Raw genomic sequence first — 1,107,039 nt, forward strand, 5'->3', positions numbered from 1 at the left:
TGACACAAGAGCTATTTTTAAAACATTACGACATGCCAAATTTCGTAAGGATCGGCCGACTATATCCTATAGCTGCCATATAACTGAACGATCGAAAATGACCCAACTTTCGTGTTTTTGAAGATAGAAAGGTGGAATTTAATACAGATTCTATTTTTGGTCAGTTGATCCAACCTACCAAATTTCATAAGGATCGGCCGACTATATCCTATAGCTGCCGTATAACTGATTGATCGGAAATTCTATAACTGCGGTATTTGGATTTTTAACGAATATTTTTTTGGTAAAATAATAAGGAGTGCCAAATTTCATAGGGGTCGGCCGACTATATCCTATAGCTGGCATATAACTGAACGATCGGTTATCGCACCCTTCTTTCCTTTGCATGCAGTATAAGTCGGAACGGCCGGGATCGGTCGACTACATATATCCTATAGCTGCCATATAACTGATTGATCGGAAATGGTATAATATTGGTGTTTTTAAAGTTAGAGAGTTCAAATTTTACGCGAGAGCTATTTTTGGCAGAATAATACGACATGCCAAATTTCATTAGGATCGGCAGATCGGAGGAAAATAGGTGAATTTTTCCGACGACTTGAGATCTTGCTGGCAGAATTATGGAGCCGTAGCTAGTAATGTTATTGGAACATAAATCGGATGATTTATATTATTTGGTCTGAATATAAGCAGGTCTTCAGATGGATTAAGATCTAAATTACAGATAAATTTTTTCATGAAATCAATTTGTTATATTCCATCATAAGGGGTAACAAATTTTGAGCTTACTATGTGAAATTGATGTCGTATTATATGGTATATTTAAAAGTGTGTATTTCGATACAGCCCTTTTGATTTGGTAACCTTTTGGCTTATGCCCTCTACATTTGTTGAAATATCTGTTTGTATGTAATTAAAAGTGTCCGAAATTTCTTTTAATAAGGATATTTCTTCACCTGTGTCTATTAAGAAAAATAGTTTATTCCCTGTTTTGACGTTAATAAAGGTAAAATATGTTTTGACTGATATTGATGGTGCGAATTTTAATGTTTTGTGTTGCTGAATATCTAAAGGTTCCTATGAGTTTTCCGACGTGCGCGCAACAATACCTCCGTAAACCCAAGGCAAAGCAGAAGAGCCCACTTCCCGCGTAGTGCTCCCGCCTAGTCTAATTAGCACTTAAAATGTTTGAGCCTTTTGGCGGCTGGATTGCTTTTCCATAAAATACACAAGATCTAGAGTCCCAAGGAGATGCAAGTGTGTAATATGTTTCTGTTTCTGTTGCGACGCCTAATTAAATTTGCGACTAGCACTCTGCTCGATCCCTAGATCGTTCGTTAGTTCTATACTCTCCAATAATATACATCTAACTTTCCCATTTTGTGGATAATAAGTCCACCCACTTTTCAACGCTAGTCAGCGTTTTCCAATAATGCCAATCCAAATTCTTCAAATAATCAAAGTAATTTTCGTGCTCTCAACAATTGTCGCCGCAACAGATTGTTGTTCGAGCCGGATCTTACTACTACGAGAGCATACGCTTAATATTGTGCAGCATCAGCACGATGCAGCATCACCACGAGCACGCTCACGAGCTGCAATAGCAGAAGATGTCCTTTGCCAGCCAGTGGGAGCTGCAACAACTCCAGGAGCAACAACAGCTGGAAGCAGCAGTCCAAGAGGCTGCCATGGAAGCCAACAAAGATCTGGACCCAAACATAGATCCATTGAGGGCTCAGTCGGTAGAGACGTCTACCGAGTCCAGTTTCGCTTTCGAGATCCTAAGCTCCAGCACTGAAACCTGGTCAGCCGCTGACAGCAGCACACCCGTCACCTCCGAGATTACGACTACGCCATCCACTACAGTGACGCACACTGGAGAGCCGCCACCCGACCACAGGACATCGAGTTCGTTCGCCGTAAAACCAACCACTTTACCATCCGTAGACGAAGACAAGAGGAAGAACGCCACCGAGGTTCTGCTACTGCCGTGTAGCGAGGAATACAAGGCCAACTTTTTCCTGAACGAGGGACGCTGCTTTCACCATCCGATGGTCAACAGCACAGTCCTGCACTCGTGCCTCTGCAAAGACGACTTCGTAGGAGAAAGAATTTCAGAAATTCTTTCAGAATTTGGAAATGGCTTGTGCATCAATAAGAGCATAAGCTAGCATTCCTGTAATCATCATAAAGCTTAGAGGCCCAGACGACCGAGGGGCGCTCGAGAAACGATTTGTTAGTACATATTAAGCTATTTGAAATTTGTTAAGCTAAGCTGGGTCATGCTGTGCATATGTCGAACTACAATGGCTAAGGAACAGAGGACTAAAGTTTCGAGTCCTTCTATTAGGAATGTTAAATTTTAAACGTGTTAGTAAATGCTGGCTATCTACATCCCCGTCAAAAAGGTTATGCAGAAAAACTACACCGAGCATTGTCCTACGATTTGTTAAGCTAGATAAGTTTATAAGTTAAAGTCTGCTACTGTAGGATGGGAGCTGGAGTTGTTCGATATGCCTAAAGAGAAAGTTCTCCAGCCGGCTACGAATCCGATCTGTACTTCGTTTTGGAAATAATTTTAGTTTCACTTGTATTGGGATTCATAATTTTTTGTTTTTGTTGAATTCTATGTGGCGCGCAACGTAAACGTTGGCGCTTTAGTTTATTAAATACATTTAGTTTTCTTAGTAGGATTTTCTACTTAGTTGCACAAGACGAACGATTACTATTTTCTTTTCTCTACTGATTTATTTTTGTTTGTTTCGCTTTGGAAGCTTTCGTTGGAGCTTTTGTAGTTCTTTTGTTGTAGCACTTTGACATGTTTAATTAAACAATATTAATTATTAAGAACGTACTTAGAACATAATCTTAGCGCTTACTCCACTTAACCCAGACAAGTAGTTATTTTCGTAACACTCGTTTACATCTTGTACAATGTATAAACTTTTGTTTATAGAGACCATTAAAGAGAGTTTTCAACTCATTTTGAGCTACTCTCACATTGTTGGTGTTGTTGTATTATTACTTCTATAACCTCCACGACATCTATTTGAACTATTTTTTATTTTGGTCTGGTTGTTATAATTTCGATTATTACCGTTGTTTCGCTAAAACCGGTGTTATGGTAATTACCACGACTACTTCCTCTTCTACTTCCAGATGGGAAAGCCGACGGCGGAACTGGAGTTCTAATCAAAGAACCCATTTAACACCATTTTCACAAAAGGTTTGCAACAAACTTGTTGCAGGCCACATCGATATAAATTCTGTCAAACAACGGAATCCTTTTAATAGCTGCCGTTAACTGCCCTCCTTGTTTTTCAATCTCGGAAGGACAATTTATAGACTTCTACAATATACATACTTAGGGATCGTTTTATAGCCGCAGGAGACTACAACGCCAAACATACGCTCTGGGGATCACGTTTAGTGGCTCCCAAAGGAAAGCAATTGTACCATGCAATCTAAACGTGAGAAATAAATTGGACTGTGTTTCCCCTGGAAGTCCCACATACTGGCCAACTGACTCACCCAAGCTCCTACACCTTATTAATTTTGCGGTGACAAAAAACATACTTCGCAATCTAATAAGTGCGAAAGCAAGCAGTCTCGAAATTGCCAACTGCATCTTCATTCCAGCCGAATGAAATCGAAAAAATCATAAGAGGGTTAAAACCAAAAAAAGCTCCTGGTCGTGACCTACTGACACCAAAGAAGCTGATCGAACTTCCAAAATGCGATATAGAGGTCGCCAGCAAACTATTTAATGGGATAATTAATCTTGTCTTTTTCCCAAAAAAGTGGAAGAAATCATTATAATGATATCAAAACCTGGGAAAAAACACAAAATTCCGACCAATTATCCTTGATTGTCTTAATTGTTTGACAAATGCTTGTTAACTCGCATAACACCACATAGCTTGCAATATTATCCCGGCACATTAATTTGGCTTCCGAAGAAGCCACGGAACCATCGAGAGTGAACAGAACAAACATCCGAAATACGCTGAGCCTTCGAACAGCGAGAATACTGTAGCGCTATTTTTCTCGACGTATCTCAAGCTTTCGACCGAGTTTGGCTTATTGGACTCATGCACAAAATTAAAACGTATTTGCCAACATACACCCACAAGATACTGGAATCATACCTCTACAATAGGGTATTCTCAGTGAGATGCAACACAGCCCCTTCGGGAGACTACATCATCGAAGCTGGAGTTCCACAAAGAAGCGCACTCGGCCCTTGTCTATATGTTTTGTATACAGCGGATATTCCTACGAACGCAAAACTAACAACGTCAACGTTCGCCGAAGATGGCTAATCATCTTTTAGTAGTGGAAAGGTGGCTGTCCGATTGGCGCATTAAAATAAACGAACAAAAGTGTCTTAATAGACAAACATGCCCTCCACTTTCACTAAACGGTATCCAGATCCCTCAAGCTAACGAAGTAACGTACCTTGGCGTCCACCTTGATAGACGACTTACCTGGCGTAAGCACATCCAATGCAAGAAAATGCCCCTAAAACTGAAAGCCAGCAGCCTCCACTGGATCATAAACTCACGATCGCCACTGTGCCTGGACTACAAGTTACTACTCTACAATTCAGTCCTAAAGCCAATCTGGACGTCCCCAGCTGTGAAGGAACGCGAGCAGCAGCAACATAGACAACATACAGCGCGCACAATCAAAAATCTTGAGAACTGTCACTGTGGCACCTTGGTATGTTCGCAACGAAAACATCTACCGGGACGTGGGCATCCTCTCACTGAAAGACGAAATCCCGATGCAAAAAGAGTCATACAAAGAAAAACTGTCTTCGCACCCAAATTTTTTCGCTCGGGGATTGACACAGCAATCGATTTTTCGGACTGTCTAACTCTGTATCAGTCAATAAGACTGTTAGTTAAGTTGAAAATATAAGATTTGATACACCTCTTGTTAGTCTCGCAAAGAGAAGGCTCAAGAAATAAAAGCAACGTTTAAAAAAAATATATATATGAAGCTTCAAGTAGTTTTCACTAGTCTCTCAGTTTTAAATCTATCAACTTGAAACTTTGCACACAGCCTTCTTTCTTTTGCACGCAGTATATTAATTAATAACTTAACCAGCATTTTTTAATTCGGTCTTTTAAATTTAGGTAATAATAAAAAAATTAACATATTAAAAAAATGGGCGTGGTTCCGGCCTTTTTTAATCGTTTTTTTTTTTTAGTAAAAATTAAAAAAAATGTTTTCTTTTTATGACAATAACCGTAGTTGTCGCGGAACGGATAAGGTAGTCTGTAAAGTATCGATAGTCAGTCAGCTTGAATTACGAGCCACTAGTATTGTATTCGCGGCTTACAATTTGTTTATTTCTGGCCACACTGATTGTGGTCTAATATTACGTAAAGTTTGGCGGCACAGATACTCCGATCAGCGATCCCAGATAAAGAGGGAGGAGATACCTCGGTAGGTCAAATATATTACTAAGTTGAGGTTAATTCTAAGTTACATTGCCCCAACAGAATAAAACATCCATGCGCTAGAAGATCTAGTATTTCTTGTTTCGGTGATGTGCCAAATGTTAGAGACAACTCCCGGAATTTAGATGGGTGTCATTTCTTTTATTCGCATGGTTTAAATTGGAACTCTAATGGCATTTGGAAGCGCACGTAAGCACCAGAGTTACTGTACAACCGTAAGCTACTCGCCACCATGCTGTGTTAAAGCCACGGTGCATCCAGACACGGGAGCTACAACACAGTAGTATCTTCTATCTTACAGAGTTTAAAGGTCAGCCTAAGGAAAGGCCAATTTTCAAGTGTGCGTTCTTGAAGAGAAATGGAGATAGGAGAAAGAAGATTCATAAATGAGTTCATATAAAATAAACATATGTAATCCCTAATTTAGTGAATCAAAATCATTTAAATTCTTTCAATCCTCTGATTGGTATATCATTTATTCGGACCAAACGAACACAAGCAATTTTTTACACGAACGTTATTTTCGAACGTGTATTTCGAACGTTATTTTCCAGCTCCGCCTAAATTATCAATTATCTTAACAGTTCCCTTAAAAAAAATATTTTTTGTTGTGCTTTTATTGACTTTATTTTACTTATAGGGCAACAAATAACAATTTTTAAGTAATCAAAATGCTATGCTTATTGAAAACGCATTAAGAACATATGTATATTAAAATAAATTACCGTTTAACTTATTTTATGGTTTTTTTTTCTTATTGATTATTCAATCATAAATACAGACTAATAAAAATAAATTATATTGATGAGGTCTAAAGTGACTCTTGTACACCATGTACTGGATTTGTACATGAACGCCTTCGCTTGAAAATTATAGATATAGATATAAATATAAATATAGATATAGATATAGGTATAGATATAGATATAGATATAGATATAGATATAGATATAGATATAGATATAGATATAGATATAGATATAGATATAGATATAGATATAGATATAGATATAGATATAGATATAGATATAGATATAGATATAGATATAGATATAGATATAGATATAGATATAGATATAGATATAGATATAGATATAGATAGATCTTTAGCACTCACTTATAAAGAATTAAATTCTATCTCATTTGCATAAGCCTCCCTTTGCATTTTCTCACGTAAAAGCGTCACATCTTCATCTATCCGGACTATAGTTCGGATTTTCTGAAAACGAAATGGTTCATTTTTGGGTATTTTTAATATATTCAATGCCATTTTGCATACGTGACTTAAGTCTCCTGGAGTCCTTTTCCATAACCAGAACATATAAGCTGGTATATAGAGCATAGATGACAATGCTGTAAACCAACCAAAAGCGTGTGCCCACCAGGGATAGCTGTAGTCGAGATATTTTATGGAAGTCCATTGTATTATGTTAAAAAAGAACACACCCTATTCAAAGAATATTTTGTTTACCAAATTCTAGTTTCAGTGCTATGAATAATATTTTTTTTACTTACCATACATATAGCTGGTGTAGTAACGCACCAACAGAATTTCCACCAAACTGTAGGATAATATCCAATCATATCCTTTATACCATCGTAAAAGCGATCAACTCCATAGCACCAAGATATTGAAACACACTCAAAAAATATAAGCCACAGCAGGCAAAACCCGCTTACGGCATATGAATCCAATATTTGAAATATATACATTCCACCCTAATATAAAATAGTCTCTTTAACATACACAATTAACGATGATAGAGTATTTAACTTACTTGCGAAATACAGGTTAACCCTACTAAATAGCTTATGGTGCATACAAGAGCAATGAAAATCTCCTTGCGTTTCCGTAACAGATGGGGCCACTCATCAATTATAGCTGTGATGAAACCCTCCATCGTGCAGAACTGTGAATCCAAACCTATAAGCAATAACATAAAAAAAAAAAGACAAGACCACATGGGAGACCCTGGAAGTTGCAATACAGCGGATGGATAAACAAGGAAAGCTAGTCCGGGTCCTACGAAAAACTAAAATTTTAATAGGCTGTTTGAATATATTGTTTATTTAACTCAACCTGAAGCGGCCACCTCAGCCACTGGTCGCTGCTGTTCGTGTGCCATGAATCCAATAACAGAAAATATTACGAAACCGGCAAACATGCTTGTACTCGAGTTGACTGTGCATACTATAAGTGCATCTCTGTAAATATTTTTGTTTTTTAATAACCAAAAATATACTGTTTTTATTAAAATACAATAATTTACTTGTAAACATTGTTTGTAAACTTATTATAACTTCCCAAGGCTACTAAAGTTCCCAGTCCTAGTCCATATGAGAAAAAAATCTGAGTCACCGCATCAATCCAAACCTAAGGTATATTGTGGCGTATAAAGCATTAGTTATTTTTCAATGGTTATACAATTTAATCTTACCTCGGAGTGAGTCAGCTTGGAAAAGTTGGGTATAATATAGAATTTAATGCCTTCTAAAGCACCAGGCAATGTGATACCACGGATTAACAGAACTGTAAGTAGTACATATGGAAAAAGAGCCGTAAAATATACAACTTTTCCCGTCCATTTGACTCCTTTCCAAATACAAAAGTAGCAAATAATCCAAACGAGCAATAAAGTTCCAGCCAATTCCCAACGAATATTTCCGATCTCATCAATTCCTTGAGATATTTGAAGTGCCCGGCGCCTTAAACCAGAAATTAAGCAGTTAGTAATTTATAGTCATTATAGTAATAGTAACTTAAAGTAATTTTTTATAAATTTTTATGAAGCCACATACTCCCAAAATTCTTTAACTGGATCGGTAAGCTCTGCTGATGTGAGATTTGTTGAAGCTACAGTACACATTTTCGTGGAAGTTCCATTAATGATTTTATTCCAGCATGGTAAGTTTTTTCTTTCGTACTGACTAACACAGTTTACTGTGTTCCACCAATTATTACACGTCCTCCATGGTACATCTGGAAACAAGTATACGATATTAGCCCTTTCTAAACCAAATTATTGTTTCAAATGTAGCAGTTCGATATTAAGGGGACCCCCCCATTCTCGATTTTAAATTTTGACGATTTTCAATGGGCTGGCAAATGAACATAAATTATTTTTTAGGGTTGTAACTGTGCTTACATATATTAAGACACAAAAAGGAAGAAAATCATTTCACAGAATTTTTTGTTGTTGTTGTTTTTTGTGATCAAAGAAAAGCCCTTCTTTTCGGCGGCGCATGTGATTTCCGCTCACTGGAACATCTGAATCCCAAAATTCCAACGGGATTAGAAAAAGTACATGTTTGGCTCTCGTATGAACTAGGACTATTAACTTCGCTCAAAAATTAACAAAATGGCGGACCTTTGAAATTTTTTTTTGAAAATTTCCATTTTTTTTCAGCCACAAATCGAATTGAAAAGTAAAGAAGATCTTCACCGATTTGATTTATCCTAGTTCATACGAGAGCTATGTATAGAATAACGTGTTAAAATTTGGAACCGATTGGATTAATAGTTATTGAGTAACCTCATGCGCCAGTCGTAAAAACACTGTTTCGAGAAAAACGCGTTTAAAGTTTTGAGACGGCTCTCGCCGTCGCCTGAGGCTTCCACCATAAATCGGCTATATCTTCAAGAGTTTTTGAAATTTTTACTTGAAATTTTCAGGGAACATTCTTGAATAGTTACAAGTTCGAATTAAATTAAAAAAAAAAATCGATTTTTTAAAATCGAGAATGGGGGGGGTCCCCTTAAAGGGTTATATACCTTTTTTATTTTCAAAAAATCGAAAATTTTTTTATTGCTTTATCTTGAAGAAAAATTCCTTAAGAACATTTTCCCAAATTTTCATAGAGATTGGAGCAGTAGAAAAAAAGTTACAGCGCTCCTAACCGCGCTCATCATTGCGGCTTTGAACTGAACTTGAAACTTTAAACGCGAATATCTCGAAATGGTGTTTCTTGAAAAATGACTTTGCGGTGACATGAATTGGCGGAAAACTACTGAACCGATATACTTCAAATTTTTTTTTAAATGTTCATAATGAAATTCTTATTTTCTTGAACGATCGACTTTTCAGGCACAAACCTTTTTGTTCGCCGAAATGAATTTTTTAGTGAAATTTCTAGAGACCAAAAAGTTAATTTTTAGCATAAAACGTTCCTGTATGAATAAAATAAATAAAAATTTTAAAATCGATCGTTCAAGCACAAGGAAATACACTAAACTAATGAGATTTTTTTACTTTTATGGTTTAAGTTGACCTGTTTGACCTGGGGAACTGTCACCGCAAGGCTTTAAAAAAAAAAAAGCCTCTAAGGGAAACAGCCACCCCTTAAAAACTATTTCATATTTTTCCACCAAATTTTGCACAAACATTGTTAATAAAGTGTACTATCAAAAAATTAAAACATCCCTGTAATTAAATCATTGCTACATACCTATAAAAAAATCCGAACTTTGCTCTTTTTCTTCGACAAAGAAGGCATATAACCCCTTAAGATTTATCGTACCGAATTTAATTCCAAGGATATTTGTTTGTCGCATAAATTGGTTATATGTGTAAATTTGTGTTAACCTTATCAAAACAATTTTTTTCTTAACGTGATATTTATCTGATAAGCAAATGACTACACTCTGATTACACTCGCTTTTCAAAGAGTTAAAAATATACACATGAAATGTAAACACATATGTATTTACTTCAGTGGTCGGCACCCCAATACATTGATATGATTTTAACGCATTAGTGTTAGTAAAGAATAGCAGAAAGTAGGCTGTGAGCATGACGTTTCACACATTTATACTGTGTGTGTGTGGCAGAGCTCGGGCAGAGAAATTTCCTATGCCCTCGGGATAGGGCCGTGCCGACCACTGATTTACTTAAGGGGTTATATACAGTTGTACCGCGCAAAAATATGAAAAAAATCGATATTTTTTTTGACACCATAGAAAATATTTATGAAAAATGTTTTATTGACGTTGTTTAGTACATGTTTCTGGGTACTTAATTAAATTTTTTCATAAAAAAATATTACATAACAAAAATGTTATAGCCGAATTCCCGGATCGTCTTTTTTCGATGGTGTCTTGCGGTGGACATGATTTCTCGAAAACGGTTCATGCGAAATCAAAAATTCAAAAAAGTTTAGTTAGTATATTGTATTGTCTAGTCCGTAAACGAAGGATTTTTAAAAATTTTGATTAAAAAAAAAATGGCGACGTTTTTAACAAAAAATGTACTTTTTCAAGGTAAAAGATTTTCGTTTTTTGTGCTTTAAAAAAGGAGTATTCAAAAAAATCCCTCGTTCACGGACTAGCTAATGTCATAATAAATAAGTGGTCAAAATTTGATGTTGATCGGATTAGTTGTTTGTTAGTAATCGTGTCCACCGCAAAGGTAATTTCCCAAAAAAACACAACTGTATATAACCCCTGTATATATTATTTTTTATAACAAAATAAAAATTTAATAACACAGCCACACAAAAAAAAATATTTTTTCGGGTCTGGAGGTCAGACCATGTTTACTATATGTTTTCGGGGTCGCTGAATCTAAATCCGAGGTCCAAAAAACCCTAGGTCCGACCTTTTATCTTCAAAAACACGAAAGTTGGGTAATTTCCGATCGTTCAGTTATATGGCAGCTATTGGATATAGTCGGCCGACCCCTATGAAATTTGGCATGTCGTATTATTTTGCCAAATAAAGCGCTCGTGTAAAATTTGAAACTCTCTAACTCTTAAAACCGTCAGCCAAAAACCGTGTTGGGCCGTCAGCCAACGGGTACAACAGGGGGACCTACGCGCAAGCAATTGCGTGCCGTAACTGTGTACACCGCTGGTAGTGCGACTATACTCTCCACGTGAGGGCGGCTCTACCGAGGATGCTGGCTAATGGTAGTCGGGCGGGGAGAAAAACACTCCCTTCCTTAAATCACCCCAATCCAAGGTGGAACAGCATAAGCCTATGCGTCTCCGAGGGGGGGCTCGGGCGCTAATATGCGAACTCTGGGGGATAGGCCGACCTCCCAGTTTTAACCAGGCTTATCGTGACAAGCGGGCTATGTCATGATGGACAAACCCCTTCCCGCCTACTCGTGGGACCAAAACATGAATATTACTTTACCAAACAAAAACCAAAGCGTAGAACGGAACTCCCTAAAAAAGACCGGAAATGGGGTCAATGTCCCGTCAAACTCCAAGGCCCTCAAAAGCCAAGGAGTTGCTGAGATGGAGAAGCCCTCCACAGAGGGGCAAAATCTGGAGGCGGGACGCGCCGGTGCGGAGGAGGTTGCCAAGGCAACTTCTTCCAAAGCGGGGCTAGCTATGGGACCACCGAACGGTGTGGAGAGGAAGACCCCAGGGTCAACCTCTAAACCAACCGGCGGTGCCCCTAAGGCGAACCCTGGTCCGGAAGCGCCTCACTCGAAGCAGCGTAAAGGCTCCTACAAGGACAGAAGAAGAGCAGCCTTCATTGTGATGAGGGCGGACCCATCGGCCGAAGCCAACCCGGACCAGGCCGAGATTTTTAAGTGGGCAAGGGAGATCCTACCCGACTTTAATCCGGAAAAGGCGGGAGAAAGGCTGGATCCGAAGAGACGTACTGGGTCAGACCCTGCCAAGGAGGCCGCGCAAAGCGCGAAAAGGCAGAGGTCCACAGAGGGAGAAGCCCCCCAGGCCAAGAAGAGGAAGGCCCAGCCGCAGCCGTCCAACCGCTTGTTTGCCGAAGTAACGAAGGGAAGAACTTAATTGGAGTCCTGGACAAGGGCTCCAAGGATGGGATCATCCCCAAGGAACTTTGGCGACGAGTGGTAAACGAGTTGCATGGGCGCTTCGTGGAGGAGATGCTGCGAAGCGGAGGACCCCCACCAGAATGCGAAGACACAGGATGGTATCAGGGTAGCGTCAAGTTGATTGCTTGCCAAGACGCGCGATCGGTGGAGACCTACAAGCGGATGGTTGCGTCGCTTGGAGAGGTCTACCCTGGAGCTAAGCTGGTGGCGGTTGACTGGGACGAGATCCCCAGCAAACCGAGGGCGCGAGTGTGGCTCACAGAAAAGCCAGCCGACCCGAAAACCATTCTAACAATGCTTAGGATGTGCAACTCGACGCTCCCCATGGCGGACTGGAGAGTCGCCAAGGTCGAGGAGGCGGTGGGACTGCGGAGGCAGGTCGTCCTCACACTAAACGAGGAGACCGTTAAAGCCCTGGAGAGGACGGAGCACCGGCTGAAGTACGGATTCGAACACGTTTCGGTCCGTATCTATAAATCCGATGCGAAGGCCAAGCCAGGAGGTATCGGTCTGGAGGCAGACACACGAGAGCCAGACTTGGAGGAGCCGACCGAAGAGGGGCACCCGGAAGGAATGTCGGATGAGGAGGAGGACATCCTGGAAGGGTACACCTCGGAGGAAAGCGACTTGGCAAGGGCACTTGGCGGAGTCGGAATGGAGGAGGACTCTCTGCTGAGCTCCGAGACGGAGGCAGAAATAACTGTGGTGGAGATTTGTAAGGATGTCCCTGACGATCTTACAAATAAATCTCCACCACAGTAAAGCGGCGTCAGCTGCCCTCCTACTCCACCTCGCCGAGAGTGGAGCTGATGTGGCCCTCATCCAGGAACCCTGGATCCTAGAAGACAGGATTCTTGGGTTGGGGGCGTCGGAGTTCAGGCTCTGCAAAGCCGATACTACAGGTAAAAGGCGAGCCTGCATCCTCGCAAAATAGAACTTTAACCTCTTTTTGCTACCCAATTTTAGCAATGAAGACCACGTAGCCGCAGCCGTAGAGAGCCCCAATGGCCCTCTAAGGATATGTTCGGCGTATATGGGCCACGACCAGGAGACCCTTCCACCGCACCCGCTAATCAAACAGCTGGTGGAAGACAGCAGGAAGCACAACATCGACCTGATCATAGGTTGCGATGCTAACGCCCATCATCATCAGTGGGGTAGCACTGACACGAACGAGAGGGGTGAGTCAATCTTCGATTTTATCCTAGGCTCCAATCTTTTGGTGGGTAACAGGGGTACAGAACCCACTTTCATAGTCAAGAACAGAAGGGAAGTACTTGACGTCACTCTTTACTCTGAATCCCTAGCAGACAGGATTGTTAGATGGGGAGTCCTAGAGAAACACTCATTCTCAGACCACCGATACATAGAATTAGTGGTCAATTTCGAGAACTTTAATCGACTAACGGTACGCAACCCGAGGAAAGCGAACTGCGAGTTACATAGAAAGAAACTAGATAGTTCCTTGGGGAAACCTCCAACAGGGGACGTTGACAGTAGGGTAGCTCTGGATGCCATGGTGGACACGCTCACGGCAGCGTGCGCCAGGGCATTCAATAAAGCTTGTCCCAAAATCAGATCGGGCAAAAGCAAGTCAAAGAAACCACCATGGTGGTCGCAAACACTTGCGCCTTTTAAGATCAAGGCCCGCAAGGCCTTTAATTTTGCCAGCAAAACAAACTCAGAGACAGCCTGGGAGTCGTATAAAGCGGACCTTAGGCGATATAACAAAGAACTTCGCAAGGCAAAAAGGAATGCCTGGGCCAAGTTCTGTACGAACATTCAGCAAACATCAGAGGCCTCCCGACTCAGGAAGGTCCTCGCAACTACTGCACCAAATGTAGGATACATTAAAACCTCAGAAGGTAACTGAACATCGTCCAGCAAAGAAACCATAGAGGCTCTCATAGGGACACATTTCCCGGGATGCTCTCGAGAAGATACAACCCTGGAAATGCAGACACAGGGGAATAGCCCCTCCACCGCTAACCAACTTGAATACCTATTGAGTGATAGGTATCTCAGCTGGGCAATAAATAGCTTCAAGCCCTTCAAATCCCCAGGCCCAGATGGCATTGTCCCGGCTCAACTAATTAAAGCCGGTCCCAATCTGAGATCTTGGGTCAAGAACGATTTCTTAGCAATTTTCAGGATAGACATCGTACCCGCAATGTGGTTGCGGACGAAAGTCGTATTTATACCCAAGGCGGGAAAACCATCTCACTGCACCCCCAAGGACTTCAGACCAATAAGCCTGTCGTCCTTCCTTCTCAAGACAATGGAGAGACTAATCAGCCTTCATATTAATCTTACTTTAAACCCAGATGATATCTCGGGATCACAGCATGCGTATAGGAAGGGCCGATCAACGAAAACGGCACTCCACGAAATCACTACTTTTGTCGAAAAGGCAATTAGTGATAATGATGTACGCGGATGATGTCGCAATTGCCTTCTCAGGAAAATTTCCCCAGACTCTATGTGACCGCACGACGGACAAACTTAGGGTCCTTTCAACGTGGGCAGTTAGAAATGGACTAGGTGTAAACCCATCCAAAACAGAGCTCGTCCTCTTCACCAGGATGTACAAAATACTAAACTTAAGGCTTCCAAAACTATTAGGAGAAACACTATCCCTTAGCGATAGCGCCGAGTACCTAGGGATTACGCTAGACAGGAAACTGGACTGGAAGTCAAACACTATGGATACAGCTAACAAGGCTACAATCGCGCTCTATACTTGCAGAAAAGCCATTGGCCTTAAATGGGGAATGTCCCCAAAAATAGTAAGATGGCTTTACACAGCGGTCATAAGACCCATCCTATTCTACGGCGTGGTGGTCTGGTGACCTGCTCTCACCAACTCCACAATTAGAGAGAAACTTAGGAAAACGCAAAGGATGGCGGAGGTCTGTATCATAGGCAGCCTACACCGACGGATGCCCTAGACTTCATACTCGACCTATTATTGGTAGAGATAATGGGGGTCAAGATAGCCACGCTATCGGCAATTAGGTTACGCGAGACGGGCATATGGAAATGGACTGACCATGGACATACCAAGTTAGATCTACACCACTGCACGCCAACGGGGGCTACAGACTACTGCGTACCTGTCGATCATCCCACCTTTAAATACAAGGTCTCCATTCCAACAAGGGAGGAATGGGCCACAAAAATTCCGGGACCAGGCGGTTCCCTCCATATCTACACAGACGGTTCAAAATTGAATGGCCAGGTGTGAGGTTTCCATTGCGAACGGCTGTGTCTAAATGAGTCCTTCAGACTCCCTGACCACTGTAGTGTGTTCCAAGCAGAAGTAATAGCTATCGGAGAAGCACTTAGATTCCCAGCACTTATTGGCAATCAAGACTTAATCTGTCTCTTCTCAGACAGTCAAGCGGCACTCAAAGCCCTTGACGGATTTTCGTCCAACTCCAGGACAATAAATGACTGTCGCAGATCTCTTAACGAGATGGCAGAGCAGCATGACATACACCTCATATGGGTGCCCGGGCATCGGGACCACGAGGGTAATTGCGCCGCCGACGAACAAGCAAGAGCAGGTACTACCAATCCTCTCCTACCGGAGAAGCAACCAGTAGGTATCCCCTTAGCTACGTGTAGGCTAAAATGCAGGGATCACTTTGACCGCGCATCACTGCGGAAATGGAGAAACCTCCAAAACTGCAGGAACTCCCGCATGATATGGCCAATCCGATCTAGGAAGAGGTCAATGATGCTTATCGCCCTGAATAGGCAGGACTGTAGTCTGGCGATCAAGGCCATTACGGGACATTGGTTAATAGGAGCACACGCGGCTAGACTAGCAGTGCCACATTATGACTACTGCAGGAGCTGTGGAGACGAAGAAGAGGAAGAGACAGTCGCACACCTCCTGTGTCAATGCCCTGCGCTGGGGCGCATCCGACTCAAATTCTTGGGCGCAGCAATACTTACAGACCCTACAGACCTCGCGGAGGTCGCTCCACACAGACTCGTAGCCTTCATCCGTAAATCTGGATGGGACCGCGAGCCGCTTCAAGAAGGATAGAGCACCCTTGGGCACATAAGTAGTGGGAAGGGAGAGGTCCTTTTGTAGGATCCTTGCCTGTGCGGTATCACAAGGAGCCCCAGCGGCTCAAGTGGATGGGGGTCAGAACCGGCCCTCATCGCCGCCTCAACCTAACCGAACTCTAAAAACACCAAAGTTATACCATTTCCAATGAATCAGTTATATGGCAGCTATAAGATGTAGTCGGCCGATCCCGGCCGTTCCGACTTATATACTGCGTGTAAAGGAAAAAAGGGTGTGGAAGGTTTCAAGTCGATAGCTTTAAGGCGTTAAATAATAATAGGACATATTAGGACAAGTATTCTCACGAATTCATATGAACGAAAAAGCTGAATAATTGAAATTTTTTGAATTTAAGATGGTGGTAATCCGGATCTCATGGCAAAAGTTGTATGAAAATAAGACATAAAAAGTTTAAGAGAACCCGTGAAATAATGTCACAGATTGTTTTGAATATTCAAATTGTTTGGTGATTAAGGGTTTTCAATGCCGTAAATCCGCTCAAAAGTAAAAGAACGAATTTAAATATTGCAATTTTAAATTTATTTATGCTGCAGATGAAAGTGGGGTTGTGATCAACAATTGTGATGATACAGTTTATGGTGCTAAGCAGTGACTATAATATGGACAGAGAGTGCGGCCCGACTAGACATACGCAAAACTAAAGCTCTCAGTAGCGGAGAGGGCGGGCCGACATAGTGATTGCGAAGCTAAAGCTCTCTTAAAATAGGCCCGTTAAAGTCGAGCGGCCGAGAAAAAGTCGGCTTACGGCCAACTATGGTACGACAACATTTTCGACAACAGGTACGAGAACAAATCTTCGTTGCCAATAGGCATTTCTAAAGGGCTTACCTTAGTCACACTTTTGGGCGTACAATTAAGCCCCAGTTGTCAACCGCCTTTAGCATACATTTTAAAGTACACATAACTTGCTTTACTTGGCCCGAATACCTCCCGTGGTGATCCAAAGTAAATCTATTTTTTGAAATTCAGAAAAACTATGTTCCTGATGAGACGAGAAGCGTTTTTAAAGCCTTAATACAATTATCTGTTTCCAGCCTCATTGTATGGGACAAAGGAACAAACTTCGTGAATGCGTCTATTGACACGATTATATATTCCTTATGATCTTTTTTACCAATAAGCTTCCCTTTAATGTCCATGTGGACTGTATGCCACGGGGTGTCAATCTTCGGTATAGGATGCAATTCGGCTTGTACCTTGCCAAATGGGGACTTTGACAGTACTTGGACATATTTTCGAACCAAGGTGCATAATAGACTCGTGCACATTATTTACGGCTGACCACCTAAACGGCTTTGGAATGATAGGGAGACAACGAGATTTCCTATTTCTTTAAATTTTGATGTACTGTGTTCCTGCTCTTAATTGATACGTTTTGGCCAAATCCTTAGAAAGATCATCATTATGAAATTAAGAAACTATAGAAGAAATTTCCTCGTCGCTTTGCTGCTCAGCTAACAACCAATTGTCAGTGATCTCTGTCAAATTTATATGTTTATCCAATGTACCTTTTGACTTGATCTTTTGATATGGGATTTTGGCCATTCTTTCACATGGCCTATACTGAATATTTAACTCAAAAGTTTGCATGTACTACCAACCACTACAGATGGACTCTCGGAGTAAGTTATGCTTTTGTGCGAGGGGCTTTGAGCGAATAACAGCCAGCAAATACGATGAAATGTCGATTATGTAGGTAATGGCGAAAATGCTTAATAGAATTTTAAGCTGCAAGTCTTTCCAGTTCGTAAGAATGGTAACGCGATTCCGCTGGGGAGGTCCGTTTACTAAAGTATTACGATAACTCGTTGCTTGTGTTCGATTTTATGCAATAACATCAGCACTCGCATCTGTATGGAGCATCTGACAATTTAATAGGGAATGGTGGATCGAAGATAGTAAGAACAGGTGTACTAGTCAGGATAGAAATTACTTTCTGTCGTATTTGCTTGTACTCGAATTCTCATAAAAATTACATACTTTTTGAAGTTAGACCCTAGAGGGGTTTTAGCAACTGTGAAAACTTGGGTACACACTGACGAAAATACAAGACCAGTCCAATAAATTGTATCAGTTGAGTGACGGATTGCGGAGGAGTTAAGTCTACTAGAGCTTGTATTTTCCTTGGATTCGGTCGAATTTCACCTTCTGGGGTTACAAAAGCCGTCCGTTCAACAGAGTTTGTATGTAATGGGATCTGATGGAAGCCACTTTCACTTTTCTTTTAAATTATCCTTCACCCTCAAATACACACGCACAGTGTGGTGAGTTGTGACGAGCACTTTCTATCTATAACAAAGTGCGACAAAAAAAGAAAAATTGAATGAACTTTTGAAGAGACCTAGTAGGAATTGTTCATTAGGTCGCGTATAGTATAAAACCGTGTTTGAAATTTTTGAATTTTCGATATTGATATTGACTTGTTTTGGGAAAAGCGTTAGACCTTCAACAATTTTCATAATTTCTTAATGAAATTGGTTTCGTTTTATTCAGAATTAACGAGACAATAAAGATATGTATCAAAAATGATATCATTTTTTAGAAATTGTACCCAAAAAAAATGGCGTCAAAGTCTGAAAAAAACGACAAAAATTCAAAAATGTCAGTTACTTGCGTAAAAGTTGTATCCTTTTTGTTGAAATAAATTAAAGATCTATTTTTTTCCAAAGCTACAACATTTAACTATTAAATACGTCTTAAATTTTAAAATCGGTTTAAAATTACGAGTTTAGGAATTCTTAGGAGCAAAAAAGTCACGAAAAACCGTTTTTTCTAAATAAATCAAGATTTTGAGGGTGTTAGAAAAATTTCAAACACGGTTTTATACTATACTCGACCCAGTGGCGGATTTAACAGGTGGGCAAAGGCGCGCTTGACCACTGGGCCCCTCCGACGAAAGGCTTTCAGGGCCCCTCTTGCTGAAAGTTACACCTTCGATTTCTTTTTCTTATTTTTTTGTTGAAAAAATGTTTGGGGTGGGGTAATTTTTTCCCATATTATGGCGTCGATATTAAACGTTTTGTAAGGTTTTCCGATAGGGAAAGCACCTCGACGGCAAGAACCAATCAAAAATATTTCAAAAATGTGCAAAAAAATGGGGGTATGGGGTGACAGGGGGGCCCTGAACAAATTTTGCCCACTGGGCCCACTGGACTTAAATCCGCCACTGACTCGACCTAATGAACAATTCCTATTAGGTCTCTTCAAAAGTTCCAAATCACTGTCGCACTGTGTAATTTATATCCGGAAAACAAAATTCTTCCAAATCGTCCGATTTTAAGAGATGGTATAACGATATATACCGATTTCCATACTAAAGTGTTAAAATGTGTATAAATCGGCCAATATTTCTATAGCTAATTTATATCCGGAAAACCAAATTCAAAAAAGAAAGAAAAGCTAACTTCGGGCAGAGCCGAAGTTAATATACCCTTGCAGTTAAAACCGGGCCGTTTCGACTTATATACTGCGTGTAAAGAAAAGAAGGGTGTGTGCAAGTCAAGTTTCAAGTCGATAGCTTTAAAACTGAGAAACTAGTTCGCGTAGAAGCAGACGGACAGACGGACATGCTCATATCAACTCAGGAGGTGATCCTGATCAAGAATATATATACTTTATAGGGTCGGAGATGTCTCCTTCACTGCGTTGCACACTCTTGGACAAAATTATAATACCCTCTGCAAGGGTATAACAAGAAAGAAAAGCTAACTTCGGGCGGATATATATCGCAAGCATCGGATATAGTTGGCCGATCCTTATAAGAACATGATAATATAACCAAATTTATTATAATATAAAATCTAAAAAAAGTCCCAAACTTCTATCTTCAAAAATACCAAACTTGGTATTTTTACCAAAAACCATTTCCGATCGTTCAGTTATATGGCAGCTATAAGATATAGTCAGCTGATCGTTATAAAATTTGGTAGGTCGGATTAACTGATCAAAAATAGAATCTGTACTCAGTTCCAGCTTTCTATCTTCAAAAACACGAAAGTTGGGTAATTTTCGATCGATTTCCGGGCGATTTTATAGCGACGGCTTCACATGAGCAATCCCTTCCAATGGTATAGGCATACAAGAACACAATTCTCCTGTGATTCCGAGTCCGAGACCGAATGGCTGGCCAAATTTATCACCCCAAAAAGCGCAAACGCTAGCGCACTCACACACGAGAACATGACTTTTAGTATGGAACAAATGACGGCCACCATACAGGCGGCCGTTCAAGAAGCCAATATTAAAAACCAGCGTAGGGAATACGAACTGCGCCTGGCTATACACCGGCTGACCCAAAAGGTCAACTCAGCACAAATCGCTCCCGCCGAAGCGGAAGCTACACAAATCAAAGCCTATGAACGTATAGAAATTAGGGACGACGTCAAATGTGACGATCCCCTAGATGCCGTCAAGTGCCTGCCCGAATTTACGGGAGCACAGGACGCATACGTTTCCTGGCAGCAAGCAGCAGTAGCCGCATATTACATTTTTAGAAATTACGTAAACAGCTTGCTCCATTATCAGGCGGTTATTATTATTAGGAGTAAAATAAGAGGCCCTGCCGATGCCGTGCTATCCTCGTTTGGGACTGTGCTAAATTTCGACGCGATTATAAATCGACTCGACTTTACGACAAATGCCCAGACAAGCACTGTCAAAAATTTATACTATACCAAGCAACACAAATATAATCTGCCCCACACAGTGGAGACAACCCCGAACCCATGGACATGACCCATCACTGTCCAGGATGCTGAAGCCGTCTCAAGCTCCGACATACCAAAACAGGAAGCCAGCCGAGTCCTATCAATCGGCCCCATACAAAAGGCAGAGGGTTAACCATGTCGCGCAGGTCGCAGGCGAAACCGGGGCGGCTCAATAAATTGATGACGACGACATTAAAGATTATGATTTGGACATCAATAATTTTTTAGGGGAAAGTCCCTGCTACCCGTCATCAGGTGAAGAGTAGCGGGGGTAGAAACAAAGCTTTAAATAGACACGGGCGCGTCAAAAAATTGCATCCGTCCATACGAAGGGTTGAAAGGCGTCCGCCATGGCGTTACCACGATCACAAAATAATGCTTCGTATCCCTATACAACTTGAAGGCTACGTTCTTCATCTTACCAGATTTGTCCTCCTTTGATGCCATCATAGGCTTTGACCTGTTAAAACAGGCAGGGGCATCGCTTTGCCTAGCTTCCGGACACCTCAAATGGGGCTCCGAGATAGAAAAGCTGGACTGCCCCAGCTCACCACCTTTAGGCAAAAAAACGTTTTCAAAAATGATAAGCGACAGGAAAAATGCCTTCGCGAACTCAATTGACGCGTTACCTTACACCACGTCAGTGGTGGCCATCATCAGGACACTTGATGAGGCGCCCATTTATGCCAGACCCTATCCGTACCCGATGGGTACGACAATGACGAAATTTAAGACCTCCTAAAAAACTGGCAACCGTAAAATGCGGCTGGTTTTAGACTTTCGAGAGGACAGTTAAACGAGAGGACAATACCGGATCGCTTCCCCATGCCAATCATCTCTATGATACTAGAGAATTTAGGCAAAACCAAATAAATAATCACAATACTTCACAAGAACCGGAAAAAGTCAGTGCCATCAAGGAATTCTCGGAGCCTTAAAACGTGTTTGAAGTAGGGTCATTCATGGGCTTGGCTGGCTATTATAAGTGCTTTATTATGCCCCTTTCGAGCATTCTAAAAGTCGAACATGGAAATGTCAGCAGACACAGATATATATATATATATATATCCTCAGGTACCCTGATTATAAAAAGGCATTTGATCTAACGACAGATGCCTCAGCATACGGCATTGGCGCAGTGCTTTCCCAAGAGGGACGACCCATCACTATGGTCTCTAGAACCTTAAAGGACAGAGAAGTTAACTACGCTACCAACGAAAATAAGCTGTTAGCCATAGTTTGGGCGCTAGAAAAGCTGCGTCAATAAAAAGGGGTCAAAGATATAAATGTCTACCCTGACCACCAACCGCTGACCTACGCGGTATCGGATTCCGAACACAAAAATTAAAAGATGGAAAGAACGCATCGACGAGTGTGGTGTCAAAGTCCATTACATACCTGACAAACACAACCTCGTTGCGGACGCCCTCTCAAGGCAACAACTAAACGTTGTAGAAAAGAAAGACGCAAAGACGTACTCTTCGAGTACTACTTCCCAAAAATGACCAAGCTAGCGAACGAAATAGTCTCTTCTTGCAAGACTTGCGCCAAGGCTAAATACGACAGACATCCAAAGAAACATGAGCTTGGTAACACACCAGTCTCATCACAGGTAGGAGAAATGTTGCACACAGACATCTTCTCCACGGATAAAAAAAATTAAATTACGTGCATCGACAAATTCTAGAAATTTGGCTTAAAATTGATAGAGGCATTAGCGATACCATAGAGCCTACTGGCTACGGCCAGATATAACAAATCTATCCATTCGGTCATAGACAAGAGGCCGGCCGACGTGGTTCAGACACAATCGAATGAGCCACAATATGAAATACAGGATAAGATTAAACTTGTCCAAGACAAGCTCCGGAACAGAGAAAACGCTTCCCGATAAAATAGAGTCTTCGAGGTTGGCGAAAAAGTTGAAGCGGATATGAGGACCACAGTCCTCATTAAGGACTATATTATCGCTCGCCTGATAATTTTTCATTTTTATTGCCCTTTTCGAACTATTCTAAAGCTAATTACATTCCCATCGTTGATGGCCGAATTTTATATGGGAGGAACTCGCGTTTGTAAAACACTCAGCGAATCTCTCGGAATATAGGCGCGTCATAGAAGAAACAAATGGGATGACCAACAAGTTCCCTCAGTCTCACATGCAGGAACTCCTAGTTGTTGATGTCGCCCATCTACGCGACCTGCTCGACTCGTTGAGCATTCATCATAGGGTAGCAAGAAGCTTAAACTTCTTAGGGACCGCATTGAAAGTAGTGGCGGGAACGCCGGACGCGGAAGACTTCGAAAAAATTAAATTTAGAGAATTCCAATTAATAAATGCAAAAAATAGGCAAGTCAATATTAACAGTAAAGTACAGATTCAAATTAATAAAATTTGCACTCAATCAACTTCTGAGGTCAGCTAAAAAGTCCCAAATTGATACAGGGAACCTATTCGAGATGCTTTTAACTCGAAATAGGATGATAGCAATGAGGCTGCAGGGTTTAATGCTGGCAGAGCACTTTCCAAAGTTAATGTTCTTAGCCCTAGCATCTTAGATCATGCAGACCTAGAACGTATGTGGATGGATGAGCCCACCGAGACCGCGATTACGGATGTTTTGTCCGTATCGTCCGGTAAAATCTTACAATCCGACAACATCCTACACTTTATCATTGAGTTTCCAAAAATCAAGTCGGCCTTCAACAAGATCCCCGTTTTCCTGGTGTCACATCAGACACCAACATAAAGACATGATTGCTGAATGCAACGGTGACATTCACACGGTAGGAAACTGCTCCTCGACATCAGGGGCTTCATTCTGCCGGCTGGCGCGAAAAGGATCATGCGCTCAAGAGCTTCGACGTGAACGTAACCTGGAACACATTAAGGAGTTCGGGAAGAAGATCAACCACCATCAATTATATCAGATGGTGTTCATAGCGGGAGCAATATGCTGCGCTTTGATTTCCATCGGCTTGACCTATCGGCGAGTCACTCAGGCCCGAAGAACCGCGGCCCAACTAAAGGAGATGATTGCCCAAATAGGATCGGACGAGGGCGGCCTCATTCTTGAAGAGGGAGTAGTTAACCTAAGTTAACCGCGCAACGGCCATGTCCGATTATTTAGGAGCTCGCTCTGGCCAAACTGCTGACACAGCGTCTGGCCGGATGCCCATACATAGCCGGCGAACACTGCATATTTGCGTGACCCGAATACACCACCATTACACCCTTAATTTAATTACTTGTATACTTTATAGGGCCTTATATATGTCTGCTTCACTGCGTTGCACACTTTTGACCAAAGTTATAATACCCCCTGCAAGGGTATAAAAACCCATTTCTTCTAAAATAAATTTTTAAAATTTTTATTTAAATTCTTTTTTTTTAAATTAAAAGAATAAATTTTTATTTTTTATTTATAAATTCGGCCATAGGCGAGATTTCCGACTATATTATACCCAGTACTATTATCTCTTCCACTCTTCCCACAATTTAAATAACCTTTAAAGTGTAAGCTTTGAAGGTATGGATTATCAGTAATAAATTTTTGTTGCATTCTTTTTCGCTTAGGCTAAAAACATCTGCAGTCTCCCTACGACCGTACTTCAGATTCAGTAGGGACTAAACAGACTAAAAGTCTATAACTCCTCTAAAAATTTACGATTTGGCTGAATTTGGATTTGTAGGTGTAGATTAGAAATAGGAACAGTTTAGCATCAACACATTTTCCAAAAACATTAACGAGCTTGCGCAACAATTAGATTTCTGTGTTGGGTGCGGGAGTGGGCGTGGCAAAATTTTGATACAAACTTGATCTGCGCAGATATCATATCAATGGTCCGAATCGGATAGCCAGTAAAATTTTTTGTATCGCGAAAAGTTCGACATATGCACTGCATGACCCTTTTATGGTGTTATGTTCGAACTACAATGGTCTCTACTCTATAATATTTCTTTCCTGTCCCTCTAATTTAAAATATAGAATTTTAAAATTCCTTACTAACTCCTTCTAGCTTAACAAATTACAAATAGCTTAATATTTACTAAAAAGTTGTTTCTCGAGCGCCCCTCGGTCGTCTGGGCCTCTAAGCTTTTTAATGAATACGGGAATGCTAGCTGATGCTCTTATTGATGCACAACCCAATTTAAAATTCTAAAAGACCACCAAAAAAAAAAAAATTCAATTTAAAATAAATTTTTTTTTATTTTTTTTTTTTATTATTAACATTTTAAATAAGGAAAAGAAAAACAAAACAACACAAAACAAAATTGTTCATTATATACATACATGGTACAAATAAATAATACTTCTTTGTGGATATTTTACTATCCTTATACTTACTTTACTATTCCTACTATACTATCCTTATTTTACTATCTTTACTTTAATATTCTTACTGCACTTTCCCTTACTCTACTATACATATTTACATATTATTTACAAGTTGGTTTTTGTTTGAAAAGAGTAGCATATCTTCAACGGTTGATGATAGCCGCGTTCGACGCTCACTAATAAGTTGTCCAGCTTTACTAAATATAACTAAAATAGCAATATTGTGTTAATAATATAAAATGAAATTAAATTATATAGTATGTGTTTAATTACAATGTGTCAATCTTCCTTTATTTCCTTTAATATTAGAATATTAGTTAAAATTGTTTATTTTTTTTATACCCTTGCAGAGGGTATTATAATTTTGTCCAAAAGTGTGCAACGCAGTGAAGGAGACATCTCCGACCCTATAAAGTATATATATTCTTTATCTGGATCACCTCCTGAGTTGATATGAGCACATGCTCATATGCACGGACATCCGTCTGTCCGTCTGTCTGTTTCTACGCGAATTAGTCTCTCAGTTTTAAAGCTACCGACTTGAAACTTTGCACACACCCTTCTTTCCTTTGCACGCAGTATATAAGTCGGAACGACCCGGTTTTAACTGCAAGGGTATATCAACTTCGTCTCCGCGCGAAGAAAGCCTTTTTTTCTTGTTTTTTTTATAAGTTCGCCTATGTTCCGATTTCGGACTGACACAGAATTCACAAAGCCTTCGTCTATGGTCCGAAAATGAACTCCAAGCTTTTTTTTATCCTTTTGGTGTATATGCCTCCCTTATCCGTTTTCCCCATCATTTGTGGATTATTTGTGGATTAATGCCAGAAAAAGTGGTCATTCACCCCAAAGTGAACTGTAAATGATTTGTTTAAACAAAGCCATCCTATATTATATGACTCACACAAACATAAACAGAGTTTAAGTGGATCAGTACTATTTGAATTGTTGCGACTGGTGATGTTTTCTCGATTTTGATTTGATTCCTTTTTCGTCGAGGGTGAGTGTATAATATTCAGTCATACTCGTTTCAAACTGATTTGTATCTATTTTGGCGAAGTGATCCAAAATCACGTATACACGGTTCACCGTTAAATTTCAATTAAATCTTTTTTTTCCCCCAAAAAGTTTGGTTTTTGAAAATAGCTCTCTAATGTATTTATTTAAATTTATTTGGGATATAGCCCTTCAGATGACGTAACTTTGTATAACTTTGTTTATCATATATTGCTATAAATGGAATAATTTTCTTTCTCAAGAATAATGCAATTTTAAATTTTATGCAGCCTTTTGTAAACCTAAGCGTTATGTAAAGATAGTTAAGATTAAGTTAAGAGTATATTCTGTTGTCAATTTTGGTTTTTTGAAGTTTGTGCGTATACAATGAACTAGATGGAATTGTTTGATTATGATAATAGTGAATTTAAATGACATAATTTGTTTCGACTAGGTGTTGAGATCGAGGCCTTCCAGGATAAGTGCGGCGCTTAAAGACTATGGTATGTACTTGCCGACTGAGTGAATTTTAAAGCATAATTGAAATGAAAGAAACTTTAAGAATATATGAGAAAAACAAGAAAGGAAAGCTAACTTCGGGCGGAGCCGAAGTTTATATACCCTTGCAGTTAAAACCGGATATATATCGCAAACATCGGATATAGTTGGCCGATCCTTATGGGAATAGGAATATATAATCCAATTTATTACAATACAAAATCTAAAAAAAGTCCCAAACTTCTATCTTCAAAAATACGAAAGTTGATATTTCTACCAAATACCATTTCCGATCGTTCAGTTATATGGCAGCTATGGGATATAGTCGGCCGATCCTAATGAAATTTGGTAGGTTGGATCAACTGACCAAGAATTAAACTAAGTTTATAACTGTACTAAGTTCCAGCTTTCTATCTTCAAAAACACGAAAGTTGGGTCATTTCCGATCGTTCAGTTATATGGCAGCTATAGGATATAGTCGGCCGATCCTTATGAAATTTGGCATGACGTAATGTTTTGCCAAAAATAGCTCACATGTCAAATTTGAACTCTCTAACTCTAAAAACACCAAAGCATTTCCGATCAATCAGTTATATGGCAGCTATAGGATATAGTCGGCCGATCCGGGCCGTTCCGGACTTATATACTGCGTGCAAAGGAAAGAAGGGTGTGTGCAAAGTTTCAAGACGATAGCTTTAAAACTGAGAGACTAGTTCGCGTAGAAACAGACAGACGGACAGACAGACGGACAGACGGACAGACGGACATGCTCATATCAACTCAGGAGGTGATCCTGATCAAGAATATATATACTTTATAGGGTCGGAGATGTCTCCTTCACTGCGTTGCACACTTTTGACCAAAATTATAATACCCTCTGCAAGGGTATAAAAATTGATATAGACCTCCTGACAAGGTGGGACGCCCAAGGAATCGGATAATAATTTTGGCTATAAAAACAAAAACCATATATGTATGTATACATATATATACCATATGGGTTATTAGGCACATAAAAGAAGCATACAAATATTAAAGAGACACTTGCAAATATATTAATTTTTGGAACGAAGTTTCTTATGCCGCGGTATGAGTTTGGTGGAGGAGGGCTAGCGGAGAAAACCCGTAACGTAACGTTAAACGGTTATCTGTCTGCTTCTTCTTTGTAGAGTGAGAGAATATAACCATTTTTCCACTCTCTCGCTTTCCACAGTCGAGCGTTTCTACACTGCTCATGCTCATGAAAAGAAGGTTCTCGACATCTTCGGAGATATAGTACTACAAATTTGTATGAAATTCCCCTAATTTTGGCCGGTGATTTAAACATAAACTTTTCTGATAAAAAATCAGAGCCACTGACACAATTTCTCCTTGAAGAATTTCATTTGAAAATTAATAACGACCAAACAATGTTTACAACAAGATTCAATACGACTATTGATGCAGTTTTTTCGAGATACCCGGACCAAGTTGAATCTCAAATGTTTGTATCTTACTTAAGTTATCATAAGCCAATTATCACTATATTTGAATGAACTGATTAGATTTATATACCTAGAATAAATAAGTAATAAATAAAAATCATTTTTGTATAAAGTTGTAAATTCTTGTAAATTATTTTTCGCCTCCATTCACCCCTGTCTCTCCTTCATTGCCAAACATGCCAAAGAAACTTCGTTCGTTACGCGTGTCCCTAGACACACACTGATTTTAAAGTTGAAGTTTTTTGTTCCTATATGGATTTTTTTTCATCGCCAAAATCGACAGATTTTTTAATTGTTGATATAAGAAATAAAAAAGCTTTTTACGATTAAATTGATAATTACAGGGTCTCGCCATCTTGAGCTTCGGATTGAAAATATTGAATATTAAGAAATTGCTTAATTATCATTGTTAAGCAATAAGTTATTTTATTAATATCGACAATATGGGTATTGCATGACTTTCTTGAACCTATCGACCGATATATTGGCCATTTCGGTGCCATTTGAATACTCTGCTTGAGATTTGTGGTGGTCTTGCTCATGTAAACTTTGCTCTTAAGATAACCCAACAAAAAAGGCCGGGGAGGTCAAATTCGCGGAACGCGGCAGCAGCTCGATATCCGCTCGATATCTTTGTGACACAACGCGTCCAGGGAATTTTCGCTGCAAAAGCTCCCTTGATCAGTTTTCTGTGTGACATGAAGTCCCGTCTTGTCGAAACCAGAAGTTTTCAAGACTCTTTCGACGCACAACGCATGTTAGAGAAAGTCATAGAAAAGCTCAGAAGGGACACTTTTTCCATCAAGAACAAAGTTGGCCGTTTGGTCGGTATTGTTTAAAAAATAAAACATTTTACATGAATTTGTGTCTCTTTTACCGAAGCTCGAGTTGGTAATTTATTATTTAATATATAAAATTATTATTAAAAGTAATCACTTACCAGCTCTCATTGACATAAAAAAATAAAATACCGCCCAAGCCAGAATGACAATATAATAAACATTCATCCAACAGGACATTACAGCAGCAGCATAGCCAATTCCTTTAAAATAAATATATATAATTTTTTTTTTACTTAAACAATGTTTATTTATATGTATTTAACTTATTTATTATTACTTTGAATTATTAACAATAAAAAAAACCTCTTGCCGAGGTAAAATAACGGTGACGGACCAGCAAGACACGTTCAAAATATCACATATCCCTTTTTGTAACGAAAAAAATCAATATAGCTATAGAAAACTACATATTCAAAACTTATCATACACGGCACGTGTCTCAAGTGTTTCCTTCACCTGCAATAAGATCAGAACTACCCTTTAAAACAGTGGTGGGCGAAATGCGTGAATAGGGCGCGAAACTCTGCCGCAGCTCTGTAGGCGCACGGACAGTATGAGCGCGTTCGTGCGAAGTCCGAAGACGAAGTTTTATTTTCGAGAGCTGGAAAAATGATTTCAATCGCAGCTCATACTTCATTAAGGCAAGACTATCGCACGCATTTAAAAAATATTTCACTGACAAAAAATGTTTCCTAAACATTGGGAGGAAGAATATTTTTTTATTGAAAATATAGATTTCGAAGCACAAAGCCTAATTTGTTTGCGTAATGTTGCCCGTAAAGAATTATTTTGTACAAGGCCCAAAAATTCATGTAATAATAATTTTCTGTGCAAATAGATATCGATAAATCAGTTTATCGGAATTATCTTATAGCTGCCATATAAAATGGTATTTGGTAAAGATACTGTTGTTTTGCTTCATGCGGAGTTGCCTTAAACGGCTCCCCACACGCGTAGGTCCGAAGAAGGGGGTGCTTCAAAGGCCTTGGCTGTGGCAAACGGAACGGAACGTTTTATTCTACAAAATTCATAAATTAGTTTACAATTCAAATGTTAATTCTTCTTCTTACCGCAGTGTGCCCTCCTACAATTCGCAAAACAATGAAAGACACTTTTCGGCGGCATTCACATTACCGCTATCAGTAGGACCGTAATTCAAAACCCGATAACTTAAATACTACATTTCCTAATAATACTAACTTAACTATCGATAATGTTGTGACCGTCGACAGATACCATTTTTGGTATTTTTAAGATAAAACCTTGGGACTTTTTTTAAATTATGAATTTTATTAAATTGGTTTCATAATAAAACTATTATACCGATTTGTATCGGATTGCAATAATAGCTTTTGGTAACTTCGGCTTCTTCCGAAGTAAGCTTTCCTTTCTTTTTGTATTAAATACCAAAAAGTTTTTCCCCATAGTCCATTGCTTAGAGCAGTGGTGGGCAAAAGTAACACATGTTTAAAATTTGAGTGTGTGCGTAGCAGAGAAAAACAATGAGAGCAGAGAATTCACTGAGTGAAAAAAACGTATTTTTTTATTTCATTTTTCATTATTCAAAAGTTTGAATGGGAACTTAAATAGTGTATTTTGAAAACAAATGAAAAACTACGCTTCCCTATCCATATTCTCCATGAAGAAAACTTTTTCCAACCCAATTTCTGACCGATTTTTCTTTTTTCAACCCAATTTTTCTCAGTGGAAACATTTTGATTTTTAAGTTTGTGTTGTAATATGAGTCAAAATGACAGCAAATGAGAGAGCTTCTAAAAAAAATTGAGAATGCTCACACTGTTAGTGTGCCGGCAGCGCTGCGGCAAAATTTCCTACCCTATACTCGCGTGCTATGTAAATTGAGTGTTTGCCCACCACTGGCTTAGAGGATTATAGGTAGGACAAGCACCTAAAAGATCTGCAAAGAGGTGACACTAGAAGCTATGGGGTTCTGAAAATTATTATTTTTTCTCCCCCAGTGGTAAGAATCTTATAAAAAATTTAAAAAGGAAAAAGATAAAAAATAACCTTTATTGTCAAACAAATTTTAGTTATTAAAACATAGAAAAAACTTAAAAATTTTCAAAAATTACAAAATACTACAAATTTTACTACAAAGCAGTTATTTGTTCAAGTTTTTGGATGCCCGCTGTAAGGAGTTTTAGCTCAGTTAAAGCCAAAGAAATTGGAATGGCAAAACTAAGCAGCAGGTTTTGCTAAGCAAAAATATGTTAAAGTAAAAAGACCAATGCATGCTATAATGTCTGTCGAGAGGGGCACTGACGCCAAGGGCAAAATGAACGAGAACCACCTAGCAATGCCGGAATTCCTGGTGCTGAGTGGTGAGCAACGGCGATCAATGGTAAAGGAGAAATCGGTATGTTTCAACTGTTTGAGACCGAGACATTTTACTAGGCAGTGTGAATCCAAATTCAACTGTAGAATAGGCCACGGACGACACCATTCACTACTATATGTACAACCGGCTGCATCCGCGAGAGGATTTGCAGCAATTAAGATCTCTTCGCAGACCACGGTACAGGACGTCCCAAATGGAAGGTAGGATCAGCGTAATCCGCGTCCTCAGACTGCGTCGGTGACAGTGAGTCACATAGCTCGAGCATGGCCGTCGCCAAAGCACACTATAGACTGCATTGGTATATGTTGAGAACGCAAATGGGACGTATTAAAGCAGTCGTCTACTATTGGACAGTGGTTCTGAGTTGTCAAACATTTTGCAACGTTGCATTAACACACTGTGACTTGCACGATCATCATCACGGATACTGTTATCGGGAATTTCTTTCATAAAAGCTGGGGCAACCAGAGGGATCTCAAATCAAGACTCACAGACAGCTTTCTGAAGGTTACTGCACCCGTTCTCAGTAAGATTACATCGTCTATGCAGAGAATCAACATCGATAATCTCTCAATGTGTTCGATGGATTCCTGATGGCTGCTACCTACTTCGCGTCAGTGGCTTCGATGGACATTTTATTCTACGTTTGCACCACGTTGACGGGCCAAAAGATGCACGAAACATGGGTCATCATGGATTCCTGACATGGCCATCATGGATTCCTGATGGCTGATACGTACTTCGCGTCAGTGGCTTCGATGGACATTTTATTCTACGTTTGCACCACGTTGACGGGCCAAAAGATGCACGAAACATGGGTCATCACATCGGTTGAAGTTAATCAGTCTCCACGCTATTCTCTACATGCGACATTGACAGCAGGCTACAATGATTTTAAGAGATAGAAAAAGTCAGCAGCTTCTTTCAGAAGGATCCACACGCTTGAGAAACATTTACTTGAGACGCACAAAAGGGAAAACAATGGAAAGTATATCATCGAGCTACCATTCAAGACGGCAAGCCTGAAGTTTGCAAAGACACTCCAGGGAGCAGAATCTCGCTTAATGGTTTAGAAAGACGGCTAGTCGACAGCGCAATCCAGATCTTCATAATCACCCGAACCGGTTGGCCATCTCCCTGCTGGACATCAGCGAAGAAAAAGAGAAAAAGACTAAAAAAGACGCACCCGCTGGACCTCCCCTGGATATCCTAACCATAATCTTTAAATACCATAAGCTAAGCTAACTTACTACTCTAATTTAGTTCTCCAATTTTAATACGTAAAATAATCTATAAGTGAAGTTTATGTAATAACATTTAATGGTTGTCCATAAGGACAGTTTTAAATAAACGTTATCCTGCTCTCACAAAAAAAAAAATTCTCGTTTCTGTTACCAATAAGGCTTATTGGTAGTAGAACAAATAGTATTTTTGATCACTGCTTATCGAGTCAGGGTGGTAGCGTAATACATAGAGTAAAATTACAGAAAAAATTAAAAACAAGAAAGGAAAGCTAACTTCGGGCGGAGCCGAAGTTTATATACCCTTGCAGTTAAAACCGGATATATATCGCAAACATCGGATATAGTTGGCCGATCCTTATGAACACATCATAATAAAACCAATTAACTAAAATAAAAAATCTAAAACAAGTCCCAAGCTTCTATCTTCAAAAATAAGAAAGTTGATATTTCTACCAAATACCATTTCCGACAGCTATAGGATATAGTTGGCCGATCCTAATGAAATTTCCTAGGTCGGATTAACTGACCAAAAATATAATCTGTACCAAATTCCAGCTCTATCTTCAAAAACACGAAAGTTGGGTCATTTCCGATCGTTCAGTTATATGGCAGCTATAAGATATAGTCGGCCGATCCTTATGAAATTTGGCATGTCGTATTAGATATACCATTTCCGATCAATCAGTTATATGGCAGCTATAGGATATAGTCGGCCGATCCCGGCCGTTCCGACTTATATACTGCGTGCAAAGGAAAGAAGGGTGTGTGCAAAGTTTCAAGACGATAGCTTCAAAACTGAGAGACTAGTTCGCGTAGAAATGGACAGACAGACGGTCAGACGGACAGACGGACATGCTCATATCAACTCAGGAGGTGATCTTGATCAAGAATATATATACTTTATAGGGTCGGAGATGTCTCCTTCACTGCGTTGCACACTTTTGGACAAAATTATAATACCCTCTGCAAGGGTATAATGATGTCTGGTTAATAAAATTCCAAAGCAGTCGGTTCGTCATTTTGTCATCCGATACGTCCGTCACTTATTTTTACAAAAATTGTAATAAAATGCAATTAAAATATATTAATAATAAGGTAATTGCAAAAAAAATAATACCAATAATAAAACAAGAAAGCAAAGCTAACTTCGGGCGGAGGCAAAGTTTATATACCCTTGCAGTTTAAACCGGATATATATCGCAAACATCGGATAAAGTTGGCAGATCCTTATGGGAATATGAATATATAATCCAATTTTTTACAATACAAAATTTAAAACAAGAAAGGAAAGCTAACTTCGGGCGGAGCCGAAGTTTATATACCCTTGCAGTTAAAACCAGATATATATCGCAAACATCGGATATAGTTGGCCGATCCTTATGAGAATATGATAATATAACCCAATTTATTATAATACAAAAACCAAACTTAAAAATGTCCCAAACTTCTATCTTCAAAAACACAAAAGTTGGGTCATTTCCGATCGTTCAGTTATATGGGAGCTATAGGATATAGTCGGCCGATCCTAATGAAATTTGGTGGGTTGGATCAACTGACAAATAGAATCTGTACCAATTATAGAAAATAGAATCTGTACTAAATTCCACCTTTCTATCTCCAAAAACACGAAAGTTGGGTCATTTCCGGTCGTTCAGTTATATAGCCGGCCGATCCTTATGAAATTTGGCATGTCGTAATGTTTTGCCAAAAAATGCTCTCATGTCAAATTTGAACTCTGTAACTTTAAAAACGTCAAAGTTATAACATTTCCGATCAATCAGTTATATGGCTAATGAAATTTGGTAGGTTGGATCAACTGACCAAAAATATAATCTGTACTAAGTACTTTCCATCTTGAAAAACAAGAAAGTTGGGTCATTTTCGATCGTTCAGTTATATGGCAGCTATAGGATATAGTCGGCCGATCCTTATGAAATTTGGTAGGTTGGATCAACTGACCAAAAATAGAATCTGTATTAAATTCCACCTTTCTATCTTCAAAAACACGAAAGTTGGGTCATTTTCGATCGTTCAGTTATATGGCAGCTATAGGATATAGTCGGCCGATCCTTACGAAATTTGGCATGTCGTAATGTTTTAAAAATAGCTCTTGTGTCAAATTTGAACTCTCTAACTCTAAAAACACCAAAGTTATACCATTTCCGATCAATCAGTTATATGGCAGCTATAGGATATAGTTGGCCGATCCGGGACGTTCCGACTTATATACTGCGTGCAAAGGAAAGAAGGGTGTGTGCAAAGTTTCAAGACGATAGCTTCAAAACTGAGAGACTAGTTCGCGTAGAAACAGACAGACAGACGGACCGACGGACAGACGGACATGCTCATATCAACTCAGAAGGTGATCCTAATCAAGAATATATATACATTATAGGGTCGGAAATGTCTCCTTCACTGCGTTGCACACTTTTGGACAAAATTTGATTTGAAAAGTTGATATACCCTTGCAGTTAAAACCGAATCGAACTACCGAACTGAGCGGACGTGCTTTGTCCGAGCTCCGGGAAAACTTCACTTCGCTTATATTTTCGCCAATATAAGCGAAAAGACACTGAAATACAATTTATTAAAAGCGACAGACAAGCTTTTTTTTTTGTAACAGTTGTAATGTGCTAAACCAAAACTAGTGCATTGTTGAAAAAAAAAAAATACGTACCACGCAATGAGCTCATTGAGCAACGACCAAAAGAACGAGCGTAGAAGTTCAGTGAACCAAAGAAACGGCTTCTACTCTTACTTTTCAACCCGCGATACCGAAGTGGAAAAATCGGCGCTTAAAAGCAACCCGGCTTTACTGACCGCTGAAACCCAAAGGGCACGGTCTTGCTCACCCGCTCTGCTCACTCCGACTCCCGCGTCATGGAGTTCGCAGTGTAAAACCCCCCCTCCAATATCGGAAACAAATCTCGCACCAACAACAAGCAGCGCTACAACTTCTGCAACAACAGCGAAAACCCCTGCAACTCAAAGTACCACGACGTCAACGACTACAGCGAGTACAAAAACAACAACCTCGGAAAGTGCCAAAGCGGCAACGGCCACACAGACTGGAATGGATCGCTACATCCAAATTAAGCGCAAGCTTAGCCCGCAGAGTAATCCGGCAGGCAACAAAACAAAAATTAACCGTGTCCTGAATAACGATAATGAACCAGACAGATCCACTACTAACAGATTTGCCCTACTGGCGGAGGCTGAGGAAAACCAACCAGCCCAAGACACCGCAAAAAAACCCAAGCCCCCTCCAATCTATATTAGGGAAAAAAGCTCGAGTGCCCTGGTCAACAAAATTGCGTCGTTGATCGGGAACGGTGAAAACTTTCATGTTGTTCCGCTTATCAAAGGGAACATCCATGAAACAAAGGTGCAAACCAAGACTGAAGAGCACTTCCGAATAGTGTCAAAATATCTGGACACTGTACAGAAAAACTATTACACGTACCAGCTGAAAAGCAGTAAGGGCCTACAAGTGGTAGTAAAGGGAATAGAACCCGATGTTACCGCCGAGGAAATAAAAACCGCCCTTAAAGAAAAGGGCTTCGCCGCCAAGAATGTTATTAACATTCTAAATAAAGATAAAAAGCCACAACCCCTCTTCAAGGTCGAGCTCGAGCCTGAAAGCAGGTCGCTGAAGAAGAACGAAGTCCACCCAATCTACAACCTGCAATATCTTTTGCATCGGAAAATCACTGTTGAAGAGCCACATAAACGTAACGGTCCAGTGCAATGCACTAATTGTCAAGAGTATGGACACACAAGGTCTTACTGCACACTTCGGGCTGTCTGTGTAGTCTGCGGGGACGCCCACAAGTCCGCTTGCTGCACTACAAACAAGGACAGTACCGTGAAGAAATGTGGAAACTGCGGAGGCAGCCATACGGCAAACTATAGAGGATGTATTGTGTATAAGGAGTTAAAGAGTCGCATGCGTCAAGCGACCGCAACGCGCAACCAAAATCCACAGAATGCGTACGTTTCGTCAAAAACCACGCCAGACGTCTTCTTCGCCAAAGCTGCGAGATCCTCATTCGGTCCACTAAACACCACCAACGGCTTCTCCTATGCCGATGCTCTACGATCTGGAAGGGAAATTCCAATTCAGCCTAACTCTCAAAGCGCTCAACAGGCCCCAGAACAGCCACACAGCAAAACGGAAACTATGATGCTTACCCTCCAACAAAGTATGATGGAGCTTATGTCATTCATGAAAACGACCATGCAAACGCTTGTTCAAAACCAGAACATGGTGATACAGCTGCTTGTAGCACAACAGTCCAAATAATCTATGCAGGCGCTACGAATATCAATGTGGAACGCCAATGGTGTCTCACGGCATAAACTAGAATTGTCACAATTCTTGACCGAAAACCATATTGACGTTATGCTACTGATGGAAACGCATCTTACAAGCAAATACAACTTTCATATAAGAGGCTACACAATCTACCGCACAGATCATCCAGATGGGAAAGCCCACGGCTGAACTGGAGTTCTAATCAGAGAACGAATTAAACACCATTTTCACAAAAGGTTTGCAACAAACTTCTTGCAGGCCACATCGATACAAATTCAGTCAAGCAACGGAATCCTTTCAATTGCTGCCGTTTACTGCCCTCCTCGCTTCTCAATCTCGGAAGGACAATTTATGGACTTCTACAATTCACTTGGGGATCGATTTATAGCCGCAGGAGACTACAACGCCAAACATACGCACTGGGGATCACGTCTAGTGACTCCCAAAGGAAGACAATTGTACAATGCAATTATAAATGTGAAAAATAAACTGGACTACGTTTCCCCTGGAAGTCCCACATACTGGCCAACAGACTCACGAAAACTCCCAGACCTTATTGATTTTGCAGTGACAAAAAACATACCTCGCAATCTAATAAGTGCCAAAGCAGTCTCGGACTTATCATCAGACCACTCGCCTGTGCTTCTAACGCTTCTTCAAAGCCCAGAAATAACCGAACACCCCTTCAGTCTGACGACGACAAAAACAAACTGGCTAAAATACAAAATGTACGTGAGTGCCCACATAGAACTCGCCCCGGATTTTAACATGGAATCGGACATCGACTACACTACGAGCGCCCTGGAAGAAGTACTCGTTGCGGCAGCTAAAATCTCTACTCCTCATAGGAAAGAAGTAGACCGAAACAAACACTTCAAATCTAATCAGCAAATCGAACAGCTCGTGCGAGAAAAGAGGCGCACGCGTCGTGATTGGCAAAACAGCAGATCACCAGCTTCAAAACAACGCCTTAAGGAAGCAACCCGATCACTCGACCAGGCTCTTCACCAACAGGAAGAAAATGCACAGCTGAGGTACATCCAGAATCTCTCGCCAACAAGCACAAAGTACCCCCTGTGGAGGGCCCACCCAAATCTTAGTGCCCCAATTGAAACGACCACCCCGATAAGAAACTCTTCGGGATGCTGGGCTCGCAGCAACGAAGACCGAGCTGAAACATTCGCCACACATCTCCAAAGTGTCTTCCAGCCAAACCCAGCCTCAAATTCATTCCTTCTGCCAGTAATTTAGCCAGAGTCCTCCCCTCAGCCAGCCGCACCTCCATTCCGGCCGAACGAAATCGAAAAAGTCATAAGAGGGCTAAAACCAAAAAAGGCTCCCGGTGGTGACCTATTGACCCCAAAGATGCTAATCGAACTTCCAAAATGCGCTATAGAGGTCGTCTGCAAACTATTTAATGGAATCATTAATCTTGGCTATTTCCCAAAAAAGTGGAAGAAATCCATTATTATAATGATACCGAAGCCTGGAAAAGACCACACAATTCCGTCATCATACAGACCAATAAGCCTTCTATCTTGTTTGTCTAAACTGTTTGAAAAATGCTTGTTAACTCGCATAATACCACATCTGGAAGCTTGCAATATCATCCCGGCACACCAATTTGGCTTTCGAAGAAACCATGGAACCATCGAACAAGTGAACAGATTAACATCCGAAATACGCTCAGCCTTCGAACAGCGAGAATACTGCAGCGCTATTTTCCTCGACGTATCTCAAGCTTTCGACCGAGTTTGGCTCATCGGACTCATGCACAAAATTAAAACGTATTTGCCAACATACACCCACAAGCTACTGGAATCATACCTCTTCAATAGGGTATTCTCAGTGAGATGCAACGCAGCTACTTCGGGCGACTACACCATCGAAACTGGAGTTCCACAGGGAAGCGCACTCGGGCCGTGTCTATATGTTTTGTATACTGCGGATATTCCTACGAGCGCACAACTAACAACGTCAACGTTCGCCGATGATACCGCTATTCTTAGTCGCTCCAGATGCCCAACGCAGGCAACAACCCAACTGGCTAATCATCTCACAATAGTGGAAAGGTGGCTGTCCGACTGGCGCATTAAAATAAACGAACAAAAGTGTAAACATATAACGTTTACTCTTAATAGACAAACATGCACTCCGCTTTTACTAAACGGTATGCAGATCCCTCAAGCTAACGACGTAACGTACCTTGGCGTTCACCTTGATAGACGACTTACCTGGCGTAAGCACATCGAATGCAAAAAGATGCATCTAAAACTGAAAGCCAGCAGCCTCCCCTGGATCATAAACTCACGATCGCCACTGTGCCTGGACTACAAGCTACTACTGTACAATTCAGTCCTAAAGCCAATCTGGACGTATGGCTCCCAGCTGTGGGGGAACGCGAGCAGCAGCAACATAGACATCATACAGCGCGCACAATCAAAAATCCTGAGAACTATCACAGGGGCACCTTGGTATGTTCGCAACGAAAACATCCACCGGGATCTGGGCATCCTCGCAGTGAAAGACGAAATCCAGAAGCAAAAAGAGTCATACAAAGAAAAACTGTCTTCGCACCCAAATTTTCTCGCTCGGGGATTGACTCGGGTTTCTAGCGTATCCCGCCTTAGACGCAACGACCTCCCAACCCAGCAATCGATTTTAGGGCCGTCTAACTCCGTATCAGTCAATATGACTGTTAGTTAAGTTAAAAATATAAGATTTGATACACCTCTTGTTAGTCTCGCAAAGAGAAGATTCAAGAAATAAAAGCAACGTTAAAAAAAAAAAAAAAAAAAAAAAGTTGTATGACAGCTATAGGATATAGTCGGCCGATCCTTACGAAATTTGGCATGTCGTATTATTTTGCCAAAAATAGCGCTCATGTAAAATTTGAACTCGTTAACTTTTAAAATACCGAAGTTATACCATTTCCGATCAATCAGTTATATGGCAGCTATAGGACATAGTCGGCCGATCCGGGCCGTTCCGACTTACATACTGCGTGCAAAGAAAAGAAGGGTGTGTGCAAAGTTTCAAGTCGATAGCTGTAAAACTGAGAGACTAAATCGCGTAGAAACAGACAGACAGACAGACGGACAGACGGACATGCTCATATCAACTCAGGAGGTGAACCTGATCAAGAATATATATACTTTATAGGGTCGGAGATGTCTCCTTCACTGCGTTGCACACTTTTGGACAAAATTATAATACCCTCTGCAAGTGTATAAAAAAAGTAGATGTCTCGAGTCTGAGTCAAGCACTCTACCACTCGGCTATCCCTCATTCGTTGTCGCGCGAATTTCTTAAACTTAACTTGTCGCGCCTTAAACCAAAGATTATAAAGTACATAGATGGGACATCAGGGCCCAAAACGGTCAACTTTTTGCGTCGAGCTTGTTGGTGAGGGGGGAACGCACATGCATACGATTCTATTTTTAGAACTCTTTACATGTACCCGTCAACAAAAATGTGAACCTATGTATGTATGTGTGACTGCTCGCACGACGGAGTAAAAATGTTTTGGCTTCCAAATTTCAATTTCAATTTCTCGTTTCTGTTTTCGATGCGCCGATGTGGTAGTTGGTAGAACAAATAGTATTTTTGATCGCCGCAGATCGAGACAGGATGGTAGCGTAATGCATAGAGTAGTTACTCTATGTGTAATTTTTCTGAGTTCAATTCCTCGTAAGGACTTTGAACTTTTTCTTTCTTTTATAATTATTATTATTTTTTTTTCCTTTAATTGTATTATTTTTCTTTAATTTTACAATTGTAAAATTGTTTAATTCTTCTTCATGTCCGGCTAATAAAATTTCAAGGGAGTCCGTCCGGCATTTTGTCATCCGACCCGTCCGTCACTTATTTTTACTTTAATTTTTATAGAATGCAATTAAAAATAATAGTAACAAAAAAATTAAAAGTAAAAAAAAAAATAAAAAAATAAAAGTAAATATAAAAAGAATCATAAAACTAAAACTTTATCGAAATTGAAACAACCGCCCGCTAATGAAGTCGAACCCAGGACCCCATGAATAAGGACCGCGCACTATCCATCTATGCTACCCTCGAAGTTGATTTTATGATACTTAAAATGGGTGTTAACGGAGGCGCTAGAATCTATACCAAAAACAGAGTTGACGAGTAAGGATAGTAAAAGATATTTCTGATCTCTTTACTCTCACAGTGGTTCGGTTACAACGTTTCAAACTTTCATCGTTCCAAAGATGTTACGATCTAAAAATAGAATTCTCTCTCTCCCTATCTCATCTGCCAGGCGTTTGTCGTGGAACCCGCTCTCAAATGTTTGTATTATACAGCGGGTTCCACGACGGAAAAAATGAAAACATTTGAGAGCGGGTTCCACGACGCGGCCTGCCAAAATGCCGTAGAACCCGCACTTATAGACATTTTTACAGCGGGTTCCACTACGAACTGAGACGATGTTAAGGTGATTTTACAATTTTGTATTTTTTTTTATTGGATTATAAATTTAGGAAAACACATTAAAATAATAAAACAATAATATAAATAGATTTCAAATTAAAAAAAAATGGATGTCCCGAGCCAGGTTTGAACTCATTTTACTTTGCACACCAGCCAAGCACTCTACCACTCGGCTATTTCTCATTCGTTGTCTCGCGAAAAATTTCTCAAACTTAACTTGTCGCGCAATGGAACCCGCTCGTTCCAGCGGGTTCCACTGCTGGAACCCGCCATAAAAAATTTTTCTTTGTATGAGATGTCCCATCTATGTACTGTATAATCTTTGCTTAAACTTAACCTGGAATGTCCCTGAGATGTCCGATCTATGCACTTTATAATCTTTGCTATAACCAGAGTTGGTGATCGAGTGATCACCTTTCTATATTGTTCAGAAACGATGTTTCAGGGCGGGCCGGGATGTTGAGGAACGGAATTCATTTTGCCAACGTTGCTGATATTCAATGTGGCTGATATTCATGTTGCTGAAAGGTTGACCAACATGCATTTTTCTACTTAACATATGTATGCCAAGTAACCATTGCCACTCAGATCGACGCGTCGTCATCTCTTATCCATTAGATCTTTTTCCCCAACTTTTTTATATGCTTTTTGGCGCCGCGTCGCATTTACAAAATAAGTCAGTTTTTTCAGTAGCAGTGAATCCGAAGAGAAGATTTGTATAGGGAAGCGTAGATTTCTATTTGTTTAAGAACTGTTGCTAGAAAAATTTTCTTTTATGTAAAGTTTACTACCTAAGTACCAATTTAATCTATTTTTTAATAAACGGAAAATGAAATAAACAACTTTGTTTTTTACGTTCAGTGAATGCTCCCATTGTTTTTTGCTTCTTTTTTTTGAACGCATTCAAATTTTAAACATGTGTGCATTTTGACCACCACTGCTATAAAGTGACTGCATCTTTTGACGTTATCTTTAACAAAACATTGAAGATTGGAGAATATATTGAAGTGAATATATTGCACTCAAAATTATTTTAATAATTAAACTTTCAAACAATAGTTTTTGGAAAGAAAAAGTAGTCAAATTTCCCGTAGCCTGCACAAAATTCTATAGTTCTGCGTTCAGGAGTTATCCCAGAAATAAGCGATTTATCAAAAATTGCATAATTTTAAGGGCTATCTTCAAACGAAACTTGAAGTTACAAATCGATCTATATTTCTCTAATCTTCGAATTCAGACTATTTTGGGTCAGTTGAGCCGTAGTACCAAATCCTATAACGATCGGCCGAATATGTCTTATAGCTGCCATATAACTGAACGATCGGAAATTTGGTATTTGGTCAAAATATAAACTTTGGTATTTTTGACAATAGAAGTTTGGTACTTCTTTAAGATCTTATATTGTAATAAATTATATTAATTATAATATTCTCAAAAGTATCGTCCAACTTTATTCGAAGTTTGCGATTTTAGCTGCAAGGGTCCATGGTCCACCATATCCATAACAAAGTGCAACAGTGATTTTAAACTTTGAAAGAGACATAGGAGGAATTTTTTATCAGGTCGAATATAGCATAAAAACCATGTTTAAAATATATTTGTAACACCCAATTTTTAAATCTTGATTTATTTAGAAAATCCCGTTTTTTGATCGCAAAACGCTTAAAAATTCTTGACCGCGTAATTTTAAACAATTTTAAAGTTTCCGACGTTTTTTAATAGTTAAATGTTGTAGCTTTTGAAAAATATACATTTTAATTTTTTTTTTACAAAAAGGATAGAAATAAAATAAAAAACTATTTTTTTTTTTTTTTTTTTTAACGTTGCTTTTATTTCTTGAATCTTCTCTTTGCGAGACTAACAAGAGGTGTATCAAATCTTATATTTTTAACTTAACTAACAGTCATATTGACTGATACGGTTTGGTACTTAGACGGCCCTAAAAATCGATTGCTGGGTTGGGAGGTCGTTGCGTCTAAGGCGGGATACGCTAGAAACCCGAGTCAATCCCCGAGCGAGAAAATTTGGGTGCGAAGACAGTTTTTCTTTGTATGACTCTTTTTGCTTCTGGATTTCGTCTTTCACTGCGAGGATGCCCAGATCCCGGTGGATGTTTTCGTTGCGAACATACCAAGGTGCCCCTGTGATAGTTCTCAAGATTTTTGATTGTGCGCGCTGTATGATTTCTATGTTGCTGCTGCTCGCGTTCCCCCACAGCTGGGAGCCATACGTCCAGATTGGCTTTAGGACTGAATTGTACAGTAGTAACTGGTAGTCCAGGCACAGTGGCGATCGTGAGTTTATGATCCAGTGGAGGCTGCTGGCTTTCAGTTTTAGGTGCATCTTTTTGCATTCGATGTGCTTGCGCCAGGTAAGTCGTCTATCAAGGTGAACGCCAAGGTACGTTACGTCGTTAGCTTGAGGGATCTGCATACCGTTTAGTAAAAGCGGAGGGCATGTTTGTCTATTAAGAGTAAACGTTATATGTTTACACTTTTGTTCGTTTATTTTAATGCGCCAGTCGGACAGCCACCTTGCCACTATTGTGAGATGATTAGCCTGTTGGGTTGTTGCCTGCGTTGGGCATCTGGAGCGACTAAGGATAGCGGTATCGTCGGCGAACGTTGAGGTTGTTAGTTGTGCGCTCGTAGGAATATCCGCAGTATACAAAACATATAGACACGGGCCGAGTGCGCTTCCTTGTGGAACTCCAGCTTCGATGGTGTAGTCGCCCGAAGTAGCTGCGTTGCATCTCACTGAGAATACCCTATTGTAGAGGTATGATTCCAGTAGCTTGTGGGTGTATGTTGGCAAATACGTTTTAATTTTGTGCATGAGTCCGATGAGCCAAACTCGGTCGAAAGCTTGAGACACGTCGAGGAAAATAGCGCTGCAGTATTCTCGCTGTTCGAAGGCTGAGCGTATTTCGGATGTTATTCTGTTCACTTGTTCGATGGTTCCATGGTTTCTTCGAAAGCCAAATTGGTGTGCCGGGATAATATTGCAAGCTTCCAGATGTGGTATTATGCGAGTTGACAAGCATTTTTCAAACAATTTAGACAAACAAGATAGAAGGCTTATTGGTCTGTATGATGACGGAATTGTGTGGTCTTTTCCAGGCTTTGGTATCATTATAATGATGGATTTCTTCCACTTTTTTGGGAAATAGCCAAGATTAATGATTCCATTAAATAGTTTGCAGACGACCTCTATAGCGCATTTTGGAAGTTCGATCAGCATCTTTGGGGTCAATAGGTCACCACCGGGAGCCTTTTTGGTTTTAGCCCTCTTATGACTTTTTCGATTTCGTTCGGCCGGAATGAAGGTGCGGCTGGCTGAGGGGAGGAATGAATTTGAGGCTGGGTTTGGCTGGAAGACACTTTGGAGATGTGTGGCGAATGTTTCAGCTCGGCAGCATCCAGCATCCCGAAGAGTTTCTTATCGGGGTGGTCGTTTCAATTGGGGCGCTAAGATTTGGGTGGGCCCTCCACAGGGGGTACTTTGTGCATTTTGCTTTTTTGTGCAGCTGTGCATTTTCTTCCTGTTGGTGAAGAGCCTGGTCGAGTGAATAAAAAACTGACTGACATTTTTGCATTTTTTGTCGAGATTTTTGGATTTTGTTGCCATTTTTTCGGCACAGCTTACAAAAGAAATATGTTATTTTTGACAAATATCAATATTGTCTCATTAATCATGAATTAAACGGGACTAACAACGCTTTTTCCAAAACAAGTCAGTGCAATTTCAACAGCGCTCGGGAGTAACCGAGTGTAAAAAAAAGGAATAAGCGTATGGAAATTAACAATTTTTAAAAATGCATAGTGCGGAAAAGTACCCAAATTTTGTGGAGCAACTAAATTTGCTTTTAAAATAGAATTTTTTTTTAAATTTCGTCCTTAGAGGCTCTTTAAAGGTTTCTCCCAAGTAGAGAAGGGAGTATTCCTAAATCCGGTATTTCTTTCTATTATGAAAGGAGACCTTGATAGTGGCTAGATGTGCATTGACACATTCAGCCCTGTTGACACTCTCTTTTGAAGAAATGCAGTAATCGATTTAACTGATTGTTATCGCACACTTACCCTTCAATAGAAGTTAAACAAAAATAAGCAAAGGCATAAAACTCAATTCAAAGTTAATTCAGTTTTCTCTTTACTTTATACTCCTGCTAGAGCTTTAACAGTGGCTCAGAAACATTATAACTATCGATATACACCAGTGGTCGGCAGGGCCCTGTTCTAGGGCCATAGAAAATTTCTTTGCCATAAAAGGAAAAACTTTATTCAGCAAACAACAAAACACATTTTCGTTGGCTTGCACCGCTTCTAACAATAAACAAGCTTGCTGTTATTGAAACGCATAAGAACAAGCTCGCACGCCTTGCTGTAATGCAACGGCTTACGTTTGTAAAGTAAGCCTCACTGTGTATAGATGGTCTGAGAAAAGGTCACACGGTTGCGTAGTGTAACTCGACTAGATGTGCAAGACCACACCACAAACATCTGCACCGATTTACTGTGACCGAAAATAACCTAGCGATGGCCATTATACATGCTTTACATGCGTCATTCCTAGAAAGGGGTTTGTTAGCGACGTCGATCGTAAGCGTTCGAACTAAGAATGGGGAGCACGTATTGGCCCGAGAATTAGTTGACTCTGGATCACAAATGAACTCCGTTACTAAAGATCTTTCTCAACGCTTACAGATCCAAAGGAAGAAATCGTTTATAAGCTTGCTTGGAATTGGTAAAGCTAATCCACAACATTAGAAAAACATACACACTGTGGTGAAGTCGAGAATTAATGGAAAAGCGCTTTCTTTTGGATTTTGAGAACGATTTTAGGTTATCACCCTGACCAGTCAGTGAACGTGAAAGACAAAGAACTTACCTTATGCAGAACCATATTTTTATAAGCCTAAGCGGGTAAGTTAATTGGAGATGAGCAATTTTTAGTTGTTGTCCGTTTGCCAAATAAAACATAGTACGAACCATCCCATCCAACTCCCCTTGGATGGATTGTATCGGGTAAATATAAGGCTAATTCCTCCAACTCCTAAACAGCCTCTATCCTGAATAACCAAGAAGAATTACCCGATTAGATAGGGACCAATTTAAAAAATTCCTGGTTTTTGGAAGAAGCACAAGCTTCTAAAAAGCTTTTGTCACCTGAACAAGAGTTGTGTAAGGAACAGTATCAGAAGAATACTGTAGTACTGCCTTCAGGTCAATTTAAAGTCAGACTTTCATTTAAATCGGATCCAAAATACGTTTAAGGTAGCCCAACGCCGTTTTTTGCCGCTCGAGAGAGTATTATCCCGAGATCTAATATACAAAAAATTATGGGTTTCCCCATATCGTGGGGTATCATGGGTTTCCGATATAAGATGATGGGAGACGTCAGACGCCAAGGATCTTGGTGTACTCACTCACTGTTCCATTTTATTGAAGTGCTTTTTGGTAAACCACATTTTTTGTTTATTGGTCTGACGTTAACACAAACAAAGCGGATGGCTTTCCAACTCATGAGTGCGCAAAGTATAACTGCCCATGTGAAAAACAATGATTTTCTAAACTAATGTCGCAAATACTAAGCGATTGGCCTTGTAACTTGTTTATTGTCATTGCGAACGCAAGACGAACTGAAAATTGCAATTGTTAACGGATTCGTCGTATTTGATTGAATTTGTAATTAATTTGAAGTTGTTTTTAATTGTAATTTTATTTTGTAGTTGAATTGTTAGTATCTAAATCTAATCTAAGATAGCTTAGGACGGAGCGGGAGCGAAAGCTCATATTCGCTCTTGTGCGAATTCGCCCCGTTTCGCCGCAATAGATAAGTTAGGCTTAAGATTAGAGAAAAATATAATCGAAATTATAACGTTGAAGAGGCAAGACCATTTTTTTTGTTCTCGTTTTTTCACCTTTTTTTAAATACTTGGTAGCCAACACTTTGTGTTATTGTTTAGAGTGTGAGGACTATATTGCGAAATATTTAAAAATAAACATAAACATAAAGTGACAGTGACACGGTGTTATTATTTCATAAAAAAAATACCAACTTTGTACATACATCTACTAAACAAAACAAAAAAAAGGTTGCTCGCGACGTGTGTCAAACCCATTTAAGCTAATTCACCGCGTCGTGAAACCGCCACAAGCCAGGGAAATCCAAGGATCATCACATCCAGGATCATCAGCGAGCTCCATGTCCTGCACCTGAATCGACTGCACGAGGAAAGTGGCAGCAGGATTAAAGGATCCTAAGGCAGAACCGCAGGTATTTGTGCAAAAAATTGAAAGTCGAGAAAAGACGAATTAAATCCATGTCTTGTGCTGAAATATTGCACCCTCCATTCAATTCTTGGGGCATACGTACATGAAATTAGTATAGCTAAAAATTTGAATAGTTTGATTACAATAATTACAAACTGTGTGTAAAATTAATTAACATCATAATACATATGTCAACATCACTGTCGCCCTCCCCCTTTACCCCTCGTTCGTTTTTCGCCAAACAAAATAGATAAATAGAGAAATAGATAGATAAATTAAGTGCAGCCAAAATATTTATTTATTTATATACAAATATATGTACATATATAATACATATTTCGTGCATAAATAATTTGGCGTACATACAAATATAGTCAGCGATAAAATACTCGTTCTCGCTTCAACCGTTGTCCGCTGCTATATATGTATGTATGTATATGCATTAGTTTGGCGCATTTTATTTAAACGGAACGCCTAGTGACGCGCTACCCTACAGTTGGTTGGTTATACACCTTTTTCGGTGTCATTGACAACAAACTATTTTTTTGGATACTCAGTGCCTCGACTATCAACATTATTCGACTAGCTATAAATTAATTAATTATTTCATCGTTTTCGCCATATATTAATTAATTAGTTTTTTGCCAGATTTTAAATTAAATATCTTTTTTTCGTTTGTTTTCGCTTTTGTTTTTTAATTTAATTAATTAAATAATATGTCGGGTCAGGCAGCAGCACAGCGGTATAATTTTAATGTTTAATTATGTTACCGTTATTTTTTGTGTAATGTTTATTTATTAGGCTTAAGTTTATACAAAAGCTTAGCTGATCGCAAGCCGACTCTCTCTCGGCCTCTCGACTCAACGGGCTTTCTACAAAGAGTTTTAGCTCGGCAATGTCTAGGTCGGGCCGCCCTCTCCATTTTCGAGAGCTTTAGCTTCGAAGTGACTTGTCGGGCCGCCCTCTCTGTATACTACTTGAGCCCCGGCATGCACTATAAGATGATCATCTGGCTTCATCTGCATGCAGAAATAAACATTTTTTATAACGTTCAAATTAAATAAAAATTTGTTTTTTTTATTTACGTCATTGAAAATTATCAATGAAATAAATTAAAAAATTTTTTATTAAAAAATAAATCGTATATAAATAAATTTTTATCGTTGTTGTCTGTTCATTAAAAAATAAATTAATTCAGAAAATGGAAAATAATAAACAAAAATTAAAGCCCACGACTCTTGATGACTTAAGAAGAAGATTAAATATCAGAGTAAAAAGCATTCGCCGGTTAGAGGAACGTTTGGAAGCTGGGTCCGTTCCTTTAGTAGTTTAGGAAGTTGAATTTGGAGCCGAGTTGGAAGAATTAGAGATAAAAACTAAGGCAAGGGTGTGTCATTATTAATTGCCTTCACGTTAGCTGAAGAGCCCCCGCCAGTTACTGCAATTTCTGCAGCCCCAACTCGAGCTCGACTTCCCAGTTTGGTATTGCCAAAATTCAGTGGAAACTATTCGGAGTTTAACAATTTTATGAGTCTCTTTAAAACATTAGTAGACAAGGATGTGAACATTCCTGTTATCGAGAAATTCAACCATTTAATTTTTTGCCTCTCTGGTGAAGCCTTAGGAACTATTAAGGCATTCCAAGTCACCGAGAGTATTTATGACAAAGCTATTGCTAGTCTTAAAAGAGTTTACGATAAAAAATGTCTCATCTTTGCGAACCAAATAAGCAAATTATTTAGCCTTACGAAAGTTTCCCAGCCCTCTGCGTCGTCGTTGAGATGTCTCATCGACGCAGTATCAGCAATATACGGGTCACTATTATCCAAAGGAGATGACACTAAAATTGCAAACTCAATGATCCTTCATTTAGTTTTGAGTAGAGTAGATCCAGTGACCAGAGAAAAATGGAAAGAGTCACTGGATTATGAGGAATTGCCGCTTTTGCCGATTTTGAAAAAATATTAAATCCAGCACCTGTCCGCTAAAGAGACTGGCAAGAACAAACAGGAAAAAACTGGGTTCGGGAAGCAGCACAATAGAAGTTCGTTGGCTTGCTCCGCTTCCAACAAACAAGCTTCCAGTTATTGCAACGCACAAGACCATAGTCTTGCCCTGTGTAGTCCGTTCGCTCGCCTTGTTGTAATGCAATGGTTTGAATTTGTTAAGTCAGCCTCATTATGCTTAAATTGTCTGCAAAAAAATCACACGGTTTTACTGTCAGCATTTTACTGTGACCGAAAATAACTTGTCGTTACCACCACCAAATGAACATCCTCCTCTAGCGCTACATCTTGGTGGTGGTACATCCTCCTCCAGCGATATCAACACATAAGTGCCTAAAAGATATGTTGATGGTTGGTCCTACCATCCAGGAAGAGTTTTATTCAACTCTTCTTCGGTTCTGGCTGAACAGATTCGCTCTGACAGCCGGCATAAAAAATATTTATCGCCAAGTAATGGTAAATGAAGCCGATAGGCGATTCCAGTTAAGAGTGTGGAGGAAAGGTCCATCAGTGTCCTTGAAACTGTGCAAGCTCAACAACGTTACATATGGCACTGCGCCTATTCCTGTCCATAAGGTGTTTGACGAGGTTGAGTGCTGCCCTCAAGCTGCCGAAGTTATGGGGTCCGACTTTTACGTCGACGACATTTTAACGGGTGCTGGTTGCATTGAGGAGCTAAAGACAACTAAGTCTGAAGTAACTCAGGTTCTTCAAAGCGCTGGGTTTGAATTGAGCAAGTGGATTTTAAACTCGCCTGAAGTTACTGTATCCGAGAGCACGGTTAAGCCTTTAACGCTTTCGGACTCAAAACTGACTAAAGCATTAAGAATCGCTTGAGTTCCTTAAGAAGATGTGTTTAAATTCGAAATTGATGCTTCAGTCACGGGTCAAAGGGCGACCAAGCGGAACATCCTTTCGGTGACATCGAAGCTTTTTGACCCCCTTGGCTTATTAAGCCCTATACTTATAAAATGAAAGATCCTATTGCAGGATAGCAATAAGCTAGATTGGGATGAGTCAATTCCACTGCACTTAGAAAAAGCGTGGAACAAAATGCAAATTGCCTTGTCGCAATTGGAGGACATCCCAATTCCGAGATTCGTGTTTACCGAGCCGATTTCACCGATTCAAATTTATGCCTTTTCTGACGCATCCATGAGAGTCTATGGAGCCTGCGTCTATATTTGTTGCGAATCTGCAGAAGGTATTAAAGTTTCGTTGTTTACTGCAAAGTCCAAAGTAGAGCCACTCAAGACAAAGACGCTCTCCCGTCTTGAGTTATGTGCCGAACACCTTCTCGCAGATCAAAGCCTCTAATAAAAGTTCCGATCGAACGAAGTGTATTTTTTGTCGGATTCAGAAGTAACTCTCCATTGGATTCGTTCCCATCCATCGTCGTTATCAACGTTCGTATCGAAAAGAGTAGCTGAAATTCAAGAGTGGTCAGATGATAGCACGTGGCGGCATGTACCAACCAAACAGAACCCGGAAGATATAGTGTCCAAAGGTGGCGACGTAAAGGATACTGTAGAATCGATGTGGTTTACAGGTCCATCGTTTTTAAAGGAACCAGAAGATTAGTGCCCGATGAACCTTCGGTTTAATCTGTCATCAAAACTTCTACAGATGGAAGTAAAAAAAAACGGGGTCAGATTTATCTCAATTTTATCTTAACTTTATCTCAACTAAATAATGCCACCTTTAATTCAAAAGAGGAAGCTTTTGGAAGTGGAATTTATCTTGAACGAGCTTATAAGAATGTGCCTTGTTACAGAGCAGATGAATAGAAATGCCGATTGGCTGTGTGCGTCTAATAAACAACTTTCGTGTTTCAAAACGTTCTTCCATTTAATATTCTGTAAAATAAATGAGGGCGAGGTGAAAAAATTAATACTGTAAGAATAGAATCGATTGTCCAACCAAATGCCAAGAAAAAACTTTGGCAACATGTTTATTGAAAACGTAACTAATTCTTCTGACAACAGTTCGTTGAATTTTGTAGGTCTAATACAGTGGAATCAAGTTGGAATGGGCACTAAAATAGATAATTTTTTTTTTTTAAGCATTGCCAGCAACAGTTCTTAAACAAATGAAAAGCTACACTTCTCTATCTATATTTTCTAGGGAAAAAACTTGTTCCAACCCAATTTCTGAGAAAATTTTTCTCAGTGGAAACATTTTAATTTTTAAACTTGGGCTGTCAAATGAGAGAGCTTTTAAAAAAATTTGAGAGTACTCACACTGTCAGAGTGCCGGCTGCGGCAGAATTTCCTACCCTATGCACTATAGGAAATATGACCATTTTTTCTGGCCAAATATAATATCTTAAGAACGAAACAAGATATTTAAGTTCTGATTTTTGATTTGAGTTCACATGGTCAATAGATTTAAGATTTTAAAAAAATGTGGGCGTGGCACCACCCTCTTTTTAAGAAACACATTCTAACTCAAAAACTCAGATTTGAAAAAATTGTGGGCGTGGCACCGCGCCCTATTTAAAAATAACATGCTAACTGTAGAACTAAAGAAAATATTTCAATTTCGTTCTTTTTTAGTGTTTTATAAAGCCATAGTCTTCTTTTGAAAAAGTAGGTGTGGTTTTTTTTTTTTATTAAAAATCTTTTATTTTTAAATATATATCGGTTTTGCACTAGTATCACAGCTAACAGATTCACATCAAAGGTTTTGAGGTTGCCTCTTTAAATAAGGATTTTCTTCATAAGCGCATAAAAGCGCCTTTTCATATTTCACTCATATGAAGAAAATTAAACAATCTACAACATGGACTAAATTACAATGTTTGACTCGGTTTGACTTAGTTTAAATCTCTTAAATCTACATTTTTACTTTATTAAAAAGACAACACAAGTTTTTTGGACACTTCACATGTACAAACCACATTGAAAAGTATTCATTTAAAAACTTTTGATTTGGTCTATAAAATTTTCAGTATTGGTTTTTGGCCAGAAAAAGTGGTCAAATTTCCTATTGTTCTATGCACGCGGGCTAGGCAAAATAAGAGTTTGCCCCCCACTGGTCTAATATAATGGATAATTCTGTTTTATAAAGTTTATTTTTTTTTTAAATTGAAATGCCTTGTATCCATTCGATATCAGGGAATATCAAAATATTAATTTTTCACAATGTGTTCGAAATTTCACCGCCCAGCATCTGCCTGCATACCGACAGAGTAGGCACTGTAAAATGATGTAAACGTTGGGGTGATTACGGGAGAATTCTATGTATTCCAATTTCGAACATAAAATCAAGTTTAGCATGTAAATGTATTTGTAAGGGCACCACCTTTCTATGGCTTAGACGACCCCTTTCTGTTGAAATATGGAACGGAAATATGGAATTTTTTCAATAAAAAAATGTTTCTTCTATATTTATTCTTCTGTGTCAATAAAAAAAATATAATATTTTTATAAGAAAATAATCGTTGTTACTTCTTTCTATAAGAAGTAAGAAAGAAGTATAGAAAAAATTTGGTAAGCCAAAAATGGTTTATTTAAAATGGTAGTAAAATAACGACCTTGCAAAAACCGAATTGCAAAGATGTGATTTAAAAGATGTACTTTAATATACGAATGTGTATTTAATAATATGCAACCACGAGTTTGTTATTTTATGTATTTTCTTTTTTTTTAATTTTATATTTTTCATCTCGACGTAAGCTTTTTTAATATTTAAGAATGCGCGCCAAAGTGTACTTTCAGACAGTATGCATTCGAAAGAGAATTAAAACCCCTAAAACATAAACCATACCTTATGGTTGGACTCGTCTGACATCTCTTTTTAAACATTAGAAATCGACACTAAATTAAACCTGATATTCAGACAGAAATTGTAGACGTGTCACATTCGATACGTACACAAAAACATACTTTATGTCACTCTTTTGGGACCAAAAAATTGTTATTTCGCCGTTAAAATGCGTTTTTTAATCTATTTTAAAGACAATTACATCTGATTTGCTTCGGAGTGTGTCAAATTGATAAACTTTACAGGGTTGGAGCTCAACAGTGGTGCCATCTAAAAAATTTATTGTTAAATAACACTAACATTTGAAGATATCAAATTTTGCAAAGTTAAAAACATGCATTCTTGCCACAAAAAGGGTGTTTGGTCTTGTATCAGCAGTAATTCTCCATAGTTCTTAAAATATTTTGAATTATATGTCATTTATGAATTATTTTATATATCATCATAGCGATGACGCATCTCTGTTCGGCTTGAGCCTCTCTTGTCGCTGCAGTCTTATCTGTCGGTGCATTATCGCGGTTTGCATTTGTTCCCTGTTCGAGCTTAGCGCAGGTGCATTCGCCATTGTCTCGCCCGGGTGTACTTCTTATATGTGTGTAAAAGCTTTCTGCCCATATTGATCTCTCGCCCATTTGTGCGAATCATCTATAGAATGAATAAGAGACACATAAAATTTTTAAACTTCGAATAGCTTTACTGAATTTTGGCAATGCCAAACTGGGAAGTCGAGCTCGAGTTGGGGCTGCAGAAATTGCAGTAGCTGGTGGGGACTCTTCAGCTAACGTGAAGGCATTTAATAATGTCATCACTCTTGCCTAAGTTTTCATCTCTAATTCTTCCAACTCGGCTCCAAATTCATCTTCCTCATCTAATGGCTCGATCTGGTCTTGCAACTCATTTGCCTTAAAAATTGTCTCATGTAAATCCTGAAGCCTCGGTCTGTACTAAAGGAACTGACCCAGCTTCCAAACGTTCCTCTAACCGGCGAATGCTTTTTACTCTGACATTTAATCTTCTTCTTAAGTCATCAAGAGTCGTGGATTTTAATTTCTGTTTATTACTTTCCATTTTCTAATTTTATTTATTTTTTAATAAACAGACAACAACGAAACAAAATGTATTGTTTTTATATTTAAATACAAATTTTTTTATTTAATTTATATATTAGTAAAATAAAATTTGTAATAATATAATTTTTTTTTTTTAATTTTTTTATTTTAATTATTTAATTTAATTAATAAAATTAATTAAATAAAAATGCGAAAACAAACGAAAAAAGGTTTTTAATTTTATATCTGGCGAAAACGAAAAAATTATTAATTAATATGGCGAAAAATATTATATAATTAATTAATTAATTGGTAGTCGAATAATGTTGTTAGTCGAGGCAATGAGTATCCAAAAAAAAAAGTTGACACCGAAAAAGGAGTATACCCAACTAACTAATAGTTGGATAGCGCGTCACTTGGCGTTCCTTTAAAATACAATGCGCCAAACTAATGCATATACATACATACATAAAACCAAATTTTTTAAACAATTAGCACAAAGTCCACCCGGGGCACCAAAATGTTGAATGAGATTAGTTTATCTCTCACGATAAAATATAAAAAAATAAAAAATCCTTCTCCAAAGCCTCTCCAATCCATCTCTGGCGCCCTAGGCGATAAGGTTGAGGTCACTTATAAGGCCGACCAGAACAACTCTATTCGAGTCATGACCCCGAACAAGGACGCCTTTAACAAACTTAAGACGTTCCTTACCGAAAATCAAAAGAGGTTCCACACCTTCCAACCCAGAGACGAACACTGCTACCAGGTGATCAAGGTCCTCCATTACTCGACTGATCTGGAAGATACCAAAGAGGGACTCGGCCGCCTCGGGCACTAAGTCAGGGACGTACATAACCCCACACAAAGGAGTACCAAGAAACCCCTAAACATCTTTTTTGTTAACTTGGAGCCGGCTAAAAACAATAAAGAGGCGTTCCAAATCAAGCGGTTATGCAGCTCAGTGGTGACGGTTAAGCCGCAAATAAAACTTAACTATGTCCCGCAATGCTATCGCTGCCAGGCCTATGGGCACACCCAAAGATACTGCCACCGTGAACATCGTTGTGTAAAGTTTGCAGGTGAGCACCCAACGGCCGAATGTAAAAAGAACGCTAGCGAACCGGCCCTCTGTCTCCATTGCGAAGGCCCTCATGCGGCCTCTTACAAAGTCTGCGCAGCCTATAAGAGAGCGAAAAACGATGTTCAGCCGCCCTACTTCAAGGGATCGACCACAACGCTAGCAGGGTTGATCCCAATGTCAGCTACGCTGACGGCCAATTTGGACAATTTGGTAATTTGGACATACCACGAAAACCAGACAATCCACGAGGTGCTTGGCTTCCCATGGGTGAAGGAGGCGATACAGAGAAGCAACAGCAAGTACATCCAGAGGCTACACAACCACCCCAACGAGTTGGCGACCACTTTCCTGGACAACAGTGGACAGATGCGGAGGCTGCGCAGAACTCAGAACGGATAACTCTCAGACATTCTTATTCCACCTCTAACTTTACGCCTCCACCTTACTTTAACTTTATTCTACCTCCAACTAAGTTACACATAAGCCAAGTTTTCTGTCACAATATTTCATGGTTGTCCCTGTTGGACAGTTTTAAATAAATTCACCCCTGTCAAAATAAAAATAAAAAAATAAGGCAAAATGAGGGAGCTTCTAACAAAATTTTAAAATTTGAGTGCTCACCCTGTCAGTGTTCCGACAGCGCTGCGGCAGAATTTTCGACCTTATGCGTGGAAAATAAGAGTTTGCCCCCCACTGGTCTAATAAGACACCAAAACCATTATCCAGATTTAATTTTTCTAAGAAAATCCCATAGAGAAAATTGATATTATTTTATTCACTAAACACCATTTTTGAAAAATTTCGAAATCGGACTGAAAATAGCATATGGCAGGTCATAGGAAATCCCACCATATTCAGTTTACTCAACAAGAGTGAGTAATTGACTGAATCAAATGCTTTGCTAATGTCTGTGTAAATAATATCACAGATTTGGTTTGCACAGAGCCCTGGCACAGTATTTTAGCACAAAACCTGGTACTCCATCCAGGCCTGGCCAATAAACGGGTTTGACCCTAAGAAGCTCAGATAATAAGCTATTCTCGGAGAAAAACGGACTGAAAATAAGATTTGCTGATTGAATGTTGCATGCGTAAGGCTGATCTGTCGTTTTAAGCGGAGAATAAGGTGCTTGAAATAGTTTTGCATATAGGTCGGCAATGGTCTGAGGGTGGAAAATATACATTTTTACGCTTAGTGCTTACAAAGTTAGAAAACTACTTCGGTTTCTGAGTAAATTGTGTCTGGCCGCGGCGAGTATAATTCCTGTTAAATTCAGCGTTATGCACGGTAAAATTTGACCGAGCTAGTAGATATCTTAAAAAATGTATACAACTACAGGTTTTTTTATATTTAAGTAGGAGCCTATTTTTAGTATTTTTTAAGTCCGTTAGGCACCTTGTAAACCAAGGAGGATTTGTTGAAGCGGATGGATGGCACAAATGAGTCGAAACATGTATACAAAGTAGTTCTTAAGGATTTGTTTAAACGATAGTTAAAGTTTTAAATTACTAATATTTTTTTTTTAATTTAGGTAATGAATTGTTTGCAGAAAAGTCAAATATCAAAATTAGACTGGCCAGGCAGGAGTCCTGATTTCTATCCGATTCAAAATCGTTGGCCTATTTTAAAAGGTTAAATACATAACAAGAAACCCAAAAAAATTTAATTTGACAGTGCAAAGTGTCTGTGATAAAGACATTTCCAAATAAAACAAAATGAAATTTGTTTAGGTGAGGGGCCGTGGTGCCACTCACCTGAAGAGCGCATCCGCGCTGAAGAGCGCACCCGCGCTAAAGAGCGCACCCACGCTTAAGAGCGCACCCGCGCTGAAGAGCGCGTCCACACTCGCCCCTCTGTGCCCTCTCTTCTCTCTACCAACGAGCGGTTGTCGGCGATCTCTTTTTGCACTAATTTTTAAGTTGTTAATTCGATGTACGCAGCCAATAAAGCTGAACGCGTTTTTTGTATTTACACTGAAGACGCCCCCGACTTCTAATTTTCAACCCCATTCTGGAATCTTTTTTGCGGAACCCAGGCCCCATACACATTTTGGTCCTTCGAGCCGGATACCAGGATATTCAGGATATTTTGGATCCACCAGCAGTCCAGGCATTGTTCCACCCAAAAGATAAGTACGAAATTTTTTCCGTCTCCGTCTCTCTGCCGGTCTTCAGCAGTGGTCCGAACATAAAATTTCGTTCACACTGCTTCAAGATTGTTTTTCCCTCCGTGTCAACTCCAAGTCCGAGTTTTCCGACACCACGGCAGCTTGAGACTTTTCTAAGACAAAAAATTACAAAATTTTCCATCCATCTCCGTTGTGTGTGCCTCGCCATATTCCTCGCCGTTTTTGGCCTTTCCGTTATCCGTTCGCTCGCCAACGGTCGAGGCATATGTACATGCATACACACATACATTGTGTTTGGTGCAATTAATCCGCAAAAAAAAAAAATCGGCAAGTGAACAGTGAAAGTGTGTGGTGAAAAAAAAAAAATATAAAAATAAAAGGGCATAATTAATATTGGCCAGCCGGTGTGAAGTGGTTCCGGGAATCTCCAAGTTCACCGAACAGTCCACCGCTGTCGTAATATTGGTTTTTCATCCCCAATTTTTTACACCACATAACTTTTCCGTTTCCGCAGTTACACATTATCGACGCTCCACTGTGCCAACATATGCCCACATGCCCTTACATATATCCGTACCTGCATGCATGTCCATATATTTTCTGCCTCCAGTTTCAGGAAATATATAACTGATAAAATTTAACCTATACAGTCCACTTATCGACGTTCCACTGTGCCATCATATGCCCCACATGCCCTTGCCCTACTTGCATGCATGCCCATATATTTCTCAATATTTTCTGCCTCCAATTTCAGGAAATATATAACCAAACAATAAAAAAAAAATCAATTAATTATAAATTTATTTATTTATAATTATAACTACAAAAATTTATTTAATTCGTATTTTCCGTCCGAGCAAAGGGCCAGGGTTTTTAATTCACCTTTCCGGCCACTCAATAATTAAAGTCGAAAATTTAATTATCGAAAAAAAATTATAATTAAATAATTTAATTGTCGATTTTCTTTCTGAACCTAGCCGCGGTTTCAATTCCACCGTTCCAGCTTCGGGTTACTTAACCTCCATTGATTAAAAATTGAAATTTTCAACTCGACCTGTCTGTTTCCATAATAATTAAATCCACCAATTAGGCAAAAATTAATTATTTTTTTTTTTCTCGGTGTTCAATCCAAGCCAAGGTCAAAACCACCTTTCCGGCTCCACAAATTCGAAAATAGTCAGGAATTGAATATTTACGTACGAGCCATACTGGTCGAAATATACATACATATATAGACAGTCATCAATTATTTTTCCGAACGATCACGAATTTTCCGGGCCTTGTCCATTTTCCGTTCCGTCATTTTCCTAACGCTGCTTCTACTCCGCATCTGGCAACATCCGCCTAGAATCTCAACAACCCTTGGCCCTTCTGGGTTTTTTGGCTTCCTGAAGTTTCTCCCACATTCGAATTGTGTCGCATCCGACGTTCCTCTCGACATCGGCGCTTCTAATTCCCACTTGGCCTTGCAATTGCAATTCGTCCGCGATCTCACCGGTCTCATCACATTAGTGACCGGCTACCGCTTCGTACGAGGCACCCATTGCGCGCGTCAGTCGACAAATTCTGACCAGCGAATTGGTGTCTGAGAATGCCCACGGGAGACGACCAAAAGCCACGTCCGATCCCAACCATCCGTCTGGACAGATCTCAATCCGCTTCTCCGCGGACGCCCCTTTTAAAGCCTAAGGCGTACAGTGCCATTCCAAGGGCAAGGAGTGACGAATCCGTCAATACAATCCCCGGTCCTTCACAGAGGCAGACTCGTTCCGTTGCAAAAATGGCTCAAAGTGCGGTCGACGTGGCGCTGAAAAAGTTCATCGCCACAACGGATCGAATTAGCCAATTTGAGGCTAACATAAATACTCCGGGCGCCAGAGAAACGGAAGGAGGCTCCCAATACATTTGCGAGGTCCATCGGGACCAAATTCGGGCACTGTGGGAGAAGGTGGAGAGAAGCTATGAGAGCTGTTCCGATGTACTAGCCGTGTCAGACGACAATGTGGCCACCTCGACCGTGCTGGAATCGAAGTACAACTACTGCTACTCCGTCTATTCGAGATCTATTGCCCAGCTTCGGGAGAAAATTGCTTCCCAATCCACTCAGGCATCCGTCAATGTCCACACGCCCGCGCCTACAGGCTGGCGGTTACCTCCGGTGGATACCGAGGTCTTCGCGGGTGATTATCTTCGGTGGCCCACCTTCAGAGACTTGTTTACGGCCATTTACATCCAAAACTCGCGGCTCACCCCGGTAGAGAGGTTGTTCCACTTACTGTCCAAAACAAGTGGAGACGCCCACGCCATTGTCTCTAAGGTTTCGCTTACCCATGAGGGGTTTGTCGTCGCTTGGCAAAGGCTCACAGACCGCTTTGAGAACCGGCGGCTACTGGTCAATAGCCAGTTGAAAATCCTTTTCAACCTCCAGGCTATTTCTCAAGAGTCCGGGGTCGCGCTGAAGGAGCTCCAAGCCACCATTCAGAGTTGTCTGACAGCCCTAGCAATGTCCGCCATCAATGTTGAGGCTTGGGACTGCCTCCTGGTGTTTATGATTTCGTCAAAGCTCCCCAAAGTCACACTTTCCATGTGGGAGCAATCCGTTCATAACAAGGCCGAAATTCCAACATGGAAGGAATTAGACAACTTCCTGACAGAGCGCCATTGCACTCTGGAAGCGATCGACGACGTCAGACCTAGTGGCTCCGGGCAACTTCCGCCAAGGTCGGGAACTCCTACTGCCCCTGCTCGAAGGCTCCATTCATACGAGACTCGAGTGGTTCCGGGCCCCAAGGGTTGCGATCTCTGTTCAAGGGAGAACCACCCCATTTGCTTATGTCCGCGGTTCTTGGAAATGGACGTAAATGGGCACTCGGACTATATTAAAAGGAAGCAGCTATGTTTGAACTGTTTTTCCCGAGGGCACCAGCAACGAGACTGCACGAGCGCCCATACTTGCTTCACATGTCACAGCCGACACCACACCCTTCTGCACCGCGGCAATCCGTTCGCCACCGCTCCAAGTCCGCCTACGACAGCAAGGGCTCGACCCGCACAGACTGCCAGAAGCACAAACGGCTCAGAGGATCAGTCGGATGTGCAGGTGTGTTTCGCTTCCGGGTCAGGAGCCGTCCTACTAGGCACGGCCCTTATCAACGTGTGCTATTTGGGGTGCAGCTTCCAGGCACGAGCTCTGATAGACTCAGGGTCCGAAGCGACCTTCATAACGGAACGACTGTTCAACCTCGTCAAACCACCCTTCAAGACGATTCAAGCCCAAGTTTCCGGCCTTAATCAGACCATTTCCGCGCAGTCTACGAAATTGTGCCATTTCTCCATTCGGTCGCCGTCTAGACCCGGGCTACAATTAGAGACTGCGGCCTACGTTCTGCCGCAGTTGGCAGGAAATCTGCCATCATACCCGATTCCGCGAGATCGTCTCAAGGGGCTGCCCATTCCCCTGGCGGACCCCAACTTCTTTGAGAGCTTCCAAGTCGATGTACTAATAGGAGCTGACATTCTTCCGTCCATTCTCCTCGGTAATGCCAAGGCTTACATATGCGGGCAACGCAACGCCGACATCGAGAAGATGTATCGGCAAATTTGGGTAGACCCCAAGCATACTCCGCTCCAACGTATTTTGTTTCGCAATCCCGATGGGGATATCCGCGACTACAAGTTGAAAACGGTCACCTTCGGTGTCAATTGTGCCCCGTTCCTGGCGATCCGTGTGCTGCGACAGCTCGCTGACGACGAAGAGTCGAAGTATCCGCAGGCAAGCCAAATTATCCGGCAGTTTATGTACCTTGATGACGTTCTCGCGGGGGCAGACTCCAAAACTGAAGCCCAAGCTTCGATTCGGGAGCTGAAAGGGGCCCTAGAGTCAGCAGGGTTCCCACTTAGGAAATGGACGTCGAATAACAAGGCAATCCTGGCCGACATTCCGATCGATCACCGTCTCCATGCTGACTTTCTCGACATCGATGCAGAGAGCACGGCCAAGACTCTCGACGTGCGGTGGAAGGCGACGACTGATGAATTCTTTTTTGTCCCGCCAGAATTGACTTCCGGCTCGGTTTTCACAAAGCGCCAAGTCCTCTCCCAAATTGCCAAATTGTTCGATCCAGCAGGTTGGCTCGCTCCTTTCATTGTTCGGGCAAAAATGTTCATGCAAGACATTTGGCTTCTGGATCTAGGGTGGGATGACGCCCTCCCTCAAGATTTCTGTCAGCGATGGGTTGACTTCCTAAAGAATTACTCGGTGCTCGATCAGATTCGTGTTCCTCGATGGGTCGCGTTCCGACCACACCTAAAGGTCGAACACCACGGGTTCTGCGACGCTTCACAGAAGGCGTACGGCGCAGCAATTTACGTTCGTGTCGAAATCGGGTCCACGGTAATAGTGACCCTGCTGACTGCAAAGACTCGAGTGGCCCCAGTTAAGACGGTGTCGCTCCCTCGACTAGAACTGTGCGGTGCCTTGTTGTTGTCCGAGATGGCCACCGCCGTTCTGCCACAAATGCCAGGGGCCGCGTCTGCCCTATACTGTTGAACCGACTCGACTATTGTCCTCGCGTGGCTGCATAAGCCAGCGTGCCAGTGGACAATGTTCGTGGCCAACCGGGTGACCAAGATCACCCAGTTCACCGATGTGCAGAAATGGGCACATGTCCGCTCCGAGCATAACCCTGCGGATCTCGCTAGCCGAGGCGTAGCTCTCCAAGATCTTGCAGATAACCAGTTGTGGTGGCACGGTCCTGACTGGCTGCAGAGGCCTCGCAGCGACTGGCCCACTCAAGGCTATGATGCCCCCGTGACTGAACTCGAGAAGCGAGCAGTCAAGGTCCATGTCGCGAAAGTACCCCCCGAAGATCTCCTTGAGCGTTTTTCCACACTCGACAAGGCATTACGAGTCCTTGCCTATGTTAATCGCTTCATCCAGCGCGCGCGGAAGATTCGACCCTCGTTTGAAGAGCACCTGACCGCTAATGAGGTTACGTCGGCTGAACGTTTTCTAGTTTCCGTCACTCAGCGCAGACACTTCGTCTCTGAGATGGGCTGCTTAAGCGAAAAGCGTCCAATATCGGCATCCAGTCCGATTCAAAATCTGAACCCCTTCGTGGATTCGCAAGGCCTTATGAGAGCCTGCGGCCGGGTCACGTCCTCTGAGCTTCTCCAATATGACGAACGGCACCCTATTATCCTTCCGTACGACTGTCAGCTGTCTCGACTCCTGGTTCATTTTACACATCGCATCACGCTGCACGGTGGCAGTCAGCTGATGATTCGTCTGATCCGAGCCAAGTTCTGGATTCCAAGGGCCGAGGAATTTGGTCAAGTCCGTGGTCCATTCTTGTAAGGTATGTGTCATCCACAGGAAGAAGTTGCAGATGCAACTCATGGGAGAGCTACCCAAGGAACGGACGTCCTTCTCGCGCCCGTTCACGCACACCGGTGTGGATTATGCCAGTCCCTTCGAGATAAAAAACTATACGGGGAGGGCCTGTCTCATCACAAAGGGTTATGTGTTGGTGTTTGTGTGCTTCTCCACTAAGGCCATCCATTTAGAGCCTACGTCGGACCTTACGACCGAGAAATTTCTGGCGGCTTTCGCACCGTTCGTGTCCCGGAGAGGATGCCCCCGTCAAGTGCAGTCCGACAACGGGAAGACCTTTGTGGGAGCAGCTGCTCTACTATCCCGCGATTTTCTCCAGAGCCTAAAGGGGGCTGTGACCGGTGCCTATAGTCACCAGCAGCTTCTCTGGCATTTCATTCCTCCGGGAGCTCCCCACATGGGGGGCCTTTGGGAAGCAGGGGTCAAGAGCTTCAAGACCTTGTTCTACAAGTCCGCCGCCACGCGAAAATACACCTTTGAGGAGCTGGCTACTCTCCTGGCGAAGATCGAGGCGTGCCTGAATTCGCGGCCACTCGCGCCAATGTCCGAAGACCCTGCTGACCTGTTAGCTCATACACCCGGGCACTTTCTTGTGGGAGGACCACTTCTCGCCACGGTCGAGCCCGAGATAAAGGGGGACACCAATTCCATCATCAATCGTTGGCAACACCTCAAGGCGCTTCAGCAGCAATTTCAGCTCCGGTGGAAGGAGGAGTACCTCAAGGAGCTCCATAAGAGAAACAAGTGGCGAGCCCCTACGAGGGACCTCCGCGTTGGGGATATGGTCGTCCTCAAGGAAGACAACCTTCCGTCCAATGAGTGGCGTTTAGGCAGGGTTGACGCGGTGTATCCCGGCTCTGGTGGCCATGTCCTCGTGATCGACATCCGCACCGCGCGAGGGCTCGTAAAGCGGCCCGTTGTTAAGGTCGTGCTTCTTCCGTTGGACGCGTCCGCCTACCCACAGTAATCAACATTTCTTCCGCTCCAATGTTCCTGTCCATTGTGCTGTCCTGTAGCTATGCCCGTATTTCCGAACCTTCATTTACACCGATTCTGATCATGTTATTTGTTCCTTTATCATATTTCCGTCAGCCATAGCCAACAAGATGTCGCCACGTCCACGCAACACCCACGCATCGCTGGAGAGCAGATATACTCGTGGTATTCAATCCTACCGTTGCCGAGTCTGCAATGGAATCCACGCCTTAAAGAAGTGTCGGCGCTTCCTACGCCTTAGCGCCGAGAAGCGGCTCCGAGCGGTTCTTGTGAACCGGTATTGCTCGAGCTGCCTGGCCCACGAGCACTCCGACGGATCCTGTCGTCGGGGTGACGGTTGTAAGACGTGTGGACAGGATCACCACACGCTGCTGCATCTCGTGAAGAAGCCGCGGGCTCGGCGCAAGGCACGCCAAGAGGAGCACCGGTCATGGAGCGCGGGAGTCAGGACACAGAGTGTCTCGTCTGGCGCCCGGCCGTCATCCGCCAACTCCCGGCGCGTTTCGAGTGCTCCTCGGCCTGGGTCCGCCACTTTCCGGCAATCCCAACCCGATCCACGGCCACCGACGTCCCGGCACTCGTCGCTACATCCTCGGCCTTCTTTCGCCACTCCTCGGTTGCCAACCACCGCTCATCCGCCCGCGTCATCCGCACCTAGGCAAAGTTCCGCCTCTCGTCGAGGGCCCCCGCTGGACGCGGTCGCTGCGCCCACCCTCTCATCGCTGCTGCAACGGAACAGCGTCAACGTGCTGCCGACTGCACTAGTGCGGATCGACACCGGGACCCGGAGCTTCGACACGGGGGCCCTCATCGACCCATGCACGCCCTCGAGCTGCATCGACGCCTCGCTCGCTGCGTGTTTCCGGCTGCCCACTACCAACGTGGGGGACGAACAGGTGTGTTCCGCCACCGTGGGGTCATCGACCGATGATAGCGTTCGGCTGGAGGTCCTCTTTAAGATCGAGCGTCACGTGCGAGTTCGTACGACGTCCCGGGAGCTGAGCGAGGCGGTGCATGCCCACTTCCGAGGCGTGACCCTGGCGGATGAGCGATTCCATCTGCCAGCGACAATCTCCGTCGTCCTGGGCGCAGATATGTACCCACGGATTATTCAACCGGGCTTCCTGAAGATCCAGGACGGACTGCCAGTGGCCCAGAGCACCGTGTTTGGATAGGTCGTGTCCGGACCTGCCATCAGCCATAACACCGAGGGAGCTATTGCAACCCGAGCGATTGCAAGGGGGGCGGAATGTTTAGGTGAGGGGCCGTGGTGCCACTCATCTGAAGAGCGCATCCGCGCTGAAGAGCGCACCCGCGCTAAAGAGCGCACCCACGCTTAAGAGCGCACCAGCGCTGAAGAGCGCGTCCACACTTTCCCCTCTGTGCCCTCTCTTCTCGCTCGTTGGTTGTCGGCGATCTCTTTTTGCGCTAATTTTTAAGTTGTTAATTCGATGTACGCAGGCAATAAAGCTGAACGCGTTTTTTGTATTTACACTGAAGACGCCTCCGACTTCTAATTTTCAACCCCATTCTGGAATCTTTTTTGCGGAACCCACGCACCCCTACACAAAATTTAAAAGACTAGACTGATGTTCTCTGGCCAAAAGCTGTGTGAACAAATCGACTGGAACATCAGCGCGGGTACACGAATTTTAAAAGAAGGTTTATTGGGCCTCATATATTTATATTTATGTTTAGCTATATTTTATACCTCCACCCATGATACAATTATAATAATTATATATTATATTATTATACAATTATATTATAATTGTATCATGCCTCCACCTTTATATCGGCTTTTGTTTTGGCTGTGATGTAAGCCGAGATATCAGGGCAGGCTGAGACACAAATATTTGTTTCGATGGAGGAATCACCTGTAAGGGTTTTGGTGTCGCAGGTACGAAAACTGATGTATCAGTTGGTACTGGTGGTCCGGACTGTGAAAAACCTTGTTGCGTGACTCTAACGAGGGTTTTATACACTAGGACCTGTGGTATCACTTGAAGGGATACCTCGGAGGAAATATCAGTGGCCAGAGATATAAGTGGTTGTGTTATTTTCGGCTGAGCAGGCTGAGGCGGATCACATAAAGCGGATTTCTTATTCTTAGGGCACTCATTTAGCAGCTGAAGGCCGCTTAACTGACTTAAACTCTTAGAGCTGGTCCAAGATTTTTTGAAAACCACTGACCAACTCTTTAAATCCGTTCTTAGTCTGTCTCATGAACGACCTCATTTTGTCTTGGACAGCACCACAATTATCACACCAATATTGGGGACCAGACCTACGGGAAATGGCATGCGAAACTGGGGCAGAGAGCCCAGCACAATTGATGGTATGCTTGAATAAGACAAATGCCTTATTATAAAACTTCATTGAGCAGACCAGCAAATATATAAAAAGTTTAAAAACAATGTACCTTAAACCACTGTGCCAAATAGAGCCGAAGCGAAAGCTTTAAAGAGAGCGATTGGAGTGGCCCAGGGAAATTGGAGAAATAGAGATAAGAACCTCTATTGCTCAAGAAAAAAAGAAAAGGAGCGGCCGAAGCAGAGTTGAGCTATGCTTGGATTGAAATTAAACAAATTATTAATTCGCCTCAAAATATACAAAATTACACGTGAAGCGATACCGTTTTTGTTAAAGTGAAGTTTCTCTAAATTCAAATTTTAAGTGAATAAAAACCGGTTTACAGCAATATTAATAATAAACTCAGTGAGCACAAAAAAGAACGACCGTTCGCTTAAGAAGAAGGAAAATAAGTTTTGTATATTGATAGGGTATATTGATATATAGTATATTTTTATTGTTTTAATATTTATTTCAACTAAATTTCTCTCAATGTATATATGTAAATGTTAATAGTTTAAGTTTTATATGCAAAAGCTACACCTTTGTTCAAATAAAAGAGTAAATATCGTGAGTCATTGTCCAATGATTCGCCTAGTCGGCCTACAATGGATCGGCCTACTACATCCTACAGCTGCCATATAACTGATTGGTCGGAAGTGGTATAACTTTGGTGTTTTTAGAGTTAGAAAGTTCAAATTACACGAGAACTATTTTTGACAAAATAATACGACATGCCAAATTTCATAAGGATCGGCCGACTATATCTTATAGCTGCCATATAACTGAACGATCGGAAATGGTTTTTGGTAGAAATATCAACTTTGGTATTTTTGAAGATAGAAGCTTGGGACTTTTGTTTAGATATTTTATTGTAACTAATTTGTTTTATTATGATATTCTCATAAGGAGCGGTCAACTATATCCGATGTTTGCGATATATATCCGGTTTTAACTGCAAGGGTATATCATCCTTGGATCCTCCCGAAGTTAGCTTTCCTTTCTTGTTTTTGAATATTTTAGTCCCCCTAAAAAGTCCCCATAGTTTCCCTTATCAATATGTTTGAGTTTAAGCTTATCTTGAATTGTAACCTTTTTGATCTTTAATCATTAAAATTAACTAAGCTTTATTTATTTGAACTGAGCTAATGTGCTGGCGGTCGTGGGTAAAAGAAGTCACCGCCTTGTTTATTCTTCTCTACTCTCTCCGTAAAAATTTATATCTTCTAAATATTTATACCGGTTTTTTCTTGAAAGAAGTTTGTTGCTAACTTACTCGATTCTGGACTTTAGATTATAAAGCAAGACCACCACCACCCAAGCTAACGACCAAGACCTGGACTTTATAGCATGCCCCAGCAAGAACGGGTCCTACTTCACCCACACCGTTACACACAGTTTTTTCAGTCAGTGTAAACGACATCTTGCTAAAAGTAATTTCGAAAGCCATCGTTGATGGTTGCCAAGAAAGTTGCTAAAAACATTTAGGAATGGAAAGAGGAAACTTTATCTAATAAATTATATATATTTTATTCAAAGAGTTATGACAGATTAAATAGGAATAAAAAACAAGAAAGGAAAGCTAACTTCGGGTGGAGCCCCAAAACCCCAAGCTTCTATCTTCAAAAATACAAAAGTTGGAATTTTTACTAAACAGCAAATACCGTTTCCGATCGTTAAGTTATACGGCAGCTATAAGATCGTTATGAAATTTGGTAGGTCGGATCAACTGACCAAAAATAGAACGAAGTTACGAAGTTCCAACTATCTTTGATAACACAAAAAGTGTGTCATTTCGGATCATTCAGTTATATGGCAGCTATATGTAGAATAGCCGATCAGCCGATCCTGGTAGGTCGTATTACTTTGCCAAAAATAGCATTCGTACAAAATCCATACACCGCAGTTATAGAATTTCCGATCAATCAGTTATATAGCAGCTATAAGATATAATCGGCCGATCCCGGCCGTTCCGACATATATACTGCGTACAAAAGAAAGAAGGATGTGTGCAAAGTTTCAAGTTGATAGTTCTAAAACAGAGACGGACAGACGGACGGACGGACAAACGGACATGCTTATATCAAATCAGGAGGTGATCCTGATCGACAATATATATACTTTATAGGGTCGGAGATGTCTCATTCACTGCGGTGTACACTTTTGAACAAAATTATAATACAGCCTGCAAGGGTAGATTGATGAGTTTAAGGATATCATATAAATAAAGGACAAAAATTAAAAACAGAAATTTCCATAGGAATCGGCTTATTTTACCCTATATTTGCAATATCCGATCCGATAAATATCTTACAAACTAACATTTAGCTCCAAGATTATATCTAACTCGGCTCTTGCTAGAGTTTTCTATTCTTTCTTGTTGTTATTAATATTAAAATTTTTATTATGTTGCAATTTTGTTTAATTCTGAAATTAAATAGGTAACGATACCTTTGAAAATTGGAGCAATTTTAAAAACACCTAGTCCTCCAATGGTTAACATCTGCCCCAACGCAAGTTCCATAAAAAACATAGGTATTCCAGCCAAAAATAACGTCAACATATATGGTAATAAAAAAGCGCCTCCTCCGTTTTTGTAGCACAAGTAAGGGAATCTCCAAACATTCCCCAAGCCAATTGCCAGTCCCACTACTGAGAGGATAAAATCCAACTTTGATGACCACGATCCACGTTCAGGCAGGGACTGAATTTTAATGAGCTGAAAAATAACAGTTTTACAATATTATTGTCAGCTTTTTGTAAATACCATCATTACGAATACATATGCGATATTAAGTAAAGAACAATGTATCCATAAATGCTAGAGGGAATAAATGTATAAATGTTTTGGTAAAACCGAGCAAGAGCACGCACTAGAATTCGCACTAGTGTATACAAACGATATTACGCTTTTTCAACAATAAAAATATTTTTCTGGCCAATTTACAAGGACAGAAATCAAACTTGCTCAACAAGAGTTCTCGATAGGAGATTATGTCGCGAAATTTCAACTCAGAACAAGGGTGCTTGTAGTAGTGGCGAGAGATACCTACGAGAAGACGTTAAAATATGTAGTAATAATAATGTTAATAATAATAATGTTAATAGTTACTATAACTATACTATACTATAACAATAGTTAATGTTAATAGTTAATAGTAATAATGTAATAATTCAATGTTAAATATGAAGATGACTTTGAAATCCAATTAAAGGAAAGTTTTAGCTCCGCAATTTATTTTTATTTTATTTATTTTGGCAATGTATTTTTTTCGGATTAATATAATTGAAAAACCTCATTGAGCAAATAGTCTGCATACATCAGTACTAGTGTTGCAGCACAAATGTGTAAGCTCGACCGACCCATAAGCATTGACAAATTCTTTTACTTAATAGGTATTTTAATTTAAGTACAAGAAGGAAAAACTATACAAAACCTTGTCTTTTTGCCGCTCGATAGTATCGCAATGTAACGGTACCCATTGTAGCCAAAATACCTTACTGCGTAATAGGACCATATATTAAAGGGATCCAAGCAGTATTTTTATATCGGCGGCAACAACTAGAGAGTTCGTTAAAGAAAAGTAAAGACTTTCTCCAGTCTTTAATACAAAGAGTAAACAGTAACAGGCCAAGATGACTTCCTTTTACATTTTTAAATAAGACTCCTTGTGTTCTTTCATCTATGTAGCTGGAGGTCCACGTGAAGAGGTCTCTAGGAAACCCCAGAAGATTGAGTTTACTCAAAAAGAGTGAGTGATTAACTGAATTGATTGCTTTACTGAAGTCTGTTTTAATAACATCAGATTGAAATATTTTTTGAAAGCCATCTATGACAAAGGATGTCAACTCCAGTAAATAAGTTTTGGTTGACATAGATGTTGCAAATAAAGAATAATTAATTTTTCAAATAACTTTGGAATTGCCGATCATTTACAGATGCATCTGTAGTTGACAGAACCGGACTTTTTTCCTTTTTATGTAAGGAGTCAGTCGCCTGGCGCCTGGCGAATAAACGTGTTAGACCCTTAGAAGATCTGAAAAGAAGCTATTCTCTGAGAAAGACGGACAGAAAATAAGATTTGCCGGTTGAATATTGTATGCTTAAAGCTGATCTGCCACTATTATGTTTGCGAATAGATCGGCAACGGCAAACCAGAGCTAGCAGATGAGAGCTAGCGTTTTTTTATAAGTTCGTGGGGCACCTTGTAAACCAAGGAGGATTTGTTGAAGCGGACGGATATTTCCTCGGCACACATGAGCCAAAAAAATTTATTAATTTGTGGTTAAATTTTCCTAAGCTGTTTTATATCGGTACATGCTGAAATATCCTGTGCACAAAAAAACTCGTCCGTTCGCTTAAGGGGAAGAAAGAGAATAGCCAGAAATTATATACTTCACTAAGCCGTAGTAAAAGCCGTAGCCGTAATTCACTATGTCCGTGAAAGCTTTATACATTACATGTTCATATATACCTATACATAACCGCCCACATATTGGCAGCATTTGTCCGCTATTCGATACGTCTCTAATCTTATGATGGATCGTGACCAACTCGTAGCGGTGGGCGACTTTAATATCCCAGAATTAAAGTGGTCCAACGTCGATAACTCACCATCTTTGTCACTTATAACTTACCATGACTTCACCGCGGGCATGTTTGACATGTCCCTAGGTCAGATCAATCATGTTAGAAATTCGCTAGGTCGGCTCTTAGACTTATGTTTTGTATCTGATCCTGGTGGTACCGCTCTCTCCAGAGCTTTTCCCCTTTCAACCCCAGAGAATCCATATCACCCCACGCTGGAGGTCTCAATCGAAACCACTCCTGGTATCGATCAGATGTCTCCGAGCATGGTAAATAAGATTCGCTGTTTCCGTAAAGCTGATTTTCAGAAACTTAATAGCCTTATCCATACATTTGACTGGTCTGATATTCTGGCGTGCACTGATCTTAACGTCACTTTAGAAAAATTTTATTTTACTTTAAATTCCTTTTTTTTACTCATGTGTGCCTTGGAAATATCCGTCCGCTTCAACAAATCCTCCTCGGTTTACAAGGTGCCTTACTAACTTAAAAAATAAAAAAAATAAGCTTTTACTTAAATATAAAAAAACCTGCAGTAGTGTTGATTTCCCAAGATACCTACTAGCTCGGTCGAATTTTACCGTGCATAACGCTGAATGTTATAGGAATTATATTGACCACTGCCGGATTCAATTTACTCAGGATCCAAAGCAGTTTTATAATTTTGTAAACACTAAGCGTAAACACGTATCTTTTTCACCCCTGCTTACGTTTGAAAACTCCTATGCGACTTCGGATTAGGCCATCGCCGATCTATTCGCAGAATTTTTTCAAACAACTTATTCTCCTCCTAAATTGACTGATCAGCCTTACGCATATAACATTCAAGCAGCAAATCTTATTTTTTGTCCGTTTTTTTCTGAGAACAACTTACTATCTGGTCTTTTAAGGGTAAACCCCATTTATTCGCCAGGCCCCGACGGAGTACCAGGCTGTGTGTTAAAATACTGCGCCAGGGTTCTGTGCAAACCTCTTCTAAGACTTTTCAACTTATCTTTGGAAACCTCGATTTTTCCCCTTAAGTGGAAGGAATCATTTATAATTCCCCTACATAAAAAAGGGGAAAAGTCCGAGGCTGCCAACTACAGAGGCATCTCTAAGTTGTCGGCAATTCCAAAGTTATTTGAAAAATTAATTACCCCTCATTTGCAACACCTTTGCTCTTCGATCATCACTCCTTGTCAGCATGGCTTTATTAAGCGTCGCTCCACCACCACAAACTTATTGGAGTTGACATCCTTTGTCATAGATGGCTATAGATTGTAAGGGATATCAACCGATGTAAATTACACAGACTGCAGCAAAGCATTTGATTCAGTTAATCACTCACTCTTGTTGTGTAAATTGAATATGCTGGGTTTTCCTAAAGACCTCTTAACGTGGATCTCCAGCTACTTAGATGGAAGGACACAAAGAGTCTTATTTAAAAACATACAGTCCCGTCTGGTCCGTGCTACATGCGGCGTCCCTCAAGGAAGTCATCTTGGCCCGTTATTATTTACGCTTTTTATAAACGACCTGCCCCCTGCTTTAACGAACTCTCTAGTTCTTATGTATGCAGATGATGTAAAGCTTTGTCTTCAGTACAAATCCATCTCTGCCCAATGCAGTCTTCAGTCTGACCTTGATAACTTTCAAAAATGGTGTTTGGTTAATGATCTAATACTTAATGGATCAAAATGCAAGTATATGTCTTTTTATCGTTCTTGCCTTCTGCAAGCTACTTATTCCATTAATGGGATTGCCTTAGAAAAATTAACCCAGGTTAATGATCTCGGCATCCTATTAGACATCAAACTTAAATTTGCCGACCATATTTCCTTAATGGTTAATAAGGCTAAAGGAGTCCTTGGTTTTATTAAAAGGTGGTCAAACGAATTTAATGACCCCTATATAACCAAAACTTTATTCATTTCTTTGGTCCGTCCTATACTAGAGTACGGTTCATGTGTCTGGAGTCCCCAATATGGAGTACATAAGGACCGCATAGAATCCGTACAAAAGAACTTTTTAATATTTGCACTTAGAGGTCTATACTGGGATGCAAATCTTCAGCTTCCATCCTACAGTAGCAGACATTAACTTGCTAATAAACTTACCTATCTTAACAAATCGTAGGACAATGCTCGGTGTAGTTTTTCTGCATAACCTGATTAACGGGGATGTAGATAGCCAGCATTTACTAACACGCTTAAATTTTAACATTCCTAATAGAAGGACTCGAAACTTTAGTTCTCTGTTCCTTAGCCGTTGTAGTTCGACATATGCACTGCATGACCCTTTTAGGGTATTATGTTCGAACTACAATGGTCTCTACTCTATTACATCTCTTTCCTGTCCCTCTAATTTAAAATATAGAATTTTAAATTTCCTTACTAACTCCTCTTAGCTTAACAAATTTCAATTAGCTTAATTTGTACCAAAAAATCGTTTCTCGAGCGCCCCTCGGTCGTCTGGGCCTCTAAGCTTTATGATGAATACAGGAATGCTAGCTGATGCTCTTATTGATGCACAAGCCATTTCCAAATTCTAAAAGACCGCGAACAAAAAAAAAAAAAAAAAATTTTGGAGCCGGCAGAGAAAATTTAGTTTTTCATGTCCTTCAGCGCCAAAGAACGTTTTTTTTGTTATGGTTTCTTATTTGATTTTTTTTAACCATTATCGGGTGAATTACAAAAGTTTATTTGATCGCAAAACTCAAATTGCATTTAAAGTCACTAACTATTCGTTGTCTTCAAATGAACTTAAGTTTTCTATGTCATAATCCACAGGAGTCGGGTTAAGCCGGAGGAAAGGGATATTGTTAGTTATTGTTAATAAGTAAGTATTCCATGAGTACAAAATATTACCAAGCTTACCTTCCAAGAATAAGCCCGATATTTTAATTATTTATGCTTTTTTTTATATCTAAGTTAATGTGACGTTAATGCGAGCGTGGCTTAACGCGTTACAAAGATTAGCGGAGCGACCAAGAACGATGAGACAGAGTGCGAACAAGAGAGACGGTCCCGAACAAGTCGGCAAGTGCAGCTGGCCGATCGAATGAAAATCGAAAGTGCAGCAATTCTGCGGTTTGCCAAGCTTTGTCTAAGTTTCCCGAATTATAGACGACTGCAAGACCCGATAAATATCATCTAAAGTGTCGTGATTGTCGTGATGTCGAAATCGTTTAGATTTCGGTTATCCGACAACACCAGTCGTAGATCCGAAAATGCCCGCTCTATTGTTACACTTTAATATTAAAAGGTATTTAAAGGATTTTAACCACATGAATTTTTTCTGCTTCTTCATAAAACTCGATTTATACCATGGTCGGCAGGGCCCTATTCCAGAGGCATTGGAAATTGCCCGAGCTCTGCCGCACACACTCAGTATCAACGTAAGAAATGTCATGCTCGCAACATACTTTCTGATATTTGTTACTAATACTAATGAATTTAAATCATATAAAAGTATTGAGTGCCGACCACAGGTTTAGAGAAAAATCTCTCTAGCCACGTAAGTATATATGAAAATGTACTCTCATCGGATCTCAGCTAGAAGGAATACATATGTACATATGTGCTCTTATTCAAAAAATTATTATTATTATTCAAAAAACTCACTTCAAGAAGAAGCGAAGTTGATATATTCTTGCAGTTAAGATTAGATATATTTCGTAAATAACGGATATTGTTGATGGAGAACACAAACACCGATCTTTTATTTATTTGGCAGGTATAAGATAAAGTCGGCTAATCCCTATGAAATTTGATAGGTCTTACCAATATAGCTGGGAATTCATACCAACTCTCTAACTGTAAATGTACTCTGCCTATATCAAATCCGCAGGTGATTCCTATCAAGAATATATATATCTACATTACAGGGTCGGATTTGTCTCCTTCACACTTTTGACCAAAATTATAATACGCTCTACAGGGATATAAAAAAGGAAGATATTAAAATTAATGCGTGGAATTCGTAAGGGAAACTTGAGCAACATACAAAAACTACTGATAAATGGTCATAAATCTAAATTATTTCGAGATCTGATCTTCTCCAACAGCAGTGATATATTGGTGGAGAATCTAGAACGTTTTTTTTTCGTTTCCATCAAGGAATTTTTAATATCGTTCTGTGGTTCCCATTGCAACTCGTAGTTTAATGCATCTTGCATATGACGATTGGGCGCTGTTATTCCGAAACACGACAATACAAAAGTGACAATGTATTGGTGCGCAAATCGAATTTCTGCACTGAGCGAATCGTAGAGTGCGTTTTTTATAAAATTATTTAGGACCTAAATAAATGTTATATGTTGCGGGGGCAAAATAAAATTTACCGAATAAACGCAACAAGTCGGAAAAATATTTTTTATTTTCGTTGAACTATTTTCAGTTTATTTTCTAAGCCGAAAATTAAATTTTTGGGTTATGTCTGTGTAAAAATAACTAAAAAGCAGTCGGCGTTTCAAATGATGTCGACCGAAATATACCCTGACCCTCACCCTAAAAAAAGTTTACTCCTACCATTTAATCGTATTCTTAAAGAAATATAAAATATGTGCTAAAATATTAAAACATGAAATATATCAAATACATAATATAATTTCTTTCATCATTATCCCAAGAAAGAATGCCGTGTATGTGAATGTGTGACACGCACACATACATACAAAGATCAATCCAAGCTCAGATCAACCATCTTCATGGTGCTTCTTTCAGAGACTAAAAACAGAAAACATTCAATGAGAATATGAGCGAATGATGAAACTTTTTTTTTTTTTTTTATTATCAATCATTCAAAAGTTACATGTAGTCTCATGTGTGAGGTTGAAAAAAATCGATTTTTTTTTTTTCACATATTTCGATAGTATTGTTTATTAAGAATGTACTGTTAAAGTTTTAAATAAAAATATCAAATAATGACAGAGATACAGCCCATAATCGAGAGCGCGCCTACACCGAAAAGTATGAGTTTCTCGGTAGCGTCTAAACTTTAAACGCGTTTTTCTCGGAACGACATTTTTGTGTGCGGCGCAGGTGATTCACAAAATTCTATGGTACCGATCTAGATCTGAAATTTGGATATGTTGTTCTAAAAAGTAACACCTCTGTCCCGTACTAGAATCATTTATTTTTATGGATTAGTTTTTTTTTATCATTAATTTAAGATAAATTTTTTAAATTTAAAAAAATTTTTTTTTTTGTGAATTCGCCATTTTGTTGTTTATTGATGAAAATATTTCATTCTAGTACGGGACAGAGCCATAAGCTTACAAAACAATAATCTTTTCTAATTTTTTGTTTCGGATGACTCTAGCAGTCGAAATCACCTGCGCCAGGGACCTACCTTTTTTTTTTATATGCATACTTTGGCATGCTATAAAGTGTATTAAACTACACAAGAATAAATTAAACAAAATATTTTCAAATAGTTTATGATGCCTATAAAAACATATGTGAAAATTGGACCGATCGCATTATTTTTTATTCCAAAAAAAATTTTTTGAAATAACCTCTAAAAAGTATGCCGGAACATGAGACTACATCCTTAAAATCTGTCCGGAATTATGAACAATAATTGAATTTTTTAATGATACCTTGGCTTAGCTTATGGAATATTGAGTAATATGTTATAATGTACAAATATGATTTTTGCTTGTCCTACGAACTACTTTTAACTTTAATTTTTGTTTAAGCCTTGACGTTTCAATTAGAATTTTATGGTGAACCCTTTAGTGGGCGTGGATAAATCTAGTAATGTAGCTCATCAATTCGTTCGAGTGGCAAAGGTCCAGTGGGTGAGTCCGTTTCAGCCTCCTAGTGGTGTAGCTGTTGTCTAACAGGTTGATGGCCTCAGGGTTGGGATGTCGATCCAGTCTCTCCACGTATCTGTTGGCGAATCGCTGAACTTCTGCTTTCACGGATGGGACTCCCAGTTGGGCGTGGATTGTTGCGTTATCGTGGTACAGGTGAGCTCCGGTTATAGCTCTTAAAGTTTTGTTTTGGGCGATCTGGATGATATTTTGGTTGCTTAGACACGCCGTTCCCCATAGCTGGATACCATAGGTCCAGACTGGCTTTACAATGGCTTTATATATAAGAAGCTTGACCTTTTGCTTCAGCCTGGACCTCCTTCCAATGAGCCAGTTGAGCTGTCGTAGCTTGATCCGGATTTGCGCCCGTTTGCGCAGCAAGTGAGTTTTCCAGGTGAGCCTTCTATCCAGGGTCATACCCAGATATTTGGGTGTAGGGCTGGCTGGAATTGGGGTGCCTCCGAGACTGACTCCAGGACAGTCGCCTCTCCTCATTGTAAACGTCGTTTGGCCTGACTTCTCATGGTTGACGGCGATGTTCCACCTTCGAAGCCACGGGTCAAGGATGTCCAGCTGGCGTTGGAGTCGTGCAGAAGCCTCCTCTGGCAAGATTGAAGAGGCCAAAAATGCCGTGTCGTCGGCATATGTAGCCACTAGAAGGCCCTCCTCTTCAGCGACAGGCATGTCGGCTGTGTACATGGTGTACAGGATGGGACCAAGTACACTGCCCTGCGGAACTCCAGCTTCAATGGGCCTGTACTCCGATGTCGCATTTCCGCTTCTGACCCTGAACTTCCTGTCGGTCAAGTACGAGTTAAGGAAATCGTAATACTGTTGTGGCAGGTTCCTCTTGAGCTTCGCTTTTAGACCAGGGTGCCAGACCCTGTCAAACGCCTGCTTGACATCCAGGAAAACAGCACAGCAGTAATGTTTTCTTTCGAGGCTGTCCAGGATTTTTGCCACGATCCTGTGGCATTGCTCGGGGGTGGAGTGGGAGCGCCTCAAACCAGACTGGTGATCTGGGATCAAACCAGCCTCGTCCAGTACTGTCTGCAATCTGCGCAAAAATACTCTCTCGAGTATTTTGGAGATTAAAGACAGTAAACTAATCGGCCTATATGAGGCGAGATTAGTTTCAGGCTTTCCAGGCTTAGGGATCAGGATGACCTCCGCCTGTTTCCAGCAAGTGGGGAAGTGTCCACTCTCTAGGCACGCATTGTATATCCTCGTGAGCCTCCTTATGCCTGAAGGTGGGAGAAGCTTGACAGCGAGTGCCTCTATCCCGTCTGCACCCGGAGATTTATTGGTGTTGAGGCCTGACACCTCCTCCTTGACCTCTTTCTCCGAGACAGGCTCCAGCTGGCTGAGGTTCGTGTGTGGTAAGGCCAGTACGAAGTCCGTTTCTGCTCTGTCCTCTTCCGTGCACATGTTGAATGGCTTGAAGGCTGCTTCGAGGTGAGCAGCAAAAGCATCGGCCCTTTCCTGATCCGAACGACACCATCCACCGTCGGATTTTCGTATTTGGGCGACCCTTTGCTTGGGACGTTTTAAATGGCGGGTTGAGTTCCACAAGTTGTGTTGGGGGTCCCCAGGCTCGACCTGGCGCAGGTACTCTTCGAACGCGCAAGTCCGCAACCTCTGCAGCAGCTTCTTGAGTTTTTTGGTTGCACGATTGAAAGCTGTTTTATCGCTGGGGTACCTGGTTTGGAACCAAATCCTTCTCCGTCGTCTCTTCTCATTGAGGAGTGCAGCCACTTCAGGAGACCACAGGTGTAAATGCCTTTGCAACTTCCTATTGTTGCATGGAGCCCTAGGAGTTTGCAATTAAGGCAGCGTTGTGCATCTCTTGAGTGAGATTCTCAACAGCCTGATCAATACCAGCACCCGTGCTAAGGTCTGGCTGTGCGCTCTCTAGGGCGTTCTCCATCCACTCGGAGTAGCTCTCTATGCTGGTGCGAGGTCTGATCATCCTGAGTCGGGTGACTTTCTTCTCTACAGGGGTGTTAATGTGGAGTTCCACCGCACTGTGATCGGAGAAGAGATCTTTATTTGCCGAGCAGGCTATGGAGTCCGGATGGATTCCATGGGAGATGGCGAAGTCGAGAAGGTCCGGCAGCCGTTGGGGGTCTGTGGGCCAATACGTGGGCTCTCCAGTTGAATGGCAGTTATAGGCTCTGCGCTGTATGCATTTGAATAATGCAGTACCTTTGGGATTACTCACTCTCGAGCCCCACCAAAGATGCTTGGCGTTAAAGTCTCCTGCGACGATGAATTTGTCGCCCATATCACTCAGCAGGAGGTCGAACTGGCCTTCCGAGACTTTATGTTATGGGGGTATATATGCAGACGCAATGGTGATTTTTCCCAAAGGAAAGTCATTGTCCAACGATTCGCCTAGTCGGCCTACAATGGATCGGCCTACTACATCCTATAGCCGCCATATAACTGAACGGAAATGGTTTTTGGTAGAATTATCAACTTTCGTATTTTTGAACTTGGGACTTTTTTTAGATTTTTTATTTTAGTTAATTGGTTTTATTATGATGTAATCATAAGGATCGGCCAACTATATCCTATGTTTGCGATATATGTATATCCGGTTTTAACTGCAAGGGTATATAAACTTCGGCTCCGCCCGAAGTTAGCTTTCCTTTCTTGTTTTATTGTAATTTCTTCGCACTAAGTGAAAGCAGGGGGATGAAACTTTATGTGTTAAGTCATTTTACTGTAAACTATTGGAATTAAAAAAAAAATTCCGACTTTTTCATCCAAATTTGTTTATATTGAATTTTAAAGTGGCGTACGTTAGCGACCGTATGTATGACGTATGTACGTATAAAAAATAATATTATTAAAAACAAAAAAATTTTTTTTTTTTTTAACAAGCTTATAAATAATTGTCGGTGGATAAAAGAAGTGACAATTGAAATTAAATTAAATTAAAATTTAAAATAAAATTAAAATTTAATTTTTTATTAAAAAAATTTGGTGAAACATTATTTTTTAAGAAAATATAAATTTATTTATAAAACAAAGAGGTAAACAAAAAAAAAAAAAATTTATTTGTGGAAAAATCGTACGTTCGAGACCCATACTTAATTTAATTAAAAAAAAAACTAATGCAGATATTTTATTGGGAATAGACCCGTAAATATTCCATTCCAATTCGCAGATTTATTGATTTTGCTAGAGCAAGCCAAAACCGACTTCTATTTCGCGTATGTTCGAGACCTCATGTTTTTTGCCAATATTATGAAAAGGAAAAATCCATTAGATTTTTCCATTACCATAATTTACACTAAGAAAAGAACTCACCAAATGCTATCGGAAACAACAAAAAAAAGTATCAGAAAATGTTTTTGTTGAAAATATTTGCATATGCACCACTGTATATCTTATTCCTGTTATGTTATACACTAAAGTAACGATCAACGAATTATCTTTCTTCTTTAAGTTCTGTTTCTGTCTGCGTGCAGCATTTTTTAGTCTCTAATAAATCGTCAAACCGAATAGGTTATGGGCCCAGGCCAGCAAGAAAACTACTGCGTAATAGTCGAAAAGATTTTACGATAATTAGAGATTCGGTGGTGTTTAATGAACAAGATAAACAAGATGAGTTCGCAATACTCAATAGAAAAACTTGATAGTGACAATTATAGTTCGTGGGCAGTGCAAATGAAAAGTCTGGTACACTCAGAACTTTGGTCAATTGTGTGTAGTCGTGAAATCAAAAACGAAAGTGGAACGGTTGCAGAGCAGGCAAACTTTGATAACATGGATGAAAAGGCCCTCGCGAGTATTTTGTTGTGTATAAAGCCGTCCCAGATTAACTATGTTAAACACTGCAAATCATCGATGGAAGCTTGGAAAAAGCTGGCTAGTGTTCACATGCCTAGTGGACGAGCGCGTAAAATACAGTTGTTTGAACAGTTGCTGTATATGGCAGGCAGTGTCACAGTGCATTTGAGTAATTTCAATGACGTCATCGAGAAATTACAAGAGATCGATCAACCAGTCCCAGAAGAAATGCTTGTAATAATTTTGTTGTCCAGCCTATCGGATTCGTACTAAAATTTCGTAATTGCTATGGAGACGCGTGATTCTTTGTCTTCCTTGATTTCTCTAAAAATTAAGTTGCTGGAAGAGGAAGAACGACAAAAAGTGGGAGACAAAATGAGAAAATAAAGCGGAACAGAAAATGTTCTCGTCGCTTATTGGTTTTGTACAATGTCCCAGTGAGCCATGCATTTATACCAAGAACAACGGCGAAAAATTTAACCAAATTGTTGTATATGTCGACGATCTAATTATTGCCTGTTCCAGAAAAGAAGACCTTGTCGAAGTAGTAGATGGCGGAGAGCTGAAACATTTGGAGATGTTTCACGATGGAGGAGAGACGGGCAGTGTGGCAATTGGCCACAAGCAATATATCGACGGGCTGTTACGAGATTATGGCATGGAAGACTGTAAGCCGAATGCAACGCCTTTGGAGGTTGGTTATCAGAACCTATGTATTTTGGAAGACTGTCCACGAACCAACCAGAAGCAGTATCAATCGCTTATTGAATCACTGCTGTATCGAGCAATGACTACGAGGCCGGACATTGTTCATTGTGTGGCAAAGTTGGCTCAGAAGTGCAGTGACCCCCATAAGGAGCATGCGGTGGCCGCTAAACGCGTCCTTCGTTACCTAAGAGGAACTTCGAGCTTGAAGCTGCACTTTGTTCGAACTGGTGTGCCTGTTCACTGCTTTGTGGATGCAGACTGGGCAGGTGACTGTACTGACCGCAAATCGTTCAGTGGTTGGGCGTTCTTTCTGGCTGGAGCAGCGTTTTAGTGGGAGTCGAAAAAGCAGAGCATCATAGCACTCAGTAGCACGGAGGCTGAGAATGTGGCGCTTTCAACAGCAGCTAAGGAGGCTGGTTACGTGCTGAAGCTGATATCTGAGATGGGTTTCGAGACGGCGCCAACATTGATGATCTACAGTGACAACCAGAGCGCCCAATGTTTAGCGAAGAATGCAAGTTTTCATGCTAGAAGTAAACATATAGATATCAAGTATCATTTCATAAGAGATTTATATAAGAAGAAAGTTATTGATATTGAATATGTTCCAACCGATAATAGGATTTCAGATGTTCTAACTAAAGCTCTATGTAAAGTTAAGCACACAAAATGTATTACTTCACTAGGGTTAAACTAAAAAAGAATCTTTTGAATTAGATATACCGCGGTGAGGTATACTGTATATCTTATTCCTGTTATGTTATACACTAAAGTGACGAGTAACGAATTATCTTTCTTCTTTAAGTTCTGTTTCTGTCTACGTGCAGCATTTTTTAGTCTCTAATAAATCGTCAAACCGAATAGTTTTTTTCTTTAATTTTTTTGGCACGAATTGCGTACGAACGTACGTTTGCGACCCTAGGAAATGCCCATATACAGTACAGAGATATAGGTAGTTCACCACAATGCAGTGAATCAACAAAGTTTTTCCTATTGAAAGCTAATAGAAACGACTAATAACAAAAAAACATTTTTCATAATGTATTTTTATACTAGGTACTCGTAGAGTAAAAGGGTATATAGTAGACGAGTGATTGCACAAGTATTTCACATTTAGAAGGAATCATCTCCGACACCATAAAGTATATATATTCTTGATCAACAGCCGAGTCTATATAGGCATGTCCGTCTGTCCGTAGAAGTCCTATAAAGCCCTCGCAGTTGAAGTTTGTTTCAAATTTGTGCCAAGCCCCCTTTCGCCCCCACAAATTGGGAAATTCTATAGGGCCAGTACAGGAAAGTTTTTGGGAAAACTTTTGATGCCAAACTATTTCTTAAATTAGTTTATATCTAAAAAACAAATTTCATCTAATTTTTGGAGGAGATATACTCATATACTTGTATATACAATATCCCATACAAACGTGCTAAAATTTTGAACACGTAGAACTCGAAGGCTATAGTTTATTAATATTTTTGAGAGAGTTTTGATGATCCAATTTCTATTCTTCACCTATAAATTAAAGTTTAAATTAAAATTAAATTAAATCAGACCATTTTTAGAGGAGTTATGATATAGACTTTTTAGTCTGCTTCCCAACAACTTAAGGGACATCAATCAGAATACATGAAGGAGAAAGTTCACTAACATTAGAAAAAGACACACTAAGAAAAAAGCAAAAGACAGAATAAACAACAGCAATAGAGAAATGGAAAGACAGTCGGTTATAGAGAGAGAAAGAATTTTATTTTGTTTTCTTGTAACAATTATCAGAGATCCTTGTCCCAATACCGTTAGAGACTAAGAGAGTCATACTTTAACTTTGAAGTTCAAAGTTTGGACTTAGAAAACAGAACACTTTTTTAAGACTTTGAAAATTTGTTCCCCAAAAATAATTGTATGTAAATATGTAATTATAGTTATAAAAAAATTAAATGTTTTTTTGGTAATAATGATTTTTTGAAGCTACATATTTGTTAAGTTTTTATAGACTTTATAAGCAATGGAAAAATGTTGGAAGCAATTTCAAATGATTTTTTCAAAATATTAACATTGCTGTTTCTTAAATTAACTATTGCATTTCAATAAAAATATTATTTTATTTTTATTGTTTTTGTTTAAGTTGATTAAAGAATACAATATCATATGCAATGCGTATGTTATTTCTGCTAAAACGGAACGGTCACATAATGTTGACAATTGAGCGTTGTATAGTGTTTCCAATGTAAAAGGGTAAGTTTATGGCCATTTAATTAAACGTTTTCTTTAAAAGTAGGTATATTTCCAGATCTAGCCATGGTATGGAAACTTATGGAAATCTTTAGGGATAAATGATTATTTTTCCTATATAGCTATTACTATTTTAGAATTACATCGATGGCCCAACAGATATCGTATCTCTGAAGCCCGACTTGCGTTTTGTGTATACAACCTATGTTAGTGTCTCTGTGGCTTGCGGGTTTGTCTCGGTTATTTTATCTCATCAAAAGATTTTTTTAATTTTATATATATCTTGTTAGATGTGGATGATGTAGTTATTGCTACAAACAAATCTGATACAATGTCCAATTTTAAATCTTACTTTCGTGATAAGTTTCAAATTACCGATTTAATTAATTAGACATTAATTAATTAGGGCGAAATTAGGATTCCGAGTGAATATTTATTTTTGGTACAGCTACCCACCATACCCACATTATCTGGCAGGCAGGCAACACCTACAAGTCCGAAACGAATTACCACAGTTATGAGCTCAAAACTTTAGCCGTCGGTGAATCCTTGGTGCCACTCAACTACTACGAGGTCTACGTAGTTGAGAGTCTACGTAGTTGAGTTGAGTCTACGTAGACGTAGGTCTACGTACTACTACGTAGTGCGAGGTCCCGTCTTTACTTAAGGGGTTATATACCTTCTTTGTCGAAGAAAAAGAGGAAAGTTCGGATTTTTTTTAGCTATGTAGCAATTATTTAATTACACGGATGTTTTATTTTTTTGATAGTACACATGTTTGTGCAAAATTTGGTGGAAAAATATTAAATAGTTTTTAAGGGGTGGCTGTTTCCTTTAGAGGCTTTTTTTTTTAGAGCCTTGCGGTGACAGTTCCCCAGGTCAAACAGGTGAACTTAAACCTTAAAAGTAAAAAAATTTCATTAGTTTAGTGTAATTCCTTGTGCTTGAACGATCTGTTTTAAATTTTTTTGTTTTTTTATGCATACGGGAACGTTTTATGCTAAAAATTAACTTTTTGGTCTCTAGAAACTTTACTAAAAAATTCATTTCGGCGAAAATAAAGTTTGTGCGTAAAAAGTCGATCGTTCAAGCACAGAAGAATTTCATTACGAACATTTAAAAAAAAACTTGAATTAAATCTGTTCAGTAGTTTTCCGCCAATCCATGTCACCGCAAAGTCATTTTTCAAGAAACACCATTTCGAGATATTCGCGTTTAAAGTTTCAAGTTCAGTTTAAGGCGGCGACAAGGCGCGCGGTTAGGAGCGCTGTAACTTTTGTTCTACTGCTCCAATCTCTATGAAAATTTAAGAAAATGTTCTCAAGGAGTTGTTCTTAAAGATAAAGCAATAAAAAAATTTTCGATTTTTTGAATTTAAAAAAGGTATATAACCCCTTAAAAAAATTTTGAAAAATATTGCTAGTCGAACACTGTAAAGCGTATACTTAACACTGTAAGACCGGGAGCAAACGGGCATGCGTAACGAACTAAAAGGCTTACTTGTCCTTGCTATTGACTTCGAATGATAACGTAAAGCGTTGAGAAGAAATGCTTTGATCTATGAATGCTTTGAAACATTATTACCTTGGTAAATAGCGCAAATAAATGTTCCCCGTTTCAGCTTCTATATGAATTCGAGTCTCGAGATATTCTTAAGAATACATTGACGAGCGTGATCCAGAGTCAAGAGACTCTGGACTAATTTTTATCATTGACTAATATCGAGATGAAGAAGCTACTGAATACCAGGGCAATGATAAAAGGGCTGAATTCAACAAAGAATTTCTCGCCACCCATTCTAGCAACTGTACTCAGTACACAAGTTGACTTTAAAAAAGCCAAGAAAAATGAAAATTGTTCCAGTAGTGCGGAAAAGTGCAGAATGAGACTAACTGATATGGATTCAGAAGCTAAAACATACATTTCGATTTTTGTCTTTTTTTTGCGGTCTTTTAGAATTTTAGAAATGGTTCGTGCACAAATTAGTACATCAGCTAGCAATCCTGCATTCATCATAAAGCCTAGAGAGCCAGACGACCGAGGGGCGCTCGATGAACGATTTATTAGTAATTTGTTTTTTATTAAGCTAAGAGGAATCAGTAAGAAAATTCAAAATACTAGATTTTAAATTTAATGGACAGAAAAGAGAGATGATGACCATTGTAGTTCGAACTTAAGACTCCATGTCGTGCACATGTCGAACTATGACTATGTCATAAGGATCGGCCGACTATATCCTATAGCTGCTATATAACTGAACGATCGGAAGTGACCCAACTTTTGTGTTTTTGAAGATAGAAAGCTGGAACTTGGTACAGATTCTATTTTTGGCTAGTTTATCCGACCTACTAAATTTCATAACGATCGGTCGACTATACCTTATATAGTCGTCGGTTTCTACGCGAACTAGTCTCTCAGTTTTAAAGCTATCGTCTTGAAACTTTGCACACACCCTTCTTACCTTTACACGCAGTATATACGTCGGAACGGCATGGATCGGCCGACTATATCCTATAGCTGCCATATAACTGATTGATCGGAAATGGTATAACTTTGGTGTTTTAAGAGAAAGAGAGTTCTAATATTACGTGAATGCTACTTTTGGCAAAATAATACGACATGCCGAATTTCATAAGGATCGGCCGACTATATCTTATAGCTGCCATATAACTGAACGATCGAAATTACCCAACTTTCATGTTTTTGAAGATAGAAAGCTGGAACTTAGTACATATTCTATTTTTGGTCAGTTAATCCAATCCACCAAATTTCATTAGAATCGGCCGACTATATCCTATAGCTGCCATATAACTGAACGATCGGAAATGGTATTTGGTGGAAATACCAACTTTCGTATTTTTGAAGATAGGAGCTTGGGCCCTTTTTTTTTTAGATTTTTTATTGTAATTTATTGGTTTTATTATGATTTAATCATAAGAATCGGCCAACTATATCCGATGTTTGCAATACATATCCGGTTTTGCAAGTGTATATCAAGTACGGCTCCGCTCGAAGTTTGCATTCCTTTCTTGAATTTAAATAAGTTTATAATTGCACGCAATTTAGAGATGCCTTTGTAGTTGGCAGCATCGGACCTTCTCCCTTTTTGATGTAAGAGAATAATGAAAGATTCCATTCACTAAGTGGGAAAAATCGAGGTTTCCAAAGTTAAATTGAAGAGTCTATGTAGTGATTAAATGAGAGCCCAGGCACCACATTTTAGCAGATTTTAGCATTTTTAAACGGGTTTGACCATTAGAAGATCTGATAATAAGCTAATCTCGGAGAAAGACGTACAGAAAATAAAATTTTATTTTTTATTTATTATTTATTTTTAATTTTTTAAGACTATTAGCTGTAGGCGAAAATAATTCCTATAACATTCAGCGTAATGCACGGTAAAATTTGACCGAGATGTTTTAAGTATTTTTTAAGTTCGTGAGGCACTCTGTAACCAAGGTGGATTTGTAAAAGCGTATGGATATTTCCATGACACACATATGGTAAAATTTTCCAAAAAATTCCTAAGATGATATTTATATTGGTGCATGCCAGAATATCGGATAATAAAATGTATCGATAAGGCTATTAAATTTGTAAAAATCAGTCTACGAAAACAGCGAATATTATTTGCACGCAAAGAAACTACTGATGGACACGTGATATGGATAAGGTCTTATAGACGATCTAACAAATTTCTTATTTGACCTATGGACATGGTAAACATGCCGGCGGTGAAGTTATGGCGCGTGAAAGGAATAGAGATGGTGAGTTATCAGCATTAGCCCACTACCATATAGCTCTGGCATATTAAGGTCATACAGAGCTTCAAGCTAGTTACAATCGTAAATAATGTAAAAAATTGGACATAGGATGGAATAGAGGAAAGATGATGCCAGTATGTGGACGGTTCAGACGAAGGAGGTACTTATATATGAAGCAAGTTGGGAGTCTACCGAAATGAGGACTCTACCCCCTTCGCAGAGTTCGATAACGTCTAAAATTGGTGTACTTACTTGGAAAAGCTTCGGACTTAAAGATCTCCGGCTTTCTAAAGACCTAGCCCTTTTATGACTTTTTCGATTTCGTTTGGCTGGAATGGCCGATGAGTTTCTTATGGGTTTCTTGTTAGTTCAATTGGGGCGCCATAGCTTCACCATAAGATTTGGGTGGGCCCTCCACAGAGGATACTTTGTGCTTGTTGGCGAAAGATTCTGGATGTACCTCAGCTGTGCGACTTCTTTCTGTTGGTGAAAAGCATGGTCGAATGATCGGGTTGCTTCCTTAAGGCGTTGCTTTGAAGCTGATGATCTGCTGTTTTGCCAATCACGACGCGTGCGCCTAATTGATGATTGAATTTTTAGTATTTTTTTCGGTATATTTCTTTCCTATGAGAAGTAGAGATGCTGCCGCAACAAGTATTTCCTTCAGGGCGCTCGTAGTGTAGTCGATGTCCTATTCCATGTTAAGCTCCAGGGCGAGTTCTATGTGCACTCCCGTACTGTATTTATTTAAGCCATTTCGTTCTTGGTAGAATGTTTCAGGGGAAACATGGTCCAGTTTAATATTTACATTTATAATTGCATTGTACAATTGCCTTCCTTTGGGAGTGCGTATGTATGACATTGTAGTCTCCTGCGACTATTGAACGATCCCCAAGTGAATTGCAGTAGTCCATAAATTGTCCTTTCGAGATTTAGAAGCAAGGGAGGCAGTAAACGGCAGCAATTGAAAGTCTTTCGTTACTTGACTGAATTTTTATTGATGTGGCCTGCAAGAAGTTTGTTGCAAACCTTTTGTGAAAATGGTGCTAAATGCGATCTCTGATTAGAACACCGGTTTCGCCGTGTACACCTGACTAGCCAGGTGGTAAGTGAAGGTGCAGTGCAACTGCGATCCAAAATCTTAGAGAGCTCGAGAGCATGAAACAAATGATCCAGCGCCACTACGAACAAGAATGTTCGCTGCAGCAAGCAATGCTAGGTCACCGCTACGACCTTGAGCAACTAGTGCATTAGCAGTGAACGGCAAAGAGGCTGAACGCTCGGCGCACTCGGCTATAAAATATGATCTACTGTTATTTACTCCTTCCCACCTGAGCACTCCACAAGACGCAACCTTTGCAGCTTTTCCACCTTACTGATGCGGGGATTGCTGCCAACGATTGTAGAGAAAATCTAGTAGAACTCAGACCATTTTGAGTATCCACAGCTGATGGTAGAGAGAGCCAACTGGTAAAAACTTAGACTTAACCCCGGGTCAGCCTGCAGATCCGTTGGCAAAGGTGGAGTGGGCAGCAATTCGAGCAAAGCGAAGTGTCGTCGCGTGCTTGTCGCTATGAGCTCCGAAACAGGCCAAATCCTCAAGCTTCCCGTAGATGGCCTTGAAGTCACTGAACATGGCGACTATCTAGCAATGGCGCATGTAGAGCATGGCATCATCCACCTTGGAAACAGGCTGAAGAGCTCTTTGGATCCTCTGCATGTCCTGGAGAACTCCCTGGGCATTGCTCTTTAAAATACCACAACGGTTTGGAATAAGTGATCCTGTGAGTGCGGCGCTGGAGTTCATCATTGATTATATATAGTTACGACCAATGTAATCAACCCGGAGTAAATAATTCCAGCGCCAAAATTATATCGCTCAAAATTTATTTTCTTGCGGCGGAAACGATCTTTCCCACTGTGCGCTCACAACCTATGCGGAATTGTGGAACGTATATACACATATAAAAAGTTTGCTTATTAGCCACTGATGTGCTGATATGCTGCGTATGAAATTTTCTTACCAAAAATACTGTTTATGAAATGTTTCTTCTACACCACATATGTTTCCGCGGGTCTAGTTTGAGTTTAGTAATTTGTTTATTATATTAACTAAATCCCGTCGGGGTCACCAATGTGGTCATTGATATTTTTCAATTTGGCCGCATATGAAATAGGGAAATAAACAAAGAACGCCCATTTAGGGTGCAAGCGCAAAAAGATCATGAACGAGAGTACACCCGCTTAAGATGACAGGCTGAGCCGATGCTCGCTAGCTTAAGGGAGGTTCTTTTGGATTTTTTTGAAAAAATCGATTTTTTTTTTTAATAAAATGAAAGTTTCATATGTATAGAATATCAAACATACCCATGATAACAAGAAAGTTATGTATCTCAAGGTAAATTTTCTAAAAACTTTAAACGTGTTTTTCTCGGAACCATGTTTTTCAACCCCTTGTCGCGCACAGGGCTCGTTCTATTTTTTCTATTTCTATTCGTTCTATTCGGCCGATTCTTATGAAATTTGGCATGTATTATTTTGCCAAAAGTAGCACTCATGTAAAATTTGAACTCTCTTACTCTAAAAACATCAAAGTTATACCATTTCCGATCAATCAGTTATATGGCAGCTATAGGATATAGTCGGCCGATCCCGGTTTTCCGACTTATATACTGCGTGCAAAGGAAAGAAGGGTGTGTGCAAAGTTTCAAGACGATAGCTTTAAAACTGAGAGACTAGTTCGCGAAGAAACAGACAGACAGACAGACAGACAGACATGCTCATATCAACTCAGGAGGTGATCCTGATCAAGAATATATACATTTTATAGGGTCGGAGATGTCACCTTCACTGTGTTGCACACTTGTGGACAAAATTATTAATAATTTATTGAGACCTAACAGTTATCTGTTGCCTCACCCGACAGCAGCTATATGATATAGTCGGCCGATTCCGTTCGTTCCGACTTATGAACTGCTTGCAAAGAAAAGAAGGGAAGAGTTTTGTGCAAAGTTTCAAGTCGATAGCCTTAAAACTGTGAGACTAGCTTGCGTAAAAACAGACGGACGGAAAGAAGGGCATGCTCATATCAACTCAGAAGTTGATCCTAATCAAGAATATACATACTTCTTAGGGTCGGAGATGTCAACTTCACTGCTTTGCACACTTCTGACAAAAATTATAAGCTGTATAAATTATAAAAACCGCAAAGAATCAATAGATTTACCACTGGTATCCAAATAGATACTCAGCTTTGTATCTCACTGGAGAAAGCTGGAGAAGCACTCCTTCTCCGACCATATTTATATGGAAATGTGTCTTTTTTTTTAAAGCTTTAAGCAGGAAGGTCCCTGAGAACAAACGGGTCCAAATACAACTCTGTTCTCATGGCGTTTCAATGCTGAGTTTTCAATCAGCTAAAAGCCTAGGCTATCTTAAAAAAGAAAACTTAAACTTTACTCTAAAACTGTAGAAACTAGAGGTCTGCATGAATGGCTTAAAATCGACATTCAAATGCAGACCGTGAAAATAAATTTAGTGAGATAGAATGCGGATAACAAAAATAAATTAATGAGTGAGTGAGTAAAAAATAATAATTTAAGAAAATGAAAAAAACTCACAAGAAAACTAAACCAAAACCACTATAAAAATAATAATAACTGTTAAAACACTAACACTATAATTTACCCTTCGGTAAAATCACTAAATATTCTAATTACTATTGAAAAAGTATAGAATGAAGCATTTTGCTCTACAAAAGAAAACAAACAAATTCATATAGTATGTTAAAAACCATTCGAGTCATTCGGTTGCATTTTGCATTCCAAAAGCATTCCGATTGGCTCCCACTCTAATTCACTCTGTATTAAAGCTAGAGAATGGCCATGAGTGAGAACACTTTCTCATTCCCACTGACTCACTTCGTTGTGCCTCTTGCACTCATTAATTCTATTCCATTTGAATGTATTCTATGGCTGAGGCAATAAGATCCATGAATCCATGCAGACGCCTAGAAGGGTACCTTAAGGATAAAGGCAATATGTGTAAAAAACTATTTATCTATTTAACGTTTTATTTAAACATCGTTTATATGATCTTCCAGATTTTACTGATTATATGTATTTAGCTACTGTTTTATGTATAGTTACCAAACAGTTTTTTTAAGATAGAAAATATAATACATATTATAATATAATATATAATATATACGTATATATGTATATATATAATATATATAAATATATTTCATTTTGTTAGAATTGAAAAAATCTTAATCTTCTTTCTTAAAAAATGAATCGTTGGTCGTGTCAACATTAAAACCAAATTTAAACATGTACATGAATATTATACAGGCTCGTATATAAAAGAAACTAAAAAAAGAGATACATTATCCCTCTTTAAAAATTTGATTTTTATTATACCCGGTACTCGTAGAGTACAAGGGTAAATTGTAGTCGTGTGAATGTATTTAACATTCCGAAGTAATCATTGATATAGCCATGTCCGTCCGTCCGAGACTATAAGAGCTATAGCTATAAGATTTGGGATAGGGACTCCTACAGGACCCACGCAGTGGAAGTTTGTTTCAATTTTACCACGCCACCTCCCGCCGCCACAAATTTGACCTGTATAGCTAAAAGATAGGCTCCGCCCGAAGTTAGCTTTCCTTTCTTAACATTTAAATTCCTTGAATAAAAAATTGTATCATTGTTTATGCTTACCTGTTGCTGATTACACGTGTCAGTATTATTTGATGGTAGCTTTTGTGAAATTGTTGCATGACTTAAGTGTTTGCTTAACTCAATACTTTGGTGTGTAGGCAAATCTCCTCCACCGTCATTATCATTCGCACAATTGCTATACATTTCTTGGATAATTTTTGTACAGTATGTCTAATAATCGTTTTGAATGCAGATTTTAGTTTTTTAATTCACACAACCAGGATGAATCTAAGTTTGCGAACTATTGGAATATAAGCATCCAAACAAGCCAATGGATTGTGTTCAACTAAGCACTGAAATGAAATTTTTGATCAAACTTTCATGGTGCTGCGTCAATTTACGCGTACATGGGGTACATAATAACTTTGTGCATGGCAGTTTTTACATAGACTTTAATTTAATAATGATTTCAGAATTGGGTTCTGCCCCGGAAATGGTAAGTACAGTGAAAATATGGGCACAATCCTAATTCTAAATACACAACCATTGTATGCATTGACATGTGATCCATTTAAGATTTGATGTACGTGTTTCTATAAAGTAATTCCGAGTAATTTAGATACCTTTATAGTGCATATAAAAACCGAAATAATAGGCAAACTTTTTTTTTTTAACATAATAAATCTATAATATAAATATTAATGTTTATTTTTAGTTTATTTTAAATTTAATTTGAAATTAAGAAGAAAACACATATTATTTTAATGTGACGAAACATATATGTATATCATATATGTATATATGTATACCATTCTAGATGTAAATATGTACCAAATACCAATATGTAACTACATTGTTTGAAAGAAGATGCTTGAAACTATGGGGCCAACGACCACTTTTTGTGGCCAAAATCACTTTTCAAAGGTCCTTAAAATAAGGATGTAATGACATCATTACTTTCGAATAATAGGCTGCGATGGCTAATATCTCAATAGTTAACCGACTAACCCACTGTTAAGATATAATCATTAAATCTGAATGTTATTACCAGAACATAACACTTGGTGTGTGGTATCTGTGCTTTAAATTTAAACTATTTCATATACAGTCTAATTGTTGGAACTTTTAGAAAGTTTTTGTGTATGTCTATTGAAGGAATTGATTGGATCATTCCAGTTATTTGGTGTAAATTTGGGTACCTCTTTCACCTAGTTTTGTCCTCTAGCATTTTTCTGAGGCGACCTTGAATCTCTGTGTTTTTCAACATAACATTCTTATTGAAAAGCTTGTATGGTTTTATCGGATCTGGAAAAAATGTTGATGACATGTTATATATGCGAATATGAATCAGAGAACTGCAACGAATATAAAATTTTTCCTCATACGCGAGTACTGACTCAGTACTTTGTTTGATTTATTCCGTTTCCTTCGGGTATAAATATTGTACTTTTCGTAAGCTCAAATGAGCTGACGTTGGAAGTACTTGAGTTAAATCAAACTCGTTGTGTCAATTGGCTTGAATTGATTTGATTGCCATTTGGGCATGAGGGTTCGATCATACTTAATCATACTCGTTGCGGTTCTCTGATATAAATATGAAAAAGATTTGATCAACATTTAAGGGCTTTACAATTTTGGTAGATATTTAATTTTCTTACTTTATGGGGCTTTTTTTATAAAAGTTTTTTTATTTTGATTTTTATACCAAATTTCATAAGGATTGGCCAACTATATTCTACAGCTGCCATATAACTGAACAATCGGATATAACGCAACTTTCGTGTTTTTAAAGAAAGAAAGTTGGAACTTCGAAAAGATTTTATTTTTGGTCAGTTGTGGGATCAACTTCCACCTAACGATATAAATGCTTTTAAGTCTAGTATTTCTATCTTTGGTGTGCCAAATCGCAAATTTGCCGATAAAGGCAGAAGTTTTGCAAGCGTTAAGTTCAGGGATTTTTGTTCGAAAAATAAAATTGACTTGCATTTAATAGCGACAGCAGCAAGCCGTGACAATGGGCAGGTAAAACGTGTCATGAGTACGCTGAAGGTCATGTTAATAGCAGTATACATTAGCAAACGTTCATGGCAAGATGCAATAAAAGAAGTTCAGTTGGCCATGAATTGAATTAAACAAAATAAAGCGCTTTCCAGGCAGTTTGTGGATAGTTTTGTAAAGCGTGTGCGTGAGACTGGATCGTTGATGGATAAAACAACACATTTACGTCCTCGTCCAGTTGGGTCGGTCGAAAATATTGCTGCGGTGGCTGAAAGTGTCAATGACAATCCGTCGACGTCAACTCGGCACTGTGCTCAAGAGTTGGGCATTTCGCTCACATACCTGCAACGGATTTTAGCCAAAGATCTTCGTCTAAGGCCATAGAAGATTCAGTTAGCTTAGCAGCTTAAGCCGCATCACCATCTAATGCGTTTTCGCTTCGGAGTTAATGGTTTACGCGGTTTCGTTTAATCGTTAATGGTGTCCGCTATCGCGGCAGACATAGGCGACATATGGCTTCAGTAGGACACGCTACGTGCCACACAGCCAAGGTCACAATCAACCTTTTGCGCTGTAAGTAAACAACTTTAAGGGGTTCTATAACTTCTTTGTCGAAGAAAAAGAGGAAAGTTCGGATTTTTTTTTTAGGTATGTAGCAAATATTTAATTACACGGATGTTTTAATTTTTTGATAGTACACATTATTAACAATGTTTGTGCAAAATTTGGTGGAAAAATATTAAATAGTTTTTAAGGGGTGGCTGTTTTCTTTAGAGGCTTTTTTTTTTAGAGCCTTGCTGTGACAGTTCCCCAGGTCAAACAGGTGAACTTAAACCATAAAAGTAAAAAAATTCATTAGTTTAGTGTAATTCCTTGTGCTTGAACGATCGGTTTTAAAATGTTTTGTTTTTTTTATGCATACGGGAACGTTTTATGCTAAAAATTAACTTTTTGGTCTCTAGAAACTTTACTAAAAAATTCATTTCGGCGAAAAAAAAGTTTGTGCGTAAAAAGTCGATCGTTCAAGCACAGAAGAATTTCATTACGAACATTTAAAAAAAAACTTGAATTAAATCTGTTCAGTAGTTTTCCGCCAATCCATGTCACCGCAAAGTCATTTTTCAAGAAACACCATTTCGAGATATTCGCGTTTAAAGTTTCAAGTTCAGTTCAAGGCGGCGACAAGGCGCGCGGTTAGGAGCGCTGTAACTTTTGTTCTACTGCTCCAATCTCTATGAAAATTTGGGAAAATGTTCTGAAGAAGTTATTATTAAAGATAAAGCAATAAAAAAAAATTCGATTTTTTGAAAATAAAAAAGGTATATAACCCTTAACGCGGCAAAATTTTGAAAAAAAAATTGAACTGCGTGGACATTGTAGGAGTCTCCATGCCAAATTCCATAGCTCTATCTTGTGTAGTCTCTGACAGTCTCGGACGTTACAGAATTATGCGATTCCTGGGACCAGGAGGTGATGTGTAGTATGGAAGTCTCCATGGCAAATCCTATAGCTCTATCTCATTTAGTTTCTGAGATCCACGTCCATACGGACAGATGGACGTACTCGGCTAATTCTATGCGATTAGGTGAAATATATAGTGAAATATTCGCTCCATCTCACAACTGTAAACCTACAGCAACATAGTCTACAATCATACTTATGAGTACGATTGGTAGGAGTTCAACTTAGTAAGTTGAACTTTAAATTTTGTTCGATGCACAGTGGAACGATGTATAATATTTTAAATGAAAAAGCAAACAAGGACAGTACCGTGAAGAAATGTGGGAACTGCGGAGGCTGCTATACGGCAAACTATAGAGGATGTGTGGTGTACAAGGAGTTGATGAGTCGCATGCGTCAAGCGACCGCAACGTGCAATCAAAATCCACAAAATGTGTACATTGCGTCAAAAACTACGCCAGACATCTTCTTCGCCAAAGCTGTGAGGTCCTCATTTGGTCCTCTAAACACCACCAACGGCTTCTTCTAACCGATTCTCTACGATCTGGAATAGAAAATCCAATTCAGCTTGTTTCACAAAGCGCTCAACAGGCCCCAGAACAGCCACATAGCAAAACGGAAACTATGGTGCTTACCAACCAACAAAGTATGATGGAGCTTATGTCATTTATGAAAACGACTATTCAAACTCTTGTTCAAAACCAGAACATGGTAATACATCTTCTCGTAGCACAACAGTCCATAGTGCATAGAATATTGCATTATCTATGCAAAATCTACGAATATCAATGTTGATGGTGTCTCACGGCATAAACTAGAATTGTCATAATTCTTAAATTTAAACCATATTTATTTTATGCTACTGGTGGAACCGCATCTTACAAGCAAATACAACTTTCAAATAAGAGGCTATTCAATGTACCGCACAGATCATACAGATTGAAGCCCACGGCGGAACCGGAGTTCCAATGTGCAGAGAATGTATCAAACACCATTTTCACAAAAGGCTTGAAACAAATCTCCTTTAGAAACAAGTTTCCTGAGCAAACTGAATCCAACAACGGCGAATATAATTTCTTTAACATTTCAAATTTGACCGAGCTAGCATTTGTATTGAAAAATCTATTGCAGGTTGTTTTATATTTTAGTAAGAGTCAGTTTTTAGTATTTTTTAAGTTTGTGAGGCACCATGCAAACCAAGGAGGATTTGTTGAAGCGGTTGGAGATTTTCATGGCACACATGAGTGCAAAATTTATTTAAAGTATTGCCATATTTTTCTAATGTTATATTTACATCGGAGCCAGAATATCGGACCAATCAAATGTATCGATAAGGCTATTCAGTTTGTGAAAAATCATCTTTACGGAAGCAGCGAATCATATTTGCCACGCATGGAAACTTCTGATCGATGCCAGGAATAGATTCAAGTGATGCCTCAAGCCTAGGGAATTGATGCCTAATTTTAACCTAGGGAAATTTAAAACATGCCCGCGGTGAAGTCATGGTGAGTTATCGACTTTAGACAACTTTAATTCTGGGATATTAAAGTCACTGAGAGCTACAAGCAGGTTACGATCGGTCATAAGATTAAAAACGGACTAATGAATAGCGGAGAAATAATACCAGTATTTGGGTGGTTCAGTCGAAAGCGATATATACAGGGTGACAATAAATAACCCTTAAATAAATGCATTTATCAATAGCTTGTACTTTTCTAAAACAAATATATTTACATTTTTGTGATTCCCATCAATTTGATATTTCTTTCGGGATGTCTAACAATCGTTGTGAAATTTTAAAACTGTTTCAACAAGGAAATCGCCAATGCGACATTGTTCGTTTCCTTGGCATACCAAAACAAACGGTCTCTGACGCTATCCGGCGATTTAATGAGCTTGGCCATGAAGGTGACCGTCCCGGACGACGCAGACCATGTACCGCTAACACTTCCAGAATTCGCCAGATAGTGAAAAAGCGGATCACTCGGAATTGCAGAGTCTCGGTCAGAAAAATAGCCCGTGAAATCGGAGTGAATCGAGAAAGTGTTCGGTTGATATCAAAAAATGAACTTAATCTCAAGCCCTACAAGCTCCAAAAAAAGCATCTTCTTACGGATGACAACAAGCGCGTGAGACTCCAAAGATGCCGTCAGCTAAAGCGTCGGGCCGCAGGTCAAAAATGGGAGCGTATTCTTTTCACGGACGAGAAGATATTCACCATCCAACATGCGCACAATCACCAAAATAACAAAAGCTGGTCTGCTAAAGCTCCAGGTACCTCTGCAATAATCGAGCGCCGTCAATGTGAGCAGTCTTTAATGGTTTGGGGAGGAATATGCGCCACTGGCAAAACACCCCTTGTTTTCATCGATCAAGGGGTCAAAATCAATCAGGAAGTGTACCGCCGGGACATTTTGGAAACTGTTGTGCTTCCTTGGGCCCAGCAGCACTTCGGTGATACGGAGTGGACGTTTCAACAGGATTCAGCGTCAGCCCATAGAGCCAAATTGACTCAGGACTGGTGCAAAGCCAATTTCCCGGACTTTGTCACATGCATTGAATGGTCACCTTACTCGCCAGATCTTAATCCGATGGACTATAGTGTGTGGTCTATTTTGAAGTCCAGGGGATGTGCTAAACGCCACATAAGTTTGGAGGTGCTAAAGCAATCATTGCTCCGAGAATGGGATCGATTATCGGAAGACGACCTGCGGCCCATTGCGTCAAATTTCCAGAAACGTTTAGGGCTCTGCATCGCAGCCCAAGGAATAATACGAAACCAGCTGAATATATATTAACACAATACCTATGTCGGGTCAAGCAGCAAGCAACTAATTTAAACACAACAATTAATAAGTAACTGATGTCGGCCGCTCGGCTTCGCTACTTCGGCGCTTATAGTTAGCGAGCATCCGCTCAGCCTATTCTGCAAGGTTGGCGCCACTCTCGTTCGTCTTCTTACTGCGCTCGCATCCTAAATTGGATTTCAAATATTGTACATAAATCCTAATTTCATATGCGGCCTGAATAAAGTTTATAACGTTGAAATTAATTAAATTTTGATTTTTTATTTACGGCACCGAAAACTCTCGATGACCAAGGTGAACCCCGACGTGATCGTTAATATATTTATATACACATAAACAAATTGCTAAAACAAAAACAAAACAATTTTGTAAACAGTGTTATGTGAAATTATCATTATCGAATTATCATACGTGTCTAATAAGTTTATTTACAATAATAAACAAATTATAATATATTGTTATATTATACATACATACAGGCATAAACATAACGTTAGTTCACAAGCACACATACATATTTACGATCCACAACGCAAGTGCATTCGCCCGCGCATAGACTTCATACAAACATACGATCCACAACGCAAGTGCATTCGCTCGCACATAGCTTCATATATATATACATTCCACAATTCCGCTACGGTTCTGAGCGCACAGTGGGACAGATCGTGTTCGCCGCGAGCAAATAAAATTTATTTCGGTTGTTCGGAACTCAATATAATAAATCATGAACTCCAGCGGCGCCGTCACAGGAGCACCCACTTCAACCCGGAGTGCAATTTTAAAGCGCAAGACCCTGGGTATTTTCCAGGACTTACAGAGGATCCAAGGATCTCTTCAGCCTATTTCCAAGGTGGACGATGCCATGCTACACGTGCGACATGGTCAGATAGCCACCATGTTCAGCGACTTCAAGGCCATCCACGGGGAGCTTGAGGATTGGGACATTTTGCAGATCAGCAGTGACCTTCGATGGACTGTTTCGGAGCTCGTAGCGACGATGCAGGCGGAAATTGAGCACGAGACGACCCTTCGCTCATCTCGAATTGCTGCCCACTCCACCCTTTCCAACGGAATGTCCACCACGCAGGCTGACCCAGGGTTAGGTCAAAGTTTTCAAGTGCTGCCTCCTTTGCCGCTCCCTACAATCAGCGGAATGGGCTGAATTTTACTCGATCTTCTCTACCATCCTCGGCAGCAATCCTCGTATTAGTAAGGTGGAAAAGTTGCAAAGGTTGCGATCTTGGCTTCGGGAGTCCGCTTTCGAAGCAGTGCGTTCCTTGGAAGTCTCCGACGAGAACTATGATGTTGCGCTGAATTTATTGGAGAAACGATTTAATAACCGTCGCTTAATATTTCAGGCACACGTGAACGAGATTCTGGGCCTCAGTCTGTTGGAAAGTGGCTCAATAGCAGCGCTTCGAAGTCTTTCGGACAAATTTAATGCCCATATGCGAGCGTTAAAGAATTTGGGTACTTCAGTTCAGATCGCCAGCTGCATCATCGTCCAAGTTCTGCTTCAAAGGTTGGACCCAGCTACCCAGGCCAAGTGGGAGGAGAGTCAAAACTCCTCAGGTTCAGACGTCATCCCTACTTGGGAGTCGATGGCCGAATTTTTGGAGCAGCGGTGTAGGACGCTGGAGGCTATGGACGTGGCCGTGGCTGCATACGCCCCGGGCGCTCATGTGGGAAGGCGTCGAGGTGCAAATAATGGTAGATCATCCTTTATTGTTACTAATTCGCTTCCCTCTACCTGTGCTCTATGCGGTGGATGGTCCCATATAATGTCTGCATGCCCCCGATTTCTATCAATGCCCCCTGAGATTTGCCTTGGTGAGGCCAGGCGACTCGGTCTTTGTCGGAAGTGTCTGCAAACGGGCCATCACATGCGTGAGTGCCTCGCTGCTAGTTGTCGCAGTTGTGGAAGGAGGCATCACAGCCTGCTGCATTTCCTGGAGCCGCCGGCATCTAGCGGCCAGACTTTGGTTGGTCCTCCCACGTCAGCCATAGCCGAGGTGGCCGAGCCTGCAGACTTTTCGCCGTCCACTGCTAATGCACTAGTTGCTCAAGGTCACAGCGGCGATATATCGTTGCTTGCTACAGCGAACATTTTTGTTCGTAGTCGCGCTGGATCCCTTGTTCCATGCCGAGCTTTGTTGGATTCTGGATCTCAGGTGCACGTGATCACTTCCCGGTTGGCAAGTCAGCTGCAGCTCCGGAGGTACAAATCATTCGTGGCGGTGTCTGGTATTGGAGATACCGGCTTTGCGACAGATGGATTCTCTGTTGATGTTCTCCTACGTTCCCACTGTTCCGAGTACTCGGCCCTGGTTAACGCCGTCATCGCTGCCAATATCACGGACCTGCAGCCTAGCTTCAGTTTGGATGTCTCCAGCTGGAATATTCCTGGCAATCTTTCTTTGGCTGATCCTGAATTTTTCCGCCCACAGCGCATCGACCTTCTTATCGGAGCCAGTCTGTTTTATGAGCTGTTGTGTGTTGGGCAAATTAAGCTCTCAGCCGGCCTGCCATTGCTGCAGAAAACTCAACTTGGATGGGTCGTGTGTGGAGGCGGTTCACAGGTCCAGAGAAGATCACTCGTTTCCACTGCCCACAAGGATGTTCCGGAGAGCGCAACAATGCTGGATGATCAACAGGATTCTTTGCTCCGCCGGTTTTGGGAAATCGAAGACTGCTCCGAGCCTATTGTGAAGCGGACGAAGGAAGAGCTAGATTGCGATGCGCATTTCGTGCAACATGTTGCTCGGCTGGATTCCGGCGCTTACGCTGTGCGGCTTCCGTTAAAATGCGGCTCTAAGCTGCTGGGAGAGTCGTACCCCCAAGCCGTTCGACGATTTCTTTCCCTCGAAAGGAAGCTCTGTCGCCGTCCTCAATTAAAGGAGCAATATGCTGCCTTCATAAAGGAGTATCTGGAGTTGGGTCACATGTCTCCAGTCCCTTCTGATGCGAGCGTCACTGGCCAATACTTTCTTCCACACCATTGTGTTTTAAAGGAGGACAGTTCAACAACCAAGCTCAGGGTTGTCTTTGATGGATCTGCTGTCACAACTTCTGGGTATTCATTGAATGACGTGTTGATGTCTGGCCCAGTTATTCAGGCAAAGTTACTGCATATTCTGTTAAGGTTCCGATGCCATCGGGTGGCCATTACTGGAGATATTTGTAAAATGTATCGTTGCGTCAGGGTTTTTCCTGAGGACAGCTATCTTCAGTGTATTCTTTGGCGGGATTCCACCCAGGATGAGTTACAGGTTTTTAAGCTGGACACGGTCACCTACGGAACGAAGCCTCCCTCATTTTTGGCAGTTCGGACAATGCATCAGTTGGCAGATGATGAGCAAATAATGTTTCCAAAGGGGGCCGAAATTCTGCGTCGCGACTTTTATGTGGATGATCTGCTTTCCGGAGGCGACTCTATAGATGAAGCTATTAGCATAATGCAGCAAACATCCGGGATCCTTGCCAAAGGCCAACTTCGGTTAAGGAAGTGGTGCTCCAATGTTGCTGACGTGCTGGATAAGGTGCCTGAAGAAGATCGGGAGTCTTTCCTAAAGTTTGATGATGGTAGCAACTTCACAAAGATACTGGGTCTTGCTTGGGATCCTGCAACTGACCGCTTGCTATTTTCTTTTGAAGGGATTCAGTCAATCTCAAAGCCCACTAGGCGCATTGTGCTTTCTTCAGTCGCTCGGCTTTATGACCCCTTAGGCCTTGTTGGTCCTGTAATTTCAAAGGCAAAGATCTTTCTCCAGAAACTGTGCCGTGAGAAGTTGTCCTGGGATGAAAGTCTTCCTCAAGCCCTTCACTGCGACTGGAATATGATTTGTAGCAGCTTTGGTAGTACGCAGCGCGCCGAATTCCCTAGATGGGTGCTAACATCGAAATCCGAGGTGGAGGTCCATGGATTCTGTGATGCCAGCATTGAGGCGTATGGGGCATGCGTTTATGTCGTGTCCAAGGGCGCAGGATCTGCAAGCTATTTACTCTGTTCGAAGTCCCGAGTTGCGCCGTTAAAGACTGTTACGGTGCCTAAGCTGGAGTTATCGGGAGACGAGTTGTTGGCTTGACTTATGTCGGAAATAGAGCAGTTGAAGGTCTACGTTGGAAAGTATTTTTGCTGGTGCGATTCTGCTGTGGCTCTGTCTTGGATTCGAAAAGAACCCTCTCGGTTTAATGTTTTCGTCGCCAATCGAGTTTCGACCATTCAGAAGCTAACTAGAGAAATGGAGTGGCGGTATGTTCCCACTTCTTTGAACCCAGCAGATATCCTGTCGCGTGGTGCTCTTCCCAATGAATTGGTTGAGAATAAGCTTTGGTCTTACGGTCCTCCGTTTCTCATTGGATCCCAAGAGGCGTGGCCAACCGCGGTCCCATCTGAGAGATCAACTCTGGAGTTGCGCGCAAGGGTCCTGCTCATTCAGTCTCCGTACGTGGATATAACAGCGGTTTCTAAGTACGCTAATTCGTTTCCAGCACTGCAGAGGGTATTCGCTTACGTATACAAGTTTTCTCAACGAATTCACCACAACGGTGTTACGGCTAGCGATATAAAATCTGGAACACAGCTGTTATTGCGGCTAGTGCAACGTGTGCATTTTTGGGAGGAAATAAAGGCTCTTCAAAATGGAAAAGACATAGCGGTATCCAGTGCCCTTGCCTCATCCTCTCCCTTCTTGGACAAATTTGGACTGTTGCGCGTAGACGGTCGGCTAAAAAATTCGTCGTTGGATTTTGATAGTCAGCATCCAATTATACTTCCAAGAAGCCATCCAGTTACGCGGGCTATAATTGTTGACCTCCATGAGCGAAATTTACATACGGGACCTCGCGCACTGTTGGCAATTATTCGGTCCCAATATTGGCCAATTGGGGGGAGAAAAACCGTGACGAAGGCATTACACAAATGCATCCGATGCTTCCGGACTAAGCCTCGGCTGTTGAAACACATTATGGCTGATCTCCCGGAGGAAAGAGTTAGCGGCTCCCAGGTCTTCGGAGTCACTGGTGTGGATTTTTGTGGACCGTTCTATTATAAGCCGGAAGTGCGTAATAAGGCTCCAGTAAAATTTTACATTAGCATTTTCATTTGTTCTGCTACCAAAGCCGTCCACCTGGAGCTTGTAAGGGATCTGTCCACAATGTCTTTTTTGCAGGCTTTGAAGCGGTTTATATGCACCCGCCGAAGTCTTCAACATATTTGGTCTGACAACGCAACCAACTTTGTTGGAGCAAAAAACGAGCTAAAGGAGCTGCGCCGATTATTTCTAAGCGAAGAGCATCAACGGTCACTGCTGGAGTTTTGCTCTATGGAGTCCATCGAATGGCATTTTATTCCTTCTCGATCTCCGCATTTCGGTGGTCTGTGGGAAGAGGCTGTTAAAACCGCCAAGCACCATTTTTACCGAGCTGTCGCATCTGCAGTTCTGGGATTCGAGGAGCTGCGAACGCTGCTGTGCCATATTGGGGCTGTTATAAATTCACGACCCTTATTGTCTCTTTCAGAAAATCCTGCAGACCTTGATGTTCTGACCCCGGCTCATTTTTTAAATGGTGGTCCGTCAGTCAGCTTTATCGAGCCTGATGTCACAAAGCTGAACTTCAACCGGTTGGACAGCTGCCTACAGCCTATTCTGCAAGGTTGGCGCCACTCTCGTTCGTCTTCTTACTGCGCTCGCATCCTAAATTGGATTTCAAATATTGTACATAAATCCTAATTTCATATGCGGCCTGAATAAAGTTTATAACGTTGAAATTAATTAAATTTTGATTTTTTATTTACGGCACCGAAAACTCTCGATGACCAAACAACCTATTTAATAGTTGTGTATGTGCATTTTTTCTCAAATTTTTTCTCAAACCTCTTCAAAAGCAAGAGTGGAGTTTAGGTCGCATAGGTCGATCCCGTCAAAAAGTGTACTTAATTGGAAAAACTTCGGAGCTAGGGATCCGCCTTTAACCAAGTTTCTGGTAAAGCTATAATATGGGATGCAAAGCAAGAACTATCAGAATATTGTTTAGGGAGTTTGCTACGTAGCCCGCTAGTATTCTAATAGGTGTTATTGACGATATTAGTTTTTTGGGTTAGTGGACGAGGAAGAGTTGGAAGGTTGATCCGTGGTTCTGATATGGAGAAGTTTCACTTCCACTGGTTTTAAAACTCTTTTCTTCACGGTACTAGGTTGATGTTCTTGGGCAAACATTTTCTCTGGCCAAAAACTGGTTCAACAGATCGTCTTGAACATCAGTGCGGACACACGAATCTTGAAAGAAGATTCATTGGGCATCATATAATTATATTTATATTTAGCTATGTCCTCCACATTTATATCGGCTTTTGTTTTGGTTGCTTTTGTTTTGGTTGGTTGGTTTTTTTCGGCTTTTGTTTTGGTTGCGATTTAAACCGAGATATCAATCTCTGAAGTAACAGGGGCAAGCCGAGAAACAAATATATGTTTCTATGGAGGAATCACCTGTAAGGGTTTTGGTATCGCATGTACGAGAACGGCAGCATTAGTCGGTGCTGTTGGTCCGGGCTGTGGTATACCATTTTGGGTGACTCTAACGGGGGTTTCATTCACTAGGACCTGCAGTATCACTTGTAGGGATGCCACGGAGGACATATCGGACAATTGCTCATTTGCACTGAGAAATTCGGACGGCGAATTGTTCAAGCCCTTGGCGAGGCCAGACATATGAGCGGCTGCGTTAAGTATATAAGTCGGAACGGGATCGACCGCCTATATCCTATAGCTGCCATATAACTGATTGATCGGAAATACTTTGGTGTTTTTGTAATAAATAAATACATTTTGTAAATAATACGAAGTACCAAATAAGGATTAGACGATTATATACTATAACTGAACGATCTTAAAGGATACAACTTTCGTGTTTTTGAAAATAAAAAGTTGGATTCGTACAGATTCTATTTTTGGCCAGTTGATACGACCTTCCCAATTTCATAACGATCGGTGGCTATGCTACAGTTGCGATATAACTGAACAATCGGAAATGGTGTTTGGTAAAAATACCAACTTTGGTATTTTTAAACATAGAAACTTGAGATTTTTTGTTAGAGTTTTTATTGTAATAAATTGGTTACATTGATATTCTCATAAGGCTCGACCGATGTTTGCGATATTTCAACTTTTGTGATTTGCGATGTTTTAGTTTTTGTGTTGTGATTTTAAAAGATTGGATTACGCTAAACAAATGGATAAGTTGTATGGTAGTATGCCTCTTTTGAATATTTTTGGTTCTATCGTTATTGAAAATGTAGCTGTATTGTTTTGGTATGACCCAACCGTATAAACAAGGGTCTAGCTTTTGAGTTTAGGTTTTTTTCTAGAAAAAGTATTTTGTACATTTGAACTAATAGTTTGGGGTATTGGCTAAGTGATTTGTCTATTGAAGATTTTAAAAAGAGCGTCGTGTTTAATTTTTAACTATTATGTGGACTAAATGGTATGTTACTTTTCCGAAAGGCTAAACGAACATTTTTATGACTTGATGATATTTTTTATTTTTTTTCGATTTAATTTTGCTTGACATTTTTATCCTTACAATTGAGTAGGGTTTTAATTTTTGGTTGCTTCTCTCTTTTGTTCTTTATTGCAGGTATTTCAGATTCAATAAGCATGTTGTACATTGCAATCGATCGAAATGCCCCTAAAGATATTCGAATTCCTGCGTTAAGTTTGTTTAATGTTGACTTTGGTGAATAACCGTATATTGTTAATGCATATTCGATTTTAGAGATAAGTATTGATTAAGATATTGCTAATAGAGTTTGTGTGTTGCTGTTAAGTCTTTCACTAGCTAAGCATTTAATTACATCAAGTTTTTTTTAGGAAGGTATGAGGTATTTTATGCGAATAACCCATTTGTAATTGGTATTTAAAATTAGACCAAAGATTTTCACGTTTGATACAGTTGGTGTTTGTATATTGTTATAATATATGTTGCATATGCAGTTGTGTTTATTATCTTTTTTTAAAAGATAATATACCGAAATGATAATGATCGCAATGTGTTAGGAAAAAGCTGACCAATAATGTTGCAGACTATTAATTAAAACAGTTTGGTCTATTAATAACCCAAATATAATAAGCAAAATACAAAGTTAAATAATGTTGCATACTATTAATTAAAACAGTTTGGTCTGTTAATAACCCAAATATAATAAGCAAAATACAAAGTTAAACCAAATTTATTTCAGATTTCTGCAATAAATGCGGAATACCTCTACGCGGAACCCTTAATTTATCTAATAAATAAAATGTTGTTTTCTTAAGCGTTTTTATACCCTTGCAGAGGGTATTGGGTTACGTTAAGCGCGGGGCTAGTCACTGACACCCCATCCACTTGAGACGCTGGGGCTCCTTATGATACCGCGCAGGCAAGAGGTCCCTTAAGAGGAACTCCTCCCTCCTTTCATCTAAAAATGCTCAAAGGAGTACTATCCTTCCCGCGGCACCTCGCGGTTCCATTTAGTTTTCCGGATGAAGGCAACGAGTCTGCGTGGAGTGGTCTCCGCGAGGTCTGCTAGGTCCGTGAGTGCTGCTGCACCCAGGAGTTTCAGTCAGCTGCGCCCCAGCGCATGGCAATGACACAGGAGGTGTGTGACTGTCTCTTCCTCTTCTACATCCCAGCAGCTCCTACAGTAATCATAGTGTGGAACCTCTAGTCTAGCCGCATGCGTCCCTATCAACCAGTGTTCAGTGATGGCCTTGACCGCCAGACAGGCGTCAAGTGGTGTAGGTCCAACTTGGTGCCCATAGTTAGTCCTTTTCGTGGCTATCTTTACGCCCCTTATCTCTACAAATGATAGGTCGAGTATAAAGTCTAGGGCATCTGTCGGTGTGGTACGGAGGCTGCCTATAATGCAGACCTTTGCCATCCTTTGCGTCCTAAATCTCTCTCTACATATGGAATTTGTTAGAGCAGGCTACCAGACCACTGCCCCGTAGAATAGGATGGGTCTTATGACCGCTGGGTACAACCGTCTTACAGTTTTGGAGACATTCCTCATCTGAGTCCAATGTCCAATGATCTGAGTTTCGGAATGCATAGAGCGCGGTTGTCGCCCTGCTTTCAGTCCAGTTTCCTGTCTAGCGTAATCCTAACCCTAGGTACTTGGCGTTACCACTGTGTTTCCCTTGATAGTTTAGGATGCCTTAAACTCGGTATCTTGTACTTCCTAGTGGAGAGGACAAGCTCGGTCTTGGATGGATTTACTCTTAGCCCGTTCATAACTGCCCATTTTGAGAGAACTCTCAGTTTGTCCGTCGTGCTGTCGCCCAGAGTCTGGGGAAATTTTCCAGAAAAGGCACTTGTGACATCATTCGCATAAGCGATAACTTTGGCACCACCACCTTTAGGGATCGTAATAGGCTATTAATAATTATATTCCCTCTCTTTCTTTCAAGCGAACGGTCGTGTTTTTTTTGTGCGCACTGCGTTTTTGACAAATATTGGTAAACCGGTGTTTACATACTTTGTGAATTAAATCTTGTGAATCTTAACAATCTTAAAGCCTAAACCGTATCGCTTCGCGAGTGCTGTGGTATATTTGGAGTCGAATTAATAATTTGTCTAAATTCTATTCCAAGCATAGCTCAGCTCTGCTTCTTCCCCGGCTTATCTATATTTCTGCATTTCTCTTTTGCACTCTTTCAAAGCTCCAGCTTTGGCTTCTTGTTTGGCACAGTGGTTCAAGGTATTGTGTTTTTTAACTTTTTAAATATTAATTTTTGTTTTATTAAATAAAAAAAAACAAATAAATATATGAAATGGAATTTAAACTGGTCTGTGCCATTAAGTCTTGCAACAAGACAATTTCCACATCCCAGCCTAGTATCCATTGCTGGTTATGTGAAAACGTCGTGCACGCCAAGTGTGCCGGTTTCACTGCATCAGTTTCGGATGCCATTTCCCGTAGGTCTGGGATACATTATTGTTGTGAAAATTGTCGTGCTGTGCAAGGCGAAATGAGGTCGTTCATGAGACAGACCAAAAATGGATTTGAAGAGCTGATCACTGGTTTTCGTAAAATCAATGACCAGCTCTGTGCGCTTGACACTCAATTTAGTGGTCCACAGGTCCTAGGGAACGAAACCCCCATTAGGGTCACCTAAAAGGGTATTCCACAGTCCGGACCACCGGCACCGACTGATGCTGCAGTTCTTGTACCTGCGACACCAAAACCCTTACAGGTGATTCCTCCATCGAAACATATATTTGTTTCTCGGCTTGCCCCTGATACTTCAGAGATTGATATCTCGGCTTATATCAAAGCCAAAACTAAAGCCGATATAAAGGTGGAGGACATACAAAAATTTAAATATAATTATACAAGGCGCACGTCTTCTTTCAAGATTCGTGTGCCCGCGCTGATGTTCAAGACGATTTGTTCTCCCAGTTTTTGGCCAGAGAATCTTTTCGTCCAAGAACATCAGCTTAGTTCTGTGAAAAAAAAAAGTTAATAAACCAGTGGGAGTGAGACTTCCCAATATCGGAACCACTGACCAACCCTCCACCTCTTCTTTGGACACTAACCCAAAAAACTAGTTTCCTCACTAACTCTTACCTATCAGAATACTAGGGGGCTACGTAGCAAACTCCCCAAGCTATATTCTGATAGTTCTTTCTTTGCATCCCATATAATAGAAACTTGGTTAAATCCGGAGATCTTTAGCTCCGAAGTTTTTCCAAGTAAGTACACCACTTTTAGACGGGATCGATCTCAGCGAAGAGGAGGTGGACTCCTCATTTCGGTAGACTCTACTTTTGCTTCTGAAGAGGCGAAATCCCAAGAGTTTGGTGACATAGAATTTATTTGCGTTAATATCACTATGTCCGTGAAAGCTTTATACATTACATGTTCATATATACCTCCTATGTCTGAACAGCCCACATATTGGCAGCATTTGTCCGCTATTCGATACGTCTCTAATCTTATGATGGATCGTGACCAACTCGTAGCGGTGGGCGACTTTAATATCCCAGAATTAAAGTGGTCCAACGTCGATAACTCACCATCTTTGTCACTTATAACTTACCATGACTTCACCGCGGGCATGTTTGACATGTCCCTAGGTCAGATCAATCATGTTAGAAATTCGCTAGGTCGGCTCTTAGACTTATGTTTTGTATCTGATCCTGGTGGTACCGCTCTCTCCAGAGCTTTTCCCCTTTCAACCCCAGAGGATCCATATCACCCCACGCTGGAGGTCTCAATCGAAACCACTCCTGGTATCGATCAGATGTCTCCGAGCATGGTAAATAAGATTCGCTGTTTCCGTAAAGCTGATTTTCAGAAACTTAATAGCCTTATCCATACATTTGACTGGTCTGATATTCTGGCGTGCACTGATCTTAACGTCACTTTAGAAAAATTTTATTTTACTCTAAATACATTTTTTGACTCATGTGTGCTTTGGAAACATCCGTTGGCTTCAAAAAATCCTCCTTGGTATACAAGGTGCCTCACTAACATAAAAAATAAAAAAAATAAGCTTTTACTTAAATATAAAAAAACCTGCAGTAGTGTTGATTTCTCAAGATACCTACTAGCTCGGTCGAATTTTACCGTGCATAACGCTGAATGTTATAGGAATTATATTGACCGCTGCCGGATTCAATTTACTCAGGATCCAAAGCAGTTTTATAATTTTGTAAACACTAAGCGTAAACACGTATCTTTTTCACCCCTGCTTACGTTTGAAAACTCCTATGCGACTTCGGATTAGGCCATCGCCGATCTATTCGCAGAATTTTTTCAAACAACTTATTCTCCTCCTAAATTGACTGATCAGCCTTACGCATATAACATTCAAGCAGCAAATCTTATTTTTTGTCCGTTTTTTTCTGAGAACAACATATTATCTGGTCTTTTAAGGGTAAAACCCATTTATTCGCCAGGCCCCGACGGAGTACCAGGCTTTGTGCTAAAATACTGCGCCAGGGCTATGTGCAAACCTCTTCTAAGACTTTTCAACTTATCTTTGGAAACCTCGATATTTCCCCTTAAGTGGAAGGAATCATTCATAATTCCCCTAAATAAAAAAGGGAAAAAGTCCGAGGCTGCCAACTACAGAGGCATCTCTAAGTTGTCGGCAATTCCAAAGTTATTTGAAAAATTAATTACCCCTCATTTGCAACACCTTTGCTCTTCGATTATCACTCCTTGTCAGCATGGCTTTATTAAGCATCGCTCCACCACCACAAACTTATTGGAGTTGACATCCTTTGTCATAGACGGCTTTTGTAAGGGATATCAAACCGATGTAATTTACACAGACTTCAGCAAAGCATTTGATTCAGTTAATCACTCACTCTTGTTGAGTAAACTGAATATGCTGGGTTTTCCTAAAGACCTCTTAACGTGGATCTCCAGCTACCTAGATGGAGGGACACAAAGAGTCTTATTTAAAAACATACAGTCCCGTCTGGTCCGTGCTACATCTGGCGTCCCTCAAGGAAGTCATCTTGGCCCGTTATTATTTACGATTTTTATAAACGACTTGCCTCCTGCTTTAACGAACTCTCTAGTTCTTATGTATGCAGATGATGTAAAGCTTTGTCTTCAGTACAAATCCATCTCTGCCCAATGCAGACTGCAGTCTGACCTTGATAACTTTCAAAATTGGTGTTTAGCTAATGATCTAATACTTAATGGATCAAAATGCAAACATATGTCTTTTTATCGTTCTTGCCCTCTGCAAGCTACTTATTCTATTAATGGGATTGCCTTAGAAAAATTAACCCAGGTTAATGATCTCGGCATCCTATTAGACATCAAGCTTAAATTTGCCGACCATATTTCCTTAATGGTTAATAAGGCTAAAGGAGTCCTTGGTTTTATCAAAAGGTGATCAAAAGAATTTAATGACCCCTATATAACCAAAACATTATTTAATTCCTTGGTCCGTCCTATACTAGAGTACGGTTCATGTGTCTGGAGTCCCCAATATGGAGTACATAAGGACCGCATAGAATCCGTACAAAAGAACTTTTTAATATTTGCACTTAGAGGTCTTTACTGGGATGCAAATCTTCAGCTTCCATCCTACAGTAGCAGACATTAACTTGCTAATAAACTTACCTAGCTTAACAAATCGTAGGACAATGCTCGGTGTAGTTTTTCTGCATAACCTGATTAACGGGGATGTAGATAGCCAGCATTTACTAACACGCTTCAATTTCAACATTCCTAATAGAAGGACTCGAAACTTTAGTCCTCTGTTCCTTAGCCGTTGTAGTTAGACATATGCACTGAATGACCCTTTTAGGGTATTATGTTCGAACTACAATGGTCTCTACTCTATTACATCTCTTTCCTGTCCCTCTAATTTAAAACATAGAATTTTAAATTTCCTTACTAACTCCTCTTAGCTTAACAAATTTCAATTAGCTTAATTTGTACTAACAAATCGTTTCTCGAGCGCCCCTCGGTCGTCTGGGCCTCTAAGCTTTATGATGAATACAGGAATGCTAGCTGATGCTCTTATTGATGCACAAGCCATTTCCAAATTCTGAAAGACCGCGTAAAAACCGCCACGTTCCGCAGTTGGACTTCTAAACTTCTAAGTTATCGTTGAATATACCCTCCTTATGTCACTTCAAACGTCCTGTTTACCAAGATGTGCTTTATAAGGCGTTTGGGTTGATCGTCTAACCCTAGTCTTGTCAGCGCATTGATTATCAAACATGGCAGGATGTTGTTGAACGCACCTTTTAAGTGACTTTTTGACGAACGTAGTAATCCCATGGAGTGCCGTTTACGTGAATCGGCCCTTCTTGTACGGTAATGGTAAGAATAATGTGGAGGTGGATTAGTCTCACCATTGTCTTGAGGAGGAAGGTCGAACAGCTTACAGTTCTGAGGTGCAGTGCTTTGGGTGCGAATGCAACCTTCGCGCGCAACCTATGCTGAATATTCCTGTGAAAGCTTTCCTAACCCATGATCTCAGATTGGATTGTGCCTGGAAAATACCATCTGGGCCTGGGGATTAGAAGGGCTTCCTGAGAACACCCTGGGAAATGTGCGTTTGTGAGAGACCCTAGGGTTTCTTTACTAACCGTGGTCCAGCTACCATCCGAGGTTTTAATGTATCCTACATTAGGTGCTATTGTTGTGAGGACCTTCCTGAGTCGGGAGGCCTCCGAAATCTGTTGAATGTTCGTGCAGAACTTGGTCCAGACATTCCTTTTTGCCCTACGCAATTTTTTATTGTACTGCTTAAAGTCCGCTTTGTACGCCTCCCAGGCTTCCTCTGTGTTTGACTTACAAGCAAAATTAAAGGCTTTACGGGCCTTGGTCTTAAAGAGCGCAAATTTTGCGACCACCATGGTGGTTTCTTTAACTTGCTACTTCCCGATCTGCCTTTGGAGCAGGCCTTATTGAATGCCCTGGCGCATGCTGCCGTTAGAGTGCACACCATGGCATCCAGGTCTTCCCTTCTATTAATGTCCCTTGTTGGAGTTTTCCCCAAAGATCTTTCTATTTTTTTCTTTTATACCTCAAAGTTCGCTTCCAGTTCGATTGCGTACTGTTAGTGGAGTGCAGGTCTCGAAATTGACCACTAGTTCTATGTATCGATGGTCCGAGAAGGAGTGCTTCTCTAGGATTCCCCATCTAACAATCGTGTCTGCTAGGGAGTCAGAGCAGAGAGTCAAGTACTTCCCTTGTTTTCTTGACTATGAAGGTGCGTTCTGTTCCTTTATTACCCACCAGAATACTTGAGCGAAAGATAAAATCGAAAATTGACTCACCCTTCTTGTTTGTATCAATGCTTTCCCACTGATGATGATGGGCGTTGGCTTCCCAACCTGGTCGGGGCCGATATACGCCGAGAACACCCTTAAAGGTCCCATTGGGCTCTTCACTATACGGCTATTAGTTTTCATTTTATTAGGTAGATATTAGGTAGTAAAAAGAGGTCGCCTCTCGGCGAGGAGGGCAGCTGACGCTGCCTTACTGTGGTGGAGACTTATCTGCAATATTGTCAGAGACATTCGTGAGATTCTCCACCACAGCAATCTCTGCCTCCGTCTCGGAGCTCAGCAGAGAGTCCTCCTCCATATCGACGTCTCTAAGTGCCCTTGCCAAGTCGCTCTCCCCTGAGCTGTACCCTACCACGATGTCCTCATACTCATCCGACATTTCTTCTGACATTCCGACATTTTTAGAGTCAGCTGGCTTTTCTGTGACCTATACTCTGTCCCAGTCAACCGCTACCAGCTTTGCCCCGGGGTAGATCTCTCCAAGCGATTCTATCATTCGCTTGTATGTCACCACCGATCGCGCGTCTTGACAGGCAAATACCTTGACGCATTCTGGTGGGGGTCCTCAACTCGATTGTAGGCATAAATTACAAAGATAGAGTTTCAAGGGATCGGAACCATGGAAATATGAGACAAACAGCATGGATTAAAACCGATCCCCTGCAGCCCAAAACAAGTACAGACATATGTGGTGCACTTGTCGCACTTGAGGGTCGCATAGCATGTCAGCGTGCAGTGCGTTGATAAGTAATTTTAAATAGGTTTAAGATTTTCATGTATCCTACTTATAAGAGAATTGTACAGAATAAAATCAGTTTCTAAACGGGATTCATTGGAGTACAACCTTATTATTTGGGGCTCCGTCTGTCTGTTTCTACGCAAACTAGTCTCTCGGTTTTAAAGCTATCAACTTGAAACTTTGCCCACAGTATACAATTCGGAACGACCGGGATCGGCCGACTATATCCTATAGCTTCTATATAACTGATTGATCGGAAAGGGTCAACTTCGGTGTTTTTAGAGTTAGAAATTAATCAAATTTTACATGAGAGCTATTTTTGGTAAAATAATACGACATGAAAAATTTCGTAATGATCGGGCGACTATTTTTGAAGATAGAAAGCTGGAACTTAGTTCAGATTCTATTTTTTGCCAGTTAATCCGACCTACCAAATTTCATAACGATTGGTCAACTATATCTTATAGCTGCCATATAACTGAACGATCGGAAATTTTCGGTATTTGGTATTTTTGAAGACTTGGGACTTTTTTTTAGATATTTTATTGTAATTAATTGGTTTTATTTTGATATTCTCATAAGGATCGGCCAACTATATTCGATTTTAACTGCAAGTGAATATCAACTTCGGCTCCGCCCGAAGTTAGCTTTCCTTTCTTGTTTTATTTTGGTGATGGGCTAACCCATTTTGAGCAAGCATTAAAGTATATCTTTTTGACTTTAACATTGGCACGCACCACGGACTACTCCAAACCTAAATACATTCCCATCGTTGATGCTCGAATTTTGGTATGGGAGGAATTTTTAAAACACTTAGCGCATGTCTCAGAATATAGGCGCGTAGTAGAAGAGATTGATGGAATGTCCAACATATTCCAACAATCGCCCATGCAAAAACTCTTGAGCGTTAATGACGTTCATCTGCGCGACCTGCTCGACTTATGGAGCATCCATCATAGAATAGCCTGGAGCTTAGACTTCTCAGGGGCAGCGTTTAAGGTTGTGGCAATAACGTTGGGGGCTGAAAATTTAATAAAATTAAATTTAATGAATTTGAACTAGTAAATGCAATCAATGGACAAGTAATCAATAACAAAGACCAGCACCGAATCAATAAAATTTCCACAACTGTCAATCAACTTCTGAGGTCACATAAAAAATCCCAAATCGATACGGGACACGTTTTTAAAATGTTACTAACTCGAAATAGGATGATTGAAATGGAGCAAACTTTGAAAGTGTGTGGATGGAAAAATTTCCGTTAAAATTTTTATTTTTAACAATAAATTTCCTAAAACTAAGTCGGCTTGCAATGACATTACTTTTTTTTCCCGTGTCGCATCATGGCACCATGCTCAGGCTGAAGAATAACGTAACAGCGCAATGCGATGAAGAGATTCACACGGTAAAGAATGGCTCCATAACACCAGGGTCTACGTCTTTCCATCTGGCGCTAAGACGATCGGGTAGTTAACTAAGTTAACCCGCCGATGGCCATGACCGAATGTCCAAGAGCTTGCTTCAGCAGAACTGCTGAATCAAGAACTCATTAATTTCAGTATTCCGGCATAGCCATTAAACTCAAAGCAGAAGACCAAAATAAATAATTTATATATTGGTATAATATAATCATAATTATAATCAAAAGTATAATATAATTTTATAAGTTCAATGGAGCAGTTTATGGAGCAGTTGAAATTATTCGTGAAGTTCTTTTGGATTGCTCTATATGTGTGTGTAAATAAAAGTTTTTTCCTTTGTATAGTATGCATATTTCGTATTTTTATTCCCGTTAAAATAAAAATATTAAAATAAAGATCTTAATTTAATAATTTAATTTATTTAATTATTAAGAATGAGGGTTATCACGTTATTAATAGTTAGATTGTTAATTACAAACAGATTTTAACATTTTAATATTCGTATCACTAAAGGATTGATCGGTTAAAGCGACGCTAGCAGCAAAAATCTGCGTTGGTTTAATAATTTTGATTGGTCATCATTTAATTCTGGCATCTATGTTCCTAGAATGGGCACTTGTTTAGGAATTTGGAATAGGGGTTTGAGGCCTACTGTCGTCGATAAAGGCGTATGAATCTTTTATGTCAATATTGATGTCTGGATGCCGATGAAAATGGCATGGGAAAGGGTTTTTGTCTAACTGATTTGAATTATTCCCGTAGTAGGCTCTTCGATATTTTTTTTAAAGTTTTGTGTTTTGGACGTGTTTATAAGTTTTTAAGCTTAAGCGTTTCAATTCTTATATTAATTGTTCATTGCACCAATCTTTAAAATTATAGATATTTTTCAGGGACCGTAAATAATGGTTATTGTCATGGTTTTTGATTATGAAAAATTTTAAAATATAAGGTAACAATGTAATGTAATAAACAATAATGTAATAAATAATAATAATGTAACAAAATAATTATTACTTTAACATCTTACTTTCTTTAAAGTTTCATTAAAAGTTTTGCACCAAATATCAAATAGCTTCAGTTTATAAAAAAACGAAGAACTTATAGCGAAGAACTAAAAAATAAAAGAAATCAATATTTTTAATTTTTGTCTTTTATTTAAAATGTAAAAGTACATATTCTTAACTTAGCATATATTCTTGACTTGAATTTAATCCTAACTTTATATGCGATTGAGCTCCGGTCTTTTAGGTTTGTTCATACACCATGATGCAAAACGAAGTTCCTCGAGAACTTCGATCCAAAAGCTACGCCTTGGTTGAAGATATTTCCATTTGTTATCTAAATCAACAGTTTGGGAAATTTGGTTGATTTCAGAAAGCACCTGCCTGTATTTCTTATTACCATGAAAATAAATCCAAAATTCTAAAAATGACACCATTCCAGCTACGAAAATTCCGGCTAACAGCACAACAAAAACGCCACCTGTAAAACGAAATAAATTTTGTACTACGAGAAAGATAATGCAAAAGACCTTATTATTGTAAAGCTTTATTATGGTATTTGTAAAGTTTTTTCTGTTCTGTTCGCTTGTTTGGTTTGTTCTCTGATTAGAGGAAAATGTTTCTCAAAAACATCAGAACATATTATAAGGTCTTTGCTACGTAAGGTGTCCCAATCGGACTTTACGACGCAAGCGCCGCCTGCGGTATTACAAAAGTATTACATAAAACTTGGAGTTTATAAAGAATAATACAATTAATTTTAATTTTTAAACATCGCTCGTTATTTAACGAAAAATAATATTTTATTCAGAAAAAATCCTGCAAAATTAGTGCGCATTTAGTTCGACTTGTTTATGTTAAATTAGCCTAAAGGTAAAATTGTTTTGTAATAGTGCGTCATAAATTCGCTATTATTGTGAAAAGATAAGATTGTAGCGGCTAATAGTAAATATTTCTTTATGTTTAATTATACCCTTGCAGAGAGTATTATAATGTTGGTCAAAAGTGTGAAACGCAGTGTAGGAGACATCTACGACCCTATAAAGCAGAGGTCGGCACCCCAATACATTGATATAATTTTCCCGCATTGGTGTTAGTAACGTATAGTAGAAAGTAGGCTTTGAGCATGACGTTTTACACATTTATACTGTGTGTGTGTGGCAGAGCTCGAGCAGAGAAATTTCCTATGCCCCCGAGATAGGGCCGTGCCGACCTCTGCAATAAAGTATATACATTCTTGATCAGGATCACCTCCTGAGTTGATATGAGCATGTCCGTCTGTCTATCTGTTTCTACGCCAACTAGTCTCTCAGTTCTTAAGCTATCGCCTTGAAACTTTGCGCACACCCTTCTTTCCTTTGCTCGAAGTATATAAGTCGGAACGGACGGGATCGGCATCTAAATCCTATAGCTGCCATCCGAGGTATGTTACAAAAATATGGTTACTTTTCAAAATTCTCCGGCAACATATTTCAGATTATCGATTTTTTTATTTTGTTATGTTGGTAAACTCTTCCCTAACATTTGTACCAACTTTCAATTGAATTCCTTTTTTTGTTTGGTTGTGAGAGGCGTAAAAGATACAAGTTGTTTTGCGTGCTCGGCGATTTTTTGCTATCGAAAAATATGGATCAAAAGATTTGTATCAAATTTTGCGTAAAAAATATGTGAGGGTGATTTTCACGAGCAAATTTTAAGACAAACAATTTCAGATGTGTCCCATTGTGCAGATTGCAGTAGTCTCCAAAAGTGCACACTTGCCGTCCCCTTCTTTCCTATGCCTTTTTTTTAGAACCGTTAAAGCTCCCTGGCATGTGCAAGTAGGTTCGTTTTCGTTGCAAAGATAAGCCCAGTTTCACTTTCAAATAGTTCTTTGACTCAAGCGGATTGACCTAAGATTTCACCTTTTTAAGAATAAAACACGTGGAAATATCTAATTACACGTGTTCCGCAATCTTTATATTTGAATTAAAGTGAATTTATGAAACTAGTTGCAACCAAACAAGTGCGAGTTTCAAGTGCAATTGAGAGTTGCTGTTTAATTTTCCCTGTGGGTCGGCCAATATCAGGTGAGAAAAAGAAACTGCAATTCTTGGGGAAGTTCTAATGGCCATAAATTTCGCAGAGCCATGGTGGCCTGGTATTTCAGCCGAGCACATATATAAAATATATATAAGCCAGAAACGCAGGAATCCGAGATGAGGATTTAGAGCTATTGAGGAGCGTTTTGGAGGAACAGTAACGGATCGCCATGAAACCCCCCCCGCTGTTCCCTAACATTACATAAGGACCACGAGGTTTCCATGAGGCGTGGAATCAACTCCCCCCTCTCCTCTCGCCTACTATAAAAGTAGCTCTCGCGGATTTGTGTTCTGTTTTCTACCATGCTGCATCAGTTATTTCCCCAAGAGAATTAACAGGAAAACAAATACCATATAACCTCCCACAGTTTTAGATGCATAGCTGATCTGCCACTGTAGGGAATGTAAAACATTAAAGAATTTTGAATCATAATTGTTAATAATTATTAATTATAACAATTATTAACAATTATAATTGTTATTTTCTAGAATTAATAAGTTTTGAAAGTTTTTGCTTTTGTTAAATTAATTACCTACTACATCCTTTAATATCTATATATATATATAAATATCTACACTATTATGAAGTAAACTTTAGAAAATACATATAAATACATAGCTGCATCGGAAGTCGACAGGCCTGCTGACCTCGAGGGACGAGCTGTAAGTATGGCATAGCCGCAACAACCTACAAATATGTGTCAGAATAACATATAAACGAGATCTAAATATGTATATGAATATTTTGGATGAAGTAAAATCATGAAGTAGAGCAACATAGAGTAATTTCCTTAATTTTCTAAATTCCAATCAATATAAATTAAGTAAATCATAAAATTTAAATCAAACTAAATCATTTTATGTTAAGGTTAGGTTAATCCCTTTGAATAATGATATTGGATTAGGATTAGAATCTGTTATAGTAGGAATAATGTACCAAACACTGAAATATCTAATGAATATAATGAAGTAATGAAATTATAATGAATCGCGTCTAAATATTTCCGTGGGGTTTCCAGAGACAAGCTAACGTAAAATGGGTTGCCCAATGATAATGGTGCAACAAGGTAGGGCGGGTAAAGAGGAGATCTATAACACCTGAGTTCTCCAAGCTAAGATCCTCATTCTCTCTCTCTCCCCCCACCACTTTGGCCATTCCCTTCCCTTAAGCACTGTCGATTTCTTTTATTTGGTAACCCTGATTTGGGGAAGCACAAGAACCCTCCCTCTGGCCCTGAGCTAGGCCGGCAACAGACAGTGCGTGCTCCCGATCAGAACCAGGACGTTACAGATAAAATGGCGCCCAACGTTGGGCCGACGTTGGAGTCAACCGTGAAGCCAACGTGGGTAATCGTGGTAAACGTGGTTACAAGGTATATAGTACAGAATGACCATACGTGAAGAACGATATGTAGATATTTTCCCTCACAATTTCATCCGTTCCCAAAAATCCATTATAGCTAAAAGTTCACAATTTAAATCAGGAGATCTTTGGATGACACAGTTTGGTAATAGCCAATCTAGTGGCCAAGACTCACGTTTATTAAATACATATATCGTATTTCTTGTATTCCATCAGGCTTTACAATATCAGTCTTGAATTTTTTCGTCCTGAGTATAAATCGGTTCGTCACCAACTGAATGTAATTCCTAATATTAATTTCGGAAATCAATTAAAATTGGAGATTATTTTTGCTGAGCATTCTTGGCAAGACTCTCTTTTCATTGACAGTTTCCACAATAGTGCAATAGACCCAAAGTAAGAGAATGTGGGATACCTTAGCTGAATAGTTAAGTTAGCTTGTCTCGGAGTAAAACCCCAACAACAATGAAAAATAAATCACTAACCAAACATATTTAAGATAAACAAAGCAAAAATAAAATATAAACATAAATAATGGCAGTCAGACGCAGTCTAGAAAACTTGGTAGCACGAATGTCCAATGAAAGAGATACTACAATAAGCTGCACTATATGCAATGATACAAATATTCAAGGAGAATATGTGGAGATAGCATGTAAACACAAATTCCATCGCCAATGCATATTGTCGTGGTTAGATAATAATGAAACTTGTCCGATTTGTCGAAGTGTTTGTCAGCGAGATCAGGTTGAAAGCCAGACTTTGACTAATGCAGAAGCGAACGTTCCCCACTCTAGGACAACCAGAGCTGGTGGAAACAATAGCTCAACCACCGGAACTATTCCTAGAAATAGACCTAATACCCGATCACCCCAAAGACCGAATGCAAATGTAAACCCCCGAACGAGTCTAGGAGCTTCATCGCGTCAGGAAATAACAAATACTCAGGCTACTGCCGATTCCAATGGTATTAGTGAAGAAAGAATTCAACAATTGATAGCAAGTTCTATGGAGTCATTTCGTATAAGCATGGCAGCAACCTTGTCCGAAGAAGTTCGTACAACCCTTAATAGCTTGTCGTTAAACGGGATTCCACGAGAAAACCCAGAAGAACCTCAACTTGAATGGGATTTTCCTGCACCCTTGGCCCATCCTCGTATAAGTTTAGACAGTGGAGCACGATCCAATCAATTTCACAGACGTAATAATAATTCGCCGGTAGTTCAGGAATCTTTTCGAGACTTCTCGGATAAAACTGCTGGAGTTATCTCGAATTGGCATATCAAATTTACAGGGTTGCTTAGTGATATCTCAGTAGAAGACTTTATTTATAGAGTTAACTGCTTAACATCTCAAAGTTTAAATGGAAATTTTGTATTGCTCTACAAATTTGGACATTTACTTTTTGCTGGACCAGCTTTGAATTTTTATTGGCGCTGTCACAGATCTAATGAGGAAACCACCTGGTTCGATCTATGCACTCGTTTAAGAGAAAGGTACAAAGATCAACGTACAGAAAGGGACATTAAAGATACTTTACGTAGACGAAAACAGGGTCGAAACGAAAGTTTCGATGAATTCTTAGATGCCATGGTTGATATTACTGATGCCTTACGAGAACCATTGTCTGATGAAGAAATCGTAGCAGAAGTTCGAAACAATCTAAGACCAGAGTTATATCATGAACTTTTGCATGTAGATACCCCATCATTGTCAGCATTGAGACGAGAGTGTCACAAACATGAGGCATTCTTTGGCAACAATAAGTATAAGCAAGGGAATTTACAAAACAACTTTAGACGTACAGTTAATGCCGTCTCGTTAGAGGACCAACAAGATGAATTTTCGGACTTAGAGACAGATAACCAGAAGGTGTTTGCAATAAAGACTCCCATGAAGTGCTGGAATTGTGATGATCCAGGGCACAGGTATTTGGATTGTCTCAAACCTCGGCGCGTGTTTTGTTACGGATGTGGAGCTTTAGATACCTATCGACCAAAATGTGTTAAATGTAATCCGCATTCGGGAAACGATCCACAGGACATCCGCAATTCACACAAGAGGGATGTCCGCAACTAAATTCAAGCGAAAATTTAATTATACTTTCAAATCCAAATAAACCAGAACTGTTAGATGAAGAAGTTAGTCATAAAATCAGGAAGCCGTATCACATAAGACTTAAAGAATACGAGTCAAGAAGATCTGATTTGTTTTCAATTAAATACCATAATTCACGATCATCCAGGCGAATGCGAAAATTTTGGAACAGTTTGAAGAAGTCTACAACGTATACAGTATCGAGCCTTTCACAAAATGCTCAAGATAATCGTCCATTTGTTAAGCTTCACATTTTCGATCAACCCTATTATGCATTATTAGATAGTGGTGCCAACAAAAGCATCATAGGTGGAGAATTAGCAAAAACAATAGTAGATTCAAAGCAATATCAAAAACAAAAAGGAAGAGTTTGTACAGCAGACGGAAAACGTCAAGATATTTCAGGTGCAATAGTAATATCATTGGTATATAACAACCTTCAAAACGATTTTGAGTTTTTAATTGTTCCGTCCATATCATTAGACATTATATGTGGAGTTGACTTTTGGAATCAATTCGGAATTTCTATAAACTATCAATCCAATCTTCCCGAAGTACATGCGATAGAAACGAGTAGCGACAAACTAGCATTATCAGCCACAGAAAACCGCAAGTTACAGAACGTCATTGAGTTATTTCCTACATCTGAATGTGACGGATTGGGTTTAACAAAGTTGGTTGAGCACGTAATCGACACAAAGGATACGCGTCCGGTTAAACAGCGTTATTATCCTATTTCGCCAGCCAAAGAGAAACTTTTGTGTAGCGAAATTGACCGAATGTTAGAGTTAGACATTATAGAAGAAGCACCTCCATCGGAATGGTCTTCACCGATTGTCCTATTAGTAAAACCAGGAAAGGTAAGGTTTTGTCTGGATTCAAGAAAATTGAATAGTGTTACCGCAAAGGACACATATCCTATGCCACACTTAGAAGGTTTATTGAGTAGACTTCCTGCAGTTCGATGCGTTTCAAAGATCGATTTAAAAGACGCGTTTTGGCAAATTGCTTTAGAAGAGAAATCTCGACCAAAAACCGCGTTTGTTGTCCCAAATCGACCGCTATACCAGTTTAAGCGCATGCCTTTTGGTTTGTGTAATGCACCCCAAACAATGTGGAGATTAATGGATCAGGTTATACCATATCAATTAAAGTCTCACGTGATGGTTTACCTAGACGACCTATTGGTATTATCTTCTACTTTGGATGAACACCTGACTCACTTAACCGTAGTTGCTTCCCATTTACGTAAGGCAGGGTTGACCATCAATATAGCCAAAAGTCAATTCGGCTTATCTAAAGTGGAATATTAAGGATATGTAGTAGGAGAGGGCACTCTACAACCGAACAACGACAAAGTCCGTGCCATTTCAGACTATCCTGTCCCTGCAACGCAGAAACAATTACGACGGTTTTTAGGCATGACCGGTTGGTATCAGAGATTCATACCACAGTATTCGACAATAGTTTTTCCACTCACAGAATTATTGAAAGGAAAATCCTTAACATGGAACGACGATGCACAGAAATCTTTTCAAGCCATTAAAGACAAATTATGCTCATCGCCAGTATTAATTAGTCCCAATTACGACAAACCTTTCATCATTCAGTGCGATGCATCCATCTATGGAGTAGGAGGATTATTGGCGCAGTGTGACGAAGACGGATACGAGCGGCCAATCAGTTATATGTCCAAAAAGCTTAACAAGGCTCAGCGAAATTATTCGGTAACCGAATTAGAGTTTTTAGCGGTAGTTTTAGCCATTGAAAGATTTAGAACGTACATCGAAGGACACCCCTTTAAAGTAATCACCGATCATGCTAGTTTAAGTTGGTTAATGAAAAATAACGACTTGAGAGGTAGACTAGAAAGATGGGCCATGAAACTTCAAGGATACCAGTTGACCATAGAACACCGAAAGGGAAGTGAAAATGTTGTACCCGATGCCATCTCTCGATCTTTCGAAGGAGATGTGAACGTTGCCAATGTAGACATCGAAGTATGGCCCGAAATAGATCTTAGTTCCGATGCGTTCCAGTCTTCGGAATATAAAGAACTGATCGACAAAATAGTTGCCAATAACATGCCCGACTATCAGGTAGTTGACAACTTGCTTTATCATCGTCGTAACTTTTCCAGAGGCGATCTGGATAAAGACGATCAGTGCTGGAAGTTGGTAGTCCCAAGTCAATTGAGAACAGAAGTTATTAGAGCAGCCCATGATCAACCATCCGCTTCGCATTGTGGCATGGCAAAGTGCTTAGAGAGAATCCGCAGAACTTTCTCATGGCCAGGAATGGTTATCAATGTCCGCGATTACATCCGCCAATGTGAGGTATGTCAAACTTGCAAGCATCCCACACAGAAAATGAAAATTCCAATGGGACAGCAAACTAAAAGCGAGAGACCTTTTCAGAGACTATATCTCGATTTCATCGGTCCTTTCCCTAGAAACAAACGAGGAAATATAGGAATATTCATAATTTTGGATCACTTCTCAAAATTCACCTTCTTGAAGGCTGTAAAGAAATTTACATGGGAGATTGTAGTTAAAATCCTTAACGAGGATATTTTCGATTGCTTTGGAGTTCCACAGGTAGTAGTTACTGACAACGGTAGACAGTTTAAGGGAAATGACTTCTCTGCGTTTTTGAATCGGTACGGAGTCCAACACCGGTGCACAGCAGCATATGCTCCTCAGTCCAACGCTGCAGATCGAGTTAATAGATCTATTAACGCGGCGTTAAGATCTTACATTCGGTCAGATCAGAGGGAATGGGACAAGTAATTGAGTAACATTAATAGCGCCTTGCGAAATAATCTACATCAGTCGATTGGAATGCCCCCATATTTAGCCGTTTTTGGACAAAACATGATTACTCATGGTAACGATTACCAACTTTTAGAAAAATTGGGATTAATTAATGAGGGATCCACTACCCTTAATCGATTAGACAACTTTTCCAATATTCGAGGGGACATTCAAAAACATATGCAGAAAGCCTATCAGACCAACAAACGTACGTATGATTTGCGAAGCCATCACCGGACATTTAATATTGGCCAGATAGTAACGAAGAGAAACTTTAAGCTAAGCAATGCCGCAGGGAATTTCAACGCTAAGCTAGCGCCTGTTGGAGTAAAAGTCCGAGTAAAGAAAAAGTGCGGACAATCGCTGTATTTACTAGAAGACTTATCAGGAAAAGAATTAGGGACCTTTCATGCTAAAGACATCTGGTAAAGATCACCCTTTTTTCAGCTTTGAGCCGAAAAATAAATTTTTCATTCCAACCTGTGGGTGTGAGGGTGATTTTCACGAGCAAATTTTAAGACAAACAATTTCAGATGTGTCCCATTGTGCAGATTGCAGTAGTCTCCAAAAGTGCACACTTGTCGTCCCCTTCTTTCCTATGCCTTTTTTTTAGAACCGTTAAAGCTCCCTGGCATGTGCAAGTAGGTTCGTTTTCGTTGCAAAGATAAGCCCAGTTTCACTTTCAAATAGTTCTTTGACTCAAGCGGATTGACCTAAGATTTCACCTTTTTAAGAATAAAACACGTGGAAATATCTAATTACACGTGTTCCGCAATCTTTATATTTGAATTAAAGTGAATTTATGAAACTAGTTGCAACCAAACAAGTGCGAGTTTCAAGTGCAATTGAGAGTTGCTGTTTAATTTTCCCTGTGGGTCGGCCAATATCAGGTGAGAAAAAGAAACTGCAATTCTTGGGGAAGTTCTAATGGCCATAAATTTCGCAGAGCCATGGTGGCCTGGTATTTCAGCCGAGCACATATATAAAATATATATAAGCCAGAAACGCAGGAATCCGAGATGAGGATTTAGAGCTATTGAGGAGCGTTTTGGAGGAACAGTAACGGATCGCCATGAAACCCCCCCCGCTGTTCCCTAACATTACATAAGGACCACGAGGTTTCCATGAGGCGTGGAATCAACTCCCCCCTCTCCTCTCGCCTACTATAAAAGTAGCTCTCGCGGATTTGTGTTCTGTTTTCTACCATGCTGCATCAGTTATTTCCCCAAGAGAATTAACAGGAAAACAAATACCATATAACCCCCCACAGTTTTAGATGCATAGCTGATCTGCCACTGTAGGGAATGTAAAACTTTAAAGAATTTTGAATCATAATTGTTAATAATTGTTATTTTCTAGAATTAATAAGTTTTGAAAGTTTTTGCTTTTGTTAAATTAATTACCTACTACATCCTTTAATATCTATATATATATATAAATATCTACACTATTATGAAGTAAACTTTAGAAAATACATATAAATACATAGCTGCATCGGAAGTCGACAGGCCTGCTGACCTCGAGGGACGACCTGTAAGTACGGCATAGCCGCAACAACCTACAAATATGTGTCAGAATAACATATAAACGAGATCTAAATATGTATATGAATATTTTGGATGAAGTAAAATCATGAAGTAGAGCAACATAGAGTAATTTCCTTAATTTTCTAAATTCCAATCAATATAAATTAAGTAAATCATAAAATTTAAATCAAACTAAATCATTTTATGTTAAGGTTAGGTTAATCCCTTTGAATAATGATATTGGATTAGGATTAGAATCTGTTATAGTAGGAATAATGTACCAAACACTGAAATATCTAATGAATATAATGAAGTAATGAAATTATAATGAATCGCGTCTAAATATTTCCGTGGGGTTTCCAGAGACAAGCTAACGTAAAATGGGTTGCCCAATGATAATGGTGCAACAAGGTAGGGCGGGTAAAGAGGAGATCTATAACACCTGAGTTCTCCAAGCTAAGATCCTCATTCTCTCTCTCTCCCCCCACCACTTTGGCCATTCCCTTCCCTTAAGCACTGTCGATTTCTTTTATTTGGTAACCCTGATTTGGGGAAGCACAAGAACCCTCCCTCTGGCCCTGAGCTAGGCCGGCAACAGACAGTGCGTGCTCCCGATCAGAACCAGGACGTTACAAATAAAATTAAGTGCTCCGAAACACTTGAAATATTGACAGTGGCATCCAGTGAAACTGTTCTGAGTAAAAAATATGTTTACAAGTGGTACAAGCTCTTCCAAAATTTCCGGAGAGATGCCAATGACGAGCCTCGCTCTGGGCGCCAAATCACGTCAACAACTGATGAAAACGTTCAAGCTGTGAAGAAAATTGTTTGGAAAATCGTCGAATCACTATCAGAGAAGTTTCTGAAGATGTCGGTATATCGCTTGGCTCGTTCCATGCAATTTTTTCAAACGTTTTGGGCATGAATCGTGTGTCAGCGAAGTTTCTTCCGAAATTTTGACCAAAAGAATCGTCGCATGAGCATCGCAGAATCGTGGAAAAAGAATTCATGGCTTTTGCATCACGAAAATGCCCCTGCTCTCTCATCTTTACATGTGAGAGATATTTTGGCCAAAAACAAAAACCATTGGCATAAGTGTAATGTGTCTGAGGGCAGGCCCGGCAGGACACGTTCGGCCCGAGTGGGTAGTCTTTTCTCCGAGTGGAGGAAAAAAAAAGACAAATTTTCATATGATAATTTTTATAGTTGTTTATATTAATAAATCAATTTATTACATGTATTTTTGTTGAGATCTTTCTACATATACGTAAACAAAATCGTGTCATTTTTCCAAAACAAACTCATTATTGCAAAGCAAAAACAGTAGTACGCTTTGAATTACGCAATATGAACTCATTTACAAGTTTATCCAGATCGAGCTCGTCGGTCATATTTGAATAAATATGTAGAAGAGCGACGTTGTTCAGCCGATTTTGGGACATTGTTGACCTTAAATATGTTTTCAGTCGACGAAGGACCGAAAAACTTCTCTCATTTGAACAGGATGACCCTGGAATTGTTATTAACAGACGAACAAAACGAACAAAATCCGGAATGAGCCCTCTAGCCCATTCGTATTTTTTCAAGAAATTTACAACCTTCCCCAAATTGTTTGCTTGCTCATTTTGCCTGCGCAAAAGTTGCAAAAACATGTCACGGTCGCTCAACAACCTCGCTCTGTCAAAATCGTCTTTATAGAAATCGACTATCCTGTCAACATCATCGGTCTGACCAATAGTGAATCGCTCCAGAAACTCGAAAAATTTTGCTGACTCTGTATCGAATCGACTTTTCAACGATCCAATCAACTGGTCAAAAACTTCACAGTAAGATCCGTAATACCGTGATCAAAACGTTTGGGAATTTTACGCTGAGTAGGAATTATAGGTTCTCTGAGTTCAAAATCAATAACAGCTTTAACACTTTTTTCCCAAATTTCTTCAAATTTGGATTCGCGAGACGCATTCAACACGTCAGCAACTGCTTTTACTTTTTCATGCGATTCAATAACACAAAGGCTCGACTTCTGCAGTTCTATGTTCAATACTTCAATGCGATCGAAAATTTCAATCATCATTGTCAAATTAAATACGCACTCAAAAGACTCTACGTAATCGTAAAACCCCAAGCTTTGGCGGAGATCATACTATCGACTTTGTTGTCCACCGATCGATCATCGAGGAATTTCAGCACTTCAGGATAATTCGCCTTGATTATCTTGAGAGGCCGTATTCTCATCGCCCATCTGGAAAATATTAATGAGAAGGTTTTCAAAATTTGATACAATTGTGACCAAATTTTCGATCGTAGTTTTTACCTTGTCGGGTTGAAGGCTGCGATAAAAGGAAAATTTTCGTTGTTCTTTTCCATCGCTTCAGTCTGCAACTCCTTGAATTGTGCAACGCGTTTTGGTGAATCTCGGATAAAGTTTATCAAATCCTTGATTGACCCAATGAATTTTCTGGCTGGCAATCCAGAAATTTTTCCAGAAACATTGGACGCCCCGTCGTAGCAGTGGCCTCTTAGTTTTGAAAGAAGCAACGAGTTCACGACGAAAATGTTGTCAACAAGATCGAATAAAGTTTCTGCTTGAGTGTTTGGCGTTGAAAAGAATCCAATAAAATTCTCATTTGCAAGTAAATCATCGGAAATGGTTCTAAGGCACACGGAGACTTGCTCTATTCGTGAGGCATCTGGGGTTTCATCTAGTAGAATCGAAAAATGCTCCGCTCTTCTTATATCGTCCATGATTTTTGACAAAATTAAGTCGCCATCAAATCGAGAATTTCATTTTGACTTTCATGATGGAGCCATCTGTATCCATCTCTCTGCAACCAAGAATTCAGTTCAGGAACGTCTTCCGAGCGAGCCTTCAAGAACGCCATGAAATTGAAATTTTCGTCATTCTTGTCTCCTCTTAAAGGCAAACCCTGTTTTGCCAATGTTTTTAGAGTGCTGAAAATTTTTAGTAACGCCGTTCTATTCTCCATCATCTGTTTCAAGTGAGCCGACGATAACGATTGTGCAACGTTCACTTTTCCCAGGCTTGCCAGTGCTTCGGTGCAATTGATGTGTAGAACACTTGACGAATGTTTCTTCATCCGATATGACCCATGCTTCCAATTTGAAAATCCATCAGTGACCCAGGCTTGTTTTGATTTCAGTCGATTTGAGTCGAAATTAGCGATCAATTGCCATTTACACGCTTCAGTACAGACTTTGCAAATTGCGAAAGAGTTTTTGTTGAGTTCAAGCCACGGATATGTTTTTTTCCACTGTGTAAAAGTTGGAGGCACCAATGAGGTTGTTACAGGCGGTTCTGAAATAATCCGTTCATGTTGTATTATATATTACAGATGAAGCAAGTTTTTTTACGAATAGAGCTCCATGCATTTTGGAACTTTAATGAAATATAAATACATCACACAGAAACGAGCAAAACATTTGTTATTTGTTGCAAAACAATAACTATATAATTATATATAATAACTATATAATTGTATCATGCACAGTATAAATGTGTAAAACGTCATGCTCACAGCCTACTTTCTGCTTTCTGATACAATTAAAGCAGATAATTATATTATTATATAATTGTATCATAATACTGTGTGTGTGGCAGAGCACGGGCAGAGAAATTTCCTATGCCCGCAGGATAGGGTCGTGCCGACCACTGATCTATATTATATTTTATGTATAAAGTTTTAAAATTTTAAATACAAAAAATCATGTTATGAAATAATGTAACGATATTTGAACTATTAAATATCGTACAAACAACGGAGTCTTCCATCTCTAAGATGTTGACATTACAAGTTTATTAAAAAGTTTATTTGATAAGTGCTAATGGATTCCTTGCTTCCTTGCATACTTTGAAGTGACGCAAAAGTTTCTTTTTCTTGGACGCTACACTTAGGTGCACTTAGCTTATCGAGGAATTGCTTCAGCGACTGCTTCAGCTTGGGTAGGACCGAAACAGGAAGTCGGTGATGATATCTCTTCTAGAGTTGGCTGCTGCGAAGGACTGACTGTTCGGTCGCCTTTTAGAAACACATAATAGGAAATCGGTCCCGTTTGCTTCGAGACGTTGCCCTCAATCCATTTGGGGCCTATTCCATAGTTTCGGACCCAAAAATAGCGTAAATACTTTTGAGTGTGGACTTAATTAAGAAACACTCTGCGATTACTCCAAAACAATATTTTGGTGCTAAATTGAAAAGAGTCTCAGCAGTAGGCGATGGTTTTTAATAAGCTTAAGCTTCTTTCCGTATAAAAACTTTTGAATTTTTTTACTGAATAATGCTACAGCTTCTCGACAGACGATCGACAGCGTCGAGATGCACGTATTCCTCTCTGTCTTTGACAGCGTGCCTGAATAAAACGCGATCGGTTCCTAGCCGGTTCCTAAGTACTGTTCCTAGCCGTATGGTGACCTATTGCACGTTAAGATCAATGGGCGGTCTGGACAGTAATGTATTACGAGCGCATCCGACGCGATCAATTTCTTTAGACCTGGGAATGCTTGTTGGGGCACTGAACTCAGTTTTTACGGTACGTACTTGTCTAGAAGTCTATTTAATCGCTTCGCAATGGTGACCTTCTCGGGCTAGAATGTGTGTAACAAATTGGTCAGTCACAGAAACGCTTGTTTCTCTTTTAAAGTGGTGCACAGTGGCCGATTTGGGTATTTAAGCGTCAGATGTGGAATATTATTAAAAATAATGATAATTTTTTAAGGTTGGAAATTTTCATGGAATAGTAACCTAATAAGAAATAAATTTTTGTAATTTTAATTAAGTAAAATTGTTTATTGTTTTTTAATCAATTTTTTTATATTTTTTTTAAAGATGCAGTTTTACAAAAAAAGACTAGTTTTAATTGTCCTAGTCTGAATCTAAATTTTTTTCTGAGTCAGAATCTGAATTTTCTTCTTGAGCATTGTAGTCCAGAAGAAGATTTTGGCCTTCAATCTCAAAGGAAACAGTCTTGCTGGCGTTATTGGCCGAACTTTTGGAAAAGCTTGTAATTAGTGGATCTGACGATACTAACAATAAATGAAAAAGATCCTCCATTGTGTTTTAGCAAGAGTGGTTACGCGTATGGCTTAAGAAAAAATTTCTTGTGGTCTTGTCAAAGGTTGAAAATCTGCGTTTCGGGCTTCTAAGTCTTCTTTTGATATCATTCCGATCGGAAGTGGTACATTTTCTATAATAACCGCCCCCGTGAATGTAGTATATTATAATATCTATAATATCCATACCATGCTCATCCAAAAGAACCCAATGTTCGGTTAACCAACGCGAGTTCTTCCTCTCGTAACGCTCCTTACATCTATTCGATTTTTTTCATCTTTTAGAAAGAGTTTTGCAAAAATGTTTAATAGTACATTCAATAGATGTCAAGTCCGTCTCGGAACATTTGGATTTATCAACTATGTATATCGCTAAAAATGTGATCAAACACTCCAAAACTCTTCTTTGTGGCGTCTGCTTCCCCATGCAACATCTACTCTATTTTTAGAACTCTTTACATGTACCCGTCAACAAAAATGTGAACCTATGTGTGACTGCTCGCACGACGGAGTAAAAATGTTTTGGCTTCCAAATTTCAATTTTAATTTCTCGTTTCTGTTTTTGATGCGCCGATGTGGTAGTTTGTAGAACAAATAGTATTTTTGATCGCCGCAGATCGAGACAGCATGGTAGCGTAATGCATAGAGTAGTTACTCTATTTGTAATTTTTCTGTGTTCAAATCCTCGTAAGGACTTTGAACTTTTTCTTTCTTTAATAATTATTATTATTTTTTTTTCTTTAATTGTAATAATTTTCTTTAATTTTACAATTGTAAAATTGCTTTATTCTTCATTATGTCCCGCTAATAAAATGCTAATAAAATATCAAGGGAGGCCTTCCGGCATTTTGTCATCCTACACGTCCGTCACTTATTTTTCCAACAATTGCAATAGAATGCAATTAATAATAAACTAATATTTTATCAAAATTGAAACAACCGCTCGCTAATGAAATCGAACCAAGCACCCCATGAATAAGGACCGCGCATTATCCATCTAGGCTACCCTTAAAGTTGATTTTATTATACTTAAAATTGGTGTTAAAGGAGGCGCTAGAATCTATACCAAAAACAGAGTTGACGAGTAAGGATAGTAAAAGATATTTCTGATCTCTTTACTCCTACATTGGTTCGATTATAACGTTTCCAACTTTCATCGTTCCAAAGATGTTACGGTCTAAAAATAGAATTCTCTCTCTCCCTATCTCATCTGCCAGCCGTTTGTCGTGGAACCCGCTCTCAAATGTTTTCATTATTACAGCGGGTTCCACGACGGAAAAAATGAAAACATTTGAGAGCGGGTTTCATGACGCGGCCTACCAAAATGCCGTAGAACCCGCACATAGACATTTTTACAGCGGGTTCCACTACGAACTGAGACGATTTTAAGGTGATTTTACAATTTTGTATTTTTTTTATTGGATTATAAATTTAGGAAAACACATTAAAATATAATATAAATAGATTTAAAATTAAAAAATATGGATGTCCCGAGCCTGGTTTGAACTCATTTTACTTTGCAAACCAGCCAAGCACTCTACCACTCGGCTATTCCTCATTCAAACTTAACTTGTCGCGCAATGGAACCCGCTCGTTCCAGCGGGTTCTACTGCTGCAACCCGTCATAGAAAATTTTTCTTTGTATGAGATGTCCCATCTATGTACTTTATAATCTTTGCTACAACCTTGAACTTTGAGAAAATGCTAAAATTGATTTCAAACAGACAAAATCAAAAAAAGTGTTGCAAATATAAAAAGACGTCGATCAAGCTAAATTCAACACCTGATAATTGTATAGTACCATGTGTTAGGTTTGAGAGCTTACAACTATCTAGTTGATCAAGTTTATAAGTTTCGGTATTTTTTTAAAGATGTTCAATTAGTTGACTATCTGTAGGAAACAAAATTTTAATGAATTTTAACAGTTGAAAATTTGCTTAACCTGACGCTAGAATAGACAAATCGGTCACTGTGTGGTGGTGGCGCCTCATGTATGGCTCTAACTTTATCAGATAATGGCGAGAGCGGCAACTTATTTGATGTTAAGGAAAAAATTTGATGAAAAGACGTAATCTTACTTGGTCTATACGGGCTAGAGCTTCGTTTTCCGCAAGTTCTTCTTCTGATTTACTCACTATGTACTCATTATGTAATCCTCATTATGTCCGAGGGGTTAGCTTCATCGTAAGAGGTTTGGCCCGGCTTGCATAAGTTAATAAATCACGAGTGAAACAAGATTTTTGGATTTATTTTTTTTTATTGAACTAATATAACCTTTAAACAGTAGAAATTGGATGCAGCACCGCACAGTGGTCCGGCTTATATGGGGAGGGCGGCCAAAAATACTTCTAGTTGAGGTAGGGACTTGAAACTTGGCACAACATTTTTTATATTTATCCAAAAATAATATGTTAAAATCAGCCCGATCGGACAACTATCATATAACGGCCATATTGATCGGAAATGCTATTGTCGGGTCAGGCAGCAGCACAGCGGTTTAACGTTAATGTTTAAATAATGTTAATATAATGTTTAGTGTAATGTTTATTTATTTAGGTTTAAGTTTGTACAAAGCGCTTAGTTGGTCGCAAGCCGATTCTGTCTCGACCGATTTTGTATAAAATCTATTTTTAGCAGAATAATACGATATACTTTATCCTATAGCTGGCATATAACTGAACGATGGGAAATGGTATTTGGTAAAAATAACAACTTTGGTTTTCCTGGAGATGGAAATTTGGGACTTTTTTAGATTTTGTATTGTAATAAATTGGTTATATTATGATTTTGTCATAAGGATCGGAGATATATCTGAGTATTGCGATATATAACCGGTTTTGAGAAACGAAACGCGAAATTTTCTAGAACAAAAAAAGGGTCGGAAAGTAGCCAAAAGTTGCAGCTCAAATTTAATACATAGTCTAAGAAAACACTTACTAGTATTTATAAAAAAGATTTATAAATGGGAAAGACTAGTATCACAAATTTTCTTTATCCTAATTCTATGTATACACAAATCGACGCATTTCCGCGAATATATCGTATGTTAAAAAATCCAATTTTACAGGAGAAGCTATATCGGAATTATAGGGTTTTCAGTTATAATATTTCACAGGATAGTGAGACATTAGGTGCCTAACAATTTTGCATTAAAATCTCAATTTCGAAAAAAGCGACTTACGATACTTTCGCGGAAATGCGTTGAAATATTCGTCACTCGACAGGTTACTGATGAAACACTAAATTTAAAACAATAACACAACACGTAATGACAAAAATTACTCTAATAGCTAATTTTCAAGTTGTGGTCACTGCAACAATCTCGTTTTTTCTTTCTCTCTCTTCTCTTGCTAATCGTACAGCGAGGGAAAGAGAGAGAACAAAAATAAAAATACTGTTCGTTTTACTGCTCTGATAAGAAATATTTTTAAGACAAAAAGTGACCAATTTCGATTTTTTTTTTTATTGTTGGGGTATGGAATTAACCACTGTGCACCGGCCCGCTTTTTTCCAATTACGAGGGCTGACAATAAAGTAAGGTCTCCAACGCTGCAACTTCACCGGATCACGCGCTAGTCAAAAAACACCGCCGTGTTCCTTGGTTCCCCCAATACCACTTTGCACTGGGTGAGGCTTCCCGTGAGAAAAGTGTATGGACATAAAAAACGTGGGTAAGTGGAGCCGCGAGTTCAATTCCGGGCGCTCAATAGTTCAATAATGTTCACGACGAGGAGAGAAGTGGCCGACCGTCGGTCTCGTATGCGTCGATCACCCTCCCTATAGTCCCAACGTGGCCCCAAGTGACTACCACATGTTCCCCGCCCTGAAAAAACATCTCGGAGGGAAGAAGTTTGAAAGTGACGCGGAGGTTCAGAAAGAGGTCAACACCTGGCTGCGCGAGGCGGACGGAGAGTGGAATTCTGCCGGCATAGACAAGGTGTTGGAAAAAAATGGCGATTATGTAGAAAAGTAGCCAAGACCTTGGCCTTTCCAACGGTGTATCGCTTTTTGTAAATAAATGTCATTTTCTATGAAAAAAAAATTGGAGACCTTACTTTATTGTCAGCCCTCGAAGTAAAAACAAGGAAGGAAAGCTAACTTTAGTAAAGCTTTATTAAATAAATTTAATAAATTTTAAATTTATTAAATAAATTATGGGTTCCGAATAGAGGTTCTGGAAAGGTATTCCGCCTTTATTGCAGGAGTCTGAAATAAAAAATTTCTATTTTGCTTATTATATTTGGGTTATTAACAGACCAAACTTTTTTAATTAATGGTATGCAACATTTTTGGTCAGCTTTTTCCTAATACAATGCGATTATTATCACTTCGTTATATTATCTTTTAAAAATTAAATTTTGCCCAACAAAAAGGGTTGTCTGGACCATAGTGGAGTGGCAAGTTACTGTGTTATTGACGGAAAAGGGTTACGCTAATAGTCGCTAAGTTTAAGACGGCACTTGACGAGATCTGGATACGGGGAAGTTTCTTTTATGATAGTGACGGGAGAGCCGGAATCAACTTTAAACTAGCATGAACGACCGTTAATGACCACAGCCACGGATTGCTTAGGACCGGAATTATTTGATGAACTCCTCCGCGCGATGCTCTGTTGCGATGCATGGTTCTGACAGTGGGAGATGATGCCCTAGCTTGAGTGTTTCTGCGGCATACTTGACGTATGTCCGGCCACAGGAATGGCAGGTGGAACGAACCCTACCTTTGGACGTACTGTGCTCATACACTGGAGCGCCTACTAGTGTAAGAAACGCTGCTTTCTTGCGGTTTTCGTCACCGACGCTTTTCACTAAAAGGTACAGCTCGAAACGTTTCTGGTACTCGTTTCATTTTCCAGGGATCGTTCCGCTTATCGTTGTAACGCGTTGAGCGGCGCTCGCATTATTATTCGTGCCGTCTCCTCTAATCTGGATCGCTTGCCACTGATTGTTTATAAATTGATTGATATAAAATATATCGCTGATATACAACATTATTATTATATGGCCATGACAACCCTTTTATCGGGTCTCGGCCTGAAGCGCAATGTGCCTCCACGCGACTCTGTCCTGGGCGCGCCTTTGCCAGTTGGTAACACCAAGTGTGGACAGGGTTTCCATCACCTGGTCTTGCCATCGCGTTCGGGGTCGTCCTCTCCTTCGTGTCCCAACAATCACCGCATCAAACACCTTACGGGCCGGAGCGTCTTCATCCATACGGGCAACGTGGCCCAGCCAGCGAAGTCTTTGAGATTTCACTCGACTGGCTACGTCAACATCGATGATATACAACATCGCAATTGATAAAATAAACATAAATACCTAAAAAATCGGGCTTATTAAAGGAATCCTCGTCGCCAATTTTATGTGTGCGCAAGCATATTAAATTTATTTAAGTGATGACAATAACATAGTATAGGAGTAAAATAGTAATTATAAAGAGGATTGATTATAAAGATTGGGAATTGATGATTTGTCCGTGGCTGCAGCTTAATCTGCATGAGCTTATAAATTAATTTCTAAGATTAACGATCCATGTACACAAAAAAAAAAATCCATGTTACAAAAAACCATAAAAAAAAACAAGGCAGTAACTTTGGGAGACGCTGAAGTTGATACACCCTTGCAGTGAAGATCGCATATATATGTAGGAATATATCTGATAAATAGTTTTACAATATTCCAATTGTAGCAGGATTGTTACCTTTTGTATATATATATTAACTGGAATTGTATAGCATAACTGTAAACTTCTTTTAGTGTAATTCGGTGTTGCTGCTTGTTTTCGGTTCTGGCTCTCTCTTTCTTGTGCTGTCATCGCTCTCATTTCTCTTTCAGCGAGTTATGAGGGTTGATGCGGATCGCGAGTTGAGAGCGGAGTCAGTCGAAAACCAGAAGTGATCTTAAGCGGATCTAAGCAATAAAAGAATTATTTAAAGCATTGTGTTGGTTTTCTGCTTCAGGGACGTTTGTTACATCCCTCCACAATAATGAGAATTGGTAAAAAAAAATTTTTTTTTTTAAATTTCTTCAAACTGGTGACATTTTTGATCAGTCAGTTTTATAGCATCAATAGGATAAGTCGGTTGATCCTGGCAGTTCCTACTTATATGCTGCTTAAAAAGAAAGAAGAGTGTCTGGAATGTTTGAAGGCAATAGCATTAAAATTGGGGACTTGTGTGCGTAGACACAAAAAGATAAACAAACAACAGAATGAAATTCTTATACCGACACAGGAGGTGATCCTGATTAAGAATATATATACTTTATAAGAAGGAAGATAACTTATTTATTACGTTGCACACTATTGACCAAAATTATAATACCGCCTGCAAGGGTATGATACCAAGAAAATAGTAAAAATAGGCAATAAATAGTACACAAAATAATTGATTGAATTAACTAAATAAATTGATTGGCAAGACCTAGGACCAAACATATGTATTCAATAAACAAAAAATTTCTCTGCTTATTTTACATACATACAATGTACATATGTATGTCATACACACATATTTTGAAAATCCGTACCTATGCTCTCTAGACCTAGAGAATTTGCCTTAGATTGTTTGCTGTTACTTTTGCGGTTACAAGTTTCATCAGAGTTTTTCCACCATTTATCATATAACATTTGAATTTCTCCTTTTTCTTGGAGTTCCAGTATAGCCAACGAAATTTTATCCCGCCATGGTGAGCCTTTTGGTGTTGCTATTCCATATCCTTAAACAAAATACGATTAAAGAATATATTGTTACTAAGAGTTACTGAAAATGTTAGAATAATTTTATAAAATAATTCAAATAAATAACAAGAAAGAAACGCTAACTTCGGGCGGAGCCGAAGGTTATATATCCTTGCAGTTAAAACCGGGCCGTTCCGACTTATATACTGCGTGCAAAGGAAAGAAGGGTGTATGCAAAGTTTCAAGACGATATCTTTAAAACTGAGAGACTCGTTCGCGTAGAAACGGAAAGACAAACAGACGGACAGACAGACGCACATGCTTATATCAACTCAGGAGGTGATCCTGATCAAGAATATATATACTTTATAGGGTCGGAGATGTCTCCTTCACTGCGTTTCACACTTTTGGACAAAATTATTGTACCCTCTGCAAGGGTATAAAAGCGAAATGCAATAATAATAAATTAAAGATAATAAGCTTATAGTGAAAACAAAAACTTCCAGTTGAAGAAAACTTTTGGATTTCTTATTTTTCTACAGTACACAATGGGCCGGATATGGCATACATATCGATCTGAATCGTGGCATATTGTAACAATATACCAATCTAAATATCTATGCCATCATAGAAATGAGCTTGTCCATGCCTAAAGCGACCAACCATATAAGACAACATGACGTATACGAATTATAAAATTATATTATACTTTGTTTTTTATACTTTTCTTTATAATTTTCTCATTGATTTTGCTTATTTGTATAAAAAATGGAGCTATATAAAATAAAAGAGCTATATCAATCTATTTCTGGCTGTAAAACTTAAACAAAAATTGTTGAGCAAGCTGACATAGAGAAAGTTATTTAGTTTAATTATTTGAATGTTTTATTTTATAAGGGCATTTCATAAAATCAATCAATTCAATTTTGAATCAATCCCTTAAAAAGTACTTGATGAAAGTGGATTAATTCAAATTAAAATAATGTAGTCTCGATGAATATGATCCCAACAAACGATTAATGCGCTTTAAAAAAGTTTATGACTACTGCTGCTCCTCTTAAACTCTTGACTTCTAGAGCTTGGTTGTCCCCCGATTACGGGGGACGATTTTTGCGAAAAAAATTTACCCGCCCTAATGGTCTATCTAAGACAACGGAACACGTGTCTATACATATATCGACTGGCCTTGCTTCTTTTTATTTTAACTTTAATTACTACAGGTGCTAATTTGGCATTAATATGTTTATTACGGAACTCAGAACCACAGCTCCTAGTAATTGGCAACATTATGCGCGAGGGCTTAATCGTCCATCTAAAGGAATGCATTTTCGGTAACGTTTTATGAGTTATCCCAGCTCTAGCGCCTGCATTAAGCCATGTTTAAACACCCAGACTTGAAAACCTGAAGCCGTATCTCAATCTGAGAGGTTACAAAGCCGTCAGAGGTACAGCGAATATATATAAAAAGGATGTAAAGAGGTTGGTGTTAACGGATTCGTCGTATATAATTAGATTTGAAATTATTTGAAGTTGTTTTGATTTGAATTGTATTTTCAAGTTGTTAGTCTCTAAATTTACTTTAAGATAGCTTAGGGCGGAGCGGGAACGAAAGCTCATATTCGCTCTTGTGCGAATTCGCCCCGCTTCGCCGCAATAGATGAGTTAGGCTTAAGATTTGTTAATTGATTTGTTATTAGATTGAAGTTGTCGAAAATTTGAAGTATAGTTTATAGTTGAATTTTATTTTGAAGTTGTTAGTCTCTTCATTTACTCTAAGATATCTTAGGGCGGAGCGGGAGCGAAAGCTCATATTCGCTCTTGTGCGAATTCGCCCCGCTTCGCCGCAATAGATAAGTAAGGCTTAATATTAGAGAAAAATTTTATCGAAATTATAACGTTGAAGAGGCAAGATCATTTTTTTCGTTCTCGTTTTTTCGTCTTTTTTTTTAAATACTTGGTAGCCACCACTTTTTGTTATTGTTTAGAGTGTTAGATAAATTAAATTAAACATTTTGGCGCCCCCGGGTGGACTATAGTGCGAAATATTTAAAAAATAAACATAAACATATAGTGACAGTGACACTGTGTTATTACACGCAAAAAAAAAGAACAAAAATTCCAATAGCTGCTCGCGACGCGTCCGTGAAATGAGAAATAAAAAACAAAATTCACCGCGTCCTGAAACCGCCTCAAACCGCAATCCAGGATCATCACCGCAGGATCATTGCCACCAGGAAAACCATCTACTTCCATGCCGTGCACCTGCATTGACTGCCCTAGGAAAGTGGCAGCGGGATTAAAGGATCCCAAGGCAGTACCGCAGGTATTTGTGCAAAAGATTGAAAGTTGAGAAAAGACAAAGACAAGACGTCTTGTGCAAGAATATGGCACCCTCCTTTGAATTCTTGGAGTTCTTGAAATAAGTAGAGCTAACAATTTGAATAGTTTAGTTAAACAATTAACAAACTGCCTGTGGCTAAAATTGATAAACAACATACATAAATACATATCCACATCACATTTTTCTCAGCTACTGTGCGTATTTAAACTACTAGCGATAATGTGTCACCACACCAAAGCTGTACGACGCACACGTGCAAACTAGCCATTATACGACACGGCCTTCCTGACAACTCACACGTCCTCGTGTGTTTAGTTTTCAATACTACAAGACTAAATTTCACTTTAAACTTTTATTTATTTTTAAACAGATATTATTATTTCATGTATTGGACAAAAGCTCTCAAAATAAAAATCACTTATATGAATATCAAATCTTCTGTATTCATTACATTTCTTCAATTAAACAATTAATCTTATTAATTCATTATTCTCTTTTGTAATATAAAACATTTGTGCCTTTCCTTTGGCACATTTTAACAATTGTGTAATTCCTTTAACACGTCTTACAATATAACATTAGTGTAGTTCCTTTAACACTTTTTAACATTTGTGTAGTTCCTTTAACACATTAAAATAACATTAAGTTAAATTAAATTCTTTACATTATTGTATGCCACCCCTTTTTATACCCTTGCAGAGGGTATTATAATTTTGTCCAAAAGTGTGCAACGCAGTGAAGGAGACATCTCCGACCCTATAAAGTATATATATTCTTGATCAGGATCACCTCCTGAGTTGATATGAGCATGTCCGTCTGTCCGTCTGTCCGTCTGTCTGTCCGTTTCTACGCGAACTAGTCTCTCAGTTTTGAAGCTATCGTCTTGAAACTTTGCACACACCCTTCTTTCCTTTGCACGCAGTATATAAGTCGGAACGGCCGGGATCGGCCAACTATATCCTATAGCTGCCATATAACTGAACGGTCGGAAATGGTATTTGGTAGAAATATCAACTTTCTTATTTTTGAAGATAGAAGCTTGGGACTTGTTTTAGATTTTTTATTTTAGTTAATTGGTTTTATTATGATGTGTTCATAAGGATCGGCCAACTATATCCGATGTTTGCGATATATATCCGGCAAGGGTATATAAACTTCGGCTCCGCCCGAAGTTAGCTTTCCTTTCTTGTTTTTTTTTTTTTATATATCTTTTTTTTGATTGTCAGACGCATTTTTGGCAAAGCTCTTAAGAATTCATGGAATATTTGTAAGTTCGCTAGCTTGTTAAGGACTTTAACAGATATCTATCTCCATTTAGTATTTTGACAATCTCAAACGGCCCTTTAAATTTAGGGTCAAGCTTAGTTTGATGACGCTCCTCGTTCTTAATCAAAACGTGATCGCCTAAACTATGTTTAACAATGTTTGCCTTATTACTATCAAACCTGCGCTTATCATATCGTGCGCCTTCTTCCATATTTTGTTTGGCTTGTTTTCTAAGATTTTCTCTGTCTATTTTGTCAACAACTTCTTCATCTATTGGTAGTAAGCCAAAAGGTCTAGCTTCCTTACCAATTAACAATTCTAATGGGCTAAACTTAGTTACTCTATTCGCCGTACATCCTGCCACGATCTCTGACCGGTTTCCACAGCCGTCAGCATACTTTTGAGTGTGCTCATTACTCGCTCGACCTGACCGTTGGCCCTACTCGCACCGGTGGCAATTAAATGCAAATTAATTTTTTGAGAAGAACAAAACTCACGAAAATCTGAACTCGCAAAACAACGACCTTGAACCGCTATAATTCTGGTGGGCAAGCCAAATAAAGAAACAACCGATCTTACGGCCTTAACAAAACTTTCCGTATCTATTTTCAAAGTGTGGTAAAAATAAACAAATTTTGTAAATGCGTCTATTAAAAGAATAACATATTCTTTTTAGTTGTTTTTACCACTCAATTTTCCTATCTAAATTGCTAAATTATAATTATAGATAATTATCTATCTTGGGAATAGAATGTAACTCTGCCTGCACTTTACCTACGGGTGGCTTCGACAATTTACAAGTATACAGTTTTCTACGAACCAACGTACATATTTTGACATGTTTTCAAACCAATAATAGCTATAAACCTTATCCAATGTCTTTTCCCATCCCAAATGCATTATTGATTCGTGGACATGATTAATAACTTACCATCTAAATGACCTTTGAATTATCGGTAGACATTTAGTTTTACCATTTCGCTGTATTTTTCTATGCAAAATACCTTTACGTAATTCATAAGTTTTATCTAAATTATCTGGTAGTTCATTATTTCTTAATTTAGTTGATATTTCTAATATCTCACTATCACGCTGTTGCTCCGAAGTTGTCGTTTACCTCAGTCAGATTTATTCGCTTCTCAGGTATTCTATTCTGAGCACTATTTTCCCCAGGTATTTTATTTTGATCATTATTTTTCTCAGGCACTGGATTCCGAGATAGACAATCTACGTGCGCCATTCGTTCACCCTTTCTGTACTCTAAGTCGAAGTCAAACGATTGCAAAAATGCCCACCACCTATGTACCCTCGGCGTTAAGTCGAGTTTTCTGCGACTAGCCTTCAAAGAATTTCAGTCTGTATATACGACTAGTTTACGTCCCTGCAAGTAATGGTGGAAATGTCGGACACCGTTAACTACTGCTAGCGTCTCTAATTCATAAGAATGATATTTGGACTCGGCAGGAGACGTGCATTTACTATAATATTCAACGACATGGGGTTTGTTATCAACTTTGTGCAATAATATAGCTCCATAGCCGATTGAACTGGCTTTAGTGTGCAACTCTATAGCGTATTGCGGGTCGAATATGATCCAAAACGGGTGCCTGTGTCAAAACGGATATGATTTTAATTCGTATTTGCTCGTGGTCTGGTTGCCAAGCGAAAGTTGCAATTTTCTTTGACGTAAAATGATACAAAGGCTTAAGAGTCTCCGAAAATTTTGGAACGAACTGTCTGAAATATGAAGCCAAACCAATAAATTGTCGTAACTGCGACACAGATTGTGGAGGCGGTAAATCAATTAATGCTTTTATCTTACGTGCGTTTGGCCCGTTGCTTATTTCGAACCCCAGATACTCTATACGAGTTTTAAGAAAGGAGCACTTAGTTACATTAAACGAAAATCCGGCCTTACTTAATGTTTCTAGTACAGTACGCAACAGTTCCAAGGCCTCTTCTTTAGTTTCGGCTATAACCAACACATCATCAATATAAACGTTAGCATATGTGTGTGCTAGAGTTCCTAATGCTGTTATTAGGCCCTCTGGAACACAGAAGGTGCATTTTTCAAGCCAAAAGACATGGTCAAAAACTCGTACTGCCCTTCGGGCGTTACAAACGCGGATCGTTCAATTGAATTTTCATGTACTGGAATTTGGTAGAAACCACTAGCCATATCTAAGCTCGAGAAATATTTGGCACCGCGAAGCCTGGCGATCTGGTCTGCGGTAAGAGGCAACGGATACCTATCAGCAAAGATTATAAAGTACATAGATGGGACATCAGGGCCCAAAACGGTCAACTTTTTTCGTCGAGCTTGTTGGTGAGGGGGAAACGCACATGCATACGATTCTATTTTTAGAATTCCTTACATGTAACCGTCAACAAAAATGTGAACCTTTGTTTGTATGTGTGACTGGTCGCACGACGGCGTAAAAAGTTATTGGCTTCCAAATTTCAATTTCTCGTTTCTGTTTTCAATGCGTCGATGTGGTAGTTACAACAAATAGTAGAATAAATAGTATGCATAGAGTAGTCATAGAGATTACTCTATGAGTAATTTTTCTGTGTTCAAATCCTCGTAAGGACTTTGAACTTTTTCTTTGTTTTATAATCATTATTTTTTTTTTTTTTAATTGTAGTATTTTTATTTAATTTTACAATTGTAAAATTGTTTTATTCTTCATTATGTCCCGCTAATAAAATGCTAATAAAATTTCAAGGGAGTCCTTCTGGCATTTTGTCATCTGACACGCCCGTCACTTATTTTAACAACACTTGTAATAGAATGCAATTAAAAAAATAATAAATAATAATAACGTAAAAATTAAAAGTAAAAAAAAAAAATAAAATAAAAAAATTAGAGTAAATATAAAAAGAATCATATCAAATCATATCAATCATTATCAAAATCGAAACAACCGCCCGCTAATGAAGTCGAACCCAGGACCCCATGAATAAGGACCACGCACTATCCATCTAGGCCAGAGGTCGGCACGGCCCTATCTCGGGGGCATAGGAAATTTCTCTGCCCGAGCTCTGCCACACACACACAGTATACATGTGTGAAACGTCATGCTCACAGCCTACTTTCTGCTATTCGTTACTAACACTAATGCGGTAAAATCATTTCAATGTATTGGGGTGCCAATCACTGATCTATGCTACCCTCGAATTTGATTTTATGATACTTAAAATTGGTGTTAAAGGAGGCGCTAGAATCTATACCAAAAACAGAGTTGACGAGTAAGGATAGTAAAAGATATTTCTGATCTCTTTACTCCTACATTGGTTCGATTACAACGTTTCCAACTTTCATCGTTCCAAAGATGTTACGGTCTAAAAATAGAATTCTCTCTCTCCCTATCTCATCTGCCAGCCGTTTGTCGTGGAACCCGCTCTCAAATGTTTTCATTATTACAGCGGGTTCCACGACGGAAAAAATGAAAACATTTGAGAGCGGGTTTCATGACGCGGCCTACCAAAATGCCTTTTCATTGGAATTTAAATTTAGGAAAACACTATAAAATAATAAAACAATAATATAAATAGATTTAAAATTTAAAAAAAAAATGGGTTCCCGAGCCTGGTTTGAACTCGTTTTACTTTGCACTCCAGCCAAGCACTCTACCACTCGGCTATTCCTCATTCGTTGTCGCGCGAAAAATTTCTTAAACTGAACTTGTCGCGCAATGGAACCCGCAACTTGGACGAATAACATTTACTTTCAATAATTCATCAATTTTACAGCGCACATGGTTTTTTTCTTCCTCGCTAGGCCTGTAAGGACGTCGTTGCACTGTCTTTAGTGGATCTATTAAATTAATTTCTAACTGCCCTGTCGAGACTCGAGTTTTTGGAATGCCGCTGATAAACCAATCAGAGTAACACTTTAAGATATTTGTTAAGGCCATTTTATCGGATTCTATTAAATTAATATCAGCATTTAAGATATCTTTGTAATCAGTTACAGTCAAAACATCTACCCTTTTTGTTTTATAAATTTGGAATTTGTCGGCGTCTATTGTTACTCCAAAGCCCTGGCTAAGGATTTCACGACCAACCAACACATCATATATCAGATACTTATACATAATTACGTATAACAAAATTTCAATGCAGTATTGTTCAATATTTACATTACATAATACTTGCTAAGTACTAGAAATTGCATCGTTACTTATACCGTTAAGTTTTACAATGTTATTTATTCTTTTTCCCTTAAATTTATCCACGACGCTTTCCTTCACTAAGGAGCATTCAGCAACCGAATCAAAACAAAATGGAATAGACTCACTGGATGCCCTTATTATTCCAGTCGGTGGAGCTACTGTGCAGATATCCACCCGCTTCTCATACTTTCGGCCTTTTGGACAAGCGGATGCAAAATGTCCTATTCCGTCGCACTTAAAGCACCTAACACTTGACCGATCCTTCGGTCCAGTCATGTTGCTGCCGCTGTGGATTTTGCCTTGGCTCTGGTCCTTCTCCAAGCGAGCACGGCATTCGGCGTATTTATGGCCAGCCTTTCCACAGTAATTTCATTTCATCGGTGTCGGAAACTTGAACTTCTTGCGCTCCGTGCCTGTTAAGTCGTCGTTTATACTGCGCTTTTTGAAAGAGTGTGCGTGTAACTGTTGTTGTAGCTCATTGCAAGTTTTCACGTTGTTTGTAAAAACCCAGTGCATCAACTTGTTGTCTATTTGCGCCATGTGAGCCAGAGTCACAGATACCGCTATTTCTTCCAAATCCTTGGCTTTCCATTTTAAGTAGCGTCACAATACGGCTACCGTATTCAGCGAAGCCCTCTTCCGGCTTTGGTCGACCATTCAGAACATTTCCTTGAACTGTGCCCAAGTGATGCCGGCAAAGCAAATTTGGGAAAGCCACTGTGATGCGCAGCCTTCTAGTGCCTTGCTTAGGGCGATCACCAGGTTGCTACCCTCGAGCACGTTATCCGCAAAAATTAGATCAACTATTGAACTCCAAGAGGAAGGATCCGCTCCAGAATTATCAGGATTGAATTTTGGCAAAGTCACATATGACGCTTTCCCAACGGTTGGCGGTGCCCTTGGTGCCTGCATGTTTTTGATGATCTCTAGTAGGTTGCGGTTTTGCAGCTCCAACGCTGACAAATACGGATCAGTGGCACGATCAGTAGGCAAAGCAGATCCCACTTCTGATGTCGGAGATCCGTCCATAGTTTCCATTTTCAAGCACAATTGCACAGCAAGTTCTGTTCGTTACTAGAGACGCTTCCCAACTGAACTGCGTAATACAGAGTTTTGTCTAATTTCATCATTTTTGTAAATTCTTTTGCTCTCTCTGTTTCACTCAATTCAGTCCGCGCTCTACGATCAGACCATGATCAGCAGCAGAGTGTGTCCCTTTTTCTCAGCTACTGTGCGTATTTAAACTACTAGCGACAATGTGTCGCCACACCCAAGCTGTACGACGCACACGTACAATGGGCAAACTAGCCATTCTACGACATATGTATGTACATATATGCATTAGTTTGGCGCATTTTATTTTACCGGAACGCCAAGAGACGCGCTACCCTTTAATTGTGTGGTTTACACCTTTTTCGGTGTCATTGGCCACCAACTATTTTTTTTTAATACTCAGTGCCTCGACTATCAACATTATTTGTCTAGCAATTAATTAATAAATTATTTAATCTTTTTCGCCATATTAATTAATTATTTTTCCGTTTTCGCCAGATATTAAATTAAATATCTTTTTTCGTTTGTTTTCGCTTTTGAATAAAATAAAAAATTTATATTAGTCAAAAATTTTTATATTTTACTAATTAAGGGGTTATATACAGTTGTCGATTTTTTTTGACACCATAGAAAATATTTATTTTTTTTTTATAGCTTTGCTTTTATTTATTGAATCTACTCTTAATTTTGAGACTAACAATAAGTTGACGAATCTTAACATTAAAATTTAAATAACAGTATACTAAGACTGCATTCTGGTTGCGCGTCCCTCAGGTCGGTCGCTGGGTGGGTAAGTCATTGCGACGAAGGCGTGATTGGTTGCTCAACCTTGTTAGACCTCTCGCCAGGTGGTTAGGGTGCACCGATAGCTTGATTAAGTACTTTACCTTCTGTTCTGCGATCGCTTCTTTGACTGGTAGAATGTTTAAGTCGCGGTGTATGTTTTCGTTGCGAACGTACCACGGTGCCCCGGTGATTGTTCTCAAGATCTTCGTCTGAACTCTTTGAATTATGTCAATGTTGCTATTGCTGGCTTTCCCCCATAACTGGGAGCCGTACATCCATATAGGTTTTATTACCGAGTTGTACAGCAGGACTTTATATTCAAGGCTAAGAGGTGACCAAGCGTTGATAAGCCAATGAAGGCCGCTGGCTTTTAGCTTTAGGTGTGTTCTTTTGGCTTCAATGTGCCGGCGCCATGTGAGTCTTCTGTCGAGATGTACTCCTAGGTATGTTACTTCGTTTGCTTGTGGGAGTAGAGTGTTGTTTAATGTTATCGGCGGGCAGTTTTGCCTGTTCAGAGTGAAAGTAACATGCTTGCATTTTAGTTCGTTCTCTTTAATTCGCCAATCTGACAGCCATTTTTCGACATCGACCATATGATGAGCTAGCTGCGCAGTTGCTTGAATCGGACATTTTGAGCGGCTAAGAATAGCTGTGTCATCGGCAAACGTGGATGTTGTTAGACGTGTGCTTGTCGGGATATCTGCTGTGTAGAGGACATATAATATTGGCCCTAGCACGCTGCCTTGAGAAACTTCAGCTCCAACAGTGTAATCATCGGATATAGCGGTGTTGCACCTCACGACAAATTTTCTGTCGTGAAGGTAAGACTCCAAAATCTTATGGGTGCTGTTGGGGAGCATTGTCTTGATCTTGTACATTAGACCTTCCAGCCAGACTCTATCGAATGCTTGAGAGACATCTAAATTTTTTTCTAAATATTTTCGTTTTTCGAACGCGTTCCGAATTTCGGATGTTATCCGGTTGACCTGCTCAATTGTTCCATGCTTTTCACGAAACCCAAATTGGTGTGACGGGATTCCTTCCTGGATTCTCAGGTATGTGTTTATCCGAGTCATTAGGCATTTTTTAAAGAGTTTAGATAGGCAAGAGAGTAGGCTTATAGGTCGTGGGGATACGTGGGGATAGTGTGGTCTTTTCCCGGCTTTGCTATCATTATTATAATTGACTTTTTATTATAATTGATCTCACTGGAAAGTGGCCAAATTTTGCGATGGCATTAAATAGCTGGGTGAGAGTGCAAACGGCGCAGTATGGGAGCTCAATGATCATTTTGGGAGTTATGAGGTCGCAGCCCGGGGATTTTTTTCGGATTCAATTGTCGTTTGATGATGTTAACGATTTCGTTTAGGCGAAACTCAATCGGCTCATGTTGAGGCTGGGGCTCATCTGATAGAGTCGGCAAAGTAAACGCAATGGTGGCAGGATTTGGTTGGAAGACATTGTTAAGGTGTTTGGCAAACGTGCTGGCTCTGTCTGTTTCTTTCGGTGAGGTCAGAGTTGGGTGAGCTCTCCATAGTGAGTGTTTCTAACTGTTAGTTGACAATTGCTCTATGTAGCGGTGGTGGACATACATTTCTTCTTGCTGTAGAGCTTGATCAAGTTGACGTGAGGCGATCTGTGACATTACCATTCTCGACGTAAGCGTCGCTTTTCGAGGACGAGCTGTTCGATTTGTAGATTTGTCTTCTTTTGAATGCGTTGTGTGTTTATAGTTTGAGGTGTTGAAACTCGAGCTGCAGAGACGAGTACAGACTCCAGCGAATTAACAAAACTGTCTACGTTGGCTTCGTCGCTGAGGTGAGGACTCAGCTCAATGTGTGAGCTGATGTACTTCCTGTACCTAACCCAATTGGTTTTATGTGAGGTCAGATTTGATGATTGATCCCATGTTCCTGGGTGTTGGAATAGAGTAAAAAGAACAGTGATCAGATGATCGGTTGATGCTGCTGACCCGTGTTCGGTTCTTGGTGTGCTGGTTGCGGCAGTGAGCTTTTTGAGGCTGGGGTAGCCAGTCCTGATTTTAAACGCTTGCGTATGTGACATTTTTGTCAGAGTTTATGGGTCCTAGTGAGGATCTGGCTGAAGTCGAGAAGAAGACTTCAGGGTTTGACCTGGAGGCTATGAACTGATTATTTTGGGTGCGGGCAGTAAATCCCCTCTGGTGGATGCGACTATTCAGCTCCTTATAAACTGGACAACCTCTATAGTTAGCAGTGTGATTTCTACCGCAGTTGCCGCACTTTTTCGAGTTTTGGTCATCTTTGCTCGCTGGGCAGTGTGCGGAGTCATGAAGCTCACCACAAACTACACAAACTGAGCGCACTTTACAGTAAGACCTTGTATGGCCATATTCTTGGCAGTTCGCACATTGTTCCGGGCCATTGCGTTTGTGCGGCTCCTCAACTGTTATTCTGCGGTGCAGCAGGAACTGAAGATTGTATATAGGGTGCACTTCGTATTTCTTGAGGGGCTTAATTTGTGGTTCGAGTTCAACCTTAAAGAGTGGCTGCGGCTTTCTATCCCTGTAGTGAACACTGTCTTAGCGCTAAATCCCTTCTCTTGTAGCGCGTTTGTTATCTCTGCAGGCGGTACTTCGGGCTCTATGCCCTTAAGTACGACTTGCAAGCCCTTGCTGCTTTTTAGCTGATACGTATAAAAGTTCTTTTTTTTGTCGGTGAGGTATTTTGATAATACTCTGTAATTATCTTAAGACTTCGTTTGAACTTTTGTTTCCTGGATATTGCCCTTTACGAGTGGTATTATGTGAAAGTTGTCCTTGCCAATGAGCTATAATTTTGTTGACAAGAACGTTGGAACTTTTTTCTCGTACGTATATTGGCGGGGGCTTAGGCTTCCTTTTTTCGATAACTTCCATACCAGTCTGCACAGCCGGCTTAATATTTTCTTTGTTTTTGTTCTCTTTTTCGGACAGCACAGCGGCTGAAGTATCAATGTTTGCGCTGGTAGCTGATGACGTCGTTAAACGCGCTGTCGTTACAGTAGCGGTTGTTGTTGTTGTTGCGGTTGACGTTGTCAAAGAGGTTGCGGTGCTAGTTACTGCGCTCTTTGGCTGCAGAGACATCGATGGTAGCGAGGGGGAGCAAGAACGCGCTCTCACGCTCTCTACGTTTAAGAATTCGGCCAAGTTTGGGGTAATTGACCGTGTTTGGGATGAGCTTGCATTACTTTCGGTTCCTTTGAAAGTGAAGTAAGCGTTGTTTCTTTGTACTGAGAGCCGTCTCTCGACTTGCTCACGTTGACGTTGTGTGCTAACGTCGTTTAGACTCATTGCAATCGAGGTTGATATTGTTCGAGTTTTAAATGTTATGTTTTGTATTAATTAATTAATTAATCAATATAAACATTAGCGATTTCATCGCTGAAAGCGTCTTTTCGCGTTGTTGTTGATTTACGAAACCAGTCACTGCACTTTTTTGATATTATTGAATACTTTTTGATTTTTTTTTTCCCCGGAGCACAATAAATACACGTCTGCATGCGACGACGATTCGCGAACTATCCAATATTTATGAAAAATGTTTTACCGACGTTGTTTATGTTTCTGGGTACTTAATTAAATTTTGTCATAAAAAAATATTACATAATAAATATGTTATAGCCGAATTCCCGGATCATCTTTTTTCGATGGTGTCTTGCGGTGGACATGATGAACCAAAAACGGTTCATCTGAAATCCAAACTCCAAAAAAATTTAGTTAGTATACTGTATTGTCTAGACCAGAGGTCGGCACGGCCCTATCTCGGGGGCATAGGAAATTTCTCTGCCCGAGCTCTGCCACACACACACAGTATAAATGCGTGAAACGTCAGGCTCACAGCCTACTTTCTGCTATTCGTTACTAACAAAAAATGTACTTTTTCAAGGTATAATATTTTCGTATAAAGACAAAAAAAATCCCTCCTTCACGGACTAGCTAATATCATAATAAATAAGTGGTCAAAATTTGGTGTTGATCGGATTAGTAGTTTTTTAGTAATCGTGTCTACCGCAAAGGTAATATCGAAATATCAAGATTCTGAGATAATCGCGTTTAAAGTTTCACGTTTGTTCAAGTTTTATGTGCAGGTAGTGCGCTATAAATAGCTACAACTTCGGTTCTAATGCTCCGAACGTTATGAATTTTTGTGAGAGTATTCCCAATAAAATATACTTAAAGAATATGCAATAAAAAAAATCGATTTTTTCATATATCACAACTGTATATAACCCCTTAAGAAGAAGATTAAATGTCAGAGTAAAAAGCATTTGCCGGTTAGAGGAACGTTTGGAAGCTGGGTCAGTTCCTTTAGTAAAGAACGAGCTAAAGTGCAGGCTTCAGGTTTTAAATGAGACAATATTTAAAGCAAATGTGTTGCAAGACCAGATCGAGCAATTAGATGAGGAAGATGAATTGGGAGCCGAGTTAGAAGAATTACAGATAACAACTAAGGCAAGGGTGTTGTCAATATTAAATGTCTTCAGTTTAGCTGAAGAGTCCCCACCTACTGCAATTTCTGCAGCCCCAACTCGAGCTCGACTTCCCAGTTTGGCATTCCCAAAATTCAGTGGAAACTATTCGGAGTTTAAAAATTTTATGAGTCTCTTTGAGACATTAGTAGACAAGGATGTGAACATTGTTGTTATCGATAAATTTAACCTTTTAATTTCTTGCCTCTCTGGTGAAGCCTTAGGAACTATCAAGGCATTCCAAGTCACCGAAAGTATTTATGACAAAGCTATTGCTAGTCTGAAAAGAGTTTACGTGATGAGACGAATGTCTCATCTTTGCGAACCAAATAAGCAAATTTTTCAGCCTTACGAAAGTTTCCCAGCCCTTTGCGCCCTCTGAGAGAGGTCTCATCGACACAGTGTCATCGATCAATGGGTCACTATTATCCATAGGAGATGACACTAAAATTGCAAACTCAATGATCATTCACTTAGTTTTGAGTAGAGTAGATCCAGTGACCAGAGAAAAATGGGAAGAGTCACTGTATTATGAGGAATTGCCGCTGACGTCCGATTTCGAAAAAATATTAAATCGTAGGTACCAGCACCTGTCCGCTGAAGAGACTAGCCAGCCAAAACAGGAGAAAACTGAGTTCGGGAAGCAGCACAATAGGAGTTCGTTGGCTTGCTTCGTTTCCAACAAATAAGCTTGCAGTTATTGCAAGGCACAAGACCATAGTCTTGCCCAGTGTAGTCCGTTCGCTCGCCATGCTGTAATGCAACGGTTTGAGTTTGTCAAGTCAGCCTCATAATGTTTCAATTGTCTGGGAAAAGGTCACACGGTTGCGAAGTATAAATCGACTAGGTGTCAAATTTGTGCAAGATCGCACCACAAACTTCTGCACCGATTTACTGTGACCGAAAATAACTTGGCGTTACCACTACCAAATGAACATCCTCCTCCAGTGCTACATCTTGATGGCCCTTCTGCGTCACATGCTTTGCATGCGTCATCCCTAGAAAGGGTTTTGTTAGCGACGTCGAACGTAAGCGTTAGAACTTAAAATGGCGAGCACATATTGGCCTGAGAATTACTTGACTCTGACTCTCACAAATTAACTTCATTACTGAAGAACTTGCTCAACGCTTAGAGATCCGTACGGAGGAATGGTGTATCAACTTGTTTGGAATTGGTTAAGCTAATTCCTAGGTTAAGAAAAAGATACATACTGTGGTCAAGTCAACAATTAATGGTAGTAAGTTTCCGTTCGACTTTTGGATTTTGAGAACTATCTCGGGTTATCACCCTGACCAGTCAGTGAACGTGAAAGATTGGGACCTACCAAAGAACTTGCCGTTAGCAGACCCATATTTCTATAAACCTTAGCGGATAGGCATGTTAATTGGAGCTGAGTCATTGTTCGAACTGCTGTCCGTTGGCCAAAAATACAAGGGCCAAACCATCCCATCCTCCAAAAAACTCTCCTTGGATGGATAGTATCGGGAAAATATAAGGCAAATACCTCAACTCCTCAACAGCCTGTCTCTAGCCTGAATTGCCAAGAAGAATTACTCTAGTCGATAGATGGCAATTTGAAAAAATTCTGGTCGTTGGAAGAAGTACCAGCTTTGGTCACCTGAACAAGAGTTATGTGAGGAACATTATCAGAAAAATACAGTTGTACTGCCTTCAGGTCGATTTGAGGTCAGGCCTCCATTTAAATCGGATCCAAGCGTTTTGGGAAACTCGTTTGAAGTAGCCGAACGCCGTTTTTTGTCGCTCGAGAGAAGATTATCTCGAGATCCGGATTTAAAGAAAATGTATGTGGAATTTATGGAAGAATACGAATCCTTAGGTCATATGTCTCCTACAAGCAATGATGTTCTTGCTACTCCACACTACGTCATACCCCATCAGTGTGTCTTACGGCCTCAAAGCACATTGACCAAATTACGAGTCCTGTTTGATGCGTCTTGTAAGACATCAACACATAAGTGCCTTAACGATCTGTTGATGGTTGGTCCTACCATCCAGGAAGAGTTGTATTCAATTTTTCTTAGATTCCGGCTAAACAGATTTGCTCTGATAGCCGACATAAAAAAGTAATGGTAAATGAAGCCGATAGGCGATACCAGTTGACAGTGTGGAGGAAAGACCCATCAGAGTCCTTAAAACACCGTTACATATGGCACTGCGCCAGCCCCATTCCTGGCCATAAGGTGTTTGAAGAGGTTGAGTGCTGCCCTCGAGCTGCCGAAGTTATGGGGTCCGACTTTTACGTCGACGACATTTTAACGGGTGCTGGTTGCATTGAGGAGCTAAAGACAACTAAGTCTGAAGTAACTCAGGTTCTTCAAAACGCTGGGTTTGAATTGAGCAAGTGGTTTTTAAACTCGCCTGAAGTTACTGTATCCGAGAGCACCTATAACGCTTTCGGACTCAGAACTGACTAAAGCATTAAGAATCGCTTAGGTTCCTTAAAAAGATGTGTTTAAATTTAAAATTGATGCTTCAGTCATGGGTCAAAGGGCGACCAAGCGGAACATCCTTTCGGTGACATCGAGGCTGTTTGACCCCTAAGCTTATTAAGCCCTATACTTATAAAAGGAAAGATCCTATTGCAGGAAATTTGGCTAAATAAGCTAGATTGGGATGAGTCAATTCCACTGCACTTAGAAACAGCGTGGAACAAAATACAAATTGCTTTGTCGCAATTAGAAGACATCTCAATTCCGAGATTCGTGCTTACCGAGCCGATGTCATCGATTTAAATTTATTGAATTCGTTCCCATCCATCGTTGTTATCAACGTTTGTATCGAATAGAGTAGCTGAAATTCAAAAGTGGTCAGATGATAGCACGTGGCGGCATGTACCAACTTAACAGAACCCGGCAGATATACTGTCCAGAGGTGGAGACGTAAAGGAGACTGTAGAATCGATCTGGTTTACAGGACCATCGTTTTTAAAAGAACCGGAAGACAAGTGGCCGACGAGCCCCAGGTTTGACCGCCACCAGAACTTCTAGAGATGGAAGTGAAAAAGAATGCGGTCGGATTAACCGCAATCATGTTAACCTCAGATTTATTGGAAGTGATAGAAGGATATTCCTCTCACCTAAAACTGCTGCGAGTGTTCGTTTATATGTTCCGCTTTATAAGGAAATCGAAGAAATTAGTAGTGAATTCTGATATTGATCCCACCTGTAAAATATAATGAAGCCTTTAAGAAAATAGTCGAAATAGTCCAAGACTCGTACCATCAAGATGAAATAGAAAAGATCCGGAAAAATTTAAGTGTAAGCCCTAGTCTGCAAAAGCTAAATCCATTTCTACACGAATCTTCAGAGGCTGGGCTTACCTTTTCGTTGTTTCGGTTTGGGGAGCGATTAGCTAATGCTCCTGTATCGTACGATGCCAAGTTTCCAGTATTGTTGACGAAACGCTCTCAATTTGTTCAGAGCGACGTCCGATACTTGCACGAGTCGAATTTTCATGTGGGTTCACGAGCACTTGTGAGTCTTTTGCGACAGCGCATATGGATCGTAAATGCGCACGAAGTCTGCAGTCAGACAGTACGGTCATGCATACACTTCTTTAAATGCAAGCCTCGTCTAATGACTCAAATCATGGGTGATGGGTTACCCTTAGATAGAATTCGTGCTTTCCGCCCATTCTCCATATGTGGTGTTGATTTTTGTGGCCCTATCGATACGACATTGAAAATTCGTGGTAGGCCACCCTGTAAGTCCTACATTGCCTTATTTGTTTGCTTTGCGTATGGATCGTAAATGCGCACGAAGTCTGCAGTCAGACAGTACGGTCATGCATACACTTCTTTAAATGCAAGCCTCGTCTAATGACTCAAATCATGGGTGATGGGTTACCCTTAGATAGAATTCGTGCTTTCCGCCCATTCTCCATATGTGGTGTTGATTTTTGTGGCCCTATCGATACGACATTGAAAATTCGTGGTAGGCCACCCTGTAAGTCCTACATTGCCTTATTTGTTTGCTTTGCGTATGGATCGTAAATGCGCACGAAGTCTGCAGTCAGACAGTACGGTCATGCATACACTTCTTTAAATGCAAGCCTCGTCTAATGACTCAAATCATGGGTGATGGGTTACCCTTAGATAGAATTCGTGCTTTCCGCCCATTCTCCATATGTGGTGTTGATTTTTGTGGCCCTATCGATACGACATTGAAAATTCGTGGTAGGCCACCCTGTAAGTCCTACATTGCCTTATTTGTTTGCTTTGCGTCCAAGGCAGTTCATTTAGAAGTAGTTTTCGACCTTTTAACTGATTCCTTTTTGTTAGCTTTTCAAAGGTTCGTTGGGCGCCGAGGATGTCCGCAGATCGTGCATTGCGACAACGCGACGAACTTCGTTGGAACGAGTCGCCACTTCGCAGACCTTCGTCGGAGAATCAAGGACGAGGTCTACGCGGTCACGCAATACGCATCAAGAAAAGGATGCGTTTTTGCGTTCATACCGCCGCGGAACCATGGAAGGCAGGCGTAAAGTGTGCAAAACACGAGCGGTAGGGAACGCCAGGACGACATCCGGACGGGCGAGCTGGTAGGAAGGAAGAGTAGGAGCAACGCTTGCCGGCGCGGACGGAAGGGTCAGGGTCGCCGTCGTCAGGAGCGGAGTACAGGAGAGCAGTCCACAAGCTGGTGCGGCTGCCAGTTGGTTGAAGCCTGATGGAGGCCTTCAACGGGGCCGGTGTTAATTGATTTGTAATAATATTAAAGTTGTCGAAAATTTGAAGTATAGTTTATAGTTGAATTGTATTTTGTAGTTGTTAGTCTCTAAATTTACTCTAAGATAGCTTAGGGCGGAGCAGGAGCGAAAGCTCATATTCGCTCTTGTGCGAATTCGCCCCGCTTCGCCGCAATAGATAAGTTAGGCTTAAGATTAGAGAAAAATATAATCGAAATTATAACGTTGAAGAGGCGAGACCATTTTTTTCGTTGTCGTTTTTTCGCCTTTTTTTAAATACTTGGTAGCCAACACTTTTTGTTATTGTTTAGAGTGTGAGGACTATATTGCTAAATATTTAAAAATAAACATAAACATAAAGTGACAGTGACACGGTGTTATTACACACAAAAAAGAACAAAAATAAAAAAAATCAAAGGGCTGCTCGCGACGCGTCCGTGAAGTGCGAAATTAAAAAAAAAAATTTACCGCGACGGGAATTCACCGCAGGAATCATATCCACCAGGAACACCAGCTACCTCCATGCCGTGTACCTGCATTGATTGCACAAGGAAAGTGGCAGCGGGATTAAAGGATCCCAAGGCAGAACCACCGGTATTTGTGCAAAAAATTGAAAGTCGAGAAAAGACGAATTAAGTCTACGTCTTGTGCTGGAATATTGCACCCTCCTTTCATTTCTTGGCGCATACGTACTTAAAATTAGTAGAGCTAACAATTTGAATAGTTCGGTTAAAATAATTAACAAACTGCCAACATCCATACATATATATCAACATCACTGTCACTGTCACTGTAAAAAACTTAGATCTGGTACCCTTCTCGTCAAAACAAAAACCATATTCAAGCTCGGATTATTTAAAATGCAATCATTCCACAACTTTCCGGTACACACCGAAGAGCATAAAACTTTAAACTCCACCAAAAGCATTATATACTCCAACGATGTAAGGAATGTTGATGAAAATGAAATCTTGGAAGAACTGAAACCTCAAAACGTTATTGACATCCGAAAAATATTAAAAAAAGACAAAAACGATATCAATAAAACGACAGAAACAGGCCTTATCATACTTACCTTTGCAACAATTATCCTACCCGACAAACTCTCGATAAGATACGAAGTGGTTAACATACGACCATACATTCCACCTCCAATGAGATGCTTCAACTGTGTCAGATTTGGACACCCCTCCTCCTACTTAACACACATTGCTAAAAAGAATTAACGGCCATCAAAATAACACAAAAAGTAGACCACAAGACAGCCCGGCCCGCTTCATATACAGTACACGCCATACCCACCCACCAATATCCTACGCCCAAAAAGCCGCTATCACTGCACACAAAGAACCAGCTACCGAAACAACAACGCACGCAACCACTACGTCAAAATCAAGGCCACCAACTCCAAAACTAATAACTAGACAAATTATCACCTATGAAGACTCTCCTGAAGAACACACGAAAACCGCCGAAAAGAAAACTAGTCAGAAATGTAAGATATCTGACAACATGACCTATGAAATGATATATAATATATTAATAGAAAATTATTATAGTTCTAGTTATCCTTAAACTATACCATTAACATGCTTAAAGTATTACAATTAAATATAAATGGATGCCTCAATAATTATAATCACCTACAAATACTCATAAAAAAAACAACCCCAAAATAATTTCCATTCAAGACTCTCACCTTCACTCTACCAATCATATTCCCATACCAATAAACTACACTCTTTACCACATAAATACCTCAAACAACCCGTACGGCGGGGTAGCTCTTCTAATCCTTAACTCTTTGCAACAAGAACAAACCTAAATCCACAATAAGGTGTACGAAATAAGTAAGTAGGACACTTATGTTGATAGCTGTTTCGTCCACAAAAACCAACTACTGGAATTTTTTTCTTCTACGAATTGTCCAGTACTTTTCCAGTAGACCCCGAAAACCATGCGAAAAAAACCCCGTTCTGGGCGCCCACCTCTTGTTAACGAGCGGGACAAGCGACGTATTAAATTTTTAGCAGTCAATGAAAACGTCAGTGCATCTCAAATACGATTTAATTGTCACTGCCAATATCCACTCGACGAGTCCAAAAAATTTTGAGAGAATCGGACAATCTTTCATACGAAAAAAAACTACTCAAACCTGAACTACTACTCAGGCTCAAAGTAGCCCGATTGCAGTTTCCAATATATACAAATTTTGGGATATAGAGTGGAAAAATGTAATATTTAGCGATGACAAGTTTAATTTAGATGGCCCTGATGGCAACCGCTATTATTACCGCTATTCATGGCGGGTCGCTCATGGTATGGGCTGCCTTTGGCTATAATGGAAAGTCTCCTATTTGCTTCATATCGCATAAAATGAATGCAAAAACATATGTAGAGCTCTTAGACGAAGTTCTAGTCCAATTTGGAGAGAACTATTTCGGTGAAGAATGGACTTTTCAACAGGATAATGCACCTATCCACTGTGCAAAGCAAGAGCTTCCTTTCGTCATCGCAAATCCCAATTTTGAAATGGCCAGCTCGCAGCCCGGATTTAAATCCAATTGAAAATTTTTGGGGCATATTATCTCAAAGGGTTTATGCTAATGGAAAACAATTAACTAGTCTCAAACAATTAAAAGAAGCACACAACTTCAACCTCCGAAGAGATAAGTCGTGCGTAATCCTAGCCTCGCGCAAACGTAAACAAAATTATCAGCAAAATTTTGCACAAACAAATATTAACCACAAAAAGAAAATAAAAAACCCAACAACACCAAACACACGAAAACCTCTAATACGGGCTTAAGCCCTTCAACCAATCATGACGGACCCACCTGACATTTTCAAAATTACATCAAAATCGTAACATTCCCAATTAGGCGACCCAAAATTTATTGTAATCAAAAGAAAAGACAACGGTTCGTTCGAAAAAATTTCACCATTCATAATTAAAAAATCTGTGGACTTTGCCTGTGGAGGAGAAGTTGACGGATGCAAAAAAATAAGAGACGGAACACTATTAATAAAAACTAAAAATGAACTGCAAGCCAGAAAGCTACTTAAACTTACAACAATCGTAGAAATGGAAGTAACAATAAGCGAACATAAAACACTGAACTTTTCTAAGGGAGTTATTTATTGTAACGACCTTAGATATTTTTACGAAGACACTATTCTACAAGAACTAAAACCACAAAAAGTAAGCGAAGTTAAAAAAATAATGAAACGGCAAAACCCCAACACTAACTCCGATAGCAACAACACCACTCTAGTTGAAACAGGATTGATCATCATTACATTCGACACACACAAACTCCCAGGAATATTGCGAATTGGCTACGAAACAGTGCGTGTACGAGAGTATATCCCACTTCCTCTCCGATGCAGAAAATGCCTCCGCTTTGGTCACCCAGCACCAATATGCAAAAGCTCCGAAACTTGCACTAATTGCTCAGAAACAAACACACAAACGACGGAGAAACATGCAAAAACGAAAAAAAATGCCTAAACTGCAAAAACAACCCAGAACTTGACCATCAGCACAGCCCAATTGACCGCAAATGCCCCACCTTCATAAAAAACCAAGAATTAACAGCCATTAAAACCACACAAAAAGTTGATCACAAAACTGCCCAACGTATTTATTTCGAACGACACGGATCTCAATTGAGGAACACCTATGCCAAAGTACTTGCAAACGCCACAACTCAGAAGACAACGAACCGTGAATCACCGAATACTAATATAAATACATACACAAACACAACACAACCACAACATAAAAACTCTAACAGCACACCCACATCAGGAATCCATATCCCGCCATCAAATGCAACAGCTACCGGATTAGACATAACAACTTTACCATCAAGCCAAACTCTTCAAAACCATCACCACCACGACTACGACAAACTAGAAGACATGGATACTGACTGCATCACACATACCAGAAAACTAACCACACTAACCCTCCAAGAAACCCACATACAATACACTAATAACATACCAATCCCTATAAACTACAAACTATTAACAAACATAGCAACCAACAGGTTTGGCGGTGTAGCACTTTTAGTTCACAAGTCAATTAAACACACTACCTCTAACATCACAGACGACCTAGAAACAATAACCATAAATATACAATCTAAACTAAAATTAAACATATCTTCAACATACATATCTCCTACCAAAAACATTACTATCCAGACACTTCAAAACACATTCAAAAACAGCCCCTTCCTGGGGCTCACCAACAACAAACACACGAGGAAAAATAACTCAAAGATTCGTTGACAATGCACACCTTATTCTACTGAACGACAAATCCCCCACTCACTTTTCAACCCACAATACTTACACACACATCGACCTTACATTCTGCTCTCCAATTTTGGCCCCCCACGCTAAGTGGGAAATACTGAACGACCTCCATGGTAGCGACCATTTTCCTATTATCATCACCCTATTCCCATCAACCAATACAGAAAAATTCAACAGACCCTTCTTTAAGCTAAAAGAGGCCAACTGGGAAAAATACAACCTTCTAACCCAGCTATCAAACGTAAAATACCCAACCTCTCAAAACGTAAACAAAGAAGCAGCCCAAATTAACAGAATTCTTCTATCTAGCGCAAACCTTTCCATCCCACAAACTTCACCAAATATCCATCCATACAGGGTTCCATGGTGGAACAAAATACTCGACCAGCTACAAAAAGAAAAACAAAAAGCGTGGAATACACTCAACCGCCACATAACACTAGAAAACATCAACGACTACAGACGTCAAAATGCAAAATTTAGATACACCTTAAAAATTAGTAAAAATGAAGACTCTAGATCCTTCACTTCATCAATCCATCCGTCATTCCCTTCATCCAAAATATGGGCGAATATAAGACGTTTTTGCGGACTTAACCCAGTCAAGCAAATCCACGCCATAACAAACCCAGACAACAACGAAGTAACTACAACTAATAACGAAATTGCCAATATCTTTGCTAAACATTTTTCAAATCTATCAGACGACATGAACTTCCCAGAACAATTTCGAAACAACAAATATAGAAACAACACTGTAGACTGCACACCCTCCCCATCAGCTCAAACCATAGAAAAACAGATTTCAAACCTCGAACTAGCGTCAGCACTACAAACCCTTAAAGGATCTGCCCCAGGACTCAATATAATCTCGTACCAAATGATCAAAAATAGCTCCAATACTACAAAAAACAGAATAACAGACCTATTTAACAAAATATTCGACACTCACATACCACAAGCCTTCAAAACCAGCCTTATAATTCCTATCCTGAAGCCAAACAGTGACAAAACCCAAACTACCTCTTACAGACCCATCTCCCTCAACTGTTGCCTAGCAAAAACACTAGATAAGATCATAGCCAAAAGACTTTGGTGGTTTGTAACTTACAACAATTTGCTTAATAAAAACCAATTTGGATTTAAAAAAGGCAAATCGACTTCGGACAGTCTACTTTACGTAGACTATCTCATATCGAAGTCACACCAGCACAGCTCACTCGTAACTCTTGATTTTTCAAAAGCCTTTGACCAAGTAGGTGTGCATTCTATAATCGACCAATTTCAGGAATGGAAAACTGGGCCAAAAATAATAAATTACGTCCGAAATTTTATGCTTAACAGAAAAATAATAATCCGTGTCGGTCAACACAGATCCAACACACTACCCTTATCCAATGGAATCCCTCAAGGTTCCCCAATCTCCGTCATACTATTCCTTATAGCTTTTAACAAATTGTCCGACATAATATCCTTACACAAGGAAATCAAATTTAATGCATACGCCGATGACTATTTTCTAATAATTAACTTTAATAAAAATAAAAATATTAGCTTTAACCTAGGTAACCTTTTAAATGACATAGAGAACTGGGATTCATACTCCGGGGCATCCCTATCCCAATCAAAATGCCAACACCTCACACCTCAAGCACAACTGCACCTGTGTCATAACATTCAATAGCATGCAAATCCCCACAGTTAGCTCGTTAAAAATCTTAGGAATAAATATAGACAGCAAATACAAATGGAACACACACATAGATAAACTTATACCTGCACTTCACAAAAAACTAAATATAATTAAATGCTATCCAGTCTCAAGTTTAACTGCAGTACATACACATTAATCAACGTAGTAAAAGCTACTATTGTTGCAAAAATAGAATACGGCCTATTCCTATACGGACACGCACCCAAAACAACACAAAAAAAATTAAAACCGCCTCTAAACTCTGCCATTCGCCTAGCGCTCGGAGCCTTTCGTTCCACCCCAACAAATAACCTCCTACAAGAAGCCAATATCCCTCCAATAGAATTAAAACGAGATCTGCAAACAGCCAAACTAAGTAAAAACCTTATTTATTCCAAAGACACACTGTCGGGTCAAGCAGCAGCACGGCGTTTAATGTTTATGTTTAAATAATGTTTAAATAATGTTTATGTAATGTTTAGTGTAATTATTAGTGTAATGTTTATTTATTAGGCTTAAGTTTGTACAAAGGCTTTGTTGATCGCAAGCCGACTCTTTCTCGGCCGCTCGACTCAACAAGCTTTCTATAGAGAGTTTTAGCTCGCAGTGTCTAGGTCGGGCCGCCCTCTCCATTATTCGAGAGCTTTAGCTTCGCAGTGACCAGTCGGGCCGCTCTCTCTGTATTTGACTTGAGTCCCTGCATGCACCATAGCTGGTCTATCTGCGGATCATCCGGCTTGATCTGCATGCAGAAATAAACATTTATAACGTTCAAATTAATTAAATTCGTCTTTTAATTCGTCATATTCCTCTGTTCTAACAGCCGAAATCATCGCCATTCTTGAAGCTATCAAAATTATAAAAGACAAAAGAGGCAAATATGTAATCTGTTCAGATTCCCTCGCAGCAATAGACTCTATTAGAAATACAAACAATAATAATATTTATCCAAATAAAATAAGATCACTAATAACCCAGCTGGCCCCAAAAATCAAATTAATTTGGATTCCTGGCCATGCAGGCATTGCCGGAAACGAACTAGCAGATCAAGCAGCAAAGTCGACTAACAAAAGCCCACTTATCTTTACATCCAATATAAATCCTACAGATATAAAAAGACAACTTAAATCTGAATTCAAGGCAAGACAAAACCAAAACCTTATACACTGTAGCCAATGGTACCAATCTATCAATTCCAATAGCCACCACATCAGCGACCATTTTAAAACAACCCACCAAAACTGTAATAGACTCGACCAAACTAAAATTACCCATCTACGTCTAGGACACACCAACCTGACCCACCAACACTATCTGAACCAAATTCCAACACCACCTTGCCCTTTCTGTCAAGGCAACCTCTCCTTACTCCATATACTAAACACATTTCCACCTCTCTTGCAAACAAAACAAACTATCTTCCAGAACTCCAACCCGCTACATCTTCTCAATGATTGTTAAGAGGAGCCCCAAAATAAAGGTCGTACTCCAATGAGTTCCGTTTCAAAACAGACCCTTTCTCCAGTGCGATAATCGCACCACTTATGTATTTGTTTGTGTTAGGCTGCAGGGGATCGGTTTTGAACCATGTGTTTGACTCATATTTCATGGGTCCGATCCCTTGAAACTCTAACTTAAGAATTTCTATACAAAATAGTGTTAAATGCTTGAACCTTCTGGAAAGGGTCACAAAAAGAGGCGTAAATTTCATGTGTTTTGGATTAATATTTTTTGGATAAATTTGATGTTACTTTAAACTTTTCTTCGATTATAATTTTTAGTGGACTGTATAAATGTTTGTTTTCGTATTTGTATTTTGTTAATACATTTTTTTCTTTTAATAATTGGTGCAAGAATTATTTAATTTGAATTATAAATATTTTAAAATTATTTAAGCTTTTATATGTTATGTTCAACCTAATGTTTGAACATCCTGCAAGGGGCCACAAAAGTACCTTAGTATATATATTTTTTCATTTAGATTTACTTTGAAAAAATAAATTTTTTCTTCGATGTAGTGGACTGTAATATTAAAATTTTTGTTTTACTGAGGGCTAATTTCTTTTAAAATTTTAATTTTTTTGTTAATTGAATTTAATTGATAATTAATATCTTTTTTATCGATTTTTTTTTTTAATCATTATTTTTTAAATTGTAAATATTTTGATTTGTAAGTTTTACCATACCATACTGTTTTTAAAATTTCTTTGTTGATGCGTGTCCCTCTTGAAGATGATGTAAAAGGATCCGCTCTTGATGCTGCTGATGGTGTAGCTCGTTGTTTTTTCTGCCGCTGATGTTGTTCTTCTACTCGCCGGTGGTCCTGCCGCAGACGTTGGTCCCGCCGTATAAAATGCCAAAGACTTTGGCTGTCGTTGTTCCCAGGAACCCGACTATTTATTTTCGCTCGATATTTGGCCTCGAACACGTCGTATATTATTTTCAATATTTATGAAATTCCGGTGTTGTTCCGGAAAAACATTTTTTTTTTTTTTACTTTTCCGATGTAGAGCCTCGGACAGTCTAATACACAAATAATTTTTCATATATTTGTGTATAATTTTTTATTTTGGTGTTGTTCCGAAACAAAAACACACAGCTTTATGCTTATTGGCATTTAAATATTTTTTTTTTTACTTTTCCGATGTAGAGCCTCGGACAGTCTAATACACAAATACTTTTTCATATATTTGCATAAAATTTTTTATTTCGGTATTGTTCCGAAATAAAAACACACAGTTTTATGCTCATTGGCACTTAAATAATTTTATTCTCTGTGTCCCTTACCTCTTGGGGGGAAACAACAGAGGACTACGGTTTTTAAACTGGGCTCTTTTTTACCCAGATCGCAGCCTTATTTTTTAGCTACCCTGGTCTGAGAATTTTTTCTACAGCCACTTATAGGTGCCAGTTTTTTAACCCTGAGTCTCTTACCACAGGGGGAAAACATCAGGGTGCCTCGATGGACCAAATGTTAAGAGGAGCCCCAAAATAAAGGTCGTACTCCAATGAGTTCCGTTTCAAAATAGATTTTATTTGGTAAAGTTATCTTATAAGTACGATACATAAGAATCTTAAATCTATGTAAAACTACTTGTCAATGCACTGCACGTTGACCTGCTATGCGACCCTTTCTCCAGTGCGATAAGCGCACCACTTATGTATTTGTTTGTGTTAGGCTGCAGGGGATCGGTTTTGAACCATGTGTTTGACTCATATTTCATGGGTCCGATCCCTTGAAACTCTAACTTAAGAATTTCTATACAAAATAGTGTTCAATGCTTGAACAAAGATCTAAACCCAGAAAACATTAAAAAAATACTACATTTCCTAAAAACAACACAATTATACCACAAAATATTTTTTTTTTTTTTTTTTTTATTTTAACGTTGCTTTTATTTCTTGAATCTTCTCTTTGCGAGACTAACAAGAGATGTATCAAATCTTATATTTTTAACTTAACTAACAGTCATATTGACTGATACGGAGTTAGACGGCCCTAAAAATCGATTGCTGGGTTGGGAGGTCGTTGCGTCTAAGGCGGGATACGCTAGAAGCCCGAGTCAATCCCCGAGCGAGAAAATTTGGGTGCGAAGACAGTTTTTCTTTGTATGACTCTTTTTGCTTCTGGATTTCGTCTTTCACTGCGAGGATGCCCAGATCCCGGTGGATGTTTTCGTTGCGAACATACCAAGGTGCCCCTGTGATAGTTCTCAGGATTTTTGATTGTGCGCGCTGTATGATGTCTATGTTGCTGCTGCTCGCGTTCCCCCACAGCTGGGAGCCATACGTCCAGATTGGCTTTAGGACTGAATTGTACAGTAGTAGCTTGTAGTCCAGGCACAGTGGCGATCGTGAGTTTATGATCCAGGGGAGGCTGCTGGCTTTCAGTTTTAGATGCATCTTTTTGCATTCGATGTGCTTACGCCAGGTAAGTCGTCTATCAAGGTGAACGCCAAGGTACGTTACGTCGTTAGCTTGAGGGATCTGCATACCGTTTAGTAAAAGCGGAGTGCATGTTTGTCTATTAAGAGTAAACGTTATATGTTTACACTTTTGTTCGTTTATTTTAATGCGCCAGTCGGACAGCCACCTTTCCACTATTGTGAGATGATTAGCCAGTTGGGTTGTTGCCTGCGTTGGGCATCTGGAGCGACTAAGAATAGCGGTATCATCGGCGAACGTTGACGTTGTTAGTTGTGCGCTCGTAGGAATATCCGCAGTATACAAAACATATAGACACGGCCCGAGTGCGCTTCCCTGTGGAACTCCAGTTTCGATGGTGTAGTCGCCCGAAGTAGCTGCGTTGCATCTCACTGAGAATACCCTATTGAAGAGGTATGATTCCAGTAGCTTGTGGGTGTATGTTGGCAAATACGTTTTAATTTTGTGCATGAGTCCGATGAGCCAAACTCGGTCGAAAGCTTGAGATACGTCGAGGAAAATAGCGCTGCAGTATTCTCGCTGTTCGAAGGCTGAGCGTATTTCGGATGTTAATCTGTTCACTTGTTCGATGGTTCCATGGTTTCTTCGAAAGCCAAATTGGTGTGCCGGGATGATATTGCAAGCTTCCAGATGTGGTATTATGCGAGTTAACAAGCATTTTTCAAACAGTTTAGACAAACAAGATAGAAGGCTTATTGGTCTGTATGATGACGGAATTGTGTGGTCTTTTCCAGGCTTCGGTATCATTATAATAATGGATTTCTTCCACTTTTTTGGGAAATAGCCAAGATTAATGATTCCATTAAATAGTTTGCAGACGACCTCTATAGCGCATTTTGGAAGTTCGATTAGCATCTTTGGGGTCAATAGGTCACCACCGGGAGCCTTTTTTGGTTTTAGCCCTCTTATGACTTTTTCGATTTCGTTCGGCCGGAATGGAGGTGCGGCTGGCTGAGGGGAGGACTCTGGCTAAATTACTGGCAGAAGGAATGAATTTGAGGCTGGGTTTGGCTGGAAGACACTTTGGAGATGTGTGGCGAATGTTTCAGCTCGGTCTTCGTTGCTGCGAGCCCAGCATCCCGAAGAGTTTCTTATCGGGGTGGTCGTTTCAATTGGGGCACTAAGATTTGGGTGGGCCCTCCACAGGGGGTACTTTGTGCTTGTTGGCGAGAGATTCTGGATGTACCTCAGCTGTGCATTTTCTTCCTGTTGGTGAAGAGCCTGGTCGAGTGATCGGGTTGCTTCCTTAAGGCGTTGTTTTGAAGCTGGTGATCTGCTGTTTTGCCAATCACGACGCGTGCGCCTCTTTTCTCGCACGAGCTGTTCGATTTGCTGATTAGATTTGAAGTGTTTGTTTCGGTCTACTTCTTTCCTATGAGGAGTAGAGATTTTAGCTGCCGCAACGAGTACTTCTTCCAGGGCGCTCGTAGTGTAGTCGATGTCCGATTCCATGTTAAAATCCGGGGCGAGTTCTATGTGGGCACTCACGTACATTTTGTATTTTAGCCAGTTTGTTTTTGTCGTCGTCAGACTGAAGGGGTGTTCGGTTATTTCTGGGCTTTGAAGAAGCGTTAGAAGCACAGGCGAGTGGTCTGATGATAAGTCCGAGACTGCTTTGGCACTTATTAGATTGCGAGGTATGTTTTTTGTCACTGCAAAATCAATAAGGTCTGGGAGTTTTCGTGAGTCTGTTGGCCAGTATGTGGGACTTCCAGGGGAAACGTAGTCCAGTTTATTTTTCACATTTATAATTGCATTGTACAATTGTCTTCCTTTGGGAGTCACTAGACGTGATCCCCAGTGCGTATGTTTGGCGTTGTAGTCTCCTGCGGCTATAAATCGATCCCCAAGTGAATTGTAGAAGTCCATAAATTGTCCTTCCGAGATTGAGAAGCGAGGAGGGCAGTAAACGGCAGCAATTGAAAGGATTCCGTTGCTTGACTGAATTTGTATCGATGTGGCCTGCAAGAAGTTTGTTGCAAACCTTTTGTGAAAATGGTGTTTAATTCGTTCTCTGATTAGAACTCCAGTTCAGCCGTGGGCTTTCCCATCTGGATGATCTGTGCGGTAGATTGTGTAGCCTCTTATATGAAAGTTGTATTTGCTTGTAAGATGCGTTTCCACCAGTAGCATAACGTCAATATGGTTTTCGGTCAAGAATTGTGACAATTCTAGTTTATGCCGTGAGACACCATTGGCGTTCCACATTGATATTCGTAGCGCCTGCATAGATTATTTGGACTGTTGTGCTACGAGCAGCTGTATCACCATGTTCTGGTTTTGAACAAGCGTTTGCATGGTCGTTTTCATGAATGACATAAGCTCCATCATACTTTGTTGGAGGGTAAGCATCATAGTTTCCGTTTTGCTGTGTGGCTGTTCTGGGGCCTGTTGAGCGCTTTGAGAGTTAGGCTGAATTGGAATTTCCCTTCCAGATCGTAGAGCATCGGCATAGGAGAAGCCGTTGGTGGTGTTTAGTGGACCGAATGAGGATCTCGCAGCTTTGGCGAAGAAGACGTCTGACGTGGTTTTTGACGAAACGTACGCATTCTGTGGATTTTGGTTGCGCGTTGCGGTCGCTTGACGCATGCGACTCTTTAACTCCTTATACACAATACATCCTCTATAGTTTGCCGTATGGCTGCCTCCGCAGTTTCCACATTTCTTCACGGTACTGTCCTTGTTTGTAGTGCAGCAAGCGGACTTGTGGGCGTCCCCGCAGACTACACAGACAGCCCGAAGTGTGCAGTAAGACCTTGTGTGTCCATACTCTTGACAATTAGTGCATTGCACTGGACCGTTACGTTTATGTGGCTCTTCAACAGTGATTTTCCGATGCAAAAGATATTGCAGGTTGTAGATTGGGTGGACTTCGTTCTTCTTCAGCGACCTGCTTTCAGGCTCGAGCTCGACCTTGAAGAGGGGTTGTGGCTTTTTATCTTTATTTAGAATGTTAATAACATTCTTGGCGGCGAAGCCCTTTTCTTTAAGGGCGGTTTTTATTTCCTCGGCGGTAACATCAGGTTCTATTCCCTTTACTACCACTTGTAGGCCCTTACTGCTTTTCAGCTGGTACGTGTAATAGTTTTTCTGTACAGTGTCCAGATATTTTGACACTATTCGGAAGTGCTCTTCAGTCTTGGTTTGCACCTTTGTTTCATGGATGTTCCCTTTGATAAGCGGAACAACATGAAAGTTTTCACCGTTCCCGATCAACGACGCAATTTTGTTGACCAGGGCACTCGAGCTTTTTTCCCTAATATAGATTGGAGGGGGCTTGGGTTTTTTTGCGGTGTCTTGGGCTGGTTGGTTTTCCTCAGCCTCCGCCAGTAGGGCAAATCTGTTAGTAGTGGATCTGTCTGGTTCATTATCGTTATTCAGGACACGGTTAATTTTTGTTTTGTTGCCTGCCGGATTACTCTGCGGGCTAAGTTTGCGCTTAATTTGGATGTAGCGATCCATTCCAGTCTGTGTGGCCGTTGCCGCTTTGGCACTTTCCGAGGTTGTTGTTTTTGTACTCGCTGTAGTCGTTGACGTCGTGGTACTTTGAGTTGCAGGGGTTTTCGCTGTTGTTGCAGAAGTTGTAGCGCTGCTTGTTGTTGGTGCGAAATTTGTTTCCGATATTGGAGGGGGGGTTTTACACTGCGAACTCCATGACGCGGGAGTCGGAGTCAGCAGAGCGGGTGAGCAAGACCGTGCCCTTTGGGTTTCAGCGGTCAGTAAAGCCGGGTTGCTTTTAAGCGCCGATTTTTCCACTTCGGTATCGCGGGTTGAAGAGTAAGAGTAGAAGCCGTTTCTTTGGTTCACTGAACTTCTACGCTCGTTCTTTTGGTCGTTGCTCAATGAGCTCATTGCGTGGTACGAATGTTTTTTTTTTTTTAACAATGCACTAGTTTTGGTTTAGCACATTACAACTGTTATAAAAAAAAAAGCTTGTCTGTCGCTTTTAATAAATTGTATTTCAGTGTCTTTTCGCTTATATTGGCGAAAATATAAGCGAAGTGAAGTTTTCCCGGAGCTCGGACAAAGCACGTCCGCTCAGTTCGGTAGTTCGATTACGAAAAAAAAAAAAAATATGAATATGACCACAAAATATGAATATAAATATTTAATAAGGCTAGTTCCCTAATTTAAGAAGAATAATGTACAGAATACATACATAAATAACGGTTAAATACTAAGTTAAGACACAACATGTACATATCCCTCAACATTCAACCATCCCTTAGGCTTAAGCACTATCAACTCATATAGCCGAAGGCCACAGTAGCCAGCGCTATACCATTAAGCTAGTCTAGTTTTGTAAACTTTTCTTTCTTTTATAATAATAATAATAATAATAATAATAATAATGATTATTATAATCTAAAATAATTATAACCTAAAATTACCGTTAAGCCTAATTTGTTGACTTTGTCCTACTTACTTATTTCGTTTGAAAGTTTTTTGTTTTATTTTTTATAATGTGTTGTGAAGTTTAATTTTATTTCTACAATTTGACAATTTTTTGTAAAACAAAAAAATTGGGTGTCCTACTTACTTATTTCGGGCACCTTATAAGCTTTGTCAGTCGTCGTAACAGTACAATCTAAAGTAAAATTTACAATAATTTAAGTTATATACCTCCCAACAAACCTTTCACCATACAAGAGTTACAAGACACTTATAACATTATTAACACTCCTCGCCTAATAACAGGCGATTTCAACAACTGGCACAAAAGTTGGGGATAAAAATAATTACGCACGAGGAAACTTCTTGTTTAAATTTATAAACCAATCCTTGCTAACCACACTCAATACTGGCTCCCCAACACATTTACACATATTAGCTCCTTAGCTTCCCCTGAACTATTCCTACACGCTAAATGGACAATTGACAATCAACTCTCAGGTAGTGACCACTTCTCGATCTCAATCCAACTTTTTGGAAATGAATCAACTGACTCCTCCATTAGCAAACCAAAGTTCAATATTGATAAAGCTAACTCTATCAAAAACTTAGCAAACAGTTCTCCGATGAGAGACCACTCAGCCAACAAATAAACCAAGAAACAGCACTCCTTTGTACCATCAAAGAAACACAGCGCCCATTTATCCATACCACAATATTGCCCAAACTCATCCAAACAGGTCCCCTGGTGGGACACCGATCTACAAATTCTAAAAACCAACAAAAAAATAGCCTGGAAAAACATGTGTCGTAATATAAACACAGCCAACATAATAGCTTACAAAAAAACCAACGCCATTCTTAAACGAGAAATAAAACAGAAAAAACGCAAAGCCCTGTACGAATTTACCTCAGACATAAACCCACAAACAAATCCAACGATATGGAAAAAATCAACAGATGACAACAGATGGCCTTAAAATTAACACACAGATACACTGTCTCATTAACCGAAACAACCCATCTGACATCCATAACAGCAAACATGACATCTCCAAAGCCCTGTGCGAATTCTGGTCAAATGCATCACTTAACAATAATTTCCATCCTACTTTTATATCACCCAAAGAAAACTGTCATCTATATAGTCAACTCAATTGTTATGTCAAAAATTGATTATGGGTTATTTTCATACGGAAAGGCACCCAAAACCCTTTAAATGTTCAGCAGAAGAAGATGCAAGAGTTCACACTATTAATCTCAGTCGAAATACATTCGTTTCATTTGTCAATGAACATAGCTGCTGGATGTTTCGTAGCATTTTGTAACTATTATAGACGTTTTATAAAAATTTCGCCGACTATACACAGCACATAACAAGATTATGTAAAAAGAATGTTCCTTTTCATTGGACGGATAAATGTAAAAATGCATTCCAATATTTAAAAACAAAACCTTTGGAACCTACTTTGCTTTGGAGATTATTATGTAATAATTATCTCCAGACGCCGGAGAAATGGGAAGCCATAGCCGTATTTTTGTCCAAGACTATCATAGTCCAGGAGCTGAGAGCCCCGGAAAGGGCACGCAACGGGCCGGAGGAGAAGGGCGCCAGAGTTGTGCGAAGCATTGCTTCACGGCTGTACCGCACAACTTAGGTCCAAGATCTTGCAGCCCGGTCAGGGAACAGGGCTAGGAAACAACAGACAGCTACTCGATAGTCGTCAAATGGCTTTCAGAAAGGGAAAGTCGGTACCAGACTCTCTAGCAACGCTAGACTATCTGACTACCTTTCGATAATTTCAGTAGACTTCTCAAAAGCATTTGACAAAATAGGAATTTACACAATCCGAAAATGATTAAATACATTATAAACTTTCTAACTAATCGAATAATTTGCGTTCAAATTCAAAATATACAATTCCAACCTTTGCCACTTAAAAATGGAATCCCCAAGGAGGCCCATTATCAGTAATTCTTTTTGCAATTGCCTATAATAAAGTTAATAGAATCATAGGTCTTCACAAATCGATTGAATTTACAGCATACGCAGATATACATTTATAAATAGGCGCAAAAGAACAGACACAACAATAAACGTAAACCCACTGCTTACTGACATCCAAAAATAGTGCAATTACTCTGGAGCCAGTCTCTTTACCCAAATATAAATTTCTACACAATTGCCGCAAGAAAAAATTGTGTAAAAAACGTAGTCTCTAAAAAGATTGGGTGTTACCTTAACTAATAATTATAAATGGGTTGCACACATAGATCAACTAATAATACAAATTTCTAAAAGACTAAATATTATAAAATGTCTATCTAGCACAAGTTTCAACTGCCACATTAAAACTGTCATCTATATAGTCAACTCAGTTGTTATGTCAAAAATTGATTATGGGTTATTTTCATACGGAAAGACACCCAAATCAAAACTTAACAAAATAAAAACAGTATACCATTCAGCTATTAGAATAGCCTTCGGAGCCTTTCGCTCCTCAACGATAAATAACCTACTATACGAATCTTACATAAGACCAATAAAACAAAGAACTAAACATGCCATATCAAAAAACTTTAAAATGATATTCACAACAAAGAAAAAGACTCTAGAACAAATTATTTGAAAAATTTCGAAAATTAAACGAATCACGAAACTGACATCAACAATAAGGGATACAATTGACCACTGCAATACACAGGTGAAAGATACACAGACTGCAATTTCTTATACACAGATGGCTCCAAATCCGACAAGAAATTTACCTACAACGTAACCTCCTCACAACACGTCATAACTCAACAAATACTACCACCCTATTCATCTATCTTCACCTCTGAAGTAGCAGCCATTCTTCACGCATGCAGATTTACGGAAAGGCAAAAAGGAAAATTTGCTATATGCACTGACTCACTCTCAGCCCTTACATCACTGGAAAACCCAAATAACTCTACGTACTACATATTAGAAATCAGAAAAATTATGTCAAAATACAAAAACAAACTCACACTGATATGGGTCCCAGGACACTGCGGAATAACAGGTAACGAACTTGCAGACCAAGCCGCTAAGCAAGCAACCTCGCTGCCACTAATATCAGAAAAAAGCTACAACGTACCCGATACTCTAAAATACATCAGTAATTACATGAAAGCACAAAATTACGTAATCTGGAACAACACATCTTTCCACTACAAACTGATCAACCCAAAAAACAGAACAATATAGATATTTTACACGCAACTATTTCCTGAATAGGCACCAATAAATTTATGAGGCTCCGAATTGGACACACTAAACTGACTCACTGCCACCTATTTGACAAAACACCTCAACCCACATGCCAACAATGTAGTCAAAACCTTACCCTATCACACATATTCCTTAAATGCCCTACTTATATTGAGCAAAGACATACATTCCTCCAACGAAACCTAGAAGAAGAAGTAGACCCCGTAAATATATCTACAATAATCCAATTTCTTAAATCCATGAACCTCTATAATAACATTTAAAATTAATTTAACTGAACATACATAACTAGATAAAGTACATTCATGTACATATACACGGTTGCCCATATTCGACGGACCCATGTTTTTTTTTAAAAAATCAAAGAAAAAAATAAAAATTTGGCGGTTGGCAATCTTAATCATTTAATTTGTTCCAAGTAGATTTGTTTACATCAATTTTTGAATATGATATCTTTCAAATGGCCGCCTCTGGCGTTGATGGCGTATTGTGCCCTTTTTGCAGCATTTTCCATCGTTTTCGCCAACATTTCGGCCGGAATAGCGGCTATTTCTTCACGAATGTTGTCCTTGAGCTCTTCTAGGGTCCTTGGCTTGTTAACGTAAACCTTTGACTTCAAATATCCCCACAAGAAGAAGTCAGGCGGCGTCAAATCGGGTAAACGCGGTGGCCAGTCCAAATCACCACTTTTCGACATCAACCACTTTTCGTCGAATAAGGGCAACCCTGTATACATCTTTATTTAAGTCAAATGTCACATAGATTTTAAGCAGAAGGCCTTTGTAGCTATTGCTTAATACAAACTGAAAATTACCCGCACTTGTTAATTGCTGGTAATTTCTTTATAATAATAATAGATAATAATAAAAATTAATTAAATAATTAAAATAAAAAACAAGAAAGGAAAGCTAACTTCGGGCGGAGCCGAAGTTTATATACCCTTGCAGTTAAAACCGGATATATATCGCAAACATAAGATATAGTTGGCCGATCCTTATGGGAATATGAATATATAATCCAATTTATTACAATACAAAATCTAAAAAAAGTCCAAAACTTCTATCTTCAAACATACCAAAGTTGGTATTTCTACCAAAAACAATTTCCGATCGTTCAGTTATATGGCAGCTATAAGATATAGTCGGCCGATCGTTATGAAATTCGGTAGGTCGGATAAACTGACCAAAAATATAATCTATAATCCAAAAATATAAAGTTCCAGCTTTCTATCTTCAAAAACACGAAAGTTGGGTCATTTCCGATCGTTCAGTTATATGGCAGCTATAAGATATAGTTGACTGATCCTTATGAAAATTGGCATGTCGTATTATTTTGCAAAATTTTTGCTTTTGTGTAAAATTTAAACTCTCTAACTTTAAAAACACCAAAGTTATACCATTTCCGATCAATCAGCTATATGGCAGCTATAGGATATAGTCGGCCGATCCGTGCCGTTCCGACTTATATACTGCGTGCAAAGGAAAGAAGGGTGTGTGCAAAGTTTCAAGTCGATAGCTTTAAAACTGAGAGACTAGTTCGCGTAGAAACAGACAGACAGACAGACGGACATGCTCATATCAACTCAGGAGGTGATCCTGATCAAGAATATATATACTTTATAGGGTCGGAGATGTCTCCTTCACTGCGTTGCACACTTTTGGACAAAATTATAATACCCTTTGCAAGGGTATAAAAAAATATTTATAAATGTTTTACCGACGTTGTTTAGTACATGTTTCTGGGTACTTAATTAAATTTTTTCATAAAAAAATATTACATAACAAAAATGTTATAGCCGAATTCCCGGATCGTCTTTTTTCGATGGTGTCTTGCGGTGGACAAGATTTCTCAAAAACGGTTCATCCGAAATCAAAAATTCAAAAAAGTTTAGTTAGTACATTGTATTGTCTAGTCCGTGAACGAGGGATTTTTAAAAATTTTGATTAAAAAAAAAATGGTGACATTTTTAACAAAAAATGTACTTTTTCAATGTATAAGATTTTCGTTTTTTGTGCTTTAAAAAAGTAGTTTTCAAAAAAATTGAAAATCCCTCTTTCACGGACTAGCTAATATCATAATAAATAAGTGGTCAAAATTTGGTGTTGATCGGATTAGTAGTTTTTTAGTAATCGTGTCCACCGCAAAGGTAATTTCCCAAAAAAAAGATTCTGAGATAATCGCGTTTAAAGTTTCAAGTTTGTTCAAGTTTTATATGCAGATAGTGCGCTATAAATAGCTACAGCTTCGGTTATAATGCTCCGAACGTTATGAATTTTTGTGAGAGTATTCCCAATAAAATATACTTAAAGAATATGCAATAAAAAAAATCGATTTTTTCACATATCACAACTGTATATAACCCCTTAAGAAGAAGATTAAATGTCAGAGTAAAAAGCATTTGCCGGTTAGAGGAACGTTTGGAAGCTGGGTCAGTTCCTTTAGTAAAGAACGAGCTAAAGTGCAGGCTTCAGGTTTTAAATGAGACAATATTTAAAGCAAATGTGTTGCAAGACCAGATCGAGCAATTAGATGAGGAAGATGAATTGGGAGCCGAGTTAGAAGAATTACAGATAACAACTAAGGCAAGGGTGTTGTCAATATTAAATGTCTTCAGTTTAGCTGAAGAGTCCTCACCTACTGCAATTTCTGGAGCCCCAACTCGAGCTCGACTTCGCAGTTTGGCATTGCCAAAATTCAGTGGAAACTATTCGGAGTTTAAAAATTTTATGAGTCTCTTTGAAACATTAGTAGACAAGGATGTGAACATTAATGTTATCGATAAATTTAACCTTTTAATTTCTTGCCTCTCAGGTGAAGCCTTAGGAACTATCAAGGCATTCCAAGTCACCGAAAGTATTTATGACAAAGCTATTGCTTGTCTGAAAAGAGTTTACGATAACGAATGTCTCATCTTTGCGAACCAAATAAGCAAATTTTTCAGCCTTACGAAAGTTTCCCAGCCCTCTGCGCCCTCTGAGAGAGGTCTCATCGACACAGTGTCATCGATCAATGGGTCACTATTATCCATAGGAGATGACACTAAAATTGCAAACTCAATGATCATTCACTTAGTTTTGAGTAGAGTAGATCCAGTGACCAGAGAAAAATGGGAAGAGTCACTGTATTATGAGGAATTGCCGCTGTAGTCCGATTTCGAAAAAATATTAAATCGTAGGTACCAGCACCTGTCCGCTGAAGAGACTAGCCAGCCAAAACAGGAGAAAACTGAGTTCGGGAAGCAGCACAATAGGAGTTCGTTGGCTTGCTTTGTTTCCAACAAATAAGCTTGCAGTTATTGCAAGGCACAAGACCATAGTCTTGCCCAGTGTAGTCCGTTTGCTCGCCATGCTGTAATGCAACGGTTTGAGTTTGTCAAGTCAGCCTCATTATGTTTCAATTGTCTGGGAAAAGGTTACACGGTTGCGAAGTATAAATCGACTAGGTGTCAAATTTGTGCAAGATCGCACCACAAACTTCTGCACCGATTTACTGTGACCGAAAATAACTTGGCGTTACCACTACCAAATGAACATCCTCCTCCAGCGCTACATCTTGATGGCCCTTAGAAAGGGTTTTGTTTGCGACGTCGAACGTAAGCGTTAGAACTTAAAATGGCGAGCACATATTGGCCTGAGAATTACTTGACTCTGACTCTCACAAATTAACTTCATTACTGAAGAACTTGCTCAACGCTTAGAGATCCGTACGGAGGAATGGTGTATCAACTTGTTTGGAATTGGTTAAGCTAATTCCTAGGTTAAGAAAAAGATACATACTGTGGTCAAGTCAACAATTAATGGTAGTAAGTTTCCGTTCGACTTTTGGATTTTGAGAACTATCTCGGGTTATCACCCTGACCAGTCAGTGAACGTGAAAGATTGGGACCTACCAAAGAACTTGCCGTTAGCAGACCCATATTTCTATAAACCTTAGCGGATAGGCATGTTAATTGGAGCTGAGTCATTGTTCGAACTGCTGTCCGTTGGCCAAAAATACAAGGGCCAAACCATCCCATCCTCCAAAAAACTCTCCTTGGATGGATAGTATCGGGAAACTATAAGGCAAATACCTCAACTCCTCAACAGCCTGTCTCTAGCCTGAATTGCCAAGAAGAATTACTCTAGTCGATAGATGGCAATTTGAAAAAATTCTGGTCGTTGGAAGAAGTACCAGCTTTAGTCACCTGAACAAGAGTTATGTGAGGAACATTATCAGAAAAATACAGTTGTACTGCCTTCAGGTCGATTTGAGGTCAGGCCTCCATTTAAATCGGATCCAAGCGTTTTGGGAAACTCGTTTGAAGTAGCCAAACGCAGTTTTTTGTCGCTCGAGAGAAGATTATCTCAAGATCCGGATTTAAAGAAAATTTATGTGGAATTTATGGAAGAATACGAATCCTTAGGTCATATGTCCCCTACAAGCAATGATGTTCTTGCTACTCCACACTACGTCATACCCCATCAGTGTGTCTTACGGCCTCAAAGCACATCGACCAAATTACGAGTCCTGTTTGATGCGTCTTGTAAGACATCAACACATAAGTGCCTTAACGATCTGTTGATGGTTGGTCCTACCATCCAAGAAGAGTTGTATTCAATTTTTCTTAGATTCCGGCTAAACAGATTTGCTCTGATAGCCGACATAAAAAAGTAATGGTAAATGAAGCCGATAGGCGATACCAGTTGACAGTGTGGAGGAAAGACCCATCAGAGTCCTTAAAACACCGTTACATATGGCACTGCGCCAGCCCCATTCCTGGCCATAAGGTGTTTGAAGAGGTTGAGTGCTGCCCTCAAGCTGCCGAAGTTATGGGGTCCGACTTTTACGTCGACGACATTTTAACGGGTGCTGGTGGCATTGAGGAGCTAAAGACAACTAAGTCTGAAGTAACTCAGGTTCTTCAAAACGCTGGGTTTGAATTGAGCAAGTGGTTTTTAAACTCGCCTGAAGTTACTGTATCCGAGAGCAGTACGCTTTCGGACTCAGAACTGACTAAAGCATTAAGAATCGCTTAGGTTCCTTAAGAAGATGTGTTTAAATTTAAAATTGATGCTTCAGTCATGGGTCAAAGGGCGACCAAGCGGAACATCCTTTCGGTGACATCGAGGCTGTTTGACCCCCTAAGCTTATTAAGCCCTATACTTATAAAAGGAAAGATCATATTGCTGGAAATTTGGCTAAATAAGCAAAATACAAATTGCTTTGTCGCAATTAGAGGACATCTCAATTCCGAGATTCGTGCTTACCGAGCCGATGTCATCGATTTAAATTTATTGAATTCGTTCCCATCCATCGTTGTTATCAACGTTTGTATCGAATAGAGTAGCTGAAATTCAAAAGTGGTCAGATGATAGCACGTGGCGGCATGTACCAACTTAACAGAACCCGGCAGATATACTGTCCAGAGGTGGAGACGTAAAGGAGACTGTAGAATCGATCTGGTTTACAGGACCATCGTTTTTAAAAGAACCGGAAGACAAGTGGCCGACGAGCCTCAGGTTTGACCGCCACCAGAACTTCTAGAGATGGAAGTGAAAAAGAATGCGGTCGGATTAACCGCAATCATGTTAACCTCAGATTTATTGGAAGTGATAGAAGGATATTCCTTTCACCTAAAACTGCTGCGAGTGTTCGTTTATATGTTCCGCTTTATAAGGAAATCGAAGAAATTAGTAGTGAATTCTGATATTGATCCCACCTGTAAAATATAATGAAGCCTTTAAGAAAATAGTCGAAATAGTCCAAGACTCGTGCTATCAAGATGAAATAGAAAAGATCCGGAAAAATTTTTTTAAAAAAAAAAAAAAAAAAAAAAGCCCTAGTCTGCAAAAGCTTAATCCATTTCTACACGAATCTTCAGAGGCTGGGCTTACCTTTTCGTTGTTTCGGTTTGGGGAGCGACTAGCTAATGCTCCTGTATCGTACGATGCCAAGTTTCCAGTATTGTTGACAAAACGCTCTCAATTTGTTCAGAGCGACGTCCGATACTTGCACGAGTCGATGGGTTACCCTTAGATAGAATTCGTGCTTTCCGCCCATTCTCCATATGTGGTGTTGATTTTTGTGGCCCTATCGATACGACATTGAAAATTCGTGGTAGGCCACCCTGTAAGTCCTACATTGCCATATTTGTTTGCTTTGCGTCCAAGGCAGTTCATTTAGAAGCAGTTTCCGACCTTTTAACTGATTCATTTTTGTTGGCTTTTCAAAGGTTCGTTGGGCGCCGAGGATGTCCGCAGATCGTGCACTGCGACAATGCGACGAACTTCGTTGGAGCGAGTCGCCACTTCGCAGACCTTCGTCGGAGAATTGAGGACGAGGTCTACGCGGTCACGCAATACGCATCAAGAAAAGGATGCGTATTTGCGTTCATACCGCCGCGGGCTCCGCACATGGGCGGACTATGGGAGGCAAGTGTGAAGTCTGCAAAACACGAGCGGTAGGGAACGCCAGGCTGACCGCGGAGGTTCTGCAGACCGTCTTCGTTGGAGTCGAGGCCGTCCTGAACTCACGACCCCTGGGGGCTCTGAGTCAGGACCTAAGCGACGGCGAGGGTTAGGGTCGCCGTCGTCAGGACTAGCTCTGGAGCGGAGTTTCCAAACGGATTCAGAATATGCTCTCATAAAGTCATTTTGATATCATTTTGCTACCTATCTAATCGAGTAATTGTTCTAGGTTGTTCAGGCTAGAGATAGGCTGTTTAGAAGTTGAGGAATTAGCCTTATATTTTTCCGATACTATTCATCCAAAGGTTTTTTAAAGGATGGGATGGTTCGTAACAAGTTTTATTTGTCCAACGGACAACAGTTCTAAAAATTGCTCAGCTCAAATCCGCTAAGGTTTAAAAAATTATGGGACTGCTAAAGGAAATTTTTTTGGTAGGTCCCAATCTTTCACATTCACTGACTGGTCAGGGTGATAACCTAAAATCGTTCTCAAAATCCAAAAGAAAACGCTCTACCATTAATTATTGACTTCACCACAGTGTGTATGTTTTTCTAATGTTGTGGATTAGCTTTATCAATTCCAAGCAAGCTGGAATAAGCGATTTCTTCCTTCGGATCTGTAAGCGTTGAAAAGTAATAAAGTTTATTTGTGACCCAAAGTCAACTTATTCTCAGGCCATTCTTAGTTCGAATGCTTTCAATCGACGTCGCTAACCAAACCCTTTCTAGGGATGACGCATCTAAAGCATGTGACGTAGAAGGGCCATCATTTAGTGCTGGAGTCGGATTTTCATTCGGTGGTGGCATCGCTAGGTTATTTTCGGTTATGTATGTATGTAATGTATCAGGCAGACTCCAGTGTTTACTTTTACGAAGTAAATATTGACAACAAAACTTTCCTGTGAATTGAGCCGAGTTTTACACCTTTTTATGTTTTTGGCAAAACTTTTCTCAGTAGATTTGTCACACTCGTTGTCACTAAGAGTTCTCACACACTTTCATTCCATAATCCTACCTTATTTACCTCTCGAAACCAGTTTTGTAATTAAATGTAAATAATCAATCGCCTTTCTTTAAACCTTTTTTAATTAGATGGAAAAAAAACTAAATTTTATAGAAGTCTTAATCTTTCCAAACATTGCGTTTCATTAGCCCAAAAACTTTCGCTTCATGCATAAGTCTGTCAAACCCGATACACAAACTCTAAAAACGAAAAGAATTCCCAGGCTACTTTTTCACGATCCAAAATCAAAGTGTTTTCTGAAAAAAATTCTTTCTTAAATAACTTTAAACCTAATCGAAAAATTCGTTAAATTTTCGTTTAACTTGAACGAAATCTCCCGATTTGAAAAGTAAAAGAGAAATATGTGCGTCTGTCTGTCTTTCCGTTTCTACGCGAACTAGTCTCTCAGTTTTAAAAATATCGTCTTGAAACTTTTCACACACCCTTCTTTCCTTTGCACGCAGTATATAAGTCGGAATGGCCTTGATCGGCCGACTATATCCTATAGCTGCCATATAACTGAACCATCGGAAATGACCCAACTTTCGTGTTTTTGAAGATAGAAAGCTGAAACTTAGTACAGATTATATTTTTGGTCAGTTGATCCAACCTACCAAATTTCATAAGGATCGGCCGACTATATCCTACAGCTGCCATATAACTGAACGATCGGAAATGACCCAACTTTCGTGTGTTTGAAGATAGAAAGCTAGAACTTAGTAAAGATTATATTCTTGGTCAGTTAATCCGACCTACCAAATTTCATAACGATCGGTCGAATATATCTTGTAGCTGGCATATAACTGAACGATCGGAAATGGTTTTTGGTATTAATACCAACTTTGGTTTTTTTGAAGTTAGAAGGGTGGGGGTTTTTTTTTTGTAATTAATTGGTTTTATATTCTTATAAGGATCGGCCAACTATATCCGATGTTTGCGATATATATCTGGTTGAAACTGCAAGGGTAGCTTTCCTTTCTTGTTTTTAAATTTTTAGCCCAGAGTTAATAAAATGTTTAACTAGATATTTTATCTCTAACAATAAAATTAAAAAGGAATTGGTTTCTGCTAAACTAATGATAAATGAAAGATGATGCTGCCTCTTCAACGGTTTAATTCGAAATATATATTTTTATAATCTTAAGTCTTACTTATCTATTGCGGCGAAGCGGGGCGAATTCGCAGAAGAGCGGGAGCTTTCACTGCCGCTCTTCTAAGCTAAATTTAATTAGGGATAACTACATATCTAAAGACAAAAAAATTTTAAAAAAATAATTAATTTGTTTTCAAATTTTTACAGCAACGAAAGTGCTATTGTCAGTGGAATTTTTCCGGTGAGCCAAGTTTGACCAAGTTATTTGACCCAGAAATGACCAAGAATTGAATAGAAGCTAAGCTTCTAAGCTCTTCTAAGCTACACTAAATTAGGGATAACTACATATCTAAAGACAAAAAAATTTTAAAAAAATAATTAATTTGTTTTCAAATTTTTACAGCAACGAAAGTGCTATTGTCAGTGGAATTTTTCCGGTGAGCCAAGTTTGACCAAGTTATTTGACCAAGAAATGACCCAACTTTCGTTTTTTTGAAGATAGAAAGTTGGAACTTCGTACAGTTTCTATTTTTGGTCAGTTTATCAGACCTACCTGATCATAACGATCGGCCAAATATATCTTAAATATATCTTAACGATTGGAAATGGTATTTGATAAAAAACCAACTTTAATATTTTTAAAGCTAGTAGCTTGGGACTTTTTATTTAGATTTTGCATTGAAACAAGTTGGTTTTATTATGATATTCTCATACGGATCGGCCAACTGTATCCAGTTTTAGCTGCAAGGGTATATCGACTTTGGCTCCGCCTGAAGTTAGCTTTCTTTTTTTTGTTTATAGCAAAGCTTGCAAATTACTGTTAATCTTTTTTTTCCTTATGTTCAGTTTATGAGATCGACCGAAAACAATTTTCACAATCACTCTTTCTCAGAGCAGGAGACTTACTTTCTTTTGATTTTGAATTTCGGGTTGAGTGTTTTACGTTGAGAGATTCGTAAAATGCTCGCCTACTGAACATCGCTTACTGAGAGATATGATTGACGTTCGCACAGAGACCCTTATTTAAAAACCGATTGCCCAAAAAGTTGAAATAGTTCAATAGTCCAATACAAATAGTCTTTTCAACACTTTAAATTCTGTTCGATGCACAATGGTACAAAGTGAAGTTTTTGCAAAGAAAAAGCGAAAGTAGCGGAAAGAGTCTGAAAAAACTGTGGTATGATAAGAAATAATACCCAAATATCCGTGTTTGAGCAGAAGAGTACGAGATACGAAAGAAATTGAAGTTATCCTGACAAACTTACATTTGATGATTTGAAAGAGAAATGGATTTGATTTACTGTATATAATTCAAAATACCGCAAAGTAAATGACTACAGCCAGAACAAAAACAACAACTTCGGAAAGTGCCAAAGCTACACAGACTGGAATGGATTGCTACATCCAAATTATGCTCAAGCTTACTCCGCAGAGTAATCCGGCAGGCAACAAAATAAAATTAACGGCGTCCAGATGATTAAAGAAGAACCAGGCAGATCCAGTAGCAACCGTTTGACCTACTGGTGGAGGTTGAGGAAAACCAACCAGCCCAAGACACCGCAAAAAACCCAAGCCCCCTCCCATCTCTTTCAGGGAGAAAAGTTCCAGTGCCCTGGTCAACCGAATTGCGGCGTTGATCGGGAATGGTGACAACTTTTATGATTTCCCGCTTATCAAAGAGAACATCCATGAAACAAAGGTGCAAACCATGACTGAAGAGCACTTCCAAATCGTGTCCAAATATCTGGACAATGCTCAGAAAAAGTATTACACGTACCAGCTGAAAAGCAGTATGGGCTTACAAGTGGCAGTAAAGGGAATAGAAGCTGATGTTACCGCCGCGGAAATAAAAACCGCTCTTAAAGAAAACGGCTTCGCCGCCAAGAATGTTATTAACATTCTAAATAAAGATAAAAAGCCTCAACCCCTCCTCAAGGTCGAGCTCGAGCCAGAAAGCAGATCACTCAAGAAGAACGAAGTCTACCCAATCTACAAGCTGCAATATCTGTTGCATCGGAAGATCACTGTTGAAGAGCCTCATAAACGCAACGGTCCAGTGCAATGCACCAATTATCAAGAGTATGGACACACCAGGTCATACTGCACACTTCGGGCTCTGCACACGTCTGTGTAGTCTGCGAGGACGCCCACAACTCCGCTTACTGCACTACAATAAGGAAAATACCGTAAAGAAATGTGGAAGCTGCGGAGGCAAGTACACGGAGTTGAAGAGTCGCATGCGTCAAGCCACCGCAACGTGCAATCAAAATCCACGATCTGGAATGAAAAATCCAATTCAGCTTGTTTCACAAAGCGCTTAACAGGCCCTAGAACAGCCACATAGAAAAACGGAAACTATGGTGCTTACCAATCAAGAAGGTATGATAGAGCTTATGTCATTCATTACAACGACTATTCAAACTCTTGTTCAAAACCAGAAAATGGTAATACATTTTCTCGTAGCACAACAGTCCAAATGATCTATGCAAAATCTAAGAATATCATTGTGGAACGCCAACGGTGTCTCACGGCATAAACTAGAATTTTCATTGATGTTATGCTACTGGTGGAAACGCATTTTACAAGCAAACACAATTTTCAAATAAGAGGCTATACAGTGTACCGCACAGATCATCCAGATGGAAGCCCACGGCGGAACCGGAGTTCTAATCAGAGAACGCATCAAACACCATTTTCACAAAACGTTTGAAACAAAATTCCTTTAGGCCACATCGAAACAAATTCAGTCAAGTAACGGAATCCTTTCAATCGCTGCCGTTTACTGTCCTCTTTCTTTCTCAATCTCGGAATGACAATTTATGGACTTCTACAATTCACTTGGGGATCGTTTTATAGCCGCAGGGGACTACAACCCCAATCATACGCACTGGGGGTCACGTCTAGTGACTCCCAAAGGAAAGCAATTGTACAATGCAATCTAAATGTGAGAAATAAATTGGACTATGTTTCCCCTGGAAGTCCCACATACTGGCCAACTGATTCACCCAAGCTCCCAGACGCTATTGATTTTGAGGTGACAAAAAACATGCCTCGCGATCTTATAAGTGCCAAGTCTCGGACTTATCATCAGACCACTCGCCTGCGGTTTTAACGCTTCTTCAAAGCCCAAAAATAACCGAACAACCCTTCAGCCTGACATCGTCACAAGAACTGGTTTAAATAAAAAAAGTACGTGAGTGCCCAAATAGAACTCGCCCAGAAAACTCGACTACACTATGAGCGTCTTGGAAAAAAATACTCGTTGCGGCAGCCAAAATCTCTACTCCTCATGGGAAGGAAGTTAACCAAAACAAATACTACAAATCTAATCAGCAAATCGAGCAGCTTGTGCAAAAAAAGAGGCGCACGAGTCGTTCAAAACAACGCCTTAGTGAAGCAACCCGATCACTCGACCAGGCTCTTCACAAACAGAAAGAAAATGCACAGCTGAGGTACATCCAGAATCTTTCGCAAGCAAGCACAAAGTGGAGGACCCCAAATCTTAGCGCCCCAATTTAAACGACCACCCCGATAAGAAACTCATCGGGATGCTGGGCTTGATGCATGAAGACCGATCTGAAACATTCGCTCCAAATCTTAAAAGTACCTTCCAGCCAAACCCTGCCTCGAATTTATTCCTTCTGCCAGTAGTTCAGCCAAAGGCTACCCCTCAGCCAGCTTCACCTTCATTCCGGCCGAACGAAATCGAAAAAGTCATAAGAGGGATAAAACCAAAAAAGGCTCCCGGTGATAACCTACTAACCCCAAAGATGTTGATCGAGCTTCCAAAATGCGTTGAAGAGGTCGTCTGCAAACCATTTAATGGGATAATTAATTTAAGTTTTTTTCTAAAAAAGTGGAAAAAATCCATCATCATAATGAAACCAAAGCTTGGAAAAGACCACACAATTCCGACATCGTACAGACCAATAAACCTTCTATCTTGTTTATCTAAATTGCTTGTAACTCGCAAAAATGCTTGTTGACTCGCATAATACTATATCTGAAAGCTTGCAATATTAATCGGGCACATAAATTTGGCTTTCAAAAAAACCACGGAACCAACAAGCAAGTAAACAGATTAACATCCGAAATACTCTCAGCCTTTAAACAGTGAGAATACTGTCTCTCAACGTCTCTGTCTCTAGATTTCTCTCGACGTATCTCAAGCTTTAGACCGAGCTTAGCTCATTGGACTCATGCAAAAAATTGAAACGTATTAGCCAATATACACCCACAAGCTACTGGAATCATACCTTTGCAATAGGGGGTTCTCAATGAGATTCAACGCAGCTACTTCGGGCGACTACATTATCGAAGCTGGAGTTCCGCAAAGAAGCGCACTCGGGCCTTGTCTATATGTTTTATATACTGCGGATATTCCTACAAACGCGCAACTAACAACGTCAACATTAGCCGACGATACCGCTATCATTAGTCGCTCCAGATGCCTGACGCAAGCAACAAACCAACACTGGAAAGGTGGGTGTGTATCGTTTTGTATCGTTTACTTTTAATTCTTTTTTTTCTGTATTGCTAGCTGTATTCATCACAAAGCTTAGAGGCCCAGACGACCGAGGTGCGCTCGAGAAACGATTTATTAGTATATATTAAGCTATTTGTAATTTATTAAGCTAAGAAGAGTTAGTAGGGAAATTTATAATTCTATATTTTAAATTTGGTTGACAAATAGAGTAGAGACCATTGTAGTTCGAAAATAAAACCCTTAAAGGGTCGTGCTGTACGTCTGTCGAACTACAAAGGCTAAGGAATAGAGGACTGAAGTTTCTAGTCCTTCTATTGGGAATGTTACAATTTAAGCGTATTAGTAAATGCTGGCTATCTACATCCCCATTGATTTGGTAATGTAGGAAAACTACACCCAGACTTTCCTACGATTCGTTAAGCTTGGTAAGTTTATTAGTAAGAGTGTACTATTATAAGATGGAAGATTAGGATTTGCGTCCCAGTTAAGACCTCTAAGTGAAAAAGTTAAAAAGTTCTTCTGTACGGATTATATGCGGTCCTAGTGTCCTGCCGAGGGAAAGAACGATAAAGACATAAGCTTCAATTTTGATCCATTAAGTATTAAATCATTAGCTTAACACCATTTTTGAAAATTTTCAAGAACAGACTGAAGACTGCATTTGGCAGAGATGGATTTGTACTGAAGACAAAGCTTTACATCATCTGCATACGTAAGAACTAGAGAGTTCGTTAAAGCAGGGGGCAAGTCATTCATTAAAAGTGTAAATAATAACGGGCCACGATGACTTCCTTGAGGGACGCCAGATGTAGCTCGGACCAAACATGAATGTATGTTTTTAAATCAGACTTTGTGTTCTCCCATCTAAATAGCTGGAGATCCACATCAAGAGGCCTGTAGAAAATCCCAGCATATTCAGTTTACCCAACAAGAGAGAGTGATTGGCTGAACCAAATGCTTTACTAAAGTCTGTGTAACATCGTTTTGAAATCCCTTTCCCTTTCCCTAAGGGCGGCAGATTTCAAAGTACGATCACTAGATTTAAGAGGATAAAAGTCAAACACGTCTACTGGTTTTCCCATAGTTTTTTATAAGTACTATAATAAATAAATCCCTTTAGAACCTCATTTCTTTCGAAACCTTCCATCCTCGCCAAGATGCTATTTTTGACAAAATAATACGACGTGCCAAATTTTATAAAAATCGGCCGACTATATCCTAAAGCTGCCATTTTAATGAAAGATCGGAAGTGGTATTTAATAGAAATACCAACTTTGGTGTTCTTGAAGATAGAAGCTTGGGACTTTTTTTTAATACATTTTATTGTAATAAATTGGTTTTATTATGATATATATTTTTCAGATATATATCCGGTTTTATTTGCAAGGGTATATCAACTTCGGCTCCGCCCGAAGTTAGCTTTCCTTTCTTGTTTAATATTATTTTGAGTCCGAAAATTATCAAAGGTCTTCATTGTCTTAAGAAAAAGTTAATTGTCTGGCTCTATATAGAAGCCGAGATAATGAACACCATAAATTAGGATGATATTAGTAATGATTTTGCTATTAAAAAGGATGTAAAAATTGTATATGTTGATTTTTATTTCATTACGCTGCTTCTTAATGACTAATTCTAATTTTATTTAACTGTAATGCCTTCCTTTCTAAAAATGGAAAATTATTATAACTGATATTATTATTTTATTTTACATAAATTTATTTACATATACATAAAATACATAAACATAAATTATTTTAGAAAGGCATGTAAGCACATAGGGCGGCGGAAATAAAGTAGCCTACACTCATAAAAACCATAATACTTCTCAGCGAAACGTATACGAAGTCATTAAGAATGACGAAGTACGAAAAGTTGTGACCGTGCAAAAAAAGTTATCAAATGAATTGACGTTAGCTGTATGTACAGCAATGGAAATTTTGACTTAGGTTAGCTCTTCCAAAGGCTTGGATATACTGAAAAACCGGTATACTGAAAAACAAGGCGGTATCAGTTCTGTATATTCACTTGCCGTACCCGGACGTGTTTCTTCGATCGCTCTTGCCAGTTTGCAATTACTTTCGATCTTGAACTCAAGCTTTCTCCTTCTGCGACAAGTTGAAATATAACAATTAATCCCTAAAAATAAATTCGACTTATTAAGTTCATTGAACTATTTATTTCCAATTTATACATTTAATCGGTTAAAGTTATCTCTGTTGCGCTTTAACTATATTCTCCAACATAAGTCTCTCCGAGCTGTACTCTACGGACGTAACCCGTTATAATCATAGTTACTGTGGAGTTTGTTGTTCTTCACGACGCCGAACCTTCGTTGCACATCTCTTTTGTAACGTCATCTCTTACATCCGATCTGATCGTCCACTCTCGGCTACAGAGTGCTTCAGAGAGCCTAAATTCTTTACACGCTATTACAGTGGTCTGCATTCCGTCAAAAAGAAGCCAAAAATGAGTCTTACTTGCACAGCAAAAAAATGTGAATTTGGTGGAACCATCACGGGTGACTCATACCTGTCTTGTTGGCTCTGCAATAACTGCTCACATATTAAATGTGCTGGAGGAGGACACAATGGACGGATAAGTGACCTTATCAACAAGAAAATTGGCCTGACATGGTCTTGCATCGCTTGTAGAGAAATTGAGTTAGAGATGCGGACTTTTATGAAACAGACGAGAAATGGTTTCCTAGATGTCCGCAAGCAATTCTCGGCCCTTAATGAGCAATTCCTCGCTCTTGAAACTCAATTCCTTGGGCTAAAGTTGTTAAGTGAATCCCCCAGACGAAAAATTCCGAACAATAACCTGCTGACTGCTAAATTATTGAATACCCCTACATCCCATGCTGTACAAGTCGATGAATTTTCAACACCAAACATTTTACCGTCGCCTACTAGTCTACCTACTTATGCTGTTCCAGTACCAAGGGACTTGATGAGCCTTCCTTCAGGGCACTCTAATATTCATCCCTTGCAAGAAGCGATCAGCGTACCAAGTACAAATCTCGAGCCACCTCTCATCTTGGAGCCTCCATCGTTGGACATCGTTGGACAACCCCCATCGTTGGACAACCTACCCTCTGCTCTAGCTGTGATGTCTCCAAGGCCTCTGGTTGGTGTGGCGCCTGAAGTTAGATCTTCTGGACTTACGCTGAGGGCGGTTGCTCCTCGTAAGGCCATTTTTGTCTCTCGGCTTATGCCGGATGCTACTGTTGATGATGTCAAGAGTCACCTGTTAAACCATCTTAAGGTAGCTCCTAATGAAATAGCTATTTTTAAGTTTAACTTTAAGCATAAGCGTTCTATATCTTCTTTTAAAATAGTTCTACCTGATTCCTACCTTGAAAAAGCACTTGATCCTGTAGCCTGGCCTGAGCACAGTATCGTTCATGAATTCCTAGCAAAAGACGCTCAGAATCCTATCCCTGCAGAAACTGCTTCAAAAAACTGAATAACATAGTATTTTCCTGCTGCTATCAAAACGTTAGAAGTATTCTGGGTAAGCTGAGCCAGTTTTTTACAAAGAGTGCTTCTTTTGATTTTGATGCTATCGTGCTTACTGAAACTTGGCTTAACTCCTCTGTCTCTGATTATGAAATTCTTGTTTCCAAATTCATAGTGTTTCGATTGGATCGTCCAACTTTTGCAGGTGGTGTCCTCATTGCTGTTACTAATAAGTACCCTTCTCAAATTATTCCTTTCACGAACGAGTTCGGAATTGAGTTCATTGCGGTGAAAATTTTAACTGGCTCGTCTCATATTTTTCTGACCTGTTCCTACATTCCTCCCATGGCTGAAGATATTGTGTACTTTCACCATCTTGATGCCATTAGGTCTGTCTCTTCGTTGGCCAAGGACCGTGATTTAATCCTAATCATGGGAGATTTCAACCTTCCCATCATTTCCTGGATCCCGTCTGAGGTAGACAATTCCTTGCTTTCCAGTTGTCATAACGACTTTATCGATGGCTTAACCGATCTTGCCCTGCTCCAAATTAATCCAATTCATAACACTCATGGCAGTTTTCTCGACCTTATTTTTTCTAATGTGTCATCCTCTGTGACAGTCATTCGGTCCCCGCCGCTATCGCTTCCTGAAGACATCCACCACCCTACACTATTAGCATCGGTGTTAATTGATGTGCCTCACAATGATGCTTGCTTTAATGCTAAACCTCGTTTCAAATGCTTCAGAAAGACTGATTTTATTGCCCTTCGGAATCATTTAGTTGAAATCGATTGGAATTTTCTTTCATCTATAAACACAATTGAAGCAGCTACGGATTCGTTTTACGAAATAATTCATAATGCCTTGAACAAATTTGTTCCGGAACTCCCTGTATCATTGTCTACAAAACCACCTTGGTATAATAAACACCTTTCTCGTCTTAAGGCACCTTATCACCTTGTGGGGTCCAAAAAATCGATTTTTTTTTTTTGTCTTATCGTGTAGATATATGTTCCAAAAATGTGCTGTAAAAGTTTCAGATCGAAATCTGAAAAATTTCGAAAGTTATAGCCCGTTACATAGAGCACTGTCGAGCACCTGCCGAGCGATATTTGTTCATTTCTTTTTGAAGCCAAAACTTTAAACGCGTTTTTCTCAGAACCATGTTTTTGGACCTTACGTGCAGGATTAAAGACGCTACAATGAACCAATCGTCACCAAATTTTTTTAAAAATGTTCCTTAGGGTTTTTTCTAACAAATGACCCGTGACCAGCCAAAAATATTGGAAATTGTTTATTTAAAAAAATAATCAGTACAGAAAAAAATGCGAAAATTGACATTTTTTTTTCAAAACCTCATAACTTTTGGAATTTTGATTTTTTTTTCATGATAGAGGGTCATTTGATAGATGATACGATACTAATTAAGAATGTGTTCGGTTTTTTTGTTTCAGATCACGGGTTCTCAGCCAATCCTGCACGGGAGCAAAATGCATGCCGCCACCAATGGGCGCCCCCTCCCCCCCCTTTTTGGATTTTTTCAAGTTCAAAATTTGTATTCTTTGAATAAATATATGTTTATATTCTGACGAAAATTTCAGCGCTGTATCTTTAACCGTTTTCTCAAAAAAAATTCCTAAAAAAAGAGCACTTTTTGACCCCACAAGGTGATAAGGTGCCTTAAGAACAGGAAATCCAGAGCTTACAAAAAGTTTCTTAAGTCAGGATCGATGTGCCACCAGTCAAACTTTCTTTATGTTCGCAACCAGTTTATTATTCTCAACGATCTACTCTATAAGCAGTATATCAGGAATTGTAAGGTAAACTTTCGAAATGATCCAAGCTCCTTCTACTCTTTTGTCAATATGAAACGTAAATCAAATCTTTTTCCTCCTTCCCTATCATATAAAAATATTTCACATTCTTCTGAGCAAGATATTGCTAATCTCTTTGCGTCATTTTTTCAAACCACCTATTCGTCCGATTCATATAACCACAATTCTACTTATCCTTACAAATTACCACATATAAACAACATTTACTTTACAAAATTTCGAATTCAGGATCTGTTCGAAGCTCTTTCGACAATAGATATATCATTCTCTGCTGGTCCTGACAATGTTCCTAGCTGTGTTCTAAGGTACTGTTCTGATATCCTTTGCTATCCTCTCACTATCTTATTCAACTTATCCTTGGAGCTGGCATGTCTCCCCAAGAGATGAAATGAATCTTTTATTATTCCGCTTCATAAGAAAGGCTCTAAAGAACTTATTGAGAACTACCGGGGGATTGCTAAGCTATCTGCGATTCCCAAACTGCTTGAGAAACTGGTTACTTTCCAACTGCAACATTTTTGTAAAAGTATTATTTCCACTTCACAGCATGGTTTTGTCAAGCATCGCTCTACCACAACTAACCTTCTTGAATTCACTTCGTTTATCCACAGAGGTTTTCTGAGCCGCATACAAACTGATGTGGTGTACACTGACTTTAGTAAAGCGTTTGACTCTGTTAACCACCATCTCCTCCTTCATAAGCTATGTCTTTTGGGGTTTTCTCCTCATATAGTACAGTGGTTGACCTCTTATCTATCGAACCGCACGCAGCGTGTTTTGTTTAAAAACAGTTCATCACAGATTATAAATGTTTCATCTGGTGTCCCACAAGGTAGTCACTTAGGACCTCTTCTGTTTGTGCTTTTTGTCAACGATTTACCTAGTGTTGTAAACTATGCTACTACATTTATGTATGCTGATGATGTCAAGTTATGTCTTTCTTTCTCAGACCATTTCCTTCATAGACACTTGCTACTAGACCTTAACGAAGTCTTCTTGTGGTGCTCAAACAATCTCTTTTTGCTTAACTGCTCTAAGTGTAAGGTTATGACGTTCAATCGCAGTGTGCCTCACATCGCTTCGTACTCTCTTGGGAATAACGTCTTAGACCGTGTTTTCCCAATTAACGATCATGGAGTTCTTTTTGCCAATAAGTTGTCGTTCAATGATCACAGTTAATAAAGCCAGGGGTGTGCTTGCTTTTATCATACGTTGGTTAAAAGTATTTAATGATCCTTTCACAACTAAAACTCTATATGTATCGTTGGTTTGTCCTATCTTGGAATACTTTTCGTGCGTTTGGAGACCATAATACTTTGTTCATCAAAAGAGGATTGAATCTGTCCAAAAGCTGTTTCTGTTATTTGCATTAAAAGTTTAACCTGGGATACTTCCACTTGCCTTTTGTCGCATCGTTGCCGGCTAAAACTATTTAACCTACCTCCATTAAAAGAGCGCCGTACTTGTGCTGGGATTATGATACTTTATGTGCTTATTCTTGGACAGGTAGACTCACAAGTACTTCTTGAAAAATTAATGTTTTCTGTGCCTAATAGAGTAACTAGATCATTCCGACCCCTTTGGTTACCAATTTCTAGATCTAATTTTGCGGAACACAATCCATTCCGCGTTATTTGTAAAAATTATAACTCGTTATCCCATTTAATGTCCCCTGAACTATCCCTAGATGTAATTAAATCCAAAATTATGGAATATCTTTTAACTTAATTTATCCTTACTCTTAGTTATAATAATATAGAAATAACAGTTCATTGTTAATAATAATAATAATACTAAATATCAGCCAACTCAAAGAGGCTCTGAGCTAAAAGGTCTATTGTTACATTTTAATAAAATCTTTAAAAATATTGGGCAATAAAATATTAAAATCATTAAGAGTAGCGCTACTCAAGCCAGTGACCCAAATAATAATTACATTACACGAGGATCCAATTTAACACAGGTACAGCTAGAACATAAGCTAAAATAAAATTATCGGTCTACGACCCAATTCTGAACAAGGAAATGAATATGCAGTAACACTAATCTGCGATTTGACCAAATACCTCGTAGCAATACCTGTTAAAAACAAGAAAGGAAAGCTAACTTCGGGCGGAGCCGAAGTTTATATACCCTTGCAGTTAAAACTGGATATATATCGCAAAAATCGGATATAGTTGGTCGATCCTTATGATTACATTATAATAAAACCAATTTACTAAAATACAAAATCTAAAAAAAGTCGCAAACTTCTATCTTCAAAAATACGAAAGTTGATATTTCTACCAAGTACCATTTCCGATCGTTCAGTTATATGGCAGCTATAGGATATAGTCGGCCGATCCTAATTAAATTTGATAGGTCGAATCAACGGGCCAATAATAGAATCTGTATTAAGTTTCAGCTTTCTATCTTCAAAAACACGAAAGTAAGGTCATTTCCGATCGTTCAGTTATATGGCAGCTATAAGATATAGTCGGCCGATCCTTATGAAATTTGGCATGTCGTGATAATTTGCCAAAAATAGCTCTCTTGTCAAATTTGAACTCTCTAACTCTAAAAACACCAAAGTTATACCATTTCCGATCAATCAGTTATATGGCAGCTATAGGATATAGTTGGCCGATCCGGGCCGTTCCGACTTATATACTGCGTGCAAAGGAAAGAAGGGTGTGTGCAAAGCTTCAAAACTGAGAGACTAGTTCGCGTAGAAACGGACAGACAGACGGACAGACGGACATGCTCATATCAACTCAGGAGGTGATCCTGATCAAGAATATATATACTTTATAGGGTCGGAGATGTCTCCTTCACTGCGTTGCACACTTTTGGACAAAATTATAATACCCTCTGCAAGGGTATAACAAGTGTGAAAAAACTGTAGAAAAAGCTACATTTGAAGATTTTATTCTAAAGTACAGTACAATGAAGACATTCATTTCGAACATGGGAACAGAATAAAAAAATTGAAGATTTATAATAAAAAATAAATCTTATTATAGCAATTATAAATAGACCCTATATTTTTTACAACTGCTTATTATTATACTATGTCAATTAATGGCTAACTTCTTAAAAAAAAGTTCTGTAAACAAATACAAGAATGAATTTCTTGCAGTGAAAAGTTTTTAAGCGTCGCTTTTCGAGGACGAGCTGTTCGATTTGTAGATTTGTCGTCTTTTGAATGCATTGTGTGTTTATAGTTTAGGGTGTTGAAACTCGAGCTGCAGATACGAGTACAGACTCCAGTGAATTAACAAAACTTTCTACGTTGGCTTCGTCACTGGGGTGAGGACTTGGCTCAATGTGTGAGCTGATATACTTCCTGTGCTTAACCCAATTAGTTTAATGTGAGGTCAGTTTTGGTGAGTGATCCCATGTTCCTGGGTGTGATCAGTGATCAGTGAGAAAGATTCGAAATGATAAGTGATCAGATGAAAGATCCGAAAGGCATTCGGCGCTTATCAGATTTTTAGGAATGTTTTTGGTAGTCGCAAAGGCTATTAAATCGGGAAGTTTCTTTGGGTCTGCCGGCCAGTATGTTGGTGTGCCAGAAGAAACATAGTCTAGCCTAGAAACATGTTCTTAGCTTTGATAATTGCATTATAGAGCTGCTATCCTTTTGTGGTCACGAGACGAGATACCCAGTGTGTGTGCATGGCATTGTAGTCTCCTGCTGCTATGAAGTGGTCTCCGAGTGAGTTGAAAAACTGCATAAACTCATCTTTGGCTATGGTGAAGCGTGGGTGGCAGTATACGGCGGCTAGAGTCAATTGGTTGCCAGTACTTAGCTGCATATTTATTGATGTGGCCTGTAGGTAGTTTTTAGCAAATTTCGTATGATAATGGTACTGAATACGGGTTCTGATTAAAATTCCAGTCCCGCCGTGTGCTTTACAATCTGGATGTTTTGTTCCATAGAATGAATATCCTCGTAGTTGGTAATTGTATCTGTTTGTAAGATATGTTTCTGAAAGCAGCGTCGATTTGATTGTCTAGTAGGAATTGCGCTAACTCGAATTTATGCTGCGAGAATTTGTATTAGTAGATTTTGGTTTCGCATTATATCTTGCATAGTTGTACGCATAAACGACATGAACTCCGTAAGGCTTTGTTGTAGACTGCATACCATAGCTTCAAAGTTACTTTTTGGCTGCTCCGGCGGTTGATGCTGCTGACCCGTGTTCGGTTCTTGGTGTGCTGGTTGCGGCAGTGAGCTTTTTGAGGCTGGGGTAGCATGTCCTGATTTTAAACGCTTGCGTATGTGACATTTTTGTCAGAGTTTATGGGTCCTAGTGAGGATCTGGCTGAAGTCGAGAAGAAGACTTCAGGGTTTGACCTGGAGGCTATGAACTGATTATTTTGGGTGCGGGCAGTAAATCCCCTCTGGTGGATGCGACTTTTCAGCTCCCTTAAACTGGGCAACCTTTATAGTTAGCAGTATGATTTTCACGCAACCTTTTTGTTTTCTTGTATATATGTTTTTTTTTGGTTTTTTTTTTTTTTAACCTTACTTTGTTCCACTATAATAATTCCTTTTATTTATTTTTTATACCCTTGCAGAGGGTATTATAATTTTGGTCAAAAGTGTGCAACGCAGTGAAGGAGACATCTCCGACCCTATAAAGTATATATATTCTTGATCAGGATCACCTCCTGAGTTGATATAAGCATGTCCGTCTGTCCGTCTGTCTGCCCGTCTGTCTGTCCGTCTGTCTGTTTCTACGCGAACTAGTCTCTCAGTTTTAAAGCTATCGTCTTGAAACTTTGCACACACCCTTCTTTCCTTTGCACGCAGTATATAAGTCGGAACGGCCCGGATCGGCCGACTATAGCTATATCCTATAGCTGGCATATAACTGATTGATCGGAAATGGTATAACTTTGGTGTTTTTAGAGTTAGAGAGTTCAAATTTGACATGACACATTAACTGCAAGGGTATATAAACTTCGGCTCCGCCCGAAGTTAGCTTTCCTTTCTTGTTTTTTTTTATTATTATTTTTTTTTTTTATTTAGATTTTGAGTTTTTTTTTTTTTTTTCCGGGTCAGAGGAAGCGCCAACGGTATAAAGGTAACTCCGTAAATTTCGGAAATTTCTCGTTTCCACATTCGCCATTATGGACCATCTTCCGGTTCGTCCTCTCCGCCTTCCCATTTCTCCTGCCACCCTCGCGCATAGTTCCGGAGGCCATAGTTCTCTCCTCGGGGACCTCCGTCGCGCCTCCTTTAGACGCTGACCGCATCAGGATTGGTCTTTCCGGCCGCTTCTCGGGGCATGAGATTTGTCGGCCAAGCGTCGGCCTCTCCGGCGCCGGCCATATCCACGGCCTCTTCGTCCATGGCTCTTCCTTCCGCGCTCCGTCCTTGGTCGTGATTCTTCGGCCGTCGCACCACCTTCTCCTCCGGCTCCGTCAGCGGTACTTTTGGCTATCGACTCGCCCCTCGTACCCTCCTGGAGGCCGCCTTCTCCTTGGCCTTCTTCTCTTCCAGCTTCCTCCTGGAGGCTGCCTCTGCCGCTTTCCGCTTCCTCCTGGTGGCCGCCTCTGCTGCTTCCCGCTTCCTCCTGGTGGCCGTCTTCTCCTTGGCCTTCTTCACCAGACGCCGTGTCCGCCGCTGCCGTGCCCTCCTCTCCTTGGCTATCGTTAGCGCTCGTTCGTGCCCGTCCAGCTTGAGTTGCCGCCACTCCCGGACGTTCCGTTGCCGGACCTGCTCCGCCCGCTCGGCCCTGGCTCGCGCCAGTTCAACGGCTGATTTCATCAGTGCCACCCTCCGGCGGCCCTTCTCCACCCGCTGGTGCATGATCAGCCCGTCACTCCTGCGACGCTCCTCCACCTTGGTACAACTGACGGGTATCCACCTCCGTCCTCCTGTTGCCCGCTTGACTGCCGACGCAGTCATTTCCTGTTTCCCGTGCCATGTCGGGTCGCCGACCACTTCCAAGTCGCTTTCGTCCGACGAGATCACTACTGTTGCGGTTGACATGCTGATGGTTTAATGGACCGTGTTCCTCCCACGGGTCCACTTTTACAGCAAACCCTGCTCCCGTTATTGAAATTGTCCCGTTAGGGCTCAGGGTTTCGCTTGCCTCCACTTTGGTGTTTTCTTTTTTCCATATACATACATGTGTACATATATCCATCTAAATATCGTGATGCACCTGTGCTTTATGGTGTATACGCACTTGGTGCTTTCTTCTAATTTATTTCTCTATATTGTGTCTCTCATGCTTTCGCGTCCTCTACATCTTGGCACTTTAGTTCACTCACGTGTGCCCTCTTCTCTTTGTTCGTTCCTCCGTTTCGTAAAATGGCAATCACCGGCGACACGAAATCCACGACCGTGAAGGGTCCGTCGTACTGTGGCGCTAATTTCGCCGTGAATCCTTCTGCCGCCTTTGACAAATGGTGCTTCTTTGCCCACACTGTCTCCCCGACCTTTGGACTCCACTTCCGCCTCGGGTCCTGGGCCGCTCGCTCCATGTTCCTTAGCACTATCTCAAAGACTTCTTTTAGCCTTGTCGCATTCTCGGTTGGCGTGCCTTGCCCCGCTCCTGTGCCTAAGGCGTTTTTATCAAACAGGTCTCGCGGCATCCTTGGCTCCCTCCCCTGCGCCACAAAACACAGCGAATACCCCGTGGACTCAGACACTGCCGAGTTCACTGCTAGCATTAGCTCTGGCCAGTGGTCATCCCACGTCCTTTGATCCTTCCCAGCGAACTGGGCGAACATCGTTTTGACCGTCCTATTAGCTCTTTCCGTGGGATTCTGCTGCGGTGTGTAGGGCGCGGTGGCGCACGCCGAGCTCCCCGAGGAACTTTTTAAAGCTTCGGCCTCGGTTGTTGCTTTTCGCAGTGGCACTATCTCCGCCCACTTCGAGAACCGATCAATCATCACTAGGACCATTGTGTTTCCATGCTTCGACCTGGGCAATGGACCCACAAAGTCCGCGCATACAGTGGTTCATGGTTCCTCCGGGACCTGCGACCGCATTTGTCCTGCTGCTTGCATCTGGCATGGTTTGTATTTTATGCAAGTTTCGCATCTCCTGACATATTTCCGGATGTCTCTCTGCATCCCTGGCCAAAAGTATCTGGCGGCCACTCTGGCTATTGTTTTCCTCACGCCTAAGTGTCCTGCTGTTGGTGCGTCATGATTCTCTTTGAGGACCTGCTGCCTCGTCTCCGTCGGCACACACAACTTCCATGACCACTTCCTCCCTTCCTGCTCTATGCGGTACGTGGCGGTAGATTAAACCGCCCCTTTTCAACGTAATCCGAGAACTTCTGCGGACTTGTCTTCATTTTTCTTTTCAACGCGCTTATCCACACGCATTCTTTGATCTCCGCCGCTGTAATACTTCTTAGTTTCTCCAATATTGGCTGGCGGGATAGCGTGTCGGCGACTACGTTGAGTTTCCCCTTCCAGTAGCTGATGACGTAGTCATATTGTTGCAGCTCGAACACCCATCTCGCTATTCTTCCCAGCGGGCTCTCTATGTTGTTGAGCCACTTCAGCGCCATATGGTCCGTGATTACGTCGAACTGATACCGCTCCAGATAGGGTCTCATCTGCCTGATCGCCCATACTATGGCTAGGCACTCTTTCTCCGTTGCCGAGTAATTTTTTTCAGCTCCGATCAGCGTTCAACTGGCGTATGCGATCACTCGTTCGCCCTCCTCGGTGTCTTGGGTCAGGACCGCTCCGACGCCGTAGTCGCTTGCGTCCGTTTGCAGCACGAACCTTTTCTCAAAGTCTAGGCACTCCAGTACTGGATCTTCCGCCAGCCGTGCCTTTAGGGTCTCGAACGCCTCCTGGTGCTTGGGGGTCCATTCCAATTTCGTCTTCTTTCGTAGCAGATCGTTCAAGGGCTTCGCGATTCCTGCGAAATCTGGGACGAACCGCCGATACCATGACGCCATCCCGATGAACTGCCGTACTCCCTTGACGTTTGTCGGGGGTTTTAGCTCTGTAATCGCGGTGACCTTTCCCGGGTCCATGCCGATTCCCTTGCTCGTTATTTTGTGTTCCAAGTATAGTAGCTCTTGCCTGAAGAAATGGCACTTTCCCGCATTTATCCGCAGGTTCGTCGCTTTCAACCTCCTTTAAGTTCTCCATGTTCTCCTCCTTGGTGCGTCCGATCACGATGATATCGTCCTGATACGCAAATGCGTGTGGAGCCATGTCCGGGCCTATGACCTGATCAAGGGCCCTCTGAAACGTTGCCGAGGCTGAGTGCAACCCGAACGGCATCACCTTCCATTGGTACAAGCCCTTTCCTTGAACGGTGAAGGCGGTGTACTTTCTGCTTCCTTTCTCTAGAGGGATCTGCCAATACCCGTCCTTCAAGTCGAGGCTGCTGAAGAATCTGGCTTCCCTCAGTTGTTCTAAAATGAAGTTTATCCGTGGCATTGGGTACGCATCCTTTATTGATTTTGCGTTGATCTGTCGAAAGTCTACGCACATTCTCCATTGACCCGTCTTTTTCTTCACCATCACAATGGGTGAACTGTAGGCGCTATTTGAGGGCTCAATGCATCCTTTTTCCAGCAGCTTCTCCACCTTCGCGTTTATTTTTGGGGTAATATCGCTGTTTTATGGGAATGTCGTCCTTCATCGTGATTCTGTGCTGCGTTATGTTCGAGCAGCCTCTTTGGCCTGCGAACGTCTCCAGCTCTCTCTTGATGAATCTTTTATCGCGTTCGTCTTCCCATTTTTCTGGGCATCCGGCCACTGCTACGGACAGCCTATCTTCCAGACAGCCGCCCAATCTCTCCCTTTTGGGTATCGTAACGCGGTGGCCTGCGCATGTCACGGTTGCGCCAAATTCGCTGAGGAATTCCCATCCTAGCACCAGACTGTACTCCATGCCTGGCATCACCAGCAGGTTCAAGGTCCTTGTCTTGTTGCCGAAGCTAACTCTTGCCTGGAGTGCGGCGCGTGTCTCCGTATGGCTCTCATTGGCCAACTTCACCCGCCTCCTTGTTGCGATGCGTTGCCCGGTGATCCCCCTGCCCTCTGCCAGTTCCTCCGCGATGAAGCTTGCCGTTGCTCCTGTATCCAGCATGGCTTTCACTTCCTTGCCCTCTAACTCGATGGTCGCTGTCAACTGCCGCTCTTCACCAGAAAGTCATCCTATCAGTTTTGAGAGGCAGCACCGTGCGATCCCTGCTCTCCTGCCTGTTGCTGGGACCGCTGGGCATTTTCCGACCTTTGGCAGCATTCTGTGCTCCTTACCCCTATTGCGCCGCACATTTTGCAGAACAATATTCGTGGGTTCCTGCAGCCGCTGGCCAAATGGCCCATGCCACCGCATCTGTTGCATGCTTGTGCTGGGTTTTCAACAGCCTTGGTCCTGCTGTCCATTGCCGATCTGGCCGTTGTTGGGCTGCCCAGTGTTTTGCTGCTCCGGCGGACCTTGGCGCACTTCCTCTCTCTGCCACCTTGGCGTCCATTGAGCGTTTTGGACGGCCGGGTGGTGGAACTCGTTCCGTGGCGTTTTCTGGGTCCATTGACCCCCCTGGTACCTTGCTGTCTCGCCATGCTGCGGTTGTTCTCTTGGCCACCTCTCTGACCACCATCGCTGTTCTGTGGCAACTTGCCTGTTAAAGGCCTCTTCTTCTTGCGCCAACTCCTCGAACTCTTCTGCCAGGCCCATCACCTCCTCTAACGATGCGCAGGCGTATGGCCTTATAAACATCTTCATCCTTGGCATGCAATTCTCGACGAGCCTCTCTTTGTGGTTTTTCCTAGTGTCTTCATAAGGGACTGAAGGTCCACCATGTACTCTTAGAATGGCTCTCTACGCCGCTGCTTTCGTTGGCGAACTTGATCCGTTAATTTCTCGAAATATCCTTTCGGCAGGAAAAAGTTTTTAAAGCTCGCCTTGAACCTTGTCCATGTTGGCTATTCTTCATCGTTCATGATGAACCATCTTTGAGCCCTGCCCTGTAGTGGTTCTGGCATAGCCCTCGGGATCGTGTTTATGTCCAAACCATAGGTTTTCGCAGACCACATCACTCGGTTGAGGAACTTTAGCGGGTTTCCTGTTCCGTCGAACCGAAAGGACCAGTCCCGCACCTGTCTGGCCACTTTCGCGTAATCCACTGGGGCCGGGACATACTTTCTGGATTGTGGCTCCATGCTCCTTCCTATTTTTCCTTCCTACTATTTTTCGGCTAGCTTACAGAGTTTGCGGGTCTTGCCCAGAAATACAAAAAGCGTAAACGTTATAAACTCTTTATTTCGTATGCTCTTCTCAATACAAAAGATCTGATTCTTGATCCCGGACACGGGCTCCGCTTCGAATCCTTGCCGCTCCGACGCCGGCGCTTCCTTCTGGCCGTCTCCGTGGCTCCGGCCGCTGTCGCTGCTCCGTCGCTGCTACCGTCGCGGCTACCGATGCTGCTACCGTTGACGAAGGCCCCCTAAACTTCGCCCTTTCGTTGGCCACAAACCGGCCTTCCTACTGGTCAAGGACAACGCTCTTCCGCTCCGCTACTCAGAGAGTGTGAATTGGGAGTAGGCTGCGGACTGTTGCCTTCTCTACGCCGGGACACGCAGTGCGTATGCACCAGCGAGCCGGGTTTGGAAGTCTTCTGGCGACTGCTGCCCCCGCTACGCCAGGACACGCACTGCACTTGCACTAGCGAGCCGGGTTTGGGAGTTGCCTGTGGACGATGCGCCCCCACTACACTTGGACACACCGCGCGCGTGCGCTAATGAGCCAGGGTCAGAAGTTGCCCTACTGACCGTGTGTCGCGACTCCAGTACTCCGGAGACACACCAGTGAGTCCGAATTGGGAGTTGTTTTGCGGGTGACCGGGGTGTTCCTGATCGGTTTCCAAAACTTGGGCGTGTGTTCACGAGTCGGCTTATCCGTGCCTTGCAGGATCACGCCTGTTGGTTGCGATTTCAGGAGTCGGTAAGGCGTTCGATAGACGTATCCTTTCCTCACTTTCTTGCAAGTCTACCTGCCGTGGTTGGGAATGGCCTCACTCGACTCCGATGCCCTGGGCTCTTAGAGGAACCGTCTGACCAATGGGTCCTTTGTTGGCTTGTTCTTCCTGGAACACCGGGTGTGAGTCCCCGAGTAGGCCTATCCTTGTTTCGCAGGATCACTCCTGTTGGTTGCGATTTCAGGAGTCGGTAAGGTGTACGCCAGACGTATCCTTTCCTCACTTCCTTGCAAGGCTACTTGCCGTGTTCGGGAATGAACCACGACCCTGGGTTTTCAGAGGAAAGTCCAGCAATGGATCCTTTCCTTATTGTCTATTCGCTCTCCTTACGCTTGGCTGTCGGACTCTCCAAAGGCGGTCCTCCAACTTAACGCTACAAGCTTCCTAAAAAGACTCGTCCCGATCTGCTCCAATGGGCCTCCTTATATACTGATTGGAGCGCCCGTTAATCCTCGCTGGTTCTGCTCCTGCCGTTAATCCTGCTCCAAAATCACGCCACTCTCCCGTTGGCGAGTCGCCGTCCGTGCCCCCTCGTCCCTCTCGGTCACGGACCTCCGTTGTCGTTAATGCATATCGGAAAAGGGTGGTCGTTTTCTTGTGTCATTTTTGTATTTCATAACGCGTAGCGAGTCGCAATGATCTTCTATTACGTCTGTTCACTTCTGAGGGCTGTTCTTGATAGACTTGCTTCTTCTCTTCCTCCTGTCCATTATTGCGCCACGCTCAGCAGGGCTTTACTCTCCAAAAAGCTTCTCTCTCTTCATTCTCTCTTCATTGGCACTGACCTTTCATTTCCTCTTAGACTATACACTTAACTGATACTTAGTAAACAAATTATTTGAAATTAAATCTAATTTATCTCCGACATATATATATATATAACATTAAACAATTATAACAATTAAACTATATTCTAACACCTTTACCCATTTTTACATGTAATCTATTTTGCTATATAGCTTTTTATATTTTTTATATATTCACATTATTTTATAATTTTACCTTATTGCGATTTCACTTTTAAATTTTTATCAAAAACAAAAAAAAAATAAATAAAAAAAAAATTACAAAAAATATTAAAAGTGTTTAGTTAGGTATCAAGAAATAAGAATATGAAAGAAATAAGAATTATATATATAAATATATATAATTACATATCTTCTCAAAATTATTTTGAGAAAAATGTATTTTATTTGAGTTCCGTTCTTGATACAGCATGATTCTTTATAACTGCTAAGAAATTTGGAATTTTAGAACTAACTTAACTTTGGGGCTCTAAGTCTTTTTTATAGGTACCCATGCTGAAGCTTTTTGCAGATCAAAGCTTCATCAAAGCTTTTCTCTCTGAGAGGCTTTGTTCTCTGAGGGAATTCGATTGAGTCGGAATCTATTACTTGAGGTGACAGTTGGCGTGGAAGGCTTTGGATCTAAATTAATCGAGGTGACAAGAAAAATGTGAAATTTCTTATGAAGTGGGTGCTCACTGAGCTGTCCCACTGGTTTGAGCTGTTTAGTTTAATTTCACTCAAGAGAAGTGAGAAAGATTTGAGTCGGGATTTTTGTTTACCCAAAAATTGTTTTGGTTTTCAATCTGAAGTGACTCTTAGAAATTGGAAATCTGAAATGAGGCTGTTTTCAGCCGAATTGGAATAATAAAATGGGTATGTTTTTACGAAAATTGCAAAGAGGCTTTTTTTTTATTTTCCATGTAATTGGAAAAATAATAGAAACAATACAATGTGTATTATATTATACATATACATATTATACATACATATGTATATAGAATACAAATATTTTAAGTATGGCCAGTATTAAGTAAGATGCGCTGAAAGCCAGTCGCCTCCACTGGATCATAAACACACGATCGCCACTGGGCCTGGACTACGAGTTACTACTGTACAATTCAGTTTTGGAATCGCAGATAGCTTAGCAATTCCCCGGTAGGGATAAGTGCTCAATAAGTGCTAAGTGCTTTTGAAAATAAAAGTTTTGAGCCTTTCTTATGAAGCAGAATAATAAATGATTCATCTCATCGCTTGGGAAGACTTATATTACAATGCATTCACTCGCATATGACTTCATATATATAATTACATTTCTTCTCCGAAATAGTTTGAAAAAATTATATTTTTATTTGAGTTCCGCTCTTAATACAGTGTGATTCTTTTAAACTGCTTAAAACTTTAGAATTTTAGAACTAACATAACATTGGGGCTCTAAGTTCTTTTTTTTAAGAACCCTTGCTAAAACTTTTTGCAGATCAAAGCTTTTTTATTTTATTTATTTATTCATTAACAATGATGTTATTCAATGACTGTTATTCTAGTTTAATATAACTAAAAGTAAGGATAAATTAAGCTAAAAGAGATTCCATAATTTTGGATTTCATTACATCTAGGGGGAGTTTAGGGAATAATAAATGGGACGGGAAACGGAATAACGGGAAATGAAGCGTGTTCAGAAAAATTAGACCTAGAAATTGTTAACCAAACGGGTCGAAAGGATCTAGTTAGTCTATTAGGAACAGAAAACATTAATTTTTCAAGAATTAATTCTAAGTCTACCTGTCCAAGAATAAGCACATAAAGTATCATAATCCCAGCACAAGTACGGCGCTCTTTTAATGGAGGTAGGTTAAATAGTTTTAGCCGGCAACGATGCGACAAAAGGCAAGTGGAAGTATCCCAGGTTAAACTTTTAATGCAAATAACAGAAACAGCTTTTGGACAGATTCAATCCTCTTTTGATGAACAAAGTATTGTGGACTCCAAACGCACGAAAAGTATTCCAAGATAGGACAAACCAACGATACATATAGAGTTTTAGTTGTGAAAGGATCATTAAATACTTTTAACCAACGTATGATAAAAGCAAGCACACCCCTGGCTTTATTAACTGTGATCATTGAACGACAACTTATTGGCAAAAAGAACTCCATGATCGTTAATTGGGAAAACACGGTCTAAGACGTTATTTCCAAGTGAGTACAAGACGATGTGTGGTACACTGCGATTAAACGTCATAACTTTACACTAAGAGAGTTAAGTCAAACAACATTGTTTGAACACCATAAGATCTAATTGCAGGTGTATATGAAGGAAATTGTCTGAGAAAGAAAGATGTAACTTGACATAATTAGCATACATAAATGTAGTAGTATAGTTTACAACACTAGGTCAATCGTTAACAAAAAGAACAAACGGAAGAGGTCCTAAGTGACTACCTTGTGGGACATGTTTTGAAACAAAACACGCTGCGTTTGGTTCGATAGATAGGAGGTCAACCACTGTACGATTTGTGGAGAAACCCCCATAAGATACAGCTTATGAAGGAGGAGATGATGGTTCTCAGAATCAAACGCTTTGCTAAAATCAGGCTCAGGAAACCTTTGTGGATGATTGAAGTAAATTCAGTGAAGGTTAGTTGTGGTAGAGCGATGCTTGAAAAACCATGCTGTGAAGTGGAAATATTGCTTTTACAAAAATGTTTCAGTTGGGAAGTAACCAGTTTCTCTAGCAGTTTGGGAATCGCAGATAGCTTAGCAATTCTCCGGTAGTTCTCAATAAGTGCTTTTGAGCCTTTCTTGTGAAGCGGAATAATAAATGATTCATTCCATTGCTTGGGAAGTCTTGTAAGCTCCAAGGATAAATTGAATAAGATAGTAAGAGGATAGCAAAGGATATCAGAGCAGTACCTTAAAACACAGCTAGGGACATTATCAGGACCAGCAGAGAATAAGATATATTGTTGAGAGAGCTTTGAACACATCCTGAAATCGAAATTTTGACAAATAAATGTTGTTTATATGTGGTAAATTAGAGGGATACGAATTTTTTGATAAGAGTTGTTTGAAAAATGACGCTAAGAGATTAGCAATACCTAGCTCAAAAGAATGTGAAATATTTTTATATGGTAGGGAATGAGGAAAAAGATTTTCATATTGACAAAAGAATAGAAGGAGCTCGGATCATTACGAAAGTTTACCTTACAATTCATAATATACCGCTTATACAGTTGATTGTTGAGAATAATAAACTGGTTGCGAATATACAGAAAGTTTGACTGATAAAACAAGGATCCTGACGTAAGAACCTTTTTTCAGCTCTAGATTTCCAGTTCCTAAGGCGAGAAAGGTGTTTATCAAACCATGACAATGATGATGAGACTTCAGGAATAAATTTATTCAACGCATTATGAATTAATTTTTAAAACGAATTCGTAGCTGCTTAAATTGTGTTTATAGACGAAAGAAAGTTCTAATCGATTTCAGCCAAATGATTAAGAAGGGCAATAAAACCTGTCTTTCTGAAGCATTTGAAACGAGGTTTAACATTAAAGCAAGCTTCATTGTTAGGCACATCAATTAACACCGATGCTAATAGTGTAGGATGGTAAAAGTCTTTAGGAAGCTATAGTGGCGAGGTCCGTATGACCGTCACAGAGGATGACACATTGGAAAATAAAGGGTCATCCCATGAATGTTTTAGAATTTTACAGGCATCTGCTCTAGCCGACCAACGAGTGAGGTTCACTTTCTTGAGTGTTTTTCCTCTTCCTATCTCGAAGGAAGTATAGTATATACCTTCTTTAGCAATATAAACAAGAAAGGAAAGCTAACTTCGGGCGGAGCCGAAGTTGATATACCCTTGCAGTTAAAACCGGAGTTTTTGCAGTTATATCGCAAACATTGGATATAATTGGCCGATCCTTTTGATTACATCATAATAAAACCAATTAACTAAAATAAAAAATCTAAAAAAAGTCCCAAGCTTCTATCTTAAAAAATACAAAAGTAGATATTTCTAACAAATACCATTTCCGATCGTTCAGTTATATGGCAGCTATAAGATATAGTTGACTGATCCTTATGAAAATTGGCATGTCGTATTATTTTGCCAAAAATAGCTTTCGTGTAAAATTTAAACTCTCTAACTTTAAAAAGTTATACCATTTTCGATTAATCAGTTATATGGCAGCTATAGAAGATAGTCGGCCGCCCCGGGCCGTTCCGACTTATATACTGCGTGCAAAGGAAAGATGGGTGTGTGCAAAGTTTCAAGTCGATGTATCTAAAACTGAGAGACTAGTTCGCGTAGAAACGGACAGACAGACGGACAGACTGACATGCTCATATCAACTCAGGAGGTGATCCAGATCAAGAATATGTATACTTTATAGGGTCGGAGATGTCTCCTTCACTGCGTTGCACACTTTTGTACAAAATTATAATACCCTCTGCAAGGGTATAAAAAGTGGCAGGCCTCTGTACAAGACTCAGCGGCCGAGGTTCCTACCAAATTGAATGAATAAACAAATGACAAGGAACAAACATAGAAAATTTTGGTTGTTCTTGAATTTCAACTTGTAAACCATTGTAAATCCCCGACATGTTAGAGGCATTATCAAAAGACTGACCGCGGCAATCGTCGACGTTAATGTTTAACTTTTGTAGCTATGGTTGCAGTAGCAGTAGCAGTGGTAGCAGTGGTCGGCCCCCAAATACATTCCTAATTAGTAGGTCCCCTAATATAGTAGTAGTAGTAGTAGTAGGCCCCCTAATATGATTTTAACGCATTAGTGTTAGTAACGAATAGCAGAAAGTAGCCTGTGAGCACAACGTTTCACACACATTCAGAGAAATTTCCTTTGCCCTCGGGAAATAACTAAAATGAACCACCAATGTGAACTTATCTTTCATGTTTATGAAAAAATGAAAAAATTAGTAAAATATATTAGAGTATTGATTGCACACTTTTGTTTTTCACTTACCTGTTTCAATAAAAACTAAGCTTAACAACAAAATATATTGAGAGTCACTGTGATTTTTTATTCAGTAGTCTTTAGGTATTTTGTTTAGGTAAGTAAAGTAGGTATTCAAAGACAAGACGACGAGAGTAGCGTCCATATGCGATCGATGCTTGCCAAACAAATGGGCGCACCGCTTATACGGCTCGGCGTGGATGGGAGGGAAGCGGGGTTGTTACGTTCAGACACTGCCGCGCCGATCACCTTTACACGGTGCGCTGTTCTTTTCTATCACCTATCACTCGATAATAAATGTTTTGATAGGAATTAATTTCTAAACGGATTTCTTTAAAGCACTTAAAAAAAACCAAGAGAAAATCAGTGGACGTGTTTGACTTTTATCCTCTTAAATCGAGTGACCGTTCCCTGAAATCTGCCGCCCCAAGGACGCTGCCGGCGGCCTATGCGGCCTATTTTTAAATCCAGTATCGGGTAGGACTATTTTAAAAGAAGATATAAAATGCTTATGTTTAAGCATTAAGATACCTTAAGATAGTTAAACTTGTGACTCCTGACATCATCAACAGTGGTGTCCGGCATAAGACGAGAGACAAATATGGCCTTGCCGGGAGCAACCGCTCTCAGAGTAAGCCCAGAAGATCTAACTCCAGGCGGCACACCAGTCAGAGGCCTTGAAGGCAACACAGAAGAAGCAGCAGGTGAGTTGTCCAACGATGGGGGTCCCAAGATGATACAAGACTCCTGGTTTGCACTCGGTACTCTGATCGCATTTTGTAAGAGATCAATATTAGACTGCAATGGTAAAAGGCTCATCATGTCCCTTGGTACTGAAACGACACCATTAGGTAGGCAAGAAGGCAATAGTAAAATGTTTGGCCTTAAATCGTTTGGGGATCGTAGCAAATCCTTGTAGTCAGACATTGTAGATCCTCCTAGCAAAGTCATTTAGCCTTAGGTTTTCTTAATGTGAAGCGCAATGTACGCGCTTTCACTGCTCTTTATTCTCTTATCATTGTCTCATACAAAAATATATCTGAACCTAAGGGCCGTGGTGCCTCTTATAAAAAGGCTTTGATAGGCTTTGCCGCTGACGGAGTATGTTATGCATGCTTCTGCTTGCGTTTTATCCCAGGCATACTTGGGTGGTTCGTATTTCAACCACTTAAGAGATTGGGGGGACTTGGAGCTGTTTTTAAGTTTAAGTTTAAATGGTGAATAAAAGTATGTATGGCCATACTTAAAATATTTGTATTCCATATATGTATATATATATATATATATATATATATTTATATTATATATAAATTAACAATTTGTAATCGATCGTAATAATATACAAAATAACAATTTAACTATATATATATATACTAGCTGTACCCTGCCACGTTTTGCTGTGGCATATTGTGGTTGCACGCATAAGAAATAAGTCAAAAAAAAAGAATAATTTTCAAATTAATTTAATTCTGTAATACTTGTGGGTATACAATATTCTTTGTTTCTCCATTCTCCGCGTAAATATAAGGTTATTTAGTTTTCCGACTCGGGAAACACGCAACATTTAACTGTCCGTGTGAAAAACAATCTTCATCCAAATTCAAACCACACAACTCCAGAGATTGACCTTGAGCTTTATTTATGGTCATTGCGAACGCCAAACGAATGGGAAACTGCAATCTCTTGAACTGGAACGGTGTATCAAACGGGAACATAGGAATCCTAGGAATGAGGACATCTTCACCTTTAAAAGGACCACTTATGATCGTTACTTCTACAACGTTGTTCATCAATTTCTTGACTGCCAGTCGCGTACCGTTGCAAAGTTTCGGCTGATTCATATTCCGAAGCATGATAATCGGCACACCTATTTTTAATTTCAATATGTGTGGTGGCATTCCAGGCAGATCAAGTGAGTGTAGAAACTCCCTAGGGTAATTAACTGCTTAACTTCCTATGCTCGAGGATATCGCTTGGAACACTTCCCGTCTACCATGCATGGTGAACTTGGGTGGAGGGTACCACATGGGCCATGGATCATGTTCTTGATGATCTGCAAGCAAATCCGTATCAACCTCGGCCCGTGGAATCTCAGCGCATATCACATCGTCGATTTCGTCTGGAGTAATTTTATCATACAGCCAGATCAGTATGTGCGCATGCGGCAATCCTCTCTTCTGCCATTCTACTGAATACATCCAGCACCGCACCGATCCAAAAACTCCATGTTTCACAATGAAATCCATCAGTGACTTGAGCTTTTGTCTGAAAACACGGGCTGTGATGTATGCCTATCCATTGACGATTGTCCAGGAAATAACAGCTGCACTATCTCGTCCCAAGCTGGATTGCATGTGAAGGTGATAAATAAGTCTGGACGGCCGTACCAACGAACTTATGCCATGGCATCTTGAGCATATTCCTGCATGTGGCGTGGACTACCTATGTATGAGGATGGCAAAATCGTGAGCTTTCCAACGTTTGTTGTATTACGGTCATTCATCACAGCATCCCGCAAATGGATATATTCCTCAGACCGAAGTTTCGTCTGATTCAATCGGAGGAGCAGCAAACTATTTTTGCATACATATCGACAATGTACTGATGAAACAACTGACGACATTTCAATATATGATTGTCATCGGTCCTCTGAACCATTAATCGGTATGAGTAAAAGTTCATCGCGCTGCACTTTTTATTTGTTTCTACACCATTGACTGGAACTACTATCCTCACATTGGAATGATATCCATCGGCACCATCCCAGAAGATGAGTGGATACTGCAAAGCATCGTAACAACGGTGAGTTTCTGCGACGTAGTTTCTGAAGTACATTTGAAGAAATTTGTGTTCGCTGTCTGAGAACGGAAGAGGGGAGCGGCGTTTCTGCTGATTCCGCGTTGTGCATCCGCATTGCTCTCAGCCACTCATTCTCTCGAAATTTTAGGTCTTTTTGCTTCTGTGTTGCGAGTATGACGACCCAAATTAGACTTTTTGGGTGGCATGACTTCGTTTCTAATGACTTCGTTCTAACTGACATTTTGACATTTTCTTCTTAGCTGGCTTCTTGTAGGGGCACGGGGAAACGCGAAAAAATCTGATATATTCGCAAACGCAGATAAGCTATCAACATCAAAAGTATACAATAACCGAGCTGGAACCTCAACGCACGTTATGTCAAAATTTGGGCTAAAACTATAAAGGAAGTAGATACGAACAGAGAATTTTTATATAAGTTAACTAAAGTTAACCAAGCAGCGGCAATGTCCGATTATTTAAGAGCTCGCTCTGGCCTAACTGCTGACATAGCGTCTGGCCGGAAGCCCATGCATAGCGGCAAGCACTGCACATTTGCGTGGCCGCTATGAAATACTTTTTGTTAGCTTTAAGTTACGGTTTGTGTCAGAGTCTCATACAATAAAGAGCACCATAAAACCAATCTCCGGCACTGCCGTTAACTTGTAAATTCATTTGTTGAATTGGTCACCACGCCTTAAGGGCCGTGACAATGGGGCAAGTGCTCCCATAATAACTCCCGTCACAGAACGGATCTCCCCTCGGCAACCGCCAGGGATCTCAACCACTACCTACAAGGAGTAGCAACACCCCCCGGCAACCGCCAGGGGTAATTATCTTACAAATATCTCCGGCGTCTGCAGCATCACCGACTGCAGCGAGGGATAACCAACAACATCATATATCAAACATTATTACACAAACCAACTTATATTAAATTATATATAGTTATATAGATAAACAAGATAGAAGGTTAATTGGTCTTTACGATAGCGGAATTGTGTGGTCTTTTCCAAGCTTCAGCTTCAGCGGTCAGTAGAGCCGGGTTGCTCTTAATCGCCGATTTTTCCACTTCGGTTTAACGGGTTGAAAAGTAAGAGTAAAAACCGTTTCTTTGGTTTAATAAACTTCGACGTTCGTTCTTTTGATCGTTGCTCAATGAGCTCATTGCGTGGTACTTATTTATTTAAAACAATGCACTAGTTTTGGTCAAGCACATCACAACTGTTATAAAAAGCTTGTCTATTGCTTTTGTTAAATTGTCGTTCAGCGTCTTTTCGCTTATATTCGGTTGCCCCAGTTTTATTTTTGAATAGCTTTTTTATGTTGCAGTTTTCCCGGAGCTCGGGCAAAGCACGTCCGCTCAGTTCGGTAGTTCGATGGTTTTTTTAGTTAATAAATAAATCAAAAAAGACATTTCGTTTAAATGTTACTTCGTCAATCTTAAGAAATTGCCTGTCCTGAGGCGGTTATTTTGGGGTATGTTCTTTATTTTCTAAACTTTTAGTTTCGTCTTCGGGACTTATAACCTTTTGTTTTTATAATTAATTATTATCCTTTTTGGGATGACCTTAAATTTTATAAATCAAATATATGATTATATTTATAATTATTATTGATAGTAGCAATAATAATATTTTTTTGGGTTGTAAAATTCTGTTTTGAGTGATTTTGGAATATTTATTTGGCAACGATTTAAGATAAAGGTTCGAGTTTAGTTACGTTGTTGTTTACATAAATAGTTCAGGTACATCCTCCATTTGTATAGAACAGTTTAATGTTTTTATTTTTTTGTTTCCTTCTGCTATTAGGTCTTCATTATACAATTCTGATTTAACAAAGTTGTTGGCAAGATCTTTTACATTTTTGTATATCTGCACACTGTATTTGTTTGTCTTAAGAGACATACTATGCATTTATTATTTCTATTTCTTTTGTTTTTACTTGAAAGACTTAATGATTTTTAATGTAATATTTATCATGTAATATTTCGGTTATTATGTTCGAATTCTGATCCGGATAAGGTAAACTTTTATAGATAGGGGTTTTGATAATAGTACGAGGAATATGAGAAATTATTAATATTTCGTTAGTATTAACTTGTAACCAAGTAGATGTTTTGATATTTAACAATTTTTTTGAATTAATATTTTTAAGCGGGTCATGTTTAAGGAGCTTTGGGTTGAATAATCTTGTAAATTGAATGCCTAATTCAATATCTTCTATGCATTCTGTAAATTCTGTAAATTGAAAATATGAATTCCTAACCGTTGGTCTTCGTTTTGGATTTCACTTAAACCATTAACTTTTTCTATTCCTTTATTTATTGCTTCAATTACTTTATTTAATTCGTTGATCTGTATACTATTTTCGGACAAGTTATCAATTTTTGATTCTAATTCTTCCCTATCTTGTTGATCTAATGTGCCAAATAATTATAATAATAATTAATAATATAAATAATTATTTATAAAAAGTACCTACGAAATTTGCAAGTCCTCTTTTGTTTCGTTGAGCAATTTTGATTCCGTTCATTTCTCTATTTAATTTTTTCTTTTTTTCTTTTAGATATTGAATTTGATCTAAATGTTCGAATTCTCGGGTTTCTTCCATTACATTTTTAAAAGGTTTTTAGGGTTTAGTTAAGTTAACTGTGACACAATGATATTCATATTTAGTGGGCAAATCTATGTAACCTGTTTGGAAAATTAAATATCTATTTTTTTTGAATTGGAGTGATATCTATGCTCTGACACATGGCGTGATATGTAAGACATAATAAAAATATTATATAAAAAATAACTGTATTAAGCTAGGTTGTCTTCCGGTAAAAATCTGGAATTAACATTGACATTGATCAATGCAGAATACTTTGAACAAATATCAATGCAAGATAAGAATTGTTTATTATCGATCATGTAAAAATCTATAACATATTTTTCTCTGGGGTTAAAGGTTTCTGGGGTTAATTCAAATGTAAGTTTTGTATCTCTATGTTCTGTTTTAGCGAGGTTACAAATTTCACACTCATTTATAATATTTGGAATTATTCTCTGATAATCGGGAAAATAATATTTTTCTTTAAAAGGCTTGTTTTTTCTCTATTTCTGGATGTAATAATTCTACGTGAGCTTTAAGGACAATTTCCTTGAATTCAGCGAATGTTTGGACATCTGTTTATATTGTACTGGTTTTCATAACTTTGGTTAAGTTATTTGGGGTGATAATCTCTATATAAGCATTTTGAAATATTATGAAGTCCACTTCACAAGGAAAAAAAATAACACATTTTTTGGAGCAAAAATATTCTTTATTTCTTCATAAATTATTTTAAGGTTGGTTTTATGAAAGTATTGAGTCAATTTAACTTCATTTGAATTTCCTCTATGAAATTCAATTTGTCTATTGTAATACTTTAAAGGTCTTTCCGTTATTTCTATATTATTTCGATAGTCTTTTTGTGCACTATGTACTGTTGCTATTGTGGGTAATGACTGGGTACTTTCCGGTGATTCTCCGAAAAAATTTTCTTCTAGCTCTACTCTTGACAGAGCATCAGCTACCTGGTTTTCCTTTCCCGGCAAATATTTAATAGTGAAGTCAAATTCGTTTAATTTTATTCTCCATTTTTGTAGTTTCATATTTGGTTCTTTTATATTATGAAGCCAAACTAATGGACTATGATCGCTAAGAATTTCGAAGTTTCTACCAAAGAGATTAGACCTAAAATATTTAGTGGCCCAGACTATAGCCAATAGCTCTTTTTCTATTGCTGAATAATTAATTGCATGTTCATTAAGAGTTATACTAGCATAACAAATAGGTTTATGATATTGTGATAATACTGCGCCTATGGCGACATTGCTAGCATCTGTTGTTAAAGAAAATAATTTTTTAAAGTGAGGTTTCTCAAATGCTTTTAAATATTCTTTATCTGTTGAATTTATAGTTGAACCTTTCTTTAAGTTTACAGTCATGGAATGCAATCTTAGCAAAATCAGGTATGAATTTTCTATAAAATCCACAGAGACCTGAAAATGATTTTATTTCTTTTTGGGTTTTTGGTATTGGAAATTTTTGTATTGCCTCAATGTTTTTGGGGTTTGGCTTTATTCCTTCTGTTGTTATTATATGTACAAGGAATTCGGTTTCCTTTTTATAAACTCACATTTGTCAAGTTGAAGTTTAAGATTAGCTTCTCGAAGTTTTGAAAACACCTTTTTTATAGACAATATGTGTTCCTCTAATGAAGTGAAAAATAGAATTATGTCATCAATATAAACAAGGCATATTAAATATTCTAATAAATTGTTCATGCAACGTTTTTAGTTTAAAAAGCTGTTTTTGAAATAGAGTTTTCATCCATTTGAATTTGATGAAAACCCTTGTCAAGGTCAATTGTTGTAAAATTTGGACACTTTCCAAGTTTGTCAAGTATTTCATCCATAACTGGTATCGGATACTTTTCATCGATAGTTCATTTAGACTTCGACAGTCTATTACTATTCGAAATTTCTTTTTCCCTGATGCGTCCTCTTTCTTTGGGACTTCGAAAGGGGATTTTGATTTACGCATTATTCCCTGATTTATCATTTCTTTTATTTGGACTTCGACTTCTTGATCATGAGCTTGGGGGTGTTTATAAGGTTTATTGAAATGTTTGGTTTGGATTGAGTGCTTTAAAGCACTGGTAAAGGTCAAATTTTCACCTTCCCTGTAATGAATATTACTAAATTCAAATAAAATTTTAGTTTTTTCTTCTTCATAGAGGTTTTTTCTTCTTCTTCTTAAGGTTATTTATTTAAAATGAATTATTGTCTTCTAAATCATTATTAATTGCAAAACTAAAAGATTTATCCTCAGATAAAGGTGGACTGAGGTAATCTTCCAATGTTTCCATTTCGGTATTCTCGAAATATTCATGGTTATATATCATAGAAAAAACAAATCCGCTGACAGTTTCCTGTTTATTATTAATTATTGCTGATAATAACTTTGTTGATTGTTATTATTATAAAAAGAATTATTTTCTTGGAAATTATTATTTAATTTACTCAGAACCAGATACATAACAACCTTCTTGTTGTGCTACTTTTGTAAGTTTACTATCTGAAGGCTTATCGTGCTTATCGTTTTTTTTTTTTTTTTTTTTTTTGTAATAGCAGGATAAAGTTTATTAAAAACTGTCCTTTAGGGACAACCATTAAATGTTATCACATAAACTTCACTTATAGATAATATTACATATTAATATGGTAGAATGAATTAGAGTAGTAAGGGGAGGTCCAGCGGGTGTGTCCTTTTTAGTCTTCTGGGCTGCTCGCTGTTGTCCAGCAGGGAGCTGGCCAACAGGTTCGGGTGATTATAAAGCCTCTGCATGTAACGTGCGCTGCTTCTTTGGATCTCGTCCTTGACCCAAGGGAAATTGAGAACCTCGTGGATGGTGCGATTGTTATGATAGACGTGGACCCCGATGGCGATTCGAAGGGCTCTATTTTCGAACGTTTGTATAGTTCGGACATTCGTCTTGCTCGCAGTGCCCCAGGGCTGTATGCCTTACGTCCAGATTGGGCGTATTATGGCCTTATAAATGAGAAGTTTCGTGGAAGTTCTCAGCTTAGATCTCTTGCATCGTTTCGGCTGCCTCCATGGCGCTATCGGCGGTGGTAAGGAAGGCAGTGTCGTCTGCATAGGTTGCTGCGAGCAGGTCAGGCCTCTGAAGAACAGGGAGGTCGGCCGTGTAAGCATTGTACATCAACGGGCCAAGAACGCTGCCTTTGGGTACACCAGCGTGAGCTTCTTTTAGTCCGGAGATGGCCTCGCCGCATCTTACCGCAAATTTACGGTCTTCCAAGAACTACTTTAGGAACTTGAATCTTTAATTTATATAGAAGACCGGGATGCCAGACTCGGTCGAACGCCTGCTTCACGTCCAGCATGACAGCCATGCAGTACTTCTTGGTTTCAAATGCGTCCAGGATGCACTGCACCACCCGATGGAACTGCTCTAGGGTACCGTGTCGCCGCCTGAAGCCAAACTGGTGGTCAGGGATCAGTCCAGCCTCGTCAAATACTGGCAGTGATCTGCTTAAAAAAACACTCGTTCCAGTATTTTGGAGAGCATTGGTAAAAAACTTATTGGTCGGTAGGACGAAAGGTTTGCTTCGGGTTTCACGGGCTTAGGTATCATAGTTACCTGGGCACGTTTCCATGTGGACGGAAAGTACCCTATCTCCAAGCATCTATTATAGATCCTGAATGCTTGGAGGTGGTAACATTTTTAATGCAAATGCATTGATACCATCATCGCCCGGGGACCATACTGGTCGTATGGGATCGGCGTCCCTGGAAGGCTCGGGTAGCAGTCGGGCAGTTTCAGCACCATCCTCCGGTGAGCAGCGATCGAAAGGCGTAAAGACACCTTCGAGGTGTTCGGCGAAAGCGTTGGCCCTGTTCATCTCCGATCTGCACCAGCAGATCGGTTCTTTGTACAGGTGGGATCCTTTTCAGTGGATGTCTGATAGACTTGGTGACTCGTCATAAGTTATGTTGGCTCAAGTTGTTCGACAAACTCGTCAAAGGTCGGCTTTCTTAGTCTTGCCAGCGTTTCTGTCAGACATTTGGTCGCTCTATTGAAGGCGGTTTTGTCCAAAGGATTCCTCGAGAGCATCCACACTCTTCGGAGTCGTCGCTTTTCAAGTTTGAGTTGTTCGACATCTGGGCTCCAAAAGTGGATGTCCCTGTCAGTGGCTCTTGGGCGGTTGGAGGGTTTTGGTGCTGCTTCAGAAGCTGCCGCCTGAATATGGGCTGTTAACTCTTCTACAACGGTGTCGATGTCAAACGGGGAGTCAAGTGTCGGGCTGGGGTCGGTAACGTTGTTCAGGTATGATTGGTACTTGTCAACGTCTGTTGTCTTGTAGATCAGCTTTTTGCGGGCTGACCTGAGCAAGGCTGGGGTGAAAAGTGACACGGCGAAGGCGCTCTGGTCCGAGAAGAGGTGTTCTACTTCTCTCGCCTGAATTCCGGCAGAATCCAGTCCTCCGGAGATGGCGAAGTCTAGAACATCTGGGATTTTGTGAGGATCCGTAGGCCAGTATTTGGGCCGTATGAAGTATGAACTTGGGGCCGAGGTAATCCAGTAGTAAGCCGAATTCCTGTTCGTGGATGTTGTGCCTGGTGGAGCAATATGCTGCAGCGATTGTTATGTCACCGTTGGTAGTGGAGATTTTAATTTGGGCACATTGCACCCAGTCTTCGCACATGGCTGGAAGTACCTCATACTTGATGCTGCCGCGCCCCCGCGACCTCTACCGTTCAGGTGGTTAGCGGCAATGAGGTCGTATCCTCTAATCGTCAAGTATGATTTGTTGGTAAAATGCGTTTCTGATATGAGGAGAACGTCTGCTTGGTGGGTCCTGCAATACAGCTCGACCTCTGGCCTTCTTTTTACCAGGCCGTTAGCATTCCATATGGTTATATCTAATCGCGTATGCATAAGGATTTGCAAACGGTGGCCATCATTTGGGCTATTTGGCTCATGACCTTCTCCATCATGCGCTCAAACATAGATTCCATCCTAGACATTAGGGCGTCCATTGGATTACTTGTAAGACTGGGATCGGGATTGGGATTGAAGTCAAACTGTGGTGCTCCGTTTTTGGCTGCGCTAGCATAGCTGATGTTAGGGTAAATTTTGCTGAATTGAGGTTGCTGGCTTCTTAGGGCAGTCTGCTTGGGGGCGAACGAGCTCTTTGCTTTTTTGTGAGCTAAACAGCCCTTGTAATGGGCCGCGTGTGGTCCAGACGGCGCATCTGTATCTGTACTCCCGATGGCAGTACCGTTTCGTGTGACCGAAGCCCTGGCAGCGATGGCATTGGGGCACATCGTCGAATTTTTTTGGTGGCTCAACCATAACCACCGTGCTGCATAGCCGCTTGACTTTAAAGGCCTCCTTGTTGTTTTTGGCTGGCTCGAGGTTAATAAAGAAAATGTTTAGTGGCTTCGTTGTACCTTTTTGCGTGGGATTGTGTCCACGGCTGCTGAAACCCTCCTTAATATCCTCCGGGTCGGTGGAGAAGGTGAGGCCTTTAACGACGATCCGATAAGCGCGCTCATCTCGGGGCTGGAATGTGTGGTATCGATGGTTATTTTCGCTCAGGAACTTTTTCAGAGTTGAGTAAGTATCCTTTTCTGGAGTCATGACGCGAATAGTGTTGTTAGTGTTTGCCTTGTAGGTCACTTCAACATCCCCGCCTAAGAGGCGGGAAATGTCTTTGGAGAGCCCCTTAATGCTGGATACGTCCGGGATAAAAATTGGGTGCGGTTTGATGATTTTCGCCGTTTTTTCCGCAGATCGCTTGGTCTTCTTGTCATCTTTTTTCTTCATACCGTCAACCTCCATGTCGTTGTCATGATCTTCATCGTCTATATCAGATAGAATTGCACACATCCGCTTCATTTCTCCATGCTCGGAGTCACTGGAATCGTCATCTTGAAAATTAGAATAGGACTTCTTTTTCGAAGGCGGCTTGATTTTGATGGAACTGGGGGGTTTTGCCAGCCCATTGTGTTGGTTTTGCTCGTGAATGGCCGCAAGATTATGTAAATAAAGGTGGTTTTATATTTGTTTGGTGTTCGGAATAAATTTTTAATTTTTTTATTTTTTTTTTATTTTTATTTTTTTTCTTTAACAAACAATAAAACGATATCTTGCCTGATGTCATGAGTAACCTGTCAGGAAGTTTTTTCATTTTTACATATTTTTCAGTATTATTCATGGCATCAGTATAAATTATTGTTTTCTAACGAAAATTTGTTTTTTATGAAAAGTATTTTATATTCTAGTTCCTCGATGAACTTACGAATGCTTCCATTGAAAGGGGTGTTGTAGAGTCGTCTTAGTAAATCTTCGCATGGGCTTTGGGTTTTGTACTTGTCGGGTCAAGCAGCAAGCGACTTGTTTAAACATAATAATTAATTATAAGCTGATGTATTGTTGGTCGCAAGCCGATTCTCTTTCGCCCGCTCGGCTTTAATAATTCGGCATCTAAAGCTAGCGACCATCCGCTCAGCCTATCCTGGAAAGTTGGCGTCACTCTCGTTCGTCTTATTATTGGTGCAAGCGAAATTCATTGGATTTCCCATATTATACATAGATCCCAATTTCATATGCGGCCAAATAAAGATTTATAACGTTTAACTAAAAATACAAGTTGTTTTTTATACCCTTGCAAAGGGGTATTATAATTTTGTCCAAAAGTGTGAAACGCAGTGAAGGAGACATCTCCGACCCTATAAAGTATATATATTCTTTATCAGGATCACCTCCTGATTTGATATGAGCATGTCCGTCTGTCTGTCTGTCTGTCTGTCCGTTTCTACGCGAACTAGTCTCTCAGTTTTAGATACATCGACTTGAAACTTTGCACACACCCTTCTTTCCTTTGCACGCAGTATATAAGTCGGAACGGCCCGGGTCGGCCGACTATCTTCTATAGCTGCCATATAACTGATTGATCGAAAATGGTATAACTTTGGTGTTTTTAAAGTAAGAGAGTTTAAATTTTACACGAAAGCTATTTTTGGCAAAATAATACGACATGCACATTTTCATAAGGATCAGTCAACTATATCTTATAGCTGCCATATAACTGAACGATCGGAAATGGTATTTGGTAGAAATACCAACTTTGGTATGTTTGAAGATAGAAGCTTGGGACTTTTTTTAGATTTTTTATTTTAGTTAATTGGTTTTATTATGATGTAATCAAAAGGATCGGCCAATTATATCCAATGTTTGCGATATATATCCGGGTTTAACTTCAAGGGTATATCAACTTCGGCTCCGCCCGAAGTTAGCTTTCCTTTCTTGTTTATAATGCTAAAGAAGGTATACACTATACTTCCTTCGAGATAGGAAGAGGAAAAACACTCCAGAAAGTGAACCTCACTCGTTGGTCGGCTAGAGCAGATGCCTGGAAAATTCTAAAACATTCATGGGATGAAGTAATTGCAGTTTTAAAATTGATTGACTGTGGCAGTACAGAGACAGAGAACCCGAAACAAAATGGCAGTACAGAGAAACCGGTCCCGCGAAATGAGGTAAAGGAAATTCGCATCAAATTAGAGAAAACTTTGACTATTTCGAAGGAAAAGCAATGGAGATAAGCACACATATGGAATATCAAGGTAAAATTACAGAAAACGAAAAGTTACAGAAAAAGACGATTAGGACGACTTAGAGGACGATTTTATACAAGACTGTGTTAATGTGTTTACAAGAATGTGGCAAAAGCGATAGAACACTGCCGTCAATAATGAGAAGTCCACTGCCACCACATTTTCTCTCTGAAAAGGCAACTGCCCTCCAGTTAACCTCAACGGCTCCCCAATCCCACAGGAAGACAATCCCAAGCACCTTGGAATCACCCTAGACAGGAGGCTCACCTGGAGGCCCCATCTAATTAAGAAGAGGAAACAGGCTAATCAAAGACTTCGATCCTTCTACTGGCTCATGGGTAGGAGATCGAATCTGAGAACTTCCACGAAACTTCTCATTTATAAGGCCATAATACGCCCAATCTGGACGTAAGGCATACAGCCCTGGGGCACTGCAAGCAAGACGAATGTCCGAACTATACAAACGTTCGAAAATAGAGCCCTTCGAATCGCCATCGGGGTCCACGTCTATCATAACAATCGCACCATCCACGAGGTTCTCAATTTCCCTTGGGTCAAGGACGAGATCCAAAGAAGCAGCGCACGTTACATGCAGAGGCTTTATAAACACCCGAACCTGTTGGCCAGCTCCCTGCTGGACAACAGCGAGCAGCCCAGAAGACTAAAAAGGACACACCCGCTGGACCTCCCCTTACTACTCTAATTCATTCTACCATATTAATATGTAATATTATCTATAAGTGAAGTTTATGTGATAACATTTAATGGTTGTCCCTAAAGGACAGTTTTTAATAAACTTTATCCTGCTATTACAAAAAAAAAAAAAAAAAAAAAACGATAAGCACGATAAGCCTTCAGATAGTAAACTTACAAAAGTAGCACAACAAGAAGGTTGTTATGTATCTGGTTCTGAGTAAATTAAATAATAATTTCCAAGAAAATAATTCTTTTTATAATAATAACAATCAACAAAGTTATTATCAGCAATAATTAATAATAAACAGGAAACTGTCAGCGGATTTGTTTTTTCTATGATATATAACCATGAATATTTCGAGAATACCGAAATGGAAACATTGGAAGATTACCTCAGTCCACCTTTATCTGAGGATAAATCTTTTAGTTTTGCAATTAATAATGATTTAGAAGACAATAATTCATTTTAAATAAATAACCTTAAGAAGAAGAAGAAAAAACCTCTATGAAGAAGAAAAAACTAAAATTTTATTTGAATTTAGTAATATTCATTACAGGGAAGGTGAAAATTTGACCTTTACCAGTGCTTTAAAGCACTCAATCCAAACCAAACATTTCAATAAACCTTATAAACACCCCCAAGCTCATGATCAAGAAGTCGAAGTCCAAATAAAAGAAATGATAAATCAGGGAATAATGCGTAAATCAAAATCCCCTTTCGAAGTCCCAAAGAAAGAGGACGCATCAGGGAAAAAGAAATTTCGAATAGTAATAGACTGTCGAAGTCTAAATGAACTATCGATGAAAAGTATCCGATACCAGTTATGGATGAAATACTTGACAAACTTGGAAAGTGTCCAAATTTTACAACAATTGACCTTGACAAGGGTTTTCATCAAATTCAAATGGATGAAAACTCTATTTCAAAAACAGCTTTTTAAACTAAAAACGTTGCATGAACAATTTATTAGAATATTTAATATGCCTTGTTTATATTGATGACATAATTCTATTTTTCACTTCATTAGAGGAACACATATTGTCTATAAAAAAGGTGTTTTCAAAACTTCGAGAAGCTAATCTTAAACTTCAACTTGACAAATGTGAGTTTATAAAAAGGAAACCGAATTCCTTGTACATATAATAACAACAGAAGGAATAAAGCCAAACCCCAAAAACATTGAGGCAATACAAAAATTTCCAATACCAAAAACCCAAAAAGAAATAAAATCATTTTCAGGTCTCTGTGGATTTTATAGAAAATTCATACCTGATTTTGCTAAGATTGCATTCCATGACTGTAAACTTAAAGAAAGGTTCAACTATAAATTCAACAGATAAAGAATATTTAAAAGCATTTGAGAAACCTCACTTTAAAAAATTATTTTCTTTAACAACAGATGCTAGCAATGTCGCCATAGGCGCAGTATTATCACAATATCATAAACCTATTTGTTATGCTAGTATAACTCTTAATGAACATGCAATTAATTATTCAGCAATAGAAAAAGAGCTATTGGCTATAGTCTGGGCCACTAAATATTTTAGGTCTAATCTCTTTGGTAGAAACTTCGAAATTCTTAGCGATCATAGTCCATTAGTTTGGCTTCATAATATAAAAGAACCAAATATGAAACTACAAAAATGGAGAATAAAATTAAACGAATTTGACTTCACTATTAAATATTTGCCGGGAAAGGAAAACCAGGTAGCTGATGCTCTGTCAAGAGTAGAGCTAGAAGAAAATTTTTTCGGAGAATCACCGGAAAGTACCCAGTCATTACCCACAATAGCAACAGTACATAGTGCACAAAAAGACTATCGAAATAATATAGAAATAACGGAAAGACCTTTAAAGTATTACAATAGACAAATTGAATTTCATAGAGGAAATTCAAATGAAGTTAAATTGACTCAATACTTTCATAAAACCAACCTTAAAATAATTTATGAAGAAATAAAGAATATTTTTGCTCCAAAAAATGTGTTATTTTTTTTCCTTGTGAAGTGGACTTCATAATATTTCAAAATGCTTATATAGAGATTATCACCCCAAATAACTTAACCAAAGTTATGAAAACCAGTACAATATAAACAGATGTCCAAACATTCGCTGAATTCAAGGAAATTGTCCTTAAAGCTCACGTAGAATTATTACATCCAGAAATAGAGAAAAAACAAGCCTTTTAAAGAAAAATATTATTTTCCCGATTATCAGAGAATAATTCCAAATATTATAAATGAGTGTGAAATTTGTAACCTCGCTAAAACAGAACATAGAGATACAAAACTTACATTTGAATTAACCCCAGAAACCTTTAACCCCAGAGAAAAATATGTTATAGATTTTTACATGATCGATAATAAACAATTCTTATCTTGCATTGATATTTGTTCAAAGTATTCTGCATTGATCAATGTCAATGTTAATTCCAGATTTTTACCGGAAGACAACCTAGCTTAATACAGTTATTTTTTATATAATATTTTTATTATGTCTTACATATCACGCCATGTGTCAGAGCATAGATATCACTCCAATTCAAAAAAAATAGATATTTAATTTTCCAAACAGGTTACATAGATTTGCCCACTAAATATGAATATCATTGTGTCACAGTTAACTTAACTAAACCCTAAAAACCTTTTAAAAATGTAATGGAAGAAACCCGAGAATTCGAACATTTAGATCAAATTCAATATCTAAAAGAAAAAAAGAAAAAATTAAATAGAGAAATGAACGGAATCAAAATTGCTCAACGAAACAAAAGAGGACTTGCAAATTTCGTAGGTACTTTTTATAAATAATTATTTATATTATTAATTATTATTATAATTATTTGGCACATTAGATCAACAAGATAGGGAAGAATTAGAATCAAAAATTGATAACTTGTCCGAAAATAGTATACAGATCAACGAATTAAATAAAGTAATTGAAGCAATAAATAAAGGAATAGAAAAAGTTAATGGTTTAAGTGAAATCCAAAACGAAGACCAACGGTTAGGAATTCATATTTTCAATTTACAGAATTTACAGAATGCATAGAAGATATTGAATTAGGCATTCAATTTACAAGATTATTCAACCCAAAGCTCCTTAAACATGACCCGCTTAAAAATATTAATTCAAAAAAATTGTTAAATATCAAAACATCTACTTGGTTACAAGTTAATACTAACGAAATATTAATAATTTCTCATATTCCTCGTACTATTATCAAAACCCCTATCTATAAAAGTTTACCTTATCCGGATCAGAATTCGAACATAATAACCGAAATATTACATGATAAATATTACATTAAAAATCATTAAGTCTTTCAAGTAAAAACAAAAGAAATAGAAATAATAAATGCATAGTATGTCTCTTAAGACAAACAAATACAGTGTGCAGATATACAAAAATGTAAAAGATCTTGCCAACAACTTTGTTAAATCAGAATTGTATAATGAAGACCTAATAGCAGAAGGAAACAAAAAAATAAAAACATTAAACTGTTCTATACAAATGGAGGATGTACCTGAACTATTTATGTAAACAACAACGTAACTAAACTCGAACCTTTATCTTAAATCGTTGCCAAATAAATATTCCAAAATCACTCAAAACAGAATTTTACAACCCAAAAAAATATTATTATTGCTACTATCAATAATAATTATAAATATAATCATATATTTGATTTATAAAATTTAAGGTCATCCCAAAAAGGATAATAATTAATTATAAAAACAAAAGGTTATAAGTCCCGAAGACGAAACTAAAAGTTTAGAAAATAAAGAACATACCCCAAAATAACCGCCTCAGGACAGGCAATTTCTTAAGATTGACGAAGTAACATTTAAACGAAATGTCTTTTTTGATTTATTTATTAACTAAAAAAACCATCGAACTACCGAACTGAGCGGACGTGCTTTGCCCGAGCTCCGGGAAAACTGCAACATAAAAAAGCTATTCAAAAATAAAACTGGGGCAACCGAATATAAGCGAAAAGACGCTGAACGACAATTTAACAAAAGCAATAGACAAGCTTTTTATAACAGTTGTGATGTGCTTGACCAAAACTAGTGCATTGTTTTAAATAAATAAGTACCACGCAATGAGCTCATTGAGCAACGATCAAAAGAACGAACGTCGAAGTTTATTAAACCAAAGAAACGGTTTTTACTCTTACTTTTCAACCCGTTATACCGAAGTGGAAAAATCGGCGATTAAGAGCAACCCGGCTCTACTGACCGCTGAAGCTGAAGCTTGGAAAAGACCACACAATTCCGCTATCGTAAAGACCAATTAACCTTCTATCTTGTTTATCTATATAACTATATATAATTTAATATAAGTTGGTTTGTGTAATAATGTTTGATATATGATGTTGTTGGTTATCCCTCGCTGCAGTCGGTGATGCTGCAGACGCCGGAGATATTTGTAAGATAATTACCCCTGGCGGTTGCCGGGGGGTGTTGCTACTCCTTGTAGGTAGTGGTTGAGATCCCTGGCGGTTGCCGAGGGGAGATCCGTTCTGTGACGGGAGTTATTATGGGAGCACTTGCCCCATTGTCACGGCCCTTAAGGCGTGGTGACCAATTCAACAAATGAATTTACAAGTTAACGGCAGTGCCGGAGATTGGTTTTATGGTGCTCTTTATTGTATGAGACTCTGACACAAACCGTAACTTAAAGCTAACAAAAAGTATTTCATAGCGGCCACGCAAATGTGCAGTGCTTGCCGCTATGCATGGGCTTCCGGCCAGACGCTATGTCAGCAGTTAGGCCAGAGCGAGCTCTTAAATAATCGGACATTGCCGCTGCTTGGTTAACTTTAGTTAACTTATATAAAAATTCTCTGTTCGTATCTACTTCCTTTATAGTTTTAGCCCAAATTTTGACATAACGTGCGTTGAGGTTCCAGCTCGGTTATTGTATACTTTTGATGTTGATAGCTTATCTGCGTTTGCGAATATATCAGATTTTTTCGCGTTTCCCCGTGCCCCTACAAGAAGCCAGCTAAGAAGAAAATGTCAAAATGTCAGTTAGAACGAAGTCATTAGAAACGAAGTCATGCCACCCAAAAAGTCTAATTTGGGTCGTCATACTCGCAACACAGAAGCAAAAAGACCTAAAATTTCGAGAGAATGAGTGGCTGAGAGCAATGCGGATGCACAACGCGGAATCAGCAGAAACGCCGCTCCCCTCTTCCGTTCTCAGACAGCGAACACAAATTTCTTCAAATGTACTTCAGAAACTACGTCGCAGAAACTCACCGTTGTTACGATGCTTTGCAGTATCCACTCATCTTCTGGGATGGTGCCGATGGATATCATTCCAATGTGAGGATAGTAGTTCCAGTCAATGGTGTAGAAACAAATAAAAAGTGCAGCGCGATGAACTTTTACTCATACCGATTAATGGTTCAGAGGACCGATGACAATCATATATTGAAATGTCGTCAGTTGTTTCATCAGTACATTGTCGATATGTATGCAAAAATAGTTTGCTGCTCCTCCGATTGAATCAGACGAAACTTCGGTCTGAGGAATATATCCATTTGCGGGATGCTGTGATGAATGACCGTAATACAACAAACGTTGGAAAGCTCACGATTTTGCCATCCTCATACATAGGTAGTCCACGCCACATGCAGGAATATGCTCAAGATGCCATGGCATAAGTTCGTTGGTACGGCCGTCCAGACTTATTTATCACCTTCACATGCAATCCAGCTTGGGACGAGATAGTGCAGCTGTTATTTCCTGGACAATCGTCAATGGATAGGCATACATCACAGCCCGTGTTTTCAGACAAAAGCTCAAGTCACTGATGGATTTCATTGTGAAACATGGAGTTTTTGGATCGGTGCGGTGCTGGATGTATTCAGTAGAATGGCAGAAGAGAGGATTGCCGCATGCGCACATACTGATCTGGCTGTATGATAAAATTACTCCAGACGAAATCGACGATGTGATATGCGCTGAGATTCCACGGGCCGAGGTTGATACGGATTTGCTTGCAGATCATCAAGAACATGATCCATGGCCCATGTGGTACCCTCCACCCAAGTTCACCATGCATGGTAGACGGGAAGTGTTCCAAGCGATATCCTCGAGCATAGGAAGTTAAGCAGTTAATTACCCTAGGGAGTTTCTACACTCACTTGATCTGCCTGGAATGCCACCACACATATTGAAATTAAAAATAGGTGTGCCGATTATCATGCTTCGGAATATGAATCAGCCGAAACTTTGCAACGGTACGCGACTGGCAGTCAAGAAATTGATGAACAACGTTGTAGAAGTAACGATCATAAGTGGTCCTTTTAAAGGTGAAGATGTCCTCATTCCTAGGATTCCTATGTTCCCGTTTGATACACCGTTCCAGTTCAAGAGATTGCAGTTTCCCATTCGTTTGGCGTTCGCAATGACCATAAATAAAGCTCAAGGTCAATCTCTGGAGTTGTGTGGTTTGAATTTGGATGAAGATTGTTTTTCACACGGACAGTTAAATGTTGCGTGTTTCCCGAGTCGGAAAACTAAATAACCTTATATTTACGCGGAGAATGGAGAAACAAAGAATATTGTATACCCACAAGTATTACAGAATTAAATTAATTTGAAAATTATTCTTTTTTTTTGACTTATTTCTTATGCGTGCAACCACAATATGCCACAGCAAAACGTGGCAGGGTACAGCTAGTATATATATATATAGTTAAATTGTTATTTTGTATATTATTACGATCGATTACAAATTGTTAATTTATATATAATATAAATATATATATATATATATATATATACATATATGGAATACAAATATTTTAAGTATGGCCATACATACTTTTATTCACCATTTAAACTTAAACTTAAAAACAGCTCCAAGTCCCCCCAATCTCTTAAGTGGTTGAAATACGAACCACCCAAGTATGCCTGGGATAAAACGCAAGCAGAAGCATGCATAACATACTCCGTCAGCGGCAAAGCCTATCAAAGCCTTTTTATAAGAGGCACCACGGCCCTTAGGTTCAGATATATTTTTGTATGAGACAATGATAAGAGAATAAAGAGCAGTGAAAGCGCGTACATTGCGCTTCACATTAAGAAAACCTAAGGCTAAATGACTTTGCTAGGAGGATCTACAATGTCTGACTACAAGGATTTGCTACGATCCCCAAACGATTTAAGGCCAAACATTTTACTATTGCCTTCTTGCCTACCTAATGGTGTCGTTTCAGTACCAAGGGACATGATGAGCCTTTTACCATTGCAGTCTAATATTGATCTCTTACAAAATGCGATCAGAGTACCGAGTGCAAACCAGGAGTCTTGTATCATCTTGGGACCCCCATCGTTGGACAACTCACCTGCTGCTTCTTCTGTGTTGCCTTCAAGGCCTCTGACTGGTGTGCCGCCTGGAGTTAGATCTTCTGGGCTTACTCTGAGAGCGGTTGCTCCCGGCAAGGCCATATTTGTCTCTCGTCTTATGCCGGACACCACTGTTGATGATGTCAGGAGTCACAAGTTTAACTATCTTAAGGTATCTTAATGCTTAAACATAAGCATTTTATATCTTCTTTTAAAATAGTCCTACCCGATACTGGATTTAAAAATAGGCCGCATAGGCCGCCGGCAGCGTCCTTGGGGCGGCAGATTTCAGGGAACGGTCACTCGATTTAAGAGGATAAAAGTCAAACACGTCCACTGATTTTCTCTTGGTTTTTTTTAAGTGCTTTAAAGAAATCCGTTTAGAAATTAATTCCTATCAAAACATTTATTATCGAGTGATAGGTGATAGAAAAGAACAGCGCACCGTGTAAAGGTGATCGGCGCGGCAGTGTCTGAACGTAACAACCCCGCTTCCCTCCCATCCACGCCGAGCCGTATAAGCGGTGCGCCCATTTGTTTGGCAAGCATCGATCGCATATGGACGCTACTCTCGTCGTCTTGTCTTTGAATACCTACTTTACTTACCTAAACAAAATACCTAAAGACTACTGAATAAAAAATCACAGTGACTCTCAATATATTTTGTTGTTAAGCTTAGTTTTTATTGAAACAGGTAAGTGAAAAACAAAAGTGTGCAATCAATACTCTAATATATTTTACTAATTTTTTCATTTTTTCATAAACATGAAAGATAAGTTCACATTGGTGGTTCATTTTAGTTATTTCCCGAGGGCAAAGGAAATTTCTCTGAATGTGTGTGAAACGTTGTGCTCACAGGCTACTTTCTGCTATTCGTTACTAACACTAATGCGTTAAAATCATATTAGGGGGCCTACTACTACTACTACTACTATATTAGGGGACCTACTAATTAGGAATGTATTTGGGGGCCGACCACTGCTACCACTGCTACTGCTACTGCAACCATAGCTACAAAAGTTAAACATTAACGTCGACGATTGCCGCGGTCAGTCTTTTGATAATGCCTCTAACATGTCGGGGATTTACAATGGTTTACAAGTTGAAATTCAAGAACAACCAAAATTTTCTATGTTTGTTCCTTGTCATTTGTTTATTCATTCAATTTGGTAGGAACCTCGGCCGCTGAGTCTTGTACAGAGGCCTGCCACTTTTTATACCCTTGCAGAGGGTATTATAATTTTGTACAAAAGTGAAGGAGACATCTCCAACCCTATAAAGTATACATATTCTTGATCTGGATCACCTCCTGAGTTGATATGAGCATGTCAGTCTGTCCGTCTGTCTGTCTGTCCGTTTCTACGCGAACTAGTCTCTCAGTTTTAGATACATCGACTTGAAACTTTGCACACACCCTTCTTTCCTTTGCACGCAGTATATAAGTCGGAACGGCCCGGGGCGGCCGACTATCTTCTATAGCTGCCATATAACTGATTGATCGAAAATGGTTTAACTTTGGTGTTTTTAAAGTTAGAGAGTTTAAATTTTACACGAAAGCTATTTTTGGCAAAATAATACGACATGCCAATTTTCATAAGGATCAGTCAAGTATATCTTATAGCTGCCATATAACTGAACGATCGGAAATGGTATTTGTTAGAAATATCTACTTTCGTATTTTTTAAGATAGAAGCTTGGGACTTTTTTTAGATTTTTTATTTTAGTTAAATGGTTTTATTATGATGTAATCAAAAGGATCGGCCAATTATATCCAATGTTTGCGATATAACTGCAAAAACTCCGGTTTTAACTGCAAGGGTATATCAACTTCGGCTCCGCCCGAAGTTAGCTTTCCTTTCTTGTTTATATTGCTAAAGAAGGTATATACTATACTTCCTTCGAGATAGGAAGAGGAAAAACACTCAAGAAAGTGAACCTCACTCGTTGGTCGGCTAGAGCAGATGCCTGTAAAATTCTAAAACATTCATGGGATGAAGTATTTGCAGTTTTAAAATTGATTGACAGTGGCAGTACAGAGACAGAGAACCCGAAACAGAATGGCAGTAAATAGACAGAGAAACCGAAAAAAATGGCAGTACAGAGAAACCGGTCCCGCGAAATGAGGTAAAGGAAATTCGCATCAAATTAGAGAAAACTTTGACTATTTCGAAGGAAAAGCAATGGAGATAAGCACACATATGGAATATCAAGGTAAAATTACAGAAAACGAAAAGTTACAGAAAAAGACGATTAGGACGACTTAGAGGACGATTTTATACAAGAATGTGTTAATTTTCAAAGTTACATTTCCTCTGATAAAACTGCAGAGTGTGCAGTCAAACCTGAATCAAACTCACTACTCAGTCTCACAACTTTTTTGAGGATGTCTGTCTAATGTAATTATATCCTTACTTGGATGTAGCTCTCCGCATTGCACTTTCCACTACTGCTACAAATTTTTCTGGGAGAAGCAGTTTTTCCTGTTTAAAACGAGTAAGGAATTATCAAAGGTCTTCATTGTCTCAAGAAAAAATGAATTCTTTAGCTCTTTTCTACATAAAAGCAGAGATAATGAACACCGTAAACTATGATGATATAATTAATGATTTTGCTGTTTAAGAGGACCGTAAAAAATTGAATATCTTGAATTTTATTTCATTACGCTCTTTTTTAATGACTATTTCTAATTTTTTTATTTGTAAGGCCTTCTTTACTAAGCATGGAAAATTATTATTTTAGAAAGAAATGTAAGGACATGGGGCGTCGGAAATAAAGTAGCCTACACTCATAAAAAACATAAATCCGTCACTGGTCCGCCCCAATTTCTACCTTGAAAAAACACTTGATCATGTTGCCTGGTGTCTCTTTCTCTTAACAGTGTCTCTTTCGATTATGATGATTTCGCGCTTACTGAAACGGCTTAATTCCTCTGTCTCTGATTATGAAATTTTTGTTCCCATGTTCACTGTGTAGAGTTCATTGTGGTGAAAATTTTAACTGGCTCGTTTCATATTTTCCTGACCTGTTCCTACATTTCTACGTAACTAAGTTGAAGATTTTGTATATTTTCACCACCTTGAGGGCATTAAGTCCGTGTTTTCGTTAGTCAAGGACTCTGATTTAATCCTAACCATGGATGTTTTCAACCTTCCCCTCATTTCCTGGATACCGTCTGAGGAAGACAATTCCCTGCTTTCCAGTTCTACTTAACCAAATTCATACACTCACGGCAGATTATATTTATGGACCTTATATTTTCCAATGTGTCATCCTCTGTGACGGTCATACGGACCTCGCCACTATAGCTTCCTAAAGACTTTTACCATCCTACACTATTAGCATCGGTGTTAATTGATGTGCCTAACAATGAAGCTTGCTTTAATGTTAAACCTCGTTTCAAATGCTTCAGAAAGACAGTTTTTATTGCCCTTCTTAATCATTTGGCTGAAATCGATTGGAACTTTCTTTCGTCTATAAACACAATTTAAGCAGCTACGAATTCGTTTTAAAAATTAATTCATAATGCGTTGAATAAATTTATTCCTGAAGTCTCATCATCATTGTCATGGTTTGATAAACACCTTTCTCGCCTTAAGAACTGGAAATCTAGAGCTGAAAAAAGGTTCTTACGTCAGGATCCTTGTTTTATCAGTCAAACTTTCTGTATATTCGCAACCAGTTTATTATTCTCAACAATCAACTGTATAAGCGGTATATTATGAATTGTAAGGTAAACTTTCGTAATGATCCGAGCTCCTTCTATTCTTTTGTCAATATGAAAATCTTTTTCCTCATTCCCTACCATATAAAAATATGTCACATTCTTTTGAGCTAGGTATTGCTAATCTCTTTGCGTCATTTTTCAAACAACTCTTATCAAAAAATTCTTATCCCTCTAATTTACCACATATAAACAACATTTATTTGTCAAAATTTCGATTTCAGGATGTACTCAAAGCTCTCTCAACAATATATAATTAAATGTTTGCACCATAAGTTTTCAATAAAAAAAAAATTATCTTTATTTTCTTATGTCCAACTGGTTACAAATATTTTTTTATTTGAAGAACACCAACCTACTACTTGTCGATCTTAAACTGAACTCTCCTCCTAACTCTGACTTCTTTTACGATCATACCTCGGTTTTGGAGCTTTCGAGCTTTACTTGAGTGTGTTTATTCTAATTGAGTGTGTTTTATTGTTTAGGCTGAGAACTTTCCCGATTGGACTTTGGATTCTTGCTTTTGAATTTGTTTTTGTCTTTGGTCCCGAAATTTGAGTTTTACGATTGGGTTTGGGGATCTGAATTATGGGAACGTGCTGAATGCATGTTTCCCTCGGTCTGTTTAGTCTGAGGATTTTTGTTTATAAGTACTTTTCCATCCTCAATTATGTTTAGGTCTGATTTGGGCTAGGATCATGTTCGGTGCATTTGCCTATTTGAATCTAAGTCTCAAGGGTAAGTTCTGACAAATACTTAATGTGTATGTGTGAGTGTGTGGGTGTGTGGACATTTACATAGTTTATGTATAATGCTATGGATATGTCACTCCCCCAACCTTTGAATTTGGCCTGTCCTCAGGTCGATAGATTTGGGTATAACATAAGATGCTCTCCTATGTTCATATTAGGTTGATCGTTTACAATTTCTGGAATCTTTGGTGTTTCTTCCTTTGGTTTTACATATTTTACAATTAGTTTCTTCGGTAAACTTTTAAACTTATAGAATAGATACAAAGATAAACTTATAATTGTAATTATAAAAGTAGTTGTAGTTATTATTTGGAATACATTATAATATTTTGTGTGTGTTTTTATAATTTCTTTTGTTTGGATATATGCTAGCGGTTCTAGTTTTGTTACATTATTACTGACATAAACTGTTTGGGTGTAATCTGCCATTGTATTTGAAAGGATAAATTCATTCAATTGAACCGAACAATTAAGGATTTTGATAAGGTTACTTCCGCTTATAGAAATTTCTTTATTAATGCAATTTTGATTTAAAAATGTTTTAGGGATGTTCCATGTCAATAAAATATTTGGTTCAATATAATCAATTTGGAAATTTTTATGAGTTTTAGTGTATTTACAACCTGTATTTTCTTGTTTAATTATTCCATTTATACATTCGTCAAATACAATCTTTCCTGTTTCTTTATCAAATACTTTTTCATCATGTAGGAAATACTTATTGATCGTGTTCTCTGTTAGTATGTTATTGTCTTCATCTGGGTAGGGAATAATTTCGAAAACAGGGGCTTTAAATATTTCGGTAGGAATGTGGGACATAATCAGAATTTCATTTGTATTAGTTTTGAGCCAAGTGGAAGTTTTGATTTTAAGCAATTTCTCGGAATTCACCTGTTTTAAATTATCATGTTTTAAAAGTTTGGGGTTAAAAATTCCAAGTCTAGTTAGTTGCATTCCTAACTCAATGTCTTCTATGTATTCTGTGAAGTGTTGTAGATTAAATATTAGGACGTTAGTCTGTTGCTCTTTCTCTTCCTCGTCTCTAAATTTGTTGATTAAATCTAATCCATTGTTTACGACATCAATAATCTTATTCAAATCATTACTTTGAATACTATTCTCAGTTAGTGTATCGATTTTCTGTTCTAACTCTTCTTTATCATCCTGATCCAATGTTCCAAATAAGTACTTGTAAGTTGTTCCTACAATGTTTAGCAACCCTCTTTTGCTACGTTTTGCGATTTTAATACCATTAATTTCTCGTTGAAGTTTTCCCACTAAATATTCTATCTGCAATGTTCCTTTGAATTCACATGCTTCTTCTACTAATTTCTCAAAGATTTGTTCTGTTTTCGTAATATTTACGCTTATAAAGTGATTCTCATAATTAGTTGGAATGTCTATCGTGCCTGTTTTAAACATTAAGTATCCATTTTGGGCTTTTATCGGATTTATTTCGATGTTTTGTCCATTCGTCATTTGATTTGAAGTAGTTAATATAATCATAAACATAATAATTTTATAGAGGTTGTTGAATCCATTAGTTTTCTTCTGTTTGTCTGGAATTGTTATATTTACTTTTATTAATTATTTTTTTTTCGATGTTTTGTCCATTCGTCATTTGATTTGAAGTAGTTAATATAATCATAAACATAATAATTTTATAGAGGTTGTTGAATCCATTAGTTTTCTTCTGTTTGTCTGGAATTGTTATATTTACTTTTATTAATTATTTTTTTCTTTTTAAATTTAGATTTATAATGAGTAATTTTCCTGCCTCTATTGGTTTCTTCAAAATGTTTCTCATCAACTTGTCTGATATTTCCTGTCTTTTTAAACGGGTTAGTTGTTTTTGATTTTACTAACGGAGATTGCTTATATTTGGTATCTATTTCATAATCATGTCTGTCTTTATTTAGCTGATTAATCTTATTGATTTTCTTATCCTGTGTATTATAATCGGGTGTTCCTGCATACATGAAAATATCGGCTGGTACTCTGTTTGTAGCATTATGTTTTGTTTTGTGATTATAAATGTAAAGTATTAACTCGAATTTAGTGTACCTATTTTCAATATTTGTCTCACTTCCAATGATTCGTAGTTTTTCATTAACTGTCTTATGGAATCTTTCTACGTCTGATATACCATTCTTACTTGTTGTTACCTGAATTTTTACTCCTTCCGAATCTAACCAGTTGTGTAAAGCTACACACATAAATGCTGAATCCTTATCTGCTTTAATTTCTTTTGGTTTTCCCATTTCATTAAATACTTTCATTATTGCTCTTTTCGCTTCTAGCCAATCTTTACTTGTTATTTCTACTAATGAGGCAAATTTTGAATACACATCAATACAAGATAAAAACTGTTGATTACCTACTATATAAAAATCCATTACGTATTTTTCACGGATGTTTTGTATTTCTGGGGTGGTTTCGAAAGAAAGTTTTGTGTTTCTATGTTCTGTTTTAGATATGTTACAAATTTCACACTCGTTAATAATGTTCTGGATTAAGTTTTGATGGTCAGGGAAATAGTATTTTTCTTTGAACCAATTAATTGTTTTTTCTATTCCTGGATGTAAAGTTCTTTATGTCTTCCCAATATTTTCTCCTTGAATTCTGCGTATGTCAAGATATCTTCTAATTTAGTTGTGCATCTTACTAATTTTGTTAAATGATTGGAATTGATTATTTCTACGAAAACTTTTTGGAATGTTAGGAAATCTGAATCATTGTGCATGTAAATAGCGCTTTTCTTTGTACATAAATATTCTTTAATTATTTCTTTTGCCAGGTCTTCAGTCATTTCTTTATAAGTTATTTTGATTTTGATTTTATGAAAATAATGCTGTACGTTCGTTTGGTCTTCATTTCCTTTTATTAATTCGATTTGTCTAGGGAAATAATTGAATGGTCGTTCCGTTATTGGTATGTAATTTTGGTTGTCTTCCTGTGCACTATGTACGGTTGCGCCTACACTTTCGGCTACTTCTCCTAACATATTTTCTTCTATTTTGGTTCGGGATAAAGCGTCAGCTACATAATTTTCTTTTCCGGGTAAATATTTAATTTCGTAATCAAATTCATTTAATTTTATTTTCCATCTCTGTAACTTCATGTTTGGTTCTTTGATATTATTCAGCCAAACAAGAGGTTTATGATCACTGAGTATTTCAAAACGTCTTCCGAATAAGTAAGATCTGAAATATTTCGTTGCCCAAACGATCGCTAACAATTCTTTTTCTATCGTGGCATAATTAATTTCATGTTCGTTTAAAGTTCTGCTTGCATAACATACGGGTTTATGGTTTTGTGATAACACTGCACCGATTGCTATATTACTTGCATCAGTTGTTAAAGAAAATGTTTTACTGAAATCAGGATAAATAAGTATTGGATCTGAAGTAATAAGTACTTTTAATTTTTCGAATGCTTCTATGTAATTTTTACACTTTATATCAATTACTGCTCCTTTTTTTAATTTAACTGTCATTGGTTTTACAATATTAGCGAAATTAGGAATGAATTTGCGATAGAAGCCGCATAGTCCTAAAAATGATTTTATTTGTTTTGGGGTCTTAGGTATTGGAAAGTTAGTTATAGCATTGGTTTTATTAGGATTAGGTTTGATACCACTTGTAGTTACGATATGACCTAAAAATTCTGTTTCCTTTTTCATGAATTCACATTTATCCAATTGTAATTTCAAATTGGCATTCCTTAATTTTCCAAAAACTTTCTTAAGAGACAAAATATGTTCTTCCAATGAAGTGGAGAAAATAATAATGTCATCCAAGTATACTAAACAATCTTTATAGATTAAATCTTCTAAGAGATTGTTCATACATCTTTGGAAAGTTGCAGGGGCGTTTTTAAGACCAAATGGCATACGGGTATATTCATAATGCCCATGTTTAGTTGAAAATGCAGTTTTTGCTATGGAATTTTCATCCATTTGAATTTGGTGGAAGCCTTTGGCTAAATCGAGTGTTGTAAATTATTGGCATTTTCCTAATTTGTCTAGAATTTCATCCATTCTAGGGATCGGAAATTTATCGTTTATTGTGATTTCATTTAAACTCCTATAATCTATTACTAATCTGAATTTTTTCTTTCCTGAAGCATCGCTTTTCTTTGGGACTATCCAGATTGGTGAACAATAAGGAGATTTCGACTTTCGAATTATTCCTTGTTTAATCATCTCAGTAATTTGTGTATTGACTTCTTCGTCAAAAGCTTGCGCATATTTGTATGGCTTTTTATATATCGGGTCTTCGTGTTTTGTTTGTATTGAATGTTTTATTGTACTAGTAAAAGTCAAATTTTCACCTTCCTTGTACTGAATATCTTTGAATTCAAACAAAACCCTTTTTAAATCTTTCTTTTCCTCTTCATTTAAATGTTCGAGACGAAATTCGTTGCATTCTCTAAGTTCGTTGTTTATGGAAAAATTAAATGAGTCATCTTCTGATAGAGGTGGATTAAGGCAATCTTGTGCGGTCTCATCCTTTTCCTCTTTCTTTTCGATTGACTTTGGGCTAAGGCATTTTGGTGCGGTCTTGCCCTTTTTAATTTCTTGTTCGGATGATTTTGAGCTAAGGCATTTTAGTGCGGTCTTGCCCTCTTTATCATCTTCACCATATTCAATGAAAAGTTTTTTGTCTCCTAATGTAATTGATTCATCTTCATAATCTATCTTAGCTTTACTTTCTTTCAAAAAATCTCTGCCTATAAGTATGTCATAATTCTCTGAGAATTTGTGTAAGAAAAATTTTTGTTTTACTGGGCAAATTTTACTGGGATTTAATGTAATGCTTTTAAGTAAGTTAATTGGTCCATTTATTGTATAGACTTTCTGATTTTCGTTAGTTTCTGCAAAATTTCCTGAGTTTTCTCTCATGATGTTAATGGAAGATCCTGTATCGATCATTGCTTTGAGAGTTTTACCTTTGACTACTACTCTGATATAAGGATACTGTTTTCGTTTTCCGAGGCTATTTGCTGAAAATTTACGTCCATTCTACTTTGGGCGCTTTCACTTTCTCTCTGTCTCTTAACAGGTGCATTTGGAGAATTATTAGAAGTTGATGCCTGATAATTCATGGGGTTCTGAGCTCTACCTTGATTTAAATTCCTTCTAAGTTCATGATAGTTGCCTTGGTTTTGGTTTCTGGCAAGTGAATTCGGAATATTTGCTGGATTGTTTGATCCTGGATTATAATTCAAATAATTATTTGAGTTATGTCGGGGATAATGATTTGAATTATTTCTCGAGTAATTTTGATTCTGTCTTGAATTTCCCAAATTCCTACGTTGATCATAATACCTGGTTTTATAATTATCGTATGGATCTGAATCCCAATGGCCTAGAGTCATGGCTGCCTCTTTTAAGTTAGTAATAGTTGTAATATCTCTTTTCGATAGTGAATTATACAATCAGTTTCTTTTCAATGCAATCCCTGATTGTTTTGTTCAATGAACTTGTATAAATTGTTTTATCTGTCTGATCCATTTCTAAATCTAACTTATTTAAAACTACGGATGACCTGATTTTAAGTTCATTTATGAACTTACTGATGCTCCCCGGGTAAGGTGTTTGATGTACGTGGCGGATGACATCTTCGTATGGCCTATGGTCCTTGAATGCTTTGATCAGGGCCAGTTTCGTCTGCATCCATGTTGTGGTTTTTTCTTCTGCGATGACTGCTTGTGCTGAGTCAACAATGGTCCTCTCGATGGCCCCGTAGATGATATGGTTTTGCCTCACATCCTGTGTTGGGTATAACTGCAACAGATACTCGACCCGTGTAATGAATCGGCTGAGCTCTATTGGGTTGCCGTCGAAATAAGGCAGTTCCTTGATTTGTCCAATCAATTGATTAAGATGGATCTCGGATAACTGTGGTGTCGCCATTTTTGTCGCTTTTGAAGTTTTTGTATTGCAATATTGTCGCACGAAAATTCGTGGAGTTATTGACCGAATTGGATTTTTAATTAATTGTCTTTATATACAGTCGCACTGCACATAAATTCTTTTGCGGATTTCTTTTAGTCACTTTCGCTGATCAGGATAAACTAGTCGTATAGTATTATCCTTCTTTGTTGATCAGTACCGATAACTTGGTGTAAGGACCTTTTTAGAAATCCTACCGACTGCGCCAATTAAATGTTTGCACCATAAGTTTTCAATAAAAAAAAAAATTATCTTTATTTTCTTATGTCCAACTGGTTACAAATATTTTTTTATTTGAAGAACACCAACCTACTACTTGTAGATCTTAAACTGAACTCTCCTCCTAACTCTGACTTCTTTTACGATCATACCTCGGTTTTGGAGCTTTCGAGCTTTACTTGAGTGTGTTTATTCTAATTGAGTGTGTTTTATTGTTTAGGCTGAGAACTTTCCCGATTGGACTTTGGATTCTTGCTTTTGAATTTGTTTTTGTCTTTGGTCCCGAAATTTGAGTTTTACGATTGGGTTTGGGGATCTGAATTATGGGAACGTGCTGAATGCATGTTTCCCTCGGTCTGTTTAGTCTGAGGATTTTTGTTTATAAGTACTTTTCCATCCTCAATTATGTTTAGGTCTGATTTGGGCTAGGATCATGTTCGGTGCATTTGCCTATTTGAATCTAAGTCTCAAGGGTAAGTTCTGACAAATACTTAATGTGTATGTGTGAGTGTGTGGGTGTGTGGACATTTACATAGTTTATGTATAATGCTATGGATATGTCACTATATATATGTCCCTAGCTGTGTTCTAAGGTTCTGCTCTGATAACCTTTTCTATCCTCTTACTATCTTATTCAATTTATCCTTGGAGCTTACAAGACTTCCCAAGCAATGGAATGAGTCATTTATTATTCCGCTTCATAAGAAAGGCTCAAAAGCACTTATTGAGAACTATCGGAGAATTGCTAAGCTATCTGCGATTCCCAAACTGCTAGAGAAACTGGTTACTTCCAAACTGAAACATTTTTGTAAAAGCAATATTTCCACTTCACAGCATGGTTTTTTTCAAGCATCGCTCTACCACAACTAACCTTCACTGAATTTACTTCAATCATCCACAAAGGTTTCCTGAGCCTGATTTTAGCAAAGCGTTTGATTCTGGGAACCATCATCTCCTCCTTCATAAGCTGTATCTTATGGGGGTTTCTCCACAAATCGTACAGTGGTTACCTCCTATCTATCGAACCAAACGCAGCGTGTTTTGTTTCAAAACATGTCTCACAAGGTAGTCACTTAGGACCTCTTCCGTTTGTTCTTTTTGTAAACGATTGACCTAGTGTTGTAAACTATACTACTACATTTATGTATGCTAATTATGTCAAGTTATGTCTTTCTTTCTTAGACAATTTCCTTCATATACACCTGCAATTAGATCTTATGGTGTTCAAACAATGTTGTTTGACTTAACTCTCTTAGTGTAAGGTTATGACGTTTAATCGCAGTGTACCACACATCGTCTTGTACTCACTTGGGAATAACGTCTTAGACCATGTTTTCCTAATTAACGATCATGGAGTTCTTTTTGCCAATAAGTTGTCGTTCAATGATCACAGTTAATAAAGCCAGGGGTGTGCTTGCTTGATCCTTTCACAACTAAAACTCTATATGTATCGTTGGTTTGTCCTATCTTGGAATACTTTTCGTGCGTTTGGAGTCCACAATACTTTGTTCATCAAAAGAGGATTGAATCTGTTCAAAAGCTGTTTCTGTTATTTGCATTAAAAGTTTAATCTGGGATACTTCCACTTGCCTTTTGTCGCATCATTGCCGGCTAAAACTATTTAACCTACCTCCATTAAAAGAGCGCCGTACTTGTGCTGGGATTATGATACTTTATGTGCTTATTCTTGGACAGGTAGACTTAAAATTAATTCTTGAAAAATTAATGTTTTCTGTTCCTAATAGACTAACTAGATCCTTTCGACCCGTTTGGTTACCAATTTCTAGGTCTAATTTTTCTGAACACGCTTCATTTCCCGTTATTTGTAAAAATTACAACTCATTGTCCCATTTATTATCCCTAAACTCCCCCTAGATGTAATGAAATCCAAAATTATGGAATCTCTTTTAGCTTAATTTATCCTTACTTTTAGTTATATTAAACTAGAATAACATTCATTGAATAACATCATTGTTAATAAATAAATGAATAAATAAATAAAAAAGCTTTGATCTGCAAAAAGTTTTAGCAAGGGTACTTAGAAAAACGACTTAATTATGTTAGTTCTAAAATTCTAAAGTTTTAAGCAGTTTAAAAGAATCACACTGTATAAAGAGCGGAACTCAAATAAAAATACATTTTTTTAAACTATTTCGGAGAAGAAATGTAATTATATTTATGAAGTCATATGCGAGTGAATGCACCTGCGTTTATGTTTATGTCTATGTATAATGTATTATTTATCACAATTTGTTAATTTTTGGATTTCTTGTCCAAATCAAACCTGATTCCTTGTAGCTACGTATGAAAGTTGTTCACAAAACACTGTTTATGAAATTTTTTTGTTTTTTAGTAATTTTTTAATATATTAACTACCACGTCGGGGGTCACCAATGTTTGGTCATTGATAGTTCTCAATGCTGGTAAATAAAACGTCAAAATGTATTTGATTTCAAACGTTTTAAAAACCTTTATTTGCTACAATTGGGATTTTACAAAGGAGAGCCAATTTAGGGTGCCTCAGCAGCTACCCTCGGCGGTTCCCCACCGAAACCCCCACGAAAGCCACGAAAGATGGGTCATTTACAATTAGTTATATGGCAGCTATAGAATATAGTCGGCCGATTCCGGCCGTTCCGACTTATATACTGCTTGCAAAGGAAAGAAGGGTGTGTGCAAAGTTTCAAGTGGATAGCTTCAAAACTGAGAGACTAGTTTGCGTAGAGGCGGTGGCGTTTACCCGTTTCTTATTATACGGGACGGCCAAATAAATCTTCCCCATTTTCCTGGATGGAAGTAATTTAATACAAAAAAAAAAAAATAGTTTGCGTAGAAACAGACAGACGGACAGACATGCTCATATCAACTCAGGAGGTGATCCTGATCAAGAATATATATACTTTATAGGACTTTTGGACAAAATTATATTACCCTCTGCAAGGGTATAATAACATAAGATTTATATATTGCAAAAAAGTAAGATTCGCGATTTAATAAATAATTTAAAGAATAAATCTGGAATATTTGATAAAAAGCTTTGGCGAATTAAATTTAAAAATGGTAACCAGAGGTGCAGCACCAAATTTTTCTGCAGGCAGTCTAGCCACAGCCGGCGGTTTAACAGTGGAATTGATAAACAGATTAATAAATGTTCAATTAAATGAAGTAAGCAAGAAAATATAATGTTTAGAAGGAAGGTTAGCCACAGATGCAAAAACTGTGGAAGATTATAAAAGACAAACAATTGACCCAGCTATAAATTGCGATACAACACTTGAAGTAGTAAAATCCTTACCAAATTTCACAGGGAAACCAACACAATATGTAGGTTGAAGGGAATAAGTCTCTATAAAATATGAGAGCTGCCCATGATGCTCTTAGCTCCATAACACAGTTTTAAACTCTATGGCGCAGTTTTAAACTTTAAAGCAATCGTATCCTGATTGGTTTTTATGTATAGTAATAAACGACCAATACATATTCTCGAGTCAGAACTAAGTATCCTCAGGCAAGGACGAATGACAATTACTGAGTCAATAAAAAAATGACTTTACTAATAAAAAAAACCATAATGACATACGGAAAGGAAAGATTAATTACCAAGGAAACAAACAAATCAATAAGGATCAATGCTCTACGAGTATTTATATCCGGACTTAATGGATCTATTTCAGAAATTTTTTTTCTCATTAAATCCACCAGATTTGCCCAACGCTTTGGCAAATGTCCAAGAATTAGAACCAAACAATTTCCGAGCTGAATTCGCAAACAGGTTTAATGGATTTAAAAATAAAAATAAATATCAGAGAAAAAACATACGATTTGATTGAATACGACAAAATAATATTACCACTCAAATGGGAAATAATTTAAATCATAAAAAAAATTTTAATTGGCCACAAAAGGGAAATTTTTGGTAATATAATAAGCAAAACAAGAAAGGACAGCTAACTTCGGGCGGAGCCGAAGTTGATATACCCTTGCAGTTAAAACCGGATATACATCGCAAACATTGAAAATAGTTGGCCGATCCTGATAAGAATATGATAATATAACCCAATTAATTACAATAAAATATCTAAAAAACAAGAAAGGAAAGCTCACTTCGGGCGGAGCCGAAGTTGATATACCCTTGCAGTTAAAACCGGAATATAGAATAGAATCTGTACCAAGTTCCAGCTTTCTATCTTCAAAAACACGAAAGTTGGGTCATTTCCGATCGTCCAGTTATATGGCAGCTATAGGATATAGTCGGCCGATCCTTTTGAAATTTGGCACGTCGTAATATTTTGCCAAAAATAGCTCTCATGTCAAATTTGAATCTGTCTTGACGGACAGACGGACAGACGGACATGCTCATATCAACTCAGGAGGTGATCCTGATCAAAAATATATATACTTTATAGGGTCGGAGATGTCTCCTTCACTGCGTTGCACACTTTTGGACAAAATTATAATACCCTCTGCAAGGGTATAAAAACGGTGTAAAAAAAGGAAGAAGAAATTTTCGTCTCCTTGATTTTTCCGGTACTCTGACGACGAAAATTTTAGCTATCGAATTGAATGGCGTTGCCGGATCAAAAAAATAAACAGCTGATTTTGGGGTGTTGAAATAATTAATTTTATTTATTTCGATAGCTAAAACATGGAGGGAAAATTGATAAAAGGAAAAAATAGTCGGGCCGAAAAATTTTCGGCGCGCGAGGATAAATTGAAATTAATAAGTGCGGTCAGGGCGAAGCCCATAATATAGGATTTGACCCGCAAGGGGCATTTTAATGCCATATAATGGCATTGAAATGATTTTTGATTGATTTTGATTTTGATTTTGACCCAGTTTTCTATTTCTTAATCAGCTCCTTAGCGGCGAAATACATAAACAAAACACCAACATCCAATTGATTTGAATTCATTTTTGCTTATTGGTTTTTTGCTTACAAACAACAGCTGTTCAGTATTACCCTTTTCTTTAATTTTTTTGGTCACACTAGCTCGGTAGCTGAATTAAGGGCGATTTCGCTAGCGGATTTTCGACAGCGGATTTTCGACAGCGGATTTTCGTCAACTCAGTACTAGGCTTAACGAATCAACGAAAGAAACAAAATGATAATCTGGTAACTCTAAGTTAAGCATAAATTGATATGGCATCCTTGTGTTGAATTTCATCATATGCATAGAATATTGCGAAATGATGTAGTTCGCTGTGAGTCATAAAGTTGAACAGAACACAGAAAATGAATTGACTGTCGAACAAACATTTAATATAATTTCCACGAAATCAACTTGTCTTTTCACTTGTACTACTGCGATCTGATCGTTGGACTTAATTCCAACACATGTCTATATGGACGACATTATAATATTCTCAAACTCAATTGAACAACATTATAAATATCTAAACAAAATTATAAATATATTATTAAGGGCAAACATGAAAATCTTTTTAGAAAAATCAAAGTTTTTTAAAAGCGAAACCATTTTTTTAGGATACATCGTATCCTATAACGTCATCAAGGCAGACCGAGAGAAAATTGGAACCATTAGTAAATATCCGCTTCCAATAAATATTCGGGATCTAAGAAGTTTAGAAAGAACGTTTGTTTAAACTACGCCTTCATAGCAAAACCTCTAACAAAATACCTTGGAGGTCAAATGGCAAAATTTCAAAGAATGTCAACAAAAATTCTAATTCAGCTGGATGAACCAGCTATTAAAGCTTTTAACGAGCTGAAGGAAAATCTCATTGATCAAGTAGGACGCTTCAGTAGTCGCATTTGGTGCAGTTTTATCTCAAGAAGGAAAACCAATTACATTTCTTTCAAAAACCTTGTGTAAAACAAAATAAGCTTATGCAACTAATAAAGAGGAGCTTTTACCCATATGGGTATGGGCTCTTAAAAATCTAAGAAATTACTTATACGGAGTTATTGGAATTGAATTTCAAACCGACCATCAATCTTTATCTTACACAATTTCGGATAAAAACCTCAACGTAGATATGACAGGATGGAATTCTTAGATATCTTAACACCGAAAATAATATACAAGCCCGGTACAACAAGTGTTGTAGCCGACGCATAATCCGAATTCATAATCCGAAATAATATTACCAACAGCAAACAGACCAGTCAGAATCAGACCACAACATACAGCGTAACACAAGAGACCCGTAAACCGTTAAATCAGTCTAGACCACAACTGTTATTAAATTCGCAAACACATTTCTTTTACAAGAATCTTTCTAGAAGACGTGGAAAACGAAGAAGATGAACCTATAATAATGGAAGAAACACACAGTCGAGCTCATAAAAATAAAAAAATAAAAATTGTGTGATTTGTAACGAAAATATATATGACAGGCACACAATAAAAATTCCAATTGGGGAAGCTCCAATTCCAAGTAAAGAAGGAGAAAATTTACATATTGATATATTACGCGAAAGGTCTTACTTTCATAACTTGTATTGACGCTTACTTTAAATTTCTAGTAGTAAAAAAATCAAAAAATAAATTAAATATCGAAAACAAAGTAATGGTAAAGTAGCTTACTTTTTCCTCAACCCAAAGTAATAATGACCGATTGTTTGGTCATTGATAATTTTCAATGCTAGTAAATAAAAATCAGCTTATATTAAGTTTAACCTTATAAATCTTTATTTGTCCGCATATGAAATTGGGATTTATGTACAACTAGCGACCCCATCAAACGTTGTTTTGCCCTTTTTTGTTTTCTATAAGGGCTACCTGTTTTTTCTTCATTTATTTTGGTTAATAAATGTTTTTCAGTATTTCAAGTACATCCAGTATTTTCACGTACAGCAAAATACCCCTCGCCAATATCTAACAGTTGTTTAGAGAAAGGATGGATCCTGAAGCATTTGATCGCGCATATTCTTGGTCAGTTCTTTTTCAACATTACGCCACAGTTGCGATGATTTTAAGCAAGCATTGAATTCATCAGCGTACGTTAACCGTGAACACCTGAAAGGAGTAACAAAGGGCCGTAAAATAGTTTATCATTGTTCCTTATATCCCTAAATGACCTATAGTGCATTCATCCAAAATATGGGCACTATACCCATAGATGATTGTTTTTATGTGGCACACTGCATCTGGATTATTTTGAATGTTCAATGACAGCTGAATGTGCTGAAAGTGCTGAATGAGCTGTTATGCCTCCATCTAATAAGCATTAAGCGTTGGCATTTTTTTTTAATCGTAACTCGGCAGGAAGAAGCGAAATAAGGAATGTTCACTTTGGAACTTTCACTTTGAATGTTCACAATAATCACTTTGGAATAAGCAGAATTTTCAACATCAGGTGCGCTTCTCTTCTTTGAAAAGTGGTCTTTGTTGATTATGTTCAACTCGTGCATCTTTCGATTGTGATTCACGTAACTGCGCCATGTTTGCACGCGCCTTTTCATTACCTTTATAAATTTGTTCTCCTGATCTCGTATTCTTCTATCTCGCGCAGCTCTAGAATTGACTGTTTGATGACTAAAATTGGCCCAATTGCGTTTTCTTGGCATTGGTGACTGTAGATAAGTAATCGGCGGACACCTATTTCAGGGGCATATGACACACACATAAATGTACAATACGTTACGCTCTCAGCCTACTTATTGTTATTCATTACTATAAAAGCAGCCATTTCGGAGGAGTATAATTCCCGTTGTCGAACGGGATAAAAAGTATCCTATGTCCGTCTCCTGGCTCTAAGCTACCTCCCTACCAATTTTCAGCCAAATCTGTTCTGCCGTTCTTAAGTTATAAGTGGTGTAACTAACACGACTTTCTTTTATATATATAGATAGATAAATACCTTAAATGTCGGATTAAAACCTCCTTCTTCGATAATGTCTGCCCCAAATGACGTCATTTGGAAACAACTATTGTATTTTCGAGTATTTGCAAGAAAGTGGCGTGATTCTTGTGTTTCGCCGCAAAGCAATGAATACAATGGCAATGAATCACTTTACCATTAACGCAGCATAATCCAGGCGTTTCTCCGGAAAACTTTAATGCACCACAATACTCGCAACCAACGTCCATTTGCCCAATGCAAACGATAGGATGCAAGCTGGAATCATTGCTGCAATCGTAACGAAACGCAGCTCGATTCAAATCAGCTAAATATCTTGTTCTGCGTCGCAAATTATCTATTTGTTGACTTCTGTTGTTCGCTCGACGATTCTGCATTGCCAACCGAGCTGTTTCACGGGCTGCTTTACTTTGCTCTCGTGATTGAGAAGCACGAAGTCGAGCCATACTATTGCGGCGCTGTTCACGTGCAATTTCTTGTTCTTCTTCAGTCCTTTCATTTGCAGTATTTTGTATTCTTCTTGCATTACGGCTTTGTCGGGAAAGATTCGATCGTCTTGGTCGCGGCATTACCAATTCCCTACCAATTTTCACTCAAATAACATAACATATAACACGACTTTATTTTATATATATAGAAGATATATGAAATTCAATTTAGGGTGCAAGCGCAATAAGAAGACGAACGACAGTGCCGCCAACCTTCCAGAATAGGCTGAGCGGATGCTCGCTACCTTTAATTGCCGAATTAGTAAAGCCGAGCGGCCGAAAGAGAGTCGGCTTGCGACCAACAAAACATCAGTTACCAATTAATTATTATGTTTAAACTAGTTGCTTGCTGCTTGACCCGACATTCTCCCCCCAGTTGGGGCTTCTACTCCCACTACTAATCAGCTTAGTCACTGCTAGCTTGGTAACTCCAGATGAGGTTTTTATCACCGCCACTCGAAAGATTCCATCTCGACCAGGGATTAACTCCATTATTCTCGCAAGCAGCCATTTCATCGGAGGTAGGTTCTCGTCCTTTACTAGCACCACATCGTTCGGGGCTAAGGCAGGACCGGAGGCACGCCATTTGGAGCGCTGCTAGAGAAGGTTTAGGTACTCCTTCTTCCATCGGGACCAGAAAGACTTCTGCAGGAAAGACACGCGCTGCCAGCTGTCCAACCGGTTGAAGTTGTGCTTTGTTACATCGGGCTCGATAAAGCTGACTGACGGACCACCAGTTAAAAAATGAGCCGGGGTTAGAACATCAAGGTCTGCAGGATTTTCTGAAAGAGACAATAAGGGTCGTGAATTTATGACAGCCCCAATATGGCACAGCAGCGTTTGCAGCTCCTCGAATCCAAGAACTGCAGATCCGACAGCTCGGTTAAAATGGTGTTTGGCGGTTTTAACAGCCGCTTCCCACAGACCACCGAAATGCGGAGATCGAGGATGAATAAAATGCCATTCAATGGAGTCCATAGAGCAAAACTCCAGCAGTGTCCAGTTGACACTTGATGAGCAGTTGATGCTCATTGCTTAAAAATAACCGGAGCAGCTCCTTTAGCTCGTTTTTGGGTCCGACAAAGTTGGTTGCGTTGTCAGACCAAATATGTTGAGGCCTTCGGCGGGTGCATATAAAAAGCTTCAAAGCCTCTAGAAAAGAATTTGTGGACAGATCCCATACAAGCTCCAGGTGGAGCTTGTAGCAAAACAAATGGTAAATGTTATAATTGGTCTATCAAAATCCAACGAAGAATTTTTTAGCCGACCGTCTACGCGCAACAGACGGTTGCGCAAATTTATCCAAGAAGGGAGAGGATGAGGCAAGGTCACTGGATACTGAGATCTCTTTTCCATTTTGAAGCCCCTTTATGTCCTCCCAAAAATGCACACGCTGCACTAGTCGCCATAACAGCTGTATTTCAGATTTTATATCGCTAGCTGTGATACCGTTGTGGCGAATTCGTTGAGAAAACTTGTATACGTAAGCGAATACCCTCTGCAGTGCTGGAAACGAATTAGCGTACTTAGAAACCGCTGTTATATCCACGTACGGAGACTGAATGAGCAGGACCCTTGCACATAACTCCAGGGTCGATCACTCAGATGGCACCGCGGTTGGCCATGCCTCTTGGGATTCAATGAGAAACGAAGGACCGTGAGAACACGCGGGTTCAAAGAAGTGGAAACATACCGCCCCTTCCTTTCTCTAGTTAGCTTCTGAATGGTCAAAGCTCGATTGGCGACGAAAACATTAAAGACAGAGCCACGACGATCCAAGACAGAGCCACAGCAGAATCACACCACCAAAAATACTTTCCAAAGTAGACCTTCAACTTAGTAAGCTACTTACTCAGCTACTTCCGACATAAGTCGAGCCAACAACTTGGCTCCCGATAACTCCAGCTTCGGCACCATAGCTGTCTTTAAAGGCGCAACTCGAGACTTCGAGCAGAGTAAATAGCTTGCAGATCCTGCGCCCTTGGACACGACATAAACGCATGCCCCATACGCCTCAATGCTGGCGTCACAGAATCCATGGACCTCCACCTCGGATTTCGATGTTAGTGCCCATCTAGGGAATTCGGCTCGCTGCGTTCTAACAAAGCTGCTACAAGTCATATTCCAGTCGCAGTGAAGAGCTTGAGGAAGACATTCATCCCAGGACAACTTTTCACGGCACAGTTTCTGGAGAAAGATCTTCGCCTTTGAAATTACAAGACCGACAAGGCCTAATGGGTCATAAAGCCTAGCGAGTGAAGAAAGAACGATGCGCCTAGTGGGCTTTGAGATTGACTGAACTCCTTCAAAAGAAAATAGCAAGCAGTCAGTTGCAGGATCCCAAGCAAGACCCACTGTCTTTGTGAAGTTTCTGCCATCATCAAACCTTAGGAAAGACTCCCGATCTTCTTCAGGCACCTTATCCAGCACGTCAGCAACATTGGAGCACCACTTCCTTAACCGAAGTTGGCCTTTGGCAAGGATCCCGGATATTTGCTGCATTATGCTAATAGCTTCATCTATAGGGTCGCCTACGGAAGATCATCCACATAAATGTCGCGACGTTGGAAACAATAATTGATCATCATCTGCAAACTGATGCATTTGTCGTAACTGCTAAATATGAGGCAGGCTTCGTTCCATAGGTATCCAGACAGTATCCAGCTTAATAACCTGTAACTCATCCTGTGTGGAATCCCGCCAAAGAATACACTGAAGAAAGCTGTCCTCAGGAAATGGCCACCCGATGGCATCGGAACCTTAACAGAATATGCAGTATCCAGAAGTGGTGACAGCAGATCCATCAAAAACAACCCTGAGCTTGGTTGTTGAACTGTCCTCCTTTAAAACACAATGGTGTGGCAGTATTAGCCAGTGACGCTCGCATCAGCAGGGACTGGAGACATGTGACCCAACTCCAGATACTCCTTTATGAAGGCAGCATATTGCTCCTTCAATTGAGGATGGCAACAGAGCTTCCTTTCGAGGGAAAGAAATCGTCAAACGGCTTAGGGTTAATATTCTCCTGTAACTTAGAACCGCATTTTAATGGAAGCCTCACAGCGTAAGCGCCGGAATCCAGCCGAGCAACATGTTGCACGAAATGCGCATCGCAATCTAGCTCCTCCTTCGTCAGCTTCATAATAGGCTCGGAGCAGTCTTCGATTTCCCAAAACCGACGGAGCAGAGAATCCAGCTGATCATCCAGCGTTGTTGCGCCCTCCGGAACATCCTTATGGGCAGTGGAAAAGAGTGATCTTCTCTGGACATGTGAACCGCCTCCACACACGACCCATCCAAGTCGGGTTTTCTGCAGCAATGGCAGGCCGGTTGAGAGCTTAATTTGCCCAAACAACAGCATCTCATAAAATAGACTGGCTCCAAATTCAGGATCAGCCAAAGAAAGATTGCCAGGAATATTCCAACTGGAGACATCCAAACTGAAGCTAGGCTGCAGGTCCGCAATATTGGCGGCGATGACGGTGTTAACCAGGGCCGAGTATTCGGAGCAGTGGGACCGCAGGAGAACATCAACAGAGAATCCATCTGTCGCAAGGCCGCTATCGCCAATACCAGACACCGCCATAAATGATTTGTACCTCCGGAGCTGCAGCTGACTTGCCAGCTGGGAAGTGATCACGTGCACCTGCGATCCACAATCCTACAGAGCTGGGCATGGAACAAGGGATCCAGCGCGACTACGAACAAGAATGTTTGCTGTAGCAAGCAACGATATATCGCTGCTACGACCTTGAGCAACTAGTGCATTAGCAGTGGACGGCGAAGAGGCTACAGGCTCGGTGACCTCGGCTATGGCTGACGTGGGAGGACCAACCAAAGGCTGGCCGCTAGATGCCTGCGGCTCCAGAAAATGCATCAGGCTGTGATGCCTCCTTCCTGCGACAATTAGCAGCGAGGCACTCACGCATGTGAGTGCGTGGGGCGTATGCCGCCATGTCCACGTCCACAGCATCCAGCGTCCTACATCGCTGCTCCAAAAATTCGGCCAAACTTGGACGATGATGCAGCTGGCGATCTGAACTGATGAACCCAAATTCTTTAAGGCTCGCATATGGGCATTGAATTTGTCTATTGAGCCACTGTCCAACAGACTGAGGCCCAGAATCTCGTTCACGTGTGCCTGAAATATTAAGCGACGGTTATTAAATCGTGTGTCCAATAAATTCAGCGCGACATCATAGTTCTCGTCGGAGACTTCCAAGGAACGAACTGCTTCGAAAGCGGACTCCCGAAGGCAAGATCGCAACCTTTGAAGCTTTTCCACTTTACTAATACGAGGATTGCTGCCGACGATTGTAGAGAAGAACGAGTAAAACTCAGCCCATTCCAAGTATCCACCGCTAAACGTAGGGAGTGGCAGAGGAGGCAGCACATGAAAACTTTGACCTAACCCTGGGTCAGCCTTCAAGATGGACATTCCGTTGGCAAGGGTGGAGTGGGCAGCAATTCGAGAAGAGCAAAGGGTCGTCTCGTGCTCAATTTCGGCCTGCATCATCGCTACGAGCTCCGAACCAGTCCATCGAAGGTCACTGCTGATCTGCAAAATGTCCAATTCCTCAAGCTCCCCGTGGATGGCCTTAAAGTCGCTGAACATGGTGGCTATCTGACCCTGTCGCACGTGTAGCATGGCATCATCCACCTCGGTAACAGGCTGAGGAGCCCCTTGGATCCTCTGTAAGTCCTGGAGAATACCCAGGGCCTTGCACTTTAAAATAGCACTACGGGTTGGAGTGGGTGCTCCTGTGACGGCCCCGCTGGAGTTCATGATTGATTATATTGTGTTCCGAACAACCTGAAGTAAATTTTATTTGCTCGCGGCGAACACGATCTGTCCCACTGTGCGCTCAGAACCTTCAGAACCGGAATTGTGGAATGTATATATATATGAAGCTATGTGCGAGCGAATGCACTTGCGTTGTGGAACGTATGTTTGTATGAAGTCTATGCGCGGGCAAACGCACTTGCGTTGTGGATCGTAAATAAGTATGTGTGCTTGCAAACTAACGTTTATGTTTATGTCTGTATGTATGTATAATATATTATATATTATAATTTGTTTATTATTATAAACAAACTTATTAGCCACAAATGAAAATTGTTCACATAACATTGTTTACAAAATTGTTTTGTTTTTCTGTTAGTAATTTTTTATGTGTACATAAATATATTAACGATCTCGTCGGGGTCACCAATGTTTGGTCATTGATAATTTTCAATGTCAGTAAATAATAATCAGCTCGTATTAAGTTAAACGTTATAAATCCTTATTTGGCCGCATATGAAATTGGGATTTATGTACAATATGTGAAATCCAATTTAGAGTGCGAGCGCAATAAGAAGACGAACGAGAGTGCCGCCAACCTCCCCACTCCTTTGAACGGACATGCTCATACCAACTCAGGAGGTGATCCTGATCAAGAATATCTATATTTTATAGGGTCGGAGATGTCTCATTCACTGCGTTGCACACTTTTGACCAAATTATAATACCCCCTGCAGGGGTATAATAAAACGAAAAAGGAAATCTAACTTCGGGCGGAGCCGAAGTTTATATACCCTTGCAGTTAAAACCGGATATATATCGCGAACATCGGATATAGTTGGCCGATCCATATGAGAATATGATAATATAACCCAATTTATAATAATAAAAAATCTAAAAAAAAAGTCCCAAACGACTTTCTTCAAAATTACCAAAGTTGATATTTCTACCAAAAACCATTTCCGATCGCTCAGTTATATGGGAGCTATAAGGTATAGTAAACCGATCGTTATGAAATTTTGGAGGTCGGATTAGCTGACAAAAAATATAATCTGTACCAAGTTCCAGCTCTTTAGCTTCAAAAACACAAAAGTTGGGTCACTTCCGATCGTTCAGTTATATGACAGCTATAGGATATAGTCGGCTGATCCCGGCCGTTCCGATTTAAATACTGCGTGCAAAGGAAAAAAGGGTGTGTGAAAAGTTTCATGACGATAGCTTTAAAACTGAGAGACTAGTTTGCGTAGAAACAGACAGACGGACAGACAGACGGAAAGACAGACGGACAGACGGACATGCTTATATCAACTCAGGAGGTGATCCAGATCAAGAATATATATATTTTATAAGGTCGGAGATGTGTCCTTCACTGCGTTGCACACTTTTGACCAAAATTATAACACCCTCTGCAAGGGTATAAAAATAAACATCACACAAGATGGTGCCATTCTTACAAATGGGAACAATATTGTTAACAACTCCCATTTAAACGGTTTATTTTTAATAACGTTTAATGGTACAACTGAAATTTATAATATTTCATATACCAATTTGGAAAATAAAATTCTTGAATACGTAACTACGAACCACTTCAAAAATTATGAAATATCCGATTACATATTATCAAAAAACTCTGATCTTTCTTTAGATAATATAAACATTTTAAACGACGACGAGACGTTCCAAATTTCAATTTCTCAACGTAGAATCCTTCTTAAAACTTCGACGTATTTATTTTTTAATACCGTATTATACATTTTTTCCAAAAGTGTGCAACGCAGTGGAGGAGACATCTCCGACCCTATGAAGTATATATATATTCTTGATCAGGATCAACTCCTGAGTTGGTATGAGCATGTGCGTCTGCCTGTCTGTTTCTACGCGAACTAGTCTCTCCGTTTTTTAGCTAGCGTCTTGAAAATTTGCTCACACCCTTCTTTCCTTTGCACGCAGTATATAAATCGAATCGGCCGGGATCGGCCGACTAAATCCTATAGTTGCCATATAACTGATTGATCGGAAATGGTATAACTTTGGTGATTTTAGAGTTAGAGAATTCATATTTTACACAATAGCTTTTCTTGACAAAATTATACGACATGCCAAATTTCATAAGGTAGCTATAGGATATAGTCGGCCGTTCCTTACGGCCGTTCCTGTTCGGTGTGTGACTCGAGATTAAGAACAATGAGTTCTCTTTATCAAATTGATAAGTTAGACGAGTCGAAATATAACACATGCAAAATACAGATTCAATCTGTATTGATGCATTTCGGTTTGTGGAGTGTTACGTCTGGAGAGCTAACTGAAACGAATGTTCCAGAGGGACAACAGTTAAGTATGGCGTGGGAAACAATAACATTGAGTGTAAAGACATCTCAATTGGCCTACATTAAGAATTGCTTGACGGCTGTGGAGGCAATGGCCAAGTACAGTTATACAAGAAACTGCTTAATAAACCTACATAAGTGAATTTGTGGAAATTCTGGATGGTCTAACTGGAGATGGAATAGAGCTAAATGACGAACTTCGCACTATCGTTTTGCTATCAAGTCTTCCAGAGCAATTTGAACATTTCGTGGCCTCTATGGAGACACGAGATCAGTTGCCTTCGTTCGAAGTTCTCACCATAAAGTTAAAGGAGGAGAACGAAAGAAAAGGAATAGCAGAAGAACGAGTCGACATTAAGGCATTCGCCGCATCGCAAAGGCACAACTCACAGGCGAAAAAATATGGGCAAAAGAAACGAAAAATTATCGTATGTTTCAAGTGTGGTGAATAAGGGCACATTAGGTCCCAGTGTCGAAGGGAGGGTTAGGGAGATCACCGCATGGCATCAAAAAGTGTGGTGAATCGCCAAAGCAGTCTGCAGCATTGATAATTCAATATGGTGCTTAGATAGTGCCGCAACAAGTTTGAGAAGCACACGGAGCAGATGGGACTAGCCGATGCTGGTTTCCTTCAAGCTGAATGTATAGGTGAAGTCAAGATAAAGACAGGCCTGTGCATGTTGACACTAAAAAATGTTCTCTACGTTCCGAAGGTGTCCGGAACTTTTGTATTCCGTGAGCAGTGCTGTCCAGAACAGGTGCAAGGTGACCTTTGGCATAGAGGATGCCAAGGTGATGCAAGATGGAGAATGCATAGTGAAAGACAAAAAGATTGGCAACTTTTATTTGTTTGAAAGTGGCCGCCGCAAATGTTTTGCCATGTCAGCTATGGATACGAACATATTAATTTCTATAGCATGAAAGAGATGTTCAACCTTTTCCATAAGCAACACGTAATCGGGCTAAGGAGCTTTTGGATCTGATAGCCGCAGATGTTTGTGGACCTTTCCCAACAGTGTCCCTTCGGAGGTACCAAGTATTTTCTGACGTTCATTGACGATAAGTCCGGGAAGATTTTTGTTTACTTCCTGCGTGGGAAGGTGCTATCCAAATTCATCGAATTCAAGAATCTGGTGGAACGGCAGACAGGAAGAAGACTGCAATGCCTGCGGAGTGATAATGGCGGAGAATTTTTCAGTAAACAGTTTGACGAATGTCTGAGGCAGCATGGAATCGACAGACAGCTAAAAATAGCGTATACTCCTCAGCAAAATGGAGTTGCGGAACGGACAAATCGTACGCTAGTGTATATGTCAAGATGCCTTCTGGTCCAGGCGGGACTGTGAGATCATTTTTGGGCAGAAGCAGTCAACACTTCGGTTTATCTTCGAACCCGCTCCCCTACCAGCGCATTAAAGAGTATGACTCTATTTAAGCATGGACCGGTAAGAAACCTTATGTAAAACACCTAAAGGTTTTTGGATCTCTTGCAGTTGCTCTTCAACCTAAGGGCAAAGAGTACATTATGGTTGGGTACTCTGTGGCAGTCAAATGTTATCGACTATATGACCCATCAACTCGACAATTGGTCGAGAAACGGGACGTATTATTTGATAAACACCTGGGACCCAGAGATGCAGAAATCGTGTCTGATTTATCCATCGATGCCGGAAGCTCCGATGAGAGCACATATCAGTACGAGAGTACTAAAGAAAAGGGCGAGCATGTCGTGGAGGAGGCACGCAGGGGCCCCGGCCGTCCTAAGATCATCCGGACTGGAAACCCTGGACGCCCCAAGAAGCAGTAGAATATCCTAAGCGCCCTCGTTTCGGAAAATGTTCCGATTCCGTTAACTTGCAAAGAACGCTGGAAAGTACCAATGCAAATGAGTGGCATGAAGCCATGGAAAGAGAATATGATTCTCTGGTTGCCAACCAGATTTGGCAAATCACTGATTTACCCAAAAATTATCGAGCAATTAAAGATGATGATGCTCCCAGCAGTTTGGGGTAAATTACCAAGAAACATTTTCGCAGGTATTCCAATTGGAGAGTGTTCGCTTTATTATAGCACTGGCGGCGGAGCTCAAGCTGCATCTTTATCAAATGGATGTATGCACCGCGTATCTCAACAGCGATCTGAGTGAAACGGTCTACATGAAGCAGAAAGGGTACTCAGATGAGACAAATCCTAACAAGGTATTGCTTCTGAAGAGAGCAACCAGAGAGCAAGAGAGATAACGAACCATGTTTGTACAAACATTGTGGATAAGGTAATCTTGTACTAATCTTACTATACTTATAGCTTGCTTGAGGATTTGCTGAAAATCAAGAGCAGCATCTCACAATCATTCTAGTGCGTTGACAAGGGTCAGATTAACCATTTCCTGGGCATGGAAATCGAACGAAACGGCGATCTTGGATCAATTACTTTGGGACATAAGCAATATATAAAGGACTTATTGCATACCCATGGGAGTGATTTTTGCAAGTTGCCGAAGACACCATTGGATGCTGATTTCCAAGTAGATTGTACAAGCCCAGTCCGTCGATCAGTCCGTAGTTGAGAGCTTATGTGGCTAGCTTTTACAACAAGGCCAGACATATTCCATTCGGTGTCAAAATTGGTACAGCGGAATCAAAGCCCGCATGCTGAACACATGGCTGGCATAAAGCACATCTTTAGATACCTCTCATCTACGATTGACATGAAACTACAGCATTGAGCAGGCGATAGGCTGGACAGGAAGTCTGGTTACTGGTATGGTTACTTACTATACTGGTTACATATACCTGTTACCAGATGGTCCGATTTCTTGGCTTTCGGAAAAGCAGCGAAAAGTGGCGTTAAGCAGTCCCGAGGCGGAATACATGGAACTATCGGCGGCATTTAAGGAATAGATAGTCATGCGAAGGTTGATTATGGAGATCGGTTGCGGAGACAACAACACCCCGATCGTCGTGTATGGGGATAATCTGAGTGCGCAGGCGTTAACCAAGAATCCTGTTCATCATTCCAGAACATATCAAATTGATAAACGTTATCATTTTGTTAGAGAAGTCTTTAAAGAAATGAGAAGAAACTAAAATGATAGCACATATTTTGACAAAAAATCTTCCTAAAACAAAACACGAAGAGATTACAAAAATTTTTAATTTGTTTTGATATTAATTTTTGTAAACAAATACCCTGCATATTTTAAGAATGTTGCAATGCACGCTTGTTAAGTTATAGGAACGAAAAAGAGACCTTGAAGTAGTTATAATTGTCTTTCTCTAAAAAGTAGACAATATGCCATTATGTATATCAACTTTTAGATTTTTCCCTAACTTAAAATTTAGTCGCAAATAAAGTTCCGAAGCATGCACACGGTGTTCTGATTTTGTCGCTTCGAATTCTGCCGCTCAAAGAACCCGCTCTTAAATGTTTTAATTTTAACAGCGGGTTCCACGACGCGGCCTGCCAATATGCAGTAGAATCCGCACATATAAAGATTTTTACAGCGGGTTCTACTACGAACTGAGGCGATTTTAAGGTGATTTTAAAATTTTGTATTTTTCTTCATTGGATTATAAATTTTAGAAAACACTTTAAAACAACGCTCAACGCCCACGCCAGTGTTTTTTTTGGCAAGCATCGATCGCATATGGACGCTACTCTCGTCCTCTTGTCTTTGAATACCTTTTTTACTAACCTAAACAAAATACGTAAAGCCTGCTAAATAAAAAATCACAGCGATAATTTTTTGTAAAGCTCAGTTTTTATTGACACAGTAAGTGAAGCACAATAGTGTGCAATCAATATGTAATATTTTTATACCCTTTCAGAGGGTATTATAATTTTGGTCAAAAGTGTGCAACGCAGTGAAGGAGACATCTCCGACCCTATAAAGTATATATATTCTTGATCAGGATCACCTCCTGAGTTGATATGAGCAGGTCCGTCTGTCCGTCTGTCTGTCTGTCCGTCTGTCTGTTTCTACGCAAACTAGTCTCTCAGTTTTAAAGCTATCGTCTTGAAACTTTGCACACACCCTTCTTTTCTTTGCACGCAGTATATAAGTCGGAATGGCCTGGATCGGCCGACTATATCCTATAGCTGCCATATAACTGATTGATCGGAAATGGTATAACTTTGGTGTTTTTTAAGTTAGAGAGTTCAATTTTTAGGTGAGAGCTATTTTTGGCAAAATAATACGACATGCCAAATTTCGTAAGGATCGGCCGACTATATCCGATGTTTGCGATATATATCCGGTTTTAACTGCAAGGGTATATAAACTTCGGCTCCGCCCGAAGTTAGCTTTCCTTTCTTGTTTACTATTAACACTCTCTAAATGAAAATTGTCCCTCATTAAAATGAAAGATACTTGCACTTTCACATTGGTGGTTTATTTTATTTATTTCTACATTTGATATTATTTTGAGTCCGACTTTTCTGTTGCTTTTATGCTTTACAGCTTCTGTGGTCCGAGCTAATTTCCCGAAAATGTAAGATGCAAAAATGTAGAAATATTTAAAACAAGAAAGGAAAGCTAACTTCGGGCGGAGCCGAAGTTTATATACCCTTGCAGTTAAAACCGGATATATATCGCAAACATCGGATATAGTTGGCCGATCCTTATGAGAATATGATAATATTACCCAATTTATTATAATACAAAAACCAAACCTAAAAATGTCCCAAACTTCTATCTTCAAAAACACAAAAGTTGTGTCATTTCCGATCGTTCAGTTATATGGCAGCTATAGGATATAGTCGGCCGATCCTAATGAAATTTGGTAGGTTGGATCATCTGGCCAAAAATATAATCTGTATTAAGTTTCAGCTTCCTATCTTCAAAAACACGAAAGTTGGGTCATTTCCGATCGTTCAGTTATATGGCAGCTATAAGATAAAGTCGGCCGATCCTTATGAAATTTGGCATGTCGTAATGGTTTGCCAAAAATAGCTCTCTTGTCAAATTTGAACTTTCTAACTCTAAAAACACCAAAGTTATACCATTTCCGATCAATCAGTTATATGGCAGCTATATGATATAGTCGGCCGATCTGGGCCGTTCCGACTTATATACTGCGTGCAAAAGAAAGAAGGGTGTGTGCAAAGTTTCAAGACGATAGCTTCAAAACTGAGAGACTAGTTCGCGTAGAAACGGACAGACAGACAGACGGACAGACAGACGGACAGACGGACAGACGGACATGCTCATATCAACTCAGGAGGTGATCCTGATCAAGAATATATATACTTTATAGGGTCGGAGATGTCTCCTTCACTGCGTTGCACACTTTTGGACAAAATTATAATACCCTCTGCAAGGGTATAAAAATTTCCGTATATATTACACTTAACGTAAACTGCAATTTAAACAGAGAAAACAGATAAAGATATGTATATAATATATACATATAATTATATATCTTCTTCAAAATAGTTTGAAAAAATATATTTTTATTTGAGTTCCGGTTTTGATACAGTGTGATTCTTTCATATTGCTTAGAATTTCAGAACAACTGCTTAGGATGTTAGAATTTTAGAACTAACTTATCTTTAGGGCTCTAGGTCCTTTTTATAGCTACCCTTGCTGAAGCTTTTTGCAGATCAAAGCTCGAAAGAGAGGCTCTCTGAGAGAATAGATTGAGTCGGAACCTTTTACTTGAGGTGTCAGTTGACATGGAAGGCTTTGGGTCTCAATTAATCGAGGTGACAAGAAAGTGTGAAGTGGGTTCCCATTTAAGAATGTTTTGATCTGTTTAGTTTTAATTCACTTAAAAGGAGTGAGAAAGATTTGAGTCGGGATTTCTGTTTATCCAAATATTGTTTTGGTTTTCAATCTGAAGTGACTCTTAGAAATTGGAAATCTGAAATGAGGGTGTTTTCAGCCGAATTGAAATAATTAAATATTTATGTTTTTACAAAAATTGGAATGAGGCTATTTGCAGCTGCGTTACGAATTTCAATACAAAAGGCTTCAGCTTCGGTTTACAAAATTTACTGATATGCACTTAAAGAAATTTTGTTGATATGTTACTATATACATATATATATATAATATCAATATAATAAAAAATACATTTCATTAAATCAATAAAAAAAAGGCCCTACATTTTTTAAAACAGCTTATTTTTATACTATGACAAAAACAACAGAGCTTCCTAATTAAAAAAAAAAATGTTCTGCGAAGAAGAAATTTATCGCTTCAGGTCGACCATTTTGGCAGAAACAAAAACAAGAATGAATTTCTTGCAGTGAAAAGTTTTCGGGACTCCACCAACAAAATGCATTCTGATTAGCACGATTGAGGAGAACAGCTCCTATATAGGAAAAGGGAAATAGGGAAAGCTCCTATATAAGAAAAGAAGCAGTCTCACGCAACTCCGTAAACATTTGAAAAAAAAAATGAGCAGCGAGAGCAATGGGATGAAATGATAATGCCTCTAACATGTCAGGGATTTACAATGGTTTACAAGTCGAAATTCAAGAACAAGCACAATTTGCTATGTTTGTTCCTTGTGCAGCTTCATTGAATTTGGTAGGAACCTCGGCCGCTGAGTCTTGTACAGAGGCCTTCCACTTTTTTTATGTTGCTAGAGGTGGTATATACTATACTTTTCATGAAGTTAACTGAACGTTGAAAAAAATTAATGAATGAGATAGGAATTGAAAAAAACACCCAAGAGAGTGAACCTCAATCGTTGGTCGGCTAGAGCAGATGCCTGTAAAAGTCTAAAACATTCCTGGGATGAACTAATTACAGTTTTAAATATGATTGAAAATGACAGTACAGAGACACCGTTCCCGCGAATGAGGCAAGGGGAATTTGCATCAAATTAGAAAAACTTGAAACTGCGTTCATGGTCCTATTTTAGAAAGTAATTTTAGAAAGGTGAATTAAAATGAGCATTCAGATTCAGAGCTCATCTGTAGATGTATTGACGGTATCTGATTTCTATGGATTTCTAGTACAGTTTATAATAGCAGTTCGAAAAACTTTCTTTATTTCGATGAAAAAGCAATGGAGCACACTTAAGGAATATCAAGGTAAAATAAAAAGACAACCTAAAAAAAAAAAGATGTTTACGTGAGTGGCCGTTGTGCCGCAACTTTAAGAGCGCACCCGCACTGAAGAGCGCACCAGCACTGAAGAGCGCACCCGCGCTGAAGAGCGCATCCGCGCTCGCCCCTCCGTGCGCTCTCGCTCCTTCGTCGGCCGTCGTCGATCGTATTTTTGCTATTACTTTTGCCTTGTTTCTTTTTCTAAGTTAAGTTTTAATTCGATGTAAGCAGCCCAATAAAGCTGAACGCGTTTCTTTTGGAAATTATTGAAGACGCCCCCGACTTTTCATTTCATCCCCATTTCTGGAGTCTTTTGCGGAACCAACGCCCCCCTACAAACATTGGTCCTTCGAGCCGGATAATTCCTGGATTTTCTTCTGCCAGCAGTTCTCGGCATTGTTCCGCCAAAAGATAAGTACATTTTTCCGTCTCCATCTCTCTGCCGGTCTTCAGCAGTGATTCGAACATTAAATTTCGTTCACACTGCTGCAAGATTGTTTTTCCCTTCGTGTCAACTCCAAGTCCGAGTTTTCCGACACAACGGCAGGTTGAGATTTTCTAATAATCTATAATAATCTTTAAATTCTGAAAATTTTTCCATCCGTCTCCGTTTTGTGTGCTGCCCATATTCCTCGCCGTTTTCGGGCTCTCCGTTATCCATTCGCTTGCCAACGGTCGAGGCATATGTGCATCCACATACATACATACGCACATACATATTTTTTTGGTGCAATTAATCCGCGAAAAGTTCGCAAGTGAACAGTGAAATTGTGTGGTGACAAAAGGAAGGCATAATTAATATTGGCCACCAGTGTGAATTAGTTCCGGAATTTTCAAATTCACCGAACAGTCCGCCGCTGTCGTAATATTTGTTTTTTATCTTCCTCAATCAGTGTCATTTTTTACACCACATAACTTTTCTGTTCCCCCAATTATACAGTCCACTTATCAAAGCTCCACTGTGCCACCATATGCCCACATGCCCTTACATACATATGTATATCCGTACCTGCATGCATGTCCATATATTTTCTGCCTCCAATTTCAGGAAATATATAACCGATAAAATTTAAAATATACAGTCCACTTATCGACGTTCCACTGTGCCATCATATGCCCCACATGCCCTTGCCCTACTTGCATGCATGCCCATATATTTCTCAATATTTTCTGCCTCCAATTTCAGGAAATATATAACCAAACAAATTTAAAAAAAAAATCAATTAATTATAAATTTATTTATTTATAATTATAACTACAAACATTTATTTAATTCGTATTTTCCGTCCGAGCAAAGGGCCAGGGTTTTTAATTCACCTTTCCTGCCACTAAATAATTAAAGTCGAAAATTTAATTAAATTTAATTATCGAAAAAAAATTATAATTAAATAATTTAATTATCGATCTTCTTTCTGAACCTAGCCGCGGTTTCAATTCCACCGTTCCAGCTTCGGGTTACTTAACCTCCATTGATTAAAAATTGAAATTTTCAACTCCACCCGTCTGTTTCCATAATAATTAAATCCGACAATTAGGCAAAATTAATTTTTTATTTCTTTCTCTGTGTTCAATCCAAGCCAAGGTCAAGTCCACCTTTCCGGCTCCGCAAATTCCAACATAGTTAGGAAGTAAATATTTACGTACGAGCCATAATGGTCGAAATATACATTCATATATAGACAGTCATTAATTATTTTTCCGAACGATCACGAATTTTCCGGTCCTTGTCCATTTTCCGTTCCGTCATTTTCCTAACGCTGCTTCTACTCCGCATCTGGCAACATCCGCCTACAATCCGAGCAAACCTCGTCTCCTTTTGGGTTTTTTCTGGTGCCTGAAGTTTTTCTTTCCACATTCGAATTGTGCCGCACACGACTTTCCTTTCCACATCGGCGCCACTAGTTCGCACTTGCTCCTTGTAATTGCCTTTCATCCGCGATCTCACCGTTCTCATTACATTAGTGCGACCGGCCACCACTTCGTACGAGGCACCAGTCGACAAGCGCTGACCAGCGAATTGGACTCTGAGAATGCCCACGGGAGACGACCAAAAGCCACGTCCGATCCCAACCATCCGTTTAGACAGATCTCAATCCGCTTCTCCGCGGACGCCTCTTTTAAAGCCTAAGGCGCACAGTGCCATTCCAAGGGCAAAGAGTGACGAATCCGTCAACACAATCCCCGGTCCTTCACAGAGGCAGACTCGTTCCGTTGCAAAAATGGCTCAAAGTGCGGTCGACGTGGCGCTGAAGAAATTCATCGCCACAACAGATAGAGTTAGCCAATTTGAGGCCAACATAAATACGCCGGGCGCCAGAGAAACGGAAATGGGCTCCCAGTACATGTGCGAAGTCCATCGGGACCAAATTCGGGCACTGTGGGAGAAGGTGGAGAAAAGCTATGAGAGCTGCTCCGATATGCTAGCCGAGTCCGACGACAATGCGGCCACCTCAAAAGTGCTGGAATCGAAGTACAGCTACTGTTACTCCGTCTATTCGAGGTGTATTGCTCAGCTTCGGGAGAAAATTGCCTCATAATCCACTCAGACTTCCGTAAATGTACACACGCCCGCGTCTACAGGTTGCCGGTTACCTCCGTGGTGGATACCGAGGTCTTCGCGGGCGATTATCTTTCGTGGCCCACCTTCAGAGACTTGTTTACGGCCATTTACATCCAAAACTTGCGGCTCACCCCGGTAGAAAAGTTGTTCCACCTACTGTCCAAAACAAGTGGTGACGCCCACGCCATTGTTTCTAAGGCTCCGCTTACCCATGAGGGGTTTGACGCCGCGTGGGCAGCCTCACAGACCGCTTTGAGAACCGGCGGCTATTGGTCAACAGCCAGTTGAAGATCCTGTTTAACATCCAGGCTATTTCTCAAGAGTCCGGGGTCGCGCTGAAGGAGCTGCAAGCTACCATTCAGAGTTGTCTGGCAGCCCTAGCAATGTCCGCTATCAATGTTGAGGCTTGGGACTGCCTCCTGGTGTTTATGATTTCGTCAAAGCTCCCCAAGGTCACACTTTCTATGTGGGAGCAATCCGTCCATAATAAGGCCGAAATTCCAACATGGAAGGAATTAGACAACTTCCTGACAGAGCGCCATCGCACTCTGGAGACAATCGATGACGTCAGGCCTATTGGCTCCGGGAAACTTCCGCCAAGGTCGGGAATTCCTATTGCCCCTGCTCGGAGGCTCAATTCATACGAGACTCGAGTGGTTCCAGGCCCCAAGGGTTGCGATCTCTGTTCGAGGGAGAACCGCCCCATTCGCTTATGTCCGCGGTTCCTAGAAATGGACGTAAATGGGCGCTCGGACTACATTAAAAGGAAGCAGTTATGCTTAAACTGTTTTGCCCGAGGCCACCAGCAACGAGACTGCCCGAGCGCCCATACCTGCTTCACATGCCACAGCAGACACCACACCCTCTTGCACCGCGGCAATCCATTCGCAACCGCTCCAAGTCCGCCTACGCAGCTTACCGCTCCAAGTCCGCCTACGTCATCAAACGGCTCAGAGGATCAGTCGAATGTGCAGGTGTGTTTCGCTTCCGGTTCAGGAGCCGTCCTATTGGGCACGGCTCTTATCTACGTGTGCCATTTGGGGTGCACCGTCCAGGCACGAGCACTGATAGACTCAGGGTCCGAAGCGACTTTCATAACGGAACGACTGTTCAACCTTGTCAAGTTTCCCTTCAAGACGATTCACGCACAAGTTTCCGGCCTCAATCAGACCATTTCCGCGCAGTCTACTAAATTGTGCCATTTCTCCAATCGGTCGCCGTCTAGACCCGGGCTACAATTAGAGACTGCGGCTTACGTTCTTCCGCAGTTGGCAGGAAATCTGCCATCATATCCGGTTTCGCGAGATCTTCTCAAGGGGCTGCCCGACATTCCCCTGGCGGACCCCAACTTCTTTGAGAGCTCCCAAATCGATGTGTTATTAGGAGCTGACATTCTTCCGTCCATTCTCCTCGGTAATTCCAAGGCTGACATCTGCGGGTCGCTTCTCGGTCAGGAGACCATTTTTTGATGGGTGCTGACAGGCCCATTGTCTCCAGCTAACCCCCGCAGCGTGTCTGTTTTTTCCGCACGAGTTGCCCGCAGCCTCGGTGACCCACTGGTTCAGGGTATTGATTCAGGATGCGAGCACAATTCTGTCTCGACTCCTTCTTCGATTTACATATCGCATCACGCTGCACGGTGGCAATCAGCTGATGATCAGACTGATCCGGGCCAAATTCTGGATTCCAAGGTCATATTCAGAACGATGTCGCCACGCCCACGCAACGCCCAGTCACTGGAGAGCAGATGTACTCGAGGTACACAATCCTACCGATGCCGAGTCTGCAATGGGATCCATCCATTGAAGAAGTGTCGGCGCTTCCTACGCCTTAGTGCCGAGGAACGGCTCCGAGCGATTCTCGTGATTCGCTATTGCTCGAGATGCCGGCAGCCGGCAAGTGCTCCACTGCATTCGTCTGCCACCCATCGGGTGCCGTCCACCGCTCGTCCTCCCGCGTCATCCGCGCCTAGGCATTTTTCCGCCTCTCCTCGAGGGCCCTCGCAGGACGCGCCCACCATATCGTCGCTGCTGAACCGGAACAGTGACAACACCGGGACCCGAATCGTCGACACGGGGGCCTTCATCGACCCGTGTACGCCCTCTAGTTGCAGTGACGCATAGCTAGCGACGAGGGATCTGTTGTAACCCGAGCGATTGCAAGGGGGGAGGATTTTTACGTGAGGGGCCGTTGTGCCGCAACTTTAAGAGCGCACCCGCACTGAAGAGCGCACCCGCGCTGAAGAGCGCATCCGCGCTCGCCCCTCTTTGCGCTCTCGCTCCTTCGTCGGCCGTCGTCGATCGTATTTTTGCTATTACTTTTGCCTTGTTTCTTTTTCTAAGTTAAGTTTTAATTCGATGTAAGCAGCCCAATAAAGCTGAACGCGTTTCTTTTGGAAATTATTGAAGACGCCCCCGACTTTTCATTTCATCCCCATTTCTGGAGACTTTTGCGGAACCCCCCTACAAACAAAAGATAACGGATAAAACAACGAAAGAAAAACCTGAAATAGATACCAGGTCTAAAGATTATTTCAGAGTGAATACCTGACGATTTGATTCAAGAATGTCTGCATTTTCAAAGTCACATTTAATCTGATAAAACTGCAGTGAAGTGAAGCCTGAATCAAACTCACTACTCAGTCTCCCAACTTTTTTGAGGAATCAAAGTCTGCCCAATGTATACCCTATTTTGGATGTAGCTCTCCGCATTGCGCTTTCCACTTCTGCTACAAATTGGTCTGGGGAAAGGAGTTTTTCCTGTTTAAACGCGTAAAGAATTATCAAGGGTTCTTATTGTCTCAAATGAAATTAATGAAAAAATGAAATATCTAGGTTTTCTCTACATACTTGTAGAAGTCGAGATAATAAAAACCATAAACTATGATGATATTATTAATGATCTTGCTATTTCCGTAAAATAAAAGGGCCGTAAAATATTTTATATCTTGATTTTTATTTCATTACGGTTCTTCTTAATGTCTAATTTTAATTTTATTAAACTGTAAGGCCTTCTTCACTAAAAATGGAGAATTATTATTTTAAAAAGGTATTTAAGTACTTCAAGCGACGAAAATAAAGTAGCCTACACTCATAAAAAACATAAATCCGGCACTGCTCCTGTGTACCTAAAGGTTGTTGGGAGTTTACTTTGTTGCTGTTATTATTATTATTCTTATTATATTTATTTTCTTATTATTAATATTATATTACTCTCTTGTTTCCTAGTAACTATAATTTTTCCCGTAGTTGCGATTACCATTATAGTTATTGTTATTATAATTATAATTATTGTTTATAATTATTATTATAATAGCCGCGATCAACTGCGATAGTTACCTCTATTGCAGTGGTTACCGGTGGCTTTGGCCTTTTTAGGCGTACAAAATAAAATTCGCGTTGCGTCATTTCAGTAATACATTTAAAATACTTTTTGATGGCTTCGAAAAGTTTCATGCATCAAGAATTGAAAGTTTTTTATGGTGATGGCTTCTTTGGTGCTAAAGAAGCAATTCGAATTCTTTCACTTAATTTTAAGCGAACGGTCGTGTTTTTTTGTACGCACTGCGTTTATGATGAATCTTCCTATAAGCCGGTGCTTACCTACTTGGGAATTGAATTTCTAGAAACTTCATTTATAACTTAAGCCGTATCGCTTTGCGTGTACTGCGGTATGTTTGGAGGCGAATTAATAATTTGTTTAATTTCAATTCCGAGTATAGCTTCTTGTGGAAAAGAGGTTCTTCGCTCTAACTCTCACTCTCTTCAAAGCTCGTGCTTTTGCTCTATTTGGCACAGTGGTTCAATGTACATTGTTTTTTGAAAATTTGTATATTTTAATATAAAAATGGAATTTAAACTGGTCTTCTCAATGAAGTCTTGTAATAGGAAAATCTCCTCATCCTCATTGCTAGCCATCCAATCAATGACCAGCTCAGAGCGCTCTGCTCAGCCAACATTAACGCAGCCGCTCAAATCTCTGGCCACCTCAAGGGCTAGAACTGAGAACAATTCTCCTCAGTGCAAATGAGCAATTGATGACACAACATGTCCTCCGTGGCATCCCTTCAAGTGGAACAACAGGTCCTAGTGAATGTAACACCCTTTGGAGTGACCCAAAAGGGTATTCTACAGTCCGGACCACCGATACCGACTGATGCTGCAGTTTTCGTACTTGCGACCAAAACCCTTACAGGTGATTCCTTCATCGAAACATATATTATTTTCTCGGCTTGCCCCTAATACTTTAAGATTGATTTCTCGGATTACATCACGGCGGACGCCTTCTTTCAAGGTTGGTTAGAAAACCAGTGGGTGTAAAATTTCCACATATTGGAACTACTGTCAAACCTTCCACCAGGGCCGTCGAGAGCCATGTCGGGCCCCGGGGCATGGATTCCTCACGGAATCGTTTTCGTCTCTCATTTAAATTACACTGAAGCGTTGCACATTACACGCTAGTTGGATGATAAAGATAAAAATGACATTTTGAGACGGTTACTAATAAAATCACCTGGGTGGTTCCGATATTTATAGCCCATTTATTTACATATTAGAACGAATTTGGTACATTTTGGTTGAGCTTTGGTTGAATATCTCCTTTGGTAGATTTTCTATATAAACGACTAACTGACGACTAGAGTCTTCAATATTTATTCATTCGAATTAAACATTCATATTTGTCTTTCTTAATTTTGGCCATCTAAATTCTCGAAAAAAAATTTGACCCCTCTGCCGGGCCCCTGTCTATTGCGGGCCCCGGGACAATAACCCGGCTGACCCCCCCTCTCATCGGGCCTGCCTTTCACCTCTTTTTCGTCAACAAGTTCAAAACACTAATATCGTTACTAACACTTACCAATTAGTGACTAACACAATTTGGTGACATTGAGATTATTTTCATTGAAATAATTTTGTCCGCTAAATCTTTATACATTACCTTATTCATTATTAGGTTTATTAAAAATAAAAGATTATAAAGTACAGAGATGGGACATCAGGGCCCAAAACGGTAAACTTTTTGCGTCGAGCTTGTTGGTGAGGGGGGAACACACATGCATAAGATTCTATTTTTAGAGCTCTTTACATGTATGCGTAAAAATAAATGTATGGCTTTGTATGTAAGTTAAACTTGTTGTTCGTCGGTGAAATAAAATATTTCATAAGGATCAGCCGACTATATCCTATAGCTGCCATATAACTGAACGATCGGAAATAACCCAACTTTTGTGTTTTTGAAGATCGAAAGCTGGAACTTGATACAGATTCTCTTTTTGGTCAGATAATTTGACCTACCGAATTTCATAGGGATCGGCCGACTTTATCCTATAGCTGCCATATAACAGATTGATCGGAAATGGTATAACTTTGGTGTTTTTAGAGTTAGAGAGTTAAAATTTTACACAAAAGCTATTTTATCTTAGAAATGGTTATAGAATGGTGGTAGAAATACCATCTTTGGTATTTTTGAAGATAGAAGCTTGGGACTTTTTTTTAGATATTTTATTGTGATTGTTTAGGTGAGGGGCCGTGGTGCCGCTCAGCTGTGGATAAGAGCGCATCCGCGCTGAAGAGCGCATCCGCCCTCGCCCCTCTGTGCACTCTCTCTCGCTCGTTGGTTGTCGTCGATCGTCATTTTTTTTGTACTAGTTAAGGGGAGGTTCTTTTGGATTTTTTCGAAAATAAAGCAAACTATGAGAATGGATTGCCGGAAAATGAAAAGACATACGAACTTATGCTTTTGAACTTTTGATTCGTTGTTTATTAACGATTAAAAAAAATATTCAATATTCAGGAAGTTCAAAATGGCGGCTTCAAAATGGCGGATCTCGTCGACCTCTATATTTCTGCTTTGTCGAATGTCGGGCCGCTGGTAGTAAACTTAAATTAGAAATGTATATACTTTATTAAAATTGATGGAATTTCCTATGCCTTATACCTAACGACAATTAATTTTGGTAAAACTAAACCAATTTCATGGACGTTTAAAAAAAAGTGACATTTTTTCTCTTTTTTTTTTACTTTGATCTCATTTAAAAATTAAAAATAAACAATTTTTTATGCCAATTTTAGGTAGAGGGCATACAAAAAAGTATGTACTTTTAAACATTTTTTGAATGAAGGAAATCGGATCAATAGAACGAGCCCAGTGCGCGACAAGAGGTTTGAAAACATGGTTCCGAGAAAAACGAGTTTAAAGTTTTTAGAAGCTTTGCCTTTAGATAGCTTTCTTGTTATCATGGGTATGTTCGAAACGCTCTAGCTCAAGAAATACACGTCGTATCGAAATATCTCTTGGCACGTATATTCTACACATTTGTCATTTATTAAAAATTTATTTATTTATCATTTTATTAAAAAAAAAAAATCGATTTTTTCAAAAAAATCCAAAAGAACCTCCCTTTTAGTTAATCCTCTGCAAGCAGCCAAATAAAGCTGAACGCGCTTTTTTTTGAATTTACTGAAGACGCCCCCGACTTCTCATTTAATCTACTCCTGGAATCTCTTGCGGCAGCAAGGCCCCCCTACAACATTTTGGTCCTTCGAGCCGGATACCTTTTGGATATTTTCTACCAGCACTCCAGGCATTGTTCCGCCAAAAGATAAGTACGAAATTTTTCCGTCTCCGTCTCTCTGCCGGTCTTCAGCAGTGGTCCGAACATTAAATTTCGTTCACACTGCTGCAAGATTTGTTTTTTTTTTCCTACCGTGTTAACTCCAAAACCCTACAAATTCCTCCATCCATCTCCGTTTTGCGTGCCTTGCCATATTCCTCGCCGTTTTTGGCCTCTCCGTTATCCATTCGCTCGCCAACGGCGCATATGTGCATGCATACACACATACATTGTTTTTGGTGCAATAAATCCGCAAGTGAACAGTGAAAGTATGTGGTGAAAAAAAGGGCATAATTAATATTGGCCAGCCGGTGTGAAGTGGTTCCGGTAATTTCCAAATTCACCGAACAGTCCGCCGCTGTCGTAATATTTGTTGTTCTTCCCTAATTTTTTACACCACATAACTTTTCCGTTCCCCCAGTTACATATTATCGACGCTCCACTGTGCCAACATATGCCCACATGCCCACAGGCAGAAAATATTTGGAAATATATGATAAGTACGGATATATGTAAGTATCTGCATGCATGTCCATATATTTCCAAATATTTTCTGCCTCCCATTTCAGGAAATATATTACCGATAAAATTAAAAAAAATATATAAATTTTTAATTTCCTAAACCCAACAATTATATACCGCCATTTCACTACAAATCCGTGATTGTGTCGCGTCAATTCTCGAACTGGCCGCCTTAGAAGCCGTGTTGTGTTTTTTTGGTGCTGGTTTTTTTTTTCCTTTGGGGTACGTACAAGGTGCCGACGGCATAACCGGCTGCGTAACGACTTACTTCAAAAATAAAGAAATCAATTAAATATAAATTTATATATTTATAATTATATCCGCCAAAATTTATTTAATTATTATTCTTCGTTCGAGCGAAGGGTAAGTTTTTTTATTCACCTTCCCGGCCACTCAATACTTAGAGTCAAAAATTATTAATAATTTAATTGTCAAACTTCTGTCTGAAGAGAGCCGCGGTTTCAATTCCACCGTTCCAGCTTCGTGATAATTAACCTCAATTGATTAATAATTAAGATTTTCAACTCCACCTTTCTGGCTCCATAATAATTAAATCCGCAATTAGCCAAAAATTAGTTTTTTATATTTTTGTTGTGTTAAATCCAAGCCAAGGTCAAGTCCACCTTTCCGGCTCCGAAAATTCGAAAATAGTTAAGAATTCAATATTTACGTACGAGCCATACTGGTCGAAATATACATATACAGACAGTCATCAGTTTTTTTCCGAACGAGTACGAATTTTCCGGTATTTGTCAATTTTCCGTCCCTCTAACGCTGCTTCTACTCCGCATCAGGCAACATCCGCCTACAATCTCAACAAACCTCGTCTCGTCTCTTTGGGTTTTTTTTGGTTCCTGAAGCTTTCTTTCCACATTCGAATTGTGAAGCACACGACTTTCCTTTCGACATCGGCGCAACTAGTTCCCACTTGCTCCTTGTAATCGCATTTCATCCGCGATATCACACATTAGTGTGATAGGCCACCGCTTCGTACGAGGCACCTATTGCGCAAGTCAGTTGGCAAGCGCTGACCAGCGAATTGGATTCTGAGAATGCCCACGGAAGACGACCAAAAGCCATCCTAACCATCCGTTTGGACAGATCTTAATCCGCATCTCCGCGGACGCCTCTTTTAAAGCCTAAGGCTTACAATGCCATTCCAAGGGCAAGGAGTGACGAATCCGTCAATACAATCCCCGGTCTTTCCCCGGATCAAAGCCATGACCGACACGGCGGAAGCAGCCATCGCAGGAACCCGGTGGAAATGGGGAGATAAGGAGTATTGCCCGATGGTAAAATTATATTACGCCTTCAACTCGGCTAATTGGACACGTATCCAACAAGCCTTGTTCTTGGCAGGAACTCCTAGATACCTACAACTAATATTATCCAGCTACTTTTCAGATAGGACACTGCTGTACGACACGGACGAAGGATCAAAATCCTATGAGGTGACTGCAGGGGTGCCGCAGGGATCGGTCCTCGGGCCACTTCTTTGGAACATCATGTAGGACGAAGTACTCAGGATCGAACTACCGACAGGTTGCAAACTCATCGGCTTCGCGGACGACCAGGCGCTGCTCGTGGTGGCGAAGGAAATCAAGGACGTGGTAACCAATGCGAGTGAAGCAATACGAAGGATATCAACCTGGATGTCTGACTCTGGACTGGACCTAGCAGCACATAAAACGGAGGCAGTTCTCTTCACGAGCAGGAAGAAGGTGGAGTACATTACGGTCCAGGTGGGCAACTGCTGCATCACCTCAAAGGAGGCAATTAAATACCTAGGGGTAATGCTGGACAACAGGATGTCCTACGGAGCGCACGTGGAGTACTCCACCATAAAAGCTGCAAGGATCCACGGCGCACTCTCAAGGATGCTGCCAAACGTGGGAGGCCCAAAGGAAAGCAGGAGACGCCTTTTAGCCAGTGTCGTCACGTCGGTTTTGCTGTACGCAGCGCCTATATGGGCTGCGTCAGTCAGAAGACATCAGGGGCTTAAAAAAAAGCTAGGGGCATCGTACCGACTAGCGGCCCTACGGGTCATATCCGGCTTTAGAACCATATCCGAGGAAGCCACCCTCGTTCTAGCCGGAATGATTCCAATTGATATTCTGGCTAATGGAGCGGATCTACGCAAATCTACGCATCCAATCGGCAACGGGGAAGGAATTCATCCCGAGAGGCCATTAAGAGGTCAGCCCGACAAGCGGCATTATCCTCATGGCAGGAGAGGTGGGACGCAACGACCAAAGGTAGATGGACGCACAGGCTAATACCAAATATCCAGGAGTGGATCGGAATAACGGTCAGGTTAGTTACCAGCTTACCCAGTTTCTTACAGGTCACGGGGGGTACAGAAAATACCTCTATAGATTCGGACACGACGAAAGTCCAGTGTGCCCCAACTGCCCAGGAGCAGACGAGGACCCAGAGCACATCTTATACAATTGTAGGAGATATCATGCCATCGTCGGATCGCTACCAGATCCAAAGCAGCTTGTGGAATTCATGTGTAGCTCACAGGAGCAATGGGACTGGGTAAGCCAGTTGATAGCTTATACACAGGGCGACTTAAGAAGACTCGAAAATGAACGTCGCTTAAAGGAGAATGCCTATATTAGGCAACCCTTCCCCGCGAAGTAATACTTAGCAGTGGTACCGCGGGGTCTGTGGTGTGTGCGGGGGTGTCTTTAGTACGTAGGCGCCGGCTAGACATGCCGGTGAATCGTGCATGCTATTGGTACGGGCCAATAGTATCTAGGATAGATTTTCACCTCAATGGCGCAATCCAAAAAAAAAAAAAAAAAATCCCCGGTCCTTCACGGAGGCAGACTCGTTCCGTTGCAAAAATGGCTCAAAGTGCGGTCGACGTGGCGCTGAAAAAGTTCATCGCCACAACAGATTGAATTAGCCAATTTGAGGCTAACATAAATACTCCGGGCGCCACAGGAACGGAAGTAGGCTTCCAATACATGTGCGAAGTCCTTTGGGACCAAATTTGGGCACTGTGGGAGAAGGTGGAGAAAAGCTATGAGAGCTGCTCCGATTTACTAGGTGTGTCAGACGACAATGCGGCCACCTCGACAGTGCTGGAATCGAAGTACAGCTACTGTTTTTTCGTCTATTCGACATGTATTGCACAGCTTCGGGAGAAAATGGCTTCCAAATCCACTCAGACTTCCGTCAATGTACACACGTCCACGCCTACAGGCTGCCGGTTACCTCCGGTGGATACCGAGGTCTTCGCGGGTGATTATCTTCGGTGGCCCACCTTCAGAGACTTGTTTACGGCCATTTCCATCCAAAACTCGCGGCTCACCCCGGTAGAGAGGTTGTTCCGCCATCAATGTTGAGGATTGAGACTGCCTCCTGGTATTTATGATTTCGTCAAAGCTCCCCAAAGTCACACTTTCTATGTGGAAGCAATCCGTCCATAATAAGGCCAAAATTCCAACATGGAAGGAGTTAGACAACTTCCTGACAGAGTGCCATCGGACTCTGGAGGCCATCGACGACGTCAGGCCTAGTGGCCCCGGTCAACTTCCGCCAAGGTCGGGAATTCATACTGCCCCTGCTCGGAGGCTCTATTCATACGAGACTCGAGTGCTTCGGGGCCAAAAGGGTTGCGATCTCTGTTCGAGGGAGAACTACCCCATTCGCTTATGTCCGGGGTTCCTAGAAATGGACGTAAATTGTTTTGCCCAGCAACGAAACTGCACGAGTGCCCATACCTGCTTCACATGTCACAGCCGACACCACACCCTCCGCTTGAATCTGGAAAAGGAGTGGGTAATGGGTGACCGGACAGCTGGGGACGGACTCATCTGCCGAGCGAACCATCACACTCATGGTGTTGTACACACTCATAATATAATGGCCTCCGTGAAGATTCGGATGGCCGCCAACCGCCGAGGTAAGAGGCGCGAAGAGAGCTTCCTCTTCTAGGAACTCTTTTTGCGACACCTTTCTCCTGAGTTGTAGCAAACGTGGCTGCCCCCACCAGAATTGCGCAGGTCATGGCAGCTGATCGTAACCAGCTGGCGGGCAGTGTTGGGAAACGCCGTAACAGTGTCTGCCGGTAGAGGGCACTAGACCCGGATCAAGGGCACCAGGGCTGCCGACTACAGGAGCCCGCTAGAGGGCGCCAGCGACTCAAGGCAAAGGAAAAGGGTAGCATTCCTTTCAGACTGCTGCCTCAGGTCCTTTGACCAACATAAAGCGGAAAGGGCTAGAAAACTTTGGCCTGCCATGAGGTGACGAAGGTCATGGAGCTGACTAACTGCCAACCCATCCGCTACGGCGGTTCACCCACAAAAGGGGCTCTGGCGACCGAGCAGGAGCGGTATAACTCCCATCGGTCCCGCCAGGAGGAAATTCCAGGCGCACCGATGTAAGGCAGTGCTGAAACCCCCAAACCGCAGCATGCATTAGCCATGCTCTATCGACTTTCCCCATCCGCCCCAACTCCCCCCTATCGAAGAAGGCTAGCGCTCAGCTGAGCCGGAGAAAAACCCTCGCAGCGTCTGTCCCACATTGGGCGGCTGCGAGGTCTGCGTCTGTACCAAAGTGGCCGGCAGCTTAGACACCTGGCAGTAGGTATAAAATGCGCAACCCCCCCCAATTTTGGAATGTCGTCGAATAACGAAATTACTCCAGGTGGCAGCCACAGAAGTGGGAATCCACCCGTGGGAGAGACCACGGCTAGGGCAAGGATTCTGGAGGCCCTAAACAACATCCCAATTATACCTGACAAGGCGGTCCCTTACTTGGCCGCCCTGGAAAGGAACACTACAAGGACAGAAGAGCTAAAGAGTGCCAAAACGGGTGACCCGTTCAAAAAGAGCAATAAAATGCGGCGCTCGCCGCTATTTGCGCCACAGGCTGGCAGCTCAGCAGGCACCGGCAGCCCATCAGCGGTAGAGAAGGAAACGCCAAAGAGGCCACGGGAGATGCTTAGCCCGGACAAGGAGACAGAGGGCAGAGGGCGGCTCCCCCGAAGAAAAATAAGGCTGGCAGCCCACCGGCAAGAAGCGAAGAATGCCTGACGGAGCTGGGCACGATAGTGAACGAGCTGCTATCGTGGGTCACGGAAAAAAATAAGAGGCATATTTCCGCAATGCAAAGGAGCCTAATAACCAGACTGAAGGACATCCACTCCATTCTGGTTGGAAGTGTTCCAGAGGAGCATGCGCGACCGGCCATCATGCCCAAGCCAGTGTGCCCCAGATGCGAGAGAGCCGGCATCGATACCGTGGAGAAGGAGCAGCAGACCCGGACTGGGGGGCCAAAGTAGCAACGGCCAACACGGCGGCAAGGCCCAAGCCAGCTGTTGCAAACCCGGCTGCCGACAAAGGAAGCGACGGCGAAGCAATCAGGAGAAGGTCTGAATGGACGAAGGCCAAGCCTAGAAATCCCGAGAGGAGACGAGCCAGACCCGACGCCATAGTGATCCAAGCAGCAGGCATGACGTACAGTCAGATCCTAAGCATGGTAACTCGCAGGGAGGACGGGAAGCTAGACGACCTTGGCCCTTGCGTCAAGAAAGTAAGGAAGACAGCCAAGGGCGGGCTGCTACTGGAATTGGCCAGGAAGAAGGAGAACTCCACCCAGGCCCTTAAAGGTTGCATCGAGGAGGTCCTAGGGAGCAAGGCAGAGGTGCGGGCGTACTCGGAGGAGACCAAGGAGTCACGAGGACTCGACGCACTAGCTACTTCAGAGGACATCATCGGGGCTATCGCGCAGCAGGCAGCGGTGGACCAAGGCGCCTTGAAAGTCAAGAAGGTGAGAAGCAGTTATGGCGAGACGCAGACCGCTATCGTGGCTTTCCCCGCGAGCCTTGCCAAGGCCATCATTACTGTGGGCAAGGTGAAGGTTGGGTGGTCAGTATGCCATATGAGGGAAAAGGAGGTCGTGGCTCGCTGCTACAGGTGCCTTGGGATGGGGCACATCGCAAGCGCTTGCAAGAGCTCGAAGGACAGGAGCGGCTGTTGCTTCCGCTGCGGAGACCCGGACCACAGGGCGGCCACCTGCAAAAAGGGCCCTCGATGCTTCTCGTGTGAAGATAAGGGCCGGAAGGATGTGAGGCATCAGACTGGAAGCAGAAGTTGCCCCATGTCAGCGAAAGGAGGTGGACCTAGGACGACAGGATGTTAGTGCTTCAGCTGAACCTGAACCACTGTAGGGTGGCCCAAGATGTGCTGTCGCAGACTGCGAGGGAGACGAAGGCGGACATAGCGCTCCTAAGCGAGCCCCATAGGACTGGCTCAGACAACGGCTGGGCAGTTGACCTATCGGGGAAGGCCGCCATCTGGAGCTGCGGCGCAACCGGCGCGACAATGCACTCAGTGCACAGTGCGGAGGGATTTGTAAGGGCTCGGATAGGTGGGGCATGGCTTTACAGCTGCTACATGGCACCTAGCCTAACCACCAATGAGTTTGATGCATGATGGACTGCCTAGGAAATGACATCAGAGGCCGTTCTGACGTCCTTCAACGCATGGGCGCAGGACTGGGGCTGCCCGAGGACGAATGAGAGAGGGAGAGTGGTCAGAGAAACCTTTGCCTCACTCGATCTCGTCCTGCTGAACGAAGGAAATCAGCACACCTTCAGCAGAGCCGGAGCAGGTTCCATCATAGACCTGACGTTCGCAAGCCCCTCGCTAGCGACTGGCGCTAACTGGAGGATAAGCGGCAGCTTTACGGCCAGCGACCACGAAGCAATATTGTGCTCAATTGGTAACCCTCAAGAACGACCAAGGGATCCGAAACCACGAGGCTACAGAGTCGGTACGCTCCAGGCGAGGAACTTCACCGAGACAGCGCGCGACATTGGCAACGTCTTACCAAGCGGAGCCAACGAAATGGCTGATACCCTGGCTGCTAAGATGGAGGCAGCGTGCATGGCGAGCATGCAGCGGAGAAGCCAATACCGTAGGAACCATGCTCCCGTTTACTGGTGGAGCGACGAGATTGGCTCCATCCGAGCTGAGTGCATGTGAGCAAGGAGGCTCATGCAGCGCGCGAGAGGCAGCGACGCCTTTGAGGAGCGGCACCTAGCCTTCAAGGACCGACGCAAAGTATTGAAGGTGGCCATCCGAGACAGCAAAAGGAAATGCTTCCTGGAGCTATGCGACTCGGCGGAGGAAAATCCATGGGGCAACGCGTACCGGATAGTGGTGAAGAGGCTGCGCACAGGAAGCCAGTCCCCCACGGACCCGAACGTGCTAAGGACCATAGTGCAAGCACTGTGCCCAGCCGGCAACCAGGTCACCCAGCTTCCCACCCTCCCAGCAGACAATGAAGCGACTAAGGAGGTAACGGAAGAGGAAGTACTGGCCATAGGGAGAGGCCTGGCCCCGAACAAAGCACACGGCCCGGACTCGGTTTCTAACCGAGCCCTGAAGCTGGCTCTAGCTCTTCAGCCGGGCAGCTTTGCGGACCTCTACAATAAATGTATCCGCGAAGGCACTTTTCCCACCAGGTGGAAGGTACAGAAGCTCCTGCTGCTCCTCAAACCAGGGAAACCAAGGGAGGAGGCGTCGTCCTATAGGCCAATCTGCCTGCTGGACACTACGGGCAAGGTCTTCGAGAGCTGCCATAGAGGAGGCGGGAGGGCTGTCTCCCAAGCAGTATGGGTTCCGGAAGGGAAAGTGGCTCCAAGTAATACTGCCTGATAGTCACCCTGGACTTCAGGAACGGACATGGGCACGGAGTCCTACGACGTTACGGCGGGTGTGCCCCAAGGATCGGTCCTAGGACCGCTGCTGTGGAACGCCATGTATGACGGAATCGTGAGGCTGCAGCTCCCAGCGGGATGCGACGTCGTCGGCTTCGCAGACGACGTGGCGTTGGTGATAGTGGCCAAGCACAGGGGGGAAGCGGAGAGAGCGGCGAACATGGCAATCGAGACAATGGAGATGTGGCTCCAAAATGCCGGTCTAAGCCTAGCCCCGCAAAAGACCGAAGCGGTGCTGGTCAGCAGCCGCAAGGTGCTGGAAACGGCGACAATCCGGGTTGGTGGTATGGCCATAACCTCCCAGCGGGCCATAAAATACCTGGGCGTGATGATCGAGCGAGCACCTTGATTATATCCCCCCAATACAGCTGCAAGGGAAAACGGCAAGGAGAGGTCGCTCACAGCCTGGCAGGATTGCTGGGACGCGTCGACGAAGGAACGATGGACACACACCCTCATTCCTAACCTTAGAAGGGGGGTGCTGCGAAGCCACGGGCAGGTCGACTTGTACCTGACCCAGGTCTTGAGTGGACATGGCTGCTTCCGGCAATACCTGAAGCGTTTTGGCCACGCTGAGGATGACTGGTGCGGGAGTTCGATAATCGAGGACGCAAGGCACGTTGTCTTTGAGTGCCGCCGGTTTGCACGAGAGCGCCACCGACTGGAGACGACGGCGGGCCGATCAATCCACCCGGGAAACCTAGTGGAGGCAATGCTGGAGAACCAGATGCTCTGGGACGCAGTAGCAACTTTTGCTGCAACTTTAATGCAGAGGCTCAGGAGCATCGAGCAGGAGAGGCGGTAGGGTGGAGAGTTGGGGCCTGTGGCGGGCGAAGCAATGCCTAGCGGTCGTCCCGCCCGCTCTCAAGCCCCCACTATCCATCATCCATGAACAACCACGCCAGTCGAGAAGATGTATCGGCAAATTTGGATAGACCCCAAGCATACTCCGCTCCAACGTATTTTGTTTCGCAATCCCGACGTCATCAGCAGCTTCTCTGGCATTTCATTCCTCCGGGAGCTCCCGACATGGAGGGCCTGTGGGAAGCAGGCGTTAAGAGCTTCAAGACCTTGTTCTACAAGTCCTCCGCCACGCGGAAATACACCTTTGAGGAGCTGGCTACTCTCCTGGCGAAGATCGAGGCGTGCCTGAATACGCGGCCACTCGCGCCAATGTCCGAAGACCCTGCTGATCTGTTGGCTCTTACACCCGGGCACTTTCTTGTGGGAGGCCCACTTCTCGCCACGATCGAGCCCGAGATAAAGAGGATACCACTTCCATCATTAATCGCAGCAATTTCGGCTGCGATGGAAGGAAGAGTACTTCAAGGAGCTCCATAAGAGGAATAAGTGGCGAGCCCCTACGACGGATCTCCGCGTCGGGGATATGGTCGTCATTAAGGAGGACAACCTTCCGTACAATGAGTGGCGTTTAGGCAGGGTTGACGAGGTGTATCCAGGATCCGATGGCCATGTCCACCATGCCCATCCGCACCGCGCGAGGGCTCGTCAAGCGGCCCGTTGCTAAGGTCGTGCTTCTTCCGTTGGAAGCATCCGCCTACCCACAATAATTCACATTTCTTCCGCTCCAATGTTCCTGTCCATTGTGCTGTCTCGTAGCTCTGCCCGTAGTTCCGAACCATCATTCACACCGATTCTGATAATGTTATTTGTTCAGTGGCCCAGAGCACAGTTTTTGGATGGGTCGTGTCCGGAGCCTCTCACCAGCCATAACAACGAGGGAGCTATTGCAACCCAAGCGATTGCAAGGGGGGCGGAATGTTTAGGTGAGGGGCCGTGGTGCCGCTCATCTGTGGATAATAGCGCATCCGCGCTGAAGAGCGCATCCGCGCTGAAGAGCGCATCCGCGCTGAAGAGCGCATCCGCGCTGAAAAGCGCATCCGCGCTGAAGAGCGCATCCGCGCTGAAAAGCGCACTCGTGCTGAAGAGCGCATCCGCACTCGCGGATGTGTAAAATATTGTATATCTTGATTTTTATTTCATTACTGTTCTTCTTAATGACTAATTTTAATTTTATTAAACTGTAAGGCCTTCTTTACTAAAAATGGTTGGGAAATGGTTTCTTGGAGTTTACTTTGTAGCTGTTATTATTATTATTCTTATTATATTTATATTCTTACTATTATTATTATATTACTCTTTTGTTTCCTAGTAACTATAATTTTTCCCGTAGTTGCGATTACCATTATAGTTATTGTTATGATAATTATAATTATTGTTTATAATTATTATTATAATAGCCGCGATCAACCGCGATAGTTACTTCTATTGCAGGGGTTACCGGTGGCTTTGACCAAGACGGTCAATTTTTTTCGTCGAGCTTGTTGGTGAAGGGGGAACGCACATGCATAAGATTCTATTTTTAGAGCTCTTTACATGTATGCGTAAAAATAAATGTATGGCTTTGTATGTAAGTTAAACTTGTTGTTCGTCAGTGAAATAAAATATTTCATAAGGATAAGCCGACTATATCCTATAGCTGCCTTATAACTGAACGATCGGAAATAACCCAACTTTTGTGTTTTTGAAGACAGAAAGCTGGTACTTGGTACAGATTCTCTTTTTGGTCAGATAATCTGACCTACCGAATTCCATAAGGATCGGCCGACTATATCCTATAGCTGCCATATAACTGATCGATCGGAAATGGTTTTAGAATGATGGTAGAAATACCATCTTTGGTATTTTTGAAGATAGAAGCTTGGGACTTTTTTTTAGATATTTAATTGTAATCAATTAGTTTTAATATGATATTCTCATAAGGAGAGGCCAACTATATCCGATGTTTGCGATATTTATCCGGTTTTAGCTGCAAGGGTATATAAACTTCGGCTCCGCCCGAAGTTAGCTTTCCTTTCTTGTTTTTTATTGTTATTTTGATTATTACTTTGCCAAAAATTTCATTTTTGGTGGCCAATTATAATTTTGGTAATGATTTAAATTATTTCCCATCAAATCGTAAGTTGTTTCCTTGATATTTATTTTAATTTTTAAACCCATTAAACCTGTTTGAAATGGTTTGATTCTAATTCTTGGACCTTTGCCAAAGCATTGGGCAAAACTGGTGGATTAAATGAGAAAAGAGTTCTGAAATAGATCCATTAAGTCCGGATATAAATACTCGTAGAGCATCGCTCCTTATTGATATGTTTGTCTCCTTGGTAATTACACTGTCCTTTTAGTATGTCATTATGGTTTTGTTTATTAGTAAAGGTATTATACCCTTGCAGAGGGTATTATAATTCTGTGCAAAAGTGTGCAACGCAGTATAGGAGACATCACCGACCCAATAAAGTATATATATTCTAGATCAGGATCACCTCCTGAGATGATATGAGCATGTCCGTCTGTCTGTTTCTACGCAAATTAGTCTCTCAGTTTTAAAGCTTTCGACTTGAATATGTATGTATTTGTTGTTTATCACTATATATAAAGTCCAATCGGGATAAGATTGCATCATAACAGCATCATGGGCAACTCCCATAATATTATTTCGTAAATTTGTTAAGGCGATAAGAATGTGTTCACTTTCAATTTCATAGAGACTCATTAGAGTTTCTGCAGCTTCCCTCCAACCTACATATTGTGTTAGTTCCCCTGTAAAATTTGGTAAGGATTTTACCACTTCAAGTGTTGTATCGCATTTTATAGCTGGGTCAATTGTTTGTACTTTATAATCTTCCACAGTTTTTGCATCTGTGGCTAACCTTTCTTCTAAACGTTTTATTTTCCTGCTTACTTCATTCAATTGAACATTTATTTATCTGTTTATACCGCTGTTAAACCGCCGGCTGTGGCTACATTGCCTGCAGAAAAATTTGGTGCTGAACCTCCGGTTGACATTGTTAAATTTAATTTACCAAAGCTATTTAGCAAATCTTCCAGATTTATTCTTTATATTATTCCGATATATATCCGATATTCACGATATATATCCGGTTTTAACTGCCAGGGTATATCAACTTCGGCTCCGCCCGAAGTTAGCTTTCCTTTCTTTTTTTTAATTTATCTTCCTTCCTGGATTCAATGGATTAATGCATAGAGAATGTCCTGTTTTTCTTGATGGAGCGAGTTTTCGTTTTATTTGTTTTTGTTGTTCTTATTTGTTTATATTTTTTTTGGTGCGTTGATTTATTAATTTTGTGTTTTTTTTATTTTATTTTTTAATTTCTTAATTTTTTCACTTATAACAATAATGATTGGGCTGCTGGTAAATCGTATAGGATACGAAATCCCAGCTCCAGGCGAGGTGTTAATTTTTGGAATTTTTCTGGCTCCTGCTCGCCAGCAAATGGAGTGGTGTTCTTGCCACGCCCCTCAAGGTGCCATTTACTCATTATCCCAAAAAATATTTGCGTGCATGGGGCAAGCTTCTCTGCTGAGAGATCGGCTACTCTTCTCGGCCATCAAGTGAAATACTTCCGGGAATCTACATAGAAAAAGTAAAGGGGTTCCTTCGCATCAGTCCTTCCGTCGAGCACCTAAGCCTCCGATGTTGCGAGACTTGGTTTGCCCACCCTACTTTTGGCTATCCAAATCCTGGGGTCAAAACCCATTATGTCCGTGATAGCCCCTGCTTCGACGGTCTCAAGGGGGACTATTAAGTCGGGTCAAAACACGGGTTTTTATCACATTATATAATTTATTTAAACACTAAGAAATAATGTATAAATTTGCTCGGAACCTAAAACGTACATGCCCCCTTGTATCTTATTCTATGGGGTAAAATCTAAATAATAAATAATAATAATAATAACCGAAATATTCATGAGTGGCAAAAAGAAAATTAAAAGAATTAAGACTAAAAGATTAAATTAATTGGATTTTCAAAAATAATAAAAACAAGAAAGGAAAGCTAACTTCGGGCGGAGCCGAAGTTGATATACCCTTGCAGTTAAAACCGGATATACATCGCAAACATTGAAAATAGTTGGCCGATCCTGATAAGAATATGATAATATAACCCAATTAATTGCAATAAAATATCTAAAAAACAAGAAAGGAAAGCTCACTTCGGGTGGAGCCGAAGTTAATATACCCTTGCAGTTAAAACCGGAATATAGAATAGAATCTGTACCAAGTTCCAGCTTTCTATCTTCAAAAACACGAAAGTTGGGTCATTTCCGATCGTTCAGTTATATGGCAGCTATAGGATATAGTCAGCCGACCCTTACGAAATTTGGCATGTCGTATTATTTTGGCAAAAATCATGTAAAATTTGAACTATCTAACACAAAAAACACCAAAGTTATACCATTTCCGATAAATTAGTTATATGGCAGCTATCAACTCAGGAGGTGATTCTGATCAAGAATATTTATACTTTATAGGGTCGGAGATGTCTCCTTCACTGCGTTGCACAATTTTGACCAAAATTATAATACCCTCTGCAAGGGTATAAAAACAAAACGGATACGAGCAAGACTTTCATATAAAAACAATAAAATTACATGGCGACCATATCGAACATGTAAGCATGCTCGAACTTGTGTGGAAATTTGCTAGCGAAATGGTTCGATTGGGTTGGGCTGGCGGACTAACAATTTATTCTAAGATTTCTTTTTTTTTTATTTAAAAATTTAAATTGGCCAATATGCTAGGAAATATTTCTTGTTTTGTCGTATAATGGTTATATCTCTTTCATTTACTTGTAACGATTAAAATTGAATATTATATAGGTATCTTCGCACTCACCCCAGCATTGGTACATCCATCGTCAAAAGCGCTTTCTCGGACTGGAGTGGCTGAAACTTTAGATTAACACTTACAAAAAAACAAGGAAAATTCACTACTGGGACACACAATTTGGGGCCATGAAAATCATTAGTCTAAAATTTTTTCTTCTTCTTTTTTTCTTTTATTTTTTTTTAAAAGGTTAGGTATGATTCCACTAACACACCGAACATCGCTTGGCCAATTGTTCACTCTTTAAATCATGTGCCTTTTGCAGCTCTGAATCTGTTTGGCCATTAGCCACCACAAAACTTATACCTTATTACTAATAGAATAAACACTACTTAAACTAACACCTAACTACATGCCGAAATCCCACATGGATTCGGCGGTACTGCTTTTTCCGGGTGCAAGTGCTCCGGTTCACAGCGCCGGGGTCGCCGGACGCCTCCGATGTCCCGCGGGTCACACTCGGGTCGCTTTCCCGCCGGAAAATTGGTAGTTTTTCTCGTTTTGCAAAGATCGCGGCGAGAAAATACGCTCTGCCAAGCGCGGTTGGAACTCAACTGCCCGCTCGAGCCAAAGGTTCGATGGTGGGCCTACCGAGTAGAACTCAAACCCGCTGACCGAGTCTTTTTCTTAGCTCTTCCTCCCTCCGCTTTTCGGTCTTGGGGGCGTTCTTGGGGATGTTCTGGAACCAACTGAAACTCTTCCGAAATTCCGTGGCTTCCGTGGGCTTCCGAATTTCCCTCCTCCTAATCACGCAAGAAAAAAAATTACCAAGAACTCCTAACTGACCCGTCGCCCTTTCTTACCTCGACGGATTCGCTCTTGGCCAAAAAACGGTGGGCTCCTTTTTGCTTTGCTTGCCCTTGGACACAAGCGCCTTCGGTCGTTGTCGTTTTTTTTTTTACTGCATAAAAAAAATCCTCTAACAGATGAAAGAAATCCACTCGACCAAACCAGAGGAGATGCACTGAGGGAATAAGTGCCCCGACGCCAAAATTTGGCGCTGATCCCTCCATGGCCTTTGCCGGAGAGACAATGCCCCAACGGAAAATTCTGCCATCTTACCCGGTTGCACTCCTCCTAATCTCTCTGTGCCCCTTTCTCGTCTGAAACTTCTCTCCCAGATGGCGCACCCTTCCCAACTACCTTTATTTTGAAAGATACATGCGTTACACACTAAAAATATTGAGTTGTTGGCCGCGCGAGTTTCGTTGATGTTTAACTTATTTTTTTATTTAACAATTTTCTTGGAACTTTATGTGACGCGGGCCCACTTGTTGGGCGCCAGTCAAATTTGTTGTTTGTCGGCGAAATAAAAAAATAGAATTTGTATTTTAAATTATAAAACTTGGTGTTTATTTACCTTTACCTTTACCTTTATTTATTAAACTCAACTATTACAAGACACTTTGCTGTTCTTATATTTCTTACTTTACTTTACTTTATTATTTAAAACTAGAAAGTTGAATACGGTAAAGGCTCAGCAGTGACGGCGGCCGAAGCTGTTGAGCGAGAGAGAGTGTTTGTTGGAGATATACTCCCGCAATATCGATACTCGCGTGACTTATCGAGTTTTGGTAGTGCTAACGAGATCTGAAGAGGGTTGCCACAACAGTTTCGTTAATTTTTAATCTGACCCAAAGAACCTCGGCCATGAGCTTTTCTTTTTGAACTTTAAAACTTTAATTTATGTTTAGATTAAAAGCTTAAGATAAAACTGTCGCATCTCATTGTGAAATTCAATTAGGCTGATCGATGACATTTGGTTGGTACTTGAAATGCAAAAAGCGCATTTGATTGGGCTTCGATCGGAAGCTGATGTTTACTTTTAATTTCGATTTGTTTACTTAATTTAAAATTAACTTTCAACTTTCCCTTGTGATGGAATACTAGGAATTGATTTAATAAGAAACAAAAACGGACTATTAGATTTCAAGACATCTGATGTCTAACTCATACCAAATAATCTAAAAAATCCGATTTATATTCTAATAACATATGGTACAGTTCTGGCAACACCTTCTGCCAGCAAGATCCCAAGTAGTCCCGAAATTTTAATAAACTCAGCAGAAGGCCGTGTATTAATTCTGAATCGGGAAATTCAGGTATTTTTATAGAAAATACCATATCAACAGTTCAAAAGGTATTCTGTCTTGTCAGATCGGGCCAAATACAGGTAGTCAACATAAACAACATAAAACACGAATCATAAATATCAGAGAAAAATCTGTATTGAACCAACTCGCAAACTTCCCGCCACAATTTCATAGCCAATAACAAAGTTCTGCATCCTAGATAGGTATGTATTCGGTCTAGTCTGAATGCAAACAATTTTTAAAAACAAAAACATGGGTTGATGGGTGATGAACCAATACAATATTCTTCAATATACAATATATTAAAATAAACAAGAAAGAAAAGCTAACTTCGGGCGAAGCCGAAGTTGATATATCATTGCAGTTAAAACCAGATATTTATCGCAAAAATCGGTTATAGTTCATTACAAAACAAAATCAAAACAAGAAAGGAAAGCAAACTTCGGGCGGAGTATTTATATACCCTTGCAAGTAAAACCGGAAACATCGGATATAGTTGGTCGATCCTTATGAGAATATCATAAAATATCCAATTTATTACAATAATGCTACAAAAAAGACCTAAGCTTCTATCTTCAAAAATACCAACGTTGGTACTTCTACCAAATACTATTTCCGATCGTTCAGTTATATGGCAGCTATAGGATATATTCGGCCGATCGTTTTGAAATTTAGTAGGTCGGATTAACTAACTAAAACTAACCAACTACATAGTTCCAACATTCCATCTTCAAAAACACGAAAGTTGAGCCATTGCCAACCGTTCAGTTATATGGCAGCTATAGGATATAGTCGGCCCATTTCAGCCGTTCCAATTTATATACTGCGTGCAAAGGAAAGAAGGGTGGTGCAAAGTTTCAAGTGGATAACTTTAAAACTGAGAGACTAGTTTGCGTAGAAGCAGAAAGACGGACAGACAGACGGACATGCTTATATCAACTCAGGAGGTGATCCTGATCAAGTATGTATATTAGGGCGGGTCAATTTTTTTTCCCAAAAATCGTCCCCCATAATCGGAATCTACGAAGAATTTTAAGAAAATTTCACCATGAAACCATGTGTCTAAAATGAATTCCTAGCTCGTGCCGTGAAGCTTAAAGATTTCACTGTGAGGTACATAAGGTATTTCGAGGTATTTAAGACATTTTTATGTATTTAAAAAAAACATACGCATTTTCCAATTATGTTGGAGTCAATTCTGATTCATCTTTTTACAACAAATTGTATAATTTTTTTTTTTAAATTTATTTAACTTATAATTAATTTTTAATTTCGAAAAAAATAGTCAAACTAGCCATGTACTTAGCCTCATATAAAAAAGTAGGAGTAATGCGTCTGTAACTTTTTAACGAACTACGGTATCGATCTGAACAATGAAATATATATTCAAAGGCATTTTAAGCAACTAAGTAAAAGTAGGCGTGGCATGATAAAAGACGGAATTTAATTTAATTTTTTATTATAAAGTTTATTTGCTTTCCAACAAGTAGGTAGTTTTTGGATTTTGTTGACTTGGACTATAACGTCATCTTATTAGAATCTCAAGATTCTAAACTGCCAGATCCAGCAATTCCATCGCACATACAGGGCACCGAACGATGTGTGCAGTTGTTAACACATGTCTCACGACGAGTTATGCCACAGAATCGAGATGCTGTTATGTCATTGACTTTAAAAAGCCGTTCCAAAGTTCCTTAAATGGAGTCAAAGAAAGACTTGAGATTCTAATAAGATGACGTTATAGTCCAAGTCAACAAAATTCAAAAACTACCTACTTGTTGGAAAGCAAATAAACTTTATAATAAAAAATTAAATTAAATTCCGTCTTTTATCATGCCACGCCTACTTTTACTTAGTTGCTTAAAATGCCTTTGAATATATATTTCATTTTTCAGATCGATACCGTAGTTCGTTAAAAAGTTACAGACGCATTGCTCCTACTTTCTTATATGAGGCTAAGTACATGGCTAGTTTGACTCTTTTTTTCGAAATTAAAAATAAATTATAGGTTAAGTAAATTAAAAAAAAAAATTATAAAATTTTTTGTAAAAAGATGAATCAGAATTGACTCCAACATAATTGGAAAATGCGTATGTTTTTTTTAAATACATAAAAATGTCTTAAATACCTCGAAATACCTTATGTACCTCATAGTAAAATCTTTAAGCTTCACGGCGCGAGCTAGTAATTCATTTTAGACACATGGTTTCATAATGAAATTTTCTTAGAATTCTTTGTAGATTCCGATTATGGGGGACGATTTTCAGGATTTTTTGGACAGGAACAAATTGACTCGCCCTAATGTATATACTTTATAGCGTCGGAGATGTCCTTCACGGTCCTTCATAGACATCATTGAATGATGTCTACAGCTTTCTTTTGACTGGAACCTTCGTATCATTTCCTTATATGGATGACTGAATAGTCATTGATTGTGTCGAAAAACATATGCTCAAAAATTTAACTGATTGGAAATGAGGCAACATAACCTAAAGTTGCATCTCGAAAAATGTTCATTTGTTACAGCGCCTTAAGGGGTTATATACCTTCTTTGTCGAAGAAAATGAGCAAAGTTCGGATTTTTTTTTAGGTATGAAGCAATTATTTAATTACACGGATGTTTTAATTTTTTGATAGTACACTTTATTAACAATGTTTGTGCAAAATTTGGTGGAAAAATATTAAATAGTTTTTAAGGGGTGGCTGTTTCTCTTAGAGGCCTTTATTTTTTAGAGCCTTGCGGTGACAGTTCCCCAGGTCAAACAGGTCAACTTAAACCATAAAAGTAAAAATATTTCATTAGTTTAGAGTAATCTCTTGTGCTTGAACGATCGATTTTAAAATTTTTTGTTTTTGTTTGGATATGGCAGCGTTTTATGCTAAAAATGAACGTTTTGGTCTCTAGAAATTTCACTAAAAAATTTATTTCGCCGAAAAAAAAGTTTGCGCGTGAAAAGTCGATCGTTCAAGCACAAGAGAATTTCATTACGAACATTTTAAAAAAAATTTGAAGTAAATCGGTTCAGTAGTTTTCCGCCAATCCATGTCACCGCAAAGTCATTTTTCAAGAAACACCATTTCGAGATATTCGCGTTTAAAGTTTCAAGTTCAGTTCAAGGCCGAAACGAGGCGTGCGATTAGGAGCGCTGTAACTTTTTTTCTACTGCTCCAATCTCTATGAAAATTTGGGAGAATGTTCTCAAGGAGTTGTTCTTCAAGATAAACCACTAAAAAAATTTTCGTTTTTTTTTAAATAAAAAAAAGTATATAACCCCTTAAGCGTTGTGCAAGCACGTATATATATAGTTAGCCTGGAAGTAGGCTCTATTCCACTGGTCGGCACCCTCATATATTGATATGATTTTAACGCATTCGTATTAGTAACTAATAGCAGAAAGTAGGCTGTGAGCATGTGGAAGAGCTCGGGCAGAGAAATCTCCTATGCCCTCGGGATAGGGCCGTGACGACAACTGCTCTATACATACATAGGTACATATGCACTTAGCTTTTGAGTTGCCAAATTAGTGGACCTCAGCTGCAGATGCAATAGAACAGCTGTCATGCATGAGCTGCAACAGAGTCGCAATGCAAAGCTCGGCTTCAGCACCGCAGCCAACTTTGCAGACCCGTATCCGATTTCTGGACACGTTCTTTTCTGTAAAAGTTTTCAAAGCGATCACAAGTCTTGAAAATTTACACACAAGTGTTTTGGAAAATCAAGTTGCATATTAATTTGAATTGGCGGCTGCCTAGGTAAGCCGACATATGATAACTGGACTAAAGCAGGTTTCTGACGACGTTCATTCCGCAGATTTTCTCCAATCCTATTGGATTATATGGACGCATTGGCCATCCGCGGCCACAGCAAGTGCTTAGTTGCGCGGACATCGAGGGACTCGCCCGACTAACACCGGAAGATCTACGGATACCCATAGTGAATACGGAAGCATCCCTTGACAGCCGTGCCACGCTACTAGTGAACTGCCACGCTACTGGGAATAACTTATTGACTTACAATTGTCGTTAGTTATTTTAAAAGCATATAAATTCGCCAGTGTCAGAAATCTTCAACATTTAACCCACCCCGGATGAGTGCAAGATCGACCAAAGTTAAAAAATATGCGCAGGCTGCACTGAGAGAAAAGTTAGAAATAAAATTAATTTAAATATTAAATAAAAATACATTTTTTTGAGAAACAGGAAATATAGGTGTAGGTAGAACCGAAAAATAAAAAAAAAATTACAATTAAGTAACGAGTTCGGTTTTAAGAGAATTTTTATTAAAGAAGAACTTAAACATGCTCTAATGCTCTGTATTTATTTAACCGTTTGTGAATCAATGTCACTATACTATTACAGGTACCCCTCGGGAGATCGATCTTTCGTCGCGACTTATTGCAAAACAATTATTATTCTTTCATTAATTTATACTCGGCATTCACATTAAATGATTAATAAAATGGTCAAAAAAAGTAAAAGAGCACACGTTCACCAGCTGAAAAGTGAATTAAACTTAAGATTTAAATTAACATTCAAAAAAAAATTTCTTGTCCTAAAAGAAAGAAATCAAAAGAAATTGGTAAAAGTAAAAGTAAAGTAAAAGTAAGTAAAGCTTATATATGGAATCTACAACGAGATTTTAGATATTTTATAAATGTTAGGCCACTATAATTTTAAGATTATATCTGTTTATCTTGATTAATTATTCTGTTTAAGTCTTGAAGCAATGGAGTAATTATTTCGGCGGAACTCTTCCAATGATGATGCAATCGTAAGGGTATCTAAAGGGATCACGCGAATTAAAAATTGGATCCAGAGATCTTAGGAAGGTGACAACATCGGCGTCTCGTTTACCGAATTTTCCTTTTTCTTCTCTTAGTATATACTATCTTTCATCTGTAATTAATTTGCATTCTTCCGTTTTCTCTCCCTTACCTACGATTGAATTGCGTATGTCGTCGCAAGCACGCTCAATTTCTTGATTAATAATAATAACCAAGTACCAGATCCAGGTTAGCAAGACATCCCCCAAAGCCGACGAGCGAGAGCCGGATACTATAGCGTGCCCCGTGATGTCAGATCTGTGTTCAATACTGGGCAACATAAGGTTGCACGTTACAGTTATAATTTAATTATTATTATTATACCCTTGCAGAGGGTATTACAATTTTGTCCACAAGTGTGCAACGCAGTGAAGGAGACATCTCCGACCGTATAAAGTATATATATTCCTGATCAGGATGACCTCCTAGTTGATATGAGCATGTCCGTCTGTCCGTCTTTCTATTTCTACGGATTCTATTTTTTGGTAGTTAATCCGACCTACCAAATTTCATTAGGATCGGCCAACTATATGCTATAGCTGCCATATAACTGAACGGTCGGAAATGGTATTTGGTAGAAATATCAACTTTCCTATTTTTGAAGATAGAAGCTTGGGACTTGTTTTAGATTTTTTATTTTAGTTAATTGGTTTTATAATGATATGTTCATAAGGATCGGCCAACTATATCCGATGTTTGCGATATATATCCGGTTTTAACTGCAAGGGTATATAAACTTCGGCTCCGCCCGAAGTTAGCTTTCCTTTCTTGTTTAGATTTTTTATTGTAATTAATTGGTTTTATTATGATGTAATCATAAGGATCGGCCAACTATATCCGATGTTTGCGATATATATCCGCTTTTAGCTGCAAGGGTTTATCAACTTCGGCTCCGCCCAAAGTTAGCTTTGCTTTCTTGTTTTAAATACACATAGTTTTAAACATATACATTTACACATACATATTAACAAAAATCCCTTCAGTACCATACCTCAAGGATTACTCAAGGAATCGTCTAGGTACTAGCACTAACCATACAGCATATAGACAACCCATTTCATACAACGAAAATGGACGCGAAAATTTCTTGCGACAGGCCCCAGCAGGCCCCAGAGCGGATTTCTTACGCTCTCTTACGGTCATCGTTCGTTCATCTTACGCTCATTCTCGCATTAAATGTTTTCTGTTTCTCAGTCTCTAAACGGAGCGCGATGAAGAAGGTTGGCCTGCGCTTCGGTTGATCTTTGTATGTATGCGTGTCACACATTCACATACACGGGTGTATGTGTGCGTGCGATTTCATTTCGAAGCCAGCGCACAAAATTTGGATTTTTCTTACTTTTCAGGCTTGCTACCCTAACAAAATTCGGGTATTCGTATTTGATGAAATGACAAAAGAAATTATATTATTTTTTTTATTATTTCAGCATACGCTTTTAATTTATTTAAGAATAAGATTAAGTGTTAGTAGTAAAATGTTTTCTGTATATATATTTTTACGAATCATTAAAAATTAATATACTGAGAAAGTGTCAGAGTATATTTCAGTCGGAGTCACTTAAAACGCCGATTGCTTTTAAGTTTTTGTTGTTCTGCAAGAGGCTTGTGCATGCCTACTCTAACGATGGAATGATTTTTAGGGGAGGGTGAAGACACGAAAACAGCTGATGGAATTGTTTACCTTTTTTGTTTACAATTTTTCAGGCACTTGTTATTAATTTGGGTTATTGTGAGAGTTTGTTTTTTTTTTTTTTTTATTTTGTAATAGCAGGGTAATGTTTATTTAAAACTGTCCATTAGGGACAACCATTAAATTTTATCACGTAAACTTCACGTATAGATATTTTTAAATATTAATATGGTAGAAAAAAAAAATTAGAGTAGTAAGGGGAGGTCCAGCGGGTGTGTCCTTTTAAGTCTTCTGGGTTGCTCGCTGCTGTCCAGCAGGGAGCTGGCCAACCGGTTCGGGTGATTATGAAGCCTCTGCATGTAACGTGCGCTGCTTCTTTGTATCTCGTCCTTGACCCAAGGGAAATTGAGAACCTCGTGGATGGAGCGATTGTCATGATAGACGTGGGCCCCAGTGGCGATTCGAAGGGCTCTATTTTCAAAAGCTTGCATAGTTCGGACATTCGTCTTGCTCGCAGTTCCCCAGAGCTGTATGCCGTACGTCCAGATAGGGCGTATTATTGCCTTGTAGATGAGGAGTTTAGTGGAAGTTCTCAGCTTCGATCTCCTATCCATAAGCCAGTAGAAGGATCGAAGTCTTTGATTAGCCTGTTTCCTCTTCTTAATCAGATGGGGCTTCCAGGTGAGCCTCCTGTCTAGGGTGAATCACAGGTACCTGGGATTGTCTACCTGTGGGATTGGAGAGCCGTTAAGGTTAACTGGAGGGCAGTTGCCTTTGCAGAGAGAAAATGTGGAGGCAGTGGACTTCTCATTATTGACGGCAATGTTCCATCGCTTTTGCCAGTCGCTGAGCAAGTCAAGCTGCAATTGCATCGTATCGGCTGCCCCCAATGCGCTATCGGCGGTGGTAAGGAAGGCGGTGTCGTCTGCATAGGTTGCTGCGAGCAGGTCAGGCCTCTGAAGAACAGGGAGGTCGGCCGTGTAAGCATTGTACATCAACGGGCCAAGAACGCTGCCTTGGGGTACACCAGCGTGAGCTTCTCTAATACCGGAGATGGCCTCGCCACATCTAACAGCAAATTTACGGTCTTCCAAGAACGACTTTAGGAACTGGAAGTATGGTCGGGGTAGGCCAGTCTTTAATTTATATAGAAGACCGGGATGCCAGACTCGGTCAAACGCCTGCTTCACGTCCAGCATGACGGCCATGCAGTACTTCTTGGTTTCAAACGCGTCCAGGATGCACTGCACTACCCGATGGCACTGCTCTGGCGTACCGTGTCGCCGCCTGAAGCCAAACTGGTGGTCAGGGATCAGTCCAGCCTCGTCAAATACTGGCAGTGCTCTGCTTAAAAACACTCGTTCAAGTATTTTGGAGAGCGTTGGTAACAAACTTATTGGTCGGTAGGACGAAAGGTTTGCTTCGGGTTTCCCGGGCTTAGGTATCATAGTTACCTGGGCACGTTTCTATGTGGACGGGAAGTACCCTATCTCCAAGCATCTATTATAGATCCTCGTAATTAGCTGAATGCTTGGAGGTGGTAACATTTTTAATGCAATTTAATTTATTTTTGTGAGATTTAATTAAATTATTGTCGTTAATTTAATAATTTCCTTATATATTTTGGAACTTTCAAAAAGTCGCCGCTCGAATTTGTTACAGATATATAAGTAAATATAAATTGATTGGTAGTTAATATAATGGTAGTTAGTTATCCCTCGCTGCAGTCGATGATGCTGCAGACGCCGGAGATATTTGTGAGATGATTTCCCCTTGCGGTTGCAGGGGGGGTGTTGCCACTCCTTATAGGCAGTGGTTGAGTTCCCTGGCGGTTGCCGGGGGGGATCCTTCCTGTAACAGGAGTTATGATGGGAGCACTTGCCCCGTTGTCACGGCCCTTGAGGCGCGGTGACCAATTCAACAAATGAATTTACAAATTAACGGCAGTGCCGGAGATTGGTTTTATGCTCTTTATTGTATGAGACTCTGACACAAACTGAAACTTAAAGCTAACAAAAAGTATTTCATAGCGGCCACGCAAATGTGCAGTGCTTGCCGCTATGCATGGGCTTCCGGCCAGACGCTATGTCAGCAGTTTGGCCAGAGCGAGCTCTTAAGTAATCGGACATTGCCGTTGCTTGGTTAACTTCAGTTAACTACCCCCCCCCCTCAGGAATGAGGCCGCCCTCGGCCGACCCTATTTGGGCAATCATCTCCTTCAGCTGGGCCGCGGTTTTTCGGGCCTGAGTGACTCGCCGATAGGTCAAGCCGATGCAAATTAGAGCGCAGCATATTGCTCCCGCTATGAACACCAACTGATGTTGTCGCTGGTGATTAATTTCCTTCCCGAACTCTTTGATGTGCTCCAGATTACGTTCACTCAGCCGGTGAAGGTATGGAAGGCTAAGAATGTCACGTTCCATGGTGATGTTCAGGGAGGGTGAGCTGGCCACTCCTGGAGCCCTCTTCTGGGCCGTGTCATGATTGACCAATCGGGTTTCGTTGACCATGGCACTCTTTTCAAACGTGATGAGATATGTGCCTTTTATATGGGCACAGGTGCCATTGTCCACACACACGTGAGCCGAGCGATCATTCACAATTACTATTCCTTCATCAACATAAGTGATGGGATGTAATTCGCTTTGCTGGATCTCGCAATGCGCCGTGCCTCCAGCGTGAAGCTCTTGGGCGCATGATCTTCTGCGAGCCAATCGGCAAAATGTAGCTCCTGATGTCGGGGAGCACTTTTCCACGGTGTGGATCTCACTGTTGCATTCGGCAATGACGTTATCCTCCAGCCTGAGCATGGTGTCGTGATGTGACACTGGGAAAACGGTAATCTTGCTGCAGGCCGACTTTATCTTTGGAAACTTAATAATAAAATGTAATATGTTATCGGACTGTAAGATCTTAACGGACGATACGGACAAAACATCCCTAATCGCGGTCTCGGTGGGCTCTTCCATCCACACACCTTCCAGGTCTGCATGATCTAGTATGCTGGGGCTAACAATATTAACTTTGGCAAGTGCCACTGCTAGCATCAAACCCTGCAGCTCCATTGCTATCATCCTATTTCGAGTTAAAAGCATCTCGAATAGGTGCCCAGTATCAATTTGGGACTTTTTTGTTGACCTCAGAAGTTGGTTGACGGTAGCGGAAATTTTATTGATTTGAATTTGTGCTTTGTTGTTAATATTAATCTGCCTATTGTTTGCATTTGTTAATTGGAATTGATTAAATTTAATTTTTTCAAAATCTTCTGCGTCCGGCGTTCCTGCCACCACCTTTAGCGCAGTCCCTAAGAAGTCTAAACTTCTTGCCACTCTATGATGGACGCTCAAAGAGTCGAGCATGTCGCGTAAGTGGGCGACGTCAACAACCAAGAGTTTCTGCATGTGGGATTGCGGGAACATGACGGTCATCCCATTAGTTTCTTCGATGACGCGCCTATATTCCGAGAGATTTGCCGAGTGCTTTATAAAGGCAAATTCCTCCCATATCAGGATTCGCCCATCAACGATGGGGATATATTTGGCTTTGGAATAGTCCGTGACGCGTGCCGAAGTTGTGGCCAAAAGGAGAATCAGGGATATGGTTGAAAACCTGTAATTTTGATGTGTTATGAATTTTGTTGAAGTTGGGTAGCCCACCACCAAAGCATGATTAAAATAATAAAGGGTGCAAACTTATGCCTAGTGGCTAGAAAAAAGATAAAGAAAAGTTTGATTATCAGGCGGGCGATAACATGGTCGCGCTCGGCCTACCTAAGGTTGTCTTTGTGGACCACCCTCCCCTTAATGAGGACTGTGGTCCCCATGTCCGCTTCAACGGTTTTCTCTTCACATAATGGTGAGAGTTTGTTACCTAGGCGCCTGTTAGACTTCACTAGGACTTTCTCGCCAACCTCGAACACTCTATTTTGGCGGGAAGCGTTTTCTCTGTCCCGGAGCTTGTCTTGGGCGAGTTTAATTTTATCTTGAATTTCATATTGTGGCTCACCTGATTGTGCCTGAACCACGTCAGCCGGTCTCTTGTCGATGACCGAGTGGATGGACTTGTTATATCTGGCAGTGGCCAGAAGTATCAGCTCTACGGTATCGCTGATGCCTTTATCGATTTTAAGACATCTAGCCAGCTCTACCAGAGTGCTGTGGAAACGCTCCACTTGTCCATTGGAGACACTGTGTAGGGGCGGAGCATTTGAGATGCTAACGCCGAAATGGTTTTCCAGCATGGTCACGATGGTGTGCGAGTTCAACGATGGTTCGTTGTCGCAATATACGACCTTGGCCTTAGGGAAAATATTCATCAGCTGTAGTAATGCTGGTTTGAGATCCTCTATGGTCCTAGAGGGAATTGGTTGGACTACGGCAAATTTCGAGAATTTGTCGATGCACGTAAGGAAATATTTTTTATCCGTGGAGAAGATGTCTATGTGCAGCATTTCTCCTACTTGAGATGGGATTGGGGTTTCGCCAAGCTCTTGTTTTTTCGGATGCCTGTCGTATTTTGCCTTGGCGCAAGTCTTGCACGAAATGACTATTTCGTTCGCTAGCTTGGCCATTTTCGGGAAGTAGTACTCGGAGAGTACCTGCTTCACGTTTTCTTGGGCAGATCTGTGAGCTCTGTTGTGTTCGACAGTAAGAATTTCCCGTCTTTCATCAACTGCAAAAATGTCCGTTACTCGGTTTTTGCAGTGCCAGAATCTGGTGGCAGGGAATTGTCGGATTAGTTTGTCCTGTATCACTGCGAGCGTATGCAGATCGCAATGAATGGCGTTTAGACCTTTAGGAACTATTATGGATGCGAGCTCCTCCAGCAATGACTCCTCGTGAGTGAAGTCAATAATATGCCGTCTCTTGTTTCCAAAGAGAACGAAGTTCCGCTTTGACGGAGAGCGTGCTTCCTCCAGAATTATCTGGTTTTGAAAGCAATTGAGGGGCTTGTCCGTGGATTGAATTGTGTGGGTAAGCGACAGCTCACTGTGAATTGTGGCCGCGCTTGAGAATGCCTCCTCTTCTTCTACAACGTTGAGTTGTTGCCTCGAGAGGGCATCTGCAACTAGGTTGGTCTTGCCAGGCATGTAATGGACTTTGGCACCACACTCATCGATGCGTTCTTTCCATCTTTTAATTTTTGTATTCGGATTGGAATCCGATACCGCGTAGGATAGCGCTTGGTGGTCAGTGTAGATGTTTAAATCTTTGACCCCATAAAGGTAGTGGCGCAGGTTCTCTAGCGCCCAAATTATAGCTAACAGCTCCCTTTCGTTGGTAGCGTAGTTAACTTCTCTGTCCTTTAAGGTCCTAGAGATCATAGTGATGGGGCGTCCCTCTTGTGAAAGCACCGCGCCAATGCCATATGCTGAGGCATCTGTCGTTAGATCAAACGCCTTTTTATAGTCGGGGTATCTGAGAATGACATCCTCAGAGGCCAGGATGCTACGTAGCTTTTCAAAAGCTTGCTGTTGCTGCTCGGTAAATTGTACCTGGATGCTTCTGGATCTGTGTCTGCTGACATTTCCGAGCTCCCCTTTTATAATGCTCGAAATGGGCTAAGCTATTGATGCAAAATCTTTAATAAAGCATCTATAATAGCCAGCCAAGCCCATGAACGATCTTACTTCGAAAACGTTTTTGGGCTCAGGGAATTCTTTAATGGCCCTGACCTTTTCTGGGTCTGTCGTGGTCCCCTCGTTGGTGACTACAAACCCCAAAAATTTTACGCTTTTTTTGAAGAAGACCGATTTTTCCGCCGACACTCTCATGTTAGCGTCGTGTAGGCTCTTTAGAACCCAGTCCACGTGTTGTATGTGGGCGTTTTCGTCCTCTGAGAAGACGATGACATCATCGACATAGACGTAGCAAAATTTGCCAATCTGTTCTCGCAGTACGTCGTCGATGGTTCTTTGGAAGATGCTGGCAGCATTTCTTAACCCGAATGGCAGTCGACGGAACTCGTATTTTCCCCCGTTTACGGAAAAGGAAGTTTTCTCACGGTCACGTTCTGCCAGAATAATTTGGTGGTAGCCGGACTTTAAATCGAGCGTTGTAAAGTATTTGGCTTTGCCTAAATTCCCTAGTATCATAGGGATAATTGGCATAGGGTAGCGATCCGGTATTGTCCTCTCGTTCAATTTTCGAAAGTCTAATACTAGCCGCATTTTACGGTTTCCAGCTTCGTCGGTGCCCTTTTTGTCTACTACCCATATTGGGTTATTGTAGGGGGATCTCGACTTCTGGATTATGCCGTTTTTTAGAAGGTCTTGGATTTCGTCATTGACGAAATCTGCCGCTCCCATCGGATACGGATAGGGTCTGGCATAAATGGGCTCCTCATCAACTGTCCTGATGGTGGCTACCACAGACGTGTTGTAAGGTAACGCCTCATTTGGGCTTGCGAAGGCGTTTTTCCTGTCGCTTAGCATTTTTGAAAATGCTCTTCTGACCAAAGGTGGTGCGCTAGAGCAGTCCACCTCAGTGAAATTTACATTGGGACATGACTGGAACTCTAGCTTTTCCGTCTCGGTGCCCCATCTGAGGTGCCCGGAAGCTAGGTTAAGTGATGCCCCTGCTTGTTTTAGCAGGTCAAGTCCGATGATGGCATCAAAGGAGGACAAATCTGGTAGGATGAAGAACGTAGCCTTCAAGTTAAACATGGAAACAAAGCATTTTTTTGTTATTGTGGTGACGCCATGTATCGAATGTATCGAGAATGGCGAATCTACTGGGCGGACGCCTTTCAATCCTTCGTATGGACGGATGAAATTTTTTGACGCGCCCGTGTCTATTAAAAGCTTCATTTCTACGTCTGCTACTCTTCGTCTGATGACGGGTAGCAGGGACTTTCCCCTAAAAAATTTATGACGTCCGAATCGTACTCATTAATGGCGTCGTCGTCAATTTCCTGGGCCGCGCTTGAAGCTGCGGCGGTATATTTATTCCCGGTTTCGCTCGCGCCCTGCGCGACGTGATTGACCCTCTGCCTTTTGTGTGGGGCAGACCGATCGGACTCAGCCGGCTTCCTGTTTTGGTACGCCGGGGCCTGGGATGGCCTAAGCATTTTGGACAGCGATGGGTCGATGTCCATGGGTTCAGGAGCGCCTCCACCTTGTGGGGCGGAGTGTACTTGCGCCTTGTGTTGTTTGACGTAGTACGGATTTTTTCCCGCATTTGTTTGTGCATTTGTCTGCGCAGAGGCCTGTCGGTACTCTTGCGCTTTCGGGTGCTGTTTCCTATCTTTATCCTCTTGGCTTTTGGCAAAAGAAGCCGCGAAGGAGTATCTTTCGTGGTTGGATTCCACTTCTTGTGCCAAAGCGAGAGCTGAAGGCATATCTTTCGGTTTTGCCGAGAAGAGGACATCCGTGAGGCTGCGCTTAAGCCCCGAGATAAATACTCGGAGTGCGTCATCCCGGAATTTGTCACACAAAACTTTTGCCGCCGAGGCTTCGTACGACATGGTAGCTTTGTTGGTGAGCAAGGTGAGTTTTTTCTCGACCTCGTCATAGTATTGGAGAAGGGTCATGTTTCCCTGCCTAAGAGTGCCCATTTCCTGCTCGATAACGTGTATCTGCCGCTTATCATTGTACGTAAAATCGAGTCGATTTATAATCGCGTCGAAATTTAGTACAGTGCCAAACGAAGACAGTACGGCATCGGCAGGGCCCCTTATTTTATTCCTAATAATAATAACCGCCTGATAATGACGCGAGCTATGTTCGTAATTTCTGAAAATGTAATATGCGGCTACTGCCGCTTGTCTCCAGGAGACGTATGCTTCCTGTGCTCCCGAAAATTCAGGGAGGGACTTGACGGCGTCTAGTGGCTCGTCACACTTAATGTCGTTCCTAATTTCTATAGGCTCATATTTTTTTATTTGGGGAGCCTCCGCTTGGGCGGGAGCGATTTGTCTTTCGTTGACCAGTTCGGTCAGACGGTGTATAGCCAGGCGCATTTCGTTTTCTCTGCGCTGGTGTTCGATATTGGCTTCTTGAACAGCATGTTGAACGGCCGCCTGTATGGTGGCCGTCATCTGTTCCATGCTGAAAGCCATGTTCGCGAGTATGGGAGCGCTAGCGTTAACGCTTTTAGGGGTGGAAGATCTGGCCGGCCCTTCGGTCTCCGACTCAGAATCGCTAGAGAGTTGTCTTATGTTTCTATATTGTTGAAACGGATTGCTCATGTGGAGCTGCGGCTATAAAGTCGCCCGAAAGAAAAAATATTTATGTATGAATTATGTGCCGATGGAGGCGATTGGAATGGTGAAGGGGCCGCGGTGGCTGAGCTACCGCTTCAGTTATGTGTGCGGGCTCGTCAAGTCGCGCTACTACTGTGTCAAGTAGCGGTAAGGCGAGGGGTGCGCGGGGACTGAGCCGCCGCTTATGCAAACAGAGAAAAAAAAACAACAAAAACAACAAAGTGCCACACTGCATGCGCGGCCGTATCGTGTTCTCGAAAGTGGAGTGGGGAAACAAAACGGAAAAGAAAAATAAATAACCAAAACTGCGCGGCTGATACCAAGAACAAAAAAGACATATAAAAGCTGAATTAAATACACGCGATTATATGAATTATTTCCGATTGAAATTTAAAATTTTTTGCCAGCGATTTTTTGGTTTTGGTTAGGAATTTTTATTCCGCACTTTTTATGTTATGTAGAAATATTCATTTATTTATTCACAAAAATAGAAATGCAAACAATATTGGGACAATAATTGGTTTAGATATTTTATAATAGGTAAACAATGTTAATGCCAAACCGTCAGCCAACTAATAAGGATTATTTAAAAAATTTTTTTTTTTTTTTTTTTAATTTTATGGGGCTGCAGTTTTTTTTGTTAGCGTAAGGCACAATATTTTACTATTCTTGCCCTTCTTTCTTTTTTTTTTTTTTTATGCACACAAAAAAAAAAATTCATGCAGACATAGAAAAATGGTGTAAATAAAAGTGCTCACTTACATGGTTCTTTTACGATGGGCGCCAGTAAATATAAATTGATTGGTAGTTAATATAATGGTAGTTAGTTATCCCTCGCTGCAGTCGATGATGCTGCAGACGCCGGAGATATTTGTGAGATGATTTCCCCTTGCGGTTGCAGGGGGGGTGTTGCCACTCCTTATAGGCAGTGGTTGAGTTCCCTGGCGGTTGCCGGGGGGGATCCTTCCTGTAACAGGAGTTATGATGGGAGCACTTGCCCCGTTGTCACGGCCCTTGAGGCGCGGTGACCAATTCAACAAATGAATTTACAAATTAACGGCAGTGCCGGAGATTGGTTTTATGCTCTTTATTGTATGAGACTCTGACACAAACTGAAACTTAAAGCTAACAAAAAGTATTTCATAGCGGCCACGCAAATGTGCAGTGCTTGCCGCTATGCATGGGCTTCCGGCCAGACGCTATGTCAGCAGTTTGGCCAGAGCGAGCTCTTAAGTAATCGGACATTGCCGTTGCTTGGTTAACTTCAGTTAACTTATATACATATATTTATATATTTACATTGGTTTTCTGATACCTCTTGCAGAACAACAAAAACTTAAAAGCAATCGGCGTTTTAAGTGACTCCGACTGAAATATACTCTGACACTTTCTCAGTATATTAATTTTTAATGATTCGTAAAAATATATATACAGAAAAAATTTTACTACTAACACTTAATCTTATTCTTAAATAAATTAAAAGCGTATGCTGAAATAATAAAAAAAATAATATAATTTCTTTTGTCATTTCATCAAATACGAATACCCGAATTTTGTTAGGGTAGCAAGCCTGAAAAGTAAGAAAAATCCAAATTTTGTGCGCTGGCTTCGAAACGAAATCGCACGCACACATACACCCGTGTATGTGAATGTGTGACACGCATACATACAAAGATCAACCGAAGCGCAGGCCAACCTTGTTCATCGCGCTCCGTTTAGAGACTGAGAAACAGAAAACATTTAATGCGAGAATGAGCGTAAGATGAACGAACGATGAGCGTAAGAGAGCGTAAGAAATCCGCTCTGGGGCCTGCTGGGGCCTGTCGCAAGAAATTTTCGCGTCCATTTTCGTTGTATGAAATGGGTTGTCTATATGCTGTATGGTTAGTGCTAGTACCTAGACGATTTCTTGAGTAATCCTTGAGGTATGGTACTGAAGGGATTTTTGTTAATATGTATGTGTAAATGTATATGTTTAAAACTATGTGTATTTAAAACAAGAAAGCAAAGCTAACTTTGGGCGGAGCCGAAGTTGATAAACCCTTGCAGCTAAAACCGGATATATATCGCAAACATCGGATATAGTTGGCCGATCCTTATGATTACATCATAATAAAACCAATTAATTACAATAAAAAATCTAAACAAGAAAGGAAAGCTAACTTCGGGCGGAGCCGAAGTTTATATACCCTTGCAGTTAAAACCGGATATATATCGCAAACATCGGATATAGTTGGCCGATCCTTATGAACATATCATAATAAAACCAATTAACTAAAATAAGAAATCTAAAACAAGTCCCAAGCTTCTATCTTCAAAAATAAGAAAGTTGATATTTCTACCAAATACCATTTCCGACCGTTCAGTTATATGGCAGCTATAGGATATAGTTGGCCGATCCTAATGAAATTTCCAAGGTCGGATTAACTGACCAAAAATATAATCTGTACCAAATTCCAGCTTTCTATCTTCAAAAGCACGAAAGTTGGGTCATTTCCGATCGTTCAGTTATATGGCAGCTATAAGATATAGTCGGCCGATCCTTATGAAATTTGGCATGTCGTATTATTTTGCCAAAAATAGCTCTCATGTAAAATTTGAACTCTCAAACTCTAAAAACACCGAAGTTATACCATTTCCGATCAATCAGTTATATGGCAGCTATAGGATATAGTCGGCCGATCCCGGCCGTTCCGGCTTATATACTGCGTGCAAAGGAAAGAAGGGTGTGTGCAAAGTTTCAAGACGATAGCTTCAAAACTGAGAGACTAGTTCGCGTAGAAACGGACAGACAGACGGACAGACAATACCAAGGTCGGTATTTTAACTAAATACCATTTCCGATCGTTCAGTTATATCGCAGCTATGAGATAAAATAGACCGATCGTTATGAAATTTGGTAGGTCGGATAAACTGACCAAAAATCTGTACTAAGTTCCAGCTCTCTTTCTTCAAAAACACGAAAGTTGGGTCATTTCCGATCGTTCGGTTATATGGCAGCTATAGGATATAGTCGGCCGATTCTTCTGAAATTTCGTAGGTCGGATTAACTACCAAAAATAGAATCCGTAGAAACAGAAAGACAGGCAGACGGACATGCTCATATCAACTCAGGAGGTCATCCTGATCAAGAATATATATACTTTATAGGGTCGGAGATGTCTCCTTCACTGCGTTGCACACTTTTGGACAAAATTAAAATACCCTCTGCAAGGGTATAAAAATATATTTGTTAGTATTTTGTTTTAAACGTTGTTCCTTTTTTTTTATAAAGGAAAACAATTTTTCTTTCATTTTGAATTGCTTAATCCCATTTTCCCATTTTCTCCCATTTCTTATTTTCTTATCCCATTTTTCTTTTTATTGTTTTGTACTGTTTTGGTTATATAAGAGTTTTAAATTAAATTATTATAAATTATAATCTATCCTTACATATGTATTTTTTGTTTTTTTCTTTTTAGTATCCCTAATTATTATATTATCGTTATCTTCTAACTTTCCTACTGTGTACGGTCCTAAATAAGTTGGATTTAACTCATGTCCTGTTTTTTTCTTTTTTTTCTTTTGTTTTTTCGCGGTCTTTCAGAATTTGGAAATGGCTTGTGCATCAATAAGAGCATCAGCTAGCATTCCTGTATTCATCATAAAGCTTAGAGGCCCAGACGACCGAGGGGCGCTCGAGAAACGATTTTTTAGTACAAATTAAGCTAATTGAAATTTGTTAAGATAAGAGGAGTTAGTAAGGAAATTTAAAATTCTATATTTTAAATTAGAGGGACAGGAAAGAGATGTAATAGAGTAGAGACCATTGTAGTTCGAACATAATACCCTAAAAGGGTAATTCAGTGCATATGTCGAACTACAACGGCTAAGGAACAGAGGACTAAAGTTTCGAGTCCTTCTATTAGGAATGTTGAAATTCAAGCGTGTTAGTAAATGCTGGCTATCTATCCCCGTTAATCAGGTTATGTAGAAAAACTACACCGAGCATTGTCCTACGATTTGTTAAGCTAGGTAAGTTTATTAGCAAGTTAATGTCTGCTACTGTAGGATGGAAGCTGAAGATTTGCATCCCAGTATAGACCTCTAAGTGCAAATATTAAAAAGTTCTTTTGTACGGATTCTATGCGGTCCTTATGTACTCCATATTGGGGACTCCAGACACATGAACCGTACTCCAGTATAGGATGGACCAAAGAAATGAATAAAGTTTTGGTTATATAGGGGTCATTAAATTCTTATGACCACCTTTTAATAAAACCAAGGATTCCTTAAGCCTTATTAACCATTAAGGAAATATGGTCGGCAAATTTAAGTTTTATGTCTAATAGGATGCCGAGATCATTAACCTGGGTTAATTTCTTCTAAGGCAATCCCATTAATGGAATACGTAGCTTGCAGAGGGCAAGAACGATAAAAAGACATATGCTTGCATTTTGATCCATTAAGTATTAGATCATTAACCAAACACCATTTTTGAAAGTTATCAAGGTCAGACTGAAGACTGCATTGGGCAGAGATGGATTTGTACTGAAGACAAAGCTTTACATCATCTGCATACATAAGAACTAGAGAGTTCGTTAAAGCAGGAGGCAAGTCGTTTATAAAAAGCGTAAATAATAACGGGCCAAGATGACTTCTTGAGGGACGCCGGATGTAGCACGGACCAGACGGGACTGTATGTTTTTAAATAAGACTCTTTGTGTCCTTCCATCTAGGTAGCTGGAGATCCACGTTAAGAGGTCTTTAGGAAAACCCAGCATATTCAGTTTACTCAACAAGAGTGAATGATTAACTGAATCAAATGCTTTGCTGAAGTCTGTGTAAATTACATCGGTTTGATATCCCTTACAAAAGCCATCTATGACAAAGGATGTCAACTCCAATAAGTTTGTGGTGGTGGAGCGACGCTTAATAAAGCCATGCTGACAAGGAGTGATAATCAAAGAGCAAAGGTGTTGCAAATGAGGGGTAATTAATTTTTCAAATAACTTTGGAATTGCCGACAACTTAAAGATGCCTCTGTAGTTGGCAGCCTCAGACTTTTTCCCTTTTTTATGTAGGGGAATTATAAATGATTCCTTCCACTTAAGGGGAAAAATCGAGGTTTCCAAAGATAAGTTGAAAAGTCTTAGAAGAGGTTTGCACAGAGCCCTGGCGCAGTATTTTAGGACACAGCCTGGTACTCCGTCGGGGCCTGGCGAATAAATGGGTTTTACCCTTAAAAGACCAGATAATAAGTTGTTCTCAGAAAAAAACGGACAGAAAATAAGATTTGCTGCTTGAATGTTATATGCGTAAGGCTGATCAGTCAATTTAGGAGGAGAATAAGTTGTTTGAAAAAATTCTGCGAATAGATCGGCAATGGCCTGATCCGAAGTCGCAGAGGAGTTTTCAAACGTAAGCAGAGGTGAAAAAGATACGTGTTTACGCTTAGTGTTTACAAAATTATAAAACTGCTTTGGATCCTGAGTAAATTGAATCCGGCAGCGGTCAATATAATTCCTATAACATTCAGCGTTATGCACGGTAAAATTCGACCGAGCTAGTAGGTATCTTGAGAAATCAACACTACTGCAGGTTTTTTTATATTTAAGTAAAAGCTTATTTTTTTTATTTTTTAAGTTAGTAAGGCACCTTGTAAACCAAGGAGGATTTGTTGAAGCGGACGGACATTTCCAAGGCACACATGAGTCAAAAAATTTATTTAAAGTAAAATAAAATTTTTCTAAAGTGACGTTAAGATCAGTGCACTCCAGAATATCAGACCAGTCAAATGTATGGATAAGGCTATTAAGTTTCTGAAAATCAGCTTTACGGAAACAGCGAATCTTATTTACCATGCTCGGGGACTGATCTGATCGATACCAGGAGTGGTTTCGATTGAGACCTCCAGCGTGGGGTGATATGGATCCTCTGGGGTTGAAAGGGGAAAAGCTCTGGAGAGAGCGCTACCATCAGGATCAGATACAAAACATAAGTCTAAGAGCCGACCTAGCGAATTTCTAACATGATTGATCTGACCTAGGGACATGTCAAACATGCCCGCGGTGAAGTCCTTGTAAGTTATAAGTGACAAAGATGGTGAGTTATCGACGTTGGACCACTTTAATTCTGGGATATTAAAGTCGACCACCGTTACGAGTTGGTCACGATCCGTCATAAGATTAGAGACGTATCGAATAGCGGACAAATGCTGCCAATATGTGGGCGGTTAGACATAGGAGGTATATATGAACATGTAATGTATAAAGCTTTCACGGACATAGTGATTTTAACGCAAATAAATTCTATATCACCAAACTCTTGGGATTTCACCTCTTCAGAAGCAAAAGTAGAGTCTACCGAAATGAGGACTCCACCTCCTCTTCGCTGAGATCGATCCCGTCTAAAAGTGGTGTACTTACCACTTAGTGGTACTTGGAAAAACTTCGGAGCTAAAGATCTCCGGATTTAACCAAGTTTCTGTAAATGCTATTATATGGGATGCAAAGAAAGAACTATCAGAATATAGCTTGGGGAGTTTGCTACGTAGCCCCCTAGTATTCTGATAGGTAAGAGTTAGTGAGGAAACTAATTTTTTGGGTTAGTGGCCAAAGAAAAGGTGGAGTGTTGGTTAGTGGTTCCGATATTGGGAAGTCTCACTCCCACTGGTTTATTAACTTTTTTTTTCACGGAACTAGGCTGATGTTCTTGGACGAAAAGATTCTCTGGCCAAAAACTGGGAGAACAAATCGTCTTGAACATCAGCGCGGGCACACGAATCTTGAAAGAAGACGTGCGCCTTGTATAATTATATTTAAATTGTTGTATGTCCTCCACCTTTATATCGGCTTTAGTTTTGGCTTTGATATAAGCCGAGATATCAATCTCTGAAGTATCAGGGGCAAGCCGAGAAACAAATATATGTTTCGATGGAGGAATCACCTGTAAGGGTTTTGGTGTCGCAGGTACAAGAACTGCAGCATCAGTCGGTGCCGGTGGTCCGGACTGTGGAATACCCTTTTGGGTGACTCTAATGGGGGTTTCGTTCCCTAGGACTTGTGGCATCACTTGAAGGGATGCCATGGCGGACATATCAGACAATTGCTCATTATCCCTGAGAAATTCTGACGAATTTTTCTCAGTTCTATCCATTGTGGTGGCCAGAGATATAAGCGGCTGCATTAATGTCGGCTGAGCAGGCTGAGGCGGATCAGAAACAGCGGATTTCTTACGCTTAGTGGACTCATTTAGCAGCTGAAGGCCACTAAATTGAGTGTCAAGCGCACAGAGCTGGTCATTGATTCTACGAAAACCAGTGATCAGCTCTTTAAATCCATTTTTGGTCTGTCTCATGAACGACCTCATTTCGATTTGCACAGCACGACAATTTTCACAACAATAATGTATCCCAGACCTACGGGAAATGGCATCCGAAACTGATGCAGTGAAACCGGCACACTTGGCAATGGATGGCAGGCTGGGATGAGGAAATTGTCTTGTTACAAGACTTAATGGCACAGACCAGTTTAAATTCCATTTTATTTATTTATTTTTTTTTAATTATTTAATAAAACAAAAATTAATATTTAAAAAGGTAAACAACACAATACCTTGAACCACTGTGCCAAACAAGAAGCCGAAGCGGGAGCTTTGAAAGAGTGCAAAAGAGAAATGCAGAGATATAGATAAGCCGGGGAAGAAGCAGAGCTGAGCTATGCTTGGAATAGAATTTTGACAAATTATTAATTCGACTCCAAATATACCACAGCAGTCGCGAAGCGATACGGCGATAATCTTAAGAATGTTAATATTCACAAGATTTACTTCACAAAGTATGTAAACACCGGTTTACCAATATTTGTCATAAACGCAGTGCGCACAAAAAAAACACGACCGTTCGCTTGAAAGAAAGAGAAGGAAGTGATTCTTAAGTAGGACCTGTTGATTCTTAAGTAGGACGTTGTCTCCTACCGATATATTTACGTTTCTTATTTTTTCATCATATAATTCTTTATTACTTTTCTTATTTTCTTCTAACACAATTTTATCTTTTTATACCCTTGCAGAGGGTATTATAATTTTGTCCAAAAGTGTGCAACGCAGTGAAGGAGACATCTGCGACCCTATAAAGTATATATAATCTTGATCAGGATCACCTCCTCAGTTGATATGAGCATGTCCGTCTGTTCGTCTGTCCGTCTGTCTGTTTCTACGCGAACTAGTCTCTCAGTTTTAAAGCTATCGACGTGAAACTTTGCACCCACCCTTCTTTCCTTTGCACGCAGTCTATAAGTCGGAACGGCCGGGATCGGCCAACTATTTCCTATAGCTGCCATATAACTGATTGATCGGAAATGGTATAACTTTGGTGTTTTTGGAGTTAGAGAGTTTATATTTGACATGAGAGCTATTTTTGGCAAAACATTACGACATGCCAAATTTCATAAGGATCGGCCGACTATATCCTATAGCTGCCATATAACTGAACGATCGGAAATGACCCAACTTTCGTGTTTTTGAAGATAGAAAGCTGGAACAGATTATATTTTTGGTCAGTTGATCCGACCTACCAAATTTCATAACGATCGGCTGACTATATCTTATAGCTGCCATATAACTGAACGGTCGGAAATGGTATTTGGTAGAAATATCAACTTTGGTACTTTTGAAGATAGAAATTTGGGACTTTTTTTAGACTTTATATTACAATAAATTGGGTTATATTATCATATTCTCATAAGGATCGGCCAATTATATCCGATGTTTGCGATATATAACTGGTTTTAACTGCAAGGGCATATCAACTTCGGCTCCGCCCGAAGTTAGCTTTCCTTTCTTGTTTTATTTATTATTTAGCTATTTATAACTTATATTTAATTTCTTTAGCATATGGATGATCCATAATATAAGGTTCAAAGTTCTATGTTATCTGTGCTATTAAAATGTTTTAGTAAACTGCCTTTTTTCACCGAAAACAAGTTCATATGGACAATAGTCATGTGCCATGGATGGTGTTGTGTTGAAACAATAAACGAAATATTGGATCCATATGTTCCAATTAGTTTTATCAACCGATATATATGAACGTATGTATTCATTAAAAGTTCTGTGACTTCTTTCGACTGTTCCAACTGTCTGGTGGTGGTGTGCAATTGGTGGGTTGCAGTTATGTTATACATTGTAAATACTTGCACAAATCATTTATTATAGAAATATATTATAAATATAAATATAAATAAATAAATTATATTTTTGTATTCTGTTCCCATGTCCGTAATGAACGTCTTTATTGGACCGTTTTTTAGAATAATGTGTTAGCATTTTTGTTTGGAATTGGAATCGCGACTAGATATTTAGTCAAATCACAAATTAATGTTACTGCATATTCATTTCCATTTTCAGACCTGGGTAGTGGACCAATGGTGTCTACTATGTTATAACCCTGTCGAAAGCATGAATTGGCGTATCAGTTATTGTTAAAAGAGTTTTTATTTTTCTTGTCACTTTTAATTTTTGGCATTTTGGACATTTTCGTATCTACTCAGTAGTATCTCGAGTCATACCTTTCCAATAATAATGTCTTTTGACCTTGGCCAAGGTTTTTGAGATGCCTGTAACGAAACTGGATAACGAAAGATATGCGAAAAGACGCTGAACCATAATTTATTAAGAGCAACTGACAAGCTTTTTATAACAGTTGTGATGTGCTAAACCAAAAATAGTGCATTGTTTTAAATAAATAAGTGCTCGCAATGAGCTCATTGAGCAAAGATCTAAAGAACGAGCGTAGAAGTTCAGTTAACCAAAGATACGCCTTCTACTCTTACGTTTCAACCGACGATACCGGAAAAGTGGAAAAGAGGAAAAATCGGCGATTAAGAGCAACCCGGCTCTAGTGATCGCGGAAACCCAAAGGGCACGGTCTCGCTCAGCCGCTCTGCTCACTCCGACTCCCGCGTCATGGAGTTCGCAGTGAAAGACCCCCCCTCCAATATAGGAAAAAAATTTCGCACCAACAACAAGTTGGTGCTACAATTTCTGCAACCACTGCAACCACCGCGACGTCAACGACTATAGCGTGTACACAACTTCGAAAAGTGCGAAGCGGCCCCGGCCACACAGACTGGAATGAATCGTTACATCCAAAGTAAGCGCATGCTATTTCGCACCAACAATAAGCAGTGCTACAATTTCTGCAACCACAGCGACAACCACTGCAATTCAAAGTACCGCGACGTCAACGACTACAGCGAGTACAAGAACAACAACTTCGGAAAATGGCCAAAGCGCCCCGGCCACACAGACTGGAATGGATCGCTACTCCAAATTAGCCGCAAGCTTAGCCCCCAGAGTAATCCGGCAGGCAATAAAACAAAAATTAACCGCGTCATGAAGATCGACGAAGAACCTGGCAGATCCACTAGTAACAGATTTGCCCTACTGGCGGAAGTTGAGGAAAACCAACCAGCCCAAGGCACCGCAAAAAAACCCAAGCCCCCTCCAATCTATATCAGAGAGAAAAGCAAGAATGCGTTTATGTTGTCCAGCTTATCAAAGGGAACATCCATGAAACAAAGGTGCAAACCAAGACTGAAGAGCACTACCGAATCGTGTCCAAATATCTGGACATTGCTCAGAAAAACTATTACATGTACCAGCTGAAAAGCAGTAAGGGCCTACAAATGGTAGTAAAAGGGACGCCCACAACTCCGCTTACTGCACTACAATAAGAAAAGTACCGTGAAGAAATGTGGAAACTGCGGAGGCAAGTACACGGAGTTGAAGAGTCGCATGCGTCAAGCGACCGCAACGTGCAATCAAAATCCACAAAATGTGTACCTTGCGTCAAAAACTACGCCAGACACCTTCTTCGCCAAAGCTGCGAGGTCCTCATTGGGTCCTCTAAACACCACCAACGGCTTCTTCTAACCGATTCTCTACGATCTGAAATGGAAAATCCAATTCAGCTTGTTTCACAAAGCGCTCAACAGGCCCCAGAACAGCCACATAGCAAAACGGAAACTATGGTGCTTACCAATCAACAAAGTATGATGGAGCTTATGTCATTCATGAAAACGACCATTCAAACTCTTGTTCAAAACCAAAATATGGTAATACATCTTCTCGTAGCACAACAGTCCAAATGATCTATGCAAAATCTACGAATATCATTGCGGAGTTCTAATAAAAGAACGCATTAAACACCATTTTCACAAAAGGCTTGCAACAAACTTCTTGCAGGCCACATCGATACAAATTTGGTCAAGCAATGGAATCCTTTCAATCGCTGCCGTTTACCGCCCTCCTCGTTTCTCAATCTCGGAAGGACAATTTATGGACTTCTTTAATTAAGTTGGGCATCGTTTTATAGCCGCAGGAGACTCAAAGCCAAAAAAACGCACTGGGGATCACGTCTAGTGACTCCCAAAGTAAGGAAATTGTTCAATGCAATTATAAATGTGAAAAATAAACTGGACTATGTTTCCCCTAGAAGTCCCACATACTGGCCAACCGACTAACGCAAGCACCCAGACATAATAAGTCCCAAAGCAGTCTCGGACTTATCATCAAACCACTCACCTGTGCTTCTAACGGTTCTTCAAATAAGAATATAAGAATATTCGGAAATAGCCTGACGACGCTAAACACGAAATGGCTTAAATACAAGTATTGAGTGCCCATATAGAACTCGCCCCGGAGTTTAGCATGGAATCGAACATTAACTTCACTACGAGCGCTTTGGAAGAAGTACTTGTTGCGGCAGCTAAAATCTCTACTCCTCATTGGAAGGAAGTAGACCGTCAAAAATACTACAAATCTAATCAGCAAATCGATCAGCTCGTGCGAGAAAAGAGGCGCACGCGTCGTGATTGGCAAAACAGCAGATCATCAGTTTCAAAGCAACGCTTCAAGGAAGCAACCCGATCACTCGATCAGGCTCTTCACCAACGGGAAGAAAATGCACAGCTGAGGTACATCCAGAATCTTTCGCCAACAAGCAGAAACAAGATAAGAAACTCATCGGGATGATGGGCTCGCAGCGACGAAGACAGAGCTGAAACATTCGCTTTAGAGGGCTAAAACCAAAAAAGGCTTCCGGTGGTGACCTACTGACGCCAAAGATGCTGATCGCACTTCCTAAGTCAAGTCTCATACTCGTTGGCTTTGAGCTTGGATTTACCATTGAGAACAAGTATGTTAATGGTCTGTGATCTGTTTTGACAGTGAAGTGTCTACCATAAATGTATGGTCTGAAATAAATTATGGCCCAATTAATTGCTGTCAATTCTTGTTCGGTTGTACTTTTATTACTTTCACCCCAAGTAAACGTGCTTGATACATAATCAACTGGAAGTTGGAGTCCATTTTTGTTTTGAGTTAACACTTGTTTTGAGTTAACACTGAATCGTCTAGCTCTGTCCTATTAAATCATCCATATAAAGGAAAGCTTGAGAAGGTTCTAATCCGGAAATTGATATAGTCATCATTCTCTGGAAATAATTTGTCGCTATTTTTAGGCCGAATGACAATCGCGTGAAGCGATACGAGCCATTGCTTGTTGAGAAAGACGTTATATCTCTTGAAATTTTGCTAGTTCAATTTGATGGAATCCTGACATTAAGTCAGGGCATAAAAAGTATTTTGCTCTTCCTAGTTTATCCAAAATGTCATCCATTCCAGGGAGCGGAAATTTATCCGACAACAGTTTTTTTTATTAATTTGATCGCCATTAATACTAACTAATCGCCATTTTTTCTTCAGCCATTTTTTTTCGCCATGTTCGACTACTTTATTGTTGATTAATTATTGTAGTTGTACTTGTATCATTTATTTGACTTTGGGGGTTTCTATAATTTTTTATGTAGACTAATTCATCGTCCTTCAATCTTAGCTTTTCTTTGTAGAAGTTATTGGTAGTGATCGATTCGCTTTCGAGTTCGAATACGTCACTAAACTGGGTGCATAAATTAGTCAATTCGTTTTTGCATTGTGGTGGAAAATGGTTTGCTAATTGAGATAAGATAGATTTTTCTCCATTTTCTGGATTGTTTTGAACTACAGGGTGACAATAAATAACCCGGACAAACATTTTTGATCATAACTTTTTAAGGAACTGTATTTGAGAAAAAATCCAGATACACAACTATTAAATAGGTATTGTGTTAACATATATTCAGCTGGTTTCGTAGTGGCTTCCTTGGGCTGCGATGCAGAGCCCTAAACGTTTCTGGAAATTTAGCGCAATGGGCCGCAGGAGGTTATGGGCTGACGCTGAATCCTGTTGAAACGTCCACTCCGTTTCACCGAAGTGCTGCTAAGCCCAAGGAAGCACAACAGTTTCCAAAATGTCCCGGGGGTACACTTCCTGATTGATTTTGACCCCTTGATCCATGAAAACAAGGGGTGGTTTGCCATTGGCGCATATTCCTCCCCAAACCATTAAAGACTGCTCACATTGACGGTGCTCGATTATTGCAGAGGTACCTGGAGCTTTAGCAAACAAGCTTCTGTCATTTTGGTGATCGTGCGCCTGTTGGATGGTGAATATCTTCTCGTCCGGGAAAGGAATACGCTCCCATTTTTGACCTGCGGCCCGACGCTTTAGCTGACGGCATCTTTGGAGTCTCACGCGCTTATTGTCATCCGTAAGAAGATGCACTTTTTGGAGCTTGTAGGGCTTGAGATTAAGTTCTTTTTTTGCAATAAACCGAACACTTTCTCGATTCACGGGCTATTTTTCTGACCGAGACTCTGCAATTCCGAGTGATCCGCTTTTTCACTATCTGGCGAATTCTGGAAGTGTTAGCGGTACATGGTCTGCCTCGTCCGGGACGGTCACCTTCATGGCCAAGCTCATTAAATCGCCGGATAGCGTCAGAGACCGTTTGTTTTGGTATGCCAAGCAAACGAACAATGTCGCATTGGCGATTTCCTTGTTGAAACAGTTTTAAAATTTCGCAACGATTGTTAGACATGCCGAAAGAAATATCAAATTGATGGAAATCACAAAAATTTAAATATATTTGTTTCAGAAAAGTACAAGCTATCGATAAATGCATTTATTTAAGGACTGCATCATAATACATTTATAATAGATTGCTTCACAGTTTGTCCGGGTTATTTATTGTCACCCTGTATGTAGTAGTTTGAAAATGGTTCATATGACAAATTTTTAATATCTACTACTTGATCGGCATTGGTCAAATTCAGTAATCAGACAAATGCATTTTTAGTTGTTGCCACTGTGTTTGCACCATAAATGCCTTCTTTAATTTCATGGTTTGGAATTAATACAGTATCCTCATCTGATGATAATTTAATTTTTCGGACTATTTGGGATCTTGCTGGTAGATTAATGGAATTATTACCAGTAATTATTGCCTACAAGTAAGCAATTTATTCGACCAGCTCGGAAGTGCAACTAAGAGATCCGCAAAAGAACCTAAGTGCAAATTAAAGGCACTCAACAAATATTATAATAAATTAAAGTTCAATCGACTACTGAATAAATCCAATTCGGTCAGTAATAAAGTTGAGTGGAATTTAATTATGCACAACAAAATGGACCAACAACCACCAGCTCAAGGGCAACCACAAATTGGTTTAGTTTGTATTTTCGGCATTTTTTTTTAAATTTTTGTTCCAGTCCACCTTCGCTGCTAATACTCCAAAACAATTGGTTTCCTTTTGATCCTTGGTCTTGTCACGGTCGCCATGTAGTGTCTCCCGGCAAGATCGTGCCATTTAGTGTTATTTAGAAGATTTAGTCAAGTTGTTTGTTGATTAAGGAGCAGACGTCAGCCTGCTCCGTTCGATCTTTATTAAATAAATTCTTAGCTTTTGCATTGTTCGCTGTGAAGCAGTGAGCAGCGCTTACATACATTTTTTTTTCGCTTATTATGTACAGAAACGGGAGCGTTGCCGGCTAGAGAAGGAAGTCATGAGCGCACATATGTATACACAGCGACGATCAAGCGTGGGAACGCTGACTTAGCTATTGGGCGGTCGCTGTTACTCGAGTGCGAATCATATTTCGTCTGCACTTGAGTATGTGCAGAGGGCACTTAGCGCTGCGACGAAGTCGCTGGTTATGTACGATTTCTGTTGGCATAAAAACAAAGTGTTGTAGATTTTATTATATGTATGTATTGATATACATATGTACGCATGCTACAATAGTGAAAGGAGCTTATGTCAATAAAAAACTCTTCTTATACTCTTCAGTCTATCTCTGGAAACTTCGAAATTTCACCTCATGTTGAAAGAATCGTGCATTATTCCTCTGCATAAAAAATGGAAAATATGAGACAGTGAATTACTACATGAATTACTCCACATTTGCAACAAATGTAGCTCAATAATTTCTCCTTGCCAGCAAGGCTTTATGAAGCGCCGCTCCACTACCACAACTATTTGAAGCTTATTCTATTGTCATGGATGGAGTGGCTTGCAAAGAGATATCATGCGCAGCTTCAGCAATAACCCGGTCAATAACGCCTGGTTCCCAGACGGTAGCAAAAACCCCAAAATATGACGGAAATATGAACAACATTAGCGACACAGAAAATTACCAATTGCACACCAATTGCAAAGGTAAAACAATGACATAAATATCAAATCAGCAATTTTAGTTGCACAACACAACAAGTGCAACGAAAACGGAAAAGCAACCAAAGTAGCGGTGGAAACGACGAATCAGCCTAACCCTTTTCATTATAAATTGTAAGAAAACTTAAATCAGTTTTTAATCAATCAAATTAAATAAAAAAAGTGGAGCTTTGCTCTCAAAAATTATATATTTTTTTAGCTTAACTAAATGTTTTAATCAACAGGCGCCTAAAAACTAAAAACCCATAGTAAGCCAGAAAGGAAAGCTAACTTCGGGCGGAGCCGGTTCTACACCGGGAAAATTTAACAGCCTGGTGCCTAGACTCTGCTGCCGTCACGCTGCTCGAGTCAATGCCTTACCGATGTTATTGCTACCACCGCATCTATTTTTAAATAAGACTCCTTGTGTTCTTTCATCTAAGTATCTGGAGATCTACGTTAGGAGGCATGTAGGAAACCCCAGCATATTCAGTTTACTCAACAGTGATTGACTGGAGTCTGTGTAATAAACATAAGTTTGAAATTCTTTTCGGAAGGAATCTAAAACAAAGGATGTCAGCCCCAATAAATTAGTGCTGCCATGAAGAAAGGATTTAAAAGCAAAGGTTTTGCAAATAAGAAGTAATTAATTTTTCAAATAACTTTGGAATTGCCAAATATTTAGAGCTGCCTCTGTAGTTGGCAGCATCGGACTTTTTATTTTTTTTTTTTGAACGAGCTAGAAGACATCTTGAAAAATCTATATTACTGCAGGTTTTTTTTATAATTAAGTAAATGCCTGTTTTAAGTATTTTTTATGTTCGTGAGGCATCTTTTAAACTAAGGAGGATTTGTTGAAGTGGGCGGATATTTCCACGGCACACCATAAGTGTGATTAAACTGAATGACTCAGTGACACATGAGTCAAAAAATTTAGTTAAATGGTGGTAAAATTTTCCTAAGGTGATATTTATATCAAATGTTTCGATTAAGCTATTAAGTTTGTGGAAATCAGCCTTACGCACGGAAATTTCTGACCGATACCATAAATGGTTTTGATTGAAACCTCAAGCGTGGGGTGATATGGATCCTCTGGGGCTGAAAGGGGCAAAGCTCTAGAAAGAGTGGTACCAGCACTATCATATACAAAGCATAAGTCTAACAGCCGTTGAGGTGCGTGATGAGTGATACAGATGCTAAGTTATCGACATTAGACCACTTAAGTTTTGGGATGTTTAAGTCATCCAGAGCTGCAAACTGGTCACTATCGGACATAAGATAAAAACAAGAAAAGGAAGCTCACTATTTTGAATGGAAGCTCCTCAAAACAAGAATGGAAGAAAAGGAATGCTTACATCAACTTAAAAGGTAATCAGATATGTCTCTTTCACTGCACACTTTGGACCAAAATTGTAATACCCTCTGCAAGGGTATACAAAAAAAACTTCAAACTGACCGACCGACTAAACTGAAATATCCTATCGATCATCCACTGCATCTTTAAAAAAAAAACCCGAACAGAATCTGACGACAGATCTCATTGTCCGATTGATTAGTCACAACCAATATTGTGACCGATTTTCAATTTAAAACAATTGACGATAGTATTTCATGCGACGAAACTTTAGAAATAGTCAAATACATCTCCCAATTCTCAGGATATTTTGAAAATTATGTAGCATAACGATAATCCGCCGAAACTGCAATGCGACCTTATGACTTCAAAAGCTAAAGATATTTTGTAGCCTTTAATTTTATTAGAAACAAAATAACATGTAGAGGAAACTTTGCCTTGACTAATCATAGCATGGTTCTAAGCTTGGCAAAACTCGATTTTGTCTTCCGCAATAAGAGGCCAATTCAAATTACTAAATAAGAACTTAGTAAACATTCAGCCATTAAGTTTTAAAACTTGGTTACTAAAAAATTACCCCCATTAAAAATTAACTATGCGAAAGAAAATCCCATAGCAACAAAAACAAACATCAGTCATAGGCAATATGCGAAAAAATCATTTCAGAAGACAAAAATATATACAACGTTATAAAAAATACTCCATAAGCAATTTAGAAAACACTGCAGAAAAAGGAGCCATAGAAAACTACATAGAAAAGACATAGTCAAAAAGACAACATAGAAAAAAACGAACGGCTATAGTCGAGTTTTTCGACTATATTATACCATGTACTCATCTCTTCCACCTACCATTTAACTAACCTTTTTAGTTTAAACCTTAACGGAATGGATTCTCAGCAACAAATGTTTGTTGCTTACTTTTAAGCTTGGGTAAAACAACCACAAACCAAGGGCTATACTACCGATTCAGTAGGGAAGCAGAAGTCCATAACTCCTCAAAACATTATCCGATTTGGCTGCTCTTTGATTTGTAGATATAGATTAGCCTTTGGAATAGTTTGGCACATTTTCCAAAAACATTAACAAGCTAGCGCTAACATCAAGTTTCTGTTTTGGGGGCGAGAGTGAGCGTGGTAAGATTTTGACACTAACTTGATCTGCGCGGATATCATACGAGTCCAAGTTCCAAACCTGATAGTTCCATCTGCTATGGTGTTCAAAATCCGCACGTTCAAAATTTTAGCCCGTTTTTACGGAAAAGGGTATATAAATGGGTATATTTCCTTTAAAAAACTTTATAAAATTTGTTGGAAATGGAATTGTTGGAGGCGACCTGGAAATTTTTTTTCAATACAAACTTGAACTGGGTGGGCATTGTAAGAGTCTGCATGCCAAATCCTATAGTTTTATCTCTTATGTACTGTGTATATGCGATGCCGAATTCACGCTTACATTTTACGATTTCAGCCGATTTGTATGTGCATAATCGCCATTTTGCGAATTCGACAACACACGAAAATACATACATTTGTGGTACAAATCAGATGGCAACGGTACAAATCCACTTAGCCACTTTGGAAATTAATTTTCCGGTTCTTTGTTTCCGATTTGAAATGAAAAATTTATTTTTATTCATCGCGTTTGTATACTTTTTGTAAAATTCTGAGCAGTCTAAAATGCTATATCACGCTATCAATGTTTCGTGATTGCCATCGCATTAAATAAGTAATGGTCTCTGAGTCCAAGCGTTTATACCGACAGACGGACTAATGCACAGACGGACATGACTCTGCTGTTGATACTTTTTAAGAATAAATATTCTTTATGAGTGTTGTAGGGGGGCGTTGTTGCCGCAAAAGACTCCAGGAGTAAGGATTTAATGAGAAGTCGGGGGCGTCTTTGGTAAAATCAAAACAACGCGTTCAGCTTTATTTGGCTGCTTACATGGTACTGCCCTTAAGCGTTGTGCAAGCACGTATATATATAGTTAGCCTGGAAGTAGGCTCTATTCCACTGGTCGGCACCCTCATATATTGATATGATTTTAACGCATTCGTATTAGTAACTAATAGCAGAAAGTAGGCTGTGAGCATGTGGAAGAGCTCGGGCAGAGAAATCTCCTATGCCCTCGGGATAGGGCCGTGACGACAACTGCTCTATACATACTTAGGTAATTAAGTAACGAGTTCGGTTTTAAGAGACTTTTTATTAAAGAAGAACTTAAACATGCTTAAACTTAAACTTAAACTTAACTTAAACATTGTGAATCAATGTCACTATACTATTACAGGTACCCCTCGGGAGATCGATCTTTCGTCGCGACTTATTGCAAAACAATTATTATTCTTTCATTAATTTATACTCGGCATTCACATTAAATGATTAATAAAATGGTCAAAAAAAGTAAAAGAGCACACGTTCACCAGCTGAAAAGTGAATTAAACTTAAGATTTAAATTAACATTCAAAAAAAAATTTCTTGTCCTAAAAGAAAGAAATCAAAAGAAATTGGTAAAAGTAAAAGTAAAGTAAAAGTAAGTAAAGCTTATATATGGAATCTACAACGAGATTTTAGATATTTTATAAATGTTAGGCCACTATAATTTTAAGATTATATCTGTTTATCTTGATTAATTATTCTGTTTAAGTCTTGAAGCAATGGAGTAATTATTTCGGCGGAACTCTTCCAATGATGATGCAATCGTAAGGGTATCTAAAGGGATCACGCGAATTAAAAATTGGATCCAGAGATCTTAGGAAGGTGACAACATCGGCGTCTCGTTTACCGAATTTTCCTTTTTCTTCTCTTAGTATATACTATCTTTCATCTGTAATTAATTTGCATTCTTCCGTTTTCTCTCCCTTACCTACGATTGAATTGCGTATGTCGTCGCAAGCACGCTCAATTTCTTGATTAATAATAATAACCAAGTACCAGATCCAGGTTAGCAAGACATCCCCCAAAGCCGACGAGCGAGAGCCGGATACTATAGCGTGCCCCGTGATGTCAGATCTGTGTTCAATACTGGGCAACATAAGGTTGCACGTTACAGTTATAATTTAATTATTATTATTATACCCTTGCAGAGGGTATTACAATTTTGTCCACAAGTGTGCAACGCAGTGAAGGAGACATCTCCGACCGTATAATGTATATATATTCTTGATCAGGATGACCTCCTAGTTGATATGAGCATGTCCGTCTGTCCGTCTTTCTATTTCTACGGATTCTATTTTTGGTAGTTAATCCGACCTACCAAATTTCATAAGGATCGGCCGAATATATCCTATAGCTGCCATATAACTGAACGATTGGAAATGAGCCAACTTTTGTGTTTTTGAAGATAGAAAGATGGAACTGAGTACAGATTATATTTTTGGTCAGTTAATCCGACTAACCGAATTTCATAAGGATCGCCGACTATATCCTAGAGTTCAATAGAGTTCAGAGTTCAAACTTTACAGGAGAGCTACTTTTGGCAAAATATAACGACATGCCAAGGTTCATAAGAAACGACGGACTATATCCTATAGCTGCCATATAACTGAACGATCGAAAATGACCCAACAATAGATGGAACTTAGTACAGAGTATATTTTTTGTCAGTTTATCCGACCTACCAATTTTCATAACGATCGGTCGGCTATATCTTATAGCTGCCATATAACTGAACTATCGGAAATGGTATTTGGTAGAAATAACAACTTTGGTATTTCTGAAGATAGAAGCTTGGGACTATTTATACCCTTGCAGAGGGTATTATAATTTTGTCCACAAGTGTGCAACGCAGTGAAGGAGACATCTCTCTAGACATCCGACCCTATAAAGTATATATATTCTTGATCGGGATCACCTCCTGAGTTGATATGAGCATGTCCGTCTTTCTGTTTCTACGGATTCTATTTTGGTAGTTAATCCGACCTACAGAATTTCATATATATGGTCGGCTATATCTAATAGCTGCCATGTAACGGAACGATCGGAAATGTCCCAACTTTTGTGTTTTTGAAGAAAGAGAGCTGGAACTTAGTACAGAGTATATTTTTGGTCAGTTTATCCGACCTACCAAATTTTATAACGATCGGTCTATTATATTTTATAGCTGCCATATAACTGAACGATCGGAAATGGTATTTGGTTAATATGCCAACCTTGGTATTTTTGAAGATAGGAGGTTGGGACTTTTTATACGTTTGCAGAGGGTATTATAATTTTGTCCAAAAGTGTACAACGCAGTGAAGGAGACATCTCCGACCCTATAAAGTATATATATTCTTGATCGGTATCACCTCCTGAGTTTATATGAGCATGTCCGTATGTTTATATGACTAAATCATATAGCTGCCATATAACGGAACGATCGAAAATGACCCAACTTTCGTGTTTTTGAAAATAGATAGCTGGAACTTAGTACAGAATATATTTTTTATACCAATTTTCATAACGATCGGTCGGCTATATCTTATAGCTGCCATATAACTGAACGATCGGAAATGGTATTTGGTTAATATACCAACCTTGGTGTTTTTGAAGATAGGAGGTTGGGACTTTTTATACGTTTGCAGAGGGTATTATAATTTTGTCCACAAGTGTGCAACGCAGTGAAGGAGACATCTCCGACCGTATAAAGTATATATATTCTTGATCGGGATCACCTTCTGAGTTGATATGAGCATATCCGTCTGTCCGTCTTTCTGTTTCTACGGATTCTATTTTTGGACAGTTAATACGACCTACCAAATTTCAGAAGGATCGGCCGACTATATCCTATAGCTGCCATATAACTAAACGATCGGAAATGACCCAAATTTATTTGAAATGACCTCGGCCGGGATCGGCCGACTATATCCTATAGCTTCCATATACCCGAACGATCGAAAATGACCCAACTTTCGTGTTTTTGAAGATAGAGAGCTGGAACTTAGTACAAATTATATATTTGGTCATTTTATCCGACCTACCAAATTTTATAACGATCGGTCTATTATATCTTATAGCTGCCATATAACTGAACGATCGGAAATGGTTTTTAGTAAAAATACCAACCTTGCTATTTTTGAAGATAGAAGCTTGGGACTTTTTATACCCTTGCAGAGGGTATTATAATTTTGTCCAAAAGTGTGCAACGCAGTGAAGGAGACATCTCCGACCCTATAAAGTATATATATTCTTGATCGGGATGACCTCCTTAGTTCATATGAGCATTTCCGTCTGTCCGTCTGTCTGTTTCTACGTGTTTAGGTGAGGGGCCGTTGTGCCGCTCAGCTGAACTTAAGATTTCGTGCATTCTTCCTCTCTCGTCGGCCGTCGTCGATCGTCCGCTCTGGTTTATATTGACGTTTAGCGTTTATGTTTCCTTAGTTAAGTTGAGTATTCTCTTGTAAGCAGCCCAATAAAGCTGACCGCGTTATATTCATTGGAAGACGCCCCGACTCAACCGCGACTTTATTCAACATTTCAACTCCTGGAATCTTTTGTGGCAACTACGCCCCCCTACAAACACTACGCAAACTAGTCTCTCAGTTTTAAAGCTATCGACTTGAAACTTTGCACACACATTTCTTTCCTTCGCACGCAGTATATAAGTCGGAAGCCAAAATCGGCCGACTATATCCTATAGCTGCCATATAACTGATTGATCGGAAATGGTATAACTTTGATGTTTTTAGAGTTAGAGAGTTAAAACTTTACAGGAAAGCTATATTTGACAAAATATTACGACATGCCAAATTTCATAAGGATCGGCCGACTATATCCTATAGCTGAACAATCGGAAATAACCCAACTTTTGTGTTTTTACAGATAGAAAGCTGGAACATAGTACAGAGTATCTTTGGTTAGATAATCGGACCTACTATCGGCTATATCTTATAGCTGCCATGTAACTGAACGATCGGAATTTCATAACGATCGGTCGGCTATATCTTATAGCTGCCATGTAACTGAACGATCGGAAATGTCCCAACTTTCGTGTTTTTGAAGATAGAGAGCTGGAACTTAGTACAAATTATATTTTTGGTCAGATTATCCGACCTACCAAATTTCATAACGAAAGGTCTATTATATCTTATAGCTGCCATATAACTGAACGATCGGAAATGGTATTTGGTAAAAATACCAACATTGGTATTTTTGAAGATAGAAGGTTGGGACTTTTTATACCTTTGCAGAGGGTATTATAATTTTGTCCAAAAGTGTACAACGCAGTGAAGGAGACATCTCTGACCCTATAAAGTATATATATTCTTGATCGGGATCACCTCTTGAGTTTATATGAGCATGTTCGTCTGTTTATATGACTAAATCCTATAGCTGCCATATAACTGAACGATCGAAAATGACCCAACTTTCGTGTTTTTGAAAATAGATAGCTGGAACTTAGTACAAATTATATTTTTGGTCAGATTATCCGACCTACCAAATTTCATAACGAAAGGTCTATTATATCTTATAGCTGCCATATAACTGAACGATCGGAAATGGTATTTGGTAAAAATACCAACATTGGTATTTTTGAAGATAGAAGGTTGGGACTTTTTATACCTTTGCAGAGGGTATTATAATTTTGTCCAAAAGTGTACAACGCAGTGAAGGAGACATCTCTGACCCTATAAAGTATATATATTCTTGATCGGGATCACCTCTTGAGTTTATATGAGCATGTTCGTCTGTTTATATGACTAAATCATATAGCTGCCATATAACGGAACGATCGAAAATGACCCAACTTTCGTGTTTTTGAAAATAGATAGCTGGAACTTATTACAGAATATATTTTTTATACCAATTTTCATAACGATCGGTCGGCTATATCTTATAGCTGCCATATAACTGAACTGTCGGAAATGGTATTTGGTAGAAATAACAACTTTGGTATTTCTGAAGATAGAAGCTTGGGACTATTTATACCCTTGCAGAGGGTATTATAATTTTGTCCACAAGTGTGCAACGCAGTGAAGGAGACATCTCTCTAGACATCCGACCCTATAAAGTATATATATTCTTGATCGGGATCACCTCCTGAGTTGATATGAGCATGTCCGTCTTTCTGTTTCTACGGATTCTATTTTGGTAGTTAATCCGACCTACAGAATTTCATATATATGGTCGGCTATATCTTATAGCTGCCATGTAACGGAACGATCGGAAATGTCCCAACTTTTGTGTTTTTGAAGAAAGAGAGCTGGAACTTAGTACAGAGTATATTTTTGGTCATTTTATCCGACCTACCAAATTTTATAACGATCGGTCTATTATATCTTATAGCTGCCATATAACTGAACGATCGGAAATGGTTTTTAGTAAAAATACCAACCTTGCTATTTTTGAAGATAGAAGCTTGGGACTTTTTATACCCTTGCAGAGGGTATTATAATTTTGTCATCTCCGACCCTATAAAGTATATATATTCTTGATCGGGATGACCTCCTGAGTTCATATGAGCATTTCCGTCTGTCTGTTTCTACGTGTTTAGGTGAGGGGCCGTTGTGCCGCTCAGCTGAACTTAAGGCACCTTATCACCTTGTGGGGTCCAAAAAATCGATTTTTTTTTTTGTCTTATCGTGTAGATATATGTTCCAAAAATGTGCTGTAAAAGTTTCAGATCGAAATCTGAAAAATTTCGAAAGTTATAGCCCGTTACATAGAGCACTGTCGAGCACCTGCCGAGCGATATTTGTTCATTTCTTTTTGAAGCCAAAACTTTAAACGCGTTTTTCTCAGAACCATGTTTTTGGACCTTACGTGCAGGATTAAAGACGCTACAATGAACCAATCGTCACCAAATTTTTTTAAAAATGTTCCTTAGGGTTTTTTCTAACAAATGACCCGTGACCAGCCAAAAATATTGGAAATTGTTTATTTAAAAAAATAATCAGTACAGAAAAAAATGCGAAAATTGACATTTTTTTTTCAAAACCTCATAACTTTTGGAATTTTGATTTTTTTTTCATGATAGAGGGTCATTTGATAGATGATACGATACTAATTAAGAATGTGTTCGGTTTTTTTGTTTCAGATCACGGGTTCTCAGCCAATCCTGCACGGGAGCAAAATGCATGCCGCCACCAATGGGCGCCCCCTCCCCCCCCTTTTTGGATTTTTTCAAGTTCAAAATTTGTATTCTTTGAATAAATATATGTTTATATTCTGACGAAAATTTCAGCGCTGTATCTTTAACCGTTTTCTCAAAAAAAATTCCTAAAAAAAGAGCACTTTTTGACCCCACAAGGTGATAAGGTGCCTTAAGATTTTGTGCATTCTTCCTCTCTCGTCGGCCGTCGTCGATCGTCCGCTCTGGTTTATATTGACGTTTAGCGTTTATGTTTCCTTAGTTAAGTTGAGTATTTTCTTGTAAGCAGCCCAATAAAGCTGACCGCGTTATATTCATTGGAAGACGCCCCGACTCAACCGCGACTTTATTCAACATTTCAACTCCTGGAATCTTTTGCGGCAACTACGCCCCCCTAGAAACATTTGGTCCTTCGAGCCGGATAATTCCTGGATTTTCTTCTGCCAGCAGTTCTCGGCATTTTTCCGCCAAAAGATAAGTACATTTTTCCGTCTCCATCTCTCTGCCGGTCTTCAGCAGTGATCCGAACATTAAATTTCGTTCACACTGCTGCAAGATTGTTTTTCCCTTCGTGTCAACTCCAAGTCCGAGTTTTCCGACACAACGGCAGGTTGAGATTTTCTAATAATCTATAATAATCTTTAAATTCTGCAAATTTTTCCATCCGTCTCCGTTTTGTGTGCTGCCCATATTCCTCGCCGTTTTCGGCCTCTCCGTTATCCATTCGCTTGCCAACGGTCGAGGCATATATGCATCCACATACATACATACGCACATACATATTTTTTTGGTGCAACTAATCCGCGAAAAATTCGCAAGTGAACAGTGAAATTGTGTGGTGACAAAAGGAAGGCATAATTAATATTGGCCACCAGTGTGAATTAGTTCCGGAATTTCCAAATTCACCGAACAGTCCGCCGCTGTCGTAATATTTGTTTTTTATCTTCCTCAATCAGTGTCATTTTTTACACCACATAACTTTTCTGTTCCCCCAATTATACAGTCCACTTATCAAAGCTCCACTGTGCCACCATATGCCCACATGCCCTTACATACATATGTATATCCGTACCTGCATGCATGTCCATATATTTTCTGCCTCCCATTCCAGGAAATATATAACCGATAAAATTTAAAATATACAGTCCACTTATCGACGTTCCACTGTGCCATCATATGCCCCACATGCCCATGCCCTACTTGCATGCAAGTTAAATTGTTTGTAGTTCGGTGAATTAAAAAAATGAAAATTTTATTTTTTAATTTAACAACTTGGTGTTAAACCTTTATTTATTAAACGCAAAAATTACAAGACACTTTTGGTTTTTTCTTAAATACTTTTGTCAACCGTTCGCGGTCTCGGTCAAAATAGGACTGACTTCTTAATTCTCAATCTTATCCAAAGAACCTCGGCCATCAGTTGTGTTTAGATTAGAGGCTTAAGATGAAACTGTCGCATCTTATTGTGAAATTCGATTAAGCTGGTCGATGCAATTTGGTGGGTACTTGAAACGCAAAAGGCGTAATTGATTGGCTTCGGAGGGAAGCTGATGTTTACTTTTGATTTTGATTTGTTTATGGGGAACCGAGATCGCGCCTCAGAGCCAAAGACAAAGCCGAAGGCAAATGCAGAGTTTGAAAATATTGTTTATAAAATTCATAAGTGGAAATCCATAAGTGGCCTGGATTTATGGGTTGGATAATTGAGCCAAAGATCAAGCCAAAGGCAAATGCAGAGATTGAAAATATTGTTTATAAAAGCCATATGTGGCCTGTATTTAGGGGTTGGATAACTCTCCCCCTTCTAAAATGGATCGTCCCGATTCAATATGAAATTCGTTTAAATGATCTCATAATTCCGTTAAAAAAATTTCTTGGTTAATAGATTTTTCTGGTTCAGGCCGATGTTTTTTGGTTACAAATAATATAGCATTTTTGTATTTTATAATAAGTGAAAGAATCAAATATATAATGATTAAAATTAATAATATAAAGGTAAGTGATATTTTAGTATTCTTAATTTTAACGAATGGGTTTAAAATGTTTATATTATCTAAAGAAAGATCAGAGTTATTTGATAATATGTAATCGGATATTTCATAATTTTTAAAGTGGTTCGTAGTTACGTATTCAAGAATTTTATTTTCCAAATTGGTGTATGAGATATTATTAATTTTAGTTGTACCATTAAATGTTATTAAAAACGAACCGTTTAAATGGGAGTTGTTAACAATATTGTTCCCATTTATAAGAATGGCACCATCTTGTATGATGTCTATTTTTTGATTTTTTTCTCTTATTTTTTTACAGGTTGATTTCTCACCATTTAATAATCGGGTAAAACAAGTTTTTTTGTTACTTAGAGTGCAATAATTATTAAAAAGTTCGTTCTTAAAATTAGACATTTCGTAAAAAATATTTTCACATTTTGCGACTTGATTGCTTAATACTAGTTTTCCATTGATTTGGGAAATCGCTCTATCGTGATATATTTCACATCTGTTTTTTATTATTGGGTATTTTATATAAATTATTAAAAGTTCTTTATGCAATGCGATTTTAAAAGAAGAGATGTCCATTAAATCAGCTATAATTACTGGTTTTTGTTCATGTTTTAATATTTCCAAGATGTCATCATTGTTTAAAATTTTGGTATTAAAAACGTCTATTTTTGCTAGAGTGATTGTGTCAACTAAATTTTGCAGATCAAATGTTAATAATCGCAAGCGATGTTTTCGAAGTGGTAGATCTTGATCAATAAATACTTTTTTAAAATCATCGGAAAGAGATTCTATTTCTTTGAATAATCGGGAATTGATAATAGACTGCTTATTATTGTTTTCAATTAATTCATTAATTTTATTCTGAACTGTAATAAAATCATCATGGTCCGGAGTTCCAGCTAACCATTTCCACACGGTGCCTAACTCATTTATCCCTCTTTTTGATCTAGTTGATATTAATTGCGATAAAATTAGTTCGATTACTTTTATGTCATATTTAATTTCCCATTGTGACCTTTTATTAGTATCCCTTTTAATATTATCTGATTCCAAATTTATTATGTCTTTATAAAAGCTTAAGTTAGTTACATGGAATAAATCTGCGTATGAATCGTACGTCAATACGTCTTTATTGTCCTAAAATAGAAGATATTCGTGACTTGTATAGTCAATTATTTCTGATTTTGTTAATAAAATAAGGTGTAGTATGAGCACCTGATAAAACATTTTCTGGGAAAGGAAAGAAAAAAGGATAATATATAAATACTTAGAATTTTATATTATCTTTGTGAATAATTCTATTTCTATTGTTGATTATTATTTTGTTGGGTAAATTTTCCTTAACTATTTGTTTTTTATATCTGGTTTTAAGTTTATTTCTTTCCCCGTGTTTCTTTTCATAGACTACCTGTCCTACATGATATTCTTTTTCTTTTCTGTTTTCATTATGTGTTTCCAACATTTTCTCTTGAGTATTTTTCAAAAGTTCAGGAATGTTATCTATTTGTAAGAAATCTATTTGTAAGAAATCTATTTTATTATATAATACGTCAAAAGTTTTTTGGTTCGTTGTAGAATGAATGCTCTGATTATATTCTTGAGCGGCTCTTATTATTATTTCGGAAAAGTCAGTTAAATTAAATTCTTCTTTAATGCATCGAGCTAATTCTGTTAATGTAGAATGTGCCCTTTCAACCTGTCCGTTTGACGTGCTGTGCCTCGGATCTGCGTAATGTAAAGTTAAATTGCACCTTTGTGCGAAAGATTTAAATTGGGCCGAGGTAAAGCTCGGTTCATTATCGGTCATTTTTACTTTTGCTTGTGGAAAATGCTGAAGAAGTTCCATTACTTTATTTTCGATATTTAATTTATTTTGGATTTCTTTTACTACTAGAAATTTTGAGTAAGCGTCAATACAAGTTATGAAAGTAAGACCTTGCGCGTAATATATATCAATGTGTAAATTTTCTCCTTCTTTACTTGGAATTGGGGCTTCCCCAATTGGAATTTTTATTGGGTGCCTGTTATATTTATTTTCGTTACAAATCACGCAATTTTTAATATATTCTTTTAATTTTTTGAAACAGTTTGGCCAATAATATAATTTACTGATCTGTTTGTAATTCTCTTCTAGCCCCCTATGAGCACGGCTGTGCGTTTCTTCTATTATTATAGCTTTATCTTCCTCGTTTTCCACGTCTTGTAGAAAGATTCTTGTAAAAAGGAATGTGTTTGTGAAATTATTTTTTAAAGGTAATTGAATTTGAAATAAGTCCTCTAAGGTACAATGAATTCCTACCGTAATGTTAGGTGGAAGATACTCTCTTAATATAGTTATTAAATTTTCTGGTGTGTCATATTCAATTAAATGTCGTGTCCTGTCAAAAATTTTCAGTGACTCATGTATTGTATACCTCCCCGTTGTTAATAACAGTTGTTGTTTAAATTGATTTAACGGTTTACGGGTCTCTTGTATTACATTTTCAAAACTACTTTCAGCTGAATGCTGTGTGTTCTGATCTGAGTCTGACTGGTCTGTTTGTTCTATATCGCTGTCAGTAATATTATTTATCTGAATTCGAGATAATGCGTCTGCAACTAAATTTGTTGTACCGGGCTTAAATGTTATTTTCGGTGTAAAACTTTGAATGAAAGAATACCATCCTTTCATATCTACATTGGGATTTTTATCCGAAATTCTGTAAGATAAAGTTTGATGGTCGGTTTGAATTTCAATTCCAATTACTCCGTATAAGTAATTTCTTAGATTTTTAAGAGCCCATACTATCGCTAAAAGTTCCTTCTTATTAGTCGCATAAGCTTGTTCTGTTTTAGACAAGGTTTTTGAAATAAAAGTAATTGGTTTTCCTTCTTGAGATAAAACTGCACCAATTGCGACGTCTGAAGCGTCGGTGGTCAAAGTAAATTTTTTATTATAGTCCGGTTGAACTAGTTCTACTTGAGCAATGAGATTTTCTTTCAGCTCGTTAAAAGCTTTAATTGCTGGTTCATACAGCTGAATCAATATTTTTGTTGACATTCTTTTTGAGATTTTGCCATTTTGACCTCCAAGATATTTTGTTAGAGGTTTGGCTATGTAGGCGTAGTTTGAAACAAATTTTCTATAATAGCCCGTAAAACCTAGGAAACTTCTTAGTTCCCGAATATTTTCTGGAAGCGGATATTTTCTAATGGTTTCAATTTTCTCTGGGTCTGTCTTGATGACGTTATAGGATACCATGTATCCTAGAAAACGGGTTTCGCGTTTGAAAAACTTAGATTTTTCTAAAGAGATTTTCATGTTTGCCCTCAATAATATATTTATAATTCTGTTTAGATCTGTATAGTGTTGTTCAATTGAGTTTGAGAATATTATAATGTCGTCCATATAGACATGACACGTTTTCCCTATTTGTTCTCTTAGAATATCGTCCATTGCTCTCTGAAAGATTCTTGGTGCATTTGTTAATCCGAATGGCATTCTTAAAAATTCGTATTTTCCATTATTTATTGAAAAGGCTGTTTTTTCGACATCAGATTCTTTCATTAGTATCTGATGAAATCCTGACTCTAAATCTATTGTTGAAAAATATCTTGCTTTTCCCAAATTTGATAGAATTACTGATGGGTCTTGCATTGGGTACCTGTCAGGTATAGTACTTTCATTCAATTTTTTGTAATCAATGACGAGTCTTAATTTACGGCTTCCGTCTTGATTCTCTCCTTTCTTTGGGACTACCAGAAGTGGTGAATTGTAAGGGCTTCTGCTAGGCCTTATTATTTTTTCTGATAACATTCTTTTGATTTCGCTATTCACGAAATCGTTGACAGATAGAGCATACGGATATTGCTTCCCGTATATTGGCCTATTATGAATTAGATTTATTTCCCCCTTTATGTCTGTTCTAAAAGGAATTTGCATATTTATCTTTGAATGCTCCTTTTCAATATAGTGAACTATCTTTTCCCTCAGTCCGCCTAATTGGTCGGTACCTATATTATTAATTTGATTTTTTACGGTATTTACTTCGTCGGCACTCTCAGGATTTTTAATTCCCAAGATATTTTTATTTTTATTGACGGATATTTCTACGTCGGCATTCTCAGGATTTTTAATTCCCAAGATATTTTTATTTTTATTGACGGATATTTCTACGTCGGCGTTCTCAGGATTTTTTGTTCCCAAGACATTTGTATTTTTGTTGACGGATATTTCTACGTCGGCGTTCTCGGGATTTTTTGTTCCCAAGATACTTGTATTTTTGTTGACGGATATTTCTACGTCGGCGTTCTCGGGATTTTTAACTCCCAAGCTTTTCTCACTATTTTCAACAAATAATGAATCTGTGTTTTTTGCTACCATTATCATCAAAATACTTTTTTATAATAAATTCTTTTAACGGAAGAATATTATTTTCTTCAATTAAACGTATTTCGTTTTTCTCCTCATTATCATAATATTTTAACTTCTCCTGTTTCCCATTATACTCCAAGATTCCCTTATCTATATTTATTATAGCTCCAATTTTTCTTAATAGATTGAATCCAATTAGAATATCAGATTCTAAACCTTCGATTTCATAAAATAATTGTTTTGTTTCAAATATATTTATAATATGGTAATACCTAATAATTGAGTAGCCATGAACTGTTACCTTTTTGTATATTGGTAGCTCGTTTTTATTTTCAAAAATTCCCCTTTTTATGTAACAAGCAGTGGCTCCTGTATCTATTAAAACTTTTAGCTGCTTCTTGGTTTTTCGATCTATCCTATTTAAACAAGGCATTCCTCTGTAGGGGTCTGGTCTAAAAAATGGTCTTCATTAATATTATTTAATCTGGTTACTTTATTAGCTGGCTGACTTTCTGTTCCATCTGATTCCCTTTTTTGAGCTTGAGTTTGCTCTCTATTTTGATTTGTGTTATAAAAATTTGAACGATTTTTATTTTGATGATAATTATTATTATATCTACCTTGATTATCGTTTGCCTGCCAATTATTATATCTTCCCTGGTTACTATTTGACTGCCAATTTTGGCTCGGCTGCCGATTGTTATTAGATTTATTCTGGAGTTGAATCGGTGGATCAACATCCATTGGCTCGATAGCTTGTTGCTTATGATTATTATTTTGCCAAAAATTTCCCTTTTGTGGCCAATTGTAATTTTGGTTTTGATTAAAATTATTTCCCATTTTAGTGGTATTATTATTTTGCCGTATTTGATCGTAAGTTGTTTCCCCGATATTTACTTGCATTTTTAAATCCATTAAACCTATTTGCGAATTGAGCACGGAAGTTGTTTGATTCTAATTCTTGGACCTTTGCCAAAGCATTGGGCAAATCTGGTGGATTTAATGAGAAAAGAGTTTCTGAAATAGATCCATTAAGTCCGGATATAAATACTCGTAGAGCATTTCCCCTTATAGAATTGTTTGTTTCTTTGGTAATTACACTGTCCTTTCCGTATGTCATTATGGTTTTGTTTATTAGTAAGGTCATTTTTTTATTGACTTCGTTATAGTACTCAGTAATTGTCATTCGTCCTTGCCTGAGGATACTTAGTTCTGACTCGAGAACATGTATTGGTCGTTTGTCACTATATATAAAGTCCAATCGGGATAAGATTGCTTTAAAGTTTAAAACTGCGCCATGATTGGTAAGAGCATCATGGGCAGCTCCCATAATTTTATTTCGTAAAATTGTTAGGGCGATAAAATATTGTTCACTTTCAATTTTATAGAGACTCATTGCAGTTTCTGCAGCTTCCCTCCAACCTACATATTGTGTTGTTTCCCCTGTGAAATTTGGTAAGGATTTTACCACTTCAAGTGTTGTATCGCATTTTATAGCTGGGTCAATTGTTTGTACTTTATAATCTTCCACAGTGTTTGCATCTGTGGCTAGCCTTCCTTCTAAACATTCTACTTTCCTGCTAACTTTATTCAATTGAGCGTTTATCAATCTGTTTATCAATTCTACTGTTAAACTGCCGGCTGTGGCTACACTGCCTGCAGAAAAATTTGGTGCTGAACCTCCGGTTGCCATTGTTAGAATTAGTTCACAAAAGCTATTTATCAAATCTTCCAGAATTATTCTTTATATTTTTTTGTTAAATCGCGAATTTTACTTTTTGCAATATATAAATCTTATATTATTTTTCTCAAATTTACAGATCTTAAATTTTAGTCTTTAATTTTTTTATTATTTTAAATTAATTCCTCACGATATTGTCCCGTTGGGGTCTTCCTTCTGTGTGGTTGGTGGTTAATAGAGAATGTCCTGTCTTCCTTCCTTGGGTTTTTTTGTTGGAGCGAGTTGTCGTTTTTATTTGAGAATGTCCTGCCTTCTTTTCCTGGTTTTTCTTGTTGGAGTTGTCGTTTTATTTGTTTTTGTTATTCTTGTTTGTTTTTTTTTTGTTCGTTGATTTTGTTTGGTTTTTGTGTTCTTGTAATTGTTTGGTTTAAAATTTCGGTCCACCTTTGTTTTAATTCACTCTTTATGGATTATTACATTAATTAATTTCCATTTACTTTATTGTTAACGATCACTGTCACTTGGTAGTGTCGTTTGGTGGATGTTTTAATTTTTCCACTAAAAATGTTGAGTTGTTGACTGCGCGAGTTCCGTTTATGTTTAACTTATTTTTCATTAAACTATTTTTTGGAGCTTTATGTGACGCGGCCCCACGTTGGGCGCCAGTTAAATTGTTTGTAGTTCGGTGAATTAAAAAAATGAAAATTTTATTTTTTAATTTCACAACTTGGTGTTAAACCTTTATTAATTAAACGCAAAAATTACAAGACACTTTTGGTTTTTTCTTAAATACTTTTGTCAACCGTTCGCGGTCTCGGTCAAAATAGGACTGACTTCTTAATTCTCAATCTTATCCAAAGAACCTCGGCCATCAGTTGTGTTTAGATTAGAGGCTTAAGATGAAACTGTCGCATCTTATTGTGAAATTCGATTAAGCTGATCGATGCAATTTGGTGGGTACTTGAAACGCAAAAGGCGTAATTGATTGGGCTTCAGAGGGAAGCTGATGTTTACTTTTGATTTTGATTTGTTTATGGGGAACCGAGATCGCGCCTCAGAGCCAAAGACAAAGCCGAAGGCAAATGCAGAGTTTGAAAATATTGTTTATAAAATTCATAAGTGGAAAGCCATAAGTGGCCTGGATTTATGGGTTGGATAATTGAGCCAAAGATCAAGCCAAAGGCAAATGCAGAGATTGAAAATATTGTTTATAAAAGCCATATGTGGCCTGTATTAAGGGGTTGGATAACTTGCATGTCCATATATTTCCAAATATTTTCTGCCTCCAATTTCAGGAAATATATAGCCGATAAAATTAAAAAAAAATTTAAATTTTCTAAAACCAACAATTATAAACCGCCATTTCACTAGAAATCCGTGATTGTGTCGCTTAAATTCTCGACCTAGCCGTGTTGTGTTTTTCGGTTCTGTTTTTTTTCCTTTGAGGTACGTACAGGGTGCCGACGGCATAACCGGCTGCGTAACAAAATAGATTAAAAAAAATCAATTAATTATAAATTTATGTATTTATAATTATAACTACGAAAATTTATTTAATTCTTATTTTCCGTTCGAGCAAAGGGCCAGGTTTTTCAATTCACCTTTCCGGCCACTCAATAATTAAAGTTGAAAATTTAATTATCGAAAAATTATAATTAATTAATTTAATTATCCACCTTCTGTCCGAATAGAGCCGCGGTTTTAATTCCATCTTTCCGGCTTCGTGTTAATTAAATTCAATTAATTAAAGATTTAGGTTTCAATTCCACCGTTCCAGCTTCGTGATAATTAACCTCAATTGATTAAAAATCAAGATTTTCAACTCCACCCTTCTGGCTCCATCATAATTAAATCCGAGCCAGTTAGCCAAAAATAAGTTATTTATTTCTTGTGTGTTAAATTCAAGCCAAAGTAAAGTCCATCTTCCGGCTCCGCAAATTCGAAAATAGTTAAGAATTTAATATCTCAGTATATATTAAATTCAGTACAAACCACACAAGTCGAAATATACATACATATATAGACCGTCATCATTTTTTTCCGAACAAGCACGAATTTTCCGGTACTTTTTCCATTTTCCGTGCCTCCAACGCTGCTTCTACTTCGCATCAGGCAACATCCGCCTACAATCCGAGCAAACCCCGTCTCCTTTTGGGTTTTTTCTGGTGCCTGAAATTTTTCTTTGCGCCTGTTGCGCGAGTCAGTCGACAAGCGCTGACCAGCGAATTGGACTCTGAGAATGCCCACGGGAGACGACAAAAAGCCGCGTTCGATCCCAGCCATCCGTTTGGACAGATCTCAATCCGCATCTCCGCGGACGCCTCTTTTGAAGCCTAAGGCTACCAGTGGCAGTCCAAGGGCAAGAAGTGACGAATCCGTCAATACAACCCCCGGTCCTTCACAGAGGCAGACTCGCTCCGTTGCAAAAATGGCTCCAAGTGCGGTCGAAGTGGCGTTGAAAAAGTTAATCGCCACAACAGATCGAATTAGCCAATTTGAAGCTAACATTAATACTCCGGGCGCCCCAGAAACCGAAATAGGCTCCCAATACATGGCGAAGTCCATCGGGACCAAATTCGGGCACTATGGGAGAATGTGGAGAAGAGCTATGAGAGCTGCTCCGATTTGCTAGCCATGTCCGACGATAATGCGGCCACCTCGACAGTGCTGGAATCGAAGTACAGCTACTGTTACTCCGTCTATTCGAGGTGTATTGCCCAGCTTCGGGAGAAAATTGTTTCCCAATTCACTCAGGCTTCCGTCAATGTCCACACGCCCGCGTCTACTGGCTGCCGGTTACCTCCAGTGGATACCGAGGTCTTTGCGGGTGACTATCTTCGGTGGCCCACCTTCAAAGACTTGTTTACGGCCATTTACATCCAAAACTCGCGGCTCACCTCGGTAGAGAAGTTGTTCCACTTATTGTCCAAAACAAAGGGTGACGCCCACGCCATTGTTTCTTAGGCTCCGCTTACCCATGAGGGGTTTGTCGCCGGATGGTAAAGCCTCACAGACCGCTTTGAGAACCGGCGGCTATTGGTCAACAGCCAGTTGAAGATCCTGTTTAACATCCAGGCTATTTCTCAAGAGTCCGGTGTCGCGCTGAAGGAGCTGCAAGCTACCATTCAGAGTTGTTTGACAGCCCTAGAAATGTCCTCCGTTAATGTTGAGGCTTGGGACTGTCTCCTTGTATTTATGATTTCGTCAAAGCTCCCCAAAGTCACACTTTCTATGTGGGAGCAATCCGTACATAATAAGGCCGAGATTCCAACATGGAAGGAATTAGATAACTTCCTGACAGAGCGCCATCGCACTCTGGAGGCCATCGACGACGTCAGGCCTAGTGCCTCCGTGCAATTTCCGCCAAGGTCGGGACTTCCTTCTGCCCCTGCTCGGAGGCTCACTTCATACGAGACTCGAGTGGTTCCGGGCCAAAAGGGCTGCGATCTCTGTTCGAGGGAGGACCACCCCATTCGCTTATGTCCGCGTTTCCTAGAAATGGATGTAAATGGGCGCTCTGACTACATAAGGAGGAAGCAGTTATGTTTAAACTGTTTTTCCCGAGGGCACCAGCAGCGAGACTGCACGAGCGCCCTGCTTCTAATGCCACAGCCGACACCACACCCTCCTGCACCGCGGCAATCCGTTCGCCACCGCTCCAATTCCGCCTACGCCAGCAAACGGCTCAGAGGATCAGTCGAATGTGCAGGTGTGTTTCGCTTCCGGGTCAGGAGCCGTCCTACTGGGCACGGCCCTTATCAACGTGTGCCATTTGGGGTGCACCGTCCAGGCACGAGCTCTGATAGACTCAGGTTCCGAAGCGACGTTCATAACGGAAAGACTGTTCAACCTTGTCAAGTTTCCCTTCAAGACGATTCACGCCCAAGTTTCCGGCCTCAATCAGACCATTTCCGCACAGTCTACTAAATTGTGCCATTTCTCCATTCGGTCGCCGTCTAGACCCGGGCTACAATTAGAGACTGCGGCTTATGTTCTTCCGCAGTTGGCAGGAAATCTGCCATCATATCCGATTTCGCGAGAGCGTCTCAAGGGGCTGCCTGACATTCCCCTGGCGGACCCCAACTTCTTTGAGAGCTCCCAAGTCGATGTTTTATTAGGAGCTGACATTCTTCCGTCCATTCTCCTCGGTACTTCCAAGGCTAACATCTGCGGGTCGCTTCTCGGTCAGGAGACCATTTTTTGATGGGTGCTGACAGGCCCATTGTCTCCACCCAACCCCCGCAGCGTGGCGGTTTTTTCCGCACGAGTTGCCCGCAGCATCGGTGACTCACTGGATCAAAGAGAGGTGCCCACACGGATCAGTTCGGAATCAGATTCAGGTTGCGAGCACAATTCTGTCTCGACTCCATTTTCAATTTACGCATCGCATCACGCTGCACGGTGGCAATCAGCTGATGATCCGTCTGGTCCGGGCCAAATTCTGGATTCCAAGATCATATTCAGCACGATGTCGCCACGCCCACGCAACGCCCAGTCACTGGAGAGCAGATGTACTCGAGGTACACAATCCTACCGATGCCGAGTCTGCAATGGGATCCATCCATTGAAGAAGTGTCGGCGCTTCTTACGCCTTGGTGCCGAGGAGCGGCTCCGAGCGGTTCTCGTGAACCGCTATTGCTCGAGCTGCCTGGCCCACGAGCACTCCGACGGATCCTGTCGTCGTGGGGACGGCTGTAAGACGTGTGGTCAGGATCACCACACGCTGCTGCACCCCGTGACCAAGGAGCACCGGTCACGGAGCGCGGGAGACAGTACACGGGGTGTCTCGCTCTCTCGTCGGCCGTCGTCCGCCAACTCCCGGCGCGGTTCGGGTACTTCTCGTCCTTCGTCCGCCAGTTTCCGGCACTCACAAGCCGATCCACGGCCATCGACTTCCCGGCGCTCGTCGACAACTCCTCGGCCCTATTCCGCCACTGGCTGGCAGTCGTCAAGCGCTCCACTGCTTTCGTCCGCCACTCATCGGGTGCCGTCCACCACTCGTCCGCCCGCGTCATCCGCGCTTAGGCAACTTTCCGCCTCTCCTCGAGGGCCCCCGCAGGACGCGGTCGCTGCGCCCATCCTATCGTCGCTGCTGAACCGGAACAGCGTCAACATCGGGACCCGGATCTTCGACACGGGGGCCTTCATCGACCCGTGTACGCCCTCTAGCTGCAGTGACGCATAACTAGCGACGAGGGATCTGTTGCAACCCGAGCGATTGCAGAGGGGGGAGAATGTTTAGGTGAGGGGCCGTTGTGCCGCTCAGCTGAACTTAAGAGCGCATCCGCGCTGAAAAGCGCACCCGCGCTTAAAAGCTCATCCGTGCTGAAGAGCGCATCCGCCCCTCTTCCATTCTCTCGTGCATTCTTCCTCTCTCGTCGGCCGTCGTCGATCGTCCGCTCTGGCTTATATTGACGTTTAGCGTTTATGTTTTCTAAGTTAAGTTGAGTATTCTCTTGTAAGCAGCCCAATAAAGCTGACCGCGTTATATTCATTGGAAGACGCCCCGACTCAACCGCGACTTTATTCAACATTTCAACTCCTGGAATCTTTTGTGGCAACTACGCCCCCCTACAAACACTACGCAAACTAGTCTCTCAGTTTTAAAGCTATCGACTTGAAACTTTGCACACACATTTCTTTCCTTCGCACGCAGTATATAAGTCGGAAGCCAAGATCGGCCGACTATATCCTATAGCTGCCATATAACTGATTGATCGGAAATGGTATAACTTTGATGTTTTTAGAGTTAGAGAGTTAAAACTTTACAGGAAAGCTATATTTGACAAAATATTACGACATGCCAAATTTCATAAGGATCGGCCGACTATATCCTATAGCTGAACAATCGGAAATAACCCAACTTTTGTGTTTTTACAGATAGAAAGCTGGAACATAGTACAGAGTATCTTTGGTTAGATAATCGGACCTACTATCGGCTATATCTTATAGCTGCCATGTAACTGAACGATCGGAATTTCATAACGATCGGTCGGCTATATCTTATAGCTGCCATGTAACTGAACGATCGGAAATGTCCCAACTTTTGTGTTTTTGAAGATAGAGAGCTGAAACTTAATACAGATTATATTTTTGGTCAGTTTATCCGAATTACCAAATTTCATAACGATCGGTCGACTATATCCTATAGCTGCCATATAACTGAACGATTGGAAACGGCCCATCTTTTGTGTTTTTAAAGATAGACAGCTGGAACTTAGTACAGATTATATTTTTGGTCAGTTAATCCGACTAACCAAATTTCATAAGGATCGCCGACTATATCCTAGAGTTCAATAGAGTTCAGAGTTCAAATTTTACAGGAGAGCTACTTTTGGCAAAATATTACGACATGCCAAGGTTCATAAGAAACGGCGGACTATATCCTATAGCTGCCATATAACTGAACGATCGAAAATGACCCAACAATAGATGGAACTTAGTACAGAGTATATTTTTTGTCAGTTTATCCGACCTACCAATTTTCATAACGATCGGTCGGCTATATCTTATAGCTGCCATATAACTGAACTATCGGAAATGGTATTTGGTAGAAATACCAACTTTGGTATTTTTGAAGATAGAAGCTTGGGACTTTTTATACCCTTGCAGAGGGTATTATAATTTTGTCCACAAGTGTGCAACGCAGTGAAGGAGACATCGACCTAGACATCCGACGATATAAAGTATATATATTCTTGATCAGGATGACCTCCTGAGTTGATATGAGCATGTCCGTCTGTCCGTCCTGCTGTTTCTATGGATTCTATTTTTGGTAGTTAATCCGACCTACCAAATTTCATAAGGATCGGCCGACTATATCCTATAGCGGCCATATAACTGAACGATCGGAAATGACCCAAATTTATTTGAAATGACCTCGGCCGGGATCGGCCGACTATATCCTATAGCTGTCACATAACTGAACGATCGGAAATGACAAAACTTTCGTGTTTTTAAAGATAGAGAGCTGGAACTTAGTACAGAATATATTTTTGGTCAGTTTATCCGACCTACCAAATTTCATAACGATCTGCTGATTATATCCTATAGCTGCCATATAACTGAACGATTGGAAATGACCCAACTTTCGTGTTTTTGAAAATAGATAGCTGGAACTTAGTACAGAATATATTTTTTATACCAATTTTCATAACGATCGGTCGGCTATATCTTATAGCTGCCATATAACTGAACGATCGGAAATGGTATTTGGTTAATATACCAACCTTGGTGTTTTTGAAGATAGGAGGTTGGGACTTTTTATACGTTTGCAGAGGGTATTATAATTTTGTCCACAAGTGTGCAACGCAGTGAAGGAGACATTTTCGACCCTATAAAGTATATATATTCTTGATCGGGATCACCTTCTGAGTTGATATGAGCATATCCGTCTGTCCGTCTTTCTGTTTCTACGGATTCTATTTTTGGACAGTTAATCCGACCTACCAAATTTCAGAAGGATCGGCCGACTATATCCTATAGCTGCCATATAACTGAACGATCGGAAATGACCCAAATTTATTTGAAATGACCTCGGCCGGGATCGGCCGACTATATCCTATAGCTGCCATATAACTGAACGATTGGAAATGACCCAACTTTCGTGTTTTTGAAAATAGATAGCTGGAACTTAGTACAGAATATATTTTTTATACCAATTTTCATAACGATCGGTCGGCTATATCTTATAGCTGCCATATAACTGAACGATCGGAAATGGTATTTGGTTAATATACCAACCTTGGTGTTTTTGAAGATAGGAGGTTGGGACTTTTTATACGTTTGCAGAGGGTATTATAATTTTGTCCACAAGTGTGCAACGCAGTGAAGGAGACATTTTCGACCCTATAAAGTCGTGTTTATAGGTAATAGGTATAGAATAATATTCTTGATCGGGATCACCTTCTGAGTTGATATGAGCATATCCGTCTGTCCGTCTTTCTGTTTCTACGGATTCTATTTTTGGACAGTTAATCCGACCTACCAAATTTCAGAAGGATCGGCCGACTATATCCTATAGCTGCCATATAACTGAACGATCGGAAATGACCCAAATTTATTTGAAATGACCTCGGCCGGGATCGGCCGACTATATCCTATAGCTGCCATATAACTGAACGATTGGAAATGACCCAACTTTCGTGTTTTTGAAAATAGATAGCTGGAACTTAGTACAGAATATATTTTTTATACCAATTTTCATAACGATCGGTCGGCTATATCTTATAGCTGCCATATAACTGAACGATCGGAAATGGTATTTGGTTAATATACCAACCTTGGTGTTTTTGAAGATAGGAGGTTGGGACTTTTTATACGTTTGCAGAGGGTATTATAATTTTGTCCACAAGTGTGCAACGCAGTGAAGGAGACATTTTCGACCCTATAAAGTCGTGTTTATAGGTAATAGGTATAGAATAATATTCTTGATCGGGATCACCTTCTGAGTTGATATGAGCATATCCGTCTGTCCGTCTTTCTGTTTCTACGGATTCTATTTTTGGACAGTTAATCCGACCTACAAAATTTCAGAAGGATCGGCCGACTATATCCTATAGCTGCCATATAACTGAACGATCGGAAATGACCCAAATTTATTTGAAATGACCTCGGCCGGGATCGGCCGACTATATCCTATAGCTTCCATATACCCGAACGATCGAAAATGACCCAACTTTCGTGTTTTTGAAGATAGAGAGCTGGAACTTAGTACAAATTATATTTTTGGTCAGATTATCCGACCTACCAAATTTCATAACGAAAGGTCTATTATATCTTATAGCTGCCATATAACTGAACGATCGGAAATGGTATTTGGTAAAAATACCAACATTGGTATTTTTGAAGATAGAAGGTTGGGACTTTTTATACCTTTGCAGAGGGTATTATAATTTTGTCCAAAAGTGTACAACGCAGTGAAGGAGACATCTCTGACCCTATAAAGTATATATATTCTTGATCGGGATCACCTCTTGAGTTTATATGAGCATGTTCGTCTGTTTATATGACTAAATCCTATAGCTGCCATATAACTGAACGATCGAAAATGACCCAACTTTCGTGTTTTTGAAAATAGATAGCTGGAACTTAGTACAGAATATATTTTTTATACCAATTTTCATAACGATCGGTCGGCTATATCTTATAGCTGCCATACAACTGAACGATCGGAAATGGTATTTGGTTAATATACCAACCTTGGTGTTTTTGAAGATAGGAGGTTGGGACTTTTTATACGTTTGCAGAGGGTATTATAATTTTGTCCACAAGTGTGCAACGCAGTGAAGGAGACATCTCCGACCGTAAAAAGTATATATATTCTTGATCGGGATCACCTTCTGAGTTGATATGAGCATATCCGTCTGTCCGTCTTTCTGTTTCTACGGATTCTATTTTTGGACAGTTAATCCGACCTACCAAATTTCAGAAGGATCGGCCGACTATATCCTATAGCTGCCATATAACTGAACGATCGGAAATGACCCAAATTTATTTGAAATGACCTCGGCCGGGATCGGCCGACTATATCCTATAGCTTCCATATACCCGAACGATCGAAAATGACCCAACTTTCGTGTTTTTGAAGATAGAGAGCTGGAACTTAGTACAAATTATATATTTGGTCATTTTATCCGACCTACCAAATTTTATAACGATCGGTCTATTATATCTTATAGCTGCCATATAACTGAACGATCGGAAATGGTTTTTAGTAAAAATACCAACCTTGCTATTTTTGAAGATAGAAGCTTGGGACTTTTTATACCCTTGCAGAGGGTATTATAATTTTGTCTTAAAGTGTACAACGCAGTGAAGGAGACATCTCCGACCCTATAAAGTATATATGTAGAGAAGAGGCATCCGTTGACTTCATTACATTATAATTAAATTCACTTTATTGTTCGTTTAATATAGTTTAGTTCACTTAGTTTAACATTTTACTTAGTTTAACATTTCCAATATACTGAGATACACGCGACCTTCCTCTGCTGATGCTCAATCTCTACTCCGTTCTTATTTTTCATGCTTTTCAACACTAAAGAATAGTGTGACGGAACTTAACAACTTATCGATTACAAAATAGGACTGCCAATCCTACATTCGGCTATTCTGACAATTCATTCGACCCGAATGAGGACGACCACAACTTCATATATTCGGCGACAGTGTTCGTTCTATTTGGACCTTCATCATCTCCTACTTTTTCGACGAGGTATCGACCATGTCTCAACTTACGGGTCACGGTGTACGGCCCTAAATACTTCTTCTTCAACTTCAACCCTGCACCAAACTGCGTTCTTTTAATAGCTACTAAATCTCCGAGTTTGTACTCAGACTCTGGCTTCCTTGATTTGTTGAATGACTTGCGATTCTCGTCCTGAATCTTAGCGATGTTCTCCTTAGCTTCCTTCCGAATCATCTCCTTCTCTTCCTGTAACTCATTTAGGAAATCTTCCTCTAACAGCTTTTCTAACTCTTTATCGTACTTGGTCTTCATATTGATCCCGGTAAGAATCTTGAATGGAGCTATCTTGGTACTTCTAGGTGGGGAGGAATTTATAAACTGTTGAACCCTGCCTACATGCTTATACCAAGCTTTTGGGTCTTCTGCACAAAGTTTTGTCAATATAGTGATGACGATCCTATTGATACGCTCTACTTGACCGTTGCCACGTGGCACTCCTGTGGCTACCAACAAATGCTGAATATTGTGATCCTTACAGTATTCCTGAAAAACATTGGCTGTGAATGCCGTTCCACGATCCGTGATTATACGACTTGGGTTACCGAAAACTTCAGCCTGCCTTTCCATTCTATCCACTACTTCGTCAGCGCCAGTACTCTTAGTGGGATAAAGCCACACAAATTTAGAGAAAGCGTCGACTACTACTAACACATGATTGTATTGTTTCTTTGTCATGTCCATGGGGCCAATGTGGTCAATATGATAGGTCTGTAACGGTTCGTCTGCCTTGTTTATTGCGTTTAAGAACCCCTCTTTTTTCCCATACTTAGCCTCGCCAACTATGCACTCTACACAGGACTTCACTATAGTTTGAACCTTCTTCTCTAAATCTGGGATGTAATAATCGCGCTGCACCAAGTCAATTGTCTTTTTTACACCAAAGTGTCCTTGTCGGTGAGCTGTGTTGATTATTTCGTTCTCCATGACTGATGGGATCACTATGAGCTCTTTGATAGAATCCTTGTGGAGAACTTCGTGCTTTAGATAGAAGTCATCGTAGGTATTTGTTTCTAGGACCTTACAAATGGCTTTTATCCATTCATCCTGACGTTGAGCTGTTTGAATTCGATGTCTGACTGAATCTTGTAGCAACAAGGTATGTACTCGGCTTAAGGCGTCGACATGTTTCATCCTTGTTCCTGGACGATGTTCTATTATATACTCAAAGTCTTGTAAAAACATGGCCCAACGAGATACTTTTACTGGGACGTCATTCTTCCGCATGGTCATAGCAAACGCATTGTAGTCAGTGACGATCTTAATCTTTCTCCCCAGCAAATAGATTCTCCACTTCTTTAGAGCTTGTACTATAGCGAGTACTTCTAGCTCATAAGAAGGATATTTCTCCTCGGCATCTGTTGTCTTGCGGCTCATGTACTCTACTGGGTGGAACTCTTGATCAGCTGAATCCTTTTGAAGAAGGACTGCTCCATATCCGTACATGCTTGCATCACAATGGACTTCTGTTGCACTCTTTTGATCGAATAACTTCAGTACAGGCGAACTTGTCAGGGATACTTTTAATTGCTTAAACGATGCTAACTCTTCCTCGCCCATCTTAAAGGATGTGCCCTTTCTAAGCAAGTTCGACAATGGTCTGGCAATAATAGCGAAGTCTTTCACAAATCTTCGGAAATAGGATGTTAAGCCAAGATATCGTTGAACTCCTTTTTTGTCTCGCGGGACTGGAAAGTTTTCGACTGCACCAGTCTTTTCTGCTGATGGTTGGATAGTTGCGTTTTCGACTATATAGCCTAGGAATTGGACCCTCTTCTTTAAAACTTGACACTTTTCCCACTTAATACGCAGACCTGAACGCATTGCGATATCTAAAACTGTCTTTAATTTCTCCAAACCTTCTTGTTCGTCTTGTGTTGGAATAATCAAATCATCCATGTACAGGATTAGGGTACCGTCTTCAATCAATGGCCTGAGCACTGCAAAAATGTATCGCATAAACACAGCAGGGGAATTGGAAATTCCGAATGGTACGTAGCAGAATTCGTATTGGCCGCTTTGGGTGACGAAAGAAGTGTATTTGCGAGAGCTTTCCTGCACGGGGACATGGAAAAATCCATTTGATAAGTCTAACGTTGTAAATACTTTTCCTTTCTGAAGCTTATGTAAAACATCGTCAATCAAGGCCATAGGGAAATTATCACGAATAATCTTCTGATTCAATTTGCGGTAGTCGCAACAGAGTCTTTTGGTGCCATCCTTTTTTGCAACTAAAACTATGGGTGAAGCGTATTCGGAAACACTTTGACGAATGATTCCTTCCTTCAGCCAATCCCTAATCTGCTTGTCAACTTTCTCAGTTTCCTCGTATGGTAAGCGCCTAGGTCTCTGATAGACTGGGATTTCATCTGTGAGGAGCAATTTCATTTCTACTGGGCTTGACTTTGGCTTTAATGGCTTGTAATTTTTAACTAATCCGATCACTGCTGATCTTATGTCGGTGCTCAAGTGAAGCAGATCTAAATCTGGAACAATGTCTTCAATGAAATTAGATGCCATTAATTGATCGAAAGTTTCTGTCAAGTCTGAAATGCTAGTGGAAGTCGCATCTACGGCCACATTTTGATTGACACTATGATGAGTGAGATCTATGTCGTGGCTTGGGCTATTTTCGTCTCTACCTAAGGTGGGATCGGAGATATGGTCTACTGAATGGTCTACTGAATGAACTGCGTGGAAAACGACTCCTTTCGCTCCAATTGTAGCGGTTACCATATTAAGGACATCGCTACCGATCACACCTTCATAAAGGGTATCATTATCACGCACTACGTGAAAGCACATATCAACGTCCACGTCATCTAACTTCGTCGCAACTGTGAATGAGCCTAGAGTGTATATCTTCTTACCACCTATTCCTATAAGCTCCTTAATATCAGGTTTGAGAATATCAGGATAAATTCTAGTGTACGCTGTCTCGGAAATGGTACAAATATCGCTGCCAGAATCGAATAACGCCGTAATCTGGTCGTTGCCAATGTTAATGTTTTTAAACGCTCTGTTAAAAGTTGACTGTGACAGCTGCTGAATGTTAGAGTTTTCATTTTTCACTTCCTTACGAGCTTCCTTGGTACCGCATTGATTTGCCTTGTGACCTATCTGATTGCATTTGAAACATTTTATACCTACTTCCTTACAATCCTTGGCAATATGATTGCTGCCACCACACTTAAAGCAACGTCTGCCATCTTGGTTAGCTTTGACTACAGAATTTTCAAATTTTGGCTTTGGTTTAAACCCCTGACTCGCGCAAATCTTCTCGTAAACCTTAAGCTTCTCACGAAACTCCTTAAGATTGGACGCCTGGTACAAACAATTTTTATTTTGCTTCGAATCTGGTATACCCTCCACTATGTATTCTATAATACTTTCTTCGTCCAACTTTGACTGATTTGCTAATGCGGTCATACTGTAGAAATATTCTAGCAAACTCTCTTTCTGCGTTTTCTTCCTGTTTTCGAGCATCTTGTGCACCTGTTTTGCTGTAAGCTTCTCTCCAAATTCATTTTTCAGAGCTTCTTTCAATGCATCCCAATCATTTATTCCTGGTTGGCTACCTAAGAATAATTTTGCAGCTCCCTTTACCAACTGTCTACCGTAAATGAATTTTTGAAGGTCAGTCCACCCAACTGTAATAGAATTAAGCTCGAAGTCTGCAAGCCATTCATCAATATCTGGAGAACCATTTCCAGTGAATGCTGAAAGTGAATCTTCAATATCTCTCAATGTGAACGCCATGGCTGAGGGTTGAGAATTAGAAAAATCGGACTCTACGTTGGTTTCCTCGTACACCGACTCCTCTGAAATTTCTGAGTTTTCCTCTTGGTCGATATTTTCCCCCTCAAAATAGGAGATGAGTCTTTCCTGCAATACAGCTTTGACGCCTGAACTTGGTAATCTCAATTCTCTTAGTTTTTCTCTCAGCTCCGCAACAGAAAATCGTGTGATCTCTTCAACATTCATATCTTCTACACTTACATAACTTATAATACTTTTCTCTCAGATTACACAAATGATTATTTTATAATACTTTTCTCACAAATGAACAATTTAATGGGAATAAAATATTGTTTACGTTACACTAAATTGTTCTGTTTAACCTCAACTTCGTTGTATCGATTAAATAATGCTCGTATGGATTATACTTGCGAACCGCCTGCTGTCTCTCGTCTTTTGTTGCTCATCTCTGATTTCGTCTCGTTGAACTAAAAGCTGCTGCCGTCGTCCTCTCTGATGACTGCTTCTCGAACTGCTTTTCGAACTGCTTATCCACGTCGTCTTCACTCGCGCCTTCAGTGTCGCCTTTAACTCCAGTGACGCCACTTTGCCGCCTCGTCTTAATACTCCTCTCTGGATCTCTGCTCCGTCGTAATCTCCTCCAGATTACTTTTCCACGTTCTCCTCCTGGTCAAGTTGTCGCTTCAGCCATTATTGTCGCTCTCAGCGACAACGGATCCCATAAATGCCTTTCGTCTTCTTCCGTTAGCAATTTTCTTGTCGCCACAGAACCAATTTTGCTCTCACACTCGCAAAATTTGTAGTTTTGTAGTTTGTAGTTTTGTAGTTCCAGAATTTCACAATACTTTGCAAAGCTTGGTGGAATTGCGCAATATGAAAATTCTCAGCTCTTCTGGATGGTTTTTTGTCTCATAATCTCTTCAGTTTTATAACTTTTACTTTCTCCATTTAGTTTTAATCATTAAACTGCGATCGATGGATTCTTAGCACAAAAACTTGATGGTTGTTTGGCCTGATACGCGGCCTGATACTCAAATTGGCACGTGTTTGGATTGCATCCCGGTTGAGCCCCCAAAATTGTAGAGAAGAGGCATCCGTTGACTTCATTACATTATAATTAAATTCACTTTATTGTTCGTTTAATATAGTTTAGTTCACTTAGTTTAACATTTTACTTAGTTTAACATTTCCAATATACTGAGATACACGCGACCTTCCTCTGCTGATGCTCAATCTCTACTCCGTTCTTATTTTTCATGCTTTTCAACACTAAAGAATAGTGTGACGGAACTTAACAACTTATCGATTACAAAATAGGACTGCCAATCCTACATATATATTCTTGATCGGGATGACCTCCTGAGTTCATATGAGCATTTCCGTCTGTCCGTCTGTCTGTTTCTACGTGCTTAGGTAAGGGGCCGTTGTGCCGCTCAGCTGAACTTAAGATTTCGTGCATTCTTCCTCTCTCGTCGGCCGTCGTCGATCGTCCGCTCTGGTTTATATTGACGTTTAGCGTTTATGTTTCCTTAGTTAAGTTGTGTATTCTCTTGTAAGCAGCCCAATAAAGCTGACCGCGTTATATTCATTGGAAGACGCCCCGACTCAACCGCGACTTTATTCAACATTTCAACTCCTGGAATCTTTTGCGGCAACTACGCCCCCCTAGAAACATTTGGTCCTTCGAGCCGGATAATTCCTGGATTTTCTTCTGCCAGCAGTTCTCGGCATTTTTCCGCCAAAAGATAAGTACATTTTTCCGTCTCCATCTCTCTGCCGGTCTTCAGCAGTGATCCGAACATTAAATTTCGTTCACACTGCTGCAAGATTGTTTTTCCCTTCGTGTCAACTCCAAGTCCGAGTTTTCCGACACAACGGCAGGTTGAGATTTTCTAATAATCTATAATAATCTTAAAATTCTGAAAATTTTTCCATCCGTCTCCGTTTTGTGTGCTGCCCATATTCCTCGCCGTTTTCGGGCTCTCCGTTATCCATTCGCTTGCCAACGGTCGAGGCATATATGCATCCACATACATACATACGTACATACATATTTTTTTGGTGCAACTAATCCGCGAAAAATTCGCAAGTGAACAGTGAAATTGTGTGGTGACAAAAGGAAGGCATAATTAATATTGGCCACCAGTGTGAATTAGTTCCGGAATTTCCAAATTCACCGAACAGTCCGCCGCTGTCGTAATATTTGTTTTTTATCTTCCTCAATCAGTGTCATTTTTTACACCACATAACTTTTCTGTTCCCCCAATTATACAGTACACTTATCAAAGCTCCACTGTGCCACCATATGCCCACATGCCCTTACATACATATGTATATCCGTACCTGCATGCATGTCCATATATTTTCTGCCTCCCATTCCAGGAAATATATAACCGATAAAATTTAAAATATACAGTCCACTTATCGACGTTCCACTGTGCCATCATATGCCCCACATGCCCATGCCCTACTTGTATGCATGTCCATATATTTCCAAATATTTTCTGCCTCCAATTTCAGGAAATATATAGCCGATAAAATTAAAAAAAAATTTAAATTTTCTAAAACCAACAATTATAAACCGCCATTTCACTAGAAATCCGTGATTGTGTCGCTTAAATTCTCGACCTAGCCGTGTTGTGTTTTTCGGTTCTGTTTTTTTTCCTTTGAGGTACGTACAGGGTGCCGACGGCATAACCGGCTGCGTAACAAAATAGATTAAAAAAAATCAATTAATTATAAATTTATGTATTTATAATTATAACTACGAAAATTTATTTAATTCTTATTTTCCGTTCGAGCAAAGGGCCAGGTTTTTCAATTCATCTTTCCGGCCACTCAATAATTAAAGTTGAAAATTTAATGATCGAAAAATTATAATTAATTAATTTAATTATCCACCTTCTGTCCGAATAGAGCCGCGGTTTTAATTCCATCTTTCCGGCTTCGTGTTAATTAAATTCAATTAATTAAAGATTTAGGTTTCAATTCCACCGTTCCAGCTTCGTGATAATTAACCTCAATTGATTAAAAATCAAGATTTTCAACTCCACCCTTCTGGCTCCATCATAATTAAATCCGAGCCAGTTAGCCAAAAATAAGTTATTTATTTCTTGTGTGTTAAATTCAAGCCAAAGTAAAGTCCATCTTCCGGCTCCGCAAATTCGAAAATAGTTAAGAATTTAATATCTCAGTATATATTAAATTCAGTACAAACCACACAAGTCGAAATATACATACATATATAGACCGTCATCATTTTTTTCCGAACAAGCACGAATTTTCCGGTACTTTTTCCATTTTCCGTGCCTCCAACGCTGCTTCTACTTCGCATCAGGCAACATCCGCCTACAATCCGAGCAAACCCCGTCTCCTTTTGGGTTTTTTCTGGTGCCTGAAATTTTTCTTTGCGCCTGTTGCGCGAGTCAGTCGACAAGCGCTGACCAGCGAATTGGACTCTGAGAATGCCCACGGGAGACGACAAAAAGCCGCGTTCGATCCCAGCCATCCGTTTGGACAGATCTCAATCCGCATCTCCGCGGACGCCTCTTTTGAAGCCTAAGGCTACCAGTGGCAGTCCAAGGGCAAGAAGTGACGAATCCGTCAATACAACCCCCGGTCCTTCACAGAGGCAGACTCGCTCCGTTGCAAAAATGGCTCCAAGTGCGGTCGAAGTGGCGTTGAAAAAGTTAATCGCCACAACAGATCGAATTAGCCAATTTGAAGCTAACATTAATACTCCGGGCGCCCCAGAAACCGAAATAGGCTCCCAATACATGGCGAAGTCCATCGGGACCAAATTCGGGCACTATGGGAGAATGTGGAGAAGAGCTATGAGAGCTGCTCCGATTTGCTAGCCATGTCCGACGATAATGCGGCCACCTCGACAGTGCTGGAATCGAAGTACAGCTACTGTTACTCCGTCTATTCGAGGTGTATTGCCCAGCTTCGGGAGAAAATTGTTTCCCAATTCACTCAGGCTTCCGTCAATGTCCACACGCCCGCGTCTACTGGCTGCCGGTTACCTCCAGTGGATACCGAGGTCTTTGCGGGTGACTATCTTCGGTGGCCCACCTTCAAAGACTTGTTTACGGCCATTTACATCCAAAACTCGCGGCTCACCTCGGTAGAGAAGTTGTTCCACTTATTGTCCAAAACAAAGGGTGACGCCCACGCCATTGTTTCTTAGGCTCCGCTTACCCATGAGGGGTTTGTCGCCGGATGGTAAAGCCTCACAGACCGCTTTGAGAACCGGCGGCTATTGGTCAACAGCCAGTTGAAGATCCTGTTTAACATCCAGGCTATTTCTCAAGAGTCCGGTGTCGCGCTGAAGGAGCTGCAAGCTACCATTCAGAGTTGTTTGACAGCCCTAGAAATGTCCTCCGTTAATGTTGAGGCTTGGGACTGTCTCCTTGTATTTATGATTTCGTCAAAGCTCCCCAAAGTCACACTTTCTATGTGGGAGCAATCCGTACATAATAAGGCCGAGATTCCAACATGGAAGGAATTAGATAACTTCCTGACAGAGCGCCATCGCACTCTGGAGGCCATCGACGACGTCAGGCCCAGTGCCTCCGTGCAATTTCCGCCAAGGTCGGGACTTCCTTCTGCCCCTGCTCGGAGGCTCACTTCATACGAGACTCGAGTGGTTCCGGGCCAAAAGGGCTGCGATCTCTGTTCGAGGGAGGACCACCCCATTCGCTTATGTCCGCGTTTCCTAGAAATGGATGTAAATGGGCGCTCTGACTACATAAGGAGGAAGCAGTTATGTTTAAACTGTTTTTCCCGAGGGCACCAGCAGCGAGACTGCACGAGCGCCCATACCTGCTTCTAATGCCACAGCCGACACCACACCCTCCTGCACCGCGGCAATCCGTTCGCCACCGCTCCAATTCCGCCTACGCCAGCAAACGGCTCAGAGGATCAGTCGAATGTGCAGGTGTGTTTCGCTTCCGGGTCAGGAGCCGTCCTACTGGGCACGGCCCTTATCAACGTGTGCCATTTGGGGTGCACCGTCCAGGCACGAGCTCTGATAGACTCAGGTTCCGAAGCGACGTTCATAACGGAAAGACTGTTCAACCTTGTCAAGTTTCCCTTCAAGACGATTCACGCCCAAGTTTCCGGCCTCAATCAGACCATTTCCGCACAGTCTACTAAATTGTGCCATTTCTCCATTCGGTCGCCGTCTAGACCCGGGCTACAATTAGAGACTGCGGCTTATGTTCTTCCGCAGTTGGCAGGAAATCTGCCATCATATCCGATTTCGCGAGAGCGTCTCAAGGGGCTGCCTGACATTCCCCTGGCGGACCCCAACTTCTTTGAGAGCTCCCAAGTCGATGTTTTATTAGGAGCTGACATTCTTCCGTCCATTCTCCTCGGTACTTCCAAGGCTAACATCTGCGGGTCGCTTCTCGGTCAGGAGACCATTTTTGGATGGGTGCTGACAGGCCCATTGTCTCCACCCAACCCCCGCAGCGTGGCGGTTTTTTCCGCACGAGTTGCCCGCAGCATCGGTGACTCACTGGATCAAAGAGAGGTGCCCACACGGATCAGTTCGGAATCGGATTCAGGTTGCGAGCACAATTCTGTCTCGACTCCATCTTCAATTTACGCATCGCATCACGCTGCACGGTGGCAATCAGCTGATGATCCGTCTGATCCGGGCCAAATTCTGGATTCCAAGATCATATTCAGCACGATGTCGCCACGCCCACGCAACGCCCAGTCACTGGAGAGCAGATGTACTCGAGGTACACAATCCTACCGATGCCGAGTCTGCAATGGGATCCATCCATTGAAGAAGTGTCGGCGCTTCTTACGCCTTGGTGCCGAGGAGCGGCTCCGAGCGGTTCTCGTGAACCGCTATTGCTCGAGCTGCCTGGCCCACGAGCACTCCGACGGATCCTGTCGTCGTGGGGACGGCTGTAAGACGTGTGGTCAGGATCACCACACGCTGCTGCACCCCGTGACCAAGGAGCACCGGTCACGGAGCGCGGGAGACAGTACACGGGGTGTCTCGCTCTCTCGTCGGCCGTCGTCCGCCAACTCCCGGCGTGGTTCGGGTACTTCTCGACCTTCGTCCGCCAGTTTCCGGCACTCACAAGCCGATCCACGGCCATCGACTTCCCGGCGCTCGTCGACAACTACTCGGCCTTATTCCGCCACTGGCTGGCAGTTGTCAAGCGCTCCACTGCTTTCGTCCGCCACTCATCGGGTGCCGTCCACCGCTCGTCCGCCCGCGTAATCCGCGCTTAGGCAACTTTCCGCCTCTCCTCGAGGGCCCCCGCAGGACGCGGTCGCTGCGCCCACCCTATCGTCGCTGCTGAACCGGAACAGCGTCAACATCGGGACCCGGATCTTCGACACGGGGGCCTTCATCGACCCGTGTACGCCCTCTAGCTGCAGTGACGCATAACTAGCGACGAGGGATCTGTTGCAACCCGAGCGATTGCAGAGGGGGGAGAATGTTTAGGTGAGGGGCCGTTGTGCCGCTCAGCTGAACTTAAGCGCGCACCCGCGCTTAAAAGCTCATCCGTGCTGAAGAGCGCATCCGCCCCTCTTCCATTCTCTCGTGCATTCTTCCTCTCTCGTCGGCCGTCGTCGATCGTCCGCTCTGGCTTATATTGACGTTTAGCGTTTATGTTTTCTAAGTTAAGTTGAGTATTCTCTTGTAAGCAGCCCAATAAAGCTGACCGCGTTATATTCATTGGAAGACGCCCCGACTCAACCGCGACTTTATTCAACATTTCAACTCCTGGAATCTTTTGCGGCAACTACGCCCCCCTAGAAACATTTGGTCCTTCGAGCCGGATAATTCCTGGATTTTCTTCTGCCAGCAGTTCTCGGCATTTTTCCGCCAAAAGATAAGTACATTTTTCCGTCTCCATCTCTCTGCCGGTCTTCAGCAGTGATCCGAACATTAAATTTCGTTCACACTGCTGCAAGATTGTTTTTCCCTTCGTGTCAACTCCAAGTCCGAGTTTTCCGACACAACGGCAGGTTGAGATTTTCTAATAATCTATAATAATCTTTAAATTCTGCAAATTTTTCCATCCGTCTCCGTTTTGTGTGCTGCCCATATTCCTCGCCGTTTTCGGCCTCTCCGTTATCCATTCGCTTGCCAACGGTCGAGGCATATATGCATCCACATACACACATACGTACATACATATTTTTTTGGTGCAACTAATCCGCGAAAAATTCGCAAGTGAACAGTGAAATTGTGTGGTGACAAAAGGAAGGCATAATTAATATTGGCCACCAGTGTGAATTAGTTCCGGAATTTCCAAATTCACCGAACAGTCCGCCGCTGTCGTAATATTTGTTTTTTATCTTCCTCAATCAGTGTCATTTTTTACACCACATAACTTTTCTGTTCCCCCAATTATACAGTCCACTTATCAAAGCTCCACTGTGCCACCATATGCCCACATGCCCTTACATACATATGTATATCCGTACCTGCATGCATGTCCATATATTTTCTGCCTCCCATTCCAGGAAATATATAACCGATAAAATTTAAAATATACAGTCCACTTATCGACGTTCCACTGTGCCATCATATGCCCCACATGCCCATGCCCTACTTGCATGCATGTCCATATATTTCCAAATATTTTCTGCCTCCAATTTCAGGAAATATATAGCCGATAAAATTAAAAAAAAATTTAAATTTTCTAAAACCAACAATTATAAACCGCCATTTCACTACAAATCCGTGATTGTGTCGCTTAAATTCTCGACCTAGCCGTGTTGTGTTTTTCGGTTCTGTTTTTTTTCCTTTGGGGTACGTACAGGGTGCCGACGGCATAACCGGCTGCGTAACAAAATAGATTAAAAAAAATCAATTAATTATAAATTTATGTATTTATAATTATAACTACGAAAATTTATTTAATTCTTATTTTCCGTTCGAGCAAAGGGCCAGGTTTTTCAATTCATCTTTCCGGCCACTCAATAATTAAAGTTGAAAATTTAATTATCGAAAAATTATAATTAATTAATTTAATTATCCACCTTCTGTCCGAATAGAGCCGCGGTTTTAATTCCATCTTTCCGGCTTCGTGTTAATTAAATTCAATTAATTAAAGATTTAGGTTTCAATTCCACCGTTCCAGCTTCGTGATAATTAACCTCAATTGATTAAAAATCAAGATTTTCAACTCCACCCTTCTGGCTCCATCATAATTAAATCCGAGCCAGTTAGCCAAAAATACGTTATTTATTTCTTGTGTGTTAAATTCAAGCCAAAGTAAAGTCCATCTTCCGGCTCCGCAAATTCGAAAATAGTTAAGAATTTAATATCTCAGTATATATTAAATTCAGTACAAACCACACAAGTCGAAATATACATACATATATAGACCGTCATCATTTTTTTCCGAACAAGCACGAATTTTCCGGTACTTTTTCCATTTTCCGTGCCTCCAACGCTGCTTCTACTTCGCATCAGGCAACATCCGCCTACAATCCGAGCAAACCCCGTCTCCTTTTGGGTTTTTTCTGGTGCCTGAAATTTTTCTTTGCGCCTGTTGCGCGAGTCAGTCGACAAGCGCTGACCAGCGAATTGGACTCTGAGAATGCCCACGGGAGACGACAAAAAGCCGCGTTCGATCCCAGCCATCCGTTTGGACAGATCTCAATCCGCATCTCCGCGGACGCCTCTTTTGAAGCCTAAGGCTACCAGTGGCAGTCCAAGGGCAAGAAGTGACGAATCCGTCAATACAACCCCCGGTCCTTCACAGAGGCAAACTCGCTCCGTTGCAAAAATGGCTCCAAGTGCGGTCGAAGTGGCGTTGAAAAAGTTAATCGCCACAACAGATCGAATTAGCCAATTTGAAGCTAACATTAATACTCCGGGCGCCCCAGAAACCGAAATAGGCTCCCAATACATGGCGAAGTCCATCGGGACCAAATTCGGGCACTATGGGAGAATGTGGAGAAGAGCTATGAGAGCTGCTCCGATTTGCTAGCCATGTCCGACGATAATGCGGCCACCTCGACAGTGCTGGAATCGAAGTACAGCTACTGTTACTCCGTCTATTCGAGGTGTATTGCCCAGCTTCGGGAGAAAATTGTTTCCCAATTCACTCAGGCTTCCGTCAATGTCCACACGCCCGCGTCTACTGGCTGCCGGTTACCTCCAGTGGATACCGAGGTCTTTGCGGGTGACTATCTTCGGTGGCCCACCTTCAGAGACTTGTTTACGGCCATTTACATCCAAAACTCGCGGCTCACCTCGGTAGAGAAGTTGTTCCACTTATTGTCCAAAACAAGTGGTGACGCCCACGCCATTGTTTCTTAGGCTCCGCTTACCCATGAGGGGTTTGTCGCCGGATGGTAAAGCCTCACAGACCGCTTTGAGAACCGGCGGCTATTGGTCAACAGCCAGTTGAAGATCCTGTTTAACATCCAGGCTATTTCTCAAGAGTCCGGTGTCGCGCTGAAGGAGCTGCAAGCTACCATTCAGAGTTGTTTGACAGCCCTAGAAATGTCCTCCGTTAATGTTGAGGCTTGGGACTGTCTCCTTGTATTTATGATTTCGTCAAAGCTCCCCAAAGTCACACTTTCTATGTGGGAGCAATCCGTACATAATAAGGCCGAGATTCCAACATGGAAGGAATTAGATAACTTCCTGACAGAGCGCCATCGCACTCTGGAGGCCATCGACGACGTCAGGCCTAGTGCCTCCGTGCAATTTCCGCCAAGGTCGGGACTTCCTTCTGCCCCTGCTCGGAGGCTCACTTCATACGAGACTCGAGTGGTTCCGGGCCAAAAGGGCTGCGATCTCTGTTCGAGGGAGGACCACCCCATTCGCTTATGTCCGCGTTTCCTAGAAATGGATGTAAATGGGCGCTCTGACTACATAAGGAGGAAGCAGTTATGTTTAAACTGTTTTTCCCGAGGGCACCAGCAGCGAGACTGCACGAGCGCCCATACCTGCTTCTAATGCCACAGCCGACACCACACCCTCCTGCACCGCGGCAATCCGTTCGCCACCGCTCCAATTCCGCCTACGCCAGCAAACGGCTCAGAGGATCAGTCGAATGTGCAGGTGTGTTTCGCTTCCGGGTCAGGAGCCGTCCTACTGGGCACGGCCCTTATCAACGTGTGCCATTTGGGGTGCACCGTCCAGGCACGAGCTCTGATAGACTCAGGTTCCGAAGCGACGTTCATAACGGAAAGACTGTTCAACCTTGTCAAGTTTCCCTTCAAGACGATTCACGCCCAAGTTTCCGGCCTCAATCAGACCATTTCCGCACAGTCTACTAAATTGTGCCATTTCTCCATTCGGTCGCCGTCTAGACCCGGGCTACAATTAGAGACTTCGGCTTGTGTTCTTCCGCAGTTGGCAGGAAATCTGCCATCATATCCGATTTCGCGAGAGCGTCTCAAGGGGCTGCCTGACATTCCCCTGGCGGACCCCAACTTCTTTGAGAGCTCCCAAGTCAATGTTTTATTAGGAGCTGACATTCTTCCGTCCATTCTCCTCGGTACTTCCAAGGCTAACATCTGCGGGTCGCTTCTCGGTCAGGAGACCATTTTTTGATGGGTGCTGACAGGCCCATTGTCTCCACCCAACCCCCGCAGCGTGGCGGTTTTTTCCGCACGAGTTGCCCGCAGCATCGGTGACTCACTGGATCAAAGAGAGGTGCCCACACGGATCAGTTCGGAATCGGATTCAGGTTGCGAGCACAATTCTGTCTCGACTCCATCTTCAATTTACGCATCGCATCACGCTGCACGGTGGCAATCAGCTGATGATCCGTCTGATCCGGGCCAAATTCTGGATTCCAAGATCATATTCAGCACGATGTCGCCACGCCCACGCAACGCCCAGTCACTGGAGAGCAGATGTACTCGAGGTACACAATCCTACCGATGCCGATTCTGCAATGGGATCCATCCATTGAAGAAGTGTCGGCGCTTCTTACGCCTTGGTGCCGAGGAGCGGCTCCGAGCGGTTCTCGTGAACCGCTATTGCTCGAGCTGCCTGGCCCACGAGCACTCCGACGGATCCTGTCGTCGTGGGGACGGCTGTAAGACGTGTGGTCAGGATCACCACACTTTGCTGCACCCCGTGACCAAGGAGCACCGGTCACGGAGCGCGGGAGACAGTACACGGGGTGTCTCGCTCTCTCGTCGGCCGTCGTCCGCCAACTCCCGGCGCGGTTCGGGTACTTCTCGTCCTTCGTCCGCCAGTTTCCGGCACTCGTCGACAACTCCTCGGCCTTATTCCGCCACTGGCTGGCAGTCGTCAAGCGCTCCACTGCTTTCGTCCGCCACTCATCGGGTGCCGTCCACCACTCGTCCGCCCGCGTCATCCGCGCTTAGGCAACTTTCCGCCTCTCCTCGAGGGCCCCCGCAGGACGCGGTCGCTGCGCCCATCCTATCGTCGCTGCTGAACCGGAACAGCGTCAACATCGGGACCCGGATCTTCGACACGGGGGCCTTCATCGACCCGTGTACGCCCTCTAGCTGCAGTGACGCATAACTAGCGACGAGGGATCTGTTGCAACCCGAGCGATTGCAGAGGGGGGAGAATGTTTAGGTGAGGGGCCGTTGTGCCGCTCAGCTGAACTTAAGAGCGCATCCGCGCTGAAAAGCGCACCCGCGCTTAAAAGCTCATCCGTGCTGAAGAGCGCATCCGCCCCTCTTCCATTCTCTCGTGCATTCTTCCTCTCTCGTCGGCCGTCGTCGATCGTCCGCTCTGGCTTATATTGACGTTTAGCGTTTATGTTTTCTAAGTTAAGTTGAGTATTCTCTTGTAAGCAGCCCAATAAAGCTGACCGCGTTATATTCATTGGAAGACGCCCCCGACTTTTTTATTCAACATTTCAACTCCTGGAATCTTTTGTGGCAACTACGCCCCCCTACAAACACTACGCAAACTAGTCTCTCAGTTTTAAAGCTATCGACTTGAAACTTTGCACACACATTTCTTTCCTTCGCACGCAGTATATAAGTCGGAAGCCAAGATCGGCCGACTATATCCTATAGCTGCCATATAACTGATTGATCGGAAATGGTATAACTTTGATGTTTTTAGAGTTAGAGAGTTAAAACTTTACAGGAAAGCTATATTTGACAAAATATTACGACATGCCAAATTTCATAAGGATCGACCGACTATATCCTATAGCTGAACAATCGGAAATAACCCAACTTTTGTGTTTTTACAGATAGAAATCTGGAACATAGTACAGAGTATCTTTGGTTAGATAATCGGACCTACTATCGGCTATATCTTATAGCTGCCATATAACTGAACGATCGGAATTTCATAACGATCGGTCGGCTATATCTTATAGCTGCCATATAACTGAACGATCGGAAATGTCCCAACTTTTGTGTTTTTGAAGATAGAGAGCTGAAACTTAATACAGATTATATTTTTGGTCAGGTTTTTCGACCTATACAATTTTCATAAGGATCAGCCGACTATATCCTATAGCTGCCATATAACTGAACGATCGGAAATAGTATTTTGTAGAAATACCAACTTTGGTATTTTTGAAGATAGAAGCTTGGGACTTTTTTTTAGATATTTTATTGTAATTAATTGGTTTTATTATGATATTCTCATAAAGATCAGCCAACTATATCCGATGGTTGCTATATATATCCAGTTTTAACTGCAAGTGTATATCAACTTCGGCTCCGCCCGAAGTTAGCTTTCCTTTCTTGTTTTTAGACGTTTTATTGTAATTAATTGGTTTTATTATGATATTCTCATAAGGATCAGCCAACTATATCCAAATTTTGCGATATATATCCGGTTTTAACTGCAAGGGTATATCAACTTCGGCTCCGCCCGAAGTTAGCTTTCCTTTCTTTTTAAAAATAGTGCCGTCCATCGTGGGGCCTTATCGGTGTAACTTTTGCACAAGGTAGGACTCATCGTAAATTGATCCGAGAATTTCCTTTCCTTTTCTTATTTCTTTAATACTTTTATATCGAATCAGTTGATTTTCCACCATGTAATCTGGTTATGTTTCGGAGAGCAAGAGGAGTACAATTTAAGTGATTCTTATCGACCAGAGCTAAAAAACCAGGCGGTAAAAATTCGACTCTCTCATACGTAATTAGTTAGAACTATTCGTTTGACTTTAATTTGTTAATTTGCGGAAAACAGTAAGGAACCTTTGTCGATCCACTGGCCACGATAAATTAACACACGGTTAATCTAATATAACTTCTATTAAAATTTTACAAGCTGAGAGATTTGGCTCAGATTTACCTGACTTGCGAGAGGGTCATAACCACTTAAAGTTGAGGAAAGTTTTTATTTATTTTTTTTTCGAATGAAGTTTTTGTGATGTGAAGAAAAACGGAATGCACTGTCTGTGTTTATTGTGAACGCCTTTCTGTCCGGAAAGATCTAATTCAATAGATCTTTATCAAACTATTTTCAATCTTTCTTTTACTGAATCATCTTTATCTTTCTATATCTCTAATTTAAATCTCAACAAAGAGACTTTCGGTAAACAATAAATAATAATACCCTTCGACACGCTGGACATCTAGCTTAGAGTTCTATAAGTATCTTTTGATTATTGATCAGTTATCTTTTTCTTTATCTTTTTTTGTTATCAATTAATAGGTATGTCTTAATTAGATCGTCCGGTGCTCTTTTCTGAAATGAGAATGAATCTGGAGAATGTAAGATACATTCTCGGCGCTTGGTGCCCGCTGTGCGAGAGGGAAATAAGAGGTGCAGCGGACTCGTATACTACTTCATGCCAAAACAAGTATCACAAGAAATGTGTTGAGAATCATTTCAAGGGGAGCGATAAGCGTCCCGTTTGCCTAGTATCTTGAAGACCAGCTGGTCATCAAACGCGTGCTGAAGTTCTGATCTTAGAAGAGGTTTCGATCCAACTCTCAGCCACAGAGAAGGCCCGTAGCAGTAAAAGTATAGACAGAGAGGAAGGTGAGGCAATCCAACCAAATCTTAAGGGGCCTCTTTCGGAGAGACTGGTAGAGTTAGTTCAGAATTCGGTAGAAGAAAGCTTTCGACGATTGGCCGTAACCCAAGCTAAGGAAAATGATAATTGCGGTATAACCCTTCTTCGCCTTCATGCGCTACGGAAGGTCAAATGGACCTTATGAAAGGAATTTAAGCAACCGAACCAAAAACGTAGCAGCAAAGCAAGCTGGATCACCCATCTTGCACAGGAGCGTTGGATCTGATTGGAATAACCGGCCAGATAAGGTTGTTCAGATCTTGAATGGGTGGAAAATTAAGTCGGAGTGTCAGTAGATAACTTTATATATAAAGTTAAAGCACTTACACATCAGACTTTAGAGGGAAACTTCGCAGCACTGTGCAGAAATGCCAGTGTTCTTTTCGAAATTAAATGAGTTTTATTGGCGCTACCACAAGTCCGTGAGTAGAGTACAATAGGATTTCTTATGTTCCGCCTTACGTACCCAATTACGGGAAGAAAGGGACGATGTGGATGTTGAAGAGCTCATTAGAAACAGGAAGCAGAAGACCAATGAATCTTTCGACAGCTTTTACGATAGCATATCGGGATTTGTGGACCAATTGGAAGTTTTTTGGTCTCCTCGTAAGCTTGTAAAGCTAAAAAAAGCTTGTCCTAAAGAATAATTTACGCCCAGAGATTCGCCCGCACGAAATTCTTAACGTAGAGATCAGAACGGTTCAACAGCTGACAGAAACTTGTAGAAGACGCAAAGTCTTCTTGGACGAAGTCAATAAGATACACGGATATGCAAAAGTCAGCCCATTCAGGCGAGAGATCTCGGAAATAGTTCAAAATTCTGTGGAGCGAAGCGAACAACAGACAGAGACAGAGGTAGAGATAGAGGCATTTTCTTGGTGTGTTGAATTTGTCAGAAAGAGGGCCACAGATACCAGGACTGTTTGACCGAATGGAGAGTTTTCTGTTATGACTGTGGAGCTGCAAACACATAAGCCTAGTTGTGTTCAGTGCGGAAAAAACACTAAAGCCGGCACGTCAAGGTCGTCGTTCAGACCGACGCCTTACGACATCAAGGGACATCGAGAGAGTAAGAATAACGTTGCTTAAAGTCGATAATCCCATTTCTTTAGATAATCCCAATTGATTAAAATCAATTATTTACCTAACTTGCGAAAGCGCAAATCTCGTAGTTCAATGCGCATGAGAAGCTTCTGTCAAACCGTAAAGCGTTTCGACTTGGAATACATTTGTGCTAATCCTTATTCAGTTCGAGATCCTCGACCATTTATTCCAGTTGGGCTGTTGGATCGCACTGTGTATGACTTACTTGATTCGGGAGCGTCTATTAGTTGTGTAGGTGGCAGCTTACCAGCCGAACTAAGGGATGCTGTGACGGCTGACGGAAGTCCTCAGCTTATAGTAGGCAGGATACAAATTGAAGTAGAATACGCAAATGTTAAGAAATTTTTACCTATTTACATTTTGCCTTCTCTAAAACACGACTTATACCTCGGGATAGATTTCTGGAAGCACTACGACCTTCTTCCCAAAAGTCTAGCGAAAGAGGAAGTAGAGTTAGCTGAAGCCAAAGCCAGTGACAGCAGTAGTACCGATACCCAAATGTTACCCGAAGACCAGAAAGGGAAACTTTCGGAAGATTTCAATTGTTTTCTATCTTTCGCACAGGAAGGTCTTGGGAAGACTAATTTAATCACACAATTTATAGACGTGGATAGCGCAAAACACATAAAACAACGTAATTTTCCTGATTCGCCGGCCGTGGAAAAGGCTATGTATACCGAAATAGACAGGATGCTGCAGTTAGGCGTTATAGAGGAGTCGCAAAGTGCTTAGTCTTCGCCAATAGTCATGGTACCCAAGCCAGGTAAAGTCCAAATCTGTCTTGACTGCCGGAAGGTAAATAGATGCTTACCCCTTGCCGCAGATAAATGGTATTTTGAGTCAACTTCCCAGAGTTCATCACAAGCTTAGTTTTGAAGGATGCGTATTTGCAGGTACTATTAGAAATCAACTCTCGCGATAAAACGGTCTTTACTGTTCCGGGTAGGCCGCTTTACTAATTCTAGGTAATCCCCTTAAGCCATTGCAATGCAACGAGTACTATGTCTAGACCAGTGGTAGGCACCCCAATACATTGATATGATTTTCACGCATTAGTATTAGTAAAGAATAGCAGAAAGTATGCTGTGACCATGACGTTTTACACATTTCTACTGTGTGTGTGTGTGGCAGAGCTCGGGCAGAGAAATTTCCTATGCCCTCGGGATAGGGCCGTGCCGACCTCTGGTCTAGACTGATGGACAAGGTGGTACCGCCGTATTACCGAATTTTAGTTTTCGTTTATTTCGACGACTGGTGGTTTCGTCAAGCTTCGAGACCCATTTGAAGGTGCTCAGAGAGTGTGCTGTACACATTAAAAGAGCACGCTTGACAATCAACGTTAGCAAGAGCCTTTTTTGCATGAGACGGGTGCTTAGGCCACATCATTGGTGATGGCGGAATACGCACAGATCCAGAAAAAGTGGCGGCTATCACCGATTTTCCAATTCAGAAAACCCTCCTTGGACTACGTAGCTTTGTGGGACTCTGTGGCTGGTATAGAAAGTTCGTTCTGAATTTTGCAGCTCTGTCAGCACCTTTAACGGACCTGATGACGACAAAACGAAAATTTTGTTTGACCCCTGAATCAATAAAGGCTTTTCAAGACTTAAAGAAGTTTTTAACGAAAGCGGCTGTTCTGTGCAACCCTGATTTTTCAGGGTTGGCTCGGCTGGCTCAAACAGGCAGGGCTAAACCTTGCCCAACACAAGACGGAGGCTGTCCTGATTTCAAGCAGGAAGCGGGTGGAGACGGCCACAATCAACATAGGTGGACATGTGGTCACATCAACCAGGGCCATCAGATATCTGGGTGTAACGCTGGACACGAGGCTTAGCTTCAGGGAGCACCTTGTAGAAGCAAATCGAAAGGCAGCGAATGTCGCCAAAGCACTATCGAGCATTATGCTCAATTGTGGGGGCCCGAAACAAGGTCGGAGACTGCTGCTTCAGACCGTCTGCAGCGCAACAATGCTCTACGCAGCCCCAGTGTGGGCGGAGGCAGCCAAAAAAAGGTCGTACACCAAAGGTTTGACCAGCACCTACAGGCTTTGCGCCCTAAGGGTGTGCTCGGGCTTCCGCACGATATCGGAGGATGCAGCGCTAGTCATCGCGGGCATGGCGAGATTTACACCAGGCCCTAGCAGCGCTAAACGGGCATGCCCGGCAGCGTTACGCCGCCGGCAAAAAGAGTGCTCGAGAGTCATGACCTTACAGAAGTGGCAACAACGATGGGACGAGTCGACCAAGGGACGCTGGACCTACCAACTAGTCCCCGACCTTAGGAAATGCCTCAAAAGAAGTCACGGGGAGGTAAACTTCTGGCTCACGCAGGTGATCAGCGGCCACGGATGCTTCAGGAGCTATCTCTTCAAATTTGGACACGACGACGATCCAAGATGCCCGGAATGAGGGGTGGACGAGACGGCGGAACACGTGGTTCTGGACTGCCCACGTTTTCCAGCCTCAAGACGGAGACTCCTAGGGGAAGTATCGACGGTGGACCTCATTGGAAGGAGGTTGCTGGAGTACGCCCAGTTCTGGGAAGGCATGAGCAGCTTTGCCGCCTTAACGATGAAGGAGCTGAGACGGCTAGAAAGGAACCGAGCGGAGGCTAGGCTAGCCTAGACAAACAAAAGCAGTGGGCGCTTAGGCACGCCAATCCTGGCCCTGCGAAGCAAAGCCTAGCGGCATTACCGCAGGGTTACAGGAACTTAGGAGACACCTTATTGTTAGAGCTTAGTTTTAAGTTATTTTTTGTTAATAAACGATTTAAAAAAAAAAAACCCTGATCTCGATACATTGTGATGCCAGCAAAAGCTGGGTAGGAGCAGTTTTGGTTCAGGTTTCTGAAGATTGCCCGATTGCTTTCGTGTCAAAAAAGTTGAATAAGGCTCAACGGAACTATACCGTCACGGAGCAAGAGCGTTTGGCAGCGATTCTTGCTCTTAAGCATTTTCGAGCGTACGTCAAAGGTCACAGCTTCCAAATTGTCACCGATCACGCTTCTCTTAAGTGGCTTATGGCCAATAGCGACTTAAATTCTCGACTGGGTCGATGGGCGATTGCTCTAAAACCTTTCAAATTTTATATCAATCACCGCAAGGGTTCATTGAACGTGTTTCCCGATTCACTCTCTCGAGTCAACGAAGACGAGCTGGCTGCTATAGATCTACAAGATGGGCTACTTGTCGATTTAAACTCTAGTCATTTCAAGTCTGCTGGTTACAAGGCATTAGTCGATAGCGTCAGCGTTAACCAGACCAATTTCCCTGATTTGAAAGTCGATAGTGGGTATTTATATAGAAAGGCAGAACACCTGGCGGGAGAAAATCTTCATGATAAGTATGCATGGAAGCTGTGAATACACAAAGAAATGATCCCAGAAGTCCTTGTTCCTTTATGCTCACGCAGCGGGTTACACTATAGTAGGCGATACTACTAGTGGCCCGGATTAGAAAAAAAAAGTAAGAGCGTATGTGAATGCTTGCAAAGTGTACAAGTCCATTATGTCGCCGAATCGTTCTCTGCGCCCGCCGCTAGGAAAAGCCCGGAAACACAAAGGTCCTTCCAGCGACTTTTTATTAATCCTTGGATCCTATCCGCGCTCTCGAAGTGGAAATGTTGGAATTTTTATAGTGCTCGATCACTTCTCGAAATATTTATTCCTGAAGCCGGTGAAAAAGATAAATACTAAATACTAGTAATACGCTGTAGTAGTAAACTATTTTGAGAGTGAACTCTCTATGACATACGGGGTGCCAGAGACTATTGTTTCAGATAACAACTCCCAGTTTCGTGCTGAAGGGCTTAAAAAGCTAATGCAGCAGTATGGAGTAACGCACGTATTAACAGCTAAGCATGCCCCTCAAGCTAACGCTTCGGAACGCATTAATCGCTCCGTAATCTCAGGAATTAGGGCTTATGTACGTTCTAACCAAAAGGACTGGGATGAGAATCTAAGTAGGATTAGTAGTGCTTTGCGTTCCTCTATCCATTCTAGTATCGGAACAACTCCTTACTACATGGTCTATGGTCAACAATTGATCCCATCGGGTGCAATATATTCCCTGCTAAGAAAGCTGATCTTGCCGACGATCATTTCGTACTATTTAATCGTCCGGAATCTTTCGAGATTGTTCATACGGAAGCTATAAAACGGATGCAGAAGGTGCATAAGGAAAATGAAAAGCGATACAACCTTCGGTCAAAGCCAGTATCTTTCAAAATCGGTCAAGAGGTCTTTTGACGTCATTTTAAGAAGAGTTGCTTCCAATCTGGATACGATGCCAAGTTTGGGCCTTCGTTTGTCAAAGCACGGGTGCGCAACAAAATTTCTCGAAAATGTACCTACAAGTGTTTTGGAAAATCAAGTTGCATATTAATTTTGTATTGGCGGCTGCCTAGGTTAGCCGACATATGATAACTGGGATTAAGCAGGTTTTCTGACGACGTTCATTCCGCAGATTTTCTCGATTCCTATAGGGTTATAGGGCCGCATTTGCCACCCGCGGCCACAGCAAGTGCTTAGTTGCGCGGACATCGACGAACTCGCCCGACAAACACCGGAACATCTACGGATACCCATAGTAAATACGGAAGCATCCGTTGACAGCCGTGCTGGGACTTACGCGGTCGCCCCTCATCCACAGGAGCACCCTCCGGCAGCCGTGCTTGGAGTCACGTGGTCGCACCGTGTCCCCAGGAGCACCCTCAGTAGTCAACCAAGCCCCAGCAGTTTTCCATCGCTATCTAAGGCTTAGAATTCTACCAGCGTCCGTCCATTCTTAGCGGGCAAAAGAGCCGATCTTTTTTTTAAATAGTGAACTGCCACGCTACTGGGAATAACTTATTGACTTACAATTGTCGTTAGTTATTTTAAAAGCATATAAATTCGCCCAGTGTCAGAATTCTTCAACATTTAACCCACCCCGAATGAGTGCAAGATCGACCAAAGTTACAAAGTATGCGCAGGCTGCACTGAGAGAATAGTTTGAAATAGAATTAATTTAAATCTAAATATATAAAAATGAAACCCGTTTTCCGTTGTCACGACATTACATGACAACGGCTTGCCCGATTTGGGTGATTATTTTTTTTTGTAATTTTCTAATACTCTTTACAAGATACAAGGTACAAGGTACTACTAGGTACGAAAAACTATATTAAGAAAACCGTTCTTAAGTTGCCGCGAAAACAATAAAAATAGCCCTTTTCTACTTCCTATACACAAGAAAATCAAACTAGCCTGGGGCTGCTTGCGTTAAGAAATTGGTTGATATTTAGTGACAACACATTAAGTTCGTTTGTTTTAATGAGTTCACTTCACTTCATATGGTTTTTTTGGTAACTTTTGGTAACTACACAGAAACCAATACAAGAAACCAACAATACCAGCAACCAGACGTACAAACTTAAGCCGCAGAACTCGAAATACGGCCAGCAGGGCGGATTTAAGGAAAACGGCCCAGTGGTCAAAATTTTTTCAGGGCCCCCCTACCCAGTTGATTACAGTTCAGAGCAAATTGTTGCTATTGGACTAATGAATATTGTGTGTTGCATTGCAATATATTGAAATTTAAAAAAGAAAGCCCTGGATTGTGTTGCGCCAGCGGCAGTGGCGGATTTAACAGGTGGGCAAAGGCCCGCTTGCCCACTGGGCCCCCCCGACGAAAGGCTTTCTAGCTGAAAGTTACACCTTCGATTTTTTTTTTTTATTTTTTTGTTGAAAAAATGTTTTGGGGAGTCTCTTGTGGACAGCACAAGTTCAATTTTCATTCAGGGGCCCTCTGTTATCAGAATAATTGCAATGCTTGATAACTATCGTAAATTGAATATAAAAACAAATAACTTTTGGGTGCAATCCTAGAAGGGGGCCCCCCCCAGCGTTTTTTGCGGCAATTTTTGGTATTTTCGCCCAAATTTGGAGTTGATCGAAAGGGGAAAGCTTCAGGTAACGACGTAGACCCAAAAAAACCGATTGCGATCATTCCTTACCTTGTAATTTACGGTTATTTCCGGCAATGGGGAGGGGGGTAATTTTTTCCCATATTACGGCGTCGATATTAAACGACTGGGGTATGGGGTGACAGGGGAGCCCTGAAAAAATTTTGCCCACTGGGCCTTTTTCCTTAAATCCGCCACTGGCCAGCGGTCAAGTCAAATTGACGCCATTGGTACCACCACCAGAGCCACTACATTCATTGGTTTCCGGAAATGGGCCAGATTCTAATAATTTTTGACACATATCCAGCAATACAATAATTGCTTACAAATGACGTCATTTGGCGCTACAAATGTTATTCGGGACAATTTTTACCTACTTTTAAGGTAAGTAAGTATAATGGCAAACAATTTGCTTTATAATTATCTTAATAAATCTTTATATTCTTGCAGATTCAGGGTAAAATATATCATAGAACAGGAATATAAATTTTTGCAAATATATTTTATGTGCAATTCAACAAGAGAAGTCGATCAGCGTTGTGCACACAACAACTCAGTGAAAAGATCCATTGTGGAACAACTTCAAACATTTTTCCATCAACACAATGAATTAGTTGCATTATTCACATCTGCATTAGACCGCATGCCACCAAATAATCATAAAATTGTCATCAGAGCCGATAAGGCGCCTGCAGGACAACATGCTGGACGTTTAAATGCGCCAACAATTGATGAAGTGGCTATTGTCGTCGAAGGAGAAAATTTTGAAAATCGAGACACTGTTTTACATCGGCGGAACGATTTACTTTAGCGTGTATCTGAAACACATCGATCATATGATGCCTTACAATATCCTATCCTATTTTGGAAAGATAAAGACGGCTATCATTTTTATACCCTTGCAGAGGGTATTATAAATTTATCCAAAAGTGTGCAACGCAGTAAAGGAGTCATCTCCGACCCTATAAAGTATATATATTCTTGATCAGATCATCTCCTAAGTTGATATAAGCATGTCCGTCTGTCTGTCCGTTTCTACGCGAACTAGTCTCTCAATTTTTAAGCTATCGTCTTGAAACTTTGCACACACCCTTTTTTCTACTATATCTATCTATATCGACTATATCTTATAGCTCCCATATAACTGAGCGATCGAAAATGACCCAACTTTCGTGTTTTTGAAGAAGCTGAAACTTTGTACAGATTCTATTTTTAGTCAGTTGACCCAACCTACCAAATTTAATAACGATCGGCCGACTATATCCTATAGCTGCCATATAACTGAACGATCGGAAATGGTATTTGGTAGAAATATCAACTTTCGTATTTTAGAAGATAGGACTTTTTGGGACTTTTTTTTTAAATTTTTTGTTGTAATTTATTGGTTTTATTATGGTAATCATAAGAATCGGCCAACTATATCCGATGATTGCGATATATATCCGGTTTTAACTGCAAGGGTATATAAACTTCGGCTCCGCCCGAAGTTAGCTTTCCTTTCTTGTTTTTAAATTAAGATGATAAATCCTGTTACAGGTAAATTAACAATATATGTTTACTACATTAAAATATATGTTTACTAACTTAAAATTTATATTATTAACACAAGAAATAATTTACAGATGCTGAAACGAACAAAAAAGTCAGTTCAATGAGTTATTATTCATACAAACTGATGGTTCGGCAAATGAGGTCAATCACATCTTAAAGTGTCGGCGTCTATTTCACCAATATGCTTTGGATATGTATGTGAATGTTGAACCTGAAAGATTGACATTTATCAGGTTGAACCAGGCAAAACTCCGTTCCGAGGAGTACATTCATCTTCGGGATGCCATTAATGCTGATGGAAATGCACAGAATGTTGGCAGAACAACTTTTCTCCCAGCAACATACGCCAGAAGTACGCGACATATGCATGAATATGCGCAAGATGCGATGTCCTATGTACGACATTATGGCACACCAGATTTGTTTATCACGTTTACATGCAATCCAAAGTGGACAGAAATTCAACAAAAAATTATTTACTAGACAATCACCTTTTGATCGCCACGATATCCCTGCAAGGGTGTTCAAAATGAAATTAAAATCACTCATGGATTTCATTGTTAAGCATTGCGTGTTCGGCGAGACGCGCTCTTGGGTGTACTCTGTTGAGTGGCAAAAAACGGATTGCCACATGCACATATCCTCATTTGGTTGGTTGAGAGGATAATACCAAATAAAATTGACAATGTGATATCAGCAGAAATTCCCGATAATAATGAAGACCCACTGTTACATGAGGTTATTACAAAAACTATGATACATGGTCCATTTAGAATATTAAATTCCATTTCTTCGTATATGTTTGAAGTAAAATGTTCAAAACGCTACCCAAAACAGTTAGTAGCAAAAACTATTACTGGAAATGATGGATATCCACTTTATCGCCGCCGATCCATTGATGATAATGGAAAGTCAACTATAGTCAAAGTAAATCAACAGGACATTGAAATTGATAATCGTTGGGTTGTTCCGTTTTCGCCATTACTCTGCAAGGCATATAAAGCCATTTCGCCATTCGTAAATTCTATTAAATACATTTGCAAGTATGTGAAAAAAGGTAGTGACATGGGTGTCTTCGGAGTTGCTGCCGAAAATTCAAATGATGAAGTCACTCAATATCAAATGGGCCACTATGTTAGTAGTAACGAAGCCATGTGGCTTATATTTTCGTTTCCTATACCTGAACGACACCTTACTGTTGTTCACTTGGCCGTACATTTGAAAAATGGTCAACGGGTATATTTTACAGATGCAAACGTATTACAACGAGTTGACAGGCCACCATCGACAACATTAACCAGCTTCTTTGAAATGTGCCAGAATGATGATTTCGCCAGAACGTTACTTACTCTGAAGTGCCAAGACATTATACCTGGAATCAATCATCATCAAAATTTCAACGACGAAAACGAGGACAGTCAGTTTCAGGTTACCCACGAGTATTTACGGTTACTATTACGGACCCTTAAATGAAAGAGTACCCGGGCGAAGCCGGGCTGAGCCGCTAGTATTAAATAAAAATACAATTTATTTTAGAAACAGGAAATATAGGTGTAGGTACATAGAACCGAAAAATAAAAAAAAATTACAATTGTGCAACGAGTTTGGTTTTAAGAGTTTTTTTTTAGAGAAAATAGCTGGTTGACTAAAACATGCTCTAATGCTCTGTATTTATTTAACCCTTTGTGAACCAATGTCGCTATACTATTATAGGTACCTCTCGGGAGATCGATCATTCGTCGTTAGTAATTGCAGAGCAATTCTTATTCTTTTGTTAATTTATACTCGGCATTCACATTTAATGATTAATAAAATGATAAAAAAAAAAGCTAAAAAGCGAATTAAATTGAAGATTTAAATAAACATTAACAAAAAACTTTTCTTGTCCTAAAGCCGAACGCGATTTAGTAATAGAAGAATGATCAAAAGAAATTTAATAAATATATAATAATACTAGTAAGCACGATAAAATTGAACCGTGAATACACTGAAAAAAAAAGTTTTTTAATTACTTATTAAAAACATTTAAAAATTTAAGTAAAGCTTATATATGGAATCTACAACGAAATTTTACATATTTTATAAAGGTCACCTAAAAAATTTAAAATTATATCTGTTAATCTTGATTAATTATTCTGTTTAAGTCTTTGCCCATAGTCAAAATGAATTTAAACGAAGCAATGGAGTAATTATTTCGGCGGAACTCTGCCAATGGATCCAGTGATATTAGGTTGGGCGGGCCACAGGCGGGAAAACATGGGCGTCTCGTTTACCGAATTTTCCTTTTCCTTCTCTTAGTATATACTATCATTCTTCTGGAATTAATTTGCATTCTCCCGGTTTCTCTCCCGTATCTACGATTTAACTGCGTATGTCGGATACTATATCGTGCCCCGTGATGTCAGATCTGTGTTCAATACTGGTCAATATAAGGTTGCACAATACAGATTTTTCTTGCACTTTTTTAGGAAATAAATGCACAGACAACGGAATCTTGCTCGACTACCAAAAATACGATGTCATTCAATAATGACACTCAAAACTCAAAACTAAATTATGAAAATAAGGATTGTGTGAGACAAATGTAAAATTCGAATGGACAACTCATTATCAAAACGCATTCGAATACTTAAAACCGCATAAGTTAACCCCACTCTTACAATATCTATATTTTAGAAGAGTTTTGAATAGTTACAGATGCGAGCAAGCATGTGGAGTTCAGCTCTCAGTCGTAAACGGGAATCATTGGGAAAAACCTTGTTTCAAACCATATACACTAGTCGGCATAAATATTTTGACGAACCCTACTTTTGACTATCAGACTTTGCTATCCTTAATACCGTTAAATAGAGGTGCCTAAATGAGGCGCAAAGCAAAGAATCTATTTTTAGCTATGTGCATGCCAAATTTTATTTCGTTTACCTTTTGCATTCTCTTTCTACTGATAAGAATGCATGCAGACAATGGCTTTTTGCGTGGCATAAGTATTTTGGAAATTATGGTATTATGGAAATATTTTCTCACATTTAAGCACGCGACAATTAAAGAACTTCTGTGTTTAACTTTGAGCAAAATTAAACGTTGTTATTTAAATAAAAAGTTATTAAGAATTATTAAATAACATGGGTAAAACTGCTGAACTAAGTTTGGTTACCAGATCCTTAATGGTAGCAAAGCTTAACGCTGGAATAGCAGTCAAAGACATTGCCGATGAGTTTAAGGTGTCGAGCCAAACTGTGCACTACCAAATTAAAAAATTTAAAAAGCATAATGACCTGCTTAATTTAAGAAGATCAGGTCCAAAGCGCAAAACAGATCTTAGTGAAAACCGAGTTCTTGTACGGGAATTTAAAAAAAATATTTTTCTAAAGCCCCAATCCGCAGCAGATCAATTTAATTTGACAGCTAAAACACCAATTAGTGAGCGCACAGTCCGTCGACGTTTAAAAGGAAGTGAAAAGTATGTACTATGTGCTATTATATGTACAACTGTACAAGCGGATTTTTTCCTTCTACTTGAGCAAACGGGCCTGTTTTTTTATGCGCACTGCGTTTTTTATAAAATATCTTAATGCAATCCGTTGTTTACCGACTAAAGATTTCAATTTAAAGAAACTTCACTCAATTACAAAAATCCGTCACGGTTTGCGTGTGCTGTGATATATTTTGGGGCGAATTAATAATTTTTTTTTTTTTTGTATCTTCTTATATTTAAAATCTGTCTGTTGAAACAATAAGTAAATTGTATGATTCATATTAAATTAACAGAAATATCAGTTTTCCAATGAACACAGCTATTATATATAAGATCTTTTCAGTTTTTGTGTTTACGTATCTATCGGGGAGATTGAGTATGTGGTATCTTTTCAGTCTTCTTACTGTTAAACTATTGCCTACTAGATTTAAGGATTAATTATTTTCTTGGTTAGGAAAGCTATCGATTTATTTCAAATTAAATTTTATTTATTTCTTCTTTTATTGTTGGGATAATAAGATCTTCGTGAATATTTGCATTAGATACGTAATAAGGAGCATTGAAATGGGCCCATCCACAGGCGAGCATATTGGCGAATACATATGTTGTGCTCGACGAAATTTTTCCTGTGTATGGTTCGTTGTCAAATTTTGTGTTCGTCAAAATGTTCGAATGAAATTGAAATCGTTCTATTTTGACAACGTTTGCAACAACATGCTCGCCAATGGATGGCATTGTTGGCACAGACGTCAGTTTGAAACACGTTTTGGTAGAGAAAAATGAATAAAAAGTTCCTGCTAGATTCCTGCCCCAAAGAATGAGCTTGCGTTATGGCACGCCAAAAGCGATGAATATAAAAACAAGCATTTGCGTATTAAAACATAAGAAGTTCAACACAAAAAATATAAAGAGTTCGATGAGCACTGTGCTTCCTTTTTTTCGCTTCATTTTTTTTTTTCTTTTTTTTTAAGCAAATACTTATGCCATATGTGCAAATACAGTGCCGCTGTCGTTGTCCGTTGACATGTTGATAGTTTGAAAATTTATCGAAAAATGATGTTCGCACGAATGTTGGTTCTAGTTAGTGGGGAAAATGAAATTCAAGTAGGCGACCATGCTCGCCTGTGGATGGGCTCTTAAGTCTCAGTTGATGACATTTTGCTTGAATGTGGTTTTTCCATGTTAGGAATGGAAGGCTAGATACTTGACACATGTACTTTGTGGAATCGGTCAGCCGTTAAGTGTAACATTTGGACAGTTACCTGGTCCTAATAAATAAGTTATTTGGACGGATTTTAAGGAGTTGATTTTTAATTTCCACCGAAGAAGCCAGTCTTCAATTAGGCTTAGCTCACTCTGCAGTAGTTCCAAAGCTACATTTCTAGATATGCTTGAGGCCAAAAAGGCTGTATCATCCGCATATGTTGCAACAGCGCAGTTGTTGGTAAATGGCATGTCGGCCGTCGGAAAGGTCCGACTATATCCTTTAGCTGCCATATATCTTAGCGACCAGAAATGACCAATGTTTCGTGTTTTCAAAAATAGAAAGTGGCATTTCCTACAGATTCTTTTTTTAGCCAAATGATTTCACAGCGTTATCTGCTATTCGTACATTTCCCTCCACCTCTGTAACTTCCGCTTCTTCACTGTTCACAATTTTTTTCTATGGGTTTTTAGGAGATTTGGTCAATTTATTGTCCTTCGGATGGGTCTCTGATTTAGCGTAATGTAATTAAAACATTAAGTTAAGTTTATAAAATATATATATTTTTTGAGAGCAAAGCTTGACTTTATTGATTTAAATTTGATTGAAAACTGATTGAAGTTTTCTTAAAATTTATAATGAAAAGACGTCTGCTTGTGGCGCAGATGGTAGCGCTGCTCGTCGTTTCCATTTCTACTTTTGTTGTTGTTTCCGTTTTCGTTGCACATGTTGTGTTGTGCAACTAGAATTGCTGATTTGATATTAATGTCATTGTTTTACCTTTGCGTTTACCTTTGTTTTACCTTTGTGCAATTGGTTATATTCCTGTGCTACCGTTCTTGTTACTGTCTGGGAACCAGACGTTATTGACCGGGATATTGCTGAAGCTGCAAACGTGTCGTCAATTAGCCTTTATCTGGGTATTCGTAGATAACTTTGCTCTTAACTTGCAAAAAAAATAAACCCTATTCACAGGCGGCTGCTATCAGACCCGACACCACGTTTGCTTTAAAAACATTCGAAGAAAAATGGTTAATCTTTGTAAGCAGCACCAATAGATAAAGTACATTTCCTGGTGAGAACTAGATCAATGAAATGACATGAGTTTGCTTTTCGATCCATTAGGCTTTAGGTAATGTGTTAAACATAATTTTTGAAAATTACTCTGGTTTGGTTTGAAGTCTAGATTGGGCACTAGTGAATATCTATTGAAAGCAATGCCTAACGTCATTAGAATACATTAGAACCAGTGAATTATTTTAGGCAATGGTTAAATTGTTAATAAACAGTGTGAAGGCAAAGCCTAACGTCAGCGTACATTAGTACCATTGAATTACTTCAGGCAAGAAGTAAATTGTCAATAAGCAGTGTGAAGAGTAAGGGGCAAAGATGGCCTTCTTGAGGGACACCGTACTATGAGAATGAGAATATAATAACTACTATGAGAATATAATAAACTAACTAAGTGATTATAATTAAAATTTTATACAAAATTACAAAAATTATATATAAAGTCCAAACTTCTATCTTCAAAAAAAATAAAGTTGGTATTTTTACTAAACACTAAATACCATTTCCGATCGTTCAGGTATATGGCAGCTATAAGTTATAGTCGGCCGATCGTTATAAAATTCGGTAGGTCGGATCAACTGAACGATCGGAAATGGTATTTGGTAGAAATACAAACTTTGGTAATTTTGAAGATAGAACCTTGGGACTTTGTTTTAGATTTTTGATTGAAATAAATTGGTTAAATTATGATATGATGTTTGCGATATATATCCGATCTTAACTGCAACGGTAAATCAACTTCGGCTCCGCCCGAAGTTATCTTTCCTTTCTTGTTTTACCCAGTTTTTTGCCAGAAAACATTTTTTTCCAAGAAAATTAATCCTGTACCGTAAAGTCAAAAATTTTAAAACCAGTGGAAGTGAAACTTCCACATGTTAGAACCGCAAACCAACTTTCCACCTCTTCTTCGCCACGACTATAAAAAACTTATCTCCTCCTATTTACCTATCGGAATGCTAAACTCCCTAAACTATACTCTGATCGTTTTCTTTCCTTCCCACATTCCTTCCCTTTATAGAAACTTGGTAAAACCAGGATATCTTAATTCCAAAGTTTTTCCAAGTAAGTGGAAGCCAACTTTTAGACGTGAAAGACCTCTGCAAGGGGAGAGGAGTCCTCTTTTCGGTAGACTTCTATCTCGCTTCTACAAAGGTATCTCGCTTCTACAATGTCATAAGAGTTTGGTGAAACATAATTTATTTGCATTAAATTAATTTTGTCCTGTAAATCTTTATGCATTAGCATTAGCATATGCATATACATATATGCACCTCCTTCATTTGAACCGCGAAATACTAGCCTCATTTGTCCGCTAGTTATTCTGTTTTTAATCCTAGGTATGTCCCATTGTGACCACCTTGTAGCTCTGGGTGACTTAAATATCCCAAAACTAAAGTGGACTACTATTGATAATTCACCATTTTCATTTATCACATACTGCGGGAATTTTTGACATGTCTCTAGGTCAAATCAACCATGTTAGAGATTTGTAAGGTCGGCTATTAGATTTATGTTTTTCAGAGCTTTGCTCCTTTCAACCCCAGGAGATCATATCACCCCACGCATAAGGTTTCAATTGAAACCATTTCTTGTGTCGTATCAGAACTTCATTCTTATCGTAGGATACTCTAACCAATAAGCTTACCCCCCTTAACAACCGACCCCCCCTTATTTACCGACCCGCCTACATATTTACATTTTTAATAGAAGGCCCAGAAACTTTAGTCATCTTTTCCTTAACCATTGTAGTTCGAGATATGCAGTATGTAAAACGGGCAGAGAGTTATGCATGCACATATGTATATAAGTGGTCAGCGTAGGAACCATGCTGACTCGGCTCTAAGTGGTGAATAAGCGAGTATCAGCAATAAGCGAATATCATATTACGTATGCACTTGAAATGTGTTTGGGCACTTGGCACGCTGTCGCTGAGTGAGAAAGGCAATGCCCTGTGTACATTATTGGTATAACAACAAAGTGTTGTGACTTCGGCTAACAAAGGGTTACCGCTCAATATTTATATTGTGTAATAAGAACTCATATGGGCATACACCACATCTCCCTCGTTTTTAAAAATAACGCAATTTCATGGAGTTATTTTAATGTTATTATCTATAAATTTTTAAAAAAATATTTTTTTTTGTGAGTTTATTTTATTTTTTTTTTGAGATTGCACTTAATAACAACAAAGAAAATAAAATTGATTAAAAATATTTATATATTATAGATATTTATGTATGTATATGTTATTATATATGTAATTTTCCATGTATGGCCATACTGAATGTGATTATGAAATAAAAAGTTTTAGTTTATCCTTATGAACTATCTGATTTTTGTTTTTGTCGTTAACTATTATAATATTATTTCTATTTCCTATTTTCGTTACTTTATACGGACCAGTATATTTATAATCTAACTCATGACCTGTTTCATTTCTTAATAAAACTTTATCTCCTACTGATCTATCTATAAAGTTTACTTTCTGATCACAGTACATAGTACCTTGTAATTATTCTTATGCTCTTCTATCATTATCCTAGCTCATTTATATGCTACTTCTAATCTGTATTTACTTTCTTTAGCATAATCATCTATATTATATATTGTTTCTATGCTATCTATGCTATTAAATTGTATTGGTAAATTACTTGTTTTACCAAATACTAGCTCATATGGACAATATTTATGTGCCGTGTCGAGGGGGTCGTGTTGATACAAAAGACAAAGTATTGAATCCTATTGGGCCGTATCCAATCAGTTTTATCAATCGATATATAAGATCGTATGTAACTTACATACTTACTTACGTGGTTGCCGATGAAGGTCGTATTCTGTCGTCCTTCCTCCTCAAGACAATGGAGAGGCTAATCAGCCTCCACATTAATCTTACCATTAAACCAGATGATATCTCGGGATCACAGCATGCGTATAGAAAGGGCCGATCCACGGAGACGACACGATCAATCCGTACACCTTATAAAGTAGATCTTGGCAAACAGGACTGTTGAGGCGACATTAGGGTTTATATATTGAAAGATACGTCAGAAAAGGCAATCCACAAGAAGGTGTACTCTCTCCTCTACTGTGGAACGTGGTGGTTAATAGCTAACTACGATCCCTAGAAGGTCGTGGTTGCAAAGCTATCGCTTATGCGGATGATGTCGCAATTGCATTCTCTGGACAATTTCTTCAGACTCTATGCGACCGCATGACGGACAAACTTAAGGTTCTCTCAAAATGGACAGTAAGGAACGGACTAGGAGTAAACCCATCCAAAACCGAGCTTGTCCTTTTGACTAGGAAGTACAAAATACCAAATTTTATACTTCGAAAACTATCAGGGGAAACATTCTCCCTCAGTGGTAACGCCAAGTACCTAGGGATTTCGCTAGATAGGAAACTGCACTGGAAGTTAAACATTATGGATAGAGCAAGCGCTCTATACATGCCGCAAGGCCATTGGACTCAGATGAGGTATGTCTCCAAAAATAGCAAGATGGCAATAGTACACAGCGGTCATAATACCTATCCTATTCTGCTCTCGCCAACTCCACATATATAGAGAGATTTAGGAAAACGCAAAGGATGGAGGAGGTGTGCATTACAGGCAGCCTGCATTACCACACCAACAGACGCCCTCGTACTGTAGAGATAGTGGAGATTGCCACGCTATCGGCAATTAAGCTACGCGAGACGGGTCTATGGAAAAGGACCGACTATAGACATACCAAGTTGGAGCTACACCACTACCCGCCTACGGAGGCTACAGACTACTGTATACTACTGTTGATCATCCCACCTTAAAATATAAGTATCCATTCTAACGAGGGAGGAATGGGCCATACAAATCCCGGGACCAGCAGGTTCCCTTCATATTTACACAGACGGTTCAAAATTGAATGGCCAGGTGAGAGGCGGTTTTCACTGCGAGCGGCTGTGTCTAAATGAGTCCTTCAAACTCCCTGACCACTTTAGTGTGTTCCAAGCTGAATTAATAGCTATCGGGGAAGCACTTTGATCTCCAGCACTTACTGGCAATCAAGACACTATCTGCATCTATTCAAACAGTCAAGCTGCACTCAAAGCCCTTGACGGATTTTCATCCAATTCCAGGACAGTGAATGACTGTCGCAGATCTTTTAACGAGATGATGTTTATAACAGTTGACAATTTGCCTAATATGATGCTAGAATACCCAAATCGACCACTGTGCGTAGGGTAGATAGACAGTCAAGCTGCACTCAAAGCCCTTGACGGATTTTCATCCAACTCCAGGACAGTGAATGACTGTCGCAGATCTTTTAACGAGATGATGTTTATAACAGTTGACAATTTGCCTAATATGATGCTAGAATACCCAAATCGACCACTGTGCGTAGGATAGATTAAGTTCCGGGAAATGGTTAATTATGTGGTCTATAATTAATGGACCTTTTCTTTATCCTTGTACGCTGTTTCACAATTTTTTATGTTGTAGGTTTTTTGTTAGAGTGAAGCGAAAGGCTCCGAGGGCTTTTTTTGTTAAATATGCTTTTGGGTTCATGTCCGCATAGGAATAGGCCGAATTCTAAACATTCCTAAGCTTCTACCACTTTAATAAATGTGTATGTACTGCAGTCGAACTTAAGGCTGGATAGAAGAGGTGGAAAAACATCGATGTAACATCGATAGCATCGTTGTTGCCTAAATTCCAGAGTGGAAAAAATACTGAATCAACGGTTTATAAAATAAACGTTATTGTTTCTTAACAAAAACAGTAACCTGTATTTTACCTGTATGAACCCAACCCAAATAACGTTGACTTTAATTCAATTTCCAAAAGACGGCTGTAGTCGAGTTTTCTGACTATATGTATTATACCCGGTACTTATCCACCCACACAGAATATAGTATAGGGAGCTTGCTTCGTAGCCCAATAGTATTCTGATAGGTAAATGTTAGTGATGAAAGAAATTTTTTTTTTAGTTGTGAAAGAAGAAAAGGAAGGTTCACTCTTACTGGTTTTACGACTTTTTTCTTTACGGTACTAGTCTTACGTTCTGTTGTCACGGAGGAGATTCAGACAATTGCTCATTTATACTAAGAAATTCGGACAGCGAATTATTCTCAGTTCCAGCCCGTGTGGTAGCCAGATATATGAGCGGCTGCGTAAATGTCGACCGTGCAGGCTGAAGCGGATTGCTAAAAGCGGGATTTTTACGCTTAGTGAACTAATTTAGCAGCTGAAGGCCGCTAAACTGTGAGTTAAGCGTTCAGAGTTTATCGTGAAGAGAATGTCCTATAACAAGACTCAATTGAGCAGAAAAATTTAAATTCCATATTAACATTAAATGTAACAAAAATATCAAAAACAAATGTACCTTGAAATACAAACCAAATAGAGACTAAGAAACTTAACTCAACTTAACTTTCAAATATATTCCTAAACCAAAACCGGAAAGCAGAGGTGTATTGGTTCCTTCTTGAAAATGAAGAGATCTGTGTTCGAGTACAACTAAAAAAAATTGTTGTTTTTTTCTTTATTTTTTAGTTGGTTCTATTTTAAATATCTTTATATCGAATTATTTGATATTTTATATTTATATATGTATTTCAAATTAGTTATTTATTTCTTTTTTGAAGTTTCCCGTACATCCACCATATCCAATGTTAATATTTGTTATCCCAAAAAAATAACTATTTCATGAATTGTTGTAATTGACCAAAGAAATAGTGTGACATAATAGTGTGGTTATTAAACAATATTAATAGTGTGTGACAAAATAGTGTGGTTTTTCCTAAAGAAAAACCGACACACTTACCGTATGTGAATCTACTTCCTTTCCCCGTATGTTTATAAATTTCCACACTGTGGCTGAGGCTTTGACACCTCTGTGGTGTCGGTAAGGTACTACCTGAAAAGTTTTCTCCCGATGAAAATAATGGCAACGTCGTCCGCATACGCCACTTCCTTGCATCCTCCTCCTTCCATGTTATTTAGAATCGAGTGGACGGCTATGTTCCATAGGAGAGATGAGAGGACTCCTCCTGGCCGGGTTCCTCTCCTCACGTTTCTTGAGAGAGTTGAGGTGTAGACATTACTGTTCTGCAAATTAGCAAACGATCAATGTGTCAGACCAAGTGACCATCTACCCCAAGGAACGTCAGGGCTTCAGCTACGGTGCTTGGAAGGACTTTGAAAGCCCCTGTTATGTCCAGGAAAGCCACAAGGGCATATTCATTTTTAGATATTGCTTTTTCTAGAGATGAGCGCGTTGGGGTGAGTTTCTGTGGATCACCCCTTATGGTATCCATGTTGTGCTTTAGATATGAGGGTTGGGCTAAGAACGGATCTTAGTGCAGGCCTATGATTCTATCTAGGGTTTTTTAGCAGGAAGAATGATAGACGAAGAAGTTAGCTTTCCTTTCTTGTTTTTAACAAAAATTGAATCATAATTTTTATTTTTTTTTATAAAAATTAAAAAATAATTCTTATTCTTAATTATTATTATAAAAATTGAAAATAAGAGTGATATTTCAATTTTTGTCATAAAAATCAACAAATAATTTTTATTTTATAATTTTTATTTCAAAAATTATAACAATTACGGTACCTGTATGTAAGTGAATATAAATGGGATTGTGTGTTAATGTTTTAGTTGATTATCCCTCGCTGCAGTCAGTGATGTCGCAGACGCTGGAGATATGTTAGGTTGGTTACCCCTGGCGGTTGCCGGGAGGGGATTGCTACTCCTTGTAGGTAGTGGTTTGGATCCCTGGCGGTTGCCGAGGGTGGTGTTGCTCTTCCTTGCAGGTGACGAGCGGTGTTTAGATCCCTGGCGGTTGGCGAGGGAAATTCCTTTTACGACGGGAGTTACGATGGGAGCACTTGCTCCGTTGTCACGTCCCTTGAGGCGCGGTGACCAATTCAACAAATTGAATTTACTGTTTAACGGCTGTGCCGGAGAATTGGTTTTACAAGTGCTCTTATTCATTGCGACTCTGACACAAACTGAAACTTAAAGCTAACAAAAAGTATTTCATAGCGGCCACTCAAATGTGCTTGTGCTTGCAGTGCTTGCCGCTATGCATGGGCATCCGGCCAGACGCTGTGTCAGCAGTTTAGTTAAGTTTAGTTAACTTTTATTCATTAAAAGTTCTATGACTTCTCTCTATTGTTCCAAAGGTTTGGTGGTGGTGTGCTGTAGACGTAATATTTTCAATATGTAAATACTTGCACAAATTGTCTATAACTGAATTATGGTATTCTGTTCCCATATCCGTAAGGAACATCTTCATCGGACCGTACTTCAGAATAAAAGATTCAACTATTGTTTTAGCGTTCTTGTTTGGTACAGGTATGGCAACTAAATACTTAGTTAGATCACATATTAAAGTGACTGCATACTCGTTACCATTTTCTGATTTTAGGGACCAATAGTGTCCACTATCACTCTTTCGAAAACATTTACAGATGTGTCTGTTGTTGTTTATGGGGTCTTACTATGTTTTGTTACTTTAGCTGTCTGGCATTTTGAAGTGTATTCAAAGATATTTCCCCACGGTGCCACCTTGAGTTGGCTGATATTATTTATACCGGCTTGCAGTTCAAGCCTTTGGGAAAATTGATCTAAGTCTAGAGTTCCATTGGTATATAAACCGCTAACAGTAATAATCTTGCAGTATTTTTTATGCGATGTTTAAATAAACATAACATATCTTTTACATGTTATGTTTACATAATATGATTTCATATTCGTTGGGCCTAGAAGCTTAATCTAATGATTGCGTAGGCAATTTTTTTCTTTATTTTCCGCGCGGATTTTCTGTCTATTCTGAAATCTTGTAGTGTTTTTATTTATATTGCTAGTTATATTTTGTAGGTCCTTGACGATTATTCTTGATAACGCATCAGCTAAATAGTTGTCTTTTCGCTTCAGATATTCCACAGTGAAATTATATTCTTCCAGCTCAAATCGCATGCGCGTTAGCTTAGAGCTTGGATTAATGCTTGTGAAGGTTCCAATCCAGAGAATGCAATAGTCAGCATCCTCTGAAATGAATTAGGCGCTATTTTTAAACCGGAAGTTAATCGTGTGAAACGATACGAGCCATTGCTCGTTGAAAATGACGTTATACCTCTTGAGCTTTTTTCAAGTTCAATTTGATGAAAGCCAGACATTAAGTCCAGACATGAGAAATATTTCGCTCTTCCTAGTTGATCCACAATATCATCAATTCTAGGTAGCGGGAATTTATCCGGCAACAGTTTTTTAGTAATTTGACGATAGTCAATTACTAATCGCCATTTTTTCTTATCAGATCCGGGAAGTGATTTCTTCGGAACTAATAACAGTGGGCTGTTATAAGCTGATACAGACGGTTCTACTATTTTATTGTCTATTAATTTTTGTACTTGTATGGTATATTAATTTAATCTTTCTGACTATGTGGGCTTCTATAATTATTTTTTTAAACTGGTTCATCATCTTTCAATATTAGCTTTTGCTTCTAGAAATTGTTGGTAGTTATTGATGTCATTGTTCGAAAGTGGCTCATATTTTAAATTGTGAATATTTACTATTTGATCACTACTGGTTGTATTCAGAAATCGGACAAATGCATTTTTGGTTCTTGCGACCGTGTTCGCAACATAATTGCCATGTTGAATTTCCTGATTAGGTATGAATATACCTTCATATTTGATGATAGATGAATCTTTCGGACAACTAGAGATCTTGCTGGTACAATATGGAACAATGTAGAACAATGGAATTACATATTACCAGAACTATATGTTATTGGAACATAAATTGGGAAATTTAATTCATTATGATCCAATCTTCATTTGGTTAAAAATCTTACTAGCAATTGAATTTCTTGATGAAGTGCAAATTTACTAAGTGCAAAACGTGTGGCATTATGTATTTACCTGTCTGTATATCTATTGAATTCGGTCCGTTCGACTGTATTATATCTTGGTCAATGCCTTGGATATTGATTTTCTTATTGGTTTGGATATCATGAAAGATAGCAGAATTTTCCTTTTACAGGAAAAGTCTGCACCAGTATCTATTAAAAATACAAGCTTCTTATTCTTCTTTACATTGTAAAAGTCTGCAAATATATTTAAGCTAAGATTGATTTTATGAACCACATAACTGCCTACTGCTGAACATCTAAAGGGTGAGAGTTTTCCGAATTATTCTGGGCAATTCTCACATTATTATTTGTGTTACTGTTATTGTGGCCTAGGGTTGTTGATAATATATCAAAATATCAATATATCGATATTTTATTCTAATAATGATATATTTATATAGTAATATTTTTTTTGCCTAAATATCGAAATATTGATTTTTGTTTTTGATATTTTTGGATATTATTTCCTTGGTCACTGAATTTCAAAGCAACGTGGATTGATCTTCTGTACCAAGTTGAGCAGTGGGATATGGGATTTTATGGATGGGATCGCTTTATGGGATTTCTATACATCCAATGGGTTGCTTTTCCACGTAGCTTGAGACAAGCTGAAGTAATAAGTAGCTTCTTATTTTGTTCCGATAATAAGGAGCTGAAATTATATGACGGACACACACATAAAGCAAAGGGTATTCTTAAAATCCCTAAATTCAAAACATTGGGATTAATTTGGTATATCATAAAATAAAAGTTAGGTTTATACAATATATAAAAATAAAATTAAATAATTATTTAGGCAACTTGTCTTTTTAGTTCGAGATTTAACAGATAAGAGAACCCCCTAATTGTGCAGGAAAACAATTTATTCAAAAAATATCAAATATATCGATATTTCCCATTGATATTTTAAATATTATCATCATATTTTTTGATAAAAAAAATATCATCGATACGATATTTTTAAAAATATTTGACAACCCTATTGTGGCCTCGATTCAAGTTGCCACGACTTTTTGAGTTTCCTCTATATTGGCCTCGTCCATTATTGTTATAATTGGAACTGTTGTAATTGTTGTAATTATTATTATGACCACGAGAGGTTCCTCCAGTGCATCGAGAAAACTTGCAAAATTTTCTGCTTTATGCCTAGTACTCTGACGCCGAAAATCCGCTGTCACACGTGTGACAGCGGCCGAACTCCATATAAAAAAAACGGAGTGAAAAAAGGAAGAAGAAGATATTTTTCCCTCCTAGATTATGCCGGTACTCTGACGACGAAAATTATGGCTATTAAATTGAATGGCGTTGCCGGATCAAAAAAAGTAAACAGCTGATCTCGGGGTGTAAAAGGAATTTATTTGATTTATTTTGTCATCCAAAATATGGAGCGAAAATTGAGAGAAAAAAATTGTCGGACCGAAAAATTTTCGGCCCGCGAGGATAAAGTGAAGCTAATTAGTGCGGTCACGGCGAAGCCCATAATATGGGATTTGACCCACAAGAGGCATTTTAATGCCATAAAATGGCATTGAAATTGTGATTGATTTTGATTTTGACCCAGTTTTCTTTTTCTTAATCAGCTCCTTAGCGGCGAAATACATAAGGAAAACAAAAAGAAAAAAAAAAGAATAAATACATAAAGAAAACACCAAAATCCATTCGGTTTGAATTCATTTTTGCTTATTTGTTTTTTGTTTACAAACAACAGCTGTTAAGTATTACCCTTTTCCTTAATTTTTTTGGTCACACTAGCTCGGTAGCCAAATAAAGAGCGATTTCGCTAGCACACGTGACAGCGGATTTTCGTCGTCAGAGTACTAGGCTTACCATCAAATACTGGTATAACCTTTGATGCAGTGTTGATAAAATCAATATTTGATTGTGCCATTGTAATACATTTTTCTTCCACTATGCTTGAGCTATTTTCTGAATCTGCAAAATTATTGTTCCAATTCAGACATTAGTATAGCTGGGATAATGAGATTATTTATTTCTTCCTCTTCCAAATCTTGTTGGTCAATAACTTCTTTTGATTCTGGTTCTTCACCAGTTTCAATTATTATTGAAGTACTAAGAATATTAGGAATTGAAATATCAAGCTTAAACCTTTCTCTAATAGATGTTAGATTAGATCTTAGTCTGATCAAAAACTTTGATACTCTAGACCAATGATCTTGATTTAACTTGTCTATGTGTTCATATATTAGTATTCGAGCTTCATTAAAGCATTTAACTAATATTTCTACGTGTTTCTTAACCGTTGTTTTGTGGATCGGTCTATTTTTTGTTAGTGATTTATGTGTTTTGTCAAATTCTGCTTTAATGTTTGATAGTTCTTTTGATAATTCATTCCATTCCATTAAATTATGGATATGAATTATTTCTTAAAACAAATCTTAGATTTGTTTATGGCTCTTTGTATATTCATACTTGGACATACATACATATATTTATATTTTTTTTCAAACTTTCACACTTAAAATTTGAGTGTGTGCGTAGCAGAGAAAAACAATGAGAGCAGAGAATTCACTGAGCGAAAAAAAAGTATTTTTTTATTTCATTTTTCGTTAATTCAAAAGTTGGAATGGGCATAGTTTATTTTGTTAGCTTTCTAAAATAGTTTATTTTGTTTTAAAGAAAGCTTTGCTAGCCAGAGTTTAAAAAAAAAATGAAAAGCTACGCTTCTCTATCTATTTTTTCTATGGACAAAACTTTTTCCAACCCAATTTCTGAGAAAATTTTTCTCAGTGGAAACATTTTGATTTTTAATTTGTGCTGTCAAATTAATCAAAATGAGAGCAAATGAGAGAGTTCTAAAAAATATTTGAGAGAGTGCTCACACTGTCAGTGTGCCGGCAGCGCTGCGGCAGAATTTCCTACCCTATACTCGCGTGCTATGTAAAATGAGAGTTTGCCCACCACTGATCTAGTTACTCTATTAGGCACAGAAAACATTAATTTTTCAAGAAGTACTTGTGAGTCAACCTGTCCAAGAATAAGCACATGAAGCAGCATAACCCCAGCACAAGTACGGCGCTCTTTTAAAGGAGGCAGGTTTAGAAGTTTTAACCGGCAATTATACGACGAGAGGGAAGTGGCAGTATCCCAGTTTAAGCCTTTTAACGCAAATAGCAGAAACTGCTTTTGGACTGATTCAATATTTATTATATTTTATTAAATAACATTTTATTATATTTTGCATCATTAATATTTGTTGTTTGTGTGCTTTGTTCGCACTGAAAACTTTCCTTATTTTATTTAATTGTCATAACTTTTTTTTTAATGACGTTTTATTATATTTTGCATCATTAATATTAATATCTGTGTGCTTTGTTCTCTTTTTTTCAAAATTTTGTCCAAGTCGTTTGCTTGGCTCATCCTTAAAAATTTATTGTAAAGTTTGTATAATTTTTAAAAGCAATTGGCGCACATTATGACAACAATTATTAATAGCATAATATTTACAAATTCCAAATTAATGTTATTTGGCTCAACTTTCTACTATAGCCATTTTGGCCATCACCTATTTCCTCGCTGAATTTATTTATCAAATTACTCCTCATCTATTCTTTCTTATATTTTTCTACATATACCTACCTATTGTTTCGCATAGCTTTACTATATAAATACTTCTAAACGAGCGGAAATGGTTCCGCACGCTTTTACAACAATTTGTCTTCTATTATATGTATGACCTGTATCTTCTGTGACAGCTGGTCGTCGCCGGTTGGCTTTACTGACGCTCCTTCGTAGGCGAAAGTGGCAGTTTGCCCCTCTCGCTGTTGATCTGTGCGGGGCCTATTGGCTCAGGCGGGGCCGGTGCCGGTCTTCGCACTGGTCTTGGGCTTCAGACATGTGAGATTGCATGCCAAGCCAAAATATAGGCCAAAAGAGAAACTAACGGTAAATGTTGTTTCTTCTGCTGACGCGACTTAGCCATCTGAGGCGGCTGAGGCTGGCAAGCGAACCGGATTTTGTCGGCACAAGAAGCGACCACAGCATCCAAGCTGCTGGCGGGGATTTGGGTTACATAAAGGGCGCATTCGGAAAGTAGAAACCGAAAGAAGCGAGAAGCCCGCTCCAAAGGCCAGGCCATGACAGTGTGTAAAAGTGCGTACACTGAAAATACTTTTGGGAGTAGATTTGTTTCTTGGATATATTTTCATAGTTTCTTCTAGTCTAAGAAAGTTCTTTAAGGATCTTTTTTGTGCCGAAAGTATATTTTTAAGAGATAAAAGTTTTTATAAAATAATTTAAAAATGTTCAGAACTTGAAATCAATAGAATTCAATAGAAATAAAGTAGAATTAAAAAGATTATGGTACAAAAATTCAATTTATATAACAATAAATGCATAAATTAATATTTTAGCTAAAACCCTAAGTTTCATTAAAACTTTTAAATAGTTCTTCCAAAATATCATAACTTTTCTCGCAGTGTGCTTTATGTTTCCAAGCACTCTTTGCACTCTCACACACGATCGACGCACAAAACTTTTTGCAAAGAAAGTGAAACTTTTGTGAGCGCTGGCTGGCCTGTTCCCCTGGGCGCCCTCAACCTCTTACCCCATACCTGCTTACCGCTCACCGCTTACACCTTGCCCATACCCAATCCCATACCCATACCCAATCCATTGTGAGCTCTGCGAAAGGGGAACGTGAAGCCCGAGCGTATCACGATCAAGCGCGTAGAGCCACGCAGAAGGTTGAGGTTGTTTTGCAAGCCGAGCTTGCTGCGAATATTTCGGCTTGTTATGTTTATTTATTTGCCAGGTTACCAATTTTGTTCGTATTTTTTTTGCGTTTATCTTTTCAACCAACTCCGATTCCGAATCTAGCTCTGACTCAGAGATTTTTAACGAGCACTCTATTGAGTTGGGCTTGGTTATAACGCTGCTCTGGCTCTGGGGGTGGCTTTGGCTGCTAAACCATTAAACGAATCGAATGGGGGCTTCGGAATTGCTCAACCATCAGCAGATTGACGTCGATCTGCGGCCCTTGCCTTGACATAGACCAGACAAAATGCCAGTGACTAATAGAGTTTCATAAATCTAAGCCCCCACCGGGTATTTTCAGCGCCGGTATTTTCTTCGCTGGCGGTGGTTGAGACTTTGTTATCGATTTTTTTATATTTTGTATTTTATGTGAGTGAGTTGCAGCCTCTGTGAGGCTTATTTTTGAAAAAACCAAGCTCGTCCTGTAACTTTTATACCGACCTGGGAGTCGGTGTTTTAGTAAATAATAGCCACTTAATGTGTGGTTTTTTCTGTTCACCTTATTTTTAACACCTTCGCGTCTTTCCATTGCTTGCACTCTACTCACTCAGTTATTTTTATTCTCCGTCCTTTCCCGCATGTTCTTGGTTTGGCTGATGCTGCTGCTGTTATTATTTGTGCGTTATGGTTGCGTCGCTGGTTGCGTTTCGTTGTTGCCGGCTTCTTTATCTTTTTCCTTCAGGTTCTTGTGAACAGAAGACACGGTCGCCATGAAAGATTAAAAGATCGACTTTTCCAGTTCAGTGTCTTTATTCGAATGCCCTTTGTTTTCTTACATTCAGGCTGGCTAGCTGTCGGCGCTGCGGCAGAGCAGCCGTTTTATATATTTAATATACAGGGTGGCGCAGAAATAACCTTCCGATGTTTTTTGGCTGTAATTCAAAAAAAAAAATGATAAACTTTGGTTCTTCTTGTGGATTATTTTTATTTGGTGTTTTAATTTTTTTACATCAAGTCGAGAATATGACTTGAATATGTCATGTATATGGCATAGTCGCCACAGTCGTTTGTTATGAGCCCTCTTTATGGCATTTTCCATCACTTTGGCCAGAACTTCCGGTGAAAGGTCCTCACATTCTTGACGGATATTGTCTTTAAGAGCTGCAAGAGTCTGAGGCTTGTTGACATAAACCCTCCACTTCAAAAAGCCCCACAAAAAGAAGTCTGGAGCGGTCAAATCAGGCAATCTTGCTGGCCAGTGGTCAAATAAATATTGGTCATTAAAATATTGGTCAAATAAATAGTCATATAAATAATAAATAGTCACTGTTCCAGAATAACCCGCGTTCTGGAACAGTGTAACGGAACATTCTTTATTTACGTATATTTCGCATGTGTTTACTACACTTATGTCAAAACAGAACTGACATTAGAGGCCAATCGCAAAATTTATAGCATCTTCTGATAGGAAGATTACTTTTGCGCCACCCTGTATAAGAAAAGTTACAATATGTAAAACGGGCAGGGAGTTATGCATGCACATATGTATATAAGTGGTCAGCGTAGGAACCATCCTGACTCGGCTCTAAGTGGTGAATGCAATGAGTGCATATCATATTATGTGTTTGGGCACTTGGCACGCTGTCGCTGAGTGACAAAGGCAATGCCCTGTGTACATTATTGGTATAACAACAAACTTCGGCTAACAAAGTGTTGCCGCTCAATATTTATGTTGTGTAACAAAAACTCATATGTGCATAAACCACAGGTCTGTACCATATCATTTCATTTTCCTCTCCTTCAAGCTTTAAAACATATATTTTAAATTTTCTAAGCACTTCTTCCTTGTTAGCCTGCTCATTTTTTCATCTACTTTACATATAGCTTGAACGGTTCCGTACGTTTTACTGCCCATTAGATGCGCTGCCTATCCGAAAAAAAAAAATTTGCCTAACTATTTTCAATGGTAAACTCCAGTTTCAAACACAAATGAGCATTGAAATAGAAGGAATGTTATTTTTTTACATTGCTTTTATTTCTTGAATCTTCTCTTTGCGAGACTAACAAGAGGTGTATCAAATCTTATATTTTTAACTTAACTAACAGTCATATTGACTGATACGGAGTTAGACGGCCCTAAAAATTGATTGCTGGGTTGGGAGGTCGTTGCGTCTAAGGCGGGATACGCTAGAAACCCGAGTCAATCCCCGAGCGAGAAAATTTGGGTGCGAAGACAGTTTTTCTTTGTATGACTCTTTTTGCTTCTGTATTTCGTCTTTCACTGCGAGGATGCCCAGATCCCGGTGGATGTTTTCGTTGCGAACATACCAAGGTGCCCCTGTGATAGTTCTCAAGATTTTTGACTGTGCGCGCTGTATGATGTCTATGTTGCTGCTGCTCGCGTTCCCCCACAGCTGGGAGGCATACGTCCAGATTTGAGACTGAATTTTACAGTAGTAACTTGTAGTCTAGGCACAGTGGCGATCGTGAGTTTATGATCCAGTGGAGGCTGCTGGCTTTCAGTTTTAGGTGCATCTTTTTGCATTCGATGTGCTTACGCCAGGTAAGTCGTCTTTCAAAATGAACACCAATGCACTGGCCGGATGACCACTTTTTGTGGCCAAAAACCCATTTTTCGAAAGTTCTTATAATTAAGAATTTATGACGTTATTATATTAGTATAATATCAGACTTCAATATTACGTAACAGAAATTTTGAAAGAGGCACGCTCCGTTAAGTTATCGGCTTTCAAAAACAGCTGTTCGGAGTGTCGTGATCACGTGCGCTTGTTATCGTAAAAAAAGAGTCCGTTTAAAGCTAATAAAAAGGCACTAAACCTAGTAATTTATAAAAAAGTTTTTATGGCGTCAAAAGGGAGTGCTTTGAACTATATGTTTTCGATTCTCCAATGTTGGATTGTTTGTGATTGTCCTTTTAATTGAGTGTTTTTAACAGAGCTTTTGTGTGTGTTAATCAATAACAAAAACTAATGTTTAGTTAGAGATATAAACGGTCTTTAAGCTAGTTTGACCTTAATATTTATACTGGGTTGAAGGTAATTCAATTCTTGTTCGTATGAATGTAATATTAAAGTGCCCTTTTGCGCACTTTCTGCGTAATTCACTTTTTAAGGTCACAACCTCAGGCCCGCCAACATGGAGTTGTTCGATGTTTGGAGATCTGCTGCCACATAATGTGCGAAAGAGAACGCAATATTGGCTAGATACAAAGTTTCTATAGCTGGTTCTGTATATGAAGCCGAGAAAAAGCATGTGAGAAAAAGCAGTCAAAGCAACAGTTAAAAAGACGTATTCCACAGATCACTGGATACATCAGACCCTATAATATTATCGGTTAACGTAGCCAAGCGAATCAAACAACAAAACAGATTGCTTCTTCCAAAAGAAGTATTAGAATTGTCCGTCGGTCCCTTAAGGAGCGCTGATAATCAGTTTGAAAATATTGAAGACGATCCACTTGAGTTCAGGGATATGGAACTTAAGACCGAAGATGTTGATTAGGTGCGCATGTGAAACAGTTTAGATTATACTTTACCTTTTTAATATTAATTACTTTAAACCAGAGGTCGGCACGGCCCTATCTCGGGGGCATAGGAAATTTCTCTGCCCGAGCTCTGCCACACACACACAGTATAAATGTGTGAAACGTCATGCTCACAGCCTACTTTCTGCTATACGTTACTAAGACCAGGGACCGTAATTGTTATAATTTTTGAAATAAAAATTAAAAAATAAAAATTATTTGTTGATTTCTATGACAAAAATTGAAATATAACTCTTATTTTCAATTTTTATAATAATAATTAAGAATAAGAATTATTTTTCAATTTTTATAAAAAAAATAAAAATAAAAATTATGATTCAATTTTTATTAAAAAAATTGAAAATAAGTGTTACGATTCAATTTTTATTATAAAAATTTAAAATAAAAATTGAATGCGAATAACTTCTGAACCGAGTGGACTATTAAAAAACCGCTTACATTTTTATGATCTGTGGCGCAGTACCTTTCAAATGATGTATCGAATGTCCTTAAAGGACATAATCAAGGATTCCTCAATTATTCAATTTATTTAGTTATATTTCTAGTGTGGGTCAACAGGGGTATATTGGGAATCAATGTCCAATACTATCGAGACCACCGCATTGAAATCACGCTTGGCGTGATTGCGCTCCATGAAGCATGAAAATTGAAAATGTGCTGAACGAGTTTTTAATAAAAAAGGAGCAAGTCTACACTGTCACTTCAGACAATGGTAAGAATGTCATTAAAGCGATCGACTTCATGAACAAAGAATTTAATTCTGAATTTTGTGACGAGTTTGACGATGACGACCTTATGAAAGATATTTGCGTTCACTCTATACATTCGATTAGATGTGCCGCCTATTCCATGCAATTAGCTGTTCATGACCTGCTAAAAGAGAGGAGTCGGAGATTCCTTGTCGATAGCGCACGATCCATAATAAAAACTTTGCGAACTCCGACTTATAGGTAAACAAATTAAATGCATAACATTACACTTAAAAATTACAATACTATTTTAAAATTATGGATACATCCCCCAACCTCTCCTGGATGTGCCAACAAGGTGGATCTCAACGTACACTATGTTGAAAAACGTATGCGTATATAAGGAGTTTTCAAAAGAAAATCTAAGTGAAACTGCAGTTAACGGAATCAAATTGGGAGGAAATTAGCTTGCTGTTGGCGGCACTAGAACCTATTTTTATAGCCACTCAAAAATTGCAAAGCGAACAATTATATTTCGGCGATTTTTGTAAGCTTTGGCTTGAAACGAATTTAATACAACAAATATTTCAATATACAAGTAATCGAAATAATTTTAAGAAACTCGGTGTGTACTTTTACATGGTTGGTCCACACTTGAAAATTTCTAGTAGAAATATAACTAAATAAATTGAATAATTGAGGATTCCATGTTTAAAACATTTAGGACCTGTTTTTTTAATAAAGAGTAATATTGTCATTGCAAATGCCATTATTAAAAAATGTTTCTTCACATAATTCACATAATCGAGTCTTCCTTTTGTAATGAACACTTTTATTTATGGAATTATTAAGGAATCCTTGATTATGTCCTTTAAGGACATTCGATACATCATTTGAAAGGTACTGTGCCACAGATCATAAATGTAAGCGGTTTTTTAATAGTCCACTCGGTTCAGAAGTTATTCGCATTCAATTTTTATTTTAAATTTTTATAATAAAAACTGAATTGTAACACTTATTTTCAATTTTTTTAATAAAAATTGAATCATAATTTTTATTTTTATTTTTTTTATAAAAATTGAAAAATAATTCTTATTCTTAATTATTATTATAAAAATTGAAAATAAGAGTTATATTTCAATTTAAGCAATAGAAATTGAAATAAAAGTTTATTGTTTTTCTGGATTCACCGTTAAAAAATGGTATATGTGCCCATAAAGAGTCGGGGACACGTCTTTTTTTAGTTCCTAAGCTTATGAAAAACCAAAATAAAAAAACCAGACCTTAATATTATTGTTTGTTTTTAAGTTATTATTTTTTTTTGTTATCAACTTCTGTATAACTTTGGAAGACATAAAATTTAGTTCCGCCCAGAGGGGGCGGTGCCCCGCCTATTTCCTCAAAACATGTTCCTTAGAACACTAAGAACCCAAATCAAAAAACAGAACCCAAATATTTTGTTTCGTTTAGAAGTTATTAATTTTGGCCATAAAAAGTGGTCATACGGCCTATAGTGCAATGTACGTTATGTCGTTAGCTTGAGGGATCTGCATAACGTTTAGTAAAAGCGGGGGACATGTTTGTCTATTAAGAGTAATCGTTATATGTTTACACTTTTATTCGTTTATTTTAATGCACCAGTCGGACAGCCACCTTTTCACTACTACTTGCGTTGGGCATTTGGAGCGACTAAGGATAGCGGTATCGTCGGCAAACGTTGACGTTGTTAGTTGCTGATACGTTTTAATTTTGTGCATGAGTCCGATGAGCCAAACTCGGTCGAAAGCTTGAGATACGTCGAGGAAAATAGCACTGCAGTATTCTCGTTGTTCGAAGGCTGATCGTATTTCGGATGTTAATCTGTTCACTTGTTCGATGGTTCCATGGTTTCTTCGAAAGCCAAATTGGTATGCCGGGATAACATTGCAAGCTTCCAGATGTGGTATTATGCGAGTTAACAAGCATTTTTCAATAATTTAGACAAACAAGATATAAGGCTTATTGGTCTGAATGATGACGGAATTGTGTGGTCTTTTCCAGGCTTCGGTATCTTTATAATGATGGATTTCTTCCACTTTTTTGGGAAATAGCCAAGATTAATGATTCCATTAAATAGTTTGCAGACTATCGCGCATTTTGGAAGTTCGCTCAGCATCGTTGGGGTCAATAGGTCACCACCGGGAGCCTTTTTTGGTTTTAGCCCTCTTATGACTTTTTCGATTTCGCTCGGCCGGAATGAAGGTGCGGCTGGGTTTGGCTGGAAGACACTTTGGAGATGTGTGGCAAATGTTTCAGCTCGGTCTTCGTCGCTGCGAGCCCAGCATCCCGAAGAGTTTCTTATCGGGGTGGTCGTTTCAATTGGGGCGCTAAGATTTGGGTGGGCTCTCCACAGGGGGTACTTTGTGCTTGTTGGCGAGAGATTCTGGATGTACCTCAGCTGTGCATTTTCTTCCTGTTGGTGAAGAGCCTGGTTGAGTGATCGGATTGCTTCCTTAAGGCGTTGTTTTGAAGCTGGTGATCTGCTGTTTTGCCAATCATGACGCGTGCGCCTCTTTTCTCGCACGAGCTGTTCGATTTGCTGATTAGATTTGAAGTGTTTGTTTCGGTCTACATCTTTCCTATGAGGAGTAGAGATTTTAGCTGCCGCAACGAGTACTTCTGCCAAGGCGCTCGTGGTGTAGTCGATGTCCGATTCCATGTTAAATTCCGGGGCGAGTTCTATATGGGCACTCACGTACTTTTTGCATTTTAGCCAGTTCGTTTTTGGCGTCGTCAGGGTGTTCGGTTATTTCTGGGCTTTGGAGAAGCGTTAATGTTGCAGATGTAGATGTAATGTAGAAGCACAGGCGAGTGGTCTGATGATAAGTCCGAGACTGCTTTGGCACTTATTAGATTGCGAGTTATGTTTTTTGTCACTGCAAAATCAATAAGGTCTGGGAGCTTTCGTGAGTCTGTTGGCCAGTATGTGGGACTTCCAGGGGAAACATAGTCCAGTTTATTTTTCACATTTATAATTGCATTGTACAATTGTCTTCCTTTGGGAGTCACTAGACCTGATCCCCAGTGCGTTGTTTGTCGTTGTAGTCTCCTGCGGCTATAAATCGATCCCCAAGTGAATTGAAGAAGTCCATAAATTGTCCTTCCGAGATTGAGAAACGAGGAGGGCAGTAAACGGCAGCGATTGAAAGGATTCCGTTGCGTGACTGAATTTGTATCGATGTGGCCTGCAATAAGTTTGTTGCAAACCTTTTGTGAAAATGGTGTTTAATGGGTTCTCTGATTAGAACTCCAGTTCCGCCGTGGTCTTTCCCATCTGGACGATCTGTGCGGTAGATTGTGTAGCCTATTATATGAAAGTTGTATTTGCTTGTAAAATGCGTTTCCACCAGTAGCATAACGTCAATATGGTTTTTGGTCAAGAATTGTGACAATTCTAGTTTATGCCGTGAGATACCATTGGCGTTCCACATTGATATTCGTAGCGCCTGAATAGATTATATAGACTGTAGTGCTACGAGCAGCTGTATCACCATGTTCTGGTTTTGAACAAGCGTTTGCATGGTCGTTTTCATGAATGACATAAGCTCCATCATACTTTGTTGGAGGGCATCATAGTTTCCGTTTTGCTGTGTGGCTGTTCTGGGGCCTGTTGAGCGCTTTGAGAGTTAGGCTGAATTGGAATTTCCCTTCCAGATCGTAGAGCATCGGCATAGGAGAAGCCGTTGGTGGTGTTTAGTGGACCGAATGAGGATCTCGCAGCTTTGGCGAAGAAGACGTCTGGCGTGGTTTTTGACGCAACGTACGCATTCTGTGGATTTTGGTTGCGCGTTGCGGTCGCTTGACGCATGCGACCCATTATCTCCTTATACACAATACATCGTCTATAGTTTGCCGTTTGGCTGCCTTCGCAGTTTCCACATTTCTTCACGGTACTGTCCTTGTTTGTAGTGGTGCAAGCGGACTTGTGGGCGTCCCCTCAGACTACACAGACAGCCCGAAGTGTTCAGTAAGACCTTGTGTGTCCATACTCTTAACAATTAGTGCATTGCACTGGACCGTTGCGTTTATGTGGCTCTTCACAAGTGATTTTCCGATGCAAAAGAAATTGCAGGTTGTATATTGGGTAGACTTCGTTCTTCTTCAGCGACCTGCTTTCTGGCTCGAGCTCGACCTTGAAGAGGGGTTGTGGCTTTTTATCTTTATTTAGAATGTTAATAACATTCTTGGCGGCGAAGCCCTTTTCTTTAAGGGCGGTTTTTATTTCCGCGGCGGTAACATCAGGTTCTATTTCCTTTACTACCACTTGTAGGCCCTTACTGCTTTTCAGCTGGTACGTGTAATAGTTTTTCTATACAGTGTCCAGATATTTGGACAAATATTTTTTTCCCTAATATAAATTGGAGGGGGCTTGGGTTTTTTTGCGGTGTCTTGGGCTGGTTGGTTTTCCTCAACCTCCGCCAGTAGGGAAAATCTGTTCCTACTGGATCTGCCTGGTTTTTCGACGATCTTCTGGACGCGGTTTATTTTTTTTTTATTGCCTGCCGGATTAAGGGCTAAGATTGCGACAGACATACCAGTCTTTGGCATTTTTCGAAGGTGTTGTTTTTGTACTCGCTGTAGCCGTTGACGTCGGGGTATTTTGAATTAAAGTGGTTGCTTGCAGAAATTGTAGCACTGCTTGTTGTTGGTGCGAAATTTGTTTCCGATATTGGAGGGGGGGTTTTACACTGCGAACTCCATACCGCGGGAGTCGAAATGAGCAGAGCGGTTGAGCAAGACCATGCCCTTTTGGTTTCAGCGGTCATTAGAGTCATCGCGGGCTGAAAAGTAAGAGTAGAAGCCGTTTCTTTGGTTCACTGAACTTCTACGCTCGTTCTTTGGATCGTTGCTCAATGAGCTCGTTGCGTGGCTCTTATTTATTTGAAACAATGCACTAGTTTTGGTTTAGCACATCACAACTGCTATAAAAAGCTTGTCTGTCACTTTTAGTAAATTGTAGTTCAGCGTCTTTTCGCTTATATTGGATTACCCCAGTTTTTTGATTAGCTGTATTATGGTGCAGTTTTCCCGGAGCTCGGACAAAGCACGTCCGCTCAATTTGAAGTTAAGACCCTTCCAGTTAAAACCGGATATATATCGCAAACATCGGATATAGTTGGCCGATCCTTATGAGAATATGATAATAACACCCAATTTATTATAATATAAAATCTAAAAAAAGTCCCAAACTTCTATCTTTAAAAATACCAAAGTTGGTATTTCTACCAAAAAACCATTTCCGATCGTTCAGTTATATGGCAGCTATAAGATATAGTCAGCCGATCGTTATAAAATTTGGTAGGTCGGATAAACTTATACAAAAATATAATTTTTACCAAGTTTCAGCTTTCCATCTTCAAAAACACGAAAGTTGGGTCATTTCCGATCGTTCAGTTATATGGCAGCTATAGGATATACTCCGCCGATTCTTATGAAATTTGGCGTGTCGTAATGTTTAATCGTTTAAATTTAAATTTAATTTAAATTTAAAACCAAGTCTTCAAAAACACGAAAGTTGGGTCATTTCTGATTATTCAGTTATGTGGCAGCTATAGGATATAGTTGGACGATCCTTATGAAGTTTGGTAGATCGGATTAACTGACCAAAAATATAAGCTGTACCAAGTTCCAGCTTTCTATATTCAAAAGCACGAAAGTTGGGTCATTTCCGATCGTTCAGTTATATGGCAGCTATAGGATATAGTCCGCCGATTCTTATGAAATTTGACATGTCGTAATGTTTAATCGTAATGTGCCAAAAATAGCTCTCATGTCAAATTTGAACTCTCTAACTCTAAAAACACCAAAGTTATACCATTTCCAATCAATCAGTTATATGGCAGCTATAGGATATAGTCGGCCGATCCCGGTCTTTCCGACAGGGTGTGTGCAAAGTTTCAAGTCGATAGCTTTCAAATTCGCGTAGAGAGACTAGTTCGCGTAACAGACAGACAAAAGGACAGACGGACAGATGGACATGCTCATATCAACTCAGGAGGTGATCCTGAGCAAGAATATATATACTTTATAGGATCGGGGATGTCTCCTTGACTGCGTTGCACATTTTTGACAAAAAATATAATACCCTCTGCAAGGGTATAAAAAGAGTTGAAAGAAAAAATTTACGTTAGCGAAATGTTTAGAAATTGAATTCTAGAACTAGGCAAATTTTTTTCAAAGGCTTGAAAAACAAGCCGGTATACCTAATATCAGCCTCTCAAAGTGGTACCGAGCGAAAAGATCTTTGACACTATATCAGGGATCGGCACCCCAATACATTGATATGATTTTACCGCATTAGTGTTAGTAACGAATAGCAGAAAGTAGGCTGTGTGCATGACGTTTCACACATGTATACTGTGTGTGTGTGGCAGAGCTCGGGCAGAGAAATTTCCTATGCCCCCGAGATAGGGCCGTGCCGACCTCTGCACTATATCATTAGAAACTTTTTAAATAAGGGACCATAAAATATTACAAACTTTAATATTTATAATAAAACAATTAAAATATTTAAAAATATTACAAAAATAACGCCCCGAATGGCTTTTCATAGGATAAATATGGTAATGGATACGATCTGTCCTCTACCAACAACTGAACCAGGAAATGAAAATACCAATTAACAAGCCGAAGTTTATAAACCCTTGCAGTTAAAACCGGATATATATCGCATATATCGGATATAGTTGGCCGATTCTTATGGGAATATGAATATATAATCCAATTTATTACAATACAAAATCTAAAAAAAGTCCCAAACTTCCATCTTCAAACATACCAAAGTTGGTATTTCTACCAAAAACCATTTCCGATCGTTCAGTTAATCAGTCTTTGCCTGAAAAGCCTGAAAAGTTAGAAAAATCAAAATTTTGTGCGCTAGCTTCGAAACGAAATCGCACGCACACATGGCCCCCCGCACACAATGTGTGACACGCATACATACAAAGAACAATCCAAGCGCAGAGCAACCTTCTTCGTCGCGTTTCTTTCAGCGACTGAGAAACAGAAAGCATTCAATGGGAATATGAGCGTAAGATGAACGGACGGTGAGCGTAAGAAAGAGATCAAGATTTCGCTCTGGGGCATGCTGGGGCCTGTCGCAAGCAATTTTTGCGTTCATTTTCGTTGTATGAAATGGGTTGTCTATATGGTGTATGGTTAATGCTTTGAGGTACTCTGACATGACCGTATAAATTAATGTATAGCCCCGCAAATCTTTATCGGATTGAGTTAAAATTTTGAATGGAAATGTACATATTTATATGGATAAGAATATTTTTTTTGATTTTGATTCATTGATTTTTTAAAAATCATAGCTGCCCTTGAGGCATGCATTTTTAATTTAAATGATGGCATTTTATTACCTTTTGTATCCAACAATCCACCAATTTGCGTTAGATTACAATCACGCTGTATAATATAGTCAAGCATTGTAGACTCCATTAAAAACGCATAATTTCCCTTATTGACCCGTTTTATACCGTCCTCATACGTTGTTGTAAATGCTGATGGCCTTTTGTTATCCATACTTCTCCACATTTTTTTATATGTTTCAATCATTGAGTCCTGTTCATTTAAAAACAGATATGTAAAACGATGATTTATACTTATCCGAAAAACTATCATTCTTGGTCATTTAAAGAAAATATTTAAATAAACTAATGGCACTTTGTACATACCCGAAAAAATGTCATTGTGGAGCCACTTTCCAAAGATCCATATGAAATCTCTGTTTGCGATGACAAATCCTCGGCGTTTTCAATTGGATTTATCATTCGTTCTGTTGTTAAAAATGCCGCAAGATTAGCAGTGTAGGAGGCTACAATAATGATTGAAAAAAACCCCCAAATACTACTTATAATACGGGTTGAAATTGCTCGTGGGAAAATATCGGGCGACTGTTGCATAAGCGTTTCGATTGTGAACCAAAAACTGTCAGTTAAAGAAAATTGGTTACCTATAGTTATATGGTCAAAGTTACAAAGGTGAATACACCGCCATTCGATGGGCGAAAGTCTACCTACAATGTAAATACAAATTGACACCAAGAAATATGCGATTATTACATAAACCCAAATTTCGAAAGCTAGAGGATTCATAAAAGAAAATAACCGAGCTGGTTCTGATGCCGGGACCTGAAAAAAAATGTGAGTATTATAACATAAAAACATTTTTATGATGTTACCTTAAATAAAATGCTAATTCCCAAATTCATAAATGGTTTAGTAAAATCGATAACGCTTTCTCTAGCGTAAGTAATTGTCATTGACCCAACCGCCAAGTCTGCTTTCTAAATAAATTTTATTTTTACTTTTTATAATTATTTAATTGATATCTGTTTCATGTACAAACGTTTTTCATAAGCTGTGAAACCATTCCATTCCATTCGCCTGTCTTGGAATCTTTGGCTCCATATTTTCGGTCGGGAACTAAATCTAGTATGTAATCAAAGCCAACTTCATGAGATATCGTTTCCAAAATATCGACGCAAAAGCCATAAAACCGTTCATTGCCGGTAAAGTTTTTTTCATAGTGCATCATAACGTAAGGCGTTTCCTAAAAATTTGGGATTCTAAGATATAATTATTAAAATAGAAACAGTTTTAAGCAGGTCCGTGAGTGGGTGATAGAGATCATCCCTCCTTACAGAAATTGGCTCCTCATGCAAAAAAAATAATTAATAATAAACAATTAGTTAAACTTTTGTGTAAATATAGCATTTGTGTTCGAATTCTTCAGTAAGTAAACAACCTTTATAGTTGATTACAAAAAGTTACAATTTTGGAAAAATACATCTATATATATTAAAGAAACTGGTGCTATGTTACACCAGTTATATATCAAGAACGGCAGAAAAGATTTGAGTGATAATTGGTTGGGATGTGGCTTAGAGCCAAGAGACGGATATAGGATACTTTTTAACCCGTTCGAAGGCGGGAATTATACTCCTCCGAAATGGCTGCTTTTATATTTGCAAGCGCAACTTAACGCTTTACTCAAGATAAGCAGAGCGACCAAGTAGAAACGAGTGAAAAGAGACGGTCCCGAACCAAGTGCAGGTGGTGGATCGACTTAAAGAGCGAGGGAGAGAGTGAGGGAACCGGTCTAAAATGTAGCAATGCACTATGGGGTTTTTGACCTGTTTTTGTGGCATTAATTAATAACTCGGTCAGTTTTAGAGATATCGACATGAAACTTTACCAATCGTTATTATTTGATCCTAGGCACATATAGTATGAAAATCGTTCGGATCAGGAAACTATATCCTATAGCTCCCATAGGAACGATTTGGTAAAAGTAAAGATAAATTAATGAAATTTAAGGAGCTGATATTTGTTGCTATTTTAATACGATATAACAATTTTGAACCAAATCGCATAACGCTTTCCCTGGGAACTATCAGTTTAAAATACCGGATTTCAGTGTTCTTCCATACAAATGCATATAAAAGTTTAAAAAGAAAAATTCCTTCATACAGTAGTATTAATCTTATTATTCTTTTATTTCATTTTCTATAATATATCAATATTATCTAAAAAAAACAAGCTGGAATCGTTCATTTTGTCATCTTCGAGACAAACATTATTTTCGTATTCGTACGAAAGCATCTCAATTACCTCAATTGGAAGTAAAAGACTCTTTAGTTTTTTTATGCATCTCGATAAATTAAGGACGAAATAATTGGATCTGATGTATCCATAGCTCTGATGAACACATCAGCGAAGGAATGTAATCGGTTATGCTTTCTTGAATGGTGACGCCTGTCTGATTTATACAGCTTGTTTCAGGACTCAGACGCTTCTTCTCCAAAATAGCCGACTGGAAGCACCGTATTTTCCATTACTTCCATTGAAAATTGGTGTCTTTTTTCTTTCAAAACGGCATTACCCACATTGTTATTTGCATGGCGTTCAAAAAAACATTGTACAGCCATTTATTGCTCAGCCTGGCCCCTTTCGCTGTTCCAAGCAGCGACCAAATCGGCTTTGGAGAAAGTTACGCAATTATGCAATGTTACGTCATAAATGGTACTTCTGTCAGGTTTGCCAAGCTGGGTCTAAGTTGCCCGAATTAAAGACGGGTGCAACCCCCAACATAGTCTATTTTAATCTAAAATGGTCGCTTATGAATAATAATCGTGTTGATGAATTGGTATTATTCTAGGGGGGCGTTGCACAGTGGTCGCTGCCATAGGCCAAAAATAAAAAAATTTATTTTGAGCTATTCAAGCGAAACCCGGTTTTACTATCAGCTGATTGTCCAAAATTTACCAAGCAATATGGTCTGCTTGGAAATTCTAACGAAACTTTCTAAAAACAGCATGACAAAAGCGTACTCATATTTATGCACTTTCAGTTTGTCCGCAGTGGAGTTCACACACAAAATTCAAAAATCTTAAATATATTATAAAACAGTGCTAAACCAAAATAAATTGGAATGGATATGGTATATAATGGTATATACCTTATTTTTACAGATAAATATATATATAATTTGTGCTGTGTTTCGTGTAAATCTTTGTTAAACATGTGCGTCTTTTTAGTTCGTATGTGTTGTGCGTTACAATTTTTATGTAAAGTTTTAAGTATTTTCCCCCGATTGCCCCCAAATAAAATTTATGTGGTGTTATAGACTAATGTTTAAAGATTATAAAAATGTTTACTTCAGCTGCGGAAACCTGCCGCAGCACTTTTGCCATTACAAAATGCAACCTAACCTCATTTTCTATCTCTGTCTAGGAGAGAAGCACGTTTTTTTTCTGTGTCTGTTATGTTGTTGTTGCCATTTAAATGTCTTGTACTTTCGTTTTTCGCTTTGTGTTTTTTGTTTTTAAGATTATTTTTTCGTTTAACTAGTTAATTTTTTTCCAAGATAACCAAAGTCAATGCGAGTATTCTCGAAAGCATATTTTTAACATTTGGCTTAAGGAATGCGGTACACCTGCCCAAAGAACAAGAAATGTGCTGGATGTCTTAAGGTATAAGGTATAAGGTATATGAGCCGGATTTGGAAAAATTGCCAAAACAAACAAACTATGTTTGTAAGAAGCTTGCATCATTTTGGCAAATCGTCAAGCGGAAAGAAGCAATATTTTTGAAATACAAGAAAGGAAAGCTAACCTCGGGCGGAGCCGAAGTTTATATACCCTTGCAGTTAAAACCGGATATATATCGCAAACATCAGATATAGTTGGCCGATCCTTATGATTACATCAGAATAAAACCAATAATTTACAATAAAAAATCTAAAAAAAAGTCCCAAGCTCCTATCTTCAAAAATACGAAAGTTGATATTTCTACCAAATACCATTTCCGATCGTTCAGTTATATGGCAGCTATAGGATATAGTCGGCCGATGCTAATGAAATTTGGTAGGTTAGATCAACTGACCAAAAATAGAATATGTACTAAGTTTCAGCTTTCTATCTTCAAAAACACCAAAGTTACCATATACCATTTCCGATCAATCAGTTATATGGCAGCTATAGGATATAGTGGCACGATCTGGTAAATTTTTTGATCATGTGTTTACAATATTTTTCTAGGTTTTTGGTGAAAGTTTCATAGCGATAGCACATCTATAAGTATTTATGGCCGCGGTCCCATACAAGCCAGACCACTGTGCGTTGCTGCGGCAAAAGGTTCCGAAAATAATGTTGAAATAAGAAGTCGGGGGCGTCTTCGGGGTAAATTCAAAGAAACCCGTTCAGCTTTATTTCGCTGCTTACAGGAGATTAACTTAACTAGTACAATAAAATGACGATTCGACGACCACCAACGAGAGAGAGAGAGTGCACAGAGGGGCGAGTGCGGATGCGCTCTTCAGCGAGGGTGCGCTCTTATGCACAGCTGAGCGGCACAACGGCCCATCACCTAAACATCCCGCCCCCTTGCAATCACTCGGGTTGCAACAGCGGCTGTTACGGCTGGTGACAGGCTTCGGACACGACCCATCCAAAAACTGTGCTCTGGGCCACTGGCATCCCGTCCTGGATCTTCAGGAAGCCCGGCTGCATAATCCGAGGGTACAAGTAAATATAGATTGATTTGTAGGTAAATATAGTAGTAGTTAGTTATCCCTCGCTGCAGTCGGTGATACTGCAGACGCCGGAGATATTTGTAAGATAATTTCCCCTTGCGGTTGCAGGGGGGGTGTTGCTACTCCTTATAGGCAGTGGTTGAGATCCCTGGCGGTTGCCGGGGGGGATCCTTCCTGTAACAGGAGTTATGATGGGAGCACTTGCCCCGTTGTCACGGCCCTTGAGGCGCGGTGACCAATTCAACAAATGAATTTAAAAATTAACGGCAGTGCCGGAGATTGGTTTTATGCTCTTTATTGTATGAGACTCTGACACAAACTGAAACTTAAGGCTAACAAAAAGTATTTCATAGCGGCCACGCAAATGTGCAGTGCTTGCCGCTATGCATGGGCTTCCGGCCAGACGCTATGTCAGCAGTTTGGCCAGAGCGAGCTCTTAAATAATCGGACATTGCCGCTGCTTGGTTAACTTCAGTTAACTACTCCCCCCTCAAGAATGAGGCCGCCCTCGGCCGACCCTATTTGGGCAATCATCTCCTTCAGCTGGGCCGCGGTTTTTCGGGCCTGAGTGACTCGCCGATAGGTCAAGCCGATGCAAATTAGAGCGAAGCATATTGCTCCCGCTATGAACACCAACTGATGTAGTCGCTGGTGATTAATTTCCTTCCCGAACTCTTTGATGTGCTCCAGATTACGTTCACTCAGTCGGTGAAGGTATGGAAGGCTAAGAACGTCACGTTTCATGGTGATGTTCAGGGAAGGTGAGCTGGCCACTCCTGGAGCCCTCTTCTGGGCTGTGTCATGATTGACCAATCGGGTTTCGTTGACCATGGCACTCTTTTCAAACGTGATGAGATATGTGCCTTTTATATGGGCACAGGTGCCATTGTCCACACACACGTGCGCCGAGCGATCATTCACAATTACTATTCCTTCATCAACATAAGTGATGGGATGTAAATCGCTTTGCTGGATCTCGCAATGCGCCGTGCCTCCAGCGTGAAGCTCTTGGGCGCATGATCTTCTGCGAGCCAATCGGCAAAATGTAGCTCCTGATGTCGGGGAGCACTTTTCCACGGTGTGGATCTCACTGTTGCATTCGGCAATGACGTTATCCTCCAGCCTGAGCATGGTGTCGTGATGTGACACTGGGAAAACGGTGATCTTGCTGCAGGCCGACTTTATCTTTGGAAACTTAATAATAAAATGTAATATGTTATCGGACTGTAAGATCTTAACGGACGATACGGACAAAACATCCCTAATCGCGGTCTCGGTGGGCTCTTCCATCCACACACCTTCCAGGTCTGCATGATCTAGGATGCTGGGGCTAACAATATTAACTTTGGCAAGTGCCACTGCTAGCATCAAACCCTGTAGCTCCATTGCTATCATCCTATTTCGAGTTAAAAGCATCTCGAAAAGGTGCCCAGTATCAATTTGGGACTTTTTTGCTGACCTCAGAAGTTGGTTGACGGTAGCGGAAATTTTATTGATTTGAATTTGTACTTTGTTGTTAATATTAATCTGCCTATTGTTTGCATCTGTTAATTGGAATTGATTAAATTTAATTTTTTCAAAATCTTCTGCGTCCGGCGTTCCTGCCACCACCTTTAGCGCAGTCCCTAAGAAGTCTAAACTTATTGCCACTCTATGATGGACGCTCAAAGAGTCGAGCATGTCGCGTAGGTGGGCGACGTCAACAACCAGGAGTTTCTGCATGTGGGATTGCGGGAACATGACGGTCATCCCATTAGTTTCTTCGATGAAGCGCCTATATTCCGAGAGATTTGCCGAGTGCTTTACAAAGGCAAATTCCTCCCATATCAGGATTCGCCCATCAACGATGGGAATGTGTTTGTTGCCTAGGCGTCTGTTGGACTTCACTAGGACTTTCTCGCCAACCTCGAATACTCTATTTTGGCGGGAAGCGTTTTCTCTGTCCCGGAGCTTGTCTTGGGCGAGTTTAATTTTATCTTGAATTTCATATTGTGGCTCACCTGATTGTGCCTGAACCACGTCAGCTGGTCTCTTGTCGATGACCGAGTGGATGGACTTGTTATATCTGGCAGTGGCCAGAAGTATCAGCTCTACGGTATCGCTGATGCCTTTATCGATTTTAAGACATCTAGCAAGCTCTACCAAAGTGCTGTGGAAACGCTCTACTTGTCCATTGGAGACACTGTGTAGGGGCGGAGCATTTGAGATGCTAACGCCGAAATTGTTTTCCAGCATGGTCACGATGGTGTGCGAGTTCAACGATGGTTCGTTGTCGCAATATACGACCTTGGCCTTAGGGAAAATATTTATCAGCTGTAGTAATGCTGGTTTGAGATCCTCTATGGTCCTAGAGGGAACTGGTTGGACTACGGCAAATTTCGAGAATTTGTCGATGCACGTAAGGAAATATTTTTTATCCGTGGAGAAGATGTCTATGTACAGCATTTCTCCTACTTGAGATGGGATTGGGGTTTCGCCAAGCTCTTGTTTTTTCGGATGCCTGTCGTATTTTGCCTTGGCGCAAGTCTTGCACGAAATGACTATTTCGTTCGCTAGCTTGGCCATTTTCGGGAAGTAGTACTCGGAGAGTACCTGCTTCACGTTTTCTTGGGCAGATCTGTGAGCTCTGTTGTGCTCGACAGTAAGAATTTCCCGCCTTTCATCAACTGCAAAAATGTCCGTTACTCGGTTTTTGCAGTGCCAGAATCTGGTGGCAGGGAATTGTCGGATTAGTTTGTCCTGTATCACTGCGAGCGTATGCAGATCGCAATGAATGGCGTTTACACCTTTAGGAACTATTATGGTTGCGAGCTCCTCGAGCAATGACTCCTCGTGAGTGAAGTCAATAATATGCCGTCTCTTGTTTCCAAAGAGAACGAAGTTCCGCTTTGACGGAGAGCGTGCTTCCTCCAGAATTATCTGGTTTTGAAAGCAATTGAGGGGCTTGTCCGTGGATTGAATTGTGTGGGTAAGCGACAGCTCACTGTGAATTGTGGCCGCGCTTGAGAATGCCTCTTCTTCTTCTACAACGTTGAGTTGTTGCCTCGAGAGGGCATCTGCAACTAGGTTGGCCTTGCCAGGCGTGTAATGGACTTTGGCACCACACTCATCGATGCGTTCTTTCCATCTTTTAATTTTTGTATTCGGATTGGAATCCGATACCGCGTAGGTCAGCGGTTGGTGGTCAGTGTAGATGTTTAAATCTTTGACCCCATAAAGGTAGTGGCGCAGGTTCTCTAGCGCCCAAACTATAGCTAACAGCTCCCTTTCGTTGGTAGCGTAGTTAACTTCTCTGTCCTTTAAGGTCCTAGAGATCATAGTGATGGGGCGCCCCTCTTGTGAAAGCACCGCGCCAATGCCATATGCTGAGGCATCTGTCGTTAGATCAAACGCCTTTTTATAGTCGGGGTACCTGAGGATGACATCCTCAGAGGCCAGGATGCTACGTAGCTTTTCAAAAGCTTGCCGTTGCGGCTCGGTAAACTGTACCTGGATGCTTCTGGATCTGTGTCTGCTGACATTTCCGAGCTCCCCTTTTATAATGCTCGAAATGGGCTTAGCTATTGATGCAAAATCTTTAATAAAGCATCTATAATAGCCAGCCAAGCCCATGAATGATCTTACTTCGAAAACGTTTTTGGGCTCAGGGAATTCTTTAATGGCCCTGACCTTTTCCGGGTCTGTCGTGGTCCCCTCGTTGGTGACTACAAACCCCAAAAATTTTACGCTTTTTTTGAAGAAGACCGATTTCTGCGCTGACACTCTCATGTTAGCGTCGTGTAGGCTCTTTAGAACCCAGTCCACGTGTCGTATGTGGGCGTTTTCGTCCTCTGAGAAGACGATAACATCATCGACATAGACGTAGCAAAATTTGCCAATCTGTTCTCGCAGTACGTCGTCGATGGTTCTTTGGAAGATGCTGGCAGCATTTCTTAACCCGAATGGCAGTCGACGGAACTCGTATTTTCCCCCGTTTACGGAAAAGGAAGTTTTCTCACGGTCACGTTCTGCCAGAATAATTTGGTGGTAGCCGGCCTTTAAATCGAGCGTTGTAAAGTATTTGGCTTTGCCTAAATTCCCTAGTATCATAGGGATAATTGGCATAGGGTAGCGATCCGGTATTGTCCTCTCGTTCAATTTTCGAAAGTCTAATACTAGCCGCATTTTACGGTTTCCAGCCTCGTCGGTGCCCTTTTTGTCTACTACCCATATTGGGTTATTGTAGGGGGATCTCGACTTCTGGATTATGCCTTTTTTAGAAGGTCTTGGATTTCGTCATTGACGAAATCTGCCGCTACCATCGGATACGGATAGGGTCTGGCATAAATGGGCTCCTCATCAACCGTCCTGATGGTGGCTACCACAGATGTGTTGTAAGGTAACGCCTCATTTGGGCTTGCGAAGGCGTTTTTCCTGTCGCTTAGCATTTTTGAAAATGCTTGGTCAGAACCAAAGGTGGTGCGCTAGAGCAGTCCACCTCAGTGAAATTTACATTGGGACATGATTGGAACTCTAGCTTTTCCGTCTCGGTGCCCCATCTGAGGTGCCCGGAAGCTAGGTTAAGTGATGCCCCTGCTTGTTTTAGCAGGTCAAGTCCGATGATGGCATCAAAGGAGGACAAATCTGGTAGAATGAAGAACGTAGCCTTCAAGTTAAACATGGAAACAAAGCATTTTTTGTTATTGTGGTGACGCCATGGATGGAATGTACTGAGAATGGCGAGTCTACTGGGTGGACGCCTTTCAACCCCTCGTATGGACGGATGAAATTTTTTGACGCGCCCGTGTCTATTAAAAGCTTCATTTCTACACCTGCTACTCTTCGTCTGATGACGGGTAGCAGGGACTTTCCTCTAAAAAATTTATGACGTCCGAATCGTACTCATTAATAGCGTCGTCGTCAATTTCCTGGGCCGCGCTTGAAGCTGCGGCGGTATATTTATTCCCGGTTTCGCTCGCGCCCTGCGCGACGTGATTGACCCTCTGCCTTTTGTGTGGGGCAGACCGATCGGACTCAGCCGGCTTCCTGTTTTGGTACGCCGGGGCCTGGGATGGCCTAAGCATTTTGGACAGCGATGGGTCGATGTCCATGGGTTCAGGAGCGCCTCCACCTTGTGGGGCGGAGTGTACTTGCGCCTTGTGTTGTTTGACGTAGTACGGATTTTTTCCCGCATTTGTTTGTGCATTTGTCTGCGCAGAGGCCTGTCGGTACTCTTGCGCTTTCGGGTGCTGTTTCCTATCTTTATCCTCTTGGCTTTTGGCAAAAGAAGCCGCGAAGGAGTATCTTTCGTGGTTGGATTCCACTTCTTGTGCCAAAGCGAGAGCTGAAGGCATATCTTTCGGTTTTGCCGAGAAGAGGACATCCGTGAGGCTGCGCTTAAGCCCCGAGATAAATACTCGGAGTGCGTCATCCCGGAATTTGTCACACCAAACTTTTGCCGCCGAGGCTTCGTACGACATGGTAGCTTTGTTGGTGAGCAAGGTGAGTTTTTTCTCGACCTCGTCGTAGTATTGGAGAAGGGTCATATTTCCCTGCCTAAGAGTACCCATTTCCTGCTCGATAACGTGCATCTGCCGCTTATCATTGTACGTAAAATCGAGTCGATTTATAATCGCGTCGAAATTTAGTACAGTGCCAAACGAAGACAGTACGGCATCGGCAGGGCCCCTTATTTTATTCCTAATAATAATAACCGCCTGATAATGGCGCGAGCTATGTTCGTAATTTCTGAAAATTTAATATGCGGCTACTGCCGCTTGTCTCCAGGAGACGTATGCTTCCTGTGCTCCCGAAAATTCGGGGAGGGACTTGACGGCGTCTAGGGGCTCGTCACACCCAATGTCGTTCCTAATTTCTATAGGCTCATATTTTTTTATTTGGGGAGCCTCCGCTTGGGCGGGACCGATTTGTCTTTCGTTGACCAGTTCGGTCAGACGGTGTATAGCCAGGCTCATTTCGTTTTCTCTGCGCTGGTGTTCGATATTGGCTTCTTGAACAGCATGTTGAACGGCCGCCTGTATGGTGGCCGTCATCTGTTCCATGCTGAAAGCCATGTTCGCGAGTATGGGAGCGCTAGCGTTAACGCTTTTAGGGGTGGAAGATCTGGCCGGCCCTTCGGTCTTCGACTCAGAATCGCTAGAGAGTTGTCTTATGTTTCTATATTGTTGAAACGGATTGCTCATGTGGAGCTGCGGCTATAAAGTCACCCGAAAGAAAAAATATTTATGTATGAATTATGTGCCGATGGAGGCGATTGGAATAGTGAAGGGGCCGCGGGGGCTGAGCTGCCGCTTCAGTTATGTGTGCGGGCTCGTCAAGTTGCGCTACTGCTGTGTCAAGTAGCGGTAAGGCGAGGGGTGCGCGGGGACTGAGCCGCCGCTTATGCAAACAGAGAAAAAAAACAACAAAAACAACAAAGTGCCACACTGCATGCGCGGCCGTATCGTGTTCTCGAAAGTGGAGTGGGGAAACAAAACGGAAAAGAAAAATAAATAACCAAAACTACGCGGCTAATACCAAGAATTCTTGTGTAACAAAAAAGACATATAAAAGCTGAATTAAATACACGCGATTATATGAATTATTTCCGATTGAAATTTAAAATTTTCCGCCAGCGATTTTTTGGTTTTGGTTAGGAATTTTTATTCCGCACTTTTTGTGTTATATAGAATATTCATTTATTTATTCACAAAAACAAAAATGCAAACAATATTGGGACAATAATTGGTTCACAAATGAAATGGTTTAAATATTTTATAATAGGTAAAAAATGTTAATGCTAAACCGTCAGCCAACTAATAAAGATTATTTAAACAAATTTTTTTTTTTAATTTTATGGGGCTGCAGTTTTTTATTAGCGTAAGGCACAATATTTTACTATTCTTGTCTTTCTTTCTTTTTATTTACTTTTTTTTTTTTTTTAATACACAAAGAAAAATTCATGCAGACTTAGAAAACTGTGTAAATAAAAGTGCTCACTTACATGGTTCTTTTACGATGGGCGCCAGTAAATATAGATTGATTTGTAGGTAAATATAGTAGTAGTTAGTTATCCCTCGCTGCAGTCGGTGATGCTGCAGACGCCGGAGATATTTGTAAGATAATTTCCCCTTGCGGTTGCAGGGGGGGTGTTGCCACTCCTTATAGGCAGTGGTTGAGATCCCTGGCGGTTGCCGGGGGGGATCCTTCCTGTAACAGGAGTTATGATGGGAGCACTTGCCCCGTTGTCACGGCCCTTGAGGCGCGGTGACCAATTCAACAAATGAATTTACAAATTAACGGCAGTGCCGGAGATTGGTTTTATGCTCTTTATTGTATGAGACTCTGACACAAACTGAAACTTAAAGCTAACAAAAAGTATTTCATAGCGGCCACGCAAATGTGCAGTGCTTGCCGCTATGCATGGGCTTCCGGCCAGACGCTATGTCAGCAGTTTGGCCAGAGCGAGCTCTTAAATAATCGGACATTGCCGCTGCTTGGTTAACTTCAGTTAACTTACATATGCGCGCCTAGGACGAAGGAGATTGTCGCTGGCAGATGGAATCGCTCATCCGCCAATGTCACGCCTCGGAAGTGGGCACGCACCGCCTCGCTCAGCTCTCGGGACGGCGTACGAACGCGCACGTGAGTCTCAATCTTAAAAATGACCTCCAGCCGAACTCTATCATCGGTCTTTGACCCCACGGTGGCTGAACACACTTGTTCGTCCCCCACGCTGGTAGTGGGCAGCCGGAAGCACGCCACGAGCGAGGCGCCGATGCAGCTCGAGGGCGTGCACGGGCGGACGAAAGCCGTGGAGCCCTTGACGGCTGCCGGCCAGTGGCGGAAAGGTTTGGGAATGCCGGAAAGTGGCGGACGCCGGCCGAGAAGCACCCGAACCGCGCCGGGAGTTGGCATATGACGGCCGGGCGCCAGACGAGACACTCCGTGTCTTCCGCGCTCCGTGGCCGGGGCTCCTCATGGCGTGCCTTGCGCCGAGCCTGCGGCTTCTCCATGAGGTGCAGCAGCGTGTGGTGATCCTGACCCCACGTCTTACAGCCGTCCCCACGCCGACACGATCCGTCGGAGTGCTCGTGGGCCAGGCAGCTCGAGCAATACCGGTTCACAAGAACCGCCCGGAGCCGCTTCTCGGCACTAAGGCGTAGGAAGCGCCGACACTTCTTCAAGGCATGGATCCCATTGCAGACTCGGCATCGATAGGATTGAATACCTCGAGTACATCTGCTCTCCAGCGATTGGGCGTTGCGTGGGCGTGGCGACATCGTGTTGACTATGGCTGGCGGAAATATGATGAAGGAACAAATAACATTATCAGAATCAGTGTGAATGATTGTTCGGAACTACGGGCAGAGCTACGAGACAGCACAATGGACAGGAACATTGGAGTGGAAGAAATGTGAATTATTGTGGGTAGGCGGACGCTTTCAACGGAAGAAGCACGACCATAGCAACGGGCCGCTTGACGAGCCCTCGTGCGGTGCGGATGTCGATCACGCGGACATGGCCATCGGATCCTGGATACACCGCGTCAACCCTGCCTTAACGCCACTCATTGGACGGAAGGTTGTCTTCCTTGATGACGACCATATCCCCAACGCGGAGATCCCGCGTAGGGGCTCGCCACTTATTCCTCTTATGGAGCTCCTTGAGGTACGCTTCCTTCCATCGCAGCCGAAATTGCTGCTGAAAAGCCTTGAGGTTTTGCCAGCGATTAATGATGGAAGTGGTATCCCCCTTTATCTCGGGCTCGACCGTGGCGAGAAGTGGGCCTCCCACAGAAAAGTGCCCGGGTGTAAAAGCCAACAGATCAGCAGGGCCTTCGGACATTGGCGCGAGTGGCCGCGTATTTAGGCACTCCTCGATCTTCGCCAGGAAATTAGCCAGCTCCTCAAAGGTATCCACCGCGTGGCGGTGGACTTGTAGAACAAGGTCTTGAAGCTCTTAACGCCTGCTTCCCACAGGCCCTCCATGTCGGGAGCTCCCGGAGGAATGAAATGCCAGAGAAGCTGCTGATGACTATAGGCACCGGTCACAGCCCCCTTTAGGCTCTGGAGAAAATCGCGTGATAGTAGAGCAGCTGCCCCACAAAGGTTTTCCCGTTGTCGGACTGCACTTGACGGGGGCATCCTCTCCGGGACACGAACCGTGCGAAAGCCGCCAGAAATTTCTCGGTCGTAAGGTCCGACGTAGGCTCTAAATGGATGACCTTAGTGAAGAAGCACACAAACACCAACACATAACTCTTTGTGATGAGACAGGCCCTCCCCGTATAGTTTTTTATCTCGAATGGAACGTAATCCACACCGGTGTACGTTAATAGGCGTGAGAAGGACGTCCGTTCCTTGGGTAGCTCTCCCATGAGATGCGTCTGCAACTTCTTCTTGTGGATGACACATACCTTACAAGAATAGACGAAGGACTTAACCAAATTCCTCACCTTGGAATCCAGAATTCGGCCCGGATCAGACGGATCATCAGCGGATTGCCACCGTACAGCGTGATGCGATGCGCAAATTGAACCAGGAGCCGAGACAGATGGCAGTCGTACGGAAGGATTATAGGGTGCCGTTCGTCATATTGGAGAAGCTCAGGACGTGACCCGGCCGCAGGCTCTCATAAGGCTTTGCGAATCCACGAAGGGGATTAGTTTTTGAATCGGACTGGATGCCGATATTGGAAGCTTTTCGTTTAAGCAGCCCATCTCAGAGACGAAGTGTCTGCGCTGAGTGACGGAAACTAGAAGACGTTCAACCGACGTAACCTCATTAGCTGTCAGGTGTTCTTCGAACGAGGATCGAATCTTCCGCGCGTGCTGGATGAAGCGATTAACATAGGCAAGAACTTGCAATGCCTTGTCGAGTGTGGAAAAACGTTCAAGAAGATCTTCGGGGCGCGCCTTCGCGACATGGACCTTGACTGCTCGCTTATCGAGTTCAGCCACGGAATCAGTCGGGGCATCATTGCCTTGAGAGGGCCAGTCGCTGCGAGGCCTTTGCAGCCAGTCAGGATCGTGCCACCACAACTGGTTATCTGCAAGATCTTGGAGAGCTACGCCCCGGCTACCGAGATCCGCAGGGTACTGTTCGGAGCGGACATGTTTCCATTTCTGCACGTCGGTGAACTGGGTGATCTGGGTCACTGACACGCTGGCTTCTGCAGTCACGTGAGGACAATAATCGAGTCCGTCCAACAGTATAGGGCAGAGGCGGCCCCTGGCATCTTTGGCAGAACGGCGGTGGCCATCTCAGACAACAACAAGGCACCGCACAGTTCTAGCCGAGGGAGCGACACCGTTTTAACTGGGGCCACTCGAGTCATTGCAGTCAGCACTTTTACAGTGGACCCAACCTCGACACGAACGTAAATTGCTGCGCCGTACGCCTTCTGTGAAGCGTCGCAGAACCCGTGGTGTTCGACCTTTAGGTGTGGTCGGAACGCGACCCACCGAGAAACACGAATCTGATCGAGCACCGAGTAAATCTTTAGGAAGTCAACCCATCGCTGACAGAAATCTTGAGGGAGGGCGTCGTCCCACCCTAGATCCAGAAGCCAAATGTCTTGCATGAACATTTTTGCCCGAACAATGAAAGGAGCGAGCCAACCTGCTGGATCGAACAATTTGACAATTTGGGAGAGGACTTGGCGCTTCGTAAAAGACGAGCCGGAAGTCAATTCTGGCGGAACAAAAAATAATTAATCAGTCGTCGCTTTCCAACGCACGCCGAGTGTCTTAACCGTGCTCTCTGCATCGATGTCGAGGAAGTCAGCACGAAGAAGGTAGTCGCTCGGAATGTCGACCAGGATTGCCTTGCTATTCGACGTCCATTTCCTAAGTGGGAACCCTGCTGACTCTAGGGCCCCTTTCAGCTCCCGAATCGAAGCTGGTGCTTCAGTTTTGGAGTCTGCCCCCGCAAGAACGTCATCAACATACATAAAATGCCGGATAACTTGGCTTGCCTGCGGATACTTCGTCGTCAGCGAGCTGTTGCAGCACGCGGATCGCCAGGAACGGGGCGCAATTGACACCGAAGGTGACCGTTTTCAACTCGTAGTCGCGGATATCCCCATCGGGATTGCGAAACAAAATACGTTGGAGCGGAGTATGCTTGGGGTCTATTCAAATTTGCCGATACATCTTCTCGACTGGCGTTGAAGACAAACCTAAAGTATCGCCACTTTAGGACTTGAATCGTTATTGTGGACTGTAAGGCTGGGCCCGCGTAAAAAATGTCGTTCAGACTGGTCCCGTTTGCGGACGGGCTCGAAGCATTGAAGACCACTCGCACCTTGGTGGTCGTGCTTTCGGGCTTGAAGACGGCATGATGTGGAAGATAGTAGGTTGCGGAATTGCTCGCGGGAGAGACCTCGGTCATGTGGCCTAAGTCGATGTACTCCTGAATTACCAAGTCATACTGGGGGCCACTCGTGTGGAAAAAACGGACACGCTGCGGGGGTTGGCTGGAGATAATGGGCCTGTCAGCACCCATCCAAAAATGGTCTCCTGACCGAGAAGCGACCGAGAAGATGTTAGCCATGGCATTACCGAGGAGAATGGACAGAAGAATGTCAGCTCCTAATAACACATCGACTTGGGAGCTCTCAAAGAAGTTGGGGTCCGACAGGGGAATATTGGACAGCCCCTTGAGACGATCTCGCAAAATCGGATATGATGGCCGATTTCCTGCCAACTGCGGAAGAACGTAAGCCACAGTCTCTAATTGTACCCCGGGTCTAGACGGCGACCGAATGGAGAAATGGCACAATTTAGTAGACTGCGCGGAAATGGTCTGATTAAGGCTGGAAATTTGGGCTTGGATCGTCTTGAAAGGAGGCTGGACGAGGTTGAACAGTCGTTCCGTTATGAAGGTCGCTTCGGACCTGGAAGCTGCACCCCAAATGGCACAAGTTGATAAAGGCCGTGCCCAGTAGGACGGCTCCTGACCCGGAAGCGAAGCACACCTGCACATCCGACTGATCCTCTGAGCCATTTGTGCTTCTGGCAGTCTGTGCGGGTCGAGCCCTTGCTGTCGTAGGCGGACTTGGAGCGGTGGCGAACGGATTGCCGCGGTGCAGGAGGGTGTGGTGTCGACTGTGACATGTGAAGCAGGTATGGGCGCTCGTGCAGTCTCGTTGCTGGTGCCCTCGGGCAAAACAGTTCAAACATAACTGCTTCCTCCTTATGTAGTCAGAGCGCCCATTTACATCCATTTCTAGGAAACGCGGATATAAGCGAATGGGGTGGTCCTCCCTCGAACAGAGATCGCAGCCCTTTTGGCCCGAAACCACTCGAGTCTCGTATGAAGTGAGCCTCCGAGCAGGGGCAGTAGGAGTTCCCGACCTTGGCGGAAGTTGCCCGAAGCCACTAGGTCTGACGTCGTCGATCGCTTCCAGAGTGCGATGGCGCTCTGTCAGGAAGTTGTCTAATTCCTTCCATGTTAGAATTTCGGCCTTGTTATGAACGGATTTCTCCCACATAGAAAGTGTGACTTTGGGGAGCTTTGACGAAATCATAAATACCAGGAGACAGTTCCAAGCCTCAACATTGATAAAGAACAGCATTTCTACGGCTGTCAGACAACTCTGAATGGAGACTTGTAGCTCCTTCAGCGCAACCCCGGACTCTGAGAAATAGCCTGGATGTTGAAAAGGATCTTCAACTGGCTGTTGACCAATAGCCGCCGGTTCTCAAAGCGGTCTGTGAGGCTTTGCCATGCGGCGACAAACCCCTCATGGGTAAGCGGAGCCTTAGAAACAATGGCGTGGGCTTCACCACTTGTTTTGAACAGTAAGTGGAACAACCTCTATATCGGGGTGAGCCGCGAGTTTTGGATGTAAATGGCCGTCAACAAGTCTCTGAAGGTGGGCCACCGAAGATAATCACCCGCGAAGACCTCGGTATCCACCGGAGGTAACCGGCAGCCTGTAGACGCGGGCGTGTGGACATTGACGGAAGCCTGAGTGGATTGGGAAGCAATTTTTTGCCGAAGCTGGGCCATACACATAGAATAGACGGAGTAACAGTACTTCGATTCCAGCACTGTCGAGGTGGCCGCATTGTCGTCTGACATGGATTGCAAATCGGAGCAGCTCTCATAGCTTTTCTCCATCTTCTCCCACAGTGCCCGAATTTGATCCCGATGGACTTCGCACATGTATTGGGAGCCTATTTCCGTTTCTGGGACGCCCGGAGTATTAATGTTAGCCTCAAATGGGCTTATTCGATCTGTTGTGGCGATTAACTTTTTCAGCGCCACGTCGACCGCACTTTAAGCCATTTTTGCAACGGAACGAGTCTGTCTCTTTAAAGGACCGGGGGTTGTATTGCCGGATTCCTTACTTTTTGCCCTTGGAATGAAACTGGTTTCCTAAGGCTTCAAAAAAGGCGTCGGCGGAGAAGCGGATTGAGATATGTCCAAACGGATAGTTGGGGTCGCCGTGGCTTTTTGTCGTCTCCCGTGGGCATTCTCAGAATCCAATTCGCTGCTCAGCGCTTGTCGACTGACTTGCGCAATAGGTGCCTCGTACGAAGCGGTGGCCTATCACACTAATGTGTGATATCGCGGATGAAATGCGATTACAAGGAGCAAGTGGGAACTAGTGGCGCCGATGTCGAAAGGAAAGTCGTGTGCGGCACAATGCGAATGTGGAAAGAAAGCTTCAGGAACCAAAAAAAAACCCAAAAGGAGACGAGGTTTGTTGAGATTGTAGGCGGATGTTGCCTGATGCGGAGTAGAAGCAGCGTTAGAGGGACGGAAAATTGACAAGTACCGGAAAATTCGTGCTAGTTCGAAAAAAATGTATGACGATCTATATAAGTATATTTATACAAGTTTGGTTCGTACGTTGATATTGAATTCTTAACTATTTTTGAACTTGCGGAGCCGTAAAGGTGGACTTGACTTTGGCTTGGATTCAACACAAAAAAAATAAATAATCAATAATAATTAAATTTTTGGCTAATTGACGGGTTTATTTATTATGGAGCCAGAAGGTTGGAGTTGAAAATCTTAATTTTTAATCAATTGAGGTTAATTATCACGAAGCCGGAAAGGTGGAATTGAAACCGCGGCTCTATTCGGACAGAAGGTTGATAGTTAAATTATTAATAAGGGAAGGTGAATAAAAAAACTCACCCTTCGCACGAACGAAAAATAATAATTAAACAAATTGTGGCGGATATAATTATAAATATATAAATTTATATTTAATTGATTTCTTTTTTTTTTTTAAGTTAGTTTTTACGCAGCCGGTTTGGTCGTCGGCACCTTGTACGTACCCCAAAGGAAAAAAAAACAGCACCAAAAAAACACAACTCGGCCCGTAGTAGCCGTGTTGTGTTTTTTTGGTGCTGTTTTTTTTTTCCTTTGCTAGGCTGAGAATTTAAGCGACACAATCACGAATTAGTAGTGAAATGGCGGTATATAATTGTTGGGTTTAGAAAATTTAAGAACTTTTTTTAATCTTTATCGGTTATATATTTCCTGAAATTGGAGGCAGAAAATATTTGGAAATATATGGACATTCATGCAAGTACGAATACATATGTAATATATATATATGTATATATATATATATATATATGTATATATGTACACCGCTGGCCAATATTAATTATGCACTTTTTTGTCACCACACAATTTCACTGTTCACTTGCGAATTTTTTTGTTTCTCTTTCCGGATTAATTGCACCGAAAAAAACACACATATGTATGTGTGTATGTATGTATATGGATGCCCATATGCCTCGACCGTTGGCAAGCGAATGGATAACGGAGAGGCCAAAAACGGCGAGGAATATGGCGAAGCACACAAAACGGAGACGGATGGAAAACTTTGTAGAATTTGTAGAAAATCTCAAGCTGCCGTTGTGTCGGAAAACTCGGACTTGGAGTTGACACGGTAGAAAAGAAAAAACGAATCTTGCAGCAGTGTGAACGAAATTTAATGTTCGGACCAGTGCTGAAGACCGGCAGAGAGACGGAAAAATTTCGTACTTATTCGTATATTCGTAACGGCTCGAAGGACCAAAATGTGTTAGGGGGGCGTTGCTGTGGCAAAAGGTTCCGAAAATAAGGATGAAATTAGAAGTCGGGGGCGTCTTCGGAGTAAATTTAAAGAAACGCGTTCAGCTTTATTTCGCTGCTTACAGGAGATTAACTTAACTAGTACAATAAAATGACGATCGACGACCACCAACGAGAGAGAGAGAGTGCCCAGAGGGGCGAGTGCGGATGCGCTCTTCAGCGCGGATGCGTTCTTCAGCGCGGAAGCGCTTTTCAGCGCGGATGTGTTCTTCAGCGAGGATGCGATCTTCAGCGCGGGTGCGCTCTTATGCACAGCTGAGCGGCACAACGGCCCCTCACCTAAACAGGTATTATTGAGAAAAATACTAGGTACTGGGTGAAAATAAATACTTGGGTTATTATTGATCTAATCTTTTTTGGATTGATATTTTTATTATTTTTTTTTTGATTGAGCCTATTGTTTCGAGACAGAATCTGATTTAGATGTATGTTTAGAAGAATATATTGAGAGTAAGCTATACTTTCGGATTGTTTGTTTCTTCTGTTCAAATGGCAAATATAATGGTGTCAGTTATTTTTGATTCATAAGTGAATATATACATAGTTGTGCGAATTAAGGTTTGTTTTTGTGTCTTCGTATAGTTTCTGCCTAGATCAAACAAAATCGGAGAGGTATGCATCCGAGAATAGAGATAGAGCAAAAGTGCGTAAAGGCAGAGGTCGACCAAAGGAGGAGCGCCCAAACCGAAGAAGAAGAAGGTGTAGCCTCAGCCGGACACTAAGTCATTAGCTGAAGTGACGAAGGGCCGAAGCCTCAATACAGTTGATAAGAGATCCATGGATGGTATGATACTCAAAAGACTTCCAGCGCAAAGTCCTTAATGATTCCAACATATCCATCAGATGGGAACGGCTTACACCAAACTAGTTCTATCCACTAGAAAGAATAAGCTACCAAGTTTAAAACTTCCGAAGCTAATAGGAGAAACACTTACCCTCTGTGAAAGTGTACAGATGTTATTTATCTTATCCATTTATCGCTCCATCTTTAGCGAGCTTAGACTCTACCTCCAGATTTCTTTTTATATGATGGAGACTTTACTTTGTCTTTCTCTCTCCCTTGTAAAGTAGTTGTCTAAAAAGAGTCGTGGAGCTGAGTGGTGGTGAAGGTTATGGTATAGACCACGAGGGATTCGAGCTGACACACTCATAAATCAACAACTTTAACCTTATCTATATAAAAAACCTTAAGTAAAAAAAAGTAAATAAATGAATAAAGCTTAGTGAATCTAGCTATGGCTAGTCGCTTGGAAAGTCCCCCAAGCAGAACAGAATCCACGGTCATCTCCGACTGTTCAATCAAAGTCTCATCAAAGTCTTTTATGGAAACTTTACTTCATTACTGAACTACTGAAATTACTAATGGAATTACTTTCCTTCTCAACTCATGTCCTCGAAAAACAAGAAATAAAAGGAACGAGATCAAACATCGCATCGGAATTGTCCTTTAGAAGACCATACATAATTGTACACTTCCAGTGCATAGTGCGACATCCCTTATTGCAGTGCGGCAGCAACAAAAATTCTTTTCAATGTGAAAATTGTCACCATACCCTGCTTCACTTCCCACGACGCATCAGCCCAAAACCGACAGTTCAGATCGCACCAATGGAAGGGTTTAATGCCGAAGGGACCTTCCTATTCTATTACAGTACTGATAGCCACTCTCGCGCAGTCGACTCAGTTTTAAAGCTGTCGACTTGCACACTAACTTTGATAACTAGCTAACTTTGCACACACCCTTCTTTTCTTTGCACGCAGTATATAAGTCGGAACGCCCGGGATCGGCCGACTATATCCTATAGCTGCCATATAACTGATTGATCGGAAATGGTATAACTTTGGGGTTTTTAGAGTTAGAGAATTCAAATTTGATATGAGAGCTATTTTTGGCAAAATAATATGACATGCCAAATTTCATAAGGATCGGCCGACTATATCCTATAGCTGCCATATAACTGAACGATCGGAAATGGTTTTTGGTAGAAATACCAACTTTGGTATTTTTGAAGATAGAAGCTTGAGACTTTTTTTAGATTTTGTATTGTAATAAATTGGATTATATATTCATATTTCCATAAGGATCGGCCAACTATATCCGATGTTTGCGATATATATCCGGTTTTAGCTGCAAGGGTATATAAACTTAGGCTCCGCCCGAAGTTAGTTTTCCTTTCTTGTTTTTAAGTTATTATTTGATCGTAATTCAGCCAGTCAATCTCTTAGTGCTATACCGTGGACAATATTTTTTGTTAGACCATCTTTATCAGGCTCATTGTGGAATGCTAGAACCAGGAATGAATCAGATAAAATAATCCTGTGGTCGTTGTTGGTCATTTGTTTTGCGTCTATTGACTGTGAAACGGCGTGATTGTCGCTGTCTAATCTTCTGACTTCATTGCTTTCGGCTCGTGTATCTTCTGGTTCTTCTTGATGCAATTGCGTTATTCTTTCACGTACATAAGTATTTTTTTTGCTGGATTTGTTCTTCGGTTCTTTCGGATCGTCTATTTCGCATGGTTCGATATCTTCTAGTATTACGGCTCAAATCACCCCCTTTGCGTTTTCTTGGCATTGCTCACTGTACAAAACACTCATAAATAGATTTAATGTATTTACCTAATGTATCTTACCTTACCTTACCTGTATTTTTTGCCGTCATTTTTAAACCCTTGCAGAGGGTATTATAATTTTGTCTAAAAGTGTGCAACGCAGTGAAGGAGACTTCTCCGACCCTATAAAGTATATATATTCTTGATCAGGATCACCTCCTGAGTTGATATGAGCATGTCCGTCTGTCCGTCTGTCCGTCTGTCCGTCTGTCTGTCTGTCTGTTTCTACGCGAACTAGTCTCTCAGTTTTAAAGCTATCGTCTTGAAACTTTGCACACACCCTTCTTTCCTTTGCACGCAGTATATAAGTCGGAACGGCCCGGATCGGCCGACTATATCCTATAGCTGCCATATAACTGATTGATCGGAAATGGTATAACTTTGGTGTTTTTAGAGTTAGAGAGTTCAAATTTGACATGAGTGCTATTGGCAAAACATTACGACATGCCAAATTTCATAAGGATCGGCCGACTATATCCTATAGCTGCCATATAACTGAACGATCGGAAATGACCCAACTTTCGTGTTTTTGAAGATAGAAAGCTGGAACTTGGTACACATTCTATTTTTGGTCAGTTAATCCGACCTACAAAATTTCATTAGGATCGGCCGACTATATCCTATAGCTGCAATATAACTGAACGATCGGAAATGGTATTTGGTAGAAATATCAACTTTTGTATTTTTGAAGATAGAAGCTTGGGACTTTTTTTTCGATTTTTTAGTGTAATTGATTGGTTTTATTATGATGTAATCATAAGGATCGGCCAACTATATCCGATGTTTGCAATATATATCCGGTTTTAGCTGCAAGGGTATATCAACTTCGGCTCCGCCCGAAGTTAGCTTTGCTTTCTTGTTTCAGATTAAAATGAGTTCAAATGCTATGGTACCATGAGTTTGTCATTGTGATAAGGTAGTAACTCACTTTATATGAGATTTGGTATGTCCAACAGGATTTAAGAGGATGAAAAATAGATGTTGGCGGATTCTCAGACTCACTCAATACGCTCACAATTTTATGAGAATAGGTTTTATGAGATATGTGGTAGCCATTCGATGCCATCATACTAATCTAGATGTTCTGGTAAATGGTTTTTTCGATCTAGATAAAATTAGCTCTGACAGAAGCAATGGTGTGAAGATTAATTCCAGCGAACCTGCACGCCGTGGTAAAGGAGGACAGCACAATAACCAAAGTTCGAGTAGTATCGAACGGAAAATCCCTAACGACTTCAATATTTTCATTTTTCTTACTTGTTGCTCAATTTCAACAGATATACAGCCATACGAGTTCCCCGGTAACTTGGTCACTACGACAACATCGGTACCCTTTATCAACTCCAGTATTATTAAATGAAGTATATGTCAACGATGTCCAAGCTGGTCACAATAATATTCATGAAACATTGGAAATACGAGATAAACTTATTTGCTTCACTAGAATCGGCAGAAATGGAACTCAGGAAATGCGCATCAAATCATCCACAGACTTTATCAGGAATTCCTGAACAGCACATGGCTCAAACAAGAAATGTAGAAGAAAATTTCCAGGAAAATTTTAAAACTTTGGACCTCTATCGGAGCCCACACGAGGACATCTATAGCTTCAAGGTTGGATTTGACATTTCGGCCTCCTTTACTGAACATTCCTAGTCGCTCGCGAAGAGGCGAGGCTTAGGTTTTATTATCTCTTAGGTTTTATAGCTCCTGTCACTACTGCTGCAAAGAGTATTATAAAGGACATCTGGCAGTGGGGGCCGGAACAATTTGACATGAACCAAATGGGTCTCGATTGGGACGGCCCGTTACCCTTAATTCTCGACCCCGATGAGAAGAATTACGATATTATTTACTAAACAATGAACAGTCGAAAATTCCTCGATTCCTTGGTCACCAGACCGGTGAACCACAGTTAAATCAACTACACGCTTTTTGTGATGGCTCATCGCAAGCATTCGCAGCCTGTATATACCTCCTTATACAATATCAATTCGGATGGAGGACGGGAATTGACAGGATTCACACCCACTAATTGGCAATTCACACCCACAAAGCCAATAACCATTTTTCGAATCAAACTCTCTAGAGTGGTGTTAGCTGACCAATTGATTAAATGGGTACTAACGCAGGAAATTTAACACCTTGGAAGACAATCGTCTCCAACCGAATTGTCAAGATTTTGGGAACTGACAACGACAGCCCAATGGCGACAAAATACTTAGGAAGAAAACCCAGCCGATTGCGCTTCAAGGGGCCTCACCAGCTAGCCAGGCATGACCACTGGTGGTTCGGTCCCTATCGGCTATGCGAAGATGAGAATTGGTGGCCTAAGAACACTTACGCTCACCCCCCTGACCAAAATCACGTGAAAAGAAGACAACCAACTAACGTCATAACACATGTTTGTTCAGTCGACGACTATCATAATCATAATAATAATCACCTCTTATTCATCAGTAAACTAATTTTTATTTGTTATGGGTTACGTCCAAAGGTCTCTGCATAACTTACGCCACCCGCCAAGACCTCGTATTGTGGGCGCAATTCGAGAAGCAGAATTATGAAAAGCTTGCCACCAAATTGAAAGGTTGGTGCAGAAAGAAGCCTTCTCTCCAGAAATCAACATAGTTCAAGTCAAACAAATTTCTATCACCTATGAAACCATCCAGCATACATTTTGGATAGTCAATGGAAAAAAAATATTAAAAAGATAGACTACACTGGCAGCTTTTACCTGAAAGCCTAAACATTTTTTTGGCATCACACATACACAGCCTATATCGCACTGTTCATATATTTAGCAACCAAGGTGATACATCTAGAAGTCATCTAAAAGTTATAATACTCATCTGTGTCGTTCCTTCAAGCCCATTGCTATGAGTTTTAAGGACTATCCACTGTGTTCAACCAAATCGAATCCTTTTTAAACTGACGTCTTTTTAGCGCTAGCGCCGTTCCAGCCAGTCACCTGTGTAGCACAATTTGCTGCTTGCAGAAGCTAGCTAGAGAGAGAAAATTATTTCTATCTTCAAAGCAATTGCTCTGGAGAAAGGCCAAAACCTGTACATAAGTTGTATAAATTCCTTTAATAATACTTTTTTGAAAATAATTTTTAATAACTTAAAATTTTGTAATAAACTTTGTAATTTGTAAAATTAAAAAAAAAAGTTTTTTCTTAAATTAGAAGATCATACACTCCTGCTCAAAATTATACGACACCTTTAAATTTTTTGTGTCGGCGCTCGTAGCAGAATGTGAAATCGAAAACGATCAAAACAAAGTATGAGGAATGATAGCACAAAGTTTAATGCACAAAATAAGATACTTTTGACTTTTTTTGCATCTCCCGTTTTCGAGTAACGGTAAAAAAAGGACACACGCTTAAATTTTAGCTACGCTGCACGTGTATCAAAACTATACGACACATTTCAATATTTATATGTACAATGAATATTTTATTTTATTTGTGATTATTTATGAAAGATTTATAGATAATAACACCTGCTTGAGCTTTTCCAACCTCAAACATTATTTTAGCCATTGTTTCTATTAAAGTTTTTAGCATATTTTGGAGGGACCATTGTGCCAAATTGCCTACAAGGGACCATTGTGCCAAAATTTCCCGTTTGAGACTATTTACGGTGTCAAATGTAGTGTTGTTGGCGTAAACTCGCCTGGCTAGGATACCCCTTAGGTTTTCTATAGGATTAAGGTCAGGAGAGCAAGCTTATATTTAATTTGCACTAAAATGCAGAGAATACTTTATTAAAACAATTTCTTCTTGCGTAGCAGGCAATTTGATGTCTTCTTTAAATAAGCCTTCAAAATCATTTTCTGCCAAATTAAGAAGAAAACGAATTTAATTTTATTGGAGCTTTATTGGCAATGAATATTAATTTAAATGAAACTATTTTTTAATTTTAATAACCAATTTAATATTTTAACTTTTTTGTATACCCTATATACCAACTTTGGTTTTTTTGAAGATAGTAGTTTGGATCTTTTTTAATTTTTGTATTGTAATAAAAGCATCAGGAAAATAATAAAAAGGGCCAAAAAAAAAGCTTAATTAGCAATTTTCAGAATAGGCATCGTGCCCGCAACGTGGTTGCCGATGAAGGCCGTATTCTGTCGTCCTTCCTCCTCAAGACAATGGAGAGACTAATCAGCCTCCACATTAATCTTACCATTAACCCAGATGATATCTCGGGATCACAGCATGCGTATAGAAAGGGCCGATCCACGGAGACGACACGATCAATCCGTACACCTTATAAAGTAGATCTTGGCAAACAGGACTGTTGAGGCGACATTAGGGTTTATATATTGAAAGATACGTCAGAAAAGGCAATCCACAAGAAGGTGTACTCTCTCCTCTACTGTGGAACGTGGTGGTTAATAGCTAACTACGATCCCTAGAAGGTCGTGGTTGCAAAGCTATCGCTTATGCGGATGATGTCGCAATTGCCTTCTCTGGACAATTTCTTCAGACTCTATGCGACCGCATGACGGACAAACTTAAGGTTCTCTCAAAATGGACAGTAAGGAACGGACTAGGAGTAAACCCATCCAAAACCGAGCTTGTCCTTTTGACTAGGAAGTACAAAATACCAAATTTTATACTTCGAAAACTATCAGGGGAAACATTCTCCCTCAGTGGTAACGCCAAGTACCTAGGGATTTCGCTAGATAGGAAACTGCACTGGAAGTTAAACATTATGGATAGAGCAAGCGATCTATACATGCCGCAAGGCCATTGGACTCAGATGAGGTATGTCTCCAAAAATAGCAAGATGGCAATAGTACACAGCGGTCATAATACCTATCCTATTCTGCTCTCGCCAACTCCACATATATAGAGAGATTTAGGAAAACGCAAAGGATGGCGGAGGTCTGCATTACAGGCAGCCTGCATTACCACACCAACAGACGCCCTCGACTTCACACTGTAGAGATAGTGGAGATAGCCACGCTATCGGCAATTAAGCTACGCGAGACGGGTCTATGGAAAAGGACCGACTATAGACATACCAAGTTGGACCTACACCACTACCCGCCTACGGAGGCTACAGACTACTGTATACTACTTTTGATCATCCCACCTTAAAATATAAGTATCCATTCTAACGAGGGAGGAATGGGCCATACAAATCCCGGGACCAGCAGGTTCCCTTCATATTTACACAGACGGTTCAAAATTGAATGGCCAGGTGAGAGGCGGTTTTCACTGCGAGCGGCTGTGTCTAAATGAGTCCTTCAACTCCCTGACCACTTTAGTGTGTTCCAAGCTGAATTAATAGCTATCGGGGAAGCACTTTGATCTCCAGCACTTACTGGCAATCAAGACACTATCTGCATCTATTCAAACAGTCAAGCTGCACTCAAAGCCCTTGACGGATTTTCATCCAATTCCAGGACAGTGAATGACTGTCGCAGATCTTTTAACGAGATGATGTTTATAACAGTTGACAATTTGCTTAATATGATGCTAGAATACCCAAATCGACCACTGTGCGTAGGATAGATTAAGTTCCGGGAAATGGTTAATTATGTGGTCTATAATTAATGGACCTTTTCTTTATCCGTGTACGCTGTTTCACAATTTTTTATGTTGTAGGTATTTTGTTAGAGTGAAGCGGAAGTCTCCGAGGGCTTTTTTTGCTAAATATGCTTTTGGGTTCATGTCTGCATAGGAATAGGCCGAATTCTAAACTTTCCTAAGCTTCTACCACTTTAATTAATGTGTATGTACTGCAGTCGAACTTAAGGCTGGATAGAAGAGGTGGAAAAACATCGATGTAACATCGATAGCATCGTTGTTGCCTAAATTCCAGAGTGGAAAAAATACTGAATCAACGGTTTATAAAATAAACGTTATTGTTTCTTAACAAAAACAGTAACCTGTATTTTACCTGTATGAACCCAACCCAAATAACGTTGACTTTAATTCAATTTCCAAAAGACGGCTGTAGTCGAGTTTTCTGACTATATGTATTATACCCGGTACTTATCCACCCACACAGAATATAGTATAGGGAGCTTGCTTCGTAGCCCAATAGTATTCTGATAGGTAAATGTTAGTGATGAAAGAAATTTTTTTTTTAGTTGTGGAAGAAGAAAAGGTGAAAGGTTGGTCAGAGGTTTGAACATGTGGAAGGTTCACTCTTACTGGTTTTACGACTTTTTTCTTTACGGTACTAGTCTTACGTTCTGTTGTCACGGAGGAGATTCAGACAATTGCTCATTTATACTAAGAAATTCGGACAGCGAATTATTCTTAGTTCCAGCCCGTGTGGTAGCCAGATTTATGAGCGGCTGCGTAAATGTCGACCATGCAGGCTGAAGCGGATTGCTAAAAGCGGGATTTTTACGCTTAGTGAACTAATTTAGCAGCTGAAGGCCGCTCAACTGTGAGTTAAGCGTGCAGAGTTTATCGTGAAGAGAATGTCCTATAACAAGACTCAATTGAGCAGAAAAATTTAAATTCCATATTAACATTAAATGTAACAAAAATATCAAAAACAAATGTACCTTGAAATACAAACCAAATAGAGACTAAGAAACTTAACTCAACTTAACTTTCAAATATATTCCTAAACCAAAACCGGAAAGCAGAGGTGTATTGGTTCCTTCTTGAAAATGAAGAGATCTGTGTTCGAATACAACTAAAAAAATTGTTGTTTTTTTCTTTATTTTTTAGTTGGTTCTATTTTAAATATTTTTATATCGAATTATTTGATATTTTATATTTATATATGTATTTCAAATTACTTATTTATTTCTTTTTTGAAGTTTCCCGTACATCCACCATATCCAATGTTAATATTTGTTATCCCAAAAAAATAACTATTTCATGAATTGTTGTAATTGACCAAAGAAATAGTGTGACATAATAGTGTGGTTATTAAACAATATTAATAGTGTGTGACAAAATAGTGTGGTTTTTCCTAAAGAAAAACCGACACGCTTACCGTATGTGAATCTACTTCCTTTCCCCGTATGTTTATAAATTTCCACACTGTGGCTGAGGCTTTGACACCTCTGTGGTGTCGGTAAGGTACTACCTGAAAAGTTTTCTCCCGATGAAAATAATGGCAACGTCGTCCGCATACGCCACTTCCTTGCATCCTCCTCCTTCCATGTTATTTAGAATCGAGTGGACGGCTATGTTCCATAGGAGAGATGAGAGGACTCCTCCTGGCCGGGTTCCTCTCCTCACGTTTCTTGAGAGAGTTGAGGTGTAGACATTACTGTTCTGCAAATTAGCAAACGATCAATGTGTCAGACCAAGTGACCATCTACCCCAAGGAACGTCAGGGCTTCAGCTACGGTGCTTGGAAGGACTTTGAAAGCCCCTGTTATGTCCAGGAAAGCCAAAAGGGCATATTCATTTTTAGATATTGCTTTTTCTAGAGATGAGCGCGTTAAGGTGAGTTTCTGTGGATCACCCCTTGGCTTCAAGTCTTAGGGGTCGTATGTGATGGATTGCTTGCTTTGGGTATGAGCACAATCCGGGACCTGAGCCACGGCTGTGGAATTACTCCTAAATGTAGATTTGTGCGGTTAGTATCCCGTCAGGACCCTTTGATTTGTAAAGCTTAAAGCTGTGTAATGCGCCCATCTAAGGAAGTGGGTATTTATCAGCGAGCAAGAGATTCCTTACTTGTACTATTTCAAAAGAAGAAGATGGCTTAATTTTTGAGATAGCTTAGGTTTGCGAATGATTGGGATAGGAATTTCGTAAGCTTCGCAGCTTGAGTTATTTTTTTTATGTCCCAGCAGAAAGAATTCCATGAAGATCGCTTTGCTTTCGGATGCCTTTTTTATATGTGGCCAGGGAGTCCTCATAGTCGGTTCAGACGCTTTTCTCGATTTCGGTTTTCGCCCTGTTGAACAAGGGTCGGCTCAGAGTTGATCAGTCGGCTACTGATTCAGTACTGTGTTTGATTCGTTTGCTTCGGGTATTAGTATTGAGCTTTTCGTTTGCAACTCAATGTCGACGAACAAGTTTTAAATACGACTAATGGGCACATACATGATTTTCTTACGATCGCAACCAGCACCTAAGGTTCAATCATAGTCAAACATTTTTGATTTAAATCAGTGGGTGGCAAAACGCACACGTGTATGCGTTTCAGAAAAAAACAATAAGAGCAGAGCATTTACTGAGAGAAAAAATCGTAGTTTTTTATTTAAAAGTTGGAATGGGCACTAAAACAGTGTATTTTAGCTTAAAGAAAGCTTTGCTAGCAAAAGTTCTTAAACAAATGAAAAAAAAGCTTCCCTATCTATCTTTTCTAAAAAAAGAGAGCTTCTAAAAAAATTGGAAAGTGCTCACACTGTCAGTGTGCCAGGAGCGCTGCGGCAGAATTTCATACCCCATGCACGCGTGCTATGGAAAATGAGAGTTTGCCCCCCACTGATATAAAGGCTAACTGGTGTTCTGTCACATTGTTTTCAGTTGCGGAATATGAATGTACATATTTATTTCTAGAAAATTTTTTCTGCCAAGTAGCACGGTTTTCGTTGGAGGAAAATGGTAGAAAATAATAAAATTTTTTTGCAAAAAATTAATTAAAAAAATAAAATTAATAATTAATGGACAATATTTTGAATAAAAGACATTGCACCGTTTATTCCTGATAATTGCTAGAAACCGAAAAAAAAAACTTTTAAAATTAATTCAAACTCCCAATATGTATACATGCAGATAGAGCACATACTGTTAATGTGCTTTGAACACATCAAAAATTTCTATCACACGTATCATAGCCGACTCACTAGAGTAAACAACAGATTATTAAAACCAAAACAGTTATACTCGAGTAAAATCAGCCTAGTTCGGTGAAGAAAAAAGTTTTAAAACCAGTGGAAGTGAAACTTCCCCACATTAGAACCACTGACCAACATTCCACCTCTTCTTCGTCCACTAACCCAAAAAACTAGTATCGATACTAACAGTTACCTATCATAATACTAGGGGGCTACGTAGCAAACTCCCTAAACTATATTCTGAGTCTTATTTAAAAACATAAATTCCAGTCTGCTCCGTGCAACATCTGGCGTCCCTCAAGGAAGTCATCTTGGCCCGTTGTTATTTACTCTTTTTATACCCTTGCAGAGGGTATTATAATTTTGTCCAAAAGTGTGCAACGCAGTGAAGAAGACATCTCCGACCCTATAAAGCAGGGACCGTAATTGTTATAATTTTTAAAATACAAATTATTTGTTGATTTTTATGACAAAAATTGAAATATAACTCTTATTTTCAATTTTTATAATAATAATTAAGAATAAGAATTATTTTTCAATTTTTATAAAAACAAGAAAGGAAAGCTAACTTCGGGCGGAGCCGAAGTTTATATACCCTTGCAGTTAAAACCGGATATATATCGCAAACATCGGATATAGTTGGCCGATCCTTATGGAAATAGGAAAATATAATCCAATTTATTACAATACAAAATCTAAAAAAAGTCCCAAACTTCTATCTTCAAAAAAAAAGAAAGTTGATATTTCTACCAAATACCATTTCCGATCGTTCAGTTATATGGCAGCTATGGGATATAGTCGGCCGATCCTAATGAAATTTGGTAGGTTGGGTCAACTGACCAAAAATAGAATCTGTATTAAATTCCAGCTTTCTATCTTCAAAAACACGAAAGTTGGGTCATTTCTGATCGTTCAGTTATATGGCAGCTATAAGATATAGTCGGCCGATCCTTATGAAATTTGGCATATCGTAATGTTTTGCCAAAAATAGCTCTCATGTCAAATTTGAACTCTCTAACTCTTAAAACACCAAAGTTATACCATTTCCGATCAATCAGTTATATGGCAGCTATAGGATATAGTCGGCCGATCCCGGTCGTTTCGACTTATATACTGCGTGCAAAGGAAAGAAGGGTGTGTGCAAAGTTTCAAGTCGATAGCTTTAAAACTGAGAGACTAGTTCGCGTAGAAACAGACAGACGGACAGACAGACGGACAGACGGACAGACGGACATGCTCATATCAACTCAGGAGGTGATCCTGATCAAGAATATATATACTTTATAGGGTCGGAGATGTCTCCTTCACTGCGTTGCACACTTTTGACCAAAATTATAATACCCTCTGCAAGGGTATAAAAATAAAAATTATGATTCAATTTTTGTTAAATGTAAACAAATTGTCGTCTGTCCGTCTGTCTGTCCGTTTCTACGCAAACTAGTCTCTCAGTTTTGAAGCTATCGTCTTGAAACTTTTCACACTCCCTTCTTTCCTTTGCACGCAGTATATAAGTCGGAACGGCCCGGATCGGCCGACTATATCCTATAGCTGCCATATAACTGATTGATCGGAAATGGTATAACTTTGGTGTTTTTAGAGTTAGAGAGTTCAAATTTGATATGAGAGCTATTTTTGGCAAAATAATATGACATGCCAAATTTCATAAGGATCGGCCGACTATATCCTATAGCTGCCATATAACTGAACGATCGGAAATGGTTTTTGGTAGAAATACCAACTTTGGTATTTTTGAAGATAGAAGCTTGAGACTTTTTTTAGATTTTGTATTGTAATAAATTGGATTATATATTCATATTTCCATAAGGATCGGCCAACTATATCCGATGTTTGCGATATATATCCGGTTTAAACTGCAAGGGTATATAAACTTCGGCTCCGCCCGAAGTTAGCTTTCCTTTCTTGTTATACCCTTGCAGAGGGTATTATAATTTTGGTCAAAAGTGTGCAACGCAGTGAAGGAGACATCTCCGACCCTATAAAGTATATATATTCTTGATCAGGATCACCTCCTGAGTTGATATGAGCATGTCCGTCTGTCCGTCTGTCTGTCCGTCTGTCTGTCTGTTTCTACGCGAACTAGTCTCTCAGTTTTAAAGCTATCGTCTTAAAACTTTGTTCACACCCTTCTTTCCTTTGCACGCAGTATATAAGTCGAAACGGCCCGGATCGGCCGACTATATCCTATAGCTGCCATATAACTGATTGATCGGAAATGGTATAACTTTGGTGTTTTTAGAGTAAGAGAGTTCAAATTTGACATGAGAGCTATTTTTGGCAAAACATTACGTCATGCCAAATTTCATAAGGATCGGCCGACTATATCCTATAGCTGCCATATAACTGAACGATCGGAAATGACCCAACTTTCGTGTTTTTGAAGATAGAAAGCTGGAATTTAATACAGATTCTATTTTAAGTCAGTTGATCCAACCTACCAAATTTCATTAGGATCGGCCGACTATATCCCATAGCTGCCATATAACTGAACGATCGGAAATGGTATTTGGTAGAAATATCAACTTTCTTATTTTTGAAGATAGAAGTTTGGGACTTTTTTTAGATTTTGTATTGTAATAAATTGGATTATATATTCCTATTCCCATAAGGATCGGCCAACTATATCCGATGTTTGCGATATATATCCGGTTTTAACTGCAAGGGTATATAAACTTCGGCTCCGCCCGAAGTTAGCTTTCCTTTCTTGTTTTTATTTATATTTTTTTTATAAAAATTGAAAAATAATTCTTATTCATAATTATTATTATAAAAATTGAAAATAAGAGTTATATTTCAATTTTGGCAATAGAAATTGATATAAAAGTTTATTTTGTTTCTGGATTCACCGTTAAAAAATGGTATATGTGTGCTTTTCCCACAAAGGCTTTTTTGTCGTTCAATTTTTATGAACTCATAAGTCTTATTTGCAGTCCCTGCTATAAAGTATATACATTCTTGATCAGGATCACCTCCTCAGTTGATATGAGCATGTCCGTCTGTCTGTCTGTTTCTGCGCAAACTAGTCTCTCAGTTTCAAAGCCATCGACTTGAAACTTTGCACACACCCTTCTTTCCCTTGCACGCAGTATATAAGTCGGAACGACTGGGATCGGCCGTCTATATCCTATAGCTGCCATAAAACTGATTGATCGGAATGGTATAACGAGAGAAAGAGAGTTCAAATTTTACACGAAAGCTAACGATCGGTCGACTATATCCTATAGCTGCCATATAACTAAACAATCGGAAATGACCCAACTTTCGTGTTTTTGAAGATAGAAAGCTAGAACTTAGTACAGATTATATTTTTGGTCAGATAATTCGACCTACCAAATTTTATAACGATCGGCTGACTATATCTTATAGCTGCCTATCTTATAACTAAACGATCGGAAATGGTTTTTGGTAGAAATACCAACTTTGGTATTTTTGAAGATAGAAGTTTGGGACTTTTTTTAGATTTTATATTATAATAAATTGGGTAATATTATCATATTCTCATAAGGATCGGCCAACAAGGGTATATCAACTTCGGCTCTGCCCGAAGTAAGCTTTCCTTTCTTGTTATAATTGACTTGCCCCCTGCTTTATCGAAATCTCTAGTTCGTATGTATGCAGATGATGTAAAGGTTTGTCTTCAGTACAAATCCATCTCTGCCCAATGAAGTCTTCAGTCTGACCTTGAAAACGTTAAAAAATGGTTTTTAGCTAAAGATTTAATACTTAATGAATTAAAATGCAAGCTTATGTTTTTTTATCTTTCTTGCCCTCTGCAGGCTACGTATAATCTCTATGGGATTGCCTTAGAAATATTAACTCAGGTTAATGGTCTCAGCGTCCTATTAGACATTAAACTTAAACTTGCCGACCATATTTCCTTAATGGTAATAGCGGTATCGACGGCAAACGTTTACGTTGTGAGTTGCGCGTTCGTAGGAAGATCCGCAGTATATGAAACATCTACCCGCCCACACTTATACACACATAGAAGCTTTAGTAACTGACAGTTACATCAGCCACAAAAGTAGGCGTGTCCAGGACTTTGACTCATTTTATGCATTTAATAAAAACGTTCACTTTGGCACTAGCACTTCATTTTTTAAAGTTTTCGGCACTGCAAAAAATTGTACTAAAAACGGGAAACTTTTCCAAATCCAAAGATTTGACCCGACATATTTAAGGTACAAATTTCTTTCGAACAAACATTTCAAAAGTGCTTTTCCCCAGTGTTGATACTGCAAGCTCAAAAGTTTTCTCGCTTGCATTGAAGTTAATTACTTAAAAAGCAATTTCCTTTGCCTCGTGCTTGCCTCAACAAAATAAAAAAATGGATGTGGGCCCGAAAATGTTAATGAAATGATTTGAGTTATTATTATTACGTTTTTTTCTCTCTTATTATTTGTGGCTTATGAAAAAGTTAAAAAAAACCGTGGCGAGGCGTTGCCTGGCATGACGAATAGCCAATATAGGAATAGGCCCTCATTGCCTGGCATGAGCGTCAGGAATAGGACCTGCCTCCGGGCAAACAACATGCACAAAATGAATGATTTTTATTTATATTTTTTTTCTTTTTGCTTTTGCTGCTTCGGTAGGTGTGTGTTTTTCATGCCCCAACACTGGCAGAGGCAGCAGTGGCTTAAAAAAACTGGAAAATTATGAGAATGAGTTTTCTTAACTTTTTTCGTTTTTTTTCTTCCTGTTGGTGAAGAGCCTGATCGAGTGATCGGGTTGCTTCCTTGAAGCGTTGCTTTGAAACTGGTGATCTGCTGTTTTGCCAATCACGACGCGTGCGCCTCTTTTCTCGCACGAGCTGATCGATTTGCTGATTAGATTTGTAGTATTTGTGACGGTCTACATCTTTCCTATGAGGAGTAGAGATTTTAGGTACCGCAACGAGTACTTCTTCCAGGGCGCTCGTAGTGAAGTTAATGTTCGATTCCATGCTTAACTCCGGGGCGAGTTCTATATGGGCACTCAATACTTTTTGTATTTAAGCCATTTCGTTTTTAGCGTCGTCAGGCTGAAGGGGTATTCGGTTATTTCCGAATATTCTTATATTCTTATTTGAAGAACCGTTAGAAGCACAGGTGAGTGGTTTGATAATAAGTCCGAGACTGCTTTGGACTTATTAGGTCTAGGAGCTTGCGTTAGTCGGTTGGCCAGTATGTGGGACTTCTAGGGGAAACATAGTCCAGTTTATTTTTCACATTTATAATTGCATTATAATTGCAAGATTGCCTTACTTTGGGAGTCACTAGACGTGATCCCCAGTGCGTTTTTTTGGCTTTGAGTCTCCTGCGGCTATAAAACGATCCCCAACTTAATTGAAGAAGTCCATAAATTGTCCTTCCGTTACTAATTCATTGCGCCTAAAATAATTATATATATGTTTAACTGTGCTTAACCTTTTATGGGCGGCTGCGATAATACGGCTGAGCAGGTTGAGACGGATTACCAACAGCGGATTTATTCTGCTTAGGAGATTCATTAATTAACTGAGTGTCAAGCGCACAGAGCTGATCATTGATTTTACGAAAACCAGTGATCAACTATTTAAATCCATTCTTAGTCTGTCTCATGAAAGACCTCATTTTGTCTTGGAGTGCACGACAATTATCACAAGAATAATTTAAGCCCGACCTAGGGAAATGATACCGGAAACTGAGGCAGTGAACCCGGCACAGTTGGTTCGTCTTGTTACAAGATTTTATTTAAAAGGCGAGTTTAAATTCCATTTTAAAAATAAGAATTATAAAAAAAACTAGCTGACCCGGCAAACGTTGTTTTGCCACCAGATGACTTTATAATGTTTGTACAAAATCTACTCAGTTCTACACTTTTTAAAGTTTTCGTGTCACAATCATTCACGCGATTGGCAAAAGCGCTTCCGGAATCCTCGGTGCCCATAAAGTAGATTTGTAAGACTTTGTGTGGTTTGTTTGGCATTGGAAGCAGTGAGCCAATTTAATGATAAACTTGTCCTCTGATTTTGAATGTAGAATTGTAATGTTGACCATTTTCCTTAGTATTGTGAACGATTTTTTTTGCTGCGAACTGTCATTTAAAATCATAAATTGAATGTTCGAATTGTCTTCAGGAACACGTTAGAATCTGGATCCGTGCCGATAAGTAAGCCGTTCAATGGTTCAGGTGGTGTTTCAATTTCTGGTAATTGTACTTTTCCTGAAGCGAAACACATCCAAGCTGGTTCATTTTTTAATTTCAGTGCATGACAATGCGGACATTCCTTGTCCATAGAACCATTTACCAATTTTGAGTGAGTATAATACTCAATATCATGTTCATACTGGACTGCTAGACGCAGGAATTAATCAGATATAAGTGCTCGATGTATCTGATGTCGTTTTTGGTCATTTGTTCTGCGTCTATTGATGCCTGCGATGCGGCGTGATTGTCTTTGTTCTAATCATCTGACTTCATTGCGTTTCGCTCATGTATATTCTGGCTCTTCTTGATGCAATTGCGCTATTCTTTCACGTACATAAGTATTTTGTTGCTGGATTTGTTCTTCGGTTCTTTCGGATCGTCTATTTCGCTTGTTTCGAGATCTACTTGTTTCACGCCTCAAATCACCCCCTTTCCGTTTTCTTGGCATTTCTCACTGTACGAAACACTCATATATAGAATTAATGTACTTACCTAATGATGAAGGATTTTTTCCCCAATTTAAATTGAGTTAAAATGCTATGGCAGCATGATTTTGCCAGTGTGATGAGGTAACTCTATATCCGATTTTTGGTATGTCGAGCATTTAAGAGGATGAAAAATATATGTTGGCGGATTTTGAGACCTACTCAATACGCTCACAAAATTTCATGAATTTTTGTATTTTGTTCCCATGTTCGTAATGGACGTCTTCATTGGACCCTACTGTAGAATGAAATTCTCAAAAATCGCTTAAGCCGTTTCGGAGGATTTGGTAACAAATATATATATATAAAAAGTTGAAAAAAAACTATACCTTGAACCACTGTGGCAATAGGAGCCGAAGCGGGAGCTTTGGAAAGAACGAAGGAAAATTGCAGAAATAGAGATAAGACCTCTACTGCGAAGAAACAAAACAAGAGAAAGAAGCAGAGCTGAGCTATGCTTGAAATTGAAACTAACTAAATTATTAATTATCGCCTCCAAATATACTACAGCAAAATCGCGAAACGATACGGTTTAAGTTAAAACTGAAGTGGCTCAAATTTCGATTCTCAAGTATGTAATCACCGGTTTACGGCAAAATTTATCATAAATGCAGTGCGCACAAAAAAAAAAATAAAATTTTTTTCACAAACAAATCATAAAATTAAACATTTAAAATGGATTACTCAGATTCGAAAGTTAAAAAAGATGGTCAATAACATAGCCTTAACATAAAATGAATTCAAATTAATTATATGAATATATAGAATATGGTATACCATAGAAGATGAATGATTGATTCTTTTATGCTTATCAAGGAAACTGAACGTGATGGAACGTTAGCCCAGGTTAACCTAGATTTGACCCAAACTTTAATAAAATAACGTGTCGAGATAATGATGTTGTTTATGTTGACCTTGTTGTTGTTCGTGGGACAAAAACTAAATAATGTTAATGGTTTATACCAGTGGTCGGCACCCCAATACATTGATATGATTTTAACGCATTAGTGTTAGTTCCGAATAGCAGAAAGTATCCCTCGGGATAGAGCCGTGCCGACCTCTGGTATATACCAAAAACGAATATTTAAAATATGTTCTATTTAAATATAATAATAACGAAAATACAGATTTTGACTTTTGTGACAATTGTTAATTTACGTCATATGAAAACACACAAAATAAAAAAAAAATTGTTTACCAACCAGAATAGTTATGACGACTAGGGTCACATTGATAGATCCTGAATCAAAAAACATTGTGGGTTCGGTTATATTAAGATGTCCATGTGGAGTCCATTCGCCAACTTTGACAACAGAGTGCTGCTTTAATTTTACTAAATCCAACTTAAACTGAACTCGTTCACCTTCTTTAAATTGAATAGGTCCTGTTAAACCTTTCCATTCAACCTACGAAAACAAATAAATAAATAGGTACAGACATTTAATAAATATTTAAAAAAAAAATTTACAAATTGGATATCGTTATTGAAAATAATTAAATAATTATGATAATTAACATTTTTTATTTCCAAGTCTTATATTTTTAGATAAGTTAAAATGATTGTTGATTGACTGCTTTAAAAAATTAAAGCAGAAAAAAATGGATGGATTCGAAAGGATGCGTTCGAAATTCAGCAACCGCTTCTGGATAGAATACAATCGTGGACATAAGTATTTTGATGTCAATGCATTGTAAAGAGGGGTGACCCTCCATGAGTGTAGTGTAACATGGTGTAGTGTCTCCTGGCATGATCGCCATGTAGTGTAATTTAGAAGAATTAGTCAGCCTGCTCCGATCGATCTTTTTTGAATAAATTCTTAGCTTTTGCGCTGTTTGCTGTGATGCAGTGAGCAGCATTTGTTTTCGCCTATTATAAACAGCAACGGGAGCGTTGCTGGCTAGCTGAGGGAGTCATGTGCGCACATATGTATATACAGCGACGGTCAAGCGTGGGAACGTTGACTTAGCTATTGGGCGGTCGCTGTTACTCAAGTGCGAATCATATTTCGTCAGCACTTGAATATGCACTTGAGGGTACTTAGCGCTGCGATGAAGTCGCTGTGCAACAAAGTGTTGCAGCCTTATTTATATGTATGTATTAGACTTCTGCATGAATGTATCCAAAATGACAAATGAATCATTTTCAAATGAGCCGTAGTCAACTCACTGTACAGTGTTTTGGTGTTCAGTTGACTTACTGTACAGTGAGAGAAACTTCATGACTGGAACATACACATAAATATTTCTCATGTTTATGTAATGTCTGATTAAAAAATTTATTTGTATTTTCGTTTCAAATGTATTTATTATAAAATAGTGTATTTACAAAATATTAATATTAAAATGAATGCTTATTACAATAATTATTTTATGTTATTAAATTATCTATATTTAAACTATTAATGTTGTAATGAAGGAACATTATTTTATTGACCATGTCTTCAGATGTGGCAATTTTTGCCCGTTTTTCGCAAATTAAATTTTTGGAAACAGAAAATGCCCTTTCCGATGCTGCACTGCTCGCGGGAGCTGCTAGTATCTTGCAGCTAATTTGATAAAGCAGCGGAAAATGGTCTTTATTTATTGACCACCACTGCAGAACATCAAAATCTTCCCTATTCGCTTTATTAACATTTTTATAAGTTTGAAGCTCATCCTGAATATCCGATAAAATATTGGTGCTTTGAATAGGTTCTGAATAGTCTGCAAATATGTTGTCTATCTTGAGAGTTCATTGCATGAGCGTCGTTCTCCTTAAAATCCATATTTATGAATTTTTGAAAAAATATTTGTACACGTCAAATAGTTGTACACGTCAACAGACAAACTGTACAGTGTGTTGGAAAAGGCACAAATTTAGTACTCACTAACGACAAGTACAACGATATACTGTACTCACTCGAAGTGAGTACACTGAAAATGTTGTGCTACTTTGTTCCGACCTATAGAGTACACTGTACAGCAGAGGTCGGCACGGCCCTATCTCGGGGGCATAGGAAATTTCTCTGCCCGAGCTCTGCCACACACACACAGTATACATGTGTGAAACGTCATGCACACAGCCTACTTTCTGCTATTCGTTACTAACACTAATGCGGTAAAATCATATCAATGTATTGGGGTGCCGATCCCTGCTGTACAGTATAGAATGAGTGCAGTGTTTTTAAAACACTACACTACTGTACAGATCTGTTATGTCACAAATGAGTACATTCATGCAGAAGTCTAGTATGTATATACGTATGTATGTTATCCAACTCATAAATTGCCTCACCAAAAAGGCAATGTAAACATTATTTGCAAAACGCAGTAGCCCCTGCTCAATGCGTCATGCCATTTCTTATCTTGTCTCCTAATTTCCCCTCACTCGTTTCTGATGATCCCCAAAAGGTTATCCAGACTAAACATTAAGCTCCACTTGTAAACATTCCCAAAAATTTTCCATGGCCCAAGCCAGACATAAACATTAGAGCCGACTCGCCGTCACCAGTACGAATTTGATCGATCTTCCGATCTTATCACTCTTCACCAATGACTCAACTATTGCATCTGCAAATTGTCCCTTTCTCTTAGAATCTCTTAGGGAAATTGTTTATTCTCTCCAAGTACCCTTTTGGGTTATTTCTCTTAAGCCGAGGTTTGTTGGTTATCTGGCAATTAAAAATTGGCAGTCTTATTCCGGGAGCAAGCCTTTCACCTACAAAATAAAGAAAAGCTTATCCTTAGTTACACATTAAATTTACATTACACTTAAAAAAAAATACTAACATAAAAAATTTTTATAAAATTAAGTCATATCTCTTGAAAAATTAAAAACTTAACGATTAAACAAACTGGAAGATATAATTAATAATTTTCAAAAATTAAACATAGCAACCGGTGGTGGACCAAACTTGTTAGGTAGTGGAATTGGATCCAGTTCTATTACAACAGAATTAATAGATTGATAAACGTCCAGATAAATGAATTGAAAAAAAAATATTGAATTATCGGCAAAATTAGAAAGTAAGGAAAAAACGGTAGAAGATTATAAAATTCAGACAATCTCCAAATATATGTTGTGATACAACATTAGAAGTGATTAAAGCTCTGCCCAAATTTAATGGGGAGCAAACTCAGTATGTAGGCTGGACGAAGGCTGCAGAGACAGCAATGAATTTGTATAAAAAAAACAGTGAACAATATTTTATAGCGTTAACCATACTTCGTAACAAAATCATGGGAGCGGAACATGACGCCCTGACCAACCATAAAACAGTTCTTAATTTCAATGCGATTTTGTCTAGATTGGATTTTATCTATAATGATAGAAGACCAATCCACGTTCTAGAAGCTGAACTAAGTATTTTTAGACAAGGTAAATTATCTTTTACGGAGTTCTATAACGAGGTAAATAAAAAAATGACCCTACTGATCGATAATGACATAAGGTAAAGAAGGTGAAATTAAAAAAGAAACTAATAAAGTAATTAGGAGCAATGCTCTAAGAACCTTTATTTGTGGTCTAAATGGATCATCAACAATAATTTTAGAGCACAATTCGCCAATAGATATTGCGGCTTTCAAAATGAAAACCGAAGGCAAAATAATCCTAAGGTTTAATTCGGTCCAACCAAAACAAAATTTTAATAAACCTAAAAATCTAATAAACCTAAATCTAATAATTATCGTCAGGGATATACCCAAAATTTTAGCACAAACCAAAACCAAGATCGTTCGTATTCAGGTCGACCACACTATTATCAACATAATTATAGCCGTAATAATCCACAAAACTTTGCAAATCAAGCAGCTGGCCCAAGTCATTTTCCAGTAAAGCGAGAGCTTGAGAGTACAGTAAATCAACCACAAAATAAAACCATGAAAATTAATAATATTCAGGAGGACCATTTTTTAGGGGAAGGGCAAGAGTAAGATTACCTTACTTAATACGATTTGACAGAAAAGAAAATAAAAATTTTAAAGTACTAATTGATACAGGCGCAACCGCTTGTTACATTAAAAAGGGAATATATTTAAATAAAAATGAACTCTCTATTTATAAAAGGGTTTCAACAGTTAACGGATATTCGATAATAAAATATTTTCACATAATAACAATTTTCAATATTAAACATATCTTTTATGAAATCGAGGGTTTAGAAACTGACTTGTTAGTCGGATATAATCTACTTAAAAAAATTGGTGCTATAATCGACACAAAAAAGGGAGTTATACAATATCATGGGAAAGAGGAAAAATTACTTTTTCACAATAAAGTGTGTAATGAAAATCTATGCCACACCGAGGAAAAATGTAATCACCCTCTGAACAAATTCTTAATAAACAAATATTTTAACCAGATAAAACAAGTTAAATCGTATTCAGTCTGCGTCGAAACAAGCGACTTTGACTACAGCTCCGAATCAGAGCGCTCAGAAGATTTTTGTTCAATAAAGTCCTTCCAATCAAAAAACGAAGGTCTAAGGTCAATAACCTCACAATCCACTTCAGGCAACAAAAAAAATAAAAAACATTGCCTAAACAACATAAAATTAAAATCAGAAAATGATATGGAAGAATTAAGAAATATAATAACAAACCATATCAAAAATGAGCACTCTAAAATAAATATGCAAATCCCTTTCCGCACTGATATTAGAGGGGAAATAAACTTAGAACATGATAGACCCATATATGGTAAACAATACCCATATGCCCAATCTGTAGCAGAATTTGTTAATAAAGAAATTAAAAGAATGTTGTCCGAAAAAATCATACAACCTAGCAGGAGTCCGTATAACTCTACAGTTCTTGTACATTGTTCAAAAAAAAGGATACAGTGAAGATGGCAGTCCAAAACTAAGACTTGTCATTGATCTTAAAAAATTAAATGAAAACTCAATTTACGAAAGATACCCTATCCAGGATCCATCTGTTATATTAGCTAATCTGGGAAAAGCAAAATTATTTTCCCCAATTGACCTGGAATCAGGTTTTCATTAAATATCAATGAGAGAATCCGACATTCGAAAAACGTCTTCTTCTATAAGATAAACGTCTTCTTCTTCTTATACTATAACGGTAAATACGAATTTTTAAGATTGCCTTTTGGCTTAACTAACGATCCAAGAATCTTCCAACGAGCAATGGATGACATTTTAAGAGAGCAGGTGGGAAAAACTAGCCACGTCTATATGGACGATATAATAAATTTCTCAAATTCAGTAGAGGAACATTTTTAATGATTTAACTAGAATAATAAATATCCTTTTAGAAGCAAACCTGAAAATTCCTTTAGAAAAATCCAAATTTTTTTCGCAAGAAACCAGCATTCTTTGATACGTAGTCTCTTAATGCAATCCAAACAGACCCAGATAAAATCGCAACAATACAAAATTACTCAATTCCAAAAAATATCAGAGAGCTTAGGAGCTTTCTTGGCCAAACAAGTTATTATAGAAAGTTTGTCCGTAATTATGCTTACATAGCAAAGCCACTCACCACTTATTTAGGAGACCATAATGATAAAATATCTAAAAATATGTCGAAAAAAAGGTACAGTTGGACGAACCAGCTGTAAGAGCATTCAATGAACTTAAGCAAAACCTTACTAATCAAATTGAATTAGTACAACCAGATTATAGTAAAAAATTCTTTCTTACATCAGACGCATCAAATATAGCAATAGGAGCGGTTTTGTCAAAAGAGGGTAAACCTATAACCTTTATATCAAAAACCCTCAATAAAACAGAACAAGCATACGTCACAAACAAAAAAAAATTATTAGCAATAGTTTGGGCATTAAAAAATCTAAGAAACCACTTATACGCAGATATATCAGAGGATAGTTCAGATGAAAATACAATTCATTCTGCAGAAAGCAGCTTTGAAAATGCAATCGAAGAAACTAATAAACCACTTAACCAATTCAAAATTCAACTCTTAATCACTACTGGCAGATTAACAGTCCACGAATCAATAAATGTCTTCAATAATGTTCGACATATTATTGAGTATGATACTTCAGAGAATTTAGTAACGTTGCTAAAGTAATATATTTCACCAAATATAACCATAGGTCTGCACTGTACCTTACAAGACCTTTACTTTATTATAACTTTTATTTATTTGTTATTTAGGCCAGTAAATAAACAATATTTATTGAAGTCTCAACCGCGTGTTTATTCATCCTCTTTGACAGCTTTTTAGGTTATACTTTGTTATATGTTTATGATTCGATACTATCGTACTATCGATATGATATTTAAAGTGGCCCTCTGACTTGGCGGGTAATTTTGAATAAGAAACATTTATCTTCAACACTTTCCCTTGTGAGAATTCAAAATTCTAAACTTATAAAGTAAAAATAAATGGTGTTTTTCCGCCTTCAGAAGAGTCCAATCTTGCTGCAAAGAATCCGGAGACGAGTATTGAGGATCGGCTTCGTCATCATATCAGCGAGTTGTTCCTCAGTCGGGATTTGTTTGATCACAAATTCTCCCTCAGCAATTTTTTTCCTGATAAAGAAATGCTTGTTGGCTATGTGCTTGGTCCTGCGATGGAATTCGGGGTTTTGGGCCAGTCTCATGGCAGCAGCATTATCGACCTGGAGAATCGGGGCTCGGTCCAATCTGTCGATTTCCTGGAACAATCTCTTTAGCCAAATTATTTATTTTGCAGCTTCATTTGCTGCCTTTGACTTTTCCATGATATGGCTCCTGAAGCAAACATGATGATGATCCCTGATGTAGATCTTCCGGTCTTAGTACAGCCACCAAAGTCAGCATCGCTGTAGCATTCGAGGATTCCCTTCTTCTGTTTCTGATAGACTATCCCAACGTTGATTGTTCCGGATATGTAACGGAAAACCCTCTTCACTTGAACAATGTTTTCTTTTGCAGGATTTTCAAGCGTTCTTGAAAGAAATCCGATGCTGAAAGCCAAGTCTGGCCTAGTTCCAAGCATGAGGTACATAAGAGCTCCGATGGCTTGGCGATAAGGGAACGCAGTCGTCTCTGATTCTTTCCCTGCTGTCGTAATTTCCAAATTCTTGAGAAGTGGGGTTGAAACAGCTTTGCAATCCGTGAATCTGAATCGCTCCAAAATCCTTGTGGCATACCCTTTTTTTAATTTTTAGTCCATTTTCTTGTTTCGTGATTTCAAGTCCTAAGAAGCACTCAGCCTTGCTTGAGACAATTTTGAACTCTGATTTTAGCTCGTCCAAAAATTCTTCCAAATCTTGCGTATCTGTTGCTGCGGAGAGTCCGTCATCTACGTAAACAACGAGTAGAATCTTTTTGCCATTTCTTTCCCTGATGTAGAGACATGAATCTGCCTCGCTGACTTTGAAATTGTGTTTCCGCAGGAAACCTCCGAAGCGTTCTTGCCAACATCTCGGCCCTTGCTTAAGCCCGTAGAGACTCTTCTTCAATCTGCAAACAAGCCCCTGTCCTTGCTCGTATCCCTCAGGTTGTTGCATGTAAATCTTCTTGTCGTCCAATTCACCGTATAGAAAAGCTGTCGAGACGTCAAACTGGACCAAAAACATATTATTTTTGGCTGCAACGCTCAACACTAAGCGGATTGTTTCAATTCTTGCGACAGAGCTAAAAGTTTGGTCGTAATCAATCCCTCGTCTCTGTCCGAATCCTTTGATGACCAAGCGAGCTTTGTATTTGTCGATACTTCCATCGGGGTGGGTTTTGACTCGATAGACCCACTTGCACGGAAGTGCTTTCGATCCTCTGGTGAATCTGGACTCTCCAGCACAAAATTCTCGGCTGCTGCTACGTAGTCATCCAGATGCTCGGGTCTCTTCAACTTCGAACGATCCCTCAACCGCATTGATTGAATTTTTCTCTTGTTGTTTTCTTCTTCAAAGCTTGTTTCTACTCCGGTTTCATAACTGCTTTCGCTTCCTGTTTCGGCTGTGTCTTCTTTCAAGTCTTGCTCCTGAAGTGTGTCTTCTTCCTCGCTCTTGTGCAAGTCCGCGTCTTCTTCTTCCTTGTCTTCATCCTCGCTCTGGTGCAAGCTCACGTCTTCTTCTTCCTTATTTTCTACGACGTCCTTGGATTCAAAATCTTGAAAAGGTAGTTCGACGCCTGGTTCACAATTGCTGAATTTCTCTTGAAATTTTACGTCCCTCGACACGACTACTTTCCGCTTCTCTGGTAAGTAAATACGATATCTCTCATCGCCGTCGTAACCCACCAGGTACCCCTTTTCAGCTTTTTCGTCCATCTTCTTCCTTTTTTAACATGGAATGTGAATAAAGCACGTCGATCCTACTATTCGAAGGTGTTTGATTCTTGGTTTCTTGCCCAGCCAAAGTTGGTAAGGGCTGAAACCCTTCAATGAAGATTTGCCCGTCCTATTGAGAACGTAGACTGCTGAGCTGACCAACTCGGCCCAAATTGCTTCTGGAAATTTTATTTCTGTATTAGAATACTTGAAAGTTCTCGCCATTTTGACTATCGTTCGATTCTCTCTGTCGACACCACCGTTTTGCTCTGGAGTATAGGGAGCGGTGAGTCGAAAAGTTATCCCAGCTTCCTGAAGAGTTTCTCTTACTCCTGCACAGTCGAATTCTCCTCCATTGTCGCTCAGGAATTCCCGAATTGTGTGCCCTTGTTGCTTGGCGTGAGAAACCATGTGTCGCAGCACGTCCTTGACCTCTGATTTTTGCTTGACGATGAACCCGTAACGAAACCTGGTGAAATGGTTCTTAAAAACTACCAGATACCTCTTCTTCTGGAAGGAATCCTCAAATGGGCCGCAAACATCGCCTGACATCAGTTCCCCAGGCTGCATCGCTGGTTTCCTCGTTCCAAATGGCAATCGATGTGCCTTTCCAAGGATGCAAGGCTCGCAAAAGCTACTCTCAATCTTGATTTGAATGCCCATTTCTCTTTTGAGCATGTCTTTGATGTGATTCTTGTCCTGATTTCCCCACCTTTCGTGGTAGAGTTGGAGAATTGAAGTTCCTGAAGTTGCGACGTTGACATCGACGTTTCGTTCTGGAAGTATGGGCTCGATCGCTGCTCTGTAGAGTGTTCCTCCAACTTCTCTGGCTCCAACGAGGACAATCTTGTCGTTTATTTTGAGGGTGCACTCGGTTGCTGACGACTCAAAACGACTACTTTTGATTATTGTCTTGGGCAGCCAAAACTGAAAACAGGTTCTTCATTATATTGGGAACAAACCATACATTTTTCAAAGAAAGAAAAAGAATTTTTCCATTGACAATCGTTTTGACTTTGATTGTGCCCTGCCCCAAAGCTGACAAGGTTTCATTTCCAGCTGCTCTGATCCAACTCGGATTCTCAAACTTCTCAAAATGCTCGAAATACTTCGCAGTCTTCACAACGTGTTTTGTTGCACCGTTGTCTATCCACCAGTCGACCTCTGAGTTTGCCTCTGCTGCAAACACGCTATTGTGGAGTGATACGAGAGTTAACGTTGGTTCTGCACAATTTCCTTGTTCAGCATTCTGGTAGCTCGGCTTCGGACGACCATCCTTCTTCCAATTTATGCAGTTCCTGATCCAGTGTCCCTTTTTCTTGCAATAGTGGCAGGTATCTAATCTCCGACTAGATGTTCCTGAATCCTGACGATGCTCCTTTTTTCGTATGGTAGAAAAAGCCTCCTGGCTTTCCTTCCCGTCATTTTCTTTTGTTCTAAAATTTCTCTCAAACATGAAAATTTGATTAGTTAACTCGTCGAAAGTCTTTTCTTCTTCTTTTGTCAAGAGCATCCAACTTTGACGAAACGTTTCAAAGATTTTTGGCAAAATATGTAACGTTTTACAAACAAGTATTAAATCTGGCAGCTCAGTTTCATTTTTAGCCTTCAAAGCTTGATTTAAATCGTTCCATAGACTACGCAATTTTGCTATGTGGGTTGATACATCGTTTCCTGGATTCCAAGAGAAAGCGAAAAACTCGTTGCATATCCTGAATACCTGGTCCTTCGCTGTTGCTTCAAACTGATTTTTCAGACCTTCCCACGTATCGTGTGCTGTATCCTTGTCCATGATCTTCTGGTACACCGAGTCCGTGACCGCAGTGGTAATCATAGATTTTGCATAGCTGTTGGCCTTACGAAAAAAGTCGCTCTTCTCCTTATGCTTCTTTGCATCTTCTGTTGAGGCACCTTCTGGCAATGGATCCGGTTTGACGATCGTTCCGTCCAACGCGTCGAGAGCACCGTCGTGATAATCTATCAGGTACCTAATTTTTCTTTTCCAAATCGGCCAATCGGTCACACCTGAGAGCTTCGTGACGTGCTTCGCCAAATCCATCGTAATCGAGCAAAATGTCTCTTTTTATACCCTTGCAGAGGGTATTATAATTTTGTCCAAAAGTGTGCAACGCAGTGAAGGAGACATCTCCGACCCTATAAAGTATATATATTCTTGATCAGGATCACCTCCTGAGTTGATATGAGCATGTCCGTCTGTCCGTCTGTCTGTCTGTCCGTTTCTACGCGAACTAGTCTCTCAGTTTTAAAGCTATCGTCTTGAAACTTTGCACACACCCTTCTTTCCTTTGCACGCAGTATATAAGTCGGAACGGCCGGGATCGGCCGACTATATCCTATAGCTGCCATATAACTGATTAATCGGAAATGGTATAACTTTAATGTTTTTGATGATAGAAAGCTGGAACTTGGTACACATTCTATTTTCTACACTTGGTACACATCTAGTCAGTTAATCCGATCTACCAAATTTCATAAAGATCGGTTGACTATATTTTATAGCTGACATATAACTGTACGATCGGAAATGGTTTTTGGTAGAAATATCAACTTTCGTATTTTTTGAAGATAGAAGCTTGGGACTTGTTTTTAAATTTTTTATTGTAATTATTATTATTATTATATGGCCATGACAACCCTTTTATCGGGTCTCGGCCTGAAGCGCAATGTGCCTCCACCCGACTCTGTCCTGGGCGCGCCTTCGCCAGTTGGTAACACCAAGTGTGGACAGGGTTTCCATCACCTGGTCTTGCCATCGCGTTCGGGGTCGTCCTCTCCTTCGTGTCCCAACAATCACCGCATCAAACACCTTACGGGCCGGAGCGTCTTCATCCATACGGGCAACGTGGCCCAGCCAGCGAAGTCTTTGAGATTTCACTCAACTAGCTACGTCAACATCACCGTACAGCTCATACAGCTCGTGGTTGTATCTGATGCGATAATCATCGTCCACGCAGATTGGGCCAAAGATTTTACGAAGAATTTTCCTCTCGAACACTCCAAGAGCAGCTGCATCTGATTGCGTCACTGTCCAGCACTCCGCACCATATAGGAGTACTGGAAGAATGAGCGTCTTGTAGAGTGTGATTTTTGTGCGTCGAGAGAGAGCTCTACTATTAAACTGCCTACTGAGCCCAAAGTAACACCTGTTGGCAAGTGTTATTCTCCGCTTAATCTCCAGACTGACATCATTTGTGCTTGTTATAGCAGTGCCTAGGTAGATAAACTCCTTGACGGACCCAAAGCTATAGTTTTCTGCAGTCAGCTGAGAATCAAGGCGCCGCGATTCTCTGCTAGAGCACACCATAAACTTTGTTTTCTCCATATTCACTGCTAGTCCTACTTTTGCTGATTCCTTTTCAATAGCCCCGAAGGCTCCTGTGACATCACGCTTGGTGCGGCCAATGATATAAATATCATCAGCTTAACCAAGGAGCTGGACACATCTGTTGGTTAATATCGTGCCCGACCAATGTACACCAGCCTTTCTTATAATACTCTCCATTAAAATATTGAAGAGTATACAAGACAGCGAGTCACCTTGTCTGAGGCCACACTTGATAATAAAGGTTTCGGATTGGCCACTTCCTACCTTGACAGAGCTGATGGTGTTGCTCAATGTCATTCTGCAAAGTCTAGTCAGCTTTGCTGGTATACCAAGCTCAGACATGGCGGCATATAGGCGATCTCGCCGGGGGCTATCAAATGCAGCTTTGTAGTCGACGAAGAGATGGTACGTGTCGATCTGGTTTTCGTAAGACTTCTCCAGGATTTGGCGCAAGGTGAAAATCTGGTCAACAGTGGACTTGCCAGGCCTGAACCCGCACGGATAAGGTCCAATCAGTGCTTCAGCATGGGGTTTCAGTCTTTCACACAATACGCTCGTTAGGACCTTGTATGCAACTGGAAGAAGACTAATTCCGCGGTAGTTGGTGCGCACCGTAGCATCACCCTTCTTCAGGATGGGACAGATCATGCTGAGGTTCCAGTCTTCGGGCATGCTCTCCGTGAGCCATATCTTACTGATTAGTTGGTGCATGCTCCCTACCAACATATCACCAGCTGCCTTAAACAATTCTGCCGGCAGGCCGTCAGCACCTGCAGACTTGTTGTTTTTAAGCCGTTGGATTGCATCCTTGACTTCGATATGACTTGGGATTGGCACTTCAATATCAGTGCCATAGATTGGGGTTCGTGGATCATAGTCTTCAGAGTCTGTGCTTGAGCCAGATAACAAACTCGAGAAGTGATCCCTCCATAACCTCAGCACGACCTCTGTTTCTGTGACAAGATTTCCATCCATGCACGCCACTGTACCAGTCTTAAATCCTTGGGTCAGACGCTTGACCCTCTGGTAGAAGTTACGTGCTTCATTTCTGCATCTGCTGCTCTCTGTGCTCTCACACTCTCGCCTTTCCTGCTCTTTCTTCTTGCGTCTGAAAAGGCGTTTTTCGTCTCTTCTTCTCGACCTGTAGACATCCACAATCGCTCGTGTCGCCCCAGCTTGTAGTGTTCTTCCGTAGGCGGCATCCTTTGCAGCTGTTGCGTCATGACACTCCTGATCGTACCATGGATTCCTTGATAGAGGACGCTGGAATCCAAGCACTTCTTCAGCCAAAGCTCGCAGGGAGTGAGATATGTGCGCCCACATATCGCTTATGTCTTCAGGTATTGAAGGTGCTCGGCTTAATAGCCCCGAGACGTGAGTGGAGAATGCATTCTTCGCCTGTTGTGATTGCAGCTTTCCGATGTCCAGCCTTCTTAACGCACTTCGACGTGCAATCTTCGCCACACATAGCCGTGTGCGAATCTTAGCTGCAACAAGGTAATGGTCGGAGTCGATGTTGGGACCCCGACAGGATCGCACGTCGAGTATATTAGATGCGTGCCTTGCATCGATCACAACATGATCGATCTGATTTCTGGTCAGTCGATCGGGAGAGAGCCAAGATGCTTTATGGATGTCCAAATGACGGAATCCAGTACTACGAACTACCATATTATGCGCAGCTGCAAAGCCTATTAATCTGAGACCATTGCTCGAGGTGGTCTCATGTAGGCTAAATTGCCCGACGGTGGCACCAAAGATGTCTTCTCGTCCTACCTTGGCATTAAAATCCCCGAGGAGAATTTTAATGTCATGGGAAGGACATCGGCCATAAGCTCGGTCGAGCTCCGCATAGAAAGCGTCCTTGGTGGCATCATCCTTTTCCTCCGTTGGGGCATGTGCGCATATCAGGCTGATGTTAAAGAATTTGGCAGTAATTCGGATCGTTGCAATTCTCTCGTGTGTTGGCCGAAAGTGAGAGACTCCGCGCCGCAGCCTGGCACCTACAACGAAACCACAACCAAATTCATGCCGTTCTGGATGGCAGCTGTAGTAAATGTCACAGTTCTTCTTCTTTATGCAGCCTTGTACTATCCATCGCATTTCCTGGATAGCAGTGATGTCAGCCCTACATTTGTTGAGGGTATCTGCTAGTTGTTGAGCAGCACTAGGTCTGTACAATGTTCGTACGTTCCAGGTGCATACTCTCAAATCATTGTCCTTTTTACGCTTGCTATGGTCGTCAACGTTAGAGCGGTTCCTGTCCGAGGCTTCTCTTGCTTCCTTCACTGAAATTGGGTTTTACATGGGTGGATTTCAAGTCCTACGCCACAACCTAGTTTATAGAGTTAGGACTCTCGTCGCGCGCTTTAGTTTGCCACTCAACGGCTGTCGAGCAACAATCCAGGGAGAACCACGTGGAGGTAGTGCGTCGGCTTGAAGAAAGCAGTGACAGGAATCATGCTGGCATTCACCAAGTTGAATGCAATCAGACACTTTGACCTGTATGCTTTCCCCCATTCTCCCCTCCCATTCTCTTTTATTGTAATTAATTGGTTTTATTATGATGTAATCATAAGGATCGGCCAACTATATCCGATGTTTGCGATATATATCCGGTTTTAGCTGCAAGGGTATATCAACTTCGGCTCCGCCCGAAGTTAGCTTTGCTTTCTTGTTTCTTTTACTTTAAACTGAACAAAACGTTCCTGGGCCCATAACCTATTATAACTTTTATTTATTTGTTATTTAGGCCAGTATATAAACAATATTTATTGAAGTCTCAACCGCGTGTTTATTCATCCTCTTTGACAGCTTTTTAGGTTATATTTTGTTATATGTTTATGATTCGATACTATCGTACTATCGATATGATATTTAAAGTGGCCCTCTGACTTGGCGGGTAATTTTGAATGAGAAACATTTATCTTCAACATACTTATGGCAAAAACCACTAAAAGAAAATTTCGGAAACAAATTCCTATTTACAAGAATTTTTGTACAAGACGTAGAAAAGGAAGACAGGGAAATTATTATTGATGAGACTCATTGTCGCGCCCATAGAGGATTAGACGAAAACTACAAACAAATATCTAGACTTTATTATTGGCCAAAATTATTTATAAAACTAAAAGAATATATAAAAAATTGCGTCATTTGTAACCAAAATAGACATGCAACCGATGTAGACATCCTGTAGAAATTCCGATAGGTGAAGCACCAATTCCGACTAGTGAAGGCGAAAATCTTTATATTGATATATTTTACGCAGATAAAAAATGTTTTTACCTTGTATTGACGCCTATTCGAAATTCTTAACAGTCAAAGAAATAAATAAATAAATAAAATAAGTTAAATATTGAAAACAAAATACTAGAAATTTTACAACCTTATCCATTAGCAAAAACGAACCAAGATTCACATCTTCGCAATTTCGTTCATTTATAAGTAGAAGTGGACTCACAATACACTTTGCAGATCCAAGACATAGCACTTCCAATGGTCAAATCGAAAGGGCACATTCAACACTCCCAAAGATTGCTAAATGTATCAAAGATGAATAGAATCTAACAGATTACTCTGAAATAATTATAAGAGCAGCTCAAAAATATAATCAAAGCATTCATTCAGTTACCAATGAAAGCCATTGGACATACTAGACAACAAAATAAACCATGAGAAAATACCAAACATTCCGACCAAACAAACAAACATACCGGCCGACTATATCTTATAGCTGCCATATAACTGAACGATCGGAAATGGTATTTGGTAAAAATATCGACTTTCGTATTTTTAAAGATAGAAGCTTGGGACTTTTTTTTAGATTTTTTATTGTAATTAATTGGTTTTATTATGATGTAATCATAAGGATCGGCCAACTATATCCGATGTTTGCGATCCGGATCCGGTTTTAAGGGGTTATATACAGTTGTACCGCGCAAAAATATGGATTTTTATCGATTTTTTTTTGACACCATAGAAAATATTTATGAAAAATGTTTTACCGACGTTGTTTAGTGCATGTTTCTGGGTACTTAATTAAATTTTTTCATAAAAAAATATTACATAACAAAACTGTTATAGCCGAATCCCCGGATCGTCTTTTTTCGATGGTGTCTTGCGGTGGACAAGATTTCTCGAAAACGGTTCATTCGAAATCCAAAATTCAAAAAAGTTTAGTTAGTACATTGTATTGTCTAGTCCGTGAACGAGGGATTTTTAAAAATTTTGATTAAAAAAAAAATGGCGACGTTTTTAACAAAAAATGTACTTTTTCAACGTATAAGATTTTCGTTTTTTGTGCTTTAAAAAAGGAGTTTTCAAAAAAATTGAAAATCCCTCGTTCACGGACTAGCTAATACCATAATAAATAAGTGGTCAAAATTTGGTGTTGATCGGATTAGTAGTTTTTTAGTAATCGTGTCCACCGCAAAGGTAATTTCCCAAAAAAAAGATTCTGAGATAATCGCGTTTAAAGTTTCAAGGTTGTTCAAGTTTTATATGCAGATAGTGCGCTTTAAATAGCTACAGCTTCAGTTCTAATGCTCCGATCGTTATGAATTTTTGTGAGAGCATTCCCAATAAAATATACTTAAAGAATATGCAATAAAAAAAATCGATTTTTTCATATATCACAACTGTATATAACCCCTTAACTGCAAGGGTATATCAACTTCGGCTCCGCCCGAAGTTAGCTTTGCTTTCTTGTTTTTCTCTAACTTACAGTTAACAAAGCATTCCGCAATACTTCTGTTTCTGATCATAGTTAAAACAACATCCGAAATAATTAATTATTCGAATCATGATTTCTTTCTTTAAAGAGACAATAAGGACGTTTTGACCTATGACTCATACGCTACGCATTTCATGTTACCAACATTAGTTTCCAAGTATAAAGAAATTATGAACACAGAGCTTAACTACATAAAGAATAATAATAATGATACATTTAACTGGGAAATTTCATATAATTTAAGAACTCTAGATTTATTTCTATCATAATTATTGCCAGCAAGGCCTAAGAGAGGTATTAATGAATTAGGAACGGTTTTAAAATGGTTAGCTGGTACCCCGGACCATGATGATGTAGTAACAATTGAAAATAAACAAGCAACAACCACAAGCAAAAAATAATAATTTCCAAATTGTTTGATGAAATAAAAATACTGTCCACAAACTTAAAATCGGTTTTTACAAGCCAAGAGTTACCTCTAAGAATACATCGTTTAAATTTAATAACTTATGATCTTCAAAATTTAATTGATACAATTACATTGGCTAAAATGGACATTTTCAACACAAAGATATTTAATATAGATGATATTTAAGAAATATGTAAACACGAATCAAAACCTGTATTGGACATTTCTGAATTCAAAATTGCTTTGGACAAAGAATTATTTGTAATCTATTTAAAATATCGCATTATAAACAAGAAAGGAAAGCTAACTTCGGGCGGAGCCGAAGTTTATATACCCTTGCAGTTAAAAACGGATATATATCGCAAACATCGGATATAGTTGGCCGATCCTTATGGGAATATAAATAAATAATCCAATTTATTACAATACAAAATCTAAAAAAAGTCCCAAACTTCTATCTTTAACAATACCAAAGTTGGTATTTCTACCAAAAACCATTTCCGATCGTTCAGTTATATGGCAGCTATAAGATATAGTCGGCCGATCGTTATGAAATTTGGTAGGTCAGATTAACTGACCAAGAATATAATCTGTACCAAGTTCCAGCTTTCTATCTTCAAAAACACGAAAGTTGGGTCATTTCCGATCGTTCAGTTATATGACAGCTATAAGATATAGTGGGCCGATCCTTACGAAATTTGGCATGTCGTATTATTTTGCCAAAAATAGCCAAAAATATAAATACCAAAAAAAAATAAAAAATTATTTGCCTCGTGTAAAATTTCAACTCTCTAACTCTAAAAACATCGAAGTTATACCATTTCCGATCAATCAGTTATATGGCAGCTATAGGATATAGTCGGCCGATCCGGGCCGTTCCGACTTATATACTGCGTGCAAGGGAAAGAAGGGTGTGTGCAAAGTTTCAAGTCGATAGCTTTAAAACTGAGAGACTAGTTCGCGTAGAAACAGACAGACAGACGGACAGACGGACATGCTCATATCAACTCAGGAGGTGATCCTGATCAAGAATATATATACTTTATAGGGTCGGAGATGTCTCCTTCACTGCGTTGCACACTTTTGACCAAAATTATAATACCCTCTGCAAGGGTATAAAAATAGATGCGATACGTACTACGCAAGAGCTATTTCTCATAATGATGGAAAATTACTGTTACGCAAACAGGTAGCAAAATGCGACAACACTTATTATGAAATTAATAATTTCAAAGAAGAACTATTTAATAATTATTGTGTTTTAAGCAAAGAAAAATCATGTTTCACTCGCTTATTGAACGGTAAAAAATCAATTTGAAATAAAATAAAAATATATTATTGTAAATGACTCTTGCCTAATAGAGTCTTATTTAATAACATTCAATGACACCACAATAATTAATAATATATCATATACAAACGTAGATAGTAAAATATTATAATACATTACAGCCCACAATTATAATAGGTTAGAAATATCCGAACATATAATATCCAACAATTCGGAACTATCATTTGATAACATAAAAACCCTATATCCTTTTATTAAAATTAAACAAACCAAAATACCACTAACATTAATTGTAATCACATTAATTTCAACATATATAATTTGGTTATTAATTTATAAATTAAGAAAATATTATAAAACCATTAAACCACGGCTTAGCAATATTTTAAAAACAAAACATTTGTAAAAAATAATAATTTCAATTTAGAAGGGGAGGTGTTATCCAACTCATAAATTGCCTCACCAAATAGGCAATGTAAGCATTATTTAATAAATATTTTTTTGTTTTTTAATTAGGGTTTTGTTTTTTTTTTTTTTTATTTTTTTTTTATTTTATTTATTAACAATGATCTGTTATTCTATAATTTAGATTATTATAACTAAAAGTAATGATAAATTAAGTTAAAAGATATTCCATCATTTTGGATTTAATTACATCTAGCGATAGTTCAGGGGATAATAAATGGGACAATGAGTTATAATTTTCACAAATAACGCGAAATGGATCGTGTTCAGCAAAATAAGACCTAGAAATTGGTAACCAAAGGGGTCGGAAGGATCTAGTTACTCTATTAGGAACAGAGAACATTAATTTTTCAAGAAGTACTTGTGAGTCAACCTGTCCAAGAATAAGCACATGAAGTAGCATAAACCCAGCACAAGTACGGCACTCTTTTAAAGAAGGTAGGTTTAGTAGTTTTAACCGGCAATTATACGACGGGAGGAAAGTGGCAGTATCCCACTTTAATCTTTTTAACGCAAATAGCAGAACTGCTTTTGGACAGATTCAATCCTCCTTTGGTGAACAAAGTATTACGGACTCCAAACGCTAGAACAGTATTCCAAGATAGGACGAACCAACGATACATATAGAGCAGAGGTCGGCACGGCCCTATCTCGGGGCATAGGAAATTTCTCTGCCCGAGCTCTGCCACACACACACAGTATACATGTGTGAAACGTCATGCTCACAGCCTACTTTCTGCTATTCGTTACTAACACTAATGCGGTAAAATCATATCAATGTATTGGGATGCCGACCACTGATATAGAGTTTTAGTTGTGAAAGGATCATCAAATTCTTTAGACCAACGTTTGATAAAAGCTAGTACACCTCCGGCTTTATTAATTGTAAGTGATATAAGTTCGTTGAAGGACAACTTATTGTCAAAAATGACTCCAAGATCGTTAATTAGGGAAACACGATCTAAGACGTTATTCCCAAGAGAGTACGAACCGATGTGAGGCACACTGCGATTGAACGTCATAACCTTACACTTAGAGCAGTTAAGTAAAAGGAGATTGTTTGAGCACCACAAGAAGACTTCGTTAAGGTCTAATTGCAGGTGTCTATGAAGGAAATGGTCTGAGAAAAAAAGACATAACTTGACATCATCAGCATACATAAGTGTAGTAGCATAGTTTACAACACTAGGTAAATCGTTGACAAAAAGAACAAACAGAAGAGGTCCTAAGTGACTACCTTATGGGACACCAGATGAATCGTTTATAACACAGTGCGTCAAAAAAAGAAAAATGGAAGGAACTTTTGAAGAGACCTAGTAGGAATTGTTCATTACGTCGAGTATAGTATAAAACCGTGTTTGAAATTTTTCCAACACTCTCAAAATCTTGATTTATTTCGAAAAAACGGTTTTTCGGGACTTTTTTGCTCTTAAAAATTTCTAAGCACGTAATTTTGAACCGATTTAAAAACTTTTACGTTTTTTAATAGGTAAATGTTGTAGCTTTTGAAAAAAAAATTTTTAATTTATTTTAACAACAAGGACACAATTTTTACACAAGTAACTGACATTTTCGAATTTTAGTCGTGTTTTTCGGACTTTAACGCCCTTTTTTTGGTACAACTTCCAAGAAATGGTATCATTTTTGACACATATCAATATTGTTAATTCTGAATAAAATGAGACCAGTTTCATAAGAAAATTTTGAAAATTTTTGGAGTTATAACGTTTTTCCCAAAACAAGTCAGTGCAATTTTACTAGCGCTCCGGAGTAAAAGTGTGTAAAAGAAAGGAATAACTTCAAATATAAAATTTATACTATACTCGAACTAATGAACAATTCCTACTAGGTCTCTTTAAAAGTTCCAAATCACTGTCGCACTGTGTAATCTGTGTTTAACTGTTTTTAAACAAAACAGGCTGCGTGCGGTTCGATAGATAAGAGGTCAACCACTGTACTATATGAGGAGAAAACCCCATAAGACACAGCCTTTAAAGGAGGAGATGGTGGTTCACAGAGTCAAACGCTTTGCTAAAGTTAGTGTATACCACATCAGTTTGCATGCGGCTCAGAAAACCTCTGTGGATAAACGAAGTGAATTCAAGATGGTTAGTTGTGGTAGAGCGATGCTTAACAAAACCATGCTGTGAAGACAAACCTAATTGAATCGTCAGGTCGGATTGTAAGACCGGGCCCGCGAAAGAATGTCGTTCAGACTGGTCCCGTTTGCGGACGGGCTCGAAGCATTGAAGACCACTCGCACCTTGGTGGTCGTGCTTTCGGGCTTGAAGACGGCATGATGTGGAAGATAGTAGGTAGCGGATTTGCTCGCGAGAGAGACCTAAGTCGATGTACTCCTGAATTACCGAGTCATAGCGGGCCTTAAGGGGCGGGTCCCTCTTCAGGCGCTGCTCATTATGCAGAAACTGAGCAAGGGCAAAGGACCGTGAAGCCGCTAGCTCGGAACCCTTCTGCCCGGGGCCGCGTAAGGGGAGCGTCACAACGTACTTGCCACACTCGTCTCTTTTCGTCGTCTGAACAAAATTGTGCTCGCAAACTGAATCCGATTCCGAACTTATCGGTGTGGGCACATCTTCCACCTCCCAGAATTTGGTGAGGAGCTGATCCAGTGAGTCACCGAGGCTGGGGGCCACTCGTGTGGAAAAAACGGACACGCTGCGGGGATTGGCTGGAGATAATGGGCCTGTCAGCACCCATCCAAAAATGGTCTCCTGACCGAGAAGCGACCGAGAAGATGTTAGCCATGGCATTACCGAGGAGAATGGACAGAAGAATGTCAGCTCCTAATAACACATCGACTTGGGAGCTCTCAAAGAAGTTGGGGTCCGACAGGGGAATATTGGACAGCCCCTTGAGACGATCTCGCAAAATCGGATATGATGGCCGATTTCCTGCCAACTGCGGAAGAACGTAAGCCACAGTCTCTAATTGTACCCCGGGTCTAGACGGCGACCGAATGGAGAAATGGCACAATTTAGTAGACTGCGCGGAAATGGTCTGATTAAGGCTGGAAATTTGGGCTTGGATCGTCTTGAAAGGAGGCTGGACGAGGTTGAACAGTCGTTCCGTTATGAAGGTCGCTTCGGACCTGGAAGCTGCACCCCAAATGGCACAAGTTGATAAAGGCCGTGCCCAGTAGGACGGCTCCTGACCCGGAAGCGAAGCACACCTGCACATCCGACTGATCCTCTGAGCCATTTGTGCTTCTGGCAGTCTGTGCGGGTCGAGCCCTTGCTGTCGTAGGCGGACTTGGAGCGGTGGCGAACGGATTGCCGCGGTGCAGGAGGGTGTGGTGTCGACTGTGACATGTGAAGCAGGTATGGGCGCTCGTGCAGTCTCGTTGCTGGTGCCCTCGGGCAAAACAGTTCAAACATAACTGCTTCCTCCTTATGTAGTCAGAGCGCCCATTTACATCCATTTCTAGGAAACGCGGATATAAGCGAATGGGGTGGTCCTCCCTCGAACAGAGATCGCAGCCCTTTTGGCCCGAAACCACTCGAGTCTCGTATGAAGTGAGCCTCCGAGCAGGGGCAGTAGGAGTTCCCGACCTTGGCGGAAGTTGCCCGAAGCCACTAGGTCTGACGTCGTCGATCGCTTCCAGAGTGCGATGGCGCTCTGTCAGGAAGTTGTCTAATTCCTTCCATGTTAGAATTTCGGCCTTGTTATGAACGGATTTCTCCCACATAGAAAGTGTGACTTTGGGGAGCTTTGACGAAATCATAAATACCAGGAGACAGTTCCAAGCCTCAACATTGATAAAGAACAGCATTTCTACGGCTGTCAGACAACTCTGAATGGAGACTTGTAGCTCCTTCAGCGCAACCCCGGACTCTGAGAAATAGCCTGGATGTTGAAAAGGATCTTCAACTGGCTGTTGACCAATAGCCGCCGGTTCTCAAAGCGGTCTGTGAGGCTTTGCCATGCGGCGACAAACCCCTCATGGGTAAGCGGAGCCTTAGAAACAATGGCGTGGGCTTCACCACTTGTTTTGAACAGTAAGTGGAACAACCTCTATATCGGGGTGAGCCGCGAGTTTTGGATGTAAATGGCCGTCAACAAGTCTCTGAAGGTGGGCCACCGAAGATAATCACCCGCGAAGACCTCGGTATCCACCGGAGGTAACCGGCAGCCTGTAGACGCGGGCGTGTGGACATTGACGGAAGCCTGAGTGGATTGGGAAGCAATTTTTTGCCGAAGCTGGGCCATACACATAGAATAGACGGAGTAACAGTACTTCGATTCCAGCACTGTCGAGGTGGCCGCATTGTCGTCTGACATGGATTGCAAATCGGAGCAGCTCTCATAGCTTTTCTCCATCTTCTCCCACAGTGCCCGAATTTGATCCCGATGGACTTCGCACATGTATTGGGAGCCTATTTCCGTTTCTGGGACGCCCGGAGTATTAATGTTAGCCTCAAATGGGCTTATTCGATCTGTTGTGGCGATTAACTTTTTCAGCGCCACGTCGACCGCACTTTAAGCCATTTTTGCAACGGAACGAGTCTGTCTCTTTAAAGGACCGGGGGTTGTATTGCCGGATTCCTTACTTTTTGCCCTTGGAATGAAACTGGTTTCCTAAGGCTTCAAAAAAGGCGTCGGCGGAGAAGCGGATTGAAATATGTCCAAACGGATAGTTGGGGTCGCCGTGGCTTTTTGTCGTCTCCCGTGGGCATTCTCAGAATCCAATTCGCTGCTCAGCGCTTGTCGACTGACTTGCGCAATAGGTGCCTCGTACGAAGCGGTGGCCTATCACACTAATGTGTGATATCGCGGATGAAATGCGATTACAAGGAGCAAGTGGGAACTAGTGGCGCCGATGTCGAAAGGAAAGTCGTGTGCGGCACAATGCGAATGTGGAAAGAAAGCTTCAGGAACCAAAAAAAAACCCAAAAGGAGACGAGGTTTGTTGAGATTGTAGGCGGATGTTGCCTGATGCGGAGTAGAAGCAGCGTTAGAGGGACGGAAAATTGACAAGTACCGGAAAATTCGTGCTAGTTCGAAAAAAATGTATGACGATCTATATAAGTATATTTATACAAGTTTGGTTCGTACGTTGATATTGAATTCTTAACTATTTTTGAACTTGCGGAGCCGTAAAGGTGGACTTGACTTTGGCTTGGATTCAACACAAAAAAAATAAATAATCAATAATAATTAAATTTTTGGCTAATTGACGGGTTTATTTATTATGGAGCCAGAAGGTTGGAGTTGAAAATCTTAATTTTTAATCAATTGAGGTTAATTATCACGAAGCCGGAAAGGTGGAATTGAAACCGCGGCTCTATTCGGACAGAAGGTTGATAGTTAAATTATTAATAAGGGAAGGTGAATAAAAAAACTCACCCTTCGCACGAACGAAAAATAATAATTAAACAAATTGTGGCGGATATAATTATAAATATATAAATTTATATTTAATTGATTTCTTTTTTTTTTTTAAGTTAGTTTTTACGCAGCCGGTTTGGTCGTCGGCACCTTGTACGTACCCCAAAGGAAAAAAAAACAGCACCAAAAAAACACAACTCGGCCCGTAGTAGCCGTGTTGTGTTTTTTTGGTGCTGTTTTTTTTTTCCTTTGCTAGGCTGAGAATTTAAGCGACACAATCACGAATTAGTAGTGAAATGGCGGTATATAATTGTTGGGTTTAGAAAATTTAAGAACTTTTTTTAATCTTTATCGGTTATATATTTCCTGAAATTGGAGGCAGAAAATATTTGGAAATATATGGACATTCATGCAAGTACGAATACATATGTAATATATATATATGTATATATATATATATATATGTATATATGTACACCGCTGGCCAATATTAATTATGCACTTTTTTGTCACCACACAATTTCACTGTTCACTTGCGAATTTTTTTGTTTCTCTTTCCGGATTAATTGCACCGAAAAAAACACACATATGTATGTGTGTATGTATGTATATGGATGCCCATATGCCTCGACCGTTGGCAAGCGAATGGATAACGGAGAGGCCAAAAACGGCGAGGAATATGGCGAAGCACACAAAACGGAGACGGATGGAAAACTTTGTAGAATTTGTAGAAAATCTCAAGCTGCCGTTGTGTCGGAAAACTCGGACTTGGAGTTGACACGGTAGAAAAGAAAAAACGAATCTTGCAGCAGTGTGAACGAAATTTAATGTTCGGACCAGTGCTGAAGACCGGCAGAGAGACGGAAAAATTTCGTACTTATTCGTATATTCGTAACGGCTCGAAGGACCAAAATGTGTTAGGGGGGCGTTGCTGTGGCAAAAGGTTCCGAAAATAAGGATGAAATTAGAAGTCGGGGGCGTCTTCGGAGTAAATTTAAAGAAACGCGTTCAGCTTTATTTCGCTGCTTACAGGAGATTAACTTAACTAGTACAATAAAATGACGATCGACGACCACCAACGAGAGAGAGAGAGTGCCCAGAGGGGCGAGTGCGGATGCGCTCTTCAGCGCGGATGCGTTCTTCAGCGCGGAAGCGCTTTTCAGCGCGGATGTGTTCTTCAGCGAGGATGCGATCTTCAGCGCGGGTGCGCTCTTATGCACAGCTGAGCGGCACAACGGCCCCTCACCTAAACAGGTATTATTGAGAAAAATACTAGGTACTGGGTGAAAATAAATACTTGGGTTATTATTGATCTAATCTTTTTTGGATTGATATTTTTATTATTTTTTTTTTGATTGAGCCTATTGTTTCGAGACAGAATCTGATTTAGATGTATGTTTAGAAGAATATATTGAGAGTAAGCTATACTTTCGGATTGTTTGTTTCTTCTGTTCAAATGGCAAATATAATGGTGTCAGTTATTTTTGATTCATAAGTGAATATATACATAGTTGTGCGAATTAAGGTTTGTTTTTGTGTCTTCGTATAGTTTCTGCCTAGATCAAACAAAATCGGAGAGGTATGCATCCGAGAATAGAGATAGAGCAAAAGTGCGTAAAGGCAGAGGTCGACCAAAGGAGGAGCGCCCAAACCGAAGAAGAAGAAGGTGTAGCCTCAGCCGGACACTAAGTCATTAGCTGAAGTGACGAAGGGCCGAAGCCTCAATACAGTTGATAAGAGATCCATGGATGGTATGATACTCAAAAGACTTCCAGCGCAAAGTCCTTAATGATTCCAACATATCCATCAGATGGGAACGGCTTACACCAAACTAGTTCTATCCACTAGAAAGAATAAGCTACCAAGTTTAAAACTTCCGAAGCTAATAGGAGAAACACTTACCCTCTGTGAAAGTGTACAGATGTTATTTATCTTATCCATTTATCGCTCCATCTTTAGCGAGCTTAGACTCTACCTCCAGATTTCTTTTTATATGATGGAGACTTTACTTTGTCTTTCTCTCTCCCTTGTAAAGTAGTTATCTAAAAAGAGTCGTGGAGCTGAGTGGTGGTGAAGGTTATGGTATAGACCACGAGGGATTCGAGCTGACACACTCATAAATCAACAACTTTAACCTTATCTATATAAAAAACCTTAAGTAAAAAAAAGTAAATAAATGAATAAAGCTTAGTGAATCTAGCTATGGCTAGTCGCTTGGAAAGTCCCCCAAGCAGAACAGAATCCACGGTCATCTCCGACTGTTCAATCAAAGTCTCATCAAAGTCTTTTATGGAAACTTTACTTCATTACTGAACTACTGAAATTACTAATGGAATTACTTTCCTTCTCAACTCATGTCCTCGAAAAACAAGAAATAAAAGGAACGAGATCAAACATCGCATCGGAATTGTCCTTTAGAAGACCATACATAATTGTACACTTCCAGTGCATAGTGCGACATCCCTTATTGCAGTGCGGCAGCAACAAAAATTCTTTTCAATGTGAAAATTGTCACCATACCCTGCTTCACTTCCCACGACGCATCAGCCCAAAACCGACAGTTCAGATCGCACCAATGGAAGGGTTTAATGCCGAAGGGACCTTCCTATTCTATTACAGTACTGATAGCCACTCTCGCGCAGTCGACTCAGTTTTAAAGCTGTCGACTTGCACACTAACTTTGATAACTAGCTAACTTTGCACACACCCTTCTTTTCTTTGCACGCAGTATATAAGTCGGAACGCCCGGGATCGGCCGACTATATCCTATAGCTGCCATATAACTGATTGATCGGAAATGGTATAACTTTGGGGTTTTTAGAGTTAGAGAATTCAAATTTGATATGAGAGCTATTTTTGGCAAAATAATATGACATGCCAAATTTCATAAGGATCGGCCGACTATATCCTATAGCTGCCATATAACTGAACGATCGGAAATGGTTTTTGGTAGAAATACCAACTTTGGTATTTTTGAAGATAGAAGCTTGAGACTTTTTTAGATTTTGTCTTGTAATAAATTGGATTATATATTCATATTTCCATAAGGATCGGCCAACTATATCCGATGTTTGCGATATATATCCGGTTTTAGCTGCAAGGGTATATAAACTTAGGCTCCGCCCGAAGTTAGTTTTCCTTTCTTGTTTTTAAGTTATTATTTGATCGTAATTCAGCCAGTCAATCTCTTAGTGCTATACCGTGGACAATATTTTTTGTTAGACCATCTTTATCAGGCTCATTGTGGAATGCTAGAACCAGGAATGAATCAGATAAAATAATCCTGTGGTCGTTGTTGGTCATTTGTTTTGCGTCTATTGACTGTGAAACGGCGTGATTGTCGCTGTCTAATCTTCTGACTTCATTGCTTTCGGCTCGTGTATCTTCTGGTTCTTCTTGATGCAATTGCGTTATTCTTTCACGTACATAAGTATTTTTTTTGCTGGATTTGTTCTTCGGTTCTTTCGGATCGTCTATTTCGCATGGTTCGATATCTTCTAGTATTACGGCTCAAATCACCCCCTTTGCGTTTTCTTGGCATTGCTCACTGTACAAAACACTCATAAATAGATTTAATGTATTTACCTAATGTATCTTACCTTACCTTACCTGTATTTTTTGCCGTCATTTTTAAACCCTTGCAGAGGGTATTATAATTTTGTCTAAAAGTGTGCAACGCAGTGAAGGAGACTTCTCCGACCCTATAAAGTATATATATTCTTGATCAGGATCACCTCCTGAGTTGATATGAGCATGTCCGTCTGTCCGTCTGTCCGTCTGTCCGTCTGTCTGTCTGTCTGTTTCTACGCGAACTAGTCTCTCAGTTTTAAAGCTATCGTCTTGAAACTTTGCACACACCCTTCTTTCCTTTGCACGCAGTATATAAGTCGGAACGACCGGGATCGGCCGACTATATCCTATAGCTGCCATATAACTGATTGATCGGAAATGGTATAACTTTGGTGTTTTTAGAGTTAGAGAGTTCAAATTTGACATGAGTGCTATTGGCAAAACATTACGACATGCCAAATTTCATAAGGATCGGCCGACTATATCCTATAGCTGCCATATAACTGAACGATCGGAAATGACCCAACTTTCGTGTTTTTGAAGATAGAAAGCTGGAACTTGGTACACATTCTATTTTTGGTCAGTTAATCCGACCTACAAAATTTCATTAGGATCGGCCGACTATATCCTATAGCTGCAATATAACTGAACGATCGGAAATGGTATTTGGTAGAAATATCAACTTTTGTATTTTTGAAGATAGAAGCTTGGGACTTTTTTTTCGATTTTTTAGTGTAATTGATTGGTTTTATTATGATGTAATCATAAGGATCGGCCAACTATATCCGATGTTTGCAATATATATCCGGTTTTAGCTGCAAGGGTATATCAACTTCGGCTCCGCCCGAAGTTAGCTTTGCTTTCTTGTTTCAGATTAAAATGAGTTCAAATGCTATGGTACCATGAGTTTGTCATTGTGATAAGGTAGTAACTCACTTTATATGAGATTTGGTATGTCCAACAGGATTTAAGAGGATGAAAAATAGATGTTGGCGGATTCTCAGACTCACTCAATACGCTCACAATTTTATGAGAATAGGTTTTATGAGATATGTGGTAGCCATTCGATGCCATCATACTAATCTAGATGTTCTGGTAAATGGTTTTTTCGATCTAGATAAAATTAGCTCTGACAGAAGCAATGGTGTGAAGATTAATTCCAGCGAACCTGCACGCCGTGGTAAAGGAGGACAGCACAATAACCAAAGTTCGAGTAGTATCGAACGGAAAATCCCTAACGACTTCAATATTTTCATTTTTCTTACTTGTTGCTCAATTTCAACAGATATACAGCCATACGAGTTCCCCGGTAACTTGGTCACTACGACAACATCGGTACCCTTTATCAACTCCAGTATTATTAAATGAAGTATATGTCAACGATGTCCAAGCTGGTCACAATAATATTCATGAAACATTGGAAATACGAGATAAACTTATTTGCTTCACTAGAATCGGCAGAAATGGAACTCAGGAAATGCGCATCAAATCATCCACAGACTTTATCAGGAATTCCTGAACAGCACATGGCTCAAACAAGAAATGTAGAAGAAAATTTCCAGGAAAATTTTAAAACTTTGGACCTCTATCGGAGCCCACACGAGGACATCTATAGCTTCAAGGTTGGATTTGACATTTCGGCCTCCTTTACTGAACATTCCTAGTCGCTCGCGAAGAGGCGAGGCTTAGGTTTTATTATCTCTTAGGTTTTATAGCTCCTGTCACTACTGCTGCAAAGAGTATTATAAAGGACATCTGGCAGTGGGGGCCGGAACAATTTGACATGAACCAAATGGGTCTCGATTGGGACGGCCCGTTACCCTTAATTCTCGACCCCGATGAGAAGAATTACGATATTATTTACTAAACAATGAACAGTCGAAAATTCCTCGATTCCTTGGTCACCAGACCGGTGAACCACAGTTAAATCAACTACACGCTTTTTGTGATGGCTCATCGCAAGCATTCGCAGCCTGTATATACCTCCTTATACAATATCAATTCGGATGGAGGACGGGAATTGACAGGATTCACACCCACTAATTGGCAATTCACACCCACAAAGCCAATAACCATTTTTCGAATCAAACTCTCTAGAGTGGTGTTAGCTGACCAATTGATTAAATGGGTACTAACGCAGGAAATTTAACACCTTGGAAGACAATCGTCTCCAACCGAATTGTCAAGATTTTGGGAACTGACAACGACAGCCCAATGGCGACAAAATACTTAGGAAGAAAACCCAGCCGATTGCGCTTCAAGGGGCCTCACCAGCTAGCCAGGCATGACCACTGGTGGTTCGGTCCCTATCGGCTATGCGAAGATGAGAATTGGTGGCCTAAGAACACTTACGCTCACCCCCCTGACCAAAATCACGTGAAAAGAAGACAACCAACTAACGTCATAACACATGTTTGTTCAGTCGACGACTATCATAATCATAATAATAATCACCTCTTATTCATCAGTAAACTAATTTTTATTTGTTATGGGTTACGTCCAAAGGTCTCTGCATAACTTACGCCACCCGCCAAGACCTCGTATTGTGGGCGCAATTCGAGAAGCAGAATTATGAAAAGCTTGCCACCAAATTGAAAGGTTGGTGCAGAAAGAAGCCTTCTCTCCAGAAATCAACATAGTTCAAGTCAAACAAATTTCTATCACCTATGAAACCATCCAGCATACATTTGGATAGTCAATGGAAAAAAAATATTAAAAAGATAGACTACACTGGCAGCTTTTACCTGAAAGCCTAAACATTTTTTTGGCATCACACATACACAGCCTATATCGCACTGTTCATATATTTAGCAACCAAGGTGATACATCTAGAAGTCATCTAAAAGTTATAATACTCATCTGTGTCGTTCCTTCAAGCCCATTGCTATGAGTTTTAAGGACTATCCACTGTGTTCAACCAAATCGAATCCTTTTTAAACTGACGTCTTTTTAGCGCTAGCGCCGTTCCAGCCAGTCACCTGTGTAGCACAATTTGCTGCTTGCAGAAGCTAGCTAGAGAGAGAAAATTATTTCTATCTTCAAAGCAATTGCTCTGGAGAAAGGCCAAAACCTGTACATAAGTTGTATAAATTCCTTTAATAATACTTTTTTGAAAATAATTTTTAATAACTTAAAATTTTGTAATAAACTTTGTAATTTGTAAAATTAAAAAAAAAAGTTTTTTCTTAAATTAGAAGATCATACACTCCTGCTCAAAATTATACGACACCTTTAAATTTTTTGTGTCGGCGCTCGTAGCAGAATGTGAAATCGAAAACGATCAAAACAAAGTATGAGGAATGATAGCACAAAGTTTAATGCACAAAATAAGATACTTTTGACTTTTTTTGCATCTCCCGTTTTCGAGTAACGGTAAAAAAAGGACACACGCTTAAATTTTAGCTACGCTGCACGTGTATCAAAACTATACGACACATTTCAATATTTATATGTACAATGAATATTTTATTTTATTTGTGATTATTTATGAAAGATTTATAGATAATAACACCTGCTTGAGCTTTTCCAACCTCAAACATTATTTTAGCCATTGTTTCTATTAAAGTTTTTAGCATATTTTGGAGGGACCATTGTGCCAAATTGCCTACAAGGGACCATTGTGCCAAAATTTCCCGTTTGAGACTATTTACGGTGTCAAATGTAGTGTTGTTGGCGTAAACTCGCCTGGCTAGGATACCCCTTAGGTTTTCTATAGGATTAAGGTCAGGAGAGCAAGCTTATATTTAATTTGCACTAAAATGCAGAGAATACTTTATTAAAACAATTTCTTCTTGCGTAGCAGGCAATTTGATGTCTTCTTTAAATAAGCCTTCAAAATCATTTTCTGCCAAATTAAGAAGAAAACGAATTTAATTTTATTGGAGCTTTATTGGCAATGAATATTAATTTAAATGAAACTATTTTTTAATTTTAATAACCAATTTAATATTTTAACTTTTTTGTATACCCTATATACCAACTTTGGTTTTTTTGAAGATAGTAGTTTGGATCTTTTTTAATTTTTGTATTGTAATAAAAGCATCAGGAAAATAATAAAAAGGGCCAAAAAAAAAGCTTAATTAGCAATTTTCAGAATAGGCATCGTGCCCGCAACGTGGTTGCCGATGAAGGCCGTATTCTGTCGTCCTTCCTCCTCAAGACAATGGAGAGACTAATCAGCCTCCACATTAATCTTACCATTAACCCAGATGATATCTCGGGATCACAGCATGCGTATAGAAAGGGCCGATCCACGGAGACGACACGATCAATCCGTACACCTTATAAAGTAGATCTTGGCAAACAGGACTGTTGAGGCGACATTAGGGTTTATATATTGAAAGATACGTCAGAAAAGGCAATCCACAAGGAGCTGTACTCTCTCCTCTACTGTGGAACGTGGTGGTTAATAGCTAACTACGATCCCTAGAAGGTCGTGGTTGCAAAGCTATCGCTTATGCGGATGATGTCGCAATTGCCTTCTCTGGACAATTTCTTCAGACTCTATGCGACCGCATGACGGACAAACTTAAGGTTCTCTCAAAATGGACAGTAAGGAACGGACTAGGAGTAAACCCATCCAAAACCGAGCTTGTCCTTTTGACTAGGAAGTACAAAATACCAAATTTTATACTTCGAAAACTATCAGGGGAAACATTCTCCCTCAGTGGTAACGCCAAGTACCTAGGGATTTCGCTAGATAGGAAACTGCACTGGAAGTTAAACATTATGGATAGAGCAAGCGATCTATACATGCCGCAAGGCCATTGGACTCAGATGAGGTATGTCTCCAAAAATAGCAAGATGGCAATAGTACACAGCGGTCATAATACCTATCCTATTCTGCTCTCGCCAACTCCACATATATAGAGAGATTTAGGAAAACGCAAAGGATGGCGGAGGTCTGCATTACAGGCAGCCTGCATTACCACACCAACAGACGCCCTCGACTTCACACTGTAGAGATAGTGGAGATAGCCACGCTATCGGCAATTAAGCTACGCGAGACGGGTCTATGGAAAAGGACCGACTATAGACATACCAAGTTGGACCTACACCACTACCCGCCTACGGAGGCTACAGACTACTGTATACTACTTTTGATCATCCCACCTTAAAATATAAGTATCCATTCTAACGAGGGAGGAATGGGCCATACAAATCCCGGGACCAGCAGGTTCCCTTCATATTTACACAGACGGTTCAAAATTGAATGGCCAGGTGAGAGGCGGTTTTCACTGCGAGCGGCTGTGTCTAAATGAGTCCTTCAACTCCCTGACCACTTTAGTGTGTTCCAAGCTGAATTAATAGCTATCGGGGAAGCACTTTGATCTCCAGCACTTACTGGCAATCAAGACACTATCTGCATCTATTCAAACAGTCAAGCTGCACTCAAAGCCCTTGACGGATTTTCATCCAATTCCAGGACAGTGAATGACTGTCGCAGATCTTTTAACGAGATGATGTTTATAACAGTTGACAATTTGCTTAATATGATGCTAGAATACCCAAATCGACCACTGTGCGTAGGATAGATTAAGTTCCGGGAAATGGTTAATTATGTGGTCTATAATTAATGGACCTTTTCTTTATCCGTGTACGCTGTTTCACAATTTTTTATGTTGTAGGTATTTTGTTAGAGTGAAGCGGAAGTCTCCGAGGGCTTTTTTTGCTAAATATGCTTTTGGGTTCATGTCCGCATAGGAATAGGCCGAATTCTAAACTTTCCTAAGCTTCTACCACTTTAATTAATGTGTATGTACTGCAGTCGAACTTAAGGCTGGATAGAAGAGGTGGAAAAACATCGATGTAACATCGATAGCATCGTTGTTGCCTAAATTCCAGAGTGGAAAAAATACTGAATCAACGGTTTATAAAATAAACGTTATTGTTTCTTAACAAAAACAGTAACCTGTATTTTACCTGTATGAACCCAACCCAAATAACGTTGACTTTAATTCAATTTCCAAAAGACGGCTGTAGTCGAGTTTTCTGACTATATGTATTATACCCGGTACTTATCCACCCACACAGAATATAGTATAGGGAGCTTGCTTCGTAGCCCAATAGTATTCTGATAGGTAAATGTTAGTGATGAAAGAAATTTTTTTTTTAGTTGTGGAAGAAGAAAAGGTGAAAGGTTGGTCAGAGGTTTGAACATGTGGAAGGTTCACTCTTACTGGTTTTACGACTTTTTTCTTTACGGTACTAGTCTTACGTTCTGTTGTCACGGAGGAGATTCAGACAATTGCTCATTTATACTAAGAAATTCGGACAGCGAATTATTCTTAGTTCCAGCCCGTGTGGTAGCCAGATTTATGAGCGGCTGCGTAAATGTCGACCATGCAGGCTGAAGCGGATTGCTAAAAGCGGGATTTTTACGCTTAGTGAACTAATTTAGCAGCTGAAGGCCGCTCAACTGTGAGTTAAGCGTGCAGAGTTTATCGTGAAGAGAATGTCCTATAACAAGACTCAATTGAGCAGAAAAATTTAAATTCCATATTAACATTAAATGTAACAAAAATATCAAAAACAAATGTACCTTGAAATACAAACCAAATAGAGACTAAGAAACTTAACTCAACTTAACTTTCAAATATATTCCTAAACCAAAACCGGAAAGCAGAGGTGTATTGGTTCCTTCTTGAAAATGAAGAGATCTGTGTTCGAATACAACTAAAAAAATTGTTGTTTTTTTCTTTATTTTTTAGTTGGTTCTATTTTAAATATTTTTATATCGAATTATTTGATATTTTATATTTATATATGTATTTCAAATTACTTATTTATTTCTTTTTTGAAGTTTCCCGTACATCCACCATATCCAATGTTAATATTTGTTATCCCAAAAAAATAACTATTTCATGAATTGTTGTAATTGACCAAAGAAATAGTGTGACATAATAGTGTGGTTATTAAACAATATTAATAGTGTGTGACAAAATAGTGTGGTTTTTCCTAAAGAAAAACCGACACGCTTACCGTATGTGAATCTACTTCCTTTCCCCGTATGTTTATAAATTTCCACACTGTGGCTGAGGCTTTGACACCTCTGTGGTGTCGGTAAGGTACTACCTGAAAAGTTTTCTCCCGATGAAAATAATGGCAACGTCGTCCGCATACGCCACTTCCTTGCATCCTCCTCCTTCCATGTTATTTAGAATCGAGTGGACGGCTATGTTCCATAGGAGAGATGAGAGGACTCCTCCTGGCCGGGTTCCTCTCCTCACGTTTCTTGAGAGAGTTGAGGTGTAGACATTACTGTTCTGCAAATTAGCAAACGATCAATGTGTCAGACCAAGTGACCATCTACCCCAAGGAACGTCAGGGCTTCAGCTACGGTGCTTGGAAGGACTTTGAAAGCCCCTGTTATGTCCAGGAAAGCCAAAAGGGCATATTCATTTTTAGATATTGCTTTTTCTAGAGATGAGCGCGTTAAGGTGAGTTTCTGTGGATCACCCCTTGGCTTCAAGTCTTAGGGGTCGTATGTGATGGATTGCTTGCTTTGGGTATGAGCACAATCCGGGACCTGAGCCACGGCTGTGGAATTACTCCTAAATGTAGATTTGTGCGGTTAGTATCCCGTCAGGACCCTTTGATTTGTAAAGCTTAAAGCTGTGTAATGCGCCCATCTAAGGAAGTGGGTATTTATCAGCGAGCAAGAGATTCCTTACTTGTACTATTTCAAAAGAAGAAGATGGCTTAATTTTTGAGATAGCTTAGGTTTGCGAATGATTGGGATAGGAATTTCGTAAGCTTCGCAGCTTGAGTTATTTTTTTTATGTCCCAGCAGAAAGAATTCCATGAAGATCGCTTTGCTTTCGGATGCCTTTTTTATATGTGGCCAGGGAGTCCTCATAGTCGGTTCAGACGCTTTTCTCGATTTCGGTTTTCGCCCTGTTGAACAAGGGTCGGCTCAGAGTTGATCAGTCGGCTACTGATTCAGTACTGTGTTTGATTCGTTTGCTTCGGGTATTAGTATTGAGCTTTTCGTTTGCAACTCAATGTCGACGAACAAGTTTTAAATACGACTAATGGGCACATACATGATTTTCTTACGATCGCAACCAGCACCTAAGGTTCAATCATAGTCAAACATTTTTGATTTAAATCAGTGGGTGGCAAAACGCACACGTGTATGCGTTTCAGAAAAAAACAATAAGAGCAGAGCATTTACTGAGAGAAAAAATCGTAGTTTTTTATTTAAAAGTTGGAATGGGCACTAAAACAGTGTATTTTAGCTTAAAGAAAGCTTTGCTAGCAAAAGTTCTTAAACAAATGAAAAAAAAGCTTCCCTATCTATCTTTTCTAAAAAAAGAGAGCTTCTAAAAAAATTGGAAAGTGCTCACACTGTCAGTGTGCCAGGAGCGCTGCGGCAGAATTTCATACCCCATGCACGCGTGCTATGGAAAATGAGAGTTTGCCCCCCACTGATATAAAGGCTAACTGGTGTTCTGTCACATTGTTTTCAGTTGCGGAATATGAATGTACATATTTATTTCTAGAAAATTTTTTCTGCCAAGTAGCACGGTTTTCGTTGGAGGAAAATGGTAGAAAATAATAAAATTTTTTTGCAAAAAATTAATTAAAAAAATAAAATTAATAATTAATGGACAATATTTTGAATAAAAGACATTGCACCGTTTATTCCTGATAATTGCTAGAAACCGAAAAAAAAAACTTTTAAAATTAATTCAAACTCCCAATATGTATACATGCAGATAGAGCACATACTGTTAATGTGCTTTGAACACATCAAAAATTTCTATCACACGTATCATAGCCGACTCACTAGAGTAAACAACAGATTATTAAAACCAAAACAGTTATACTCGAGTAAAATCAGCCTAGTTCGGTGAAGAAAAAAGTTTTAAAACCAGTGGAAGTGAAACTTCCCCACATTAGAACCACTGACCAACATTCCACCTCTTCTTCGTCCACTAACCCAAAAAACTAGTATCGATACTAACAGTTACCTATCATAATACTAGGGGGCTACGTAGCAAACTCCCTAAACTATATTCTGAGTCTTATTTAAAAACATAAATTCCAGTCTGCTCCGTGCAACATCTGGCGTCCCTCAAGGAAGTCATCTTGGCCCGTTGTTATTTACTCTTTTTATACCCTTGCAGAGGGTATTATAATTTTGTCCAAAAGTGTGCAACGCAGTGAAGAAGACATCTCCGACCCTATAAAGCAGGGACCGTAATTGTTATAATTTTTAAAATACAAATTATTTGTTGATTTTTATGACAAAAATTGAAATATAACTCTTATTTTCAATTTTTATAATAATAATTAAGAATAAGAATTATTTTTCAATTTTTATAAAAACAAGAAAGGAAAGCTAACTTCGGGCGGAGCCGAAGTTTATATACCCTTGCAGTTAAAACCGGATATATATCGCAAACATCGGATATAGTTGGCCGATCCTTATGGAAATAGGAAAATATAATCCAATTTATTACAATACAAAATCTAAAAAAAGTCCCAAACTTCTATCTTCAAAAATACGAAAGTTGATATTTCTACCAAATACCATTTCCGATCGTTCAGTTATATGGCAGCTATGGGATATAGTCGGCCGATCCTAATGAAATTTGGTAGGTTGGGTCAACTGACCAAAAATAGAATCTGTATTAAATTCCAGCTTTCTATCTTCAAAAACACGAAAGTTGGGTCATTTCTGATCGTTCAGTTATATGGCAGCTATAAGATATAGTCGGCCGATCCTTATGAAATTTGGCATATCGTAATGTTTTGCCAAAAATAGCTCTCATGTCAAATTTGAACTCTCTAACTCTTAAAACACCAAAGTTATACCATTTCCGATCAATCAGTTATATGGCAGCTATAGGATATAGTCGGCCGATCCCGGTCGTTTCGACTTATATACTGCGTGCAAAGGAAAGAAGGGTGTGTGCAAAGTTTCAAGTCGATAGCTTTAAAACTGAGAGACTAGTTCGCGTAGAAACAGACAGACGGACAGACAGACGGACAGACGGACAGACGGACATGCTCATATCAACTCAGGAGGTGATCCTGATCAAGAATATATATACTTTATAGGGTCGGAGATGTCTCCTTCACTGCGTTGCACACTTTTGACCAAAATTATAATACCCTCTGCAAGGGTATAAAAATAAAAATTATGATTCAATTTTTGTTAAATGTAAACAAATTGTCGTCTGTCCGTCTGTCTGTCCGTTTCTACGCAAACTAGTCTCTCAGTTTTGAAGCTATCGTCTTGAAACTTTTCACACTCCCTTCTTTCCTTTGCACGCAGTATATAAGTCGGAACGGCCCGGATCGGCCGACTATATCCTATAGCTGCCATATAACTGATTGATCGGAAATGGTATAACTTTGGTGTTTTTAGAGTTAGAGAGTTCAAATTTGATATGAGAGCTATTTTTGGCAAAATAATATGACATGCCAAATTTCATAAGGATCGGCCGACTATATCCTATAGCTGCCATATAACTGAACGATCGGAAATGGTTTTTGGTAGAAATACCAACTTTGGTATTTTTGAAGATAGAAGCTTGAGACTTTTTTTAGATTTTGTATTGTAATAAATTGGATTATATATTCATATTTCCATAAGGATCGGCCAACTATATCCGATGTTTGCGATATATATCCGGTTTAAACTGCAAGGGTATATAAACTTCGGCTCCGCCCGAAGTTAGCTTTCCTTTCTTGTTATACCCTTGCAGAGGGTATTATAATTTTGGTCAAAAGTGTGCAACGCAGTGAAGGAGACATCTCCGACCCTATAAAGTATATATATTCTTGATCAGGATCACCTCCTGAGTTGATATGAGCATGTCCGTCTGTCCGTCTGTCCGTCTGTCTGTCCGTCTGTCTGTCTGTTTCTACGCGAACTAGTCTCTCAGTTTTAAAGCTATCGTCTTAAAACTTTGTTCACACCCTTCTTTCCTTTGCACGCAGTATATAAGTCGAAACGGCCCGGATCGGCCGACTATATCCTATAGCTGCCATATAACTGATTGATCGGAAATGGTATAACTTTGGTGTTTTTAGAGTAAGAGAGTTCAAATTTGACATGAGAGCTATTTTTGGCAAAACATTACGTCATGCCAAATTTCATAAGGATCGGCCGACTATATCCTATAGCTGCCATATAACTGAACGATCGGAAATGACCCAACTTTCGTGTTTTTGAAGATAGAAAGCTGGAATTTAATACAGATTCTATTTTAAGTCAGTTGATCCAACCTACCAAATTTCATTAGGATCGGCCGACTATATCCCATAGCTGCCATATAACTGAACGATCGGAAATGGTATTTGGTAGAAATATCAACTTTCTTATTTTTGAAGATAGAAGTTTGGGACTTTTTTTAGATTTTGTATTGTAATAAATTGGATTATATATTCCTATTCCCATAAGGATCGGCCAACTATATCCGATGTTTGCGATATATATCCGGTTTTAACTGCAAGGGTATATAAACTTCGGCTCCGCCCGAAGTTAGCTTTCCTTTCTTGTTTTTATTTATATTTTTTTTATAAAAATTGAAAAATAATTCTTATTCATAATTATTATTATAAAAATTGAAAATAAGAGTTATATTTCAATTTTGGCAATAGAAATTGATATAAAAGTTTATTTTGTTTCTGGATTCACCGTTAAAAAATGGTATATGTGTGCTTTTCCCACAAAGGCTTTTTTGTCGTTCAATTTTTATGAACTCATAAGTCTTATTTGCAGTCCCTGCTATAAAGTATATACATTCTTGATCAGGATCACCTCCTCAGTTGATATGAGCATGTCCGTCTGTCTGTCTGTTTCTGCGCAAACTAGTCTCTCAGTTTCAAAGCCATCGACTTGAAACTTTGCACACACCCTTCTTTCCCTTGCACGCAGTATATAAGTCGGAACGACTGGGATCGGCCGTCTATATCCTATAGCTGCCATAAAACTGATTGATCGGAATGGTATAACGAGAGAAAGAGAGTTCAAATTTTACACGAAAGCTAACGATCGGTCGACTATATCCTATAGCTGCCATATAACTAAACAATCGGAAATGACCCAACTTTCGTGTTTTTGAAGATAGAAAGCTAGAACTTAGTACAGATTATATTTTTGGTCAGATAATTCGACCTACCAAATTTTATAACGATCGGCTGACTATATCTTATAGCTGCCTATCTTATAACTAAACGATCGGAAATGGTTTTTGGTAGAAATACCAACTTTGGTATTTTTGAAGATAGAAGTTTGGGACTTTTTTTAGATTTTATATTATAATAAATTGGGTAATATTATCATATTCTCATAAGGATCGGCCAACAAGGGTATATCAACTTCGGCTCCGCCCGAACTTATCTTTCCTTTCATATTTAAATTTATTTTTTTGTTGTGATGGTCTAAAATTTTTATTTTTTCTATCTGCAATGTCGCTGCAATATTTGATATTGATATGAGCATGTCCGTCTGTCTGTTTCTACGCGAACTAATCTCTCAGTTTTAAGGCTACCCACATAACAGCTTATTTCCAAGACCCACTTTACCAACAGGTCCTAACTCACCCTAAGAGGATACGACCTAATCGCTGCCAATCACCCAAATGGAAGAGGTCGCGTGGGGGCGGACATCCTCATCCGCAGCAGCATCAAGTTTGAGACCCTGCCATTCATATGAGAAGATTAGGCTACCATGCGACAAGCGCTCCCACCTACTGGTCAACAGATTCGTCGCTGATTTCAGACGTCCTGGACTTCTACAAGACAACGGATATTGGAAAGTTCCAGTCTTAAATGAGCTCAGCCACAACATTGGAATTTTCCGATGAAATCGAAGCGGCCGTCGATGAGCTAACCGCCCAAATCCAGACGGCGGCAGAAGAAGCAGCACCAAGACTCTCCAATCGCCCAAAAGCCACTGACAGGGACATTCACTTTTGATCCGATGTCACGACAGTTTAAATGGAAAAGCTGCGACCTAGGCGAGCTTAGATGGTCTCCAGGAAAAAGACATGTAGACCCACAACCTGTGGTGTGTCACCAAATGAATAAGACGGTAAGACCACCAGTCCAGAGAAACGACGGCAGCTGGTGCAGGAAAGAGATGGACCGTGCAACCGCGTTCGCCGGACATCTTGCAAACGTGTCAGAAGAAACAGCTGAAACAGCCCGACTCTTGGCTGAACCAGAGAATCCGTCCCAAAAGCACCAGTCTTGGAAGAGGAGACAGCCGCTCAGATTTCCACGATGAACAACAGCGGGGCCTCGGGCGATAATAGTATTAATAAAATTGCATTTGAACTTTTGCCATCTCCAAGTATCAAGCTCACAACAAAAATTTTTAACAGAATCTTGGAGATTGGATATTTTTCGACTACCTGGAAACGTGCTCAGGTAACCATGATATTTAAGCCCGGAAAACCTGAAGCCAATCTTGCCTCTTACCGTCTGATTATTCTACTGTCGATACTATCTAAAATACTAGAAAGACTATTTTTAAACAAAGTGCTGCTTGTACCGAATGAGGCTGGACTGGACTCATCCCCGATTACCAGTTTGGCTTCAGGTGGTCACATGGAACTCCTAATAATGCCACATAGTGGTGCAGATTCTGGACACTTTTAAAACTAGGAGGTACTGCCTGGCGGTCATGTTGGATGTGAAGCAAGCCTCCGACCGAGTCTGGCACACCGGTCTCTTGCTGAAGCTTAAGACTAACCTGCCCCGACCGTACTTCCTCTTCCTGGAGTCATTCCTGAAGGATAGCAAGTTTGCAGTCAGATGCGGAGGTTCCCTCAACGGACTTAGTGAGGTCCGCCCTGGAGTCCCCCAAGGCAGCTCTCTGGGTCCGCTGCTCTATAACGCCTACTCGGCCGACCTCCCAGTCCTGCAGAGCCCGAACCTAATGGCAGCCACTAACGCAGATGACACCGCATTGCTGACCGCCTCTGTCATTACTATTGAGGCAGCTGCTGTTATGCGAAACCAGTTCGACCAGCTCAGCGATTGGCAGAGAAAATGGAATATTGAGGCTCACAACAATAAATCTACTGCGATCACCTTTTCTTTCCGACCAGGAAACTAACCAAGAGTCCGCCTCAGCAGCTCCCCCATCCCGCAGGTAGACATCCCAAAATACCTAGGTTTCAAGCTTGACAGGAGGCTTACTTGGAATCCACAACTAACTAAGAAGAAAAAGCAGTGCGACATGAGGCTCAAGACGTTATATTGGCTTATAGGAAGAAATCTAAGCTGCAGCTTCTTCGAAACTTCTCATTTACTAAGCCATCATATGGCCAATATTGACGTATGGAATTCAGCTGTGGGGCACTGCCAGTAAGACAAACGTCAAAACGATACAGACGTTCGAAAACAGAGCCTTCCGCATAGCCACTGTGGCGCATGTCTTTCACGGCAGTGCTACCATCCACGAGGTGCTTTATGGGGTGCATGGATGAGAGACGAGAATTAGAGAAGCAGCAGCAGATATATGCAGAGACTGCAAAACCACCCGAACCAGTTGGCCATATTTCTTCTAGATACAAGCGAGTAGTCGAGATGGCTGTGCAGGATCCACCCACAGGACCTTCCATAGATAAATTCCTTATCAATCACATACCTATCTCTAACGCTAATTTATCTATAAGCAATCTGTAAGAAATTTCTTTGGTCCGTCCTATACTGGAGTACGGTTCATGTGTCTGGAGTCCCCAATATGGAGTACATAAAGACCGTATAAAATTAGTACTAAAGAACTTTTTAATATTTGCACGAGGTCTGTACTGGGATGCAAATCTTCAGCTTCCATCCTACAGTAGCAGACTTTTACTTATAAACTTACCTAGCTTAACAAATCATAGGACAATGCTTGGTGTAGTTTTTCTGCATAACCTGATTAACGGGGATGTAGATAGCCAGCATTTACTAACACGCTTAAATTTTAACATTTCTATTAGAAGGACTCGAAACTTTAGTCCTCTGTTCCTTTGCCATTGTAGTTCGACATATGCACTGCATGACCCTTTTAGGGTATTATGTTCGAACTACAATGGTCTCTACTCTATTACATCTCTTTCCTGTCCCTCTAACTCTCTGTCCCTGTCCTTACTAACTCCTCTTAGCTTAACAAATTTCAAATAGCTTAATATGTACTAAAAAATCGTTTCTCGAGCGCCCCTCGGTCGTCTGGGCCTCTAAGCTTTATGATGAATACAGGAATGCTAGCTGATGCTCTTATTGATGCACAAGCCATTTCCAAATTCTGAAAGACCGCGAAAAAAAAAAAAAAAAAAGGAAAAAAATATTGTAAAACAATTTATTGGTTGTACAGTAAGGACCGTTTTAAATAAATATTACCTATGTTATACAGAATAGCAAAAAAAAAATTGTTGAGAAACGGAATTTATTCTGCCGACGTTGCTAATAGTCAATGCGACTGATATTCATGTTGCTGAAAGGTTGATCAAAATGCATGTTTCTACTTAAAATATGTATACCAAGTTACGCAGATCGACGCGTCGCCATTTCTTATGTATTAGTTCTTTTTCCTATGTTTTCTTGACACGTATTGTGGCGCTGCGTCGCATTTAGTAAATAAGTCAGTTATTCTTTAGCAGTGAATCCGAGAACACGCAGCTTGTATACCGTCGACTCTAATAAACTATTTTGTGAAAGAAACAACTACGCATTTCATTTCTCACCATCAAATCGTTTGGTCCTTCAGACCCGGATTGACTGGAAGAATAATTCGAAGTATTTCCTTAAATGGAGGAATACAAACTACTGGTTGCGGGCCGCCCCAAACTGAAGGGTACGATCACGAGGATCACGTCCTTAGCTGAGCGTTTACCTGCAACACAATCAAAGGATAAAATCGAAGTTTTGCTCATTATCAGTTCTTGATCAGGTCGATGGGTATGTAGATCCAGCCGACGACAACGTAGAATACGAAGAAAGGTACCTGAGGGCAAGGGAGTTAGTTGTCTCATCAAAGCGCTCACTGGAGCCACAAACTCCATCAACGACCAAGTGCAACAAATGAATGGGCAATGGAGACGCACTCCTCCAGTTGCTACAACAAGAACAGATCACATTCACTTAATGGCTTCATAGACGCAGAACCAATTCACAACGAATTTCCGCAAATTAGATTAAACGAGACATATATGACAATACAATTCATATGAAACGACATCTATCAAATACTCAGAAGTTTTAATATTTGAAGTCATTGTTAACGTTGAAGTCACCAATTACAAAGTTCCAATTACATACAACGCCACATTGTTTATTCTCTGTACGGGCGTTATTTATCTTTTCGATTTATCGCTCCATCTTCAGCGAGCTTAGAATCCACCCAGATTTCTCCCTGTAATCATTGCAAAGCTTTCCTTATCTGGTCTCTCCTCTAATGTTATAGTCTTAAGGGGTTATATACAGTTGTACCACGCAAAAATATGGATTTTTATCGATTTTTTTTTGACACCATAGAAAATATTTATGAAAAATGTTTTACCGACGTTGTTTAGTACATGTTTCTGGGTACTTAATTAAATTTTTTCATAAAAAAATATTACATAACAAAAATGTTATAGACGGATTCTCGGATCGTCTTTTTTCGATGGTGTCTTGCGGTGGACATGATTTCTCGAAAACGGTTCATCCGAAATCCAAAATTCAAAAAAGTGTAGTTAGTATATTGTATTGTCTAGTCCGTGAACGAGGGATTTTTAAAAATTTTGATTACAAAAAAAATGGAGACGTTTTTAACAAATAATGTACTTTTTCAACGTATAAGATTTTCGTTTTTTGTGCTTTAAAAAAGGAGTTTTCAAAAAAAATTGAAAATCCCTCGTTCACGGACTAGACAATACAATATACTAACTACACTTTTTTGAATTTTGGATTTCGGATGAACCGTTTTCGAGAAATCATGTCCACCGCAAGACACCATCGAAAAAAGATATCATAATATCATAATAAATAAGTGGTCAAAATTTGGTGTTGATCGGATTAGTAGTTTTTTAGTAATCGTGTCCACCGCAAAGGCAATTTCCCAAAAAAAAGATTCTGAGATAATCGCGTTTAAAGTTTCAAGTTTGTTTAAGTTTTATATGCAGATAGTGCGCTATAAATAGCTACAGCTTCGGTTTTAATGTTCCGATCGTGAATTTTTGTGAGAGTATTCCCACTAGAATATACTTAAAGAATATGCAATAAAAAAAAAATCGATTTTTTCATATATCACAACTGTATATAACCCCTTAAGAAGAGCCAGAGAACACTTCCAGTACAGAGTCTGAAACAATGGCAAAGGGTGGCAACGCCGACAGCTTGTTTGCGCGCCAGAAAGATCTTCACAATCAGCTCAACCAACTCCAAGTAAACTTCAAGAAGGACAGCACGTCTAGGAAAACTAAGCCCTATTTCCAACTGCGCCTGTCCAAACTCAACTTAATAAGCCAGCAATTCAACAAGAATCATCAAGAGTTTGTAAGCGCTGGCTACCCCACACACCCTTACTTTGTCGATAATTTAGCGGACCAGTTCAAAGAGGAATTTATCACAGCGTTCTGTTTAATATCTACGGAGTCCGAAACACTGTTCCCCTGTCAGCTACCAGCGTGCGCCAAGCAACAAGAGACGCCTGTACCTAACTTTTCCGGAAAGTATACAGATTGGCCAGCTTTCCATGATCTGTTTATGCAACTCATTCACCAGAACCAGGCGTTGTCAAATATTCAGCGATTCCATTTCCTCAAGCAAGCACTGCCTAAAGAGCAGGACCAAGATGTACACCAAATGGAACTAACGGATGGCGCCTACACAATCGCATGGGATCTCATCATCAAACGCTATTATAACCCCCGTTTACAATTCATGCACCACATGAACGCCCTCTACGACTTACCCTTTATCTCAAGGGAAAGCTCATCAGAGATCAAACATATGCTGAACGTAACCAACGTATGCATCAACGAGTTCAATCGTCTCAAAAGGAATATCCATTCTAGCACGCAATGGATAGTGCATCATTTGATCGCTAGACTGCCTACGAAAACTATACAAGCCTGGGAGCATTGCTTAGGAAACTCCAGCGACATTCCGAGTTTCCTTGATTTGGAAACCTTCCTCAACAATCGCCTCCTCAGCATAAACATCATTGAGAACCGGAAATGTTCACAGCGCACGCAAAACTCTACCATCAACAAGTCGACAAATTGTCCACGCCAAAATCCTAAGCAAAAGGGTTCCTACAAGGGCAGCACATTCCACACCACGACTGGAACCAGCGGTCCCATCTCTTGCGTAAACTGTATAACTCAAAGAACATCTGTAGATTTAGTACAGAGTTCTCCATAAGCTCATGTACGGACCCTCAATTTCACCATCTGGTGCGACCAGCGTATGTCCTCAACTCAATAACCTCTCATTTACCAAGAAGCAATGTCGACGTGGACACTTTTCAGCATCTTCAGGGATTACACTTGGCTGATCCAGGCCAGGCCGCATCGACGCGTTATTTGGAGTAGATCTAATACCATATTTGTTGCTGCCAGATTTACGGAAAGGAGCTTCAAATCAACCTATTGCTCAACTCACTCAATTGGGTTGAATCGTGTTTGGCCATAGCAATGAAATAAGGGCAAATGTGGTAACCATTCGTTGCCATCAGACCAATCTGGATGCACTGGTAAAGGGTTTCTTCGATCTCGATCAAATCAGCTCTGAGGGGACCTTAACAGCAGAAGAACAATGGTGTGAGGATAATTTCCAGCGTACCTGCACCCGACAACCCAATGGAAAATACCTGGTCCGGCTTCCGTTTAAAACTGAATTTGATAAGGAACAAGTCATCAGAAAGTCTCACCAAATCGCACTCAATAGATTCCATCTCTTAGAACGTCGGCTAAACAGAAACAACAAACTTAAACAACAATATCACTCCACCATTATGGAATATTTTGATCTTAAGCAACTCTCCAAAGTCACTACCGCAGAAACTCTACATCAAATGATCACTCCAAGAGGTCAACAGTATTTCTCATCATGTACTCTCCCACATCACGCCGTGGTAAAGGAGGACAGTACAACGACCAAAGTTCGGGTGGTGTACGATGCATCGGCCCACCGCTACAAAACGATTTAGGAGGAGTCATCATGAAATGGAGGCTACATCGTTACGTGTTTGCAGCAGATATCCAATGTATCGCTGTATCGACATGCACCAGGATGATGCTCAAATTCAACGCATCTTATGGAGGAATGATCAAAACGAAATAGCCAAGTACAGCCTAAATACTGTCACCTTTGGGACTGCATCAGCACCGTATACCTCCGTAATCAACTTATTGCTACTCTAAAATCGGCTGGAATGGAACTCAGGAAATGGGCATGAAATCATCCACAGATATTATCCGGAATTCCTGACCAGCACATGGCTCAAAAGAGACATGTAGAAGTAAATTTCCAGGAGACTATTAAAACTCTGGGACTTTATTGGAGCCCACACGAGGATTTTTATAGCTTAAAGGTTCGATTTGACCTTCCTGCCTCCTTTACTAAATGTTCCTTTCTTTCAGTAGTCGCTCGCCTCTATGATCCCTTAGGCTTTATAGTTCCTGTCACTACTGCTGCCAAGAGTATTCTAAAAGACATCTGGCAGTAGCGACCCGAGACATTCGACAAAACCCAACCCGCTCTCGGTTGGGATGGCCCGTTACCCCCAATATTTCAAGCCCGATGTGAAGAATTCCCACATCATTTACCAAACATTGAACAGTTGAAAATACCTCGGTGGCTTGGTCACCAGACCGATGAGCCACAGTCACACCAAAGACATCTTTTGTGACGGCTTCTCGCAAGCTTTCGCAGCCTGTATTTATCTCCGAATACAATATCCATCCGGGAGAGTGAGCACGGCCCTATTGACCGCACGGAGTCGAGTCACGCCTACGAAGCCGCTAACGATCCCTCGAATCGAACTCTCTGGTGCAGTGTTGGCTGCACAACTGACTAAATGGGTACTAACGCAGTTTTCATCCACCGGAATTCCCATGTCAGTTAATTTCTGGACGAAAGTTTGGACTGGACTTTCGTCTCCTACCGAATTGGCAAGATTTTGGAACTAAGTACTACAACCCAATGGCAGCACGTACCTTCGGGAGAAAACCCAGCCGATTGCGCTTCAAGTGGTCTTACTCCTCACCAACTAGCCAGGCATGACATCTGGTGGTTCGGTCCCGATTGGCTACGGGAGGATGAGAATCGGTGGCCGAAGAACACGTTTTCTCCTCCCCCTGACCAGCAGGGGGGGGACCCCCCCTTACGCCACCCATAAGAACTTCGTCATGTGGGCGCGATTCGAGTACCAGAATTACGAGAAGCTCTACATAAAATCGTAAGGATGGTTCAGAAAGAAGCCTTTTCTCAAGATTTCATCCGACTCCTGGCACGAAAATCTCTATCCAGACGCAGTGCCCTCAGCGCTCTTTGCCCGTTTTTAGACGACTTTGGGATTCTGCGACTCAAAGGACGACTGAAGAACGCTCAGCAACTGTCCCAAGCACAGAAAAATCCGATCATTATACCCAAAATGCATCATTTTACTGAGCTCGTATCAAAAATGCGCAACTGAACACTCTTCATGGAGGCACCGAGCTCACCTTAGCAACCATTCGGCACACATTCTGGATAGTCAATGGGAAACAAGCAGTAAAAAGAATTCCACGGCAATGTGTCCAATGCTTCAAACATCGCCCTGCCTCACAGTTAATGGGGGATCTGCCACTACATCGAGTCAACCCATCTGGTCGAGCCTTTGAAGCCGCTACACGAGCGCCTTTTACTTGAAAGCATCCAGATTCCGTGGGCATCACACATACATGGCATATATCGCAGTGTTTATATGTTTAGCAACCAAAGCGATACATCTAGAAGCGGTCACAGGACTATCTACTCAACACTTCCTTTGGGCTCTTCAACGCTTTATTGAACGTAGAGGTTTGTGCAAGCAACTATACAGCGATGGAGGAACCAATTTCATCGGAGCAGACAATTCTCTTCGCATATGGCAAAAGGAGTTTCGAAATTCCATCGACACGGACATCGCACCCACTCTTACGGCCCGTGGAATTTAATGGCATTTCAACCCACCGCACAGTCCTAATTTTGGGGGACTGTTGGTCCCTTCAAACTCACTGTCCCTTCCATCCCTTCAAGCTCACTGCCATGACCTATGAAGAACTATCCACGGTGCTCACCCAAATCGAATCATGTTTAAACTCACGTCCACTCTGCCCCTTATCAGCAGATCCAAACTATTTTTTCCTACTTACTCCCGGGCATTTCCTTATAGGAGGACCTTTATTGGCACCTCCGAAACCTTCTCTTTCAGACAAGTCCATTAACGCACGCTTCGTCGATGGTCAACGGCTCCTGAGACAATTTTGGCATCGATGGAGCGCCGATTGGCTTTGACATCTACAAGCACGTCCGAAATGGCGCCAAGAACGAACGAATCTGCAAATTGACGATCTAGTTGTAATCAAGGATGACAGGCTCCCCCCAAACGAATGGAAGATGGCTCGAATAATCGATTTGCATCCTGGAGAAGATGGACTAGTTCGCGTCGCATCACTGAAAACCGTTTCTGGAATCTATAAGAGATCCCTGTCCAAGTTATGTCCATTGCCAATATCCACCAATCCTACTCCGAAACCTGAAGAAGTCCAATAACACAATAGAATCCCAGCATTCCGGGGGCGGCATTTACGGGCGTTATTTATATTTTCGATTCATCGCTCCATCTTCACCCAGATTTCTCCATGTAATCTTTGCAAAGCTTTCCTTATCTGGTCTCTCCCCTAGTAAAGTTATTGTTATACGAAGAGTCGTAGAGCAAGCAAGGCGATCGAAGTAGTGGAGAAGGTCAGAGAAAAACCTCGCGGGATTAAAAGCTGACCCATTAAATATAATTGTAAACTAACCAACATAAATTAAGCAAGTAAATAAAATGAAGTTCAATGCATAACTGTGCCTAATTGTTTGGATTCAAAACCCTCGAGCAGAACTGTGATCATCTATGACATTATGCCCATGTCACAACATTCTCTATTGGAGAAATTCACGAAGCAACCGGAATAATCACCCATGAAATTGTGGAAGTCGCTAAAGCTATCCAGGTCAAAAAAGCTCCCGGTCCAGATGGGATCCCAGACAGCGCAATGAAACTGGCGATGACTGCGTGTCTGGACCGGTTTGCCAGGGTCTTCAACGGATGTTTTCGTGAATGCGTATTCCCTAGAAGGTGGAAAACCCAAAACCTGGTCTTGCTCCCAAAGCCAGGCAAGCCGCCGGAGGCTCCGTCGTCCTTATGGCCGATTTGCCTCATTGACTATGCCGGCAAAGGCCTAGAACGCGTGCCAACTAGCATAGTGGAGGTCACAAGGTCGTACCTCAGCGATCGTACTACTAGGTACGAGACGATCACAGGCATCCGAGAGCATGCGGCCACCTGCGGTGTCCCTCAAGGCTTAGTCTTGGGCCCAGCCCTATGGAACGTCGTGTACGACGGGGTCCTCAGACTTGAGCTCTCGGAACGCACACACTTAGTCGGATTCGCGGACGACATTGCAGTAGTGGTCGAGGATCATTGGTTGGTTAGACCAGGCAGGGCTAAGCCTAGCCCACCACAAGACGGCGGCTGTCCTGATCTCAAGCAGGAAACGGGTGGAGACGGCCACGATCAATGAAAGCGGACACGCGGTCATATCAACCAGGGCCGTCAGATACCTGGGAATAACGCTGGACACGAGGCTCAGGTTCAGGGAGCACTTCGCAGAAGCCAATCGCAAGGCAGCGAGGATCATGCTCAACTGTAGGGTCCTAAAGCAAGGACGCATACTATCGCTCCAGACCGTCTGAAGCTCAACGATGCTCTACGCAGCCCCCGTGTGGGCGGATGAATCCAAAACAAGGTCGTTCACCAAGGGATTGACCGGCACATATAGACTATGCGCCTTAAGGGTGTGCTCGGGCTTCCGCACAATCTTGGATGATGCAGCTCTCGTCACCGCAGGCATGGTTCTAATCGACCTTCTCACGGCGGAGCGGCACGAACTATACCAGGCTCTTTTCTCTCTTCCTCTTAAGAGAACGGTCGTGTTTTTTTTTGTGCGCATTGCGTTTATGATAAAAATTTTTAAGCCGGTGTTTACTTGCTTGTGAATGGAATTTATTGAGAAACTTAAGTTTCAACTTGAACCGTATCGCTTCACGTGTGCTGCGGTATATTTGGAGGCGAAAGAATAATTTGTTTAATTTCAATTCCAAGCATAGCTCAGCTTTGCTTCTTCCCCGTCTTATCTCTATTTCTGCATTTTTCCTTTGCACTCCCAAAGCTCCTGCTTCGGCTTCCTATTTGGCACAGTGGTATAAGATAAATATTTTTAATATTTTTATATATTATTTTTGTATTGTTAATTAATAATATGGAATTTCAACTGGTCTGTTCTATGAAGTCTTGAAACAAGACAATCTCCTCATCCCACCCTACCATTCATTGCAAGCTATGTGAAAACGTCGTACACGCCAAGTGTGCCGGGTTCACTGCCTCAGTTTCGGATGCCATTTCCCGTAGGTCTGGTTTACATTATTGTTGTGAAAATTGTCGTGCTGTCCAAGACGAAATGGGGTCGTTCATGAGACAAACAGAAAGGATTTAAAGAGTTGATCAGAGGCTTATATCAAAGTCAAAACTAAAGCCGATATAAAGGTAGAGGACATAGCTAAATTTAATATTCGTGTGCCTGCACTGATGTTCAAGACGATTTGTTCACCCAGTTTTTGGCCAGAGACCATTTTCGTCCAAGAACATCAGCCTAGTTCCGTGAAAAAAATTTTTGAAACCAGTGGAAGTGAAACTGTGCCACATTAGAACCACTGACCAACCTTCCACCTCTTCTTCGTCCACAAACCCAAAAAACTAGTATTGTCACTAACACTTACGTATTAGAATAGTAGAGAGCTATGTAGCAAACTCCCCAAACTATATTCTGTTAGTTCTTTCTTTGCATCCCATATTATAGCCTTTACAGAAACTTGGTTAAAGCAGGAAATCTTTAGTTTCGAAGTTTTTCCAAGTAAGTACACCACTTTTAAAAGGGATCGACCTCAGCGAAGAGGGGGTGGTATCCTTATTTCGATAGACCCCACTCTTGCTTCTAAAGAGGGGAAATCTCAAGAGTTTGGTGACATAGAATTTATTTGCATCAAATTCATTTTGTCCGCGAAATCTTTATACAAAACATGTTCATATATACCGCCTTCGTCTAAACCGCCCACATATTGGCAGCATATGTCCGCCATTCATTCCGTTCTTAATATTATGACTGATCGTGACCAGTTCTTAGCTGTGTGGTTTTATATCCCAGAATTAACTCGCCATCTTTATCACTTATCCCTCACCATGACTTCACCGCGGGCATGTTTAACATGTCCGTAGATCAAATTAACCATGTTAGAAATTCATTAGTTAATTCATTAAGTTGTCGGCAATTCCAAAGTTATTTGAAAAATTAATTACCCCTCATTTGCAACACCTTTGCTCTTCGATCATCTCTCCTTGGCAGCATGGCTTTGTTAAGTGTCGCTCCACCCCCACGAACTTATTGGAGTTGGCATCCATTGTCATAGATGGCTTTTGAAAGGGATATCAAACCGATGTAATTAACACAGACTTCAGCAAAGCATTTGATTCAGTTAATCACTCACTCTTTTTGAGAAAACTGAATATGCTGGGTTTTCCTAAACGGGTTTTCCCTTAACGTGCATCTCCAGCTACCTAGATGGAAGGACACAAAGAGTCCAATTTAAAAACATACAGTCCCGTCTGGTCCGTGCTACATCTGGCGTCCCTTAAGGAAGTCATCTTGGCCCGTTATTATTTACGCTTTTTAAACCCGCTTTAACGAACTCTCTAGTTCCTATGAATGCATATGATGTAAAGCGTTGTCTTCAGTACAAATCCATCTCTGCCCAATGCAGTCTTCAGTCTGACCTTGATAACTTTCAAAAATGGTGTTTGGTTAATGATCTAATATTTAATGGATCAAAATGCAAGCATATGTCTTTTTATCGTTCTTGCCCTCTGCAAGCTACGTATTCCATTAATGGGATTGCCTTAGAAAAATTAACCCAGGTTAAATTTAAATTTGCCGACCATATTTCCTTAATGGTTAATAAGGCTAAAGGAGTCCTTGGTTTTATTAAAAGCTGGTCAAAAGAATTTAATGACCCCTATATAACCAAAACATTATTCTCTTTGGTCGTCCGATACTGGAGTACGGTTTATGTGTCTAGAGTCCCCAATATGGAGTACATCAGGACCGCATAGAATCTGTACAAAAGAATTTCCTAACTTTTTCACTTAGAGGTCTAAACTGGGATGCAAATCTTCACCATCCATCCTTTAATAGTAGACTCTTACTTATAAACTTACCTAGATTAACAAATCGTAGGACAATGCTCGGTGTAGTTTTTCTGCATAACCTTATAAACGGGGATGTAGATACGGGGATGCTGTTGGCATATGCACAGCACGACCCTTTTAGGGTCTTATGTTGGAACTACAAAGGTCTCTGCTTTATAACATCTCTCTCCTGTCCTTCAAATATAAAGTATAGAATTTTTAATTTTCTTACTTACTCCACATAGCTTAATAAATTTTAACTAGCTTAATATATACTAATTATTTGTTTCTCGAGCGCCCCTCGGTCGTCTGGGCCTCTAAGCGTTGTGATGAATACGGAAATGCTAGCTGATGCTCTTATTGATGTACACAAGCCATTTCAAAAATTCTAGTAGCTCTGAGCGGGCAAGCTCCGGCAGCGACACGCCGTCAGCTAAAAATGAGCTCAAGAGCAACGAGCATCCAGAAGTGGCAACGACGATGGTGACGCTGGACCCACCAACTGGTCCCCGACCTTGAGAAATGGCTCCAAAGAAGTCACGGAGAGGTAAATTTCTTGCTCACGGAGTTTATCAGCGGCCAAGGTTGCTTCAGGAGCTACCTCTTCAAATTTGGACACGATGATGACTCAAGGTGTCCAGAATGTGGGTAGACGAAACGGCGGAGCATGTGGTCTTGGATCGCCCACCTTTTTTAGTCCCCAGCGGCGGACTTCATCGGTCGGAAATTGCTGGAGACGGCTTAAGAGAATCCGAGCGGAGACTAGGCTAGCCTAGGCATAAAACACTACACGTAGGGCCGATCATTCAGCGCAATGATTTTACCGTTTGCCGCCGCTTCAAAATGTATAGGAACGTATTCTCCGCAGACATTGTCAAAATGTTTCGCCAAGTTTGGGTAAGCACTGATCACCAAAACTACCAAAGAATCATATGGCGAACATCCAACTGCGTCTTTGAAGCGCTACCAGCTACGCACTGTAACTTATGGAACAGCTTGTGCGCCATATCTGTCTGTAAGGCTATGGGACCAGCTGGCACAGGATCACAGAAATGAATATCCAACTGCATCGAGAATTCATTCGAGGGACTTCTACTTCGACGATATACTCACTGGAGCGAACCGCGAAGATGACTTACTAGCAAATAAGAATGAGCTATTAAAACTGATGCCACACCCCCAATTGGACCTTGACAAGTGGGTATACAATTCATCACGAATATGTAAACCCGAATCCAGAGACGCTGTCAGGATCGGAAACGAACGTGTGGAAGCTTCAGTAAAAGTTTTTGGAATTTACTGGAATCCACTAAAGGCAAATCCTCTCAGATGTTGCATGTATTTTTGAACCACTTGGCCTACTATCGCCAATTGTGGTACAATTTAAAATCATGTTCCAAATGCTATGGCTGTTGGATCTCGATTGGGACTCGGAGGCTCAAAGGGGAACCCCGCCGACTGCGCATCAACTGGAATCTCACCTGTGGTGGAACGGGCCTCCATGGCTACTCAACGATGACGAGTACATGACAAAGGTACAAAACTCTGTAGCTTTTTTCAATTTTTCAGACCATCATGCATAAGACGACTGAAGAAGCCACGAAAACGAGCAGAATCTACTACACTGTCTTTTGACGAGATCAAGGCAGCACAACTAGTAGGTCGCAGTTATCAAAGCTTCCACCGTTTACTGGTTTAGAAAACCTATTACGAGTTGGCGGACGTTTGAGACAATCTAAACTACCGAAAGAAGTCAAACACCCGATAGTGCTGCCGTAGGCTCACCGCATTACGAAGCTGATCCTGGAACACGAGAACTGGGTAAAATTAAACCCAGGCATATCGGCACTATTTGGAATATTTTGTCAACGTTATTGTATAATTGGTGAACGAAAACTCATAAGGTAGGTCAAACACAACTGGATCAGACGCTTTCGTCAAAGGCATTATATTACGTACCAATTCATGGCCGTTTTGCCAAGTATCCGAATCACACAATCGCTTCCCTTTGTCAACTCTTGATGTGATTACGCTGAACCAATAATTCTCAAGGATCAAAAGGGTCGCAATGCTTAAAAGTCAAAGGGATATATATGCCTTTTTGTGTGCCTCGTCACTACATCTGGTTCTCGCCACTGACGTTAGCACAGAGGAATTTCTAGCAGCCCTCAGAAGATTCACTACGAAGAAAACGCGCACAGATCTTCATTGACAATGTGACTGATATTCATGTTTCTGAACGGCTGAGCAACATCCATGTTTCTACCTAAAATATGTATACCAAGTTACCATGGCAACGCAGATCAACGCGTCGTCATTTCTTATGTATTAGTTATTTTTCCCAGCTTTTCAATTCGCAGGCATCGGAAAAATCTCTGCTGAAATTTCTGCTATTCGTTACTAATACTAATGCGTTAAAATCATATGAATGTATTGAGTGCCGACCACAGCTTTATTCGCATTGTGCCGATGCGTCGCATATAGTAAATAAGTCAGTTATTTTTTAGCAGCGAATCCGAGAACACGCAGCTTGTATACAGTCCACAAAAATAATTTTTTTTTGGAAAGAAACAACTACGCATTTCATTTTTCATCAAAAAATTTGGCAAAACAATACGACATACCAAGTTTCAAAGGGATCGGGATATTTCAGTTTTAGTTTTTCATTTGGCCAATAACACAGCCTACAACATGAATACCAATAGCATGGATTTGTGTGCTAGACAGTGTTCGCGGTGTGCTCGACAGTGCGTTTCCTCCATTATCATTGCTTTGTCATTTGATATAGCTTGAACAATAATTCAGGTATAAAAAACTTTATTTATGAAGTTATTTTTCAGTGGAATTGGATTTTGATATAATATGTTATCACCTCTCTATTTTTTTTTTTTTTTTGTAATAGCAGGGTAATATTTATTTAAAATTGTCCATTAGGGACAACCATTAAATGTTATCACGTAAACTTCAATTATAGATAATTTTAAATATTAATATGGTAGAAATAAATTAGAGTAGTAAGGGGAGGTCCAGCGGGTGTGTCCTTTTTAGTCTTCTGGGCTGCTCGCTGTTGTCCAGCAGGGAGCTGGCCAACCGGTTCGGGTGATTATAAAGCCTCTGCATGTAACGTGCGCTGCTTCTTTGTATCTCGTCCTTGACCCAAGGGAAATTAAGAACCTCGTGGATGGTGCGATTGTCATGATAGACGTGGGCCCCAGTGGCGATTCGAAGGGCTCTATTTTCGAAAGCTTGCATAGTTCGGACATTCGTCTTGCTCGCAGTGCCCCAGAGGTCACCTCTCTATGACGACCCGGGCGATCATCGTCAAAAATGCTTGTCCGCCCGCGTTGAAATTTAGCAGTCCACTATATTATTGTTGAAAGCGATGGAACTGAATCCTTATAAACTTTGTCTAACTCCTTTTGGTTGTAGGGGGGCGTTGTTTCCGCATAAGACTCCAGAAAATGGGGATGAAATGAAAAGTCGGGGGCGTCTTCAGTAATTTCCAAAAGAATCGCGTTCAGCTTTATTGGCTGCGTACATCGAATTAAAAACTTAACTTAGAAAGAAAACAAGGCAAAAGTAATAGAAAAAATACGATCTACGACGGCCGACGAAGGAGCGAGAGCGCAAAGAGGGGCGTGCGCGGATGCGCTCTTCATCGCGGGTGCGCTTTTCAGTGCTGGTGCGCTCTTCAGCGCGGGTGCGCTCTTAAAGTTGCGGCACAACGGCCCCTCACGTAAACATCCTCCCCCCCTTGCAATCGCTCGGGTTGCAACAGATCCCTCGTCGCTAGCTATGCGTCACTGCAGCTAGAGGGCGTACACGGGTCGATGAAGGCCCCCGTGTCGAAGATCCGGGTCCCGGTGTTGTCGCTGTTCCGGTTCAGCAGCGACGATAGGGTGGGCGCAGCGACCGCGTCCTGCGAGGGCCTTCGAGGAGAGGCGGAAAATTGCCTAGTCGGGAAGTCGGCGGCCGTGGATCGGCTTGTGAGTGCCGGAAAATGGCGGACGCAGGGCGAGAAACACCCGAACCGCGCCGGGAGTTGGAGGATGACGGCCGACGAGAGAGCGAGACACCCCGGGTACTGTCTCCCGCGGGCGGTGACCGGTGCTCCTTGTTCACGGGGTGCAGCAGCGTGTGGTGATCCTGACCACACGTCTTACAGCCGTCCCCACGCCGACAGGATCCGTCGGAGTGCTCGTGGGCCAGGCAGCTGGAGCAATAGCGGTTCACGAGAACCGCTCGGAGCCGCTCTTCGGCACTAAGGCGTAAGAAGCGCCGATACCTCTTCAATGGATGGATCCCATTGCAGACTCGGCATCGGTAGGATTGTGTACCTCGAGTACATCTGCTCTCCAGTGACTGGGCGTTGCGTGGGCGTGGCGACATCGTGCTGAATATGACCTTGGAATCCAGAATTTCAGTCGGATCCCGGATCAGTCGGATCATCAACTGATTGCCACCGTGCAGCGTGATGCGATGTGTAAATCGAAGAAGGAGTCGAGACAGAGTTGTGCTCGCATCCTGAATCGAAACCCTGAACCAGTGAGTCACCGAGGCTGCGGGCAACTCGTGCGGAAAAAACAGACACGCTGCGGGGGTTTGCTGGAGACAATGGGCCTGTCAGCACCCATCCAAAAATGGTCTCCTGACCGAGAAGCGACCCGCAGATGTTAGCCTTGGAATTACAGAGGAGAATGGACGGAAGAATGTCAGCTCCCAATAACACATCGATCTGGGAGCTCTCAAAGAAGTTGGGGTCCGCCAGGGCAGCTGTTTGTAGCCCCTCGGGCAGCCCCTTGAGAAGATCTCGCGAAAACGGATATGATGGCAGATTTCCTGCCAACTGCGGAAGAACGTAAGCCGCAGTCTCTAATTGTAGCCCGGGTCTTGACGGCGACCGAATGGAAAAATGGCACAATTTAGTAGACTGCGCGGAAATGGTCTGATTGAGGACGGAAACTTGGGCTTGAATCGTCTTGAAGGGTGGTTTGACGAGGTTGAACAGTCGTTTCGTTATGAAGGTCGCTTCGGACCCTGAGTCTATCAGAGCTCGTGCCTGGAAGCTGCACCCCAAATGGCACACGTTGATAAGGGTCGTGCCTAGTAGGAAGGCTCCTGACCCGGAAGCGAAACACACCTGCACATCCGACTGGTCCTCTGAGCTGTTTGTGCTTCTGGCAGTCTGTGCGGGTCGAGCCCTTGCTGTCGTAGGCGGACTTGGAGCGGTGGCGAACGGATTGCCGCGGTGCAGAAGGGTGTGGTGTCGGCTGTGACATGTGAAGCAGGTATGAGCGCTCGTGCAGTCTCGTTGCTGGTGCCCTCGGGCAAAACAGTTCAAACATAACTGCTTCCTCCTTATGTAGTCAGAGCGCCCATTTACATCCATTTCTAGGAAACGCGGATATAAGCGAATGGGGTGGTCCTCCCTCGAACAGAGATCGCAGCCCTTTTGGCCCGGAACCACTCGAGTCTCGTATGAAGTGAGCCTTCGAGCAGGGGCAGTAGGAGTTCCCGACCTTGGCGGAAGTTGCCCGAAGCCACTAGGTCTGACGTCGTCGATCGCTTCCAGAGTGCGATGGCGCTCTGTCAGGAAGTTGTCTAATTCCTTCCATGTTAGAATTTCGGCCTTGTTATGAACGGATTTCTCCCACATGGAAAGTGTGACTTTGGGGAGCTTTGACGAAATCATAAACACCAGGAGGCAGTCCCAAGCCTCAACATTGATGGCGGACTTTGCTATGGCTGTCAGACAACTCTGAATGGTGGCTTGGAGCTCCTTCAGCGCGACCCCGGACTCTTGAGAAATAGCCTGGAGGTTGAAAAGGATTTTCAACTGGCTATTGACCAGTAGCCGCCGGTTCTCAAAGCGGTCTGTGAGGCTTTGCCAAGCGACGACAAACCCCTCATGGGTAAGCGGAGCCTTAGAGACAATGGCGTGGGCGTCTCCACTTGTTTCTCTGGCGAAATCTTCTCTGGCGCCCGGAGTATTTATGTTAGCCTCAAATTGGCTAATTCGATCCGTTGTTGCGATGAACTTTTTCAGCGCCACGTCGACCGCACTTTGAGCCATTTTTGCAACGGAACGAGTCTGCCTCTGTGAAGGACCGGGGATTGTATTGACGGATTCGTCACTCTTTGCCCTTGGAATGGCACTGTACGCCTTAGGCTTTTAAAGAGGCGTCCGCGGAGAAGCGGATTGAGATCTGTCCAAACGGATGGCTGGGATCGGACGTGGCTTTTGGTCGTCTCCCGTGGGCATTCTCAGACACCAATTCGATGGTCAGAACTTGTCGACTGACGCGCGCAATGGGTGCCTCGTACGAAGCGGTAGCCGGTCACTAATGTGATGAGACCGGTGAGATCGCGGACGAATTGCAATTGCAAGGCCAAGTGGGAATTAGAAGCGCCGATGTCGAGAGGAACGTCGGATGCGACACAATTCGAATGTGGGAGAAACTTTCTAGGCGGATGTTGCCAGATGCGGAGTAGAAGCAGCGTTAGGAAAATGACGGAACGGAAAATGGACAAGGCCCGGAAAATTCGTGATCGTTCGGAAAAATAATTGATGACTGTCTATATATGTATGTATATTTCGACCAGTATGGCTCGTACGTAAATATTCAATTCCTGACTATTTTCGAATTTGCGGAGCCGGAAAGGTGGTTTTGACCTTGGCTTGGATTGAACACCGAGAAAAAAAAAAAAAAAATTAATTTTTGCCTAATTGGTGGATTTAATTATTATGGAAACAGACAGGTCGAGTTGAAAATTTCAATTTTTAATCAATGGAGGTTAAGTAACCCGAAGCTGGAACGGTGGAATTGAAACCGCGGCTAGGTTCAGAAAGAAAATCGACAATTAAATTATTTAATTATAATTTTTTTTCGATAATTAAATTTTCGACTTTAATTATTGAGTGGCCGGAAAGGTGAATTAAAAACCCTGGCCCTTTGCTCGGACGGAAAATACGAATTAAATAAATTTTTGTAGTTATAATTATAAATAAATAAATTTATAATTAATTGATTTTTTTTTTATTGTTTGGTTATATATTTCCTGAAATTGGAGGCAGAAAATATTGAGAAATATATGGGCATGCATGCAAGTAGGGCAAGGGCATGTGGGGCATATGATGGCACAGTGGAACGTCGATAAGTGGACTGTATAGGTTAAATTTTATCAGTTATATATTTCCTGAAACTGGAGGCAGAAAATATATGGACATGCATGCAGGTACGGATATATGTAAGGGCATGTGGGCATATGTTGGCACAGTGGAGCGTCGGTAATATGTAACTGCGGAAACGGAAAAGTTATGTGGTGTAAAAAATTTGGGATGAAAAACCAATATTACGACAGCGGCGGACTGTTCGGTGAACTTGGAGATTCCCGGAACCACTTCACACCGGCTGGCCAATATTAATTATGCTATTTTATTTTTATATATATATATATTTTTTTTTTTTTCACCACACACTTTCACTGTTCACTGGTTCACTGTTTGCCGATTTTTTTTTTTTTTTGCGGATTAATTGCATTAAACACAATGTATGTGTGTATGCATGTACATATGCCTCGACCGTTGGCGAGCGAACGGATAACGGAAAGGCCAAAAAACGGCGAGGAATATGGCGAGGCACACACAACGGAGATGGATGGAAAATTTTGTAATTTTTTGTCTTAGAAAAGTCTCAAGCTGCCGTGGTGTCGGAAAACTCGGACTTGGAGTTGACACGGAGGGAAAAACAATCTTGCAGCAGTGTGAACGAAATTTAATGTTCGGACCACTGCTGAAGACCGGCAGAGAGACGGAGACGGAAAAAATTTCGTACTTATCTTTTGGGCGGAACAATGCCTGGACTGCTGGTGGACGATATCCTAGTATCCAAAATATCCTGAATATCCTGATATCCGGCTCGAAGGACCAAAATGTGTAGGGGGCGTTGGTTCCGCAAAAGACTCCAGAAATGGGGATGAAATTAAAAGTCGGGGGCGTCTTCAATAATTTACAAAAGAAGCGCGTTCAGCTTTATTGGCTGCGTACATCGAATTGACAACTTAAAAACTAGTACAAAAAGAGATCGACGACAACCAAACGAGCGAGAAGAGAGGGCACAGAGGGGCGAGTGTGGAAGCACTCTTCAGCGCGGGTGCGCTCTTCCGCGCGGATGCGCTCTTCAGGTGAGCGGCACCACGGCCCCTCACCTAAACACCATCTATAAAGTTATTATGACAACTGGAAAGCAAGGAATTGTCTACCTCAGACGGGATCCAGAAAATGATGGGAAGGTTGAAATCTCCCATGATTAGGATTAAATCACGAAAAAAACAGACCTAATGGCATCAATATGGTGAAAGTACACAATATCTTTAGCCATGGGATGAATGTAGGAACAGGTCAGGAAAATATGAGACGAGCCAGTTAAAATTTTCACCGCAATGAACTCCATTCCGAACTCGTTCGGGAAAGGAATAATTTCAGAAAGGTATTCCTTACTAACAGCAGTGAGGACACCACCTGCAAAAGTTGGACGATCCAATCGAAACACTATAAATTTGGAAACAAGAATTTCATAATCAGAGACAGAGGAGTTAAGCCAAGTTTCAGTAAGCACGATAGCATAAAAATCAAAAGAAGAACTCTTTGTAAAAAATTTGCTCAGCTTACCCAGAATAGCTCAGCTTAACGTTTTGATAGCAGCAGGAAAATTCTATGTTATTCAGTTTTTTGAAGCAGTTTCTGCAGGGCTAGGATTCTGAGCGTCTTTTGCTAGGAATTCATGAATGATACTGTGCTCAGGCCAAGCTACAGGATCAAGTACTTTTTCAAGGACTATTTTAAAAGAAGAAATAGAACGCTTTTGCTTAAAGTTAAGCTTAAAAACAGCTATTTTATTAGGAGCTACCTTAAGATAGTTTAACAGGTGACTCCTGACATCATCAACAGTGGCATCCGGCATAAGCCGAGAGACAAATATGGCCTTACGAAAAGCAACCGCCCTCAGCGTAAGTCCAGAAGCTCTAACTTCAGCCGCCACACCAACCAGAGGCCTTGGAGACATCATAGCAAGACCAGAGGGTAGGTTGTCCAACGATGGGGGTTGTCCAACGATGTCCAACGATGGAGGCTCCAAGATGAGAGGTGGCTCGAGATTTGTACTCGGTACGCTGATCGCTTCTTGCAAGGGATAAATATTAGAGTGCCCTGAAGGAAGGCTCATCAAGTCCCTTGGTACTGAAACAGCATAAGTAGGTAGACAAGTAGGCGACGGTAAAATGTTTGGTGTTGAAAATTCATCGACTTGTACAGTATGGGATGTAGGGGTATTCAGTAATTTAGCAGTCAGCAGGTTATTGTTCGGAATTTTTTGTCTGGGGGATGCGCTTAACAACTTTAGCCCAAAGAAATGAGTTTCAAGAGCAAGGAATTGCTCATTAAGGGCCGAGAATCGCTTGCGGACATCTAGGAAACCATAAAAGTCCGCATCTCTGACTCAATTCCTCTACAAGCAATGCAAGACCATGTCAGGCCAATTTTCTTGTTGATAAGGTCATTTATCCGTTCATTGTGTCCTCCTCCAGACCATTTAATAAATCCACAGTAACTTGATGTAACGGGTTACGTCCAGAGAGTACAGCTCGGAGAGAATTTTGTTAAAGAATATAATTAAAGCGCAACAGAGATAACTTTAACCGATTAAATGTATAAATTGGAAATAAATAGTTCAATGAACTTATTAAGTCGATTTATTTTTAGAGATTAATCGTTATATTTCCACTTGTCGCGGAAGGAGAAAGCATGAGTTCAAGATCGAAAATAATTCCAAACTGGCAAGAGCGATCGAAGAAACACGTCCGGGTACGGCAAGTAAATATATACAGAAGTAACTGTATACAGATATACAGTTTATATTATCCCTTCAGTACCAAAATTCCTTACCCCGACGTTTCCTGGCGACATGTTCGAAAAACAAAAACAAATTGCATGGGCTTCGTTTACTCAAGTCCGAAACGAAAGGGGAAACGAAACTTCTACCTGCTTTCGGTTTTCGACAATGATTCTCGCAGCTTCTACGTCATAGTTTCGGAGCAGAGGCAACGACAGAGAGGCAATTAGAGAGATGTAGATGGAGGGAAGGGAGAGAAAAAAAATCGGTGTCGAAAACCCAATGAATGTTCATGTTTTATTATTTTCCTTGTGCGATTCTAATTACAAGGCATTGCGTTGGTCGACTATACCCTGGCGCGCGCCAGAATTATCGGTTGTCAATTTTCGGTTTTGTCTTGCCTCTCCCCTTCTCTTTGCATTTGATGTCAAGTTGCATATGAATTACACGCGTTTGTTTGTTGCGTTAGAAGTTAAATTTTTTAAAAAACATTTAAGTGACCTGGTGATAATAACTAATTCTGGTGAGTAGTGCATATAATAAACTTATTTATTAGCAAGGCCACCAGAAATGCTGTCATTATGGAATTCCCAATTCCCACCGACGAGGCATTGGCAGCGTTAGAATTCGCCTTAGGCCGCGGCATGAAGGAAGAATGTGTAAGTATAATATTTATAAATTAAATATAAAAAAATGTTTAATACCTATTAATTTTTGCAGACCACCGCAGTGACGAATATATTGAAGCGCGGACCCCTTACAAAGTCGTTAAAATATATTTTCGTGGAGGACCTGATCGTCCATTACAATATTGACGGAGTAAGTGGGAAGAAGAGATTAAAGGCGTTTCCAAATTTTTTTGGAGTTTTGATTGGTATGTATTTTAATTACAAATAATGTAAGTGATATCTAATTTCTGTTTATTTTATTTACAGATAGTATATATATATACAGGATCCACCATAGATCCAGGGAAACCGCCGGAGAAAGTGTTGGGCACGCTTTGACGTGTATAATAAATAATAACAATAAAAAACAAAAAAAAATAAATAATTAGTAATTAATAATAATTAGTATTTAGTAATAATAAATAAATAATAAAAATAATTTGTAATAATAATAATAATAAAAATAATAAAAATTTTTCATTTTTTTGAATTATTTTTTATTGAATGGCGAAAAGGGGGGGGGGGGGTGAAATTCCTAAAAGATTCCTTAGAGAATACCCCAGGGATTCCTTGGGGTATTTCCTCAAAGATTCCTCAGAGAATACCCCAGGGATTCCTTGGGGTATTTCCTCAAAGATTCCTGAGAGTATACCCCAAAGGATCCCTGGGGTATTTACTTTGAAATGCTCTTCGAATAACTGCAGGAATCCTGCAGTATTCCTTTAGTTGTTCGAATTCCTCGATGCGAGGAACTCTTCTATGGAAATTCCTTGATGGTTTGTATGAAACATACCCCGAGGATTCCTCGGGTGGCAATACTAGTACCACTAACCATACAGCATATAGACAACCCATTTCATACAACGAAAATGGACGCGAAAATTTCTTGCGACAGGCCCCAGCAGGCCCCAGAGCGGATTTCTTACGCTCTCTTACGCTCATCGTTCGTTCATCGTACGCTCATTCTCGCATTAAATGTTTTCTGTTTCTCAGTCTCTAAACGGAGCGCGATGAAGAAGGTTGGCCTGCGCTTCGGTTGATCTTTGTATGTATGCGTGTCACACATTCACATACACGGGTGTATGTGTGCGTGCGATTTCGTTTCGAAGCCAGCGCACAAAATTTGGATTTTTCTTACTTTTCAGGCTTGCTACCCTAACCAAATTCGGGTATTCGTTATTTGATGAAATGACGAAAGAAATTATATTATGTTTTTTATTATTTCAGCATACGCTTTTAATTTATTTAAGAATAAGATTAAGTGTTAGTAGTAAAATGTTTTCTGTATATATATTTTTACGAATCATTAAAAATCAATATACTGAGAAAGTGTCAGAGTATATTTCAGTCGGAGTCACTTAAAACGCCGATTGCTTTTAAGTTTTTGTTGTTCTGCAAGAGGTATCAGAAAACCAATGTAAATATATAAATATATGTATATATATCTGTAACAAATTCGAGCGGCGACTTTTTGAAAGTTCCAAAATATATAAGGAAATTATTAAATTAACGACAATAATTTAATTAAATCTCACAATAACCCAAATTAATAACAAGTGCCTGAAAAATTGTAAACAAAAAAGGTAAACAATTCCATCAGCTGTTTTCGTGTCTTCACCCTCCCCTAAAAATCATTCCATCGTTAAAAAAAGGCATGCACAAGCCTCTTGCAGAACAACAAAAACTTAAAAGCAATCGGCGTTTTAAGTGACTCCGACTGAAATATACTCTGACACTTTCTCAGTATATTAATTTTTAATGATTCGTAAAAATATATATACAGAAAACATTTTACTACTAACACTTAATCTTATTCTTAAATAAATTAAAAGCGTATGCTGAAATAATAGAAAAAATAATATAATTTCTTTTGTCATTTCATCAAATACGAATACCCGAATTTTGTTAGGGTAGCAAGCCTGAAAAGTAAGAAAAATCCAAATTTTGTGCGCTGGCTTCGAAACGAAATCGCACGCACACATACACCCGTGTATGTGAATGTGTGACACGCATACATACAAAGATCAACCGAAGCGCAGGCCAACCTTCTTCATCGCGCTCCGTTTAGAGACTGAGAAACAGAAAACATTTAATGCGAGAATGAGCGTACGATGAACGAACGATGAGCGTAAGAGAGCGTAAGAAATCCGCTCTGGGGCCTGCTGGGGCCTGTCGCAAGAAATTTTCGCGTCCATTTTCGTTGTATGAAATGGGTTGTCTATATGCTGTATGGTTAGTGCTAGTACCTAGACGATTCCTTGAGTAATCCTTGAGGTATGGTACTGAAGGGATTTTTGTTAATATGTATGTGTAAATGTATATGTTTAAAACTATGTGTATTTAAAACAAGAAAGCAAAGCTAACTTTGGGCGGAGCCGAAGTTGATAAACCCTTGCAGCTAAAACCGGATATATATCGCAAACATCGGATATAGTTGGCCGATCCTTATGATTACATCATAATAAAACCAATTAATTACAATAAAAAATCTAAACAAGAAAGGAAAGCTAACTTCGGGCGGAGCCGAAGTTTATATACCCTTGCAGTTAAAACCGGATATATATCGCAAACATCGGATATAGTTGGCCGATCCTTATGAACATATCATAATAAAACCAATTAACTAAAATAAAAAATCTAAAACAAGTCCCAAGCTTCTATCTTCAAAAATAAGAAAGTTGATATTTCTACCAAATACCATTTCCGACCGTTCAGTTATATGGCAGCTATAGGATATAGTTGGCCGATCCTAATGAAATTTCCTAGGTCGGACTAACTGACCAAAAATATAATCTGTACCAAATTCCAGCTTTCTATCTTCAAAAGCACGAAAGTTGGGTCATTTCCGATCGTTCAGTTATATGGCAGCTATAAGATATAGTCGGCCGATCCTTATGAAATTTGGCATGTCGTATTATTTTGCCAAAAATAGCTCTCATGTAAAATTTGAACTCTCCAACTCTAAAAACACCGAAGTTATACCATTTCCGATCAATCAGTTATATGGCAGCTATAGGATATAGTCGGCCGATCCCGGCCGTTCCGGCTTATATACTGCGTGCAAAGGAAAGAAGGGTGTGTGCAAAGTTTCAAGACGATAGCTTCAAAACTGAGAGACTAGTTCGCGTAGAAACGGACAGACAGACGGACAGACAATACCAAGGTCGGTATTTTAACTAAATACCATTTCCGATCGTTCAGTTATATCGCAGCTATGAGATAAAATAGACCGATCGTTATGAAATTTGGTAGGTCGGATAAACTGACCAAAAATCTGTACTAAGTTCCAGCTCTCTTTCTTCAAAAACACGAAAGTTGGGTCATTTCCGATCGTTCGGTTATATGGCAGCTATAGGATATAGTCGGCCGATTCTTCTGAAATTTCGTAGGTCGGATTAACTACCAAAAATAGAAACCGTAGAAACAGAAAGACAGACAGACGGACATGCTCATATCAACTCAGGAGGTCATCCTGATCAAGAATATATATACTTTATAGGGTCGGAGATGTCTCCTTCACTGCGTTGCACACTTTTGGACAAAATTATAATACCCTCTGCAAGGGTATAAAAATATATTTGTTAGTATTTTGTTTTAAACGTTGTTCCTTTTTTTTTTATTAAGGAAAACAATTTTTCTTTCATTTTGAATTGCGTATTTTTGAAGATAGAAGCTTGGGACTTTTTTTTAGATTTTTTATTGTAATTAATTGGTTTTATTATGATGTAATCATAAGGATCGGCCAACTATATCCGATGTTTGCGATATATATCCAGTTTTAACTGCAAGGGTATATAAACTTCGGCTCCGCCCGAAGTTAGCTTTCCTTTCTTGTTTTTTTCTTTTTTTTCTTTTGTTTTTTCGCGGTCTTTCAGAATTTGGAAATGGCTTGTGCATCAATAAGAGCATCAGCTAGCATTCCTGTATTCATCATAAAGCTTAGAGGCCCAGACGACCGAGGGGCGCTCGAGAAACGATTTTTTAGTACAAATTAAGCTAATTGAAATTTGTTAAGATAAGAGGAGTTAGTAAGGAAATTTTAAATTCTATATTTTAAATTAGAGGGACAGGAAAGAGATGTAATAGAGTAGAGACCATTGTAGTTCGAACATAATACCCTAAAAGGGTAATTCAGTGCATATGTCGAACTACAACGGCTAAGGAACAGAGGACTAAAGTTTCGAGTCCTTCTATTAGGAATGTTGAAATTCAAGCGTGTTAGTAAATGCTGGCTATCTATCCCCGTTAATCAGGTTATGTAGAAAAACTACACCGAGCATTGTCCTACGATTTGTTAAGCTAGGTAAGTTTATTAGCAAGTTAATGTCTGCTACTGTAGGATGGAAGCTGAAGATTTGCATCCCAGTATAGACCTCTAAGTGCAAATATTAAAAAGTTCTTTTGTACGGATTCTATGCGGTCCTTATGTACTCCATATTGGGGACTCCAGACACATGAACCGTACTCCAGTATAGGATGGACCAAAGAAATGAATAAAGTTTTGGTTATATAGGGGTCATTAAATTCTTATGACCACCTTTTAATAAAACCAAGGATTCCTTAAGCCTTATTAACCATTAAGGAAATATGGTCGGCAAATTTAAGTTTTATGTCTAATAGGATGCCGAGATCATTAACCTGGGTTAATTTCTTCTAAGGCAATCCCATTAATGGAATACGTAGCTTGCAGAGGGCAAGAACGATAAAAAGACATATGCTTGCATTTTGATCCATTAAGTATTAGATCATTAACCAAACACCATTTTTGAAAGTTATCAAGGTCAGACTGAAGACTGCATTGGGCAGAGATGGATTTGTACTGAAGACAAAGCTTTACATCATCTGCATACATAAGAACTAGAGAGTTCGTTAAAGCAGGAGGCAAGTCGTTTATAAAAAGCGTAAATAATAACGGGCCAAGATGACTTCTTGAGGGACGCCGGATGTAGCACGGACCAGACGGGACTGTATGTTTTTAAATAAGACTCTTTGTGTCCTTCCATCTAGGTAGCTGGAGATCCACGTTAAGAGGTCTTTAGGAAAACCCAGCATATTCAGTTTACTCAACAAGAGTGAATGATTAACTGAATCAAATGCTTTGCTGAAGTCTGTGTAAATTACATCGGTTTGATATCCCTTACAAAAGCCATCTATGACAAAGGATGTCAACTCCAATAAGTTTGTGGTGGTGGAGCGACGCTTAATAAAGCCATGCTGACAAGGAGTGATAATCGAAGAGCAAAAATGTTGCAAATGAGGGGTAATTAATTTTTCAAATAACTTTGGAATTGCCGACAACTTAAAGATGCCTCTGTAGTTGGCAGCCTCGGACTTTTTCCCTTTTTTATGTAGGGGAATTATAAATGATTCCTTCCACTTAAGGGGAAAAATCGAGGTTTCCAAAGATAAGTTGAAAAGTCTTAGAAGAGGTTTGCACAGAGCCCTGGCGCAGTATTTTAGGACACAGCGTGGTACTCCGTCTGGGCCTGGCGAATAAATGGGTTTTACCCTTAAAAGACCAGATAATAAGTTGTTCTCAGAAAAAAACGGACAGAAAATAAGATTTGCTGCTTGAATGTTATATGCGTAAGGCTGATCAGTCAATTTAGGAGGAGAATAAGTTGTTTGAAAAAATTCTGCGAATAGATCGGCAATGGCCTGATCCGAAGTCGCAGAGGAGTTTTCAAACGTAAGCAGAGGTGAAAAAGATACGTGTTTACGCTTAGTGTTTACAAAATTATAAAACTGCTTTGGATTCTGAGTAAATTGAATCCGGCAGCGGTCAATATAATTCCTATAACATTCAGCGTTATGCACGGTAAAATTCGACCGAGCTAGTAGGTATCTTGAGAAATCAACACTACTGCAGGTTTTTTTATATTTAAGTAAAAGCTTATTTTTTTTATTTTTCAAGTTAGTAAGGCACCTTGTAAACCAAGGAGGATTTGTTGAAGCGGACGGACATTTCCAAGGCACACATGAGTCAAAAAATTTATTTAAAGTAAAATAAAATTTTTCTAAAGTGACGTTAAGATCAGTGCACTCCAGAATATCAGACCAGTCAAATGTATGGATAAGGCTATTAAGTTTCTGAAAATCAGCTTTACGGAAACAGCGAATCTTATTTACCATGCTCGGGGACTGATCTGATCGATACCAGGAGTGGTTTCGATTGAGACCTCCAGCGTGGGGTGATATGGATCCTCTGGGGTTGAAAGGGGAAAAGCTCTGGAGAGAGCGCTACCATCAGGATCAGATACAAAACATAAGTCTAAGAGCCGACCTAGCGAATTTCTAACATGATTGATCTGACCTAGGGACATGTCAAACATGCCCGCGGTGAAGTCCTTGTAAGTTATAAGTGACAAAGATGGTGAGTTATCGACGTTGGACCACTTTAATTCTGGGATATTAAAGTCGACCACCGTTACGAGTTGGTCACGATCCGTCATAAGATTAGAGACGTATCGAATAGCGGACAAATGCTGCCAATATGTGGGCGGTTAGACATAGGAGGTATATATGAACATGTAATGTATAAAGCTTTCACGGACATAGTGATTTTAACGCAAATAAATTCTATGTCACCAAACTCTTGGGATTTCACCTCTTCAGAAGCAAAAGTAGAGTCTACCGAAATGAGGACTCCACCTCCTCTTCGCTGAGATCGATCCCGTCTAAAAGTGGTGTACTTACCACTTAGTGGTACTTGGAAAAACTTCGGAGCTAAAGATCTCCGGATTTAACCAAGTTTCTGTAAATGCTATTATATGGGATGCAAAGAAAGAACTATCAGAATATAGCTTGGGGAGTTTGCTACGTAGCCCCCTAGTATTCTGATAGGTAAGAGTTAGTGAGGAAACTAATTTTTTGGGTTAGTGGCCAAAGAAAAGGTGGAGTGTTGGTTAGTGGTTCCGATATTGGGAAGTCTTACTCCCACTGGTTTATTAACTTTTTTTTTCACGGAACTAGGCTGATGTTCTTGGACGAAAAGATTCTCTGGCCAAAAACTGGGAGAACAAATCGTCTTGAACATCAGCGCGGGCACACGAATCTTGAAAGAAGACGTGCGCCTTGTATAATTATATTTAAATTTTTGTATGTCCTCCACCTTTATATCGGCTTTAGTTTTGGCTTTGATATAAGCCGAGATATCAATCTCTGAAGTATCAGGGGCAAGCCGAGAAACAAATATATGTTTCGATGGAGGAATCACCTGTAAGGGTTTTGGTGTCGCAGGTACAAGAACTGCAGCATCAGTCGGTGCCGGTGGTCCGGACTGTGGAATACCCTTTTGGGTGACTCTAATGGGGGTTTCGTTCCCTAGGACTTGTGGCATCACTTGAAGGGATGCCATGGCGGACATATCAGACAATTGCTCATTATCCCTGAGAAATTCTGACGAATTTTTCTCAGTTCTAGCCATTGTGGTGGCCAGAGATATAAGCGGCTGCATTAATGTCGGCTGAGCAGGCTGAGGCGGATCAGAAACAGCGGATTTCTTACGCTTAGTGGACTCATTTAGCAGCTGAAGGCCACTAAATTGAGTGTCAAGCGCACAGAGCTGGTCATTGATTCTACGAAAACCAGTGATCAGCTCTTTAAATCCATTTTTGGTCTGTCTCATGAACGACCTCATTTCGATTTGCACAGCACGACAATTTTCACAACAATAATGTATCCCAGACCTACGGGAAATGGCATCCGAAACTGATGCAGTGAAACCGGCACACTTGGCAATGGATGGCAGGCTGGGATGCGGAAATTGTCTTGTTACAAGACTTAATGGCACAGACCAGTTTAAATTCCATTTTATTTATTTATTTTTTTTTTAATTATTTAATAAAACAAAAATTAATATTTAAAAAGGTAAAAAACACAATACCTTGAACCACTGTGCCAAACAAGAAGCCGAAGCGGGAGCTTTGAAAGAGTGCAAAAGAGAAATGCAGAGATATAGATAAGACGGGGAAGAAGCAGAGCTGAGCTATGCTTGGAATAGAATTTTGACAAATTATTAATTCGACTCCAAATATACCACAGCAGTCGCGAAGCGATACGGCGATAATCTTAAGAATGTTAATATTCACAAGATTTACTTCACAAAGTATGTAAACACCGGTTTACCAATATTTGTCATAAACGCAGTGCGCACAAAAAAAACACGACCGTTCGCTTGAAAGAAAGAGAAGGAAGTGATTCTTAAGTAGGACCTGTTGATTCTTAAGTAGGACGTTGTCTCCTACCGATATATTTACGTTTCTTATTTTTATACCCTTGCAGAGGGTATTATAATTTTGGTCAAAAGTGTGCAACGCAGTAAAGGAGACATCTCCGACCCTATAAAGTATATATATTCTTGATCAGGATCACCTCCTGAGTTGATATAAGCATGTCCGTCTGTCCGTCTGTCTGTCCGTCTGTCTGTTTCTACGCAAACTAGTCTCTCAGTTTTAAAGCTATCGTCTTGAAACTTTGCACACACCCTTCTTTCCTTTGCACGCAGTATATAAGTCGGAACGGCCCGGATCGGCCGACTATATCCTATAGCTGCCATATAACTGATTGATCGGAAATGGTATAACTTCGGTGTTTTTAGTGTTAGAGAGTTCAAATTTTACATGAGCGTTATTTTTGACAAAATAATACGATATGCCAAATTTCGTAAGGATCGGCCGACTATATCCTATAGCTGCCATATAACTGATTGATCGGAAATGGTATAACTTTGGTGTTTTTAAAGATAGAAAGCTAGAACTTGGTACACATTATATTTTTGGTCAGTTAATCCGACCTACAAAATTTCATTAGGATCGGCCGACTATATCCTATAGCTGCCATATAACTGAACGATCGGAAATGGTATTTGGTAGAAATATCAACTTTTGTATTTTTGAAGATAGAAGCTTGGGACTTTTTTTTCGATTTTTTATTGTAATTGATTGGTTTTATTATGATGTAATCATAAGGATTGGCCAACTATATCCGATGTTTGCAATATATATCCGGTTTTAGCTGCAAGGGTATATCAACTTCGGCTCCGCCCGAAGTTAGCTTTGCTTTCTTGTTTCATCATATAATTCTTTATTACTTTTCTTATTTTCTTCTAACACAATTTTATCTTTTTATACCCTTGCAGAGGGTATTATAATTTTGTCCAAAAGTGTGCAACGCAGTGAAGGAGACATCTGCGACCCTATAAAGTATATATATTCTTGATCAGGATCACCTCCTCAGTTGATATGAGCATGTCCGTCTGTTCGTCTGTCCGTCTGTCTGTTTCTACGCGAACTAGTCTCTCAGTTTTAAAGCTATCGACGTGAAACTTTGCACCCACCCTTCTTTCCTTTGCACGCAGTCTATAAGTCGGAACGGCCGGGATCGGCCGACTATTTCCTATAGCTGCCATATAACTGATTGATCGGAAATGGTATAACTTTGGTGTTTTTGGAGTTATAGAGTTTATATTTGACATGAGAGCTATTTTTGGCAAAACATTACGACATGCCAAATTTCATAAGGATCGGCCGACTATATCCTATAGCTGCCATATAACTGAACGATCGGAAATGACCCAACTTTCGTGTTTTTGAAGATAGAAAGCTGGAACAGATTATATTTTTGGTCAGTTGATCCGACCTACCAAATTTCATAACAATCGGCTGACTATATCTTATAGCTGCCATATAACTGAACGATCGGAAATGGTCTTTGGTAGAAATATCAACTTTGGTACTTTTGAAGATAGAAATTTGGGACTTTTTTTAGATTTTATATTACAATAAATTGGGTTATATTATCATATTCTCATAAGGATCGGCCAATTATATCCGATGTTTGCGATATATATCCGGTTTTAACTGCAAGGGCATATCAACTTCGGCTCCGCCCGAAGTTAGCTTTCCTTTCTTGTTTTATTTATTATTTAGCTATTTATAACTTATATTTAATTTCTTTAGCATATGGATGATCCATAATATAAGGTTCAAAGTTCTATGTTATCTGTGCTATTAAAATGTTTTAGTAAACTGCTTTTTTTCACCGAAAACAAGTTCATATGGACAATAGTCATGTGCCATGGATGGTGTTGTGTTGAAACAATAAACGAAATATTGGATCCATATGTTCCAATTAGTTTTATCAACCGATATATATGAACGTATGTATTCATTAAAAGTTCTGTGACTTCTTTCGACTGTTCCAACTGTCTGGTGGTGGTGTGCAATTGGTGGGTTGCAGTTATGTTATACATTGTAAATACTTGCACAAATCATTTATTATAGAAATATATTATAAATATAAATATAAATAAATAAATTATATTTTTGTATTCTGTTCCCATGTCCGTAATGAACGTCTTTATTGGACCGTTTTTTAGAATAATGTGTTAGCATTTTTGTTTGGAATTGGAATCGCGACTAGATATTTAGTCAAATCACAAATTAATGTTACTGCATATTCATTTCCATTTTCAGAACTGGGTAGTGGTGTCTACTATGTTATAACCCTGTCGAAAGCATGAATTGGCGTATCAGTTATTGTTAAAAGAGTTTTTATTTTTCTTGTCACTTTTAATTTTTGAACTGAATTGGCGTATCAGTTATTGTTAAAAGAGTTTTTATTTTTCTTGTCACTTTTAATTTTTGGCATTTTGGACATTTTCGTATCTACTCAGTAGTATCTCGAGTCATACCTTTCCAATAATAATGTCTTTTGACCTTGGCCAAGGTTTTTGAGATGCCTGTAACGAAACTGGATAACGAAAGATATGCGAAAAGACGCTGAACCATATTTTATTAAGAGCAACTGACAAGCTTTTTATAACAGTTGTGATGTGCTAAACCAAAACTAGTGCATTGTTTTAAATAAATAAGTGCTCGCAATGAGCTCATTGAGCAAAGATCTAAAGAACGAGCGTAGAAGTTCAGTTAACCAAAGATACGCCTTCTACTCTTACGTTTCAACCGACGATACCGGAAAAGTGGAAAAGAGGAAAAATCGGCGATTAAGAGCAACCCGGCTCTAGTGATCGCGGAAACCCAAAGGGCACGGTCTCGCTCAGCCGCTCTGCTCACTCCGACTCCCGCGTCATGGAGTTCGCAGTGAAAGACCCCCCCTCCAATATAGGAAAAAAATTTCGCACCAACAACAAGTTGGTGCTACAATTTCTGCAACCACTGCAACCACCGCGACGTCAACGACTATAGCGTGTACAAGCGTGTACACAACTTCGAAAAGTGCGAAGCGGCCCCGGCCACACAGACTGGAATGAATCGTTACATCCAAAGTAAGCGCATGCTATTTCGCACCAACAATAAGCAGTGCTACAATTTCTGCAACCACAGCGACAACCACTGCAATTCAAAGTACCGCGACGTCAACGACTACAGCGAGTACAAGAACAACAACTTCGGAAAATGGCCAAAGCGCCCCGGCCACACAGACTGGAATGGATCGCTACTCCAAATTAGCCGCAAGCTTAGCCCCCAGAGTAATCCGGCAGGCAATAAAACAAAAATTAACCGCGTCATGAAGATCGACGAAGAACCTGGCAGATCCACTAGTAACAGATTTGCCCTACTGGCGGAAGTTGAGGAAAACCAACCAGCCCAAGGCACCGCAAAAAACCCAAGCCCCCTCCAATCTATATCAGAGAGAAAAGCAAGAATGCGTTTATGTTGTCCAGCTTATCAAAGGGAACATCCATGAAACAAAGGTGCAAACCAAGACTGAAGAGCACTACCGAATCGTGTCCAAATATCTGGACATTGCTCAGAAAAACTATTACATGTACCAGCTGAAAAGCAGTAAGGGCCTACAAATGGTAGTAAAAGGGACGCCCACAACTCCGCTTACTGCACTACAATAAGAAAAGTACCGTGAAGAAATGTGGAAACTGCGGAGGCAAGTACACGGAGTTGAAGAGTCGCATGCGTCAAGCGACCGCAACGTGCAATCAAAATCCACAAAATGTGTACCTTGCGTCAAAAACTACGCCAGACACCTTCTTCGCCAAAGCTGCGAGGTCCTCATTGGGTCCTCTAAACACCACCAACGGCTTCTTCTAACCGATTCTCTACGATCTGAAATGGAAAATCCAATTCAGCTTGTTTCACAAAGCGCTCAACAGGCCCCAGAACAGCCACATAGCAAAACGGAAACTATGGTGCTTACCAATCAACAAAGTATGATGGAGCTTATGTCATTCATGAAAACGACCATTCAAACTCTTGTTCAAAACCAAAATATGGTAATACATCTTCTCGTAGCACAACAGTCCAAATGATCTATGCAAAATCTACGAATATCATTGCGGAGTTCTAATAAGAGAACGCATTAAACACCATTTTCACAAAAGGCTTGCAACAAACTTCTTGCAGGCCACATCGATACAAATTTGGTCAAGCAATGGAATCCTTTCAATCGCTGCCGTTTACCGCCCTCCTCGTTTCTCAATCTCGGAAGGACAATTTATGGACTTCTTTAATTAAGTTGGGGATCGTTTTATAGCCGCAGGAGACTCAAAGCCAAAAAAACGCACTGGGGATCACGTCTAGTGACTCCCAAAGTAAGGAAATTGTTCAATGCAATTATAAATGTGAAAAATAAACTGGACTATGTTTCCCCTAGAAGTCCCACATACTGGCCAACCGACTAACGCAAGCACCCAGACATAATAAGTCCCAAAGCAGTCTCGGACTTATCATCAAACCACTCACCTGTGCTTCTAACGGTTCTTCAAATAAGAATATAAGAATATTCGGAAATAGCCTGACGACGCTAAACACGAAATGGCTTAAATACAAGTATTGAGTGCCCATATAGAACTCGCCCCGGAGTTTAGCATGGAATCGAACATTAACTTCACTACGAGCGCTTTGGAAGAAGTACTCGTTGCGGCAGCTAAAATCTCTACTCCTCATTGGAAGGAAGTAGACCGTCAAAAATACTACAAATCTAATAAGCAAATCGATCAGCTCGTGCGAGAAAAGAGGCGCACGCGTCGTGATTGGCAAAACAGCAGATCATCAGTTTCAAAGCAACGCTTCAAGGAAGCAACCCGATCACTCGATCAGGCTCTTCACCAACGGGAAGAAAATGCACAGCTGAGGTACATCCAGAATCTTTCGCCAACAAGCAGAAACAAGATAAGAAACTCATCGGGATGATGGGCTCGCAGCGACGAAGACAGAGCTGAAACATTCGCTTTAGAGGGCTAAAACCAAAAAAGGCTTCCGGTGGTGACCTACTGACGCCAAAGATGCTGATCGCACTTCCTAAGTCAAGTCTCATACTCGTTGGCTTTGAGCTTGGATTTACCATTGAGAACAAGTATGTTAATGGTCTGTGATCTGTTTTGACAGTGAATGTCTACCATAAATGTATGGTCTGAAATAAATTATGGCCCAATTAATTGCTGTCAATTCTTGTTCGGTTGCACTTTTATTACTTTCACCCCAAGTAAACGTGCTTGATACATAATCAACTGGAAGTTGGAGTCCATTTTTGTTTTGAGTTAACACTTGTTTTGAGTTAACACTGAATCGTCTAGCTCTGTCCTATTAAATCACCCATATAAAGGAAAGCTTGAGAAGGTTCTAATCCGGAAATTGATATAGTCATCATTCTCTGGAAATAATTTGTCGCTATTTTTAGGCCGAATGACAATCGCGTGAAGCGATACGAGCCATTGCTTGTTGAGAAAGACGTTATATCTCTTGAAATTTTGCTAGTTCAATTTGATGGAATCCTGACATTAAGTCAGGGCATAAAAAGTATTTTGCTCTTCCTAGTTTATCCAAAATGTCATCCATTCCAGGGAGCGGAAATTTATCCGACAACAGTTTTTTTTATTAATTTGATCGCCATTAATACTAACTAATCGCCATTTTTTCTTCAGCCATTTTTTTTCGCCATGTTCGACTACTTTATTGTTGATTAATTATTGTAGTTGTACTTGTATCATTTATTTGACTTTGGGGGTTTCTATAATTTTTTATGTAGACTAATTCATCGTCCTTCAATCTTAGCTTTTCTTTGTAGAAGTTATTGGTAGTGATCGATTCGCTTTCGAGTTCGAATACGTCACTAAACTGGGTGCATAAATTAGTCAATTCGTTTTTGCATTGTGGTGGAAAATGGTTTGCTAATTGAGATAAGATAGATTTTTCTCCATTTTCTGGATTGTTTTGAACTACAGGGTGACAATAAATAACCCGGACAAACATTTTTGATCATAACTTTTTAAGGAACTGTATTTGAGAAAAAATCCAGATACACAACTATTAAATAGGTATTGTGTTAACATATATTCAGCTGGGTTCGTAGTGGCTTCCTTGGGCTGCGATGCAGAGCCCTAAACGTTTCTGGAAATTTAGCGCAATGGGCCGCAGGAGGTTATGGGCTGACGCTGAATCCTGTTGAAACGTCCACTCCGTTTCACCGAAGTGCTGCTAAGCCCAAGGAAGCACAACAGTTTCCAAAATGTCCCGGCGGTACACTTCCTGATTGATTTTGACCCCTTGATCCATGAAAACAAGGGGTGGTTTGCCATTGGCGCATATTCCTCCCCAAACCATTAAAGACTGCTCACATTGACGGTGCTCGATTATCGCAGAGGTACCTGGAGCTTTAGCAAACAAGCTTCTGTCATTTTGGTGATCGTGCGCCTGTTGGATGGTGAATATCTTCTCGTCCGGGAAAGGAATACGCTCCCATTTTTGACCTGCGGCCCGACGCTTTAGCTGACGGCATCTTTGGAGTCTCACGCGCTTATTGTCATCCGTAAGAAGATGCACTTTTTGGAGCTTGTAGGGCTTGAGATTAAGTTCTTTTTTTGCAATAAACCGAACACTTTCTCGATTCACGGGCTATTTTTCTGACCGAGACTCTGCAATTCCGAGTGATCCGCTTTTTCACTATCTGGCGAATTCTGGAAGTGTTAGCGGTACATGGTCTGCCTCGTCCGGGACGGTCACCTTCATGGCCAAGCTCATTAAATCGCCGGATAGCGTCAGAGACCGTTTGTTTTGGTATGCCAAGCAAACGAACAATGTCGCATTGGCGATTTCCTTGTTGAAACAGTTTTAAAATTTCGCAACGATTGTTAGACATGCCGAAAGAAATATCAAATTGATGGAAATCACAAAAATTTAAATATATTTGTTTCAGAAAAGTACAAGCTATCGATAAATGCATTTATTTAAGGACTGCATCATAATACATTTATAATAGATTGCTTCACAGTTTGTCCGGGTTATTTATTGTCACCCTGTATGTAGTAGTTTGAAAATGGTTCATATGACAAATTTTTAATATCTACTACTTGATCGGCATTGGTCAAATTCAGTAATCAGACAAATGCATTTTTAGTTGTTGCCACTGTGTTTGCACCATAAATGCCTTCTTTAATTTCATGGTTTGGAATTAATACAGTATCCTCATCTGATGATAATTTAATTTTTCGGACTATTTGGGATCTTGCTGGTAGATTAATGGAATTATTACCAGTAATTATTGCCTACAAGTAAGCAATTTATTCGACCAGCTCGGAAGTGCAACTAAGAGATCCGCAAAAGAACCTAAGTGCAAATTAAAGGCACTCAACAAATATTATAATAAATTAAAGTTCAATCGACTACTGAATAAATCCAATTCGGTCAGTAATAAAGTTGAGTGGAATTTAATTATGCACAACAAAATGGACCAACAACCACCAGCTCAAGGGCAACCACAAATTGGTTTAGTTTGTATTTTCGGCATTTTTTTTTAAATTTTTGTTCCAGTCCACCTTCGCTGCTAATACTCCAAAACAATTGGTTTCCTTTTGATCCTTGGTCTTGTCACGGTCGCCATGTAGTGTCTCCCGGCAAGATCGTGCCATTTAGTGTTATTTAGAAGATTTAGTCAAGTTGTTTGTTGATTAAGGAGCAGACGTCAGCCTGCTCCGTTCGATCTTTATTAAATAAATTCTTAGCTTTTGCATTGTTCGCTGTGAAGCAGTGAGCAGCGCTTACATACATTTTTTTTTCGCTTATTATGTACAGAAACGGGAGCGTTGCCGGCTAGAGAAGGGAGTCATGAGCGCACATATGTATACACAGCGACGGTCAAGCGTGGGAACGCTGACTTAGCTATTGGGCGGTCGCTGTTACTCGAGTGCGAATCATATTTCGTCTGCACTTGAGTATGTGCAGAGGGCACTTAGCGCTGCGACGAAGTCGCTGGTTATGTACGATTTCTGTTGGCATAAAAACAAAGTGTTGTAGATTTTATTATATGTATGTATTGATATACATATGTACGCATGCTACAATAGTGAAAGGAGCTTATGTCAATAAAAAACTCTTCTTATACTCTTCAGTCTATCTCTGGAAACTTCGAAATTTTACCTCATGTTGAAAGAATCGTGCATTATTCCTCTGCATAAAAAATGGAAAATATGAGACAGTGAATTACTACATGAATTACTCCACATTTGCAACAAATGTAGCTCAATAATTTCTCCTTGCCAGCAAGGCTTAATGAAGCGCCGCTCCACTACCACAACTATTTGAAGCTTATTCTATTGTCATGGATGGAGTGGCTTGCAAAGAGATATCATGCGCAGCTTCAGCAATAACCCGGTCAATAACGCCTGGTTCCCAGACGGTAGCAAAAACCCCAAAACATGACGGAAATATGAACAACATTAGCGACACAGAAAATTACCAATTGCAAAGGTAAAACAATGACATAAATATCAAATCAGCAATTTTAGTTGCACAACACAACAAGTGCAACGAAAACGGAAAAGCAACCAAAGTAGCGATGGAAACGACGAATCAGCCTAACCCTTTTCATTATAAATTGTAAGAAAACTTAAATCAGTTTTTAATCAATCAAATTAAATAAAAAAAGTGGAGCTTTGCTCTCAAAAATTATATATTTTTTTAGCTTAACTAAATGTTTTAATCAACAGGCGCCTAAAAACCCATAGTAAGCCAGAAAGGAAAGCTAACTTCGGGCGGAGCCGGTTCTACACCGGGAAAATTTAACAGCCTGGTGCCTAGACTCTGCTGCCGTCACGCTGCTCGAGTCAATGCCTTACCGATGTTATTGCTACCACCGCATCTATTTTTAAATAAGACTCCTTGTGTTCTTTCATCTAAGTATCTGGAGATCTACGTTAGGAGGCATGTAGGAAACCCCAGCATATTCAGTTTACTCAACAGTGATTGACTGGAGTCTGTGTAATAAACATAAGTTTGAAATTCTTTTCGGAAGGAATCTAAAACAAAGGATGTCAGCCCCAATAAATTAGTGCTGCCATGAAGAAAGGATTTAAAAGCAAAGGTTTTGCAAATAAGAAGTAATTAATTTTTCAAATAACTTTGGAATTGCCAAATATTTAGAGCTGCCTCTGTAGTTGGCAGCATCGGACTTTTTATTTTTTTTTTTTTGAACGAGCTAGAAGACATCTTGAAAAATCTATATTACTGCAGGTTTTTTTTATAATTAAGTAAATGCCTGTTTTAAGTATTTTTTATGTTCGTGAGGCATCTTTTAAACTAAGGAGGATTTGTTGAAGTGGGCGGATATTTCCACGGCACACCATAAGTGTGATTAAACTGAATGACTCAGTGACACATGAGTCAAAAAATGTAGTTAAATGGTGGTAAAATTTTCCTAAGGTGATATTTATATCAAATGTTTCGATTAAGCTATTAAGTTTGTGGAAATCAGCCTTACGCACGGAAATTTCTGACCGATACCATAAATGGTTTTGATTGAAACCTCAAGCGTGGGGTGATATGGATCCTCTGGGGCTGAAAGGGGCAAAGCTCTAGAAAGAGTGGTACCAGCACTATCATATACAAAGCATAAGTCTAACAGTCTAACATAAGTCTATGAGTGATACAGATGCTGAGTTATCGACATTAGACCACTTAAGTTTTGGGATGTTTAAGTCATCCAGTGACCAGTTCACTATCGGACATAAGATAAAAACAAGAAAAGGAAGCTCACTATTTTTTTTTCCTCAAAACAAGAATGGAAGAAAAGGAATGCTTACATCAACTTAAAAGGTAATCAGATATGTCTCTTTCACTGCACACTTTGGACCAAAATTGTAATACCCTCTGCAAGGGTATACAAAAAAAACTTCAAACTGACCGACCGACTAAACTGAAATATCCTATCGATCATCCACTGCATCTTTAAAAAAAAAACCCGAACAGAATCTGACGACAGATCTCATTGTCCGATTGATTAGTCACAACCAATATTGTGACCGATTTTCAATTTAAAACAATTGACGATAGTATTTCATGCGACGAAACTTTAGAAATAGTCAAATACATCTCCCAATTCTCAGGATATTTTGAAAATTATGTAGCATAACGATAATCCGCCGAAACTGCAATGCGACCTTATGACTTCAAAAGCTGAAGATATTTTGTAGCCTTTAATTTTATTAGAAACAGAATAACATGTAGAGGAAACTTTGCCTTGACTAATCATAGCATGGTTCTAAGCTTGGCAAAACTCGATTTTGTCTTCCGCAATAAGAGGCCAATTCAAATTACTAAATAAGAACTTAGTAAACATTCAGCCATTAAGTTTTAAAACTTGGTTACTAAAAAATTACCCCCATTAATAATTAACTATGCGAAAGAAAATCCCATAGCAACAAAAACAAACATCAGTCATAGGCAATATGCGAAAAAATCATTTCAGAAGACAAAAATATATACAACGTTATAAAAAATACTCCATAAGCAGTTTAGAAAACACTGCAGAAAAAGGAGCCATAGAAAACTACATAGAAAAGACATAGTCAAAAAGACAACATAGAAAAAAACGAACGGCTATAGTCGAGTTTTTCACCTATATTATACCATGTACTCATCTCTTCCACCTACCATTTAACTAACCTTATTAGTTTAAACCTTAACGGAATGGATTCTCAGCAACAAATGTTTGTTGCTTACTTTTAAGCTTGGGTAAAACAACCACAAACCAAGGGCTATACTACCGATTCAGTAGGGAAGCAGAAGTCCATAACTCCTCAAAACATTATCCGATTTGGCTGCTCTTTGATTTGTAGATATAGATTAGCCTTTGGAATAGTTTGGCACATTTTCCAAAAACATTAACAAGCTAGCGCTAACATCAAGTTTCTGTTTTGGGGGCGAGAGTGAGCGTGGTAAGATTTTGACACTAACTTGATCTGCGCGGATATCATACGAGTCCAAGTTCCAAACCTGATAGTTCCATCTGCTATGGTGTTCAAAATCCGCACGTTCAAAATTTTAGCCCGTTTTTACGGAAAAGGGTATATAAATGGGTATATTTCCTTTAAAAAACTTTATAAAATTTGTTGGAAATGGAATTGTTGGAGGCGACCTGGAAATTTTTTTTCAATACAAACTTGAACTGGGTGGGCATTGTAAGAGTCTGCATGCCAAATCCTATAGTTTTATCTCTTATGTACTGTGTATATGCGATGCCGAATTCACGCTTACATTTTACGATTTCAGCCGATTTGTATGTGCGTAATCGCCATTTTGCGAATTCGACAACACACGAAAATACATACATTTGTGGTACAAATCAGATGGCAACGGTACAAATCCACTTAGCCACTTTGGAAATTAATTTTCCGGTTCTTTGTTTCCGATTTAAAATGAAAAATTTATTTTTATTCATCGCGTTTGTATACTTTTTGTAAAATTCTGAGCAGTCTAAAATGCTATATCACGCTATCAATGTTTCGTGATTGCCATCGCATTAAATAAGTAATGGTCTCTGAGTCCAAGCGTTCATACCGACAGACGGACTAATGCACAGACGGACATGACTCTGCTGTTGATACTTTTTAAGGATAAATATTCTTTATGAGTGTTGTAGGGGGGCGTTGTTGCCGCAAAAGACTCCAGGAGTAAGGATTAAATGAGAAGTCGGGGGCGTCTTTGGTAAAATCAAAACAACGCGTTCAGCTTTATTTGGCTGCTTACATGGTACTGCCCTTAAGGGGTTATATACCTTCTTTGTCGAAGAAAATGAGCAAAGTTCGGATTTTTTTTTAGGTATGTAGCAATTATTTAATTACACGGATGTTTTAATTTTTTGATAGTACACTTTATTAACAATGTTTGTGCAAAATTTGGGGGAAAAATATTAAATAGTTTTTAAGGGGTGGCTGTTTCCCTTAGAGGCTTTTTTTTTAGAGCCTTGCGGTGACAGTTCCCCAGGTCAAACAGGTCAACTTAAACCATAAAAGTAAAAATATTTCATTAGTTTAGAGTAATCTCTTGTGCTTGAACGATCGATTTTAAAATTTTTTGTTTTTGTTTGGATATGGCAGCGTTTTATGCTAAAAATGAACGTTTTGGTCTCTAGAAAACTCTCTAGAACACTAAAAAATTTATTTCGCCGAAAAAAAAGTTTGCGCGTGAAAAGTCGATCGTTCAAGCACAAGAGAATTTCATTACAAACATTTTAAAAAAAATTTGAAGTAAATCGGTTCAGTAGTTTTCCGCCAATCCATGTCACCGCAAAGTCATTTTTCAAGAAACACCATTTCGAGATATTCGCGTTTAAAGTTTCAAGTTCAGTTCAAGGCCGCAACGTGGCGTGCGATTAGGAGCGCTGTAACTTTTTTTCTACTGCTCCAATCTCTATGAAAATTTGGGAGAATGTTCTCAAGGAGTTGTTCTTCAAGATAAACCACTAAAAAAATTTTCGTTTTTTTGAAAATAAAAAAGGTATATAACCCCTTAACTTAGAAAGCTTAAACGCTAAACGTAAATATAAACCAGAGCGGACGATCGACGAGAGAGGGAGACTGAGGGAGCACGGATGAGCTTTAAAGCGCGGGTGCGCTTTTCAGCGCGGATGCGCTCTTAAGTTCAGCTGAGCGGCCCCTCACCTAAACAATGAGGTCGGAGGTGGTTACTTCTCTATGTAACATAGAGATGATCTGTTACAGTCATTAACTGTCCTACAGCTGATTATCTGAGAAGATACATACAGATTCTTAAATGCCTCGGAGTCCTGTTGATCTAAGTCAGTGGTGCTCATACCATTGCTCTCGCTGCTCATTTGTTTTTGCAAATGCTCATGCCTACCGAGTTGTGTGAGTCTGCTCACGCCATAAGATTCGTTGCTCACGCCATAAGCATCGTTGGTCCCATCATAAGCAAAGGGCAATTACAATAACAATTTTTCGTGTTTTCCCTATTCTCCTCAATCGTACTAATCCGAATGAATTTTGTTGTTGGAGTGCCGAAAACTTTTCACTGCAAGAAATTCGTTCTTATTTTTGTTTCTGCCAAAATGGTCGACCTGTAGCGATGAATTTGTTCTTCGCAGAACATTTTTTTTAAACTAAGAAGCTCTGCATATTTGGTCATAGTATAATAATAAGCTGTTGTAAAATATGAAGGGCCTTTTTTTAATTTCTGTAATAAAATGTATTTTTTATTATAGTGATATTTTTAAATCCTTTGTGAATGTTACTTTAATTTTATTTTTCAGTGCAGCCACATGGATGGGAAAAAAAATTTCGCACCAATGTATTGGTGATTTTTTGCATTAGTATGGGATTTTGCTCTTCCGTATGCAGAGCTTGGGCACCACTGATCTAAGTGCTTCAATGATAACTATGACTTCAGCTTAAAAACACTACTACAGTGCAGTAGTCGGGGGTACAGTACTACAGTATTCGGGGAGTCTGAATGACTCATTTGGACAAAGACTAAATGGTATATGAAAAAAACAGAATTTTTAGGCCATATAATTACTACATGTAATAAAAATGCTCCCACGGCATCTGGCAACGTCGAAGTTGCAGAACCAATAGTTTAGGCGGGTGTTGAATCTCTGTTAACTCATCCTGTAACCATGTGCCTAAGCTTTCTTTTATACTTTTACACTCGAGGGAAGCCGACGAAAAGTGAGATATAAGAATTAAGAATTAAGACTGTACGTTTAATAATTTCCTAGGAATTTAAAGTGCTTACCGCTGCTTATCGCTTGGAGTGTTTAACAGTGGTTACCTACTGTACCACTTTAAGCCCTTGCTGACCTTGCCATTTACGGCTTGTTTGTTTTTAATGAAGAAAACAAGTAAACGATAACAAAGCCACACAAAAAAAATATTTTTTCGGGTCTGGAGGTCAGACCATGTTTACTATATGTTTTCGGGGTCGCTAAATCCGAATCCGAGGTCCAAAAAACCCCAGCACGTCAGGGTTCTGACATAACCTCAAAAAACCCCATATAAAATTATATTCGAGTCCGTGGGTCAGACCATGTTTATTATATGTTTTCAGGGTCGCTGAATCCGAATCCAAGGTCTAAAAAACTCCAGAATGTCAGGGTTACGACATAACCTCAAAAACTTGATAAAAATTTTATTTTCCGAGTTCTGGGCTCAGATTAGACATGGTCTGACCTCCAGACCCGAAAATTTTTTTTGTGTGGCTGTGCAATCAGCATCTATAGGGATGAATAAATTTGAATTACCTAATAATGCTAGACATTAGGCTTTAGAAGCTGTCTTAGAAGAAGAAGGAGCCGTTTGTTACGAAAGTCGGACATAAAATTATCATCAAGAAATTACTCGGAAAAGGCGATAGAAAATTACTACCCAAAATAATTATTAGCCATGCGGTTCACTAAATTCTTATTACTTATCTATTTGGAGGAAAATTAAAAAAAAAAAACATTCGATCATAAACCACTAGCTCGGTTACATAATATTAAAGAACCTAACATGAAATTGCAACATTAAAAAAGTATCTTGCTCAATATAATTATGGTAGGCTTAGGTAGGCTGATAAAAAATCGGCCTTACAATGAAAAATTTTTTTCAAAATTCGTAAATATTTTATTTGGTTAGTGTTTCGAATCAGATGATTACTGTGAAAGTTTCATGCTGGTTTATCAACACTGGTAATTTTGGCGGAACTTTTTGCGCATTCACTTAAGTGTATTGTCGTCAACATGAATAAAATCTAATATCGTGCTGTCATAAGTTTTCTGTTTTTAAAAGAGAAATCCAACGACTATATTAAAAAGGTGTTTACGTGAGGAGCGCACCAGCACTGAAGAGCGCACCCGCGCTGAAGAGCGCATCCGCGCTCGCCCCTCTTTGCGCTCTCGCTCCTTCGTCGGCCGTCGTAGATCGTATTTTTTCTATTACTTTTGCCTTGTTTTCTTTCTAAGTTAAGTTTTTAATTCGATGTACGCAGCCAATAAAGCGGAACGCGCTTCTTTTGGAAATTACTGAAGACGCCCCCGACTTTTCATTTCATCCCCATTTTCTGGAGTCTTATGCGGAAACAACGCCCCCCTACAGGCATTGGTCCTTCGAGCCGGATAATTACTGGATTTTCTTCTGCCAGCAGTTCTCGGCATTGTTCCGCCAAAAGATAAGTTCATTTTTCCGTCTTCACCTCTCTGCCGGTCTTCAGCAGTGATCCGAATATTAAATTTCGTTCACACTGCTGCAAGATTGTTTTTCCCTCCGTGTCAACTCCAAGTCCGAGTTTTCCGACACAACGGCAGGTTGAGATTTACCAATAATCTATAATAATTTTAAAATTCTGCAAATTTTTCCATCCGTCTCCGTTTTGTGTGCTGCCCATATTCCTCGCCGTTTTCGGCCTCTCCGTTATCCATTCGCTTGCCAACGGTCGAGGCATATGTGCATCCACATACATACATACGCACATACATATTTTTTTGGTGCAACTAATCCGCGAAAAATTCGCAAGTGAACAGTGAAATTGTGTGGTGACAAAAAGAAGGCATAATTAATATTGGCCACCGGTGTGAATTAGTTCCGGAATTTCCAAATTCACCGAACAGTCCGCCGCTGTCATATTATTTGTTTTTATCTTCACCAATCAGTGTCATTTTTTACAACACATAACTTTTCTGTTCCCCCAATTATACAGTCCACTTATCAAAGCTCCGCTGTGCCAACATATGCCCACATGCCCTTACATATATCCGTACCTGCATGCATGTCCATATATTTTCTGCCTCCAATTTCAGGAAATATATAACTGATAAAATTTAACCATACAGTCCACTTATCGACGTTCCACTGTGCCATCATATGCCCCACATGCCCTTGCCCTACTTGCATGCATGCCCATATATTTCTCAATATTTTCTGCCTCCAATTTCAGGAAATATATAACCAAACAATAAAAAAAAATCAATTAATTATAAATTTATTTATTTATAATTATAACTACAAAAATTTATTTAATTCGTATTTTCCGTCCGAGCAAAGGGCCAGGGGTTTTAATTCACCTTTCCGGCCACTCAATAATTAAAGTCAAAAATATAATTATCGAAAAAAAATTATAATTAAATAATTTAATTGTCGATTTTCTTTCTGAACCTAGCCGCGGTTTCAATTCCACCGTTCCAGCTTCGGGTTACTTAACCTCCATTGATTAAAAATTGAAATTTTCAACTCGACCTGTCTGTTTCCATAATAATTAAATCCACCAATTAGGCAAAAATTAATTATTTTTTATTTTTTCTCGGTGTTCAATCCAGACCAAGGTCAAAACCACCTTTCCGGCTCCGCAAATTCGAAAATAGTCAGGAATTGAATATTTACGTACGAGCCATACTGGTCGAAATATACATACATATATAGACAGTCATCAATTATTTTTCCGAACGATCACGAATTTTCCGGGCCTTGTCCATTTTCCGTTCCGTCATTTTCCTAACGCTGCTTCTACTCCGCATCTGGCAACATCCGCCTAGAATCTCAACAACCCTTGGCCCTTCTGGGTTTTTTCTGGTGCCTGAAGTTTTTCTTTCCACATTCGAATTGTGCCGCACACGACTTTCCTTTCCACATCGGCGCCACTAGTTCGCACTTGCTCCTTGTAATTGCCTTTCATCCGCGATCTCACCGTTCTCATCACATTAGTGCGACCGGCCACCACTTCGTACGAGGCACCAGTCGACAAGCGCTGACCAGCGAATTGGACTCTGAGAATGCCCACGGGAGACGACAAAAAGCCGCATTCGATCCCAGCCATCCGTTTGGACAGATCTCAATCCGCATCTCCGCGGACGCCACTTTTGAAGCCTAAGGCTACCAGTGCCAGTCCGAGGGCAAGGAGTGACGAATCCGTCAATACAACCCCCGGTCCTTCACAGAGGCAGACTCACTCCGTTGCAAAAATGGCTCCAAGTGCGGTCGAAGTGGCGTTGAAAAAGTTAATCGCCACAACAGATCGAATTATCCAATTTGAGGCTAACATAAGTACTCCGGGCTCCCAATACATGTGCGAAGTCCATCGGAACCAAATTCGGGCTCTATGGGAGAAGGTGGAGAAGAGCTATGAGAGCTGCTCCGATTTGCTAGACGTGTCCGACGACAATGCGGTAGAGAAGTGGTTCCACTTATTGTCCAAAACAAGTGGTGACGCCCACGCCATTGTTTCTAAGGCTCCGCTTACCCATGAGGGGTTTGTCGCCGCATGGCAAAGCCTCACAGACCGCTTTGAGAACCGGCGGCTATTGGTCAACAGCCAGTTGAAGATTCTTTTCAACATCCAGGCTATTTCTCAAGAGTCCGGGGTTGAGTTGTTTGACAGCCCTAGAAATGTCCTCCGTTAATGTTGAGGCTTGGGACTGTCTCCTTGTATTTATGACTTCGTCAAAGCTCCCCAAAGTCACACTTTCTATGTGGGAGCAATCCGTACATAATAAGGCCGAGATTCCAACATGGAAGGAATTAGATAACTTCCTGACAGAGCGCCATCGCACTCTGGAGGCCATCGACGACGTCAGGCCTAGTGCCTCCGTGCAATTTCCGCCAAGGTCGGGACTTCCTTCTGCCCCTGCTCGGAGGCTCACTTCATACGAGACTCGAGTGGTTCCGGGCCAAAAGGGCTGCGATCTCTGTTCGAGGGAGGACCACCCCATTCGCTTATGTTCGCGTTTCCTAGAAATGGATGTAAATGGGCGCGCTGACTACATAAGGAGGAAGCAGTTATGCTTAAACTGTTTTGCCCGAGGGCACCAGCAGCGAGACTGCACGAGCGCCCATACCTGCTTCACATGCCACAGCAGACACCACACCCTCTTGCACCGCGGCAATCCATTCGCAACCGCTCCAAGTCCGCCTACGCAGCTTACCGCTCCAAGTCCGCCTACGTCAACAAACGGTTCAGAGGATCAGTCGAATGTGCAGGTGTGTTTCGCTTCCGGGTCAGGAGCCGTCCTACTGGGCACGGCCCTTATCAACGTGTGCCATTTGGGGTGCACCGTCCAGGCACGAGCACTGATAGACTCAGGCTCCGAAGCGACGTTCATAACGGAACGACTATTCAACCACGTCAAGCCTCCCTTCAAGACGATTCAAGCCCAAGTTTCCGTCCTCAATCAGACCATTTCCGCGCAGTCTACTAAATTGTGCCATTTTTCCATTCGGTCGCCGTCAAGACCCGGGCTACAATTAGAGACTGCGGCTTACGTTCTTCCGCAGTTGGCAGGAAATCTGCCATCATATCCGTTTTCGCGAGATCTTCTCAAGGGGCTGCCCGAGGGGCTACAAACAGCTGCCCTGGCGGACCCCAACTTCTTTGAGAGCTCCCAGATCGATGTGTTATTGGGAGCTGACATTCTTCCGTCCATTCTCCTCTGTAATTCCAAGGCTAACATCTGCGGGTCGCTTCTCGGTCAGGAGACCATTTTTGGATGGGTGCTGACAGGCCCATTGTCTCCAGCAAACCCCCGCAGCGTGTCTGTTTTTTCCGCACGAGTTGCCCGCAGCCTCGGTGACTCACTGGTTCAGGGTTTCGATTCAGGATGCGAGCACAACTCTGTCTCGACTCCTTCTTCGATTTACACATCGCATCACGCTGCACGGTGGCAATCAGTTGATGATCCGACTGATCCGGGATCCGACTGAAATTCTGGATTCCAAGGTCATATTCAGCACGATGTCGCCACGCCCACGCAACGCCCAGTCACTGGAGAGCAGATGTACTCGAGGTACACAATCCTACCGATGCCGAGTCTGCAATGGGATCCATCCATTGAAGAGGTATCGGCGCTTCTTACGCCTTAGTGCCGAAGAGCGGCTCCGAGCGGTTCTCGTGAACCGCTATTGCTCCAGCTGCCTGGCCCACGAGCACTCCGACGGATCCTGTCGGCGTGGGGACGGCTGTAAGACGTGTGGTCAGGATCACCACACGCTGCTGCACCCCGTGAACAAGGAGCACCGGTCACCGCCCGCGGGAGACAGTACCCGGGGTGTCTCGCTCTCTCGTCGGCCGTCATCCTCCAACTCCCGGCGCGGTTCGGGTGTTTCTCGCCCTGCGTCCGCCATTTTCCGGCACTCACAAGCCGATCCACGGCCGCCGACTTCCCGACTAGGCAATTTTCCGCCTCTCCTCGAAGGCCCTCGCAGGACGCGGTCGCTGCGCCCACCCTATCGTCGCTGCTGAACCGGAACAGCGACAACACCGGGACCCGGATCTTCGACACGGGGGCCTTCATCGACCCGTGTACGCCCTCTAGCTGCAGTGACGCATAGCTAGCGACGAGGGATCTGTTGCAACCCGAGCGATTGCAAGGGGGGGAGGATGTTTACGTGAGGGGCCGTTGTGCCGCAACTTTAAGAGCGCACCCGCGCTGAAGAGCGCACCAGCACTGAAAAGCGCACCCGCGATGAAGAGCGCATCCGCGCACGCCCCTCTTTGCGCTCTCGCTCCTTCGTCGGCCGTCGTAGATCGTATTTTTTCTATTACTTTTGCCTTGTTTTCTTTCTAAGTTAAGTTTTTAATTCGATGTACGCAGCCAATAAAGCTGAACGCGATTCTTTTGGAAATTACTGAAGACGCCCCCGACTTTTCATTTCATCCCCATTTTCTGGAGTCTTATGCGGAAACAACGCCCCCCTACAACCAAAAGGAGTTAGACAAAGTTTATAAGGATTCAGTTCCATCGCTTTCAACAATAATATAGTGGACTGCTAAATTTCAACGCGGGCGGACAAGCATTTTTGACGATGATCGCCCGGGTCGTCATAGAGAGGTGACCTCTGGGGCACTGCGAGCAAGACGAATGTCCGAACTATGCAAGCTTTCGAAAATAGAGCCCTTCGAATCGCCACTGGGGCCCACGTCTATCATGACAATCGCACCATCCACGAGGTTCTTAATTTCCCTTGGGTCAAGGACGAGATACAAAGAAGCAGCGCACGTTACATGCAGAGGCTTTATAATCACCCGAACCGGTTGGCCAGCTCCCTGCTGGACAACAGCGAGCAGCCCAGAAGACTAAAAAGGACACACCCGCTGGACCTCCCCTTACTACTCTAATTTATTTCTACCATATTAATATTTAAAATTATCTATAATTGAAGTTTACGTGATAACATTTAATGGTTGTCCCTAATGAACAATTTTAAATAAATATTACCCTGCTATTACAAAAAAAAAAAAAAAATAGAGAGGTGATAACATATTATATCAAAATCCAATTCCACTGAAAAATAACTTCATAAATAAAGTTTTTTATACCTGAATTATTGTTCAAGCTATATCAAATGACAAAGCAATGATAATGGAGGAAACGCACTGTCGAGCACACCGCGAACACTGTCTAGCACACAAATCCATGCTATTGGTATTCATGTTGTAGGCTGTGTTATTGGCCAAATGAAAAACTAAAACTGAAATATCCCGATCCCTTTGAAACTTGGTATGTCGTATTGTTTTGCCAAATTTTTTGATGAAAAATGAAATGCGTAGTTGTTTCTTTCCAAAAAAAAATTATTTTTGTGGACTGTATACAAGCTGCGTGTTCTCGGATTCGCTGCTAAAAAATAACTGACTTATTTACTATATGCGACGCATCGGCACAATGCGAATAAAGCTGTGGTCGGCACTCAATACATTCATATGATTTTAACGCATTAGTATTAGTAACGAATAGCAGAAATTTCAGCAGAGATTTTTCCGATGCCTGCGAATTGAAAAGCTGGGAAAAATAACTAATACATAAGAAATGACGACGCGTTGATCTGCGTTGCCATGGTAACTTGGTATACATATTTTAGGTAGAAACATGGATGTTGCTCAGCCGTTCAGAAACATGAATATCAGTCACATTGTCAATGAAGATCTGTGCGCGTTTTCTTCGTAGTGAATCTTCTGAGGGCTGCTAGAAATTCCTCTGTGCTAACGTCAGTGGCGAGAACCAGATGTAGTGACGAGGCACACAAAAAGGCATATATATCCCTTTGACTTTTAAGCATTGCGACCCTTTTGATCCTTGAGAATTATTGGTTCAGCGTAATCACATCAAGAGTTGACAAAGGGAAGCGATTGTGTGATTCGGATACTTGGCAAAACGGCCATGAATTGGTACGTAATATAATGCCTTTGACGAAAGCGTCTGATCCAGTTGTGTTTGACCTACCTTATGAGTTTTCGTTCACCAATTATACAATAACGTTGACAAAATATTCCAAATAGTGCCGATATGCCTGGGTTTAATTTTACCCAGTTCTCGTGTTCCAGGATCAGCTTCGTAATGCGGTGAGCCTACGGCAGCACTATCGGGTGTTTGACTTCTTTCGGTAGTTTAGATTGTCTCAAACGTCCGCCAACTCGTAATAGGTTTTCTAAACCAGTAAACGGTGGAAGCTTTGATAACTGCGACCTACTAGTTGTGCTGCCTTGATCTCGTCAAAAGACAGTGTAGTAGATTCTGCTCGTTTTCGTGGCTTCTTCAGTCGTCTTATGCATGATGGTCTGAAAAATTGAAAAAAGCTACAGAGTTTTGTACCTTTGTCATGTACTCGTCATCGTTGAGTAGCCATGGAGGCCCGTTCCACCACAGGTGAGATTCCAGTTGATGCGCAGTCGGCGGGGTTCCCCTTTGAGCCTCCGAGTCCCAATCGAGATCCAACAGCCATAGCATTTGGAACATGATTTTAAATTGTACCACAATTGGCGATAGTAGGCCAAGTGGTTCAAAAATACATGCAACATCTGAGAGGATTTGCCTTTAGTGGATTCCAGTAAATTCCAAAAACTTTTACTGAAGCTTCCACACGTTCGTTTCCGATCCTGACAGCGTCTCTGGATTCGGGTTTACATATTCGTGATGAATTGTATACCCACTTGTCAAGGTCCAATTGGGGGTGTGGCATCAGTTTTAATAGCTCATTCTTATTTGCTAGTAAGTCATCTTCGCGGTTCGCTCCAGTGAGTATATCGTCGAAGTAGAAGTCCCTCGAATGAATTCTCGATGCAGTTGGATATTCATTTCTGTGATCCTGTGCCAGCTGGTCCCATAGCCTTACAGACAGATATGGCGCACAAGCTGTTCCATAAGTTACAGTGCGTAGCTGGTAGCGCTTCAAAGACGCAGTTGGATGTTCGCCATATGATTCTTTGGTAGTTTTGGTGATCAGTGCTTACCCAAACTTGGCGAAACATTTTGACAATGTCTGCGGAGAATACGTTCCTATACATTTTGAAGCGGCGGCAAACGGTAAAATCATTGCGCTGAATGATCGGCCCTACGTGTAGTGTTTTATGCCTAGGCTAGCCTAGTCTCCGCTCGGATTCTCTTAAGCCGTCTCCAGCAATTTCCGACCGATGAAGTCCGCCGCTGGGGACTAAAAAAGGTGGGCGATCCAAGACCACATGCTCCGCCGTTTCGTCTACCCACATTCTGGACACCTTGAGTCATCATCGTGTCCAAATTTGAAGAGGTAGCTCCTGAAGCAACCTTGGCCGCTGATAAACTCCGTGAGCAAGAAATTTACCTCTCCGTGACTTCTTTGGAGCCATTTCTCAAGGTCGGGGACCAGTTGGTGGGTCCAGCGTCACCATCGTCGTTGCCACTTCTGGATGCTCGTTGCTCTTGAGCTCATTTTTAGCTGACGGCGTGTCGCTGCCGGAGCTTGCCCGCTCAGAGCTACTAGAATTTTTGAAATGGCTTGTGTACATCAATAAGAGCATCAGCTAGCATTTCCGTATTCATCACAACGCTTAGAGGCCCAGACGACCGAGGGGCGCTCGAGAAACAAATAATTAGTATATATTAAGCTAGTTAAAATTTATTAAGCTATGTGGAGTAAGTAAGAAAATTAAAAATTCTATACTTTATATTTGAAGGACAGGAGAGAGATGTTATAAAGCAGAGACCTTTGTAGTTCCAACATAAGACCCTAAAAGGGTCGTGCTGTGCATATGCCAACAGCATCCCCGTATCTACATCCCCGTTTATAAGGTTATGCAGAAAAACTACACCGAGCATTGTCCTACGATTTGTTAATCTAGGTAAGTTTATAAGTAAGAGTCTACTATTAAAGGATGGATGGTGAAGATTTGCATCCCAGTTTAGACCTCTAAGTGAAAAAGTTAGGAAATTCTTTTGTACAGATTCTATGCGGTCCTGATGTACTCCATATTGGGGACTCTAGACACATAAACCGTACTCCAGTATCGGACGACCAAAGAGAATAATGTTTTGGTTATATAGGGGTCATTAAATTCTTTTGACCAGCTTTTAATAAAACCAAGGACTCCTTTAGCCTTATTAACCATTAAGGAAATATGGTCGGCAAATTTAAATTTAACCTGGGTTAATTTTTCTAAGGCAATCCCATTAATGGAATACGTAGCTTGCAGAGGGCAAGAACGATAAAAAGACATATGCTTGCATTTTGATCCATTAAATATTAGATCATTAACCAAACACCATTTTTGAAAGTTATCAAGGTCAGACTGAAGACTGCATTGGGCAGAGATGGATTTGTACTGAAGACAACGCTTTACATCATATGCATTCATAGGAACTAGAGAGTTCGTTAAAGCGGGTTTAAAAAGCGTAAATAATAACGGGCCAAGATGACTTCCTTAAGGGACGCCAGATGTAGCACGGACCAGACGGGACTGTATGTTTTTAAATTGGACTCTTTGTGTCCTTCCATCTAGGTAGCTGGAGATGCACGTTAAGGGAAAACCCGTTTAGGAAAACCCAGCATATTCAGTTTTCTCAAAAAGAGTGAGTGATTAACTGAATCAAATGCTTTGCTGAAGTCTGTGTTGATTACATCGGTTTGATATCCCTTTCAAAAGCCATCTATGACAATGGATGCCAACTCCAATAAGTTCGTGGGGGTGGAGCGACACTTAACAAAGCCATGCTGCCAAGGAGAGATGATCGAAGAGCAAAGGTGTTGCAAATGAGGGGTAATTAATTTTTCAAATAACTTTGGAATTGCCGACAACTTAATGAATTAACTAATGAATTTCTAACATGGTTAATTTGATCTACGGACATGTTAAACATGCCCGCGGTGAAGTCATGGTGAGGGATAAGTGATAAAGATGGCGAGTTAATTCTGGGATATAAAACCACACAGCTAAGAACTGGTCACGATCAGTCATAATATTAAGAACGGAATGAATGGCGGACATATGCTGCCAATATGTGGGCGGTTTAGACGAAGGCGGTATATATGAACATGTTTTGTATAAAGATTTCGCGGACAAAATGAATTTGATGCAAATAAATTCTATGTCACCAAACTCTTGAGATTTCCCCTCTTTAGAAGCAAGAGTGGGGTCTATCGAAATAAGGATACCACCCCCTCTTCGCTGAGGTCGATCCCTTTTAAAAGTGGTGTACTTACTTGGAAAAACTTCGAAACTAAAGATTTCCTGCTTTAACCAAGTTTCTGTAAAGGCTATAATATGGGATGCAAAGAAAGAACTAACAGAATATAGTTTGGGGAGTTTGCTACATAGCTCTCTACTATTCTAATACGTAAGTGTTAGTGACAATACTAGTTTTTTGGGTTTGTGGACGAAGAAGAGGTGGAAGGTTGGTCAGTGGTTCTAATGTGGCACAGTTTCACTTCCACTGGTTTCAAAAATTTTTTTCACGGAACTAGGCTGATGTTCTTGGACGAAAATGGTCTCTGGCCAAAAACTGGGTGAACAAATCGTCTTGAACATCAGTGCAGGCACACGAATATTAAATTTAGCTATGTCCTCTACCTTTATATCGGCTTTAGTTTTGACTTTGATATAAGCCTCTGATCAACTCTTTAAATCCTTTCTGTTTGTCTCATGAACGACCCCATTTCGTCTTGGACAGCACGACAATTTTCACAACAATAATGTAAACCAGACCTACGGGAAATGGCATCCGAAACTGAGGCAGTGAACCCGGCACACTTGGCGTGTACGACGTTTTCACATAGCTTGCAATGAATGGTAGGGTGGGATGAGGAGATTGTCTTGTTTCAAGACTTCATAGAACAGACCAGTTGAAATTCCATATTATTAATTAACAATACAAAAATAATATATAAAAATATTAAAAATATTTATCTTATACCACTGTGCCAAATAGGAAGCCGAAGCAGGAGCTTTGGGAGTGCAAAGGAAAAATGCAGAAATAGAGATAAGACGGGGAAGAAGCAAAGCTGAGCTATGCTTGGAATTGAAATTAAACAAATTATTCTTTCGCCTCCAAATATACCGCAGCACACGTGAAGCGATACGGTTCAAGTTGAAACTTAAGTTTCTCAATAAATTCCATTCACAAGCAAGTAAACACCGGCTTAAAAATTTTTATCATAAACGCAATGCGCACAAAAAAAAACACGACCGTTCTCTTAAGGATGTAGTCTCATGTGTGAGGTTGAAAAAATCGATTTTTTTTTTTCACACATTTCGATAGTATTGTTTACTAAGAATGTACTGTTAAAGTTTCAAATAAAAATATCAAATAATGACAGAGATACAGCCCATAATCGAGACCGCGCCTACACCGAAAAGTATGAGTTTCTCGGTAGCGTCTATACTTTAAACGCGTTTTTCTCGGAACGACATTTTTGTGTGCGGCGCAGGTGATTCACAAAATTCTATTGTACCGATCTAGCTGAAATTTGGATATGTTGTTCTAAAAAGTAACACCTCTGTCCCGTACTAGAATCATTTATTTTTAATGATTAGTTTTTTTTTTATCATTAATTTAAGATAAATTTTTTAAATTTTTTTAAATTTTTTTTTTTGTGAGTTCGCCATTTTGTTGTTTATTGATGAAAATATTTCATTCTAGTACGGGACAGAGCCATAAGCTTACAAAACAATAATCTATTCTAATTTTTTGTTTCGGATGACTCTAGCAGTCAAAATCACCTGCGCCAGGGACCTACCTTTTTTTTTTATATGCATACTTTGGCATGCTATAAAGTGTATTAAACTACACAAGAATAAATTAAACAAAATAGTTTATGATGCCTATAAAAACATATGTGAAAATGAATACGATCGCATTATTTTTTATTACAAAAAAAAATTTTTGAAATAACCTCTAAAAAGTAGGCCGGAACATGAGACTACATCCTTAAGAGGAAGAGAGAAAAGAGCCTGGTATAGTTCGTGCCGCTCCGCCGTGAGAAGGTCGATTAGAACCATGCCTGCGGTGACGAGAGCTGCATCATCCAAGATTGTGCGGAAGCCCGAGCACACCCTTAAGGCGCATAGTCTATATGTGCCGGTCAATCCCTTGGTGAACGACCTTGTTTTGGATTCATCCGCCCACACGGGGGCTGCGTAGAGCATCGTTGAGCTTCAGACGGTCTGGAGCGATAGTATGCGTCCTTGCTTTAGGACCCTACAGTTGAGCATGATCCTCGCTGCCTTGCGATTGGCTTCTGCGAAGTGCTCCCTGAACCTGAGCCTCGTGTCCAGCGTTATTCCCAGGTATCTGACGGCCCTGGTTGATATGACCGCGTGTCCGCTTTCATTGATCGTGGCCGTCTCCACCCGTTTCCTGCTTGAGATCAGGACAGCCGCCGTCTTGTGGTGGGCTAGGCTTAGCCCTGCCTGGTCTAACCAACCAATGATCCTCGACCACTACTGCAATGTCGTCCGCGAATCCGACTAAGTGTGTGCGTTCCGAGAGCTCAAGTCTGAGGACCCCGTCGTACACGACGTTCCATAGGGCTGGGCCCAAGACTAAGCCTTGAGGGACACCGCAGGTGGCCCCATGCTCTCGGATGCCTGTGATCGTCTCGTACCTAGTAGTACGATCGCTGAGGTACGACCTTGTGACCTCCACTATGCTAGTTGGCACGCGTTCTAGGCCTTTGCCGGCATAGTCAATGAGGCAAATCGGCCATAAGGACGACGGAGCCTCCGGCGGCTTGCCTGGCTTTGGGAGCAAGACCAGGTTTTGGGTTTTCCACCTTCTAGGGAATACGCATTCACGAAAACATCCGTTGAAGACCCTGGCAAACCGGTCCAGACACGCAGTCATCGCCAGTTTCATTGCGCTGTCTGGGATCCCATCTGGACCGGGAGCTTTTTTGACCTGGATAGCTTTAGCGACTTCCACAATTTCATGGGTGATTATTCCGGTTGCTTCGTGAATTTCTCCAATAGAGAATGTTGTGACATGGGCATAATGTCATAGATGATCACAGTTCTGCTCGAGGGTTTTGAATCCAAACAATTAGGCACAGTTATGCATTGAACTTCATTTTATTTACTTGCTTAATTTATGTTGGTTAGTTTACAATTATATTTAATGGGTCAGCTTTTAATCCCGCGAGGTTTTTCTCTGACCTTCTCCACTACTTCGATCGCCTTGCTTGCTCTACGACTCTTCGTATAACAATAACTTTACTAGGGGAGAGACCAGATAAGGAAAGCTTTGCAAAGATTACATGGAGAAATCTGGGTGAAGATGGAGCGATGAATCGAAAATATAAATAACGCCCGTAAATGCCGCCCCCGGAATGCTGGGATTCTATTGTGTTATTGGACTTCTTCAGGTTTCGGAGTAGGATTGGTGGATATTGGCAATGGACATAACTTGGACAGGGATCTCTTATAGATTCCAGAAACGGTTTTCAGTGATGCGACGCGAACTAGTCCATCTTCTCCAGGATGCAAATCGATTATTCGAGCCATCTTCCATTCGTTTGGGGGGAGCCTGTCATCCTTGATTACAACTAGATCGTCAATTTGCAGATTCGTTCGTTCTTGGCGCCATTTCGGACGTGCTTGTAGATGTCAAAGCCAATCGGCGCTCCATCGATGCCAAAATTGTCTCAGGAGCCGTTGACCATCGACGAAGCGTGCGTTAATGGACTTGTCTGAAAGAGAAGGTTTCGGAGGTGCCAATAAAGGTCCTCCTATAAGGAAATGCCCGGGAGTAAGTAGGAAAAAATAGTTTGGATCTGCTGATAAGGGGCAGAGTGGACGTGAGTTTAAACATGATTCGATTTGGGTGAGCACCGTGGATAGTTCTTCATAGGTCATGGCAGTGAGCTTGAAGGGATGGAAGGGACAGTGAGTTTGAAGGGACCAACAGTCCCCCAAAATTAGGACTGTGCGGTGGGTTGAAATGCCATTAAATTCCACGGGCCGTAAGAGTGGGTGCGATGTCCGTGTCGATGGAATTTCGAAACTCCTTTTGCCATATGCGAAGAGAATTGTCTGCTCCGATGAAATTGGTTCCTCCATCGCTGTATAGTTGCTTGCACAAACCTCTACGTTCAATAAAGCGTTGAAGAGCCCAAAGGAAGTGTTGAGTAGATAGTCCTGTGACCGCTTCTAGATGTATCGCTTTGGTTGCTAAACATATAAACACTGCGATATATGCCATGTATGTGTGATGCCCACGGAATCTGGATGCTTTCAAGTAAAAGGCGCTCGTGTAGCGGCTTCAAAGGCTCGACCAGATGGGTTGACTCGATGTAGTGGCAGATCCCCCATTAACTGTGAGGCAGGGCGATGTTTGAAGCATTGGACACATTGCCGTGGAATTCTTTTTACTGCTTGTTTCCCATTGACTATCCAGAATGTGTGCCGAATGGTTGCTAAGGTGAGCTCGGTGCCTCCATGAAGAGTGTTCAGTTGCGCATTTTTGATACGAGCTCAGTAAAATGATGCATTTTGGGTATAATGATCGGATTTTTCTGTGCTTGGGACAGTTGCTGAGCGTTCTTCAGTCGTCCTTTGAGTCGCAGAATCCCAAAGTCGTCTAAAAACGGGCAAAGAGCGCTGAGGGCACTGCGTCTGGATAGAGATTTTCGTGCCAGGAGTCGGATGAAATCTTGAGAAAAGGCTTCTTTCTGAACCATCCTTACGATTTTATGTAGAGCTTCTCGTAATTCTGGTACTCGAATCGCGCCCACATGACGAAGTTCTTATGGGTGGCGTAAGGGGGGGTCCCCCCCCTGCTGGTCAGGGGGAGGAGAAAACGTGTTCTTCGGCCACCGATTCTCATCCTCCCGTAGCCAATCGGGACCGAACCACCAGATGTCATGCCTGGCTAGTTGGTGAGGAGTAAGACCACTTGAAGCGCAATCGGCTGGGTTTTCTCCCGAAGGTACGTGCTGCCATTGGGTTGTAGTACTTAGTTCCAAAATCTTGCCAATTCGGTAGGAGACGAAAGTCCAGTCCAAACTTTCGTCCAGAAATTAACTGACATGGGAATTCCGGTGGATGAAAACTGCGTTAGTACCCATTTAGTCAGTTGTGCAGCCAACACTGCACCAGAGAGTTCGATTCGAGGGATCGTTAGCGGCTTCGTAGGCGTGACTCGACTCCGTGCGGTCAATAGGGCCGTGCTCACTCTCCCGGATGGATATTGTATTCGGAGATAAATACAGGCTGCGAAAGCTTGCGAGAAGCCGTCACAAAAGATGTCTTTGGTGTGACTGTGGCTCATCGGTCTGGTGACCAAGCCACCGAGGTATTTTCAACTGTTCAATGTTTGGTAAATGATGTGGGAATTCTTCACATCGGGCTTGAAATATTGGGGGTAACGGGCCATCCCAACCGAGAGCGGGTTGGGTTTTGTCGAATGTCTCGGGTCGCTACTGCCAGATGTCTTTTAGAATACTCTTGGCAGCAGTAGTGACAGGAACTATAAAGCCTAAGGGATCATAGAGGCGAGCGACTACTGAAAGAAAGGAACATTTAGTAAAGGAGGCAGGAAGGTCAAATCGAACCTTTAAGCTATAAAAATCCTCGTGTGGGCTCCAATAAAGTCCCAGAGTTTTAATAGTCTCCTGGAAATTTACTTCTACATGTCTCTTTTGAGCCATGTGCTGGTCAGGAATTCCGGATAATATCTGTGGATGATTTCATGCCCATTTCCTGAGTTCCATTCCAGCCGATTTTAGAGTAGCAATAAGTTGATTACGGAGGTATACGGTGCTGATGCAGTCCCAAAGGTGACAGTATTTAGGCTGTACTTGGCTATTTCGTTTTGATCATTCCTCCATAAGATGCGTTGAATTTGAGCATCATCCTGGTGCATGTCGATACAGCGATACATTGGATATCTGCTGCAAACACGTAACGATGTAGCCTCCATTTCATGATGACTCCTCCTAAATCGTTTTGTAGCGGTGGGCCGATGCATCGTACACCACCCGAACTTTGGTCGTTGTACTGTCCTCCTTTACCACGGCGTGATGTGGGAGAGTACATGATGAGAAATACTGTTGACCTCTTGGAGTGATCATTTGATGTAGAGTTTCTGCGGTAGTGACTTTGGAGAGTTGCTTAAGATCAAAATATTCCATAATGGTGGAGTGATATTGTTGTTTAAGTTTGTTGTTTCTGTTTAGCCGACGTTCTAAGAGATGGAATCTATTGAGTGCGATTTGGTGAGACTTTCTGATGACTTGTTCCTTATCAAATTCAGTTTTAAACGGAAGCCGGACCAGGTATTTTCCATTGGGTTGTCGGGTGCAGGTACGCTGGAAATTATCCTCACACCATTGTTCTTCTGCTGTTAAGGTCCCCTCAGAGCTGATTTGATCGAGATCGAAGAAACCCTTTACCAGTGCATCCAGATTGGTCTGATGGCAACGAATGGTTACCACATTTGCCCTTATTTCATTGCTATGGCCAAACACGATTCAACCCAATTGAGTGAGTTGAGCAATAGGTTGATTTGAAGCTCCTTTCCGTAAATCTGGCAGCAACAAATATGGTATTAGATCTACTCCAAATAACGCGTCGATGCGGCCTGGCCTGGATCAGCCAAGTGTAATCCCTGAAGATGCTGAAAAGTGTCCACGTCGACATTGCTTCTTGGTAAATGAGAGGTTATTGAGTTGAGGACATACGCTGGTCGCACCAGATGGTGAAATTGAGGGTCCGTACATGAGCTTATGGAGAACTCTGTACTAAATCTACAGATGTTCTTTGAGTTATACAGTTTACGCAAGAGATGGGACCGCTGGTTCCAGTCGTGGTGTGGAATGTGCTGCCCTTGTAGGAACCCTTTTGCTTAGGATTTTGGCGTGGACAATTTGTCGACTTGTTGATGGTAGAGTTTTGCGTGCGCTGTGAACATTTCCGGTTCTCAATGATGTTTATGCTGAGGAGGCGATTGTTGAGGAAGGTTTCCAAATCAAGGAAACTCGGAATGTCGCTGGAGTTTCCTAAGCAATGCTCCCAGGCTTGTATAGTTTTCGTAGGCAGTCTAGCGATCAAATGATGCACTATCCATTGCGTGCTAGAATGGATATTCCTTTTGAGACGATTGAACTCGTTGATGCATACGTTGGTTACGTTCAGCATATGTTTGATCTCTGATGAGCTTTCCCTTGAGATAAAGGGTAAGTCGTAGAGGGCGTTCATGTGGTGCATGAATTGTAAACGGGGGTTATAATAGCGTTTGATGATGAGATCCCATGCGATTGTGTAGGCGCCATCCGTTAGTTCCATTTGGTGTACATCTTGGTCCTGCTCTTTAGGCAGTGCTTGCTTGAGGAAATGGAATCGCTGAATATTTGACAACGCCTGGTTCTGGTGAATGAGTTGCATAAACAGATCATGGAAAGCTGGCCAATCTGTATACTTTCCGGAAAAGTTAGGTACAGGCGTCTCTTGTTGCTTGGCGCACGCTGGTAGCTGACAGGGGAACAGTGTTTCGGACTCCGTAGATATTAAACAGAACGCTGTGATAAATTCCTCTTTGAACTGGTCCGCTAAATTATCGACAAAGTAAGGGTGTGTGGGGTAGCCAGCGCTTACAAACTCTTGATGATTCTTGTTGAATTGCTGGCTTATTAAGTTGAGTTTGGACAGGCGCAGTTGGAAATAGGGCTTAGTTTTCCTAGACGTGCTGTCCTTCTTGAAGTTTACTTGGAGTTGGTTGAGCTGATTGTGAAGATCTTTCTGGCGCGCAAACAAGCTGTCGGCGTTGCCACCCTTTGCCATTGTTTCAGACTCTGTACTGGAAGTGTTCTCTGGCTCTTCTTAAGGGGTTATATACAGTTGTGATATATGAAAAAATCGATTTTTTTTTTATTGCATATTCTTTAAGTATATTCTAGTGGGAATACTCTCACAAAAATTCACGATCGGAACATTAAAACCGAAGCTGTAGCTATTTATAGCGCACTATCTGCATATAAAACTTAAACAAACTTGAAACTTTAAACGCGATTATCTCAGAATCTTTTTTTTGGGAAATTGCCTTTGCGGTGGACACGATTACTAAAAAACTACTAATCCGATCAACACCAAATTTTGACCACTTATTTATTATGATATTATGATATCTTTTTTCGATGGTGTCTTGCGGTGGACATGATTTCTCGAAAACGGTTCATCCGAAATCCAAAATTCAAAAAAGTGTAGTTAGTATATTGTATTGTCTAGTCCGTGAACGAGGGATTTTCAATTTTTTTTGAAAACTCCTTTTTTAAAGCACAAAAAACGAAAATCTTATACGTTGAAAAAGTACATTATTTGTTAAAAACGTCTCCATTTTTTTTGTAATCAAAATTTTTAAAAATCCCTCGTTCACGGACTAGACAATACAATATACTAACTACACTTTTTTGAATTTTGGATTTCGGATGAACCGTTTTCGAGAAATCATGTCCACCGCAAGACACCATCGAAAAAAGACGATCCGAGAATCCGTCTATAACATTTTTGTTATGTAATATTTTTTTATGAAAAAATTTAATTAAGTACCCAGAAACATGTACTAAACAACGTCGGTAAAACATTTTTCATAAATATTTTCTATGGTGTCAAAAAAAAATCGATAAAAATCCATATTTTTGCGTGGTACAACTGTATATAACCCCTTAAGACTATAACATTAGAGGAGAGACCAGATAAGGAAAGCTTTGCAATGATTACAGGGAGAAATCTGGGTGGATTCTAAGCTCGCTGAAGATGGAGCGATAAATCGAAAAGATAAATAACGCCCGTACAGAGAATAAACAATGTGGCGTTGTATGTAATTGGAACTTTGTAATTGGTGACTTCAACGTTAACAATGACTTCAAATATTAAAACTTCTGAGTATTTGATAGATGTCGTTTCATATGAATTGTATTGTCATATATGTCTCGTTTAATCTAATTTGCGGAAATTCGTTGTGAATTGGTTCTGCGTCTATGAAGCCATTAAGTGAATGTGATCTGTTCTTGTTGTAGCAACTGGAGGAGTGCGTCTCCATTGCCCATTCATTTGTTGCACTTGGTCGTTGATGGAGTTTGTGGCTCCAGTGAGCGCTTTGATGAGACAACTAACTCCCTTGCCCTCAGGTACCTTTCTTCGTATTCTACGTTGTCGTCGGCTGGATCTACATACCCATCGACCTGATCAAGAACTGATAATGAGCAAAACTTCGATTTTATCCTTTGATTGTGTTGCAGGTAAACGCTCAGCTAAGGACGTGATCCTCGTGATCGTACCCTTCAGTTTGGGGCGGCCCGCAACCAGTAGTTTGTATTCCTCCATTTAAGGAAATACTTCGAATTATTCTTCCAGTCAATCCGGGTCTGAAGGACCAAACGATTTGATGGTGAGAAATGAAATGCGTAGTTGTTTCTTTCACAAAATAGTTTATTAGAGTCGACGGTATACAAGCTGCGTGTTCTCGGATTCACTGCTAAAGAATAACTGACTTATTTACTAAATGCGACGCAGCGCCACAATACGTGTCAAGAAAACATAGGAAAAAGAACTAATACATAAGAAATGGCGACGCGTCGATCTGCGTAACTTGGTATACATATTTTAAGTAGAAACATGCATTTTGATCAACCTTTCAGCAACATGAATATCAGTCGCATTGACTATTAGCAACGTCGGCAGAATAAATTCCGTTTCTCAACAATTTTTTTTTTGCTATTCTGTATAACATAGGTAATATTTATTTAAAACGGTCCTTACTGTACAACCAATAAATTGTTTTACAATATTTTTTTCCTTTTTTTTTTTTTTTTTTCGCGGTCTTTCAGAATTTGGAAATGGCTTGTGCATCAATAAGAGCATCAGCTAGCATTCCTGTATTCATCATAAAGCTTAGAGGCCCAGACGACCGAGGGGCGCTCGAGAAACGATTTTTTAGTACATATTAAGCTATTTGAAATTTGTTAAGCTAAGAGGAGTTAGTAAGGACAGGGACAGAGAGTTAGAGGGACAGGAAAGAGATGTAATAGAGTAGAGACCATTGTAGTTCGAACATAATACCCTAAAAGGGTCATGCAGTGCATATGTCGAACTACAATGGCAAAGGAACAGAGGACTAAAGTTTCGAGTCCTTCTAATAGAAATGTTAAAATTTAAGCGTGTTAGTAAATGCTGGCTATCTACATCCCCGTTAATCAGGTTATGCAGAAAAACTACACCAAGCATTGTCCTATGATTTGTTAAGCTAGGTAAGTTTATAAGTAAAAGTCTGCTACTGTAGGATGGAAGCTGAAGATTTGCATCCCAGTACAGACCTCGTGCAAATATTAAAAAGTTCTTTAGTACTAATTTTATACGGTCTTTATGTACTCCATATTGGGGACTCCAGACACATGAACCGTACTCCAGTATAGGACGGACCAAAGAAATTTCTTACAGATTGCTTATAGATAAATTAGCGTTAGAGATAGGTATGTGATTGATAAGGAATTTATCTATGGAAGGTCCTGTGGGTGGATCCTGCACAGCCATCTCGACTACTCGCTTGTATCTAGAAGAAATATGGCCAACTGGTTCGGGTGGTTTTGCAGTCTCTGCATATATCTGCTGCTGCTTCTCTAATTCTCGTCTCTCATCCATGCACCCCATAAAGCACCTCGTGGATGGTAGCACTGCCGTGAAAGACATGCGCCACAGTGGCTATGCGGAAGGCTCTGTTTTCGAACGTCTGTATCGTTTTGACGTTTGTCTTACTGGCAGTGCCCCACAGCTGAATTCCATACGTCAATATTGGCCATATGATGGCTTAGTAAATGAGAAGTTTCGAAGAAGCTGCAGCTTAGATTTCTTCCTATAAGCCAATATAACGTCTTGAGCCTCATGTCGCACTGCTTTTTCTTCTTAGTTAGTTGTGGATTCCAAGTAAGCCTCCTGTCAAGCTTGAAACCTAGGTATTTTGGGATGTCTACCTGCGGGATGGGGGAGCTGCTGAGGCGGACTCTTGGTTAGTTTCCTGGTCGGAAAGAAAAGGTGATCGCAGTAGATTTATTGTTGTGAGCCTCAATATTCCATTTTCTCTGCCAATCGCTGAGCTGGTCGAACTGGTTTCGCATAACAGCAGCTGCCTCAATAGTAATGACAGAGGCGGTCAGCAATGCGGTGTCATCTGCGTTAGTGGCTGCCATTAGGTTCGGGCTCTGCAGGACTGGGAGGTCGGCCGAGTAGGCGTTATAGAGCAGCGGACCCAGAGAGCTGCCTTGGGGGACTCCAGGGCGGACCTCACTAAGTCCGTTGAGGGAACCTCCGCATCTGACTGCAAACTTGCTATCCTTCAGGAATGACTCCAGGAAGAGGAAGTACGGTCGGGGCAGGTTAGTCTTAAGCTTCAGCAAGAGACCGGTGTGCCAGACTCGGTCGGAGGCTTGCTTCACATCCAACATGACCGCCAGGCAGTACCTCCTAGTTTTAAAAGTGTCCAGAATCTGCACCACTATGTGGCATTATTAGGAGTTCCATGTGACCACCTGAAGCCAAACTGGTAATCGGGGATGAGTCCAGTCCAGCCTCATTCGGTACAAGCAGCACTTTGTTTAAAAATAGTCTTTCTAGTATTTTAGATAGTATCGACAGTAGAATAATCAGACGGTAAGAGGCAAGATTGGCTTCAGGTTTTCCGGGCTTAAATATCATGGTTACCTGAGCACGTTTCCAGGTAGTCGAAAAATATCCAATCTCCAAGATTCTGTTAAAAATTTTTGTTGTGAGCTTGATACTTGGAGATGGCAAAAGTTCAAATGCAATTTTATTAATACTATTATCGCCCGAGGCCCCGCTGTTGTTCATCGTGGAAATCTGAGCGGCTGTCTCCTCTTCCAAGACTGGTGCTTTTGGGACGGATTCTCTGGTTCAGCCAAGAGTCGGGCTGTTTCAGCTGTTTCTTCTGACACGTTTGCAAGATGTCCGGCGAACGCGGTTGCACGGTCCATCTCTTTCCTGCACCAGCTGCCGTCGTTTCTCTGGACTGGTGGTCTTACCGTCTTATTCATTTGGTGACACACCACAGGTTGTGGGTCTACATGTCTTTTTCCTGGAGACCATCTAAGCTCGCCTAGGTCGCAGCTTTTCCATTTAAACTGTCGTGACATCGGATCAAAAGTGAATGTCCCTGTCAGTGGCTTTTGGGCGATTGGAGAGTCTTGGTGCTGCTTCTTCTGCCGCCGTCTGGATTTGGGCGGTTAGCTCATCGACGGCCGCTTCGATTTCATCGGAAAATTCCAATGTTGTGGCTGAGCTCATTTAAGACTGGAACTTTCCAATATCCGTTGTCTTGTAGAAGTCCAGGACGTCTGAAATCAGCGACGAATCTGTTGACCAGTAGGTGGGAGCGCTTGTCGCATGGTAGCCTAATCTTCTCATATGAATGGCAGGGTCTCAAACTTGATGCTGCTGCGGATGAGGATGTCCGCCCCCACGCGACCTCTTCCATTTGGGTGATTGGCAGCGATTAGGTCGTATCCTCTTAGGGTGAGTTAGGACCTGTTGGTAAAGTGGGTCTTGGAAATAAGCTGTTATGTGGGTAGCCTTAAAACTGAGAGATTAGTTCGCGTAGAAACAGACAGACGGACATGCTCATATCAATATCAAATATTGCAGCGACATTGCAGATAGAAAAAATAAAAATTTTAGACCATCACAACAAAAAAATAAATTTAAATATGAAAGGAAAGATAAGTTCGGGCGGAGCCGAAGTTGATATACCCTTGCAGTTAAAACCGGATATATATCGCAAGCATCGGATATAGTTGGCTGATCCTTATGAGAATATCATAATAAAACCAATTAATTACAATAAAATATCTAAAAAAAAGTCCCAAGCTTCTTCAAAAATACGAAAGTTGATATTTCTACCAAATACCATTTCCGATCGTTCAGTTTTTTTTTTTTTTGAACTTTACTTTTATTTTTTGAATCTTCTCTTTGCGAGACTAACAAGAGGTGTATCAAATCTTATATTTTTAACTTAACTAACGGTCACATTGACTGATACGGAGTAAGACGTCCCTAAAAATCAATTGCTGGGTTGGGAGGTCGTTGCGTCTAAGGCGGGATACGCTAGAAACCCGAGTCAATCCCGGAGCGAGAAAATTTGGGTGCAAAAACAGTTTTTCTTTGTATGACTCTTTTTGCTTCTGTATTTCGTCTTTCACTGCGAGGATGCCCAGATCCCGGTGGATGTTTTCGTTGCGAACATACCAAGGTGCCCCTGTGATAGTTCTCAAGATTTTTGATTGTGCGCGCTGTATGATGTCTATGATGTGTATGATGTCTGTCTGATGTTGCTGCTGCTCGCGTTCCCCCACAGCTGGGAGCCATACGTCCAGATTTGCTTTAGGACTGAATTGTACAGTAGTAACTTGTAGTCCAGGCACAGTGGCGATCGTGAGTTTATGATCCAGTGGAGGCTGCTGGCTTTCAGTTTTAGGTGCATCTTTTTGCATTCGATGTGCTTAGGCCAGGTAAGTCGTCTTTCAAAATGAACGCCAATGTACGTTATGTCGTTAGCTTGAGGGATCTGGATACCGTTTAGTAAAAGCGGAGGGCATGTTTTTCTATTAAGAGTTTACACTTTTGTTCGTTTATTTTAATGCCCCAGTCGGACAGCCACCTTGCCACTATTGTGAGATGATTAGCCAGTTGGGTTGTTGCCTGCGTTTGGCATCTGGAGCGACTAAGGATAGCGGTATCGTCGGCGAACGTTGACGTTGTTAGTTGTGCGCTCGTAGGAACATCCGCAGTATACAAAACATATAGACACGGGCCGAGTGCGCTTCCTTGTGGAACTCCAGCATCGATGGTGTAGTCGCCCGAAGTAGCTGCGTTGCATCTCACTGAGAATACCCTATTGTAGAGGTATGATTCCAGTAGCTTGAGGGTGTATGTTGGCAAATACGTTTTAATTTTGTGCATTAGTCCGATGAGCCAAACTCGGTCGAAAGCTTGAGATTCGTCGAGAAAAATAGCGCTGCAGTATTCTCGCTGTTCGAAGGCTGATCGTATTTCGGATGTTAATCTGTTCACTTGTTCGATGGTTCCATGGTTTCTTCGAAAGCCAAATTGGTATGCCGGGATAACATTGAAAGCTTCCAGATGTGGTATTATGCGAGTTAACAAGCATTTTTCAATCAATTTAGACAAACAAGATAGAAGGCTTATTGTTCTGTATGATGACGGAATTGTGTGGTCTTTTCCAGGCTTCGGTATCTTTATAATGATGGATTTCTTCCACTTTTTTGGGAAATAGCCAAGTTTAATGATTCCATTAAATAGTTTGCAGACTATCGCGCATTTTGGAAGTTCGCTCAGCATCGTTGGGGTCAATAGGTCACCACCGGGAGCCTTTTTTGGTTTTAGCCCTCTTATGACTTTTTCGATTTCGCTCGGCCGGAATGAAGGTGCGGCTGGGTTTGGCTGGAAGACACTTTGGAGATGTGTGGCGAATGTTTCAGCATCTCGAAGAGTTTCATATCGGGGTGGTCGTTTCAATTGGGGCGCTAAGATTTGGATGGGCCCTCCACAGGGGGTACTTTGTGCTTGTTGGCGAGAGATTCTGGATGAACCTCAGCTGTTCATTTTCTTCCTGTTGTTGAAGAGCCTGGTTGAGTGATCGGGTTGCTTCCTTAAGGCGTATTTTTGAAGCTCTTTTCTCGCACGAGCTGTTCGATTTGCCGATTAGATTTGAAGTGTTTGTTTCGGTCTACTTCTTTCCCATGAGGAGTAGAGATTTTAGCTGCTTCCCGGGCGACTTCTTCCAGGGCGATCGTTGTGTAGTCGATGTCCGTTTCCATGTTAAATTCCGGGGCGAGTTCTATGTGGGCACTCACCTACTTTTTGTATTTTAGCCAGTTCGTTTTTGGTCTCGTCAGGCTGAAGGGGTATTCGGTTATTTCTGGGCTTTGGAGAAGCGTTAGAAGCACAGGCGAGTGGTCTGATGATAAGTCCGAGACTGCTTTGGCACTTATTAGATTGCGAGGTATGTTTTTTGTCACCGCAAAATCAATAAGGTCTGGGAGCTTGCGTGAGTCGGTTGGCCAGTATGTGGGACTTCCAGGGGAAACATAGTCCAGTTTATTTTTTACATTAATAATTAGTCCATGTTCCCTTTGATAAGCGGGACAACATGAAAGTTGTTACCGTTCCCGATCAGCGCCGCAATTCGGTTGCCCAGGGCACTCGAGCTTTTCTCCCTAATATAGATTAGAGGGGGCTTGGGTTTTTTGCGGTGTCTTGGGCTGGTTGGTTTTCCTCAACCTCCGCCAGTAGGGCAAATCTGTTCCTACTGGATCTGCCTGGTTCTTCGACGATCTTCTAGACGCGGTTAATTTTTTTTTATTGCCTGCCGGATTACTCTGCGGGCTAAGCTTGCGACATAAGGGCTTGCGACAGACATACCAGTCTTTGGCATTTTTCGAAGGTGTTGTTTTTGTACTCGCTGTAGCCGTTGACGTCGGAGTATTTTGAATTACAGTGGTTGCTTGCAGAAATTGTAGCACTGCTTGTTGTTGGTGCGAAATTTGTTCCCGATATTGGAGGGGGGGTTTTACACTGCGAACTCCATACCGCGGGAGTCGAAGTGAGCAGAGCGGTTGAGCAAGACCATGCCCTTTTGGTTTCAGCGGTCATTAGAGCCCGGTTGCTCTTAATTGCCGATTTTTCCACTTCGGTATCGCGGGCTGAAAAGTAAGAACAGAAGCCGTTTCTTTGGTTCACTGAACTTCTACGCTAGTTCTTTGGATCGTTGCTCAATGAGCTCGTTGCGTGGCTCTTATTTATTTGAAACAATGCACTAGTTTTGGTTTAGCACATCACAACTGTTATAAAAAGCTTTTCTTTTGCTCTTAATAAATTGTGGTTCAGCGTCTGCGTATTGGCTTACCAATTCATTGCGCCTAAAATAATTATATTTATATTTAACTGTCCTCCACCTCTATATCGAATTTTTTTCTGGCTTTGATATAATCCGATATATTAATCTATCAACAATTATCAGGGGCAAGCCTAGAAACAAATATGTTTCGATGGAGGAATCACCTATAAGGGTTTTTGTGTCGCAGGTACAAAAACTGCAGCATCAGTCGATGCCGGTGGCCCGAACTGTGAAATACGCTGTTGGGTGACTCTAACGGTGGTTTTATTCACTAGGACCTGTGTCACTAGAACAATTGCCCATTTAAACTGAGAAGTTCGGACGGCGACTTGTCCTCAGTTCAAGCCCTTGGGGTGGCCAGAGATATGGGCGGCAGCGTTTATGCGGCTGAGCAGGTTGAGACGGATCACCAACAGCGGATTTCTTCTGCTTAGGGGATTAATTAGGATGAAGGAAGGATGAAGGATTTTTGGGACAATGAAGGATTTTTGTTCCAGTTTAAATTGTGTTAAAATGCTTTGGTAGCGTGAGTTTGTCAGTGTGATGAGGTAGTATCTCACTTAATATGCTATTTTTGGTATGTCGAACAAGATTTAAGAGGATGAAAAATAGATGTTGGCGGATTCTCAGACCTAATCAATACGCGCGCACAAAATTTCATGAGTATCGGTATAGCCGTTTCGGAAAATTTTATATATATAAATTTGAACCATGTTAGTGGAATGTTCATTGATTTTTTCCCGTTGATTTTTTAATCATAATATTTTTTTAAATTAAAACAAAAAAGAATTAATTTTTTTTTGGCTAGACCATCCGCTTCAGCACAAGCACAGGAAATAACACTAGCACAGCCCGTAGCACGGACGGAAAACTCAAAAGGTCTGAGCATAGAAAGCAGAACAGGGAAAGAAATGCATGAACAGACATCAGATTTAACCCGGAGATTTAACCGGACATCAGATTTAAAAAAAAGACCAAGACAGCCTCTCAGAAAGAATCTCATCATGCTAATGGAAACCGAAAGCTCATCATCTCGCTTTAGCCAATCAACCCAAATGCAAAAAAAGTGCATCATTTCCTAAGCAACTCCAAAACAACCAGTAGAAGAAAATTCACCCAAATATTCAATCCAATGCTTACAATAACCAGGGACTGTCAACTTAAAGATCCTGTAGTAGTAGCTTTAGGTTCAAAGGACCGAAACACCAAAAAATAAAGCATTAGGCATAAGACAACGTACTACTCAGAGAAGACAATATCGAATACCCTACTGTAGCCGAGGAAGAAGTAGAAAAACTAGACTGTGACCTTGTAGAATATGAAGAACTCGATTTTTCAAGGCATTACACCCTGCTCCTATTTATAAAAATGGATGGCAGGATAAAAATGGATATATTATATATATATATATATATATATGTCGGAGAATTAAAGTCTTCGCCACGTCGACTCTCATCACTCGCTTGATCGCTAGCATGCTGCTCCTCCATTCCAAGTCCTGGATGATGCTGCGAGTCTTCGTTGCCTTTGTTGCTCATAGCCGCCACTTATTCAACAGTCCTTAACTGGACACCATGCTAAAGCTCGGGACAAATAGAAGTAACGAGTGAAAATTAGAAAGACCTATGGTCACATCTTAGAGTGTCGGTCTAACGAGAGACCGAATTGTCTCCTCTCCGACACGGCCATCCTGACATATACACGTCCCCGTGTCTATAATAAACATCTGAATTTCATTCCACTTTATAATTTTAATCTCAAATTCGTATAATGTTATTTAACATAACTTAACTAAACGTTTACAAGCCAACTTTTAAATTCTTCACCAAACACATGGCTTTACAAATTCATTAATCATATTACTCGTCCATCGCCCATAACTTGGCTTCACGAATTCATAAGCTTCATAATTCATAATTCATTTGCACATCCGATAACTTTCGCAAACTTTCGTGTGGGTATTTGTAACGTCTATTGTTCTGTGTAGACTTTAAGACTTATCGATCTCCCTCCAATAACTCGACCACCAAAAAGGGTCCTCTTTACTTAGGATCTAGTTTCAAATTTCATTTTTATCAAATTTTGTCTTCTCATATCTAGTGACGTCCTCCATATTCTTAGCAGCGAACTCCCTTGATTTAATCTTGTCAATTTAAACTTCGGTATCACTAATAGGTATTAACCCTAGTGGTCGCCCAACTTTACAAATCAAAAGTTCTAAAGGACTACACTTAGTGCTACGATTAACTGTACAGTTAAGAGCTAACTGCACATCCCCTAGTGCATCCTGCCACGATCTAGAGCTTGTCTTAACATCCGTCAAAAGATCATTCAGGGTACTCATGACTCTTTCAACTTGACCATTGGCTCGACTTGCGCCCGTTCCAATTAGATGTAATTGTATTTTTTAGCTAGAACAAAATTGCACAAACTTTGTGCCCGTGAAGCTTCGCCCCTGATTGGCAATTAAACGTGTTGGCACGCCAAAAATGGCAATCGAAGATTTCATTGCATTTATACAAGTATTAGCATCCAAGGAAAAGGTGTGAAATAGATAAACGTATTTTGTAAATACATCATTTGTACAATGATGTATTCTTTACGATCGCTTTTCCCGCTCAATTTTCCTGATTTATCAATGTGAACAGTGTACCAAGGAATGCTTATTTTTGGAATTTGGAGTAATTCCAATTGAGGTTTTCCTGACGTACCCTTAGAAACTCTACATGTAATGCAGTTCTCCACGAATCTTCGAACATATTTTGCCATACCAAAAAACCTGTAATGATCGTACACTTTATCCAGTTTTTCTCCCAACCTAGATGCATGATAGACTCATGTACCTGATTTATAACTGACCAGCGAAAAGTACGAGGAACTACAGGCAAACAACGAGTTTTTGAATTTCTTTGAATCTTTCTATACAAGAAATTTGATCTAATTTCATAAGTGGCAACTAATGCCAGTGGTAAATCGTCATTCTTGAACTTAGTTAGGATTTCGGAAATTTCTGGATCCTTTTGTTGTTCTACCATTATCCAGTTCTCCGATATTTCTGTTAGGTCAATTCGTTTTTCTTCTATTTTATTTGATACTAACTTATTCTTTAGACACACCGGGTTCCTGGATAGAAAGTCGACGTGTGCCATACGTGTACCTTCCCTGTATTCAATTTCGGATTCAAATGTTTGTAGGGACTCCCACCAACGAAACAACTCGACTTTATTTCGAGAAGATTTGATTGAGTTACAGTCAGTAAAAATTACGAATTTTCTCCCATGCAAATAGTGACAAAAATGTTTTACAGCATTCATGACAGTCAACGTTTCCAATTCATATGATGTATATCTGGACTCACAGGGGCTAGTTGCTCTGCTAAAGTATTCAACCACATGGGGCTAAGAGTTTATGCGGTGCAAAAGGATAGCACCATACCCGATAGAGCTGGCGTCGGTATGCAGTTTTATCGGAAATTGAGGGTCAAAAATAATCAGAACAGGTTTATTTGTTAATGCACTTATGATTTTACTGCGAATTTGTTCATGTTGTGTCTGCCAATCAAAACTAGTCTTTTAGTTGTGAGAAAATATAAAGGCTTCATCAGCTGAGAAAACCCCTGAATAAATATGGCGCTAACCCAATGAACTGTCTTAAAGAAGCAACTGACTTTGGTGGAGGCAACGCCACTAGTGATTCTATTTTGTTAGAATTTGGACGTATCTCCCCCGCTTGTATCTCATAGCTCAGAAAGCGCACTGTAGTTCTCTTGAAAAAGCACTTTGAAATGTTAAAGGAGAATCTTACCTTCACTAAAACGTCTAATACAAATTTCAAACGTTCTTACGCTTCTTCCTTCGTTTCTAAAACAATTAAAAAATCATTCATATAAACAATTACAAATGAATGAGCAAGACTGCCAAGCGCCTTTAATACAGCTCTCTGGAACACTGAAGGTGCGTTTTTTAATCCAAAAGGCATCGCAAAAAATTCGTATTGTCCATCAGGGGTAACAAAAGCAGTATATTCAATTGATTCAGGGTGCATTGAAATCTGGTAATACCCGCTAGCCATGTCAAGAGACGTAAAATATTTGGCTCCCCTAAGTCTAGCTATTTGATCTGATATTAACGGTAATGAGAACTTATCAGCTACGGTATTTCTATTTAATTCCCTGTAATCAAAGCAAAGTCTCGCTGAGCCGTCTTTCTGTCTTTACCAACAATGCAGGGCTCGCAAAAGGTGAGTTACTAGGTCTGATTATTTTATATTCGATCAATTCTTTAATTTCAGCACGTACTAACTCCCGTTCGCTTGGACTAAATCTGTATGGTCGCCTTTGCACAGTCTTTGTCGATTCAATTAAACGAATATGCATTTCCCCAGCATTCACACGAGTTTTCGGAGTGCCTTCGACAAAAGATAGAGAATGTTGCTTTAGCACTGATATTAACATTTATTTTTCATTTTCGACCATCTTCGTTTCAATTTTATCAAAATTAGTAGGCTGAATGGTTTTACAAATTTTTACAACTTTAGTTTGAACCACTTTAAAATTATCATAGGAGACTTCTACTAAAAACCCTTGAGCCATATTTCTCTGCCGATTACAATATTATCATACATTCGTCTGGTACTATATGAAACAAAACAACCAAAGAGTTTCCATCAATCATGATTTTTGATTCGACTTGTGCTGTACTGTAGGTATTGGCATTACCTATCCCCTTTAAAGAAAAAACGCTATGAATTCTCTTACCAACTAACTTATTAGAAACGCTTTCTTTAATTAATGAGCACTCAGCTCCCGAATCAAATGTAATTGGAAATTTTTCACCATTGACCAGCATACTCGATTGATGCTCTACTATAGCGCATAGCTCCACTCTTTTCTCCGTTCTCACCCCTAATCCAGCATGTGTCCCGGCTCCTGACATCTGTAACACGTTACGTTTGTTCTTCCATGCCGAGGCTGCGCAAACCGCCACCCCTTTCCATTTGTCGAACCCTGAGATCCAGATCTACAGTCTTGCTTTTTGTGGCCTAGTTTTCTACACTGGTAACATTTGATTTCCGCAGATTTAGCTCGCTCCGTCTCTGGTTCCCAGTTCGTTGAATTTGGGCGCTCCCTTAGCGCTGAGAATGCTTGCAACTCCGCTTGCAGTTTACGTCGATTGGTCACATGCGTTGTGTGTATCATTCGCTGCAAACGCCGATCGAAATAAGCCATGTGCCCAAGAACCAGCGCGATGGAAATTTGTTCAGGATTCAAATTACGCAGTTTTGTGCACAGTGACGTCACACTGCGACTTGCGAAAACAGACAGACTTTCACCGTTGCCTGGACGACTATTAAGAAAAATTACAATGACGGCGGCTGGCGTCTCTGAAATCTCGTATCGCTGCTCAAACAATTGCCAGAACTGTTGCCAAGTTGTTCCCGGGTAACATATTTGATATTGCGCTGTGCATATCAAACATATTTGCGCCGCTGAGCCTTCCAAAGCTTTACTTAACGCTAATATAAGAGCGCTGTCACTTAATGGTTTTTCACGTAAGATGATGTCGATCGTAGCGCACCACTGCGTGGCATCCATACCAACAACGTCCGGATTATATTTCGGCAGGAAAATCTCGCTAGTCTGTTGCAACTCACTCGCCGGCGTCCGTAGCTTCTTAACCAGTTCCAGAAAGTTCCGATTTTGTTGTTCTAACAGCGCGAATACGTCTCTAGAAAAATTTTGGTTAGGGCCGAATCCCACTTCTAATGTCGGAGAATTGAAGTCTTGAAGCTTGCTGCTCCTCCAGGAAAATCTCGCAACAGACTGCGAGTGAGTTGCAACAGACTGCGTGTCTTCGTTGCCTTTGATGCTCATAGCCGTCACTTATTCAACAGTCCTCAACAGGACACCACGCTAAAGCTCGGGGCGAATACCAGAAATGGTATATCCTTGCACGACCTATGGTCACACCTTAGAGTCTTGGTCTAACGAGAGACTGAATTGTCTCCTCTCCGACATACATATATATAAAAAAAAAAAATATATATATATATATATATAAATATAAATCTTGTGTCACAATGTTTGTCTTCACTGGACTCCTAAACCACTTAACCGATTATAATAAAATTCGCACACCATGTGCAGTTCGATTTAACTTGAGCGATAGGATAGTTTAAATCTCAAATTAGAGTCGCAATTTAAATTTATTGCTAATTATTTGTCTGTTATTATTTGACAGTCACAATTATTTGTTAACTCCAAATGATTCTAACAGATGGTCTATACCTGTCGACTGGGTTGAGTAAGTAATCAATAGATGGCGCTGTTATTGTAAATCTACGAACGTGTCATATAAGCTACATTTTAACAGCGTAATTACCACGTGTTGTTAACGCTATAAAATAAATTAAATTTATTTTGTAGTGAACGAAATACCGTATAATTCAACTATTTCCACTTTTTAAATTTTTGATGTTAGCATAGCCGGTCACATGTTACTTAGACTGAAGTGTTAAGGGGTTATAAACAGTTGTGATAGATGAAAAAATCGATTTTTTTGTTTTTTTTTTATTGCATATTCTTTAAGTATATACTGTTGAGAATACTCTCACAAAAATTCATAACGATCGGAGCATTGGAACAGAAGTTGTAGCTATTTATAGTGCACTACCTGCACATAAAACTTGAACAAACGTTAAACTTTAAACGCGATTATCTCAAAATCTTGATTTTTCGAAATTACCTTTGCGGTGGACACGATTATTAAAAAACTACTACTCCGATCAACAAATCCGACCAAATTTTGACCACTTATTTATTATGATATTAGCTAGTCCGTAAACGAGGGATTTTCAATTTTTTTGAAAACTCCTTTTTTAAAGCATAAAAATGAAAAATCTTATACCTTGAAAAAAGTAATTTTTTTTTTAAAACCGTCGCAATTTTTTTTGTTTAATCAAAATTTTTAAAAATCCCTCTTTCACGGACTAGACAATAAAATATACTAATAAAATTTTTTGGATTTCAGATGAACCGTTTTCGGGATATCATGTCCACCGCACGGATATGGTCGGAGATGTCTCCTTCACTGCGATGCACACTTTTGGACTCAAACTATGTTTTTACTTAATAATCTCCTTAATTTATTTTCTAAATAAACTTAATTTCTTTGAGATTTTGAAATGTTATTTTGTTAATGTGGATTTATTTTATACATGTACTTACCGAATTTATGTAATTTATTAGGCTGAGCCCACCATTCCAAGGAATTTCGGCGTCACATGTTAAATTTGATATATAAATTGTGTGTGACTGATCCAGGGTCTGCAACCCAATTGCAAAAATATATATCGAATCGAACATTAGAGCTGACTCTGACTAAAATTATCATAAATAGATTTAAATAATTTTTTTTCATCATTTGTTACCTCAATCATAGAGAATTTTTTTAAGTTAGAGCCTGAATTATTTTGTTTAAGAATATTTTGATCATAGTACGCAAGATCCTTCAAAATGTCCTTGACTACAACATCTCCTCTATTGACCAAACGAAACGATGTTATATTGACATAGTTATACTTAAAATCTTCTAGATCAAATGTTTCTAAATCAAAACTTGTAAACAAGTAATGATATTTGTACTCATTCATTTTCAGTTTCAAAATCTAAAAAAATTAGTAAAAGTTGACAAAACTTATTAGATTTTAAAATATTTACATACATTTTTTAACAATACACCAATTTTCTCTGAGTTTGTATCGACGACAATATTGTGTATTTCTTTTTCTTTAAACTCCTTTAATGTTGATAGGTAAGTCGCAAGAGATACTTGTCGCATAAATATTTCAACTTGAACCGATCGAGTTAGCTGGTGCATATCAACTATACCTAAGTAAATTAAATAAAGTATTGTAAAATAAGTAAAAATGGTAACATAGAAAATATCATTGGTGTTTCTCAAAAAGAATATGAGGATATTACGTATCAAATAAAAAAGTACTTTTTATGACGTTGAACACACATTTTACTTCCAAATATATTTTCTTTTTATATAGCTTTGCTTTTATTTATTTATTATTATTAACAATGATCTGTTATTTCTATATTATTATAACTAAAAGTAAGGATAAATTAAGTTAAAAGATATTCCATAATTTTGGATTTAATTACATCTAGGGATAGTTCAGGGGATAATAAATGGGACAATGAGTTATAATTTTTACAAATAACGCAAAATGGATCGTGTTCCGCAAAATTAGACCTAGAAATCGGTAACCAAAGGGGTCGGAAGGATCTAGTTACTCTATTAGGCACAGAAAACATTAATTTTTCAAGAAGTACTTGTGAGTCAATCTGTCCAAAAATAAGCACATGAAGTAGCATAACCCCAGCACAAGTACGGCGCTCTTTTGGGAAGTCGCAGTATCCCAGTTTAAGCTTTTTAACGCAAATAGCAGAAACTGCTTTTGGACAGATTCAATCCTCCCTTGGTGAACAAAGTATTGCGGACTCCAAATGCTAGAACGGTATTTCAAGATAGGACGAACCAACGATACGTATAGAGTTTTAGTTGTGAAAGGATTATCAAATTCTTTAGACCAACGTTTGATAAAAGCTAGCACACCTTTGGCCTTATTAACTGTTAGTGATATGTGTTCGTTGAAGGACAACTTATTGTCAAAAATGACTCTAAGATCGTTAATTAGGGAAACACGATCTAAGACGTTATTTCCAAGAGAGGACGAAACGATGTGAGGCACACTGCGATTGAACATCATAACCTTACACTTAGAGCAGTTAAGCAAAAGGAGATTGTTTGAGCACCACAAGAAGACTTCGTTAAGGTCTAGTTGCAGGTGCCTATGAAGGAAATGGTCTGAGAAAGAAAGACATAACTTGACATCATCAGCATACATAAATGTAGTAGCAAAGTTTACAACACTAGGTAAATCGTTGACAAAAAGAACAAACAGAAGAGGTCCTAAGTGACTACCTTGTGGGACACCAGATGAAACGTTTATAATCTGTGATGAACTGTTTTTAAACAAAACACGCTGCGTGCGGTTCGATAGATAAGAGGTCAACCACTGTACTATATGTGGAGAAAACCCCATAAGACACAGCTTATGAAGGAGGAGATGGTGGTTCACAGAGTCAAACGCTTCACTAAAGTCAGTGTATACCACATCAGTTTGCATGCGGCTCAGAAATCCTCTGTGGATATACGAAGTGAATTCAATAAGGTTAGTTGTGGTAGAGCGATGCTAGAGAATGCTTTTACAAAAATGTTGCAGTTGGAAAGTAACCAGTTTCTCAAGCAGTTTGGGAAGCAGTTGTCAATAAGTGCTTTAGAGCTTTTCTTGTGAAGCGGAATAATAAAAGATTCGTTCCATCTCTTGGGAAGACATGCCAGCTCCAAGGATAGGTTGAATAAGATGGTGAGAGGATAGCAAAGGATATCAGAACAGTACCTTAGAACACAGCTAGGAACATTGTCAAGACCAGCAGATAATGATACATCTATTGTTGAAAGAGCTTCGAACAGATCCTGAATTCGAAATTTTGAAAAGTAAATGTTGTTTATATGTGGTAATTTATAAGGATAAGAAGAATTGTGGTTATATGAATCGGACGAACAGGTGGTTTGTAAAAATGACGCAAAGAGATTAGCAATACCTTGCTCAGAAGAATGTGAAATATTTTTATATGATAGGGAAGGAGGAAAAAGATTTGATTTACGTTTCATATTGACAAAAGAGTAGAAGGAGCTTGGATCATTACGAAAGTTTACCTTACAATTCCTGATATACTGCTTATAAATTTGATCGTTGAGAATAATAAACTGGTTGCGAACATAAAGAAAGTTTGACTGATGGCACATCGATCCTGACTTAAGAAACTTTTTGTAAGCTCTGGATTTCCTGTTCTTAAGACGAGAAAGGTGTTTATTATACCAAGGTGGTTTTGTAGACAATGATACTGGGACTTCCGGAACAAATTTGTTCAAGGCATTATGACTTATTTCGTAAAACGAATCCGTAGCTGCTTCAATTGTGTTTATAGATGAAAGAACATTCCAAACGATTTCAGCTAAATGATTCCGAAGGGCCATAAATCTGTTGACTAAATCACGGTCTCTTTCTACTGAGTCACTGTATTCTCCCTTTAAATCCTGCACCCCCGGAATCTTGTCCCTTATTGGCTTGTGGCCAATAAGGTGGCGATGTTACTTGCTTTATTCCGCATTGCTTACAATATTCCTTAAATTCTGCACTCACATATTTTCTTCCGTTGTCAGTTTTCAGCTTTTTAGGATAGCCTAATCTAGTGAAAATTTCTTTCATGGTACTGATCAATGACGTTGATGAGATCGATTTTAGAAATTTATATTCCATATATTTTGAATAGTACTCGATGAAAACTAGGATGTGCTCGTTGTTAGGTAACGGTCCCAAAAGGTTTGTAGCCACAAAAATCCACGGTCCTTCTGGAAATGTGGTTCGTTTCATAGCAGTGGGGTTTAATGCTTGCGATACCATTATACAATCTCTGCATGATTTGACGAATTTCTCCGCGTCTCGATCTATTTGCGGCCACCATACCTTGGACCTTAATCGTCGCTTCATCGCTGACTCTCCCGGATGACCTTCGTGTGCCAACGTTAGAATCGCCTGTCTTAACGCTTTTGGAATAACTATGCGGGTTCCTCGCATCATAATGGATCCAATAAATGAGAGCGCATGTCTGAACGCAAACAAACTGTTTGACGATGAAGCGTTCCACGATTCGTCCTGCAGGCACGACATTGCATCTACAATCTCCTCGTCGTTAATGCTTTTCTCTGCAATTTCAGAGATCGTCATGGACGACGGAGTCGCGTTTTCGATTACGTGGAGAATGCTATGTTCGCCTTTCATGTCGTAGCAATATCCTGGGTTTAATTTGCATAGACGAGAAAAGGTATCCGCAATATTCTCCTTTCCGGTTTTATATTTAACAATGAATTTGAAAGCTTGGAGGCGGAGGAGCCATCTTTCGATTCTCGCTGGAGGCTTCGAAGATGGTTTAAAAATGGTTTCTAGTGGTTTATGATCGGTTATTAGTTCGAACTCTAATCCAGCTAGATAATAGAAGAATTTTTCCACTGCCCACACTAATGATAAGCTCTCCTTCTCGGTCTGCGAATAGCGCTTTTCGACATCTGTCAGGCTTCGACTAGCAAAAGATATTATTTTCGGTTCATCGTCTCCATGGAATTGCAGCAATACAGCTCCTAATGCAACCGGACTGGCGTCTGCATTTAACTGTGTTTTGTGCTTTGGATTGAAATACTGCAAGTTAGGAATTTTCGCCAAACACGATTTCAGTTTATCAAACGAATCCTGTTCCGTAGCACCCCAGATGAACTTCTCGTCCTTCCTGAGCAGTCGTCGCAATAGGTCAGTTTTATTTGCTAACTCTGGAATGAATTTTCCTACATATGTTACAAGGCCCAAAAAACTGCGAGTCTCCTCCTTGTTCTTTGGAGGTCGAAATGACGTGATGGTGTTAATTTTTTCCTGATCAGATGTGACGATGCCATGATGTGACCCAAAAAATGTAGTTTAGAAGCTTTGTAGACACATTTCTTTTCATTTAATACTGCGTTGTTTTCTTTTAGAATGCCCCGAAATCTTTTTAATGCTTCATCGTGCTCGTCCTCAGTTTTTCCAAAAACAATGATGTCATCTATGTAACTTAGGACATTTGAGGAACCCGACAATAATTGCTCAAGCCTCCTTTGGAAAATCTCTGGTGCCGAGTTGACTTCAAACATCAATCGCTTGTAACGAAATAATCCTAACGGAGTTATAAACGTTGTTATTGCTCGGCTTTGTTCATGTAGCTCGAGTTGGTGGTATGCATCCTTGCACGCTTCAAACGTCGGTAAAGGATGGTTTTCCCTTAAAATGGCTTGATTTGCTCGCCGCATATCCGGGCATAATCGAATGTCTCCATTTTCTTTGAAAACTAAAACCATTGGTGAGATCCAAGCACTTGGGCCATTTACAGGTTCAATAATATCACGCTTTACAGCATCCTGAATCTTTTCGCGCACCTTCCCTTCTAATGCAATTGGTATCCTTCGTATGGGCTGTTGTACTGGTTTTATGTCCTGATTTATTGCCAACTTGACACTGTCGCCCTTCCACTTCGGAAAAACCGATACCTCCTCAATATGATTTATCTGCAGACCCAGCCGTAGCACATGCAACTTAATTGCAGTTTCTCGTCCCAGCAATGACTCTTTTCCTTTTTCAATGACGAAAAAGGAGGCAATCATTTCAGCCTGTTTACCAACAGAAATTGGTGCCTCAAATACGCAAATTACATTTAAAATTTGGTCCGAAGCATATCCTTTGAACAGGTTTTGTGAGTTAGGACGAACATTGAACACTGAGATTATAGCGATTTGATGAGATTATAGCGAGACCCCGAATCAATGATCAGAGATATGTCTGCCCGCCGACTTTGCATTTAATGCATTCTTCTTGCTCATCAAAATTTATTTTGAAACAATCCTCCGTTTTCGGCTTTTTAATGTAGGAGCCCGTTTCAACTGGGTTAGTAGATCTCCATTGGGAGTTCTGTCTTTTTAAATTCGTCCCGCACTTCCGTCCAAAATGACCCAGCCGACCGCACAGATTACATTTCGACTGTCGAGCTGGACAAGTAGGAAAGTCATCTTTGTGGCCAGTACGTCCACATCTCTCGCATTCGAAATTCCGTCTATTTCCTTTCGGTTTACTTGTCACGACTCTGTTTACCGGCTCCTCTGTACCCTTTGTCATCATTGCTGATTCTTTTCATATTTCTTCGTAAACTTGGCAAACCTCGAGTATTTCATCCAGTGAATGTTCCTTTTCTAATAATTTCCTTTTTAAATCTCCTGATGCCCAAGCGTCGATTACCTTATCTTTAAGACAAATCTCTTCGATGTCAGCTTTCGTTGATCCAAAATCGCACCTCTTAATTTGTTGTCTTAGGCGCAAAACAAATTCGGCAAAATTTTTGTCGCCAGCTGGAATCAAACTCCTGAACATGTGTTTTTCGAAAGACGAGTTTTGATTGGGTGAGAAGAACGCTGTCAATATGTCCACCAACACCTGAAATACATCATTTTGTTTAGCTTCGTTGAACTCGATTACAGCATCTGGTAATGAATACGCTACTGATTGCAGCTGTATTCCACCTAAATGGAGTAGTTTGGTCCTCTTTTGCTTGCACGCATTGATCTCCTCTGATTCAGCATAGATCTTAAATGCTCTCAGTCATTTCTCCCATTCCAAACGAAGCAGTGCTTTGTCAATGCTTTCGCACAAGAATGGTTTAATTGGTTATTCCGCGTTCATCTGTAAAAATTTGAATATCTCTATACACTATGTATGTATATATATATATATCTCTATGTATATATATATATGTAATTTATTTAATGAAACTGAGTTTCGCTTAATTCTGTCACTGACTCCGGTTCGTATCCTATACTGTGTACCTACTTTACTAAACATTTATTTATTAATTAATTTATTTATTTATTTATTTATTTAACAGCTAAACGAAAATTACAAATTCGCGCTTAGTTTGATAATTAAAGCTATGTTATAGGCCTTAAGCTTATTTGAGTTAAGATTTAAAGTGATTGTTTGGAAGATTTTGTTCTAATTCAAATGCTTAAGTAGTAATATAATTATATAAATGTAGGTATTGAGTAGAAGTTAAGGGTAGGTATGCTATTAAATTAGGTGGTACAGGTTCGTAGCTTTTAGGAAGTCTACTGTTTTATTTAAGTTTCTGTAGGAAGTTATTTTCTCTATTATATTATCAAGGTCGTTGATTCTTTTATTATCATAGAGAGGGCATTCAATAAAAATGTGACAAATAGTAAGGGGTATGTTGCAGTTGGGGCAGAGGGTTGGTGGGGATTTGTTAGGGATGTAGTTGTGGGTTAAGTTGGTGTGTCCAAGTCTGATTCTGCTGAATTTTTTTAAGTCTGCCCGTGAAGTGTTTTTTACTATCTCAGGGGTAGCTTTTTCGTGGCAGATTAATTTGTAGTAAGGTAAGTAAGGATGCTTTTGTAAGTGTTGTGCAGTCCAGGGTTTGTAAGTTTTTAATGATGTATTTGCTTATATCTGATGGGTTGTAATTGCATTCTGTGACAAGAGGGAAGTTGTGGGGGTTTTTAGCTGTTGTGTCTGCAAGGTCATTACCTTTTATACCGCAGTGTCCGGGTATCCAAAGCAAAGTTAGTTTGTCCGTTTTGTATTTGCCTACTATGTTTCGTATTTCGCTTGTGTAATAGTTTTGGTTGTTGGTTTTGTTAATTGCATTTAAGGAGGAGAGGGAGTCGGTGCATATAACGTATTTTCCTGTATTTTGTTTGGCGTATATACATGCGGCAAGGATTGCTGCAATTTCCGCTGTGAAAATGGAAAAGAATTCAGGGAGTAGTTTGTACAGAATTATTTCATTATCTGAGGTGACGCTATATGATACGCCTTTAGGTGATTTTGAGCCGTCGGTATAGAGAAATGTACGGTTTTTCATTTGATTAACGATTTCTTTAAAATTTTGTTGATAGGCAATCGGGGTTGTGTTTGTTTTGTTGGAAGAATTTAAGGAGGTGTTAGTGATTGTTTGGCTGCCAAGCCAGTGTGGTGTTTTTTCTTTCTTGGTAGTTATGGGGGCCATTGTTATGTTGAGTTGGTTGCAGAGTTTAATAGTGTTATAGAGGGAGGAGGGGATTTTTGGAATCTTCTTGGTTTTAGTTAGGTTTTTATAAATTTTTTCGATAGGTGAGTGCTTGGAATTTAAAATTATTTTGAAGTTTTTTTGGAGGCCGTGCAATGCTCTAAATTCCAAGGGTCTTATGTTCGCTTCAAGTAATAAATTGTTTATTGGTGTTGTACGAAAAGCGGAGAAGGTATGACGGATAGCTGTGTGGTATAAAGTTTCAATTTTGTTTAGGGAGGACTTGGGGGCATTGCCATATAAATGTATTCCATAGTCGATTTTGGACATCAAGATTGCTTTTACCACATAAAGGATAGTGCTAACATTGCATTCAAACTGTTACTGGATAGGCATTTTATTATGTTGATTTTTTTTTTATAGTTGTAAAGTTAAGTTTTCGATGTGATTGTTCCATTTGTATTTCTTATTAATTGTTATTCCTAGAATTTTTAAAGTGTCTACCTCCTGTAGTGTTATGTTAGATGGGAGGAAAGTAAAGTTGCAGTTTCTTTTCCTTCATACATGCAAGTGTTTACATTTGGTGTCTGACAGTTTGGCTCCTGAGTAGTCACATCATATTAGGATTTCCCTAAATAGTGGATTTAAGTTGAGATTAGTTATTTGTTTGTTAAGCTTGTATATTACAGTATAGTCGTCTGCATAGGCGGTGAATTGGCAATTCTTTTGTTTGGCTATTATTTGGCTTAACTTGTTGTAGGCTATAACAAACAGGATAACCGACAAGGGTGAGCCTTGGGGTATGCCGTTGTCTAAGGGTTGTGAGGATGAGTATACCTTATTGGCAAGAACTGATATTTTTCTATTGGTAAGAAAGTTGAATATATATTTGGCTATTTTTGGACCTATTATCCAATCTTTGAGTTCATCCATGATGCTGTGAATGCCTACCCTGTCAAAGGCTTTGGCAAAGTCTAAAGAAATGATAGAGGCATGATTTTTTGTTGACAGGGAGGAGGTTATCTGGTAATCTAGTATGACTAGAGAATCAGAGATCGATTTTTTCTTTTTGAATCCGAATTGACGGCTGTCTAATAGCTTGCAGTTTGAAGCTAGCCACCAAAGCCGTTTAGATATAATTTTATCCATGACTTTTGCTATGCATGGGTTGAGGGAGATAGGGCGATAAGAGTCAATGGAGGTTGTATCCAAATTTGGTTTGGGTATAGGTATAACAGTGCTAACTTTAAACTGCTGGGGGATATGTGAGTTAAAGATGTTATTAAAAAGGATGTGAAATCTTATCAGTAGGCTTGGAGATAGGTTTTTTATTATTGGGTAGCTAATACGATCTCGTCCCGGTGTCGTGCTTTAAGTTGATTAATGGAAGCTAGCATTTCGAGCATGGTAATATCTTTTTCAATACTAAGGGCAATAGTAGATGGGGTGTATGAGGAGTCGTGGGTTGAATTTGATTTTTGTTGAATGAAGGTTGAGGAAAAATTGTTGTCGAGTGATGAGTTAGACCAATGGGTACTTAGTGTGTTGGCTATTTCCTTATTACCAAGTATGTTTTGTGCCGACCGCACAGATTACATTTCGACTGTCGAGCTGGACAAGTAGGAAAGTCATCTTTGTGGCCAGTACGTCCACATCTCTCGCATTCGAAATTCCGTCTATTTCCTTTCGGTTTACTTGTCACGACTCTGTTTACCGGCTCCTCTGTACCCTTTGTCATCATTGCTGATTCTTTTCATATTTCTTCGTAAACTTGGCAAACCTCGAGTATTTCATCCAGTGAATGTTCCTTTTCTAATAATTTCCTTTTTAAATCTCCTGATGCCCAAGCGTCGATTACCTTATCTTTAAGACAAATCTCTTCGATGTCAGCTTTCGTTGATCCAAAATCGCACCTCTTAATTTGTTGTCTTAGGCGCAAAACAAATTCGGCAAAATTTTTGTCGCCAGCTGGAATCAAACTCCTGAACATGTGTTTTTCGAAAGACGAGTTTTGATTGGGTGAGAAGAACGCTGTCAATATGTCCACCAACACCTGAAATACATCATTTTGTTTAGCTTCGTTGAACTCGATTACAGCATCTGGTAATGAATACGCTACTGATTGCAGCTGTATTCCACCTAAATGGAGTAGTTTGGTCCTCTTTTGCTTGCACGCATTGATCTCCTCTGATTCAGCATAGATCTTAAATGCTCTCAGTCATTTCTCCCATTCCAAACGAAGCAGTGCTTTGTCAATGCTTTCGCACAAGAATGGTTTAATTGGTTATTCCGCGTTCATCTGTAAAAATTTGAATATCTCTATACACTATGTATGTATATATATATATATCTCTAGGTGTATACATATATGTAATTTATTTAATGAAACTGAGTTTCGCTTAATTCTGTCACTGACTCCGGTTCGTATCCTATACTGTGTACCTACTTTACTAAACATTTATTTATTAATTAATTTATTTATTTATTTATTTATTTAACAGCTAAACGAAAATTACAAATTCGCGCTTAGTTTGATAATTAAAGCTATGTTATAGGCCTTAAGCTTATTTGAGTTAAGATTTAAAGTGATTGTTTGGAAGATTTTGTTCTAATTCAAATGCTTAAGTAGTAATATAATTATATAAATGTAGGTATTGAGTAGAAGTTAAGGGTAGGTATGCTATTAAATTAGGTGGTACAGGTTCGTAGCTTTTAGGAAGTCTACTGTTTTATTTAAGTTTCTGTAGGAAGTTATTTTCTCTATTATATTATCAAGGTCGTTGATTCTTTTATTATCATAGAGAGGGCATTCAATAAAAATGTGACAAATAGTAAGGGGTATGTTGCAGTTGGGGCAGAGGGTTGGTGGGGATTTGTTAGGGATGTAGTTGTGGGTTAAGTTGGTGTGTCCAAGTCTGATTCTGCTGAATTTTTTTAAGTCTGCCCGTGAAGTGTTTTTTACTATCTCAGGGGTAGCTTTTTCGTGGCAGATTAATTTGTAGTAAGGTAAGTAAGGATGCTTTTGTAAGTGTTGTGCAGTCCAGGGTTTGTAAGTTTTTAATGATGTATTTGCTTATATCTGATGGGTTGTAATTGCATTCTGTGACAAGAGGGAAGTTGTGGGGGTTTTTAGCTGTTGTGTCTGCAAGGTCATTACCTTTTATACCGCAGTGTCCGGGTATCCAAAGCAAAGTTAGTTTGTCCGTTTTGTATTTGCCTACTATGTTTCGTATTTCGCTTGTGTAATAGTTTTGGTTGTTGGTTTTGTTAATTGCATTTAAGGAGGAGAGGGAGTCGGTGCATATAACGTATTTTCCTGTATTTTGTTTGGCGTATATACATGCGGCAAGGATTGCTGCAATTTCCGCTGTGAAAATGGAAAAGAATTCAGGGAGTAGTTTGTACAGAATTATTTCATTATCTGAGGTGACGCTATATGATACGCCTTTAGGTGATTTTGAGCCGTCGGTATAGAGAAATGTACGGTTTTTCATTTGATTAACGATTTCTTTAAAATTTTGTTGATAGGCAATCGGGGTTGTGTTTGTTTTGTTGGAAGAATTTAAGGAGGTGTTAGTGATTGTTTGGCTGCCAAGCCAGTGTGGTGTTTTTTCTTTCTTGGTAGTTATGGGGGCCATTGTTATGTTGAGTTGGTTGCAGAGTTTAATAGTGTTATAGAGGGAGGAGGGGATTTTTGGAATCTTCTTGGTTTTAGTTAGGTTTTTATAAATTTTTTCGATAGGTGAGTGCTTGGAATTTAAAATTATTTTGAAGTTTTTTTGGAGGCCGTGCAATGCTCTAAATTCCAAGGGTCTTATGTTCGCTTCAAGTAATAAATTGTTTATTGGTGTTGTACGAAAAGCGGAGAAGGTATGACGGATAGCTGTGTGGTATAAAGTTTCAATTTTGTTTAGGGAGGACTTGGGGGCATTGCCATATAAATGTATTCCATAGTCGATTTTGGACATCAAGATTGCTTTTACCACATAAAGGATAGTGCTAACATTGCATTCAAACTGTTACTGGATAGGCATTTTATTATGTTGATTTTTTTTTTATAGTTGTAAAGTTAAGTTTTCGATGTGATTGTTCCATTTGTATTTCTTATTAATTGTTATTCCTAGAATTTTTAAAGTGTCTACCTCCTGTAGTGTTATGTTAGATGGGAGGAAAGTAAAGTTGCAGTTTCTTTTCCTTCATACATGCAAGTGTTTACATTTGGTGTCTGACAGTTTGGCTCCTGAGTAGTCACACCATATTAGGATTTCCCTAAATAGTGGATTTAAGTTGAGATTAGTTATTTGTTTGTTAAGCTTGTATATTACAGTATAGTCGTCTGCATAGGCGGTGAATTGGCAATTCTTTTGTTTGGCTATTATTTGGTTTAACTTGTTGTAGGCTATAACAAACAGGATAACCGACAAGGGTGAGCCTTGGGGTATGCCGTTGTCTAAGGGTTGTGAGGATGAGTATACCTTATTGGCAAGAACTGATATTTTTCTATTGGTAAGAAAGTTGAATATATATTTGGCTATTTTTGGACCTATTTTCCAATCTTTGAGTTCATCCATGATGCTGTGAATGCCTACCCTGTCAAAGGCTTTGGCAAAGTCTAAAGAAATGATAGAGGCATGATTTTTTGTTGACAGGGAGGAGGTTATCTGGTAATCTAGTATGACTAGAGAATCAGAGATCGATTTTTTCTTTTTGAATCCGAATTGACGGCTGTCTAATAGCTTGCAGTTTGAAGCTAGCCACCAAAGCCGTTTAGATATAATTTTATCCATGACTTTTGCTATGCATGGGTTGAGGGAGATAGGGCGATAAGAGTCAATGGAGGTTGTATCCAAATTTGGTTTGGGTATAGGTATAACAGTGCTAACTTTAAACTGCTGGGGGATATGTGAGTTAAAGATGTTATTAAAAAGGATGTGAAATCTTATCAGTAGGCTTGGAGATAGGTTTTTTATTATTGGGTAGCTAATACGATCTCGTCCCGGTGTCGTGCTTTAAGTTGATTAATGGAAGCTAGCATTTCGAGCATGGTAATATCTTTTTCAATACTAAGGGCAATAGTAGATGGGGTGTATGAGGAGTCGTGGGTTGAATTTGATTTTTGTTGAATGAAGGTTGAGGAAAAATTGTTGTCGAGTGATGAGTTAGACCAATGGGTACTTAGTGTGTTGGCTATTTCCTTATTACCAAGTATGTTTTGTGCCGACCGCACAGATTACATTTCGACTGTCGAGCTGGACAAGTAGGAAAGTCATCTTTGTGGCCAGTACGTCCACATCTCTCGCATTCGAAATTCCGTCTATTTCCTTTCGGTTTACTTGTCACGACTCTGTTTACCGGCTCCTCTGTACCCTTTGTCATCATTGCTGATTCTTTTCATATTTCTTCGTAAACTTGGCAAACCTCGAGTATTTCATCCAGTGAATGTTCCTTTTCTAATAATTTCCTTTTTAAATCTCCTGATGCCCAAGCGTCGATTACCTTATCTTTAAGACAAATCTCTTCGATGTCAGCTTTCGTTGATCCAAAATCGCACCTCTTAATTTGTTGTCTTAGGCGCAAAACAAATTCGGCAAAATTTTTGTCGCCAGCTGGAATCAAACTCCTGAACATGTGTTTTTCGAAAGACGAGTTTTGATTGGGTGAGAAGAACGCTGTCAATATGTCCACCAACACCTGAAATACATCATTTTGTTTAGCTTCGTTGAACTCGATTACAGCATCTGGTAATGAATACGCTACTGATTGCAGCTGTATTCCACCTAAATGGAGTAGTTTGGTCCTCTTTTGCTTGCACGCATTGATCTCCTCTGATTCAGCATAGATCTTAAATGCTCTCAGTCATTTCTCCCATTCCAAACGAAGCAGTGCTTTGTCAATGCTTTCGCACAAGAATGGTTTAATTGGTTATTCCGCGTTCATCTGTAAAAATTTGAATATCTCTATACACTATGTATGTATATATATATATATCTCTATGTATATATATATATGTAATTTATTTAATGAAACTGAGTTTCGCTTAATTCTGTCACTGACTCCGGTTAGTTCGTATCCTATACTGTGTACCTACTTTACTAAACATTTATTTATTAATTAATTTATTTATTTATTTATTTATTTAACAGCTAAACGAAAATTACAAATTCGCGCTTAGTTTGATAATTAAAGCTATGTTATAGGCCTTAAGCTTATTTGAGTTAAGATTTAAAGTGATTGTTTGGAAGATTTTGTTCTAATTCAAATGCTTAAGTAGTAATATAATTATATAAATGTAGGTATTGAGTAGAAGTTAAGGGTAGGTATGCTATTAAATTAGGTGGTACAGGTTCGTAGCTTTTAGGAAGTCTACTGTTTTATTTAAGTTTCTGTAGGAAGTTATTTTCTCTATTATATTATCAAGGTCGTTGATTCTTTTATTATCATAGAGAGGGCATTCAATAAAAATGTGACAAATAGTAAGGGGTATGTTGCAGTTGGGGCAGAGGGTTGGTGGGGATTTGTTAGGGATGTAGTTGTGGGTTAAGTTGGTGTGTCCAAGTCTGATTCTGCTGAATTTTTTTAAGTCTGCCCGTGAAGTGTTTTTTACTATCTCAGGGGTAGCTTTTTCGTGGCAGATTAATTTGTAGTAAGGTAAGTAAGGATGCTTTTGTAAGTGTTGTGCAGTCCAGGGTTTGTAAGTTTTTAATGATGTATTTGCTTATATCTGATGGGTTGTAATTGCATTCTGTGACAAGAGGGAAGTTGTGGGGGTTTTTAGCTGTTGTGTCTGCAAGGTCATTACCTTTTATACCGCAGTGTCCGGGTATCCAAAGCAAAGTTAGTTTGTCCGTTTTGTATTTGCCTACTATGTTTCGTATTTCGCTTGTGTAATAGTTTTGGTTGTTGGTTTTGTTAATTGCATTTAAGGAGGAGAGGGAGTCGGTGCATATAACGTATTTTCCTGTATTTTGTTTGGCGTATATACATGCGGCAAGGATTGCTGCAATTTCCGCTGTGAAAATGGAAAAGAATTCAGGGAGTAGTTTGTACAGAATTATTTCATTATCTGAGGTGACGCTATATGATACGCCTTTAGGTGATTTTGAGCCGTCGGTATAGAGAAATGTACGGTTTTTCATTTGATTAACGATTTCTTTAAAATTTTGTTGATAGGCAATCGGGGTTGTGTTTGTTTTGTTGGAAGAATTTAAGGAGGTGTTAGTGATTGTTTGGCTGCCAAGCCAGTGTGGTGTTTTTTCTTTCTTGGTAGTTATGGGGGCCATTGTTATGTTGAGTTGGTTGCAGAGTTTAATAGTGTTATAGAGGGAGGAGGGGATTTTTGGAATCTTCTTGGTTTTAGTTAGGTTTTTATAAATTTTTTCGATAGGTGAGTGCTTGGAATTTAAAATTATTTTGAAGTTTTTTTGGAGGCCGTGCAATGCTCTAAATTCCAAGGGTCTTATGTTCGCTTCAAGTAATAAATTGTTTATTGGTGTTGTACGAAAAGCGGAGAAGGTATGACGGATAGCTGTGTGGTATAAAGTTTCAATTTTGTTTAGGGAGGACTTGGGGGCATTGCCATATAAATGTATTCCATAGTCGATTTTGGACATCAAGATTGCTTTTACCACATAAAGGATAGTGCTAACATTGCATTCAAACTGTTACTGGATAGGCATTTTATTATGTTGATTTTTTTTTTATAGTTGTAAAGTTAAGTTTTCGATGTGATTGTTCCATTTGTATTTCTTATTAATTGTTATTCCTAGAATTTTTAAAGTGTCTACCTCCTGTAGTGTTATGTTAGATGGGAGGAAAGTAAAGTTGCAGTTTCTTTTCCTTCATACATGCAAGTGTTTACATTTGGTGTCTGACAGTTTGGCTCCTGAGTAGTCACACCATATTAGGATTTCCCTAAATAGTGGATTTAAGTTGAGATTAGTTATTTGTTTGTTAAGCTTGTATATTACAGTATAGTCGTCTGCATAGGCGGTGAATTGGCAATTCTTTTGTTTGGCTATTATTTGGTTTAACTTGTTGTAGGCTATAACAAACAGGATAACCGACAAGGGTGAGCCTTGGGGTATGCCGTTGTCTAAGGGTTGTGAGGATGAGTATACCTTATTGGCAAGAACTGATATTTTTCTATTGGTAAGAAAGTTGAATATATATTTGGCTATTTTTGGACCTATTTTCCAATCTTTGAGTTCATCCATGATGCTGTGAATGCCTACCCTGTCAAAGGCTTTGGCAAAGTCTAAAGAAATGATAGAGGCATGATTTTTTGTTGACAGGGAGGAGGTTATCTGGTAATCTAGTATGACTAGAGAATCAGAGATCGATTTTTTCTTTTTGAATCCGAATTGACGGCTGTCTAATAGCTTGCAGTTTGAAGCTAGCCACCAAAGCCGTTTAGATATAATTTTATCCATGACTTTTGCTATGCATGGGTTGAGGGAGATAGGGCGATAAGAGTCAATGGAGGTTGTATCCAAATTTGGTTTGGGTATAGGTATAACAGTGCTAACTTTAAACTGCTGGGGGATATGTGAGTTAAAGATGTTATTAAAAAGGATGTGAAATCTTATCAGTAGGCTTGGAGATAGGTTTTTTATTATTGGGTAGCTAATACGATCTCGTCCCGGTGTCGTGCTTTAAGTTGATTAATGGAAGCTAGCATTTCGAGCATGGTAATATCTTTTTCAATACTAAGGGCAATAGTAGATGGGGTGTATGAGGAGTCGTGGGTTGAATTTGATTTTTGTTGAATGAAGGTTGAGGAAAAATTGTTGTCGAGTGATGAGTTAGACCAATGGGTACTTAGTGTGTTGGCTATTTCCTTATTACCAAGTATGTTTTGTGTGGGGTTGTTGGGGTCAGTAAGGCAATGAATGTTGTGTTGTTTTTAAGCCACAGAAGCGGTTTATGTTAGACCATATTTTGAGAGTGGAGGACTTAGGGCTTATTTCAGCTGTAAAGTCTTGAATAGATGTTCGTTTCCTAATTTTTATTTCCCGCTTATGTTTGGCATTTGGTTTTTTGTATGCAAGTATGTTTGTCATGTCAATGTTTCTGTTTAGAGTACGCCAACATAAGCTTTTTTTTGTTTTGGAGTTGTTGAAGGGTTGGGTCCCACCATGGAACAGTTTTTTTTTAAATTTATTAGTTTTTTATTTATTAAATTTATTAAATGTATTAATTTAGTATTTTAAATTTATGTGATTGGGGACTGCTTTCATTGGCTGCTTGAATAATTATTTTAGTTATGTTGGCTGCTTCTTTGTTTGAGCTGGGAGATCTTTCGTTGGATAACTTATCGGAAATCTCTTGAAAAAGGGGCCAGTTATCTTTTTTAAGATTGAATCTGGGTCTTTCAACAGGGCAGGTCAACAGGGCTTTGTTCAAAAATGTCGATATGAATGGGATAGTGATCACTACCCGATAGGGAGTTATCTGTGTACCATTTGGAGCTAAAGGAGAGTAATGGTGATGCGATGGAAAGGTCTATGTGGGTGAAGGTATGGTGTGTAGTAAAGTGAGTTGGTGATCCGTTATTGAGAGTTATTAGTGAGGATTTGGTTAATATATTTAAATATTATGCTGCCTCTAGTATTGTTGGACTGTGAGCCCCAACTTCTATGCCAACTGTTAAAATCTCCTGTAATTAGGAAGGGTGGTTAGTAAACCTACTGTCGTAAATGTTTCTGAGGTTTTGCATTTTAAAAGGTTTGCTGGGTGGTATGTACGATGAGATTATGGTGAATTCTATTTTGGAGTGAATTTTTACTGCTATTGTATCAAAGTCAATTGCATTAGTCGGTACGATTTGCTGTTGTATTGAGTTGTGGATTAGAAGTGCTACACCTCCATATCCGTTTATAGCCTTATTTTCGTGGTAAAAGGTATAGTTAATTGGGATAGGGATGTTTTGGGTGGAGAGTAGGTGGGTTTCTTGTAGTGATATTATTTACGACTTGCAACTGGCTATAATTGTTAATGTACCCGTTTAAGTTCCATTGGAGGACTTTTAGCATTGTTAAAATTAAGATTTGGTTGATAGTCTATATGGTATTATCTTGTATGTAGGCTAAGTTTAAATGCTGTCGCTATCGCTGTTAAGTAAATGGTTTGTGATTTTGTTGTTTTTCTTGGGTTTTTGTTCATTTTTTTCTTTAGATTTGAGGGGCTTGGCGAGTGTGTTTTGTTTGTTTGTGTAAATTTTGAGTTTGAGTTCTTCTGATAGGGATGAGCTGAGTGTTGATGTTGATTTTGATTTTGATGTTGAGGCTAATGTGGGGGTGGTGTCCATGGGTACTTCGTGGTCGTCGTGTGATGTTTCTTTTCTTTGTTGTTGTTGGGCAGGTGTGATATTTTTGGATGGTTTGACTGCAGTTTGGTGATCGGAGAAGTGAGAAGGTGGTTTTGTGGGTATTGTTGCATTTTTGGATGGTTGTTCTGCTAATATGGTAGAGTATAGTGCTGGTTGGTGTATGTGTCGGGTGTAGACTTTTTCTAGCGTTTTAATTGATGTCAGCTCTTTTTGCTTTATGAACGCTGGGCATGCTTTGTCAATTGGGCTGTGCTTGTTGGTTGGGAGGTCGAATTTGCAGTTTATGCAGAACTTTTCGTTGGTGCAAGTTTCGTCATTGGATGTGTGTTTCTCTGCGGAGCAGTTGTTGCATAGTGTGTTTGATTTGCAAGCTGTTGTGGGGTGGCCAAGTCTGAGGCAGTTGCGGCATCTGAGTGGGAGTGGGTGAGTGGGTATGTATGGGCGTATGTTTACCTTTTCATAACCAATCATCATTGTCTCTGGGAGTGTCAGTGATGCGAAGGTTATGATGATGAGTCTGGTTTCTTTTAGTTCGTTTTTATCCATTTTCTTAATTTTCCGTATTTCTGTGACGTTTTGCGATTTAAGTTCTTGCAGTATGATTTCTTCTTCAATGTTTCTTAGGTCATTGGAGTAAATTACTCCCTTGGAGAAGTTTAGGGTATTATGCTCATTAACTGATACGGGAAAGTCATGGAAGATGCTCAGCTTTTTGAGTTTAATGGCTTGGAGTGTGTCCTTGGTCTTGATTAGTAGACCGCCAATTCTTGTTTTTTTGCACGATTCCACTACACTATTGCATGTATAGTCAATTACTTTTTTGATTAGGAAGGGACATACGTGTTGAAATGTTTTATTGTCTGTTCTTTTTATGTTGATGAATTTGGGGCCGGTGTCGCTTGACTTGAAAAGCCTATTTATATCGGGAGGCATTGTTGTTGTTGTAGGGCAGGTGCCCTGCTGGGGTTTTTGGAACTGATCAGTAGATTTTTTGTTTTTTATTGCTTTTTTTCGATATTTGTTTTGTGCACTTAGTGTACAAGTGTTTTTGTAGTAGTTATTGTTTTTAACTGATAAGAGTTGGGTCTGGGGATTTCTCACTAGTCACACGTCTTTACTCCTTAAAGCTTAGAGTGAAACTGTTTACTAAACCTATGCATGTACATAAGTATGTTTTTTTTTTTTTTTTTTTTTTTTGACTTTTGTCAGTCTTACTGTCCCTGACCTTTGTCAGCTTAGTACAAATGTATGTACATACATGTATGGCTAACTGCCTCTGAAAACTCCTTTTCAGATAACTCCTTTTCTTTTTTTTATGTGATTATTATTACTGTCTCTGACCTTTGTCAGCTTAGTTCGGGGCTAACTGCCTCTGATCTTTGTCAGATAATCTCTCGCTTTCGCACATTTTCTTGTTCTATTTATTTTAATTTGCATGCACATGTACAACATGTGCAACATGCATACACGTATATGTATGTATGCCGGTGTGTCAACGCCAGTTCTATGTCTACATGACGAATGGCGTGCCAAAAGGATAGTGCAATTGAAAATTGCGAATCTTTTTTTTTCTGCGTTTTTTTTTTTTCTATTTACATTTTATTTCCTTTTACTTTCATTATTAAGTATTATTTACCTCGTCGCCAATGTATTACCCGGTAACCGTACCAATAATAGAAACAATTGTTAATTATATTCATATGTATATTTATGCGCGGTGATCTGTTCACTCCGGCTGTAAGAATAAGATTAGATTACAAGAATTGAAAAGAGTCAAAGTATGGCCTAATTGAGAGTCATAATGGGTCGCTCTCTCGCTCTCAGAGATCACCGGAGGTACAGACTCCCACAGTTCTCAAGATCTTCGACTGAACTCTCTGAACTATGACAATGTTGCTATTGCTGGCGTTCCCCCATAACTAGGAGCAATACATCCATATAGGTTTTAGGACCGAGTTGTACAGGAGAGCTTTATATTCAAGGCTAAAAGGTGACCAAGCGTTGATAAGCCAATGAAGGGTGCTGGTGAAGGCTGCTGAAGGCTTATAGCTTAAGGTGTGTTCTTTTGGCTTCAATGTGCCGGCGCCATGTGAGTCTTCTGTCGAGATGTACTCCTAGGTATTTTACTTCGTTTGCTTGTGGAAGTAGAGTGTTGCTTAATTTAACCGACGGGCAGTTTTGCCTTTTCAGAGTGAACGTAACGGGCTTGCATTTTAGTTCGTTCACTTTAATACGCTTATCTGATAGCCATTTTTCAACATCGACCATATCGAAGAGCTAGCTGCGGAGTTGCTTGAATCGGGCATTTGAAGCGGCTAAGAATAGCTGTGCCATCGGCAAACGTAGATGTTGTTAGTCGTGTGCTTGTCGGGATGTCTGCCGTGTAGAGGACATATAATATTAGCCCTAGCACGCTTACTTGAGGAACTCCAGCTCCAACAGTGTAATCATCAGATATAGCAGTGTTGCACCTCACAACAAATTTTCTGTCGTAAAGGTAAGACTCTAAAATCTTATGGGTGCTTGAAAGACATAAAATGCTTGAGAGACTTCTAAAAATATGGCAGTACAGTACTCTCGTTTTTCGAACGCGTTCCGAATTTCGGATGTTATCCGGTTGACCTGCTCAATTGTTCCATGCTTTTCACGGAACCCAAATTGGTGTAACGGGATTCCTTCCTAGATTCTCAGGTATGTGTTTATCCGAGTCATTAGGCACTTTTCAAAGAGTTTAGATAAGCAAGAGAGTAGTCTTATAGGTCTATACAACATGGGGATAGTGTGGTCTTTCCCCGGCTTTACTATCATTATTATAATTGACTTTTTCCATCTCACTGGAAATTAGCCAAGTTTTGCGATAGCATTAAATAACTGGGCGAGAGTGCAAACGGCTCAGTATGGGAGCTCATTTTGGGAGTTATGAGGTCGCAGCACGGGGATTTTTTCGGATTCAGTTGCCTTTTGATGATGTTAACGATTTCGTTTGGGCGAAACTCAATTGGCTCATGTTGAGGCTGGGGCTCATATGATAAAGTCGGCAAAGTAAACGCATTCGTGGCAGGACTTGGTTGGAAGACATTTTTAAGATGTTTGGCAAACGTGCTGGCTCTGTCTGCGTCGCTGCACGCCCACATACCTGTGGCATTTCTAATAGGCATCACGGTATCTTTCGGTGAGCTCAAAGTTGGGTGAGCTCTCTATAGTGAGTGTTTTGTGCTGTTAGTTCACAACTGCTCTATGTAGCAGCGGTGAACATACGTTTCTTCTTGCTGTAGAGCTTGATCAAGTTGACTTGACTGGCGATCTGTGAAATTGCCATTCTTGTCGTAAGTGTCGCTTTTCGAGGACGGGCTGTTCGATTTGTAGATTTGTCTTCTTTTGAATGAATTGTTATAGTTTGAGGTGTTAAAACTCGAGCTGCAGAGATGAGTAAAGACTCCAGTGAATTAACAAAATTGTCTACGTTGGCTTTGTCGCTGAGGTGAGGACTTAGCTCAATGTGTGAGCTGATATACTTCCTGTACTTAACCCAATCGGTTTTATGTGAGGTTAATTTTGATGATTGATCCCATGTTCCTTGGTGTCGGAGTAGAGTAAAAAGGACAGGCGAGTGATCAGATCAAAGATCCGAAAGGCATTCAAAGGCATTTATCAGATTTTTAGGAATGTTTTTTTGTAATCGCAAAGTCTATTAAGTCGGGAAGTTTCTTTGGGTCTGCCGGCCAGTATGCTGGTCTGCCAGAAGAAACATAGTCTAGCTTGTTCTTAGCTTTGATAATTGCATTATAGAGCTGCTTTCCTTTTGGGGTCACGAGGCGAGCTCCCCAGTGTGTGTGCTTGGCATTGTAGTCTCCTGCTGCTATGATGTGGTCTCCGAGTAAGTTGAAAAACTGCATACCCACCCCACACTTAATTTGGCGGATTGCATTAAAGTGTGGGGTGGATGCCTTCTAATAAGAATATCCACTCCTTGTTTCGAATTTAAGTTTAGTGACAAATTAGTAAAATAACCAATATATTGTTTTGGGCAGATTATATTTTTTGAATTGTATGGTAAGTGGGTTTCCTGAAGACATATAGTATCTGGGCTTTTATTAGCTATTAAGATTTTTAATTCATCATATTTGTTTATATAGCCATTAAAGTTCCATTGTATAACTTTAATTTACATGGATAAGTGTAAAATAATTTAAGTTATATGTCAAAAGGGGCTTATTATTTTTATAATTGTGGTTTAATTATTTATTTATTATTCTGACATTGACCCGTCGCACAGTGGGTCCAATAGCTCTGCCAGCAGAATTAAATTAATAACTTTAGTAAATTAATAGATATTTAAATGAAACTTTGTTCTTAAAGTTTTTAATTTATTTTACGTATATTCTCAAAATTTCAATGTCCTACGTTTGGTATTTCTCATAGCTCCCATACAAATGTTAAAAAAAACCATATTCAACAATATACAATATGTATGTAAGTGTTCACATTTTTTTTTTTAATTTTTTAGTGTTTTTTTGTTTAATTTACATTTTAACTAATGAGTTGGATTTCTATATATTATTCGCTACTATTATTCGGAATCTGAAAATTCAGAATCATTACATAAATGTGGGAAATTTATTAAAAGACCAGCCACAACTTTATCAAATTTAATACATTTAACCGAATTTGTTGACATTTTAGACAATGATGTTATTAGTGGATCAAAAGACACGAGTAATGCTTGTTTCTTGTTTTGAAACTCTTGTTTAAGAGTAGACACATGATTGATCTGCGCCTTATGTCACAAATCACCAAAATCTTTTTTAGGCCCACCAATATCTGATGTTGACGTGAAATGATATAAAATGAGCGCCATATCAAGCCATTTCTGATTTTTTTTCTCAAAAAATTTTGTGTTGTAACGGCAATCCAAAATTAGCCAATTTTTTATTAATTTCTTTAATATCGTTGTCAGATAAGTTTATGTTCTTCAAAATTATGCCAAATACATATTAATTTAGCACCAACAATTTCCTTGATGCGACATTTTCGCCAAGCCACATGCAAAACAGAACGCGCTTCGGGATTGACATTTCACCTAAAAAGTGCAATAAGCTTAAGGGTTGGACGTAGTTGGGTATAATTTTGGACATTTTCACATCATAAGGACCCACACTTTACATAAATACTAAAATTAGCTTAAATACGATTGAATAAAGTTAGTTGTAGTCCAACGAAGTTAGTAAAGTGCTCAAAGCCAAATCTTGCAAAAGCAACTTACAAATTACACATTTTTTAGATGTACATGCAAAGACAGGTCACGAACATACAATTTATATTTAGTACATACCTTATTTTAAGGGAAACAAGAGTTATTTATATCAATATACTCAAATATATCACTTGTTTTGATAATTTAAAACGAATCACAAATAACCTCAAATCTTTCTGTAGACAGGTGCCGCAAATAAGTTAAGTTTCAAAGCTCGCAGCCGATCAGAGATGCTCTTAAAAACTAATTTAAACGATTTTCTCAACATTTCAAAGCGTTATTAATCGAATAAAATCAAAACTTTACGTATTTTTCAAAAGTTAAAAATCGGCTTTTATTGCTCTAGATTTCTCATTGGATCCACTGTGCGTCGGAGTCAAGATCAGAGATGTGTTTCGTTGTGTTAGTCATTAACTCCCAGGAGCCAATGTCCGAATTAATATTTTTGAGGTTTTGTTGTTTAGTGTAGATGTAGTGAAAGTAAAAGAAGAGTTCAACTGGAGCAGCTGATTTGTTTGTAGAGTTATTATACCCTTGCAGAGGGTATTATAATTTTGGTCAAAAGTGTGCAACGCAGTAAAGGAGACATCTCCGACCCTATAAAGTATATATATTCTTGATCAGGATCACCTCCTGAGTTGATATGAGCATGTCCGTCTGTCCGTCTGTCCGTCTGTCTGTTTCTACGCAAACTAGTCTCTCAGTTTTAAAGCTATCGACTTGAAACTTTGCACACACCCTTCTTTCCTTTGCACGCAGTATATAAGTCGGAACGGCCCGGATCGGCCAACTATATCCTATAGCTGCCATATAACTGATTGATCGGAAATGGTATAACTTCGGTGTTTTTAGTGTTAGAGAGTTCAAATTTTACATGAGCGCTATTTTTGACAAAATAATACGATATGCCAAATTTCGTAAGGATCGGCCGACTATATCCTATAGCTGCCATATAACTGATTGATCGGAAATGGTATAACTTTGGTGTTTTTGAAGATAGAAAGCTAGAACTTGGTACACATTATATTTTTGGTCAGTTAATCCGACCTACAAAATTTCATTAGGATCGGCCGACTATATCCTATAGCTGCCATATAACTGAACGATCGGAAATGGTATTTGGTAGAAATATCAACTTTTGTATTTTTGAAGATAGAAGCTTGGGACTTTTTTTTCGATTTTTTATTGTAATTGATTGGTTTTATTATGATGTAATCATAAGGATTGGCCAACTATATCCGATGTTTGCAATATATATCCGGTTTTAGCTGCAAGGGTATATCAACTTCGGCTCCGCCCGAAGTTAGCTTTGCTTTCTTGTTTTATTATACCCTTGCAGAGGGTATTATAATTTTGGTCAAAAGTGTGCAACGCAGTGAAGGTGACATCTCCGACCCTATAAAGTATATATATTATTGATCAGGATCACCTCCTGAGTTGATATGAGCATGTCCGTCTGTCCGTCTGTCCGTCTGTCTGTCCGTCTGTCTGTTTCTACGCGAACTAGTCTCTCAGTTTTAAAGCTATCGTCTTGAAACTTTGCACACACCCTTCTTTCCTTTGCACGCAGTATATAAGTCGGAACGGCCCGGATCGGCCGACTATATCCTATAGCTGCCATATAACTGATTCATCGGAAATGGTATAACTTTGGTGTTTTAAGAGTTAGATAGTTCAAATTTGACAAGAGAGCTATTTTTGGCAAAATATTACGACATGTCAAATTTCATAAGGATCGGCCGACTATATCCTATAGCTGCCATATAACTGAACGATCGGAAATGACCCAACTTTCGTGTTTTTGAAGATAGAAAGCTGGAATTTAATACAGATTCTATTTTTGGTCAGTTGATCCAACCTATCAAATTTCATTAGGATCGGCCGACTATATCCCATAGCTGCCATATAACTGAACGATCGGAAATGGTTTTTGGTAGAAATATCAACTTTCGTATTTTTGAAGATAGAAGTTTGGGACTTTTTTTAGATTTTGTATTGTAATAAATTCGAATATATATTCCTATTCCCATAAGGATCGGCCAACTATATCCGATGTTTGCGATATATATCCGGTTTTAACTGCAAGGGTATATAAACTTCGGCTCCGCCCGAAGTTAGCTTTCCTTTCTTGTTGTGATATGATTTAGAGTTTTGGTGAGAGGAAGGGGGAGGGAAGGAAGAGTCGCCAGAAGCGTAGCGATCGTCAGCACAAGAAATAATAGTGTCAACCAAGTGGTTGTTTCGCAACGCCTGCATATAGCTGCTTGGACTGTGAGTTTTGGGTTCTGAAGAAGTTTTTCGCTTCGCGCTTTGGCAATTTTTTTGATGTTTTTATTTTTAGTATTTCTTTTTGCTGTTTGAATGCGTTGCATTGCTTATCAGAGGTGGCGTGAGCTTCGAAACAACGCATTTGGGGGTACAGTTACAGAAGTGGATGCTGGCTCATTATACCCTTGCAGAGGGTATTATAATTTTGGTCAAAAGTGTGCAACGCAGTGAAGGAGACATCTCCGACCCTATAAAGTATATATATTCTTGATCAGGATCACCTCCTGAGTTGATATGAGCATGTCCGTCTGTCTGTTTCTACGCGAACTAGTCTCTCAGTTTTTTAGCTATCGAATTGACACACCCTTCTTTCCTTTGCACGCAGTATATAAGTCGGAACGGCCCGGATCGGCCGACTATATCCTATGGCTGCCATATAACTGATTGATCGGAAATGGTATAACGTCGGTGTTTTTAGAGTTAGAGAGTTCAAATTTCAACGAGCGCTATTTTTGGCAAAATAATACGACATGCTAAATTTCGTAAGGATCGGCCGACTATATCCTATAGCTGTCATATAACTGAACGATCGGAAATGACCCAACTTTCGTGTTTTTTAAGATAGAAAGCTGGAACTTGGTACAGATTAAATTCTTGGTCAGTTAATCCGACATACCAAATTTCATAATGATCGGCTAACTATATCTTATAGCTGCCATAAAACTGAACGATCGGAAATGGTTTTTGGTAGAAATACCAACTTTGGTATTATTGAAGATAGAAGCTTGAGACTTTTTTTAGATTTTGTATTGTAATAAATTGGATTATATATTCATATTCCCATAAGGATCGGCCAACTATATCCGATGTTTGCGATATATATCCGGTTTAAACTGCAAGGGTATATAGACTTCGGCTCCGCCCGAAGTTAGCTTTCCTTTCTTGTTTTTGTAATTTTTTTGTGTGTGGCCAAGTTTTTGGCAAGACTTGCACATCATTGGATTAGCAATAAATTCCGAGACTTTAACATTATGCCATGAAATACTAATTTTGGAAGGGAGTTTAAATAAAATCAAATATCTTTTTTCATGTCCAAAATGTCCAACATTATGCCATGAAATACTAATTTCGGAAGGGAGTTTAAAGTAATCAAATGTCCTTTTTCATGTCCAAAATGGGCCTTTTTCAGTTTGCTTTACGAATTTGTAAACTGAGGTGACTTTTTGTGGGCTAAGATTCTCAACGATTTTGTCTTCGGGGATACCGTTTAAACAGGGTGCGTAGATTGTGCCTTTTATGGAATTTAAAAATCCGTGAAGCTTGCACTCAAAATCGCATAAACCAGGCAGTTGTGTTGTTTTAATAAACGCGTTTGCATCTGTTTCAGTGTTAAGTTAAAAGTCATTTTTTAAGTTAAAAATTGAGGTAAAAGTATTATTTATAAGCTTAAGCGCTTTATGAACCGAAAAGCAATTGTACTCCGAGATAGGTTTGTCACTCTTTTTGGCGGAGATGATAATATACTTGGGGTTCGTTGTATTTTTTCGTTCGAAGCTAGAGCAGCGAACCGATTGCTCCCCAAATTGGGTGGACCAGGTTTGTCTAGCTAGGGCTAGTGTTCAAGCATTGAACACTATTTTATATAGAAATTCTTAAGTTAGAGTTTCAAATGATCGGACCCATGGAAATATGAGATAAACAGCATAATCTAAAACCGATCCCCTGCAGCCTAACATAAATAACACAAAAATATGTGGTGCGCTTATCGCACTTACGCATTACGTTGACAAGTAGTTTTAAATAAATTCAAGATTCTCATGTATCGTACTTATAAGAGAACTTTACCGTATAAAATCAGTTTCCATAAGGAGCTCATTGGAGTAAGACCTATTTATTTAGGGCTCCTCTTAACAGCTAGGACAGTCTTATGTTAAACAAAACTCTAATTCAGAAACAACAAAAAAATATTAATACTTAAAATAACTACATATATTCCGTTATTTTTAAGTTAAAGAAGGGAGCTATAGCATGTACAAGTATATACATACATATAAATAAGGCTGCAACACCTTCGCTTCAAGCGATCCAACAAGGATCGCCCAGAAGGTGCGCGCATGATTCCCTCAGCTAGCCAGCAATGTTCCAGTTGCTGTACAAAGTAAGCGAAAACAAAATGATGTAAGCGCTGCTCACTGCTTCACAGTGAACAGAAATGTCAAATTCGACATGAGAGCTATTTTTGGCAAAATAATGCCAAATTTCGTAAGGATCGGCCGACTATATCCTATAGCTGCCATATAACTAAACGATCGGAAATGACCCAACTTTCGTGTTTTTGAAGATAGAAAGCGTGAACTTGGTACAGATTATATTTTTGGTCAGTTAATCCGACCTACCAAATTTCATTAGGATCGGCCGACTATATCTTATAGCTGCCATATAACTGGACGATCGGAAATGGTATTTGGTAGAAATATCAACTTTCGTATTTTTGAAGATAGAAGTTTGGGACTTCTTTTAGATTTTGTATTGTAATAAATTGGATTATATATTCCTATTCCCATAAGGATCGGCCAACTAAATCCGATGTTTGCGATATATATCCGGTTTTAACTGCAAGGGTATATAAACTTCGGCTCCGCCCGAAGTTAGCATTCCTTTCTTGTTAGATTTTATTTCATTTATATTTTTTTTCATCGTAAATTTTTTGATTGGAAATGGTACTATAATTTTTTTCAGTATACCGACATGGCTTGAAAAAAAATTTCTCGCTCCAATGTATTGGTGATTTTTTGAATTAGTATTGGAGTTTGCTCTGCCGAATGCTGAGCTTGGGCACCCCTGGCTTAGAGGATCAAATGGAGGAGAGGGAGTTAATAGAAATGCTTCGCCGAAATTTAAACCCGAGATAAGGCACGAGATCTTAAATATCTCTATTAGTTCAATGTCACGGCTTCGCGAAATTTGTAGAAAGCGGGAGTGTTTTCTGGAAGAGCTTAAGAGAGAGCAGGTCTACAAAAAGGGACTGCCATTCAAGAGCCACTTATCTGAGCTCCTTGAAGATTCTCATGACCCAACCGAGTCAGAATTTTTCGATGAGCCGGATTTTTCGATTGGTTCAAGGATATCCTTGAAAGAAAGTATTGTAACCGAATTGAACTATGAAATAGCTTTGCGAAAATATTCGAACATGGCCATGCTTGGCCATAGTACAATTTTATTGTACTATAATATTTACATTAATTACACAGTGCGACAGTGATTTGGAACTTTTGAAGAGACCTAGTAGGAATTGTTCATTAGGTCGAGTATAGTATAAAACCATGTTTGAAATTTTTCATACACCCTCAAATCTTGATTTATTTCGAAAAAACGGTTTTTCGAAAGTGTTTTGCTCTTAAAAATTCCTGAACGCGTAATTTTAGGCCGATTTTCATTATACCCTTGCAGAGGGTATTATAATTTTGTCCAAAAGTGTGCAACGCAGTGAAGGAGACATCTCTGACCCTATAAAGTATATATATTCTTGATCAGGATCACCTCCTGAGTTGATATGAGCATGTCCGTCTGTCCGTCTGTCCGTCTGTCTGTTTCTACGCAAACTAGTCTCTCAGTTTTAAAGCTATCGACTTGAAACTTTGCACACACCCTTCTTTCCTTTGCACGCAGTATATAAGTCGGAACGGCCCGGATCGGCCAACTATATCCTATAGCTGCCATATAACTGATTGATCGGAAATGGTATAACTTTGGTGTTTTTATAGTAAGAGAGTTCAAATTTGACACGAGAGCTATTTTTGGCAAATTATCACGACATGCCAAATTTCATAAGGATCGGCCGACTATATCTTATAGCTGCCATATAACTGAACGATCGGAAATGACCTTACTTTCGTGTTTTTGAAGATAGAAAGCTGAAACTTAATACAGATTCTATTATTGGCCAGTTGATCCGACCTACCAAATTTAATTAGGATCGGCCGACTATATCCTATAGCTGCCATATAACTGAACGATCGGAAATGGTACTTGGTAGAAATATCAACTTTCGTATTTTTGAAGATAGAAGTTTGCGACTTTTTTTAGATTTTGTATTTTAGTAAATTGGTTTTATTATAATGTAATCATAAGGATCGACCAACTATATCCGATGTTTGCGATATATATCCGGTTTTAACTGCAAGGGTATATAAACTTCGGCTCCGCCCGAAGTTAGCTTTCCTTTCTTGTTTTTTTTTTTACGTTTTTCAATAGTTAAACGTTGTAGCTTTTGAAAAAAAAATACATCTTTAATTTATTTAAACAGAAAGGATACAAATTTTACAAAAAAAACTGACATTTTTGATTTTTTGTCGTGTTTTTCGAACTTGGACGCCATTTTTTTGGGTACAAGAAATGGATCCTAGCGAGACGCCCCATTTCCCGATCCCAGTTCTGATTTAAGATTTAAACACTACCTAGTACGTACGATTTGCCTAGACTTGTTTCGAAAACAAAACTCTTGTGTACAACGATATATATATCTTAGTTTTTAAAGTGCGAAAGTATATATATGTACGAGTATATACATACATATGTTGTAAGGACATCCGATTGATTGGCCCGGATGATCTCTGTTCCGAATGCAGAATACTAATACAGTCTGAGGATATGACTTGTTTTGGGAAAAGCGTTATAACATCAACAATTTTCATAATTTCGAAATGAAATTGGTCTCGTTTTATTCAAAATTAACGAGACAATATTGATATGTGTCAAAAATGATACCATTTCTTGGAAGTTGTACCGAAAAAATGGCGTCCAAGTTCGAAAAACACGACAAAAAATCAAAAATGTCAGTTTTTTTTGTAAAATTTGTATCCTTTCTGTTTAAATAAATTAAAGATGTATTTTTTTCAAAAGCTACAATATTTAACTATTGAAAAACGTAAAAAAAATGAAAATCGGCCTAAAATTACGCGTTCAGGAATTTTTAAGAGCAAAACACTTTCGAAAAACCGATTTTTCGAAATAAATCAAGATTTAAGGGTGTATGAAAAATTTCAAACATGGTTTTATACTATACTCGACCTAATGAACAATTCCTACTAGGTCTCTTCAAAAGTTTCTCCAACTTTTCTTTTTTTGTCGCACTGTGTTATTATTGCAAACATCCCTAGTCATTCCTGTCCTTGAGCTCAACGGAGGTGAACTTCGTTAAAGGGATACCACTGAAAGAAATAACATATGTATATTTGTGTCGAAAACAGTAAATTTTTGTAAGTCATAAAAGTCAAATTTTTTATGTAAGTGAATTAATAATATCGCGAAATTACCTAATATAGAATTAAAATGTAATTCAAATTTAATTATTCAGCGTTAACCTAATGGTACTAAAAGTTCTTCTTATATATATGTATTAAATTTATAAACATTGAAGATGATTAAATTAATCGAAATAAATGTTAAGGAGATGTAGCTATGTATATTTAAACAAAAATCCCTAATTTGGCAAAATTAGTCAAGTTTATAAGAAATTTTCTTTGAGTATTTGGAACTTCATGAAGGCTTAAGGCCCTAACATTTCCACCTCCGAACTCAAAATAGACATCTGGAACCACAATAAGTATCGCATAGGCTTGTGATGTGGGACGAATGAAACGTCGTCGATCTCCTCAAGGTCGGGTGGGCTAAAAATACGTTATATTGAACATAAGAGACTTATTTTTTTGTTTTTCAATTTCATTATGTAGTACATTAATCCAGGTTTCTTTATGTATTCTCTAGCTAGTGCACTTAAATATATTTTTTTCATGTGTAGTATGGATAGGTGAAAACAACCATAGCCATCTATCAAGCTTAGTTTAAGACCACAAGAAGCGCACGCCATTCACTCCCCTCCATACGTCCTCAAGGTATATCAAGGTATATCCTTTGGACCTTCCAAAAGATCTTGCAACTAGGTTCTGTTTGAACAACAGCACGCGCACCCACACATTACACATAACCTCTTATTATATTAATCTGTTAAAAGTTTTTTGAAAAAATACTATTAAAATAAATGTAGCTATTTGAAAAAAAAAAACAAGAAAGGAAAGCTAACTTCGGGCGGAGCCGAAGTTTATATACCCTTGCAGTTAAAACCGGATATATATCGCAAACATCGGATATAGTTGGCCGATCCTTATGGGAATAGGAATATATATTCGAATTTATTACAATACAAAATCTAAAAAAAGTCCCAAACTTCTATCTTCAAAAATACGAAAGTTGATATTTCTACCAAAAACCATTTCCGATCGTTCAGTTATATGGCAGCTATGGGATATAGTCGGCCGATCCTAATGAAATTTGATAGGTTGGATCAACTGACCAAAAATAGAATCTGTATTAAATTCCAGCTTTCTATCTTCAAAAACACGAAAGTTGGGTCATTTCCGATCGTTCAGTTATATGGCAGCTATAGGATATAGTCGGCCGATCCTTATGAAATTTGACATGTCGTAATATTTTGCCAAAAATAGCTCTCTTGTCAAATTTGAACTCTCTAACACTAAAAACACCGAAGTTATACCATTTCCGATTTCAAGACGTCTCTCAAACTGAGAGACTAGTTTGCGTAGAAACAGACAGACGGACAGACAGACGGACAGACGGACAGACGGACATGCTCATATCAACTCAGGAGGTGATCCTGATCAAGAATATATATACTTTATAGGGTCGGAGATGTCTCCTTTACTGCGTTGCACACTTTTGACCAAAATTATAATACCCTCTGCAAGGGTATAAAAATGCTATTTTGGACATACTTTCCATCATTCCTAAATATTTTCGGATCTAATACCGATTCGGATCCAGGAGAGGCCACGGGACCCCTGAGCAATGCCACAGAGTCATTAATGGCACAGATTCTGATTTTGAAAACAAAAAATACTGCACAGCTGACTTTTTTAATGTTCAAAAAGCGTTAAGGCGAGTGTGGCACAATGGTTTATTGTACAAAGTAAAGATACTGCTACCCGCTCCGGATTATTTATAAATCATTTCATATCCAACTGAACGATGTTTTTACGCGAAACAGAAAAGCAACACTTCAACACAAATTCACTTTAATGCAGGCGTCCCACAAGAGAGTGTATTGGGACCTATTCTCTAGACATGCTAGACGGCCGTCATGCCACGTACAAAGAATTGCATAACTACCTTGAACAACAAAATTCGTCTCTACAAATCTATACTGAAGTCTGTTTGGCCTTACGCTGTACAGCACTGGAGAACTGCTAGTACCTCAAATATTGAGATACTACAGCGTTACCAATAAAAAATTTGAGACAAATTAACAATGCTCCTTTTTACGTATCTAATGCAAATACTCACAAAGATCTAATTATCCCAACCATAATAAAAGAAATAAATAAAATTACAGTAGAATCCGGCAATAACAAATCCGCTTAGAGCGGCCGGTTATTGCGTCGAAAACTCGATGGTTTGGTTGGTCCCCATACAAACTTATATGAAAGGAACTCCGCTTAGAACGTTTCCGCTTTTAGCGACAATCCGCTTATAACGACGAAATTTTTCACAATTCAACCGGATATTGCAAAGTTCCGAAAAAATATGTACAGCGAAATATGTACATCAAACGACGTTGTAAGAAATGTATGTATTTTTAGATGATCGGCACCCTTTCCTGTGTGCTTAGCAGCGACACGAAGGATCTTACACTCTCACTACTCTTTGTAAGTTTCAGCTATCGCGTTAGCAACGCTGCTGGGAGATTGTCAATGTGCAATATTAAATTAAATTTATAAAAATTTTTGTTTTGATTAAAAAAATTAATTGGTTTTATTTTAGAAACCTTTTACAAACATGCCAACCGTAAAATAAACAAAAAAAAAAATTTTGTATTGCTCCTGTTGGTTATAGCGTCGTCCGTTCAATACTTAGCGTTTAATACTTAAAATAACTACATATATTTCGTTATTTTTAAGTTAAAGAAGGGAGCTATAGCATGTACAAGTATATAAATACATATGAATAAGGCTGCAACACCTTCGCTTCAAGCGATCCAACAAGGATCGCCCAGAAGGTGCGCGCATGATTCCCTCAGCTAGCCAGCAATGTTCCAGTTGCTGTACAAAGTAAGCGAAAACAAAATGATGTAAGCGCTGCTCACTGCTTCACAGTGAACAGAATTCATTCAATGAAGATCGATCGGAGCAGGCCGACGTCTGCTCCTTTGTCAACAAACATCTTCTAAATAACACTACATGGCTATCCACTACATCAGGAGACACTACACCAATAGTCTGCCTTTTCTTACTTCACACTGCTTTCGCTTTTTGACTAGGTGAGACTTCAAAGCAAGCCTCCTGTCTAGCGCCCCTCCTGTGTAGCCCAGATATCTTGGACTTTCTACCTGCGGGATGGGGGAGCTGTTGAGATGGACCGGTGGGCAATTTCCTGGACGGAGATTGGCCGGTGGATTTATCGTTATTCACTTGAATGTTGCACCCTCTTTGCCAATTGCCGAGAAGATCTAGTTGCTCCTGCATGACAGCACCTGCCTTTGCATCGTTGTCAGTAGCGGTCGGGAAGGCGGTATCGTCCGCATAGGTGCCTGCCATTATGTTGGGGCTTCGCAAGACTGGGAGATCGGCCGTACATTTTCTGAATCAGATGACGATGTGGTAGCGCAGTACAAAATACTTCTTGAACAGTTTTTGGTTTCTGAGGCTCAAAAAACAATTAAGCATATTGAAAATAATTCTAGTTATATTCTATAGTTAGTAATCAAATGATAAAAATAAAGTTTGATGAATTCCAATATACGTCGCTGAAAGCATGCTATATAGCCAGTTTACAAATTGCTTAAAATCTAAGCGAATTGAAGATCTTAGCAAATACTTGGATGGACTTTTAAAAGATAAACTTAATTTTTGCTCATTTTTTTCGTTATCTCTGGATGAAACATGCGATATTTTGGATGTAAGCCAATTAATATTAGTTATAAGAATTGTTGATCAATTTTTTAATGTTTACGAAGAGGTTCTACGTCTGTTTCCGCTGTTAGAAAAAACAAGAGGCATTGATATTTTCAATGCAATAACCGGAAAGATTAACCTTAAAGCCGAGTCTAATAAATTTGCTTCTGTTTGTACAGATGGGGCTCCAAAAATGCTTGATAGGGAATATGGTTTTGTTGGCCAACTAATTAAAAACGGAATACAAGTGCCTTCATTCAACTGCATTTTACACCAAGAAGCATTGTGCTTCTTGGTCCTGAAAGGATAATGGATGTGGTCACTAAAATTGTGAATAAAAGAGGTGGGCACAAGTCCCTTACCCATAGGAAATAGAAAATGTTTTTTGACGAATGTGAAAGTGAATATGGTGATTTAGCAATGTATACCCAAGTTAGATGGCTCAGCATGAAGAAATATTTAAAAAGGTTTTTTGATTTAAGAAAAGAAGTGACAGAGTTTATGGAGATTGAAAAACTGGATATGGTCAGTGAAATAAAATCTTAAGAATTTAATATTAATTTAGCGTTTTTAACGAACATAACATCACACATGAATCGCCTTAATTCTTCGCTTCAAGGTCAAAACAAATTTATTTTTGATTTGATTAGTTTAATTGAGGGGGGATTTCTAAAAAAATGGATATTTTTATTTTTGATTTAAATTTAGAAAGATTGTTTCATTTTCCTTGCCTAAAAAAGATTTTTTTATAGAATTTAATATTTTGGTTTTTGCTTTTTAATACATTTGAAATAAATTTAAATGATTTGAAAAATAAATTTGAAAACAGGTTTAAAGATTTTGAACTAATAAAAAAAATTTCAAATTTTGTATTCCCCAATGACATGCACCATATACGATCAAGCACCAGAACTACAAATGGAGTTTTGCGATTTTCAATGTAATATTAGTTTAAAAATAAACACACCAACCGGAATCGAATTTTGAAAGAAAATCGATTATCATAAAAATCCATTGTTGCATAATGAAATCTTACGAATATACTCAATGTTTGGCAGTACCTACATTTGCGAAAGCGCCTTTTCAACTTTAAAACTTATAAGAATTTAAAACAGATCTCGACTAACGAATTCTCATTTAGAAGCATTGTTAAAATTATCACTTACTAAGATAACATGTTGATATGTTGAGATATTGAAATAAGAATGTAAATAGTAATTTTTAATTTTTTTTTTATTTATTTTCTTATGTTTTTTTTTTTTTATATTTCATTTTTATACCCTTGCAGAGGGTATTATAATTTTGGTCAAAAGTGTGCAACGCAGTGAAGGAGACATTTCCGACCCTATAAAGTATATATATTCTTGATCAGGATCACCTCCTGAGTTGATATAAGCATGTCCGTCTGTCCGTCTGTCCGTCTGTCTGTCCGTCTGTCTGTCCGTCTGTCTGTTTCTACGCAAACTAGTCTCTCAGTTTTAAAGCTATCGACTTGAAACTTTGCACACACCCTTCTTTCCTTTGCACGCAGTATATAAGTCGGAACGGCCCGGATCGGCCGACTATATCATATAGCTGCCATATAACTGATTGATCGGAAATGGTATAACTTTGGTGTTTTTAGAGTTAGAGAGTTACAGAGTCAAATTTGACATGAGAGCTATTTTTGGCAAATTATCACGACATGCCAAATTTCGTAAGGATCGGCCGACTATATCCTATAGCTGCCATATAACTGAACGATCGGAAATGACCCAACTTTCGTGTTTTTGAAGATAGAAAGCGTGAACTTGGTACAGATTATATTTTTGGTCAGTTAATCCGACCTACCAAATTTCATTAGGATCGGCCGACTATATCCTATAGCTGCCATATAACTGAACGATCGGAAATGGTATTTGGTAGAAATATCAACTTTCGTATTTTTGAAGATAGAAGTTTGGGACTTTTTTTAGATTTTGTATTGTAATAAATTGGATTATATATTCCTATTCCCATAAGGATCGGCCAACTATATCCGATGTTTGCGATATATATCCGGTTTTAACTGCAAGGGTATATAAACTTCGGCTCCGCCCGAAGTTAGCATTCCTTTCTTGTTAGATTTTATTTCATTTATATTTTTTTTCATCGTAAATTTTTTGATTGGAAATGGTACTATAATTTTTTTTAGTATACCGACATGGCTTGAAAAAAAATTTCTCGCTCCAATGTATTGGTGATTTTTTGAATTAGTATTGGAGTTTGCTCTGCCGAATGCTGAGCTTGGGCACCCCTGGCTTAGAGGATCAAATGGAGGAGAGGGAGTTAATAGAAATGCTTCGCCGAAATTTAAACCCGAGATAAGGCACGAGATCTTAAATATCTCTATTAGTTCAATGTCACGGCTTCGCGAAATTTGTAGAAAGCGGGAGTGTTTTCTGGAAGAGCTTAAGAGAGAGCAGGTCTACAAAAAGGGACTGCCATTCAAGAGCCACTTATCTGAGCTCCTTGAAGATCCTAAAGACCCAACCGAGTCAGAATTTTTCGATGAGCCGGATTTTTCGATTGGTTCAAGGATATCCTTGAAAGAAAGTATTGTAACCTAATTGAACTATGAAATAGCTTTGCGAAAATATTCGAACATGGCCATGCTTGGCCATAGTACAATTTTATTGTACTATAATATTTACATTAATTACACAGTGCGACAGTGATTTGGAACTTTTGAAGAGACCTAGTAGGAATTGTTCATTAGGTCGAGTATAGTATAAAACCATGTTTGAAATTTTTCATACACCCTCAAATCTTGATTTATTTCGAAAAAACGGTTTTTCGAAAGTGTTTTGCTCTTAAAAATTCCTGAACGCGTAATTTTAGGCCGATTTTCATTATACCCTTGCAGAGGGTATTATAATTTTGTCCAAAAGTGTGCAACGCAGTGAAGGAGACATCTCCGACCCTATAAAGTATATATATTCTTGATCAGGATCACCTCCTGAGTTGATATGAGCATGTCCGTCTGTCCGTCTGTCTGTTTCTACGCAAACTAGTCTCTCAGTTTTAAAGCTATCGACTTGAAACTTTGCACACACCCTTCTTTCCTTTGCACGCAGTATATAAGTCGGAACGGCCCGGATCGGCCGACTATATCCTATAGCTGCCATATAACTGATTGATCGGAAATGACCCAACTTTCGTGTTTTTGATGATAGAAAGCGTGAACTTGGTACAGATTATATTTTTGGTCAGTTAATCCGATCTACCAAATTTCATAAGGATCGGCCGACTATATCCTATAGCTGCCATATAACTGAACGATCGGAAATGACCCAACTTTCGTGTTTTTGATGATAGAAAGCTGGAACTTGGTACAGATTATATTTTTGGTCAGTTAATCCGATCTACCAAATTTCATAACGATCGGTTGACTATATCTTATAGCTGACATATAACTGAACGATCGGAAAGGGTATTTGGTAAAAATATCAACTTTCGTATTTTTGAAGATAGAAGCTTGGGACTTTTTTATACCCTTGCAGAGGGTATTATAATTTTGTCCAAAAGTGTGCAACGCAGTGAAGGAGACATCTCCGACCCTATAAAGTATATATATTCTTGATCAGGATCACCTCCTGAGTTGATATGAGCATGTCCGTCTGTCCGTCTGTCCGTCTGTCCGTCTGTCTGTCCGTCTGTCTGTCCGTCTGTCTGTCTGTCCGTTTCTACGCGAACTAGTCTCTCAGTTTTGAAGCTATCGTCTTAAAACTTTGCACACACCCTTCTTTCCTTTGCACGCAGTATATAAGTCGGAACGGCCGGGATCGGCCGACTATATCCTATAGCTGCCATATAACTGATTGATCGGAAATGGTATAACTTTGGTGTTTTTAAATTTAGAGACTTCAAATTTAACATGAGAGCTATTTTTGGCGACAAATTACGACATGCCAAATTTTATAAGGATCGGCCGACTATATCTTATAGCTGCCATATAACTGAACGATCGGAAATGACCCAACTTTCGTGTTTTTGAAGATAGAAAGCTGGAATTTGCTACAGATTATATTTTTGGTCAGTTTATCCGACCTACCAAATTTCATTAGGATCGGCCGACTATATCATATAGCTGCCATATAACTGTCGATCGGAAATGGTATTTGGTAGAAATATCAACTTTCGTATTTTTGAAGATAGAAGCTTGGGACTTTTTTTTAGATTTTTTATTGTAATTAATTGGTTTTATTATGATGTAATCATAAGGATCGGCCAACTATATCCGATGTTTGCGATATATATCCAGTTTTAACTGCAAGGGTATATAAACTTCGGCTCCGCCCGAAGTTAGCTTTCCTTTCTTGTTTTAGATTTTTATTGTAATTAATTGGTTTTATTAAGATGTAATCATAAGGATCGGCCAACTATATCCGATGTTTGCGATATATATCCGGTTTTAGCTGCAAGGGTATATCAACTTCGGCTCCGCCCGAAGCTAGCTTTTCTTTCTTGTTATACCCTTGCAGAGGGTATTATAATTTTGTCCAAAAGTGTGCAACGCAGTGAAGGAGACATCTCCGACCCTATAAAGTATATATATTCTTGATCAGGATCACCTCCTGAGTTGATTTGAGCATGTCCGTCTGTCCGTCTGTCTGTCCGTTTCTACGCGAACTAGTCTCTCAGTTTTGAAGCTATCGTCTTGAAACTTTGCACACACCCTTCTTTCCTTTGCACGCAGTATATAAGTCGGAACGGCCCGGATCGGCCAACTATATCCTATAGCTGCCATATAACTGATTGATCGGAAATGGTATAACTTTGGTGTTTTTAGAGTTAGAGAGTTTAAATTTGACATGAGAGCTATTTTTGGCAAATTATCACGACATGCCAAATTTCGTAAGGATCGGCCGACTATATCCTATAGCTGCCATATAACAGAACGATCGGAAATGACCTTACTTTCGTGTTTTTGAAGATAGAAAGCTGAAACTTAATACAGATTCTATTATTGGCCAGTTGATCCGACCTACCAAATTTAATTAGGATCGGCCGACTATATCCTATAGCTGCCATATAACTGAACGATCGGAAATGGTACTTGGTAGAAATATCAACTTTCGTATTTTTGAAGATAGAAGTTTGCGACTTTTTTTAGATTTTGTATTTTAGTAAATTGGTTTTATTATAATGTAATCATAAGGATCGACCAACTATATCCGATGTTTGCGATATATATCCGGTTTTAACTGCAAGGGTATATAAACTTCGGCTCCGCCCGAAGTTAGCTTTCCTTTCTTGTTTTTTTTTTACGTTTTTCAATAGTTAAACGTTGTAGCTTTTGAAAAAAAAATACATCTTTAATTTATTTAAACAGAAAGGATACAAATTTTACAAAAAAAACTGACATTTTTGATTTTTTGTCGTGTTTTTCGAACTTGGACGCCATTTTTTTGGGTACAAGAAATGGATCCTAGCGAGACGCCCCATTTCCCGATCCCAGTTCTGATTTAAGATTTAAACACTACCTAGTACGTACGATTTGCCTAGACTTGTTTCGAAAACAAAACTCTTGTGTACAACGATATATATATCTTAGTTTTTAAAGTGCGAAAGTATATATATGTACGAGTATATACATACATATGTTGTAAGGACATCCGATTGATTGGCCCGGATGATCTCTGTTCCGAATGCAGAATACTAATACAGTCTGAGGATATGACTTGTTTTGGGAAAAGCGTTATAACATCAACAATTTTCATAATTTCGAAATGAAATTGGTCTCGTTTTATTCAAAATTAACGAGACAATATTGATATGTGTCAAAAATGATACCATTTCTTGGAAGTTGTACCGAAAAAATGGCGTCCAAGTTCGAAAAACACGACAAAAAATCAAAAATGTCAGTTTCTTTTGTAAAATTTGTATCCTTTCTGTTTAAATAAATTAAAGATGTATTTTTTTTTCAAAAGCTACAACATTTAACTATTGAAAAACGTACAAAAAATGAAAATCGGCCTAAAATTACGCGTTCAGGAATTTTTAAGAGCAAAACACTTTCGAAAAACCGATTTTTCGAAATAAATCATGATTTGAGGGTGTATGAAAAATTTCAAACATGGTTTTATACTATACTCGACCTAATGAACAATTCCTACTAGGTCTCTTCAAAAGTTTCTCCAACTTTTCTTTTTTTGTCGCACTGTGTTATTATTGCAAGCATCCCTAGTCATTCCTGTCCTTGAGCTCAACGGAGGTGAACTTCGTTAAAGGGATACCACTGAAAGAAATAACATATGTATATTTGTGTCGAAAACAGTAAATTTTTGTAAGTCATAAAAGTCAAATTTTTTATGTAAGTGAATTAATAATATCGCGAAATTACCTAATATAGAATTAAAATGTAATTCAAATTTAATTATTCAGCGTTAACCTAATGGTACTAAAAGTTCTTCTTATATATATGTATTAAATTTATAAACATTGAAGATGATTAAATTAATCGAAATAAATGTTAAGGAGATGTAGCTATGTATATTTAAACAAAAATCCCTAATTTGGCAAAATTAGTCAAGTTTATAAGAAATTTTCTTTGAGTATTTGGAACTTCATGAAGGCTTAAGGCCCTAACATTTCCACCTCCGAACTCAAAATAGACATCTGGAACCACAATAAGTATCGCATAGGCTTGTGATGTGGGACGAATGAAACGTCGTCGATCTCCTCAAGGTCGGGTGGGCTAAAAATACGTTATATTGAACATAAGAGACTTATTTTTTTGTTTTTCAATTTCATTATGTAGTACATTAATCCAGGTTTCTTTATGTATTCTCTAGCTAGTGCACTTAAATATATTTTGTTCATGTGTAGTATGGATAGGTGAAAACAACCATAGCCATCTATCAAGCTTAGTTTAAGACCACAAGAAGCGCACGCCATTCACTCCCCTCCATACGTCCTCAAGGTATATCAAGGTATATCCTTTGGACTTTCCAAAAGATCTTGCAACTAGGTTCTGTTTGAACAACAGCACGCGAACCCACACATTACACATAACCTCTTATTATATTAATCTGTTAAAAAATTTTTGAAAAAATACTATTAAAATAAATGTAGCTATTTGAAAAAAAAAATAAAAAAATGCTATTTTGGACATACTTTCCATCATTCCTAAATACTTTCGGATCTAATACCGATTCGGATCCAGGAGAGGCCACGGGACCCCTGAGCAATGCCACAGAGTCATTAATGGCACAGATTCTGATTTTGAAAACAAAAAATACTGCACAGCTGACTTTTTTAATGTTCAAAAAGCGTTAAGGCGAGTGTGGCACAATGGTTTATTGTACAAAGTAAAGATACTGCTACCCGCTCCGGATTATTTATAAATCATTTCATATCCAACTAAACGATGTTTTTACGCGAAACAGAAAAGCAACACTTCAACACAAATTCACTTTAATGCAGGCGTCCCACAAGAGAGTGTATTGGGACCTATTCTCTAGACATGCTAGACGGCCGTCATGCCACGTACAAAGAATTGCATAACTACCTTGAACAACAAAATTCGTCTCTACAAATCTATACTGAAGTCTGTTTGGCCTTACGCTGTACAGCACTGGAGAACTGCTAGTACCTCAAATATTGAGATACTACAGCGTTACCAATAAAAAATTTGAGACAAATTAACAAAGCTCCTTTTTACGTATCTAATGCAAATACTCACAAAGATCTAATTATCCCAACCATAATAAAAGAAATAAATAAAATTACAGTAGAATCCGGCAATAACAAATCCGCTTAGAGCGGCCGGTTATTGCGTCGAAAACTCGATGGTTTGGTTGGTCCCCATACAAACTTATATGAAAGGAACTCCGCTTAGAACGTTTCCGCTTTTAGCAACAATCCGCTTATAACGACGAAATTTTTCACAATTCAACCGGATATTGCAAAGTTCCGAAAAAATATGTACAGCGAAATATGTACATCAAACGACGTTGTAAGAAATGTATGTATTTTTAGATGATCGGCACCCTTTCCTGTGTGCTTAGCAGCGACACGAAGGATCTTACACTCTCACTGCTCTTTGTAAGTTTCAGCTATCGCGTTAGCAACGCTGCTGGGGCATTGTCAATGTGCAATATTAAATTAAATTTATAAAAATTTTTGTTTTGATTAAAAAAATTAATTTGTTTTATTTTAGAAACCTTTTACAAACATGCCAACCGTAAAATAAACAAAAAAAAAATTTTGTATTGCTCCTGTTGGTTATAGCGTCGTCCGGATATAACGACGTAAAATCGTCGGTCCCTTGAAAGTCAACTGTATTCAACTGTATTTAGATTTCATCGGAATTAATCCCGTTCGAATCTCGGCGCTCTGCATTCCTTAAATCTTCCCCTGGCCGGTTGTTCAGTATTACCCTTTTCCCTAATTTTTTGGTCACACTAGCTCGGTAGCCAAATAAAGAGCGATATCGCTAGCACACGTGTGACTTTTCGACGAATTTTCGTCGTCAGAGTACTAGGCTTATGGTGTTTAAAAATTTAAAAAAAAACAATTTTAAGATAAAAAAAAAAAAAATTTATTATGCGAAAAATAACTCGAAAAAAATATATTGCAGTCATAATCAATAAATAAAGACCGTTTTCCGCTGCTTTATTAAATTAAATGCAGATAGTAGCAGCTCCCGCGAGCAGTGCAGCATTGGAAAGGGCATTTTCCGTGGGTGCACTTCGTATTTCTTCAAGGGCTTATTTTCAACCCTAAAGACTGGCTGCGGCTTTCTATCTCTGTTCAGGATATTGAAGACTTGCAGCTGTGTTAAGAATTTAGGGAGCTCAGCTTCCTTTTGATTTGGATGATTCCATACCAGTCTGCACAGCCGGCTTAATTGTTCTTGTTCTGTTTTTTTTTGTGTTCTGTTTTTCGTCCAGCGCAGTGGCAGAGGATTTAATATTTGCCCTGCTAGCTGATGACGCGCGTTGACAGCGTGTCGTTAAACGCGCTGTTGATACAGATACAGTTTCTTTATAGTACAGTCAAGAAATTGCGGTGCTAGTCAGTGCGCTCGTTGACTGCAGAGGCATCGATGGTAGCGAAGGATAGCAAGAGCTCGGTCGCTACGTTTAAGATTTCGGTAAAGTTGGGGGTAATTGACCGTGCTTGATCAGATCTTTCATTAATACAATCATAAACACACGTCTGCATACGACGACATTTTCCACGGGCCATATATTAAATATTAAACATTTCCTTCAACACTTCCCCTTGTGAAAATTTTAAATTAAGAAGGCCGGCACTGGTGTTTACTTTTTGAAGTGAACTATTTTTTTCTGACAAAAAGTAGAAGTAACGTAGTCCCGAGTTCAATTTCATATTTACCCTTTACTATTCAAAACGACAGCTCTCGTCCAAGTGAAAAGAAAAGTAAACGGGTTTTTCCGTTCCTAAAAAATTTAAAATAAGAATTAAAATAAAAATATATAACGCATTAAGTTATTGACAGTATTGACATTATGGTTATTTAAAACAAAATTTTTTTCTGAACACACCTTCTTATTCTTAAGTGTCTGTTGCTGCAGCGAGACCTTCATCTACGGAAACAACTAGTAGACTCTTTTTACCATTTCGTTTATTGGTATACTATAAACCAGTGGTCGGCACCCTGATCAAATTTCATAAGGTTCATAATTTCATAATTTCATAAAGCCGTCAGGGTGGCTTTGATTAAATTCTTGTTGAATTCTTTTAAGGACAAAGGTAGGGACGACCAGATGTTAAATTTCCTCAAAAATGTTTAAGCTCAACAATCGCTTTAACAATAACTTTTTTTATGAATTCGTAACGTAAACGTAAACACTAATTTATGTTTGCTTTTGACATCCGAAATCTTTGAATATTTCTGGGACATGGGCATTTGTTCAGGTTAATGAAAACAAGTTTTATAAAATATGTGAAATAAAATTATTTATAATAATCTTAATTATTCTTTAATTTTTATCTGATGTGGACTGGCATTATGTATGTTTTATGTATTAGTTGTTTTTACGCGCCTATAAATTTAATTTCATTCATAAATTTTATTTTTTAAAATAGATCATGCCTTTCGTTTCACTTTTTTTTGTCTAGCTATAACATATACAAACATACATACCTATATATGTTTAATGTGTGGCACTTTGGATTAGACGACCCGTTCTTTTTGGCATAATCCCTTTTTATCCCGGTACTTGTAGAGCAGAGGTCGGCACGGCCCTATCTCGGGGGCATAGTAAATTTCTCGGCCCGAGCTCTGCCACACACACAGTATAAATGTGTGAAACGTCATGCTCAAAGCCGACTTTCTGCTATTCGTTACTAACACTAATGCGGTAAAATCATATCAATGTATTGGGGTGCCGACCACTGTTGTAGAGTAAAAGGGTATATTGTTGTTTTATATGTATCTAACATAGACGAGGAAACATCTCTGATCCCATAAAGTATATATGTATAAGTTAATAATAATAGTTATTGGTGTGTGAGTTTTTAGATATTATTTATTAATCATTTGTTTCACTCAATCCCGTTAGGGTCTGGTTACTGACAAAGATATAATAAAATATAACGCGAGCTAAGGCTGCGGAGTTCTTTTTAATAATATATTAAAATACTACCCGGCCCTTACTTCGAAGCCTTCGTTGGGCTGCGGCGCAGTTGCCCAATTCCAGTGTCAGCATTCCGTATCCGGCCAGCAACGATAACTTGTTGCGCAAGTGCCCGAGCCGGTCCGCGACAGTTGCCCTTGGAATGCGTAGTCAGCACCTCTTTCGTTACGCGTGCGGGCCACCGGATCCGGTGTGCAATTTGGCACTTTTCTTAAATTCTGCCTGCGCATGTTAACTCCTCCCTCCTTAAAATGGTCGTCGTCCCGGCGACCCACTCGTTCTACATCGTCGTCGGCACTCGATTTCTTGCGGCGATTGGCCTTCAAGTGATATTTGCCAATGCACAGGATTCTATTATGGCGTTGAACCGGGTAGACTGTTATTCTCTTACATATGAGCTTAGGATTAGGAAATTTAATGCGAAAGTGCAGAATGTAAGAATTTTGAAAAAGGCTTATGCTAGATACTTCTAATATTTCTACCAAACTAATATTAATATTAATAGGCTGTTTGTCTCTGAATTCGCTTACGTCGGCACCATCTAGAATAGCTGGGCTACACAATATTTAATTTTGCTAGGGTTAGGCCCATAAGGATGTTTTCTAGGTCTGTAATGATGATTCTATTCTTTGCTAAAATGATTTCCAACAAGTGCGTTTCTTTATTTGTTTCGTATTTCTGAATCTGATTTATTTCGTTAGCGAGCTCATTTAGACGTTCTTGAAATTTTATATTTAATTCTGTCTGACCTTCATCTGTCCTCGTTAACCGGTTCTGATTAGATCTTACCTGCTCCCAATCAGCAAAGTCAGGCGTACCTGCAATAACCTGGAGAGCCAATTAAATTAATACTTATAATAGCCCTGTGGTGGAACTTAAGGGTGGTCACCAACTAACTGGTGTTCTGTGGTCGTATGTGAATGTCTTCGTCATTGCCTCTGTCTGGTCTGCGTTCGTGTAATCGTTAAGTCTTAATGTCGCGTCCGTCCTAACAGCCGTTAGTATGAAAATTAAAAAATATTCCCGTAACTTAGAAAGTATAAAGAAAGGAACAAAGGGGTACATCAAAATCTTGTGAGGATGATTAACGTAGATTGTCCTTGTGGACCACCCTTCCTTTAATAAGGACCGTGGTCCCCAGGTCTGCATCAATAACCTCTTCTGAGCACAGTGGTGTAAGCTTATTCCTCAGGTGTTTGTTTGCCATGGAGCAGATTTTGCAGTTTGAGGCTACATCTGTTGCTAGTCGAAACATATTTGGAAAAAAATAGTTCCTTTAGGACTTGTTTCACATTTTCCTGGGCTGCTCGATGCGCTCTATTGTGTTCGGTTACCATGATCTCTTTCTGTTCGGTTCCGTTAGTTATGTCCTGTACAAAGTTTTTTGAATGTCTGAACGTAGTGTTCAATGAGTTTGTGTTGAATAAATGCCAGGATTGGTAGGGAGCAATATATTGCGTTTACCACTTCGGCGTTAACCACCTCCCGCAAGGTATTCAGTAGGTTACCGCGGTCATTTATTTTTACTATGTGTCTAACTTTGCTTCTAAACAAAATGAACGTGTCTACGGACGAGCTGTTACTCTCTTCAAGTATTATTTGATTCCTGAAACAGTTAACCGGTGGTATACGTTAGCGATTCGTCGCTGTGTATGGTAGCCATATGGGAGTCCTGTTCTTCCTCTAAAGCGTTAACGTTTTGACAACGGGACAACGCGTACGCGACAAAGTTTTCTTTACCAGGTTTATAAATCACCTTTGCACCGTGGTCGTCAATAATTTCTTTCCAGCGCTTTAGTTTAGCGTTAGGATTTTTATCAGAGACGGCGTAAGTGAGTGGCTGGTGGTCGGTAAAGATCTGTAAATTTTTTACTCCGTACAAATAATTGCGGAGGTATTGTAGTGCCCAGTCTATGGCGAGGAGTTCCCGCTCGTTGGTTGCATAGTTATTTTCGCCCTAGTAAGAGGCCTTAATAAAGCCTCTATAGTAGCTAGCCAACCCTATGAAAGATCTTAGGTCGAAAATGGTCTTTGGCTCTGGAAATTGCTTGATGGCCCTGACTTTTTCGGGTGATGTCCGTAAGCCCCCTTGCGTCACTATGAATTCCAAGTATTCAACGCTCTTTTTGAAGAACTTTGATTTTTCTTGAGATACTCTCATACCTGCCTCGGAAAGTTTTCCTAGGACCCATCTTATGTCATTAAGATGGTACTCTTTCGTCTTTGAGTATATTATGACATCGTCGACATAAACATAGCATATCTTTGAAATTCCATCTCGTAGCACATCGTCGATAGGTCTTTGGAAAATGCTCGGAGCATTTTTTAGCCCAAATGGTAATCTGCAAAATTCGTATTTACCATTGTTTATTGAGAAAGCCGTCTTATGTCGGTCTCTCTCTGCCAGCTCTATTTGGTGGAAGTCGGATTTAAGGTCGAGTGTTGTAAAAAACTTTGACTCGCCCAGGTTCGATAATATTGTCGTAATCGCAGGGATAGGGTATCTATCATCTACGGTTTTTTCGATTAGCTTTCTAAAGTCGATAACGAGTCGCTTCTTCTTGACCCCGTTCTGGTCGGTTCCTTTTTTGTCAACAACCCACGTTGGGTTATTATAAGGAGACTTGGATAGCCTTATTACGCCGTCCGCTAGAAGTTGTTTAACCTCTGCGTTGACGAATTCAGTTACACCCATGGGGTGCGGGTACGACTTTGAGTACACTGGCTCCCCATCTGTTTTAATTGTAGCAACAGTATTTATATTAAAAGGAAGTGCTTCGTCTGAATCAGCGAAGGCTTTGTAATTTTCGCCTATCATTTTGTCAAAGGCAGCTTTTACCGTGGGGGGAACGTCCTCGTCATCTATTTTGATGAAGTTGACATTTTCTGCCTTGGCGAACTGGATCTTTTCGGATCCATTATTAGTGTGGAAAACATTTGCAGTAATATCGAGTTTCGCATTCACTTGTTTAAGCAGTCGAGAACGATAATACCATCAAAATCTTTCAGAACTTTAAGAATGAAAAGTGGTGATTTAACATTAAATATGGAAGCAAAACATTTCTTCTCGATTTTTGTAAAGCCGTGGATTGACTTAACTTTAAATGGGGTGTCCACAGCCACGACGCCTTTCAGCGGGAGTGGAGTAATATAATTTTTTGAGGTACCTGTATTGATTAAAAGCTTTATTTCCCTTCCTGCCAGCGTACGCGCAATGTACGGGAGAAGGGACTTTACCCCTAAAAAATTAATGGAGTCCTCTGCATCCAGGACATCCTCTATTTCTGTGGCGCATGCTTGCGCAACGGGATCGTAGTCTTCTTCGTCGGACTGTTCCTCGGGCATGAAGCTAATTTTCTGTTGGGTTCTTGTCGATATCCCTGCTACCCATGCCGAAAGCTGTCTAAAACGGGATGAGGTATCCACATCCATTGGCTCCGCCTTTGTTTGTTTCTGGGCGTTTCCCATATTACTATATTGTTTAAAAGAACTGGGTTGATTATTGCCTCCTTTTTTAGGTCTGGCAAAGTAAGGTTTCTTTTGCATTGCCCCCAAATTTCGACTTTGTTCTTGGTCTGAGAAATACTTTGAAATATTTTGTTTTTTGTTTTTTTTTTTTTTAATTGTAATGCATTTATCTATTTTTCGTAATACTTGGCTCGTTTTTATTAAAAAAAAAAATTCTCAGTTTTTATTTTTTACGAATAGTAAAAATGAGTTAGCTGCGCAAATGCTTTTATTCGTACTCAGATTTCAGAGAAAAATGTATTTCTTCATACTCAGATTTCAGCGAAGAAAAAAATAAAAAAAAGGATCTATTTTTTAAATCATGTATTTCCTATTGTATTATTTTTTTATTTCTCTTGCACAATAAGTTTGACAAGTTTTAAGCCTTTTAGGAAAAGGGGGAAAAAAAGGAGAAAAGAAAAAAACAAAATTAATATATTTTCTCTCTTTTTTTTTTAAGGAGGCCTAGCGAATCCTTTTTATTTGTTTAAAATACTTTTTATTTTCTGTATAATTTTTCTTGCACGAACAGCCTACTTACATTTTTATACCCTTGCAGAGGGTATTATAATTTTGTGCAAAAGTGTGCAACGCAGTAACAAATTTGAGGTATTTTTGGCAACACATTACGACGTGCCAAATTTCATAAGGATCGGCCGACTATATCTTATAGCTGCCATATAACTGAACGATCGGAAATGACCCAACTTTCGTGTTTTTGAAGATAGAAAGCTGGAACTTAGTACAGATTTTATTTTTGGTCAGTTGATCCAACCTACGAAATTTCATTAGGATCGACCGACTATATCCTATAGCTGCCATATAACTGAACGATCGGAAATGGTTTTTGGTAGAAATACCAACTTTGGTATTTTTGAAGATAGAAGTTTGGGACTCTTTTTTTAGATTTTATATTATAATATATTGGGTTATAGTATCATATTCTCATAAGGATCAACAAATTATATCCGATGTTTGCGATATATATCCGGTTTTAACTGCAAGGGTAACTTTGACGCCGCCCGAAGTTAGCTTTCCTATCTTGTTTTTATATTATTTTTTCACTATTTCTACAACTTTTTGTGTAGAAAAAAGATATTTTGTCCGAATGTCTTAGAAGCTTTTTTGAGGGTGGGTTTTTCTTCTCAGCTTCTATTTCTTTCACTTGTATGTTTTTTTTATTTATTTTATTTTTTGACTACTTTTTTAATAATAATAGTTAATAATCTATATATATAAAAGAACAACGTGTTTTATGTTACAACACTTATAAATCAAGAACGGAAGAACAGATTTGAGTGAAAATTGGTAGGGAGGTAGCTTAGAGCCAGGAGAAGGACATAGGATACTTTTTGTCCCGTTCGACAGCGTTCCTCCCTGGCCCATACTTTTTTATTTAGGCAGACAGCTAAGAAGAAAATGTCAAATGTCAAAATGTCAGTTACAAACGAAGTCAAATTCATAGTCAGGCTCTCAAATTTAACAACGAACCAAAAAGATTGTGTTGCGCTTCCGGGAAAGTGAAATTGCCTCAACTTGAAGCACCACTAGAGCCTCTGCACTCTCTATTGATATTTGTAAGAAATCAATATTAAAACTATTTCTATTAAATAAATAATTAACAAGTGGATTGAAGTGAAGTGAAGTTTAATTAATAATGCCGCGACCAAGACGATCGAATCTTTCCCGACAAAGCCGTAATGCAAGAAGAATACAAAATACTGCATATGAAAGGACTGAAGAAGAACGAGAAATTGCACGTGAACAGAGCCGCAATAGTAAGGCTCGACTTCGTGCTTCTCAAATAGATTTTAATTTGCGACGAAAAATTTTAGCTGATTTGAATCGAGCTGCGTTTCGATACGATTGCAGCAATGATTACAGCTTGCATCCTAGCGTTTGCATTGGGCAAATGGACGTTGTTTGCGAGTATTGTGGTGCATTAAAGTTTTCCGGAGAAACGCCTGGATTATGCTGCGTTAATGATAAAGTGAAGTTGCCAGTAATTCCAAGATCTGCGGCTGCCGACGAAATAAACGCTTGCCTCAAATCGTCAAATCTATGGCGCTATGTGAAGAAACTGCAGCTGATAACAAACATGAGAGTTACATTGCTTAATGATACATCTGCTGAAGATTTCTCGGAGCAATTTCTGACTATCGGTAATGGTCAAGTACCTGTCGATGAATCGAGCGGATTAATATCATTTCCAAATAATTTTTGTAATTTTGTCTCATCAAAAGACGAACTTATCAACAATGTATTTCCAAATATTATTTCTAACTACAAAAATAATGAATGGTTGAGTGAGCGAGCAATTTTAGCGGCTAAGAATAAAGATGTAGATGACCTGAACTACATAATTCAAAATAAGATCATTGGAACAATGCATTCATTCAAATCTATTGACTGCGTCACAAATGAAGATGAAGCCACCAACTATCCAATTGAATTTTTAAACTCTTTGGACGTGCCTGGCTTACCACCGCACAATTTACGCCTAAAGGTTGGCTCCGTAGTAATCATGCTTCGAAACATAAACCAACCAAAACTGTGCAACGGTACGCGTTTGGTGGTTAGTAAATTGATGAACAATGTAATTTACGCTACGATAATGATAGGAAAATTCAAAGGTGAGGAAGTTCTAATTCCGAGGATCCCGATGATCCCAACCGATATGCCGTTTGAATTTAAAAGACTTCAATTTCCGATACGTCTTGCATTTGCCATGACAATCAACAAATCACAAGCCCAATCCTTAAAAGTTTGTGGTTTAAATCTAGAACATTCATGTTTTTCCCATGGTCAATTATACGTGGCATGTTCACGGGTCGGAAAACCATCTGCGTTGTTTGTTTTTGCGCCTGATAATAAAAAAAAAAAATGTCGTGTATCACAAGGTGCTTGAGTGAAGAGCAACCTATATACTAAAATACAGAAATAATAATGAATGATTAAGGAGGAGAAACAAAGAATATTGTATACCCACAAGTATTACAGAATTTAATTAATTTGAAAATTATTCTTTTTTGTTTGACTTATTTTTTATGCGTGCAACAACAATATGCCACAGCGAAACGTGGCAGGGTACTGCTAGTATGTAAATAAAGGAATTCAGCCCGAGCCTATGTAATGTATAAAGAATGGGCCCATTTGTAAAATGCAAATGCTTGAATGCTTGTTTGAAAAACTGTTTCTATAGTGAATATATGTATGTATATATGAAAAACCATGGGGGAGAATGGGGGAAAGCATACAGGTCAAAGTGTCTGATTGCATTCAACTTGGTGAATGCCAGCATGATTCCTGTCACTGCTTTCTTCAAGCCGACGCACTACCTCCACGTGGTTCTCCCTGGATTGTCGCTCGACAGCCGTTGAGTGGCAAACTAAAGCGCGCGACGAGAGTCCTAACTCTATAAACTAGGTTGTGGCGTAGGACTTGAAATCCACCCATGTAAAACACAATTTCAGCGAAGGAAGCAAGAGAAGCCTCGGAAAGGAACCGATCTAACGTTGACGACCATAGCAAGCGTAAAAAGGACAATGATTTGAGAGTATGCACCTGGAACGTACGAACATTGTACAGACCTGGTGCTGCTCAACAACTAGCAGATACCCTCAACAAATGTAGGGCTGACATCACTGCTATCCAGGAAATGCGATGGATAGGACAAGGCTGCATAAAGAAGAAGAACTGTGACATTTACCACAGCTGCCATCCAGAACGGCATGAATTTGGTTGTGGTTTCGTTGTAGGTGCCAGGCTGCGGCGCGGAGTCTCTCACTTTCGGCCAACAAACGAGAGAATTGCAACGATCCGAATTACTGCCAAATTCTTTAACATCAGCCTGATATGCGCACATGCCCCAACGGAGGAAAAGGATGATGCCACCAAGGACGCTTTCTATGCGGAGCTCGACCGAGCTTATGGCCACTGTCCTTCCCATGACATTAAAATTCTCCTCGGGGATTTTAATGCCAAGGTAGGACGAGAAGACATCTTTGGTGCCACCGTCGGGCGATTTAGCCTACTTGAGACCACCTCGAGCAATGGTCTCAGATTAATAGGCTTTGTAGTACTGGATTCCGTCATTTGGACATCCATAAAGCATCTTGGCTCTCTCCCGATCGACTGACCAGAAATCAGATCGATCATGTTGTGATTGATGCAAGGCACGCATCTAATATACTCGACGTGCGATCCTGTCGGGGTCCCAACATCGACTCCGACCATTATCTTGTTGCAGCTAAGATTCGCACACGGCTATGTGTGGCGAAGATTGCACGTCGAAGTGCGTTAAGAAGGCTGGTCATCGGAAAGCTGCAATCACAACAGGCGAAGAATGCATTCTCCACTCACGTCTCGGGGCTATTAAGCCGAGCACCTTCAATACCTGAAGACATAAGCGATATGTGGGCGCTCATATCTCACTCCCTGCGAGCTTCGGCTGAAGAAGTGCTTGGATTCCAGCGTCCTCTATCAAGGAATCCATGGTACGATCAGGAGTGTCATGACGCAACAGCTGCAAAGGATGCCGCCTACGGAAGAACACTACAAGCTGGGGCGACACGAGCGATTGTGGATGTCTACAGGTCGAGAAGAAGAGACGAAAAACGCCTTTTCAGACGCAAGAAGAAAGAGCAGGAAAGGCGAGAGTGTGAGAGCACAGAGAGCAGCAGATGCAGAAATGAAGCACGTAACTTCTACCAGAGGGTCAAGCGTCTGACCCAAGGATTTAAGACTGGTACAGTGGCGTGCAGGGACAATGATGGAAATCTTGTCACAGAAACAGAGGTCGTGCTGAGGTTAAGGAGGGATCACTTCTCGAGTTTGTTATCTGGCTCAAGCACAGACTCTGAAGACTATGATCCACGAACCCCAATCTATGGCACTGATATTGAAGTGCCAATCCCAAGTCATATCGAAGTCAAGGATGCAATCCAACGGCTTAAAAACAACAAGTCTGCAGGTGCTGACGGCCTGCCGGCAGAATTGTTTAAGGCAGCTGGTGATATGTTGGTAGGGAGCATGCACCAACTAATCAGTAAGATATGGCTCACGGAGAGCATGCCCGAAGACTGGAACCTCAGCATGATCTGTCCCATCCTGAAGAAGGGTGATGCTACGGTGCGCACCAACTACCGCGGAATTAGTCTTCTTCCAGTTGCATACAAGGTCCTAACGAGCGTATTGTGTGAAAGACTGAAACCCCATGCTGAAGCACTGATTGGACCTTATCCGTGCGGGTTCAGGCCTGGCAAGTCCACTGTTGACCAGATTTTCACCTTGCGCCAAATCCTGGAGAAGTCTTACGAAAACCAGATCGACACGTACCATCTCTTCGTCGACTACAAAGCTGCATTTGATAGCCCCCGGCGAGATCGCCTATATGCCGCCATGTCTGAGCTTGGTATACCAGCAAAGCTGACTAGACTTTGCAGAATGACATTGAGCAACACCATCAGCTCTGTCAAGGTAGGAAGTGGCCAATCCGAAACCTTTATTACCAAGTGTGGCCTCAGACAAGGTGACTCGCTGTCTTGTATACTCTTCAATATTTTAATGGAGAGTATTATAAGAAAGGCTGGTGTACATTGGTCGGGCACGATATTAACCAACAGATGTGTCCAGCTCCTTGGTTACGCTGATGATATTTATATCATTGGCCGCACCAAGCGTGATGTCACAGGAGCCTTCGGGGCTATTGAAAAGGAATCAGCAAAAGTAGGACTAGCAGTGAATATGGAGAAAACAAAGTTTATGGTGTGCTCTAGCAGAGAATCGCGGCGCCTTGATTCTCAGCTGACTGCAGAAAACTATAGCTTTGGGTCCGTCAAGGAGTTTATCTACCTAGGCACTGCTATAACAAGCACAAATGATGTCAGTCTGGAGATTAAGCGGAGAATAACACTTGCCAACAGGTGTTACTTTGGGCTCAGTAGGCAGTTTAATAGTAGAGCTCTCTCTCGACGCACAAAAATCACACTCTACAAGACGCTCATTCTTCCAGTACTCCTATATGGTGCGGAGTGCTGGACAGTGACGCAATCAGATGCAGCTGCTCTTGGAGTGTTCGAGAGGAAAATTCTTCGTAAAATCTTTGGCCCAATCTGCGTGGACGATGTTTATCGCATCAGATACAACCACGAGCTGTATGAGCTGTACGGTGATGTTGACGTAGCCAGTCGAGTGAAATCTCAAAGACTTCGCTGGCTGGGCCACGTTGCCCGTATGGATGAAGACGCTCCGGCCCGTAAGGTGTTTGATGCGGTGATTGTTGGGACACGAAGGAGAGGACGACCCCGAACGCGATGGCAAGACCAGGTGATGGAAACCCTGTCCAGGTGATGGAAACTTGGTGTTACCAACTGGCGAAGGCGCGCCCAAGACAGAGTCGCGTGGAGGCACATTGCGCTTCAGGCCGAGACCCGATAAAAGGGTTGTCATGGCCATATAATATATATATATATATAAAAAACAAATCAGCCAAATGTTCGTTAATGTTTTTGTAAAATTTTTTGATGTCAAACTGTTCCAATGGCTAATCTTCACTTACAAATGAAAAAGCAGCCAAATCGGAAAATTTTTAGAGTAATATCCATTTTAGTCTGCTTCCCTACTGAATCGGTATTAATGACGTAGGAAGTATTAGGGGGCTGGAGGTTTTTTTTGGCAAATGCGCAAAAGTATGCAACACAAATTTTTTGCTGATAGTCCTTGCTGTTAAAGTTTAAACTTCAAAGGTTAGTTAAAGTGTGGGTGGAAGACATGAGTACCGGGCATAATATAGTCGGGAAATTCGACTATAGCCGTTCTTGATAGATGCTTTGAAGTTATTATACACATGGGGGTATTAAATTTTGGGCAAAAGTGTGCAACGCAGTGAAGGAGACATCTCCGACCCTATAAAGTATATATATCTTTATCAGGATCACCTCCTGAGTTGATAAAAGCATGTCCGTCTGTCTGTCTGCCTGTTGTCTGTCTGTTGTCTGTCTGTTGTCTGTCTGTCCGTCTGTCTGCCCGTCTGTCTGTTTCAACGCGAACTAGTCTCTCTGTTTTAAAGCTATCGTCTTAAAACTTTGCACACACCCTTCTTTCCTTTGCATGCAGTATATAAGTCGGAACGACCGGGACCGCCCGGCTATATCCTATAGCTGCCATATAGAATTGATCGGAAATGGTATAAGTTCGGTGTTTTTAAAGTTAGTTCAAATTTTACATGAGAGCTATTTTTGGCCAAATGCCTATAGCTCCCATATAACTGAACGATCGGAAATGACCCAAATTTCGTGTTTTTAAATATAGAAAGCTGGAACTTGGTATAGATTATATGTTTGGTCAGTTAATCCGACCAACCGAATTTCATAACTATCGGCCGACTATATCTTATAGCTGCCATATAACTGAACGATCGGAAATGGTTAGTGTGCAACGCAGTGAAGGAGACATTTCCGACCCTATAAAGTATATGTATCTTTATCAGGATCACCTCCTGAGTTAATAAAAGCATGTCCGTCTGTCTGTCTGCCTGTTGTCTGTCTGTCCGTCTGTCTGTTTCTACGCGAACTAGTTTCTACGCGTCTGCCTGTTGTCTGTCTGTCCGTCTGTCTGTCTGTTTCTACGCGAACTAGTGTCTCTGTTTTAAAGCTATCGTCTTAAAACTTTGCACACACCCTTCTTTCCTTTGCACGCAGTATATAAGTCGGAACGACCGGGACCGCCCGGCTATATCCTATAGCTGCCATATAGAATTGATCGGAAATGGTATAAGTTCGGTGTTTTTAAAGTTAATTCAAATTTTACATGAGAGCTATTTCTGGCCAAATGCCTATAGCTTCCATATAACTGAACGATCGGAAATGACCCAAATTTCGTGTTTTTGAAGATAGAAAGCTGGAACTTGGTATAGATTATATTTGTGGTCAGTTAATTCGACCAACCGAATTTCATAACTATCGGCCGACTATATCTTATAGCTGCCATATAACTGAACGATCGGAAATGGTTTTTGGTAGAAATACCAACTTTGGTATTTTTGAAGATAGAAGTTTCGGACTTTTTATTAGATATTTTATTGTAATTAGTTGGTTTTATTATAATATTCTCATAAGGATCGGCCAACTATATCCGATGTTTGCGATATATATCCGGTTTTAACTGCAAGGGTATATCAACTTCGGCTCCGCCCGAAGTTAGCTTTCTTTTCTCGTTTTTGTTTTTATTTAAGGGACCCCCCCCCCCCCATTCTTGGTTTCAAAAAATCAATTTTTTTTATTTAATTTGAAATTATTTAAGAATGTTTCTTTAAAATTTCAAGTAAAAATTTCAAAAACTCTTGAAGATATAGCCGATTTATGGTGGAAGCGTCATGCGACGGCGCGTTTAAACGCGTTTTTCTCGAAACAGTCCTTTTACGACTGGCGCATTAGGTTACTAAAAACCTATTAATACAATCGGTTCCAAATTTAAAAAAATTTTTTTTTTTGTTTATTTTATACCAGATTTAATACCAGTTAATACCAGAGCCAAACATGTACTCTTTCTAATCCCGTGGAATTTTTGGTTTTAAATCAGTGAGCGGAAATCACATGCGCCGCCGAAAAGAAGGGCTTTTGTTTGATCCCAAAAACAAAACCAAAAAAAAAATTTGTAAAATTTTGTTGTTCATTTTTATGTCTTCAAGTACAACCCTAAAAAATAATTTATGTTCATTTGCCAGCCCATTGAAAATCGTCAAAATATGAAATTGAGAATGGGGGTGTCCCCTTAACAATTTTAATATTGTTTATTATGTTTGATGTTTATATTATGAACCAATATGTTTTTTGAGATTATATTATAATTATATCTATTATAAACCAAAAATACTTGGTTGCAGCTAAATACTAAACAATAAGCAAAAGAAACGAAATATTCTGTCGAAATATAATTCGATCTATCTATTTTTCTCTAAATCTTAAGCCTAACTTATCTTTCGCGGCGAGCGGGGCCAATTCTCACAAGAGCGTGTATGAGCTTAGGCTTCGGCTGCGCCCTAAGCTATCTTATACCACTAACCATACAGCATATAGACGACCCATTTCATAGAACGAAAATGGACGTAAAAATTTCTTGCGACAGGCCTCAGCAGGCCCCAGAGCGAGTTCTTTCTCTCTTTTTTACGCTCATGTTCTCATTGAACGTTTTCTCTTTATGAGTGTTATGAATGTTATGAAGTATTTCCCTCATGTTACTGGAACTAATTATCATTAATAATTACTAATTAATTAATTATAATTATTAATTAATTAATTAATTAATTATCATTAAATAATTATTTAAGTTCATTTAATAACACGGTCACTTTTACTAATTGACTATCGCATCATTATCCTTAAAATACGAGTTTCGCCGACTGTCATTCGGGTTGAGGAATGCTGCCAGAATCTTCCAAAGAACCATCGGCGACATAGTGCGATAGCAGATTGGCAAATTTTATTTTGTTTATGTCGATGATGTTATCGTTTTCTCAGAAGACGAAAACGCCCACATACGGCACGTAGACTGTGTTCTAAAGAGCCTGCACGACGCCAACATGAGGGTGTCAGCACAAAAATCGGTCATTCTCAAAAAAAAGCGTAAACTTTTTAGGGTTTATAGTTACTAACAATGGGACTACGAAAGACCCGGAAAAAGTCAAGTCAGGAATTCCCGGAGCCCAAAAACCTATTTGAAGTAAGATCATTCATGAGCTTGGCTGGCTATTATAGATGCCTTCTTAAAGATTTTGCGTCAATAGCTAAGCCCATTTCGAACATTTTAAAAGTGGAACATGGAAATGTCAGCAGATACAGATCCAGAAACATCCAGTTTACCAAGCCGCAACGGCTAGCTTTCGAAAAGCTGCGTAACATCCTGGCCTCTGAGGATGTCATCCTTAAATACCCCGATTACAAAAAGGTATTTGATGTAACGATAGATACCTCAGCGTACGTCATTCGTGCAGTGCTTTCCGAAGAGGAACGACCCATTACTATGATCTTTAGGACCTTAAAGTACAGAGAGGTTAACTATGCTACCAACGAAAGGGAGCTGTTAGCTATAGTTGGGCGCAAAAAAAGCTGCGTTACTACTTATATGTGGTCACTACACTGACCACCAACCGCTGACCTACGCGGTATCGGATTCCAATCCGAACACCAAAACTAAAAGGTGGAAAGAACTCATCGGCGAGTGTGGTGCCAAAGTCTTTTACATGGCTGGCATAGACAACATCGTTGCGGATGCCCTCTCAAGACAACAATTTAAGGTTGTAGAAGAGGAAGAGGCATTCTCAAGCGCGGCCACAATTAACAGTTAGCTGTCTCTAACCCACACATTCAAAACCAACCCACTAAATTGCTTTCAAAACCAGTTAACTCTGGAGGAAGCACGCTTTCCGTCAAAATGAAGCTTCGTTCTCTTTGGAAACAAGAGACGGCATATTATTGACTTCACTTGCGAGGAGTCATTGCTGCAAACATAACAGTTCCTAAAGTACTATTAATTCATTACGATTTGCACACGCTACCAATAATACAGGACAAATTGGTTCGGCGATTCCCTGCCACCAAATTTTGGCACTGCAAAAAACGAGTAACGGACATTTTTGCAGTTGCTGAGAGGCGAGAAATTCTCACTGTTGAGCACAACAGAGCTCACAGATCTGCCCAAGAAAACGTGAAGCAGGTACTCTCCGACTACTACTTCTCTAAAATGACCAAGTTAGCGAACGAAATAATTGCTACTTGCAAGACTTGCGCTAAGGCTAAATACGACAGACATCCAAAGAAACATGAGCTTGGCGAAACGCCAATCCCATCTCATGTAGGAGAAATGCTATAGAATGCACATAGACATTTTCTTCACGCATAAAAAGTATTTCTTTACATGCATCGACAAATTCTTGAAATTTGCCGTCGTCTAACCAATTCCCTCTAGAACTATAGAGGACCTCAAACCAGTGCTACTGCAGCTGATGAACATTTTCCCTAAGGCCAAGGTCATATATTGCGACGACAAACCATCGTTGAACTCGCACTCCATCGTGGCCATGCAGGAAAACCACAAATGCGCCGCCCCTCCACAGTGTCTCAAACGGACAAGTGGAACGCTTCCACAGCACTCTGGTAGAGCTTGCTAGATGCCTTTAAATCGGTAAAGGCATTTGCGATACCGTAGAGCTGATCCTACTGGCTACGGCCAGATATAACAAATCTATCCATTCGGCCATCGACAAGAGGCCGGCCGACGTGGTTTAGACACAATCGAATGAGCCACAATACGAAATACAGGATAAGATTAAACTAGCCCAGGACAAGCTCCGGAACAGGGAAAACGCTTCCCCACAAAATAGAGTGTTCGGATACATTACGGATTTTATTAATTTTTAAAGTTTTTTTTTATTTTAATTGTTATTGTTAAAATTGTTATTATAATTGTTAGTTATCCAAATCTAGTATAGCAAAGCTTAGCGGAAAGATAGCGTAGCGGAAGCGAAAGCTCATATTCGCTCTTTTGCTAATTTGCCCCGCTCGCCGCAAAAGATAAGTTCGGATTAAGATTAGAGAAAAATAGAGAGATCGAATTATAACGTTGAAGAGGCATCCTTATAAAATTTATATAAAATTTTATATCCTTATAAAATTTGGTAGGTCCGATCAACTAACAAAAAATATAATCTGTACAATGTTCAGACTTTCCATCTTCAAAAACATGAAAGTTGGGTAATTTCCGATCGTTCAGTTATATTACAGCTATAGGATGTAGTCGGCCGATCCTTATAAAATTTGGTAGGTCGGATCAACTAACAAAAAATAGAATCTGTACAACAGTTCCAACTTTCCATCTTCAAAAACAAGAAAGTTCCGTCATTTCCGATTGTTCAGTTATATGACAGCCAGGCCCGTAGAGAGGAAATTTCGGGCCCGGGGGGGTACAACTCACTGGCCCCTACTTAATAAGAAATATTTTGAAAATAACGAATATTATGTTGAATTTTGTTAATGTATAGATACATATTTATATATACAGAATCGCGATAAGAAGTTTGTTCCAGAACTTTGAAATAAAAGAGATTTAGAAAGTTTCAAATATATTTTATTTCTACTACTACTCGAATGATAAAGATCAATATAAAAATTAGAGTGTAATATGAAATTTTATTTCCTGACAAAATTAAAGTGATACGAAATGGACACAATATTCGAGAATGGCGTAAACACAAAGGCAAGGACTCGTAACAGGACTGTTATAAAAAAAAGTACTTATTTTCAAGTTATCGTCGCTATTACGGTTAGTTTTTATCCACTTAAATTCGCTTTTCGCGCTTTAGCAGAGGCAAAGGAATCGATTATTACGCTGAAATCCAACTGCCTTGTTAACTCCGACTCCAAACATCAAATCGCCAGACCAGTAAAACGCTCTTGTGTAGAACGAGATCTGTGAAAGTGTTTAGCTCGCGATAAAACACTGAAGGACCGTTTTCCACTAACGACACTGACAGGGAGAGTACAACAAATTCTTAAAGCAACACAGATATTTGGAAAAAAATTCTGAAGGTTTTTGAGTAAAGAGCGTTCAGCAATGCAAATGGAGGAAGGTTCTTTTCAAAATTACGCTACATATATATGTTTGAGGTGGACGATTTCATCTTTCAACTCTTCGGAAACATCAGCATCGTACTTCTTCGTGAATTCTCCGGCAAACGTCTGGAGAGTATCTTAATCCAAAGTGGGGAACTTCCATAAAAAAGAGAACACTTCGTTCAAATTTTTTACTACTTTGAATCTTTTTGTCATTTCAGCAATGCCCGAATGATGCTGAAACGCTGGTCTTGAATTTTTCTTCTTCAGAAGTGATGTCGGTTTCCCGACTAGCGTCTTCATCATCCAACAATACCTTTGTACGTTATATTTTTTAGTACAGTCGAGTCCCGATAATTCGAAATGGCAAGGGGATCTTAACGGGGTCAGAATTTTTTACGAGTTATCGTGATTTTCGATTTACCGGGGTACGAATTATCGGGAATCGACTGTATTTAGCTTAAAAACAAGTAGAGAATTTAAAGTTTCTGCACCTAAAGAGCTTTGTCGCTCACTTAAAATGTAGTGAAGCGCTGAAAAAGTCCTCGTTGCGTTGGTAGTGTGCAACGCAGTGAAGGAGACATTTCCGACCCTATAAAGTATATATATCTTTATCAGAATCACCTCCTGAGTTGATAAAAGCATGTCCGTCTGTCTGTCTGCCTGTTGTCTGTCTGTCCGTCTGTCTGCCCGTCTGTCTGTTTCTACGCGAACTAGTTTCTACGCGTCTGCCTGTTGTCTGTCAGTCCGTCTGTCTGTCCGTCTGTCTGTTTCAACGCGAACTAGTCTCTCTGTTTTAAAGCTATCGTCTTAAAACTTTGCACACACCCTTCTTTCCTTTGCACGCAGTATATAACCGGCTATATCCTATAGCTGCCATATAGAATTGAACGGAAATGGTATAAGCTCGGTGTTTTTAAAGTTAGTTCAAATTTTACATGAGAGCTATTTTTGGGCAAATGCCTATAGCTCCCATATAACTGAACGATCGGAAATGACCCAAATTTCGTGTTTTTGAAGATAGAAAGCTGGAACTTGGTATAGATTATATTTGTGGTCAGTTAATCCGACCAACCGAATTTCATAACTATCGGCCGACTATATCTTATAGCTGCCATATAACTGAACGATCGGAAATGGTTTTTGGTAGAAATACCAACTTTGGTATTTTTGAAGATAGAAGTTTCGGACTTTTTATTAGATATTTTATTGTAATTAGTTGGTTTTATTATAATATTCTCATAAGGATCGGCCAACTATATCCGATGTTTGCGATATATATCCGGTTTTAACTGCAAGGGTATATCAACTTCGGCTCCGCCCGAAGTTAGCTTTCTTTTCTCGTTTTTGTTTTTATTTAACGGACGATAGCTTTATTTTTAATTTTATACCAGATTTTATACCAGTTTATACCAGAGCCAAACATGTACTCTTTCTAATCCCGTGGAATTTTTGGTTTTAAATCAGTGAGCGGAAATCACATGCGCCGCCGAAAAGAAGGGCTTTTGTTTGATCCCAAAAACAAAATCAAAAAAAAAAAATGTAAAATTTTTTTGTTCATTTTTATGTCTTCAAGTACAACCCTAAAAAATAATTTATGTTCATTTGCCAGCCCATTGAAAATCGTCAAAATATGAAATTGAGAATGGGGGTGTCCCCTTAACAATTTTAATATTGTTTATTATGTTTGATGTTTATATTATGAACCAATATGTTTTTTGAGATTATATTATAATTATATCTATTATAAACCAAAAATACTTGGTTGCAGCTAAATATTAAACAATAAGTAAAAGAAACGAAATATTCTGTCGAAATATAATTTGATCTATCTATTTTTCTCTAAATCTTAAGCCTAACTTATCTTTTGCGGCGAGCGGGGCCAATTCTCACAAGAGCGTGTATGAGCTTAGGCTTCGGCTGCGCCCTAAGCTATCTTATACCACTAACCATACAGCATATAGACGACCCATTTCATAGAACGAAAATGGACGCAAAAATTTCTTGCGACAGGCCTCAGCAGGCCCCAGAGCGAGTTCTTTCTTTCTTTTTTACGCTCATGTTCTCATTAAACGCTTTCTCTTTATGAGTGTTATGAATGTTATGAGGTATTTCCCTCATGTTACTGGAACTAATTATCACTAATAATTATAATTAATTAATTAATATAATTATAATAATATATAATATATAATAATAATTATTAATTAATTAATTAATTAATTATCATTAAATAATTATTTAAGTTCATTTAATAACACGGTCACTTTTACTAATTGACTATCGCATCATTATCCTCAAAATACGAGTTTCGCCGACTGTCATTCGGGTTGAGGAATGCTGCCAGAATCTTCCAAAGAACCATCGACGACATAGTGCGATAGCAGATTGGCAAATTTTATTATGTTTATGTCGATGATGTTATCGTTTTCTCAGAAGACGAAAACGCCCACATACGGCACGTAGACTGTGTTCTAAAGAGCCTGCACGACGCCAACATGAGGGTGTCAGCACAAAAATCGGTCTTTCTAAAAAAAAGCGTAAACTTTTTAGGGTTTATAGTTACTAACAATGGGACTACGAAAGACCCGGAAAAAGTCAAGTCAGGAATTCCCGGAGCCCAAAAACCTATTTGAAGTAAGATCATTCATGAGCTTGGCCGGCTATTATAGATGCCTTCTTAAAGATTTTGCGTCAATAGCTAAGCCCATTTCGAACATTTTAAAAGTGGAACATGGAAATGTCAGCAGATACAGATCCAGAAACATCCAGGTAGAGTTTACCAAGCCGCAACGGCTAGCCTTCGAAAAGCTTCGTAACATCCTGGCCTCTGAGGATGTCATCCTTAAATACCCCGATTACAAAAAGGTATTTGATGTAACGATAGATACCTCAGCGTACGTCATTCGTGCAGTGCTTTCCGAAGAGGAACGACCCATTACTATGATCTTTAGGACCTTAAAGTACAGAGAGGTTAACTATGCTACCAACGAAAGGGAGCTGTTAGCTATATAGTTGGGCGCCAAAAAAGCTGCGTTACTACTTATATGTGGTCACTACACTGACCACCAACCGCTGACCTACGCGGTATCGGATTCCAATCCGAACACCAAAACTAAAAGGTGGGAAGAACTCATCGACGAGTGTGGTGCCAAAGTCTTTTACATGGCTGGCATAGACAACATCGTTGCGGATGCCCTCTCGAGACAACAATTTAAGGTTGTAGAAGAGGAAGAGGCATTCTCAAGCGCGGCCACAATTAACAGCTAGCTGTCTCTAACCCACACATTCAAAACCAACCCACTAAATTGCTTTCAAAACCAGTTAACTCTGGAGGACGCACGCTTTCCGTCAAAACGAAGCTTCGTTCTCTTTGGAAACAAGAGACGGCATATTATTGACTTCACTTGCGAGGAGTCATTGCTGCAAACATAACAGTTCCTAAAGTACTATTAATTCATTACGATTTGCACACGCTACCAATAATACAGGACAAATTGGTTCGGCGATTCCCTGCCACCAAATTTTGGCACTGCAAAAAACGAGTAACGGACATTTTTGCAGTTGCGAAACACCAATCCCATCTCATGTAGGAGAAATGTAGGAGATAAAAAGTATTTCCTTACATGCATCGACAAATTCTTGAAATTTGCCGTCGTCTAACCAATTCCCTCTAGAACTATAGAGGACCTCAAACCAGTGCTACTGCAGCTGATGAACATTTTCCCTAAGGCCAAGGTCATATATTGCGACGACAAACCATCGTTGAACTCGCACTCCATCGTGGCCATGCAGGAAAACCACAAATGCGCCGCCCCTCCACAGTGTCTCAAACGGACAAGTGGAACGCTTCCACAGCACTCTGGTAGAGCTTTGCTAGATGCCTTTAAATCGGTAAAGGCATTTGCGATACCGTAAGCTGATCCTACTGGCTACGGCCAGATATAACAAATCTATCCATTCGGCCATCGACAAGAGGCCGGCCGACGTGGTTTAGACACAATCGAATGAGCCACAATACGAAATGCAGGATAAGATTAAACTAGCTCAGGACAAGCTCCGGAACAGGGAAAACGCTTCCCCACAAAATAGAGTGTTCGGATACGAAACGGATTTTATTAATTTTTAAAGTTTTTTTTTATTTTAATTGTTATTGTTAAAATTGTTATTATAATTGTTAGTTATCCAAATCTAGTAAAGCAAATCTTAGCGGAAAGATAGCGTAGCGGAAGCGAAAGCTCATATTCGCTTTTTTGCTAATTTGCCCCGCTCGCCGCAAAAGATAAGTTCGGATTAAGATTAGAGAAAAATAGAGAGATCGAATTATAACGTTGAAGAGGCAGCATCTTTCGTTTCTTTTACTTATTAATTAATATTTAGCTGCAACCAAGTAATTTTGGTTTATGAGAGATCAAATTATCATATATTAAATTACATATTGGTTTCCCCGGGTGGACTTGTGTAAATATTAAAATTGTTAAATAAAAATAAAAAAAAAGAGGAAAAGGTGACAGTGACACGTTGTTATTATCCAAAAAATACAAACATATACATAACAAGAAAGGAAAGCAGGTAAAACCAGAAACATCGGTTATAGTTGGCCGTTCCTCATGAGAATATCGTAATATAACCAATTTATTTAAATAAAGCTAAAACAAACCCCAAGCATCTATCTTCAAAAATACCAAAATTGGTTCAGTTATATGGCAGCTATAGGATATAGACGGCCGATCCTTATAAAATTTGGTAGGTCCGATCAACTAACAAAAAATATAATCTGTACAATGTTCAGACTTTCCATCTTCAAAATCACGAAAGATGGATAATTTCCGATCGTTCAGTTATATTACAGCTATAGGATGTAGTCGGCCGATCCTTATAAAATTTGGTAGGTCGGATCAACTAACAAAAAATAGAATCTGTACAACAGTTCCAACTTTCCATCTTCAAAAACAAGAAAGTTCCGTCATTTCCGATTGTTCAGTTATATGGCAGCCAGGCCCGTAGAGAGGTAATTTCGGGCCCTGGGGGGTAAAACTCACTGGCCCCTACTTAATAAGAAATATTTTGAAAATAACGAAAATTATGTTGAATTTTGTTAATGTATAGATACATATTTATATATACAGAATCGCGATAAGAAGTTTGTTCCAGAACTTTGAAATAAAAGAGATTTAGAAAGTTTCAAATATATTTTATTTCTACTACTACTCGAATGATAAAGATCAATATAAAAATTAGAGTGTAATATGAAATTTTATTTCCTGAAAAAATTAAAGTGATACGAAATGGACACAATATTCGAGAATGGCGTAAACACAAAGGCAAGGACTCGTAACAGGACTGTTATAAAAAAAAGTACTTATTTTCAAGTTATCGTCGCTATTACGGTTAGTTTTTATCCACTTAAATTCGCTTTTCGCGCTTTAGCAGAGGCAAAGGAATCGATTATTACGCTGAAATCCAACTGCCTTGTTAACTCCGACTCCAAACATCAAATCGCCAGACCAGTAAAACGCTCTTGTGTAGAACGAGATCTGTGAAAGTGTTTAGCTCGCGATAAAACACTGAAGGACCGTTTTCCACTAACGACACTGACAGGGAGAGTACAACAAATTCTTAAAGCAACACAGATATTTGGAAAAAAATTCTGAAGGTTTTTGAGTAAAGAGCGTTCAGCAATGCAAATGGAGGAAGGTTCTTTTCAAAATTACGCTACATATATATGTTTGAGGTGGACGATTTCATCTTTCAACTCTTCGGAAACATCAGCATCGTACTTCTTCGTGAATTCTCCGGCAAACGTCTGGAGAGTATCTTAATCCAAAGTGGGGAACTTCCATAAAAAAGAGAACACTTCGTTCAAATTTTTTACTACTTTGAATCTTTTTGTCATTTCAGCAATGCCCGAATGATGCTGAAACGCTGGTCTTGAATTTTTCTTCTTCAGAAGTGATGTCGGTTTCCCGACTAGCGTCTTCATCATCCAACAATACCTTTGTACGTTATATTTTTTAGTACAGTCGAGTCCCGATAATTCGAAATGGCAAGGGGATCTTTTTTTTTTACGAATAGGACGGGAATTATCGAGATTTCTATTTAACGGGGCTCAAAAATGAAAGAGTTGAATAAACGGGGTTTTTACATTTCACATTATGTTTACATATGTATTTAACTTTATTAAAATGAAACAAACATTATAAGTATGTACATTTTTCAAACATTAAAAAATTAAACAATTAAGCAGAAACATTAAATTATAAAAAACAAAACTTCAAGCTTTAAAATAATTGGTAATTTTTGGTAACAATAATTGGTAACAGCAAACTAAACGAAAACAGTAAGAGAAACACAAAATTCATAAAAAAAAATCTAACGGTAAAAATCTAACGGTGCTTTAACTACAAAAAATTTTGCATCGCATTACAATTTATAAGAGGTTACGAAACAAAATTACGATATATAAGAGGTTCAATATTCTTTGCGTTGCGCCAAATACTACGAATTAACGAGGGGACCAAAATGTATGGAATTTTTACGAACTAACGAGTTTTTTTTCAAGGGGTCAGAATTTTTTACGAGTTTTCGCGATTTTCAATTTAGCGGGGTACGAATTATCGGGAATCGACTGTATTTAGCTTAAAAACAAGTAGAGAATTTAAAGTTTCTGCACTTAAAGAGCTTTGTCGCTCACTTAAAATGTAGTGAAGCGCTGAAAAAGTCCTCGTTGCGTTGGTAGTGTGCAACGCAGTGAAGGAGACATTTCCGACCCTATAAAGTATATATATCTTTATCAGGATCACCTCCTGAGTTGATAAAAGCATGTCCGTCTGTCTGTCTGCCTGTTGTCTGTCTGTCCGTCTGTCTGTCCGTCTGTCTGTTTCTACGCGAACTAGTTTCTACGCGTCTGCCTGTTGTCTGTCTGTCCGTCTGTCTGTCTGTTTCTACGCGAACTAGTGTCTCTGTTTTAAAGCTATCGTCTTAAAACTTTGCACACACCCTTCTTTCCTTTGCACGCAGTATATAAGTCGGAACGACCGGGACCGCCCGGCTATATCCTATAGCTGCCATATAGAATTGATCGGAAATGGTATAAGTTCGGTGTTTTTAAAGTTAATTCAAATTTTACATGAGAGCTATTTCTGGCCAAATGCCTATAGCTTCCATATAACTGAACGATCGGAAATGACCCAAATTTCGTGTTTTTGAAGATAGAAAGCTGGAACTTGGTATAGATTATATTTGTGGTCAGTTAATTCGACCAACCGAATTTCATAACTATCGGCCGACTATATCTTATAGCTGCCATATAACTGAACGATCGGAAATGGTTTTTGGTAGAAATACCAACTTTGGTATTTTTGAAGATAGAAGTTTCGGACTTTTTATTAGATATTTTATTGTAATTAGTTGGTTTTATTATAATATTCTCATAAGGATCGGCCAACTATATCCGATGTTTGCGATATATATCCGGTTTTAACTGCAAGGGTATATCAACTTCGGCTCCGCCCGAAGTTAGCTTTCTTTTCTCGTTTTTGTTTTTATTTAAGGGACCCCCCCCCCCCCATTCTTGGTTTCAAAAAATCAATTTTTTTTATTTAATTTGAAATTATTTAAGAATGTTTCTTTAAAATTTCAAGTAAAAATTTCAAAAACTCTTGAAGATATAGCCGATTTATGGTGGAAGCGTCATGCGACGGCGCGTTTAAACGCGTTTTTCTCGAAACAGTTCTTTTACGACTGGCGCATTAGGTTACTAAAAAACTATTAATCCAATCGGTTCCAAATTAAAAAAAATTTTTTTTTTTTTAATTTTATACCAGATTTTATACCAGTTAATACCAGAGCCAAACATGTACTCTTTCTAATCCCGTGGAATTTTTGGTTTTTTGTTGGCACGACGCCAACATGAGGGTGTCAGCACAAAAATCGGTCTTTCTCAAAAAAAAGCGTAAACTTTTTAGGGTTTATAGTTACTAACAATGGGACTACGAAAGACCCGGAAAAAGTCAAGTCAGGAATTCCCGGAGCCCAAAAACCTATTTGAAGTAAGATCATTCATGAGCTTGGCCGGCTATTATAGATGCCTTCTTAAAGATTTTGCGTCAATAGCTAAGCCCATTTCGAACATTTTAAAAGTGGAACATGGAAATGTCAGCAGATACAGATCCAGAAACATCCAGGTAGAGTTTACTAAGCCGCAACGGCTAGCCTTCGAAAAGCTGCGTAACATCCTGGCCTCTGAGGATGTCATCCTTAAATACCCCGATTACAAAAAGGTATTTGATGTAACGATAGATACCTCAGCGTACGTCATTCGTGCAGTGCTTTCCGAAGAGGAACGACCCATTACTATGATCTTTAGGACCTTAAAGTACAGAGAGGTTAACTATGCTACCAACGAAAGGGAGCTGTTAGCTATAGTTGGGCGCAAAAAAAGCTGCGTTACTACTTATATGTGGTCACTACACTGACCACCAACCGCTGACCTACGCGGTATCGGATTCCAATCCGAACACCAAAACTAAAAGGTGGAAAGAACTCATCGGCGAGTGTGGTGCCAAAGTCTTTTACATGGCTGGCATAGACAACATCGTTGCGGATGCCCTCTCGAGACAACAATTTAAGGTTGTAGAAGAGGAAGAGGCATTCTCAAGCGCGGCCACAATTAACAGTTAGCTGTCTCTAACCCACACTTTCAAAACCAACCCACTAAATTGCTGTCAAAACCAGTTAACTCTGGAGGAAGCACGCTTTCCGTCAAAACGAAGCTTCTTTCTCTTTGGAAACAAGAGACGGCATATTATTGACTTCACTTGCGAGGAGTCATTGCTGCAAACATAATAGTTCCTAAACTACTATTAATTCATTACGATTTGCACACGCTACCAATAATATAGGACAAATTGGTTCGGCGATTCCCTGCCACCAAATTTTGGCACTGCAAAAAACGAGTAACGGACATTTTTGCAGTTGCTGAGAGGCGAGAAATTCTCACTGTTCAGCACAACAGAGCTCACAGATCTGCCCAAGAAAACGTGAAGCAGGTACTCTCCGACTACTACTTCTCAAAAATGACCAAGTTAGCGAACGAAATAATCGCTACTTGCAAGACTTGCGCTAAGGCTAAATACGACAGACATCCAAAGAAACATGAGCTTGGCGAAACGCCAATCCCATCTCATGTAGGAGAAATGCTATAGAATGCACATAGACATTTTCTTCACGGATAAAAAGTATTTCCTTACATGCATCGACAAATTCTTGAAATTTGCCGTCGTCTAACCAATTCCCTCTAGAACTATAGAGGACCTCAAACCAGTGCTACTGCAGCTGATGAACATTTTCCCTAAGGCCAAGGTCATATATTGCGACAACAAACCATCGTTGAACTCGCACGGCCAGATGTAACAAATCTATCCATTCGGTCATCGACAAGAGGCCGGCCGACGTGGTTTAGACACAATCGAATGAGCCACAATACGAAATACAGGATAAGATTAAACTAGCCCAGGACAAGCTCCGGAACAGGGAAAACGCTTCCCCACAAAATAGAGTGTTCGGATACGAAACGGATTTTATTAATTTTTAAAGTTTTTTTTTATTTTAATTGTTATTGTTAAAATTGTTATTATAATTGTTAGTTATCCAAATCTAGTATAGCAAAGCTTAGCGGAAAGATAGCGTAGCGGGACCGAAAGCTCATATTCGCTCTTTTGCCCGCTCGCCGCAAAAGATAAGTTCGGATTAAGATTAGAGAAAAATAGAGAGATCGAATTATAACGTTGAAGAGGCAGCATCTTTCGTTTCTTTTACTTATTAATTAATATTTAGCTGCAACCAAGTAATTTTGGTTTATGAGAGATCATATTATCATATATTAAATTACATATTGGTTTCCCCGGGTGGACTTGTGTAAATATTAAAATTGTTAAATAAAAATAAAAAAAAAAGAGGAAAAGGTGACAGTGACACGTTGTTATTATCCAAAAAATACAAACATATACATAACAAAAAAGGAAAGCAGGTAAAACCAGAAACATCGGTTATAGTTGGCCGATCCTCATGAGAATATCGTAATATAACCAATTTATTTAAATAAAGCTAAAACAAACCCCAAGCATCTATCTTCAAAAATTCCAAAATTGGTTCAGTTATATGGCAGCTATAGGATATAGTCGGCCGATCCTTACAAAATTTGGAAGGTCCGATCAACTAACAAAAAATATAATCTGTACAATCTGCATAATCTGTACAAGTCTTAATGACGATCTTAGCTTTAGACATACTAGAATGCATAATTTGTATAATTCACGCCCAAAATAGCCTTGTCCATTCTAGTAGTAACATCTATTTTCAGGGATGCAAGCTTTTCTTTTACAAGCGCTTTTATATTTTCTTTAATAGCCTGCTCTCTGGCAGTTACATATTCCATAACATTTCGAGAAGTTATGGAATTCATCGAAAGTGCGTTATATATTGGGTTCAATATTTATCGAAACCTTTCGCTATCCAGAAATAAAAAAGGCTTTCCATCGGTGGTCTCAATCTTTAGAATTGAAAACACGATTGTTGCTTAACTGGTTTCATATGAAATTTTTCTTTTTTTCCTATTTTGTTGCGCTTTGTCGTCGTCAATCTCAAAATCATTATAAATTTCAGCATGTTTTGCAATTAAATGGCGCTTTAAATTTGTTACGTGAGAGCCTGCTAACTTCACACCGCAAACATTGCACTTAGACTTAATGTCTTCTGCATTAAATTGAAAAAAAAAAATGGCACGTTTTTGTTGTGATCGCGACCTATCTTGACACAAGAATTAATACACTCCAAACGCACCGAATCCACCAAAACAAGTGTAATTTACAACATGTAAATTACAAGTCATTTGCATATATGTACATACACTCATACAAACGCAAAAGACTTTTATTTTCTTCAAAAAGGACACGCAAAATTTGTTTTTGGTTGAGCACAGACCGTTCGTTCAGGAGACACAGGTGAACGGTTCTTGTGTGACCTTCTGCGCACCTGGTATGCAAAAAACAGTTTTTTGGTGACTACAAGAAACGGTCAACTGTTATAACTAATAACATTTTTGAATGACTCCGAAAAATGTTATAGCTTTTGGACAAAATTCAGCGGAATCGACACCAGGTTTTTTTTATTACAATCAGCAAAGTTGAGGAATATTTCTTTGATTCTAAATGTCCTTTCATTTTCACCGAAAAAGTTGTTTGTTCCACATGCAAAGAATCAGGCGCTTAGTCAACAATCACAGCATAATATTTTTCATCTTCTCGTTCTTTCAAAATTTCTTCTTCTACATGTCGGGCACACAGCTCTATGAATTCATTTTGGACTTGATGAGACAGATAGTGGACTTGCAATCGATGATGACTTTGTTGGGAATCTGCAAAAACTCCCAAAAAGTTCCCGTTGTTCGGATTTCCGATGAGATCACTATCTCCCCTTAAAGCCAAACCTCTTTCGCCCAGACACAAAATTGTGTCCAGAATTCTTTTTAAAATTTCTCTCCATTTCTTCGCTTCGCTTGCTACTTGCATGGACATCAATGCATCAACTGAAGAGACGTTTTCAAGTCTTGTTTTAAAACAAGATGTTTTAAAACACCCCATTTGACATAGAATTGAATATGGTCTTGATAATTTTCTAGAGCTATTTTCGTGACGACTTTCTGCAGTACTCAATCCGACATGGCAAACGAAAAAATGCTTCTAGAGTCCGACTCCAGACTAACCAATTCCGTTCAACTTTTTCTTTGTTTGGTAAATTTTTGGAAATCAGTGAAATTGGAAATCGATCTCGAGGAAATTTTGTTGGCATTTTCTCATGACCACGACGGATACCATCTTCAGTCAGTTGTGGATTCAAAATCTTATCGTTCAGTCAAAAACTTCTCTCTCTTCCTCTTAAGCGAACGGTCGTGTTTTTTTTTGTGCGCACTGCGTATGTAATAAATATTGGTAAACCGGTGTTTACTTACTTTTGAATCAAATTTATTGAGAATCTTAAGTTTTAACCTAAACCGTATCGCTTCGCGAGTGCTGTGGTATATTTGGAGGCGAATTAATAGTTTGTCTATGTTCAATTCCAAGCATGGCTCAGCTCTGCTTCTTCCCCGTCTTATCTCTATTTCTGCATTTTCCCTTTGCACTCTCCAAAGCTCCCGCTTCGGCTTCATTTTGGCACAGTGGTTCAAAGTATAATGTTTTTTAACTTTTTATATAATAATTTTGTTTTATTAATTAAAAATATGGAATTAAAACTGGTCTGTCCTATGAAGTCTTGCAACAAGACAATTTCCTGATCCCAGCCTACTATCTATTGCTGGCTATGTGAAAACGTCGTACACGCCAAGTGTGCCGGGTTCACTGCCTCAGTTTCGGATGCCATTTCCCGTAGGTCTGGTATACATTATTGTTGTGAAAATTGTAGTGCTGTCCAAGGCGAAATGAGGTCGTTCATGAGACAGACCAAGAATGGATTTAAAGAGCTGATCACTGGTTTTCGTAAAATCAATGCGCTTGACACTCAGTTTAGTGGCCTTCAGCTGTTTCTGATCCGCCTCAGCCTGCTCAGCCAATATTAATGCAGCCGCTTATATCTCTGGCCACCCAAAGGGCTTGAACTGAAAACAATTCGTCCGAATTTCTCAGGGAAAATGAGAAATTTTCCGATATGTCCGCCTGTCCCTTCAAGTGATTCCACAGGTCCTAGTGAACGAAACCCCCGTTAGAGTCACCCAAAAGGGTATTCCACAGTCGGGACCACCGGCACCGACTGATGCTGCAGTTCTCGTACCTGCGAAACCAAAACCCTTACAGGTAATTCCTCCATAGAAATATATATTTGTTTCTCGGCTTGCCCCCGATACTTCAGAGATTGATATCTCGGCTTATATCAAAGCCAAAAAAAGGCAGATATAAAGGTGGAGGACATAGCTAGAATATTTTCGTCCAAAAACATCATCCTAGTTCCGTGAAGAAAAAAGTGTTAAAACCAGCGGGAGTTAAACTACCCGATATCAGAACCACTGACCAACCTTCCACCTCTTCTTCGTCCAGTAACCCAAAAAACTAGTATCGTCAGTAGGGAGTAAATAGGCAATCGGCTGATTTCTTGCGTCATATCCGTGTATATGTTGGTGGGAACGTAAATCCACAATCCAATATACACTCACATATATATATAATCCTAAATAAAAAATACATATTGACCTTTCATCCGACCCTGACATAAATATGTCTTCTGCAAGAAAGTGATAAAAAGGGATCACAGCAGGTCAATTGGTTCCTTTTTTTTTCTTGACCCTTCAGGGTGGATTTCTACGAAAAAGTTTTCTTGTGATATACGTACTCCTTGTAAAATTCTGTATTATATTTTATATTATAAAATTAAATTTCTTTATATAAGTCCGAGAGTAGGGAGTAAATAGGCAATCGGCTGATTTCTTGCGTCATATCCGTGTATGCATGTATATGTTGGTGGGAACGTAAATCCACAATCCAATATACACTCACATATATATATAATCCTAAATAAAAAATACATATTGACCTTTCATCCGACCCTGACATAAATATGTCTTCTGCAAGAAAGTGATAAAAAGGGATCGCAGCAGGTCAATTGGTTCCTTTTTTTTCTTGACCCTTCAGGGTGGATTTTCACTTTTCTACGAAAAGGTTTTCTTGTGATATACTTACTCCTTGTAAAATTCTGTATTTTATTTTATATTATAAAATTTAATTTCTTTATATAAGTCCGAGTTAATTTAAAATTAATTAAAAAAGAATTGGAGTAAAAAATCCTTTTAAATGGTATGCAACACCATAATAAAATTTTGGATATTTTTTTTTAAATAATTATTTGTTCTTCATCATTAATTTTAAATTAATTACAAAAGAATTCTAGTAAAATACACTTTTAAATGAACTGCAGCACCATGAATATAATTTTTGTAAATAAGCATTTTATTTTTTGTTCATCAATTTTATTTATTTTTTCACGATCCTGAATCTTATTTATTTTTTCACGATCCTGAATCTTAGACAGGTATCTTAAGTGGACAGTTGAATTTGTAGGGAATTAGGCAAACGGCGTATAAGCGGCAGAAAAATTTTAGTAGTATGTAATTAGGCAAACGATGATCCTGGCAAGTTTCATTTTTACATGATCTTTTCTTTACATGCATATTTCCCTTAATGGGACCCAATGCAAGATATCAGAAAATATAGAAAACATAGACTGCGATGATCCTGACAAGTTTCATTCTTACATGATCTTTTCTTTACATGCATATTTCTCTTAATGGAAACCAATGCAAGATATCAGAAAATGTAGAAAACATAGACGGCGATGATCCTGGCAAGTATAATTTTTGACATGATCGTTTGCTTTTATGCCAATAGAGGGCGTATAAAATATTACGGTAGATGGCGCTGCCCAATTTTACACAAACTTGAACCATAGATGGCGCCACTAAATTTACGTCGTACGCCGTTTGCCTTATTACATACTACTAAAATTTTTCTGCCGCTTATACGCCGTTTGCCTAATTCCCTACAAATTCAACTGTCTACTTAAGATACCTGTATAAGATTCAGGATCGTGAAAAAATAAATAAGATTCAGGATCGTGAAAAAATAAATAAAATTGATGAACAAAAAATAAAATACTTATTTACAAAAATTATATTCATGGTGCTGCAGTTCATTTAAAAATGTATTTTACTATAATTATTTTGTAATTAATTTAAAATTAATGATGAAGAACAAATAATTATTAAAAAAAAAATAATCCAAAATTTTATTACGGTGTTGCATATCATTTAAAAGGATTTTTTACTCCAATTCTTTTTTAATTAATTTTAAATTAACTCGGACTTATATAAAGAAATTTAATATTATAATATATAATATAATACAGAATTTTACAATGAGTAAGTATATCACAAGAAAACCTTTTCGTAGAAAAGTGAGAATCCACCCTGAAGGGTCAAGAAAAAAAAGGAACCAATTGACCTGCTGCGATCCCTTTTTATCACTTTCTTGCAGAAGACATATTTATGTCAGGGTCGGATGAAAGGTCAATATGTATTTTTTATTTAGGATTATATATAGATATGAGTGTATATTGGATTGTGGATTTACGTTCCCACCAACATATACATGCATACACGGATATGACGCAAGAAATCAGCCGATTGCCTATTTACTCCCTACTCTTTTCTTTCGAGTCTTCTGATTGGTTTTCCCGATTCATTAACCGGAAAAATGTGGGGAAAATTGGGGTGGTTTTCATGCGTTAACTCATGTACATGTATTGATGATACCAATACATTCAAACACAAGTACCTATTTCCGTTTTCGAAGATCAATAGGTTTTGAGGTTTATGCTAAGAATCAAATTTTTAGTATAAATCTTGCCTTGCCGGTTAAAGCAATTTTTACGCTTTTTCTTTTTCACAAAAAATAAAAAACAAAAACCTAAAAACATAAAAATGGAGTCGAAAGTTGCATGTGACTTGTGCTCTAAAGTTATTAGTGTGAATGAGTTTATAACTCATTATGAGCGATGTGACGGTCCGCGAAATGCCTTCTCGGAGATGAACAAGAAATCTCAGGCCAACGGTTTGGCGAAAGTTTTGTATCGTTCGCGAACAACGGTGTCCAAAAAACAGGATGAAAATCAACAACCAAAAATCCAAGGAATCAGGATCCAAGGAACTGCTGCGAAACATAGTATATTCAACGTATCATCAGCTGTAAAACGGAAGGCTGGTGTGCCCAAGGAAACTATCCCTCAAGAGGGGCAACCCATGGATTTTGAAGAACAGCCATCAACATCAAAAAGGGCTAGACTAGACCACACAATTGCTGAGAAGATTTTTTGTCCCGATTGTAAGCAAAATTATGCTTTCGTTGAGGAAAGAATTCATTTACATTCTCCAAATCATAGAGCAGCATTAAGGAAACTTGTGTGGCAAAATACTAACATTTTTCCTATAACCCAAAGTGATACTTTTTACACAAAAAAGTATAAAGTATTCGAAGTGCGCGATCTAGATTTAAAAGAATTTTACATTGGATGTAAAAATAATCTTTTAAACATTATAAAATATGCACTTAGCAAATTAAGAGCTATAAAAGTGCGTCTATCAGTTCATGGAAAATATGTAAAACCAACTGAAGAAACTGATAAGATGCAAGAAGAAACAAAACATTTCTCAACAAACTATAAAGCAATTTACGTCAGCTCATATAACGACATCGAATACATTTTAAATGACGATAACGAAATGTTAATTGCCAAAGCCGATGAATTCCAGGAGAGGGATTCTGGATGGGCTATTAAGCATTTTACATTTTATGAAATACAAATATTAAAGCTAGAGTACCTTCCTGGTTCAGGATATGTTGAAGCACCTAAGAGCATAAGAAAAAGAAATGCTCTCATAAATGTTAAAAATAATGACATTTATTGTTTTAAGTGGTGCATTTTGGCTCACATAGCATATATGAAACACATACAAATCAATTTTGATACATCAGCGCAAAAAAAATCAGCTCGCGAAAAACTGCCCAGAACTTCATTTTATGGAATTTTGGATATTAGCCAACCCATTATAAAATATGATCAAAAAAGATTAAACTTTTCGGGAATAGAGTTTCCCATTACAAAGGATGGAATAAAGCTGTTTGAGAAAAATAACTCAAATTACAGCATAAATGTATATGAAATTTATAACGGTCGCATAGAAGGTCCTACAATTAGGACTAAGGAAGCTAAAAGCAACCATATTGATATATTGGGTATAGAAAATCCTAAAGAAAATTGTTTGCATTATGCATACATAACAAGCATAAAAACATTGTGTAAATCAAAAGTAAATAACTCAAATTCGGAACGATACTTTTGTAGAAATTGCCTACAATTTTATTGCACCACAAACAAGACCCACAATATTAAGGAATGCGGTCAAGTGGCTGCACTATACCCCCAACCGAACACAAAAACCAAATTTGAGAATTTTTCTAAAAAACTGTCACCACCAATGGTAGTTTATGCAGATATTGAGGCTGTTTTGGAAAATTACCATACAGCCTCTAATGATCCAAACGCCTCTTACACCAAGCCTGTACAGAAACATACAGCATGTGCTGTTTCGTTTTATGTGGCTCATAAGTACTATCCGCATCTGAATAAATTATGGACCTATAAATTAGGTAAATAAATTCAAATCATAAAATTATAAGTTTTAAAATTAATAATAATATTATTTTTATTCCTTTTTATAAATTACAGGGCATGACTGTATGAAGGTGTTTGTAAAAACTTTGCATGGGAACTGTTATGCGTGTGAAGAGGCCATCAGTACGGATGAACGCGTACAATATTTTAACCAGTTCACGGGTAAATACCAAGGACCTATCCATAAAAGTTGTAAAGATAGTTTTAAGTTATGAGCTTATTTTCCTGTAGTTTTTCATAATTTATCTAGATATGATATCCACCTATTTATTAATGCCCTAGGGGGTAAATTGAAACCAATACCCTCCACTAAAGAGTTATATATTGCACTAAATCAAAAAATTTTTGAAAAGGGAAAGACTAATTATACCATAAAGTACATAGATTCCAATAGGTTTTTAAATTCAAGTCTAGAAAAATTAGCTTCCAACATGGAAGATAAAGATTTTAAAATATTAAAATCAAAATTTAGTGGAGAGAAGTTTAGGCAAATGAGAAGAAAGGGAGTATTTCCCTATGATTATTTAGATAGTTTTGAAAAATTCAATGAAACCGAACTTCCTCCTAGGGAATATTTTTATAATTCGTTGAAGGACGAAGAGTGTAGCGTTAGCGAATACAATTTCGCTAAAGAAATTTGGAGTTCTTTTCAGTGTAGAACTTTAAAAGACTACATGAAACTGTATTTGGAGAGTGACGTTTTAATTTTATCAGATGTTTTTGAAAACTTTCGCAATATATGTACAAGAATATATAAATTAGACCCGGTTAATTATGTTTCAGCCCCATCTATTTCATGGGATGCTATGCTGAAGTATACAAAAGTAGAACTAGAATTAATAAGTGATCCTAACATGTACAATTTTGTAAAAAGAGGTGTACGTGGAGGACTGACTCAATGTACTCAAAGAATTTCAAAGGCAAATAATGAGTACATGAGAAATTATGATAAAACAAAACCAACAAATTATTTGTCATATATTGATGCAAATAATTTATATGGTTGGGCTATGAGCCAAAAACTCCCAATTTCAAATTTTTAATTTTTAAACGAAAATGAATCTAATTCATTTGATGTGCAAAATACTGATTCCTCAGGAGACACAGGGTATATTTTAGAAGTATATTTAGAATATCCTGACGAAATTCATGACAAACATAATAGTTTACCATTTTGTCCCGAAAATAAAGTTCCACCAGGAGGAACACAGCCCAAATTAATTGCAGATTTAAATTCCAAGGAGTTTTATATTATTCATTTAAAACAGCTTCAACTATGTCTAACACATGGATTAAAATTAAAGAAAATTCACAGAATCATATCTTTTAGCCAATCATACTGGTTAAAGCCCTATATAGATTTAAATACAAAACATAGAAAAACAGCAAAAAATTAATTTGAAAAAAATTTTTATAAACTGATGAACAATGCAGTATACGGAAAAACCATGGAAAACGGTGAAAAGCGTCGAGAAATAACGCTTGTAACTCGGTATGAATCTGCGCAAAACTCTCCAGGGTTTAGACAACTTGTTGCAAGAAATAATTTCCATAGTGTAGAAATTTTTGGTGAAAATTTAGCAGCAATTGAAACTACAAAGACTTCAATTATGTACGATAAGCCTATTTATATTGGTTTTACAGTTCTTGATTTGTCAAAATGGCTAATGTATGATTACTATTATAACTTTTTACTAGTAGAATGTCCCACAGCCAAAATAATATATATGGATACAGACTCTTTTATAGTTTCCTGTAAAGAGGATATATACAAAATGATAAAAAAAAATTCTACCCGTTTTGACACATCAAATTATGAGTCAGGAAACCGCTTCAACATAGTTCAAGCAAACAACAAAGAATTAGGCTTATTCAAAGATGAAAATGCTGGAAAAATTATGACCTCTTTCGCGGGTCTAAAAGCTAAAGCATATTCATTTTTGGTAGAAGACAATGACGAATATATAGATACAAAGAAAGTTAAGGGTGTTAAGCAATCAGTAATCAAAAAACTGTGTCATTTAGATTATATTGAATGTATTAGACATAAGAAAACGTACTATGGGGAACAAAGATGTATAAGAAGTAGGGGTCATAAGTTATATACTGAAGTAGTTAATAAAGTAAGTCTTAGTCCTAGAGATGATAAAAGATGGGTATTAGTTTGTAATATTAATACTTTAGCATATGGTCATTATAAATTAAGATCTTTATTAAATACAAATGGATAATGTCAATAATATTGTACGTATAAAAATATTATATAAGACACAAAAAAAAAAAAAAAAATAATAAAATAAATAAAAATAAATAATAATAATAATAATAAAAATTAAAAATGTATATATGTATGTATAATTTGTATAAATAAATTCCAATTTGTAAAATTTTATTTTAATAAATCTGTTTTATTTATCCATGAGTTATGTGTTTCATCAAAACCTAAACATTTTACAAAAATTTGGTCTTTTTTTCTTTTTATTACTTTTTCAACTAGGAATGCACTTTTGTCTTCAACTTTTTTAACTTCAGCTTCATAAAATGTACCTTTTATAGGGTCACCCTTATAATCAATGAGCTCGTAAGTAACTGGGAATGTAGTCTTAATTTTTGAAATTGCATATATTTCAGTTGTCCAGTTAGGTTCATATCCTTTAACAAATACACCCTTGTATTTGCTTATTCTAACATGGTCTTCTACTACATATTTATGCCTTGGAAATACCTTAACAATGTTATAACATGTTTTCAAAATAAACTCTTCATTCTGTTTACAAACATCGATTGGCCTCATTTTTATAGTTCTGTGGTAAGAATGGTTGTAGTCTTCTACAAGCGAATTCAAATGGGTAATCCATCGATAATTTCCATTAAAACTAAACATTTTCCACATCCTATTTTTTAAAGTTCTGTTAAATCGTTCACAAATCGAAGCCTTGCAACAAATCACATGCAACCCTTTTTGAACAAACTTTCGACGTAAAAAATTTTTTCTACAAGTTTTATGTATTTCATCAACAACTTGTTGCTTACTCATTTTTATTTTAAAAAAAAACTTTTTTTTTATTGTTAATGTCTGAGGTCTTAGAGATTAATGATTTCTTATAATGAATTACATCTTCTTTTATTTCTTTTGTCATTTTTTTAGATATTTCGAAACATAATCGTGTTAAATCTATTTGAACATTTTTATCATAGTTACCATCTAAATCCGATAATTGAATATCGAATTTTTGTAAAGAGACACACTTCGGAATGATAGATTATAGTACAGATAGGATATTTGCTGTATTAATATAGTGTTCCAACATAAAAATGTAGTTAAAAATATAGCTAGGCGAATTAATGATCTCCAAGTGTCACTATCTATTTCAATTTTATTACCGAATTGATTTAGTATCAGAACATATTGTTTATCTGATTTTCTAAATCTAAAATTACATTTAATAGTTGATAAAATAGGGTGATCCAAAATTGTATCAGACATTAGGAAGTCATACTGATCAATCTTTAATTGTATAAATTCCTTGTATGTAAGCAGTTGCATCCATTCTTCTTTATCAAATCCAATATAATTGTTTTTGTGCTGCTGCATCCAAATCATTGGAGTAAATTTTCTAGATGTCGAAAATCCACATTTTATTTTCAAATTTTGAGCCACAAAATATTCAAAACCAAATATAACTTCATGGTTCTGTTTTTTTCTTATGGCTCTATCTCTTTTAGCTTGGAGTGTATCAGTAGGGAGTAAATAGGCAATCGGCTGATTTCTTGCGTCATATCCGTGTATGCATGTATATGTTGGTGGTAACGTAAATCCACAATCCAATATACACTCACATATATATATAATCCTAAATAAAAAATACATATTGACCTTTCATCCGACCCTGACATAAATATGTCTCCTGCAAGAAAGTGTCATCCGCCCCTGACATAAATAGAAAGTGATAAAAAGGGATCGCAGCAGGTCAATTGGTTCCTTTTTTTTCTTGACCCTTCAGGGTGGATTTTCACTTTTCTACGAAAAGGTTTTCTTGTGATATACTTACTCCTTGTAAAATTCTGTATTATAATTTATATTATAAAATTAAATTTTTTTATATAAGGCCGAGTTAATTTAAAATTAATTAAAAAAGAATTGGAGAAAAAAATCCTTTTAAATGATATGCAACACCATAATAAAATTTTGAATATTTTTTTAAAATAATTATTTGGTCTTCATCATTAATTTTAAATTAATTACAAAAGAATTGTCGTAAAATATACTTTTAAATGAACTGCAGCAACATGAATATAATTTTTGTAAATAAGCATTTTTTTTTTGTTCATCAATTTTATTTATTTTTTCACAATCCTGAATCTTATTTATTTTTTCACGATCCTTTTTTCACGATCCTTTTTTCACGTGGGCAGTTGAATTGGTAGGGAATTAGGCAAACGGCGTATAAGCGGCAGAAAAATTCTAGTAGTATGTAATTAGGCAAACGGCGTACGACGTAAATTTAGTGGCGCCATCTATGGGTCAAGTTTGTGTAAAATTGGGCAGCGCCATCTACCGTAATATTTTATACGCCCTCTATTGGCATAAAAGCAAACGATCATGCCAAAAAATTATACTTGCCAGGATCATCGCCGTCTATGTTTTCTATATTTTCTGATATCTTGTCTATGTTTTCTATATTTTCTGATATCTTGCATTGGGTCCCATTAAGGGAAATATGCATGTAAAGAAAAGATCATGTAAAAATGAAACTTGCTAGGATCATCGTTTGCCTAATTACATACTACTAGAATTTTTCTGCCGCTTATACGCCGTTTGCCTAATTCCCTACCAATTCAACTGCCCACGTGAAAAAAGGATCGTGAAAAAAGGATCGTGAAAAAATAAATAAGATTCAGGATTGTGAAAAAATAAATAAAATTGATGAACAAAAAAAAAATGCTTATTTACAAAAATTATATTCATGTTGCTGCAGTTCATTTAAAAGTATATTTTACGACAATTCTTTTGTAATTAATTTAAAATTAATGATGAAGACCAAATAATTATTTTAAAAAAATATTCAAAATTTTATTATGGTGTTGCATATCATTTAAAAGGATTTTTTTCTCCAATTCTTTTTTAATTAATTTTAAATTAACTCGGCCTTATATAAAAAAATTTAATTTTATAATATAAATTATAATACAGAATTTTACAAGGAGTAAGTATATCACAAGAAAACCTTTTCGTAGAAAAGTGAAAATCCACCCTGAAGGGTCAAGAAAAAAAAGGAACCAATTGACCTGCTGCGATCCCTTTTTATCACTTTCTATTTATGTCAGGGGCGGATGACACTTTCTTGCAGGAGACATATTTATGTCAGGGTCGGATGAAAGGTCAATATGTATTTTTTATTTAGGATTATATATATATGTGAGTGTATATTGGATTGTGGATTTACGTTACCACCAACATATACATGCATACACGGATATGACGCAAGAAATCAGCCGATTGCCTATTTACTCCCTACTGTAGGCTCTAGGCTCTAAGCGTTATCTTTTCTTTCGAGTCTTCTGATTGGTTTTCCCGATTCATTAACCGGAAAAATGTGGGGAAAATGGGGGTGGTTTTCATGCGTTAACTCATGTACATGTATTGATGATACCAATACATTCAAACACAAGTACCTGTTTTCCGTTTTCGAGGATCAATAGGTTTTGAGGTTTATGCTAAGAATCAAATTTTTAGTATAAATCTTGCCTTGCCGGTTAAAGCAATTTTTACGCTTTTTCTTTTTACAAAAAAATAAAAACAAAAACCTAAATCATAAAAATGGAGTCGAAAGTTGCGTGTGACTTGTGCTCTAAAGTTATTAGTGTGAATGAGTTTATAACTCATTATGATCGATGTGAAGGACCTCGAAATGCCTTCTCGGAGATGAAGAAGAAATCTCAGGCCAACGGTTTGGCGAAAGCTTTGTATCGTTCGCGAACAACGGTGACCAAAAAGCAGGAGGAAAATCAACAACCAAAAATTCAAGGAATCAGGAACCAAGGAACTACATCAAAACATAGTATTTTCAACGTATCATCAGCGGTCAAACGGAAGGCTGGTGTGTCCAAGGAAACTAGCCCTCAAGAGGGGCAACCCATGGATATTGAAGAACAGCCATCAACATCAAAAAGGGCTAGACTAGACCGCATAATTGCTGAGAAGAATATTTGTCCCGATTGTAAGCAAAATTGTGCTTTCGTTGAGGAAAGAATTCATTTACATTCTCCAAATCATAGAGCAGCATTAAGGAAACTTGTGTGGCAAAATGCTAACATTTTTCCTATAACCCAAAGTGATACTTTTTACACAAAAAAGTATAAAGTATTCGGAGTGCGCGATCTAGATTTAAAAGAATTTTACATTGGATGTAAAAATAATCTTATAAACATTATAAAATATGCACTTAGCGAATTAAGAGCTATAAAAGTGCGTCTATCAGTTCATGGAAAATATGTAAAACCGACTGAAGAAACTGATAAGATGCAAGAGGAAACAAAACATTTCTCGACAAACTATAAAGCAATTTACGTCAGCTCATATAATGACGTCGAATACATTTTAAATGACGATAACGAAATGTTAATTGCAAAAGCCGATGAATTCCAGGAGAGGGATTCTGGATGGGCTATTAAGCATTTTACATTTTATGAAATACAAATATTAAAGCTAGAGCACCTTCCTGGATCAGGATATGTTGAAGCACCTAAGAGCATAAGAAAAAGAAATGCTCTCATAAATGTTAAAAATAATGACATTTATTGTTTTAAGTGGTGTATTTTGGCTCACATAGCATATATGAAACACATTCAAATAAATTTTGGTACATCAGCGCAAAAAAAATCAGCTCGCGAAAAACTGCCCAGAACTTCATTTTATGGGATTTTTGATATTAGCCAACCAATTATAACATATGAACAACAAATATTAAACTTTTCGGGAATAGAGTTTCCCATTACAAAGAATGGAATAAAGCTGTTCGAGAAAAATAACTCAAATTACAGCATAAATGTATATGAAATTTATGATGGTCGCATAGAAGGTCCTACAATTAGAACTAAAGAAGTAAAAATCCATCATATCGATATATTGGGAATAGAAAATCCTAAAAAAAATTGTTTGCATTATGCGTACATTACAAGCATAAAAACATTGTGTAAATCACAAGTGAACAACTCAAATTCGGAGAGATATTTTTGTAGAAATTGCCTACAATTTTATTGCAGCACTAACAAGACCCACAATCTAAAGGAGTGCGGTCAAGTGGCTTCACTATACCCACAACCAAACACTAAAACCAAATTTGAAAATTTTTCAAAAAAACTGGCACCACCCGTGGTAATTTATGCGGACATTGAGGCAGTTTTGGAACATTACCAAACAGCCTCAAATAATCCAAACGAATCCTATACCAAGCCTGTGCAGAAACATACAGCATGTGCTGTTTCGTTTTATGTTGCCCATAAATACAACCCTCAGCTGAATAAATTATGGACCTATGAAGGTAAATAAATTATTTTAAAATAAATAAAAAGTTTTAAAGTTAATAAATTTTTCCTTTTTACAAATTACAGGACATGACTGTATGAAGGTTTTTGTTAAAACTTTGGAAGAGGAGACAATGGCCTTATATAGCAAATACTGGAAGGGATCAAAAAAACCTATATATAACTTTGACATCTGCGATGAGGACTACCAGGAGCATGGGAACTGCTATGCGTGTGAAGAGGTCATCAGTACGGATGAACGCGTACAATATTTTAACCAGTTCACGGGTAAATACCAAGGTCCTATCCATAGAAGTTGTAAAGATAGTTTTAAGTTAAAAGCTTATTTCCCTGTAGTTTTTCATAATTTATCAAGATACGATATCCACCTCTTTATTAATGCCCTAGGGGGTAAATTGAAACCAATACCCTCTACTAAAGAGTTATATATTGCTCTAAATCAGACAATTTTTGAAAAGGGAAAGACTAATTATACTATAAAGTACATAGATTCCAATAGGTTTTTAAATTCTAGTTTAGAAAAATTAGCTTACAACATGGAAGATAAAGATTTTAAAATATTAAAATCAAAATTTAGTGGAGAGAAGTTTAGGCAAATGAGAAGAAAGGGAGTATTTCCCTATGATTATTTGGATAGTTTTGAAAAATTCAATGAAACCGAACTTCCTCCTAGGGAATATTTTTATAATTCGTTGAAAGACGAAGAGTGTAGTATTAGCGAATACAATTTCGCTAAAGAAATTTGGAGTTCGTTTCAGTGCAGAACTCTAAAAGACTATATGAAATTGTATTTGGAGAGTGACGTACTAATTTTAGCAGACGTTTTTGAAAACTTCCGTAATATATGCTCAAAAATTTATAAATTAGACCCTGTTAATTATGTTTCAGCCCCATCTATTTCATGGGATGCTATGCTGAAGTATACTAAAGTAGAGTTAGATTTAATAAGTGACCCCAACATTTACAATTTTGTTAAAAGAGGTATACGGGGCGGTCTGACTCAATGTACTCAAAGAATTTCAAAAGCAAATAATGAGTACATGAGAAATTATGATAAAACAAAACCAAAAAATTATTTGTCGTATATTGACGCAAATAATTTATATGGTTGGGCTATGAGCCAAAAACTCCCATTTTCAAATTTTCAATTTTTAAGCGAAGATGAAACCAATTTATTTGATGTAGAAAATGCTGATTCCTCAGGAGACACAGGATATATTTTAGAAGTAGATTTAGAATATCCTGATGAAATTCATGACAAACATAACAGTCTACCATTTTGTCCTGAAAACAAGGTTCCCCCAGGAGGAAAACAACCAAAATTAATAGCTGATTTAAATTCTAAAGAGTTTTATATTATTCATTTAAAACAGCTTCAATTGTGTCTTAAACAGGGATTAAAATTAAAGAAAATTCATAGAATTTTATCTTTTAATCAGTCATACTGGTTAAAGCCCTATATAGATTTAAATACCCAACATAGAAAAATAGCAAAAAATGAATTTGAAAAAAATTTTTATAAATTAATGAATAATGCCGTATACGGCAAAACCATGGAAAACGTAGAAAAGCGTCGAGAAATAACACTAGTAACTCGTTATGAATCGGCTCAAAACTCTCCAGGGTTTAGACAACTAGTTGCAAGGAATAATTTTCATAGTTTAGAAATTTTTGGAGAAAATTTAGCTGCAATTGAGACTACAAAGACTTCAATTTTGTATGATAAGCCTATTTATATTGGATTTACTGTTCTCGATTTGTCCAAATGGCTAATGTATGATTACTATTATAACTTTTTATTAGTAGAGTGTCCCTCAGCAAAAATAATATATATGGATACAGACTCTTTTATAGTTTCCTGTGAAGAGGATATATACAAAATAATAAAAAAAAATTCTAGCCGTTTTGACACATCAAATTATGAGACAGGAAACCGATTCAACATTATTCAAGCTAACAACAAAGAATTGGGCTTATTCAAAGATGAAAATGCTGGAAAAATTATGACCTCTTTCGCGGGTCTAAAAGCTAAAGCATATTCATTTTTAGTAGAAAACAATGACGAATATATAGATACAAAGAAAGTTAAGGGTGTTAAGCAATCAGTAATCAAAAAACTGTGTCATTTAGATTATATTGAATGTATTAGACATATGAAAACGTACTATGGAGAACAAAGATGTATAAGAAGTAGGGGCCATCAGTTATATACTGATGTAGTTAATAAAGTAAGTCTTAGCCCTAGAGATGATAAAAGATGGGTATTAGCTTGTAATATTAATACTTTAGCATATGGGCATTATAAATTAAGATCTTTATTAAATACAAATGGATAATGTCAATAATATTGTACGTATTTTTAAAAATATTAAATAAGCGACAAAAAAAAAAAATAAATAAATAAAAATAAAAATAAAAAAAAAAAAAAACAAAAAAATAAAATAAAAATAAATAATAATAATAAAAATTAAAAATGTATATAAATAATAATAATAATTAAAAATGTATATATGTATGTATAATTTGTATAAATAAATTCCAAATTGTAAAATTTTATTTTAATAAATCTGTTTTATTTATCCATGAGTTATGTGTTTCATCAAAACCTAGCCATTTTACAAAAATTTGGTCTTTTTTTCTTTTTATTACTTTTTCAACTAGGAATGCACTTTTATCTTTAACTTTTTGAATTTCAGCTTCATAAAATGTACCTTTTATAGGGTCACCCTTATAATCAATGAGCTCGTAAGTAACTGGGAATGTAGTCCTTATTTTTGAAATTGTAAATATTTCAGTGGTCCAGTTAGGTTCATATCCTTTAACAAATACACCCTTGTATTTGCTTATTCTAACATGGTCTCCTACTACATATTTATGCCTTGGAAATACCTTAACAATGTTATAACATTTTTTCAAAATAAACTCTTCATTCTGTTTACAAACATCGATTGGCCTCATTTTTATAGTTCTGTGGTAAGAATGGTTGTAGTCTTCTACAAGCGAATTCAAATGGGTAATCCATCGATAATTTCCATTAAAACTAAACATTTTCCACATCCTATTTTTTAAAGTTCTGTTAAATCGTTCACAAATCGAAGCCTTAAGGTGTGTAAATGTATGATAATGATTTATATTATTTTTCTTCATAAGTTCTTTAAAGAGTTGATTAAAAAATTCTTTGCCTTGATCGGAATGTATATTTTTTGGCTTGTATTTGGAATCTTTCAATATAGATTTCATAACAGTTGCAACATCCATTGCCGATTTTGATTTTACAGGCTTAGCAAAAGCATATTTTGAAAATGTATCAATAACCGTTAGTAAATATTTATATCCATTATTCTGATTGGAATAGGGGATCATTTCAACCAAATCAATTTGCCAAGTATCATGAAACCCTTTTTGAACGAACTTTCGACGTAAAAAATTTTTTCTACAAGTTTTATGTATTTCATCAACAACTTGTTGCTTACTCATTTTTATTTAAAAAAAACAAACTTATTTTTTATTGTTAATGTCTGAGGTCTTAGAGATTAATGATTTCTTATAATGAATTACATCTTCTTTTATTTCTTTTGTCATTTTTTTAGATATTTCGAAACATAAACGTGTTAAATCTATTTGAACATTTTTATCATAGTTACCATCTAAATCAGATAATTGAATATCGAATTTTTGTAAAGAGACACACTTCGGAATGATATGATTATAGTACAGATAGGATATTTGCTGTTTTAATATAGTGTTCCAACATAAAAATGTAGTTAAAAATATAGCTAGGCGAATTAATGATCTCCAAGTTTCACTATCTATTTCAATTTTATTACCGAATTGATTTAGTATCAGAACATATTGTTTATCTGATTTTCTAAATCTAAAATTACATTTAATAGTTGATAAAATAGGGTGATCCAAAACTGTATCAGACATTAGGAAGTCATATTGATCAATCTTTAATTGTATAAATTCCTTGTATGTAAGCAGTTGCATCCATTCTTCTTTATCAAATCCAATATAATTGTTTTTGTGCTGCTGCATCCAAATCATTGGAGTAAATTTTCTAGATGTCGAAAATCCACATTTTATTTTCAAATTTTGAGCCACAAAATATTCAAAACCAAATATAACTTCATGGTTCTGTTTTTTTTCTTATGGCTCTTTCTCTTTTAGCTTGGAGTGTATCCATTGAATCTGAATGTTATTAACAAACTGAAATTAGTTACTAAAATGTGTGGTTTATAAAGGGCTTAGTATGACGTATATACATATATATATATTATACATTATGTATTACATAATGAAATGAAATATATATCCATATATACAAACTCCTAAGATGTGAGAGCAACTTTTATATTATATATTACATAATGCATGTATTATATAATAAAATGAATGGTATATAAAGACCCAAAATGTAGACACCAAAGTCAGTTTACATTTAAAACTCATTCTAAAATGACTAAATTTGATAGATCAAATTCCGTTATAGTAGATTTTCAATATGTTGTTGGAAATAACAATCAAATTTTTGTTAAGGAATTGGCCTTCATGCCTGGAGGAACTGTAATACCAAACTTCTTTCACTTCAAACCTCCATACAACATTAAGGAGTTGAATTATGATACATTACAACAACATAATATTCATCGAAAAAACATAAACGGATTGGACTGGATGGAAGGAGAAATACCCTATAACTGCTTAAGCGATGTACTTTCTCCACTAAATAAGTTTTCCAATATAATTGTACGTGGCGAAGTAAAAAAGGAATTTTTATCAAAGTTTCTATCGAATAATATTATTGATATAGATATAGGAAAGAGCCTGACATGTTATCCTAATTTTTTTACCAACTGTAAAATTCACAAAAAACTTAAGCTTAGATGTGCTCTAAATAATTTATTTAAGCTTTTTGTAATTTTAGAAAACTGTAATTACGATATATACTATAACGGAGAATCATATGTATAAATTACTTTAATAAACAGTATGATTTTAGTACTTTAATTGAGAAGTTGTTTTAGCAAAATGGATCGCATCTTTGGAAAAGATCCTCGTAAAAAAGGATACAGTCAACTTATATACTGCAACTATTGTGGTTCTGATACTCATTTTGAAAAGGACTGCGCTAAAAAACGGGACCAGGAAAAAAATCATTAGAAACATTTTTTTTTTTTTGATAATTAGCATTGAATAAACAAAAAACTTTTATCAAAATGTTTACACAATTTGTTCATCCTTTTACGATGCTTATTTGTGGTCCCTCAGGATCGGGTAAAACAACATTTTTGAAAAATTTAATAAATGGAAGGAAGGACTTAATAAGTACTTCAATTGATAGAATAATATGGTGTTACGGTGAAGAGCAAGCGAAACCAAATTTTACCAATATTGAATATTACCATGGGGTACCTGACTCCATTGAAAATGAAAATAATGAACCTATACTTTTGGTATTAGATGATTTGATGATGGGAGCATTTAATAAAAATGTATGTGAACTTTTTACCAAAGGATCTCATCATCGAAATTTATCTGTAATTGTTGTAACACAAAATATATTTCATAAATCTACTCACACCCGAGACATATCACTAAATACAAAATACATTGTGGCATTTAAAAATCCTAGAGACAAATTACAATTTCAATGTTTAGCTAGACAGATATATCCTGAAAACCCTAAAGAACTTTTTAGAATATATAAAGAAGTCACGAATGAACCTCATGGTTATTTACTTATTGATCTTACGCAAGGAATAAATGATCTTTTAAGATTTAGAACAGAGATTTTTAATCCATTATATTCAATTTGCTATTCAGATGAAAATGGTTTGCAAAAAGAGCATAAGGCGATTGAAAGCGAACAAACATTTATTGTATGTGCTCAAAAAAGCAAATAATAAACTTCGAAAAGCGATTATTTGCAATAGTGATAGCGAGTTAGTAAAAACATTGTCGGAGATAGTGATAAATACTTTAAAAGGAAACCATAAAATATCAAAAAATATCTTAAATTCATTAAAAAAGTATAAAAATGTATTACGACATATTTCCAGCTCAAAACAATCTTTAAATTCTAAGAGAAGAGTTCTTATTCAAAAAGGCGGATTTTTACCAATTTTAATAAGTTCATTGCTTTCTGGGATTTTTGGAAAAATTTTGAATCATGATTAAAAGTAAGCATGAGCTAAATAAAGTAATCTTAATGCATCCAAATGCATACCATAAACTTTTAGTAAATGATCGAGGAAATGATCTTATAAATTTAAAATTTTTACCAATTTTAAACAATAAAAAAATTAGTGATTATGATAAATGGATTAAAATTCAACAAGAATTATGTGCATACCAAAATAAAAAGAGAAACAAAGCTGTTTTGCATCAATCGGTATCGAAACCCCCGTTTTCATTAAATCAAAATGTAGAAACCCAAACATATATAGATGATTGGAAAGATTCTATTGCCAGTACTTCTAAAGAATACAAGAACGAGTCATCATTTAAAAGAGAGGATTTACCCGATTTAGCCATTTTACCCAGCGATGAAGAAGAACAATCATCTGAGAAATCTGTTTCAATTCCAATTAATAATAAACGAACACTCGCAGATACTTCTTTCACTGATGATAAGATTTTAAAAAAATCATTAGTTGAGAAAACAAGAATTATAAAAGGAAATTCTACTGAAAAGAAACTGAAACTGAGAAATAAGGTTAAAAAGAATAGAGATTCCCCCTATCCACTAAGAAATCTTAAGTATATAAGTGATTTAGAAAAATTGCAAAGGGCAAACCGCAAAGAAAACAATATCCAAATTGGTAAAAATAAATTAAATTGGATCTCATATTCTTAACTGCAGAGCTTAAAATGTTTTTTCAAAACGAGTTTTATATTACATTGCTCAGCAATGACTCCTTAAATGTGTTTCCTGATAATGTAAAATGCGCTTTTACAAATATTGTAAACCTTCCTGAAACAATGTCTGAGGAATGGGAAGTCGGTATAACTGATATATATTTAAATAATTCTTTTCGAAAAAATCCTAAAAAAAGGAGAGAAACAAAAGAAAATGAATCAGAAGAATCAAGCTCTAATTCAACAGAATTTATAAGTTTAGTAAATTCTGAAACATTTCGATACAAATCGACATCAATGAAAGCGGATGAGATGGAATGCGGTGCAATATTTATTTACACGGACATTATAAAGCCTCGTTGTGTAGGAAGCAAAAGACCACGTTGCTTAAGAGTTTTATTTACAAATGGAAAAGAAAAATTTATGCAGTTTAGAAATGTTGAATATTATCCTATTGAAAATTTTTCACCAAACGAAATTTCAATATTAATTACTGATTCAAGTGGATATAAAATCCCCTTTGAAACTTCATCAGTTCCAATTTTTCTAACTCTGCATTTTAGAAAAAGAAGAAAAAGTCTATAAATAATAATGTTAAGGGAAACTAACATTTAGAATTGATTTACCAACCATGGCGAAATGTTATCATCAATATTATTTAAATCAGTGCGGTGGAAGCTTAAGTAACATAGGTAGTCTCTATGTTTCCCCAAGAATTGTTCAGCATGGTCGTGGTATTGGAAATTTCTTTAGTGGACTTTTTAATTACATTAAGCCGCTTTTTCTGTCAGGGATAAATGCACTTAAAAATCAAGCTGCTGAAACCGGAAAGGCTGTTATAAATGATTTGGGTCGAAAACCTCTACGAAATATCATTCAAGAACAAAGTAAAATCGCATTACATAATCTATCTGACAAAGCAATTCATAAAATTACTAAATTACAAAGTGGTAAAGGAAAAAGGCATAAAAAGAGGAGACCAAGAAAAAATCGCAATCATTTAACAACTAAACAACGTCGTAAACATACGCGTTCAAAAAAGTCAAGAAAAAAAGCATCTAAAAAATTTAAAATTAGTGACATATTTTCCAAATCAAAATGAGTAATCACATTGAATGCATGAAAAGCGAATTGGATCTTTTTGAGCCTCATCCAACGCAAAGCTGTATTTTGAAAACCGAAGAAGTTTCATACAACCCTATTGCTTCTTTGGATAGTGCTTCATCAATTGAATTCGTTTGTTTAGGAAATGGAGAAACCTACAGAGATCTTTCAAGTGTTTACTTAAAACTTGTGGTTCAACTTAAAAAAATTGATAATAGTAGTATTGAAGGAAATGCTGTTGGTGTAGCAAATAATATATTGCATTCTATATTTAGAAGCTCATCTGTATATTTAAATAATACTTTGGTTTCCCAAAGCGACAATAATTATCATTATAGATCATATTTGCAAACAATTTTAAACTATGGTTGTGATGCAAGTGAAAGTCATTTAGCAACACAAGGATATTTCCCAAATTATGGTACCCAAACACCATTTAAAAGTGATGGCAGTCAAATTCTTAAAAACATGTTTCAAAATAGTAATAAAGTAGAATTATTTGGAAAAGTGCATGGAGATATTTTCAACCAACCAAAACTGCTTGTAAATAATGTTGATTTGCGCATTACTTTTAATATTGAAAAAACAGCATTTTATTTATTGGAAACCGAAACTGAATCGAATCTAAAGATCTTGGAAGCCCAGCTGTTCATGAATCATGTAGTAGTCAACCCCAGCATTTTATTAGCTCATCATCACGTTTTACAATCAAAAAATGCAATATACCCATACAATAAAGTTGAAGTAAAATCATTCACAATATACCCAGGAAATAATACATTATCCATCGATAACGCAGTTATTGGTCAAATTCCAAATTTTTTGGCCTTTTGTATGGTAAAAAACAGAGCATACTCAGGAAATCGAGGATTAGATCCTTTTAATTTTGAAAACTTTAAAATACAACGATTCAATCTGCTAGTTAATGGAGTACAGGTACCTTCTCAGGCACTTGAATTTGATTTCTCAAATCCTACCAATACCCAAAGTTCAAGAGCATATAATTTACTATTTAAAGCTTGTGGAATTAAGCATTATGATCGTGGACTCCAAATTTCCAAGGATATGTTTGACAAAAATAATTTTATATTAGCGTTTGATTTAACTGCTGATCACTCCAATTCTAGTGTTTGCGCTAACCTGATTTCTCAAGGAACGATCAGAATAGAAGGAAGATTCTCTGAGCCTCTGGCTGAGGCTGTTACTTGCATTGTTTATTGTGAATACGACTCTATGATTGATATTGATAAGCATCGAAATATTCGAGTACTTTTGTAAAAATGAATACAATACAAATCATGGACTTGCTCTCCAAGCATCCTCAAACTAAAAAAATATTTAAAGGGGTTTTTTCGGCCGATAAACTACCAAAAGAAATTCGTGAATATCCAGCATTGATTGTAGCTAACACTGATTATTCATACCAACCAGGAATGCATTGGGTTGCATTTTACTTCTATAACAAAAAGTCAGCAGAATTTTTCGATTCTTATGGACAATATCCTCAGAAAAAAGAATTTATTGCATTTTTAAAAAGAAATGCATCAAAATATACTTATAACAAGCAACAATTGCAAGGATACTTTTCAAATACCTGTGGACATTACTGCATGCTTTTTGGTCTTTACAAAAGCAATCGAAAAACTTTAAAGAGTTTTACACAGAATTTTAAGATAAAAGATTTCACCTATAATGATAAGTTAATTTCAAAAATGTTTAGTAAATGTTTTAAATGATTTAAAAATTTTTTTTTTTTTTTTTTTGTAACCCAATATGAAAAATAAACAATATTATTTATAATATCTATAAAAAAACTTTTTTATTTTCATGGATTTGGATACATTCTTTTAGTTATTTTATAGTATCTTATCATAATATCCGTAGCTTCCTTTATATATAGAGGAAGTTTGTTGCAGTTACAAGTGTCTGGACCTTCGGTTGCTTCATCATCACTCCAGGGACATATTTTGTAGTGGAATCCATATTTCGAGTACAGCATTTCCTTTTCTTCCAAATCCTCTAAAGTTGTTTTTAAAAATTGAAGTTTTTTAAGGTGCTCCTCGAAAAGCATATCTTCAAATTGAAGTAAAAATAATTTTATTTGATGCGCGTACATCGAGAGGCTTGAGAGAGGAGTTGTTTTTGATTTAAGGGAAAAAATGAAACTGATAAAACATTATAAGGAATCGACTCTTTTATACAGTTACTCCTTTGAGATAAATTGTAAACAGGCTGAGCTATATCTAGTCATCTCTTTTCCTTTATATACAAGATGCGTTATTCCATTTTCCTTCAATTTCTTAAATGGTGTTTTAGTTGAAAATTTATTCACGTAGCTCTTTGGTAAAAATATCCAGAGTGGTTCGTCGTCCTTATCAGTCAAATAAAGGGCTATTTTCGTCCCATATGTGGTTTTCTTTATCTTACATCCAATGATCTTGTATTCGAAATTAATACATAGGTCTTCAGTCTTTGTGTAGCCAATAACAGGCTTTTGATCATTCAAAGTATCTAAGAAAGACTATGATATACATAAACATAAGGATATTTTTTGATTGGCTGTGAGAATTTGTAAACATACCATCATTTATAACTCACGTACTCCTGGATTCGCTTCAAAAAGGTTACTGTTAGGTACTAATCAATTTATTTAATGATCCCGCTCTTTTATACCTTTCAATAATAAATTCACTCTTCTTTGTGGTTACATATATACATATACATACATATTTATTTATATATATATATAAGTATATTGATACGAATAATATACTTTTATTTAAATGAAAGGGATGACATCATACCACTTTTATAAATGTATTTGTGTATATAAAGAATTTATAGCTAGGGATATGGTAATTATTATTAGGAATGAAAGAGATGACTGCATGGGTCATTTAATTTTAAAATATATAGGTCAATTATATACCATAGCACAGATTCAATCTTAAAAATATAATATAAAAACAAGTTCTAGTGTTGCTTTTTATCAGTTTATTTTCAAATCTTCGAAATGAAAACGTTCGTTTGTGATCTCTGTATAGAAAGTCCTTCCTTTAAATATCGCTATGGATTAAAACGTCACATTCTAAAAAAACACAACTTCAGCAATACAAAAGCCAGATCCTCATACTATAACTGCTACTTCTGTCCTGAAGTGAAAAAGTACTGGCTCCGAAGTGAATTATACACCCATTTCTTGATGGATCATCCAACGATATTAATTGAAATAATTAACTTAACACAAACTTCAAAATATTTCTTTTAAATTTTAAATCTTGGTGTTAATTTAATTTCAATCAACTATTTTAAATATTAATGTATTTTAATTTTTAAGTTCATTTTAACTAAACTTTGATAAAAAGAAAGATTTCAAAAATAATTTTGTTTGAATAATTATTTATTTTTCATGAATTAAAAATAATTACACAATAATAAAATAACATAGTTTTTAATTTATTCATTATTTATAAGCCAATCGATTAAAATTTTGTCGAATTCCTCATCCATTAAACTTTCATAATTATCTTTTCCCTCATTAACTTCCAAAAATATGTGGTCATCATCCGGGAAAGTAAACTCTGGTTTTGATGATATTTCCACTAGTTCTGGGGTCTCCGGAATAAAGCACGGAGAAGCAGGTATGTCGTCGTCGAAATCCTCAAATATATTTTCTTGAGTGTCCGGGACATACATTTTATCCTCGATGATAGTTAATTCGTAATCCCATGTTGGAGTTAGCAAATCGTACATGGATGTCAGAGAATCATCCTGTAGATTATTAAATAGCTCTTCTTGTGTATTTTTCCCAATACCAATTAATGATAAAAGTGCACCGTTTGATACACAAATATCACTAAGTGCTGGTTGGGTATCCTCGAATATAATTTCCAGCTCGCTCATTTTTTTTTTCTTTATATTTTAACTTCAAACTCTTTCTTTAGGATTTGGATTTATACTAAAAATTTGATTCTTAGCATAAACCTCAAAACCTATTGATCCTCGAAAACGGAAAACAGGTACTTGTGTTTGAATGTATTGGTATCATCAATACATGTACATGAGTTAACGCATGAAAACCACCCCCATTTTCCCCACATTTTTCCGGTTAATGAATCGGGAAAACCAATCAGAAGACTCGAAAGAAAAGATAACGCTTAGAGCCTAGAGCCTACAGTAGGGAGTAAATAGGCAATCGGCTGATTTCTTGCGTCATATCCGTGTATGCATGTATATGTTGGTGGTAACGTAAATCCACAATCCAATATACACTCACATATATATATAATCCTAAATAAAAAATACATATTGACCTTTCATCCGACCCTGACATAAATATGTCTCCTGCAAGAAAGTGTCATCCGCCCCTGACATAAATAGAAAGTGATAAAAAGGGATCGCAGCAGGTCAATTGGTTCCTTTTTTTTCTTGACCCTTCAGGGTGGATTTTCACTTTTCTACGAAAAGGTTTTCTTGTGATATACTTACTCCTTGTAAAATTCTGTATTATAATTTATATTATAAAATTAAATTTTTTATATAAGGCCGAGTTAATTTAAAATTAATTAAAAAAGAATTGGAGAAAAAAATCCTTTTAAATGATATGCAACACCATAATAAAATTTTGAATATTTTTTTAAAATAATTATTTGGTCTTCATCATTAATTTTAAATTAATTACAAAAGAATTGTCGTAAAATATACTTTTAAATGAACTGCAGCAACATGAATATAATTTTTGTAAATAAGCATTTTTTTTTTGTTCATCAATTTTATTTATTTTTTCACAATCCTGAATCTTATTTATTTTTTCACGATCCTTTTTTCACGATCCTTTTTTCACGTGGGCAGTTGAATTGGTAGGGAATTAGGCAAACGGCGTATAAGCGGCAGAAAAATTCTAGTAGTATGTAATTAGGCAAACGATGATCCTAGCAAGTTTCATTTTTACATGATCTTTTCTTTACATGCATATTTCCCTTAATGGGACCCAATGCAAGATATCAGAAAATATAGAAAACATAGACAAGATATCAGAAAATATAGAAAACATAGACGGCGATGATCCTGGCAAGTATAATTTTTTGGCATGATCGTTTGCTTTTATGCCAATAGAGGGCGTATAAAATATTACGGTAGATGGCGCTGCCCAATTTTACACAAACTTGACCCATAGATGGCGCCACTAAATTTACGTCGTACGCCGTTTGCCTAATTACATACTACTAGAATTTTTCTGCCGCTTATACGCCGTTTGCCTAATTCCCTACCAATTCAACTGCCCACGTGAAAAAAGGATCGTGAAAAAAGGATCGTGAAAAAATAAATAAGATTCAGGATTGTGAAAAAATAAATAAAATTGATGAACAAAAAAAAAATGCTTATTTACAAAAATTATATTCATGTTGCTGCAGTTCATTTAAAAGTATATTTTACGACAATTCTTTTGTAATTAATTTAAAATTAATGATGAAGACCAAATAATTATTTTAAAAAAATATTCAAAATTTTATTATGGTGTTGCATATCATTTAAAAGGATTTTTTTCTCCAATTCTTTTTTAATTAATTTTAAATTAACTCGGCCTTATATAAAAAAATTTAATTTTATAATATAAATTATAATACAGAATTTTACAAGGAGTAAGTATATCACAAGAAAACCTTTTCGTAGAAAAGTGAAAATCCACCCTGAAGGGTCAAGAAAAAAAAGGAACCAATTGACCTGCTGCGATCCCTTTTTATCACTTTCTATTTATGTCAGGGGCGGATGACACTTTCTTGCAGGAGACATATTTATGTCAGGGTCGGATGAAAGGTCAATATGTATTTTTTATTTAGGATTATATATATATGTGAGTGTATATTGGATTGTGGATTTACGTTACCACCAACATATACATGCATACACGGATATGACGCAAGAAATCAGCCGATTGCCTATTTACTCCCTACTTGTATCCATTGAATCTGAATGTTATTAGCAAACTGAAATTAGTTACTAAAATGTGTGGTTTATAAAGGGCTTAGTATGCCGTATATACATATCTATCTATATATATAAAAATCAATTGCTGTTCGTTAGTCTCGCTAAAACTCGAGAATGGCTGAACGGATTTATCTTATCTTGGTCTTGAATTATTCGTGGAGGTCTAGGGAAGGTTTAAAAGGTGAGAAAAATTCGAATAACTGCCGGGAAAATCCTCAAAACAGTATTTTTCTATTTCCCATACAAACGTTTTCTAAATAAAATGGAGAGTCAATTTGTAATTTATTACCGCTGTATAAAGTTCAAATTCGCATGCGCGTTGGAGGATCTAATATTGCGTTCCGAAACTCAACAAAAGTGAAAGTGAATCGCGAACGCGACAAAATTGCATTTTAGAAAATTAATTTTAGCTAACTTCAGTTGTTAATCTGTCCGATTATTTTTTTAATAAGACTATATAGAAATCGAAAGATAAATCTTAAGTTTTGTCACAAACGTTAAATTATAAACCTTAAGTTAAATTTCTGAACGCAATCATAATATTTGACATTAGATTTGACGCAGTGGCGCAGTTACGTGAATCACAATCGAAAGATGCACAAGAAAATGTCAAATGAAAATGTCAAAATGTCAGCAGCTTGGCTTGAGCGAACACGATTGAGAGTTAGGCAAACGCGTTCTGCAGCAATCGATTTGATTCGGATGTTTAATTAATAATGCCGCGACCAAGACGATCGAATCTTTCCCGACAAAGCCGTAATGCAAGAAGAATACAAAATACTGCAAATGAAAGGACTGAAGAAGAACAAGAAATTGCACGTGAACAGCACCGCAATAGTATGGCTCGACTTCGTGCTTCTCAATCACGAGAGCAAAGTGAAGCAGCCCGTGAAACAGCTCGGTTGGCAATGCAGAATCGTCGAGCGAACAACAGAAGTCAACAAATAGATAATTTGCGACGCAGAACAAGATATTTAGCTGATTTGAATTGAGCTGCGTTTCGATACAATTGCAGCAATGATTACAGCTTGCATCCTAGCGTTTGCATTGGGCAAATGGACGTTGTTTGCAAGTATTGTGGTGCATTAAAGTTTTCCGGAGAAACGCCTGGATTATGCTGCGTTAATGGTAAAGTGAAATTGCCAGTGTTGACTCCGCCACATGAGCCATTGTATTCATTGCTTTGCGGCGAAACACAAGAATCACGCCACTTTCTTGCAAATACTCGAAAATACAATAGTGGTTTCCAAATGACGCCATTTGGGGCAGACATTATCGAAGAAGGAGGTTTTAATCCGACATTTAAGGTATTTATTTTTGTACTTACATAGAATGTAGTTAAAGAATCTGGTTTTTATTTTGTAGATACAAAGACAGATTCACCATCGAATTGGATCATTACTACCTTTCAAAGATACACAGAATAAATTTTTACAAATATATTTCATGGGCAACATGGAAGAAAAACTTGATCGACGCCTAGGGATCAATGCAGGAATGAAGCGAGCAATTCTTCAAGACTTGCAGTGTCTGCTTCATGAACATCATGCGTTGGTCAGGTTGTTTAAGAGTTGTCATTGAACATTTAAAATAATCCAGATGCAGTGTGCAACATAAAAACAATCGTCTATGGGCATAGTGCCCATATTTTGGATGAATGCACTATAGGTCGTAAAATTGGAATGGGGAATTGGATTGGTCATTTAGGGATATAAGAAACAATGATAAACTACGGCCCTTTGTTACTCCTTTTAAGGTGTTCACGGTTAACGGACGCTGATGAATTCAATGCTTGCTTAAAATCATCGCGACTGTGGCGTAATGTTGAACAAGAACTGACCAAGAATAAGCGCGATCAAATGCGTCAGGATCCACCCTTTCTCTAAACAACTGTTAGATATTGGCGAGGGGAATTTTGTGGTACATAAAAATACTGGATCTACTTGAAATACTGAAAAATATTTATTAACCAAAATAAATGAAGAAAAAACAGCTAGCCCTTATACAAAAAAGGGCAAAACAACGTTTGCCGGGGTTGCTAGTATATATATATATTATACATTATGTATTACATAATGAAATGAAATATATATCCATATATACAAACTCCTAAGATATGAGGGCAACTTTTATATTATATATTACATAATGCATGTATTATATAATAAAATGAATGGTATATAAAGACCTAATATGTAGACACCAAAGTCAGTTTACATTTAAAACTCATTCTAAAATGACTAAATTTGATAGATCAAATTCCGTTATAGTAGATTTTCAATATGTTGTTGGAAATAACAATCAAATTTTTGTTAAGGAATTGGCCTTCATGCCTGGAGGAACTGTAATACCAAACTTCTTTCACTTCAAACCTCCATACAACATTAAGGAGTTGAATTATGATACGTTACAACAACATAATATTCATCGAAAAAACATTAACGGATTGGACTGGATGGAAGGAGAAATACCCTATAACTGCTTAAGCGATGTACTTTCTCCACTTAATAAGTTTTCCAATATAATTGTACGTGGCGAAGTAAAAAAAGAATTTTTATCCAAGTTTCTATCGAATAATATTAACGATATAGATATAGGAAAGAGCCTGACTTTTTATCCTAATTTTTTAACCAACTGTAAAATTCACAAAAAACTTAAGCTTAGATGTGCTCTAAATAATTTATTTAAGCTTTTTGTAATTTTAGAAAACTGTAATTACGATATATACTATATCGGAGAATCATATGTATAAATTACTTTAATAAACAGTATGATTTTAGTACTTTAATTGAGTAGTTGTTTTAGCAAAATGGATCGCATTTTTGGAAAAGATCCTCGTAAAAAAGGATACAGTCAACTTATATACTGCAACTATTGTGGTTCTGATACTCATTTTGAAAAGGACTGCGCTAAAAAACGGGACCAGGAAAAAAAGCATTAGAAAAATTTATTTTTGATAATTAGCATTGAATAAACAAAAAAACTTTTGTCAAAATGTTTACACAATTTGTTCATCCTTTTACGATGCTTATTTGTGGCCCCTCAGGATCGGGTAAAACAACATTTTTGAAAAATTTAATAAATGGAAGGAAGGACTTAATAAGTACTTCAATAGATAGAATAATATGGTGTTACGGTGAAGAGCAAGCGAAACCAAATTTTACCAATATTGAATATTACCATGGGGTACCTGACTCCATTGAAAATGAAAATAATGAACCTATACTTTTGGTATTAGATGATTTGATGATGGGAGCATTTAATAAAAATGTATGTGAACTTTTTACCAAAGGATCTCATCATCGAAATTGATCTGTAATTGTTGTAACACAAAATATATTTCATAAATCTACTCACACCCGAGACATATCACTAAATACCAAATACATTGTGGCATTTAAAAATCCTAGAGATAAATTACAATTTCAATGTTTAGCTAGACAGATATATCCTGAAAACCCTAAAGAACTTTTTAGAATATATAAAGAAGTCACGAATGAACCTCATGGTTATTTACTTATTGATCTTACGCAAGGAATAAATGATCTTTTAAGATTTAGAACAGCGATTTTTAATACATTATATTCAATTTGCTATTCTGATGAAAATGGTTTGCAAAAAGAGCATAAGGCGATTGAAAGCGAACAAACATTTATTGTATGTGCTCAAAAAAGCAAATAATAAACTTCGAAAAGCGATTATTTGCAATAGTGATAGCGAGTTAGTAAAAAAATTGTCGGAGATAGTGATAAATACTTTAAAAGGAAACCATAAAATATCAAAAAATATCTTAAATTCATTAAAAAAGTATAAAAATGTATTACGACATATTTTCAGCTTAAAACAATCTTTAAATTCTAAGAGAAGAGTTCTTATTCAAAAAGGCGGATTTTTACCAATTTTAATAAGTTTATTGCTTTCTGGGATTTTTGGAAAAATTTTGAATCATGATTAAAAGTAAGCATCAGCTAAATAAAGTAATCTTAATGCGTCCAAATGCATACCATAAACTTTTAGTAAATGATCGAGGAAATGATCTTATAAATTTAAAATTTTTACCAATTTTAAACAATAAAAAAATTAGTGATTATGATAAATGGATTAAAATTCAACAAGAATTATGTGCATTCCAAAATAAAAAGAGAAACAAAGCTGTTTTGCATCAATCGGTATCGAAATCCCCGTTTTCATTAAATCAAAATGTAGAAACCCAAACATATATAGATGATTGGAAAGATTCTATTGCCAGTACTTCTAAAGAATACAAGAACGAGTCATCATTTAAAAGAGAGGATTTACCGATTAGCCCGATTTAGCCATTTTACCCAGCGATGAAGAAGAACAATCATCTGAGAATTCTGTTTCAATTCCAATTAATAATAAACGATCACTCGCAGATACTTCTTTCACTGATGATAAGATTTTAAAAAATCATTAGTTGAGAAAACAAGAATTATAAAATGAAATTCTACTGAAAAGAAACTGAAACTGAGAAATAAGGTTAAAAAGAATAGAGATTCCCCACTAAGAAATCTTAAGTATATAAGTGATTTGGAAAAAATTGCAAAGGGCAAACCGCAAAGAAAACAATATCCAAATTGGTAAAAATAAATAAAATTGGATCTCATATTCTTAACTGCAGAGCTTAAAATGTTTTTTCAAAACGAGTTTTATATTACATTGCTCAGCAATGACTCCTTAAATGTGTTTCCTGATAATGTAAAATGCGCTTTTACAAATATTGTAAACCTTCCTAAAACAATGTCTGAGGAATGGGAAGTCGGTATAACTGATATATATTTAAATAATTCTTTTCGAAAAAATCCTAAAAAAAAGGAGAGAAACAAAAGAAAATGAATCAGAAGAATCAAGCTCTAATTCAACAGAATTTATAAGTTTAGTAAATTCTGAAACATTTCGATACAAATCGGCATCAATGAAAGCGGATGAGATGGAATGCGGTGCAATATTTATTTACACGGACATTATAAAGCCTCGTTGTGTAGGAAGCAAAAGACCACGTTGCTTAAGAGTTTTATTTACAAATGGAAAAGAAAAATGTATGCAGTTTAGAAATGTTGAATATTATCCTATTAAAAATTTTTCACCAAACGAAATTTCAATATTAATTACTGATTCAAGTGGATATAAAATCCCCTTTGAAACTTCATCAGTTCCAATTTTTCTAACTCTGCATTTTAGAAAAAGAAGAAAAAATCTATAAATAATAATGTTAAGGGAAACTAACATTTAGAATTGATTTACCAACCATGGCGAAATGTTATCATCAATATTATTTAAATCAGTGCGGTGGAAGCTTAAGTAACATAGGTAGTCTCTATGTTTCCCCAAGAATTGTTCAGCATGGTCGTGGTATTGGAAATTTCTTTAGTGGACTTTTTAATTACATTAAGCCGCTTTTTCTGTCAGGGATAAATGCACTTAAAAATCAAGCTGCTGAAACCGGAAAGGCTGTTATAAATGATTTGGGTCGAAAACCTCTACGAAATATCATTCAAGAACAAAGTAAAATCGCATTACATAATCTATCTGACAAAGCAATTCATAAAATTACTAAATTACAAAGTGGTAAAGGAAAAAGGCATAAAAAGAGGAGACCAAGAAAAAATCGCAATCATTTAACAACTAAACAACGTCGTAAACATACGCGTTCAAAAAAGTCAAGAAAAAAAGCATCTAAAAAATTTAAAATTAGTGACATATTTTCCAAATCAAAATGAGTAATCACATTGAATGCATGAAAAGCGAATTGGATCTTTTTGAGCCTCATCCAACGCAAAGCTGTATTTTGAAAACCGAAGAAGTTTCATACAAACCTATTGCTTCTTTGGATAGTGCTTCATCAATTGAATTCGTTTGTTTAGGAAATGGAGAAACCTACAGAGATCTTTCAAGTGTTTACTTAAAACTTGTGGTTCAACTTAAAAAAATTGATAATAGTAGTATTGAAGGAAATGCTGTTGGTGTAGCAAATAATATATTGCATTCTATATTTAGAAGCTCATCTGTATACTTAAATAATACTTTGGTTTCCCAAAGCGACAATAATTATCATTATAGATCATATTTGCAAACAATTTTAAACTATGGTTGTGATGCAAGTGAAAGTCATTTAGCAACACAAGGATATTTCCCAAATTATGGTACCCAAACACCATTTAAAAGTGATGGCAGTCAAATTCTTAAAAACATGTTTCAAAATAGTAATAAAGTAGAATTATGTGGAAAAGTGCTTGGAGATATTTTCAACCAACCAAAACTGCTTGTAAATAATGTTGATTTGCGCATTACTTTTAATATTGAAAAAACAGCATTTTATTTATTGGAAACCGAAACTGAATCGAATCTGAAGATCTTGGAAGCCCAGCTGTTCATGAATCATGTAGTAGTCAACCCCAGCATTTTATTAGCTCATCATCACGTTTTACAATCAAAAAATGCAATATACCCATACAATAAAGTTGAAGTAAAATCATTCACAATATACCCAGGAAATAATACATTATCCATCGATAACGCAGTTATTGGTCAAATTCCAAATTTTTTGGCCTTTTGTATGGTAAAAAACAGAGCATACTCAGGAAATCGAGGATTAGATCCTTTTAATTTTGAAAACTTTAAAATACAACGATTCAATCTGCTAGTTAATGGAGTACAGGTACCTTCTCAGGCACTTGAATTTGATTTCTCAAATCCTACCAATACCCAAAGTTCAAGAGCATATAATTTACTATTTAAAGCATGTGGAATTAAGCATTATGATCGTGGTCTCCAAATTTCCAAGGATATGTTTGACAAAAATAATTTTATAATAGCGTTTGATTTAACTGCTGATCACTCCAATTCTAGTGTTTGCGCTAACCTGATTTCTCAAGGAACGATCAGAATAGAAGGAAGATTCTCTGAGCCTCTGGCTGAGGCTGTTACTTGCATTGTTTATTGTGAATACGACTCTATGATTGATATTGATAAGCATCGAAATATTCGAGTACTTTCGTAAAAATGAATACAATACAAATCATGGACTTGCTCTCCAAGCATCCTCAAACTAAACAAATATTTAAAGGGGTTTTTTCGGCCGATAAACTACCAAAAGAAATTCGTGAATATCCAGCATTGATTGTAGCTAACACTGATTATTCATACCAACCAGGAATGCATTGGGTTGCATTTTACTTCTATAAAAAAAGTCAGCAAAATTCTTCGATTCTTATGGACAATATCCTCAGAAAAAAGAATTTATTGCATTTTTAAAAAGAAATGCATCAAAATATACTTATAACAAGCAACAATTGCAAGGATACTTTTCAAATACCTGTGGACATTACTGCATGCTTTTTGGTATTTACAAAAGCAATCGAAAAACTTTAAAAAGTTTTACACAGAATTTTAAGATAAAAGATTTCACCTATAATGATAAGTTAATTTCAAAAATGTTTAGTAAATGTTTTAAATGATTTAAAAAAAATTTTTTTTTTTTTAAACCAATATGAAAAATAAACAATATTATTTATAATATCTATAAAAAAACTTTTTTATTTTCATGGATTTGGATACATTCTTTTAGTTATTTTATAGTATCTTATCATAATATCCGTAGCTTCCTTTATATATAGAGGAAGTTTGTTGCAGTTACAAGTGTCTGGACCTTCGGTTGCTTCATCATCACTCCAGGGACATATTTTGTAGTGGAATCCATATTTCGAGTACAGCATTTCCTTTTCTTCCAAATCCTCTAAAGTTGTTTTTAAAAATTGAAGTTTTTTAAGGTGCTCCTTGAAAAGCATATCTATAAATTGAAGTAAAAATAATTTTATTTGATGCGCGTACATCGAGAGGCTTGAGAGAGGAGTTGTTTTTGATTTAATGGAAAAAATGAAACTGATAAAACATTATAAGGAATCGACTCTTTTATACAGTTACTCCTTTGAGATAAATTGTAAACAGGCTGAGCTATATCTAGTCATCTCTTTTCCTTTATATACAAGATGCGTTATTCCATTTTCCTTCAATTTTTTAAATGGTGTTTTAGTTGAAAATTTATTCACGTAGCTCTTTGGTAAAAATATCCAGAGTGGTTCGTCGTCCTTATCAGTCAAATAAAGGGCTATTTTCGTCCCATATGTGGTTTTCTTTATCTTACAGCCAATGATCTTGTATTCGAAATTAATACATAGGTCTTCAGTCTTTGTGTAGCCAATAACAGGCTTTTGATCATTCAAAGTATCTAAGAAAGACTATGATATACATAAACATAAGGATATTTTTTGATTGGTTGTGAGAATTTGTAAACATACCATCATTTATAACTCACGTACTCCTGGATTCGCTTCAAAAAGGGTACTGTTAGGTACTAATCAATTTATTTAATGATCCCGCTCTTTTATACCTTTCAATAATAAATTCACCCTTCCTTGTGGTTACATATATACATATACACACATATTTATATATAAGTAAATATAAATTGATTGGTAGTTAATGTAATGGTAATTAGTTATCCCTCGCTGCAGTCGATGATGCTGCAGACGCCGGAGGTATTTGTGAGATGATTTCCCCTTGCGGTTGCAGGGGGGGTGTTGCCACTCCTTATAGGCAGTGGTTGAGTTCCCTGGCGGTTGCCGGGGGGAATCCTTCCTGTAACAGGAGTTATGATGGGAGCACTTGCCCCGTTGTCACGGCCCTTGAGGCGCGGTGACCAATTCAACAAATGAATTTACAAAATTGACGGCAATGCCGGAGATTGCTTTTATGCTCTTTATTGTACGAGACTCTGACACAAACTGAAACTTAAAGCTAACAAAAAGTATTTCATAGCGGCCACGCAAATGTGCAGTGCTTGCCGCTATGCATGGGCTTCCGGCCAGACATTATGTCAGCAGTTTGGCCAGAGCGAGCTCTTAAATAATCGGACATTGCCGCTGCTGGGTTAACTTCAGTTAACTTATATATATATATATATATATATATATATATAAGTATATTAATACGAATAATATACTTTTATTTAAATGAAAGGGATGACATCATACCACTTTTTATACTTATTATATTATAAAAATATAATATAAAAACAAGTTCTAGTGTTGCTTTCTATCAGTTTATTTTCAAATCTTCGAAATGAAAACGTTCGTTTGTGATCTCTGTATAGAAAGTCCTTCCTTTAAATATCGCTATGGATTAAAACGTCACTTTCTAAAAAAACACAACTTCAGCAATACAATACAATAACTGCTACTTCTGTCCTGAAGTGAAAAAGTACTGGCTCCGAAGTGAATTATACACCCATTTCTTGATGGATCATCCAACGATATTAATTGAAATAATGAACTTAACACAAACTTCAAAATATTTCTTTTAAATTTTAAATCTGTTAATTTAATTTCAATCAACTATTTTAAATATTAATGTATTTTAATTTTTAAGTTCATTTTAACTAAACTTTGATAAAAAGAAAGATTTCAAAAATAATTTTGTTTGAATAATTATTTATTTTTCATGAATTAAAAATAATTACACAATAATAAAATAACATAGTTTTTAATTTATTCATTATTTATAAGCCAATCGATTAAAATGTTGTCGAATTCCTCATCCATTAAACTTTCATAATTATCTTTTCCCTCATTAATTTCCAAAAATATGTGGTCATCATCCGGGAAAGTAAACTCTGGTTTTGATGATATTTCCACTAGTTCTGGGGTCTCCGGAATAAAGAACGGAGAAGCAGATCAAGAAAAGCAGGTCAAGAAGCAGGTCAAGAAGGGTCAAGAAAAAAAAAGGAACCAATTGACCTGCTGCGATTCCTTTTTATCACTTTCTTGCAGGAGACATATTTATGTCAGGGTCGGATGAAAGGTCAATATGTATTTTTTATTTAGGATTATATATATATGTGAGTGTATATTGGATTGTGGATTTACGGATACCGTGTATACGGATACACGGATATGACGCAAGAAATCAGCCGATTGCCTATTTACTCCCTACTGTAGGCTCTAGGCTCTAAGCGTTATCTTTTCTTTCGAGTCTTCTGATTGGTTTTCCCGATTCATTAATGCATTAATGCGTTTTCATGCGTTAACTCATGTACATGTATTGATGATACCAATACATTCAAACACAAGTACCTGTTTTCCGTTTTCGAGGATCAATAGGTTTTGAGGTTTATGCTAAGAATCAAATTTTTAGTATAAATCCAAATCCTAAAGAAAGAGTTTGAAGTTAAAATATAAAGAAAAAATATGAGCGAGCTGGAAATTATATTCGAGGATACTTAGTGATATTTGTGTATCAAACGGTGCACTTTTATCATTAATTGGTATTGGGAAAAATACACAAGAAGAGCTATTTAATAATCTACAGGATGATTCTCTGACATCCATGTACGATTTGCTAACGCCAACATGGGATTACGAATTAACTATCATCGAGGATAAAATGTATGTCCCGGACACTCAAGAAAATATATTTGAGGATTTCGACGACGACATACCTGCTTCTCCGTGCTTTATTCCGGAGACCCCAGAACTAGTGGAAATATCATCAAAACCAGAGTTTACTTTCCCGGATGATGACCACATATTTTTGGAAATTAATGAGGGAAAAGATAATTATGAAAGTTTAATGGATGAGGAATTCGACAACATTTTAATCGATTGGCTTATAAATAATGAATAAATTAATAACTATGTTATTTTATTATTGTGTAATTATTTTTAATTCATGAAAAATAAATAATTATTCAAACAAAATTATTTTTGAAATCTTTCTTTTTATCAAAGTTTAGTTAAAATGAACTTAAAAATTAAAATACATTAATATTTAAAATAGTTGATTGAAATTAAATTAAAACCAAGATTTAAAATTTAAAAGAAATATTTTGAAGTTTGTGTCAAGTTAATTATTGTAATTAATATCGTTGGATGATCCATCAAGAAATGGGTGTATAATTCACTTCGGAGCCAGTACTTTTTCACTTCAGGACAGAAATAGCAGTTATAGTATGAGGATCTGGCTTTTGTATTGCTGAAGTTGTGTTTTTTTAGAAAGTGACGTTTTAATCCATAGCGATATTTAAAGGAAGGACTTTCTATACAGAGATCACAAACGAACGTTTTCATTTCGAAGATTTGAAAATAAACTGATAGAAAGCAACACTAGAACTTGTTTTTATATTATATTTTTATAATATAATAAGTATAAAAAGTGGTATGATGTCATCCCTTTCATTTAAATAAAAGTATATTATTCGTATTAATATACTTATATATATATATATATATATATATATATATATATATATATAAATATGTGTGTATATGTATATATGTAACCACAAAGAAGAGTGAATTTATTATTGAAAGGTATAAAAGAGCGGGATCATTAAATAAATTGATTAGTACCTAACAGTACCCTTTTTGAAGCGAATCCAGGAGTACGTGAGTTATAAATGATGGTATGTTTACAAATTCTCACAACCAATCAAAAAATATCCTTATGTTTATGTATATCATAGTCTTTCTTAGATACTTTGAATGATCAAAAGCCTGTTATTGGCTACACAAAGACTGAAGACCTATGTATTAATTTCGAATACAAGATCATTGGTTGTAAGATAAAGAAAACCACATATGGGACGAAAATAGCCCTTTATTTGACTGATAAGGACGACGAACCACTCTGGATATTTTTACCAAAGAGCTACGTGAATAAATTTTCAACTAAAACACCATTTAAAAAATTGAAGGAAAATGGAATAACGCATCTTGTATATAAAGGAAAAGAGATGACTAGATATAGCTCAGCCTGTTTACAATTTATCTCAAAGGAGTAACTGTATAAAAGAGTCGATTCCTTATAATGTTTTATCAGTTTCATTTTTTCCATTAAATCAAAAACAACTCCTCTCTCAAGCCTCTCGATGTACGCGCATCAAATAAAATTATTTTTACTTCAATTTATAGATATGCTTTTCGAGGAGCACCTTAAAAAACTTCAATTTTTAAAAACAACTTTAGAGGATTTGGAAGAAAAGGAAATGCTGTACTCGAAATATGGATTCCACTACAAAATATGTCCCTGGAGTGATGATGAAGCAACCGAAGGTCCAGACACTTGTAACTGCAACAAACTTCCTCTATATATAAAGGAAGCTACGGATATTATGATAAGATACTATAAAATAACTAAAAGAATGTATCCAAATCCATGAAAATAAAAAAGTTTTTTTATAGATATTATAAATAATATTGTTTATTTTTCATATTGGGTTAAAAAAAAAAAAAATTTTTTTAAATCATTTATATTGTGAATGATTTTACTTCAACTTTATTGTATGGGTATATTTCATTTTTTGATTGTAAAACGTGATGATGAGGTAATAAAATGCTGGGGTTGACTACTACATGATTCATGAACAGCTGGGCTTCCAAGATCTTTAGATTCGATTCAGTTTCGGTTTCCATTAAATAAAATGCTGTTTTTTCAATATTAAAAGTAATGCGCAAATCAACATTATTTACAAGCAGTTTTGGTTGGTTGAAAATATCTCCATGCACTTTTCCAAATAATTCTACTTTATTACTATTTTGAAACATGTTTTTAAGAATTTGACTGCCATCACTTTTAAATGGTGTTTGGGTACCATAATTTGGGAAATATCCTTGTGTTGCTAAATGACTTTCACTTGCATCACAACCATAGTTTAAAATTGTTTGCAAATATGATCTATAATGATAATTATTGTCGCTTTGGGAAACCAAAGTATTATATAAATATACAGATGAGCTTCTAAATATAGAATGCAATATATTATTTGCTACACCAACAGCATTTCCTTCAATACTACTATTATCAATTTTTTTAAGTTGAACCACAAGTTTTAAGTAAACACTTGAAAGATCTCTGTAGGTTTCTCCATTTCCTAAACAAACGAATTCAATTGATGAAGCACTATCCAAAGAAGCAATAGGGTTGTATGAAACTTCTTCGGTTTTCAAAATACAGCTTTGCGTTGGATGAGGCTCAAAAAGATCCAATTCGCTTTTCATGCATTCAATGTGATTACTCATTTTGATTTGGAAAATATGTCACTAATTTTAAATTTTTTAGATGCTTTTTTTCTTGACTTTTTTGAACGCGTATGTTTACGACGTTGTTTAGTTGTTAAATGATTGCGATTTTTTCTTGGTCTCCTCTTTTTATGCCTTTTTCCTTTACCACTTTGTAATTTAGTAATTTTATGAATTGCTTTGTCAGATAGATTATGTAATGCGATTTTACTTTGTTCTTGAATGATATTTCGTAGAGGTTTTCGACCCAAATCATTTATAACAGCCTTTCCGGTTTCAGCAGCTTGATTTTTAAGTGCATTTATCCCTGACAGAAAAAGCGGCTTAATGTAATTAAAAAGTCCACTAAAGAAATTTCCAATACCACGACCATGCTGAACAATTCTTGGGGAAACATAGAGACTACCTATGTTACTTAAGCTTCCACCGCACTGATTTAAATAATATTGATGATAACATTTCGCCATGGTTGGTAAATCAATTCTAAATGTTAGTTTCCCTTAACATTATTATTTATAGATTTTTTCTTCTTTTTCTAAAATGCAGAGTTAGAAAAATTGGAACTGATGAAGTTTCAAAGGGGATTTTATATCCAATTGAATCAGTAATTAATATTGAAATTTCGTTTGGTGAAAAATTTTTAATAGGATAATATTCAACATTTCTAAACTGCATACATTTTTCTTTTCCATTTGTAAATAAAACTCTTAAGCAACGTGGTCTTTTGCTTCCTACACAACGAGGCTTTATAATGTCCGTGTAAATAAATATTGCACCGCATTCCATCTCATCCGCTTTCATTGATGCCGATTAGTATCGAAATGTTTCAGAATTTACTAAACTTATAAATTCTGTTGAATTAGAGCTTGATTCTTCTGAATTATTTTCTTTTGTTTCTCTCCTTTTTTTAGGATTTTTTCGAAAAGAATTATTTAAATATATATCAGTTATACCGACTTCCCATTCCTCAGACATTGTTTTAGGAAGGTTTACAATATTTGTAAAAGCGCATTTTACATTATCAGGAAACACATTTAAGGAGTCATTGCTGAGCAATGTAATATAAAACTCGTTTTGAAAAAACATTTTAAGCTCTGCAGTTAAGAATATGAGATCCAATTTTATTTATTTTTACCAATTTGGATATTGTTTTCTTTGCGGTTTGCCCTTTGCAATTTTTTCCAAATCACTTATATACTTAAGATTTCTTAGTGGGGAATCTCTATTCTTTTTAACCTTATTTCTCAGTTTCAGTTTCTTTTCAGTAGAATTTCATTTTATAATTCTTGTTTTCTCAACTAATGATTTTTTAAAATCTTATCATCAGTGAAAGAAGTATCTGCGAGTGATCGTTTATTATTAATTGGAATTGAAACAGAATTCTCAGATGATTGTTCTTCTTCATCGCTGGGTAAAATGGCTAAATCGGGCTAATCGGTAAATCCTCTCTTTTAAATGATGACTCGTTCTTGTATTCTTTAGAAGTACTGGCAATAGAATCTTTCCAATCATCTATATATGTTTGGGTTTCTACATTTTGATTTAATGAAAACGGGGATTTCGATACCGATTGATGCAAAACAGCTTTGTTTCTCTTTTTATTTTGGAATGCACATAATTCTTGTTGAATTTTAATCCATTTATCATAATCACTAATTTTTTTATTGTTTAAAATTGGTAAAAATTTTAAATTTATAAGATCATTTCCTCGATCATTTACTAAAAGTTTATGGTATGCATTTGGACGCATTAAGATTACTTTATTTAGCTGATGCTTACTTTTAATCATGATTCAAAATTTTTCCAAAAATCCCAGAAAGCAATAAACTTATTAAAATTGGTAAAAATCCGCCTTTTTGAATAAGAACTCTTCTCTTAGAATTTAAAGATTGTTTTAAGCTGAAAATATGTCGTAATACATTTTTATACTTTTTTAATGAATTTAAGATATTTTTTGATATTTTATGGTTTCCTTTTAAAGTATTTATCACTATCTCCGACAATTTTTTTACTAACTCGCTATCACTATTGCAAATAATCGCTTTTCGAAGTTTATTATTTGCTTTTTTGAGCACATACAATAAATGTTTGTTCGCTTTCAATCGCCTTATGCTCTTTTTGCAAACCATTTTCATCAGAATAGCAAATTGAATATAATGTATTAAAAATCGCTGTTCTAAATCTTAAAAGATCATTTATTCCTTGCGTAAGATCAATAAGTAAATAACCATGAGGTTCATTCGTGACTTCTTTATATATTCTAAAAAGTTCTTTAGGGTTTTCAGGATATATCTGTCTAGCTAAACATTGAAATTGTAATTTATCTCTAGGATTTTTAAATGCCACAATGTATTTGGTATTTAGTGATATGTCTCGGGTGTGAGTAGATTTATGAAATATATTTTGTGTTACAACAATTACAGATCAATTTCGATGATGAGATCCTTTGGTAAAAAGTTCACATACATTTTTATTAAATGCTCCCATCATCAAATCATCTAATACCAAAAGTATAGGTTCATTATTTTCATTTTCAATGGAGTCAGGTACCCCATGGTAATATTCAATATTGGTAAAATTTGGTTTCGCTTGCTCTTCACCGTAACACCATATTATTCTATCTATTGAAGTACTTATTAAGTCCTTCCTTCCATTTATTAAATTTTTCAAAAATGTTGTTTTACCCGATCCTGAGGGGCCACAAATAAGCATCGTAAAAGGATGAACAAATTGTGTAAACATTTTGATAAAAGTTTTTTTGTTTATTCAATGCTAATTATCAAAAATAAATTTTTCTAATGCTTTTTTTCCTGGTCCCGTTTTTTAGCGCAGTCCTTTTCAAAATGAGTATCAGAACCACAATAGTTGCAGTATATAAGTTGACTGTATCCTTTTTTACGAGGATCTTTTCCAAAAATGCGATCCATTTTGCTAAAACAACTACTCAATTAAAGTACTAAAATCATACTGTTTATTAAAGTAATTTATACATATGATTCTCCGATATAGTATATATCGTAATTACAGTTTTCTAAAATTACAAAAAGCTTAAATAAATTATTTAGAGCACATCTAAGCTTAAGTTTTTTGTGAATTTTACAGTTGGTTAAAAAATTAGGATAAAAAGTCAGGCTCTTTCCTATATCTATATCGTTAATATTATTCGATAGAAACTTGGATAAAAATTCTTTTTTTACTTCGCCACGTACAATTATATTGGAAAACTTATTAAGTGGAGAAAGTACATCGCTTAAGCAGTTATAGGGTATTTCTCCTTCCATCCAGTCCAATCCGTTAATGTTTTTTCGATGAATATTATGTTGTTGTAATGTATCATAATTCAACTCCTTAATGTTGTATGGAGGTTTGAAGTGAAAGAAGTTTGGTATTACAGTTCCTCCAGGCATGAAGGCCAATTCCTTAACAAAAATTTGATTGTTATTTCCAACAACATATTGAAAATCTACTATAACGGAATTTGATCTATCAAATTTAGTCATTTAAATGTAAACTGACTTTGGTGTCTACATATTAGGTCTTTATATACCATTCATTTTATTATATAATACATGCATTATGTAATATATAATATAAAAGTTGCCCTCATACCTTAGGAGTTTGTATATATGGATATATATTTCATTTCATTAAGTAATACATAATGTATAATATATATATATATATATATGTATATACGGCATACTAAGCCCTTTATAAACCACACATTTTAGTAACTAATTTCAGTTTGTTAATAACATTCAGATTCAATGGATACACTCCAAGCTAAAAGAGATAGAGCCATAAGAAAAAAACAGAACCATGAAGTTATATTTGGTTTTGAATATTTTGTGGCTCAAAATTTGAAAATAAAATGTGGATTTTCGACATCTAGAAAATTTACTCCAATGATTTGGATGCAGCAGCACAAAAACAATTATATTGGATTTGATAAAGAAGAATGGATGCAACTGCTTACATACACGGAATTTATACAATTAAAGATTGATCAGTATGACTTCCTAATGTCTGATACAATTTTGGATCACCCTATTTTATCAACTATTAAATGTAATTTTAGATTTAGAAAATCAGATAAACAATATGTTCTGATACTAAATCAATTCGGTAATAAAATTGAAATAGATAGTGACACTTGGAGATCATTAATTCGCCTAGCTATATTTTTAACTACATTTTTATGTTGGAACACTATATTAAAACAGCAAATATCCTATCTGTACTATAATCTATCATTCCGAAGTGTGTCTCTTTACAAAAATTCGATATTCAATTATCGGATTTAGATGGTAACTATGATAAAAATGTTCAAATAGATTTAACATAATCGAAATATCTAAAAAAATGACAAAAGAAATAAAAGAAGATGTAATTCATTATAAGAAATCATTAATCTCTAAGACCTCAGACATTAACAATAAAAAATAAGTTTTTTTTTAAAATAAAAATGAGTAAGCAACAAGTTGTTGATGAAATACATAAAACTTGTAGAAAAAATTTTTTACGTCGAAAGTTTGTTCAAAAAGGGTTGCATGTGATTTGTTGCAAGGCTTCGATTTGTGAACGATTTAACAGAACTTTAAAAAATAGGATGTGGAAAATGTTTAGTTTTAATGGAAATTATCGATGGATTACCCATTTGAATTCGCTTGTAGAAGACTACAACCATTCTTACCACAGAACTATAAAAATGAGGCCAATCGATGTTTGTAAACAGAATGAAGAGTTTATTTTGAAAACATGTTATAACATTGTTAAGGTATTTCCAAGGCATAAATATGTAGTAGGAGACCATGTTAGAATAAGCAAATACAAGGGTGTATTTGTTAAAGGATATGAACCTAACTGGACAACTGAAATATTTACAATTTCAAAAATTAAGACTACATTCCCAGTTACTTACGAGCTCATTGATTATAAGGGTGACCCTATAAAAGGTACATTTTATGAAGCTGAAGTTAAAAAAGTTGAAGACAAAAGTGCATTCCTAGTTGAAAAAGTAATAAAAAGAAAAAAAGACCAAATTTTTGTAAAATGGTTAGGTTTTGATGAAACACATAACTCATGGATAAATAAAACAGATTTATTAAAATAAAATTTTACAAATTGGAATTTATTTATACAAATTATACATACATATATACATTTTAAATTTTTATTATTATTATTATTATTTATTTTTATTTATTTTTTTTTATACCCTTGCAGAGGGTATTATAACTTTGTCCAAAAGTGTGCAACGCAGTGAAGGAGACATCTCCGACCCTATAAAGTATATATATTCTTGATCAGGATCACCTCCTGAGTTGATATGAGCATGTCCGTCTGTCCGTCTGTCTGTTTCTACGCAAACTAGTCTCTCAGTTTTAAAGCTATCGTCTTGAAACTTTGCACACACCCTTCTTTCCTTTGCACGCAGTATATAAGTCGGAACGGCCGGGATCGGCCGACTATATCCTATAGCTGCCATATAACTGATTGATCGGAAATGGTATAACTTTGGTGTTTTTAAAGTTAGAGAGTTCAAATTTGACATGAGAGCTATTTTTGGCAAAATTCCAAAATTTGGCAAAATGCCAAATTTCATAAGGATCGGTTGACTATATCCTATAGCTGCCATATAACTGAACGATCGGAAATGACCCAACTTTTGTGTTTTTGAAGATAGAAAGCTGGAACTTGGTACAGATTATATTTTGATCCGTCCTACCAAATTTCATAAGGATCGGCCAAGGGTATATAAACTTCGGCTCCGCCCGAAGTTAGCTTTCCTTTCTTGTTTTTATTTATTTTTATTTTTTTTTTTGTCTCTTATTTAATATTTTTAAAAATACGTACAATATTATTGACATTATCCATTTGTATTTAATAAAGATCTTAATTTATAATGACCATATGCTAAAGTATTAATATTACAAACTAATACCCATCTTTTATCATCTCTAGGACTAAGACTTACTTTATTAACTACTTCAGTATATAACTTATGACCCCTACTTCTTATACATCTTTGTTGCCCATAGTACGTTTTCTTATGTCTAATACATTCAATATAATCTAAATGACACAGTTTTTTGATTACTGATTGCTTAACACCCTTAACTTTCTTTGTATCTATATATTCGTCATTGTCTTCTACCAAAAATGAATATGCTTTAGCTTTTAGACCCGCGAAAGAGGTCATAATTTTTCCAGCATTTTCATCTTTGAATAAGCCTAATTCTTTGTTGTTTGCTTGAACTATGTTGAAGCGGTTTCCTGACTCATAATTTGATGTGTCAAAACGGGTAGAATTTTTTTTTATCATTTTGTATATATCCTCTTTACAGGAAACTATAAAAGAGTCTGTATCCATATATATTATTTTGGCTGTGGGACATTCTACTAGTAAAAAGTTATAATAGTAATCATACATTAGCCATTTTGACAAATCAAGAACTGTAAAACCAATATAAATAGGCTTATCGTACATAATTGAAGTCTTTGTAGTTTCAATTGCGGCTAAATTTTCTCCAAAAATTTCTACACTATGAAAATTATTTCTTGCAACAAGTTGTCTAAACCCTGGAGAGTTTTGCGCAGATTCATACCGAGTTACTAGCGTTATTTCTCGACGCTTTTCTACATTTTCCATGGTTTTTCCGTATACTGCATTGTTCATCAATTTATAAAAATTTTTTTCAAATTCATTTTTTGCTGTTTTTCTATGTTTGGTATTTAAATCTATATAGGGCTTTAACCAGTATGATTGTCTAAAAGATATGATTCTGTGAATTTTCTTTAATTTTAATCCATGTGTTAGACATAGTTGAAGCTGTTTTAAATGAATAATATAAAACTCCTTGGAATTTAAATCTGCAATTAATTTGGGCTGTGTTCCTCCTGGTGGAACTTTATTTTCGGGACAAAATGGTAAACTATTATGTTTGTCATGAATTTCGTCAGGATATTCTAAATATACTTCTAAAATATACCCTGTGTCTCCTGAGGAATCAGTATTTTGCACATCAAATGAATTAGATTCATTTTCGTTTAAAAATTAAAAATTTGAAATTGGGAGTTTTTGGCTCATAGCCCAACCATATAAATTATTTGCATCAATATATGACAAATAATTTGTTGGTTTTGTTTTATCATAATTTCTCATGTACTCATTATTTGCCTTTGAAATTCTTTGAGTACATTGAGTCAGTCCTCCACGTACACCTCTTTTTACAAAATTGTACATGTTAGGATCACTTATTAATTCTAGTTCTACTTTTGTATACTTCAGCATAGCATCCCATGAAATAGATGGGGCTGAAACATAATTAACCGGGTCTAATTTATATATTCTTGTACATATATTGCGGAAGTTTTCAAAAACATCTGATAAAATTAAAATGTCACTCTCCAAATACAGTTTCATGTAGTCTTTTAAAGTTCTACACTGAAAAGAACTCCAAATATCTTTAGCGAAATTGTATTCGCTAACACTACACTCTTCGTCCTTCAACGAATTATAAAAATATTCCCTAGGAGGAAGTTCGGTTTCATTCAATTTTTTAAAACTATCTAAATAATCATAGGGAAATACTCCCTTTCTTCTCATTTGCCTAAACTTCTCTCCACTAAATTTTGATTTTAATATTTTAAAATCTTTATCTTCCATGTTGGAAGCTAATTTTTCTAGACTTGAATTTAAAAACCTATTGGAATCTATGTACTTTATGGTATAATTAGTCTTTCCCTTTTCAAAAATAGTTTGATTTAGTGCAATATATAACTCTTTAGTGGAGGGTATTGGTTTCAATTTACCCCCTAGGGCATTAATAAATAGGTGGATATCATATCTAGATAAATTATGAAAAACTACAGGAAAATAAGCTCATAACTTAAAACTATCTTTACAACTTTTATGGATAGGTCCTTGGTATTTACCCGTGAACTGGTTAAAATATTGTACGCGTTCATCCGTACTGATGGCCTCTTCACACGCATAACAGTTCCCATGCAAAGTTTTTACAAACACCTTCATACAGTCATGCCCTGTAATTTATAAAAAGGAATAAAAATAATATTATTATTAATTTTAAAACTTATAATTTTATGATTTGAATTTATTTACCTTCATAGGTCCATAATTTATTCAGATGCGGATAGTACTTATGAGCCACATAAAACGAAACAGCACATGCTGTATGTTTCTGTACAGGCTTGGTGTAAGAGGCGTTTCGATCATTAGAGGCTGTATGGTAATTTTCCAAAACAGCCTCAATATCTGCATAAACTACCATTGGTGGTGACAGTTTTTTAGAAAAATTCTCAAATTTGGTTTTTGTGTTCAGTTGGGGGTATAGTGCAGCCACTTGACCGCATTCCTTAATATTGTGGGTCTTGTTTGTGGTGCAATAAAATTGTAGGCAATTTCTACAAAAGTATCGTTCCGAATTTGAGTTATTTACTTTTGATTTACACAATGTTTTTATGCTTGTTATGTATGCATAATGCAAACAATTTTCTTTAGGATTTTCTATACCCAATATATCAATATGGTTGCTTTTAGCTTCCTTAGTCCTAATTGTAGGACCTTCTATGCGACCGTTATAAATTTCATATACATTTATGCTGTAATTTGAGTTATTTTTCTCAAACAGCTTTATTCCATCCTTTGTAATGGGAAACTCTATTCCCGAAAAGTTTAATCTTTTTTGATCATATTTTATAATGGGTTGGCTAATATCCAAAATTCCATAAAATGAAGTTCTGGGCAGTTTTTCGCGAGCTGATTTTTTTTGCGCTGATGTATCAAAATTGATTTGTATGTGTTTCATATATGCTATGTGAGCCAAAATGCACCACTTAAAACAATAAATGTCATTATTTTTAACATTTATGAGAGCATTTCTTTTTCTTATGCTCTTAGGTGCTTCAACATATCCTGAACCAGGAAGGTACTCTAGCTTTAATATTTGTATTTCATAAAATGTAAAATGCTTAATAGCCCATCCAGAATCCCTCTCCTGGAATTCATCGGCTTTGGCAATTAACATTTCGTTATCGTCATTTAAAATGTATTCGATGTCGTTATATGAGCTGACGTAAATTGCTTTATAGTTTGTTGAGAAATGTTTTGTTTCTTCTTGCATCTTATCAGTTTCTTCAGTTGGTTTTACATATTTTCCATGAACTGATAGACGCACTTTTATAGCTCTTAATTTGCTAAGTGCATATTTTATAATGTTTAAAAGATTATTTTTACATCCAATGTAAAATTCTTTTAAATCTAGATCGCGCACTCCGAATACTTTATACTTTTTTGTGTAAAAAGTATCACTTTGGGTTATAGGAAAAATGTTAGTATTTTGCCACACAAGTTTCCTTAATGCTGCTCTATGATTTGGAGAATGTAAATGAATTCTTTCCTCAACGAAAGCATAATTTTGCTTACAATCGGGACAAAAAATCTTCTCAGCAATTGTGTGGTCTAGTCTAGCCCTTTTTGATGTTGATGGCTGTTCTTCAAAATCCAAATGCCCCTCTTGAGGGATAGTTTCCTTGGGCACACCAGCCTTCCGTTTTACAGCTGATGATACGTTGAATATACTATGTTTTGCAGCAGTTCCTTGGATCCTGAATCCTTGGATTTTTGGTTGTTGATTTTCATCATGTTTTTTGGACACCGTTGTTCGCGAACGATACAAAACTTTCGCCAAACCGTTGGCCTGAGATTTCTTGTTCATCTCCGAGAAGGCATTTCGCGGTCCTTCACATCGCTCATAATGAGTTATAAACTCATTCACACTAATAACTTTAGAGCACAAGTCACATGCAACTTTCGACTCCATTTTTATGTTTTTAGGTTTTTGTTTTTTATTTTTTATAAAAAAGAAAAAGCGTAAAAATTGCTTTAACCGGCAAGGCAAGATTTATACTAAAAATTTGATTCTTAGCATAAACCTCAAAACCTATTGATCCTCGAAAACGGAAAACAGGTACTTGTGTTTGAATGTATTGGTATCATCAATACATGTACATGAGTTAACTCATGAAAACCACCCCAATTTTCCCCACATTTTTCCGGTTAATGAATCGGGAAAACCAATCAGAAGACTCGAAAGAAAAGATAACGCTTAGAGCCTAGAGCCTACAGTAGGGAGTAAATAGGCAATCGGCTGATTTCTTGCGTCATATCCGTGTATGCATGTATATGTTGGTGGGAACGTAAATCCACAATCCAATATACACTCACATATATATATATAATCCTAAATAAAAAATACATATTGACCTTTCATCCGACCCTGACATAAATATGTCTCCTGCAAGAAAGTGATAAAAAGGGATCGCAGCAGGTCAATTGGTTCCTTTTTTTTTCTTGACCCTTCAGGGTGGATTTTCACTTTTCTACGAAAAGGTTTTCTTGTGATATACTTACTCCTTGTAAAATTCTGTATTATATTTTATATTATAAAATTAAATTTCTTTATATAAGTCCGAGTTAATTTAAAATTAATTAAAAAAGAATTGGAGTAAAAAATCCATTTAAATGATATGCAACACCATAATAAAATTTTGTACATTTTTTTTTTAAATAATTATTTGTTCTTCATCATTAATTTTAAATTAATTACAAAATAATTATAGTAAAATACATTTTTAAATGAACTGCAGCACCATCTTTGTCACTTATCACTCACCATTACTTCACCGAGGGCATGTTTGAAATGTCCCTAGGTCAAATTAACCATTTTAGAAATTCGTTAGGTCGGCTTTTAGACTTATGCCTTGTATCTGATTCCGATGGTACCGCTCTCTCCAGATCTTTTCCCCTTTCAACCCCAGAGGATCCATATCACCCCACGCTGGAAGTCTCAATCGAAACCATTCCTGGTATCGATCAGATGTCCGCTTCAACAAGTCCTCCTTGGTTTACAAGGTGCCTCACTAACCTAAAAAATACTAAAAATAAGCTTCTACTTAAATATAAAAAAAACCTACAGTAGTATTGATTTTTCAAGATATCTATTAGCTCAGTCAAATTTCACCGTGCATAACGCTGAATGTTACAGGAATTATATTCGCCGCTGCCAGATACAATTTACTCAGGATCCAAAGCAGTTTTATGAATTTGTAAACACGTATCTCTTTCACCCCTGCTTACGTTTGAAAATTCCTCTGCGACCTCTGATCAGGCCATTGCCGATCTGTTCGCTGAATTTTTTCAAACACCTTATTCTCCGCTTTAATTGACAGACAAGCCTTACGCATGTAACATTCAAGCAGCAAATCTTATTTTCTGTCCGTTTTTCTCTGAGAACAACTTATTATCTGATCTTCTAAGGGTCAAACCCATTTATTCGCCAGGCCCCGATGGAGTACCAGGCTGTGTGCTAAAATACTGTGCCAGGGCTCTGCGCAAACGTCTTCTAAGACTTTTCAACTTATCTTTGGAAACCTCGATTTTCCCCTTAAGTGGCAGGACTCATTCATAATTCCCCTACATAAAAAAGGGAAAAAGTTCGATGCTGCCAACTACAGAGGCATATCTAAGTTGTCGGCAATTCCAAAGATATTTGGAAAATTAAATAACCCTCATTTGCAACACCTTTGCTCTTGGATTATCTCTCCCTATCAGCATGGCTTTATTAGGCGTCGCTCCACCACCACAAATTTACTGGAGTTGACATCCATTGTCATAGATGGCTTTCGTAAGGGATATCAAACCGATGTAATTAACATCGATTAATTAACTTATCAAAAATTACAAAGTTATTTGAAAAATTAATTACCCCTCATTTGCAACACCTTTGCTCTTTGATTATCACTCCTTGTCAGCATGGCTTTATTAAGCGCCGCTCCACCACCACGAACTTATTGGAGTTGATGGCTTTTGTTGATGGAGTTGATGGATAGATGGCTTTTGTAAGGGATATCAAACCGATGTAATTTACACAGACTTCAGCAAAGCATTTGATTCAGTCAATCCCTCACTCTTGTTGAGTAAACTGAATATGTTGGATTTTCCTATAAACCTCTTAACGTGGATCTCCATCTACTTAGATAGAAGGACACAAAGAGTCTTATTTAAAAACATACAGTCCCGTCTGGTCCGTGATACATCTGGCGTCCCTCAAGGAAGTCATCTTGGCCCGTTATTATTTACTCTTTTTATAAACGACTTGCCCACTGCTTTAACGAACTCTCTAGTTCTTATGTATGCAGATGATGTAACGATTTGTCTTCAGTACAAATCCATCTCTGCCCAATGCAGTCTTCAGTCTGACCTTGATAACTTTCAAAAATGGTATTTAGCTAATGATCTAATACTCAATGGATCAAAATGCAAGCATATGTCTTTTTATTGTTCTTGCCCTTGATCTCGGCGTCCTATTAGACATTAAACTTACATTTTCCCACCATATTTCCTTAATGGTTAATAAGGCTAAAGAAGTCCTTGGTTGTATTAAAATGTTGTCAAAAGAATTTAATGACCCATACATAAACAAAACATTATTTATTTCTTTGGTCCGTCCGATACTGGAGTACGGTTCATGTGTCTGGAGTCCCCAATATGGAGTACATTAGGACCGCATAGATTCCGTACAAAAGAATTTTTTAATATTACAGGTCTATACTGGGATGCAAATCTTCAGCTTCCATCCTAAAGTAGCAGACTTTTACTTATAAACTTACCTAGCCTAACAAATCGTAGGACATCGAGATGTAGTCTTTCTGCATAACCTTATTAACGGGGATGTGGATAGCCAGCATTTACTAACACGCTAAAAAATTTAACATTCCTAATAGAAGGACTCGAAACTTTAGTCCTCTGTTCCTTAGCCATTGTAGCTCATGAGCCTTGAGTTCATGACTGCATGACCCTTTTAAAACATAGAATTTTAAATTTCTTGCCCTTATTTCTTATTTCCTTAATTTTCTTATTTCTTTAAAATATAGAATTTTAAATTTCCTTACTAACTCCTCCTAGCTTAACAAATTACAAATAGCTTAATATATACTAACAAATCGTTTCTTGAGCGCCACTCGGTCGTCTGGGCCTCGTATCTTTTTGATGAATACAGGAATGCTAGCTGATGCTCTTATTGATGCACAACTCATTCCCAAATTCTGAAATTGTTCAGTTGCTCTGCTCGGTCGGATGGTTCTTGAATTTCCGGAAACGATTTAAGGGTTTCTGGGTCATGTTTTTCATTGATTTTTTCTGGAGAATTTCGGATTTGTTCACGATCGTTTATTCGACATAAAAAATCTTCAAAAGCTCCAGTTGCTCCTGGTAATGGATTTGCTGCCATGAACTTGTCTGGTGGTTTGTTATTGTTTTCAGACAGTATACTTTGCAGTGGAGAAGAATCCGCTGGTAATCGCAACATTAGATAAAAGTTGAAAGAAGTCTGGTTTTTTTGCTCTTCTTTATTTTTTTCGCGTTCTGCACGCTCTTTGCGCTTTTCAGAACCAGATTTGTGTTGGTACGTTTTCCTAAAAAGAAAGAATTTTTGGCAGAATTGCGTACCAATCTTCATAAGTAATCAAATAAGTCGGAACGGCCCGGATCGGCCGACTATATCCTATAGCTGCCATATAACTGATTGTTCGGAAATGGTATAACTTTGACGTTTCTAAAGTTAGAGAGTTCAAATTTGACATGAGATTTTTTGGCAAAACATTACGACATTCCAAATTTCATAAGGATCGGCCGACTATATCCTAAAGCTGCTATATATGTAACTGAACGATCGGAAATGACGCAACTTTCGTGTTTTTGAAGATAGAATGGTGGAATTTAGTACAGTACTACTTTTGGTCAGTTGATCCAACCTACCAAATTTCATTAGGATCGGCCGACAATATCCTATAGCTGTCATGTAACTGAACGATCGGAAATGACCCAACTTTTGTGTTTTTGAAGAAAGAAGTTTGGAACATTTTTAGGTTTGGTTTTTGTATTATAATAAATTGGGTTATATTATCATATTCTCATAAGGATCGGCCAAATATATCCGATGTTTGCGATATATATCCGGTTTTAACTGCAAGGGTATATAAACTTCGGCTCCGCCCGAAGTTAGCTTTCCTTTCTTGTTTTTATACCCTTGCAGAGGGTATTATAATTTTGTCCAAAAGTGTGCAACGCAGTGAAGGAGACATCTCCGACCCTATAAAGTATATATATTCTTGATCAGGATCACCTCCTGAGTTGATATGAGCATGTCCGTCTGTCCGTCTGTCCGTCTGTCCGTCTGTCCGTCTGTCTGTCCGTCTGTCTGTCCGTCTGTCTGTCTGTCCGTTTCTACGCGAACTAGTCTCTCAGTTTTGAAGCTATCGTCTTAAAACTTTGCACACACCCTTCTTTCCTTTGCACGCAGTATATAAGTCGGAACGGCCGGGATCGGCCGACTATATCCTATAGCTGCCATATAACTGATTGATCGGAAATGGTATAACTTTGGTGTTTTTAAATTTAGAGACTTCAAATTTAACATGAGAGCTATTTTTGGCGACAAATTACGACATGCCAAATTTTATAAGGATCGGCCGACTATATCTTATAGCTGCCATATAACTGAACGATCGGAAATGACCCAACTTTCGTGTTTTTGAAGATAGAAAGCTGGAATTTGCTACAGATTATATTTTTGGTCAGTTTATCCGACCTACCAAATTTCATTAGGATCGGCCGACTATATCATATAGCTGCCATATAACTGTCGATCGGAAATGGTATTTGGTAGAAATATCAACTTTCGTATTTTTGAAGATAGAAGCTTGGGACTTTTTTTTAGATTTTTTATTGTAATTAATTGGTTTTATTATGATGTAATCATAAGGATCGGCCAACTATATCCGATGTTTGCGATATATATCCAGTTTTAACTGCAAGGGTATATAAACTTCGGCTCCGCCCGAAGTTAGCTTTCCTTTCTTGTTTTAGATTTTTATTGTAATTAATTGGTTTTATTAAGATGTAATCATAAGGATCGGCCAACTATATCCGATGTTTGCGATATATATCCGGTTTTAGCTGCAAGGGTATATCAACTTCGGCTCCGCCCGAAGCTAGCTTTTCTTTCTTGTTATACCCTTGCAGAGGGTATTATAATTTTGTCCAAAAGTGTGCAACGCAGTGAAGGAGACATCTCCGACCCTATAAAGTATATATATTCTTGATCAGGATCACCTCCTGAGTTGATTTGAGCATGTCCGTCTGTCCGTCTGTCTGTCCGTTTCTACGCGAACTAGTCTCTCAGTTTTGAAGCTATCGTCTTGAAACTTTGCACACACCCTTCTTTCCTTTGCACGCAGTATATAAGTCGGAACGGCCCGGATCGGCCAACTATATCCTATAGCTGCCATATAACTGATTGATCGGAAATGGTATAACTTTGGTGTTTTTAGAGTTAGAGAGTTTAAATTTGACATGAGAGCTATTTTTGGCAAATTATCACGACATGCCAAATTTCGTAAGGATCGGCCGACTATATCCTATAGCTGCCATATAACAGAACGATCGGAAATGACCTTACTTTCGTGTTTTTGAAGATAGAAAGCTGAAACTTAATACAGATTCTATTATTGGCCAGTTGATCCGACCTACCAAATTTAATTAGGATCGGCCGACTATATCCTATAGCTGCCATATAACTGAACGATCGGAAATGGTACTTGGTAGAAATATCAACTTTCGTATTTTTGAAGATAGAAGTTTGCGACTTTTTTTAGATTTTGTATTTTAGTAAATTGGTTTTATTATAATGTAATCATAAGGATCGACCAACTATATCCGATGTTTGCGATATATATCCGGTTTTAACTGCAAGGGTATATAAACTTCGGCTCCGCCCGAAGTTAGCTTTCCTTTCTTGTTTATTATTATTATTATTATAAAGAAATTGCCAGCAATTATAAAGTGCGGGTAATTTTTTGGTTTGTATTAGGCAATAGCTACAAACGCCTTCTGCGTAAAATCTATGTTGTAATATGTGACATTTGACTTAAATTTAAATGGATATATGTGTACTTAATCTAGTTTTGTATATACAGTCAGATTAAATTTAAATGTTATTATAGAGGTTAATGGGTTTAAGAAATTGGATTGTTGTAGATATATTCATGGGGTCTATTATTTCTTCTAAAGTTTGTGGGAGCCATTAATGTCTTTGCTCAATATAAGTAGGGCATTCAAGGAATATGTGTGATAGGGTAAAGTTTTGACTACATTGTTGGCATGTGGGTTGAGGTGTTTTGTCAAATAGGTGGCCGTGAGTCAGTTTAGTGTGTTCTATTCGGAGTCTCATAAATTTAATAGTGTCTATTCGGGAAGTAGTTGGTTGTTTCTTTTTTAGATACGATAATGATCGATATTTTTGCTAAGTAGCTTGATCTGCAAGCTCGTTGCCGTTTATACCGCAGTGTCCTGGGATCCAGTGTGAATTTGTATTTTGACATAATTTTTCTGATTTCTAATATGTACTAATACGAAGAGTCATTTGTGTTTTCCAGTGCTGTAAGGGCTGAGCATGAGTCAGTGCATATAGCAAGTTTTTCTTTTTGCCTTTCCGCATATTTGCAAGCGTAAAGAATGGCTGGTACTTCAGCGGTGAAAATGGATGAATAAGGTGGTAGTATTTGCTGAGTTATGACGTGTTGTGAGGAGGTTACGTTGTAGGTAAATTTCTTGTCGGATTTGGAGCCATCTGTGTATAAGAAATTGCAGTCTGTGTATCTTTCATCTGTGTATTGCAGTGGTCAATTGTATCCCTTATTGTTGATGTCAGTTTCGTGATTCGTTTTATTTTCGAAATTTTTCAAATACTTTGTTCTAGAGTCTTTTTCTTTGTTGTGAATATCGTTTTAAAGTTTTTTGATATGGCATGTTTAGTTCTTTGTTTTATTGGTCTTATGTAAGATTCGTATAGTAGGTTATTTATCGTTGAGGAGCGAAAGGCTCCGAAGGCTATTCTAATAGCTGAATGGTATACTGTTTTTATTTTGTTAAGTTTTGATTTGGATGTCTTTCCGTATGAAAATAACCCATAATCAATTTTTGACATAACAACTGAGTTGACTATATAGATGACAGTTTTAATGTGGCAGTTGAAACTTGTGCTAGATAGACATTTTATAATATTTAGTCTTTTAGAAATTTGTATTGTTAGTTGATCTATGTGTGCAACCCATTTATAATTATTAGTTAAGGTAACACCCAATCTTTTTAGAGACTACGTTTTTTACACAATTTTTTCTTGCGGCAATTGTGTAGAAATTTATATTTGGGTAAAGAGACTGGCTCCAGAGTAATTGCACTATTTTTGGATGTCAGTAAGCAGTGGGTTTACGTTTATTGTTGTGTCTGTTCTTTTGCGCCTATTTATAAATGTATATTTGCGTATGCTGTAAATTCAATCGATTTGTGAAGACCTATGATTCTATTAACTTTATTATAGGCAATTGCAAAAAGAATTACTGATAATGGGCCTCCTTGGGGATTCCATTTTTAAGTGGCAAAGGTTGGAATTGTATATTTTGAATTTGAACGCAAATTATTCGATTAGTTAGAAAGTTTATAATGTATTTAATCATTTTCGGATTGTGTAAATTCCTATTTTGTCAAATGCTTTTGAGAAGTCTACTGAAATTATCGAAAGGTAGTCAGATAGTCTAGCGTTGCTAGAGAGTCTGGTACCGACTTTCCCTTTCTGAAAGCCATTTGACGACTATCGAGTAGCTGTCTGTTGTTTCCTAGCCCTGTTCCCTGACCGGGCTGCAAGATCTTGGACCTAAGTTGTGCGGTACAGCCGTGAAGCAATGCTTCGCACAACTCTGGCGCCCTACTCCTCCGGCCCGTTGCGTGCCCTTTCCGGGGCTCTCAGCTCCTGGACTATGATAGTCTTGGACAAAAATACGGCTATGGCTTCCCATTTCTCCGGCGTCTGGAGATAATTATTACATAATAATCTCCAAAGCAAAGTAGGTTCCAAAGGTTTTGTTTTTAAATATTGGAATGCATTTTTACATTTATCCGTCCAATGAAAAGGAACATTCTTTTTACATAATCTTGTTATGTGCCGTGTATAGTCGGCGAAATTTTTATAAAACGTCTATAATAGTTACAAAATGCTACGAAACATCCAGCAGCTATGTTCATTGACAAATGAAACGAATATATTTCGACTGAGATTAATAGTGTGAACTCTTGCATCTTCTTCTGCTGAACATTTAAAGGGTTTTGGGTGCCTTTCCGTATGAAAATAACCCATAATCAATTTTTGACATAACAATTGAGTTGACTATATAGATGACAGTTTTAATGTGGCAGTTGAAACTTGTGCTAGATAGACATTTTATAATATTTAGTCTTGTAGAAATTTGTATTGTTAGTTGATCTATGTGTGCAACCCATTTATAATTATTAGTTAAGGTAACACCCAATCTTTTTAGAGACTTTACGTTTTTTACACAATTTTTTCTTGCGGCAATTGTGTAAAAATTTATATTTGGGTAAAGAGACTGGCTCCAGAGTAATTGCACTATTTTTGGATGTCAGTAAGCAGTGGGTTTACGTTTATTGTTGTGTCTGTTCTTTTGCGCCTATTTATAAATGTATATCTGCGTATGCTGTAAATTCAATCGATTTGTGAAGACCTATGATTCTATTAACTTTATTATAGGCAATTGCAAAAAGAATTACTGATAATGGTGCTCCTTGGGGATTCCATTTTTAAGTGGCAAAGGTTGGAATTGTATATTTTGAATTTGAACGCAAATTTTTCGATTAGTTAGAAAGTTTATAATGTATTTAATCATTTTCGGATTGTGTAAATTCCTATTTTGTCAAATGCTATTGAGAAGTCTACTGAAATTATCGAAAGGTAGTCAGATAGTCTAGCGTTGCTAGAGAGTCTGATACCGACTTTCCCTTTCTGAAAGCCATTTGACGACTATCGAGTAGCTGTCTGTTGTTTACTAGCCAACATAGCCTTTCAGATATTATTTTATCCATGACTTTGGATAGACAGCTGTTTAGGGCATTGGGTCTATAGGAAGCTATTTCGGATGGGTTTGAGTCTGGTTTTAATATTGGTATTATGTTGCTTAATAAATTGCTATTAAATATGTGAGTTCAGGATATTGTTATATAGTCCGAAGGGAGGAATCGTGTATCAACTTGATTGAATTTGGTCATGCTAATTCACAAGTTAAGAGAAAGATACACACTGTGGTGAAGTCAAGAATTAATGGTAGAAAGTTTCCGTTAGACTTCTGGATTTTAAGAAAAAATTCGGGTTATCACCCTGACCAGTCAGTGAAACAGAAAGATTGGGACCTACCAAAGATCTTACCTTTAGCAGACCCATATTTTTTTAAACCTCAGCGGAGAGACATGTTGATTGAAGCTGAGTCATTTTTCGAACTTTTGTCAGTTGGCCAAATTAAACAATGTCCGAACCATCCCATTCTCCAAAAAGCTACCCTTGGATGAATTGATGTGAGGTTGAGCCCACCAGTCAAAAGACATGTCAAATTGTATTGGTTTTATTATACCTATATAGCTATCGACTTGAAACTTTGCACACACCCTTCTTTCCTTTGCACGCAGTATACAAGTCGGAACGGCCGGGATCGGCTTACTATATCTTATAGCTGCCATATAACTGAACGATCGGAAATGGTATTTGGTGGAAATACCAACTTTGGTATTTTTGAAGATAGAAGCTTGGGACTTTTATTTAGATATTTTGTTGTAATTATTTGGTTTTATAATGATATTCTCATAGGTATCGGCCAACTATACCCGATGTTTGCGATATATATCCTGTTTTAACTGCAAGGGTATATCAACTTCGGCTCCGCACGAAGTTACCTTTTTTTCTTGTTTTTTTTTTTTAATTTTGGGAGTGGTGCCGCTCCAACGATTGTATTGTCTCTGGCTTTTAGATTATTCTTAAAGTCAGAATAATGGCAGAGAGACGGCTATGTACATATGTATATGCTTATGTATATAGGCTTTGCCCTCTTAAGCGGGAGCGCGAGGTATATGCACATGTAGTCCGTTCGTGTTACTATTATGCCGAAGCTAGCACTTCCTGTGTGCGGGCTAAGACATAGCGATAGTTTCATATTTCGGCCACTTGGGTTTATGACCGGGACTTTGAATTACGTAAACACTGCAACAAAGTGTAACAGTGTGTACCCTTTATTCATGTTTATTTGCTCCATACAGACTATCTTATATGCCTACTATACATATTTTGTTCCCTGACCGGGCTGCAAGATCTTGGACCTAAGTTGTGCGGTACAGCCGTGAAGCAATGCTTCGCACAACTCTGGCGCCCTACTCCTCCGGCCCGTTGCGTGCCCTTTCCGGGGCTCTCAGCTCCTGGACTATGATAGTCTTGGACAAAAATACGGCTATGGCTTCCCATTTCTCCGGCGTCTGGAGATAATTATTACATAATTATCTTTTCCCTGTAAATGTTCGACTGTAAGTTCATATTCTTTTAATTCGAGCCTCATGCGTGTTAATTAAAAACTTGAATTGATCATTGCAAATAGATATATTAGATCCTGTGATCCGTTTTAATTATAAAATGTTTTCTATAAGTATACTGTCGAAAATGTAATATTGCCCAAGGAATTGCAGCTAACTCCTGTTCAGTAGTACACTTGTTACTTTCTCCTTTTGTAAATGCTCTTGACGCGTATGCAATGGGAAGTTTGAGACCATTATGGTTTTGAGTTATAATAAAACCGATCCACATGCTTGCTTAAATCTGTGATTTTACAGAATTCTTTAGTAAAATCTGGATATTGTAGCAAAGTAGGTTCCAAAGGTTTTGTTTTTAAATATTGGAATGCATTTTTACATTTATCCGTCCAATGAAAAGGAACATTCTTTTTACATAATCTTGTTATGTGCCGTGTATAGTCGGCGAAATTTTTATAAAACGCCTATAATAGTTACAAAATGCTACGAAACATCCAGCAGCTATGTTCATTGACAAATGAAACGAATATATTTTGACTGAGATTAATAGTGTGAACTCTTGCATCTTCTTCTGCTGAACATTTAAAGGGTTTTGGGAGTTTCCCAATGTATTTGGACCAATTTTTACATTATGATAGCTGCGAAAGTGGCCTCTATAATTTCCACGTCCGCGAATTGAGCCGCGCTGTGGATAGTTCCTGTAGTTTAGGACAGTGTTTGACTGTCCAGTTACTTCAGTGCAACTATTTACAAATTTTGAAACAGCATCGTTCATATTATTGAAGATAAAATTTTTAGTCATTGCTTTGACTGCATGTTGAGTGAAATAACTTCTGGCTAATTCTAGAAGTAAACCGTCTGTTATGTATGCACCTTCTAAAGTTTTTGTCATCTGCTAAAGTTGGTTCATTTCCGATCGTTCAGTTATATGGCAGCTATAGGATATAGTCGACCGATCCCGGCCGTTCCGACTTATATACTGGGTGCAAAGGAAAGAAGGGTGTATGCAAAGTCGATAAATTTAAAACTGAGAAACTAGTAGAAACAGACAGACGGGCAGACGGACATGATCATATAAACTCAGAAGGTGATTCTGATCAAGAATATATATACTTTATAGGTTCGGAGATGTCTCCTTCACTGCGTTGCGCACTTTAGGACAAAACTGTAATCTCTGCACAGGTATAAACATACTTCGCAGTGCAATTAAAAAACAATTATGCAACACAGCGCAAGTGGTAATGAAATATTTCTCCGGTGTCCTTTGCGTCAATTGGTCTTCTCCGTTTTGGCTTCGCTGTTTTAAGCAGGTTGATCTGCTGAATGGTCCCGAGCAATCCTTGGGACAAGCTTTTTCTCTTCGTGTCAGCTGTTTTGAAATTGGGCGCGTTATTATTTTTCCGTTATTTTGTTTAATTATTACTGAGCAACCTGGAGCCGTGGGCTTTTTTTTTTTACAAGACTTGATTTAAGGAAATCAAGCTTTTCTTACAATTTTTCGGCTGTTACCCAGAGGGATGGCGGTTGATTTGTAAATAATAGCCACTTAATGTACGCTATTCTTTTATCAAATTTGTTCTTCATGTTCTTCATTTTTTTCATGGCTCCATCTCTACTCACTCAGATTTATTTGCTTCATTTTTCCAGTCAATTTTCTTCTTTCCGGTTGAATTTTTTGTTTTTTTCTCGGATTCCACATTGTTCAAAATTTTTTTGTGTTCTGCCACCACTTTCTTTCCAGTTCAGCTTTTACATATTGTTTTTTGGTTTACAGGTACAGATGTAGTCACGTTCGCCATGATGTGAGGTAGAGTCTGCCAGTCAAGAGACATGTCAAATTGTATTGGTTTTATTCTTTATTAATTTCATTTTCAGAAGAATTATCAGAAGAATACTGCAGTATTCTTCCATTTAAATCGGATCGAAACTGTTTTAACCCGTAAATTACTTCCAATCACAATAGAAATATTATTCACTTCTTTTTTGGTTACACACTTTATTTGCGGACCTGCAATGCTTGTTCATCAATACGTTATACATTAACACAAATTTTTGTATCTCATCCTTATAGGTATTTTTGTTTTGATATGCTATCTTTAATCGCTTAACTAGCGATCTATTTATTTTCTTAGCTCCACAATTTGCCTGCGGACAGTAAGTCGGAGTTCTGATCTGCTCTATAATACAAATCCTGCAATATTCTTTAAACTCACTACTGATGTACTACCGTCCATTGTCCGACCGTAGGTATTTGGGAAAACAAAGTCGGCAGAAAATTTCTTTCATTATATCGATAATGGTCGTTGAAGTTATATTATAGAACGCAAAGTTAAACTCCATGTAATAATCAATGAAGACGAGTAAAAATTCGCCATTTGGCAAAGGGCCCAACAAATAGGAAGCCACGCATATCCAAGGACCCGTTTGAAACGGCATCCAAAATGGCATCCAAAAGTTCTTCGTCAAGGATGCTTTTCTCTGCTTTCTCCGATATGCTCATTGACATAGGGATTGAGCTCTCCAGTACATAGAAAAATTCTATAATCGGCTCTTGACTCTAATCCTTTTTCGATGTAATGTTACACAGATGAGACAAGGTGTCTGAGGTGTCAAAATGTTTTCTGCTTCCCTGCTTTATGTATTACTTTGAATTTATAAGTCTGTAACCGCAGCATTTTAGCTTAAATATTTGATGTTAGCTTAAGCATTGTCTCAAGCGGCTTATGGTCGGTACCAACTCAAACTCTAAACCGGCTAATAGTAATAAAACTTTTTACCGCCCATACCACTGCCAAGCTTTCTTTTTCGGTTTGTGAGTACCGCTTCTCCACATCAGACAAACTTCGGCTGGCAAAATAATTTATCTGTGGTTCGCTTGTTTCTGTGAATTGGAGCAGTACTTACTTCCCGAAATGAAGTAATAACATCTACTTTTTTCTACTTTTTTCATCTTCTGATAGAAATATCAGACATAGAATGTGACCTAAAAACAGTGTTGCCAGAGAATGAGCTGCCAAATAAGCTAAAGTCTGAAAAAATAAGTTAAAATAAGCTAAACTAAAGCTATATGCCAATATGCAAGAAAACTAATACAATTTGCAGCTTTTGTATTTTTTTTTCTTGAACTAGATCTTTAAGCAAATCTGAGATTTCACAATTTTCTTTAACGCTGTATTTTTCGTTTTTTTTAATTGCCGTACATATTTTTCGGGTAGGTTGTATGAGTGACAACATTTTCCTTGCCTGCGCAATCCAAACCTGCGAAATTAAAAGTATGTACTATAATTAAGAAATAACTGATTATGAATTTAAAAACAAACCAGATGCTTAAAATAGCGTTTAAAGATTTAAGCTAGAGTCTGTTCCGTAGTTTTGTCTTGAGAAAAATGCTTCTAAAAATTTTAATTATTGCTTATTAATCACTTTAGGCATTTTCTTTTCGTGAATTTCACAAATATGTACAATGTACATATCAGTGGTCGTACATAAATTAGATACTAGACAGGCCCGGCAGCAGTAGTGGGTTGAGTGGGTGGCTAGACCCACTCGAGAAATCCCGAGTGGTAAAATTACCCACTCGAAATAATCAACTACCATATATCAACTTGGTCGATTTACACATTTTGAATTTCACGCGGGAAACATACGCGCTCGGAGCATGCGCATGGTGTACGTGCACATATAACACACATTCATGCCAACGACGGCTGTATATCACCATATGCTTATATTCGTTTCATTCTCGCTCGGATGTGCTTTTTAGAGATTGAAAGAAAAAGAACGTGCGTACTTTGCAAAGAGACTTGAGAGGCGACAGTTGGATAGATTCGTCGTGCGGCTGAAAAGGAAGAAGGAGGATTGCGGATGGCGACCAACAACCGATCGAGAAAAAATCCTCGAAAACCGAGTCTTCTCGAGCGTCAGATATTGATAGTCGATATCGAGACGACGACAACAACAACAACAACAACGATTCTTCCAAACAATGTAAGAATACGACAAAAATCCAAATGTTTTGCTAGTTTCTGTGTGATGTATGTAAGGGAGAGCGTAGAACCACAGGGTCATGGGGTACTAGCGCCACCTAGCGGGAGGTAGCTGCTGCAAGTGGCAACATTATATCCTAATTTATCGGGAATCTGCATTTTCGTTAACGTAGAGTCTTCTACGAATCCCAGCTCTAGCCCCGGCAGGAGGCCATTGCTAGACGCTCCATGCTTTCTTTTCGAAACCATACCTTGACCCGAAAGGTTGCATCAATAGAAAGGTCCTAAGCTGCCATAAAAGGAAAAGAGTCCCGATCCGTGTCCCATTTTGTGACGAGGCTTATTAATGTGAAACAGTGGACAGTGGAATCGTTTTGGCCAAATTCTGTCCCAATTACATAGTTTTTCCCCAGACCCCTAAGGGTAAGTTCGGATGAGGTGCAGAGCAAAGCAAGTGAATATGCAACACAAAAATTTTTTTTTGTTCCTTTCTCAGGTTGGGAACGGCGCCTTCAAATAATCTTCAATTAATCTCTGCCGTGGAGACAAAAACGAGCAGAGCAAAATTGATCCCCGCTCCAAGCTCAGTTTATCTTTGGCGCGGTCTCCGTACGGTTCGTCAGGCACAAGTCCCGGTTCGGGGAAGAGGGGAAAACTCCCCCCAAAACCACATGGCGATCTAAGCGTTTTAAGTTTCCCAAGAAAACCCAAATCGTTGTCGGGAAATCGAAGTTTTTTATTTTATTTATTTTAAAGTGTCGCAACCAAAGAAATAATGAAATAATGAAGAAATATTGAAAAAACCCTCCCTTTACAGTTAACAGCAAATAATAATGTAGTCTTAAAAACCTTGAGAATTCAAGAAAAACAGAAAAATTATAATCTTTTAATAACGAATATTCTTTTAAAAATAAATCTCTAAAATAATGAAGTACGTATAAGTGAGTAAATAATTAAAGTTTTAATAAGAAAAAATTTAACGGTAAAGAAGATGTAAAGAAAGAAACAAAAAAAATTTGCATAAGAAATTGTAAAATAAGTTATCAGTAGGGGAATCTAAGAATCATGTAAAGGAGGATTTAAAAAAAAAAAAAGAAGTTAAAGTTTTTGTGTGTGCAAAATTTTGGTTGCTTTTGTGTCAGTTCTTTTTACATTTGATTACCAGCACTTACAGCATCACCGCCAACGAATGGAAGCGCTTTCATCATTGGAATAATTAGGGTGAGCCATGTTAAACCATTTAATTTAAATCTTTGACATTTTTATTTTAATTATTTTTGCTACTGAAATTTATGCTACACATGAATAATTGAATGCAATTAGCCTCCCACAAAAAAATGTAGAATTATTAAATAAAAAAAATATACATATTGAATTAAAGTGAAGTAAAAACAATAACAAAGTTAAATATTGAATTGAAGTAATTTTAAAAATGAAAAGAAAAACAAAACTACCTATTAAACACTTATATCTAATTTTTTTTGTATAAATTATCTCCCAAGTTTTATTAAGATACACTTTTATTTTAGAATATTTTATGAGCAGTTCAAATGTATACCGTATCTTTACTTTTATTATATAAATAAACCCATATTATAATGTCTGAGTAAATAACCCTGTTTAACTCCATGCTGACCCAAGAGCCGTCGTAGGTTCAACATATTAAAAGGGGCCTAATGCGTGATTTTATCGGAAGAGCATTGGCCATGGTAGGGAGGGCTAATAACACCCTGTTTATATCTAGGGGCGTGGTATGTCTAGCGAGAAGTTCTATTTCCTTTTTCTCATCCGTCTGTCCGATTTTCATGTTATCTCTTTTCCGGCCGATTTTGAATCGTTACCAATTCGCACGCGATAAATTTTAATTATTAAAGATACAAGTGAGCACCCGTAATCTGTGTCCTCTAAAGAGCACCACGACATTTGCCGACGAGATATAGCCGGAATTCAACGCGTGCGGGACAAACAGTTTGCATCACCACCAGCTCAACGTTGTTCATTACATGTATTTATATTTCATCAAAGTTCCAAAATGGAGCTCTATACGTAAACAAAAGTGCCTTAAAATAAACTTACTTTATGATACAACGTGAAATGTATCATAAAATGTATAATGAATATATAACTTAAATAATAAAGATATATTTTTAAATGATTATTTCAACTTTTACACAGTGGAAAAAAACCTATCCGTGGCTTGAACTCAACAAAAACTCTCTACCAATTTGCTACTGAAGCTTGTGAACGGCAATTGATCGCTAATTTCGACTCGCAGGCTGTGAAATCAAAACAAGCCTGAGTCTATGATGGATTTTCAAACTGGAAGCATGGGTCATATCGGATGAAGAAACATTCGTCAAGTGTTCTACACATCAATTGCACCGAAGCACTGGCAATGAAGAAGATAATGAAGAATAGAACGGCGTTACTAAAAATTTTCAGCACTCTAAAAAAAAACAGGGTTTGCCTTTAAGAGGAGACAAGAATGACGAAAATTCCAATTTCATGGCGTTCTTGAAGGCTCACTCGGAAGACGTTCCTGAACTGAATTCCTGGTTGCAGAGAGATGGATACAGATGGCTTGATCATGAAAGTCAAAATGAAATACTCGATCTGATGGCGACTTCAATTTTGTCAAAAATCATGGACGATATAAGAAGAGCGGAGCATTTTTCGATTCTACTAGGTGAAACCACAGATGCCTCACGAATAGATAAAGATGCCTCCGTTTCCGATGATTTAGTTGCAAATAAGAATTTTCTTGTTGACAACATTTTCGTGAACTCGTGGCTTCTTTCAAAACTAAGAGGCCAGTGCTACGACGGGGCATCCAATGTTTCTGGAAAAATTTCTGGATTGCAGGCGCGAGAAGGAACCTCGAGCATACGTGAGAAGGAACCTCGAGCTTTGTTTGTGCACTGCAATGCCCATAACCTGAATCTTGTTGTACAAGATTCAATTGAAAAGGTACAACCAGCCAGAAAATTCATAGGGTCAATCAAGGATTAGATAAACTTTATCCGAGATTCACCAAAATGCGTTGCACAATTCAAGGAGTTGCAGACTGAAGCGATGGAAAAGAACAACGAAAATGTTTCTTTTATCGCAGTCTTCAACCCGACAAGGTAAAAACTACGATCGAAAATTTCGTCACATATTGTAAAAAAACCTTCAAACCTATTTTGAAACCTTCTCATTAATATTTTGCAGATGAGCGATAAGAATACGGCCTCTCAAGATAATCAAGGCGAATTATCCTGAAGTTCTGAAATTCCTCGATGATCGATCGGTGGACAACGAAGTCGATAGTACGATCTCCGCCAAAGCTACAAAAATGACACGATTTTGTTTACGTATATGTAGAAAGATCTCAACAAAAATACATGTTTCAAATAGACTTATTAATATAAACTATAAAAATGATGAAAATTTTTCTTTTTTTTTTCCTCCACTCGGAGGAAGACTACCCACTCGGGCCGAACGTGTCCTGCCGGGCCTGATACTAGAAACTAGATATGCACAAGCACACAACAACACCGATTACACACACCATCAATAACAAAAAATAAACTCACGGTAATTTTACGCATCAATACAAATACTAGTTTCGATATTCATTAGCAAAACAAATTTTTTTTAAAACGTTAAAAATTCCCGAAAACTCTTATTGCTAGAATATGCAAAATTAATTTGAAAATATGCTAGATTTCAGGCTATTTTATCAGCTATATCATTTTCGAATATGTTAGATCTAGCCTGAAATAAGCTAAAATGGCTAAACTGGCTGGAAGGAACGAAGCTTATGGCGTGAGTAATGAACCTTATGGCGTGAGCAGTCTCACACAACTTCGTATGCATGAACATTTACAAAAACAAATGAGCAGCGAGAGCAATGGGATGAGCGCCACTGATATACATTCTTGACCAGGATCACCTCACCTTTCCACACACCCTTCCTTCCTTTGCTTGTATATACTTAAATCGGAACGGCCAGGACCTGCCGACTATATTCAATATCTGCTATATAACAGATTGATTTGTAATGCTATAACTTTGGTGTTTTTGAAGTTAGAGAAATCTTAGGATTTTGTTTTTGCAAAAATAATACGACATACCAAATTTCGTAAGGATCGGCTAACTATATAGCTATCATCAGTAATTATGCAGCATATAGACTACTCACTTCATACAACGAAAATGGACGCAAAAATTTCTTACTCTCTTTCTTACGCGCATTTGTCGTTTATCTTATGCTCATATATTTATTGAATGGTTTCTTTTTTTCAGTTTCTGAAAGGAGCTCGATGAAGAAGAAGGTTGGTCTGCGCTTTCATTGATCTTTGCATTCCTTACCGGAATAAAAATCTTAACCGGTGTGTTTTCCAAAAACACATTTTGAGTCATTTAGTAACACATCATGATACATTATTATTTTTGAATATTGTCCGGACTTTCTGACGGTCTTGTCATGGTCATCTTCATTTGATTCAATAAGTTTGACATCGACTATGTAATGAAGAACATTGGAACAATAATTTCTCAAGCCGACTCTGGAATACCTCAGGCGCTTAATTTATTCCGGACATTAATTGTTTGAAGCGGAACAAGCCCCTTGGGGAAATAAATGTCGGCTTGCTCATCCAGTTCTAATTAATGATATGCATCTTTCAAATCGAGCCTTGAAAAGTATGTAGCTTCTTTCAACCTTGTCATAAATATTTCAAAAGTAGGTAGTGTTCCCTCATCACCGCTCGATTGGCCATCCGTTTATCCAAAAACAACCGGATTTTGCCATTCTTTTTAAAAGCTATTAAGATAGGCGAGATGCAAGGGCTGTGACCGACCACTGGCTCTATTATGTCGCTGCTTAGAGCCTCCTCTAGTTTAGACAGTACCTTGACTTCGATAGCAGCCGGTATACGTCTCAATGACTGTTGTATGGGCGTAATGCTAGGGTCAATTAATAACTTATTAACAACTGTTACTCCTTTCCACTTGGGAAATGGATGTAACATATAACCATGTAAGCGGGCAGATGCTAGTGTAGCTGCAAGGAAGTTGCACGCGCTGGTTCCGGCTTTTTTGGTCGGTAGATGGGAGTGGATCTCTAGGGTCCTTGTGCTACTCGCTCGCAGTTATCAATCGATTATTTAAAAGAAATTCGCGTGCGGGGGGGTTAGTACGTATTGAAGGAAATAGCGGGAAGTGGGACAAAAAGGACTCTTGCATTGCTTTCGACATTTAAAGTAATTAAGGCCGTTGTCACTGCGCTGTCGAAGTTGCAGCAGATGACGTAAAGCTGGGCGGATGTTTTGCCACAGCCGTTGCCCACCCATCCATGATCACCAGTTCCGCGAAATAATTATTGGTGATCCCAAAGAAATCGGCTATCTAATTTCACCTGCCATCTTCATCCTGTATGACTCCCACTGATAATAGATTTAGCAATTCATTTTTAAACGTTATAAAATTTATTCATAGTTACAAGGTTGCATAAGGAAAAAAAGGGAAAATTAAAAGTAAGTATAAAATTAAATGTATTTAGTAGTTAGGTTATAATCGAAAAAAAATTATCTTAGAATTTGTATCTCTATTAGTCGGCATAAGTTGAATTAATAATAATGAAATAATAATATAAATGGCTATTAAGAACAATGTTCATTAAGAGAATCTGGTCTTCCATAGCATGTATTCTCTAATATTATTTCCTAAATTTATGTCTTAAAATGTCTTTAAGTAACTTATTTATTTTCAATTCAAATTTGATAGTAAGAGATTTTAATTAACATTAGCAATGTTTTTAATTGTGGAACTCAGCCAAAAATATAATATAGAAATAATATTCCAAGATTCCATTAATTTTTATTAAATATTAATTCATTAATTTATGATCAAAAATAAATAAATTTTTCTTTTTTTATGTTATTGCGAAAGGCCGTAAATTAATATTGGGGAATATATTCAAAAAAGAAAATATATATAAAATCAACAACGTTAGCATTTACGCGCCATAATTTTTTTCAGTGTACCATTGTTCGGTATTTTAATTGCAAACCGCATGGTTCTATATCACCGTTAGGGAAATACAAATCTTTCGTGAAAAGCTTTTGGTACACTGAGAAAAATCGGCATTACCACAAAAAAAAATTTTTAATTTGGAATAATGTTTTTTTTTCTTTTCACTTACATCGAGTTTATTTTCCACGTCTATAAGATCTTTTGTCGGTTTGAGCGATGAATCTATAATTTTGGGGTTTAAAGGTTATTTTTGCGTATTTACGTATATATATATATTCACCAAACTGATTAATATTTCCGAACCATTCATTTTTAGTATTTAAGTAATTAACTAAGAAATATAAAATCAAGGGAACTGGAAACGGTTTTTCCTTACATTATTAAACTCCAAGCTCAAAAAAATGATTACTACCAAAATAAAAATAACTAAAACAAATTAATAATTCCAGAAACCAACATTGGACAGGCATAACTGTCTTGGGGCGATGAGTGACGTCATTGGATGATGAAAATAATTGGGGTGCATATGCTGGCCATTGGCGGGTTTTAGTTAATGATGGAAAATTATTGGCACATGCACCTTACATCCAAAGAAAATTTAATTTCTCACACCACGTTAAATTAATCCATCTGATCCCGCGGTGTGGCGCTGCAAGCCCTTCTTAGGGGTAAAACTGGCTAGTTGGGGACTTATAAACTTATTCCCAATGTAAGAACAACAAAAATTTGATTCTTACTGGGTGCCAATTCGACCTAAAAACCAGAAGGAAAGCTAACTTGATCGATCGTTATGAAATTTGGTAAGTCGGATTGACTGACTGTGTACCAAAAATGTGTACCAAGTTCCAGTTTTCTATCTTCAAAAACACAAAAGTTGGGTCACTTCCGATCGTTCAGTTATATGGCAGCTATAAGATATAGTCAGCCGATCCCTATGAAATTTGGCACGTCGTATTATTTTTACAAAAATAGCTTTCATGTCAAATTTGAACTCTCTAACTCTAAAAACACTAAAGTTATACCATTTCCGATCAATCAGTTATATGGCAGCTATAGGATATAGGAACGGCCCGGATCGGACTTATATACTGCGTGCAAAGGAAAGAAGGGTGTGTGCAAAGTTTCAAGTCGATAGCTTTAAAACTGATAGACTAGTTCGCGTAGAAACGGACAGACAGACGGACAGACGGACAGACGGACATGCTCATATCAACTCAGGAGGTGATCCTGATCAAGAATATACATACTTTATAGGGTCGGATATGTCTCCTTCACTGCGTTGCACACTTTTGGACAAAATTTTAATACCCTCTGCAAGGGTATAAAAATAAGTCGAATTGAACAAAAAAACACGTGAGGCCGAAAACAAAGGTTTTATTTACCTTGAATTGGCACCACAAAAAAATTTAATTCACTTTTAATGCACTGAGCGCAGCTCACTTTATTCGGCGTTTAAGGTTTGGGAAACTCATGTGGAAATTCCCCACCACGTGTCTTATTTCCTTTTTTTTTCCGGGGTTAAATATATACTTTGATTTTAACCGCGAGCGATGCGCTTATCTTAGCAGCCACAAGAGAAAAAGAACTTGACCGCTGCTTATTCTACGCTTAGACCGAAACTTAAATGATAAATTTTAGCTAGATAATTGATTATCAATAGATAAAGAACTTTAACCTTTTTTTCAACCAAGCTTTTTTGTTTTACTATTTTTTCTATACCAAGCTTAACTAACTGGGGTTTACTTTTAGGCATTTTGTTTTCTTTTTTTATACCCTTGCAGAGGGTATTATAATTTTGTCCAAAAGTGTGCAACGCAGTGAAGGAGACATCTCCGACCCTATAAAGTATATATATTCTTGATCAGGATCACCTCCTGAGTTGATATGAGCATGTCCGTCTGTCCGTCTGTCCGTCTGTCTGTCTGTCTGTCTGTCCGTTTCTACGCGAACTTGTCTCTCAGTTTTGAAGCTATCGTCTTGAAACTTTGCACACACCCTTCTTTTCTTTGCACGCAGTATATAAGTCGGAACGGCCCGGATCGGCCGACTATATCCTATAGCTGCCATATAACTGATTGATCGGAAATGGTATAACTTTGGTGTTTTTAGAGTTAGAGAGTTCAAATTTGACATGAGAGCTATTTTTGGCAAATTATTGTGACATGCCAAATTTCATAAGGATCGGCCGACTATATCTTATAGCTGCCATATAACTGAACGATCGGAAATGACCTAACTTTCGTGTTTTTGAAGATAGAAAGCTGAAACTTAATACAGATTCTATTATTGGCCAGTTGATCCGACCTACCGAATTTCATTAGGATCGGTCGACTATATCCTATAGCTGCCATATAACTGAACGATCGGAAATGGTACTTGGTAGAAATATCAACTTTCGTATTTTTGAAGATAGAAGTTTGGGACTTATTTTAGATTTTGTATTTTAGTAAATTGGTTTTATTATGATGTAATCATAAGGATCTGCCAACTATATCCGATGTTTGCGATATATATCCGGTTTTAACTGCAAGGGTATATAAACTTCGGCTCCGCCTGAAGTTAGCTTTCCTTTCTTGTTTTTTTTATTATTTGTTTAAAATTACAACAAGCGCATTACATTTTCCCCCCCCACTAAAATCTAACTTGGGGTGGAACAACACAAGAAAGATTCCCGCTTGTTGTCTACGCTTATGGCTTAAAATCTTTGGCATGGAAATTCCCGATCAGGCGGCCTTGTAGATCTTCTAGCTCGTAATATACCTTTCTTAATTTCCTTCGCACTCGCGCTTTAAGGTAATTGGGAGCCAGCTTGGAGCTAAACCCTTTTGCGAAATTGCTTTGTTAGAAATTGCGTCGGAAAATTTCTTGACCTACTTTAAAAGATACCTCCCTGGTTCGTGTGTTGTAGAACCTTTCATTCCGATTACGTTGAGCTATCATGGTATTCTGGGCTTTACTACGTAAAATGTCTAGGGAGTCTTCCTTATTAAATTGGACACTTCGATCTTCTAGCATACCTAAATCTCGTAGTAGTTGAAAGGTTTCGCCGTTCGTGACCATGTGTTGACCAAACGTTAGCTTATACGGGCTCATGTTTATGTCCAGATGAACTCCAGATCGTAGAGCGCAGTTAATGCTACTAAGGTTTTCGTCCCAGTTACTCTGATTTGGGTTTATGTAAGCCTTTATGGCTGAAAGAACTGATCTATTCACTCTTTCCGACGCGTTTGCCTGTGGGGAATAAAATGCCGTATATGTATGTCTGATATTATATTTGTTTAACAAGCAATTAAAAGTTTGCGATTTAAACTGAACTCCATTATCAGAAACCACATATTCTGGAACCCCAAAACAACGAAAAAGATCTTCTTCCAAATATCGCACAATCGAGTCGGCGGTAAACTTGCGGACTGGTTTCAAAAAAGGAAACTTAGTGAGATGGTCGAGCACCACAAATATACCTACATTTCCCGATTTACTTCGTGGATATGGTCCTAAAAAATCAACAAATATCTTCTGAAAGAAACGCTGGGGTATTCCAGTGTTTCCCATAGGAGGTTTAAACGATCGATTAGGGTGTTTCGTGGCCTTAAAAATATCGCAACTGTTGAAAAAAGTTTTTATGTCGTTGACCATGTTAGGCCAGAAATAATATCGTCGGAGCCTTTCTATGGTTTTGTTTATACCCCCGTGGGCATGTAATGGGTCTCCATGAGCAGTCTTAATGGGCTTCGGTACGAGTGGGCGTGGAACCCAAAGTTTCCAGCATTGGTCATCGGAAATTTTGGTATCCTCTGCATGTTTGGAGCGTCGGTTTATATGTTTACCTTGGATTTTGAGATCCGGTAGAGAAGAGTTATTAAGTCGGATCTTCCTCCTAAGCGAATCGTATTCGGTGGAATCGAATTCGGAGGAATTGACGTCAACTATTAGGCTATCACAAGCAAGGGTTGACAAGTCTTCGGTAAAGGTTCGCGAGAGAGCGTCTGGGACTACATTGTGAGTACCTTTTCGATGATGTATCTTGAATTGGAATCCTTGAAGCTTAAGGGACCAACGAGCGAGACGCGAGCTTAGATCTGCCTGGGTCATAAGCCTTTTTAAGGAGGCATGATCTGTGACTTTTTTTTCAAAATCCTGTCCTTCGACATAAGCTCTAAATTTTTTGACGGCCAACACAGCAGCATAACACTCTTTCTCGGTAACGGTGTATTGGCGTTGACAACGATTTAGCTTCTTTGACATGAAAGCGATCGGCACCTCTGCACCATCTTTATTCACTTGCATTAAGACTGCACCTACTCCGGTGTGACTTGCGTCGCAATGAAGTGAGAACGGGAGAGAAAAATTGGGGCTGTGCAGTACTGGGGCTGCACACATGCTTGCCTTTATGGACTCAAAAGCCCCCTGGGCTTCACTTGTCCACTCAAACTTCCGGTTGGTTTTCAAGGTGTCTGTCAACGGGGAAGTAATAGCGGAATAATCTTTAATAAACTTATGATACCATCCGGTCATACCAAGTAATCTTCGAACCTGCTTAACCAAACGGGGTGTTGGGTAATCTCTTACTGCAGCTATTTTGTCAGGATCGGTACTAATAATACCATTACCTATCACGTGTCCTAAATACTTTACCTCTTTCCGAAAGAATTTACTTTTTTCAACATTAATTGTCAGATTCGCCCGAGCCAGGTTGGAAGCGACTACCGATAAGACTTCAAGATGTCGTTCGAAGGTATCGGAGACAATGAGTAAGTCATCTAAATATATAAAAACCTCATTACTTAAGTCGGCTGGAACTATTTTATCCATAAGTCGCGACATGGACTGCGGGGCATTAGTGAGTCCAAATGGCATGACCACAAATTCATACAACGAACGTCCGGGTACTGAGAAAGCGGTTTTATCGCGAGATTTCGGGTCTAGAGGTATTTGCCAAAAAGCATCCTTTAAATCGAGGCTAGTAATGAATTCAGCTTTTGGTAATCTACTTAGGATACCATCGATTATCGACATCGGATATGCATCCTTTACGGTGACGGAATTCACCTTCCTACTATCTACGCAGAGTCTTACTTTTCCTGGTTTCTTCACTAACACTACTGGAGATGAGCAAGAGCTGTTAAATTCTTGAATAACTCCTAATTCGAGCATTCGATCGAGCTCGTCATACATAAGTTTTCAATTGCCGGCGACACGGCATAATGTCGCTGCTTAATCGGTTTAGCTCCTCCTACATCGATCGAGTGTGAAATTAACGATGTACGTCCTAGTCCCTGTTTTGAAAATGACGGGAATAATTTGATAACATTCTGCAATGAATTCTGTTGATCCTTAGAAAGTTCTCTCATACTTGGATCGCTGATGGAGGCTAGATTAAGATTTTTGGTTAACAGATGCATTGGGAGTAAGTCAAAGGCGGTCCAAAAGTCAATTCCTAGATATAGGTCTTCGACTAACGTAGGCACCAATTAAAAACACAGGGTTTTTGTCTCTCCTCTGTAAGTAATGTCAGTTGAAAATTTCCCGACTATAGTTTGACTTTTTCCGTCAGCAGTTTTGATTTTGGAGGTCAATAACTTGTATTTAATATTTTCCTGAAGTAGATCGTTTGCAAGCCTACCACCTATGCAACTTACTGAAGCACCAGTGTCCATTAACCCAACTACAGACTTTCCACAAAGCATCACTTGAGCGTGAGGACGTAAGTCAAGAGGATTATCTAATATGGATGAAAGGATTAATTTCTTTTCTATTTTACATTGTTTTTTAAAAGCTTCTCGACGACCAGTAGACCGTTTTCTCTTAACGCCTATCCTAGATATAGGGAATGGTATACATTTAGGTTGCGGTAGTGGGCCTACAGACGTGAGGTCGTCGGAAAGTGTTACTCTGTATTGGTCGCTATGCTGATTAACTGTTTGCGTGCACTTTTCTGTGGTGCACGCCCTTGGTGGTTTTTTTGAGCGTTTGGGTTACAAGTCCGACATGTAGGTTTATACGTATCGGCCTTCCCACAACCATAACAGAATATTTTTCGATCAGCCAGACATTCTTGATATCTGTGACCTTTAGCGGCACAGTTCCAGCAGGAAACATCAAGCGCAGACAGCTCATATTCATCCTGACCTGAGTCCTCGTCTGATGAAGGTGCCACCTCTGGGTTCTGAAGAGAACTGACTTGTCGCCTAGGATTGGGTCGAGAAGTCGATAGTGAATTCGGTTTTGAGACAGTTCTTAAGAACATTTCTCTTGTGCGGACCACTGTTTTTAACTCCTTGAGAGTAGTTGTAGGGACGTACAATATTTCATGTTGAATTTCTGGTAATAAAATATATCTTAATGTTTCCACTAGGGAAGCTTCAGATAGTGGGGTTGAAATTTTGTCGGCTAGGGCCGCTATGACCCCATAGAAATCGTCAAACAGTTCATTATGACGTTGCTTGCGGTGTTCTATTTCTGACTTAATACTCCTATCGGTCCTATCATCGTTAAATTGTCCACGAAGGGCCTGACACAGACCTGGCCAGTTAAGTACTGTGACACTTTTGTGATATCGCCAAAACCATTCGCTAGCACTGCCCTCGAACAAATTACTGGCATATTTGGCCGTTAAATTAAAATCCCCCTCTAAAGTTTGGATTGTCAGAGCCTCTACACGATAGATAAAGTCTTCAACTGACATAGAAGACCTTCCAGTGAATCTGAGTTTCCAATTTGCCATTATTTGGCTTACCCGATCGGGTCGTACTTCATAATGATTTGGATGAGGCAACTGAGTTGGTAATCCTATGAAGGGTTCTGATCTTGTTTCCGGTGGATTCTGTAATGGCAAACCCGATTTTGCCACCGATGGCCTATAGATGGAGATTCATTGGCTGATCCAGCTAAACTTCTATCACGAAGGCAACCTGAAAGTGCTTGGATTATCTTGTTAGTCTGATCGGTTAAGCTAGAAGCTATCATCTGAGTTTGTTCTGTCATGGCTGCTTTTATTGCTTCGGCAAGAGTTGAGGGTACCGTTTCAGCCGTATTGTTTGGTTCTTGCGGTTGGTTGGTGATGGTCTGAGCCATATTGTTCGAGTCTAAATTGGACCTCTGACTGTTGCACGGCAGCCATACGTTTTGTTTGGAGTCGAGTCTGTAGAGATTGAGATGTTGAAGCCATGAGGGTGCTTGTAATAGATAATCGATCTGAACTAAGGTTTTCAACAGATGCTGAATTGGATTGGGTTAGTTCCTGTTTACAGACGGGACACCTTTTTGACTTTCCTACTTTGGAATTGTAACACGCACGGTGAAAGATATGCCCACAAGATGTAGTTAATAATTGCGCTTGGTAAACTATTATTTCGGAGCAAATAAAACAATGTTCTCCTGTATCACTCGTATGAGACAAATTCTCTGTGCTATGGGATAACACCATTTCGGGGTTTCCTTAATGTAATTTGGTTACCTAGTAATTTTAGAATTTACAGGCATGCTCCGGTTTTCACTTTCAGTTTTCGTTTTCGTTTTGGGACCAAAACCGAGATTTTCGTTTTTAGGTGCTCCGGTTTTCACAAGTTTTTAGTTATCGTTTTGCTATCGAAACGTTTCATTTCTCATAACTTCTTGCTGCCGATACAGGTGATTTGAGGTGTAGTCAGCAGCAAACAACGCGAAAAAATGCCTTTTTTATATTCAATTACATCTTTCGTTGCCAAAAGAATTAAGGGGAAAAGCCAGAAAAGCCAAGTTAAGGGGATGCCACCTTTTCAATGGGTTTCATTTTCATTTCATTCCGGTGTTTTCAACAATTTTTGTTATACACTTTTAGAACATAACTAATTAAATTAAATTAATTAATTTTTAAAAACATATTTTACCCAATTTCAACAAATTTATCGCCATCCATTTGATTATACAAGTATTTTTAACTTGCTTTTTTATTCTATCAAAAGTATGGCAGCTTAGGCGATAACTTATGGTGTCAGACTTATCGGTCGTTCACCAAAACGAAAATTTTTGTTGCCGACGGCAAAATTTGATATCCAAATTTGAGGTGGGGTCAGAAATTACTCGTTTTAAAAATAATTACAAGCCTAATTGATCTTCTAGAGGTCTTAAAAGAACGACAATAAATCAAAAAGTCAACTACTTTTTTTCCTTTTGCAAATAAGATCCGATTTAATATAGAAAAAGGCATTTACTTTTCATTTCGGCAAGACAAATTTTTTCGTTTTGGAATACGAAAAAATCTTGTGAAAGTAAAAATGGGAGCTCCAATTTTTTCATTTTCAAAACGAAAACGAAAACCGAAAGTGAAAACCGGATGCCTGTTAATTTTACTTCTAACCTGTCATCAACATCAGAAGAATGACTTTATAAAAATAATAATATAAGAATATATGAATTCAAGAGTTAAAAATTCGAAAGAAAATCTGGGAGTCATACATTCTGCTTCTGGCTGGTAGGAAATAATTTGTATTTTTGTCTTTTTATGAACGAAAGTGTTGCAAGATCCTAATTGTTTTTATACTCGTTAGCCTCGTAACACTTCGGCGGTCCATCTTCCGAATCATTGGACATCTTCCAGAAGAATTTTCAAAGCTTTGAATATAAGGATTGAGCCATGGCCATGAAGGATTCCGTTGGAAAAGTGTCTGCATCAGACAAAAGGTATATTCCAAGTCCGTATACTCTTCGAGCCACATCCCCTGTTGTGGCTCGAAGAGTATACGGACTTAGGTAAGAGAGGATATTCTGTTGGAAAGGCGCCTGCATCAGACAAAGATATATTCCAAATCAGATTTATCTCTCAACCACAACGGAGAAAAGCACATGATGGAAATTTTAAGGAATGACTGCGGCTTGAAATCCGCCAATTCAATTACGCTTAAACTTTACCATCTCTGCTTAAACACCGGAACTAGGTTAAGCCGCGTTGACTCCGGAGTTATATCCAATTAAAGATGCAACGCATCCAGGAAGTCGGAGCTTAACCACAGTATCTACATAGTTATCGGAGTTAAACACTTGGCCTTGAAGTCTATGAGAATTTCTTGGATCCGAAGTGGCATCCGAAACTAACTAATACGTACGAGGGTATATGTCGGATGGAATGACAAAGGTATCTTAATTTTTGTACATTTTATTTTCTTGGGCACCCTTAAACGGCCCCACGTTGGGCGCCATTTTAAATAATATTGTAACATGTAACCATGTAAGCGGGCAGATGGTAGTGTAGCTGCAAGGAAGTTGCACGCGCTGGTCCCGGCTTTTTGGTCGGTAGATGGGAGTGGATCTCTAGGGTCCTTGTGCTACTCGCTCGCAGTTATCAATCGATTATTTAAAAGAAATTCGCGTGCGGGGGGTGTTAGTACGTATTGAAGGAAATAGCGGGAAGTGGGACAAAAAGGATTCTTGCATTGCTTTCGACATTCAAAGTAATTAAGGCCGTTGTCACTGCGCTGTTGAGATGACGTAAAGCTGGGCGGATGTTTTGCAACAGCTTTTGCCCACCCTTCCATGATCACCAGTTCCGCGAAATAATTATTGGTGATCCCACTGATAAGAGATTTAGCAATTCATTTTTAAACGTTATAAAATTTATTCATAGTTACAAGGTTGCACAAGGAAAAAAAAGGGAAAATTAAAAGTAAGTATAAAATTAAATGTATTTAGTAGTTAGGTTATAATCGAAAAAAAATTATCTTAAAATTTGTATCTCTATTAGTCGGCATAAGGAATAATAAGTTGAATTAATAATAATGAAATAATAATATAAATGGCTATTAAGAACAATGTTTATTAAGAGAATCTGGTCTTCCATAGCATGTATTCTCTAATATTATTTCCTAAATTTATGTCTTAAAATGTCTTTAAGTAACTTATTTATTTTCAATTTATTAATTAAATTAAAAGTAAGTATAAAATTAAATGTATTTAGTAGTTAGGTTATAATCGAAAAAAAATTATCTTAGAATTTGTATCTCTATTAGTCGGCATAAGTTGAATTAATAATAATGAAATAATAATATAAATGGCTATTAAGAACAATGTTTATTAAGAGAATCTGGTCTTCCATAGCATGTATTCTCTAATATTATTTCCTAAATTTATGTCTTAAAATGTCTTTAAGTAACTTATTTATTTTCAATTCAAATTTGATAGTAAGAGATTTTAATTAACATTAGCAATGTTTTTAATTGTGGAACTCAGCCAAAAATATAATATAGAAATAATATTCCAAGATTCCATTAATTTTTATTAAATATTAATTCATTAATTTATGATCAAAAATAAATAAATTTTTCTTTTTTTATGTTATTGCGAAAGGCCGTAAATTAATATTGGGGAATATATTCAAAAAAGAAAATATATATAAAATCAACAACGTTAGCATTTACGCGCCATAATTTTTTTCAGTGTACCATTGTTCGGTATTTTAATTGCAAACCGCATGGTTCTATATCACCGTTAGGGAAATACAAATCTTTCGTGAAAAGCTTTTGGTACACTGAGAAAAATCGGCATTACCACAAAAAAAAATTTTTAATTTGGAATAATGTTTTTTTTTCTTTTCACTTACATCGAGTTTATTTGCCACGTCTATAAGATCTTTTGTCGGTTTGAGCGATGAATCTATAATTTTGGGGTTTAAAGGTTATTTTTGCGTATTTACGTATATATATATATTCACCAAACTGATTAATATTTCCGAACCATTCATTTTTAGTATTTAAGTAATTAACTAAGAAATATAAAATCAAGGGAACTGGAAACGGTTTTTCCTTACATTATTAAACTCCAAGCTCAAAAAAATGATTACTACCAAAATAAAAATAACTAAAACAAATTAATAATTCCAGAAACCAACATTGGACAGGCATAACTGTCTTGGGGCGATGAGTGACGTCATTGGATGATGAAAATAATTGGGGTGCATATGCTGGCCATTGGCGGGTTTTAGTTAATGATGGAAAATTATTGGCACATGCACCTTACATCCAAAGAAAATTTAATTTCTCACACCACGTTAAATTAATCCATCTGATCCCGCGGTGTGGCGCTGCAAGCCCTTCTTAGGGGTAAAACTGGCTAGTTGGGGACTTATAAACTTATTCCCAATGTAAGAACAATAAAAATTTGATTCTTACTGGGTGCCAATTCGACCTAAAAAAAATAAGTCGAATTGAACAAAAAAACACGTGAGGCCGAATACAAAGGTTTTATTTACCTTGAATTGGCACCACAAAAAAATTTAATTCACTTTTAATGCACTGAGCGCAGCTCACTTTATTCGGAGTTTAAGGTTTGGGAAACTCATGTGGAAATTCCCCACCACGTGTCTTATTTCCTTTTTTTTTCCGGGGTTAAATATATACTTTGATTTTAACCGCGAGCGATGCGCTTATCTTAGCAGCCACAAGAGAAAAAGAACTTGGCCGCTGCTTATTCTACGCTTAGACCGAAACTTAAATGATAAATTCTAGCTAGATAATTGATTATCAATAGATAAAGAACTTTAAGCTTAACCAAGCTTTTTTGTTTTGCTATTTTTTCTATACCAAGCTTAACTAACTGGGGTTTACTTTTAGGCATTTTGTTTTCTTTTTTTTTTTTTTATTATTTTTTTAAAATTACAACAAGCGCATTACATGGAGTAATGCACTCGGCTTGGCTTACCTGTTAGCCAAATGCTTAAACGTTACATTTAATCGCTGTTTCTCGGCTCAGTAATGATTGTTTTCCATTTTCAATTACATAAAATGAAGAAATGATCTCATTATCTGAGCCTGTTGATATGGGAGCCTCGAACACACAAATTACTTTAAGTAATTGGTTTGAAGCATAACCCCGAAATGGTCTCTCCGTGTTGGATTTAATGTTGAAAGCTACTGCTTTCTTTACTTTCATTAATATCAGAGTAAAGCGCGAACCCGAGTCGATGATAAGGGGAACAAGCTGCCTTACTATTGAACACTCTATCAGTTTATCGCTTTCATCATCGCTGAAAATCCGGAAACATTCTTTTTTGGTCGGTTTCGTTTCGGAAGAAGCGCATTCATCTTGCACACGCCGCACATCTATCCGTGATCGCTAGGTACTACCGTCGCTCGGCTGTGTGGGCTGGCGCTTGAGATTCGTTCTGCACTTGCGGGCAAAGTGCCCGAACCGCAAGCATTTGTTTTGCATTTTACTTGTTGCGCAGGACAGTTCAAGTTATTGTCAGAGTGACCCATTTGACCACATCTATCGCATTCCGTACCCTTGCTCAGTTGCCGGGACGATATTTTACTTATTTTTCCTGTTGCCGACTTAGAAATCATAGATTATAATTACTAATTATAATTATAATTAATTTTTTCTTCAACTCTACAAGCTTCAATTATCTCAGTCAATGTATGATCTTTCTTAAGTATATTTTTCTTCAATTCCAAAGAAGTCCAGGAGTCAATGATTTTATCTTTTTAACAGATCTCTTAAATTTCGGCCTTAGTGGAACCGAAATTGCATTTCTGCATTTTCAGACGTAACCGAATTGTAAATTTCGCGAAACTTTCACCTTCCAAATGGGGAATTCCAAATTTGAATCGTGCCCGAGTCGTGGTTGCTGACGAAGGTTGTTTTCACACTGCTCCTCACGAGCCTCCACAATCATCTAACCAATAGACCAGATGACATTTCGGGATCACAGAACGCGTATAGAAAGGGCCGATCCACGGAGACGGCTCTCTGAGAGATCACTACGTTCGTCGAAAAGGCACTTAGTGACAAGAAATACGCACTTATTGCTTTTCTAGACATAGAAGGTGCGTTTAACAACATCCTGTAATGTTCAATAACTAATGCGCTGACGAGAGTTGGATCAATCCGTTCGCCTAATAAAGCAGATAAAAAGGACTCTTGAGGCCACACTAGGAGGAGAGTATATTCAAAGATACGTCAGGGGCTCTCCCTCCTTCTTTGGAACGTGTCATTGAATGCTCGTGCAGATCTTGGTCCAAGCATTCCTCTTTACCCTACGCAGTTCTTTGTTGTACTGTATACGCCTCCCAGGATTTTTTTATGTTTTCTTCAGTAGCAAAGTTAAAGGCTTTACGGGCCTTGGCCTTAAAGGGGCAAGTGTTTGAAGCCAGCATGGTGGTTTCTGTGACTTGCCATTGCCCGATCTGCTTGTGGGGCAGGCCTTATTGAATTCCCTGGCGCATGCCGCCGTTAGCGTGCCCACCAAGGCGTCCAGGTTTTCCCTGTTTTTAACGTCTCTGTTGGAGGCTACCCAAGGATCTGTTTTTAGTTTTTTCTTGTAGAGCTCCCAGTCTGCCTTCCTAGGATTGCGTAGTGTTAGCTGAGTGAAGTTCTCAAAATTGACTACTAATTGTATGTTTTAGAACTTCCCATCTAACAATCCTATCTGCTAAAGAGTCTGAGTAAAGAGTAATGTCAAGTACCTCCTTTCTCTTCTTGACGATGAAGGTGGGTTTTGTGCCAGAAGGTTTGAGCGTAGGATAAAATCTATGCCAACGCCCATCATCATCATTGATGAATGATGATGAATCATCTCACCCTATTATCAGGCCGATCTTGTGCTTCTCGCTGTCTTCCACCAACTGTTTGAGTAGCGGGTGTCGGGGAGGGCATTCTGGTCGTGGCCCATATACGCCGAGCAAACCCTTCGAGGTCCCTTTGAGCTCTCCATTGCAGCGGCTACATAGTATTCATTGCTCAAATTAGGTAGCAAAAAGAGGTTAAGGTTCTTTTTGGCAAGGATTTAAGTTCGCCTTTTACCTCTGATATCGGCTTTATAGAGCCTGTACTCCGACGCCCCCAATCAAAGCCTTAAGTTTGCTCGAACGCATATGACATGGTCCAATGAGTGGCATAGCGTCGTATTTTCAGACGAAAAAAAATTTAACCTAGAGGGTCCTGACGGACATAATTATTATTTCCACGATTTACGCAAGGAAGAGCATCATCTAAATCGCTTACATAGCCGGGTTGGAGGAGTAATGGTATGGGGAGCCATATCCTATAAAGGCAACTGCGAACTGCAGTTTTTAACCCTAAAGATGAACGTGGAAAATTACAATAGCGTTCTTAAAACTGAGTTTCCCGTTTTTAAAAACTTATTTGGGAATCTCAAATAGCATTTTCAGCACAACAATGCCCCAATCCACACAGCCAGGACCGTAAAAGCATGGATTCAAAAGGAAAATGTCAGTGTCCTGCAGTGGCCACCACACTCCCCAGACTTGAACATAATAGAAAACGTCTGGGGATGGTTAGCTATTAAGGTGTACGAGTGTGGCAAGCAATATGCTACCAAAAAGAATTTAATTCACAGTATAAAACAGGCCTGGTCAACAATAACGTTGGACTATCTCAAAAACTTGTATGACTCTCTCCCCAATCGAATTTGTGAAGTCCTTCTAAACAAGGGAGGGGCAACGCATCATTTCTTTTCCTTAAAAATGCTTAAACTTAATCATAAAATTGTTAAAGATATTTTGTAAGAAATGTAGATGGCGCCACTTAAAAAAGTTAAGTTAATGTAATTGGCGCTATCCTGATGACGCAGTTTTTTCTTCCAAATAATCCTGTTTCTTTAGTTTTTCATTTAATAAAAATCTATGCAAATACGAACTGCGTTCTAAAATATGTTTTTATTTAGAGAATTAATCGAATTGTATTGCAAAATAATTGTACAGATCAATCTTTAATAGTTTTGATAATATTTCACTTCAAACGCAAACACCAAGGGGGGCGCTGATCTGGTGACGCGCAGTGTATTATACACTTCTTTGCGGGTTTTACACATTACTTGCCGACCTGCAATGCTCGTCCATCAATAGCTCGTACTTACTATACTTACTTATACACTTACTATACAAAAGGTTATGCGTTAAGAGATCAATCGTTGATGGCAGTGCTGACGTCGCTGCTACCGTTATCAGGTGGGTGCTGGTTGCATTGAGGAGCTAAAGACAATTAAGTCTGAAGTAACTCAGGTTCTTCAAAATGCTGGGTTTGAATTGAGCAAATGGTTTTCAAGCTCTTCTGAAGTTAATGCACCCAAGAGCACGGTTAAGCCAATAATACTTTGGGATTCAGAACTGACTAAAGCATTAGGAATCGGTTGGATTCCTAAAGGTGATGTATTTACATTTGAAATTGATGTTTCAGTTATGGATCAAAGGGGCGACTAAGCAGAAGATTCTTTCGGTGACATCGAAGCTGTTTGACCCCTTGGCTTAGTAAGCCCCATACTTATCAAAGGAAAGATCCTATTCCAGGAACTTTGGTTAAATAAGCAAGATTAGGTTAATTCCAATGCCCTTGGAAACAGCGTGGCAAAATACAGATCGCATTGTCGCAATAAAAAGGACATCTTAATTCCAAAATTCGTCTTTACCGATCCGATGTCACCTATTTAAATTCACGTTTTTTTGACGCATCGATGAGACCCTATGGAGCCTGCGTCTAGATTGGTTTAAGTTAAGGTGGCGAAGCATGCGGGGGCCAGTCACTGACCTCCCGAATCTACATGAGCCGCTGGGGCTCCTATTGATACCGCACAGGGAAGAAGGACCTCTTGCAAGGTCCGCAAGGGGACCCCACCCCATCCTATCTACTAAAGTGCCGAAGGAATTCTACCCAGCTTACCGGATGAAGGTAACGAGTCCAGGTGGGTTGATCTCCGTGAGGTCTGTTGAGTCCATGAGTGTTGCTGCACCCAGGAGTTTGAGTCGACTGCGCCCAAGCACAAGGAAGTGGCACAAGAGGTGTGTGACTGTCTCTTCCTCATCTACATCCTTGCAGCTCCTTCAGTAATCAAGTGTGGCACCGCTAGTCTAGCCGCGTGCGTTCCTTTAAAATAGCGACTTGTGATGGCCTTGACCGCTAGACTGCAGTCCTCCCTATTGAGGGCGATAAGAATTATTGACCTTTTTCTAGAGTGGATGAACCATATCATGCGTAAATTCGTCCAGTTCTGGAGTTTCCTCCATTTCCTCAGTGCTACCGAGTCGAAGTGATCCTTGAATTTTAGCCCCCATGTTGCTAAGGGGATGCCTACTAGTTATTTTTCCGGGAGGAGAAGGTTGGTAGTACCTGCCCTTGCTAATTCATCAGCGGCGCCATTTCTCTCGTGGTCCTTATATCCGGGTACCCATTAAAGATGGATGTCATCTTTAATGCTCCGCCATCTCGTTAATTGATCTGCGACAGTCATTCACGGTCCCGGAGTTGGACGAAAAAACCGTCAAGGGGTCAAAGTTCCGCTTGACTATCTGAGAAGATACAAATAGTTTCTTGATTGCCAGTTAGAGATGGAGATCTAAGTGCTTCCCCGATAGCTATTACTTCTGCTTGGAAAACACTACAGTGGTCGGGGAGTCTAAAGGATTCACTTAGACACAGCCGCTCGCAGTGGAAACCGCCTCCCACCTAGCCTTCTGGTCTTCCCGGGAACCTTCAGCTCCCGTATTTGTGTGGCCCATTCCTCCTACGATGGAATACAGACCTTACAGTGTAAAGTGGTATGTTCAACGGATATACAGTAGTCTGTAGCCACTGTTGCCGTGAAACGGCGTAGGTCCAACATGGTGTGCCCATAGTTGTCCTTTTCCATAGACTCGCCTCGTGTAGCCTAATTGCCGATAGCGTGGCTATTTAGACCCCCACACCACCCCCACTCTCTACAGGTAGGGCTTTTGTTGGTGTGGTACGGAGATTACCTGCAATCCAGACCTCCGATATCCTTTGGGTTATTCTAAGCCTCTCGCTACATATGGAGTTTGTTAGGGCAGGCCACCAGATGCGGTCTAATGACCGCTTACTATTTGTGGAGACATGCCACATTTGAGTCCAATGGCCTTGCGGCAGGTATAGAGTGCTATAGTCGCTTTGTTCGCTCTATCTATATTTTTTAGCTTCCAGTCCAGTTTTCTGTCTAGCGTAATTCCTAGGTACTTGACTTTACCAGCAATAAGCCACGGGTAAATGTTTCCCTGTTAGTTTTGGAAGCCTTAAACCTTGATATTTTGTGCTTCCTAGTGAAGGGGACAAGTACGGATTTACTCCTAGCCCGTTTTTATCTGCCCATGCTGACAGAACCCTCAGTTTATCCGTCATGCGGTCGCATAGAGTCTGGAGAAATTTGAATCGTGCCCGAGTCGTGGTTGCTGACGAAGGTTGTTTTCACACTGCTCCCCACGAGCCTCCACAATCATCTAACCAATAGACCAGATGACATTTCGGGATCACAGAACGCGTATAGAAAGGGCCGATCCACGGAGACGGCTCTCTGAGAGATCACTACGTTCGTCGAAAAGGCACTTAGTGACAAGAAATACGCACTTATTGCTTTTCTAGACATAGAAGGTGCGTTTAACAACATCCTGTAATGTTCAATAACTAATGCGCTGACGAGAGTTGGATCAATCCGTTCGCCTAATAAAGCAGATAAAAAGGACTCTTGAGGCCACACTAGGAGGAGAGTATATTCAAAGATACGTCAGGGGCTCTCCCTCCTTCTTTGGAACGTGTCATTGAATGCTCGTGCAGATCTTGGTCCAAGCATTCCTCTTTACCCTACGCAGTTCTTTGTTGTACTGTATACGCCTCCCAGGATTTTTTTATGTTTTCTTCAGTAGCAAAGTTAAAGGCTTTACGGGCCTTGGCCTTAAAGGGGCAAGTGTTTGAAGCCAGCATGGTGGTTTCTGTGACTTGCCATTGCCCGATCTGCTTGTGGGGCAGGCCTTATTGAATTCCCTGGCGCATGCCGCCGTTAGCGTGCCCACCAAGGCGTCCAGGTTTTCCCTGTTTTTAACGTCTCTGTTGGAGGCTACCCAAGGATCTGTTTTTAGTTTTTTCTTGTAGAGCTCCCAGTCTGCCTTCCTAGGATTGCGTAGTGTTAGCTGAGTGAAGTTCTCAAAATTGACTACTAATTGTATGTTTTAGAACTTCCCATCTAACAATCCTATCTGCTAAAGAGTCTGAGTAAAGAGTAATGTCAAGTACCTCCTTTCTCTTCTTGACGATGAAGGTGGGTTTTGTGCCAGAAGGTTTGAGCGTAGGATAAAATCTATGCCAACGCCCATCATCATCATTGATGAATGATGATGAATCATCTCACCCTATTATCAGGCCGATCTTGTGCTTCTCGCTGTCTTCCACCAACTGTTTGAGTAGCGGGTGTCGGGGAGGGCATTCTGGTCGTGGCCCATATACGCCGAGCAAACCCTTCGAGGTCCCTTTGAGCTCTCCATTGCAGCGGCTACGTAGTATCAGTAACCATACAGCATATAGACAACCCATTTCATACAACGAAAATGGACGCGAAAATTTCTTGCGACAGGCCCCAGCAGGCCCCAGAGCGGATTTCTTACGCTCTCTTACGCTCATCGTTCGTTCATCTTAGGCTCATTCTCGCATTAAATGTTTTCTGTTTCTCAGTCTCTAAACGGAGCGCGATGAAGAAGGTTGGCCTGCGCTTCGGTTGATCTTTGTATGTATGCGTGTCACACATTCACATACACGGGTGTATGTGTGCGTGCGATTTCGTTTCGAAGCCAGCGCACAAAATTTGGATTTTTCTTACTTTTCAGGCTTGCTACCCTAACAAAATTCGGGTATTCGTATTTGATGAAATGACGAAAGAAATTATATTATTTTTTTTATTATTTCAGCATACGTTTTTAATTTATTTAGGAATAAGATTAAGTGTTAGTAGTAAAATGTTTTCTGTATATATATTTTTACGAATCATTAAAAATCAATATACTGAGAAAGTGTCAGAGTATATTTCAGTCGGAGTCACTTAAAACGCCGATTGCTTTTAAGTTTTTGTTGTTCTGCAAGAGGCTTGTGCATGCCTACTCTATCGATCAGCTAAAACAGCTGATGGAATTGTTTACCTTTTTTGTTTACAATTTTTCAGGCATTTGTTATTAATTTGGGTTATTGTGAGATTTAATTAAATTATTGTCGTTAATTTAATAATTTCCTTATATATTTTGGAACTTTAAAAAAGTCGCCGCTCGAATTTGTTACAGATATATATACATATATTTATATATTTACATTGGTTTTCTGATACCTCTTGATTCGTAAAAATATATATACAGAAAACATTATACTACTAACACTTAATCTTATTCCTAAATAAATTAAAAATGTATGCTGAAATAATAAAAAATATAATATAAAAAATAATATAATTTATTTCGTCATTTCATCAAATACGAATACCCGAATTTTGTTAGGGTAGCAAGCCTGAAAAGTAAGAAAAATCAAAATTTTGTGCGCTGGCTTCGAAACGAAATCGCACGCACACATACACCCATGTATGTGAATGTGTGACACGCATACATACGAAGATCGACCGAAGCGCAGGCCAACCTTCTTCATCGCGCTCCGTTTAGAGACTGAGAAACAGAAAACATTTAATGCGAGAATGAGCGTAAGATGAACGAACGATGAGCTTAAGAGAGCGTAAGAAATCCGCTCTGGGGCCTGCTGGGGCCTGTCACAAGAAATTTTCGCGTCCATTTTCGTTGTATGAAATGGGTTGTCTATATGCTGTATGGTTAGTGGTAGTATTCATTGCTCAAATTAGGTAGCAAAAAGAGGTTAAGGTTCTTTTTGGCAAGGATTTAAGTTCGCCTTTTACCTGTGATATCGGCTTTATAGAGCCTGTGCTCCGACGCCCCCAATCAAAGAATCCTGCTTCCAAGGAGCCAGGGTTCCTAGATAAGGGGCAACTTAAGCTCCACTCTCGGCGAGGTAGAATAGGAGGGCAGCTGACGCCGCCTTACAGTGGTGCAGGTTTATCTCCAAGATTGTCAGAAACATCTTTGAGGTTCTCAACAACAGTAACCTCTGCTTCCGTCTCCGTCTCTGCTTCCGGACCTTGGGCATATGCTCTTCCACCTTGGATTGGGGTAACTTAAGGAAGGAAGTGTTCTTCTCCCCACCCGAATACAATTAGAAGTGTTCTTCTCCCCGCCCGAATACAATTAGCCAGCATCCTCGGTAGCGACATGACCATATCGGTTATCTGAGATATGTGCCGCTCACCTTCTCGCAGATCTCCGCCTCAATATAAAGCCTCTTATCAAAGTTCCGATCGAACGAATTGTATTTTGGTTCGGATTCAAAAGTTACTCTTCATTGGATTCGATCCTATCCATCGTTGTTGTCAACGTTCGTATCGAATAGAGTTGCTGAAATTCAAGAGTGTTAAGACGATATCACGTGGCGGCTTGTAAAGGTGGAGAAGTAAAGAACAGCGGATTTTTGTTGTCACAGTACTACGCTTAAGGCTAAAAACAAAATCCTAAGCTTCTATCTTTGAACTCTCTAACTCAAAAAACAACAAAGTTAAAACATTTCCGTTCATTCAGTTATTTGGCACCTATAGAATATAATCGGCCGATCTCGTCCGTTCCGTTTTATATACTGCATGCAAAGGAAGAAGGGTGGGTTCAAAGTTTCAAGTCGATAGCTTTAAAACAGAGGTCGGCACGGCCCTATCTCGGGGGCATAGGAAATTTCTCTGCCCGAGCTCTGCCACACACACACAGTATAAATGTGTGAAACGTCATGCTCACAGCCTACTTTCTGGTATTCGTTACTAACACTAATGCGGTAAAATCATATCAATGTATTGGGGTGCCGACCACTGCTTTAAAACTGAGAGACTAGTTTGCGTAGAAACAGACAGACGGACAGACGGACAAGCTCATATTAACTGAGGAGGTTATCCTGATCAAGAATATATATACTTTATAGGGTCGGAGATGTCTTCTTCACTGCGTTGCACACTTTTGGACAACATTAAAATACCCTTTGCAAGGGTATAAAAATCAAGCAAAACCCAAAGTGAAAATTAACCATAGAACAAAAAAATAAAAGCTTTTCAAAGAAACAAAAATACCAGGAAGAACAAGTGCAACAATTAAAATTATGTAGCATGGCGAGAATCCGCTGAAGCGGCAACGGGACTATATGTACGCAAAGCGGTAGATATTTTGAACCCTTCACTATTCTTACACACCCTTCACTTATTCATGACACGCAATTTTAACAAAACTAGATTTCGTTTTCAGCGATAAGAGGATAATTCGCATTATTGAAGAAGAACTAAGCGTCCTCACACAAAACAGCCATTCATTTATAGACTTTTACAATTTGGTTACTAAAAATTTACCCTACTAACAAATAAAACCATAATAACCTATGGGAACGAAAATCCCATAACAACGGAAACTAACCTCAGACACAGACAAAATGCCTTGATATTATTTATAACCGTCCTAAACGGCCCTATTTCCGGCATGCTGTTTTACTTAATCTGTCAGACTTACCAAATGCTTAAGCTAGAGTGCAAGTTTTTTTTTTTTTTTTTTTTTGCGGTCATTTAGAATTTGAATTGGCTTGTGCATCAACTAGAGTATCAGCTAGTTACGCTTTTCCCAAAACAAGACAGTGCAATTTTACTAGCGCTCCGGATTAAAACAAAATGGAAGGGCACACTATTAGTCCGGAACGCTAGCAAGATAGGACTGACTTGTTTTGGGAAAAGCGTTATAACTTCAACAATTTTCATAATTTTCTAAAGAAATTGGTCTCGTTTTATAAAAACAAAAATTCAAAAATGTCAGGTTCTTGCGTAAAAATTTTTATCTTTTTTGTTAAAATAAATTAAAGATTTATTTTTTTTTCAAAAGCTACAACATTTAACTCTAAAAAAAAAAAACAAAAAATTTTAAAATCGGTTTAAAATTTCGCGCTGAGGAATTTTTAGAAGCAAAAAAGTCCCGAAAAACCTTTTTTTCTAAATAAATAAAGATTTTGAGGGTGTTAGTAAAATTTCAAACTTGGTTTTATACTATGTTCGACCAAATGAATAATTCCTACTAGGTCTCTTCAAAAGTTTCTGCAATTTTTTTTTCGCATTGTGTAATTAGTAAATATTAAGCTAGTTGTAAATTATAAAGCTAGGAAGGAGTTAGTAAGGAAATTTAAAATTCTATACTTGAAATTTAAAGGACAGGAGAGAGATCTTATAGAGTAGAAACCATTGTAGTTCGAACATAAGACCCTAAAAGGGTCGTGCTATGCATATGTCGAACTTCAAAGGCTAAGGAATAGTGGACTAAAGTTTCTAGTTCTTCTATTAGGAATGTTAAAATTTAAGCGTGTTAGTAAATTCTGGCTATCTACATCCTCGTTAATAAGGTAATGCAGAAAAACAACACCGAGCATTTTCCTACGATTTGTTAAGCTAGGTAAGTTTATTAATAAGAGTCACTATTACAAGATGGAAGGTGAAGCTTTGCATCCCAGTTTAGACCTCTTAGAGAAATGGTTAAGAAATTCTTTTGTACGGATTCTATGCGGTCCTGATGAACTCCATATTGGGGACTCCAGACACATGAACCGTACTCCAGTATCGGACCAAAGAGATGAATAATGTTTTTGTTATATACGGGTCATTAAATTCTGTTAACCACCTTTTAATAAACCCAAGGACTCCTTTAGCTTTATTAACCATTAAGGAAATATGGTCGGCAAATTTAAGATTAATGTCTAACAGGACGCCGAGATCATTAACCCGAGCTAATTTCTCTAAGCCAATCCCATAAAGAGTATACGTAGCCTGCAGAGGGCAAGAACGATAAAAACACATAAGCTGGCATTTTTAACCATTAAGTATTAAATCGTTAGCTGTTATCAAGGTTAGCTGAAAGTTATCAAGGTCAGACTGAAGCTTTACATCATCAGCATACATAAGAACTAGAGAGTTCGTTAAAGCAGGGGGCAAGTCATTTATTAAAAGAGTAAATAACAACGGGCCAAGATGACTTCCTTGAGGGACACCAGACGTAGCACGGACCAGACGGGAATGTGTGTTTCTAAATCTTGTGTCCTTCCATCTAAGTAGCTGGAGATCCATGTTAAGAGGTCTGTAGAAAATCCAAGAGTGAGTGATTTACTGAATCAAATGCTTTGCTAAACTCTGTGTAAATTACATCGGTTTGCTATCCCTTGCGAAAGCCATCTATGACCAAGGATGTCAACTCCAATAAGTTCGTGGTAGAAGAGCGACGCTTAATAAAGCCATGCTGACAAGGAGAAATAATCGAAGAGCAAAGATGTTGCAAATGAGGAGTAACTAATTTTTCAAATAACTTTGGAATTGCCGACAATTGCCGAAGTGCCTCTGTAATTGGCACCATCGGACCTTTTCTCTTTTTATGTAAGGAAATTATGAAAGATTCCTTCCAATTCCTTCCATTAAAGGGAAAATCGAGGTTTCCAAAGATAAGTTGAAAAGTCTTAGAAGAGGTTTGCATAGAGCCCTGGCGCAGTATTTTAGCACACAGCCTGGTACTCCGTCAGGGCCTTGCGAATAAATGGGTTTTACCCTTAAAAGACCAGATAATAAGTTGTTCTCAGAAAAAACGGACAGAAAATAAGATTTGCAGCTTGAATGTTATATGCGTAAGCCTGATCTGTCAATTTAGGCGGAGAATAAGTTGTTTGAAAAAATTCTGCGAATAGATCGGCGATGGCCTGATCAGAGGTCGCAGAAGAATTTTCAAACGTAAGCAGGGGTGAAAAAGATACGTGTTTACAAATTTATAAAACTGCTTTGGATCCTGAGTAAATTGTATCCGGCAGCGGCGAATATAATTCCTGTACCATTCAGCGTTATGCACGGTGAAATTTGACTGAGCTAATAGATATCTTGAAAAATCAATACTACTGCAGGTTTTTTTATATTTAAGTAGAAGCTTATTTTTAATATTTTTTAGGTTAGTGAGGCACCTTGTAAACCAAAGAGGATTTGTTGAAGCGAACGGATATTTGCATGGCACACAGGAGTCAAATGATGTATTTAAAGTAAAATAATCATATGTATTGATAAGGCTATTAAGTTTGTGAAAACCAGCTTAACGGAAGCAGCAAATCTTATTTGTCACGCATAGAGGCATCTGATCGATACCAGGAATGGTTTCGATTGTGACCTCCAGCGTGGGGTGATATGGATTTCCTTGGGTTGAAAGGGGAAAGGCTCTGGAGGGAGCGGTACCATCGGAATCAGATACAAAGCATTAGTCTAAAAGCCGACCTAACGAATTTCTAACATGGTTAATTTGACCTAAGGACATTTCAAACATGCCCGCGGTGAAGTCATGGTGAGTGATAAGTGACAATGATAGATTATATCCCACTTTAATTCTGGGATATAAAAGACGCCGACGAGTAGGTCACAATCAATCATAAGTTTAAAAACGGATTAAATAGCGGACGAATGCTGCCAATATGTGGGCGGTTCAGACGAAGGCAGTATATATGAACATGTAATGTATAAAGATTTCGCCAACAAAATGATTTGAAAGCAAATAAATTCTATGTCACCAAACTCTTTTGATTTCACCTCTTCAGAAGCAAGTAGCGAATCTACCGAAATGAGGACTCCAACCCACATCACTGAGGGCTATCTAGTCTAAAACTTGTGTACTTACTTAGAACAACTTCGGAGCTAAAGATCTCCGGCTTTAACCAAGTTTCTGTAAAGGCTATAATATGGAATGCAAAGAAAGATCTATCAGAATATTGTTTGGGGAGTTTGCTGCATAGCCCCCTAGTATTCTGATATGTAAGTGTTAGTGACGATACTAGTTTTTCGGGTTACTGGACGAAGAAGAGGGGGAAGGTTGGTCAGTGGTTTTAATGTGGGGAAGTTTTACTCCCACTGGTTTTAAAACTTTAAGAACTGTTTTTTTTAAAACTGGTTTTAAGTAAACACCGGTTTACAGCAAAGTTTATCATAAGCTCAGTACGCCAAAAAAAACACGATCGTCCGCTTAAGAAGAAGTAAGAAAAGTGCTTCAAAAAATGGAAGCAAAAAAAAGGAATTTTTCTTCTGGATATCGTCTTTTACTGCGACGATGCCCAGATCCCGGTGGATGTTTTCGTTGCGAACATTCCAGGATGCCTCAGCGATAGTTCTAAGGATTTTTGATTGTGTGGGCTGTATGCTTGCGTTCCCCCCCAGATCTACATACCGTTTAGTGAAATCGGAGAGCATGTTTGTCTAAAAAGAGTAAACGTTACATATTTACACATTTAATCGTTTATTTTAATGTGCTAGTCAGACAGCTTTCTTTCCATTAATCTTAGATGATTTGTTTGGTTGTTGCTTGGGTTGGGCATCTGTTCGGATGCCCATGCCCATGTTGGCCGAACAGTGATGTTGTTAGTAAATCGTTCATAGGAATATCCGCAATATAGATACTGATTATAACTAAGAATACCCTATGATTCCAGTAGCATGTTTGAATATGTTGGCAAATGGGTTTTAATTTTCTACAGGAGTCCATTAAGCCAAACTTGATCGAAAGCATGAGATACCTCGAGAAAAATAGCGTCATAGCATTTTCGCTTATCGGAGGCTAAGCGTATTTCTGATGTTTATCTGTTCACTTGCTCAATGGTTCTATGGTTTCTTCCGAAGCCAAATTGGTGTGCAGGAATAAGCCTTTTTTCGGTTTTAGCTACCTTATTCGATTACTTTTTCGATTTCGTTAGGCCGGAATGAAGGTGTAGTTCTGGCTTAATTATTGGCAGTTGGAATAAATTCGAGGCAGGATTTGGCTGGAAACACTTTGGAGATGTAAAGCGAATGTTCAGCTTTTCAGCAGCTTCTCTTTGTCGCTGCGAGCCCAGCATCTCAAAGAGTTTCTAATTCGGGTTGTCGTTTTAATTGAAGGGATACTTTTTACTTTTTGGGGAAAAAATTCTGGATGTACTGTGCATTTTCATCCTGTTGGTGAAGAACCTGGTCGAGTGATCGAGTTTTCCTTAAGGCGTTGCTCTGAAGCTGCATATGCCTATTGTCTCGGATACTAGCTATCCCATTTTCTGATTGAATTTGTAGTATTTGTTTGAGTCTATCTCCTTCTCTTAAGGCGTTCTGATTGTATTTGTAGTACTTGTTTGAGTCTATCTCCTTCTGTTACGTCCCTGGGAGCTTACGTGGGTCTGTTGGCCAGTTTGTGGGTCTTCCAGGGGAAACATAGTCCAGTTTATTTCTCACATTGATAATTTCATTGTTCAATTTCCCTCCTTTGGGAGTCACTAGAAGCGATCCCCAGTGCGTATGTTTGGCATTGTAGTCTACTGCGGCTTAAAAACAATCCCTTAGTTAATTGTAAAAGTCCATTAATTGTCCTTCTGAGATTGAGAACCAAGAAGGGCAGTAAGCGCCTGCGATTGAAAGGCGTCCGTTGCTTGACTGAATTTGTATCGATGTGGCCTACAAACCGGTTTGTTGCAAACCTTTTGTGAATATAGTTTTTGATGCGTTTTCTGATTAAAATTCCGATTCCGCAGCCTCTTATTTGAAAGATATGCGTTTCCACCAGAAGCACCTGTATAACCATGTTATGGTTTTGAACAAGTCCATGGTCGTTTTCATGAATGACATAAGCTTTGCGCATTAGCGCTTTGTGAAAAAGGCTTAACCCTCTAGGCCCCGATTGTAGAAATATTAAAAAAAAATAAGTTGGGTAATTTTTTTTGGGATAAATTATAGCTTATAATTTCAAATATGACCTCAAGAAGTGTGTACTAATCTTAGTTTACCTGTAAATCGAACAAAGGTAAATAAGTGCCTCAAGGCACTCTTGGGGCCTTAAGTCAATTTTTTTCGTACATGATTTTATTCTAATTTTTGATTATGGTACTCAAAGAAACAATTTTTATTTGCCGTACAGCACAAGTGCAAATTACATTTTGTGCACATACATTGTGTTTGGAATTTCTTGCAGTGCTTGCACCATCTTTTGCCACTGTCTCGACTCATCCAAACAGGAAAATGGTTGACTTCATCAAACCGTACATCTGAAACTGGATGCTTTGATTTTTCACCAACTGAAAACGATGGCTTGAAGATCTCGGCGTGGACGGGGATTGCATTGTCCAACCTGGTTGTGCAAATTTATTTATTTATTTTTTTTTTTTTATACCGGTCTTTCAGAATTTGGAAATGGTTTGTGCATCAATAAGAGCATCAGCTAGCATTCCTGTATTCATCATAAAGCTTAGAGGCCCAGACGACCGAGGGGCGCTCAAGAAACGATTTGTTAGTAAATATTAAGCTATTTCTCAATTATTAGGCTAGGAGGAGTTAGTAAGGAAATTAACAATTCTATATTTTAAATTTGAGGGACAGGAAAGAGATGTTATAGAGTAGAGACCATTGTAGTTCGAACATAATACCCTAAAAGGGTCATGCAGTGCATATGTCAAACGGCTACAACGGCTAAGGAACAGAGGACTAAAGTTTCGAGTTCTTCTATTAGGAATTTTAAATTTTAAGCATTTTAGTAAATGCTGGCTATCTACATCCCCGTTAATAAGGTTAAGCAGAAAGACTACACCGAGCATTGTCCCACGGTTTGTTAAGCTAGGTAAGTTTATGAGTAAGAGTCTACTATTATAAGATGGAAGGTGAAGATTTGCATCCCAGTTTAGACCTCTAAGTGAAAAGGTTAGGAAATTCTTTTGTACGGATTCTATGCGGTCCTGATGTACTCCATATTGGGGACTCCAGACACATGAACCGTACTCTAGTATAGGACGGACCAAAGAAATGAATAATGTTTTGGTTATATAGGGGTCATTAAATTCTTTTGATAACCTTTTAATAAAACCAAGGACTCCTTTAGCCTTATTAACCATTAAGGAAATATGGTCGGCAAATTTAAGTTTTATGTCTTATAGGATGCCGAGATCATTAACCTGGGTTAATTTTTCTAAGGCAATCCCATTAATGGAATACGTAGCTTGCAGAGATCAAGAACGATAAAAAGACATATGCTTGCACTTTGATCCATTAAGTATTAGATCATTAGCTAAACACCATTCTTGAAAGTTATCAAGGTCAGACTGAAGACTGCATTGGGCAGAGATGGATTTGTACCGAAGACCAAGCTTTACATCATCTGCATAAATAAGAACTAGAGAGTTCGTTAAAGCAGGGGGCAAGTCATTAATAAAAAGCGTGAATAATAGCGGGCCAAGATGACTTTCTTGAGGGACGCCAGATGTAGCACGGACCAGACGGGACTGTATGTTTTTAAATAAGACTCTTTGTGTCCTTCCATAGAGGTAACTGGAGATCCACGTTAAGAGGTCTATAGGAAAACCCAGCATATTCAGTTTACTCAACAAGAGTGAGGGATTGACTGAATCAAATGCTTTGCTGAAGTCTGTGTAAATTACATCGGTTTGATATCCCTTACAAAAGCCATCTATCCATCAACTCCATCAACAAAAGCCATCAACTCCAATAAGTTCGTGGTGGTGGAGCGGCGCTTAATAAAGCCATGCTGACAAGGAGTGATAATCGAAGAGCAAAGGTGTTGCAAATGAGGGGTAATTAATTTTTCAAATAACTTTGTAATTTTTGATAAGTTGAAAAGTCTTAGAAGAGGTTTGCATAGAGTCCTGGCGCAGTATTTTAGCACACAGCCTGGTACTCCATCGGGGCCTGCCGAATAAATGGGTTTGACCCTTAAAAGACCAGATAATAAGTTGTTCTCAGAAAAAAACGGACAGAAAATAAGATTTGCTGCTTGAATGTTATATGCGTAAGGCTGATCAGTCAATTTAGGCGGAGAATAAGTTGTTTGAAAAAATTCAGCGAATAGATCGGCAATGGCCTGATCAGAAGTCGCAGAGGAATTTTCAAACGTAAGCAGGGGTGAAAAAGATACGTGTTTACGCTTAGTGTTTACAAAATTATAAAACTGCTTTGGATCCTGAGTAACTTGAATCCGGCAGCGGTCAATATAATTCCTATAACATTCAGCGTTATGCACGGTAAAATTCGACCGAGCTAGTAAGTATCTTGAGAAATCAACACTACTGCAGGTTTTTTTATATTTAAGTAAAAGCTTATTTTTTTTATTTTTTAGGTTAGTGAGGCACCTTGTAAACCAAGGAGGATTTGTTGAAGCGGACGGATATTTCCAATCCACACATGAGTCAAAAAATATATTTAAAGTAAAATAAAAATTTTCTAAAGTGACATTAAGATCAGTGCACGCCAGAATATCAGACCAGTCAAATGTATCGATAAGGCTATTAAGTTTCTGAAAATCAGCTTTACGGAAACAGTGAATCTTATTTACCACGCTCGGAGACATGTGATCGATACCAGGAGTGGTTTCGATTGTGATCTCCAACGTGGGGTGATGTTGATCCTCTGGGGTTGAAAGGGGAAAAGCTCTGGAGAGAGCAGTACCATCAGGATCAGATACAAAACATAAGTCTAAAAGCCGACCTAGCGAATTTCTAACATGATTGATCTGACCTAGGGACATGTCAAACATGCCCGCGGTGAAGTCATGGTAAGTTATAAGTTGTAGTATGCACATATATTGAATGCCCACTGTACCGAGAGTACTTAAAGGGTGCGCACTGTAACACTTTGTTGCAGTGTTTACATTATCCAAAGTCCCGGTCATAAACCCTAAGTGGCCGAAATATGAACCGATCGTTATGGCTTAGCCCGCACCCAGAAAGTGCTAGTGTCAGCATAATCGTATCAAACGATTCACTTGAGAGCGCATAACAACGTATATTATTATATTCCTTTATATATAAGTCAGGGACCGTAAATAATGATTATTGTCGCTATTTTTAAATGAATAAATCAATCACTTCCAATCAACATAGAACAAGCTTGACTAGCACGTTTTTATCCTTTAAGGATACACTATGAATATCCTTGATGATTTTTAATTTTTAATTGTTATATTTACTCTTCTATGGTTAAACATTATTTTTGATCGAAAAAAATAAAAATCACAAATAATCATTAAGCTTGAACAAAAAAAATAAAACTCAAAAATATTGATTATTCGTGATTTTTATTTTTTTTTATCAAAAATAAAACTCACCAAGCAATAAATTTTGATCCTTTAAGGAAATTGCCAATATTGTCCTATGTCCTTATAAAGGGACCCTAGAGCAATAATTGACAACAAAAACAACAAAAATGCATTTTACCAGAAGCAGCAGATATACACAATTACCAACACAATGATAATAATGATAATCATCATAATGATCAATGTGATAAAGCTTACCTTAGGCCGAAAGCGTACGAGAAGCGAAAACAAAAGAAGACAGCGAAAGCGCACGCGCTTAGATCTATTTTTAGTAGCGCTTATCTTAGTCTACCAGGTTTATGCATATAAGACGGCGTTTCCCAATTCTGGGCATTTTTGCGTATTCTGGGCGTTTTTGGAGCAGAAATTCTTTCAATTTTTCCAGTTGTTGCTGGTAGCGTTTGCCATCAACAGTTACACTCGGATTTAGGCTTTGCGGCCGAAACGGTTTGGCCGAGATTGGGATTGGGCCGGCTGGGCTGGGCTAACATAGGATTTTTTTCATTTTGGGTTTTGAAAATAGATCCACTTTGCATTTCCAGTGATTATGCAATGCAAAAAGGAGAATTTCTAAGAGAATTTCGCAAGTCAAAATATTTTCAGATTGATACAGATGAAGCCTGCTCAACCTCAACCTCGCTCTTGACCAAGCTTTTAAGTAGCATTGAGGTCGATGCAGAAGAGGAAGCTGACGATGATGGGCAGCAGGAATTATTAAAAGGATATGCTGAAATTGATAGTTACATCCCGAAGCCCGTAGGCGCTGATATAATGCAGTACTGGAGTGAGTAGCAATTTCAGTACCCGAATTTATATCATCTTGCTAAGGTGGTGCTCGCGGTTCCAGCTACCCAAGTTAGCGTAGAGCGCGCCTTTTCTGCGCTTAAAATAATGCTAACCGACCAAAGGTGCAACTTGTCGAGCGAGTCGTCGACAAAATTGTTATTCCTAAAATTTAAATAAAAATTATAAAAATACATAAAATTCATATTATGTCATAAATGCATAATATATTAAAAATTAATGTACCTAATTGTTTTACTGGTTGATCATTATGATGATTATCATTATCATTATTATCATTGTTTTGGTAATTGTGTATATCTGCTGCTGCTGCTCTGTAAGTAACAGTTGACCTTATATTAAATAATTGCAACAAACAAAAGTAAAATGCATTTTTTTGTTGTTGTTGTTGTTGTCAATTATTGCTCTAGGGTCCCTTTATAAGGACATAGGACAATATTGGAAATATCCTTAAAGGATCAAAAGTTATTGCTTGGTGAGTTTTATTTTTGATAAAAAAAAATAAAAATCACGAATAATCAATATTTTTGAGTTTTATTTTTTTTGTTCAAGCTTAATGATTATTTGTGATTTTTATTTTTTTCCATCAAAAATAATTATTAGTTTTGATTTAAAAAATTAAAAATCGTTGAGTAATCATTACAAAGTAATTTTAAATATATTACTTATAATGATTACGGTCCCTGATATAAGTACATAGCCGTCTCTCTGCCGCCGCCTGCGAGCAGCGCTGCTACGAGACTTAGCCTTACTTAGACTTAAGAAATATTGTAAAAGAACAGAGACATTTTGATCGTTGGAGCGGCACCTCAGCTGCTCCATCTAAATGATGGAGCGGCACCTTTGCTGCTCCTTCCAAATAAAAATCCAACTAAAACTAATCCCCTGGAGTTATCCTATGACATGGCGACCGTGACAGCGATGGAAGGACATCGAGGGACATCTAAGAATTAAAAGGATATACCAACAAGGATATACCCAGGAGGATGCATATAATCAAAGAACTGGATAAACTGGAAAATGCAAAATAAATCGACAAAAAAGAAATCTGAGTGAGTAGAGTGAAAGCAATGGGCAATCTCGGAGGAGTTGCGAAAAAAATAAAAAAAAAGAGTAGCACACATAAAGTGGCTACTCTACGTAAACACTCCACCTCCCGCGTGGGCTACGGCCCAAAAACTTCAAACAGAACTAGATTTTCTGAAAGAAGAATTAATAAGCAACAAGAATAAAAGCCCAAAAATTGCCACAACTCACTCAGTACCTATAAAGAAAATTAATGAAAAAATAATAACAAAACCTCCACCACCAAAGCCATTACCGAAACTAAAAAAGACATGCCCGAAGAATTGCCCTGGACCACTGGACAGCCCCCACTGCAACCACACCTGTGCGAGGACCAGCACCGGTAACGCCTGAGTCCAAAAGGCCCCGGACAGCAGCAGCAGCAGCAGCAAACAGAGTGCGGGAATACGCCACCTCCTGCGACACCAAGGGAACGTCAGCGTAGCCAAACCGGCGACGACCAGCTGACGTGGAAAAAAAAAAAGGAAATCAACTGAGGAGAAACATTTTTTTTAACCCATGCACTGCGTTGCATAATTTTTTTGATTGCACTGCGATGCATATTTTTTTTATATAATATAATATTTTTTGAAAAATTGAGCAAAACCTCTTTTGCCCAATTTGAAAGTATGGCCCGTATAGCTGTACAAATAATAGGTAGGAAAAAATGTTAGATAAGAAAAGAAAAAAAATTTAGAAAAAATTTGTTTTTAAATTAAAGGAAAAAATACGATAAATTCCTAAAATTTATGTAAAATTTTAATTCTTTTCTAATGAAAGAAAAAAAAAATCAAAAATACCATAAATTCCTAAAATTTATGAAACATTTTAATACCCTTTTAATGAGAAGTAATAGCATAAGTAAAACAGATCAAATAAATGAATCTCACTATTACTTCCCAGAAAAATTAAGCTGCATTACAAAATATGACTCATAGAAAAATATAATAGAAATTGGAAAAACAAAAACATATACAATATCTAAAATGGGTTTAGTAGACACGAAAGTTGTAGATTCCACGGCAAATGTCGTTAATAAAATTGAACCCGGAAAAATCGATCTTCAAACAATTACAATATTGTTAATGATAACGTCATTATAATGTTAGCAAGCGTTTTGCTAAAATTATATAAATTACACAACAAATGTTTAAAGAAAAAATTCCAGAGTCAAGCAAATGACCTGGACAAAATCTAAATAAAAAACCCAGAAAAAAAAAACAAAAATTATTATACACAAATGTAAACACCTACAATCTAAGAAAATGAAATAACAGAAAATAAATATTAAAATATATTACGTAATGCTCTTTACAAAAGTATGGCTAAACTAAAGGCATGGATGGGAACAAATTGTACGAGGAGTTATCAATAATTAAAACAAATTTTGACAAATCGTACAAGTCTCTAACTAAGAATAGACCCGTAACCGTAAAAGAATACGGTTAGGAAGCACGTTGAAATATTAGTAGAGTGCTTTAATGAATCGCGTATGCTAATACATGATCATAGGGAAAGATTAAATCAAGATCATTGGTCACAGGTATCGAAACTTTTGATACGACTACGATCTAATTTAATATTTATTAAACAAAAGTTCAGTTTAGAAATATCAATACCAACCGTTCTAAACACTCCAATAGCAGTTGACACTGCACCTGACTCGGAATCAACAGAAACGAACGAATCTGAGTCAGAAGAGCTTCCCAAAGTAAACCCAAAAATAGAAGATGAAGATTTAAATAATCGTACTATTCCGGCGGTATACACTGATCTGGATAACTCTACAGATTCAGATACTTCGAGTGTCATAGAATACAAAATAAGTAAATCCATCACAATGGCACAATCAAATATTGATTTTATTAATACAGCATCTAAGCTTATACCAGTTTTTGATGGTAAGGCTGAAAATTTAACAAGTTTCATTGATGCTTTACACATAATACAATAAATAAAAGGCGAGCACGAAGAATTAGCTATTTCCATTATTAAAAGAAAGCTAAAAGGTGTCGCCAGGAATCTAATCGATAATGAAACAACAATTACTGAGGTGATTGCTAGACTAAGAAGCAACGTCAAAGGCGAAACTGTTGAGGTATTATCAGCGAAGCTGATGAATCTACAGCAGCGCAATAAAACTGCTAACCAATACACACAAGAAATTGAGCAGATGACGAAAGCCTTAGAAGGTGCATATATATCAGATGGTTTATCTTTAGAGCTAGCCAGAATTATTCCATGCAGCATGCAGTCAAAGCAATGACTAAAAACTGCACAATTGATAAGGTAAAACTTATCATGCAAGCAGGTACATTCAGTACTATGAACAAAGCCGTTTCCAAATTTGTCAATAGTTGCACTGAAGCAACTGGGCAGTCGACTTTACAGTCGAAAATTTTTAGGGAAAAGATAATCATGTAGCTGATGCGTTATCAAGAATAACCATCAAAGATCTACAAAATATAACTAGAAATGTATTAAAAGTCACTACTAGATATCAAAGTAGACAAAAACTCCGCGCGGAACAATGTTTATTTAAACAAGGCAGAAAAATTACTGCAAGATATGATTTTAGCGATTTATATACTAATGGAGTTATTGATTTAGATCAATTTTTCCAAAGGCTTGAAATGCAAGCCGGTATACATAAAATCAGCCAACTCAAAGTGGCACCGTGGGAAAATATCTTTGAATATACTTCAATAGATAAATTTAAATTAATGGGCAATAAAATATTGAAAACATTAAGAGTAGCGCTACTCAACCCGGTGACCCAAATAACAAATTTAAAAGAAAAAGAAGCAATTTTGTTTACATTTCATGATGATCCAATTCAAGGAGGTCATACTGGCATATCAAAAACTTTGGCCAAAGTAAAAAGATACTATTACTGGAAAAGCATGTCTAAAGATATAACTGAGTACGTAAGAAAATGTCAAAAATGCCAGAAATCAAAAATAACTAAACACACAAAGACCCCTTTAACAATTACAGACACACCAATAAATGCTTTCGACAGAGTGATAGTGGACACTATTGGTCCACTGTCAAAATCAGAAAATGGCAATGAGTATGCAGTCACTTTAATATGTGATTTAACTAAGTATTTAGTTGCCATACCTGTTCCGAATAAAAACGGCAATACTGTCGCTAAAGAAATATTTGAATCTTTTATCCTGAAGTACGGTCCAATGAATACGTTCATTACGGACATGGGAACAGAATATAAGAATTCAATTATTATAATTATAGACGAATTGTGCAAATATTTAAATATTGAAAATATTACATCCACAGCACACCACCACCAGACAGTTGGAACAATAGAAAGAAGTCATAGAACTTTCAATGAATACATACGATCTTACATATCGGCTGATAAAACTGATTGGGACGTAAGGCTTCAATATTTTGTCTTCTGTTTCAACACGACCCCCTCTATGGCACATACTTATTGTCCATATGAGCTAGTATTCGGTAAAACAAGTAATTTGCCAAAACATTTTAATAGCATACATAGTGTAGAAGCACTATATAATATAGATGACTATGCTAAGGAGAGTAAGTATAGATTAGAAGTAGCCTATAAAAGAGCTAGAGTTATGTTAGAAGCAAATAAGAATAGAAATAAACTACTATACGATCATAAAGTAAGGGATATAGATATATCAGTAGGTGACAAAGTTTTATTAAAAAACGAGACAGGTCATAAGTTAGATCCTAAATATACAGGTCCGTATATAGTAACGGAAATAGGAGATAGAGATAACATAGTAATAAACAAGAAAGGAAAACTAACTTCGGGCGGAGCCGAAGTTTATGTACCCTTGCAGCTAAAACCGGATATATATCGCAAACATCGGATATAGTTAGCCGATTCTTATGAAATTTGGTACGTTAGATCAACTGAACAAAAATATAATCTGTATTAAATTTCAGCTTTCTATCTTCAAAAAAACGAAAGTTGGGTCATTTCCGATCGTTCAGTTATATGGCAGCTATAGGATATAGTCGGCCGATCCTTATGAAATTTGGCATGTCGTATTATTTTGCCAAAAATGGCTCTCGTGTCAAATTTGAACTCTCTAACTCTAAAAACACCAAAGTTATACCATTTCCGATCAATCAGTTATATGGCAGCTATAGGATATAGTCGGCCGATCCGGGCCGTTCCGACTTATATACTGCGTGCAAAGGAAAGAAGGGTGTGTGCAAAGTTTCAAGACGATAGCTTTAAAACTGAGAGACTAGTTCGCGTAGAAACAGACAGACGGACAGACGGACAGACGGTCAGACGGACAGACGGACATGCTCATATCAACTCAGGAGGTGATCCTGATCAAGAATATATATACTTTATAGGGTCGGAGATGTCTCCTTCACTGCGTTGCACACTTTTGGACAAAATTATAATACCCTCTGCAAGGGTATAAAAATGATAAACAATAAAAAAAAAACAGTTCATAAGGATACAAAGACACGCATACATAGATAAATAAATACACATATTCTTTTAATAATTTCATTTTCTATGATTCTAACAACATAAAACAAAACAAATAAAAAAAAAATGTATTAATTAGAAATTTTTATTATAAAAATAACTTCATTATATTACATTATTTTTCAAAAGGAGGGAGATGTAGTATGCACATATATTGAATACCCACTGTACCGAGAGTACTTAAAGGGTGCGCACTGTAACACTTTGTTGCAGTGTTTACATTATCCAAAGTCCCGGTCATAAACCCTAAATGGCCGAAATATGAACCCATATGCATACCCCTCGCGCCTCCACTTGAGAGCGCATAACAACGTATATTATTATATTCCTTTATATATAAGTACATAGCCGTCTCTCTGCCGCCGCCTGCGAGCAGCGCTGCTACGAGACTTAGCCTTACTTAGACTTAAGAAATATTGTAAAAGAACAGAGACATTTTGATCGTTGGAGCGGCACCTCAGCTGCTCCATCTAAATGATGGAGCGGCACCTTTGCTGCTCCTTCCAAATAAAAATCCAACTAAAACTAGTCCCCTGGAGTTATCCTATGACAAAGTGACAAAGGTGAGACGTATCGAATAGCGGACAAATGCTGCCAATATGTGGGCGGTTCAGACGAAGGCAGTATATATGAACATGTAATGTATAAAGCTTTCACGGACATAGTGATTTTAACGCAAATAAATTCTATGTCACCAAACTCTTGGGATTTCACCTCTTCAGAAGCAAAAGTAGAGTCTACCGAAATGAGGACTCCACCTCCTCTTCGCTTAGATCGATCCCGTCTAAAAGTGGTGTACTTACTTGAAAAAACTTCGGAGTTAAAGATCTCCGGATTTAACCAAGTTTCTGTAAAGGCTATTATATGGGATGCAAAGAAAGAACTATCAGAATATAGCTTGGGGAGTTTGCTACGTAGCCCCCTAGTATTCTGATAGGTAAGAGTTAGTGAGGAAACTAGTTATTTTGGGTTAGTGGCCAAAGAAAAGATGGAGGTTTGGTCATTGGTTCCGATATTGGGAAGTCTCACTCCCACTGGTTTTTTAACTTTTTTCTTTACGGAACTAGGCTGATGTTCTTGGACGAAAAGATTCTCTGGCCAAAAACTGGGAGAACAAATCGTCTTGAACATCAGCGCGGGCACACGAATCTTGAAAGAAGACGTGCGCCTTGTATAATTATATTTAATATTTAAATCTGTGTATATTTAAATTTTTGTATGTCATCCACCTTTATATCGGCTTTAGTTTTGGCTTTGATGTAAGCCGAGATATCAATCTATTAAGTATCAGGGGCAAGCCGAGAAACAAATATATGTTTCGATTGAGGAATCACCTGTAAGGGTTTTGGTGTCGCAGGTACAAGAACTGCAGCATCAGTCGGTGCCGGTGGTCCGGACTGTGGAATACCCTTTTGGGTGACTCTAATGGGGGTTTCGCACTTGAAGGGATGCCATGGCGGACATATCAGACAATTGCTCATTATCCCTGAGAAATTCTGACGAATTTTTCTCAGTTCTAGCCCTTGGGGTAGCCAGAGATATAAGCGGCTGCATTAATGTCGGCTGAGCAGGCTGAGGCGAATCAGAAACAGCGGATTTCTTACGCTTAGGGGACTCATTTAGCAGATGAAGGTCACTAAACTGAGTGTCAAGCGCACAGAGCTGGTCATTGATTTTACGAAAACCAGTGATCAGCTTTTTAAATCCATTTTTGGTCTGTCTCATGAACGACCTCATTTCGCCTTGCACAGCACGACAATTTTCACAACAATAATGTATCCCAGACCTACGGGAAATGGCATCCGAAACTGATGCAGTGAAACCGGCACACTTGGCGTGTACGACGTTTTCACATAGCCAGCAATGGATGGTAGGCTGGGATCAGGAAATTGTCTTGTTGCAAGACTTCATAGCAGACAAGTTTAAATTCGATTTTTTTTTTTTAATTAATAAAACAAAATTAATATATAACAAGAAAGGAAAGCTAACTTCGGGCGGAGCCGATGTTTACATACCCTTGCAGTTAAAACCGGATATATATCGCAAACAGCGGATATTTGGCTGATCCTTATGATTACATCATAATAAAACTAATTAACTAAAATAAAAAATCTAAAAAAAGTCCCAAACTTCTATCTTCAAAAATACGAAAGTTGATATATCTACCAAGTACCATTTCCGATCGTTCAGTTATATGGCAGCTATAGGATATAGTCGGCCGATCCTAATGAAATTTGGTAGGTTGGATCAACTGGCCAAAAATAGAATCTGTATTAAGTTTCAGCTTTTTATCTTTAAAAACACGAAAGTTGGGTCATTTCCGATCGTTCAGTTATATGGCAGCTATAAGATATAGTCGGCCGATCCTTATGAAATTTGGCATGTCGTATTATTTTGCCAAAAATGGCTCTCGTGTCAAATTTGATCTCTCTAACTCTAAAAACACCGAAGTTATACTATTTCCGATCAATCAGTTATATGGCAGCTATAGGATATAGTCGGCCGATCCGGGCCGTTCCGACTTATATACTGCGTGCAAAGGAAAGAAGGGTGTGTGCAAAGTTTCAAGACGATAGCTTTAAAACTGAGAGACTAGTTTGCGTAGAAACAGACAGACGGACAGACAGACAGACGGACAGACGGACCGACGGACAGACGGACAGACGGAAATGCTCATATCAACTCAGGAGGTGATCCTGATCAAGAATATATATACTTTATAGGGTCGGAGATGTCTCCTTCACTGCGTTGCACACTTTTGGACAAAATTATAATACCCTCTGCAAGGGTATAATAAGAAAGGAAAGCTAATTTCGGGCGGAGCCGAAGTTTATATACCCTTGCAGTAAAAACCGGATATATATCGCAAAAATCGGATATATTTGGACGATCCTTATGAGAATATGAAACTATAACCCAATTTATTATAATACAAAATCTAAAAAAAGTCCCAAACTTTTATCATCAAACATACCAAAGTTGGTATATCTACCAAAAACCATTTCCGATCGTTCAGTTATAGGGCAGGTATAAGATATAGTCGGTTGATCGTTATGAAATTTGGTAGGTTGAATCAACTGACCAAAAATAGAATCGGTACCAAGTTCCAGCTTTCAAAAACACGAAAGTTGGGTCATTTCCGATCGTTCAGTTATATGGCAGCTATAAGATATAGTCGGCCGATCCTTATGAAATTTGGCATGTCGTATTATTTTGCCAAAAATGGCTCTCGTGTCAAATTTGATCTCTCTAACTCTAAAAACACCGAAGTTATACTATTTCCGATCAATCAGTTATATGGCAGCTATAGGATATAGTCGGCCGATCCGGGCCGTTCCGACTTATATACTGCGTGCAAAGGAAAGAAGGGTGTGTGCAAAGTTTCAAGACGATAGCTTTAAAACTGAGAGACTAGTTTGCGTAGAAACAGACAGACGGACAGACAGACAGACGGACAGACGGACCGACGGACAGACGGACAGACGGACATGCTCATATCAACTCAGGAGGTGATCCTGATCAAGAATATATATACTTTATAAGGTCGGAGATGTCTCCTTCACTGCGTTGCACACTTTTGGACAAAATTATAATACCCTCTGCAAGGGTATAATAAGAAAGGAAAGCTAATTTCGGGCGGAGCCGAAGTTTATATACCCTTGCAGTAAAAACCGGATATATATCGCAACAAGAAAGGAAAGCTAACTTCGGGCGGAGCCGAAGTTTATATACCCTTGCAGTTAAAACCGGATATATATCGCAAACATCGGATATAGTTGGCCGATCCTTATGATCACATCATAATAAAACCAATTTACTAAAATACAAAATCTAAAATAAGTCCCAAACTTCTATCTTCAAAAATACGAAAGTTGATATTTCTACCAAGTACCATTTCCGATCGTTCAGTTATATGGCAGCTATAGGATATAGTCGACCGATCCTAATGAAATTTGGTAGGTCGGATCAACTGGCCAATAATAGAATCTGTATTAAGTTTCAGCTTTCTATCTTCAAAAACACGAAAGTTGGGTCATTTCCGATCGTTCAGTTATATGGCAGCTAAAAGATATAGTCGGCCGATCCTTATGAAATTTGGCATGTCGTAATGGTTTGCCAAAAATAGCTCTCATGTCAAATTTGAACTCTCTAACTCTAAAAACACCAAAGTTATACCATTTCCGATCAATCAGTTATATGGCAGCTATAGGATATAGTCGGCCGATCCGGGCCGTTCCGACTTATATACTGCGTGCAAAGGAAAGAAGGGTGTGTGCAAAGTTTCAAGACGATAGCTTTAAAACTGAGAGACTAGTTCGCGTAGAAACGGACAGACAGACAGACAGACGGACAGACGGACAGACGGACATGCTCATATCAACTCAGGAGGTGATCCTGATCAAGAATATATATACTTTATAGGGTCGGAGATGTCTCCTTCACTGCGTTGCACACTTTTGGACAAAATTATAATACCCTCTGCAAGGGTATAAAAATCGGATATATTTGGACGATCCTTATGAGAATATGAAACTATAACCCAATTTATTATAATACAAAATCTAAATAAAAGTCCCAAGCTTCTATCTTCAAAAATACCAAAGTTGGTATTTCCACCAAATACCATTTCCAATCGTTCAGTTATATGGCAGCTATAGGATATAGTCGACCGATCCCGGTCGTTCCGACTTATATTTTGCGTGCAAAGGAAAGAAGGGTGTGTGCAAAGTTTCAAGTCGATAGCGATAGCTTTTTGCTCTTAAAAATTCCTAAACGCGTAATTTTACGCCGATTTTAAAATTTCCAAAGTTTTTCAATAGTTAAATTTTGTAGCTTCTGAAAAAAATGGATCTTCAATTAATTTAAACAACAAGAAAGAAAAGCTAACTTCGGGCGGAGCCGAAGTTGATACACCCACGCAGTTAACGGACAGACGGACATGCTTATATCAACTCAGGAGGTGATCCTGATCAAGAATATATATACTTTATAGGGTCGGAGATGTTTCCTTCACTGCGTTGCACACTTTTGGACAACATTAAAATACCCTTTGCAAGGGTATAAAAATCAAGCAAAACCCAAAGTGAAAATTAACCATAGAACAAAAAAATAAAAGCTTTTCAAAGAAACAAAAATACCAGGAAGAACAAGTGCAACAATTAAAATTATGTAGCATGGCGAGAATCCGCTGAAGCGGCAACGGGACTACATGTCCGCAAAGCGGTAGATATTTTGAACCCTTCACTATTCTTACACACCCTTCACTTATTCATGACACGCAATTTTAACAAAACTAGATTTCGTTTTCAGCGATAAGAGGATAATTCACATTATTGAAGAAGAACTAAGCGTCCTCACACAAAACAGCCATTCATTTATAGACTTTTACAATTTGGTTACTAAAAATTTACCCTACTAACAAATAAAACCATAATAACCTATGGGAACGAACGTATGTACGTTAACGTACATAACGCTGAATGTTACAGGAATTAAATTCGCTGCTGCCGGATTCTATTTTCTCAAGATCCAAAGAAGTTGTATAACTTTGTGAACTCAAAGCGTAAACATGTATCTTTTTCACCTATGCTTACGTTTGAAAATTCATCTGCGACCTCTGATCAGGCCATTGCCGATCTATTCGCAAAAATATTTCACACAACTTATTCTTCACCTAAAACGACAGATCAGCCTTCCGCATAAAATATTTATTCAGCAAATGTTATTTTCTGTCCGGCTTTCTTCGAGAATATTATCTGATCTTCTGATCCAACCCGTTTATTCGCCAGGACCCGATGGCGTAGCAGGCTGTGTGCTGAAATACTGTGCCTGGGCTATTGGCAAACATTTTCATAGAATTTTCAATTTATCTTTGGAGACCGCGAATTTTTTTCTTAAGTGGAAGGCATTTTATATTTCCCTTAAGGGGGGACATCTGAGTGGAATTTTGAGAAAATCGAAATAGGGCCTATGAATAAGAGCTGCAGGGCCGCAATTTTGTTTTCGATTTATTAAAAAAAATTTTATTGTGTACTTTAAATATAATATAATAAAACCTCATTTACAAATTTTCGATTAGCTGTTTTGATTTAACCAAAAAAAAATTCCAGAAAATCCGTTTTTTTTTGGACTGTTACTCAGAATAAAACCCTTAAATAAAAAAGGGAAAAAGTCCGATGCCATTGATTTTACGAAAACCAGTCTTTAAACTAAAACTCTTTAAATCCATTCTTAGTCTTTCTCACGAACGACCTCATTTCATCTTGGACAGCACGACAATTTTCACAACAAATGGAAATGGCATCCGAAACTGAGGCAGTGAACCCGGCACACTTGGCGTGTGTCACGTTTTCACATAGCCAGCAGGGGATGGTAGGCTGGGATGAGGAGATTGTCTTGTTACAAGACTTCATAGGACAGACCAGTTTTAATTCCATATTTTTAATTAATAAAACAAAATTATTATATAAAAAGTTAAAAAACATTATACCTTGAACCACTGTGCCAAATAGTGCAAAAGAGAAATGCAGAAAATATAGATAAGCTGGGGAAGAAGCAGAGCTGAGCTATGCTTGGAATAGAATTTAGACAAATTATTAATTCGATTCCAAATATACCACAGCACTCGCGAAGCGATACGGTTTAGACTTTAAGATTGTTAAGATTCACAAGATTTAATTCACAAAGTATGTAAACACCGGTTTACTAATATTTGTCATAAACGCAGTGCGCACAAAAAAAAACACGACCGTTCGCTTAAAAGAAAGAGAGGGAAGTGATGGGAGGCTGGGATGATGGTGACGGAAATTTTCGATTATAATCACGGAATGTGCGACCGCGTTTACGCTTGCTTGGATATGCCACTAAGCCAGCAGGAATTGATTCCCGAAACTCCGGAAGCTCCAACAATTTGTCTGTGCTCTTGTTTTCCTTTTTAATGCGCCTGTATAAAACATACGCATTTGTCGCTGCCATATCAACCAACAGCGAGTACAAAAACAACAACCTCGGAAAGTGCCAAAGCGGCAACGGCCACATTGACTGGAATGGATCGCTACATCCAAATTAAGCGCAAGCTTAGCCCGCAGAGTAATCCGGCAGGCAACAAAACAAAAATTAACCGTGTCCTGAATAACGATAATGAACCAGACAGATCCACTACTAACAGATTTGCCCTACTGGCGGAGGCTGAGGAAAACCAACCAGCCCAAGACACCGCAAAAAAACCCAAGCCCCCTCCAATCTATATTAGGGAAAAAAGCTCGAGTGCCCTGGTCAACAAAATTGCGTCGTTGATCGGGAACGGTGAAAACTTTCATGTTGTTCCGCTTATCAAGGGGAACATCCATGAAACAAAGGTGCAAACCAAGACTGAAGAGCACTTCCGAATAGTGTCAAAATATCTGGACACTGTACAGAAAAACTATTACACGTACCAGCTGAAAAGCAGTAAGGGCCTACAAGTGGTAGTAAAGGGAATAGAACCTGATGTTACCGCCGAGGAAATAAAAACCGCCCTTAAAGAAAAGGGCTTCGCCGCCAAGAATGTTATTAACATTCTAAATAAAGATAAAAAGCCACAACCCCTCTTCAAGGTCGAGCTCGAGCCTGAAAGCAGGTCGCTGAAGAAGAACGAAGTCCACCCAATCTACAACCTGCAATATCTTTTGCATCGGAAAATCACCGTTGAAGAGCCACATAAACGTAACGGTCCAGTGCAATGCACTAATTGTCAAGAGTATGGACACACAAGGTCTTACTGCACACTACGGGCTGTCTGTGTAGTCTGCGGGGACGCCCACAAGTCCGCTTGCTGCACTACAAACAAGGACAGTACCGTGAAGAAATGTGGAAACTGCGGAGGCAGCCATACGGCAAACTATAGAGGATGTATTGTGTATAAGGAGTTAAAGAGTCGCATGCGTCAAGCGACCGCAACGCGCAACCAAAATCCACAGAATGCGTACGTTTCGTCAAAAACCACGCCAGACGTCTTCTTCGCCAAAGCTGCGAGATCCTCATTCGGTCCACTAAACACCACCAACGGCTTCTCCTATGCCGATGCTCTACGATCTGGAAGGGAAATTCCAATTCAGCCTAACTCTCAAAGCGCTCAACAGGCCCCAGAACAGCCACACAGCAAAACGGAAACTATGTTGCTTACCCTCCAACAAAGTATGATGGAGCTTATGTCATTCATGAAAACGACCATGCAAACGCTTGTTCAAAACCAGAACATGGTGATACAGCTGCTCGTAGCACAACAGTCCAAATAATCTATGCAGGCGCTACGAATATCAATGTGGAACGCCAATGGTGTCTCACGGCATAAACTAGAATTGTCACAATTCTTGACCGAAAACCATATTGACGTTATGCTACTGGTGGAAACGCATCTTACAAGCAAATACAACTTTCATATAAGAGGCTACACAATCTACCGCACAGATCATCCAGATGGGAAAGCCCACGGCGGAACTGGAGTTCTAATCAGAGAACGAATTAAACACCATTTTCACAAAAGGTTTGCAACAAACTTCTTGCAGGCCACATCGATACAAATTCAGTCAAGCAACGGAATCCTTTCAATTGCTGCCGTTTACTGCCCTCCTCGCTTCTCAATCTCGGAAGGACAATTTATGGACTTCTACAATTCACTTGGGGATCGATTTATAGCCGCAGGAGACTACAACGCCAAGCATACGCACTGGGGATCACGTCTAGTGACTCCCAAAGGAAGACAATTGTACAATGCAATTATAAATGTGAAAAATAAACTGGACTACGTTTCCCCTGGAAGTCCCACATACTGGCCAACAGACTCACGAAAGCTCCCAGACCTTATTGATTTTGCAGTGACAAAAAACATACCTCGCAATCTAATAAGTGCCAAAGCAGTCTCGGACTTATCATCAGACCACTCGCCTGTGCTTCTAACGCTTCTTCAAAGCCCAGAAATAACCGAACACCCTGACGACGCCAAAAACGAACTGGCTAAAATACAAAAAGTACGTGAGTGCCCACATAGAACTCGCCCCGGATTTTAACATGGAATCGGACATCGACTACACTACGAGCGCCCTGGAAGAAGTACTCGTTGCGGCAGCTAAAATCTCTACTCCTCATAGGAAAGATGTAGACCGAAACAAACACTTCAAATCTAATCAGCAAATCGAACAGCTCGTGCGAGAAAAGAGGCGCACGCGTCGTGATTGGCAAAACAGCAGATCACCAGCTTCAAAACAACGCCTTAAGGAAGCAACCCGATCACTCGACCAGGCTCTTCACCAACAGGAAGAAAATGCACAGCTGAGGTACATCCAGAATCTCTCGCCAACAAGCACAAAGTACCCCCTGTGGAGGGCCCACCCAAATCTTAGTGCCCCAATTGAAACGACCACCCCGATAAGAAACTCTTCGGGATGCTGGGCTCGCAGCAACGAAGACCGAGCTGAAACATTCGCCACACATCTCCAAAGTGTCTTCCAGCCAAACCCAGCCTCAAATTCATTCCTCCTGCCAGTAATTCAGCCAGAGTCCTCCCCTCAGCCAGCCGCACCTCCATTCCGGCCGAACGAAATCGAAAAAGTCATAAGAGGGCTAAAACCAAAAAAGGCTCCCGGTGGTGACCTATTGACCCCAAAGATGCTGATCGAACTTCCAAAATGCGCTATAGAGGTCGTCTGCAAACTATTTAATGGAATCATTAATCTTGGCTATTTTCCAAAAAAGTGGAAGAAATCCATCATTATAATGATACCGAAGCCTGGAAAAGACCACACAATTCCGTCATCATACAGACCAATAAGCCTTCTATCTTGTTTGTCTAAACTGTTTGAAAAATGCTTGTTAACTCGCATAATACCACATCTGGAAGCTTGCAATATCATCCCGGCACACCAATTTGGCTTTCGAAGAAACCATGGAACCATCGAACAAGTGAACAGATTAACATCCGAAATACGCTCAGCCTTCGAACAACGAGAATACTGCAGCGCTATTTTCCTCGACGTATCTCAAGCTTTCGACCGAGTTTGGCTCATCGGACTCATGCACAAAATTAAAACGTATTTGCCAACATACACCCACAAGCTACTGGAATCATACCTCTTCAATAGGGTATTCTCAGTGAGATGCAACGCAGCTACTTCGGGCGACTACACCATCGAAGCTGGAGTTCCACAAGGAAGCGCACTCGGGCCGTGTCTATATGTTTTGTATACTGCGGATATTCCTACGAGCGCACAACTAACAACGTCAACGTTCGCCGATGATACCGCTATTCTTAGTCGCTCCAGATGCCCAACGCAGGCAACAACCCAACTGGCTAATCATCTCACAATAGTGGAAAGGTGGCTGTCCGACTGGCGCATTAAAATAAACGAACAAAAGTGCAAACATATAACGTTTACTCTTAATAGACAAACATGCCCTCCGCTTTTACTAAACGGTATGCAGATCCCTCAAGCTAACGACGTAACGTACCTTGGCGTTCACCTTGATAGACGACTTACCTGGCGTAAGCACATCGAATGCAAAAAGATGCATCTAAAACTGAAAGCCAGCAGCCTCCACTGGATCATAAACTCACGATCGCCACTGTGCCTGGACTACAAGTTACTACTGTACAATTCAGTCCTAAAGCCAATCTGGACGTATGGCTCCCAGCTGTGGGGGAACGCGAGCAGCAGCAACATAGACATCATACAGCGCGCACAATCAAAAATCCTGAGAACTATCACAGGGGCACCTTGGTATGTTCGCAACGAAAACATCCACCGGGATCTGGGCATCCTCGCAGTGAAAGACGAAATCCAGAAGCAAAAAGAATCATACAAAGAAAAACTGTCTTCGCACCCAAATTTTCTCGCTCGGGGATTGACTCGGGTTTCTAGCGTATCCCGCCTGAGACGCAACGACCTCCCAACCCAGCAATCGATTTTTAGGGCCGTCTAACTCCGTATCAGTCAATATGACTGTTAGTTAAGTTAAAAATATAAGATTTGATACACCTCTTGTTAGTCTCGCAAAGAGAAGATTCAAGAAATAAAAGCAACGTTACAAAAAAAAAAAAAAAAAAATATGAACCAAATGGTAAAAAATTCGTGTCATTGCATCTTGTGTTTTTGCTCGAATATGATAACGACCCATAAGCCCATCCATGAGGTCAACACCGCCCATGTGGGCATTATATTCCCGAATAATTTGGGGACAATCAACCTCAATATGTCTTTTAGATTTCTTGTCATAACGAGCTATCTTTGCTATTCCTTCATTTGCATTTAATTTCAAAAATGGCTTAATACCAACATAAGTTGATAGCAAGCAAACGGCTTTATTGTCTTTCCATAACACATTTGTTATATCGATGCCATATGACGAACCGACATACTCAGTCGAAAAACCTCTTGGCTGTTCCCTGATCGAAATGTCATTCGGAAGCTTGCAATTTGGAATGCGATTAACACGCACTATTCCTAGGCTATATATCCCTTTAGCACGCAGATAAACCATCAACGGTAAAGAAGTGTAAAAGTTGTCAAAATAAATGATGTAGTTTTTGAAACTTTCTACCGTTTTTGTCAGGCGTACAACAATGTTTGCCGAAGGTCCAAGATCTGGATGAGCAGGCAAGATAAAGTTGTCACCTGCACCACTATAAATTTCAAACCGGTAGGCATAACCAAATGAGTCGCACAACACAAACAGCTTAATACCCCACTTATGAGGCTTATTAGGAATATACTGCCGAAGGTGGTATCTCATTTTTGTGCTGCACATTTGTTCATCGACGCAAAGTCGTGCTTGCTTTGGCACGAAGTCAAACCTCTGGTTAAGGTGATCTAAAAACGTACGCGTGCGATACAGTGAATCGTATCCTGGCTCACCTTTCTGGATTCGCTTGCTCTCATCCCGCAGTGAGAAGTATTTTTTGATTTCCTCAAACTTGTTTCGCGACATGGTGTGTTTTATAGGTCCAAATGCATTTATACCCCAGTAGCTTTTTATATTAGGGTATCGATAAATTGACATGTAAATTAAAATTCCAATGTAGTGATGGGCATCGTCAACGCTGAATTTGAATTGATTGTTTGTGTTTTTCGTTAGTGCTGACCGAATGGTTTCTTCAACAATCATATTCATAATCTGTGAATCGAAGAAGTAACAGAAAATCTGCAAAGGTGTTGCAAGTTCCTTTATACTGTCTGGGAGTGAAGAATCGCTCCGAAAAGCTATGTCGTTGACATGTAACTGCATCGACTGCTGCCTCCATGTTACCTTAGTTGGCACCTTGTTTATTAATTCAACACCTGTTCATAAATTAATTACTTATTTGAGTACCACTTTATGACTTAGATTTCTTACCGGCACAATTAAAACCACCAGAAGAAGGCTCAAATGTACACACTGAATATTCAATTGTCGGCAGTGGTGAACGAGGTCTCTTTACAGGATTTTTGGTATTTTCTAGCTGCTGTACGTTTTCCTTGACATTATCTCCGCTATTGTTTATAAATGAAATGGTTTCGGCGTCCTCTAATGCCGCGTTAAGTGATTCTGCTAAATCCAAGCTGTCTTCATCGTCATCACTAGAATTACCCAAGAGTTCCTCGTCAACATCATTGAACAAATCCAGCAACTGTTCATCGGTCAACTCGGATAATTTAAACCGTCTATGCATTCGACCTGCCATTTCGGTTTGTCTTCAATGAGAAACCATTTAATAAACAGAAAAAAACACAAAAATTGCATGCAGTTGTGAAAAAAGCGGTGTTTGTAAAAGGTCGCGTGGTGTCCCAACAGTGCCTCAAGGCACTTATCACAATTTCACCGCTGCAACGCACTTTTTGTATAAAGTTGCATATATACAACTTGATTTGGATAATATAATATCTTACCTTCAAGAAAAATAATTTTTATTTGGCTGATTTGAAGTTATTTCACTTTTATTAATTAACATAAACACACTACGCATCTCACAGCAATTTTTGCGCGCGAATGCATGATGGATGTAAACAACACAGAAAAAGTACCGTTTTAAAGCTTCGGAGAGCTATGAAAGCTTCCACTTATAAGTTCACAATTTTATTGTAAGCTGACAAATATAATTCAAATTATTAAAAATTGTTTCATTTTTTAGATAATACAAATTATATAATAAGTGCTTTGAGGCACTCTTGGGTATTAGAGGGTTAATTTGATTTTCCATTCCAGATCATAGAGCATCGGCGTAGGAGAAGCCGTTCGTGGTGTTTGGGCGAAGAAGACATCTGACGTAGTTGTTGATGCAATGTACACATTCTGTGGATTTTGATTGCACGTTGCGGTCGCTTGTCGCATGCAACTCTTTAACTCTTTGTACACCACACATCCTCTCTTATTTGCCGTATGATTGCCTCCGCCGTTTCCACATTTCTTCACGGTACTGTCTTCCTTGTTTTTAGTGCCGTGAGCAGAGCTGTGGGCGTCCCCGAAGTGTGCAGTATTGACGTAGTGTAATTAGACTTTGGCAATTAGTGCATTGCACTGAAACGTTGCGTTTATGTGGCTCTTCTACAGTAATTCTGTGTTGCAAAAGATATAGCTGCTTGTAAATTGGGTGGACTTTGTTCTTCTTCAAATACCTGCTTTCTGGCTGGAGATAGATCTTAAAGAGTTTAATAACATTCTTTGCTGCGAAGCCCTTTTTTGCTCGTCTGTCTTTGTATGCACCATTATTTCAAAGATGTTGCTTTTAACAAGCGAGACAACATGAATGTTGTTACCGTTCCCGATCCACGGCACAATTTGGTTGACCAAGTGGTTCGAGCTTTTTTTCCTGATGTAGATTAGAGGGGGCTGCGTTTTTTGCGGTGTCTCGGTGTCTTGCGCTGTTTGGTTTTCCTCAACCTCCGCCAGTAGGGAAAATCTGTTGCTACTAGATCTGCCTGGTTCTTCGTCGATCTTCTCGTCGCGGGTTATTTTTGTTTTATCTATTGCCTGCCGGATTACTTTGCGGGCTAAGCTTGCGCTTAATTTAAATGTAGCGATTCATTTCGGTCCGTGTTTGGCTTTGTGACACATTTGGATCGTTGTTCATTGAGCTAATTTGCGTGACACTTATTTATTTAAAACAACTATCCACTAGTTTTTTTTTTTTAACACATCACACATTGGCGAAAGCAATACAAAAAAAAAAATTGCAGGATAAATACCATGGAAGATGTGTTAAATGCCTTATTAGTTTCTTCCGACCCCTTTCTTCTTTGATAACTTCAGTGTCAAATGGGTCTGCAATTTCTTTTACTAAAACAATTATTATGGACGCTAATGTTATGAGTTTGCTTAAACAAAGCATATGGATATGCCTCTCTCTCATCCTGATAATTTCAAATAACATTTTAGCCTTTTTTAAAAAAAAGATTATTTATGAAATATGCTAATTAAAGTTAAAAAAAAAAAATAGACGTAAAAAGAAATTATGCATTAAAAAAAGGTTTTTTTGTTAAAAAAAAAAATAGTTTGAAAAAAAAAACCGACTGAAGACATATATTTTAGTTTAGAAGTTATTAATTAAAAGCCGCTAACGAGAACAAATCGCCCACTGTGCTGCCTCGCGGCTAGACTCCTGGTCTTTACATTCCCTCCTTTTCACCGTTCTGATTCTTGAGATCCTTGAATTGTTTTGGCTTGTACTGAAAATGTAATTTATATAATTTTTTTTTTGAATATTAAGTTACTTCCCAGCTCAAAAGAGGGGGAATAATTCCTTGGCCGTCCCGTGAAGACGGGTAAACGCCAACGCCTATGGGCGAAATTAAAAATTTCAAGATACTTGTTATGACAATGCAAACAAATTATTTATGTTAATATGACTTGAGTCTTGGTGATGTTGATGAAAAATAAACGATAATGAAGAATGATGCGATAGTCAACTATTTATAGTCAACCGTGTTAATACATACAGTAGCGGACAATGAAATCCGGACACCTAAGTACGTAATTTTTGTAACGAAACGTCATTTTTTGTAACGACACCAAAATAATCCACTAAATGTGAACTTTGCCTTAGTGTGGTAGGAGCGCGTGTTGTTATATCAAGCTGAAATTTTTTCGTTATATCCGGAAGGTATTTAGCTTTCATGATCTGAAAGCATTTTTTAAATTATTAAATTTCTTATAATATAAAAAAAATTATTTTTTTAAATATATCGAAAATGATTGAAAATTTTCAAGGGGCCATATTGGCCTTACAATCGAAAATCTTAAGCTTCCGAGGAATAAGCTGTAACGTTTGATTTTTTAAGTCTTCTTTTGAAGATTTCCTACAAAATTTTGAGAAAACCAGAACTCTAAAGCATTTGCCAAGGATCCACAAGAATCGAATCCTTTCACGATTAGGCATGACTGATCGTTTCAAATCAGCAGAAAATGTAAGAAGTATGTTTTTCCAGATGAAAGGAGTCAAAATAAGAACTCGAACCGTTCGAAGGCACATTGAGGAGGCAGGACTTCATGGCCGGCGAACAGCGAAAAACCCAGTCTTGACCGCAAAAATGCTCCAGAAAAGGCTACAGTGGGTCAAAATGGACGAATCTTGGATTGTACATGATTGCCGAAACGACATTTTTTGTAACGGCACCAAAATAATCCATCTGTCTTACAATAGTATGAGCTAGGTGCGCCCCAAACGCGACAAACGCTTCAAAAATAATTGCGTATTAAAAATAATACGGCGAAAGGTCAGGCAAAGAGCATGCCGAATGGTCCGGGGGTACTTTTCTTACTATGTCGTTGGTGATTTGGCATAAATTGATGGAACTGTGAATGTTGTTCTAAGGTGTTCTGAATCGTCACCTTCTACCCTCAATGAAGGAGCATCTTTCTCATGCCCGAAACACAATCTTTCAGGACGACTCAGGTCCTTGCTACCGTGCAAAAAAAAAGGGATATATATTTTTTTAATTCTTTAAGGATTTGTTTAAACGAATAAAATTTTAAATTTCCAGTATTTTTTTTTTAAATTTAGGCAATAAGTTATTTGCAAAAAAATCGAATATTAACATTAGACTGGCCTGGTCCTGATTTCTATCCGATTCAATATTGTTGTCCTATTTTAAAAGTTAATATACATAAAAACAAACCCAAAAAATACGAGAATTTAATTTAACAGTGGAAACAGTGTGTCTGTTATAAAGACACAATTAAGAAATCTTTCTATCTTTAAAAATACGACAATTGGGTCATTTCCGAATGTAAAGTTATTAGCAGCTATAGGATATAGTGAAATTTTGTGTCATATTATTTTGCCAAAAATGATATTCATACAAAATTTGAACTCTCTAACTCTAAAAACATTAAAGTTATATTCGAAAGTGTCTGTTATAAAGACATAATTAAGAAAACTAACGAACACTTGGTAGATTTTATGCCATCAAGAATAAAGGCCGTATTTGAAACTCAAGGAAGACCAACTAAATACGAAAGAACCAAAACTAAATTATTTTTGAATACGTTAAATACTAAGCTAGAAATAATTTCAAGAAATTTTTGTTACCTAGAAATAGTAAAAAAAAAAATTTTTTTTTGGTTGCCTACATTTTTGTTAATTTCATTGAATATTTAAGTACGTTTTATACGTTTATACGTTTTATTTCCAAATAAAACAAAATGACATTTAAAAGAACACCGATTTGAAACCAATTTACTTTATAAAGTAAACGCTGGCTGAAAAAAAACTGAAAAAGTAGTATTTTCTGCCTGTCCGGATTTCATTGTCCGCTACTGTATATGCACATGCTGGTTGTTATAGTTATAATTATATCCAGTGACATGATATGAGAGTTGTTAAAGAAGTTAAGATGTAACAAGAAAGGAAAGCAAAATTCGGGCGAAGCCGAAGTTTATATACCCTTGCAGTTAAAACCGAATTTATATTGCAAACATCGGATATAGTTGGCCGATCCTTATGGGAATATGAATATATAATCCAATTTATTACAATACAAAATCTAAAAAAAAGTCCCAAACTTCTATCTTCAAAAATACCAAAGTTGGTATTTCTACCAAAAACAATTTCCGATCGTTCAGTTATATGACAGCTATAAGATATAGTTGGCCGATCGTTATGAAATTTGGTAAGCCAGATTAACTGACCAAAAATATAATCTGTACCAAGTTCCAGCTTTCTATCTTCAAAAACACGAAAGTTGGGTCATTTCCGATCGTTCAGTTATATGGCAGCTATAGGATATAGTCGGCCGATTCTTACAAAATTTTGCATGTCGTATTATTTTGCCAAAAATAGCGCTCATGTAAAATGTGAACTCTCTCACTCTAAAAACACCGAAGTTATACCAGTTCCGATCAATCAGTTATATGGCAGCTATAGGATATAGTCGGCCGTTCCGACTTATATACTGCGTGCAAAGGAAAGAAGGGTGTGTGCAAAGTTTCAAGTCGATAGCTTTAAAGCTGAGAGACTAGTTTGCGTAGAAACAGACAGACGGACAGACAGACGGACATGCTCATATCAACTCAGGAGGTGATCCTGATCAAGAATATATATACTTTATAGGGTCGGAGATGTCTCCTTCACTGCGTTGCACACTTTTGGACAAAATTATAATACCCTCTGCAAGGGTATAAAAAGTATCTTATAAATCTATATTAGCCATTTCAATGAAACTAGTTATTGAGCTGTAATTTTCAACTAATTCTTGATAAAAAATCGATAAATGTTATCGAATTTGAGAAAAAACGGGGAGTTCCTGCGAATATTATGGTATTTGAAACAAATTAAAATTATGTGTGAAATGGTTCTATTGTATTGAAATTGCAATCGCAGTTTGGTCATGGACTTTTTATTTGTATAGGGTGTATTAATCAAAACAATAACAGCTGATGATTCTATTATTTTGCTTGATCTGCAATATATAGATTGCAGTTTTCAGATTGGAACCATAGTTTAAGTAAGGTATATGGACAGTCTCCTTTATTCCTTTCTATGCAAAAGGAATTATAGTCGCGCTCCCAAACAGTTTTAATTCTGTTGATGATGTGAGTTTTAGCATTATTGATCGTGTATCTGATATTTATACAGGATCCCAAGTTATTGGGGTTTTTAGCAGCAGAGTCAGCAACTTCATTTCCTTTGATATTCAAATGGCTCGGAGTATGATGGAGTCGAATAAACAATATATTGTTATCAATTTTTCGGAGTATTTCAGCCACAATGCGATTGATATAAAAACTTTTAGTTGTGTTACTATTGACATGGTAAAAAGAACACCCCGTGAAATTATCTCTATTAGAATTATCCGTGTAAATAATTTCAAAGTTTTGACTAGTTAATAAACTATGCTTTTCTTTAAAAAGATTGTCTACCACGTCAGGGCTGCTAGATTTCTTGTTTTGGCAAGAACCCTTACAAAACTCGAATCAAAGGTTAAAAACCGAGGCTTAGAGAATGAAGAATCAACATAGGTTAAAGAATCGAAAATGTCTTTAAATTCTAAGTATGTTTTGATATAACTAGTTTTTTTTTTGAGGAGAAGTTGTTTTTATTTAGTAAAGCAGCAAAGAGATTAAGAGTGAAAATTTTAGCTAATTCCTTAGCTGTAGCAAAATTTATTCTATAGGCAGGGGGAACATATAATAATAATAATACCCATAATAAAATTATTCTAAAGTGTATTCTAAAATTCTAATTATTCTAAATTTTTTTATTAAGAACAAGAAAGGAAAGCTAACTTCGGGCGGAGCCGAAGTTGATATACCCTTGCAGCTAAAACCGGATATACAATCTCAAACATCGGATATAGTTGGCCGATCCTTACATCATAATAAAACTAATTAATTACAATAAAATCTAAAAATAAAGTCCCAAGCTTCAATCTTCAAAAATACGAAAGTTGATATATCTATCAAAGACCATTTCCGATCGTTCAGTTATATGGCAGCTATAAGATATAGTCGGCCAAACCTAATGAAATTTGGTAGGTTAGATCAACTGACCAAAAATAGAATCTGTACTAAGTTTCAGCTTTCTATCTTCAAAAACACGAAAGTTGGGTCGTTTCCGATCGTTCAGTTACTCGTTACTCGTTCAATTGATCAGGATCACCACCTGAGTTGATATGAGCATGTCCGTCTGTCTGTCTGTCTGTTTCTACGCAAACTAGTTTTTCAGTTTTAAAGCTATCGTCTTGAAACTTAGCACACACCCTTCTTTCCTTCGCACGCACTATATAAGTCGGAATAGATCGGCCAACTATATCCTATAGCTGCCATATAGCTGATTGATCGGAAATGGTAAAACTTTGATGTTTTTAGAGTAAAAGAGTTTATGAGAGCATTACATGAGAGCTATTTTTGGCAAAATAATACGACATGCCAAATTTCATATGGATCGGCCGACTATATTTTATAGCTGCCATATAACTGAACGATCGGAAATGGTTTTTGGTAAAAATACTTTAGTTAGTTTTTACTTACTTTACTTTACTTTAGTTTTTTTGAAGATAGAGATTTGGGATTTTTTTTAGATTTTGTAATATAATAAATTGGGTTATATTATTATATTCTCATAAGGATCGGGCAACTTTATCCGATGTTTGCCATATATATCCGGTTTTAACTGCAAGGGTATATCAACTTCGGCTCCGCTCGAAGTTAGCTTTCCTTTCTTGTTTCAAAAAATATTAACAAACTTGTGCTGGAATAAGATTTCTGTTTTGGGTTCTATGTTAATATCTCACATAAATCCAAAAATAAAAAATCAAATGTGTCTGCTAAATATTAAAAACGAAAAATATACAATAGGTGCTCTCTTTTAAACGTTATACATCGCTATATTTTATAAACCTTAAGCCTACATTGTCATTAGCCTTCATTATTTGCATAAGAGCGAATATGAGCTTTCGCTACAGCTCCACTGTAAGCTTTTATACTACATATATTAGAGATAACTACTTAGAGGTAAAAAATTCAATATTTAACTTTAATATTTATACCAATTCAAATTCAAAAACTAATTAAAATGTCGTATGCGTTTAGTCTTCGAGATCCACTTTTAATAGCCCGTTTGTATGGGAACCGGTATTTGTACTGCCCTCAACTGTCTTGTAGAGCCTTGAAAACATCGAATTTGGCAAACTTCGATGTTTTAAAACATCGATGCTGGTAAAATCGAAGTATTCGATGTTTTGAACCACAATACATCGATACATCAAAGCATATATAGGCATTTTTTTACCCGATTATTTTAAAAGACATATTTAAAACAAAATAACGTATTTTATTGTTCCAGACAATTTAACAAAAATTTTGTTTTCCTAATAATAGAAAAATAAAAATACAAAATTAATTATTCAATATTGAGATCGTAGTTACGATTTAAAAATAATAACTGGTCTACAGCAGATGGTTTTAAAGAACAGAGCTTTAATAAAGTTAAAAATAAACTTACCCTTTAAGCTTCTTTTTTGCGCGTACTCTTTGTGAAGGTAAGCAACGATAGTTGAAAGAAAAACATCGATACATCGATGTTGAGATTACTGTTGAAAACATCGTATCGATGTTTTATTTATTTTCGAAAACCTCGATGTATCGTCGATGTATCGCCAAGGCTCTACTATCTTGACAGATAAATGTTGATAGAGAAGTTATGTGTGGAGCGACCGATATCTGGAATATCTTCTCTAGAAATCGGTCGATCTGGACAAAAACTTGATTTCAGATAAGAATAAACTATATATATAGAAAGGCATACAAATTTTTTCAAAATCCTGTCCTGATGCTACAGAAATTTACGATTTGTAGAAGCAAAAAATGGCATGGAAAAAATTTAAAACAATCTTGAAAAGCGTGGGCATTTTAGGAATCTCCGTGGCGGATCTCCACGAACGTACAGACAGACATGGCTATATCGATTCGGCTGTTGATGCTGATCAAGAATATATCTACTTTATGGGGTCGGAGGAGATGATTCGTTATCACTGTAATTACATTTATACGAATAAAATATACCCTTGTACTCTAAAAGTACCGGGTATAAAAAGTATCTTAGTTTTTATTAAGTATTTAGTACTTGCTTTCTTCTTACCATATTTTTTTTCATGTAAAATTCCGAAACGAGTCCAATTTAGATAGTTTATAAGATCAATAAATGCCTGATTTACGAACTGTCTTGACGGATAAATGTTGATAGAAAAGTCATGAGGGGAGCGACCGATATCTGGAATATCAAGGGCATCACATATAGAATGAATGTGAGTAGCTAAAGTTGAGTCGGTTGGACAAAAAACGGCTTGGACTCCACTGTGAATAAGTTTGCATACTGTAAATGAGTTTACAGTCTTTTCATTAAAAAATAAATAATTTTTTGACATGATCTTACTTTTTTGGACTGTTTCAAAAGAATCAAGTTGGTTTACGTATTCAACATCGTATTCGATGATTGTCTCAGGTAATAGACTTGAGTCCCGGTTCAACCTACAAATATTAAAATATTTTCTTCAAACAATAATATTAAATAATATATATACCTATGAATTGCGTATCTGAAAGCTAACTCAGCACCATTTTTGACCATCTGCTTTGGAAATAGGGCACCTTAAAATTCATAACATATTGATTTTTTTTATTTTTTATGTCTACTGCTAAGAATATTACCAACTCGTATAATAGGAGGTACACCTTCAACAACCGTAAAAAAATAAGGAATAAGTAAAACCATCACTTTGAAATACATAATGAATACTAAAGCTTTAAAGGTAGAAAAAATCTTTTCCATCCTTATATTTTTTTGAAGCCGGACAACTGCATGCACAGAAAGAAAAAATCCAAGAAAAATTTAAAAGAATAGCCTTACAAATTTAATTCTTCCATTACAAATTTATATTAGGTTCTTGGCACAGTAAGCACACTATTTTTTATTGAATATTCAATAAAACACTTTATCAAAGTGTCTTAAAAGAAAATAAACAAAATATCACAAAAACTATTTGAGCAAAAAGCAAATGTGTTATTTTTAAAGTAGTAAATCTGTAGTATCCATTTTACTTTAATAATAAATAAATAATAAATTCAATATATAAATAATACTAAATTAAAACCAGTAAGAAAAGCTTACTTCAGGGGAGCTAAAGTTAAAATTTCTTTGCCGTTAAAATCCGATATATATCGCAAAGGCTAGATTTGACCGATTCTTTTGAGAATTTCATAATAAAACCAATATATTAGAATAAAAAAATTCCAAAAAAAACCCCAAGCCTATATCTTAAAAATTACCAAAGATGGTATTTTTACGAAATACCACTTCCAAATGTTCTGTTATAAGCCTAGTACTGAGATCGATAAACATTTTTGACGACTAAAAACAATTATTTTTTCCAGAGTCAACGTATATTTTGAAGTTAGGCACTACAGTTCCTTCTAAAATTTATTTGAAATGGAATTTAAAAATTGACAATGTTGAAAACAAATTTAAGAAGTCCTTTGTGGATTTTGGAGATTTTCTGTGGACCGATTCATTTGAGAATTTCATAATAAAACCAATTCATAACCAATTTCATAATTTGAGTAAAAAAAAATTCCAAAACAAACTTAAGTCTCTATCTTCAAAAATACCAAAGTTCATATTTTTACCAAATACCATTTCCAAAGATTCTGTTATAAGCCTAGTACTGAGATCGAAAAACAACTGATTTAAGAAGTCCTTTAGTGGATTGTGAATCAATTCACAGTGGGTAATTCGGTCTTGCTAACGGAATTTATATAAAATTTTTAAATTTAAAAAAGCGTTGATATATATTCCTAAGATCAGCTGATCAACAGCTGTGAACGGAAAAACACATCTAAATTCTTTCTTTTTGCGCGCATTAATTTCGAGTTCCTCAGAAATTTACAATTTTTATTGAGTTTTTTAAAATTTTGTCTTTTTAATATCTTCAAGGTATGTATTACATACCTTGTATTACATACCTTGTATTACATACCTTGTATGTTACATGTTTGTGACATACCAAACATTACATGTTTGTGACAGTTCTATAAATGTGGAATCCGTGGAAATGTGGATTCAGTCTAACTTTTATTAGCCGAAAGTGTGAAACAGTCGAGCCCAAAATGTGTAATATAAACTGCTATTACCGGCTAGCCTTCAAATTATGGTATTTTTTAGGCACAATGTCGGTAGCAAAAGGGATGTATTTTTAGTATGGCACTCAGAAGTCATCCCAACCAAGAAGTTTGTTTTCATAGAAAACTCGTTTTTTGGTACTGTTGTAAAACACCTTAGATATTTATACTCTGTGAGATTGGCAAAAAACGCATTGCGAGATTGGCAAAAAGTTACAAAATTTTTTACTAGTACTAGTATTTTAGGCACATTTTAGTAATTAGGTATTTTTTAAGCACAATGTCAGTAACAAAAAGGGATGTATTTTTAGTATGGCACTCAGAAGTCATCCCAACAAAGAAGTTTGTTCTCACAAAAAACTCGGTTTTTGGTACTGTTGTGAAAAACCTTAAATATTTATACTCTGTGAGATTGGCAACAAGAGCATTGCGAGATTGGCATAAAGTTACAACATTTTTTTACTAGTACTAGTAGTACTAGTGAAAAGACTGTGAAAGGAATAGGGTTTTTTTTTAAACCAAAATCCAGGAAGGGCTATCTATATACGCCGCTGGTATTTATGGAAATCTCATCTTCAAAAAATGTTGGACGCCCACAAAAAGATTTTGCGTATTGTTGCAAAAATACGCAAGTCAAAAAATTGTCAGACCTATCTGAAGATGTCCCATTACATGCATTGTTGGTAACTGCAACTGCAATCATTATACGGAAGTCATGGAATGATTTTGGAGCCATTAACAGTGCAGAACGGACCGATAGTTTTATGGAAAAACGATACCCCTTTTTCTACTCCATTTTGTCGACCCATTAATATACTTTGCGAGAAAGAATCGGCTGACTTAATTCGCATAGAAAGTCAAAATATTAAAATCCAAATATGAAATATTTTACCTAATTAATGAGTGGCTTTAGAATTGATCACCAATTTCGCAAAAGCAATAAAAGAATAAATTGCAGGATAAATATAAATATATGAGATCTAGAGTTTATTAATCTATATATATAAAAATGAAACCCGTTTACCGTTGTCAGAAAATCACATGAAAACGGCTTGACCGACTTGGCTGATTTCTTTTTGTAGTATTCTAATATTCTGTACAAGGTACTTACGGAAAAAAATATTAAGAAAAGCGTTTTTAAGTAGCTGCGAAAACTATAAAGACCACCCTTTCCTATTTCCTATACGTTTAGAGTATAGGAAGGAGTCCTGGTTGCGTTTAGAAATTGGTTGATATTTAGTGACAACACATTAAGTTTCTTTGTTTTAAAGACTAAAAAGTTTTTTGTTTGCTAATAAGTGTTTGTTAGTCATGGTAAGTTCACTTTACTTCATATTGTTTTTTGTTAACTTTTCGTGACTACACAGAAACCACTACAAGAAACCAAAAATGCCAGCAACCACACGTAGAAACTTAAGCCGCAGAACTCGAAGTACGGCAAGTCAAAGATATATAAGGTCAAATCTAACTGATGAGCAACGCGAAGCGCGAAACTAACTTCAACGGAATCTAAATCAACATAGAATTTTTGTGTTTAATCCCCACAGAGCTGCATTCAGTTATAATGGGGCAATTGATTACAGTCCAGAGCAAATTGTTGATATTGGGCTAATGAATATTTTGTGTCGACATTGCAATGCATTGAAATTCAAAAAAGAAGCCCCTGAACTGTGTTGCGCCAGCGGCCAAGTCAAATTGACGCCATTGGTACCACCACCACCACCAATTGCTCTACAATAGTGGTGCAGAAAACATCGATGGAAACATCGATACCTCGATGTTTTGGAAAAATGAAAAACATCGATGTTTATTTTTGACCATCGATGTTTTGGTGCCATCACTTTTAGAAGAAGAAGCAATAAAAGAGTGTAAAGGTTTGTAATTTGTCACTTATTTTTTATTACATTAATTATAACGTTTAATTCATTTACTTTCAATTATAGGGCATGCGATTGGTTGTGTAGGTGGAGGCGCTGTGTGTTTTATAAAGATGGGTAAGTTCTTAAATCGTAAGTACTTGAAAACTTCACAGATCATAAAAGCTCAACTGCAAGCGCATACACGTATATGTCGGGAAATGGCCATCGTTTTCCTCTGTCATCTCGTATTTTTCAACGCGCAGCGAGTCGCAATGATCTTTTGCACGTCCGTTCACTTCAGTTCTTGATTGCCTTCCCTCTCCTCTTCCTCCTTTCCATCATTGCGCCACGCTCAGCAGGGCTTTACTCTCTTTCCCCACCGCGCTCTCATTCACAAAGCTTGTCTCTCTTCATTTGCAATGCTTGTTTATTTCTTCTTAGTACTATACTATAAGAGGAAATTACTATACTCTTAACTTATAATTAATCAGTAAATGAGGTATTTGAAATTAAATCAAACTTATCTCCGACATATACATATCTTATATTTTATATATTTTTTAATTTAAAGGAACAACAAAGAAAAACGAAGCTCCGTCTTCCAAACGGATTTAAAAAAACATCAGGACAAAGCTACCTGTCTTCACTGTGGCAAAATTTTGAAAACGTCGGGAAATACGACAAACATCATACGACAAACATCATGGACCACCTAAAAAATATTCATCCGAGTTATAAAACATTTTGAGACTGATAATGAGTCACCGAGGTTGGATAAGTATGTGCAACCGAACGCAGTTTACCCGCAAGACTCCCAAGAAAAAATTAAACTGGACAGATACGTAATGCTCACGATAGCACGCGATGTGTTACCGTTTTCTATAGTTGACGACGAAGGTTTCCGGTATTTAATACACCACCTGGACCCGAAATATAAAATGCCGAGCAGAAATTATTTCAGAGACACAATGTTACCTGAGGTGTAAACTAACTTGAGAAAGGACGTTGAATGTGAGCTCGAAGGGGTGCATTATGTGGCAATTACGACAGATGGATGGACTTCACGTGCAAATGATGCATACTTAACAGTAACCTGTCATTTCGTTACGAAAAAATTCGAGCTGGTATCAGCAGTCCTATCGACGGCGGGTTTAGTAACGCCCACCAACCACACAGCAATGAATGTGGCAGATACAATTCGGCAGATCTTAAATGAGTGGGGCCTTCAAAATAAAGTTGTAAGTATAGTTACAGACAACAACCCAAAAAAAAGGGCCTTCGAGGAGGCGCGAAAGAGGAAAAAGGGGGTCAACCGGTCATCCACCTGTCAGCCAAATGGAATGTCGCCCGGATCAGTACGGGGGGTTGGGGGGAATGTGTCAGCCATTTATTGTGGGTTCCGGCGAAGGGCGAAGTAATGCTGTCCGTGGGAGGACGGAAATCCACGGTGCGTAACGGTGTCCGGTGAAGGGGTAAACGCCGCCACCCGGGGGAAGATGCAATCGACGTGGAACGTAACGGTTCCCGAAGCAACGATGGAAAAGTACTCCAGTGGGGAAATCAGCACGATGCGCAGGCGTGCCTTAGGAAGGAGCGGCAAGGAGCAAAGGGGGGGTTACGACGCAGAGTGCAGCGGGCCCTGAAAGCCCACCGGTGCATCACATAGTAGCAGCAGATGTCCATGGCCAGGAAACACGAGGGGCCACGGACGGCGACCACCAACGGGAAAAGTCTCGGGACGAGTCTTTATAGGAAGCTTGTAGCGTTTAGTTGGAGGAACGCCTGTAGAGAGTCCGCCATTCAAGTGTTAGAGCGTTTCTAAAAAGGATTCGGTTTTGTTTGAGTTGAAGGACCGCCTTTGGAGAGTCCGACAGCCAAACGCAAGGAGAGCGAGTAGACAAATAAGGAAAGGTTCCCTTGCTGGACTTTCCTCTAAAAACCCAGGGCCGTGTAGTCGATTTGGTCCATTCCCGAACATGGCAGGTAGCCCTGCAAGGAAGTGAGGAAAGGATACGTCTGGCGTACGCCTTACCGATTCCTGAAATCGCAACCAACAGGCGTGGTCCTGCGAAACAAGGAGGCCGACTCGGTATCACACGCCCGGTAGTCACGAGACGTACAGGACAAGGAAGACAAGAACCCGTGGCTGGACGATTTCCTCTACGAGCCCAGGGCGTCAGAGTCGAGTAGGGCCATTCCCGAACACGGCAAGTAGCCTTGCTACTGGAGTGAAGAAAGGATAAGTCTGGCGTACGCCTAACCGATTCCTGGAATCGCAACCAACAGGCGTGGTCCTGCAAAACAAAGATCGGCCGATTCGAGAACTCACGCCTAAGTCAAAGACCGAGTGAGAACACCCTGGTCACCAGCCCCGCCACTACAAACTCGGGTTCGCCGGCGCGTATGCACGGTGTCCCGGTGTAGCGGGAGCGCGACGCACGGTCAGTCATACGGCTACTTCCAAACCTGGCACCGGAGCGTATGCACGGTGTCCCGGTGTAGCGAAGGCGTCATACGGCAACTTCCAAAACTGGCACCGGAGCGTATGCACGGTGTCCCGGTGTAGCGAAGGCGACACGCTTAGGCAACTTCCAAACCTGGCACCGGAGCGTATGCACGGTGTCCCGGTGTAGCGGAGGCGGCAGTCAGCAAACAAACTCCCGAACCTTAGATGAAGAAGTACAGGCGAGTGATCAGACGATAGATCTGATAAGGAGTTGGCATTTATCAGGTTGCGAGGAATGTTTTTTGTGATTGCAAAATCTATCAAGTCTGGCAGTTTTCTAGGATCTGTTGGCCAATATGTAGGTGTCCCAGGTGACACACAGTCTAGCTTGTTGCTTGCTTTTATTATTGAATTTTATTATTGCCTTCCCTTCAGAAGGAGTCAGAAGTCGAGATCCCCAGTGCTTGGCATTGAAGTCTCCTGCTGCTATAAATTGTTCGCTCAGAGAGTTGAAATATTCCATGAATTTGTTATTATGATATTGTAAACCGAGGAGGACAGTATACGGCGGCAAACTTTAAAGATCGGAAATCCATTTGCATATCTATTGATGTAGCTTGCATGAAGTTAGGGGCGAAGCTATTGTGGAAGAAGTGCCTCCGTGAGCTTTCCCGTCTGGGTGATTCGTGTTGTAGAATAGATAGCCTCGAATTTGAAAATTATTTTTATTTGTGAGATGAGTTTCTGTGAGTAGCATTACATCGATATGGTTATTATTAAGGAACTGAGTTAAATATAGATGTTTATTGAAAAAAACATCGATGTATTTTGAAAAACATCGATGTGTCCATACATCGATGTTTCTGCACCTCTACTCTACAATTACCTAAATACATATTTATATTCTTGCAGATTCAGGGTGAAATACATCATAGAACAGGTTCCTTGTTGCCAGTGCCTGATGAAGACTATACATTTTTGCAAATATATTTTATGGGCAATTCAACATGAGAAGTCGATCAGCGTTCTGCACACAACAACTCAGTGAAAAGATCCATTGTGGAACAACTTCAAACATTTTTCCATCAATACAATGAATTAGTTGCATTATTCACAGCTGCATTAGACCGCATGCCATCAGATAATCATAAAATTGTCATCAGAGCCGATAAGGCGCCTGCAGGACAACATGCTGGACGTTTTAATGCGCCAACAATTAATGAAGTGGCTATTGTCGTCCTAGGAGAAAATTTAGAAAACCGAGACATTGTATGCCTACTATTACGGACCCTAAAACGAAACAGTACCCGGGCAAAGCCGGGCTGGGCAGCTAGGGCAGCTGGTTTTTATATAAAGGTCCGGATTTGGATATGGAAATCTCAAACGGCTAAAACCAAATAGCCCTTGCGTTGTTCCAAGAAGGCCCAGAATGGAACCCTTAAAAATCACAAAGTAATTATTTACTGAAAAAAAATAAAAATCATAAATAATCATTATTTTTTATTTTTGTTGATCAAATATATCACTCAGATCATGATTGCGGGATATTTGTCAAATTTTGTGGACATTTGACTTCATACCTCTTTAGACCACATACACAAGTACCATTTAGTACAACCATTTTCTCACTATCACCCCTTCGTACCACTAAAAATTGGGTAAATTGAATATGAACCTTCTATTAGTCATAGAAACCAATTTTTTTTATGCAAATTTAGAGATATTGAATAGGGGGAAAAAAAGTTTGTTTTGATAGAAGTGTATTAATCTGCAACTTATATGAGTGGTCAGTTATCTATTTATTTATTTATCTGTTCATTTATTGATATACATATTTATTTATTTAGTTTAATATTTAGTTATTAAAATTTTGTCGTATTCCTTAGTATATATTAGACGAATAAGGCAGAACTCCTGGTAAATAAAAAAAACCAAAACTCCCAAACAAAAAGAAAATCAAACCTCTATGGGCGGTCTGAGTCTATCAATGCCCGAAGAAGGATAAAGAGATAAGGACATTTAAAACAAGAAAAGAAAGCTAACTTCGGGCGGAGCCGACGTTGATATACCCTTGCAGTTAAAACCGGATATATATCGCAAACATCGGATATAATTGGCCGATCCTTATGAGAATATGATAATATAATCCAATTTATTATAATACAAAATCTAAAAAACTTACTAAACTTCTTTCTTCAAAAATACCAAAGTTAATATTTTTACCAAAAACCATTTCCAACAAAGGGAAGCAATCCCGAGAAATCTTAGCCATTCAGGACCAGTACAGCATGGGAAACGCGGAGGCATCTTTTAAACGCCGGGAGATTCAAGCCCTTATACATATGTTAATCCCAAGAGCAGCTAAGGGTAGATCTCAGCCAGTTGGTTGATCGAAGGATCGACCTATGCATGAGGACGGAATTCGAGCAAATCACCCGGAAGTTAGAACAGAGCAGAGTAAAGATTCCGTCCTTTAGGTCCTCCGAGTCCTTGATGACGACGCAATTGGAAAATCTGTATGGGATGCCATAGATCAAGCTCCTTCGGGACTTTCACCGATTGCTGACAAAGAAAGCATCCGAATGGTACTGGAGAGAAGTAAAAGAAGCTCTGCAACGAAAATATTGCAATAATAGAAGCGATTACGATCGGATCAAGGATATCGCGGAGGAGAGAGGGGGATAGGGAGAGTCATTGGGGGAGTATTTTATGGCTCTCTTAATTGATTATCAAGACGGCAAAACGGAATCTCATGGAGCTGATGAGGATCTATCCAATACGAGTGTTCACACTGGAACACATACACGATGAAAGCAAGGAGGTAGAACGAGTCCGAAATCCGTAGCGAAGAGCAGGGTATAGACAACGCATGGATACAAGCACTGGGACGAACAAAAAGTAAAAAGCCAGGAGGAAATGGAACGGAAAAGTCGGTGGCAGCAGTCACCAGCGGCTCACCCCGGAAAGCGATCATGTGCTGGAACTGTCAGCATGCGAAGCGCCTCAGCGAAAGTCCAGAGGAGACAGTAAACCGGATTAGGATAGCAAGTAGAGTATCTGCGTCTGTACCCGACAGGCAAAAAGGGATGATGGAGCTTACAACACGTAAGGAGATTCAAAGCTTGGAGGAGAGGGTGCGTTGGTACAAAGAGGTGTGGGATACAATCTTCCGGTAAAACCAATTAGCTGGGAGGACGATGGTCACGAAAAGGGTAAAGAAAACCCGAGAGTTCTTTAAAAGAAGAAAATAGGAACAGGAACAAAGGAATTAAACAGTTTGGTGATGTCGATGACGCGTGGGGTAACCAAAATAGACTCCCGACCCTACGCAAAGGGGCACCGCAGCAAATCATTGGCAAGGTTATGGTTGAGGTGGAATACAAATCTAAAATAAGAGAAATCCTGTTCTACCTATGTTCATCATTGAAGCAGGATTTATACCTGGGGGTGAAATTCTGGCAGGAGTTTAAAATCGCCACTGTATAACCAGTATTGTTTAAATTTAACCAGAAGGTTACATTTTTCCATTAGAAGTTTAAGTTAAAAGATAAAACACGGAAAATATTTCAGTCTTCTGTTTGAGCTCTTACTTATTAATGCTTTTCATTCTCATACAAGTGTTCCTATCGCTATAGACAGCGGAGCTGGGCCGCCGGTGACGCCGGCAGAAGAGCAGTCAGTTTTTATGTTAATCAAAAATGCAGACGCAGCATTTCCCAGTGCCATCGCACTCAACAGCGATCATAAAAACGGGGCACATGAGGAAAAGGGACTTGAATTTGTATACATACATTTTTTTTTTTTTTTTTTTTTTTTTTTTCGCGGTCTTTCAGAATTTGGAAATGGCTTGTGCATCAATAAGAGCATCAGCTAGCATTCCTGTATTCATCATAAAGCTTAGAGGCCCAGACGACCGAGGGGCGCTCAAGAAACGATTTGTTAGAATATATTAAGTTATTTGTTAATTATTAAGCTAAGAGGAGTTAGTAAGGAAATTTAAAATTCTATATTTTAAATTAGAGGGACAGGAAAGAGATGTAATAGAGTAGATACCATTGTAGTTCGAACATAATACCCTAAAAGGGTCATGCAGTGCATATGTCGAACTACAACGGCTAAGGAACAGAGGACTAAAGTTTCGAGTCCTTCTATTAGGAATGTTGAAATTTAAGCGTGTTAGTAAATGCTGGCTATCTACATCCCCGTTGATAAGGTTATGCAGAAAAACTACACCGAGCATTGTCCTACGATTTGTTAAGCTAGGTAAGTTAATAAGTAAAAGTCTGCTACTGTAGGATGGAAGCTGAAGATTTGCATCCCAGTATAGACCTCTAAGTGCAAATATTAAAAAGTTCTTTTGTACGGATTCTATGCGGTCCTTATGTACTCCATATTGGGGACTCCAGACACATGAACCGTACTCTAGTATCGGACGGACCAAAGAAATGAATAAAGTTTTGGTTATATAGGGGTCATTAAATTCTTTTGACCACCTTTTAATAAATCCAAGGACTCCTTTAGCCTTATTAACCATTAAGGAAATATGGTCGGCAAATTTAAGTTTTATGTCTAATAGGATGCCGAGATCATTAACCTGGGTTAATTTTTCTAAGGCAATCCCATTAATGGAATACGTAGCTTGCAGAGATCAAGAACGATAAAAAGACATATGCTTGCATTTTGATCCATTAAGTATTAGATCATTAGCCAAACACCATTTTTGAAAGTTATCAAGGTCAGACTGAAGACTGCATTGGGCAGAGATGGATTTATACTGAAGACAAAGCTTTACATCATCTGCATACATAAGAACTAGAGAGTTCGTTAAAGCAGGGGGCAAGTCGTTTATAAAAAGCGTAAATAATAACGGGCCAAGATGACTTCCTTGAGGGACGCCGGATGTAGCACGGACCAGACGGGACTGTATGTTTTTAAATAAGACTCTTTGTGTCCTTCCATCTAGGTAGCTGGAGATCCACGTTAAGAGGTCTTTAGGAAAACCCAGCATGTTCAGTTTACTCAACAAAAGTGAGTGATTAACTGAATCAAATGCTTTGCTGAAGTCTGTGTAAATTACATCGGTTTGATATCCCTTACAAAAGCCGTCTATGACAAAGGATGTCAACTCCAATAAGTTTGTGGTGGTGGAGCGACGCTTAATAAAGCCATGCTGACAAGGAGTGATGATCGAAGAGCAAAGGTGTTGCAAATGAGGGGTAATTAATTTTTCAAATAACTTTGGAATTCCCGACAACTTAGAGATGCCTCTGTAGTTGGCAGCCTCGGACTTTTTCCCCTTTTTATGTAGGGGAATTATAAATGATTCCTTCCACTTAAGGGGAAAAATCGAGGTTTCCAAAGATAAGTTGAAAAGTCTTAGAAGAGGTTTGCACAGAGCCCTGGCGCAGTATTTTAGCACACAGCCTGGTACTCCGTCGGGGCCTGGCGAATAAATGGGTTTTACCCTTAAAAGACCAGATAATAAGTTGTTCTCAGAAAAAGACGGACAGAAAATAAGATTTGCTGCTTGAATGTTATATGCATAAGGCTGATCAGTCAATTTAGGAGGAGAATAAGTTGTTTGAAAAAATTCTGCGAATAGATCGGCAATGGCCTGATCCGAAGTCGCAGAGGAATTTTCAAACATAAGCAGAGGTGAAAAAGATACGTGTTTACGCTTAGTGTTTACAAAATTATAAAACTGCTTTGGATCCTGAGTAAATTGAATCCGGCAGCGGTCAATATAATTCCTATAACATTCAGCGTTATGCACGGTAAAATTCGACCGAGCTAGTAAGTATCTTGAGAAATCAACACTACTGCATGTTTTTTTATATTTAAGTAAAAGCTTATTTTTTTTATTTTTTAGGTTAGTGAGGGACCTTGTATACCAAGGAGGATTTGTTGAAGCGGACGGATGTTTCCAAGGCACACATGAGTCAAAAAATGTGTTTAAAGTAAAATAAAATTTTTCTAAAGTGACATTAAGATCAGTGCACGCCAGAATATCAGACCAGTCAAATGTATCGATAAGGCTATTAAGTTTTTGAAAATCAGCTTTACGGAAACAGCGAATCTTATTTACCACGCTCGGAGACATCTGATCGATACCAGGAGTGGTTTCGATTGAGACCTCCAGCGTGGGGTGATATGGATCCTCTGGGGCTGAAAGGGGAAAAGCTCTGGAGAGAGCGCTACCATCAGGATCAGATACAAAACATAAGTCTAAGAGCCGACCTAGCGAATTTCTAACATGATTGATCTGACCTAGGGACATGTCAAACATGCCCGCGGTGAAGTCATGGTAAGTTATAAGTGACAAAGATGGTGAGTTATCGACGTTGGACCACTTTAATTCTGGGATATTAAAGTCGCCCACCGCTACGAGTTGGTCACGATCCGTCATAAGATTAGAGACGTATCGAATAGCGGACAAATGCTGCCAATATGTGGGCGGTTCAGACATAGGAGGTATATATGAACATGTAATGTATAAAGCTTTCACGGACATAGTGATTTTAACGCAAATAAATTCTATGTCACCAAACTCTTGGGATTTCACCTCTTCAGAAGCAAAAGTAGAGTCTACCGAAATGAGGACTCCACCTCCTCTTCGCTGAGATCGATCCCGTCTAAAAGTGGTGTACTTACTTGGAAAAACTTCGGAGCTAAAGATCTCCGGATTTAACCAAGTTTCTGTAAATGCTATTATATGGGATGCAAAGAAAGAACTATCAGAATATAGCTTGGGGAGTTTGCTACGTAGCCCCCTAGTATTCTGATAGGTAAGAGTTAGTGAGGAAATTAGTTTTTTGGGTTAGAGGCCAAAGAAGAGGTGGAGGGTTGGTCAGTGGTTCCGATATTGGGAAGTCTCACTCCCACTGGTTTATTAACTTTTTTTTTAACGGAACTAGGCTGATGTTCTTGGACGAAAAGATTCTCTGGCCAAAAACTGGGAGAACAAATCGTCTTGAACATCAGCGCGGGCACACGAATCTTGAAAGAAGACGTGCGCCTTGTATAATTGTATTTAAATTTTTGTATGTCCTCCACCTTTATATCGGCTTTAGTTTTGGCTTTGATATAAGCCGAGATATCAATCTCTGAAGTACCAGGGGCAAGCCGAGAAACAAATATATGTTTCGATGGAGGAATCACCTGTAAGGGTTTTGGTGTCGCAGGTACAAGAACTGCAGCATCAGTCGGTGCCGGTGGTCCGGACTGTGGAATACCCTTTTGGGTGACCCTAATGGGGGTTTCGTTCCCTAGGACCTGTGGCATCACTTGAAGGGATGCCATGGCGGACATATCGGACAATTGCTCATTATCCCTGAGAAATTCTGACGAATTTTTCTCAGTTAAGGCCCTTGGGGTGGCCAGAGATATAAGCGGCTGCATTAATGTCGGCTGAGCAGGCTGAGGCGGATCAGAAACAGCGGATTTCTTACGCTTAGGGGACTCATTTAGCAGCTGAAGGCCACTAAATTGAGTGTCAAGCGCACAGAGCTGGTCATTGATTTTACGAAAACCAGTGATCAGCTCTTTAAATCCATTTTTGGTCTGTCTCATGAACGACCTCATTTCGCCTTGCACAGCACGACAATTTTCGCAACAATAATGTATCCCAGACCTACGGGAAATGGCATCCGAAACTGATGCAGTGAAACCGGCACACTTGGCGTGCACGACGTTTTCACATAACCAGCAATGGATACTAGGCTGGGATGTGGAAATCGTCTTGTTGCAAGACTTAATGGCACAGACCAGTTTAAATTTCATTTTGTTTATTATTATTATTTTTTTTTTTTAATTTAATAAGACAAAAATTAATATTTAAAAGTAAAAAAACACAATACCTTGAACCACTGTGCCAAACAAGAAGCCGAAGCGGGAGCTTTGAAAGAGTGCACAAGAGAAATGCAGAAAATATAGATAAGCCGGGGAAGAAGCAGAGCTAAGCTATGCTTGGAATAGAATTTAGACAAATTATTAATTCGATTCCAAATATACCAAAGCACTCGCGAAGCGATACGGTTTAGGCTTTAAGATTGTTATGATTCACAAGATTTAATTCACAAAGTATGTAAACACCGGTTTACCAATATTTATCAAAAACGCAGTGCGCACAAAAAAACACGACCGTTCGCTTGAAAGAAAGAGAGGGAAGTTTGATTTGTATTTGTAAGAATGTACGGTGTCCATTCAATATGTGAACATACTACATCTCCCTCCTTAAGAAAAATAACGTTATTGGAGTTCTTTTTTATTTATTATTTATATTATTTATTTTTATGTGATAGATGTATTATTATATATGATTATAGAAAAATTTATGCGATTATTCATTTTTTTTAGGATTTTGGTTTTTATTAAATTTTTTGTGTATATACGAGATATAAAAAAATGAAAGATATATTTTTTTCAAAAGCTACAACATTTAACTATTAAAAAACGTTACTACGAAATTTTTTAATCTTTTCTTACGAAGAGTTGGTTTTTATTTTTGCTGTTGGTAATCGTAATGTTACATTTTTCTCCTACTTCCGTAATTGTATACGGACCTGTATATTTTAAATCTAACTTATGCCCTGTTCCGTTTTTATACCCTTGCAGAGGGTATTATAATTTTGGCCAAATGTGTGCAACGCAGTGAAGGAGACATCTCCGACCCTATAAAGTATATATATTCTTGATCAGGATCACCTCCTGAGTTTATATCAACTGTCTGCATGTCCGTCTGTCTGTTTCTACGCAAACTAGTCTCTCAGTTTTAAAGCTATCGACTTGAAACTTTGCACACACCCTTCTTTTCTTTGCACGCAGTATATAAGTCGGAACGGCCGAGATCGGCCGACTATATCCTATAGCTGCCATATAACTGAACGATCGGGATAACTTTGGTGTTTTTAGAGATAGAGATAGATCGGCCGACTATATCCCATAGCTGCCATATAACTGAACGATCGGAAATGGTTTTTGGTAGAAATACCATCTTTGGTATTTTTTAAGATAGAAGCTCAAGACTTTTTTTTTTAGATATTTTATTGTAATCCATTAGTTTTATTATGATATTCTCATAAGAAGCGCCCAATTATATCCGATGTTTGCGATATAAGTTAATAATAATTTATTTGTGTTTTGGTTTTACAAATAATATTTATTGATCATTTGTTTCGCACAAGCCCGTTAGGGTTAGTGTTACTGACAAAGATAAAATATAACGCGAGCTAAGGCTGCGGAGTTCTACTTAAGACTGAACTTAAATACTACCCGGGCTGTACTTCGAAGCCTTCGTTGGGCTGCGGCGCAGTTGCCCAATTGCAGTGTCAGCATTCCGTATCCGGCCAGCAACGATCACATGTTGCGCAAGTGCCCGAGACGGTCCGCGGACAGTTGCCCTTGGAATGCGTAGTCAGCACCTCTTTCGTTACGCGTGCGGGCCACCGGATCCGGTGTGCAATTTGGCACTTCTCCTAAATTCTGTCTGCGCGTGTTAACTCCTCCCTCCTTTAAATGGTCGTCGTCCCGGGGACCTACTCGTTCTACATCTCTCGATTGGTCCCTCGATTTCTTGCGGCGATTGGTCTTCAGGTGGTATTTGCCGATCCACAGGATTGCGCATAGAGAAAGGGCAGCCAGCAGAATAAGGCAAATGTTGAGACGGGATCCCGATGACAGTCTTTCTCTGAGGGCCCCGATATGGCGTAGGTTACTTAGGCTGAGTTCATGGAGAAACGGGAGGCTGAGTCGGTTGTGGTGGGCAGTGACGTTTACTACTGTCATAGCCGACACAGCAGGTTTTTCAGCGAGCTCCCCAGCTGGTTTATGAACCAGGTTCCGTTGAGCGCTACCTTGTCAGAGTACGCTAACAGGTAGGTTCCGGATACCTTTTGTTCCCGGCCTTGGTCGTCAGTCACCGTTACGTGGGCATCGTTGATGATTAGGGTTCCGTGGTCCACAATCGTGATTGGATCTAGATGACCCGGGAGCGTGGAGCAGTGCGCGATGGCCCCAGAAACTATCTGTTGAGCACATGTGCCGTTTTTTAGTTCCTTGCAGAATGCGGCACCTACCGTTGTCCTGCAGTCACCGATATTTAGGTTCTGTGTTGGGCATTCGGCAACTAAATTTCCGCTCTCGAAGTTCAGGATTCTATTATGGCGTTGAACCGGGTAGACCGTTATTCTCTTACATACGAGCTTAGGATTAGGAAATTTCTCTAATATTTCTACCAAACTAATATTAATGTTAATAGGCTGTTTGTCTCTGAATTCGCTTACGTCGGCACCATCTAGAATGGCTGGGCTTACAATATTTAATTTTGCTAGGGTTAGGCCCATAAGGATGTTTTCTAGGTCTGTAATGATGATTCTATTCTTTGCTAAGATGATTTCTAACAAGTGTGTTTCTTTATTTGTTTCGTATTTCTGAATCTGCTTCATTGCGTTAGCGAGCTCATTTAGACGTGTAATTTGAATTTTATGTTTAATTCTGTTTGACCCTCGTCTGCCCTCATTAACCGGTTCTGATTAAATCTTACCTGCTCCCAATCATTAAAGTCAGGCGTACCTTCAATAACTTTGAGAGCCGTACCGATTAAAGTGATACTTCTAGTAGCCCTGTGGTGGAACTTAAGGGTGGTCACCAACTTGCGAATATGTCTAAGGTCCGTTTCAATAACTGGTGTTCTGTGGTCGTCTGTGAATGTCTTTGTCATTGCTTCTTTCTGGTCTGCGTAGTCCTCGTAGGTCGTCATGTACCTTGCGTGCTGTAGGTATCCGTAATTCTCCCAGATTACAATGTCATTGTCTTCTATCGGGATATAGTCCGCGTTTGTGTAATCGTTTAGTTTTAATGTCGCGTCCGTCCTAATAGCCGTTAGTATGAAAATTAAAAAATATTTTTGTAACCTAGAAAGAATAAAGAAAGGAACAAAGGAGTAGGTCAAAATCTTGTGAGGACGATTAACGTAGATTGTCCTTGTGGACCACCCTCCCTTTAATAAGGACCGTGGTCCCCAGGTCTGCATCAACAACCTCTTCTGAGCACAGTGGTGTAAGCTTATTCCCCAGGCGTTTGTTTGCCTTCAGGAAAACCTTATCGCCCACTTGGTAAGTTTTATGAGTCCTATCTTTGTTTACGTGTTCGAGGGTTCTCTCCTGAGCCTGTTGAATTTTTTTGCTAATTACTGTCTCGAATTCTGCTGATTTTGAGTGTAAAATGTCTATGGGTTTTTCGTTAGTCACCGAGTGAATTGATTTATTGTATTTATTAGTTGCAAGAAGAATTATTTCGGTGGTGTCAACTAATTTGTTCTTTAGCTTCAAAAATCGTGCTATTTCGGCCAGGGTGCTATGAAATCTCTCTACTTGGCCATTTGAGGTGCTGTGTAGAGGTGGTGCGTTAGAAACTGTAATGTTATAGTTGTTCAGGAGAATGGATTTTATGGTCTCGGAGTTTAGGGATTTCTCGTTATCGCAGTAGATCGTTTTCGCTTTTGGGAAAAAATTCGCTATTTGCATTATTGGAGTTTTTACGTCCACAATAGCCCTTGACGCGATCATTTGTACTGTGGCGAATTTCGAGAATTTGTCCACACACGTAAGAAAAAGAGTTCCGTCTGTGGAAAAAATATCAATGTGAAGGATTTCCCCCACAGAAGAAGGTATAGGTGTTTGTGCTACTGCTTGTTTGGATGGGTGGCGTTTGTACTTTGCCATGGAACAGATTTTGCAGTTTTATGCTACATCTGTTGCTAGTCGGAACATTTTTGGAAAAAAATAGTCCCTTAGGACTTGTTTCACATTTTCCTGGGCTGCTCGATGCGCTCTATTATGTTCGGTTACCATGATCTCTTTTTGTTCGGTTCCGTCCGTTATGTCCTGTACAAAGCTTTTTGAATGTCTGAACGTAGTGTTCGGGAATAGCTCCACGAGTTTGTGTTGAATAAATGCCAGGATTGGTAGGGAGCAATATATTGCGTTTACCACTTCTGCATTAACCACCTCTAGCAAGGTATTCAGTAGGTTACCGCGGTCATTTATTTTTACTGTGTGTCTAACTTTGCTTTTAAACAGAATAAACGTGTCTACGGACGAGCTGTTACTCTCTTCAATTATTATTTGATTCCTGAAACAGTTAACCGGGTTGTCCGTTGTGGCTATGGTATACGCTAGCGATTCCTCGCTATGTATGGTAGCCATGTCGGAGTCCTGTTCTTCCTCCAAAGCGTTAACGTTTTGACAACGGGACAAAGCGTCAGCGACAAAGTTTTCTTTACCAGGTGTATAAATCACCTTTGCACCGTGGTCGTCAATGATTTCCTTCCAGCGCTTTAGTTTAGCGTTAGGATTTTTATCAGAGACGGCGTAAGTGAGTTGCTGGTGGTCGGTAAAGATCTGTAGATTTTTTACTCCGTACAAATAATTGCGGAGGTATTGTAGTGCCCAGACTATGGCGAGGAGTTCCCGCTCGTTGGTTGCATAGTTCTTTTCGTTATCACGCAGAGTGCGTGATATCATTGTAATTGGGCGACCACCCTGCGATAGAACCGCCCCTAGACCAAAACCTGACGCGTCCGTTGTTAGATCGAACGGTTTCTTATAGTCTGGGTAGGAAAGTAAAACATCTTCTGATGCTAGGATTTCTCTTAGTCTGCAGAATGTTTCCATCTGTTCCTTGTTCATTTCAATGCATATTTTTCTTGATTGGTATTTGCTTATCTTACCGTTTTCGCCCTTAAGAATGCTAGTAAGAGGCCTTGCAATTGCTGCAAAATTCTTAATAAAGCATCTATAGTAGCTAGCCAACCCTATGAAAGATCTTAGCTCGAAAAGGGTCTTTGGCTGGGGAAATTGCTTTATGGCCCTGACCTTTTCAGGTGATGTCCGTAAGCCCCCTTGCGTCACTATGAATCCCAAGTATTCAACGCTCTTTTTGAAGAACTTTGATTTTTCTTGAGATACTCTCATACCTGCTTCGGAAAGTTTTCCTAGGACCCATTTTATGTCATTAAGATGGGCCTCTTTCGTTTTTGAGTATATTATGACATCGTCGACATAAACATAGCATATCTTTGAAATTCTATCTCGCAGGACATCATCGATAGCTCTTTGGAAAATGCTCGGAGCATTTTTTAGTCCAAATGGCAATCTACAGAATTCGTATTTTCCATTATTTATTGAGAAAGCCGTCTTCTGCCGGTCTCTCTTTGCCAGCTCTATTTGGTGAAAGCCGGTTTTAAGGTCGAGTGTTGTAAAAAACTTTGACTCGCCCAGGTTCGATAATATTGTCGTAATCGCAGGGATAGGGTATCTATCGTCCACGGTTTTTTCGTTTAACTTTCTAAAGTCGATAACGAGTCGCTTCTTCTTGACCCCGTTCTGGTCGGTTCCTATTTTGTCAACAACCCACGTTGGGTTATTATAAGGAGACTTGGATGACCTTATTACGCCGTCCGCTAGAAGTTGTTTAACCTCTGCGTTGACGAATTCAGTTACACCCATGGGGTGCGGGTACGACTTTGAGTACACCGGCTCCCCATCTGTTTTAATTGTAGCAACAGTATTTATATTAAAAGGAAGTGCTTCGTCTGGATCAGCGAAGGCTTTGTAATTTTCACCTATCATTTTGTCAAAGGCAGCTTTTACCGCGGGGGGAACGTCCTCGTCATCTATTTTGATGAAGTTGACATTTTCTGCCTTAGCGAACTGGATCTTTTCGGATCCATTATTAGTGAAGAAAACATTTGCAGTAATATCGAGTTTTGCATTCACTTGTTTAAGCAGTCGAGACCGATAATACCATCAAAATCTTTCAGAACTTTAATAATGAAAAGTGGTGATTTAACATTAAATATGGAAGCAAAACATTTCTTCTCGATTTTTGTAAAGCCGTGGATTGGCTTAACGTTAAATGGGGTGTCCACAGCCACGACGCCTTTCAGCGGGAGTGGAGTAATATAATTTTTTGAGGTACCTGTATTGATTAAAAGCTTTATTTCCCTTCCTGCCAGCGTACGCGCAATGTACGGGAGTAGGGACTTTACCCTAAAAAATTAATAGAGTCTTTTGCGTCCAGGTCATCCTCTATTCCTGTGGCGCATGCTTGCGCCACGGAATCGTAGTCTTCTTCGCCGGACTGCTCCTCGGGCATGAAGTTGATTTTCTGTTGGGTCCTTGTCGATTGCCCTGCTACCCATGCCGAAGGCTGTCTAAAACTGGATGAGGTATCCACATCCATTGGCTTCGCCCTTGTTTGTTTCTGGGCGTTTCCCGTATTACTATATGGTCTTTGTTTAAAAGAACCGGGTTGATTGTTGCCTCCTTTTTGGGGTCTGGCAAAGTAAGGGGTCTTTTGCATTGCCCCCAAATTTCGACTTTGTTTTTGGTCTGCGGCCCAATTCTTCCAACCCGCTTGTCGCTGGTTGTTTGGTTTACTGACTTTTTCCTCGCTGTGTCGAGCAAAACTAGCCGCAAAAACACTTCTTGTTGTGCGGGAAATACGGCCATCTTTAATGATTTTTTTAGGCCGGATACGAACGCATGCGGGGCGTCGTTCCTGAATTTTTGGTTCAGAACGGCTGCTGCGTTAGCGTCGTGGGTCATAATAATTTTATTTGTTAAAAGCGTTAGCTTTCGCTCTACTTCGTCGTAGTATTTAAGTAAGGGTAAATCTCCTTGCCTTAGTAAACTTAATTCTTGTTGAATTACGTGTGTCGGAGTTTTATCCGCATACGTGAAATCTAAACGTGCCAGTATGGCATGGAAATTTAACACTGTATTATATGAAGACAATGCAGCGGACGCTGATCCTCTTACTTTGTTTCTGAGGATAGCGACTGCTTGATAGAATCGACTGCTGCCCTCGTAAGGCTCGAATACCCTGTATGCTGCTGTGGCAGCCTGCCTCCAGGAGACGTAATTCTCCTGTTTCCCTTCAAAATCTGGGACGGATTTTACTATATCTAGCGGTTCAGAACATTCTATTCCTGGTTCAATTTTGATCTCCTGATACGTTTTGATTTCTGGGGTGTTGATTTTTAATGAGTTTATTTCTGCCATCAATGTGGCTACCTTCTCATCAAATTCTCGTTGTTGCCTTTCGAGTGCGCCTTTCATGGCGTTCTCGATGGCTAGAAGCTGTTCATGAGACATTTCTATTGTTTGACTGGAAAATTCAGAGGTTCTAGTTTCAAGGACGCTCTCTCGAACGAGGGTGTTAGTTGCGGTCCTACTGGTTGATGGATAAAAGTCTTTGTTGGTGAGCCCTTGACCCCCGAGATTTCCTATACTCTTCTAAAAGTTCTTCGTCCGACGACGCGTAGTTTCCCGTGGACATGGGTCAAAATTAATAACAAAAATTGCTGCGGGTTTTTAATTTTGTAATATTTCCTTAAAAAAATTGTAATGTTTTTATCTATTTTTTGTAATATTTTGCTTGCTTTTTAAAAAAAAACAATTCTCAGTGCACTTTTTTATAAATAGTAAAAATGAGTTAGCTGCGCAAATGCTTTTATTCGTATTCGAATTTCAAGAAAAATTTATTTCTTCGTACTCAGATTTCAGAGAGAAAAAAACAAAATGTACTTATTTTTTAAATCATGTATTTCTTATTGTATTAATTTTATTTTTTATTTCTCTTGCACAATAAGTTTGACAAGTTTTAACCTTTTATGAAAAGGGAAAAAAGATTTTTAAGAGGAGAAAAAGAAAAAACAAAATACAAATATTTTCTCTTTTTTTTTATGTAGTCATTACAGGCCTATCGAATCCCTTTTACTTGTTTAAACAACTTTTTATTTTCTGTATTACTTTTCTTTTACGAAAAACAGACAAACAAACAGCCTACTTACATTTTCTTATATTTATTTATTAAGATATGCTGCAAGTTGCCGTCGGCTTTCCTTCGCTTTGGCTTGTTGATTCCCACGGAGGGGGGCGAGGGTTACCCTACAGCTCCCTTTACTTTAGTTGCTCCCAGGGAGGGGGGCGAGGGGTATCCCTACAGCTCCCTTTACTTGGATTATTCCCGCGGTGGGGGGCGAGGGGTATCCCTACAGCTCCCTTTCCTTGGATTATTCCCGCGGAGAGGGGCGAGGGTTGTCCCTACAGCTCCCTTTTTCACTGTTTCGCTGGTTTTTTGAGTTTTATGCAAGATTTAACTGAATAAAATCTTGCATATAGTTTTTGTTTTAGAACTTTTCGTTTTTGTGTTTTTATACCCTTGCAGAGGGTATTATAATTTTGGTCAAAAGTGTGCAACGCAGTGAAGGAGACATCTCCGACCCTATAAAGTATATATATTCTTGATCAGGATCACCTCCTGAGTTGATATGAGCATGTCCGTCTGTCCGTCTGTCCGTCTGTCTGTCCGTCTGTCTGTTTCTACGCGAACTGGTCCCTCAGTTTTAAAGCTATCGTCTTGAAACTTTGCACACAGCCTTCTTTCCTTTGCACGCAGTATATAAGTCGGAACGGCCCGGATCGGCCGACTATATCCTATAGCTGCCATATAACTGATTGATCGGAAATGGTATAACTTTTGTGTTTTTAGAGTTAGAGAGTTCAAATTTGACATGAGTGCTATTTTTGGCAAAACATTACGTCATGCCAAATTTCATAAGGATCGGCCGACTATATCCTATAGCTGCCATATAACTGAACGATCGGAAATGACCCAACTTTCGTGTTTTTGAAGATAGAAAGCTGGAATTTAATACAGATTCTATTTTTGGTCAGTTTATCCAACCTACCAAATTTCATTAGGATCGGCCCACTATATCTCATAGCTGCCATATAACTGAACGATCAGAAATGGTATTTGGTAGAAATATCAACTTTCGTATTTTCGAAGATTGATTTTAGATTTTGTATTGTAATGAATTGGATTATATATTCTTATTCAGATAAGGATCGGCCAACTATATCCGATGTTTGCGATATATATCCGGTTTTAACTGCAAAGGTAAATCAACTTCGGCTCCGCCCGAAGTTAGCTTTCCTTTCTTGTTTTTTATATTATTTTCACTATTTCTACAACTTTTTGTGTAGAAAATATATTTTGTCCGAATGTCTTAAAAGCTTTTTTGAGGGTGGGTTTTCTTCTCGGCTTCTATTTTTTTCACTTGTATGTTTTTTTTATTTATTTTATTTTTATTATTTTTTTTTTTTTTGCTACTTTTTTTTAGCCGAATTTTGCACTTGTATTAACTTTATTTTTAAGCCGTTTACGCAATTTTCTATTTACGCAATTTTTGGGTGCGGGTTCTTTATCACGTTTGGGTGCCAGTTAATAATAATTTATTTGTGTGTTGGTTTTACAAATAATATTTATTGATCATTTGTTTCGCACAAGCCCGTTAGGGTTAGTGTTACTGACAAAGATAAAATATAACGCGAGCTAAGGCTGCGGAGTTCTTTTTAAGACTGAACAAAAATACTACCCGGGCTGTACTTCGAAGCCTTCGTTGGGCTGCGGCGCAGTTGCCCAATTGTAGTGTCAGCATTCCGTATCCGGCCAGCAACGATCACATGTTGCGCAAGTGCCCGAGACGGTCCGCGGACAGTTGCCCTTGGAATGCGTAGTCAGCACCTCTTTCGTTACGCGTACGGGCCACCGGATCCGGTGTGCAATTTTAACTGCAAGTGTATATCAACTTCGGCTCCGCCCAAAGTTACCTTTCCTCTTTTGTTTTTTTTTGTGTTTCATAAATTGAATTAGTTTATAGGTTTTTATTTGTGAGATTGCCTTTCGTGTTTTTTCCGAGTGTTCCCATCCTTTATGTTAACGCGTGCTTGCCGGCGAAGTGGAAAAATCTAGCTGAACAGCTGTCAGCTGAACAGGCTGACAGGATCGTAAAATCCAGATCCCGCCCTCTCCTTCCGACGAGACAAGGGAAATGAATCTGCAAGGAAATGTCCTTTGTGTCCGTATCTGAATAGATCCCTTTGTGTGTGTTTTGCGTTTTGTACAGCGGCTTGAGGATGTGGTCCGCTTACGATAGATGTGATGTGTGTTTTCCGTCCGAGAAAAATTTGTGAATGTGAACAGAAAATGGATAAATGAATATTTTTTTTTTGTATTGAATTAAGCAAAGTAAATCGGGAGAAGCAGCACAAAAGACAAGATGGGGGAAAATCTCACAGATCTAAGGAGTTTGAAGAAAACGTTTTCAAAACGCCTTTAAAAAGAAATCCAAAAAGCAAGACAAAAAGAAAAAAGAGCTACGAACAAGGAAGCATTAGCAGAGGGGCGATACTGAAGGGTAGCCGGAGTAGCCGTCAGAGATTCGGTCGGCAGTAAATACGGCACTTTTTTAGGCGAAACAGACGTATGAGTCAGGGAGGTACTGCGCGTTCAATGCATTTAAGCAGCAAATTCATGCTGACATGAAAGACACTAACGACTGTAACCAAAGCCGACCGAAGATGAGCACAGACACTGAACAAACACCGCACACTGACAGCGCCGAGAACAACAGCTCGGAGCTCCCAGCCACAGCCAGAGCAGCAACAGCATACGCAATCACAGAAGCCGAGTCTCAAGCTCTTGCAACATTTCCAAACAAACCGGATCAACTCTGCCCTGTGGACCCTGCGTCTTCTGGCGATTGTGCACCCGTAACAGCGACAATACCGGGACCCGGATCTTCGACACGGGGGCCTTCATCGACCCGTGTACGCTCTCTAGCTGCAGTGACGCATAGCTAGCGACGAGGGATCAGTTGCAACCCGAGCGATTGCAAGGGGGGGAGGATGTTTACGTGAGGGGCCGTTGTGACGCAACTTTAGGGCGCACCCGCGCATCCGCGCTCGCCGCTCTTTGCGCTCTCGCTCCTTCGTTGGCCGTCGTCGATCGTATTTTTTTCTATTACCGTTGCCTATTTTCTTTCTAAGTTAAGTTTTTATCCTCTGTAAGCAGCCCAATAAAGCTGAACGCGTATAACCGAAGACGCCCCCGATCTTTTTATTTCTCACTTCATCTAATCCTGGAATCTTTTGCGGCAACCACGCCCCCCTACAAAACATTGTGGTCCATCGAGCCGGAGCCCACCTACTTGGCTCAACAGTTAAAGTATACGGCTACAAGTGAGAGGCGTTCCCATGGGTTTGAAACCACACTGGAGTAATAATTATAATTTCACATTGACTGTCCTCCTGTACCGCCTCTCTCTATCTATCACCGCTCTCTAATATCCGCACAATCCGATAATCTGCTGATGACTTAAATATACAAATCCCAAACTATGTAAACACATATAATAAATAAAGAAGATGCCCACACACACATAATAAATAAAGATACTAGAAAAATTAAAAATTAAAAAAAAAAAAAAAAAGATGTTTACGTGAGGGGCCGTTACGACGCAACTTTACCGTTGGCTGTTTTCTTTCAAAGTTAAGTTTTTATCCTCTGTAAGCAGCCCAATAAAGCTGAACGCGTATAACCGAAGACGCCCCCGACCTTTTTATTTCTCACTTCATCTAATCCTGGAATCTTTTGCGGCAACCACACCCCCCTACAAAACATTGGTCCTTCGAGCCGGATAATTACTGGATTTTCTTCTGCCAGCAGTTCTCGGCATTGTTCCGCCAAAAGATAAGTACATTTTTCCGTCTCCATCTCTCTGCCGGTCTTCAGCAGTGATTCGAACATTTAATTTCGTTCACACTGCTGCAAGATTGTTTTTCCCTCCGTGTCAACTCCAAGTCCGAGTTTTCCGACACAACGGAGGTTGAGATTTTCTAATAAGCTATAATAATATTAAAATTATGCAAATTTTTCCATCCGTCTCCGTTTTGTGTGCTGCCCATTGTGTGCATGCCCATCCTCGCCGTTTTCGGCTTCTCCGTTATCCATTCGCTTGAGGCATATGTGCATCCACATACATACATACGCACATACATATTTTTTTGGTGCATTAATCCGCGAAAAATTCGCAAGTGAACAGTGAAATTGTGTGGTGACAAAAAGAAGGCATAATTAATATTGGCCACCGGTGTGAATTAGTTCGGGAAATCCAAATTCACCGAACAGTCCGCCGCTGTCGTAATATTTGTTTTTTATCTTCCTCAATCAGTGTCATTTTTTACACCACATAACTTTTCTGTTCCCCCAATTATACAGTCCACTTATCAAAGCTCCACTGTGCCAACATATGCCCACATGCCCTTACATATATCCGTACCTGCATGCATGTCCATATATTTTCTGCCTCCCATTCCAGGAAATATATAACCGATAAAATTTAAAATATACAGTCCACTTATCGACGTCCCACTGTGCCATCATATGCCCCACATGCCCTTGCCCTACTTGCATGCATGTCCATATATTTCCAAATATTTTCTGCCTCCAATTTCAGGAAATATATAGCCGATAAAATTTAAAAAAAATTTTAAATTTCTAAAACCAACAATAATAAACCGCCATTTAACTACAAATCCGTGATTGTGTCGCTTAAATTCGCGACCTAGCCGTGTTGTGTTTTTCGGTTCTGTTTTTTTTTCTTTGAGGTTCGTACAGGGTGCCGACGGCATAACCGGCTGCGAAACAAAATAGATTAAAAAAAATCAATTATTTATAAATTTATGTATTTATAATTATAACTACGAAAATTTATTTAATTCTTATTTTCCGTTTGAGCAAAGGGCCAGGTTTTTTAATTCACCTTTCCGGCCGCTCAATAATTAAAGTCGAAAATTTAATTATCGAAATTACAATTAATTAATTTAAATCCACCTTCTGTCCGAATAGAGCCGCGGTTTTAATTCCATCTTCCCGGCTTCGTGTTAATTAAATTCAATTAATTAAATATTTATGTTTCAATTCCACCGTTCCAGCTTCGTGATAATTAACCTCAATTGGTTAAAAATTAGGATTTTCAACTCCACCCTTCTGGCTCCATCGTAATTAAATCCGAGCCAGTTAGCCACAAATTAATTATTTATTTTTTGTGGGTTAAATTCAAGCCAAAGTTAAGTCCACCTTCCGGCTCCGCAAATTCGAAAATAGTTAAGAATTTAATATCTCAGTATATATTAAATTCATTACGAACCACACAAGTCGAAATATCTAGACATATATAGACCGTCATCATTTTTTTCCGAACAAGCACGAATTTTCCGGTACTTTTTCCATTTTTCGTGCCTCTAACGCTGCTTCTACTTCGCATCAGGCAACATCCGCCTACAATCCGAGCAAACCTCGTCTCCTTTTGGGTTTTTTCTGGTGCCTGAAATTTTTCTTTGCGCCTGTTGAAATTTAAATTTTAGTCAGTCGACAAGCGCTGACCAGCGAATTGGACTCTGAGAATGCCCACGGGAGACGACAAAAAGCCGCGTTCGATCCCAGCCACCCGTTTGGACAGATCTCAATCCGCATCTCCGCGGACGCCTCTTTTGAAGCCTAAGGCTACCAGTGCCAGTCCAAGGGCAAGGAGTGACGAATCCGTCAATACAACCCCCGGTCCTTCACAGAGGCAGACTCGCTCCGTTGCAAAAATGGCTCCAAGTGCGGTCGAAGTGGCGTTGAAAAAGTTCATCGCCACAACAGATCGAATTAGCCAATTTAAGGCTAACATAAATACTCCGGGCGCCCCAGAAAATGAAATAGGCTCCCAATACATGGCGAAGTCCATCGGGACCAAATTCGGGCACTATGGGAAAAGGTGGAGAAGAGCTATGAGAGGTGCTCCGATTTGCTAGCCGTGTCCGGCGTCAATGCGGCCGTCTCGACAGTGCTGGAAGCGAAGTACAGCTACTGTTACTCCGTCTATTCGAGGTGTATTGCCCAGCTTCGGGAGAAAATTGCTTCCCAATCCACTCGGGCTTCCGTCAATGTCCACACGCCCGCGTCTACAGGCTGCCGGTTACCTCCAGTGGATACCGAAGTCTTTGCGGGTGACTATCTTCGGTGGCCCACCTTCAGAGACTTGTTCACGGCCATTTACATCCAAAACCAGCGGCTCACCCCGGTAGAGAAGTTGTTCCACTTATTGTCCAAAACAAGTGGTGACGCCCACGCCATTGTTTCTAAGGCTCCGCTTACCCATGAGGGGTTTGTTGCCGCATGGCAAAGCCTCACAGACCGCTTTTAAAACCGGCGGCTATTGGTCAACAGCCAGTTGAAGATCATTTTTAACATCCAGGCTATTACTCAAGAGTCCGGGGTCGCGCTGAAGGAGCTCCGAGCCACCATTCAGAGTTGTCTGACAGCCCTAGCAATGTCCGCCATCAATGTTGAGGCTTGGGACTGCCTCCTGGTGTTTATGATTTCGTCAAAGCTCTCCAAGGTCACACTTTCTATGTGGGAGCAATCCGTCCATAATAAGGCCGAAATTCCAACATGGAAGGAATTAGACAACTTCTTGACAGGGCGCCATCGCACTCTAAAGGCAATCGACGACGTCAGGCCTAGTGGCTCCGTGCAATTTCCGCCAAGGTCGGGAATTCCTATTGCCCCTGCTCGGAGGCTGAACTCATACGAGACTCGAATGGTTCTAGGCCCCAAGGGTTGCGATCTCTGTTCGAGGGAGAACCACCCCATTCGCTTATGTCCGCGGTTCCTAGAAATGGACGTAAATGGGCGCTCGGACTACATTAAAAGGAAGCAGTTATGTTTAAACTGTTTTGCCCGAGGCCACCAGCAACGAGACTGCCCGAACCCATTCGCTCCAAGTCCACCTACGTCAACAAACGGCTCAGAGGATCAGTCGAATGTGCAGGTGTGTTTCGCTTCCGGGTCAGGAGCCGTCCTATTGGGCACGGCCCTTATCAACGTGTGCCATTTGGGGTGCACCGTCCAGGCACGAGCACTGATAGAGTCAGGGTCCGAAGCGACTTTCATAACGGAACGACTGTTCAACCTCGTCAAGCCTCCCTTCAAGACGATTCAAGCCCAAGTTTCCGGCCTCAATCAGACCATTTCCGCGCAGTCTACTAAATTGCCATTTTTCCATTCGGTCGATGTCTAGACCCGGGCTACAATTAGAGACTGCGGCTTACGTTTTTCCGCAGTTGGCAGGAAATCTGCCATCATATTCGTTTTCGCGAGATCTTCTCAAGGGGCTGCCCGAGGGGCTACAAACAGCTGCCCTGGCGGACCCCAACTTCGTTGAGAGCTCCCAAATCGATGTGTTATTAGGAGCTGACATTCTTCCGTCCATTCTCCTCGGTACTTCCAAGGCTAACATCTGCGGGTCGCTTCTCGGTCAGGAGACCATTTTTGGATGGGTGCTGACAGGCCCATTGTCTCCAGCTAACCCCCGCAGCGTGTCTGTTTTTTCCGCACGAGTTGCCCGCAGCCTCGGTGACTCACTGGTTCAGGGTTTCGATTCAGGATTCGAGCACAATTCAACTATGTTCTGCCCCTTTTCACTTCACAACAGAGCTCCTTTAGCAAGGTTCTTCTGGCCGATTCCGCCATCTCAGCGCCCGTCTGTTTGCCGAAGACTCCTGTCATTACATGATGTACTCGCTGATCTTTTTCAACATTCGACCATCGTTGCTGGTTCTAATTCCAGTTTTGCTTATCTCCGTCTTGCATGCCTCCAGCTACTCGCTCAAACTTCTTGATCTTTTTGATCAGAACTCGTGGTGGGGGGCTCATTTCATCATCTCAATTGTGGAATTCCAGGCCGCCAATATTTTCAAGGCCACGGCATTCTGTGAGATCTGCCCAACGCCATTGTTTTAACCTTCACGAGCCACGCTGGTCTATCTACTACCACTACTTGGTGATGCGTTACAGCTCGCGCCGAAATCCTTATTCTCGCACCGCTTTCGTTGAGCTGCGTATCACCTTCGAGAAGCTGGCCGCCCGTTCTCCGCCCGTTGTGGGAAAGATCATTCGTCGGTATTGGATTCGTGAGTCGTCTGGCTCCGCAGCCACAACCCCGGTTCAACAGTAATTGAATAAATGTGGGGGAAATAAAACAATCAAATAACATTTTTAAAATCACTTCAAATTCACTCACGCTCACCTACGAGATCGGTATTCAGCTGTTTTACATGTTAAATGGGTTTTCTTGCACCTTCCCGAAGAGAACAAGAGCTTTTTATTTCTGAAGCGTATGTTTTTTGTTCGACATTTAAGTTTAAAATTGTAGAAATTTAGCTACATTTTCATGTTTATAGACTTGTTTTCGATCGTTATGTATGTCTTTGTGAACTGTGAAGAGTTCAGATTGCTTTTTTAACCATTACTTTTCAAATTAATTTAGTTTATCTTTTACTTTAAAGTATTTTCTGTTTAGATCTATCAAACACACAAGCTTGGCAGTTGGTAATAATGATTTAAACATATTTTTAATGAATGTGTAAAGTTACTAAAAACAAACAAAATGTATGTCATCTTGGAGGAAGGACTTCGAGAGCCAGTGGATGAGGCAACAGCACCAGCAGCCGGCAGAATCTCATTCAATGAAGCCTTCCGAATGGCAGTTTCAACAGACGCCTCGGTGTCATCCGCCGGCAGAGTGTTCAAACCGACGATGGCAGGGGCCATCATCCGCACCACCAACCGGACAAAAGACGCAGCGCGCAGAAGCAAGGTCGGACGCGATGAGACAGGTGGTCCCACCCGGGGACCACAGCCCGGGAAAGCGTTGTCACTGGAGATGGAGCCGGAATGGGACGCGTCATATGTACCCGCGGCGAGGAATCAAGCCGAGTCAGTGGGGCAAACTCGAGGCCAGCCAGGCCCGAATGGAAATTGGACATCTCCGCAAATGGGGCTCTATTTTTGATGGCAGTCGCAGAAGCATGCCTTTCTCGAAGTTTGTGTTGCCTTTCTCCGTGGAGCGAGGTGCTGAGGGAGTTCCATGGGTCCATGGGTAAGGGAGTATGAGCTGCGAGAGAGAAAACAAAGATCAGGAGAGTGTGGAGGTTTATATCCAGGTCTTGTTGACATTGAGGGCAAGATTGGAGACACCGGCCTTTAATGAAAATTAACCTCAGAGAGAGGATCTATGAGTGTCACGATGCGGAGAGGCTAGCCACTAGGCAGTCAGCGGAGGGTGAGCAGCAAAGAGGATTCTTCTATAGCCCGAGGGTGGAAGAGCTAGAAGATCAGAAGAAGGACGAGGATGTCTGACCCGAGGAAGGGGAAGTCGAAGTCGAAGTCGAAGTCGAAGAGAAGACGAGGGAGCTGCAACAAGCGGGAGCACACATTTTGGGAATGTGAATCGACGGTGCGCAGCATATTTGGTATAAGTGTGTGCTATATTTTGCTACGACTTTCGGAGTCGTGTTGCCGAAATGCCCGAAGTGTCAGCCGGGAAACGGGGGAAAGATCATGTACCGGGCCGAAAAACCATGCTCCAACCCAAGATCGACCTATATCAACCCAAGGTCGATCCGCAGACTCTAGAAAAAAAGGAAATAAGTAGTGTTTAGCCTATTGATCAAGTATTAGTAAATATAAATGGGCAGAGTCCAACGGTAGAAAGGTCGAATAGAAATCCAATTGCAGTACGAGGAGCGGATTACAAGGAAGGTAAGCCGCGGTGTTTCCAAGAAGACCGAGTAACTCCAAAAATCGAGCGTGCCCGGCGAAGGAACAGGCAGCGGAGGACCGAGCTGCGATAACAGGCCATTTGCGACCGTGGAGTTGAAGGAAAGCAGCATCGAAGGCCTGTTAAACAGTGGTGCGTCAGTCAGTCTCCTCGGTGAAGGATGCCTGGAGTTAATGGAGAGATTAGGATTGAGACGTGAAAAGATGCGAGCAATCATGCAGTCCGCGGGCGGTGCAAAACACCAGGTACTTGGCCAGGTACCAAGGGCAAAATCAATGCTTTGCCCCTCCTTGAAGCAGAAACCTTGAAGCATAGACATTTGGAGGAAGTTCAACATCACGCCCGAGGTCGTGGGGGTCGAGTCGTTGGAGAAAATGGAAACCGAGTTCCACAGAAAGGGGAACCAGTAGAGCCTTACACCTTAACTAACGAGCAACAGGAACGTCTGGATAAGATAATGGAAGATTTCTTTTCATATGAGCCTAGGATTAGGACTCACCACAATGGAACAGCACACCATACAGCTGGTAGAGGGGGAAGTGCAAGTCAATGAAAGGTTTTTTCCCGTGTCCCCGGCCAACCAGCAACTCTTGTTCGCCGAAGTGAACGAAATGTTGAGACTCGGAGTCATCGAGCTGAGTGAGAGTCCGTGGAATAGCACGACTACGTTGGTGCAAAAACCCGACAAGAACAGGCTGGGCGCACGGAAACTAAATGCTTTGACGGTGAAAGATTATCCGTTGCAAAATATAGAGTCTATCCTCAGTCGGGTCGATGAGACGATTTTTATCAGCTGTGATGAAGGATGAAGGATATTACCAAGAGTTGAGTTTGGTTGGTTTTTATTTGGAAGGAGCAGCTGAGGTGCCGCTCCAACGATCAAAATGTCTCTGTTCTTTTACAATATTTCTTAAGTCTAAGTAAGGCTTAGTCTCTTAGCGAGGGGTATGCATATGCTGACCGTATGTTACGATTATGCTGAAACTAGCACTTTCTGTGTGCGGGCTAAGCCATAACGATCGGCTCATATTTCGGCCACTTAGGGTTTATGACCGGGACTTTGGATTATGTGCGCACCCTTTAAGTACTCTCGGTACAGTGGGTATTCAATATATGTGCATACTACATCTCCCTCCTTTTGAAAAATAACGTAATATAATAAAATTATTTTTATAATAAAAATTTCTAATTAATAAATTTTTTTTTTTATTATTTTTTTTGTTGTCTTATGTTATTAGAATCAAAGAATATGAAATTATTAAAATAATATGTGTATTTATTTATACATTAATGTGTGTCTTTGTATGGCCATACTAAGTGCAATTTATGAAATAAAGATTTTTAAAATATCCTTATGAACTGTTTGTTTCTTATGTTTATTATTTGTTATTACTATGTTATCTCTATCTCCTATTTCCGTTACTATATACGGACCTGTATATTTAGGATCTAACTTATGACCTGTCTCGTTTTTTAATAAAACTTTGTCACCTACTGATATATCTATATCCCTTACTTTATGATCGTATAGTAGTTTATTTCTATTCTTATTTGCTTCTAACATAACTCTAGCTCTTTTATAGGCTACTTCTAATCTATACTTACTCTCCTTAGCATAGTCATCTATATTATATAGTGCTTCTACACTATGTATGCTATTAAAATGTTTTGGCAAATTACTTGTTTTACCGAATACTAGCTCATATGGACAATATGTATGTGCCATAGAGGGGGTCCTGTTGAAACAGAAGACAAAATATTGAAGCCTTACGTCCCAATCAGTTTTATCAGCCGATATGTAAGATCGTATGTATTCATTGAAAGTTCTATGACTTCTTTCTATTGTTCCAACTGTCTGGTGGTGGTGTGCTGTGGATGTAATATTTTCAATATTTAAATATTTGCACAAATCGTCTATAATTGAATTCTTATATTCTGTTCCCATGTCCGTAATGAACGTCTTCATTGGACTGTACTTCAGGATAAAGGATTCAAATATTGCTTTAGCGACAGTATTGGCATTTTTATTCGGAACAGGTATGGCAACTAAATACTTAGTTCAATCACATATTAAAGTGACTGCATACTCATTGCCATTTTCTGATTTTGGCAGTGGACCAATAGTGTCCACTATCACTCTGTCGAAAGCATTTATTGGTGTGTCTGTAATTGTTAAAGGGGTCTTTGTGTGTTTAGTTATTTTTGATTTCTGGCATTTTTGACATTTTCTTACGTACTCAGTTATATATTTAGACATGCTTTTCCAGTAATAGTGTCTTTTTACTTTGACCAAAGTTTTTGATATGCCAGTATGACCTCCTTGAATGGGATCATCATGAAATATAGACAAAATTGCTTCTTTTTCTTTTAAATTTGTTATTTGGGTCACCGGGTTGAGTAGCGCTACTCTTAATGTTTTCAATATTTTATTGCCCATTAATTTAAATTTATCTATTGAAGTATATTCAAAGATATTTTCCCACGGTGCCACTTTGAGTTGGCTGATTTTATGTATACCGGCTTGCATTTCAAGCCTTTGGAAAAATTGATCTAAATCAATAACTCCATTAGTATATAAATCGCTAACATCATATCTTGCAGTAATTTTTCTGCCTTGTTTAAATAAACATAACATATTTTTTATCTTCAAGGTCACTACTTTACGTACTTCATCATTGTTTATGACGTCGTATACGTTGGGCTTAGAAGCTTTATTTAAAGATTGCCTTGGCAATTCTTGTTCTTGATTTTCCGCGCGGAATTTTTGTCTACTTTGATATCTAGTAGTGACTTTTAATACATTTCAAGTTATATTTTGTAGATCTTTGATGGTTATTCTTGATAACGTATCAGCTACATGATTATCTTTTCCCTTTAAATATTCGACTGTAAAGTCGTATTCTTCTAGTTCGAGCCTCATACGTATCAGTTTAGAACTGGGGTTGGTCATTGAGAAAAGGTATATTAAAGGTCTATGGTCTGTTCTTACTAAGAAATGTGTTCCATATATAAGTAAATATAAAATGATTTGTAGGTAAATATAGTAGTAGTTAGTTATCCCTCGCTGCAGTCGGTGATGCTGCAGACGCCGGAGATATTTGTAAGATAACTTCCCCTTGCGGTTGCAGGGGGGGTGTTGCCACTCCTTATAGGCAGTGGTTGAGATCCCTGGCGGTTGCCGAGGGGGATCCTTCCTGTAACAGGAGTTATGATGGGAGCACTTGCCCCGTTGTCACGGCCCTTGAGGCGCGGTGACCAATTCAACAAATGAATTTACAAATTAACGGCAGTGCCGGAGATTGGTTTTATGCTCTTTATTGTATGAGACTCTGACACAAACTGAAACTTAAAGCTAACAAAAAGTATTTCATAACGGCCACGCAAATGTGCAGTGCTTGCCGCTATGCATGGGCTTCCGGCCAGACGCTATGTCAGCAGTTTGGCCAGAGCGAGCTCTTAAATAATCGGACATTGCCGCTGCTTGGTTAACTTCAGTTAACTACTCCCCCCTCAAGAATGAGGCCGCCCTCGGCCGACCCTATTTGGGCAATCATCTCCTTCAGCTGGGCCGCGGTTTTTCGGGCCTGAGTGACTCGCCGATAGGTCAAGCCGATGCAAATTAGAGCGCAGCATATTGCTCCCGCTATGAACACCAACTGATGTAGTCGCTGGTGATTAATTTCCTTCCCGAACTCTTTGATGTGCTCCAGATTACGTTCACTCAGTCGGTGAAGGTATGGAAGGCTAAGAACGTCACGTTCCATGGTGATGTTCAGGGAAGGTGAGCTGGCCAATCCTGGAGCCCTCTTCTGGGCTGTGTCATGATTGACCAATCGGGTTTCGTTGACCATGGCACTCTTTTCAAACGTGATGAGATATGTGCCTTTTATATGGGCACAGGTGCCATTGTCCACACACACGTGAGCCGAGCGATCATTCACAATTACTATTCCTTCATCAACATAAGTGATGGGATGTAAATCGCTTTGCTGGATCTCGCAATGCGCCGTGCCTCCAGCGCGAAGCTCTTGGGCGCATGATCTTCTGCGAGCCAATCGGCAAAATGTAGCTCCTGATGTCGGGGAGCACTTTTCCACGGTGTGGATCTCACTGTTGCATTCGGCAATGACGTTATCCTCCAGCCTGAGCATGGTGTCGTGATGTGACACTGGGAAAACGGTAATCTTGCTGCAGGCCGACTTTATCTTTGGAAACTTAATAATAAAATGTAATATGTTATCGGACTGTAAGATCTTAACGGACGATACGGACAAAACATCCCTAATCGCGGTCTCGGTGGGCTCTTCCATCCACACACCTTCCAGGTCTGCATGATCTAGGATGCTGGGGCTAACAATATTAACTTTGGCAAGTGCCACTGCTAGCATCAAACCCTGTAGCTCCATTGCTATCATCCTATTTCGAGTTAAAAGCATCTCGAATAGGTGCCCAGTATCAATTTGGGACTTTTTTGCTGACCTCAGAAGTTGGTTGACGGTAGCGGAAATTTTATTGATTTGAATTTGTACTTTGTTGTTAATATTAATCTGCCTATTGTTTGCATCTGTTAATTGGAATTGATTAAATTTAATTTTTTCAAAATCTTCTGCGTCCGGCGTTCCTGCCACCACCTTTAGCGCAGTCCCTAAGAAGTCTAAACTTCTTGCCACTCTATGATGGACGCTCAAAGAGTCGAGCATGTCGCGTAGGTGGGCGACGTCAACAACCAGGAGTTTCTGCATGTGGGATTGCGGGAACATGACGGTCATCCCATTAGTTTCTTCGATGACGCGCCTATATTCCGAGAGATTTGCCGAGTGCTTTACAAAGGCAAATTCCTCCCATATCAGGATTCGCCCATCAACGATGGGGATATATTTGGCTTTGGAATAGTCCGTGACGCGTGCCGAAGTTGTGGCCAAAAGGAGAATCAGGGATACGGTTGAAAACCTGTAATTTTGATGTGTTATGAATTTTGTTGAAGTTGGGTAGCCCACCACCAAAGCATGTTTAAAATAATAAAGGGCGCAAAACTTATGCCTAGTGGCTAGAAAAAAGATAATGAAAAGTGAGATTATCAGGCGAGCGATAACATGGTCGCGCTCGGCCTACCTAAGGTTATCTTTGTGGACCACCCTCCCCTTAATAGGGACTGTGGTCCCCATGTCCGCTTCAACGGTTTTCTCTTCACATAATGGTGAGAGTTTGTTGCCTAGGCGTCTGTTGGACTTCACTAGGACTTTCTCGCCAACCTCGAATACTCTATTTTGGCGGGAAGCGTTTTCTCTGTTCCGGAGCTTGTCTTGGGCGAGTTTAATTTTATCTTGAATTTCATATTGTGGCTCACCTGATTGTGCCTGAACCACGTCAGCTGGTCTCTTGTCGATGACCGAGTGGATGGACTTGTTATATCTGGCAGTGGCCAGAAGTATCAGCTCTACGGTATCGCTGATGCCTTTATCGATTTTAAGACATCTAGCAAGCTCTACCAAAGTGCTGTGGAAACGCTCTACTTGTCCATTGGAGACACTGTGTAGGGGCGGAGCATTTGAGATGCTAACGCCGAAATGGTTTTCCAGCATGGTCACGATGGTGTGCGAGTTCAACGATGGTTCGTTGTCGCAATATACGACCTTGGCCTTAGGGAAAATATTCATCAGCTGTAGTAATGCTGGTTTGAGATCCTCTATGGTCCTAGAGGGAACTGGTTGGACTACGGCAAATTTCGAGAATTTGTCGATGCACGTAAGGAAATATTTTTTATCCGTGGAGAAGATGTCTATGTGCAGCATTTCTCCTACTTGAGATGGGATTGGGGTTTCGCCAAGCTCTTGTTTTTTCGGATGCCTGTCGTATTTTGCCTTGGCGCAAGTCTTGCACGAAATGACTATTTCGTTCGCTAGCTTGGCCATTTTCGGGAAGTAGTACTCGGAGAGTACCTGCTTCACGTTTTCTTGGGCAGATCTGTGAGCTCTGTTGTGCTCGACAGTAAGAATTTCCCGCCTTTCATCAACTGCAAAAATGTCCGTTACTCGGTTTTTGCAGTGCCAGAATCTGGTGGCAGGGAATTGTCGGATTAGTTTGTCCTGTATCACTGCGAGCGTATGCAGATCGCAATGAATGGCGTTTACACCTTTAGGAACTATTATGGTTGCGAGCTCCTCCAGCAATGACTCCTCGTGAGTGAAGTCAATAATATGCCGTCTCTTGTTTCCAAAGAGAACGAAGTTCCGCTTTGACGGAGAGCGTGCTTCCTCCAGAATTATCTGGTTTTGAAAGCAATTGAGGGGCTTGTCCGTGGATTGAATTGTGTGGGTAAGCGACAGCTCACTGTGAATTGTGGCCGCGCTTGAGAATGCCTCTTCTTCTTCTACAACGTTGAGTTGTTGCCTCGAGAGGGCATCTGCAACTAGGTTGGCCTTGCCAGGCGTGTAATGGACTTTGGCACCACACTCATCGATGCGTTCTTTCCATCTTTTAATTTTTGTATTCGGATTGGAATCCGATACCGCGTAGGTCAGCGGTTGGTGGTCAATGTAGATGTTTAAATCTTTGACCCCATAAAGGTAGTGGCGCAGGTTCTCTAGCGCCCAAACTATAGCTAACAGCTCCCTTTCGTTGGTAGCGTAGTTAACTTCTCTGTCCTTTAAGGTCCTAGAGATCATATTGATGGGGCGCCCCTCTTGTGAAAGCACCGCGCCAATGCCATATGCTGAGGAATCTGTCGTTAGATCAAACGCCTTTTTATAGTCGGGGTACCTGAGGATGACATCCTCAGAGGCCAGGATGCTACGTAGCTTTTCAAAAGCTTGCCGTTGCGGCTCGGTAAACTGTACCTGGATGCTTCTGGATCTGTGTCTGCTGACATTTCCGAGCTCCCCTTTTATAATGCTCGAAATGGGCTTAGCTATTGATGCAAAATCTTTAATAAAGCATCTATAATAGCCAGCCAAGCCCATGAATGATCTTACTTCGAAAACGTTTTTGGGCTCAGGGAATTCTTTAATGGCCCTGACCTCTTCCGGGTCTGTCGTGGTCCCCTCGTTGGTGACTACAAGCCCCAAAAATTTTACGCTTTTTTTGAAGAAGACCGATTTCTGCGTTGACACTCTCATGTTAGCGTCGTGTAGGCTCTTTAGAACCCAGTCCACGTGTCGTATGTGGGCGTTTTCGTCCTCTGAGAAGACGATAACATCATCGACATAGACGTAGCAAAATTTGCCAATCTGTTCTCGCAGTACGTCGTCGATGGTTCTTTGGAAGATGCTGGCAGCATTTCTTAACCCGAATGGCAGTCGACGGAACTCGTATTTTCCCCCGTTTACGGAAAAGGAAGTTTTCTCACGGTCACGTTCTGCCAGAATAATTTGGTGGTAGCCGGCCTTTAAATCGAGCGTTGTAAAGTATTTGGCTTTGCCTAAATTCCCTAGTATCATAGGGATAATTGGCATAGGGTAGCGATCCGGTATTGTCCTCTCGTTCAATTTTCGAAAGTCTAATACTAGCCGCATTTTACGGTTTCCAGCCTCGTCGGTGCCCTTTTTGTCTACTACCCATATTGGGTTATTGTAGGGGGATCTCGACTTCTGGATTATGCCGTTTTTTAGAAGGTCTTGGATTTCGTCATTGACGAAATCTGCCGCTCCCATCGGATACGGATAGGGTCTGGCATAAATGGGCTCCTCATCAACTGTCCTGATGGTGGCTACCACAGACGTGTTGTAAGGTAACGCCTCATTTGGGCTTGCGAAGGCGTTTTTCCTGTCGCTTCAGCATTTTTGAAAATGCTCTTCTGACCAAAGGTGGTGCGCTAGAGCAGTCCACCTCAGTGAAATTTACATTGGGACATGATTGGAACTCTAGCTTTTCCGTCTCGGTGCCCCATCTGAGGTGCCCGGAAGCTAGGTTAAGTGATGCCCCTGCTTGTTTTAGTAGGTCAAGTCCGATGATGGCATCAAAGGAGGACAAATCTGGTAGGATGAAGAACGTAGCCTTCAAGTTAAACATGGAAACAAAGCATTTTTTTGTTATTGTGGTGACGCCATGGATGGAATGTATCGAGAATTGCGTATCCACTGGGCGGACGCCTTTCAACCCTTCGTATGGACGGATGAAATTTTTTGACGCGCCCGTGTCTATTAAAAGCTTCATTTCTACACCTGCTACTCTTCGTCTGATGACGGGTAGCAGGGACTTTCCCCTAAAAAATTTATGACGTCCGAATCGTAATCATTAATAGCGTCGTCGTCAATTTCCTGGGCCGCGCTTGAAGCTGCGGCGTTATATTTGTTCCCGGTTTCGCTCGCGCCCTGCGCGACGTGATTAACCCTCTGCCTTTTGTGTGGGGCAGATCGATCGGACTCAGCCGGCTTCCTGTTTTGGTACGCCGGGGCCTGGGATGGCCTAAGCATTTTGGACAGCGATGGGTCAATGTCCATGGGTTCAGGAGCGCCTCCACTGTGTGGGGCGGAGTGTACCTGCGCCTTGTGTTGTTTGACGTAGTACGGATTTTTTCCAGCATTTGTTTGTGCATTTGTCTGCGCAGAGGCCTGTCGGTACTCTTGCGCTTTCGGGTGCTGTTTCCTATCTTTATCCTCTTGGCTTTTGGCAAAAGAAGCCGCGAAGGAGTATCTTTCGTGGTTGGATTCCACTTCTTGTGCCAAAGCGAGAGCTGAAGGCATATCTTTCGGTTTTGCCGAGAAGAGGACATCCGTGAGGCTGCGCTTAAGCCCCGAGATAAATACTCGGAGTGCGTCATCCCGGAATTTGTCACACAAAACTTTTGCCGCCGAGGCTTCGTGCGACATGGTAGCTTTGTTGGTGAGCAAGGTGAGTTTTTTCTCGACCTCGTCATAGTATTGGAGAAGGGTCATATTTCCCTGCCTAAGAGTGCCCATTTCCTGCTCGATAACGTGCATCTGCCGCTTATCATTGTACGTAAAATCGAGTCGATTTATAATCGCGTCGAAATTTAGTACAGTGCCAAACGAAGACAGTACGGCATCGGCAGGGCCCCTTATTTTATTCCTAATAATAATAACCGCCTGATAATGGCGCGAGCTATGTTCGTAATTTCTGAAAATGTAATATGCGGCTACTGCCGCTTGTCTACAGGAGACGTATGCTTCCTGTGCTCCCGAAAATTCGGGGAGGGACTTGACGGCGTCTAGGGGCTCGTCACACTTAATGTCGTTCCTTATTTCTATAGGCTCATATTTTTTTATTTGGGGAGCCTCCTCTTGGGCGGGAGCGATTTGTCTTTCGTTGACCAGTTCGGTCAGACGGTGTATAGCCAGGCGCATTTCGTTTTCTCTGCGCTGGTGTTCGATATTGGCTTCTTGAACAGCATGTTGAACGGCCGCCTGTATGGTGGCTGTCATCTGTTCCATGCTGAAAGCCATGTTCGCAAGTATGGGAGCGCTAGCGTTAACGCTTTTAGGGGTGGAAGATCTGGCCGGCCCTTCGGTCTCCGACTCAGAATCGCTAGAGAGCTGTCTTATGTTTCTATATTGTTGAAACGGATTGCTCATGTGGAGCTGCGGCTATAAAGTCGCCCGAAAGAAAAAATATTTATGTATGAATTATGTGCCGATGGAGGCGATTGGAATGGTGAAGGGGCCGCGGGGGCTGAGCTGCCGCTTCAGTTATGTGTGCGGGCTCGTCAAGTTGCGCTACTGCTGTGTCAAGTAGCGGTAAGGTGAGGGGTGCGCGGGGACTGAGTCGCCGCTTATGCAAACAGAGAAAAAAAACAACAAAAACAACAAAGTGCCACACTGCATGCGCGGCCGTATCGTGTTCTCGAAAGTGGAGTGGGGAAACAAAACGGAAAAGAAAAATAAATAACCAAAACTGCGCGGCTAATACCAAGAATTCTTGTGTACAAAAAAGACATATAAAAGCTGAATTAAATACACGCGATTATATAAATTATTTCCGATTGAAATTTAAAATTTTCCGCCAGCGATTTTTTGGTTTTGATTAGGAATTTTTATTACGCACTTTTTGTGTTATATAGAATATTCATTTATTTATTCACAAAAACAGAAATGCAAACAATATTGGGACAATAATTGGTTCACAAATGAAATGGTTTAAATATTTTATAATAGGTAAAAAATGTTAATGCTAAACCGTCAGCCAACTAATAAAGATTATTAAAAAATTTTTTATTTTTTTTTTTTTTTTTTTTAATTTTATGGGGCTGCAGTTTTTTATTAGCGTAAGGCACAATATTTTACTATTCTTGTCTTTTTTTCTTTCTTTTTTTTTTATTTTTTAATACACAAAGAAAAATTTATGCAGACTTAGAAAACTGTGTAAATAAAAGTGCTCACTTACATGGTTCTTTTACGATGGGCGCCAGTAAATATAAATTGATTTGTAGGTAAATATAGTAGTAGTTAGTTATCCCTCGCTGCAGTCGGTGATGCTGCAGACGCCGGAGATATTTGTAAGATAATTTCCCCTTGCGGTTGCAGGGGGGTTGTTGCCACTCCTTATAGGCAGTGGTTGAGATGCCTGGCGGTTGCCGAGGGGGATCCTTCCTGTAACAGGAGTTATGATGGGAGCACTTGCCCCGTTGTCACGGCCCTTGAGGCGCGGTGACCCATTCAACAAATGAATTTACAAATTAACGGCAGTGCCGGAGATTGGTTTTATGCTCTTTATTGTATGAGACTCTGACACAAACTGAAACTTAAAGCTAACAAAAAGTATTTCATAGCGGCCACGCAAATGTGCAGTGCTTGCCGCTATGCATGGGCTTCCGGCCAGACGCTATGTCAGCAGTTTGGCCAGAGCGAGCTCTTAAATAATCGGACATTGCCGCTGCTTGGTTAACTTCAGTTAACTACTCCCCCCTCAAGAATGAGGCCGCCCTCGGCCGACCCTATTTGGGCAATCATCTCCTTCAGCTGGGCCGCGGTTTTTCGGGCCTGAGTGACTCGCCGATAGGTCAAGCCGATGCAAATTAGAGCGCAGCATATTGCTCCCGCTATGAACACCAACTGATGTAGTCGCTGGTGATTAATCTCCTTCCCGAACTTTTTGATGTGCTCCAGATTACGTTCACTCAGTCGGTGAAGGTATGGAAGGCTAAGAACGTCACGTTCCATGGTGATGTTCAGGGAAGGTGAGCTGGCCAATCCTGGAGCCCTCTTCTGGGCTGTGTCATGATTGACCAATCGGGTTTCGTTGACCATGGCACTCTTTTCAAACGTGATGAGATATGTGCCTTTTATATGGGCACAGGTGCCATTGTCCACACACACGTGAGCCGAGCGATCATTCACAATTACTATTCCTTCATCAACATAAGTGATGGGATGTAAATCGCTTTGCTGGATCTCGCAATGCGCCGTGCCTCCAGCGCGAAGCTCTTGGGCGCATGATCTTCTGCGAGCCAATCGGCAAAATGTAGCTCCTGATGTCGGGGAGCACTTTTCCACGGTGTGGATCTCACTGTTGCATTCGGCAATGACGTTATCCTCCAGCCTGAGCATGGTGTCGTGATGTGACACTGGGAAAACGGTAATCTTGCTGCAGGCCGACTTTATCTTTGGAAACTTAATAATAAAATGTAATATGTTATCGGACTGTAAGATCTTAACGGACGATACGGACAAAACATCCCTAATCGCGGTCTCGGTGGGCTCTTCCATCCACACACCTTCCAGGTCTGCATGATCTAGGATGCTGGGGCTAACAATATTAACTTTGGCAAGTGCCACTGCTAGCATCAAACCCTGTAGCTCCATTGCTATCATCCTATTTCGAGTTAAAAGCATCTCGAATAGGTGCCCAGTATCAATTTGGGACTTTTTTGCTGACCTCAGAAGTTGGTTGACGGTAGCGGAAATTTTATTGATTTGAATTTGTACTTTGTTGTTAATATTAATCTGCCTATTGTTTGCATCTGTTAATTGGAATTGATTAAATTTAATTTTTTCAAAATCTTCTGCGTCCGGCGTTCCTGCCACCACCTTTAGCGCAGTCCCTAAGAAGTCTAAACTTCTTGCCACTCTATGATGGACGCTCAAAGAGTCGAGCATGTCGCGTAGGTGGGCGACGTCAACAACCAGGAGTTTCTGCATGTGGGATTGCGGGAACATGACGGTCATCCCATTAGTTTCTTCGATGACGCGCCTATATTCCGAGAGATTTGCCGAGTGCTTTACAAAGGCAAATTCCTCCCATATCAGGATTCGCCCATCAACGATGGGAATATATTTGGCTTTGGAATAGTCCGTGACGCGTACCGAAGTTGTGGCCAAAAGGAGAATCAGGGATACGGTTGAAAACCTGTAATTTTGATGTGTTATGAATTTTGTTGAAGTTGGGTAGCCCACCACCAAAGCATGTTTAAAATAATAAAGGGCGCAAAACTTATGCCTAGTGGCTAGAAAAAAGATAATGAAAAGTGAGATTATCAGGCGAGCGATAACATGGTCGCGCTCGGCCTACCTAAGGTTATCTTTGTGGACCACCCTCCCCTTAATAGGGACTGTGGTCCCCATGTCCGCTTCAACGGTTTTCTCTTCACATAATGGTGAGAGTTTGTTGCCTAGGCGTCTGTTGGACTTCACTAGGACTTTCTCGCCAACCTCGAATACTCTATTTTGGCGGGAAGCGTTTTCTCTGTTCCGGAGCTTGTCTTGGGCGAGTTTAATTTTATCTTGAATTTCATATTGTGGCTCACCTGATTGTGCCTGAACCACGTCAGCTGGTCTCTTGTCGATGACCGAGTGGATGGACTTGTTATATCTGGCAGTGGCCAGAAGTATCAGCTCTACGGTATCGCTGATGCCTTTATCGATTTTAAGACATCTAGCAAGCTCTACCAAAGTGCTGTGGAAACGCTCTACTTGTCCATTGGAGACACTGTGTAGGGGCGGAGCATTTGAGATGCTAACGCCGAAATGGTTTTCCAGCATGGTCACGATGGTGTGCGAGTTCAACGATGGTTCGTTGTCGCAATATACGACCTTGGCCTTAGGGAAAATATTCATCAGCTGTAGTAATGCTGGTTTGAGATCCTCTATGGTCCTAGAGGGAACTGGTTGGACTACGGCAAATTTCGAGAATTTGTCGATGCACGTAAGGAAATATTTTTTATCCGTGGAGAAGATGTCTATGTGCAGCATTTCTCCTACTTGAGATGGGATTGGGGTTTCGCCAAGCTCTTCTTTTTTCCGATGCCTGTCGTATTTTGCCTTGGCGCAAGTCTTGCACGAAATGACTATTTCGTTCGCTAGCTTGGCCATTTTCGGGAAGTAGTACTCGGAGAGTACCTGCTTCACGTTTTCTTGGGCAGATCTGTGAGCTCTGTTGTGCTCGACAGTAAGAATTTCCCGCCTTTCATCAACTGCAAAAATGTCCGTTACTCGGTTTTTGCAGTGCCAGAATCTGGTGGCAGGGAATTGTCGGATTAGTTTGTCCTGTATCACTGCGAGCGTATGCAGATCGCAATGAATGGCGTTTACACCTTTAGGAACTATTATGGTTGCGAGCTCCTCCAGCAATGACTCCTCGTGAGTGAAGTCAATAATATGCCGTCTCTTGTTTCCAAAGAGAACGAAGTTCCGCTTTGACGGAGAGCGTGCTTCCTCCAGAATTATCTGGTTTTGAAAGCAATTGAGGGGCTTGTCCGTGGATTGAATTGTGTGGGTAAGCGACAGCTCACTGTGAATTGTGGCCGCGCTTGAGAATGCCTCTTCTTCTTCTACAACGTTGAGTTGTTGCCTCGAGAGGGCATCTGCAACTAGGTTGGCCTTGCCAGGCGTGTAATGGACTTTGGCACCACACTCATCGATGCGTTCTTTCCATCTTTTAATTTTTGTATTCGGATTGGAATCCGATACCGCGTAGGTCAGCGGTTGGTGGTCAATGTAGATGTTTAAATCTTTGACCCCATAAAGGTAGTGGCGCAGGTTCTCTAGCGCCCAAACTATAGCTAACAGCTCCCTTTCGTTGGTAGCGTAGTTAACTTCTCTGTCCTTTAAGGTCCTAGAGATCATATTGATGGGGCGCCCCTCTTGTGAAAGCACCGCGCCAATGCCATATGCTGAGGAATCTGTCGTTAGATCAAACGCCTTTTTATAGTCGGGGTACCTGAGGATGACATCCTCAGAGGCCAGGATGCTACGTAGCTTTTCAAAAGCTTGCCGTTGCGGCTCGGTAAACTGTACCTGGATGCTTCTGGATCTGTGTCTGCTGACATTTCCGAGCTCCCCTTTTATAATGCTCGAAATGGGCTTAGCTATTGATGCAAAATCTTTAATAAAGCATCTATAATAGCCAGCCAAGCCCATGAATGATCTTACTTCGAAAACGTTTTTGGGCTCAGGGAATTCTTTAATGGCCCTGACCTCTTCCGGGTCTGTCGTGGTCCCCTCGTTGGTGACTACAAGCCCCAAAAATTTTACGCTTTTTTTGAAGAAGACCGATTTCTGCGTTGACACTCTCATGTTAGCGTCGTGTAGGCTCTTTAGAACCCAGTCCACGTGTCGTATGTGGGCGTTTTCGTCCTCTGAGAAGACGATAACATCATCGACATAGACGTAGCAAAATTTGCCAATCTGTTCTCGCAGTACGTCGTCGATGGTTCTTTGGAAGATGCTGGCAGCATTTCTTAACCCGAATGGCAGTCGACGGAACTCGTATTTTCCCCCGTTTACGGAAAAGGAAGTTTTCTCACGGTCACGTTCTGCCAGAATAATTTGGTGGTAGCCGGCCTTTAAATCGAGCGTTGTAAAGTATTTGGCTTTGCCTAAATTCCCTAGTATCATAGGGATAATTGGCATAGGGTAGCGATCCGGTATTGTCCTCTCGTTCAATTTTCGAAAGTCTAATACTAGCCGCATTTTACGGTTTCCAGCCTCGTCGGTGCCCTTTTTGTCTACTACCCATATTGGGTTATTGTAGGGGGATCTCGACTTCTGGATTATGCCGTTTTTTAGAAGGTCTTGGATTTCGTCATTGACGAAATCTGCCGCTCCCATCGGATACGGATAGGGTCTGGCATAAATGGGCTCCTCATCAACTGTCCTGATGGTGGCTACCACAGACGTGTTGTAAGGTAACGCCTCATTTGGGCTTGCGAAGGCGTTTTTCCTTTCGCTCAGCATTTTTGAAAATGCTCTTCTGACCAAAGGTGGTGCGCTAGAGCAGTCCACCTCAGTGAAATTTACATTGGGACATGATTGGAACTCTAGCTTTTCCGTCTCGGTGCCCCATCTGAGGTGCCCGGAAGCTAGGTTAAGTGATGCCCCTGCTTGTTTTAGTAGGTCAAGTCCGATGATGGCATCAAAGGAGGACAAATCTGGTAGGATGAAAAACGTAGCCTTCAAGTTAAACATGGAAACAAAGCATTTTTTTGTTATTGTGGTGACGCCATGGATGGAATGTATCGAGAATGGCGTATCCACTGGGCGGACGCCTTTCAACCCTTCGTATGGACGGATGAAATTTTTTGACGCGCCCGTGTCTATTAAAAGCTTCATTTCTACACCTGCTACTCTTCGTCTGATAACGGGTAGCAGGGACTTTCCCCTAAAAAATTTATGACGTCCGAATCGTACTCATTAATAGCGTCGTCGTCAATTTCCTGGGCCGCGCTTGAAGCTGCGGCGTTATATTTGTTCCCGGTTTCGCCCGCGCCCTGCGCGACGTGATTAACCCTCTGCCTTGTGGGGCAGATCGATCGGACTCAGCCGGCTTCCTGTTTTGGTACGCCGGGGCCTGGGATGGCCTAAGCATTTTGGACAGCGATGGGTCAATGTCCATGGGTTCAGGAGCGCCTCCACTGTGTGGGGCGGAGTGTACCTGCGCCTTGTGTTGTTTGACGTAGTACGGATTTTTTCCAGCATTTGTTTGTGCATTTGTCTGCGCAGAGGCCTGTCGGTACTCTTGCGCTTTCGGGTGCTGTTTCCTATCTTTATCCTCTTGGCTTTTGGCAAAAGAAGCCGCGAAGGAGTATCTTTCGTGGTTGGATTCCACTTCTTGTGCCAAAGCGAGAGCTGAAGGCATATCTTTCGGTTTTGCCGAGAAGAGGACATCCGTGAGGCTGCGCTTAAGCCCCGAGATAAATACTCGGAGTGCGTCATCCCGGAATTTGTCACACAAAACTTTTGCCGCCGAGGCTTCGTGCGACATGGTAGCTTTGTTGGTGAGCAAGGTGAGTTTTTTCTCGACCTCGTCATAGTATTGGAGAAGGGTCATATTTCCCTGCCTAAGAGTGCCCATTTCCTGCTCGATAACGTGCATCTGCCGCTTATCATTGTACGTAAAATCGAGTCGATTTATAATCGCGTCGAAATTTAGTACAGTGCCAAACGAAGACAGTACGGCATCGGCAGGGCCCCTTATTTTATTCCTAATAATAATAACCGCCTGATAATGGCGCGAGCTATGTTCGTAATTTCTGAAAATGTAATATGCGGCTACTGCCGCTTGTCTACAGGAGACGTATGCTTCCTGTGCTCCCGAAAATTCGGGGAGGGACTTGACGGCGTCTAGGGGCTCGTCACACTTAATGTCGTTCCTTATTTCTATAGGCTCATATTTTTTTATTTGGGGAGCCTCCTCTTGGGCGGGAGCGATTTGTCTTTCGTTGACCAGTTCGGTCAGACGGTGTATAGCCAGGCGCATTTCGTTTTCTCTGCGCTGGTGTTCGATATTGGCTTCTTGAACAGCATGTTGAACGGCCGCCTGTATGGTGGCTGTCATCTGTTCCATGCTGAAAGCCATGTTCGCAAGTATGGGAGCGCTAGCGTTAACGCTTTTAGGGGTGGAAGATCTGGCCGGCCCTTCGGTCTCCGACTCAGAATCGCTAGAGAGCTGTCTTATGTTTCTATATTGTTGAAACGGATTGCTCATGTGGAGCTGCGGCTATAAAGTCGCCCGAAAGAAAAAATATTTATGTATGAATTATGTGCCGATGGAGGCGATTGGAATGGTGAAGGGGCCGCGGGGGCTGAGCTGCCGCTTCAGTTATGTGTGCGGGCTCGTCAAGTTGCGCTACTGCTGTGTCAAGTAGCGGTAAGGTGAGGGGTGCGCGGGGACTGAGTCGCCGCTTATGCAAACAGAGAAAAAAAACAACAAAAACAACAAAGTGCCACACTGCATGCGCGGCCGTATCGTGTTCTCGAAAGTGGAGTGGGGAAACAAAACGGAAAAGAAAAATAAATAACCAAAACTGCGCGGCTAATACCAAGAATTCTTGTGTACAAAAAAGACATATAAAAGCTGAATTAAATACACGCGATTATATAAATTATTTCCGATTGAAATTTAAAATTTTCCGCCAGCGATTTTTTGGTTTTGATTAGGAATTTTTATTACGCACTTTTTGTGTTATATAGAATATTCATTTATTTATTCACAAAAACAGAAATGCAAACAATATTGGGACAATAATTGGTTCACAAATGAAATGGTTTAAATATTTTATAATAGGTAAAAAATGTTAATGCTAAACCGTCAGCCAACTAATAAAGATTATTTAAAAAATTTTTTTTTTTTTTTTTTTTTTTTTTAATTTTATGGGGCTGCAGTTTTTTATAGCGTAAGGCACAATATTTTACTATTCTTGTCTTTCTTTCTTTCTTTTTTTTTTTTGTTTAATACACAAAGAAAAATTCATGCAGACTTAGAAAACTGTGTAAATAAAAGTGCTCACTTACATGGTTCTTTTACGATGGGCGCCAGTAAATATAAATTGATTTGTAGGTAAATATAGTAGTAGTTAGTTATCCCTCGCTGCAGTCGGTGATGCTGCAGACGCCGGAGATATTTGTAAGATAATTTCCCCTTGCGGTTGCAGGGGGGTTGTTGCCACTCCTTATAGGCAGTGGTTGAGATGCCTGGCGGTTGCCGAGGGGGATCCTTCCTGTAACAGGAGTTATGATGGGAGCACTTGCCCCGTTGTCACGGCCCTTGAGGCGCGGTGACCCATTCAACAAATGAATTTACAAATTAACGGCAGTGCCGGAGATTGGTTTTATGCTCTTTATTGTATGAGACTCTGACACAAACTGAAACTTAAAGCTAACAAAAAGTATTTCATAGCGGCCACGCAAATGTGCAGTGCTTGCCGCTATGCATGGGCTTCCGGCCAGACGCTATGTCAGCAGTTTGGCCAGAGCGAGCTCTTAAATAATCGGACATTGCCGCTGCTTGGTTAACTTCAGTTAACTTATATATGGTCTAAAATATAATATCGCCCAGTGAATTGCAGCTTATTCCTGCTCAGTAGTACATTTGTTACTTTCACCTTTTGTAAATGCTCTTGATGCGTATGCAATGGGAAGTTGGAGACCATTATGATTTTGAGTTAAAACCGCTCCACATGCTTGCTTACTTGCATCTGTTATTATGCAGAATTCTTTAGTGAAATCTGGGTATTGTAGCAAAGTAGGTTCCATAAGTTTTGTTTTTAAATATTGGAATGCATTTTCACACTTATCCGTTCATTTAAAAGGAACATTCTTTTCACATAATCTTGTTATGTGCCGTGAATAATCGGCGAAATTTTTTATAATGCGTCTATAATAGTTACAGAATGCTACAAAACGTCTAGCACTGTCCGCGTCGTGCGGAACTGGGTAGTTCATAATGACATCGTATTTCTTGTCATCTGGAAGTATTCCTTTATCAGTGCATTTATGACCTAGAAAAGTCACTTCATGCATAAAAAATTAACATTTTTCTGGATGTAGCTTTAGGTTGAATTTCCTACATTTCTCAAAAACATCTGTTAAGTTTTTAAGCATATGTTTTTCGGAACAACCGATTACTATTAAGTCATCCATATAAAGAAACGCTTGAGAAGGTTCTAGACCAGAGAACGCAATAGTCATCATTCTCTGAAACGAATTAGGAGCTATTTTTAATCCGAAGGGTAATCGCGTGAAGCGATATGAGCCGTTGCTCGTTGAAAAAGACGTTATATCTCTTGAACCTTTTTCCAGTTCAATTTGATGGAATCCTGACATTAAGTCGAGACATGAAAAGTATTTTGCTCGACCTAGTTGATCTAAAATATCATCAATTCTAGGTAATGGGAATTTATCAGATAGTAATTTTTTATTAATCTGGCGATCTAATCTAGTCAATTACTAATCGCCATTTCTTTGCATTTGATCCGGTGGATGATTTCTTAGGTGAACAAGTAACAATGGGCTATTATATTCGGATACTGACGGTTCGACAATCCCGTCTGAGATTAATTTTTCTACTTGTTTTTGTATTTCATTCACCTGACTATGTGGGCTTCGATAGTTTTTTATATAAACTGGTTCATCATCTTTTAATCTCAGTTTTTGTTTATAAAAATTATTTGTGGTTATTGATTCGGTTTCCAATCCGAATATATCGCTATACTGGGTGCATAGGCTAGTAAGCTGAGACTTGAACTGTGGAGGGAAGTTTTTTGACAGTTGTGATAGTACGGATTTTTTTCTATTGTCTGGATTTGTGTTGACTACATCGTAGTTCGAAAGTGATTCATATATTAGATTATCTGTACTCACTACTTGGTCGTTATTTGTTGTGTTTAATTATCTTATGAAGGCATTATTGGATGTTGCTATGGAATTTGCAACGTAAATACCATGTTGAATTTCCTGATTTGGAATTAATACACCGTCTGCTGTCTGTTCTTTCCCTGTAGCTACATTAAAATTTCTGATAATGTTATTCTGATAATTATTGTTATTCTGATAATTGTTGTTATAATTACCGTTGTTGTAGTTATTGTGATTGTAGTTATTGTGATTACCACGAAAACTACCTCTATAACTGCCACGTCCGCGATTTGAGCCGCGCTGTAGATAATTCTTATAATATAGGACAGTGTTTGACTGCCCAGTTGCTTCAGTGCAACTATTAACAAATTTGGAAACGGCTTCGTTCATCGTACTGAATGTGTCAGCTTGCATGATAAGTTTTACCTTATCGATTGTGCAGTTTTTAGTCATTGCTTTGACTGCATGCTGCATGGAATAATTCCTGGCTAGCTCTAAAGATAAACCATCTGATATATAAGTTAACAAGCAACTCTCTCAAAGATTACACGAACTGCCCTCGCATGCGCAGGCCAGCAAGTTATGTAGCGACCCGCGCGCATAAGGTTTCATGTGTCGCAATGACTGTTTGTGCCGCAATATGCTGAGCAAGCAGCGACGGATTTGTAAGAGGAGCTGCTTGCCAGTACTTTTCCACTGGGCATTCTTAGGTTTAGCTTTAAAATGTTTATTGGATAAGTTTCAGTTTTGTTCTACCCATCAGCCTTGACTGTTTGAATAAATCTCCGGCATTTGCCGCCATCCAATCGAATCTTTATTTGATAAAACTTCATAGAGCCACAAGGCCTATGATTAAAGAGGAACAGTTTCCTCCGTCGTAAATCCACTTCCCAGGACCAAGGATATCTAGAGGACATCGACTTGGAATCACTGGAGTGACGAGCTTAATAACTGGCGCCCAACGGATAATATTTTAAGAACCAGACGCCGGAGATATTTGTAAGATAATTTCCCCTTGCGGTTGCAGGGGGGGTGTTGCCACTCCTTATAGGCAGTGGTTGAGATCCCTGGCGGTTGCCGAGGGGGATCCTTCCTGTAACAGGAGTTATGATGGGAGCACTTGCCCCGTTGTCACGGCCCTTGAGGCGCGGTGACCAATTCAACAAATGAATTTACAAATTAACGGCAGTGCCGGAGATTGGTTTTATGCTCTTTATTGTATGAGACTCTGACACAAACTGAAACTTAAAGCTAACAAAAAGTATTTCATAGCGGCCACGCAAATGTGCAGTGCTTGCCGCTATGCATGGGCTTCCGGCTAGACGCTATGTCAGCAGTTTGGCCAGAGCGAGCTCTTAAATAATCGGACATTGCCGCTGCTTGGTTAACTTCAGTTAACTTATATATGGTCTAAAATATAATATCGCCCAGTGAATTGCAGCTTATTCCTGCTCAGTAGTACATTTGTTACTTTCACCTTTTGTAAATGCTCTTGATGCGTATGCAATGGGAAGTTGGAGACCATTATGATTTTGAGTTAAAACCGCTCCACATGCTTGCTTACTTGCATCTGTTATTATGCAGAATTCTTTAGTGAAATCTGGGTATTGTAGCAAAGTAGGTTCCATAAGTTTTGTTTTTAAGTATTGGAATGCATTTTCACACTCATCCGTTCATTTAAAAGGAACATTCTTTTCACATAATCTTGTTATGTGCCGTGAATAATCGGCGAAATTTTTTATAATGCGTCTATAATAGTTACAGAATGCGGAATGCGGAGTTACAGAATATGTTTTTCGGAACAACCGATTACTATTAAGTCATCCATATAAAGAAACGCTTGAGAAGGTTCTAGACCAGAGAACGCAATAGTCATCATTCTCTGAAACGAATTAGGAGCTATTTTTAATCCGAAGGGTAATCGCGTGAAGCGATATGAGCCGTTGCTCGTTGAAAAAGACGTTATATCTCTTGAACCTTTTTCCAGTTCAATTTGATGGAATCCTGACATTAAGTCGAGACATGAAAAGTATTTTGCTCGACCTAGTTGATCTAAAATATCATCAATTCTAGGTAATGGGAATTTATCAGATAGTAATTTTTTATTAATCTGGCGATCTAATCTAGTCAATTACTAATCGCCATTTCTTTGCATTTGATCCGGTGGATGATTTCTTAGGTGAACAAGTAACAATGGGCTATTATATTCGGATACTGACGGTTCGACAATCCCGTCTGAGATTAATTTTTCTACTTGTTTTTGTATTTCATTCACCTGACTATGTGGGCTTCGATAGTTTTTTATATAAACTGGTTCATCATCTTTTAATCTCAGTTTTTGTTTATAAAAATTATTTGTGGTTATTGATTCGGTTTCCAATCCGAATATATCGCTATACTGGGTGCATAGGCTAGTAAGCTGAGACTTGAACTGTGGAGGGAAGTTTTTTGACAGTTGTGATAGTACGGATTTTTTTCTATTGTCTGGATTTGTGTTGACTACATCGTAGTTCGAAAGTGATTCATATATTAGATTATCTGTACTCACTACTTGGTCGTTATTTGTTGTGTTTAATTATCTTATGAAGGCATTATTGGATGTTGCTATGGAATTTGCAACGTAAATACCATGTTGAATTTCCTGATTTGGAATTAATACACCGTCTGCTGTCTGTTCTTTCCCTGTAGCTACATTAAAATTTCTGATAATGTTATTCTGATAATTATTGTTATTCTGATAATTGTTGTTATAATTACCGTTGTTGTAGTTATTGTGATTGTAGTTATTGTGATTACCACGAAAACTACCTCTATAACTGCCACGTCCGCGATTTGAGCCGCGCTGTAGATAATTCTTATAATATAGGACAGTGTTTGACTGCCCAGTTGCTTCAGTGCAACTATTAACAAATTTGGAAACGGCTTCGTTCATCGTACTGAATGTGTCAGCTTGCATGATAAGTTTTACCTTATCGATTGTGCAGGTTTTAGTCATTGCTTTGACTGCATGCTGCATGGAATAATTCCTGGCTAGCTCTAAAGATAAACCATCTGATATATAAGTTAACAAGCAACTCTCTCAAAGATTACACGAACTGCCCTCGCATGCGCAGGCCAGCAAGTTATGTAGCGACCCGCGCGCATAAGGTTTCATGTGTCGCAATGACTGTTTGTGCCGCAATATGCTGAGCAAGCAGCGACGGATTTGTAAGAGGAGCTGCTTGCCAGTACTTTTCCACTGGGAATTCTTAGGTTTAGCTTTAAAATGTTTATTGGATAAGTTTCAGTTTTGTTCTACCCATCAGCCTTGACTGTTTGAATAAATCTCCGGCATTTGCCGCCATCCAATCGAATCTTTATTTGATAAAACTTCATAGAGCCACAAGGCCTATGATTAAAGAGGAACAGTTTCCTCCGTCGTAAATCCACTTCCCAGGACCAAGGATATCTAGAGGACATCGACTTGGAATCACTGGAGTGACGAGCTTAATAACTGGCGCCCAACGGATAATATTTTAAGAACCAAAAAACCCAAAGAAACATGTAAGTGAGTGATTACCAACTTATTTTACTTCAAATCAAACCAATAAAAGATAAAGTACCAAAGTGACTGGGAAATAAATTCTGTGGTAGTTCTTTTTTCCTTTCGAGTTAATCGGCTAAATTAAAAGCATCCATATAAGCAAAATAGCTGTAAATATTTTTCTGTTCTTGACCACTGTACAACAAGTGCTTTTGTGTTAATAGATCCGAGCGTACGCCCATGAGTTGGGCATATAGAGAAGTTAAAAAAGAAATTGAAAGTGACAGTGACAGTGAAGAAATAGGCTTTCGCCCACATACAACAGAAATGAATCCCGAACAAATACAAGCACTAGTAAACGGCACTGTTAATGCTGCGCTCGCCGAGCAAGAACTGCGCTTAAGACAGCAGTTTGCTGAGGAGCTGAACGCAGTAAGGTCACAAGTAAATGCGCTGCAAATAGCGGCACCAGATATCGAAACATACGAAAAAGTGACGATAGACACAAATGTCAAGTGCGATGTGAGACTTGACATAGTGAAATTTGTACCATCATTTGAAGGGGTACAAGATGAGTATGTGTCCTGGAGGCAAGCTGCCCTGGACGCATACGAAATTTTCAGACGCTACAAGGGTAGCGAGGCCCATTACGAGGCCGTTGCAATTCTACGCAACAAAGTGTGCGGAGCAGCCAGGTCAGTCCTGACGTCCCACAATACAGTGTTAAATATTGATGCGATCATCGCACGATTAGACTGCACGTACGCGGACAAAACGTCTCTGCGTGTACTCAGGCAACAGTTGGAAATGGTTAGGCAAGGCGACCTAGGTCTAATGGAGTACTTTGATGAGGTCGAAAGGAAGCTCACATTGGTCACCAACAAGATTGTGATGACACACGATGAGCAAGCGGCTACGATTCTCAACAAAGAGGTCAGAAGCGATGCTTTACACGCATTCATGTCGGGTTTGAAGAAATCTGTGAAAGCGTTCGTAGTGCCGGCCCAGCCGAAAGATTTGCCATCGGCGTTGGCCCTGGCTCGCGAGGCTGAAAACAGCATAGAAAGAAGCCAGTTCGCTGCCTCTTATGCAAAAACAATTGCAAAGAGGAGCCAACACAGTGAAAACAATAAGCAGGGAAATCGGCAACATTCAAAACCTAACAAAGGCCAAGAGAAAAACCCACACTACGTAGGAAAGCAAGGTCATAACAAAACCCAAGACAAAGACAGCCAAATGGCTCAGGCTCAGCCTATGGACGTTGATCCCTCAATGTCACATTTTCGGCAGCCAACCAATTGGGGCAGAACCCAAAGTGCTATAAATATAGGTGGCATTCAAAAAAGGCCCAACTCGTCGGAACGAGTATCTGGTCAAAGGCGGCAACGAGTTGACAGCATAACTCAACAAAGCGCCGATAGCGAGCAGCAATATGCGGCCACAGCTGAAACAGCAGCCGCTGAAATCGAAAGCGATGGCGAGTCAATTGATACAAGTGACATGCTCAATTTTTTAGGGGACGCTCCCAGTTGGCTAGTAGAAAACTAAAAATTCTGATAGACACGGGGGCGGCAAAGAATTACGTGAGACCCGTAAAGGAGTTAAAAAACGTAACTACAGTCGCCACCCCATTCACTGTAAGTTCCATACATGGATCCAGTGAAATAAACAAAAAATGTTCAATGAAAATCCTTGGACAAAACGCAACATTCTTCATTTTAGATTCTCTCGACGCATTTGATGCCATAATAGGTCTCGATCTGCTAACGCAGGCCGGGGCAACATTGAATTTGAAGAATAATTGCTTAAGTTACCGGGACGAAAATGAGCCACTGAAATTTCACTTATGTGATAATGTAAATTTCACTAAAGTCAGTGACATAGTAGTGCCCGAAAGTGTAAAAGAAGAATTCAGGCGAATGATAACAAAGAGAATAAAGGCATTTTCGACCTCTAACGAGGCACTGCCATTCAACACGTCTGTCGTTGCCACAATTCGTACCGAAGATAATGAACCGGTATATTCAAAACTCTACCCGTATCCAAACGGTGTGTCGGATTTCGTCAACAACGAAATCTCACAACTACTGGAAGGCGGTATCATCAGACCGTCAAAATCCGCGTACAACAGCCCAGCTTGGGTTGTCGACAAAAAAGGGTTCGATTCCGAAGGCAACAAAAACAAACGACTCGTAATTGACTTTAGGAAGTTAAACGATCGAACTGTTGCCGACCGCTACCCAATGCCAAGTATCCCAATGATTCTAGCGAATCTGGGTAAGGCAAAATTTTTTACAACGCTCGACTTGAAGTCTGGGTATCATCAGATATACCTAGCAGAAAAAGAAGGAGAGAAAACATCATTCTCTGTGAACGGGGGGAAATATGAATTCTGCCGATTGCCCTTTGGATTAAAGAATGCTGGGAGCATCTTCCAAAGAGCAATTGATGACGTTTTAAGAGAACAAATTGGAAAATGTTGTTACGTCTACGTTGATGATGTAATAATATTTTCAGAAAATGAACAGGATCACATTCGACACATTGACATAATACTACAAAGCCTACTAGAAGCCAACATGAGAGTAGCCAATGAAAAAACTCAATTTTTCAAAGACAGTGTCGAATACCTCGGTTTTGTCGTAACCAGAAACGGAGCCAAAACGGACCCTGAAAAGGTCAAAGCAATTCAAGAGTACGTCGAACCGGCGAACCTGTATGCGCTAAGATCATTCATAGGCCTAGCTAGCTATTATAGAGTATTCGTAAAAGACTTCGCCTCTGTAGCTAGACCATTAACCAATTTACTAAAAGGTGAAAATGGTTCTGTCAGCAAACACATGTCGAGGAAAATCCCGATTGAGTTCAACGACACGCAACGCGATGCGTTCGAGCGACTAAGGAACATTTTAGCATCAGAAGATGTCATACTAATGTATCCTGACTTTAAAAAACCTTTCGACCTGACCACTGACGCTTCTGCAAATGGCATTGGTGCAGTATTGTCCCAAGAAGGCAGGCCAATCACAATGATCTCACGCACGTTAAAACAGTGCGAGACTCATTACGCCACCAATGAAAGGGAACTTCTAGCAATCGTGTGGGCACTTGGTAAATTGCAGAATTATCTGTATGGTACCAGAGAGCTCCGCATCTACACTGACCACTCACCTTTGCGGTGTCTGAAAAAAACACCAACGCAAAAATCAAGAGATGGAAAGCGTTTATAGAAGAGCATAATGCGAAAATCTTCTATAAACCAGGGAAGGACAATCACGTAGCCGACGCATTATCGCGTCAGAACATAAACGCTCTGCAAAGTGAACCCCAATCTGACGTAGCTACCATTCATAGTGAAGAGTCACTTACTTTTACAATCCCAACGATTGACCAACCCATAAACGGCTTCAGGAACCAAATGGTCCTAGAAGAGGCACGCTATGCGTTGCACCAAAAAATTATTATGTTTGGCAGCAAAATGCGCCACATAATACATTTCACGGACAAATACAATCTAACCGAAACGTTGAAAAATACCGTCAATCCTGAGGTGGTTAACGCAATTCATTGCGACCTACCAACGTTGGCTGCTCTGCAACACGAGTTAAGCACACAATTTCCGTCTACCAAGTTTCGGCACTGCAAAACGATCGTGTCAGATATCACCAACAAAGATGAGCAAATAGAAATCCTAAATACTGAACACAACCGAGCTCATAGAGCAGCTCCAGAAAACGTAAAACAGGTTAAGCGGGATTACTACTTTCCAAAAATGACCAAAATAGCCAACGAAATAGTGATAAACTGCAAAGTATGTATGAAGGGAAAATACGACAGGCACCCGAGAAAACAAGAGCTTGGCGAAACGCCTGCCCCAACCCACATAGGCGAAATACTTCACATCGACATATTCTCAACCGATAAAAAATTATTCCTAACTTGCATCGATAAATTTTCAAAATTTGCGATTGTACAACCAATAGTATCCAGGTCAATAACGGACACAATTAACCCCATACTACAAGCGGTTAACCTCTTCCCAGATACAAAAACAATTTACTGTGACAATGAGGCGTCCTTCAGCTCAGAGACAATTACCTCGCTACTAAAAAATCAATTTAACATTGATTTGGTCAACGCGCCCCCGCTTCACAGCTGCTCCAACGGGCAAGTGGAACGCTTCCATAGTACATTAGTCGAGATTGCGAGATGTCTTAAAATTGATAAACAGATCTGCGACACAACACAAGCAATTCTCAGAGCTGTCATTGAATATAACAGAAGCGTGCATTCCGTAACAGGGCAAAGACTACTGGATGTAATCCACACAGCATCAGACGAAATGCGCCAAACTATCAAAAACAAGATAGTAAAGGCACAACAAGACCAACTACGCAGGTGCAACCCGGACAGACAAAATAGGGTTTTTGATGTAGGCGAAACAGTCTATATCAAAAACAACAGGAGACTAGGTAACAAACTATCACCTTTATGTTCCGAAGGAAAGATACAAGCTGATTTAGGAACAACGGTGCTTATTGGAGGGAGGGTGGTCCATAAAGACAACCTTAGGTAGTTATCGGCAAGTAAAAAACCACTAAATCTAATAAGAATGTATCTTACAGGTCCGCCATGATAGTGCTTACCCTGTTGACCTTGCTAACAGCGACGCAAGCTCGGATCACCGACTTTTCCAATGCGAACTATATCCCGATCGTCGATGGTAGTATTCTGGCATGGGAACAACTTAGTTATGTAAAACACTCAAGTAGCTTAAGCAATTTCTATAAGATAGTTGAGGATACTAAAAGAATGTCCGAGTTTTTCCCCCACTCACATATGCGAAAACTGTTAGACATAGATGTAGAACACATAGAAGCACTTTTGTCCGCTCTAACAGTTCACCATAGAATGGCCAGAAGCTTAGATTTTCTTGGCACAGCACTAAAAATTGTTGCGGGAACTCCGGACGCTAAAGACATAGAAAAAATAAGAATGACAGAAAATCAATTAGTAGACTCAAACAATAGACAGGTACTCGTTAATACAGAAACTCAGAAACAGATCAATAAACTCACAGACGCAATAAATAAAATAATGCAAGCAAAAAAGGGTGACCTCCTAGACACCCCAAATTTATTTGAAACGCTTATGACTCGAAATAGAATGTTAATCACAGAAATCCAGAATTTAATTCTAACAATCACTCTTGCCAAATCAGACATTATAAATCCTACAATTTTTGACACAAACGATTTGAAGTCAATATTTGATAATCAGCTCACAGAAGTCCCCGTAGTTTATTTAATGGAAGTTACTAAAATTAAAATATTTCAATCAGAAGACGAAATCCATATGTTAATCGAATATCCTAGAATTAAGCAAATTTGTAAAAGAACAGTAATTTTTCCGGTATCGCACAATCATACAGTCCTACAAATCCAAGACGACATAATTGCGGATTGCGACGATGGAATATTCGCAGTTAGCGATTGCGTGCGCACTAGCTACGCCTCCTTCTGCAAAAAATCAACACGAAAACCAAAGATATGGTTCTTGATCGGAGTTGGGGTCAGCATTGTCTTCTGCGCGCTAATCATCGGTTACCAATACAGCCATAGAACCCGTGCCTCTTTGAAGCTAAAAAGAGCCATCGCCCAACTTGACGTCACCGAGGCCGGCCACGAAATTGAGGGGGGAGTAGTTAACAAGCAACTCTCTCAAAGATTACACGAACTGCCCTCGCATGCGCAGGCCAGCAAGTTATGTAGCGACCCGCGCGCATAAGGTTTCATGTGTCGCAATGGCTGTTTGTGCCGCAATATGCTGAGCAAGCAGCGACGGATTTGTAAGAGGAGCTGCTTGCCAGTACTTTTCCACTGGGAATTCTTAGGTTTAGCTTTAAAATGTTTATTGGATAAGTTTCAGTTTTGTTCTACCCATCAGCCTTGACTGTTTGAATAAATCTCCGGCATTTGCCGTCATCCAATCGAATCTTTATTTGATAAAACTTCATAGAGCCACAAGGCCTATGATTAAAGAGTAACAGTTTCCTCCGTCGTAAATCCACTTCCCAGGACCAAGGATATCTAGAGGACATCGACTTGGAATCACTGGAGTGATGAGCTTAATAACTTATATTGACCTTCTAAGGCTTTCTTCATCTGCTCAATTTCTTGTGTGTATTGGTTAGCAGTTTTATTGCGCTGCTGTAGATTCATCAGCTTCGCTGATAATACCTCAACAGTTTCGCCTTTGTCGTTGCTTCTTAGTCTAGCAATCACCTGAGTAATTGTTGTTTCATTACCGATTAGATTCCTGGCGACACCTTTTAGCTTTGTTTTAATAATGGAAATAGCTAATTCTTCGTGCTCGCCTTTTATTGATTGTATTATTTGTAAAGCATCAATGAAACTTGTTAAATTTTCAGCCTTACCATCAAAAACTGGTATAAGCTTAGATGCTGTATTAATAAAATCAATATTTGATTGTGCCATTGTGATGGATTTACTTATTTTGTATTCTATGACACTCGAAGTATCTGAATCTGTAGAGTTATCCAGATCAGTGTATACCGCCGGAATAGTACGATTATTTAAATCTTCATCTTCTATTTTTGGGTTTACTTTGGGAAGCTCTTCTGACTCAGATTCGTTCGTTTCTGTTGATTCCGAGTCAGGTGCAATGTCAACTGCTATTGGAGTGTTTAGAACGGTTGGTATTGATATTTCTAAACTGAACTTTTGTTTAATAAATATTAAATTAGATCGTAGTCGTATCAAAAGTTTCGATACCTGTGACCAATGATCTTGATTTAATCTTTTATTCTTTTACGGTTACGGGTCTATTCTTAGTTAGAGACTTGTACGATTTGTCAAAATTTGTTTTAATTATTGATAACTCCTCGTACAATTTGTTCCAATCCATGCCTTTAGTTTAGCCATACTTTTGTAAAGAGAATTACGTAATATATTTTAATATTTATTTTCTGTTATTTCATTTTCTTAGATTGTAGGTGTTTACATTTGTGTATAATAATTTTTTTTTTCTGGGTTTTTTATTTAGATTTTGTCCAGGTCATTTGCTTGACTCTGGAATTTTTTCTTTAAACATTTGTTGTGTAATTTATATAATTTTAGCAAAACGCTTGCTAACATTATAATGACGATTATCATTAACAATATTGTAATTGTTTGAAGATCGATTTTTCCGGGTTCAATTTTATTAACGACATTTGCCGTGGAATCTACAACTTTCGTGTCTACTAAACCCATTTTAGATATTGTATATGTTTTTGTTTTTCCAATTTCTATTATATTTTTCTCTGAAGCATATTTTGTAATGCAGCTTAATTTTTCTGGGAAGTAATAGTGAGAATCATTTATTTGATCTGTTTTACTTATGCTATTACTTCTCATTAAAAGGGTATTAAAATGTTTCATAAATTTTAGGAATTTATGCTATTTTTGATTTTATTTTTATTTTTTTTCTTTCATTAGAAAAGAATTAAAATTTTACATAAATTTTAGGAGTTTATCGTATTTTTTCCTTTAATTTAAAAAAATTTTTTTTATGACCGGGACTTTGGATAATGTAAACACTGCAACAAAATGTTACAGTGCGCACCCTTTAAGTACTCTCGGTACAGTGGGTATTCAATATATGTGCATACTACACAGCAGCATTGATCTGAAACATGCGTTTTGGCAAGTGGAACTGGATGAAAAGAGTCGTCCATATACGGCTTTCACTACATCTGGTAGGCCACTGTATCAGTTCCGGAGGATGCCTTTTGGATTATGCAATGCGGTGCAAAGACTGTGCAGGTTGATGGATAGAGTCATCCCACAGAGACTCAGAGACCGAGTGTTCGTATACCTGGATAACCTGTTGGACCTTTGAGGAGCATTTACGGATTAAGTTCTGCTTTAAAAACTTGCGGTATTTAGGGAATGTTCTAGCAGATGGTGCTCTGAAGACATTTCCACAGAAAATCGAAGCCATTAAAAAAATTGAGGCCCAGAGAAACGTCCGACAGTTGCGCAGTTTTCTTGGCACAGCGAATTGGTACAGAAGTCTTATAAAAAATGTTTCCGAGATAAGCGCTCTCTTGACCGATTGCCTGAAAAAAGGAAAAGGGCTACAGTGGATACCAGAATCAGAAGTAGCGTTCCAGAGGTTGAAGACTTTTGGAAACACTTCTGAATTCAGTATGATGCCAGTCATGCCAGGTATCGGGCGGTGTTGTTCCAGAAGGACGACAATGAAGCGGAACGGCCGATCGCGGCAAAGCTGAAGGGCGCACAGCTGAATTACAGTGTGACCGAGAAGGAGTGTCTGGCTGCAGTCAAAGCTGTAGAGAGATTCAGTCCATACATAGAGATGATGCCGTTCGCCATCTTGACTAAAATACGCGAGCCTTAAGTTGCTGATATCCTCCTTAAAAATCTGGAAGGAAGATGTGGCCAGATGGTTTCTAAAGCCACAGCCTTACCCAGCCTGAACATGGAGACGACGGCATTCACCTGGAAAGAATGAAACTAGTTGCGGTGAGGAATTCTTACTCGTCAACGAGAACGACTCGTGTTTGCCGGGAGGAGAGCGAAAAGTTTGACTAGAAATGTGGATCCCCGAAGAACTGACGAGTACATTAGTGCAGAAAGCACACGAAGGGAAGATGGCGCTTTATGGGGGGATCCGGAAGACATTAGAGAGGCCACAATGAATGTACTATTGGCCGAACACGGTGGTACAGGTGAAAGAATGGGTGACTTAATGAAACTAGTTAAAGAACATGGTGGTACAGGAGAAAGAATGGGTTACTTCCTGCATCAGCTGTAAAGAAAATAAGCACACAACGCAAATTATAAGACCGCCGATGGAAAAGAAGTGGAAACCGACAGACCGTTGCAGAAATTATATTTGGATTTAATTGGAAAATACCCCCGATCCAGGCGCGGCAACACCATGCTGCTTATAGTGGTAGACCACTTTACAAAGTTTGTCTGGCTGAAAGCTATGCCAAAAGCATCGTCGGTGGCCGTGGCTGGATTCCTTAGAGAACATATTTTTGGAGTGCCGGAGTGCCGGAGATTATACACACAAACAATGGCAGGCAATTTGCTTCTAAGGAATTTGAGGATATGATGCAGCTGTACGGGATATCGCACATGAAAACGGTCAGATAAGCACCGCAAGCAAATGCTTCCGAGCGCGTCAGCCAGTCGGTACTCGCGGCCATTAGAGTAAATATTGGCGAGGATCATGCTGAACAGGATCAGGATGAACGATTACCGGAAGTGCAGGCGGCACTGAGGGCAGCGGCACGTTTCTCGACGGGGGTGTCCCCATATTTAGGAATGTTCGGGCAACATATGTGTTCAAACGGTGGAGACTACCATCTCCGGCGGTGCGGAAGTACAACTAAAAAACCAAGCAAGTCAAGTACTTACCGGGACAAGAATTTTATAAGCGGAACTTTGTACTCAGCAACCTTCCCAAGAACATCAGCGCCAAGGAAGAACATCAACGTTTTCATCAACGTGAAAACGTGGAATACAAAATGTGAGAGTGCCTTCTATCTGAAAAAACACGAAAGTTTGCCAAAAATAGCATTCGTGTAAAATCTGAGCTCTCTAGCTCTAAAAACATCAAAGTTATACCATTTTTGATCAATCAGTTATATGGTGTTTAGGTGAGGGGCCGTTGTGCCACTCAGCTCAACTTAAGAGCGCATCCGCGCTGAAAAGCGCACCCACGCTTAAAAGCTCATCCGTGCTGAAGAGCGCATCCGCGCTTGCCCCTCTGTGCATTCTCCCTTTCTCGTCAGCCGTCCTCGATTGTCCGCTCTGGTTTATATTTACGTTTAGCGTTTATGCTTTCTAAGTTAAGTTTAGTACCATGTAAGCAGCGAATAAAGCTGAATGCGAGAATACCCTCACAACGCCCCCGACTTCTAAATTTACCTTACTCGAATCTTTTGCGGCAGCAACGCCCCCCTACAACACTTTGGTCCTTCGAGCCGGATAATTCCTGGATTTTCTTCTGCCAGCAGTTCTCGGCATTGTTCCGCCAAAAGATAAGTACATTTTTCCGTCTCCATCTCTCTGCCGGTCTTCAGCAGTGATCCGAATATTAAATTACGTTCATACTGCTGCAAGATTGTTTTTCCCTCCGTGTCAACTCCAAGTCCGAGTTTTCCGACACAACGGCAGTTTGAGATTTTCTACTCTTCTCATCTTCAAATTCTGCAAATTTTTCCATCCGTCTCCGTTTTGTGTGCTGCCCATATTCCTCGCCGTTTTCAGCCTCTCCGTTATCCATTCGCTTGCCAACGGTCGACGCATATGTGCATCCACATACATACATACACACATACAGTCTGTCCGTCTGTCTGTCTGTTTCTACGCGAACTAGTCTCTCAGTTTTGAAGCTATCGTCTTGAAACTTTGCACACACCCTGAACTGAACTGAACGATCGAAAATGACCCAACTTTTTTTGAAGATAGAATGCTGAAACTTAATACAGATTCTATTTTTGGCCAATTGATCCAACCTACCAAATTTAATTAGGATCGGCCGACTATATCCTATAGCTGCCATATAACTAAACGATCGGAAATGGTATTTGGTAGAAATATCAACTTTCGATTTTTGAACTTGGGACTTTTTTTAGATTTTTTATTTTAGTTAATTGGTTTTATTATGATGTAATCATAAGGATCGGCCAACTATATCCGATGTTTGCGATATATATCCGGTTTTAACTGCAAGGGTATATCAACTTCGGCTCCGTCCGAAGTTAGCTTTCCTTTCTTGTTTTTTGGTGCAATTAATCCGCGAAAAATTCGCAAGTGAACAGTGAAATTATGTGGTGACAAAAAGAAGGCATAATTAATATTGGCCAGCCGGTGTGAATTAGTTCCGGAATTTCCAAATTCACCGAACAGCCCGCCGCTGTTGTAATATTTGTTTTTTTTTTCTTCCCCAATTGGCCGTCAGCCAACGGGTACAACAGGGGGACCTACGCGCAAGCAATTGCGTGCCGTAACTGTGTACACCGCTGGTAGTGCGACTATACTCTCCACGTGAGGGCGGCTGGTAACAGGTCCCGGTAAGATCATGTCTCTGCCGAGGATGCTGGCTAATGGTAGTCGGGCGGGGAGAAGAACACTCCCTTCCTTAAATCACCCCAATCCAAGGTGGAACAGCATATGCCGAAGGATGCGTGTCCGAGGGGTGGCTCGGACGCTAATATGCGAACTCTGGGGGACAGGCCGACCCCCCAGTTTTAACCAGGCTTATTGTGACAAGCGGGCTATGTTATGATGGACGAACCCCTCCCCGCCTACTCGTGGGACCAAAACATGAATTCTTTAACTAACAAAAACCAAAGTGGAGAGCGGAACTCCCTAAAAAAGACCGGAAATGGGGTCAATGGCCCGTCAAACTCCAAGGCCCTCAAAAGCCAAGGAGTTGCTGAGATGGAGAAGCCCCCCACAGAGGGGCAACATCTGGAGGCATGACGCGCCGGTGCGGAGGAGGTTGCCAAGGCAACTTCTTCCAAAGCGGGGCTAGCTATGGGACCACCGAACGGTGTAGAGAGGAAGACCCCAGGGCCAACCTCTAAACCAACCGGCGGTGCCCCTAAGGCGAACCCTGGTCCGGAAGCGCCTCACTCGACGCAGCGTAAAGGCTCTTATAAGGACAGGAGAAGAGCAGCCTTCATTCTGATGAGGGCGGACCCATCAAGGGCAAGGGAGATCCTGCCCGATTTTAATCCGGAAAAGGCGGGAGAAAGGCTGGATCCGAAGAGACGCACTGGGTAAGACCCTGCCAAGGAGGCCGCGCAAAGCGCGAAAAGGCAGAGGTCCACAGAGGGAGAAGCCCCCCAGGCCAAGAAGAGGAAGGCCCAGCCTCAGCCGTCCAACCGCTCGTTCGCCGAGGTAACGAAGGGAAGAACCTTAATTGGAGTCCTGGACAAGGGCTCCAAGGATGGGCTCATCCCCAAGGAACTTTGGCGACGAGTGGTAAACGAGTTGCATGGGCGCTTCGTGGAGGAGATGCTGAGAAGCGGAGGACCCCCACCAGAATGCGAAGACGCAGGATGGTATCAGGGTAGCGTCAAGGTGATTGCTTGCCAAGACGCGCGATCGGTGGAGACTTAAAAGCGGATGATTGCATCGCTTGGAGAGGTCTACCCTGGAGCTAAGCTGGTGGCGGTTGACTGGGACGAGATCCCCAGCAAACCGAGGGCGCGAGTGTGGCTCACAGAAAAGCCAGCCGACCCGAAAACCATTCTAACAATGCTTAGGATGTGCAACCCGACGCTCCCCACGGCGGACTGGAGAGTCGCCAAGGTCGAGGAGGCGGTGGGACTGCGGAGGCAGGTCGTCCTCACACTAAACGAGGAGACCGTAAAAGCCCTGGAGAGGACGGAGCACCGGCTAAAGTACGGATTCGAGCATGTTTCGGTCCGTATCTATAAATCTGATGCGAAGGCTAAGCCAGGAGGTATCGGTCTGGAGGCAGACACACAAGAGCCAGACTTGGAGGAGCCGACTGAAGAGGGGCACCCGGAGGGAATGTCGGATGAGGAGGAGGACATTCTAGAAGGGTACACCTCGGAGGAAAGCGACTTGGCAAGGGCGCTTGGTGGTGTCGGAATGGAGGAGGACTCTCTGCTGGGCTCCGAGACGGAGGCAGAGATAATTGTGGTGGAGATTTGTAAGGATGTCCCTGACAATCTTACAAATAAACCTCCACCACAGTAAAGCGGCGTCAGCTGCCCTCCTACTCCACCTCGCCGAGAGTGGAGCTGATGTGGCCCTCAGCCAGGAACCCTGGATCCTAGGAGACAGGATTCTTGGGTTGGGGGCGTCGGAGTTCAGGCTCTGCAAAGCCGATACTACAGGTAAAAGGCGAGCCTGCATCCTCGCAAAAAAGAACCTAAACCTTTTTTTGCTACCCAATTTCAGCAATGAAGACCACGTAGCCGCAGCTGTAGAGAGCCCAAATGGCCCTCTAAGGATATGTTCGGCGTATATGGGCCACGACCAGGAGGCCCTTCCCCCGCACCCGCTAATCAAACAGCTGGTGGAAGACAGCAGGAAGCACAATATCGACCTGATCATAGGTTGCGATGCTAACGCCCATCATCGTCAGTGGGGCAGCACTGACACAAACGAGAGGGGTGAGTCAATTTTCGATTTTATCCTAGGCTCCAATCTTTTGGTGGGTAACAGGGGTACAGAACCCACCTTCATAGTCAAGAACAGAAGAGAAGTACTTGACGTCACTCTTTACTCTGAATCACTAGCAGACAGGATTGTTAGATGGGGAGTCCTAGAGAAACACTCATTCTCAGACCACCGATACATAGAATTAGTGGTCAACTTCGAGAACTTTAATCGACTAACGGTACGCAACCCGAGGAAAGCGAACTGGGAGTTATATAGAAAAAAGCTAGATAGTTCCTTGGGAAATCCTCCAACAGGGAATGTTGATAGTAGGGTAGCCCTGGATGCCATGGTGGACACGCTCACGGCAGCGTGCGCCAGGGCATTCAAAAAAGCTTGTCCCAAAATCAGATCGGGCAAAAGCAAGTCAAAGAAACCACCATGGTGGTCGCAAACACTTGCGCCCTTTAAAACCAAGGCCCGCAAGGCCTTCAATTTTGCCAGAAAAACAAACTCGGAGACAGCCGTATAAAGTCGTATAAAGCGGACCTTAGGCGATATAACAAAGAACTTCGCAAGGCAAAAAGGAATGCCTGGGCCGAGTTCTGAACGAACATTCAGCCTCTCGACTCAGGAAGGTCCTTGCAACTATTGCACCAAATGTAAGATACATTAAAACCTCAGAGGGCAACTGGACATCGTCCAGCAAAGAAACCCTAGAGGCTCTCATAGAGACACATTTCCCGGGATGCTCTCGAGAAGACACAACCCTGGAAATGCAGACACAGGGGAATAGCCCCCCCACCACTAACCCATTTGAATACCTATTGAATGATAGAAATCTCAGCTGGGCAATAAATAGCTTCAAGCCCTTCAAATACCCGGGCCCAGATGGCATTGTCCCGGCTCAACTAATTAAAGCCGGTCCCAACCTGAGATCTTGGGTCAAGATAGCTTTCTCAGCAATTTTCAGGATGGGCATCGTACCCAAAATGTGGTTGCGGACGAAAGTCGTATTTATACCCAAGGCGGGAAAATCATCTCACTGCACCCCCAAGGACTTCAGACCAATAAGCCTGTCGTCCTTCCAAAATTTAATTAATTCTTATTTTCCGTTCGAGCAAAGGGCCGAACTCACCTTTAATTCACCTTTCCGGCCACTAAATAATTAAAGTCAAAAAATTATATTTTCGAAAAATTATAATTAATTAATTTAATTATCCACCTTCTGTCCGAATATAGCCGGCTTTTTAATTCCACCTTCCCGGCTTTGTGATAATTAAATTCCATTAATAAAAGATTACGGTTTCAATTCCACCTTTCTGGCTCCATAATAATTAAATCTGACAATTAGTCAAAAATTAATTATTAATTATTTATTTTTTTTTTGTGTGTTAAATTCAAGCCAAGGTTAAGTCGACCTTCCGGCTCCACAAATTCGGAAATGGTTCAGAATTCAATATCTACGTACGAGCTAACTTGTCGAAATATACATACATATTTATATAGACCTTCATCATTTTTTTCCGAACGAGCACGAATTTTCCGGTACTTCTACTCCGCATCAGGCAACATCCGCCTACAATCTCAACAAACCTCGTCTCCTTTTGAGTTTTTTTTGGTTCCTGAAGCTTTCTTTCCACATTCGAATTGTGCCGCACACGACTTTCCTTTCGACATCGGCGCCACTAGTTCCCACTTGCTCCATGTAATCGCATTTCATCCGCGATATCACACATTAGTGTGATAGGCCACCGCTTCGTACGAGGCACCTATTGCGCAAGTCAGTCGACAAGCGCTGACCAGCGAATTGGATTCTGAGAATGCCCACGGAAGATGACCAAAGGCCATGTACGATCACAACCATTCGTTTGGACAGATCTCAATCCGCGTCTCCGCGACCGCCTCTTTTAAAGCCTAAAGCGTCCAGTGCCACTCCAAGGGCAAAGAGTGACGAATCCGTCAATACAATCCCCGGTCCTTCACAGAGGCACCCTCGTTCCGTTGCAAAAATAGCTCAAAGTGCGGTCGACGTGGCGCTGAAAAAGTTCATCGCCACAATAGATCGAATTAGCCAATTTGAGGCTAACATAAATACTCCGGGCGCTAGAGAAACGGAAGTAGGCTCGCAATACATGTGCGAAGACCATCGGGACCAAATTCGGGCACTGTGGGAGAAGGTGGAGAAAAGGTATGAGAGCTGCTCTGATTTGCTAGCCGTGTCAGACGACAATGCGGCCACCTCGACAGTGCTGGAATCGAAGTACAGCTATTGTTACTCCGTCTATTCGAGGTGTATTGCCCAGCTTCGGGAGAAAATTGCTTCCCAATCAACTCAGGCTTCCGTCAATGTACACACGTCCAAGCCTACAGGCTGCCGGTTACCTCAGGTAGATACTGAGGTCTTCGATGGTGTTTATCTTCTGTGGCCCACCTTCAGAGACTTGTTTACTGCCATTTACATCCAAAACTAGCGGCTCACCCCCGGTAGTGAAGTTGTTCCACTTACTGTCCAAAACAAGTGGTGACGCCCACGCCATTGTTTCTAAGACTCCGCTTACCCATGAGGATTTTGTCGCCGCGTAGTAAAGCCTCACAGACCGGGGTCGTGCTGAAAAAGCTGCAAGCCACCATTCAGAGTTGTCTGACAGCCCTAGAAATGTCCTCTATCAATGTTGAGGCTTGGGACTGTCTCCTGGTATTTATGATTTCATCAAAGCTCCCCAAAGTCACACTTTCTATGTAGGAGCAATCCGTACATTATAAGGCCGAGATTCCAACATGGAAGGAATTAGACAACTTCTTGACAGAGCGCCATCGCACTCTAAAGGCAATCGACGACGTCAGGCCTAGTGGCTCCGTGCAATTTCCGCCACGGTCGGGAATTCCTATTGCCCCTGCTCGGAGGCTGAACTCATACGAGACTCGAATGGTTCCAGGCCCCAAGGGTTGCGATCTCTGTTCGAGGGAGAACCACCCCATTCGCTTATGTCCGCGGTTCCTAGAAATGGACGTAAATGGGCGCTCGGACTACATTAAAAGGAAGCAGTTATGTTTAAACTGTTTTGCCCGAGGCCACCAGCAACGAGACTGCCCGAATCCATTCGCTCCAAGTCCACCTACGTCAACAAACGGCTCAGAGGATCAGTCGAATGTGCAGGTGTGTTTCGCTTCCGGGTCAGGAGCCGTCCTATTGGGCACGGCCCTTATCAACGTGTGCCATTTGGGGTGCGCCGTCGTCCGCCAACTCCCGGCGCGGTTCGGGTACTCCTCGGCCTTCGTCCGCCAGTTTCCGGCACTCACAAGCCGATCCACGGCCATCAACTCCTCGGCATTCTTCCGCCACTGGCCGGCAGCCGTCAAGTGCTCCACTGCATTCGCCCGCCACCCATCGGGTGCCGTTCACCGCTTGTCCGCCCGCGTCATCCGCGCCTAGGCAATTTTCCGCTTCTCCTCGAGGGCCCTCGCAGGACGCGGTCGCTGCGCCCACCCTATCGTCACTGCTGAACCGGAACAGCGTCAACACTGGGACCCGGATCATCGACCCGTGTACGCCCTCGAGCTGCAGTGACGCATAGCTAGCGACGAGGGATCTGTTGCAACCCGAGCGATTGCAAGGGGGGCGGGATATTTGAGTGAGGGGCCGTTGTGCAGCTCAGCTGAACTTAAGAGCGCATCCGCGCTGAAAAGCGCACCCGCGCTTAAAAGCTCATCCGTGCTGAAGAGCGCATCCGCGCTAGACCCTCTATGCATTCTCCCTCTCTCGTCGGCCGACTTCGATCGTCTGCTCTGGCTTATATTTACGTTTAGCGTTTACGCTTTCTAAGTTAAGTTTAGTACCATGTAAGCAGCGAACAAAGCTGTATGCGAGAATACCCACACGACGCCCCCGACTTCTTCATTTTTCTTACTGGAATCTTTTGCGGCAGCAACGCCCCCCTACAAACATATGGCAACTATGGCAGTCGGAACGACCGGGATCGGCCAACTATATCCTAAGTTGTCGTTCTTAGGCAATTCAATTTGTTTTTCTCCTGCGCAGGATTTCTGTCTACTTTGATATCTTTTATTGACTTTATTTATACTTCTGTTAATGTTTTTAGTTCTTCGATAATTATTCTTGATAACGCATCTGCGACATGATTGCATTTATCCTTTAGATCAGTGGGGGCAAAACGCGCACAGGTTAAAAATTTGAGTGTTTGCGTAGCAGAAAAAAACAATGAGGACAGAGGATTCACTGAGCGAAAAAACGTAGTTTTTTATTTTATTTTTCGTTAACACAAAATTTTTAATGGCCACTTAAATAGTGTATTTTATTTAAAAAAAAACTTTTCTAGCAACAGTTCTTAGGCATATGAAAAACTACGCTTCCCTATCTATATTTTCCATGGAGAAAACTTGTTCCAACCCAATTTCTGAAAAAATTTTTCTCAGTGGAACATTTTTGATTTTTATGTCAAAGAGGCCAAATGAGAGAGCTTCTAAAAAAATTTGAGAGTGCTCACACCGGCAGCGCTGCGGAAGAATTTCCTACCCTATGCACGCGTGCTATGGAAAATAAGTTTTTGCCCCCCTCTACTGTGAAGTTACATATATTCCTCTAGATCAGTGGTCGGCACCCCAATACATTGATATGATCTTAACGCATTCTTATTAGTTACGAATAGCAGAAAGTAGGCTGTGAGCATTACGTTTCACACATTTATACTGTGTGTGTGTGGCAGAGCTCGGGCAGAGAAATTTCCCATGCCCTCGGGATAGGGCCGTGCCGACCACTGCTCTAGATCAAGTCTCATTCATGTCAATTTGAAATTAGTATTTAACATTAAAAACAAGTACGTGACTGGTCTTTGATCTGTTTTGACAGTAAAATGACTGCTTCACACGCTTGCTCACTTGCATCTTTAATTATACAAAATTCTTTGATCAAATGTGGGTATTGTAGAAAAGTAGGGCTTAATAGTGCCGATTTTAAATGTTCGAAGGCAGTTTGGCAGTCGTCTCGAATTTTCGAATTCGAATTTGACATTCTTTTTACATAATCTTCTTTTGTGACGAGAATAATCGGCGAAATTTTGTATAAAACTTCTATAATAGTTGAAGAATGCAATGAAGTGTCTAGAGCTGTCCGCATCATGTGGGTCAGGGTATTTTTTTATCGCCGGTCAAGATTCGTTTATCGTTTATTTATTTATGTCCTAGGAAAGTGACTTCATGCATGAAAAATTAGCATTTTTCAGCATGTAACTTAAGGTTGTATTGTATGTTGTATGAAGCAATAGTCATCATTCACTGAAGAGAGTTTGGCGAGCCGAATGGTAATCGCGTAAAGCAATACGAATAATTACTTATTGAGAGGGACGTTATATCTCTGGAGTATTTTTCAAACTCGATTTGGTGAAAACTTGACTACTTAACGCAAAACATACAGATAAAGAAGTCAGCATTTATAACTTAAAGCCAATCTTCAGATGGCTTGAAGTCTATCTTTACAGTTGTATTTTGTGATAAAGCCGATTTCTAATATTCTATCACAGGAAATTGCGAATTTTAAATTAACAATATGAAAGTTATTTTTTTTTTCCTATAAAAAACAAGTGGTTGTTTTATTTTGTTTTTTCATCTTTGCAAGTCCGGGGATCTTGCAAGCTTATCTACTGCCGTGTTTATTTCTTAGACTTGATCTTCTTAAGGTAGAATTCCAACTCCTTGCCTTCCAGATTGTAGCCATCAGAGCGACCGCACTGTCCGGGGCGGAAGGAAATGCAAGCCAGGATACGTCCAGAGGTGAACTGATCCTCCAAGGCCTGCTCAACCTTGCCGTACTTTTGGCGCTCCAGGTACTTCTTCATGACCTTTTCGCTGCGCTTCTTGGTCAGTACGTCGTTCTGTAAGGGAGAGGGTAGAACCGCAGGTTCATGGGGTACTAGCGCCACCTAGCGGGAGGTAGCTGCTGCAAGGGGCAAGATTATACCCTAATTTATCGGGAATCTGCAAGACTGCATTTTCGTTAACGTAGAGTCTTCCACGAATCCCAGCTCTAGCCCCGGCAGGAGGCCATTGCTAGACGCTCCATGCTTTCTTATCGAAACCATACGTTGACCTGAAAAGTTGCATCAACAGAAAGGTCCTAAGCCGCCATAAAAGGAATAGAGTCCCGATCAGTGTCCCATATTTTTTTGCGAGTGACAAGGCTTTTATTGTGGACAGTGGAAGCGTTTTGGCCAGATTCTGGCCCAATTACATAGTTTTTCCCCAGACCCCTAAGGGTAAGTTCGGATGAGGTGCAGAGCAAAGCAATGGAATATGCTCTCACACAAACATTTTTTTTTTGTTCTTATCTAGGGTAGGGAACGGCGCCTTCAAATAATCTCTGCCGGCGAGACAAAAGCGAGCAGAGCAAAATTGATCCCCGCTCCAAGCTCAGTTTATCTTTGGCGCGGTCTCCGTACGGTTCGTCAGGCACAAGTCCCGGTTCGGGGAAGAGGGGAAAACTCCCCCCAAAACCACATGGCGATCTAAGCGTTTTAAGTTTCCCAAGAAAACCCAAATCTTTGTCGGGAAATCGAAGTTTTTTATTTTATTTATTTTAAAGTGTCGCAACCAAAGAAATAATGAAATAATGAAGAAATAATGAAAAAACCCTCCCTTTACAGTTAACAGCAAATAATAATGTAGTCTTAAAAACCTCGAGAATTCAAGAAAAACAGAAAAATTATAATCTTTTAATAACGAATATTCTTTTAAAAATAAATCTCTAAAATAATGAAGTATGTATAAGTGAGTAAATAATTAAAGTTTTAATAAGAAAAAATTTAACGGTAAAGAAGATGTAAAGAAAGAAACAAAAAAAATTTGCATAAGAAATTGTAAAACAAGTTATCAGTAGGGAAATCTAAGAATCATGTAAAGGAGGATTTAAAAAAAAAAGAAGTTAAAGTTTTTGTGTGTGCAAAATTTTGGTTGCTTTTGTGTCAGTTCTTTTTACATTTGATTACCAGCACTTACAGCATCACCGCCAACGAATGGAAGCGCTTTCATCATTGGAATAATTAGGGTGTGCCATGTTAAACCATTTAATTTAAATCTTTGACATTTTTATTTTAATTATTTTTGCTACTGAAATTTATGCTACACATGAATAATTGAATGCAATTAGCCTCCCACACAAAAATGTAGAATAATTAAATAAAAAAAATATATATATTGAATTAAAGTGAAGTAAAAACAATAACAAAGTAAAATATTGAATTGAAGTAATTTTAAAAATGAAAAGAAAAACAAAACTACCTATTAAACACTTATATCTAATTTTTTTTGTATAAATTATCTCCCAAGTTTTATTAAGATACACTTTTATTTTAGAATATTTTATGAGCAGTTCAAATGTATACCCTATCTTTACTTTTATTATATAAATAAACACATATTATAATGTCTGAGTAAATAACCCTGTTTAACTCCATGCTGACCCAAGAGCCGTCGTAGGTTCAACATATTAAAAGGGGCCTAATGCGTGATTTTATCGGAAGAGCATTGGCCATGGTAGGGAGGGCTAATAACACCCTGTTTATATCTAGGGGCGTGGTATGTCTAGCGAGAAGTTCTATTTCCTTTTTCTCATCCGTCTGTCCGATTTTCATGTTATCTCTTTTCCGGCCGATTTTGAATCGTTACCAATTCGCACGCGATAAATTTTAATTATTAAAGATACAAGTGAGCACCCGTAATCTGTGTCCTCTAAAGAGCACCACGACATTTGCCGACGAGATATAGCCGGAATTCAACGCGTGCGGGACAAACAGTTTGCATGACTACCAGCTCAACGTTGTTCGTTACAGTTCTCGTCCTCCTTCTGGGCGTGCTTGGGGTTACGCTTGCGTCCCAGGGGCAGCACGTAGTGCGACTCGTACCACTGACGTAAGGGAGTGGCATCGATCACAACGATGCTGTTCTTCACCAGGGTCTTGGTGCGCACCAGCTCGTTGTTGGAGGCGTTGTAGACCACATCGGCGATACGGGTCTTGCGCGCAACACTCTCAGAGGCCCAGGGAAAGTTGCCGTTCTCCAGGCGCGGAGCGCGCAATTTCGTGTTTCCACCACGAGTGCGCACCTTGTGCACGCGGCTGGAGCCAAGCTTGGTGTTGGCGGCGGGACGGCCCAACTCGAACTTGCGCTTCTTGCGGAGCGACTTGCGCTTGCCACCAGTGGCGCGACGCTTGTGTGCACTATCACGGCTAATACCCATGTTCGAGTAAAAAGCCAGAAAAGTGGGATTATATACATATTTAGTAGTCTGTATTTCAATGTATATGTGTCCTATGAATTTTGTAATTTCTTCACAAATTCCTTGTATGTTCCTTGTACACTTGTATGCACCAGTGCACTATGGGCAAAAAGTCCGAAATTTTGGCATTTTTACAATTTTTTTGTTGTTGTGTATTAAAAAAAAAACTATTTCACCTGATTAAGAAAACCATCAGGATCCCAAATATAATTTTTAAACATTTTTAAATGTTATTTTTTAGTACTTTTTTTTTTAACGAAGTCGAAAGTTTGAGATCTGGTCTCACCTTAAAGAAAAAGCGCGCAAAAGTTGTCGATCTTTGCAGTTTCATAACTTAATAATTGTGAATCAAATAAAATCAGTTGAATATGGAATTAAAAGATCATGGTAAGTCAAAAAAGTTATAAGCTCGAAATTTTTGTTATATGTGTTGTGTTGTGCAATATTTTAATGTGTTGTTGCTGTTCTTTTATGTCCCAACTGAAAAATGTAGATGTGTGTTTCGTGGAATGAAACTAACAAGTTGACGAGGGTTAACGCAAGGTGAAAGTTGAAACTTAACAACTGATATTATCTGAACCCAATAACATAAAGCTCTTTTGCTCCTTTTTGTTCCATTTGGCAATAATTTGATATGATGCAGTTGCACTTGAGTTTTGCCATTCAACGTTGCTTGATGTATGGAATGACAATAATCGGCAACAAGCTCCAGTATATAACTTTATAGTGGAAAATATGGGCGAAATCGATTTAAACGATGATCAGTGCAAATTGATTAAGCAAAAACTGAAGCAGTTTTTTGGTTTTCTTAATCAGAAATTGGCAAAATGCAACAGAAATCTAGATCGCTTCAAATCAAAACATTCGCAGTGGCTCGCGTCAAGTTTGAAATTTGGTGTAATGGAAAAGGACGTGACCCATGATAAACGTGGTCGAAAATCCTTGACGTATGCTGAGGCAGGACCAAGACTGAAACGGAAATTAGCATCTGAATTGGCCAAAGAAAACGAAAATTCCGTGCCATTATTGTTGCATGCGGCTTCAGTCTCGGCAAAAAAAACCAAACTAATCGATAGTGCACTTTTGCTACGAAACGAAAATATTAGCGGAAATGTAAAGAGCCCTAAGCAGAATGCTGTTTCAAAAATAAGTCCTGATAAGGCCTTAGCCTTTTTAATAGAAAATGGGCTAACAAAACAGCAATACATCAACATTAAAGCCATATCTAAACAGCATGGATGCGATATCTATCCACCGTATTCTGCGCTTACTCAAATAAAATTAAAATGTAGACCCAAACAAATTTGTTATTCCGAAACAAAGGCAGAAGTATCGCTTCAAGATTTGTTAAACCATACTGCTGACCGCATATTGGAAATTCAAGAAGAAGTAATTTCTCGATTACACATTACGCAGTGTAAACTAATTGCCAGCTATGGGTTTGATGGGTCAACCGGGCAAAGTGTATATAAACAGCGATTTAGCTCGGATAAGCCAGCCGGCTTTGATAATTCACTATTTGTAACATCTATGATTCCCTTAAAATTAATAGATACTCAAAACAGAGTTATTTGGTTAAATCCTTCTCCGCAATCAGTAAGATTCTGCCGGCCCCTCAAAATGGAATTTATAAAAGAAACCACTGAACTTATATTAACTGAAAAAAACAATTTTGATTACCAGACAAAAAATATTAAAGAGCATACCTATAATGCTGGTAATCAAGAGATAGTGGTCAAATATGAAGTTCATTTGACATTAATCGATGGCAAGGTTTTAAACATTTTGACAAGCACTTTTTCATGCCAATCATGCCCGTTATGTGGTTCTAGGCCTAGCCAGCTTTTGAAAACGAAAGATTTCAACTCAAAGAACTTTCAAAGGGGCGTTCAAGAAGGCGTGGTCAAAATAACATAAAATATATATATGAAATCCAATTACAATTAAATGTTGAAAGTTTTAATCGTCTATTATAAATATTCTAGGAATCAGACTTTATGCCTGAAAATCAAAGAGTGTTTGCCCATAGCTTTAAGGGGGCGGAACAAAAGGCGTGGCCAAACTGAAAAAAAAAAAATCCGAAATTCAGGCATAATATTTAAGACATATCTGCAAAGTTTCAAGCCTCTATCTTCAAAATTAGAATTGATGCCAAAAAAATCGATTTTTTGCCCATAGTGCAGTGTCTAATAAAAACACAAGTTGTTTTTCAGTTGCGACATTTTTGAAAGTTACAAATTCACTTAAGCTGAGATTTATAATAAGGAGTTTTGTTTTATCTATTGCTGAATATCTAAATGTTGCTGAAAGTATTCCGAGGCATTGTGGGATATCCTGACGTTGTTATTCTTATTATTGTAATTATTAGGTTACAATCTCATTTTGTTGATTATTTCCCCTATAATTTCTGTAACTTCTCTCACCTCCTCTTAAGTTAACGGTCGTGTTTTTTTTGTTTGCACAGCGTTTTTGAAAATTATTGCCGTAAACCGGTGTTTACATACATATTTGAGAATCAAATTCTGAGAAACTTCATCTTTAACGTAAACTGTATCGCTTCGCGAGTGCTATGATATATTTGGAGGCGAATTAATAATTTGTTTAATTTTAATTCCAATCATAGCTCGGCTTTGTTTCTTCATCTTCCTCTTCTTGTTTTTTTTTTCTTTTTATATATTTTTGTATATTTTTAATTACACAGTGTAACAGGGAAAATACACTCATAAATCAGACTTGAATCAGACACTGTAAATCGGTGACTTGTTTTGGGAAAAGGGTTATAACTTCAAGGATTTTCATAATTTTGCAATGAAATTGGTCTCGTTCATAATAAATGAGACAATATAGATATGTGACAAAAATGATACCATTTCTTGTAAGTTGTACCGAAAATATGGCGTCAAAGCTCGAAAAACACGACAAAAATATAAAAAAATGTCAGTTTCTTTTGTAAAATTTTTATATTTCTCGTTAAACTTAAGGGGAGGGTAAAGTCAAATCATGCGAAAAAAGCCATGTTTTTGTGATTTTTTTCCTGACGACACAGTTAAAATTTATTTATTCAACCAACGGTATATTAAAGTATGACATTAGAAGAATGTTTCATCAAATTTTTACGAAAAAATATTTAAAAATATGGCAATGGTAGCAATTGTCCGGACGTGTCGCCAAAAAAAGTTGAATTGCGGTGCCCCTCATAACTCGGTGCTGGATCATTTGTAATCAAAAAATGAAAATTCATTCGTTAGATAATAGTTCGCCCCAGGTAACGCTGTAAAGGTTTTTTTAAAATTGCAATTTTTTAATTTTTTCGAAGACTTTGAAGTGAAAAACTCAATATTTTGGGAAAAAATCGGTTAATTTGTCATTGCGAAATCAAAATTATGAACAAAAAAAAAACTCGACAGCGTTACCTCGTAAAATATGTACAGAAATAGTGTTTAAAATTTCAAAAGGATCGGTGCAGTAGTTTTGAAGTTATGAGGGGCACCGACTTTGAAAACGTGAGTTGTGGGAAAAACGCTTTAAAGTTTTAAACACAAAAAAATCCAGTGTAAAACGTTTGCAAGCAACTTCGTCAATAACTAATAACTTCGTCAATTTTGCTTTAATTTACTTGAAAATTTTGACACAATATTCTTCAAATATGCATTTGAAATATGCATTCAATTTAAAAAATAAAAAAAAAATTAAAAAAAAAAAATTTTAATACCTTACCCTCCCCTGAATTGAAGATCCATTTCGATGTTTTCAATTTTTTTTATGTACTCAACCAGCCCCACAACCTGTGATAGTGTTTGGTCATTGATAATTTTCAATGCCAGTAAATAAAAATCAACAGAAAGACTGCTGCAGGAAAGACACGCGCTGCCAGCTGTCCAACCGGTTGAAGTTCAGCTTTGTGACATAGGGATCGATAAGGCTGACTGACGGACCACCAGTTAAAAAATGAGCCGGGGTCAGAACATCAAATTCTGCTGGATTTTCTGAAAGGGATAATAAGGGTCGTGAATTTATGACAGCCCCCAAGAACTGCAGATCCGACAGCTCGGTAAAAATGGTGATTGGCTGTTTTAACAGCCGCTTTCCACAGACCACCGAAATGCGGAGGAGGAATAAAATGCCATTCGATGGACTCCATAGACCAAAACTTCAGCAGTGCCCGTTGATGCTCATCGCTTAGAAATAATCGGAGCAGAAAGAATCCTTTATCTCATTTTTGGCTCCGAGAAAGTTGGTTGCGTTGTCAGACCAAGTATGTTGAGGGCTTCGGCGGGTGCATATAAACCGCTTCAAAGCCTGCAGAAAAGAAATGGTGGACAGATCCCTTACAAGCTCCAGGTGGACGGCTTTGGTAGCAAAACAAATGAAAACACTGACGTAACATTTTACAGGAGCCTTATTACGCACTTCCGGCTTATAAAAGAACGGCCCACAAAAATCCACAAAAGTGACTCCAAAGACCTGGCAGCCGCTGACTCTTTGCTTGGGGAGATCAGCCATAATGTGTTTCAACAACCGAGGCTTAGTCCGGAAGCATCGGATGCATTTTTGGATTGCCTTCGTCACCGTTTTTTACCCCCCAAGTAGCCAATATTGGGACCGAATGATTGCCAACAGCGCGCGAGGTCCCGTGTGTAAATTTCGCTCATGGAAGTCAAAATTATAGTTAGCGTAACTGGATGGCTTATTGGATGTATAATTGGATGCTGACTATCAAAATCCAACGACGCATTTTTAGCCGACCGTCTACGCGCAACAGACCAAATTTATCCAAGAAGGGAGAGGATGAGGCAAGGGAACAGGATGCTGCTCTCTTTTCCATTTTGAAGCGCTTTTATGTCCTCCCAAAAATGCACATGCTGCATTAGTCGCAATAAAAGCTGTGTTCCAGATTTTATATCGCTAGCCGTGAGACCGTTGTGGCGAATTCGTTTAGAAAACTTGTATACGTAAGCGAATACCCTCTGCAGCGCTAAACGAATTCGCATACTTAGAAACCGCTGTTATATCCACGTACGGAGACTGAATGAGCAGGACCCTTGCACGTAACTCCAGGGTCGATCTCTCAGATGGGACCGCGGTTGGCCACGCCTCTTGGGATCCAATGAGAAACGGAGGACCGTGAGACCACAGCCTATTCTCAACCAATTCATTGGGAAGAGCACCACGCGACAGGATATCTGCTGTGTTCAAGGAAGTGGAAACATACTGGCGGTACTCCATTTCTCTAGTTAGCTTCTGAATGGTCAAAACTCGATTGGCGACGAAAACATTAAGCCGAGAGGGTTCTTCTCGAATCCAAGATAGAGCCACAGCAGAATCGCACCAGCAAAAATACTTTCCAACGTAGACCTTCAACTGCTCTACTTCCGACATAAGTCGAGCCAACAACTCGGCTCCCGATAACTCCAGCTTAGGCACCGTAGCAGTTTTTAGTCTGCGCCCTTAGACACGACATAAACGCATACCCCATACGCCTCAATGCTGGCGTCGCAGAATCCATAGACCTCATCCTCGGATTTTGATGTTAGCGCCCATCTAGGGAATTTGGCGCGGTGCGTACTAACAAAGCTGCTACAAATCATATTCCAGTCGCAGTGAAGAGCTTGAGGAGGACTTTCATCCCAGGGCAACTCCTCCCGGCACAGTTTCTGGAGAAAGATCTTCGCCTTTGAAACTAAAGGACCGACAAGGCCTAATGGGTCATAAAGCCGAGCGACTGAAGAAAGAACGATGCGCCTAGTGGGCTTTGAGATTGACTGAATCCCTTCAAATGAAAATAGTCAGTTGCAGGATCCCAAGCAAGACCCAGTGTCTTTGTGAAGTAGCTGCCATCATCAAACTTTAGGAAAGACTCCCGATCTTCTTCAGGCACCTTATCCAGCACGCCAGCAACATTGGATCACCACTTCCATAACCAAAATTGGCCTTTGGCAAGGATCCCGGATGTTTGCTGCATTATGCTAATAGCTTCAGGGTCGCCTCTGGAAAGTATATAATCCACATAAAAGTCGCGACGCAGAATTTCGGCCCCCTTTGGAAACATTAATTGATCATCATCTGCCAACTGATGCATTGTCCTGCTAAAAATGAGGCTGGCTTCGTTCCATAGGTGACAGAATCCAGCTTAAAAACCTGTAACTCATCCTGGGTGGAATCCCGCCAAAGAATACACTGAAGAAAGCTGTCCTCAGGAAAAACCCTGACGCAACGATACATTTTACAAATATCTCCAGTAATGGCCACCCGATGGCATCGCAACCTTAACAGAATTAACTGGTTCAGACATCAACACGTCATTCAATGAATATCCAGAAGTGGTGACAGCAGATCAACTAAAAACAACCCTGAGCTTGGTTGTTGAGCTGTTCCATCCATGAACTGCTCCTTTAAGACACAATGGTGTGGCAGAAAGTATTGGCCAGTGACGCTCGCATCAGCAGGGACTGGAGACATGTGACTCAACTCCAAATACTCCTTTATGGAGGCAGCATATTGCTCCTTCAATTGAGAACGACGACAGAGCTTCCTTTCGAGGGAAAGAAATCGTCGAACGGCTTGGGGGTAAGATTTTCTCAGCAAGTTAGAACCGCATTTTAACGGAAGCCTCACAGCGTACGCGCCGGAATCCAGTCTAGCAACATGTTGCATGAAATGCGCATCGCAATCAAGCTCCTCCTTCGTTCGCTTCACAATAGGCTCGGAGCAGTCTTCAATTTCCCAAAACCGGCGGAGCAGAGAATCCAACTGATCATCCAGCATTGTTGCGCTTTCCGGAACATCCTTGTGGGCAGTGGAAACATGTGATCTTCTCTGGACATGTGAACCGCCTCCACATACAACCCATCCAAGTCGGGTTTTCTGCAGCAATGGCAGGCCGGCTGAGAGCTTAATTTGCCCAACACACAGCAGCTCATAAAACAGACTGGCTCCGATAAGAAGGTCGATACGCTGTGGGCGGAAAAATTCAAGATCAGCCAAAGCAAGATTGCCTGGAATATACCAACTGGAGAGATCCAAACTGAACCTATGCTGCAGGTCCGTGATATTGGCGGCGATGACGGCGTACGACCTAACCAAGGTCGTATTCGGAGCAGTGGGACCGCAGGAGAACATCAACAGAGAATCCATCTGTCGCAAAGCCGGTATCGCCAGACACCGCCATGAATGATTTGTACCTCCGGAGCTGCAGCTGACTTGCCAGCCGGGAAGTGATCACGTGCACCTGCGATCCAGAATCCAACAGAGCTCGGCGTGGACCAAGGGATCCAGCGCGACTACGAACAAAAATGTTCGCTTTAGCAAGCAACGATATATCGCCGCTCCGACCTTGAGCTACTAGTGCATTAGCAGTAGACGGCGAAGAGGCTACAGGCTCGGCGAACTTGGCTATGGCTGACGTTGGAGGACCAACCAAAGGTTGGACGCTAGATGCCTGCGGAAACAGATGGAAACAGGCTGAAGAGCTACTTGGATCCTCTGTAAGTCCTGGAGAATACCCAGGGCCTTGCTCCTGTGACGGCGCCGCTGGAGTTCATGATTTATTATATTGAGTTCCGAACAACCCGAAATAAATTTTATTGGCTCGCGGCGAACACGATCTGTCCCACTGTGCGCTCAGAACCGTAGCGGAATTGTGGAATGTATATATATATGAAGCTATGTGCGAGCGAATGCACTTGCGTTGTGGATCGTAAATAAGTATGTGTGCTTGCGAACTACCGTTTATGTTTATGTCTGTATGTATGTATAATATATTATATATTGTAATTTGTTTATTATTATAAACAAACTTATTAGCCATGTATGAAAATTGTTCACATAACACTGTTTACAAAATTGTTTTGTTTTAGTAATTTGTTTATGTGTATATAAATATATTAACGATCACGTCGGGGTTCACCAATGTTTGGTCATTGATAATATTCAATGCCAGTAGATAATAAGAAAGGAAAGCTAACTTCGGGCGGAGCCGAAGTTGATATACCGTTGCAATTAAAAGCGGATCTATACACCAAAGTTATACCATTTCCGATCAATCAGTTATATGGCAGCTATAAGATACAGTCGGCCGATCCCGGCTGTTCCGACTTATATACTGCGTGCAAAGGAAAGATGGGTGTGAGCAAAATTTCAAGACGATAGCTTTAAAACTGAGAGACTAGTTTGCGTAGAAACAGACAGACGGACATGCTCATATCCAATCAGGAGGTGATCCTGATCAAGAAAATATATACTCTATAGGGTCGGAGATGTCTCCTTCACTGCGTTGCACACTTTTGAACAAAATTATAATACCCCTTTGCAAGGGTATAAAAAACAACTTGTATTTGTAGTTAAACGTTATAAATCTTTATTTGGCCGCATATGAAATTGGGATCTATGTACAATATGGGAAATCCAATGAAGGGTGCGAGCGCAATAAGAAGTCGAACGAGAGTGACCCCAACCTTCCAGGATAGGCTGAGCGGATGCTCGCTAGCTTTAGTTGCCGAATTAGTAAAGCCGAGCGGCCGAAAGGGAGTCGGCTTGCGACCAACAATACATCAGTTAATAATTAATTATTAAATTTAAACTAGTTGCTTGCTGCTTGACCCGAAATATAGGTTATTTTATTTTTTTTTAATTTTTTAATTTATTTTAATTTTTTTTTTTTTTTTTTGTATCACAGTGAAAAATGGTGAATTGTAACAAGACAAGCTCCTCATCTCAGCCTACATTTCATTGCTGACTATGTGAAAACGTACACGCCAAATGTGCCGGTATCCCTTCAAGTGATACCACAGGTCCTAGTGAATGAAACCCCTGTCAGAGTCACCCAAAAGGGTATTCCACAGTCGGGACCACCGGCAACGACTGATGCTGCAGTTCTCGTACCTGCGACACCAAAACCCTTACAGGTGATTCCTCCATCGAAACATATATTTGTTTCTCGGCTTGCCCCTGATACTTCAGAGATTGATATCTCGTCTTATATCAAAGCCAAAACTAAAGCCTATATAAAGGTGGAGGACATAGCGAAATTTAAATATATTTATGTAAGGAGCACGTCTTCTTTCAAGATTCGTGTGCCTGCACTGATGTTCAAGACGATTTGTTCACCCAGTTTTTGCCCAGAGAACATTCTCGTTCAAGAACATCAGTATAGTTCCGTGAAAAAAAAGTTTTAAGACCAGTGGGAGTAAAACTTCCCCTAATTAGAACCACTAACCAACCTTCCACCTCTTCTTCGTTCAGTAACCCAAAAAACTAGTATCGTCACTAACACTTACCTATCAAAATGCAAGGGGGCTACGTAGCAAACTCCCTAAACTACATTCTGATAGTTCTTTCTTTGCATCCCATATTATAGCCTTAACAGAAACTTGGTTAAAGCCGGAGATCTTTAGCTCCGAAGTTTTTCCAAGTAAGTACACCAATTTTAGACGGAAGTTTCACTGGGGTAGACTCCACTCTTGCTTCTGAAGAGGTGAAATCATATGAGTTTTGGTGACATAGAATTTATTTGCATTAAAATCATTTTATCCGCGAAATCTTTATACATTACATGTTCATATATACCGCCTTCGTCAGAACCGCCCACATATTGGCAGCATTTTTCCGCTATTCAATCCGTTCTTAATCATATGACTGATCGTGACCAGCTCGTAGCTGTGGGCGACTTTAATATCCCAGAATTAAAGTGGTCCAACGTCGATAACTCACCATCTTTATCACTTTATCACGCACCATGACTTCACCGCGGGCATGTTTGACATGTCAGATTAACCATGTTAGAAATTCGTTAGGTCGGCTTTTAGGCTAATGTTTTGTATCTGATCCTGATGGTACCGCTCTCTCCAGAGCTTTCCCCCTTTCAACCCCAGAGGATCCATATCACCCCACGCTGGAGGTCTCAATAGAAACCATTCCTGGTATCAATCAGATGTCTCTATGCGTGGCAAATAAGATTTGCTGCTTCCGTAAAGCTGATTTTCAGAAACTTAATACGCTTATCGATACATACGATTGGTCCGATATTCTGGCATGGAAATATCCGTCCGCTTCAACAAATCCTCCTTGGTATACAAGGTGCCTCACTAACCTAAAAAATATTAAAAATAGGCTCTTACTAATATACAAAAAAACCTGCAGTAGTGTTGATTTTTCAAGATACCTACTAGCTCGGTCGAATTCAACCGTGCATAACGTGGAATGTTATAGGAATTATATTGACCGCTGCCGGATACAATTTACTCAGGATCCAAAGCAGTTTTATAATTTTGTTAACACTAAGCGTAAACAAGTATCTTTTTCACCCTTGCTAACGTTTGAAAATTCCTCTGCGACCTCTGATCAAGCCATTGCCGATCTATTCGCTGAATTTTTTCAAACAACTTCTTCTCCGCCTAAATTGACAGATCAGGCTTACGCATATAACATTCAAGCTGCAAATCTTATTTTCTGTCCGTTTTTTTCTGAGAACAACTTATTATCTGGTCTTTTAAGGGTAAAACCCATTTATTCACAAGGCCCCGACGGAGTACCAGGCTGTGTGCTAAAATACTGCGCCAGGGCTCTGTGAAAACCTCTTCTAAGACCTTTCAACTTATCTTTGGAAACTCCGATTTTTCCCCTTAAGTGGAAGGAATCATTCATAATTCCCCTACATAAAAAGGGGAAAAAGTCCGAGGCTGCCAACTACAGAGGCATCTCTAAGCTGTCGGCAATTCCAAAGTTATTTGAAAAATTAATTACCCCTCATTTGCAACACCTTTGCTCTTCGATCATCTCGCCTGGGCAGCATGGCTTTATTAAGTGTCGCTCCACCCCCACGAACTTATTGGAGTTGACATCCATTGTCATAGATGGCTTTCGTAAGGGATATCAAACCGATGTAATTTACACAGACTTCAGCAAAGCATTTGATTCAGTTAATCATTCACTCTTGTTGAGAAGACTGAATATGCTGGGTTTTCCTAAAGACCTCTTAACGTGGATCTCCAGCTACCTAGATGGAAGGACACAAAGAGTCTTACTTAAAAACATACCCGTCTGGTCCGTGCTACATCTGGCGTCCCTTAAGGAAGTCATCTTGGCCCGTTATTATTTACGCTTTTTATAAACGACTTGCTCCCTGCTTTAACGAACCCCTGCTCTAGTTCTTACGTATGCAGATGATGTAAAGCTTTGTCTTCAGTACAAATCCATCTCTGCCCAATGCAGTCTTCAGTCTGACCTTGATAACTTTCAAAAATGGTGTTTAGCTAATGATCTAATATTTAATGGAACAAAATGCAAGCATATGTCTTTTTATCGTTCTTCTGCAAGCTACTTATTATATTAATGGGATTGCCTTAGAAAAATTAACCCAGGTTAAATGTGTCTGGAGTCCCCAATATGGAGTACATAAGGACCGCATAGAATCCGTACAAAAGAACTTTTTAATATTTGCACTTAGAGGTATACTGGGATGAAAATCTTCAACTCCCATCCTACAGTAGCAGACTTTTACTTATAAACTTACCTAGCTTAACAAATCGTAGGACAATGCTCGGTGTAGTGCATAACTTTATTAACGGGGATGTAGATAGCCAGCATTTACTAACACGTTTAAAATTTAACAATCCTAATAGAAGTTTCTCGAGCGCCCCTCGGTCGTCTGGGCCTCTAAGCTTTATGATGAATACAGGAATGCTAGCCGATGCTCCTATTGATGCACAAGCCATTTCCAAATTCTGAAAGACCACGAAAAAAAAAAAAAAAAAATATTTGTGTTAGGCTGCAGGGGATCGGTTTTAGACCATGCTGTTTGTCTCTTATTTCATGGGTCCGATCCCTTGAAACTCTAACTTAAGAATTTGTATATACAATAGTGTTCAATGCTTGAACATTCTGGAAAGGGCCACAAAGGGCCACAGGTGTAAATTTGATGTGTTTTGGATTAATATTTTTATACCCTTGCAGAGGGTATTATAATTTTGTCCAAAAGTGTGCAAGGAGACATCTCCGACCCTATAAAGTATATATATTCTTGATCAGGATCACCTCCTGAGTTGATATGAGCATGTCCGTCTGTCCGTCTGTCCGTCTGTCCGTCTGTCCGTCTGTCTGTCTGTCTGTCTGTCCGTTTCTACGCGAACTTGTCTCTCAGTTTTGAAGCTATCGTCTTGAAACTTTGCACACACCCTTCTTTTCTTTGCACGCAGTATATAAGTCGGAACGGCCCGGATCGGCCGACTATATCCTATAGCTGCCATATAACTGATTGATCGGAAATGGTATAACTTTGGTGTTTTTAGAGTTAGAGAGTTCAAATTTGACATGAGAGCTATTTTTGGCAAATTATTGTGACATGCCAAATTTCATAAGGATCGGCCGACTATATCTTATAGCTGCCATATAACTGAACGATCGGAAATGACCTAACTTTCGTGTTTTTGAAGATAGAAAGCTGAAACTTAATACAGATTCTATTATTGGCCAGTTGATCCGACCTACCGAATTTCATTAGGATCGGTCGACTATATCCTATAGCTGCCATATAACTGAACGATCGGAAATGGTACTTGGTAGAAATATCAACTTTCGTATTTTTGAAGATAGAAGTTTGGGACTTATTTTAGATTTTGTATTTTAGTAAATTGGTTTTATTATGATGTAATCATAAGGATCTGCCAACTATATCCGATGTTTGCGATATATATCCGGTTTTAACTGCAAGGGTATATAAACTTCGGCTCCGCCTGAAGTTAGCTTTCCTTTCTTGTTTTGAATAAATTTGATGTTACTTTAATCTTTTCTTCGATTATAATTTTTAGTATAATATACTGTACTGTATAATATCTATTTTTGTTCTTGTATTTTGTTAGTACAATTTTTCTTGAAATAATTAGTGAAAGTATTATTTAATTTGAATTTTAATATTTTAGTTATTTGAAATTTTTTTAGGCTTTTTTTTTGTTAATAATGTTTGAACATCCTGCAACCTAATGTTTGAACATCCTGCGAGGGGCCACAAAAGTGCCTTAGTATATATTTCTCTTTTCATTTTAGATCAGTGGTCGGCACCCCAATACATTGATATGATTTTACCGCATTAGTGTTAGTAACGAATAACAGAAAGTAGGCTGTGAGCATGACATTTCACACATTTATACTGTGTGTGTGTGGCAGAGCTCGGGCGAGATAGGGCGGTGCCGACCTCTGTTTTAGATGTACTTTGAAAAATTAATTTTTTCTTCGATTTTTTAGTGGACTGTAATTTTAAAATTTTTGTTTTACTGAGGGCTAATTATTTGTTTTTAATTTAAATTTTTTCTTTTTATAAAATTTTTTATAAAAATTTATCCATTTTTTTTTTAATTTTAATTTTTTAAGTTGTAAATATTTTTTTTTTAATTTTTTGCATACCATACAGTTTTTAAATTTTGGGTGTTGATGCGTGTTCGTCCTGAAGATGATGTAAAAGGATCCGATCTTCATGCTGCTGATGGTGAAGTTCGTGCTTTTTTGTCGTTGTTGTTCTTCTACCCGGTGGTCCTGCCGCAGACGTTGGTCCCGCCGTATAAAATGCCAAATGATATTTGGTCTCGAACACGCCGTATATTATTTTCAATATTTATGAATTTCCGGTGCTGCTCCGGAAAAACTTATATTTTTTTCTTATTTTTATTTTGTTTTTGATTTCCCACAACAAGTTGTGTTTCTAACTCCTTGCGCCGTATCGCTTTGGAGATCCGATGGCTGATAAACATTCCGATGTAAGGACTCGGACACTCCTGCGCTAAACAAAAAACGCACTTATTGCTCGATGGCAATTCTCAATCTCTGTGTCCCTTACCACTTGGGGGGAAACAACAGAGGACTACGATTTTAAACTGAGCTCTTTTTTGCCCAGTTCGCAGACATCTTAGCTACCTAGGACTGAGTTTGTCAATGCACATCTAGCCACTATTTAGGTGCCAATTTTAATTGGAGCCCCAAATACAGTTGAGAATACTCCACGAGCCTTTTTTTGACTCATTTTTACTATTGATTTTATTTTATTATTTTTTTATATTTTAATGCTCATTGGCATTTATATAATTTTATTCTCTGTGTCCCTTACCTCTTGGGGGGGAGACAACAGAGGACTACGATTTTTAAACTGGGCTTTTTTTACCCAGATCGCAGCCTTATTATACCCTTGCAGAGGGTATTATAATTTTGTCCAAAAGTGTGCAACGCAGTGAAGGAGACATCTCCGACCCTATAAAGTATATATATTCTTGATCAGGATCACCTCCTGAGTTGATATGAGCATGTCCGTCTGTCCGTCTGTCCGTCTGTCCGTCTGTCTGTCTGTCTGTCTGTCCGTTTCTACGCGAACTTGTCTCTCAGTTTTGAAGCTATCGTCTTGAAACTTTGCACACACCCTTCTTTTCTTTGCACGCAGTATATAAGTCGGAACGGCCCGGATCGGCCGACTATATCCTATAGCTGCCATATAACTGATTGATCGGAAATGGTATAACTTTGGTGTTTTTAGAGTTAGAGAGTTCAAATTTGACAAGAGAGCTATTTTTGGCAAATTATTGTGACATGCCAAATTTCATAAGGATCGGCCGACTATATCTTATAGCTGCCATATAACTGAACGATCGGAAATGACCTAACTTTCGTGTTTTTGAAGATAGAAAGCTGAAACTTAATACAGATTCTATTATTGGCCAGTTGATCCGACCTACCGAATTTCATTAGGATCGGTCGACTATATCCTATAGCTGCCATATAACTGAACGATCGGAAATGGTACTTGGTAGAAATATCAACTTTCGTATTTTTGAAGATAGAAGTTTGGGACTTATTTTAGATTTTGTATTTTAGTAAATTGGTTTTATTATGATGTAATCATAAGGATCTGCCAACTATATCCGATGTTTGCGATATATATCCGGTTTTAACTGCAAGGGTATATAAACTTCGGCTCCGCCTGAAGTTAGCTTTCCTTTCTTGTTTTTTTAGCTACCTTGGGCTGAAAATTTAATACCTGAGTATCTTACCACAGGGCGAAAACGTCAGGGTGCCTCGAAGGACCAAATGTTAAGAGGAGCCCTACATAAATAGGTCTTACTCCAATGAGTTCCTTTTGGAAACTATTTTTATTTTTTTTAATTTTCTTTTAAGTAAAATACATGAAAATCTTAAATCTATTTAAAACTACTTATCAACGCACTGCACGCTGACTTGCTATGCGACCCTTTCTCAAGTGCGATAAGCGCACCACTTATGTACATATTTTAGTTAGGCTGCAGGGGATCGGTTTTAGACCATGCTGTTTGTCTCTTATTTCATGGGTCCGATCCCTTGAAACTCAAACTTAAAAATTTTGTATATACAATAGTGTTCAATTCAATAGTGTTCAGTCCTCTTACAAAAATTTGTCTGTACCTTAAAAACATTTTTTGACTCCTGAGTGCCACGGAAATATCCGTTCGCTTTACAAGGTTTTAAAAGGGTTAAAAGGTTTCCGTTTGGTTTACAAGATGCCTCACTAACTCAAAAAATACAAAAAATAGGCTCTTACTAATATATAAAAAAACATGCCGTAGTATTGATTTCTCAAGATATCCACTAGCTCGGTGAAATTTTACCGTCCATAACGCTGAATTTTACAATAATTATATTCCCGCTGCTGGATACAATCACTAACCATACAGCATATAGACAACCCATTTCATACAACGAAAATGGACGCGAAAATTTCTTGCGACAGGCCCCAGCAGGCCCCAGAGCGGATTTCTTACGCTCTCTTACGCTCATCGTTCGTTCATCTTACGCTCATTCTCGCATTAAATGTTTTCTGTTTCTCAGTCTCTAAACGGAGCGCGATGAAGAAGGTTGGCCTGCGCTTCGGTTGATCTTTGTATGTATGCGTGTCACACATTCACATACATGGGTGTATGTGTGCGTGCGATTTCGTTTCGAAGCCAGCGCACAAAATTTGGATTTTTCTTACTTTTCAGGCTTGCTACCCTAACAAAATTCGGGTATTCGTTATTTGATGAAATGACGAAAGAAATTATATTATTTTTTATATTATATTTTTTTATTATTTCAGCATACATTTTTAATTTATTTAGGAATAAGATTAAGTGTTAGTAGTAAAATGTTTTCTGTATATATATTTTTACGAATCATTAAAAATCAATAATCTGAGAAAGTGTCAGAGTATATTTCGGTCGGAGTCACTTAAAGCGCCGTTTGCTTTTAAGTTTTTGTTGTTCTGCAAGAGGCTTGTGCATGCCTACTCTAACGATGGAATGATTTTTAGGGGAGGGTGAAGACACGAAAACAGCTGATGGACTTGTTTACCTGTTTTGTTTACAATTTTTCAGGCACTTGTTATTATTTTGGGTTATTGTGAGATTTAATTAAATTATTGTCGTTAATTTAAGGGGTTATATACAGTTGTGATATATGAAAAAATCGATTTTTTTTTATTGCATATTCTTTAAGTATATTCTATTGGGAGTACTCTCACAAAAATTCATAACGATCGGAGCATTAGAACCGAAGCTGTAGCTATTTATAGCGCACTACCTGCATATAAAACTTGAACAAACTTGAAACTTTAAACGCGATTATCTCAGAATCTTTTTTTTGGCAAATTACCTTTGCGGTGGACACGATTACTAAAAAACTACTAATCCGATCAACACCAAATTTTGACCACTTATTTATTATGATATTAGCTAGTCCGTGAACGAGGGATTTTTAATTTTTTTGAAAACTCCTTTTTTAAAGCACAAAAAACGAAAATCTTATACCTTGAAAAAGTACATTTTTTGTTAAAAACGTCGCCATTTTTTTTTTAATCAAAATTTTTAAAAATCCCTCGTTCACGGACTAGACAATACAATATACTAACTAAACTTTTTTGAATTTTGGATTTCGGATGAACCGTTTTCGAGAAATCATGTCCACCGCAAGACACCATCGAAAAAAGACGATCCGGGAATTCGGCTATAACATTTTTGTTATGTAATATTTTTTTTATGAAAAAATTTAATTAGGTACCCAGAAACATGTACTAAACAACGTCGGTAAAACATTTTTCATAAATATTTTCTATGGTGTCAAAAAAAAATCGATAAAAATCCATATTTTTGCGCGGTACAACTGTATATAACCCCTTAATAATTTCCTTATATATTTTGGAACTTTAAAAAGTAATTTAATTCTTCACCCGTCTTCACCCTCCCCTAAAAATCATTCCATCGTTAGAGTAGGCATGCACAAGCCTCTTGCAGAACAACAAAAACTTAAAAGCAAACGGCGCTTTAAGTGACTCCGACCGAAATATACTCTGACACTTTCTCAGTATATTGATTTTTAATGATTCGTAAAAATATATATACAGAAAACATTTTACTACTAACACTTAATCTTATTCCTAAATAAATTAAAAATGTATGCTGAAATAATAAAAAAATATAATATAAAAAATAATATAATTTCTTTCGTCATTTCATCAAATAACGAATACCCGAATTTTGTTAGGGTAGCAAGCCTGAAAAGTAAGAAAAATCCAAATTTTGTGCGCTGGCTTCGAAACGAAATCGCACGCACACATACACCCATGTATGTGAATGTGTGACACGCATACATACAAAGATCAACCGAAGCGCAGGCCAACCTTCTTCATCGCGCTCCGTTTAGAGACTGAGAAACAGAAAACATTTAATGCGAGAATGAGCGTAAGATGAACGAACGATGAGCGTAAGAGAGCGTAAGAAATCCGCTCTGGGGCCTGCTGGGGCCTGTCGCAAGAAATTTTCGCGTCCATTTTCGTTGTATGAAATGGGTTGTCTATATGCTGTATGGTTAGTGATACAATTTACTCAGGATCCAAAGCAGATTTAGACCTTGGTAAACACTAAGCGTAAACATGCATCCTTTCCACCTTTGCTTACGTTTGAAAATTCATCCATTGCCGATCTATTCGCCAATTTTTTCAAACAACTTATTCTCCACCTAAAATGACTGATTTTAGTCATTTTACCTTACGCATACAACATTCAATCAGCAAGTCTTATTTTCTGTCCATTATTGTCCGAGAATAGCTTATTATCAGATCTTAACGGTTATACGTGGTAACGGTTGACGCTGTCTTCAATTCCTCCAATAATTGGCTTCGTTTGCTGATCGATATTCTTCAACAACCACAACTTTTTTCAAGGCGAGTTGTTTATTTCTTATCTTCACTTGTGGATGCCCAGCAACAACAAGACGATGGTAATCGAGACGTTGGCAGCGCATCGCTTATCTTATCTCTTTTCGTTGGGCCACTCGCTGGTGCTTTCTTTTCGCCGATGGAAGATGTTTATTTACGTTTTGGACCCGTGGGTGGATCTTTGCTGCGTTTGGATGTGCCTGACTATGAATGCTCAATGTTTTCACCTGGCACGGAATCTGCCTTGCTACTGGACTCTCGCAGGTCTACTGATGAGTCTAATGGAAATTTCTATGTGTCCTTGTCGGCTATTTTGCAAGCTATGCGTATTGGATATGCCTCCACATGCACCAGTACCAGGAGTGCACTTTCACCATCACCGCCTTGCCGTCCAATTGCCAGTTTGGACTGTAGCTACTCGTCGTCCTTGGACCCTAATAAAAGCCTAAAAGTTATATTCCAAAATATATCGGGAATGAGAACCAAGACCCGGATGGTATTCCTCAATTCTTCTGCCTGCGATTTTGATGTAATCATCCTTGTGGAAACCTGGCTCAATGACAAATTCAGCTCCTCTGAGTTCTTCGAGCCTAATTTGTACCATGTATTTCGAAAGGACCGAGATGCATTCAGTACCCAGTGTGAGCGAGGTGGAGGTGTGATCATCGCTATCCGTCGATCTCTTCAGGCTACACCACTGCGCCTTCCGGTGGCCGACCCTTTACTGGATCAGCTTGCGGTCTCAATCCAGGGCGTCCATGGCCCGTTCGTCATCATTGCATCATACATCCCTCCGAACAGCGCATTCAGTATATATCATGCGCATATGGAAAACATCACTAGTGTCTGTGCTAGAACGTCGGACGCTACCGCTTTGATGGTAGTTGGCGATTTCAACCTGAGCTCCATTGTCTGGTCTTGGCACCCGGAATCTCCCTGCATGCTACCTAGCAACGTTCACCAGAGTCATGAAATTGTAGTTTTAGATGATATTTTTAGTCTGGGCCTCTCCCAAGTAAATAATATTTTTAATGATTTATCCAAAATTCTTGATCTTATATTTTTAAATAATTTGATTAATAGTAAAGTAGAATTATGCAATGTACCATTAAGTCCTTGTGATATGCACCACAAGCCGTTGGTAATTAATATTGAGTTTTATAGTTTTTTGCCTTCTGCTTCCCCCATTCCATATTATCATCTGAATGATACTAACTTGTCACTTATTAACGCCTCTATTTCAGCCTTTGATTGGGTTTCCCTTTTTCGGATGGCTCAATCGATGATTGTTATACTAAGTTCTTGGTTGCCCTTTTTAATATTATTGATACTTATGCCCCTGTGAGGGTACGAAGATCCTATAGGCTTCCCTGGTACACAAAAGGTTTAAAAAACTTAAAGAATAGAAGGGATAAGCACTACAAACGATTTATATTGACAGGTGAGACTCGAGCAGGAGAGCTGTACCGTCAATTTGAGCGGGAATTTGATTTCCTTAATAAGTTCCTCTACAATCAGTATATATCCGATGTCGAAGCTAGCCTTCGATCCAATCCTAAAGCTTTTTGGCGGTTTGTTAACAGCAAAAAGTCAAAATCGGACATACCTTCATCCATATGTTATGGTAATTTAGCAGCCGACTCGGATCAGGGCGTTTCTGATCTTTTTGCAGAATACTTTGCCTCTAACTTGGAGCCGAAGGTTCCTTGGAGTGATCATGAAACTCTTCTTAGCATTGAGCCTTTTCTTAATGTGAGTAACATGGACGTTTTGGACGGTGACCTAGTTGAAGCCACTGGACATCTGACCGAGTCGCTCACACCTGACGTGGACGGTATCTCCCCATTCTTTCTTAAGAGGAGTATCGCTTCTCTCTCTACTCCCCTTCAACTGCTGTTCTCCTTTTCGCTCTCTTCTGGTAAATTCCCCCACCGGTGGAAAATTACTTCTATAACGCCTATTCACAAAGGTGGCAGTAGGTGTGATGTTACCAACTATCGACCTATAGCCAAAATTTGCAACGTCGCTAAGATACTGGAGCGGATAGTAACTAAAAAATTGACTTTTCTGGCTCGCAATTTCATATCCCCCAACCAGCATGGTTTTCTGCCTGGGAGGTCCACTACCACTAATTTAGCTGTCTTTTCTAAGCACTGCTTTGAAGCTTTTGAAAACCGATTTCAGGTTGATGCCATTTACACCGACTTCTCCAAAGCCTTCGACAAAGTGTGTCATGCTGCCCTTCTGGCCAAATTATATAAATTAGGTATTCATTTCTGCCTATTAAGTTGGTTCGAGACTTATCTGGCTGACCGACCTTGCCACGTTACTGTTGGAGACGCTATCTCAAATCCATTTGTCACCTCCTCTGGTCTTCCACAAGGCAGCTCTCTTGGACCTCTTCTATTTATAATTTTCATTAACGACATCTCGTCATGCTTTCGTCATTCGCACTTTTTAATGTATGCGGATGACCTTAAAATCTATAAAGAGATTAGCTGCATTAGTGACAGTTACTTGTTACAGGAGGATATATCCAGAGTTTACTCATGGAGCTCCCGCAATCTTCTTCCATTAAACTTATCTAAGTGTATGTTTACCCGTTACAGTAGGCGGTCTCTTGAAATCTGTACGGGTTATTCCATCAATAATTATAATTTGGCAGCTAAAGAAGAGGTGTTAGACCTTGGTGTCTTATTCGACAGCAAATTTAAATTTTCGGGTCACTTAGACTACATTTTACCTAAAGCGTATGCTATGCTGGACTTTGTTAAGAGGCACGTGAACCAGTTTAAAAGTCCATACTCGAGCCTCAGCGTCTATGCTGCATTCATTCGGTCGAGGCTGAAATATGCCTCAATCATTTGGAACCCGGAGTGTAAAGTTCGTTCCAATAGAATTGAGCGACTCCAGAAAAATTTTTAAAATTTGCACTTCTGCCTCTAAGGTTTCAGGATCCTGTTCCTTCATACCAGAGCCGTTGCCTTCTTCTGAACGTTTGCACGTTGGAGGATCGGCGTAAACTGGCAGCGTTAACTTTTTTAAATAATTTAATCGTTAATAACATTGATAGTCCTTTTTTGTTGGGACTCGTTAATTTTAATGTTCCTCAAAGGGATCTTCGTACCTTTGCCCCCTTTCGGGTCAAGTGTCATAGGGCCAATTATTTTTTAAATGAGCCGATAGAGCGGGCTCTTTCTTATTTTAATTCTTTGCCGCCTAGCCTCCGAACTGAGTGGGGCTCTGATAAGGGTGTGTTAAAACACAAGTTAATAAGGCATTTATTAAGTTTTTGTTAATTTTGTAGTTTTATTTATTAGGTGTAAGTTGTTATGTTATGTAGCCATGTAAGGATTTGTCCGTTGGCGAAATAAATAAATAAATAAATAATTCCCTTACATAAAAGAGGGAAAAAGTCCGATGCTGCCAATTACAGAGACATCTCTAAATTTTCGTCAATTCCAAAGTTATTTGAAAAATGAATTACTCCTAATTTGCAACACCTTTGCTCTTCGATCATTTCTCCATATCAGCATGACTTCATTAATCTCTCACTACTGTCGAGTAAACTAAATCTTCTGGGATTTCCTACAGACCTTACGTGTATCTCTAGTTACCTAGATGGAAGAACACAAAAAATCTTCGTTCTACATCTGGCGTCTCTCAAGAAAGTCATCTTGCCCGGTTTCAATTTACTCTTGTCATTTTTGACTTGCCCCTGCCTTAAAGAGCTTTCAAGTTCTTATTTATATAGATGATATTAATCTTTGTCTTCAAAGACAACAAATCATCTCTGCCCAATGCAGTCTTCAGTCCAATCTAAAAATTATTTCAAAAATGGTGTTTAGCAATTTTTTTTTTTTTTTATTTTGACAGGTGTGGTTTTATTTAAAACAGGAACATCCATTTAATATAATGGCAGAAAACTTGGACTTTGTGTAACTTAAGTTAGAAGTGGAAAAATATGAAAGTCTAAGATTTATTCCGGATGAGGTCCAGCGGGGGAGTTCTGCGCAGCCGCCGCATCTGTTCGCTGTTGTCGAGGAGAGTGGTCGCCAACCCGTTGGGGTGGTTGTGTAGCCTCTGGATGTACTTGCTGCTGCTTCTCTGGATCTCCTCCTTCACCCATGGGAAGCCAAGCTCGTGGATTGTCTGGTTGTCGTGGTGACGTGGGCCCCAGTGGCGATGCGGAGGGCTCTATTTTCAAACGTCTGGATAGTCTGAATATTAGACTTGCCGTGCCCCAAAGTTGGATCTCGTATGTCCAAATTAGCCGAATAATCGCCTTGTAGATTAGGTCCTTAGAAGACGGTCCGAAGAGGTCCTTAGCTTCGACCTCCTACCCATCAGCCAATAGTACGCCTTCAATCTTACTTTACACTGCTTTCGTTTTTTGACTAGGTGAGGCTTCCAAGTAAGCTTCCTGTCTAGCGTGAAGCCCACGTATCTTGGGTTTTCTACTTGTGGAATGAGGGAGCTATTGTGGTGGACCGGTGGGTGTTTAGCAAATGATTTAATCTTAATGGATTAAAATGCAAGCTCATGTCTTTTTATGGTTCTTTCCCTCTGCAGGCTAAGTATTCTCTCTATGGGATTGCATTAGAAAAATTAACTCAGGTTAATGATCTCGGCATCCTATTAGACTCTAAACTTAAATTTGCCGACCACATTTTCACAATGGTTAATAAGTCTAAAGATGTCCTTGGTTTTAATAAAAATTGGTCAAAAGAATTTAACGACCCCGACGTTACTAAAAGCTTATTAATTTCTTTGGTCCGTCCGATACTGTACTACGGTTGAGGGCCACATCCTTGTAGAATCGTAGAAAAGAATTTATTAACATTTTCACTTAGTGGTCTTAACTGGGATGCAAATCTCCATCTTTCATCTTATGTTAGCAGACTCCTACTAATTACCTTAACACATAGTTGCCGGCGTTTCTCAAATAACAGAATAACATTCGTTCACATTAACGGATCGCAACAGCGTCACAACTGCAGACCTGTGTTGGACGAACCCAAAAACCACAACAGTCTTCGGATTTGGTGAAATTTGACCTCGCTATCAACGACAAAACTATACTCACTCCAAAGCTTCTTTTCGCCGCCAATGACACGAAAATACAAACCTATGGTGAAAAACGCATAGAATTGTTACTGGGATTGCGACGAAACTTCGTTTGGACCCTTGTGATAGCTGGGTTCAACTCCACAATCCGAGTTCTCCTATCTCATTAAGAAAGGAATATGTCGCCCCTCAAATAGCAACTGGTACAGCCCATTGCACCTGGTAAACAAAGCAAATGGAGAGTGGCGACCAGGCGGCGACTACCGGAAACTGAACAACGTTACATTGCCGGATCGATAAACGCGATTCCGTATATACTAGATGTAACAAGTATACTATACGGTAAGAAGATATTATCAAAAATCGACTGCACAAATCAAATCACCAGATCCCTGTCAAATCACAAGATAATTCCCAAAACAGCAATTAACACGCCTTTTGGGCTATTGGAACGCAGCGCAAACTTTTCAACGTCACATAAACGACGTCATACAAGGCCTCGACTTTGTTTTTGCATACATCGACGGCATTCTGATCGCTTCAGAATCCTGGGACACGACATCAGCCAGCATGGCTTAAAACCATCCGAAGCCAAAGTGGAATCCATTCGGCACTTTAAAAAACCGCTTATCGCTAAAGACCTAAAAAAAGTTTCTGGGTATGATTAATTTCTTTAGGCCGTTTATCCTACGAGCAGCCGAAAACCAGCACATACTCCAGACGCTGATCCAAGGCAATAAAAAGAAGGACAAAACCCCGATACTTTGGTCTACAGAAGCCGACTACGCATTCACCGCCTGCAAGAACGAGCTAACCACCGATGCACCCGACGATGCTATGGGTGCCGTAGTACAGCAGATCATCAACGGGCAGGCACAACCACTGGGATTCTTCTCCAGGAAATTCACATCGACACAAAAGAAGTACGCACCTTAGCACCTACGATAGAGAACTGACTGCCATCTATCAGGCCATTTTGTACTTCAAGTACGCACTGGAGGGCAGAAATTTCGTAATTTTCACCGACCAATGCGAGAAAGCATCACCTCGACGCGCTCGGCAACTGGATTTTATCCGTCAATTCAGCACCGATATCCGGCACATCTCTGGAGAAGAAAACAACGTGGCTGATCTTCTCTCACGCATCGATGCGGAACTACAATCGTCGTCCCACGACATCGTCGGCCCACTGCCTTCAACGAACGAATACCGATACTAGAGGTCTGCAGGAAAACATTCTTATTGCCTCAGCCGTAGAATACATCCGGAATGGAATGAGGAATGAGGAATGCAGCCGAATGTCTAATGGTTTTTAACACACTCTATGCATTCATTTATTTTTTCATTTAGCAAAACGCTTCCTTTAACACTTATTTTAAAGTTTAACGAGTTTAACGAAAGGTAAATTATAATAAAAGTGTTTTTTTACTTATGGTTTTTAACTGTTATTTTTATTTTCTTAGTATTTTCTGTTTAATTTTCTTGTGAGTTTTTCCAAATTAAATTATTTTAAAAAATAGGGACTTGAATAGGGACAGGAACTTAAAATAGGAAAAAATCGATTTTTTTTTGCATATTCTTTATGTATATTTTAATACTCTCACAAAAATTCATAGCGATCGGAGCATTAGAACCGAAGCTGTAGCTATTTATAGCGCACTATCTGCATATAAAACTTGAACAAACTTGAAACTTTAAAAGCGATTATCTCAGAATCTTTTTTTTGGGAAATTACCTTTGCGGTGGACACGATTACTAAAAAACTACTAATCCGATCAACACCAAATTTTGACCACTTATTTATTATGATATTAGCTAGTCCGTGAACGATACGAACGTATACCTTGAAAAAGTACATTTTTTGTTTAAAACGTCGCCATTTTTTTTTTAATCAAAAGTTTTAAAAATCCCTCGTTCACGGACTAGAAAATACAATATACTTACTTAACTTTTTTGAATTTTGGATTTCGGATGAACCGTTTTCGAGAAATCATGTCCACCGCAAGACACCATCGAAAAAAGACGATCCGGGAATTCGGCTATAACATTTTTGTTATGTAATATTTTTTTATGAAAAAATTTAATTAGGTACCCAGAAACATGTACTAAACAACGTCGGTAAAACATTTTTCATAAATATTTTTTATGGTGTTAAAAAAAATCGCTAAAAATCCATATTTTTGCGCGGTACAACTGTATATAACCCCTTAAGGGAAGGTTCTTTTTGATTTTTTAGAAAAATTCGATTGAAATCGATCGAATGAAAGTTACATATGTGTAGAATATACGTGCCAAAGGATATTTCGATACGACGCATATTTCTTGAGCTAGAGCGTGTCAAACATACCCATGAAAACAAGAAAGCTATCTCAAGGCAAAGTTTCTAAAAACTTTAAACGCGTTTTTTTCGGAACCATGTTTTCAAACCTCTTGTCGCGCACAGGACTCATTCTATTGATCCGATTTCCTTCATTCAAAAAATGTTTAAAAAAACATACTTTTTTGTATGCCTTATGCCTAAAATTGGCATAAAAAATTGTTTATTTATAATTTTTAAACGATATCAAAGTAAAAATAAGAGAAAAAATGTCAATTTTTTTTTAAACGTCCATGAAATGTTCTTTTTTTACCAAAATTAATTGTCGTTAGGTATAAGGCATAGGAAATTCCATCAATTTTAATAAATTATACTCATTTCTAATTTCCGTTCACTACCAGCGGCCCGACACTCGACAAAGCAGAAAAATAGAGGTCGACAAGATCCGCCATTTTGAAGCCGTAATTTTGAATTTCCTGCATATTTTTTTTTTTAAATCTTTAATAAACAACGAAGCATAAGTTCGTAAGTCTTTTCATTTTCCGGCAATCCATTCTCATAGTTTGCTTAATTTTCGGAAAAATCCAAAAGAACCTCACTTATTATTATAAGTGGCTTATTTATAAAAAATTTTTCAAATTAAACTATTTTAATAATGTGTGTGGCCACCATTGTTGGATATAACCTCATAAATCCTATTAGAGTCATATAGTATAGGAATAGGAATAGAGTCATATAGTGCCTTTATGTAATCTAAGGATATTTCACTTCAGGCTGTGTTGATAGCATCCGTTAATGCTTGTATGTCCTTGTATTGTCTTTCAGATTTATATAATTTTTTTGTCATCCTTCCTCACATATTCTCAATTACATTGAGATCCGGAGAATATGGGGGCCACTCCATAAGATCCATGTTTTGCTGTCGAATCCAAGCTTTTACCATTCGTGCTGTGTGGATTGGGGCATTATGCTATTGGAAAGTCCACGATAATGATCCAAAGATGTTTTTTGTCTTAGAAAACGCTTTCTCGAGTAAGCCTTTGTAATGCGTTGCGTTCATTTTAGAAGACACAATCTGTAGCTTGCATGTCCCATAGTATGTTACATACTATTACACCCTTCTCACGGCAATGGTGACGGGACATAAAGTGTTTTTCTTTTCTTATATAATGAAAATAATATGAAAAACCATCAGGTCCATCCAAGTTAAAACGCTTTTCATCTCAAAACACAACAGTATGCCATTCCTTCTGCCAAGCCATATCATAACGTGCATAGATGAGGCGAGAATCCTTTTTTTGGTAATTTAACAGAGGCTTTGTTTTAGTTTCAATCTTTTTAGATGATTAGCTTGCCGTATAACTCTCCGTACTGTATCCACACTTGCATTTAAATGTAGTTTTGAATGAATTTTCGAAGCCGCACAGTGTGAGATTGAAGCTTCTCAGCAGTAGATAAAAGGACGCCATTATGCTTTTTTCAACAGCAGTTGATTTTTTATTATATTGAAGTTGTCGAAAATTTGAAGTATAGTTTATAGTTGAATTGTATTTTGTAATTGTTAGTCTCTAAATTTACTCTAAGATAGCTTAGGGCGGACACATAATACAAACTACAAAAAGTATTAATTTCAAAACTTTTGATTTTGTCCATAAAATTTTCAGTATTCGCGTTTTTAAAATCGCACCAAAAAATCGTAAATTAAATAAAGCTCATGTAAATGTTAACATCAACAGCTGTTTTTAACAGCTGATTTCTTCGCAGTGCCATCTATGAAAATTTCTGGTATGCAACATTAAAAATGAATCTATTGTGAATGATATGCAGTTAAAATTATTTTAATCCTTTAACTTTCAAAAAATGTTTTTTGGCTAGAAAAAGTGGTCAAATTTCAAATTTTTTGAGTCTCTTTGAAACATTAGTAGACAAGGATGTGAACATTCCTGTTATCGAGAAATTCAACCATTTAATTTTTTGCCTCTCTGGTGAAGCCTTAGGAACTATCAAGGCATTCTAAGTCACCGAGAGTAATTATGACAAAGCTGTTGCTAGTCTGAAAAGAGTTTACGATAACGAATGTCTCATCTTTGCGAACCAAATAAGCAAATTTTTCAGCCTTTCGAAAGTTTCCCAGCCCTCTGCGCCCTCTGAGAGAGGTCTCATCGACACAGTGTCACCGATCAATGGGTCACTATTATCCATAGGAGATGACACTAAAATTGTAAACTCAATACTCAGAGTAGAGTTGATCCAGAGAAAAATGGGAAGAGTCACTGGATTATGAGGAATTGCCGCTGTGGTACGATTTCGAAATAAATTAAATCGTAGGTACCAGCACCTGTCCCCTGAAGAGACTGGCAAGCCAAAACAGGAGAAAACTGGGTTCGGGAAGCAGCACAATAAGAGTTCGTTGGCTTGCTCTGCTTCCAACAAACAAGCTTGCAGTTATTGCAACGCACAAGACCATAGTCTTGCCCAGTGTAGTCCGTTCGCTCGCCTTACTGTAATGCAACGGTTTGAGTTTGTCAAGTCAGCCTCATTATGTTTAAATTGTCTGCGAAAAGGTCACACGGTTGCGAAGTGTAAATCGACTAGATGTCAAATTTGTGCAAGATCGCACCACAAACTTCTGCACCGATTTACTGTGACCGAAAATAACTTGGCGTTACCTCCACCAAATGAACATCCTCCCCCAGCGCTACATCTTGATGGCCCTTCTACGTCACATGCTTTGCATGCGTCATCACTAGAAAGGGTTTTGTTAGCGACGTCGATCGTAAGCGTTAGAACTAAAAATGGCGAGCATATATTGGCCCGAGCACTACTTGACTCTGGGTCACAAATGAACTTCATTACTGAAAAACTTGTCACAACTTGCTTGGAATTGGTCAGGCTAATTCCCAGGTTAAGAAAAAGATACACACTGTGGTGAAGTCAACGATTAATGGTAGTGAGTTTCCGTTCGACTTTTGGATTTTGAGAACTATCTCAGGTTATCACCCTGACCAGTCAGTGAACGTGAAAGATTGGGACCTACCAAAGAACTTGCCGCTAGCAGACCCATATTTCTACAAACCTCAGCGGATAGATATGTTAATTGGAGCTGAGTCATTTTTCGAATTGTTGTCCGTTGGCCAAATAAAACAAGGGCCAAACCATCCCATCCTCCAAAAAACTCTCCTTGGATGGATAGTATCGGGAAAATATAAGGCAAATACCTCAACTCCTCAACAGCCTGTCTCTAGCCTGAATTGCCAAGAAGAACTACTCGAGTCGATAGATGGCAATTTGAAAAAATTCTGGTCGTTGGAAGAAGTACCAACTTCCAAAAAGCTTTTGTCACCTGAACAAGAGTTATGTGAGGAACATTATCAGAAAAATACAGTTGTGCTGCCTTCAGGTCGATTTGAAGTCAGGCTTCCATTTAAATCGGATCCAAGCGTTTTGGGAAACTCGTTCGAGGTAGCCAAACGCCGTTTTTTGTCGCTCGAGAGAAGATTATCTCGAGATCCGAATTTAAAGAAAATGTATGTGGAATTCATGGAAGAATACGAATCTTTAGGTCATATGTCCCCTACAAGCAATGATGTTCTTGCTACTCCACACTACGTCATACCCCATCAGTGTGTCTTACGGCCTCAAAGCATATCGACCAAATTACGAGTCGTGTTTGAAGCGTCTTGTAAGACATCAACACATAAGTGTCTTAACGATCTGTTGATGGTTGGTCCTACCATCCAGGAAGAGTTGTATTCAATTCTTCTTACTTCTTACTTACTTAACTTTTTTGAATTTTGGATTTCGGATGAACCGTTTTCGAGAAATCATGTCCACCGCAAGACACCATCGAAAAAAGACGATCCGGGAATTCGGCTATAACATTTTTGTTATGTAATATTTTTTTATGAAAAAATTTAATTAGGTACCCAGAAACATGTACTAAACAACGTCGGTAAAACATTTTTCATAAATATTTTTTATGGTGTTAAAAAAAATCGCTAAAAATCCATATTTTTGCGCGGTACAACTGTATATAACCCCTTAAGGGAAGGTTCTTTTTGATTTTTTAGAAAAATTCGATTGAAATCGATCGAATGAAAGTTACATATGTGTAGAATATACGTGCCAAAGGATATTTCGATACGACGCATATTTCTTGAGCTAGAGCGTGTCAAACATACCCATGAAAACAAGAAAGCTATCTCAAGGCAAAGTTTCTAAAAACTTTAAACGCGTTTTTTTCGGAACCATGTTTTCAAACCTCTTGTCGCGCACAGGACTCATTCTATTGATCCGATTTCCTTCATTCAAAAAATGTTTAAAAAAACATACTTTTTTGTATGCCTTATGCCTAAAATTGGCATAAAAAATTGTTTATTTATAATTTTTAAACGATATCAAAGTAAAAATAAGAGAAAAAATGTCAATTTTTTTTAAACGTCCATGAAATGTTCTTTTTTTACCAAAATTAATTGTCGTTAGGTATAAGGCATAGGAAATTCCATCAATTTTAATAAATTATACTCATTTCTAATTTCCGTTCACTACCAGCGGCCCGACACTCGACAAAGCAGAAAAATAGAGGTCGACAAGATCCGCCATTTTGAAGCCGTAATTTTGAATTTCCTGCATATTTTTTTTTTTAAATCTTTAATAAACAACGAAGCATAAGTTCGTAAGTCTTTTCATTTTCCGGCAATCCATTCTCATAGTTTGCTTAATTTTCGGAAAAATCCAAAAGAACCTCACTTATTATTATAAGTGGCTTATTTATAAAAAATTTTTCAAATTAAACTATTTTAATAATGTGTGTGGCCACCATTGTTGGATATAACCTCATAAATCCTATTAGAGTCATATAGTATAGGAATAGGAATAGAGTCATATAGTGCCTTTATGTAATCTAAGGATATTTCACTTCAGGCTGTGTTGATAGCATCCGTTAATGCTTGTATGTCCTTGTATTGTCTTTCAGATTTATATAATTTTTTTGTCATCCTTCCTCACATATTCTCAATTACATTGAGATCCGGAGAATATGGGGGCCACTCCATAAGATCCATGTTTTGCTGTCGAATCCAAGCTTTTACCATTCGTGCTGTGTGGATTGGGGCATTATGCTATTGGAAAGTCCACGATAATGATCCAAAGATGTTTTTTGTCTTAGAAAACGCTTTCTCGAGTAAGCCTTTGTAATGCGTTGCGTTCATTTTAGAAGACACAATCTGTAGCTTGCATGTCCCATAGTATGTTACATACTATTACACCCTTCTCACGGCAATGGTGACGGGACATAAAGTGTTTTTCTTTTCTTATATAATGAAAATAATATGAAAAACCATCAGGTCCATCCAAGTTAAAACGCTTTTCATCTCAAAACACAACAGTATGCCATTCCTTCTGCCAAGCCATATCATAACGTGCATAGATGAGGCGAGAATCCTTTTTTTGGTAATTTAACAGAGGCTTTGTTTTAGTTTCAATCTTTTTAGATGATTAGCTTGCCGTATAACTCTCCGTACTGTATCCACACTTGCATTTAAATGTAGTTTTGAATGAATTTTCGAAGCCGCACAGTGTGAGATTGAAGCTTCTCAGCAGTAGATAAAAGGACGCCATTATGCTTTTTTCAACAGCAGTTGATTTTTTATTATATTGAAGTTGTCGAAAATTTGAAGTATAGTTTATAGTTGAATTGTATTTTGTAATTGTTAGTCTCTAAATTTACTCTAAGATAGCTTAGGGCGGACACATAATACAAACTACAAAAAGTATTAATTTCAAAACTTTTGATTTTGTCCATAAAATTTTCAGTATTCGCGTTTTTAAAATCGCACCAAAAAATCGTAAATTAAATAAAGCTCATGTAAATGTTAACATCAACAGCTGTTTTTAACAGCTGATTTCTTCGCAGTGCCATCTATGAAAATTTCTGGTATGCAACATTAAAAATGAATCTATTGTGAATGATATGCAGTTAAAATTATTTTAATCCTTTAACTTTCAAAAAATGTTTTTTGGCTAGAAAAAGTGGTCAAATTTCAAATTTTTTGAGTCTCTTTGAAACATTAGTAGACAAGGATGTGAACATTCCTGTTATCGAGAAATTCAACCATTTAATTTTTTGCCTCTCTGGTGAAGCCTTAGGAACTATCAAGGCATTCTAAGTCACCGAGAGTAATTATGACAAAGCTGTTGCTAGTCTGAAAAGAGTTTACGATAACGAATGTCTCATCTTTGCGAACCAAATAAGCAAATTTTTCAGCCTTTCGAAAGTTTCCCAGCCCTCTGCGCCCTCTGAGAGAGGTCTCATCGACACAGTGTCACCGATCAATGGGTCACTATTATCCATAGGAGATGACACTAAAATTGTAAACTCAATACTCAGAGTAGAGTTGATCCAGAGAAAAATGGGAAGAGTCAATGGATTATGAGGAATTGCCGCTGTGGTACGATTTCGAAATAAATTAAATCGTAGGTACCAGCACCTGTCCCCTGAAGAGACTGGCAAGCCAAAACAGGAGAAAACTGGGTTCGGGAAGCAGCACAATAAGAGTTCGTTGGCTTGCTCTGCTTCCAACAAACAAGCTTGCAGTTATTGCAACGCACAAGACCATAGTCTTGCCCAGTGTAGTCCGTTCGCTCGCCTTACTGTAATGCAACGGTTTGAGTTTGTCAAGTCAGCCTCATTATGTTTAAATTGTCTGCGAAAAGGTCACACGGTTGCGAAGTGTAAATCGACTAGATGTCAAATTTGTGCAAGATCGCACCACAAACTTCTGCACCGATTTACTGTGACCGAAAATAACTTGGCGTTACCTCCACCAAATGAACATCCTCCCCCAGCGCTACATCTTGATGGCCCTTCTACGTCACATGCTTTGCATGCGTCATCACTAGAAAGGGTTTTGTTAGCGACGTCGATCGTAAGCGTTAGAACTAAAAATGGCGAGCATATATTGGCCCGAGCACTACTTGACTCTGGGTCACAAATGAACTTCATTACTGAAAAACTTGTCACAACTTGCTTGGAATTGGTCAGGCTAATTCCCAGGTTAAGAAAAAGATACACACTGTGGTGAAGTCAACGATTAATGGTAGTGAGTTTCCGTTCGACTTTTGGATTTTGAGAACTATCTCAGGTTATCACCCTGACCAGTCAGTGAACGTGAAAGATTGGGACCTACCAAAGAACTTGCCGCTAGCAGACCCATATTTCTACAAACCTCAGCGGATAGATATGTTAATTGGAGCTGAGTCATTTTTCGAATTGTTGTCCGTTGGCCAAATAAAACAAGGGCCAAACCATCCCATCCTCCAAAAAACTCTCCTTGGATGGATAGTATCGGGAAAATATAAGGCAAATACCTCAACTCCTCAACAGCCTGTCTCTAGCCTGAATTGCCAAGAAGAACTACTCGAGTCGATAGATGGCAATTTGAAAAAATTCTGGTCGTTGGAAGAAGTACCAACTTCCAAAAAGCTTTTGTCACCTGAACAAGAGTTATGTGAGGAACATTATCAGAAAAATACAGTTGTGCTGCCTTCAGGTCGATTTGAAGTCAGGCTTCCATTTAAATCGGATCCAAGCGTTTTGGGAAACTCGTTCGAGGTAGCCAAACGCCGTTTTTTGTCGCTCGAGAGAAGATTATCTCGAGATCCGAATTTAAAGAAAATGTATGTGGAATTCATGGAAGAATACGAATCTTTAGGTCATATGTCCCCTACAAGCAATGATGTTCTTGCTACTCCACACTACGTCATACCCCATCAGTGTGTCTTACGGCCTCAAAGCATATCGACCAAATTACGAGTCGTGTTTGAAGCGTCTTGTAAGACATCAACACATAAGTGTCTTAACGATCTGTTGATGGTTGGTCCTACCATCCAGGAAGAGTTGTATTCAATTCTTCTTAGGTTCCGGCTGAACAGAGTCGCTCTGATAGACGACATAAAAAAAATGTATTGCCAAGTAATAGTAATATTATTAGTGACGCGTGTTACTTGATTTGTTATTATATTGAAGTTGTCGAAAATTTGAAGTATAGTTTATAGTTAAATTGTATTTTGTAGTTGTTAGTATCTAAAATTACTCTAAGATAGCTTAGGGCGGAGCGGGAGCGAAAGCTCATATTCGCTCTTGTGCGAATTCGCCCGCTTCGCCGCAATAGATGTTAGGCTTAAGATTAGAGAAAATTATAATCGAAATTATAACGTTGAAGAGGCAAGATCATTTTTTTCGTTCTCGTTTTTCGCCCCTATTTTAAATATTCGGCAGCCACCCTTTTTGTTATTTTTTAGAGTGTGAGATAAAACAAACTTATTTAACAAGCAGTTAGAGCCTTGCCGCGGCCCATTCTGTTTTATTTATATTTGAAAGTGTGTAAGTTGACAAATAATAAACTTCAGAATGATGAAATCACGTCTGTCCCTATTCAAGTGCATGCAAAAATGTACCGCTTTCTAGGAATGGTTCCAGGAAAAACCGAAAAAAATTATAACGGGAATATTGGATCAATAAATTTTCATATTTCAAAACCATATTATAGTAGCCATAAATATGGAATAAAGAAATGGCGAGTCACAGGATTAGGCAAAGATGTCCTTGCGTTACGAAAAACATATATTATGGGATGAAACTTAGATTATGGGATGAAATGGGTTTGAACGTAGACTAAGCAAAATGGAAGTGGCAATAGTAATGATGTTTTCATACCGCCAGAAGAGCTTTTGCAAATGTCAAAACGTTATCAAAAATTTTAAATTTTAACGAGAGATGAGAATTGCAAGATGAGATGTGTAATTTCTGCAAGGCCTTGTGCGTATGCAGCCGATTGTGAGCCATGTGCTCGTGCTATGTGACTCACTGTCACCGATGTAGCTTGAGATTCGTCCTGATTACGCTGATTCTCCCTTCCAGTTGGTACGTCCTGTACCGTAGCCTGCGAAGTGTTCGTAGTTGCTGCAAAGCCTACTACATGTAGTAGCGTATGATGTCGTCCGTGGCATGTTCTACAGTTGAATTTGGATTCACACTGCCTTGTAAAATGTCCCGATCTCAAACAGTTGAAACATACCGATTTTTCCTTTGCAATTGATCGCCGTTGCTCAACATTCAGCGCCAGGAAGTCCGCAGAGCCTGCTAGGTGGTGCTCGTTCACATTGCCTCTGACATAAGTGCCCCTCTCGACAGCCAACATGGCATGCATAGGTCTTTTTGCCTTTTCCTGCTGCTTAGGTTTGCCATCCCAATTGCTTTGGCGTTGACTGAGTTCAAATTCCTCACATCGAGTATCCAGGAACTTAAACAAATCGTTGGTTGTTGGTGACTTCAAATCGCGGCTGTCCTCGATCCATTTACGGCGTGTTTCGGCATCCATTTTTTGCAAAATCAAAAAGATGATTTAGCAATCCCGTATGTTTTCTCCGATCGCGTCCAACGCTCGAACTATCTCGTTTGCTCCATCAGTTACTTTACGTAGGACTGATACATCAATCCTTGTGGTCTCCGGTAGCTTCGTGAATTTCTCCAAAAGGGAATAAACATGTGGCGTGGTCTGTCGTATCTCTCGTTTAAACGCAAAACTGCTGTTTCGTATGCGCTTTCTGTAATTGGTAAATGCGCAATAAGGCTTGCCGCCTCATCGGTCAACAGTGATGTCGTTTCATATGAATGGTACTGTCATATATGTCTCGAAATGCTGGCCATTCCTTGTAGTCTCCAGCAAAACGTTTAGTCTGAATTTTCGGTAATTCATTGTGCATTGGTTCTGCGTCCACGACGCCATTGTTTGAAATAGGTGTACTTGCTGCGTCGGAAACAGCCATACGTTCCAGCATCTGTTGTTGCTGTAGCAACTGGAGAAGTGAGCCTACATTGCCCATTGAGTCATTGCATTGACTTGTTGATGGTGTTTGTGGCTCCAGTGAGCGCTTTGCTGAGACAAGGAACTCCCTTGCCCTCAGGTACCTTCCTTCGTATTCTGCGTTGTCGTCGTCTAGATCTACATACCCATCGATCTGATCATGAACGGAAAATGCATCTCCAAGCTTTTCGAATTCGCTCCATGCAAAATCTAATCGTTCCAGCAAAACTTCGATTCTATCCTTTGATTGTGTTGCAGGTAAACGCTCAGCTAAGGACACGATCCACGTGATCGTACCCTTGAGTCTGCGGCGCCCCGCAACCAGTAGTTTGTATTCCTCCATTTAAGGCAATGCCTAGCGAATTATTCTTCCGGTCAATCCGGCTCGAAGGACCAAACTTTTCTATGATGAGAAATGTAATGCGTAGTTAATTTTCCCAAAATAGTTTATTGAAGTGGACTGTATAGAAGCTGCGTGTTCTCGGATTCACTGCTAAAGAATAACTGACTTAAATACTAAATGCGACGCAGCGCCGTAATGCGTATAAAGAAAAGAAAGAAAAAACGAATACTAAGAATTGACGACGCGTCGATCTGCATTGCCATGGTAACTTGGTATACATATGTTAAGTGGAAGATGCATGTTGCTCAGCTTTTCAGCAACATGAATATAAGTCACCTTGAATACTGGCAACGTCGCCAGAATAGGTTCCGTTTCTCAACAACGAGAACATTTAAAATAATTTTTATATCATTTAAATTCCTGCATCTTGTAGAGTATGCCCAGAAAAATTAAAAAATTTATGTAAAAAACCTTCAACTTATACATTGAAACCTATGATTGGTACCCAACGGCTCCAACTGTGCATAAAGTATTGATACATCGGCACCAAATTATGGAAACCTTTGTACTTCCTCTAGGTGCTTTCGGGGAAAATGCGTCAAAAGCCCGTAATTAATTGTACAAATGCGATAGGCTTTCTCATGCAAGGAAAAAAAGTCGCCTGAATACTATATAAGAATAGTTCAATAGAGCATTGGGTTCCTCTGACCCACTGCTTTCAACTATAAATCTAAAGGAACGCTCTTTTGAATAAAAACTCTTTGGAATAAAAGCTATTTTGGAATATCCTGATATTGAGCTTCCAACAACAGGGGCATGTGTAGACAATAACGTGAATCAGGTGGAAGATGTTGGAGATAATGAATTCGAAATACCCGGGCTGGATTCCTTGGAGTTGAAGGAAGAGCTTTGGGAAGAATATAACGTGAATCAGGTGGAAGATAATGGAGACAATGAATTCGAAATACCCGGGCTGGATTCCTTGGAGTTGAAGGAAGAACTTTGGGAAGAATAAATTATTAACTGGGCACCGAGGTATGGTATTACAAAACTTAATATTGGGCTATAGTTTTAAATTTAATTTTTCAGCTATCCGAATCAACTTTATAACAAAATTTTGACAAAAAATATATTCATTAAATACATTTAGTGGACATTTATTAAATATATTGCGTTAAAATATTTAAAAAAATTTTAAAAACATCGAAAATTTGAATTTTATGAAAATGTAGGCGGGAAAAAAGGCGTGGTCCAATTAAAAAAATCCGAAATTTTATCTTTATTTTTTAGTTATATGTACCAAGTTTCGTGTTTCTATCTTCAAAATGCCGCAATTTGGGATTTTTTCAGACTTCCTGCGCATTTACGATCCATATGCGCTGTCGCAAAAGACTCACAAGTGCTCGTGGACCCACATGAAAATTCGACTCGTGCAAGTATCGGACGTAGCTCTGAACAAATTGAGAGCGTTTTGTCAACAATACTGGAAACTTGGCATCGTACGATATAGGAGCATTAGCTAGTCGCCCCCCAACCCGCAACAACGAAAAGGTAAGCCCAGCCTTTGAAGATTCGTGTAGAAAGGGATTTAACTTTTGTAGGCTAGGGCTAACACTTAAATTTTTTCGGATCTTTTCTATTTCATCTTGATACTCGTGCTCTTGGACTATTTCGACTATTTTCTTAAATGCTTCATTATATTCGACAGGTGAGGGAACAATATCAGAATTCACTACTAATTTCTTCGATTTCCTTATAAAGCGGAACATATAAACGAACACTCGCAGCAGTTTTAGGTGAGAGGAATAACCTTCTATCACTTCCAATAAATCTGAGGTAGATACGATTGCGGTTAATCCGACCGCATTCTTTTTCGCTTCCATCTGTAGAAGTTCTGGTGACAGATCAAACCGGGGGCTCGTCGGCCACTTATCTTCCGGTTCCTTTAAAACGATGGACCTGTAAACCAGATCGATTCTACAGTCTCCTTTACGTCTCCACCTCTGGACACTATATCTGCCGGGTTCTGTTTAGTTGGTACATGCCGCCACGTGCTATCCTCTGACCACTCTTGAATTTCAGCTACTCTATTCGATACGAACGTTGACATCGACGATGGATGGGAACGAATCCAATGAAGAGTTACTTCTGAATCCGACCAAAATACACTTCGTTCGATCGGAACTTTTATTAGAGGCTTTATCTTGCGGCAGAGATCTGCGAGAAGGTGAGCGGCATATAACTCAAGACGTTCGATCGGAACTTTTATTAGAGGCTTTATCTTGCGGCAGAGATCTGTGAGCTGTCTTGAACGGCGCTACTTTGAACTTTGCCGTCAACAATGAAACTTTAATACCTTCTGCAGATTCGCAACGAATATAGACGCAGGCTCCATGGGCTCTCATCGATGCGTCAGAAAAGGCATGAATTTAAATCGGTGACATCGGCTCGGTAAACACGAATCTCAGAATTGAGATGTCCTCTAATTGCGACAGGGCAACTTGTATTTTGTTCCACGCTGTTTCTAAGTGCAGTGGAATTGACTCATCCCAATCTAGCTTATTTAGCCAAAGTTCCTGCAATAGGATCTTTCCTTTTATAAGTATAGGGCTTAATAGGCCAAGGGGGTCAAACAACTTCGATGTCACCGAAAGGATGTTCCGCTTGGTCGCCCTTTGACCCATGACATAAGCATCAATTTCAAATTTAAATACATCTTCTTTAGGAACCCAAGCGATTCCTAATGCTTTAGTCAGTTCTGAGTCCGAAAGTGTTATTGGCTTAACCGTGCTCTCGGATGCAGTAACTTCAGGCGAGTTTGAAAACCACTTGCTCAATTCAAACCCAGCGTTTTGAAGAACCTGAGTTACTTCAGACTTAATTGTCTTTAGCTCCTCAATGCAACCAGCACCCGTTAACATGTCGTCGACGTAAAAGTCATAACTTCGGCAGCTCAAGGGAATGTATTTTTCACAGATTCACTCAACCTCTTCAAACACCTTATGGCCAGGAATGGGGCTGGCGCAGTGCCATATGTAACGGTGTTGAGCTTGCACAGTTTCAAGGACTCTGATGGGTCTTTCCTCCACACTATCAACTGGTATCGCCTATCGGCTTCATTTACCATTACTTGGCGATACATCTTTTTTATGTCGGCTATCAGAGCGAATCTGTTCAGCCATAACCTAAGAAGAATTGAATACAACTCTTCCTGGATGGTAGGACCAACCATCAACAGATCGTTAAGACACTTATGTGTTGATGTCTTACAAGACGCATCAAACACGACTCGTAATTTGGTCGATGTGCTTTGAGGCCGTAAGACACACTGATGGGGTATGACGTAGTGTGGAGTAGCAAGAACATCATTGCTTGTAGGGGACATATGACCTAAGGATTCGTATTCTTCCATGAATTCCACATACATTTTCTTTAAATTCGGATCTCGAGATAATCTTCTCTCGAGCGACAAAAAACGGCGTTTGGCTACCTCGAACGAGTTTCCCAAAACGCTTGGATCCGATTTAAATGGAAGCCTGACTTCAAATCGACCTGAAGGCAGCACAACTGTATTTTTCTGATAATGTTCCTCACATAACTCTTGTTCAGGTGACAAAAGCTTTTTGGAAGTTGGTACTTCTTCCAACGACCAGAATTTTTTCAAATTGCCATCTATCGACTCGAGTAGTTCTTCTTGGCAATTCAGGCTAGAGACAGGCTGTTGAGGAGTTGAGGTATTTGCCTTATATTTTCCCGATACTATCCATCCAAGGAGAGTTTTTTGGAGGATGGGATGGTTTGGCCCTTGTTTTATTTGGCCAACGGACAACAATTCGAAAAATGACTCAGCTCCAATTAACATATCTATCCGCTGAGGTTTGTAGAAATATGGGTCTGCTAGCGGCAAGTTCTTTGGTAGGTCCCAATCTTTCACGTTCACTGACTGGTCAGGGTGATAACCCGAGATAGGTTTCAAAATCCAAAAGTCGAACGGAAACTCACTACCATTAATCGTTGACTTCACCACAGTGTGTATCTTTTTCTTAACCTGGGAATTAGCTTGACCAATTCCAAGCAAGTTGATACACGATTCCTCCCTACGGATCTGTAAGCGTTGAGCAAGTTCTTCAGTAATGAAGTTCATTTGTGACCCAGAGTCAAGTAGTGCTCGGGCCAATATATGCTCGCCATTTTTAGTTCTAACGCTTACGATCGACGTCGCTAACAAAACCCTTTCTAGTGATGACGCATGCAAAGCATGTGACGTAGAAGGGCCATCAAGATGTAGCGCTGGGGGAGGATGTTCATTTGGTGGAGGTAACGCCAAGTTATTTTCGGTCACAGTAAATCGGTGCAGAAGTTTGTGGTGCGATCTTGCACAAATTTGACATCTAGTCGATTTACACTTCGCAACCGTGTGACCTTTTCGCAGACAATTTAAACATAATGAGGCTGACTTGACAAACTCAAACCGTTGCATTACAGTAAGGCGAGCGAACGGACTACACTGGGCAAGACTATGGTCTTGTGCGTTGCAATAACTGCAAGCTTGTTTATTGGAAGCGGAGCAAGCCAACGAACTCCTATTGTGCTGCTTCCCGAACCCAATTTTCTCCTGTTTTGGCTTGCCAGTCTCTTCAGCGGACAGGTGCTGGTACCTACGGTTTAATATTTTTTCGAAATCGGACTACAGCGGCAATTCCTCATAATCCAGTGACTCTTCCCATTTTTCTCTGGTCACTGGATCTACTCTACTCAAAACTAAATGAATGATCATTGAGTTTGCAATTTTAGTGTCATCTCCTATGGATAATAGTGACCCATAGATCGATGACACTGTGTCGATGAGACCTCTCAACGACGACGCAGACGGCTGGGAAACTTTCGGAAGGCTGAATAATTTGCTTATTTGGTTCGCAAAGATGAGACATTCGTTATCGTAAACTCTTTTTAGACTAGCAATAGCTTTTGTCGTAATTACTCTCGGTGACTTGGAATGCCTTGATAGTTCCTAAGGCTTCACCAGAGAGGCAAGAAATTAAATGGTTAAATTTCTCGATAACAGGAATGTTCACATCCTTGTCTACTAATGTCTCAAAGAGACTCATGAAATTTTTAAACTCCGAATAGTTTCCACTGAATTTTGGCAATGCCAAACTGGGAAGTCGAGCTCGAGTTGGGGCTGCAGAAATTGCAGTAGCTGGTGGGGACTCTTCAGCTAACGTGAAGGCATTTAATAAAGACATCACCCTTGCCTTAGTTGTTATCTCTAATTCTTCCAACTCGGCTCCAAATTCATCTTCCTCATCTAATTGCTCGATCTGGTCTTGCAACTCGTTTGCCTTAAATATTGTCTCATTTAAAACCTGAAGCGTGCACTCTAGCTCGGTCTTCACTAAAGGAACTGACCCAGCTTCCAAACGTTCCTCTAACCGGCGAATGCTTTTTACTCTGACATTTAATCTTCTTCTTAATTCATCAAGAGTCGTGGATTTTACTTTCTGTTTATTACTTTCCATTTTAAAATTTATTTATTTATTTTTAATAAACAGACGACGATAAAAAATTTAAAATTTTTGTTTTTATTTTTTAAATAAAAAATTTTTTAATTTATTGGTTAATTAGCAAAAAAAAAATAAAAATTTTGACTAATATAAAAAAATTTTTTAATTTTAATTATTTAATTAATAAATTAAATTCAAAAAACGAAAACGAACGAAAAATATATTTAATTTAATATCTAGCGAAAACGAAAAATAATTAATTAATATGGCGAAAAAAGATAAAATAATTAATTAATTATTTGATAGTCGAATTATGTTGATAGTCGAGGCACTGAGTATCCAAAAAAAATAGTTGGTTGCCAATGACACCGAAAAAGGTGTATACCCCACAATTATAGGGTAGCGCGTCACTTGGCGTTCCGGTAAAATAAAATGCGCCAAACTAATGCATATACATACATACATATATAGCAGCGGACAACGGTTGGAGCGAAAACGAAAATTTTACCGCTGCATATATTTGTATGTACGCCAAATTATTTATGCACGTAAATATGTATTATATTTGTACATACATATATTTGTATATAAATAAATGTTTGGCTGCTCTAAATTTAACTATTTTGTTTGGCGAAAACGAACGAGGGGTAAAGGGGAGGGCGACAGTGATGTGGATATGTATTTATGTATGTTTTTGTCAATTTTAGCCACAGGCAGTTTGTTAATAATTTAACTAACTACTCAAATTTTTAAGCTCTACTAATTTCAAGTACGTATGCGCCAAGAATTGAAAGGAGGGTGCAATATTTCAGCACAAGACGAAGATTTAATTTGTCTCTTCTCAACTTTCAATTTTTCGCACAAATACCTGGGGTTCTGCCTTGGGATCCTTTAATCCCGCTGCCACTTTCCTGTTGCAGTCGATGCAGGTGCACGGCATGGAAGGAGATTGGTTATGATAAGTGGCGAAGTTCCTGCGGTGATGATCCTGCGGTGATGATCCTGCGGTGATGATCCTGCGGTGACGATCCTGCGAGGCTTGAGGGTTTCACGACGCGGTGATTTTTGGGTTTTATGTTCCACAGCACGGACGCGTCGCGAGCAGCTCTTTAAATTGTATGTATATATATATATATTTTTTTTGTGTGTAATTATGTGTAATTACACAGTGTCACTGTTACTTTGTTTTTGTTTATTTATTAAATATCTCGCACTAAGTCCACCCGGGGGCGCCAAAATGTTTAACGAGATTGTTTTATCTCACACCAAAAAAAAAGGGTGGCTGCTAATATTTAATAAGAAACTGGGCGAAAACGAAAACGAAAGGTCTTGCTTCTTCAACGTTATAAATTCGAGTATATTTTCTAATCTTTCTCTAATCTTAAGCCTAACTTATCTATTGCGGCGAAGCGGGGCGAATTCGCACAAGAGCGAATATGAGCTTTCGCTCCCGCTCCGCCCTAAGCTATCTAAGAGTAAATTTACAGACTAACAACTAACAAATACAATTCAGCTATAAATATAATTCAAATTTTTTCGACTTCAATAATATACAAATTTTCGACTTTAATAAATGTAAATCAGTTTACAGACTAAATAATTGGGTACTTTTAGGCTACCGGATAACTTAAAATTCTTATGTTTTTTCCAAGATATTGTGCGCGTAATCACAGTTCTTGGAATGTAAGAATATTTCCGAAATTTACAACATACAACAATTCCATACAACCATTATTTCCATACAACAACATAAATTTGATCAACTGGGACATTAGAGACACAAACAAAATTTTGTTTTAGGTGCTACACTTTAAAGATTTTGGTGGTATACGCAGATTTTTTTAAGATGGCAACTTTGGCTATCCAAATATTGTGTTTGTCCTGGTCAAACGGTTAACCTAATTAAATCCAAATTAAGGAATTCAATAGGCTTCAGCACGACTAACACCATTCTATGTAAGTGTTAATTTCAAACAAAAGATATGTATTAATTTTTATTCTAATATACAGATACGAATTGCGAAGGATAAGAAAGGGCTGCGTCAACTATGAACTGCCTGTAAAATATCTGCGCATGATAGACACTAACATGTCATACGCAAATGAGGAAGACGAAGAAGATATAAATAAAAAATAAAATGATGGAAATCTTAACTTAACTTAATAAATTAACATAACTTAGATTTATTTAGCTTTTTTAATACTTTTGTTTTAAGTTTTTTATTGGATTTTTTCAATAGTTTTTTAGATTCGTTCTCCATTCTTCCCGTCAAAAACAGCTTTTTTTGCGGGTCAAGAGTTGGCAGCTCTGATTCCAGAAAAACGACAAGAAAAGACGCCACAACGAATTCGGTGAAACCTTTCTGAAGTGTTGCTGAAAAAGGTTGCTGGACATTGATGCTAGACATTGTTGCTGAGAAGAGTTGGGAATCAAAGTTGCTATTTTAAGTAACTGTGTTGCTCGGTGGAGTTTCTGTGTTGTGTTGCTGTGCTGCCGTGACTGAAAATTAAACCGACGAAAAAAGGCAAACGAAATATTAAACCGTTTGACGGTGAAAAATACTCAATCTGGAAGTTTAGAGCTAGGGCGCTGTATTTGTAAAGTAATTGGCGAAGAAGTGATATAATAATAAGTGATAATAATAAGTAATAATAAGAAGAAATAAGTGATAAGAAAATGAAGGCAGAAAAAAATTCAAAATGTTTAATAATCAAATATTTAAGTGATTCATTCATAGTTTTTACTAACAGTAAAAATACATCCTACTTCTTGGCTTTTCAAAATTTGCGTCGCAACCGTTATTGTGACGGAAACTTTTGGGCAGGAGATAAAAGGAGATACTTCGCTTCTGATTCACTTCAATCTCTTCGTCGATCTTATTCCTGAACTTATTGCGTCTGGAGCAAAACTAGACGAAATGGACAAAGTTTCCCATAATGTTTAACCTCTCCAACCAGTTATGATGGAAATGTAACGACAATGGACACTTTATCCGAAACTAACTTAACATTAGCCTTTGTGAAAAATCGACTTCTTGAACAGGAGATTAAGCTTAAAAATGTAAACAAAGGTACGAGTGTCAAAATTCTTCAATAAATAGGCAAAAAGGAGTTTAATACCACTAAGTTTAAAAATAAAGCAATGCAGAAGTTTGAAAAGAAACTGTTTAAGCCCCATTTCAAGTAAAAACATAAATTTTTTTACTGTGGAAAATAAGGTAATCTGAAGAAAGATTGTTTCGTTTTGATGAAGCAGGAAATCAGAATGCTAATAAAAATAGTAATAAAAAAAGGTAAGCGCAGATAGCAGCAATGACAACAACAGCACAGCCGGAGCGTAGTTTGGCATTCATGATGATGAAGCTACCAGGTGTGAGTTCAAATGAGATTAAGTTTATCCTAGACCTAGGGGCATCAAACCATCTCAATAATGATACAGCACTGTTCTTAGAGTATGAACGTTTGCAATCAACTGTTGCTATTGAGATTGCGGATCGTGGAAAGTTTATACATGCAACCGACAGGGAAATACTCAACCTTACTAGCTCCGGAAACCAAATCACAATTCAGAACGTACTACAACGACCGCTTTTTGTAGTTCATTCCGACGTCTGTGGTCTTATCACACCCTCTACCAGTATACACATTATACCCTCTACCAGTTTTTATTGATCAGTATACACATTACTGTGTAAAATGTTTAACATACAAGTCGGATGGGTTTTTTGTTTTTAAAGACTTTGTTGCTAAATCTGTACATGAGGGGGAAGGAAATATATCTTTAACAAAATGCGTAAGTTCTGTATTGTAAAAGGCATAAGCTATCATTTAACGGTTCCTCTCACTCCACAATTAAATGGTGTATCAGAACAGATGATTCGAACAATCACCGAAAAGGAATGATTAATTGTGCTAAACTCAATAAATGTTTTTGGCGTGAAGCTGTGTCAACAGAAACGTACTTAACATAAATAACATATCCCCACATAGTCACATTATTATATGTAAATCACATTTTTAAATGGAACTCTTAAGGATGAAATTTACATAAATGTTCCAAAACTCATTTTTATGGGTATAAAGTATGTAAACTTAATAAAGCTATATACGACCTTAAGCAGGCTTCTAGATGCTGGTTTGAAATGCTTGAAAGTGTGTTAAAAGATGTTGCATTTGACAATCTTGAAGTTGATCGTTGTTTATTTTAAATAAGGGAGATGTTTCAAGAAATATATATATTTTATTGTATGTGTATAATGTAGTAATTGCTACAAATAAATCTGAATTTTCTGTGTACAAGACCAGATTTTAGTGCTTCTTATCAAATAAGTATTCTAAATCAATATACAAATAATAATAACAAAGAACTATGGCAATGCATTAAAAGAGTCCTTAGATATCTATAGGGAACTGCTAATTTGAAGCTCACATTCAAAAAAATACTAATTTTATTAATATTATTAAGAGGAAATGTAGCCTCTGATTGGGCGACGAATGAAATTGACAGAAGAAGGAAAAATCAATGAAAGAAAAATCAGCTGCTGCTTATCTACTGAAGCAGAATATATGGCTTTGATTTGAAGGTTTTATGAAAATGTAGGCGGGAAGAAAGGCGTGATCCAATTAAAAAAATCCGAAATTCTATCTTTATTTTTTAGTTATATGTAAGTACCAAGTTTCGTGTTTTTATCTTCAAAATGCCGCAATTTGGGATTTTTGGCCTATAGTGCAGTGGGAAATACTGAAATAGCACTTTGGCTTAGATGCAGCTAACAAAAAATGCTTTAAAGCCCAATCGCAGCACTAGAAATTCAGCGTATTGTTAAATTTCTACTTGACATTTTAAAGGCCAATTCTTTGCGACTTACAAAGGGTGAACCAGTCATTTCGAAGCAAAACGCCAAAAAAAAAAAAAATTAGTTATACCACCAGGAGTTGAATTTGATATATTTGAAACTGACAAAACTGAGATGTAAAAGATAAAGTCCCTGAATATAAATCAAAATAAAGAAAAAGAAAATCGGTACCGCTGCACATATTTTACAATTAAATTGGCAACTTTGACAGATGGCAACTTTGGCTATCAAAATATTGTGTTTGTCCTGGTCAAACGGTTAACCTAATTAAATCCAAATTAAGGAATTCAATAGGCCTTAGCACGACTAACACCATTCTATGTAAGTGTTAATTTCAAACAAAAGATATGTATTAATTTTTATTCTAATATACAGATACGAATTGCGAAGGATAAGAAAGGGCTGCTTCAACTATGAACTGCCTGTAAAATATCTGCGCATGATAGGCACTGTTTGGTCATTGAGCGTTTTCAATGCCGTAAATAAAAAGACGAATTTAATTAATTTTGAACGTTACAAATGTTTATTCCTGCATGCAGATGAAGCCGGATGATCCGCAGATAGACCAGCTTATGGTGCATGCTGGGACTCAAGTAAAATACAGAGAGAGGGCGGCCCGACAAGTCACCTCGAGCTAAAGCTCTCGAAAGTGGAGAGGGCGGCCCGACCGAGACATTGCCGAGCTAAAACTCTCTATGGAAAGCTTGTTGAGTCGAGCGGCCGAGAAAGAGTCGGCTTGCGATCAACAAAGCCCTTGTACAAACTTAAGCCTAATAAATAAACATTACACTAATAATTACACTAAACATTACATAAACATTATTTAAACATAAACATTAAACGCCGTGCTGCTGCTTGACCCGACAGGCACTAACATGTCATACGCAAATGAGGAAGACGAAGAAGATATAAATAAAAAAATAAAATGATGGAAATCTTAACTAAACTTAATAAATTAACATAACTTAGATTTATTTAGCTTTTTTAATACTTTTGTTTTAAGTTTTTCATTGGATTTTTTCAATAGTTTTTTATATTCGTTCTCCATTCTTCCCGTCAAAAACAGCTTTTTTTGCGGGTCAAGAGTTGGCAGCTCTGATTCCAGAAAAACGACAAGAAAAGACGCCACAACGAATTCGGTGAAACCTTTCTGAAGTGTTGCTGAAAAAGGTTGCTGGACATTGATGCTAGACATTGTTGCTGAGAAGAGTTGGGAATCAAAGTTGCTATTTTAAGTAACTGTGTTGCTCGGTGGAGTTTCTGTGTTGTGTTGCTGTGCTGCCGTGACTGAAAATTAAACCGACGAAAAAAGGCAAACGAAATATTAAACCGTTTGACGGTGAAAAATACTCAATCTGGAAGTTTAGAGCTAGGGCGCTGTATTTGTAAAGTAATTGGCGAAGAAGTGATATAATAATAAGTGATAATAATAAGTAATAATAAGAAGAAATAAGTGATAAGAAAATGAAGGCAGAAAAAAATTCAAAATGTTTAATAATCAAATATTTAAGTGATTCATTCATAGTTTTTACTAACAGTAAAAATACATCCTACTTCTTGGCTTTTCAAAATTTGCGTCCCAACCGTTATTGTGACGGAAACTTTTGGGCAGGAGATAAAAGGAGATACTTCGCTTCTGATTCACTTCAATCTCTTCGTCGATCTTATTCCTGAACTTATTGCGTCTGGAGCAAAACTAGACGAAATGGACAAAGTTTCCCATAATGTTTAACCTCTCCAACCAGTTATGATGGAAATGTAACGACAATGGACACTCTATCCGAAACTAACTTAACATTAGCCTTTGTGAAAAATCGACTTCTTGAACAGGAGATTAAGCTTAAAAATGTAAACAAAGGTACGAGTGTCAAAATTCTTCAATAAATAGGCAAAAAGGAGTTTAATACCACTAAGTTTAAAAATAAAGCAATGCAGAAGTTTGAAAAGAAACTGTTTAAGCCCCATTTCAAGTAAAAACATAAATTTTTTTACTGTGGAAAATAAGGTAATCTGAAGAAAGATTGTTTCGTTTTGATGAAGCAGGAAATCAGAATGCTAATAAAAATAGTAATAAAAAAAGGTAAGCGCAGATAGCAGCAATGACAACAACAGCACAGCCGGAGCGTAGTTTGGCATTCATGATGATGAAGCTACCAGGTGTGAGTTCAAATGAGATTAAGTTTATCCTAGACCTAGGGGCATCAAACCATCTCAATAATGATACAGCACTGTTCTTAGAGTATGAACGTTTGCAATCAACTGTTGCTATTGAGATTGCGGATCGTGGAAAGTTTATACATGCAACCGACAGGGAAATACTCAACCTTACTAGCTCCGGAAACCAAATCACAATTCAGAACGTACTACAACGACCGCTTTTTGTAGTTCATTCCGACGTCTGTGGTCTTATCACACCCTCTACCAGTATACACATTATACCCTCTACCAGTTTTTATTGATCAGTATACACATTACTGTGTAAAATGTTTAACATACAAGTCGGATGGGTTTTTTGTTTTTAAAGACTTTGTTGCTAAATCTGTACATGAGGGGGAAGGAAATATATCTTTAACAAAATGCGTAAGTTCTGTATTGTAAAAGGCATAAGCTATCATTTAACGGTTCCTCTCACTCCACAATTAAATGGTGTATCAGAACAGATGATTCGAACAATCACCGAAAAGGAATGATTAATTGTGCTAAACTCAATAAATGTTTTTGGCGTGAAGCTGTGTCAACAGAAACGTACTTAACATAAATAACATATCCCCACATAGTCACATTATTATATGTAAATCACATTTTTAAATGGAACTCTTAAGGATGAAATTTACATAAATGTTCCAAAACTCATTTTTATGGGTATAAAGTATGTAAACTTAATAAAGCTATATACGACCTTAAGCAGGCTTCTAGATGCTGGTTTGAAATGCTTGAAAGTGTGTTAAAAGATGTTGCATTTGACAATCTTGAAGTTGATCGTTGTTTATTTTAAATAAGGGAGATGTTTCAAGAAATATATATATTTTATTGTATGTGTATAATGTAGTAATTGCTACAAATAAATCTGAATTTTCTGTGTACAAGACCAGATTTTAGTGCTTCTTATCAAATAAGTATTCTAAATCAATATACAAATAATAATAACAAAGAACTATGGCAATGCATTAAAAGAGTCCTTAGATATCTATAGGGAACTGCTAATTTGAAGCTCACATTCAAAAAAATACTAATTTTATTAATATTATTAAGAGGAAATGTAGCCTCTGATTGGGCGACGAATGAAATTGACAGAAGAAGGAAAAATCAATGAAAGAAAAATCAGCTGCTGCTTATCTACTGAAGCAGAATATATGGCTTTGATTTGAAGGTTTTATGAAAATGTAGGCGGGAAGAAAGGCGTGATCCAATTAAAAAAATCCGAAATTCTATCTTTATTTTTTAGTTATTTGTATGTACCAAGTTTCGTGTTTTTATCTTCAAAATGCCGCAATTTGGGATTTTTGGCCTATAGTGCAGTGGGAAATACTGAAATAGCACTTTGGCTTAGATGCAGCTAACAAAAAATGCTTTAAAGCCCAATCGCAGCACTAGAAATTCAGCGTATTGTTAAATTTCTACTTGACATTTTAAAGGCCAATTCTTTGCGACTTACAAAGGGTGAACCAGTCATTTCGAAGCAAAACGCCAAAAAAAAAAAAAAAATTAGTTATACCACCAGGAGTTGAATTTGATATATTTGAAACTGACAAAACTGAGATGTAAAAGATTAAGTCCCTGAATATAAATCAAAATAAAGAAAAAGAAAATTGGGACCGCTGCACAAATTTTACAATTAAATTGATTAAAACAGAGGTAGTAAATTTTTTTTAAACGACTAAATAATTGGGTCAGTACTTTTAGGCTACCGGATAACTTAAAATTCTTAAGAAAACTGATGTTTTTTCCGTCACCAAGATATTGTGCGCGTAATCACAGTTCTTGGAATGTAAGAATATTTCCGAAATTTTACGCCCATACACAACATAAATCAAGTGGGACATTAGAAACACAAAAAAATTTTGTTGTAGGTGCTACACTTTAAAGATTCTGGTGGTATCCGGAGATTTTTTAAGATGGCAACTTTGGCTATCAAAATATTGTGTTTGTCCTGGTCAAACGGTTAACCTAATTAAATCCAAATTAAGGAATTCAATAGGCCTCAGCACGACTAACACCATTCTATGTAAGTGTTAATTTCAAACAAAAGATATGTATTAATTTTTATTCTAATATACAGATACGAATTGCGAAGGATAAGAAAGGGCTGCGTCAACTATGAACTGCCTGTAAAATATCTGCGCATGATAGGCACTGTTTGGTCATTGAGCGTTTTCATAGCCGTAAGTAAAAAGACGAACTTTATTAATTTTGAACGTTACAAATGTTTATTCCTGCATGCAGATGAAGCCTGCATGCAGATAATAAATAAATATTGTAAATTGATTTACATTTATTGAAGTCGAAAAATTTGAATTATAGTTATAGCTGAATTGTATTTGTTAGTTGTTAGTCTGTAAATTTACTCTTAGATAGCTTAGGGCGGAGCGGGAGCGAAAGCTCATATTCGCTCTTGTGCGAATTCGCCCCGCTTCGCCGCAATAGATAAGTTAGGCTTAAGATTAGAAAATAGACTCGAATTTATAACGTTGAATAGGCAAGACCTTTCGTTTTTGTTTTCGTCCAGTTTTTTTTTTAATATTAGCAGCCACCCTTTTTTTTTGGTTTGAGATAAAACAATCTCGTTAAACATTTTGGCGCCCCCGGGTGGACTTAGTGCGAGATATTTAATAAATAAACAAAAACAAAGTAACAGTGACACTGTGTAATTACACATAAAAACAAAAAAAAAAAATACCTCCAATTTAAAGAGCTGCTCGCGACGCGTCCGTGCTGTGGAACATAAAACCCAAAAATCACCGCGTCGTGAAACCCTCAAGCCTCCAGCCTCCAGGATCATCACCGCAGGATCTTCGCCACTCATCGATACCTATCTACGCCCATGCCGTGCACCTGCATCGACTGCAACAGGAAAGTGGCAGCGGGATTAAAGGATCCCAAGGCAGAAACCCAGGTATTTGTGCGAAAAATTGAAAGTTGAGAAGATACAAATTAAATCTTCGTCTTGTGCTGAAATATTGCACCCTCCTTTCAATTCTTGGCGCATACGTACTTGAAATTAGTAGAGCTTAAAAATTTGAGTAGTTAGTTAAATTATTAACAAACTGCCTGTGGCAAAAATTGACAAAAACTTAAATACATATCCACATCATTGTCGCCCTCCCCTTTACCCCTCGTTCGTTTTCGCCAAACAAAATAGTTAAATTTAGTGCAGCCAAACATTTATTTACAGTGGTGGAAAAAATAATAGAAACAAGATTTTTGCGTCCGTTTTTTACATTTTTTCTTAAGAACAGTAACAGATATTTGTTCAATTATTTACAAATATACAAATATATGTACAAATATAATACATATTTACGTGCATAAATAATTTGGCGTACAAGTTATCCAACCCCTAAATACAGGCCACTTATGGCTTTTATAAACAATATTTTCAATCTCTGCATTTGCCTTTGGCTTGATCTTTGGCTCAAATATTCAACCCATAAATCCAGGCCACTTATGGCTTTCCACTTATGAATTTTATAAACAATATTTTCAAACTCTGCATTTGCCTTCGGCTTTGTCTTTGGCTCTGAGGTCCGATCTCGGTTCCCCATAAACAAATCAAAATCAAAAGTAAACATCAGCTTCCCTCCGAAGCTCAATCAATTACGCCTTTTGCGTTTCAAGTACCCACCAAATTGCATCGACCAGCTTAATCGAATTTCACAATAAGATGCGACAGTTTCATCTTAAGCCTCTAATCTAAACACAACTGATGGCCGAGGTTCTTTGGATCAGATTTAGAATTAAGAAGTCAGTCCTATTTTGACCGAGACCGCGAACGGTTGACAAAAATATTTAAGAAAAATCAAAAGTGTCTTGTAATTTTTGCGTTTAATAAATAAAGGTTTAACACCAAGTTGTGAAATTAAAAAAAAAAATTTTCATTTTTTTTAATTCACCGAACTACAAACAATTTAACTGGCGCCCAACTCAAGGGGCCGCGTCACATAAAGCTCCAAAAAATAGTTTAATGAAAAATAAGTTAAACATACGGAACGGAACTCGCGCGGTCAACAACTCAACATTTTTAGTTGAAAAATTAAAACATCCACCAAACGACACTACCAAGTGACAGTGATCGTTAACAATAAAGTAAATGGAAATTAATTAATGAAATAATCCATTAAGAGTGAATTAAAACAAAGGTGGACCGAAATTTTAAACCAAACAATTACAAGAACACAAAAACAAAAAACAAAAAAAACAAACAAGAACAACAAAAACAAATAAAACGACAACTCCAACAAGAAAAACCAGGAAAGGAAGGCGGGACATTCTCAAATAAAAACGACAACTCGCTCCAACAAAAAAAAACCCAAGGAAGGAAGACAGGACATTCTCTATCAACCACCAACCACACAGAAGGAAGACCCCAACGGGACAATATCGTGAGGAATTAATTTAAAATAATAAAAAAAATTAAAGACTAAAATTTAAGACCTGTAAATTTGAGAAAAATAATATAAGATTTATATATTGCAAAAAGTAAGATTCGCTATTTAACAAAAAATATAAAGAATAATTCTGGAAGATTTGATAAATAGCTTTTGTGAACTAAATCTAACAATGGCAACCGGAGGTTCAGCACCAAATTTTTCTGCAGGCAGTGTAGCCACAGCCGGCAGTTTAACAGTAGAATTGATAAACAGATTAATAAACGCTCAATTGAATGAAGTTAGCAGGAAAGTAGAATGTTTAGAAGGAAGGCTAGCCACAGATGCAAACACTGTGGAAGATTATAAAGTACAAACAATTGACCCAGCTATAAAATGCGATACAACACCTGAAGTGGTAAAATCCTTACCAAATTTCACAGGGGAAACAACACAATATGTAGGTTGGAGGGAAGCTGCAGAAACTGCAATGAGTCTCTATAAAATTGAAAGTGAACAATATTTTATCGCCCTAACAATTTTACGAAATAAAATTATGGGAGCTGCCCATGATGCTCTTACCAATCATGGCACAGTTTTAAACTTTAAAGCAATCCTATCCCTATTGGACTTTATATATAGTGACAAACGACCAATACATGTTCTCGAGTCAGAACTAAGTATCCTCAGGCAAGGACGAATGACAGTTACTATAACGAGTACTATAACGAAGTCAATAAAAAAATGACCTTACTAATAAACAAAACCATAATGACATACGGAAAGGACAGTGTAATTACCAAAGAAACAAACAATTCAATAAGGAGAAATGCTCTACCAGATTTGCCCAATGCTTTGGCAAAGGTCCAAGAATTAGAACCAAACAACTTCCGTGCTCAATTCGCAAATAGGTTTAATGGATTTAAAAATGAAAGTAAATATCGGGGAAACAACTTACGATTTGATCAAATACGGCAAAATAATAATACCACTAAAATGGGAAATAATTTTAATCATAACCAAAATTACAATTGGCCACAAAAGGGAAATTTTTGGCAAAATAATAATCAAAATAATAATCATAAGCAACAAGCTATCGAGCCAATGGATGTTGATCCACCGATTCAACTCCCTTTCAAAAAAGGGAATCAGATGGAACAGAAAGTCAGCCAGCTAATAAAGTAACCAGATTAAATAATATTAATGAAGACCATTTTTTAGACCAGACCCCTACAGAGGAATGCCTTATTTAAATAGGATAGATCGAAAAACCAAGAAGCAGCTAAAAGTTTTAATAGATTCAGGAGCCACTGCTTGTTACATAAAAAGGGGAATTTTTGAAAATAAAAACGAGCTACCAATATACAAAAAGGTAACAACAGTTCATGGCTACTCAATTATTAGGTATTACCATATTATAAATATATTTGAAACAAAACAATTATTTTATGAAATCGAAGGTTTAGAATCTGATATTCTAATTGGATTCAATCTATTAAGAAAAATTGGAGCTATAATAAATATAGATAAGGGAATCTTGGAATATAATGGGAAACAGGAGAAGTTAAAATATTATGATAATGAGGAGAAAAACGAAATACGTTTAATTGAAGAAAATAATATTCTTCCGTTAAAAGAATTTATTATAAAAAAGTATTTTGATGATAATGGTAGCAAAAACACAGATTCATTATTTGTTGAAAATAGTGAGAAAAGCTTGGGAGTTAAAAATCCCGAGAACGCCGACGTAGAAATATCCGTCAACAAAAATACAAATATCTTGGGAACAAAAAATCCCGAGAACGCCGACGTAGAAATATCCGTCAACAAAAATACAAATGTCTTGGGAACAAAAAATCCTGAGAACGCCGACGTAGAAATATCCGTCAATAAAAATAAAAATATCTTGGGAATTAAAAACCCTGAGAACGCCGACGTAGAAATATCCGTCAATAAAAATAAAAATATCTTGGGAATTAAAAATCCTGAGAGTGCCGACGAAGTAAATACCGTCAAAAATCAAATAAATAATATAGGTACCGACCAATTAGGCGGACTGAGGGAAAAGATAGTTCACTATATTGAAAAGGAGCATTCAAAGATAAATATGCAAATTCCTTTTAGAACAGACATAAAGGGGGAAATAAATCTAATCCATGATAGGCCAATATACGGGAAGCAATATCCGTATGCTCTATCTGTCAACGACTTCGTGAAGAGCGAAATCAAAAGAATGTTATCAGAAAAAATAATAAGGCCTAGCAGAAGCCCTTACAATTCACCACTTCTGGTAGTCCCAAAGAAAGGAGAGAATCAAGACGGAAGCCGTAAATAAAGACTCGTCATTGATTACAAAAAATTGAATGAAAGTACTATACCTGACAGGTACCCAATGCAAGACCCATCAGTAATTCTATCAAATTTGGGAAAAGCAAGATATTTTTCAACAATAGATTTAGAGTCAGGATTTCATCAGATATTAATGAAAGAATCTGATGTCGAAAAAACAGCCTTTTCAATAAATAATGGAAAATACGAATTTTTAAGAATGCCATTCGGATTAACAAATGCACCAAGAATCTTTCAGAGAGCAATGGACGATATTCTAAGAGAACAAATAGGGAAAACGTGTCATGTCTATATGGACGACATTATAATATTCTCAAACTCAATTGAACAACACTATACAGATCTAAACAGAATTATAAATATATTATTGAGGGCAAACATGAAAATCTCTTTAGAAAAATCTAAGTTTTTCAAACGCGAAACCCGTTTTCTAGGATACATGGTATCCTATAACGTCATCAAGACAGACCCAGAGAAAATTGAAACCATTAGAAAATATCCGCTTCCAGAAAATATTCGGGAACTAAGAAGTTTCCTAGGTTTTACGGGCTATTATAGAACATTTGTTTCAAACTACGCCTACATAGCCAAACCTCTAACAAAATATCTTGTAGGTCATAATGGCAAAATCTCAAAAAGAATGTCAACAAAAATATTGATTCAGCTGGATGAACCAGCAATTAAAGCTTTTAACGAGCTGAAAGAAAATCTCATTGCTCAAGTAGAACTAGTTCAACCGGACTATAATAAAAAATTTACCCTGACCACCGACGCTTCAGACGTCGCAATTGGTGCAGTTTTATCTCAGGAAGGAAAACCAATTACTTTTATTTCAAAAACCTTGTCTAAAACAGAACAAGCTTATGCGACTAATAAGAAGGAACTTTTAGCGATAGTATGGGCTCTTAAAAATCTAAGAAATTAATTATACGGAGTAATTGGAATTGAAATTCAAACCGACCATCAAACTTTATCTTACACAATTTCGGATAAAAATCCCAATTCATTGTACCTTAGAGGACTTATTTCAAATTCAATTACCTTTAAAAAATAATTTCACAAACACATTCCTTTTTACAAGAATCTTTCTACAAGACGTGGAAAACGAGGAAGATAATGCTATAATAATAGAAGAAACGCACAGCCGTGCTCATAGGGGGCTAGAAGAGAATTACAAACAGATCAGTAAATTATATTATTGGCCAAACTGTTTCAAAAAATTAAAAGAATATATTAAAAATTGCGTGATTTGTAACGAAAATAAATATAACAGGCACCCAATAAAAATTCCAATTGGGGAAGCCCCAATTCCAAGTAAAGAAGGAGAAAATTTACACATTGATATATATTACGCGCAAGGTCTTACTTTCATAACTTGTATTGACGCTTACTCAAAATTTCTAGTAGTAAAAGAAATCCAAAATAAATTAAATATCGAAAATAAAGTAATGGAACTTCTTCAGCATTTTCCACAAGCAAAAGTAATAATGACCGATAATGAACCGAGCTTTACCTCGGCCCAATTTAAATCTTTCGCACAAAGGTGCAATTTAACTTTACATTACGCAGACCCGAGGCACAGCACGTCAAACGGACAGGTTGAAAGGGCACATTATACATTAACAGAATTAGCTCGATGCATTAAAGAAGAATTTAATTTAACTGACTTTTCCGAAATAATAATAAGAGCCACTCAAGAATATAATCAGAGCATTCATTCTACAACGAACCAAAAAACTTTTGACGTATTATGTAATAAAATAGAGCACGATAACATTCCTGAACTTTTGAAAAATACTCAAGAGAAAATGTTGGAAACACATAATAAAAACAGAAAAGAAAAAGAATATCATGTAGGACAGGTAGTCTATGAAAAGAAACACGGGGAAAGAAATAAACTTAAAACCAGATATAAAAAACAAATAGTTAAGGAAAATTTACCCAACAAAATAATAATCAACAATAGAAATAGAATTATTCACAAAGATAATATAAAATTCTAAGTATTTATATATTATCCTTTTTTTTTCTTTCCTTTCCCAGAAAATGTTTTATCAGGTGCTCATACTACACCTTATTTTATTATCAAAATCAGAAATAATTGACTATACAAGTCACGAATATCTTCTATTTAAGGACAATAAAGACGTATTGACGTACGATTCATACGCAGATTTATTCCATGTAACTAACTTAAGCTTTTATAAAGAAATAATAAATTTGGAATCAGATAATATTAAAAGGGATACTAATAAAAGGTCACAATGGGAAATTAAATATGACATAAAAGTAATCGAACTAATTTTATCGCAATTAGTATCAACTAGATCAAAAAGAGGGATAAATGAGTTAGGCACCATGTGGAAATGGTTAGCTGGAACTCCGGACCATGATGATTTTATTACAGTTCAGAATAAAATTAATGAATTAGTTGAAAACAATAATAAGCAGTCTATTATCAATTCCCGATTATTCAAAGAAATAGAATCTCTTTCCGATGATTTTAAAAAAGTATTTATTGATCAAGAGCTACCACTTCGAAAACATCGCTGGCGATTATTAACATTTGATCTGCCAAATTTAATTGACACAATTACTCTAGCAAAAATAGACGTTTTTAATACCAAAATTTTAAACAATGATGACATCTTGGAAATATTAAAACATGAACAAAAACCAGTAATTATAGCTGATTTAATGGACATCTCTTCTTTTAAAATCGCATTGCATAAAGAACTTTTAATAATTTATATAAAATACCCAATAATAAAAAACAGATGTGAAATATATATATCATATATATATATTATATATATATATATATATTATATATCACGCTAGAGCGATTTCCCAAATCGATGGAAAACTAGTATTAAGCGATCAAGTCGCAAAATGCGAAAATATTTTTTACGAAATGTCTAATTTTAAGAACGAACTTTTTAATAATTATTGCACTCTAAGTAACCAAAAAACTTGTTTTACCCGATTTGGTGAGAGTTGGTGAGAAATCAACCTGTAAAAAAATAAGAGAAAAAAATAAAAAAAATAGACATCATACAAGATGGTGCCATTCTTATAAATGGGAACAATATAGTTAACAACTCCCATTTAAACGGTTCGTTTTTAATAACATTTAATGGTACAACTAAAATTAATAATATCTCATATACCAATTTGGAAAATAAAATTCTTGAATACGTAACTACGAACCACTTTCAAAATTATGAAATATCCGATTACATATTATCAAATAACTCTGATCTTTCTTTAGATAATATAAACATTTTAAACCCTTTCGTTAAAATTAAGAATACTAAAATATCACTTACCTTTATATTATTAATTTTAATCATTATATATTTGATTCTTTCACTTATTATAAAATACAAAAATGCTATATTATTTGTAACCAAAAAACATCGGCCTGAACCAGAAAAATCTATTAACCAAGAAATTTTTTTAACAGAATTAAGAGATCATTTAAACGAATTTCATATTGAATCGTAATCGAACTACCGAACTGAGCGGACGTGCTTTGTCCGAGCTCCGGGAAAACTTCACTTCGCTTATATTTTCGCCAATATAAGCGAAAAGACACTGAAATACAATTTATTAAAAGCGACAGACAAGCTTTTTTTTTTATAACAGTTGTAATGTGCTAAACCAAAACTAGTGCATTGTTGAAAAAAAAAAATACGTACCACGCAATGAGCTCATTGAGCAACGACCAAAAGAACGAGCGTAGAAGTTCAGTGAACCAAAGAAACGGCTTCTACTCTTACTTTTCAACCCGCGATACCGAAGTGGAAAAATCGGCGCTTAAAAGCAACCCGGCTTTACTGACCGCTGAAACCCAAAGGGCACGGTCTTGCTCACCCGCTCTGCTCACTCCGACTCCCGCGTCATGGAGTTCGCAGTGTAAAACCCCCCCTCCAATATCGGAAACAAATTTCGCACCAACAACAAGTAGCGCTACAACTTCTGCAACAACAGCGAAAACCCCTGCAACTCAAAGTACCACGACGTCAACGACTACAGCGAGTACAAAAACAACAACCTCGGAAAGTGCCAAAGCGGCAACGGCCACACAGACTGGAATGGATCGCTACATCCAAATTAAGCGCAAGCTTAGCCCGCAGAGTAATCCGGCAGGCAACAAAACAAAAATTAACCGTGTCCTGAATAACGATAATGAACCAGACAGATCCACTACTAACAGATTTGCCCTACTGGCGGAGGGTGAGGAAAACCAACCAGCCCAAGACACCGCAAAAAAACCCAAGCCCCCTCCAATCTATATTAGGGAAAAAAGCTCGAGTGCCCTGGTCAACAAAATTGCGTCGTTGATCGGGAACGGTGAAAACTTTCATGTTGTTCCGCTTATCAAAGGGAACATCCATGAAACAAAGGTGCAAACCAAGACTGAAGAGCACTTCCGAATAGTGTCAAAATATCTGGACACTGTACAGAAAAACTATTACACGTACCAGCTGAAAAGCAGTAAGGGCCTACAAGTGGTAGTAAAGGGAATAGAACCTGATGTTACCGTCGAGGAAATAAAAACCGCCCTTAAAGAAAAGGGCTTTGCCGCCAAGAATGTTATTAACATTCTAAATAAAGATAAAAAAAACAACCCCTCTTCAAGGTCGAGCTCGAGCCTGAAAGCAGGTCGCTGAAGAAGAACGAAGTCCACCCAATCTACAACCTGCAATATCTTTTGCATCGGAAAATCACTGTTGAAGAGCCACATAAACGTAACGGTCCAGTGCAATGCACTAATTGTCAAGAGTATGGACACACAAGGTCTTACTGCACACTTCGGGCTGTCTGTGTAGTCTGCGGGGACGCCCACAAGTCCGCTTGCTGCACTACAAACAAGGACAGTACCGTGAAGAAATGTGGAAACTGCGGAGGCAGCCATACGGCAAACTATAGAGGATGTATTGTGTATAAGGAGTTAAAGAGTCGCATGCGTCAAGCGACCGCAACGCGCAACCAAAATCCACAGAATGCGTACGTTTCGTCAAAAACCACGCCAGACGTCTTCTTCGCCAAAGCTGCGAGATCCTCATTCGGTCCACTAAACACCACCAACGGCTTCTCCTATGCCGATGCTCTACGATCTGGAAGGGAAATTCCAATTCAGCCTAACTCTCAAAGCGCTCAACAGGCCCCAGAACAGCCACACAGCAAAACGGAAACTATGATGCTTACTCTCCAACAAAGTATGATGGAGCTTATGTCATTCATGAAAACGACCATGCAAACGCTTGTTCAAAACCAGAACATGGTGATACAGCTGCTCGTAGCACAACAGTCCAAATAATCTATGCAGGCGCTACGAATATCAATGTGGAACGCCAATGGTGTCTCACGGCATAAACTAGAATTGTCACAATTCTTGACCGAAAACCATATTGACGTTATGCTACTGGTGGAAACGCATCTTACAAGCAAATACAACTTTCATATAAGAGGCTACACAATCTACCGCACAGATCATCCAGATGGGAAAGCCCACGGCGGAACTGGAGTTCTAATCAGAGAACGAATTAAACACCATTTTCACAAAAGGTTTGCAACAAACTTCTTGCAGGCCACATCGATACAAATTCAGTCAAGCAACGGAATCCTTTCAATTGCTGCCGTTTACTGCCCTCCTCGCTTCTCAATCTCGGAAGGACAATTTATGGACTTCTACAATTCACTTGGGGATCGATTTATAGCCGCAGGAGACTACAACGCCAAACATACGCACTGGGGATCACGTCTAGTGACTCCCAAAGGAAGACAATTGTACAATGCAATTATAAATGTGAAAAATAAACTGGACTACGTTTCCCCTGGAAGTCCCACATACTGGCCAACAGACTCACGAAAGCTCCCAGACCTTATTGATTTTGCAGTGACAAAAAACATACCTCGCAATCTAATAAGTGCCAAAGCAGTCTCGGGCTTATCATCAGACCACTCGCCTGTGCTTCTAACGCTTCTTCAAAGCCCAGAAATAACCGAACACCCCTTCAGTCTGACGACGACAAAAACAAACTGGCTAAAATACAAAAAGTACGTGAGTGCCCACATAGAACTCGCCCCGGATTTTAACATGGAATCGGACATCGACTACACTACGAGCGCCCTGGAAGAAGTACTCGTTGCGGCAGCTAAAATCTCTACTCCTCATAGGAAAGAAGTAGACCGAAACAAACACTTCAAATCTAATCAGCAAATCGAACAGCTCGTGCGAGAAAAGAGGCGCACGCGTCGTGATTGGCAAAACAGCAGATCACCAGCTTCAAAACAACGCCTTAAGGAAGCAACCCGATCACTCGACCAGGCTCTTCACCAACAGGAAGAAAATGCACAGCTGAGGTACATCCAGAATCTCTCGCCAACAAGCACAAAGTACCCCCTGTGGAGGGCCCACCCAAATCTTAGTGCCCCAATTGAAACGACCACCCCGATAAGAAACTCTTCGGGATGCTGGGCTCGCAGCAACGAAGACCGAGCTGAAACATTCGCCACACATCTCCAAAGTGTCTTCCAGCCAAACCCAGCCTCAAATTCATTCCTCCTGCCAGTAATTCAGCCAGAGTCCTCCCCTCAGCCAGCCGCACCTCCATTCCGGCCGAACGAAATCGAAAAAGTCATAAGAGGGCTAAAACCAAAAAAGGCTCCCGGTGGTGACCTATTGACCCCAAAGATGCTGATCGAACTTCCAAAATGCGCTATAGAGGTCGTCTGCAAACTATTTAATGGAATCATTAATCTTGGCTATTTCCCAAAAAAGTGGAAGAAATCCATTATTATAATGATTCCGAAGCCTGGGAAAGAACACACAATTCCGTCATCATACAGACCAATAAGCCTTCTATCTTGTTTGTCTAAACTGTTTGAAAAATGCTTGTTAACTCGCATAATACCACATTTGGAAGCTTGCAATATCATCCCGGCACACCAATTTGGCTTTCGAAGAAACCATGGAACCATCGAACAAGTGAACAGATTAACATCCGAAATACGCTCAGCCTTCGAACAACGAGAATACTGCAGCGCTATTTTCCTCGACGTATCTCAAGCTTTCGACCGAGTTTGGCTCATCGGACTCATGCACAAAATTAAAACGTATTTGCCAACATACACCCACAAGCTACTGGAATCATACCTCTTCAATAGGGTATTCTCAGTGAGATGCAACGCAGCTACTTCGGGCGACTACACCATCGAAGCTGGAGTTCCACAGGGAAGCGCACTCGGGCCGTGTCTATATGTTTTGTATACTGCGGATATTCCTACGAGCGCACAACTAACAACGTCAACGTTCGCCGATGATACCGCTATCCTTAGTCGCTCCAGATGCCCAACGCAGGCAACAACCCAACTGGCTAATCATCTCACAATAGTGGAAAGGTGGCTGTCCGACTGGCGCATTAAAATAAACGAACAAAAGTGTAAACATATAACGTTTACTCTTAATAGACAAACATGCCCTCCGCTTTTACTAAACGGTATGCAGATCCCTCAAGCTAACGACGTAACGTACCTTGGCGTTCACCTTGATAGACGACTTACCTGGCGTAAGCACATCGAATGCAAAAAGATGCATCTAAAACTGAAAGCCAGCAGCCTCCACTGGATCATAAACTCACGATCGCCACTGTGCCTAGACTACAAGTTACTACTGTACAATTCAGTCCTAAAGCCAATCTGGACGTATGGCTCCCAGCTGTGGGGGAACGCGAGCAGCAGCAACATAGACATCATACAGCGCGCACAATCAAAAATCCTGAGAACTATCACAGGGGCACCTTGGTATGTTCGCAACGAAAACATCCACCGGGATCTGGGCATCCTCGCAGTGAAAGACGAAATCCAGAAGCAAAAAGAGTCATACAAAGAAAAACTGTCTTCGCACCCAAATTTTCTCGCTCGGGGATTGACTCGGGTTTCTAGCGTATCCCGCCTTAGACGCAACGACCTCCCAACCCAGCAATCGATTTTTAGGGCCGTCTAACTCCGTATCAGTCAATATGACTGTTAGTTAAGTTAAAAATATAAGATTTGATACACCTCTTGTTAGTCTCGCAAAGAGAAGATTCAAGAAATAAAAGCAACGTTAAAATAAAAAAAAAAAAAAAAAAAAAAAATATTGAATTGGGACGATCCATTTTAGAAGGGGGAGAGTTATCCAACCCCTAAATACAGGCCACTTAGGCTTTTATAAACAATATTTTCAATCTCTGCATTTGCCTTTGGCTTGATCTTTGGCTCAATTATTCAACCCATAAATCCAGGCCACTTATGGCTTTCCACTTATGAATTTTATAAACAATATTTTCAAACTCTGCATTTGCCTTCGGCTTTGTCTTTGGCTCTGAGGTCCGATCTCGGTTCCCCATAAACAAATCAAAATCAAAAGTAAACATCAGCTTCCCTCCGAAGCCCAATCAATTACGCCTTTTGCGTTTCAAGTACCCACCAAATTGCATCGACCAGCTTAATCGAATTTCACAATAAGATGCGACAGTTTCATCTTAAGCCTCTAATCTAAACACAACTGATGGCCGAGGTTCTTTGGATCAGATTTAGAATTAAGAAGTCAGTCCTATTTTGACCGAGACCGCGAACGGTTGACAAAAATATTTAAGAAAAATCAAAAGTGTCTTGTAATTTTTGCGTTTAATAAATAAAGGTTTAACACCAAGTTGTGAAATTAAAAAATAAAATTTTCATTTTTTTTAATTCACCGAACTACAAACAATTTAACTTACATACAAATATATGCAGCGGTAAAATTTTCGTTTTCGCTCCAACCGTTGTCCGCTGCTATATATGTATGTATGTATATGCATTGGTTTGGCGCATTTTATTTTACCGGAACGCCAAGTGACGCGCTACCCTATAATTGTGGGCTATACACCTTTTTCGTAGTCATTGGCAACCAACTATTTTTTTGGATACTCAGTGCCTCGACTATCAACATTATTCGACTATCAAATAATTAATTAATTATTTTATCTTTTTTCGCCATATTATTAATTAATTTTCCTTTTCGCTAGATATTAAATTAAATATCTTTTTCGTTCGTTTTCGTTTTTTGAATTTAATTTATTAATTAAATAATTATATAATTATAATAATAATTTTATATTAGTCAAAAATTTTTATTTTTGCTAATTCACAAATAAATTTAAAAAAAAAAAATTTTATTTAAAAATAAAAACAAAAACTTTTACATTTTTTATCGTCGTCTGTTTATTAAAAATAAATAAATAAATTTTAAAATGGAAAGTAATAAACAGAAAGTAAAATCCACGACTCTTGATGAATTAAGAAGAAGATTAAATGTCAGAGTAAAAAGCATTCGCCGGTTAGAGGAACGTTTGGAAGCTGGGTCAGTTCCTTTAGTGAAGACCGAGCTAGAGTGCACGCTTCAGGTTTTAAATGAGACAATATTTAAGGCAAACGAGTTGCAAGACCAGATCGAGCAATTAGATGAGGAAGATGAATTTGGAGCCGAGTTGGAAGAATTAGAGATAACAACTAAGGCAAGGGTGATGTCTTTATTAAATGCCTTCACGTTAGCTGAAGAGTCCCCACCAGCTACTGCAATTTCTGCAGCCCCAACTCGAGCTCGACTTCCCAGTTTGGCATTGCCAAAATTCAGTGGAAACTATTCGGAGTTTAAAAATTTCATGAGTCTCTTTGAGACATTAGTAGACAAGGATGTGAACATTCCTGTTATCGAGAAATTTAACCATTTAATTTCTTGCCTCTCTGGTGAAGCCTTAGGAACTATCAAGGCATTCCAAGTCACCGAGAGTAATTACGACAAAAGCTATTGCTAGTCTAAAAAGAGTTTACGATAACGAATGTCTCATCTTTGCGAACCAAATAAGCAAATTATTCAGCCTTCCGAAAGTTTCCCAGCCGTCTGCGTCGTCGTTGAGAGGTCTCATCGACACAGTGTCATCGATCTATGGGTCACTATTATCCATAGGAGATGACACTAAAATTGCAAACTCAATGATCATTCATTTAGTTTTGAGTAGAGTAGATCCAGTGACCAGAGAAAAATGGGAAGAGTCACTGGATTATGAGGAATTGCCGCTGTAGTCCGATTTCGAAAAAATATTAAACCGTAGGTACCAGCACCTGTCCGCTGAAGAGACTGGCAAGCCAAAACAGGAGAAAATTGGGTTCGGGAAGCAGCACAATAGGAGTTCGTTGGCTTGCTCCGCTTCCAATAAACAAGCTTGCAGTTATTGCAACGCACAAGACCATAGTCTTGCCCAGTGTAGTCCGTTCGCTCGCCTTACTGTAATGCAACGGTTTGAGTTTGTCAAGTCAGCCTCATTATGTTTAAATTGTCTGCGAAAAGGTCACACGGTTGCGAAGTGTAAATCGACTAGATGTCAAATTTGTGCAAGATCGCACCACAAACTTCTGCACCGATTTACTGTGACCGAAAATAACTTGGCGTTACCTCCACCAAATGAACATCCTCCCCCAGCGCTACATCTTGATGGCCCTTCTACGTCACATGCTTTGCATGCGTCATCACTAGAAAGGGTTTTGTTAGCGACGTCGATCGTAAGCGTTAGAACCAAAAATGGCGAGCATATGTTGGCCCGAGCACTACTTGACTCTGGGTCACAAATGAACTTCATTACTGAAGAACTTGCTCAACGCTTACAGATCCGTAGGGAGGAATCGTGTATCAACTTGTGTTAAGAGGAGCCCTAAATAAATAGGTCTTACTCCAATGAGCTCCTTATGGAAACTGATTTTATTCGTCAAAGTTCTCTTATAAGTACGATACATGAGAATCTTAAAACTATTTAAAACTACTTGTCAATGCACTGCACGTTGACCTGCTATGCGACCCTTTCTCAAGTGCGATAAGCGCACCACTTATGTATGTGTTTGTGTTAGGCTGCAGGGGATCGGTTTTGAACCATCTGTTTGACTCATATTTCATGGGTCCGATCCCTTGATACTCTAACTTAAGAATTTCTACACAAAATAGTGTTGAACATTCTGGAAAGGGCCACAAAAAGAGGCGTAAATTTCATGTGTTTTGGATTAATATTTTTTGAATAAATTTGATGTTACTTTAACCTTTTCTTTGATTATAATTTTTAGTGGACTGTAAAATGTTTGTTTTCGTATTTGTATCTTGTTAATACATTTTTTTCTTTTAATAATTTGTGCAAGAATTATTTAATTTGAATTTTAAATATTTTAAAATTATTTAAGCTTTTATATGTTATGTTCAACCTAAGTTTTGAACAACTTGCTTGGAATTGGTCAAGCTAATTCCCAGGTTAAGAAAAAGATACACACTGTGGTGAAGTCAACGATTAATGGTAGTGAGTTTCCGTTCGACTTTTGGATTTTGAGAACTATCTCGGGTTATCACCCTGACCAGTCAGTGAACGTGAAAGATTGGGACCTACCAAAGAACTTGCCGCTAGCAGACCCATATTTCTAAAAACCTCAGCGGATAGATATGTTAATTGGAGCTGAGTCATTTTTCGAATTGTTGTCCGTTGGCCAAATAAAACAAGGGCCAAACCATCCCATCCTCCAAAAAACTCTCCTTGGATGGATAGTATCGGGAAAATATAAGGCAAATACCTCAACTCCTCAACAGCCTGTCTCTAGCCTGAATTGCCAAGAAGAACTACTCGAGTCGATAGATGGCAATTTGAAAAAATTCTGGTCGTTGGAAGAAGTACCAACTTCCAAAAAGCTTTTGTCACCTGAACAAGAGTTATGTGAGGAACATTATCAGAAAAATACAGTTGTGCTGCCTTCAGGTCGATTTGAAGTCAGGCTTCCATTTAAATCGGATCCAAGCGTTTTGGGAAACTCGTTCGAGGTAGCCAAACGCCGTTTTTTGTCGCTCGAGAGAAGATTATCTCGAGATCCGAATTTAACGAAAATGTATGTGGAATTCATGGAAGAATACGAATCTTTAGGTCATATGTCCCCTACAAGCAATGATGTTCTTGCTACTCCACACTACGTCATACCCCATCAGTGTGTCTTACGGCCTCAAAGCACATCGACCAAATTACGAGTCGTGTTTGATGCGTCTTGTAAGACATCAACACATAAGTGTCTTAACGATCTGTTGATGGTTGGTCCTACCATCCAGAAAGAGTTGTATTCAATTCTTCTTAGGTTCCGGCTGAACATATTCGCTCTGATAGCCGACATAAAAAAGATGTATCGCCAAGTAATGGTAAATGAAGCCGATAGGCGATACCAGTTGATAGTGTGGAGGAAAGACCCATCAGAGTCCTTGAAACTGTGCAAGCTCAACACCGTTACATATGGCACTGCGCCAGCCCCATTCCTGGCCATAAGGTGTTTGAAGAGGTTGAGTGAATCTGTGAAAAATACATTCCCTCGAGCTGCCGAAGTTATGACTTTTACGTCGACGACATGTTAACGGGTGCTGGTTGCATTGAGGAGCTAAAGACAATTAAGTCTGAAGTAACTCAGGTTCTTCAAAACGCTGGGTTTGAATTGAGCAAGTGGTTTTCAAACTCGCCTGAAGTTACTGCATCCGAGAGCACGGTTAAGCCAATAACACTTTCGGACTCAGAACTGACTAAAGCATTAGGAATCGCTTGGGTTCCTAAAGAAGATGTATTTAAATTTGAAATTGATGCTTATGTCATGGGTCAAAGGGCGACCAAGCGGAACATCCTTTCGGTGACATCGAAGTTGTTTGACCCCCTTGGCCTATTAAGCCCTATACTTATAAAAGGAAAGATCCTATTGCAGGAACTTTGGCTAAATAAGCTAGATTGGGATGAGTCAATTCCACTGCTCTTAGAAACAGCGTGGAACAAAATACAAGTTGCCCTGTCGCAATTAGAGGACATCTCAATTCTGAGATTCGTGTTTACCGAGCCGATGTCACCGATTTAAATTCATGCCTTTTCTGACGCATCGATGAGAGCCCATGGAGCCTGCGTCTATATTCGTTGCGAATCTGCAGAAGGTATTAAAGTTTCATTGTTGACGGCAAAGTTCAAAGTAGCGCCGTTCAAGGCAGCTCACAGATCTCTGCCGCAAGATAAAGCCTCTAATCAAAGTTCCGATCGAACGTCTTGAGTTATATGCCGCTCACCTTCTCGCAGATCTCTGCCGCAAGATAAAGCCTCTAATAAAAGTTCCGATCGAACGAAGTGTATTTTGGTCGGATTCAGAAGTAACTCTTCATTGGATTCGTTCCCATCCATCGTCGATGTCAACGTTCGTATCGAATAGAGTAGCTGAAATTCAAGAGTGGTCAGAGGATAGCACGTGGCGGCATGTACCAACTAAACAGAACCCGGCAGATATAGTGTCCAGAGGTGGAGACGTAAAGGAGACTGTAGAATCGATCTGGTTTACAGGTCCATCGTTTTTAAAGGAACCGGAAGATAAGTGGCCGACGAGCCCCCGGTTTGATCTGTCACCAGAACTTCTACAGATGGAAGCGAAAAAGAATGCGGTCGGATTAACCGCAATCGTATCTACCTCAGATTTATTGGAAGTGATAGAAGGTTATTCCTCTCACCTAAAACTGCTGCGAGTGTTCGTTTATATGTTCCGCTTTATAAGGAAATCGAAGAAATTAGTAGTGAATTCTGATATTGTTCCCTCACCTGTCGAATATAATGAAGCATTTAAGAAAATAGTCGAAATAGTCCAAGAGCACGAGTATCAAGATGAAATAGAAAAGATCCGAAAAAATTTAAGTGTTAGCCCTAGCCTACAAAAGCTAAATCCCTTTCTACACGAATCTTCAGAGGCTGGGCTTACCTTTTCGTTGGTGCGGGTTGGGGGGCGACTAGCTAATGCTCCTATATCGTACGATGCCAAGTTTCCAGTATTGTTGACAAAACGCTCTCAATTTGTTCAGAGCTACGTCCGATACTTGCACGAGTCGAATTTTCATGTGGGTCCACGAGCACTTGTGAGTCTTTTGCGACAGCGCATATGGATCATAAATGCGCAGGAAGTCTGCAGTCAGACAGTACGGTCATGCATTCGCTGCTTTAAATGCAAGCCTCGTCTGATGACTCAAATCATGGGTGATTTACCCTTAGATAGAATTCGTGCTCTCCGCCCATTCTCCATATGTGGTGTTGATTTTTGTGGCCCTATAGATACGACATTGAAAATTCGTGGTAGGCCACCCTATAAGTCCTACATTGCCTTATTTGTTTGTTTTGCGTCCAAGGCAGTTCATTTAGAAGTAGTTTCCGACCTTTCAACTGATTCCTTTTTATTGGCTTTTCAAAGGTTCGTTGGGCGCCGAGGATGTCCGCAGATCGTGCACTGCGACAACGCGACGAACTTCGTCGGAGCGAGTCGCCACTTCGCAGACCTTCGTCGGAGAATCGAGGACGAGGTCGACGCGGTCACGCAATACGCATCAAAAAGCGGATGCGTATTTGCGTTCATACCGCCGCGGGCTCCGCACATGGGCGGACTATGGGAGGCAGGTGTGAAGTCTGCAAAACACCTACTCCTACGAGCGGTAGGGAACGCCAGACTGACCGCAGAGGAGCTGCAGACCGTCCTCGTTGGAGTCGAGGCCGTCCTGAACTCACGACCCCTCGGGGCTCTGAGTCAGGACCCAAGCGACGGCGAGGCGCTTACTCCCGGGCACCTGTTGACAGGCGGGCCGCTCATCGCCCCACCAGCACCGCGGACCCCGGACCAGCAGGGTCTAACGTGCTTGCGGCGATGGCGGCTTGTCTCGTCAATCAAGCAAATGTTTTGGCAGCGATGGTCCCGGGAGTACGTCTTGGGCCTACAGGCGCGGTCGAAGTGGCAGCACCAGGAGGACGACATCCGGACGGGCGAGCTGGTCCTGATCGCAGAGGATCACCAGCCGCCACAACAGTGGCTCACGGGACGAGTAGGAGCAACACACGCCGGCGCGGACGAAAGGGTCAGGGTCGCCGTCGTCCGAACTAGCTCTGGAGCGGAATATAGGAGAGCGGTCCACAAGCTGGCGCGGCTGCCAGTTAGTTGAAGTCCGATGGATGCCTTCAACGGGGCCGGTGTAAATTGATTTACATTTATTGAAGTCGAAAAATTTGAATTATAGTTATAGCTGAATTGTATTTGTTAGTTGTTAGTCTGTAAATTTACTCTTAGATAGCTTAGGGCGGAGCGGGAGCGAAAGCTCATATTCGCTCTTGTGCGAATTCGCCCCGCTTCGCCGCAATAGATAAGTTAGGCTTAAGATTAGAAAAAGATTAGAAAATATACTCGAATTTATAACGTTGAAGAGGCAAGACCTTTCGTTTTCGTTTTCGCCCAGTTTTTTTTTAAATATTAGCAGCCACCCTTTTTTTTTTGGTTTGAGATAAAACAATCTCAGTGAACAACACTAATAATTACACTAAACATTACATAAACATTATTTAAACATTATTTGAACATAAACATTAAACGCCGTGCTGCTGCTTGACCCGACAGGCACTAACATGTCATACGCAAATGAAGAAGACGAAGAAGATATAAATAAAAAAATAAAATGATGGAAATCTTAACTTAACTTAATAAATTAACATAACTTAGATTTATTTAGCTTTTTTAATACTTTTGTTTTAAGTTTTTTATTGGATTTTTTCAATAGTTTTTTAGATTAGTTCTCCATTCTCCAAAAAGGAGTTTAATACCACTAAGTTTAAAGATAAAGCAATGCAGAAGTTTGAAAAGAAACTGTTTAAGCCCCATTTCAAGTAAAAACATAAATTTTTTTACTGTGGAAAATAAGGTAATCTGAAGAAAGATTGTTTCGTTTTGATGAAGCAGGAAATCAGAATGCTAATAAAAATAGTGAAAAAGAAAGGTAGGCGCAGATAGCAGCAGTGACAACAACAGCACAGCCGGAGCGTAGTTTGGCATTCATGATGATGAAGCTACTAGTTGTGAGTTCAAATGAGATTAAGTGTCCGGAAACCAAATCACAATTCAGAACGTACTACAACGACCGCTTTTTGTAGTTCATTCCGACCTGTGGTCGTATCACACCCTCTACCGATGATAGTAAGAACTATTATGTAGTTTTGAAGCAGACACATTATGTGTATACACATTACTGTGTAAAATGTTTATCATACAAATCGGATGAGTTTTTTGTTATTAAAGACTTTTGTTGCTAAGAGTGAGGCTCACTTTAATTTGAAAATTGTAAATCTGTACATGAGGGGGAAGGAAATATATCTTTAACAAAATGCGCAAGTTCTGTACTGTAAAAGGCATCATCTATCATTTAACGGTTCCTCTCACTCCACAATTACACAATGGTGTATCAGAACAGATGATTCGAACAATTCGAACGATGAGTCGATGATTAATTGTGCTAAACTCAATAAATGTTTTTGGGGTGAAGCTGTTTCAACAGAAACATACTTAACATAATTAACATATCCCCACTTGGTCACATTATTATATGTAAATTACATTTTTAAATGGAACTCTTAAGGATGAAATTTACATAAATGTTCCAAAACTCATTTTTATGGGTATAAAGTAGTAGACTTAATAAAGCTATGTATATACGACCTTAAGCAGGCTTCTAGATGCTGGTTTGAAATGCTTGAAAGTGTGTTAAAAGATGTTGCATTTGACAATCTTGAAGTTGATCGTTGTTTATTTTAAATAAGGGAGATGTTTCAAGAAATATATATATTTTATTGTATGTGTATAATGTAGTAATTGCTACAAATAAATCTGATACAATGTCAAAAAATAAACCGTATCTTTACGTACAAGACCAGATTTTAGTGCTTCTTATCAAATAAGTATTCTAAATCGATATACAAATAATAATAACAAAGAACTATGGCAATGCATTAAAAGAGTTCTTAGATATCTAAAGGGAACTGCTGATTTAAAGCTCACATTAAAAACAAGAAAGGAAAGCTAGCTTCGGGCGGAGCCGAAGTTGATATACCCTTGCAGTTAAAAGCGGATATATATCGCAATTATTGTATATAGTTGGCCGATCCTTATGAGAATATAATAATATAAACCAATTTATTATAATATAAAGTCTAAAAAAAAGTCCCAAACTTCTATCTTCAAAAATACCAAAGTTGGTATTTCTACCAAAAAACATTTCCGATCGTTCAGTTATATGGCAGCAATTTATGAAATTTGGTAGGTCGGATTAACTGATCAAAAATAGAATCTGTACCAAGTTCCACCTTTCTATCTTCCAAAACACGAAAGTTGGGTCATTTCCGATCGTTTAGTTATAGGATATAGGATAATGCTATAGGATATAGTCGGCCGATCCGGGCCGTTCTGACTTATATACTGCGTGCAAAGGAAAGAAGGGTGTGTGCAAAGTTTCAAGTCGATAGCTTTAAAACTGAGAGACTAGTTCGCGTAGAAACGGACAGACAGACGGACAGACAGACGGACATGCTCATATCAACTCAGGACGTGATCTTGATCAAGAATATATATACTTTATAGGGTCGGAGATGTCTCCTTCACTGCGTTGCACACTTTTGGACAAAATTATAATACCCTCTGCAAGGGTATAAAAATACTAATATTATTAATATTATTATAGGAAATGTAGCATCTGATTGGACGACGAATGAAATTGACAGAAGAAGTACTACTGGATAACATTTTAAAATGTTTGAAAGTCATGGAGTACAATGAAACAAAAATCAGCTGCTGCTTCATCTACTGAAGCAGAATATATGGCTTTGGTTTGAAGGTTTTAGAGATGCTCTTTGGAATTAAATAAGCCACTAGACAACCAAGGTTTTATAAGTATTACCACTAATCCTACTTGCCACAAGAGAAAAAAGCTCATAGACATTAAATTCCATTTTACAAGAGAACAAGTTGATAGAAAACTAATTTGTGCGTATATTATTTAATTTATTCAAATCTAATTTTTGTATATTCCTAAACTAAACCTAAACTAAACTAAACTATTTGACTAAACCACTACCATCAGCGAGATTCATTGACTTGAGAAGCCAACTGTGACTCTCTGAATAAAACTACTGCGTACAAAAAGTTTTTTTTTCTGCAGAAATTTTTTCCACGAAATGGACCTTTTATATATTTTCTAAATTAAACTAATTCAATACGACCTCAGTTTTTTCTATTGTTATTATTATATTTTCCTTTGATTAAGTAATTAAAATCTGTTGATACTTCTAAAAAAAATACTTCTAAATAAAAAAACACAAATCAGTGGCGGATCTAGGGGGGGGCGAAAGGGGCAAGCGCCCCGGGCGCCAAGTCCCGAAGGGGCGCTAAATCGAGCTCGGCTAACACTGTATGTATGCTGAATTTGCGGCAACCAAGGCCAGGAAAGTTATATTACAGAAGTAATATTTTGTTTTCATACAAAAACACAACATTTAATGTATTTTTATGATGCATCTAACGAAAGAATAAAAATGAAATATAATTCTTCATACCTATAAGCTTTAGATGATATAACCTTTTACACACCCAAAATACTTTGAATTTTATTCATATAAAAAAAAATTAACGCGTTCATATAGCAGAGAGGGAGGGGGGGGGGGGGGCGCAAATTTTTCGTTTTGCCCCGGGCGCCAGCAATTCTAGATCCGCCACTGACACAAATCAAATTAAAGTAAGCACAAACTCGTATGTCATAAAATTAGATGGTTATTAATGGGGTCGTATGTGGTGTGGAAGTTTACCTGTGGTGTGAAAGTTTGTAAAGCTAACATCTGTTTATTGCCCCTTGTAGGGTATTCTGGTCAAAATCAAACTTAAAACTGAAAGCGTAATTAAAGCGAACAGAATGTCTTTTTCTGGAGAGAATCCAGGGAAGTGGGTGTCTAGCAGGATGGCTAAAGATTCCTCACTTGTACTAGTCCTGATTGGGAAAGAATTTTCCTAAGTTTCGCAGCTTGAGTTGTGTTTTCCTATGAGCAGTAGGAATTCCATGAGGATCGCTTCGATTTCTGGATGGCGTTTTTATATGTGGCCAAGAGGGCCTTATACGAGGCTTTCATCGTTTCTGAAATTGTTTTGAGACGTGTATTTTTAAGGCGTTATTGCTGGCTTGAATGAATTTCTGCACCAGAGTGTTAAAACTTTTTTTGGCATGCGGCGGCTGAAGTGTGATATTGCTCGTAAGGACTTTGGTATATTAAGACCAGTTTGTTTTCTTAGGGTTTTGCACTGCGTTTTTGATAAATGTTTCTGTAAACCGGTGTTTACTTACTCAAGAATTGAATTTAGATAAGCTTGATTTTTAACTTAAGGATGTAGTCTCATGCTCCGGCCTCTATTGCCTATTTCAAAAAAAATTTGTTGTAATAAAAAACAAGAAGGAAAGCTAACTTCGGGCGGAGCCGAAATTGATATACCCTTGCAGGTAAAAGTGGATATATATCGCAAACATCGGATAAAGGTTGCCGGTCCTTATGAGAATATCATCATAAAACCAATTAATTACAATAAAATATTTAAAAACAAGAAAGGAAAGCTAACTTCGGGCGGAGCCGAAGTTTATATACCCTTGCAGTTAAAACCGGATATATATCGCAAACATCGGATATAGTTGGCCGATCCTTAAGGGAATAGGAATATATAATCCAATTTTTTACAATACAAAATCTAAAAAAAGTCCCAAACTTCTATCTTCAAAAATACGATCGATTTCCGATCGTTCAGTTATATGGCAGCTATAGGATATAGTCGGTCGATCCCTATGAAATTCGGCACGTCGTATTATTTTTACAAAAATAGCTCTCATGTAAAAGTTGAACTCTCTAACTCTAAAAACACCAAAGTTATACCATTTCCGATCAATCAGTTATATGGCAGCTAAAGGATATAGTCGGCCGATCCGGGCCGTTCCGACTTATATACTGCGTGCAAAGGAAAGAAGGGTGTGTGCAAAGTTTCAAGTCGATAGCTTTAAAACTGAGAGACTTGTTCGCGTAGAAACGGACAGACAGACGGACAGACGGACATGCTCATATCAACTCAGGAGGTGATCCTGATCAAGAATATATATACTTTATAGGGTCGGAGATGTCTCCTCCACTGCGTTGCACACTTTTGACCAAAATTATAATACCCTCTGCAAGGGTATAATAATGCGATCGCTTCAATTTTCAATTATGTTTTTATAGGCATCATCAACTATTTGAAAATGTTTTGATTAATTTTTTCTTGTGTAGTTTAATACACTTTGTAGCATGCCAAAGTATGCATATAAAAAAAGTGGTAGGTCCTTTGCGCAGGTGATTTAGACTGCTAGAGTCATCCGAAACAAAAAATTAGAATAGATTATTCTTTTGTAAGCTCTGTCCCGTACTAGAATGAAATATTTTCATCATAAAACAACAAAATGGCGAACAAAATTTTTTAAAATTAAAAAAATGTATTTTAAGTTAATGATAAATAAAAACAAGAAAGGAAAGCTAACTTCGAGCGGAGCCGAAGTTTATATACCCTTGCAGTTAAAACCGGATATATATCGCAAACATCGGATATAGTTGGCCGATCCTTATGAAAATTTGATAATATAACCCAATTTAATATAATACAAAAACCAAACCTAAAAATATCCCAAACTTCTATCTTCAAAAACACAAAAGTTGGGTAATTTCCGATCGTTCAGTTATATGGCAGCAAAAGGATATAGTCGGCCGATCCGGGCCGTTCCGACTTATATACTGCGTGCAAAAGAAAGAAAGGTGTGTGCAAAGTTTCAAGACGATAGCTTTAAAACTGAGAGACTAGTTCGCGTAGAAACGGACAGACAGACAGACGGACAGACGGACAGACGGACATGCTCATATCAACTCAGGAGGTGATCCTGATCAAGAATATATATACTTTATAGGGAACTTTATATACTTTAATGAAACTTTGCACACACCCTTCTTTCCTTTGCACGCAGTATATAAGTCGGAACGACCGGGATCGGCCGACTATATCCTATAGCTGCCATATAACTGATTGATCGGAAATGGTATAACTTTGGTGTTTTTAGAGTTAGAGAGTTCAAATTTGACATGAGTGCTATTTTTGGCAAAACATTACGACATGCCAAATTTCATAAGGATCGGCCGACTATATCTTACCTAAAAATAACTTCCGTCATTTCCATATAACTGAACGATCGGAAATGACCCAACTTTCGTTTTTTTGAAGATAGAAAGCTGGAACTTGGTACAGATTAAATTTTGATCCATCCTACCAAATTTCATAAGGATCGGCCAACTATATCCGATGTTTGCGATATATATCCGGTTTTAGCTGCAAGGGTATATAAACTTCGGCTCCGCCCGAAGTTAGCTTTCCTTTCTTGTCTATATTCTTAATTACACAGTGGAACAGTGAAAATACACTCATAAAATAACCTATCAGAGGTTGTGGGGCTGGTTGAGTTCATACATAAAATGGGTCGAAAACATTTTTTACACCCCCAAAATTTCAAGTTATTGTTAACAAGAAAGGAAAGCTAACTTTGGGCGGAGCCGAAGTTGATATACCCTTGCAGTTAAAACCGGATACACATATATCGCAAACATCGGATATAGTTGGCCGTTCCTTATGAGAATATCATTATAAAACAAATTAATTACAATAAAAAAATACCAAAGCTTGTATTTATACCAACTACCGTTTCCGATCGTTCAGTTATATGACAGCCAGGGCCGTAACTGGCATGGGGCAGGTGGGGCGGTGCCCCAGGGCCCCCGAAGGGAAGGGGCCCCGCGGGGCAAAAGACTTTCGTATAGGGGCCCCAAATTTACTTGTTGCCACAGGGCCCCCGAGGCTCTAGCTACGGCCCTGATGACAGCTATAAGATATAGTCGACCGACCGATATGAAATTTGGCATGTCATATTATTTTGCCAAAAAAAGCTCTCGTGTAAAATTTTAACTAACTCTAACTCTAAAAACACCAAAGTTATACCATTTCCGATCAATCAGTTATATGGCAGCTATAGGATATAGTCGGCCGATCCCGGTCGTTTCGACTTATATACTGCGTGCAAAGGAAAGAAGTGTGTGTGCAAAGTTTCAAGTCGATAGCTTTAAAACTGAGAGACTTGTTTGAATAGAAACAGACAGACATGCTCATATCATCTCAGGAGGTGATCCTGATCAAGAATATATAGACTTTATAGGGACGGAGATGTCTCCTTCACTGCGTTGCACACTTTTGACCAAAATTATAATACCCTCTGCACGGGTATAAAAAACGGTTTTCCGGGGCATTTTTGCTCTTAAAAATTCCTAAAAGCGTAATATTACGCCGATTTTAAAATTTCCAAAGTTTTTCAATAGTTTAATTTTGTAGCTTCTGAAAAAAATGGATCTTCAATTAATTTAAACAACAAGAAAGAAAAGCTAACTTCGGGCGGAGCCGAAGTTGATACACCCACGCAGTTAACGGACAGACGAACATGCTTATATCAACTCAGGAGGTGTTCCCGATCAAAAATATATATATATATTATAGGGTCGGAGATGACTCCTTCCCTGCGTTGCACACTTTTGACCAAAATTATAATACCCTCTGCAAGGGTATAAAAAGAATAAAAATGTTACAAAAAGAAACTCACATTTTTTTGATTTTTGTCGTGTTTTTCGGACTTTGACGCCATATTTTCGATACATCTTACAAGAAATGGTATCATTATACCCTTGCAGGGGGTATTATAATTTTGTCCAAAAGTGTGCAACACAGTGAAGGAGACATCTTCGACCCTTTAAAGTATATATATTCTTGATCAGGATCACCTCCTGATTTGATACAAGCAAGTCCGTCTGTCCGTCTGTCTGTCTGTTTCTACGGAAACTAGTCTCTCAGCTTTAAAGCTATCGACTTGAATCATTGCTCCCACCCTTCTTTCCTTTACACGTAGTATAGTCGGAACGGCCGAGATTGGCCGACTATATCCTATTGCTGCAATATAACTGAACGATCGGAAATGGTTTTTAATAGAAATACCAACTTTGATATTTTTGAAGATAGAAGTTTGGGACTTTTTTTAGATTTTGTATTGTAATAAATTGGATTATATATTCATATTCCCATAAGGATCGGTCAACTATATCCGATGTTTGCGATATATATCCGGTTTTAGCTGCAAAGGTAAATCAGCTTCGGCTCCGCCCGAAGTTAGCTTTCCTTTCTTGTTTTTGTCCCATTTCATTACAAAATTTTGAAAATTGTTAAAGTTATAACGCTTTTCCCAAAACAAGTCAGTGCAATTTTGTGCAGCAGTGCAAAAGGAATAAGCGCAATGGAAGGGTACACTAATGCTCCGGAACGCTAGCAAGATTGCACTGACTTGTTTTGGGAAAAGCGTTATAACTTCAAGGATTTTCATAATTTTGCAATGAAATTGGTCTCGTTCATAATTAATGAGACAATATAGATATGTGACAAAAATGATACCATTTCTTGTATGTTGTACCGAAAACATGGCGTCAAAGTTCGAAAAACACGACAAAAATATAAAAAAATGTCAGTTTCTTTTGTAAAATTTTTATATTTCTCGTTTAAATTAATTGAAGATCCATTTTGATGTTTTCGATTTTTTGTATGTACTCAACCAGCCCCACAACCTGTGATAGTGTTTGGTCATTGATAATTTTCAATGCCAGTAAATAAAAATCAACTTGTATTAAGTTAAGCGTTACAAATCTTTATTTGGCCGCATATGAAATTGGGATCTATGTACAATATGGGAAATCCAATGAAGGGTGCTAGCGCAATAAGAAGACGAACGAGAGTGACCCCAACCTTCCAGGATAGGCTGAGCGGATGCTCGCTAGCTTTAGATGCCGAACTAGTAAAGCCGAGCGGCCGAAAGGGAGTCGGCTTGCGACCAACAATACATCAGTTAATATCTAATTATTAAATTTAAACTAGTTGCTTGCTGCTTGACCCGACAGATAGGTTATTTTATTTTTTTTTTAATTTTTTAATTTATTTTAATTTTTTTTTTTTGTATCACAGTGAAAAATGGTGAATTGTAACAAGACAAGCTCCTCATCTCAGCCTACATTTCATTGCTGACTATGTGAAAACGTACACGCCAAATGTGCCGGTATCCCTTCAAGTGATACCACAGGTCCTAGTGAATGAAACCCCTGTCAGAGTCACCCAAAAGGGTATTCCACAGTCGGGACCACCGGCAACGACTGATGCTGCAGTTCTCGTACCTGCGACACCAAAACCCTTACAGGTGATTCCTCCATCGAAACATATATTTGTTTCTCGGCTTGCCCCTGATACTTCAGAGATTGATATCTCGTCTTATATCAAAGCCAAAACTAAAGCCTATATAAAGGTGGAGGACATAGCGAAATTTAAATATATTTATGTAAGGAGCACGTCTTCTTTCAAGATTCGTGTGCCTGCACTGATGTTCAAGACGATTTGTTCACCCAGTTTTTGCCAAGAGAACATTCTCGTTCAAGAACATCAGTATAGTTCCGTGCAAAAAAAAGTTTTAAAACCAGTGGGAGTAAAACATCCCCACATTAGAACCACTGACCAACCTTCCACCTCTTCCTCGTCCAGTAACCCAAAAAACTAGTATCGTTACTAACACTTACCTATCAAAATGCAAGGGGGCTACGTAGCAAACTCCCTAAACTACATTCTGATAGTTCTTTCTTTGCATCCCATATTATAGCTTTCACAGAAACTTGGTTAAAGCCGGAGATCTTTAGCTCCGAAGTTTTTCCAAGTAAGTACACCAATTTTAGACGGAAGTTTCACTGGGGTAGACTCCACTCTTGCTTCTGAAGAGGTGAAATCATATGAGTTTTGGTGACAGAATTTATTTGCATTAAAATCATTTTATCCGCGAAATCTTTATACATTACATGTTCATATATACCGCCTTCGTCAGAACCGCCCACATATTGGCAGCATTTTTCCGCTATTCAATCCGTTCTTAATCATATGACTGATCGTGACCAGCTCGTAGCTGTGGGCGACTTTAATATCCCAGAATTAAAGTGGTCCAACGTCGATAACTCACCATCTTTATCACTTTATCACGCACCATGACTTCACCGCGGGCATGTTTGACATGTCAGATTAACCATGTTAGAAATTCGTTAGGTCGGCTTTTAGGCTAATGTTTTGTTAATGATCCTGATGGTACCGCTCTCTCCAGAGCTTTCCCCCTTTCAACCCCAGAGGATCCATATCACCCCACGCTGGAGGTCTCAATAGAAACCATTCCTGGTATCAATCAGATGTCTCTATGCGTGGCAAATAAGATTCGCTGCTTCCGTAAAGCTGATTTTAAGAAACTTAATACGCTTATCGATACATACGATTGGTCCGATATTCTGGCATGCACTGATCTTAACGTCACTTTAGAAAAATTTTACTGTACTTTAAATAAATTTTTGGACTCCTGTGTGCCATGGAAATATCCGTCCGCTTCAACAAATCCTCCTTGGTATACAAGGTGCCTCACTAACCTAAAAAAATAGGCTCTTACTAAAATATAAAAAAACCTACAGTAGTGTTGATTTTTCAAGATACCTACTAGCTCGGTCGAATTTTACCGTGCATAACGTGGAATGTTATAGGAATTATATTGACCGCTGCCGGATACAATTTACTCAGGATCCAAAGCAGTTTTATAATTTTGTAAACACTAAGCGTAAACACGTATCTTTTTTCACCCCTTACGTTTGAAAATTCCTCTGCGACCTCTGATCAGGCCATTGCCGATCTATTCGCAGAATTTTTTCAAACAACTTATTCTCCGCCTAAATTGATAGATCAGCCTTACGCATATAACATTCAAGCAGCAAATCTTATTTTCTGTCCGTTTTTTTCTGAGAACAACTTCCCTGCAGAACTGGAGGTGTCGATTGGCCATGGGTAAGTGCTTACCTCGCCGATCACTACATGGGTACTTACTAAAGTGACCCTATAGTAAACGACGGTCGAACCACCTAGTCGACTCGAGTTTGCGATTGACCCTAGGTAAGTGCTTACCTCGTCGATAACTACATGGGTTCTTACTAGATTAACCCTATAGTAATCGAACGTCGAACCACCGAGTTAATAAATATATGCGCATTAGCGCATAAGTACAAAATAACGGCAAGCATCTCTTTTGTTTTTGTTATTTTGTGAAAAGAGCATAAGCAAGATTAAAGACAAAACTTCGATTATGCTTTACATTGCTGTTTGTTTACGCGTCTTCGGTGCACTGCTTACAAAAACAATTGTCCAGAAAGAACAGTTTGTTTTATTTTGTGCTACTCTTTCGCTTAAACGCAGCTGTGTTTGCTGGCTGACGAAATTTTTGCAAGCATTTGAGTTAAGAAGTGCAAAGCGGATCAATCGATTATTAGGTTAGTGACTTAAAAAATAATATATGTTTGTAATATAAAATATGTTTATGTATATTTTATGTATAAATATATTTTAGCCAATGAAGTGGTCTTGGTGTATAATGTGGATGGCGTTCAGGGGAAAGTGCCCTAAGAAAAGAAGAAAATTTCTTTGGCGTTATGATCGGTGAGTATTTTAAAAGATAATTGTTTAATAATCATTATACACTTCAATCTATTAAAACTTGTTTAATCCTTTTTATTTATAGATTCAATAACTGCAGTCGGCGGTATTGGCCCAGCTGAGGAACAATTGAGAAAGGCCCTGCAGCTCCAAAAAAAGAGATTTTAAAAACTCAAGCAGCCTAAAAGTAATGAAAAAACAAACCCCGTTAAAAAAAAAATATTAAATCTAAATAAAAACTGTAATTGCAATTGTACATGTTTTTTAAATTATAATGACAGGCCCCTCCATGGGGTCCAATGTAAGTACTTACTTCACCGACCTCTTCATAGGGTCCGATGTAAGCACTTATTTTACCGGCCGTTCCATGGGGTCTAATGTAAGTAGTTTCTTTAAAGACCCTAATATGATGCACTATTTCACTAGTTCGTGGGTAATCGAGGCGGTGGCGATTGACCCTATTTGCGGACATTTCATACAAAAATGGAAATTAAAAAACGCATGCCTAGACGCCACTTTGTAAGTAGTGGTGGTATGCTGGTAAGTGCTTATTTCACCAGCAACGAACTAGTGCTCAGAACTGCAGGGTTATTATCTGGTCTTTTAAGGGTAAAACCCAGGCTCCGGTTTTCACTTTCGGTTTTCGTTTTCGTTTTGGAACCAAAACCGAGATTTTCGTTTTTAGGTGCTCCGGTTTTCACAAGTTTTTAGTTATCGTTTTGCTATCAAAACGATTCATTTCTCATCATTTCTTGCTGCCGAAACAGCTGATTTAAGATTTGGTCAGCAGCAAACAACGCGAAAAAATGCCTTTTTTAATTTTAATTGCATCTTTCGAAGCCAAAAGAATTAAGGGGGAAAGCCAGAAAAGCCAAGTTAAGGGGATGCCACCTTTTCAATGGATTTAATTTTCATTTCATTCTGGTGTTTTCAACAATTTTTTTTATACACTTTTAGAACATAACTAATTAAATTAAATTAATTAATTTTTAAAAAACATATTTTACCCGATTTCAACAAATTTATCGCCATCCGGCAAAATTTGATATCCAAATTTGAGGTGGGGTCAGAAATTACTCGTTTTAAAAATAATTACAAGCCTAATTGATCTTTTAGAGGTCTTAAAAGAACGACAATAAACCAATAAGTCAACTACTTTTTTTCCCTTTTGCAAATAAGATCGGATTTAATATAGAAAAAGGCGTTTACTTTTCATTTAGACAAGACAAATTTTCTCGTTTTGGAATTTGAAAAAATCTTGAGAAAGTGAAAACGGGAGCACCAATTTTTTCGTTTTCGTTTTCAAAACCGGAGCATGCCTGATAATTCCCCTACATAAAAAAGGGAAAAAGTCCGAGGCTGCCAACTACAGAGGCATCTCTAAATTGTAGGCAATTCCAAAGTTATTTAAAAAATTAGTTACTCCTCATATCATATCTCCATATCCATTTCTCCATATCAGCATGACTTTATTAAGTGTCGTTACCCCACGAACTTATTGGAGTTGACATCCATTGTCATAGATGGCTTTCGTAAGGGATATCAAACTTATGTAATTATCACAGACTTTAGCAAGGCATTTGATTCAGTCAATCACTAACTTATGTTGAGTAAACTGAATATGCTGGGATTTTCTACAGAGCTCTATACGTGGATTTCTATACTTAGATGGAAAGACACAAAGAGTCTTATTTAACAACATACATTCCCGTCTGGTCCGTGCTGCATCTGGCGTCCCTCAAGGAAGTCATCTTGGCCCGTTGTTATTTACGCTTTTTATAAACGACTAGCCCCCTGCTTTAACGAACTCTCTAGTTCTTATGTATGCAGATGATGTAAAGCTTTGTCTTCAGTATAAATCCATTTCTGTGAGAACCTATTTGTAGTATTTTTTAGGTTTGTTCGATTATTTTAATGCGCCAGTCGGACAGTCACCTTTCCACTACTATTAGATGATTAGCCAGTTGGATAGCGTTATCGTCGGCGAACGTTGACATTGTTAGTTGTGCGTTCGTAGATATATCCGCAGTATACAAAACATATAGACACGGGCCGAGTGCGCTTCCTTGTGGAAATCCAGCTTCGATGATGTAGGCGCCCGAAGTAGCTGCGTTGCATCTCACTGAGAATACCCTATTGCAGAGGTATGATTCCAGTAGCTTGTGGGTGTATGTTGGCAAATACGTTTTAATTTTTTGCATGAGTCCGATGAGCCAAACTCGGTCGAAAGCTTGAGATACGTCGAGGGAAATAGCGCTGCAGTATTCTCGCTGTTTAAAAACTGAGAGTATTTCGGATGTTAATCTGTTCACTTGCTCGATGGTACCGTGGTTTCTTCAGAAGCCAAGTTGGTGTGCCGGGACAATATTGCAAGTTTCCAGATGTGGTATTATGCGAGTTAAAAAGCATCTTTCAAACAATTTAGACAAGCAAGGTAGAAGGCTTATTGGTCTGTATGATGACTGAATTGTGTGGTCTTTTCCAGACCACACATCCACCGCATTTTGAAGGTGAAGAGTTGGTAAAGAGCCTGGTCGAGTGATCGGGTTGCTTCCTTAAGGCGTTGTTTTGAAGCTGGTGATCTGCTGTTTTGCCAATCACGACGCGTGCGCCTCTTTTCTCGCACGAGCTACTCGATTTGCTGATTTCACCGCATTTTCTTCCTGTTGGTGAAGAGCCTGGTCGAGTGATCGGGTTGCTTCCTTAAGGCGTTGTTTTGAAGCTGGTGATCTGCTGTTTTGCCAACCACGACGCGTCCGCCTATTTTTTACGCACGAGCTGTTCGATTTGCTGATTAGATTTGTAGTATTTCTTTCGGTCTACTTCCTTCCCATGAGGAGTTGAGATTTTAGCTGCCGCAACGAGTATTTCTTCCAGGGTCGTAGTGTAGTCGATGACCGATTCCATGTTAAACTCCGGGGCGAGTTCTATATGGGCACTCACTTACTTTTTGTATTTTAGCCAGTTCGTTTTTGGCGTCGTCAGGCTAAAGGAGTGTTCGGTTATTTCCGCGCTTTGAAAATGCGTTAGAACCATAGGCGAGTGGTCTGATGATACGTCTGAGAGTGCTTTGACACTTATTAAATTGCGAGGTATGTTTTTGTTGCGAGGTATGCAAAATCAATAAGGTCTGGAAGCTTGCGTGAGTCTGTTGGCCAGTATTTGATTGCATTGTTGGTTGTCACTGTAGGTAAGCATTTGATTCAGTTAATCACTCACTCTTGTTGAGTAAACTAAATATGCTGTGTTTTCTAAATACCTCTTAACGTGGATCTCCAGCTACCTAGATGGAAGGACACAAAGAGTCTTACTTAAAAACATACAGTCCCGTCTGGTCCGTGCTACATCTGTCGTCCCTTAAGGAAGTCATCTTGGCCCGTTATTATTTACGCTTTTTATAAACGACTTGCTCCCTGCTTTAACGAACCCCTGCTCTAGTTCTTATGTATGCAGATGATGTAAAGCTTTGTCTTCAGTACAAATCCATCTCTGTCCAATGCAGTCTTCAGTCTGACCTTGATAACTTTCAAAAATGGTGTTTAGCTAATGATCTAATATTTAATGGAACAAAATGCAAGCATATGTCTTTTTATCGTTCTTGCCCTCTGCAAGCTACTTATTATATTAATGGGATTGCCTTAGAAAAATTAACCCAGGTTAAATTTAAATTTGCCGACCATATTTCCTTAATGGTTAATAAGGCTAAAACCAAGGACTCCGGTTTTATTAAAAGGTGGTTAAAATAATTTAATGACCCGTGTATAACCAAAACATTATTCTCTTTGGTCGTCCTATACTGGAGTACGGTTCATGTGTCTGGAGTCCCCAATATGGAGTACATAAGGACCGCATAGAATCCGTATAAAAGAAATTTTTAATATTTGCACTTGGAGGTCTATACTGGGATGCAAATCTTCAGCTTCCATCCTACAGTAGCAGACTTTTACTTATAAACTTACCTAGCTTAACAAATCAAAGGACAATGCTTGGTGTAGTTTTTCTGCATAACCTTATTAACGGGGATGTAGATAGCCAGCATTTACTAACACGTTAAAAATGTAACATTCCTAATAGAAGGACTCGAAACTTTAGTCCTCTGTTCCTTAGCCATTGTAGTTCGACATATGCACTGCATGACCCTTTTAGGGTATTATGTTCGAACTACAATGGTCTCTACTCTATTAGATCTCTTTCCTGTCCCTCTAATTTAAAATATAGAACTTTAAATTTCCATACTAACTCCTCTTAGCTTAACAAATTTCAAATAGCTTAATATGTACTAACAAATCGTTTCTCGAGCGCCTCCAATCGGTTTTAGACCGGTTTCAAACCGGGATCGGTTTTAGACCATGCCGTATGTCTCTTATTTCATGGGTCCGATCCCTTGAAACTCTAACTTAAGAATTTGTATATACAATAGTGTTCAATGCTTGAACATTCTGGAAAGGGCCACAAAGAAAGGTGTAAATTTGATGTGTTTTTGATTAATATTTGTATGAATAAATTTGATGTTACTTTAACCTTTTCTTCGATTATAATTTTTAGTATAATATACTGTACTGTATAATATCTATTTTTCTTCTTGTATTTTGTTAATACATTTTTTCTTTTAATAATTAGTGAAAGTATTATTTAATTTGAATTTTAATATTTTAATTATTTGAAAATTTTTTAGCCTTTTTTTGTTAATAATGTTTGAACATCCTTCAACCTAATGTTTGAACATCCTGCAAGGGGCCACAAAAGTGCCTTAGTATATATTTTTCTTTTCATTTTAGATCAGTGGTCGGCACCCCAATACATTGATATGATTTTACCGCATTAGTGATAGTAACGAATAACAGAAAGTAGGCTGTGAGCATGACGTTTCACACATTTATACTGTGTGTGTGTGGCAGAGCTCGGGCAGAGAAATTTCCTATGCCCCCGAGATAGGGCCGTGCCGACCTCTGTTTTAGATGTACTTTGAAAAATTAATTTTTTCTTCAATTTTTTAGTGGACTGTAATTTTAAAATTTTTTTTTTACTGAGGTCTAATTATTTGTTTTGAAATAAAATTTCTTTTTTTATAAAATTTATTTTTTTTTTTTTTAATTTTAATTTTTTAAGTTGTAAATATTTTTTTTTTAATTTTTAGCATACCATACAGTTTTTAAATTGTGAGTGTTCATGCGTGTTCGTCCTGAAGATGATGTAAAAGGATCCGATCTTCATGCTGCTGATGGTGAAGTTCGTGCTTTTTTGTCGTTGTTGTTCTTCTACCCGGTGGTCCTGCCGCAGACGTTGGTCCCGCCGTATAAAATGCCAAATGATATTTGGTCTCGAACACGCCGTATATTATTTTCAATATTTATGAATTTCCGGTGCTGCTCCGGAAAAACTTATAATTTCTTCTTATTTTTATCTTGTTTTTGATTTCCCACAACAAGTTGTGTTTCTAACTCCTTGCGCCGTATCGCTTTGGAGATCCGATGGCTGATAAACATTCCGATGTAAGGACTCGGACACTCCTGCGCTAAACAAAAAACGCACTTATTGCAATTCTCAATGTCTGTGTCCCTTACCACTTGGGGGGAAACAACAGAGGACTACGATTTTAAACTGAGCTCTTTTTTGCCCAGTTCGCAGACATCTTAGCTACCTAGGACTGAGTGTGTCAATGCACATCTAGCCACTATTTTGGTGCCAATTTTAATTGGAGCCTCAAAATACAGTTGAGAATACTCCACGAGCCTTTTTTTGACTCATTTTTACTATTGATTTTATTTTATTATTTTTTTATATTTTAATGCTCATTGGCATATATAATTTTATTCTCTGTGTCCCTTACCTCTTGGGGGGGAAACAACAGAGGACTACGATTTTTAAACTGGGCTTTTTTTTACCCAGATCGCAGCCTTATTTTTTTAGCTACCTTGGGCTGAAAATTTAATACCTGAGTATCTTACCACAGGGGGAAAACGTCAGGGTGCCTCGAAGGACCAAATGTTAAGAGGAGCCCTACATAAATAGGTCTTACTCCAATGAGTTCCTTTTGGAATTTAATTTTATTTTTTTAAATTTTTTTTAAAGTAAAATACATGAAAATCTGAAATCTATTTAAAACTACTTATCAACGCACTTCACACTGACCTGCTATGCGACCCTTTCTCAAGTGCGATAAGCGCACCACTTATGTACATTTTTTAGTTAGGCTGCAGGGGATCGGTTTTAGACCATGCTGTTTGTCTCTTATTTCATGGGTCCGATCCCTTGAAACTCAAACTTAAAAATTTTGTATATACAATATTGTTCAATTCAATAGTGTTCAGTCCCCTTAGAAAAATTTGTCTGTACCTTAAAAACATTTTTTGACTCCTGAGTGCCATGGAAATATCCGTTCGCTTCAACAAATCCTCATTGGTGTACAAAGTGCCTCACTAACCTAAAAAATACTAAAAAATAGGCTCCTACTAAAATATAAAAAAACCAGCAGTAGTATTGATTTCTCAAGATATTCTCAAATTTTACCGTGCATAACGCTGAATGTTACTGGAATTATATTCCCGCTGCCGGATACAATTTACTCAGGATCCAACGCATATTAATAACTTTGTAAACACTAAGAGTAAGAATGTATCTTTTCCACCTCTGCTTACGTTTGAAAATTCATCCATTGCCGATCTATTCGCCAATTTTTTCAAACAACTTATTCTCCGCCTAAAATGACTGATTTTAGTCATTTTACCTTACGCATACAACATTCAATCAGCAAGTCTTATTTTCTGTCCGTTATACTCCGAGAACAGCTTATTATCAGATCTTCTAAGGGTCAAACCCGTATATTCGCCAGGCCCTGATGGAGTACCAGGATGTGTGCTATAATAAGGTGCCAGGGCTCTGTGCAAATCTCTTCTTAGACTTTTAAACTTATTTTTGGAAACCTTTCATTATTCCCATACATAAAACAGGAAAAAAGTCCGTAGCAGCCAATTACAGAGGCATCTCTAAATTGTAGGCAATTCCAAAAATATTTGAAAAATTAGTTACTCCTCATTTGCAAAACCTTTGCTCTTTGATCATCTCTCCTTGGCAGCATGGCTTTATTAAGTGTCGCTGCACCCCCACGAACTTATTGGAGTTGACACCCATTGTCATAGATGGCTTTCGTAAGGGATATCAAACCGATGTAATTAACACAGACTTTAGCAAGGCATTTGATTCAGTCAATCACTCACTTTTGTTGAGTACACTGAATATGCTGGGGTTTTCTATGGACTCTTTACGTGGATCTCTATACTTAGATGGAAAGACACAAAGAGTCTTATTTAACAACATACATTCCCGTCTGGTCCGTGCTGCATCTGGCGTCCCTCAAGGAAGTCATCTTGGCCCGTTGTTATTTACGCTTTTTATAAACGACTAGCCCCCTGCTTTAACGAACTCTCTAGTTCTTATGTATGCAGATGATGTAAAGCTTTGTCTTCAGTATAAATCCATTTCTGTGAGAACCTATTTGTAGTATTTTTTAGGTTTGTTCGATTATTTTAATGCGCCAGTCGGACAGTCACCTTTCCACTACTATTAGATGATTAGCCAGTTGGATAGCGTTATCGTCGGCGAACGTTGACATTGTTAGTTGTGCGTTCGTAGATATATCCGCAGTATACAAAACATATAGACACGGGCCGAGTGCGCTTCCTTGTGGAAATCCAGCTTCGATGATGTAGGCGCCCGAAGTAGCTGCGTTGCATCTCACTGAGAATACCCTATTGCAGAGGTATGATTCCAGTAGCTTGTGGGTGTATGTTGGCAAATACGTTTTAATTTTTTGCATGAGTCCGATGAGCCAAACTCGGTCGAAAGCTTGAGATACGTCGAGGGAAATAGCGCTGCAGTATTCTCGCTGTTTAAAAACTGAGAGTATTTCGGATGTTAATCTGTTCACTTGCTCGATGGTACCGTGGTTTCTTCAGAAGCCAAGTTGGTGTGCCGGGACAATATTGCAAGTTTCCAGATGTGGTATTATGCGAGTTAAAAAGCATCTTTCAAACAATTTAGACAAGCAAGGTAGAAGGCTTATTGGTCTGTATGATGACTGAATTGTGTGGTCTTTTCCAGACCACACATCCACCGCATTTTGAAGGTGAAGAGTTGGTAAAGAGCCTGGTCGAGTGATCGGGTTGCTTCCTTAAGGCGTTGTTTTGAAGCTGGTGATCTGCTGTTTTGCCAATCACGACGCGTGCGCCTCTTTTCTCGCACGAGCTACTCGATTTGCTGATTTCACCGCATTTTCTTCCTGTTGGTGAAGAGCCTGGTCGAGTGATCGGGTTGCTTCCTTAAGGCGTTGTTTTGAAGCTGGTGATCTGCTGTTTTGCCAACCACGACGCGTCCGCCTATTTTTTACGCACGAGCTGTTCGATTTGCTGATTAGATTTGTAGTATTTCTGTCGGTCTACTTCCTTCCCATGAGGAGTTGAGATTTTAGCTGCCGCAACGAGTATTTCTTCCAGGGTCGTAGTGTAGTCGATGACCGATTCCATGTTAAACTCCGGGCGAGTTCTATGTGGGCACTCAATTACTTTTTGTATTTTAGCCAGTTCGTTTTTGGCGTCGTCAGGCTAAAGGGGTGTTCGGTTATTTCCGCGCTTTGAAAATACGTTAGAGCCATAGGCGAGTGGTCTGATAAGTCTGAGACTGCTTTGGCACTTATTAAATTGCGAGGTATGTTTTTGTTGAGAGGTATGCAAAATCAATAAGGTCTGGGAGCTTGCGTGAGTCTGTTGGCCAGTATGTGGGACTTCCAGGGAAAACATAGTTCAGTTTATTTTTCACATTTATAATTGAATTGTACAATTGTCTTCCTTTGGGAGTCCCTAGACGTGATCCGCAGTGTGTTTGTTTGGCGTTGTAGTCTCCTGCGGCTATAAAACGATCCCCAAGCGGAAGTTGGGTTGGAAGTTGACGGTTGCACAGTGCGGACGCACCGCGGGCGCGCTCCGAGCAATCCCGGTCGTGCTGCAATCGTATAGTGAAAACAAGACGTCAGGTGACCGTTGCGAGGTACCAGCTATGCTCACCTGTCGTAGGAGAAGAGACCCTAGAACGCTGGTGGCTCCTACCCTGTTCCTGACTCCTAGGACAGGGGCGAAAGGGGTAAGCAGTGCCTCTCTTGGCTTCTCTCCGCTACTCTCTCCCTGTGGTTTCCTCTGCCCTTGGATTTGCCCGCGGGAAAATCCGCGGCAAACACTTTGGTTGAGGCTGCGGCTCCCCAATAACAGCTGATCTACAGTGCTGGGAAACGACTGTCCCCCACTGACCCCCCTCCGGTAGAGGGCGCCAGTTAGCGTAAGCCGACGCCGGCAGAGGGCGCCTGTATCAGCGCCCGTACCAGCTCTTAGCTCCTCCCCGTGACCTAAGTAGAGCATACGCCAAGGCGCGGCGCACGCTTCATCAGCGCAGGAGGAAAGGCGAGGGAGGTGACAAACGGTGTTAAAGGTCGCGGAGCAGACTAAATGCCAACCCCACCGCCTCGGCGGTACACATGTGATATGGGGCACTGGCGACCGAGTAGGGGCGGTATAACCCCCATCGTAGCTTCGATGGATGTCCCTCCTTCTCCTTCGTCCCTCCCCCCCCCATCGAAGTAAACCCACGCTGCGTCTGACCCACAATGGGCGGCGGCGTGGTCTGCGTCTGCGCCACATTGGCCGGCAGCTATCTCACCTGGCAGGAGGTATAAACTGCAAAAAAACCTGGCAGCAGGTATAAAATGCAACTAGAACAAAACGGAATGGAAGATTTAAACAAAATTACTCCAGGTGGCACCCACAATAGTGGAAATCCACCCGCGGGAACCTGTCCCTCTAATTTAAAATATAGAACTTTAAATTTCCATACTAACTCCTCTTAGCTTAACAAATTTCAAATAGCTTAATATGTACTAACAAATCGTTTCTCGAGCGCCTCCAATCGGTTTTAGACCGGTTTCAAACCGGGATCGGTTTTAGACCATGCTGTATGTCTCTTATTTCATGGGTCCGATCCCTTGAAACTCTAACTTAAGAATTTGTATATACAATAGTGTTCAATGCTTGAACATTCTGGAAAGGGGCACAAAGAAAGGTGTAAATTTGATGTGTTTTTGATTAATATTTGTATGAATAAATTTGATGTTACTTTAACCTTTTCTTCGATTATAATTTTTAGTATAATATACTGTACTGTATAATATCTATTTTTCTTCTTGTATTTTGTTAATACATTTTTTCTTTTAATAATTAGTGAAAGTATTATTTAATTTGAATTTTAATATTTTAATTATTTGAAAATTTTTTAGGCTTTTTTTGTTAATAATGTTTGAACATCCTTCAACCTAATGTTTGAACATCCTGCAAGGGGCCACAAAAGTGCCTTAGTATATATTTTTCTTTTCATTTTAGATCAGTGGTCGGCACCCCAATACATTGATATGATTTTACCGCATTAGTGATAGTAACGAATAACAGAAAGTAGGCTGTGAGCATGACGTTTCACACATTTATACTGTGTGTGTGTGGCAGAGCTCGGGCAGAGAAATTTCCTATGCCCCCGAGATAGGGCCGTGCCGACCTCTGTTTTAGATGTACTTTGAAAAATTAATTTTTTCTTCAATTTTTTAGTGGACTGTAATTTTAAAATTTTTTTTTTACTGAGGTCTAATTATTTGTTTTGAAATAAAATTTCTTTTTTTATAAAATTTATTTTTTTTTTTTTTAATTTTAATTTTTTAAGTTGTAAATATTTTTTTTTTTAATTTTTAGCATACCATACAGTTTTTAAATTTTGCGTGTTGATGCGTGTTCGTCCTGAAGATGATGTAAAAGGATCCGATCTTCATGCTGCTGATGGTGAAGTTCGTGCTTTTTTGTCGTTGTTGTTCTTCTACCCGGTGGTCCTGCCGCAGACGTTGGTCCCGCCGTATAAAATGCCAAATGATATTTGGTCTCGAACACGCCGTATATTATTTTCAATATTTATGAATTTCCGGTGCTGCTCCGGAAAAACTTATAATTTCTTCTTATTTTTATCTTGTTTTTGATTTCCCACAACAAGTTGTGTTTCTAACTCCTTGCGCCGTATCGCTTTGGAGATCCGATGGCTGATAAACATTCCGATGTAAGGACTCGGACACTCCTGCGCTAAACAAAAAACGCACTTATTGCAATTCTCAATCTCTGTGTCCCTTACCACTTGGGGGGAAACAACAGAGGACTACGATTTTAAACTGAGCTCTTTTTTGCCCAGTTCGCAGACATCTTAGCTACCTAGGACTGAGTGTGTCAATGCACATCTAGCCACTATTTTGGTGCCAATTTTAATTGGAGCCTCAAAATACAGTTGAGAATACTCCACGAGCCTTTTTTTGACTCATTTTTACTATTGATTTTATTTTATTATTTTTTTATATTTTAATGCTCATTGGCATATATAATTTTATTCTCTGTGTCCCTTACCTCTTGGGGGGGAAACAACAGAGGACTACGATTTTTAAACTGGGCTTTTTTTTACCCAGATCGCAGCCTTATTTTTTTAGCTACCTTGGGCTGAAAATTTAATACCTGAGTATCTTACCACAGGGGGAAAACGTCAGGGTGCCTCGAAGGACCAAATGTTAAGAGGAGCCCTACATAAATAGGTCTTACTCCAATGAGTTCCTTTTGGAATTTAATTTTATTTTTTTAAATTTTTTTTAAAGTAAAATACATGAAAATCTGAAATCTATTTAAAACTACTTATCAACGCACTTCACACTGACCTGCTATGCGACCCTTTCTCAAGTGCGATAAGCGCACCACTTATGTACATTTTTTAGTTAGGCTGCAGGGGATCGGTTTTAGACCATGCTGTTTGTCTCTTATTTCATGGGTCCGATCCCTTGAAACTCAAACTTAAAAATTTTGTATATACAATAGTGTTCAATTCAATAGTGTTCAGTCCCCTTAGAAAAATTTGTCTGTACCTTAAAAACATTTTTTGACTCCTGAGTGCCATGGAAATATCCGTTCGCTTCAACAAATCCTCATTGGTGTACAAAGTGCCTCACTAACCTAAAAAATACTAAAAAATAGGCTCCTACTAAAATATAAAAAAACCAGCAGTAGTATTGATTTCTCAAGATATTCTCAAATTTTACCGTGCATAACGCTGAATGTTACTGGAATTATATTCCCGCTGCCGGATACAATTTACTCAGGATCCAACGCATATTAATAACTTTGTAAACACTAAGAGTAAGAATGTATCTTTTCCACCTCTGCTTACGTTTGAAAATTCATCCATTGCCGATCTATTCGCCAATTTTTTCAAACAACTTATTCTCCGCCTAAAATGACTGATTTTAGTCATTTTACCTTACGCATACAACATTCAATCAGCAAGTCTTATTTTCTGTCCGTTATACTCCGAGAACAGCTTATTATCAGATCTTCTAAGGGTCAAACCCGTATATTCGCCAGGCCCTGATGGAGTACCAGGATGTGTGCTATAATAAGGTGCCAGGGCTCTGTGCAAATCTCTTCTTAGACTTTTAAACTTATTTTTGGAAACCTTTCATTATTCCCATACATAAAACAGGAAAAAAGTCCGTAGCAGCCAATTACAGAGGCATCTCTAAATTGTAGGCAATTCCAAAAATATTTGAAAAATTAGTTACTCCTCATTTGCAAAACCTTTGCTCTTTGATCATCTCTCCTTGGCAGCATGGCTTTATTAAGTGTCGCTGCACCCCCACGAACTTATTGGAGTTGACACCCATTGTCATAGATGGCTTTCGTAAGGGATATCAAACCGATGTAATTAACACAGACTTTAGCAAGGCATTTGATTCAGTCAATCACTCACTTTTGTTGAGTACACTGAATATGCTGGGGTTTTCTATGGACTCTTTACGTGGATCTCTATACTTAGATGGAAAGACACAAAGAGTCTTATTTAACAACATACATTCCCGTCTGGTCCGTGCTGCATCTGGCGTCCCTCAAGGAAGTCATCTTGGCCCGTTGTTATTTACGCTTTTTATAAACGACTAGCCCCCTGCTTTAACGAACTCTCTAGTTCTTATGTATGCAGATGATGTAAAGCTTTGTCTTCAGTATAAATCCATTTCTGTGAGAACCTATTTGTAGTATTTTTTAGGTTTGTTCGATTATTTTAATGCGCCAGTCGGACAGTCACCTTTCCACTACTATTAGATGATTAGCCAGTTGGATAGCGTTATCGTCGGCGAACGTTGACATTGTTAGTTGTGCGTTCGTAGATATATCCGCAGTATACAAAACATATAGACACGGGCCGAGTGCGCTTCCTTGTGGAAATCCAGCTTCGATGATGTAGGCGCCCGAAGTAGCTGCGTTGCATCTCACTGAGAATACCCTATTGCAGAGGTATGATTCCAGTAGCTTGTGGGTGTATGTTGGCAAATACGTTTTAATTTTTTGCATGAGTCCGATGAGCCAAACTCGGTCGAAAGCTTGAGATACGTCGAGGGAAATAGCGCTGCAGTATTCTCGCTGTTTAAAAACTGAGAGTATTTCGGATGTTAATCTGTTCACTTGCTCGATGGTACCGTGGTTTCTTCAGAAGCCAAGTTGGTGTGCCGGGACAATATTGCAAGTTTCCAGATGTGGTATTATGCGAGTTAAAAAGCATCTTTCAAACAATTTAGACAAGCAAGGTAGAAGGCTTATTGGTCTGTATGATGACTGAATTGTGTGGTCTTTTCCAGACCACACATCCACCGCATTTTGAAGGTGAAGAGTTGGTAAAGAGCCTGGTCGAGTGATCGGGTTGCTTCCTTAAGGCGTTGTTTTGAAGCTGGTGATCTGCTGTTTTGCCAATCACGACGCGTGCGCCTCTTTTCTCGCACGAGCTACTCGATTTGCTGATTTCACCGCATTTTCTTCCTGTTGGTGAAGAGCCTGGTCGAGTGATCGGGTTGCTTCCTTAAGGCGTTGTTTTGAAGCTGGTGATCTGCTGTTTTGCCAACCACGACGCGTCCGCCTATTTTTTACGCACGAGCTGTTCGATTTGCTGATTAGATTTGTAGTATTTCTGTCGGTCTACTTCCTTCCCATGAGGAGTTGAGATTTTAGCTGCCGCAACGAGTATTTCTTCCAGGGTCGTAGTGTAGTCGATGACCGATTCCATGTTAAACTCCGGGCGAGTTCTATGTGGGCACTCAATTACTTTTTGTATTTTAGCCAGTTCGTTTTTGGCGTCGTCAGGCTAAAGGGGTGTTCGGTTATTTCCGCGCTTTGAAAATACGTTAGAGCCATAGGCGAGTGGTCTGATAAGTCTGAGACTGCTTTGGCACTTATTAAATTGCGAGGTATGTTTTTGTTGAGAGGTATGCAAAATCAATAAGGTCTGGGAGCTTGCGTGAGTCTGTTGGCCAGTATGTGGGACTTCCAGGGAAAACATAGTTCAGTTTATTTTTCACATTTATAATTGAATTGTACAATTGTCTTCCTTTGGGAGTCCCTAGACGTGATCCGCAGTGTGTTTGTTTGGCGTTGTAGTCTCCTGCGGCTATAAAACGATCCCCAAGCGGAAGTTGGGTTGGAAGTTGACGGTTGCACAGTGCGGACGCACCGCGGGCGCGCTCCGAGCAATCCCGGTCGTGCTGCAATCGTATAGTGAAAACAAGACGTCAGGTGACCGTTGCGAGGTACCAGCTATGCTCACCTGTCGTAGGAGAAGAGACCCTAGAACGCTGGTGGCTCCTACCCTGTTCCTGACTCCTAGGACAGGGGCGAAAGGGGTAAGCAGTGCCTCTCTTGGCTTCTCTCCGCTACTCTCTCCCTGTGGTTTCCTCTGCCCTTGGATTTGCCCGCGGGAAAATCCGCGGCAAACACTTTGGTTGAGGCTGCGGCTCCCCAATAACAGCTGATCTACAGTGCTGGGAAACGACTGTCCCCCACTGACCCCCCTCCGGTAGAGGGCGCCAGTTAGCGTAAGCCGACGCCGGCAGAGGGCGCCTGTATCAGCGCCCGTACCAGCTCTTAGCTCCTCCCCGTGACCTAAGTAGAGCATACGCCAAGGCGCGGCGCACGCTTCATCAGCGCAGGAGGAAAGGCGAGGGAGGTGACAAACGGTGTTAAAGGTCGCGGAGCAGACTAAATGCCAACCCCACCGCCTCGGCGGTACACATGTGATATGGGGCACTGGCGACCGAGTAGGGGCGGTATAACCCCCATCGTAGCTTCGATGGATGTCCCTCCTTCTCCTTCGTCCCTCCCCCCCCCCATCGAAGTAAACCCACGCTGCGTCTGACCCACAATGGGCGGCGGCGTGGTCTGCGTCTGCGCCACATTGGCCGGCAGCTATCTCACCTGGCAGGAGGTATAAACTGCAAAAAAACCTGGCAGCAGGTATAAAATGCAACTAGAACAAAACGGAATGGAAGATTTAAACAAAATTACTCCAGGTGGCACCCACAATAGTGGAAATCCACCCGCGGGAACCCTCGCGGTCAGGGCAAGGATTCTGGAGGCCCTACCTCACATTCCAAAAATAACTGCTTCATCGGCGGCGCACTTGGCCGGTGACCCAGCATCAGCTACAAGTGACACCCTAGATGAGCTCCAGGCTTTCGGGCGTGGAAATAAATTAAAGAGAACCCCCCCCAAGCAGACGGCGAGCGATCACACCCCGAAGAGGCATCGGGACGAGCAGTCTCCGCCAGGAAATTCCCAACCGGGGAAAAAATCCAAAATGCCGCTAACCCCCATAGACGAGATGGGCGCGATCCTGGAGGACCTTTTGGCTAAGGTGAACGACCAAAAGGTTCGAAGCATAAGCCAGGTCATGAAGAACTCCTTCGCGAGACTGAAAGAATTGCAGGAGCAATTGAGGGATCAAAACCTCATTGCCCCGAGCCAGGCAGGAAGGGCCAGGTGCGGCTGCAGCGGGGAAGCACCGGGCTGCAGCAGTTCTCGAGGTGAGCAAGCTACTCAGACCTCACCGGAGCGAGCGTCGTACAGCCAAGTAGCAAGGACGAACCGCCCACGAGAGATACCACCACCAAATAGGGCAAACCATAAGGGCAAAAAGGACGCCAAGGCAAGCCAGCCCAAGAAGAGCCGCCCCGATGTACTCATAATAACGGGGAACGCAGGCTCCACATACGGCGAGGTCCTCAAAATGGTCACCCGACGGCAAGATGGCAAACTAAATGATGTCAGCCAAAACGTCAGAAAGATTCGGCGCACGGCAAAAGGCGACCTCCTGCTGGAACTGGCAGCGAAGGATGCAAACGCGCTCAAGATGCGGCAGACGCTTTCCCAGGTGCTGGGCGAGGCAGCGAGCGTTCGTGCGGTCACAGGCGAGACCACCATCGAGATCCGCGACCTGGACGACCTCACCATGAAGGACGAAATTGTGGCAGCTATTAAAGCCCAAACGAGCGGACAGGAGGAGGCCATCAGGGTAAAGTCCCTTCGCCCAGGCTTCTCTGGAACTCAGGTAGCCTTTCTGGGAGTGGAGCCGAGCCTGGCATCGAAGATCCTGTCCGAAGGCAGGATTAGGATAGGATGGACCATGTGCAGAGTCAGGGAGCGCAAGGCCCTGCGTCGCTGCTTCAGATGCCTCAGTTTCGGGCACATCGCCGCTTTCTGCAAAGAGCGGACTGACAGAAGCTACTGGTGCTTTAGATGCGGTAAGCCAGGTCACAAGGTAGCTTCCTGCACAAACGCGGCTGAGTGCTTCCTCTGCGCAGCTGCAAACAAGGCAGAGCGGGCCCACGTAGCTGGCGGCAAGAGATGCCCTCTCGGCAAACCTGATGCAGCTGCCCAAAGCAGAGAATGAGGATCATCCAGATCAACCTCAACCACTGCGAAGTAGCCCATAGCCTACTCGAGCAGGTCTTAAGAGAGAAGCGGGCAGATATAGCCCTAATAAGCGAGCCGTACAAAAAAGTCGAGACGCAAAGCTACATCCTGGACTCCTCCAAGACAGCGGCTATCTGGGCGCCAGGCAGACAACCCGAAAGCGTACAACCCAGAGTAGGATTCATCAGGGCCAAAGTGGGCGCGTTCTGGATTTACAGCTGCTACCTCCCCCCGCGCCTAACACTGCAGCAGTTCACCCACATATTAGACGAGATAGCCCAGGACGCAAGGCACAGATCCCAGGTGGTGATCGCTGGCGACTTCAACGCCTGGTCGGAGGATTGGGGCTCAACGCGCACCAACTCTAGGGGTCGAACCCTCCAAGAGACCTTTGCGACTCTCGACGTAGCCCTGCTGAACACCGGCTCCCAAAACACGTTCAGCAAGGCGGGGTATGGATCAATCATGGACCTTACCTTCTGCAGCAGTGGTTTGTATCGGAGGACAACGTGGTCCCTCAGCAATGACTACACTGCGAGCGACCACAAATACATAGTCTGCGATTTAGAGGTTAGAGAGCAAGCTCCCACAGCAGCGTGGCCATCAAGATTCAACCCGGCTTTATTGCAACCGCTAAAATTCGCAGAGGAACTAAGGATTCCAGATCCTTCAGGCGACGTGGAATGCGAAGTTCACAACACCATGGCTGCGGTTCTACAGGCCTGCCGAGCCAGCATGAGGTGTAGCCGCGGGCATTCAAGACACCATGAACCGGTGCCCTGGTGGTCCCCGGAGATAGCCCATGCGCGCAGGGAGTGCCTTCGAACCAGAAAGCTGCACCTAAGAGCCAGAGGAAGGCCGGACTTCGAAGAAAAAGGAGAGGACTTCGCGGCAAAGAGGAAGCTTCTGAAGAAGCTGATAAGGGAGGCTAAGACTAAGTGCTTCCTCGAGATGTGCGACGCTGCAGAGCAAGATCCGTGGGGATCGGCCTACCGGACAGTCGTCAGGAAAGCGAAGCAGGCAAAGCCGATCGCCCCAAAAGAAGCCGAAACAATGAGAGCCATTGTGGAGCACCTGTTCCCGAAGCAGCCGAGTGGAGTGGAGTCTCCTGGGCCAAGTGGAGCAAGGGAACCTGCCGGCTCTACGCCGGCTCAGGAAATAAGCGCCCACGAAATCGTGGAAGTCGCTAAGACTATCCAGGTCGGAAAAGCCCCTGGTCCAGATGGGATCCCAGACATCGCAATCAAACTGGCGATGACCGCGTGCCCGGACTGGTTCGCCAGGGTCTTCAACGCATGCCTACGGGAAGGCGTTTTCCCTAGAAGATGGAAGGTGCAAAGCCTGGTCCTGCTCCCAAAGCCAGGCAAGCCGCCGGAGGATCCGTCGTCCTTAAGGCCGATTTGCCTCATCGACCATGCCGGCAAAGCCCTAGAGCGCTGCATATGCCGGAGGCTTCAGGAGGCGGTAATCTGCGCGGGAGATCTCTCCCCACTTCAATACGGGTTCAGGGAACACCGTTCCACTGTCGATGCAATTTCCCTGGTCAGGAGGATCGCAGCCAAGGCAATCGAGGGGACCAGATGGGCGGGCGGAAGCAAGGAGTATTGCCTGATCGCCACGCTGGACATCAAAAATGCCTTCAATACAGCCAGATGGGATGTCATAGTGGAGGCACTGCGAAAGCTCCGCGTGCCGACTTGCATCGTGAAGGTCATAAGGTCGTACCTCAGCGACCGTACTATTAGGTATGAGACGACCTCAGGCACCAGAGAACACGCGGCCAGCTGCGGCGTCCCTCAAGGCTCAGTTTTAGGCCCAGCACTGTGGAACGTGATGTACGACGGGGTCCTCAGACTAGAGCTCCCGGAACGGACACACCTTGTCGGATTCGCTGATGTCGAGCAGGAAGCGAGTGGAGTCGGCTTCAATCACCGTAGGAGGACATGTGGTCACTTCATCCGAAATCTCACAATAACCCAAAATAATAACAAGTGCCTGAAAAATTGTAAACAAAAAAGGTAAACAAGTCCATCAGCTGTTTTCGAATCTTCACCCTCCCCTAAAAATCATTCCATCGTTAGAGTAGGCATGCACAAGCCTCTTGCAGAATAACAAAAACATAAAAGCAATCGGCGTTTTAAGTGACTCCGATACTCTGACACTTTCTCAGTATATTGATTTTTAATGATTCGTAAAAATATATATACAGAAAACATTTTACTACTAACACTTAATCTTATTCCTAAATAAATTAAAAATGTATGCTGAAATAATAAAAAATATAATATAAAAACTAATATAATTTCTTTCGTCATTTCATCAAATAACGAATACCCGAATTTTGTTAGGGTAGCAAGCCTGAAAAATAAGAAAAATCAAAATTTTGTGCGCTGGCTTCGAAACGAAATCGCACGCACACATACACCCGTGTATGTGAATGTGTGACACGCATACATACGAAGATCAACCGAAGCGCAGGTCGACCTTCTTCATCGCGCTCCATTTAGAGACTGAGAAACAGAAAACATTTAATGCGAGAATGAGCGTAAGATGAACGAACGATGAGCGTAAGAGAGCGTAAGAAATCCGCTCTGGGGCCTGCTGGGACCTGTCGCAAGAAATTATTGCGTCCATTTTCGTTGTATGAAATGGGTTGTCTATATGCTGTATGGTTAGTGATAATACTTTGTTGGAGGGTTTGCATCATAGTTTCCGTTTTGCTGTGTGGCTGTTGTGGGGCCTGTTGACCGCTTAGAGAGTTAGGCCGAATTGAAATTTCCCTTCCAGATCGTAAAGCATCGGTATAGGAGAAGCCGTTGGTAGTGTTTAGTGGACCGAATGAGTACCTCGCCGCTTTGGCGAAGAAGACGTCTGGCGTAGTTTTTGACGCAATGTACGCATTCTGTGGATTTTCGTTGCGCGTTGCGGTCGCTTGACGCATGCGACTCTTGACGCAGATAGCCCGAAGTGTGCAGCATGACGTAATTTGTCCATACTCTTACGCAATTATTGCGTATATGTGGCTCTTTAACAGTGATGCTCTGATGCAAAAGATATTTCAGCTTATAAGTTGGGTGGACTTCGTTCTTCTTCAGCGACCTGCTTTCTGGCTCGAGCTCGACCTTAAAGAGGGGTTGTGGCTTTTTGTTTTTGTTTAAAATGGTAATAATGTTCTTGGCGGCGAAGCCCTTTTCTTTAAGGGCAATTTTTATTTCCTCGGCGGTAACATCGAGTCCCTTTATTACCTTTTGTAGGCCTTTGCTGCTCTTCAGCTGCTTTCTTTTTACTAACTAGTACTTTTTACTACTATTACTACACTACAACTACTTTTAAGTAGTTATTTTCTGCATTGTCCAGGTATTTGGACAGCATTGGGAAGTGCTATTAAGTCTTTGTTTGCACCTTTCTTGTATGTTCCATTTGATAAGCGGGACAACATGAAAGTTGTAACCATTCCCGATCAACGCCACAATTCGGTTGACTATAGCATTTGATGTTTTCCATAGATAGAATGATATAGAATGGAGGGGGCGGCGGTTTTTTGCCGTGTCTGGCGCTGATCGGTTTTCCTCAACCTCCGCCAGTAGGGCGAATCTGTTACTACTGGATTTGACTAGTTCTTCGTCGATCTTCTAGTCTGCGGGATAAGCTGGCGCTTTATTTGAATGAAGCGATATGTTCCAGTCTGTGTGGCCGGGTCCACTTTGACACTTTCCAAAGTTGTTGTTTTTGTACTCGATGTAGTCGTTGACGTCGCGGTATTTTGAATTGCCGTGGTTGACGCCGTTGTTGCAGAAATTGTAGCACTGCTTGCTGTTGGTCCGAAATTTTTTTCGGTCATTGCAGGGGGTGTCTTACACTGCGAACTCTATGACGCGGGAGTTGAGTGAGCAGACTGGGTAGAATGTAGACTTAGGCCAAAAATACTTATAATTCCATATAATTGATATATTTATAATATTAGCACGTATTATTTTCGCACCAATTTTAAAAATTAAATTGAAGCAGACTCCTAAGGTTATGCAACATTATTTTTGTAGGTTTTGAATAAACGTGAATTTAGTTAACGGTAAAATGGATTTTTTTGTTTTAAATATTTTTTAAACTAAAAAAATATTTCAATCGAAACAAAATTAAATTTAAATAAAGTTTAATCGAACAACCGAACTGAGCGGACGTGCTTTGCTCCGAGATGAGCTCCGGGAAACCTGCAAAATAATCGCAGTTAACCAAACCGGAAACCTGGAGTTAGCCAATACAAACGAAAAGACTGAACCATAATCTATTAAGATAAATAAACAAGCTTTATCTAACAGTAGTGATGTGTTAAAACAAAAACTAGTGTATAGTTGTTTTTAAATAAATAAATGCCACGCAATGAGATCCTTGCACAACGATCAAAAGAACTAGCGGAGAAGCTCAGTGAACCTGAGCTTTTCATCCCGTGATACCAAAATGAAAAAATCGGCGAATAAGAGCAACTTGGCTTTACTGACCGCTGAAAGCCAATAGACACGGTCTTGCACAAGAGACCGTCCACTGTGCGGTGTGATGAATTCCTCTTCGACTGGTCCGCTAATTCATCGACGAAGTACGGGTGTGAGGGGTAGCCAGCGATAACAAACACTTTATGACTCTTGTCGAATTACTGGCTAAATAAGTTGATTTGAGATCGTTACCGAGGAAAGGTAAGGTTCAGTGATGACGTAAGGTTCCCATTAAAGAGTTTGATACTTTGATGGAACTGTCGGAGATGACCGTACATTCTTGTGTCGAGTATGGATTGGTTCTCTCATGAGCCACCAAAAATGTGATAGTTAAGGGACTTTTAAATCCAAATGACTAGCCAGAGTTCAATGCTTTAAACTTCATTCATTAATTTTTTGCTACTAATTACTTACTATTTAATTAATTACTTAAGGTTGTTTATATTAATTAGCTTACAATTGTTAGTTAGGGTCAGCTGGAATCCCTTGTGGCTTGTACCCAAACTTTCTCCACCACCCCCATCGTCTTGCTTGCACTACGACTCTTCTCAAGCAACTTCCTTATAAAGGGGAGCGAAAGACAAAGTAAAGCTTTACAGGGGTATATCTGGGTAGATTCTAAGATTGCTAAAGATGACGCGATAAAAAGAAAAGATAAATAGCGCCCGTACACGTATATATATATGAAGTCTATCTGCGGACGAATGAACTTGCGTTGTGAAACGTAAATATGTATGCGTGCCTATAATAATAGTTTATAATAATAATTTAAATTAAATAATTTAATTTATTTAATTACCATATTTATAATTTAATAAACTTAAGGAGAGATTTTAATGAACATGCGGAATTTTCAGGGGGTATTCTCAAAATATTGCATCATCTAGTTTCTGAGATAGGACCCAAAACAATATCGAGCGATTTTTAAACTCATTTTAAAGCTACTTAAAGAGTGTAGAACATGCTCAAAGTAAGAAAAAACAATAATTTATTCAGTTCTTTAAAATTCTATTAATTATTTGATTTACTTTAGTAGCTAAATAGAGTAATAATTGAAAAACGATGTTATTTAGTGTGTTCCACTTTCACCGTTCCACTTCGACGCTAGCTGAGCAACGCGTTTTTACCGGGCATGTCTTTTCGGCAGCCCGTACTGAGATCTAAAAAAAAGACCAGACATTTACATAGGTATGCTATCCGGCACCAAACTTTTTACAGGTTCCTAGTGAAAGGATTAAAAATTTGAATCTTTCATCCCTGTCCGGCCAGGCAGCAGCCGCTGATTTAGTGCAAAGTTTAATTATTAATCTTTAGTATGTATGAATCGCTTAGTTGGTCGAAAGCCGAATGTATCTTGGCCGCTCGACTTCAACGGGCCGTTCTTTAGAGAGTTTTAGCTCCGCAATCTCTAGGTCGGGCGGACCTCTCCATTATCGAGAGCTTTACCTCCGCAATGCCTAGTCGGGCTTCCGTCTCTGTAACAATAACTACAACTTACTTAAACTTAAACTAATCCAAACTAGACCCGCGAAAACATATGTGGTGTAAAATAAACATTACATGAACAGTATTGGTTGAACAATTTTCGTACGCTGCATATCAACAGATCAGTGGCTAATAAACAATCAGTTTTATTTATAATAATAATTAAAATATAAATTATAAAAAAAAGCATAATATAAGATAAATAAAACATAAACGAAACGGTACTTAATTTGTGGCCTGGTGAATTATTAATTATAGGCACGCAAGTTATCCAACCCGTAAATACAGGCCACTTATAGCTTTTATAAACAATATTTTCAATCTCTGCATTTGCCTTTGGCTTGATGGCTTGATCTTTGGCTCAATTATCCAACCCATAAATCCAGGCCACTTATGGCTTTCCACTTATGAATTTTATAAACAATATTTTCAAACTCTGCATTAGCCTTCGGGTTTGTCTTTGGCTTTGAGGTCCGATCTTGGTTCCCCATAAACAAATCAAAATTAAAAGTAAACATCAGCTTCCCTCAGAAGCCCAATCAATTGCGCCTTTTGAGTTTCAAGTATCCACCAAATTCCATCGATCAGCTTAATCGAATTTCACAATGAGATGCGACAGTTTCATCCATCCTTTTTTTAGCCTTTAGACCAGTGGTCGGCACCCCAATACATTGATATGATTTTACCGCATTAGTGTTAGTAACGAATAACAGAAAGTAGGCTGTGAGCATGACGTTTCGCACATGTGTGTGTGTGGCAGAGCTCGGGCAGAGAAATTTCCTATGCCCCCGAGATAGGGCTGTGCCGACCTCTGCTTTAGACTAAACACAACACATGACCGAGGTTCTTTGGATAAGATTTAGAATTAAGAAGTCAGTTGACCGAGACCGCGAACGGTTGACGGAAAATATTTAAGAAAATCGAGAGTGTCTTGTAATAATTCAGTTTAATAAATAAAGGTTTAACACCAAGTTGTATAATTAAAAACAAAAACTATATTTTTTTCATTCACCATCTAACAACAAATTTAACTGGCGCCCAACACGGTGTCACATAAAGTTCCAACAAAAATTGTTTAATAAAAAATAAACATCCACCAAACGACACTACCAAGTGACAGTGATCGTTAACAACAAAGTAAATGGAAATTAAATAATTAAATAATCCATAAAGAGTGAATTAAAACAAAGGTGGACCGAAATTTTAAACCAAACAATTACATGAACACAAAATTATTAAATCAAAGCACACAAAAAAAAAAAAACAAGAACAACAAAAACAAATAAAACGACAACTCGCTCCAACAGAAAAAACCAACCAACAGAAAAAACCATGGCAGGACATTCTCAAATAAAACGACAACTTGCTCCAACAGGAAAAACCAAGGATGGAAGACATTCTCTATCCATTAATCCGCTGTATCCAGGAAGGAAGATCAACCACCAACCACACAGAAGAAAGACCCCAACGGGACAGTATCGTGAGGAATTAATTTCCAATAATAAAAAATTATAAATTAAGATCAGGGAATTTAAGGAAAATAATATAAGATTTATATATTGTAAAAAGTAAGATTCGCGATTTAATAAATAATATAATGAATAAATCTGGAAGATTTAATAAATTGCTTTGGTGAATTAAATTTAACAATGGCAACCGGAGGTTCAGCACCAAATTTGAAGGCAGTTGATAAACAGATTAATAAACGCTCAATTGAATGAACTTAGCAGGAAAGTAGAATGTTAAGAAGGAAGGTTAGCCACAGATGCAAAAACTGTGGAAGATTATTAAACACAAACAATTGACCCAGCTATAAAATGCGATACAACACTTGAAGTGGTAAAACCCTTACCAAATTTCACAGGAGAACCAACACAATATTTAGGAGGAATATAACACAATATTAGGTTGGAGGGTAGCTGCAGAAACTGTAATGAGTCTCCATAAAATTGAAAGTGAACAATATTTTATCGCCTTAACAATTTTACGAAATAAAATTATGGGAGCTGTCCATGATGCTCTTACCAATAATGGCACAGTTTTAAACTTTAAAGCAATCTCATCCCGATTGGACTTTATATATAGTGATAAACGACCAATACATATTCTCGAGTCAGAACTAAGTATCCTCAGGCAAGGACGAATGACTATTATTGAGTACTATAACGAAGTCAATAAAAAAATGACCTTACAAATAAACAAAACCATAATGACATACGGAAAGGACAGTGTAATTACCAAAGAAACAAACAATTCAATAAGGGGAAATGGTCTACGAGTATCCGGACTTAATGGATCTATTTCGGAAAGTCTTCTCTCATTAAATCCACCAGATTTGCCCAATGCTTTGGCAAAGGTCCAAGAATTAGAATCAAACAACTTCCGTGCTCAATTCGCAAATAGGTTTAATGGATTTAAAAATGAAAGTAAATATCTGGGGAAAGAACTTACGAATTGATCAAATATGACAAAATAATAATACCACTCAAAATGGGAAAAATTTTGAATCATAACCAAAATTATAATTGGCCACAAAAGGGAAATTTTTGGCAAAATAATAATCAAAAGCAACAAGCTATCGAGCCAATGAATGTTAATCCACCGATTCAACTCCAGAGTAAACTTTATAACAATCGGCAACAGAATCATAATTGGCAGGCAAATAATAATCAAGGAATATATAATAATTGGCAGGCAAGTGATAATCAAGGAAGATATAAAAATTATTATTATCAAAATAAAAATCGTTCAAATTTCTAAAGCAAAAAAGGGAATCAGATGGAAAAGAAAGTCAGCCAGCTAATAAAGTAACCAGATTAAATAATATCAATGAAGACCATTGTTTAGACCAGAACCCTACAGAGGAATTCCGTATTTAAATAGAATAGATCGAAAAACCAAGAAGCAGTTTATAATTTTAAAAGATACAGGCGCCACTGCTTGTTATATAAAAAGGGAAGTTTTTGAAAATAAAAACAAGCTACCAATAAAAAAAAAAGGTAACTACAGTTCCTGGCTATTCAATGATTAAGTATTACCATACTATAAATATATTTGAAACAAGACAATTATTTTATAAAATCGAAGGTTTAGAATCTGATATTCTAATTGGATTCAATTTATTAAGAAAAATTGGAGCTATAATAAATATAGATAAGGGAATCTTGGACTATAATGGAAAACAGGAGAAGTTAAAATATTATGATAATAAGGAAAAAATAATAATAATAATATTAATAATTAATAATTAAAATAATATTCTTCCGTTAAAAGATTTTAATTTAAAAAAATATTTTGATGATAATAGTAGCGAAAACACTGATTCATTATTTGTTAAAAATAGTGAGAGAAACCTTGGGAATTAAAAATCCCGAGAACGCAGACGTAGAAATATCCGTCAACAAAAATAAAAATATCTTGGGAATTAAAAATCCTGAGAACGCCGACGTAGAAATATCCGTCAACAAAAATAAAAATATCCGTCAATAAAAATACAAATATCTTGGGAACTAAAAATCCTGAGAGTGCCGACGAAGTAAATACCGTCAAAAATCAAATAAATAATATAGGTACCGGCCAATTAGGCGGACTTCATTCATTAATTTTTTGCTACTAATTACTTACTATTTAATTAATTACTTAAGGTTGTTTATGTTAATTAGCTTACAATTGTTAGTTAGGGTCAGCTGGAATCCCTTGTGGCTTGTACCCAAACTTTCTCCACCACCCCCATCGTCTTGCTTGCACTACGACTCTTCTCAAGCAACTTCCTTATAAAGGGGAGCGAAAGACAAAGTAAAGCTTTACAGGGGTATATCTGGGTAGATTCTAAGATTGCTAAAGATGACGCGATAAAAAGAAAAGATAAATAGCGCCCGTACACGTATATATATATGAAGTCTATCTGCGGACGAATGAACTTGCGTTGTGAAACGTAAATATGTATGCGTGCCTATAATAATAGTTTATAATAATAATTTAAATTAAATAATTTAATTTATTTAATTACCATATTTATAATTTAATAAACTTAAGGAGAGATTTTAATGAACATGCGGAATTTTCAGGGGTTATTCTCAAAATATTGCATCATCTAGTTTCTGAGATAGGACCCAAAACAATATCGAGCGATTTTTAAACTCATTTTAAAGCTACTTAAAGAGTGTAGAACATGCTCAAAGTAAGAAAAAACAATAATTTATTCAGTTCTTTAAAATTCTATTAATTATTTGATTTACTTTAGTAGCTAAATAGAGTAATAATTGAAAAACGATGTTATTTAGTGTGTTCCACTTTCACCGTTCCACTTCGACGCTAGCTGAGCAACGCGTTTTTACCGGGCATGTCTTTTCGGCAGCCCGTACTGAGATCTAAAAAAAAGACCAGACATTTACATAGGTATGCTATCCGGCACCAAACTTTTTACAGGTTCCTAGTGAAAGGATTAAAAATTTGAATCTTTCATCCCTGTCCGGCCAGGCAGCAGCCGCTGATTTAGTGCAAAGTTTAATTATTAATCTTTAGTATGTATGAATCGCTTAGTTGGTCGAAAGCCGAATGTATCTTGGCCGCTCGACTTCAACGGGCCGTTCTTTAGAGAGTTTTAGCTCCGCAATCTCTAGGTCGGGCGGACCTCTCCATTATCGAGAGCTTTACCTCCGCAATGCCTAGTCGGGCTTCCGTCTCTGTAACAATAACTACAACTTACTTAAACTTAAACTAATCCAAACTAGACCCGCAAAAACATATGTGGTGTAAAATAAACATTACATGAACAGTATTGGTTGAACAATTTTCGTACGCTGCATATCAACAGATCAGTGGCTAATAAACAATCAGTTTTATTTATAATAATAATTAAAATATAAATTATAAAAAAAAGCATAATATAAGATAAATAAAACATAAACGAAACGGTACTTAATTTGTGGCCTGGTGAATTATTAATTATAGGCACGCAAGTTATCCAACCCGTAAATACAGGCCACTTATAGCTTTTATAAACAATATTTTCAATCTCTGCATTTGCCTTTGGCTTGATGGCTTGATCTTTGGCTCAATTATCCAACCCATAAATCCAGGCCACTTATGGCTTTCCACTTATGAATTTTATAAACAATATTTTCAAACTCTGCATTAGCCTTCGGGTTTGTCTTTGGCTTTGAGGTCCGATCTTGGTTCCCCATAAACAAATCAAAATTAAAAGTAAACATCAGCTTCCCTCAGAAGCCCAATCAATTGCGCCTTTTGAGTTTCAAGTATCCACCAAATTCCATCGATCAGCTTAATCGAATTTCACAATGAGATGCGACAGTTTCATCCATCCTTTTTTTAGCCTTTAGACCAGTGGTCGGCACCCCAATACATTGATATGATTTTACCGCATTAGTGTTAGTAACGAATAACAGAAAGTAGGCTGTGAGCATGACGTTTCGCACATGTGTGTGTGTGGCAGAGCTCGGGCAGAGAAATTTCCTATGCCCCCGAGATAGGGCTGTGCCGACCTCTGCTTTAGACTAAACACAACACATGACCGAGGTTCTTTGGATAAGATTTAGAATTAAGAAGTCAGTTGACCGAGACCGCGAACGGTTGACGGAAAATATTTAAGAAAATCGAGAGTGTCTTGTAATAATTCAGTTTAATAAATAAAGGTTTAACACCAAGTTGTAAAATTAAAAACAAAAACTATATTTTTTTCATTCACCATCTAACAACAAATTTAACTGGCGCCCAACACGGTGTCACATAAAGTTCCAACAAAAATTGTTTAATAAAAAATAAACATCCACCAAACGACACTACCAAGTGACAGTGATCGTTAACAACAAAGTAAATGGAAATTAAATAATTAAATAATCCACAAAGAGTGAATTAAAACAAAGGTGGACCGAAATTTTAAACCAAACAATTACATGAACACAAAATTATTAAATCAAAGCACACAAAAAAAAAAAAACAAGAACAACAAAAACAAATAAAACGACAACTCGCTCCAACAGAAAAAACCAACCAACAGAAAAAACCATGGCAGGACATTCTCAAATAAAACGACAACTTGCTCCAACAGGAAAAACCAAGGATGGAAGACATTCTCTATCCATTAATCCGCTGTATCCAGGAAGGAAGATCAACCACCAACCACACAGAAGAAAGACCCCAACGGGACAGTATCGTGAGGAATTAATTTCCAATAATAAAAAATTATAAATTAAGATCAGGGAATTTAAGGAAAATAATATAAGATTTATATATTGTAAAAAGTAAGATTCGCGATTTAATAAATAATATAATGAATAAATCTGGAAGATTTAATAAATTGCTTTGGTGAATTAAATTTAACAATGGCAACCGGAGGTTCAGCACCAAATTTGAAGGCAGTTGATAAACAGATTAATAAACGCTCAATTGAATGAACTTAGCAGGAAAGTAGAATGTTAAGAAGGAAGGTTAGCCACAGATGCAAAAACTGTGGAAGATTATTAAACACAAACAATTGACCCAGCTATAAAATGCGATACAACACTTGAAGTGGTAAAACCCTTACCAAATTTCACAGGAGAACCAACACAATATTTAGGAGGAATATAACACAATATTAGGTTGGAGGGTAGCTGCAGAAACTGTAATGAGTCTCCATAAAATTGAAAGTGAACAATATTTTATCGCCTTAACAATTTTACGAAATAAAATTATGGGAGCTGTCCATGATGCTCTTACCAATAATGGCACAGTTTTAAACTTTAAAGCAATCTCATCCCGATTGGACTTTATATATAGTGATAAACGACCAATACATATTCTCGAGTCAGAACTAAGTATCCTCAGGCAAGGACGAATGACTATTATTGAGTACTATAACGAAGTCAATAAAAAAATGACCTTACAAATAAACAAAACCATAATGACATACGGAAAGGACAGTGTAATTACCAAAGAAACAAACAATTCAATAAGGGGAAATGGTCTACGAGTATCCGGACTTAATGGATCTATTTCGGAAAGTCTTTTCTCATTAAATCCACCAGATTTGCCCAATGCTTTGGCAAAGGTCCAAGAATTAGAATCAAACAACTTCCGTGCTCAATTCGCAAATAGGTTTAATGGATTTAAAAATGAAAGTAAATATCTGGGGAAAGAACTTACGAATTGATCAAATATGACAAAATAATAATACCACTCAAAATGGGAAAAATTTTGAATCATAACCAAAATTATAATTGGCCACAAAAGGGAAATTTTTGGCGAAATAATAATCAAAAGCAACAAGCTATCGAGCCAATGAATGTTAATCCACCGATTCAACTCCAGAGTAAACTTTATAACAATCGGCAACAGAATCATAATTGGCAGGCAAATAATAATCAAGGAATATATAATAATTGGCAGGCAAGTGATAATCAAGGAAGATATAAAAATTATTATTATCAAAATAAAAATCGTTCAAATTTCTAAAGCAAAAAAGGGAATCAGATGGAAAAGAAAGTCAGCCAGCTAATAAAGTAACCAGATTAAATAATATCAATGAAGACCATTGTTTAGACCAGAACCCTACAGAGGAATTCCGTATTTAAATAGAATAGATCGAAAAACCAAGAAGCAGTTTATAATTTTAAAAGATACAGGCGCCACTGCTTGTTATATAAAAAGGGAAGTTTTTGAAAATAAAAACAAGCTACCAATAAAAAAAAAGGTAACTACAGTTCCTGGCTATTCAATGATTAAGTATTACCATACTATAAATATATTTGAAACAAGACAATTATTTTATAAAATCGAAGGTTTAGAATCTGATATTCTAATTGGATTCAATTTGTTAAGAAAAATTGGAGCTATAATAAATATAGATAAGGGAATCTTGGACTATAATGGAAAACAGGAGAAGTTAAAATATTATGATAATAAGGAAAAAATAATAATAATAATATTAATAATTAATAATTGAAATAATATTCTTCCGTTAAAAGATTTTAATTTAAAAAAATATTTTGATGATAATAGTAGCGAAAACACTGATTCATTATTTGTTAAAAATAGTGAGAGAAACCTTGGGAATTAAAAATCCCGAGAACGCAGACGTAGAAATATCCGTCAACAAAAATAAAAATATCTTGGGAATTAAAAATCCTGAGAACGCCGACGTAGAAATATCCGTCAACAAAAATAAAAATATCCGTCAATAAAAATACAAATATCTTGGGAACTAAAAATCCTGAGAGTGCCGACGAAGTAAATACCGTCAAAAATCAAATAAATAATATAGGTACCGGCCAATTAGGCGGACTGAGGAAAAAGATAGTTCATTATCAGTGGCGGATTTAACAGGTGGGCAAAGGCGCGCTTGCCCACTGGGCCCCGCCGACGAAAGGCTTTCAGGGCCCCTCTTGCTGAAAGTTACACCTTCGATTTTTTTTTTCCAATTTGTAAGGGAAATCCAACGTTTTGTAAGGGTTTTCGATAGGGAAAGCACCTCGACGGCAAGAACCAATCAAAAATATTTCAAAAATGTGGAAAAAAAATATGTAAATTTTCTCGATGTAAAAAAGTATACAACTTTTATAATGCCCGATGAAAAAATAAAAAAATATTTATATATTTGTTGAATTCTTAAAATACATAGCTTTCACTTTCCATGGAACACCTGACGAAACATAACAGGGGGTATGGGGTGACAGGGGGGATAAATGTTGCCCACTGGGCCTTTTTCCTTAAATCCGCCACTGTTCATTATATTGAAAAGGAGCATTCAAAGATAAATATGGGCATATCCTGGAGTCGCGAACGTACGTTCGTACGCAATTAGTGCCAAAATATTAAACAAAAAAACACTTTCTAATCCTTTTTTTTCTGTTTCCGATAGCATTTCGGTTTTGGCTTGCTCTAGCAAAATCAATAAATCGAATTGGAATGGAATATTTTAACGCAATAACTTTACTTTTAAAATTGAGGCATGTAGCTTTCTATCGAGTCTATTCCCAATTAAATATCTCCATTAGTTTTTTATACCCGTTGAGAGGGTATAATGATTTTGTCCAAAAGTTTTCAACGCAGTGAAAGAGACATCTCCGAAACTTTAAAGTATATATATTCTTGATCAGGATCACCTCCTGAGTTGATATGAGCATGTCCGTCTGTCCGTCTGTCCGTCTGTCCGTCTGTCTGTCCGTCTGTCTGTCCGTCTGTCTGTTTCTACGCGAACTAGTCTCTCAGTTTTAAAGCTATCGTCTTGAAACTTTGCACACACCCTTCTTTCCTTTGCACGCAGTATATAAGTCGGAACGGCCCGGATCGGCCGACTATATCCTATAGCTGCCATATAACTGATTGAAGGGAAATGGTATAACTTTGGTGTTTTTAGAGTTAGAGAGTTCAAATTTGACACGAAAGCTATCTTTGGCAAAACATTACGACATGCTAAATTTCATAAGGATCGGCCGACTATATCCTATAGCTGCCATATAACTGAACGATCGGAAATGACCCAACTTTCGTTTTTTTGAAGATAGAAAGCTGAAATTTAATACCGAATCTTTTTTTTGGTCAGTTGATCTAACGTACCAAATTTCATAAGAATCGGCTAACTATATCCGATGTTTGCGATTATCCGGTTTTAGCTGCAAGGGTATATAAACTTCGGCTCCGCCCGAAGTTAGTTTTCCTTTCTTGTTTTATAAATAAATTTATATTTTCTTAAAAAATCATGTTTCACCAAATTTTTTTTTAAATTTAATTTATTAATTTATATTAATTTAATTTCAATTGTCACTTCTTTTATTCATATACAACTATTTATAATATTTATATTTTTTAAACAATATTATTTTTTATACGTACGCATACATACGGTCGCAAACGTACGCCACTTTAAGATTCAATATACAAAAATTTTCTTGAAAAAGTCGGGATTTTTTTTTCAAATTTCAATAGTTTACACTAAACTTTGTATACATATATACATACATTATAAATATATTATTGAGGGCAAACATGAAAATCTCTTTAGACAAATCAAAGTTTTTTAAACGCGAAACCCGTTTTCTAGGATACATCGTATCCTATAACGTCATTAAGACAGACCCAGAGAAAATTGAAACCATTAGTAAATATCCGCTTCCAAAAAATATTCGGGAACTAAGAAGTTTCCTAGGTCTTAGGGGCTATTATAGAAAATTTGTTTCAAACTACGCCTTCATAGCCAAAACTCTAACAAATTATCTTGGAGGTCATAATGGCAAAATTTCAAAAAGAATGTCAACAAAAATGTTTATTCAGCAGGATTAACCAGCTATTAATGCTTTTAACGAGCTGAAAGAAAATCTCATTGCTCTAGTAGATATAGTTCAACCGGACTATAATAAACAAGAAAGTAAAGCTAACTTCGGGCGGAGCCGAAGTTGATATACCCTTGCAGTTCAAACCGGATATATATCGCAAACATCGGATATAGTTGGCCGATCCTTATGAAATTTGGTAGGTTGGATGAACTGAACCAAAAATAGAATTTGTATTAAATTCCAGCTTTCCATTTTTAAAAACACGAAAGTTGGGTCATTTCCGATAGTTGGTGCATCGTAGTTCGTAATCGAACTACCGAACTGAGCGGACGTGCTTTGTCCGAGCTCCGGGAAAACTTCACTTCGCTTATATTTTCGCCAATATAAGCGAAAAGACACTGAAATACAATTTATTAAAAGCGACAGACAACCTTTTTTTTTTTTTGTAACAGTTGTAATGTGCTAAACCAAAACTAGTGCATTGTTGAAAAAAAAAAATACGTACCACGCAATGAGCTCATTGAGCAACGACCAAAAGAACGAGCGTAGAAGTTCAGTGACCCAAAGAAACGGCTTCTACTCTTACTTTTCAACCCGCGATACCGAAGTGGAAAAATCGGCGCTTAAAAGCAACCCGGCTTTACTGACCGCTGAAACCCAAAGGGCACGGTCTTGCTCACCCGCTCTGCTCACTCCGACTCCCGCGTCATGGAGTTCGCAGTGTAAAACCCCCCCTCCAATATCGGAAACAAATTTCGCACCAACAACAAGCAGCGCTACAACTTCTGCAACAACAGCGAAAACCCCTGCAACTCAAAGTACCACGACGTCAACGACTACAGCGAGTACAAAAAAAACAACCTCGGAAAGTGCCAAAGCGGCAACGGCCACACAGACTGGAATGGATCGCTACATCCAAATTAAGCGCAAGCTTAGCCCGCAGAGTAATCCGGCAGGCAACAAAACAAAAATTAACCGTGTCCTGAATAACGATAATGAACCAGACAGATCCACTACTAACAGATTTGCCCTACTGGCGGAGGCTGAGGAAAACCAACCAGCCCAAGACACCGCAAAAAAACCCAAGCCCCCTCCAATCTATATTAGGGAAAAAAGCTCGAGTGCCCTGGTCAACAAAATTGCGTCGTTGATCGGGAACGGTGAAAACTTTCATGTTGTTCCGCTTATCAAAGGGAACATCCATGAAACAAAGGTGCAAACCAAGACTGAAGAGCACTTCCGAATAGTGTCAAAATATCTGGACACTGTACAGAAAAACTATTACACGTACCAGCTGAAAAGCAGTAAGGGCCTACAAGTGGTAGTAAAGGGAATAGAACCCGATGTTACCGCCGAGGAAATAAAAACCGCCCTTAAAGAAAAGGGCTTCGCCGCCAAGAATGTTATTAACATTCTAAATAAAGATAAAAAGCCACAACCCCTCTTCAAGGTCGAGCTCGAGCCTGAAAGCAGGTCGCTGAAGAAGAACGAAGTCCACCCAATCTACAACCTGCAATATCTTTTGCATCGGAAAATCACTGTTGAAGAGCCACATAAACGTAACGGTCCAGTGCAATGCACTAATTGTCAAGAGTATGGACACACAAGGTCTTACTGCACACTTCGGGCTGTCTGTGTAGTCTGCGGGGACGCCCACAAGTCCGCTTGCTGCACTACAAACAAGGACAGTACCGTGAAGAAATGTGGAAACTGCGGAGGCAGCCATACGGCAAACTATAGAGGATGTATTGTGTATAAGGAGTTAAAGAGTCGCATGCGTCAAGCGACCGCAACGCGCAACCAAAATCCACAGAATGCGTACGTTTCGTCAAAAACCACGCCAGACGTCTTCTTCGCCAAAGCTGCGAGATCCTCATTCGGTCCACTAAACACCACCAACGGCTTCTCCTATGCCGATGCTCTACGATCTGGAAGGGAAATTCCAATTCAGCCTAACTCTCAAAGCGCTCAACAGGCCCCAGAACAGCCACACAGCAAAACGGAAACTATGATGCTTACCCTCCAACAAAGTATGATGGAGCTTATGTCATTCATGAAAACGACCATGCAAACGCTTGTTCAAAACCAGAACATGGTGATACAGCTGCTCGTAGCACAACAGTCCAAATAATCTATGCAGGCGCTACGAATATCAATGTGGAACGCCAATGGTGTCTCACGGCATAAACTAGAATTGTCACAATTCTTGACCGAAAACCATATTGACGTTATGCTACTGTTGGAAACGCATCTTACAAGCAAATACAACTTTCATATAAGAGGCTACACAATCTACCGCACAGATCATCCAGATGGGAAAGCCCACGGCGGAACTGGAGTTCTAATCAGAGAACGAATTAAACACCATTTTCACAAAAGGTTTGCAACAAACTTCTTGCAGGCCACATCGATACAAATTCAGTCAAGCAACGGAATCCTTTCAATTGCTGCCGTTTACTGCCCTCCTCGCTTCTCAATCTCGGAAGGACAATTTATGGACTTCTACAATTCACTTGGGGATCGATTTATAGCCGCAGGAGACTACAACGCCAAACATACGCACTGGGGATCACGTCTAGTGACTCCCAAAGGAAGACAATTGTACAATGCAATTATAAATGTGAAAAATAAACTGGACTACGTTTCCCCTGGAAGTCCCACATACTGGCCAACAGACTCACGAAAGCTCCCAGACCTTATTGATTTTGCAGTGACAAAAAACATACCTCGCAATCTAATAAGTGCCAAAGCAGTCTCGGACTTATCATCAGACCACTCGCCTGTGCTTCTAACGCTTCTTCAAAGCCCAGAAATAACCGAACACCCCTTCAGTCTGACGACGACAAAAACAAACTGGCTAAAATACAAAAAGTACGTGAGTGCCCACATAGAACTCGCCCCGGATTTTAACATGGAATCGGACATCGACTACACTACGAGCGCCCTGGAAGAAGTACTCGTTGCGGCAGCTAAAATCTCTACTCCTCATAGGAAAGAAGTAGACCGAAACAAACACTTCAAATCTAATCAGCAAATCGAACAGCTCGTGCGAGAAAAGAGGCGCACGCGTCGTGATTGGCAAAACAGCAGATCACCAGCTTCAAAACAACGCCTTAAGGAAGCAACCCGATCACTCGACCAGGCTCTTCACCAACAGGAAGAAAATGCACAGCTGAGGTACATCCAGAATCTCTCGCCAACAAGCACAAAGTACCCCCTGTGGAGGGCCCACCCAAATCTTAGTGCCCCAATTGAAACGACCACCCCGATAAGAAACTCTTCGGGATGCTGGGCTCGCAGCAACGAAGACCGAGCTGAAACATTCGCCACACATCTCCACACATGTCTTCCAGCCAAACCCAGCCTCAAATTCATTCCTCCTGCCAGTAATTCAGCCAGAGTCCTCCCCTCAGCCAGCCGCACCTCCATTCCGGCCGAACGAAATCGAAAAAGTCATAAGAGGGCTAAAACCAAAAAAGGCTCCCGGTGGTGACCTATTGACCCCAAAGATGCTGATCGAACTTCCAAAATGCGCTATAGAGGTCGTCTGCAAACTATTTAATGGAATCATTAATCTTGGCTATTTCCCAAAAAAGTGGAAGAAATCCATTATTATAATGATTCCGAAGCCTGGGAAAGAACACACAATTCCGTCATCATACAGACCAATAAGCCTTCTATCTTGTTTGTCTAAACTGTTTGAAAAATGCTTGTTAACTCGCATAATACCACATTTGGAAGCTTGCAATATCATCCCGGCACACCAATTTGGCTTTCGAAGAAACCATGGAACCATCGAACAAGTGAACAGATTAACATCCGAAATACGCTCAGCCTTCGAACAACGAGAATACTGCAGCGCTATTTTCCTCGACGTATCTCAAGCTTTCGACCGAGTTTGGCTCATCGGACTCATGCACAAAATTAAAACGTATTTGCCAACATACACCCACAAGCTACTGGAATCATACCTCTTCAATAGGGTATTCTCAGTGAGATGCAACGCAGCTACTTCGGGCGACTACACCATCGAAGCTGGAGTTCCACAGGGAAGCGCACTCGGGCCGTGTCTATATGTTTTGTATACTGCGGATATTCCTACGAGCGCACAACTAACAACGTCAACGTTCGCCGATGATACCGCTATCCTTAGTCGCTCCAGATGCCCAACGCAGGCAACAACCCAACTGGCTAATCATCTCACAATAGTGGAAAGGTGGCTGTCCGACTGGCGCATTAAAATAAACGAACAAAAGTGTAAACATATAACGTTTACTCTTAATAGACAAACATGCCCTCCGCTTTTACTAAACGGTATGCAGATCCCTCAAGCTAACGACGTAACGTACCTTGGCGTTCACCTTGATAGACGACTTACCTGGCGTAAGCACATCGAATGCAAAAAGATGCATCTAAAACTGAAAGCCAGCAGCCTCCACTGGATCATAAACTCACGATCGCCACTGTGCCTAGACTACAAGTTACTACTGTACAATTCAGTCCTAAAGCCAATCTGGACGTATGGCTCCCAGCTGTGGGGGAACGCGAGCAGCAGCAACATAGACATCATACAGCGCGCACAATCAAAAATCCTGAGAACTATCACAGGGGCACCTTGGTATGTTCGCAACGAAAACATCCACCGGGATCTGGGCATCCTCGCAGTGAAAGACGAAATCCAGAAGCAAAAAGAGTCATACAAAGAAAAACTGTCTTCGCACCCAAATTTTCTCGCTCGGGGATTGACTCGGGTTTCTAGCGTATCCCGCCTTAGACGCAACGACCTCCCAACCCAGCAATCGATTTTTAGGGCCGTCTAACTCCGTATCAGTCAATATGACTGTTAGTTAAGTTAAAAATATAAGATTTGATACACCTCTTGTTAGTCTCGCAAAGAGAAGATTCAAGAAATAAAAGCAAGGTTCAAAAAAAAAAAAAAAAAAAAAAAAAATTTCCGATAGTTCAGTTATATGGCAGCTATAGGATATAGTCGGCCGATCCTTATGAAATTTGGTAGGTTGGATCAACTGACCGAAAATAGAATCTGTATTAAATTCCAGCTTTCCATTTTTAAAAACACGAAAGTTGGGTCATTTCCGATCGTTCAGTTATATGGCAGCTATAGGATATAGTCAGCCGATCCTTATGAAATTTGGCACGTCGTAATATTTTGTCAAAAATAACTCTCATGTCAAATTTGATGAAAACTCTCTAACTTTAAAAACACCAAAGTTATACCATTTCCGATCAATCAGTTATATGGCAGCTTTAGGATATAGTCGGCCGATCCAGGCCGTTCCGACTTATATACTGCGTGCAAAGGAAAGAAGGGTGTGTGCAAAGTTTCAAGACGATAGCTTTAAAACTGAGAGACTAGTTTGCGTAGAAACAGACAGACGGACAGACAGACAGACGGACAGACGGACATGCTCATATCAACTCAGGAGGTGATCCTGATCAAGAATATATATACTTTATAGGGTCGGAGATGTCTCCTTCACGGCGTTGCACACTTTTGACCAAAATTATAATACCCTCTGCAAGGGTATAAAAAGGTCCCTATCTTCAAAAATACCAAAGTTGGTATTTCTACCAAAAACCATTTCCGATCGTTCAGTTATATGGCAGCTATAGGATATAGTCGGCCGATCCTTACGAAATTTGGCATGTCGTATTATTTTGCGAAAAAGAGCTCTCACCTTAAATTTGAACTCTCTAACTTTAAAAACACCAATGTTATACCATTTCCGATCAATCAGTTATATGGCAGCTATAGGATATAGTCGGCCGATCCGGGCCGTTCCGACTTATATACTGCGTGCAAAGGAAAGAAGGGTGTGTGCAAAGTTTCAAGTCGATAGCTTTAAAACTGAGAGACTAGTTCGGGTAGAAACGGACAGACAGACGGACAGACGGACATGCTCATATCAACTCAGGAGGTGATCCTGATCAAGAATATATATACTTTATAGGGTCGGAGATGTCTCCTCCACTGCGTTGCACACTTTTGACCAAAATTATAATACACTCTGCAAGGGTATAATAATGCGATAGTTTCAATTTTCAATTATTTTTTTATAGGCATCATCTATTTGAAAATGTTTTGATTAATTTTTTCTTGTGTAGTTTAATACACTTTGTAGCATGCCAAAGTATGCATATAAAAAAAGTGGTAGGTCCTTTGCGCAGGTGATTTCGACTGCTAGAGTCATCCGAAACAAAAAATTAGAATAGATTATTCTTTTGTAAGCTCTGTCCCGTACTAGAATGAAATATTTTCATCAATAAACAACAAAATGGCGAAAAAAAATTTTTTAAAATTAAAAAAAATGTATTTTAAGTTAATGATAAATAAAAACAAGAAAGGAAAGCTAACTTCGGGCGGAGCCGAAGTTTATATACCCTTGCAGTTAAAACCGGATATATATCGCAAATATCGGATATAATTGGCCGATCCTTATGGGAATAGGAATATATAATCCAATTGCTTACAATACAAAATCTAAAAAAAGTCCCAAACTTCTATCTTCAAAAATACGATCGATTTCCGATCGTTCAGTTATATGGCAGCTATAGGATATTGTCGGCCGATCCTGATAAAATTTGGTAGGTTGGATCAACTGGCCAAAAATAGAATCTGTACTAGTTTCAGCTTTCTATCTTCGAAAACACGAAAGTTTGGTCATTTTCGATCGTTCAGTTATATGGCCGCTATAGGATATAGTCAGCCGATCCTTATGAAATTTGGCACGTCGTAATGTTTTGCCAAAAATAGCTCTTATGTCAAATTGAAAGTCTCTAACTCTAAAAACACTAAAGTTATACCATTTCCGATCAATCAGTTATATGGCAGCTATAGGATATAGTCGGCCGATCCCGGCCAATCCCGTTCCAACTTATATACTGCGTGCAAAGGAAAGAAGGGTATGTGCAAAGTTTCAAGACGATAGCTTTAAAACTGAGAGACTAGTACGCGTAGAAACAGACAGACAGACGGACAGAAGGACATGCTCATATCAACTCAGGAGGTGATCCTGATCAAGAATATATATACTTTATAGGGTCGGAGATGTCTCCTTCACTGCGTTGCACACTTTTGAACAAAATTATAATATCCTCTGCAAGGGTATAACAAGAAAGGAAAGCTAACTTCGTGCGGAGCCGAAGTTGATATACCCTTGCAGTTAAAACCGGATATACTTCGCAAACATCGGATATAGTCGGCCGATCCTTATGAAACTTAATATGTCGTAATGTTTTGCCAAAAATAGCTTTCGTGTAAAATTTGAACTCTCTAACTTTAAAAACACCAAAGTTATACCGTTTTCGATCAATCAGTTATATGGCAGCTATAGGATATAGTCGGCCGATCCGGCCCGTTCCGACTTATATACTGCGTGCAAAGGAAAGAAGGGTGTGTGCAAAGTTTCAAGACAAAAGCTTTAAAACTGAGAGACAAGTTCGCGTAGAAACGGACAGACAGACGGACAGACTGACGGACAGACAGACGGGCAGACAGACGGGCAGACAGATGGACAGACGGACATGCTCATATCAACTCAGGAGGTGAGCCTGATCAAGAATATATATACTTTATAGGGTCGGAGATGTCTCCTTCACTGCGTTGCACACTATTGGACAAAATTATAATACCCTCTGCAGGGGTATAAAAATAGGGATGTCGGAAATATATCAAAATATCGATATATCGATATATTTTCTCTTAAAAAAATATTATTATCGTGATATTTTTTGGGCAAAAATAGTCGATAATAATATTTTTGAGTTGGTGTTCTCCGATATTAGTTGCGAAAGAAAGGAAATGCAGGTTTACTTGAGTATGCCATTTTGTATTTGGGAGACAAATCCGTTGGAATTCTGGAACTCACAAATTTCAATGATGACGATGCTAGCGAAGGTTGCTTTAAGTTTTCTTATCACGCCTGGAAGTTCGGTTCCATCTGAACGGTTGGCTTCTGCCATTAAATGTGTTGTCTGTGACTCCCGTAGTCGAATGACATACCAGCATATAACCGAAAGAGTTTTTTTTAAATCATTGAAGAAAGATTTATTTTGTAATTAAGAGCATTAAATAAGAGAATTAAGTAATTAGCATTATTAAGTACATATTCCATGAATTCCATGAAACTTTTTTTTTTGTATTAAGTTTTTTTTATAAATAAATTTGAATACAATGTCCTTAATAATTTTGTTATTTTTTATTTCAAAGAACTTAAATAAAAGTTGCTTGAGAGTGGGTATAAATATTTGTTGTTTTTTTCAATTCACTTTTTAAATAAAAAATATGTCTTGTTTGCAGTTCATGGCGGATGACAACACATATTAAAACCTTTTTTTAAATTTAAAAATAACCTTTTTTCAGTTTTAGCTGACTATTAAAAATATCGAAAATACTCGATATATCGATTTTTTTTGGTGATGTTTCTGAATATTATCGATTGATATTTTTTTCACAGCAAATATCATCAATACGATATTTTTTTAAAAACCAACAACCCTATATAAAAATAAACATCATACAAGATGGTGCCATTCTTATAAATGGGAAAAATATTGTTAACAACTCCCATTTAAACGGTTTGTTTTAATATCATTTAATGGTACAACTAAAATAAATAATATCTCATATACCAATTTGGAAAATAAAATTCTTGAATACGTAAGTACGAACCACTTCAAAAATTATGAAATATCCGATTACATATTATCAAATAACTCTGATCTTTCTTTAGATAATATAAACATTTTAAGCCCTTTCGTTAAAATTAAGAATACTAAAATATCATTTACCTTTATATTATTCATTTTAATCATTATATATTTGATTTTTTCACTTATTATAAAATAAAAAAGTGCTATATTATTTGTAACCAAAAAACATCGGCCTGAACTAGAAAAATCTATTAATCAAGAAAATTTTTAAACAGAATTAAGAGATTATTTAAACGAATTTCATATTGAATCGGGAAAATAAAAAGTATTTTATAAACCATATTTTCAATCTCTGCATTGGCCTTTGGCTTTGCCTTTGGCTCAATTATCCGACCCATAAATCCAGGCCACTTATGTCTTTCCACTAATGGATTTTATAAACAGTATTTTCAAACTCTTCGGCTTTGTCTTTTGGCTCCTTTGGCTTTGTCTTTGGCTCTGAGGTCCGATCTTGGTTCCCCATAAACAAATCAAAATCAAAAGTAAACATCAGCTTCCCTTCCAATCAATTGCGCCTTTTGCGTTTCAAGTACCCACCAAATTGCATCGATCAGCTTAATCGAATTTCACAATGAGATGCGACAGTTCCATCTTAAGCCTTTAATCTAAACACAACTCATATTTAAAAAAATATTTAAGAAAATCGAAATTGTCTTGTAATAATTTAGTATGTATATTAAATAAAGGTTTAATACCAAGTTGTATAATTAAATGTAAAATGTATATTTTTTTAATTCACCATCTAACAACAAATTTAAATTACACTAGTTTTTGTTTTAACACATCACTACTGTTATATAAAGCTTGTATATTTATTTTAATAGATTATGGTTAAGTCTTTGCGTTTGTATTGGCTTACTCCAGGTTTTTGGTTTGGCTAACTGTGATTATTTTGCAGGTTTCCCTGAGCTCGTCTCGGAGCAGAACACGTCCGCTCAATTCGGTTGTTCGATTGAGGTTAGGTTAGGTTAGGTTGAGGCGGCAATGAGGGTCCGGTTCAGACCCCCATCCACTTGAGCCGCTAGGGTTCCTTGTGATACCGCACAGGCAAGGATCCTACAAAAGGACCTCTCCCTTCCCACTACTTATGTGCCCAGGGGTGCTCTATCCTTCATGAAACGGCTCGCGGTCCCATCCAGATTTACGGATGAAAGCTACGAGTCTGTGTGGAGCGACCTCCGCGAGGTCTGTAAGGTCTGTAAGTATTGCTGCGCCCAAGAATTTGAGTCGGATGCGCCCCAGCGCAGGGCATTGACACAGGAGGTGTGCAACTGTCTCTTCCTCTTCTTCGTCTCCACAGCTCCTGCAGTAGTCATAATGTGGCACCGCTAGTCTTGCCGCGTGTCCCGTAATGGCCTTGATCGCCAGCCTACAGTCCTGCCTATTTAGGGCGACAAGCATCATTGACCTCTTCCTAGATCGGATGGGCCATATCATGCGGGAGTTCCTGCAGTTTTGGAGATTTCTCCATTTCCTCAGTGATGAGCGGTCAAAGTGATCCCTGCATTTTAGCCTACACGTAACTAAGGGGATACCTACTGGTTCCTTCTCCGGTAGGAGAGGATTCGTAGTACCTGCTCTTGCTAGTTCGTCGGCGGCGCAATTACCCTCGTGGTCCCTATGCCCGGGCACCCATATGAGGTGTATGTCATGCTGCTCTGCCATCTCGTTAAGAGATCTGCTACAGTCATTCACTGTCCTGGAGTTGGATGAAAGACCGTCAAGGGCTTTGAGTGCCGCTTGACTGTCTGAAAAGATACAGATTGTGTCCTGATTACCAATAAGTGCTGGGGATCTGAGTGCTTCTCCGATAGCTATTACTTCTGCTTGGAAAACACTACAGTGGTCGGGGAGTCTGAAGGACTCATTTAGACACAGCTGTTCGCAATGGAAACTGCCTCCCACCTGGCCATTCAATTTTGAACCGTCTGTGTAGATATGGAGGGAATCGGCTGGTCCCGGGATTTGTGTGTCCCATTCCTCCCTTGTTGGAATGTAGACCTTGTATTTTAAGGTGGGATTATCGACAGGTACGCAGTAGTCTGTAGACCCCGTTGGCGTGCAGTGGTGTAGATCTAACTTGGTATGTCCGTAGTCAGTCCATTTCCATGTGCCCGTCTCTTGTAGCCTGATTGCCGATAGCGTGGCTATCTTGACCCCCATTATCTCTACCGGTAATAGGTCGAGTATGAAGTCTAGTGCATTCGTCGGTGTGGTACGTAGGCTGCCTGTGATGCAGACCTCCGCCATCCTTTGCGTTTTCCTAAGCTTCTCCCTGATTGTGGAGTTGGTGAGAGCAGGCCACCAGACCACCACTCCGTAGAAAAGGATGGGTCTTATGACCGCTGTATAAAGCCATCTTACTATTTTTGGGGACATTCCCCATTTAAGGCCAATGGCTTTCCTGCAAGTATAGAGCGCGATTGTAGCCTTGTTAGCTCTATCCATAGTGTTTGACTTCCAGTCCAGTTTCCTGTCTAGCGTAATTCCTAGGTACTTGGCGCTATCGCTAAGAGATAGTGTTTCTCCTAATAGTTTTGGAAGCCTTAAGTTTGGTATTTTGTACTTCCTGGTGAAGAGGACGAGCTCTGTTTTGGATGGGTTCACACCTAGTCCATTTCTAACTGCCCACGTTGAGAGGACCTTAAGTTTGTCCGTCATGGGGTCACATAGAGTCTGGGGAAATTTTCCAGAGAAGGCAATTGCGACATCATCCGCGTAAGCGATAACTTTGCAACCACCCCCTTCTAGGGATCGCAGTAGGCTATTAACCGCCACGTTCCAGAGTAGGGGTGAGAGTACGCCTCCTTGCGGGGTGCCTCTTCTGACGTATCTATGAATAGATTCTCCTCCTAGTGACGCCTCAACAGTCCTGTTTACCAGGATCTGCTCTATAAGGCGTATGGATTGATCGTCTATTCCTAGTCCTGTCAGTGCATTGATTATCGAGCTTGGTAGGATGTTGTTGAACGCACCTTCTATGTCTAGAAAAGCAATGAGTGCGTATTCCTTATCACTAAGTGCCTTTTCGACAAAAGTAGTGATTTCGTGGAGTGCCGTTTCCGTGGATCGGCCCTTCCTATACGCATGTTGTGATCCCGAGATATCATCTGGGTTTATAGTAAGATTAATATGGAGGCTGATTAGTCGCTCCATTGTCTTGAGAAGGAAGGACGACAGGCTTATTGGTCTGAAGTCCTTAGGGGTGCAGAGCGATGGTTTTCCCGCCTTGGGTATAAATACGACTTTCGTCCGCAACCACATTGCGGGTACGATGCCTAAAAATTGCTGAGAAAGCTTTCTTGACCCAAGATCTCAGGTTGGGACCGGCTTTAATAAGTTGAGCCGGGACAATGCCATCTGGGCCCGGGGATTTGAAGGGCTTGAAGCTGTTTATTGCCCAGCTGAGATACCTATCACTCAATAGGTATTCAAGTTGGTTAGCGGTGGAGGGGCTATTCCCCTGTGTCTGCATTTCCAGGGTTGTATCTTCTCGAGAGCATCCCGGGAAATGTGTCCCTATGAGAGCCTCTAGGGTTTCTTTGCTGGACGATGTCCAGTTACCTTCTGAGGTTTTAATGTATCCTACATTTGGTGCAGTAGTTGCGAGGACCTTCCTGAGTCGGGAGGCCTCTGACGTTTGCTGAATGTTCGTTCAGAACTTGGCCCAGGCATTCCTTTTTGCCTTGCGAAGTTCTTTGTTATATCGCCTAAGGTCCGCTTTATACGACTCCCAGGCTATTTCCGAGTTTGTTTTCTTGGCGAAGTTAAAGGCCTTGCGGGCCTTGGTTTTAAAGGGTTTGCAAGTGTTTGCGACCACCATGGTGGTTTCTTTGACTTGCTATTGCCCGATCTGATTTTGGGACAAGCTTTATTGAATGCCCTGGCGCACGCTGTCGTGAGCATGTTCACCATGGCATCCAGGGCTTCCCTACTGTCAACGTTCCCTGTTGGAGGATTTCCCAAGGAACTATCTAGCTTCTTTCTATATAACTCCCAGTTCGCTTTCCTCGGGTTGCGTACCGTTAGTCGATTAAAGTTCTGGAAATTGACCACTTATTCTATGTATCGGTGGTCTGGGAATGAGTGTTTCTCTAGGACTCCCCATCTAACAATCCTGTCTGCTAGGGATTCAGAGTAAAGAGTGACGTCAAGTGCTTCCCTTTTGTTTTTGACTATGAAAGTGGGTTCTGTACCCCTGTTGCCCACCAAAAGATTGGAGCCTAGGATAAAATCGAAGATTGACTCACCCCTCTCGTTCGTGTCAGTGCTTCCCCACTGATGATGATGGGCGTTAGCATCGCAGCCTATGATCAGGTCAATCTTGTGCTTCCTGCTGTCTTCCAACAGCTGTTTGATTAACGGGTGCGGGGGAAGGGTCTCCTGGTCGTGGCCCATATACGCTGAACATATCCTTAAAGGGCCATTTGGGCTCTCTACGGCTGCGGCTACGTGGTCTTCATTGCTGAAATTGGGTAGCAAAAAGAGGTTAAGGTTCTTTTTTGCGAGGATGCAGGCTCGCCTTTTACCTGTAGTATCGGCTTTGCAGAGCCTGAACTCCGACGCCCCCAACCCAAGAATCCTGTCTCCTAGGATCCAGGGTTCCTGGCTGAGGGCCACATCAGCTCCACTCTCGGCGAGGTGGAGTAGGAGGGCAGCTGACGCCGCTTTACTGTGGTGGAGGTTTATTTGTAAGATTGTCAGGGACATCCTTACAAATCTCCACCACAGTTATTTCTGCCTCCGTCTCGGAGCCCAGCAGAGAGTCGTCCTCCATTCCGACTCCACCAAGTGCCCTTGCCAAGTCGCTTTCCTCCGAGGTGTACCCTTCCAGAATGTCCTCCTCCTCATCCGACATTCCCTCCGGGTGCCCCTCTTCGGTCGGCTCCTCCAAGTCTGGCTCTTGAGTGTCTGCCTCCAGACCGATACCTCCTGGCTTGGCCTTCGCATCAGATTTATAGATACGGACCGAGACGTGCTCGAATCCGTACTTCAGCCGGTGCTCCGTCCTCTCCAGGGCTTTAACGGTCTCCTCGTTTAGTGTGAGGACGACCTGCCTTCGCAGTCCCACCGCCTCCTCGACCTTGGCGACTCTCCAGTCTGCCGTGGGGAGCGTCGGGTTGCACATCCTAAGCATTGTTAGAATGGTTTTCGGGTCGGCTGGCTTTTCTGTGAGCCACACTCGCGCCCTCGGTTTGCTAGGGATCTCGTCCCAGTCAACCGCCACCAGCTTAGCTCCAGGGTAGACCTCTCCAAGCGATGCAATCATCCGCTTGTAAGTCTCCACCGATCGCGCGTCTTGGCAAGCAATCACCTTGACGCTACCCTGATACCATCCTGCGTCTTCGCATTCTGGTGGGGGTCCTCCGCTTCTCAGCATCTCCTCCACGAAGCGCCCATGCAACTCGTTTACCACTCGTCGCCAAAGTTCCTTGGGGATGAGCCCATCCTTGGAGCCCTTGTCCAGGACTCCAATTAAGGTTCTTCCCTTCGTTACCTCGGCGAACGAGCGGTTGGACGGCTGAGGCTGGGCCTTCCTCTTCTTGGCCTGGGGGGCTTCTCCCTCTGTGGACCTCTGCCTTTTCGCGCTTTGCGCGGCCTCCTTGGCAGGGTCTTACCCAGTGCGTCTCTTCGGATCCAGCCTTTCTCCCGCCTTTTCCGGATTAAAATCGGGCAGGATCTCCCTTGCCCTTGATGGGTCCGCCCTCATCAGAATGAAGGCTGCTCTTCTCCTGTCCTTATAAGAGCCTTTACGCTGCGTCGAGTGAGGCGCTTCCGGACCAGGGTTCGCCTTAGGGGCACCGCCGGTTGGTTTAGAGGTTGGTCCTGGGGTCTTCCTCTCTACACCGTTCGGTGGTCCCATAGCTAGCCCCGCTTTGGAAGAAGTTGCCTTGGCAACCTCCTCCGCACCGGCGCGTCATGCCTCCAGATGTTGCCCCTCTGTGGGGGGCTTCTCCATCTCAGCAACTTCTTGGCTTTTGAGGGCCTTGGAGTTTGACGGGCCATTGACCCCATTTCAAGTCTTTTTTAGGGAGTTCCGCTCTCCACCTTGGTTTTTGTTAGTTAAAGAATTCATGTTTTGGTCCCACGAGTAGGCGGGGAGGGGTTCGTCCATCATGACATAGCCCGCTTGTCACAATAAGCCTGGTTAAAACTGGGGGGTCGGCCTGTCCCCCAGAGTTCGCATATTAGCGTCCGAGCCCCCCCTCGGACACGCATCCTTCGGCATATGCTGTTCCACCTTGGATTGGGGTGATTTAAGGAAGGGAGTGTTCTTCTCCCCGCCCGACTACCATTAGCCAGCATCCTCGGCAGAGACATGACCTTACCGGGACCTGTTACCAGCCGCCCTCACGTGGAGAGTATAGTCGCACCACCAGCGGTGTACACAGTTACGGCACGCAATTGCTTGCACGTAGGTCCCCCTGTTGTATCCGTTGGCTGACGGCCCTCGATTGAACTTTATTTAAATTTATTTTTGTTTCGATTGAAATACTTTTTTAGTTTAAAAAATATTTAAAACAAAAAAATCCATTTTACCGTTAACTAAATTCACGTTCATACAAAACCTACAAAAATAATGTTGCAAACCTTAGGAGTCTGCTTCAATTTGATTTTTAAAATTGGTGCGAAAATAATACGTGGTAATATTATAAATATATCAATTATATATAATTATTTAGGGGGAAAAAAATTTCAAGTTGATATCTGTATGGGAAGTATTTTTGGCCTAAGTCTACATTCTACCCAGTCTGCTCACTCAACTCCCGCGTCATAGAGTTCGCAGTGTAAGACACCCCCTCCAATGGCCGAAACAAATTTCGGACCAACAGCAAGCAGTGCTACAATTTCTGCAACAACGGCGTCAACCACGGCAATTCAAAATACCGCGACGTCAACGACTACATCGAGTACAAAAACAACAACTTTGGAAAGTGTCAAAATGGACCCGGCCACACAGACTGGAACATATCGCTTCATTCAAATAAAGCACAAGCTTAGCCCGCAGACTAGAAGATCGACGAATAACTAGTCAGATCCAGTAGTAACAGATTCGCCCTACTGGCGGAGGTTGAGGAAAACCGATCAGCGCAAGACACGGCAAAAAACCGCCGCCCCTCCATTCTATATCATTCTATCTATAGAAAACATCAAATGCTATAGTCAACCGAATTGTGGCGTTGATCGGGAATGGTTACAACTTTCATGTTGTCCCGCTTATCAAATGGAACATACAAGAAAGGTGCAAACAAAGACTTAATAGCACTTCCCAATGCTGTCCAAATATCTGGACAATGCAGAAAATAACTACTTAAAAGTAGTTGTAGTGTAGTAATAGTAGTAAAAAGTACTAGTTAGTAAAAAGAAAGCAGCTGAAGAGCAGCAAAGGCCTACAAAAGGTAAGAAAGGGACTCGATGTTACCGCCGAGGAAATAAAAATTGCCCTTAAAGAAAAGGGCTTCGCCGCCAAGAATATTATTACCATTTTAAACAAAAACAAAAAGCCACAACCCCTCTTTAAGGTCGAGCTCGAGCCAGAAAGCAGGTCGCTAAAGAAGAACGAAGTCCACCCAATTTATAAGCTGAAATATCTTTTGCATCAGAGCATCACCGTTAAAGAGCCACATATACGCTATAATTGCATAAGAGTATGGACAAATTACGTCATGCTGCACACTTCGGGCTATCTGCGTCAAGAGTCGCATGCGTCAAGCGACCGCAACGCGCAACGAAAATCCACAGAATGCGTACATTGCGTCAAAAACTACGCCAGACGTCTTCTTCGCCAAAGCGGCGAGGTACTCATTCGGTCTACTAAACACTACCAACGGCTTCTCCTATACCGATGCTTTACGATCTGGAAGGGAAATTTCAATTCGGCCTAACACTCTAAGCGGTCAACAGGCCCCACAACAGCCACATAGCAAAACGGAAACTATGATGCTAACCCTCCAACAAAGTATTATGGAGCATATGTCATTCACAAAAACGACCATGCAAACACTTGTTCAAAAGCAGAACATGGTGATTCAGCTGCTCGTAGCACAACTGTCTAAATAATCTATGCAGGCTCTACGAATATCAATGTGGAACGCCAATGTTGTCTCACGGCATAAATAGAATTGTCACAATTCTTGACCGAAAACCATATTGACGTTATGCTACTGGTGGAAACGCATCTTACTTTCAAATAAGAGGCTACACAATCTACGCCCAAAACAAAACAGATCGGAAAGCCCACGGCGGAACTGGAGTTCTCATCAGAGAAAGCATTAAACACCATTTTCACAAAAGGCTTGCAACAAACTTCTTGCAGGCCACATCGATACAAATTCAGTCAAGCAACGGAATCCTTTCAATCGCTGCCGTTTACTGCCCTCCTCGTTTCTCAATCTCGGAACAATTTATGGACGGAACAGGAACAGGAATATTTATGGACTTCTACAATTCATTTGGGGATCGTTTTATAGCCGTAGGAGACTACAACGCCAAACATACACACTGCGGATCACGTCTAGGGACTCCCAAAGACAATTGTACAATTCAATTATAAATGTGAAAAATAAACTGGACTATGTTTTCCCTGGAAGTCCCACATACTGGCCAACAGACTCACGCAAGCTCCCAGACCTTATTGACTTTGCCAGACCTTAAGTGCCAAAGCAGTCTCGGCCTTATCATCAGACCACTCGCCTGTAGTTCTAACGCTTTTTCAAATCGCGGAAAAAACCGAACCTTTAGCCTGACGACGCCAAAAACGAACTGGCTAAAATACAAAAAGTACGTGAGTGCTCCCATAGAACTCACATGCAATATTATCCCGGCACACCAATTTGCCTTCTGAAAAAACCACGGTACCATCGAGAATGTGACAGATTAACATCCGAAATACGCTCAGCTTTTAAACAGCGAGAATACTGCAGCGCTATTTTCCTCGGCGTATCTCAAGCTTTCGACCGAGTTTGGCTCATTGGACTCATGCACAAAATGAAAACGTATTTGCCAACATACACCCACAAGCTACTGGAATCATACCTCTGCAATAGGGTATTCTCAGTGAGATGCAACGCAGCTACTTCGGGCGACTACATCATCGAAGGTGGATTTCCACTAGGAAGCGCACTCGGCCCGTGTCTATATGATTCGTATACTGCGGATATATCTACGAACGCACAACTAATAACCTCAACGTTCGCCAACGATACCGCTATCCTTAGTCCTTCCAGATGCCCAACGCAAGCAACATCCCAACTGGCTAATTATCTTATAGTAGTCGAAAGGTGGCTGTCCGACTGGCGCATTAAAATAAATTAACAAAAGCAAATCGAATGCAAGAAGATGCACCTGAAACTGAAAGCCAGCCACCTCCACTGGATCATAAACTCATGATCGCCACTGTGCCTGGACTACAAGTTACTTCTCTACAATTCAGTCCTAAAGCTTATCTGGACGTATGGCTCCCAGCTGTGGGGAAACGCGAGCAGCAGCAACATAGACATCACACAGCGCGCGCAATCAAAAATCTTGAGAACTATCTCTGGGGCACTTTTGTATGTTCGCAACGAAAACATCCACCATGGGCAACATGGGCATCCTCGCAGTGAAAGACGAAATCCAGAAGCAAAAAGAGTCAAACAAAGAAAAACTGTCTTCGCACCCAAATTTTCTCGCTCGGGGATTGACTCGGTTCAGACTCGGGCGGTTCAGACAAAGACGGTATATATGAACATGTAATGTATAAAGATTTCGCGGATAAAATGATTTTAATGCAACCAGACTAAAGAATAAATTCTATGTCACCAAACTCCTGCGATTTCACCTCTTCAGAAGCAAGAGTGGAGTCTACCCAAGTGAGACCTGCGTCTAAAAGTGGTGTTTTTACTTGGAAAAACTTCGAAGCTAAAGATCTCCGGCTTTAACCAAGTTTCTGTTAAGGCTTTAGTATGGGATGCAAAGAAAGAACTATCAGAATGTAGTTTCAGAATGTAGTTTGTATTCTGATAGGTAAGTGTTAGTGACGATACTAATTTTTTGGGTTAGTAGACGAAGAAGAGGTGGAAGGTTGGTTAGTGGTTCTAATGTGGGGATGTTTTACTCCCACTGGTTTAAAACTTTTTTTTCACGGAACTATACTGATGTTCTTGAACGAGAATGTTCTCTGGGCAAAAACTGGGTGAACAAATCGTCTTGAACATCAGTGCAGGCACACGAATCTTGAAAGAAGACGTGCTCCTTACATAAATATATTTAAATTTCGCTATGTCCTCCACCTTTATATAGGCTTTAGTTTTGGCTTTGATATAAGACGAGATATCAATCTCTGAAGTATCAGGGGCAAGCCGAGAAACAAATATATGTTTCGATGGAGGAATCACTTGTAAGGGTTTTGGTTAGGGTTGTTGGTTTTTAAAAAAATATCGTATTGATGATATTTGCTGTGAAAAAAATATCAATCGATAATATTCAGAAACATCACCAAAAAAAATCGATATATCGAGTATTTTCGATATTTTTAATAGTCAGCTAAAACTGAAAAAAGGTTATTTTTAAATTTAAAAAAAGGTTTTAATATGTGTTGTCATCCGCCATGAACTGCAAACAAGACATATTTTTTATTTAAAAAGTGAATTGAAAAAAAACAACAAATATTTATACCCACTCTCAAGCAACTTTTATTTAAGTTCTTTGAAATAAAAAATAACAAAATTATTAAGGACATTGTATTCAAATTTATTTATAAAAAAAACTTAATACAAAAAAAAAAGTTTCATGGAATTCATGGAATATGTACTTAATAATGCTAATTACTTAATTCTCTTATTTAATGCTCTTAATTACAAAATAAATCTTTCTTCAATGATTTAAAAAAAACTCTTTCGGTTATATGCTGGTATGTCATTCGACTACGGGAGTCACAGACAACACATTTAATGGCAGAAGCCAACCGTTCAGATGGAACCGAACTTCCAGGCGTGATAAGAAAACTTAAAGCAACCTTCGCTAGCATCGTCATCGTTGAAATTTGTGAGTTCCAGAATTCCAACGGATTTGTCTCCCAAATACAAAATGGCATACTCAAGTAAACCTGCATTTCCTTTCTTTCGCAACTAATATCGGAGAACACCAACTCAAAAATATTATTATCGACTATTTTTGCCCAAAAAATATCACGATAATAATATTTTTTTAAGAGAAAATATATCGATATATCGATATTTTGATATATTTCCGACATCCCTAGTTTTGGTGTCGCAGGTACGAGAACTGCAGCATCAGTCGTTGCCGGTGGTCCCGACTGTGGAATACCCTTTTGGGTGACTCTTACATTTACTTTCATTTACTAGAACCTGTGGTATCACTTGAAGGGATACCGGCACATTTGGCGTGTACGACGTTTTCACATAGGCAGCGATGAAATGTAGGCTGATATGAGGAGATTGTCTTGTTACAAGACTTTATTGAAGAGACGAGTTTAAATTCCATTTTTCACTGTGATACAAAAAAAAAAATTAACATAAATTAAAAAATTAACAAAAAATAAAATAACCTATCTGTCGGGTCAAGCAGCAAGCAACTAGTTTAAATATACTAATTAATTATTAACTTATGTATTGTTGGTCGCAAGCCGACTCCCTTTCAGCCGCTTGGCTTTACTAATTCGGCATCTAAAGCTAGCGACCATCCGCTCAGCCTATCCTGGAAAGTTGGCGTCACTCTCGTTCGTCTTATTATTGGTGCAAGCGCAATTCATTGGATTTCCCATATTATACATAGATCCCAATTTCATATGCGGCCCAATAAAGAGTTATACCTTTTAACTTAATCCTCGTTTCTCAATCTTGGAACAATTTATGGACGGAACAGGAACAGTAATATATTTGGATTCTACAATTCATTTGGGGATCGTTTTATAGCCGCAGGAGACTACAACGCCAAACATACACACTGCGGATCACGTCTAGGGACTCCCAAAGGAAGACAATTGTACAATTCAATTATAAATGTGAAAAATAAACTGGACTATGTTTTCCCTGGAATTCCCACATACTGGCTAACAGACTCACGCAAGCTCCCAGACCTTATATTGGGTTGGAAAGTGCGGGTCGAAGAAAGCGCGGGCGCTCCCGAGTGACGCGGCCAAACACTGCAGAATCTAAAAAAGGATCGGGTAATGGGTGACCGGACAGCTGGGGACGGACTCACCTACCGAGCGAACCACAACACTCCCTGGATAGGTCAATAGATGGCCTCCGCGAAGATTAGGATGAGCCGCAAACCGCCGAGGTAAGAGGCGCGATGAGAGCTTTCTCTTCTAGGAACTCTCTTCGCGACACCTTTCTCCTGAGTTGACCGAGCTAAGCAAACGTGGCTGCCCCCACCAGAATTGCGCAGGTCATGGCAGCTGATCGTAACCAGCTGGCGGGCAGTGTTGGGAAACGCCCTAACATTGCCTGCCGGTAGAGGGCGCTAGATCCGGACCAAGGGCACCAGGGCTCCCGAACGTCGCAAAGACGCGAGGTCTGGCCGGTAGAGGGCGCCAGCGACTCAAGGCAAAGCAAAAGGGTAGCATACCTATCAGGGCTGCTGCCTTAGGTCCTTTGACCAACCTAGAGCGGAAGGGGCTAGAAAACTCTGGCCTGCCATGAGGTGACGAAGGTCATGGAGCTGACCAACTGCCAACCCCTCCGCTACGGCGGTTCACCCTTAAAAGGGGACCGAGCAGGAGCGGTTTAACTCCCAGGCGCACCGATGGAAGGCAGTGCTGGAACCCCCCAACCGCAGCATGCATTAGCCATGCTCTATGCACTTTCCTCATGCGCCACCCTCCCCCACTACAAGTGCAGAAGAGTTGAAGAGTGCCAAAACGGGAGACCCGTTCAAAAAGAGCAATAAAATGCGGCGCTCGCCGCTATTTGCGTCACAGGCTGGCAGCTCAGCGGGCACCGGCAGCCCAGCTGCGGTAGAGAAGGATACGCCAAAGAGGCCACAGGACAAGGCTTAGCCCGGACAAGGACCAGAGGGCGGCTCCCCCGAAGAAAAATAAGGCTGGCAGCCCGCCGGCAAGAAACGACGAATGCCTTACGGAGTTGGGCACGATAGTAAACGAGCTGTTATCGTGGGTCACGGAAATAAGAGACATATTTCCGCGATGCAAAGGAGCCTGATAACCAGCCTGAAGGACATCCACTCCATTCTGGTCGGTAGTGCTCCGGAGGAGCACGCACAACCGGTCATCATGCCCAAGCTAGTGTGGCCCAGATGCGAGAGAGCCGGCATCGATACCGTGGAGAAGGAGCAGCAGACCCTTCCGACGGAGGTCTGGACCCAGGACCAGGCTGTGCAGACCGGCAGCATCCCAAACAGCACGGGCCCCTGGAGTGCACACCGAAAAACTACTGCGAGGGACGCGGCAGATGCAAACCCTGCTGCCGGCAAAGGAAGAGCCGAAAGCATGAGAAGGACTGAATGGACGAAGGCCAAGCCTAGAAATCCCGAGCGGAGACGAGCCAGACCCGACGCCATAGTGATCCAAGCAGCAGGTCTGTCGTACAGCCAGATCCTAAGCATGGTAACGCGCAGGGAGGACGGGAAGCTGGACGACCTTGGCCCATGCGTCAAAAAAGTGAGGAAAACAGCCAAGGGAGGGCTGCTTCTGGAATTGGCGAGGAAGAAGGATAACCCCACAGAGGCCCTTAAAGGCTGCATCGAGGAGGTCCTAGGGAGCAAGGCAGAGGTGCGGGCGTACTCGGAGGAGACCAAGGAGTCGCTCGTCGCTCTACGAGGACTTGACGCACTAGCCACTTCGGAGGACATCATCTGGGCAATCGCGCAGCAGGCAGCGGTGGACCAAGGCGCCTTGAAGGTCAAGAAGCTGAGAAGCACCTATGGCGAGACTCAGACCGCTATCGTGGCTTTCCCCGCGAGCCTTGCCAAGGCCATCATTGCTGTGGGCAAGGTGAAGGTTGGGTGGTAAGTATGCCATATGAGGGAAAAGGAGGTCGTGGCTCGCTGATACAGGTGTCTTGGGATGGGGCACATCGCAAGCGCTTGCAAGAGCTCGAAGGACAGGAGCGGCTGTTGCTTCCGCTGCGGAGACTCGGACCATAGGGCGGCCACCTGCAAAAAGGACCCTCGATGCTTCTCGTGTGAAGATAAGGGCCGGAAGGATGTGAGGCATCAGACTGGAAGCAGAAGTTGCCCCATGTCAGCGAAAGGAGGTGGACCTAGGACGACAGGATGCTAATGCTTCAGCTGAACCTGAACCACTGCAGGGCGGTTCAAGATGTGCTGTCGCAGACTGCGAGGGAGACGAAGACGGACATAGCGCTCCTAAGCGAGCCCCATAGGGCTCAGACAACCGCTGGGCAGTGGACCTATCGGGGAAGGCTGCCATCTGGAGCTGCGTCGCGACAATGCACTCAGTGCACAGTGCGGAGGGATTCGCAAGGGCTCGGATAAGTGGGGCATGGCTTTACAGCTGCTACATGGCACCTAGCCTAACCACCAGTGAGTTTGAGCTCATGATGGACTGCCTGGGAAATGATATCAAAGGCCGCTCTGACGTCCTGGTAGCAGGGGACTTCAACGCGTGGGCACAGGTCTGGGGCTGCCCGAGGACGAATGCGAGAGGGAGAGTGGTAAGAGAAACCTTCGCCTCACTCGATCTCGTATTGCTGAACGAAGGAAACCAGCACACCTTCAGCAGAGCCGGAGCAGGATCCATCATTGACCTGACGTTCGCGAGCCCCTCGCTAGCGACGGGCGCTAACTGGAAGATAAGCGGCAGCTTTACGGCCAGCGACCACGAAGCAATATTGTGCTCAATTGGTAGCCCTCAAGAACGACCGTGGGAACCGAACAGAGGGAACCAAGGCTACAGAGTCGGTACGCTCCAGGCTAGGAACTTCACCGAGGCAGCACGTGACATCGGCAAGTGGAGCCAACGTGGAGCCAACGAAATGGCTGACACCCTTGCAGCTAAGCTTGAGGCAGCGTGCATGGCGAGCATGCAGCGGAGAAGCCGCTACCGCAGAAACCACGCTCCTGTTTACTGGTGGAGCGAGGAGATTGGCTCCATCCGAGCTGAGTGCATGAGAGCAAGGAGGCTTATGCAGCGAGCGAGAGGCAGCGACGCCTTTGAGGAGCGGCACCAAGCCTTCAAGGACCGGCGCAAAGCATTGAAGGTGGCCATCCGAGACAGTAAAAGGAGATGCTTTCTGGAGTTGTGTGACTCGGCGGAGGAAAATCCATGGGGCAACGCGTACCGGATAGTGGTGAAGCCACCCTGGACATCAGGAACGCGTTCAACACGGCGGACTGGAGCAATACCCTGGCAGCCCTAAGGCGGTTCAAAGTCCCCAATTCTATAATGAACGTTGTCAGCAGCTACTTCAGCTGCAGGGTCCTACTTGTCGACATGGACATGGGCACGGAGACCTACGGCGTCACGGCAGGTGTGCCCCAAGGATCGGTCCTGGGACCGCTGCTGTGGAACGCCATGTATGACGGGATCCTGATACTGTAGCTCCCAGCGGGATGCGACGTCGTCGGCTTCGCAGACGACGTAGCGTTGGTAGTTGTGGCCAAACATAGGAAGGAAGCGGTGAGAGCGGCTAACAAGGCGATTGAAGCAATGGAACAGTGGCTCCAAAATGCAGGACTAAGCCTAGCCCCACAAAAGACGGAAGCGGTGCTGGTCAGCAGCCGCAAGGTTCTAGAAACGGCGACGATTCAGGTTGGTGGAATGGCCATAACCTCCCAGCGGGCCATAAAATACCTGGGGGTGATGATCGACGCCCGGCTCTCCTTCCGTGAGCACCTAGAATATATCCAGGGCAAGGATGCAGCCACTATCAGGAGCCTCACCCGGATCCTCCTCAATACCAGAGACCCAAAGCAGAACAGGAAAAGGCTCCTCGTGAGCGTTGCCTCGGCGCAAATTCTGTACGCAGCTCCCATCTGGGCTGAGGCGATGAATACGCCCAGCTACAGAAGAGGAGTTGACGCAGCGTGCAGGCTGGAAGCCATAAGGGTGGCGTCCGGCTTCAGGACAGTCTCCGACGACGCCATCCTGGTCATCGCGGGGATGGTCCCGCTGAAAGAGCGCGCTCGAGAGCTTAAGGAGCTAAAGGAAGCTCGCGCTCGTTATGAGGTTGCTGGTGGCGCCCTCGATATAATTACAAGGGAGGAGGCCAAGGAGAGGTCGCTCACAGCCTGGCAGGACTGCTGGGACTCATCGACGAAGGGAAGATGGACGCACACTCTCATCCCCAATCTTAGAAGGTGAGTGTTTCGAAGCCACGGACAGGTCGATTTTTACCTGACGCAGGTATTGAGTGGTCATGGCTGCTTCCGGCAATACCTGAAGCGTTTTGGCCACGCGGAGGAGGACTGGTGCCCGGAGTGCGGGAGATCGGTAGTCGAGGACACCAAGCACGTTGTCTTCGAATGCCGCCGGCTTGCACGAGAGCGCCACCGACTGGTGGCGACGGCGGGCCGCTCACTCCACCCAGGAAACCTTGTGGAGACAATGCTGGAAACCCAGATGCTCTGGGACGCAGTAGCATCCTTCGCTGCAGCGTTAATGCAGAGGCTCAGGAGCATCGAGCAGGAGAGGCGATAGGGTGGAGAGTTGGGGCCTGCGGGCGAAGCAATGCCTAACGGTCGACCCGACCGTCCTCAAGCCCTTACTGTCCATTACCCACGACCAACCACAACCCCCCACCCCCCACCCTTTTTTGGTTATGTTATGCTAAGTACGTTAAACTATTGTTGTTGAGACTAATAAAGTATATAAAAAAAAAAAAATACCTTATTGATTTTGCTTACCTCGCAACAAAAACATACCCTGCAATTAAATAAGTGCCAAAGCAGTCTCAGACTTATCATCAGACCACTCGCCTATGGTTCTAACGACTTTTCAAAGCGCGGAAATAACCGAACACCTTTTAGCCTGACGACGCCAAAAACGAACTGGCTAAAATACAAAAAGTAAGTGAGTGCCCACATAGAACTCGCCCCGGAGTTTAACATGGAATCGGTCATCGACTACACTACGACCCTGGAAGAAATACTCGTTGCGGCAGCTAAAATCTCAACTCCTCATGGGAAGGAAGTAGACCGACAGAAATACTACAAATCTAATCAGCAAATCGAACAGCTCGTGCGTGAAAATAGGCGCACGCATCGTGGTTGGCAAAACAGCAGATCACCAGCTTCAAAACAACGCTTTAAGGAAGCAACCCGATCACTCGACCAGGCTCTTCACCAACAGGAAGAAAATGCGGTGGATGTGTGGTCTGGAAAAGACCACACAATTCCGTCATCATACAGACCAATAAGCCTTCTATCTTGCTTGTCTAAATTGTTTGAAAGATGATTTTTAACTCGCATAATACCACATCTGGAAGCTTGCAATATTATCCCGGCACACCAACTTGGCTTCTGAAGAAACCACAGTACCATCGAGCAAGTGAACAGATTAACATCCGAAATACTCTCAGTTTTTAAACAGCGAATTTTCCTCTACGTATCTCAAGCTTTCGACCGAGTTTGGCTCATCGGACTCATGCAAAAAATTAAAACGTATTTGCCAACATACACCCACAAGCTACTGGAATCATACCTCTGCAATAGGGTATTCTCAGTGAGCAACGCAGCTACTTCGGGCGACTAAATCATCGAAGCTGGATTTCCACAAGGAAGCGCACTCGGCCCGTGTCTATATGTTTTGTATACTGCGCTATAACGCTATCCAACTGGCTAATCATCTAATAGTAGTGGAAAGGTGACTGTCCGACTGGCGCATTAAAATAATCGAACAAACCTAAAAAATACTACAAATAGGTTCTCACAGAAATGGATTTATACTGAAGACAAAGCTTTACATCATCTGCATACATAAAAACTAGAGACTTTGTTAAAGCAGGGGGCAAGTTGTTTATAAAAAGCGTAAATAACAACGGGCCAAGATGACTTCCTTGAGGGATGCCAGATGCAGCACGGACCAGACGGGAATGTATGTTGTTAAATAAGACTCTTTGTGTCTTTCCATCTAAGTATAGAGATCCACGTAAAGAGCTCTGTAGAAAACCCCAGCATATTCAGTGTACTCAACAAAAGTGAGTGATTGACTGAATCAAATGCCTTGCTGAAGTCTGTGTTAATTACACCGGTTTGATATCCCTTACGAAAGCCATCTATGACAATGGATGTCGACTCCAATAAGTTCGTGGGGGTGGAGCGACACTTAATAAAGCCATGCTGCCAAGGAGAGATGATCGAAGAGCAAAGGTGTTGCAAATGAGGAGTAACTAATTTTTCAAATAACTTTGGAATTGCCGACAATTTAGAGATGCCTCTGTATTTGGCAGCTACGGACTTTTTTCCTATTTTATGTATGGGAATTATGAAAGGTTTCCAAAGATAAGTTTAAAATTCTAAGAAGAGATTTCACTTGAGAAAGGGTCGCATAGCAGGTCAGCGTGCAGTGCGTTGATAAGTAGTTTTAAAATGGATTTAAGGGATTACGCCACCCTGACCGCGTGGAAACGGGACGGTTTTTCAAGAATTTCTTGTGACTAAACTAGTTGAGATAGGATTTTTCCACTTTTATTTCTATTTAATACAACTAATGAGCTTTATAAATTCTATAAAAAAAAATTTGTTTTCAATTCAAAATGGCGGAGATATGAATATCGGCGATCATGGGTTTTTCCGGAGTGCTCCTTGATGGTGGGCATGATTCACGTGTCAATTTTCATCAGGAAAAAGTAAACAAAATTTTTTTTTAAAAAGTGATTCTACGTCACTCTGTGGAAAATCCATGTAAGAAGATGTGTTTCAAATTTCAAGTCAATCGGTTGAACAGTTTTTGAGTTATCATGCCCACCGTCTTGAAAAAAGTGGTTTCGAGAAAAACGCAAAAGAAGAAAAAGAAGTGTCTTAGGTGCCCTCCTGCCGTGCCGACTTCAAATAAACATAACTTCCATAATTATCAAGATATTGTCTTCGGGGATGTCTTAAAATACGCGTAAGAATATAGTCTTTTAAAATAAGTAAAAAAAGATTTTTTGAAAATTTCAGGGTGGCGTGACCCCTTAAGATTTTCATGAATTTTACTTATAAGAAAATTTTTAAAAATACAAATAGTTTCCAAAAGGAACTCATTGGAGTAAGACCTATTTATGTGGGGCTCCTCTTAACATTTGGTCCTTCGAGGCACCCTTACGTTTTTCCCCTGTGGTAAGATACTCAGGTATTAAATTTTCAGCCCAGGGAAGCTAAAAAAATAAGGCTGCGATCTGGGTAAAAAAAAGCCCAGTTTAAAAATCGTAGTCCTCCGTTGTTTCCCCCCCAAGAGGTAAGGGACACAGAGAAAAAAATTATATAAATGCCAATGAGAATTAAAATATAAAAAAATAATAAAATAAAATCAATAGTAACAAGAAAGGAAAGCTAACTTCGGGCGGAGCCGAAGTTTATATACCCTTGCAGCTAAAACCGGATATATATCGCAAACATCGGATATAGTTGGCCGATCCTTATGAAATTTGGTAGGATGGATCAAAATTTAATCTGTACCAAGTTCCAGCTTTCTATCTTCAAAAACACGAAAGTTGGGTCATTTCCGATCGTTCAGTTATATGGCAGCTATAGGATATAGTCAACCGATCGTTATAAAATTTGGTAGGTCGGATAAACTGACCAAAAATATAATCTGTACCAAGTTCCAGCTTTCTATCTTCAAAAATACGAAAGTTGGGTCATTTCCGATCGTTCAGTTATATGGCAGCTATAGGATATAGTCGGCCGATCCTTACGAAATTTGGCATGTCGTATTATTTTGCCAAAAATAGCTCTCATAGCTCTCAATAAATTTGAACTCTCTAACTTTAAAAACACCGAAGTTATACCATTTCCGATCAACCAATTATATGGCAGCTATAGGATATAGTCGGCCGATCCGGGCCGTTCCGACTTATATACTGCGTGCAACAGAAGGAAGGGTGTGTGCAAAGTTTCAAGACGATAGCTTTAAAACTGAGAGACTAGTTCGCGTAGAAACAGACAGACAGACAGACGGACAGACAGACGGACAGACGGACATGCTCATATCAACTCAGGAGGTGATCCTGATCAAGAATATATATACTTTATAGGGTCGGAGATGTCTCCTTCACTGCGTTGCACACTTTTGGACAAAATTATAATACCCTCTGCAAGGGTATAAAAAACATGAAAGTTGGGTCATTTCCGATCAATCAGTTATATGGCAGCTATAGGATATAGTCGCCGATCCTTATGAAATTTGGCATGTCGTAATGTTTTGCCAAAAATAGCTCTCATGTCAAATTTAAACTCTCTAACTCTAAAAACACCAAAGTTATACCATTTCCGATCAATCAGTTATATGGCAGCTATAGGATATAGTCGGCCAATCCCGGCCGTTCCGACTTATATACTGCGTGCAAAGGAAAGAAGGGTGTGTGCAAAGTTTCAAGACGATAGCTTTAAAACTGAGAGACTAGTTTGCGTAGAAACAGACAGACGGACAGACAGACGGACAGACAGACGGACAGACGGACAGACAGACGGACAGACGGACATGCTCATATCAACTCAGGAGGTGATCCTGATCAAGAATATATATACTTTATAGGGTCGGAGATGTCTTCTTCACTGCGTTGCACACTTTTGACCAAAATTATAATACCCTCTGCAAGGGTATAAAAAGGCTCGTGGAGTATTCTTAACTGTATTTTGAGGCTCCAATTAAAATTGGCACCTAAATAGGAGCTAGATGTGCATTGACACACTCAGTCCTAGGTAGCTAAGATGGCTGCGAACTGGGCAAAAAAGAGCTCAGTTAAAAATCGTACTCCTCTGTTGTTTCAGAGGACTAATAACAGAGGACTAAAGTTTCAAGTCCTTCTATTAGGAATGTTACATTTTAAACATGTTAGTAAATGCTGGCTATCTTAATCCCCGTTTATAAGGTTATGCAGAAAAACTACACCGAGCATTGTCCTACGATTTGTTAAGCTAGCTAAGTTTATTAGCAAGTTAATGTCTGCTACTGTAGGATGGAAGCTGAAGATTTGCATCCCAGTATAGACCTTTAAGTGCAAATATTAAAAATTTCTTTTGTACGGATTCTATGCGGTCCTTATGTACTCCATATTGGGGACTCCAGAAACATGAACCGTACTCCAGTATAGGACGGACCAAAGAAATGAATAATGTTTTGGTTATATAGGGGTCATTAAAATCTTTTGACCACCTTTTAATTTAGCCTTATTAACCATTAAGGAAATATGGTCGGCAAATTTAAATTTAACCTGGGTTAATTTTTCTAAGGCAATCCCATTAATATAATAAGTAGCTTGCAGAGGGCAAGAACGATAAAAAGACATATGCTTGCATTTTGTTCCATTAAGTATTAGATCATTAGCTAAACACCATTTTTTAAAGTTATCAAAGTCAGACTGAAGACTGCATTGGGCAGAGATGGATTTGTACTGAAGAAAAAGCTTTACATCGTCTGCATACATAAGAACTAGAGAGTTCGTTAAACCAGGGGGCAAGTCGTTTATAAAAAGCGTAAATAATAACGGGCCAAGATGACTTCCTTGAGGGACGCCGAATGTAGCACGGACCAGACGGGACTGTATGTTTTTAAATAAGACTCTTTGTGTCCTTCCATCTAAGTAGCTGGAGATCCACGTTAAGAGGTCTTTAGGAAAACCCAGCATATTCAGTCTTCTCAACAAGAGTGAATGATTATCTGAATCAAATGCTTTGCTGAAGTCTGTGTATGACATCTATGACAAAGGATGTCAACTCCAATAAGTTTGTGGTGGTGGAGCGACGCTTAATAAAGCCATGCTGACAAGGAGTGATGATCGAAGAGCAAAGGTGTTGCAAATGAGGGGTAATTAATTTTTCAAATAACTTTGGAATTGCCGACAACTTAGAGATGCCTCTGTAGTTGGCAGCCTCAGACTTTTTCCCTTTTTTATGTAGGGGTATTATGAATGATTCCCTCCACTTATGGGGAAAAATCGGAGTTTCCAAAGATAAGTTGAAAAGTCTTAGAAGAGGTTTGCACAGAGCCCTGGCGCAGTATTTTAGCACACAGCCTGGTTCTCCGTCGGGGCCTGGCGAATAAATGGGTTTTACCCTTAAAATACCAGATAATAAGTTGTTCTCAAAATAAACGGACAGAAAATAAGATTTGCTGCTTGAATGTTATATGCGTAAGGCTGATCTGTCAATTTAGGCGGAGAATAAGTTGTTTGAAAAAATTCTGCGAATAGATCGGCAATGGCCTGATCAGAGGTCGCAGAGGAATTTTCAAACGTAAGCAGGGGTGAAAAAGATACGTGTTTACAAAATTATAAAACTGCTTTGGATCCTGAGTAAATTGTATCCGGCAGCGGTCAATATAATTCCTATAACATTCCACGTTATGCACGGTTGAATTCGACCGAGCTAGTAGGTATCTTGAAAAATCAATACTACTGCAGGTTTATTTGTATTTTAGTAAGAGCCTATTTTTAATATTTTTTAGGTTAGTGAGGCACCTTGTATACCAAGGAGGATTTGTTGAAGCGGACGGATATTTCCATGGCTCACAGGAGTCCAAAAATTTATTTAAAATGCAGTAAAATTTTTCTAAAACATGTCAAACATGCCCGCGGTGAAGTCATGGTGCGTGATAAAGTGATACAGATGGTGAGTTATCGCCGTTGGACCACTTTAATTCTGGGATATTAAAGTCGCCCACAGCTACGAGCTGGTCACGATCAGTCATATGATTAAGAACGGATTGAATAGCGGAGAAATGCTTCCAATATGTGGGCGGTTCTGACGAAGGCGGTATATATGAACATGTAATGTATAAAGATTTCGCGGATAAAATGATATTGCAAATTTGGTAGGTCGGATAAACTGACCAAAAATATAATCTGTACCAAGTTCCAGCTTTCTATCTTCAAAAATACGAAAGTTGGGTCATTTCCGATCGTTCAGTTATATGGCAGCTATAGGATATAGTCGGCCGATCCTTACGAAATTTGGCATGTCGTATTATTTTGCCAAAAATAGCTCTCATAGCTCTCAATAAATTTGAACTCTCTAACTTTAAAAACACCGAAGTTATACCATTTCCGATCAATCAATTATATGGCAGCTATAGGATATAGTCGGCCGATCCGGGCCGTTCCGACTTATATACTGCGTGCAACAGAAAGAAGGGTGTGTGCAAAGTTTCAAGACGATAGCTTTAAAACTGAGAGACTAGTTCGCGTAGAAACAGACAGACAGACAGACGGACAGACAGACGGACAGACGGACATGCTCATATCAACTCAGGAGGTGATCCTGATCAAGAATATATATACTTTATGGGGTCGGAGATGTCTTCTTCACTGCGTTGCACACTTTTGACCAAAATTATAATACCCTCTGCAAGGGTATAAAAAGGCTCGTGGAGTATTCTTAACTGTATTTTGAGGCTCCAATTAAAATTGGCACCTAAATAGGAGCTAGATGTGCATTGACACACTCAGTCCTAGGTAGCTAAGATGGCTGCGAACTGGGCAAAAAAGAGCTCAGTTAAAAATCGTACTCCTCTGTTGTTTCAGAGGACTAATAACAGAGGACTAAAGTTTCAAGTCCTTCTATTAGGAATGTTACATTTTAAACATGTTAGTAAATGCTGGCTATCTTAATCCCCGTTTATAAGGTTATGCAGAAAAACTACACCGAGCATTGTCCTACGATTTGTTAAGCTAGCTAAGTTTATTAGCAAGTTAATGTCTGCTACTGTAGGATGGAAGCTGAAGATTTGCATCCCAGTATAGACCTTTAAGTGCAAATATTAAAAATTTCTTTTGTACGGATTCTATGCGGTCCTTATGTACTCCATATTGGGGACTCCAGAAACATGAACCGTACTCCAGTATAGGACGGACCAAAGAAATGAATAATGTTTTGGTTATATAGGGGTCATTAAAATCTTTTGACCACCTTTTAATTTAGCCTTATTAACCATTAAGGAAATATGGTCGGCAAATTTAAATTTAACCTGGGTTAATTTTTCTAAGGCAATCCCATTAATATAATAAGTAGCTTGCAGAGGGCAAGAACGATAAAAAGACATATGCTTGCATTTTGTTCCATTAAGTATTAGATCATTAGCTAAACACCATTTTTAAAAGTTATCAAGGTCAGACTGAAGACTGCATTGGGCAGAGATGGATTTGTACTGAAGAAAAAGCTTTACATCGTCTGCATACATAAGAACTAGAGAGTTCGTTAAACCAGGGGGCAAGTCGTTTATAAAAAGCGTAAATAATAACGGGCCAAGATGACTTCCTTGAGGGACGCCGGATGTAGCACGGACCAGACGGGACTGTATGTTTTTAAATAAGACTCTTTGTGTCCTTCCATCTAAGTAGCTGGAGATCCACGTTAAGAGGTCTTTAGGAAAACCCAGCATATTCAGTCTTCTCAACAAGAGTGAATGATTAACTGAATCAAATGCTTTGCTGAAGTCTGTGTAAATTACATTGGTTTGATATCCCTTACAAAAGCCATCTATGACAAAGGATGTCAACTCCAATAAGTTTGTGGTGGTGGAGCGACGCTTAATAAAGCCATGCTGACAAGGAGTGATGATCGAAGAGCAAAGGTGTTGCAAATGAGGGGTAATTAATTTTTCAAATAACTTTGGAATTGCCGACAACTTAGAGATGCCTCTGTAGTTGGCAGCCTCAGACTTTTTCCCTTTTTTATGTAGGGGTATTATGAATGATTCCCTCCACTTATGGGGAAAAATCGGAGTTTCCAAAGATAAGTTGAAAAGTCTTAGAAGAGGTTTGCACAGAGCCCTGGCGCAGTATATTAGCACACAGCCTGGTTCTCCGTCGGGGCCTGGCGAATAAATGGGTTTTACCCTTAAAATACCAGATAATAAGTTGTTCTCAAAATAAACGGACAGAAAATAAGATTTGCTGCTTGAATGTTATATGCGTAAGGCTGATCTGTCAATTTAGGCGGAGAATAAGTTGTTTGAAAAAATTCTGCGAATAGATCGGCAATGGCCTGATCAGAGGTCGCAGAGGAATTTTCAAACGTAAGCAGGGGTGAAAAAGATACGTGTTTACAAAATTATAAAACTGCTTTGGATCCTGAGTAAATTGTATCCGGCAGCGGTCAATATAATTCCTATAACATTCCACGTTATGCACGGTTGAATTCGACCGAGCTAGTAGGTATCTTGAAAAATCAATACTACTGCAGGTTTATTTGTATTTTAGTAAGAGCCTATTTTTAATATTTTTTAGGTTAGTGAGGCACCTTGTATACCAAGGAGGATTTGTTGAAGCGGACGGATATTTCCATGGCTCACAGGAGTCCAAAAATTTATTTAAAATGCAGTAAAATTTTTCTAAAACATGTCAAACATGCCCGCGGTGAAGTCATGGTGCGTGATAAAGTGATACAGATGGTGAGTTATCGCCGTTGGACCACTTTAATTCTGGGATATTAAAGTCGCCCACAGCTACGAGCTGGTCACGATCAGTCATATGATTAAGAACGGATTGAATAGCGGAGAAATGCTTCCAATATGTGGGCGGTTCTGACGAAGGCGGTATATATGAACATGTAATGTATAAAGATTTCGCGGATAAAATGATATTGCAAATTTGGTAGGTCGGATAAACTGACCAAAAATATAATCTGTACCAAGTTCCAGCTTTCTATCTTCAAAAATACGAAAGTTGGGTCATTTCCGATCGTTCAGTTATATGGCAGCTATAGGATATAGTCGGCCGATCCTTACGAAATTTGGCATGTCGTATTATTTTGCCAAAAATAGCTCTCATAGCTCTCAATAAATTTGAACTCTCTAACTTTAAAAACACCGAAGTTATACCATTTCCGATCAATCAATTATATGGCAGCTATAGGATATAGTCGGCCGATCCGGGCCGTTCCGACTTATATACTGCGTGCAACAGAAAGAAGGGTGTGTGCAAAGTTTCAAGACGATAGCTTTAAAACTGAGAGACTAGTTCGCGTAGAAACAGACAGACAGACAGACGGACAGACAGACGGACAGACGGACATGCTCATATCAACTCAGGAGGTGATCCTGATCAAGAATATATATACTTTATGGGGTCGGAGATGTCTTCTTCACTGCGTTGCACACTTTTGACCAAAATTATAATACCCTCTGCAAGGGTATAAAAAGGCTCGTGGAGTATTCTTAACTGTATTTTGAGGCTCCAATTAAAATTGGCACCTAAATAGGAGCTAGATGTGCATTGACACACTCAGTCCTAGGTAGCTAAGATGGCTGCGAACTGGGCAAAAAAGAGCTCAGTTAAAAATCGTACTCCTCTGTTGTTTCAGAGGACTAATAACAGAGGACTAAAGTTTCAAGTCCTTCTATTAGGAATGTTACATTTTAAACATGTTAGTAAATGCTGGCTATCTTAATCCCCGTTTATAAGGTTATGCAGAAAAACTACACCGAGCATTGTCCTACGATTTGTTAAGCTAGCTAAGTTTATTAGCAAGTTAATGTCTGCTACTGTAGGATGGAAGCTGAAGATTTGCATCCCAGTATAGACCTTTAAGTGCAAATATTAAAAATTTCTTTTGTACGGATTCTATGCGGTCCTTATGTACTCCATATTGGGGACTCCAGAAACATGAACCGTACTCCAGTATAGGACGGACCAAAGAAATGAATAATGTTTTGGTTATATAGGGGTCATTAAAATCTTTTGACCACCTTTTAATTTAGCCTTATTAACCATTAAGGAAATATGGTCGGCAAATTTAAATTTAACCTGGGTTAATTTTTCTAAGGCAATCCCATTAATATAATAAGTAGCTTGCAGAGGGCAAGAACGATAAAAAGACATATGCTTGCATTTTGTTCCATTAAGTATTAGATCATTAGCTAAACACCATTTTTAAAAGTTATCAAGGTCAGACTGAAGACTGCATTGGGCAGAGATGGATTTGTACTGAAGAAAAAGCTTTACATCGTCTGCATACATAAGAACTAGAGAGTTCGTTAAACCAGGGGGCAAGTCGTTTATAAAAAGCGTAAATAATAACGGGCCAAGATGACTTCCTTGAGGGACGCCGGATGTAGCACGGACCAGACGGGACTGTATGTTTTTAAATAAGACTCTTTGTGTCCTTCCATCTAAGTAGCTGGAGATCCACGTTAAGAGGTCTTTAGGAAAACCCAGCATATTCAGTCTTCTCAACAAGAGTGAATGATTAACTGAATCAAATGCTTTGCTGAAGTCTGTGTAAATTACATTGGTTTGATATCCCTTACAAAAGCCATCTATGACAAAGGATGTCAACTCCAATAAGTTTGTGGTGGTGGAGCGACGCTTAATAAAGCCATGCTGACAAGGAGTGATGATCGAAGAGCAAAGGTGTTGCAAATGAGGGGTAATTAATTTTTCAAATAACTTTGGAATTGCCGACAACTTAGAGATGCCTCTGTAGTTGGCAGCCTCAGACTTTTTCCCTTTTTTATGTAGGGGTATTATGAATGATTCCCTCCACTTATGGGGAAAAATCGGAGTTTCCAAAGATAAGTTGAAAAGTCTTAGAAGAGGTTTGCACAGAGCCCTGGCGCAGTATATTAGCACACAGCCTGGTTCTCCGTCGGGGCCTGGCGAATAAATGGGTTTTACCCTTAAAATACCAGATAATAAGTTGTTCTCAAAATAAACGGACAGAAAATAAGATTTGCTGCTTGAATGTTATATGCGTAAGGCTGATCTGTCAATTTAGGCGGAGAATAAGTTGTTTGAAAAAATTCTGCGAATAGATCGGCAATGGCCTGATCAGAGGTCGCAGAGGAATTTTCAAACGTAAGCAGGGGTGAAAAAGATACGTGTTTACAAAATTATAAAACTGCTTTGGATCCTGAGTAAATTGTATCCGGCAGCGGTCAATATAATTCCTATAACATTCCACGTTATGCACGGTTGAATTCGACCGAGCTAGTAGGTATCTTGAAAAATCAATACTACTGCAGGTTTATTTGTATTTTAGTAAGAGCCTATTTTTAATATTTTTTAGGTTAGTGAGGCACCTTGTATACCAAGGAGGATTTGTTGAAGCGGACGGATATTTCCATGGCTCACAGGAGTCCAAAAATTTATTTAAAGTACAGTAAAATTTTTCTAAAGTGACGTTAAGATCAGTGCACGCCAGAATATCAGACTAGTCAAATGTATGGATAAAGCTATTACGTTTCTGAAAATCAGCTTTACGGAAACAGCGAATCTTATTTACCACGCTCGGGGACATCTGATCGATACCAGGAGTGGTTTCGATTGAGACCTCCAGCGTGGGGTGATATGGATCCTCTGGGGTTGAAAGGGGGAAAGCTCTGGAGAGAGCGGTCTCATCAGGATCAGATACAAAACATTAGTCTAAAAGCCGACCTAACGAATTTCTAACATGGTTAATCTGACCTAGAGACATGTCAAACATGCCCGCGGTGAAGTCATGGTGCGTGATAAAGTGATACAGATGGTGAGTTATCGCCGTTGGACCACTTTAATTCTGGGATATTAAAGTCGCCCACAGCTACGAGCTGGTCACGATCAGTCATATGATTAAGAACGGATTGAATAGCGGAAAAATGCTGCCAATATGTGGGCGGTTCTGACGAAGGCGGTATATATGAACATGTAATGTATAAAGATTTCGCGGATAAAATGATATTGCAAATAAATTCTATGTCACCAAACTCTTGGGATTTCACCTCTTCAGAAGCAAGAGTGGAGTCTACCCCAGTGAGACTTCCGTCTAAAATTGGTGTACTTACTTGGAAAAACTTCGGAGCTAAAGATCTCCGGCTTTAACCAAGTTTCTGTGAAAGCTATAATATGGGATGCAAAGAAAGAACTATCAGAATGTAGTTTAGGGAGTTTGCTACGTAGCCCCCTTGCATTTTGATAGGTAAGTGTTAGTAACGATACTAGTTTTTTGGGTTACTGGACGAGGAAGAGGTGGAAGGTTGGTCAGTGGTTCTAATGTGGGGATGTTTTACTCCCACTGGTTTTAAAACTTTTTTTTTCACGCAACTATACTGATGTTCTTGAACGAGAATGTTCTCTGGGCAAAAACTGGATGAACAAATCGTCTTGAACATCAGTGCAGGCACACGAATCTTGAAAGAAGACGTGCTCCTTACATAAATATATTTAAATTTCGCTATGTCCTCCACCTTTATATAGGCTTTAGTTTTGGCTTTGATATAAGACGAGATATCAATCTCTGAAGTATCAGGGGCAAGCCGAGAAACAAATATATGTTTCGATGGAGGAATCACCTGTAAGGGTTTTGGTGTCGCAGGTACGAGAACTGCAGCATCAGTCGTTGCCGGTGGTCCCGACTGTGGAATACCCTTTTGGGTGACTCTGACAGGGGTTTCATTCACTAGGACCTGTGGTATCACTTGAAGGGATACCGGCACATTTGGCGTGTACGTTTTCACATAGGCAGCAATGAAATGTAGGCTGAGATGAGGAGCTTGTCTTGTTACAATTCACCATTTTTCACTGTGATACAAAAAAAAAAAAAAATTAAAAAAAAATAAAATAACCTATCTGTCGGGTCAAGCAGCAAGCAACTAGTTTAAATTTAATAATTAGATATTAACTGATGTATTGTTGGTTGCAAGCCGACTCCCTTTCGGCCGCTCGGCTTTACTAATTCGGCATCTAAAGCTAGCGAGCATCCGCTCAGCCTATCCTGGAAGGTTGGGGTCACTCTCGTTCGTCTTCTTATAGCGCTCGCACCCTTCATTGGATTTCCCATATTGTACATAGATCCCAATTTCATATGCGGCCAAATAAAGATTTGTAACGCTTAACTTAATACAAGTTGATTTTTATTTACTGGCATTGAAAATTATCAATGACCAAACACTATCACAGGTTGTGGGGCTGGTTGAGTACATACAAAAAATCGAAAACATCAAAATGGATCTTCAATTAATTTAAACGAGAAATATAAAAATTTTACAAAAGAAACTGACATTTTTTTATATTTTTGTCGTGTTTTTCGAACTTTGACGCCATGTTTTCGGTACAACATACAAGAAATGGTATCATTTTTGTCACATATCTATATTGTCTCATTAATTATGAACGAGACCAATTTCATTGCAAAATTATGAAAATCCTTGAAGTTATAACGCTTTTCCCAAAACAAGTCAGTGCAATCTTGCTAGCGTTCCGGAGCATTAGTGTACCCTTCCATTGCGCTTATTCCTTTTGCACTGCTGCACAAAATTGCACTGACTTGTTTTGGGAAAAGCGTTATAACTTTAACAATTTTCAAAATTTTGTAATGAAATGGGACAAAAACAAGAAAGGAAAGCTAACTTCGGGCGGAGCCGAAGCTGATTTACCTTTGCAGCTAAAACCGGATATATATCGCAAACATCGGATATAGTTGACCGATCCTTATGGGAATATGAATATATAATCCAATTTATTACAATACAAAATCTAAAAAAAGTCCCAAACTTCTATCTTCAAAAATATCAAAGTTGGTATTTCTATTAAAAACCATTTCCGATCGTTCAGTTATATTGCAGCAATAGGATATAGTCGGCCAATCTCGGCCGTTCCGACTATACTACGTACAAAGGAAAGAAGGGTGGAAGGGTCGAATAGCGGACAAATGCTGCCAATATGTGGGCGGTTCAGACATAGGCGGTATATATGAACATGTAATGTATAAAGCTTTCACGGACAGTGATTTTAACGCAAATAAATTCTATGTCACAAAACTCTTGGGATTTCACCTCTTCAGAAGCAAAAGTAGAGTCTACCGAAATGAGGACTCCACCTCCTCTTCGCTGAGATCGATCCCGTCTAAAAGTGGTGTACTTACTTGGAAAAACTTCGGAGCTAAAGATCTCCGGCTTTAACCAAGTTTCTGTAAAGGCTATAATATGGGATGCAAAGGAAGAACTATCAGAATAGAGTTTAGGGAGTTTGCTACGGAGCCCCTAGTGTTCTGATAGGTAAGTGTTAATGACTATACTAGTTTTTTGGGTTAGTGGACAAAGAAGAGGTGGAAGGTTGGTCAGTGGTTCCGATATTGGGAAGTCTCACTTTCACTGGTTTTATAACTTTTTTCTTTACGGAACTAGGCTGATGTTCTTGGATGATGGATAGTAGGGGCTTGAGAACGGGCGGGACGAACGCTAGGCATTTCTTCGCCCGCCACAGGCCCCAACTCTCCACCCTACCGCCTCTCCTGCTTGATGCTCCAGAGCCTCTGCATTAACGCTGCAGCAAAAGATGCTACTGCGTCCCAGAGCATCTGGTTCTCCAGCATTACCTCCACAAGGTTTCCTGGGTGGATTGATCGGCCCGCCGTCGTCTCCACTCGGTGGCGCTTTCGTGCAAACCGCCGGCACTCAAAGACAAGGTGCCTGACGTCCTCGACTATCGATCTCCCGCACTCCGGGGACTGGTGCTCCTCCGCGTGGCCAAATCGCTTCAGGTATTGCCGGAAGCAGCCATGTCCACTCAAGACCTGGGCAGGTAAAAGTCGACCTGCCAGTGGCTTCGAAGCACCCACCTTCTAAGGTTAGGAATGAGAGTGTGTGTCCATCGTCCCTTCGTCGACGCGTCACAGCAATCCTGCCAGGCTGAAGGAGAGCCGGGCGTCAATCATCACACCCAGATATTTTATGGCCCGCTGGGAGGTTATAAATATTAAATGTGAAATATCCCAAACACAGTTTTAAGGATTAATTAAGGACGGATTCAGAATTTCCAAGTATGCAGTACATAATTATTTTAAGCCATCTTTAAGAATCTGAAAAAGGATTTTCTCTAACTATCTTGGTTTTCGAAAAAAAACCGCGTCCCGAAAGGGTTAAACCAGCATTTTGGAGCCACATCTCCATTGCCTCGATTGGCCACAATCACCAATCGCATCCCGCTGGGAGCTGCAGCCTCAGCATCCCGTCATACATGGCGTTCCACAGCAGCGGTCCTAGGACCGATCCTTGGGGCACACCCGCCGTAACGTCGTAGGACTTCGTGCCCATGTCCGTATTGACAAGTAGCACTCCGCAGCTAAAGTAGCTACTGACGACGTTCATTATGGCACTACGAACGTTGAACCGCCTTAGGGCTGCTAGTGTTTTGCCCCAGTCCGCCGTGTTGAAGGCGTTCCTGATGTCCAGGGTGACTATCAGGCAGTATTGCTTGGAGCCACCTTTCCACCTAGTTCCCGCTATTACGTTGCGAGCAATGCCGACCACGACAGACGGCCTTCTGGAATGCTAACGGCTTAGTTAAAAATATAAAAAATATACAAAAAGTTAATAAACACTATACCTTGAACCACTGTGCCAAATAGGAACTTTGGAAAGAGCGAAAGAAAATTGTGGAAATAGATAAGACCTTTATTGCATTCGAAAAAAAAACAAGAGAAGAGGATTAAACAAAATTTTAAATAGCCTCCAAATATAACACAGAACACAGAAACCGATACGGTTCAACTTAAAACTGAAATTTCTCAAAATTCGATTCTCAAGTATGTTAACAGCGAATTACGGCAATATGTAGGGTCTTGCAGTCGTCTGTATTTCGGCCAAAATCTATTTTCGTTCTCAGTCACATTGCTTATCTTTGATATAAAATAAACATAAATACATAAATAGAAATATAAGACGGAAGAAAATTAAAGGAAATTTTTAAACAATTTTGTAACTTAAAAAAAATCCTTTGCAGAAACTTGGTTAAAGCCGCATATTTTTACCTCCGAAGTTTTTCCAAGTAAGTGCACAGCTTTTAGACGCAATCGACCTCTGCGAAAAGGGATAGAAGTCCTGATTTCGGTAGACTCCAATCTTACTTCTAAAGGGGTAAAATCAGAAATGTTTGGTGACATGAGGTTCTATGTGAGGTTCTTCGTCCGAGCCGCACACATACTGGAATCATTTGTCCGCTATTCAACCCGTTATTATACTTATATCCGATTGTGACCAGCTTTATATCCCACGATTAAAGTGGTCTAATGTCGAAATCACCATCTTTATCACTTATCACGCATGTCCCTGGGTCAAATTAACCATGTTAGCATTTTTTTAGGTCGGCTTTTATGTTTTGTATCTGATTCTGATGGTAACACTCTTTCCGGAGCTTTGCCCTTTCAACCCCAGAGGATCCAAATCACCTCACGCTCGAGGTTTCAATTGAAACCATTTCTGGTATCGATCAGAAGCTTCCTTGCGTGGAAAATAATATTTGGAGGCTTTTAATTAAAAATACAAAAACAACGAAAAACATAAAGAAAAGCTAACTTTGGGCGGATCCGATGTTGATATACCCTCGCAGTTGAAACCGGATTTACCTATATCGCAAAAATCTGATATAGTTGGCCGATCCTTATGAGAATATAATAATATAACCGATTTATTACAATACAAAATCTAAAAAAAGTCCCAAACTTCAATCATCAAAATAAAACGAAGTTGGTATTTTTACCAAAAATAATTCCGACCCTTGCAGAGGGTATTATAATTTTGTCCAAAAGTGTGCAACGCAGTGAAGGAGACATTTCCGACCCTATAAAGTATACATATTCTTCATCAGGATCACCTCCTGAGTTGATATGAGCATGTCCGTCTGTCCGTCTGTCTGTTTCTACGCGAACTAGTCTCTCATTTTTAAAGCTATCGACTTGAAACTTCGCACACACCCTTGTTTCTTTTGCACGCAGTATATAAGTCGGAACAGCCGGGATCGGCCGACTATATCCTATAGCTGCCATATAACTGATTGATCGGAAATGGTATAACTTTGGTGTTTTTAGAGCTAGAGAGTTAAAATTTGACACGAGAGCTATTTTAACAACACATTACGACGTGCCAAATTTCATAAGGATCGGCCGACTATATCCTATAGCTTCCATATAACTGAACGATCGAAAATGACCAAACTTTCGTGTTTTCGAAGATAGAAAGCTGAAACTAGTACAGATTCTATTTTTGGCCAGTTGATCCAACCTACCAAATTTCATCAGGATCGGCCGACTATATCCTATAGCTACCATACAACTGAACGATTGGAAATGGTATTTGGTAGCAATATCAACTTTCGTATTTTTGAAGATAGAAGCTTAGGACTTTTTTTTAGATTTTTTATTGTAATTAATTGGTTTTATTATGATGTAATCATAAGGATCGGCCAACTATATCCGATGTTTGCGATATATATCCGGTTTTAACTGCAAGGGTATATCAACTTCGGCTCCGCCCGAAGTTAGGTTTGCTTTCTTGTTTAATTTTATTTTTTATACCCTTAAAGAGGGTATTATTATTTTGTCCAAAAGTGTGCAACGCAGTGAAGTAGACATCACCGACCCTATAAAGTATACATTATCTTGATCAGGATCACCTCCTGAGTTGATATGAGCATGACAGTCTGTCCGTCTGTCTGTCCGTATCTACGCGAACTAGTCTCTCAGTTTTAAATCTATAGACTTGAAACTTTGCAAACAGCCTTCTTTCCTTTGCACGCACTGTATAAGTCGGAACGGCCTGGATCGGCTGACTATATCCTATATCCTATAGCTGCCATATAACTGATTGATCGGAAATGGTATAACTTAAGTGTTTTTAGAGTTACAGAATTTGACAAGAGAGCTATTTTTGGCAAAACATTACGACATGCCAAATTTCATAAGGATCGGTCGTCTATATCTTATAGCTGCCATATAATTGAACGATCGAAAATGACCCAACTTTCATGTTTTTGAAGATAGAAAGCTGAAACTTAGTACTATTCTATTTTTGGTCAGTTGATCCAACCTACCAAATTTAATTAGGATCGGCCAACTATATCCTATAGCTACCATATAACTGAACGATCGGAAATGGTATTTAGTAGAAATATCAACTTTCGTATTTTTGAAGATAGTTGCTTGGGACTTTTTTTAGATTTTTTTTTAAATAAATTGGTATTATTATTATGTAATCATAAGGATGGCCTTAAATTACCCCAATCCAAGGTGCAACAGCATATGCCGAAGGATGCGTGTCCGAGGGGGGGCTCGGACGCTAATATGCGAACTCTGGGGGACCGGCCGACCACCCAGTTTTAAGCCGGCTTATTGTGACAAGCGGGCTATGTCATGATGGACGAACCCCTTCCCGACTACTCGTGGGATCAAATATGAGTACTATCAATCCAAACAAAAACCTAAGTGGAGAACGGAACTCCCTAAAAAAGTCCGGAAATGGGGTCAACGACCCGTCAAACTCCAAGGACCTCAAAAGCCAAGGAGTTGCTGAGATGGAGAAGACCCCACCGAGGGGCAACATCTGGAAGCGGGACGCGCCGATGCGGAGGAGGTTGCCAAGGCTTCTTCTTCCAAAGCGGGGCTAGCCATCGGTGGTCCGAACGGTTTGGAGAGGAAAATCCCAGGGTCAACCTCTAAACGAACCGGCGGGGCCCCTAAGGCTAACCCGGGAGCGTCTCACTCGACGCAGCGTAAAGGCTCTTATAAGGACAGGAGAAGAGCAGCCTTCATTCTGATGAGGGCGGACCCATCGGCCGAAGCCAACCCGGGCCAGGCCGGGATCATTAAGTGGGCAAGGGAGATCCTGCCCGATTTTAATTCGGAAAAGGCGGGAGTGAGGCTGGATCCAAACAAACATCCTGGGTCAGACCCTGCCAAGCAGATCGCGCAAAGCGCGAACAGGCAGAGGTCCACAGGAGGAGAAACCCCCAGGCTAAGAAGAGGAAGGCTCAGCCGCAGCCGTGACGAAGGGAAGAACCCTAATTAGAGTCCTGGACAAGGGCTCCAAGGATGGGCTCATCCCCAAGGACCTTTGGCGACGAGTGGTAAACGAGTTGCATGGGCGCTTCGTGGAGGAGATGCTGCAATGCGGAGGACCCCCACCAGAATGCGAAGACGCAGGATGGTATCAGGGTAGCGTCAAAGTAATTGCCTGCCAAGACGCGTGATCGGTAGAGGCCTACAAGCGGATGGTTGCATCGCTTGGAGAGGTCTACCCTGGAGCTAACCTGGTGGCGGTTGACTGGGACGAGATCCCTAGCAAACCGAAGGCGCGAGTGTGGCTCACTGAAAAGCCAGCCGACCCTAAAACCATTCTAACAATGCTTAGGATGTGCAACCCGACGCTCCCCACGGCGGACTGGAGAGTCGCCAAGGTCGAGGAGGCGGTGGGACTGCGGAGGCAGGTCGTCCTCACACTCAACGAGGAGACCGTTAAAGCCCTGGAGAGGACGGAGCACCGGCTGAAGTACGGATTCGAACACGTTTCGGTCCGTATTTACAAATCCGATGCAAAGGCCAAGCAAGGAGGTATCGGGCTGGAAGCTGACACACAAGAGCCAGACTTGGAGGAGCCTACCGAAGAGGGGCACCCAGAAGGAATGTCGGATGAAGAGGAGGACATCCTGGAAGGGTACACCTCGGAGGAAAGCGACTTGGCAAGGGCACTTAGTGGAGTCGGAATGGAGGAGGATTCTCTGCTGAGCTCCGAGACGGAGGCAGAAGTTACTGTGGTGGAGATTTGTAAGGATGTCCCTGACGATCTTGCAAATAAGCCCCCATCACAGTAAAGCGGCGTCAGCTGCCCTCCTACTCCTCCTTGCCGAGAGTGGAGCTGATGTGGCCTTCATCCAGGAACCATGGATCCTTGGAGACAGGATTCTTGGGTTGGGGCGTCGGAGTATAGGCTCTGCAAAGCCGATACAACAGGTAAAAAGCGAGCCTGCATCCTCGCAAAAAATAACCTTAACCTCTTTTTGATACCCAATTTCAGCAATGAAGCCCACGTAGCCGCAGCCATAGAGAGCCCAAATGGCCCTCTAAGGATATGTTCGGCGTATATGGGCCACGACCAGGAGGCCCTTCCCCCGTACCCGCTACTCAAACAGCTGGCGGAAGACAGCAAGAAGCACAATATCGACCTGATTAAAGGTTGCGATGCTAACGCCCGTCATCATCAGTGGGGAAGCACTGACACGAACGAGAGGGGTGAGTCAATCTTCGATTTTATCCTAGGCTCCAATCTTCTGGTGGGTAACAGGGGTACAGAACCCACCTTCATAGTCAAGAACAGAAGGGAAGTACTTGACGTCACTCTTTACTCTGAATCCCTTGCAGACAGGATTAATAGATAGGGAGTCCTAGAGAAACACTCTCGGACCACCGATTCATAGAATTAGTGGTCAACTTTGAGAACTTTAATCGACTAACGGTACGCAACCCGAGGAAAGCGAACTGGGAGTTATACAGGAAAAAACTAGAAAGTTCCTTGGGAAAACCTCCAACAGGGGAGGTTGACAGTAGGGAAGCCCTGGATGCCATGGTGGACACGCTTACGGCAGCGTGCGCCAGAGCATTCAATAAAGCTTGTCCCAAAAGCAGATCGGGCCATAGCAAGTCAAAGAAACCACCATTGTGGTCGCAAACACTTGCGCCCTTTAAGATCAAGGCCCGCAAGTCCTTTAATTTTGCCAGCAAAACAAACTCAGAGACAGCCTGGGAGATATATAAAGCGAACCTTAGGCAATATAACAAAGAACTTTGTAAGGCAAAAAGGAATGCCTGGGCCAAGTTCTGCACGAACATTCAGCAAACATCAGAGGCCTCCCGACTCAGGCAGGTCCTCGCAACTACTGCTCCAAATGTTGGATATATTAAAACCTCAGAAGGACTGGACAACGTCCAGCAAAGAAACCCTAGAGGCTCTCACAGAGGCACATTTCCCGGGATGCTCTCGAGAAGATACAACCCTGGAAATGCAGAGACAGGGGATAGCCCCTCCCTCCCTAACCAACTTGAATACTTATTGAGTGACAGGTATCACAGCTAAGCGATAAATAGCTTCAAGTCTTTCAAATCCCCAGGCCCAGATGGCATTGTCCCGGCTCAGCTAATTTAAGCCGGTCTTAATCTGAGGTCTTGGGTCAAAAAAAGCTTTCTCAGCAATTTTCAGAATAGGCATCGTACCCGCAATGTGGTTGCGGACGAAAGTCGTATTTATACCCAAGGCGGGAAAACCATCGCACTGCACCCCTAAGGACTTCAGACCAATAAGCCTGTCGTCCTTCCTTCTCAAGACAATGGAGAGATTAATCAGCCTCCATATTAATCTTACTATCAACCCAGATGATATCTCAGGTTCACAGCATGCATATAGGTAGGGCCGATCCACGGAAACAAAATCACTACTTTTGTCGAAAAGGCACTTAGTGACAAGGAATACGCACTTATTGCTTTTCTAGACATAGAAGGTGCTTTCAACAACATCCTACCAAGCTCCTACCATCCTACCATCAATGCGCTGACGGAACTAGGAATAATCAATTAATCCATACGCCTTATAGAGCAGATCCTGGTAAACAGGACTGTTGAGGCGTCACTAGGAGAATAATCTATTTATAGATACGTCAGAAGAGGAACTCCGCAAGGAGCCGTACTCTCACCCCTACTCTGGAACGTGGCGGTTAATAGCCTACTGCGATCCCTAGAAGGTGGTGGTTGCAAAGTTATCGCTTACGCGGATGATGTCGCAATTGCCTTCTCTGGAAAATTTCCCCAGACTCTACGTGACCGCATGACGGACAAACTTAGGGTCCTCTCAACATGCGCAGTTAGAAATGGACTAGTGTAAACCCGTCCAAAACCGAGCTCGTCCTCTTCACCAGGAAGTACAAAATACCAAACTTAAGGCTTCCAAAACTATCAGGTGAAACACTCTCCCTTAGCGGTAGCGCCAAGTACCTAGGGATTACGCTAGACAGGAAACTGGACTGGAAGTCAAAAACTATGGAAATAGGCAACAATTGCGCTCTATAGTTGCAGAAAAGCCAATGGCCTTAAATGGGGAATGTCCCCAAAAATAGTAAGATGGCTTTACACAGCGGTCATAAGACCCATCCTTTTCTACGGGGTGGTGGTCTGGTGGCCTGCTCTCAAAAACTCCACAACTAGAGAGAAACTTAGGAAAACGCAAAGGATGGCGGAGGTCTGTATCACAGGCAGCATACGTACTACACCGACGGATGCACTAGACTTCATACTCGACCTTTTACCAGTAGAGAAATGGGGGTCAAGATAGCCACGCTATCGGCAATCAGGCTACGCGAGACGGGCATATGGAAATGGACTGACTATGGACATACCAAGTTAGATCTACACCACTGCACGCCAACGGGGGCTACAGACTACTGCGTACCTGACGATCATCCCACCTTAAAATACATGGTCTCCATTCCAACAAGGGAGGAATGGGCCACACAAATCCCGGGACCAGCCGGTTCCCTCTATATCTACACAGACGGTTCAAAATTGAATTGCCAGGTGGGAAGCGGTTTCCATTGCGAACGGCTGTGTTTAAATGAGTCCTTCAGACTCCCCGACCACTGTAGTGTGTTCCAAGCAGAAGTAATAGCTACCGGAGAAGCTATTGGATGGGGCTAGCGGTGGATGGGGGTCAGTCACCGGCCCCGCATCGCCGCCTCAACCTAACCTAACCTAACCTCAATCGAACAACCGAATTGAGCGGACTTGTTCTGCTCCGAGACGAGCTCAGGGAAACCTGCAAAATAATCACAGTTAGCCAAACCAAAAACCTGGAGTAAGCCAATACAAACGCAAAGACTTAACCATAATCTATTAAAATAAATATACAAGCTTTATATAACAGTAGTGATGTGTTAAAACAAAAACTAGTGTAATTTAAATTTGTTGTTAGATGGTGAATTAAAAAAATATACATTTTACATTTAAATATACAACTTGGTATTAAACCTTTATTTAATATACATACTAAATTATTACAAGACAATTTCGATTTTCTTAAATATTTTTTTAAATATGAGTTGTGTTTAGATTAAAGGCTTAAGATGGAACTGTCGCATCTCATTGTGAAATTCGATTAAGCTGATCGATGCAATTTGGTGGGTACTTGAAACGCAAAAGGCGCAATTGATTGGAAGGGAAGCTGATGTTTACTTTTAATTTTGATTTGTTTATGGGGAACCAAGATCGGACCTCAGAGCCAAAGACAAAGCCAAAGGAGCCAAAAGACAAAGCCGAAGAGTTTGAAAATACTGTTTATAAAATCCATAAGTGGAAAGCCATAAGTGGCCTGGATTTATGGGTCGGATAATTGAGCCAAAGGCAAAGCCAAAGGCCAAGGCAGAGATTGAAAATATTGTTTATAAAATTGTTTTTATTGTCCCGATTCAATATGAAATTCGTTTAAATAATCTCTTAATTCTGTTTAAAAATTTTCTTGATTAATAGATTTTTCTAGTTCAGGCCGATGTTTTTTGGTTACAAATAATATAGCACTTTTTTATTTTATAATAAGTGAAAAAATCAAATATATAATGATTAAAATGAATAATATAAAGGTAAATGATATTTTAGTATTCTTAATTTTAACGAAAGGGCTTAAAATGTTTATATTATCTAAAGAAAGATCAGAGTTATTTGATAATATGTAATCGGATATTTCATAATTTTTGAAGTGGTTCGTACTTACGTATTCAAGAATTTTATTTTCCAAATTGGTATATGAGATATTATTTATTTTAGTTGTACCATTAAATATTATTAAAACAAACCGTTTAAATGGGAGTTGTTAACAATATTTTTCCCATTTATAAGAATGGCACCATCTTGTATGATGTTTATTTTTATACCCCTGCAGAGGGTATTATAATTTTGTCCAAAAGTGTGCAAGGCAGTGAAGGAGACATCTCCGACCCTATAAAGTATATATATTCTTGATCAGGTTCACCTCCTGAGTTGATATGAGCATGTCCGTCTGTCCATCTGTCTGCCCGTCTGTCTGCCCGTCTGTCTGTCCGTCAGTCTGTCCGTCTGTCTGTCCGTTTCTACGCGAACTTGTCTCTCAGTTTTAAAGCTTTTGTCTTGAAACTTTGCACACACCCTTCTTTCCTTTGCACGCAGTATATAAGTCGGAACGGGCCGGATCGGCCGACTATATCCTATAGCTGCCATATAACTGATTGTTCGAAAACGGTATAACTTTGGTGTTTTTAAAGTTAGAGAGTTCAAATTTTACACGAAAGCTATTTTTGGCAAAACATTACGACATATTAAGTTTTATAAGGATCGGCCGACTATATCCGATGTTTGCGAAATATATCCGGTTTTAACTGCAAGGGTATATCAACTTCGGCTCCGCACGAAGTTAGCTTTCCTTTCTTGTTATACCCTTGCAGAGGATACTATAATTTTGTTCAAAAGTGTGCAACGCAGTGAAGGAGACATCTCCGACCCTATAAAGTATATATATTCTTGATCAGGATCACCTCCTGAGTTGATATGAGCATGTCCTTCTGTCCGTCTGTCTGTCTGTTTCTACGCGTACTAGTCTCTCAGTTTTAAAGCTATCGTCTTGAAACTTTGCACACACCCTTCTTTCCTTTGCACGCAGCATATAAGTCGGAACGGCCCGGATCGGCCGACTATATCCTTTAGCTGCCATATAACTAATTGATCGGAAATGGTATAACTTTGACGTTTTTAAAGTTAGAGAGTTCAAATTTGACATGAGAGCTATTTTTGGCATGAGACACGCCAAATTTCATAAGGATCGGCCGACTATATCCTATAGCTGCCATATAACTGAACGATCGGAAATGACCCAACTTTCGTGTTTTTGAAGATAGAAAGCTGAAACTTGGTACACATTTTTGGTACACAGTCAGTTAATCCGACTTACCAAATTTCATAACGATCGGTCGACTATATCTTATAGCAGACATATAACTGAATGATCGGAAATGGTATAACTTTGGTGTTTTTAGAGCTAGAGAGTTCAAATTTGACACGAGAGCTATTTTTGCAACACATTACGAAGCTTTCCTTTCTTGTTTTTAATTCAGTTGTGTTTTTAATAGCTATATGGTGTTTTTTTTTAAATGCTTTTGATCAAACAGCTTGTGAATTAAAAGTACATTCAAGAACCACATATGCCTTCTGAAATGCTAACGGCCTAGTTAAAAATATAAAAAACTATACAAAAATTTAATAAATTTTAATTAATACTATACCTATATACTAAACTATACTATACTATACTATACTATAATTTAATACTATACCTTGAACCACTGTGCCAAATAGGAACTTTGGAAATAGCGAAGGAAAATTGTGGAAATAGATAAAAACTTTATTGCATACGAAAAAAAAAAGAAAAGAAGAGCATTAAACAAATTTTTAAATCGCCTCCAAATATATCACAGCACACGGGAACCGATACGGTTTAAGTTTAAACTGAAGTTTCTCAAAATTCAATGCTCAAGTATGTAATTAGCGAGTAAACTCCAATCTTACTTCTAAAAAAGTAAAATCAGAAAAGTTTGGTGACATGAGGTTCTATATGAGGTTCTTCGTCCGAGCCGCACACATACTTGAATTATTTGTCCGCTATTCAACCCGTTTTTATACTTATATCCGATTGTGACCAGCTTGTAGACTTAAATATCCCACAATTAAATGGGTCTAATGTCGAACTCACCATCTTTATCACTTATCACGCACTATGAATTCACTACGAGCATGTTTGACATGTCCCTAGGTCAAATTAACCATGTTAGCATTTTGTTAGGTCGTCTTTTAGACTTATGTTTCGTGTCTGATCCTGATGGTACCATTCTTTCCAGAGCTTTGCCCCTTTCAACCCCAGAGGATCCAAATCACCTTACGCTCGAGGTTTCAATTGAAACCATTTCTGGTATCGATCAGAAGCTTCCTTGCGTGGAAAATAATATTTGCAGGCTTTTAATTAAAAATACAAAAACAACGAAAAACATAAAGGAAAGCTAACTTTGGGCGGATCCGATGTTGATATACCCTCGCATTTGAAACCGGATTTACCTATATCGCAAAAATCTGATATAGTTGGCCGATCCTTATGAGAATATAATAATATAACCGATTTATTACAATACAAAATCTAAAAAAAGTCCCAAACTTCAATCATCAAAATAAAACGAAGTTGGTATTTTTACCAAAAATAATTCCGATCGTTCAGTTATATGGCAGCTATAGGATATAGTCAGTCGATCCCGGCCGTTCCGACTTATATACTGCGTGCAAAGAAAACAAGGGTGTGTGCGAAGTTTCAAGTCGATAGCTTTAAATCTGAGAGACTAGTTCGCGAAGAATTAGACAAACGGACAGACGGACATGCTCATATCAACTCAGGAGGTGATCCTGATCAAGAACATGTATACTTTATAGGGTCGGAGATTTCTCCTTCACTGCGTTGCACACTTTTGGAGAAAATTAAAATACCCTTTGCAAGGGTATAAAAAGAACAAAAACGTGCTGTCCGCCTAAAACCATAAGCATAAATCATTCAATCAACAAATCTTATTTTCTGTCGGTTTAAGATTTTCTAACGTTCAAGCCAGTTGTGCGGGGATGTTTCTGACACTGATCTTCGAACTGATCATCAGCATCATCCTTACGACTAGTGGTTTGCATTAGTTTATCACGGCCGTATTTGAAGATGTCGCAATAGATGTCAACATATTAAAGGTAGCGTTTGGTTCTGGCCGTTCGTCGGATATTTGTTTCTTTTTCGGTCCCAAGCTACTTCAAGGACAAAGCTATTTGTAACACATATTTATACCCTTGCAGAGGGTATTATAATTTTGTCCAAAAGTGTGCAACGCAGTGAAGGAGACATTTCCGACCCTATAAAGTATACATATTCTTGATCAGGATCACCTCCTGAGTTGATATGAGCATGTCCGTCTGTCCGTCTGTCTGTTTCTACGCAAACTAGTCTCTCAGTTTTAAAGCTATCGACTTGAAACTTCGCACACACCCTTGTTTCTGTTTGCACGCAGTATATAAGTCAGAACAGCCGGGATCGGCCGACTATATCCTATAGCTGCCATATAACTGATTGATCGGAAATGGTATAACTTTGGTGTTTTTAGAGCTAGAGAGCTCAAATTTGACACGAGAGCTATTTTTGCAACACATTACGACGTGCCAAATTTCATAAGGATCGGCCGACTATATCCTATAGCTACCATACAACTAAACGATTGGAAATGGTATTTGGTAGATATATCAACTTTCGTATTTTTCAAGATAGAAGCTTAGGACTTTTTTTTAGATTTTTTATTGTAATTAATTGGTTTTATTATGATGTAATCATAAGGATCGGCCAACTATATCCGATGTTTGCGATATATATCCGGTTTTAACTGCAAGGGTATATCAACTTCGGCTCCGCCCGAAGTTAGCTTTTCTTTCTTGTTTTTAATTCAGTTGTAGTATGCACATATATTGAATACCCACTGTACCGAAAGTACTTAAAGGGTGCGCACTGTAACACTTTGTTGCAGTGTTTACATATTTCAAAGTCCCGGTGATAAGCCCTAAGTGGCCGAAATATGAACCGATCATTATGGCTTAGCCCGCTCACAGAAAGTGCTAGCGTCGGCATAATTGTAACAAACGGTCAGCATATGCATACCCCTCGCGCCTCCACTTGAGAGTGCATAACAACGTTTATTAGTATATTCCTTTATACATAAGTACATAGCCGTCTCTCTGCCGACGCCTGCGAGCAGCGCAGCTACGAGACTTAGCCTTACTTAGACTCTAAAAATATTTTAAAAAAACAGAGACATTTCGATCGATAGAGCGGCGCCTCAGCTGCTCCATATAAATAAAAACCAGAAAAATAATCAATACACGGAATGACTGAATTATTATAAGACATGGCGACCGTGACAGCTATGGAAGGACATAGAAGGACATCGAAGTATTAGAAGGATACACCGAGAAAGATATACAACAAGAAAGGAAAGCTAACTTCGGGCGAAGCCGAAGTTGATATACCCTTGCAGTTAAAACCGGATATATATCGCAACCATCGGATTTAGTTGGCCGATCCTTATGAAATTTGGTAGGTTGGATGAACTGACCAAAAATAGAATCTGTACCAAGTTCCAGCTTTCTATCTTCAAAAACACAAAAGTTGGGTGAATTCCGATCTTTCAGTTATATGGCAGCTAAAGGATATAGTCGGCCGATCCTTATGAAATTTGGTAGGTTGGATCACCTGACCAAAAATAGAATCTGTATTAAATTCCAGCATTCTATCTTCAAAAACACGAAAGTTGGGTCATTTCCGATCGTTCAGTTATATGAGAGCTATAGGATATAGTCGGCCAATCCTTATGAAATTTGGCACGTCGTATTGTATTGTTGAACTCTCTAACTCTAAAAACACCAAAGTTATACCATTTCCGATCAATCAGTTATATGGCAGCTATAGGATATAGTCGGCCGATCCCGGTCGTTCCGACTTATATACTGCGTGCAAAGGAAAGAAGGGTGTGTGCAAAGTTTCAAGTCGATAGCTTTAAAACTGAGAGACTAGTTCGCGTAGAAACGGACAGACAGACGGACAGACGGACAGACGGACATGCTCATATCAACTCAGGAGGTGATCCTGATCAAGAATATATATACTTTATAGGGTCGGAGATGTCTCCTTCACTGCGTTGCACACTTTTGGACAAAATTATAATACCCTCTGCAAGGGTATAAAAACATAAACTGGAAAATGCAAAATAGATACATTGACGAAAAAATCTGAGTGAGTAGAGTGAAAGCAATGGGCAAACGCGGTGGAGTTGCGAAAAAGATAAAAAAGAAGGGTAGCACACCTAAAGTGGCTACTCTACGTAAACACTCCACCTCCTGCGTGGGCTACGGCCCAAAAACTGCAAACAGAACTTGATTTTCGGCAAGACAAATTAATAAGTAATAAACTCCCAAAAATTGCCGCCACTTACTCAGTGCCAATAAAAAAAATGAATGAAACACTTATAACAACAAAACCTCCATCACCCAAGCCATTACCAAAACTTAAAAAGACATGCCCGAAAGATTGCCCTGGACCACTGGACAGCCCCCACTGCAACCAGACCTGTGCGAGGACCGGCACCGGTAACGCCTGAGCCCAAAGGCCCCGGCCAGCAGCAGCAGCAAATAGAGTGCGGGAATACGCCACCTCTTGCGCCACCGAGGGAGCGTCAGCGTAGCCAAACCGGCGACGACCAGCTGACGTAGAAGGAGAAAAGGAATCCAACCGAGCTGAAAATTTTTTTTTACCCATATACTGCGTTGCATAATTTTTTTGATTGCACTACGATGCATATTTTTTTTTATAATATAATATTTTGTAAAATCGAGCGGAACCTTTTCTGCCCAATTAGAAAGTATGGCCCGTAAAGCTGTACAAATAATAGGTAGGAAAAATATGTTATAGAAAAACATATATTTTTTCTATTGTTATTTTTTTACTCTTTTCTAATGAGAAGTAATAGCATAAGTAAAACAGATCAAATAAATGATTCTGAATATTACTTCCTAGAAATATTATATGACACAGAAGAAAATAAAATAGAAATTGAAAAAAGAAAAATAGATACAATATCCAAAAGGGGTTTGGTAGATACAAAAGTTGTAGATTCAACGGCAAATGTCGTTAATAAAATTGAATCTGAAAAAATCGATCTTCGAACAATCACAATCTTGTTAATATTGTTAGGTGTCGTTATTATAATGTTGGCAAGCATAGTATTAAAATTGTATAAATTACACAACAAATGTTTGAAGAAAAGATTCCAGAGTCAAGCAAATGACCTGGACAAAATCTAAAAAAAATAGCACAAACAAAAATGATTACACATAAATGTCAACACCTAAAATCTAAAAAAATGAAATAACATGAAATAAATATAAAAATATATTACGTATTTCTTCTTACAAAGTATGACTAAACTAAAGGCATGGAATGGAACAAATTGTGCGAGAAATTATCAAACATTAAAACTAATTTTGACAGGTCGTACAAGTCACTAACTAACTAACAAGTCACACTAACTAGCGCGAATACATGATCATAGGGAAAAATTAAATCAAGATCATTGGTCACAGGTTTCGAAACTTTTGATACGACTACGATCTAATTTAATATTTATTAAACAAAAGTTCAGTTTAGAAATATCATTACCAACCGTTCTAAACACTCCAATAGCAGTTGACACTGCACCTGACTCGGAATCAACAGAAACGAACGAATCGGAGTCAGAAGAGCTTCCCAAAGTAAACCCCAAAATAGAAGATGAAAATTTGAATAATCTTACTATTCCGGCGGTATACACTGATCTGGATAATTCTACAGATTCAGATACATCGAGTGTCATAGAATACAAAATAGAAAAATCCATCACAATGGCACAGTCAAATATTGATTTTATTAATACAGCATCTAAGCTTATACCAGTTTTTGATGGTAAGGCTGAAAATTTAACAAGTTTCATTGATGCTTTACAAATAATACAAACAATAAAAGGCGAGCACAAAGAATTAGCTATTTCCATTATTAAAACAAAGCTAAAAGGTGTCGCCAAGAATTTAATCGGTAATGAAACAACAATTACTGAGGTGATTTCCAGACAAAGAAGCTACGTAAAAGGCGAAACTGTTGAGGTATTATCAGCGAAGCTAACCAATACACACAAGAAATTAAGCAGATGACAAAAGCCTTAGAAGGTGTATATATTTCAGATGGTTTAACGTCAAAGCACTGCCTAAAAATGGCACAATCGATAAGGTAAAACTTATCATGCCAGCTGGCACATTTAGTACTATGAACGAAGCCGTTTCCAAATTTGTCAATAGTTGCACTGAAGCAACTGGGCAGCCAAACACCGTCCTATATTTTAAGAATTATCCACAGCGCGGCTCAAATCGCGGACGTGGAAGTTATAGAGGTTATTTTCGTGGTAATCACAATAACTACAACAACGATAATTATACCAAAAATTATCAGAATAACAATAGAGGGCGAGGCCCATATAGAGGAAACTATAGAGGCGGTGGTAACTCGGACCGAGGCCACAATGGCAATAACCAAGGCAATGTAAGAATGACCCAAAATAATAACCAAAACACGTCGGAAAACTCTCAAAACCCTTTACTCAACAATAAAAGAAGTCAGAGTTCACACCATTAATCTCAGCCAAAATATATTCGTTTCATTTTTTAATGTAGCAACTGAGAAAGAACTTATCTTTTTAATAGACACAAGTGCAGACATTTCCATTTTAAAAGAAACTTCGGATAACTTCCAAAACATCCAAGATGCTTACATCATTGACATAAAAGGCATAAGTCAAGAAATAATAAAATAATAAGGTTTAGTTTCTATAGAGATACAGACAACCAAATACATAATTCCACACGATTTTCATATCCTAAATTCGCATTTCCCAATTCGATGCGATGGAATAATAGGCATCGACTTTATTAAAAAATACAACTGTCAATTAGACTTCAAGCCATCTGAGGATTGGCTTATAATTAGACCCAATAATTTCATAGTTCTGGCAATAATTCAATACTTCTGCCAGCAAGATCCTAAGTTATTCGGAAAATTGAACTTAATTCAAAAGCAGACAGTGTATTAATTCCAAATCAGGAAATTCAACATGGTATTTACGTTGCAAATACCATAGCAACATCCAGTAATGCCTTCATAAGACTATTAAACACAACAAATACCGACTAAGCAGTCAGTACAGATAACCTAACATATGAATCACTTTCGAACTACGATGTAGTCAACACAAATCCAGACAATAGAAAAAAATCCGTACTATTACAACTATCAAAAAAAAACGTTCCTCCACAGTTCAAGTCTCAGCTTACTAGCCTATGCACCCAGTAGAGCGATATATTCGGATTGGAAACCGAATCAATAACCACAAATAATTTTTATAAACAGAAACTGAGATTAAAAGATGATTAACAAGTCTATATAAAGAACTATCGAAGCCCACATAGTCAGGTGAACGAAATACAAAAACAAGTAGAAAAATTAATCTCAGACGAGATTGTCGAACCGTCAGTATCCGAATATAACAGCCCATTGTTACTTGTTCCTAAGAAATCATCCCCCGGATCAAATGTAAAGAAATGGCGATTAGTAATTGACTACCGCCAGATTAATAAAAAATTACTGTCTGATAAATTCCCATTACCTAGAATTGATGATATTTTAGATCAACTAGGTCGAGCAAAATACTTTTCATGTCTTGAATTAATGTCAGGATTCCATCAAATTGAACTAGAAAAAGGTTCAAGAGATATAACGAGCAACGGCTCATATCGCATCACGCGATTACCCTTCGGATTAAAAATAGCTCCAAATTCGTTTCAGAGAATGATGACTATTGCATTCTCTGCTCTAGAACCTTCTCAAGCATTTCTTTATATGGATCACTTAATAGTAATCGGTTGTTCCGGAAAACATATGCTTAAGAACTTAACAGATGTTTTTGAGAAATGTAGGAAATACAACCTAAAGTTACTTCCAGAAAAATGTTTATTTTTTATGCATGAAGTGACTTTTCTGGCTCATAAATGCACTGATAAAGGAATACTTCCAGATGACAAGAAATACGATGTCATTATGAACTACCCAGTTCCGCACGACGCAGACAGTGCTAGACGTTTTGTAGCATTCTGTAACTATTATAGACATTTTATAAAAAATTTCGCCGATTATTCACGGCACATAACAAGATTATGTAAAAAGAATGTTCCCTTTAAATGGACGGATGAGTGTAAAAATGCGTTCCAATACTTAAAAACAAAACTTTTGGAACCAACCTTGCTACATACAATATCCAGATTTCACTAAAGAATTCTGTATAATAACAGATGCAAGTAAGCCAGCATATGGAGCGGTTTTAACTCAAAACCATAATGGTCTCCAACTTTCCATGCATACGCATCAAGAGCATTTACAAAAGGTGAAAGTAACAAGTGTACTACTGAGCAGGAATTAGCTGCAATTCACTGGGCGATATTACATTTCAGACCATATATATATGGAACACATTTCTTAATAAGAACAGACCATAGACCTTTAATATACCTTTTCTCAATGACCAATCCCAGTTCTAAACTGACACGTATGAGGCTCGAACTAAAAGAATACGACTTTACAGTCGATTATTTAAAGGGAAAAGATAATCATGTAGCTGATGCGTTATCAAGGATAACCATCAAAGATCTACAAAATATAACTAAAAATATATTAAAAGTCACTACTAGATATCAAAGTAGACAAAAATTCCGCGCGGAAAATCAAGAACAAGAATTACCTGTGCATTCTTTAAATAAAGCTTCTAACCCCAACGTATACGACGTCATAAACAAGGATGAAGTACGTAAACTAGTGACCTTGCAGATAAAAAAAATACAATAAATGCTTTCGACAGAGTGATAGTGGACACTTTTGGTCCACTGCCAAATAACTGTCACTGCCACTGTTCCGAATAAAAATGCCAATACTGTCGCTAAAGCAATATTTGAATATTTTATCCTGAAGTATGGTCCAATGAAGACGTTCATTACGGACATGGGAACAGAATATAAGGATTCAATTATAGACGACTTGTGCAAATATTTAAATATTGAAAATATTACATCCACAGCACACCACCACCAGACAGTTGGAACAATAGAAAGAAGTCATAGAACTTTCAATGAATACATACGATCTTACATATCGGTTGATAAAACTGATTGGAACGTATGGCTTCAATATTTTGTCTTCTGTTTCAACACGACCCCCTCTATGGCACATACATATTGTCCATATGGGCTAGTATTCGGTAAAACAAGTAATTTGCCAAAACATTTTAATAGCATAGATAGTGCAGAAGCACTATATAATATAGATGACTATGCTAAGGAGAGTAAGTATAGATTAGAATTAGCCTATAAAAGAGCTAGAGTTATGTTAGAAGCAAATAAGAACAGAAATAAACTACTATACGATCATAAAGTAAGGGATATAGATATATCAGTAGGTGACAAAGTTTTATTTAAAAACGAGACAGGTCATAAGTTAGATCCTAAATATAGGAGGATACGTTACTATATCCTAAAGGTCCGTATATAGTAACGGAAATAGGAGATAGAGATAACACAGTAATAACAAATAATAAACATAAGAAACAAACAGTTCATAAGGATAGATTAAAAATCTTTATTTCATAAATTGCACTTAGTATGGCCATACAAAGACACACATACATAGATAAATAAATACGCATAATCTTTTAATAATTTCATTTTCTTTGATTCTAATAACATAATAAAACAAAAAATAAATAAATAAAAAGGATGTATTATTTGGAAATTTTTATTATAAAAATAACTTCATTGTATTACGTTATTTTTAGGAGGGAGGGAGATTTTGTTTTAAAAGGAGGGAGATGTAGTATGCACATATATTGAATACCCACTGTACCGACAGTACTTAAAGGGTGCGCACTGTAACACTTTGTTGCAGTGTTTACTTACCATATTTAAAATTCCCGGTCATAAACCCTAAGTGGCCGAAATATGAACTGATCGTTATGGCTTAGCCCGCACTCAGAAAGTGCTAGCGTCGGCATAATTGTAACAAACGGTCAGCATATGCATACCCCTCGCGCCTCCACTTGAGAGTGCATAACAACGTATATTAGTATATTCCTTTATACATAAGTACATAGCCGTCTCTCTGCCGCCGCCTGCGACTTAGCCTTACTTAGACTTCAAAAATATTGTAAAAGAACAGAGAAATTTCGATCGTTGGAGCGGCACCTCAGCTGCTCCATCTAAATAAAAACCCGAAAAATAATCAATACACGGTATGACTGAATTATTTTATGACACAGTTGTGTTTTTATTAGCTAGATGGTGTTTTTTTTAAATGCTTGTGATCTAACAGCTTGTGAATTCAAAGTTCATTCAAGAACCACATATGCCTTCTGGAATGCTAACGGCCTAGTTAAAAATATAAAAAACTATACAAAAAGTTAATAAACACTATACCTTGAACCCCCGTGCCAAATAGGAACTTTGGAGAGAGCGAAGGAAAATTGCGGAAATAGATAAGACCTTTATTGCATACGAAAAAAAAAAGAAAAGAAGAGCATTAAAAAAATTTTTAAATCGCCTCCAAATATATCACAGCATACGGGAACCGATACGGTTTAAGTTAAAACTGAAGTTTCTCAAAATTCGATTCTCAAGTATGTAAACAGCGATTTACGGCAATATGTAGGGTCTTGCAGTCGTCTGTATTTCGGCCAAAATAGACCAAAAAGCTTGGCAAACGTAATAGACGTATCATTTTTGACGTCATTTTTGGCGCCCTTACTGGTTCTCGCGTCTTGTTGGGGACTGTTCGCACTCTCTATTTTCGTTCTCAGTCACATTGCTTATCTTTAATATATAATTAACATAAATACCTCAAATAGGAAATTTTTTAACAATTTTGTGCATTTACGAAAAACGCTCGGTAACTTAATAAAATTCTTTGCAGAAACTTGGTTAAAGCCGGATATTTTTACCTTCGAAATTTTTCCAAAAAAGTGCACAGTTTTTAGACGCAATCGACCTCTGCGAAAAGGGATAGAAGTCCTGATTTCGGTAGACTCCAATCTTACTTCTAAAGAGGTAAAATCAGAAAAGTTTGGTGACATGAGGATCTATATGAGGTTCTTCGTCCGAGCCGCACACATACTGGAATCATCTGTCCGCTATTCAACCCGTTTTTATATTTATATCCGATTGTGACCAGCTTGTAGCTAGTGACTTTATATCCTACGATTAAAGTGGTCTAATGTCGAACTCACCATCTTTATCACTTATCACGCACAATGAATTCCCAGCGGGCATATTTGACATGTCCCTAGGTCAAATTAACCATGTTCGAATTTTTTTTAAGTCGGCTTTTATGTATTGTATCTTTCCAGAGCTTTGCCCCTTTCAACCCCAGAGGATCCAAATCACCTCACGCTCGAGTTTTCAATTGAAACCATTTCTGGTATCGATCAGAAGCTTCCTTGAGTGGCAAATAATATTTGCAGGCTTTTTATTAAAAATACAAAAACAACAAATAACATAAGGGAAAGCTAACTTTGGGCGGATCCGATGTTGATATACCCTCGCAGTTGAAATCGGATATACATTGCAAAAATCTGATATAGTTGGCCGATCCTTATGAGAATATAATAATATAACCTATTTATAACACTACAAAATCTAAAAAAAGTTCCAAAATTCAATCTGTTTGCTCCAAAATGGCAAACTGCGAAAATGCCGGTTTCAGGCCAGCAACTATGGTCCCAGTAGAAACGCATCAACCGAATTCAATGGAAGTTCATTTATTACTAGTTTCTATATGCTTCTTCTCTTCTTCCATTAGAAACTGCGACGCAGCGAGTGACAAGAACGAGTACTTAACAGAGCGATAATATCTTTAGGCGGTACAATTCAAATATTTCTCATAAGCATGGGCATAAGGAACACACGTAGATATCTTGCAGCTCGGGCTCATTGGGGGTTATTTTATTTGCTCGTAGCTTGCTATGCCCCGTCTCATAGCTAAGTAGCCCAAGTTGCGAGTTCTACGTATTTCCCTCACATATTATTTTTATAAACAAGTTACGACTAAACATCACCCTCGTTGAATGGCCGAAGGGCTTCAATTGATAGGTAATGGTGCTAGTCGATGGACAGCACGTTTGTAGATTTCATTTTTAGTTTTCACGATGGCCACTCCTGAATTGCGACAACGGTTCCAGCAGTTACATTTGGCGACTCCTTATTCCATTTCACGCTTTGTTGTAAGCTCAACAAGTAGTCTCGTGACCATTCCTGCCAAAAGCGTTGTTTTATCGCAGACACCAGATGCCAGCGCTGAAGAAATGATAAATTCGGTTCCACATTTGCCTGAGCGGATGCTGGAGGCAAGGTCGCCAAGCTGGTCCCGACGAGGAGGTGCCCAGGGGTTATAGCTTCACCATCGTTTGGGCTTGAGCCGTCAGCGATAATCGGCCGCGAACTCAGCACTGCTTCAACTTCTACGATCACCGTCTGGAGCTCGTCTTCTTTTAGTAACGAAGAAACAAGCTCGAAGAAACTAAATACTTGTTTGTTGCTGATGTAACGGCCGCTTTCCACAGCCCTCCAAAATGTGGGGCTCTGGGAGGGATGAAGATAAATTCAAATCGACGAGGTGCTCCAAATGCTGTCATTGCGTCCTTATGGGTTTTCAACTTACTCATCAAATTCGTGGCATTATAACAGTACAAACGACAAATCTAGATAAGCACATAATGAATGTATTAGCGGTGAGATCTTATACAAGTTCAAGATGAACGGCTTTTGACAGGAAGCAAATGAATATCGATACATACATCTTGATTGGAGGCTTGCCACGAATTCCTAGCGATACTCGAATCGGCCCAAATAAGTCAACTCCACTAATTGCAAACGACCTTGTTCCTATCGGCTGGTAAGTTACCCATTATTTGTGAAGCTAATTTTGGCTTGTATCGAAAGCAATGTACACATTGTCGTACGACCGCGCTACATTGCGTCTAGCATTTATGAGCCATATTGTTTGGCGAATAAGACCAACCAATGCTCTGGGTCCTGCATGTCAGTTGGTTCTATGCAGATGTTGAATGTATAAACTCACGAATATGTTGCCCTTTGGCATAAGAAGCGAAAACTTTACGCTGTAGCTCGAGTTGTGTTGTAACGTGGCTAGTAGTTATTTATCGAATCTCTAACTCTTCGTTAGTGTTGATTTGCTGAATTTTTTTATTTTGAGGCCAAAGCCTTTGATCTTGAGTCAAGAAGTGGGGACCATCGAACCAAAATTAATTTTTTAATTCATTAACTGTACATCCCCGAGATGGAAAGTCTGCTGGATTGGTCTCAGTGGGTACATGGCGCCAACTAGCCGGTAAGGTCATATCTTGAATCTCACTGACGCGGTTGGCAACAAAGGTTTTTAGTTTTGAAGGATGTGTTTGCAGCCAATACAAGACGATTTCTGAATCGGACCACATTACAACTCGTTCAACTGGAGAGTCGATCAGTGGACGAGCTTCTTCTTCAGTCGTGGTACCGACTTTGTTTTCAGAGGGGCCACTCTTGATTTTGCAGTAAGCAATTTAACTTCCACACCATGTGGATGTTCGACACGGATGTACAGGCAACATCCGTATGCCTCAGTTGAGGCATTCGCAAAGCCATGTATTTGACATACGGTATTTTTATACCCTTGCAGAGGGTATTATAATTTTGTATTATAATACAAAATTCCGACCCTATAAAGTATATATATTCTTGATCAGGATCACCTCCTGAGTTGATATGAGCATGTCCGTCTGTCCGTCTGTCTGTTTCTACGCAAACTAGTCTCTCAGTTTTAAAGCTATCGACTTGAAACTTTGCACACACCCTTCTTTCCTTTGCACGCAGTATATAAGTCGGAACGACCGGGATCGGCCTACTATATCCTATAGCTGCCATATAACTGATTGATCGGAAATAGTATAACTTTGGTGTTTTTAAAGTTAGAGAGTTCAAATTTGAGGTGAGCTATTTTTGGCAAAATAATACGACATGCCAAATTTCATAAGGATCGGCCAACTATATCCTTCAGCTGCCATATAACTGAAAGATCGGAAATGACCCAACTTTCGTGTTTTTGAAGATAGAAAGCTGGAACTTGGTACACATTCTATTTTTGGTCAGTTAATCCAATCTACGACTATATCCTATAGCTGTCATATAACTGAACGATCGGAAATGGTATTTGGTAGACATATCAACTTTCGTATTTTTGAAGATACAAGCTTGGGACTTTTTTTTAGATTTTTTATTGTAATTAATTGGTTTTATTATGAAGGATCCGATGTTTCCGATATATATCCGGTTTTAAGTGCAAGGGTATATCAACTTCGGCTCCGCCCGAAGTTAGCTTTGCTTTCTTGTTTTACCTCATACGGTAGAGGTACGGTACCTCTTGCAAACCAATTGTGATCGATTACCATTTCTGTTGAAGGCTTTCAGGAATTGGATCATCCCACTCTATCTTAAGCATCCAAATCTGTTGTATAAGAATTTTGGCCTTTGTGACAACAGGACAGATAAGCCCGAGAGGATCATATAGGCGAGCAGTAAGGGACAACATAGATCTTTTTGTTGGCGCATGGCTTGTACACATCTCTCGCGAAGAAAACTTAAAGATGTCATGATTTGGGTTCCAAACGAGGCCTAACGCCTTTGTATCTTCGTGCTCCCCGACAGATACATCTGTAGACTGATTAAGATCTATTAGCTGCTCACAGTTGGTTGCCCACTTCGAAAGAACAAGCCCGGCCGAGCCTAAGATTTCAACTACTTCGTTCCGCATCGACGTAAGTTCTTCGATTGTATCCGCGCCTGACAAAAGATCGTCAACATAGAAGCTATTCGATAAGACTAAGGATCCTAAAGGGTGGGAAACTGAATATATCTTACTGAGGTACTTGGGGCAGCGGATAGCTAAGAACGGTGCGCAGGCCGTGCCGTATGTAATGGTATTCAAGCGATAGACTTGTAATTTTTCATCCTTATACTGTCTCTATACTATTAGTTGATGGGATTACGATGGGATTCAGTTATTTCTACGTGTCTATACCTTTGACGATATCTGCTGTAATAGCGTAATTGCGAAGACGAAACCTTAGCAATGTAGCGTATAGACACGGCTGTATAGTTGGTCCAATCATCAGGAATACGTTCAATGACACTTGAGAGCTTGACTTAGTCGATGCATTGAAAACCACTCTAAGTTTAGTGCTTGAACTTGGCGGTCTGAGCACACATTGATAAGGAATGAAGAAATGAGGCTCAGTAGGAATTTCATCATTGACCAACGTCATGTGCCCTAAAGAAAATGTACTCCTTCATAAAGGCAACGTACATGGATTTTATTTCTGGGTTATTGGACATCCTCCTTTCTAGTGCTAAGAACCGCCTTTTGCGATTTCAAACGACGAGCCGAGACAAGTAGGGCTTTCATTGCCATTTAAAACTTGAAGTCGACCGGAAAGTAACCGAACAATACTCTCGATGAATGCCTTTTCGCACATAATTTGCTCCGGAGTGTAAAGTTTATTCTGCGCAATGCTCGGGAGACTTTCTATTTCCCAGAATTTTCAAATCAACATGTCTACACTGCAATGATCTTGAACCGCTTGATGACTTGCACCGACCTGATACAATCCATCCAAAAACGGAATTTTGTAGGACTGGACCATATGAGGTTTTTCCATTCCTTTAACAACTCGAAAAATGCGTCAGCACCAAGCAATATGTCAATTCTCTGAGGTTTGTGGAACAGTGGATCAGCTAACTTTATGTTGTCAGGGAGGTTCCAGTCTAACTGCTCTCTCTGGTTGGGACGATGATATTGACTTCAGAACAATAAGTTCAGCTTCCAATTGAAATGCCTGTGTTCGGGAGTGTACAGTTGCTTGAACTACATGGCGAGCTGATAAAGCTGATTGATCTATTCCAAGAAGGTTTGCGTTTCGATCGCGCTTAAGTTTTAGAATTTTGGAGAACTCCTCTGTTATAAAGCTTACCTGTGACCCGGAATCTAAAAGCACACGAGCAAGATGCATTTGACCATTGCTACCTGTAATGTTAACAAGGGCTGTAGCTAATACAATTTGATTTGAGTCGGCTGTCATCGCGTGGTGGTCGGCAGGGGTGGTCAAAGGTTGTGTCACAATCGGCTCTTGAGTGAAAGCTAGCTCGGAAGGTGAAGAGTCGGAGCTGTATCTATGAAGCAATGAATGATGTGGTTTCGAACACACGCGGCACTTAGAGGATTGACACGAAAGAACGGAATGCCCTTTCCTCAGGCAGTTTATGCACAATGGGAATGTCTTAGCGAATTTGAATCGTGTAGCGACTGTTGCGGCCACAAACGAACTGCACGCGTGAATGTAGTGATCCACAGCTTTGCAATAATAGCCTTTTGGATCCTGGGTTCGAGTAGTATTGGCAACGGACAAGGAAGTTTTACTAAAGTTCTTTAAAGAATTTGGCCGCCCCAGCTTACGAGACCTTTGCGTGCTTGACGTAGCTTCATCTGCTGCTAAATGTTGGTAGCGTTTATTAAGTGCATCTTGGCAGTCCTGCCAAAGGGGGATGTTTTGAAAGTCTAAACTTCCCATTTAGACTTAGTTTTTGCGTCCGCTTTGGTCATGACTGCCTAGTGAAAGCAAGGATTCGTAGATCGCTGTGACAGTATCTATCAATTGACAAGGCGGACGGACCCTGCATTGAGGGAATGTCGAAGAGGCGTGAAATACAATCAAAAAAAATTGAACACTGATGGTCGTACACCCGATTTAAGGCGGCTAGTGCCTTTGGGTATTTTGTCTCAGTTATTTGGTATGCTTTCACGATCCCCAACGCTTCTTTCTCCAGACATGAAAACAGGTGATTAAATTTTTCGACGTCGGTAAGAGTTTGATCGCTATCTATGAGACTGGTGAATAAACAAATAAAGTTCTTATACTCTGAGTAGCATCCGGAAAACTTGGGTAAATTCATTCGAGGTAAATTTTTATTGTGGGAGCTTGTGGTATTAAGGGTTGAGTTAAGTAATGGTGGTCTTTGATTCTGTACACTAGCTGACATATAAAGAGATTTTGTGGCTGCACACTTATCTTCAAGCTCAGCTCGCGAGGACAATACCGGATTAATGGACTCAATTTCCTCTTGAAGGTTAAATGCACGATTTATGAAATTGTTTAAAATGTCTAATCTGCACTCTAATTCGCTGCCTAGAATGGATACGATTTGTTGTTGCATAAACTCTCCCATGCGGTCTATGTCACCCTTAACACTTTCAAGACGCGAGAGTAATGAATTAGCACGATCGTTGCCATCATTGACATCATGTACACTTGAACTTTGCTGACGACTTAAACGTCGCTTCGAAGCCATGATGCAATTTTACGCTAAAATGTCAATATAAGTAAATCTTTCCCACCCACTGATTTAATTGAAATTGAATTCTCAAGTAGAAAGCACAGCTATCTAGTGTTGCGATAGGTTATTGATTGATCTTATTTTAACTTTGCAACTTTGTTATAACTGTACCCGAATTGTATGTGAGCTGAAGTCCAAGCGTGAGCCGTTACTCTAAAGCAGAGAGACAAATTGAACAACTCGAATCCACAAAACTCGGGCTAAGATTAATTAAGGTGCTGCAACGATTTTCAAAGCTCCTGTAATCCAACCTGTCCAACCTCGTATAATCTTGACACGTGTTTGCCTCAAAACTTACGCCTTGGCTGATATTTTGCAGGCTTATGTATGTAGTTCATTTACCAAAATGCTATCAATTTTTTACTTAGCGATTAGCGAATACCAGCGGCGTGTCCAGTACAAGCCCAAACTGAGATTCCACGGTGAATGTATATGGATTTTATTTCTGGGTTATTGGACATCCTCCTTTCTAGTGCTAAGAACCGCCTTTTGCGATTTCAAACGACGAGCCGAGACAAGTAGGGCTTTCATTGCCATTTAAAACTTGAAGTCGACCGGAAAGTAACCGAACAATACTCTCGATGAATGCCTTTTCGCACATAATTTGCTCCGGAGTGTAAAGTTTATTCTGCGCAATGCTCGGGAGACTTTCTATTTCCCAGAATTTTCAAATCAACATGTCTACACTGCAATGATCTTGAACCGCTTGATGACTTGCACCGACCTGATACAATCCATCCAAAAACGGAATTTTGTAGGACTGGACCATATGAGGTTTTTCCATTCCTTTAACAACTCGAAAAATGCGTCAGCACCAAGCAATATGTCAATTCTCTGAGGTTTGTGGAACAGTGGATCAGCTAACTTTATGTTGTCAGGGAGGTTCCAGTCTAACGCTTGAACTGCTCTCTCTGGTTGGGACGATGATATTGACTTCAGAACAATAAGTTCAGCTTCCAATTGAAATGCCTGTGTTCGGGAGTGTACAGTTGCTTGAACTACATGGCGAGCTGATAAAGCTGATTGATCTATTCCAAGAAGGTTTGCGTTTCGATCGCGCTTAAGTTTTAGAATTTTGGAGAACTCCTCTGTTATAAAGCTTACCTGTGACCCGGAATCTAAAAGCACACGAGCAAGATGCATTTGACCATTGCTACCTGTAATGTTAACAAGGGCTGTAGCTAATACAATTTGATTTGAGTCGGCTGTCATCGCGTGTTGGACGGCAGGATTGGTCAATGGTTGTGTCACAATCGGCTCTTGAGTGGAAGCTAGCTCGGAAGGTGAAGAGTCGGAACTGTATCTATGAAGCAATGAATGATGTGGCTTCGAACACACGCGGCACTCAGAGGATTGACACGAAAGAACGGAATGCCCTTTCCTTAGGCAGTTTATGCACAATGGGAATGTCTTAGCGAATTTGAATCGTGTAGCGACTGTTGCGGTCACAAACGAACTGCACGCGTGAATGTAGTGATCCACAGCTTTGCAATAATAGCATTTTGGATCCTGGGTTCGAGTAGTATTGGCAACGGACAAGGAAGTTTTACTAAAGTTCTTTAAAGAATTTGGCCGCCCCAGCTTACGAGACCTTTGCGTGCTTGACGTAGCTTCATCTGCTGCTAAATGTTGGTAGCGTTTATTGAGTGCATCTTGGCAGTCCTGCCAAAGGGGGATGTTTTGAAAGTCTAAACTTCCCATTTAGACTTAGTTTTTGCGTCCGCTTTGGTCATGACTGCCTAGTGAAAGCAAGGATTCGTAGATCGCTGTGACAGTATCTATCAATTGACAAGGCGGACGGACCCTGTATTGGGGGGATGTGGAGGAGGCGTGAAATACAATCAAAAAAATTGAACACTGATGGTCGTACACCCGATTTAAGGCGGCTAGTGCCTTTGGGTATTTTGTCTCAGTTATTTGGTATGCTTTCACGATCCCCAACGCTTCTTTCTCCAGACATGAAAACAGGTGATTAAATTTTTCGACGTCGGTAAGAGTTTGATCGCTATCTATGAGACTGGTGAATAAACAAATAAAGTTCTTATACTCTGAGTAGCATCCGGAAAACTTGGGTAAATTCATTCGAGGTAAATTTTTATTGTGGGAGCTTGTGGTATTAAGGGTTGAGTTAAGTAATGGTGGTCTTTGATTCTGTACACTAGCTGACATATAAAGAGATTTTGTGGCTGCACACTTATCTTCAAGCTCAGCTCGCGAGGACAATACCGGATTAATGGACTCAATTTCCTCTTGAAGGTTAAATGCACGATTTATGAAATTGTTTAAAATGTCTAATCTGCACTCTAATTCGCTGCCTAGAATGGATACGATTTGTTGTTGCATAAACTCTCCCATGCGGTCTATGTCACCCTTAACACTTTCAAGACGCGAGAGTAATGAATTAGCACGATCGTTGCCATCATTGACATCATGTACACTTGAACTTTGCTGACGACTTAAACGTCGCTTCGAAGCCATGATGCAATTTTACGCTAAAATGTCAATATAAGTAAATCTTTCCCACCCACTGATTTAATTGAAATTGAATTCTCAAGTAGAAAGCACAGCTATCTAGTGTTGCGATAGGTTATTGATTGATCTTATTTTAACTTTGCAACTTTGTTATAACTGTACCCGAATTGTATGTGAGCTGAAGTCCAAGCGTGAGCCGTTACTCTAAAGCAGAGAGACAAATTGAACAACTCGAATCCACAAAACTCGGGCTAAGATTAATTAAGGTGCTGCAACGATTTTCAAAGCTCCTGTAATCCAACCTGTCCAACCTCGTATAATCTTGACACGTGTTTGCCTCAAAACTTACGCCTTGGCTGATATTTTGCAGGCTTATGTATGTAGTTCATTTACCAAAATGCTATCAATTTTTTACTTAGCGATTAGCGAATACCAGCGGCGTGTCCAGTACAAGCCCAAACTGAGATTCCACGGTGAATGTATATATGTAAAGCTGATGTGCTATATGAACAATGAATTCCAGCGGCGTGTCGAGTACAAGCCCAAACTGATATTGCGGATGTTCGTATAGCTGATCTGCTAGGTATATATGATAATACGTCCTTCTGAGTCCACCCGGGGGCGCTAAAAAATTTTTGCTCCAAAATGGCAAAGTGCGAAAATGCCCGTTTCAGGCCAGCAACTATGGTCCCAGTAGAAACGCATCAACCGAATTCAATGGAAGTTCATTTATTACTAGTTTTTATCTGCTTCTTCTCTTCTTCCATTAGAAACTGCGACGCAGCGAGTGACAAGAACGAGTACTTAACAGAGCGATAATATCTTTAGGCGGTACAATTCAAATATTTCTCATAAGCATGGGCATAAGGAACACACGTAGATATCTTGCAGCTCGGGCTCGTTGGGGGTTATTTTATTTGCTCGTAGCTTGCTATGCCCCGTCTTATAGCTAAGTAGCCCAAGTTGCGAGTAGTACGTATTTCCCTCACATTTTATTCTTATAAACAAGTTTCGACTAAACACAATCTTAAAAAAAAACGAAGTTGGTATTTTTACCATAAATAATTCCGATCGTTCAGTTATATGGCAGCTATAGGAAATAGTCGGCCGATCCCGGTCGTTCCGACTTATATATTGCGTGCAAAGGAAACAAGGGTGTGTACAAAGTTTCAAGTCGATAGCTTTAAAACTGAGAGACTAGTTCGCGAAGAAACAGACAGACGTGCTGTCCGAACAGCACAAAAAAAACAAAAAAACAGAACAGAACAAAAACGTGCTGTCCGCCTAAAATGACAGATCAACCTTACGCATAAATCATTCAATCAGCAAATCTTATTTTCTGTCGGTATTTTCCGAGAATAGCTTATTATCAGATTTTCTAAAGGTCAAAGCAGTTGTGCGGGGACGTTTCTGACACTGATCTTCGAACTGATCATAAACATAATCCTTACGACTCGTGCTTTGAATTAGTTTGTCACTGCCGTAATTAAAGATGTTGCAATAGATGTCAACATATTAAAGGTAGCATTTGGCTCTGGCCGTTACTCGGATATTTGTTTCTTTTTCGGTCCCAAGCTACTTCAAGGACAGATAGCTTTGTAACACATACTTAAATTTTATTCTTTTTTAATTCAGTTGTGTTTTTATTAGCTTGATGGTGTTTTTTTTTAATGCTTGTGATCAAACAGCTTGCGAATTCAAAGTTCATTCAAGAACCACATATGGCATAACAATTACGAACGTGTCATATAAGCTTAATTTTAACAGCATAATTACCACGTGTTGTTGACGCTATAAAATTAATTATGTAAATATGTAAACAAAGGCAGTGATTTGGCCATATTTGAAGTACAAAACATGAATAAAAATGACGAAATAGCACGATACCAAATGGGCAGATACATTAGCAGCAATGAAGCTATTTGGCATATTCTGAGCTTTCCCATCCACAAAAGAGTTCCTGCTGTCCAACATCTGGCAATACATCTTGAAAACGGCCAACGTGTATACCACTGAAGAAAATGTTCTCCAAAGAGCGTTCGAAGCTCTGAAAACGACTCTAACTGAATTTTTTACATTGTGTCAAACACCTGATGTTTTTGGCCAATTCGCGAAAACATTTTGTTATTGTTACTTAATTGTTGCTTTATTGTTGATTCATCGTTACTTTATCGTTAATTTTTTGCTACTTTATCGTTACTCTGTCCCTCCTTGCTATCTCTTTACAATTACTCTACTGTCATTTGTACTGAGCGGAGAGCGAGCGCGAGCGACCGACCCGACCGAGCGCCAACAAACAACTAATGGCCCGGCAAGGTGGACCCGTAAAAACTGGCAAATGGCCAAAATGGCAGAGACAAGGTAGCCAAAATGGACAGAAGCCAGATCCTAACATACAAAATCAAGCTAAATGCTGCGCAGCAGCTCTGAGGTTCCAATTCCAGCGACATCAACCACTATGCTACTTTAAAATGTTTCTTAGTGGGCTATTGTTGTTTACAAAATTATCAATATGCAAAATACTAAAATTGTCCTTTCAAATGTCAAAATACGCGCATGTCAACACTCCCCACAACCAAAGATCAACGTCCCATTACTATGATTATTCGGCAACATTTTTGCGCTGTCTCGGAAGGCGGGTGAAAACTTACAACGTTAGGCACGAGAAATTGGACTTAAAGACTTTAGATTATATAAATTTAAATGAAATTAATTACGTTACTCTACGTTATTTTAAGTGCCTGACGTTAAATATGACTCTAGTTAAACATGGCAAATAAAAATACAAAACAAAAATTAATATTATGTTTAACTTAATCCAACGATGAAAAAGCCGGAACGGAGCTGTTGCTGGAAAAAACATCCTCAAACAACAGGACACTGGACATTTTTAAGTGCCAGAAGGGCACTGGGGACCGCGTTCAACGGCTGCCAAGGCACACGGGAGGCGACATCTATTATTTCAGGAACGCGCGATGCCACCAGGGGGCCAAGACGCACTACGGAAGGCGCTGACTGGTGATTGGCTAAGGGCGTTCCAGGCGTGGCCGAAACATCGGAGGGTCGTCCCTTCATTGCCAACTAGGATGCTCGGAGATCCCCCTTGGGCCGACGATGTACTGCGGAGATTGGCCAGGGGTGCAGGGTAGGCAAATTTCCGACAATTGCGTGAATAATTGGCGCTGACGTGGATGGAAAAGAAAGTCCAGATGATCCAGAAATCCCTCGAAGAATCCAGGTAGCTCCAACGTGGCCGGAACATTGGAGGGTCATCTCATCACTCCAATCCGGGTAGGTCCAGAATCAGTCCGAGATCCCCCTTGGGCCACAAAAGTGAAAATTGGCCAGGGGATCAGGGTAGGCGAATTTCCATCATTGAAGGGGTGCTCCAGTTGCTATAGCGAATCGGCAAAATGTCCTAGTACGTATTGTGCCAATTTTCCATGCAGATCCAAGTGTTTTGGAGGAGAATAGTTCCAGGTTACTCCAGATGAAATCCAGGTAGCTCCAGACGTGGCCGAAACATTGGAGGGTCGTCTCTTCACTCCATAAAATGTTGCTCCAAGATCCCCCTTGGGCCAACATTGGTGTATAATGATGTTCCACGTTATTTCACATGCAACAACTCCAGTAAAAAATGGGAGCCACGGAAACAAGGAAAACCACATCCTTCCATTACAGGCATATTCGAAGCTACCGCTTTGAACCTAACGTATCGTTTTATTATTTGTTAAAAAATAAAAAAATTTTATCAAAAACCAAACAATTATAAAACCACTTTTATTTACACAATCTTGCGTCCAATCGCGGTCAAAACCAACACGATGGACTGGCAAGACCCCCTGGAATGCTAACGGCCTAGTTAAAAATATAAAACAAGAAAGGAAAGCCAACTTCGGGCAGAGCCGAAATTGATAAACCCTTGCAGTTAAAACCGGATATTTTATATGTTGCAAACATCGGATATAGTTGGCCAATCCTTATGAGAATATCATAATATAACATAATTTATTATAATACAAAATTTAAAAGAAGTCCCAAACTTCTATCTTTAAAAATACCAAAGTTGGTATTTCTACCAAAAACCATTTCCGATCCTTCAGTTATATGGCAGCTATAAGATATAGTCGGCCGATCGTTATAAAATTTGGTAGGTCGTATTATCTGACCAAAAATAGAATCTGTATGAAGCTCCAGATTTCTATTTTCAAAAACACGAAAGTTGGGTCATTTCCGATCGTTCAGTTATATGGCAGCTGAAGGATATAGTTTGCCGATCCTTATGAAATTTGGCATGTCGTATTATTTTGCCAAAAATAGCTCACCTTAAATTTGAACTCTCTAACTTTAAAAACACCAAAGTTATACCATTTCCGATCAATCAGTTATATGGCATCTATAAAATATAGTCGGCCGATCCGGGCCGTTCCGACTTATGAACTGCGTGCAAAGGAAACAAGGGTGTGTGCGAAGTTTCAAGACGATAGCTTTAAAACTGAGAGACTAGTTCGCGAAGAAACAGACAGACGGACGGAATTAAAATACCCTTTGCAAGATCAACCTTAAGCATAAATCATTCAATCAGCAAATCTTATTTTCTGTCGGTATTTTCCGAGAATAGCTTATTATCAGATTTTCTAAATGTCAAACCAGTTGTGCGGGGATGTTTCTCACACTGATCTTCGAACTGATCATCAGCATCATCCTTACGACTCGTGGTTTGCATTAGTTTGTCACGGCCGTATTTGAAGATGTCGCAATAGATGTCAACATATTAAAGGTAGCATTTGGTTCCGGCCGTTCCTCGGATATTTGTTTCTTTTTGGGTCCCAAGCTACTTCAAGGACAGATAGCTTTGTAACACATAATTTAATTTAATTTTTTTTTTATTCAGTTGTGTTTTTATTAGCTCGATGGTGTTTTTTTTTTAATGCTTGTGATCAAACAGCTTGCGAATTCAAAGTTCATTCAAGAACCACATACGGCATAACAATTACGAACGTGTCATATAAGCTAAATTTTAACAGCATAATTACCACGTGTTGTTGACGCTATAAAATTAATTATGTAAATATGTAAACAAAGGCAGTGATTTGGCCATATTTGAAGTACAAAACATGAATAAAAATGACGAAATAGCACGATACCAAATGGACAGAAGCCAGATCCTAACATACAAAATCAAGCTAAATGCTGCGCAGCAGCTCTGAGGTTCCAATTCCAGCGACATCAACCACTATGCTACTTTAAAATGTTTCTTAGTGGGCTATTGTTGTTTACAAAATTATCAATATGCAAAATACTAAAATTGTCCTTTCAAATGTCAAAATACGCGCATGTCAACACTCCCCACAACCAAAGATCAACATCCCATTACTATGATTATTCGGCTACATTTTTGCGCTGTCTCGGAAGGCGGGTGAAAACTTACAACGTTAGGCACGAGAAATTGGACTAAAAGACTTTAGATTATATAAATTTAAATGAAATTAATTACGTTACTCTACGTTATTTTAAGTGCCTGACGTTAAATATGACTCTAGTTAAACATGGCAAATAAAAATACAAAAAAAAAATTAATATTATGTTTAACTTAATCCAACGATGAAAAAGCCGGAACGGAGCTGTTGCTGGAAAAAACATCCTCAAACAACAGGACACTGGACATTTTTAAGTGCCAGAAGGGCACTGGGGACCGCGTTCAACGGCTGCCAAGGCACACGGGAGGCGACATCTATTATTTCAGGAACGCGCGATGCCACCAGGGGGCCAAGACGCACTACGGAAGGCGCTGACTGGTGATTGGCTAAGGGCGTTCCAGGCGTGGCCGAAACATCGGAGGGTCGTCCCTTCATTGCCAACTAGGATGCTCGGAGATCCCCCTTGGGCCGACGATGTACTGCGGAGATTGGCCAGGGGTGCAGGGTAGGCAAATTTCCGACAATTGCGTGAATAATTGGCGCTGACGTGGATGGCAAAGAAAGTCCAGATGATCCAGAAATCCCTCGAAGAATCCAGGTAGCTCCAACGTGGCCGGAACATTGGAGGGTCATCTCATCACTCCAATCCGGATAGGTCCAGAATCAGTCCGAGATCCCCCTTGGGCCACAAAAGTGAAAATTGGCCAGGGGATCAGGGTAGGCGAATTTCCATCATTGAAGGGGTGCTCCAGTTGCTATAGCGAATCGGCAAAATGTCCTAGTACGTATTGTGCCAATTTTCCATGCAGATCCAAGTGTTTTGGAGGAGAATAGTTCCAGGTTACTCCAGATGAAATCCAGGTAGCTCCAGACGTGGCCGAAACATTGGAGGGTCGTCTCTTCACTCCATAAAATGTTGCTCCAAGATCCCCCTTGGGCCAACATTGGTGTATGGTGATGTTCCACGTTATTTCACATGCAACAACTCCAGTAAAAAATGGGAGCCACGGAAACAAGGAAAACCACATCCTTCCATTACAGGCATATTCGAAGCTACCGCTTTGAACCTAACGTATCGTTTTATTATTTGTTAAAAAATAAAAAAATTTTATCAAAAACCAAACAATTATAAAACCACTTTTATTTACACAATCTTGCGTCCAATCGCGGTCAAAACCAACACGATGGACTGGCAAGACCCCCTGGAATGCTAACGGCCTAGTTAAAAATATAAAACAAGAAAGGAAAGCCAACTTCGGGCAGAGCCGAAATTGATAAACCCTTGCAGTTAAAACCGGATATTTTATATGTTGCAAACATCGGATATAGTTGGCCAATCCTTATGAGAATATCATAATATAACATAATTTATTATAATACAAAATTTAAAAGAAGTCCCAAACTTCTATCTTTAAAAATACCAAAGTTGGTATTTCTAGCAAAAACCATTTCCGATCCTTCAGTTATATGGCAGCTATAAGATATAGTCGGCCGATCGTTATAAAATTTGGTAGGTCGGATTATCTGACTAAAAATAGAATCTGTATGAAGCTCCAGATTTCTATTTTCAAAAACACGAAAGTTGGGTCATTTCCGATCGTTCAGTTATATGGCAGCTGAAGGATATAGTTGGCCGATCCTTATGAAATTTGGCATGTCGTATTATTTTGCCAAAAATAGCTCACCTTAAATTTGAACTCTCTAACTTTAAAAACACCAAAGTTATACCATTTCCGATCAATCAGTTATATGGCATCTATAAAATATAGTCGGCCGATCCGGGCCGTTCCGACTTATGAACTGCGTGCAAAGGAAACAAGGGTGTGTGCGAAGTTTCAAGACGATAGCTTTAAAACTGAGAGACTAGTTCGCGAAGAAACAGACAGACGGACAGACGGACATGCTCATATCAACTCAGGAGGTGATCCTGATCAAGAATATATATACTTTATAGGGTTGGAGATGTCTCCTTCACTGCGTTGCACACTTTTGGACAAAATTAAAATACCCTTTGCAAGATCAACCTTAAGCATAAATCATTCAATCAGCAAATCTTATTTTCTGTCGGTATTTTCCGAGAATAGCTTATTATCAGATTTTCTAAATGTCAAACCAGTTGTGCGGGGATGTTTCTCACACTGATCTTCGAACTGATCATCAGCATCATCCTTACGACTCGTGGTTTGCATTAGTTTGTCACGGCCGTATTTGAAGATGTCGCAATAGATGTCAACATATTAAAGGTAGCATTTGGTTCCGGCCGTTCCTCGGATATTTGTTTCTTTTTGGGTCCCAAGCTACTTCAAGGACAGATAGCTTTGTAACACATAATTTAATTTAATTTTTTTTTTATTCAGTTGTGTTTTTATTAGCTCGATGGTGTTTTTTTTTTTAATGCTTGTGATCAAACAGCTTGCGAATTCAAAGTTCATTCAAGAACCACATACGGCATAACAATTACGAACGTGTCATATAAGCTAAATTTTAACAGCATAATTACCACGTGTTGTTGACGCTATAAAATTAATTATGTAAATATGTAAACAAAGGCAGTGATTTGGCCATATTTGAAGTACAAAACATGAATAAAAATGACGAAATAGCACGATACCAAATGGGCAGATACATTTTTTGCTACTTTATCGTTACTCTGTCCCTCCTTGCTATCTCTTTACAATTACTCTACTGTCATTTGTACTGAGCGGAGAGCGAGCGCGAGCGACCGACCCGACCGAGCGCCAACAAACAACTAATGGCCCGGCAAGGTGGACCCGTAAAAACTGGCAAATGGCCAAAATGGCAGAGACAAGGTAGCCAAAATGGACAGAAGCCAGATCCTAACATACAAAATCAAGCTAAATGCTGCGCAGCAGCTCTGAGGTTCCAATTCCAGCGACATCAACCACTATGCTACTTTAAAATGTTTCTTAGTGGGCTATTGTTGTTTACAAAATTATCTGTTTGGTCATCGAGAGTTTTCGATGCCGTAAATAAAAAATCAGAATTTAATTAATTTCAACGTTATAAAACTTTATTCAGGCCGCATATGAAATTAGGATTTATGTACAATATTTCAAATCCAATTTAGGATGCGAGCGCAGTAAGAAGACGAACGAGAGTGGCGCCAACCTTGCAGAATAGGCTGAGCGGATGCTCGCTAACTATAAGCGCCGAAGTAGCGAAGCCGAGCGGCCGAAAGAGAGTCGGCTTGCGACCAGCAAAACATCAGTTACTTATTAATTGTTGTGTTTAAATAAGTTGCTTGCTGCTTGACCCGACATTCTCCCCCCAGTTGGGGCTTCTACTCCAACTTCATCCTTAAGGGGCAAAAGGCACAGCTTAGTCACTGCTCGCTTGGTAATTCCAGATGAGGTTTTTATCACCGCCACTCGAAAGATGCCATCCCGACCAGGGATTAACTCCATTATTCTCGCAAGCGGCCATTTCATCGGAGGTAGATTCTCGTCCTTTACTAGCACCACATCGTTCGGGGCCAAGGCAGGACCAGAGGCGCGCCATTTGGAGCGCTGCTGGAGAAGACTTAGGTACTCCTCCTTCCATCGGGACCAGAAAGACTGCTGCAGGAAAGACACGCGCTGCCAGCTGTCCAACCGGTTGAAGTTCAGCTTTGTGACATCAGGCTCGATAAAGCTGACTGACGGACCACCAGTTAAAAAATGAGCCGGGGTCAGAACATCAAGGTCTGCAGGATTTTCTGAAAGAGACAATAAGGGTCGTGAATTTATAACAGCCCCAATATGGCACAGCAGCGTTCGCAGCTCCTCGAATCCCAGGACTGCAGATCCGACAGCTCGGTAAAAATGGTGCTTGGCGGTTTTAACAGCCGCTTCCCACAGACCACCGAAATGCGGAGATCGAGGAGGAATAAAATGCCATTCGATGGACTCCATAGAGCAAAACTCCAGCAGTGACCGTTGATGCTCTTCGCTTAGAAATAATCGGCGCAGCTCCTTTAGCTCGTTTTTGGCTCCAACAAAGTTGGTTGCGTTGTCAGACCAAATATGTTGAGGACTTCGGCGGGTGCATATAAACCGCTTCAAAGCCTGCAAAAAAGACATTGTGGACAGATCCCTTACAAGCTCCAGGTGGACGGCTTTGGTAGCAAAACAAATGAAAATGCTAATGTAACATTTTACTGGAGCCTTATTACGCACTTCCGGCTTATAATAGAACGGTCCACAAAAATCCACACCAGTGACTCCGAAGACCTGGGAGCCGCTAACTCTTTCCTCCGGGAGATCAGCCATAATGTGCTGCAACAGCCGAGGCTTAGTCCGGAAGCATCGGATGCATTTATGTAATGCCTTCGTCACGGTTTTTCTCCCCCCAATTGGCCAATATTGAGACCGAATAATTGCCAACAGTGCGCGAGGTCCCGTATGTAGATTTCGCTCATGGAGGTCAACAATTATAGCCCGCGTAACTGGATGGCTTCTTGGAAGTATAATTGGATGCTGACTATCAAAATCCAACGACGAATTTTTTAGCCGACCGTCTACGCGCAACAGTCTAAATTTGTCCAAGAAGGGAGAGGATGAGGCAAGGGCACTGGATACCGCTATGTCTTTTCCATTTTGAAGAGCCTTTATTTCCTCCCAAAAATGCACACGTTGCACTAGCCGCAATAACAGCTGTGTTCCAGATTTTATATCGCTAGCCGTAACACCGTTGTGGTGAATTCGTTGAGAAAACTTGTATACGTAAGCGAATACCCTCTGCAGTGCTGGAAACGAATTAGCGTACTTAGAAACCGCTGTTATATCCACGTACGGAGACTGAATGAGCAGGACCCTTGCACGCAACTCCAGGGTTGATCTCTCAGATGGGACCGCGGTTGGCCACGTCTCTTGGGATCCAACGAGAAACGGAGGACCATGAGACCACAGCTTATTCTCAACCAATTCATTGGGAAGAGCACCACGCGACAGGATATCTGCTGGGTTCAAAGAAGTGGGAACATACCGCCACTCCATTTCTCTAGTTAGCTTCTGAATGGTCGAAACTCGATTGGCGACGAAAACATTAAACCGAGAGGGTTCTTCTCGAATCCAAGACAGAGCCACAGCAGAATCGCACCAGCAAAAATACTTTCCAACGTAGACCTTCAACTGCTCTACTTCCGACATAAGTCGAGCCAACAACTCGGCTCCCGATAACTCCAGCTTAGGCACCGTAACAGTCTTTAACGGCGCAACTCGGGACTTCGAACAGAGTAAATAGCTTGCAGATCCTGCGCCCTTGGACACGACATAAACGCATGCCCCATACGCCTCAATGCTGGCATCACAGAATCCATGGACCTCCACCTCGGATTTCGATGTTAGCACCCATCTAGGGAATTCGGCGCGCTGCGTACTACCAAAGCTGCTACTTACAAATCATATTCCAGTCGCAGTGAAGAGCTTGAGGAAGACTTTCATCCCAGGACAACTTCTCACGGCACAGCTTCTGAAGAAAGATCTTTGCCTTTGAAATTACAGGACCAACAAGGCCTAAGGGGTCATAAAGCCGAGCGACTGAAGAAAGCACAATGCGCCTAGTGGGCTTTGAGATTGACTGAATCTCAGGATCCCAAGCAAGACCCAGTGCCTTGGTGAAGTTGCTACCATCATCAAACTTTACGAAAGACTCCCGATCTTCTTCAGGCACCTTATCCAGAACGTCAGCAACATTGGAGCACCACTTCCTTAACCGAAAATGGCCTTTGGCAAGGATCGCGGATGTTTGCTGCATTATGCTAATAGCTTCATCTATAGAGTCGCCTCCGGAAAGCAGATCATCCACATAAAAGTCGCGACGCAGAATTTCGGCCCCCTTTGGAAACATTATTTGCTCATCATCTGCCAACTGATGCATTGTCCGAACTGCTAAAAATGAGGCAGGCTTCGTTCCGTAGGTGACCGTGTCCAGCTTAAAAACCTGTAACTCATCCTGGGTGGAATCCCGCCAAAGAATACACTGAAGATAGCTGTCCTCAGGAAAAACCCTGACGCAACGATACATTTTACAAATATCTCCAGTAATGGCCACCCGATGGCATCGGAACCTTAACAGAATATGCAGTAACTTTGGCTGAATAACTGGGCCAGACATCAACACGTCATTCAATGAATACCCAGAAGTTGTGACAGCAGATCCATCAAAGACAACCCTGAGCTTGGTTGTTGAACTGTCCTCCTTTAAAACACAATGGTGTGGAAGAAAGTATTGGCCAGTGACGCTCGCATCAGAAGGGACTGGAGACATGTGACCCAACTCCAGATACTCCTTTATGAAGGCAGCATATTGCTCCTTTAATTGAGGACGGCGACAGAGCTTCCTTTCGAGGGAAAGAAATCGTCGAACGGCTTGGGGGTACGACTCTCCCAGCAGCTTAGAGCCACATTTTAACGGAAGCCGCACAGCGTAAGCGCCGGAATCCAGCCGAGCAACATGTTGCACGAAATGCGCATCGCAATCTAGCTCTTCCTTCGTCCGCTTCACAATAGGCTCGGAGCAGTCTTCGATTTCCCAAAACCGGCGGAGCAAAGAATCCAGCTGATCATCCAGCATTGTTGCGCTCTCCGGAACATCCTTGTGGGCAGTGGAAACGAGTGATCTTCTCTGGACCTGTGAACCGCCTCCACACACGACCCATCCAAGTTGAGTTTTCTGCAGCAATGGCAGGCCGGCTGAGAGCTTAATTTGCCCAACACACAACAGCTCATAAAACAGACTGGCTCCGATAAGAAGGTCGATGCGCTGTGGGCGGAAAAATTCAGGATCAGCCAAAGAAAGATTGCCAGGAATATTCCAGCTGGAGACATCCAAACTGAAGCTAGGCTGCAGGTCCGTGATATTGGCAGCGATGACGGCGTTAACCAGCCGGCATCTCCAATACCAGACACCGCCATGAATGATTTGTACCTCCGGAGCTGCAGCTGACTTGCCAACCGGGAAGTGATCACGTGCACCTGAGATCCAGAATCCAACAAAGCTCGGCATGGAACAAGGGATCCAGCGCGACTACGAACAAAAATGTTCGCTGTAGCAAGCAACGATATATCGCCGCTGTGACCTTGAGCAACTAGTGCATTAGCAGTGGACGGCGAAAAGGCTGCAGGCTCGGCGACCTCGGCTATGGCTGACGTGGGAGGACCAACCAAAGTCTGGCCGCTAGATGCCGGCGGCTCCAGGAAATGCAGCAGGCTGTGATGCCTCCTTCCACAACTGCGACAACTAGCAGCGAGGCACTCACGCATGTGATGGCCCGTTTGCAGACACTTCCGACAAAGACCGAGTCGCCTGGCCTCACCAAGGCGAATCTCAGGGGGCATTGATAGAAATCGGGGGCATGCAGACATTATATGGGACCATCCACCGCATAGAGCACAGGTAGAGGGAAGCGAATTAGTAACAATAAAGGATGATCTACCATTATTTGCACCTCGACGCCTTCCCACATGAGCGCCCGGGGCGTATGCAGCCATGGCCACGTCCATAGCCTCCAGCGTCCTACACCGCTGCTCCAAAAATTCGGCCATCGACTCCCAAGTAGGGATGGCGTCTGAACCTGAGGAGTTTTGACTCTCCTCCCACTTGGCCTGGGTAGCTGGGTCCAACCTTTGAAGCAGAACTTGGACGATGATGCAGCTGGCGATCTGAACTGAAGTACCCAAATTCTTTAAGGCTCGCATATGGGCATTAAATTTGTCCGAAAGACTTCGAAGCGCTGCTATTGAGCCACTTTCCAACAGACTGAGGCCCAGAATCTCGTTCACGTGTGCCTGAAATATTAAGCGACGGTTATTAAATCGTTTCTCCAATAAATTCAGCGCAACATCATAGTTCTCGTCGGAGACTTCCAAGGAACGCACTGCTTCGAAAGCGGACTCCCGAAGGCAAGATCGCAACCTTTGCAACTTTTCCACCTTACTAATACGAGGATTGCTGCCGACGATGGTAGAGAAGATCGAGTAAAATTCAGCCCATTCCGAGTATCCACCGCTGAACGTAGGGAGCGGCAAAGGAGGCAGCACTTGAAAACTTTGACCTAAACCTGGGTCAGCCTGCATGGTGGACATTCCGTTGGAAAGGGTGGAGTGGGCAGCAATTCGAGATGAGCGAAGGGTCGTCTCGTGCTCAATTTCCGCCTGCATCGTCGCTACGAGCTCCGAAACAGTCCATCGAAGGTCACTGCTGATCTGCAAAATGTCCAAATCCTCAAGCTCCCCGTGGATGGCCTTGAAGTCACTGAACATGGTGGCTATCTGACCATGTCGCACGTGTAGCATGGCATCGTCCACCTTGGAAATAGGCTGAAGAGCTCCTTGGATCCTCTGTAAGTCCTGGAAAATACCCAGGGTCTTGCACTTTAAAATTGCACTCCGGGTTGGAGTGGGTGCTCCTGTGACGGCGCCGCTGGAGTTCATGATTTATTATTTTGAGTTCCGAACAACCGAAATAAATTTTATTTGCTCGCGGCGAACACGATCTGTCCCACTGTGCGCTCAGAACCGTAGCGGAATTGTGGAATGTATATATATATGAAGCTATGTGCGAGCGAATGCACTTGCGTTGTGGATCGTATGTTTGTATGAAGTCTATGCGCGGGCGAATGCACTTGCGTTGTGGATCGTAAATATGTATGTGTGCTTGTGAACTAACGTTATGTTTATGCCTGTATGTATGTATAATATAATAATATATTATAATTTTTTTATTATTGTAAATAAACTTATTAGAGACGTATGATAATTCGATAATGATAATTTCACATAACACTGTTTACAAAATTGTTTTGTTTTTGTTTTAGCAATTTGTTTATGTGTATATTAACGATCACGTCGGGGTTCACCAATGTTTGGTCATCGAGAGTTTTCGATGCCGTAAATAAAAAATCAGAATTTTATTAATTTCAACGTTATAAAACTTTATTCAGGCCGCATATGAAATTAGGATTTATGTACAATATTTCAAATCCAATTTAGGATGCGAGCGCAGTAAGAAGACGAACGAGAGTGGCGCCAACCTTGCAGAATAGGCTGAGCGGATGCTCGCTAACTATAAGCGCCGAAGTAGCGAAGCCGAGCGGCCGAAAGAGAGTCGGCTTGCGACCAGCAAAACATCAGTTACTTATTAATTGTTGTGTTTAAATTAGTTGCTTGCTGCTTGACCCGACATTATCAATATGCAAAATACTAAAATTGTCCTTTCAAATGTCAAAATACGCGCATGTCAACACTCCCCACAACCAAAGATCAACGTCCCATTACTATGATTATTCGGCAACATTTTTGCGCTGTCTCGGAAGGCGGGTGAAAACTTACAACGTTAGGCACGAGAAATTGGACTTAAAGACTTTAGATTATATAAATTTAAATGAAATTAATTACGTTACTCTACGTTATTTTAAGTGCCTGACGTTAAATATGACTCTAGTTAAACATGGCAAATAAAAATACAAAACAAAAATTAATATTATGTTTAACTTAATCCAACGATGAAAAAGCCGGAACGGAGCTGTTGCTGGAAAAAACATCCTCAAACAACAGGACACTGGACATTTTTAAGTGCCAGAAGGGCACTGGGGACCGCGTTCAACGGCTGCCAAGGCACACGGGAGGCGACATCTATTATTTCAAGAACGCGCGATGCCACCAGGGGGCCAAGACGCACTACGGAAGGCGCTGACTGGTGATTGGCTAAGGGCGTTCCAGGCGTGGCCGAAACATCGGAGGGTCGTCCCTTCATTGCCAACTAGGATGCTCGGAGATCCCCCTTGGGCCGACGATGTACTGCGGAGATTGGCCAGGGGTGCAGGGTAGGCAAATTTCCGACAATTGCGTGAATAATTGGCGCTGACGTGGATGGCAAAGAAAGTCCAGATGATCCAGAAATCCCACGAAGAATCCAGGTAGCTCCAACGTGGCCGGAACATTGGAGGGTCATCTCATCACTCCAATCCGGGTAGGTCCAGAATCAGTCCGAGATCCCCCTTGGGCCACAAAAGTGAAAATTGGCCAGGGGATCAGGGTAGGCGAATTTCCATCATTGAAGGGGTGCTCCAGTTGCTATAGCGAATCAGCAAAATGTCCTAGTACGTATTATGCCAATTTTCCATGCAGATCCAAGTGTTTTGGAGGAGAATAGTTCCAGGTTACTCCAGATGAAATCCAGGTAGCTCCAGACGTGGCCGAAACATTGGAGGGTCGTCTCTTCACTCCATAAAATGTTGCTCCACGATCCCCCTTGGGCCAACATTGGTGTATGGTGATGTTCCACGTTATTTCACATGCAACAACTCCAGTAAAAAATGGGAGCCACGGAAACAAGGAAAACCACATCCTTCCATTACAGGCATATTCCGAATATTGAGACCGAATAATTGCCAACAGTGCGCGAGGTCCCGTATGTAGATTTCGCTCATGGAGGTCAACAATTATAGCCCGCGTAACTGGATGGCTTCTTGGAAGTATAATTGGATGCTGACTATCAAAATCCAACGACGAATTTTTTAGCCGACCGTCTACGCGCAACAGTCCAAATTTGTCCAAGAAGGGAGAGGATGAGGCAAGGGCACTGGATACCGCTATGTCTTTTCCATTTTGAAGAGCCTTTATTTCCTCCCAAAAATGCACACGTTGCACTAGCCGCAATAACAGCTGTGTTCCAGATTTTATATCGCTAGCCGTAACACCGTTGTGGTGAATTCGTTGAGAAAACTTGTATACGTAAGCGAATACCCTCTGCAGTGCTGGAAACGAATTAGCGTACTTAGAAACCGCTGTTATATCCACGTACGGAGACTGAATGAGCAGGACCCTTGCACGCAACTCCAGGGTTGATCTCTCAGATGGGACCGCGGTTGGCCACGTCTCTTGGGATCCAACGAGAAACGGAGGACCATGAGACCACAGCTTATTCTCAACCAATTCATTGGGAAGAGCACCAAGCGACAGGATATCTGCTGGGTTCAAAGAAGTGGGAACATACCGCCACTCCATTTCTCTAGTTAGCTTCTGAATGGTCGAAACTCGATTGGCGACGAAAACATTAAACCGAGAGGGTTCTTCTCGAATCCAAGACAGAGCCACAGCAGAATCGCACCAGCAAAAATACTTTCCAACGTAGACCTTCAACTGCTCTACTTCCGACATAAGTCGAGCCAACAACTCGGCTCCCGATAACTCCAGCTTAGGCACCGTAACAGTCTTTAACGGCGCAACTCGGGACTTCGAACAGAGTAAATAGCTTGCAGATCCTGCGCCCTTGGACACGACATAAACGCATGCCCCATACGCCTCAATGCTGGCATCACAGAATCCATGGACCTCCACCTCGGATTTCGATGTTAGCACCCATCTAGGGAATTCGGCGCGCTGCGTACTACCAAAGCTGCTACTTACAAATCATATTCCAGTCGCAGTGAAGAGCTTGAGGAAGACTTTCATCCCAGGACAACTTCTCACGGCACAGCTTCTGAAGAAAGATCTTTGCCTTTGAAATTACAGGACCAACAAGGCCTAAGGGGTCATAAAGCCGAGCGACTGAAGAAAGCACAATGCGCCTAGTGGGCTTTGAGATTGACTGAATCTCAGGATCCCAAGCAAGACCCAGTGCCTTGGTGAAGTTGCTACCATCATCAAACTTTACGAAAGACTCCCGATCTTCTTCAGGCACCTTATCCAGAACGTCAGCAACATTGGAGCACCACTTCCTTAACCGAAAATGGCCTTTGGCAAGGATCGCGGATGTTTGCTGCATTATGCTAATAGCTTCATCTATAGAGTCGCCTCCGGAAAGCAGATCATCCACATAAAAGTCGCGACGCAGAATTTCGGCCCCCTTTGGAAACATTATTTGCTCATCATCTGCCAACTGATGCATTGTCCGAACTGCTAAAAATGAGGCAGGCTTCGTTCCGTAGGTGACCGTGTCCAGCTTAAAAACCTGTAACTCATCCTGGGTGGAATCCCGCCAAAGAATACACTGAAGATAGCTGTCCTCAGGAAAAACCCTGACGCAACGATACATTTTACAAATATCTCCAGTAATGGCCACCCGATGGCATCGGAACCTTAACAGAATATGCAGTAACTTTGGCTGAATAACTGGGCCAGACATCAACACGTCATTCAATGAATACCCAGAAGTTGTGACAGCAGATCCATCAAAGACAACCCTGAGCTTGGTTGTTGAACTGTCCTCCTTTAAAACACAATGGTGTGGAAGAAAGTATTGGCCAGTGACGCTCGCATCAGAAGGGACTGGAGACATGTGACCCAACTCCAGATACTCCTTTATGAAGGCAGCATATTGCTCCTTTAATTGAGGACGGCGACAGAGCTTCCTTTCGAGGGAAAGAAATCGTCGAACGGCTTGGGGGTACGACTCTCCCAGCAGCTTAGAGCCACATTTTAACGGAAGCCGCGCAGCGTAAGCGCCGGAATCCAGCCGAGCAACATGTTGCACGAAATGCGCATCACAATCTAGCTCTTCCTTCGTCCGCTTCACAATAGGCTCGGAGCAGTCTTCGATTTCCCAAAACCGGCGGAGCAAAGAATCCAGCTGATCATCCAGCATTGTTGCGCTCTCCGGAACATCCTTGTGGGCAGTGGAAACGAGTGATCTTCTCTGGACCTGTGAACCGCCTCCACACACGACCCATCCAAGTTGAGTTTTCTGCAGCAATGGCAGGCCGGTTGAGAGCTTAATTTGCCCAACACACAACAGCTCATAAAACAGACTGGCTCCGATAAGAAGGTCGATGCGCTGTGGGCGGAAAAATTCAGGATCAGCCAAAGAAAGATTGCCAGGAATATTCCAGCTGGAGACATCCAAACTGAAGCTAGGCTGCAGGTCCGTGATATTGGCAGCGATGACGGCGTTAACCAGGGCCGAGTACTCGGAACAGTGGGAACGTAGGAGAACATCAACAGCGAATCCATCTGTCGCAAAGCCGGCATCTCCAATACCAGACACCGCCATGAATGACTTGTACCTCCGGAGCTGCAGCTGACTTGCCAACCGGGAAGTGATCACGTGCACCTGAGATCCAGAATCCAACAAAGCTCGGCATGGAACAAGGGATCCAGAGCGACTACGAACAAAAATGTTCGCTGTAGCAAGCAACGATATATCGCCGCTGTGACCTTGAGCAACTAGTGCATTAGCAGTGGACGGCGAAAAGGCTGCAGGCTCGGCGACCTCGGCTATGGCTGACGTGGGAGGACCAACCAAAGTCTGGCCGCTAGATGCCGGCGGCTCCAGGAAATGCAGCAGGCTGTGATGCCTCCTTCCACAACTGCGACAACTAGCAGCGAGGCACTCACGCATGTGATGGCCCGTTTGCAGACACTTCCGACAAAGACCGAGTCGCCTGGCCTCACCAAGGCGAATCTCAGGGGGCATTGATAGAAATCGGGGGCATGCAGACATTATATGGGACCATCCACCGCATAGAGCACAGGTAGAGGGAAGCGAATTAGTAACAATAAAGGATGATCTACCATTATTTGCACCTCGACGCCTTCCCACATGAGCGCCCGGGGCGTATGCAGCCATGGCCACGTCCAAAGCCTCCAGCGTCCTACACCGCTGCTCCAAAAATTCGGCCATCGACTCCCAAGTAGGGATGGCGTCTGAACCTGAGGAGTTTTGACTCTCCTCCCACTTGGCCTGGGTAGCTGGGTCCAACCTTTGAAGCAGAACTTGGACGATGATGCAGCTGGCGATCTGAACTGAAGTACCCAAATTCTTTAAGGCTCGCATATGGGCATTAAATTTGTCCGAAAGACTTCGAAGCGCTGCTATTGAGCCACTTTCCAACAGACTGAGGCCCAGAATCTCGTTCACGTGTGCCTGAAATATTAAGCGACGGTTATTAAATCGTTTCTCCAATAAATTCAGCGCAACATCATAGTTCTCGTCGGAGACTTCCAAGGAACGCACTGCTTCGAAAGCGGACTCCCGAAGGCAAGATCGCAACCTTTGCAACTTTTCCACCTTACTAATACGAGGATTGCTGCCGACGATGGTAGAGAAGATCGAGTAAAATTCAGCCCATTCCGAGTATCCACCGCTGAACGTAGGGAGCGGCAAAGGAGGCAGCACTTGAAAACTTTGACCTAAACCTGGGTCAGCCTGCATGGTGGACATTCCGTTGGAAAGGGTGGAGTGGGCAGCATTTCGAGATGAGCGAAGGGTCGTCTCGTGCTCAATTTCCGCCTGCATCGTCGCTACGAGCTCCGAAACAGTCCATCGAAGGTCACTGCTGATCTGCAAAATGTCCAAATCCTCAAGCTCCCCGTGGATGGCCTTGAAGACGCTGAACATGGTGGCTATCTGACCATGTCGCACGTGTAGCATGGCATCGTCCACCTTGGAAATAGGCTGAAGAGCTCCTTGGATCCTCTGTAAGTCCTGGAAAATACCCAGGGTCTTGCACTTTAAAATTGCACTCCGGGTTGGAGTGGGTGCTCCTGTGACGGCGCCGCTGGAGTTCATGATTTATTATATTGAGTTCCGAACAACCGAAATAAATTTTATTTGCTCGCGGCGAACACGATCTGTCCCACTGTGCGCTCAGAACCGTAGCGGAATTGTGGAATGTATATATATATGAAGCTATGTGCGAGCGAATGCACTTGCGTTGTGGATCGTATGTTTGTATGAAGTCTATGCGCGGGCGAATGCACTTGCGTTGTGGATCGTAAATATGTATGTGTGCTTGTGAACTAACGTTATGTTTATGCCTGTATGTATGTATAATATAATAATATATTATAATTTTTTTATTATTGTAAATAAACTTATTAGAGACGTATGATAATTCGATAATGATAATTTCACATAACACTGTTTACAAAATTGTTTTGTTTTTGTTTTAGCAATTTGTTTATGTGTATATTAACGATCACGTCGGGGTTCACCAATGTTTGGTCATCGAGAGTTTTCGATGCCGTAAATAAAAAATCAGAATTTTATTAATTTCAACGTTATAAAACTTTATTCAGGCCGCATATGAAATTAGGATTTATGTACAATATTTCAAATCCAATTTAGGATGCGAGCGCAGTAAGAAGACGAACGAGAGTGGCGCCAACCTTGCAGAATAGGCTGAGCGGATGCTCGCTAACTATAAGCGCCGAAGTAGCGAAGCCGAGCGGCCGAAAGAGAGTCGGCTTGCGACCAGCAAAACATCAGTTACTTATTAATTGTTGTGTTTAAATTAGTTGTTTGCTGCTTGACCCGACATTATCAATATGCAAAATACTAAAATTGTCCTTTCAAATGTCAAAATACGCGCATGTCAACACTCCCCACAACCAAAGATCAACGTCCCATTACTATGATTATTCGGCAACATTTTTGCGCTGTCTCGGAAGGCGGGTGAAAACTTACAACGTTAGGCACGAGAAATTGGACTTAAAGACTTTAGATTATATAAATTTAAATGAAATTAATTACGTTACTCTACGTTATTTTAAGTGCCTGACGTTAAATATGACTCTAGTTAAACATGGCAAATAAAAATACAAAACAAAAATTAATATTATGTTTTACTTAATCCAACGATGAAAAAGCCGGAACGGAGCTGTTGCTGGAAAAAACATCCTCAAACAACAGGACACTGGACATTTTTAAGTGCCAGAAGGGCACTGGGGACCGCGTTCAACGGCTGCCAAGGCACACGGGAGGCGACATCTATTATTTCAAGAACGCGCGATGCCACCAGGGGGCCAAGACGCACTACGGAAGGCGCTGACTGGTGATTGGCTAAGGGCGTTCCAGGCGTGGCCGAAACATCGGAGGGTCGTCCCTTCATTGCCAACTAGGATGCTCGGAGATCCCCCTTGGGCCGACGATGTACTGCGGAGATTGGCCAGGGGTGCAGGGTAGGCAAATTTCCGACAATTGCGTGAATAATTGGCGCTGACGTGGATGGCAAAGAAAGTCCAGATGATCCAGAAATCCCACGAAGAATCCAGGTAGCTCCAACGTGGCCGGAACATTGGAGGGTCATCTCATCACTCCAATCCGGGTAGGTCCAGAATCAGTCCGAGATCCCCCTTGGGCCACAAAAGTGAAAATTGGCCAGGGGATCAGGGTAGGCGAATTTCCATCATTGAAGGGGTGCTCCAGTTGCTATAGCGAATCGGCAAAATGTCCTAGTACGTATTGTGCCAATTTTCCATGCAGATCCAAGTGTTTTGGAGGAGAATAGTTCCAGGTTACTCCAGATGAAATCCAGGTAGCTCCAGACGTGGCCGAAACATTGGAGGGTCGTCTCTTCACTCCATAAAATGTTGCTCCAAGATCCCCCTTGGGCCAACATTGGTGTATGGTGATGTTCCACGTTATTTCACATGCAACAACTCCAGTAAAAAATGGGAGCCACGGAAACAAGGAAAACCACATCCTTCCATTACAGGCATATTCGAAGCTACCGCTTTGAACCTAACGTATCGTTTTATTATTTGTTAAAAAATAAAAAAATTTTATCAAAAACCAAACAATTATAAAACCACTTTTATTTACACAATCTTGCGTCCAATCGCGGTCAAAACCAACACGATGGACTGGCAAGACCCCCTGGAATGCTAACGGCCTAGTTAAAAATATAAAACAAGAAAGGAAAGCCAACTTCGGGCAGAGCCGAAATTGATAAACCCTTGCAGTTAAAACCGGATATTTTATATGTTGCAAACATCGGATATAGTTGGCCAATTCTTATGAGAATATCATAATATAACATAATTTATTATAATACAAAATTTAAAAGAAGTCCCAAACTTCTATCTTTAAAAATACCAAAGTTGGTATTTCTAGCAAAAACCATTTCCGATCCTTCAGTTATATGGCAGCTATAAGATATAGTCGGCCGATCGTTATAAAATTTGGTAGGTCGGATTATCTGACTAAAAATAGAATCTGTATGAAGCTCCAGATTTCTATTTTCAAAAACACGAAAGTTGGGTCATTTCCGATCGTTCAGTTATATGGCAGCTGAAGGATATAGTTGGCCGATCCTTATGAAATTTGGCATGTCGTATTATTTTGCCAAAAATAGCTCACCTTAAATTTGAACTCTCTAACTTTAAAAACACCAAAGTTATACCATTTCCGATCAATCAGTTATATGGCATCTATAAAATATAGTCGGCCGATCCGGGCCGTTCCGACTTATGAACTGCGTGCAAAGGAAACAAGGGTGTGTGCGAAGTTTCAAGACGATAGCTTTAAAACTGAGAGACTAGTTCGCGAAGAAACAGACAGACGGACAGACGGACATGCTCATATCAACTCAGGAGGTGATCCTGATCAAGAATATATATACTTTATAGGGTTGGAGATGTCTCCTTCACTGCGTTGCACACTTTTGGACAAAATTAAAATACCCTTTGCAAGATCAACCTTAAGCATAAATCATTCAATCAGCAAATCTTATTTTCTGTCGGTATTTTCCGAGAATAGCTTATTATCAGATTTTCTAAATGTCAAACCAGTTGTGCGGGGATGTTTCTCACACTGATCTTCGAACTGATCATCAGCATCATCCTTACGACTCGTGGTTTGCATTAGTTTGTCACGGCCGTATTTGAAGATGTCGCAATAGATGTCAACATATTAAAGGTAGCATTTGGTTCCGGCCGTTCCTCGGATATTTGTTTCTTTTTGGGTCCCAAGCTACTTCAAGGACAGATAGCTTTGTAACACATAATTTAATTTAATTTTTTTTTTATTCAGTTGTGTTTTTATTAGCTCGATGGTGTTTTTTTTTTTAATGCTTGTGATCAAACAGCTTGCGAATTCAAAGTTCATTCAAGAACCACATACGGCATAACAATTACGAACGTGTCATATAAGCTAAATTTTAACAGCATAATTACCACGTGTTGTTGACGCTATAAAATTAATTATGTAAATATGTAAACAAAGGCAGTGATTTGGCCATATTTGAAGTACAAAACATGAATAAAAATGACGAAATAGCACGATACCAAATGGACAGAAGCCAGATCCTAACATACAAAATCAAGCTAAATGCTGCGCAGCAGCTCTGAGGTTCCAATTCCAGCGACATCAACCACTATGCTACTTTAAAATGTTTCTTAGTGGGCTATTGTTGTTTACAAAATTATCAATATGCAAAATACTAAAATTGTCCTTTCAAATGTCAAAATACGCGCATGTCAACACTCCCCACAACCAAAGATCAACGTCCCATTACTATGATTATTCGGCAACATTTTTGCGCTGTCTCGGAAGGCGGGTGAAAACTTACAACGTTAGGCACGAGAAATTGGACTTAAAGACTTTAGATTATATAAATTTAAATGAAATTAATTACGTTACTCTACGTTATTTTAAGTGCCTGACGTTAAATATGACTCTAGTTAAACATGGCAAATAAAAATACAAAACAAAAATTAATATTATGTTTAACTTAATCCAACGATGAAAAAGCCGGAACGGAGCTGTTGCTGGAAAAAACATCCTCAAACAACAGGACACTGGACATTTTTAAGTGCCAGAAGGGCACTGGGGACCGCGTTCAACGGCTGCCAAGGCACACGGGAGGCGACATCTATTATTTCAGGAACGCGCGATGCCACCAGGGGGCCAAGACGCACTACGGAAGGCGCTGACTGGTGATTGGCTAAGGGCGTTCCAGGCGTGGCCGAAACATCGGAGGGTCGTCCCTTCATTGCCAACTAGGATGCTCGGAGATCCCCCTTGGGCCGACGATGTACTGCGGAGATTGGCCAGGGGTGCAGGGTAGGCAAATTTCCGACAATTGCGTGAATAATTGGCGCTGACGTGGATGGCAAAGAAAGTCCAGATGATCCAGAAATCCCACGAAGAATCCAGGTAGCTCCAACGTGGCCGGAACATTGGAGGGTCATCTCATCACTCCAATCCGGGTAGGTCCAGAATCAGTCCGAGATCCCCCTTGGGCCACAAAAGTGAAAATTGGCCAGGGGATCAGGGTAGGCGAATTTCCATCATTGAAGGGGTGCTCCAGTTGCTATAGCGAATCGGCAAAATGTCCTAGTACGTATTGTGCCAATTTTCCATGCAGATCCAAGTGTTTTGGAGGAGAATAGTTCCAGGTTACTCCAGATGAAATCCAGGTAGCTCCAGACGTGGCCGAAACATTGGAGGGTCGTCTCTTCACTCCATAAAATGTTGCTCCAAGATCCCCCTTGGGCCAACATTGGTGTATGGTGATGTTCCACGTTATTTCACATGCAACAACTCCAGTAAAAAATGGGAGCCACGGAAACAAGGAAAACCCATCCTTCCATTACAGGCATATTCGAAGCTACCGCTTTGAACCTAACGTATCGTTTTATTATTTGTTAAAAAATAAAAAAATTTTATCAAAAACCAAACAATTATAAAACCACTTTTATTTACACAATCTTGCGTCCAATCGCGGTCAAAACCAACACGATGGACTGGCAAGACCCCCCTGGAATGCTAACGGCCTAGTTAAACATATAAAACAAGAAAGGAAAGCCAACTTCGGGCAGAGCCGAAGTTGATATACCCTTGCAGTTAAAACCGGATATTTTATATGTCGCAAACATCGGATATAGTTGGCCAATCCTTATGAGAATATCATAATATAACATAATTTATTATAATACAAAATTTAAAACAAGTCCCAAACTTCTATCTTTAACAATACCAAAGTTGGTATTTCTAGCAAAAACCATTTCCGATCCTTCAGTTATATGGCAGCTATAAGATATAGTCGGCCGAATGTTATGAAATTTGGTAGGTCGGATTATCTGACCAAAAATAGAATCTGAAATTAGCTCACCTTAAATTTGAACTCTCTAACTCTAAACACACCAAAGTTATACCATTTCCGATCAATCAGTTATATGGCATCTATAGGATATAGTCGGCCGATCCGGGCCGTTCCGACTTATGAACCACGTGCAAAGGAAACAAGGGTGTGTGCGAAGTTTCAAGACGATAGCTTTAAAACTGAGAGACTAGTTCGCGAAGAAACAGACAGACGGACAGACGGACAGACGGACATGCTCATATCAACTCAGGAGGTGATCCTGATCAAGAATATATATACTTTATAGGGTTGGAGATGTCTCCTTCACTGCGTTGCACACTTTTGGAGAAAATTAAAATACCCTCTGCAAGGGTATAAAAACAGGAAACTCAGATATAGAAAGACTACACTTAACATTAAATGAACATATTCACTTGTTTAACGCAGATGATAAAAATAAAGATACAATTCAAAACAAAGTATATCAAGCAATTATCCACTAGAATAATACAATCCACTCTACCACAAAATATAGACCAATAGATATTTAAAGCAATTTACTAAGTTCAGAACAACTTCAGGATCTCTCAGAAATCATTAAGCAACATAAGGAACAATTAAATGTAAAGAATAATAGTACTGATAAAGATAATTTTATGAACGACTCTGTAAAAAATAATAAAGTTGGTAAGTCTAGACCTAAGTATAAGCTACCTCAAAACTGCCATCAAGATGGAAATTACCTAATATCAAATGACAATAGAAACAAGAAAATTTACAAAGATCAAGTTAAAAGAAAATTCGAATTCCAAAATTAAAATTAAGAAAAAACATGTATATTAACAATTTATTGAACGTATGTATATGTATGACAATTATTTACTATTCATCAATTAATATTGCCGAAACTTTACGGGGGGGAGTCACATATGACTATAACTATAACTATTACTATTCTAATGCCCTTAATTGTAACCTACACATACATACAAGATTAGAGATAAGATCCACTGTAATTAGACTTTAAGCTTTTTCTGATCGCTGCTAAGAGGTAGTTGAATTTAGACCGTACAAGAGTTCGGACGTAATAATAAAGTCATACCGAGAGTCTAGAAAACTTTTCTTTGTCTAGCACGAGAAACTCAACTAGCAATTGAGCCATTTAAACATTAACTCATTTTTTATCGACTTCGGACCCGGCTGAAATAGCTCCTGGTCCCAAAACACACGGAGATCGAAGAAGATCTGGCACGTGTGGGACTTCTACTAAACTGAGTCCAAACATCGACATAACTGGCGACGAGGATAAACAAAAAATTAAACCACCCGTTCGGAATTAAATTCCAAAAACATAATCACTAACACAGGTATTAAACATACGAAAAACGACCAGAGAAGTCCGTAAATAGCGGCTCAAGCATAATCAATAAAGCCAGCCTAATCAGCATATAAGATAACGGCTCTAGCCTCGCCTGATCGGTTCACCATTTCTCGCCGTCGCTTATCTTACCCTACGGAGACTGCCGCGTTGGACAATGTATGCAACATAAAATCAATCATCGTTCTGCATTATATTTTGCGGGAGCTGTACTATGATATTCTAAAAGACTGCTGCGTTAGAGTTTTACTACCTACAGAGACTGCTGCGTTGGAGCTTTATTACCTTCACAGACTGCCGCGTTGGACAATAGGATACAAAGTAAAACCGACCAACGTTCTTTATTCGCTTTACACTACCTGCAGACCCTTCTAAAGTAAGCTAATAACTTTACACATTACTAACATACATACAAAAGAAAAAAAAAAAAAAGAATATTTAGGGACAATCTTCCCGAACCTACTAAAACAATGGTTTTTGCTAGGAATCCTCAGTCATTAGACGACACATACAAAATTATCGAAGACGCTCGCCACCAAAATTATACACTTTATGGGCCCATTCGAAAACAGTTGTATAATAAAACTCTCTTTAGAACGAACTTCAGTAATGATAATTATTATTGAAATAACCCAATCCAACATGAATGTCAGAACCAACCACGGGCAGAGTATAACCCTGGAACTGGTACAAATAGATATGGCAAAATATTAGAAGATTCGCCAACAATCATAATAATTATTTTAACAGACATACTGCTAATCCAAACACTAACTCTCGAATCTTGATTATAATTCTCAAAACCAGCTTAGCACTATTCTAAAACGATTTAAAAATATTTTCTATAAAGAGGGAGACAACTAAACATTTACAAGCGTAATTAAACATAACATATCCACAAAAAATAAGATACCAGTCTATTCAATAGCGTATAGATACCCCGAAGCCCATAAGGACGAGGTAAATTTTTTTTTTTTTTTTAACGTTGCTTTTATTTCTTGAATCTTCTCTTTGCGAGACTAACAAGAGGTGTATCAAATCTTATATTTTTAACTTAACTAACAGTCATATTGACTGATACGGAGTTAGACGGCCCTAAAAATCGATTGCTGGGTTGGGAGGTCGTTGCGTCTAAGGCGGGATACGCTAGAAACCCGAGTCAATCCCCGAGCGAGAAAATTTGGGTGCGAAGACAGTTTTTCTTTGTATGACTCTTTTTGCTTCTGGATTTCGTCTTTCACTGCGAGGATGCCCAGATCCCGGTGGATGTTTTCGTTGCGAACATACCAAGGTGCCCCTGTGATAGTTCTCAGGATTTTTGATTGTGCGCGCTGTATGATGTCTATGTTGCTGCTGCTCGCGTTCCCCCACAGCTGGGAGCCATACGTCCAGATTGGCTTTAGGACTGAATTGTACAGTAGTAGCTTGTAGTCCAGGCACAGTGGCGATCGTGAGTTTATGATCCAGTGGAGGCTGCTGGCTTTCAGTTTTAGATGCATCTTTTTGCATTCGATGTGCTTACGCCACGTAAGTCGTCTATCAAGGTGAACGCCAAGGTACGTTACGTCGTTAGCTTGAGGGATCTGCATACCGTTTAGTAAAAGCGGAGGGCATGTTTGTCTATTAAGAGTAAACGTTATATGTTTACACTTTTGTTCGTTTATTTTAATGCGCCAGTCGGACAGCCACCTTTCCACTATTGTGAGATGATTAGCCAGTTGGGTTGTTGCCTGCGTTGGGCATCTGGAGCGACTAAGAATAGCGGTATCATCGGCGAACGTTGACGTTGTTAGTTGTGCGCTCGTAGGAATATCCGCAGTATACAAAACATATAGACACGGCCCGAGTGCGCTTCCCTGTGGAACTCCAGCTTCGATGGTGTAGTCGCCCGAAGTAGCTGCGTTGCATCTCACTGAGAATACCCTATTGAAGAGGTATGATTCCAGTAGCTTGTGGGTGTATGTTGGCAAATACGTTTTAATTTTGTGCATGAGTCCGATGAGCCAAACTCGGTCGAAAGCTTGAGATACGTCGAGGAAAATAGCGCTGCAGTATTCTCGTTGTTCGAAGGCTGAGCGTATTTCGGATGTTAATCTGTTCACTTGTTCGATGGTTCCATGGTTTCTTCGAAAGCCAAATTGGTGTGCCGGGATGATATTGGAAGCTTCCAGATGTGGTATTATGCGAGTTAACAAGCATTTTTCAAACAGTTTAGACAAACAAGATAGAAGGCTTATTGGTCTGTATGATGACGGAATTGTGTGGTCTTTTCCAGGCTTCGGTATCATTATAATAATGGATTTCTTCCACTTTTTTGGGAAATAGCCAAGATTAATGATTCCATTAAATAGTTTGCAGACGACCTCTATAGCGCATTTTGGAAGTTTGATCAGCATCTTTGGGGTCAATAGGTCACCACCGGGAGCCTTTTTTGATTTTAGCCCTCTTATGACTTTTTCGATTTCGTTCGGCCGGAATGGAGGTGCGGCTAGCTGAGGGGAGGACTCTGGCTGAATTACTGGCAGGAGGAATGAATTTGAGGCTGGGTTTGGCTGGAAGACACTTTGGAGATGTGTCGAATGTTTCAGCTCGGTCTTCGTCGCTGCGAGCCCAGCATCCCGAAGAGTTTCTTATCAGGGTGGTCGTTTCAATTGGGGCACTAAGATTTGGGTGGGCCCTCCACAGGGGGTACTTTGTGCTTGTTGGCGAGAGATTTTGGATGTACCTCAGCTGTGCATTTTCTTCCTGTTGGTGAAGCGCCTGGTCGAGTGATCGGGTTGCTTCCTTAAGGCGTTGTTTTGAAGCTGGTGATCTGCTGTTTTGCCAATGACGACGCGTGGGCCTCTTTTTCGCACGAGCTGTTCGATTTGCTGATTAGATTTGAAGTGTTTGTTTCGGTCTACATCTTTCCTATGAGGAGTAGAGATTTTAGCTGCCGCAGCGAGTACTTCTTCCAGGGCGCTCGTAGTGTAGTCGATGTCCGATTCCATGTTAAAATCCGGGGCGAGTTCAATGTGGGCACTCAGGTACTTTTTGTATTTTAGCCAGTTTGTTTTTGTCGTCGTCAGACTCAAGGGGTGTTCGGTTATTTCTGGGCTTTGAAGAAGCGTTAGAAGCACAGGCGAGTGGTCTGATGATAAGTCCTAGACTGCTTTGGCACTTATTAGATTGCGAGGTATGTTTTTTGTCACTGCAAAATCAATAAGGTCTGGGAGCTTTCGTGAGTCTGTTGGCCAGTATGTGGGACTTCCAGGGGAAACGTAGTCCAGTTTATTTTTCACATTTATAATTGCATTGTACAATTGTCTTCCTTTGGGAGTCACTAGACGTGATCCCCAGTGCGTATGTTTGGCGTTGTAGTCTCCTGCGGCTATAAATCGATCCCCAAGTGAATTGTAGAAGTCCATAAATTGTCCTTCCGAGATTGAGAAGCGAGGAGGGCAGTAAACGGCAGCAATTGAAAGGATTCCGTTGCTTGACTGAATTTGTATCGATGTGGCCTACAAGAAGTTTGTTGCAAACCTTTTGTGAAAATGGTGTTTAATTCGTTCTCTGATTAGAACTCCAGTTCCGCCGTGGGCTTTCCCATCTGGATGATCTGTGCGGTAGATTGTGTAGCCTCTTATATGAAAGTTGTATTTGCTTGTAAGATGCGTTTCCACCAGTAGCATAACGTCAATATGGTTTTCGGTCAAGAATTGTGACAATTCTAGTTTATGCCGTGAGACACCATTGGCGTTCCACATTGAAATTCGTAGCGCCTGCATAGATCATTTGGACTGTTGTGCTACGAGCAGCTGTATCACCATGTTCTGGTTTTGAACAAGCGAGGTAAATAAACACATAAACGAAATGCTAAAACAAGGAATAATAAGGCATTCACATAGTCCATATAACAGTCCCCTATGGGTTGTCCAAAAAAAAATAGACCTTTCTAACCAACAGAAATGGAGGCTGGTCATTGATTATAGAAATTGAACTCTCAAACAATTGAAGATCGATATCCTATCCCTAGCATTGACGAAATATTTCACAAATTGGGCGGATGCAAAATCTTTTTATCGCTCGATCTGGCAAAAGGGTTCTACCAAATAGAAATGAATGAACGCGATATTCCGAAGACAGCTTTTTCTACCGCTAACGGACATTATGAGTTTTTGCGAAGGCCTTTTCGCCTTCGAAATGCACCAGCAACATTCCAAAAACTTATGAACCACTTGCTTCGACCTTTCGAACATTTCTGCCTCGTATACATGGACGACATTCTTATTTTTTCGAAAACAATCGAAGAACATATTGAACATCTAAATAAAATATTAAAATGTCTCGCCGATGCTAACTTGAACCTTCAAATTGACAAATGTGTGTTTGCCAAATGCGAAATAGCGTTTTTAGGACACGTTCTTAATGGAGACGGGCTAAAACCAAGCTCAAAGAAAGTCGAGGCAATCGATAAAATAAAACTACCAACGACACAAAAACAAATTAAAAGTTTTTTGGGAATTACCAGCTATTTAAGAAGATACATCAAAGACTATTCTAAAATTGCAAAACATTTAATAAAATACTTGCAAAAAAATTCCAAAATAGATACAAAAGATTTAGAATTTATAGAAGCATTCGAAAAATTGAAACTATTATTCAAAATTGTAGTCTATCCCGACTTTAAAAAGCAGTTTACACTTATTACAGATGCCTTGCAACTATGCCTTGGGAGCGGTTCTCATGCAAGATAAAAAAGTTATATGCTATGCTAGTCGTAAAACTCATGAACATAATTACAGCACGATAGCAAAAGAATTATTAGCTATTTTCTGGGGAATTAAACATTTTCACTACTACTTGTATGGGAGAAGATTTATTGTTAAAACCTACCACCGCTCACTAGTATGGCTTAACAATTTAAAAGAACCTAACCTAAAGCTGCAAAGGTGGAAAATTCAATTGAACAAATATGATTTCGAAATTGAATTCATAAAAGGGAAAGAAAACGCGTTAGCGGATGGACTTAGTAGAATCTGCGATCATAATACACCCTTAAATAGTCCCGAAATAAACAAAAGATAAACTTAAATGAAACCGATTTATTTATGAGCGAACTTATAAATCCAATACAATCTCAAAAAGAAAACAATAAACCAACCTATGACTTCTCCTCAGATCTAATAAACTTTTTTTCAAGCCAATCATCAAGTTATAAAACCATTCACAGTGCTCAGTCAGATTACTTAAACTATATACGAAATACAGAAAAACCCTCTTAACATATACAAAGTACAAATTGTACTGGAAAAATCAGATAAGGAATTAAGAACCATTAAAATCTTGTATAAAAAGAAAATAAGACATATTATACAAAACAAGAAAGGAAAGCTAACTTCGGGCGGAGCCGAAGTTTATATACCCTTGCAGTTAAAACCGGATATATATCGCAAACATCGGATATAGTTGGCCGATCCTTATGAAAATATGATAATATAACCCAATTTCATATAATACAAAAACCAAACCTAAAAATATCCCAAACTTCTATCTTCAAAAACACAAAAGTTGGGTCATTTCCGATCGTTCAGTTATATGGCAGCTATAGGATATAGTCGGCCGATCCTTATGAAATTTGGCATGTCGTAATGTTTTGCCAAAAAATGCTCTCATGTCAAATTTGAACTCTCTAACTTTAAAAACGTCAAAGTTATACCATTTCCGATCAATCAGTTATATGGCAGCTATAGGATATAGTCGGCCGATCCGGGCCGTTCCGACTTATATACTGCGTGCAAAAGAAAGAAGGCTGTGTGCAAAGTTTCAAGACGATAGCTTTAAAACTGAGAGACTAGTTCGCGTAGAAACGGACAGACAGACAGACAGACAGACGGACAGACGGACAGACGGACAGACGGACATGCTCATATCAACTCAGGAGGTGATCCTGATCAAGAATATATATACTTTATAGGGTCGGAGATGTCTCCTTCACTGCGTTGCACACTTTTGGACAAAATTATAATACCCTCTGCAAGGGTATAAAAATGGCAATAACTCAGATTTATTAGAGATAATGCGAGACATTCTACCTTAATAGCCATCTTTTGTGAATACATAAACCTGTATGTAAAATTCCAGGAATGCTATAGAAAATTTTTTGCTTCCAACGTTAATATAAAGGTAATAAGATCATTTGCACTTCTTAAAAATATTACAGATAAGGAAGAAATTTTAAAAATAATCGACGAGGAACATTTAAGAAACAACCATAGGGGTTTCAACCAAATTTGAAAAAAAAATAAAAAAGATATATTATTATCCTAACCTTCAGAAAGAAATTCCAAAATACGTCAATAACTGTAAAATATGCCACTTAGCCAAGTACGATCGAAACCCAATAAAATATAAGCTAAACATAACCGATACCCCTTCTCAACACAACGAAATAATCCACATGGATATCTGGTTTCCTATGCGAAACACCATGTATCTGACCACCATCGACAAATTGACAAAGTATACTACTGCACATTATCTTAAAGATATATCGTGGATATCTCTTTTGAAAGCATTAAAAGATAGGAAACAAAACTTAGGTAAGCCCAAACTGATTATAACAGACAATGAATTTAATATTAACTGTAAAAAACAGTTTCTGCTAGACAACAATATAAATATACATTAAACGACCCCCTATAAAACAAGAAAGGAAAGCTAACTTCGGGCGGAGCCGAAGTTGATATACCCCTGCAGTTAAAACCGGATATATCGCAAACATCGTATATAGTTGGCCTTATAAGAATATGATAATATAACCCAATTTATTATAATATAAAATCTAGAAAAAGTCCCGAACTTCTATCTTCAAAAGTACCATAGTTGGTATTTCTACCAAAAACCATTTCCGATAGTTCAGTTATATGGCAGCTATAGGATATAGTCAGCCGATCGTTATAAAATTTGGTAGGTTGGATCAACTGACCAAAACACGAAAGTTGGGTCATTTCCGATCAATCAGTTATATGGCAGCTATAGGATATAGTCGGCCTATTCCGGTCGTTCCGACTTATATATTGCTTGCAAAGGAAAAAAGGGTGTGTGCAAAGTTTCAAGTCGATAGCTTTAAAACTGAGAGACTAGTTCGCGTAAAAACAGACAGAAGTACGGACATGTTCATATCAACTCAGGATCCTGATCAAGAATATATATACTTTATAGGGTCGGAGATGTCTCCTTCACTGGGTTGCACACTTTTAGACAATACTCTATAGATTATAATGCCCTCTGCAAGGGTATAAAAACAGGAAACTTAGATATAGAAAGACTACTGTCGGGTCAAGCAGCAAGCAACTAATTTAAACATAATAATTAAACAGTAACTGATGTTTTGTTGGTCGCAAGCCGACTCTCTTTCGGCCGCTCGGCTTTGCTAATTCGGTTGTATTTTAAAGTTAGCGAGCATCCGCTCAGCCTATTCTGGAAGGTTGGCGCCACTCTCGTTCGACTTCTTACTGCGCTCGCATCCTAAATTGGATTTCAAATATTGTTCATAAATCCTAATTTCATATGCGGCCTGAATAATGTTTATAACGTTGAAATTAATTAAATTCTGATTTTTTATTAACGGCATCGAAAACGCTCGATGACCAAACATTGGTGATCCCGACGTGATAGTTAATATATTTATATACACATAAACAAATTACAAATTACTAATTAAAACAAAACAATTTTGTAAACAGTGTTATGTGAAAAATTATCATACGTGGCTAATAAGTTTGTTTACAATAATAAAAAAATTATAATATATTATTATATTATACATACATACAGGCATAAACATAAATGTTAGTTAACAAGCACACATACATATTTACGATCCACAACGCGAGTGCATTCGCCCGCGCATAGACTTCATACAAACATACGATCCACAACGCAAGTGCATTCGCTCGCACATAGCTTCATATATACATACACTCCACAATTCCGCTACGGTTCTGAGCGCACAGTGGGACAGATCGTGTTCGCCGCGAGCAAATAAAATTTATTTCGGGTTGTTCGGAACTCAATATAATAAATCATGAACTCCAGCGGCGCCGTCACAGGAGCACCCACTCCAACCCGGAGTGCTATTTTAAAGTGCAAGGCCCTGGGTATTCTCCAGGACTTACAGAGGATCCAAGGAGCTCTTCAGCCTATTTCCAAGGTGGATGATGCCATGCTACACATTTTGGACATTTTGCAGATCAGCAGTGACCTTCGATGGACTGTTTCGGAGCTCGTAGCGACGATGCAGGCGGAAATTGAGCACGAGACGACCCTTCGCTCATCTCGAATTGCTGCCCACTCCACCCTTTCCAACGGAATGTCCACCATGCAGGCTGACCCAGGGTTAGGTCAAAGTTTTCAAGTGCTGCCTCCTTTGCCGCTCCCTACGTTCAGCGGTGGATACTCGGAATGGGCTGAATTTTACTCGATCTTCTCTACAATCGTCGGCAGCAATCCTCGTATTAGTAAGGTGGAAAAGTTGCAAAGGTTGCGATCTTGCCTTCGGGAGTCCGCTTTCGAAGCAGTTCGTTCCTTGGAAGTCTCCGACGAGAACTATGATGTTGTGCTGAATTTATTGGAGAAACGATTTAATAACCGTCGCTTAATATTTCAGGCACACGTGAACGAGATTCTGGGCCTCAGTCTGTTTGAAAGTGGCTCAATAGCAGCTCTTCGAGGTCTTTCGGACAAATTCAATGCCCATATACGAGCCTTACAGAATTTGGGTACTTCAGTTCAGATCACCAGCTGCATCATCGTCCAAGTTCTGCTTCAAAGGTTGGACCCAGCTACCCAGGCCAAGTGGGAGGAGAGTCAAAACTCCTCAGGTTCAAACCCCATCCCTACTTGGGAGTCGATGGCCGAATTGTTGGAGCAGCGGTGTAGGACGCTGGAGGCTATGGACGTGGCCATGGCTGCATACGCCCCGGGCGCTCATGTGGGTAGGCGTCGAGGTGCAAATAATAGTAGATCATCCTTTATTGTTACTAATTCGCTTCCCGCTACCTGTGCGCTATGCGGGGGATGGTCCCATATAATGTCTGCATGCCCCCGATTTCTATCAATGCCCCCTGAGATTCGCCTTGGTGAGGCCAGGCGACTCGGTCTTTGTCGGAAGTGTCTGCAAACGGGCCTCTTCGCCGTCCACTGCTAATGCACTAGTTGCTCAAGGTCACAGCGGCGATATATCGTTGCTTGCTACAGCGAACATTTTTGTTCGTAGTCGCGCTGGATCCCTTGTTTCATGCCGAGCTCTGTTGGATTCTGGATCTCAGGTGCACGTGATCACTTCCCGGCTGGCAAGTCAGCTGCAGCTCCGGAGGTACAAATCATTCATGGCGGTGTCTGGTATTGGAGATGCCGGCTTTGCGACAGATGGATTCTCTGTTGATGTTCTCCTACGTTCCCACTGTTCCGAGTACTCGGCCCTGGTTAACGCCGTCATCGCTGCCAATATCACGGACCTGCAGCCTAGCTTCAGTTTGGATGTCTCCAGCTGGAATATTCCTGGCAATCTTTCTTTGGCTGATCCTGAATTTTTCCGCCCACAGCGCATCGACCTTCTTATCGGAGCCAGTCTGTTTTATGAGCTGTTGTGTGTTGGGCAAATTAAGCTCTCAGCCGGCCTGCCATTGCTGCAGAAAACTCAACTTGGATGGGTCGTGTGTGGAGGCGGTTCACATGTCCAGAGAAGATCACTCGTTTCCACTGGGATGTTCCGGAGAGCGCAACAATGCTGGATGATCAGCTGGATTCTCTGCTCCGCCGGTTTTGGGAAATCGAAGACTGCCCCGAGCCTATTGTGAAGCGGACGAAGGAAGAGCTAGATTGCGATGCGCATTTCGTGCAACATGTTGCTCGGCTGGATTCCGGCGCTTACGCTGTGAAGCTTCCGTTAAAATGCGGTTCTGAGTTGCTGGGAAAGTCGTACCCCCAAGCCGTTCGACGATTTCTTTCCCTCGAAAGGAAGCTCTGTCGCCGTCCTCAATTAAAGGAGCAATCTGCTGCATTCATAAAAGAGTATTTGGAGTTGGGTGATATGTCTCCAGTCCCTGCTGATGCGAGCGTCACTGGTCAATACTTTCTTCCACACCATTGTGTTTTAAAGGAGGACAGTTCAACAACCAAGCTCAGGGTTGTCTTTGATGGATCTGCTGTCACAACTTCTGGATATTCTTTGAATGACGTGTAGATGTCTGGCCCAGATATTCAGCCAAAGTTACTGCATATTCTGTTAAGGTTCCGATGCCATCGGGTGGCCATTACTGGAGATATTTGTAAAATGTATCGTTGCGTCAGGGTTTTTCCTGAGGACAGCTATCTGCAGTGTATTCTTTGGCGGGATTCCACCCAGGATGAGCTACAGGTTTTTAAGCTTGAAACGGTCAACTACGGAACGAAGCCTGCCTCATTTTTAGCAGTTCGGATGATGATGCAGATGATGAGCAAATAATGTTTCCAAAGGGGGCCGAAATTATGCGTTGCGACTTTTATGTGGATGATCTGCTTTCCGGAGGCGACTCTATAGATGAAGCTATTAGCATAATGCAGCAAACATCCGCGATCCTTGCCAAAGGCCATTTTCGGTTAAGGAAGTGGTGCTCCAATGTTGCTGAGGTGCTGGATAAGGTGCCTGAAGAAGATCGGGAGTCTTTCGTAAAGTTTGATGATGGCAGTAACTTCACAAAGACACTGGGTCTTGCTTGGGATCCTGCAACTGACCGCTTGCTATTTTCTTTTGAAGGGATTCAGTCAATCTCAAAGCCCACTAGGCGCATTGTGCTTTCTTCAGTCGCTCGGCTTTATGACCCCTTAGGCCTTGTTAGTCCTGTAATTTCAAAGGCAAAGATTTTTCTCCAGAAACTGTGCCGTGAGAAGTTGTCCTGGGATGAAAGTCTTCCTCAAGCCCTTCACTGCGACTGGAATATGATTTGTAGCAGCTTTGTTAGTACGCAGCGCGCCGAATTCCCTAGATGGGTGCTAACATCGAAATCCGAGGTGGAGGTCCATGGATTCTGTGACGCCAGCATTGAGGCGTATGGGGCATGCGTTTATGTCGTGTCCAAGGGCGCAGGATCTGCAAGCTATTTACTCTGTTCGAAGTCCCGAGTTGCACCGTTAAAGACTGTTACGGTGCCGAAGCTGGAGTTATCGGGAGCCGAGTTGTTGGCTCGACTTATGTCGGAAGTAGAGCAGTTGAAGGTCTACGTTGGAAAGTATTTTTGCTGGTGCGATTCTGCTGTGGCTCTGTCTTGGATTCGAGAAGAACCCTCTCGGTTTAATGTTTTCGTCGCCAATCGAGTTTTGACCATTCAGAAGCTAACTAGAGAAATGGAGTGGCGGTATGTTCCCACTTCTTTGAACCCAGCAGATATCCTGTCGCATGGTGCTCTTCCCAATGAATTGGTTGAGAATAAGCTGTGGTCTCACGGTCCTCCGTTTCTCATTGGATCCCAAGAGGCGTGGCCAACCGCGGTCCCATCTGAGAGATCAACCCTAGAGTTACGTGCAAGGGTCCTGTTCATTCAGTCTCCGTACGTGGATAATATAACAGCGATTTCTAAGTACGCTAATTCGTTTCCAGCACTGCAGAGGGTATTTGCTTACGTTCTCAACGAATTCACCACAACGGTGTTACGGCTATCGATATAAAATCTGGAACACAGCTGTTATTGCGGCTAGTGCAGCGTGTGCATTTTTGGGAGGACATAAAGGCTCTTCAAAATGGAAAAGAGATAGCGGTATCCAGTGCCCTTGCCTCATCCTCTCCCTTCTTGGACAAATTTGGACTTTTGCGCGTAGACGGTGCTAAAAAATTCGTCGTTGGATTTTGATAGTCAGCATCCAATTATACTTCCAAGAAGCCATCCAGTTACGCAGGCTATAATTGTTGACTTCCATGAGCGAAACTTACATACGGGACCTCGCGCACTGTTGGCAATTATTCGGTCCCAATATTGGCCAATTGGGGGGAGAAAAACCGTGAAGAAAGCAATACACAAATGCATCCGATGCTTCCGGACTAAGCCTCGGTTGTTGGAGCACATTATGGCTGATCTCCCGGAGCAAAGAGTTAGCGGCTCCCAGGTCTTTGGAGTCACTGGTGTGGATTTTTGTGGACCGTTCTATTATAAGCCGGAAGTGCGTAATAAGGCTCCAGTAAAATGTTACATTAGCATTTTCATTTGTTTTGCTACCAAAGCCGTCCACCTGGAGCTTGTAAGGGATCTGTCCACAATGTCTTTTTTGCAGGCTTTGAAGCGTTTTATATGCACCCGCCGAAGGCCTCAACATATTTGGTCTGACAATGCAACCAACTTTGTTGGAGCCAAAAACGAGCTAAAGGAGCTGCGCCGATTATTTCTAAGCGATGAGCATCAACGGGCACTGCTGGAGTTTTGCTCTATGAAGTCCATCGAATGGCATTTTATTCCTCCCCGATCTCCGCATTTCGGTGGTCTGTGGGAGGCGGCTGTTAAAACCGCCAAGCACCATTTTTACCGAGCTGTCGAATCTGCAGTTCTTGGATTCGAGGAGCTGCGAACGCTGCTGTGCCATATTGGGGCTGTTATAAATTCACGACCCTTATTGTCTCTTTCAGAAAATCCTGCAGACCTTGATGTTCTGACCCCGGCTCATTTTTTAACTGGCGGTCCGTCAGTCAGCTTTATCGAGCCTGATGTCACAAAGCTGAACTTCAACCGGTTGGACAGCTGGCAGCGCGTGTCTTTCCTGCAGCAGTCTTTCTGGTCCCGATGGAAGGAGGAGTACCTAAGCCTTCTCCAGCAGCGCTCCAAATGGCGCGCCTCCGGTCCTGCCTTGGCCCCGAACGATGTGGTGCTAGTAAAGGACGAGAATCTACCTCCGATGAAATGGCCGCTTGCGAGAATAATGGAGTTAATCCCCGGTCGGGATGGTATCTTTCGAGTGGCGGTGATAAAAACCTCATCTGGAATTACCAAGCGAGCTGTGACTAAGCTGTGCCTTTTGCGCCTTAAGGTTGAAGTTGGAGTAGAAGCCCCAACTGGGGGGAGAATGTCGGGTCAAGCAGCAAGCAGCTAATTTAAACATAATAATTAATCAGTAACTGATGTTTTGTTGGTCGCAAGCCGACTCTCTTTCGGCCGCTCGGCTTTGCTAATTCGGTTGTATTTTAAAGTTATCGAGCATCCGCTCAGCCTATTCTGGAAGGTTGGCGCCACTCTCGTTCGACTTCTTACTTCGCTCGCATCCTAAATTGGATTTCAAATATTGTTCATAAATCCTAATTTCATATGCGGCCTGAATAAAGTTTATAACGTTGAAATTAATTAAATTCTGATTTTTTATTTACGGCATCGAAAACGCTCGATGACCAAACAACTACATTTATTATTTATTATTAACAATGATCTGTTATTTCTAGATTATTATAACTAAAAGTAAGGATAAATTAAGTTAAAAGATATTCCGTAATTTTGGATTTAATTACATCTAGTGATAGGATAGTTCATGGGATAATAAATGGGACAATGAGTTATAATTTTTACAAATAACGCGAAGTGGATCGTGTTCCGCAAAATTAGATCTAGAAATCGGTAACCAAAGGGGTCGGAAGGATCTAGTTACTCTATTAGGAACAGAGAACATTAATTTTTCAAGAAGTACTTGTGAGTCAACCTGTCCAAGAATAAGCACATGAAGTAGCATAACCCCAGCACAAGCTTTTTAAACCAAATAGCAGAAACTGCTTTTGGACAGATTCAATCCTCCTTTGGTGAACAAAGTATTGCGGACTCCAAACGCTAGAACAGTATTCCAAGATAGGACGAACCAACGATACGTATAGAGTTTTAGTTGTGAAAGGATCATCAAATTCTTTAGACCAACGTTTGATAAAAGCTAGCTCACCTCTGGCTTTATTAACTGTTAGCGATATGTGGTCGTTGAAGGACAACTTATTGTCAAAAATGACTCCAAGATCGTTAATTAGGGAAACACGATCTAAGACGTTATTCCCAAGAGAGTACGAAACGATGTGAGGCACACTGCGATTGAACGTCATAACCTTACACTTAGAGCAGTTAAGCAAAAGGAGATTGTTTGAACACCACAAGAAGACTTCGTTAAGGTCTAGTTGCAGGTGTCTATGAAGGAAATGGTCTGAGAAAGAAAGACATAACTTGACGTCATCAGCATACATAAATGTAGTAGCATAGTTTACAACACTGTAAATCGTTGACAAAAAGAACAAACAGAAGAGGTCCTAAGTGACTACCTTGTGGGACACCAGATGAAACGTTTATAATCTGTGATGAACTGTTTTTAAACAAAACACGTTGCGTGCGGTTCGATAGACAAGAGGTCAACCACTGTACTATATGTGTACACTGTACACAGCTTATGAAGGAGGAGATAGTGGTTCACAGAGTCAAACGCTTTACTAAAGTCAATGTATACCACATCAGCTTGCATGCGGCTCAGAAAACCTCTGTGGATAAACGAAGTGAATTCAAGAAGGTTAGTTGTGGTAGAGCAATGCTTGACAAAACCATGCTGTGAAGTGGAAATAATGCTTTTACAAAAATGTTGCAGTTGGAAAGTAACCAGTTTCTCAAGCAGTTTGGGAATCGCAGATAGCTTAGCAATCCCCCGGTAGTTCTCAATAAGTGCTTTAGAGCCTTTCTTATGAAGCGGAATAATAAAAGATTCATTCCATCTCTTGGGAAGACATGCCAGCTCCAAGGATAAGTTGAATAAGATAGTGAGAGGATAGCAAAGGATATCAGAACAGTACCTTAGAACACAGCTAGGAACATTGTCAGGACCAGCAAAGAATGATATATCTATTGTTGAAAGAGCTTCGAACAGATCCTGAATTAGAAATTTTGAAAAGTAAATGTTGTTTATATGTGGTAATTTATAAGGATAAGAAGAATTGTGGTTATATGAATCGGACGAATAGGTGGTTTGAAAAAATGACGCAAAGAGATTAGCAATACCTTGCTCAAAAGAATGTGAAATATTTTTATATGATAGGGAAGGAGGAAAAAGATTTGATTTACGTTTCATATTGACAAAAGAGTAGAAGGAGCTTGGATCATTACGAAAGTTTACCTTACAATTCCTGATATACTGCTTATGTTGATCGTTGAGAATAATAAACTGGTTGCGAACATAAAGAAAGTTTGACTGGTGGCACATCGATCCTGACTTAAGAAACTTTTTGTAAGCTCTGGATTTCCTGTTCTTAAGACGAGAAAGGTGTTTATTATACCAAGGTGGTTTTGTAGAAAATGATACTGGGACTTCCGAAACAAATTTGTTCAAGGCATTATGAATTATTTCGAATTAAAACGATTCCGTAGCTGCTTCAATTGTGTTTATAGATGAAAGAACATTCCAATCGATTTCAGCTAAATGATTCGGAAGGGCCATAAAATCAGTCTTTCTGAAGCATTTGAAACAAGGTTTAACATTTAAGCAAGCATCATTGTGAGGCACATCAATTAACACCGATGCTAATAGTGTAGGATGGTGAAAGTCTTCAGGAAGCGATAGCGGCGGGGACCGAATGACTGTCGCAGAGGATGACACATTGGAAAAAATAAGGTCCAGAAATCTGCCATGAGTGTTATGAATTGGATTAATTTGGAGCAGGGCAAGATCGGTTAAGCCATCGATAAAGTCGTTATGACAACTGGAAAGCCAGGAATTGTCTACCTCAGACGGGATCCAGGAAATGATGGGAAGTTTGAAATCTCCCATGATTAGGATTAAATCACGGTCCTTGACCAACGAAAAAAAAGACCTAATGGCATCAAGATGGCGAAAGTACACAATATCTTCAGCCATGGGAAGAATGTAGGAACAGGTCAGGAAAATATGAGACGAGCCAGTTAAAATTTTCACCGCAATGAACTCAATTCCGAACTCGTTCGGGAAAGGAATAATTTCAGAAAGGTATTCATTACTAACAGTAATGAGGACACCACCTGCAAAAGTGGGACGATCCAATCGAAACACTATAAATTTGGAAACAAGAATTTCATAATCAGAGACAGAGGAGTTAAGCCAAGTTTCAGTAAGCACGATAGCATCAAAATCAAAAGAAGAACTCTTTGTAAAAAATTTGCTCAGCTTACTCAGAATACTTCTAACGTTTTGATAGCAGCAGGAAAATACTATGTTATTCAGTTTTTTGAAGCAGTTTCTGCAGGGCTGGGTTCTGAGCGTCTTTTGCTAGGAATTCATGAATGATACTGTGCTCAGGCCAAGCTACAGGATCAAGTGCTTTTTCAAGGTAGGAATCAGGTAGAACTATTTTAAAAGAAGAAATAGAACGCTTATGCTTAAAGTTAAACTTAAAAACAGCTATTTCATTAGGAGCTGCCTTAAGATGGTTTAACAGGTGACTCCTGACATCATCAACAGTAGCATCCGGCATAAGCCGAGAGACAAATATGGCCTTACGAGGAGCAACCGCCCTCAGTGTAAGTCCAGAAGATCTAACTTCAGGCGCCACACCAACCAGAGGCTTTGGAGACATCACAGCTAGAGCAGAGGGTAGGTTGTCCAACAATGGGGGTTGTCCAACGATGTCCAACGATGGAGGCTCCAAGATGAGAGGTGGCTCGAGATTTTTACTCGGTACGCTGATCGCTTCTTGCAAGGGATAAATATTAGAGTGCCCTGAAGGCTCACCAAGTCCCTTGGTACTGGAACAGCATAAGTAGGTAGACAAGTAGTCGACGGTAAAATGTTTGGTGTTGAAAATTCATCGACTTGTACAGCATGGGATGTAGGGGTATTCAGTAATTTAGCAGTCAGCAGATTGTTGTTCGGAATTTTTCGGCTGGGGGATTCGCCTAACAACTTTAGCCCAAGGAATTGAGTTTCAAGAGCGAGGAATTGCTCATTAAGGGCCGAGAATTGCTTGCGGACATCTAGGAAACCATAAAAGTCCATATCTCTGACTCAAATTCTCTACAAGCGATGCAAGACCATGTCAGGTCAATTTTCTTGTTGATAAGGTCACTTATCCGTCCATTGTGTCCTCCTCCAGCATATTTAATATGTGAGCAGTTGTTGCAGAGCCAACAAGACAGGTATGAGTCACCCGTGATGGATCCACCAAATTCACATTTTTTTGCTGTGCAAGTAAGACTCATTTTTGACTTCTTTTTTGACGGATTGCAGACCACTGTAGTAGCGTGTAAAGAATTTAGGCTCTCTGAAGCACTCTGTAGCCGAGAGTGGACGATCAGATCGGATGTAAGAGATGACGTTACAAAAGAGATGTGCAACGAAGGTTCGGCGTCGTCAAGAACAACAAACTCCACAGTAACTATGATGTAACGGGATACGTCCAGAGAGTACAGCTCGGAGAGACTTATGTTGGAGAATATAGTTAAAGCGCAACAGAGATAACTTTAAATGATTAAATGTATAAATTGGAAATAAATAGTTCAATGAACTTATGAAGTCGAATTTATTTTTAGAGATTAATCGTTATATTTCCACTTGTCGCAGAAGGAGAAAGCTTGAGTTCAAGATCGAAAATAACATTTTCGATAATGTTATTAGTAAAATAACTTAACATTAAATGAACATATTCACTTGTTCAACGCAGATGATAAAAATAAAGATACAATTCAAAACAAAGTATATCAAGCAATTATCCACTAGAATAATACAATCCACTCTACCACAAAGTATAGATCAATAGATATTTAAAGCAATTTACTAAGTTCAGAACAACTTCAGGATCTCTCAGAAATCATTTAGCAACATAAGGAACAATTAAATACTGATAATACTGATAAGAACTATGTAAAAAATAATAAAGTTGGTAAGTATAGACCTAAGTAATAGTAATAATATCAAATGACAATAGAAATAAGAAAATTTACAAATATCAAGTTAAAAGAAAATTCGAATTCCAAAATTAAAATTAAGAAAAAACATGTATATTAACAATTTATTGAACGTATGTATATGTATGACAATTATTTACTATTCATCAATTATTATTGCCGAAAACTGTTGGGGGGGAGTCACATATGACTATAACTATAACTATAACTATAACTATAACTATAACTATAACTATAACTATAACTATAACTATAACTATAACTATAACTATAACTATAACTATAACTATAACTATAACTATAACTATAACTATAACTATAACTATAACTATAACTATAACTATAACTATAACTATAACTATAACTATAACTATAACTATAACTATAACTATAACTATAACTATAACTATAACTATAACTATAACTATAACTATAACTATAACTATAACTATAACTATAACTATAACTATAACTATAACTATAACTATAACTATAACTATAACTATAACTATAACTATAACTATAACTATAACTATAACCAAAGATTATAAAGTACATAGATGGGACATCAGGGCCCAAAACGGTCAACTTTTTGCGTCGAGCTTGTTGGTGAGGGGGGAACGCACATGCATACGATTCTATTTTTAGAACTCTTTACATGTACCCGTCAACAAAAATGTGAGCCTATGTGTGTATGTGTGACTGCTCGCACGACGGCGTAAAAAGGTTTTGGCTTCCAAATTTCAATTTCAATTTCTCGTTTCTGTTTTCGATGCGCCGATGTGGTAGTTGGTAGAACAAATAGTATTTTTGATCCCCGCAGATCTAGACAGGATGGTAGCGTAACGCATAGAGTTACTCTATGTGTGTGTAAATCTTCTGTGTTCAAATCCTCGTAAGGACTTTGAACTTTTTCTTTCTTTTATAAATATTATTATTTTTTTTTTTCTTTAATTGAAATATTTTTCTTTAATTTTACAATTGTCAAATCGTTTTATTCTTTCTTATGTCCCGCTAATAAAATTCTAATAAAATTTCAAGGGAGTCCTTTCAGCATTTTGTCATCCGACACGTCCGTCACTTATTTTTACAACAACTGTAATAGAATGCTATTAAAAAATAATAATAATATAAAAATAAAAGTAAATATAAAAATAATCATAAAACTAAAACTTTATCAAAATTGAAACAACCGCCCGTTAATGAAATCGAACCCAGGACCCGATGAATAAGGACCACGCACTATCCATCTAGGCTACCCTCGAAGTTGATTTTATGATACTTAAAATTGGTATTAAAGGAGGCGCTAGAATCTATACCAAAAACAGAGTTGACGAGTAAGGATAGTAAAAGATATTTCTGATCTCTTTACTCTTACATTGGTTCGATTACAACGTTTCAAACTTTCATCGTTCCAAAGATGTTACGATCTAAAAATAGAATTCTCTCTCTCCCTATCTCATCTGCCAGCCGTTTGTCGTGGAACCCGCTCTCAAATGTTTTCATTGATACAGCGGGTTCCACGACGGAAAAAGTGAAAACATTTGAGAGCGGGTTTCATGACGCGGCCTACCAAAATGCCGTAGAACCCGCACTTATAGACATTTTTACAGCGGGTTCCACTACGAACTGAGACGATGTTAAGGTGATTTTACAATTTTGTATTTTTTTTTATTGGATTATAAATTTAAAAAAACACATTAAAATAATAAAACAATAATATAAATAGATTTAAAATTAAAAAAAAAATGGATGTCCCGAGCCTGGTTTGAACTCATTTTACTTTGCACACCAGCCGAGCACTCTACCACTCGGCTATTCCTCATTCGTTGTCTCGCGAAAAATTTCTCAAACTTAACTTGTCGCGCAATGGAACCCGCTCGTTCCAGCGGGTTCCACTGCTGGAACCCGCCATAGAAAATTTTTCTTTGTATGAGATGTCCCATCTATGTACTGTATAATCTTTGCTATAACTATAACTATAACTATAACTATAACTATAACTATAACTATAACTATAACTATAACTATAACTATAACTATAACTATAACTATAACTATAACTATAACTATAACTATAACTATAACTATAACTATAACTATAACTATAACTATAACTATAACTATAACTATAACTATAACTATAACTATAACTATAACTATAACTATAACTATAACTATAACTATAACTATAACTATAACTATAACTATAACTATAACTATAACTATAACTATAACTATAACTATAACTATAACTATAACTATAACTATAACTATAACTATAACTATAACTATAACTATAACTATAACTATAACTATAACTATAACTATAACTATAACTATAACTATAACTATAACTACAACTATTACTATTCTAATGCCCTTAATTGTGACCTACACATACATACAAGATTAGAGATAAGATCCACTGTAATTAGACTTTAAGCTTTTTCTGATCGCTGCTAAGCGGTAGTTGAATTTAGACCGTACAAGAGTTCGGACGTAATAATAAAGTCATACCGAGAGTCTAGAAAACTTTTCTTTGTCTAACACGTGAAACTCAACTAGCAATTGAGCCATCTAAACATTAACTCATTTATTATCGACTTCGGACCCGGCTGAAATAGCTCCTGGTCTCAAAAGGCAAGGAGATCGAAGAAGATCTGGCACGTGTAAGACTTCTACTAAACTGAGTCCAAACATCGACGTTACGAAGTTTCAAGTCGATAGCTTTAAAACTGAGAGACTAGTTCGCGAAGAAACAGACAGACGTACATGCTCATATCAACTCAGGAGGTGATCCTGATCAAGAATATTGTATATACTTTATAGGGTTGGAGATGTCTCCTTCACTGCGTTGTACACTTTTGGACAAAATTAAAATACCCTTTGCAAGGGTATAAAAAGAACAAAAGACCGCTCTGAAATGCTAAAGGCCTAGTTAAAAATATAAAAAAATATATTAATAAACACTGTACCTTGAACCACTGTGCCAAATAGGAACTTGGGAGAGAGCGAAGGAAAATTGCGAGCGAAGGAAATAAATAAGACCTTTATTGCACGAAAAAAAAAAAAAAAACAACAAAGGAAAGCTAACTTCGGGCGGAGCCGAAGTTTATATACCCTTGCAGGAAAAACCGGATACATATCGCAAACATCGTATATAGTTGGCCGATCCTTATGAGAATATGATATTATAACTCAAGTTATTATTATATAGAATCTTAAAAAAAATCCCAAATTTCTATTTCAAAAATACCAGAGTTGGTAATTCTGGTATGGTAATGGTAAAATCCAAAAACCATTTCCGATCGTTCAATTATATGGCAGCTATAAGATAAGCCGGTCGTTATAAAATTTGGTAGGTCGGATTAACTGACCAAAAATATAATCTGTACCAAGTTCCAGATTTCTATCTTCAAAAACACGAAAGTTGGGTTATTTCCGATCGTTCAGTTATATGGCAGCTATGGGATATAGTCGGCCGATCCTTATGAAATTTGGCATGTCGTATTATTTTGCCAAAAGTAACTCTCATGTCAAATTTAAACTCTCTAACTGTAAAAACACCAAAGTTATACCATTTCCGATCAATCAGTTATATGGCAGCTATAGGATATAGTCGGCCGATCCCGGCCGTTCCGACTTATATACTGCGTGCAAAGGAAAGAAGGGTGTGTGCAAAGTTTCAAGACGATAGCTTTAAAACTGAGAGACAAGTTCGCGTAGAAACAGACAGACAGACAGACGGACAGACGGACCGACGGACAGACGGACAGACGGACATGCTCATATCAACTCAGGAGGTGATCCTGATCAAGAATATATATACTTTATAGGGTCGGAGATGTCTCCTTCACTGCGTTGCACACTTTTGGACAAAATTATAATACCCTCTGCAAGGGTATAAAAAAGAAGAGGATTAAACAAATTTTTAAATCGCCTCCAAATATAGCACAGCACCCGGGAACCGATACGGTTTAAGTTAAAACTGAAGTTTCTCAAAATTCGATTCTTAAGTATGTAAACAGCGGTTTACGGCAATATGTAGGGTCTTGCAGTTTTCTGTATTTCGGCCAAAATAGACCAAGCTTGGCAAACGTAACAGACGTACCATTTTTGACTTCATATTGCATTGCTCCACTTTGATTCGAAAGAGAGGAAGGAAATTGAAAGAAAATTTTTGAACAATTTTGTGCAGTTACGGAAAACGCTCGGTATCTTAATAAAATCTTTTGCAGAAACTTGGTTAAAGCCGGATTTTTTACCTCCGAAGTTTTTCCAAGTAAGTGCACAGCTTTTAGACGCAATCGACCTCTGCGAAAAGGGATAGGAATCCTGATTTCGGTAGACTCCAATCTTACTTCTAAAGAGGTAAAATCAGAAAAATTTGGTGACATGAGGTTCTTCGTCGGATCACTGGAATCCGCTATTCAACCCGTTTTTATACCCTTGGAGAGGGTACTATACTTTTGTCCAAAAGTGTGCAACACAGTGAAGGAGACATCTCCGACCCTATAAAGTATATATATTCTTGATCAGGATCACCTCCTGAGTTTATATGAGCATGTCCGTCTGTCCGTCCGTATAGCTGCCATATAACTGAACAATCGGAAGTGACCCAACTTTTGTGTTTTGGGTCAATCTGGAACTTGGTACAGATTTTAGTTTTGGTCACTTAATAAGACCCACCAAATTTCAAAACGATCGGTCGACTATATCTTATAGCTGCCATATAACTGAACGATCGGAAATGGTATTTGGTAGAAATACCATCTTTGGTATTTTTGAAGATAGAAGCTTAGTACTTTTTTACATATTTTATTGTAATCAATTGATTTTGTTATGATATTCTCATAAGGAGCAGCCAACTATATCCGATTTTTGCGATATATATCCGGTTTTAACTGCAAAGGTTTATACATAAACTTCGGTTCCGTCCGAAGTTAGCTTTTCTTTCTTGTTATATTTTTATAACAAATCCGATTGTGAACAGCTTGTAGCTGTGGGTGACTTTAATATCCCACAATTGAATGGGTCTAATGTCGAACTCACCATCTTTATCTCTTATCACGCACTATGAATTCACTGCGGGCATGTTTGACATGTCCCTTGGTCAAATTGACCATGTTAGCATTTTGTTAGGTCGGCTTTTAGACTTATGTTTTGTATCTGATCCTGATGGTACCACTCTTTCCAGAGCTTTGCCCTTTCAACCCCAGAGGATACAAATCACCTCACGCTCGAGGTTTCAATTAAAACCATTTCTGGTATCGATCTGAAGCTTATTTGCAGGCTTTTAATTAAAAATACAAAAAAACAACAAATAACATAAACGAAAGCTAACTTTGGGCGGATCCGATTTTGATATACCCTCGCAGTTGAAACCGGATATATATCGCAAAAATCTGATATAGTTGGACGATCCTTATGAGAATATAATAATATATCCTATTTATTACAATACAAAATCTTAAAAAAGTCCCAAACTTCAATCTTCAAAAAAAAAAAACGAAGTTGGTATTTTTACCTAAAATAATTCCGATCGTTCAGTTATATGGCAGCCACAAGATATAGTCGGCCGACCCATATGAAATTTGATAGGTCGCATTATTTTGCAAAACATAGGACTCATGCAAAATTTGAACTCTCTAACTCTAAAAACATTAAAGTCATAGCATTTCCAATCAATCAGTTACATGGCAGCTATAGGATATAGTCAGCCGTTCCGACTTATATACTGCGTGCAAAGAAACAAGGGTGTGTGCGAAGTTTCAAGTCGATTGCTTTAAAACTGAAAGACTAGCTCGCGAAGAAACAGCCAGACGGACAAACGGAAATGCTCATATCAACTCAGGAGGTGATCCTGATCAAGAATATATATACTTTAGGGGTTGGAGATGTCTCCTTCACTGCGTCGCACACTTTTGCAGAAAAATCCTTTGCAGAAACTTGGTTAAAGCCGGATATTTTTACCTCAGAAGTTTTTCCAAGTAAGTGCACAGCTTTTAGACGCATTCTTACTTGCGTGGCAAATAATATTTGCAGGCTTTTAATTAAAAATACAAAAACAACAAATAACATAAAGGAAAGCTAACTTTAGACGGATCCGATGTTGATATACCCTCGCAGTTGAAACCGGATATATATCGCAATAATCTGATATAGTTGGCCGATCCTTATGAGAATATAATAATATATCCTATTTATTACAATACAAAATCTAAAAAAAGTCCCAAACTTAAATCTTCAAAAAAAAACGAAGTTGGTATTTTTGCCAAAAATAATTCCGATCGTTCAGTTATATGGCAGCTATAGGATATAGTCGGCCGATCCTTTTGAAATTTGATAGGTCTTATTATTTTGCCACACATACCACTCATGCAAAATTTGAACTCTCTAAAACGTGCTATCCGCCTAAAATGACAGGTCATCCTTACGCATAAATCATTTAATCAGCAAATCTTATTTTCTGTCGGTATTTTCCGAGAATAGCTTATTATCAGATTTTCTTAAGGTCAAACTAGTTGTGCGGGGATGTTTCTGACACTGATCATCAGAATCATCCTTAAGACTCGTTGTTTGCATTAGTTTGTCACGGCCGTATTTGAAGATGTCGCAATAGATGTCAACATATTAAAGGTAGCATTTGGTTCCGGCCGTTCCTCGGATATTTGTTTCTTTTTCGGTCCCAAGCTACTTCAAGGACAGATAGTTTTGTAACACATAATTTAATTTTATTTTTTTGTAATTCAGTTGTGTTTTTATTAGCTCGATGGTGTTTTTTTTTAATGCTTGTGATCAAACAGCTTGTGAATTCAAAGTTCATTCAAGAACCACATACGGCATAACAATTACGATCGTGTCACATAAGCTAAATTTTAACAGCATAATTACCACGTGTTGTTGACGTGTAGTAATTACCAACATAAATAGAAATGACGAAATAGCACGGTACCAAATGGGCAGATACATTAGCAGCAATGAAGCTATTTGGCATTAGGGTGACCAGATAGCTGAGGTGGTAAATACGGACACCGCCGTTTTGTCGTATCCACCCCCCCCCCGGTATATTGAAATTATACTTTGCATATTCTTGATTGACTGATTGAGAATAAAAAAGTCAGCTGTTACAGAAATACACAAAGCAACGCTAAAAGCAATGTACATATGTACGCGACAGTATGCATACATACATAGCAAACCGAACAACCAGACGCAATCGTACCATATTTCTAGGGAATTTTACCGTTAACGCGTGCTAAACTAATTGCGCGTTCTCTCCGTCAGCTGCGAGCGCGGGCGCTTTCGAATGTTTAAGTCTAGAAACTCCTTTCGGAAAAATTGCAGGTGCAACCTGTTTTTTCGTTAAAAACGCGAAAAATACGGACATTTTACAAAAAAAATACGGACGAACGGACACAGAGCTGAAAATACGGACATGTCCGTATTAATACGCACGCCTGGTCACCCTATTTGGCATATTCTGAGCTTTCCCATCCACGAAAGAGTTTCTGCTGTCCAACATCTGGCAATACATCTTGAAAACGGCCAACGTGTATACCACTGAAGAAAATGTTCTCCAAAGAGCGTTCGAAGCTCCGAAAACGACTCTAACTGAATTTTTTACATTGTGCCAAAAACCTGATGTTTTTGGCCAATTCGCGAAAACATTGGTGTATGGTGATGTTCCACGTTATTTCACATGCAACAACTCCAGTAAAAAATGGGAGCCACGGAAACAAGGAAAACCACATCCTTCCATTACAGGCATATTCGAAGCTACCGCTTTGAACCTAACGTATCGTTTTATTATTTGTTAAAAAATAAAAAAATTTTATCAAAAACCAAACAATTATAAAACTACTTTTATTTACACAATCTTGCGTCCAATCGCGGTCAAAACCAACACGATGGACTGGAAAGACCCCCCAAGAAGTCCAAGCGTGAGCCGTTACTCTACAGCAGAGACAAATTAAACAACTCGAATCCACAAAACTCGGGCTAAGATTAATTAAGGTGCTGCAACGAATTTCAAAGCTCCCTCTGATCGATGAACTGTATTTTTGCTGTATGTATGTGTGTGATGGTATGTGCATGTGAAGAGAGAAAGAACGGCAACGAGCAACTAAAGAACCAACCTGTAATCTTGACACGTGTTTGCCTCAAAACTTACGCCTTGGCTGATATTTTGCAGGCTTATGTATGTAGTTCATTTACCAAAATGCTATCAATTTGTTACTTAGCGATTAGCGAATACCAGCTGATGTGCTATATGAACAATGAATTCCAGCGGCGTGTCGAGTACAAGCCCAAACTGATATTGCGGATGTACGTATAGCTGATCTGCTAGGTATATATGATGATACGTCCTTCTGAGTCCACCCGGGGGCGCTAAAAAATGTTTGCTCCAAAATGGCAAAGTGCGAAAATGCCCGTTTCAGGCCAGCAACTATGGTCCCAGTAGAAACGCATCAACCGAATTCAATAGAAGTTAATTTATTACTAGTTTCTATCTGCTTCTTCTCTTCTTCCATTAGAAACTGCGACGCAGCGAGTGACAAGAACGAGTACTTAACAGAGCGATAATATCTTTAGGCGGTACAATTCAAATATATTTCACGTAGATATCTTGCAGCTCGGACTCGTTGGGGGTTATTTTATTTGCTCGTAGCTTGCTATGCCCCGTCTCATAGCTAAGTAGCCCAAGTTGCGAGTTCTACGTATTTCCCTCACATATTATTCTTAAAAACAAGTTACGACTAAACACAATCTTAAAAAAAAAACGAAGTTGGTATTTTTACCAAAAATAATTCCGATCGTTCAGTTATATGGCAGCTATAGGAAATAGTCGGCCGATCCCGGTCGTTCCGACTTATATATTATAAACAAGGGTGTGTGCAAAGTTTCAAGTCGATAGCTTTAAAACTGAGAGACTAGTTCGCGAAGAAACAGACAGACGTGCTGTCCGAACAGCACAAAAAAAACAAAAAAACAGAACAGAACAAAAACGTGCTGTCCGCCTAAAATGACAGATCAACCTTACGCATAAATCATTCAATCAGCAAATCTTATTTGCTGTCGGTATTTTCCGAGAATAGCTTATTATCAGATTTTCTAAAGGTCAAACCAGTTGTGCGGGGATGTTTCTCACACTGATCTTCGAACTGATCATCAGCATCATCCTTACGACTCGTGGTTTGCATTAGTTTGTCACGGCCATATTTGAAGATGTCGCAATAGATGTCAACATATTAAAGGTAGCATTTGGTTCTGGCCGTTCCTCGGATATTTGTTTCTTTTTCGGTCCCAAGCTACTTCAAGGATAGATAGCTTTGTTTGAAAATATGTCGGTTTTGTTTTCTGCTCGGTTCTGCTTTGGCTTGAAACAATTTAAATTAATTCATATATAATACTATGTTTATGCGATGGAAATAACTATTTCTTGAAAGCGTGATATAAAAATAACCTCTGCTTATGCGACACATATAATTTCGTGATTTGGATTTAGTAGAGATGCCATCAGTATAAAATTAGGTATTGTCGTTTGGTCAGACTTTCAAAAAAAGTGAAACCAAGCAACGCGATGGACAAACTTAAATTCATCATTTACAGTCGGAAAATATGAACTCGGAATATATGAAAAATTAATTTCCAAAGTCCCTAAGATGAAATTTCATTCAATTGCAACCTGATTTGTAAACCAATTCATTCTTTGAGGCTGACATTATAGTCATCTTTCGTGTGTTGCAGAATTCACGAAATGGCGTTTATGCATACACAAATCGGCTGAAACCGTGAAAGGAAAGCATAAATTCGACATCGCAGAAACAGAATAATATTTAAAATGTAAGAACGAATCAGGTTTATTTACGGTTACTGCACAATTTTCCAGTTTTATGGTTGAAAAAATAACTGAAGTATTTTCTCAAAAAAATGTTTAAAAAAAAATTTTATGTAACAAAAGAATTTTTATAGAAGTATTAAATTTTCTTATACTAAACCTACAAACATATACAATATGTAAAATAATTTTTTCTCATTGCTTTTTTAAAACATATCATAAGCTGCTTAAATTATTAATAATAACGAATTACCAAAAAGAGACATCTAAAAAACATTGACAAGATTACACATATTTTAATTTTATTTTTTTTAAATTCAGTTGTGTTTTTATTAGCTAGATGGTGTTTTTTTTTAAATGCTTGTGATCAAACAGCTTGTGAATTCAAAGTTCATTCAAGAACCACGTATGGCATAACAATTAAAGGTTCATCGTTGTAAGATTTTAATTGAAGAACTTGGTGCCATTCCTTAAATTTTTGGATTGTTGAAGTAGATTGGACAACGTTGTCTAAATTATTCTTTGATAGGCGAATACCAATACGATGCTCAATACTAGGAGACTCGACTGCTTCAAAACATTCATCATCATCATGACATTTTTGATTATTTAATAAGGCTCCAATTGAAGATGATTTTTGTCCAATAAGTTCAATTTTACTATTGTTAACATGGATGCTATTTTTTAAACAACTAAGTTCAACATCCTCGTTTATATTACAAACGTTATTGAGCTCAGTTTGTAATATATCCAGGGAACCTTTTTCTTCCTTAGGTAAATTACCTCCAACAGAATTTAAATTATTTATTAAGCTGTGTTTCTTAGCAAAAATCGAATTGAATGATAACAGCATACCATTGTTTCTTAAAATTTCATATTCATGAACATTGTTTTTTATTATTTTAGAAGTAGAATGAATTAAATTAATATCTTTTTCTTCGTCGCTACCCAGCGAAAGTACGTCTTTGTCCTCAACTAATTTTACAGGTAGCACGGATTGAACGCTTCTATCAATTTCTTTTATATTTGATTTTGCGATTTTTTTTGCATCACCTTTTTTTTTCACTGCAATGTATTCAAAATCGCTGTCATCGAAACTAGAGCTACTACTGCTGTAATTTATTATTCTGTGTTTTTGACCTCTAAAATTCTCTGTTAACAATTCATCTTCAAAAAAAAGTTTCTTATGAAGTCTTTGTTTTTTTTTAACAGTATTTTTCACTTTGTCCTTAAAGCGAAACCAATGCTTTAAGTCCAAATCAACGGTATTACTTTTACGAGAAAAAGACTTTCGAATTGTTTGTCGATCAAGATGACGATTCCGATGACGGATAGGCAAACTTTCTTTGGAAAGAATTAATGAGATTAGGGGTGGATGACGATTCTTTTAAAATTTCAGTTTCGAATAAATTTTTTGGAGTTTTTTTGATTGTCAATACGATATGATTGCTAGAAACACCGCCATCATTGCTCGTACGGTGCACAATTTCATATTCATTTTTCCCATGTTGTCCATCAACCTCAATATGGTTCACAGTATCGTCATTTTCACTGCTATTATTTTCACCCCTCCGGTCAGTTATTGTGTCATTTAAGCTTATTTTAATCCGTTTGATTTTCCTCATTAAATAAGTGTTTTCCTCAGAATCTTGTTTTTGTCCACCACCTGGACCACGTCTTTTACGATTTTTTTCGTGTCTTCTTATTTGAGCTTTTTTTTTACCAATATTTGACACGTTTTTTAAAGTTGGAGACTTACAACTGTTTTTACAAATAGGGTTGGCATTGTCTTGAGTTTTTAGATCCACAGCATGTCCATCACGTATCTCTTTTTTATTAGCGAATGTTAGCAAATTGTTACTGATTGCTGAAATATAGCTACTATCAAAATGATCGACTAGGGCAGGATTAAAATAGCTTTCTTTGTATTTCATATTTTCCAAGCTGTTGTTGTAGGTAATCATATCAGAGATTGGTATTTCAGTATCGATCTGGAGTGGACAGTCCCGATTTAGCTTGTTTTTAAAAGTTTGGTCTGCACTTTCATTATGACTATCTAAGGTTTTGCGCTTATATTTTCTACATGTTGGCAAGCATTTAGCAACTCCAAGAAAAGGTGAAAAATCTTTCTGAAAAGATTTTACTTGGGTAGGTTTGAAAAATTTAAGCGAACTTAAATCTTTTCTAATATGATCATATTGAAGAAACCCGTATTTGGGTACAACGTCAGATCCATTTGTTACATTGTAAGAATATAAAGTATTCAGAAAATCATTTATTGATTTGAAAGAAATAGATTCATCTATACTATCCCAATTTCCATTAATATTTGGAATATAGTAATTGTGCAATGCATTAATGTGAAAACTACTAACTTTATTAGTTTGCACATAGAATCTTTTTTTTGCTAAGCAATCTGGATCCTCGTTTATGGTAAATACAGATTGAATTACTTTAGGTAACTCATCGACATTCTCTTGACTACAGCTGTCAAGTTGAGCATCGATATTGGTATTGCTCAAACTCAATAAAAATTTATTTGTAAAAATATGTGGTTTTGATATCTTCTCTGTCGCTTTATTAGCTACTGGTTTTGGAAATGCGTTCACTAAAGACTTCAGTGAATCATCTTCATCTTCAAAATCTAAATCAAATATAGACTTCTGAGGTTTTTTCAGAATTTCTTCCTTCTCAGTTGACTGCTCATGACTTGTACTTATCTTTTCTTGTTTTGTATTATGATCGAACTTTCCTTTGCATTTTATGCCAGGATTGGCTTTATTTCCCTGGTAATCTGATGTGAAAGGTTTCGACTCTCTCAACAAGTTAATATCATTTTCAAAAATTATGCAACTACAGGGTACTAGTTGAGCTTGGTAAGATTCCTCAATCTCATGCACACTGATTGGGCTACCAAAGCTGTTAATAAGGTGCATTAGCTGTGTGGTAATATCATTTAAACTTTCCGTGGTAAAGCTCCTAGAGTAATTAACGAATGAGGAAGTCTGACGACTACAGCTGTTGCTATCCAAAGATGTACACTCCTTAACTTCTTGGGATTTGCTACTGAAGTGGTCTGAAGTATCACTATCCGTATTAACAGTTTCTGTAAAAAAAAAAAAAAAAAAAAAAAAATATATATTGTATTATTGGCATGAATATGAGTATGAGTATGGCATAATTTAGACACCATATAAAAATATTCATAATTTCTTAAAATGAAAGAGCATGTTAAAACTCTGGTAGAAAACTTGTATTTAAAATAACACAAAAAACAAACAAGAAAGCAAAGCTAACTTCGGGCGGAGCCGAAGTTGATATACCCTTGCAGTTAAAACCGGATATATATCGCAAACATCGGATATAGTTGGCCGATCCTTATTACATTATAATAAAACCAATCAATTACAATAAAAAATCTAAAAAAAAGTCCCAAGTATCTTAAAAAATACGAAAGTTGATATTTCTACCAATACCATTTCCGATCGTTCAGTTATATGGCAGCTATAGGATATAGTCGGCCGATCCGGGCCGTTCCGACTTATATACTGCGTGCAAAGGAAAGAAGGGTGTGTGCAAAGTTTCAAGACGATAGCTTCAAAACTGAGAGACTAGTTCGCGTAGAAACGGACAGACAGACGGACATGCTCATATCAACTCAGGAGGTGATCCTGATCAAGAATATATATACTTTATAGGGTCGGAGATGTCTCCTTCACTGCGTTGCACACTTTTGGACAAAATTATAATACCCTCTGCAAGGGTATAAAAAGGAAAGCTAACCTTGGGAGGAACCGAAGCTGATATATCCTTGCAATTAAAATCTGAGATATATCACAAATATCGATTTTTTCGCGGTCTTTAAGAAATTAGGGAATGGTTAGTGCACCAATAAGTACAGTTAGAATTTCTGGATTCATCAAAATGCTTGGAGGTCAAACCGACCGAGGAGGCGTTTCCGCATAAAGTGCGCTCGAATCGCGGTAAGCGAGTTATTAAGAATCAGTCTAAAAAATTAGGAAGATAACGAGGAAGAATGGCCTAAAAAATTTAAAATAGATTTTAAGTTTGAAGGATTAAAAAGTGAGATGATACGGAGGAATGAGAAATTTCCTAATAGGAAATTCCTATGCACTCGGAATAGGGACGTGCTGAACACTGATTTAGAGTTTAAGGAAGATAAGATTTGCATCCCAGTGAAGACCCCTAAACTCTTATGTATAGATTCTATGCGGTATTGATGTACGAGGGCTGCTATATATATTTTTGGCCTAGTGGCCATACTAAGTGTTGCCTGGCGCCATCTGACGTTTTCATTGGGAAGTTTGACAATTTTAGAAGAAACGTGCTCAGAACATTTTCGCGCAATCATTTTTCACGGCTTTCGACGTGAATTAACCCGACAAGAGTGCGTCGTTGAAATTAAATCTTTGTATGACGATCGAGCACTGTGAAAAACTAGTAAAAAGAATTCAATCGTGTGGCCGACGCTCGCTCGAAGTCGAAGTTTGTCCAAAAACAGTCGTTGTTCCAGAGAACATTGACGCCGTGCATGAACTGATAATGCAAGATCGTCATGTGACATACCGTGGGATAGAGGCATCGGATCTTTATAAGATCGCCACAGGTAAGGAATCATGAATCTATGCTTACAAGCCCTAAACCAAACAGCAATCGACCGTGTGGGTCTTCGAAGACGAACCAAATCCAACGAAAGTTGTTCGTGGAAGAAGCACTTCGAAGCAAATGGTGGCCTGTTTCTTCGGTAAAACAGGTCATGTGGCGACTGTTCCGCTTGAGCAACATAGGTCAGTCAATTCTGAGTGGTACACCACAATTTGTTTCCCTGAAATCTTCGGAGAAAATCCGAAATCTTCGGACTTGGCACCTAATGACTTCTTTTTATTCGCGCACATCAAGAGAAAAATTCGTGGTCAACGATTTTCGACGCCAGAAGATGCTGTTGAAGAGTTCAAAAAACCATGTTTTGGAGGTGTCTCAATCGGTGTGGACAAAGTGCTTCGACAATTGGTTTGAGCGCATGCAAAAGTGTATAATTCATGCTGGAGAATACTTTGAAAAACAATAAAAACAATTTTTAATGGCGTAAAACTACTGAACCGATTTAATTCAAATTTTTTTTTAAATGTTCGTAATGAAATTCTTCTGTGCTTGAACGATCGACTTTTTACGCACAAACTATTTTTCGCCGAAATGAATTTTTTAGTAAAATTTCTAGAGACCAAAAAGTTCATTTTTAGCATAAAACGTTCCCGTATGCATAAAAAAACTAAAAATTTTAAAACCAATCGTTCAAGCACAACGAATTACACTAAACTAATGAAATTTTTTTACTTTTATGGTTTCAGTTGACCTGTTTGACTTGGGGAATAAAGTGTTAATAATAAAGTGTTAATAAAGTGTACTATAAAAAAATTAAAACATCCCTGTAATTAAATAATTGCTACGAACCTAAAAAAAAATCCGAACTTTGCTCTTTTTCTTCGACAAAGAAGGTATATAACCCCTTAATAAAACCAAGGACACCTTTAGCCTTATTAACCATGACAGGGTGACATGGATTCTCTGGGGTTGAATGTTTCTGAACTCTGAAGTTCAGAAAAAGGCGGTATATATGGCCACGTAATGTATAAAGATTTAGCGAACAAAATGATTTTAATGCAAATAAATTCTATGTCACCAAACTCTTGTGATTTCACCTCTTCAGAATCAAGTTTGGAATCTACCGAAATGACAAGTGGTATAGTCGGAACGGCCGAGATTGGACGACTATATCCTAAAGCTGCCATATAACTGATTGATCGGAAATGCTGTAACTTTGTTGTTTTTTGAGTTAGAGAGTTCGGATTAAGCATGAGTGCTATTTTTGGCAAAATAATACGACATGCAAAATTTCGTTTAACTATATCATAGCTTTCATATAACTGAACGATCGAAAATGACCAAACTTTCGTGTTTTGAAGATGGAAAGTTGGAACTTTGTATAGATTCTATTTTTTTTTACCCTCCAAAATTAATAACGATCGGCCGACTATATCCTATAGCTACCATATAACTGAACGATGAGAAATCGTATTTGGTAAAAATACCAACTTTGGTATTTTTAAAGATAGAAGATTGGGACTTGTTTGTAGCTTTATTGTAATAAATTGGTTATATTATGATATTCTCATAAGAATCGACCAGCTATATCCGACGTTTTCGGTTTTAACTGCAAGGTTTTAATAAATTGTTCGCTCAACACAACAAAGCCCCGTTATAGATTCCTCCGTCAAAAAATATATTTGTATCTCGGTTTGCCCCTGATATTACTGAGGTTGATATCTCGGCTTACATAAAAGCCAAAACAAAACCCGATATAAAGGTGGAGGACATAACTAAATAAAACAAGAAAGGAAAGCTAACTTCGGGCGGAGCCGAAGTTGATATACCCTTGCAGTTAAAACCGGATATATATCGCAAACATCGGATATAGTTGGCCGATCCTTATGAGAATTTGATAATATAACCCAATTTATTATAATACAAAATTTAAAAGAAGTCCCAAACTTCTATCTTTAAAAATACCAAAGTTGGTATTTCTACCAAAAACCATTTCCGATCGTTCAGTTATATGGCAGCTATGGGATTTAGTCGGCCGATCCTAATGAAATTTGGTAGGTTGGATCAACTGATCAAAAATATAATCTGTACCAAATTCCAGCTTTCTATCTTCAAAAACACCAAAGTTGGGTCATTTTCGATCGTTCAGTTATAGGATATAGTCGACCGAATCTTATAAAATTTGGCATGTCGTAATATTTTGCCAAAAATAGCTCTTGTGTCAAATTTGAACTCTCTAACTCTAAAAACACCAAAGTTATACCATTTCCGATCAATCAGTTATATGGCAGCAGGATATAGTCGGCCGATCCGGGCCGTTCCGACTTATATACTGGGTGCAAAGGAAAGAAGGCTGTGTGCAAAGTTTCAAGACAATAGCTTTAAAACTGAGAGACTAGTTCGCGTAGAAACAGACAGACAGACAGACGGACAGACGGACCTGATCAAGAATATATATACTTTATAGGGTCGGAAATGTCTCCTTCACTGCGTTGCACACTTTTGGACAAAATTATAATACCCTCTGCAAGGGTATAAAAAGTCCCAAACTTCTATCTTCAAAAATACGAAAGTTGGTATTTCTACCAAATACTATTTCCGATCGTTCAGTTATATGACAGCTATAAGATATAGTCGGCCGATCGTTATGAAAGATCGGATAAACTGACCAAAGGAAAGAAGGGTGTGTGCAAAGTTTGAAGTCGATAGCTTTTAAACTGAGAGACTAGTTCCCGTAGAAACAGACAGACAGACGGACCGACGGACAGACGGACATGCTCATATCAACTCAGGTGATCCTGATCAAGAATATATATGCATACTTTATCGGGTCGGAGATGCCTCCTTCACTGCGTTGCACACTTTTGACCAAAATTATAATACCCTCTGCAAGGGTATAAAAAGAGCTTATTCCGTAACACTAAAGTCTAAAGCCGTGACACTAAACTATTCACATGTAAGTATATCATACTGTATGAAAGTATATTGAATCTTTTGTCTTACCACGAACTTTTTTTGAAAAGTTATCAACATCCAAAAGAGTAACGTTGCTCGAGTAATTTTCGATTAAATTTGGTGAATTTATTGATGCTTCTGTGAACAATTAAGAACCTTCAACGACTTAAGATTCCAAAAGAGAATAATAAAACTTACCTGAACATGACGACGTTCTCCTTTTTATTCGTGCACATTTAGTCAAATTACGAAATGTTGAAGAGTGCGCAGTAGTACTTAATTTTCTGCTCTGAATTTCATTAAAAAGTTCTTTAGTTGTTTTGACTTTTTTAACAGCAGAGCTGCCTGAGAAGATTTGCTGGCATAAGCTAGACGACTCTTTAGAAATTACAGCACCCACACCTCTAGATCCCTTTTTACGACCACGTTTTTTTTGGGAACGTGACTCGGTTGTGTCATTTAATAATTCAGTCGTGTTTGAAACAGGACAAAGGGCCTCAACTGGCAAGTGTATTTGAGAAGCGATTGATTGTTTATGCTTATAAAAATCATTTAATTTTTCCGAATTTTGTGTATTGACGATAGAAAAAAAACGGCTACAAGATGCACTAGAGTCATTAGCATTATAATCTTCAAATAATGGTTTATGAATTTCATTTAGATGGGAAGACACATTATTTTTTGCGGAAAATATGCAGAAGTTATTCTGATTTAAATCCTCCTGTTGATTTATTGACTTGAATCTGCCACTAAATGTCAATTCACTTGAGTTTGTCCTTTTTTTATTGCTGTTATTTCCCATTGTGGCATCGCCTGATAAAATTGAGCTCATCGAACTGTTTGATAGTGAAAATACCTCTACAAAATAAATAAAAAGTTCATGAGCGAGTATAAAAACATTTCCTTATTACACTATTTTTTATTTAATAAATTTTTAAATAGATTTATATAATATACACTATTGATTCTTTTGGACTTCAAAAATCTGTAGGTATCTCTATTTAGTATAGAGAATATTTAAAGTATTTTTTAACTATAAGTAGTGTTTAAAATAGATTTACAATTTTATTACATTTCGTTTAATTATAAACAAAAAAGAACGACTATAGTCGAGTTTCCCGACTATATTATACCCAGTACTCATCTCTTTCACCCACAATTTAACTATACTATAATTGCTATAATAATAGTTAACTATAATTAACTATCGAAAAGTTTGGCAACATTTTCCAAAAACATAAACGAACTGGCGCTACAACCAGATTTCTGTTTTGGGGGCGGGAGTGGACGTGTCAACATTTTGACACAAACTTGTTCTCCGTGGATACCATACAAGTTCAAATTCCCAATCGGATAGTTTTATTTATTATACCTAGTCTTCGAAATCCATGCGTTCAAAATTTTAGCCTGTTTGTAGTCTTCGAAATCCATGCGTTCAAAATTTTAGCCTGTTTGTATGGGAAATTTTACATACATTTCTTGTTATAAGCGCTTTAACATTTTAACATTTCTTGTTAGATCTCTTGTTATGTTTATTTTGTTAGGAAAATAACGGAAAATAACACTTATTCAAACTTGTTTAAATACTTTGTCTTTATTAATTCACTAGTGTTCGCTTTGTTTCGCACTAGGTTTCGCTTTCCATTCCGCCGTTGACGCTTTTCTTAATTCACATATACTTATATATTATTTATTTTTAGTGGTAACATTTTTATTTTATAATTTATCTTTTTGTAACTTAAGGGGTTATATACCTTTTTTATTTTCAAAAAAATTTTATTGATTTATCTTTAAGAACAACTCCTTGAGAACATTTTCCCAAATTTTCATAGAGATTGGGGCAGTAGAACAAAAGTTACAGCGCTCCTAACCGCGCGTCTTGTCGCGGCCTTGAACTGAACTTGAAACTTTAAACGCGAATATCTCGATATGGTGTTTCTTGAAAAATGACTTTGCGGTGACATGGATTGGCGAAAAATTACTGAAACGATTTACTTCAAATTTTTTTAAATGTTCGTAATGAAATTCTTCTTTGCTTGAACGATCGACTTTTTACGCACAAACTTTTTTTTTCGCCGAAATGAATTTTTTAGTAAAATTTCTAGAGACCAAAAAGTTCATTTTTAGCATAAAACGTTCCCGTATGCATAAAAAAACTAAAAATTTTAAAACCAATCGTTCAAGCACAAGGAATTACACTAAACTAATGAAATTTTTTTACTTTTTTGGTTTAGTTGACCTGTTTGACCTGGGGAACTGTCACCGCAAGGCTCTAAAAAAAAAAAGCTTCTAAAGGAAACAGCCACCCATTAAAAACTATTTAATATTTTTCCACCAAATTTTGCACAAACATTGTTAATAATGTGTACTATCAAAATATTAAAACATCCGTGTAATTAAATAATTGCTACATACCTAAAAAAAAAATCCGAACTTTCCTCTTTTTCTTCGACAAAGAAGGTATATAACCCCTTAATTGTTAGGTATTTTTTTCTATCTTTTTCCGTTGTCATCTTTTTAAATCAGTGGTCGGCACCCCAATACATTGATAGGATTTTAACGTACAGTATAATTCACTTAGCTGCCTCGATGCTTAGCTGCATCGTCAAGATAACTGCCTTAATTTATATTTTTTCTGCATTTATGGTCTCATTTGTATGAAATTAATTACGTTTGCTGCATTCAAGTTAGCTGCCTTTCGCACTTAAGCACATAATCTTTAAGTATATACCTACTGTTAAGAATACTTGCACAAAAATTTATAACGATCGGAGCATTAGAACCGAAGTTGTAGCTATTTATAGTGCACTACCTGCATATAAAACTTGAACAAACTTGAAACTTTAAACGCGATTATCTCAGAATCTTTTTTTTGGGAAATTACCTTTGCGGTGGACACGATTACTAAACAACTACTAATCCGATCGACACCAAACTTTGACCACTTATTTATTATTGTTTGGTCATTGAGCGTTTTCAGTTCCGTAAAAAAAAAGACGAATTTGTTACTTTTGAACGTTATAAAAAATGTTTATTCCTGCATGCAGATGAAGCCGGATGATCCGCAGATAGACCAGCTTATGGTGCATGCAGGGACTCAAGTGAATACAGAGAGAGGGCGGCCCGACAAGTCACCTCGAGCTAAAGCTCTCGAAAGTGGAGAGGGCGGCCCGACCTAGACATTGCCGAGCTAAACTCTCTATGGAAAGCTTGTTGAGTCGAGCGGCCGAGAAAGAGTCGGCTTGCGATCAACAAAGCCTTTGTACAAACTTAAGCCTAATAAATAAACATTACACTAATAATTACACTAAACATTACATAAACATTATTTAAACATTATTTAAACATAAACATTAAACGCCGTGCTGCTGCTTGACCCGACAATTATGATATTAGCTAGTCCGTAAACGATTTCAATTTTTCAATTATAATCTTCAATTTTTCAATTTTTTAATCATTTTAAATGCTTAAAGCATAAAAATCGAAAATCTTATACCTTGAAAAAGTACATTATTTGTTAAAAACGTTGCCATTTTTTTGTTAATCAAAATTTTTACAACACAATATACTAACTAAATTTTTTTGAATTTTCGATTTCGGATGAACCGTTTTTGGGATATCATGTCCATCGCAAGACACCATCGAAAAAAGACGATCCGGGAATTCGGCTATACCATTTTTATTATGTAATATTTTTTTATGGAAAAATTTAAATAAGTACCCAGAAACATGTACTAAACAACGTCGGTAAAACATTTTTCATAAATATTTTCTATGGTGTCCAAAAAATTGTCTGTATTATTTTCTCCACTTAACCCAAAAAATATCAGCCAGTCTTTGAGAAGCCCTCTACATGTTTAACAATTTCATGTCTCCATCCGACACATCACATTGGAAAGATTCTCTATAGTTTGTCTATAGTATATTCTCTATAGTCTATGGTATATTTCTTAACTGATTGAATAATTCTTTCCCATGCTCCTCCCATATGAGGATACAAAGGGGGATTGAATGTCCATGCTCTTTCGTGAAATTGGCCATTACGAATTATTTTCTTGACCGAATTTCTACATTTTATTATTCAGTATTTCATTTGCAAATTGGAAATGACGGTTTCGGTACAAATGTGACAGTTTTTTTGATGATAGGAATAGATTAGAAGTGTAGTTATTGGGTGGTCATTACTCAATAGAATCGGATTTTTAGCGTTCATGTCATACTCATCATCATTTAAATGATCCAATCCACCTTTCAATCTAAGCAATCCATCAGTGGATAAATGCAGTGGCAATGATTTTAGACAACTTGAAACCCTAAGGCTTTTCTTTTTTGTACGCTTTGAATTTCAGTTTGAAAGGAATCAGATTGTAGTTTTTTTTTTTTTTAAATTAGGCCTTTGGCATTATTTAATTCCTTTGCTGTACGTTCGCCACAAGCTCGATGTTCTTTATTAAGTTTGACATTGTGGGGGGAGACAACGGGGGAGGCGAAGGAGGCCAGCGGCGTATCGCATAGCAACAGCAGGGGTCAGCGGCCGAAAGGAAAGGGGCAACGTCCGCAAGGACGGCCGACTGCCAGCGGGAAAGTGGCGTGATGGAAGCAGGAGTAACGGCAGCCCGCCAACGGGAAAGGGGCGTGATCTGTCGAGCCAGAAGAATTAACGCGCGCTCCGATTCGCATATAAGGAGGCCCATTGGAGCAGATCAAGGAGGACCGCCTTTGGAGAGTCTGACATTCAAGCGTTGGAGCGTTTCTAAAAAGGGACTCGGTGTTTTAAGTTGAAGGACCGCCTCTGGAGAGTCCAACAGCCCAAAAACGAGCAGCAACAGAACGAACAAAACGAGAAAGGATCTGTACTGGGACAATTCCTTGGAAAGACCTAGGCGACAGGAGACGAGTTGGACCAGTTCCTGGCCCCGGCAGGTAGCCTTGCAAGGAAGTGAGGAAAGGATAAGTCTGGCGCACGCCACACTGACTCCTGACTTACAACCAACAGGCGTGGTCCTGCAACGGTACCACGCCTGCACGGCGTTTTCCTGGCGTAGCGGAGCCGACTGTAGGCAGCAAACTCTGAACCGCTGGTGCGCATGCACGGCGTGTCTTCCTGGTGTTGCGGAGGCGACAGTCAGTAGCTATCTCCCAAACCGGACTCGCCGGCGCGCAAAGCACGGCGTTCTCCTGGTGTAGCAGAGGCTACAGCCCGCCAACTCCCGAGCCCGGCGGTACAGCGCGTAGGCACGGTATCACCGGCAATTGAGTGGAGGCCTGTCAGTGCGCAGCCGAAGTCCAGACCAGACCAAGTCAAAGAGGTGGAAGGCTTGACGAAAGAACACCAAAGAGGAACCCCCGGCAACGAAAGCAGCGACGAAACAGTAACAACGGAGCAGACCATCAGGACGGCCAAAGAAGGCACCAAGGATCACGAGTATTCGGAGTGGGGCCCGTTCTCGGGAACCAGGTCAAAATATCATTGTAAATAGAAAGAGCAGCAAATAAAGAGACTGCATAAAATAAAAGCTATTTGTATTATTTCTGGGCTCGGGCAATCGCGTCGAACTATAAATTCGGTGGAACTAACCCGCAGACTCTGTGAGCTAGCCGCGGCATTGTGACGAGCGGAAGCAGACAAAACAGTTCGTTACAACATTGTTCACAAATCGTAATAACCAAGCTGTTGTTTGTGAATACCTCGTCCAACTTTTCATCTGTGAAAATCTGTTCACATCAGGTGGAATTGGTTCATGTTTTGCTTCAGTCATAGCATTTACATATTCGTTTGAGTCATCTTCTAAGGTTATTTTACTTTTTGGGCACTCGACAATATCTTTGTACAGGAGTTCCGGTCTTTTTATCCATAAATTGTTTGTATTAAAGTCTACCTTTGTAACCTTCGTTGCTTCATCAGCAGGATTCGATTTAGAAGGAACGTATGTATCTTCAGTTGCCGACATTAGTTGTTTCGGTTGTTTTTAGTTGTTTTGCATTAAAGTTATAGCATTTCTGATCAGTTATATGGCAGCTATAGGATATAGTCAGACGATCCCGGCCGTTCCGATTTATATACAGCGTGCAAAGGAAACTTTAAAACTTAGAGACTAGTTTGCGTAGTTTTCGTATGTCCGACATACGGACATGCTTATATCAACTCAGGAGGTGATCCTGATCAAGAATATATATTCTTTATAGGGTCGGAGATGTCTCCTTCACTTGGTTGCACACTTTTGACCAAAATTATAATACCCTCTGCAAGAGTATGAAAATACCAAAGTTGGTATTTTAAAAAATCGACAAGATGTTAAAGCTATAGTTATTAAAGCTATTGTCGTACTACTTTCCCAAAAGTATAGTCTTTAATAAATCCCAACTAACTTTAAAAAACCAAATTTATAGTACAGTAGCTGTCAATGAAAACCAGGCAGAAAATAATACTTTTTATACCCTTGCAGAGGGTATTATAATTTTGGTCAAAAGTGTGCAACGCAGTGAAGGAGACATCTCCGACCCTATAAAGTATATCCATTGATCCATTCATTGATCCAAATTTCATTAGGATCGGCCGACTATATCCTATAGCTGCCATACAACTGAACGATCGGAAATGGTACTTGGTAGAAATATCAACTTTCGTATTTTTGAAGATAGAAGTTTGGGATTTTTTTTAGATTTTGTATTGTAAAAAATTGGATTATATATTCCTATTGCCATAAGGATCGGCCAACTATATCCGATGTTTGCGATATATATCCGGTTTTAACTGCAAGGGTATATAAACTTCGGCTCCGCCCGAAGTTAGCTTTCCTTTCTTGTTTAATTTATTTTTTCAGCCAGCGTTTATTATACCCTTGCAGAGGGTATTATAATTTTGGTCAAAAGTGTGCAACGCAGTGAAGGAGACATCTCCGACCCTATAAAGTATATATATTCTTGATCAGGATCACCTCCTGAGTTGATATGAGCATGTCCGTCTGTCCGTCTGTCTGTCTGTCTGTTTCTACGCGAACTAGTCTCTCAGTTTTAAAGCTATCGACTTGAAACTTTGAACACACCCTTCTTTCCTTTGCACGCAGTATATAAGTCGGAACGGCCCGGATCGGCCGACTATATCCTATAGCTGCCATATAAGTGATTGATCGGAAATGGTATAACTTTGGTGTTTTTAGAGTTAGAGAGTTCAAATTTGACACAAGAGCTATTTTTGGCAAAATATTACGACATGCCAAATTTTATAAGATTCGGTCGACTATATCCTATAGCTGCACGATCGAAAATGACCCAACTTTGGTGTTTTTGAAAATAGAAAGCTTGAACTTGGTACAGATTATATTTTTGATCAGTTGATCCAACCTACCAAATTTCATTAGGATCGGCCGACTATATCCTATGGCTGCCATATAACTGAACGATAAGATAAGATGTTTCAAAGTAGAGGTGGGCACGGGCCGGGCTTTTTTCGTGGCCCGTGGGCTTACACAGGCCCGGAGCGGGCCCGGGCTTTAAAATTAAGATTCGTGCGGGCCCGGGCCTTTGCAAAACGGCCCGGCCCGTAAAAACCCGAAATAGGCCTTAAAACATTTTTATTTGACCGCGCTATTTTTTTTTATTCTCGAATTACAACCGCCATTTATCGTATTTTAATTGCTTATCAATGTTACTATCGATTTGCTTAAACAATATTTTACTTGTTTGCACACCACTATTTAAAATTTGGCGTCCTATTGCAAAAATTCATAAACTTTGAAAAATAAAATAATAATAACTACCAAACATTTCAACAATCCTACGATTCCTAAAAAACAAAAATTTATACCACCGCATATAACTTTATTTTATCTTAGCCGATCATATAAATAAATACTTATAAGAAATCCTAAAAATATTATGTACATATCGAAATGAAGGCCCAAGTTGCCATTGCTCAAAATTATTGCTAGCCCATAATTTTAATTATCTGTTAGCCCTTTATAAATAAATAAATAAATAAAAATAAAAACATGAATTAGGATTAATAAATATGAACTTATATACAGCTGTGTTCATAATAATAGCAGTGCAGTAGCAACGAAGTAAAAGAACGGTAATTTTTGCATTTTCCTTTTAGTTAGTTGATCGCTTGGTCATTATTTTTGTTAAATGGAATATAGAGATAGGAAAAGTACAAAAATTTCGTTAGATTTACTATTTATTTTCGTTTTCTGGGCATTTTTGTTCAAAATCACATGTTTTTGGCTGTTCATAAAAATAGCAGTTTTTCATTTTGATCTACAAAAAGTGCCAAAAACATTAAAAGTTGAGGAAAAGTGAGTTTGCTTAAGTTTGTTAATATAATTTAAATGAAAATACACAATAACCATGTAAAAATTCGGTTTTTAGTGGGTAAAGGACGCCACTGTTCAAAGGAAGAGAGGAATGTCATAGTTCAGCTTAGGAAGCTGGGAAAACCCCATATAAAATCCAAGATTTGGTAAATTGTTCTGCCAAAATGGTATCCAATGCCATTAATTATGAGGGAAGGCCGAAACACGTGGGCGCAAAGTTTGCAAAGTGGGAGTTTGCCAAAAGCCATTTGAACTGGCCAGTGACGAAATGGCGCAATATTCTTTGGATAGATGAGTCCATACTGGTCTTGTTTGGTGGGACAGGCTCCAGACAGTATGTCCGACGACCCCCAAACACTGAGAACCACCCAAACCACACTTTTAAGACCGTTATGCACGGTGGCCCTAAAATATTGATATGGGCTTGTTTTTCGTACAGCGGCGTGGTCCCATACATATGATCGATGGGATCATGGACCAAGACGTCTATGTCGACATACTCAAAAAAGTAGTGCTTTCTTATGCATAGTGAGATATGTCCTTAAAATGGACTTTCTAGCAGGATAACGATCCAAAACATACCAGCAAATTGGCTAAGAGTTGGGTTGGTCAACCAAACATTTATGCAATGTCGTAGCCAGCACCTTCCCCGGATTTAAATCCGATTGAAAATTTATGGGGGAACATCAAGGGATATGTGGCAAAGAAATACCCGACTTCAACACCGCATCTTTGGCAATTGTACAGGACGCGTGAGCCCAGATTCCCCTCAAGCGTTGCCAAGACTTGGTGGACTCCATGCCACGTAGGGGTGAAGCTGTTTAAGCCAATAAAGGCTTTACGACAAAATATTAGTTTATATTTATCATTTTTGTTATTTGTTCTAAGTTTTTTTTAAGATTTGATGAATTTATTAGTTTTTTTTGGTAACACTGCTATTATTATGAACACCCCATTTTGTCGATATTATTTTGTTATTATCTATATTTTCGAAATAAATGGAGTAACTAGACTGAAACAAATGTTAACATAATTAAAAATAAATATATTATGTGTATGTATACCAATTTTGTCCCATTTTGGCGTTTGTACTACAATTATTCGATTTAAACATTTGTGTCACGAGCACTGCTATTTTTATGAACACAGCTGTATATGCATACATAAATAACATGTCTTTTAAATTTTGAAATATGTTTAAATAAGTTTCGGGCCGGGTCGGGCCCATGATACAATTATATAAGGTAGTCCATTCGTTGACTTAAGTCCGTTATTTTTGTTTTAACATAGTAAGCGTTGAATAGTGCGAGTGAAACGGCTATACAGTACTTTGATTAACCCTTACAAGGAGCATGGGGCTAAAAGTTTTTCTTAGTTATGACAAGAGTTGTAGTGTTTATCATTTTATTTTAATAAGTTTAGAGTTTGACATTATTCTTTGTTTTTGTTTTTGGACAGCCAATCTTTTGTTTAAGTTCTTAATTCTAAAGTGTATGCGTATCTTAAAATAAAATTTTTTTATGTTTACACTTATATCGACCTGCTCAGCGGCGTTTAACAATGTGTGTTTTAAATTTTTAGTTATTTGAAATGTGTCCTTAACAATATGTAAAAATATGAGTTCAAGTTGTTTTATTTTGTTTTTAAATGTCGATGAAGGCTTCATCAGCCCTCCATGCGAAACCTCATCTACATATGTAAACGTCGACTCATCTGCTAGCTCATTACACAAACGTAATTTTTTTATGACAAAACCTGCCAGGTATTCAAGTGCATCCTCCGTCAACTCGTTTACCTCTTCAAATTCTTCGTCAAAATCAAACTTTACGCCTAGCACGTGCTTGCGACAATAATAGCAAAAAGTCATTTTTTGCTTGGCCACTTAAGGGTTAAAGGTATGAAAACAAAATCACCTTTCAGTTTGACAGTTTGGAATTAAAGGACCAAACCCGAACGATATGTCAGTGGAATGGACTACCTTATATAATTGTATCATGGTCGGGCCGGGCCCGGGCCTTGATGAAAAAGTTTCGTGTTCGGCCGGGCCGGGCCTCTCAAAAAAGATTTTGTTTTCGTGCGGGCCCGGGCCCCAAAATACAGGCCCGCGCCCACCGGGACTCCCGACCTAAACCCGATTTAGAATGTGTGGGGTATACTCTCAAATAGAGTATACAGCAATGGACGACAGTTTGAAAATTTGGCACAGCTCAAGAAGGGTTTTGTTGAAGAATAGGCCAAAATCGACGAAAAACATTGCAGGATTTGGCTAATTTAATGTCTAAACGCTTGGCTGAAGTCATTTCAAAGCACGCAGGCAATACCCACTATTAGGTGAGAAAATACATTTTTTTTCTACAATTATGAATTTTTTAAAAATTATTTTCTATACAGTGTTCCCAATCATTATTTCTAAGGGAGCTAACATAACAATACAAATTTTCGTGAAAAGGATCAGTAAAATAAAAAAGTTTTATCTGTTTTCAATGCATTTCTTCTCTATATTTACAAATAAAATAAAAACAAAAAAAATTAAAAATCATTTACGAATTTATTAAAAAACAAGAAAGGAAAGCTAACTTCGGGCGGAGCCGAAGTTGATATACCCTTGCAGGTAAAACCGGATATATATCGCAAACATCGTATACAGTTGGCCGATCCTTATGAGAATATGATAATATAACTCAAGTTATTATTATATAGAATCTAAAAAAAATCCCAAATTTCTATTTCAAAAATACCAGAGTTGGTATTTCTACCAAAAACCATTTCCGATCGTTCAATTATATGGCAGCTATAAGATAAGCCGGTCGTTATAAAATTTGGTAGGTCGGATTAACTGACCAAAAATATAATCTGTACCAAGTTCCAGCTTTCTATATTCAAAAACACAAAAGTTGGGTCAATTCCGATCGGTCAGTTGTATGGCAGCTATAGGATATAGTCGGCCGATCCTTATGAAATTTGGTAGGTCTGATTATCTGACCAAAAGTAGTATTTGTACGAAGTTTAAGATTTCTATCTTGAAAAACACGAAAGTTGGGTTATTTCCGATCGTTCAGTTATATGGCAGCTATGGGATATAGTCGGCCGATCCTTATGAAATTTGGCATGTCGTATTATTTTGCCAAAAGTAACTCTCATGTCAAATTTGAACTCTCTAACTTTAAAAACACCAAAGTTATACCATTTCCGATCAATCAGTTATATGGCAGCTATAGGATATAGTCGGCCGATCCGGGCCGTTCCGACTTATATACTGCGTGCAAAGGAAAGAAGGGTGTGTGCAAAGTTTCAAGACGATAGCTTTAAAACTGAGAGACTAGTTCGCGTAGAAACAGACAGACAGACGGACAGACGGACATGCTCATATCAACTCAGGAGGTGATCCTGATCAAGAATTTATATACTTTATAGGGTCGGAGATGTCTCCTTCACTGCGTTGCACACTTTTGACGGCTACGGCTATATCATATAGCTGCCATAGGAACGATAGGATAGAAATAAGTATATAGTAGGAAAAACTTTTTTGTTTTTCAAGATATGTAAACCCAACTTACAAATTGTATGCTTGGACCAGTTTTATATATGCTTGCCAAATATAGTCCAAATCGGATAACTATATCATACAGCTGCCATAGCAAAAATTGTAAACACAAATAAGTCCCCGTTTCAAGTAATATTCAAATACTTTAATAAGACACTTTTAAAGAAAACAATTTTCTTATTTTAAAAAAGTAAAATAAGAAAAATCTATTTTCGGCTGTCCAGGACACTTTCTTGTGTTGGTTGAGACCACTCATGACCACAGGTCAACACAATTGTTTCTATTTCATTCAGCCAACTTGATTGATATTGCATTATTGCAGTTTTCTTCCGTTTGTATCTATCCCAAAAAGTAGCAATTCTTTTGCATATGCAATCAATTCGTTTTGGTAGTTGGCTTAGCTCGGGAATGTAACCGTTATTTTCAATTTGCTCTTGCATAAATTCAATTTCCTCTATATCTCTATATCCCATTTTACAAAAATAATGATCAAGCGATCAACTAACGAAATGAATAATGCAAAAATTACCGTCCTTTTACTTCGTTGCTATTGCACTGCTATTTTAATGAACACAGATCTTCGAATGAGCTCGCTGCACTATGTCAATTTTGCTGTTACTTACAAAAAGTATTTGTAAGTATTAGTATTGTTCCAATGTTACTGGATGTCGGAGTAAAATAAACAGTACAGGAGAGTGATCAGATGAAAGATCCGAAAGGCATTCTATTATATTCAAAAAGTCTATTAAATCTGGTAGTTTCTTAGGGTTTACCGGCCAGTCTGTTGGTGTGCCAAAGGAACATAGTCGAGCATGGTAGAACTGCTTTCCTTTTGAAGTCACTTGTCATTGTAGGCTTCTGCTGCTATGAAGTGGTCTTCTAGTAAGTTAAAAAACCGCATAAACTCATTTTTAGCTATAGTGTAAGTTTTTTGCCAGTATTTAGTTCTATATTTATTGATGTGTGTTAGAATTTCAGTCCGGTCTGTCCCGTGTCCTTTACAATCTGGATGTTTTTTTCCGTAAGGTGTGTTTTTGGAAGCAGCATTACGTCTACATGATTGCCCAGTAGGAATTGCGCTTACTCAAGTTTTTGCTGTGAAACTCCGTCAGCTTACTAAGTAGATATCCGTAGGAAAGTCATTATTTAGATTGTTGTAAAACCAGAATTTTAATCAATAAATTTTGGTTTCGTATGGTTGTGCGCATAAACAAAATAAATTCTGTAAGGATTAGTTGAAAGCTGCACATCAAGCTGCTGAGCACTGTTCGGTTCATAGTATGCGGATTGCAGAAATAAACCTTTTGAGGAAGGGGTAGCCAGCCCTGATCTTAAAGTGCTTGCGAATGTCACATTTTTGTCCGATCTTTTGGGTCCTAGTGAGGCTGCAGTCGAGAAAAAGTCTTAAGGAAGTGTTTAGTTAAACTTTAACTAAACATGAAAAAGACGTTCACAAAATAGACAAAAAAGGGTTAATCGATCTAAAATACACAAAAAAAATTTTATTAGTCAAACAAATTTCATAAAACCAATTTATTGAAGGTTAATACCTTCAACTTCAAGGATGTAGTCTCATGTGTGAGGTTGAAAAAATCGATTTTTTTTTACATATTTCAAAAGTATTTTTTATTAGAATGTACTGTTAAAGTTTCAAATAAAAATATCAAATAATGACAGAGATACAGCCAATAATCGAGAGCGCGCCTACACCGAAAAGTATGAGTTTCTCGTTGGCGTATAAACTTTAAACGCGTTTTTCTCGGAACGACATTTTTGTGTGCGGCGCAGATGATTCACAAAATTCTATGGTACCGATCTAGCTGAAATTTGGATATGTTGTTCTAAAAAGTAACACCTCTGTCCCGTACTACAATCATTTATTTTTAATGATTAGTTTTTTTATCATTAATTTAAGATAAATTTTTGTACATTTTGTTTTTTTTGTTAGTTCGCCATTTTGTTGTTAATTAATGAAAATATTTCATTCTAGTACGGGACAGAGCCATAAGCTTACAAATCAATAATCTATTCTAATTTTTTGTTTCGGATGACTCTAGCAGTAAAAAACACCTGCGCCAGGGACCTACCATTTTTTTATATGCATACTTTGGCATGCTATAAAGTGTATTAAATTTAACAAAATATTTTCAAATAGTTTATGATGCCTATAAAAACATATTTGAAAATTGAAATAACCTCTAAAAAGTAGGCCGGAACATGAGACTACATCCTTAAAATGCATTTTAAATAATTAAATTTAGTGAATTTTTGCGAACGTCCACTTTGAACTTCACTTTTGTTTTGACGAAAAGCTCACTAAACGCAGCTGCCAAAATGTGGTCAATTTAGAGAAAAATTATTTACATTTTGACTAATTATTTTCAAGTCGATTTTTCGATTTATGGCCTTCGGGCGCAACCACACTCGAAGCACTCAAACGTGAACAGGAATTAGCTCCATAGTTCTGGCACTAACCATACAGCATATAGACAACCCATTTCATACAACGAAAATGGACGCGAAAATTTCTTGCGACAGGCCCCAGAGCGGATTTCTTACGCTCTCTTACGCTCATCGTTCGTTCATCTTACGCTCATTCTCGCATTAAATGTTTTCTGTTTCTCAGTCTCTAAACGGAGCGCGATGAAGAAGGTTGGCCTGCGCTTCGGTTGATCTTTGTATGTATGCGTGTCACACATTCACATACACGGGTGTATGTGTGCGTGCGATTTCGTTTCGAAGCCAGCGCACAAAATTTGGATTTTTCTTACTTTTCAGGCTTGCTACCCTAACCAAATTCGGGTATTCGTTATTTGATGAAATGACGAAAGAAATTATATTATTTTTTATATTATATTTTTTATTATTTCAGCATACTTTTTTAATTTATTTAGGAATAAGATTAAGTGTTAGTAGTAAAATGTTTTCTGTATATATATTTTTACGAATCATTAAAAATCAATATACTGAGAAAGTGTCAGAGTATATTTCAGTCGGAGTCACTTAAAACGCCGATTTCTTTTAAGTTTTTGTTGTTCTGCAAGAGGCTTGTGCATGCCTACTCTAACGATCAGCTAAAACAGCTGATGGAATTGTTTACCTTTTTTGTTTACAATTTTTCAGGCACTCGTTATTAATTTGGGTTATTGTGAGATTTAATTAAATTATTGTCGTTAATTTAATAATTTCCATATATATTTTGGAACTTTAAAAAAGTCACCGCTCGAATTTGTTACAGATATATTATATACATATATTTATATATTTACATTGGTTTTCTGATACCTCTTGCAGAACAACAAAAACTTAAAAGCAATCGGCGTTTTAAGTGACTCCGACTGAAATATACTCTGACACTTTCTCAGTATATTGATTTTTAATGATTCGTAAAAATATATATACAGAAAACATTTTACTACTAACACTTAATCTTATTCCTAAATAAATTAAAAACGTATGCTGAAATAATAAAAAATATAATATAAAAAATAATATAATTTCTTTCGTCATTTCATCAAATAACGAATACCCGAATTTGGTTAGGGTAGCAAGCCTGAAAAGTAAGAAAAATCCAAATTTTGTGCGCTGGCTTCGAAACGAAATCGCACGCACACATACACCCGTGTATGTGAATGTGTGACACGCATACATACAAAGATCAACCGAAGCGCAGGCCAACCTTCTTCATCGCGCTCCGTTTAGAGACTGAGAAACAGAAAACATTTAATGCGAGAATGAGCGTAAGATGAACGAACGATGAGCGTAAGAAATCCGCTCTGGGGCCTGCTGGGGCCTGTCGCAAGAAATTTTCGCGTCCATTTTCGTTGTATGAAATGGGTTGTCTATATGCTGTATGGTTAGTGGTTCTGGTTAGCGGTCACATACAAAGCCTCCAACGTCGTGCATCGCTGCTCCAGAAACACTGCCAGCGTGTCCTAAGTAGGGGTGGCGTCTGAACTTGAGGAGTTTTGACTGGGCACATGGGCATTGAATTTGTCCGAAAACCCTCGAAGGCCTGCTATTGAGTCACCTCTCAATAGAATGAGGCCCAGAATTTCGTTCACATGAGCCTGACATATTAAGCTACGGTTATTAAATCGCTTTTGCAACAAATTTATTCGCGACATCGTAGGAGACTTCCAAGGAACGAACTGCTTCGAAAGCGGACTCCTGAAGGCAAGAACGAAACCTTTTCCACCTTACTGAGACGCGGATTGCTGCCGATGATTTTACAGAAAATCGAGTAGAACTCAGACCATTCGTAATATCCATTCCGAGGCAAAGCTTGAAACCTTTGACTGAGCTCTGAGCGAGCAGAGCAGTGAAGTCTCGTTCTTGATTTCGGCATGCATCGTCGCTAGGAGCTCGGAAACAGTCCAAAGCAGCTCGCTTCTGATCTCCGAAATATCTACTTGTCTAAGCGAATACCTGGCCATGACGAACGTGGAGCATGGCATCATCCACCTTGGACACTGGCTGGAGGGTTCCTTAAATTCTTCTTAAATCCTGGAGATTACCGTTTGCCTTGCACTTTAAAATTTCACTCCGGCTGGAGTTGGTGCTACGTGACTGGAGGTCATAATTTATTATAATTAGGTTACGACCAATGTTATTAACTCGAAGTAGCTAATTACAGCGCCAAAATTGTATCGCTCAAATTTATTTTCTCGCGGCGAATAGGATCTATGCGCTCAGAACCAAAAACGAAATTGTGGAACGTTTACAGTAGTGGCCACAAGTTTAGCACACTATGCTTCGCCAAACTTTAATGAAAGGAAATTTCGATTCGGCAAGGACTTGATCCTTGATTCTTTTTCGTACGGCTAGGTTGTCATGTTGAGAGTACATATGGTTGTTTTTATCATCCCAGCTTTTTCCGTCTTCCTGCCGCAGGACCTTAAGTGCAGCAACACCAAAAAAACGCTGGACACAACACACTAAAACTGATCGCTATTGATGTTCGTTTTTCAGTAGAAAGTTTAACAATTTAAGATCAAAAGTATAAAAAGCAGTCTTAAACTATTTTAAAAAAATTAAATAGCTACAATATACAATGGCAAAGGGGTCCTGGTGCCCTGAAGCCAAGCGCTAGGTTATAATTATGATGAAGTCATCTGGAAAGTCGATTTCATAATTTCCAAAGAGTTGAATTGCTCCTGGAATATGATTTACAATGCTCTTAGTCATTACAAAAACAACAACACGTTTAAAGACGTAAAACACAAGCCCAAAAGGCGGAAAACAACCGCCAAAGGAGATTGAAAAACTTTAAAGGCTAGATTAGCGTTCGCCAAGGAGCACCTCAAGAAACGTCTAATTTTTTGGAAAAATATATTGTGGAGTGACGAATCCATGTTTCCCGAGCTGTGATCCGATGGTAAGCAGTATGTTTGGCGACCCCCCAACTTGCAACACAACCGACGGTATACTGTGAAGACTATCAAGCATGGCGGTGGAAATGTCATGGATTGGGCAGGCTTTTTTGTGGCACGGCGTGGGTCCTATCTACAAAATTGATACTTGAATGGACCAGCATATGAATAAGGACATAATCACAAACATTATGATACCCTTTGCCACACCACACTTCACAGTTAGTGAAAAGTTTAATTCAGGTTAATAAAATAGAGGTCCTAAAATGTCCAGCTCAATCTCCAGACTTTGATCCAATTGAGAATATGTGGGGCAATTTCGAGCAGCACATTCGGACTGTTAAACCCATGAATTTTGACGATTTATGGACTGAAATCCAAAAAGCCTGGTATGCAATTCCCCAACGAAGATGTGCCGTCTTGGTGGAAGGCCTCTCAAGAACATGTGCTGCAGTAATTAAGTATACAGTATATACCACCACATGCTAGTTATATTTTTTCAAAATTGTTTTCCCATAATGAAATAAAAATATTTTTTACTAATTGTGCTAAACTTGTGTACAGCGTTTTTTTGGGGTTGCTGCACTTAAGGTCCTGCGGCAGGAAGATAGAAAAAGCTAGGACGATAGAAACAACCATAGATACTCTCAATATGACAACCTAGCCGTACGTAAAAGAATCAAGGATTAAGTCCTTGTAGAATCGAAATTATCTTTCATTAAAGTTTGGCGAAGCAATGTGTGCTAAACTTGTGGCCACTATTCCACAACGCGCCGGCGCATGGACTTGCGTTGTGGAATAGAGGTGGAGAACTATCGATGGCACTATCGACGCTATCGAAGGCTTGGCGCTATCACACCACCATCGATTGCAGCCCTGCACTATCGATAGTTTTGCACTTTTCATTTTGTTGAAATGAAAAGCAAATGAAAAACCAACCACCAGACGAAGCGATGCAATAATCGTAAAACGGAAATATCTAGAAAGAGGTGTAGCATCCCAGGATACAGATCCTCTGATCTGGATACAAGTAAGCATACATACATATTAAATAAAATTCAGTTTTTTGTTTATAATTTCAGATGAACGAAACGGATCTGGAACTTATAAAAACCGTAATGTTTAAATTTTTGTGCGTACCCGCCACATCAGTGGAGTCCGAGTGCATGTTTAGCAAGGCCGGACAAATAGTCTCCGATCGCCGAACTCGACTGAAGGAGGAAAATATTAACATGTTATAAGAACAAATGGCTCTACGAAGAAGCTTATTGAAAATGTTTATTAATTGAATGAAATGGTTTATTAATTTGTATAACACAAAAGCAACAAATGAAATGTATTTTCATATTAAGAGCTAAGAATATAATAAAGTTTTGTTTAAATTTCATATTATAGCTTTTTTTACATTTAACAATTAAAGTATCACACTACCGATAGCACTATCGACACTATCGATGGTTTGAGAAAAATAATCGCTCGCTATCGATGGCTCCGACTATCTATAGTTCTCCACCTCTATTGTGGAACGTAAAATGTAAAATTTTTTATGTGCGATTAACTAACCAAATATATAATCTTTACGAATTTCCAACTTTCTGTCTTCAAAAACACGAAAGTTGGGTCATTTCCAATTTTTTAATTATATGTCAGCTATTGGATATAGTCGGCTGATCCTTAAGAAATTTGGTATGTCGTATTATTTTGTCTATATAGCATAATATAATCCAGCATTCGAACAAAATCCGAACTTTTTAACTCTAACAAGAAAGGAAAGCTAACTTCGGGCGGAGCCGAAGTTTATATACCCTTGCAGTTAAAACCGGATATATATCGCAAACATCGGATATAGTTGGCCGATCCTTATGAGAATATGATAATATTACCCAATTTATTATAATACAAAAACCAAACCTAAAAATGTCCCAAACTTCTATCTTCAAAAACACAAAAGTTGGGTCATTTCCGATCGTTCAGTTATATGGCAGCTATAAAATATAGTCGGCCGATCCTTATGAAATTTGGCATGTCGTAATGTTTTGCCAAAAAATGCTCTTATGTCGAATTTGAACTCTCTAACTTTAAAAACGTCAAAGTTATACCATTTCCGATCAATCAGTTATATGACAGCTATAGGATATAGTCGGCCGATCCGGGCCTTTCCGACTTATATACTGCGTGCAAAGGAAAGAAGGGTGTGTGCAAAGTTTCAAGACGATAGCTTTAAAACTGAGAGACTAGTTTGCGTAGAAACACACAGACAGACGGACAGACGGACATGCTCATATCAACTCAGGAGGTGATCCTGATCAAGAATATATATACTTTATGGGGTCGGAGATGTCTCCTTCACTGCGTTGCACACTTTTGGACAAAATTATAATACCCTCTGCAAGGGTATAAAAAAGAAGAGGATTAAACAAATTTTTAAATCGCCTCCAAATATAGCACAGCACCCGGGAACCGATACGGTTTAAGTTAAAACTGAAGTTTCTCAAAATTCGATTCTTAAGTATGTAAACAGCGGTTTACGGCAATATGTAGGGTCTTGCAGTTTTCTGTATTTCGGCCAAAATAGACCAAGCTTGGCAAACGTAACAGACGTACCATTTTTGACTTCATATTGCATTGCTCCACTTTGATTCGAAAGAGAGGAAGGAAATTGAAAGAAAATTTTTGAACAATTTTGTGCAGTTACGGAAAACGCTCGGTATCTTAATAAAATCTTTTGCAGAAACTTGGTTAAAGCCGGATTTTTTACCTCCGAAGTTTTTCCAAGTAAGTGCACAGCTTTTAGACGCAATCGACCTCTGCGAAAAGGGATAGGAATCCTGATTTCGGTAGACTCCAATCTTACTTCTAAAGAGGTAAAATCAGAAAAATTTGGTGACATGAGGTTCTTCGTCGGATCACTGGAATCCGCTATTCAACCCGTTTTTATACCCTTGGAGAGGGTACTATACTTTTGTCCAAAAGTGTGCAACACAGTGAAGGAGACATCTCCGACCCTATAAAGTATATATATTCTTGATCAGGATCACCTCCTGAGTTTATATGAGCATGTCCGTCTGTCCGTCCGTATAGCTGCCATATAACTGAACAATCGGAAGTGACCCAACTTTTGTGTTTTGGGTCAATCTGGAACTTGGTACAGATTTTAGTTTTGGTCACTTAATAAGACCCACCAAATTTCAAAACGATCGGTCGACTATATCTTATAGCTGCCATATAACTGAACGATCGGAAATGGTATTTGGTAGAAATACCATCTTTGGTATTTTTGAAGATAGAAGCTTAGTACTTTTTTACATATTTTATTGTAATCAATTGATTTTGTTATGATATTCTCATAAGGAGCAGCCAACTATATCCGATTTTTGCGATATATATCCGGTTTTAACTGCAAAGGTTTATACATAAACTTCGGTTCCGTCCGAAGTTAGCTTTTCTTTCTTGTTATATTTTTATAACAAATCCGATTGTGAACAGCTTGTAGCTGTGGGTGACTTTAATATCCCACAATTGAATGGGTCTAATGTCGAACTCACCATCTTTATCTCTTATCACGCACTATGAATTCACTGCGGGCATGTTTGACATGTCCCTTGGTC

At 39.5% G+C, this 1,107,039-nt stretch overlaps 5 protein-coding genes, 4 long non-coding RNA genes and 2 pseudogenes across 13 annotated transcripts; 6 read left to right on the forward strand and 5 right to left on the reverse strand.

The window, feature by feature from the left end:
- Window positions 1-1,432: 1,432 nt before the first annotated feature.
- On the forward strand, window positions 1,433-2,171 carry LOC108132263 (protein gurken-like; annotated as a pseudogene).
- Window positions 2,172-5,352: 3,181 nt separating this feature from the next.
- Window positions 5,353-6,204, forward strand: LOC138926808 (uncharacterized). Its single transcript, XR_011443483.1, has 2 exons — window positions 5,353-5,454; window positions 5,511-6,204. It is a non-coding gene; the product is annotated as an uncharacterized lncRNA (long non-coding RNA).
- Window positions 6,205-6,577: 373 nt separating this feature from the next.
- Gat (GABA transporter) lies at window positions 6,578-92,537 on the reverse strand. The gene is made up of 11 exons (XM_043213590.2): window positions 92,254-92,537; window positions 69,096-69,363; window positions 29,332-29,433; window positions 8,268-8,448; window positions 7,907-8,174; window positions 7,739-7,842; window positions 7,549-7,673; window positions 7,247-7,491; window positions 6,984-7,187; window positions 6,748-6,915; window positions 6,578-6,687 (listed from the first exon to the last, which is right to left on the reverse strand). Exons 1-11 carry the CDS (start codon window positions 92,395-92,397, stop codon window positions 6,586-6,588), a joined length of 1,911 nt encoding a protein of 636 aa, XP_043069525.1. The 5' UTR covers window positions 92,398-92,537; the 3' UTR covers window positions 6,578-6,585.
- A 24,091-nt stretch (window positions 92,538-116,628) lies between these two features.
- Window positions 116,629-764,631, reverse strand: Ekar (Eye-enriched kainate receptor). Of its 4 annotated transcripts, XM_070282458.1 has the most exons (16): window positions 764,102-764,346; window positions 763,484-763,507; window positions 763,357-763,423; window positions 763,209-763,303; window positions 762,915-763,148; window positions 562,550-562,716; window positions 562,257-562,493; window positions 562,054-562,206; window positions 443,228-443,431; window positions 405,198-405,401; window positions 405,031-405,135; window positions 404,525-404,980; window positions 404,210-404,411; window positions 137,907-138,095; window positions 116,829-116,909; window positions 116,629-116,765 (listed from the first exon to the last, which is right to left on the reverse strand). In XM_070282458.1, the coding sequence occupies exons 1-16, from the start codon at window positions 764,172-764,174 to the stop codon at window positions 116,647-116,649; spliced, it is 2,610 nt and encodes an 869-aa protein (XP_070138559.1). In that variant the 5' UTR covers window positions 764,175-764,346; the 3' UTR covers window positions 116,629-116,646. The 4 variants fall into 4 exon arrangements, with proteins under 4 accessions (XP_070138559.1, XP_070138561.1, XP_070138560.1 ...); XM_070282460.1 differs by lacking the exons at window positions 763,484-763,507; window positions 764,102-764,346 and adding an exon at window positions 764,459-764,631 and having other exon boundaries at window positions 116,629-116,909; window positions 763,357-763,403; XM_070282459.1 differs by lacking the exons at window positions 763,484-763,507; window positions 764,102-764,346 and adding an exon at window positions 764,459-764,631 and having other exon boundaries at window positions 116,629-116,909; window positions 763,357-763,406.
- Window positions 604,957-606,639, reverse strand: LOC138926866 (uncharacterized). 2 transcript variants are annotated; one of them, XR_011443548.1, is made up of 3 exons: window positions 606,510-606,639; window positions 605,908-606,020; window positions 604,957-605,802 (listed from the first exon to the last, which is right to left on the reverse strand). It is a non-coding gene; the product is annotated as an uncharacterized lncRNA (long non-coding RNA). The 2 variants fall into 2 exon arrangements; XR_011443549.1 differs by having other exon boundaries at window positions 605,908-606,257.
- A 636-nt stretch (window positions 764,632-765,267) lies between the features above and the next one.
- Window positions 765,268-770,685, forward strand: LOC108126342 (uncharacterized). Its single transcript, XR_001773363.3, has 5 exons — window positions 765,268-766,264; window positions 766,318-766,824; window positions 766,894-766,944; window positions 767,381-768,047; window positions 770,168-770,685. It is a non-coding gene; the product is annotated as an uncharacterized lncRNA (long non-coding RNA).
- Window positions 770,686-787,626: 16,941 nt separating this feature from the next.
- Window positions 787,627-793,170, forward strand: LOC108120212 (Krueppel homolog 2-like; annotated as a pseudogene).
- A 43,398-nt stretch (window positions 793,171-836,568) lies between these two features.
- On the reverse strand, window positions 836,569-839,280 carry LOC108131150 (small ribosomal subunit protein eS8-like). Its single transcript, XM_070282456.1, has 2 exons — window positions 838,844-839,280; window positions 836,569-836,888 (listed from the first exon to the last, which is right to left on the reverse strand). Exons 1-2 carry the CDS (start codon window positions 839,244-839,246, stop codon window positions 836,665-836,667), a joined length of 627 nt encoding a protein of 208 aa, XP_070138557.1. The 5' UTR covers window positions 839,247-839,280; the 3' UTR covers window positions 836,569-836,664.
- Window positions 839,281-920,455: 81,175 nt separating this feature from the next.
- LOC138926930 (uncharacterized) lies at window positions 920,456-921,116 on the forward strand. The gene is made up of 3 exons (XR_011443582.1): window positions 920,456-920,763; window positions 920,841-920,929; window positions 921,012-921,116. It is a non-coding gene; the product is annotated as an uncharacterized lncRNA (long non-coding RNA).
- Window positions 921,117-977,238: 56,122 nt separating this feature from the next.
- LOC138926838 (uncharacterized) lies at window positions 977,239-978,096 on the forward strand. The gene has a single exon (XM_070282406.1). It carries the CDS (start codon window positions 977,239-977,241, stop codon window positions 978,094-978,096), a length of 858 nt encoding a protein of 285 aa, XP_070138507.1.
- Window positions 978,097-1,078,907: 100,811 nt separating this feature from the next.
- LOC138926839 (mediator of RNA polymerase II transcription subunit 26-like) lies at window positions 1,078,908-1,080,129 on the reverse strand. Its single transcript, XM_070282407.1, has 2 exons — window positions 1,080,100-1,080,129; window positions 1,078,908-1,080,006 (listed from the first exon to the last, which is right to left on the reverse strand). Exons 1-2 carry the CDS (start codon window positions 1,080,127-1,080,129, stop codon window positions 1,079,014-1,079,016), a joined length of 1,023 nt encoding a protein of 340 aa, XP_070138508.1. The 3' UTR covers window positions 1,078,908-1,079,013.
- Between the last annotated feature and the right edge of the window lie 26,910 nt (window positions 1,080,130-1,107,039).

Source organism: Drosophila bipectinata, chromosome 4 (assembly GCF_030179905.1).
Source record: "Drosophila bipectinata strain 14024-0381.07 chromosome 4, DbipHiC1v2, whole genome shotgun sequence".
In the NCBI taxonomy this organism is placed as follows: domain Eukaryota; kingdom Metazoa; phylum Arthropoda; class Insecta; order Diptera; family Drosophilidae; genus Drosophila; species Drosophila bipectinata.

Bases quoted from the DNA above. Each gene is read 5' to 3' on its own strand.
- Gat (XM_043213590.2), bottom strand. From the start codon at position 92,397: ATGTATAGCAATTGTGCGAATGATAATGACGGTGGAGGAGATTTGCCT. The intron at 69,364-92,253 runs GTAAGCATAAAC...GTTATTTTTCAG, and splicing joins ACACGTGTAATCAGCAACAG to CTCATTAAAATTCAGTCCCT. The intron at 7,188-7,246 runs GTAAGTTAAATA...ATTTTATATTAG, and splicing joins GGTTAACCTGTATTTCGCAA to GGTGGAATGTATATATTTCA.
- Ekar (XM_070282458.1), bottom strand. From the start codon at position 764,174: ATGTTTATCGATCTCAGTACTAGGCTTATAACAGAACATTTGGAAGTG. The intron at 405,402-443,227 runs GTTGGTAAACAA...CCAAATTTTTAG, and splicing joins TAGTCGTCATAACTATTCTG to GAAACGCCTTACGTTATGAT. The intron at 404,412-404,524 runs GTATGTACAAAG...TTAAATGAACAG, and splicing joins CCACAATGACATTTTTTCGG to GACTCAATGATTGAAACATA.
- LOC108131150 (XM_070282456.1), bottom strand. From the start codon at position 839,246: ATGGGTATTAGCCGTGATAGTGCACACAAGCGTCGCGCCACTGGTGGC. The intron at 836,889-838,843 runs AGAACTGTAACG...CCTCTCCCTTAC, and splicing joins GCACGCCCAGAAGGAGGACG to AGAACGACGTACTGACCAAG.
- LOC138926838 (XM_070282406.1), top strand. From the start codon at position 977,239: ATGGCACCTAGCCTAACCACCAGTGAGTTTGAGCTCATGATGGACTGC.
- LOC138926839 (XM_070282407.1), bottom strand. From the start codon at position 1,080,129: ATGGGAAAAATGAATATGAAATTGTGCACC. The intron at 1,080,007-1,080,099 runs GTACGAGCAATG...AAATTTTAAAAG, and splicing joins TGAATATGAAATTGTGCACC to AATCGTCATCCACCCCTAAT.